Source organism: Schistocerca cancellata, chromosome 3 (genome assembly GCF_023864275.1).
Source record: "Schistocerca cancellata isolate TAMUIC-IGC-003103 chromosome 3, iqSchCanc2.1, whole genome shotgun sequence".
NCBI classification, from domain to species: Eukaryota; Metazoa; Arthropoda; class Insecta; order Orthoptera; family Acrididae; genus Schistocerca; species Schistocerca cancellata.
Window position 1 is genome coordinate 424,407,249 of NC_064628.1, and position 1,153,433 is coordinate 425,560,681.

General features: G+C 42.1%; 1 protein-coding gene, 1 non-coding gene and 1 pseudogene across 2 annotated transcripts; 1 reads left to right on the forward strand and 2 right to left on the reverse strand.

Annotated features, from left to right (window-relative positions):
- Positions 1-187,301: 187,301 nt before the first annotated feature.
- Positions 187,302-702,593, reverse strand: LOC126176734 (UNC93-like protein). Its single transcript, XM_049923903.1, has 7 exons — positions 702,390-702,593; positions 514,936-515,196; positions 374,465-374,760; positions 349,394-349,601; positions 268,398-268,560; positions 220,512-220,779; positions 187,302-188,808 (listed from the first exon to the last, which is right to left on the reverse strand). The coding sequence occupies exons 2-7, from the start codon at positions 515,178-515,180 to the stop codon at positions 188,588-188,590; spliced, it is 1,401 nt and encodes a 466-aa protein (XP_049779860.1). The 5' UTR covers positions 515,181-515,196; positions 702,390-702,593; the 3' UTR covers positions 187,302-188,587.
- Trnat-ugu (transfer RNA threonine (anticodon UGU)) lies at positions 544,838-544,911 on the reverse strand. The gene has a single exon. It is a non-coding gene; the product is annotated as a tRNA-Thr (tRNA).
- Positions 702,594-1,008,442: 305,849 nt separating the features above from the next.
- Positions 1,008,443-1,008,560, forward strand: LOC126177572 (5S ribosomal RNA; annotated as a pseudogene).
- Positions 1,008,561-1,153,433: the final 144,873 nt, after the last annotated feature.

Consider the following 1,153,433-nt stretch of genomic DNA (forward strand, 5'->3'; position numbering starts at 1 on the left):
GCACCCTCGGTAGGGGCCCAGGCCAGTCGGTCTGCGGCGAGCGTCTGAAGTGGTAAGATCTCCGGCTAAGCGCGTCTCTGCTAAGTCCGCAGGGCAATTGATTTCTGAAGTTCAGCCTAACTGAAAATTTAATCACCTTTATTTCAGGTTTAGATCTAAAATATCTAATGTTATCTTAAATTGCAATGCAGTGTAATTCGAGTGCGAAGTTCAGAATATCTTCCAGTAGTTGCTTTGTCACTACTTTGTGAGTAAAGTGGAACCACATGTGGATGACCCGTAACTCTAACTAAGATCATCAATCTTAAATGCGAATGTGCGTGAGATTATAACATCTCGTCTTGACAATATTTTTCAATGTAGCAACTTTTCTTTACGTTCAACCCACGTGGGGTGCACATTGTGAGACCAGTACCACGTGCTCATACAATTGTTTGATCCATCAGGTCAGTAGTAAGACGATAGTAACCAGTTCGAAGTTTTTCTTTTGTAATTTGTGTTTCGATGTAATTTAGTTTTAACATCAAAATTATTGAGGAATTACACTCTTTGTGTAAACCAAGTTGACCACGTGAAGCATGTAGGGTAATCATCAAAGTAGCCCTCAGCTATTCTTTTCGGGAAGATTTCACAGAGAGTTAGTATGAATTTAGTATACCAGTGTGTGGTAATTTCATGATGGATAGGATTGCACTATGAACGTAACTTCTTTGGGTGAAAATTGAATCGGTTGGTTGTGGTTAATTTCCTCTTGCATATGTTTCAACGTTCTTGTGTTATTTTATGAATGCAGTGTTGTATGCAGTCTCCCAAACTTGGCTCCGTATTTGATGTGTTCCGTAAGATGACAAACTCACATTTTCACAATCCTAAATGAGGCACCATTTTAGTTATGAATCAAGTTTAATATGCTGAAATTGTAACGGAACAATTACCAATGTTAAAATAAATGTCCAGATATAAACTGATGTATTTCTGTTTATTTAAATTGTCTTTATATATATATATATATATATATATATATATATATATATATATATATATATATATATATATATATATATCACCGGCTATCGTAAAATGACTACTAAAAAATTATAATTAATGTTAGTCTGGTTGGGAATTTGGTAAGCTAGACTGGATACCTGGTGAAACAGTTGCTCAGTAATCCAAGGTTAACTTCCCCAGATGGCTCACAGCTTTTAACCCGCTTTTATTGTCTTGAATATCAGCACCGCTTTCAGAAAAAATTAATGCATCAACATTACAATGCATACGAAGTATTAAACATGTTCTGGCTTTGTTAGAAGTGGCCGGCCGGGTTGACCGAGCGGTTCTAGGCGCTACAGTCTGGAACCCCGCGAACGCTACGGTCACAGGTTCGAATCCTGCCTCGGGCATGGATGTGTGAGATGTACTTCGGTTTGTTAGGTTTAAGTAGTTCTAAGTTCTAGAGGACTGATGACCTCAGAAGTTAAGTCCCATAGTGCTCAGAACCATTTCAAACATAGTTTTTTTTTTTTTTTTTTTTTTTTTTTTAGGAGTCTCATTTTCTGTTATGTTATGAGTACTTGATTCGCATCACAGTAGAGAACTTGGCAGACGTTTTTGTATTTTGTTTTGTAAAGGCTTGTTCATTCTCATTCTATATACCAGCATAGCTGTATTGGCGACTGGCCAATGTGCATAGTGCATATCCAAATAGTGTTTTTGGTTTCGTATTGTCAGTAAATTCAGTTTACTTTTCCACGCTCTAGTGTATGAATACTTATTTCCATTACTGTAAAAATAATCAAATCTAGGCTCTAGCCATAGATTTGATCATAAAATTCGTTGGTTTTCTGTTCATTGAAATGTGAAATGTAAGCACTTGGATCCCTGGCGTCGCTACAAATTTTTGACGTCCCTGTAGTGTGTTTGCAAACATGGCTTCAAAGATGGTGTGTTCCTTCGACTTTTTTTTTTTTTTTTATAAATTTGCTTCAACGAGGGTGGAGGATGCCAAATGGCACAGTGCATACGACATTGTGTGCTGATGTGCAGGTGGAAAGGTGCAATGTGCTGCGGGCGGATGCAATGTGCTGCGGGCGACATATGTCCACAATCACAGCTACAGCCATCAACCTCTACATCTGGAAACATCCAGGCAGCTTTTGAGCAAGCCGGAATAGTGGATGTGGTCACACTTTAAAATAAATAGTTCTTTCTTAGCTTTACGTTCTACTTTGTCCATTTTTAGACTCTGTATTCCACAAGTAAAAGGGCTTCATCTGTTTTGTACATTTTATTTTGTAACTGTTGGAACACTAATTCAATTTATCAAATTATTCAAAAATAAAAATAGTGCTTATTACCCATATAGTGTACTAAATATTTATTTAGCTTTACATGTTCCCCCTTCACAGCTTTGTAAATCGCTTCACACGTTTCTGGAATTATTTTGGTTAATGTACAATGTGATATTCGAGTGCTGTGTTGTAAACTAGAGTAGCTCTCTCCTGTATCAAGAAATCCCAGTGTCACAGCTTCCACGTCCTCTGCAAGTATAGCATTTCTCGAAAGAGAAGTTACTTTACTGAGCAAATACTGAAATACGTTCTCATCCATTCGTAAGTAATTTATACATAGGACTTGACGTCCTCCACTTGCAGCTCTCGTAACAAATTTTGCTGAATGCTTTTATCATCTTGACGTAATACCTATGGCTTCATCCAAGTATGTTTTCTTTTTCTCCGCTGCTTTTCTACCAAGAATATGACGACAGTGTAATACCCCTTTTTAGCGCCACGTCAAACATCTTTCTCAAAGAGATTTCACGAATATTTTATTATGTTCCTTTGTCAAAGAAATATGATAGTGTAACACTGGCCTAAGGCGCACTCTTTTCCTCGAAAAATTGTCTCCAGAATTCAGGTGCATCCTGTACTCGAAATTAATATAAAAATGTACAGTGTTTGATGTAATAGTCCCGCCACTCTTAAAAGTGGCCATATATTCGATGTCGCGGGACACCTATCTCTTTCTGATAACATTGGACTCAACTGACAGCAGCGTGCACCCATGTGACTAACATGAGTCTACGGCAAGTTGAGAAAAAGTGACACAAAGAGAGTGATATGTACGTGCGTGTTATAAACCCTTTTTCTTTAAATTTCTATCCTTCATACCTTCCCTGTCTTTTCCCAGATGACGTCTCACTGATCTCATTTGTACTAAGACTGCAGTACACACGAGGGGCCGATTTCCTTCCTCTGCCCTGAGTGGAATGCATAAGTTCCAATAAATATTCACCAATCTGCAATCTACTACAGTTGTTGTCCCCTGCGCAGAAAACAGCTAAAGGTGATGAATACGTTATTTTGACGGTGTAAGAAACTCTCTCCGAGGAATCAACAGTATCTGAGTAATTAAACTACCAATTTGTTTGTTTATGTGGAATTCCACTCGCTTTTTATTGACAGAACACGACAAACTGCACAGTTACATTCCACTGTAGAGCCACAACTAATTTCCATTCTTCAGCAAAATAATGAACTGGGCATATCCCTAACTACTATCACACTGTTCTCAACTACATGTCGGCCGGCCGGTGTGGCCGATCGATTCTAGGCGCTTCAGTCTGGAACCGCTCGACCGCTATGGTCGCAGGTTCGAATCCTGCCTCGGGCATGGATGTGTGTGATGACCTTAGTTTAGTTAGGTTTAAGTAGTTCTAAGTTCTAGGGGACTGATGACCTGAGATGTTAAGTCCTATAGTGTTCGGAGCCATTTTAACCTTTTTTTTTTCACATGTCCATATAACCGTAGACATTCGGTAGTGAGTGTTCTGGGTGTGTCAAGGTGGGGCGGGAGGAAGACAGTGTTAGCATGCTTGTGAATCCCCGCAACTTATAATGTTTCTGGCTTTGAAGCCGACCACGGCAGACAAGTCTGTCCTCTGGGACTGTCAAACCAGCTATAATCTTACTGCCGAACCGCTTCGCCCGCCATCCAAGTTGGGCACGATCCGAACATCAACGTAAGTGAAACTTCCTGGCAGATTAAAACTGTGTGCCGGACCGAAACTCGAACTCGGGACCTTTGCCTTTCGCGGGCAAGTGCTCTCCATCTGAGCTACCCAAGCACGACGCACGCCCCGTCCCCACAGCTTTACTTCTGCCAGTACCTCGTGTCCTACCTTCCAAACTTTACAGAAGCTCTCCTGCGAAGCTTGCAGTACTAGCACTCCTGAAGGAAAGGATATTGCTACAGAATGAAAAATCTCATTGCATCTTCGAAAGTGCTTCGTCTGCCTTTTCGTTTAGCAGTTGTTTATTATTCTGCTGGTTATTGCTACTTGTGAAACAATGGAATGATTGCACGCTGTTGAGAGATGTTTTAGTATGAAATGCAAGTGGTGGTGGTGGTTAGTGTTTAACGTCCCGTCGACAACGAGGTCATTGGAGACGGAGCGCAAGCTCGGGTTAGGGAAGGATTGGGAAGGAAATCGGCCGTGCCCTTTCAAAGGAACCATCCCGGCATTTGCCTGAAAGGATTTAGGGAAATCACAAGAAATGCAAGTAAATATGCTGTTTAGTTATTCTACTATTAATAAGACAATACAGTCATTTTGGCACGCAGCTTCCGAACACGGAAAACGACCAGAATTTACGTAGTCTTTCTCACGATGCCCGTACCAAGCAAACGGTCTGTCTTCGGTAACTCACACCAAATTACGTCATCTTGTCACTGTTGCCTTCTTAACTGCTCTAAGAAGAGCTTCCTGTATCCGAATGTGATGGCCGTAAAGTCAGAAATCTTACAAGTTGCTGGGATTCACAAGCTTGCTAACGCTGTCTCCCTCCCGCCCCACCTTCACAAACCCAGGACACTGTGTAGCCTATGATGTGTCATTGTAGCCTATGGTACCAGTTAACTTGAATGTGATTTCTGTTATCGGTAACAGCACATTTTTGTTAGTAGCTAGTGTCGTAATGCGAAAAAATAAAAGATATTCATATGATGCGGGCTATAAGTTGAAAGTAACAGCATATTCGGAAGGCCGTGGAAACAGAGCAGGTGAGCTGCACCTCGGTCCTCCAACAGAAAAAAACCATTCGTGATTGGAGAGCGAGTAAAGAAGAACTGAAAAAGTGAGGAAGACTAAATGTGCAAACAGAAGACCGCATGCAAAATGGCCAAAACTAGAAGAAGAGCTAATGAAATGGATTCAAGGATACCGTCAGATTGGCACTGGAATTAATACAAAAAAAGAATCAAACACACTCTCATAAGCTAGCACAACAGTGGAACGTAACAGTCTTTAAGGGTGGAGTTGGTTGGTATTACAGGTTCATGAACAAACAAGCAGAAGTTCGCAAATGGCCACCTGCTGATCTTGGCTTAGAGCATGCCGTACTCGTACACCCGAGTTTTTGACCTTCCCCTTTGCATGAAAATATTGCACAATGTTGGAATGATCATATTTCATCAAATTTGTCAGTTCTCGAACACAGTGACGTGGATTATTGTGGATTGACGCATTTAAACGATCTTCATCAAACCGCGGAGGACTTGCTGAACATGGAGGGTCACAAATATCAAAACGATCCTCTTTAAAACGAGAAAAACAGTTTTCTTGCCGTGCTCTGCCCAACGGCTGTATCCTCATACTGGGCGCAAATGTTTCTGGTTGCCTGGGCTGCTGCCGCCCCATTACTGAACCGAAATATGTCGGAAATGTTCCGATTTCTCCACTTGTCATTCATTTTCTAGCGTCCAGAGCTCCTCCCACTACCTCGAAATGGCAGAATGACAGTATATAAACTCAAATAGCAACAGTGAACTACAAACAAAAAATGACAATCGATAAATAAACAAATCGCAACCGGAATATGCACATGCAAAACAAAACCGCTACGAACTTTTGCACCAACCTAATGTCTTCGTATCAGGAAAACAAAGTAATCGACATCTAGTTATCAGTAGTAGAGTAGTGGCGGTGTCACTCCACTTGTGATACCAAATTGATACGTAAATTACTTACATTGACCATTTAATCCCCCCATCCACCGCTGACCACCACCGTCCTCAAACACGGCCACCTTCACACCCACAAGACGTCACGTGTTCTTCTCAGCCACATGTGGCATCCAGTCACTTCCCCCCTTTCCACCCTCCCCCTCCCCCAACCGTTGGTGGGAATTTCAAATTTTATCGGAAATTTCTTTGTCCCAGGGTTATGCTGACTTCCTATCCCACCCCACCCCTCACCCAGGAGTTGGCGGGAAATTAAAATTGGCAGTACCATTTTGGGGACTCGAACCCTGGTCCTCCTGGACGTTAAGCCCAAGCGCACCCCCCTAAGAGACAATTATACTACTGGAGGTGCATGGAACTGATGGAAAATTAAAGATGTTGGTGTCATTTCTTTGACTCAAACCCTGATTCTACTGGATGGAAAGCCCAAGTGCACCACTTACACAGTGAAAATATCCAGATGCAGGAGAAGAAGGTTACGTTAGTGTATTTATTCATATTCGACGGGAAAATGCCGCAAGGATCGATCCTAATTACCTAATAAATCATAAAGCTCAGGCCTAACTGCTCAACCACGTGCACACAGCTACACAAGGACGGCCTAAAATCGCTATACAGCTAAAAAAAAAATGACGTTACCATACAACTGGTGTTCTCCTGCTGGGAAAAAAATCACAATACCACTCGAAACTAGTGACAGAAACACTCAAACTTTACCCTTCACCTACAAGCTGGCAGGGAAAACGGCTGGGGTGTAAGGTACCATCTTTATTTCTTTTGATGGGAAATAAATTCAACTGATGAGATGCTGATGTTGGACAGAGAGGAGTTTAAAAAGTGTATTTCCTGTAAGCAAACAGTATCTGTCACTGTTTGACGTCAGAGTTCGCTACAGACGTCTGCTCAAAAACCACCCTACAGCTCAGCTAAGCGAAGCCAATACACACTATCACAACTGATGGAAAAAAATACATCACTGTTCTAATTACACTTTCAAATTGTCATGAAGAAACCAGCATTCGTAATTAATGGGTATAATGCAGCACATGAACTGAGGCAAATGGTCGTCTCAAAGGACTGCGAAGGGGGCGGTAATTGAACGTGCTTTTCCCTCAATGTACAGTCACAAACTATGGAAACCGAGGCCCTCTCACCTCGCCTCAAGCCTACCCATCCCCCCTGCCTCCGTCCATTCACCTATGGGGAGGACACATGCTTCTTCAATGGATCAGCTGCTCTGCAGAGCATCTTATATTTTTTCTGCTGCCCCTGGTCACACCAGCCATTCGGCTACCCTCTGCAGTCTTTCGCAGCTCGTGGCGTGCCTTGAGGCAGCAGTCTAGGCACATAATAGAAATTTACCAGAACAACCCCGACCACCCGGAGAAAGCTCCAGATGGCTTTTTCAAAAGTCGGCTGCTCGCTAAACAGGTAGCCCCTTCCGCCTAAAGCGAGCGCAGCTTTACAACGCAGTGCCTTCAGTACAAAGTGTGACGCTGGCATCGTTCAGAACTGAACCATGATAAATTAGTGCTATCCCGATGAGGGTTGTTTGTCCAAAGGGCCAGCCGTGACTCTTAGGGAACTCAGCCACCACGAACTATTTAACATTAACGTGACTTCCATAATAAAGCAACTATCACAAAAGGAAAACACAATCACGATGATAATAATTGTTCTCTTTCCACCAAAAATGGCCAAAGTCCATTTTCTTTTAGTCTTAAGAGCACAATCAGTATAGTATTTATGTTTGACTGCAGGATACAATTCGCATCTCATTATTTTGTGATGTCCAAAGAAGTGCACCGCCACCTATCACGAATTATCAGCAGAGACATGTCCAACCTGCGTAAAACCAGGAAAAAATTTCAGCTATTTTGATGCGAAAATTACCGATCCCTGCAGAATGTCCTCGTTATTTCGAAACCGTCATCGGAGTAGAGAAAAAGTGAGAAATTAAACTCTAAAGAAATAGAAAATAATCTACACTCCTGGAAATTGAAATAAGAACACCGTGAATTCATTGTCCCAGGAAGGGGAAACTTTATTGACACATTCCTGGGGTCAGATACATCACATGATCACACTGACAGAACCACAGGCACATAGACACAGGCAACAGAGCATGCACAATGTCGGCACTAGTACAGTGTATATCCACCTTTCGCAGCAATGCAGACTGCTATTCTCTCATGGAGACGATCGTAGAGATGCTGGATGTAGTCCTGTGGAACGGCTTGCCATGCCATTTCCACCTGGCGCCTCAGTTGGACCAGCGTTCGTGCTGGACGTGCAGACTGCGTGAGACAACGCTTCATCCAGTCCCAAACATGCTCAATGGGGCACAGATCCGGAGATCTCGCTGGCCAGGGTAGTTGACTTACACCTTCTAGAGCACGTTGGGTGGCACGGGATACATGCGGACGTGCATTGTCCTGTTGGAACAGCAAGTTCCCTTGCCGGTCTAGGAACGGTAGAACGATGGGTTCGATGACGGTTTGGATGTACCGTGCACTATTCAGTGTCCCCTCGACGATCACCAGTGGTGTACGGCCAGTGTAGGAGATCGCTCCCCACACCATGATGCCGGGTGTTGGCCCTGTGTGCCTCGGTCGTATGCAGTCCTGATTGTGGCGCCCACCTGCACGGCGCCAAACACGCATACGACCATCATTGGCACCAAGGCAGAAGCGACTCTCATCGCTGAAGACGACACGTCTCCATTCGTCCCTCCATTCACGCCTGTCGCGACACCACTGGAGGCGGGCTGCACGATGTTGGGGCGTGAGCGGAAGACGGCCTAACGGTGTGCGGGACCGTAGCCCAGCTTCATGGAGACGGTTGCGAATGGTCCTCGCCGATACCCCAGGAGCAACAGTGTCCCTAATTTGCTGGGAAGTGGCGGTGCGGTCCCCTACGGCACTGCGTAGGATCCTACGGTCTTGGCGTGCATCCGTGCGTCGCTGCGGTCCGGTCCCAGGTCGACGGGCACGTGCACCTTCCGCCGACCACTGGCGACAACATCGATGTACTGTGGAGACCTCACGCCCCACGTGTTGAGCAATTCGGCGGTACGTCCACCCGGCCTCCCGCATGCCCACTATACGCCCTCGCTCAAAGTCCGTCAACTGCACATACGGTTCACGTCCACGCTGTCGCGGCATGCTACCAGTGTTAAAGACTGCGATGGAGCTCCGTATGCCACGGCAAACTGGCTGACACTGACGGAGGCGGTGCACAAATGCTGCGCAGTTAGCGCCATTCGACGGCCAACACCGTGGTTCCTGGTCTGTACGCTGTGCCGTGCGTGTGATCATTGCTTGTACAGCCCTCTCGCAGTGTCCGGAGCAAGTATGGTGGGTCTGACACCGGTGTCAATATGTTCTTTTTTCCATTTCCAGGAGTGTATATTAAACAATTTCTTTCAGCTTTTTGATCAAATTACACGATCTGAGAGCATCTCTCGCGTTCAATATCTGTAAATAGACGGTCATGCACGTGTAAATTACAAACATTTCAGACACAATTGTCACACGCCAGAAAAACATTTATTTTACATTCGACAACAGAAAGCTGTAGTTCAAGAGAACGTAACTGTTTTGTACACTATGAAGGGTCCCCTTTTACGAATGCGATGCTACATTATACTAGTGTTTACGAAACTCATAGTGAGATCCAGTCTCGCCCTTCGTAGGCTGGAGATTGATATTTCATTAAAAGATATTGCTGCACGAAAAAAAAAAAGATGAAACGCCAGTCAAGAATTATTCCGCGGTGCCTTAGCCATCTCCTCCACTCACCAGGCGGCATGTCATTGATACCAGTTTGACAGGCTGAGTAATTAAAGTGATAATGGGAGTCCGTCTTTATTTTTTTCTTTCACCAATAAGGTACCTCCTTTTGTTTGTTATACCCCACGCGTGTTTTAAACAGCACCTTCCAGCGATGGTCAAACACCGGAACAGTAATCATGTACATGACTGCAAAATAAAGGAACAATGTTTTCCGAAATGGAACACCGAGACATCCGCTACCCTGCTGATGGGGAAGATGAGATTAACTGTACAGGTCATCACCTTCGAATAGCTGTTGGAAGTGCTCTACAATAACGCAAAATCTTCCAGTTTCCATATGTTGCGATGTCTTCCACATTTTTGTCTATGAGAAACATCGGATCTGTGTTTTATTTCTAACAGTCTGTGTTTAGGTAGCAGTACACTTTACGCTATGCAATGTTCAGCTTTCTGTGAGAGCCAGAGGATCGAAACATGTTAATCTCGGTTTAGCAGCAGATGACAAAGATCTCTAAGACACAGTAGGAAAAAAAAAATTGTATGTCAGTGTATACTGACTGGCTGTGTTACAACCGAAAAAAAAACAGTGTATTAAACTGCTTATGAAGGAACAATACAGAAACCCTCTCATGTGATTGATAGTCTGTTGGATATGGTCATCCTACAGTACAGGCCTGTAAAAACGTCTTCGATCACGACCAAGATGCAGAGGGACTGTCTAGGAAAGAGTTCTGGAGTTTTTGATGTTTGTAATCCTTAGCAGATAGGTTCGAAAAAGGAGACTCGTTTCGAGATGTGAGAGTGGCGTGAATATGATTCGTCTCTACAGGATCCAATGCAATTACGTGGTAGAATTAATAGACATGATTCCAAATTAGACAGAATTTCTACCCGAAAGCGTAACACTGTCAGCGACTCGTGTGTGTGTCTGTAGACTGAACACCACTTGTTATGTAGGGTGGCGTTAACATAGTCGCTAGATCGTGTTTTTAATAGTGGAGTTCTTACCCAAAATGTATGGTGTGGGCTGTAGAATCCCTCTGCGGTCAGCTCCAAATGTTGGTTCTCAATAGTGTTCCTTGAAATTAACGCCGACTTCCCTCCACGGATTCCCATTTGATCTACCTGGTGAGTGTAATGCGACTACTGAAAAAGAAATTACTCGCCATGTAAACTGTCTCTCATGATCAATTTAATTACTTAGCGTATTAAACAGATATCAGTGACATGCCGCCTGGTGAGTGGAGGACATGGGTAGGACACCAATAAATTATTCTTCGCATACTTTTTTTTTCGTTGCGGCGATATCTTTTAACGAAATTTCAATCTCCCACCTACACAGGGCGGGAAAGGCTCTCTTGATTTTTTTCGTAAATGATACTTGGATATAGCATCGTACTGGTAAAAGGTGACCTGTCATAGTGTACAAAATAGCTATGCTCTCTTGAATTACAGCTTGTTGTTGTTGAAATCAAATTAATGTGTTTTTTTTTCCGACATGTGAGCCAGTGGCGTGAAATATTGTCTGAAATGTTTGTAATACACACGTTGAAAGGTCTCTGTTGGATTCCTTTCATGTTTAATTTCTTAAATCTGTTGCCATTTATGGAATAAATTCCTCTTCTAAATGTACTGTGGCGTTTCTGACTATCTGGGAGGAGACTGAGCAGTGGAACGTGTTACTTTTACACATAAACAAGAACGATCTGTCACACTACTACACTTTAAAGCACAGTTTATATGTAATTCTTATATGTAATTCATATCACACAGTCTCATACGGAACCTACATCCGCTTTCTTTTATATACTGTATATGATAAGATACTGTCATCCCCCTTCCCTTTTGTGTGAGAGGATGAATGAGCATATGTATTTCTAGTTGCATGCTTGAGGGTAGCAGACAAGGCTGTCTGCTAGAGAACAGTAGGACCAACGTCGGAACAGGTAGCTACGCTTCCTAAAAGCAAAGAGGTTTCTATCCTTAGTATGGTCCTGTCCGTCCGTTGTCATGTTGGTATAGGAAGCTGCCCCTCTGGCCACTTCCGTTGGTCTTTGTGAGCCACCCTGAGGAAGCACGCGGGGCAGTAGGGCAGCAGTTGCAGTGTGGCCGTGGCGAGCGTCTGAAGTGGTAAGATCTCCGGCTAAGCGCGTGTCTGTTAAGTCCGTAGGACAATGGATTTCTTAAGTTCAGCCTAACTGAAAATTTAATCACCTTTATTTCGGGTTTAGGTCTAAAATATCCGATGTTATCTTAAATTGCAGCGCAGTGTAATTATCGTGTGAAGTTCAGATTATTTTTCGGTAGTTGCTTTGTTACTACTTTGTGAGTAAAGTGGAACCACGTGTTGATCAGTAACTCTAACTAAGTTCATCAATCTTAAATCCGAATGTGCGTGAGATTATAACGTCTCGTCTTGAGAATATTTTTTTAATATAGCAACTTTTCTTTATGCTTTTCTTTATGTTCAACCCACGTGGGGTGTACTTTGCGAGACCAGTACCACGTGCTTATATAACTGTTTGACCCATCAGGTTAATAGTAAGACGTTAGTAACCAGTTCAAGGTTTTTCTTTTGTCAATTGCTTTTCGATCTAATGTATTTTAATTATCAAAATTATTGTGGAGTTGTACGCTTTGTGTAAACCAAGTTGACCACGTGGTGCATGTGGTGTAATCATCAAGTAGCCCTCAGCTATTCTTTTTGCGAAGACTTCACAAAGAGTTAATATGAATTTAGTATACCAGTGTGTGGTAATTACATGACGGACAGGATTGTGGTATGAACGTAATTTCTTTGGGTAAAAACTGAATCTGTTGGTTGTGGTTAATTTCTTCTTGCTTATGTTTCAATGTTCTTCGTGTGTTATTTTATGAATGGAGTGTTGTATGCAGTTTTCCAAATCTTGGCTCCATATTTTATGTGTTCCGTAAGATTACAATCTCACATTCTTTTCAATCGTAAATAAGGCACCAGCTCAGTTATAACTCACGTATAATATGCTGAAATTTCAATGAACAATCTTAAAATAAATTTCCAAATATAAACTGATTTCTTTCTTTTTATTTAAATTCTCCTTTTTTTATATATATATTACTGGTTTTGTATGACTATTAAAAGATTATCATTAATGTTAGTCTGCTTGGTAAACCTAGACTAAATATCTGATGAAACAGTTGCCCAGTAATCCACGGTTAACGTCCCCAGACAGATGACGGCTTTTAACCCACTTTCATTGTCTATTAGCTCCGATTTCAGCATACCAAAATTAAAGTAACAATATTACACATCAGCTAACAAAAATAAGAGTTACAATATTACAACGTGTATGACCGTTTAGTTACCGACACTGAACGCGAGAGGTGCTCTCAGATCGTGTAATTTGGTCATAAAGCTGAAAGAAATTGCTTAATATAGATTATCTTCTATTTCTTTGGAGTTTAATTTCTCACTTTTTCTTTACTCCGATGACGGTTTCGAGATACCGAGGACATTCGGCGGTGGTTGGTAATTCTCGCATCAAAATAGCTGAAGTTTTTTTTTCCTGACATACTGGACATGTGCTTACTGCTCATTTGTGATGGTGTACTTCGTTGGACGTCACAATATAATGTGATGCGAATTGTATCCTGCAGTCAAACTTAAAAACTATACCGATTTTGTGCATAAAACTAAAAGAAAGTGGAGTTTACCTATTTTCGTGGAAAGAAGACATTTATTATCATCGCGATTGTGTTTTCATTTTTTAACAATCACGTAATGTCAATTAGTCTAGTGCTCGCATCAGCGTGACGGCCGAGTTCCCTAAGATTCATGGCTGGCCATTTAGACAAACAACCCCTGGTAGGGATACCACTAATTGATCACGGTTTTGTTCAAATGTTCAAATGTGTGTGAAATCCTATGGGACTTAACAGCTAAGGTCATCAGTCCCTAAGCTTACACACTACTTAACCTAAATTAGCCTAAGGACAAACACTCACACCAATGCCCGAGGGAGGACTCGAACATCGGCCGGGACCTGCCGCACAGTCGCGCCTGAGACACCTTGGCTTATCCCGCGCTGCATACGGTTTTGTTCTGAATGATGATGTTGCGCTTTGTACTGAAGGCACTGCGGTATGAGGCTGTGCGCGCTTTAGGTGGAAGGGGCTTCCTTTTTCGCAAGCAGCTTACTTTTGAAAAAGACATCTGGAGCTTTCTCTGGGGCTGTGCTGGTAAATTTCCCTTTCGTGTTTTCTAGACCGCCGCCTTAAGACAGACTTCGAGCCACGAGCGACAGCAGATGGTAGGGGAACACATGGTGTGACCAGCGGCTGCAGAAAAATTACGAGACACTCTTCTGAGCAGCTGGCCTTTGAAGAAGCATGTGTCCTCCCCGTAGGTGGATGGAGGGAGGCAGGAAGCATGAGGTGAGAGGACTTCTGATTTCTGCAGTTTGTGATCGTACCTTGCGGAGAACACGTGTTCGACTACTGCTCCCTTTTCAGTCTGTTAGGACGACAATTTTCCCAGTACATATGTTGCATTATGATCCATTCATTATGAGTGCTGTTTATTTCATAACAATTTGAAAGCATTAGAACTGTGATGCATTTTTTTCCATCAGTTGTGATAGTATGTATTGGCTTCGATTAGCTGGGATTTAGGTTGATTTTTGAGCAGATGTCTGTAGTGAACTCTGACATCAAACAATGATAGATAATGTACGTATACAGGTAATACACTTTTTAATACCCTCTTTTGCTACAACAGCATCTTGACAATTGAACGTATTTCCTGCCAAGAAGAATAAAAATAGTACTTTTCACCCAGCCTTTTTTCCTGCCAGCTTGTAGGTGAAGGGTTAGGTTTTAGTGTGTCACTATTTTCGAGTGGTGTTGCGAAATTTTGTCCCAGCAGGATAACATCAGTTGTATCGTATCGTTAATTTTTGAGATGTATTGCGATTTTAAGCCGTCCCTGTGTAGTGATATGCATATGGTTGGGTAATGAGACTTGATCTTTAAGATTAATTGCGTACTTAGGATCGATCATTTCTTCAGTTTCCACTCCTGAACCTTATAACGGATCTTTTAGGTTGGAATAAATTTATTTTATTTTTTGTTAGATGTTTTCGTTAAATAGCTGAATAAATTGTAATTAGGAATAATTTAATTAAACAGAGTAGAAAAGATATGGTCAAAGAGATGTTCATTGGGCGGACATTGTCGTAATATAACGTCATTGCGTTTTTCGGTTGTTAAAGCAAGTTGTTTGTGTTCTGTTCTGCTCTTCGGTCGTGCGCGTATCTGAAAGGAATTAATTCGGGGACTATAATAAACTTTCACATAATAGTTACGATTCGATGTTCCGACAAAAGGGGTTACGTCAGTGTTAATTTGAATTGTCGGCGACAGGTTTAGTTTTGACAGATACGTGAAAACGGGCGTAACGAAAGTTGTTCGCATATCATCCTTGAACGTGACTTTTTATTTAATTAACGATTGCGGGCTCATTAAAAGCTATTATCTCATGATTAGGATCAATCCCTCTTTCCTCCTAGATAGTGATCAATCATTAACATTTACCTTCTTTGTAGCTATGTTTTCTTCCCTACTTTTTAGCGATGTCCATTCCTCTTTAACTGTACTGCCTACTGATCGATTCCTTAGTGCTGTATCTATAGCCTTAGAGAACTTCAAGCGTACGTCGTCATTGCTTAGTATTTCCGTATCCCATTTCTTTGCGTATTGATTCTGCCTGACTGATGTCTTAAACTTCAGCCTACTCTTCATCACTACAATGTTGTGGTCTGAGTCTGTATCTGCTCCTGGGTACGCCTCACAATCCAGTATCTGATTTCGGAATCTCAGTCTTACTTACCTACTTCTGTTATCAGTCTTATTGCTCACAAGACATCTTCTTCACCACCAATCACTTTTAAATTAACGATGCGTCGTTCTCAACTACTGGTAGACTTTTATAGACTGCTTCACGAATAGTTCTTACCAGTTGCTTTGTACTCTATTTCGACTTTCCTATCATCAGTCTTACCAATCAATATTTGTTTAAGAAGGCAGTAGAAGGATGCAGCAGTAAACGTATGTTGCGGCTGGTCCAGTTTCTCGCGATTCTCATTACAGCTGGAACTAAAGCAAACATCGCCGCAGGAGATGGTCAGATTCACAATCTGCTCAGCTGTAGACAATGCAATCTTTCACCTTAATACGATTATTTACTACCTTACAGCGCAATCAAATCAGGAGGAAAGGTAAATGCTTTGAAGTGTGACAGTACTCGTGATTCTGAACAAAAACGTCGTTCAGTCTTATGAGGTAGTGCTGTTTGGAATCGTTTCCGAGACAGAACACCATTAAAGTTAGATCTGTACTTTTTTCCTTGAATAACTCGAAAACGGTGGCCTCTAACAAAAAATAAATTAATTCGCATTAATTATCCTACAAAAAATGTCTTACTCCTTTTTCTCTGGGGTGAGTAGTTTGCGCGAAGAGAACAAGAGAACATTGAAAATATTTCGCGACGAGCATGTGCTGTAGTTTACGTAGTTCTTGAAGGCCAATCTGAGATATTTTCCCTACTTGATAGACCACAAGTGTCCTATATTAAATTGTTAGTCCGGAATTCCTCTACATTACCTCGATACGTTGTAAATAATGACATCGTACTGAATATACATAAAATAAATAACAAACTACGTTAATCGTGTTATATTCCGGAATCCATTCGGAATAGGGTGTACGTCCATTTGAAGTTTTTTGTTCTGAATCACAGTAACTACCACCCCTCAAATCATGTACTTTACTCCGTACTCACCCTATGGGGTTTCATTGCCTTCTACTCTGTTGAAACGTCGCGCGGCTGGCGCCAGTTGCTGTATCTTGTAGTGTCATCTTTACCATAAATTTCGCTTTGGTCGGCCGCGAGTCACTTGTTCACCGCGGGTTTGGCTGTTTAAGTCTGCAGCGTCGAGGCAGCATCTCTCCCTGTGTGGTCTGTCGGTTGTGGCTGCAACGCGGTCGGGAGGTTGGCCCTTACTTGGTGCGCATGCTCATTGCGCGTGGTATTACTGAAGTTCTGTCCGCCCCGATAGCAGAGTGGTCAGCGTGACGGACTGCCGTCCTCAGGGGCCCGGTTTCGATTCCCGGCTGGCACGGGGATTTTCTCCGCTCAGGGACTGGGTGTTGTGTTGTCTGCATCATCATTTCATCCCCATCCGGCGCGCAGATCACCCAATGTGGCGTCGAATGTAATAAGACCTGCACCAAGGCGGCCGGACCTGCCCCGTCAAGGAACTGCCGGCCAATGCCGTCAAACGCTAATTTCATTTCACTGGAGTGCTGCGGCCGGAGACGGCGGAAAGGGTTTATGTTCCGGCACGAGACGTGGTGTTTTGACCTTTCTCGCCACGCAGTGCATGTTAAGAAGAAGAGCTTGCCGAAGCGTCACTTCACATTAACCGTTCCCCTGGGCATATGGTGTGTGTTCGATGTAAACAGGTGCAATTGTGTGCATATATATGTTTATTAATGGTTGACTAATGTTATCTTCAGTGACTAGTCTGATATGTTAAAGTTATGTCACACGTGACGTGATAACGGGGCTTGGGCTTGCCATCTTAGTTTCCTGTCACTTGATGACGGATCTGCAGCTACACTTAAGAAAACACGGTGAGCTCCTCATTATTGAGTGATGGTATATCTAAAATTGCAGAAACCTTGGTGATTAAGTACAAAAATTTGCGCATTAACTAACGAATAACGAAATACTATCCCATGAAAGTGTAGTTCTGGTGGACTCTTGCCCCTTTAAGGTAATACTCAGCAGTGGCAATTGAGTTTCAAGGAACAATCTTATTTACGCGTGTATTGCAGTGTTTAAATGAAGTCTTAAGGGTTGAGTTTAAAGAAAAAAATTTTGACGAGCGTTCCTGTCACAATGTTATATTTCATTCTTTTATGTAATGTGAACGTGCAATTGCAAGTGTGCTGTTGTACTTGATTTACGTTTCAGTTGTGCGGAGCGCGAAGTATTTCGTCCGGTACGGTGGGACGTGGCAACGAGACCTGACGACTTGGCCGTTGCCAGTGGAACTGTGATTCGTTAAATCGGGCTCCATGTTCCTGGCCTTCTGTCTCGATCTCGTTCTTGAGTTTTGCTGTTCTTTGTTCCTGGCTCTGTCAGGTCGTTAAGCTTTGTAGCTCGTTCCTCCGCCGCCTTGGCGGATGCGCCTTTCGCTCGAAATATGAATTTAAATCTGTAAAACTGGTCACTCTGTAATTAATGGCCGATCAGTTTGCTGGAGACTCCGTCTTATTAATTCTGTATTTCCTTATCAGCCAGTTGTATCATATTTGTACCTTGTCTGCCGAAGTGTAATTTTATAAAGGAGGGTTTCACGTGCCTATGTTCTCAGGGAATGTTTTTTAAGATGCCTTATTATTACTTCTGTGCATTATGTTACACATTAAGTATTGGTATGAATTTATATCGCAAAAGAGGAGTCATTTTACAGGATAGTCATTTGGGTTTAGAGTTTGGCAAGTTTTGATTGTATTAAGTATTTACATGAACAGAAGTTTTATTAATGTTTTATGCATTTGTTATGCAGATTTCCACAGGGATTTAAGAAAATTTTTTATAGTGATCGTTAAATTGATCGATTTTATTGTATTTAAATTGCGCAAGCTAATAAACATTGTTTAACACAAGCTGTGTATGGTTGGTAATTATGGCCCTGCTGCTTTCTGTCGTATTATTGGGTGCAAATAGCAAGTTCCATCTGCATCCAAGTATAGTTACGGATCTCCTTGTGTTACAAAAAAAAAAAATAAAATAAAATAAAATAAATTCCATATGTTAAGACTGTACTGTCCACAGATTTCTACGACCCTCTCTATTGTCATTCACAGCATCCTCGCCTAATTTGCCTATAACCTTGCGAGCGTCCTGTTCACTCACTCGTCCATTAAAACCTCCCATAAGGTACAGCTCCGTCGTATCGTTAATGACATCTATAAGGTTTGTCAAACAATTAAAGAAATTATTCTTCTCAGTGTCAGTAGCATTATCTGCTGGAGCATAAGTTGCAACGATCGCTACATCGTATCCCTTTAGCTTCAAACCCACATACATCAGACTTCTGTTTACGCAGTTTGAAACGTCCCCTTTGAACAATTATAGACGACTGTGCTTAAACTGACACACAATATTTTTTTAGCGCAACCGCAATCTGACTTTCAATAATCCCTACAAAACAATGGCCCTGACTAACATTAACCTATACCTTTCACAAATCATTCACCTCACAAAAATCTTCGTTACTCAAGCTACTGCAATACAGCGAGCGCCACTACTGCCAGCTAAATAAAAGATTCAAACTACGGAAGGCACTAACTACTGATAGGGATACTTAGCAAATGAAAGATATTAATAGAAAACAAACAATGTATTTACATTAATAGTCATAATATATATAGCAGTTCATGACAAATTACAAAACTCCGCCATCTCTCTCCCCACATCCACCACTGCTGGCGGCTCACCTCCAAATGCGCAACACTACGCACTGTTAACATCCAGCTGCCCAACACTACAATGGCGAGTATTACAACAATGCCAACCAGCCACACACTGCACACAGCACAGCCAGTGATTTTCATATAGAGCGCTACGTAACGTTGCCGATAAGAAAACATAAACAGCCTAATTACATAAAGAAAACATAAACAGCCTACTTACATAGCCCCCATGCTCCGCACAAAAAATTTTACAAATTGTTTTGGGCACTGGGCAATACATATTTGTTAAAATTTTTCATAATTACAACAACAAAGATATCAAATGCACACACTTATCAATACAATGTTGGTCAAAGGCTAAAATTTCTCACAGTCCATAAAGACAGTCCTGATCATTCATCAAAATAGGAATTACAGTTTTTTTTCACAAAGTCTCATTAGTAAAAGAAATTGCACACAGAAGTAGTGGATTTCCATGCAGTCTTGAAGAAGTAGTGTTGTCCTTCCAACGGAAAGACAGTGCTGACTCTTGACATGCAGACAGGTAATGGGCCACAACAGAGCAAACCCACAGCAGAGTCAGTCGAAGTTTTGAAGATTATTGGTAGGTAGGTCATCACAGAGTAGACCCACTGTAGTCCTAGTAGAGATTACGGTATTGGTGGGCCACCAGAGGTGCAGACCCACTGCAGTCCTTGTAGAAATAATGGTATTGGTGAGTCAGCAAAGGTGTAGACCCACTATAGTCCTTGTAGAAATAATGGTATTGGTGGGTCATCAAAGATGCAGACCCACTGCAGTCCTTGTAGAGATGGCCAGCAGCCATCTGTTGTGACTGTGCAGGTGCACAATCACCATTGAAGAGTCTTGCAGATAATATAGCAAGACACAGCTGGAAAACAGGTATCAAATGAAATAAGCAATTACGCAAACCAAAGCATAAAAACATCATTCAATAGTTATGTGGCATTTCGTAAGTCAGTAGCTCTCAACTCTCGTAGAAAGACACTTTTCATAATCAGATGTGCAGATGTACGAATATTTCCCATCAATTCATAAGCATTTCAGTAATTAGCACAAAGTACGAGTAATCATATGTGTTCAAGTAATGAGGGTGTCATATTTGCGATGCTTTCTACAAAGGAATGTCAATAGCGAGGTTAATGGTCTCTTTTTTTTTTCTCCACCTCTGCCTCTGAAAGGCGTACACACTAATGGCTTTTCTTTGTCAGATGACTACCTCTCAGCTGGGCACCCAAAACGCATTGCGTCAAGGTCACTTACCTTTCTTACGGAAATATTTACGACAGCAGTTTCCGCTACAGTGACAGTCTTATATAAAAATATTTCACAGGTCAAGAATCTACATCTACATCTACATCCATACTCCGCAAGCCACCTGACGGTGTGTGGCGGAGGGTACCTTCAGTACCTTTATCGGTTATCCCTTCTATTCCAGTCTCGTATTGTTCGTGGAAAGAAGGATTGTCGGTATGCCTCTGTGTGGGCTCTAATCTCTCTGATTTTATCCTCATGGTCTCTTCGCGAGATATACGTAGGAGGGAGCAATATACTGCTTGACTCTTCGGCGAAGGTATGTTCTCGAAACTTTGACAAAAGCCCGTACCGAGCTACTGAGCGTCTCTCCTGCAGAGTCTTCCACTGGAGTTTATCTATCATCTCCGTAACGCTTTCGCGATTACTAAATGATCCTGTAACGAAGCGCGCTGCTCTCCGTTGGATCTTCTCTATGTCTTGTATCAACCCTATCTGGTACGGATCCCACACTGCTGAGCAGTATTCAAGCAGTGGGCGAACAAGCGTACTGTAACCTACTTCCTTTGTTTTCGGATTGCATTTCCTTAGGATTCTTCCAATGAATCTCAGTCTGGCATCTGCTTTACCGACAATCAACATTATATGATCATTCCATTTTAAATCACTCCTAATGCGTACTCCCAGATAATTTATGGTATTAACTGCTTCCAGTTGCTGACCTGCTATTTTGTAGCTAAATGATAAAGGATCTATCTTTCTGTGTATTCGCAGCACATTACACTTGTCTACATTGAGATTCAGTTGCCATTCCCTGCACCATGCGTCAATTCGCTGCAGATCCTCCTGCATTTCAGTACAATTTTCCATTGTTACAACCTCTCGATACACCACAGCATCATCTGCAAAAAGCCTCAGTGAACTTTCGATGTCATCCACAAGGTCATTTATGTATATTGTGAATAGCAACGGTCCTATGACACTCCCCTGCGGCACACCTGAAATTACTCTTACTTCGGAAGACTTCTCTCCATTGAGAATAACATGCTGCGTCCTGTTATCTAGGAACTCCTCAATCCAATCACACAATTGGTCTGATAGTCCATATGCTCTTACTTTGTTCAATAAACGACTGTGGGGAACTGTATCGAACGCCTTGCGGAAGTCAAGAAACACGGCATCTACCTGGGAACCCGTGTCTATGGCCCTCTGAGTCTCGTGGACGAATAGCGCGAGCTGGGTATCACATGACCGTCTTTTTCGAAACCCATGCTGATTCCTACAGAGTAGATTTCTAGTCTCCAGAAAAGTCATTATACTCGAACACAATACGTGTTCCAAAATTCTACAACTGATCGACGTTAGAGATATAGGTCTATAGTTCTGCACATCTGTTCGACGTCCCTTCTTGAAAACGGGGATGACCTGTGCCCTTTTCCAATCCTTTGGAACGCTACGCTCTTCTAGAGACCTACGGTACACCGCTGCAAGAAGGGGGGCAAGTTCCTTCGCGTACTCTGTGTAAAATTGAACTGGTATCCCATCAGGTCCAGAGGCCTTTCCTCTTTTGAGCGATTTTAATTGTTTCTCTATCCCTCTGTCGTCTATTTCGATATCTACCATTTTGTCATCTGTGCGACAATCTAGAGAAGGAACTACAGTGCAATCTTCCTCTGTGAAACAACTTTGGAAAAAGACATTTAGTATTTCGGCCTTTAGTCTGTCATCCTCTGTTTCAGTACCATTTTGGTCACAGAGTGTCTGGACATTTTGTTTTGATCCACCTACCGTTTTGACATAAGACCAAAATTTCTTAGGATTTTCTGCCAAGTCAGTACATAGAACTTTACTTTCGAATTCATTGAACGCCTCTCGCATAGCTCTCTTCACACTACATTTCGCTTCGCGTAATTTTTGTTTGTCTGCAAGGCTTTGGCTATGTTTATGTTTGCTGTGAAGTTCCCTTTGCTTCCGCAGCAGTTTTCTAACTCGGTTGTTGAACCACGGTGGCTCTTTTCCATCTCTTACGATCTTGCTTGGCACATACTCATCTAACGCATATTGTACGATGGTTTTGAACTTTGTCCACTGATCCTCAACACTATCAGTACTTGAGACAAAACTTTTGTGTTGAGCCAACAGGTACTCTGAAATCTGCTTTTTGTCACTTTTTCTAAACAGAAAAATCTTCCTACCCTTTTTAATATTCCTATTTACGGCTGAAATCATCGATGCCGTAACCGCTTTATGATCACTGATTCCCTGTTCTGCGTTAACTTTTTCAAATAGTTCGGGTCTGTTTGTCACCAGAAGGTCTAATATGTTATCGCCACGAGTCGGTTCTCTGTTTAACTGCTCAAGGTAGTTTTCAGATAAAGCACTTAAAAAAATTTCACTGGATTCTTTGTCCCTGCCACCCGTTATGAACGTCTGAGTCTCCCAGTCTATATCCGGCAAATTAAAATCTCCACCCAGAACTATAACATGGTGGGGAAATCTACTCGAAATATTTTCCAAATTATCGTTCAGGTGCTCAGCCACAACAGCTGCTGAGCCAGGGGGCCTATAGAGACATCCAATTACCATGTCTGAGCCTGCTTTAACCGCGACCTTCACCCAAATCATTTCACATTTCGGATGTCCGTCAATTTCCTTCGATAATATTGCACTTCTTACCGCTATGAACACGCCTCCCCCTTCACTGTTCAGCCTGTCTCTGCGGTATACATTCCAATCTGAATTCAGGATTTCGTTACTGTTTACGTCTGGTTTCAGCCAACTTTCTGTCCCTAGTACTATATGGGCGTTGTGATCGTTTATTAATGAGAGCAGTTCTGGGACCTTTCTATAGACGCTCCTGCAGTTTACTATTAGCACATTAATATTGTTATTCCCTGTTGCATTTTGCCTACTCCTATCTTGCCGCGTCTCAGGAGGCGTCTTGTCGGGCCTAGGGAGGGGATTCTCTAACCTAAAAAACCCCCATGTGCACTCCACACGTACTCCGCTACCCTTGTAGCCGCTTCCGGCGTGTAGTGCACGCCTGACCTATTCAGGGGGACCCTACATTTCTCCACCCGATAGCGGAGGTCGAGAAATTTGCACCCCAGATCTCCGCAGAATCGTCTGAGCCTCTGGTTTAAGCCTTCCACTCGGCTCCAAACCAGAGGACCGCGATCGGTTCTGGGAACGATACTACAAATAGTTAGCTCTGATTCCACCCCGCGAGCGAGGCTTTCCGCCTTCACCAATTCCGCCAACCGCCTGTACGAACTGAGGATGACCTCTGAACCCAGACGGCAGGAGTCATTGGTGCCGACATGAGCAACAATTTGCAGTCGGGTGCACCCAGTGCTCTCTATCGCCGCCGGTAGGGCCTCTTCCACATCTCGGATGAGATCCCCCGGCAAGCAGACAGAGTGAACACTGGCCTTCTTCCCCGACCTTCTCGCTATTTCCCTAAGGGGCTCCATCACCCGCCTAACGTTGGAGCTCCCAATAACTAATAAACCCCTCCCCCCGTGTGCCTGCTCGGACCTTGCTGAAGGAGCAGCCACATGTCCCCTCACAGGCAGAGCGGGCGATGCCACACGGCCAGCCTCCACATTGACCTTCCGCCTCGTGCGCCGCGAACGCCGCTGAACCCGCCACTCCCCTTGGGGAGAGGGTGGCCCAACCACGCCCGGTACCCGCGAAGATGTCTCGACAGCAGGGACAGTGGGTGAAGCATGTAACACCTGGGGTGTACCTTGCGACGCACCAGACTCCCCACTGCCGCTACACTCCGAGGCAGCAGCCTGAAGACGGCTGACCGCGGCCATCAACACGCTCAGCTGTTCACGAACATTGGCCAGCTCCTCCTGCGTCCGTACACAGCAGTCACACATCCTATCCATCCTAAGGAAACAATTTACTGAAGAGAGTTAATCAACCTTTAACTAGACTGCTAATTCACTAAAGGCGGCTGCTTATTCACTAAACTGTGGTTGCTAGCCACTTGTAGAAAACAATGAAAATAGCACTACCTGTCTCTGGACTGTATTGAAAACAAACTCTAGCACTACTGGCACTATGGTTGACTACAGGGACTCTCTCTTACTGTATTCAAAACAAACACGAAATCTATGGAACACTATTAAGAGCACTCGAAAATTAAAGCTTCCTAAAAGCAAATACACACGGAAGAAGAAGTGACAAGTAAGAAAAATACAGTTAATACTTAAATTAAGGTAGCTCGCTGTACAGCAGACGTGAAGCAGGCGGCAGTTACGACGACACTGCGTTACAAATCTGTAGAAACCAAATCCTATTGATATAACAGTGTCCAAAAAATTTTCGCCGGCATTGTGATACATTCACGCATTTACGTACATTTCATAACTCTTAAAGTACGATTCTTGGTTTCCAACAACCTTTTTCACAAACCAGAGTCCCTAACTTCTATTCATTATTCATATACATATAAACAATCACATTCCTCATCTATGGTAGCATCATCTTATTGACATAAACATACCTCAACAGCATAATATACATAGTCATCGTAATAATAACATCATAACACCTCAGTCAACTCTCACAATCGTCGTAGCTTCCTCCAATAATTGCAAAACCTAAGGAAAATTATCTGCTCATGTCAAAAGTGTCATCTGCCTCCAATGTACTTTAAAAATCATGATCCCATACAAAATAAATCGTTCAAAGCTCTCATAGTATCACAATGGTTCTGAAAAATATGAGTATTTCACAAAGTACAGACAAAATACAATTTCATAAGTGTGAAGTTATCCAACTGTGTAATTACGTAAACATCTGTCACTGATGTAGTAAAAAAATGTTTATCTCTTGGTTAAATGATCAGGTAGCTGTGTAATTTATGTGTTAGAGAAATATGGTACCGATGCGTAAAGTTGTATAAGCAAATACCATATTAGCTAGGGCTCCTTGTGCTTGCATGGTACACAAAGTAGGCGTGTACCCCCCTGAGGATTAATGTAATTATACCCTCAGGTGTTACAGATTACAGCAATGGAATGAAATGTATCACGGAAAACCTATGTATTTCAAAAATCTTGAAAAATAAATGGTTTAAGTACAAAATTAAGCACTCAAATGCGTGTCCTGTAGTGCTAAATGTGCGTCTTGCTGTAAGATAATCTCTGTGGAAGTGTCGTAGTTATTGTCCTCCAAAACCTAAGTTCTGCAGAAGTCAATCTACTTACCTCATGATAAACAAAAGTGAAATGCTTTGCGTATAGATATCTTAGTTATTACGCTTATTGTTGTGATGATGAAAGTACTGTGCTGTAACGTATTGTTGTGCTACGGAAAAGGCTGTCTCCTAGTAGCTATACCAGAAAAGTTACTACTAAAACAGGTTTTACTTTCCAGAAGAATTCAGAAAAACTATGCAGATATAAAACAGATACACCGCAAAAGCAACATTGTAAATTGTCACTCATTAGTAGCGTCGTGATATAATCGTGTAGCTGTCACATAAACAAACCACTGTGTCATCTGGTATCCCTCAGAAAGTACTTTAATTCAGAATGTATTTTCAAGTAAACCAAAATGTTGCATTAAAATCCCATTAGCAGTACTGGTAAATGTTCTAAGTATGTAAGCCGTATATTCGTTACGTAATCGTGGAAGAATGTATAAATAACAACACTGTGTCGTCTGTTCGCAATAACAATGCATTCGTAATTTCTGTTTAAATAAGTTCTCTTGGTTCTTGACTGGATATTTAACTTCAAACATTGTTGCATGGTAACAGTTTCTAAAGCATACTAGTAACGTGAAATGAAACGTTTTATAGCAAAGACTAAATAAAAAAACAGATTATCTCTCAATAAATGGTTTTACATGTGAAATGTGGTGTAACCCTTTGCTCTTCCTAGTACGCAGAATTTCAACTTCAACGCAATTATCATGTGGTATACGTCGGTAAAGAATACTGGAATTTTTCTCAAGGTTAGCGTCTATGTTATTTTTCTCTGAGTCAGCTGGCGCACGCGGCAGCCTGTGGTGTGAGTCATTGTCTGTTCCTTTGTTGGCGTGCGTCGTTCTTGGGATTTGAAGACCTAACTTCTACAAATTCACCGTGATGAGAGGGCTCTGCTCTGTTTGAATCCCGCCAGTTCTGATGCAATTCAGGTCTGTTGTTACGATCATATCGTCTGTCGTCATGTCGGTAGTTTCCATAGTTTCTTTCTTGTCGGTCACGTGGTGGAGAATTTCTCCCTGAATCGTAACTGCACGCTGGACCGTTGCATCTAAAGTTATTGTGTCGCTCTTGATAATAATTGTTTTGGTTTCCATATTGTCTGTTTCTATGGTTGTCCTTGTGGTAGTCATTACTGCGGAGAGGTGATCTTTCCCTGTAATTATTACTACTCTGCCAATGGTTGTAATACGGGTGGTGTCTGTTTTGGTCACGATTTGCGTTGTGAGAATAGCCTTGTCGCGTCCAGTTATTATTTCTGTCATCGCGTAAATGTGACGGATGTGACCTGTAATTGTTGTGCTCCTGTTTTCGCGTTCTGCATTGTCAGTGTCAATTTCCAGTTCTTGTAAGAGTCCCTGAAAAGCTTCAATGCCGTCTTTGCAACATCCTGCCAAAATAATATGCCGTAAATGTTCAGGTAATTTGATTAAGCAAATGCGGATGAGTTCTGAGGGGCTGTATGGGTTTGACAGGTACTGATTCTTGTGCAACATGTCTTCAAAATGTTTCACAAGACTGGAAAATTCAGATTGTTCGAAATGTTTCATCATTATGATGCCATGTTTTACTCGGTCTTGTGTGGCTTGAGACCAATATGCTGAGAGGAAGGTATGGTAAAATTCTCCTTCACTGTGGCAATCGTGAATGACCGATCGCATTCTTACAGCTGGTTCATTCTCTAAGTAGCCACACATAAATTCTAACCTGTGCTCCAATGACCAGTTGGGAGGAAAACAATGATAGAATTGATGGAGCCATGGTTGTGGATGAATGTCGTTGGCAGAATTCTTAAACGTTTTGAATTTACGTGTAGTATTGAACAACTTATAGTCAAAATCATCGTGTCGGCTAGTAGCATATCGGTCATTGTTACGTCGTGTCGGCGGTTCCATCCCAAAATTCGGTGAACCTTGCCAATTTCTTTCATAATTTCCAAAATGCCCTGTGTTATTATTTTGTAGCTTTTCCGTATTTCTAAGTTCCTCTTCCCGTGTTGGAGCGCGAGTGTCCTCTGAAATATGAAATTTTTGTATTACTTGTGCCAACTGATCTTGTACTTCCCGCATTTCTCTTTTGTATTGCATATTAATTTGATTCTGATTTTGTTTGAATTTCTTAATTTGTTCATACTCTTCTGTGTCTGTGATGGCTACAGGTCTTGTGTCATTCAGATCATCATCTAACTTTGCAGATAAGTTAGTGACCTGATCCGAAAGTTCGGCTACTTTCTCCGATAGTAAACACATTTCCTCAGTGTGTTTTTCTGAACCAAGTTTCAGAGTGTCCATTTGTGTTGAAATCGAATCTACTGTGTCCTTTAAGTTTTCCTGAGTTTTTGCAAGTTGCCTAACCGAATCGGTAGATGCAACTGAGTCAATTTTAGCCCACAAGGCTCATGATTTTCATGAACAATGGTTTGCAGTTCTTTTATGGCTGCTTCGTGATTCTGTAATGCATTTTCATGCCGCGAAAAAATAGGTTGAAAATGCTCACAAATTTGTGTTTTTACATCATTACAGACTTTTTGACATTTCGATTCAATGTTATGTAACTCAGTAGTTAAATCTTCATGTGTTTGTTCAAGTGTGGTGTCTAACTTCCGAAGATTTTGTTCCATTTTGTCTAACTGTTGCTGTGTTTGTCTCTAGTGTTGTTCCATTGTGTCTAACTTTTGAAGATTTTGTTCCATTGTGTCTAACTTTTGAAGCTTTTGTCCCATTTGTTGCATTAATTGTAATAACAATGCACTGGTGTCTGAAACATGTTCCTCAGTGCTATTCGGCAATGCATTTGAACCGGCAATATTCGCAGTTTGAAAAGCAGAAAATGTGTCTTGACTTATTTGAGAAAATGGTGAGGACGCAAAACCTGAATCTACAATATTTGCAAGATTGTGTCCTGGCATTTCGGATTCCTGAGGCAAGCTGTTGCCGACCGATCGATCGATAATGCTTCCCTGTTCACTAATTGTTTCATTGTCTACACCATTGTTTGCAGCCCGCTCCATTTCCCTATGTACAATTACCAAATTACTACTTTGAGCATTAGTTAATTCAGTACTCGGTGGCGCTAACACACTGCTTTCGTCTTCACTGTCATTTCTCAGTTTACTTTGGAACCTAGTATTACGTTTTTCACACGCCATAATTCTCACAATATTTCACACGATAACACAGAAAAACACAATTTGAAGAGCAAAAATAGGGGAACACATTAACATAGCACTGAAAATAATATCTAGTTAATTGCAGCTACGAAATACTTGGTGCAAATCTACATGCATGCCACAACTGTTTTACTGTACAACAATGAAAGGCTGCAACTACAATGGAAATTCTCTCTACAATTACGCACTAGCAATAAACAATAGCTACACTAATTACACAAACTACAAGAAAAAAATCAGAAGATTCCAGTGAGGTATCCTAGGCTAAGGGTCGACATATGAAACGTCCCCTTAGAACAATTATACACGACTGTGCTTAAACTGACACACAATATTTTTTTAGCGCAACGCAATCTGACTTTCAATAATCCCTACAAAACAATGGCCCTGACTAACATTAACCTATGCCTTTCACAAATCACTTACCTCAAAAAAATCTTCGTTACTCAAGCTACTGCAATACAGTGAGCGCCACTACTGCCAGCTAAATAAAAGATTCAAACTACGGAAGGCACTAACTACTGATAGGGATAGTTAGCAAATGAAAGATATTAATAGAAAACAAACAATGTATTACCTTAATAGTCATAATATATATAGCAGTTCATGACAAATTACAAAACTCCGCCATCTCTCTCCCCACATCCACCACTGCTGGCAGCTCACCTCCAACTGCGCAATGCTACGCGCTGTTAACATCCAGCAGCCGAACACTACAATGGCTAGTATTACAACAATGCCAACCAGCCACAGACTGCACACAGCACAGCCAGTGATTTTCATATAGAGCGCTACGTAACGTTGCCGATAAGAAAACATAAACAGCCTACTTACATAAAGAAAACATAAACAGCCTACTTACAAGTTCTATTTCTTAACGCAGCATTTCCATTCTTCATGTATCGCAAAAGGTTTATCCTTGTTTGCTTAACACCCTTCGTTCTCTCCACTGTAAATATGAGCATAATAATATATTTCCTCTACTCCTTTACCTTCCTTTCTGTTTTTAGTGGTATTACGTCAACATTATTCCAATGGATTTCAATTAATACTTCTGGTTTTTTAGTTTTGATGCTCTGAACGTCCTTTGTGCCAAAAATTCAAGTACATTGTTAGTTTTCTAGTTCGATTCGGTTTAAGTCCGATCTGGTTCCGAGGCCTTACTCTTGAACTGTTTGCAAGTTGAAATTTTCCGACTGGCAAGGAACAGGCCCAACGCCTCTACCTCAATCTGGAAGACCAGGTAGTTTTTAATCTATGTTTTCATCCTTTATTGCCGTTCTGGACTTCAGGGCTCTGTTCACCCTTTGTTTTAATCAAAATTCCATGTAAGGTTGACACTGTCTAAACCGGAGGACTTCAGTCGCTCCGCTTTATCGGTTCTTCACCTAAGGATATATAACGCCGGCTGTACTGTACCGAGATCCATTCTCTCCACTGTCGCCGCCTTTGCAGATTCAAAAATGGGTTAGAAAAAACCAAGAGTTGGCCTAGACTGGTTGATAGAAAACAGAAGAAGCCTGACTCAAGTAACTGGAAATAACGTCAGACTTAGCTAAGGGGCCATGTGGATGCCATCCATACATTGCCTGGTCTCCCACCAACTGACCAGTGTAGCATCGGTGACGCTTCCATGAGCATTGCTCCAGCCAGCATGACTCAGCGGTTCTTTGAGACGCGCAAATCTCCTCGCCATGTTAAAGCCGTAGTCCATAGAAAGAGATTTTCTTATAAAACGCCAGATAATATCGGCAGCTAGAGCGAATGTAAATAGAAAACGCAAACTCAGCATGCACTGTAAGTTGACAGCAAATGTACGAAGGGATTTCCTACTGAATCGCATAGCTATGGCTGCCGCGGCCGTATTGGACGTTCGAGTAATGGTGACCGACAACGTCGTCCCTTACCGTGTCTAAATGTCAGTCAGTTTGTTATTCCGATCGTAGTGCAAGGTGTAGTATAGGCACGCGGGGAACAACAAAACGTGACAACCGAATACTTACATTTTTTACTCGGTGTCACCAGTCACTTGCTCGGCTGAGAATAATTCGTTGGAGAAATATGAAAACAACCGCGTGACACCAAGGGTGTGGCAAAGCAGAAACGCGAGTAAGAAATTAATTTAGGCAGTAACTAAACTGAACTTTCTCGCGAATTTTTTGTTACTCAGTAACGAATGAACCCAACAACCCTTCTTGAAAGCCACTTTTTCGGCGTAGTGTTGACGTAGAAGCTGTGAAAGACATTTCTATTTCGTATTTGTAACTTGTTAGAGGGAGGTATCATCTGGACCACATCGTGGACAATGATATACTACTCAAACTGTGGAGTTTAAATCATTGTCACACGTGGACACAGAGTGAGACCATAACCTAGTAATGATTAAAAGTGGTTTGAAATTGCGGAGCATAATGAAAAAGTAGAATACTATCTAGGTTGGTAGTTCCAGAATGACGTTTTAAAAATTTTGTTGTTTTGAAAATCCGCCTTATGCAAACACAATTAGTTTATTCTTTTAGATTTACGCAGACATGTTTCGACACCTATGTGTCATCTTCTGTGCGCCAGATTTTTATTTCTGTAAAATATAATACCAAATTTATAATAATTTAACTGTTTTAGGCCTAAGAATTGCAGTTGAAACGTCCCCTTAGAACAAATTATACAAGACTGTGCTTAAACTGACACACAATGTTTTTAGCGCAACGCAATCTGACTATCAAAGATCCCTGCAAAAGAATGGCCCTGAGTAACTTTAACCTATACCTTTCACAAATCACTTACCTCACAAAAATCTTCGTTACTCGAACTACTGCAATACAGCGAGCGCCACTATTGCCAGCTAAATAAAAGATTCAAACTACAGAAGGCACTAACTACTGATAGGGATAGTTAGCAAATGAAAGATTTTAATAGAGAACAAACAATGTATTTACCTTAATAGTTATAATATCCATTCTGTACTCAAAAATCCGCCATCTCATTTCCCACATCCACCACTGCTGGCGGCTCACCTCCAACTGCGCAACGCTACGCGCTGTTCACATCCAGCTGCCGCTGCCGAACACTACAATGGCAGACAACAATGCAAACTAGCACACAGGCTGCAAACAGCACAGCTAGTGATTTTCATATAGAGCGCTACGTAACGTTGCCAATAAGAAAACATAAACAGCCTACTTACACAGTACATACAATTTGCTTTGTTTTGCTTAGACGCTCACCTTAAAATTACATTGCTAAATGAACTGCATTATTATGCACCGATTTTTTGTACTCTTTTCCGTCGTTTTTGTATTTGTGAAGAACTGTTTCGTGGGTAGAGGTTATGTGCTTTTCTGTAATTACATATATAAATAAATAAACTAATTGTGTTTGCATAAGGCGGATTTTCAAAACAACCCAATTTTTAAATAGCAAACACCGAAGAACATCAAGACAACGTTTGAGGGAAGCTTCATTATACCAAATCGAGAAAAAGTCCGGTAAACATAGGCTCTAAAATGCATTCCTTAGGAGCTTTGAGCGCTTGTTCACCCTTGATAGTGTGCAATACATCTTTTCTTCTGCAAGCTCTTTCTTTTCCATATTTTGTTAGGGGTCAATATGGATGCAATGGTTCAAATTACTCTGAGCACTATGGGACTTACCATCTGAGGTCATCAGTCCCTTAGAACTTAGAACTACTTAAACTTAACTAACCTAAGAACATCACACTCATCCACGCCCGAGGTAGGATTCGAACCTGCGACCGTAGCAGTCGCACGGTTCCGGACTGAAGCGCCTAGAACCGCTCGGCCACCGCTGCCGGCAGTATGGACTAATACAAGTAAATAACGTCCAGTAGCCAGGCGTAGTGGCCGAGCGGTTCTAGGCGCTTCAGTCTGGAACCGAGAGACCGCTGCGGTCGCAGGTTCGAATCCTGCCTCGGGCATGGATGTGTGTGATGTCCTTAGGTTAGTTAGGTTTAATTAGTTCTAAGTTCTAGGCGACTGATGGCCTCAGAAATAAGTCCCATAGTGCTTAGAGCCATATGAACCATTTTGAACGTCCAGTAAACATGGGATCTAAATGCATACCTTAAGATAAATCGACGTGTCTGCAAACCAATTGCTTCCCAGCGTAATGAAAACAAACGTAAGTAAACTATGAACACAGCATTAGCAACAGGAACTCCAGTGATTTTTGCACAAAAAAACTTACATTTGTATAACTACTGTGATTATTATTTAAATCAACATCAGTTACACAACTGAGCACATCGCAGAAAACAGAAAAGACAAGGATAATTTCTGTCCCAGTTTTTTTTGAGTCATCAGTCTTCTGCGTCAATCTTTTCATCTCATGCAACCTACGTCCCAATTATTTGCTGGTTATGTTCCAATCTCTGTCTTTCTCTGATGTTTTTGCCCTCTAAAGCTCCGTCTAGTGCCATGGAAGTCATTCTTTGAAGTCTTAACAGATGTCCTGTCATCCTGTCCCTTCTCCATTCGTTTGCTCTCCGATTCTGCGCAGAACCTCCTCATTTTAAGCCTTATCAGTCTACCTAATTTTTAACATTTGTCTGTAGCACTAAATGCCAAATGCTTCGATTCTCATCTGTTCCGGTTTCGCCACAGTCCATGTTTGACTACCATACAATAACGTGTTCCAAACACACATTCTCAGAAATTTCTTTCTCAAATTAAGGCCTATGTTTGATACTACTAGACTTCTCTTGGCCAAGAGCGCCATTTTTGTCATTACTAGTCTGTTTTTGATGTCATCCGTGCTCCGTCCATCACTGGCGATTTTGCTGCCTAGGTAGCAGTATTCCTTAACGTCATCTAACTTGTGACCATCAATCCTCATGTTGTGTTTCTCGCTGTTCTCATTTCTGCTACTTTTCATTACCTTCGTCTTTCTTCCATTCACTCTCAGTCCGTACTCTGTACTCAGTAGACTGTTCAATCCATTCTGCAGATCGTGTAACTTTTCTTCACTTTTAGTCAGGATAGCAATTTCACCAGCGAATCGTATCATTGATATCTTCTCATCTTGAATTTAAATTCCATTCCTGAACCTTTATTTTATTTCCATTATCGCTTCTTCGATGTACAGATTGAAAAGCAGTGGCGAAAGACTACATCCCTGTCTTACACCTTTTTCAATCCGAGCGCTTCTTTCTTGGTCGTCTACCCTTACTATTCCCTCTTGGCTTTTGGGCACATTGTATATTACCCGCCTCTCTCTATAGCTTACCTCAATTTTTCTCAGAATTACGAAGATCTTGCACCATTTTACGTTGGCGAACACTTTTTCCAGGTCCAAATCCCTTGAACGTGCCTTGGTTTTTATTTAGTCTTGCTTCCATTATCAACCGTAACGTCAGAACTGCCTCTCTGGTGTCTTTACCTTTCGTAATGCCAAACTGATCTTCGTATAACGCGTCTTCAACTTTCTCTTCCATTCTTATGTAGATTATTCTTGTCAGCAACTTGAATGCATGAGCTGTTACGCTGACTGGTAACTCTCACACTTTTCAGCTCTTGCAGTCTTCGGAATTATGTGGACGATATTTATCAGAGTCAGATTGTACGTCACCAGACTCATACATTCTATATGCCAACATGAATAGTCGATTTGTTGCTACTTCCCGAAATGATTTTGAAAATTCTGATTAAATGTTGTGGATTCCTTCAGTCTTATTTGATTTTAGGTCCTTCAAAGCTTTCTTAAGTTCTGATTCTAATATTGGATCCAACTCTGAATATAATATTCGATCCCCAATCTCTTCTAAATCGACTCCTGTTTTGTCGACCATCACATCAGACAAATATCACACCTCATAGAGGCCTTCAAAGTATTCTTTCTATCTATCCGCTCTCTCCTCTGCATTTAACAATGGAATTTCCGTTTAACTCTTCATGTTACAACCCTTGCTTTTAATTTCACCGAAGGTTGTTCTTAATTTCCTATATGCTGAATCTGTCCTGCCGACAATCATTTATTTTTCGATTTCTTGACATTTTTCATGGAGCCATTTCGTCTTAGATTCCTTATACTTCTAATTTATTTCATTACTCAGCGACTTGTATTTCTGTATTCCTGAATTTCTAAGAGCATTTTTGGACTTCCTTCTTTCATCGATCAACTGAACTATTTCTTCTGATACCCATGGTTCTATTTGCAACTTCTGTGATCGCCCTTTTTGGAGATGTCCATTCCTCTTCAACTTTACTGCCTACTGAGCTATTCCTGATTTCTGTATCTATAGCCTTAGAGAACTTCAAGCCTATCTCGTCATTCCCTAGTACACCCGTATCCCACTTCTTTGCGTATTTATTCTTTCTGACTAATTTCTTAAACTTCAGCCTACTCTTCATCACTACTATATTGTAATCTGAAACTGTATCTGCTTCTGGGTACGCCTTACAATCCAGTATCTGATTTCGGAATCTCTGTCTGATCATGATGTAGTGTTACTGAAATCTTCCCGTTTCACCCGAGGTGTGTGTGTGGTTTGAGGTTTTCGGGCGCTAAACAGCGTGGTCATCAGCGCCCCGTTTCACCCGACCTTTTACAAGAATACCTCCTCGTCTTCTGATTTTTTAGCTGAAGTATATTAGACAACTCAACTTGTCTTTCTCCTCTCTCATTCCTTGTTCCAAGCCCATGTTCTCCTGTAACCTTTTCTTCTGATCCTCCTTCTACAACGATGTTCTCCCCCATTACTATTAAATTTTCATCTCCCTTTACGTACTGAATTATCCTTTCAATGTCCTCATACACTTTCTGTCTCTCTTCTTCTTCAGCTTGCGACGTCGGCATGTATATGTGAACTATCGTTGTCCGTCTTGGTTTGTTACCGATTTTGATAAGAACAAGTCTATCACTGAACGGTTCACATTATCACACTCTCTGCCTACCATCCTATTCATAACGAATCCTGCTCCCGTTATAGCATTTTCTGCTGCTGTTGATATTACTGATATTACTGATACTCATCTGAGCAGAAACCCTTGTCTTCCTACTATTTCACTTCACTGACCCCTACTATATCTAGATTGAGCCTTTGCATTTTCCTTTTCAGGTTTTCTACCTTTCCTACGATGTTCAAGCTTCTGACATTCCACGCTCCGACTCGTAGAACGTTATCCTTTCGTTGGCTATTGCATATTTTTCTCACGGTCATCTCCCTCTTGGCAGTCCCCTCCCGGAGATCCGAATGAGGGACTATTCCGAAATCTTTTGCCAATGGAGGGATCATCATGATATTTTTTTGAATTACAGGTCACATGTCGTGTGGATACACATTACGTGTCTTTAATGCAGTGGTTTTCATTTTGCCTTCTGCATCCTCATGCCGCTGATCATTGCTGATTGTTCCGCCTTTAGAGGCAATTTCCCACCCCAAGGACACGAGGGTGCCCTGAACCTCCGTCCTCTTTGACAAGGACGATGGCAGTTTTGAAGTTAAAAATCGAGAACCACAGCAACGATGACTGTAGAGCAATTGCTATGGCAGTGTTCAATTTTTGCAGTGCAAGAACAAATTAATTAATTACAATGCTTCCTTTCATGTTTGGGAAAGTTATTAATAATATTGGAAAAAGCCATGTAACTACACTTCTCAGGGGTTTCTGTAGACACAATATTGTACATAATAATAGTTACAGAATTGCTTTCCATTAGATGTGAAATTATTTTCTTGGCATGAGTTTGCGATGTCATCCTGAAGGGTACAAAACAATTAATTTAAGAGAATACAATACCCTCACTAAGAAACTTGTTTAAACAGAGAGGCACGGAATCCTAATTACCCTACGAACGATTTAAATAAACAATTGTCACCCCATCTGCGCGTAGTCGACAGTACACCCAAGAAAACTGCGACAGTGTCTTCAGACGTTCACCATACAAGGATAATAAGCATTTTTACTGTAATAATTTGAACTTATATGTTTTACAAGGTCTAGGGGTAGCGTCTTTGATTCATAATCAAAACGTCTTCGGTCTCATGTTCGATCCCCTCCACTGCCTAAATTTTGATAAATAATCAGCATTGGCGGCCGAAGACTTCCAGCATAAGAAATCAGACTCATTCTGCCAACGGCCTTGTCAAAGAGGGCGGAGGAGCGGATAGAGGTTCAAGGCACTCTCTTGTCCTAGGGGTGGGAAATTACCCCTAAAGGCGGAAGAATCAGCAATGATCAACGACATGAGGATGCAGAAGGCAATGGAACCACTGCATTAAAGACACGTAACGTGTATCCACAGGACATGTGGCCTGTAATTGAAGAAGTGTCATGATGATCTCTCCATTGGCAAAAGATTCCGGAATAGTCCCCCATTAGGATCTCTGGGAGGGGACTGCCAAGGGGGAGGTTACCATGAGAAAAAGGCTGAATAATCAACGAAAGGATAACATCCTACGAGTCGGGGAGTGGAATATCAGAAGCTTGAACGTGGTAGGGAACTAGAAAATCTGAAAAGGGAAATGCAAAGGCTCAATCTAGATACAGTAGGGGTCAGTGAAGTGAAGTGGAAGGAAGACAAGGATTTCTGGTCAGATGAGTATCGGGTAATATCAACAGCAGCAGAAAATGGTATAACAGGTGTAGGATTCGGTATGAATAGGAAGGTAGGGCAGAGGGTGTGTTACTGTGAACAGTTCAGTGACCAGGTTATTCTAATCAGAATCGACAGCAGACCAACACCGACAACGATAGTCAGGTATATATGCCGACGTCGCAAGCTGAAGATGAACAGATAGAGAAAGTGTATGAGGATATTGAAAGGGTAATGCAGTATGTATCTAATAGTCATGGGCGACTGGAATGCAGTTGTAGGGGAAGGAGTAGAAGAAAAGGTTACAGGAGAATATGGGCTTGGGACTAGGAATGAAAGAGGAGAAAGACTAATTGAGTTCTACAACAGGTTTCAGCTAGTAATAGCGAATACCCTGTTCAAGATTCACAAGAGGAGGAGGTATACTTGGAAAAGGCCGGGAGATACGGGAAGATTTCAATTAGATGACATCATGGTCAGACAGAGACTCCGAAATCAGATACTGGATTGTAAGGCGTACCCAGGAGCAGATATAGACTCAGATCACAATATAGTAGTGATGAAGGGTAGGCTGAAGTTCAAGACATTAGTCAGGAAAAATCAATACGCAAACAAGTGAGATACGGAAGTACTAAGGAATGACGAGATACGTTTGAAGTTCTCTAACGCTATAGATACGGCAATAAGGAATAGCGCATTGGGCAGTACAGTTGAAGAGGAATGGACATCTCTAAAAAGGGCCAGAAGTTGGGAAGTAAAACTTAGGTACAAAGAAGGTAGCTTTGAAGAAACCATGGGTAACAGAAGAAATACTTTAGTTGATTGATGAAAGGAGGAAGTACATGTTCCGGAAAAATCAGGAATACAGAAATACAAGTCGCTGAGGAATGAAATAAATAGTAAGTGCAGGGAAGCTAAGACGAAATGGCTGCAGGAAAAATGTGAAGACATCGAAAACGATATGATTGTCGGAAGGACAGACTCAGCATACAGGAAAGTCAAAACAACCTTTGATGACATTAAAAGCAACGGTGGTAACATTAAGAGTGCAGCGGGATTTCCACTATTAAATGCAGAGGAGAAAGCAGATAGGTGGAAAGAATACATTGAAAGCCTCTATGAGGGTGAAGATTTGTCTGATGTGATAGAAGAAGAAACAGGAGTCGATTTAGAAGAGATAGGGGATCCAGTATTAGAATCGGAATTTAAAAGAGCTTTGGAGGACTTACGGTCAAATAAGGCAGAAGGGATAGATAACATACCATCAGAATTTCTAAAATCATTGGGGGAAGTGGCAACAAAACGACTATTCACGTTGGTGTGTAGAATATATGAGTCTGGCGAAATGCCATCTGACTTTCGGAAAAGCATCATCCACACAATTCCGAAGACGGCAAGAGCTGACAAGTGCGAGAATTATCGCACAATCAGCTTAACATCTCACGCATCGAAGCTGCTTACAAGAATAATATACAGAAGAATGGAAAAGAAAATTGATAATGCGCTAGGTGACGATCAGTTTGGCTTTAGGAAAAGTAAAGGGACGAGAGAGGCAATTCTGACGTTACGGCTAGTAATGGAAGCAAGGCTAAAGAAAAATCAAGATACTTTCATAGGATTTGTCGACCTGGAAAAAGCGTTCGACAATATAAAATGGTGCAAGCTGTTCGAGATTCTGAAAAAAGTAGGGGTAAGCTATAGGGAGAGACGGGTCATATACAATACGTACAACAACCAAGAGGGAATAATAAGAGTGGACGATCAAGAACGAAGTGCTCGTATTAAGAAGGGTGTAAGACAAGGCTGTAGCCTTTCGCCCCTACTCTTCAATCTGTACATCGAGGAAGCTATGATGGAAATAAAAGAAAGGTCCAGGAGTGGAATTAAAATACAAGGTGAAAGGATATCAATGATACGATTCGCTGATGACATTGCTATCCTGAGTGGAAGTGAAGAAGAATTAAATGATCTACTGAACGGAATGAAAAGTCTAATGAGTACACAGTATGGTTTGAGAGTAAATCGGAGAAAGACGAAGGTAATGCGTAGCAGTACAAATGAGAAGAGCGAGAAACTTAACATCAGGATTGATGGTCACGAAGTCAGTGAAGTTAAAGAATTCTGCTACCTAGGCAGTAAAATGACCAATGACGGACGGAGCAAGGAGGACATCAAAAGCAGACTCGCTATGGCAAAAAAGGCATTTCTGGCCAAGAGAAGTCTACTAATATCAAATACCGGCCTTAATTTGAGGAAGAAATTTCTGAGGATGTACGTCTGGAGTACAGCATTGTATGGTAGTGAAAGATGGGACTGGTGGGAAAACCGGAACAGAAGAGAATCGAAGCATTTGAGATGTGGTGCTATAGACGAATGTTGAAAATTAGGTGGGCTGATAAGGTAAGGAATGAGGAGGTTCTACGCAGAATCGGAGAGGAAAGGAATATGTGGAAAACACTGATAAGGAGAAGGGACAGGATGATAGGACATCTGCTAAGACATGAGGGAATGACTTCCATGGTACTAGAGGCAGCTATAGAGGGCAAAAACTGTAGAGAAAGACAGAGATTGGAATACGTCAAGCAAATAATTGAGGACGTAGATTGCAAGCGCTACTCTGAGATGAAGAGGTTAGCACAGGAAAGGAATTCGTGGCGGGCCGCATCAAACCAAAAAACAAAAAAAAAGTTTTACAAAGCAGTTGTTTGAGAATAGAAGTTTCATAATAACTCGAGATATATACAGAGGTTTATTATTTCATCTATTGCCATAGATAGTACATTGGTGTCAGTAAACTGTCATGACCAGAAAACCGTCACAGTAAACAGTCATGATAAGAGAGTTTAGGTTTGGTTTCTCCAGTATTGAATGGTATGGTGTATTAGAGGCTGTGTTAGTGTAATGGTTGAAGGTTGCTGTAGATGATGACCAGGCATAATGGACCCAAGGATGATGTTCAGGTGATGTCGTTGGTTGAGGTAGGAGCAATCTAAATAATCAGGTTCGCGACAGAAAGGTCATTAATCGAAATAGTAGGAGAGGTATACCAACCTAGTCTTCTTTGTTTCTCAAGGATACTTCAAAATTTACAGCATGCCTACGTTGCACGAAACAGTTATACAACGTCAAAGTTATCTAAATAAATAAAAATATAACTCGAAGTTGTGTTTCTAATTTTAATCTCCGAGCTGTAATAATACATGAACTGTCGTATTATGTAGACAGACATGCACTCTAATAACAATTAACTGTCATAACGAAAACGAAGTATTTCATACTGTAAAAGTTTGCAATCTGACTGGAAGTATTTTGAACAGTACAAACTGCCTGAATTATGAACTTTGACATGAAACCTAGAGCAATTGGTTTTGCAAAATTGATCACAAAAACTGTCTCTGAATAACGTAAGTAGGCCCTGATTGAATAAGTAAAAAAATCAAAATTTTTGCCCCTACCACAGTTGTGCGCAAACCTGGGTAACGCGTTGTAGTACTCCTTTATGTCGCGCGCCGCTACGATAAAGCTGGAAATTACTGTATCTACCAGAGACACTCTAGAGTTCTTTGTTAATTGCAAATCTAACTGTTTTTCGAACACACTTGGTTGCGTGCTCCATTAAAAATTGTAAGAAAATGAAATGTGTGCATAATGACAACACTAAGCTTTTTTTTTTTTTTTACATGCTGAGAAAAAGTGCTCAAGACAGATTTTAAATTTAATGAACTTCTTAACATCCTATCTCTCAAATCTAACAACTCTCAATATTCGTCCGATGACGCAGCAAAAGTGAAAGAAATGACATCATCATTATGTTTCCCTGATATTCCATTAGATTTCATCCTTCAAAAAAAAAAAAAAAAAAAAAAAAATTCGTTGATAAATTGAGACTTTACATTTCAGATACAATATTGCCATTGCTTCCTCACTAACATAGGTTAACATTATCTACTTTATTCTAACACAGCTTAGCCTTGTCTGCTCCACTCTAACACAGCCAAACTTTGGCTGACTTACTGCGCCCTCGCGCTCATCAGAGGTACTATCTTATCTTCGTCGATACAGCTTACAACATGGCTGCTCGCTCACAATCCATTCAGATTCCGAAATTATACATGACACCTATCAAACAGAATTACTGCTGCATAGCTCTTGAGCGGTTGTAGGCGCTGCAGTCTGGAACCGCACGACCGCTACAGGGTCGCAGGTTCGAATCCTGCCTCGGGCATGGATGTGTGTGATGTCCTTAGGTTCGTTAGGTTTCAGTAGTTCTAAGTTCTAGGGGACTGATGACCTTAGAAGTTAAGTCCCATAGTGCTCAGAGCCATTTGAACCATTTTACTGCCGCATACATTATGACCTATACAGGCTATCCCGATAGGAAATTTTTCGTTATGATACAAGTAAAGTTTTTCTTTATATCATTAACGACGTGATTCTTTAATATATTGGAGTGATGGACATCTAGACAGGCGGTAACACTTTTAGTGTCTCTGTCGGGCATGTGACGTTTCTTTTCAAACACATAGAGCCGGGGCACTGAGCTTAGTAACAACAGTCGGGACTCCCGCGTCCCACTGACAGCTGGAGCGCGCCAGCAGCTGACTAGCTCTTGAGCGTCTAAACAGTGCGTCATTTAGTTTGAGTGTTTACGAAGCGTGCGGACAGACGCTACATGTCACTTTTGGATTACGTCGTCACTGAACTACACTACAGCAGCAGTGAGTTCATCCCTGATAAGTGCTAATTTTCGTCGTGAGGCGTGCACTGGTAGTTTAGTTTTGCAGTTCACACCACATGCCTCAACACCGGGCCACAACTGCCCTCGATGTATGTTCGTCACCGTCTATATTGTCGGCACGTAATCACTAATGTAGACGTCTTGTCCTTAGAAACCAGATTTACACTATCACGGTTCATAAGTCTAATGTTTACATTTCCTGCTATAGTGTCTTCCCCACTGGATCCCTAGCATTCATATTAAAACATATTTAATCAACAAAAATTGTTCGAATGGCTCTGAGCACTATGGGACTTAACATCTGAGGTCATCAGTCTCCTAGAACGTAGAACTACTTAAACGTAACTAACCTAAGAACATCACACACATCCATGCCCGAGGCAGGATTCGAATCTTCGACCGTAGCGGTCATGCGGTTCCAGACTGAAGCGCCTAGAACCTCTCGGCCACACTGGCCGGCTATTTAATCAACACATGTACAAAATAACTGTTTATATCTTTGTATTTATTTATTTATTTGAAATAAATACATATATCCTTGTATAGGAACCATCGCCGTATATTATAACAAAAGTTGGCGTGCAATCATATGTTTGTTCTTATACATGACCCTCTCCTCACCTGAAGTGCTCCTGCTTTGTATAAGGATCACATTTCGTATAGATTAAGACAACATTATCTGTTTATGAAACACAGTCTAACCGTTGCACAAGTGTTAAATCGAAGTAACGTATAGGAGTTCGACAAGCAGAGAGACGCAGAAAAGAAACTTATACTCAAAGCTGAGCAAAACGAATATGAAAAAACCGCGAGAAGTTAGGAACATGGTACTCACTCAAAACTGACTGTTTTTGCTGCAGTTAATATTTATATTGTTTCGAAGAAATGCTTTTCTTAAGGCTATCTTATAACATATATGAATATTTGCAAAAGTTTGATTTTAAAGCTCTCTTTTCTTGTGTCAAGTATTTCATTTACTGATTCCAAGTAGTACCTTGGGAGTATGTATAATCACAGGCCAAGCAGCCCAAGTAATAAATGCTGCAACTATCACAATAAATTGCTCCCATTCTAAAGAGTCAAAATGGTTCAAATGGCTCCGGGCACTATGGGACTTAACTTCTGAGGTCATCAGTCCCCTAGAACTACTTAACGCTAGCTCACCTAAGGACATCACACACATCCATGCCCAAGGCTGTATTCGAACCTGCGACCGTAGCAGTCGCGCGGTTCCAGCTAAAGAGTCAGTTTTGTGAATATATTGATGTCTTGGTTTCCATTTATTAGTGTAAATATGATAATACTCCAGGGCAAAGTGCGGTCCCATAATTATCTAGTAATTATATGCAGTAAATCTTTTGATTCGGTTCATAGATCCAAGTAGCTACAGCCCGATTCATTATATAACTTCGGCCTTATGTTACAGTGTACTACATAAATGGTGTGTATAAATTAACACCACAGTGTTTTTTACCATATCCTCCTTATAACTGCTATTTACTCAGTTACTCTTAACATTCCAGCTAGTACAGTATCTAGGAAATAACGCATTCATTGTATACAGTCATTAAACAGGATCTAGACTCATTTAACACTACTTATTCGAACTTTCTACGACAAATGAACGTCCAGTTTTTAGTAGCACTACATTCATAATACTCCTTCTGTCCACACCAATATGTTCGTTCCATATATTATGAATATTTATTCATCAGACACTGGTTATACCAAAGGACAATAAATAATAATTACTTTATTTGAGCATTGAACATCATGTATAATATAAGTAAGTTTATTAAATTATGTAAACATTTTTTCAGGTCCTGGTGGGCATACAATTCCTAGATCTTATGGGTTTTAGGATAAGACAGGAAATAACTCCCTTCACTTGGAATCTTCACAATCTTATAAAGACCCATATATAAAAGTTTCTATTTGCAGTTTCTTTTGTGAAGGGGTGAAGATTTCAGGTGAGTCTTTAACAGAATATATTCTCCTTCCTAATATTTCTGCGTTTGTGTGGATCTAAAATCTAAACTGCTTTTATCAGGTGTGCTTGCTCAGTGAATGAGATTAAAACTTTTCTTACCTTTTCTTCCCAGGAATGTTCTTCTTTGCATGGTGCTAGAAGAGGATATATACATTCATTTTCTTCCTTCACCGTAATTATGAGTTCAGTTTGTGTGAATTGTGTATCGCACATTCGAAAATTGTTCAGTACCTGTTCTAAAAGCTCTAAATATTTTATACATTTGGATTGATTACAGTGTGTATAGGTTCTAATGAGCCTGTTAAATTCTCGAAACACATATTCACTCTGGTTTTCCTGAGGATGCAAGCGTGACATGAGTATCTGTTTAATGGTATATTCTTGTAAAAATGTTTTCCATGTTTGACAAATGAAGTTTAAATCGTTGCCTGACAGCAAGACGACAGTCTAGCACACTGCTAGCGAATAACTGTTTACTATTCTTTTGATAACTGAACACGCTGCAGTATGCATTGTAGTATACAATTTAATGTACTTGATGAAAATGTAGTCTACTGGTACCTCATACGTAATTCTACCTCCAGCCGATGGTATAGGACCTCTGACATCAGTTGTGATGATTCCTAGTGGTTTTGCTGAGTGTAACTCCGTATAACAGAATTTATTTGTGGACTTTGCTTTTTGACAGGTAAGACTTGTGTTTAAGAGCTGTTGTGCGTGTCTTCTCATGTTAGAAAAATAGCACGATAAATTGGTTTTAATGATACATTTAGATGCACCATATTGACTGTACATTATGTGTGTACCAGATTAAGGCATCCTCACATGCAGTTGAAATAGTACACTCCACCTATCAGATCACAGATCTCATTGATGAAATAGGACATCATTCTGTAATTTGTAATATTGTTTTTGCTTATCTATACGACTTAGTATGAATAATGTTTTAAAACTGTACCAACTATGGTAAGTATTCCGTAGATCTGACATGTTTCTGCAAATATCTAAGCAGCATTGGTGGTAATTACTACCCTTCATGTGTAAAACACGTTAATCATTGGATTACTCTGTAAGTACAGTGCATTCTAGCAGGCTCTGTGATAGTAATGGCGGAGTATCTGCCATGATGAATAAAAAAAGCTCATTGCACTAAGTGCGGGTGAAGTAATTTGCAACACTACAAAAAGCTTTCAGTCCTAGATTATCGAATGAAACTTTAATGTCCTTTACATAAATATTATAACTTAAACATTTAAACTCCCATGCTACTGCTAGTGCTTCCAATTCCATGGATGACTATGCATGTTCACACTCCGACAACGTACGGCTTCCAAAACTAATAATTCATATATTTTGATTTCCATCCTTCTCACGTATTTCAAACAGACAGGCTCCTACACCTGAAATTGATGCATGACTCAGTGGGCAATAATCTTTAGACATGTCCGGATGGTGTAAATATTTGAGTTAACTGTGACATCTTTTATCACATCAAACTGTCTTTTGAGGTCTTTGTCCATTTCTATGATGCATTCTTCTTTAATAGAAGTAATAGGTACTATTTAAGATTTGATTTGGCATTAATCTAAAAAAAAAAAAATTAACATAAACTGAAGAAAGCTTGAAGCTGTTTTTTTCTTATTGGGATAAGCGAAATGTTTATTTGCACTCATTTTGTCTGGCCTGGTATGACTCCTGTAGATGATACAACGTAACCAATAAACTTAATTTTGTCCCTCAAAAATTTCGATTTTTTCAAGTTTGCAATCATCACTGATTCACGAAATTTCTGTAGTGTCATTTCTAGCATATCTAAATGTTCTTCCCATGGATAAGTAGCTACTGATACGTCATCAACGAATATTGTGACTGTTTCGAGTATTTCAGGCCCCAATTCAATATCTAAGATGGTTATGAACATGCCTCAACTCACATTGAGACCAAATAGTAATACACAACATTGATAGCTTCTTACTCCAGTGATAAATGCAGTATACTTCCTAGATTATTAGTGAGACTTGCCTGCTGTTAGAAACTTCTTAAATCAATGGTAGTAAGGTATTTGACTCCATGAAATTTCTACGTCTATCCAAGTTTCCATATCGGGTTCTTATAGGAATAATAATGTTATTAATGGCCGACACGTCCAAAACCAGATGAATGCTTCCATCAAGTTTGGTCACAGCTAGCTGTCGACTACAATAACCAGACATGAAATGATCAGTTGTTTTCAATCCTAGCATTTGTCTTATCTTCGAAGTGACGGCTGGCCAAGGCCCAAGGCTCAAAACCTACGGAAGACAATGATGGACGCGGGATTTTCAATGAAATTGTAAAATGTCCAGAAAACGATGTAGGGGTGAAGTTCCATTTTATACTCGTATGTTTTATAGTACCAGTATTACTCGCAAATACATGTTCATGATATGATAATTAATTTCAGTTATTTTTTAATTCTGGTTGCTGCAGGGCACCAGCAGTAGGGGATTCAGGTAACTTAGCTACCACAAAATTTTCAGTATCTTCAGTGTGTCTTCAGTGTGAGGATGTGCTGTTATTGTTGGCTGTTTTTATTTGAAGGAATCTAACCCTTAAAACATGGAAGAATTTACAACGCTGTAGTTTTGTTTTTTGTTAAATCTATGACAATCTTCTGTCTATCAATATTTCAAAAACTATTTTCCTGCAAAGAAGACAATTATTGCATATTTCTCTTATAGAAAATAAGATTCTAGTATCAATCTGCTTACAATTAGGAATGAATATTTTATCACGTTATTTCCTATTTTAACCTCTATCTAAGTTTACATCTTGACATTATGTGATTTAACACCAACGGCTCTGTGAACCAACAGCTTTGCATTGGATACGCCGGACCTTTAGGAAACTCATTGATTTTACTGAATAATTTACATATTATAACGCTCACCATAACACTCATGTCTAATACAACTGTAGTCTGTATCTTTCCTACTATCACCTGTATGACAGTATGTAAAATCTTTATTTTTAACACAGTATTTGTGACGGTCTCTTGGTAGTTCCTCTCACATCCTTGTGATGTCATTATGATATAATAGGTCTACTGTATTGTCTTCATTGCTGGCCCCATATCTCTCAGCTGACACTGAAGGGCACAATCCGGCGGACTTATTTTTTCTTCTTTGTTTGAGTCATCAGTCTTCTGACTGGATTGATGGGCCTGCCATGAATTCCTCCCATGTACCAACCTCCTCATGCCACTTCCAACATACATTCTGGATGTATTCCAATCTCTGGCTTCCTGCACAGTTTTTGCTCCCTACAGCTCCCTCTATAACAGTGGAAGTTATTCCATAAATGTCTTTAAAGATGTTCTATCATCCTGTCTGTTTTTCTTGTCAGTGTTTTCCACATATTCTATTCCTCTCCAATTCTGCGAAGAACTAACTCATTCCTTAGCTCTGTAGCACCATATCTCAAGTGCTTCGATTCTCTTCTTTTCGAGTTTTCCCACACTACCACACATGCCGTACCTCTAACGTAGACTCTCAGAAATTTATTCTTCGAATAAGGGCGTGTATTTGATACTAGTGGACTTCTCTTGGCCCAAATACTCTTTTTGCAAGTGCTAGTTTGCATTTTAAGTCCTCCTTCCTTCGTCCATCGTTGGTTATTTTGCTGCCTGATGTTAAGTGTTTCGCTGTTCTCATTTCTGGTACTTCCGATCACTTTCCTCTCTCTTAGGTTTGCTTGCAATCCATATTCTGTACTCATTAGACTGTTCATTCCATTCAGCAGAGTATGTAATCCTTCTTCACTTTCAATGAGCATAGCAATGTCATCATCGAATCATATCACCGATATCTTTTCACCTTGAACTTTAATTCCACTTTTCAACCTTTGTTTTATTTCCATCATTGCTTCTTCTACGTACAGATTGAAAAGTATTGGCAAACGACTACAGCCTTGTGTTACACCCTTTTTAACCCGAGTACTTCGTTCTTGGTCTTCCTCTCTTATTAGCACCCCCTTCCCCTCTTATTGGCTCTTATACACATTGTATTACGCTTCTCTTCCTATTCCTTGTTCCTGTTTTCCCAAGAATTTTGAACGTCTTGCACCATTTGACATTATTGAATACTTTTTCCCGGTCGAAAAATCGTATGACTTAATTGTCGACCACGTATTATCTCTTCCGCCACCTTGACGATGCTCACAGTTTGGTGCTGTGTCTGCCAATCGTCTTCGGTGGTGCAGTTTCATGCAGAAACCACTGGAATATTATTATTATTGGACATGGATGTATGGCTGTGACCTGTTGCTGTTGTTGTCGTTACTATGGCTCAGCCAATGCCCGTTACTGTCATCACAATATCCTGGATGGTGGCGTTTCTGCGGATTACAAACAATCAGCTGTGCATTGCACACTGGAGCCGGTCCTAGCTGCGCCATTAAATTCACTCGATTCTCCCTTGTTCCACTATGATAATACAAGTGGGCTCACGGCGGAGAGGATTACTCTGCATGGTTATTGTTTTACCATGCAATTTAGCATCCCCTTGTATGAGGTCAAGATAGTCGACACAGATATAAAATGTTCCCAGTGGCTTTGTGGTATATGGACCAGCTATTCTCTGAGATCAGGCAGTTTAACCTGTGATATTCTGAGAACTTTCCAATTAGATATAGGCTCGTCCCAGTATAACGTTTGAATTAGATGTTTTTCAAAGTATTTGTATAGGCTATGCTGACTGCTGTTGATCTCCTATTAAAGGGCTCCGGATTAGAGACTTCTGAATCTTTCCTAAACTCGCTGAGACCAATACTGAGCTAATAACGTTTGCTTTAATTGCTCATGGTCTTGATCATTTGCCCAAAGGGACACCTCGCCCTAGATGAAGCCGGTGAGGAAGTGAATTTTTTGTCGGTCGGTTCAAGGGCTTAAAAGGCCATAGAAGGTTATATGAATCAATCGGTGGAGACTTTTCTTGTCCGGTGTGAACACTTGAAATTGTCTATGTTTAGACAGACCTTCGTCCAGCAAGACTGATAACAACTGAGATAATGCCCCAATCCTATACAGTGCAGGGGTTAGGTGATACAACCGTGCTATTTAAACCAGTCACGTACCTTTCTTCATACTCTGTGTACCAACGTGATTATCGTCTACCATAGCAACAGATTGTGATGAGTCAATTACTTTGTGTTTCGTGATATTTGTTCCTGCTGAATGCAATTAATTTACAAACTGACATTTCCTCACCGCTTCGGCACATTTTTGTCAGTGCTGTTTCAGTTTGGTTTAACTCGAAGTTAATTATTTCTCCCAGAGTTCTTTCCTCTGGTAACACCTCGTTAACCGTGTGTTTAACACAACGCTGCTATTCTGAATTCAATGTTTCATTGATATGGGCTTTACTGTTTGAAATCCACTAATCATAATCTTTTTCAAATTTTGCTCTTTGTGTGTCCCAAATATAATCTTAACCTCATGCTCTGCAGTGAAATTCTGTACCTTTAAATGTAGCTTGCAGACTGACTGATTTGTTATTGTTCCTCAGACAATGTTTGCATTGTGTCAGTGAGGCTCTTGTATACATCGTTCAATGTGGTGACTTCCGTAGTAAGTTTGTCACATGACAAATTTGTCATGTCGGTCATCATAGCATTTACATGTAAGTTTAAATTTGAGACATTATGACTTAAGATTGTTGTCTGAGAAGAAGTATCATCGAACGTTCTTGACATTTCACATTTGATACACATTTCATTATGCAAGGTTGATATTTCACTATGTATTTCAGTGAATATTTGGTTTAAATATCCACTAAACTGAGAAACTGTGTGACATTGGTATCACATACAGGACTCTTGATGGAACTAGCCGTAGGATTAATTACTTCTCTTTCAGGATGCGGTTCAGTTTCGTGAGTCGAAGTGTATACGTCATGTATCGTATTCATTCTCATTGGTATTGAGTTCTATTTCATGTAGCGCTTTGGTCTCTGTGTTAGATAACTTCCCGATCTTTACCATAAAACTGAAAACTATCTGAAATCACGTGTATGAATCTATGCAATTCCATTTAACATCAGCACACAACTGATTAATGTTGCTGAACAGGAATGTTGCGAATAAGATATTTCTAAGTTGAAATAAGTAAGTTTCGCTGCGCCATTACGTGCGCTCCCGACGTGGTTTCAGCTATTTTGCACAACTATGATACCTACTATAGTTACAGATATCTACAACTGAAAAAATCTAGAAAATTCAATATACAAAGCAAAATCTGCCTTGAACAAGTATAAATTACATGTGAAAGTTCTTTATGCTCAGGGAAGGAAAAAACAGACAGTAATGTCGTTACCAGTTCTCTACACCATATTGTAGAGAGCGACCTCTCAAGAATGGTACAGTCATCCATTTTTCCTTTGTTATACACTTTCTTTTTTTTATACATTCACCATTTCATTTATTTTCTTGATGTTCGTCATCCATAATTCTCATGAAAAGGAATGAAAGAAAATTGTAGCGATGCGACAATACAGGATTTTTACATATCATGTACGTACATAAAATTTTATGTTTGGTCTTGCCACGGTGTGGGCAATGTAATGTAGCCCTTTCGAAATAAGAGAGGAAATGTAATTGAAAAATAATGCGTGTGCTCTGTCCTTCTGAAAACTGATGTTCGGAGTCGGTTTCATCACAGTGACCACACTGGGAACAGAACAAGGAAAGATATAATGCATTCAGTTTTAAGTGACATATCTAGCTGATGGCCAGATAACATACTTCCCTTACCTGCTTTCATAAACAGACCTCCCCGCAAAGAAAACCGCCTTTGTTTCAGTGACTGCTACCCCAAGTCGCGTATCATATCAGTGACACTCTCACGCCTATTGCGCAACACGAAACGAGCTGCCCTTCATTGCACTTTTTCGATGTCTTCCGTCATCCTACCTGGTAAGGATCACATCGCGCAGCAGTATTCCACCAGAGGACGGACAAGTGAAATGTAGGCTCTCTCTTTAATGGGTTTGTCGCATCTTATATGTGTTCTGCCAACAAAGCGCAGTCTTTGTTTCGCCTTACCCACAATATTACCAATGTTATCTATGTGGTCTTTCAAATTTAAGTGGCTTTCGTGGTTGTCATGTTCTGAGTCGTTGTTAGGGAGCAGATAAGATTTCGCGATGGCAGACCCTGATAATGTGGAGTGTAATTCCACAAAAAGTTTTGCACTAAATAAAATACCTTTGATCGGACTCCGTAACAGGAAATGTAGACTTCATGATTCGACTTGTAAAAATTTAAGTCCACGTACAATAGTGTGTAGATGACACGTATGTCGACATGTCATCAAACCAATCGTTTCCCAACGGAATTAAAAATTAAAGATAAAGAATTTTTGGACATACCTTTACAAACAAGAACTGAAGTGATTCTTGTAAAATAAACACTTAGTTTTCCATAAGTGTTATGATTATTGTTTCAAATAACGTAATTAATGTCAGATAGCATCATTGCATTTAGACGGATAAAAGAAGACAGACAAGATAGGGGACAATTCACGCCTCAGTTATTTTTAAAGTTGATAGTCGAAAACGACAGCAACAATGACTGTAGAATAATTACAGTGGCCATGTACAATTATATCTTTCCAGTGTAAGAGCAAATTATTTAACTAATCGTTTTACATCTGTAGCCTACCCATCCAGTTCAGGGATCTACCAATCCACCCTCCGATCCGTAGAATGTCAGTTTTGCTTCTCCTGATTACATCCTCCTGGAAATCATCATACCTCCAGGACATTAAATTCAATTAGATCCAGTCATAATTTAACCAAAAAACAGAACTGAGTTGTATCTTTGAAAGAAACGGCTGTATTTCCTCTTTATTTCGGTAGTGTCAGCATAGTCAAGCTATTTTGGCTGATGTGACAAGCCCAGGTTAATCAGCCAAATTGTTGCCCCTACAACTACTGAAAAGGCTGCTGCCTCTTTTTGGAAACACAGTTTAGCCTGGCCTCCCTTGCTGTTACACCTACGGTGGGGCTATCTGTATCATTGAGGCACGCAAGACATAGCACCTAAGGCTTAAGAAGAACCGCTTCCTTGTGGATCATCAGTAGGTTGTGGAGAGTGGTCAGAAACTGTCTAAAAACTTGTAAGGGTGTTGCAGGGTAGGTTGAGATGAGAAATAATAGTTAAGAAAGGAACTCGGTACGTTGCGACGTTTACAATTGATTAGCACTGAATCTGGGCAATCAGTCCGTTGCTGGTGCCAATTCAGGCGGCCCTCCAGATGAAGTTAGTGTCAGTTGTTCTGCGCACGAGACTGATCATCCTTTGGTTCGAGTTCCATCCTTACTACCACCCCTTGTCCACTTATTATATCGCTGTCTTGTTTGGTTTTAACAAACCAAACGAAGAACACATTTGGCGACACCGTCTCTGACAGACCGCTTGAGTTTGCGCGCGCCACTGCCTGATTGGCTAACTTCAGTGACAACTAAGTTGGAAGTGGGGCAACGTATCGATTTTTTTTCATAACAATTATTTCCCGGCACAGCCTACTTTGCAGAACCCTTGCACGCTTCTCAGACTGTTTATGACCACCCGGTATAATCTAGAGGGGACAGCGCAGTAAGTGTTAAGACTCTTGACAGACTCTCGCGACGACGAATTTTTCTTCAGGTGATTATTAATCTTTTTCTGAACCATATTCGTCGGATCAGCACTAAGTCTGCCATGCGCTTGATTAGATGGTAGAGGTTATATTGGCCAAAACCAGAAAAAGTCGTCTAGAGAAGTTGGTCACTAATACGCGTACCTTAGGGCTATGAGCACTTATTCAGTAGAAGAGACATGTTTCACAGCAGCGAAAATCAACAAGTGCGTATACGAGGGTAATCCCTAAAGTAAAGTGTCCTATTTTTGTATAAGTACATAGACCGGATTATTTCTACAATGGTTTACATCAGTTTACAGCTTGAACATATAGCTATTTTTCAACATAATCAACGTTTCTGTCTATGCATTTTTGTAGACGCTGTTTCAATTTTCGTATGCCTATGTCATACTAGCTTGCCGACATGGTGTTCAGAAAGTCATGAACCTCTTCGTTCAACTCGTCGTTGGAGCTGAATCGCTGGGACCACAATTAACCCTGGCAGGTATTGTGATACTCTGAAAAAACTCAAACGGGCAATTCAGAACCGGAGAAGAGGAATGTTGAGCAAGGGCGTACACATTCTCCATAAGAACGGTCGCCCACACATCACTCGGCTAACTGTTTCTCTCCTGCAACAGTTCCAGTGGAAAATAATCACCCACCCACCCTATAGTCCTGACTTGGCGACCAGTGACTATCACCTGTTCCCTAGGTTAAAAGAACATTTGGTTGGAAAGCGATTCAGCTCCAACGACGAGGTGAAAGAAGAGGTTCATAACTTTCTGAACAGCATGGCGGCAAGCTGGTATGACATGGGCTTACAAAAACTGCCAAAGCGTCTACAAACATGCATCGACAGAAATGGTGATTATGTCGAAAAACAGCTAAATGTTCAAGCTGTAAACTGATCTAAACGGTTGGAGAAATAAACAGGTCTATTTACTTATAAAAAAAGTAGGAGACCTTACTTTTGGGAATACCCTCGTAGTTCTTAAGGTATGTACTTTACGGCCCATGTCTGCTGGGACCACACTACCATCTATCAAAATACGGAAAGCAAACAGCTTGCGGTAGAAGAGATGTATTTCACAGTTTCGAAAATGAAGAAGTGCTCATAGCTCTTAAGGTATGCATTTTAGGGCTCATATTTGCTACGCTTTTTTGTTACATATGATGCTTCCTGCCATGTCCCTGAGTATTAAAAATTCCTCCAGCGGTCCCATGCAAATGCTGGGAGGAACTCAAGTTTCAACTTTTAACTATAAGAGGAAGAAACGTATTGTTGCTTGTGGAAGTTGGATAAACTTTGCAGTACAAGAGTGAGATTGCAATGCACTTACATTTTTGTTACGACGTAGAGCTTAGAACGCACGAGTTCTGAATGTACGAGTTCAAAATGTACGTTTGGAGCATAGAATTATATGGAAGTGAATTACGGACTTTGACATAACCGGAAACAACAGAATCGATGATGGAAGAAAGGGAGATGGGACATTTAAAAGAGGCATCGTCCGTTGCTTGACACAGGTGACACAGGCCCACAGGAATATACACTACGTGATGAAAAGTATCCGGACACCACCAAAAACAAACGTTTTTCATATTGGGTGTGTTGTGCTGCCACCTGCTGCCAGGTACTCCGAATCAGCGAGCTCAGTAGTCATTAGACATCGTGAGAGAGCAGAATGGGGCGCTCCATGGAACTCACGGACTTAGAACGTGGTCAGATGATTGTCACTTGTGTCATACGTCTCTAAGCTAGATTTCCACGCTCATAAACATCCCTAGGTCCACTGCTTCCGATGTGATAATGAAGTGAAAACGTGAAGGGCACGTACAGCACAAAAGCTTACAGGCCGACCTCGTCTATTGACTGACAGAGACCGCCTACAATTGAAGAGGTTCGTAATGTGTAATATGTAGACATATAACCATCACACAGAAATTCCAAACTGCATCAGGATCCACTGCAAGTACTATGACAGTTAGACGGGAGATGATAAAACTTGGATTTCATGGTCGAGCGGCTGCTTATAAGCCACACATCACGCCAGTAAATGCCAAACGACGCCTCGCTTGGTGTAAGGAAGGTAAATATTGGATGGTTGAAGAGTGGAAAAGCGTTGTGTGGAGTGACGAATCACGGTGCACAACGTGGCGATCAGATGGCAGGTTGTGGGTATGGCGAATGACCGGAGAACGCCATTTACCAGCGTGTGACACCGAGCGAGGTGGCGCAGTGGTTAGCACACTGGACTCGCATTCGGGAGGACGACGGTTCAATCCCGTCTCCGGCCATCCTGATTTAGGTTTTCCGTGATTTCCCTAAATCGTTTCAGGCAAATGCCGAGATGGTTCCTTTGAAAGGGCACGGCCGATTTCCTTCCACATCCTTCCGTAACCCGAGCTTGTGCTCCGTCTCTAATGACCTCTTTGTCGACGCGACGTTAAACACTAATCACCACCAGCGTGTGTAGTGTCAACAGTAAAATTCGGAGGCAGTGGTGTTACGGTGTGGTCGCGTTTTTCATGTAGGGCGCTTGCACTCCTTGTTGTTTTGCGTGGCAGTGTCGAAGCACAGGACTACATTTATGTTTTAAGCACATTTGTGCTTCCCACTGTTCACAAAGAATTTCTACTTCCTAAACAGTCTGTGACCCACAGTATTCACGAGCTACGGCATCAGGTCATTCAGTAGGCTTCTTAGAAGGAGCCCTATGAAATATCCCGAGATGTTCACGGAACACTCCACATGGAAGCTGAAGTACGACAAGCTTTAGCGTCCAAACTTTCACTAAAATTTTTAAATCTGTAGTCGCTTTTTAATTATGGAACGAAAACCGACAAAATGTAAGATGTTTCTGATTTTAGCACGAAGTTTTGTTAGCACGGTCTAACATTGATGTTCCCAGCGACACCTAGAGTCACTGAGCTGTAGCATAGAAAACTACACAAAGCTCAATCATTGCTTCATCTCTATTCGCTGATGATTTAGGCAGCCAATCAGAACTCTTCAGCCCTCAAATATTCACGATAACTCCTAAGTCGTTTTTGAAAGAAACTCTGAATTCACTAAACTCTGAATTGACTAAAACAAATTTAATTTAAAGGAAACAAAGAGAAACTTTTCTACAGAAACGAAATATTAATTGATTTATCACCCAAAAACTTCTTCTGCGTGCTTTTATACAAAAGTATGCACATTGTATGTACGTCACATGTTTCATGACTGCACAAGCATTTTCCAACACATACTGTAGTGGACTGACAAGCAGCCAGTCCACAGTGACGGGTAACCGAAAGGCACGCGTTTACACACGCCGGCTGGCGTTAGGTGTGAAACAGGATACGTAATGAATGCTATAAAGAAAAGTACCAAGCTGCTGGAACACTTAACTTTAATCCATCATTTGTATACAGCATTCTTGATGATACAAGTGAGACTCTCTCTAGAAATGGTTAATGGCGCCTTGCTAGGTCGTAGCCATGGACTTAGCTGAAGGCTATTCTAACTATCTCTCGGCTAATGAGAGAAAGGCTTCGTCAGTGTAGTCGCTAGCAAAGTCGTCGTACAACTGGGACGATCCTAGTACGTCTCTCAAGACCTGCCGTGTGGTGGCGCTCGGTCTGCGATCACTGACAGTGGCGACACGCGGGTCCGACATGTACTAATGGACCGCGGCCGATTTAAAGCTACCACCTAGCAAGTGTGGTGTCTGGCGGTGACACCACACATACATTCTACATATTTTTAACAAAATAAAATATCCACACTCTTTGTACGTCTACCATATACCCTTTGAGTCTCTCCACAAGATTCTAACAGCAAAACATAACGAAATAATTGTTTTGAAGTGGTTACTTATCTGTCAACAAGCTATTGTAACTAAAAAAAAGGAAAAACAGTTTCTATGATTTGAATCTATCCAAATCATATTATAAATGAATGCCTTACAGTTCTTAGCTCCATTTTGTATTATCACAACACCTATCAATGTTTTAAGTTAAAATTTTATATCTCTGAAAGTAATAAAATGAAATTTTTTCCAGTACTGTTGTAGTATCAATGTACTGTTGTAGTATCAATATAAGTCTTTATATGTAATGTGAATACGAATAAAATCTAATACTATTTATTTATGTTGCCTAACTGACCGGACGCACGCCAAGCTAGCTCACGCTGCCCCAGCGGCCAGCGGCAGCTTTGCTGCTGTGAGAACAAAAATAAATAAATAAAAATGCGGGTTACCTCTCAGCTATCAGGCAAAACACAATACAAGATCGCTTACTTCACTGCAAGATGCAAAGAATCGAGATAGATTACTAAGTTACGCGTGGTGACCACACACCCTACTAAGAACCGTTTCCCGCCTTTTTTGATGTCCAGGAGCCGCCACAAATCGTTGTATTTTCAGCACAGTTATTATCTTTCAACAAAAATGTCATCTCTCTTCTCTTAACTGCGCATTTTTTTCAGTAATTCTCTGTACATTTCTGTAACAGTTCTTTGTATGTATGATTCAGGTTTCATCGAGCCATGTTACTCGTCAGTGACATCATGCGAAAGTTATTTCGAACAGCAGTGTATACCTTTTGTCGACAAGAGAGACACATATATTAAATTAAATAAATTGTGATGTGGGTCACCATAAGAAGAACATAAAAAAGCAGTATGACACCTAGCTTAGATTCTATAAGTTAACACCTATGCCTACGCTGCTTTGTGGAAGTGATTCATTGATAACGAGGGAGAGAGAGAGAGAGAGAGAGAGAGAGAGAGAGAGAGATAAAATACTAGTGAAAAAACGAAATTTCTAAGTTCTGTAAAAGCTTGTCCTAAAGGAGACACGTTTAGAAATGAAGAGATTAGAGAAGAATTAAAATGGATAACCTAATTGATAGAACACTACATAAAATTCGAAAACCGTCTAAAACACATGAGTAAAAGACTACAGGAAATAGTAAGCAGATACAAGCTAATCGGAAGACGAAATTTGGAAAGACCAAGTAGAGATGGAAATACATCCAGTGAAACCGGAACAGGTCAGTAAGGCCTATTCTTTGTTGAAAGAAGAACTAGAGCAAAATTGTGCCACGCGTTATAGTTGTTGTAGTGGTCTTCAGTCCTGGGACTGGTTTGATACAGCTCTCCATGCTATTCTATCCTGTGCAAGATTCTTCATCTCCCAGTACCTACTGCAACCTACATCCTTCTGAATCTGCTTAGTGTATTCATCTCTTGGTCCCCCCCTACGATTTTTACCCTCCACGCTGCCCTCCAATACTAAATTGGTGATCCCTTGATGCCTCAGAACATGTCCTACCAACCGATCCCTTCTTCTGGTCAAGTTGTGCCACAAACTTCTCTTCTCCCCAATCCTATTCAATACTTCCTCATTAGTTATGTGGTCTACCCATCTAATCTTCAGCACTCTTCTGTAGCACCACATTTCGAAAGCTTCTATTCTCTTCTTGTCCAAACTATTTACCGTCCATGTTTCACTTCCATACATGGCTACACTCCATACAAATACTTTCAGAAACGACTTTCTGACACTTAAATCTATACTCGATGTTAGCAAATATCTCTTCTTCAGAAACGCTTTCCTTGCCATTGCCAGTCTACATTTTATATCCTCTCTACTTCGACCATCATCAGTTATTTTGCTCCCCAAATAGCAAAGCTCCTTTACTACTTTAAGTGTCTCATTTCCTAATCTAATACCCTCAACATTACCCGACTTAATTCGACTACATTCCATTATCCTCGTTTTGCTTTTGTTGATGTTCATCTTATATCCTCCCTTCAAGACACCATCCATTCCGTTCAACTGCTCTTCCAAGTCCTTTGCTGTCTCTGATAGAATTACAATGTCATCGGCGAACCTCAAAGTTTTTATTTCTTCCCCATGGATTTTAATACCTACTCCGAATTTTTCTTTTGTTTCCTTTACTGCTTGCTCAATATACAGATTGAATAACATCGGGGATAGGCTACAACCCTGTCTTCTCCCTTCCCAACAACTGCTTCGCTTTCATGTCCCTCGGCTCTTATAACTGCCATCTGGTTTCTGTACAAATTGTAAATAGCCTTTCGCTCCCTGTATTTTACCCCTGCCACCTTTAGAATTTGAAAGAGAGTATTCCAGTCAACATTGTCAAAAGCTTTTTCTAGGTCTACAAATGCTAGAAACGTAGGTTTGCCTTTCCTTAATCTTTCTTCTAAGGTAAGTCGTAAGGTCAGTATTGCCTCACGTGTTCCAACATTTCTACGGAATCCAAACTGATCATCCCCGAGGTCAGCTTCTACTAGTTTTTCCATTCGTCTGTAAAGAATTCGTGTTAGTATTTTGCAGCTGTGGCTTATTAAACTGATTGTTCGGTAATTTTCACATCTGTCAATACCTGCTTTCTTTGGGATTGGAATGATTATATTCTTCTTGAAGTCTGAGGGTATTTCGCCTGTTTCATACATCTTGCTCACCAGATGGTAGAGTTTTGTCAGGACTGGCTCTCCCAAGGCCGTCAGTAGTTCCAATGGAATGTTGTTACTCCGGGGGCCTTGTTTCGACTCAGGTCTTTCAGTGCTCTGTCAAACTCTTCACGAAGTATCGTATCTCCCATTTCATCTTCATCTACATCCTCTTCCATTTCCATAATATTGTCCTCAAGTACATCACCCTTGTATAGATCCTCTATATGCTCCTTCCACCTTTCTGCTTTCCCTTCTTTGCTTAGAACTGGGTTTCCATCTGAGCTCTTGATGTTCATACAAGTGGTTCTCTTATCTCCAAAGGTCTCTTTAATTTTCCTGTAGGCAGTATCTATCTTACCCCTAGTGAGATAAGCCTCTACATCCTTACATTTGTCCTCTAGCCATCCCTGCTTAGCCATTTTGCACTTCCTGTCGATCTCATTTTTGAGACGTTTGTATTCCTTTTTGCCTGCTTCATTTACTGCATTTTTATATTTTCTCCTTTCATCAATTAAATTCAATATTTCTTCTGTTACCCAAGGATTTCTACTAGCCCTCGTCTTTTTACCTACTTGATCCTCTGCTGCCTTCACTACTTCATCCCTCCAAGCTACCCATTCATCTTCTACTATATTTCTTTCCCCCGTTCCTGTCAATTGTTCCCTTATGCTCTCCCTGAAACTCTGTACAACCTCTGGTTCTTTCAGTTTATCCAGGTCCCATCTCCTTAAATTCCCACCTTTTTGCAGTTTCTTCAGTTTTAATCTACAGGTCATAACCAATAGATTGTGGTCAGAGTCCACATCTGCCCCTGGAAATGTCTTACAATTTAATCCTGGTTCCTAAATCTCTGTCTTACCATTATATAATCTATCTGATACCTTTTAGTATCTCCAGGGTTCTTCCATGTATACAACCTTCTATCATGATTCTTAAACCAAGTGTTAGCTATGATTAAGTTGTGCTCTGTGGAAAATTCTACCAGGCGGCTTCCTCTTTCATTTCTTAGCCCCAATCCATATTCACCTACTATGTTTCCTTCTCTCCCTTTTCCTACACTCGAATTCCAGTCACCATCCCTATTAAATTTTCGTCTCCCTTTACTATCTGAATAATTTCTTTTATTTCATCATACATTTCTTCAATTTCTTCGTCATCTGCAGAGCTAGTTAGCATATAAACTTGTACTACTGTAGTAGGTGTGGGTTTCGTATCTATCTTGGCCACAATAATGCGTTCACTATGCTGTTTGTAGTAGCTTACCCGCATTCCTATTTTCCTATTCAGTATGAAACCTACTCCTGCATTACCCCTATTTGACTTTGTGTTTATAACCCTGTAGTCACCTGAGCAGAAGTCTTGTTTCTCCTGCCACCGAACTTCACTAATTCCCACTATATCTAACTTTAACCTATCCATTTCCCTTTTTAAATTTTCTAACCTACCTGCCCGATTAAGGGATCTGACATTCCACGCTCCGATACGTAGAACGCCAGTTTTCTTTCTCCTGATAACGACGTCCTCTTGAGTAGTCCCCACCCGGAGATCCGAATGGGGGACTATTTTACCTCCGGAATGTTTTACCCAAGAGGACGCCATCATCATTTAATCATACAGTAAAGCTGCATGCCCTCGGGAAAAATTACGGCCGTAGTTTCCCTTTGCTTTGAGCCGTTCGCTGTACCAGCACAGCAAGGCTGCTTTGGTTAGTGTTACAAGGCCAGATCAGTCAATCATCCAGACTGTTACCCCTGCAACTATTGAAAAGGCTGCTGCCCCTCTTCAGGAACCACACGTTTGTCTGGCCTCTCAACCGATACCCCTCCGTTGTGGTTGTACCTACGGTACGTCTGTCTGTATCGCTGAGGCCGCAAGCCTCCCCACCAACGGCAAGGTCCATGGTTCATGGGGGGACGCGTTATAGGGCGTATATTTTTATAAGTGGTGGGGGTGGCGGGCTACAATTCTTCGAACGTGTTTGACACAGCACTCAACGGCCTCTGTTGCTCTGTGCCAGCCTCTTTGTCGCTACGCAACACTCACTTCTAATGCACATAATAACTATTTATCTTCTGGAAATGCTCTAATATGTCTTCCCGTACGGTTTTTGCCCTGTAACGTTCCCTCTAGTGTCATAGAACGTATTGCCCGATGTCTTAAACCATATTCTACCATTCTCTGCTTTCCTCTATTCAGCGTTCTCACAATTTAGTTTCTTCGCCGACTGTACTGGGGACCTTCTAATATCTTATCTTATCCGTATTCTTGGTTGTTAACATCCGTTTCCTCCACGCAACTGACTGACCATTCATGCAGTATAGCAAAGTTATTTACATACAGGTGTTAAGACTGAGGGAGAAGTTCATCAGTCCGAAATTGCTGTGTTTTTTGAAGACGAATAGAGACTCATACAACCGGTCTCGCAACATCAAGCTGCACCTTCTGGTGTATATAATGCTATGTCACATAGTACAAGGAGCTACCATAGAATGCCGCAGAGTAACAGTTGGTATGGCTAGGCAAAATTCTCGGCCTTGAATTGGTTCAAACTATCATTAGTGATGAATGTCCAGTCTGTGTTGAATTCACGATAATTTGACATCATTTGACCGATTAAAATAAGCTACGTGATGAAACGTATCCGGACACCTCGCTTAAAATGACTTACAAATTCGTGGCGCCCTCCATCTGTAATGCTGAAATTCAGGCCTTGATGACAACTTCCACTCTCGCAGACATACGTTCAATCAGGTGCTGGAAGGTTTCTTGGGGAATGACAGCCCGTTCTTCACGGAGTGCTGCACTGAAGAGAGGTAGCGATGTCGGTCGGCGAGGCCTGGCACGAAGTTGGCGTTCCAAAACACCCCGAAGGTGTTCTGTAGGATTCAGGTCATGTGCAGGCCAGGCCATTACAATGATATTATTGTCGTGTAACCACTCCGCCACAGGCGTGCATTATGAACAGGTGCTCGATTGTGCTGAAAGATGCAATCAATATCTCCGAATTGCTCTTGAACACTGGTAACTTCTGACTGCTTTCGTGTGGAAAGCTTGTAGTCAAAAAACCGAAATGAACTTATACCAATAATATTTTAACAGTAAATACTGACTTGATAGCCACTTATCATTTATTTTGGAGGCAATAAAACCTAATTAGTTGAACTTGAATAAATTTCAAGCAAAACATTACGAACTTACAGATTCTGCCTATAATCTTCATTTATGGGGCCTGTTTTAGTCAGTGTTTCTTCTACGCTCTCTTCATCGACTGAGTGACTTTCTACCCACTCAGGGTGCACTGTACGCACAAGAAGAAGATTACCATGGTAGGTGAACTGAACTACTGTCGCAGGTATGGAAATGAACGAAAAGTTATAAACTGCCCTCCTCACACGGACTGAAGTGCAACGCGCTTCCACGATGGCCACAAGGTTGGTAAATAGTCCCTGTGGTAAGGCGTCCCATTCCTGTTCCAGCGCGTATGACATCTGCTGGACGGTCGTCGGTACATGTGGACGTGCTGCAGTATGTGTCTCCAGAACGTCCGACACTTACTCGATGGGCTTTAAGATGGCGCAACTGGCAGGCCACTCCATTCACCGAATATCTTCTCGTTCCAACAGCTCCTCCACCTGCGCTGTTCGAAGCGATCCCGCATTGTCATCCATAAAAATGAAGTCAGGGCAGAATCCTCCCTTGAGAAGACGCATTTGCGGAAGGAGGAAGGCGACGTACTGTACTATAAATACTGTCGAGAAAATTCACAGAAGGCATTTTAAGCAGTATTCAGAACGCTTCTACTACCGCCGACGTACACTTCGCGTATGGACCCCGAAGATATGGTAAAAGATGGCTCCGTAATTCAACATATGGTGATTTTCAGAGTACTTATGTAGCTGTAGACTAGGTCTATAGTGCCGCAATAACGTTCACCAGTGAATGTACCGCTTTTAAAGATTTATAGGCCATTATGCCATGCATCATTATGCCTCCTCACACGATAACACCTTTTCTACCAAAATAAATATCATGAACGGCAACGTTCCTGGGTTCATTACGTATCCCCATAAGGCGAGAGATGGGGACACATTATTACATCTGTCTTGATATATTGCCGCTTTATCTCGTAGAATACTAAAATATTGAAATAAGCCGACATTTCAGCCGAGTCACAGCAGTGTACCTCAGGGCAAGGAAGTCTCATTTTATGAGGGTCCGAGCAGGTTCTATTCACAAGTATGTAACAGGTCGTTTCGATGCTACACGCAAGAACTGTAGCTGAGTGACCAGATAGATCGTCAGACACTAGTTACCTCAGAATTATGCAAGTCACCGGTATACAAAAAACGCCCTGCCTCTTGCTGTTTCTTGGCCCTCGAAGTTTCTTACGGATACGAAAATAAGCTGACTTAATAAGCTCACCCATTTTAAGGACTTCAGTGGTTACTTTGGGGAGCTGTAAATGTAGGAGAACTTGTAACAGGTGGTCATGTTACCGTAAATTGCTGACGTAATTTGTATGTGCCAGTCAGATGCGTAAAAGCATGACAGTAATGTGGGTCGACGTGGAGAAATTGAAATAGCGCGGTCTGTTGGTGTATCAGTACGGACTGTCCAACATGTCTTCAAGAATTATGTACCTTCAAGAATTGTGTACCGCTCACAGCCACGAAACAGACAAGTAATGTAAAAAAGATCTAACCCATCCGACTGGAGATGTTTGTCAAGGTCTGTCAATGGCAACTGGTTTCAAACTCGACAGAAATTTCTGTCGTCAGTGAATGCAGGCTCATATCAAACGGTTTCGGAGCGAAGGTGTAGACATTTTAAGTCAGTTACTTCGCAAAACACCACTTCCCACAATGGCGTATACACTGGGTTGACAAAAATCATGGGGCAGCGATATTCAATATAGAAATGGCGGTAGTATCGCGTGCACAAAATATAAAAGGGCAGTGCTTTGGGGCAGCTGTCATTTGTATTGAGGTGACTCATGCGAAAAGGTTTCCAACGTGACTGTGATTCAGTCCGGAAACGCGCTGCTGCTATGGTCGCAGGTTCCAATCCTTCCTCGGGTATGGATATGCGTCATGTCCTTAGGTTGGTTAGGTTTAAGTAGCTATAAGTCCAGGGGACTGATGACCTCAGATTTTAAGTCCCATAGTGCTTAGAGCCATTTCAACCATTTGTGACAGCACGACGGAAATTAACAGCCTTTGAATACGGAATCGTAGCTTGAGCTAACCACATGGGACATTCCATTTCGGAAATCGTTAGCTAATTCAATATTCCGAGAACCAGAGTGTGAAGAGTGTGCCAAGAATACCAGATTTCATGCATTACCACTCACCATGATTCCAATGGTTCAAATGGCTCTAAGCACTATGGGACTTAAAATCTAAGGTCATCAGTCCTCTAGACTTAGAACTACTTAAACCTAACTAACCTAAGGACATCACACACATCCATGCCTGAGGCAGGATTCGAACCTCCGATCGTAGCGGTTGTGCGGTTCCAGGCTGTAGCGCCTAGAACCGTTCGGCCACCGCGTCCGGCTCTCACCATTGACAACGCAGTGGCCGGCGGCCTTCACTTATCGACTGAGAGCAGCGGCGTTTACGTCTAGATGTCAGTGCTAACATACATGCAACACTGCTTGAAGTATCCGTAGGCCTACCCGTAGGACAGTACGTAGAAATATGGCGTTAATGGACTGCTGCAGAAGAAGACCGATGTGAGTGCTTTTGTTAACAGAACAGCATCGCCTGCTGCGCCTCTCCTCGGCTCGTGACTATATGGGTTGGACCCTACACGACTGGTAAAACGTGGCCTCGTCAGATGAGTCCCGATTTCACATGGTAAGAGCTGACAGTAGGGTTCGAGTGTGGCACAGACTCCATGAAGCCGTGGAACCAAGTTGTCAACAAGGCAGTGTGCAAGTTGGTGGTGGCTCCATAATGGTGCTGACTGTGCTTACATGGAATGGACTACATCCTCCGGACCATCTGAATCGAGCGTTGACTGGAGATGGTTATGTTCAGATACTTGGTGACCATTTGCAGCCAAAAATGATGGAACTTTCATGGATGACAGGGTACCATTTCACCGGACATTGTTTGAAGAACTTTCTGGACAATTTGCGCGAATGATTTGGGCACTAGATAGCCCGATCTGAACCCCATAGAACATTTATGGGACATAATCTAAAAGTTATTTCGTGCACAAAATCCTGCGCTGGCAACACCGATGCAATGATGACGATTATAGGGGCCGCATGGCTAAATATTTCTGCAGGAGACTTCCAACGACCTATTGAGTCTATGTCACACCGCGCTGCTGCACTACGCCTGACGAAAGGAGGTTCGTCACAATATTACAAGATACCTCATTACTTTAGTCTCCTCAGTATAAAGCAGTAAGTCCCTAATGGACCAAACAATACAGAGACTGGACAGTAGATGCTTGTAGAGTGGTCTAACGAGTCGTCATTTAGCCCATGCCCAAATGATTTAAGGCGTTGAGTGCACCGAAGCGTTGAACCCGCAGTGTGTGGAGAGTGTCGTTCAGGTCTTAGGTATTCGCGTGGTGATTTAGGGGTGTATTCCGTTCTTGCACCAATTCATTCACTCATTCACGTTCCAGCGGAAATTAACAAGGAATTTTACTGCAGCATTCTCGGTGATCAATTATTGTCTTTTCTTCCATAGACTAAGACTCACGGCCGGCCGGGGTGGCCGAGCGGTTCTAGGCGCTACAGTCTGGAACCGCGCGACCGCTACGGTCGCAAGTTCGAATCGTGCCTCGGGCATGGATGTGTGTGATCTCCTTATGTAAGTTAGGTTTAAGTAGTTCTAAGTTCTAGGGGACTGATGACCTTACAAGTTAAGTCCCATAGTGCTCAGAGCCATTTGATTTAAGACTCACGATGAGTTCACTTTGGACGCTCCCGTCTTCCAACAGGACAACAACCGTGTTCACAGGGGTGCGTGCATATGTAATGTTTGACCATCACTCTGGCACCGTATCGTACATCGGCTGACCCGCTAAATCAACCGATCTTAATCTCATATAAAATTTTGAATTTACAACATCTCCACCATTCGATAGTTCATTTACTTCAGCCGGATGTGGCATACTTGGGACGACGGCCTGACTCGTGATGTCTCCTTTAGGTGGCTAATTGTCTTCATCATTCCACACATTTAATGACTGACACTAAGTCACTACCGTTTTTGATAGCGGCTTATCTGTGCTTTTCGCTTCCTTGAGAAAGACTGACTCCGCATGTAGAAAAGCTAAAATAACTTTCGGTGAAATTAAAAGCAAGTATAATAACATTAAGAGCGGAACGGGAATTCAACTGTTAAATGCAGAGGAGAAAGCAGACATGAAAAGAGTACGTCGAAGGCCTTTATAAGGAAGAAGACTGGTCTGATGACATATAGAAGAGCAAACAGGAATCAGTATAACAGATATAGGGGATCCAGTATTAGAATCAGAATTTAAAAGAGTTTTGGAAGGCTTAAAATCGAATAAGGCAGAAGGGATAGATAACATTCCCTCGGAATTTCTAAAATCACTGAGGGAAGTGGCAACAAAACGACTATCCACATTAGTGTGCAGAATGTACTAGTTTGGCGATATTTCATGTGACATTCTAAAAAAATACCATTCACACAATCCCGAAGATTGCAAGAGCCGACCAGTGCGAGAATTATCTTACAAATGGCTTATCACCTTACAGATCCAAGTAGCTGACAGGAATAATATACAGAAGAATGGAAAAGTAAACTGATGACGTGTTAGGTGTAGATCAGTCTCACTTTTAGGAAAGGTAAAGGTACCAGACCGGAAATTCTGACGTTGCGGTTGACAATGGAAGCAAGACTAAAGAAAAATTAAAGCACGTTCATAGGCTTTGTCGACAGGGAAAACGCGTTACACAGTGTCAAACGGTGCAAGATGTTCGAAACACTGAGAAAAAGAGTAGGGAAAGACAGATAATACGTAATATGCAAAAGAGCCACATGGGAATAGTAAGAATGGAAGACCAAGTACGTAGTGCTCGCATCAGAAAGGGTGTAAGGCACGTTGTCTTTCACCCCTAGTGTTAAATCTATATGTCGAAGCATACGTCAAAGAAACAATGACGGAAACATAACAAAACTTCAAGAGTGGAATTAAAATTCAAGGGAAAAGATATCAATAACAAGATTCTTTGATGACGCTGTTATCCTCAGTGAAGTGAAGAAGATTTATATGATCCGCTGAATGCAACGAACAACTAATGGGTACAGAATACGGATTGAGAGTAAATTGAAGAAAGACGAAAGTAATGAGAAGTAGCAGAAATGGGAAGAGCGAGAAATGATCACCAGAATTGGTGTACACGAAATAGATGAAGTTAAGTAATTCTGTCACCTAGGCAACAAAATAACCCATGACGGACGGAGCAAGGAGGGCATAAAAATCAGACTAGCCCTGGCAAAAAGGGCGTACGTGGCCAAGAGAAGTCTACTACTATCAAACAGAGACATTAATTTGAGGAAGAAATTTCTGAGAATGTACGTTTAGGGCGCAACATTGTGTGGTAGTGAAACTGGACTGTGGGAAAACCGGAGTAGAAGAAAGTTGAAAATTATTTGGACTGATAGAAGATGAAATGGGAGATATGTTACTGCGTGAAGAGTTTGACAAAGCACAGAAAGACCTAAGTCGAAACAAGGCCCCGGGAGGAGACATGTACAATTAGAACTACTGACAGCCCTGGGAGAGCCAGTCCTGACTAAACTCTACCATTCAGTGAGCAAAATGTATGAGACAGGCGAAATACCCTCAGACTTCAAGAAGAATATGATAATTCCAATGTCAAAGAAAGCAGGTATTGACAGATGTGAAAATTACCGAACTACCAGTTTAATTAGTCACGGGTGCAAAATACTAACGCGAATTCTTTTCAGGCGAATGGAAAAACTGGTAGAAGCCGACCTCGGGAAACACCAGTTTGGATTCCGTAGAAATATTGAAACACGAGAGGCAATACTGACCTTACGACTTATCTTAGAAGCTGGATTAAGGAAAGGCAAACCTACGCGTCTAGGATTTGCAGACTTAGAGAAAGCTTTTGACAATGTTGACTGGAATACTCTCTTTCAAATTCTGAAGGTGGCAGGGGTAAAATACAGGGAGCGAAAGGCTGTTTACAATTTGTACAGAAACCAGATGGCAGTTATAACAGTCGAGGGGCATGAAAGGGAAGCAGTGGTTGGGAAGGGAGTGAGACGGGGTTGTAGCCTCTCCCCGATGTTATTCAATCTGTATATTGAGCAAGCAATAAAGGAATCTAAAGAAAAATTCTGAGTGGGTATTTAAATCTATGGAGAAGAAATAGAAACTTCGAGGTTCGCCGATGACATTGTAATTCGGTCAGAGACAGCAAAGGACTTGGAAGAGCAGTTGAACGGAATGGACAGTGTCTTGAAAGGAGGATATAGGATAAACATCAACAAAAGCAAAATGAGGATAATGGAATGTAGTCGAGTTAATTCGGGTGATGCTGAGGGAATTAGATTAGGGAATGAGACATTTAAAGTAATAAAGAGGTTTTGCTATTTGGGGAGCAAAATAACTGATGATGGTCGAAGTAGAGAGGATATAAAATGTAGACTGGCAATGGCAAGGAAAGCGTTTCTGAAGAAGAGAAATTTGTTAACATCGAGTATAGATTTAAGTGTCAGGAAGTCGTTTCTGAGAATATTTGTATGGAGTGTGGCCATGTATGGAAGTGAAACATGGGCGATAAATAGTTCGGACAAGAAGAGAATAGAAGCTTTTGAAATGTGGTGCTACAGAAGAATGCTGGAGATTAGATCGGTAGATCACACATCTAATGAGGAGGTATTGAATAGAATTGGGGAAAAGAGAAGTTTGTGGCACAACTTGACTATAAGAAGGAATCGGTTGGTAGGACATCAAGGGATCACCAATTTAGTATTGGAGGGCAGCGTGGAGGGTAAAAATCGTAGAGGGAGACCAAGAGATGAATACACTAAGCAGATTCAGAAGGATGTAGGCTGCAGTAGGTACTGGGAAATAAAGCAGCTTGCACAGGATAGAGTAGCATGGAGAGCTGCATCAAACCAGTCTCAGGACTGAAGACCACAACAACAACAAAAACAACAATGGTAAGAAACGAGGAGGTTCTCCGCAGAATTGACGAGGGAATGAATACATGGAAAACACAGAGAAAAAGTAGGGACAGAATTATAGGACATCTCTTGAGACACCATGGAATAACTTCCAGGGTACTAGAGGGAGCTGTAAAGGGTAAAAACTGTAAAGGAAGAGAGATACTGGAATGCATCAAGCAAATAATTGAGAAAGATAGCTGGGTGGGCGTGTTAGCAGCTCACTCCCCACGAACAGGCAGGCACGCGTGGCAGCTCCGTCGGAGCGAACGTAACAGAGCCGCGTGCCGTGCCTGGGTGATCGATGTGGCAGGCGAGCCGAGCTGAGTTGGTGGCTGCTGGCTGTTGCCGCCTCCGCCTCCGCCGCCCGATAGTAAACTTGTTGCGCAAGGCAGCCGAAGGACGAAACGATCCAATTCAGCAGTTTAACGCCTTATTCCCGCGCACGCCCACTTAACGCCTTACTCCCGCGAACGCCCAGTTAAGCACTTGCAAAGTGATACAACTATGACAAACATAATTCATAATCGGGTAAAGGCAATTTCGTACGACGAGCGAAGTAGTTACGCAGGTGGAAACTGAACAGGAGACAATTTACTGCTAAGGAGCTGAACGACAGGTGTTAAATATAGGAAAGCGTATAGAGGGAGCGTATTGAGGAAATACCTGGATTAGCAAATATACACTGAATAACAAAAATATAGCGATCACTACCCACCGCAAGGCACGATACTCGGCAAGAAAAGTATATAATGTTCAGTGACATTAATCTGACCACATGTCAAAAGCCTAAACAACCATCTTTTGCAGCGTGGACCGCGACCGCGACCGTGACGTTCTGGAAGGCACTGACGGGTAGTTGGAGCCATGTCAACTCCAGTGCTGTGGCCAGCTTCGCTAGGTCCCTCGGTTGAGGACCCATGGCGATTCAGGTTAAATCCGGGGAACTTGGTAGCCAGGGGAGTACGGTAAATTCGTCCTGGTGCTCTTCGAACCACTTTCGTACACTACGAACCACGTAACACTTTGCATTTTCCTGCTGATCGATGCCATCGAGCCAAGGAAAAACTAATTGCTTGTAGGGGTGGACATGGTTCCCAAGGGTCCGAAAGCTTACTTGTGTTGTTCCATTGTGCCTTCCAGACTAAGGAGAAATCTTAGATAATGCCACTAAAACTTTCTGCAGACCATAAGGCTTCATCCCTTGCCTGGTCCCTTTAACATTCTGCGTGGTGTCTGTTTGTTCTATATCGTGTCTCCCTACCACTTTCGCGCAACGACGCTCTGAGCGTGTTTTTTAGGGAATTGACTAGTTTGAACCTGGGACCTGTTGCTGGTAAGGAGACGTCAGACCACACATGACATGTAGAGTTCAGAAGAGTTCATTGAGACTAGCGATGATGTAACCAAATACTTAATGATTTCAGCGTCAGCTCCACTGCACTCCCTGTAAAATAATCTTAATACTAACTAAATTTAGTGGAAGGGGTTCAAGGCTTTCCTATTTTTAGTTAGCTGGTAAAATAACGTCCAAAAAGCAGTTAAGTTTACCATTGTAAATTTTATTCTACTCACAAAACGTGGTTTATAAATTGCTCTATTGATAAAAGGAAATGTTTTAATACAGGATGGTAAAAACCAACTGCGTTCAACAAAAATGTGAACGAATATTCCCTGAATGGGTTTCCAAGTTCTACAACGGATCGAAGGATGACCTATGCCATATCACATCTGTAATCTAGGTTTAAATTAAGTTTCACAAAAGAGAAAACTATGAAAAAGGTCTACAGTGACCCTCAATTATCTTTAATTACTTATCTAACTTGTCGTCAATTACAGTGGCTGATGTGGCTTCTTAATAACTATATAACAGAAAAATCATCGCGTTTCAGATTTTTACTTCAAGTGGCAAATATGAACACCATGAGCTTTAATTGACGATCGACACTAGTATTACGCAAAAAGGGGGTCTAACAGATGAGACTTCTGCAGTTCTGAGTAAAGCTTTACGCGCTGTTATGCGGCATCGCGTGCGTTCATTACCTTGTCGGTGTTCGTCAGGGGGCCGCGGGCAGCACAGCTCCGCTCACCTCGCCGTCTCAGAAGCAACTCTCTCCTAACTTCTCCTTACTACAATTTACCGAAGTTGGTTTAAAAAAACTATCTGGCTGTGTTTTCTTCTGACCAATCAGGGTCTCAATCTTAACCTTAAGCTCCGCCTACAAAAATTCTGTCTATCCAATGAGAAAGGTTATAATTTTCGTGGTGGGGCAATGTTTTTAAAGTTTGCAATGTAACAGAGACGCGAAAAAGTCTCACGCTAAAACTTGCAGCAAGTGTGGTCCTTTTAGTGTTATCGTAAGATCTATACTGTTCTTCTGGAGGGCTCTATCTTTTAACATGGGCTGGCGGTTGGTCCTGACGTAACAGAGACGCGAAAAAGTCTCACGCTAAAACTTGTGGCTGGGTGGGTAGCCCTTTTTGTGTTATCGTAAGATCTATACTGTTCTTCTGGAGGCTCTAGCTTTTAACATGGGCTTGGGGGGGGGGTGGTCCTAGCGGTTAGCTGGCGACGTGGGTGTCCGTCCCTTATCGTAGGGCCTTCAGCTTAACACAGTTCTGCTCTCGGCTTCTGTTCTCGTTTCTCCCCTCGGAACTGCGTCTGTCTCACGGTGGGTAGGTATCACATGCATTTAGGCATTCTTGTGTTAGTCTGTGGTATTCCCTTTGCTCACTCGTTACTCGTATTACTTTGGTTAATTTAATGTCACGATTTATTCGGAGCTATGTGACATACTACTGGATTTGCTTATCATGTCAGGGTTTTCATTGAAGGTGTTGGATTTGCCTGACAACTTACATCCCTTCCGACAATTATTGTAGGCCGTCTCGCGTCGTACACGCCTACAGCCTTCTGTCTTGTGGAGCACAAAAATTTATCTGAAAATAACGTCCGCCTGCTTAGCTGGATGGTAACGTTCTTGCCTCCCGTGCAACGTGCCCGGGTTCGATTCCCGGCCAGGTTGGAGATTTTCTCGTGGACCGGGTGTTGTGTTGTCCTTATCATCATTTCATCTTCAACACCGGCGCGTAAGTGGCCCAGTGTGGAGTTACTGAAATAAGACTTACACTTGGCGGCCAAACTTCCCCAGAAGGGACCTCCCGGCCAACAATGCGATACACTCACCACCATTTTTTTTATCTGAAAATAATTTCCAGCGCCACTCAGTGGACGTCCAGTGGCAGCATTGACGTGCAAATTCCAGCCTTCGTCGCCGATGAAATGCAGTCTGCAAGTGCGCCTGAACCACGCACCTGTTGCGGAGGCCCATACGCAGACCTTCCCTAAACGATCGCTGAGAAGACCTTGGTTCATGTGGGCAGTCAGTTGCTCACCAGTTGTATGCCTATTCGTCCATACACGTATCCGCAAATGACATTCAAACGTGTCACCTACTGACATGGCATACCACAGTTGTCTCGGCGCCGGTTTTGGACATCTCCATTTTGCCATGCCCGGTGTACTTTAACCACGGTGGCACGTGAACATTTACAAACTTAGTCGTATCGGAAATGCTTCCACCCTTGCCCTGAAAGCCAGATAGGGAAGTCAGATAAATCACTCCGTTTCCGCATTACAACAACAACTGCGTTGTTGTGCGCTTTCAGCCGATGTGCTTCATGTACCCTCCGCTGCTAGTCCTGGCATATGCTGTTTGTCGTTATTGTACGTTGTCATCCAACGCACGCCGCGCGGGATTAGCCGAGCGGTCTCAGGCGCTGCAGTCATGGACTGTGCGGCTGGTCCCGGCGGAGGTTCGAGTCCTCCCTAGGGCATGGGTGTGTGTTTAGGTTAAGTAGTGTTTTAGCTTAGCGTCTGATGATCTTAGCAGTTAAGTCCCATAAGATTTCTTACACATTTGAACATCCAACGTACGCGCTAGTCACATTAATGTGACTGGACCGTCTATGAATGGGGGAGACCGGAATGGGGAATTGATCTAGTGAATACAGGGCATGAAGGGGGAAACCCACTCTAATAATCGATTTTGACAAAGGTCAGATTGTTTTGGTCCGGCGATGCTTGGGAACTAGCATCTCGGAAACGGCGAAACTGTTCAGCTGTTTGCGAGCAGCTATCGTGTGCAATTGTGGGAAGTGATTCAAGAACTGTAAATCACAAGTAGTTGACAAGATTTGGTCTCCGGAGCCTTATCATGGAACGTGGCGTTCAGTTAATTGCCCGCTTTGCAAAGCAGGATAGGTAGTGTTCTTTGGCGTATTTGACGTCGGAGTACAGTGCTAAAGCAGGCAGAAGAGTTTCGGAGCAACCCTTCAGGGCACATTTTTGAACACGGAGCTCTGCAGCGAAAACTGCTATGCGTTCCCAGATTGACCTAACCACATTTTCAGTTACGATTGTACTGTTGGCATGACCGTCGAGATCTCACAGTGAATCAAGGGAAATGTGCTAGCTGGTCGGAACAGTCACGTTAGCTGTTGCAACAGACATTGGTCGTATCCGTATACGCCGTCATACAGGAGAACGGGCCCACCAATACCGTGGGAGGTGGCGCAGTGTTAGTACCCTGGACTCGCATTCTGGAGAATGATGGTTCAAACCCACGTCCGGCCGTCCTGATTTAGATTTTCCGTGATTTTCCTACATAGCTTCAGGTAAATGCCGGGATTGTTTCTTTGAAAGGGCACGGCTGATTTCCTTCCTCATCGTTCCCTAACTCGATGGGATCAATGACCTCGTTGCCTGGTCTCCTCCCCCAAATCAACCAACCAACCAACCAGTGGCTACTTGAAACACATCCTGCGCAACGGATGCAGGCTGGCAGCAACAGTATTATGTCTTGGAGCTCACCCGGACTTTCATGGGAGTCTGGTAGTAAGTGAAGGCACCATGACAACCGTGGACCACGCGAAAATAACTGGGGACCGTCCGCTTCGCTTCACGCCTGATGACTTCCGCCATAGCGATGGCATCTTAAAGCAGGATAGCTGTCTGTGTCGTAGAATCATGCTACAGTAGCTGGAGGAGAATCATAGTATAGTTGCGTTGATGTCTCTACCACCAAATTCGCCTTATGTTCCGCGATGGAACATATTTGGGACGCTATCGGGCTGCAGCGCCTTGCTACAGACCACAGGTCAGTAATCAGCGAGAACTGCGTGACCTTTTCTTGGAAAACTGGGGTCATATTCGTCCGGAATGCTACGATGGTCTTGTCGAATCTATTCCATGCAGATCAGGTGCTGTAAAGGACGATCAAAAAGACACGCATCATGTGGCTGCTGCCAATGGGCAACACTGTGGGGGGTCGGACGCGGGGATGCGAGGGACGTCGAGCACGTCCCACGTGTCCCCCGATCGGTCCACTGCTGTGGCCGGCCCGAGGTACTGCCTGCACTGAGGTTGACCCATCATCAGCGGTCGAGTAAGAGAACATTCCAGAGTCTGGTAGGCAGGGGCCGGTCGTAGGGCCTTACCGGTTCGTTTGACGAACAGGTTCCGGGAGTTATCTGTGGCTGACGATGTCTCTGAGCCGGATGCAGTCGTCCACCCTGTTCCAGACGAAGCCTCTCGGCCCACAAGGTCTGGGGATTCACATAAAGTGAATTTGCTGGTAGTTGGGAGTTCCCACGTTAGGCTTGTAGCGGGACCCCTTAGGAACATGGCTGCCACGGAAGGGAAGGAAGCCATTGTGCACTCAGTGTGCGTACCGGGAGGGAGGAAACGGTGCTTCCGGATGTCATGAAGAGTACAGGGAGCAACCAGCTGCAGGTGGTTACTCATGTCGGTACCAATGACGTGTGTCGCTTTGGATCGGTGTAGATTCTCTCTGGTTTCGGGCGGTTAGCGGAAATGCTAAAGACTGCCAGTCTTGCTTGCGAGATTCATTCGGAGCTCACCATCTGCAGCATCGTCGATAGAACCGACTGTGGTTCTTTGGTGCAGAGCCGAGTGGAGGGTCTGAATCAGAGGCACAAGTGGTTCTGTGACCGTGTAGGCTGCAGATTCCTTGACATACGCCATCGGGTGGTGGTTTCCGGGTTCCGCTTAATAGTTCAGGAATCCACTACACAGGTAGCCGGAGCTGTGCGGAAGGCTCTGAGCACTATGGGACTTAACATCTGTGGTCATCAGTCCCCTAGAACTTAGAACTACTTAAACCTAACCAACCTAAGGACATCACACACATCCATTCCCGAGGCAGGATTCGAACCTGCGACCGTAGCAGTCGCGCGGTTCCGGACTGCGCGCCTAGAACCGCTAGACCACCGCGGCCGGCTGTGCGGAAGGGACTGGGTGGTTTTTTAGGTTAGAATGTCTAAGGAAACCACAGAATGAACGTCCGTCTATAAGGGGGCAGGTAAAACACAGTAAGGCAGCTGTAAAACAGTTGGTATTGTAGTTGTAAATTGTCGTAGCTGTCTTGGGAAAGAACCAGAGCTCGAGGCCCTAATTCAAAACACTGAAGCTCAAATAGTTATAGGTACAGAAAGCTGTCTAAAGCCGTAAACACGTTCAGATGAACTTTTTTAAAACGATCTAGCAATGTTCAGATCTTAAGTACAGTTGGTGACGGAGTATTTATTGCTGTCAGACGTAGTTTGTGTTGTAGTGAAATTGAAGTAGATAGTTCCTGCGAAATAGTATGGGTAGAGGTTATACTTGGAAATGGGACTGAACTATTAATTGGATCGTTTTACAGACCCCCCCCCCCCCCCGTCCCCCGGCTCAGAAAATACAGTTTCTGAACAGTTGAAAGAAATTTGAGTCTCATTTCAAATAGGTACTCCACTCATACAGTTATAGTCGGTGGTGACTTCAATCTACCATCGATATGCTGGAAAAATTATACGTTTAAAGCCGGCGGCATCCGAAATTGTACTGAATTCTTTCGTTGAAAATTGTTTTGAACGATTAGTTCATGAGCCCACTCGAAGCGTAACTGGTTGCAAAAGCATACTTGACCTCTTAGCAATAAATAATCCTGGACGAAGAGTGAGTATTGTGACGAATACAGGGATTAGCGACCACAAAGCAGTTGCTGCTAGGCTGAATGCTGTAACACCTACAACGATCCGAAATAAACTCAAAAGAAGCTCATAAAAATGCGCTTAACGCCATTTTAAGAGACAGTCTTCACTCCTCCCGATCTTGTCATGTAAGTGTAGAAAAGTTGTGGAATGTTTTCAAAGAGGGAATGTCGATAGAAATTGAGAGATATATACCACATACATTAATATGTGATGGTACTGATCCCCCATTGCACACAAAACGAGTCAGACCACTGCTGCAGAAGCAGCGAAAAAAGAATGCCAAATTTAAAAGAACGCAAAATCCCTAAGACTGGCAAAGTTTGACAGAAGTTCGAAATATAGCGCTTACTTCAATGCGAGATGCTTTTAATAATTTCCATAAAGAAACGCTGTCTCGAAATCTGGCAGAAAACCCAAAGAGATTCTGGTCATACAGAAACGACACCAGTGGCAAGACGCAATCAGTACCTTCACTGCGCGATAACAACGGTTAAGTCACTAATAACAGTGCCACTAAACCAGAGTTGTTAAACACGGGTTTCCGAAACTCCTTCACCAAAGAAGACGAAGTAAATATTCCTGAATTCCAATCAAGAACAACTGCCAAAGTGAGAAACATAGAAGTAGATGTCCTCGGTGTCGCAAAGCAGCTTAAATCACTTTATGAAGGTAAGGCTTCTGGTCCAGATTGTATAGCAGTCGGGATCCTCTCAGAGTATACTGATAAAATAGCTCCATATTTAGCAGTTTAATACAACAGCTCGCTCACAGAAAGATCCGTACCTATAAACTGGAAAATTGATCAGATCACACCAACATCCAAGAAGGGAAGTAGGAGTAATCCGTTGAATTACAGGCCCATATCGCTAACGTCTATTTGCAATATGGTTTTGGAACATATAATGTATTCGAACATTATGAAGTACCTCGAAGAAAACGATTTATTGACACATAGTCAGCAAGGATTTAGAAAATACCGTTCTTGCGAAGCACAACTAGCTCTTTATTTTCATGAAGTAACGAGTGCTATCGTCAGGGGATGTCAAATTGATTCAGTGTTTCTAAATTTCCAGAAGGCTTCTGACGCCGTTCCTCGCAAGCTTCTTCTAACCAAACTGCGTGCCTATGGAATTTCGCCTCAGTTGTGCGACTGGATTCGTGGTTTCTTGTCGGAAAGGTCACAGTTCGTAGTAATAGACAGAAAGTCATGGAGTAAAACAGAAGTAATATCAGGCGTTTCCCAGGGAAGTGTTATAGGCTATCTAGTGTTCCTGATCTATATTAACGATATTGGAGACAATCGTAGTAACCGTCTTAGATTGTTTGCAGATGATGCTGTCATTTACCGTCTTGTAAAGTCTTCAGATGACCAAAACGAATTGCGAAATTATTTAGATAAGGTATCTGTATGGTGCGAAAAGTGACATTTGACCCTGAATAAAGAAAAGTGTGAAGTTGTTCACATGAGTACTAAAAGAAATCCTTTAAATTTCGATTACGGGTGAGTCACACAAATGTGAAGGCTGAAAATTCAACTAAACACTTAAGGATAACAATTACAGATAACCTAAATATAACGATCACATTGATAATGGAGTGGGAACAGCAAACCAAAGACTGCGATTCATTGGCAGAATACTTAGAAGGTGCAACAGGTCAACTAAAGAAACTGCTTACACCATGCTTGTCTGCTGTATTCTGGAGTATTGCTGTGCGGTGTGGGATCCGCATCAGGTGGGACAGACGGATGACATCGGAAATGTAAAAAGAAGGGTGGCTCGTTTTGAATTATCGCGAAATAGGGGAGATAGTGTCACAGACATGATACGTGAACAGGAGTGGCAATCTTGAAAAAAAAGGTGTTTTTCGCTGCGATGGGACCTTCCCATGAAATTTCAATCACCAGTTTTCTCCTCCGATTGCGAAAACTTTCTGTTGGCAGCCCTACATAGGGAGAAATGATCATCACGATAAAATAAGAGAAATCAGGGCTCGCACAGAAAAATTTAAGTGCTCTTTTTTCCGTGCGCCGTTCGAGAATGGAACGGTAGAGAGACAGCTTGAAGCTGGTTCACTGAATCCTCTGCCAGGTACTTTATTGTGAATAGCAGAGGAATCATCTAGATGCAGATGTAGATGAGGGCGTTGCTGTAGCCTACATGCAACGTAGCGCGACTACAATGCTGGTATATAAGGATCGACATGTGGGCAAGGCATTAGTGTGGCATTCGTGCCTTTCCGATGTGCGTGCGGTAAATGCGGAAACGTGAACTATGGCGACATCATTACCAAATGCGCCCAAACAGGACCAAAATACTGTTAGGCTTCTCTGGGCTACAGATGGATAAACACCGGTAGACATCCGTCAGAGAAAGAAGAATTTGCATGAAAGTCACCGTTGTGGAATGGTGTGCGAAGGGTTGCTACTGCTTCGTGTTAACGCACGTCCCCATATCGCTAACATCTTAACGTAGAAGTTATGCCAGCTCAAGTGGGAAAATCTCGTGCAACCCCCTTACAGCCGGTGATCTCTCATAATGCGATTATCACACTTTGAAGGGCCCATGATTCCTGCCGGACGACGATGTGCGGCAGGCATTTACGGATTTCTTTGCGGAGTAGCACACAGTGTTTTACCAAACGGGAATCTTCAGCCTGTGCGTTGGTGGGACGGTTTCATGAATGATCACAGCGATTTATCCTGGTTGGTATACTGATTCTGGACTGTACGGCTTTCGAATGTAAACTCTTTGATCGTAAGCGGTTGATCATAATGCTTTCGCTCATCAGTTAATTTTTCCTTATGTAACTTTGACATCATTAACGGTTATGTCGTTTATTATGCAAATTCATCTGAGTTTCTAACAAAATATTTTTGTTTGTATTTACTGCCAAAATCTAGCTTTGTGCATTTATGGTTCGCTATAAATTATTTCCTATTACATTCGCCCCTTCAACCATATATCTAGCCACGATGGTGTGGATTGTGCGACATAATGTTGCAAATAGCGTAACTATAGTTGCAACTACAGCTGTTTCGTATGCGACGAGAGGCCAGACAAAAATACGATTCCCGAAAAGGAGCTGCTGCATCACCAATAGTCGCAAGTGCATCAGTCTAGATGACTTTCTTTTACTCACCAGTCTTGCTATTGTCTAGGTGCGGTCCGCCGACAGTTCGTCTCTTGTGCTAAACTCTTCATCTCCGAGTAGCACTCGCATCTTACGACATCAGTTATTTGTTGGATGTATTCCATTCTGTGTCTTCGCATACAGATTTTACCGTCTACAGCTCTCTGTAGTACGTAGAAGCTATTCCCTGATGTCTGAACACATCTCCTATCATCTTGTCTCTTCATCGTGTCAGTGTTTTCTTTATGTATCTTTCTTCGCCGATTCCGCAGAAAACTTCACATCCATTAAACTTGCACATTTTCAGCATACTTCTATAGAAAGAAATCTCAAACGCTTTGGATATCTTCTTTCTCCGTTTTCCTGCAGTCAGCGATTCACTACCGTACCGTACAATGCTTGCGCCGCGAGTACAGTTTCAGAAATTTCTTCCTCAAAATAAGCCAGCGTTACATACTACTACTCTCTAGGGCAAGAATGTTCTCTTTAACTGTGCTAGTCTGCTTTTCATGTCGTCTTTGCTTCGTGCGTCAGGTGTTACTTTGGCTTCAAAGTAGCAGCATTCGTTCACTTCTTTTACTTTGTTGTCCCCAATTTTGACGATATTAAGTTCATTGTTAAACTTACTTCTCCTACTCCTTTTCACTGTTCCCTTGCTTCGTTTTAATCTCATCCCATAATCTGTTCTGATTAGATTTTTCGTTCCATTTAACAGATCTTGTAATTCTTCTTCATTTTCATTAAGCACAATACTGTCATCAGCGGATCTTGTTATTGATATCTTCTCGCCCCGAATTTCAGTCCCACTCTTGAATCTTTGTTTCCGTTACTGTTTTTTGGATGTGTGAATTGATATCTTCTCACTCCGAATTTCAGTCCCACTCTTGAATCTTTGTTTCCGTTACTGTTTTTTGGATGTGTGAATTGATATCTTCTCACCCCGAATTTCAGTCCCACTCTTGAATCTTTGTTTCCGTTACTGTTTTTTGGATGTGTGAATTGATATATTCTCACCCCGAATTTCAGTCCCACTCTTGAATCTTTGTTTCCGTTACTGTTTTTTGGATGTGTGAATTGATATCTTCTCACCCCGAATTTCAGTCCCGCTCTTGAATCTTTGTTTCCGTTACTGTTTTTTTGGATGTGTGAATTGACAGTAGGGGCGAAGGAGTTCACTCGTTTCTTAATCCCTTCTTAATCCGAGCAATTCGTTCTTGGTCATCTAGTGTTATTCTTCCGATTTGGTTATTCTGTGTATATTACCCGGATGTCCATGTAGTTTACTGCCAGCCGTTGTGGCCGAGCGGTTCTAGGCGCTTCAGTCCGGAACCGCGCTGCTCCTCCTGTCGCAGGTTCGAATCCTGCCTCGGGCATGGATGTGTGTGATGTCCTTAGGTTAGTTAGGTTCAAGTAGTTCTAAGTATAGGGGACTGATGACCTCAGATGTTAAGTCCCATAGTGCCCAGAGCCATTTGAACCATTTGTACCTTGCTATTGTGTTTCTCAGACTTTCGATCTTGCACGACCTTACATTCTCGAACTCTTCTTCCAGGTCGACTAATCTTGTGAAATCCCGTAACATTTATCTAATAGTCTGGTGTTATGTCTCCAGCCCAGATATCCTACAAATCAATTTGAGTAGTTGTTTCGCTTACCCCTCCGCAGTGACCTCAAAATTCAGAAGTAATGTTGTGTATCTACTGAGCCCTTCCTGCCGTAAGTTTTCAAAAGTCCTGTTTTTTCCCTATGCCTTTCAGATTAACTAGCATATCGTCTTCTATCACGTCACCAGGCAATACATCCGCTGAAATGAGGCCTCCAGTTTCCTCTTTCCTTCTGCTCTTCTTTACTTTAAACGGTGTACATTTCGCAGTCTTCATGTTTACGCGCTTGCTTTTAATTTCAATGAAGGTTGTTTTGATTTACCTATAGGCTGTATCGGTCGTTCCAACGACCATTTCTTTTTGGATAGCCTTACATATTACGTGCAGCCATTTCGCCTTGGCTTGGCTGAATTTCCCGTTTATTTTATTCCTAAAGCCGTCCTCTCACCGGACGTCAAAACGCACGTGGACAAGGGTCTGTTGACGCGTGGAATTCGCGGCCTACGATAAATACTGTCCTCGCAACGAACTTGTGAAGTCACACAAATTGGCATGTTCGCCACATTTCACGAACGCTCGGCTCCGTGCAGGGCCCACGGGAAATCAATACGTAATTGAAAAGGTACCTACCAAAGGTCTTAACTTCGTGTGTGCTATCTATAGCCTGTATGCATTTTAACGCTCAGTTGAGAATTAGTTAACTCGTCTGAAATGCTTACTGCTTCTCAGCCGGAGACGGCTGCTGGCATTCGTAAGACCTGCAACGTCACGTGCTGTGACGTACGCGCCACGACCTGTCCTTCGCGTGGGGCTTGGTGGTATCCCAGTTTCCAGTGCACTGCGAAGTGTGAAATTAAGTAACTGCCATGTCAGGTTTTTGGCTCCTGGAGAGGAACGCGGCCAGCGAGATATGACATCGTTGTACATCACATGCAGGACATGTCGACAGCTATAATGTATGCAGTTAAACATCGTGTTTTCTGAGTTTCCTTTCCCGAAGAGTGCGTAGAACGAATATCAGCTGTTTCACAGCACCAGCCAATACAGAATTTCTCGAAAACAGATCGTTTTATCTACGATTTGCTATATCAAAATGACAGGAAATTACATATCGCGTTTTAAAAACTCCTTCAGAAACGTATCGCATGGTAAAAGCTCCTTCTGAAGGAGAAGAGAATAGAAACTTTCGAAATGTGGTGCTACAGAAGAATACTGAAGATTAGATGGGTAGATCACATAACTAATGAGATCATTTTATCTACGATTTGCTATATCAAAATGACAGGAAATTACATATCGCGTGGTAAAAACTCCTTCAGAAACGTATCGCATGGTAAAAGCTCCTTCTGAGGGAGAAGAGAATAGAAACTTTCGAAATGTAGTGCTACTGAAGAATACTGAAGATTAGATGGGTAGATCACATAACTAATGAGGAGGTACTGAATAGAATTGGGGAGAAGAGGAGTTTGTGGCACAACTTCACAAGAAGCAGGGATCGACCGGCCGAAGTGGCCGTGCGGTTAAAGGCGCTGCAGCCTGGAACCGCAAGACCGCTACGGTCGCAGGTTCGAATCCTGCCTCGGGCATGGATGTTTGTGATGTCCTTAGGTTAGTTAGGTTTAACTAGTTCTAAGTTCTAGGGGACTAATGACCTCAGCAGTTGAGTCCCATAGTGCTCAGAGCCATTTGAACCATTGGAAGAAGGGATCGGTTGGTAGGACATGTTCTGAGGCATCAAGGGATCACCAATTTAGTACTGGAGGGCAGCGTGGAGGGTAAAAATCGTGGAGGGAGACCATGAGATGAATACACTAAGCAATTCAGAAGGATGTAGGTTGCAGTAGGTACTGGGAGATGAAGAAGCTTGCACAGGATAGAGTGGCATGGAAGCTGCATCAAACCAGTCTCAGGACTGAAGACCACAACAACAACATGGTAAAAGCTTCGTGCAATTGATGTTTTAATGCTGTAACGAAAGTATAGAATATCAGTGCTTCAGCAAAATAATGATCTATCAAAAGCGCATCTTTTTGGTACAGTTTGCATATCAAATATCGAAAAATGACATTAATGCATAAGGTCTTTAGATTCTGGAGAATACCATCACTGACGGCCCGTTTTGTCGAAACGGAGGCGAAAAATGTCTAGTTCCGTCTTGCGCGTCAAGCGAGCAGGTTGTTCCCACTTCTGTTGTACAGCAGCGCCGCGTTTTTCGAACTTGTGCGTAACTTGTCCGCACCGACTGTACTCAGTCTTGTATGTGTATCGTCCGCTGTTGCATCGTTCTTGCCTAGCGCAATTTGTTTTGCTTTGTTCTCTGACGGCTGCATTTTCCGCTTGCACCATGATGTCTGCCGAGTCTCACGAGCATATTCCTCGACGGGGTTCCGATAGTTTCAGTTTTGACAAGAGTGTGCGTCGTGTTCTACCGGGATCTGTAGAAATTCACGATTGGTTTGTGGGTTGACACGATCCGAGTTACTTCTGATCAGGTAGATACACTTATTTTGATTCTGATTTCTATGCTTTTTTGTAAAGTTTCAATATCGCTTGCAAGTAGATCTTCTTCTCTTTCCGGCTGATTCTCAGATGGTGTTTACCCATTGTGGTGGTTAGTACAGTCCTCCTTGCAAATGCAGCGCTAGAGTATATTCCGATTAGAGTTTACAAACTTCCACTCGAAAAGGACCATTCATTTCTCAAGGCGGCGTTGCTTCCTTGTGGAGTCGCTCGGTATATCCGGTGGGAACGCTGGTTTGCTCTACATCGCTTGTTACAAGTGGTATCCGAATATTAGAAATGTGTATTTAAAAGAATATTCCTTCACACCTGAATGTTTGTGGTTACCGGATTCACGTTTACACACCCAGGGCAGGAAGAAACCTGCTCCCTTTGTAATGAACGTAGCTATCTCAGATCCAGTTGTACGCGCTGTGTTCCGCTTTGAAAGTCGTCCTATGAAAAAACATTGTCAGCTGACACTAGCTGAATTAGTGTCTTCGAAATCTGCTCTCAGTACTTCTCCAGCTTTACAGGACGTCGGAGGGACATTGCCCCCCCCCACCCCCATCCACCGCCCACTCCGCGCCGCTTTACGCCGTTACCAACACATTCAGATACGGCCCCTGCTGCCGTTAACCCACCGTCACTGGTGGCACTGTTTAAACGTCTTCAATGACAACACTGAAGCCTTTATACTTCTCGAGAACACACAGCTCTGCTGCATATACACTCCTGGAAATTGAAATAAGAACACCGTCAATTCATTGTCCCAGGAAGGGGAAACTTTATTGACACATTCCTGGGGTCAGATACATCACATGATCACACTGACAGAACCACAGGCACATAGACACAGGCAACAGAGCATGCACAATGTCGGCACTAGTACAGTGTATATCCACCTTTCGCAGCAATGCAGGCTGCTATTCTCCCATGGAGACGATCGTAGAGATGCTGGATGTAGTCCCGTGGAACGGCTTGCCATGCTATTTCCACCTGGCGCCTCAGTTGGACCAGCGTTCGTGCTGGACGTGCAGACCGCGTGAGACGACGCTTCATCCAGTCCCAAACATGCTCAATGGGGGACAGATCCGGAGATCTTGCTGGCCAGGGTAGTTGACTTACACCTTCTAGAGCACGTTGGGTGGCACGGGACACATGCGGACGTGCATTGTCCTGTTGGAACAGCAAGTTCCCTTGCCGGTCTAGGAATGGTAGAACGATGGGTTCGATGACGGTTTGGATGTACCGTGCACTATTCAGTGTCCCCTCGACGATCACCAGTGGGGTACGGCCAGTGTAGGAGATCGCTCCCCACACCATGATGCCGGGTGTTGGCCCTGTGTGCCTCGGTCGTATGCAGTCCTGATTGTGGCGCTCACCTGCACGGCGCCAAACACGCATACGACCATCATTGGCACCAAGGCAGAAGCGACTCTCATCGCTGAAGACGACACGTCTCCATTCGTCCCTCCATTCACGCCTGTCGCGACACCACTGGAGGCGGGCTGCACGATGTTGGAGCGTGAGCGGAAGACGGCCTAACGGTGTGCGGGACCGTAGCCCAGCTTCATGGAGACGGTTGCGAATGGTCCTCGCCGACACCCCAGGAGCAACAGTGTCCCTAATTTGCTGGGAAGTGGCGGTGCGGTCCCCTACGGCACTGCGTAGGATCCTACGGTCTTGACGTGCATCCGTGCGTCGCTGCGGTCCGGTCCCAGGTCGACGGGCACGTGCACCTTCCGCCGACCACTGGCGACAACATCGATGTACTGTGGAGACCTCACGCCCCACGTGTTGAGCAATTCGGCGGTACGTCCACCCGGCCTCCCGCATGCCCACTATACGCCCTCGCTCGAAGTCCGTCAACTGCACATACGGTTCACGTCCACGCTGTCGCGGCATGCTACCAGTGTTAAAGACTGCGATGGAGCTCCGTATGCCACGGCAAACTGGCTGACACTGACGGCGGCGGTGCACAAATGCTGCGCAGCTAGCGCCATTCGACGGCCAACACCGCGGTTCCTGGTGTGTCCGCTGTGCCGTGCGTGTGATCATTGCTTGTACAGCCCTCTCGCAGTGTCCGGAGCAAGTATGGTGTGTCTGACACACCGGTGTCAATGTGTTCTTTTTTCCATTTCCAGGAGTGTATTAGTTCGGACTGAGGATCGAAACAACCTATTGTGATACGTCTGTCATCGCTCTTCAGCAGTCGAGAGTCTCATGAGAACACTCACCTTCACGGACTTCATATTACACCAACTATAGTCGAAGGATGCTACTGATCTTCTACTATTTAATACACACAAAAGAGAGTCAGTTCTTTTAGCAGATGACAGGAGTATTATAATGAATCCCGACTGACATACAGCAACAGAGAAATTTGCAAGTGTGTTTATACAGATTATTGGCTCAATTAGTGCAAATGGTCTCTCCCTTAACTGTAAGAAGATGCAGCCTATTTACTTCTGCACATCAAAGGGTAGGAAACCACTAAAATCTGTACATTTAAAGCAGGGATAGGAACTAGTAACTTAGGCAGAATATTAAATATATTTATGGGTGTATTATTTTAATGAGTAATTAACTTTAAAACAGAACAGCTTTCATGGTTTCCTACGATATTTATTTCGTCCAATCCTGCACTCATGTTACTGCAAGCCTAGGAGAGAGACAAGTCAATAATCTAACAGACATTTTTTTCTTTTTTCGTTGAGTAATGTTACCAGAGTTCTGGGGTAACTCGTCTCTAAGAAAGCGTACTGTAGTAAAAGACTTTGTTGCTCTTCCTCGATCATCTTGCGGATAATTGTTTTACGGGTTACGTATATTAACCAAGGCATCACAGTACATATGGTATTTTCTAAAATATGTTGTAAATAACCCATTGGAGTTCAAAAGGAGTGGCGACACGCTTGGTTGCAATTTACTCTTAGTTAAAATTGTGTTTTGGTAATAAAGACTTGCAAATAGTGACGTCACCCTTTGCTCATTTAACCGATGCTCTGCATCTACATGTTTGCCACGTAAGTTACCTTACGGTGTACGGTGGAGGGTACTTCGCGTATCACTGTTGCTTCCCATTTGTCCTCTTCAAGCAGCGTTATGTTTCGCGGGAAGAGCAATTGCTGGTGAGCCGCCGTGTGGGCGAGAATCTCTCTGATTTTATCTTCATGATATAAAAGATACACGTAGGAAGAAGCAATATAGTGGTTGAATATTTAACACTATACCATACCGTGACACAGAAATAGGTAAGGGATAGCAAAGCTAGCTTTTAAACGAAAGTTATTTCTGAACATCTCCTTATATTCTATAGAAGAATACTTGTTAACAGTCTTGCAGCTTATTCATCGAAAAAAGTTATCTGAATTCATCTGTAAATGAACAAGATGCGAAATATTTTAATTCCGATGAAGTCGTTATTCTGTAAACTGACTCGTCCATTGCTTTAAGATACATGGCACAGAGTAACAGAAGGAACCTGTAACTAATAGAATATTAACGAACTAAAACTCTAGGTAAACCTCTTAATGGCCTACGACGAACATTATCTCTCGTTCGCCAAAGCCGTTAAAGATTCACTTTCTTGGCTGTTAGAACCAGGTCTGTTTGTAACCTGCATGGAGTGTACCTTTCGAAACAAGTTACCAGCGGCCCCTCTGCTGACATAAACTAGTGCCATGCGCTATTACAAGTATGCTGATGGTACCAAACTTGTTTTGAGTAATTTATTATAAAGAAAATAACGCAGTCATTATAGTTATAAAAGACAACAAATGAGTGGAGTAGTCACTGACTGCAAACACAAAAATTTCCGTGTAAGATCATAGAGTTTTGACTTGGGTAATCATAATAAAATTCAGTCACGGACTGAAGCAGGCGGGCCGGTGTAGCCGAGCCGTTCTATGCGCTCCAGTCTGGAACCGCGCGACCGCTACGGTCACAGGTTCGAATCCTGCCTCGGGCATGGATGTGTGTGATATCCTTAGGTTAGTTAGGTTTAAGTAGTTCTAAGTTCTAAGAGACTGATGACCTCAGATGTTAAGTCCCATAGTGCTGAGAGTCATTTAACCCATTTTTTTTAACTGAAGTAAATAATCCGTGTAAAGTAACAGTAATTAATATGCGTCTGTATTTTATTCCTGTAGCTACAGTTATTATATGCAACAGATGGATTCTCAAAGTGAGGATAAAGTAATTGAGGATAAAGCAATCGAATACTAAGACATATAATCGGCTTCCCATCGTGTAACAGTATTAGATAAGAAATCTGTCGTTGTTACAGAGTTGTCGTCAGGCTTTACTGATACTTCGCTAATTTTCATTTCGCAGCTGCTTCTGATTACTCCCTGAGTAATCCTAGTTATTGTCTTCGTCGATACCGATGCGTGACCTGCTGCAAGAGCCCCGTCCGCCCTGTACGATAGGCTCGATCTGCGCGAAATCTAGCTGTCACTGTTCTCGCCCCATGTACGCCTGGCAGCTGACGCTTGCAACTGCGTGTTTCATCACAGTTGTATGTTAGCAGATCTTCTCTTTAAAGACGTTTGTTTTAGGACACTTAGAACTTTACACTGTTCAATTTGTCGCTGAATGTCGTATTGGTTTTATCTCCTCATGTGACCATTTTCGTCTCAGAAGTATCGCAAAGGACACACAGTGTAGTTTGATAAGTTCAGGAAGCACTTGTGTGAACGGGATTTTGCAGACACAGACTCTGTAGTAATGGTTGAACCCCGTGTTCGCTTGTGTTGTGTATTGCTGTTTATTTGTTGACAGTGGTTTCCGCGTCACGTAAGAGTCATGACACGTTCGGCAGCACTCAGGTGTCAGCTTACACTCATCCTCATCAACAATTGGAGGCCGCCGTTTCCACTAACAGACGACGAGGAGGCAAACTTCGTAAAATACACAAAAAAAGAAGAGAGAAAAAAGTTAGACCATTCTCAGTGCTCTTCTAAAGATTTATTGGATGGACTTTCCCCCAATCGGGAGACTTTATCGCAAAAATCGACATAGGACGTAGAACGAACATGAAGGAGGTCACACGTATTAATGACTAACTGTTACCGGTCGCTGCTTCAGTATATCTGTAGTTTTGTTATGATGAGCGATAGTGAGGAAGTACAATATAACATCAGCTGCCACAATGTATCTTCCTGTTTGGGTAGTTCGTGATGTGTATCCCGCTCTGCCTTCTCCCAAGTTGTGCGAACATACGATGCGTTGGCATGCACATCATAGCTCCCGAAAGAGCGTACAGAGGGGCATGAGCAGGAACGTGCATTTATGCAATGAGTTATTCAAATAGCGGTTACGGCTGAAGAAGGTGCGAGAACAGGAGAGCGAAATTTTTCAAGTCCGAAAAGAACAGCACTGCTCGAGCATATGGAAGTATAAACACGAGCCAGCCGCTAGGCGTCAACATTACGACAGGGCTTGTCCGTCACCAAAAGTGTGATGTCAACACTTCTGTGTGCGAGTGCGAGCAAGCTCTGCGAAAAAGGATTAGACGAGCGCAGATCATTCTGTCTCCGTTACTCTCGTAACATTATGTAAGAAGCGCTAAGGAGAACGCAACACCATCCATTAGGGGTTTGACAAAGCATTTAAGACACAAAAAGCAAATGTAGCAAAAAGACCTGAACCCGGTTCTGTGATGCCGAATGTCGTCGAAGAGGAGGACCTCTCCTTGAAGTCGATAGGATAGAGTCATCCGATCAATGGGATCGGTGGGGTTCACGTTACTTGAACTCGATTCTCTGATCATCGTACTGTAACGTCCCGTGTATGAGTTTGTTCCAGTACCAATCATAATGCTGCCACCTTACGAGATGACCATCGGTCCATAACCACGAATATATAATACAGCCTGTACATTATGAAACAAACCGTGTAGAAGTGCAGAAGTATGGATTAAACATAGTGAAGATTGTGTAAGTATAGTAATTCATTACTTTGAATCGTAGCATGTAGCACATAACAACCAATAAAAGCATTTTCAGAAATGTGATAAAGATCAGAAGCCGGAGTCTTAATAGGTTTCTACCTGATTCGCATGACATTCTTCAAATCAATGAGTATCTTAAACTAAACACTTTCAAAAGTAACCTTTATTTTTTCTCGGTGTTCCAGCTATCTACATATCCATCATTTTGATTTGCAGTTTCTTGTGTTGGCCGTGTTTGCAGTTAAAATTGTTGGATGTGAGGTCCGCCAGTTATGCAAAACGTCGTTTTTTCTCAATACTCAGACATGTTTCGGCACCACTGTGCCATCATCAGTGGGTTCTCGTTTTTATTTATTCTTTACGTATAGTGTGCATGACTTTTCCGGATCTCTTGTGTGTTAATTACTACAGGTAGCTTGTCATGTTTTCGTGTGGCAAGCACTATGTTTTGGTGAAGTGAAAAATGTTTTACTACGTTATTTGTGGGAAGTACTTGTTATAGTCACGTGTGCATCACAACACCTCATCACGATGCGGAGAATGAAAGTGCTTGCCACACGAAAACGTAGTAATTAACACACAAGAGATCCGGAAAATTCATGCACACCAAATGTAAAGTATAAATAAAAACGAAAATCCACTGATTATGGCACAGTGGGCCAGAAACATGTTTAGGTACTGAGAGAAAACGGCGCTTTGCATAACTGGTGGACCTCACATCCAACAATATCTACATATCAGATTTCATCGAAATATCTTCAGCAGGTTAGTCGTGAACATGTAACAGACACAGTTGCTTTCGCATTTGTAATATCAATATGGATAAAAATTGTAGTTACAATATCTCTTTTTTTCTCTAATCCGATTTTGATAAAATAAAACCTATACATTGCCCTAAAGTAAGTTCAAGTTACCTGCAGAAATGCCGTGAAAATTCGTGTAGTCGTTTTAGAGATTACCGTGTTCAAACACAGAAAGACACAGAGACGAAAGTTTTAAGCAAAACGTTAAATCACGATATCTTTTTTATTTATTTTTTCTGTCATTCGACTGTCATTAAATAAAGCCTGTCCTGTACCTCAAGTTACATTCAAATTATCTGTAAAAATGCCAAAAAGTTCGTCTAGTGGTTTTGAAGATCAGCGTATTCAAACAGACAATTACAATGGATGTGACATAAAACTTTAAATCACGATATCATGTCTTCCGTGATCCAATTTGGTTGAAGTAAAGCCCATAGTGCCGAAAGCTATGCTCAAGTCACTGCGAAAACTGCATGAAATTTCACCTCATCATTTGGGAGGAGCGTGTTCAAAAATACAAACAAGCAGACACGACAGTCTTACAGATTTGTTATTAGTATAGACAGACAGCTGTCGTGGTATCACCAGGGTTCCTCGCGCCTTCCGCCGCTCGATTATCTTCACCTCCTGCGTTGGTCGGGGCAGAGCGGTGATGTACAACGACATAGACAAGTGCATCAGATAAAATTTTAAGGTCTTCGTACATCCATAGTTGAAATGAAGGACAGTGGGACGTCATCTGGTATAAATTTATATTAAAAATGCAGAAATTCCTCCAACTGTATTTAAGGTGTCGATTTTATTTTGGCAACTGGTTTCAACGTTGTAACAACGTCATCTTCAGGCCCAACACTTGTTTACGTCAACTGCTTGCGGCTGGTACTAGAAGTCATTGGTAAGATATGGACGTCAAAGCTTCAACATCACACTTGAACTGATGTCGTAGTCCACGAAACACATTAGGACCACCCATCAGTAGTTGCTTATTAAACTGTCCAGCGAGATCAATATCAGTCGCCCTTAATGTCTTATAAATATGAACACTGCGCCGCCAGCTACGACGATATCCGCGTCGCAGAGGCATTGCTGAGGTACGTTAACACACAGTGATCGTAGCAAGCGTCACAGTATGTTAACGTGCCTCAGCAATGCCTCTGCGTCGCGGATATCGTCGTAGCTGGCGGCAAAGTGTTCATATTTATAAGACATTGAGGGCGACATTGATCTCGCTGGACAGTTTAATAAGCAACTACTGATGGGTGGTCCTAATGTGTTTCGTGGACTACTGTTCATGTGTGATGTTGAAGTTGCTTTGGAGGCAGTGCATGGCTTACCTTGGCTGTTGTGTAGGGCAATCACGCCGACTATGGTGGCCTTGAAGTTTTTCCAGACGCTAGCATCTTGGCTTGGAAGACATCGAGTATAGCAGAGAATACAGGACTTCTTGCTAAGGTTCCTTATTGGACTTTTGTGCCAGGCAAGCCGTTTACTCTACCTACAAGAAGAAGGAAGAAGCTCAATGCAGACGAGTATCTGTTCATATGCGCCAAAGTAGGCAATAGTAATTGTAAAATAAAATTCACTGGTGGCTGTATGTTCTCCTATAGACAATAAATTTCCTTATCTCTCCTTTCCTTATCTATCCCGTGAAAAGTTTTGTTTTTGAAACGCCGTGCTTCTAGCATCAGCAGCACGCAGTTGACATCAACAAGTGTTGGGCCTTAAGATGACGTTGTTACAACGTTGAAACTAGCTGTCAAAATAAAATCGACACCTTAAGTACAGCTGGAGGAATTTCTTAATTTTTAATACAAAAATGTTAAGGAGCGAACTATTCGAGCACCACCACTACAGTATCTGCACTCGTTCTTGGCGCACTCCTGCCTCCTCTTCCACTGTAATTAACCACTCGAGACAAAAAATAGTCGTCCCCAGGAGAGCACGCTAAATCCATGTAACATCACCTCGATAACCTTCTCAGAGAGGATGGGTCCGTAAGTAGTTTCAGATATGGCATATACAGTTCGAACCACTCTTTGATGGTTAGATCTGGAAGAACTAGGAAATTGCTGCGGTGCTGATTGCTACATGTCACTGCTTTTCTAAAAAGACTAGACAATGTCTCTGGGATAAAGACTGGGGACTTAGCGGGCCAGTCGAAGTGAGATTGGGTGCCTGAGTGCTCGTCAAAGCATAACGAATGCATGCAGGTTGAACACAGCTGTTACGTTGGAAACCAGGAGTATCTACAGGGTGTTGAAGAGTCGTTTACAGTCCGTGTCGGTTACTTGCCTTTTACGTCCACTGTCCTTACGCCGGGGGCACACGGACCGTGCATTCCAATGTCAACGTTGAGCATGCCAGGTTTCTGACGCCATGCGTGGAAAAAGCGCGTTCGAGAGCCTTTCCGAACTTGACGAGCAATACCTAGAACATCATATATTCTGAACGAGCGTTAGAACGTGGACCACTGATACAGAATAACACGTCGTATGTCACATGACACCATCTCTCTTCAGCACAAAGTCGTGAGACGTCATATTTAATTTCAGTTGAAGCCCAAGCCAATATACCATTCATAAGTACCAGCAACTTAACGATCTCTCAAAAACCCATCGGTAAATGTACGATTTATTGAAACAAAATGATTGTAAGCGTCATATTGGTTGTTAAATAAATGTTGTAATTTGCGCATTATGGAAGTATGTCGTTTCAGGGCAACGGCACATTGAGGATCCTTCAAAAACTCATTGTTATTGGTACCATTTGTTACTATTCATTGTAGTTAGTAACATAGCTACCTACATATTGGAAAATTTCAGGAAATGGTCAGTCCGCATCGATTCATAAATACATCGAGCAACTTCATTCACGGTGTGGTCATGGCGCCGGCCGGGGTGGCCTAGCCGTTCTAGGCCCTACAGTCTGGAACCGCGCGGCCGCTACGCTGCAGGTTCGAATCCTGCCTCGGGCATGGATGTGTGTGATGTCCTTAGGTTAGTTAGGTTTAAGTAGTTCTAAGTTGTAGGGGAATGGTGACCTCAGAAGTTAAGTTCCATACTGCTCAGAGCCATTTGAACCTTTTTTTTTTTGTGGTCATGGTCATTCACAATCAGGACAGCTAGTTTCTGTCATTCAGTTACGTCTTCATGTAAATCCACATTTTTGCATTGATTGAATAGAACCAATTGGGATCCACACATCACCTCACTCCCATGACTTACGGCATCGGCGGAGGATCACGGTAGACGTACGGAAGAAATTACGCGAACAGTAAATATGGTTTCGATAACAATTATTGCACGAAGTGTTACGTTATTTTAATAAACGACAAAGTCTCCTCTCGGATTACACATATGGATGATACGAGGACAGGATCTTAAAAGGAACGATGCATTGCTTCATAGTGATCTGTTACTTGAAAATGGCGTGATAGGCCGAAATCGCCGTCGTGATGAATAAATACATTTAATGGCCGTCCTGACGGAAAATGTTGTGGTTTCTGAAATATTGCAGAACCGTGAACACGCATAAGCGGAAAATGATCCTCTCGTATTTTAGTTTCTAGTTCTATTTACTATCTTGATGGCTACGCTTTATGTTCAAAAGAGTATAAACGCTGATATAACGTTATCTCCCCATAAGCCTTCCGCACCGCTCCGCCTATATCCTTAGTTGCCTAGAGCATCCAGGTCCCGTGCTCTTAACAGACTATGAAATTTCAGGGCCCTCATGATTCTCTTTATCTCACTTCCTCGTGAGGAGTTAGCAATAATGGACTAAAGCACTGCAGTCTCCATCAGCAACAGCATCAGTTACCATCACCTTCGGAAGAGATCGTCACAACCATCACGACCGCCACTGCCACCACCATCTGTAGGTCACAGAAACAATATCTATAGCATAAAGTTAAGTATTAAATCGCTTATCGGTACCACAATTTTTGCTTAACAGGCGCATTTTGTTACTTCCTCAACAATGAAATCTTTTGTATATCAAAGACTGAAGAGCCGAGAAAGGCCGTCACGTCGAACTAACGGAAAATGAGATTACAATAAAAAGATGAAACATTCTGAGATGTTGTATTAATAAGAAATAGGGATAAAATAGAGGCAGCGAAATTTTAAGTATACCATAGAATAGGCTGAATTTCTAGGGGTCGAAGGACCTCAAAGGCAAGCAGTAGTTGAGGTAGAAGTGAGACAGGATTCTCGTACATCTTATTCAATACGTACGCTGATCGAGCAGTAAAGAAAATGAAGAATAAATTTAGAAACCGAGTTAAAGTTCATAGAGGATAAAAAAAAAATATAAGGTTTGCCGATGTCAGAGACGGTTAGAGGCTTCGAAGATTAGTTGTATGAAATGGGTAGTGTGTTTAAAATAGATTATAAAATAAACATCAAGAAAGTACTACAAGGATAATGGAATGCAGCCTAATGAAAATTGGTGATGCTAACAGAAACAGATAACAGGGGATGCCGAAAGTTGTGGATACGTTTTTCTGGTTGGGTGACAGAATGACGATGGAAGTGATATAGACATAAAGTGAAGGTTGGGAATAAAAGAAAGCTTCCCTGAAAATTAGAAATAGTTTAAGATCTAATATAAATTTAAGTTTTAGGAAGTCTTTCTGGAAGTGTCTGTTGGAGTGAAACATTGACGGTAAACTAAGTAAATAGAAGTTTTAGAAATGTGATACTACAAAAGAATGCTAAAGATTAAGTGGGTGAATGAGATACTGAGTCGAACTGGTAAGAAAAGAAACTAACGCCACTGCAAATTAATTTGATGATGAAGAGAATAATAGAAGAGAATAGAAGAGAATAATAGTTGTAGAGGAAGACCAAGTGTTGGTTATAGTAATTAGGTTCAAATTGAGGAGTAAGTAGGTTCAAATCGGAGTGGTTTGCAGCAATTATTCAGATACAGGATAGACTAGTACGAAGAGATACATTACACCAACTTTGGAAGTGAAGGCTTCAATAACAGATATCCGAACGTAGTGAGTGTGGAGACCTGTGTCTTAGTGCATCAGAACTGGAAGTTAACTTCAAGTTTTGTTTCAAACCGAGAGAAAGTGTAGTGGAAGATCTTGTGATGTTAGTACAAATGTACATAAGATGTGAGAAATATGTGATTAGTGCTGATTCACACACTTTCTGGGTGGCAAGAAAACTGTTGGTGATCCCCTGAAAGAGAAACAGCTCTGTTGTAGTGCATTGTTTCCTTTATTCGTCATCGAAAAGGAAATGTTGTAACTTTCCTTTAAAATGATATCTTTACGATTATGCTGAGTGAATGTTTGATCTGTGGAATGAGTGTTGAACTTGAAGTGTCATGTAGCGTGTTCTAAGTGCAAGTGGTGTGCTTATTCTGTGTTAATGTTATCGAAACTTTACGAATCGATTGGGCGATGAAACTCCCAATACCAATAAAGAAAGCCGACCGGGGTGGCCGAGCCGTTTTAGGCGCTTCAGTCTGGAACCGCGCGATCGCTACAGTCACACTTTCGAATCCTGTCTCGGGTTTGGATGTGTGATGTGCTTAGGTTAGTTAGGTTTAAGTAGTTCTAAGTTCTAGGGGACTGATGACCTCAGATGTTAAGTCCCATAGTGCTCAGAGCAATTTTGAACCAATAAAGAAATACAGTCACTGCTAATTACATTGAGCCCCTTAAGCACAGAATCCTAATGCTGTGTTCAAAACTAATATCTATGGTCCCTGTGTACATAAATTAAACTGTCTTACGTCTAAAGCAGCAATGGTGGAACGCGATATATTCTGATCTGTCATAAAAATATATGAATATGCTAAATACAGGCTTAGCAGTGTGCAGGTCTGGCCACAATACTTCAAATGCACATGAAATTCATTTGGCTTATACACGAGAACATTTAAGAACATCCAGCTTCTTTGAAAAATATATGACCTGGACTGGGAGGAGGTACTGATTACGGTGAATTACCAATACTCAGTTTTTTCTAGCAAAATTATATTGCAAGTTCGTCTTTTCAAAAACATCTGACAATTGAAGTTACATTACTCACAATTGATACACAAACAATGAAATTTAAAAAGCAAGTATTATCTAACTTCATTAACCCAACATAAATGCAAATCATCGAATTACATATAGTTCTGTTAACAAATCTTAAAAGCAGTAAAAAAATGAATATCTAACTAGCCCTATTATCTGAACCGCTTACGTACATTCTGCGGTTACTCAACAATTACAAAGTATCATCTACACTAACGTGCTGGCAAAAAAGTTAAATCATAATTATTGAACATCTTGACCTCATTTGAATGAAGACTTCTGCTTCCATGTTCAACAATATTGATATACCTACATTAATCTAACTCTTGGTGGCTTCACACAGCACATCCCGAAGACTGCCTACTCCATCGTCTTTCTCTCTCAGACAGCTACCTACAACTGTGTTCCAAGCGCTCTATTACTGCAACACTAGCAGTATCTTTGGCTCTGCAGTTGCGCAGTCAGCGATCCGCATTATCGAGTCTTTCAGAGACGTTAATCTTTTATAGTACACTAGTTACATTTTAATTTATTAATATTCTTATCTAATTCTGGTGCCACATGCAAGTGGGCCCCAGTATACTCCTTTCAATGTGTAATGTGCGGAACCCGCTGTCTCTAAGATTTGCTCCTCAGCATCACAAGTTTTTTTCCTTGTGATCACACGAGGAATGTTACGCACGAAACCAGCAGCAAAACGGAGCGTTGCGGCGTAGCGGGCGATGTAAATCTCTGCAAGCTGGTGGTGCTTGGTGTGCTATGCACGGCAGGCTCCGGCTTGCATAAAACCTCGTAGCTGTGGCTGAGGTTGTGGTGGAGCACTTTGCCAAGCGCGCGCTCGTAAAGCGACGCCTACCGCCAAGGAGGCCACGACTGACATTGCCGCACAGGTAACTGTATTTTTTAAATACCTCCCAACGGTAACCACAGCGGGCTGTGTACATGGCTGTAAACACTAGACGTCATTCCAGACTTTATGACGCCATAACTACTTAAGAGCACTCGACAGTATCTATGTATACTGGGTATCTCTCCTGTGGTTCATCAGGCGCATATTCTCTCGTTTTTCGTCAGACATTTGCTATTTCGTTTTTGTCATGTGTAGTTGGTGTCAGCGCAGACAGATCTTGCTCATCATGTGTTTTATTTGACGCTCAGCATCGACAAAATGCTTCGGTTTGTATCCCGTTTGAAACAAAATGATTTTTAAATCGGAATTTTACGTCCCAGTTCAACAGAGAGTGCCGCTAAGAGTGTGATATTCGTTTTACCGGCATTTATTAAGGGGACCACACCCAGCTTATCTAAACCATGTTAATTTAGGCAAGTATTTGACCCATTTCTGAAAAAAAACTATTAGATGCAAGACCTTAATGTTTTTGCTGTTTGTTACATGATGCTAACAGAGTCAACTGTACTAAAATCTACTTTATCCACAGTTTTTAAGAAATACTTTTTTAAATTTATTAACAAAAATATTAAGTTTCTTCTGGAGAAAATATTTTTTGTGAAATTCCTGATGGGGGAATATCAAGGAATGTAGTACCACAGGTGGCTTTTTATGTTATGCACAGTCTCTGAAAATTCCATTCTTTTATCTATTATTGTTTCTCATATAATGGGGCATATGTACTGAAAATCTTAGTTTGCGGGAAATTGACTTTAAAGAAAAAACTTCTGAAATTTGTTACTTACAGTTAGTTAAAACTGTCCTGCTGTATATGATGGCCATTATTTGGCCTCTAGCAGCTCTTCCAGCTTCTTTTTCACCTTCCTGGATGTTTGTCTTGCTTTCATGGCCATTTTAGATGCAGACCTGTCTGAATTGGCTTTCCTCATTTTATCGGAATGTTGCAGCCCAGATCATATTTTCACCAGGATTAATTCCTAGCTTTTTCAATACCCAACACTTTCCAATATTACCACAACTGAATGTAATAACAGCATCATGAACTCCTAGTTTCATTGTATGCATGCCTACAAATACAGTTTTAGGAAGGCGGTTCCAAATTATGCTGTTGAAACATTCATTTGGGTTCTGTGTCTGCCCACGCAGACATTTCCTTAGAAGGTCAGGATGAGCCAAGTCTCTGAAAATAGGTTTAATTGATGTAATAACAGCAGTAGGAAGAGAATGCTGGTGAGAATAAGGTTCTCCGGTTGCCTGAGCCCTCTTGTATTTGCACCACGAATTTTCTCCTGATGGACACAATCCATGACATGGCTTATCATCAGTAGAGGACGTATAGAAGAATATGGCCCAAACATCTCTCTTCATTGCCTCAAGATTTTCTTTATCCCTCCTAATTGCCTGCCCATAGTATACCTGCAAGTTTTCTGTTTCAGTTTTAGTTAACCGACTCTGTCTGGTCAACAATTTTCCACCTTCTAATTTTTTCCTCTCATATCAATAGTTAGTTTTCTCAGCCTTATTCCCAAACGTTTTTGAACATGGCCTAAACATTCTGTTTTGCTAATAATGGCATCTCCATATGGCTTAGCCTTGAAAGTGGGTGGGTTGACAGTGGATGACAGAAAAGTGGGCGTGGCACATAAACATACGTGGTAGGAAAATGCTCTTGAAATGCTCGAAAAAATTTTTTCGGTAAAATCCTTTTCAGCGTACTTAAATAAAACCTTAATATACCGAAATATGATGAAAACCGAAAATCGATTTTTTTTCGACCTGAACCACGCTGTGGTCCCTTTAACAGGAACACTAAAACACGAGGAATAATAATCAGTACTCAAGCGGCGAATGAGCAGCGAATTTCTGCATGGCAGTAGAAGTAAGTGCGGGCCAGGTCGGTGCTGTCGCTGCTGAAATACTCGTTATTCCTCGTGTTTTACTGTTCCTGTTAATACAGGTCGGTAAAAATAATCTCCCACTGAAATAATTTGAGACCACTCTATAGAATGGACAGGTAAAATTCCTCCTCAAAAGTCATTTTGTTTGTAGCAGGAAACAAACCTACGGTTTCATCGACGATAAGGATAGAATGAAAGACGCGATGAACAGTATTTGTTGGACTGACCCCAGTTACACGTTGCAAAAACAAAGTTGCCAACATCTACTGAAGCATCAGAGAAAATGCTCGTGACGGCTCATGGGTGAGACACACTGTGTAGGAATGGTGGATCAAGGAAGTGACTGCAATAGCCCAGATCATACGAGGAAAAAAGGTAACAATAAACACTCTGTGGAAATAATACAAGTTGTACAGTAATAAGTACAGAGAGTGAGTCTAGCATAATGCTGACAGAAGACCTTTAAAGACCACATTCGGTATTCAGCTATTCAATAAGACACTCTGCTTCTAGAAATTTAAGACAGTGACGTTCAAAGGCGTGATGCAATCAAATTAAGCAGTAAACACTGCCACCACACTATATGCTTACATTATCTTACCCGCCAGTCCCTCCACAAATACTTTAAAATATGCATGGCTCAGTCAGATTCACGTGAAGAAATGTAAAGGCGGAGTGATTGTTTCCTACTGAGTGACGAAAATTCTTGAAATAACTCTACTACCCATTCAGATATGGATCGCTGATCAAACAGACTCCGTTCATTTTACCTCAATTTCGTCGTTGCCTCTGGGGTGAGAGGTTTCAATCTTCGAAACAAGTACAAATATGCGTGGCTTAATCAAATTCGCTCGACGAAACGTGCAGGTGTTGTGAGTATCTTCTATTGTGTGACGAACATTCCTTTACTAACTCCACTATCCATTCAAATACGGGCCTCTGATGGAACTGGTCTGTTAATTTGAATTTGCTTTCTTCGCAGCCTCTGAGGTGAGAACTTCCAATCTTAGCCGTAATGAGTGTTCTCTTAGGCAATACTTCCTCGTTACTTACTCCTTAAGCGTGTAAATGCTAATGATGAAATTTGCTTCATAATGCAACCATTAACGTTTCGGTACCTAATAAATCTGATTAGCCACTTCTGAGAAAAGCAAGGGGCTGGAACATGGTTTACACAGCACGCGACATCAGCGAAAACTGATACTATGAAATTTATATGCTAATTTAAATGCACTTACAGGAGATTCAAAGAGTTTTGTGACATGCGTGTGAACATAATCAGGTAGAAAGTAAAAGAGGCAGGTAGAGGGATAGACACACACACACACACACACTCACACACACACACACACACACACACACAGAGAGAGAGAGAGAGAGAGAGAGAGAGAGAGAGAGAGTGAAAAGGAAACAGTGTGTGGTGTTAGGTGTTAGTAAAGGTTTTGGGCAGATGTGTTAGGCGTACCAAGAATACAACTAATGACAGTTGCTACATTCGTTGTTGAACAAAGTTAACGTAATTTATTACAGAAAACAGTTTTTATTGGTCACCTATTTAGATTCTTACAAAGTAATCTTCGGATCAAAACTGCCACCGAGGAACGAAGGGCACGGAAATTTTTAGAACAGGTATGGATTTGTAAGGAAAACAAACGACAACGCTAATTTTTCCGAAACAAAGCTTCCCTCAAAGAGAAAAATCTTTTCTCAACGAATGACTTCTACAGCTATGAAGCCGTGGCAGAAAAAATCTTCCGGAAAATGTAAGATTTTAATACAAGATGTGAAAAGTAACACCGGGAACTCGCGTAATGTGATACCTTAGAAAGTTGTTAAAACCGTCAGATGGTAGAGGCAGAGAAGTAGTAGAAATCTGGATGAGGAGGGATATGGGAAGCGTTTAATTCGTGTGGACAGGTTAGTGTGACGTAAGAAGGAACAGAAGAGTGCGAATGATTTTACTAGTTTCAATAAATTATTAAGGACGATAAACGTTGTATGTATGTAAACATTAGACCTTTAACACTAGGTAGGAAGAGATGGAGGAGAAGGGCTCCAAAAGGGTCGACATATTGTTGACTAAACAAATAATTAGGCGGTACCGAAATGCAAAAAAATGGTTCAAATGGCTCTGAGCACTATGCGACTTCTGAGGTCATCAGTCGCCTAGAACTTAGAACCAATTAAACCTAACTAACCTAAGGACATCACACGCATCCATACCCGAGGCAGGATTCGAACCTGCGACCGTAGCGGTCGCTCAGTTCCAGACTGTAGCGCCCAGAACCGCACGGCCACACAGGCCGGCCCGAAATGCATGTTTCATTATTACTGTGCGTTGCAAAAAAGCTAATATTATTACATGATGGTACAACCGCTGATACTTCGAGACGGTAGTTAGTAATAGGTACGAATTTTTATGTGAAAAACCTATCAAAGATTTTAAAAGGAAACGAACTTTACTAACATTCTACACCTTTATTCATCATGTCTAATATTTGTTCCTCAACATAGTCACCCAACCGAAGAACACATTTCTCCCAAAGAGAGACAAGTTTGTTGTTACCGTCACTTTGGAATGTTTGTTGACGGAGTCACATCCTCACCTCTACTTGAACCTCTTCAATCCGATCAACGCTAAGTCGTCGAAGGAATTCTTTAAGTTTTGAATACAGGTAAAAATCGGATGGGGTAAAGCCGGGAATGTATGGGGGATGATCGATGACAGTCAAGGCGTCAGATTGTTGCATATGTCGCAGCGCTCAAGTCTGGCCTGACATTCACGTACTTAAGGAGAGGGTGTTCCATGTGTGGAAAATCTCTTCGAATTCGTGCTCTCAGGTTTCTGTGGGTCTCGTTGTACCTCAAAGACTTTAGGTGGTGCCTTTATGCATGAATTCCAAATACCCATTCCTTGAACATACCAGAACACTGCGAGCATAATGTTGTCTGCTGGTGGCATGGTCTTGAACTTTTATTTCGTCGGTGATTGTGGCGGAACTGTATTGATGCTCTCCTGTTTTCTGGGTGGAAATGGTGAACCCATCTTTCATCATGTGTCACAATACTGATGTCGATTCAATCATCCCCGTACAGTGCTTTCATTCTTCTATGCAGTTCAATTGAGAGGCGCGTTTTCTGCTGTTAGAAACTTGATTACAACACGCCGTTTCTTACACACGGACATAGTTGCGTTACACATCACACAATTGCACGATAAAATGTGGCAGAGGGTTTCAGCTTGTGTCAGCGAAGCGGCAAGGTGGTTCGAGTAACGTGCATGACATGTAATACCTCAAACGGTATTGAGAACGGAATAAAAAATTCGGCGGCATTAGATTTCAGCACACTCTTATATAAAATAAATAATAATACTAATGAAAGCAACAACAACAATAATAATAATAATAATTGTAATTATTATTATGAGATTATTTCTCAGCTGAATTTGAAGCAGGAGTGCTTTCAATGAAGAGTCAAAGGAAACTGGCATTCCCAGCAACAGCCATCAAGAAAATATAATTAATATAGTTTCTCTACTGAATTCCAATCCCAAAGAAAGCAGGTGTTGACAGATGTGAAAATTACCGAACTATCAGATTAATAATTCACAGCTGCAAAATACTAACGCGAATTCTTTACAGACGAATGGAAAAACTGGTAGAAGCCGACCTCCGGGAAGATCAGTTTGGATTCCGTAGAAATGTTGGGACATGTGAGTCAATACTGATCCCACGACTTTTCTTAGAAGAAAGATTAAGGAAAGGCAAACCTACGTTTCTAGCATTTGTAGACTTAGAGAAAGCATTTGACAATTTTGACTGGAATACTCTCCTTCAAATTCTGAAGGTGACAGGAGTAAAATACAGGAAGCGAAAGGCTATTTACAATTTGCACAGAAAGCAGACGGCAGTTAAAAGAGTCGAGGGAGATGAAAGGGAAGCAGTGGTTGGGAAGGTAGTGAGACACGGTTGTAGCCCCTCCCCGATGCTATTCAATCTGTATACTGAGCAAGCAGTAAAGGAAACAAAAGAAAAGTTCGGAGTAGGTATTAAAAACCATGGAGAAGAAATAAAAACTTTGAGGTTCGCCGATGACATTGTAATTCTGTCAGAGACAGCAAAGGACTTGGAAGAGCAGTTGAACGGAATGGACAGTGTCTTGAAAGGAGGATATAAGATGATCATCAACAAAACCAAAACAAGGATAATGGAATTTAGTCGAATAAAGGCGGGTGATGCTGAGGGAATTAGATTAGGAAATGAGACACTTAAAGTAGCAAAGGAGTTTTGGTATTTGGGGATCAAAATAACTGATGATGGTCGAAGTAGAGAGGATATAAAATGTAGACTGGCAATGGCAAGGATTGCGTTTCTGAAGAAGAGAAATTTGTTAACATCGAGTACAGATTTAAGTGTCAGGAAGTCGTTTCTGAAAGCATTTGTATGGAGTGTTGCCATGTGTGGAAGTGAGACATGTACAATAAATAGTTTAGACAAGAAGAGAATAAAAGCTTTCGAAATGTGGTGCTACAGAAGAATACTGAAGATTAGATGGGTAGATCACATAACTAATGAGGAAGTATTGAATAGGATTGGGGAGAAGAGAAGTTTGTGGCACAACTTGACCAGAAGAAAGGATCGGTTGGTAGGACATGTTCTGAGGCATCAAGGGATCACCAATTTAGTATTGGAGGGCAGCGTGGAGGGTAAAAATCGTAGAGGGAGACCAAGAGATGAGTACACTAAGCAGATTCAGAAGGACGTAACCTGCAGTAGGTACTGGGAGATGAAGAAGCTTGCACAGGATAGAGTAGCATGGAGAGCTGCATCAAACCATTCTTAGGACTGAAGACCACAATAACAACAACAACTGAATTTGAAGCAGAAGTACCTTCAATGTCAAAGGAAATTGACATTACTAGCAAATGCTATCTTTAGAATATTAGATATATTTTGCTACTTTCAATAATTATTATTTCTCTTTGTACTTAATGATGTGTAGATATTGGTGAAATTCACATAATTCCAGGTACTGAAATAAAACAAATATTTTCATCTGTATTCTTTATTTCTACCACAATGTTGCAGTAAACGAATATGAATGTTTTTCCGCAAACAAGCGACTGTATAACAACACCATTTGACTTCTGAAAGAAATATTGGCCGAGGTTAGCTTATTGTCTTCTTCTCTGCCTCGCTTGGATGGGATTATACAACAAAAAAGGGTTTCACCACTTTATTTCGTTTCCCTTTAGAGGCACTGAGGCAACAGAATTTCCTTTCCGCTAGTAAAGATCTAGCCCGTGCGTGTTGTTAGCTGACCGCCAGACGTAATACCGTGAGCCCATGCAGAGACAAAACCCGTAGCCTCCAAGTCTGTGGTGAGGAAGCAGTGGACGCTGCGACCTCGTGCTGCTGCTGTTGTTCCCAGTAATCGCGACCACTAGCTGTCCTTCCCGTTCTTTCTGCAGTTCTCTAAGGTTTTATGCGACAGTATTGTACTTGCAGCGTAGCTAACACTGTGCAGGTTATAGCAACATTACCTGTAAACAGATTATTACGCCAGAGACCACTCTGCATCGATGTGTCCTTTACAATCCCCGTGTTGTAGCTGAAGACACAGCGTAGCACCTACTCCTTCTTTGTGGATACTATAAACGATGTTCACTTGAGAGAGTGGATAATCTCAGGCATTACCTGTTCTGTAACACGTTCTGGAAGATAAAAAGAAACTGACGAATCTATAGTGACAAGAGCCCAAGAGAAACTAACGGTGATTATGGCAGAACTGATATATTAATACGGGCGTTTGATTTCATCAACAGTGGAGACGAGTTCATAGTTCTTACAGTCAAAGTTAAAAATGGCGGTTCAACCACTTATTTACAGTACAAATAAATGGTTCAAATGGCTCTGAGCACTATGGGACTTAACATCTGAGGTCATCAGTCCCCTAGAACTTAGCACTACTTAACCTAAATAACCTAAGGACATCACACACACACCCATGCCCGAGGCAGGATTCGAACCTGCGACCGTAGCAGTCGCGCGGTAGCGCCTAGAACCGCTCGGCCACCACGGCCCGCACAGTGCAAATAAATACTAAAATTTATGCGTTTTGAAGGTCAGGCGTGCATCATCATAACAGTTATGCAGTAATCTAAACAGATAAAATGTAAATAGGAACAGTAAAATTATGTGATCACTTTCCGTGAAACCACGTTTTCTGAAGATTTCGTGCACAATTCCATCAAAAGATGAAGCAGACTAAAATGAAATAGTATTTATTGTCCTGAGTGCCGGCAGCGCCACACTTACTGCCATTAGTGTGTACGGCCTATATACACTGAAGAGCCAAAGAAACTGGTACACCTGCCTCATATCATGCAGGCCCCCGAGAGCAAGAAGTGCCACATCAGTACGTGCCATGGGCTTGAATAATGCCTGAAGAAGTGCTGGAGGGAACTGATGCCATTTGCAGAGCGGTTCATAAATCCGTAAGGGCACGAGGGGATAGAGATCCCTTCTGAACAGCACGTTCCAAAGCATCCCAGATAAGCTCAGTAACGTTTTGTCTGGGGAGTTTGGTGGCCAGCGGATGTGTTAAACTCAGAAGAATGTTCGTGGAGCCACTCCATAGTAATTCTGTGGGGTGTAGCATTGTCCTGCTGCCATTGCCCAAGTCTATCGGTATGCACAGATATGAACAGATGTAGGTGATCAGATGTGTTTACGTACGTGTCACCTGTCAGAGTCGTATCTAGACGCCTCAAGGGTCCCTTAATATTCCAACTGCACACGCTCCACGCCATTACAGAACCTCCATCAGCTGGAACAGTTTCCTGATGGCATGCAGGGTCCATGGATTCATGAGGTTGTCTCCATACCCGTACACGTCCATCCGCTCGATACATTTTTGAAAGGAGACTCGTCCGATCAGACAACTTGTTTCCAGTCATCAACAGTTCAGTGTCTATACCAGTTTCGTTGGCGCTTCAGTATATCTCCATGAAGGCCACACCTATAAAACAAATAAAGAAGGTCTTTTGTCAATGTTGAGTCAATCTTCCTCCACGTCTTTTGCTTACTGACAAAGTAACATAGATAGAGGACATATGTAAGTAAAACTGTATTCTCTGGTTCAAGGTCTGTTATTTCTCCTTTTTTTCATGAAAAAATGTCTGGATTCGGAATGGAAACCATTTCCTTCAGTGTCTTAACCAACTCGCCCAGTCTCGAAGAAGGTGCTTGTTCACTGAAGACACCCAATCCTACCCTTGCAGTAAGATAACTACCTGGTCGTGGTTTATGTATTTGGCACCAGGACACGTTAAAAACCCCTGTGACAGTGATGTGTGTGTGTCGAAAGATTACGGTGTTATAGAAGAAAACACACGAGCACTAAATGACTACTATCTTGCCCTCGACGACATAACAAAGCATAAGACTGCAGTAAGTAATCAATGGCTTCTGTTGGTTTAGCTGTCAGAGTGCAGCAAAGTCAAGTATTGACCAAAGGAATACAACAGAGAAAAAAATTATCACTTAATGTTGTGCCAGTCAATTAATACAGAGAAGAGACGATCACAAAGCAGGGTGCTAGGAGCAACGTTACAAAATAAAGCAAAATTTCATTGCGCTCTCTACAAGACAGGGACCAAGAAACGTAGAATCATGAAATATTTAAATCTATCAAAAGCCTCTAAAACGACATTTTTCCTTACACTGCACAAGCCCACAGCTGATACTTCCTCTTATCGCCACACAGCCTCATATCAGTGTTCAGCAAGGTTTTCGACCATCCTCTCCCGACGCATCCATCAACACCTCAACTAACAACACCTCCTTCCTGTTCGCTAGTGTAGCTCTGGTCCCATCATCATCTCAGAGGACCAACTCCTGTACCTTACTCTTTTCCTATCCCAACAGCTTAGCTTCGAAACATGCGCTCTTGTGTCTCTCAACCTGAAGAAAGACTATGAGTGTATACGTCATTCCAGTCTCCGTTTCAAACTCCAGACTTACGGACTTAACTACGCCCTTCTTATTGCATCATTCCTATCCAATCGCCCATCTACTGTCTTTAATTGTCTTTATTGTCAATATCAATTCCCATACATTCCATCCGAATGGAGATCCTCTCTCCTTTCCTTTATCTCCTCTAAAGTTTCTACATTCCCAAACGTTCTTTACTCGTTCATTTCATTTCATTTAGTAAGCTGATGACATAGCTTTCCATCCCTCTACCCTACAATCCAGATATTCCAACGATCCCTCAAAATCCACCTGAATTAGTTTACCTCCAGGTGCAGCCAATGGCTCCTTAGGAACAGCCTCTGAAAAATGCGGGCAATAATTATTTACAGAACGAATCACGCGCAACTTCCTCCTCCATGACACCATCACTACTTATAACCGTTTTAAGGAGTGTTACAGAACTCTCCATTACACTGAAAACATTACAGCCAATTTAACGCTATTCTTTGCATTGTGTAAGCACTCAGATACCGATAGTAACAATTTGAAGGCGAAACGTGGGAGCGCGATTCTAAGCATTGTTGTGAGATGAGGTCTGTCTGCGAGAGTGGAAATAGTAGGGTTGCTCGAGAGCTCGGAGACAGAAGACGTGTCATGCTGCCCTCGCGTCGGTGATGTCAGATCTTAACATACTTAAGGTCTGATTTCATTTATATAGCCAGGACAGGAGAGATTTAGATGGCTTAACTAAGCTTGAAGATGAAATTCAAGGTAAAATTCGCAAGCATAACGGTTATTTAATGTTAATGTAACTTTGAAATCGAAATAACTTGTTAATCTGGCACTCAGCCACTATTGATACCTATTTCATTGCAATTGTTATTGTACATTATTGGTCAGAATGATTCGGAAGCTTTAAATAGACTTAATTTATGGAATCCCTTCTCACAAGTTATTTATTAGTTAACAGGACCCAAAGAAACTTCTTTTTATTAAATTCATTCTTAGTAATGATAAGCTTTAGCCGTTGCTGCTGCGTGCTGCTGCGAATTGCTGTAAACCACTCCGAAAAAGCCAGTCATCTAAAGAGGTGAGTGCAAAACTCAGGGTCAAAACAGAGACCATGACGCGCCACAACATGTAATAGAATCCAGTAAATTCCGTTGCACAAGACAGATTCTGTATCACTTGCAAATTCTTGTTCAAATATGCAGTCAGAGAACTTATTCAAATTTTAGTTTTAAGTTGTCGTGTAATGATCTGTAGAGTGCTTAAATGACAGTGAAACTGGCGCTCATACAACATGCACACACTGTTATGCAGGTTAGATACCGTTTACTGATAGCTCAGGTTGCTAATCGAGTCCATTTTCACAAACGAACATAGGCAACACTTGTTTGTAGTAATGTTACATATTGGTTGCATATACGTTACACCGTGTTATCCAATTAATCAATACATTATACACTGCTAGAAAAAAATTAGCAGAGCACATGCCACCTGGGGGATAGTAGATGTACTGATAATGATTCAAACATCGTCGGTCAATAGATTGTGTAGTGGCGTAGCTACCAGAGCAGTACCTGTGGCCGGCCGCAGTGGTCTAGCGGTTCTAGGCGCTCAGTCCGGAACCGCGCGACTGCTACGGTCGCAGGTTCGAATCCTGCCTCGGGCATGGATGTGTGTGATGTCCTTAGGTTAGTTAGGTTTAAGTAGTTCTAAGTTCTAGGGGACTGATGACCACACATGTTATGTCCCATAGTGCTCAGAGACATTTGAACCAGTTGAACCACTACCTGTGTCTACCCTTTAAAGGGAATGCTGCAAGGTCAATGTGGTGCAAACGTGTGAAGCAAATAGGCAACAATGCCATGGAGACGCACTCGTGCTTCCTACAGCGAAATGAGCGAGTTTGAAAGGGGTCAAACTGTCCTTTCGGAGAATTACCACACAAGTTGGAAGTGTTACAACCTTTGTGCAACGTTGCTGGTATCAGTGGTCACGTGAACATTCCCACACCTGTAGACGAGGTTCTGGACGTCCACACAGCACAGACGCCCGCCAGGATAGTCGTACTGTGTAGGCAGCAGTGGCAGAGAGAGATTTTGTGAGCCCAGATGTGTCAACACGAACTGTTGCGAACCGTTTGTTAGCAGTGGGTCAACGGACACGCAGATCTCCAGCCAGTCTTCTACTCACGCCACAGCACCGAAGTGCACGACTCGACTGGTGCCATCAGTGGATCATTTGGAAGATGGAATGGCGTACCGTAGACTTCAGCGATGCAAGCAGATTCTGCTTGCAGGTAGGTGATGCCCGTTTGCGAGCAAGGCGTAAAGCTGGTGAGCGCCGTCTCACAGAGAGCACTAGTCCCAGACACACTGCCCCACCCCAGGCCTTATGGTCTGCGGTGCGATACGTACAACTTTCGTTCAGCTTTGATGTTTCTGGAGAGGATACTAGGTATGTGCAGAATATTGTTAGACCCATTCTTTCGGCGTTCTGTTGTTCCAAGAGGATAATGCTCCTCCACACTCTGTCCGTGACATTCAACGTGCTCTGTAAGACGTGCAACAACTTCTCTGGCCAGCATAATCTCCGGACTTGTCTCCATTCTAGCAACGTGGGATATGATTTCGGCTGTGATGGGACGAAAAGTGACTCGTGTGACTCATCAACAAACAATTACAGAATAATGTGAATAGATGGAGCAAGCGTAACGTAACCCAGGACAATATTCTCCATCTGTAAGATTGATTGGACGCCAGAGTCAGCGCCTGCATTGCCGCCCGTGAAGGCTACACCAAGTATGAAACGGGTGTTTCACCATGGGTCGGTAACTAGTACCTCAGAGCCGCTTGTGGTATTGATCTGTAAATGTAATCATTTCTTATATTCCATATGCACTTTGCGACAATAAATCTTGATTGAATTAAAAACATCTAGTAAGGTGTAATAACTTTCTACAGTAGTACACTACTGGCCTTTAAAATTGCTACACCAAGAAGAAATGCAGGTGATAAACGGGTATTCATTGGACAAATATATTATACTATAACTGACATGTGATTACATTTTCACGGAATTTGGTAGCATAGATCCTGAGAAATCAGTACCCAGAATAACCACCTCTGGCCGTAATAACGGCCGTGATACGTCGGGACATTGAGTCAAACAGAGCTTGGATGGCGTGTATAGGTACAGCTGTCCATGCAGCTTCAACACGATACCCCAGTTCAACAATAGTTTCAGGTTTATAAGTTACAAATGCGCAAGCAGAGGTGAGCTGTCAACTGAAACGGCCAACGGTCCAGAAAGCAGCTCGATAACAGATGTAAGATTGGTCGTGTCCACAAAAGCTGTAGGAAACTGTGCTGGTAACTCTTTCAAGGTCACGATGAATTCTTCAAGCCTCGCGTTTGCTTTAATGCCAGTGACGGAAATTGGGCTGTGTACCTCAGTATGTGTCCCTTCTACAAGGCGACTTTCTTTTCAAATGCACCCCTATCAAATCAGGAAGCAATTTTTTCTCATCTTGCAGTGTCTTACTGTGGGCAGTGTACAGACTAGTCCACTTGAAATGCGAGGTCTGCAATCCACTCTGGATTCCTGCACTATCTTTTACTTCATAAATTCAACAGTAGTAGTCTTAAATCGAAAAATCGTTCCAGACATACTCCTTGACTTAATCAACACACTTTGCAGTAATATTTAAAGTCTCCATACTGTTCATTCAGTTCGCTCAAAAACTGAAGCTGTTCGTACCGTCAGTATCTTTACTTCTTGCATGCCTGCAATATTAGCACGAAGTGCTTCCTGATGTACATGACGATCATTCCCGTCTATGCTTCTTTGTAATTTAATGCTCTTTCATTGCGAACTAAATGTTTAAAATCCTTGTGCATGGTGTTGTAATGCCGTTTACAGAAAATGTGAAGTGTACGTCACTTTCTCCTTCCTCCTCTTCAGTCATTGCCATTTATTATTAAAGACTTGTGACGAAAGATCGCTCGACTGCCTCCTTTTGCGAAAACAGCCACTGGACCTGTGAACCCTCTTCATACCAGGAACAAATAGCGGAGGGTAAAAAAAAAAAAAAAAAAAAAAATGGCTCTGAGCACTATGGGACTTAACATCTGAGGTCATCAGTCCCGTAGAACTTAGAACTACTTAAACCTAGCTAACCTAAGGACATCACACACATCCATGCCCAAGGCACGATTCGAACCTGCGCCCGTAGCGGTCGCGCGGTTCCAGACTGAAGCGCCTAGAACCGCTCGGCCACTGCGGCCGGAATGCAGAACAAATGTAGCGTGGGATATAATGTATATTAGTAACAGTAGCATTGATAATGTCAAAGACGATATGCTTTAAGCGGGGAAAGTAACAGAATACTTAACGACTAAGTAAGGAAGTAAGGGTGTAAGTTGTCAGGGAATATCGAATCAATACTTTGATTATTATTTAGTTCTTTAGTTGTTTGTTGTTGTTGTGGTCTTCAGTCCAGAGACTGGTTTACTGCATCTCTCCATCTACTCTATCCTGTGCAAGCTTCTTCATCTCCGAGTAACTCCTGCTACATACATTCTTCTCTTGGTCTCACTCTCCGATTTTTACCCTCCATTGGTGATCGTTTGATGGCTCAGAACATGTCCTACCAATCTATTCCTTCTTCTGGTCTGGTTGTGCCAGAAAGTCCTCTTCTCCACAATTCTATCCAGTATCTCCTCATAAGTTACCAGATCTGCCCATGTAATCTTGACCATTCTTCTGTAGCACCACATTTCGAAAGTTTCTATTCACTTCTCGTCTAAACTGTTTATCGTCCATGTTACACATCCATACGTAGCTACACAACAAACAAATACTTTTAGAAAAGATTTCCTGACACCTAAGTCTATACTCGTTAACAAATTCCTCTTCTTCAGAAACGCTCTCCACATTTTATGTCCTCTCTACTTCGACCATCATGTTATTTGGCTCCCCAAATAAAAAAACTCCTCTACTACTTAAAGTGTCCCATTTCCTAATCTAATTCCCTCAGCATCACCTGAGTTAATTAGACTACATTCCACTATCCTATTTTTGCTTTTGTTGATGTTCAAATTACATCCTCCTTTCAAGACAATGTCCATTCCGTTCAAATGCTCTTCCAAGATCTTTGCTGTCTCTGACAGAATTATATTATCATTGGCAAACTGTAAAGTTTTTATTTCTTCTCCATGGAGTTTTTTCTTTTGTTTCCTTAACGGCTTGCTCAATGTACAGGCTGAATAACATCGGAGATAGGCTACAAACCTGTCTCACTCCCTTCCCAACCACTGCTTCCCATTCACGCTCCTCGACTCTTTATAACTGCCATCTCATTTCTGTATAAATTGTAAATAGCCTTTCGCTCCTTGTATTTGATCCCTGCCATCTGTAGAATTTGAAGGAGGGTATTCCGATCAACATTGTCAAAAACTTTCTCTAAGTCCACAAATGCTGGACACGTAGGTTTACCTTTCCTTAATCTACCTTCTAAGATAAGTCGTAGGGTCAGCATTGCCTCATATGTTCCGACATTTCTACGGAATCCGAACTGATCTTCCCCGAGGTCGGCTTCTACCAGTTTTTCCATTCGTCTGTAAGGAATTCATGTCAGTATTTCGCAGCCGTGACTTTTTAAGCTGATAGTTCGGTAATTTTCACACCTACAACACCTGCTTTCTTTGGGACTGGAATTATTATATTTTTCTTGAAGTCTGAGGGTATTTCGCCTGTCTCACACATCTTGCTCACAAGATGGTAGAGTTTTTTCAGGGCTGGCTCTCTCAAGGCTGTCAGTAATTCTAATATAATGTCGTTTGATCACAGGGCCTTGTTTCGACTTAGGTCTTTCATTGCTCTGTCAAATTCTTCACGCAGTATGATATATCCAATTCCATCTTCACCTACATGCTCTTCCATTTCCATAATATTTCTCTCAAGTACATCGCCCTTGCATAGACTCTCTATATACTCCTTCCACCTTTCTGCTTTCACTTCTTTGCTTAGAAATGGTTTTCCATCTGAGCTCGTGATTTTCACATAGGTGGTTCTCTTTTCTCCAAACGTCTCTTTAATTTTCCAGTAGGTAGTATCTATCTTACCCCTAGTGACATATGCCTCTACATCCTTACATTTGTCCTCTAGCCATCCCTGTTTAGCCATTTTGCACTTCCTATCGATCTCATTTTTGAGACTTTTGTATTCCTTTTTTCCGGCTTCGTGTACTGCATTTTTACATTTTCTCCTTTCATCAGTTAAATGCAGTATCTCTTCTGGTACCCAAGGATTTCTACTAGATCTCGTCTGTTTACCCACTTGATCCTCTGCTGTCTTCACTGTTTCATCTCTCAAAGCCACCTATCCTTCTTCTACTGTATTTCTTTCCCCTGTTCCTGTCAATCGTTCCCTAATTGTCTCTCTGAAACGCTCATAACCTATGGTTCTTTCAGTTTATCCAGGTCCCATCTCCTTAAATTCATTACTTTTTGTAGTTTCTTCAGTTTTCATCTACAGTTCGTAACCAATAGATTGTGGTCAGAGTCCACATCTGCACCAGGAAATGTCTTACAAATTAAAACCTGGTTCCTAAATCTCTGTCTTCCACCTGAACCCTTCCAGTGTCTCCGGGCCTCTTACACGTACACAACCTTGTTTCATGATTCTTAAACCAAATGTTAGCTATGATTAAGTTACGCTCTGTGCAAAATTCTATCAGTTAGCTTCCTGTTTCATTCCTCACCCCCATTCCATATTCACCTAGTACTTTTCCTTCTGTTCCTTTACCTACTGTCGAATTCCAGTCCCCCAAGGCTATTGAATTTTCGTCTCCCTCCACTACCTGAATAATTTCTTTTATCTCATCTATCTTGGCCACAATAATGCGTTCACTATGCTGTTTGTAGTACCTTACCTGCATTCCTATTTTTTTTATTCATTATTAAACGTATTCCTGCATTACCCCAATTTGATTATGTATTTGTAAACTGTATTCACCTGACCAAAAGTCTTGTTCGTCCTGCCACAGAACTTCACTAATTCTCACTACATCTAACTTTAACCTATCCATTTCCATTTTAAAATTTTCCAACCCACCTGCCCGATTAAGGGATCTGACATTCCACTCTCCGATCGGTAGAATGCGTTTTCTCTTTCCTGATAAGGACGTCCTCCTGAGTAGTCCTCGCCCCGAGATCCAAATAGGGGGCTATTTTAGCTGTGGAATATTTTACCCAAGAGGACGTCATCATCCTTTAGCCATACAGTAAAGCTGCATGCCCTCGGGAAAAATTATGGCTGTAGTTTCCCCTTGCTTTCTGCTGCTCGAAGTATCACCACAGCAAAGCCGTTTTGGTTAATGTTACAAGGCCAGATCAGACAATCATCCAGACTGTTGCCCCTGCAACTACTGAAAAGGCTGCTGCCCTCTTCAGGCACCAAACGTTAATCTGGCCTCTCAATAGATATCCCTCCGTTGTGGTTGCACCTACGGTACGGCTATCTGTATCGCTGAGGCACGCAAGCCTCCTCACCTACGGAATAGTCCATGTTCATTGGGGGGGGGGGGGGTTATTTACGTATATATAAATAAATGAATGTTTTGAATCTCATGCTACAGTTTGCACATAGTAACGGCATCTTATGACTAGCTGCATCTCTATCGATTTCCAAACAAAGGTGCAAAACAGTTGGCCGAATGATTTTGGCGTTCCAAACCGTTCACCGGTAGACAGCTTCTTACCACGTGACCACAACAACACCATTAGAGCAGCGGTGCAGGCTGAGATTGGGAAGCTATTTGACAGGAAATCTGCCATGTTTTTTTCAAAGAAAACATCCATGCATTTAGGATAAGCGCTCTAGGGAAACCGCAAGAAACCTAATCTGCATGTCTGGACGGGGTCTCAATCGCTGTCCTCACGAATGTGAGTCCATTACCTTAAAAGTGCACCATCTAGCTTGATGTGAAATACAGACTTCTCTTGTGAACACTTTCAGCTAGATCTGTTAACTACTTACAGCGACTGTACAAATGTCAGATTGTGCGGATGGATGTTAAATCTAGTCCTTATTATTAAATTAATAAGTACTGTTCACCGAGAAGAAAGCCACAGATATATAGTGAGCACCATCGCATGCCCCTGCCCGTACTCTCAAAGAACAGACTCTTTATTGACCACTGATGCTGTTATGGCTAGTTCGGTGTGAAGATCTGCCTTGAGTCACGCCTTTAGTGATAAAGCAAGCAGCAATATCAGCAGTACACTTCCGTGTGGAAGACACTGTTGTCCTTATAGTGATACATTTTTTGTTATCAGCCAAGTTGATGGACGAATATTGAACGACTCGTCAGTTGTTGTGGCATAGAGCAAGACCTATAATGCTGCAAAATGAAGTGGAGGAAACGTATTAACTTGTAACGAGGCAGAACGAAGGAGCGACATGTAAAGGAGTAAGGGAACAGAGGAATGAAAAACCAAAGGAGTAATCGATGCGATATTTCGAAGTGAATGCCTTCGCGCTTCAAATGCGATGCTGTAATGCTTATCTAGACGTCTCCATTTTGAGTGGGATCTGGACCTAAGACTAAGTGGAGAATAAAAAAAAAGAAGAGAATGTCAATGTTACTTTAGGATCATTAAAAAAGAGTACGAACGTAAAATAAATACATAATTTGGTCAGCGAAGATTTCTTAGCTGCTCCTTTTGATATTTCGTTTACTTACATTTATTTCACTTTTCATGACGACTTACTAACCATCGCGGCAGTAATATCACTATATTGACATTTTTCTATGCTAAATACGGCTATGATTCTCACAAGAACTTTTTGTTACTGACTCCCCTGCTTTCCAGAAAAACTGAAGCAATGTAGAGGTTGTCTACTCCTTGGCTAGAAAGCCCCAATATTCCATCAGGCCGAGGAATCTAGATGGCTACATCAGACACAAAAACAACATTAATGTTACTTCTTCTATCCTTCAGAATACATCTTGGTGCCGTGTCTTTCGCGTCGGCTGGTGGTTTTATAAGCCAGAGTGGAATCTGCTGGGTCCAGGAGCAGACTCAGGGCTACTGAAGATTGGTACATCAGTATCGATCACATGCTGGTGGCTCGGAGTGTGGTGGGTTCCCCATCTATTGGTCTGTAAGGCGCTTCCATTCAACTGGTCTGTTACGAATGACGCCGTGACTGCAGCATGTGTGTGCTGGTTTGCACGCCGTCCTCAGAGTACTCTTTGTCTTTCAAGTTACTGCCCGTTTTGTCCTATCAGGTGAACCACAATTTTAGATTCCGTGATGTCATGTTGAACGCGGATCCTGGCCGGTCATTTTGGTAGACAATCTTAGACGAATGATGCTGAAGTTTCAGAGCAGCTGGTACCCTGAACCGGAACAATGTTGGTAGACTCATGGTCTATCGATAAGCGGCTACTGCAGTACTCCATGCTGATCTGTAGTCATCACGGTTAAGGATAGGTGGTCAGCAAATCAGGTAGGAAGAGTATGACGAATACTGGAACAATATCATACAAGGTGTTCCAATATAATAATTGGAGATTTGAGTGCCAATCACATGAAAGCAATCAATCCTATTGATCGACTGACCCTAAGTTATCAGGTGGCGTTAACGAACGGGTTTGCTGCATACCGTCATTTATTATGAACAAATTACGCTCATAAGGAGTCACCATCGGTCTTCAGTTTTGGTGTATTGGCTTAATCAATTTCTTTCAGTATCATAACTATTTTTTCCACCTACGTTAGGTGTTATCGCATCCTACCTAGTGCTTCTTACATGATGCTGTGAGAGTAACAGAGGCAGGTTGGTCTGCATTTGCCTTACAGTTTTCCTTTTACAATTTTTCGCACGCATTTACACATACAAGTGTTTTGGTGTTCCACTCTTGGTGACCGACTATTTATTTCGAAATGTTTACACCTAGCTGCTGGCTCATGTTGTTACTACCGTATCCTCAAGCAATGCCGTGCTCTAGCGACTTAGAAAAAATTTTCTCTCTCCCATTTCCGTACTATCGGGTGTCGTAAGGCTTCACTCAGTCGCGGTTGTTTCAAATCCGTGCCATTACTTTGTCAGTGATAGCTGAGCAACTCCTCGGGGTGGTTGTGGTACGGGTGCCGTGACATAGGCTCCACAGCGAGGGCGAGTGGGGAAGAGGAAGCGGACGAGGAGTCCGGTGTTGAAGAATGAGCGGGCAACAAGGAGTAGGCAATACCAGTAGAAACGGCCGTAGGATTTAGCTACACGCCGTGGCTGCCGTGGTGGGACAGCTGCAACGTGGAGGAGCGAGCTAGCAGAATCTTACTATTGGGCGAGGTCAGGCGCAGCTTGCTTCAGGGCTATTTGTATGGGCCTTTCTACCAATACAACCTGTAGACAGCGAATATGCCTGTATTTGCTGTAAGATGGAGCTGCTCTGTACTGTATGTGTGACCACTGATGTTATAAGAATTCAGTTTTCGGCTCTTGTATATGGGAGTGTAGTTCAACCTGATCAGCACACATTATATTAACAGAATTTGCCGGTAGATTTGTCTCCGCATGCCTGAACTCTGCAGATGCAACATTCATGTGTTTTAGTTGCCGATTCGTTTGACCTGCTTTCAGTTTGATGTCATTTGGGCCTTCACTCGTGTTTCCTGTACTCAATCTGCTTTCCGTTTAACTGCTTCACCTGAATTTTGTGGAAGGCTTTGTAGCACCGGCTGTATTAACAGACGTTTCGACGACTTGAGCATTTCTCCCAGCGGTACATGTGAAGGCTTCCTACGTGGGCAGGTGTCGTTCATCTAGATTTTTGTGTACTTAATTTAAAATTTTAAACAGAATTGGCTCCTTGCACTTTTAGTCCGATGAAAATTACTGACGCATTTATTGGGGAACTAGTTCCCTTTCTGACAAGTGCAACCTCCTTAAAATTTACTTAAATGTACTGTATGTATGGGGAAATAAATGCTGAAAGGTTGTATAAATAAAAATTATTTTAGCAAGGGGCAAAAACTATTTACATCTCAACCCAGTCCTACCATTCCCTCTAGTGGCACACTATCTTGATGCGTAACAACTGTTAGTAAATTTGATCGTAATCGAATTCGGATCAACCACACGACTAATTTGACCAGCTGGCACATCGATCTATGCAGACAGCTGTACTTTTGTTTTCGAGAACATCCATCAGTTAAAGTACATGTAAGCAAACTGGTCCAAAAATTAGTCACCCCATGGAGACATCACACAAACACCGTGTCACACTTCTTATAGTCATAGTAATGCCTTCAGTAAGGCGAAAAACGCACTCCACAAACTTCTTCAATAATGCCACATCCAAGTGGAGTCACTCACTAATGACTAGTCCTCGGAGACCTATCAAAATGCGAAGACACACCCGCTGTCCCAAATACACTCCTGGAAATTGAAATAAGAACACCGTGAATTCATTGTCCCAGGAAGGGGAAACTTTATTGACACATTCCTGGGGTCAGATACATCACATGATCACACTGACAGAACCACAGGCACATAGACACAGGCAACAGAGCATGCACAATGTCGGCACTAGTACAGTGTATATCCACCTTTCGCAGCAATGCAGGCTGCTATTCTCCCATGGAGACGATCGTAGAGATGCTGGATGTAGTTCTGTGGAACGGCTTCCCATGCCATTTCCACCTGGCGCCTCAGTTGGACCAGCGTTCGTGCTGGACGTGCAGACCGCGTGAGACGACGCTTCATCCAGTCCCAAACATGCTCAATGGGGGACAGATCCGGAGATCTTTCTGGCCAGGGTAGTTGACTTACACCTTCTAGAGCACGTTGGGTGGCACGGGATACATGCGGACGTGCATTGTGCTGTTGGAACAGCAAGTTCCCTTGCCGGTCTAGGAATGGTAGAACGATGGGTTCGATGACGGTTTGGATGTACCGTGCACTATTCAGTGTCCCCTCGACGATCACCAGTGGTGTACGGCCAGTGTAGGAGATCGCTCCCCACACCATGATGCCGGGTGTTGGCCCTGTGTGCCTAGGTCGTATGCAGTCCTGATTGTGGCGCTCACCTGCACGGCGCCAAACACGCATACGACCATCATTGGCACCAAGGCAGAAGCGACTCTCATCGCTGAAGACGACACGTCTTCATTCGTCCCTCCATTCACGCCTGTCGCGACACCACTGGAGGCGGGCTGCACGATGTTGGGGCGTGAGCGGAAGACGGCCTAACGGTGTGCGGGACCGTAGCCCAGCTTCATGGAGACGGTTGCGAATGGTCCTCGCCGATACCCCAGGAGCAACAGTGTCCCTAATTTCCTGGGAAGTGGCGGTGCGGTCCCCTACGGCACTGCGTAGGATCCTACGGTCTTGGCGTGCATCCGTGCGTCGCTGCGGTCCGGTCCCAGGTCGACGGGCACGTGCACCTTCCGCCGACCACTGGCGACAACATCGATGTACTGTGGAGACCTCACGCCCCACGTGTTGAGCAATTCGGCGGTACGTCCACCCGGCCTCCCGCATGCCCACTATACGCCCTCGCTCGAAGTCCGTCAACTGCACATACGGTTCACGACCACGCTGTCGCGGCATGCTACCAGTGTTAAAGACTGCGATGGAGCTCCGTATGCCACGGCAAACTGGCTGACACTAACGGTGGCGGTGCACAAATGCTGCGCAGCTAGCGCCATTCGACGGCCAACACCGCGGTTCCTGGTGTGTCCGCTGTGCCGTGCGTGCGATCATTGTTTGTACAGCCCTCTCGCAGTGTCCGGAGCAAGTATGGTGGGTCTGACACACCGGTGTCAATGTGTTCTTTTTTCCATTTCCAGGAGTGTAGTACCGGACATTTTCTCTGTTATAAGATCAGATAATTTAGTGGTCAGCGAGATGTGAAAGGGTTTCTAAATATTGTCCAGCCAAGAACATATGGATACAGCCCTCCGAACACAGCAGCTGTCATCGTGGAAGACAGGAGAGTCAGTTGTGGAGATTTACAACGCAGGTAATCACTTGGTCACCCACCGAGAATGTTGAAATTAACATACTGGGTCATTTGCAAGGTAACCTTACTCCCCGCGGATTCGGGAGTTAGAATTGGCCTCCGGTATTCCTGCCTGTCGTAAGAGGGGATTAAAGGAAGTCTGCTATGTTTCGGCTTTTCTGTGATGATCTCCTCTCGGATTTAACCTCCACCTCTTCCAATTTTCTGTTGATAGTGCGTGCCATTTGGGGAAGGACGCCTTAAATGGTGTTTTTTTATTTGTCCATTGTCCACCAAAATCTTGCATGCTGCATATTGTTGTGTAGCAGGCTTTGTACCAAACGTCTTATGGGTTGCCTACTTCTCGCCTTCTTCACTGTCCCATCCTTCGGACCTGCGACAGTTCCAGACCATTTTGGAACCCAAAATACAGTGCGGTAACCAGTCTGTGGTGGTGGGGTTGTCATGTACCCTCTTGGTAGTAGCCCCATGACAACACAAGGAACACACTGCCGATGCCAGAGCTGAGACCTCCCCGCCTATACCAAGGAGTAGGTGCCCAGCTTTTCTGGGGCACAAGGACTCCCAGCAATGGCCATTCCGCCAGGTGGCCCTTGTTAAGGCTGGGTGGCGCCCATGGTGAGAGCCCCAGGTTGGAGTGGGTGGCATCAGGGCGGATGACCCGCATTGAAAAGGGTTAAATTGAATCAAGCTGCTGGTCGCTCAGCCCCAGCTGTCTCAAAGTGCGTAAGGAAAGGTTTTGATGCTGCAACCTATGATTCCCGATCGTTCCTCCGATGATGTGACCTTTCAGGCAATGAAGCCCAAGTTTTCTGTCGACCATCTTGAAGATAGGTTTGGGGAAGTGATGTTGCCCAAAATGTGCAGCAGATCGATTTTGATCCAAACGGCCGCCCCAGTCCAGTCGCAGGCGTTGCTCGCCTGTTACAAGCTGGGTGACATTCCTGTCTCGATTACACCCTGTAAAAGCCTCAACATGGTCCAGGGTATTATTTTCCACTGCAGCCTCGTTTTGCAGTTTGGTGAGAAGCAATGGGCCAACTTAGAGCTACGGGGTGTCCACTTTGTCCAGCGTGTGCATAAGGAACCCAAAGACAACAGGGCTGCTATCAGTGCCTTCATCTTGGCTTTGGAGGGTGACTCAATACCTAAAAAGGTCAAGGTGATGGTTTACCATTGTGACATGAAACCCTACATCCCTCCTCCTATGCAGTGCTTCAAGTGATGGAAGTTTGGCCACATGTCATCTCGCTGTACATCCAGCGCCACATGCAGCAGGTGATCCATGTGTGCCTCCTCCCACTTGTGTCAACTGTGGGAAGCACCACACCCCCTGCTCGCCTGATTGCCTGGTTCTCCATAAGGAGCAGCGAATAATGGAGATAAAAACACTGGAAAGGCTCATCTATCAAGATGCAAAGAGGAAATCCAAACGACTTCATCCTGTTCAAATGACTACATCATATGCTGCGACTGTGACATCGTTGCCCCCATTGGCGACATCTGTCCCTGCGTTTGTTAAACCTCCAGTGGACCCTCAGAGTCGCCCCGAGTCTTCACCCATGTCCATGATGGGGGACACTGCTTCTTCTGGTGCTCCCAAGCTATCTCCTTTGGGAGACCAACCCCAAATTGACGGGAATATCTGACCCCGCCACCCTGCCAGTGGTACACCAGCCTCCTCCAGACTCTCTCAAATGGAAAGGTTCCCTTGGAGGTGTACCTTTTAAGGCATCCTTCAGTGCGACCACTGACATCAGTCAGTGGCTCAAGGAGCCACAAGCAGCAGATCAAAGAGCTTCCTGCTCTTCGTCTGTCCCTGGCCCTCCTTCTGAGACTCCCTCCCAGATTGCTCCTAAGGAGCAGCATGAAAATGAGAGGAAGAAGAAGAAGAAGAAGAAGAAGAAGAAAAGCTGGGTTATAAGGAAGAGGTTCCGGTTGCCTCAGTGCCATCTGTTACTAGCAGCTCTGTGTCTGAGGATGATTTGCAGATTTTGGCATCCCCCGACGACCTCAATATCGCCTCTTCCTCAGACGCAATGGTCTTCGATTCAGGCTCTCTTTTGGTGACAGTAGATGACCCAGCAGCGTAGTCTGCCTCCTCAGCCTCTTCACAACTTTTTTGGCCATGGACAACGTCATTCTCCAGTGGAATTGCAGCGGGTTTTTCCACCACCTTGCTGAAATTTCACCCTTTCTTTTGCATTGCTCTCCAGGAAACTTTGTTTCTGTTGATGCAATCGCCCGCCCTCCATGGGTATCAGGGTTATTATAAGAATTCGGCTGCTTGTGAGAGGATTTATTGTGGAGTCTGTGTCTACATATTTAACCCTCTTTACAGCGAGTGTGTACCTCTTCAAACACCTTTAGAGACTATCACTGTTAGGGTGAGGATGCTGCAAGCTGTTACTGTCTGCAGTCTATCTTTCATCGAATGGATATGTCCCACAGCATGTACTGGCTGCGCTGATAGCCCAACTGCCACCACCTTTTCTGTTACTGGGTGACTTTAAAGCCCATAACCATTTGTGGGGTGGGTTGGCGGCAATTGGCAGAGGCACTGTTGTTGAGCAATTGTTGGCAACGCTAGACCTGTCCTTCTTAAATAATGGTGCCTCCACACATTTAATTGTGGCGCATGGCATGTACTCAGCCATCACCTTTTGGTCTGCAGCCCTGACCTTCTACCATATTTCCAATGAAGTGTGCATGACGACTTGTGTGATAGTAACCACTTTCCGATCTTTCTATCACTGCCACAGCGTTACTCTTCTGGGCGCCTCCCCAGATGGGCCTTGAATGATGCTGACTCGGACTCGTTCACCTCCATTGCCACTATTGAGCCTCTTTCTCATGAAGCCATTGATGTGGTGATTCACATGATAACCACTGGCATCGTTTCTGCAGTTGAATCTGTAATTCCCTGTTCTTCTGGGTGCCCTCGGTGGAGGACTGTGCCTTGGTGGTCACCAGAGATCGCTGAGGTGATTAGAGACCACGGGCCCTCCAGTGTCATAGCTGGCACCCATCACTGGAACACTTCCCTGCCTATAAACGACTCCATGTCCGAGCCCAATGTCTTATTCACCTACAGAAGCAGGAGTGCTGGGAAAGGTATGTCTCCACCATTGACATCCGTACCTCTCAATCACAGGTTTGAGCCAAGATTAGGCGACTCTATGGGTATCTGACCCCCGTCAGTGTACCTGGGCTTTCCCTGACTGGAGCAGTCTGTACTGTATCAGACATGATTGCAGAACTCTTAGCAGAGCATTATGCTCAGAGTTCCACTTTTACGAATTACCTGCTGGCCTTCCACTACCTGAAAGAGCGGTTGGAGCGTTGGAGCCTTTCATTCCATACACACCACCCCGAATTGTACATTCAGTTAGTGGGAATTCCAATGTGTCTTAGCTGCTTGCCCTGATATGTCTCCCGGGCTGGATCGCGTCGACGATCATATGCTCAAACACCTCTCGGTGGACTTCCAGCGACACCTATTAGACCTTTCAACTATATCAGGGTTGAGGGTGAGTTCCCATCACAATGGCGGGAAAGCATCATCATACCAGTGTTGAAACTTGGCAAGAACACATTGGAGGTGGACAGCTACTGCCCCATTATCCTCACTAATGTTCCCTGAAAGTTGCTCAAAGACATGGTGAGTCAGAGTTTAAGTGGCTACTAGAGTCTTGGGGACTTCTGGCTCTGTTTCAGTGTGGGTTCCATAAGGGCCCCTCTGCCACCAATAATCTGGTCTTCCTGGAGACTGCCATCCGTACGGCTTCTGCCTGCTGTTAGAATCTGGTTACTATCTTTTTTCACATGCGGAAGGCATACAATACAACAAGGCGACATCACATCCTCACCACGCTTGGTGACCCGCACCCGATTTGTATTCAAAATTTTCTGTCGCTCCATTCGTTTCCTGTGCAAGTTGCACCCTCCCATAGTTCCTCCCGAGTCCAGGAGAAAAGGGTCCTGCAAGGCTCTGTCTTGAATGTCTGCCTCTTTTTAGTTGCTATCAATGGGCTAGCTGCAGCTGTGGGAACATCCATATCAGTTTCTTTGTATGCTGATGACTGGAATTGCAGTTGCTGAACGGCAGCTGCCGGGCACTATTGGAAAATCCAAGTCTTGGGCCGACACGCGAGAGTTCCATTTTTCAGCTGCCTAGACTTGCATCTTGCATTTCTGCCGCCGTCGCACTGTTCACCCTGAGCCATGGCTTTATCTTGATGGCGGACCTCTTACTGTGGTGGAGACGCATCGGTTTTTGGGATTGCTTTTTGATACCTGGTTGACTTGGCTCCCTCATATTCGGCAGAGCTGGGGTGCCGATTGGTCTACCCTTTATGATTGTATCAGGCGTTGATTCAGTCCTATCTCGATTATGGGAGCCTGGTTTATGGTTTGGCTTCGCCTTCCGCATTGCAGTTCCTTGAGCTCATACTTCACTGTGGTATCTGACTCGCAACTGGAGCCTTCCATACAAGCCTACTTGTCGAGGTTGGTGTCCCTCCATTGCGGATCCTGCACCAACGACTACTGGCCGCTTATGCTGCACATGTCCGTAGCTTGCTCAGGCATCCAAATTACCATATCCTGTTCCCCCACTCGGCCGTCCATCTTTCAGAATGGCGGCCCTGATAAGGGCTGAGTTTTTCTCTCTCCCAACTCTTTTCTGGGCCCATATAAATATAACCCCATGGTATGTGCCCCGCCCTTGCTTTCAGCTGGATTTAGCACAAGACCCGTAAGACTGAGTCCCTCCTGAGGCCCTCTGCTGACGCTTTCTTTCCAGCCTTGCTGCGTTTGACGTCTCTGACGTAATCTGTTCCGACTGTTTGATGGTTGCTGGTCGAGTAGGTTAGGCTTTTACGCTTTATCTGAATAATGCTCATTGCTGGATGGCTGCAGTGTTTTCACTGCAGAGCTGGTAGCCATCTCCTGTACCCTAGAGTATATCTGCTCCTGCTCAGGTGAGTCCTTCGTCATCTATAGTGACTCCCAGAGCTATTTACGAGCTATCGACCACTGTTTTCCTCGTTCTTGTGTGGTCTACCCAAGAGTCCATTCACATGCTTGCCCATTGCGGCCGCTCCGTGGTCTTTGTGTGGACCTTGAGTCATGTCAGCACGCTGGCCAAACAGGCCATCAGTGAATTGGCCCTCGAGATTGGCCTTTCGGAATGTGATCTCCAGTCAGTCGTGTGGCAGAAAGACCTTGGTACCTGTGGTGACGAATGGCGCAACCTGCCTTCACCCAACAAACTTTGGGTCATGAAGGAGACTACAGGCGTGTGGTGCTCTTCCATGCGAGCCTCTCGCAAGGACTCAGTTTTTCTCTGCCGGCTATGCATTGGCCACAACTGGCTGATACACGTTCATTTACTGCACTGCGAGAACCCACCTCTGAGTCGCTGCGGATCAGCGTTGACAGTGATGCATATCTTGTTGGAGTGTCCACATTTAGCTGCGCTCAGAGAGACCTGATGCGGTCCCTGCACTTTTAACAGATGACGCAGCAATGGCAGGCTTAGAGTTTTTTTCGAACAGGGGCCTTTCATCACTCAATCTGAGGGTTTGTCTTTTTTGTGTGTTGAGTCTGGCCTTTGGCCTACAGTTTTAGATTGGGGTTTGTAGTGTGTCTCTTTTTGGTTGGCTTTTCCTTTTTTTGTTCTAATGGTCGGCCAACCACTGTACAACTCTGTGCTTTTAATTCCTTTTTTCTGGTGTTTGTCTGTGTCTTTCTTGTTCTGTGTCGTCCCTTGTCCTTACTGTTGCTTGTTTTTATTCCTTGTGGGTGTTTCCTGGTCACTAAAAAAGCAGTCTGGTCCCTTCAACCCCACAAACGAACCAACCAACCAAGGTAACCTAAGTCTATACTCCGCAGTCCACCTTACGGTTTGTGGCTTTGTGGCAAAGCGTACTTTGTGGACTTCTGTCACCTCCCACTTTTTCTGTTTCAGTCACCTATGGTTAGCCAGAGGAACGATTGCTCTCTAATTTTATCTTTAAGGTATTTTAGAGAAATATACGTAGGAAAAAGCAATGCATATTTGTCGATTCATCTAGGAACGTACCCTCTCGAACTCTTACAAAAACCACAGCATCTGGCGCTGGAGTAGAATGAAAATATCCATGACTCTTTTGTGCTTACTAAATGAACCTGTAATGAAATGTGCTGCTCTTCTTCAGCTTTTCTCTAATTTAACAATCAGTCCTATCTGGTGCGGTTGCCAGACTGACGAGTGACATTCACATACTGGTCGAGCAACTGCTTCATAAGTTCAAATGGTTCAAATGGCTCTGAGCACTATGCGACTTAACTTCTGAGGTCATCAGTCGCCTAGAACTTAGAACTAATTAAACCTAACTAACCTAAGGACATCACACACATCCATGCCCGAGGCAGGATTCGAACCTGCGACCTTAGCGGTCGCTAGGCTCCAGACTGTAGCGCCTAGAACTGCACGCTTCATAGGCTTACGCACGTTTCTGCAACCTTCCTTTCTTCCTCTGGCCATTGCTGCTTTGCTATTTTGCAATTTCAATGAATCTCACTTTTTGTATAAGTGGTTTCCCTTCTAGATGCTGCAGTTGCTGTATCTTTATGTTACTTCCTTTCATGAATTCTGTTCAAGTTATAGTGTGGTACCCAAGTATTAATGCTGGGCTTTACGTTTTTGCCTTTTTGATCTTCTGCTGATTTTTTATTTCATCGTTCAAAGCTGCTAATTTGTGTTCTGTTGTATTCCTTTCCCCTGTTTCAGTCAACCGTCGCCTAATCCTCTACTTGAAAATCGCAACAACATTTCATTCAGTGTTCCCACGTCCCCTTCTACCATTTATTCACTTTTAATATGTTGTTCAGAACCAATAAAACAGGGCCATAGATCTTTCTGCGAGTTGCAATAATGTAAACTTAAAATTTTGATTTTGAAATTTGTGTCTCCCCATTACATAATCTATCAAAAATCTTCCGGTGATCTCCAGTTCTCTTCTACGTATACATTATTCTATCACCATTCTTTGTTGTGTTTTTTAAATTAAATTACGCTTTTTGTGAAAAATTCTACCAATTACTTTCCTCTGACATTCGTTTCTCACAGACAATGTCCTGTTATGTTTCATTATCTTCCTTATCGCATAACTGAATTACAGTTAAATTTTTGTCTCTCTTAACTATATGAATGATTTTTATGTTATTGGAGTGGCTATGTTGTTCAGAAGTACGGTATAATGTTCCCTGCTACATGCTTGCATGTCCGAAGGATTGGGCACTGCGTCGATTACAGCATTTATGAAATACATGAACTGTATTCGCAATTGCCAATACAGACAACAATCAGGTGTATAATGGGACGACGGCAATGAAAATTTGTTCCGGATTGTGACTCGAACCCGTATTTCCCTCTTGTCGCGGCTGGTTGCCATACGTTAGGCTATCTGAGCACACTTCACTGCCAGACACATTGCGTACGGTTGAGAGCATATGGAGGTTGGGGTCTGGCCGTGAGTCCTTCTGGTATTGTGAGTAAGATTTGAAGTGCAATTTCGACTGTGACAATTCTTTTTTTTAAATGCAAGGTGAGAACATACTAGAGACAGTGATGGCAAACACTCGAGTCTTATGTATGAAGAGAACGTAGCAAAAGATAGTGATATGAATCAGTGGAGTTTCTTCACACATTTAAAAAGACAAAACCATAAAGCAATAAAGTCGAAACTGTACTTCAAATATTACATATAACACCAAAAGGTTTCAACATGAACTTAATGGAAGAACTAGGAATCTGTATACACATAAAAAAATTCCGGACGGTACGTGTATCACACAGACCGACTTCAAACACAAATATTATGTAGACAATTTTACTGACATTCTGGAACATGACAACGCATACAAAAATAATCAATGAAAGATTACACTAACATCAAAATGTTATGGAACTCTAATTGAACCGTGAATTTACTTTCAAAATCTTTTCTTAAAGAATTTATTAACTAACGATTCATCAAGAACATTAACACATTCATTCACACTATGTGAGCGTGTAAGCAGTTGCCAGTGGGTAACTGATGAAAACAATTTAAATTGCAACAAATGGAAATTTTATTCCTAAAAACATTTTCTTTTCTTTTTTAAAACAGATTTAAAAATTATAATCAGAAAGCACCCTCTAAATATCAAGTTACAATTTATTCAGAGACAGAAATAACAATTTTTTTTTTGACACTATGAGCTTTCGGGCTGAAAATCTTGCCATTCCCTTTTAACACGGCCGTAGTCACGACTGCTCACAACAACCTCTGACAGACTACACTGGTGCAAATCTGCAACACACCAGATTACTTTAAACTAAAAATTTTAACAACCCACACGAACACATAAACTATGCACCTGGTAGGAGGGATGGAAATGGTACAAAACACTCACATTAAAGAAAATTACTTGCCACCGAAAGTGCAGCTTGTTTTTAAAAGGAAACTCTTATGGTGGAAGGGTGGCAACTTGATATACTAAAATGACCATCTAAATAAAAACCCATGAAATGCAGTCTGACATAAAATATACAAACATGCTCTACATTACACACATACCGCCTCTCAAGATGATAGGCAAGACAAAAACATATTTCAGGAATTCGGCCGTTACACTTCAAGGAATAAATTCGTTATCACCGAATCCGACAAACATGACGGAGGCAGGTATTAACGTATGGCAGACCGACAGACAGACAGACACTAACTGCCTAACAAATGCGGACGAGAGACAGACGAGCAAGCTGGGGACGAAGGCTGACCAAGAAAATGTTGGGGTTGGCAGGAGAGCCAACACCGTGTTACTAGAGGAAGCCGAAAGGCACGCTTTTTAGCTCACGCAGGCTGGCGTGAGGTCTGGAACAGGACAAGGAAATTAGAATTTAGAAAAAACGGACGTAGCTGGTGGAATACTTAACTTTAATCCATTAATGGTGAACGTCGCTCTTGACGGTACATGATTCACAGTATCAATAGTAACTGGTAATGGCGCCTTGCTAGGTCGTAGCAAATGACGTAGCTGAAGGCTATGCTAACTATCGTCTCGGCAAATGAGAGCGTATTTTGTCAGTGAACCATCGCTAGCAAAGTCGGTTGTACAACTGGGGCGACTGCTAGGGAGTCTCTCTAGACCTGCCGTGTGGCGGCGCTCGGTCTGCAATCACTGATAGTGGCGACACGCGGGTCCGACGTATACTAACGGTCCGCGGCCGATTTAAAGGCTACCACCTAGCAAGTGTGGTGTCTGGCGGTGACACCACAGAAAACAATTAGAATTTAACAAGTAAATGAAACAACATATCACGAATGACTTAACTTCTAATAAACTGCGATGCCTGGCGAAGACCTGGCGCAGGACTTCAAAACGCTCTCCCGAACCGTCCGCTGCCAGCCGCCTCAACGGACGCAGGAAGGCGCGCCGATCTCCCATCTCACGGCGTCGCAGCTCGCCCCGGCCAGACCGATGTCGTGGATTGACTCCTGTTGCTCTCGTGTCAACCGCGAAGCCACTACCTCTTTCTATCGGCGCGGCCGACTGGACTCACGTGGCGACCTCACATGCTCCGACGCTCAAGACGGACAAGTCATCTTGTGTCTCAGTGCGCGACCGACCAACCGATCGATCCAGCCGCCAATGACCATTGCCTGAACAGACTCGAGCAGACTGGCGGCCTAACACATACTTGCGCTCCAGACGACAGACAAACACTGACTGCCCCACACTGACCTGGCTGACCAACTGCCCCACCGGCGAGTTTTTTTTTCTTTATTCAATTTCGATTCCCCCTAAGGGGGCGGGCTGGCAGCAGCTTAGTACGCTGCTCTGTAGCCTACAGACTTTTTAAAACGTAAGAAGAAGATAAGAAACAATAAAAGCAGGCGATAAATTGTAAAACGGCAGAAAATTGTGGAAAGTTAAAACATAAAACAAAGGGTTGGCAATGCTAATAAAATACACAGGAAGCAGACAGTTAACATAGTAGACAGACAATTAAAAAGAAAACATGGCGACAGTCTGGTTTCTGTTCGCAAGAGATATAAAAATCACACCGAGCGACAGTATGATGTCCGTTCGCAACACTTCGGAAAAGACACACAACACTAAACACTCACTGTAAACACTGCACCAAAATGTCGGCACAAAGATGACACACCATAGGCAAGGGCAGATGTGGGGGGGGGGAGAGGACACCTGGACAGATGAGGGGGGAAAAACAAGGAGGGAGGGGAGGAAAAACGAAAGGGGGGAACCGAAGGAGGTAGTGGTCTCATAAGGGGGGGGGGGGCAGGGCAGATGCGAGAGGCAATGGGAAAAGGCACAGGAGGGAAATGCAAAAGGACTCGGGGGAAAAAAGGGGGGCAGAGAGAGGGTAGGTGGGGAAAAATTAGGATGGAAAGGGGGGAGAGGGAGCCCAGGAAAAGGACGGAGGAAAGGAGTGGGGTTGAGAGTTGATAGGAGGAATAAATGGAGGGAGAGAGGGCATCATCCGGGATGGGGAGTTGATGGAAGCCACCTTGGGAAAGGAGCACTGGCGAGCTCGTAGCGCCCCTTAAATGCACGTGAACAGGTTACCTTTCCCCTTTCCCACTAGAGGGAGACACCAAAGCTACGACTGCCACAGCGGCGCCACCGCCAGAATCGGAGGGCGACTGCTTCACACTACGCGCTGCGGCGCGCTCTTCAAAACAGCAGTTTTTACCACGGCTCACTAATAATATCGCTGACTAATATAACCACCATTCAAACGCACAGAATTAGTGACAACTGTCAACTAGTTGTCAAATTACTATGTGATATGATTTCACCATCATAAAAAGAGCGGCAGTTGACAAAATACTTCATCACTAATGCAATACGTACGTCTCGTCCACTTACGTCTACCTGGACGAGACGTACGTATTGTATTAGTGATGAATCACGTAACACCAAAAGGACTCACCATGGACGTAATGGATATATACAATTAAACCGTATTCAAATACCGCAAAAATAAATGAATATTGCTAACTGTAATAATCGTAGATCTGCGTGACAATGGCAGTACTACTGAAGTCGGCCTATTGTAACAAATGTAATAATACTACTAGCAGCTACCTTGGAAGATTCAGTTTAAAATGAAACCGAAAGCTATTTCAATGATATGTCGCGATGGAAAGAGCAAATGACGTGTCTAGTCTATTGAATGTTGCTTTCTGCAAATGGCAGACAGAGAGATCATTTGCGATCTGATTCAAAGAACACATGGCAGCACTACCAAGTGCTACAAATAAGCAGTAACCACCCAGCTTCAAGAAACTAAGCATCACGTCAATAAAATCAATATCAGGATTCTGTATACGCAACCTACAGGAATAAAAAAACAAGGCGTATTTTAAAAACTCTAAATGAAACTAACAAAATAAAAAACGTTTGGGTTTTCCAAAATGACAAAATTTACAATATATCATCTCTGGTTTTAAGCAGCCTACTTTATCAAATAAACACACGCCCTCACACACCCATTCCCACAAACACACACACACACACACACACACACACACACACACGCAAACACACACACACACATCTCCTCTTCCATTTTCACTAATTACTTGCATGCGTCCAAGACAGATTCTCGGTAAGCAGTTGTCTACCCTGAATCACAAAACACAACAGAAAAACAATCTGTGTCCGCCGGAGATATTTACATTTATATTTATGTTCATCTATGCAAGCAAAAACCTCCACAGTTCCCTCAGATTTATACTAAAATAGTGTTATCTTTTTCCTACTGTCGGCAACATTGTTCTTTATACTTTCCTTCGACTTACTAGATTTTAGAATCCAGCTTTGCATACTGCAGTGTTTACGAAGTGTATTCGACGTGTTTGTGATATAAACATGACAGGAAAAGGAGCCATTTACCACTGGAGGTACATTTATATTATAGTTCATGTTTGCACTCAGAGAGTGTTAGAATATAATTTTATGAAGACACGTAGCTTAGTCAGATTATGAACTGTTTTAATCTTTGCTGTGTCTGGTATTGTGATTATGTATAGGTGACGGTTAGGATGCATGCATGGTTCATTTAGTGTGACGGTCAATGGAGTTTAGAGTGGGAAGCTATGTAACCTGTTATTTGAAAAATGTACCCTAGTGGTATCAGTCGACCGAAAAATCGTCGCCATCATGGTGATAGTGAATCTAAGAAACCGCACTGTGGATGGAATTAAATAGAAGTTGTGATAATGGCTTGCAGCCACTAGAATTCGAATTAGCCAATCTCAAGTTTAATCCCCGTCACATACTTAGCTCGTTCACAGGAGCGAGAAAGATGGAATAAATTAGGAAACATTCAGACACTCCAGGTTTACAAATATTTCATTTGACTGTGTGGTATAGATATTACTTTACTAAATCAACATACACATGTAACCGCTGCAGTATTTGCTCGGGTCTTATTAATGAAGCATTCATTAAGATTGGTATATTAATATCTGCGCCAGTTGCGACATTTTAAATTCCTCTACTTTACTAAAAGCACTGATTCAATTTCATGCAGCATTTGTTTTAATGTGGGGACGGTTTTTGTTTCTCCATTCAAAATATTCTGAAAAAGCTAATAACACAAGAAACGGTATAAGGCAAACGTGTAATTTATGGTCGTAAAACAAGTGGTACCGAAGAATTCCAGTTATTCTGTACGTCATTATTTCAACATTTGTATTTAGCTGTGTTATGAAAAGTATTCGCTTTCTCCATGCAGCATAGCTGCTTGATACCAAAGACGACTGACGAAAACAAGCAATAAATAATGCCCATCTGCTGACTCTAACGAGTTTCCTTGAATAACACGTAACTAAAATGGTGATGGAGAATAAATACCATATGCTCAATCTGCCAGTTGGAGGGGAAGGTTTTTGATCCATCTGCAACACGAGAAATGTGTCGTATTATAAAGAGATACGCAGTTTCAATATTTATCGCTAAACCTTAGCCTTTCATTCATTTGAATATTCGTACCTTTAGAGTTTTATACGGATCAGCAAAGCCTAATGACGTAGAACCAGGATACAATTTAAAGGCCTTCGAAAGTGATTATAAACTGGCAGAGTATTTCAAATTTGAGACTATAATTTCCTCCATTTGCGAGGAATTGCTGAAAAGTAACGCCTCCGAATTTTTTAAATGTGAAAACTTTTAAAGATTTTTGAATGAAACAGACATTTTGAACATTCTACATTTTTATCATTCATATGTACATCCTTGAAGCCCTTTTCCGCTACATGGCTCCGACTTATAGTGTGCTTCAGCATGACAACGCCACACCACACACCAGCATTTGCAACAATCCAACACCTTGGGTTCACTATCGTCGATCATCTCCATACAGTTTTAAGCTGGCTCCATCCAGTTTTCGCATGTTTCCTAAACCTGAAGAACGTCTTTGAGTAGTTCACCTTGATAGTGATGAAGCGATGCAAGCAGACGTGAGGTTGTGGTCTAGCTAGTAAACGATCCGCATGAAGACATATATAAAAAAATGATGCTAATATAAAATGACTCATTCCACAACGTTACGACTTATCGTGCAAATGATACATAGACCATGAAACTAATTAACTAACTAACTAACTGTTAGTATGTGACAAAGCATGGCATAGACTTACATACTTTCAAAAACTCAGATGAAATTCAGTTGTAAACTGAAGCAGAGGACCAAAGTGGATGTATTTTCCAGTTGTGGTTTGTTTGGTTATTCCTGAGGAACTGACAACTACTAGCGAAAAATATTTCGGGGAAAGAAGAAAATAGGCTACTTTGGAAAGGTAGGCCTATATGTTACTCCATTTATGCTATCATTACTAAAAATGACTTACATAAATGTCAAAATAAAGTATCCATTTTACGGGGTCTAATATAATCACATTTATAGTACTGCTCAGTGCTGGAACATGTTTAAAAACTTATATCGTTCTTTTACCCGGCAAATCGGTATTATTGGTCATACTTTGAATGAGGCATCATAGGTAAGATTTTAAAATGAGAAGATGTGTAGAACACAGTGGAACTGGTGCGCCAGCTGTCTAATAAAACAGGAACTCCATGCTGCGTGTAGGTACACCTCTATGTAATTCTTTAACATTTCAATAATCGATCACTTTGTTGTCAGGCACAAGATACGATAGCATGCCTTGCTTCTTTCCCTATTGCACAAGTTTATGATCTAGCAAAGAATACGTAGGTAAGTCTTTTGCTAACGTGATCATTAAAAATGTTGAGCATACGAGTTCAAAGCAATACCAGTAAAAAAAACATGCACTGATTCAGAGTTCCAGCTTCATTTTCTATCGATACAAACACGGCAAAAGTGCAGTTAAACTGATTACGAAAGCATGCTTTTCACATCAGTTCTTTTTCTTCTTGGTTATTCAAAACATGCCAACATAAACATAGTTACATTAACGAGGCCACATTTGTCGTATTACAAGAGCAAACACGCATTCAGAACCAGAAAAAACTTTCGAAATTGTTTTCCTGACGCTGTGTTTGTTATGTAAGCACTGTAATTTTTAGTATTTAAAACGGTTGTTACGGTTGTTGCGTGGACGTGACAGAGATAATAAAAAAAAATGTCGTGTGAGTAGGGCCTCCTGTCAGGTAGAACGTCCCCAGTTGCAAGTCTTTCGATTTGACGCCATTTCGGCGACTTGCTCGTCGATAGGGATGAAATGATGATGATTAGGACAGCACAACACCCAGTCCCTGAGCGGAGAAAATCTACGACCCAGCCGGGAATCGAACCCAGGCCCTTAGGACTGACATTCTGTCGCGCTGACCACACAGCTACTTTTTTTTTTTTTTTTAAATGCCATTTTGTTCATATTCATTCGTTGTATCTACTCTGGGCGGACGTCGAAAGACACCCATTTTAGTTCGTTGTTGATCCATTAATTCAGTTTTTTTTATTACAGCCCTCTGACCGAACACGCTGAGCTACCGTGCCGGCTTTGAACAAGAAGCAATCTTAAACGGTAGTGTAGTAATGTTTTGGGCTGTTTAAGATGACCTCAAGCCCCGCCCAGTCTGGCTTTAAGACAATGTACGGAGTAAGTCTGTAGCGCCATCTCCCTTCTTTTTTTACGTCCATTAAATTTTCTGTAGCTCAAACAATATGTGTCATAGTGTTATTTTCCACATATTAGTACCACACTACGCAATCAGAATGGATCCTCAGTTTAAGTATTTCCACATCCAAACCGTTTTTATTACTGATTAAAGCACATGCACCTCACTTATTAGCACTATCGAAATACATTAGCCGGCCGAGGTGGCCGAGCGGTTCTAGAGGTTTCAGTCTGGAACCGCGCACCGTGCGACCGGAACGGCCGCAGGTTCGAATCCTGCCTCGGACATGGATGTGTGTGATGTCCTTAGGTTAGTTAGGTTTAAGTAGTTCTAAGTTCTAGGGGACTGATGACCTCAGAAGTTAGGTCCCATAGTGCTCAGAGCCATTTGAACCATTTTTGAAATACATTATAGTTTAGTCGACAAGTGTTTTTCGATCTTTGTACCACACGTTGCATTCACCAAAGAGCATAAAGATGGATTGGAAAACACACACGAGCAGTTTTGCTGATCTGACTTGCAGCGTAAATAGCACCTGTTAATCTGAATTACCATAGAAAATGATTGACAACATCTTATGCTCGCAAAATCAGTTTCAGCTAGTTTGCCATTCATTCACATACTTTTCCATGCTTTGGATATATTTAACAGAGCAGGATACATACCATCAGCAAAAGCTTTTATTAATACTTCCATTACGACGACAACCTCTAGGAAGGTGGAGCTGTAGAAATATGTTCTCCTCCCAGTACCCTCATCTTACCCTGCCGAGTTTCATTTGACCCAATGTAGTAAATTTATCAAATATTTATCTATATAAGTATTTATCTAAGTACTTCATTGCTGTAACTACGACTTAATGTTCTCATAAGCAACTGATCATTGGGTCTTTCACTTTATTTTGCGCAGTCACTGGAAATTTTAAGCATTAGTCAATGCTTTTCGAAGTTCCTCTTTAATCGATATTACTTCAGTAACAGGTGAATTACTGCCTATCGCTTTTGAAGATAGCAAGAGAATAAGACTCTCCCAATTCCATTCCAGTTATTCCAGTGGGCACTGTCGATATCTTCTGCAATTCATAGGGGACAATAGTCCAATCATGAATGTAATCTTTACCCTCATCACCTTGCTCCTCATTGCAAATCATCCGGTTTTTCCTCATCTTCTTCTCCTTCAAAATCTTCGCCTTGTACCTTCATAAAAATTTGTTTTCTTTTGCTTTAACATCTTAATGTTCCTCTTCTTCTTCCTTCACGTCCTCCTCCTCCTCCTCCTCCTCCTCCTCCTGCTCCTCTTCTTCTCTCTCGTGTCATAACATATGCTGCATTACTCCTTCCTTGGTCTTTTCCCACTAATACTTCCTTGATGCAGTCACTACCTGTGGGAATCTTCGTGTAGTATCCGGGTGCCTTCCCAAAAACAATTCCATCTACTTCTTTCCTGGTTTTCTGCCTTTGGACAGTAGTATCCAGCTGTTCTGTAACTGGTTTCTGGGCACGTTCTATTACCCTACTTCTGTAAACCCTCAAACCACTCCTGATTTTCCAATTTTTCTGTACAAAATCGCAGACCTTTTCATAGGTGTTCAGTGCGCCCCCCTTGAGATGCACGCCTACCTCAATGCGGTACTCAAATTGCTCCCACACTGCAGCGAGCATGTCTTGAGTTACAGATCCCATAGTTACTGTTATGCGATGTCTCAACTCTCATTGTTGTTGTTAACGGGCGCACATAAAAAGATTCTTTTATAACTGCCGCAAGAAATAATCACACCCAGTCAGGTCTGGCATCTTGAAGGCCAGTAATGTAAGGCTGAATCATTTGGCCCAGCACGATCGATCCATCGATCAGTAGTCCTTCGATTTAAAAATTCTTGCACTTCCAAATGCCAAAAAAATGGTTCAAATAGCTCTATGCACTATGGGACTTAACATCTGAGGTCATCAGTCCCCTAGACTTAGAACTACTGAAACCTAACTAACGTAAAGACATGAGACACATCCATTCTCCTAGGTAGGTTTCGAACCTGCGACCGTTGCAGCAGCATGGTTCCGGACTCAAGCGCCTAGAACCGCCTGGTCACAACGGCCGGCTCCAAATAGTGTGGCGGTGCCCCCTCCTCCTGTCGGCAAATGAAGTCGTTCGAATGAGTCTGCGACTGTGGGAAAAGAAAGTGCTCAAGCATATCGAGATACGTGCTTCCTGTAACAGTGTTTTGGCGAAGAAAAATGGACCATACACTTTTTCCCATGAAAGTGTACAGATCGCACTAAAGTTTGGAGAGTCCCTCTCATGTTGTATAACTTCCTGTGGCGGTCCCGTGCACCATAGTCTCACATTATGACGGTTCACCTTACTATTTAAATGTAATGTTGCCTCGTCACTAAACATTAAGTCTGGAAGAAAAAAGTCATCCTCCATCTTGCCAAGAACGAAATTACAGAGCTCCACATGGTGTTGTTTGTCACCTCCCCGTTGAGCTTGTAAGTAGCTGAATTTTGTATGATTTCATGTGTAAACCTAGACGCAACACATGCTAGACGGACATCGGGGGCATGCTGAGCTGTCGAGTTCCATGGCGAACGGATGTCTGCGGACTCCTTGTGAAACTATGGCGGATGCGTTCAACATGTGCGTCAGACACTCGTGGACGGCTTGGCGATTTGATTTTACACAAAGAACCTGTTTCCCGGAGTTGTTCATGCCATGGTCTAATGCTCAGTGCTGTAGGAGTATTCACACCGTACCTAGTACGAAAGTCACGCTGGGCAGTTACTACCGACCCGCACTGCGAAAGACATAGAACACAAGACGCTTTCCGGTATTCCGACACCATTTTTACTAGAAGTGAAGTGGGCGCACACTGCTGATACCTGGCCGGAACCAAGTAAAACTCGAGAGTTCGCTCTTTCCAACAGTATGTTGCTCACACACATATCTCAAATAGCATATTAGTTATGATTTTTTTATAGTTGGATGATTATTTTTATACACCCTCTAGTTATAGACTGTATTAATGGAATGTAGTAATAAAACCAAAAACTGAATTAACCACTGATTTTATTTGACATTTAATATTCATAATGTGGGAGACGTGAATATCGCATTCAGTGCTATAAACACTAGAGGAAGTTGATGACAATTTTTCTGAGTGTGGTGATAGTGTGAATTTTTTTATATGTGGTATATTTTGAAGCGAGGTTCCATGCAAATGCTCACAAAAATATGTACAAAATTGCTGACGCAAGGATGGATATGTGTAAGCGCGTGGGTAAGACTTGAGAATGTGTAAAATGTGACTCCAGTTGTTCTAGAGTACCACAGGAGACTTGCAACGAAAAAAGATTCGATGGGAAAATAGTGACTTTTGAAGTATAAGCAACCCAGAAATATATGCAACGCAATAGGTGCATCTTCGCAGAATCCCGTGGAAAGAGCTGAACGTACACGCGTGCAACAACCGTGTGTGGAGGGTTAATAGGAAAACATTCTTTAGACTCTCCAACATCTGCTTGATTAGCCCAGCTTCACATTCCCCATCAAGTGCACAGGAGAGACGCATCTCCCCCCTCATAGCTGGATATTTTCGATAACTTTTATCCATCAGAATTGTTCTGGTAATTTTGTTCAGTTTCCTAGCACTAGCGATGAGCATCTCATTTTTTCAAGCTTCCAAAGCGTGAAACATGTTTCTTCACACTTGAGAACATTTTTTTTCTTTCTCCATGACGAATTACAGTTGAAAACCTGCTAAGCAGGTGAGACAGCGACAGCTGAGAGTTCCAAAGTAATACGCATTCACAACTCAAATAGGGTTGCCAAAACATGATAATAGATATTACCTACTGGAACGTAAACAGATAGTATTCTGTTTCTAGAAGCTACAGGTTTTATGTACTGTGGATGTCAGTTAACTCTTTACGAGTGTGCCGCGCGGGATTAACCGAGCGGTCTCGGGCGCTGCAGTCACGGACTGTGCGGCTGGTCCCGGCGGAGGTTCGAGTCCTCCCTCGGGCATGGGAGTGTGTCTTTGTCCTTAGTATAATTTAGGTTAAGTAGTGTGTAAGCTAAGGGGCTGATAACCTTAGCAGTTAAGTCCCATAAGATTTCACACACATTTGAACATTTTTACGTGTGTTTTTCATCAGTGCACATGGTCAGACGTCGACAAATCTGACAACGACATCAACTAAGCAAGTTGAGACTAGTTCCAACAGTCAACAACGATTAGTCAGCAAGTTGAGACTTACCAACAGTTTTCTATCACCAAAATCTGAGAGTGTGTATCTGGAGAGCGTATCAGGTACTAGAAGGAGTCACTTACTGGGGCATGTCAGTTACTGGGTGATGTCAGATACTAACGGGATGACAGATACTGATGTCGGACATTGGGGGTTTTCAGTTGCAGGGTGTGTATTGTATCCCCAGAAGTTGCCATCCTCCATTAATACTGCGTGCTTTAAGTTGCAAGTTAGTTTGGCAGTACTACTTACATGTGTTTGCAACGACTTTTGTGTTTTGACGAATTTAATGCATTGTATAACAATCGGACTATGATGATCAACTAATAATTTATTTCAGTAGTGCTAATAAGTGTGCTGCTTGTGTTTTAATAAGTAACAGGGACAATTAAGATGTGGTTACATTTAAGTTGAGGGGCCACAGTACTTCAAGATTGTAAAAAAGAAGTGGAGGATAATATTGTGTGACACTCAACAAAAACATTACACTTTCTTTGTTGGACACGTTTTTCCAAGCGTTTTAGTCGGGGAAGGACATTATGGCTCTTAAATAGCATCACAGAATAGTTTACGTTATAAATAACTAATTTGAAGATTACACCATGCATGATTCATAGATCTGAACATGAACATTTACAAGTGATGCTATTAGTTGTTGAGAACAAGCAACATAGGCGTAAACCCGCACTTGATTTTATTTCGTATTTTGAACTTCTGCGGAATAACACTTGATATAAAACGCATTTTTGGCAACATTCAGTTTGTAATTTGTAAATTACACTGCATAAGCAGACATTTGTTTTCAAGTATTTATGTAGCGTATGTTTTGATTTTGTTTTCATATTCTATCAAAATTGTGTGCACTTGAAAGTTAATACCCTAGCACAGACTAATTTTAGTGTTTCATTAAGTTTGAAAGTAAGTAGTTGATATAATGACAACTAGCGTTTCTTACCTACACGAATGTGTATTACTACTGTGCTGTAAAGTTGGCCACTATCAGCAGAAGATTGAAAACGTTTTATACCGCAGGATAAAATTAATACATTAGCACAGAATCACTATAATGTGTTGATAATTTGAAAGCATAGAAACCCTTCCTACCCCCATGGAACATGGGCCTTGCCGTTGGTGGGGAGGCTTGCGTGCCTCAGCGATAGAGATGGCCGTACCGTAGGTGCAACCACAACGGAGGGGTAGCTGTTGAGAGGCCAGACAAACGTGTGGTTCCTGAAGAGGGGCAGCAGCCTTTCCAGTAGTTGCAGGGGCAACAGTCTGGATGATTGACTGATCTGGCCTTGCAACACTAACCAAAACGGCCTTGCTGTGCTGGTACTGCGAACGGCTGAAATCAAGGGGAAACTACAGCCGTAATTTTTCCCGAGGGCATGCAACTTTACTGTATGGTTAAATGATGATGGCGTCGTCTTGGGTAAAATATTCCGGAGGTAAAATAGTCCCCCATTCGGATCTCCGGGCGGGGACTACTCAAGAGGACGTCGTTATCAGGAGAAAGAAAACTCGTTCTACGGACCGGAGCGTGGAATGTCAGATCCCTTAATAAGGCAGGTAGGTTAGAAAATTTAAAAAGGGAAATGGATAGGTTGAAGTTAGATATAGTGGGAATTAGTGAAGTTCGATGGCAGGAGGAACAAGACTTTTGGTCAGGTGAATACAGGGTTATAAATACAAAATCAAATAGGGGTAATGCAGGAGTAGGTTTAATAATGAATAAAAAAATAGGAGTGCGGGTAAGCTACTACCAACAGCAAGTGAACGCATTATTGTGGCCAAGATAGACACGAAGCCCATGCCTACTACAGTAGTACAAGTTTATATGCCAACTAGCTTTGCAGATGATGAAGAAATTGATGAAATGTATGATGAGATAAAAGAAATTATTCAGGTGGTTAAGGGAGACGAAAATTTAATAAAATGGTTCAAATGGCTCTGAGCACTATGGGACTTAACATCTATGGTCATCAGTCCCCTAGAACTTAGAACTACTTAAACCTAACTAACCTAAGGACAGTACACAACACCCAGTCATCACGAGGCAGAGAAAATCCCTGCCCCGCCGGGAATCGAACCCGGGAATCCGGGCGTGGGAAGCGAGAACGCTACCGCACGACCACGAGCTGCGGACCAAAATTTAATAGTCATGGGTGACTGGAATTCGAGAGTAGGAAAAGGGAGAGAAGGAAACATAGTGGGTGAATGTGGATTAGGGGAGAGAAATGAAAGTGGAAGCCGCCTGGTAGAGTTTTGCACAGAGCATAACTTAATCATAGCTAACACTTGGTTCAAGAATCATGAAAGAAGGTTGTGTACATGGAAGAATCCTGGAGATACTAGAAGGTATCAGATTATATAATGGTAAGACAGAGATTTAGGACCAGGTTTTAAATTGTAAGACATTTCCAGGGGCAGATGTGGACTCTAACCACAATCTATTTGTTATGAACTGCAGATTAAAACTGAAGAAACTGCAAAAAGATGGGAATTTAAGGAGATGTGACCTGGATAAACTGAAAGAACCAGAGGTTGTACAGAGTTTCAGGGAGAGCATAAGGGAACGATTGGCAGGAATGGGGGAAAAATACAGTAGAAGAAGAATGGGTAGCTCTGAGGGATGAAGTAGTGAAGGCAGCAGAGGATCAAGTAGGTAAAAAGACGAGGACTAGTAGAAATCCTTGTGTAACAGAAGAAATATTGAATTTAATTCATGAAAGGAGAAAACACAAAAACGCAGTAAATGAAGCAGGCAAAAGAGAATACAAACGTCTCAAAACTGAGATCGACAGGAAGTGCAAAATGGCTAAGCAGGGATGGCTAGAGGACAAATGTAAGAATGTAGAGGCTTATCTCACTAGGGGTAAGATAGATACTGTCTACAGGAAAATTAAAGAGACCTTTGGAGAAAAGAGAACCACTTGCACGAATATCAAGAGCTCAGATGGAAACCCAGTTCTAAGCAAAGAAGGGAAAGCAGAAAGGTGGAAGGAGTATATAGGGGGTCTATACAAAGGGTGATGTACTTGAGGACAATATTATGGAAATGGAAGAGGATATAGATGAAGATGGAATGGGAGATACGATACTGCTTGAAGAGTTTGACAGAGCACTGAAAGACCTGAGTCGAAACAAGGCCCCAGGAGTATACAACATTCCATTGGAACTACTGACGGCCTTGGGAGAGCCAGTCCTGACAAAACTCTACCATCTGGTGAGCAAGATATATGAGACAGGCGAAATACCCTCAGACTTCAAGAAGAATATAATAATTCCAATCCCAAAGAAAGCAGGTATTGACAATTGTTAAAATTACCGAACTATCAGTTTAATAAGTCACAGCTGCAAAATACTAACGCGAATTCTTTACAGACAAATGGAAAAACTGGTAGAAGCCGACCTCGGCGAAGATCAGTTTGGATACCGCAGAAATGTTGAAACAAGTGAGGCAATACTGACCCTACGGCTTATCTTAGAAGCTAGTTTAAGGAAAGGCAAACATACATCTCTAGCATTTGTAGACTTAGAGAAAGCTTTTGACAATGTTGACTGGAATACTCTCTTTCAAATTATAAAGGTTGCAGGGGTAAAAAAACACAGGGAGCGAAAGGCTATTTGCAATTTGTACAGAAACCAGATGGCAGTTATAAGAGTCGAGGGGCATGAAAGGGAAGCATCGGTTGGTAAGGGAGTGAGACAGGGTTGTAGCCTGTCCCCGATGTTATTCAATCTGTATTTTGAACAAGCAGTAAAGGAAACAAAAGAAAAATTCGGAGTAGGTACTAAAATCCATGGAGAAGAAATAAAAACGTTGAAGTTCGCCGATGACATTGTAATTCTGTCAGAGACTGCGAAGGACTTGGAAGAGCAGTTGAATGGAATGGACAGTGTCTTGAAAGGAGGATATAAGATGAACATCAACAAAAGCAAAACGAGGATAATGGAATGTAGTCGAATAAAGGCGGGTGATGCTGAGGGAATTAGATTAGGAAATGAGACACTTAAAGTAGTAAAGGAGTTTTGCTATTTGGGGAGAAAAATAACTGATGATGGTCGAAGTAGAGAGGATATAAAATGTAGACTGGCAATGGCAAGGAAATCGTTCCTGAAGAAGAGAAATTTGTTAACATCGAGTACAGATTTAAGTGTCGTGAAGTCGTTGCTGAAAGTATTTGTATGGAGTGTAGCCATGTATGGAAGTGAAACATGGACGATAAATAGTTTGCACAAGAAGAGAATAGAAGCCTTCGAAATGTGGTGCTACAGAAGAATGCTGAAGATTAGATGGGTAGATCACATAACTAATGAGGAGGTATTGAATAGAACAGGGGAGAAGAGGAGTTTGTGGCACAACTTGAGAAGAAGAAGGGATCGATTGGTAGGACATGTTCTGTGGCATCAAGGTATCACAAATTTAGCATTGGAGGGCAGCTTGGAGGGTAAAAATCGTAGAGGGAGACCAAGAGATGAATACACTAAGGAGATTCAGAAAGATGTAGGTTGCAGTAAGTACTGGGAGATGAAGAAGCTTGCACAGGATAGAGTAGCTTGGAGAGCTGCATGAAACCAGTCTTAGGAATGAAGACAACAACAACAACAACAGAAACCCTTGTTTCTAAACTACAAGAGTGTGTATCAGCAACGTTCTGTATGCTATTTCATCGAAGTGTAATGTAATTTTTACTGCATTACAGCAGAAAATGACGAACGTTTTGAACTGGAAGTATAAGTTAATACAGTCACTATGGTCTATGTTTCAGTGACCGCTTTTTGACGTGAGAGTAACGTTGTTTACTTTGGTATTTTTTATTGGTAAGTTCACTTTCAGCTGTCAGTTCGATCAGAAACAGTACCCGAGTGTGTTCAGCAATGCTGCATGTGTACCTTATTATGCCAAGACGAGAATGAAATGCTCTGGACGTCACCAATACAAAATCTCTCGGAATAAGCAAAAAGCTGTCAGCGAGTTCGATCTTCTCGATGCCTACCTACCTGTCGTGTGACACTTGAGAAGCATAGTAGAACAGAAATAAAACTTCCGTTGTAAGCAAGTGCAGTTTAACGAGATATTCTGGATAAATATATTTGTATACTTTTCAGTGCCCTGTAAAGTACTTTGAAATATTGAAATTGATTCCCTTTACGTAGTTTTATATTCTAACATGCTGCAAACAAAAAGTTAGAGCGTTCAGATACTTTTGATCATCCCATAAACTAATCTGCAATACTGCCAGCTAGTCCTTTTACATAATGTTTTGAATAAATGCTTTGTGCCTGTGTATGTGTTTTATATTTTTCTTGAGAGGTAAATATCTTTGACTTACACTCCTATTAATGCGATACATGCCGACTGCCGAAGGATCTTGCGTAGTTCACAGCTACATTCTGACGGCTGCCTCAGTTTAATGCTACGCTGTGGTTGGCTGAATAAGAGTGTGGGGACCGGCAGAAGGGGAGGGAGAGAGGAGTCGGTATGTGACGATGCTGATGATGTAATAATTCAAATGGTGTGACTTCGTCACAAGTGCAAACAGAGTGGGTAAGAATGCCTAAAATAAACAAAGTGTGCTGTACAATTGGTGTATGCTCTACTGGAAGGAAAATGCAAAATAACATCTGTATTCAAAGGAATCTAACGGAACAGAGGACTCGAACGCAAAGCATGACTCATTCAGCCGGCCGCTGCTGCAGGGCGATTCTAGGCGCTTTAGTCCTGAACCGCGCGACCGCTACGGTCGCAGGTTCGAATCCTGCCTTGGGCATGGATGTGACTGATATCCTTAGTTAGGTTTAAGTAGTTCTAAGTTCTAGGGGACTGATGACCTCAGATGTTAAGTCCCATAGTACTCAGAGCCATTTGAACCATTTGACTCATTCAACATGAACAAGGAAGTAAGGCAAGCTACAAGGATTTACAACAGCACAGTAAGTGGGCTCATCGTAAACAAAGACGATCAGATCTTCTTAGCACTGAAGAGAAAGTGAGTGAGTTGGAAGCATACACTTAACATCACTTCAGAGAGAACAGAGGTGTTGATCATGGTGTCTGTGAGTTACGGTATGGAGATCACAAGAGCAGAAGCAGAGCAAGTCACAACCACATCAAAAATTGAAAACTTCAGCTCTTGACGAATCGCGTAGTCAAGAGCTAAAGCTGCCCAGAGGCAGAGTATCTCTTTCGTTGCTGGTTGGTTTGTTCAACAATGTGTACCGAAGCGTTATCATGCCAGATGACTGCCTCAAATCAATGTATATCCCACATCCCAAAATTCACGATGCAGAGTGCTGCAGTGACTACAGAATGGTGAATTTAGTAAGTCATTCCGAGTTATAGAAAAAATATGTATTTGAAGAATTTACCGTAAGTGGGCAGCCTGAATTTGGATCTGGCACTGTTTTCGGGATTCGGAAGGCGTTACTCAGTCTTCAGATATTGATTCAACGACGTCGTGATGTTTATGTCGATTTTTACGCTTGTATAATCGATTACGAAAAATGTTTTTGACTCTGTTCAGCATGTCAAATTTATATCGTAGGTGAACTGGAGCTGGATGGTTGTACATCTAATTGATTGGAAATCTGTACTTGAAACAAGTAGCTAGTGTGCGTGTCGATGATCAGCTGTCAGCAGAAGTTTCGATTATTAAACGATTTTGCCTAGGCTACGCACTTTCCCCATTGCTTTTCAACACCTAGTCTGAAAATTTTTTGAGATTCTCTTATGGAAAGCATCGAGGTGTGGTGGTTAATGGAGTTATAATCAGTAACATTATATACGCTGATGATAGTTCTTACTTCGCAGTCAGGATGGAAGATTTGTGATAATCAGTAAATACTGTCCCTGAAGGGAACTGCGCCGTGGGGTTACGTTTAAACTTCTAGAAGACGCAATGTCTGATTGTCAGCATAATCTTGATGAAATCAGGGCATTCTCGTACTGTTTAACGGTACGATCGAAAAAGGTTCATCATAATAATATTTCTGGGTGTAAAAACAACTAAAACGGGGTCTTCTCTCAAAAAACTCGCAGCAGTATTGAGCAGGCCTGAAGTTCTTTCCTGAAAGTGAAGGAAGTTTTGACTTCCAGTGAGATTAACATTACACTTTGCTCTGAACTATTTCTATGCTACATGTTCAGCATCAGCTCAGTGGAGTCGAGTCATAGATGCTTACCGCCGTACTAGTTATGAAATGGGAGGCGTTTGAAACGTGGGCACATCAAAGAATGTTAAGGGTAGTGGCCAGTGCGGTGCTTCGATACGATATCGAAAGCGCCAAGAAATCTTCTTGCCATTGTAGCTAAGTAACTACCTGCTTAGCGCCCAGCCGGGTGGCATGTACGCTGTTATCACGCTGACTTAGCGGCGAAGCACGCCAGCCTGCTTTCAGTCGTTTACCACGCACAACTGGAGTAGGCACATCCAGGGACAAGTAGCAACGATCCTATCACACTTCCCTGTGGTACTCAAGATATTATCTTTACATCTGTCGATTTTGTCCCGTTAAGAGCGACGTGTTGAGTTCTATCGCAAAGAAGTCTTGACTCCAATCTCAAGTCTGCTCCGACACTCGGTAAGCTCGTTTTTTTTTTCATTAACCAGCAATGCGGGACGGCGCCAAATGTGTTAGTGAAATCAAGGAACACGGCATTTGACTAAGCGCCGTTGTCCACTGCGCTGTGGATCTCATGAAGGAACACAGCTTTGCTCCAAAATTCTACTGCAGATCGACATTAGTGATATGGGTCTGTAATTCAGCGTCTGCATACCCATTCTTCTCTAAATGCCTCTTCGTCCAAGAAAAATGGCGATCAGTTGGATGATCTGCTGTTTGCCCACGGCTTTTGGGAACAATGACTCTGTGCTAAATATAACACACAGGCTTTGGTTCTTTAGCCAGGACGATTTATTGCGAGATGCAGCACGTCTGCTTTCATTCTTTGCTTGAAGTATTAATTGCAGCAGATGATATTTGTTTTGTTGTGGAACTTTATGCAGCGAAAATAGTCGAGTTTCCTTATCTTGACAGGATTGAGAATTTCTAAATTTTTGTTTACACGTCGCATTACTACCATATCGGAAATACTCTATCAAGCAATGAGCTAGGTTTGGTAACGTGCAAAACAGCGTAACACGGCACTCAGAAAAGGCTTTATTTAATAAGGTGTATTTTTTCTTTTAAAAATGTAAAATTTAACAGTCCCAAATCAACACAAGAAAACGAGCAAAAAGAGATTTAAATTTTTAAAATTCATTTGGGGTTTCCAAGCCTGACCCTACGTAGAGCTTCTATCCAAACAATTTCAGTAAAGCTTAATACGAAATTCAGGCATTTATAGAATAAGCAGAAAAATCTTTTAGTTAACACATGTTAAAAAAATTCATCAATAATAACTAAACATTTTGCCTCCCGCTGTGGCCTAGCGGTTGTAGGCGCTTCAGTCCGGAACCGTGCTGCTGCTACGGTCGCAGGTTCGAATCCTGCCTCGGGCATGGATGTGTGTGATGTCCTTAGGTTAGTTATGTTTAAGTAGTTCTACGTCCAGGGGACTGATGACCTCAGATGTTAAGTCCCACAGTGCTTAGAGCCATGTGAACCATTTTAATGCGTTCTGCCAATAGGATATGTCAAACTGATTTCATACTTTTTGATTTCTAGTAACTTTTATAGACACCATTCCTCACACACGTCTTCTAATCAAATTGCATGCCTATGGAATATTGCCTCAGTTGTGTGACTAGATTCGTGATTTACTCTCAGAAAAGTCACAGTTTGACGTAACTGGCGCAAAGGCATCGAGAGAAACAGAAGTAATATCTGGCGTTGTCCAAGGAAGTGTTACAGGCCATCTGCTGTTCCTCATCTCCATAAACGACATAGGAAACCATCTGAGAAGCCCCCTTTGATTGTTTGCTGATAATCCTGTCATTCACTGTCTTGTGAAGTCATCAGATGATCAGAACCAATTGCAAAATGATTTAGACAAGATGTCTGTGTGGTGCAAAAAATTGCAGTAGACTCTAAATGCTCAATTCTGGAAGTTACCATCATGGGTACTAAAAGAAATCTGCTAAATTTCTCGTAGCCAACAAATCACACAAACCTAAAGTTAGTGGATTCATCTGAATACTTAGGGATTAAAATTACGAATAACTTCAGTTGGCATGATCATATAATAACGTTATGGGGAAAGCAAACCAAAGACTGAGATTTATTGGCAGAAAAAAAATGCAACAGGTCTACTAAAGAGACTGCTACCACTACGCTTGGCCGTCACGTTATGGAGTACTGCTGTGAGGTGAGGGATCCGCATAGAATGCGATGGACGGATGACATCACAAAAATTCAAAGAAGGGCATCGTGTTTTGTATTATCGCAAAATAGGGGAGAGAGTGCCACGGGCATGATACTTGAATTGGGATGGTAATCGTTAAAATAAAGGTGTTGTTCGGCACGCCGGGATATTCTCTTGAAATTTCAGTCACAAGCTTTCTCATCCGATTCCGAGAACACTCTTTTGGCGCCCACCTACATAGGGAGAAGCGATAGACATGATAAAATAAGAGAATTCAGAGCTCGTCAGCAAGATTTATGTGCTTGTTTTTCCAGCGTCGCTCTAGAGTGGAAGGGAGTGTTCGATAAACACTCTGCCAGGCACTTAATTGTGAATTATAGAGTAATCATGTAGATCTACATACCAGCAATCTGTCTCTCCATGCCCCATCGGTCATTGGGACAGTATTGCCCTAGTATACTGATATACCACATCATTATCACCATGGTCCACCGCAGGACAGAATGCCTCCTGGCGACTTTGAGGGCTGGTGAAGCGGTATCGAAACTTTGTAATGGAGCACAAACGAATAGGCAATCATTCTTGTGATAATCAGGGCAGCAAGTTCGTGAGTTCACTGACGTAAGTGACTTTGACGAAGGGCAGGTTGTCGTAGCTAAGAGACATCTCCATAATGGTGAAGATGTTCCGTAGATGTTGTGCTACTGTCGTAAGCACCTGTGGAAAGTGACTGAAGGACGATTAAATCACAAGGTACAAGGTACGGCATATCCAAACGTCATCACAGAACGTACAGGTTCGAGGTTTACCCGCTCTGTGAAGCAGCCGCGCGGGGTAGACGTACGGTCTCGGGCGCCTTGCCACAGTTAGGCCTGCTCCCACCGTCGGAGTCCTTCCGCGGGCATGTGTGTGTGTGTGTGTGTGTGTGTGTGTGTTGTCCTTACAGTAATTTAGTTTAAGTTGGACTAAGTAGTATGTAAGCCTAGGCATCGATGACCTCACCAGTTTGGTCCCTTAGGAACTTACCACCAAATTTTCCGTAAAGCAGGATTGGCGGCGAACTGTGGCAGATATGACGACAGAGTACCATTTCAGGGTAGGCAAAAATGTGTCGGAGCAAACACTTCAGCGTACGTTGTTGAACTTAGAATTCCACAGGAGACAACTCGTACGATTTTCCATATTGACCCAACGACACTGTAAATTGCAACTGCAGTTAGTCGGATACGCCAGCACCCAGACACATGCACTGCGCCATGGAGGCATCTATGTGGGAGCTGTATTATGCTATGGAGGACATTCTCTTGGGCTTCCATGAAATATTTGGTAATAGTCGAAAGTTCCTTGGCGGCTGTGAACTATGTTTATACTGTTGAGGATCACTTTATGCATGATAACTTCTCAATTGCGGTGGCGTGTTCCAGCAGGGTAACTCACCATGTCATAAGGTCAGAATCGTGGTACAGTGTTTAGAGGAGAATGATAGTGAACTCGTTTTGATGACTTAGCCACCAAATTTGCCTTATCTAAACCCGACAGAAGGTAATTGGGACTCTGTCGGACTCCAGGTCTTCGCCCACAAACCACTGGCCCATAAATTGCCGAAATTGCATGACCTGTATGAGGATACCACGTGCCACATATTTCTAGAAAGCTATCAAGGGGGATGTGGAATTAAAGCCCCACAGAAACACTGCTGCATTAATTCAAAAATGGCTCTGAGCACTATGGGACTCAACTGCTGTGGTCATAAGTCTCCTAGAACTTAGAACTACTTAAACCTAACTAACCTAAGGACATCACACACATCCATGCCCGAGGCAGGATTCGAACCTGCGACCGTAGCGGTTGTGCGGTTCCAGACTGTAGCGCCTTTAACCGCTCGGTCACTCCGGCCGGCTGCTGCTGCATTAATTGTCCAGAAGGAAATGTCAGAGTTTTTCTCCCTGTCGATAGGGTTATTCCGGCTCAACATGAACGACATGTTTCAGATTGGAATTCGGCTTGGTTCGAATTAGTTCAACGGAACGTTTCTGACAATGATCATAATCGATTTAGGGGGTGCCAAACCTAAGTTGGGATAAGAGGATGGGGTCGGATCCTTAGCAAATCGACTTACAGTCATAACCACCATTTCTAGAATGAAATTTTCACTCTACAGCGGAGTGTACGCTGATATGAAACTTCCTGGCAGATTAAAATTGTGTGTCGGACCGAGACTCGAACTCGGGACCTTTGCCTTTCGCGGGAAATTGTTCTACCAACTGAGCAAACCAAGCACGACTCACGCGCTCTCCTCACAGCTTTAATTCCGCCAGTACCTCGTCTACTACCTTCCTAACTTCACAGAAGCTCTCCTGCGAACCTTGCAGAACTAGCACTCCTGGAAGAAAGGATACTGCGGAGACATGGCTTAGCCACAGCCTGGGGGAGGCGAGGTACTGGCGGAATTAAGCTGTGAGGACGAGGCGTGAGTCGTGCTTGGGTACCTCAGTTAGTAGAGCACTTGCCTGCGAAAGGCAAAGGTACTGAGTTCGATTCTCGGTCCAGCACACAGTTTCAATCTGCCAGTAAGTTTCATATCAGAGCACACTCCGCTGTAGAGTGAAAATATCACTTTAGAAACATCCCCCAGGCTGTGGCTAAGCCATGTCTCCGCACTATCCTTTCTTTCAGGAGTGCTAGTTCTGCAAGGTTCGCAGGAGAGCTTCTGTGAAGTTTGGAAGGTAGGAGACAGGTACTGGTGGAATTAAAGCTGTGAGGACGGGTTGTGAGTCGTGCTTGGGTAACTCAGTTTCGTAGAGCACTTGCCCACGAAAGGCAAAGGTCCCGAGTTGGAGTCTCGGTATGGCACACAGTTTTAATTTGCCAGGAAGTTTCATAACCACCTTTTAATTATATTTTAGTTAATATTTAAGCAGCCTGCCACTCAGAAGTGAAACCTTCAGACGACTCATATTGGCATGAATACTTGTGCAAGATATGTGTGTATCATTCGCTTGTTTCATCAAGTCAGTCGTTCATATGCTCAGGGTGATATGATCGGAAAAATGACAAGATTTTCCTGACGCTTTGTTTTTTTCATTGGTTTCTTATACAAACCTTTCATCATCTTCTTCTCTGTTTCCTCCACACACCTCTGAAACATACTGCTATGAAGCTTCCGTCTTATCCCAAAACCCTTCTGCATTCAAAAGAAGATTAAAGCGTTGAAATACAGCTGAGATGGGTTTTGTGAATCAGTAAAATGTTAACTGTTATCAACGACGTAGCTCCTTTTTGACGCACCGTAGTGCTTTTCTTCGGTGCAAACGTGAAACGGTAACTCTGTTACACTGTCAACACCATCCATGTTTCCCTCAACTGTTTTTTCCTTCTATCTCTTCCGCTAATGTTACCCTAATTTTTCTTGGACTTCTTCAAACCACTGATCTTCTTTCCAAAATCAAATTCGTTTATACCCCTGCCATGCTTTTCGTTACATGTCAGTATTAACGTTAGCAAAACATACTGTGAAGAAGTTGCTTAACAAAAAGTTAATAAGACTAGCATATATTATATAACCCATGTCTTAACTACTAAACCTATTATTAATATTGTTATTATGATAATATTATATATTGCTCATTTAATAACAGTATCATAACGATTTGTAATGGGTGATCAGACGTTGGAGACTCTTTCCAGATGAAATATAACCATAAATAAATTAATAGTTTGGTACTGTACAAGGTAATAACAGACAGTCTTCCCCCTCTGGGCCTGGGGGTTAGAATAGGCCCAAGGTGTTCCTGCCTGTCGTATGAGGCGACTAAAGTGAGTCACACACGTTTCGGCGTTCATGTGATGGTCCCCTGTAGGATTTGACCTCCATTTATCCTAATTTTCCGAAGAGCGAGCCAATTGAGGAAGGGCATCTTACATGGTGCATCGTGTCCAAGGTGCACTGAGACTTTCAGCATTTCTTATCATCGTGGCTTTGCAGTTCCGCTCATTCTCCATCTCTTGGGCGAGGACACTTTCCTCGGAGGGTTTTCCTCCATCCACCATGCAGTGTCGTTTTCTGCGTCGCCGATGACCACGGACTTCTTTGTACCTCATATCAAGCACAGTAGCCAATCTGTTGTGGTGGGGCCGCCATGTACCCTGTTTAGCCCCCTGACTACATAAGGATCACTCTGCTGATGCCTGCGCCGTTAACGCTCCATGTATGGCAAGGAGTAGATGCCCATCCCCCTGGGGCATCGGCTCTCACAGCAGTGGCTATCCTGCCAGGAGGCCTTTGCTGTGGCTGGGTGGCGCTCTTGGGGAGGGCCATTGGTCGGTGAGGGTAGCATCAGGGCGGACGACACGCCATCAAGCGTAGTACATAATCTCTTGCTGGTGGTCCACCAACAGCAGTCTCTAAGCAGTCTAGGTCTACCTTCAGTGCAAAGAAATACGACACCAAATCGTTCTCCTCCCTGGCCACAACATGGGAGTAGTGCCAGGCTGAGGACGGCAGCGAAGCTTATTTGCCCCCTACCTCTTATGAATTGATGGTGAATCTTTCATGTCAATGAAGCCTCTGTTATTTGTGGAGTATTTAGATGACAAATTTGGTGGGGGGGTGGGGGTGGAGCGCTTGTCCAAAATGCACGATGGGTCAGTCTTGATGAAAACAGCATCCTGTTCCCAGTCACAGGCATTACTCGCCTGTGACAAGCTTGGGGATGTTTCTGTTTCCATCACAGGCCATAAGAGCTTAAATATGGTATTGGGTATTATATTCCAGATGGTCCTTCTTTTACAGTCTGATGATGAGCTGCACGCCAACTTAGAGCGACGAGGTGCTCATTTTGTCCGGCGCGTCCATCAGGGTCTGAGGGATAATCAGGTTGCCACTGGTGCCTTCATCTTGGCCTTCGAGGGTGACACATTACCCAATAAAGTCAAGGTGATGGTTTACCATTGTGATGTGAAACCATACATCCCTCCCCCAATGTGATGCTTTAGGTGCTGGAAGTTCGGGCTTATGTCTTCCCACGGTACTTCCAGGGTCACCTGTCGAGATTGTGGTCGTCCTTCGCATCCCAATACTCCATGTGCCCTGCCTTCCATCTGTGTCAACTGCAGAGAGAACCATTCCCCTTGCTCGTTGGACTTGCTGAGGACCTAGATCTCGCTGGATCCTCAGACACAAGGGATGTAGGCTGCTCAGGAATAACGCTGGTGGCAACAGGTGACCCTGAGGCGTAAACTGCCTCATTGAGCGTTTCATACTTTACCTGCCTGACGATAACGTTATCCTCCAGTGGAATTTCTGTGTTTTTTTCATTCATCTGGCTGAACTATGGCAACTGTTAAGCTTTACACCTGCTTTCTGTATTGCCCTCCAGGAAACCTGGTTCCCAGCAATGCGGACCCGTGACCTCTGCAGCTATACTGGATATTTCAAGAACTGTATAATAGAGCGTCAGGTGGAGTTTGCGTCTATGTCCTGAACTCGGTATACAGTGAACCTGTGCCCCTTTACACTCCTCTTGAAGCTGTGGCAGTCAGGATAACGACGACACAGGAAATAACTGCCTACAACGTATATCTTCCTCCAGATGGTGTGGTACTGCTGAACGTATTGCCTACACTGATTCATCAACTCCCTAAACCTTTCCTACTTTTGGGAGATTTTAACGCCCATAACCCATTGCGGGATGGCACAATGCTTACTGGTCGAGGTAGAGAGGTCGAAAATTTATTGTCTCAGCTCGACTTCTGCCTCCTAAATACTAGGGCTCCCACACATTTCGGTGTGGTTCATGACACTTATTCGGCCATTGATTTATCACTTTGCAGCCCAGGACTTCTCCCATCTGTCCACTGGTGAGTCTACGATGACTTGTGTGATAGTGACCACTTCTCCATCTTCCTGTCACTCCCCCGGCGTCATGCCCATGGACGCTTACCCAGATGGGCTCTAAACAAGGCAGACTGGGAAGCTTTCACCTCTGCTGTCGCCGTTGAACCTCCCTCACCTGGTACCAGTGATGTGGTGGTTGATCGGGTCACTAAACTGATCGTTTCTGTGGCGGAAAACGCGGTCATTTGTCCCTTAGGCTGACCCCAGCGAAAGACAGTACCTTGTTGGTCTCCGGAAATTGCTGAAACCATTAAAGAGCGTTGGCGGTCTCTACAGTGGTGTAAGTGGCATCTCTGGAACACCCATTAGCTTTTAAACGGCTCTGTGCCCACGTTCGCCAGCTTATAAAAAGACGGAAACAGTAGTGTTGGGAGAGGTAAGTGTAAACCACTGGGTGCCACGCGTCACCTTCCAAGTCTGAACGAAGATCAGAGGTGTTTTTCGGGGACCAGACCCCAACAGGAGTCCCTGACGTTACCATCGATGGCGTGTTATCTGCCGACGCAAACGCGATTGCTGAGCACTCTGCTGAGCACTATGCTCGAGCCTCCTTATCGAGGAATTACCCCCCCCCCCCCCCCCCAGCCTTTCGCACTCTCAAACGGCGGATGGAAGTCCGCTCATTCGCTACACGCCACATTGAACCCTATAACTCCTCATCTACAGAGTGGGATCTCCTCAGAGCCCTTCCACATTGCCCCGACACAGCTACTGGGCCGCATCGGATCCACAGCAAGATGATTAAACATCTCTCGTCCGACTACAAGCGACATCTCCTCGTCATCTTCAACCATATCTGGTGCGACGGCGTCTTTCCGTTGCGATGGCGGTAGAGAACAAACATTCCATTGTTAAAACCTGATAAAAACCTGCTCTATGTTGATAGCTATCGGCCCATGAGTCTCACGAACGTTCTTTGTAAGCCGTTAGAACGTATGGTGTGACGGCAGTTGGGCTGGATCCTTGAGTCAAGGGTCCTGCTGGCTCCACGCCAGGGCGATTTCCGCCAGGGTCGCTCTACCACTGATTATCTTGTGTCTCTCGAGTCTGCCATCCGAACAGCCTTTTGCAGACGCCAACATTTTGTTGCAGTTGTTTTTGATCTATGAAAATCTTACGACACGACTTGGCGACATCATATCCTTGCACAATGTGTGAGTGGGGTCTCTGGGACCCATTCCAGATTTTTATCCATGTCCTGTCGCTCCATACTTTCTTTGTCCACGTTGGTGCCTCACATACTTGCTATCATATCCAGGAGAATGGGGTCCCGCAGGGCTCTGTATTGAGGGTATCTCTATTTTTACTGGCCATTAACGGCCTAGCAGCAGCTGTACGCAGACGATTTCTGCATTTCGTACTGCTGCTCCAGTACTGGTGTTGCTGAGCGGCACCTACAGGGAGCCATCCACAAGGCGCAGTCATGGGCTCTAGCCCACGGCTACAGTTTTTAGCCGCAAAGTCATGTGTCATGCACTTCTGTCGGCGTCGTGCCGTTCATCCAGAACCAGAACTTTACCTTAATGACGATCCACTCACTGTAGTGGAGAAATATCGATTCATAGGACTGGTTTTCGACGCCCAATTTGCTTGGCTTCCTCACCTTCGTCGGCTTAAGAGGGAGTGCTGGCAGCACCTCAATGTCATCCACTGCCTGACCAACACTAAATGGGATGCAGATCGCTCTCCGCTGCTGCAGCTCTACATAGCCCTTGTTAAATCCCCCCTGACTATGGGAGTCTGGTTTATGGTTCGGCGACGCTCTCAGCGTTGCGTTTACTTGACCCAGTGTATCACTGTGGCGTTAGACTAGCGACAGGAGTCCGGTGACCAGCATCCTGGTGGAGGCCGGAGTCCTTCCATTGAAGGTTAGGCGTGCTCAACTGTTCGCTAGTTACGTCGCACACATTCGTAGTTCTCCTTCGCATCCGAATTACCGTCTCGTTTTCGCAAACCACTGCGGTTCATCTCCCACCTCGGCGTCCGAGGTAAGAGCTCATGATTGAAATTCACATCCGATCGCTTCTGTCTGAACTGGAGTCCTTCCCTTTACCACCTCCACTCGAGATCCATTCGCGTACACCTCCATGGTGTAAACCTGGTTCGAAGCTTCGCCTGGACATTCCACAGGGTCCTAAGGACTCAGTTATTCCCGCGGCTTTCCACTGCCGCTTCCTCTTGGTTCTTGACGTGTTCCAGGGCTCTGAAGTTGTTTATACCGTCGGCTCGATGGTAATGGTCACGTTGGCTTCGCCTACGATCACAGAGGCCATATTGAACAGCATTCCTTGCCCAATGGCTGCATAATTTTCACTGCAGAGCTGCTGGCTGTGGCTCGTGCCCTTGAGCACATCCATTTATGCCCTGGGGAGTCGTTTCTTCTGTGTACTGACTCCTTGAGCAACCTTAAAGCTATCGACCAGTGCTACCCTAGTCATCCTTTGGCAGCGACCATCCAGGAGTCCATTTATGCCCTGAACAGTCCAGTCGTTCAGTGGTGTTTGTCTGGACCCCAGATCACGTCGGAATCCCAGGCAATGAACTTGCCGACGGGCTGGCCAAACAGGCTATACGGAAATCGTTTATGGAGATCGGCATTCCAATAAATGACCTACATTCATTACTACGCCGCAAGGTTTTTCAGATTTGGGAGACGGAATGGCATAATCTCAGTGCGCACAATAATCTGCATGCCATTAAGAAGACCACGAATGTGTGAAAATCCTCCATGAGTGCCTCTCACAGGGACTCTGCGGTTCTCTGTCGGCTCCGCATTTGCCATGCTTGGGCGATCTTCGGCTACCTGCGCCGTAAATATCCTCCTCAGTGTCGGTGCGGCGCTGGTTTGGCAGTGGCCCACATACTATCAAGCTGTCTTTCTTTGGCTGCCCTGCGTCATAAACTTCATTTACCGGACTCGTTACAGCTAATTTAAGCAGAAAACGCTTTATCGGCTGATATAGTTTTACGTTTTATGCGTGAGAGGTTTTTTTATTCTTCTATATGAGCTGTAGCGCTTGTCGTTTGCCCTCTGTTTTCTCTCCCCTACTGCCTTTAGGTTGGAGGTTTTAAATGTTGCAGAGTGGTTGGATTCTCCCTTTTATTCTTGTCGTCGTCAGCCACGGTAATCTGCTTTCTTGTTATAATCTCTTCTAACTGTTTGCCGGCCGGTGTGGCCGTGCGGTTCTAAGCGCGTCAGTTTGGAACCGCGTGACCGCTACGGTCGCAGGTTCGAATCCTACCTCAGGCATGGATGTGTGTGATGTCCTTAGGTTAGTTAGGTTTAAGTAGTTCTAAGTTCTAGGGGACTAATGACCTCGGTAGTTAAGTCCCATAGTGCTCAGAGCCATTTTTTTTTCTTCTAACTGTTTCTTGCGTGTCTCTGTTGGTTTCTTGTCCTCTTTGGTTCCATGTAGTGTTTGTTTCCTTTCCTTCGTTCTTGTGGTTTTTCCTTCCTTTCGGTATTGTGCTGGAAGTGTCTTTTGTTTTACTCTTTCCCTTGTGGAATTGCGTATCAGGAACAAGGAACCGACGACCAAGCAGTCTGGTCACTCCCCTCCCCTCCCCCTTTTAAACCAACCAACGAACCAACGGACATTCTGTAAAGGTAAACTTGAAACAGAAATAATTAGCTTTTTTACAATGAAATATGGTTCATCATACTCGTATTTCATTTGCTGTCCTTTGCTTCGATGATGTTGGTTACTCCTAGAAACAAAACCACGACTAGTACAGGGCATACCCAAAACCGTTTATTGGTGCTTTATTGACACATACGCAGCAACAGCCAAAATCGTAATCCTCCAGAAACTTCCTTATGCTAACATTTGTAAGCGGCACTGTAGGTCGTTAACAAAGCACTTCTCTCAAGGTAGAATTTTATTTCCATAGAGGACTTCTCCACGGCTGAGATGGTGACTAAAAGTTCTTTCTGATGTGGGACTAGTTTGTTACAGACCACTTACTGCTTGGACCTGTGGGGGACTCACCTCCGCTCTCATATCTGGTCGCAATAATAACCATACAAGATCAACTGTTCTCCAGGGATGCAATCACATTTCAACGTCGATGTATTGATTCTGTGCTTGAACGCTTGAATTATACCAAAGAATTTATGTAACTAAAGGAAACGGCGGTGAGTGCTCTACTTACTTTGCTGTCTGAAATATTCTTAAACATTCTATGATAAGAAGAAGCAGGTAGCCAAATTCAGTTAGACCTCGGTTTTCCGTTATTTCCCTAAATCACTTTAGGCAAATGCTGGGACGGTTCCTTTGACAGGGCACGGCCGATTTCCTACCCCATCCTTCCCTAATCCGATGAGACCGATGACCTGGCTCTTTGGTCCCCCCCCCCCCCCCCCACCCAGATTTACCAGCCAACCAATCAGTTCGACCAGGAACACGGTTATAGCGTGTGTTTTAACTCAGTGTTGAAGCGCAGTTGCCAAACAGAGGCTCTACGCTGCGTGTTTATTCCAACGACGATCCAGACGCGGCCAACACAGACACGGTGGAAGTGAGAAATAAATTGAACCTAATTATTAAACATGTTCTGCAATTCAGCCACTACACAGAGGATTCCTCCATAAATGAGAAACTCACTAAAAGGAATGCATATTACACGTCAGCTTAGGTCGTATATCGCTGTGAATATGTCGACTCATTTCGGCGTGCGCCCACTCTGTGCGTTGTAGCGGGTGGCCGGAACTACAAGCAGCGAGTGCCTCGTAGCGTGTTGCGTGCTGCTGGGACCTACCGTTGTCTCTTTTCCCTCCCTAACTAGATACGCTACGAGGCGCTTTTCGCGCGGGAAATTTAATCCACACCGGCTACGTTGTTAGATTACGCTGCCTTAAATTCTAGAAACACATTTCCTCGTCTCGCGGCGTGTGCAGCGACCAGACAAAAGAGGCGCTACAAAAACTGCGTGTTGTCCCGGTGTGGCCATGTTCCGTGGAGGGGGTAGCGGGTGAAGAACGAGCGTTGCGGGTTGCCATACCTGTATGCTGCAGGCGCTGCTGCGTGACAGACATAGGCATTTAAATGTCGTCCAGTACACGTTCTGTTTTTACTCTCGACACTACCTTTTGACAACTTGTTAATCTCGCTCTTGCCCTCCGGATGGTACTGACATTGCTGGATTGGTGATTATATATATATATATATATATATATATATATATATATATATATATATATATATCAGATAAGGGTATTCTGGAGTAGGATTGGTGTGTTCAATTAAATCATGAAGACACATTACGGAGAAAAAGTGAATACAAAGTTTTTGGGAAAAACGCCGACTTCCGACAAAAGCCACGAACGAAAATCGTAAAATAATTAATGTTTATTTAAAATGAAAAAAAATTATTATATGACGATATCTGTTAGAAGAATGGGTCAAGCTAAGCTTCAGGGAGTCAGTGGGAACCCTTTTATACACTTTACATGACGGTTACTTTACATGACGGTTTTATGATTATGCTATGGGTGGCGACCAACAGGTAGAACTGTTTTAACAGCAAAGGAGACTTTGCTGAAGTCATTGAATTATATTAGCCTTTTTGTCGCGTATTCTAAATTTTCGTGAGGTGTTTGAATATTTTACTCTCGTGACTGTTGTTTTTATCTGCCTAGTGACTGTTGATTTTATCAGCTAAGATTATTCTGGAGTAGGATTGGTGGATCCAATTAAAACATGAGGATACATTACGGAGAAAAAGGGAATACAGAATTTTTGGGGAAAAAATCCGACTTCCGACATTAGAGCTAAGCACGAAAAAGTTTGATTTGATCCGTTCTATGCGATGAATTATGACGCAAGAATAAAATACAAAGGCTTATTTTATCTTTTTACAGCAAAAATATTGTTTACCTTTTTGTGCACTTTTTTTGGAAGTAGATTTTCATAACTCTTCCAAATTATCCTTTTGTACTTTTTATTGTTTTTTAGCTCCATATGTTTTAGTTTATAATGCGAAGGCACACAAGAACTGCTGCACATACCTATATAAAAATGTCGTTTCCAAGAATCACAACATATATAAAAGGTAGGGTGTGAATGAGCTAAGAAAAGACGAGCAATGAAACGTTCTACGGTGAATTAGTATGATAGTGAGGCCTCTCTGAAACGCGTGAGCGCCAAGTTCCAGACAATTCGAGAAATACATGTAAAAAGGTGAGACACCTGCATTTAATACATTTTCTAAACGAGATGTGCTGAAAAACTTTCTCACTGTCTCAATTTTGGTGTATCAAAAATTAATAAATGCAATTGCTGAACAAATGTACACTGAACAACAATGGAGAGAAATCATAATTACCCAATAATAAAGGTGACAGAATTTGAGAAATAATCATTTACAAAATGTGACTCAAATCCCTCAGTCACGATGGTTTTTGTATCAGCCATCAGTATATTGACTAGCGTACCTTGTTCTATATACAAGAAACCTTTAAAGCCATAGCAGCAATACAATATTTTACTGACCATTTAGCTCCTTTGTTACCATCAAATTCAGCAAACGTAGGAAGGATTTTGACGATCTAGTACCTATTTCAGAAAAGTCACATGTCATGTCCGCCAAGAGCTTATGTATGTTCTTCTCCGGGATTTTGGAATAAAGTGAAATTTACGTCCTTATCTACAGAACTGGCTGAAGTACCAGAAGGTGAGAAAAGGCTGTTATACAGAATTACAGATTCCTATCAGAAACATTAAAAGTTCAAACTCGCTTCTGCCTAGACAGGTGAAAAGGATAAGTCATTTTATGTACGAAAGATGTAACTGGAATAGCTGAAGAGAGCCCACTTCAGTTGAATCAAGCCAGAGTTTCTTCATCTACGTCTACATCATACTGCACAGGTCACCTAACAGTGTGTAGTGGAGGGTACCTATGGTACCACTAGCTGTGCCCGCCTTTCCTATTCCACTCGTGAATGGAGGGTAGTAAGAATGATTGTCGGTAAGCCTCTGTATTAGATCCTATTTATCGAATTTTCACGTCGTAGTTATTTGGCAAGATGTTTGTTGGAGACATAATATGTTGTCTGACTCTTCTTGAAAATTATTCTCTCAATATTTCATCACCGAGTGATGGGGCACAGTGGTTAGCACACTGGACTCACATTCGGGAGGACGACGGTTCAATCCCGCGTCCGGCCATCCCGATTTAGGTTTTCCGTGATCTCCCTAAATCGCTCCTGGCAAATGCCGGAATGGTTCGTTTGAAAGGGCACGGTCGCCTTCCTTCCCCGTCCTTCCCTGATCCGACGAGACCGATGACCTCGCAGTTTGGTCTCTTCCCACAAACAACTCAATCAATATTTCAATAGTAAACCTCTCTATGATGCACAGCGTCAATCGTCCGTAAGTCATTTTTTTATTAGTACCTCGTGGCGTTGCTACTTTCTGATACACAACCGCATCATTTGAGAACAGTCTTAAACAGTTTTCTACTACATTTATGTACATTGTAAACAGTGACGGTCCCATCACACTTCCTTGGAGTACTCCAGAAATTACCTTTACGTCTGGCGATTTTGTTCCTTTAAGAGCGACGTATTGAGTTCGGTATGCAAGAAAGTATTGAATCAGTTGCAAATCTGGTCTGTTACTTGGTGAGCTAAATGGCAATGCATGGAAGTTTCAAATGTCTTCCTAAAGTCAAGGAACTCGGCATCAATCTGAGTGCCGTTGCATCAGTCACATAGGGCAACAGAACGGGGTCGACCTTCGCAAGATCTCGGCAGAATTCATGTTGATTTTTATAGAGGAGATTTTCATTCTCCAAAAACGTCAATTCAGGAGCGTGAAACATGCTGAATAATTCGACAATAGATAAACGTCTACAATACAGGTCTGTAATTACGGGCACCTCTCCTACGACCATTCTTGAAAACGGCAATCACCTGTGTTTTCTTCCAGTCAATAGATACCCATTTTAGCTTTGCTCCAGTGACCTGCAATTAACTTCTGCTGAAATGGGATGAAGTTCTTTCACACACTTTTTGTATAATCTTATGGTCATTTCATCTAGTCCTGATGCCTTTCCACTACTACGTGATTGTATCTGTTTTACTGCTACGCGACCGGCTGTCTCAATATCTGCCACTTCGACGGTCGTACGATGATAGAAAGAACGGACCACATTACTGTCTTCCGCGGTGAAACAGTTTCTGATGATCGGATTCAGTATTTAGACATTGTCTTAGTTATCTTACCTTTCGGTGCCAGTATGGCCACTGAGTGACTGAGTAAAGGATTTCGAACCGCTTACTGATATTCACGTAAGACCAAAATCTGTTAGAGTTTTAGTTAGATCTGTTGACGAAATTTCACTTTCAAAGCCATTGAACGTTTCTCTCATTGCTATCTTTAAACTCACTTTCCCTTGGTTCTGCTACGCTGTGAAGCTGTGATGGAGCTCGGTTTGTTTACGTGGCAGTTTTCCAAAACGGTAGGTCTTCCTCATCCCTTAAGACCTTTGCGGAACATACTTGCATAAGGTTTCTTAGAAGTAACTAATATATCTGAAATGGTAGAACTTACAGATCAGCCTCATATACTGATGAGCCAAAAAATTCTGACCACATGCTCAGTAGCATGTTGGTCCACGTTTGTAACGCTATACAACAGAAATTATGCAGGACATGAACTCGACATGTGTTTCTGAAGGTATGTCTACACATATGACTAGCAGATGCATATCAGATGTCCACGCACGGGTCACAAAATTACAGCAAATCACGGACCGAATTTTGGAGGCTCGGAGCTGGTGCCAAAGAGCGTCTCCATGTGAGCCATCGGGTTCAGATCAGTCGCATCTGGTGGCGAAGACGTTAGAATCATTCGCTTTCACGTGCCTCAAACCACTGTAGCAAGATTGTGGCCTTGTGACACTGGCAATCTCTAACCTTCTAACAATCTCCAGGATATACTGCAAACGACCGTTAATGTGTTGTGAAAAAAATAAAGATAAATAATGTGGAAAAGTGTACAAACTCTCGTTAAAATGCGAAAGGGGTACTGTCTCCTAATCATGATTTAATGCAAGTATGTGGTAATTCATCGTGAGTGATTAATCAAATATGTTACTAACGAGGAAACTGAAATGTAATGAAATTTTAATTTTGTACTAAAAGTATGCTCCCGAGTCTTAAAGTGGATAATATACGTCTAAAAACCACTAATTAGACCAGCCGGGGTGACCGAGCAGTTCTAGGCGCTACAGACTGGATACGCGCGGCTGCTACGGTCGCAGGTTCGAATGCTGCCTTGGGCATGGATATGTGTGATGTCCTTAGGTTAGTTAGCTTGAAGTAGTTCTAAATTCTAGGGGACTGATGACCTCAGAAGTTAAGTCCCATAGTGGTCAGAGCCATTTGAACCACTAATTAGAACTGATCTTTTGTGAAGTTTTCCGAAAGGTGTCGACATTTAACCACCAGTACTTGGGGGTCGGCGGCAAACTTATCACGCCCTTGCTATACCTATTTCACTGGAGGCGCTCATAACAATCTAATTTACGTAGATTTCAAATCAATAATAAGATCGGTGCATACGTGGCCCGAGGGGCCACTCCACGATGTCAGTATTGGCGCTGGAGCAAAAAAAGTCTGACAAATACTGTTCTAGAGTGTTGTGCAAGCCGCCATCTGTGGCGGTCACGTGATGTACGGCGGCGGTAAGGAGATCTCTGTTGGCTCTGTGACTTCGTGCCCGTTAGATCTTTTGGTTTGATCGTCGTAGTAGCGTAGTGTGGTTCGAGCATAAAACGACAAAGTGTTAACGGCTGGTGCCCTTGGCCACACCGTTGATCTACAGCTTTTGCGACTGTGAATTCCTTATGACTTGTCAGAACTGTTAGTTTGAAATAATTGTGTTACAATGTGCATGGGGTAGTTAACGCAAAATACAGATACCCTGTCACTGAATGGAGACGGTTTCATTATATTTTTGATTGGATTGTGTTATACCCAGGTCTCCTATTAATTGTTTCAGGTAAGGTCGTACCTGCAATTGGTGGTCGTCTTGTGCAGGCACGCTTTAGTGGGTGAAATCATGCTGTCGGATTTTGTCCTGTCGTTGCTGACACTGGGTGATCATTCGTCTCGCTGTTTCGGCGAGTGTTCATTACTGGCTTCGAGGAAGACTCTTACAGTGAGAAGGGTTGCTATTGCGTGTGAAGTGACCAGGACTGAAATTTTGTGGAGACATTTTGGACAGTAGTCGTCACAAATTAACGACGGACCTTGTGCGGTGGGTCATGTGCACCGTGTACTGGCGTGGAACGAGGTCAGTGTTGTCTGAGTCTGATGCGACATGCTAGCACGGAGTGCGGCCCTCGGCCTCCTGTGGTATTTCTGTGATTCTGTCTACCTCGCTTGAGTCTATAGTGAGTCGTGGGTTGTTCGTTTTCTCTCTCTCTCCGTGCTGCTTGCTAAAAGGGTTTGCTGTAGCGACGTCTTACACGCATGTATGCAAACGTGATTACAGATATTACGCATGTGTGCTGACTGCAAATTTTATTGCATTCAGAATTTTTGTTGAGACTCATCTTTTGGGATCCGCACGCGCGATTTTCCCCGCTAGTGGCAGTACCAGTGAAAGTGGTATACGCCGTATGGATTACGATGAGAAATACCAGGAAGTGCATTCACGGTCACCTTATTAACGGTGAGCAACAAACTGATGATGTTGTAAGTGTGATAAAGTGCAGTCTGCGTGACCTCTATGCGGGTTGATAGTGTTGTATTTAATTTAATTACAAGCAGTACTATAAGAATTTATTTTTGCGTCCAATGGGGCTGCCCTCTAATTCTAAAATTAGATGTAGTCCCTTATGATAGTAATACTTATTAATTACGTAGCGTAAGTGTACCTAGGTAAATCTAGGGCTATTATGCTGACCTACGTAAGACTAAATCCCCCTTAAGACACGCTAAGCTGTTTAAATAGCACTGCGCGAGATATGACTTGCCTGGGCTGCTGATCTTTGGGAGGGTAGAGAGCGTAGCGCGTAACGCCGTACAGATAACGTGCGTTGTTTACTGGTAGTAATGTGTTATGTACGTCGTGTCCAGTGGTGGTTGGTGACTAGAGTTCATTAATCGTTACATGTGGCATAAACTGTTGTTACGGAGTGATTCTCATCGACAAGAACAAGTGTAAGTAGGCTGTTTATGTTTTCTTTATGTAAGTAGGTTGTTTATGTTTTCTTATTGGCAACGTTACGAAGCGCTCTATATGAAAATCACTGGCTGTGCTGTGTGCAGTCTGTGGCTAGTTTGCATTGTTGTCTGCCATTGTAGTGTTGGGCAGCGGCAGCTGGATGTGAACAGCGCGTAGCGTTGCGCAGTTGGAGGTGAGCCGCCAGCAGTGATGGATGTGTGGAAGGAAATGGCGGAGTTTTGAAATTACATATATTATGACTTGTGATGATATTAAGGTAAATACATTGTTTGTTCTCCATTAAAATCTTTCATTTTCTAACTATCCCTATCAGTAGTTAGTGCCTTTCGTAGTTTGAATCTTTTATTTAGGTGGCAGTAGTGGCGCTCACTATATTGCAGTAGTTCGAGTAACGAAGATTTTTGGTGAGGTAAGTGATTTGTGAAAAGTATAGGTTAATGTTAGTCAGGGCCATTCCTTTGTAGGGATTTCTGAAAGTCAGATTGCGTTACGCTAAAAAAATATTGTGTGTCAGTTTAAGCACAGTCGTGTATAAAATGTTCTAAGGGGACGTTTCACAAGTTAAATAAATGATGAATTCATTTGTCGTTGATTGTTTGCATGGACAGTTAATCATCAAAATCTGAGTGTGCTTTGCAATATGATTAAAGTTTAATCATTCGAGTAATGGTAGCATGTGGAGTCAGTTGTGAAACGTGTTACTTAATGTGATTCTATAAATTTTAAAGACTTTTTTAAGGCTATAAATTTTTTAAACTGTATTTAGGAAATTTTACACGTAAGATCCATTCACAATACCTTTGATATGATGTTCTTTTCTTTCTATATTCATAAGAGATATAGTGTTTGTTTGCATGGACAGTTACTCATCAAAATCTGAGTATGCTTTGCAATATGATTAAAGTTTAATCATTCGAGTAATGGTAGCATATGGAGTCAGTTGTGAAACGTGTTACTTAATGTGATTCTATAAATTTTAAAGACTTTTTTAAGGCTATAAATTTTTTAAACTGTATTTAGGAAATTTTACACGTAAGATCCATTCATAATACCTTTGATATGATGTTCTTTTCTTTCTATATTCATAAGAGATATAGTGTTGTCTGCCCTTTCTAATGGCTGGTGACACTGTGATTGGCCTGTGGCTGTTATTTTCTACCTCAGTTACAAGAAGGCGTTTTTGGCCGTTGCTGGGGGATCGGTGATGTCGGACACCGCCTTCCGAGCTGGTTGTCATACAACCATGAAGATGCTACTGTGCTGTAACCTTCAAAATTATTCAGCCTGCCGCAAATAGTTCAATAAATAATATTCAGTACAACCTCGTCTTTTAACAAAACCCACCACTCCGATCCACTAAAACCTCGATTCACATTGGTAACAACCGCAATAATTACGTCTCGTCTCCGAATACAATTTTTCTTTGTGCATGCTTTGGCCCAATAGTACTTTCCTCTTGCTAGTCTAGCAGCTTCCTTATGATTCATTAATGTACCGTGGCCCACGGAAATTGCATTGACTCTCACATGTACAAGACAGAGCTGTACTCATAACCATTGTCAGGTCCAAAGACTCCTGCGACTTATTTCATTTGCAGCTAAATCGTGTCCAACTCTGCTCGCCACTCAAATGATTTATCGTATGGTATTATTCGCCAGGACACCCCATATGTGGTTGTTCGGTTACCTGGTGCAGCTCTATTTTACTTCACTCCGGCCACTTGCGCTTCTTTTTGACGAAGATGAGATGGAATGATTCAGACGACACGAACACACAGACCACGAGTGAAGAAAAGCCTCGAACATGTGGGAAATCGAACCCAGGACCCTGCAGTCTAGAGGTAGCGATGCTAACCAGTAGACCAAGAGCTGTGTAGTGCCCGTACTGACTCGTTACCGCACTCCTCCAGTACTGTAGAAAATTTAATTTATCCGTTGAGGTACTATCGCCGACTTTACGCGAAACTGAATCCCTAACATTGTCAATGTGTGTATCCTACAAAATTTGCAATAATTGTTTTTAATCGTTCATAACAAATTAATTTTACAAGACTGATATTGATCATATATAACACAAAAACGACTAAAATTGAGATTCGAGAAAAGGAACAGAATTTAATTATTTGGAAGTAAGTTAGATTCCTAGCGTGACATACTGGTGTGGTAGTATCACAATCTGTTGGAAGATGCCATTATCGTCAGAGAATACATCAAGCACGCCGGGATACCGGTGTATCCGTTAATGTACACACAATCAACAACAACAATCATATATAACACAGAACAATGAAAAAAATAGATTCCAGAAAAGGAATAGAATTTGATAATTCAAAAGTAATTTAGTTTCATAACGTGACATATTGTGTTGCAGTGTCACAAGTTAACATGTTGGAAGATGCCATCGTCGTCAGAGAATACATCATGGTTGAGTTCTTTTGCTCCAGGATCGACGGTCCAAACATTAGAAACACCTATCCAGAAACAAACACAGAAACTTTTAGAGTGATTAGATGTGTGCCTTAATGCTAAGTAGACGGCGAACGTACGTCGCTGTAAGACAGATGAGAACTACATCCCACATCACGTTACGAATGTAAACCATATACTGTGTGTTAAATGAAGATATTCCATATTTTGAGAGATAGTAGTATGGACAAACCAAGACAAAGTGTCCAGTAAACATAGGCTCTAAATCCAGATCCTACGAGTTATTATCATTTGTTCAGCTTCGGTACTGTCAAACAAATGTCTTCTATTGCAAGCTCCTAGCAGTCACGAAAGACCTAGCTGTAGCTGTAAGAGGCGGACGATATGATGTCCAATCATACTAAGGCACACTCAGGTGAATCAAACTTTCCAGCTTGGTCAGAGATGCCTTGACATGCTTCGATAGTGTTTATATCACTAATGGGAAATCCATACACCAAATATTTCAAGTGCCCCACAATCAAACACCACAGGGATTAACGTAGGTGCGACCGTGCTGGCCAACGTATGTTACCTTCCTGACATAATGATGCCCATTAAATGTATAGTTCCATTAGAACTAAGTTATATATTCACTCAGAACAACATCACAGAATTACAACTGTAACACATGTTTAATGCATGCTGTATCCATAGACGGTAACAGAGAAACGTATCCTCATTAGTTTACTGCATTCTGTGAGTCGTTCGTAACAGCAGAAATTTTGCAGAAGAAATGTGTTTCTTAGTAGTGAGGATGAGCTAGTGCTTAGAAAGTTTCAAAGCCTATATTTACTGAAAGTATTATCTTGTTTTGGTCTGTAGAACCATCTTTCAAAATATGGAAAACGTTTTCAACACACTGTATACTGAATTGGAGAGTTAAACACTGGAACTTCTAGATTCAGAACTGTATGTAGTACATTGATTATTTTTGTAGCGTCAGTTTAAACTGGACATGTGATTTTGATTGCTTAGATTATCTTTTCTGTCGTTTACAGATATGTCTCTACAGAAAATGTTTGTATAAATTCTTCGCGAAGTAAATGTAAAATCTACAACACGTTTTAGATCCGCAAGATAACAAATAGTGAATAGTTGGCAATGAAACATTAAGTTAAGATTGTATTTAAAAAGGTTAGGACGAACACAACACGAGAAAACTGTAAGAGCTGGGAATAAAGCTGTTTTAATGCAGTTACTGTAAACCTCCTCTGGACGGGAGAACAGTAAATTTCGCGAAAATAATTCAGAGTGAACGGCACTTAAAGATTGTAATAAGGCAAAAATTTGCAAGAAGGTTCCTAAAGAGTACATAATACTATTAAACGACAGAAGTTCTTCGTCCTCCACATCTGTGTCTTTCATTCCTGACTTGATATTAGATTCATTAGGATCGTCGACTCTTTACGTCAATGCGGACAGAAGATAGTTACATGCGGAGGGTCATTCCGCACCCGTACTTAATGTCGGAACTTCGTAACAATCCAAGAGAGTAGGAAGTGCATTATCGGCCGTAAATTTTAAATCTGTTTATTGTAGAACGATTTCAGCTCCTGTGAATCTATCTTCAGTGCAATTATACGCAAGTCATGATGACTCATACACTTCTAACATCGACAGCGTGTGGACGATCTGTAGTATTATGGACACTGAATAAATTTTCAACTGCAAAGATCTCTGATATCATTTATTCACATAGATGACCGGTTAAGGCAATTCTCTGCTGCCATCTTCGGATCTATGATATAAATGAATTTAGCTATGTTGGCAGCTGATAACTTATTCAGTGTTGATGATGACTCTCCGTAAGTAAAATAGCACGTGGTAACAAGTTAACATTGCAGATAACAAACAGTTAAATTGTTACAGGGTTTAACTGTTTGTTGTCTGTAATGTCAATGTGGCGCCATGTGCGATTTTATTTACTTCGAGTCGTCATGACTTTCATATAACTGCACTGAAAATAGCTACAAAGTAGTTGAAATTGATCTGCAGTAAACAGATAACAAGTTTAAGAATGATTCTGCCCTTCCTTCTATCTTGTATTTGACTAATACGGACAATTGAGCAGCTATTCCTTAAGGAACGAGCATGAAGATATCTTTATAATAATGTTATCATCAGATGATTCCACACGCTAACGGGCAGCAGTGGATGAACAACTTAATCCACAAAATATCTCGGGTCTTGACGAACGTGGCTTAATCTGTTGCAAAATAATATGTATTGCTATTGTCCTCTAAGACCCCCAAAAAAGCAACATATAACTCTAAGCAACTCAATTCGACTGTCAGTGCGAAAGATAAAATTCAATAAATCATTCTCCACCGATTATAGAGAACATTATGCGCTGTGGACCTACATAGGGTGAAAAAAAAAACCTACATTTACAAAATTTTAAGACAGCATAGAGGAGGTAAAAAGAAAAACTTTTTTACTTGAGAATAAATAATATGTTGCACCGATTCCTCGCAAGGGTTCCAAGAAGAATTTGACGGTAGTTATGTTCAGATACAGTGTTAAAATTGTCGTGTGATGAATAGCGTTAGAGATCTTGATGATATTCTATGGATTTCTTTTTTTTGAGGGAGATAAAGTGTTTACTGTGCGAGACACCGACAGACATACCAGAACCGTAGATTGCTCGTTTGACTGAAGAAGCAGCTATTTTAGTTAAATATTTAGTTGGAATGACCGTGTAAGACAATCATTAGCGCGCAGATATCAGTTGTGCATTATTGTTAGCGAACGATATTTTCTACAACTTTCTGAAATAAGTTTGAGCACCGTCTCGGAATATCACTGTCGTCAAAACCTTCATGGCCCCCTAGCAGGGAAGCGGTATACCTATGACATTTTTGTCGCATTGTAAACTGTTTCTTTTAATCTCTTTCAGACAACCTAAAATTTTGTATGAGCAATTACTTTTGCACTCTCTATAATAATCGCTTATGAAGGTTCATTAATTAGTTAAACCAGTACTAAAACAGTGAGTGAATAATCGATATGAAGTTCAACATGAACTTCAAGAGGAAGGAGTAATCCAGGTAAACAATTCAGATAAAAAAAATACGGTTTAGAAGTAGCTATTTTATGACTTTTTTTACGCAGATTTTTTTAATTTATTTTATGAGCAGTGAAATCATTACATAGATGTTGCGAAGTCTAAATTAAGTAACGACAGCGCAAGGGCGATAATTTCTGTTGAGAATAAGGAATTAGCTTCTAGATTGTAGTTTTCAAAAGAAGACAAATGAATGAGACTTACTTTAAATAAATAAATGTCCAAATTGAACATATTTACTGGCAGGGAGTTCATCATTATTATTAGAAAATAGAGTTATTCGTTTATGTCGATCGCTGTTTTTATTATTTGAAACTGATGAGTAGATCTTCAAATACTTATAAACTATAGATGTAAACGTTAACTTGGCTCTAATCCTGCTTTTACAGCGTTACACGCTAAAATAATTGTCTATCTGATTACAAGTCTTGTGTAACATACCCCTTATCGCAGTTACAGACCAAGCAGTGTATTAAAGCCAAACTTGTATGCTCTCGCTTTATATTAAAATTTAAAAAAAAATTATTCGTGCAAAAAACCTGCAGCGATAAGTTCCACACAAGCCTTCAAGTTCACGTGAACTCTATTGGAGCCTCAGAGGCTTTAGCGATAGTAGAACGTAATCAGACGTATTTCGCAATGTACTTTTAGCACAGATTTCGTAGGGTCTGTGCAGATCACTTTCGTTGTGGGCAATAAACCGCTAGCCAGTGGAAATATATCTCCATTTCCACTCACACAGGTGTCAACACAAACACACACACACACACACACACACACACACACACACACACACACACATAGCAGTCTCATTCGGACAATTACACCTATAGTGACAATGACTGTGATGCTATTTTATTAGGTTTGTACACAAAAGCCTGCTCCTAATATAGTTTGTCATGAACAATTTGTTATTGTAAAGAAATATTTTTTGTAATTTTTTTCAATATGAAATATAATCTAGTTAAATTCCCTGTAAACAATATTACGTTATATACTCTCCTTAAATGAAGAAATACTTGCAGACTGAAGCTTTTTCGTAAATTTGTTTCTTCAATCTAAACATGATTTTCGTATAAGCTTTTAAAATACTTGTGTAAGTTATAGGCTGTGTTCATGTTTTTTGTAAGCATAGTTTCTTCTTCTAGTTACCATTCCTCCTTTATATTCCGCTTTCGCTCTTCCTTCCATCGACCCCCTACACCCCCTCCCGCCGTCTACCCCTCAGCTCCCAACCTTTTTACTATCTATTCGTTCTCTGCTTTGTCTATTGATACAGTGACGTTGGTCAGTAATTTTGTTTATGGGTTCTCACCCCCTCCCACTCCACCTCTCAACCTCCCAGCCCAGCCCCCTCCCCCCCTCGTGTGAGTGATTGATATATTTATCTACTTACTTAATATGTAAACTAATACTTGACTGTTAGTTTAGAGTGTCGTTTTTTCGGTTTTAATTTTTTTCTCCCCTTCCTCCTCCCCCTCCGCCCTCCATTCACTTAATTACTCTACCATCTTATCCTAGTACCTCTACTTTTATGTTGCATTGTCCTATGTTGGATCATCAGAATTTCACATTAAAGAATCGGCTGCCCCTCTCCTTCTTAAAATTAGAATATGCTTCTAAACACTCAATTCAGCTGACTGTACTTCACTGTCATTATAAATCTGTTACAAGCTTTTTGGTCAGTTTGACTTTCTTTGTTTCTGTTTGTGTTGTACACTTATCAATTCCACAGATGTTAGCTGTTTTCTTTCAAACAAAGACTACATTAACAAGTGCTGTCTAATTTCATCTTTAACATGGCATTATCTTTACCTGTTTTCCATATACTCTCTGACCATTAGCTAGTTATTTACTTTCGATATAAATAAGACAACTGGTGACAACTGCTCTATATAATTATTAGATTACTGACAATTTTATTGACTATTGTTGATCTGCAGTAGCAGCGTGTAATCGTTTACACCATGGAATAACATTTCTGCCATTTGACCTATAAGTACGATGTTTATAACCTTAACTAACCTGTCAAATTGTACAGTTAAAATGTTTTGTAGTTCTTGTGTAGCCTAAGCTTGAAAATAGTCTGTGGCGAGAACTAGTAGCCGGTACAAAATAAAAGACACATGAAGATTTTCGTCATGAATTTCACTGATATTAATTCCACCCATACCAACAAATGATTACCACATAAAAGAAGAAAGCAAGATTCGTGATCATGTAAAAATCCATACGTATTATAAGAATGGATACCTTCTCCTAAGCCACTGGGCCGATTTCAACCGAGCTCGGTACACATACCACTTACAGTGTGGGAAGAATCACTGTGCGGGTAAGATACCCCTACCTATTAAAGCGGTAGGGGTGGGGGTGAAAATGAAGCGTAGCCCACAAAGCGCGTGCACGCAGACTTTATTCATACAATATTTGAGAATGAAAGCACTTAGTGACTTACAACAAACTTTGCACAAAATATTAAACCTTTACGAAAAGTTTTCCTGCTGACAAACCCCAAAAAACGAAGAAAGGAAAAACGTTTATTACTTACAACATTTTCGCTAATTATGACACATTTTCCAAACAATATTCACACATACCACTAAATTTACCTGCAAAATTATGTCAGACAGCACTTGTAATGTAGTCTTTGATTGAAAGAAAACAGCTAACATCTGTGAAATTGATAATGATATTAAGTGTACAATATAAATGGAAACAAAGAAAGCCAATCTGGCCAAAACACAGGAGCAGTTCAGGATGTACGGCGTCATATACACTGATGAGTGTGAAAGAAACTGCCGCAACATGCAAGACGTTCAAATTTATTGTTTCTTCGTTACTCATTCTATTCGCAACACTTTTAGCAAACAGTGCCCACATATGCCGCTGAATTGCCCTACCAAACTATAACACTGTAGGACACACAGCTCAAGAGATGTATCATAAATATTGAGCTGTGTGAGAACGTAACTCCATGGCAAAGTTCGCTAGAGATATATGTAAATTATGTTTACAGATATATGTGAAATATTATAAATATCTGTGAGATATATGGAAGAGAAAGTGGGGAGGAGGAAATGTATAGACACAGAGGGAGAAGGAGTATATGGACACTGGTAATGGTAGAAGTAAGTTGACAAAGGGAGGGGGAGTGGGAACTGGAGAAAAATGGAAGAGCAGGGGATGGATAGAAAGAGGAATAACGGGAATTAGAGAGAAAGGGAAGAGCAGGGGATGGACAGAAAGAGAGGAGAGGTGGAGATGGACCAAAAAAGGAAGGAAAGAGATGGACAGGGAGTGGGAGGAGGAGATGGAGAGAGAGGAGGGGAGGTAAAAGTGACAGGTGAGGGGAAGCTTGGGAGATGGACATAGGGAGGACTAAGAAAATACGTCCTACAGAACATCACACCAAAACTCCTTTCAGCCGCCTAAATTTCCAAATTGTAAAATAACTATTTGGAAATTTAGACGGCTGAAAACTGTTCTGGTTTTATATTCTGTACTGAACAGCCAAGGTGCCGCAACCATCTATAAAAATATGGATGTACAGAGAAATCCATCCTACATTGTCTCCATGTGCAAAGGCCAAAGAAATTGGTGGGGGCGAACCGAGCAAACAACAAAACAAATTTTTTCAGTGGTATCAAGCGTCTTGATCAGTCTGAAGGTGGGGGCAACAACGCCTGTTTCCTTTGCACTGAATTTTCCATCGGTTCAACATCAAAAATTTGAACGAGTGCTTGAGTTGTTCGTGGGTGTGACGGAACCAGCGAGGAGCCGCACGTTGAAGAAGCTCGGGCAGATAAATGCTCTGCCAGCCAGGCAACTCAAGGCATCTTAGAGAATTTAACTCAACAGCCTTTCCCAGGGGCTGTTAAGAAGCTGAACCAAAAAACTCCACCTGAATTTACAAACGTACACTTATATATAATTACTCACACATTCATACAATCCAGCAATCATTCATGTTCATGCAAAGTAATTGAGCGTTTTTGACGTTGAGGTCTTCTCTTCGATGACTAGTATAATGCAGATATCTATCTACTCTATCCTGTGAGAGGCTCTTCATCTCCAAATAACTACCGCAAAATATATGCCTCTGAATCTGCTTATTACATGCACGAATTTCCCCCCCCCCTCAACACTTTCCCCAGTAGTGAACTGGTGATTCCTTAATGTTTCAGAATGTGCCCTATCAATCGATGCCTTCTTTTGCTGAGGTTGTGCCGCAGATTTCTTGTCTTCGCAATTCTATTCAGTACCTCCTCATTAGTTACGTGATCTATCATCTAATCTTCAATATTCTTCAGTAGCACCACATTTCAAAAGCTTCTATTCTATTTTTCTCTAAACTGTTTATCGCTCATGTTTCACTTCCAGACATGGCTACACTCCAGACAAGCAACTTCAGCCACGGCTTACTAACACTAAAATCTATGTCTCGACGTTGACAAAATTCTCTTCTTCAGAAATTCTTTATTTGTCATTGCCAGTCTACATTTTATATCCTCTCTACTTCAGCAATTGTGGGTTATACCAGAATACTAAACGTAAGATGAATGGAAATATATTTTGCCCAATTCGGTTCTCAGCGATATCTTCCCGCTGGCATGCTACAAATATGAGAAAACAAATACAGGAAACAGACTCTCCTGAACTTGATAAAATTACGAAATTTCATGAAAGATGATACGAGTGCCGCCTTTCGATATACACAAAAAGGAAGCAAGTGATGGTCGAAGTGACAGCTGCGTTATGGAGAAACTTACAGATACCAGCGACTGAATGCTGGACCCCAGTTTCGACCGTAAAAGAGGTTGGATTCTTCCTACACGTCGCTCAGAGTGCATGAAGACGGCGTAATGTAACGTTGAAATTGCTTGCACAGATAAAATGAATCTGTAAGTTTAGACGGTTGAAGGTGTTTTAAATTGACATTTAGTTCTTATAATGGCTCTGGAATACTGTAAATTGACGAGCTGTGAGAAGTTAGTAAACTCTAAGCAATACATGTCTGACGTTTTCACGAGTTCATAACTCTTCACTAACGAAAACCTGCCTGCTGTTTTCGACTGTTGAGACCCAACTGGCTAAAAGGCTGATCCTACACGACGCGCAGGTTTTCCCAGCACAAGTCATAACAACGACGTATTTCGGCACGGAATTTGCATTAAATCATAGACAAATGAACAATCCTCACAAAGAATACAAATAGAGATTTATGTGTATATACAGAAAAAAGGCAAAGAAATCCAAAAACGGAAAATTTTATATCGCTAAAATTTTTTAAAGTAGTGACATAAGAAGAGAAGCAATATCAGAAATAAAGAGTTCGCACACAGTCTTTAATTATTTTATTTATTTATTTTATATGAAAAGCAAATAAGAGAAAAATTACCTGACTTTACTCTTTAAAAATTACTAGAAGAATCATATAACGCGTATGGTAACAATGTAACGTGAGATAGATAACAGCAGTGAGAAGTCATTTCTGTAAGTTCAGCAAAAGGTTTGTATTTTTATTACTCAAGTATTTTTTCAAACTGATTTACGAGTAAGAGCTTCCTAAAAGTAAGATATCCGATAGTAAATGGTTTAGCTGTGAGAAACGGCGTGTCACCTTCCTACGCTAGTGGCTCATAAACCACAATCCGACAGCGTAATAACATTACAAAGTGCAGCTGTAAATTTCCTCTTGAAAATGGGCACCTCTATCACAATGCAACAGACGATACCTTATTTGCAGTCTCCTTGTTTATAGAAGTAACTATACTCTACATTGCAGAATGAACGTTTTTCATACGAAAAACTACTGTCAGACAACGTCACTGAGTTTCGTAAATCTTTATCACGCTGTTCGATTTTTTAGTTTTTATGTTGTTTTCTTAGATATTAGTTTATGACGAGAAGAAATTCAGTACACTAGTTTATATTTCACAGCATGTGTCAGTACCATATTAACAGTCCACTTACCAAACATGTCTTTCCACTGTTACGGTATCCATAGCTGTCGTACTAGTCAGTGAGTTCCGGGTCCAAGACGAGAAACACTTCAGTATACGTATACACAGTCTGTGTTATGCATCGAAAGCAATCCAATTAGCAAACCTCTCTCTCTGCACTGTTCTAACGTCGTAGCTATGGTATTATTTATTGGGGTGTTAGTTTATAAGGATAATCGTTTTAGTCACAGTCCACGCTTTACACCGACAACAGACCATATAAATTCAACTACACACACACACACACACACACACACACACACACACACACACACACGCACTCACACAAACACACACACACACACACACACACACACACACACACAGAGGCGCGCACGTTCCATTTTCTCGATTACATCCAAAAACAACCACTATCTCACTGTCTGTTATTTTTCTGATATTGTTTTCGATTCACAGTGCTACGTGTTGACGCAGTATTCTATATCTCATAGAATGTTAGTAAAATTGCGACTTCTTAAACTTTTTCATTCTGTCACCCGATCTAGACACGTACACATTTAACTTAAGGAATAACACCTACTAAAAACCAGTAAACGCAGACATAAATGAAGCTGTTCAAAATTACCTGCACTGATCGTAGAATTTGCAAATTGAAATGGTGGGAAGATGAAAATGGTACCAACAACAAGGTCTGCCACACCGTTACAGTCTTGTGGTGCAAGATTTTCAAGAAGTTGGAGAAGCACCCAAATTCGAAGGCGCATGAGACACGAGTGCAGAATTTCGTCCCTGCTGTTCGATATATACACCGAAGAGGCACCGACAGAAAGAAAAGAAAGGGACGGTAGTGGATTTTAAATTCAGCGTCAACCGAAGCCAGTGATAACATTCGCTGATGACGTTGCTATCGTCGTTGAAAACGGTGAAGAATTGCACGATCTGTTAAATGGAATGAACACTCTTTTGAGTACAGAATGTGGATTGAGAGTAAACCGGAGATACGAAAGTAATGTGGAGTCGCAGAAAGGACATTACTGAAAAACTTAAAACCAATATTGGACACCACGAAGTTGACGACATGGGGCAATACTGCCAGCTTCGAAGGAAAGTAGCACAGAAAGTGAGTAAACAGAAGAGATAAAAAAAACTAATGTGGAGTAGCAGAAATAAGATTACAGAATAACTTAAAATATTGGACACCACGAAGTTAACGACGTGGAGCAATACTGCTACCTTGAAAGACTAGTAACACAGAGCGGAAAGGCAAAGAGGGCGTACCTGCTGCTTCCAGATTTATTCAGTCACTCTACCGCTCTATATGAAAATCACTGGCCGTGCTGTGTGCAGTCGGTGGCTGGTTGGCATTGTTGGGATATTCGCTATTGTAGTGTTGGGCAGTTGCATGTGAACAGCGCGTAGCGTTGTGCAGTTGGAGGTGAGCGGCCAGCAGTGGTGGATGTGGGGAGAGAGAGGGCAGAGTTTTGAGAGCGGATGTTCTGGACGTATGTCCATCAGAGAGAGTAAATTTGTAAGACTGGATGTCATGAACTGACACATATATTATGACTTTAGAACACTATTAAAGTAAATACATTGTTTGTTCTCTATCAAAATTTTTCATTTGCTGACTACGCCTATCAGTAGTTAATGCCTTCAGTAGTTGGAATCTGTTATTTATCTGGCAGTATTGGCACTAGCTGTATTGCAGTAGTTCGAGTAACGAAGATTTTTGTGAGGTAAGTGATTCATAAATGGTACAGGTTATTCTTAGTCAGGGCGATTCTTTTGTAGGCATTATTGAAAGTCAGATTGCGTTGCGCTAAAAATATTGTGTGTCAGTTTAGTGTTGATCAGAATAAGTAAAGAGAGAAATGTCTGAGTACGTTCAGTTCTGCTCAGCTGTTTGAAAATAAAATAACGTAAGAGGTTTTCCAGCACAGTAAAATATAAATTTTCCTAAGGGGTTGTTTCAGTACCATCACTCTACAAACGTGTTTGTCACTTTCTGAACCTCAAGGAACACAGCTGCCAACTACCAACTCCAGCACACAACTTTTCGAAATTTTATCGAACCGCCTAGGTTTCCAATTGATTCACCCTCGTAATATACAGCAGAAGATGGTTCATATTCGCAACTGGGAATACGTTTCTTGTTCCACTTGAACTCGTCTAGGTGGGGAAACTTTTATCGAACATGTCTCCTAGGCATATTGCACGTTCAGGTGATCCTCTACTGATGCTCCCTGCCGTCCTACTGGCCAGCACGGCCGTTCGGTATCCTCTCATGTTAGACAAAGGGCACGGCCGTTCGGTATCCTCTCATGTCAGACAAAGGGCACGGCATTACCCATCCACGTTCCCAGAGGAAGTAGCCGACCTCGGAAATGTACTCATAAGCATGTCTGATGGCATGCAACATACTCAATCTGTTGGCAGTGGACCAGTCATGTCCTTTTAAATGCAGCTCTTTTTATGGCGATGCAGGATGACGGAGGAGGCACGATCAAAAATCAGGCAGCAAAAGCTTCAAAAGTTAGACACCACACTTGAACAAACACGTGAAGATTTAACTACTGAGTTACATAACATTGAATCGAAATGTCAGAAAGTCTGTAATGACGCAAAAACACAAATTTGTGAGCATTTTCAACCTATTTTTTCGCGGCATGAAAATGAATTACAGAATCACGAAGCAGCCATAAAAGAACTGCAAACTATTGTTCATGAAAATCATGAGACCTTGCAAGCTAAAATGGACTCAGTTGCATCTACCGATTCGGTTACGCAACTTGCAAAAACTCAGGAAAACTTAAAGGACACAGTAGATACTCTGAAAATTGGTTCAGAAAGACACATGGAGGAAATTAGTTCAGTATCAGAGAAAGTAGTTGAACTTTCGGATCAGCTAAATAATTTATCTACGAAGGTAGATGATAATCTGAATGACACAAAACCGGTAGTCTTTAATGACACAGAAGAGTGCGAACAAATTAGGAAACTGAAACAAAATCTGAATCAAATTAATACGCAACACCAAAGAGATCCGGGAAGTACAAGATCAGCTGACACAGGTAATACAAGAATTACGTATTTCAGAGGACACTCGCGCTCCAATACGGGAAGAGGGACATAGAAATACGGAACAGCCACAAAATAATAACACAGGGCACTTCGGAAATTATGAAAGAAATTGGCAAGGTACACCGAATTTTGAGATGGAACCGCCGAAACGACGTAACAATGACCGATATACGACTCGCCGACATGATGATTTTGACTATAAGCTGTTCATTACTACATGTAAATTCAAAACGTTTAAGAATTCTGCCAACGACATTCATCCACAAGCGTGGCTCCATCAATTCTCTCATTGTTTTCCTCCCAACTGGTCATTAGAACACAGATTAGAATTTATGTGTGGCTACTTAGAGAATGAACCAGCTGTAAGAATGCGATAGATTATTCACAATTGTCACAGTGAAGGAGAATTTTAACATGCCTTCCTCTCAGTGTATTGGTCTCAAACTACAAAAGACCGAGTAAAACATAGCATCATGATGATGAAACACTTTGAACAATCTGAATTTTCCAGCCTTGTCAAATATTTTGAGGACATGTTGCATAAGAATCAATATCTTTCAAACCCATACAGCCCTTCAGAACTCATCCGCATTTGCTTAATGAAATTGCCTGAACATTTAAGAAATATTATTTTGGCAGGGCGTTGCAAAGACGACATTGAAGCTTTTCAGGAACTCTTACAAGAATTAGAAATTGACACAGACAGTCGCGGGATGCGAAAACAGGAAAACAATCACTACAGGCCACATCCGTCACAATTCGGTGATGACAGAAACAATAACTGGACACGACAATTCTATTCTTACAACGTAAATCGTGACCAAAAGAGACACCACCCGTATGACAACCACTGGCAGAGTAATAGTTACAGAGAGAGATCGCATTTCCGTAGTAATGAATATGACAGAGACACTCATAGAAACAGACAATTTGGCAACCAGAACAATTATTATCACGGGAGACAGAATAACTTCAGATGCAATGGTCCACCGTGCAGTGATAATTCATGGAGAAATTCTCCACCACTTAACTGACAAGAAAGAAACTACAGGAATTACCGACATGATGACAGACGATGTGATCGTAACGACAGACGTGAATTTCATCAGAACTGGCGGGATTTAAACAGGGCTGGGCCCTCTGGGCAAGGCGAATTTGTAGAAGTTAGGTCTCCTAATCCCAATAACGACGCGCGCCAACAAAGAAACAGACAATGACTCGCACCGCAGGCAGCCACTTGCGCCCGCTGGCTCAGGGAAAAATAACATTGACGCTAACCTTGAGCAAAATTCCAGTATTCTTTACGGACGAATACCGCATGACAATTGCGTCAAAGTTGAAACTCTGAGTACTATGAAGAGTAAAGATCGCACCACATTTCACATGTAAAACCGTTTATTGAAAGATAATCCGCTTTTTAACTTTATCTTGCCATATAACTTTTCACTTTAAATTACCAGTACTCTTTGTCACACTTACAAACTGTTAACATGCAACAGTGTTTGAAGTTAAATATCCAGTCAAGAACCAAGAGAACTTCTTTAAACAGAAATTACGAATGCATTGTTATAGTGAACGGACGACGCAGTGTTGTTGTTTGTACATTCTTGCTTGTTAGTTGCACGATCGCATAACGACTATGAGGCTAACATACTTGGAACATATACCAGCACTGCTAATGAGATTTTCATGCAACATTTTGGTTTGCTTGAGAGTGGATTCTGGATTTGAGGTGCTTTCTGTGAAATGCCAGATGACACAGTGGTTGGTTTGTGTGACAGCTACACGATTTTATCACGACGCTGCTAATGAGTGACAATTTACAATGTTGCTTTTGTGGTGTATCTGTTTTATATCTGCACAGTTTTTCTGAATTCTTCTGGAAAGTAAAACATGTTTTAGTTGTATCTTCTGTGGTATAGCTACAATGAGACAGCCTCTTTCGTAGCACAACAATACGTTACAGCACAGTACTTTCCTCATCACGGCAATAAGCGTAATAACTAAGATATCTATACGCAAAGCATTTCACTTTTGTGTATCATGAGGTAAGTACATTGACTTCTGCAGAACTTAGGTTTCTGAGGACGATACCTACGACACTTCCACAGAGATTATCCTACAACAAGACACACAGTTTAGCGCTACAGTACACGTATTTGAGTGATTAATTTTGTACTTAAATCATTTATTTTTAAAGATATTTGAAGTACAACGATACAAAGGTTTTCCATAATACATTTCATTCTATTGTTGCAATCTGTAACAACTGAGGGTATAATTACATTAATCCTCCGGGGGGTACACGCCTACTTTGTGTACCATGTGTTTGGCAAGCACAAGGAGCCCTAGCTAATATGGTATTTGCTTATACAACGTTACACATCGGTACCATATTCCTCTAAAACAGAATTACACAGCTATCTGATCATTTAACTAAGTGACCACCTTTTTTTTATTATGTCAGTGACACATGTTTATGCAATTACAGAGTCGGACTACTTCACACTTACGAAATTGTAATTTGTCTGTACTTTGTGAACTGTTCATATTTTTTCGGACCCATTGTGATATTATGAGAGCTTTGAATGATATATTTGGTATGGGATCACGATTTTTAAAGTACGTTTGAGGCAGATGACACTTTTGACATGAGCAGAGAATTTTTTTAGGTATTGAAATTATTGGAGGAAGCTACGGCGATTTTGAGAGTTGACTGAGGTGTTATGATGTTATTATTACGATGACTATGTGTATTATGCTGTTGCGGTATGTTTATGATCAATAAGCTGATGCTATATGAGTTATTTGATTAAGCTACGTATCTGTTACGATGAAATATTGAAGAAGTGTCGACGAATAAGGTAAGGAATAATGAGTAGTGTTTAGGGACTCTGATTTATGAAAAAGGTTGTTGGAAACCAAGAATCGTACTCTAAGAGTTATGAAATGTATGTAAATGTATGAATGTATTACAATGCCGACGAAAATTTTTTGGTCACTGTTATATCAATAGCATTTTGTTTCTACAGATTTGTAACGCAAATTCTTGACCTGTGAAATGTTTTTATATGAGACTGTCACTGGAGCAGAAACTGCTGTCGTAAATATTTCTGTAAGAAAGTTAAGTGACCACCTGCACGTAATGCGTCATGGGCACCCAGCTGTGTCAGACGCCTGGAGAACAAGCCATTAGTGTGTGCCTTTTCAGAGGCACAGGTAGAAAAAAAGAAAGGGGAGGCCATTATCCTCGTTATTGACATTTTCTTGTTGAAAGCATACTGTGGAGCTCATAATTTATGATAGTTACTAAAATGCCTAATGAAATGATGAGAAACATTTTACATCTATTGTCTTTGTAGTTGAGAGATTGCTCATTTTGTTGAATATCTTGTTTCCAGCTGTGTTGCAGCATTAGTTTTATAAAATAAACTTAGATGCATTTGCTAATGTGAACACTTTCTGTGAACAGATCTATTAAATTATTATTTTATGATCCACATTCTTCGAAAAAGGAGCTCTTGGAATGGAAAGAACAATAAGAAGGGACTGATAACAATAACTGCATATATAATTTTCTTTTCAAGTACTTGGTAATTTTTTTTGTAGAATTAGTTTTTGTGGTGCACCACTTTAATTACATAGACATTAAGATGTGAATATACATTTCCCTTGTCTGCATTATTGTCTTTAGTGTAATGTTTTTTTCTGCTTGAGCTATGTCATGTTTAGATATAAGTTATTTCATTTGCTGCTGCTGTTTGCTAGGCACAGTGTTACTGAATTTGACTTCGTGTTACTCTTCTAAGCCAGTTTACTACTGATTTATTTTTCTTGTTTGTTGCACATTGCCTTATATTAGTTGTAATATTGCAATTGCTTTGCTAATTTCTATAATGCTGCTTGCTTCCCAAATCTGCATTTTTTCATTGCTGTTTGCGTTAATTGTTTTGTGCTGCTGCATTGCCTCATCCCTTAGTTTAGCATCTGAGCTCAGTAGATTTAAGTTAGCTTAAGAGGGGTAGACTATATAAGAAACTGACTATGGAGAATAGGTAAAGAATGCATTGCGAAGTTATATGAAAAAGATTTGGGCCAAAATGAGTATTGTACAATCAGATATAATAATTTTGAAAGAAATATGAATAGAATACAGGAAGGAGGTATAGATAGGACTTTTTGGGAATAATGATGAATGAAGGGAGATCTCCAAGAAGCAAAGAAAGTTTTGTTTGCAAAATACTGCAATAAAACAAAACCTGTCCTTTCCTTGTGTTATCCCACTATGTGTTTATGTACCCTTGTTTATTTGTCTTTTTCCTGTCTTTATGTGTTTAGCTGATGAGAGCTATGTTGTCGAATTTTTCTGATAATATGTTATTTTCTTTGTAAAGATGTTTAGACATTATTTATTCTGTTTTGTTTTAATGCTCATGTGTGAAGTTGATGTTTCGAAAGTTATTATGATCTTTTATGTATGTACTCATGTCATAATTCCTGTAACACTGATGTATATGTTATTTCTATTCTTTTGTAAAGCCTGTATTACTACAAATGTTATCTGTATTGTTATGTTTTAATGATGTATTTTGTACCTTTGTAATTGTATTCTCATCTTATAATATTGTAATTGACACCAGTTCATCAAATTAAGTAACTTGTAAGCATTCATTTCACTGTACACATTTCTGTTGGTCATAGTAATGCACAATATGTGAGAAGTTGGGACTGTTAATGTTTGTATGTGTGTTACTAATTCAGCAAGGGACTGGATAACAGCATTGCTGGTTCTAAGGACAAGTGGTGGTTTATGGACTTGCTATATTGTCTGCAAGACTTCTAAGGACAATTCCAAAAACTTTGTGCGTGCACAAGTGGTGGTTTATGGACTTGCTATCTTCTCTGCAAGACTCTTCGATGGTGATTGTGCACCTGCACAGTCACAACAGATGGCTGCTGGCCATCTCTACAAGGACTGCAGTGGGTCTGCATCTTTGAGGACCCACCAATACCATTATTTCTACAAGGACTACAGTGGGTCTACACCTTTGCTGACTCACCGGTACCATTATTTCTACATGGACTGCAGTGGGTCTGCACCTCTGGTGGCCCACCAATACCACAATCTCTACCAGAACTACAGTGGGTCTGCACCTCTGGTGACCCACCAAAACCATACTCTCTACCAGGACTACAGTGGGTCTGCTCTGTGATGGCCTACCTACCAATATTCTTCAAAACTTCGAATGACTCTGCTGTGGGTTTGCTCTGTTGTGGCCCATTACGTGTCAGCATGTCGAGAGTCAGCACTGTCTTTCTGTTCGAAGGACAACACTACTTCTTCAAGACTGCATGGAAATCCACTACTTCCATGTGCATTGTCTTTTACTGCTCAGACTTTGAGAAAAGAAACGGCAGTTTTACTGTGATGAATGATCAGGACTGTCTTTATGGACTGTGAGAAAATTTTAGCTTTTGACCAACATTGTATTAATAAGTGTGTGCATTTGATATCTTTCTTACTGTAATTATTAAAAATTTTTTCAAATCTGTATTGGCCAGTGCCCAAAACAATTTGTAAATTTTTTTGTGGGGAGCATAGGGGCTATGTATGTACGCTGTTTATGTTTTCTTATTGGTAACGTTACGTAGCGCTCTGTATGAAAATCACTGGCTGTGCTGTGTGCAGTCTGTGGCCAGTTTGCATTGTTGGCAGCCATTGTAGTGTTGGGCAGCTGGATGTTAACAGCGCATAGCGTTGGGCAGTTGGAGGTGAGCCGCCAGCAGTGGTGGATGTGGGGAGAGAGATGGCGGAGTTTTGAAATTTGTAATACTGGATATTATGAACTGCTATGTATATTATGATTTTTCAACACTATTAAGGTAAATACATTGTTTGTTCTCTATCAAAATCTTTCATTTGCTAACTATGCCTATCAGTAGTTAGTACCTTCCGTAGTTTGAATCTTTTATTTAGCTGGCAGTATTGGCGCTCGCTGTATTGCAGTAGTTCGAGTAACCAAGATTTGTGAAACGCATAGGTTAATGTTAGTCAGGGCCATTCTTTTGTAGGGATTTCTGAAAGTCAGATTGTGCTGCGCTAAAAAATATTGTGTGTCAGTTTAAGCACAGTCATGTATAAATTTTTCTGAGGGGACGTTTCAATCCTTCCTCCGACAATAAAATATCGCTTTAAAAACTACCGTAGCCTACAAATAATATGGTATCATGGAATACGGTTTATATCTGCTTTCATGTACAAATCTACTTAATAGTTAGTGGCTTTGTACAAGAATTTATGCTACAAAATATGGAGATATGCGGTGAATAGTAAAAAAAAATGGAACTATAAATCTTTTGTTACATAAACTTTTATTGAAAATTACAAATATTTACAGTAATTTTGTCGTCTAAATAAATGAGTCACAAACAATAGAAAAACTGTTATAGAAACAAAATAATTGTTGCAAAAGGTATAATATATATTTATATTAAATTTGTCGTCCAAGTAAATGCACTTAACATTTGTCGCCTAAATGAGCTTCGACACAGTGCGCAAGTTCATGTTAGGAACTGTTAACATCCTTAAGTATATCGAAGGAAATTGATTCTTCGCCGACAGGAATATAAAAACTTTCGGATCAGTCATTCTTGAGAAGTGTGCTTTTCCGGAATATTTGTCAGTATTTCTTCAGACGATTCAATTGCTATTATATCTTCTTCTACTGCTGCACTAGCGTGTAATCCACAATGTATTCTTTATCCGATTAGTCATTACTCATGATGTGAAACCACGTGATTGAAGCGGCTGTTTACCGTGCGTCTCACCAGTTTTGGAAACTCTTAATGATGTCTGAAATTTACGAACTGATTGTTTCTCGTAAAAGATGAGAGAAGCTGGGTAGGTTTCCACAGTGGTCTAAAATGTGCACAAGCAAAACTGATTACCCAGATATCGGCTAGCCTCAAGTATGAGGATGTGCAGAACACATCTCAGTCACTCCAGTGTCGTTCTGAATGTCTCTCCCGCTGTGGAGCTGTAAGGAATAGTCGGCAACAAGCAAAACGACGTTTCCGTTTTGCGTCCTACTCCGTCCAATAAATAATATGGTGAAATACTTGCAGCTAATTGAAAAGTGTTATATCTCAAGTAGTATAGGAAATGTAAAAATAAGACATATACATATGATGGATGGAAGTCAACTTTGAAAATCTATTTATTGGTATGAGGTAACAGAGCAGTACGAAAAACAACCAACTTTATCCGATACTGCGCTTAAGAAAAATCGTTGTGGCTAGTAAACTAGATCATCAGTGTTCAGGGATGGTGTGCTATTTTAAAGCATAGAATATATTCTCTGAGAAAAATTTTCCTACATTCTGTGTAGCGATTTTGCTACCATCACTGGAGGAAAGCGTTAATACTGGTGCATGCTGGGAAGTAGCGGAAACTGTCGACGTGTTTCTTTTGACTTGCCTGTTGTATCACCATAAACGCTCCATGATGAATTAGCTACGTCCAGTAACTTTCACTAAATGGAGAAATGCAAACTTGGATCAAGCTTGATACTAAGGATGTCGAAACAAAAAGTAAGATGTACACTGTAGGAAGATGTAGGCAGCTGGTGCTTGAAAACTTCTCCATCCGCCACTCTTCATTCCTATAAAAGTACCGCACCTTCCTTCACACGCGTCAAAGGAGCTCCTTGTCGGTCTTCCTGCGCTTGAAGAGCAGTTCCACCGTGATGTAGCCGGCCATGCCCAGTCCCAGCACTACGTACAGGATGGCTATCTTGACCCAGGTGACGAGGTAGGCGCTGTAAGCGTAGGAGATGATGTAGCCGACGGACTCCCACAGCCGGAAGTTGCTATAGGCCGCCTCCTCGCGGCTTGGGAACAGGATGCCGCAGAACGCTGCAGACAAGACAAGACAAGGCACATTTCACTGAAGCAGTTAGGCGTGGATCCAAGTGGATGCGTAGAGGGGGGGGGGGGAGGGGAGGGGAGGAGAGGGGTGAACTGGGAACTGATGTACAGGGTGTTTATGTTTTAACGCTTTATAATATTTATTACATTAAACTTACAGTTATAAATGATATGTCAAATGAAAGAGCAACTCAAACAGTTTTACCAAGAACCTTATAAATGTTCAATGTGAGCACCATTACTCACACGGCACACATCAAGTCTATAGCCGAGTTCTTCCCAAACGTTGATAAGTGTGTCTTCAGTGGTTGTAGCAACAGCTGCTTCAATCCGGTTTCTTAATTGAGGGAGGTCTGCTGGTAGCGGAGGCACGTACACACGATCCCTGATGAAGCCCCAAAGGAAAAAATCTAATGGCGTTAGGTCGGCTGAATGTGGAGGCCATGCAAGGCAAGCCCTATCATTGGGTCCCTTGCAGCCTATCCAGCGCTTGGCATATAGACTTAGTGTGTGCATGTGACAAATGGTGCTCATACCGAACATTTATAAGGTTCTCAGTAAGACTGTTTGAGTTGCTCTTTAATTTGACATATCATTTATAACTGTAAGTTTAATGTAATAAATATTACAAAGCGTTAAAACCCCGGTATTCATTTATATATTGCAATGCCTTGTAACTTAAGCCAAAGCAATTTAGTGAGGGTTACTATTATTTTTATATATATTTCATGTATTTTATTGATAATATCACTATAAAAAATATTAGGCGTTTACGGTACGTGAAAAATAATGGTGACAGCATACTACAACCGGGGGGAGGAGGAGGATGAATTAGGAAACTGCGAACACTCACCAGAAAACAGTTCTATATCTGCGCCTGGAAACGATGATGGAAATAAAGGAAATAATAAGCTGTGTGATAAGAATTCAGGAATAATGGACATTAAAGATGAGACTGATGATGGCATTGCAATAACAATGAGAACTAGCTGACAAGCTGACTATGGGAACCCCATAGTAGACGAAGTGCAGAAATTCTGACTGTTTTGACGCAAAATAACGAATGACGAAAGAAAGGAAGGAGTATATTTTAAGCACATTACAGCAGGATATAGTGCTATTCTTCACTAGAGACTCACCTCGGTCTTTCATTAGCCGCTATCAGTATATGACCTTCGCAAAAATTTAAGAACGCAAAAGAACCTATACTGATTAACAAAAAGGTAGATTGACCGGCCAAAATACCGTTATTAAGTCGTGAAGTATAATAAGTAGAAGCGAAATAACATCGTTGGTGTACGAGAAAATATTCGAAAAGAAGAATTACAAACCGATGTCTGCCATAGCAACTGGAGTCATTTCTGTCCAGATAATTCCGCTCCCCCTCCCCTCCTCCCTATAGCATCCGTACATTTGCCTGTAACCTATAATAATAAGGCAGAGTAAACGCTTTTATACTATACTGTTCCGTTGAAACAACCAATTTTCAAGTTTCAACACAGTTAATGTTACTACGAGCGTCCGTAATCAGAAAGGTAGATTTGTCTGTCCAGATTTTTGTAAAACTGCATGCACTGCAATGGGTAACATGTGAATAATATCGTACAGAGTGTGCGTACAGATTTGTGGGGTGTCTTAGCATAGTGCACATAAGGAATGCATGCCTGAAGGTACATTGCATCGAACTATACAGACACTTCTCAACTGTAAATATTTAAGTATTTATTTGTGTAACTATGGAAAGTCCAACGGAAATTTACAGTAAACGTATTCATAACTAGGCCGAGTGCTTAGGCCAGGTGTTGTAAGTATCGTAAGAATATTAGACACATTGCAGGTCCTTGTTTGCTGTAGAGGTTTCTTGACATCAACGCTAACGTATTTGCTTACCATTCATTATTCAAGACCATTGGCGTCAAACTAAAAGGAAATCAGTAAATATGTCATTTTATTATGAGAGGCAAAGCGAAACGTTTCGCGGAATGGCGATGGATTTAGTCCGTTTTCTCATATCACTGAAGAAAGCCCCACCGTTCGCCGTGCGCCCTTAAAGATAGGAAAGTGGCGGAGAAACCGTGGAGTGAAAACGAAAGAAAAAAAAATACTTAAGAGGCTAATTTATTGCCCTGAGCAGCTTGGTGCCTCCCATATTACCGAAATAAATCTCCTAATGGAATTTTCTAGTTTCCTTTATAACCGTTTAAGGATCTGTTGCTACTTTCCGTACGCATAAGGATCAACCAATAATGAGTTCAGCTGGCTATTTAAGTGTTAGACAGTGGAAATTTCTAATTCTTCGGTTAGCACTGCGTACATACTTTCCAAGAACGAAGTAAAATTGCTCAAGGGCAGGGGGGTAGGGTAGCTGTGGGCGATCGTGGAACGCTTTGGTTCCTGGGACGCCCTGCAAATGGCTCTCAAACTGTGAGTGACAGCGCTTTAATAACACCTGGGAGTGCCGGCGGCGGAGTGCCCTGCCCTTTATGTAGGGCGCTGCTCCACAGAGATGAAGTAGCCCGCATCCCATCTGTGTCCAAAGGGTCTCACAGGAGTTCAGTAAACGACCAGCCGCCGCTTAATAAACGTCGGGATCAGTATATTAGTTGGGAAACACTCGGCGTCATGTAGATTTTCAGTTACGTACTGGGAAAACGAATATTTCTTCCATCTCTCAGCCATCCTCTTTTGCCGTTTTTGAACCATATAGTCAGAAGCGATTTCATCCCTCTTTGATATGCAGCACTTATTCACATTATCGGGGCGAAATATTCTGTGATTTGGATGAGGCGTGGCACTTCTTTCATGATAAGATAAAGTTGTCCTGAGGATTCTTTTGTATGTATCATAGTTTTACTAGACAAGTTCCTGGTCCTGCTCTGGCCATCGAAATGACTTAGTCAACCAGTATAAAGGGACTCCGAAAATGGGAGTGGTTATCACATTCACAAATCTCTGAGAGAGGCAAAATAAGTCACAAGTAATACAAAAAATAATCTTCAACCGGCTCGGGATTTAATCCAAATTTGTTAGACTGCTAGTTGTCTGACTTCTCTGTACACCTTGCACGCCCTTCGTACTTACTTTTAGTTTGGATTAGAGGCTGTATTTCTGTGGTCAAGCAACATACTGGCCCACTGTAGTGAAATATAACTCGAACTTCCCACTCCTGACAATGTGCAAGTAGCATATGTTGGGGAGGGGAATAGGGGTGGCTGTACTGTGTTGCATAGCTGTATGATGCCACAACCCGATTTCTGGTGACTTACAGAGAAGGGAACTGTAGTATCATATACGGATGCCACTACACGAGTGTCATAAAGTAGGCAAGGGAATTGAATGTTACTGTCAGATAGCGGCCGCGCGAGATATGGTGGACCCAATGTTACACACCTGCTGAGCCATGCCCCTAGTGGCTCCGTGCCACTAGCGCCCTCTGCTGCTGCGATGTAAGACGATCGACGGCAGCCACACAGCCACTAGCACTTGGAGCAAATTCGCGACCTGACGCTGTGCAGACACCATCTAGTCGCTGCTGTGACTCCATCGTTCAGGTTTTAGAACAGAGCCATGCCTGAGCTGCACGATATTTCCTGCTGCTTTGTTTGTAAAAGGTCTTCGTACGAGTGAAGAAATAGGAGATAGGTAAATCTTCTGTTTACTGTGTTAACTTGTTTACTAATCATTTCTGCTCCGGTCTAACTTTCTATGCCAGCAGTAACCCGCCTCTCCTTACTGTTGTATACAAAGTCATACACTACATGAAGTACTCCACATGATCATGCTGAGTAAATAAAGGAAATGAAGATGTCTTACAACGGAAATGTCTTACTGAATCATAATTCGTATGGGTACCCTAATGAAGCATGATAATATGGGTACCATCCGAGCCCACAGACATATTAATGAGAGGAGGAATCGTACAATCTGTAAAAGAAATAAGTCGTTACGGTAACGCATGAGCTACACACTGAGATAAACAACTCAACATTGATTTATTGGATAAGGGCTTCTAATGATGAACTACAGCCTTGGCTCAGAAGGGTAGGCAAGGCAAGAGCAAACTAATGAAAGTAATACACGAATACGACCAGTGATAATGAGCATGGTTATTGGATAGGAGGAAGAGTTCGAAAAGTAAGATCGCTAAAGCACATTTTGAAAGGAACTACCGGGCTGTGAAGAATTACAACGGAACGACTGGCTTCTAAAAGAAGTGAACTAATATCGCGTCCAGTACGGCATCGCTGATCGCAACGCTGGCTCATTTTACCACAACCGTGGCTTAATGCAGAAGGCAATGATGGTAGCGGTTGGAGATTCTGAGTTCAGCTCTCCATTAGTGCTAAACTGGAGGCGTCTTTCCCCCATGGCTTGCCTCATCAGTCGTTCAGAAACAAATCTTTTCTCCACAATCTCCTAGCAGTGTCTGTATTCATTGTTAATATTTTCAAACTTCACTGTCATTGTCGAAGCTGGAACCTCGTTGGCCACTGGTACCAGATACTGCGGGATTGGTCTAGCAAAACTTAAGTAAAGATGTTAAGCAGTCTCTTACTCTTCCGGAGTTATGCTATATTTAGCCAATAGATCCATGGGGTATGGAAGCAGGCGCAAGATCTGTCCCCCACGCCGTACAACTCTAAAACAGACGGCCGGCATGTAGATGCAGACGAGAACATACGTACTCCACAGATAATAACATAAGAAGCAATCAGAATGCTGGATTCTGAAATTTAAACCGGACGTCATTTCGTGGTGTGACACCCTGCGGTAACGGACATCCACATGCCACCCTCCGGACCGGAAACTGGCATCCGGATAAATGCCATGTCAGCTATCTGAGCTGAGACACAGGTTTGGACTCTGAACATTTTCATGGTAGCCAGCTCCTAATCTGTCGACAGTGCAGGCCCTTCGCTGTGGCAATACGAGAAGTGGAAAGAATGCATAAACAGGACGGTCACTGGAGGCAGGTACTAAATCTAGCTTTCAGTTATTATGCAGCATCAAAGATCGACTGCTTGGTGAAGGGAATGCGCATAAAATATGCTGATATGCACTCTAAGACAAAAATAAAAAGATCTAAATGGGACGGAAATCGGTAGATGTGATGTACAAGTATAGGCAAACCAAAACCTGCCATTTCAGAGAAACTGGGCGATTTTTTCCTTTTTTTTTTTAAGAGTATATGTTTCGTGACTGTTTCAGAGAAAAGTGGACACCAAACTGCATATAAAATACGTTTTTGTACGTCTTCAAGTTGACGAAAGACTTTCGACACTGCACTGATACCGATGCTGGCGACTGATGACAACGATATAGCATGCACTTTTATTTATTTCTTTCTTTTTTTTCATCAGTGACCCAAGTAGAGTCAGTGACTTTCCATGCAAATGCCGCGTGAAATGACAGGAGGACAGGGCGACTACAAATTGAGAATATTTGGGAAGGAATTTCCCGTCTCAGCGTTTCCCGTACGACCGAGGGATGTCTCCCGAAAATCGTGGGTAGAACTGCCGAATGGGACCAATTTTTAATTTTATTCCGGTTCAGATATCTCAGACAAATATAAAACTTAGTCCACCTGAAAGAAAATTTGTTGATGAGTACATAAAGTCCATGACAAGCCCAACATGCTGAGTGCAAATATCCGCACAGATACGCCTTTCTTTTATCCGTGAAGTGCCAACGCGAGTGCGAGGAATGTGTTAGCGTTCGGGTTTACCTGGTTTAATATACATTAAGGCGTCGGTACTTGGAAAATAACTGCGAAGAAATCTTGGGGAAAAGTTAAAATACTCGTATTTCAGTTGATTGACGTAAGAAGGTAACAGAAAAATTTTCAGGGAAAAACAGCTATACAGTAATATAAATCACTCAGGTATGAAATATTTGGAAGTGCAGGGAAGCCAAGGCGAAGTGACTCCAGGGAAAATGAGAAGAAATCGGAAAAGAAATTATCATCAGAATGACTCAGCACATAGGAAAATCAAAACAACATTTGGCGAAGAGGAAAAGCAAGAGCGGCAACATCAACAGTGCAACGGGTATTTCACTGTTAAACGCAGAGGAGAGAACTAATAGGTGGAGCGAGTACGCTGAAGGCTCCTACAACGGGGTAGGAACTGTCTGACAACGTGATAAGAAAAACTGATATGGATGTGATAAAAGAGATTTGTATGTTTTATGATTAAATGAGGCAGAAGGGATAGATAACATTCCATCAGAAGTTCTAAAATGATTGTGGGAACTGACACCCATGGGACTATTCAGTTTGCTGTGCGGAATCTGTGACACTGACGACATGCGATCAGACATTCAAAACAGTGTCATCCATTTAAATGCGAAGACAGCAAGAGCAGATAAGTGCAAGAACTTTCACACAGGCAGGAAAAGTAAAGGCACGAAGGAGTCAGTCGAGACGTTTCTCAATCAAGACTCATTCGTATTCTCTGTCGGCCTGAAAAAAACTTTGGAAATGTAAAATGATGCAGGATGTTCCTCGTTCAGAAAAACAGGAATAACATTGTGCTGTATTTTGCGCATTAAGTGAGCAATAGTCGAATTCTTTTCCTTTTATGACCAAAGTCAAGGAAAAAGTTTGTCCTTTGGTACAAGTAATTCACATGTCACAATGAATGGAAACAATTGAAGCCGATGATTTTCATTTCTTCTGTAATAGGAGTACTGTCCCTATGTCGTTGGAATAAGACGTGTCTTTCTCGTAGTTGACAGTTATTTGAAAATTATTGAATTGTGGTTGAAAGCATATTTATTTCATTATATTATTTCCAGTTACAAACAATGTGCACGGAATCGAAGCCTGATAAAAAACGGGAGAAAATATAATTAAAGGATGTGATTATTAAATACAACAGCTGTAGGTGTTCATTGTGATTTGGTGGTAAAGTATGTAAAATAAAGAACTACGACGACCTACTTTCTACCAAAATTATCTTGATAGTTTATAAGGAATTAAATATTTTCTAAACATCAAAGGAACTTCCCTAACAGCCGTCAATTGTAGTTTTATTCTGGAGTGGAACATTCCAGATACAATCTCTTGCTTTTGTTCTTTTCCACACTAAACTCGCATAACACGCCAAATGGCAACCGTGACAGGACGATCGCGATTGCGATAACTGAATTCATTGTGCTGCTTGATATTCAGATTTATGAAAATCCAATTTTGTGTATGGTAATGATAATTTTTCTTTTCATATCACGAGCTGACATTTATATCTGACATTTTAGAACAAAACTGACGCAATGAAGGACGTACCGGTATTGTGAAAAAGTAATACTGACTGAAAGATCAGAAAAATGAAAGTAACCACAAACTCACAACCACAAACACACCCAGTGAGGTAATGTACTTGACTTTTAATTATTTTGCTTCTCTCTGGACATCATTAACGGAAACCGGTTGTAACTTGGTCTAACTGAGACGCCTTTCATGTGTAATTGGCGTTAAAGAAACATTTTACATACATTTCCCTAGCAGTCCTAATGGCCGAACGATTAGTTGATAGAAGGTTCTATGCAGTAAACTTACATTTTTGAGAGATTCTTGCTTACCAATCATCCTATTGCATACGCTCTTTTCATTTCAGTTTTCGTAAAATCTGAGTTATAAATTTATTGATATATCGTTCAAAAATGGCTAACATTATCGCTATATCTGACGTAGAGCAGACAATCAGTAAACCTTCTAACACGAACGAAACGATTAATCAGAGTGGTGTCGTGGGTGGTGAAAATGAATTCACATTCCAGAAATGTGACAATATTTTAGAGGGAAGTGAGGAGTGAAATTTGACATAAGATTCCCTTGAAGCGTACGTTGAGGAGAATGCCGGTACAGTTCCCTGAAAAGTGAATATGTAGAGATGGATTAAAATCACGATATTCCATAGTCGTAACTTGATATGTCTGAGTTTATTAATAAACTTTATGACTATCGATCGTAGTTTTCCAAGATTGACACTATGCTAGTATTAAGTCGACTCGTAATTCTCGCCTGGACATTAAAGTTTAGAGGCCATTTTCGGTATGTTCTTGAGAGTTATTTACGCTTAATAGTGGTAACACGTTAAAAGATAAAATTGATGAACGTTTAAGAATGATTGAGAACGTGAATCTGTGGGGTTCCATTTCCCTTTTTTTTTTGTCAAATGTTTTATATGAAGCGACTGAAATTTCAGATCGGTTCAGATGTTGTGCACTTGTTCCTGTATCTTACGTGAAGTCCAGCAAACAGCGGCACAAAAATTTGGAGAAGCAATTCGAAACTGAATAAGTCGCATGTCCACTACATGGCCTACATAGTTTTCTAACTTCGTGCAGTATATTATGCTTCCAAAACACATCAGCTACTGCAGATCAACACTGAATTGCTGTCGATAATTTCACATCAATTTTGACGGGAGCGTTCTTGAAAAGATTAACTGTAATCCCCATGGCAGTCTTTAGACATTTATTATCTTGAGCTGTTAGCATCATGCCATAGCGGGACTTATGTGCAGGAAGCCAAGAGTGGACAAAAAATATTAGGTCGTTAAGGACACTTAGAAGAATTTCACTTTATATTAGTGACCTGAGGTAGACATAGCATAATTTTACAAAATACACCGTTATATTTACATCAACCTAAAGAAATTTATTGGTATGAAAAACTTATGCAGTACTATCAGTGTATGACATCAGCACACCAGCGTCACGAAATATGTCCCAGCCTAAACGTAAACAAAAACTGGAATCGCGTTTAGTAATAAAATGAACTAGCTGCTTTAATTACGCGTACGTAAATTACCTTTGGAGAGCTTCACCGACCTAGGTACTACCGTATACGCAATTCTAGTGGACAGAATTACCATACAAAGCGTAAGCCACTGTAGAGCTGGTAATAAAATTTATAGCCTCGACGCTACCAATGTAACTCGATAGTTCGATGCCCAAGTAGTTAATAAATCACATGAATTTAGTTGCTTGTCTGGCTGATATCTTGTGAATGCTTAAAACGGTAGTGTACATGGGACAATAGTCGTTCCCTGTTACTAGCACCTGCCGTAATATCGTAAAATTTAGGAAATGAGTGAAATAAAAACAGAATGTGAATTCTGGATCAAACGAAGTCACTATGAAGTGACGATTCTATTAAGCCTTGCCATTATATGTTGCTTTCAGGTTATCCGTCAAGTCTGCGTGATTAATATCTTGGTTGTACACTGACTTGTAAAAATATATACACAGATGCAGACACATGTGTACTGTGTTACTGGACAAACAGATTTCCTGATTACAGAATGTCTAAATAAGTTAAATTCTAGTAAAAATAGTTATTTATCTTCTTCAATACTATTTACATATCGGAAACTGGATTCGTTTTCACGAGTACAGTGGTTCAAATCCGCCTCTATCTGTTCTTTCGAAGACTATTGGGAAAGTACACTGAGGCGACAAAAGTCTTGGGCTAGCGATACGCACAGATACAGATAGCGGTAGTATCCCATACATGAGATATAAAAGGATAGGGCATTGGTGGAACTGTCAGTTGTATTCAGATGATTCACGTGAAAATGTTTCCGGCGTGATTATTGCCCCACGGCGGGAATTAACATACTCTGAACGCGGAATAGTAGCTGGAGCTAGACGCATGAGACATACAATTTCTGACATCGTTAGGATATTCGATATTCCGAGATCCACAGTTTCAAAAGTGTGTCGACAACTCCAAATTTCAGACATCACCTCTCACCACGGACAACGAAATGACCAAGGCCTTGTAATGGTCACCTAGTCGTAGATATTGCTAGTTGCTATAGTCGCACAATTTCACTCCCATTTTCGGAGCTTGTTAGCACTTGATGTTAAGTTGGCGCCATTAAAATGCATTGTGTTGTGGTAATCGCTGCTACTTGCTGGATCGCTGCCGTGTCTCGATGCTGATGCTGGCTCTAAATCTGGTTGTCTAGGGTTAAAAACATGAGGTCCCGTGTTTTTTATGTGCTTTTGATGATAAAGAACGAGCGAAACGAACAAATATGTAAACTTCAAATATTTATTACTCTGGTGGCCATCTTAATTCCACTGTCCACCAAAGACCATGACACAACACAAAGTAGTACTTCCCTTACATGTTCTTTGCATTGTTTATCCACCTCAAACAATAACACACAAACACACTTTACCAAAGTTACATTCCGACTGCCTCTCGACCCTTCTTGCTGCTTGTATTTATAACATTGTCAAAGAACTACTAAAAAGAGATATAGTTTATAAGTCACATGTACATCTGTTATCATAATTTGTGCAGAAAAGTTATTAATTTGCATCGAGTGACATAATTTAACATGTTATTAAAATGACAGACAGATTTGTTGACTTGACAGAATAATTCTTTGTTACAAAAAGGCCGTTTTTTAGAAGTTTGTCAATTGACTTCTCTAATTTGCATAAATAAGTAAATAACATGAATTATTAAGAATTACATTGGTTTTCGTCTAAAATAGGATTGATTACGTGAATACTGAGTGAAAACGCTCCTAGTGAACAAATAGGTTTCACTAGGTGATTTTTATTTAAGGAGATCTAAAATACCAAAGTTGGCCACTATTTTTCGTACTTCATATTAATTATTTAAGATGAACTTAGTGTTTTTACATGATGACATTTGCTGTATCAGTGATCAAGTGATATAAACTTTTGTGTGGGTCAGTTATTCAGTATAATTTAATGAGTTGACTGTTTATGGAGACATGTTATGCAATCATTGTTAACATACACAATAACTTTTCTATAATCATAAATACTCGTTAAACTAGTTGAATTTGGAGGGTATCGCATACTTCGGTACAGTAAAGCCTTTAATATGTTCCGTTACAGCCTCCACATAGCGACCGAAAGCAGCGACGTTTGTGTAGAATTGTCAGCGCTAACAGAAGCCAAAACGGCGTTAAATAACTGCAGAAAGCAATTTAGGACGCACGACAAACATATCTGTTAAGACAGTGCGGCGAAATTTGGCGTTAATTGGGTATGGCAGCAGAGGACCGAAGCGAGTGCCTTTACTAACATCACGACATCGCCTGCAGAGCCTCTTCTGGGTTCGTGACCAAACAGATTTGACCTTACACTGTCGGAAAACCGTGACCTGATCAGATAAGTCCCGATTTCGGTTGGGCCCGTCTGTGGCTCAGACACCATGAAGCCATGGATCCAGGTTGTCAACAACGCACTGTGCAAGCTGTTGGTTGTTCAATAATGGTTTGGACTATGTTTAGATGGAATGGACAGAGTCCTTTGGTTCGGCTTAACAGATCACTGTCGGGACATGGTTATGCTCGGCTACTTAGATGCCATTTCCAGCAATTCATGGACCACAGGTTCCCATGACAATGCGCTATAATCGTTCACGAATGGTTTGAGGAAAATTCTGCACAATTTGAACGAACGGTATGGCCACCCATGTCACCCGACGTGAATCCCATTATGTGACATAATCGATAGATCAGTTCGTGCACAAAATCATGCACCGGTAGCACTTTCGTAATTATGGTCGGTTGCAGAAGCGACATGGTTCAGTATTTAAGCAGGGAACTTCTAACGACTTATCGAGTCCATGTCAATTCGAGTTGCTGCACTGCGCTTGGCTGAAAGAGGTCCAACCCGATATTAGGAGGTATCCCATGGCCTATTTTCACCTCAGTGTAAGGTCCGAAACGTCGCAAAATGGAAACGACAATGAAACTCCTCTGAAGCTTTGCGCAGATGTATTGGGCCCAGTCTCTAGTATGCCGATCGCTTCAAGTAGCTCTTTTCAGTTATCAGTACACAGTGAGCACATGAAGATATCCAGAACAGTAGTGGCTCCCGCCAAATATGGGTGCCTGCTTTGCCGTTTCACCTGATTTCATACAACCCCACATGACGCAGTCATGCATTTCCTTCTTCGTGACAGTTCTCGGCTGCACACTGCAAGGGCAATACGGCGCCCTGGACTGACTTTTATGAGAAATATTTGATCATACACCATAGAACCCGGACTTGGCTCACACGAACCGCTGGCTATGAAGACAACATTTTGGCACAGACAGACTGCAGACCAGCGTAGAGAAGTGGCAGCAAACACTTTCTATGACGGAGTGTTGGAAAACTGGTACAACGCTTCAACAAATGTCTAAGTCGGAACGGCGACTATGTGGAGGAGTAGCTGGAAGGATATAAAACTGTTGCGAATAAATATTTTTTATTTTCTTTATGGTTTCCAATTCGCTATCTGTCGGGCCTTACACTCCGACTAGACCTCGCATATAGATTTTCTGTGACTGCCGTAAATAACTTAAGGCTAATGGCACGATGGAGAGGGCACGGCCGACTTTCTTTCCCATCCTTCCACAATTCAAACCTGTCCTCCGTCTCTAAATACTTTGGTGTCGACAGGACGTTAAACTCAATTCTTTCTCCTATGACGTACATTTCAGCAGAAACGTAGTGCGAGTATACCAACAAAATGATTGTTCCCTAACGTTTTGGGTACAGATTAGAATACAGGATCTGGAATTTTTTTTATTATTTCATCACATAGCGCCTCATAGAAATTCACGAAGCTTACACTATACTGTGCCCCACAGGATACTACTAAAACTTTCTATCCTGAAGCTCTAGATGGCCTGTCTGTTTCCACCACAAATGGGACACTTCATATCGTAATCCGTTTCTCTCACAATCTGTTAGAATATCTATCGAGCCTTCAGACCTATATGCTAGTTGAACTTGTCCCATAACTTCACAATACCGTTACTCACTCTGTTGAATGTTCAGCGTTTTCGAGTTCTCAATCTTTTAACTGGTTTCATGCGGCTCACTACAAATTACTTTACTGCACATCCTCAGTTATACACTCCTGGAAATTGAAATAAGAACACCGTGAATTCATTGTCCCAGGAAGGGGAAACTTTATTGACACATTCCTGGGGTCAGATACATCACATGATCACACTGACAGAACCACAGGCACATAGACACAGGCAACAGAGCATGCACAATGTCGGCACTAGTACAGTGTATATCCACCTTTCGCAGCAATGCAGGCTGCTATTCTCCCATGGAGACGATCGTAGAGATGCTGGATGTAGTCCTGTGGAACGGCTTGCCATGCCATTTCCACCTGGCGCCTCAGTTGGACCAGCGTTCGTGCTGGACGTGCAGACCGCGTGAGACGACGCTTCATCCAGTCCCAAACATGCTCAATGGGGGACAGATCCGGAGATCTTGCTGGCCAGGGTAGTTGACTTACACCTTCTAGAGCACGTTGGGTGGCACGGGATACATGCGGACGTGCATTGTCCTGTTGGAACAGCAAGTTCCCTTGCCGGTCTAGGAATGGTAGAACGATGGGTTCGATGACGGTTTGGATGTACCGTGCACTATTCAGTGTCCCCTCGACGATCACCAGTGGTGTACGGCCAGTGTAGGGGATCGCTCCCCACACCATGATGCCGGGTGTTGGCCCTGTGTGCCTCGGTCGTATGCAGTCCTGATTGTGGCGCTCACCTACACGGCGCCAAACACGCATACGACCATCATTGGCACCAAGGCAGAAGCGACTCTCATCGCTGAAGACGACACGTCTCCATTCGTCCCTCCATTCACGCCTGTCGCGACACCACTGGAGGCGGGCTGCACGATGTTGGGGCGTGAGCGGAAGACGGCCTAACGGTGTGTGGGACCGTAGCCCAGCTTCATGGAGACGGTTGCGAATGGTCCTCGCCGATACCCCAGGTGCAACAGTGTCCTTAATTTGCTGGGAAGTGGCGGTGCGGTCCCCTACGGCACTGCGTAGGATCCTACGGTCTTGGCGTGCATCCGTGCGTCGCTGCGGTCCGGTCCCAGGTCGACGGGCACGTGCACCTTCCGCCGACCACTGGCGACAACATCGATGTACTGTGGAGACCTCACGCCCCACGTGTTGAGCAATTCGGCGGTACGTCCACCCGGCCTCCCGCATGCCCACTATACGCCCTCGCTCAAAGTCCGTCAACTGCACATACGGTTCACGTCCACGCTGTCGCGGCATGCTACCAGTGTTAAAGACTGCGATGGAGCTCCGTATGCCACGGCAAACTGGCTGACACTGACGGCGGCGGTGCACAAATGCTGCGCAGCTAGTGCCATTCGACGGCCAACACCGCGGTTACTGGTGTGTCCGCTGTGCCGTGCGTGTGATCATTGCTTGTACAGCCCTCTCGCAGTGTCCGGAGCAAGTATGGTGGGTCTGACACACCGGTGTCAGTGTGTTCTTTTTTCCATTTCCAGGAGTGTATGTTGGATGTATTTAAATCTCTCTCTTTCGCGCTAGCTTTTACCCAGTACAGTTCCCTTCAGTACTATCGAGTTTATTGCATGATGTCTTATCACATATCACCCTGTTCCTTCTTGTTGCCAGATTTTTTCCTCATACATCCTTTCTTCTCCGATTCTGATCTCAACTGCTTCGATTCTCTTGTGTTCCGGGTTTTCCACAGTCCATGATTCACTACCATACAATTCTGTGCTCCAAACACACATTTTCATTTCCAGAAATGTCTTCTTCAAGTTAGTAGACTTCTCTTGGCCAGGAAATCCCTTTTTCCCAGTGGTAACCTGCTTTTTACGTCCTCATTACTGCGTCCATCTTGTTTATTTAGCTACCTAGATAGCAGAGGTCCTGAACTTCGTCATCTCCGTGATCCCAAATTCTGATGTGAAGTTTCTCGCTATATCATATCTGATACTTCTGATTATTTTCGTCTTTCTTCGATATACACTAATCATTAGACTATCCATTCTATTCAGCAGATCTTGTCATTCTTTTTCACCGAAGACAACAATATCGTCAGCGAATCTGATCATTGATATTCTTTCATGCTGAATTTTAATTCTGCTTTTGAACCGTTTGTTTTATTTCCATCGTTGCTTCTTCGATATACAGACTGAACAGTAGGGGTGAAAACCTACACCATATATATATATATATATATATATATATATATATAGTGTCAGTCAACAACCAAATATTATTTGATCTGCTAACGCGTAGCTACCGAAGTTAGCCAGTTAGATTATATGTGATAGATTAATTAACAAAAATTATATATATATATATTGTCAGTCAACAACCAAATATTATTTGATCTGCTAACGCGTAGCTACCGAAGTTAGCCAGTTAGATTATATCTGATAGATTAATTAACAAAAAAGGAAAGAATATTGCACTGGAGTACTAATTACGCTTCGTTTTTCGCTCTCTCTCTCTACCCCCTTTCTGCACCCCTCCCTTCCTCCCTCCCTCTTTCTCCCCCCCCCGTCTCTCTCTCTCTCTCTCACTCACTCTTTAACTGTCTCTCACACTCACGCAAACACACACACACACACACACACACACACACACACACACGCAGTGACGCACATGTAAGAGCGCTCACGTTTACAAACTCAATTGTTTGAGAAAACTGGAACTCCCAGAATAATGGTCTAAATCAGACCAAAATCGGACTATTTGTAGAACAGTGAAACGGTAGTAAATGACCAAGATCCAAGAGCTGTCGTACAGTAGTCCAAGGCGCACCCTCTTCTGAGCGGCCAAAGAGGTACGTTTTACGCCATGCTCTGACGATGCAGCACCATCATACGAACAGAGAAGTGCAAGCAAGTGCCCGTATACCCCGTCGTCGTCAAGGGTGCAGCATCAGAATCCCAATGCAATATAATGGGGGAGAATGATAGGTTTCTTGGAAATGGGTTTGTCGTAACGTATCATTGCGTCTCGTAAAGGGCACACTGCTACGGCAGTGATGCTTATATGAGTAATCAGTGATTAGAAGAGTGTCGTGCATAGCGACCATAGGGCACTATGCCACACGATGTGACAACAGCGCGGGATGACCGTTATCTTATCCGAACGGCCGTAACCACAGAACAGCTTCGCCCACAGTGTTGGCACGACATTGGAACACTAGAAAAGATGTGGCCGTAGCTGCGTCGACAGTTGGAAACCATCTGCTGAGGGCTATTCTGGTGGCACGCAGTGATTTGCCTCGGATTTTAATGACCAGAAACCATCAACGTCTCAGACTGCAATGGGCACGTCAGAACCGTCACTGACACGATTTCCTTTTTTTCCTTTTTCTTATTTGAGTCATCAGTCTTCACACTGGTTTCATGCGGTCCGCCACGAATTCCTCTCCTGAGCCAACTTCTTCATCTCATAGTAGCACTTGCAACGTACATCGTCTATTATTTACTGGATGTATTCCAACCTCTGTCTTCCACTACCGTTTTTGACTTACACAGCTTCCTCTAGTACCATGGAAGTTATTCCCTGATATCTTAACAAATGTCCTATCATCCTGTCCCTTCTTCTTGTCAATGTTCTCTACGTTTTCCTTTCCTCTTCGATTCTGCACAGAACCTCCTCATTCCTTACCTTTTAAGTCCACTTAATTTTCAACATCCGTTTATAGCACCACATTTCAAATGCTTCTATTGTCTTCTGTTCCGGTTTTCCCACAGTTCATGTTTCACTACCATACAATGCTGTGCTGAAACCATACATTCTTAGAAATTTCTTCCTCAAATGAAGGCCTATGTTTGCTACTGGTAGACTTCTCTTGGGCAGAAATGCCCTTATTCCAGTGCTAGCCTGCTTCCGATGTCCTCCTTACTTAATCTGTCACTGGTTATTTTGCTGCCTAGGTATCAGAATTTCTTAACTTCATCTACTTCGTGATCAACAACACTGATGTCAAGTTTCTCGCTGTCCTCATTTCTGCTGCTTCTCATTACTTTCGGCTTCCCGGTAGCTGAGTGCTCAGCGCGACGGAATGTCATTCCTAAGGGCCAGGTTTCGATTCCCGGCTGTGTCGGAGATTTTCTCCACTCAGGGACTGCGTGTTGTGTTGTCATAATCATCATCGTTTCATACCCATCAAAGCGCAGGTCGCCGAAGTGGCGTCAGCTCGAAGGACCTGCATCCGGCGGACGGCCGACCCGACGGGAGACCCTAGCCACACGACATTTACTTTCGCCTTTCTTCGATTTACTCTCAACCCATTTTCTATACTCATTAGACCATTCCATTCGGCAGTTCATGTAATTATTTTTCACTTGCACTCAGGAAACCAATGTGATCAGCGAATCGTATCATTGATAGCCTTTCACCTTGAATTTTAATTCCACTCCTGAACCTTCCTTTTATTTCCAGCATTGCTTCTTCGTTACTCAGATTGAACAGTAGGGGCGAAAGACTATCTCCTTGTCTCACACACTTTTTAATCCCAGAATTTCGTTCTTGATCGTCCACTCTTATTCCCTCTTGTCTCTTAAAGCCAAACTGATCATCTAACACATCCTCAATTTTCTTTTCCATTCTTCTGTGTATTATTCTTGTAAGCTAGTTGACATATGAGCTATTAAGCTGATTGTGCGATAATACTCGCACTTGTCGGCTCTTGCATTCTTTGGAATTATGTCGACGGATTTTTCCGAAAGCCAAATGTTGTGTAGTCAGGTTCACACATTCTACACACCGAACTGAATAGTCGTTTTCGTGTCACTTCCCTCAATGGTTTTACAAATTCAGATGGAATGTTATCGACCCCTTCTGCCTTATTTGACCTTAAGTCGTCATAAGCTCTCTTAAATTCGGGTTATAATACTGGATCCCCTGTTTCTATATCGATTTCCGTTTCCTTATCTATCACATCAGACAAATCTTCCCCCTCATAGTGGCCTTCAGTGTACTCTCTTTCCACCTATTCGCTTTCCCCTCTGCATTTAATAGTGGAATTCCCATTGCACTCTTAATGTTACTAAACCTATTTTTAATTTCACCGAAGGCTGTTTTAAATATCATATATACTGAGTCAGTCCTTCCGACAGTCATTTCTTTTTCGATTTCTTCACATTATTCCTGTTGTCATTTCGTCTTTGTTTCCACGAATGTACTAATTATTTCAACCCCCAGAGACTTGTATTTCTGTATTCCCTAATTCCCCTGACCATTTTTGTACTTTTGTCTTTTATCGATTAAGTGTCCGCCCCCGGTAGCTGAGTGGTCAGCGCGAGAGCATGTCAATCATAAGGGCCCGCGTTCGATTCCCGGCTTGGTCGGTGATTTTCTCCGCTGAGGGACCGGGTGTTGTGTTGTCATCATCATTTCATCCTCATCGACGCGCAAGTCGCCGAAGTGGCGTCAAATCGAAAGACTTGCACCCGGCGAACAGTCTACCCGACAGGAAGCCCTAGTCACACGACATATATTTTTTTCGGTTAACTGAAGTATTTCTCATGTTACCCAATGCTTCGCAATTATTTCCTTTGTACCTGTATTTTTTTTCCAACTTCTGTGATTTCCCTTTTCAGAGATGTCCATTCCTCTTCAACTGTACTGTCTACTGAGCTATTCCTCATTGCTGTATCTATGGCCTTAGAGAACTTCAAGCTAATCTCGTCATCCCTTAGTACTTTAGTATCCCACTTTTTTGCGTATTGATTCTTCCTGACTAATCTCTTAAACTTCAACGCGCTCTTCATCATTATTAAATTGTGATCTGAATATACCTCTGCTTCTGAGTACTCCTTACAATCTAGTATCTGATTTCGGAATCTCTGTCTGAACACGATGTAATCTAACTGAAATCTTCCTGTATCACCCAGCCTTGTCCATGTATGCCTTCTCCTCTTGTGATTCTTGAACAGAGTATTCGATGTTACCAGCTGAAAATTTATTACAGAACTTGATTAGTCTTTCTTCTCTCTCATTCCTTGTCCCAGGCCCATATTCTCCTGTAAGCTTTTCATTTACTCCTTCCTCTACAATTGAATTCCGGCCTCCCATGACTACTAGATTTTCATCACCGTTTATGTACTGTATTACCCTTTTAATATCCTCATATATTTTCTCTATCTCTTCATCTTCAGTTTGCACTGTCGGCATGTATACCTGAACTATCGTTGCCGGTGTTGGTTTGCTGTAGATTCCGATAAGAACAACCCTATCACTGAACTGTTCACAGAAACACACTCTCTGCCCTACCTTCCTATTCGTAACGAATCCTACTCGCATTATACCATTTCCCGCTGCTGTTGATATTACCCAATACTCATATGATCAGAAACCCTTGTCCTCTTACCATTCCACTTCAGTGACCCCTAGTATATCTAGATTGAGCCTTTGCATTTCCCTTTTCAGATTTTTTGGCTCCCCTACCACTTCAAGCTCCTGACATTCCACGTCTCGACTTGAAGAACGTTATCCTTTCGTTGGTTATTCAGACTGTTGCTCATGGTCATCTCTCCCTTGGCGGTCGCCTCCGGGAGATCCGAATGGGAGACTATTCCGGAATCTTTTGCCAATGGAGAGATGATCATGACACTTTGTCAATTACAAGCCACATTTCCTGTGGACAAGCTTTATATGTCTTTAATGCAGTGGTTTCCATTGCCTTTTGCATCCTCAGGTCTTTGATCATTGCTGATTCTTCTGCCTTTTGGGGCAGTTTCCCACCTCAAAGACAAGAGTGGTCCCTGAACCTCTGTTCGCTCCTTCGCCCTCTTTGATAAGGCCGTTATGAGAATGTGTGTGACTTCTTATGCTGGAAGTCTTCGGCCACCACTGCTCATTATTAATCAAAATGTAAACAGTGGCGAGTTTCGAACGAGAACGTTTTGCTTAGTAATCAAAGACGCTAATCCTATGCGCTAACTGGGTAAATGTAGTGGAGGGCTTTAGAACCGCTCTCAGGACATGTACAGTCCTGTAAATATAGTCATTAGCGCTTTGTCATATCCATAATCTGTGGAACAAATTTCATTGTGATCACGTCTCCTCCTTGGTGTTGTAGTTTTCACGAACAGTAATGTACATGCAAACAGCAGTGTACATACGTCGTCAGACTATGAAATCTCGTTCTATACTGAGTGACAACGTTCCTGGAGAATTATTGACAAGACTGCATGTAAGTGGATATGTTGTTAGTTCCGATAAAATTCTTTTGGTGTTTGCAAATTGATTTACAATGTTGGACTTTCAGCTGCTATGACAAATGATTAAAAAAACTAAATTCCAGCCCGAACAGTGCTCGAAAGGTGCAACAGTACCGACCGATCGCCATATCATCCTCATAGATTGGCGTCACTGGACTCAGATATCAAGGACCATTTGGTAAGCATGCCGTTCTTCCGGCCGTTGTAAGTTTTCGTGAGCGGAGCCGGTACTTCTGAATTAAGTAGCACCTCGGTTAAACTCACAAGGGCTGAGTGCAGCTCGTTTTTCAACAGCACTCGGCACACCTGGACGGTCACCCATTCAAGTACTAGCCAACCCCAACAGCACTTAACTTCTATGATCTGTCAGAAACCGGTGTTACCACTCAGGCAAGGCTGTTGACACTGAAGATGTTTATCATAAGGCTTTTGATGTGTAGTTACCCTGCTATAGTGGCTGACTCTCACAATGGGGTCACACTGTCAAAAAGTTTTACGTAAAAGGAAACTCATTTTTCAAGCAGCATGCCACTTCTTGAAGTAGCCTGCCAAATTATCGGTTTTTAACACCCTATAAGATTTTTCTAGAAGCTTGATGAATGGACATATATCAAAATTGCAACTTTACTTAAGAACGCAAGTGGAGGGGTATGTATAGAAGGCCGAGGTAGAGTCGAACGCATTACCAGACAGTGTATTTGTCTGACAACGGCAAACTTACGTTGTGACACTGAACGCTTGGGTTAAAGAATAAAAGAAATAAATTATGCTTTGCTAGAAACTGTGAAAAGTTGCTAAAGTGTGATACAATGAAACAGATACATGTTGTGCACTGTTTTACATGCTTTGTGGACCGAATGACCTTTCAGTTGGTGTGTCCCTTTCGGGTCATATACGCGCAGCGGCAGACAACATGAAGGGGCAGCTTTAAATGCTCACATAGGATCAGGATTAATACAGGAGGATTTGAGTATTAGAAAACACAGTGACACCACCTTCATTCGAAAACACTCAAGTAAGTGGAACGACTATTCCTAATATTTTCTACCCAAACTGACAGATTTGTAGAAGACAACACGAGTGGGAAATTCTATTAATTCCATGGATATATCTGACGATGCTCTATTTATCCTGTGTAACAGCCACCACAGTCAATAAAAGTGAAATTGTTTACGTAACCATCACAGATCTATCGCAACACACCTCATTCTGCCTCGCAAACAAACGCATGGAACATTAAATGCAGCGATTTATTCCGAAAGTACTCTCGAGTAAGTGAGTCTCTCCCCCCCCCTCTCTCTCTCCCCCTCCTCAATTGTACAGACGTTGGCAAACGTATGTTGAAGCCAGTGTGATTCAAACGTAAACGTGTTGTGTTTACAGGGTGTTAAAAAGTGTGAAATATATGCGGTAGGAGCATTCAGAACAAGTAAAGTAGTACAATAAACATTGGTCCAAAAACGCACTACTTTTAAAATCTGTTGTTCATATGAGGTACTGGACGTGACGTCTGTGTTCAATGCAGGAATTTGCTCATTCTTTGAAGTACAGCAACTGCTCATGAAGTACCGCCCTGGCAAGAAAATGACTTACGTATTCCCTTGCTGCTGATAGTAGCACAAAATTTACGTCTACCAGATGTAGTACCCGTTTCTCTTCCCTCGTGTGCAGGCTGGGTAGTCACGAATACGTTCGTTTTTTTTTTTTAAATTTAACACATTTGCGCACACACACATTCAGACAACTGCTTAATGCGCTCACTATGGGATGTGACCACCACTTGCAGCTACAAAGGGCTGACAACGACGGAGCATGCTGTGAATAACGTCATCAAAGCCATGTTGTGGCAATAACACCCATTCTTCCTGAGGAGCTACTCGCAAGTCTTAGAGAATGACTTATGGATATTCACGTGATGGAACCCGTCTCCCAAGTGCATCCCAGATATACTTAATGGGATTCAAATCGGAAGAGTGAGCAGGCCACGCCATGTGTGCAGTTTCTTCCATTTCCAAGAAAACATCGGTCACTCGTGCTCTATGAGGCGGAGCATTATCGTCCATGAACACGAAGTCTGAGCGCACGGCACCACCAACAACCGTACATGAGGTCCCATGACCTCGTCACTGTACCTGACAACAGTTAAAAACTTCCGATTCACCCATACAGTTTCATGAAGAGATGTTAGAGTGGTCAACATAATCTCTGCCCACGACATTAGCGATCCTCCTCGATATCGGTCTCTTTTCACAATGTTAAGGTTTCGAAAGCATGCTCCATATTCCCTTCAGAAGCGTATCAGTCAAGAATCACTCTCTAGACCACCTCGCGACTCTTCTGTGAAAAGAATATTGGCCCACTCTTCGACTATACAGGTTGTATGTTGACGACTCCACTCCAGACTTTCGATCTGTGAAAGACGCGTCAGAGGCATACACACAGCAGATCTCCAAAAATAAAGACCAATTTGTCCAAGCCTACTCCACACCATTTGCCTCAACGTCCAGTGGATGCTGCGAGGTATGATGCCAGTTACTACGCTGTACCCCTGGGCTTCGGAATACGGTTTCGGTCTGTATAAACTGTCGCCACATCCGAGAAACTACAGAACGATTAACGTTAAGCCATCGGACCATATGAGTTTGCGACTGCCCTGCTTCCATTCTTCTTACGGGCCTCCACTGGAGAGTTTCTGGTAGGTCTGTTCTCTGTACCATACTGCACAATCTATGACTGTGTATACAACGATTGTGGATGTGGGACTAGCCGACAAACATTACTCCTGTTGGTTGATGCCCTGACGTCATGGTTGGCGCTGTTTTCCGTTGACCGAAATGATATTTTCAGTGCAGACGTCTGTTGACAGTTTGTATGATTATATCGTGAACTTAACACAGGACGGAGAGGCGGCGGTTTGTTGCTTCAATTTTGAACAACAATGTATATTTGATGCACGTGACAAAAAGGCTGGAACTCTGTAACATGTACAGTCCTTTGCATTTGCCTCCTTGGGTAATGCAATAGTTACACTTTTGTGAAGACGGGTGGCGTTACAACATAATAATATTTAGGTACCACAGTAAGCAATTTACTTTTGATTTTGTCATTAGTGTTTCGTAGGAGCTCTGCAGGGGTGGAAACTTCTCTTATGGCAAAAGTAGCCGAGTCTAAGTATTTTAGCAGGTCTATTATATGGTTTTTTCAGTTTGCATTTTCATCAATATGCGATCCTAAATACATGTAATTGCACGCCTTATTTATAATTTCTTGTTGATATACTAAGTTCATAGAAGGCGGGATCTATTTGATAATACAAAAGACAATGCCCAGTTTCTTTTCAAAGTTTAAAACTGGCTTAATTTCTAAGTACAAACTGAAATTTTTGAAAAAAAACCGACATTTCATTTTTGAAGACGGTTAATAACTTTTTATATTTTCTGTTTATTTGTTGGTTTACTTGTTCACACCATCACTATTTTATGAAACATTCTTAACTGGTTTCAGACACATTGTCCATCTTCAGATGCTCAGAGTGAAATTTAGGACACAAATTTTGTCTCATTGTCAACACACAAACATTGGTCACTAAATGCTGCTCTCAGCATTTACAGATGGTCAACGTGGTTGAAACCGATTAAGGCTGTGTCACAAAAAAATGACTGTGTCAACAAGTAAACAAAAATAATAATATTAACTGTGTTCGGAAGTCTTCTGTGAAGGTAATTAGTTGAAGTACAGCCTTGTGAGGAAGTGAAACGTAGACCAAGAGCAGTTCAGGCAGAAAGAGAATAGAACCTTCCGAAATACGGTGTTGTAGAATAATGCTGAAGATTTGATGATACAGGATGATTGTAATCAGACTTTCGCTACCTGAGCCAATGTAGACGGAAGTATATTTACTTTAAGGGTACCTAACTTGACAGGAATGATGTTCAGATTGGCGCTGCAGGATTTTCGCTGTTGGTAATTTTAGTATCATGACTTATCGTTAGGCGCCGCTGCTGACGCTGAGACTGGGGGTGAAACATAAGCATCAGTACTTGCAGACATTCAACATGGGTCTCGTCAAGGTGGCAGGGCTTTTCTCGGAAAGCTGTCTCATCAAGAGAGCAGCAATAGTGCTGCTGGTCTTCGATAGTTCGATGTATCAAATGAATACAGGGAAGTCCTCTTTCCGCGCCAGGGTTGATGAACGTGCTTCTAAAGTTTGAATTAACTGGCCGTTTGGGAATTGCTCCTGAGACTGACCAACGGGAAATTGTGTCACAGATTGTTCAAGAAGTTACTGCTGTCACGGCTGAGAATACAGGACAGAATGTACGATCTGGAACCAGTGACACGACACATGTAAACACCGTGCTTCACCGTTCGAACACTGTTACCAAGAATGTCTAGTACAGTTCTAGCCTGTCGTGGATGGAGATGGTCATCGCATTGAGCAATGTTTGTGACCTGAGGCAGGAAAATGACAAAAATGCTATCCTGTCATGTGGAAATTAAAAAGTTTTTGTTTGAATGATTTATTCACTGTTGACCTTCCGTACGTCTCAACAAAATAATGTTTCCCCAAAGTTGCACTGTCCTACGGTCACTCGTTTTCCATGGCCGCCATTTCAAGGAGCGAAAGTTTAATTACAACCACAGGGTATAACTACTGGAAAAGTGGTGCATCTATCTGGGAAGAAATGGCGATTATGGCACATAACGATCGAAACAACGGATCGGTCGATAATACACATCCTGAAGGAACAAGGGACAAGTTTTACAATGTAATGAAGTTGACAAGGAGGGATGAGAAGAGGGGAAATTGTAGAGGGAGAACAAGACTTGAGTACGGTGAGCATGTTCGAATAGATATAGGTTGCAATATCTAGGCGGGTAGAAAGACTCAGACAGAATACACTTGTCCCGAGAGTTGTATCAAAGCAGTCTTTGGACTGAAGATAGTCTGTTTCCTTTGGTTCATGACACCCGTCTGCGATAGTTGTGAAAACGTACAGAGTGATTCAAAAGAGAGAGAAGAGACTTCAGTTGTTTACTGCAGACTAACTACGAAAGATAGCAACATCTTGTGCGTGTCACTGGATAGAGAAGAGTTTAATGTTTTGACTCTGCTACACTGTTGTTTGTAGCAACATGACGACTCAACCACAAGAGAAATCATTTTCTGCGTTGGAATTTGCAGTCCATTATTGAAGTGTAATGTGCATTCCGCCATAGAGTCAACAAGAAGCCGCCTCTGCATATACATTTCATGACTGGCATAAAAATGCTTGCAAGTTCGTTGCATATGCGAAGGAAGAGCACTGGTCGGCCACGCACGTCTGATCAAAATGTCTGATGAAATGTATCCGAGATGGGTCCACAAGAAGCTGTGGGAAGTCCACAAGAAGCTCCACTTCCTCAAACAAAGGTATGACTTCTCAGGAAATGACACCTGCTTACGAAGCCTTACAGGTTTCAGTTACTGCAACAAATATTGCTTCCTCATCTTTCCGGACGAATCGACGTTTCATCTGTCTTGTAAAATAAAGCGAAATAGTGTAAGAATGTGGGTCCAGAAGAAGTTCAACTTCCTCAAACTATAGAGTGGTTTCTCCGGAAACTACGCATGCATATTGAGAGGGAACAGTTTGTTCCATGTCATTACAATTAGTTTTTTGTTGCATTATATTGAATATACGTTCAACATTTTTTTAGTTTAAATAGTGTGATATCTCGAGTGAAGAAGTGGACTACCTGTTTATTTAATTCAATTCATAATTAAATAAAAGCACTTCCTTTCCCTAATTCCACTACGTTGCCTTGGGTTGATTAAGTTTGGGCTTTGTATTAAGAGTTCGTCTACTGGTAGTGCCAAGGCAGAGATGTGGTCACCCTGTAGGTCGGTTAGTGCCAACCTAAGCCTGGAGTAAAGACAGAGATGATGAACCTGTTTGCCAGGGGGTAGTCCGGGGTTGGTAACAGGTCCCCCTGCCCTCCATGTAAGGGAACGGCCGTTGAGGGCCGCCGTGATGGTCACTCTTGGGGTAGCGACTGAACTGAGCGGACGGAATCAAGGGCGATCTCCGTCTTTGCCGCCAATTTCATCGTGGGATGAGGTGTAATGTTTTACACTGTTAAGAATCCGCACTTTTTCAGGATTGAAATAGCGTGTCGTTACGGCCATTCATTCATTTTTTTTAGAAATTTTGCGTTAGTTTCAGAAGCGAGCATGGGGGCTCGCGTTATCCCTTTATAGTGCTGCAATCACTTGGTGCCTTCAGCACACGAGAGCAGCAATAGCTCTAAAAAAATTGTATAGATTAACTTTTAGAAGCAGTATTTTTTTGCAATGTTAAAGTAACCTGGGGGCTCACCCCACCTAGTTAACACGTGGTCGTAACGGCTGATGAGTAATTTGGATGACGATTCCGTGTGAAACCCGGTAGGAGAGGCGTGTGTGACGTACTTAGTGTTCTAAGCGTGTGACGTAAAATTTTTCTAGGCCATCTCATAAATTTTGTTCACGGTTCCTTTTTAACCGCCATTTGCAAGCAGCACGTCCTAACTACTTTGATAAAGAATAGGTTCAGTGTGTGAATGATTATATAGTATGGAAAGCAAGAACGAAAAGAGGGGTGAGTACAAAGAAATTAGCTGTTGGTATCGGTGACTCACGTGGTGCCGAATTGCACTACCAATGAGCTACCAGTTCGTTCTTGGAAATTAGTTAAGGTGAGGATGCTTAGTTGTGCTGTTAGTTGATTATTTGTGTGTTCCGAATTTCACAGGATGTTTTATTTTTTAAGAATTTGATTTCTTTTGTGAATATGGGAGATGTTTGTGTCTGCTTTGTTCCCCCGTTTTTCAGTCAAAGAGAGTTTTTGTTATTCGGTCCTAGTAGTAATCTTGGGTGCGAATTTCGATCACTGTCCCGGCAGACGGACCACAAGGGCAGCAACGTAGTCCCATCCTCTTTCCCAGTGTTTAAGTAGAAACGAGATGTCTGTTAGTGTAAGCGCCTTCAGTGTGAGACAAAACTAGAAGATATTTGACTTGACTTTGTTTGCTGCAATTATTAAATTTGTAAAGTATTGGGGAATACAGATAATAAATATCATATTAAGTTTGTAAAATTTCTGGAACCTAGACAATAAATGACCTAGACAATAAATGACCTATAAACTGGATGTCATGGATTTAGTGTTCAGTACAAACCCCAGTCCTGTGTCGAGAGCAATGTCATGAATTTAATGATCATTACAAACCCCAGTCCTGTGTAGAGAGCAATGTTACCAACAAAGTGGTGTCCTTGTAGATCATGATAGAGCGTGGCCTTTACTGACTTGCCCACTTGGTTGTTTGAGCCCTCCCCCGCGTTATCCGTTGCGTAATATTAACATAATAATCATCTCATATGTAACTAAACTTCGGGCCGACCCCTTAAATTCAATCCTTCCGAGCAGTGTATCAAGCGGGCAAGCACGTGTCAATGATGCGACTTGGCCACACACACGTCTGGCACACTCTGGCATAGATAGAAGGAAACAGAGGAAGCGAGATACGAAAAGGTAAGGATGCATAACTAAACAGAAAGAACCTTTCAATATGGCGTCTTAGAAGTTTCAGTTACTGCAGTGATTATTGCGTCCAGGAGAGCATAACAGAATGTACGAATTTTGCACTTCAGTTCCCCTGGATATGGCAAAGTACATTTTTCCGAACTACTCATTTTTCCCGAAGAATCAGTATGAAAAGTACAAAAGTATCGCTGACTGGTATCATGAATCAAAGGAAACAAAGTATATTATTATGAAATTACAATAAAGTGAATACCCTTAGCTGAATACAGGCGTTGATGTAGGTCAACCGGGACAGTTGAAAATGTGTGCCCGGACCGGGACTCGAACACGGGATCTCCTGATTACATGGCAGGCGCTCTATCCATCTTTTTTTCTGCCGGCACGGTAGCTCAGCGTGTTCGGTCAGAGCGCTGCTATCTCTCTGTAATAAAAAACTGAGTAAAGGAATCAACAGTCAACTTGAACGGATGTTTTGCGACGTCCGCCCAGATCAAACGCAGCGAACAATACCGAACAAAATGCAGAAAAAAAACCATCTGAGTCACCGAGGACACAGAGGGTAGTGCGACTGCAGGGACTTATCTCTGGCACGCCTCCCGTGAGACCCACATTCGCGACTTATTATCTCGCACTACATTCATAGTGCCAATGCCCATTATATTCATTACACGCGGCTTTACTGCCGATTCCCGTAAGAGTTCGGTTGAGCCATATATATATATATATATATATATATATATATATATATATATACTACCGGCCATTAAAATTACTATACCAAGAAGAAATGTAGATGATAAACGGGTATTGATTGGACAAATATATAATACTAGTAGTGACATATGATTTCATTTTCACGCAATTGGGGTGCATTGATCCTGAGAAATCAGTACCCAGAAGAACCACCTCTGGCCATAATAACGGCCTTGATACGCCTGGGCATTGAGTCAAACAGAGCTTGGATGGCGTGTACAGGTATAGCTGCCCACGCAGCTTCAACACGATGCCACAGTTCATAGTTCATCAAGAGTAGTGACTGGCGTATTGTGACGAGCCAGTTGCTCGGCCACCATTGACCAGACGTTTTCAATTGGTGAGAAATCTGGAGAATGTGCCGGCCAGGACAGCAGTCGAACATTTTATGTATCCAGAAAGACCAGTAGAGGACCTGCAACATGCGCTCTTTCATTATCCTGCTGAAAGGTAGGGTTTCGAAGGGAACGAATGAAGGGTAGAGCCACGGTTCGTAACACACCTGAAATGTAACGTCCACTGTTCAAAGTGCCGTCAATGCGAACAAGTGGCGACCGAGACGTGTAACCAATGGCACCCCATAGCATCACGCCGGGTGATACGCCAGTATGGCGATGACGAATACACGCTTCCACTGTGCGTTCACCGTGATGTCGCGAAACGACCATCATGATGCTGTAAACAGAACCTGGATTCATCCGAAAATATCACGTTTTGCCATTCGTGCACCCAGGTTCGTCGTTGAGTACACCATCGCAGACGCTCCTGTCTGTGATGCAGCGTCAAGGGTAACCGCAGCCAGGGTCTCCGAGCTGATAGTCCATAGTGCTGCAAACGTCGTCGAATTATTCGTGCAGATGGTTGTTGTCTTGCAAAGGTCCCCATCTGTTGACTCAGGGATCGAGGTGTGACTGCACGATCCGTTACAGCCATACGGATATGATGCCTGTCATCTCGACTGCTAGTGATACGAGGCCGTTGGGATCCAGCACGGCGTTACGTATTACCCTCCTGGACCCACCGATTCCATATTCTGCTGACCGTCATTGAATCTCGACCAACGCGAGCAGCAGTGTCGCGATACGATAAACCACAATCGCGATAGGCTACAATCCGACCTTTATCAAAGCCGGAAACGTGGTGGTACGCTTTTCTCCTCCTTACACGAGGCATCACAACTACGTTTCACCAGGCAACGCTGGTCAGTTGTTGTTTGTGTATCAGAAATCGGTTGGAAACTTTCCTCATGTAAGCACGTTGTAGGTGTCTCCACCGGCGCCAACCTCGGGTGAATGCTCTGAAAAGCTAATCATTTGCATATCACAACTTCTTCTTCCTGTCGGTTAAATTTCGCGTCTGTAGCACGTCATCTTCGTGGTGTAGCAATTTTAATGGGCAGTAGTGTATATATATTATGATCTTCAGTCCAAAGACAGCTTTGATGCAGCTCTGCAGGCAATTTTACGATAACTGAGTGTCTTCATCCCTGCCTAGTTATTGCAAACTACGTCTAATCGATGTCTGCAAAGTGAAATGCCGTAGTGTAGAAATATGGGTGTCACAAAATTCTTACGTCGTTGTCGAACATTGACTCACCGATATTGAACGTGATTTCTACTGTTTCTGTCCACAAAGTTCATGGATTTTTTTTTTTTTTTTTTTTTTTTTTTTTTTGCGGAGGAAACTGTGAGAGGAATGTCATACCTGTATACGTTGCAAAATTGGTTGTTTCCTCAACTTCTCAAAAAATCCAGTTATTTTTTTTATGGATGACGGCGCCCCGTATCACTTTACGCCGTGTTTTAACAACACCATCCCATAACGATGAATTGGAAGAGGAGGACAACAAGATCTTCCATAATGAGGTTTTCACTCTGCAGCGGAGTGTGCGCTGATACGAAACTTCCTGACAGATTAAAACTGTGTGCCGGACCGAGACCCGACCTTGGGACCTTTGCCTTTTGCGGGCAAGTGCTCTTCCATCTGAGCTACCCAAGCACGACTCACGCCCCGTCCACACAGCTTTACTTCTGCCAGTACTCGTCTCCTACCTTCGAAACTTTACAGAAGCTCTCCTGCGAACCTTGCAGAACTAGCACTCCTGAAAGAAAGGATATTGCGGAGGCATGGCTTAGCCACAGCCTGGGGGATGCTTCCAGAAAGATTTTCACTCTGCAGCGGAGTGTGCGCTGATATGTAACTTCCTGGCAGATTAAAACTGTGTGTCGGTCCGGCACACAGTTTTAATCTGCCAGGAAGTTTCAACAAGATCTTGTTCACTGCTTTTGGACTCCCAGGTCACCAGAGCACATAATTTGCTCTGTTCCACTTGTGGCAGTTACTCTTCAAGAACTGTTGAAGCTGTCGATTCTATAAACGGGGACCTGTTGACTGAATTCGTGTGTAGCATGAAATGGACTACAATTTAGATATTTCTCGAGCAATGCACAATGCTCGTGTGAGTGCATTCTGTAGTGTCTGTAAGACCAGAAGACTTTCAATCTTCCTCTATCCAGTGACATGCCCAGCGAGTTTCAGCCTTTCACATTTGGTTGTTGTTGTGGTCTTCAGTCCTGAGACTGGTTTGATGCAGCTCTCCATGCTACTCTATCCTGTGCAAGCTTCTTCATCTCCCAGCACCTACTGTGGCCTACATCCTTCTGAATGTGCTTAGTGTATTCATCTCTTGGTTTCCCTCTTCGATTTTTACCCTCCTCGCTGCCCTCCAATACTAAATTGGTGATCCCTCGATGTCGCACAACTTGTCCTACCAACCGATCCCTTCTTCTAGTAGTGCCACAAGCTCCTCTTCTCCCCAATTCTGTTCAATACCTCCTCATTAGTTATGTGATCTACACATCTAATCTTCCGCATTCTTCTGTAGCAACATATTTCGAAAGCTTCTATTCTCTTCTTGTCTAAACTATTAATCGTCCGTGTTTAACTTCCATACATGGCTACACTCCATACAAATACTTTCAGAAACGACTTCCTGACACTTAAATCTATACTCGATGTTAACAAACTTCTCTTCTTCAGAAACGCTTTCCTTGCCATTGCCAGTCTGCATTTTATATCCTCTCTACTTCGACCATCATCAGTTATTTTGCTCCCCGAATAACAAAACTGCTTTACTACTGTAAGTATCTCATTTCCTAATCTAATTCCTTCAGCATCACCCGTCTTACTTCGACTACATTCCATTATCCTCGTTTTGCTTTTGTTGATGTTCAACTTATATCCTCCTTTCAAGACACTGTCCATTCCGTTCAGCTGCTCTTCCACACACTCACTCTCACATTTGGTACATCCTGTGTATTTCTTTACTGGGAGAGCGCTGTGCGTTACCGTTGATCTGCGCGAGCCAGACGCCGTCGCAGGCGCCCCAGACGCCGGACAGCACGAAGTAGACGGCGCGGTCGTCGGCGTGCGGCCGCCACGCCAGCAGCGCCGCCAGCAGGCCGGCGTGCAAGGCGGCCGCGGTGCACACCACGGGCAGCCGGCCCGTCGCCTTCACCAGCCAGCTGGCGCCCAGCGCCGACGCCGAGTTGCACGCGCCGTAGCAGATCATCACCCAGCCGATGTTCTCCACGCCCCACGCGCACGTCACGTACGACTGCAACACAGCGCGTCTCCGCTGAAGCCTTTCGATGCAGAAGCCAAACACTGGAATCGTGGTTTAATGTTTCGACTTCTTTTGGGGTGTCAGCGAGTGTTTTTTTTATATTTTTTTTGGGGGGGGGGCAGTGGGGGGCATTACTCTTCTGACTGGTTTGATGCGGCCCGCCCTCAATTCCTCTACTGTTCCTACGTCTCCATCTCAGAGTAGCACTTGCGAGTGTGGTTAACGTGCGAGTATGTTGGAGCTTCCAAGAAGCGCGCTTACCCCGGTTATCCACAATCCTATCAATCATAGGGATCGATGAGGAAACTAATGGGCAGGGCTTTCCACAAATTTGAATAAACTTTACGTGTAGTATATGGTTCAAATGGCTCTGAGCACTATGGGACTCAACATCTTAGGTCATAAGTCCCCTAGAACTTAGAACTACTTAAACCTAACTAATCTAAGGACATCACACACACCCATGCCCGAGGCAGGATTCGAACCTGCGACCGTAGCAGTCCCGCGGTTCCGGACTGCAGCGCCAGACGTGTAGTATAGCGAACCTGGTTTGTTACAGTATGCATGATTGGTGTAAAGAATGACAGCTAAATCTAAATATAGATAAATGTAGACAGATGAATAGGAAAAAGAATCCCGTAATGTTTGAATACTCCATTAGTAGTGTAGCGCTTGACACAGTCACGTCGATTAAATATTTGGGCGTAATATTGTAGAGCGATATGAAGTGGGACAAGCATGTAATGGCAGTTGTGGGGAAGGGGGATAGTCGTCTTCGGTTCATTGGTAGAATTTTGGGAAGTTGTGGTTCATCTGTAAAGGAGACCGCTTATAAAACACTAATACGACCTATTCTTGAGTACTGCTCGAGCGTTTCGGATCCCTGTCAGGTCGGATTGAGGGAGGACATAGAAGCAATTCAGAGGAGGGCTGCTAGATTTGTTACTGGTAGGATTGATCATCACGCGAGTGTTACGGAAATGCTTCAGGAACTCGGGTGGGAGTTTCTGGAGGAAATGAGGCGTTCTTTTCGTGAATCGCTACTGAGTAAATGTATACAACCAGAATTTGAGGCTCAGTGCAGTACAATTTTACTGCCGCCAACTTTTATTTCGCGGAAAGACCACAAAGATAAGATAAGACAGGTTAGGGCTCGTACAGAGGCATATAGGCAGTCATTTTTCCCTCGTTCTGTTTGGGAGTGCCGGCCGAAGTGGCTGTGCGGTTAAAGGCGCTGCAGTCTGGAACCGCAAGACCGCTACAGTCGCAGGTTCGAATCCTGCCTCGGGCATGGATGTTTGTGATGTCCTTAGGTTAGTTAGGTTTAACTAGTTCTAAGTTCTAGGGGACTAATGACCTCAGCAGTTGAGTCCCATAGTGCTCAGAGCCATTTGAACCATTTTTTGTTTGGGAGTGGAACAGGGAGAGAAGATGCTAGTTGTGGTACGAGGTACGATGATGATTCACCTGCCCCTACCTATCACTTTTGTGCAACCTGCAACGCCTGCAGTACGAACGCACTGGATTTTCGTATTCTCTCACTTGCTGCGTCCAAACCATTAGCCCTAGAGAAAAAAAAAAAAAAAAAAAAAAATGAGCAGAACGTTTCTTTTAGGAAATTTAATGCAGTTAAAGTTTGTACTGGGATAAATTTTAGATGAATGCCACGGAAACCGATTTTTTCAAGAAAAAAGCGTTTGAAGGTCATTTTCAAAGATTCTTTTAGAAAAATCGAAAACGATGGTCTCCTGTGCTTTTTTTGTAGGACTAACCATTTGCATGTAGCAGGCGAGAAAATATGACAAACTGATGTGTGGTTTTTGAAAATCATGGCCTCCATCGATAATGTATTCGAGTACAAAATTTAATTACATTAAATTTCGTACAAGAAAAGGCCTGTTCATTTGTTTTTGTGGGTATAATAGATTTATTTTCAAGGCATTCCTACACAATATCACTTACAAGAAGGGCCGCGCGGGATTGGCCGAGCGGTTTAGGGCGCTGCAGTCATGGACTGTGCGGCTGGTCCCGGCGGAGGTTCGAGTCTTCCCTCGGGCATGGGTGTTTGTGTTTGTCCCTAGGGTAATTTAGGTTAAGTAGTGTGTAAGCTTAGGGACTGATGACCTTTGCAGTTAAGTCTCATAAGATTTCACACACACGCAAAAAACACACTTACACAAAGGGTCTTGTTCATTTGTTTTGGTTGGACTGATACTTTCCGTGAGGGTCCTGTTCATTTATTTTGGTTGGTCTAATAGTTTGCGTGCAGTAGACGATAGGATAGGCAATGTCGAGTGTGGTTTCTTTCAAGGCATTCCTACGTTATATTACCTGCAGGAAGGGTGGTTAGGGCTAATTCTTTGCGTGTAGCGGGCGAAAAGTGCGACTTACCTAAGCAATCTCGTGTGCCGTTATTTTCAAGGCACTGCTACAATACATTGCCTACAAGGAAGGTAGTGCTAAGACTTAGCGTGTAGTGGGCGAGGGCCATGCTTATATGCTTCGGTAATTTTAATATTTTGTGTGTAGTGAGCAAAAAAACGTGACAATCTCGCACGTCGTTTTTAAAGCATTCTAGGTTGTTCACCACACTCATTCGCTTCTTACATCTAAAAGTCAATGAGAAACGCTTGCTAGTACACTCAGCGCTCAGCGCTCTTACACACGCAACATTATTCTGTGAATTACAAATTTTAAAAGCACACCCGAATGCAAAGGACACTTCTGTGCGAGACGCTGTTAGTGAGAGAGTCTTTGTAAAATCAGTGCAGTATTGCAAGCCACCCCTGTTGAAGTTTTCATGTCAAGGACGTTTCAGTCATAAATACTACAGAACCATCACTAGAATTTGTTCGAATTTACGGAGGAAAAGTGCTGTCTGAAGAGTACGAGTTGATTTATCTTCTAAAAGGTACGTCTTGCTGATTATTTTCATCTAAACCAGGATTCCTTATTACCAAGTACTAGGGCGTCTTATAGATCGTCCCGATTAATGCATACTGGGTTGGTAGCATCAACCTGTTGACATGGTCAGTTTTATTTGTAAGAAGATTATTATTTTTTTCTAAATGGATTAATGAAATTTATTTGAGGATCTATCATTCAGTTTTCCTTATTACATACTTAAGGATTCTGGTTGATCCATAGCGACAGAGTAGTGGCCTTACATATAGTTTCAGCTTTCGCCGAGGAGTAGCAGCATTATTGACGAGCAGCCAATTAGATTCATCAGCTAGTTGTATAACCACTGCCTTATTTAAAGTTTGGTAGAGAATTTTACACCGTTCAGTACACTACTCTCAAGAAGAAAAAATTGCTGTTCTAACAAGTAGCATTCAGAACTTTCCATTTTTTACGTTTCTGAATATAGTTCAGTCTTCAAGCGAAGAACTTTAAGTTAGATTCTCTAGTTGGCAATTAATACTTCTCATGAGGGTAAAGTTAACTAGAACGAAGTTATTCCAAATTAGCGTCCTTCTCATTCCTGTCATTCCTTTCGAGATAAGTATTGTAGTATAACAGTTTTACACTTTTATGTAAACACATATATCAATGAGATGTGTTCATGTTGATGCGCTAATTTCGAAACAAGTGGATTATGCTTGTTATTTTAAACTGATTTTTGGAATTTATGAGTGGTTACGTGACGCATTCGCAGTTTCTTTCATGTCTTCCCTCTAGTTTATCCTATTGTCAAGTGCGTATAGTGCATGCTTTTTAGCAATGCTAAGTGTATACTAAAGTTTTTAGGTTTGTGTGAGATGCGAGAACAAATGGAAGGGGGAACTACGTCATATTTTACCTAATAGTCGTACCAAAGAGGATATTTGTAATGCAGCAGGGGTTTGGTGGCTCAGGGTCAACACCCATGGCCAAGGTCTGCATTAGCTATAGACCACGAGAGAACAACATGGACGTAATGGAGCCAGGCGAACCCGTAGATTGCTCTGGAATAAAGAATTAAAATGTATTAGTTTTCATGATGTATGAGAGGCACTGTTGGAGAACATGAGCTAGGGGCACCTGGGATATTGATCCAGCGATTATCGTTTCGTAGTGGGGAACAGCCTAGACGCGATCTTGGATAGCAGTAAACAGATTTACGACACACGCAACACCACATTTCAGAAGTGTTCTGAGAACAGCGAATGGCCAATGACGAGGTTAGAAGGGACGGGAGTGAAAGGGCAGATATCAGGAAAAGGAGCTGATGGGAGTCACCAGTTATAACTAGACTATATGGCTGAAGGCCATGAATAAGATTGGATTTTCTGTCATATCAAAGTTATCTATTGGTCACACAGTTGGCGCAGATTTTATGTGTGAGTATCAAGAGTGTAAAGCGTTTTAGGAGCTGGAATTCATTGGAAGTCATAAACGGTATACATCATATTAGCAGAGTAAGAGTGTCGCTGAATAATTTGTTTGATTAATGGTGGTAAGTGGCAGTTCTCTGTGTGATTTTGGATACAGATTACACTTTTCTGAGTGCACGTATGAAGGAGGTTCTCTGGATTCCAAAGTTTATATTGTTATGTTGTAGTCAGCGCATGTAAGAGAGAGACTTCAGTGCTGACCACGGTTGGAAGCAGACATGTGTACTTGTGTGGAGGCCTGATTTCAGAATGCTGTTCCTGCAACTTGGCATGTATTAAAGAAGGTAATACATGATAGCTTTGCGGAAAGTGGGTTGTATGCTTAGAGAACATTTCATGTTTTACCCTGTAAATTTGGTAACCCACACTGTTAGACAATTTAGTACTATTGTTTCAGTACATCGTAAATGGATGAACTCAGAAAAGAAATACATCACCCCACATTTCATTTTTAAATGCTGAATAAGAATTTAGTTCAAAGAAATAATTCTCATAAAACTTTTGTTTAAGAGATAACTTTGTAAAAATTTCTGTTTATTTTCAAATGATAAAAATCTGTTAATAACATTTTCCAATGTAAAAGGAGTGTTCATATCTTTTAAGTTCTGCTAATGAATATAAATCTGGAGTACAATTAGTTTTCAAATTATTCGACTTTGAGCCTCCACATCCCACTAGTTATACAAAAGTCTTAAATGAAGCTAATTCAGACCCGTATTGCAGTTTGCGAGCTCCACCTGTTATACTGGTGCGTAACTCTCTTGCATTGCAAATGGCTAGATATATTTAAGTAATGGCAAAGCTTTGTGTTTTATAGCAGCTCGTAGTAGTGACATTAAGTTGCTAGGCATAGCTCAGCTTTCTGCCGTCACACAGGTAAGCCAAATTTATTATTAGGGCCAAAACAGAACATTGTTTTTTAAACTTATGGAACAATAGTTGTCTAACTAGAGTACATTCAGTGAAACAATAAGTGTTTTGAAATACTTTATGATGTTATTTAATTCAATGGCTGTGTAAATGTTTTGCACTAGAGATGTAACTATTAAAATTATTCACATGGTGCAGTTTTGATGCGTCATGATTCTAAGGATTGCATATAATGTACTTAATAATGTATATAGATTCTTTAAACATAGAAGCTTCATATATGGTACAATTAATAGTTACATACAGCCACTAGTCAGCATAAATTTACGTCATGTTCATAGTCAAATTGAAGTCCATGTTTCGTAGTGAAGAAAAATAAAGATTTCAGATTATAAACGTTCCATTGAATATTAAAGCTGAAAAGTCACACTTGACTACAGAAAATCAAACCACATAAAATTTAAACCTGTATACAAAAGTGTCTTTTGAAAAGTTACACTCAGACGTCCATACTGATACGAAAGTAAAATCATGGTTTGGATATTTATTGTGATATATTCTCTCTCTTGCACTTGATTTCCTGAGTAACCATTGTGTCTCATGGGGTATAACTGGTTTGACCCATTTTTACAATTTTAAGGGAAGGTTTGTTTTACTTCATTTTTCAACAAGCCCACCATCCAGGAGATGTTTCTTTGGATATGTCATTGTCTATGGTCAACCTCCATTGGTTGAAGTAGGTTCGTGATGAGTGGAGTATGACACAGAAACGTGGTGACGTTTAATGGAGATTATCGATTTTGCAACAGTGTTGTTGCATGCGCAATGCATGAGATGTTAGTCTTGGGGCAGTCTGGTACGACCTGAATTGATGATGAATGTGCTTCGTGTGGATACAAGTCTGCAGTGTTTTATCACATTGATGGGAGCGTTAGTAAACGTATAGAAGACACTCACCTCAGTATAGTCTGCAGGTAGTCAGGCCTCTGTCCCGTCATGGTTTGTGAATCCGAATTTTGTTGATTCTGGGATTAGTTGAATGAATGATTGCGTAAGGAGATTGTTGTCATTATTAAGGTATTGTCGAAATGTATAGGAGTGGCTGTCTGCTCAGGGGAGCATCAAGATCTAGTTACTGTTTTGACCACAGCAGTGCACTTTGGGACCATGAGTAATGAATGTGCTTATTAGTACTCATTTGAGTTGTACCAGAATTCAGTTCTATCTATATTGTCCACACCAGTCGGTGTGAGCTCCATGAGGATTAGGAGGATGGTATTTAGTTTTGTTGTTCAGTAGGATCTTGCCGGTGTGGTAGTGTTCTTATTTGTAAGCAATATTCGTGCCCCGCAATGTTATGAGGAGATACCATCAGTTGGTTGCTAAGCAAAAATCTATCTAGAGAAACAGGAAGCAAATTCATAGAGAGTTCTAAAAATGGTTCAAATGGCTCTGAGCACTATGCGACTTAACTTCGGAGGTCATCAGTCGCCTAGAACTTAGAACTAATTAAACCTAACATATGGACATCACACACATCCATGCCCAAGGTAGGATTCGAACCTGCGACCGTAGCGGTCGCTCGGTTCCAGACTGTAGCGCCTAGAACCGCACGGCCAATCCTGCCGGCTCATAGTGAGTGATCGTACGTTGATATAGTCTGCAATGTTCATCATTCTTTCGCAAGACATCACAATAATGTCACCACGTTGAGAAAGGAGACGTTCACGGCAGGAGGTATAGCTTGTGATGATAGTTACTGGAATAAAATACCGGAGTTGTGACCACTGCACAACATAGAAGCGTGCCACAGGCAGACTTAATAGGTAACTCACGTCCAAATATGTTGTAAACATGACATTATAAGAATTAATTCCGTGGTGTTTTCAGTTACTGTTATATTATTATGTGTACATCTCAGTTTAAGATGTAGTATGTTTTACATGTTCTGAATGCAATAAAGGAATAAATATATGGCTTAAGATCAATATGTGTATCGACTCAGTAAGGTGACCATTTCTCACCTGTGAGTGGAGGACGTTGCGATAAGAAGAGGAAAGCGTGACCATGTGTAAAAAAGGGACACTGCGTCGCAGGAGGAAGTTCAGTAGAGTAATTTAATGAAGGGAGAACTGGTGAAGGAGCTGGCGAATGAACAATATTAGGGCTTGTATCTACGATTTTACTATCGTTTTAAATGTTAACCAGAGGGTTTATGGGTAATTGAACAGGTAGTGTTTGTTGGTTTGAATGTATACTGTGTGGCTAGAACATGTATATATAGGTGTCAATTGCTTCATATTCTATTAATTAATTAAACCAAACAAGCAATAAGCCTCCTAATTCAGGCGATAGCAAGGAAAGGTTTTTGTATCATTCTCACTAACCGCTTTTTCGCAATAAAGAACACCTGTAATTGTTTATTTCCTATTGTACTTCGACGAAACGTGAGTAATTCATAGCCATAGCAACAGTGTTTGTAGGTATTTTGCGTGATATTTTAAAGTCCTCCAGGAGATACATTTAATGACGAGCTGCGTTAGCGTAATGGTTAACGTGTATGGCTGCTAAGCAAAAGGTGCTGAGCTCAAACCTTGTTCTACGCTTCATATTTTCTTTATTTAAAAACATTATCGAAGTGTCTTACTTCATGAATTTTATTCGTTTGAATGTAATTTTTTGAAATTTCTAGTGGCAACTAAAATCGATCATATGGAAAGTATACGCGCCTCTGCAAACTCTTCAATATTTCGTGCAATGGTTTACTACATCTAATGCTGCACAATAACTGCGTTGAACATCGAAACAAAATTAAGTCATTTATGGGGGAAGGTATAAGTCATGAAGACGTGTAAAAATCAAGTTTTTGGGCCAAATAGTTTTTATGAAATGGAATGATAAAATGTGTCAAAGCAGTCGAAACACCATGTGTCTGCACAGGCGAGTAATGCAATGATGACAAAATCGCGCACATCGCGGAATGCGGGGAGCACGTCTCTGTAGCAGCGAAACGGTTAATGCGGCCGTGGTGGCTTCACTTCATAAACTGCTCGCTCCCCCCTAAACGTAAGTTTGCGAACTATACTATGGCGCTGCTTCTGTTGGCGCATACAACTGGCAACGCAGCAATCTCCCGCGTCTGGGGGGGCATGCGCGAACCGCCAACATAAAATAATTGAACTATAACGGAATGTGCATGTGAGACTCAGATAAAAAGCATGACAAATGACAGAAGCAATGTGTGTATAAAAAAGATTAATCGTTATTGATTCAGTACATAAAGTTAGTGCTGATCACATTAAGGCCCAATGTAAATACTATTTAACTCACTGGTAAAACTTATTCGTTACTTATAATTGGAGAAGTGCTGTGAAGGGGTGCTGTGGCAGACGTAATTAGATAACTGTAACTGATTTAGTGTTGCTATATTTGTCAATTAGATGTTACATGATGGTTATGTTTATGTTGGCAAAAGCTGATTCGTTAGGAATAATGATGAAAAATTAACATTTTATACTGTTTTGTAATTAGAAATTAACTATTGTGGAAGGTACTAGGAGGCGAGAGAAGCGACAATTAGGCGACACTGGCAGTAGAGCAGTAACCACTACTATGAGGCAGGTGGTATTAGCCCAGATCACGTATTAGGTAGAAGATGGCGTGATTGCGCTACCGGCGCATGGCGGCCCGATACTGTGAGGTTGTGCGGTAAAAGCTGGTCTGGAGTCACCACCAGCTGGCTGCTCCAAGGAAAAGTGAATTTAACTGAGCGCCAGAGCTGATGCCTGTCCTCGGCACCCCAACATGAGGGCAACCTTGGCGCAGCACCATTTTGTCTGACTAGAATGCAGCTGGTGATGAGATGAGAAGGGTCTTCTCTTCATTGGCGCCTTTGGTGACCTTGAGGCCATGATGAGGCTCTCCAGCGTTGGTGGATGTGTGACATGAAGCAGCTGGAGTGGAGACGACTTGCAGAGGCAGTGTACATGATTTGTCCTGTTCCTGATTTATGATATCTCAGAGGGAAGACAAATAATGTGTAATGTGAAAGGTTAGCCGCCAGGCTATCCCATCCTCAATAGAATTAATTTATCCATGTAAGAATCACTATAATGAGTATATCACCACACACAAATCAGTGCTACTTAAACCAGGGATACCTTTTCTTCTTGTGAGAACGACAATCACGTGCCACTTACCACGCAAAACGGTAATGCACGGATAATGCCAAACCATTTTCTCAACGAGAGAATCCACATCTATACAGATACTGAGAGTGTGTTATTGTACTGTGCTCAACGCCTCTATTTTCACTTTATGGGAAGTTTTCTAGAGCACCTTCATATAAACAACGATCTGTACACACCATGAAGCTGCCCTTCTCTCTACAAGAATTATTCTCACCCTAGGCCAACAACAAAAGCAGTTGTAGTAACTCATTTCATTTCGCCCACAATTTTCACAGACATCTGCTATAGGAAATTTGGCCACACATATTCAAAATGCATCAGTCTCCCCAAGACAGTCCCCTCATATCACTGACGTGGCAGAAGGCATGGTCGTCACGGGAAGGACATTTGCGAAAAGGCTTCACTTCGTCTGTGCAGTGATAAGTGAGTGTCAGCGCCCATAAACAAATAACTGTGTCGTTAATTGATTCAAAATGCCGTTTTCAGTCACATTAATTAGAATCAAAAGTGGTCAGCGCTAGGATTGTGTTCTGATTTCTTTTATATTACGCATTTATATTACGTATTTATATTCTTTTATATTAAGTTCTTATAATATATTGCGTAGTTTTTAAGAAAAAGGAATTGTAAAGTTCTCTTTTGGTATTTAAATTTATCTTCGTGTGTTGCATATTAACAGTGTCACATGGCATTATGCAAATTGTTGTTGTCTGTACAGGGCTATAAAAGAACATGAAGTGTTACTGACTGGTTTTGATACACCTTAAGGTATATATTATTCATGTACTGTACTATACTATCATGTGAATTTAAGTGGAGGTCATAATCATCATCATCATCATGAGTTCAAAAAAGTATATTTACGAGTTTTTTTAAATTATATTTTGGCCTGAACGATAACTAATGTTTTGTTTTACACACGATTCAATTATATGTGGTATTTCTTGTTATGTAGATTGGTTTAGTGCGTTTATGTTCTAGCAGTTGACTAGTGTAATTACGTACTATACATTTATTGTTTATGGTAGCAATTTCCTCTCGATTCATTTTCATTTACTGTGTGTTAGTCAATATCATTCATTCTGTTTATGTGTTTTAAATTTGAACAAGCTCGGTCGATGTTGGCTATTCGTCCTACGGACGGTGTATTGCGGTAGGCGTTGTGAGTATTAGTAGAAGTAATAGAATTGTGTTTAACGTCTCACACACAATACAATTATAAAATATCGAATTAAAATACCTTTAGCCGTCTACTTTTTCAGTTGTTTTATTTAAGCAACCAGTTCCAGAGCCACGTTACGCCATCTCCAGCTCCCCTAACCAACATGTAGAAATAATCCTACCTCTAGTCCAGGCAAAATAAGGAGCAGCATCCAGTGACTGGCCTCCGTAAATTTCTTCTTGACACAGCGAAAGATTGGATCATCCCTTGCCGACTGTTTAACCGTCGGAAAGTGATGATCAAAGGGATTACCTTGTGAAGAATGCTATCCCCCATTTTGACTGGACCAGAGATAGGATTCTTCCTACACGTCGGTTAGGGGGGCCCGAAGGTGGCGTAATTCATCTCTGGAAACGGTTGGTCAAACAAAATAGCAACTGGTAATTTAGACTGCTGAAGGTGTTTTGATTCGATATTTTATAACTGAACCGTGTTTGTGATTCTTTCGTGGGAATCGATGAATAGTTACGCGATCCATCTGCACTTTCACTTAATTTCTTCCTTTTAATTTGTGTTAGACTCAAGTGTGTATAGTGCATGTTTTCAGCAATGCCATCTGGATGCTAGTTTTGTGGTTCTGTGTGAACTGGTGGCAACAAGTGGTAGGTGGAAACTGATCACGATTTACAGTGTAGCCGTCCCAAAGGGGAGATTTCTAGTGCAGCAGGGGTTCATAGGCCTACAGTCAACATCTCTGGCCGAGTGCTACATTTGCAGGCACCTGGATGACAATGTATGCGGGGTGACCAAAATGAGCGAGGGAGTAGTGTCTGTGGATACAGGGCTTTCTCAAGAACTGGAGATACAGACGATGCTAGTGTTTCTGCCGGGCCATATAATGTTTATCAGGGCACCCCTCCAGCTGTCGAAAACACGACACCAGTTCATCGCTAAAACGGTGAGTTGCTGGAGTGCTGACTAAAATTTTTTCCGCCGAGATAGTATCTCTCTGTGTTGTGAGAGAAGTAGTAGCCATTTTGAGCTACGGTTTGTTTTCTATTTTTTGAATACAGAAGGAGCCAGTCTGGCACCGAAACTGGGAAAAGATTTGAGCGCTCGCTTTTCCGTTTGTGGGACCGGCCGCTGTGGCCGAGCGATTCTAGGCGCTTCGATCTGTAACTACGCTGCTGCTACGGTCGCAGGTTCGAATCCTACTCGGGCATGGATGTGTATAATGTCCTTAGGTTAGTTAGGTTTAATAGTTCTAAGTCGAGGGGACTGATCACCTCAGATGTTAAGTCCTTTAGTGCTCACAGCCAATTGAAACATTTTTTTCTCCGTATGTGGGAGCGTAGACCACTGGTATATTCTGAAAGTTTCCGTAGGTAGGAAATGCATCTTTGTTATTAAACGATCCTTTGGAAAGAAGCTCTCCCGGAATTTAGAAAATTATGTGTTGATGAGATGCAGAGAGAAATTGGAAACAAGGTAAGTCTGGCTGTTTTTTCATTGTTTGGACTCATCCTGTTGCAGCGATTCCCGTCTTGCTGCTACACCTTTCGGCATAAAACTGCAGCACGGCATTTCAAGTGCGACTGGACCGTGAATTGCATTCAGTCTGTAATCGCCATTCCAAACGTATGACTGCTCACGTGGCTCCCAGTGATTATCTAGCCAAAGTATGCTATATGGGTCTTTGTATAGCACTGTGATCAGGTTCGAGTAACTTCTCACAAAACTAGTTACTACGTGTTATTCTGTGGTTGTCTCTCAAATCCATATGGTCGACTTTTACCAGTACGGCCTTGCCACACTTATACCTGCATCATACTTATTAACTGTATCAATGTTTGTACGTGATGTGGTCTCAGTACTCCGTCCGATTTTCAGATATGATGTTACTTTACCTTGTTGATTTCATGTCAATACATGCAGAGGAAATACATGTTGCAATTTTACTGGACCCCGAGTTTAAGTATTTGGAAAAGCAATCTCATTTCATTTTAGCTATTGTTAATGTTGAACAAGTTTCATCTCGACAAACGGTACAGAAATAAAAATAAACTTGTGTTAAATTCATTTTTGCGGCCTTAATGTCTGTAGTTCCTTTATAATTACTCAAAGTATTTTAAATCCGTCTTGGAAACAGCGAGAAAAAGCATGTTTTCGCCGCTCCCACCAGCTCTTTGTATTCCACATAGGCTGTAGTTCCAATAGTTGTTTCCTTTTAACTTGTACTTGTATTACTATCCATGTTTAACTCCCCTTGTAGTTGTCTCATCAGATACTGTTCATATTTTACTTTGCTCATTTATTTAATGAAAACTGGTACACAGCCACTGCTTTGATTATAATGTTTATTTTAAAATGCAGTACCACCACACTCTCAAACTGTAGGTTCCCTCAAACACCTCAATTTTCCGGCATTTATCAATTTCTGTTTATCTTATTGATATTTCTTAAGTTCCTTGTGTATTCTGTATTTACATTGACAACTGTCTCTTCTTTTTTAATTGGTTGTGTATCACTCTCCATGTTTCATACCTCTTGATGCAGCCTTGTCTAGTACTAATTTTATCTTATTTTATTAGTTTTGTTTATTAATAGGAACTTATGTAGGCATGCTATTCCTATTTTGTGCTAAAGGTTTTCCTGTCAACTCCATTGTTATTTATGTACTGTTCAGTTTTTACCATCTCATTGCAAAGATGTTACTCACTGTTTGTTTCTACTTCACTCTAGATGTGTTACTTCTCTTCCAATGTTGTCTGCTAACATTTAACTTCTTTGGTGATAATACTCAGTAAATGTCTGAAGATGGCCTTGTAAGCCGAAAACCGGTTAGCAATAAAAGTGATATTGTAGAAAGAAAAGCAAACTGGTGCTTTTCGTTTATTACTACACAAAATTCACGAGTCATATGTGGCCAGACAGAGACAGACAAACAATAGTAACGCTATATTGTCGTGTGTTTGAATAAAAAATGCATAGATCTACAAAGCAAATGGGAATAGGCGGGAATCAACAGAAATAACTCAAAAATGCGCAAGCAGATGTTGTTTTCTGATGTAAGCGGAAACCAGGCGTAAAATATCGTAAGCTCAACATGTTTTGTGACGAACTGTGTTTCGATCTAGATAGAAAGGGAGTTTAAAATTCTTTCATTAAGCTATTGACGTTCTATTTCAATAAAGCGAAACGCGTTTGACGAGGAAAACCCGCATTTCCTTGTAGTTGCAAAGACGGAATTAAAATACCTTCTTTAAATTTATGTTAGCATCGAAAATGTAAGACGTCGTAGCAGACAGTTTTTATGAACAAGTTAGCGAACCAGGCAACGTTTCGCAAGTGCAAAATATCGTATGTATTGGATCGGATGTGCATCATGATCTCATTCTAGTTCCTCTTTCTATCACTCTCCTTCTACCCCCTCCCTTTGTCCACCTCCTCTTCCTCCCTCTCTCTCTGTCCATCACTCTTCGCCCGTTCCCTGTACATCTCTTATCCCACACTCTCTCTAACCGTCTTCTCCTCTCTCATCTCTCTGTCCAAACCCATCTTCCCTTTCTTCATATCCATTTCCTTTCACGTCCTCTTCAATCTCCGCCTCCCCACTGTCTCTGGCCTTATTAATTGTTATTGCAAACGGAATCTTGATTAGGAACAGAAGTCAAAATGAATGGGTTACTCGTTTGGAAACATTTGTACACAGTGTACGAGACCTGTGAGGTTAGTGGCTCATAATGACAGTATTTGGCATGGTTTTAATCTATGAACGGTAGGATTATAAAGTTATCCATAAAGAAAATTTTACTGTTAAAATGACTGCACATTTTCACAGCACAGCTTAGCGTGCTTTTTCTCGCAGCTGGAGTAACAGGAAGTGGAAGTCCTATTCGATTTGCCTCTAAACGCTGACTAAGCTCTTCGTCAGCCTCAGTGAACTGAGAATCATGTAGTTGACTTGGGTTGCGTGTTCAGCCAACGATGTCTCGGCGACTTACTGGTGGCACTTTCTCCAGAGAAATAGACCAAAAACTGAAATCAACCGAATGTTGGCAGCACACCAAATAACCACGAACTGACTTCAATCTAATCTTTGCAACATTCCAAAGATATGATCACCACAAATAACACACTGAAATATAGCTTTAAATTGTATTCTCTTTCGCAAAATATCGATATTCATTGCAGGTTTTGTTGTTGTTATAAAACATACGACAGCAGAACTGTCAAACTGAACGTCACATCTTTTTGATGAAAACATGTGACGGCAGAACTGTAATACCAACCGTTATATTTCTTCCACTGAGATTTTCATACAAAAATACCATCCAAATTCCCAATTTTTCCAGTGGATTTTCCAGAAATGTTGCTTTCATAGAAACCTTGTCCTGACAGTTACGAAAAAAAGAAAACAGTCAAATCTGTCGATTTGTACTCAAATGATGATCTTTCATACATACAGCAACTGATTTTTATTTATAAAGATACGTTCAGAAGACCAATTCATGATGGAGTAATCGATAATTCCAAACATCGAACAGATAATCTAGCATGATGATCCTTCCATCTGAAACGGAGGCCGCCATAAAATTTTAATAGATGAACGCAGCTGGTTTTAAGGGCTGCAAATGAAATCGATTAATGGCGGCAGTAATGATTTGTCAGTTTAATAGTTTCTCTTGTGGTCAGATGATTGCCCGATAATCGGACATATACTCACTGAACATTTCCATTAAATGTGTCTCTGTATTACAAACGTTAAGTTCCCATACATTTTGACATTGCTCCGGTGCTTCCTAATTCATCTGCCGCAGCAGCGCCTGCAAATTTGTCACAATGGGTTCCGGAAGCGATTTTCTCCTTTTCAGATCATTTTCGGTCGGCTGCATCCACCTAAATGGGTCACAATTAAATCTAGCAAGATATATGCCGGTAAACACACGTTGCACGGCTTATACAGTCCGATTCACACAGACTTCGGCTTAAAACAGTTTTCTGGTGAGACCTCATAGCACTGAAAATTTTAGCGGAATTACAAAAATTTCTTAAAATTAAATGTGCAGTTGGAGGAAGTAAACGACAGAGGCAAGTAATTCTCTTATGTGTTGTTAAGTTTGTATTTTTCTGGAATCGGATTGTTGCATCTACTTTTCCTGAAAGAAAACTGCTTATTTAGAGTATGTTTCATATGTAGTTGCGGACAGTTTCAGTAGCCAGTACTACCCATTCGAAAGGTGCGTAACTATGATGTAGATCTGTTAAAATGTTCTGTTGATTGATACTATGGTATCCGCATAGTGGCTTTTATTGCGTGTTACAGCAGTAGTGTAATACGGATACTGTCGATAGTGAGTGAACGCCCGAAACTTGTTCTATAAACTTAATTACAATCAAAAAACAGCTTACGCCAAATACATAACTGTAGATATGACATGTTTGAAATGGTACATTTACAAATTAAGCATAAAACGTACTATCCAGGAAAGGAATGCAAATTATTTCATTGGTAGTCGAACATGTGAATAAGCTAATGAGACACTTGCAGAAGTGATTAAAACTCAGTTAGTACCTATTATTTCAGTTAGGGACTAAAATTTTTTTTAGTAGAAGCAATGAGATAGTGAAACGGGGAAGATGTGCATACCACTACCTTATGTGGGATAAAATTGTGAGTATATATCGCTACTGAAGTATATAATTTCATAACTTGGGGTTACAGCGGGGTATAAATGAGGTTCTTCGTTGTTAGAAGTGAATGTTGTTTATAAGTATATGAACTCTCATCGAAGCATCAAGAGACATGGAACAAGTAAAGCGATCATTGTGCGCTGCCTGAAGCAGGCAAGACTGAACAGCTGAACAGCTGAACGACAGTGACGAAACCCTGTTGGGATCGCGAGACGAAAACACGTGGGTCATACACTAATTTAACAAACAAAGGCAAACCGACGAACGCCACAACGTACAATGAAAGGAACTGAAACTTTTCTGCTATTGGAAACCATGCGAGGAGAGGTAGCCATCTGTTCCATTAATTTTTAGGCTAACACAATGTCTAAATTATGATGCCGTGTCCGTTCTAAAAAAGTACTTTTGAAGAACAGCATTCTGTGGTCAGATTTTTGTTTTTAAAACATGTACAACCGTCCTAAACACTCTATTATATGAAGAAAACAATACGACGATAGTTTTATGAACCGTTACAGAATTTCTTGTGGGTGGAAAAGTTTAAAATTGTCCGCAAATATGTACCCGACAAGCACCGCTCAGCGTATCCAGAATCAGTACCGGTACCGGCGTTGCAAGGTTGTATCGATTCGTTTATGTGTGGATACCGGCGACGAATTTTCCAAACAACCGCTGAACAATTTTGAGTGATGTGGAAACCACTCATTCTGTCATTCAAATGGAACTACCGTAAGGCTTGTTCGAGCTGGATTCTCATAGAGTTTACTGTTCATTTTAAGGAACAGAGATTTCGCAGCTGCATTAAGCTCAAATATCGTTTCCGACACGAAGGTGATGCACCTGAGAATATGATTTTCGCTTTTGATAAAGCGTGAATACATCATATTGAGTCGTAGTCCAGGCGTCATAGTATACAGTGGAGACAATCTGCATCTCCTGTCCATAAGAAACTGAAAAACTAACCATCGACTGGTAGGAGCACAATCACCGTCTTTTCGAGTGCTCGTATTAGGCTTTCTGTGAATTTGTGGAGGGACAACTCGCTATTAACAGCCGATACTGCTCAGACATACCGAGCGAGGTGGCGAGGTCGTTAGCACATTAGACTCGCACTCCAGAGGACGACGGTTCATTTTTCGTGATTTCCCGAAGTCGCTCCAGGCAAATTCCAGCACTGCTTCTTTCAAAAGGGAACGCCCTGGTATCCTTCCCATCCTTTCGTCGCAATACGAACTTGTGCTTCGTCTCTTATGACCTCGCTGTCGAGGGAACGTTAAACACTTAATGTTGCTTCTACTACTCTGACATAACTGAGAACAAAGTCAGGCTAGTACTGGGGAAGAAATGTCGGGCTTTGCAGAAAACGGTGTGATTCTTCTTCAAGACAACGTTCGACCTGGTACTGCACATGCTTCTTCGTGTTATAAGCCAATAATGAGAAAATTGTTTTTAATACACTCCTCTCATTTTGCATACATGTATGGCATTGTTCTAACGATTCATATTTATATTACTGTGATTATTTTACTGGAAGTTACCAATTGGTGACTATGTGACGGCGTGCTGTTTTTTTTACGTGAAAACTCTAAAGCTTCATAATTCAAACAAACTGATTTAACATTATATATCGTTAGTCTTCATGTCTACATATTTTGTTCTCATCATTGTTACACTGGCTACGAAAATATTTCCTTCAACGAGAAGCCAATTTGTTGTTACCGTCATTGGATCATATTTGATTTTGTTGACGGAGCAACAACCTCATCTCTACTTGCTCACCTTCATCACTATCAAAAAGAAGTCCTCGAAGATGTCCTTCAAGTTTTGGAAACAAATCGGATGGGGCCAAACCACGACTGTATGGAAGGTGATCAATGACAGGGAGCGCAGGGCATCGATTTATTACAGATGTCGCAGCACTCGTGCGTACTCTGGCATTGTAATTCTGAAGGACGAACTCTTCAAACTCGTACTTTAAAATTTCTGTGGGTCTCATAGGCTCTAACATCGTTACGTTGCATAACGCTACGCTACACGCTACAATTCGGAGCCCTCCCGTGGCACAGGATTGCAACTCGCGAGAGCGAAGCAGGAAAGTCGATCGAGTTATACACGTGACATGTAATACGTCAAGCGATATTGAGTAAAGAATAAAAAATTCGGAAACATTACTTTTCAGCACGCTCTCGTATTTATTGCATAAACTGTGTAAGTTTTGCGATATGTTTTGGCAATATACTTCATTGATGAAGGTTGTGGTGTCACCGCCAGACACCACACTTGCTAGGTGGTAGCCTTTAAATCGACCGCGGTCCGTTAGTATACGTCGGACCCGCGTGTCGCCACTATCAGTGATTGCAGACCGAGCGCCGCCACACGGCAGGTCTAGAGACACTTCCTAGCACTCGCCCCAGTTGTACAGCCGACTTTGCTAGTGATGGTTCACTGACAAATTACGCTCTCATTTACCGAGACGATAGTTAGCATAGCCTTCAGCTACGTCATTTGCTACGACCTAGCAAGGCGCCATTATCACTTACTATTGACGCTGTAAGACATGTACCGTTAAGAGCGATGTTCACCAAATGGATTAAAGTTAAGTATTCCAGCAGCTACGTACATTATTGGCTATTATAATTACGTTGTCCTGTTCCAGACCTAACGCCAGCCTGCGTGGGCTTAAACGCGTGCCTTTCGGCTTCCTCCTAGTGGATTGGCTGTCTTGCCAGTCCACAACAGTTGGCGCCGAGGATTGGCGACGAACCCACTTCGCGTTCGTAACTATACTGTCCTCATTTACTTGTGTAATGGCTTCGCCACAATTTTCAGATGTACTGTCTGAATTTTATCGCTTACAGAATCAGCAGACGCAGGCCTTACTGGATGCTCTTGGACAGCTCGTCCAGGGTCAACGTGCAATGCAAAACGATGCGGCAGCCGCCGCTCCACCGCTCACGCAGCCACAACACGCAGTTGCACCACCTTTTCGTCCTTTTGATGCTGCACTGGAAAGCTGGACGGACTGGTCACGCCAATTTGGATTCCATCTCGCCGCCTACAGAATTCAAGGTAACGAGCGGCAGCCTTTCTTATTATGATGTGTCGGAGTGACCACGTACCGTGTGATAGTCAAATTGTTTCCTCGACGCGTCGTAGCAACTCTGTCCTACGACGAAATTTTGTCTGCATTAGATGCATATTTCAAAGAATCAGTCAATGTAGTTGCCAAATGGTATACCTTCTTTCGTACAAAATGTACGGCAGGTCAGACTAATAGGGAGTGGGTTGCAACCTTGCAAGGCCTTACTAGGGATTGTGCTTTTGAGTGTGAATGTGGACTCCCTTATTCAGATACTATGGTGCGTGATGCAATTGCACAGAACGTTTCTGATGTTTGTATATGGGAACAGATTTTGAAACTAGTCAATCCCTCCCTTCAACAAGTGATGGACATATTGGATTGGCAGGACACACTTGACTTTGCTCAGGAATCATTTGAAACTTCACCACCCGTGTGTCAGGTTAACCGGCCCGCCGGGCAAGCTGCACGGAACGGTAAACAGTCCTCGCGCCCGGCCGCTCCAAAGCCATCTGGCTCTCAGCCACGTGTCCCGTGCCAGCAAGCAAATGCAGTGAAATCATGCCCGCGGTGTGCTACTAGACATTCGAGTGAGAATTGCCCGTCACGCCAAGCTATTTCCTTTTTCTGTAATAAAAAAGGACATGTTCAAAGTGTTTGCCAGAAAAAGCTCTGATCGGAAGCTCAAAACCATTCCAGGCCCTTTGATTTGCGCCGAAATCGAAACAACGATACTCAGGCTCGTGAAACTTCGCCTATGGAAATTCATGTAGTTCATGCCACTCCACCCAGTGCTACTCTCTCTAACAGTGACTGTGTTCGTTCCACAAATAGTGAGTGTCGACATCACTGGAAATCCCATCAAGTCACAAGTGATTCTGTACCAGTGTCAGTTCAAGTTGCACGAGACAGTCGCTCTTGTCGTCAGCAGGACAATAATCTTTTTGTTGATTTGGACATTAACGGCAAAGTGATACCGTTCCAGCTCGATACCGGAGCTGCAGTTTCACTACTCAATCACGACACGTACGAACAGCTGGGCACACCTCCGTTGCGTGCCGCAAATGTTAAGCTAACTACACTCCTGGAAATGGAAAAAAGAACACATTGACACCGGTGTTTCAGACCCACCATACTTGCTCCGGACACTGCGAGAGGGCTGTACAAGCAATGATCACACGCACGGCACAGCGGACACACCAGGAACCGCGGTGTTGGCCGTCGAATGGCGCTAGCTGCGCAGCATTTGTGCATCGCCGCCGTCAGTGTCAGCCAGTTTGCCGTGGCATACGGAGCTCCATCGCAGTCTTTAACACTGGTAGCATGCCGCGACAGCGTGGACGTGAACCGTATGTGCAGTTGACGGACTTTGAGCGAGGGCGTATAGTGGGCATGCGGGAGGCCGGGTGGACGTACCGCCGAATTGCTCAACACGCGTGGCGTGAGGTCTCCACAGTACATCGATGTTGTCGCCAGTGGTCGGCGGAAGGTGCACGTGCCCGTCGACCTGGGACCGGACCGCAGCGACGCACGGATGCACGCCAAGACCGTAGGATCCTACGCAGTGCCGTAGGGGACCGCACCGCCACTTCCCAGCGAATTAGGGACACTGTTGCTCCTGGGGTATCGGCAAGGACCATTCGCAACCGTCTCCATGAAGCTGGGCTACGGTCCCGCACACCGTTAGGCCGTCTTCCGCTCACGCCCCAACATCGTGCAGCCCGCCTCCAGTGGTGTCGCGACAGGCGTGAATGGAGGGACGAATGGAGACGTGTCGTCTTCAGCGATGAGAGTCGCTTCTGCCTTGGTGCCAATGATGGTCGTATGCGTGTTTGGCGCCGTGCAGGTGAGCGCCACAATCAGGACTGCATACGACCGAGGCACACAGGGCCAACACCCGGCATCATGGTGTGGGGAGCGATCTCCTACACTGGCCGTACACCACTGGTGATCGTCGACGGGACACTGAATAGTGCACGGTACATCCAAACCGTCATCGAACCCATCGTTCTACCATTCCTAGACCGGCAAGGGAACTTGCTGTTCCAACAGGACAATGCACGTCCGCATGTATCCCGTGCCACCCAACGTGCTCTAGAAGGTGTAAGTCAACTACCCTGGCCAGCAAGATCTCCGGATCTGTCCCCCATTGAGCATGTTTGGGACTGGATGAAGCGTCGTCTCACGCGGTCTGCACGTCCAGCACGAACGCTGGTCCAACTGAGGCGCCAGGTGGAAATGGCATGGCAAGCCGTTCCACAGGACTACATCCAGCATCTCTACGATCGTCTCCATGGGAGAATAGCAGCGTGCATTGCTGCGAAAGGTGGATATACACTGTACTAGTGCCGACATTGTGCATGCTCTGTTGCCTGTGTCTATGTGCCTGTGGTTCTGTCAGTGTGATCATGTGATGTATCTGACCCCAGGAATGTGTCAATAAAGTTTCCCCTTCCTGGGACAATGAATTCCCGGTGTTCTTATTTCAATTTCCAGGAGTGTAGTTATTCAGGACAAGCGATCCCTGTGTTAGGACAGTGCAGCCTTCTTGCAACATACAAGGGACAAACAAAACTTGTCATTTTACGTCCTTCGTTCTTTTGCTGCAGTGAACTTGTTTGGTTTCGATTTATTTCAGTTGTTTAACTTGTCTATAGTCAATCAGGTCCTATCAGTGAACCAGACTGTGCTTTCAGACAGTGTTTCTCGTCTATGTGGAGAATTTGCAGACATTTTTTCGCCGGGCCTCGGTTGCGCTACGAACTATAAAGCACATTTGGAACTGAAAGTAAACGCGCAATTGAAGTATTTTAGAGGCGTGATGTTCCCCACGCATTGCGTGATGAGGTCGCAATAACATTACACGATTTGGAATTTCAAAGTGTAATTGAACCTGTGCAGGCTTCTCTCTGGGCATCACCCTTAGTAATTTTACAAAAACCTTCCGGAAAATTGAGACTTTGTGTGGACTTCAAGGCAACAGTGAATCCGCAACTAGTGACTGCAACTTTTCTTTTACCCCGCCCGGAAGATCTTTTTGACAAACTGTGCCCGGGTAAATATTTTTCGAAGTTGGACCTAGCAGATGCGTACTTGCAAATACCGGTGGACGAAGAATCCCAGCGCGTTTTAGTGGTTAACACGCATCTTGGTTTGTATCGATTCAAACGACTGCCATTCGGGTGCGCATCCGCCCCTGAATTGTTTCAGCAATATCTACAAACTGTTTGTGCGTCGGTCCCTGCTGCAGAAAACTTTCTGGACGATATTGTGATCTCCGGAAAGACGGAAGAAGAACATTTAGCCAATCTCAGAACATTATTTCAGGTCTTGCGACAAAATGGTCTTCGCTTGCGGAAGGACAAATGTGTGTTTTTTGCTCGTGACTTACCCTATCTGGGACACGTACTCAATGCCAAGGTATACATCCCAGTCCAGAGCACCTCCGTGCCGTACAAGACTTGCATTCGCCGCAGAATTTGAAGCAGTTACGGAGTGTGCTGGGAAAAATCAACTATTTCCATAAATATGTGCGTCACGCCTCTTCCATTTCAGCTCTGCTTCATCGCTTACGCCGTAAGGGCGTTCCGTTCGTCTGGACGACGGAATGCGAACGCGCCTTTCGCCAGTTGAAATCGTCGTTGCTTTCCAATACTTGCCTTACGCCATTCGATCCCCAGAAACCCCTTTTGTTGATGGTGGATGCATCGGATTTCGGGATCGGTTGTGTGCTTGCGCACAAAGATGGTTCGCACGATCGCCCTATTGCCTTTGCGTCCAAATTGCTCTCGTCTGCGCAAATAAATTATTCACAGATCGAGAGAGAAGCATTGGCTCTCGTATTTGGTGTTACAAAGTTTCATGATTTCTTGTATGGTCGTCACTTTACCATCATCACAGACCACAAACCTTTGGCATCGCTTTTTCATCCGACCAAGCCTGTCCCTCCACGTACAGCGCAGAAATTCATTCGCTGGTCTATTTTCCTCTCGCAGTACCGCTACGATATCTTGTATCGGTCCACTGCTAAGCTCGGAAACGCCGATGCGTTGTCCTGTTAGCCTGTTGCTGAGGATAGAGCATTCGATTCCTCCGAACTTGCTTGCATGTTCATTGATGCGGAAATCGATGACGTAGTCGAATCGTTTCCGATTGATTTTCGTCGTGTAGCTACAGCCACAGCTGCCGACCCTGTCCTGGCTACCGTTCTGCGTTTCGTTGCTACGCAATGGCCCTTGTCAAAGTCACGGTTCGCCGATTTTTTTGCTCACAAGGAGAGACTTTTAGTACGACGTGGTGTTTTGCTGTTGCGTTCAGATAATGAGCGGTCCAGGGTCGTGGTCCCACGTTCGTTACAGTCCTCTGTCTTACGGCTTCTCCACCAAGGACATTGGGGTATAGTGAGAACGAAACAACTTGCTCGTCAGTACTGTACTTGGTTCGGAGTCGATGCCGCGATTACGAATATGTGCTCTTCTTGCATGGTGTGTGCCAAACAACAATCAGCATCACCGTGGAAATTTTTTGCATGGCCAAAAGCCACTTCCCCTTGGCAACGCTTACACATCGATTTTGCTGGTCCATTCTGGAATGCTCGATGGTTGGTTCTGGTCGATTCATTCAGTAATTTTCCTTTTGTTGTCCGGATGTCTTCCACGACGTCTTCTGCCACCATCCAAGCGTTGTCCGCTATGTTTTGCATTGAAGGTCTTCCACAGGCTATTGTTTCCGACAATGGCCCACAATTCATGTCCGCAGAATTTCAGTCATTCTGCAAGGCCAATGGTATTCAACATCTGACGTCCGCGCCGTTTTCGCCACAGTCAAACGGTGCCGCTGAACGATTGGTCAGGACTTTCAAGTCACAGATGTTGAAGTTGAAAGAGTCGCATTCTCGGGAGGACGCGTTATTGCTCTTTTTGTCCTCGTATCGCTCTCAGCGTCGAGATGGTCGCTAGCCGGCTGAGTTGTTTCACGGTCGCCCACATCGCACCTTGATGTCTTTGCTACATCTGCCGCATCAGGTTCCTGTGCAGCGGCGGACACCTGCTTTTGCTCCAGGCAACGTTGTCTACTACCGCAACTATCGAGGTTCACGGCGTTGGCTCGCAGGGCGCATTCATCGCTGCCTCGGCCGCGCTGTGTATCTGGTTTTGGGGGCCTCTGGTGAGGTGCATCGGCATCTCAATCAGCTGCGCCTCTGTCGTCGCACGGGATCTGCCGCTCCCCGTCTGCTTTCAGCGACGGAGCCGTCCGGTCAGCGCCCTGGGGACCCATCTACTGGCTCGCCTCAGCTGTCTTCCATTTTGCTCCATGGCGACGTGCCACCGCCGCCGCCTGTTCTCCCGCCGGCGACGCCCGCAGTGGACGCGTCGCTGCAACCACCGGGCGCCTCCCTGGGTCACGCGCCGCCGATCGCTTCCCGTGACCAGTTGTCCTCCGCCATGGAACTCTTGCCCGCTCCGGACCATCTGTCCTCTTCGCCGTCGGGTGCCCCGGCCCGATGGAGGTCGACCCTTCTGCCCCTCCTGTCTCTCTTCGGGCGCATACACCGCATGTTCGCGTGTACCCTGGAGCTGGTTTTCAGGCGTTTCCTAGCTCCCCTCGGTCCGAATGGCAGGGTGCGGGTGGCACAGCCTCGCCTGTTGTTAGGCTCCCCACCTCGTCGCATACGCCATCACGGGGTCCTCCCCACAACCGTCCGCCGATTTGCGGGGGAGGAATGTGGTGTCACCGCCAGACACCACACTTGCTAGGTGGTAGCCTTTAAATCGGCCGCGGTCCGTTAGTATACGTCGGACCCGCGTGTCGCCACTATCAGTGATTGCAGACCGAGAACCGCCACACGGCAGGTCTAGAGACACTTCCTAGCACTCGCCCCAGTTGTACAGCCGACTTTGCTAGCGATGGTTCACTGACAAATTACGCTCTCATTTGCCGAGACGATAGTTAGCATAGCCTTCAGCTACGTCATTTGCTACGACCTAGCAAGGCGCCATTATCAGTTACTATTGACGCTGTAAAACATGTACCGTTAAGAGCGATGTTCACCAAATGGATTAAAGTTAAGTATTCCAGCAGCTACGTACGTTATTGGCTATTATAATTACCTTGTCCTGTTCCAGACCTCACGCCAGCCTGTGTGAGCTTAAACACGTGCCCTTCGGCTTCCTCCTAGTGGATTGGCTGTCTTGCCAGTCCACAACAAAGGTAATGACACATGCTTAACCGTGTTATAAGCCAATACCGAGAACATTTTTTGTAATGCGCTTGTACTTCACATGCATGTATGGTATTGTTGTAAAGATTTATATTATTCCAAGCGTAGTCGGCTTCCAAAGAAGACAATAATTTCTCGAAACCGATTAAGTGCAATCAAATACTGAAATCGTGCAGGTGACGATTGAATTTGGTTGTGTAAAAAAGGATTCTTCGCTGAATAGGTAATAGGGTAAGAAAATACGACAAATTCATAAATGGTAATTTAGATATTATGGAACACAGACAAAAATTTCCACTGATTTTCCAAACCCATTTCGTTGTACAGCCATTTGTCTTATTAAATGACCCTCCAACAAAAAGCACGTTTCCTTCACATCATCGTTACTTGTTTAAGTGAAAAGTTTTGTAACCATGCTTTCTTTACTTGAATAACGGTAGCCTAAAAGAGAGATCGTAACTGACGCAAAAAGTATCGTACATTTGGTATATAGTGTCAACAATTAAGTTATGTCTCCTCCACCTCATACCCTTCGATGGACTGCGAAGAGGGCACCCACGTTTTCCAGCTTCATAGTAAGAACGTTGTTTGTAGAAGACAGGAGACACCGTTGAGAAGCAACGTATTACGAACCGTTTAGTGCGTAGGTTATAAAAAAGAAAGACTGGAGAAACACCATTCCAAGAAAACTATCTCGTATCTCATTTGAGCGATTCACGACAGCCTTCAAAAACTTGTAAATCTGGGTGGTTAGACGTCTATTTGTGTGATGTTGCTTCGAATATCTTCACCGAGATAAGCTCTCTGACCTATGGTTAGCTGCCGACTGAACATGCCTTATAAATTTCTAATGCTGGATATAATTAGACTGGGATTACATCGTCTGTGACAGAGTTGTAAATCGCTTTTCAAAATTCGATTTAGTTTTTCAGCCTTAAGCCCAATCGAATCCCATTGACATGAAATCGGACGGTACGTCTCGAAATCGTGCTCAAGGAGAATGTAAACAGCTTTAAGTAGCGCGTATGGACTGTTTATCTGTTCGTTTATGGACTTCCGCCAAATTGTTCATTCTACTAGATCCCAAAGTTTTTTCAGCAGGTGGTGTCTTTCAATTTATTTAAATATTGCTCGCCTTCTCTTCATGTGTGATACTAATCTATACGTATTTACATAGCTACTAAGCCAAACATCACCAATAATCTGCTTTAGCATATTCTAAGCTTTCGTTGGGTCGTACAGGTACCTCTGATATTCATTCTCGAGTCGCAGTAAGTACCCTGTATACCTCAAAACACTTACTAATAATCTATCAGGTCAGGTTTTTCAACATCGGTTCAAGTGTTCACGTTCTTCCAGATTCCTTTATTTGTCATGGCTAGCTGGGCTGGGGGAAGATGGAGGGGGGGGGGGGGGCGGGAGAGCGAAGAGCGAGGGTGAACAATGCCACAGCCCAGTTTTTTGGGGACGGCAAAATTTTAAATTTTAGTATGGTTCGAAAAGGATGAATTAAACGAAACATTGAAAGTTCTATGTTAATGAATAAGTGTGAGAATAATTTGGAAATGCAAATCACTCATAAAAGTTGGTGTCTTACTGGAAATAGTCTACGGTATATTGTAACAGATGACAAATGAAACACCTTAGGTGAGTCTTTCAAAGTAACAAAAGTTACTAATGACAGTCTTGTCAACTCAGTTTTTATCTTGCGCCTACATAATACTTGAAAAGTACTTACGTCAGATTCAGAGCCACTGCAGAAGCTAAGAACCTTAAGTGTTACAAATAAATATAAATGTCACAATATGAAGGCCTAACAGTTCCTACACAGCAAACGTTACTAATGACAGTGTTGTCAACTCAGTTTTTATCGTGCGACTACACAATACTTGAAAAGTACTTGCGTCGGCTTCAGAGCCACTGCAGAAGCTAAGAACTTCAAGAGTTACAAATAAACATAAATGTCAGAATGTGAAGGAATAACAGTTCCTACACAGCAACATTCACTCAACAAAAAAAAGGTATAATAAATAAATAAATAAATAAGGAATACGTAAAATATGCTCTGCCCAAGATGCATGCATCCATCCGTTTTCCATCACTCCCTCTCCTTTGAATCTGCCTTTAATGCTTTTGCATTCCTCTTATCCTTGTCACGACCTTCTAAGTTAACTCTTTGTGCTGTAAATTCTCTTAAGTTTCCTCTATTTCACGTTTATTTCTCTGTGTTAAAACCATCATAAATTATACTAATATTAAGATAATACCGAAAAAACCTTTCCAATGTTGCTTTGGAGCTTAAGTAACTAAAGTGCACTGGATGAACTATTTCTCCAGTTTCGTCATATTTCACATTGCTTGCGTTTAAACAACTGTATTTAAGATTTAGCTGCTACTTTTCACTAAAAAAAAGAAAGTTCTTTCAAAACTGCTTATTTCGAGCCATAAATCGTGATCCCGTCATTTCGGAAAGCACACCTTCTCGATATCCGACCACAACCGTTCTTCCTTTATGTACTACATATATACTAAAGTGGGCCTGGCCATTTGTACAGTAGTTTTTTCGACAAATAAAAGCATTTACACGTAAGTCACTTGCTGTCCTGTGACCTTCATTTTCTCACAGCAGAAGGTCGGACGTAACTACTAATTATAGAGTACTCAACTAGTGGTTGTAGCTATAGGTCCCGCTCCCCTCTCCTCAAGGAACTTGAAAATGATATGAAATTTTCGCTATGTACTCTGCACATGACGTAACTTAAGTCTAGTTGACGCAATTAATTTTGGAGTGTAAATGAAAATGTATTACACTGTAAACATTTCACTTCTGTTTCAATGAATGTTGCTCTGGTTTTAAGGCTGTATTCATGTGGAAAAGATGTACGAGTAAGTGTGATATGTGAAGATAAGGCGCTATGGATAAATGACATCGCGCAAAAAGGTAAAAAGGTTTATTATGTCTGAAAATGGAAGAAAGGGGAAAAGGGAAGGCGCATTTGAAAATTTCCAATGGTGTGGCAAAATCTCTCGAGCCTTTCCTACTACCTATCCTGTGTTTACCTCTTTACGTCTAATGAGTGGCGTTTTCTACATGTACAGATTCGGGAAGTTCTTCGTCAGTTTTAAGCCTTTCTTCAATAGCAGGAACCTCCAATGTTGCAGAAAGTTTTCCACACTTGAGATAATTTGCTGTGTCCATTGCTTCAGTCATCTCAAGTGGCTATTTCACAGGCAATAAAATCTGCATACCACATGTCCACAATTTTATTCTTTAGCACGTCATTTATATGATTTACTTTCCAACTGTGCAATTCATTTTCGACATAGTATACTATCGTAAGGTGGCAGATTGAATGAATGTTAATTTCGCCCCCTACATGAGAGATTTTGTATGTCATAATAAGTGGATGAAAATGTCACCTGACATTCTTTGACGATAAAGAGCAGATTTGTCTGCCAAAATGTACAGCAGGTAATGCAAAGGGATGACACTCGATTCGACGGTGGTAACACACCAAACCCAAATCCTGCATGTCAGTGAACAAAAGGTGAAAAAAGCTGCTGGTGGAAATGTTTTGGTTTGAGGGCAGTCGCAATTTGGGCTGTCATGGCGTTAGTTCAACGGAACACTTCTACAGAGGGGTTGGTGACCGGCAGTGAGGGGGACAACGAATGCGCCAGGTGATACATCGAGGGGAGCAGGTAGCTGGCCAGCGCTGCTTGAAACGGAGAAATTCTTTAGAAAACTGCATTGAGGAATTTCCAGATAGACACAAACAGACCAGCGATGCAGCTCATCGCGCAAAATGCTCTTGGTGCGCTTGTCATGTATGTGTGTAACTTTTAGGCGTCAGGAGCGGGCACAAAATGTTCTATTGGCTGAAATAAACTCAGAAGGAGTAGAAGGTATGATACCAAAAGAGGGAATTTGTGTGAACACTGCATTCACTTTGGCTGAGATTCAGCTATGAATTAGCTGAAGAGATGTTGAGCTCTAATAGCGACCTGGCGACCGCTACGATCACAGGTTCGAATCCTGCCTCGGGCAGGATGTCCTTAAGTTAGTTAGGTTTAATTAGTTCTAAGTTCTAGGCGACCGATGACCTCAGAAGTTAAGTGGCATAGTGCTCAGAGCCATTTGAACCATCTAATAGCGGAGAAACAAAACAGCCACGTACTTAACTGTTCTTGCGAGAACTCAGATATCAATGAATCTATACACGTGTATATCGCCATATTTCCCATACAAGGGATGAATGCATGTTTCTTCGACTAATGAGAAAAATAGCTGATGAAATCAGTAAAGAATTTGATTAGCTTTTTATAGGATATTCAGAGGGCGAGAGCAGCCATGAAGATGACAGCACATCACAGCTAAAAGGTAATTGCCACTGGCAGATGCGTAAACTTGTTGGTTCAGCAGCTTGCATCCACTGTGGACTCGAGCAGCCTTGTGAAATATTTTGCTCATCTTGTCACAAAAGCTAACCATTCTCCACCGAGTTGATTGTCATCCTAAATAGTACCAAACTTAGAACTGGAATCGGAGGATTTATCGTAATATTGGACAACTTCAAGGTGTAGTGTACGGTGTAGTACTAAGAATAATCTGGTAGAGAACCTTCTATTTAAATTTGATGTTGTTGTGTTCAGAGTTATTTCTACTAAACAGGACGTAATACATTATATTGACAACTATCCTGTAAGTGTCGTGTCACAATCTATGTAAATTCATGTACTTCATTGACAGTAATTCTGAAATTAAACGCCGCGGTTCTAGGCGCTACAGTCTGGAACTGCGCGACCGCTACGGTCGCAGGTTCGAATCCTGCCTCAGGCATGGGTGTGTGTGATGTCCGTAAGTTAGCTATGTTTAAGTAGTTCTAAGTTCTAGAGGACTGATGACCTCAGAAGTTATATCCCATAGTGCTCAGAGCCATTTTTTTTTAAATTAAACAAATAGTGTACAGCTAAACTCCGATGTGCTCTGTCATCGAATAAAAGTCCACTCCTAATCCCAGTCATTTATTCTATGGACGCTACCTCACTCACAGGGTGTTTTTGTTGATGTCTGACGAATGTGAAAAGTAGTGGAATGTCAGACTATGTTCAGCAGAGTATACATTCCACTCAACGCTTAACCATCTGTTCTCTTCTACCTGAACAATACTATCTCATCTCTGTCATATGGCGAGTAACGGCATCCCTTCAGTTTAATGGTTGCTCAGAGCTCGGGATATTATATTATTGTTAACGTCCATTTCAAGACTAGTGGTTTGTTTACATAAGCCCATAATTCGTGACACATTATCACAAATATGTAGGTTTTATAATGCCAATGTCGTAGTCGTAACGAAAATCCTATAAAATCTACATGTCTTCATATCAAAATCTACATATATGCTCTGCTAGCTACTAAGCGGTGTGTGGCGGAGGGCACTATTCGCGCCATAGCCGTATTTCACTCCCTCTGTTCCACTCGCCGATCGCGCGAGGGAAAAATATGGTGGTATAGGATTGTTTACTTACGGACCCCTAGCGGTAAGTTCAACCAGCGTGGACTTTGTAATGCTTTTCTTCAAATTTTCGAAATCTTCCGGTTCTATGTTGCCACCTGTCTCAAATGACACGTGTAAGTTGCTCCGCAGAAACGGATAAAGGCGAGTATTAAGCGCAGACAAAACATTTAAACTGAACCGTTTTGAGTTCATGGCGAGTCAAGACGGTTTTTATTGTATGAATGACGTAAGTGAGGTCGTACAAGTACTTGGGAATCAGGATATTAGTACAATCTGCGGATTGATTAAGGTTCCTTGTGTAACTGATAAAACATCACGATATCATGACAGCAAAACGACGCATTATGACTCGTGACCTAATCCATCAGCTTCAGATCAAACGAATTTTGGTGACCGAGAGGGGAATTTGAGTTCAGTATTACGCTCCTCAAACCATTGTAGCTTGGTTTTGGTATTGTGATACAGACATTTATCATTCTGAAAGGTACCATTCCTCCAGGTACACCGCAAAAAATGTCTATTTGGTGTATATCTGTGATAGTGCCTTCGATTAATACCACGCATCCCTTAAAAGCCTAGCTGAATTTCCCCCATAGTTTACATAAGAGTCAGTGAAGGCTCGTGTGTATACATTCTGCGTGTTCACAAATTTTTAAAATCAGGTAAGTTTGAGAGTGTGGAATTAATAGCATCTGCTGTTTAGCAGTTATGCTTGTCAGCATATTTTTGTATCTACAGCCACTGCCAGTAACAATAACAACAACAGTAATAATAATAATAATAATAATAATGATAATAGATAATAATAATAACAATAGCAGGATGTATAACTTGTCTGAAAAAAAAAAAAGAATTTTGCTGTTGTGTACATAACTAAATACAGTTTAGGACAAGAATGAAATAACGTTTAAGCTTCCGGTACTCATCGTTTCGCATTTTTGTGTAAGTGGGGGTTTCTGTGCTTTTTTATTATTTCGGTCAGGTGTACAACATCCCTAATCATTTTACGAATCAACTTCCTGGCTGAAAATCAGACATTCTTACGTTGCACCCACACAACAACTTACGCCGATTACACACTTCTTTCGTTAAATGTTCGATTGCAGGCACGTTTATTTGGTTTCGTCACTTTCTCAGTCAACGGATTTGGTCTGGGAGGCCATAGTTCCTTTGCGGCTAAGGTTTCTGGTATTTTCTTTTTTGTTAACACGTAAATATTTTCAACAGATTTCGTGTTGACACTGCACACGAAAGCCGTTTCCTGCACAGTAAACAACCTAACGCCAACTCAAACTGCCATTTGTGGAAATGATTAAATTCAAGAAGTGCTGTCTACCAACGTGATCACTTGGCTAGACTAGGAATGACGCTCTGAGAAGCATAAGGGCCAAAAGCTCACCGTCGTCGTTTCCACATTTAATTATCAGAAAAAGCAGTGAGACAGCTTTCCGTGAATGTTCATACATACAGTGTACGCCTACAGCACTTACAAATCTGAGCCACCGTAAAGTTCAAGTGGCTCTGAGCACTATGGGACTTAACATCTGAGGTCATCAGTCCCCTAGAACTTAGAACTACTTAAACCTAACTAACCTAAGGACATCACACACATCCATGCTCGAGGCAGGATTCGAACCTTCGACCGTAGTGGTCACACGGTTCCGGACTGCAGCGGCTAGAACCGCTCGGCCACTGTGGCCGGCGAGCCACCGTAAGATCAACAGATGTGAGGGGTATGAATAAATGCTGCAGTCTTCCAATTGGCGATGATGTGCTTTATGCTTCACAGCATGGATTACTACATGATAAAATCCAAAATTTAATATATTTTATCGCATTCAGAATTCTACAAGGTAGGTTTTTCTGTCAGTATAACTATAATATTTACTGATGTGGTATATAATTCTACTATACAGTGAGTGAATTGGATTATCTAAGCAGTATGCTACCGTCTAGAAGGATTTATGCGAAGTGAATGGGGATAAATTCTGCTTCAGTGTGCTACCACTTAATGGCATTGATGTAAACTTGTAGTTGGTGATAACGGCTGGCTGTGCACACTGTGAACCATGCACATTGTTTATGAAATCCGAATGTATTTGGCCAGTTAGGAAATTACGTCAAGCCTTAAAAAGTGCGCAACTGAAGGTGTCCTCGCGACTACGAGACGTTCCACGGTGTCTAGAGGAGGAGCAAAGTACGAGTAGCATAGCGTGGTAGATTTAGTGCCATGTATTTCAGTATACCGTATCCAAATTACGTTTAACAGCATTCAAAGAAAATTAAACAATAAATCCACAAGTTGTTCACGTGCTCTTACACAACAGCCGCCACTGATAACAATGCTCCTACTGGCCGGCACCCGTAGCACGTCGCATGTTTTGAGCCGTTCGAGCAGCAGTTCGACTAGATGATTGCACATCCGGACGCTGCCTTAGACCTTGTATAACAGGAAACGTAATTCATTCAGCTAAACGATAAGTATCATCCAACCAGGTGACACGTTTCCGTTGATTCAGGGTCCAGTCTCAATGATTCCATGCCAATTACAATAACAATCGAAGATGTCGTACGCTTACTTTGGGAAGACGTGGGCGTCGTCTACTGTGGGGTCCCCTGTTCAACAATGTGTGCAGAACGGTGTACTCGGAGACACATGCGCCTACTTCAGCCATGCACTCGATTTTCAGATCTGATACAGATCGCCTCCTGCTCTGTTTTACCTGGTGGGGAAAAGTATATCTTTCATGTTCATTCGCGAGGCATGGATGTTCTGTATTTGTCGCCTTGAAAGCTGCCTGCTTTAATATGTTTCATATATTCCATTTATTTAGTTGTCGATTGATTATTGTACTTCTGCTTTTTTATTTGTAACATACTGGCAGATTTGTTGATTTCCTCTGCTACTTGGGCTGCACTTGGATGTTTGCCTGTGGTATTTTGAGCGAGTTCGGATTAGCTAACCAATAGGGCCTTATTTGGGCAGGTGTAGTGGGACGCGAAATTGAAGCGTCACCCATCCACCGGTGTCAGCCCAGTTTGCAGGTGAATATAAGTTTAATTTAGTGTTTTGATTATTTATTTTGTAATATTTGTAATGTATGTGAATTATCTAAAGTTTTGTATTTATTTTTATGTTTCATGTACGGAGAGGGCGGTGGAACGAACGAAGACAGCATCTTCACTGCCGGGACCAGAGACAAAATTGCTGGCCACTATACGTCGTGGGTCGACAGCCAAAGAGCAACAGAAGATCCTGAAACCGAGTTGTTGCGTCGTGCTTCTAAAAACTGAAAAAATAAGAATTTGTAATGTTTCTACAACAATGACGCCACAGAAAGTTTATTCATGTTGTAAATGTTCAGTCCTATCTTGTCAAGGCTCATGTTCACGTCTATATATAGCATATATGAAGATAATAAACTAGTGTATACTACAAAAGTTTAAATACGTGTTCCGAGAATTTATTTATCAAGAATTATATTAAGGAAGAAGTATTACTGATTTATTTGACAAGATTATTAATTTTTGACAACGTTCATCGCGAGTTTGAGTCTTAAAAGTTTATTCAATGTGGTTTTAATATTTATTAAAGCAGATAACTTGCATTAATATAATTTCTGAGAAGAAACAAACTACATCTAAATTGAAAAAAGTTTGCGCAAACCAATTGGACTGAGTGACGTAATTCTGCGCATAGGACTCAAATGATGATGTTTTAATTACAGTTTCGTTCAAGAACCATTCAGAGACAACTTTAAAAAGAATGTAAATAATTTTGAAGTGTTTTGTAACCAACGTAGGTGACAAAGTCTGCACATGGTCATATGTCAAAAGAAAATCATTTATACAAAACTTACGTCGTTACACTGCACCGTGGCGACTTTATAAACAGGACTTGTGCGCAACTAAGGCACACAGGTACGAAACAATTAGAACATCAAGAGTCCTTCGGAAGTCAACTCAAGTCTTCGTGGAGCCTTCGCCAGCCAGCGGCGACTTCGCGGGGGTGGGTATCTGACAGAGGGCAGCTAAGCAATACGGTCATGCAGTTATTCCGCGAGAAAGCGAATTTGTTGGGCAACAGCTTAACGCTGCTAACCCCGACAACCATTTTCTCCCTAAACTAAGAGGCCAGTACGTCAGCTGGGGGCGTTCCTCCGGCTGGTATTAGAGGTGTTGCTGAGGGCTTCGCCTGTCTACGGTGCGGCCGCGCGTGGTTGCAGCCAGTGACGTCTCCGGTGTTCGACTCAGCGTCCTGCCTGTTGCGGAAGCTGGGTCGTAGCATCTCAGCGGCTGCATCGACGGCTGTTACTTCTGCAGCCCATAGCAGCACACTGACCACCGAGAACTACAAACTACAATATTAGTGTCCGGTGAGTCTGTTTTAAGTTGGAAGTGGAGTGTTGTACATAGGGAGTGTGCTTTTAATAGGATTGTTGATTACAAGTCTGCGTGTGTAACTAGTTAATATCTTACAATAATGTCGGGAAGCAAAATGTCAGACGAAGAGCAATCTGTGTCCGATAGGAGCATGAGATCCCTTTTTAGGGCGATCGCTAAATTAAAACAACCTAACGGGGGTATTTTAGCCGAATTAAAACAATCTAACGAAGAATCTATGGCTGGATTAAAAGAGGAAATTAAAGGGGAGCTAACACAATCTACAGACAGGTTACAGGAACATCTTAATGAAACCAGTCGAGAATTAAGTGATAAAATAGAGGCTTCTAAAGTTGAAATGCAGGAAAAACTAGTAGGACTTAGTAATAAGATTGCTGATAATTGTAAAAGGTTAGAAGAACATATCCAGGAATTGCGCGAGGAAAAAGCTAGCATGTCTTAGTTGTAAATGAAATAGAGAAAAATAACGATACGTTACGAGACGAATTTTCCATGCAAACAGAAACTGTTCGTAGAGAATTATTAGAATCTATTAAAGAGGTTTCTACAAAACCTGCAGAGATTTCTTCAATAGATAATGTAGAATTAGAGACATTAACTCATCGAGTAGAAAAAGATCATACTGAAAAAGAAAACATGAAATTTTTAATTACTGAAATATGCAGTAACCTTGAGACTTCCAAAGATAGTAATATTGATGAAGATACAAAGTGTTCACATCGTGAACGCAGTGAAGGATCGATATTAGCTAACCGTGTATCCAGTACAGAAATGCGAATACAGGAAATTCCTAAACGGTTATCGGAATTAGATAATAATAAAAACATTTCAAGTAGTAGAAGTAATAACGTAATCAGAGACAACAGTCGCATCGTGTTTGCTAGCTCGGACGACAACAATACAAATAAAGAAATCAGGGCAAGCAAATCCGACGCAGCTCCGTCTCTGCAATATAAACAAAATCCAACAATGTCTCTCGCAGAGTGATGGGATGATACAACGACAAATTCAAATGTAGCAAGTCGATTTCCTGTATTCAAACCAGGAGGCGAACTTCACCCTATAATCTTTATAAAAGCTTTTGAAACTTCATTATCTCCTAAATGGAGTAATGAAAAACAGATTAAATTTGTAATAGGACATTTAGAAGCAGACGCTGCGGAATGGGCAGTACTGCATAGAACTGAAATTAGGGACTGGGATGATTTTGTTAAGCAATTTAAACAATATTATTGGTCAAGAGAAAAACAACAACACTTAACTTTAGAATTGTTAGACCGTCCTCCTTATTCTAAACGGTGGGGAGGTTATGGGAATGATTTCGAATGGCATTTAAACTGTGCTAAATTAATTGACGAACCAAATATTGAAAGTCATCTAATACGAGTGCTAATTAGTAGGTTACCGTACTATGTAAAGGAAAGAATGATAGAAAGGGAATGGTCACAACCTTGCGAATTATTAGGATATTTAGAACACTTAGATAGACTTAATAGAGAACGGGAAGACGAGAAATTTAGATTTGGTAGAAATGACAATTCACGAAATAATAATAATTCAGAACCACGAAAATTTAACAACAACAATCATAGCCGGTTTTGTTGTATTAAACGTCAATCTAAAGATAAAGAGAGCCATCAAAATCTGGGTAATAACTCTAAAATGCAGAAATTACAGAACAACGATAATTTCGAAAGATCACCCTCAAAGTAATTTAGTAGAAAGACTCATGAAATAATTAGGACGATTATGTAGAACTTATTGTGCATATAAACATACTCGGTGGGCCAAACTAATGCCTGAATTCGAAAAGATATTAAATGAATTGTCTCATCTAACTACAGGATTATCACCTATAGAAATTTTAGGCAAACTAATTATATGTGAGCCTTTACTAGCTGCTCTACCTTGGCCACCAGTCAATGAGATCAACCAATGCATTCCAAGCGACAAAATTCGCGAACAGATTGTTAAACATGCTATAGAACCCTCATTTCAGGTAGGAGACCTTGTATTAGTACGGTCTCATCCTAAAAGTTTGAAGATCAATAAGGAATGTAGAAAATTCTTCTTTATCTTTGAAGGTCCATATGTTGTTCATAAGATTGTACATCCCAAAGCGTTACTTCTTATGGAACCTTCATCAGGTGTAATTAAGGGGAGCCGGAGGTGGTCAAATCCAAAAATTAACGATTTTTTTTTGCTACCGAAAATTAATTGGAACATTCCTCTTTAATGTAAACTTTGAGTTATTGTTCTACTCGCCCTATAAGTGCAGTTATTACCATTTTCCCCCACGCCTGCAGAGGAGATAGGCGGCCGCTGAATGCATCAAACACCCTCTCGTGACTTCCTGGCGAACTGCTTGGGATTTTGTCGGCCTGTAACGCATACAGAGCCTTATGTTACGCATACAGCGAGTGTGCAGGGGTTGGCTACATTGTTTTCTGTGACAAATGAAGCGCTAAGAGTGCGGAACATCGTATCTTTGCTGTTTACCGTTTCGAGTTAGTTCAGTGTTGCGCCTGTTGTTGGTAGTGTTATACTTCTTGTGTAAGGCGTTGTTCTGGTTACGATGCCACGTTTTAGTAACCGTGTATATAAGAAGAGGAAGAACGTAGGGAAAAGAAAATTAACACTAATGCCAAGTTGCGATACTACAATTACTGAAACAGAGCGTTCTTCTGCTAAGCAACACATGGCTGGCCATAGCCCTGTGACATCTTCTAGCAAGAAGCTGACTGGTGGAAGTGACAGATTTCGTGAATATGTTAGTGACAGTGATGATATTAACGAAGTAATGAATATTGGATTATTATCTTCTGTGCTGAAAGAAAGTGTTCTGTGCAAAATGTGTCAAGTGTAGGAGTGGAACTAGAGATAACAAAGCACTTTGGTTTAGCTTGTGAGATGAAGATAATCTGTGCATGTTGCAAGTATCAAGTGACTTTCTACAATTCACATGCCAGTCTCTATGGTGTAAATGGACGATCTAGAGTGTTTGATGTGAATGTTCGACTTGTGTATGGTCTTCGATCCATTGGAAAAGGGTCTGCTGTTGGTAAACGGTTTTGTGGTATTATGAACTTGCCATCGCCTCCAAGCAAATTTGGGTACTACTGTGAACTGGTAGGATCCTCTGTTGAAGATGTGGCTCTGAAAACCATGAAGAAAGCAGTGGAGGAATCTGTAGAAATGAACGGTGGTTCTAGGGATTTGGTAGTGGCATTAGATGGTTCCTGGCAAAAGAGGGGTCATAAATCCCTGAATAGGGTTGTAACTGCTACTTGTGGTGATAGTGCAAAAGTGATAGATGTTGCAATATTATCAAAAAATTGTAGGTGCAAAAATAAAATCAAAGGAGAGCACAGTGGAACCTGTGTGGCAAATTTTAGTGGATCAAGTGGAGCAGTGGAAGTGGATGGAGTGAAACAAATTTTTGAATGTTCAGTTCCCACATACAACGTTAGGTACAAATACTACCTTGGGGATGGTGATTCCAAAGGTTTCAAGACTATAGAGGAACTGAAACCATATGGAAATGAATTTGTAGTTGAAAAGTTGGAATGCATTGGGCACGTGCAAAACCGTATGGGTGCACGGCTTGGAAGGCTCAAACAAACTTTGGGTTCAAGTAAGCTCAGTGATGGAAAGACAATAGGAGGGAGAGGTAGGCTTACTGATGAGGTGATTGAACGTCTACAGAGATACTATGGGTATGCTATAAGGCAAAATACTAGTAATGTTAGTGACATGCGAAAAGCAGTGTGGGCATTGCTCCTTCATACTGCCTCCTCCAATGAATACCCTCAACACAGCCTGTGCCCAAAAGATTCCTGGTGCAAATATAATGCAAAAAAGGGCTATGATCACAAACAAGGTTTGCCAGCAGCTGTGATAGATGCAATAAAATCAACTTTTCATGACTTAGCAAAGCCAGAATTGTAACACAAATGTCTACATGGAAAGACGCAGAATCCTAATTAGAGTGTAAACAATTTTATTTGGAAAGTGATTCCTAATAGGGTGTTTGTAAGCATAAAAACACTGCACTGTGGCATTTATGATGCAATAGCAACCTACAACCAAGGGAACAGTGTGAAGTGTGAAGTTCTGAAGGCATTAGGATTTACAGCTGGTGTGAACATTGTACGAGCACTAAGAAATATTGTCAGAGAAAGGATGAGAGGAGCAGAAAGAAGAGAAAGGCATATGAAGTATGATGGAACAACAGGCCAGAAAAGAAGACAGAAGAGGAAGCTTTTGGAGGATGAAGAAGAAGACCCTGATAATCCATCCTATAGTGCAGGAATGTATTGAGAAACTTTGATAGTCATTTCCTGTAAATTAGAATTTTTCGAATATAAGGAACATTTTCTCAAAATCCACTCAAGCTAGAGAGATAAAAATTTTTATACAGCACTCCTAGTGGTCAAACGTACATTGTAACACAGCCATTTGGCAATATGTTCAGTAGTTTCATTTCAGTTTAATTATAAAGTAGTTATTTGTAAAAAAATTGGGTCATTAATAAAAAAATAATTGGAAGGAAACTAGAAAAGATACTCCAAAATACCTCTGTCATAACTGCAATACTGAACCACTCTATATGTAAAAAAAATTCAAATTTTTCTATATAGTAGTTTATTCATAAATGTTCCTCAAATTTAGTGATTTTAACATGGGCAGCATAGGAACCTCCAGCTCCTCTTAAAGGATTATATAGTGTCAATCAAATTAAACCTTCATTCCTAAATACACTCCTGGAAATAGAAAAAAGAACACATTGACACCGGTGTGTCAGACCCACCATACTTGCTCCGGACACTGCGAGAGGGCTGTACAAGCAATGATCACACGCACGGCACAGCGGACACACCAGGAACCGCGGTGTTGGCCGTCGAATGGCGCTAGCTGCGCAGCATTTGTGCACCGCCGCCGTCAGTGTCAGCCAGTTTGCCGTGGCATACAGAGCTCCATCGCAGTCTTTAACACTGGTAGCATGCCGCGACAGCGTGGACGTGAACCGTATGTGCAGTTGACGGACTTTGAGCGAGGGCGTATAATGGCATGCGGGTGGCCGGGTGGACGTACCACCGAATTGCTCAACACGTGGGGCGTGAGGTCTCCACAGTACATCGATGTTGTCGCCAGTGGTCGGCGGAAGGTGCACGTGCCCGTCGACCTGGGACCGGACCGCAGCGACGCACAGATGCACGCCAAGACCGTAGGATCCTACGCAGTGTCGTAGGGGACCGCAGCGCCACTTCCCAGCAAATTAGGGACACTGTTGCCCCTGGGGTATCGGCGAGGACCATTCGCAACCGTCTCCATGAAGCTGGGCTACGGTCCCGCACACCGTCAGGCCGTCTTCCGCTCACGCCCCAACATCGTGCAGCCCGCCTCCAGTGGTGTCGCGACAGGCGTGAATGGAGGAACGAATGGAGACGTGTCGTCTTCAGCGATGAGAGTCGCTTCTGCCTTGGTGCCAATGATGGTCGTATGCGTGTTTGGCGCCGTGCAGGTGAGCGTCACAATCAGGACTGCATACGACCGAGGCACACAGGGCCAACACCCGGCATCATGGTGTGGGGAGCGATCTCCTACACTGGCCGTACACCACTGGTGATCGTCGAGGGGACACTGAATAGTGCACGGTACATCCAAACCGTCATCGAACCCATCGTTCTACCACTCCTAGACCGCCAAGGGAACTTTCTGTTCCAACAGGACAATGCACGTCCGCATGTATCCCGTGCCACCCAACGTGCTCTAGAAGGTGTAAGTCAACTACCCTGGCCAGCAAGATCTCCGGATCTGTCCCCCATTGAGCATGTTTGGGACTGGATGAAGCGTCGTCTCACGCGGTCTGTACGTCCAGCACGAACGCTGGTCTAACTGAGGCGCCAGGTGGAAATGGCATGGCAAGCCGTTCCACAGGACTACATCCAGCATCTCTACGATCGTCTCCATGGGAGAATAGCAGCGTGCATTGCTGCGAAAGGTGGATATACACTGTACTAGTGCCGACATTGTGCATGCTCTGTTGCCTGTGTCTATGTGCCTGTGGTTCTGTCAGTGTGATCATGTGATGTATCTGACCCCAGGAATGTGTCAATAAAGTTTCCCCTTCCTGGGCAAATGAATACACGGTGTTCTTATTTCAATTTCCAGAAGTGTAAGTTAATATTTAGTATATGTTACATACAGACGAGCGTTCATAGTTTATTCAAGTGAAGTTTTTCGTGATAGTTACGTGTTATTTTAAAGAAATGACAGGAAGTTAAATTGCCATTAACCAACAAAGTGTCCGGAGGTTAAGAAAGCCGTGCCGAAATTCTAAAGAAAGTTTTGCTTCATTTCTTCTTGACCTCATGCATAAATAAAGCATTATGGAAAAGAACGACGTAAAGTAAGTAGTACTATTAGTTATTGTGAGAAACTTATTAGTAATATATATTTTGGAAAGAATAACTCTAGTAAATGAATAAAACTGAAACTAAGCTATCACAATTTGAACGCTCTGTCCTAATGTAACAACGTTAAAGAACGTACTAAATTATTATTTACCAGCAACTATTAAATGAAAAAGAGTAATCTCCATATACTCAGTTATGAATTACAATAATAGCATAATTAAAAGTGAGTGACAAATAGTCACAACAATATCGTCATAAAAGGATTGAATCTATCTAAGAGCAAGGACTTTAGATTACGGAAAATGTGAGAAAAATGTATAATATTAACAGTTAACTATTGTATATATAAGCAGGTTTATTTTCGGTTAAAACCTGACAAACTGAGCTTGTGGGTGGGGTATGTAGTGGGACACGAAATTGAAGAGTCACCCATCCACCAGTGTCAGCCCAGTTTGCAGGTGAATATAAGCTTAATTTAGTGTTTTGATTATGTATTTTGTAATATTTGTAATGTTTGTGAATTATCTAAAGTTTTATATTTATTTTTATGTTTCATGTATGGAGAGGGCGGCGCAACGAACGAAGACAAAATCTTCACTGCCGGGACAAGAGACAAAATTGCTGGCCACTATACGTGGCGGGTCGACAGCCAAAGAGCAACAGAAGATCCTGAAACCGAGTTGTTGCGTCGTGCTTCCAAAAACTGAAAAAATAAGAATTTGTAATGTTTCTACAACGATGACGTCGTAGAAAGTTTAATCATGTTGTAAATGTTCAGTCCTATCTTGTCAAGGCTCATGTTCACGTCTATATGTAGTATATATGAAGATAATAAACTAGTGTATACTACAAAAGTTTAAATACGTGTTCTGAGAATTTATTTACATGTGAAGTTACATGTGACGTTCAGGCAGATTTATGATGTATTCTATTTTGACACTGCTGCGGATAGAAGGCGTGACATTGTTGTGAAGAGGTGATTACATTCCCTACAATAAGATGTACTGAAAGGCGGAGAGAAAGAGGAAGTGTGTGTGTCAGAGAGAGAGAGAGAGAGAGAGAGAGAGAGAGAGAGAGAGAGAGAGAGAGCTAAGCGTGAGTGCAGCAATAAGTTCGTATGTGCACGTGAGAGCAACAAACATATACTGGTCGTCTGTATTCGTCTGTTCAGCAACATAAGGTAATGTGTAATTCTTCTTTACGACTTTAGGTGTTATTTTGAGCAGTGCGGCTGCTTAGGTCTTCTTGTGGAGTATGTGCCAGACTGTCACTAACGGCTATGATCAGGCTAAGGCGGATCCTTCTCTGTTTATGAACTGGATTTAACTCGTGATTGGGTGCTTTAAGTGGGTTCTTTATTCACTAAACAGACCTTGCACTTTTCATACCAGTTTCAAACGTGAATTAAAGAACCGATTTTTCTGTGACTATGCTGAGAACCGCATGTGTTTCTACATTAATCAGTTGAATTTGGTAAGGCTTTTGTAAATTTGGAAGGTAATTAATAATTTTAAAGTTAGTGTAAATATCATGTCTTCATTTCCAAGTCACACCTTTCCTAAATTTAATTAGCTGAATCATCAGATTTATTAGAAAGGAAAAAAAAAAGTGAGCATGGGACGTAGCCTAATGCCTGTGCGGGATCATTAAATACTCTCCTACCTAATCCAAACCAGATTTTTCGATCAGAAGAAACATTTCTGCTCATAGAAGATGCTCACGAAGAACAACTCTTGGCTTCGTAAACAACTTTTGGGTCAATTAAGGCAAGCCGCTTCGAGACGGTGCCTACTTGAAGTTTCATTCACTTGTTTTGAGCTATCATTTCGATGAAATATAACAACTTTATAGATGAAAGCATAAGTTCTAAACTAGGAGATATTGAAATGAAACAAAATGTACCATTGCGCTATATAATTACGGATGTCCGTAGAACTACACGTAATAAAAGGCAGATTGAATTTGGGCGGAACAGTTTACAGTGTCCAGCGAGCACAATGTTTCAGCTAAGACTACACTGGCACCATCAGATGCGGTGAAGAATTGAATGCCCAGGAGCTGGCTCTGGGTTTTGCCCTTTCCAAGATGCTCCTTTCTTGGCGCAGGGACTTAACTGTCCGTCCTTTGTCGAAGTAGCTTAAGTTAGTAAATTTCCTCATTTGCAGCCACGTCGTCGCTACGATGAGTCCCCATTCGTTCCGCTTATGAACTGGGTGGCGACAACCGAAGCGCTGCTACTCGCAGAGGTCCACTGTGGCCTGTAAAATTGTACGGTAGCTCAATTTGATAGCTATGCTAATGCGTCGATGCGCGATCGATATGCACTGGAAAAAAATTAGTTCCAGGTTTGGCCACGAGGTGCAGAACTGGCGCTGTACAGCATCTCGTCGACGTCTCGAATGCTCCTATTGAACAAACTGTATAAGCAGTGGTTAATGAAGACTTTCTCAGTTGTTTCACTTTTTGTGCCAGAACTGTGTGTTCTCCACAGTTCGATTCCTTTGCCTCTTAATTTCAATTTCCGCCAAGCGCCATGTTTTGTTGACTAGGTATCCCAAGGGTGCGCTGTGTGCTATGCGCGAAGCGGTTCCCCATTGCACGCGCAGGTGGGGATGAGCGGGCAGGCCGGCAGTAGCGAGTGGTCGCGGGTAGTGCGACGGTTGTCGACTCTATGTCTTGTGTGGACGTGGCATCGATAAGGTTATTGGCTTTGGATCTGAATAGCGGTGTCTGATTCAAGACGTTATGGAAATTCTGTTAGTTCTGTTTCCTCTATTTTGCCGGTGTGGAAGCAAGAATGTGTCTCGATACCGGTAGCTACTCGTCGGAGTGTGCACCAATCAAAGTAAGATCCATCATACACCTTTGTTCAGCGGTGGTTGACATTCACATTCCGCTAAGACGGTGATCCAGTAACCCGGCCACATTGCCGAAGTCATTCGTCGTGACTACTGTTGACTGTTCCTTTCAGACGCTTTAGTATGTGTGTGCTGTTGGGTTCATTTCAGTGTTAATGGTATTAGAAATGAATTCTTGTTATCTTGTGGTTGAGTCCTGGGTTTGTTTGAATCGTTAACCAGCACGTTCCAAACCACTCGCGACGCACGTCAAGCAACCAAGATAAATGTAACTAACATTTGCGTTTGCGTAATTTGTTGATCCAGTTTTCTATGAGATTTTAGTTAATTAGTTAAATAAGTATTTTATACTTTAAATTGTGTAAAACTTGTCCCGCCCGAGAAATGTGGTATTGACATGCGATGTTTTATTTTGGGTTCTGGTCAATTAAGGAGTTTAGTACTTTGTGGAGGTCAATCTTACCCTTTCTTTACCTGCCTCGGCTTTAGGGAGGAGCTTAATTCCTCAAGGTAGCTTTAGGCCAGCTTAGGTCAGCGATGGTCCATTAGAATCCCTTTGATCTTATATACAGTTTATATAGTTTGGAGAGTAACTTATTGTAGTGGAGTTTATTAAGTGGGTTTTACATGGCTGATGTGATCCCAAAGCATGGTTTTTAAGAGCAATTTGTCACCCCTTTTATATGCTAAATTGTTCAGGGTGAAACAGAGTTGTGATAGAAGCATATATATATTCATTGTGCTATTTCCATGATTTAATGTATATGCCCCTTTCAAAGGGTGCTAGATTTATCCTGTCTCATTTAGTGTTTACGTAAGCCCACTGAAATATTTGAAATTAAACTAACTGATCCGGCTTCCTGTAACACGTGAATTTGCTTAGTTCTCCGAAAAGTGTTCAGTGCTATAATGTATACCAGTCAAATCTGAACCAAGTTGTTCTCCAGTTTAACTGTTTATTCCAAAATTTTCGTGGAATTTGAATTTTCTAAACTTGCAAGTCTTAATCTGCTTTCTGTAAATTATTGCCAGTATAGCTGTGAATTACCTAATCAATTGCAACACGTAATTGTAGGTGTTTTAACGGGTTGTGTTGCAATAAATGCAAACTTGAAGTGAAGCTTGTGGGTGATTCATATTCCCCGGTTCCTCATCTTCAGTAGTGGTAGAATTAAATTTTTGTTTAAAGCTTGTGTTAAAATTTTTCGGTGAGTTACTGGGAGAAATGAAAAGGTGCTTCAGTGCCCACGTCTCGTTCGTCAACCATTCACATATTGAAACGTTGCTATACGCTTTTCTTGCTTTCATAGCGCCACATTTGCATGTTGTGGGCAAAACTTGAAGTACTTTTTTCCATTGTACATCGATTCCGCAATAATGAATAGGAATACTGACCAAGTTTCGCAGCCATACGACAATTACAGCCCATGTGCTTAGCTGTAGATGTACTTAAATTATAACGAACCTGTACTTTCTCGCCGAGGCAAGTGCCCGCAATGCCACTAGTGGTATTCATCCTTGCGGTCGGCAGTGGTCGTAGTGTTTTAGCTCGTCAGTGTGTATTATACAAATAATACGGAACGATAACAGAATTTCTTTTTCCATTATGGAAAAAATGTCATGTACGTCGAGATACTGACCGAGTAAAGGATACTGGGAGGTTAATAGGCAGTCCACCCCTCACCCCCTTTCCATGAACCATAGTCCTTGCCGTTGGTGGGGAGGCTTGCGTGCCTCAGCGATACAGATAGCCGTACCGTAGGTGCAACCACAACGGAGGGGTATCTGTTGAGAGGCCAGACAAACGTGTGGTTCCTGAAGACGGGCAACAACCTTTTCAGTAGTTGCAGGTGCAACAGTCTGGGTGATTGACTGATCTGGCCTTGTAACACTAACCAAAGCGGCCTTGCTGTGCTGGTACTGCGAACGGCTGAAAGCAAGGGGAAACTACAGCCGTAATTTTTACCGAGGGCATGCAGCTTTACTGAAGAAATAAAAACTTTAAGGTTCGCCGATGACATTGTAATTCTGTCAGAGACAGCAAAGGACTTGGAAGAGCAGTTGAACGGAATGGACAGTGTCTTGAAAGGAGGATATAAGATGAACATCAACAAAAGCAAAACGAGGATAATGGAATGTAGTCGAGTTAACTCGGTTGATGCTGAGGGAATTAGATTTGGGAATGAGACTCTTAAAGTAGTAAAGGAGTTTTGCTATTTCGGGAGCAAAATAACTGATGATGGTCCAAGTAGAGATGATATAAAATGTAGAATGGCAAAGGCAAGGAAAGCGTTTCTGAAGAAGAGAAATCTGTTAACATTGAGTACAGATTTAAGTGTCAGGAAGGCGTTGGTGAGAGTATTTGTATGAAGTGTAGCCATGTATGGAAGTGAAACATGGACGATAAATAGTTCGGACAAGAGGAGAATAGAAGCTTTCGAAATGTGGTGCTACAGAAGAACGCTGAAGATTAGATAGGCAGGTCACATAACTAAAGAGGAGGTATTGAATAGAATTGGGGAGAAGAGGAGTTTGTGGCACAACTTGACTAGAAGAAGGGATCGGTTGGTAGGACATGTTCTGAGGCATCAAGGGATCACCAATTTAGCATTGGAGGGCAGCGCGGAGGGTAAAAATCGTAGAGGGAGACCAAGAGATGAATACAACAAGCAGATTCAGAAGGATGGAGGCTGCAGTACGTACTGGGAGATGAAGCATCTTGCAAAGGATGGAGTCGCATGGAGAGCTGCATCAAACCAGTCACAGGACTGAAGACCACAACAACAACAACAATAGGCTGTTTGCTAGTGGAACTTACTGCGGTGAAATCAGCGCCGATGAACGCCTGCTCGAAGCCGAGGAAGATGATGATGGGCAGCATGAGCAGCTGGTCGCGCTCCTTCAGCAGCTTCAGCGTGATGGCGAGCAGCCCGAAGCCGGACAGGCCGGTGCCCGAGCCCTGTCGCTCGCCCTCCTTGTACCTGCAGACAGCGAGAGCACGTCACACTCCTTAGTCTTCTGCTCGCAGCACTCACCGGAAGAGAAAAGCAGCTGCAAAAAACTAAGACAATTTAAGAATAGGACTCAACCCAGTGTACAGAAAAAGTCAACTGAACAACTACGATCGTGAAACGTGATGTACGAGATCTGTCCAAATAGTTCCGGAACTTTCCACAAAATTTTTCTAAGCTTACCTTTTACTTATTGTGCATGATCTCCTTAGATATACCCCCCTCCACAATAGATATACCGCTCCTGAGGCCGTTTCCACTTTCGGAAACAGTCTTGCTGGATCGCGTGAAGCGCCGTCTGCAAATTTTCTTTCCTCTCGTCTGTCGTTGCAAATCTTCGTCCTTTCAACAGGATTTTCAACTTCGGACATAAGAGGAAAGTCAGCAGGGGCTAGGCCTGGAGGAGGATGAGGCAGCACAATGATTTGGTTTTTTGTGTAACAGTGACGCACCAACAGGGATGAAGCTACGGCTGCGTTATCGTGAGGCAAGGGCGATGAATTGTCTCGCCACTTTTCAGATCGTTTCCTTCCCACATTTTCTCGTCGGAGTCGCAATACGTCCCGATAGTATCGTTGATTAACATTTTGTCCCTGTCGCACGAATTCATGATGAACTAATCCTTCAAAGTCAAAGGAAACTATCAGTGGGGCTTTCACATTTGACCTGACCTGACTAGCTTTTCTTAGTCTTAGAGAACCTTTCCCAACTCATTGTGAAGACTGAACCTTTATCTCAACATCATAGCCGTAGACCTACGTCTCATTACGAGTACGATTCTCTTAAGGAAGATCTCGTTCTCATTTGTGCGACTCGAAAGCTCTTCACAGATTACGACGCGAAGGTGTTTCTGGTCTTATTTCATGAGCCGTAGGACGAAGTTGGCGGCAACATGACGCAGTGCTAGATACTGTGCCAAGATGACATAATCCAACTGATGAGTTAAATTCTTCTGCAATCTCTTGGGCAGTCAGTCTTTGATTGGTACACGCAATTTCGTTGACGTTCCTGACATTAGCGGTGTAGGGAGACGTCGAAGGGCGTCATGAACGAGGGTCGTATTTAACGACCGTCCGGCCATTTTTAGACCGTGTGAACCATTCGTAACGTCGACTGCGGCTTAAGCACTCATTACGGTAGGCTTCCTGCATCATTTGGTGTGTCTCTGTAAAGTTTTTCTTGAGTTTCACGCAAAATTCAATGCAGACGAGTTGCTCATCTAGCTCTGCCATTTCGACATTCGCAAACTGTGTGACACAATACAGCACTGAACAGTATGTAACAGACATACAACAATGAAACTTTCGGCAGTTACACATTAAACACAGGCGTGTGAAGGCATGTCAATAGAATTTCGCTCCAACACACGATTGGCGTCAAATTACGAATGTTCCGGAATTTTTTAACAGACCTCGTAGAGAACACTTGCGGTTTCTACAAATTAAGAACCACTCAAAGGTTCACAAAATCGACGTACATAGCACAATATAATGAAAAACTAAAGAACGAAACTGACTTTCGCATGCTGTGTGACTGCCAAGTAACATAGCTCGATGAAACGTGGACCATATATAGAAAGAACTGATACAGTTTGCTGTAAAAGGTAACCGAACTAAATACGCAGTGGGAAATGACGGATGTGATATTGTTATTCGAAGACAATAATTACACCGACACCACGATTTGTTATGGTCGTCTGGACACCGAAGACGGCCTTATACAGGATGAGTCACCTAACGTTACCGCTGGATATATTTCGTAAACCACATCAAATACTGACGAACCGATTCCACAGACCGAACGTGAGGAGAGGGGCTAGTGTAATTGTTTAAAACAAACCATACAAAAATGCACGGAAGTATGTTTTTTACCACAAATCTACGTTTTTGTAAATGGAACCACGTTAGAGACTGGAACAGCACATTACGTCCACATGCTAACACCTTTTTATTGGTCTTTTTCACTGACGCACATGTACATTACCATGGGGGGTGAGGTAAACGTACACACGTGGTTTCCGTTTTCAGTTACGAAGTGGAATAGAGTGTGGCCCACTGGAAACGCGTCGACGTATGTGGTATCAGCATGATGGTGCACCTGCACATTCCGCAATTAACACTAGGCTGACCCTTGACAGGATGTTCGACGGGCGTTTCATAGGACGTGGAGGACGCATAAATTGGCCAGCCCGTTCTCCTGATATTACACCTCTGGACTTCTTTCTGTGGAGTACGTCGAAGGAGAATGTGTACCGTGATGTACCTACAACCCCAGAGGATATGAAACAACGTATTGTGGCAGCCCGTGGCGACATTACACCAGATGTACTGCGGCGTGTACGACATTCATTACGCCAGAGATTGCAATTGTGTGCAGCAAATGATGGCCACCACATTGAACATCTATTGGCCTGACATATCGGGACACACTCTATTCCACTCCGTAATTGAAAACGGAATCCACATGTGTACGTGTACCTCACCCCTCATGGTAATGTACATGTGCGTCAGTGAAAAAGACCAATAAAAAGGTATTAGCATGTGGACGTAATGTGCTGTTCCAGTCTCGTCTGTACCTAAGGTCCATCACCGTTCCCTTTGGATCCCTGCGTAACTCGGTGCTCTCCGATACACACGATCGAACAGCGGAGGAGTGGTACTCAAGCGTCAACTTTAGGTTACAATATCTCCGGATGTAATTAACATTTTACAATGTTATATGTTCAGATGTGCTAACAAAACTAACGTGGTTCCATTTAAAAAACGTAGGTTTGTGTTAAAAACATACTTCCGTGAATTTTTTTATGGTTTGTATTAACCAATTACTCTAGCCCCTCTCCTCACGTTCGGTCGGTGGAATCGATTCGTCAGTATTTGATGTGGTTTGCGAAATATATACAGCGGTAATGTTAGGTGACTCACCCTTTATAGTTCAGAAAAGGGTGTGTTACGGTCATGGAGGGCAGTGCATGCTCTGCAACGCGCTCTCATGCTGACCACAAGGCTCGTAAGGAGATTTACATCGTCATCCACATACATACTCCGCAAACCAACGTACGCTGGATGGTGGAGGGTACCTTGCACTGATTTTAGTCGTTTCCTTTCCTGTTCGCCTCACAAAGACAATGAGGGTGAAACAACTGTCCGTAAGTCTCTGTACAAGCCTTAATTTGTCTCATTTTCGAGGTCCTCACGCGAAATGAACTTTGGTGGCAGTAGAATCGGTTTGCAGTCGGCGTCAAAGGCCGGTTCTCCACATTTCCGCAATAGTGCATGGCGATAAGAGCGTCGTCTTCCATCCAGTGATTTCCATGTCATTCACGAAGCGTTCCAGGAATACCTTCATGTTGATCGAACCTACAGATAACAAATCTAGGGTAGCACATCTCTGAATTGCTTCCATGTTTTCCTTTAACCCGACCTAGTAGGACCCATCCCAGATGGGATTTAAATCGGGGTAATGGGCAGTAGTTCCAGGAGCTGCTCCATTTGTGCTGTGATGAGGTCGCGAATTGTCATCCATAGAAATGAAGTTCCGGTCGAATGCACCCTTGAAAAGGCGCAATTTGAAAAGGAGTACAGTCTGACAACAACGTCGGCCGATGAATGCATTGTGTTCAAAGTTTTCGAGGGTGGTACGCCATTCCAGCATTATTCTCACAACACCCTAACACCTAGAGCTTCAAAACAATCATGTTCGACAATGCTCATGGGTGCATTAAGTGTTCTTACCTCCTGCCGTTTCAGGTTATGTCTCGAAGCACTTCTCATCCGAGGAGAGCACACCACCTTACCCCTCCTTCGTCCAGTCAATGTGATCTAGCCGTGGCGTCTTTAATTTCCGCAGGCGTGTTATCCGCTGGCGCCATTACTTGGGTTTGCCGATATCGATCTGATCATATGTCGGGAGCTAGGTTCTTTGGTCGAGACGTGTGTTGTTGGTTTGGAAGAGTCCTGGTGCGGACAGTTAACTGGAGGGCACGCGGCTGGCAAGTTGTTGGTTTTGGGGGCACCTGCTGTCCGGTACGGGCCTCGAAAGCCGCTAGTGGTTGAATCGGTTGCAGGCATGTCTTGCTGGCTGGATTAAGTTGCGGGAAGAGCAGTGAACATCGCGTGCAACATGGTCGGCTAGTTCTCGGCCTACTCTGCAAGCTTAAATTCTATGGTACCTCGAAGACCGCCTGTACGGACTGGGGGAATAACATCCCGGCTTGGAATCCTCCACACCTGAATGGAGATAAGTGTTCATTTTGTTATTGGTGCCTGTTATTGTAATGCCTGTTATTGTAACACCACATCTTGGTTAACATGGAATTAGACCCGTTATATTAAAGCAACTCCGAGCTATTCTGTGTATGGTCATCGGTTAATGTAATTTATGTAATTTTTTGTTCCAGGCCATATTCAGTGCAAGTGTACAAACATTCTCTGTTTTAAACTGAGTCGAACAAGTTGAAATTGTAACATAGTTTGTGTCTAAGGCTCCATGTTCATTTCCGCCGACATGTAACCTATAAATTACCGTACATGGCAGATGAGAGAATGAGATGGTTAACTTAGATTTATTACTGTCCATGCGCAAATCAGTATTAAGGGAACATCTTGTTCCAAGTGGCTGTTGAACCTATAGAACCACGAACTTGTTACACTGATACCACTCATTCTCCCTTATCTGCAACGAAGTATTCTATGGCCGACCGTTGTGGCCGAGCGTTTCTAGTCGCTTCACTTCGGAACCGCGCGACCGCTACGGTCGCAGATTCGAATCCTGCCTCGGGCATGAATGTGTGTGATGTCCTTAGGTTAGGTAGGTTTAAGTGGGACTGATGAACTCAGATGCCAAGTCCCATAGCGCTCAGAGCCATTTATTGAAGTATTCTGTAATATTGGTGGAAGATATTCTGTTGGGAACGTTACATACTTTTTGACATTCAGTGTCCATAAAATGAAGTACTATACGAAGAGCCGACTGTTCTCCACTAGATATTTACACTGCGTGGATGCTGACGACCCATTTCGTTATGTGTAATACTCGTATTATTTACCAGTAGAAGTAGACACCATACTGGCGCAACGTGTACTTTAATAATTATAATAATAATAATTTTAGTAGTTCACGTCAACACATTCACATCTAACTAAGTTATTTAACAGTTACATTGCAGACCCATACAAATTCCCAGATACACTTGCACATGGAATAACTTATCTGAAACCTAAAGATCAAGCAGACACAGCAAACCCAGCAAAATATCGCCTACCAACAATATACAAAATATTAACTTCAGTCATTACACAGAAATTAATGACACATACAACACAGAACAAAATTATAAATGAAGAACAAAAAGCCTGTTGCAAAGGAGCACGAGGATGTAAAGAGCAACTGATAATAGATACAGATGTGACAAATCAAGCTAAAACTAAACAAAGGTCGCTACACTATGCATACATTGATTACCAAAAAGCTTTTGATAGTGTACCCCACTCGTGGTTACTACAGTTCCTAAACATAGTAATGAAAAATTGGAAAACCACACTTAATATCCAAACAAATTCAAATAATATCACATCACAGCCAATCCAGATTAAGCCTGGAATATACCAAGGAGTCTCATTAAGTCCTTTCTGGTTCTGCCTTGCTCTGAACCCACTATCCAACATGCTAAATAATACAAATTAGGGATACAATATTATTGGAATATACCAACACAAAATCACACATTTGCTATACATGGATGATCTAAAACTACTGGCAGCAACAAATCAGCAACTCCACCAATTACTAAAGATAGCAGAAGTATTTAGCAATGATATAAATATGGCTTTTGAACAGACAAATGTAAGAAAAATAGCATAGTCAAGGGAAAACACACTAAACAAGGAGATTACATATTGGATAACCACAGCGACGGCATAGAAGCGATGGAAAAAACAGATGCCTATAAATATCTAGGATACAGACAAAAAATAGGAATAGATAATACAAATATTAAAGAAGAACTAAAAGAAAAATATAGACAAAGACTAACAAAAATACTGAAAACAGAACTGACAGCAAGAAACAAGACAAAAGCTATAAATACTTATGCTATACCAATACTGACCTACTCATCTGGTGTGGTGAAATGGAGTAACACAGGCCTAGAAGCACTCAATTCAGTTATACGATCACAATCCCACAAATATAGAATACATCACATACATTCAGCAACACAAAGATTCACATTAAGGAGAAAGGAAGGAGGAAGAGGATTTATCGACATAAAAAACCTACATTATGGACAGGTAGACAATTTAAGAAAATTCTTTCTAGAACGAGCAGAAACTAGCAAAATACACAAAGCAATCACTCATATAAATACATCGGCTACACCATTGCAATTTCATAACCACTTCTACAACCCTTTAGATCACATAACACCAACAGATACGAAGAAAGTAATATGTAAAAAGAAAACACTACATGGCAAGCACCCATATCATCTAACACAGCCACACATCGATCAAGACGCATCCAACACACGGCTAAGAAAAGGCAATATATACAGTGAGACGGAAGGATTCATGATTGCAGTACGGGATCAAACAATAAACACCAGATATTACAGCAAGCATATTATTAAAGATCCCAATACCACAACAGATAAATGCAGACTTTGCAAACAACAGATAGAAACAGTAGATCACATCACAAGTGGATGTACAATACTAGCAAATACAGAATACCCCAGAATACATGACAATGTAGCAAAAATAATACATCTACACCTTGCCATTCAACATAAACTAATAAAACAACACGTTCCCACATACAAGTATGCACCACAAAATGTACTGGAGAATGATGAATACAAATTATACTGGAACAGAACCATTATAACAGATAACACAACACCACATAACAAACCTGACATCATACTCACCAATAAAAAGAAGAAATTAACACAACTAATCGAAATATGCGTACCCAATACAACAAATATACAGAAGAAACAGGAGAAAAAATTGAAAAATATATCCAACTGGCTGAGGAAGTCAAGGACATGTGCCATCAGGGTAAATTTGACATTATACGAATTATACTATCAACTACAGGAGCCATACCACACAATATCCACCAATAAATCAACGCAATACAGCTACATCCAAACGTATATATACAACTACAGAAATCTGTAATTCTTGGTACATGTTCAATTACCCGAAAGTTCCTAAATGCAGTGTAACATATACCGTACAGTTAAAAGGAAGTCACGCTTGATCAAGGTCCGCGTCACTTTTCATTTTTAACCAGACATAACGTCTGAGAAAGGAAAGAAATAACAATAATAACATCTTGCACTAGAATACTGCGACAACATTCATTTCGGTTAGAATCACGTCAGATGTAATTGTCGCAGTATGTGGAGGTACACGTTCTCTATCTAAAAAGAGCAACACATCACGATCTTATACTGTCCACTGGAAACGCTGAGTGAGCTAACTTCTTGGAGACCATTTTAGTGCTTTTATTTTGTGAAAAAGACATTTGAGGAAAGAGCATCTGCTGTAAAAATCGCTGTACACTTCATTTCATTATGAGTTACATAATTAATCATAAAGTGTTTTTCTATGCGCTGCGCTGTGCCAAAAAGTCAGTGTATCGACCGTTTACCTAGAACTATAAGCTGTCATTTATTTGAAGAAACTCTTGCACCAGAATTTCCTCCTGAAGCGTAAGTGCAGACAACCTTGCCGGTAGGGCATCCACAGCTATCAGGGTATTAGTAAACAGCTTCAGCTGAGGCTGTTTGCTAATACCCAAGATCAAGCGTAAGTGTTGTGCGCTTTGTACTAAAGAACTAACGCTAATCATTAGAAATAAATAATGACAAATGACCAATGCTGATCAAAATGAGCCAACAGCGATGGTAATAGACTTTATGAAGTATCAGAGACGTTTCATAGAAATGAACAGCAGTAAGGGTAATTCTAGTAATTTTAAGACCATGATCACGGGACGACGTATAAGTTTATCATTATCGCTAGATCTCAAGTTTCTGTACAGCAATATAAATGACCAGTTTGAAGTCGTAGAAGAACGTAATGACAGATATGTTAAGAAACATAGAGGATATTGACCAACTTTCATGATTATGTCCTGAAAGAAACTAAGAAAGAAGCATTAAATAACCAAATCAAGCATACAGAATCGTCTCAGCATATATGTAAGAAATAATAAATATACAGAACGCAAAACTGACACTAAACCGCTTGCTATGTAGAGCCAAATTCAAAATAAAAAGAGAATTTCTGAGGAAAACTTTGAAGCCATTGTCCATAGGCATTATCTGTACGAAAATGACCTCTCAGAAGTATCGTTAGCCAACTGGAGAAAGAAATCTGTCACTTGCGGGAAGAAGTAATTAAAACTTTGCGTTCATAAGCACGGAATAAATGACGGCAGGGTTACCAAATGCTTCTTCAGTTTTCTCAACAATGCAGTTTAAGAAAAATTAAACAGCAGAAACTTAAATACATGTTCAGGAAATTAAGATCTCATGCTACGGGGAAGATCTGCTTTCAGAAGAGTTGTCTCAAATTATCAGTTTGATGGCAATCCTAGAACTGGAGACACCTGAACTCGATTGAAGAATCGAAGAGAATCCTCACTGAGAAAAAGAGACGTTTTTGAGAACAAGAGAAGAAACTAATCAGCTAATAAATGCAGTCCTACTTTTCACTTGCACGGGACGATATGTAAGAGAAGTTTTAAAAAAATGTATCATTTTGGTAAGTAAGGGAATTATCTTGCATATGATATATGATGCATTATCCCCAATAAAAAATATTATCATCCAAGACAAATTTTCAAGAAGCGTGATTATTTGCCAACGAGAGACTGAAACATTGAAATTAGCCAATAGACTGCAGGAGGAAGGCCAGGAATTCCGAGAAAAAGTTGGCTGGAATGAAGAAGTAACAGACTTCTAACCTAATGCTTGAGACCAAGACGACGAAGACGGCGATAAGAAACATATTAAACTGGACCAAAGTAATATTAGTAGAAAATTACATTCACTTTTTGTTTCGGATTTTGATTTCTTTTTAATTTTTTATTATTTCTGCTCAACTAAGGACCATGTTTAAACATTTGTATTCTTTTGCTCTGAGTATCTCTACATTCGTTCGCTTTGTTTCTTTGTGGATTCTTCCACCCACCCTGAATTTTCTCGGGCAGATTTTTCAGAAAATTTGTGCTTGCGGATTAAGATTGGAAATTTTGCTCTATCTTGCTGACAGATCTCCTGCGAATTATTTTTCATCAAAATATCATTCTCACATTTCGATCCTGCGATTATTTTCGAGAATTTTTCTTTCTTGATTTTTCATTGATTTTCCTTTGGTACCTACCACCAATTATTGTGGTTTCGGAAATGTAAAGAGCTGCTGTTTTATCAAATCCGTTACAATGTCGTAATTTTTCAAATTGTTTAATACAGATTTTTGTGTTCTATGTGTTCCAAATGAGTTTGTATGCTCTTTGCACTTTTGTAGCTCTTTCTTTGTGAATTTCCCGATACAACTCTTCCGCTGCAGTAATTTATCCTGTATATTTGAGTTATTTAAGGCTTCATTTCCTTTTTGTAGGTCTAAATTTGGAATAAAAAATATAGCTGCTTCAGTCCATGTGCTCCAGATTACACGGAAAGAACACTACTAAACGTTACGGAAGAAAGAACAAGTCACTTACAACTGCAGCGTTATAATTTCCCTCCTGAGACACCCATCAATCTCTGTCACTGATAAAACCGACTTTGAGTGACTTTAGAATACGGTAATACCCTAGCGCACACAATTTATTACAGTTACCTCCAGAAACTGGTGGCAATGCCTCTGGCATAAAGTTTTTGACTTATACAACAGAGATGCACCGTTTTTTTTAATCCCACTGGCGTCGAACTCTCTGCTGCGTCGCACAATCACAGCCCTGCATTTGTCACGAGTTAAAGGGGAGAGGACGCCAGAGATCGGCAGAAGCTGTCCGCGAGAGGGAGGTGGTCGGTAGCCGCCCGCACAAAAGCTTAATTACGGCGCTTGTACGTCAGCGGGCCGGCTTATTTACTGTGCATTATACGCGTCGTGGCGCGTCCCTCCGGATCCAAATGAACGGTGAGGGGGTGAGGGGTAGTGAGTCCCACTGGCTGTGTCAGCCACTCAGTAGGCCAGGCGGACTGCATGCTTGCTCCCTCCCCCCCCCCCCCAATTCATGCACCCTCACACACACAAACATAACCACAGACGCATGCATTGACAGGGAACCCTCAACCCTCTGCATATACATGTGGATCCCGAATCGACGGCCACCCAGTTTCAGGTACTGAGTAGGCAGATAACAGAGACATGAATACGTCCTCTAGAGGATACTGTGGACTTTTCCAGACATCATTACCATTTATTTTCTTTTGACAGTTTCACAGATTACTCTATTTACATTAGAGTGATTTATTATGAGTTTAAGTGCACGTATTTGCGACTATTGCCAGTCAGTTCCATCCCCAATTCATTCTTACAAACTCTATTGCACTTCCAAAATGAAATTTTCACCCTGCAACAACTTGTAAATTTGGCAGGAGAAAATTTGAAAATTTGTGACCAAACTGCTGAGGTCATCGGTCCCTAAGCTTACACTCTACGTAATCTAACTTAAACTAACTTACGCTACGGAGAACACAGACACCCATGACCGAGGGAGGATTCGAACCTCATACGGGGGTGAGCTGCGCGAATCGTGACAGGACTCCTAAGACCGCGCGGCTACTCCGCGCGGCGTTCGCAGGAGAGCTTCTGCGAAGTTCGGAAGGTAGGAGATCAGGTACTGGCGGAAGTAAAGTTGAGAGGTCGTGTCTTGAGTTGTGCTTGGGTCACTCAGTCGATAGAGCACTTTACTGTGAAAGGGGAAGGTCCTGAATTCGAGTCCCGGTCCGGCACGCATTTGTAATCTGCCACGAAGTTTATGTTGTGCTTATTGAGGAAAGATATACAGTTTACTGAATAAGCTTTATTTATGGAGCTTCATACAAACATTTGGTGGCTCATAATGGAGCCACCACCATAACATTTAACACATCCCAGCCCGCATTGCCTAGAAGGACTTACTGTTTTTCTTTGGTGATTACAAGGTATTTTGGGAATTCCCAGTGGTTCACATGGCACTGTTACGTTCTACTACATTTACCGCAGCAGTGGATGGCAGCACCCACTGTTCTTAGCAAACAGTTCCTGGTCTTAGCAAGTACAAACAATTGAAAATTGTGCTACAGTCACAAGGGCTGATCTACGCTTGAGAAATATAATAATTTATCTCTTATTCTTGTTTTTATAAAACATGATACTCATGTGGATTTGTTTAGAAACAAGAGCTCTACGAAGAAATTGTTATTTGTCCACATTCCAATCGAATATAGTGGGAGAAAATGTACGTAAAAGTGGGTCAAATGGGAATTGTTACATTTGTAAAATTCAGTCTGTATTATCACATAAAGCGATTTTGAGTTATTGTTGAATGGTGATGAACATGATTAGGAGCTGTGTTTGGAGTTCTTAGTTGATAAACACTCTGAAACCAACATTATGATAGCAGACGCCTAAAATATATCTGATACATTCGTAGTGACATGAGGAGGACCCTCGCTTGAATACGTTTCTGTCATTTGTTATTGGATTGCCGCTAGTAATTCTTAAAATTTGTTTAGTTTTTAATATGATGTTCCATTAGCGCAAGGGCAGGGAGTGGTCCAGGGGGCAGTTATTGACTATATGAAATAAAATCATCATAACTTCTGAACAGTTTGCGTTTGGACATTCAAACACCACGGTTGGCCGCGGAGCGTGATGGGGATCACTATGCGCGGTATGGTTTGGTTTAGCGACGAAGCCTACCTTCAATTGCACGGGTTCCTCAATAAATAAAACTGGCGCATCTGGGGGGACTGAGAATCCGCATTTCGCAATCGAGAAATCTCTTCACCCTCAACGGGTGACTGTGGTGTACAATGACCGTCACGGAATAATCAGTGTGATATTCCTTGATGGCACGATGACTGCCGAACGGTGCGTGACGGTTCTGGAAGATGATTTCATCACCATTGTCTCAAGTGACCCTGATTTCGACAAGATAACGCTCATGGAAGATGGAGCTAAACCGATCGAAGCAGGAGAGTGCTTGATGTCCTGGAAGAATACAATGGGGAGGGCATTCTGGCTCTGGGGTACCCAGAGGCCACTGGAATGGGCCTCGATTGGCCACCATATTCTCCGGGTCTGAACGGACGGGACTCCTTTTTGTGGAGCTACATAAAAGACAAGGTGTGCAGCAATAAGCGCAAAACCATTTCTGTGCTGAACAAAGCCATTCAGGAAGTTATCGACAACGTCGATCTTCCGAGACTTCAGCTAGTCATGCAAAATTTCACTATTCGTCGGCGCCACATCATCGCCAAGGATGGCAGGCATATCGAACATGTCATCACCGAATGTCTGTAGTGACGTTTACATGTTGAATAAAGTGTGTGCCATAGTTTATAACTAATATATGTTTTTATATAGTTAAATAATTGTCACCCTGTACAAAAAAACAGAAAGCTGATGGTAGTAAAATGGAGAAGCAAAGTACTGTCTATTTTGTCAGGATCTGATGAAGGAATGACACTCATGCAGCATAGTTAAATAAAAATTTGTTGGTCATTTACCAGAATTTTCCACATCTGCACATTACTCTGGGTCCTTGTGGTCCCATCTCAATATCTCGCTGGATTAAAGGAAATCAAAAGTTTTGTTATTTGGACTACTTGGAAGTAAAAAAATCGTTATTTTATATGAAAAAGGGGTGAGAAGTTTTCAACTAACTTTGTTTCACTGTATATCAGACTATATCTCGTATGTTTATACAACAAAAACCCACAGATAACATGGGAACAATCAGCTAAATTGGGGACATCATACAAATTTTTTCCATCAGGGTGGACCACATATTCTATTTTATTTGTTGGGAAACAGAAATTGGTTATTCGTCTGTTACTCCTCGTAGTAGTAACGTTTTGCTTTTTGAACATCACATTTCTTCAAAACTATGGCAATGGAGGAGCGTAAAATTAATAGAAACGCAGAGAAGCACATAAGAACTGACTGCGGCTGAGAGAAGTAGCGAAATCAAAGAGGCGTAAAAGCATCAGATTTAGAACTTCCCATGTCAAGGCTGCACACTGCTAGAGAATGCCACTCACCGTATAGAACAGAAACGGCACTCCTTATAATGATGTTACACACGTTTTCATTACTGTGTTTCGTACATTCCTGTATATTTCATCAAAATCAAGTGTTGAGCTTCACTTGAATCTTCTATAAGCAGTGCCTCGATTATTGTCTGGGGTAGTTCCGCTTCTTTACTTTGACTTAGATTTTACATGGTTTCCTTGTAAATTTCGTTTCAGAGCCGAGATGATCATGGATAATTATGATATCTGTGTAGAACCACGGCTCAGGGAAACCGCACAGTAGCTCGTCATGTTTGGTCAGGGGACTGGGGACAAGCTTATTTCTGTTGTAAAAGACTGGGGGATATTCTCATCGAGAAAATTTGATAAATGTAATGCAGCATCCGCAAAGGACCACTAGCAACGTAATGACGAATAAAGAGATCGAAAGAAAGAAGACAATAATAAAGGTGTAACGTCTTTCACTAGTAATCATCAGCAGTAGCGACCGAAGACTTTCGCCATAAGAAGTCGCCGTCATACTATCAACGATCTTGTCAAAGAGGATGGAGAAGTGGACAGAGGTTCAGGACGCTCTTTTGCTCTTGGGATGGGAAACTGCTCCAAAAGGACGGAAGAAGTAGCGTTGATCAACGGCATGAGCATGCAGAAGGCAATGGAAACCACTGAATTAAAGGCAAATGACATGTATCCACGAGGTATGTGGCCTAACTGAAAAAAAACGTCACGATGAGCTCTCCTTTGGAAAAAAATTTCTGATTAATCTCCCATTCTGATCTGTGGAGGCGACTACCGAGGCGAAGGCGAGCAGGAGAAAAGATGAAATAACCAACACAAGGGAAGGACAATATTCTAAGAGCCAAGACGTGTGAAGTCAGAGGTTTAAACATGGCAGGAAAGCTAGAAAGTCTGAAAAGGGGAATGCAAAGACTGAAAATAGATATACTGCGGATTAAAGAAGTGAAATGGAAAAAATATTAAGATTTCCGGTCAGACGAATAAAGGGAATTTCAACAGCAGCAGAAGATGGTGCAACGGGAGAAGAATTCGTTATGAACAGGAAGATACCGCAGACAATGAAATATTGTGAACTGTTCAGTGATAGGGTTGTTCTCAACACAATCGACAGCATACCAGCACCGATAACAATAGTTCAGGTAAACATGCCGGCGTCGCAAGCAGAAGATGAAGAGATAGACGAAGTATATGAGGATACTGAACAGGTAATTCAGTATGTAAAGTGGGATGAAAATCTAACAATCACGAGGGATAGGAAAGCTGTAGAGTAAGGAGTAGTAGGAAGAGGTTTGGTAGAATATGGGATTGGTTGTAGGAATGAGAGGAGAGAGAGATTAACTGAAGTCTGCAACAAAATTTTATTTAGTAATAGCAAGTACGCTTTCCAAGAAACACAAGAAGGAAGAATAGACCTATACTTGGTCAAAGCCGGGAGATACGGGGAAATTCCAGCTGGCTTACATAATGATCACACAGAGATTCCTAAATCAGTTACGTGGTTGTAAGGCATACCTAGGAACAGATGTAGACGCAGATCACAATTTAGTAATGGTCAAGAGTAGGCGAATCGTGCAGAAGAATCAGTGTGGAATAAAGTAGTTACTGATGTACTGAGGCATGTTGAAATATGTTTGAAGTCGGTTAAACACGTGGATACTGCGATATGGAGTACCAACGTAGGCAGTTTAGTTACAGAATACTGCACATCTCTAAATAATAAAAAAAAAGCAATCACAAATATAAACGTAGGTAACAGGACGGTGACTGTGAAGAAAGCTTAGGTAAGAGATGAAATGATGAAATATTTCAATTGACCAATCGAAGGAGGGGGTACAAAAATGTTCAGGAAAAGGCTGGAGTAAAGAGATGCAAGTCACTTAGGAATGAAATAAATAGGAACTGCAGAGAAGCCAAGGTAAATTGGCTACAGGAAATCTATGAAACAATCGTAAAAGAAACGATCATGGAGAGTATCGATTCAGCATATCGAAGTAGAATTAAAGCAAGAGTGATAACATTCAGAGCGCAATGGGAGTTTCGCTCTTAAACTCATAGCAGAGGCTGCATAGGTGGAAAGTGTCCACTGAAAGCATCTTGAGTGAGAGGAATTCTCTGATGACACGGCAGAAGTAGCAACTGAAGTCGATATGGAAAAGACAGGGGAGACAGTATTAGTCGGTATGTAGAAGAGGTTTGGAAGACTTGACGTTAAATAAGGCGAAAGGCATAGATAACCACCCACTGGAATTTCTAAAATCACTGGAAGAGTTGGCAACAAAAAGATAATTAAGTTGCTGTAGAAAATCGGGCGACACATCGGCAGACTTCTGGAAAAATATCGTCCACCCTGTTACGAATATTGCACAAGCAAATAAGTGCGACAAATGTCGCACAATCAACTTAACAGTTCATTCATGCAATGTGCTGCCAAGAATAATATACAGAACGTTGGAAGGAAAAACTGAGGAACTTTCAGCTGGAAAGAGAGAAGCACCAGAGAGGACCCCATGACATTGCACTTGATAATGGAAGTTAGACTGCAGAAAAATCAAGACACGCTCATAGTATTTGTCGACCTGGAAAAGAAGTCGACAGTGTAAAATAGTAGAAATTTTGAGAAAAGTTGGAGTATGCTATTGGAAAAGGCCAGTAATGTACACTATGTAAAAGACCCAAGAGGGAAGAATAAAACTGGACAATGAAGAACAAAATGTTCAGATTAAAAATAGGGCAAGACATTCACGCAGTCTGTCGCCCCCACTGTTCAATCTGTATGACGGAAATAAAGGAAAGTTTCAAGAGTGGGATTGAAATTCGTAATGAAAGGATAACAGTCAAAATATTCGCCGATAACATTGCTGTACTGATTGAACGTGAAGAAGAATTATCTGTTGGATGGAATTAACAGTGTAATGAGTGGAGTGTATGAAATGAGAGCAAACCTAAGAACGACGAATGTAATGAGAAGTAGCAGAAATATAAAAGTTGGTGATCACAAAGTAGACGAAGTAAGGAATTATACTGTCTTGGAAGCAAAATAACCCTCGACGGACGAAGTGAACAAGACATAAAAAGTAGACTGACAGAGACAAAGAGATCATTCCTGACCAAAAGAACTCTACTAGTATCAAACACAGGCCTTAATCTGAGGAACAAATTTTGTGAGAATGTACTTTGGCAGCACAGCATTACATGGTACTGAACCATTGACTGTAAAAAAAGCGGAACAGAAGATAGTCGAAGCATTTGAGATGTGGTGCTATAGAAGAATGTTGAAAATTAGGTTGTCTGATAAAGTGGGGAATGATGAAGTTTTCTAAAAAATTGGCGCTGAAAGAATATATGGATAACATTGACAAGAAGAAGGGAGAGATTATATAAAATCGGTTACGGCATTAGGGAATAGCTTCCACAGCACTTGCGGGAACGCCGGCCGCGGTGGTCTAGCGGTTCTCGGCGCTCAGTCTGGAACCGCGCGACTGCTACGGTCGCCGGTTCGAATCCTGCCTCGGGAATGGATGTGTGTGATGTCCTTAGGTTAGTGAGGTTTAAGTAGTTCTAACTTCTAGGGGACTGATGACCACAGTAGTTAAGTCCCATAGTGCTCAGAGCCATTTGAACTTGCGGGAACCGTAGAGGGTAAAAACTGCAGAGGAAGGCTACGATTGGAATATATCTAACAAATAATTAGGGACATTCCTGCTCAGAGGTGAAGAGGCTGGTACAGGAGAGGATTTAATGGCTGGCTGCATAAAAACAGTCAAAAGACTGTCGACTCAAAATAAAATCTGTAAAATCGATCGCTACTTGAAATACTCAGACAGGTCTGGGCAGTAACTTATCTCTCGAGCTAATTGTGTGTCGGCTCTTTCTATAGTAGCGTAACTGGGGCCTTGCTACGTCTGGAGAACAGTGCAGAAGTGAAGAGACGTGAGCGCAAGCCTCTGCATCCTGCCAAGATTTCGGTCTGCCGCGCCGCCTTCAGCTGTGTTAATTCTGGTGGGTAAGCTGCTTTCTCATCCAAGATCGTTCTCGTACGATTAACTGCTGGGTGGCCCTTTACGACTTCCGCGTTGAGCTGTGGGATCTCAAATGTGCTGTCGCGTTTTGTGCGTGGACGTTTCTCGCCCTGTAGGTGCCGTTTTGCTTACAAGTACTGTCTGTGTCTATTGTTACTACGAAAGCTGTGCAAATTTTTCAAACTGTACAGAGTTAGCATCCGGGAAATTTTACTGGTCTTCTTTTCTTCTCTTGCTACTGCCTGTATCCCGCATTATGCGATGGGTAGGCAGGGTTAAGTACGTAATCAGCATTGTTAATTTTTAAGGGGTGGCCGGATGTCCTTCCTACCACCACTCCATACCCCCCCCCCCCCCCGGGACGGAATTAGTGTACCCCAGCAGTCTGCATATAGTGTAAATCGTGAAATACTCTGAACGTGTTTTAATGTCTGCGAGTCATGTAACTGAGGCGGGACGTGGGGACCAGCCCAGTATTTACCTAGGAGGATGTGGAAAACCGCCTAAAAACCACATCCGGGCTGGGCTGTCATCGTTAACCCGCAGGGCGGATTCGATCCGGGGCCGGCGCGCCTACCCGAGTCCAGGAAGCAGGGCGTTAGCGCTCTCGGCTATCCTGGCGGGTCGAAAATTTTACTGGTCTAATATCTACATTCCTGGAAATGGAAAAAAGAACACATTGACACCGGTGTGTCAGACCCACCATACTTGCTCCGGACACTGCGAGAGGGCTGTACAAGCGATGATCACACGCACGGCACAGCGGACACACCAGGAACCGCGGTGTTGGCCGTCGAATGGCGCTAGCTGCGCAGCATTTGTGCACCGCCGCCGGCAGTGTCAGCCAGTTTGCCGTGGCATACGGAGCTCCATCGCAGTCTTTAACACTGGTAGCATGCCGCGACAGCGTGGACGTGAACCGTATGTGCAGTTGACGGACTTTGAGCGAGGGCGTATAGTGGGCATGCGGAAGGCCGGGTAGACGTACCGCCGAATTGCTCAACACGTGGGGCGTGAGGTCTCCACAGTACATCGATGTTGTCGCCAGTGGTCGGCGGAAGGTGCACGTGCCCGTCGACCTGGGACCGGACCGCAGCGACGCACGGATGCACGCCAAGACCGTAGGATCCTACGCAGTGCCGTAGGGGACCGCACCGCCACTTCCCAGCAAATTAGGGACACTGTTGCTCCTGGGGTATCGGCGAGGACCATTCGCAACCGTCTCCATGAAGCTGGGCTACGGTCCCGCACACCGTTGGGCCGTCTTCCGCTCACGCCCCAACATCGTGCAGCCCGCCTCCAGTGGTGTCGCGACAGGCGTGAATGGAGGGTCGAATGGAGACGTGTCGTCTTCAGCGATGAGAGTCGCTTCTGCCTTGGTGCCAATGATGGTCGTATGCGTGTTTGTCGCCGTGCAGGTGAGCGCCACAATCAGGACTGCATACGACCGAGGCACACAGGGCCAACACCCGGCATCATGGTGTGGGGAGCGATCTCCTACACTGGCCGTACACCACTGGTGATCGTCGAGGGGACACTGAATAGTGCACGGTACATCCAAACCGTCATCGAACCCATCGTTGTACCATTCCTAGACCGGCAAGGGAACTTGCTGTTCCAACAGGACAATGCACGTCCGCATGTATCCCGTGCCACCCAACGTGCTCTAGAAGGTGTAAGTGAACTACCCTGGCCAGCAAGATCTCCGGATCTGTCCCCCATTGAGCATGTTTGGGACTGGATGAAGCGTCGTCTCATGCGGTCTGCACGTCCAGCACGAACGCTGGTCCAACTGAGGCGCCAGGTGGATACGGCATGGCAAGCCGTTCCACAGGACTACATCCAGCATCTCTACGATCGTCTCCATGGGAGAATAGCAGCCTGCATTGCTGCGAAAGGTGGATATACACTGTACTAGTGCCGACATTGTGCATGCTCTTTTGCCTGTGTCTATGTGCCTGTGGTTCTGTCAGTGTGATCATGTGATGTATCTGACCCCAGGAATGTGTCAATAAAGTTTCCCCTTCCTGGGACAATGAATTCATGGTGTTCTTATTTCAATTTCTAGGAGTGTATTTATTTAAAGGCCAATCCCTGGGATGTTCTATAAGCGTGACTGTGGTAAAGCCTGTTGTATTGTTTGAAATATGTCGTATTGAATACCAACATGTGTAGTGTTAATTGTCAGTCAGTCAAATTACTGGCAACGGTGGCTCTTGCAGTACTAGATTAGGTACTGGTTACCTCTGCACAACTGTGTGCGCAAACAGCTAAAACTGGGCAACGCCGTTTTAGTTGTAATTTTAAACGTGTAATTTTATCTTAATCCTATTATAAGCAGTGGTTTTACTGCTTTGCGCACTGCTAAAGTATTTAAATAAGCCTCCAACTTAATTCATTTGATGGTTAAGTTGCAATGAAATTTCTTAGGCGCTTAAAAGTATTACAATTTAGTACACAAACTTCAGGTTTACTGACTGTGTGCGAGGCTGTACGTTATTATCTGATTTAACAACTTGCAAGCAGAAATTTGGCTGGGGCTGGCGGCGGTGGCCGAGCGGTTCTAGGCGCTTCAGTCCGGAACCGCGCGACTGCTACGGTTGCAGGTTAGAATCCTGCCTCGGGCATGGATGTGTGTGATGTCCTTAGATTAGCTAGGTTTAAGTGGTTCTAAGTTCTAGGGTACTGATGATCTCAGATGTTAAGTCCCATAGTGCTCAGAGCCATTTGAACCAAAGTTGGCTGACTTCACAGTTGGCGTTAAATGGGCCATATTGTAATAGTATGTTTCGTGTGTAATAGAAGGAACTTGTTTTCTAAGGCGCCTGTGCTGCGCCTCGCACATTGCTGCGTGAGCAGTACAACTAAGTGGATCTACGACTGAGGAAGGCTGCTAGGATTGAGCAGTACTGTGGGAAGTCACTGCCATTTGTCTTAAACTAAAATATTTATCCTTTAGCTTTACGTCTAGTGCTTTGCAAGAGTTTTCTGAACTTCTGACGTTGTGTATTATTTGAACAAGTAGTAAGTAGTAATATCATTGTGTCTCTATGCTATTACCAGTGTCGGTTGCTTAAGTGTCTGGTAAATTAAGGTTGTAGTTAGGAATCCTCTATGGATTTCGTCCTTCCACTCCCCGTAGCGTTGAAGCCTGTTGTCACCATAGCAGGGTCATTTATTTAAATTTCAGTCTCACTGTAAGCTTCTGCAGCGCACAGCTGTAAATCACCCATACTCTCTGTCTCTGAACATTAGGGCGAGCGGCAAACTGATGCCTCCAAATTTTTGTGTGAAAATTCTTACAGCTTTCAAAATAAAACAAGTATTATTAGCATTATAAACGTAGGCTTCCGCGACTATTGTCACAAAGAATAAAATTTTTCTGGGTTTCAGCACACTAGAATCCAATTCACTATGGAGACAGAAAAGAATGTGGTCCTGCTTTTCCTAGACGTGGATGTTTACAGTGAGCCTGATGGTAAACTGGAAGCCAACCGGTACTGACAGGTACCTACACGCCTCCTGTCATCATCACCCTGCGCAGAAGAAATCCGCCCTGCTCATTTTAAGCAAGGAGGTTAGCAGGATCAGCGATAAGGAACATCTAAGGGCTGAACTACAAAACCTCAAGTCTATTTTTGGTGCCAATGGTTATGGGATGAAACTATGCCGACAAAGAATGAAGGCAATAGAGGAGAGCAAAAGGAAGCACGAAAGATCAATTTACTACCATATACTCTAGGTGTCACTGAAAGGGTTGGCCAAAATCTCCGCCGAGCAGGCATCAAGCAGATTTTCCGAAACAGCAACAGAATAAAAGATGTTATTCGCACAACGGAAGATGCAGTTGACAAACTGCTGGAGTTTACGAAATCAGGGGCGAATGTGGATTAATGTGTTTAGGCGAGACGGGTCGACCAATCATCACACGGATATCCGAACACGAAAGATGCACCCGACTAAGAAACACATCAGTTCAGCGGTACCAGAACACCAGAATAAGTGCGGCAAAGAGACTGATTTTGGCGAAGCTTGCGTATGGCGAAACAGCCTCTTACTTTCAGGAGGAAGACTAGAGAGGCAATAGAAATAGCCAAGCGACCAGCCAACGTCAGTAGATAAGACGGGTACCGACTTCCGACGTTTTGGCTGTTAGCAATAACAGCGTTAAGGGACTACAGCTTAAGTGAAGCAATACACACATTCGCGCGGGAGACGGCGGCGGCCACAGGTGCACAGAGTACTGGCGGGCCACAGCCGGCGCTAGAAAGCAGGAAAACAACGCTGAGTCACAGCTGCCCCCTGGTTTTCCATTAGCCGATTTCCGCTAATCACGAGCAGTAATGCAAACGCCAATCAAAACGTCGGGTTCACACAAATGAAAAGAAATTATAAAAATACCAACAGAGAACTCCTAACACCCCTCTCCTTAATCCTTAACAGAACGCCAGAATTAGATAACAGCCACGTCTGCAGGTATATAAGAAACAAAGTTTTCTCATTTAGCAGTAAACAAAGACACCCTGAAGAAGGTCACATGCAACAGTGACCGAAAAGTCGGTAGGTTTAAATTTTCATAATGCGGTCGCTAAAGCAGAAAATTTTTATTGTTTATTAACGTGCTACACCGTCTTTTATTATGTCTACGTATTTGCAGTTCCTTGCCGTTAGAAGGCATCGAATTATAGTGTCTTAACACGGTGGTGTGTAAAGTAACTACGTCGATGCGTAAGAAACAGAGTGCGACAATCGAGGTTCTATTTTGAGGAGTTCAACCACACGTGGAGCACCCTCTCCTTCAGCGTGCCAATGTCGGGCAACGCGCGACCGCTGCGACGTCTGCAACAGTCCGACGCCTCGGGTTCACATGTCATCCATCTTCCCCAAACAGTAGTGACTTGACCCCATCAGATTTTCATTTGTTTCCACAACTTCAAGAACGCTTTCGAGGACTTCATTTTGATAGTGATAAAGCGTGCAAGCAGTGGTGAGGTTGCGGCTCGACCGGAAAAGTCGAACATTATACAGTGACAGTATCAACGAATTTATCTCTCGTTGGGAGAAACGCGTTCGTCGCGAGGATGAATATGTAGAGAACTGACATGCAGAAATGAAGAATAAAGATTGAAACGCGTACGTTTCATAGGCAGCGATGGCGAGCCATGACAATCTCTGACCAGAGAGCATGTAGTCAGTTCAGTTGCGAGAGAGTAATAGCGCGCGAGAGTGCAGTGCAGTTGCACGTAGCGAGTCGGTAGATGCAGGAGTGGTACGTAGCGAGTCGCGAGAGCATGTAGTACAGTTGCGAGTTAGCAGTTGTGTGTGAGGAGTCGGCGGGCGTCGACATGGCATTCTGGTCGAGATACAGGACGAGGTATATTGTTAAATAAGGTAATGAAGCAGCTTTGCGCACATCTGATAATGTAATGTAAATTAACTGTAACTAATTTGTTCAAAAATCGCCCCAATAATAATTTCGTTCTTAAAGCAACCATTTTTAACAAAGAATCCTTTTTTGAAATAATATTTCCCTTGCATTTCCTTAAAGAAAAGTTTTCCTTAAATTCAAAAAAAAAATTATATTTGCGATGCATTTCCTCCAAGCTATAGCGAAAAATAAGAGCAGATGCAGTATTACTGAGGTAAGAATTTGAGTTTAATCAGGGCTTAAAGATCGACATTTCGGTCAATTTGCGTTTTCATTGTCATTGAGATTTCATTCATTTTTATTAAATTGACTTTGATTTTGTGGGGAGGTTACACTTAGCACGATTATAATTGTCATTTCAAATTATTGTCATTTTAAGAAAATTCTCTGGGAGGGCACACTATTCTCATTTTTCTCTTACATAATTGCTGGGAGGTTACAAGATGTAGTATGGCAATAAGTGTACTTAAAAAAAAAAACTTAAAGTTTTCACATAGGAAATTCGAATCTGTTACTTTTCAGCATGCCGTCGTATACTGCAATTTCATGAAGCAAAAGAAATAAAGGCTATGGAGGCATTCTGAATTATATTTATAAGGTAATAACAATGATGGGTCTTGACTACAGATACAAGCATCGCACCGGATTAAATTCGTGTATGGGTAATAGATAGTAACTGGTACTCCACATCTCGTCGGACGCCTCACTTTTAAGTCACTGTAATCGTATCAGGGAAGACGGCGTTTCACTTCCGCATGCGGCCATACGGACTTACGTTTCCAGTGATTTCTCTAAATCGGTTAAGGCGAATTTGACACGGTTCCTTTAAAAGTGCTCGGACAATTTACTTGCCCATCCTTTCCCAATCAGATCATTTGCTCCGTCACTAATGCCCTCCTCGTCGACTTGAAGTTAAATTCTAAAGTTCCTTCATTTTACCTGGCCGTTCCCTTAACACATTAATTATTTCTTGATGCGTCAGGGTATGCCCTGTCAGACTATTCATTTAGTCAAGTTGTACCGTAAGGTTCCCTCAAATTAGATTCAGAACTTCATTTTCCTATCTACCAATCCTATCTACGGCATACTTCAGTAACATAACAGCCGGCGGGGGTGGCCGAGTGGTTCTAGGGCTACAGTCTGGAACCGCGCGACCGCTTCCGGTAGCAGTTTCGAAACTTGCCTCGGACATGGACGTGTGTGATGTCCTTAGGTTAGTTAGGTTTAAGTAGTTCTAAGTTCTACGGGACTCATGACCTCAGAAGATAAGTCCCACAGTCATCAGAGCCATTTGAGCGAATAACATATCTAAAGCTTCTATGTCCTTTTTATCTGTTCTGTTCATTATTTACATTTCACTTTCATTAAGGCTATACTGCAAGGCAAATACAATGTGACTTAAACCATGGGACAGCGATTAGCATATATACAGAGGGCGGAAGCTGACTGGTGGAGCTTTCATTAGTACTCAGGTGATTCATCTGAAATGATTTCCGACGTTATTACGGCCATACCTTGGGAATTAACAGAATTTGAACGCGGAATAATAGTTGGCGCTAGAAGCATGGGACATTCGTCATCAACAGTGAAATTTCGGGCACTACCTCTGACTATGGACAACGCGGTGACTGAGGTGCTTCGCCCAACGACAAAAAGCAGCTGCGATTGCGTAAAGTTGTCAATGGTAATAGACAAGCAACACTGTGTGAATTAAACGCAGGAATCAGTGCGGGACGTACGACGAAAATATCCGTTAGGACAGTGCAGTGAAATTTTGCGTTAATGGCCTATGGCAGCAGAAGGCCAGGTGAGTGCCTTTTCAAGCAGCTCAACAACGCCTGTGGCGCCTCTCCTGGGCTCGTCGCCATATTGACTGGACTCTAGACAACTGGAAAACATTGGCCTGGACAGATGAGTCCCGATTTAGGTCGGTAAGACCTTTGCAGGACTTAAGATCAAATAAGGCAGGAGGGATGCATAATATCGAACCAAAATTTATAAAATCATTGGGGGAAGTGATGACCAAACGACTATTTACGTTGGTTTGCAGAGTTTATGAGTATGGCGACATATCATCTGACCTACGTGAAACCATCAGACACGCAATTCCGAAGACGGAAAGAGCTGACAGGTGTGAGAATTACCGCACAATAAGCTTAACTGCTCATGCATCCATGTTGCTTACAAGAACAATATACGGAAGAATGCAAAGAAAATTGAGGATCCGCTAGATGAAGATCACTTTGGCTTTAGGAAACATAAAGTCACGAGAGAGGCAATTCTGACGTTGCGGTTAATAATGGATGCAAGACTAATGAAAAATAAAGATACGTTCATAGGATCTATCGACCTGGAAAACGCGTTCGACAACGTAAAATGGTGCACGATGTTCAAAATTCTGAGAAAAGTAGCGGTAAGCTACATGAAGAGAAAGGTCATATACAATGTATACAACTGGCATGAGTGAATAATAACAGTGGATGACCAAGAACGAAGTAATCTTATAAAAAGGGTGTAAGACAAGAATAAAGCCTTTCGCCCCTACTGTTCAATCTGTACATCGAGGAAGCAATGATGGAAATAAAACAAAAGTTCAGGAGTGGAATTAAAATTCAAGGTGAAAGGATATCGATGATACGATTCGCTGATGACATTGCTATCATGAGTGAAAGTGATGAGGAATTACTTGATCTGCTGAACGGAATGAACAGTATAATGAGTACAGAGTACGGATTGAGAGTAAATTGAAGAAAGGCGAAGGCAATGAGACGTAGAAGAAATGCTAAGAGCGAGAAACTTAATATCTGGATTGATGCTCATGAAGTAGATGAACTTAAGGAATTCTGCTACCTAGGCACTAAAATAACCAATGACGGATGGAGCAAAGACGCCGTCAAGCGCAGATTAACAATGGCAAAAACGGCATTCCTGGACAGGAGAAGTCCACCAATACCAAATATCGGCCTTAATTTGAGGAAGAAATTTCTGAGAATGAACATCTGGAGTACAGCATTGAATGGTAGTGAAACATGGACTGTGGGAAAACCGGAACAGAAGAGAACCGAAGCGTTTGAAATAAGGTGCTACCAACGAATGTTGAAAATTAGGTGGACTGTTAGGTATGGAATGAGGAGATTCTGCGCAGAACCGGAGAGGAAAGGAATATTTGGAAAACACTGATAAGGTGAAAGGATAGGATAACAGGACATTTGTTAAGACATGAGTGAATGACTCCAATGGTACTATATGGAGCTGTAGAGGGAAAAAACCGTAGAGGAAGACAGAGATTGGAATACGTACAGCGAATAATTACGGACGTAGGTTGCAAGTGATACTCTGAGATGAAGAGGTTAGTACAAGAGAGGAACTAGTGGCGGGCCGCATCAAACAAGTCAGAAGACTGATGACAAAAAAAAAAGGTTGATGGTAGGTTTCGAGTATGTCACAAACCCACGAAGCCATGGGCGCAAGTTGTTAACAAGGTACTATGAACACTGGTTGTGGCTGTTAACAGTGCTGGATGTGTTTGCTTGGAATGGTTCAACTGAACCGGTCAATTTTAACTTTCAAGTTCGACTACTTGGCGACCATTTGCAGCCACCCATGTTCCAAAATAACTGTTCACGATTGGTGTAGAGAACATTCTGGATAATTAGAACGGATGAGTTGGCCACCAAAATCGCCAGACACGAATCCCACCGAAGTCTTCGGAGAAGTAATCGGGAGTTAGTTCGTGCATAATTTCATGCGTTGGCAATACTTCCACGATTATGGACGGCTACAGAGGCAGCATGGCTTAGTGATATTAAGCACGGGGCGTCCAATGACTTGTTGAGTCCATGCCACCTCGAGGTGTTTCACTACGCCGGGGAAAAAAAAATGTGGCTCTGAGCACTATCGGACTTAACTTCTGAGGTCATCAGTCCCATAGAACTAGCTCATTCAATGTTCCGAGAACCGGAGTGTGAAGAGTGTGCCAAGAATAACAGATTTCAAGAGTTGCCTCCCACCATGGTTCCAACGGGTCAAATGCCTATGGGACTTAACATCAGTCCCCTAGAACTTAGAACTACTTAACCTAACTAACCTAAGGACATCACACACATCCATGCCCACGGCAGGATTCGAACCTGCGACCGTAGCGGTCTAGCGGTTCTAGGCGCTCAGTCCGGAACCGCGCGACCGCTACGGTCGCAGGTTATAATCCTGCCTCGGGCATGGATGTGTGTGATGTCCTTAGGTTAGTTAGGTTTAAGTAGTTCTAAGTTCTCGGGGACTAATGACCACAGATGTTGAGTCCCATAGTGCTCAGAGCCATTTGAACCATTTTTGCGACCGTAGCGGTCGCGCGGTCCCAAACTGTAGCGCCTAGAGCCGCTCGGCCACCCTGGCCGTCACAAAAGGAGATCCGATACAATATTAAGAGGTACGAAGTATTAAGTGACTTTTGTCTCCCCAGTGTACATTCAGGAAACGTTTTCCAGCACTTAAATTTATATTCGACGATAACGTACTTCTCTTTCTCCGAATAACGTGTGTCTAATGGAAATTTTAATTTTATATCATCTTTTCCACTTCCGGTGTCAGCTATTTCTTTAAGGAAATAGTGGATGTCCTCCACTACTATCAGCACCTCGTTTCCCAAAATGATCTCCTGAGAGTCATCTTAGTTGGTTCTACTACATTCCATTAACCTTGCTATATTTTTTCTGATGTAGATGCTACAAATTCTTTTCTAAACACAATGCCTTCCATTGAACTAATCCTCCAAATCTGTAGTCGGTAGCCATGCTTTGTCGTCATCATTTCCATCATCTACTCAAGACTTCGTGTTTTGCGTGAAATAAACTTGGCTTCGTTGCACTACTTGAGCTGAGCGGTGACACAAGATACGAAGAGGTGAACTTAGAATTTATCCTGTAGTTGATATTTAAATAATTAGAGACACTGTAGTCCATCGGTCTGACCAGAGTGAAGGAGAGAAGCGGCCATCGTCTTTTTGAAGAAATCACCCTTGATTGCCCTTGAATTATTTTGTAGACACGGTGGAATTCTTACTAGGATTGCCGTGGCGGCCACTCGAATCTACTTCCATATACGGTTCCACTATGTCGACATGTGTAACGTCGGGTTTCAAATCCTTCGACATAAAACAATGTTGAAACTTCATGGCAGATTAAAATTGTGTGCCGGACCGAGACTCGAACTCGGGACCTTTGCCTCTCGCGGGCAAGCACTCTACCAACTTTTTTTTTTTTAAATAAAGAAAGTAAAATTTTCACTCGGGGGAGGACTCGAACCAAGGATCTCCCGTTCCGCATTTTTTTTAATGAAGAAAGTAATTTTTTGCTCGAGGGAGGACTTTTTTTTTTAAGGAGGTGGGGAAGGGAGGTGAAGGCAGAGCGATCAGGGGTCGTAACCCGAGGCCTGGTCGCAGTGTCCCCCTCGTCCGTCAAGGAATCAGGGATGGGAAGGGGAAATCTTTTGTGGGAATTATTATTTATTTATTTATTTTTATTTACTGTTTTTAATACATTCTTAATGTGGTTTTACTTTATACCACAACAAAAATAAATGTATCTAGCACCGCATCGTGCTCTGAGAAAAAGAAAACAATATCTCGGCACGTTCCTACACCGAGGTATTGTATATGGGGAAAACGAAAAAAAAAGTGCTTCATACAGGATGCAGAAGGGTGTGTCGCTACTCTCCTTACGCTTCATCATCCAGGTACGTCTTCACGTATATCATGTTGTTCCACCGAGAATCGAACTTAGTCATGTCAGCTCACTCAATGGGTATCTTCTCCTACCTGTTGATGATCCAGCTGCGTGGAGGGTCGCGTAGGGCACTCCCTAAGTAATTAGAAAAATACTGTCTGTATTTTGGGTTCCGTACGATCTTGCAATGACGTTCTTGTAGGTAATTCCAAAAGTCTAATACATATTTAGGTCCATCGTGAAATAAGTAGTGTACCGCATGCGCACGGATCCACGTGACAGCGCTGGTCTTGGCGCGCGGGAAATACTGTTGATCCGGAAATAGTAGAAAACGAGGTGTAATGTGTTCCGGAGTCACTCGTAGAAAATACGACAAAATTTGTCGCACCAAGCGCCATACGTCTTCGGCCGCGCCACATGTCAGACGGTGTTCGTCCGTGTCTCGTATCCCGCAGTCTACGCAGAGAGGCGATTCCGCCATGTTTATCTTGTGGAGGCGTGATCGGGTGATCTGTTTACCATTGACTGTGATGTACCATGTGGATCGGACGGCTGTGTCCAGTGGAATCACGTGAATCGTCTTCCACACCACCTTCCAATTAACCTGAGGGCTTTTGGTCTCCACGATGTTTGGTGGGCGCCTCTGCTGTAGGACATGATATATATCCCGCGCCGACGCCTGTTTCGTCGGTGGTACTGCGATACGGACATAGCTGTGTTCAATGTAAAAGTTCCCGAAGTAGTAGAAGGGTGGGGGTATGTCTTGCGTCGTCAGTGGGGGCATAATGGAGGGCGGAGCTAAGGACTCCAACAGCAAACCTGTCAAACTTTCCGGGTGGTGGCGCCACAGCTTGATGTGTGAGCTGACATACAGGGCCACCGCTCTGTCGTGTACATGGACTAGACCAAGACCTCCCCTTTCTGGGGGAAGGGTCAGTGACTCATAACTGACTTTGAAGAGCATGCCTGTACTGACGTAGGCTCCGAATGCCGCTAATAGACGTCGAGCCATCAGTAACGGTATGTGTGGAAGGCGCGATGCGAGGTAAACATTGACGAAGTGTGTCCTTTGGAGAATGTCGAGGGTCCGCAGACGAAGGTTGAAGATCTGGACCCGAATTTGTTGTAATAAGCGGCGGCAGTTAAGAGCCGCGGTGCGCCGTATGTCGTCGTGAAACTCTATTCCGAGACATTTGATAGTGCCACGAAGCTGTAGGGGTTCGACACACGCTGGGGTCAACCCGTCTCCTATGGCCATGGCGACCGATTTGGCGACGTTGAGACAGCTGCCGGAAGCCACACCGTACGTGGTAATCCATTCTAGTGCTCTGTTGACATCGTCGCGATTGCGGAACACGAGAACCAGGTCGTCTGCATATGCTGTACAGCGAAATGTGACGTCATGTAGGGTAAGACCGGTGAGGCGTTGACGGAGACCACAGAGGAGCGGTTCCAGTGCTAGAGCATATAGTAACGTCGACAAGGGGCAGCCTTGACGGACGGAGCGGAAAATCGGGAGGGACTGCGAGAGACGCCCGTTAACGAGCACTTTGAAAGTCGCCCCTCGGAGTAGGGGCATCACGACGTCTGTGAATTGCTGTGGGTACTGCATGTGCTGGAGAACGGACGTTAGGTACGCGTGATCCACTCGATCAAAAGCTTGGCTAAAATCTAGTGATGCCAGCGCTCCCGGGATGCGGCGTGCCCTGGCTAGGGCTATTAAGTCACGGTATCGACACAGTGCTGTGTGGATGTTGTTGATACCCCCTAGGGAAGTCTGATCTGGCGAGACGACGTAAGGTAGGGTCGGTCGTAGACGGTTTGCTAATAGTCTGGTGAATATCTTCATGTCGCAGTTGACGAGTGTTAGCGGGCGGTAATCTTGTATTCGAGCCCCACCTTTTAGGCTTGTGAACCGGTATAATTATTCCTTCTACGAAGGTCGCAGGAAGCGGCACCGCGGGGGGCATAAGCTCCCGACAGATGTCTGTTAACTTGGGAGCCAGTAAATACTGGAAAGTTCTATAAAACTCCACAGGGAGCCCGTCGGGGCCAGGAGACTTATTCGCCGCTCCTTTATCGATGGCGTCGATAACTTCGTCTTCCGTAATGTCGTTCAATAATTCAGTTTGTAAATCCTGTGGGACAATGCCGTAAACCAGTTGTGAGACTGCTGTCACCGGCGTCGGGTCGGAACATTGAGCAGAATAAAGTCGTGCGTAATGGTCGAAGAAGGCTGCAGCAATATCGCGTTGTGTGGTGTGATGATGGCCGTCCTCAGTGGTGATGGCATGTATCAGCGTCCGTCTTCGCAGTGTACGTTCTCGGATGACGTGGTACATGGTGGGTCGTTCCGTTGCGAGTCTGTCTTGTGTCCGCGCTCGGACGATCGTCCCTTCGAGGTGTCGGCGCATATGGGCTACGATCTGTACTTTCGCACGCTGAACTGTCAGCTGTCGTTCCGGTGTGGGTGGCAAGGAGGCGCATTCGCGAAGGACGCTGAAATAAAAATCAAGGGTCTGCCGCCTCCAAGTAGCTGTCTCACGACCATACGTAATAGAGGTTCGCCGTAGGGCCGGCTTGGCGCAGGTTAACCACCATCTAATCGACGTAGCATACGTTGGGAGGCGGCGGACGCACAAACTCCACGTGTCTTCGATGGCGCGTCGACAATCCGGAGAAGCGCGATGAGCAAGGTTTAATTTCCAGGGATGTCGGTTGCGCCACACCCGTTGGCGACGAAGGGTGACGGCACATATATAGGCCTCGTGATCAGAAAAGGCTACTTGCCACACCTCCGCGTCACTCACCGGTACCGCGAGAGAACGGGAGACGTAAATCCTACCGATGCGACTAGACGAGTGACTCGTGAAATGGGTGTATCCCGGTCTATTTTCTCGGACATGTTCCCATGTATCTACTAGCTGGAGATCGCCGATGAGTGTCCCAAGTTCGGGGCACGGTGAATGGCGTGGCAGCTGATCTTTAGGTGCTTGGGTGCAATTGAAATCGCCCCCTAATATCAAGTCGTCGTGCCTGCCCTGAAAAAGCGGTGCTATTCCTTCTGCGAAGAAGTGCGATCGGTCACGACGACAAGTCGTTCCGGAAGGGGAGTACACATTGATAAACCGGACGCCTTGCACCGTTACGGCCATTCCTCTAGCGTCGGGGAGATATCGGACTTCGTCCGCCTCGAGGCCCTCTCTGAGGAGAATGGCGACTCCACTGTTAGTTGGCGAGGCGTGGAACACATGATCCGTATAACCATACATACCCGGGAAATCGGCGACGAAGACTTCTTGGAGAAAGACAATGTCAACGTCTGCTGCATTGAGCATGTCTTGGAGCAGCGACAACTTCGTACGTGTCCGAATGGTGTTAATGCTGATGGTCGTTAAGCGATAGGTTTGTAGATCGTCTCCTGCGGTGGGGGCTGCCGTCAGTGTCGCCGTAAAAGGTGGGGCCTGTGATCTGCTGGCCGCGTCCGCGCCGTCATCTGTTGCTACTCGGGAGGGGCCGAGGTGTGGGAGGAGAGACCCCTCTCCTCATCCACCACAGCGGCCGTCTTCAATGTCATCCGCCCAAGGTCCGTAAGTTAACAGTGGCTGCGGTAGAACACTTGTGGGCTGAGTGACTAAGGGTGAATCCGCAGTTGTTTCCGGTTGTGTACCAACGGCGGGCGCTGTGCTGGCCATCCGTTTGTCCGAGGGAGCGGTATCGGGTTTGTCAAAATCAGACAAAGTGACAGGTGAGAGCGATCTCGTGTCATCCATTCTCCTCGTCGTTTCGTCGGCCGTCCGGTCGTCAACTGGAGAAGACGTCCGCTGGAGGCAATCGTCTGAGGGTGTGCGACGTCGCTTTTTATGTTTTCTCGGTGACCTTTGTTTGCGGACGTGGGTTTCTGTGTCCGAAAGAGTTTGTGGTTCCCGTATAGCATCCCCCTCAGGGAGAAAGGTAGAGGTCGGTACAACCCTAGCGTCGAGTTCCATTCTGTCGTCTGAATCTTCATGTGGAGTCGATGGGCGGCGTTCTTTAACCCCTGCAGACACCGTAATGGTGTTGGTCAATCCAGGACCGGCGACAGGTGCGCATTCTAACGCTTCCGGGGGGGGGGGGGGGGGGGTTGTCGTCTGTCATGACGGTCGATCGTGTCACCTCTGCGTAATTGAGGGGGAGGGCCGTGAGCGTAGGAGGTGGTGTCGTGTCATGCAATGGAAGTTGTGTAACCCGACGTTGAATACACGCCGAGCGCACATGACCCTCCTGGCCGCAACCAGAACCAGTACGAGGTTGGCCGTCGTACATTATTATTGCTCGACAGCCACCTATGACTAAGTAGGACGGCACATGTTTCTTTAATTCAATTCTCACTTGTCGGACGCCGTTGAGGACTTGGTACGTCTCGAAGGTGTTCAATTTTTCGGCCACGTGGCAAATTACCGTCCCATAAGGGCGGAAAGCTGAGGTAACGACGTCCGGTGGTACTTCGAAAGGGAGTTCGAAGACTCTTAGTGTGCGTAATCCTAGTCCAGCATGGTCAACAGTAACCTCTCCGATGTGACCATCGGAGTGTTTGAACTTGAGAGTGTTCGCGCATCTCTTCACAACTGCGTGACGTAACTCGTCATCGACCATCTTGACGTAAACGACGCTGCTTGTGATGGATAGGTGGATACCGATGATGTGCTGTGTTGGTATTTGAACTTCGTCACGGATGAATCGTTCGACTTCAAAGGCTCGTGGTTGTGCGTAGTCGGGCTGGAAGCTGATCTTGATGGTAGCTTTTCTGTACGAATGAGCCATTGCCACTCAGTGTTAACCGCCGCGAGTATTAGCTGCGGCGAGGAAGTAAACAAACTACGCGCGTTCGCGACTCTGCGGACGGGACCGCGACTCTGCCGACGGGACGTAAACAAGACGTCCTCGCCGCTCACCGGCCGAAAGCAGACTGACGAACTGAGCTACCCGTGCACGACTCACGCCCCGTCCTCACAGCTTTACTTCTGCCAGTATCTCGTCTCCTACCTTGCAAACAGGAGAGCTTCTGTAAGTTTGGGAGGTAGGAGACGAGATACTGGCACAAGTAAAGCTGTGAGGACGGGGCGTGAGTCGTGCACGGGTACAGTCTGGCTTTAGCTGCCGCAGCGGTCGCACGCTCCTCAAGTTTGCTCTGTGAACGTTCAGTGTTTACGCCAGTGTTTTCGTGTTTTGTGCTCGTTTATTGACGTTTTACACGTGAGTTAAGCGTTATCAATTGAGAATTTGGTCTTCTTTCGTGTCATCTTTCTACGAAGTGCCGTTGGGATTTCGGCGTTGTCCGAGATTTCTTCGCTGCAGAACACCATGGCAAACTCCGTGAGAAAAAACACCGTGATTTTCACCTTCGACAAGTACACCCGTCGAGTACAGCCCTCTGCACTTGAAATACACGACTGGATTACCGAGGTAATTGGCCTTCATTCTGAATCTGTTCATACCATGCAGCTGGACTCTGATGAATACTGCATTTTTGTAAAGTTTAACGATTCCGTGAGTGTAGACCGCTTTCTGGCAAAATATGGTTATGAAACGGAATTTATACACCGTGATGGTACTAAAAGTACTGTCAAACTCCGGAATTCCGAGTCTGTAATTAGGAATGTTAGGGTTTTGAATATTCCCCTAGAAGTAGACAATTCGAAAATTAAAGATGTCCTTTCAAAGTATGGGGTTGTCAGGCAAATAGACAACGAAAGGTGGGCTTCACATTTCAAGCTGCAGTGCTTTAACGGCATTCGCTCCGTGGAGATGGAAGTGAAAGCAAACATTCCCTCCCACATCTTTGCTGACGGGCACAAGGCGCATGTTATGTACTCGGGGCAAACCCCTACATGTCATGTATGTAACGAGTCTGGTCACCTCCGTCAGGACTGCCCTCGCCGTGTATTTGTGCTAACAAATAACCTTACGCAACGCCGGAAATTAACACTCAACGATTTGTTGCCAGCCAGTAATACAACAGAGCCGGCGGCGGTCGTGGATCCTGTTACTACCTCTGAAAATGTTGCACTTAATGTTAATGACTTTCCGTCTTTAAAACCTGCATTAACTGCTGAAATTCCGTCCCGTGACAGCGAGATTCCCACAAAAAAGCGTCCTCTAGAGGACACTGAAAAAAATGTTGACGAGGACTCTTCCTGTGAAACACCCGTTGCCAGGAGGCCGAAGCCCAGTCCTGAAGATCTGTTGGAAGTGGAAAAAGGAGATGGAATGAAGGTCGATGTGGCTCCCATTTCCGCACAAGGACTTACACCGCCACGAACAGATAGTGACGCAGCGGGGGTTGACTTTTCACGGAAATGTGACCCTGAGCCTGAGGTCACGGCTGAAATAACCGCATCAAGTGCACAACCCATACAGTGCGAACCGTACGAGGAAGTACCAAGTAAACAACCTGCTGACTTCGAAGCACAACGCCGCGCCGAAGGAGGAAATAAACAAGCATCACCGCCTCGACAGCAAGACAACAAAACAGACACCACGCCGGAACCAAACATTGACGACTCGCAAGCCACAGCCGTTGCCCCATTCAGCCACCGCCGGCGGCTGCGACCGACACCGGGTCTTGCTGTCACGCGTCATCTAGCGAAAGCCACACCAGAGAAGAAAGACATCAAGAAAAAGAATATTAAATGTTATGCGCTCTTCAACTACCATGTACTTACTTTTATTTATCTGACAAACCCTATTCTCAGGGATATATTTTATTTGGACTAATGGAGCTTTTGAGATGTTTGTAAAAACGGCAATGACATATTACTCCATGTTAATGTAATACTGCCGCCTTCTGAAGAAGATAGATTTACATCTATTGAAACCTAGGTAAAGAATACTTTATCCTTTGCAACTGGTCGGCTGTTTTCTAATCTTATTAATATTAAATATGAAGTCATCAGGGCCAACACTGACGAGGAGAAAGAGAATGGTCACAGTGACTTATAGCAATGCATTGTCAGGATTTCAGGATACTTTTCTTCTCAAGCTCTTTGTTTAAAAGCAGTGCAAATTTTTCGAGGAAGTCAGTACATGTAATGGGCACACAGCTTGTAACGATCGTGCCTTGTAGGGTAGCACGTTTGCTGCTATAATCATACCGAACCTCATCCCAAATAGCTTCTTCCGGTATGTCTGTGCTGCAAGCTTATAGCATTACTACTATTAACATTAATAAAATACAGTCACCCTTGAAATTGGCAGCACTAAAAGAATTCTTGTACCAGTCCGGAACAGATATTGCGTTGCTACAAGAAGTTGCGATAACGGAATTTCGGATCCCAGGCTTTTTTGAAATTGTTAATGTTTCTACGGAAGCCAATATCGGTACAGCCATTCTATAAGGGAAGGCATTCCGGTGACTGAAATCGAACGACTAGAATCAGGAAGAGCCATAGGCATAAAATTTTTCGATGTGACAGTGCTTAACCTTTACGCCCCATCAGGAACTTCCCACAAATTGGATCGTGCGAAGTTTTTTCAAGATGAACTGATTTATTTATTGAGGAAAAATCCGTGTTCTCTTATACTAGGTGGAGATTTTAACTGTGTTTTAAACCAGAAAGATCAACAACCCAACTTCAACTACTCGCCACAGTTAAAAAAGTTAGTAAGTGATCTACACCTTAAGGATGTGTGGGAACTTCAGCACCCGACGTCAGTCGGGTTCACGTATATAACCAGCCACTCCCGCAGCAGACTAGATAGAATTTACGTGTCACCAAATTTGCAAAATTATTTATTAAACGTTGAGACTATTCCCGTGTATTTTAGCTATCACAGTACACTTTTAACTTGCTTTAATCTCAGTGTACAGCCAACCCGTCGATTCAGAGGCCAATGGAACTTAAATCTCTCTGTTTTAACTGACGAAGAACTGGAACAGGAAATAAGGTTTGCATGGACTATGTGCCTCCGCACAGTAGACAAGCACCCAACAGTCATTGACTGGTGGACAAGGAGGGCTAAACCAAGGCTGCGGAAAGTTGTCATGCAGTATAGTGCAGCGAGGCACAGGGAGTTGAGGAATACAATGGAGTTTTATTATAAAGTTTTAAGAGACTTATATCAACAAGCCCATGATGACGTAATTCGTCTGAATGATATCAAAAAAATAAAAGCCGAGTAATTAAGCATTAAACGGCAACAGATGGAGGGACTCAAAATTAAATCGAAAGCCACATTAGTCGTAGCAGATGAAACAGTTTCTCTGTATCACTTGGTGCGGCATGCTAAAAACAGACGTCTAACTTTAATTGATGAAGTCCAGACGCATACTGGTACGAGGCTCACATGCCAGAAACAAATACTGGACGAAGTCCACAGGTACTATGAAACCTTATATGCCCCTACCACAGTGGAAGATTCAGCTCTCGAGGACTTTCTCACTATTTTAGGTCCACAATTGTCGGGAACAGACATCGCTGACATCCTGTCACCTATTACTAAAGATGAAGTGCATGAGGCAGTGCGTAACTCACCTCTCAACAAATCTCCGGGACTTGATGGCCTCCCTGTGGAGTTTTATGCCCGCTACTGGTCTATAATTGGGGACAAGATCACTTCCATGGCAAATGAGGTCCTGAACGGAAAACCGGTCCCTGCCGAGTTTAAGGAAAGTAAAATAGTACTGATTCCTAAGAGTAAAGGCAAAACCAACTTAAACAATTTTCGGCCTCTTTCGCTACTAAATTCTGATTACAAAATAATTTCGCGTATTATCAACAAAAGACTCTCTGCCTTTTCCAACAAAATATTGAGTCATCACCAATCTTGTTCTCCGACCAGAACGATGTTCCAAAGTCTATCTGCATACAGAGACGTCATTGCAATTACCTCAGTGACAAGTATAAAATGTGCGTTAATCTTTATAGATTTCAACAAAGCTTTTGACCGCGTTAGTCATAGATACCTCTTTGCGACACTGTCAAGAATGGCTTTCCACCCCCAGATTGTGAACATGCTAAGGAATATTGCAACAGGTATAAATGTGAAAATAGCAATCAATGGCCAAACATCTAAACCCATACAGATAAGGCGAGGGGTTCCACAGGGCAGTCCCTTATCAATGTTTTTATTTTCCGTATCTTTAGAGCCCTTCCTCCGCACTGTCCACGCAAGATTAACAGGCATAACATTGAGTGGTGAGAAAACTGTCATACGAGCTTATGCTGATGACGTGGGCGTTGTAATAAGGAATAAGGAGGATACAGTTACACTGGAAAGAGAAATCCAAAGGTATTGTCTAGCGTCGGGAGCGACAGCAAATGAAAACAAAAGTCAAATATTGAATCTACGGGGCCTAGATCACCTTCGACTGGCATGGGCAAAACAAGACAACAAAAATAAAACTTTGGGAATAACCTTAATGGCACGTCCGATGCGGATGGCTGCCTTTAACTGGACGGAAACTAGGAGGAAAGTTCATGGTGCTGTAATGGAGAACATCCATCGAACTATGGACCTGGTCCAAAAAGTCAGATTCATCAACTCCTGTGTTTTGTCTAAAGCGTATTTCACTGCGCAGGTATTTCCAATCCATAAACTAGTAGCGAAAGGGATCATGTCCACTGTTACCAATTATTTATGGCGAGGAGACATATTGAGGGTTGGTGCGACTACGGTTATACTGGATGTCAGAAACGGGGGCCTCGGTTTCGTGGATATTCGCAATAAAGCGTCTGCTCTGTTCCTCAAACGGCCTTTCCATATACTCAGAGAACTTCCACAATGCATAACCGCAAAGCTCTTTGAGGCTGTGACACCCCATAGCCTGCAAGCACCGACTGATGTGCGAAGGATTAATGCCCGTCTGCAGTATGTGAGGAACTTTTTCCTCGAAGCAAGTTCCTTAGTGACGAAATCAGAAGCAACACACGTATCACAGCGCGCGACATCATACTTGAAAGGAAGTTAAATGAGGGTAGAAACAAAATTGAAACGAAATTCCCAAATTGTGACTGGAAAGCTGTATGGCGGAACATCAACTATGCCGGGCTATCTACAGACGCTATTTCCGCATGGTACAAAACAGTTAATAATGTCATCAGCACCAACGAGAGACTATATGGGATCGGTTTAAACCAGACACACCTTTGTGGAAAATGCAATCTGGTGGATACACTCACCCACAGATTCACCTGTGGTGGCAATGTGCATAACTGGAATTGGATCAGGCAACAAATCGCCTTTCTCACCAGATCCTCTACGCAATATATAACGCCATCGCTCCTCCTGAGACCGGACATGACATACTTTCCGAAATTAAAAACCAACGCCATTAGCTGGTTACTGGGAAAATATGTTAGTTATGTCATCCACACACTTGGGTTGGACAACGAGATAGAATTCCGCGTTTACATGAAGTGTGAATATGCAAAAATCAGCACGTATCGCAACCACAAGAAGCACTATGGCAACATGCTGAAGATCATTTTTGAAAGAATGGGTGTTGGTTAAATATGTGAAACCACTACAACACTTTGAACGAGAACGAACAGAAGAAAAATAAAAGTCACGTGGTTCCTTATTATTATTTACTTTTACCTTGCTTCCGGAACTCTTTTTTTTTTATCAGTGTTCAGTTTCTACTCAGAGAAGAGGTTTATTTGTCTTTCTTACATCGGAGAATGGCAATATTGTGTTACGATTTCTGCACACTTAATGCTATGACCCAACAGGGAACATGAAAAAGGGGTGGGAGGGGTTTGGGCCTCGACGCACTGGCAGTGCCGTGAACAGACCCCACTGCTAGTGCGGCGTGTACCACGCCCTGACCATCCTAAAAAAAAAATAATAAAAATAAATAAAAAGAAAATAAAAGTGGTTAATAAAAATTGGATTGCTGGAAAAAAAGGATGGATAAAAAAAGTGGATGGAGAAAAAAAAAGTTGGTAGAGCACTTGCCCGCGAAAGGCAAAGGTCCCGAGTTCGAGTCTCGGTCTGGCACACAGTTTTAATCTGCCAGGAAGTTTCATATCAGAGCACACTCCGCTGCAGAGTGAAAATCTCATTCTTAAAACAATGTTAAAGGCGTGGAAGTTTGTGTTCTGGGAGAATATAGGTTGAGTACGTGAGGGTTGCCCAGAAAGTAATGGACCACATTTTTTTCTCAGCTACGAATGCGAAACTTTACGTACTTATTATCTGAAGTCTCCTGAGTGAGCGGGCCGAGATTCCGTCACTTCCGACAGATAGCGTAGATGCAAGATAGTTTCAAAATTGAGTCTGTAAGTGATGTATGCTACGAGCAACGTTCCGTCATTGAAATTTCTCACTGCAGAGAAAGAAATTGTGGGAAGTATTCACATACGCTTGTGCAAAGTCTATGGAGCATCTGCTGTCGACAGAAGAACAGCCAGTGGGCACGGAGGGTGAGGTCATCAGAATGCGGTTCTGCGGACGTCCACGATTTGCAGTGGTCCGGGAGACCATCCACGGCTGTCACACCTGACATGTTGCAGAGAGTTGATGTCATTCGAGAGGACAGACGCATTATAAATCGGCAGTTGGCCTTGCAACTGTCAATCAGCAAAGAAAGTGTGGATGCAATTACCCGAACACTTGGGCATTCAAAAATATGTGCAAGATGGGTGCCGTGGTGTCTAACGGTGAATCACAAATGGCACAAAAATCATTTGTCTTGATTTCTTGCAACGTTTCGAAGTCTTCTTGTCCCGGACTGTAACAGGTGATGAAACCTGCGTTCACTAATTTGAGCGCAAAACAAAACGACAGTCGATGGAATGGCGACATTCCCACTCCTCACAGAAGAAAACATACAAAGCAACTGCTTCCGCCGGTACAGTCATGATCACCATGTTCTGGGACTGTGAGGGTGTAATGTCATGCCAAGAGGCGGTACCATTAATTCAGAAGCATATGTCAATACATTAACAAAACTCAAGACGCGCTTTTGGCGACTTCGGCGCCACAGCTACCCAGGAGATTTTTTTCTGCAATACGATGACGCTCGGTCCCACACCAGTCTGAGGACTGCTGAACACATAGATAAACAGGGTTGGACAGTGTTACCCCATCCACCCTACAGCCCTGACTTAGCCCACTCGGACTCGCACTTGTTTAGGCCATTAAAGGATACCATTCCTGGAAGACATTTTGAGGACAACGAGGAGGTGATTCACACAGTGAAGCACTGGCTCTTCCACCAGGACAAGGATTGGTACCGACAGGCCATACACGCGCATGTTTCACGCTGGAGGAGGGCCACAGAACGGGACGGAAATTACGTGGAAAAAATGTGGTGTGTAGATAAAACACGTTTTTTTCTTGTGTGTAATTCTCATTATATTCAGTAAGGAATTGATGAAGAAAAAAATGCGGTGCATTAATTTCTGGGCAACCGTCGTAATCCGCAAGAAATTGAAGAAAGGGAAACGTACTTTAAAAATACACAGTAACGGAGTAGTTTCTTACTTTCCTACATAGCAGTTTTCTCCTTTTCCACAAGTTCTGATGTAGTAATATCACGATGGGATTCAGACGTTTACTCAAAGAATTCCCTGCTTCGTAGACGGAAGCAACAGACGTTTCGCTCAGCTGCACTTTATTAAAAACGTCTCCTTTGTTCTAGCGAGAGAAATGCAGCTACGCATGTCAAAGTTGAGAAAATTCACTTCCCACTCAGAAACTTTGCGTCGACGAGGAGGTCCTTAGTGACAGAAGAAATATTAATAAAAAGAAAAGCAAGACTTAACCAGGGATATATCCCAGAGTGAGTTGTTGAAAGATTGTTGCATTTAACAGTCTTTGTTACTTTTATCTTAAATATGTTAATAAGCCGGAGAAACTGGCAGCTAGAATTAATATAACAGAAAAGGGTATGTGGATCGCATGCTAAAAAGTGTGTAATTGAGAAAAATATTCAGAAAAATCAAACAGATGATAAGAAATGAACTGTACTTCGTACTGTAAGAATGGCAGAACAGTGCCGCCTCAACTCAGAGTTCCAGCAATGAGAACATGCATGCAGGTCTGTTTTAATATCATTAAGGAATCTGGTTGTATAATTACAAATATAACCTTAATGTAAGTCTCTTAAACTTGAAACAGAAATACTTCTTTGTGGATGGATGAAACCCGTTTTAGAATGGACCATGAGAAATGGAAAGAGTATTCATTATACAAAAACAAATGGGAGAAAGTATAGGTTACATTAATGAGTACAATATAATTTTTGAAAGCCAGAAATAAAATTAACATATTTATTTTTAAGGATAGCTACTGTTTTGAATTATTAATAAGTACCACAGTAAAGATAGATTTATTAGGCATGTTATCGTATTTGCAACTCGGATAATGTAACGTAGTCGAATTAAATCAGGCCGGCTGAGGGGGATTAGATTAGGAAACGAGACACTTAAGATTTTAGATGAGTTTTGCTATTTTGGCAGCAAAAGAACTGATGATGGCGAAGTGGAGAGGATGTAAAGTGTAGACGATCAATGCCAAGAAAATCGTTTCTGAAGAAAAATTTGTTAACATCAAACAGAGACTTCAATGTTAGGAAGTCTCTTCTGATGGTATTTGTCTGGAGTGTAACCATGTGTGGAAGCGAAATGTGGACGATAAACACTTTAGACAATAAAAGAATAGAAACTTTTGAAATGTAGTGCTATAGAAGAATCCTGAAGATTAGATGGGTAGATCACTTAAATAACAAGAAGGTACTGAATAGAACTGCGAGGGGGGGAGGGGCAGGAAAGGACAAGAAATTTATTGCACCACGTGACTAAAAGAAGGGATCGGTTGATGGGACACATTTCGAGACATCACTGGATCACCAACTTAGCAGGGTAAAAGTCGTAAAGGGAGACCAAGATAAGGATATAGTAAGCAGAAGGATGCAGTTTCCAGTAGTTATTCGGGGATGAAGGAGCTTACACACGACAGTGTAACATGAAGAGCTGATTCAAACTAGTCTGCGGACTGACGACAACAAAGAAAACATAATATTAAAAAAATAAAAGCTTCTCAAAGAGTTTTTGAGTTCATAGCAGTGGAATAGCGGATGGGCAGCAATAGAAAGATACAGAGAGTGTTTAAAAGTCTGGCGTGCTCTTTGTCAACGAAATATAATTTTCAAATACAGACATCCAAAGTTTCTGAGACCCAACAGTTATCAGATTTGACCAGGTCTGACTTATGATACTAAGACACGGTCATTCAATGTGCTACACAGCTTTGAAGCTCTAGAGACCAGTATCTGCACCAGCTGTTACACCACAATCGAAGACCCATTTTCTTACCATTTACAGAGAGGAGTATAGTTTCATTGGACTTCATTTAAAAATTTATCGAAGACATATTCACTTGAGACATCAAGTCACAATAAAGGTTAGCAAGATAACTGCCTTATTTTTTATAAGCTTACAAATTTTCCTTAATTTGAAATTTCAATAAATTTTCCTGCACTACAGGAAGATGCCAGAGAAATCTGTGAGGCTGCAAAGATTATGTGGGATGAACTTCATTGTGCTTATGTTTAGAAATCTACATCATACTCAATACCCAACGCTCTACATTTGTGACAAACCTATAGACGCCAAATATCCCTGTTCTGAAAGACAGTTACTTTCTCACACATTTCAGCATTTTTATAGAAAGGCTATGTAGCTTTATATATGTTACAAATTTAGAAGTTCACGACTTTTACAGTACATCGTCAGTACTGAAGGTCAGTAAAACTTTGAAATACGTATCTATCTTGTACGAGCTGTAAATAAATAGTTGCCACTATTGAAGTTCCAAACTTCGTATGTGACTGTCGACATTGTGTTTCGAATGAAAAGGTACAGAAGTAATCAACTACTTGGAGTCAACGTTGTCATGAAGTTTTGATGGTACCTATTTATTATTATTCAGAGGTGGCAAGCAGCATAGAATTAGTCCCTGGAGATACCGGGCCCCTTGCACTCCAGCAGGGAGCGTCATGCACCCTGATGCACATTTCACTTATACTTTGATATAATCTAGTTGTCATCTGACGTTTAAGTCCAAAACAGTGTCTTGACGTGATAAATACTGTATGCAGGCAGCTCCAACAGCGCCCCGCTTTCCGAGACAATACAAAGCGGTTTTTAACTCACTGACACTTACAAAAATTTGGTCAGAATTCTGAATTTCGGGATAAGGAATAGATCTCCATAATATCCCTATGCGGCAGTATTGAGAATGTTACACAGCAGTTATCGAACATTTCATGTATTTACCAGAAGGTTTTCCGGGAGAATGCTACCCCATTATCAAGGGCTTAAAATTGGTGTCATCAGCTGCTATTAAAAGTAAAAAGCCAGCAGCAAATATGCATTGTCAAGCATAAATGACAATGCGTATTTGCTGTTAGCTTTTTTATTTTTGACGGTGCGTAATGTCGTAGTAGCTTCAAGCGCTTGATAATGGGTAACATAGTCCCGAAACGTGTTGTGGTAAATATACGGCTGTTGCAGAACTCCGTCACAAAAACTTTCAGAGGTGTTAGCATGGACGAAAACAAGCAAAAAAAAAAAATGTTCCGTGAATATGGGCTCTAAAATACATAGGCTTAGACCTCTGAGCACTTTTTCAGCAGAATAGATGAGTTTCACAGTAGCGATGGTGAACGAGTGGTCATTCTTCTTAAGACACGCATATTAGAGCACAAGTTCACCAGACAATATTTTCGTATTTGGTCCACATTACAACCTCATTAAGTTTGTCGATCGAGTCTGGTTCACCCTATGTATCACAAATGGCGCGCAACATTCTCAATGCTGATTCATGAGACGGTTGTACCGTGGTTTCACAACAGACAATCTATAAACATGCCGTTATTTCGTTGTTTTTAATTAGTGCCTGAGTTAGGTGAATTTATCTGAAACGAATAAATTTTTAGCTGAAAATACTTGACACTTTCCATATTATATCTCGAAAATAATTTAATTGGCTGATTCTTCTTTCGTTGATTACCAAAACATTTAACTCGGTAAATTATTCCTGAAAATGGCGCTATGTTTGCAATATATAAGCTTTGGATGACTTCACTTTTTTTCAATTTTGTCAAAATTTAACTCGTTTTACGAAAATCCCGTAAAAATTGCTAAGTTTACATGCGATATAGATAACTGAAATGCGTCTCGTTATATTAAAAGTATAAAACCATATTGTCAGTAGAAGACATTATGAAGGTTCCGTAGTTGTATTATAGGACACGTCATAACTACAAACTATTAATTTGCTAACATTTTAAGACGTTTTAATGTCTCTTGCCATTACCAGTTCCAACATTTTCTTTATCAGCGGATGGCTGCGTAGTTTATATAGGACGAACTGTCGATCAATGCAACAGTGCTATAAGGTCACCTAAGACACGTGATGCTACTATAAAATCAGATAGTTCAGCATATAAATGCAAATCATGACTCACCTTAGAAACACGCAACACAGTGACATGTTTATTAATACAGTTTTCTACTTTCAAAGCAACTGCGTCACGTTCACTGGCTCCGTGGAAATCAATGCTTCCAACCACTGAGTACAATTCATGCTATATATACAATGCAGCCATCTAGTGGTGAAGAAAGTGTTCAAAACCAATAATGTCAGGAAGCAATAAAAGCAAAATGTCAAAATAGTGCTTGAAGTCTGTTCGTGTAACAAATCATCATAAGAATTATTATGTCTTTTTTAATAACTCAGTATGTAATTAATGTTAATAATGGCAGTTCCCATTGTTTCCCTGTAGTACTATTTGTAGAGAAATGGCTGTTTATAGAATTTCAGTTATACACTACTGACCATTAAAACTGCTACACCAATAAGAAATGCAGATGATAAACGGGTATTCATTGGACAAATATACTAGAACTGACATGTGATTACATTTTTACGCAATTTGGGTGCATAGATCCTGAGAAAGCAGTACCCAGAACAACCACCTCTGGCCGTAATATCGGCCTTAATACGCCTGGGCATTGAGTCAAACAGAGCTTGGATGGCGTGTACAGGCACAGCTGCCCATGCAACTTCAACACGGTACCACAGTTCATCAAGGGCGTATTGTGACGAGCCAGTTACTCGTCCACCATTGACCAGACGTTTTCAACTGGTGAGAGATCTGGAGAATGTGCTGGCCAGGGAAGCAGTCGAACATTTTCTGTATCCAGAAAAGCCCGTACTGGACCTGCAACATGCGGTCGTGCATTACCCTGCTGAAATGTAGGGTTTCGCAGGGATCGAATGAAGGTTGGAGCCACGCTTCGTGACACATCTGAAATGTAACGTCCACTGTTCAAAGTGCCGTCAATGCGAACAAGAGGCGACCGAGACGTGTAACCAATGGCACCCCATACCATCACGCCGGGTGATACGCCAGTATGGCGATGACGAATACACGCTTCCAATGTGCGTTCACCGCGATGTCGCTAGACACGGATGCGACCATCATGATGTTGTAAACAGAAACTGGATTGATCCGAAAAAATGACTTTTTTCATTCGTGCACCCAGGTTCGTCGTTGAGTACACCATTGCAGGCGCTCCTGTCTGTGATGCAGCGTCGAGAGTAACCGCAGCCATGGTCTCCGAGCTGATAGTCCATGCTGCTGCAAACGTCGTCGAACTATTCGTGCAGATGGTTGTTGTCTTGCAAACATCCCCATCTGTTGAGTCAGGGGTCGAGACGTGGCTGTACGATCCTTTACAGCCATGCGGATAAGATGCCTGTCATCTCGACTGCTAGTGATACGAGGCCGTTGGGATCCAGCACGGCGTTCCGTATTACCCTCCTGAACCCACCGATTCCATATTCAGCTAACAGTCATTTGATCTCGACTAACGCGAGCAGCATTGTCGCGATACGATAAACCGCAATCGCGATAGGCTACAATCCGACCTATATCAAAGTCGGAAACGTGATGGTACGCATTTCTCCTCCTTACACGAGGCATCACAACAACGTTTCACCAGGCAACGCCGGTTAACTGCTGATTGTGTTCGAGAAATCGGTTGGAAACTTTCCTCTGTCAGCACGTTGTAGGTGTCGCCAACGGCACCAACCTTGTGTGAATGCTCTGAAAAGCTAATCATTTGCATATCATAGCATCTTCTTCCTGTCGGTTAAATTTCACGTCTGTAGCACGTGATCTTCGTGGTGTAGCAATTTTAATGGCCAGTAGTGTATCAACAGTTTGCCATCTGCGTTAGTGTTGAAAATTTAAGGATGATAGTAGCTTCCACGTGATTTGTCTCTGCCAACTAATAGAGCTCGATTAATAGAAAGAACTGCTACAGTACAGCACAGTAACTACCTGAAGGAAATACGCAACGAGGCCAACAGAAATGACACGTTTATTCAGAGACAATAAGGATGCTTCCCTGGGCATTAAGAAATAAAGCTATCCCGTGCGATGGAGGTTGGGTTATAATAACCCAATAACGACTTTTACTGGGTAAGAGACAAACGTGCGCATCACTAGCCGATAAATGGACGTAGATGGTGACCCAAAAGTCCATTAACGTTTGAAAATGCACTAACTGAACGATTGACATATGTAGAGAGGTAAAAATTGACACACATGCCTGAAATGAAATGGGATTTTATTGAAACCAAAAACGAGTGCAAAAATTGGCCAACAGATGGCACTGAACAGCAACACGTTACCTATACCTGCTGGAAACAAATACTTTTATGCAGGGTGTTGATCCATCCCATACTATACGTGTGAAAGATCTCTTGCGTGAGGATCACATACTGAGCCGCCTCGTTTGTCATACTTCGCCTCCTGGTTACCAGACCTCAATCCGTGTAATTACTTATAGTGGGGTCACTTGTATTATGGTTGTTAAAAGATAACATCAGTTTCTCACCACACTTGTACAGTGCGGTTCATGTCGACCCTCGACTACAGGTATTGTTGATGAGTGATGGACAACATGTCGAGCATTTCTTATAAAGAACATCGTATCTGCTAAAAATCAATTATTATGCTAACTACTGGCTTTGTAACGTGTGAAGCGTCATCTGATGGCAATTTTGTGCACTAGTTTTGATTTCAATAACACATCCTGTCGCTTCAGGCATTATTACCTACCTACCTACAGGGGCTGTTCGGAAAGTAAGGTGCGATCACGGGCGAAATGGAAACTGCAGTGAAAATCTGTTGAAGATTTGCACAGATGTGTTGGGCAATGTCTCTAGTGTGCTCATCAATCGATTCACACCTTTCTTTTCACTTCTGAGCAGATGAGAACGTAAGTGTACTTAGAAAATAATGTCTCCCGTTAGATTTGAGGGCCTGAAGAGAGATTTCATATGATGTCATAAAGCCCTCATGACAGAACTGTAATTCGTCTCTTTGTTAATTCTCGGCTGCACTCTGCAGGGGAATGAAAATGCTGCTGCAGCATTTTCGATGAGAAGTGTTTGATGACCTACAATATTGCAAGTAATTCGCTCCCCCCTGAGTATTACCTCTGCTAACATGAAGCGCTGGCTATGAGGACAACGTTTTGGTACAGATAACGAGCTGTAGATCAATGTAGCGAATTGGCAGAAGGTACAGGCGGCTGCCTTCTATGACGAGGGTATTGTTAGGCTGATTCATCGCTTCTACAGACGTGTAAGTCGGAGCGGCGACTTTGTGGACAAGTAGCGGGAAGATGTAGCTAACTGTTACAAATAAAATATATTGATTTTCACTGTGATTTCCATTTCACGACCGATTAGACCTTACTTTCTGAATAGTCCTCGTACATAATTCCATTAAGCACTGAATTTTCAAACATTGACAGACTATTGGGTAACCCTGAGCATGAAATGATTCATCGCTTCTACAGACGTGAAAGTCGGAGCGGCGACTTTGTGGACAAGTAGCGGGAAGATGTAGCTAACTGTTACAAATAAAATATATTGATTTTCACTGTGATTTCCATTTCACGACCGATTAGACCTTACTTTCTGAATAGCCCTCGTACATAATTCCATTAAGTACTGAATTTTCAAACATTGACAGACTATTGGGTAACCCTGAGCATGAAATGTAGTCTATCTCGTAAACCATTTGGAATGAGGAAAATTTCCAAATGATATTCTTTTTGGATCGTTCGTGTCATATCACTGAATATTGACAATTCCTTCAAGGACACACAGTACCTCGCCGGCCGGTGTGGCCAAGCGGTTAAAAGCGCTACAGTCTGGAACCCCGTGACCGCTACGGTCGCAGGTTCGAATTCTGCCTCGGGCATGGATGTGTGTGATGTCCTTAGGTTAGTTAGGTTTAAGTAGTTCTAAGTTCTAGGGGATTGATGACCTTAGAAGTTAAGTCCCATAGTGCTCAGAGCCATTTGAACCATTTGAACACACAGTACTTCGTTGGCCCATTATCCCTGTAGACTAATTTGCGTTACCACGAAACAGACGACGCAGCGACGACTGTTGACCCAGCCGCATAAAGGTACTTCGTTATGTCGATGGACTCTCTGTAGGTCTCTGTTTCAGCACAGCCGTCAAATACCCGTGCGGCAGATTTTAGGAATGCAGCGGCATGAGGGGTGCAGGCGCTCAGTGAGAGCGAGTGCAGAGTAGACAGGTGGTCAGGTACCGCGCTGTCGCTGTGGCGGTTCTGCAGTGTGTGCAGTGTTTTGCAGCGGGTCATCGCGCGCAGTGGGCAGCGGCTCATAAAGGCGGGGCCGCAGCAGTGCGACAATAACTGACAGCTGCCTCTGCGGCCGGCAGCCGGCCCCGGCCCCGGCCCGGCCGCGCATTAACACACGTCACGGGCGCAGCCGTCGCGGCGCGTTTCCGGCCAAGCGGCCGGTGCAGCCGCCCGCACGTGGCTACACTGCGACGCGGCGTCCGCCAGCAGCTGTCTCCCTGCGCTCTTATCACTGACAGCTCTAATTTGTCTGTCCTTCCGCACACCAGAGTTAAACGCAGTGCCGACTCGTCCAGAATCTTACCACTGTGCTACAATATGGTGCTTTACCACGTTAGTAATCGTAAGTAAATCGAATATATTAATTTCACATATATACCGGGCGATCAAAAAGTCAGTATAAATTTGAAAACTTAATAAACCACGGAATAATGTTGATAGAGAGGTAAAAATTGACACACATGCTTAGAATGACATGGGGTTTTATTACAACAAAAAAACGAAAGTTCGCAAAATGTCCGACAGATGGCGCTGGACAGCAAAACGTGAGTGACTGTGCATGACAATGGTGTATAAAAGGAGCTGTAATGAGAGAGAGAATCAGATGCGCCAGCAGTCGCAGCATGATGACGTTACCTTAAAAGGCGCTTTTAGTGAAGCTGTATTATCAGAATGGGGAATGTGCCCGTTCAGCGTTACTATCCTATCGCCATAAGAAGGGGATTCGAACGGGTAAAGGTCCGTTCACAAATGCAGCTGTGGCGAGAATGATTTCGAAGTTCGAAGCCACGGGTTCTTTAGACGATAGACCCCGTAGTGGCCGACAGAGCACAAGGCGTAATGCTGCTGAGACAGTTCAGGAAGAAATGGAGACTGTAGCGGGTTCCTCTATGCACGGGAAAGTCAGCGCTCGTGCAGTCGCACTTCGCACCGGCAATCCATACACTACCGTTTGGTTGTCACTTAGGCGTACCCTCCGATGCTATCCGTACAAAATCCATCGGCATCATGAACTGTTACCTGGCGATTTAGTGAAGCGGAGGGCATTTGCGGTGTGGGCGTTTCAAAAGATGGCGGAAGATGACGATTGGTTGAGTAACGTGTTGTGGACCGACGAAGCCCATTTCACGCTCCGATGGTCTGCCAACGCCCCCAACTGCAGAATTCGGGCTACCGAAAATCCTAGAACTGTCGTGGAAACTCCATTGCACGACGAGAAAGTCACGGTATGGGTGTGCTTTACCCCATCTACCGGTATCGGGCCTTTTTTCTTCGAGGAAATGCGTGATTCTGGTTTTGTAACTGCTACCGTGAGGGGTGAGAGGTTCACCGATATGTTACAGAATCGCATCATCCCCAGCCTGGCTGATAAACACCTGCTGTAAGGCGCTCCACCCCATATTGACGCGTGAAAGATCTCTTGCGCGCGCCGTTTGGTGATGATCGTGTGCTCAGCCGCCACTTTCGTCATGCTTGGCCTCCCAGGTCCCCAGACCTCAATCCGTGCGATTATTGGCTTTGGGGTTACCTAAAGTCGCAAGTCTATCGTGATCGACCGACATCTCTAGGGATGCTGAAAGACAAATCCGACGCCAATGCCTCACCATAACTCCGGACGTGCTTTACAGCGCTGTTCACAACATTATTCCTCTACTATAGCTATTGTTGAGGAATGAGGGTGCACGTATTGAGCATTTCCTGTAAACATCATCATCTTTACTTTGTCTTACTTTGTTATGCAAATTATTGCTATTCTGATCAGATAAAGCGCCATCTGTCAGACATTTTTTGAACTTCTGTATTTTTTTCGGTTCTAATAAAACCCCATGTCATTCCAAGCATGTGTGTCAATTTGTACTTCTCTATCTACATTATTCCGTAATTTATTCAGTTTTCACATTTATACTGACTTTTTGATCACCCGGTATGTAAATTGAACTGTTTTAAAATATTTAAATTTTATAAGTGAATCGCTCGTTGTTGAAAATTATTAAGTCCAAATTTTTTACGAATTCATTTTAGCGTGATTTTGCGTTCTAATAAGAAAGGCGCTTCTTTTGGTGTTGAAAGGAACCACGTTCTGGCATCGCAAGTGCCATTAACATAGCCGCCAGATCAGTCGTTCGGTGTTGAAAGGAACTTAGTACTGCAGTTAGTGCGTTTCAATACGGGACGTCTATCAGCGTCAGAGATGCTGTTATGTTTCACATATCAAGATTGCCGTGCTTTTTTGTTTTTTTTTTGCGTGGATATTGAGTAATGTTGACGATATATCCTATGTGGTTGTTGTGCTGTGCATATCGTTTTCGTGCTGTGTTAAAAAAAATGGCTCTGAGCACTATGGGACTTAACATCTGTGGTCATCAGTCCCCTAGAACTTAGAACTACTTAAACCTAACTAACCTAAGGACATCACACACATCCATGCCCGAGGCAGGATTCGAACCTGCGACCCTAGCGGTCACGCGGTTCCAGACTGAAGCGCCTAGAACCGCACGGCCACACCGGCCGGCTGTGCTGTGTTCGTAAACGTATTTTCATTATGGATAATGAAGCTATGGCTGGAAAGAAACGTCAACGCAAAGAAGCAAATTACGCCAGGAATAAAGTAAAGCGATCAAGGGTTAAGGATACTGCATATACAATCTATACAGTAAAGGTAGTTCCTCGGAAAAGCATTGGACACCCATGCAGGTATGACAGAAATTATCGTTTTTACTTAAATATTATCTGTCCAGCCACATCATTTCCATAAAAGGGATTCGAATGGTTATTTATACTGAAGTTATTATTACTTAATTTATGTGTGACAGTGATTTTACCTAGGTAACTTGTGTGTTTGTTTAGGTTCAGACGTCACAGCTTCAATAAATTGCACGAAGAAGAGAAGATGGAGATATTTAATGCTTTTTACGATTATGAAACAAAAAATGAACATGATATCCACCTACAGAGATGGGCAATCCCATCTCTGCAATAGCATCCCATTAACCGGCGAAGACCTACCACCGATAATCAAAAGGAGAACAATCGAAAGTGGTTCATAACTGAGCATATACATATTACGTAACTACGCAACAGGAGCGTCTGCAGGTATGTAGGAATGCATTCATTATCTTACATGGTATAACGCAGAAGCGTGCATTCAGAATTGCTAAGCTGCTGGCGAAAGGCGAAAGCCCAATAGACAAGAGAGGATTTAATAAGAAGACGCATGCTGTTTACATGAAATCTGCACTAAAAACCGGGAGGATATTTTTAAGTTTCCTGTAAAAACATGTCATTGTGGGGGGAAAGAATTAAATTACTTGGATGCAAGGCTGAACCTTAAAAAATGCATGAATTATTTTGTAAGGAACATCCTAATCTTGATAAAACTTTACGTAGTTTTCGTGTTAGATTTCTTAGTGTTTTCTTGATCGTTTAGAACAGAAAGCGCCCTAAAACCGTCTTTGTTTGTTTCGCGGTCGTTAGCCACTAGTCACTTGAATCAGCAGTTGTCTTGGGACAGCCAGAGCGAGAGCACCAGCAGCAGCGAGTACTGTTTGTACAAAGCGTTTTTGTACTTATTTGCTGCGCTTAGCTTTTAAATAGTTTTTCTGGGAAAACCTAGCGTAGTTTTCACGTCTCGTATTTCAGTGAGTGTTTCTTGATTATCAGAGTAGCTCATCAGAAGATTATCTTGGGAATTTGTCACCGTATAGGGTAGGGTAAACATAGTCATGTGTAGGGACTGTGGTTGTTGTGAGCGGACGCAAGGAGAATTGGCCACTCTTCGGGGGCAGGTGGAGGCTTTGTCTGTTAGGCTCATCGAGCTCGAGGCGCAGGCGTCGGCTCGTAGTGGCGTTGGGGCAACTGTGGTGAGACCTATGCCTACTTCGGTGGCCTTGGAATCACATGGAACCCCTGATGTCGCTGCGTCTTCGGGCAGTGAGCATCATACCGGTCAGCCATCACTCCAGGGTGAATGGCGGACAGTGGTGGGCTCGCGCGTGCCTGGCCGAAAGGCGAAGGTGGGATCTGGCCGCGTGGCAGCTGCCTTACCCCTTTCCAACAGGTACGGGGTGCTTCCTAGTGGTGATGACATCGTTTCCGAGCCACCACAGGATGCCTCGCCTGTTGGGCCAGTGGCCGATTCTCCGGCAAGGTCCCGACAGTCACAGAGGGCGGGCCTATTAGTTATAGGGAGCTCCAACGTTAGGCGGGTTATGGAGCCCCTCAGGAAAATAGCGGGTAGGTCGGGGAAGAATGCCAGTGTGCACTCGGTGTGCTTGCCGGGGGGTCTCGTCCGTAATGTGGAGGAGGCCCTTCCGGCAGCTATTGAACGCACTGGGTGTGACCGGCTGCAGATAGTAGCACATGTCGGAACGAATGACGCCTGCCGCTTGGGTTCTGAGGCCATCCTTGGTTCCTTCCGGCGGCTGGCTGATTTGGTGAAGACAACCAGCATCGCACGCGGAGTGCAAGCTGAGCTTAATATCTGCAGCATAGTGCCCAGAGTCGATCGCGGTCCTCTGGTTTGGAGCCGTGTGGAGGGTCTAAACCAGAGGCTCAGACGACTCTGCGACTATAATGGTTGCAAATTCATCGACCTCCGTTATTGGGTGGAGAACTGTAGGGCCCCCCTAGACAGGTCAGGCGTGCACTACACACCGGAAGCAGCTACTAGGGTAGCAGAGTACGTGTGGCGTGCACACGGGGGTTTTTTTAGGTTAGAGGGACCCCCCCCCCCCTTGGGCGAAACGATAAAATACCTGACGGCTTACCAGAGAGGACATTATCATCGTTGATAAAGAACGTCCGTCCTCAGAGACCAAAAACAGGAAAAGTTAACGTAATATTGGTAAACTGCAGGAGTATCCAGGGCAAGGTTCCTGAATTAGTATCTCTTATTGAAGGAAATAGTGCGCATATAGTATTAGGAACGGAAAGTTGGTTAAAACCGGAAGTGAACAGTAACGAAATCCTAGACACAGAATGGAATATATACCGCAAGGATAGGATAAACGCCAATGGTGGAGGAGTATTTATAGCAGTAAAGAATTCAATAATATCCAGTGAAGTTATTAGCGAATGCGAATGTGAAATAATCTGGGTTAAGCTAAGTATCAAAGGTGGGTCAGATATGATAGTCGGATGCTTCTATAGACTACCTGCATCAGCAACCGTAGTAGTTGAGCGCCTCAGAGAGAACCTGCAGAACGTCGTGAAGAAGTTTCGTGATCATACTATTGTAATAGGGGGAGACTTCAATCTACCAGGTATAGAATGGGATAGTCACACAATCAGAACTGGAGCCAGGGACAGAGACCTTGTGACATTATCCTGACTGCCTTGTCCGAGAATTACTTCGAGCAGATAGTTAGAGAACCAACTCGTGAAGCTAACGTTTTAGACCTCATAGCAACAAATAGACCGGAACTTTTCGACTCCGTGAATGTAGAAGAGGGTATCAGTGATCATAAGTCAGTGGTTGCATCAATGACTACAAGTGTAATAAGAAATGCCAAGAAAGGAAGGAAAATATATTTGCTTAACAAGAGTGATAGGGCACAAATCGCAGAATATCTGAGTGACCACCATCAAACGTTCATTTCTGAGGAAGAGGATGTGGAACAAAAATGGAAAAAATTCAGAAACATCGTTCAGTACGCCTTAGATAAGTTCGTACCGACTAAGGTCCAAAGCGAGGGGAAAGATCCACCGTGGTATAACAATCATGTACGAAAGGTACTACGGAAACAAAGAAAGCTTCATCATAGGTTTAAGAGTAGTCGAATCATAGCTGATAAGGAAAAGCTGAACGAAGCGAAAAAGAGCGTAAAGAGAGCAATGAGAGAAGCATTCAACGAATTCGAACATAAAACATTGGCAAACAATCTAAACAAGAACCCTAAAAAGTTTTGGTCATATGTAAAATCGGTAAGCGGATCTAAATCCCCTATTCAGTCACTCGTTGACCACGATGGCACCGAAACAGAGGACGACCGAAGAAAGGCAGAAATACTGAATTCAGTGTTCCGAAACTGTTTCACTGCGGAAAATCGTAACACGGTCCCTGACTTCAGCCGTCGCACGGACGCCAAAATGGAAAATATTGAAATAAACGATATCGGAATTGAAAAACAACTGCTATCACTTAGTAGCGGAAAAGCATCCGGACCAGACGAGATACCCTTAAGATTCTACAGTGATTATGCTAAAGAACTTGCCCCCTTTCTATCAGCAATTTATCGTAGATCGCTGGAAGAACGTAAAGTACCTAGCGACTGGAAGAAAGCGCAGGTCGTTCCCATTTTCAAGAAGGGTCATAAATCAGATGCGAATAATTATAGGCCTATTTCGCTTACGTCAATCTGTTGTAGAATAATGGAACATGTTTTGTGTTCTCGTATTATGACGTTCTTAGATAATACAAATCTCCTTCATCATAACCAACATGGATTCCGCAAACAGAGATCATGTGAAACTCAGCTCGCCCTATTTGCCCAAGAAATTCACAGTGCCGTAGATACTGGCGAGCAGATTGATGCCGTATTCCTGGACTTCAGGAAGGCATTTGATACGGTTCCGCACTTACGTTTAGTGAAAAAAATACGAGCTTACTGAATATCGGACCAGGTTTGTGATTGGATTCAGGATTTCCTAGAAGAAAGAACACAACATGTCATTCTTAACGGTTCAAAATCTGCAGATGTAGAGGTAATTTCGGGAGTACCGCAAGGAAGCGTGATAGGACATTTATTGTTTACAATATACATAAATGACTTAGTTGACAACATCGGTAGCTCCGTGAGGCTATTTGCAGATGACACGGTTGTCTACAAGAAAGTAGCAACATCAGAAGACTCGTACGTACTCCAGGAAGACCTGCAGAGGATTAATGCATGGTGCGACAGCTGGCAGCTTTCCCTAAACGTAGATAAATGTAATATAATGCGCATACATAGGGGCAGAAATCCATTCCAGTACGATTATGCCATAGGTGGTAAATCATTGGAAGCGGTAACGACCGTCAAATACTTAGGAGTTACTATCCGGAGCGATCTGAAGTGGAATGATCACATAAAACAAATAGTGGGAAAAGCAGGCGCCAGGTTGAGATTCATAGGAAGAATTCTAAGAAAATGTGACTCATCGACGAAAGAAGTAGCTTACAAAACGCTTGTTCGTCCGATTCTTGAGTATTGCTCATCAGTATGGGACCCTTACCAGGTTGGATTAATAGAAGAGATAGACATGATCCAGCGAAAAGCAGCGCGATTCGTCATGGGGACATTTAGTCAGCGCGAGAGCGTTACGGAGATGCTGAACAAGCTCCAGTGGCGGACACTTCAAGAAAGGCGTTACGCAATACGGAGAGGTTTATTATCGAAATTACGAGAGAGCACATTCCGGGAAGAGATGGGCAACATATTACTACCGCCCACATATATCTCGCGTAATGATCACAACGAAAAGATCCGAGAAATTAGAGCAAATACGGAGACTTACAAGCAGTCGTTCTTCCCACGCACAATTCGTGAATGGAACAGATAGTGGTACAATAAGTACCCTCCGCCACACACCGTAAGGTGGCTCGCGGAGTATAGATGTAGTTGTAGAAATTAAAATATGCATTTTATGTTAATTATTTCAACAAGAACTTTCGCTACAGATTCGGTAGACCCCAAATAGATGTGTGCAGTATCTGTGAAGAATTCTAAGTCAAAGTGAAGTATGCGCATTTATCGCAATACGTTATGCGCAAAAGTCGCAGATTTTATTCCTTTATGAAAGCATGCTCATTACTTCCTGCCTTTCGAGAGGGATTTTGGTGTTTAAAGCAAGTGATTAAGTGCTGCGATAGAATCGACACTCCGGAAGACTATTGTACGATCACTGCTAATGCAAAAAGGGATGTTATAGTACAAATGATGCAAGGAGCTGATACTACTGATGTGGACACTTTTTGGCCAAAGAATTACAGAAAAAAACAGTAAGTGATGAATCCACAGTGAAGGACATCGCTGTAAGCCTCAAAGTGCAGTTTGCTCCCGCATCATTCTCCGAGTTCCACTACTCTGCAGATCATCCTGGGAGAGTGGTTGCCCGTCCCTTCATTGGGGGCGTTGTCCATCACACATTCCATTTGTGTCAACCTGGACCAAGAAATGCACCTCTTACGAACCATTTGAGAAGGGCCTATGAAGAAGGAAGAGTTCCAAGCAAATCAACGAAACAAGAGGTTCTCCAGAATGTTCATCGTTGTGTCACGACTTCCGAAGCGAGTAAAGCATTCTTTGGTGAAATATTAGGATGGCTTTGTCAGTGAAAATGAATTACCTACTTTTCCTGACAGTATGACTTGTTATCCTAACAGTTTTGTTGTGCAATATCTATGACTATTCAGTAGCTGTTTTATCAGTAATAGGGTTGTGTTCCGCCAAAGAAAGTAAACAATTCCGTGTGTTATATGAGAAAATAATTATTATTTCATTTATCTTTTAATTTCATAATTCAAATGCAGACGTTCATTTGGAAATGAAGGAAATAAACAAAGATTATGAATATTATTGCTCGCCTGTAATGTTCTGTTCCTTCCTTTTTGATAGGAACCAAGTCCAGTTATGTAAATTACGTATTTTGTCAATAAAACCGTTAGCAATACTGCCAGCAGAACAATTTCAGCTTTATTGTAACGGCGTGTGTGTATGTACTTTGCACGTACAAAACATTGTGTCTCATACTACATTACAAGTGTGGAAAAACATTTTTTTGTGTTTACCTCAAAACTGTAAAAGTTGGACTTAGTGCCTTTCAAAACTGATTCATTCAATTAATCTTTTAATATCGCGAGGAATAAAATAAAATAAAGTAATTAAAAAATTATGGTAGCGGTGGGAATTGAATCCACCCCAGCAGTATGTCCGAGTGTGCACATGATCATTTTCTTTTTCTATTCTTCTCTTCATTTTGGCTAGTATTATTCTAGGCATCTGGCCCTGACGGACAACACATAACACATGTTCAACTTGATCGTTGATCACTTCACTCAGTTATTTTATTACAGAGATCAGCCAGCCCTCTGACTGAACACGCTGAGCTAGGGTGCCGGCACCACTTTTTTTGTGTTACACTCTCCACACACTCTGAAATAGCTAAATATTTATGTCATGCTTCGTTCTCTAATCAGATGGAAAACTAAATAACATCGAATATTGCGGAACATACTCGTATTATGTTCATAAGAAAGCCCCAGAATATGTCAACACCGAGCGAGGTGGCGCAGTGGTTAGCACACTGGACTCGCATTCGGGAGGACGACGCTTCAATCCCTTCTCCAGCATACTGATTTAGGTTTTCCGTGATTTCCCTAAATCGTTTCAGGCAAATGACGGGATAGTTCCTTTGAAAGGGCACGACCGATGTCCTTCCCCATCCTTCCCTAACCCGAGCTTGTGCTCCGTCTCTAATGACCTCGTTGTCGACGGGACGTTAAAAAACACTAACTAACCTAACCAATTTGTCAACAGCGCTGACATACAAAAACTGCTTGTGGCGAGATGCGAATCTACATCTTTTGACTTCAAAAATCACGGCATTATCCTTTCTTTTCTTTCAGGGGCAGGAAAGGACGAACACAGCTGGGTGAAGACAAGGTGGGCAGGAGTCGAATCCCGAGGCCAGGCCACGATGCCTCCACCCCGACACTCAGTGTGCTGGTCCTACACATGTTACTGCCCTTTTTTATTCTTTATTTTGATTTATTTCTTGTTGAAAACTTGCAACTTGCTACTGTAAAGGGAAAGAAATAAAGTCGGACTCCGTACTACAAAGTTTCTGCACTGAAAAAAGAAAAGAAACTCATTTCCAGTGGTGGCCTCCAACAATTTATGTTTACTTTTATGAAAAACATAATAAAAAACAAGGAAACGAAACCACAAAACTGAAATAACAACACACCTTGAAACTGACCATGACGAAAATACCAAGCTAAATTAACACCTTTTTTTATTGTTTTCTTTGTCAGGCTTACCAAAAGCAGCGTAATAGGAATGAAACATACAAACAGAAGAGGGACTCCACATTTCACCCAACTCCTTGACAAAATACCAGGTACAGCGTATTCACGAAAATCTCACGATGCCGTGGCATCTTTTGCCATGTCCAATGGGCCATAACAATATATTGGTAAAAGGCACAAAGGTCCGGGTCATACCCGCTCCCCTCAATATAATGAACATAATGCCTGACAAGCCACATAACCGCATTGTTCCTTGTTCAGGGAAAGAAAGCTGAATCGGGAAGCAGGAGAACCTCACTGGAGATTACCGCTTCCGTCGTCCTGGCAAGAAAGGCCAATTGTCGGCGGAGCCAACTCCAAAGCCCGTTTGCGCAGACCACCAACCGCTCATATAATGTATCAGCTTCATGGCAACGACTACTCGATCTGTCTCGATAAGGTCTATGAGAAAAAGTCTAACGTCGTGGGGACAAGGTTATGAACGTCTTGGTACCACGAGGACGACACTTCCATCGGAAGAATAGGTAGGCTGACATTGAATCAAAGAAACTTGCAACTTGTCTATCTGCAGAGGAAGCCCGATTTCGACACGTTTATCAACATAACAGCATTTTGACAGAGAAGTGCGGTTGGGAAAGGGTATCAACCACTAAATAACTGACATTAAGAAAATATTCACGAATGTGCCTTAATTTATTATTTATCCTACCTCATCTATCGGAGGGTTTAAGGTCGTAGGTCAGAGACAGGCAAAAAGGCCAACTTCAAGTGACAAATGGAAGCGAAGACAAGTTAGAACAGTACGTCGAAGATATAAATCAGAATCCTTGGGCCGCTTACTGCCACTACTGTTTTCAATCCTTTCTCCTTGCTTAAGCCGTTACTAGGCCGGTAAGTAGAATTTTAACGCTTTAAGGTCAGCAAAGGTGTATATGTTTCTGGTTAAGTGGTGCGTATGACATGTGAAGTTGACACAATAGATGATTTTCGTAAGCATACTTAATTTTTCCGACTAATAATTGTAACGAAAATGTAATTTTTGTTGATATTCACTGTTTTCACTTTGTTTTCATTTTGGTGCCAGCGCTGTGAAAATGGTCCATGACAGAAACCGATAGTGGATCAATATACTCTGAGACAGCACAGCGTATTATCGTGCATTTCTCCAAACGAAAGAAAGGAGCTTCAACACTGTGTTTAAGATTGTCACTCAGCTACATTTTTAAGGAAGTCAAGGCCGTCATGCTAGCAGCTTTATCAGAACCATTCCAGACCAGCATATTTAGTTCTTAGTTGACAAATTACAATATGCAGTAACAGGATGTATGCATTGCTTCAGTTGCGATGGCTTAAAATAGAAAGGTCTCTGTTGGATTCCTTTCATGTTTAATTTCTTAAATCTGTTGCCATTTATGGAATAAATTCCTCTTCTAAATGTACTGTGGCGTTTCTGACTGTCTGGGAGGAGACTGAGCAGTGGAACGTGTTACTCTTACACATAAACAAGAACGATCTGTCACACTACTACACTTTAAAGCACAGTTTATATGTAATTCTTATATGTAATTCATGTCACACAGTCTCATACGGAACCTACATCCGCTTTCTTTTATATACTGTATATGATAAGATACTGTCATCCCCCTTCCCTTTTGTGTGAGAGGATGAATGAGCATATGTATTTCTAGTTGCTGTGTGGCCGTGGCGAGCGTCTGAAGTGGTAAGATCTCCGGCTAAGCGCGTGTCTGTTAAGTCCGTAGGACAATGGATTTCTTAAGTTCAGCCTAACTGAAAATTTAATCACTTTTATTTCGGGTTTAGGTCTAAAATATCCGATGTTATCTTAAATTGCAGCGCAGTGTAATTATCGTGTGAAGTTCAGATTATTTTTCGGTAGTTGCTTTGTTACTACTTTGTGAGTAAAGTGGAACCACGTGTTGATCAGTAACTCTAACTAAGTTCATCAATCTTAAATCCGAATGTGCGTGAGATTATAACGTCTCGTCTTGAGAATATTTTTTTTAATATAGCAACTTTTCTTTATGCTTTTCTTTATGTTCAACCCACGTGGGGTGTACTTTGCGAGACCAGTACCACGTGCTTATACAACAGCTTGACCCATCAGGTTAATAGTAAGACGTTAGTAACCAGTTCAAGGTTTTTCTTTGTCAATTGCTTTTCGATCTAATGTATTTTAATTATCAAAATTATTGTGGAGTTGTACGCTTTGTGTAAACCAAGTTGACCACGTGGAGCATGTGGTGTAATCATCAAAGTAGCCCTCAGCTATTCTTTTTGCGAAGACCTCACAAAGAGTTAGTATGAATTTAGTATACCAGTGTGTGGTAATTACATGACGGACAGGATTGTGGTATGAACGTAATTTCTTTGGGTAAAAACTGAATCTGTTGGTTGTGGTTAATTTCTTCTTGCTTATGTTTCAATGTTCTTCGTGTGTTATTTTATGAATGGAGTGTTGTATGCAGTTTTCCAAATCTTGGCTCCATATTTTATGTGTTCCGTAAGATTACAATCTCACATTCTTTTCAATCGTAAATAAGGCACCAGCTCAGTTATAACTCACGTATAATATGCTGAAATTTCAATGAACAATCTTAAAATAAATTTCCAAATATAAACTGATTTCTTTCCTTTTATTTAAATTCTCCTTTATATATATATATATATATATATATATATATATATATATATATATATATATATATTACCGGTATTGTCTGCTTGGTAAACCTAGACTAAATATCTGATGAAACAGTTGCCCAGTAATCCACGGTTAATCTCCCCAGACAGATCACGGCTTTTAACCCACTTTCATTGTCAATTAGCACCGATTTCAGCATACCAAATTAAAGTAACAACATTACACATGGCGACCCTGTTCTGTGATTCCGCTAGACTCTGGAATCTCTGAAATGTTAGATTGCGAGCGTGTTATAATCTTAATTTTTTTTCCCTACAGCGCTCAAACAACTTCTGCGTTGTTTCCGAGCAGTCTTTCAAAAGGTTCACGGCGTTGTTGATCGGCGTTGCGTTGTTTGTCTTGTTTTGTTTTTTATATTTGTGTGTTTTATATGTCTGTGTGTTTTTTATTCTCGCTTGGAAATTCCACTGTTTCGATCAAAGATAAAAATTTGTTTTGCGTGTGAAAAAGTGTGTACTAGGTTGGGTATCTTTCGTGTGACTGTCGTAATTTTTGGGGGACACATTTATTGTGATTAGTGTGTTGCGTACTGAGTATAAATTGCACTAATGCAAACACGTAACCAAGCTAAAAGTAAGCGGTCCAACAACGTAAGCAACATGGACCAAGGGGATAATTTGATTTCCAATATTAACGCGTCAGGCGGTTCCGAAAATGCAATGGGGAATACTTCAGACGAAATGCAAATCAGCACGAACGGGCTCACATCAGAGCCAGAAATTAATTTGCCTCTAACTAACCAAATTGAATTGGCAGAACTCATGAAAGCCTTATTGCAACAAGACAAAGAAAACACAGAAAAATCGATCCGCGAGCTAGGGGAACAAATGATGCAGAAATCAGAAAAATTGTTCCGAGAACAAACAGAATCATTTGAAAAATCGATCCGCGAGCTAGGGGAACAAATGACGCAGAGCTTTGAAAAATCGATCCGCGAGCTAGGGGAACAAATGACCCAGAAATCTGAAAAATCGATCCGAGAGCTAGGCGATCAAATGACGCAGAAATCTGAAAAATCGTTCCGAGAACAAAAAGAATCATCCGAAAAATCGATCCGAGAGCTAGGCGAACAAATGACGCAGAAATCTGAAAAATCGATCCGCGAGCTAGGCGAGCAAATAGACGAAAAACTAATACAGCAGACAAATAAGGTTGGCGGGTCGATGCAGAGAGTGTCCGATGGTGTCGCACAAAGAATGAGTGGTCTGGCAAGTGAAGTGAAGGGTGATATTATGAAGGAGTTGGGCCGTGCATTTGAACAAATCGATGACAGTCTGCAAGCCTTGGAACGGGCCAGGCGTAGTGGCGATGTCGAGTCTGAAGAAAGCGAAGAACGGCTACTTAGGAATTTCCAAGAGCTGAGGGAAGAATGCCAAAGGGAACACCAGCAGGTACTTTCGAGGGTCCAAGAAGTGGAAACGCATTGTCCCACGTCCGTTAGCAACACAATAGCGGACAACAGTCTAGCGATTCATGCGCTGGAACAGCAAGTAGAACGATTGAAGCAGACTGGGGCGGAGGACAAGAGACAAATACATGTTAAGATGAAACTCAGGGGAATATCCGATCTGTGGGTATTATGGGTCTGGCAAACCCAGGTCCCCAGCTGTTAGTAGCCTTGTTTCCGATTTTCTGCTTTCAGTGCTACTATCTACCTATTACTATTCTATATCTGTCAGTATAAATGAGGATCTCTTACTATAGTATGCGTGCTGTATGAATATTTTAAGATAGGAGAACTCTGAGAAAGGAATGAGTAAGTTTGGAATCTTGAAAACAGGATGCGATAATACGATTGTTGAACCATTGGCTTCCAATATGTGATGATATGTTAATATTGATGATATATGTCTTTTTTGTTCTTTATAGCTGAGTACGTAAAGTGCTGTCTGTGGATTTCGTAAGTATATTGATTCCCTTCAAGGTGAAAGAAGAATTGTGGTTTGTGTAATTTACGTGGCTCTGAAATATTATTGTGGTAGTCAAATACGAGCAGCTTTTCAGCAAATGGAGAATGGAACGGAAATATGGATCCTTTTTGTAGTCTTGATTGATGTTGAGCCAAAGCCTAAAAAAATTATTCTGCGTTAATACTTGTCCTAGAAAAGCGACGTTTATGTGTTTTGCTGATGCTGTGAGCATTACAGCTTACTGTTTTCGCTGGTGCGGGATGCACTGCAGCCTATATGATTTGTACTGAGGAAATTTCCCTCTTGAAGGTAGAGGATGATTAAATAATTTTGATTATGGGAACGAAGGAAAGCTTGGTTTAAGGTAATAAGGATAAAGCAAAACATTTGTCATTTAAACTACAGGAGGATTCGGATCTTTTGTATCTGTTGTAAGTTCAATATGTTAAGATGATACTGCTTTACAGAATAGAGGTGACCACAATTTTGCCATTCATGAGAAATGAATCCAGAATAACCACCACAGACGAAATAACTGATTTGGAAGCGAAAGGTAACGTAAAGAAGGAACGAAATCGCAGCAAAATGGGTAAGAAAATGTAATATAGCCTGTATAATGCAAACATTTTTAACCTTCTCAGAGTCATCTGCGTGATTAATTGTTGTGATAACGTAATTTTAGGTGAAATTTTCTTACTGTTTTATGTGTGAATATATGAGTATGATAAATGTATAATTGCGAGTCTCTTTTCAGGTGTGCGAACTGGTATAAATGTTTTGGCGTGTAAATAACCATTGTTCTTTTTAATGTGTATGTTTAAGGAAAGTTCTCCATATTTATCATGTGACAAGACGTATGCCGCGAGCGTCAAGAAGAGGACGAATTAGAACAATGTTGTAGTGGTATATACACGGTGTTGAAATAGCATTGAAGTAGCTCATGGGCTTAACTAGTAGTGGATAGAAGTAGAATATTGAGTAATGCATGTTTATGGGTAGTTAGTTTGTAGAATAGACAACAGGTGTGCATGTATGTGTGTGTAAATAACATGTGAACCCTATGCTGTCCTGACCTATACTTGCACAAGGCATAATCCTATTCATTTTAGTGAATTAATGAATAGCATTTGATTTATTAAAACGTAAGTGAACCACATTAGTGATGTGGATTTAAATATTATATTGTCAGTTTATTTAAATTTTTATTTTTATACTGTCAAGTCATTTCACTTTTATTTTTTTTACATTGTCAAGTCATTTAAATTTTATTTTATATTGTCGATTCATCTAATTTTTTATTTAAAAAAAATATTAAGTCTCACTTTGTTCTTAAAAATAGTGAAAGACAATACTAAGTGGTATTATGTATGACATTGTGTAATCACATAAGGATGATGAAAAATTTCTGTGAATGCAGTTGAGAACGGGAAAGCGAACCGGCAAAACTCTTAAGAGACAGCGGGAGCAGCCGGACTAGTTGTAAACTGGCGGGTTTCCCAGCGGGACACGCTGTCATCCGGGCCACTTTGGGAGCGCGGCCGACAACAAAAGGAGAGTAAGCGGCAAACACTTTCCCTTGTACCTGGAGCTAATGGGCGGCCGCCCCGGGCGACCCTTCCTCGAGGCGATGAAATGAGATGCGCGAGCGGTCCAGCGCGCGGAAATCCATCTGCTGGCAACGCACCACACGCACGCGACCGTGACGAGACGGCCGCGGTGAAACAACACAAGGGGCGTGGAGCCTTTTGACAGGTACTGCCCAGAGAAACTTGCAGACGTCAACGACGCCTATCGACATTTCCTGATGGATGCCTACTGTCAAGCGACAGTAAATCTTGGTTCGATGTTCTCTGGTCGCTAAGGGTGGCACAAAAGAAGAGCCATTAAGTGTCATCCTTGCCCGAGAATATCAACCTGGCGTGTCAAACGAGGATACCGCACGAATTTGACAATACAAACATGGAACCAAATCGAGATGTACGTGACACGAGAGAAACTTCATGAGAGGGCAGAGACGGCGGGATCGCACGCAACAGATGGACAAAAATCCCTACTGACAGCTGCGGCGACGAACCCCCCCCTTTCCCTTATATTGTGCCTCGGAACAGTGGAAGTACTGAGTGTGTCAGTGAACAGTGATTATACGGTTCTTAGTCCAGTGCATATACGTGTGTTTCTGTCAGAGAAACTCTGACTCGTGTGTTTTGCAGGAGTTCGATTTATTGGTGTTTATTAGACTGACTCTTGTATTTTGCAGGTGTTCTATTTATCTTTTTTAGACTTTGACTCTTGTATTTTGCAGGTGTTTTATTTATAGGTGTTTTTTTTTGTTTTAGATGTTGACTATTGTACTGTTTTATTTATCAATGTTTGTTTTTGTGTGATGTATTAGATTTGTGATATTTTGTTTCGTAAATTCATTGCTGTGGCCTTGCTTCGTTTATCAGTCAGATAGCTTTTTATTCTCATTGAACTGTGATCGTTTAGCCTTTGCATGGGGCATATTTACTGTGAGGAACCCCTTAAGGGTAACAATCACATAATTATTGTAGTTTCAGTATAATGACACAGTGCTCATTGTTTGCTAGCTAATTGAAATATAGTAGAGTGATTAAATGAGTGCCACATAGTTATTTTAATTCTACAAATTATTAGTTTTATATGATATAGAATTTTTTTGCGATAACCACTTTGTAAAACATGTTTTTTCTCTTATCATTTTGTTGCTTTTGCAGATTGTGCATTGTTATGTTCTGCTTTTTAATACCGATGTTATTTGATGTTCTTTTTTTAATTGCTGTGGCACCTTTGCTATTTTCATAAATTTTGCTTGTTAATAAACAGTCATAAATTTTCCTGTGATCAGTTGGCTCTTGCAATGAGCAAATACTGGTGAACTCCATAAGGGTAACAACCAGAAATTGTTTTCATATTAATGACACAGGAACCATTGTTTTTACTTGCTGACCGAATTAAGTCTACACTACCTTTTAAATAGGTGTCACAGATTGTGTTCTTTTTTTTTCTGTTTGAAATTGGTAGATTCTAAAGATGTGTTGAAATTATTGTGTTTTAGCAAGTAGCTGGTGTCCTTTTGCCTTTTTCTTTTACACTTTTGGTTTAAGTAGGGTGTGAGAAGCCTGCTTGGGAATGTCCTAGCATGGCTAGAAAATTCCCTGCACAGTCTTTTCCCGGAGCGTTGGGGTTATGAAAGGTCTCTGTTGGATTCCTTTCATGTTTAATTTCTTAAATCTGTTGCCATTTATGGAATAAATTCCTCTTCTAAATGTACTGTGGCGTTTCTGACTATCTGGGAGGAGACTGAGCATTACAAAATCTATTCGCGATGTAAGTTATAAGCGATATATGTATAAAAAATCGTCCAGGCTAAGAATAAGAATGCGTACAAAACCAATTTTCATCAGTGTTTACCTAGATTTCCTTCTGTCTTAATATAAATCACCGCTAAAGAGCGTCTAAACAGCATCAACATTTCTGAATTCTCCAGTCTTCCTATGGGGAAATAATGGCAGCTATGAAGATTGTCATTGACTTCTTTACCGTTTACAAATTTATTTTCGTTCAGTTCGGTTCATTTACTGCTAACACTGCTTCTTCGATATACAGTCAAGCACAATTATCAGTATGATAAACGATGCCATTGACTCCCTGTAGATTGGAGGAAAAAGAAATCTCAATACTAAGAAGACATTGGAGTAGAGGAATGAAATTTAGAATATGATTGAGACTTCCAGTTCGCAGGTTAATTGTGCGGAAGAATAAATGCGAAAATGTGATGCAAGAAATTACCACTGGCAGTATTTAGCCGGCAATAAGGGAAGAGGTGGTGGCGTGAAGTTTCTGATCACCACATTTTGCCCCAATGTACTGGATAAGACACCAAACCTCACGCAGTGAGAATATGTTAACACAGTTAATGGAGATCCGTATGGTCGTGGAGACTATAAGCTCGTAGTGCTCGAGACATCTACATCTTCAAGGAAATGGGGCATCGTACGCAGAGAGAGAAACCCTTTCTGACAGGGCCTCCAACTTACAGCCCAAAAAATCTCAGCTAACCAATGCCGTACAAGTGTTTCGCTTCAGTTATTTATTATTAAATTACTTGCAATCATCTTACTCTTGCTATTGTCGATGCATTTCCTTCCGATTCATTTCGTTTCCATACCCTTTGTGAGTCAACATAATGTTCTTGCGGTTATTATCAGCTAATCTGCGTTTAATGGCCTTAGCTTAAAAGAAAATCTACGATAGGATGACCTTAAATCCAAGTAGTACCGGATGACACATTCTCTTTGCTTGACGCCTCCACTGTCGCATTTCCTAGAATCAAGCATTCGCGCTCCTAGCGCCTGACCTGCCCGAAAAAAAGCCAAGTCAACTTCTGGAGAGAGTGTTAGCGTGCAACGCGCTTGCTGTAGACTAGTAGAAAACAAAGAATTGTCTCCATTCTCTAATGGAGGGACTGTATTTCAGGGAATTCCATTATTAGAGCTGTGCGTGTCTAGACGCTGTACCCGGAATTTAATAGTGTCACTTCGCTCGGCTGTTACTGCTTCCGAGTCTCAGCCTCTGACTGTAAGCCTCGAAAGACATTCACGCTCTGAGTACTGCTCAAGGGCACTTCAGGAGCTCAGCGCTCCGCATTAACAGGTATCTGCATTACCCACTAAACGCAGTAAGGACAGAAGGAGGTAACTAGATATTATCTCAATAAATGGTACATACATTTCAACGTGGAAACGTAGTACAGAAGAGCTTCGGCGAATAAGACTTTTGCAGCAGAATGAAATGCTAATGCCAGAATTCCACGCGTTCGCTGAAATTTCCAGACCACGCTCGTCGTGTCTTAATACATACACATTTCCGTAAATTAGGGATCTCATTTACATTTCATGCACATCTGGAGGGAATGCAGTGCAGAAGCTCAAAAAAGACTTCGTGTTTAGAGTACACGCGATCTAATAAACGATTGCATATGCAGCCTTACAATGGTGAAAAAAATCGTCACGTTTTTTTAAATTTTCTATGAAATTTATATTAACGAACAATGTTTCATTAATTTTGTTGTGTGTCTTCTTATTTCACGCTACTTGTGTACAGGCTAATGTACGAATAAAACTGAAAGAATAGAGCTCCCCAAGATATAGTTTTCATTGATCGCTTAGTTCACATTATGTGAAGATGATTTACATCATTTCTTGAGTGCCAATAAGGAAACACGTTAAGCTGTTTCTCGGAATTAGACTAAGTTCTTTGTCGACAGGAAATCACGGATAGGAAAGTGGATGGTGCTGTGTGGGCGTAAAACCCTACCAGTACTTAAATTTTTAAAAAATTAAATTCAACAACTCCGAGCACACGCTCAAAGGAACATAAGTAAGACATTGAGCGTTTAAATGCCTCAAATGCAAAACCAAAACTTAATATCTAAGACAGTAGACTACAAGGTAAAAATCATCTGCCCCTTAGAATTTCCTTAACTCCACAACAAGGTGTCACAAAAAACATACCACAAATAACAGGGTAACAGTAAAATGATGTCAAGAACCAGGGGTAAGTAAGTATGGACTTATTTTCTGTTTGTTCCATCATAAGTGCTACTCCCCAGTTGCTTTCCTGTCATTATAATTTCTTTGAGCACATAAAAACAAATTTTAACTATGGAGGTGAGTTCGGTCTTTGCAACTAAATAAAAAGCAGTTCGTCTACGCTTTTTGCTCTTTTATGAAGCGTCCTCAGTGGCCTGTAGTATACGTTTGTTTTTTGTATATAACAAATGTTTTCTGTTAAATCAGCTGTAGATCTACAGATAAGGCAATACCAAGGAGGGTTCAGAAAGGGAAGAGAATGCGGTAAACAGATCCGGTGGCTAAGAACAATATTAACACCGAGAAAGTCCAGCAACAACGCAGTAACATTCGTCGACTTCAAGAAGGCCTGCGACTCCACAGATGCAGAAACCCTCATCAGCACAGTGGAAGAAATGAAGGTGGACGACAGACCGGGCATCTAATCCAGGAAACATTAACAAAATACAACATTCAAAGTAAAGTTAAAGGGAGAGATCTCGGAACCATTCGAAATGAAGACAGGAGCGAGGCAGAGAGATGGCCTAGCAGCATTTCTATTTAATTCAGTTTTGGAGAAAATAATCTGGACTCGGGACAAATGAGTCAGTGGGGTTAAGATGAGAGACCACGCATATAACCCTCAATATTAAATATCTGACCATCGCTGTTGGTACAGCCGTCATAACAAACAACAGAAAGAAGGTCTAGGGTCACTACACGAAATCTCAGCCAAAACAGGACTACAAACGTAATATGAACAAAAACACTACATTTACACAAAATCCCCACACAGCCATATTCTGATAAGCAAATATGGACAACAATCAAGGATATGCAAAAACAAGAGAGGAAAATAATGATAAAGATCAATGGGCCGGTTCAGAGAGATGGAATATGGATAGAGAGACCGATAAAAGAACTGCAATAAGAGACAGGCGGTTACAAACAACATCACAAAAAAGGGCAAAGTTCTACAGACACATACATAGGATGAACGATTTTTAACATAGGGATGACTAATACAGTGGAATGTCTCAACATAGTGAACACCTACGAAGAAGACGTGACAGTCAGGAAAGAATACAGAGAAGAATCGAAAAATCGGAAATATCAGACAACGCCACAGAGAAGAAAAGAAGAAAGAAGTGGACAGAAGAGACGAAGAAGAAATAATGACTATATGAGAGGCTTTTGTAAAGAAAATATAAATAGACAAAAATGCCATAAAAATTGATGGTGTTTTATTCCTTCCCTTAGGGGGCAATTAACGATAATATTAATAATAACAAGAATAATAATAATAAAACTAATAAAATGTGTTACACAGTAGTCACAAGTATGTTTTTATTTTACATTTTCTCTTTTTGTTCTCTTGTTTTTCATGTTAGAAACTGCTATTGCAGCACAAGTTTCGTGAGGTTAAGTTGTCGATTGGTTTTGCGATTTCTGGTGTTCTCAATCCATGAGAATCGTCCTGGAGACGTATTTACTCTTTCTCCATACTCCAGGTGGCCAATGTTTGGTGTTTTTTGACCACATTTCACTTGCACTTTTCACTGCGTCCTGATTGTGTTTGTGTTGCCAATTGTCGTTATGTGTTTATCATTCGTCTTTCATTAGGTGTGTGTGTGTGTGTGTGTGTGTGTGTGTGTGTGTGTGTGTGTGAGAGAGAGAGAGAGAGAGAGAGAGAGGGGGGGCGGGAGGGAGAGAGGAATTCAGGTAACTCAATTCCGAATCAGTATCATTTCAACCTATCACATCAAAGCCAACATTATCTCGATAATCTTGTCACTAATAATTACCGTTTTGCCACAACGATATATCAGTATTCGCGTACGTCTTGACTTCGAATTTATTATTTAGGCTCGTTATATTTTACATCTCTGTTATTCCAGAATGTGATTTTCACTCTGCAGCGGAGTGTGCGCTGATATGAAACTTCCTGACCGATCAAAACTGTGTGCCAGACCGAGTCTGGAACTCGCAAGGTTCGCAGAAGAGCTTCTGTGAAGTTTGGAAGGTAGGAAACGAGGTACTGGCAGAATTGAAGTTGTGAGGAGGGGGTTGTGAGCAGTGCTTGGGTAGCTCAGATGGTAGAGCATCTGCCCGAGTTCCACTCCCGGTCCGGCAGACAGTTTTAATCTGCCAGGAAAATTTATCTCTGTTATTGATTTTGTGGTTAACGTGATCAGTTAACTATCGCTTATATCGATGTGGTCTTTAATTACTATCTTTCTTCTTGCAAGGACTCTTTGATATGAACGTTTTCTTGCAATGTCAGGAGTCTTTTGGTGTAACTGTTACTCTAATATTTTTCACGTTCTGCTCCATGTTGGATGGTTCACGTCCATATTGTCTGAGGTATTCCGCAAAATTAACTTGGGTAATGTAACACTTGCAGTTTCTTATACGGTCTTTATAACTACATTTAAATTTCTGCCTGTCGTTCCCAGATACACTAATTCACATTCTTGACATTCTAACTGGTATAAATGTGACTAGAGTGTGTTTATTGCTCTGTAGCAATGTGTAATACCTGTTTCTTTAGAAATCAGTATTTAAAAAAAAAAAAAAACAGGTACATCATGAAGGCATAATTTGAATGGGACGGAAGTCGGGTAAATGTGAATTATGTACAGACAAACAAATGGTTACAACTTTAGAAAAACTGAATGATTTACTCAAGAGAAGCAGCTTCATAAATTGGGAAAGTCAACAAAGCGATGTTCCATCTCTGACCCTTATACTCGTACAAGGAGTTATTCGGCCTCGCACTAAGTGATGAAGTTGTTGGATGTCTTCCTGTGGGATATCGTGCCAGACTCTGTCCAACTGGTGCACTAAATCGTCAATATCCCGAGCTCGTTGGAGGACTGTGCCCAAAATGCTCCAAATCTTCTCAGTTGGGGAAAGATCCAGCAAGCTTGCTGACAATGGCAAGGACAAAGACAAGCAGCGGAATCTCTCTGCATGTACGTGTGAGCATAATCTTGCCAAATATAAGGTCACGATGGCTTGCCATGAAGGGCAACGGAACGGGGCGTAGAGTATCGACCACGTATCGCCGTGCTGCAAGGATGCCGCGCGCCACAACCATAGGAGTCCAGCTTTAAAAAGAAATGGCACCTCCCGACCACCACTCCTGGTTGTCGGGCCGTACGGTGGGCGACAGTCACGCTAGTATTCCACCGCTATGTGGGGCGTCTTCAGACATGTCTTTGGCATGGAATCTTATGAAGTGGAGTAGAATTGTGGTCAGTGATGAGCCACGCTCCGAACAGAGCTCCGATAACCAGTGATGTACTGCTGAGGGATTGAGGTAACTCATTTCCCAGTCATTATCATTTCAACCTATCACATCTAAGCCAACATTATCTCGATAACAATCAGTCACTAACTAATAACCGTAATGTCATATCGATCAGTGTCTCGATAGCTAAGCCATCTTTCGGCCTACAATATTTAAATGTATGCCAACTATCGATAGGCTGTTTTCTGTAGCACTTGCAGCTTCTCTATCTTGTCTGAAGCAACGTAGATCCACTGAGAATACATGTACTCCAAAATGGAGCGTTATCACTTGAGGTTTATGAAGACGAGAGTGAGTTTCGCTCCGAAGAAAATATGTTCAAGATCTAAATCTCATAATGCATATCATCCCTAATGAGACCACTTATACGTGTGTAGCTTTATCACTCTGCCGACCGGCTACTTCATTTCATTTTACAAGGTCCTTTATTAATGCCTAGAGTTTGTTGGTATGTAATACTTCTTTTTTATGACCTACTATGTTGGGAAGCAATAAAAGCCCCAATATTCTGGCTACAGGAATGGAAACCTAGTTTTGCATTTTTCGTCACGTAAGTTCAATACTACACTCGTATTTAATTTTACAAGGACAATATGACGCTTAAGGAGGTTAGGACGTCAAACGGGCCGACTTGGAGCAGGAGAGCCACCACAGGACATTTTAATTTCCACTATCCATAATTTTACAAAGAAATTCATAAAACTTTGTCAGCATGAGCAGCAAGGATTCAGGATTCACACTCACAGAAGTGGAAGTTACAAAAAATAACAAAACAATTTTTTACATGAGAAATTTCACCTTCTTTTCACTTACCATTGGCTGCATTTGTTGCTATAGGTACATTTTTCTTCATAATTAAGAGAGATTCTTCGACGAATTTTGCACAGCATACAAACCTCATTTACAGGTGTATAAAACTCTAGAATATTTCAAATCTATTAAAAAGTGTGGTAAAAATTAAAATCATTATCTATAAAATTTGAGTTTTTTGTAAACATGAAGTTTAAAATGTTGCATCCCGTTCATTTTTCATAAATTAAATAAATTCTAGAATTTCATACACCTGTAAGTATGGTTTGTATGCTGCGCAAAATTCATCGAAGAATCTCTCTTACTTTTGAAGAAAAGTATACCTACAGTAACAAATGCAGCCCATAGTAAGTGAAAAAAATGATGAAAGTACACATGTGAAAAAAATTATTGTGCGATGTTTTAATACTTCCACTGCTATGAGTGTGAATCTTAAATCCTTTCTGGTCATGCTGACAAAGTTTTATGAATTTACTTGTAAAAGTAAAGACAGTGGAAATTAAACTGTCCTGTGGTGCCTCTCGTGCTCCATCCAAGTTGGCCCGTTTGACGTTCTACCCCCCCCCCCCCCCCTTAAGATTTTACTTCATTTTTTACACGTTTGCTTTTAACGTCCTTTTATGATGCAACAATTCATTCTTTTAATGTTTACAAGAACGCACAATGCACATGGAAAAAAATGTTACTCAAGAGTATATTCGTACATTCAAAATACATTGTTGTGCAAAACTCACGGACGAAATAATCTTAACGTAATGTGTCACTAACGGGTAGGATAACTCGGTGTAACATAGATCGTACATAAAAATAACTGCTACTATACAGTACAGAATGTAAGTGAGATAAATGCGCAATGGAACAATAATAACACTGAAATAATCGCTAACCAAAGCCACGTCACGGTTCGTAATAGGATGTATGATCAGCACGGTCGGCCAAGAACGCTCTGAAACGTGCTCCCATGTTGGCCACAAGGTTGGTAATGAATTTTTGTCGTAGAGTGCTACACCAGAGCGACTGACAACAGGTGCATGGGTCGTGTTGCAACGCGCAGGCCAGTCCATTTTGCGGAATACCGTCTCGTTCCGCGAGTTGACCCACCTGCACTGTTTGATACGGTCGCACATTTTCAACCACAAAAATGAGGTCAGGGCCGAAAGCACAGCTGAAAAAGACGCACACGGCGACGCAGAACAGAATCACAGTAATGTTGACCGGTCTGTGGACAGTGTTGAAGGAACAGCAGGTCAGTACGCTAGTATACATTATGCCTCTCCACCTGGACCACCAAACCGACCATGTTCGACGATGTACCTGGGTGCATTACGTGTTCCACTTTTCACCGTAAGAGCGCATGTCCAGCATTATGACTAGCATTGGAGCCTGTTGCAGAGCATGCATTGCCACCCGTGGTGATCACATAAAGAACTTCGTCCCGCCCTTTGTAATGTCGCGGAGATGGTCATGAATCTCGGTGACTTCAATAAGACTATCGTCTTTTAAAAAAATGCTTATTCTATTCACATTGCCTATTTCTTTCAGTTACGTACTGAACTACACCGTAGCTGTTCTGTCTATGTACGGTCCAAGTTCCATCAAGCTATGTTACTTTGCAGTAACACATCTCGCGGTAGTTACTTTCGTGCTTAAGTTTCGCACATCTGTCTGAGCGACCATCGTCGCGTCACTTACTGTTGTTAATTTGTATCAGGTATGGTTATTTAACAAAAATATAGGCATTGTAGCAAACGCAATGTCCATTTATGAAATACCAATATTGATGTATCGATTTCTTAGAATTTTTAAATTTGAAACTAAAATAAAATATCAAAGTGCACGCTCCATTTGTTTCAACAAACGTTGAACGATTTTCTAACTACAGGCAAGTGTTGTCTAGCAAAAAATGTTCTCTCAGTTAGGAGAACGTCTGCATGCTGACTGTCATACACTGAAATGGGTCTCTGATGGTTATACAACTATTCTCATGCATCTCCAAAGGACGAGATTTCTTAAAGAAAAAAACAGCTATTTTAAATTAATTACTCTTTTTAAAATTTCAGTTACCCATTACTTTAGTTCCTTTTATAAATCACTTTCAATTCATTTTTATCAATTTCACTTCAGAGAATGAAATTTTCTCTCTGCATCAGAGTGTACACTCATGTGTTCCTGTGGCACAATGAAACTGTGTGCCAGACCATGTCTCGAACCAAGGACCTTTGCCTTTCGCAAGAAAATGCCCTAGCCCCCTGAGTTAGCCGAGCATGACTGACGACCACGTCGTCACAGCAGTACTTCTGTCAGTTCCTAGTCTCCCATGCTCCAAATTTCACATTAGTTCTTGCCCGGCCCGGCACACACTTTCAATGTGGCAGTCACTTTTGCATTTTATAGATTTTTCATGTCATTTTATTGATAATTGTTAAGGTATTTGTGGTTATTAATATCTGGGACCTACGATTACCGGTTCTTTATTACATTTGTGAATTGAATCAGTTCTCATTATCCTGTACTTCCCCGATTCCTCGAACGGGCGTGCGGCCCTGACAAGAACTTATCAGAATGAGAAAATCTTAATACGATATCCCAAAGCAAACCCCACCTAAATCTGATAGCCTAAACTAATACTGTACAATAATTTAATTAAAGAGCAGAATATAAGAAGAAGAATACACCAACGCAATTTGCCCGCTGTTGACCACATGCACAACAGATGAGAAAAGCAAGTCAGTGAACGTCAGCACTAAGAGAAGATAAAATTTTCATTGAACACCATCTACATAAATAAAAATATAAGTGTCCGTTTATTTGAAATCTTGTATCTCCTAAAATTCTTCATCGATTATTTCCCCAATTTTTATACAACGTTGCATTTGAAAAATACTTTAGCGATTTACTTCAAATTTTTGTATTATACCCAAGTGAACACTCGGATGGATGTACGCTACATACGTTTATGTATATAATAACTGTAAATATAATATGTAATGGGAAATGTTGTTGCCAAATATCGCGAAAAGCCCTTCAGATATTTACAGGACACTCTAACACACATTCTTATGGACATAGGCTATACAGTTTTCGAAGCAACGTTGTTAAGTTTTTCTGTAAAATCCCAGATAATTACAGAACACTTTAATACACATTCTTATGGACATGGGATATACAATTTTCTAAGTAACGATGTTCAATTTTTCTGTAAAATCCCACAGCGAAAAAAGAATATTCCGTTTCTCGTTTTTCTGTGAATATGTGGGGTTTTCTTTTCTTTATCGCAATGTGTTTTAACTAATCTAGTAGTGCATTCAGCCCATTACAGAAATTTTTTTCTCTCACACATATTCTTTCTCATTGTATTTATTTTTAAACAAAAAGTGTACACACAATAATGTGCAGTTTTATTTTCTCATTTTTATCAGCTTTCATAGAAAACAGAAATGTTGTATTTGTGTCTTATAAGATTATGATTAAATACTACTACGGAATTTGAATTTGCAACAGCATAAAAAAAAGCTTCAAGATCAGAAAGAGGTGGTGGACTACATGAACAGAGAAGGAATACAGAAGGAAACGGACAAAGAGACATGAGAAGGAGGAGACGCAAAGTGAGTGGGATAGGAGGAGACTGGCAGAAAGAGATGATGAAGAGGACAGATAGGAGATGCGATGAGGGACAGAGAGAGAGCGGACGATGAGGAGATGGACAACGGGAGGGGGAGGAGAAGACAGAGAGAGAGAGAGAGAGAGAGAGAGAGAGAGAGAGAGAGAGAGAGAGAGAGAGGTGAACAGGAGATTAGGGTATAATTATATATAATTTCCAGAAATATGTAACAACTGCGAATCATTGCTGGGGTTCGCTAGAAAACAATGAAATACAGATTTTCAACGTTTAACGTTCTAGGCCCTAAAGAGGCATAGTGACAGTTGCATTGTGACCTCTTGCACAATCCAGATTGAGAAAGCCAGACATCTACATCAAAATTATTTCTCTGTAGTTCAGAATTAAGTGCCTGGCAGAGGGTTCCTGGAACCATCTTCAAGCTACTTTCCTACCATTTTACTCTCGAACGGCAAGCGGGGAAAACGAACTGTTTATGTTCGAGCTCTGATTTCTCTTATTTTATTACGCTGGTAACTTCTCCTTAGGTAGGTTTCCGCCAGCACAATAGTTTCACACTCTGCGGAGAAGCTTGGTGACTGAAATTTCATGTGAAAGTCCTGTCGCAGTGAAAAGCCCGGTTGTTTTAATGACTACCACCCCTATTCATGTATCATATCCGTGGCACTCTCTCTGCCATTTCGCGATAATACAAAACCAGCTGTCCTTCTTTGAACCTTTTTCATGTCCTCGTTCAATCTTATCTGTTGCGGATCCCATACCGAAAGAAATACTCCAGAAGAAGGAAGTCAAGCGTGGTGCAAGCAGTCGTCTGCACTAAAGCCTGTACACACACTGCAGCAAATAACAACTTGTATAATTGCAGCACTCCGTCCAATGGCTCAGTAGAGCCAAGCACTATCCGGTCGTTCAGATAGAACCGATGCTCCGACTTTACAACAAGCTGCTAAAAGCCAAGGCACCAGCGCCAACCTGGCTGCCTCTGCTCCTTAACTATATGAATTTTCTGCATCACCTCAGTCGGTGAGTCCTCTTGGGAAGTTGCTAGCGGTGATGCCTTCTTGTGGCTATACTGATACCACCACGTCTCCGCTACGGCTCCCTCCGATGACGACGCCAGCGTCCGTATACATGCGGCCACTATCACCAGGCACGAAGGGACATAAACAAAATCGGTCGGCGCCATACCTGCCCCAATTCCATACGCGAAGTCTTGTCCAGCGCTGTCCATGGACCCCGGCGCTGACTTCAATTTGCCTTCCGGTGCAACAAATGGCCCCACCTAGCCTTGGCGTGTCCCTGCATCTGGCAGACTGGCCACGACCGAAGTGAATTACCTGCACTGACACCAACTGTCATGTGGGGCTAGAATTCAATGGTGCGGTAAATAGCCAAATCATGTCACAACACACCATACACTGAAAATTAAAAATATCATCAAAATACCATAAATTTGTTGTGTCAGGCAGTAATATCTGACTTCAACCCTCTTGGAGCTTATATTCTTCGCACTTATATCGTAGACTTCTCCGCAATGCACTTCTACCTAGGTACGTCTGCAAAAGGGCTGGATACATACATACATACATACATACATATGTTAATCCTTGTTCCATAGATCAAGAATGCGACATTTCGTAATAATGTGGAACGTATCACTTTAACATGTTTTCTTTACACAAAATAATTAATTCTTTTTTTTTTTTTTTTTTTTTTACAGTTACTACTTCATATCTAAGTATTCATCTACTGAGTAGATGGAGTTGTCATTCAGAAATTCTTTTCATTTGCTTTTAAATGTTTGTTGGCTACCTGTCAGACTTTTAATACTATTTGACAAAAGACCAAAGATTTTTGTGGCAGCGTAATTCACCCTTTACTGTGCGAAAGTGAGATTTAATCCAGAATACTGAAGATTATCCTTTCTTCCAGTGTTGTAGCTATGCATTTCGCTGTTATTTTTCAATTGGGATGGGTTATTAATGACAAATTTCGTAAGTGAATATATGTTTTGCGAAGGTACTGTGAATATCCCGAATTCGTTAAATAAATTTCTGCAAGGTGATCTTTTAAACGCTTTTGTGCAATGAATACTTCATCTCTTAATGGCGAATTTCCCGAAAATACGATGCCATATGAAAGCAGCGAATAAAAATAGGCTTATTAGGCTAATTTACTGATGCATTTATCACCAAAATTTGCAATAACCCTAATAGCATAAGTAGTTGAACCTAACCGTTTCAGCAGATCATCAATGTGTATCTTCCAATTCAATTTCTCATCAATGTACACACCAAGAAATTTTGAGTATTCTGCCTTAGCAACAGACTTCTGTTCATAGTCTATATTTATCAATGATATTGTGCCATTTACTGTAGAGAACTGTAAAAACTGTGTTTCTCAAAATTTAGTGAGGGTCCATTTGCAGAGAACAACTTAATGATTTTGTGAAAGACATTATTTGCAATTTCCTCAGCTGATTCTTGCTTGTTGGGTGTGATGACTATACTTGTATCATCTGCAAAAAGAACTAGCCTTGCATCTTCATGAATATAGAGTGGCAAGTCGTTAACATATATTAAGAACAGTAAGGGACCCAAGGCTGAACCCTGTGGGACACCATTCTTGATGCCTCCCCACTTAGAGGACTCTGCTGGATTTGCAGACTATCTGTTTTGTTAATTTAGAACTTCTGCATTCTTCCATGTAAGTATGAATTAAACCATTTGTGCACTGTTCTGCTCATATCACAATGCTTAGGCTTATCTAGAAGAATTTCATGATTCACAAAGTCAAAAGCCTTTGAGAGATCACAAAATATCTCAATGGGTGATGTTCGGTTATTCAACGTATTTAATCTAGACGTAGATCTTGCAGTATACCTTGTGGTGGCCTGTTCATCTGATGTGTCGAGATGCTTCACTGTGCACTTTGGCCTCTCTTTGCGCACGGGCATACTCATCGGATAGAGCACAAAGGTGGATCAACACGCTACTTTTTCCACGTCATTGTACAAGGGACAATCAAAAACTGCCTTTCGAAGGGCGTACATTGCAGAATCGGAATGCCAATGAGTCAAAATCGCCATGAGCATTGAGGTGATCATCCCACTGGTGCCCCAGGTTGTAGATACACATTTGGTGAAAGTGTCCTGCTGACTGGAGAACTTCTTAACTATCTGCTGCACACCCTAGTCCAAGTGGAATCGTCGGTGATTCAAAGCCTCTTTTAAGGGACCGAAGGCGTGATACTCGCCTGGGGATAGATCAGGACCATAGGCCGGATGCGCGAGTGTATCCGAGTTCGATGAGGCTGACCCCCCAGACTGCATGGCATCTTGTGTCGAATAGTGACTAGCACATTCCACAATGATGGTTTTCCACAGACATGTTGCTCTGTACACATTCTTCGTTCTCCTATGGATGTCTGCTGGCGGTTGTTCTTCAGCAGCCAAGAAAAGAATGACAGTGCATTTGTCCTGAATGGACGCATTTGGTAATAACGGCTCTGCAGTTGACGTTTCCAGATTTGTCACCACTAATCCCTTACATTCATGTCGGTGATTATATGACCACATAGAAATTGCACATATGCTTGAGCAACGCGGTGAAATGTAAACTTTTTGTTTGCCATTAGTAATACAGGTGAATATGGGAATTGACATGGATTAAGCTTGAGCTTCATGAAACTGTGGCATGCGACGCACCTGCTGAGGGAGTCGACTCCGATGCCGACGAGGAGGCAGGCGCTGACCATGCAGGCGAGGTAGGCGGCGGCTACGATGTAGATCTTTTCGTCCGGGGGCCGCGAGGCGGCCGTGCCGCCGCTGGCGGCGGAAGGCAGGTAGTTAGCGCCGCACACATCACCCAGGTCTCCCGTCAGATTTTTAGGCGTTCCCGAGCCCAGAGAAAACACTGCACACAATCAAACAAAAGAATGCACTCGTATCAGTAATTAGAATACTATCTTTTGGTCGATAAGCTCACCACACTAAATCTTTGTCACCCAGTTAAAAGAACACACTGGTCTCTATGGAACACTGTAGATGATGTGTGTGGTGTCACGTATCTATACCACGCCATGGGCGTCATGAACAGGGTGAGTCACCTAAAATTACCGCTGCATATATTTCGTAAACCACATCAAATACTGACGAATCGATTCCACAGACCGAACGTGAGAAGAGGGGCTAGTGTAATTGGTTAATACAAACCATAAAAAAATGCACGGAAGTATGTTTTTTAAGACAAACCTACGTTTCTTAAAACTGAACACTGTTAGTTTTGTTAGCACATCTGAACATATAAACAAATACGTAATCAGTGCCGTTTGTTGCATTGTAAAATGTTAATTACATCCGGAGATATTGTAACTCAAAGTTGACGCTTGAGTACCACTCCTCCGCTGTTCGATCGTGTGTATCGGAGAGCACCGAATTATGTAGGGATCCAAAGGGAACAGTGATGGATCTTAGGTACAGAAGAGACTGGAATAGCACATTACGTCCACATGCTAACACCTTTTTATTGGTCTTTTTCACTGACGCACATGTACATTACCATGAGGGGTGAGGTACACGTTCGACGGGCGTTTCATAGGGCGTGGAGGACGCATAAATTGGCCAGCCCGTTCTCCTGATCTTACACCTCAGGACTTCTTTCTGTGGGGTACGTTAAAGGAGAATGTGTACCGTAATGTGCCTACAACCCCAGAGGATATGAAACAACGTATTGTGGCAGCCTGCGGCGACATTACACCAGATGTACTGCGGCGTGTACGACATTCATTACGCCAGAGATTGCAATTGTGTGCAGCAAATGATGGCCACCACATTAACATCTATTGGACTGACATGTCGGGACACACTCTATTCCACTCCGTAATTGAAAACGGAAACCACCTCACCCCTCATGGTAATGTACATGTGCGTCAGTGAAAAAGACCAATAAAAAGGTGTTAGCATGTGGACGTAATGTGCTGTTCCAGTCTCTTCTGTACCTAAGGTCCATCACCGTTCCCTTTGGATCCCTACGTAACTCGGTGCTCCCCGATACACACGATCGAACAGCGGAGGAGTGGTACTCAAGCGTCAACTTTAGGTTACAATATCTCCGGATGTAATTAACATTTTGCAATGCAACAAACGGCACTGATTACGTATTTGTTTATATGTTCAGATGTGCTAACAAAACTAACGGGGTTCGATTTTAAAAAAACGTAGGTTTGTGTTAAAAAACATACTTCCGTGCATTTTTTTATGGTTTGTATTAACCAATTACACTAGCCCCTCTCCTCACGTTCGGTCTGTGGAATCGATTCGTCAGTATTTGATGTGGTTTACGAAATATATCCAGCGGTAACGTTAGGTGACTCACCCTGAAGTTGTCAATGGAACTGCAAATTTTCGTCAGCTGCCAGCAACGGTTGCACGGGATCTGGTGGACCCAATGGTGTGTGTGCACTGAGCCACGCTTCCAGCGGGTCAGTACCACGTGGGCCCTCTCCCGCCGCGTTGTAGGACGGCCAATGATAGCCATACTGCCCACTTGCCATCAGTGCCACTTCGCTACCTGATGCTACGCAGATGCCGCCTAGTTGTGGCTCCAACACCATCGTTCCTGTTTCATTTCAGAGAGCCTCATCCTTGCTGCTATTGTACTAGCTGGACTCTTTTTCTTGCAGCATTGTTTGTAATGGGTTTTCGTACGTTTGGAGAAGTACATGTTAGTAAATCTTCCGTTAACTGTGTTGTTTCCTAATAATTTCTGCCATCCTTGCGGGTGTGTACCAAGTCGTACACAATAGTGTGGAAAAATATCAGTCAGTTACGTGATCACACACTGCTGACGTAAGTCATAGTATCGGAGTGGTATGTATATGCCAATCGGTTGTATGGAATCGGCTCGAAAAGGGTCGCCTGCATGAAGACGTTACAGAATGTTAGAAAGTATCTACCAAATTTGGATGTGCCCACAACCTCACCTGTAACGTAATAATTTCCAGTCAATGATCGGTTCATTTGAACCAGAGAATCCAGTACTCCCCATGCAAACATAGCCCACACAATTATGGAGCCAGTACCAGTTTGCACAGTGCTTTGTTGACAACTTGGGTCCATGGCTTAGTGGGGTCTGCGCCACATTCGAACCCAGCCGTCAGCTCTCACTATTTGAAATAGGGGCTCATCTGAGCAGGTCACGGTTTTCCAATCGTATAGGGTTCCAGATATGGTCACGAGTCCAGGAGAGGCGTTCCAAGCGATGTCGTGCTGTTAACAAAGCACTCGCGTCGGTCGTCTGCTACCATTAACACCAACTTTCGCGGCATTGCCATAGGGAATACGTTCGTCGTACGTCCCACATTGATTTCAGCGGATATTCCATGCAGTGTCGCTTGTCTATTAGCACTGACAACTCTACTCAAACGCCGCTGCTCTCGCTCGTTAAGAGTAGGCTGACAGTTACTGCGTTGTCACCGATAAGCCGTACTGTCTGAAATTTGGAATTCTGGGCACACGCTTGACACAGCGGATCCCGCAGTTCAAAATTCCCTATTTTTCCGACATGAAATGTTCCATGCATCTAGCTCCAACTATCATTTCGCCAGTCCGTGTTCAAGGTCTGCTAATTCCCGTGTCATACGTCCATAATCAAGCCAGAAATGTTTTCGTGTGAATCACCTAAGTACAAATGACAGTACCGCCAACGAACTGTCCTTTTATACCTTATGCACGCGATACTGCCACTGTCTGTACACGTGCATATTGCTATCTCATGAGTCTTGTCACCTCCGTATAGATCTGATAACAGTGGGAGATGCGAAGCTAAAGCCTCGTGCTCACAAGACCAGTCCTGGAACGATGCGAGCTGTGTCGTCTTGGTACTCCACGTGACAACTGGGGAACAAACATTGTACCAAGAGATGTAGATGATCAGCCAAGATGGCCACACAATCCTTGCAGAATAGCCGTTTGGTCCACGAAATACCACGTTATGGCTGCCCAAATTATCGCTAAATTCCCGCCATGTTTCACTCTTCGGACGTAAGCACGGCCAAAAAGTTGGAAACAATGTGAAACAAGACTCATCCGATCAAAATACTTTCTGCCATTTCCCCATAGTACAGGTGTCATGGCTTCGGCAGCCTGTTGCCCTGTTACGGGCGTTTGCTTCACTGATGACAGGATTGGAATTCCAGTACTGCCTCAGTTCCATGCTTCTGAAACTCCCTTCGTGTTTTATTGGCTCTGACACTGTTTTCGAACGCCAGATTCAGTTCCGTAGTGACATTTGCGGCTATCGTCCAGTTTTTCTTTTCGTGACACTCTTCATCAATGATCATTTGTCATGATCAGTTCACACACTTTCATCCGCGATGTGAGTTAACGGATGATGTTTTTTCGCTTGTCTTGTATGTGGTGTAAATCTACGATACGGTGCCTCTTGAATCACCAAACGTTTCGTTTGCCTAGGTTACAGGAGCACGCACCATATAATGGCCCACAATTTGCCCTCGTTCGAAGGCACTAAGCTCCTCCATGATGAAGATACAACTACACAGAACTCGTTTGTGTCCACGACTGATATTTACAACGTAGTGAGGACACTGCTCAGGTGCTGTTGTGGTCAAACAGAACACCGCAACCTGCGAGCTTGTCTAGCACCTACATTTATGTTCAAGCATGCATTTCTATGGTATTTCCATATTTTTGTCCCATCATTGTACCCCATAGCGAGGTAAAACGAATACTCGTTGCATATAGCATAATTTGTTAACGCAGCGCACAGCAAACTTAGGAGAACAGCCTGAGCTGTGGAATCTACTACAGTAGAGGCTACCGGTACGCTGCGTCCGAAAACGCTAGCTGCATCCTTAAAAAGCCACAAGCTTCGATAGAGGATGGCTTAAAATGGTTCAAATGGCTCTGAGCACTATGGGACTTAACATTTCAGGTCATCAGTCCCCTAGAACTTAGAATTACTTAATCCTAACTAACCTAAGGACATCACACACATCCATGCCCGAGGCAGGATTCGAACCTGCGACCGCAGCGGTCGCGCGGTTCCAGACTGAAGCGCCCAGAACCGCTCGGCCACCAGCGGCCGGCATGGAGGATGGGATCCAAGAGCAGTCACCCCTTGGGTGGCTGCAATAATTTACTTGTGATGAAGAATTAAACTGCCTGATCGTGCCTTTAACAATGAAATGTATTGAAATTGCTCGTTTCAGCTGACAGTGTAACAATGGCGACTGATAGCCAAACGTCATCACAGATATGTCTGGGCTGTTTTGAGGAAAGAGACCTAACTGCGAGGTCATCGGTCTCATCGGTTTTAGGGAAGGACGGGGAAGGAAGTCGGCCGTGCCCTTTCAAAGGAACCATCCCGGCATTTGCCTGGAGCGACTTAGGGAAATCACGGAGAACCTAAATCAGGATGGCCGGACGCGGGAACAGATATGTCATTGGCCCAAAGAGTACTTTGACCAATAAAAACCACAAAAAGTACGCTGTTGTACAGGACGGAAAAACGTCAGATACGATGTGACCGTAACGAGGCATTATAGAACTGCAAATACTCCTAACATACATGAAGAGTATCAGCTTCACTATCATCATCGTTGCAAACGATGTAATTACCAACGGTTGACCTTGACTAGGACCACATCTCAACGATAATCCAATTATGAGATATAGTACTATATGGAGTGCGTGTACTATCACCGATGCGTGCGCATTAAAAATAAACTTTTTGAGTTACGAACCTGCTGTCATTCACATAACCCCGTAAAAGAATCCATGGATTTCAGGTCGGGAAATACCGGGTGCACATGTTAAATATATAATAACACAAAACGTAACAACTTAAGACATAATTACATATTTATTGGTGGTTTGCTTTTACAAGCATGGTAACTCAACTTGCCGCAGTTGGTACCGCGGCCGTATACGCGTAATTGCTCTGTTTACATAAACGTGCATCACTTGCCGAATGGTCTCCACAGCAGAGGGAGGTGGGACAAGCGGTCACGAGAAACTGGGAGTTCGCGTTCGACGTCGTGCCACCACGTTCCAGAGGCTGCTGTGAAATAAATCCGTACGTCCTTCCAGCTGAGCCCTCGTAAGTCAAACCGTCAAGCAAGTAGGCAGTTACAGCTACCTGGTTGGACAGTACATGATGTCTTCCATAAACCGTTGCTGCTACAGGCGTACAAACTGCAGCTTTTCTGCAAAACAATGCCAAGTACGGGTCGCGATGGAAGGCATTCGCAGAGGCGATTTGGGCAGAAATGGATGTAAAGGAGGCGTTCCTCGATATCGTATGTTTCTTGAATGAAGCTACATTTCACACTTCCAGCATAGTAAACACGTTCAGTTGCCGCTTATGGGTAACTGACCCCCCCCCCCCCCCCTTCAACATAGTAATAGAGTGCGAACGTGACTCTGCGAAAGCGAATGTGTGGTGTGGATCGTTGAAGGGCGGGGTTCTTCCCAGAGCCTACATAGTGGAGTCTACACTTGCATGTTGGAGCTGAGCGCAGTGCCACGTTCTCCTCGTGACATGGTCTTTCAACAAGATGGTTCACCATGTCATTTTGTGAACACTGTGAAGGATTTCTTAGGTATGAGTACCCAGATCGCTGTATTGGGAGAGATAATCCATTGACAGCTTAGCCTCCTAGAAGATCAGACATTACGTCGCTTGAATTTTCTGGCGTTGTTTGTCAAAAATCAGGTGTACCAGACACCAGACCGTGCTCTGCCACATCTGCGCCATCGTTTCGTGCAGCTATCATAAATGTTACGCCTGCAGTGCCCCAGACTATTTCGACCGAACTGGAATGCATATTATATGTCTGTCGCGCTACTAATGGCGAGCAAGTCGGGACGTATTGGGTGTGTAAAACGACATTTTGAGCTGTCAAACTCGTAGAAACATACTGTCAATAAATATCTAAATTACTTCTCAAGTTGCTATAGTTTATATTATTGTATATAGCCCGACCATCCTGTGTATACGGTCAAGATCAGAACGCAGAGTCGTTTTATCCAGTACGATCGATCCATCGGTTTGAATGATTTTGATTTAGGAACGTGCGAACCTGCTTTCCCCTATGTACGGAGGCTCCATCATGTTAACAGATGTAATCCGCAGAGTTGGTCTCAAGCTGTGGTATCAGTTTAGCTCTAGCTTGTCCAGGTAAATGTTTGTTGCTCGAATTAGGTTAATGAAAAAAAACGTTTTCCCTGACATTGCGCCAACACTAACTTTCGTTGAGTCACTCTGAGGTTCTACTACACACGAAGATTTCTGTACATCATATTCGAGTGTTACGCACGTTACCCTTGCCATATACGTGGAAATTTGCACCATCGCTAAACACAGCTATGCAGAAAAATATTCTTCCTTCATCTTATATGGGTTCTTACAATGATGAAATATTCTCTGTACCTTTATGACAGAACTACAGTTGCTAAATGTCCACACACTGAATTCCATCTGGACGGGATTCACCCTTTTCATTTACGACACAGAGCTTTTCAATTATTAATCGCTTAGTAGTCACCGAATTCCGATTCACTGTTCTTGCACAACTATCGATGTGAACTTTCTTTTACATCCTCTGTAAATCATTTAGACGAATCGCCATGCATTACAAACCCTTAGCCGTTTATAATCGTTGTATTCATTTTGTATTGCCTTCTACTTTTGTCATTTATAGTGCTAGCAGCCTAAACTCCAGAGAGGTTAACAGAACGGGAGGACAGTTGTGGCCTGGTTTAAGAGTTTGTAAGACTCTGCGAAGGAGCAGTTGAATTAAAAAACAGTATGATGTACGTGCGCAAATTACATAAACATACACTATGTGACCAAAAGGACCCGGAAACACCCAAACATACGTCTTACATATAGGTGCCTTGTGCTGCCACCTACTGCCAGGTACTCCATATCAGCGACCTCAGCAGTCATTAGACATCGTGAGAGAGTAGAATGGGGCGCTCCGTGGAACTCACACACTTCGAACGTGGTCAAGTGATTGAGTGTCACTTCTATCATACGTCTGTACGCGAGATTTCCCCACTCCTAAGCATCGCTATGTCCACTGTTTCCAATGTGATAGTGAAGTGGAAACGTGAAGGAACACGTACAGAATAAAAGCGTACCGGCCGACCTCGTGTGTTGAGTGACAGATACCATCGAGAGCTGAAGAGGGTCGTAATGTGTAATAGGAAGACATCTACGTAGACCATCACACAGGAATTCCAAACTGCATTAAGGTCCACTGCAAGTACTATGACAGTTAGGCGGGAAGTGAGAAAACTTGGATTTCACCGTCGAGAGGCTGCTCATAAGCCACACATCACGCCGGTAAATGCCAAACGACGCCTCGCTTGGTGTAAGGAGCGTAAACATTGGACGATTGAACAGTGGGAAAACGTTGTGTGGAGTGACGAATCACGGTTCACAATGTGGCGGTCCGATGGCGGGGCGTGGATATGGCGAATGACTGGCGAACGTCATCTGCCAGCGTGTGTACTGCCAACAGTAAAATTCGGAGGTGTTGGTTTTATGGTGTGTTCGTGTTATTCATGGAGGGGCTTGCACCGCTTGTTGTTTTGCGTGGCACTATCACAGCACACCTTCTTGCTTTCCTCGGTTGAAGAGCAATTCGGGGATGGCGATTGCATCTTTCAACACGATCGAGCACATGTTCATTATGCACGGTCTGTCGCGGAGTGGTTACACGACAATAGCATTCCTGTAATGGTCTCAATCCTATAGAACACCTTTGGGATGTTGTGGAAGGACGCCTTCGTGTCAGGCCTCACTGACCGACATCGATACCTCATATTAGTGCAGCACTCCAGGAAGAGTGGACTCCCATTCGCCAAGAAAACTTCCAGCACTTGATTGAACGTATGCCTGGGAGAGTGGAAGCTGACGCCAACACCATACTGAGTTCCAGCATTACCTATGGAGAGCACCACGAATTTGTAAGTCATTTTCAGCCGGGTGTCCAGATACTTTTGATGACATAGTGTATCACTGACCACACTATTATGACTAAGGATAAGGGCGGTCGCATTACAAACTTCTCTTTCGTACTTTCGTACTTTGCAGTCATTGTAAATATTCTGTCGATATTTTGGACGATCCACTATGATTCTGTGTGTGTTAGTGTCTCTTAGTATTCTACGTAGTCCGTCTTCTACCCTGAGTCAGATTCCCATGCCCCCGGCAACTGGGGATATTTCACGTTCACAGCGCAGCGACTTTCGCTACTTGAGGCAGTATAGACGGAAAACTATTTGTCGCATGGGCACCCAACTTAATAGGAACGATGTTCAGACTGTGGGCTGCAGGATTTGCGTTGTTAAACGAATGTGTGGAAAGAAATTTCCGAAAGAACAGACACCACACAGTCATATAATTTGATAAGCCTAGCTGGGCAATGAATCCCCCTTCTTCAGTGCAATGCACCAATACGTACGACCTCCTGTGGGAATCTCAGAAGAGCGAATATGGAGGAAATGGACAGGGATTGCGAATAGGTGGTGCCCGATGGGAGTGTGGATGGGCCTTGAGGCGTTCCGAGATGGTTCGTGCAGATGCGATAACACTGCACCTCGGACGGTTCAGTGATTACACAAACTGCCTAGTAATAAGAATATCCTGGTTTAGAATCCCGGTCCAGCACACATTTTCACTCGTCGCTTCCGATTTCGGCATTCCAAATGCACCTGACAGCAATGATTCCTCCCCTTTCCTTTCCTTTCGTTTCTGCCTCTCTCCACCTTAAATTTACATATTTGCGTTGTTTGCAGTGTTAGTGCCATGATTTGCAGTTACATGTCGGTTCTGGTACAACGACGTCGTGTTGAAACACTATCATCAACACGGATCTGGATAAGGCGAGCAGGACTTCAGTGCTGCTGCTTTTCGCGTCTATAGACGCGTTAAAGAAATACGGTTAGATCCTCTTTTCTCACCGAGGCCGGCCGGAGTGGCTGTGCGCTTCTAGGCGCTACAATCTGGAACCGAGCAACCGCTACGGTCGCAGGTTCGAATCCTGCCTCGGGCATGGATGTGTGTGATGTCCTTAGGTTAGTTAGGTTTAATTAGTTCTAAGTTCTAGGCGTCTGATGACCTCAGAAGTTAAGTCGCATAGTGCTCAGAGCCATTTTAACCAATCCTCACCGAGGTTGAAGGACATGATTCAAAGTTCTAAGTAACTGGCAATCGGGGAACTGCTCTTGCAAGAGACCGACGTCCAGTTGCGTGACAAACTGACAAAATGTCGAAGAACTTATTACTGCCATGGCTGATAATGTTGGACGCAGTGCGCGATCTCCAAACAGAGCACGAGATGTGACACGACGGCTGAACGTACCACTGTCCACTGTGCGAAATGTGTTGCGAAGAAAGGCGTCTCTAGTGCGGTTCCAGGCTGTCATGGATGCAGATGGCGATTACATTAAGCAACGTTAGTGACCTTGAACGAAAATATGATATGCAGTTAACAAATGTTACCCTCTCATGTAGAAATTGAAATGTGTTTCTTCCACTGGTTTACAAATGTTTGCACATTTTCTCATTCTCCTAGAATAATGCTTCATGCGAGCCCTCTCAGGCAGCGATAACCACACTGTACAGTGGAGCAGGCGCAAATACTGTATAGGCTTGGTATTTTAATGTCGAGATGCATTCTGTAGACTCTGTAGTTATAGGTAGGTTAGTTTTAGTACCTACAGAAACGTTTCTTCTGTTTTGCTGGTATCTACCAATGAATTAATAAGTTTGAGATTAAGTGTAAATCTAATGAAAACATGTTATGCAAATGAAGAGTGAAAAAGGCCGGTGGAACAGTAAGCCCGCATGTAGCTGTATGTGAGTAACTGCAACCGACGTGCATGGAAATGGTAGTTACTCACGCAAATTCTCGGAAAGATAATATGCTAAACGAATTACTCTGTTGCACGCTGACATTTCTAATTACCCGAAGTTGTACAGTAGTACGCCTAATATTTACTGCTGAAATTTTATTATGGAAATGAACCAAGCGCTGGTGTGAACAATTAGGACGCCCATACGTTACTGAGCTTATTTCATACAAGCCTTATTTAAAAACAGAGAGACTAATTTACAAATCAAGCAAGAAAGAGGAAAGAAAAACAAGCATAAATTAATGTTCTAACGGGCGAGAAATATGTAACCCTCGCATAAAGGCAATGCACATGTTGCCGGCCGCGGTGGCTGTGCGGTTCTAGGCGCTCCAGTCCGGAGCCGCGCTGCTGCTACGGTCGCAGGTTCGAATCCTGCTTCGGGCATGGGTGTGTGTGATGTCCTTAGGTTAGTTAGGTTTAAGTAGTTCTAAGTTCTAGGGGACTGATGACCACAGCAGCTGAGTCCCATAGTGCTCAGAGCCATTTGAGCCATTTGAATGCACATGTGCAGTTCAAATGGCTCTGAGCACTATGGGACTTAACATCTGAGGTCATCAGTCCCCTACAACTTAGAACTACTTAAACCTAACTAATCTAAGGACATCACGCACATCCATGCCCGAGGCAGGATTCGAACCTGCGACCGTAGCAGTCGCGCTGTTACAGACTGAAGCGCTTAGAACAGCACGGCCACTCCGGCCGGCCACATGTGCAGTAAGTAATGTGAGATATTATCTGTAAATTAGTTCCAAAACTATTAGTCATCGGTTTGTTTCATTACTCTGAGTCACCGACCTGCGGTTTGCGTAATGCCAGTTACCTCTTTCTATAGTTTATGTTTGAAAACGATATTCACATTATTATAACTCATACCAATATTGTTGTATCGCTGTGTCAACCGAATACATCGTCTGTCGTGGTGGGTCTTACATATTCTCTTCTTGATCTTCACATATAAAGTCTGCTCTGTTGAATTTTCTAAGTTATTGAATACCGTGCTATAATTTCTGATAAACCGTTCTTCTGTTGCGAGATTGCAATTCTTCTGAAACTCTTTATTAGGTTTTATATATCAACACTTAAATTTTGTCATTCGCCCGCCGGTGTGGCCGTGCGGTTCTAGGCGCTTCAGTCTGGAACCGCGTGACCGCTACGGTCGCAGGTTCGAATCCTGCCTCGGATATGGATGTGTATGATGTCCTTAGGTTAGTTAGGTTTAAGTAGTTCTGAGTTCTAGGGGACTGATGACCACAGATGTTAAGTCCCATAGTGCACAGAGAGATTTTTTTTTTTTTTTTTTTGGCATTCGAAATAAAATTTCACGCGGTTACAATTCTTTGTTTTCTAGTTTTCTTACAATTCTCATTTCTGTTTATTACATTAATGTGCTGTGGCCATACAGTTTGTCAAGATTTTCCACCATTATTCGTCCAGTAAGTATTTTATCTCAAAAAAAATTTCCGCCCCTGCATCATTACTGCTGCGTTATCACAAAGATATTGCTTTGGCTCTCACTTCGCATATTCCTTCAGCTCTGAAACCAAGCCTACCCAGTTTAACTGAATTTTTCTGATGCACATACCGTCTGTTCCATGAAGCAACAACAATGTGACGCATACAAATAGTCTCCTAACTACCGCCTTTGCTAATTTATTTCTGTTCCGACATTTTATCACGTACGTTCGACACATGAATTATGTAACAATGTCGATGAACTAAACTTTTGTTAGTTACACTTGTAAATAAAACATTTCTAAATTCTCTCCTTTAGAATCAAAGTTTTACTGTTAATTGTATGTCCTGTTTGGAGCATTATATTGCAGAAAAATATTCTCTTATGCTGTTTTGAAGATCTATAAAAGGATTTCCGTTTTTTCCCTAGGTACTTATAGGATTACATTGTACAACGTCAGAAATTCTTCAAGCACTTTTTCTTTTCCTAAGACCAAATCGATCTTCATTTTGACAATTTCAGGTATTCCTTCTATTCTTCTCTATGTTATCTATTTCCAAGAATGAAATGACTGGAATCCCAGAGTTTTCATGTTTATCAGCACATCTCCATCAGCGCTGTGTAACATTAATGGTTTTCTGGTACGTTGACGGTATGTCTCCTGTTGTATATGTTTTAGCCACACTCTCAAAACATTGTGAAGATTTTAGAATAAAACTGATTTTATTAGTTATTTACGTATCCTATCGATTTTATTAGTTATGTAGGTGTCCTATCGATTCTTAATGATTAGTTCGCTTAGAAACTATGTCGAGATCGTTAATACTGAAAGTTAATATTACTTATTTCTCTCGTCAGTCTCATTTCCTTCTCTAGTTTGATTCTTCCCAAATCCTTCTATGGGCAGGTGATGTCTTAACAACAATTTGATACATCAGTAAGCACCACTCACTTGCTTATACGTCAGTGTCATTGGGTTATCTACGTATCCAACGAATATTCGGGGAACGCTTTGCCTAAGATTGCAAAGTAAGTCTACAAAGCCCGGCCGTCAGTTCCTTCACATGGGCAGTAACCGCTGGAGAAATCGAACTGAGAGCTGGAAAATCTTCCAACTTCAGTTGTTTCCATAGAAATTCAAATTGGTAGTCAGTCAAATTGATCAGTACTTTTCTTCTCTCTGTAATTCGCGTTTAATTCCAAGTAGGAGAGAACTGACTGTAACGTGCTACTTTCGTGACTAGATATTCCCGGAGAGAGAAGTATACTGGAGACCAGTACCCATTTCGTTCGAGGAAGTGTGAATACCGTAAACTCCATTACCACGAGCTCAGAGTGAACAATTCGTTACACGGATGGTGTTAAGTATTGACCCAGATACTTCGCTGAAAGAGCCCCACAGAATTTTCCTATTTCACCTTCGAAGAACATGTGAGATACTCGTGTCAACTTCTTTCTTTGGGACAGGATCAACTGGTCACCAAATTTCTGTTTGGCCGTCACATGTCCACAACTGATAGCTGCTGACATTGCAACATAAGACGTAGGTCACAGTTTCCATTCTACTCATTTTAAGCCCTCATAATCGCCACCTGCCAGTTTCATTTCGTTACAGCTTTAAATATGCATATATTTATACAATTCACGTACAGGTGGCTACCTATGCCAACCGCTTTTCGACGCATCTGACGATGGTTAGAGTTGGATAGTCGGAAAGGGAAATGTTGCAATAAAACTACTATACACACTGATGTATAGGAAGTATGAGTCCGGCGATATACCATCTGACTTCCTGAAAAATTTCTTCCGCACAATTTCCATTTCAAGAACAGACAGGTGCGAGAATTATCGCACAATCGGCTTAATAACTCATGCATCCAAGCTACTACCAAGATTACTGTAGACAAGAATAGAAAGGAAAATAGAGGATCTGTTAATTGACGATCAGTTGGGCTTCATGAAAGGTAAAGCCACCAGAGAGGCATTTCTGACGTTGCGGCTGACAATGGAAGCTGTTGACAATGGGAGCAAGACTAAAGAAAAATCAAGACACGTTCATAGGATTTGTCGACGTGGAAAACGCGTTCGAAATGTCAAATGGTGCAAGATGTTTGAAATTGTGAGAGAAGCAGGGGTAAGCTACAGGGAAAAATAACAGAGAAAGATCAAGAACGACCTACTCGAATTAAAAAACTTGTGAGACAGGGATGTATTTTTTCGCCCCTACTGTTAAATCTATACACCGAAGACGCAATTATCGAAATAAAGGAAAGATTCAAGAGAGGAATTAAAATTCAGAGTGAAACGATATCAATGGTAAAGGTTCGCTGATATTGTTATCATGAGTGAAAATGAAGAAGAATTACATTATCATCTGAATGGAACGAACAGTCTAATGAGTAAGGAGTATGGATAGAGAGCAAACCGAAAAAAAACGAAACTAATGAGACGTAGCAGAAATGATAACAGCGGGAAACTTAACATCTGGATTGGTGATCACGAAATAGACGGAGGACTTCTGCCATCTAGGCAGCAAAGTAGCCCATGATGGACGGAGCAAGGAAGATATAAAAAGCAGACTAGCACTGGCAAAAACGGCATTCTTGGCCAAGAGAAATCTACTAGTATCAAATATAGGCCTTAATTTGAGAGAGAAATTTCTGAGAATGTACGATGTATCTATAGTAATGAAACATGGACTGTGGAAAAAAAAAAAGAAGAAGGAATCGGAGTATTTGAGATGTGGGGCTATAGAAAAACGTTGAAAATTATGTGGCTGATGAGGTAAGGGATAAGGAGATTCTCTGCAAATCCTGCGAGGAAAGTAATATATGGAAAACACTGACAAGAAGAAGGGGCAGGATGATAGGACATCTATCAATACACTCCTGGAAATTGAAATAAGAACACCGTGAATTCATTGTCCCAGGAAGGGGAAGCTTTATTGACACATTCCTGGGGTCAGATACATCACATGATCACACTGACAGAACCACAGGCACATAGACACAGGCAACAGAGCATGCACAATGTCGGCACTAGTACAGTGTATATCCACCTTTCGCAGCAATGCAGGCTGCTATTCTCCCATGGAGACGATCGTACAGATGCTGGATGTAGTCCTGTGGAACGGCTTGCCATGCCATTTCCACCTGGCGCCTCAGTTGGACCAGCGTTCGTGCTGGACGTGCAGACCGCGTGAGACGACGCTTCATCCAGTCCCAAACATGCTCAATGGGGGGTCAGATCCGGAGATCTTGCTGGCCAGGGTAGTTGACTTACACCTTCTAGAGCACGTTGGGTGGCACGGGATACATGCGGACGTGCATTGTCCTGTTGGAACAGCAAGTTCCCTTGCCGCTCTAGGAATGGTAGAACGATGGGTTCGATGACGGTTTGGATGTACCGTGCACTATTCAGTGTCCCCTCGACGATCACCAGTGGTGTACGGCCAGTGTAGGAGATCGCTTCCCACACCATGATGCCGGGTGTTGGCCCTGTGTGCCTCGGTCGTATGCAGTCCTGATTGTGGCGCTCACCTGCACGGCGCCAAACACGCATACGACCATCATTGGCACCAAGGCAGAAGCGACTCTCATCGCTGAAGACGACACGTCTCTATTCGTCCCTCCATTCACGCCTGTCGCGACACCACTGGAGGCGGGCTGCACGATGTTGGGGCGTGAGCGGAAGACGGCCTAACGGTGTGCGGGACCGTAGCCCAGCTTCATGGAGACGATTGCGAATGGTCCTCGCCGACACCCCAGGAGCAACAGTGTCCCTAATTTGCTGGGAAGTGGCGGTGCGGTCCCCTCCGGCACTGCGTAGGATCCTACGGTCTTGGCGTGCATCCGTGCGTCGCTGCGGTCCGGTCCCAGGTCGACGGGCACGTGCACCTTCCGCCGACCACTGGCGACAACATCGATGTACTGTGGAGACCTCACGCCCCACGTGTTGAGCAATTCGGCGGTACGTCCACCCGGCCTCCCGCATGCCCAGTATACGCCCTCGCTCAAAGTCCGTCAACTGCACATACGGTTCACGTCCACGCTGTCGCGGCATGCTACCAGTGTTAAAGACTGCGATGGAGCTCCGTATGCCACGGCAAACTGGCTGACACTGACGGCGGCGGTGCACAAATGCTGCGCAGCTAGCGCCATTCGACGGCCAACACCGCGGTTCCTGGTGTGTCCGCTGTGCCGTGCGTGTGATCATTGCTTGTACAGCCCTCTCGCAGTGTCCGGAGCAAGTATGGTGGGTCTGACACACCGGTGTCAATGTGTTCTTTTTTCCATTTCCAGGAGTGTATATTACGTAATAACTTCCTGTAGAGCGTAAAAGCTGTTGAGGGAGACAGATATTGCAATAAATCTGGCCAATAATTGAAGACGTAGCTGAAAGTGCTACTCTGAGATTAAAATGTTGGAACAGGAGAGGAATTCGTGTCAGGCCGCATATAACAATTCAGAAGACTTAAAAAAAAATACTTGAGGAAGGCATGTGCTGCATAAAGCTAACTTTCTATTTGTTCCTACCGTCGCTTCAACAAAGAATGTAAGGTATTACGAAGGTTTTCTGACGATTATAAAAAGCACTGTGTGTTACGTTAGGCATGTTCCATACAATTAAGACTCTAGGTTGGTTTACATCAAATAACAAAAACAACAATTGCTTGATATTGTGCTCTCTAAAAGGCCATCTCACTCCCAAATTATATGATGTTTCCAGCTCTACAAGGATAACACTAGCCGTTCTATCACAGAAAGCTGCTAAGAACCTTCAAGTGAACTACGAACATCATGCTCAACAAAAAACAGTCTGGAAATAGCAGAATTCAGCCATGCTCTTTTATTTCCACGCTGAATAACTGTAGGCTGTTATCAGGAACGACGGTTAATAATTGAGCGCAACCTGGAGTTTCTGAAGCGCAGACAATGGTGCCAAAGAGTCAAATTTTATAGCTCCTGATTAGTAGTAACTGCCTTCTCCTTGGTCGTCTTACCTCTCCGTTGGCATTATCCCTGACAGTAATGAGTATGACCATTAAAACTATTTCTCTAAGCGGAAAAATTTAAAACCCCTTTCAGGAATTAGCTCGTTAACGAGGAGGAACTCGGATTGCCTGGAAGGTGGGTTAGACAAGTAATATTCAGAATAATTTTCCGCCTATGTTAAATTAAATTAAGAAAGCGAAAGACAGTGATGCAGTAGGTATGCACTTTACGATATCCATGCATAAAAAGAAAGGGGTGTTAAAAACGCTCTTACGAAACGACATCGGGAACGTAGTAGCTAAAGTAAATTGAAAGTACTTGATAATGCAGTAATTCCACGCCCTTTCAGAGGACTGTTATTTGCAAAATACATATCAGATGCAAGAATAATGTAAAATATAGGAAGCTGTGCGTGTTTTGTGAGGAAAAATTGATACTACACAGTATTGCAGGATAAAAATTTCAAACTCTGTATGATTCCGTGACAAGCGACGGTAGAGATATTTGGAAACGTTAGTTAATCCTGAATGCCTTTATCGTTATAAATAAAGGCAGGTGCACAAGCTAGACGTACTTGCTGGACAATACTCGTAGGTGTGCTTCTAAGCATTAGTTACTGAAAGTGAATGTGAAGAGCTGAAGAACGGAACATGTGGATGGTCAATGGTATTACATCTCCAAGGGCAGAGAATCGAGATAAACGATCTATGCTGGCGAATCGGTGACAGATATGTCTGCACGACTTTTTGAAACAAGTTTTCAGCACATAATACTTCACCTAGGACTGAAAGTATCTCGGACTACCGTGAAATGTATCCTGATTTGCAAATATGGACAACCAGTAGACGAATAATTTAATGACGAAAACGAAAATTCATGCGAAACTGGTATTGGAACCCGGGATATTATTTTACATTAATATCTCCAAGAATAGCAGGAAACCGGCGTCGTAAGGAGGGCGGCCCAGCGAGACTTCAGACTCATTGCGACGATCGACGCGGTTTCTCCGAGAACATTCCGATGTTCAGAGGATACATCGGTTCTAAGCGGGGATCAACTCTTCATGACAGGAGCACCCTAGCTCTGGGGTATGTTAAAGAGGATACTGCAAAGAAAATTGGAGAAATGTTGTCTGTATTTTAGATCGCGGACAACTGCACAATGGCTTTCATTAAAGAACTGCCAAAAGTCAAGGATACTTCTCGCCATCAGCAAACAAGTAGTGTGCTGCGTGTCCACAAATCCACCTCGCAGAGTTCGTCTTTGCTTGCGGGGAGTATCCCGCCTCCGGAAGGGGGAGCTGTTGAGTAGGTAGCTGGTGAGGAGTCATACGGGTAATTAGGGACACGTTCTGTCGCACCAAAAACCAGATACCACCTCTTGCGAATCTGCACAACAGGCGATGCTCTATGTAGCCAAACATCACACTTGACGCACAATGTGGTGTCTGCGGGGTGACTCTCGCGACGGCGTGGCCGGCGCACTTGCTTCCGACTGACAGTAAGTTAGCAGCATGCAGACTGGACGCCAGCGTAAAGATAAGGAGCGCACACCGATCGCCAAACGGCACGCCAGTTGACATGGGGACGCTTCCCGCCATCTACGTTCGGTGACCGCTGCTGGTGAAGAAAGACACAGGTCGTCTTCGTGAATGTCAAGTGCGCTGGCATTACTGCAGTACGGACGTAGCTCAGGTCGAGGAAAAAAATGGCGGAAGTAAAGGAAGGGCGGCGAGACGTCCGGAAGCTGGATAGGTGTTGAGAGAGAGAGTGTGGTGCAAAGGCCTCCAGTAGTGGGCTCGTAAGGCACGTAGGACAACAGCGCCACATTGCTATATGAGAGCCAGTTAAAAGGGCTATCACACTATCAGGCACCTAACCACGCCTTCACCACGAGAAGGTGAGGGTCTCGTAGCTTATCTTGAACAGCATGACGTGGCAAGCAAATGAACCCAATGCCGCTAGCATGCAGCAGGCTGTGGATGGCGGAATAGGAAATGTATGTGCCACGTGAGGGATACGTGACGCCAAATATATATTTACATATTGTGTCCGTTGCAGAAGATCAAATGTTCCGATGATCTAAGAGCTCGGCTCGTAGTTGGGAAAATTTGTGCCGCAGATCACTTGCGAAATCGGTACCTAACCATCGGAGAGTATCAGCTACACGAAAAGGAGCAGTGCTCGATTTGCGGACGTTAAGGCAGCTATCAGAGGCTTCACAGTAGGTGGTAACCTGTGCCTGTGACTGTCTGACCTCAGCTCCGCTACGAACAACGATGACGAGATCGCCTGCATAAGCGGTGCAGCTGAATACTTGGTTACCGAGAGACATCACAGAGAGGCGTTGACAGAGCCCTCAGAGCAACGGTTCCAAGGCGAAAGCATACAACAATGCTGGCAGTCTTGACGCACTGATCGACGTATCGAGATGGGAGGACTGAGACGGTCATTGTAGAGTACACGAAACATAGCTCCACGAAGGAGACACATTACGACGTGAGTCCCGTGAAGGTGTGACCGGCATACTTGCTGCCCACTGACAGTAAATTAGCACCATGCAAACTGGACGTCAGTGCGAGGGTCACCCCTCCCAGGTAATCGTGATCAACCCTAACGAACGCCTGGCTGAAGTCAAGAGCTTCCTAAAGTCCAGGCATACGACGAGCGTGAGCAAGAACAATTGTGTCCCGATAGCGACTGAGAGCAGTGCGGATGTTATAGGCACCTCCCAAAGAAGTTTGGCAGGGTGAAACCATATACCGAGCCTTTCGTTTAAGCTGCACAGCCAACAGCCGGGTAAACATCTTTTTGTCGCTGTTGAGTAACCTGAAGGGGCGGTAACCGCATATCAATGATGTATCCCGAGGCTTGTGGATTGGAGTGATGAAACTATCGAGGAAACCGTCTGGAATCGGCTTTAAAGGTGAGATAAGGACCTCACAAATTTTCGTAGCACTAGCATATCCTTCATTATGCATATTCCCTTACAGAGGAGACATTTAAATACGACACTGCAGTGCCCGTATTTTCTTAAAGATGTATGATGTACGTCCGTAGGGACTCTATATCGTACTTCTGAACAACATAGGCACTGCAATATCGTATCTCGGAATTGTTATACACTCCTGGAAATGGAAAAAAGAACACATTGACACCGGTGTGTCAGACCCACCATACTTGCTCCGGACACTGCGAGAGGGCTGTACAAGCAATGATCACACGCACGGCATAGCGGACAAACCAGGAACCGCGGTGTTGGCCGTCAAATGGCGCTAGCTACGCAGCATTTGTGCACCGCCGCCGTCAGTGTCAGCCAGTTTGCCGTGGCATACGGAGCCCCATCGCAGTCTTTAACACTGGTAGCATGCCGCGACAGCGTGGACGTGAACCGTATGTGCAGTTGACGGACTTTGAGCGAGGGCGTATAGTGGGCATGCGGGAGGCCGGGTGGACGTACCGCCGAATTGCTCAACACGTGGGGCGTGAGGTCTCCACAGTACATCGATGTTGTCGCCAGTGGTCGGCGGAAGGTGCACGTGCCCGTCGACCTGGGACCGGACCGCAGCGACGCACGGATACACGCCAAGACCGTAGGATCCTACGCAGTGCCGTAGGGGACCGCACCGCCACTTCCCAGCAAATTAGGGACACTGTTGCTCCTGGGGTATCGGCGAGGACCATTCGCAACCGTCTCCATGAAGCTGGGCTACGGTCCCGCACACCGTTAGGCCGTCTTCCGCTCACGCCCCAACATCGTGCAGCCCGCCTCCAGTGGTGTCGCGACAGGCGTGAATGGGGGGACGAATGGAGACGTGTCGTCTTCAGCGATGAGAGTCGCTTCTGCCTTGGTGCCAATGATGGTCGTATGCGTGTTTGGCGCCGTGCAGGTGAGCGCCACAATCAGGACTGCATACGACCGAGGCACACAGGGCCAACACCCGGCATCATGGTGTGGGGAGCGATCTCCTACACTGGCCGTACACCACTGGTGATCGTCGAGGGGACACTGAATAGTGCACGGTACATCCAAACCGTCATCGAACCCATCGTTCTACCATTCCTAGAGCGGCAAGGGAACTTGCTGTTCCAACAGGACAATGCACGTCCGCATGTATCCCGTGCCACCCAACGTGCTCTAGAAGGTGTAAGTCAACTACCCTGGCCAGCAAGATCTCCGGATCTGTCCCCCATTGAGCATGTTTGGGACTGGATGAAGCGTCGTCTCACGCGGTCTGCACGTCCAGCACGAACGCTGGTCCAACTGAGGCATGGCAAGCCGTTCCACAGGACTACATCCAGCATCTCTACGATCGTCTGCGTGGGAGAGTAGCAGCCTGCATTGCTGCGAAAGGTGGATATACACTGTACTAGTGCCGACATTGTGCATGCTCTGTTGCCTGTGTCTATGTGCCTGTGGTTCTGTCAGTGTGATCATGTGATGTATCTGACCCCAGGAATGTGTCAATAAAGTTTCCCCTTCCTGGGACAATGAATTCACGGTGTTCTTATTTCAATATCCAGGAGTGTAATTAATAGCTTCTCTACAGATATATCTTCAAACAACAGGTAACTGTATTGCGACTAACAGCGTTCTGACTTGAGTCAGCCACAAACTGAAATCTTTGTATGTACTTCATAATGGGTGGCATTTTAGCGAACACAAAAGAAGTCTGTTGAAAGATTGATGACTTTAGCCTGCCTCCTGCTTTCTACAACAGGCTCCAGAAAATAAACTTTTACTGGCGCTGCCAGTTACTGCCCTGCGACTTCCAATGTTCTCTGTTTCAGAAAACACTGCTGGCCCTTGCCATAACCATCTATTACAGCTGACTCCATATCATTCATTTACGTCCTCGCAGCTAGGAAGAAAGTACGCCTGAAGCTTCGACGTACGTTCCACTGTTCTTACAAAATTTGAATACAGATTGTTCAACTCAACTGTGTCAGTAGAATAATCCCAGACCACGTAACTGAGCTAACACATAATGAATCTCGAACAAAATGACCTCCTCCACATCAGCCAGCACAGATCGAGAAAACAACCACCAAGCAAAATCCTACTTGCACTTTCGTCACGTGACATCCTGAAATCTATTGATCAAATGAAATCACGTAGGTGCAGTATGTATTGTCTTCCAAAAAATCATTTCATTTGGTATCTCACTAACTTTTATTAACAAAAGTACCATGGTGTGGGAATAAATCAAAATTTGTGACTGGTTTGGGGATTCCTTGGCAGAGAGACGTCGAGAGATGTAGTAGTAACTGACGTGTGCCCCAGGAAGTCTAATGTGAGAATAGTTGTTCGTAGTGTATATTAATTACACGTGAGGTAATATTCAAAACAACCACAGACTTTTCGCAGGTGGTGAACTTATCTACGAGGGCTTGCAGAGAAGTAGTGCTTCCGAATTTTTTATTGTGTTCTCAATATTGGTTGAGGTATTAAATGTCAAGCCTATTACTCGTTTGACATTACCACTTCACTGACGCCAATTCCCACCCTCTGCCACTAGAGGGCTCCGAAATGCAGGGTGTAACATGGTGGTGTGTAACATAACTGTCGTGCGTGACGAACTGAATGTTTGAATTCAAAGGGTTCTTCCACATATAGAGCACTCTCTCCTTAAACATGACAATACCTCACCTTATACGAGGGCTGCGACATTTGCAGCAATCTGATGCTTTGGTTTCACTGTCATTAATCACGCTCCATACGATTACGACTTGGATCCATGCAACTTTCGTTCTGTTTCCAAAACGTAGAAAACACCTTCAAGCATTTCACTTTGATAGTGATGAAGTAGAAGTGAGGTTGTGACTCCGTCAACAAAGTCGAACATTCTACAGTGACGGTATCAACAAACTGGTCTCTCGTTAGGAGAAATGTGTTCATCTAGAGGGTGACGACGTTGAGAAATAAATAATGAGATGAGAAGAATAAAGACGTAGAATGTTAATAACATTTGTTTCACTTGAAAAGGTTGAAGAATTTTCACCTAAAAATTCGGAACATTATTTTTCAGCAATGCCAAGTTTCATATCAGCGCACAATCCGCTGCAGAGTGAAAATCTCATTCTGGAAACATCCCCCAGGCTATGGCTAAGCCATGTCTCCGCATTATCCTTTCTTCCAGGAGCGCTAGTTCTGCAAGGCTCGCAAGAGAGCTTCTGTAAAGTTTGGAAGGTAGGAGACGAGGTAATGGCAGAATTGAAGCTGTGAGGACGGGTCGTGAGTTGTGCTTGGGTAGCTGAGATGGCAGAGCACGTTCCGGCGAAAGCCAAAGATCCCGAGTTCAAGTCTCGGTCCGGCACACAATTTCAATCTGCCAGGAAGTTTCAGACATGCAACTGTTCGGCAACTGATTGCCCAAATGAACCAAGGAGCTATCAACAGTATCTCCTCAACGACAGTTCACCGTGTCGGAGGATGCAGAAAACAGTGCGTTGTCATAATGCGAAAGCGGAGCGACTTGTATAAAGCTAGACGCGTATGAGCTTTAACGGCATGCGCCTGGTTCATGCAACCATGCTGTCTGCTCTTCATCGGCGTAGAAATCTGGTATTTGCACGCCAATACTGCTACTGGATGTCCACATAGAGACGACAGGTGATTTTTTTTCAGATGAACCACGTTTTATGCTTCAGCCGTGCAGGGTTTGAAAGTACAGCGAGGAGTGAGCGTTATGGTCTAAGGAATGTTTTTGTGGCATTGCCTTGGTGATCTCGACAATCTGCAAGCCATAATGGATCAACAAAAATGTACAGCTACCCTAGAGAATCATGTCCATCATTACATGCAGTTTTTTTTCTTCGGCACCATGGCTTGTACCACCAGCAGAATGCAGCGTGTTACACGGCTCGTAGTGTATGTGTGTGGTTCGATTAGCGCCAGGACGAGTTTACTGTGCTCCTCTGACCAGTAATCGAGAATATATGAGGCCGCCTCGATCAGGCTGTTCGTACCATATATCCTCTGCCGAGAAACATAGTGCATGAGGTACATGTAGTCGGCACGGCTCCACATCCCTGTCGGTACCCTCCAGGACATCATTAACTGTCTTGCTGCTCTTCTTGGGGTGTAAAATGTGGTACATTAACATGACTAGAAAGTGTATTTGCGGTAAAAATGGCCGTAGCGCCTAAGTGTTGGTAAGTGGCTATTTGTCAAATTATTTACTTTTTATATTTAACACAGCTGCTGCACATTTTTAACTTGGTTTTCTCATCATTTGGCTTTCTTAATTGCATGCATGAAGAATAAAAGTAATTATATAATATACAATTAGCTATTTCTTATTGTACTATTGTACTGTTTATTGCACTACTAACCGATCCTGAATATTATCATGTATTCTATACATGCAATTTCATAATAAATAAATGAGTCCATATGAATGTCTCTTCTCCGTTCCGTCCCACCTTACCCCCTCTCCCCTCCTTCCTCCCCCCCTCTCCGCTATTTTATAACAAGGTGTGATTGGGTCAACATTATATTAATCGTAGTTAGCGGTCAAAAAATTAATTTTCCTATGGTCACAAATTTTATGATCATCAGACTACCGTTCTCGGTCTATAATGACCGTCTTCAGATCTGATTTATAAAACAGACCTGACGATGGTCATTATAGACCGAAACGGGAAGTCTGATGAGCAAAAAAATTTGTTGCCATAGACATAAAGCAAGGAAATTTAATTTTAGATTATTTTAGTAACATTTGTTTTTCGTTTATATGATATTAAAAAAGACTAATGATGAGAAAACCGTGCTCTTAATACGTACCAATGTATTAAATAAATAAATAAGTAAATAAAAAAGTTATTTTTAATAGTACAACAAATTTACTCAAATATTCGCTTATAGTGTTCCACAAGTGACTACGACCTACATTGGGAAACCGTCGAAAAACAGCACTCAGGCTAAAAGAAAGCATTTGAAGCGACGAGGGGATCGAGGTTATTTAATGCAACAGTGTCTTGGCCTAAAATTGTTTTACATAGATGAATGACGATCTGCTTCTCGCTGACCTTAGTACGACTGGGTCTTATCCAGAAGCGTCCCGATTTTATTTAGCAGATATATTGCAATTAACCGGTTTCGACTCCGAGTCATCGGCAGCGCAAAAAAAAAAAAAAAAAAAAAAAAATCCGGTATATTGTTACTCAAGTAACCTGCCACGACTTTATCGAGCAATCTTTTGGTCACTTAAAAATTCAGCTGAGTGCTCGATCACGCTCTGACGTGTTACTTCCACGAGAAGATTCCGGATTTTTTGTCCTCATGATGACTCGTTAAAGTCGAAACCGCCCAACTGTAATACATGTGCCAGTGTTTCGAATAGATCGCGTTTTGACACTGTCAGGTTTCATTCGACAATCGTACCTGTTGAGGAGATGAGGTTTCCCCAGACCTGGCAGAACTGGAAGATCATGAAGAAGATGCCGAAGAAGCGGACGGTGAGGACGTCGGCGGCGGGCCCCGCGCTGGGGTCGGCCTCCTCGTACGCCTCGGCGACGACGCTGAGGTAGGTGCACTTGGCGCACCACAGCGGCCCGCCGCCGAAGCCCACGAACAGCGCCGCCGGGATCATCGTGTAGAACGTGGCGTGGAACTGCGCCGCGATGTACGGCATGTACGCCACGAAGGACGCCGCCACCGCCCACTTGCAGCCCAGCCACCTGCGCACAGGCACACGGCTGCGTTAAGCTTCACATGGGTTCAGTCGCTCGAAAGTACATAGTCGTCTAAGAAATAAATATTAAGTAGAAAACAAACCTTTCTTCAATGGAGAGTGAGGCTTCTACTGCCTCAAGTGTATCCTTGAATTATTTAGTGATTTTACACTATTTTACAGTTCAAAAGAAGCATCGGCATTTACTGCGCAAAGAAAGAACATTTCGGAATTGAAAAACACACAATTCCTCCTCCGTCTTTGCTCAACATTATTCAAACAGTTATTGAAAAACACACAATTCCTCCTCCGTCGTTGCTCAACATTATTCAAATAGTTGACAGCGGCTACGAAACGAACTTCTTAGAAGAGTTTGAAATATATAAACATTCCTAAATAAATTCGACAGATTTGTTGACAGGATCAGCTTACAATCAAAAATATCCACTGTTTTGATTGTACAGCATCTCTTACAGAATGATGAAAATCAGCCCATTCCTTTTAGGTGTTTATGTCAGTAATACACTACTGTCCATTAAAATTGCTACACCACGGCGATGACGTGCTACAGACGCGGAATTTAACAGTCAGGAAAAAGATGCTGTGATATGCAAATGATTAGCTTTTCAGAGCATTCACACAAGGTTGGCGCCGGTGGCGACACCTACAACGTGCTGACATAAGGAAAGTTTCCAACAGATTTCTCACACACAAACAGCAGGTGACGGGCGTTGCCTGGTGAAACGTTGTTGTGATGCCTCGTGTAAGGAGGAGAAATGCGTACCATCACGTTTCCAACTTTGATAAAGGTCGGATTGTAGCCTATCCCTATTGCGGTTTATCGTATCGCGGCATTGCTGCTCGCGTTGTTCGAGATCAAATAACTGTTAGAAGAATATGGAATCAGTAGGTTCAGGAGGGTAATAAGGAACGCCGTGCTGGATCCCAACGACCTCATATCACTACCAGTCGAGATGACAGGCATCTTATCCGCCTGGTTGTAACGGATCGTGCAACCGCGTCTCGATCCCTGAGTCAACAGATGGGGACGTTTGCAAGACAACAACCATCTGCACGAACAGTTCGACGACGTTTGCAGCAGCATGGACTATCAGCTCCGAGACCATGGCTGCAGTTACCCTTGACGCTGCATCACAGACAGGACCACCTGCGATGGTCTACTCAACGATGAAACTGGGTGCACGAATGGCAAAACGTCATTGTTTCGGATGAATCCAGGTTCTGTTTACAGCATCGTGATCGTCGCATCGGTGTTTGGCGACATCGCGGTGAACGCACATTGGAAACGTGTATTCGTCATCGACATACTGGCGCATCAACCGGCGTGATGGTATGGGGTGCCATTGGTTGCACTTCTCGGTCACCTCTTCATCGTACTGACGTCAATTTGAACAGTGGACGTTACATTTCATATGTGTTACGACCCGTGGCTCCACCCTTCATTCGATCCCTGCGAAACCCTACATTTCAGCAGGATAATGCACAACCGCATGTTGCAGGTTCTGTATGGGCCTATCTGGATACAGAAAATGTTCGACTGCTGCCCTGGCCAGCACATTCTCCAGATCTCTCACCAACTGAAAACGTCTGGTCAATGGTGGCTGAGCAACTGGCTCGTCACAATAGGCCAGTCACTACACTTGATGAACTGTGGTATCGTGTTGAAGCCGCATGGGTTGCTGTACCTCTAAACGCCATCCAAGCTCCGTTTGACTCAATGCCCAGGCGTATCAAGGCCGTTATTACGGCCAGAGGTGGTTGTTCTGGGTACTGCTTTCCCGGGATCTATGCACCCAAATTGCGTGAAAATGTAATAAGATGTCAGTTCTAGTATAATATATTTGTCCAAAGAATACCCGTTTATCATCTGCATTTCGTCTTGGTGTAGCAATTTTACGGCCAGTAGTGTAAGTTGTGTGGAACTAGGTTCCATGTTTGTCGGATTCGTTTTTCTATACATTCCTTTGAATATCTTAGTTACACTTTTATATGCTTTTATATACAGTACGACTCAGGAGGAAAGGTACATGCCTTGAAGGGCGATAGTACTGTTAATTCTGAACAAAATGATCCATACGAATTTACGCATTATTCCGAATGGGTTCCGAGAAGAACACTTTTACTGTCAGTGTTGTAGGTTTTTGTTAAATAACAGGAAAACCGTAGTTTCTAGCGAAAACATGTCGCAGTACAAAATTAAATACAGTGAATTTCCTACCAAAAGTTCCTATTAATTCTTTTGAAGGGAAACAGTTTGCCGAAGAGAGTGAGAGAATATTTAGGATCTCGCGCGATGCGCATGCGATGTATCTTAGATAGTTTTTGTAGACCAATTTAAGGTAGTTACCAACTTAATATAACACACATGTCCTTCATCACGTTTTTCGTCTCGAATTCCTCTACTCTGCTGTGGCACCTTGCAAACAATAACGAACAACTGAATAATATAGAAAATGAATAACAATGTACATTAAACGGGTTCTACCTCAGAAACCAATCGAAATAGGATGTTTATTCATATCAAGTTTCTTTTTCAGAAACGCAAATACTATCATCCCTCAAAGCATGTGCGTTTCTTCTTGACTCTCCCTGTATGCAGCTATCACGTCAATACATACATAAATGGGATTCACTTGCTGTAATTTATCAGTCTCTAATTATTATTATCACAGGAAATATGTAAATTTTTGAACATCCTTGATATCATTCTCTGGGGGCCAATCTAGACTGATATGAAATTAGAAGTAACAAACTAGAAAAGGCCACGATTGCTTTAGTAGTATGTTTATTGAAATTATCAAACTATACTGCCACCTTCAGATCTATAAATCTTGGGCCAGGTAAGCACAAAACAAGATGTGAGATATCTATAAACATTTATAACATAATATGTATCCATAATGTACCTTATGCACTAAACTTCAAATGATCTGCTCCATGTGTCGAATAATTTGTGTCACATAATAAATAAACGTTCCAGGAATGTATATTCTAATCACAAGGTGTACTAAGTGTGTGACAGTGTGAATTATTCTACCATACAACAGACAATATTAATTAGTGATGTTCCAATATGCAAGCAATAAACATAAAATGAGTAACAGTTCTTTTTGATAAGTTTATTAGTTGCATATTGGAATAGCACTGGTTTGTACTGTGTTGTATAGTAGAATAACAATTTGTACTATAAGACCCTTAGTACACTGTGTCATGAAAATATGCATACTAAAGGTAGATTCAAGCAATACTCTATTGTGCATTAATACTAACACATAAAACCGTTTTGTGCATTAATAGTAATGGTTTGATTTAGACACTGACATAGAGCTACTAAGGATCTTATGGTTCTGAAAAATTAATACAGAATTTAATGAGAGCAGAAATTTCTACTTTGCCTCATCATCTGCATTATGCAGCAGTTCCTTTGATTGGATATGAGACAATTATGATGCCTCTAGGCATCAAGGGTCCTTACATAGTGGCACTTTATTTTCTCTTTCATATATTTTTGCTATATATATATATATATATATATATATATATATATATATATATATATATATATATATATATATATATATATATATATATATATATATATATAAAATTTCTCTAATCTGCACCTACAATAACTTGATCTGCACATGACAGTAACACTTAAATTCTATGCATTTACTCCACTAAACAAATTGTTTCCCTCTCTCCTGTTTCATTCGGGTTTTGGGCCTATAGTGGTGTACTATACACATTAAATGAGATTATTATTTTCTACCTGTACTGCTCCTGACTTGTTAAGTATGTGATAAAATACTATATTCCCAGATTTTATGGTATACAACGGTTTTATTAACTTAAGGACTGTTGCCTTATCCTCTTTTTGTACGTACAAATCCTTATTATCTTTTTTAATTTTGTTGTGGATCCGAACTTTGAAAATAATACGATGAAACATACACATAGTGTGATTAAAACTCTAGTACATAGGGCGCGCACTATCTCTGACGCAGAGAGTCTACCCCAGGAATTGGAACATCTGAGAACTGTATTTCGAAAAAATGGGTACTCAGAGTGGCAGATTCAACGTGCTCTCCGCCCAACCACTGCAGCACAACCTGTTGAGATGGATGAAGTCACGAGGGAGGAGGTAGGCACTGCATTTATTCCATACACAGGCGCACTCTCGGGGAAAATCGCCCGCATTCTGAAGAAACACCGGGTCGGAACTGTGTTTTGTCCTCCAAATAAAACTCGTGCACTGGTGGGGAGCGCCAAAGATGACCTCGGTTTGAGGAAGGCCGGCGTGTACCAGATTCCGTGTCAATGTGGCAAGTCGTATATTGGTCAGACGATGCGTACCGTCGAGGATCGATGCCGTGAACACCAGAGGCACACTCGACTGATGTATCCGAGCAAGTCGGCGGTCGCTGAACATTGTTTGTCGGAAAATCACGCCATGGAGTATGACCGCACGAGGATTCTGGTACAGACGTCGAGATACTGGGACAGCGTTGTTAGAGAGGCCATCGAAATTCGCACCAATGACGACCTCATAAACCGGGACTGTGGCTATAATCTTAGCAAGGCTTGGGAACCAGCGATCGGGTTAATCAAGAGTAAATCGAGCAGACGTATAGTTGTGACGACCACGGCGGACAGAGCCATCACACCGACGTCATCTCAGACGCCGTCGCAATCTGTTCCACCGCGCGACCGTGGCGCTGGGCGCGGACGGCGGAGGGAGCGCGCCGCGGGCGGAGGGTATTTAAATCTGCCGCCGCCGCGACCGAACCCAGTTCCCTCTGAGCAGCCATAGCGTACGGATCTCCGTGCCGGTACGTTCACAGGAGCTCAGTCCGTCAGTTCACCTGATGATGGCGACATGTTTGATCGCCGAAATATTGTGCCCGTTGGACACTATAGACCGGCAGCATACCCGTGGATATTTTGATCATACACATAGTGTTTGCTGTTCATTGTGTACCAATTAATGTTGGTTTCTTTCCATCCACCTCTTCTTGGTTTGGTGTGTGCTGCACTTATACATAAATTTTTTTGCGGTGTAAGTTAAAGTAATGTAGTGATTCCCTCACAGTAGCACCTTACCTGTACGCTGCGAAGTGTTTTACTGTTTTACATGGAACAATTTTTTCCTTGCGGTTTTCTACATGGACACCGGAACATATCGAGACACTGAACGACAGTTTGAGACGCTAGCTGTAGTTCATACGACATTATATGTGGCATACCATGTAAATGTTTTGTATACAATGGTGGCGAACAGAACAGGTGACTCTCGTCATGTCGTTACCACACTTGACATATACTGTGTATAATAAATCTGTACCTCTGTTTTATAACCCATGAGTGAGCATGCAGAAGTAAGTGATAGCTAAAACATGGACCATATATAATGTTTCCCATATAATTTACTGCATATTATGATTTCAGTACTGATTCCTGGTTTATTATGACTATCTCGTTTGTTTCATTGTACCTAGACCCTGCACACCAAACTAGTACCCAGACTTCAGGCTAAAAATTAGGAATTCATTATTGTGTGGTGTATCTAATGGTTGTATGACTCTATTTCGTAAACTAATGAGTACTTTTTTTCGTATGTACCGAAGTGGAACAGTTTGTGTCTTTCTCGATGTCTAAGGTTTGATTAAATTCCCCTAGACACCGAGAACTAACTTTTCATTTTACTTTGAATTTATGTTGTACTTTGGTAGTGTATAGTATAATATAGTATGTGTTTTTTGTATAAGGAAATTTTAAGAACTACCTATACTGCATCTCGTTCTCCTGACCTTAGGTGTTGTTTTATCGACTTGTTTTTCGATGTATGTAGTTTGAAAACGTAGTGCTTAAGGTGCGTTATGGATCTATATTATGTTAAAATGTCTAATGCTTACTCGGTTTATGCTTTACAGATCCGAAGAGGGCAAAAAAGCTTGGCGAATGTGGTAACCTAAAAAAATCCATTACTGAAGAGGTCATGACATTTTGGAGTTTGTTATTCATATTTTCATGGCATTACGGTTGTGTGAAAGCAGCATTCAATACGTTTTTCCAATGCAATTATTATGTTATACATAACTGTATGATCAACTTCTAATCATTCACAGTATCCCAAATTTTCAGATCTTCTAAAGACAACAGTTTAATCTGCTGAAACCGGTAAAACGAAATATAAATAATTCTGCAACTGACGATTCAATTCTATTCTAAAAAAGTAAATGTATGCTTTTTTGTTTTACAAAAAGTAAAAAAGTTTAATAAAACCTTTTTATAGTTAAGATCACAAGTTAATAACATCAAGTGATGAATAGTTTCAGCTGATATACAGTCAATCCATTATTCGTGCCTTTTGTGGTTGACTGCACTGGATCTGTAACATCGAAAAAGGAAACTATGATTCAAGCTAGGTTCAGGACCTACGCCAGACATGAACGAGAACACACACTATGTTTATGGCTGATATTAAAGGCACCTACTGCTTTTCATAATGAGTGAAGTTAATTTCACATGCTTTAGTTCAATACACTGCAGTAAGTCTCATTAACCCATTCCTCTTAGGCAACTATCAAACCACGCTTTTATGTCCTAACACTCAAATAACACAGAGTTAAATTGTTCATACATTCACGTTTCTTTCGTATCAGAACTTACATAATGCGGAATATGAATGAGAATGTGCATGTTACATTTATCATTAGGGAAAAGCCTTGTACCTAGAAGATAGTGTACCTAGGGGCAGACGATGTTTCTTGATTGGTACTTCAGTCTAATGACTGATTTTAGAGTCACACGAAGGGATGCGCCCTAGAAACTTCCATAAGCTCCGCCATTTTCTACAGATTTAGTTGTTGTTTGACAAGTTCTTGTGTTTCGTGCAGCATTTGTAAATACTTCGCGTTCTACACATTGAAATGATATATACCACATTAAAACCATTTGGAATTTATTGTTAATTCTTCATCTAAATAATTTTAAGTTGGGTTAATTGCTATGCACTTTAGGTTTATTTAATTAAAAAAAAAGGTTCAAATGCCTATGAGCACTATGAGACTTAACATCTGAGGTCATCAGTCCCCTAAAACGTAGAACTTCTTAACCTAACAAACCTAAGGACGCCACACACACCCATGTCCGACGCAGGATTCGAACCTGTGACCGTAGCGGTCACGCGGTTCCAGACTGTAGCGCCTAGAACCGCACGGCCATCCCGGCCGGCAGACCCTGGTGAGTACTTTCTCATTTTTGAGTGCATTCGTCCAAGACGCACTGGCGCCATCTCAGGCGCTACGATCTGGGTATGCGATAAGCTACAACCCTCGTTTACCTTTGGTGTTTCTGAAAGGGACGCTAGCCAGTTCTCGGTACTTGTAGAATGTTGTTACACCCGTTTTTCTGCCGTTCTTGCAACAGGAAGGTGATGTGTGTTTTCAACAGGATAAAATTCGCCTACACATTGCCCGTAAAACACAACGTGCCTTGCTAGACGTGCAGCATCTCGCCTGGCCAGTAAGATCTCCGCACTTGTCTTAAATCGATCGCGCATGCGGGATATGATGGGAAGAGAAGTGACTCGTGCCACTCTTCAACCCACAACCCTTACAGAACTACATGAACAGGTCGAGCATGCCTGGCGTAACGTACCGGGTGATCAAGAAGTTAGTATAAATTTGAAAACTGAATAAATCACGGAATAATGTAGATTGAGGGGTACAAATTGACACACATGCTTCGAATGACATGGGGTTTTATTAGAACCAAAAAAACACAAAAGTTCAAAAAATGTCCGACAGATGGTGCTTCATCTGATCAGAGAAGCAATAATTAGCATAACAAAGTAAGACAAAGCAAAGATGACGTTCATTGCAGGAATTGCTGAATATGTCCACCATCATTCCTCAACAATAGCTGTAGTCGAGGAATACTGTAAAGCATTTCCGGTGTTATGGTGAGACATTGGCGTCGGATGTTGTCTTTCAGCGTCCTTAGAGATGTCGGTCGAACACGATACACTTGCGACTTCAGGTAACCCCAAACCCAATAATCACACCGACTGAGGTCTGGGGACATGGGAAGCCAAGCATAACGATTGTCTTGCTCAGTCACTGACGCTTTTGCTGTCCAGCACCATCAGTCGGACATTTTGTGAACTTTTTTTTTGTTCTAATAAAACCCCATGTCATTCCAAGCATGTGTGTCAATTTTTACCTCTCTATCTGCATTATTCCGTGGTTTATTAAGTTTTCAAATTTATTCTGACTTTTTGATCACCCGGTGTATCAGGACAGTCGCCATCTGTACGATCGACTGAATGCCAGTGTCTGCGCCTGCAGTGTCGTCCACGGAGGCTACTCCACTTAGTAATATGGCAGTTTCAGCATGAGTCGATATCTGGTACCACACAGCCGCTTCTGCTATTGATTTGCTAATGTAATGGTTCAAATGGCTCTGAGCAGTATGGGACTTAACTTCTGACGTCATCAGTCCCCTAGAACTTAGAACTGCTTAAACCTACCTAACCTAATGGTATCACACACATCCATGCCCGAGGCAAGATTCGAAACTGCGACCGTAGCGGTCGCGCGGTTCCAGACTGTAGCGTCTAGAACCGCTCGAGCACCCCGGCCGGCGCTTATGTAATCATTTCATGTTCTCCGTATGCACTGTTGCAACAATAAATCGTGAGCGAATTGGTAACCTCTAAAAGGATAAACTACTCTTTTCCGGTAGTGTGTGTGGACAGTTAAACCATGTCTGCTTCTCGAAACAGTAGAAGGAGTTTTACCACGGAACGTAATTGCAAATGAACTGTTTATTCAGTTTCTCAACGGTTTTACTTCTCTTGAAAACAGTAATTGGTGTTTGTTTTCAACAGTTTCTATTTAAAAATGCATTATATTTGTAACTCGTTTTTGATAACTCTTCCGGTTACTTTGATTTCACTTACTATTACCGTTGTTTAATGGACTAACAATGTAACAAATGAACTGTTAAATATTCTATTAACAAGATTTTTTCCATTGCACCACTTTCAAATTCCAATATAATATTTGTTCCTAGCTACATGACCATGATGTACTTTGGAAGGTGTATTCACGTCCTGATAAAGTTAATTATCTGCAGTAATATTTGTAATTTCAGAAAGAGACTGCAGCACATAAGAAGAGAAAGCCATAACTAAAAATGTGAGTAGCAAAATATCTATTAATTTTAAGCTGAAACTTTAGAAAGTTTATTTTGCTTGTTTTTCAGTATCGGCGTTTAAGGCACTATCATCTGCCACTCTTATGCGATGAATGGGAATTCCGTTCCTTTTGAGTTCAGATGTTTCTCATTCGAAGATCGCCATAACTTTTTCCGCGAAAAGCCGAAACAAATAAGGAGATATTTTTTGTGTATAATGTTTTTCTTCTATGTTTCCAATGTATATATACAGCTTTCAATACCTTTAAGTGGTAGTCAAGTAGGTCTCCTAGACGATGATGATGATGTTCGGTTTGTGGGGCGCTCAACTGCGCTGTTACGAGCGCCCGTACAAAGTCCCAGTCTTTACACAGTCCACTTTCGCCACGTTCACGAATGATCATGTAATAATAAGGACAACTCAAAGACCCAGTCCCCGGCCAGAGAACATCCCCAACCTGACCGGGAATGAAACCCGGAACCAGAGGAAGCAACGCTAACCACTAGACCACGAGCTGCGGGCTTCCTGGACGAATTAGGGTTAGGTAGGTAATTCTATTTCGGTCCAGGAAAGTGTTGACAGTATTCTAATGGTTTTTGTGGCCCCTATTTTTTGTCTGGAACGAATCATCGTGAAGCTCCATTTCCATAACCAATTTCACTTTTTTAATATTGGGTATTAGCATTTGTGTTGCTTACGAAATGAGGCACATTGTCCCGTAAGAGGAATAGTCTGTTTTATTCATTTTTTATAAATATTGTCTCACTAATATCGAGTGAGGTGGTCAGCACAATGGACTCGCATTCGTGATGACTACGATTCAAATCTCCGTCGAGCCACCCTGATCTAGTTTTTCAGTGATTTACATAGATCTTTTATGCAAAATGCTGGGATGGTTGCCTTGAAACAGTACCACCGATTTCCTGCCCCATACTTCCCTGATGTGGGCTTGTGCTCCGTCTCTAATAACCTCGTCGTCGAAGGGTCATTAAAACAGTAATTTCGTTACTCAAGTGTCCATCGCCAAATTGGTGTCAAGATGAAAACACCCTATAGAAGTTATTACAGGAAACTCTTCGACGCCCACTTAAGCTAACTCCGCTGTTGGTTTGTGGGGAAACACAAGCTTCGCGGTGCGTCGTGCTCTACGAGTTTTGCTGCTCTCCGGGAGAGGCAGACCGCGGTGGGGTGGTTGGAGGATCTGACGGCTAAAGGATGAGTCTTCCTTGCAGCGCGTAACAAATCGCCGCGGACTCGGCGCGCGCTCAGCTTTGTGGATGGTCCGCCATTAGCGAGAGTAGCGGCAGAGGCGTGCGGTCAGAAGCGGCAACGGCAGGCGCGCGCACTGCGGGGGTGTCTCGGCGACAGGCCGGCAGACTGCCGCTCACTCTGCTTGTGATAAGTGAACATTTTATCCACAGAGGCTTCATCAGCCAGATTCATGTTCTCCTAACAATTCGCCATCTTGGTTCTTTTGCTGATCTCTTGTCATCTCCTTTCGGAAATTTTGTTTAGTGACAATAAGGCATAATTGTAAGGAGCCAGCTACTGGAGGAAGACTATTACACGTCGTGCTTCACAAAGATACGATTTCCTATGACTGTATTCCCTGCATGAGTGATGATCTTAACTTGGGGGTGTATCTTTAACTTATACATACACTGAAGCGACATAGAAACAGATAATACCGAAGTGTGACTAGGGCCTCCCGTCGGGTAGACCGTTCGCCGGGTGCAACTCTTTCGATTTGACGCCACGTCGGTGACTTGCACGTCGATGGGGATGAAACTATGATTATTAGGACAACACAGCACCCAGTCCCTGAGCGGAGAAAATCTCTTACCTAGCCGGGAATCGAACCCGGGCCCTCAGGATTGACACTCTGTCGCGCTGACCACTCAGCTACCGGGGAAGGACAAAGAAACAGATATAGACATACGTATTCAAATACAGAGATATTTAAATAGGCAGAATACGGCGGTGCGGTCGGCAACGCCTATATAAGACAACAAGTGTCTGGCACAGTTGTTAGAGCGGTTACTGCTGCCACAATGGCAGGTTATAATGACTTAAGTGACTTTGAACGTGGTGTTATATTCGACGCACGAGCGGTGGGCAGAGCACCTCCGAGATAGTGATGAAGTGGTGACTTTCCAGTACGACCATTTCACGAGTGTACCGTGAACATCACGAATCCCGGAAAACATCAAATCTTCTACATAGCTGCGACCGAAAAAGATCCTGCAAGAACGGGACCAACGACGACTGAAGAGATTTGTTCAACGTGGCAGAAGTGCGACCTTTCCGCAGATTGCTGCAGATTTCAATGCTGGGCCATCAACAAGTACCACCGTGTGAACCATTCAACGAAACATCATCGATATGAGCTTTCGGTGCCGAAGGCCCACTTGTGTACTCATGATGATTGCACAACACAAAGCTTTACACCTCGCCTGGGCCTGTCAACAACGATATTGGACTGTTGATGACTGGAAACATGTTGCCTGGTCGGACGAGTGTCGTTTCAGATTATATCATTCGGATGGACGTGTAGGGGTATGGAGACAACCTTATGAATCTATGGACCCTGCATGTCAGCAGGGGATGTTCAAGCTGGTGGAGCATCTGTAATGGTGTGGAGCGTGTACAGCTGGAGTGAATGGGACCCATTGGTCTAGATGCGACTCTGACACATGGCACTTCCGTGTTCTGTCTGATCACCAGCATCCATTCATGTCCATTGTGCACTCCAACGAACTTGGGCAATTCCAGCAGGACAATGCGACACCCCAAACGTCCAGAATTGCTATACCATGGCTCCACGAACACTTTTCTGAGTTTTAACACTTCCGCTGGGCATCAAACTCCTCAGACATGAACACTGTTGAGCATATCTGGGATGCCTTGAAACATGCTGTTCAGAAGAGATCTCCACCCCCTCATACTCTTACAGTTTTATGGAAAGCCCTGCAGGATTCAAGGCGTCAGTTCCCTCCAGCACTACTTCCGACATTAGTCGTGTTCACACTACGTCGTGTTGAGGCACTTCTGCGCGGTCGCGAGGCCCTTTACGATATTAGGAAAGTGTATCAGTTTCTTTGGCCATTTAGTGTAGAAAATAACAGTTAAAATTGACGCCAAGTTATTTACGTATTCGTTGGCAGGTGTCTCCTTGGTGCAGCTAGTTTGTACGCTCTTTCGCTTGTTCATTACTCACTGTGCGTCCAGTCGAGACGGCGATAACACAGCAAGAGAAGGATTTTGCTTTATTTGTTTCAACAGATCTAATTGAGGTTCAACTGTGCGGCATGATTTTCGTCGGAAGTACAACAGTCTGTCTCCTACAGTTCAAATCATTTCTCATGTGACCAGTCGTTTCAAGATTGGTTGTTGATATAAGGAGAAATCCTCATATCGCCGTCATGTGCCTCTTCAAGACGTACACCTCATTCAGCAGAGATAAAGGATCTGACGAAAAATATGGAAACACCAAAAACACGTTACCAAGCGTAATATTGTACAGGAAACCCTTAAGCGTCTAAATAGCTCCCAGTCGCCTCGAAATGGATAGACAGAGATCCTGTATGGATTTCTAAGGAATCTTATACCATTCTTCCAAGCAATTTCAGTAACGATGATGGATGAAGATAGTGATCATGCACTCTTCTATCCAAAGTAAAACACAAAGGCTCAATAATAGTTGCAGGGGAACTGTGACAACATTGTGATGGCATGGATGAAAGACCACTCTGTAAATGAACAAGTAGATGCTCTAGCAAAGCAGGCAACTCCGCATGAGCTAATTAAATATGACAAGTTCCCTTTCACAGGTATGACACCTACTCTTAGAAAACAGTTATCATCGGACTGGTAAGAGGAATGGTCGCGGACATGTAGAATTAAGAGCAGTCCCTACCTACCACTTCATCCCACGATGCCAAGAGTAACAAGGTATAATAAGGTACAAACATAAAGAGCTTCAGGAAATATAGCATGGCCGAAATTTAATCACTGGAATCTCAACAAACACCTCTATCGGCTCAAACTAAGCGCCACCCCTCTATGTTTTTGCGTGGAGGAAGAAGAACAGTACGATATTTTTCTGTGTGTTTGCGGAAAGGAAAAAACAACTGAACCATGTATTTCTACAACGTCCTTAGAACACGCACAATATAAACGTCCTTGTTTGTAATCTTCATGTCTTGCACATCAGTCCCATAGAGAGAAACTTACCAGACCTCCAAAGCGTTTAGCGCCGTTTTCCAAGGCAAGATTTAGGAACCGTTACTTTTTTGGGGAACAAAGGGTTGCAGTAATCACGCACCTGGGTGAACTGGTGATCTGGCTTTTTAACAAACGCGAGAACATATAGAAAATTTCATTTTTCCGCTGGACGGAGCACCACCACATTAGCACTTGCACGTAACAGCAATTATTAAGAATGAGTTGCCTTGACGATCGATCAATTTTAAGGGTTGCACGGATGTGACATTGTACTGTTAGCCTACAACGCCTCTGATCTACTAGTGTGAGACTTTTTTAACAGAAATTTTGTGAAAAAACACCTATATGTGTCTCTTATATCAACAACATTTGGTGAATTGCGCCGGCACGTAGCAGCAGCAGCAGAGAATGCATTAACTCCTGGAACGCTTGTAAAACTGTGGGACAAGTTCTACTATCGTCTATGTAGATTCCGTTAATACGAGTGAGGCAAAACACACATTTATGAAAGACAAATGACAACAATGATCCCTTATGTACACTCCTGGAAATGGAAAAAAGAACACATTGACACCGGTGTGTCAGACCCACCATACTTGCTCCGGACACTGCGAGAGGGCTGTACAAGTAATGATCACACGCACGGCACAGCGGACACACCAGGAACCGCGGTGTTGGCCGTCGAATGGCGCTAGCTGCGCAGCATTTGTGCACCGCCGCCGTCAGTGTCAGCCAGTTTGCCGTGGCATACGGAGCTCCATCGCAGTCTTTAACACTGGTAGCATGCCGCGACAGCGTGGACGTGAACCGTATGTGCAGTTGACGGACTTTGAGCGAGGGCGTATAGTGGGCATGCGGGAGGCCGGGTGGACGTACCGCCGAATTGCTCAACACGTGGGGCGTGAGGTCTCCACAGTACATCGATGTTGTCGCCAGTGGTCGGCGGAAGGTGCACGTGCCCGTCGACCTGGGACCGGACCGCAGCGACGCACGGATGCACGCCAAGACCGTAGGATCCTACGCAGTGCCGTAGGGGACCGCACCGCCACTTCCCAGCAAATTAGGGACACTGTTGCTCCTGGGGTATCGGCGAGGACCATTCGCAACCGTCTCCATGAAGCTGGGCTACGGTCCCGCACACCGTTAGGCCGTCTTCCGCTCACGCCCCAACATCGTGCAGCCCGCCTCCAGTGGTGTCGCGACAGGCGTGAATGGGGGGACGAATGGAGACGTGTCGTCTTCAGCGATGAGAGTCGCTTCTGCCTTGGTGCCAATGATGGTCGTATGCGTGTTTGGCGCCGTGCAGGTGAGCGCCACAATCAGGACTGCATACGACCGTGGCACACAGGGCCAACACCCGGCATCATGGTGTGGGGAGCGATCTCCTACACTGGCCGTACACCACTGGTGATCGTCGAGGGGACACTGAATAGTGCACGGTACATCCAAACCGTCATCGAACCCATCGTTCTACCATTCCTAGAGCGGCAAGGGAACTTGCTGTTCCAACAGGACAATGCACGTCCGCATGTATCCCGTGCCACCCAACGTGCTCTAGAAGGTGTAAGTCAACTACCCTGGCCAGCAAGATCTCCGGATCTGTCCCCCATTGAGCATATTTTGGACTGGATGAAGCGTCGTCTCACGCGGTCTGCACGTCCAGCACGAACGCTGGTCCAACTGAGGCGCCAGGTGGAAACGGCATGGCAAGCCGTTCCACAGGACTACATCCAGCATCTCCACGATCGTCTCCATGGGAGAATAGCAGCCTGCATTGCTGCGAAAGGTGGATATACACTGTACTAGTGCCGACATTGTGCATGCTCTGTTGCCTGTGTCTATGTGCCTGTGGTTCTGTCAGTGTGATCATGTGATGTATCTGACCCCAGGAACGTGTCAATAAAGTTTCCCCTTCCTGGGAAAATGAATTCACGGTGTTCTTATTTCAATTTCCAGGAGTGTAGTTGCACCCCGTGTTCTATGTCAATGAATGTAAAACATATATATTCGTAAGTTCTTTTGGAAACGGTAAATCTTGTGAAATAAAATGAATCTTCTTGAGACAACATCTGTACCATTAGAGAGTGGAAAACTAACTCATTTAAGGGAATGATACTTAGAGATACTTTATGATGATGGGGCAGTTCGATCAGGAAGGTAGGCTCCTGCTGCGATAGACAAGTTTTGCTATTATTAACGACGATTGAAGTAAAGTAAATATAAAACTTTCGTTGGCAATAGCAGGGAATGATTTTCAGAAAAATAAATATGTAAACATAATACTCTGAAAGAAGTCCTTCTTGGCTCCCCCCCGCCGGAGGTTCCAGTCCTCCCTCGGGCACGTGTATGTGTTTTAAGTTACTTTAAGTTAGATTAAGTAGTGTGTGTAAGCTTACGGAACGATGACCTAAGCAGTTTGGCCCCATAAGACCTTACCTCAAATTAACAATTTTACAAAAAAGAAGCCCTTATTTCAAAACAGGTAGCATAACGTGATCGATAAACAGGTCAGAAAATAAGACGGTTGGTTCATTCGGGGGAGGAGACCAAACAGCGACGTCATCGGTCCCATAGGATTAGGAAACGAAGTCAGCTTCCCGCGCCCGGGTTCCCGGGTTAGATTCCCGGCGGGGTCAGGGATTTTCTCTGCCTCGTGATGGGTGTTGTGTGATGTCCTTAGGTTAGTTAGGTTTAAGTAGTTCTAAGTTCTAGGGGACTGATGACCAAAGATGTTAAGTCCCATAGTGCTCAGAGCCATTTGAACCATTTTTTTTGAAGCGAAATCGACCATGTCCTTCCAGAGGAACCATCTCGGCATTTGGCTGAAGCGATTTACGGAAATCACGGGAAACCTAGATGAGGTTGGCTGGACGCTGGTTTGAACAGTCATTTTCCCGAATGCGAGCCCAGTGTGCTAACCACTGCGCCACCTCGCTCGGTCAGAAAACAATAAAATAAAGCCTTTTGAAATATGGTATTGCAGAAGGACCTGAACTGTCAACTTGGGGAGAACTTTATGACATAGCGTGATTAGAAGGAAGGATAGTTTCACTATACGTATTGTAGGCTCGATATCGCAGTCAGATTCGGTAATTATACAAAACGTAGAGACTTGCTTATGATGGACTAGCAGGTTGTAGCATTAAGTCAGACTGAACACTACAATAAGATGAAGGTAGAAATACCATGCGCATCTGACACTTGTTGAAATCCTCGTCTTTTGTTTCGTTTAAAGTACTAGTCTGATAAGCATAGTAGGCAGTCAAGAACGTCGTCAGTCAACAAAGTTCCGTAACTGAAGCCGGGCAATTTTGTGGGCTTGCGGGAGGCAAATACATTTAGAAGGAATAATTGCCTCACGGACGATACATGAGGCGCCAGATCAGTTTCGGTGCTATGCTGGTTACCTTAGTAACAAGATATGCACGTTTGCCTGAGAAACATTGTAGAGTACATCGTAGAGTAAATTGTAGAGTACTCCAAACCAAAATAAGACCGCGAAAGTAATCGTAAGTCTCCTGTGCGGCAATTACAGAACTTGCTCGAGTACAGGACGTAGACATACTATGATATATGCTATTTTGGATAGCTCGTTAAGGCGTGCACAGATGTGGTTCAGTTGGCCATTGGCGTGGTGAGGTGCGCGCGCCTTGTTTGCTTCTCGCGTGTTATGCTGCTTGTGAGCGAGTGCGAGTTTTTTTACTTCCGCGTAGCAGTTTGTCTCAGAGTACGAGTTCATTGACCATCATCGCATTTTCTTACCGCCAAGTCACAAATAAATTAACTTTTCCATTAGATCACGAACGACCAAAGACGTATGAAGTTGAACGTTTTATACGGGAGGAGATGCGTCTCCAGCCACAAGACGTTCTAGGAATACATTTTTCGATCCTCAGTACTACTGTGTACATAAAGCTGGCGAATGACGAGCTGTGTGACACTACACCAACGATCTCAAGTTTCGATTCTGTGACGCACTTACAGGGAATGTAGTGGTTGATCACGCTGGTTTTGGCCTCCGAACGTTGCAGGTTTCGAATTCCCGTTTGAAATACCGTTGGACGCTGTGATGGCCACTTTTAAACCTTACGGTGACGTTCGAAACGTACCGTGTCCTCAATGGTGTCCTTCAGATAAAAATTGCCGGCTGCAGGGCTGTCGTTGTGTACGATATCCAGGCGCGCACCTGTTCAGGTTGTGGCTAGGGAGGCCATGTCCGTTCAGAATGTCTCCGACGTAGACATGTTCAGACACGATCGGATACGTCGCTCCTCTGCGACGCCCACCGTGTTAGCTCTCTCTTTCGCGTCTGCGGCGGTGTTGCTGCTACACCCCCTCTGGATTAATCGGAACCCGAGTAAGCTCTTCTCGACGACGCAATGCACTGTTCACCTATCTCTCCTAAACCTATCCGGAGGCAATACAAACGAACTACGACCGTTAGCAGGCACAAGCTGTCTGTCCCGACCCCATGCTTGTTCAGCATGGAGCTGTAGCTTCCTCCGCCTTTCTGCCACCTGGCCACAAGCCGAACGATAGCCGCCGGCCATCCGAAGCGGAACAGCATGTCAGGGAGCAACGGTTGCCTAGGAAACAGAAGAGACAACGCCGTACCCATTCTGGTGACTGCTTCCATCGACTGTGTACACAGGATGACGACCCTGCTATTGATGGTGCGCTGTCCTCTAACCCCCTGACACCTAACAACGCGACGTCCTTCCCTGACTCCAAACCCAGTCAGAGTCCACCTCCGGACTACGACCTTTTCCCCGCCTGCGTCTGATGCGATTGCCTCTGTTTATGTGTCTGACGCTACCTGTGGGCGCATCTCTGAACGGGCCCAGTGACACGATGCGTGGATCGCGGGAGGCGATTTCAACTGCACCCAAGCACCCAAAGACCAACTACCATGTCACCCTCTGTGCACGGCGCTAGCGACAATTGTCCAACACCTCAGCCTATTGGATTCTTGGGAGCATGTTTATGGCGATCGTCCGGGGTTTACACATTTCACTAGCCATTCTTCCAACCGACTAGATGGTGTTTACATCTCCCGCGGTATTGTCAGTGGAGTGCAGGCTGCTGAAATCTCGCCCACTGCGTTCTCTGACCATGTCGCATATATCTGCGCCATCAATCTCTGCCGAAAAAGGGTGTGGCGCTGCCATGCACCATCGAAAATGAACACGATCTATCGTATTTCACCCGATCTCTGGCAGCACATCGAGACCACGTGGGCAACTTGTAGTCGACGCCGTGATGCCTATCAGTCTGCCCTGTCATGGTGAGTGCTCTGTGCAATGTCTGCTCTCCGTAAGGCCTTGATTGGTTACAGTAGGGAGGTTCCAGCGTGGCGGAGACGGACTCAGGAATTCTGTTTCACCATTCTCCAGGGATGTACAATGATGCTGTATTCGCCAGAGCGCCAGGCGATGGCGAATTGTGCCAAGGCACAGCTTACGTCCCTCTGTCGCCGCCACCTTGAAGGAGCTATGGCCAGGGCGCGCACACACGATGGGTTAATGCAGGAGCATCCATCTATGTATCATGTCACAGCGGAATGACTCCGTTGCCGGAGGAATTTAATGATGATGGGCAGTGATCTGATACACAACGGGGTATCGGATCTGCCCTCCATTCCCATTACGTTACGCTATACTCTGAACAACGTCACCGCTCTGCCAACATTACAGTAGTCTCCACACTCTCCTTTGGCTCGGTTCCCGTGTATGCGACGATGGATCTGATTGATAACGCTACGGCCGAAGTCCATGACGTTTCCAGGTGGGTTCTACCAGCAGGTCGCCTGGCCCTGACGGCTTCTCACTAGTGTTCTATCGGACATTTCGTCCCCTCCTGGCGCCAGTGTGGACGGAAATTTGTAGGGACCTTATGTTACCTTCCGTGCAAATCCAGACGGTTTCATCGATGGTTCCCTCGTTCCCATCCATAAGCGTCGGGGTACTCCACGGATATGTGCTTACCACCCCTTCACGTTACTCAACAGTGATACAAAGATCTTTAATCGGCTGTTGGCTGCGCAGATCGGTACGTGACTTCCCCCGATCACTTCTTTGGGGGGTACCTGTAACATCTGCACTGCCCTCCGTCGTTATAGCGGTATAATAATTCTTGCTCATACTTGTCGTATGCCTGGACTTTTGGCAGCTCTTGACTTCAGCCAGGCGTTCGATCGCCTCGGGGTTCCTGGAAGGGGTGCTCCGCGCTGTATGGCCTATACTGATACTACCGTCGACGTCGTAATACGTCTCCCGAGTAGAGCGAGTCCTCGTGTACTCTACAATGGCCGTCTTACGCCTCCCCTCTCGATCCGTCGATCAGTGTGTCAAGGCTGTCCGCTCTCTGCACTGTTGTATACAATCGCCACGAAACCGTTGCTAGGTGGCCTCCGCTAACGCCTCTCTCGGATGTCTCTCGGTGACCATATATTCAGCTGCAATGCACAGACAGACAATCTCATCATCGTTCATCGTAGCGGTGCTTAGGTCAGGAAGTCACTGGCATTGGTTTCCAACTACTGGGAACCTTCTCGTAGTTGCCATAACGTCCGAAAATCGAGCGCCATGGCTATAGGTGCGGGGCTTCCTGCGGGCAGCAGTGCTCCTGTAAGTGTAGCTGATACTCTCCGCTGCTTAGGACTCAATTTCGCCAGTGACCTGCGGCGGACAACTGCCTCAACTGCCGACTTCTACTTTCCCAGCTATTAGCTGGGTTCTTAAGTCACCGTCTACGAGTACTCCGTCTTCTGTAACCCACACAATACGTAAATGTATACACCAGGTGGCACAGAAACTTCCTATTCCACTATCCATGGCCGGCTGCATGCTAGTGACATTGGGTTCGTTTGTTTGCCATGGCTTGCTGTTCAAGATAAGGTATGAAACCCTCACCCTCCAGCGATGCAGGGCTGTTTAGGTCTGTAAAATGTGCCTGGCAGAGTGGCAGCCCTTTTCATTGGCTCTCACATGATGTTTTGACACCGTAGTCGTACGTGTCTCATCACACTCTCTCTCAGCACCTATCCTACTTCCGGAAGTTCCGTCGCCCTTCTTTTGCTTCCGCGACTTTTTCCTTTCACTGAGTTACGTCCGTACTGCAGTGTGCAGATCGGCGAGAGGTGTCTGGTTGTTGGTGGGACAGATTTTGTCCCTAATTAGCCGTACGACTCCTCAACAGATACTGTGAAAAGACAAGTTACTCTCTCACCTAACTTTCGTATACGAAAAATTATTAAAGATTTAGTTACAATCTGACGTACCTTGAGCGAGACTCTAGAAAGTTAACAGCCTGAGCACACATTGATGGAGCCTGGTGGGGCGCTAAAAGCATGAGGTATTTTTTATGGTTCTTAGCACGCAGAAACGGCATTATTGAAGTTGGAAGATTTGGCAGCGAGCCCATGCCTCAGTAAATCTTGCCGGCCAGGTCCACAGCCATACAGGGCAGATACAGGAGCCCCTCATCGAGACAGGTATCCAGCAGAATAATGCTGAGATACTTGCATTTACGACAGCGAAAATGTGGGCCCGGGGGTGGGGAGGGGGGGAGGGGGGGTGGCGATGGACTCAGGGACGCATTCACACAGTGGAGTCATAAACTTGGCATTGTGTGCAGAGCCGCACGTAATAAAAATTCACAAGTTTTCATGTCCGCTGATATTGCAAATAAGCTAGTGACCCAATTCCGTCGGCCACTTCTGTAGTATATGGAACTCAGGCGTCTGAGAAACGGTTAGAGATAGAATCTTTATAACACCTCATAGATAGGACTAACAAGCTACAAGGCACAGGCGATTTGGATTAAGATTGTATCTGTCAGCTTGTTGCTATGGGAAGCGACGCAGCTTTAGAGAAAAACAGTTTCCCCCTTTGCGAAAATTTAAAAAAGCCAGCAATTGGCGCTTTCTTTATTCTCCAGTGATACAGGTTTCTTATGCCCTGGTTCGACAGGAGTTTGAGCTAACGTGTGGCAGGCGAGATTTAGCGCCTCTAGAGCCCGGTAACTGCCTCAAGACGGCATGAAGGCAGTGCCGTTTGTGCACTTTTCGGAAAAATGGATTTTTTTCTGAAGAGCACTCAGGTGCTGGTCTTTGGTCTGCGAGAGGCTCTGGTAGAGAGTAAATTGCGATCCATCTGCCTGATCACTAGACCGGGAGATTTTTGCATTTATTTCGTGGCCTCGAACGATTCACAGGTGCTGGCTCACGTCTCACATTCGCCGCAACCATCTTGCCAGCTGCACGTTACATCACTGTACAAAGCAAACAGCGTAACATACTGCTGCTTTGGCATTGTCAGGATGTACAGATTTCAATCGCCATTGCTCTCAGCTGCACCACAGTAGATTTAATCAATCAAAGTCTGATCAGCGTCAGATCAATTCAGATTGCATTATCCACATTTTTAGGGCCAGAGTACTTGACTCACTTCTGCCACTCAGGATCCTTGTCCATTGTGGTCTTAAACCACCTGTTAGTTGTTTACTGTATTCAATCATAACTTGTTTAGCATAATTTGTATCTGTCTTTGTTTTAGGAAAAAAAATGTTGTCAGTAAACTAAATTTAGCATACTGTCTCAACCATTTTATCTAACAGCCCCCAGGGTTAACTTCCAACATCCACTCAACTGCTTCTTTTCTCTTTCCGGGCATGGGACACATCCTGCAAACAAAGACGAACTCGCCGAGGTGGATTTGTGTACACGCAGCACACTACTTTTTTGGTGACAGCGAGAGAAGTATCCTTGACTTTTGGCAGTTCCTCATTGAACGCCAATGTGCAGCTGTCCGCAATCCAAAACACAGACTATTTTCCTCCAATTTCCTCTGCAGTGTTTTCCTTAACCCACCCCAGAGCTGGGTTGTTCCTGTCATGAAGAGTTGATTCCCACCTCTTCCACACTTAGAACCGATATATTCACTGGGAATCGTAATGTTGTTCTTTGTCCGACGTCTTGCTGCTCCCTCCTCCTCGCGTGACGCCGGTTTCGTGATATTCTTGTGGTATTAATGACAAAATAAATAAATAAATATCGAAAAGAAAAACTGATAAATAAACATTGTTCATTGCACGTCTACTCCAAGTTCCCTACGCTTTCCTTGCTTACTGGATGGTGGGAATGGGACATGGCGGCCAGGCATAGCGTTGCAAGCCCTTCCCCCTTTGCCTGCAGACCTCCCTTTGGGCGCCGGGAAGGTTACTTTCAATTAAAAAAAGGAAAGCTCACAGTTAAGTACTTTTCTACAATTTTATTTGTTATTTACATGTAAAAATAGGTGGTTAAACTGACCGCTCTCGTAAAGTGGAAATCCGGGTTCGAGTCCCGATCCTGCACAAATTTTCATTGTCACCAGCTGGATTCTGACCGTGTTACCAATATGTTTCTTGTATTTTATATTAGATTTGTGTACCGATTATGCCTTTCATGGAATACCTTTCCCGAATTTGTAATATGAATGTATTATTTGATACACTGTACTTCCGTGATATTATACACAATTTTTCAGGCATGATGGAGTTTGGCACGTATTTCAGTCTGAGAAAAACGACTTTGGTCCGGAAACATCTGAGTCGAAAGCTACGAAACCAAGGTGAGACTACACTGGCAGTGGAGGACGAGAACCTAGGAAACCCTATGATGCAATCAACACTCATCAACAGAAATTTGCGTTGTACTTGTTGACGATATAAGTACATACATAGATCCTTCCTTCCAGTTTAATTGCATCTGTGTACACTGTTTATGAGTGACATACTCTGCACGTTGTTGGGAAGTATCCAACATGATCTTCATGAATGTGTTTGGTTCCAACGTGTGAAGTTACAATACATGTCACATGTCTTGTTCGTGGACACCTGCATCATGAGTTCGCTGAAAGGTGGACAGAGAGAGGAAATCATGTTTCGTAGCCGGATCGTTCACCTGATTTCAGCATCAGATTACTCCTTGTCTTGTAAAGAGAAATAAATTGCTTCCTTTATAGCAGTTATACATCGTAGGACGCTGGAACAATGAATGTCATCAAGCGATGGGAAAAAACCACAGGCTATCTTTGTTTTCAAGAAATGTCGCCTAACTTGTCACGGAAGTATAGACCCTTACCACTGATGTCATTCTGTGCTCAAATCTAGAGAATGAAAACCTTTTCTTTAAAAACGAAGATGGACTGCGTAAACAAAAATCATGCAAACACAGCTCGGTCTGTTCGTATTTGAGACCCAGAGGAGGTACGCAGAAGCGGAAAGGTTGATATATTACTTCTTGTGGAAGACATATGACAGAGTTCCTCATGGTAGTTTAGGAAACAATATATAAGTTTACCGAGAACCGGACCGGATATCTGACTGGGTAGACCTTAGGGCGTTATTCTTAACTGGAGATAATCGGCAGATGCAGAGGTAATTTTTGGAAGACTCGAAGGGTGATAGAGAGCCATTGCTGTTTACAATATATGTTATACCGGTCTCTCAAATAAAGACGAGACAGTTGGAAAAAACTGGATAAACTCTTTATTATTTCAAGCAATCGCTGTAATAGTTAATAAACTGATCCCACTGTGAGATAAAACGATCAGTGCCTTAATAGAAAAATATTTGCCTACGGAACGATCATTGTAGCCAGCGGTGCAGCTCTCTGTCCGAATGCAATGCGACGACCACAATTGCCTTTCTTCAGAGCTCCATAAATAGGGAAATCGCATGGGGAGAGATCGGGGATGTACCGAGGATGTGTAAGGGCATCTGAGCGAAACTTCTGTGGTGTAGTCGAAACAACCTTGGCAACATGCTACAACAGAACGATACCGTCCGTCAACACTCCTTGACTTCATGGTACGCTTCAATTTTTGTGAAGTGTTCAGGTACCACTGTACGTTAATTGTGGCGCCATGTTCCAGAAAAGCAATGAGCAGCGAGCTCTTGCAGTAAACGAAAAAGGTCATCTTTTGCGGAGCTGACGTGCACGGCTTTGGATTTTTTTGGTGGGAGTGAATCCATGTGATTCCACTGTTGGTTCGAACGCTTGGTCTCCGGTTCGAAATGTTGACACCAAGTTTCATCTCCTGCTACAGTACAGGACAGGAAATGATATTCTTCATCTTGAAACCACTCTAGTTACTACAGTGATGCCGACAACCTGTTCAACTTCTGCTCCTCCGTCAGGCTGTGGGGAAGAGTCATGCACGGTGCTGGTTCAGCCTGCCCAGCCCGTGTTTCGCTACCTGGTGCGCCTTGACCGTGGATCGGTCCGCCGGTCTGGTGAGCTGAACGCAGACCAACGGTACAGAGCCAGATGTGACAACCGTACTTTTACTGATCTCGCACCGTCTGTCGCCATCAGCTCCCATAATGTTGGTAAAAAGCCTGAAGATCGTCTGAGGAATGGACCGAAGCCTTTGCTAACATTTTATTTGATTTATAGTGTTTATGGATTCGCATAAGTGGGGCTTCTACAGGGTGGTTGCACGGAAGCTAATTACCATACGAGTACCGAACTTGGAAGCATTAATGTCCATAGTGTAGGATGCATGATTTTCGTGCGTCACAGCGCCACCGTCCAGTTCCAACTATGGTCACCAGGTGCTGTGATCAGTCACATGTTTCATAGTCTCACACACCTTACCAGTTTAGGTGTCAACGTGAACTTCCACAAAAGGAGCAGGGCTCTATTATCAAAACGATAGTAACGCCGCAGCTGCACTTCGAGAATATCGCCGGCTGAAAGGATTACGGAGGGGTTCTCTTTCTCCATCTGCTATGAGGAGTGTGACCAAGAAGTTCGAATCAACTGGAAAACTGGGCGTCGCTCCGAGAAGAGTCCGACGACCGTTTGCACCACAGGTGGTTGACGAAATCGCTCCTTCTGTGTCAGACAACGCTGCGCCCAATTTCCAATCGTCAGGCAGTGCGCGTGCTGTGTCACGACAGTTGAATATCACGTGGTCCACTGTACGGAAGGTGCTTCTAACCATTCTGAAATTGAATCCCTAAAACATCCATATCCTACAGCAACTTGCACCAGAGGACGCACAACGACGTGTTGACTTCTCTCTCCACTTTCTCGAAAGGACTGAAGTTGATGGCTGGCTCTGGACCATCCCATGTAGAGACGAAGCTCGTTTTTCTCTGACGGGTAAGGAGAACAAACAGAATTGCCGAGTGTGGAATCTTCACCTCCAGTCACTGTGCATGAAATTCTTCTGTATGGTGAACACGTCACCGTATGGTGAGGCTTTGCGTCTACGTTATCATTGGTCCATTCTTTCTTGAACGGATTGGCGCTTAAGGATGAAAGGAGTGTAGAGTGTGACTGGTCAGCATTACTGCGATAAGCATCGTCAGCATGTCACAATCGTCCTACAGGAGAGAGTCGCATTGAACTCAACAGTTTTCATGAAAGATGGGCCCCCACCGACATCGCTCGTTAAGTTCACCTGCTTCTCCGAAACACAATTGAAAACCGATCGTTTCCAAATGCTTGGACAGCAAGGTCATATAATCTCACTCCCTGCAGTTTCTGGTTGTGGCGCTACCTGATGAACAGGGTTTACCAGGGGAACATTCACACATGTGCTGCTCTGAAGCGCAGAATACCAAGAGATGTAGCCACTATACCTACGGACATGCTTCGTTCTGCTATGCAGAATGAAATCCTGCGCTTTCAGACACTTCTCGACAAGAAGGGGTGCCGTATTGAGCCGCTTTTGTAGCAGTAATGGTACCATATGTAATGGTATGTGTACCGTAGCAGCACATTGAAATTGTTTCAATTGCACTGATTATGCATTATTTCTATTCACCATGTCCTTCACATTAATGGTATAAAGTTTGGTACACAAACAGTAATTAGTCTTACAACGTGTTAAATAAGGAAATTTTAATTATGAATAGTTGATAGTACCTTTGCATTAGTCAATGTCATGGGAGTGATCGTAGATCTATATGTAGCTGACTGTTAATGTCAGCAACCCTAATTATATCAGAGGGTTGTCTTTTATTTTATTGCCCTGCGGTTAATTGCAGAAGCCTGTTTTATTGTCATTTTGCTGCCTATGGCCAGCGTCCAAATTTTGTAAACTATCATTGTTGTCAGCCAGATTTTATATGCTGAGGCGAAGTATACTTTAATTTCGTTTTCACTGTAGTAAAGATATTTTATGTTCTCTTTAAGCGCTGCTGTCAGGAATTCTGTAGAGCTGTAAATTAAGTTTTGTTCTGTTATCATTTCTCTATTGTCAACGAGAATATTTAATGTTTAATAAATTCCTTGTGAAATTAAGGACAAGTACGCACAACCCTCTGCCCTAAAACCACTTCCCCAAATTCTAAGCTGCATCTCATTCGCGATTATAAATTCATTGACTGTCCATCTAGTTAAGGGTTGGAACTACATCAGAAGAAGATTCTAAGCGGATGTTACATTATAATAAGTATAGAATGAGGTATCGCTCCTGTGACATCATGATGCGACAGTGTACTGCGACTCATTACATCATACGTGCACCGCAAAGCAAGGGGTGTACGGCAATCCAGTTCCACTTCTGTACAATCTCCCAATACCGCATGCATTACCAATTTTTTTTATATAAGTCAAGAAGGTTGCACTTAGAATTTACAGCACCAAGCCTTAACACAAATATTTAACGGAAGACTGTTTGTTATGAGCTACAACAACAGATGTCTGTAAGTTACAGATGCACCCAGCGCAGTTCCACTCCCACTGCACAAACGTAAGTTAACGATCTAGACTATGGAAGTAAATGCTGACGTCATTCATTTTCCGCGGAAATGTCATGACACAGAAGCAACAACTCTAAGTGCGCTGTATTTGGTTGGAATTGCAAGTCTGAGTACACTAAGCTGCATTTTCCTGGAGACTATGATCACCACAATGGCTTGCTGAGGGATTTGTTTTCATTGCTCTGAGTAACGAAAATTTCTGTGGCAGAGAACGATTTGTGCTGCCAAACTCCAGCGCTGGATACCCGTATCCAGTCAATTATTTATGGTTCGCGGGATACAGAGCAATACCGATACACCGATACATTTGTGGAACTGCTAAAAGCGCGTACTAGTAGCACACGGGCGAATCGAAATTATTAATTGCGGAGAGTAAAGCAGCATTAGCTTCAAGGATTTTGAATATCAGAATACCAGATCTAATTAAAGGCGCTCGATATCCCAGTTCGTAACTATTGGATGTGTGGCATAGAATGAATAAAAAAAAAGGCACTGTCAAAATTTTGTATGAAGTACTGATGCATGCTGTAAGCTGTGCGGCAAGTGGGCAAATATTTTGCGATGTGTTCCCGAATTTTCGCTACTAAATAAATGTATTCCTTTTAGGTGGGATTGATTTCAGCATCTCAGTATCGCAGCGTGCTGTAAATAGCAGCCGCGCGGGATTAGCCGAGCGGTCTTAGGCGCTGCAGTCATGGACTGTGCGGCTAGTCCCGGCGGAGGTTCGAATCCTCCCTCGGGCATGGGTGTGCGTGTGTGTGTGTGTGTGTGTGTGTGTGTGTGTGTGTGTGTGTGTGTGTGTGTGTTTGTCCTTAGGATAATTTAGGTTAAGTAGTGAGTAAGCTTAGGGACTGATGACCTTAGCAGTTAAGTCCCATAAGATTTCACACAAATTTGAACTTTTTTTTTTTTTGTAAATAGCAATGTAAGCAGCTTAAATTCTTTACAGGACAGATCTTTGATACTAGTTATTTCATTAACACCTCAGAAATGAAGTATTTTTCGAGCTACTGTTAATGCATTTCAGAGTGACGACGATCTAAGTCTGAGTGGTCGGACTGATCTCTGAATCCGAATTCTACACTTTAGCTAATATGACAGTTTTTGGTGATAGAGGCTGAAGATAATTTTCATAACTAGGAACGCATCACTCTGAATGAATACATTTGATCATCTGTGCAAAGGTCACATAATATTGCGCTAATCAGCTTTGGATGGTAGTCAGTTACTGACTCTTTCAGCAAATATGTTGTGTAATTAATTCTGTTACTGCAGTGGTGGTTTTCATCTCGTACCGTTTAAATGCAGGAGCCACGACATCAGTTATTCTGCTACATTAATGTTTAAATCACTAAACAACATAGTTGTATGGTGTGTTTCTGTAAGAGCGTGAAAACATTTAACAGAACATAGAGGATGCGCCATTGGACAATATGCGGTGTTGAACCTGGAGTCGGAGAAGCCAGCTTGAAGAAATAATGCTAATAAAATCACATTACTGTGTACTGTTCTATTTAAATTACTAACAGTTAACTGCAGATATCATCACAGACACAATGAACGTAACATTTGGACTTTATTTTACAATCTGTGCTGGAACTGACGGCCATTAACCTCAATGCAATAATGACATTGGCGAAAAAGATTCTGACGCGCCCTGACAAATATCCATGGTGTGTTTCGAATCACATCACAGACAGCTACCGTTCTGGCGTCTAATTCCTTCTCCGTATCCTTGGGATCTGATACAAAAGTGACTTTACATGTCCCCATGGAAAATAAACAAGGGGATTCAGGTGAGATGACCTTGCAGACTATGGAATAGGACCTCGCCTTTTAATCCAGAGAATACGGCATTGAGATGGTTGTGGACATCCACACTGAAGTGAGGCGTCGCACCGTCAGTTTGTATCCACATCCTCTCTCTAACAGCCAAGGGTACGTTTTCCAACAACTCAGGTAGAACTCTTTGCACGAACGAGTAAAATAAACAAAACCTGCGTCATGACTTCCTAGTAATCAGGCTCGTCCTCCTTGTGTCCTTGCGGGAAGTGAAGGATGAATATGTGAATAAACAGCTCACTAGCTATTGCCACGTAGAATAACTCCTAAAGTATGATCGTAGCTGAAAGGTTTGTGACAAATGTTGCTTGGGACAAAGGGGTCCATAATATGACGTTGGATTTTTGTTGCTAGGTGGGGTCGCGTCAGAGATATGAAGGTCAGCTTTGTTTTTTAAATGGGATGCTATAGTTTGGTACTTATTTTCTGATAGAAGCTATCGAGACGAATCCAATGATGTATAACGGTAAGGTCTTTGAAGGTCAACGAAGGTGACAAAGGTGGCATGAACGTCCATTTACGGAAGGTGTTCGAAGTGATGATCATTGGTATCAGTGCAGTGGTGCAATCGTCTTATCATGGATTGAGTAGTATTCCTTATCACTTTTACACTTATCGAAGCACATGATCTCACAATTTCCGTCTATTATGAAATATTTACGGTACATTTCATATATTGACATCATTTCTGTTTCAACTTTCATCTCTTTTCGATAACGATTTATTACTGAATCCTATGGAATACGCTTCTGTCAGTGCTTCTAATTGCTGTTAATGTCATCGTGTGATTGTACTGTGGGAGGGAGCAGCTGAGGAGGCAGTACAAGAAGCAACATAACATTAAAATATCAAATTTATTATCTTTCCGATCAAGAAGAGACAATTTAAATAATTATCGTTACACCACAATTACATTATTCTGCGAGTGGCTTATCTATACATAATATCGTAAAATTGTAAATGATGATCGTAACCGCCGTGACACATTACAGCTAATCGCAGCACATACGGGAATAAAATCACAAGTGATTAAAATGATAGAATTACCGAAGCAGGTGTAAAGTAAACATTACTGTTATGCAAATGGTTTCTAACTGAATTATTAATGTTGTAACGTGACACAGTTAATTTGTGTTTGTCATTATGTGTAATGTGTAATGTGTATTGACAGTCGAATTCATGAGTAGTTGGTATACTTTTGCAATGCCTTAAATGCTTCATTGAATAAGCTTTGACTTACTCAGTCCATCGTTTGAGTATACCACACACAAACTTCTATGAGGTTCAATGGACATAAAGTTACGTATATCCAGCCACTATCAGTGATGGAACAGTGTACATCTGACAACTGTTATTATAATTACCAAAATGCATAGCTGAGATGGTTTTGTAAGTACTTTGGTACAGTGATGTATTTAAATTTGTTTCATGTAACAGCCGGCCAGAGTGGCAGAGCGGTTCTAGGCGCCACAGTCCGGAACCGCGCGACCGCTACGGTCTCAGGTTCGAATCCTGCCTCGGGTATGGATGTGTGTGATGTCCTTAGGTTAGTTAGGTTTAATTAGTTCTAAGTTCCAGGGGACTGACGACCTCAGAAGTTAAGTCCGATAGTGCTCAGAGCCATTTGAACCATTATTCATGTAACAGCTGCATATTTTAATATTACACACTTTGTTGAACGTGTTTTTGTGTTTGCTTGGAACAGTAAAGCCGATGATGGTCTGATCCTCAACCGAAATCGATCGCCTGTAATAAAATGTACTGTTACAGCTGTGTATTTCGTAACAGAGTTATTAGCAGACTGGAAAAATTCAGAATGATGATTCACTCGGAATAAAAACCTGACAGAATGCTATAGCTGTTAGTAGTTACTTGACTCTTAATACGAACTGTCAGCTAACCGCTTTTCGTTTATTTAACGGTTCTCTGTTTCTCAAGGAATCCACCGCATATACTGCGCCTGCGTAAAGTCAGGAACTAGCGACGGTTCGGACCGGAAGAAGGAAAAGGAAGCAACAACCGAGTGAGGAGGAGCCTGAAAGGCTGGCAGAGCAAGAAGCAGAAAGATCACAGGGGACGCGCGACTTTGAATGGAGCTGGCTGCTGCTTGCGCTGAGTGGGCAAGGTGCTGCTGAAGAGGACGAGTTCTAATTAGCGACGTTTCCTAATTACGCCCGCGGCTGCCTCGAGACCAAGCAAGGCATTCCACTGATAAAGCCCGCGAGGGACCCGCAAGTAAACACGGACAGTTCCCTTCGGGACAGAATCCTAGGACTGTGCTAGGGCAGTATGGGGAACATTGCATTTTACAGAAATGAAAAGCAAAAGGATACTCCACTTTTCTTGAGTTCTGGCCTGCGTTTGTTGATCGTGCCCACTGTTGCCAAGGCAATAGCTGCCGCATGAGCGTGCAATCAAGGACGCCTCGGGTAAGTGTGCACAGGCTACAATGGCCAGTGTCAGTTAAAACAAAATCCTTTTTTGATACGGCCGCATGATTATGACACTTAACACTCTGACCCTACAACCGTCTTTGCAGCTTGAGAGATCCGCTCCAAATACCATCGAAACATCGGTCTCACAATTTTTTTTTATGTTAGGAGCTGAAAATCCACGAAGTAAATATCGCAAATGGAATCTTCTTAATTTGGAGTGGTGAATTTTCAAGACACATCTATACAAAAATACAAATAAAAATATACTGAGAATATGAATAAGACCGGTAACCCATTATTATCAATACTATAAAATATTGCATAAAATTATATCGCTTGATTTAAATAACGTCAGCAGAATCCTACCGTGCTAGTTATCATAGTTAAAGTTATTTTGGTTTACTATAAGACCAACTGTTTGGTTTCAGCTGTTTGATTTTAATTACATTTATATCTAGTTTTTTAAACTATTTTACAACTTATAGATTTTACGTAGGTTATACAGCCAGCTGCTAACACCACCTAGCGGTCTTCGCCTCAAGCAACATGTCAAATCCTAGTGGCCATCAGTCCTCATTTCGGCACACTACCGGCCACACATGCGTATACTACGTACATGTCCAATGTTGCGTTTCTTGAATGTTGTAACGACATCAGCTGCTATATTGTTCATGTGTACCAACATCTATCTGATAATTTCTGTTACAAAACGATGTAAATACTGATAATGTTAGTTACTACGTTGTAATGCCATAACGCCTTTTGTAATAGGATATTTTTTGTATTCAGGCATTTTAGTTGCAAGTCCTTATGTAAATACTGTTTTATTTTCACTGCCTCTTCTCTACGTTAATGTATGTTTTCAGTTTGATGACCATAGTTCAAATGCACTGGCCACGAATATAGAATCTACATCTACATCTACATCCATACTCCGCAAGCCACCTGACGGTGTGTGGCGGAGGGTGCCTTGAGTACTTCTACCGGTTCTCCCTTCTATTCCAGTCTCGTATTGTTCGTGGAAAGAAGGATTGTCGGTATGCCTCTGTGTGGGCTCTAATCTCTCTGATTTTATCCTCATGGTCTCTTCGCGAGATATACGTAGGAGGGAGCAATATACTGCTTGACCCTTCGGTGAAGGTATGTTCTCGAAACTTTGACAAAAGACCGTACCGAGCTACGGAGCGTCTCTCCTGCAGAGTCTTCCACTGGAGTTTATCTGTCATCTCCGTAACGCTTTCGCGATTACTAAATGATCCAGTAACGAAGCGCGCTGCTCTCCGTTGGATCTTCTCTATATCTTCAATCAACCCTATCTGGTACGGATCCCACACTGCTGAGCAGTATTCAAGCAGTGGGCGAACAAGCGTACTGTAACCTACTTCCTTTGTTTTCGGATTGCATTTCCTTAGGATTCTTCCAATGACTCTCAGTCTGTTTTTAATTACGTCATGTATGTTGCTAACACGAAAAACAAATCTGTTTTCTATCTTAGATCTGAAAATGGCTAGATTGTTAGCCGAAACCAGTAATAAAAGCAAATAACGAAGATTTTGTGCACGATCTTGCCTTCATTAGTTTTCAGTCCATAACGCTGAGGGTATTAGATTAGGAAATGAGACGCTTAAAGTAGTAAATGGGTTTTTCTATTTGGGGAGCAAAATAACTGATGATGGTCGAACTAGAGAGGATATAATATGTAGACTGGCAATGGTAAGGGAAGCGTTTCTGAAGCAGAGCAATTTGTTAACATCGAGTATAGATTTGTCAGGAAGTCGTTTCTGAAGGTATTTGTTTTGAGTGTAGCCATGTATGGATGTGAAACGTGGATGATAAATAGTTTAGACAAGAAGAGAATAGAAGCTTTCGAAATGTGGTGCTACAGAAGAATGCTGAAGATTAGATGGGTAGACCACATAACTAATGATGAGGTACTGAATAGAATTGGAGAGAAGATAAATTTGTGGCACAGCTTGACTAGAAGAAGGAATCGGTTGGAAGGGCATATTCTGAGGCATCAAGGGATCACCAATTTGGTATTGGAGGGCAGCGTGGAGGGTAAAAATCCTAGAGGGAGATCAAGAGATGAATACACTAAACAGATTCAGAAGGATGTAGGTTGCAGTAGGTACTGGGAGACGAAGAAGCTTGCACAGGATAGAGTAGCATGGAGAGCTGCATCAAACCAGTCTCTGGACAGAAGGCCACAACAACAACAACGTAAATAAAATTATTTACAACAAATCGCATATCTCCTGGTTGACAACGCCAACAAACTTGGCCTTTTAGTAGCTTAAATCTTTCACTGATGCGGTCTAGGTTCTTATTCGAACGCTGTCTTGTGTTCTCGGTAGCGTAGAGAAAACGTTACGCTCCTACTCCTCACGTCCTCGAATTGCTGCAATTACTGGCCGCTACAAGCTTTGAAAAACAATGTACATGGAAGGTAAATGAAATTTAGCAACCACTTTCATACATTCGATTAATATTAGCGACACCACAAAGGTGCACAGAAATTAAACTTCAAAGTCAAAATTAAAAAAAATAGTGAAAAGCTAATGACAAATGCGTCAGCATGGTGACAAATGTTCCCTAACCATTATTAGAGAATAAAGGATAAGTATGAATTAATACGTTTAATCTTAGCTATGAGTTAATAATATGTGTTTATCTGCAGAAGAATCAGCAAAACTATGGTAGTTTGGAAGAACAATACCTTGAGAGTTGCAGAGAAACGCGTTTCCAAACCAGGAGCTACGACCACAGCGTCGCATCAGTGGAAAGAAGTCCGCTGATAATCACAGTGCAAGACTCGCCGTGGCCAGTTCCTTTTGTTTAATCATATTGAACGCTATTTACCCTGAATCTCTATGGATTTTGCCTTATCATGCTTTATATTATGGGACAGCTTTTCTGTTTAAATGAACTAGACAGTAAGTATTGAAAATGGTGCCTTCCCATTCGTTCAGACCCAATGCACCGCACCAAACGTGACCACTTCACTAGAAATGACTAACGTTTTTGGGCAGGAAGGGCATTTGTGCCTTACACCAACGCTTCGGTCTACCGACCTACCATTTTCCTTTGATCACAGGCACACACCTATCACTGGCGTCTTTTACTCATCAGTAATATGACTGAAATTCGAGATAGCCCATCCTTAAAGTGCTACAGAAGTTCCAACATGTGTTTGCTTTCCGTCGTAACAATTCGAGACTCCTGAGCATCTGATCGTACTACAGCGGTACTTCTGTCCTGAAAAACTGTGCCCTGTTTTCAAAGAAATAATCAGTATAATTAGTGACCAGTGCTGACGAATCAAAATTGTACAAAGAAAGTGACATCGATAACAGTAGCGCTAAACGTTTGATGGGTTCCATTCAGTAAGAGAATTATTTACAATATATTTTTTCTGCATTTGGTATTTAAATTCAGTGCCCCAGTCTAATAATTCCATCAGCCCAGTGACCCAAATGTTACTAACCAAATTATTTCATAATTTTTCTATGGTGTGCTGTTTTATAAACGCTACTCGCAAATATGACTGTAGAGTAAAGCAATTTGTAACTACATACAGGGTGTTACTGGAACAGTGTGAGAATGATCCACTGAACAATATGAGGTAGGGAACATGAGGTCGGAGAAGCCTGTTTAAGGAGATATGGAAGTAAAAAGAAAATGGCTCTGAGCACTATGGGACTCAACATCAGAGGTCATCAGTCCCCTAGACTTAGAACTACTTAAACCTAAGGACATCGCACACATCCATGCCCGAGGCAGGATTCGAACCTGCGACCGTAGCGGTCGCGCGGTTCCAGACTGAAGAGCCTAGAACCGCTCGGCGACAACGGCCGGCCAGAATTCTACCGTCTCCCAGCGGAGACGCTAGAATTCTCCAAAAAGAATGACATAGTGCATTCAGGAAAAGCGTACTTTTAAATTCCGAAGGCAAACTTTCTACCTTGATTCAAGAAATGTTTTATAGACATATATGCGTACATCGTGCAGAAATCTCGACTGCAAAAACACAGAAATTGTAACATGCAGTTGGGTACCAATGGTGGTTGTTTCCATTCACTATCAGTGAAAGCAATAGACTGAGGGCAAATTATACTCAACGATCCCTTCGCCATATGCGGTATGGTGGTTTGTGATGCAGATAATTTTTAAACGAAAGCGGTTTTTCAATTTTTCTATGGAAAAAACAGTTTAGTTTCATAATTTGTCAGTGATTTCAACTTCTTAAAGACATCTGTTAGTGTTCAATGGCAGTCCTTCTGCATCCATTTATGCACTTTATTAAAAATGTGGACTAATAGAAGCGACTCTCTCCAGATCGTTATCATTGTTTGGCAATCAAACAGTACGTGGTGTGACACATGATAGATTATCTGTCCTACAGGAATCGTCCATTAATCACTACGCATTCGATTGTTAATCAAACGTACCGGTGATTTACACATCGGAGACAGCCGCAGATAAACCGGACCGAACACTGTGAATCACCCTGCACTACACTAATGCTTCCTACTATAACGCAGTTGAATTGTACACAGAACGATCGAGATTACGCAAGCGATTAGTGGAGATAATTTTCTTCGCTCTACCTACAAGGTCCGCGCAATAAAAATTGAAGACCGTTTCTTTAAATATAAATTCGCATTCTTCATATCATCTTCCACTTCCTTAATGTCGTACATCGCTAGCAGTTTTAGTATCGAAAGGATACTGCCCGTCATTCAAAAATCCAGTGTGTAATACAAGATTTTAATGAAAACTACACATTTTATATTGCAGGCAACCACATCTGTAACAGTGCATTCTTGTTAAACAAAACCAAAGCCTCTGATGAATAATCAATTATTAGTACAAACGGTTTCGTAACCTTAAGTTTTTTTTTTTTAGGCGAGAGGTCTAGCGAAATCAGTATCATGATGTTTAGATAATAAATATGCGAAATGGACAACGACACTCATTTACAGCGTAACATAGAGATTATTGCACGCACGCATCATTCACAGGCAAGGTGTGTTACAGCGGTAGTCAAAATAAGAGAGACAGAATGAAACATTGTTTATTTTTGGAAGTCTCACACTGGAATGTGTTATGGCCATTTCCACTGCAATAACGCAAAAATACGTTTACAGACATAATTGTCTCTGCAAGGTAATGGTTTACATTGGACTCTGAACAGCAAATTAAAAGTAAATAAACACAGTAATTAAACACTGTGATTGTATTCTTTAACGCCTAGTAATAATAATCACTAGTTGCTGTTTCTTCCTCATGGAAGTTGATACAAGATATGAAACAAGTGAGGTTATGAAGTTAGGAAATTCTAACAGGATAATCACCAGATGGTGGGCCGTCATATTTCTACGATTCCACAGTGCACGAGATTCCTGAACTACCGGTGCGTGAAATTCCCTCCTCGCTTGCTCAGTAAATATTATCGGCCTCAGACGCTCTTCCTGTTGCTCGTTGCCAGGTGGAAGCCTTCAAAATAGACGCTGTTCTGGTGACGTAGTAGATGCCTGTGGGCTATAGCAAGAGTAATGGAGAATGTACAAGTATGTCAAACCCCAAAGCTAACAATGGCCAAATAAACGGGGTGTAAGTTCATGAGGAAAAGAAAATCTTCATAGCAACACGGTGTGGTGAAGTAAGTCCTATCTGTATGTTTACTGAGGCGAGTGAGAGATCGGCTTTTCCCAAGTCTCTCGGCCTACGTGAAACCAGCCGTGACTGACGTGTGCCGTGGGTAACGAACAAAGAGTTGCACAATAATATAATGTGAAATTATAAAATTATTGTAAGAAAACTTGGGAAAATTATGTAAAACTACGTCAGCCTAAAATGTTTTGAGTCTCAGCATGATACAATGATTAGTTACCTAAAAACTCAATTCTTTACGGAAAATTGTTTTCTGTCGTACAGTTCAGAAAGTAAAAGCGGTAGCTTCATGAAGACATGTACTTCATTTTCTTACATAAAACAGATCTTAAATGCCGAAGTACAACTTTCTGACTGATATTACAGCCTTTTGAAATTTCGTAAAGGTGAATTTACTGGACTTAATAGTTAGTGCAAGGCTTGTGTTACGTTTTCGATGTTTTATTTCGTGTGTGGCCTGCTGTATTATAGAAAACCGCGTGGCAAGTGAGTGACATTATTCTCTACTATTAAGGAGAGCATATAAGTGTACGATAAATACTTGGAACTAAGAGTAGAGATCGTCTCCGAACTGTTTTGAGTGCTGAGTACGATAAGACAGGCTTTAATGATATACGATAATTGTGGGTGTGAACATTGATCAGAATGTAATGCTTCGATAAACAACAGTAGACTTTTATTTATCGCCGTAGTCCCTGATTTATTCTTGGTGCGTTAGATCATTACAGTTCAATTTCGGTGAGATAAGCCGAGTTCTGAACTTGGGGACTGTGAATCCATCCTCCATCGCTTCGTGGCTATTCGCACAGATAGTTTTCTGGCAGTTGTAAAAGGCACTGATATCAAAAAATCGTACAAGATTTCCGAAAATTTCAACTTATGAAACTAGTCAACAAACCTCTTACTTTAACCCGCCACCCGACAGCACAAGTGGTGGTTAAATTCCTATGGGACGAAACTGCTGAGGGCATCAGCCCCTAGACTTACACACTACTTAATCTAACTTAAACTGACTTACGCAAGGGATAACACACACAGCCGTGCCCGAGGGAGGGCTCGAACCTCCGACGGAGGGAACCCCGCGAACTGTGGGAAGGCGCCTTCGATCGCGCGGCTACCCCGCGCGGCTAACAACGCAGCTTAATTCTGAAAGCGCCTTCCATAGAGGGGCTTCAACAGCGTTAGCATTAATGTTTTCATCCTTTTCAAATAAAAATACTGGAAAGTAGAGCAGCAATAAGTGGCAGAAAAACGGTAAAACTAAAACACACTTACCATCTCGTCTCTGAGTCTACATTTTATACTTGAAGGAACATTTGTCAAGCATTGACTACTTTTGAAACAGATGCAAGATTATTGTCAGTAACTCAGGATCTGTCTGGTGAGCTCTCGATTAATTTTTGTGGTAATGACAGCAGTGATCACTTCTGCTTCTTCAAAACTTTCTTATGATACATACAATAGTTATAGGAGCCTATTTAGTATTGTATAAGATGGTCAGTGTACAGTTCCTCTCACAAAAGTTGCAGGACCTCCATGCACTGTAACACAGACTTCGGAGAGACAGTTGGCTTAATTTGTGTTGCAGCTCGAAGCGGAAGCTGTATACTCAAATGCTCTGCAATATCTGTCGGCTGCGCACTAGTACCGTGGAAACCAATCTCGCAAGCAAACAAGCGAAAAAACGGTATTGGCCTGTTACGTCGTACCGAGAGCTATGTCAGGCATTAAGAGCATTGGGTGAAGCGGACGCGGAATGCTCAATAACGAAACACCAACCTGATGAAATTCGAGGCATCATCGGAGAGAGACGTCCTAGTCTGAAACTGTAGAATCCACTAACAGAATTCGTTGCGAATGGAGACACATGGAGCGAAGTGAAGTGTCTGCCTCCTGGCGCGATTCTGATAATCTAACTTGATTAGGAAAAGTGTGTAATATTTTGAAAGGTATAATATTTGTTTTCCTTCTTAATCGTACCCCTATAATTGCAATGTTATAGCCGCCTGAAGCCACTTGTGTGAAGCTAGCAATAAGACTGGTAGACAAAGAAACACTATAAACTCCTAATATTATGTTCTTGTGCATTAAAATTTCATTGTATGCTCTACCATTTATGTTCATGGGAAAAGTATACTCAGTCGTAACAAATATACCCAGCAGTAGAAATATTGTGTTCGAGGAGGAATGTTCATTAGTCGGGGATGTGACAGGAACGATCATTTGAAGCAAAAATCTTCGTCTGGATATATGCCCTACTCTGATGGTTTCCGAGACAGGACACATTTAATGCACATTTGTTTTTAGGCTACTTGATAGGTACAATCATTTTCGAAGAGCAAATGACGGGAAAGATATCCTAGCATTCTTTGGAAAATTCGTTTGTGGAACACATGGAGACCGTTCTTTGGCAAGAGGGACTGCAATGTACTCTCAGCATGACAGAGCCCATCCATATTTTATCAGACGTGTAAGGTAACATCTGAGCTGCACTTATCTAATTACTTGATTGTTCACCTTCGATACTATGGAACACACTTCATCAACTGCAAGCTTTCTAGTTTGCGTATTTTTGGAGGAGGTAGTAACGACCAACATAAGAAACAAATTTCCAGTAAATATGGGCTCTAAAATGCATACCTTAAGCGCTATGGATCTTTCTCAGTAGAAGATTTATGTTTCTCAGTACTGAAGATGAACAAGTGAGCTCTTAAGCCCATGTTTACTACACATTTTTCGTTTTGATGAGTCCCTCTGAAAGTTGTCTACCCTACAATCTTAGATACCCAACGAGTTTAGCTTAGAACTCCCTATTCGATCGTTACCAGACCAGTGCCACTAACCTCAAACTGAAGCATTTAACCTTCTCATCATCGCTGAAAGCTTGAACCATCAGCATGGAAGCATCCCCTACGCCTCTGTACGTGACCTAATATCATATGTCTCTTTCGCAGTGTATCTACATGCGATGTAAGATGTTAACAGCGTAATTCTCGTGTACTATTGTTAGAATAACCCAAAAAAGATCATGAGAACTGCGACGTCTTCGAAAGAGATCTTAACACAGGCCACACCGACCCGTCAAGATCCTACCCGTTGTTGTTGTTGTTGTCTTCAGTCCTGAGACTGGTTTGATGCAGCTCTCCATGCTACTCTATCCTGTGCAAGCTTCTTCATCTCCCAGTACCTACTGCAACCTACATCCTTATGAATCTGCTTAGTGTATTCATCTCTTGGTCTCCCTCTACGATTTTTACCCTCCACGCTGCCTTCCAATACTAAATTGGTGATCCCTTGATGCCTCAGAACATGTCCTACCAACCGATCCCTTCTTCTGGTCAAGTTGTGCCACAAACTTCTCTTCTCCCCAATCCTATTCAATACTTCCTCATTAGTTATGTGATCTACCCATCTAATCTTCAGCATTCTTCTGTAGCACCACATTTCAAAAGCTTCTATTCTCTTCTTGTCCAAACTATTTACTTCCTACCCGTACGCCTACGAATTCAGTGTGAGCTGTCAAGCTGATCTGATAAGAGCTCTTAACACTAAAACAGTGCTCCCTATGCATGGTCGCAGTATGGTCTTGTATGGAATTCCCCTTAAAAAGCTTTGCGTTGTCCCAGACCTATTGCAAGAAGTCTTTTCTAATACTAATTTACGTGATCGTCCTATTTCATACCACTTCTACGTATTACTCTTAAGACTTGTAAGCTGTGACATACTCAACATCTTCGTCAACAAGTTTGTAATCGGAATAACACTTCCTGTCCCAGCAAGTATTCATCTTACCTATTATCTTGTAATGGGTAAAATATTTTTTAAAAGTCCTCAACAATCAGTAGGTGAGAAACTTCACGAGAATACTGGATTAAGGAAGGGGAAAAGATATTAAGAGTTGTAACAGGCTTGTTTTCCTTATTTTCGTTTAGAGTTCTGTAAAACATTAATGAAGCCAGTAGCTCCTTTTCTTTTTTTTCATTTTCTCTGTTAACATTGCTTATCTTGGACTGTTATGCTTTTTTCTGTAAAGATGCAATGTAATGTATTAGGTTAAATCAGTATTGTTATAAGATGGCAGAATAAATGAAGGTCAATTTCGCACCTTACATAAGGGTTTTATACATCGTAATGGGAAGGTGAATATGACACCTAACTTACTTCGGCAGTAATGAGCAGATTTGCCTATAAGTATGTAATGCAAAAGAGATGACACTCAATTGACGGTACCAACACACCAGTCCTATATAAGGCATGCCAATGAGCAGAAGGTGAAACAAGCAGCGAGAGGAAACGTTTTGTGTGGAAGCCAGCACGGGAAGATGTAGAGGCCGCACCCTGGGAGGCACTACAGAAAGCTCTTAAGAGGGGGGGGGGGGGGGCATTGCAGGAATCAGCAACCGAACAGGTGACGCATACTGCAGAGCGAGTAAGGGGCCACCAGAAGTAGGACAGAAAGAAGCTTTAGAAAACCTCGTTTCGGAATTCCAAATGGATACGAACAAAACCATTGACACAGTTGATGATGTGAATAGCAAATGGTACACATGTGAGCGGGTGCGAAACGTCCGATTGGCGGAAACGAACTAGGAAAGAGTAAAGTGCTGATATTTCGACACAGTTTAATGGTATGGACTTTGCGATTGGTAGAGAGAGTTTCCACAAAATAAGGGAACGCTCCTATTGGTCGAAAAAAGCCGTGAAGTGGAGAACGAAAGAACCCAGGTGGTGAGAGAGTTCGGGTAAGAGAAAGACGAGAGCGAAATTTTCGTGGACTCTTCTCTGGACTGGCGTCTAGTGCAGAACGGGGTGCATAACGCTCTGTACGACGCAGAGGAGTAATTTGTGTCAACACTGCGTACACAGTGGCCGACATCCAGCTAGAAATTAGCTGTAGCGTCGTTGAGCTCCAACTGTGGAGAAACGAACCAGCCAGTTATTTAATTGTTCTTGTGAGAACTGAGAGGGCATTGTAATATGCAGGCTGCTCCAGCCATGTGCGTGTATATCGCCATATTCCAAGACTATGCAAGAGTGCATGTTTTCTCGCATCACGAGAAACATACGGAGAATTTTCGCTGAAAAACATCAGCAAAGGCTTAATTAGATTTTATTGGAATTTTAGTGGGCGAGAGAAGCCATGCAGACGACAACTCATCGCAGGTAAGGTAAATACCGCTCGCAGAGGTGTAAACTTGTTGGTTGACCTGCTTGCGTCCACTGTAAACTCGAGTGATCTTTGGTAATCATTTGCTCAACATGTCACATCACTAACCGTTCACCTTAGACTTGATTGTCATCATAAATAGTACCGAACTTTAAACAAGAATCGGATGATTTATCGTAGTACTGGCCAACATCATGATGTAGTCTTAAGAATAATTTTAACTTCTAGTTAAAATTTATCATTGCTGTGTTTAGGATTATTTCACTTTCTGAGGACGAGATGCCTTCGTTTGACAACTGTTGTAATACTGTCACATTGTAAACTTTGTAAATGCGTGTATCTCTATGATACGTTTGCAACATGAAACCAAAGTGTTTTACAGCTTATACAGTTGTTGTTGATCCGACACGAACCTTATATTGTTATTTATTGTCTTAATTCCATGTATCTATGTAATTTCGCTGCAATTTTCGGAAAATTATTATCTGTGTATAATGCAAAGAAGAGACAGTTGAGAAGCGATTGTGAGCTATGATTCGTTGCAACTACAAATTATTCCCAGTGGTACTGGTTGAGCTGAACGTACTATCTTCGTTTGGTGCATTGAACTGTTGGTTTGGGATGCTCAGAACTGAACTGAAATCTGTGGGAGGGCCGAGCACCGCAACAGTTTAATTTTGGTGAAGCGAAAAACAAACGGGAGGACTGCTCGTCGGGATTGATGATCTGAACGTCCGTTCACTGTTGCTTCTGGACATCTGCTGTCTTAGTATTAAAGTAACTCGATTGGCCTTGCCCCGTTCTGCTTTTTGATCAGTGAGAATTTATTTACGGTGTATTCTGACGGACGGCGATCAGCGGAACATTGGAGCATCGGCATCAGACATCTTGCCGCAGTTGTCTCAGGTAGGAAGATGCCGAAAGCACATCTTTGCAATCACACTGTCAGCTGTCAGCCGCAGACTGCAGACTGTCAGGACATATGTGCAAGTCAGTTTTCAGTTTACCTTTTAACAGTTCTCCTTCAGTAACACCTCAAACTGAAACTACATTTGTGCTGTTAAGTGCAATTTCAATGTCAGGACTTTACATAATTGTCACTTATAAAAGTTTGTTGACCTAACCGTTATAATTTAACTATGGATATATTGAAGACCCTAGGCATAATGATTGAACAGTTTTATCTATTGATTCTGTAAACTCACATTATTAAAGATAGTGCTCGTGAAACAGTAGAGGCACTTATAATCAGTTAACATCAACTTGAAGCAGCAACTGTTTACAGCTGCGTCATTTCAAGGCCGCTCACCACTCCTTCTTCAGTGCTGACAGTAATTGCATCCCAGTCAGAGATTATTTACTTGTTTAATTAACTAAATTACAATTAAAGTCTCCTATTAAGGAGAATGAATTCTAACGGATCTAAATTGCTATCAGTAATTAGCCAATACGCATCAAATTTCCTAGTTTTGCTAAAGACGGACGTTTTCATGTAACGAAGATGCACTGCTTACCCTCATACCTATCATCAACAGCAAACAGTAACGTAGGGTTATTGATTATTACAGCAAATCTTGTTGAATAATATTTGTAGTTATTTTATCTTTTTATGTGTTTCATTTATACGTGTTTATTTTTCATTTGATTGAAGTATGCTTGTTTGCCTTTCCCAGAGATAGATCCTATCTGCCGGCCGTTGTGATCGAGTGGTTCTAGGCGCTTCAGTCTGGAACCCCACGACCGCTACGGTCGCAGGTTCGAATCCTGCCTCGGGCATGGATGTGTGTGATATCCTTAGGTTAGTTAGATTTAAGTAGTTCTAAGTTGTAGGGGACTGATGACCTCAGCTGTTAAGTCCCATATGGCTCAGAGCGATTTGAACCATTTGATAGCTGATATCTACCAGATCATACTAGAGGCACGTAAGATTGAAACAGACTGCCTAGGGCTGGATGAAATGAAAAGGTGCATGGTGGTTTAATCCCAAACGTTTACGAGGTGTTTTGGTGAACGTTTTGCTACAGAACTTCTTCGTGTTACTTCCAGTAAAGCACTTTCAGATTCTACAAGATAACTGACAAAGAAAGAGCTACATATTTACTTGTAGGGACCTATGGAAATAATTGTAGAAAACGTAGCTGAATGACAATCCCTGTAACTTTCGCGCAATCAGTATTAACCGAGCAGAAATAATAAATCGGGATTAGTAAAGAAGACGAAATTAGGGCCGTTTTACAGTGCGGCTGTACGCAAAAATAATTTGACGCTTGTAAAATTAAAGAAAGTGATTTACGAACTGTTGAAATGTCCACATTATTCATTAGATTTGGCATCCCGTGACTTCCAACTATCCCACATTATAGCCATTTGTATCTGGGAAAATGTTGAGAGGTTTTGAAAAGATAACATGCAAAACTTGCATAAAAATTATTTGGCGACAATGGATAATGTACACAGGTGGACGACGGGCGGATTAGATCTAACGAAAGTGCGTTTCTAACCAAAAACCAAAATAGCGTCTTAAACTGGCAGGTGAATTTACCTTCCATAGTATAACAAATGAAATCCAGAATGGATTTTTCAGTCTGCAGTGCAGTGTGCACTGGTTTGACTTTCTATGTAAGATTAAAACTGAGTGAAGAATACATATTCAAACTCAGGATCTCTGCGTTTCAGAGGCATGTGCGCTACCGACTGAGCCACCCACGTATCACTCACAATCCCTCCTCACATCTTAACTTCGGTCAGTACCTCATCTCATACCTTTTAAACTTCACACACGTGCTCCTGGATATCCTGTCGGACCAGGAATGGCGCAACGGAGGATATTGCTTAGCCTGGGTTAGTATTTTCAGAATGCATTTTCACCCTGCAGCGGAATGAAGCTGTGAGGGCGATTCGTGAGTCGTACTTGGATGTCTCAGTCGGTAGAGAAATTGCCCGCGAAAGGCAGAGTTCCAAAGTGTGATCCCGCTTCGGGCACACAGTTTTAATCTGATATGATGTTCCAGCACGCGATATGACTGCACGACGGGAATGGGTGGAGAGCTGAACCCGTCCAGTGACGGTAATTTCTATACTGTATTATTAAAATAAGTAAGTACGAATCACGATGTAGGATTCCATAGTACTCGCTTACAACGTTAGCTAAAGTAAGACTCGACATCACTCGGTGGGCGGCACGCTCAGGCAGAGCCGTAATCCTTTCCGCCAGACAAGCAGTCCGATACTTAAACAGCGCTGGGAACAAGAGACAAAAACAGTCACATACCAGCGCTCATGTGGCATCGATTTACTTATATATAATACATTATTTACGAAACACATGAAATGTAGATATACACTCCTGGAAATGGAAAAAAGAACACATTGACACCGGTGTGTCAGACCCACCATACTTGCTCCGGACACTGCGAGAGGGCTGTACAAGCAATGATCACACGCACGGCACAGCGGACACACCAGGAACCGCGGTGTTGGCCGTCGAATGGCGCTAGCTGCGCAGCATTTGTGCACCGCCGCCGTCAGTGTCAGCCAGTTTGCCGTGGCATACGAAGCTCCATCGCAGTCTTTAACACTGGTAGCATGCCGCGACAGCGTGGACGTGAACCGTATGTGCAGTTGACGGACTTTGAGCGAGGGCGTATAGTGGGCATGCGGGAGGCCGGGTGAACGTACCGCCGAATTGCTCAACACGTGGGGCGTGAGGTCTCCACAGTACATCGATGTTGTCGCCAGTGGTCGGCGGAAGGTGCAAGTGCCCGTCGACCTGGGACCGGACCGCAGCGACGCACGGATGCACGCCAAGACCGTAGGATCCTACGCAGTGCCGTAGGGGACCGCACCGCCACTTCCCAGCAAATTAGGGACACTGTTGCTCCTGGGGTATCGGCGAGGACCATTCGCAACCGTCTCCATGAAGCTGGGCTACGGTCCCGCACACCGTTAGGCCGTCTTCCGCTCACGCCCCAACATCGTGCAGCCCGCCTCCAGTGGTGTCGCGACAGGCGTGAATGGAGGGACGAATGGAGACGTGTCGTCTTCAGCGATGACAGTCGCTTCTGCCTTGGTGCCAATGATGGTCGTATGCGTGTTTGGCGCCGTACAGGTGAGCGCCACAATCAGGACTGCATACGACCGAGGCACACAGGGCCAACACCCGGCATCATGGTGTGGGGAGCGATCTCCTACACTGGCCGTACACCACTGGTGATCGTCGAGGGGACACTGAATAGTGCACGGTACATCCAAACCGTCATCGAACCCATCGTTCTACCATTCCTAGACCGGCAAGGGAACTTGCTGTTCCATCAGGACAATGCACGTCCGCATGTATCCCGTGCCACCCAACGTGCTCTAGAAGGTGTAAGTCAACTACCCTGGCCAGCAAGATCTCCGGATCTGTCCCCCATTGAGCATGTTTGGGACTGGATGAAGCGTCGTCTCACGCGGTCTGCACGTCCAGCACGAACGCTGGTCCAACTGAGGCGCCAGGTGGAAATGGCATGGCAAGCCGTTCCACAGGACTACATCCAGCATCTCTACGATCGTCTCCATGGGAGAATAGCAGCCTGCATTGCTGCGAAAGGTGGATATACACTGTACTCGTGCCGACATTGTGCATGCTCTGTTGCCTGTGTCTATGTGCCTGTGGTTCTGTCAGTGTGATCATGTGATGTATCTGACCCCAGGAATGTGTCAATAAAGTTTCCCCTTCCTGGGACAATGAATTCACGGTGTTCTTATTTCAATTTCCAGGAGTGTAGATCAGCTAACAGGTTACAAGTGCTCAGTGTGGTCAGAAATAGTCTGGAAAGCTTGTAAGGGTGCTGCAGGGTAGGTTTTGCTGAGAAATAACTTTGAAGAAAGAAATTCGATACATTGTACCGTTTCCGAGTTAAACGAAGAAGACGTTTGGTGACACCGTTTCTGACGGATCGTTTGAATTTGCGCGCGCAGCGGCCATATTGGCTAATCTCAATGCTGATTAATTCGGAAACGCCCCAACGTACAGACTTTATTTCTTAACAGTTTATTTCACAGCACAAAGTACTCTGCAGCAGCCTTAAATGATATTCATTCAATTTCTAACCATCCAGTTCAACGAAGAAGTGTTTAGATCAGCATTTATCCATTCATGTAGAATGTAACGTGTTTGTTGAGGCCGCCTGCTTTAATCAGATTCAGAAAGATAGAAATAATCAGTACAGAATTTACCGTCATAATTTTGAACTAAAACGTGACATGTACAATGCAAAATAAAACGTTTATCGACAAATTCTGCACGGGTGCGTGATGTCAAGTTCGTATCCAGGCAGAAGATGAAATAAACAAATAAACAAATAAAATCATTGCAGACCGAACATGCACGCTAACCAACCCAACAGGCACGCGTATATTATCAGCAACACTTCGAAAAGCGTAGAACATTCAATGAGTACTGACCAATAGGTGTGTGTGTGTGTGTGTGTGTGTGTGAGAGAGAGAGAGAGATCTTGTGGGACTTAACTGCTAAGGTCATTAGTCCCTAAGCTTACCCACTACTTAACCTAAATTATCCAAAGGACAGACGCACACACACCCATGCTCGAGGGAGGACTCGAACCTCCGCCGGGACCAGCCGCACTGTCCAAGACTGCAACGCCCCTGACCGCTCGGCTAATCCCGCGCAGCTGACCAATAGGATGGGAATCCAGAGGTGTTTGTCATGAAATCAAAACTATCAATTATCACTAAATTAACATTAGTTCCTATCCTCCCCTTGGCACTGGGTACGGTTCTGTGAGAATCAGATGTTAAGTACTTGGTTTCTTCTTGATCTGATGATAGTAATCTGCCCTGGATCAAGAAATTGCTATCCAGAAACGTTTTTCATTGTACAAGCATGTAAGACAGCCTGATGGGAGCGAGTTGCAGTACTGGCGGACACGTTGGTTCATATTACATGACATCGTCTCAATCTCAGAATAATGTGATGGTAGTGGGTAGCTTAAACTTTCGATACTTGAGAGGGCCCCATGAAAAAACGAGTGATCGTAGGAAAAAGAAACGTTGTGGAAGTATGTGTAAGGATGTGCATAAGAGAAACAAATAATAAATCATTGAATGAAACATGGTAGGGTTCATATCTGATGATGTTGGTGGTTACGCAGCCTGGAACTATTTTCCAACGATTCGGTTTTCTCCAGATGCGTCACGGTGTAACCGGGTGACCTCATGAGCAATGTGAGGTGGAGCTCCACCGTGCACCAAAACAGCTGAGACCAAGACAACTCTCTGCAGAGCAGGGATCACATGTTGACGAAGCAGACCACACGCTGCATGTCCGTGATTTTTGGGGGTCCGAGCGTCTCAAAGAAAAATGGACTAGTCATGAACTGTGCCATGAAGCCACTCCACACAGTGAGCCGTTAACTGTGTGTGGGAACTACACGATCGTGCGTAGGCGATGACTATCCCAAAATGCGACAATTGTGTGTTTGCTGCCCCAGTGAGTGTTAAGTGCGCGAGTGTTAAGTGCGCTTCATCACTCCACAAAGTGTTCCAAGGCCACATGTGCATCCGATACGAGAAACACAATAGCAAAGCCTACTCGAATGTCTGCGTCATGTGGAAGAATTTGGTGAGTAATGTGAAGTTGGTACGGATATCATTTCACAGTTGTGAAATACTACTCTTCGAATGGTGCACCATGGAATGTTCAGCTCTCATGACGTAGCTCGTGTAATTCTTGAACGTCACTCATGGCATACAGCATTGTCCGGTATGCAAGTAGTAACTTCTTCAACAATTTGTGGCGCAGTTTGCCGTCAGCCTGTCTCAATAGCAAACCGAATCATTGGAACATCGTTCAAAAGTACGTAAGCAAAAACATGGACCAGTTTAAAAACAACAGTGACATTCATGATTACAATACCAGAAAAAAGAAAGACTTACACTATCCTTTGCTCAACCTGTCTTTGGCACAGAAAGGGGTAAAATATGCTGCTATAAAAATTTTCGACAAATTACCAGATGAAATAAGGTGTCTGACAGACAGCAGTAATAGCTTCAAAAATAAATTGAAATCATATCTTCTTGAGAACTCCTTCTATACTATAGATGAATTCTTGAATAGAGACAAATAAATCTATAAATATAGTATATGCATTTTGTGCCATTTAGGGGAATGGGGTAAATAATAGAAATATCAATCTTTAACACTGTATTTTAATATATATATATTAAAAAATTTTGTTTCATATATGCATTTCTTGTACACTTGACACGTTCCACATCATAACGGCTACCGTACCGTGGGACTGATGAATGATGGAACACGCAACCAACTAACTAAATAACTAACCAACGGATTGAACCCTCCCAAGTGGAAATTAAAATGTGTTTCTTTTGGTTTATTCTTTATGTCTCTATCACATGTCCTTACTAATGTTTGTACAATCTTTCATTGTCCAGCGATCACTCTTTTTCCCCGGGGCCTCCAGACGCAGCGAAAGTTTGGTTGTAACCATCTTGTATTCAGAAGGATATAGACATTGAGGTGACACATTCGACATAATTTTACTGAGAAACCAGGACGAAATGAAATGAGATACTTCAACGAGTGTGTTCCTGGAGAGCCCAAGTATGGAATGTTAGCCACTGTTTTCTATGGCGTCTCTTTTGTTTATACGAATGCGCTGTGGGAACACGCATCTCTGTAAACACAAACACATCTTCCACCCAATTTAATCAAACTGCACCACAATAGTACTCTAACATCAATAGTAGGATACGAATCAGGGGCCTGAGCATACAGACTCACGAGGATCATGCCTGCTATGGCCGTAAGAAGAGTGCAGCGTAACGTGCTCCTACGTTCAGCCGGAGCACACAGAACAACACCTGCAGGGGCGCTTCTTGTGCTAATGGCTATCTGTCCACTGGACATTAAAATCCCTGAGCAGGCCTCCTGGTACTGGGCGAAGAAGGAGAAAAGGGGTAAGATAAGGGAGATACTGGAGGTTTACACTGGAGATAAAAATGGAATTAAAAAGAGAGGGATCGAACTATGGCAGGAAGAGTGGAATGACGAGGATAGGGGGCGCAGAACCTATGAGCTGTTACCGGACATAGAGGAACGAGTAAAGCTTACGTACTTCATGCCTACGAAAGGAATGCTGCATTTTATTACTGGACATGGACCCTACCCGTCATATCTATGTCGGTTTGGGAAGCAGGCTACACCCGCGTGTGACTGTGGTGCTGTGCACGGCACACCAGAACATGTGGTGTATGAGTGCCACCTCTTCGATGACGTAGCAAAAGAACTACAACAACTTCCGAATAACGACACGTACCATATGCTGAGGCATGACAACACCTTCAATGTCTTGAACAAATTGACAGACGAAATTTCGAAAAAAGTCCTTATGAATTTTCTAAGGGACAACCAATAAAAATCACTCCAACTCACACTCCGTGCACCTTTCCTGTTCCGCCGGGCCGGGACTTGGCCAGCCGCTTCACGCTGTAATCCCCCTGGCTGTGGACTAAGGGGGGAGGGTGTACAATAACCGGATAGGACAACGCACCAATATGACACTAGATGTAAAATAGGTTAAATGCAGAAGATAGGATAAGGGTTTTAGGACAGACTGCAGCGATACCAAGTTACTGGCCGGTCCAGTTCAAGGGGCATGCCCACTGGGATTAGCTCAGTGGGCCAGGCCAACATCCATCAGGTTTATAGAGCATTGGCACACCTGTAACGCTGCAGGTAGCATAAGTTTCGTAGATTAAGTAGAATTAGGAACCCCATAGCGGTAAGAGCATAATCTAAGATTTACCTATAGTGTAGAATAAATAGCTGCATATACAGGGTGTTACAAAAAGGTACGGCCAAACTTTCAGGAAACATTCCTCACACACAAAGAAAGAAAATATGTTATGTGGACATGTGTCCGGAAACGCTTACTTTCCATGTTAGAGCACATTTTATTACTCCTCTTCAAATCACATTAATCATGGAATGGAAACACACAGCAACAGAACGTACCAGCGTGACTTCAAACACTTTGTTACAGGAAATGTTCAAAATGTCCTCCGTTAGCGAGGATACATGCTTCCACCCTCCGTTGCATGGAATCACTGATGCGCTGATGCAGCCCTGGAGAATGGCGTATTGTATCACAGCCGTCCACAATAGGAGCAGAAAGGGTCTCTCCATTTGCTACCGTCGTTGCGTAGACAAGAGCTTTCAAATGCCCCCATTAAAGAAAGTCAAGAGGGTTGAGGTCAGGAGAGCGTGGAGGCCATGGAATTGGTCCGCCTCTACCAATCCATCGGTCACCGAATCTGTTGTTGAGAAGCGTACGAACACTTCGACTGAAATGTGCAGGATTTCCATCGTGCATGAACCACATGTTGTGTCCTACTTGTAAAGGCACATGTTCTAGCAGCACAGGTAGAGTATCCCGTATGAAATCATGATAACGTGCTCCATTGAGCGTAGGTGGAAGAACATGAGGCCCAGTCGAGACATCACCAACAATGCCTGCCCAAACGTTCACAGAAAATCTGTGTAGGTGACGTGATTGCACAATTGCATGCGGATTCTCGTCAGCCCACACATGTTGTGAAAATTTACAATTTGATCACGTTGGAATAAAGCCTCATCCGTAAAGAGAATATTTGCACTGAAATGAGGATTGACACATTTTTGGATGAACCATTCGCAGAAGTGTACCTGTGGAGGCCAATCAGCTGCTGATAGTGCCTGCAGACGCTGTACATGGTAGGGAAACAACTGGTTCTCCCGTAGCACTCTCCATACAGTGACGTGGTCAACGTTACCTTGTACAGCAGCAACTTCTCTGACGCTGACATTAGGGTTATCATCAACTGCACGAAGAATTGCCTCGTCCATTGCAGGTGTCCTCGTCGTTCTAGGTCTTCCCCAGTCGTGAGTCATATGCTGGAATGTTCCGTGCTCCCTAAGACGCCGATCAATTGCTTCGAACGTCTTCCTGTCGGGACACCTTCGTCGTGGAAATCTGTCTCGATACAAACGTACCGCGCCACGGCTATTGCCCGTGCTAATCCATACATCAAATGGGCATCTGCCAACTCCGCATTTGTGAACATGGCACTGACTGCAAAACAACGTTCGTGATGAACACTAACATGTTGATGCTACGTACTGATGTGCTTGATGCTAGTACTGTAGAGCAATGAGTCGCATGTCAACACAAGCACCGAAGTCAACATTACCTTCCTTCAATTGGGCCAACTGGCGGTGAATCGAGGAAGTACAGTACATACTGACAAAACTAAAATGAGCTCTAACATGGAAATTAAGCGTTTCCGGACACATGTCCACATAACATCTTTTCTTTATTTGTGTGTGAGGAATGTTTCCTGAAAGTTTGGCCGTACCTTTTTGTAACACCATGTATGTGTATGAAATTAGGACCCACTAATGTATTCAGATGGGGGTTAACATGTATAATGTAATGATTTGAATACAGAATTTATTTTTTGTAAAAAAAAAGCACATACACAGAGCAGTTCAATTCCTAGGAGTGAATTAAATGAATTCAGATTTTGCCTGTAAACGTTGATGCATGTATCTGCTAGAATTGGTATGGGGCTTATACAGCGCAGAGGACAGAGAATTAAATTCCTTCTAAAACAAACAATGTTTAATTTAACATCCGGTTTTTTTCCAAGCAGCTTTCGTTCGGGAAAAGAAACGACGCGATGCTTGTCACGAAATGGCTGTTCGTCCGTTGCTGCTTTGTTCGTCCAACTGTGAAAAAAAGTGAAAGCGTTGTCGGTTCGGATGCGGCGCCGGTGCGGACCGTGTTTGTGGAGGCCTGACAGGAGGCTGCGGTGGCGCATTCCATTTCCAGCGCACCTGCTGGCTGCGAACACCCCACCGCGCGCGCCCACGCTCCATATGCATCAAAAGCGAGCCCCACACGCCCCGCCTGGGGCCCCCTGGAGGTCGGGCGGCGGCGCGCCTAGCGGGCGCTGGCGGCTTCGCTCTTGACCAGGCGAAAACCCGAAAATTGAAAACTAACTTCGTTATCGCTGATGATTTCCACCTTAAGCGGCTGCTAATCAAAATTCGTCCCGGCTCCGCGCGACTTGGTCCGCAGGGGACCGCAGAAGGTGGTTGGCTGGCTCCGCCGTCTGCTCCCCACGCCGCACCCCTTCCCCACGATGTACGTGCCGTTTCACCCCCGGCTCCTGTTTAGCGCCCACGCGATCCCCGACAGGCAATTAAAAGTTCCCGCAGACTGCTAAATAATTAATTTCGCGTACCAGCTTGCGAGTGAAGCGTTGAATCATCTTGGACTTTACGGCACGCAGCAACGACGGAAAGGTAGCAAATATCCATTAGAAGGCCACTCTGCGCCTGTCTTGGCAGGCACTGTGCAACAAAAAGAGAGTTACCTCACAGGTGCAGTTTTATGGACTTCGTTAACTTTAATATTTCACTTTGTGGTGGCCATTATAAGGGCGCAGGCTTCACATAAGCTTATAGCTACACAAAGACGAAAAGAGACGTTTTACTGTTATTATGCCACCACCCACGTCCCTGACTGATCGCAAAACATACGCTTCTACTCGGTAGCCCGACTGAATGGTATCTGGTTCCAATCCTGGCAATGCACGACATTCTTAGCCCTCAGAGCTTGGTGACACACTTCGCAGTATCTCGAGCATTGAGGGCTGGGTGGTACTGCTGACGGTGATATCTCTGTAGAATGAAGACATTAAGGTCGACTGTCCACTTGGCGCCATTCGTAAGCAACAGGCTACGTTCCAACTTTAGTTCCTGTACCCTCTCTCATTGCTCATTAGCATCAACAACATACACTACTGGCCATTAAAATTGCTACATCAAGAAGAAATGCTGATTATAAACGGGTATTCATTGGACAAATATATTATACTATAACTGACATATGATTACATTTTCACGCAATTTGGGTACATAGATACTGAGAAATCAATACCCAGAACAACCACCTCTGGCAGTAATAACGGCCTTGATACGCCTGGGAATTGAGTCAGAGTTTGGATGGCGTGTACAGACACAGCTGCCCATGCAGCTTCAACACTATACCATAGTTCATCAAGAGTAGTAACTGGCGTATTGTGACGAGCCAGTTGTTCGGCTACCATTGACCAGACGTTTTCAATTGGTGAGAGATCTGGGGAAAGCAGTCGAACATTTTCTGTATCCAGAAAGACCCGTACAGGACCTGCAACATGCGGTCGTGCATTATCCTGCTAGAATGTAAGGTTTCGCAGGGATCGAATGAACGGTAGAGCCACGGGTCGTAACACATCTGAAATGTAACGTCCAATGTTCAAAGTGCCGTCAATGCGAACAAGAGGTGACCATCACGCCGGGTGATACGCTAGTATGGCGATGACGAACACACGCTTCCAATGTGCGTTCACGGCGATGTCGCCAAACACGGATGCGATCATCATGATGCTGTAACCAGAACCTCGATTCATCCGAAAAAATGATGGTTTGCCATTCGTGCACCCAGGTTCGTCGTTGAGTACACCATCGCAGGCGCTCCTGTATGTGATGCAGCGTCAGGGGTAACCGCAGCCATGGTCTCCGAGCTGATAGTCCATGCTGCTGCAAACGTCGTCGAACTGTTCGTGCAGATAGTTGTTGTCTTGCAAGCGTCCCCATGTGTTGACTCCGCGATCGAAACGTGGCTGCACGATCCGTTACAGCCATGCGGATAAGATGCCTGTCATCTCGACCGCTAGTGATACGAGGCCGTTGGGATCCAGCACGACGTTCCGTGTTACCCTCTTGAACCCATCGATTCCATATTCTGCTAACAGTCATTGGATCTCGACCAACGCGAGCAGCAATGTCGCGATACGATAAACTGGAATCGCGTTAGGCTATAATCCGGCCTTTATCAAAGTCGGAAACGCGATCGTACGCATTTCTCCTCCTTACAAGAGGCATCACAACAACGTTTCACCAGGCAACTCCGGTCAACTGCTGTTTGTGTATGAGAAATAGGTTGGAAACTTTCTTCATGTCAGCACTTTGTAGGTGTCACCACCGGTGCCAACCTTGTGTGAATGCTCTGAAAAGCTAATCATTTGCATATCATGGCATTTTCTTACTGTCCGTTACATTTCGCGTCTGTAGCACGTCATCTTCTTGGTGTAGCAATTTTAATGGCCAGTGGTGTAAATACAAACTATACAGGCAGCCATTACAGATACACGCAGACAGGTAAACTGGAAACACAATACCCAGACTTCATGAATATAAGGTGCCATTGTGTCCGGGGAATGAAACCTTGAACTTACCCTATGGTGTTTGGGCGGCGGGTGGGAGAGGGGGGGGGGGGGCAAGAAAGAGAGAGGAATCTTCCAGGCAACAATGCTATAAGACCTATTGTATGGTGTGTTCTCAAGCAGTAGCGTTATTGTAGAACAGTGTTATGTGATGCAGAATATTTTTACATGGTGTTTCACAATTAATGTTACACACTTAATAGGTTTTGTAGAGGCGGCCCAGGAGATCAAGTTTTACCTAGGAACCCATGTTCGAAAACGTCTCCCAGTGACTCTACAGAGCTTCGAAGCTATACGTGCCGGTGGCTGTATATTTAAGTATATGCAGGATGACTCAGTGATGTTCTTACAAACTTCCTACGATGATGGAGAAGGATAAATGTATTAATTTGAGGTAAGGGTACCTTTAGCGGAAACGGAGTCAAAAGCTACAAGCGAAAAGCGCTCTGATGCCTCTGATAGTGCAATACATGTACTCGTACTGTTGTTGCTAAAATTGTAGGTAACTTTCAGAGGTAGCAAATGGTTCAAATGGCTCTAAGCACTATGGGACATAACAGGTCAGGTCATCAGTCCCCTAAACTTAGAAGTAATTAAACTTAACTAACCTAAGAACATCACTCACATTCATGCCAGAGGCAGTATTCGAATCTGCGAACGTAGCAGCAGCGTGGTTCCGGACTGAAGTGCCTAGAACCGCACGGCCACCGCGGCCGGCTCAGAAGTAGCAGTATGAATCAAAAGAAGGAAGAAATGTGCAGTAAACACGAGTAGTGAAACGAGTACCTGAGGCACTATGTACCCTTGTTCATCATCACTATTGTGAATCACATGTTCCCTACTGAAAAAGTGCTGATAGTTCTTAAGGTCTGCATTTTTGAACCAATGTTTACTGGGCATTGTTTCTTGTTTTGGTCCATACTATCACCTCTGAAAGTTGCCTACCCTACAATTTTAGCAACAGCAGTACCAGTACATGTATTCCCTTGTCAGAGGAATCAGAGCGGCTTTCGCTTATAGCTTTAGACTAGTTCGTTTCCGGTACAGGGGCTTTCACCTCGAATTGATACATTTATACTTATCCATCATTCTAGAAAGTCTGTAAGATCACCATGTATATGCATACATTCACAGGCGCTCTGTAGGATCATTGGATGAAGTTTCCGGAGATGGATTCCTACGTAAAACTTGGTCTCTTAAGTCCTTCTGAAATCTCTAGAAGTATTTAACAGTAAATTTGAAATGCCGTTCAGAGAAGAGCCACAATTAGGTTCTTGTTTACTTAACCGAAACAGCAACGTTACAGGTTAAGAATTCACACGTTCATCGCCAGATACTGATATCAATACATCTGATAAGTTGGTTAACATGTGCGACGCTGAGAAATGACCGTAATTCTTCAGATGAATTAAGTTCGGTTTGTCTGTGTTCCCTTTGTCTGTGTTATTACTCACGATCGTTGGACAATAACGATGGTAATTTAAACCCACCAGGTCTTTTGATTCTCTTAATTGAGAGTGCTTACGGGATGTATGGTTCGGACGGTTTCACGAAGTTAAGTTTTCATTCAGGGAGCTCCACCAAAGACCTATTATGATTCCTTAAATATTACTGGCATAGATTTTGTAGAGAAAAAGTAACGTTTGAAGTGAAGGAGAAGGTCAAAATTCGATTTATGGTTTGACTACGTCATGATTTCTCCTTGTCTTTCGTAATCTATTATAAATCTGTTGTAACTTTACACTTTTTCCTTAAGCTTACATTATCTCTTCATTTCCCGTTATCTTTTTAAGCCTTCTCAGTGTTATCTTTCTGGTTAAATACGTGTGCACAGGTTCATGTTATCTGCGAGAACAGAACTGCATTAAGGTATAAGGCAGTACTTGAGATAGTTCCGAGGCTCATTTCCTTATGAATCAGTCCACAGATAGCAAGGGATATGAAATAAATAAGCCTCATTACTTGTGCCTTACTCGAAACAGACTTGTAAGAATCAACGAATTTTTGTATGAGCCGAGAAATTAATTTATTGCACACACAACCTAAGAGTTTATAGCATCTAAAGTATCCAGTACTTTACTTTAAACAATAGTATTGTTCAAGTAAGAAAATCTAAACGACTGTAGTCATCTAACTAAAGTTTAAATTTTTTATTTACTGTAGATTCAATAGCCGGCCGGAGTGGCCGCGCGGTTCTAGGCGCTACAGTCTGGAACCGAGTGACCGCTACGGTCGCAGGTTCGAATCCTGCCTCGGACATGGATGTGTATGATGTCCTTAGGTTAGTTAGGTTTAATTAGCTCTAAGTTCTAGGCGACTGATGACCTCAGAAGTTAAGTCGCATAGTGCTCAGAGCCATTTTTTTTGTAGATTCAATTGTACATTATGACCGAATTTTACAACTATCAGTAACGTCCCCAAGCACAGGAGTCACTACCAAATGTTTCGGTTTGATGGCATTGTTCATTAATTCTTTAAAGTCCACAAGATGGTGACCAATGAGAAGCAGTAGTTACTCGTTTTGAATGTGTCCACTTCGTGGAGGCTTCTGTCTGTAAGATACAGAAGGTGCCAACCAGATGCCGTCACAGTGGCTCCTCCCTTGTCCGATGGTTCATTGAATGTATTGGTGTCATCGTCGTTAGCGGGCTGGTGGCATGCAGGCAATGACAGTCTCCTTATGACTGTAAATAGAGCTATAAAACAGCGAACACACCTCGCCTAGCTCTCGATCTGTTCCTGCCCTTCGTCAGAGTTACATCTTGTCGGAGATTAGTTCTCCTGTCAGAGACAAATAAAGGTAGACCGCTAGTTGTCTAACCGTTCACGTAGGATATTCAGCAATGGCCTACAGCTTAGCGGTGTGTCATTTCTATCATACATATGTGTTACGCTAAGCAACTGCATGTGTGCGTGCGTGCGTGTGTGTGTGTGTGTGTGTGTGTGTGTGTGTGTGTGTGTGAGTGTGTGATAATCTGATCTGAAAAGATAACGAGACACAGTTGTCTCAATCATTAGGTGCCAACCCATTTTAACCTGCTACCCATCGTATTCGTACATAAACATTTTCATCTGAGGATGTAATTTTTTCCTGCATCCTGTGCGACATTCTACGCGTAAATATCAGAATGTTCTATTTTAAAAAAGCTTCGTATCCATAAGTAAATGATCACTAGCATCACCGTCTCTAAAGCTTCAACAAACGTAGCATTTCAGCGCTACATCTGTCATTTTGCTAGATACCTCTAAAGTTTATTCAACACGGTCATGACCGTGAGCACACGGATATAGATTCGGCGTATGAGCTGAGTGGATTTACAGGTAGCGTCTGAGCGAGTTCTACTCTATTTGTGTTACTGGACTGACGTTTCAACCACGTTACCGACGAACATATCAGATGATCGGTTTGGCAGAGAGAGAATAGACGGTCGTACCGTGGTAGAGTCTCTAACATTCCTTAAACATCTTGACAAGCAGGAATGCGTTGAATAAGACGTTCGACAAAAGGTCCGACACTAGGCCTATCCTCAGTTGGGCAGCGCTCCAACATCGAATCCAAATTAAACCGCTATTGTGCAACAATTTCTAGCACATGATACGTCTCACGTTCTCTTTGTTATACTCCAACATGTGGGCACACTCTTAGTGACCATTGTGAACATATGTGTTTTGTATAACAAAAAATGGTTCAAATGGCTCTGAGCACTATGGGACTCAACATCTGAGGTCATAAGTCCCCTAGAACTTAGAACTACTTAAACCTAACTAACCTAAGGACATCACACACACCCATGCCCGAGGCAGGATTCGAACCTGCGACCCCAGCAGTCCCGCGGTTCCGGACTGCAGCGCCAGAACCGCTAGACCACCGCGGCCGGCTTTTTGTATAACATTATAATTTCAAATTTGTCTGCTGCAGTACCTACATAGGTAAAAGAGTTACGGATCCTAATGATGCTGTAAGGCAGTTGCCCTCTTGCGAATTAGCAATCACCGAAAAACGTCTTTTGCATGTTGAATCGCGAATGAAACAAAACGGTGCCCTAGTTACTGGCATACCCTACAAAGAAAATGTATGGAAAATAGTAAGATGTCTACAGGTTCTTCGAATAAAAATAAGAGAAATGAAGTGAAATAATCGTGTGGCATTCATGGCTCGGAGGCCCCTTCCGGGAAAGTTCGGCCACCGAGTTTCAAAATGATCAATTTCAGGTGAGCGCCACAGAGGACAATTTGCGCGGTGGTGATGATCAAATGATGACAAGGATAGCACAGCACCCAGTCCAGTTGCGGAGAAAATCTCCAAGCCGGTCGGGAATCGAACACGGACCCGCTGTGAGATAGGCAAACACGTTGCCACTAACGTAAGCAGGCGGTCAGTAAGAGGAATAGCACACATCAACAAGAGATCACCTAATGGTTTGTTTCAAAATTATCAATCATTTGGTGTCGGGAGTCCACTGATAATGCCTGATTACCGTCAGTCGAGTTCTTTGTGCACAATAGAGATTATGCGTACCCGAGTTCACCCTAGTATTCATCAGCCTGTTCAATGGGTAGGTAGGAGCCGAACAATTCGTTGTTATACGCTTTCTCCTCGCTTGGCGTTATTTGGAGTTGACAACTAACCATACACCTCTTCAGGCTTCGGTTGTTGAATCATGTGAGGCACGCTGCTCCATGACAGGTGTATTCTAGAGGCGTGAACGCTAACTCATTCGTCGAGACGGAGCCTGTATTCAGCTGGAAGGTGGTCACTTAAATACTTTAAGTGACCTGTTGTGAACTATTAGTAAACTGAAGAAAACTGGTTTTTCCCTGCAATTGTTCACCCTGCATCCTTTACACGCACCTCCTTCCATTTCCAAACTGATCATTTCTTAATGCTTGATTCCTTATTGTCGTCAACTTGTAATGTAACTTTCATTTTGCTAAATTGTGTTCAGTACTTCCACATTAGTTATTTGATCTTCTCACAGAACCTTCAAAATTATGTTGTAGCACTATAATTCCGTAGGTTCAATTCACTTCTTGTTTCAACCGCTTAAGGTCCACGTTTTATTTCAGCAAAAGGCTACACTCCATTCAAATACCATCACTCCATACAAATACCTTCAGGAACCGTTTCCTAAGATTGAAATATATACCCAGTCCTCACAAATTTCTTTTTCTTAGAAATACTTTACTAGGTCTCTGTTTCGCCCTCCATCCGTTATTTTGTAGCCCAAATAACAAGTCTTATCTACTATCTTATTACCACTATACCGTGCAGCTGGAATTACAAGAACTCTGTCGTTTCTGGAAGGATATCGGTGTCATCAACAAACCATAAAGTTCGCATTTCTCTTTTCTAAACTGTAATTCTCTTTCAAAAAAAAAAAAAAATCTCCTTGGTTTCGTTTACTGCTTCCTTAATGTTCAGATTGAATAAAATCGGAAGGGACTGTAAAACTGTCTCAGTCCCTTCTCAATCACTGCTTCCGTTTTATGCCCTTCAAGTCTTATAACTGCAGTCTGGTTTCTGCACAGTTGTACAAATCTTTTCGCACCCTGTACTTTACCCCTTCGACACTGATACACAAAATTGCGCTATCTAACCGGGGCCGGATGTCCTACAAGGTAACAGCCTTACACTCCGATAACTAACCACTTACTAACTCTTCCTGTGTTAGTGTTTTATTCATATTTTAATGCCAGCAGTGTGAATCAAATCCACTATTCACTATAATCCGTGCAACCTGTACTTGGAACTAATGTGGGCGTTCTGATGAGCGCTGCTTAGTGGATACAGAGCCGTCATTCTGCGTCTTACTTACTTTACGTAGCCTTATTTTCATGTAATTACACCTCCTCCAGCATACTGCTCCTGCCACACACATAGTATTTTATCAGTGCATGTGGAGCTCTTTTGAGTTGGCGTTTTCTGTTTTCTTTTGCCGGCTGCGGTGGCCGAGCGGTTCTAGGCGCTTCAGTCCGGAACCGCGCGACTGCTACGGTCGCGGGTTCGAATCCTACCTCGGGCATGGATGTGTTTGATGTCCTTAGGTTGATTAGGTTTAAGTAGTTCTAAGTTCTAGGGGACTGATGACCTCAGAAGTTAAGTCCCATAGTGCTCAGAGTCATTTGAACCATTTGAACGATTCTGCTTTGAATTATGTTTCCTGACTTACTCTTGAATACTGACCATTTATCCATGGTCACCCTGTACGAATAATTAAAGTTTCATAATTTATGTTTAATACTAAGAATTTTAGTTCAGTATTTCTATTAAAGACTACACAAAAAACGTAAAGCTTTTTTGAGTAAGTTTCTTTGAACATGAAAACAGGAAATGCACGGTTCAAAACATAAAGCTTTGCACAAGAGTGTGGAAAATGGCAATTAATTTCGCACTCTAAATGGAGAGAACACTATAAAAGGTTTCCGTATCTTAACTTGTTCACAGAAAAGAAATTTAAGTTTACTGATAAGAATTATGAAACGCAACTGTTTTCTTCATATTTAGATTTCCAGTTTTCTGTTCGCCCATTGAAAATGTTGCAAGTAGTTAAAATAGGCTTTTTGTATCCACTAGACCACTCAGGGAGTCTTTCAGGTGCAACTACTGGAATACGCAGGGTCAACACTTACGTAATTTTTCCAAGCAATGAGGGCAGGTAATTCGATTTGTGTCAGTTACATTCCAGATGGTAATTTCAGCATCTAAAGGGGAAGCTCAAGCTAAAAGAAAACGATCTTTTCAGTACGAGTGTCAATTGGAACAGCCTGTTGCCAGTATATGATATGATATCTTAACAAACTTTCCAAATATAAGAAAGTAACTTTTCACAAAGACAAAAACACTGACAACCAAAAACCTATCAGATGTAACGGAATTCAGCACATACCGTTGAATCTGTTACATATAAAATTAATTAATATTAATATATTTTTTAATATTTTTACATGACTCTTCCCAAAATATGAAAAGAAAAATAAAACGATGAAACTGAAATTCTTCCGTCTGTGTCGCCCGCGATAATGTAAGTTCTGTTGCTTATGTGTAGCTGGTCCACGTTTTGTAAACGCTGAACGAATATGCTGCCATAAAACATAGAATTGCGTGTGTTCAAGCGGCTTCCCGAGAACTTAACAGCACTTACATAGTGCATTGCCAAAATGTGGAAACTTTAAAATATGTAACACAAATGCACGACCAAATCTGAAGATGAATTTGTAGTAAAACTGAAACAGATAATGGTATGATTTACATAAATTTTTTAAACCATACCTGAGAATGTTTGTCGTTTTATATATTAAACATTACAGTTAAAGTGACACACTGCAGAAGGCACCCCAATCTCGCGCAGCCTGAGCTGTATATGTGCGTGCAGACGGAAACTGTCTCAATTAAACCTCGTTGAAATAGGCTAAGTGATGATCTCGTGATTGATTGGTACTTGATGAAGTGCAACGCATCCAACGTTCGTTGCACTCTAAGTAATGAAAAGGCAATGTGAAAGAACAGCAAAGTTAATATCTAAAATGCCACCGAACTGTACATGTAAGAGTAGTAGGGTTGAGCAATTTCTCCCGTAACAGCTCTGCTCTCAATCACTATAACTGAGGAATTTCTCCAGCGACAGTTCGTTACCTCGAATATTGATGAGCAAGAAAGAGCTGCATAAATTTGGTGATCGGGAGTAACATTCGAAGATTGCCGTAGCAAGCGGACAAAAATTTTCATACGTTTACAGCCTTGCGAATCGGAGAAATTCCCGAGGCGCCTAGCCGCGCTCCGCGTGGAGAGATCATTTGTTTTCAGGTACATTACTTCCGACGTTTACCGATACCGACGCAGAAGGTGCGCGGGCCGCTCCGGCGCGTCTTTATCAAAATGCACGGCGCACTGACTGCCGCTAATGCAGTCGGGCTGGGTAACTTGAATAATTTGCGATCGCCGCGTCCGGGAGACAGATTGCCAGATGGGAGAAAGTTCTCCTGATTTATTCGCATTCCGCGGAGACGGAGGGGTTGGAGAGAGTCGGGGGGTTGGGGAGAGGGAGGTATGGGCGACGCCCAAATTCCTGGGACAGAGCAGGCCTGCGAAATGTGGGTAGGGGTTTGCTGTGGCGCCGGGTAGCGCGAATAAGCCGTAATCCGTGGGGCGGCAGTCGAGCGACACCCAATGACGAGCGATCGGTGAGCGAAGCTGGTTTTTACCGTCGGCTGCTCGTGCCTCGAAAGCTGCGCCGTTGTGGCAAGAACCGTGATGGATGTGCAGGCGCCGATCTGACCCCGCCGGCCGGGTGACATACAGGTGAACAAGGTAACATGGGCATTTCGCTAAGGTAATAAGCGGTATAGCGCGAAACAGTGGAGATTTTCCCATCCGAGCACGTGTCGGAGTTATTAGATATATTGTGGCTTACGTCCTGTCTACAGTTGTATCGATATTAGTATATCGACAAGGACAACTCGAACTCTACACTCAAAGATCTGGAGGTCATTCATAGATATTTTCCATTCTGGTGTAAGTGACCAACGGTCTTCGATGGCTTCTTACAACGTAACTACATCTATTTGTTTTATTATAAATCCAGCCAAAGGCCACAAACGTTTTTCAATCGGATTATTAATTTCAGTCAACGCATCCTCAGACCTGACTTGATCTTGTCATCGTTGACTGAAATTATTAACCAGTTGATTAAACACTTGTAATCTGTCACTGGATTTATAACGAAATAAACATTATACTTGGGATGTTTGTTCTCTCGGGCGTGTCTGAAAGAACAGACACCATTCTCATCCTGCAGACACTATAAATCATGTCACAAAGCAAGTAAAGACATTAGCTGACAGTAAGCAATGATTTATATCTTAGGACACTGTGCATATGCACACCAAGCTCGAACGTTTACGGGAATCGGCGAGGTGCCGTGACTAATGAGACTGATGAGCCGGGGCTTTACGTCAGTAGTGTGTGGTGTAAGTTGAGGATTTGCGTCTGGCGGAAGGCGCGCTAGCGTAGTCTGTGCAGTTGTGGTGACCACTGCGTCCAGTTGGAGTAGTGGTCAGCGTTATGCCTAGTAAGCAGTAGACCTAGGTTCTAAATCCATTCAGGAGCATTAACATAAATCAATGTCCACTGGCAGCTAATAACTTAGCTTGCGTCTTGAAGAAAAGTATTTCCTGGACCTCTGGAATACCTTACTTATGTACGTAACTTGTAATATTTATTTGTCGGATACATCCCAAGGATCCATAGATGTCTGGATCATTGGTGGCTAAGTAAGGAAATACTAAACAATGGAAGATATCGCTTATGTAACCTTTATTCAAGAAGGATGAGATATGAAACTACAGACCGATATCATTACTGAATTCGGCGCTGACGTATATGGTACAATAATAGACTAACGAATGAGGCCCGTAATCACGTGCATTCTATTAATGAAACAAAATGGATTCAAAAAAGGAAGGAGTCGTACAGTTGATGGTGATGAAGATGATGTATGGTTTGTGGGGCTCTCAATTGTGTGGTCAACAGCGCGCGTACACAATCCCAAAGTTTTTACACAGTCCAATTTTTTTACACAATCCAACCTAGCTACTGTCACGAATGATCTTGATTTTAAAATGGTGAGGACAACACAAACGCCCAGTCTCCGGGCAGAGTAAATTCCCAACCCGGCCTAGAATCAAACCTGGGTCCCCATGATCCAGAGCCAGCAACGCTTGCCACTAGACCGCGAGCTGCGGACGGAATCCGACAGACATTTATAACACAATAAATTATAAATACCGCGATGTAAACAGTAAAGAAACACATATCCTGTACATGGATTATATAAAAACAGTGAAGTGAACCCCACCATCAGGTCCTAAAGATCATGCGATGGTCGACCGACCGCCATGTCGTTCTTAGTCATTCATCTTCCTATGCTGTATGGAGGGGCGTAGGACTAAGCACACTGCACTCCGGCCATTGTAGAAGTTCAGAGCCTCTGCCTCTCAATCAGATAGCTGCTCAATTTGCATAACGAGGCTTAGTACATGCCAGCACATACCTACTGCCATGTGGAAATCTCTGGAAGTACCGGGAATAGAAACCAGGTCCTTTTGTCTTTCGCGGGCAAGTGCTCTACCACATTTTCTTCTTTTTTCTTTTTTTACTCACTTTCGTTATTATAAAATAACCTATAATAAAGGGCACCCCCCATGAACCATGGACCTTGCCGTTGGTGGGGAGGCTTGCGTGCCTCAACGATACAGATAGCCGTACCGTAGGTGCAACCACAACGGAGGGTATCTGTTAAGAGGCCAGACAAACGTGTGTTTCCTGAAGAGGGGCAGCAGCCTTTTCAGTGGCTGCAGGGGAAATAGTCTGGATGATTGGCTGATCTGGCCTTGTAACACTAACCAAAACGGCATTACTGTTCTGGTAATGCGAATGGCTGAAAGCAAGGGGAAACTACAGCCGTAATTTTCCCCCAGGGCATGCAGCTTTACTGTATGATTAAATAATGATGTCGTCCTCTTGGGTAAAATATTCCGGAAGTAAAATTGTCTCCCATTCGGATCTCCGGGCGGTGTCTACTCAAGAGAACGTCGCCATCAGGAGAAAGAAAACTGACGTTCTACGGATCGGAACGTGGAATGTCAGATCCCTTAATCGGGCAGGTAGGTTATAAAATTTAAAAAGGGAAATGGATATGTTAAAGTTAGATATACTGGCAATTAGTGAAGTTCAGTGGCACGAGGAACAAGACTATTGGTCAGGTGAATACAGGGTTATAAATACAAAATCAAATAGGGTAATGCAGGACTAGATTTAATAACGAATAAAAAAATAGGAGTACGGGTAGGCTACTACAAACAGCATAGTGAACCCATTATTGTGGCCAAGATTGACACGAAACCCACGCCTACTACAGTAGTACCAGTTTATATACCATCTAGATCTGCAGATGACGAAGAAATTGATGAAATGTATGATGAGATAAAATAAATTATTCAGGTAGTGAAGGGAGACGAAAATTTAATAGTCATGGGTGACTGGAATTCAACAGTAGGAAAAGAAAGAGAAGGAAACGTAGTAGGAGAATATGGATTACGGCTAAGAAATGGAAGAGGAAGCCGCCTGGTAGAATTTTGCACAGAGCATAACTTAATCATAACTAACACTTGGCTCAAGAATCATGAAAGAAGCTTGTATACATGGAAGAACCGTGGAGATACTAGAAGGTTTCAGATAGATTATATAATGGTAAGACAGAGATTTAGGAACCAGGTTTTAAATTGTAAGACATTTCCAGGTGCAGATGTGGATTCTGACCACAATCTATTGGTTATGAACTGTAGATTAAAACTGAAGAAACTGCAAAAAGATGGGAATTTAAGGAGATGGGACCCGGATAAACTGACTAAACCAAAGGTTGTATAGACTTTCAGGGAGAGCATAAGGGAACAATTGACAAGAATGGGGAAAGAAATACAGTAGAAGAAGAATGGGTAGCTTTGAGGGATGATTAGTGAAGGCAGGAGAGGATCAAGTAGGTAAAAAGACGAGGGCTTCTAGAAATCCTTGGGTAACAGAGGAAATATTGAATTTAATTGATGAAAGGAGAAAATACAAAAGTGCAGAAAATGAAGCAGGCAAAAAGGAATACAAACGCCTCAAAAATGATATCGACAGGAAGTGCAAAATGGCTAAGCAGGGATGGCTAGAGGACAAATGTAAGGATGTAGAGGCTTATCTCACTAGGGGTAAGATAGATACTGCCTACAGGAAAATTAAAGAGACCTTTGGAGATAAGAGAACCACTTGTATGAACATCAAGAGCTCAGATGGAAACCCAGTTCTAAGCAAAGAAGGGAAAGCAGAAAGGTGGAAGGAGTATATAGAGGGTCTATACATGGGCGATGTTATTGAGGACAATATTATGGAAATGGAAGAAGATGTAGGTGAAGATGAAATGGGAGATATGATACTGCGTGAAGAGTTTGACAGAGCACTGAAAGACCTAAGTCGAAACAAGTCCCCGGGAGTAGACAACATTCCATTAGAACTACTGACAGCCTTGGGAGAACCAGTCCTGACAAAATTCTACCATTTGGTGAGCAAGATGTATGAGACAGGCGAAATTCCCTCAGACTTCAAGAAGAATATAATAATTCCAATCCCAAAGAAAGCAGGTGGTGACAGATGTAAAAATTACCGACCTATCAGTTTAATAAGTCACAGCTGCAAAATATTAACACGAATTCTTTACAGACTAATGGAAAACTGGTAGAAGCCGACCACGGGGAAGATCAGTTTGGATTCCGTAGGAAAATTGGAACACGTGAGGCAATACTGACCCTAAAACTTATATTAGAAGAAAGATTAACGAAAGGCAAACCTACGTTTCTAGCATTTGTAGACTTACAGAAAGCTTTTGACAATGTGGACTTGAATAATCTCTTTCAAATTCTGAAGGTGGCAGGGGTGAAATACAGAGAGCGAAAGGCTATTTACAATTTCTACAGAAAGCAGATGGCAGTTATAAGAGTCGAGGGACATGAAAGGGAAGCACTGGTTGGGAAGGGAGTGCGACAGTGTTGTAGCCTCTCCCCGATGCTATTCAATCTGTATACTGAGGACTTGCAAGAGCAGTTGAACGGAATGGACAGTGTCTTAAAAGGAGGATATAAGATGAACAACAAAAGCAAAACGAGGATAATGGAATGTAGTCGAATTAAGTCGGGTGATGCTGAGGGAATTGGATTAGAAAATGAGACACTTAAAGTAGTGAAGCAGTTTTGTTATTTGGGGAGCAAAATAACTGATGATGGTCGAAGTGGAGAGGATATGAAATGTAGACTGGCAATGGCAAGGAAAGCGTTTCTGAAGAAGAGTAATTTGTTAACTTCGGGTATTGATTTAAGTGTCAGGAAGTCGTTTCTGAAAGTATTTGTATGGAATGTAGCCATGTTTGGAAGTGAAACATGGATGGTAAATAGTTTACACAAGAAGAGAATAGAAGTTTTCGAAATGTGGTGCTACAGAAGAATGCTGAAGATTAGATGGGTAGATCACATAACTAATGACGAGTATTGAATAGAATTGGGGAGAAGAGGAGATTGTGGCGCAACTTGACTAGAAGAAGGGATCGTTTGGTAGGACATGTTCTGAGGCATCATGAGATCACTAATTTAGTATTGGAGGGCAGCGTGGAGGGTAAAAATCGTAGAGGTAGACCAAGAGATGAATACACTAAACAGATTCAGAAGGATGTAGGTTGCAGTAGGTATTGGGAGATGATGAAGCTTGCACAGGATAGTTTAGCATGGAGAGCTGCATCAAACCAGTCTCAAGACTGAAGACCACAACAACAACAACAGCCCATCTTTGATCCGAAAAACAAAAATATTGGCACAATTTCAGGCGCTGGCCCCTATCTTCGCCTGTATCAACAGTTGTGTTTAATTTAGCAAAGGAGGAATGGAAAGGAAGGATAGGGTTACAAATGTATGTAACCGAGGAATAATTTTAATTTTCCTCGGACCTGTGGAGTGAAGCTTCTCGTAGCCGTGGAGAAATCCATTCACGTCTTCTCGGTGTAATGGGACACCATTAGGGATTGTAGCATCAAAAAATCAAAAACAGTGCATCAGATCAATCGCCCATTGCTGGGACATTCGAACTGCACGTCGAGTGGTAGAAAGCACTCCAAAGCAAGTTAGAAAAACGTTGCCTGTATTTCACATTATGGACAATTGACCGATGTCGTTCGTTCGAATAATTTCAAAAATCGAGAATACTCTTCTCGCGAGTGGAAAAAGAATATCTCGGAAATCATAATTTCACAAAGGTACATGTATCACATTGGAAGAACCGAAATAAAATGTTAAAACGTACCTACGTTCTGTATTTTAATTTAAAAAACCTACCTGTTACCAACTGTTGGTCTAAAATTGTGAGTCGTATGTTTGTTACTATTACAGCGACATCTATCACAAAGCGAAAAAAGTGGTCCAACTAAAACATTCATATTTCTTTACGTACTACACGAATATATAATAAAAAAATGGTGGTTCCTATTTTTAAAAAAATGCAGTTGATATCCGTTTGGCCTATGGCAGCGCCATCTAGTGGTCCAACGATAGCGCCATCTGGTTTCCCCATTCAAGCTAGGCAAATTTCGTTCTTTGTAGTTTTTTCGTTTTATGCTTATTTCGTGAGATATTTGTCCCGGTCACTATCAATGGACCACCCTGTACAATTCCACCCTGTTCCGTTTCTGGAAAAGTTCTGAAAATTTTATTTTTGTGGGTGTCTACGGTTGAAATTGGCCGATTGCACGAATAGTAAACATAATACAGCCTACTTTGACGATTTTGTCATTCTCATTTTCTTCATATATTTTGCCAGGAATGTGATCTATAGGCGTCACCCACCATTGTCTGTGCATCTTCAACACGCAGTTGCCTTTCTGATGAAGGTTACTCGACCGATACAGGCGCTGTCATTCTGCGCCGTACGAGAGACTTCTGCTGTTAGATTATTTCTGTCACATAAGCCACTAAAAGCTGTAATTCACATCAGCTACTGCTGAAATTTTAGTTGATAGATAAAAATAGTAATATGTCATTAAATACTAGCGGAGATGCCAATAGTTTCATGAGATTACAAAAGCATAGTGCGAATAATATTACAGTCTCAAAATCAGTGTTTAAAGGCCGTCCGTTTACATTAATTTTGCTAATTAGCTTCTGAATGTTCTTAAATGGAAGAGACCAACATTCCTTGACAAACACATAAAAGTTCTAAGCAAAATTTGCGTCTTCATACTGAGAAAGAGACAAATACATGCAGCATAATTTCAACGAATTAAGAGAAACTGTATCAATGCAGGGGTGGGTACTGCTATAGCAAAATGTAAGTGCTCAAGGCGTTGGAAATAAGTATCTTTGGTAGAAGACATACATCGTTGTCGCGAAATTCTATTAAGTGAATTAATAAACCGGTATGAAGCAGGTAATGTTTCTGGTAGACGTTCAGAAAATTTCCTGCTGCTGGTGGGCAGTCTCAGTGGACATTAAATTATACTGAAAAATTACTTTTTATTTAAAGTTAGAGCTTTTATTAGTATAAGATCGTATCTACGAGGGCAGTTCAATAAGTAATGCAACACATTTTTTTTCTGGGCCAATTTTGGTTGAAAAAACCGGAAATTTCTTGTGGAATATTTTCAAACATTCCCGCTTCGTCTCGTATAGTTTCATTGACTTCCGACAGGTGGCAGCGCTGTACGGAGCTGTTAAAATGGCGTCTGTAACGGATGTGCGTTGCAAACAACGGGCAGTGATCGAGTTTCTTTTGGCGGAAAACCAGGGCATCTCTGATATTCATAGGCGCTTGCAGAATGTCTACGGTGATCTGTCAGTGGACAAAAGCACGGTGAGTCGTTGGACAAAGCGTGTGTCATCATCGCCGCAAGGTCAAGCAAGACTGTCTGATCTCCCGCGTGCGGGCCGGGCGTGCACAGCTGTGACTCCTGCAATGGCGGAGCGTGCGAACACACTCGTTCGAGATGATCGACAGATCACCATCAAACAACTCAGTGCTCACCTTGACATCTCTGTTGGTAGTGCTGTCACAATTGTTCACCAGTTGTGATATTCAAAGGTTTGTTCCCGCTGGGTCCCTCGTTGTCTAACCGAACACCATAAAGAGCAAAGGACAACCATCTGTGCGGAATTGCTTGCTCGTCATGTGGCTGAGGGTGACAATTTCTTGTCAAAGATTGATACAGGCGATGAAACATGGGTTCATCACTTCGAACCTGAAACAAAACGGCAATAAATGGAGTGGCGCCACACCCACTCCCCTACCAAGAAAAAGTTTAAAGCCATACCCTCAGCCGGTAAAGTCATGGTTACAGTCTTCTGGGACGCTGAAGGGGTTATTCTGTTCGATGTCCTTCCCCATGGTCAAACGATCAACTCTGAAGTGTATTGTGCTACTCTTCATAAATTGAAGAAACGACTTCAGCGTGTTCGTAGGCACAAAAATCTGAACGAACTTCTCCTTCTTCATGACAACGCAAGACCTCACACAAGTCTTCGCACCCGAGAGGAGCTCACAAAACTTCAGTGGACTGTTCTTCCTTATGCACCCTACAGCCCCGATCTCGCACCGTCGGATTTCCATATGTTTGGCCCAATGAAAGACGCAGTCCGTGGGAGGCACTACGCGGATGATGAAGAAGTTATTGATGCAGTACGACGTTGGCTCCGACATCGACCAGTGGAATGGTACCGTGCAGGCATACAGGCCCTCATTTCAAGGTGGCGTAAGGCCGTAGCATTGAATGGAGATTACGTTGAAAAATAGTGTTGTATAGCTAAAAGATTGGGGAATAACCTGGTGTATTTCAATGCTGAATAAAACAACCCCTGTTTCAGAAAAAAATGTGTTGCATTACTTATTGAACTGCCCTCGTACTTGTCACATACTTATTGACTTACCTTCGCATTTTAAACGCGTTAGTTTCATGTTTTTCTATTCGGCGTGCAAAGGTACCGTCTTTTCGCATTTGGTTGCCACATTTAAACACATTTTGTCCGTATTTGTAGTACGGCCAGGAGAAATATTTTTAATCAAACTGTAAACACGTATTTGCCAATCTAAAAGGTCGTCTGAAGTGATGGATATTTTATCAAGTATATAAATAGTTTTTGGTCCGTATTTACCGAGTCACGTACGGTACGTAAATAAATACTGACCTATTTATTAATGAAAAATATCATCCGATAAGTAGAAATAGAATATAAATTTTAATAGTAGGAGGTGCTGAGCTGCCTGTAGTATTATTTCACTATTCGGTCTGATGAAAATTTGGAATATGCGAACTACAGAGGACGCTTACGAAACAAGAAAAGTTGTAGAATGCATTTTCTGGTTATTTCTTAGCATCGTCTACACAATGGTGAGGGATGGGAAGTAAATCTCAAAGATTACTTGGTTTCTGTTAGAGATGACTGGAATATTGCATTAGAAAGGAAAAATGCCTTAGTTACTGGGAACTAGCTGGGGTAGCCGGCTTCGCTCAGGGAGTTGATTTAAGATTGTATGGTAGTTGGAATAAAAGGATCAACTTTAAAGTACACGAAATAAAAAAAAAATAGATTGAAAACTTATTCTATTTACAATACTTGTTAAGTGTGAGAGGTAAAAAATTATTTTAAGGATATTCTATTTACAGTACTTGTTTATAAATAACATTTTTCATTTTGTTATCCGGGGGATATATGTACTAATTTTTCGAACTTCCTACTCGAGAACAAGCTAGCTAGAGCTGACCGTGAGAGAATCAGGAGTCTTTGAGGTTGATGCCGCAATATTTAAAAGTTTGTCCTTGCGCTTTGTTAATTGTTAAACTGTGGGCTAATTTAATTTGAATTTACAGTCTTTCAAATTTGAATGGCAGTTCAGTAGATATCAACGGTATTTTGGAGATAAATAGTGCTTGTCCTTTGTACTTCCCAGTCATAATCTCGGCTCCGACGATGTTATTAGATAGATGCTGGAAAATCATCCTTGTTCCCTTGGATAGTTTCGATGAGTTGAGATTTTTGTGTAGTATGATAGAAGATCCAATTTTAAGTCGAAGGCTGTGTAATGACATTACTGTTACTTGAAAAGAGTTTATAAATTGTGTAGGGAAGTTCACACTTTACCATTATATCGATCGATTTGTATATTCTCTCTTCACCAGGAATTTTCTTTTGAATGTTAGAGTTGATATCACCGACAATATTATTTTTGGTGGCCAAAACTGCCCTTTCAAGTAGCCAGTCCGGATTGGTATAGTTGTGAACAATGTTAAGATAAATTTGGTCGATGAGTTCGTTTACAGCAGCGGCTATATGTAGGAAATAATTGTAGAGTTTAATGACACCGGTCGTCTGGTCCGTAGGATATGTGCCTTCGCCTGTTTTTAATTATTGAGAAAATTATGTAGCTGTTTTGTCTTTCCATATTTCAACTTATAATCTCACCCCCGCCCCCTTCCTCTTTTCTGCTTCCATATATTGTCCACATTAAACAATGTCTAGTGAAAGTAATTAATACGTAAAGTCTTTTATGAACATTTAAGAGGAGCGAAGATTGCAATAAACTTCCAAGTTTACTTAGCTTGTCATGTTGAGATGACTCCAGTCCTCCTTGTCTATGGTTCTAATTTTTCAAGTTGAAAACCAAACATCAGTTCCTCACTGTTGGTTTGAACTAAATAAATTGGAAGGTTGTTGTTGAAGAATTTTTTTTACGTAAATACATTTTCCACTGATTTTCTTACATTTAGTACAACATACAGTATTTGGATTTTTCACATTAACAAAGCCGAAATTACATTATTAGCACCCATTGTACAAAAATACGTCCGATCACATCAGAGACAACCTTACTACTCCTACACTCTGTGGAAATAACAGTATTCCAAAGGGTTTAGGATTTTTCTTAACAAATGAGTTCCTGCTAGTTCTCGTTACATTAATAATTTCATTTATTATTTCATAAATGTATGCAGAGATAAACATAGTGAACAGTACAGGATTATGTAATTAATAATAGAAATTTTAAGTGTGCAAATAATTCGTTTATTTCAAATATTTCTAAAGAAACATATTTTAACTGTAAATTTAGAATTAGTACTGATCGATTATAACATAGAAACTAAAATATTTTATAAAGTAGTTCCTTTTCATAAATTTTAGTTTGTAATATAACATGCTTTGTGTGACATTATATGAACGTTTTCAGAAAAGCAACTGAGATAATACTGACCTGCCTAAAATTCGAAAAATAATACTGGCATCGACAGCTACTGTTGAGGAAAAGTACAGCTAGAGGAGGATGCCCCGTTACAAATTCTAATATTTTCTGATGGTGTTGAGTTGAGGATAACTGGAAGTGTTTGTCGAAGATCTCCTGAGAGTACGAGTAGAGCACCTCCCATCACTTCGTAGTTTCGTCATAAACCTTGTAATGTTCTGTCCATGGCTTCGACAGACTTTTTTATGTGACATTGCCCGTTCGTCCCAGAAGATAATTTTAGTTTACTTTAGAATTTCACTTCGTCTAGATGTTTTACATACCGGGAATTGTTCTGCGGCTATATTCAACGGTAGATGTAGGTCGGAATCGGCAGTTGCTCCACCTTCCATAAGTGTGGCTGTAATCCGAATGATGTTAGTGAAAATACGATGTATTGTTTAGCACGTATTTCCGTGAGCAATAGATTTTTTTGGAAACGTTTTTCCCGTATCCCCTGTTCCGTCCAAGTAAATAAATCCACCAGTGTTGTTGATACACTCCACGATAACGTTGTAAATTTCCTTTTAATAGTCATTAAGGTATGGTTTGTTGTGAGCAATGTATTCAAGTACTTCGTTGATGCTGTAGCTTCTTTCCTTTGTAATTTCGAATTTTAGGACACTGGCAGCATCTTTTCGTTGTCCTTTCATACCAAGTTGTTCTGAGGTCTGGTTGTCTATTGTTAAACATTTATCTTCCAGGCGAGTGTTTGTTTCATTGTAGACGCTCAGTTAACGATGAGATCGTCGGAATTCGTACAATATGTCCTAGTCTCTTTGAAGGATTCCCACAATTGTTTTTGATCCGCTGGGTTAGAATTATGGCTAATGGCTAATAAGTCTCTCGTTTTTGCAGCTCATGCTGTGCGTGAGGCTTCGTGTAGGGTTATTTCCCAGAGGTTGTCGATTTCAGTACTCCTAAGCATTGTCATGCGTGTCCGTACGTCTGGCGTAGGTAACCGTCAACAGTCTACAGATCTGTGAAACTTGTTGGTCCCTATATGTCGTGTAGCAACATCCGGAGACAGAAACATTCGGCGTTGTTCGGATGTATGGTGTCTACTCGGCCTAGTGCGCCAGTTTTCATGATTCCTGGATGATCTTCTACTTTTGTTGTCTACCTATAGTAACGTTTTCTCGAATGGATCCGTTTGGCACAGTTGATAGGAAGCTGCTAATGTGTGTTCTGAGATAGTTCACTTGCAATTTTTCTGGCGGTGTCTTTTGTAAAGTAAACTCTCTGTCCATCCTGAAAATATACTGCTAGATGTTGCACAGTTGGTTCGCGTTCGCGTAAGGGAAAAGCGAAAATCACCTGTAACTGATGATATACGTTCTCATTTGGTACACGAGGATCTCGTCGTTTCTGTTCTGCTGTGCGCTGCCTTTGGCTATTTGAAATGTTACCCTGACACTGCCTTTGTTCACATACTTACATACATATTTGATGGATTTAGCTGAATTGGAGTATTCTACATTTACGTGTGCTTGGAACATTTTGGAAAGTAGTGTGTTATATGGCACAACTCACTGATTACCTATTTCCATTTCGTCGCTGTCTCGTATTCGTATTTTTTCTGTGAAGCAACCGTTTTTTGGTGATCATCTCCTATTTTTGGGTTATCCATCAACTCCAGTTTGTGTGTCGTCCAAGTATTGTTTTGGTTATGTATTTTGTTCAGTATGGATGATATTGTCTACACCGTGGGATGAATTCTGTCTTGTAGCCCTATGAGACTGTGTGAGTGAGGCAGTCTCACTTTTTGCCATTCGATTGTGTGCATCCAATATCTACCGATTTAAAAGATGTGGTGTTTTGTGATGACATTAAATAAATTTCACTTGTTCTTGTCCGAAAACTGGATGTTAGTCGTTTCTATGCATTGGAGCTTGTCCGTATCACAGTTGTTGTTCGATGTCTGACCACGACGAGTTGCATGTGAATCTTATGAAGAAGTCGGGTCGTCATGATTTTCTTACGTACGTCATGGCATTTTGAGTGTATTCGTGCATATGTCTCGGACTTCATAAATATGACGAGGGTAAGATTACTATTGTTCCAACGTCGTCAGTATTTCCGTTATTTATGATTCGGTCGCTGAGGTGGATCTGTTCTTCCTTTCGTGGTTCCTTCTGCTTCAGTCTTATGTAAAGTATCCGTTCCGTTTCTGTTTTTGCATTTATGTTTACTAGGAATTGTTGGAACAAACGGCGAGTGTTGAGAATCTGACTGTATGTTTCATTGTCTCTGATCGTTAGGTGGTAACCATAGAACTCCTTGGAAATGACTTTTTTTATTGTTTCTGCGGCTGTTTCAGGTTGGATTTGTTTCACATTCAGATGATATCCTTCCTCTGCGTGCAGAAATGTTAATTGATAATGGAGGTATTATATCAACGGTGCGTCTCTGAAATACTCCGTAGCCTTTCTCTTCTTCCTTGTACAGTTACGTCACGGCTTCTGTTTTCACTGCCTATAATTACAATGGTGACTTCATCTATTTGAGGTGCATTAAATCGCTGTTCGTGTCCTCCATGTGGTAGGTGGTCTTTTGTAGGCTCGAATTACAACTTTACAATCATCAGAAATCATTCCGTCTAGTGTTATTTTGAATAATCGAATCACTTGATTGTATTTGTGTAAGATCCTCTGCACATCTTGGACTGCTTTTCGTCTCAATCCACTGATATTTGTGCATCGTTGATTAATTTCTGTTCCTTCATTTCCGATGAAATATACTTGTAGAAATTTATGGTCTTCGTTCGGTAGTGGTAGTTATAATCCCATGTTGTGAATGATTTGTCCTTGGATGGAAAAAAAAAAACATAATCGACTTCATCTGTGTTAGTGTTGATCGAAATGACACCAAAAGAAGCAATTTGGAAGTATTTTTTGTATGCTTTTATACTTTGAAGAAAGTGTTTTAATTTGGAGTTTCCCAGATGATGTAACGTAAAAATTTCTGCGGAGGTGCTTCCATTGGCGATAACCGCATTTTTCCGTTCATGCAACAGAATCTTGGTGTTTCTCTACTGATTTTTTTCGCTTTGAAAATTGGCAGATGTTATCCTTTTTTTCCGAGTACGACATGTTGTGTTTGTTATATTCGTTCGTCCTGTCATAGTGGAATGCTTCGTTTGTTAGGTCCTACTGTTTATTTGACCTCGTCGACGCTCCTCCTACGGTGATATTTTCATGACTGGCTCGAGGTCGCAGTCTTTTGTTATGAGGTTGTCACAATTCTTGGTTCTTAAGTCCGTTCATTTCGTAGTTCTTTGGTTTCTCTGCTTCTCACGGTGCTCAAAGTCGTTCGTTGGGAACTTAAACATGCTTCGAGCTCTTCGCCTCTTTCTTTTTTCGCTGTTCTTTTTATTTTCGACATTTTGCTTCAGAACTGGCAAGATCTCCTCTTTTAGGTTTGGGCATTGTCTATGACATAAATCAAATTTTTATTATCAATTAAACTAAGTATACTTTACATACTTGATTTTTGATTTATATTCTGTCACTGTATCACTTTGACTACTCACACTTCACTGTTTGTTTTTATTCATTCGCTGCACCACTTTTTCGATTCCTCCCTTCGTCAAAGATAAGAAACTGACGTTAGAACCCTCACAGCTCCTTTTTATCTACCCCTGCCAATGGGTAGCCCCACCCGTGGTGAATTCAGGAACATACCAAAAGGGCTTCAAATGGTCGAAAATGTTCCAGAACACTTCTCAACATTCGAGAGTGTTCTGGAATGTTTCACGAAGATCTGAGATGTTCCAGGATGTTCCGAAACATTCTACAATTGTTCCAGACTATTCTCGAACATTCCAGACCATCCCCGGATCACTGTGAACATTCCGGAACATTCTGGAGTGTCGTGGAATGCTCTCGACTACTCTCGAATATCCTAGAAATTCATAGATGGCGAGACGTCCCAGCCCTTATATCTTCAAATGCACGCCCTTCAGATGGAAACGGGAACCAACTTCATGGATGGGGGATCGAAATCTTCCACACCATGTAACTGACTTGATCGTCGGACTGCCAAACACGATATAGAACAATGCCAGTGTCTTAGAGAAACGGAAAATACAAAGGAAAAGAAAGAAAGATACTGCAATTTAAGGTGTAACCCAGGAGTGGATATGAACTCACAAGGAAACATCACAAACCAGTTTTCATGTGTTGAGGAGAAAGAAACACGTTTTCAAGATATCAGACCCAGCAGTCAATTCTGCGCAACTATTTAGGCCATAATCTGATATTATCGAGTTATGTATTACTGAATGTACAGCTTCTAAACTTAGCAAGAACCTTTTGAATACATTATGGGAGTGACAGTGATCAATGTGTTACAAATATTTACTATCAAAAACAGTCTGGATCACAATTTATTTATTACGGTGACCGGTTTCGACCACTACTGTGCTCATCTTCAGGCCTACAAGTCGTATACAAAGCTTTAATTAGAGGGCTACATACATTAAAAAATACATAAAGTAAAACTTTGAACATAGCTGCTAAGGTTCAGTTTTTGTTGCAACCCGTGTTCACTCAGGTACGAGCAGCCCTTAGCGGCTCGACATCTTATCTTATTTACAACTCTTCATGACGTCGCCTTTCAGGCTTAGATTTTTTTAGAATGTGACTTGTAAGTACTGCATATCTTTACAGTTACTACACAATTTAGTTTATTAATGTCTTATATACCTAATATGTTTTAGAACAGTTAGTTTAATTCTGAAAACGACGCGCATAGTAGCGTCGAAACCTGGTCAATTTTGAGTTAATATTTGTGACCGAGTGCTTATTTGCTCTAATATAAATACATAAAGTTATAAAGCTATAGAACGATGAATTACCAATGAGTAAGAGCCTCCTTCTGCTGGAGAATCACTACTGGAGAAACCAGTGCACGTCTTACTATATATAATGGAGGGTCCGCCCAATTCTGACAGTATGATGTCATTACTAACCAATGAGTTATAAGTCGAATAACAATGCAAAATTTCTTAGTTAAAAGAACGTTGTCAAGAAATAAAAATAAAAACACACTAAACTTAGCTTATTTAACAGCTATTGTCAATTAAGAAGCGTTAAAAATATTTAAACATGTAGGATAAATGAACTTTGTTTTGACGGTACATGGGTTGCCCTCTCAAGGCCTGTTAGTGAACCATTTGGAACCACTGGTTGCCATGGTGAAGTTGGACGCCGTTCCAAAGACGAGGCAGCAGGCTTCTTTCCACTGAAGCTGTAAAATCGATAGGCAAACTAGTGGTTGGCATGGTGAGGATAAACGCCTGGCAAAGATGTGGCAACAGGCTTCTTTCTAACGAAGTTGTTGCATAAGTGGAATGGCAAAGACGGTCACTTCAGACGATGTACTATTGAGCAGCAGCATGTCTTTATTGAAACGATTTTCAATGAGTAGGCTACAATAACTTTTAGCTGACATGTATAGTACATGCTGCACAGATACGATACGAAGCAGTTGCGCATATTTACGAAATAAATAATTTACATACAAAACTTGTATTTACAGTAGAAAACGAAAGTAACAATAGTATTAATTTCCTGGACCTCACAATTGCAAACAAGAATGGAAAACATTGTATTTCTATTTATGGAAAACCCACATCAACCGACGTAATAATAAATGCTAGATCACGCCATCCATTAAGACACAAAATGGCATTTCTTAAAACAATGATACATAGGATGTTGAAATTACCTCTTCAACCTGATGGAATCCAGAAGGAAATTGATACATTAAAATAGATAGCAGTTGCTAACAATTGTAATTCTCATCAGGTTGATCTGTTATATCAAAATTACAAGAAACAAATAATGCTGTTATAAATTTCAAGAAGAGATTTACGAAAATGACGTACATGGGACCTATTTCAGATAAAACAAATAAATGATTTAAGAATACAAGAATGAGAATAGCATTTAAAACCAATAACCCACTACAGATGAAACTGAAACGCACAACTGGGGAATTAAATGTGTATCAAAAGTCAGGCGTTTACAAAATACTATGTAATGACTGTGAGAAACAGTATATTGGCCAAACTGGCCGTAACTTTCTAACACGTTTTAAAGAACATACTATTGGTACTGCATGAACCACATCAATATTTGGTCAACATTTTGATGGATACTATCATTCTGAGGGTTGCATTTCTAACAATTTGAAAATATTACATACTGTGCCAAAAGGACTACTGCTAAATACTTTAGAATAAATTGAAATCTTTTCACTTCACAAAAGTAATCCGTTATCTGTTTTAAACGAACAACTTCAATGCAAAGACAAACAATTCTTTGAGCTCTTCGATGATCTGCTACAGAATGTTCACTCTTCTGTCCTTCGCTTTTTTAAAATTATTAAGACTTTTAGGAAATATTTTATCTTTACTTTGTAATTTTATTTCACCAAACATTATTTTATGACTGACTATCTGTTTTTAGAATGTTTGCTTATATGCTTTTAGACTGCATGTTGCTAATTCACATCCTTTCATTTTTGAAACTACGGTTCATTGTATTATAATTATAATTCCTTCCACTTTCATTATTTTTATTTGTTTATGAAACTGGCATGCAACATAGGTAATAACAATGCCATTTTAAAAATTGTCACATGTAATTAAAAAAAATTGGAATCTACATACAAACTTCATAGACAGTATTTCATAAATATTCACAGCTACTTCCTATCGTATCTGTGCAGCATGTACTATACATATCAGCTAAAGATTATTGCAGCCTACTCATTGAAAATCGTTTCAATAAAGACATTCTGCTGCTGAGTAGTACATTGTCTGAAGTGACAGTCTTTGCCATTCCACTTTTGCAACAACTTCGTTAGAAAGAAGCCTGCTGCCACATCTTTGCACTGGCGTTTATCCTCACCATGCCAACCACTAGTTTGCTATCGACTTTACAACTTCAGTGGAAAGAAGCCTGCTGCCTCGTCTTTGGAACGGCGTCCAACTTCACCATGGCAACCAGTGGTTCCAAATGGTTCACTAACAGGTCTTGAGAGGACAACCCATGTACTGTCAAAACGAAGTTCATTTGTCTTACACGTTTACTTATTTTTAACGCTTCTTAATTGACAATAGCTGTTAAATAAGCTAAGTTTAATGTGTGTTTATTTTTATTTCTTGACAATGTTCTTTTAAATAAGGTCTTTTACATTGTTATTCGACTTATAACTCATTGGTCAGTAATAACATCATACCGTCAGAAGTGGGCGGGGCCGCCATTATATATAGTGGTTTCTCCAGTAGCGATTCTCCAACAAAAGGAGTTTCTTACTCATTGGTAATTCATCGTTCTGTAGCTTTAAATTTTTTTTAAATTTTTGTAGCCCTCTATATAAAGCTTTGTATACGACATGTAGGTCTGAAGATGACCACAGTAGTGGTCGAAATCTGTCACCGTAATAAATAAATTGTGGTCAAGACTGTTTTTGATAGTAAATATTAGCAAGAACCATTTGCTTATCACAGTTCCGCCCCACAGCAACCGATGAATGTGCCAGCGGGAAGTACTGTGTTGATGTAGGGGCAATCGGAGCCCTCCATTAGCGAAATTTTGATGGCAAGGACAGAAGAGTTGGGAGGCGGTCACTTCTGAAGAACATATTTTGAAATCTTCTTCGAGAATACGTTGTTTTACACGGTAAGAAAGAGAAGAGTACCTCATATGTCAACATCACTCAAACATATCTTCAGTATTAATTTATAATAGGCCACTGAAGAATGATTTCGACTTGCAATTTAATCAGTTGAAGAATACTACCACTCCTGCAAATGTACGAGTAATGACTCCGAATTTTTTACGTAAAAACTCTTCCAGCTTTTTTTAATAAAGCAAACGTTAACATTATACATCTTTATTCTTGATGTCTACATATGTATTTCTCAACGACAGTCCCGTTTGTTTATGCAGTCGGTGTAGCATGTTTACCTTTGTTGACGGAGTCACAAATGGTTCATATGGCTTCGAGCACTCTGGGAAGTAACATCTGAGGCCATCAGTCCCCTAGAACATGGAAGTACATAAACCTAACTAACCTGAGGACACCAACACATCCATGCCCGAGGCCGGATTCGAACCTGCGACTGTAGCAGTCGCGAGGTTCCAGACTGAAGCGCCTAGAACCAGTCGGTTTCACCGGCCGGCGACGGAGTCACAACTCCATCTTTGCTTACACCGCTTGATCATTACCAAAGTGAAGTCCGAAGTCCTCGAAGGTGTTCTTTAAGTTTTCGAAACAGATGAAAATCGGATGGGTCCATGTCGGCATGTATGGAGGCTGATCGATGACAGTGAATCCATGACGTTGGATTGTAACAGATGCAAACAGTTCTTGTGTGGTCAGGCACTGTAAAGCTGAAGCAGAGTCTGTTCCACGTGCTGAACTTTTAGACTTAGAAACTCGATTACAGCCCGCTGTTTCTCACGCAACGAACTAGTTAGTTATACGTCGCCACGTTACATACTCTCTAGAAGCTAGGGACTGCAAATATGTAGGTACAAGGTATAAAGATCTAGAATGTTAATAAAGTTTGTTCTATTTAAGAAGATTTAAGAGTTTTCACATGAGAAATTCGGCGGCATTACTTTCCAATACTCGCCCTTCTCTTTAACAGTATCAGCATTTCAGTCCAAAGAAAATAGCGCACAACAGCGACGTAACTATTAAATAGCGCTACTATACTTCTTTATTGAGGCATATATTCATTTGAATAATTTACACTATTTTTGAATCGCAACACAATGTTCGAAGCAAAGAGCTCTGTGTCACCATCTATGTCAGAAACCGCGCACTATGACACAATGAACAAATCAGTATCGCTTGTGTTTCCATCGACAATATCAACACGAACATTGCACACGAAAGTTTGAAAGCTTTACATTCAAAAGTTCACTACTACTAACTTTTAGAGTTATGGCCTAAAATTTCGTGCGGGACAGATTGCTAGGCATTATATCTTGGAATTGTGATTCTTTCTGCTTAAAATATGAGGTCGAGTTGGGGATGTTTCCTTGTCAGACCACAATTCAGTAACGATAAAGAATACCGCGTAAATTAATAGACTCGTCATGATGAACGTGAAAAGAAGTAGGGTACTAAAATATTGAGAAAAGATAAGATACGTTTATAGCTCTCTAAAGTTGTAGATACTGCAATAACGATTACCACAACAGACGGTTTATTTTGAAAGGAACTGACATCCCTGAAAAGAACAGTCACAGATATTGGACAGATAAATGTGGATACAAGAGAGGTAGCTGTGAAGAAACACTTCAACTAATCGATAAAAGAAGGAAGTGTAACGATGTACAGGAAATGAAGCGACAAGACAGAAACGAATTAAATAATGATGCAGGGAAGCCAAGGCAGAGTGACTCCAGGAAAAATGAGAAAAAAATTGAAAAATGTCTGGTCGTCGGATGAGCTGATTCTGCATATAGAGAAACAATCTTTTTAGAAATCAAAAGCAAATGCGTCAGCGTTAAGAGGAAATTCCACTGATAAGCGCAGAGAAGTGAGCAGGTAGGTGGAGGGAATACAATGATGATAGCTGCGAGTGGGACCACCTCACTGCTGGCGTTAAAGAAGAAGAAATGGAGGTCGATTTAGAAGAGTTAGCGAATCCAGCATTACACTCAGAGTTTAACAGATCTTTGGAAGACTTACTGTCAGATAAGACAAAATTAATGCATAACATTCCTTCGCAGTATTTAAATCATTGGGAGATATTGTCACAAAACAAGTACTAAAACATGTGTATAAAATATAAGAGGCTGGAGACATACCACAACGCTTTCGGATAAATATCATCCACACAGTTCCGAACATACTGAGGGCTGGTAAGTGCAAGAATTATCATACAATTCGTTCAACAGTTGAAGCTACCAAGTTACTAACAAGACCAATATACGTGAGAGAGGGGCACTTTGCAACAGGGGTGCATCGCAACATCTGTATTTTTTCATGAAGTATGCTATCAAGTGATGCCATCGTGTGGAGGCACTTTGAGTTGCATGGATTCTTCAATGTGATGGCTGGAGTTGGCGCTAGAAGACTTTTTCTTTGTGTTATCTCTCTATAATCGTATTCGTCATTGAACAGTAGCTACCTATAGGTTTAAAACCGTTGTATATATTAACATGCTAGGTGACATAGATTAAATTTCACAAATGGTAAGTAGATCCATTTCGTAGTAACTGATTTTATTTAAAGTGATTGTCGAGAAGTTTACTTGTGCTTTATATTGTGGTGTTAATGGGCGAAGTGGAGCATGTTGCAACTCAGTGTCGCTATGTACCCATTCTGGATTAGGTAGACAATTTATGCCTGTCGGATGAGGTAATACGTTTATACTCCTTGTTCCACATCATACGTTTGCTCAGTCTCAATTTTTAGTTTCAGATAAACAAAAAGCGTCGTTACAAAGGCAAAACAGAAAAATATTTGACACCTTTACATGTAATGCATAGAAGAGCAGCCACTCTGGTTCTGGAAAACGGAGGAAAGAGCTATTATTCTATTAGAAAAGTAGCAAGAGAATTTAATATTTGTCACTGCACTCTCTCTCGATTCATCAACAAGAAAAAAGAAACAGATGGAAAAAGTTACTTGGTATTTACTCCAAACACATGAAAGTATTTTAAGACAGACATAAAATAATACTCAGGAATTACATCGCGATATCCAGCGAAATTACGTTCGGGTTGACCAAGGAGGAGGTACGAAAAATAGGGTACCTTTATACAAAATACTTTAACTTGAAAATGTCATCGTATTGCACAAAAGAGGAAACAGTTCGAGCCGATTGGCTTTCAGAATTTTTGGAGAGGAACGATAATCTTGCCATCAGACAACCCGAAAGCACAAGCCTGGGAATAATGACAATATCAAAACAGTTGTGAGAAGTTTGTTCTCAGTTATGAGAAGTTTATTCTCGTCATTCTCTTCCCCCTCCCAGTATCTGGAGCGTGGATGAAACGGGTGTGACTGCAGTATTAAAGCCAAACAGGGTAGTTGCTCAGAAAGGTGCGAAGCAATTGGAATTGTGAGCTCTGCTGAATGGGGAGAAATGGTGACAGCAGAATATTAAAAATTTATAATTTCTCTTCCATTATAAGCAAAGACCTTCTCACCGCTGTCTTACCACCGAGCATCACTTCAGCAGGAAGTGCAGGGAAGATAAGGCGAAAGGGCTGTATGAAAAATGTGAAGAAGTCGACAAAGGACTCATTGTCAGAAGGACTGACTCTGCATAAAAGAGAAAACAAAATTCGGTGAAATTAAAAGCAGTGGTGCAGTTGGAATTGCTCTGTTAAATGCAGAGGAGAGTGCGGATAGATGGAATGAGTACACTGAAGGCCTCCCTGATGGAGATGACTTGTCTGATGAAGCGGTAGAAATATCTGGAGTCGACATGGAAGATATATGGGACCCAGGATTAGTCATAATGGTTCACGTAAAACCAAATAAGGCAGAAGGGACAGATAACATTCCATCAGAATGTCTAGAATCATGGGGACGTGTTGCAAGAAAACGACTTCGATGTACCATCAGCCTTCCGGAAAAATATCATACGCACGATTCCGAAGACAGCAAGTGCCGACAAGTACGAGCACTATCACGTAATCAGTGTAACAGCTTATGCATCCAAGCTGGTGACAAAAATAGTATACAGAAGAGCGGAACAGAAATTGAGGATTTGTTGGGTGACGATTAGTTTGGCATTAGAAAAGATGAAGGTAACAGCGAATACTTCTGACATTGCTGTTGATAATGGAAGCAAGACTGAAGAAAAGGCAAGACACATTCATAGTATTTGTCGATCTGGGAAGAATGTTCGAAATTCTGTGAAAAGTAGAGGTGAGCCATATGGGAATACGGTAAAATATATAATATGTACAAGAACCAAGAGAGAGCAATGCAACAGGAAGATCAAGATATAAGTGCTCGGAATAAGAAGGGTGTAAGATGGGGGTGTGGTTTTTCGTCCCTACTATGGAATCTCTACTGTGAAGAAGCAATGACAGAAATAAAAGCAAGGTTCAAGAGTGGGATTAATCTTCATAGTGAGAGGATATCAGTAATAATATACGGTGATGACACTGTTGTTGTAAGTGAACGTGAAGAAGATTTATAGGATCTATTGTTGGAATGAACCGCCCAATAAATACAGAAAAATGGCAGAAAGTAAATCGAAGAATGACGAAAGTAATGTGAAGCAACAGACATGAGAATAGCGAAAAATTTAAAATCGGAATTGGGGCTCACGGATGAGACGAAGTTAAAGAACTCTGAAACCTAGGCAGCAAAATAGCCTATGACAGATGGAGCAAGGAGGACATAAAAAGCAGTGCAGCACTGGAAAAGAGGGCATTCCTGGACAAGAGAAGTCTCCTTGTATCAAACATGTATCTTAATTACGGGAAGAAGTTTCTGAGAGTGTACGTTTGGAAGACAGCATTGTATAGTAGTGAAAAGTTAACTGTGGGAACCGAAACAGAAGAGTTGAAACATTTGAGATGTGGAGCTAGAGAAGAACGTCACAATTAGGTGAACTGGTAAGGTGAGAAATGAGGAGGTTCTCCGCAGAATCAGCGAGGATACAAGTATATGGAAAGCACTGATTAGAAGAAGGAACAATATGATAGGTCATCTGTTAAGACATCAGAGAATCACTACCATGGTAACAGAGGGAGCTGTAGAGAGTAAAAACTGTAGAGCAAGACCGAGATTGGAATACATTAGCAAATAGTTGAGGACTTGGGTTGCAATGAAAAGATTGGCACCGGAAAGGAAGTCGTGGCAGGCCACAGAAAAGTCACAAGAGTGATGACTAAATAAAGAAAGAAGAAAATCTGTATTATTAATTTCTGTCGGGGTATGGATAATTTTTTTTGACACTTTAATGACTTTTTTTAAAAAATATTACAATAATTTTTTGTAGTAAACAAGTGTCGTCGCATCTTATTTTAACCTTTACATTAATTTCCCTCTTCATGCTGCATGTTATTTTGATCCCTTTATTTATCTATGTCAAACTCGTTTTTTATGAACTTCTTGAATACTATTTAGGAAAACTGCTTTCAAATTATGACTCAAATTAAGTACGGAATTCAGGCTTTTAGCAACGTAGGTTCAGATATAGTAATCATTGGTACCTTAATATGTTACATTTTTTTCTCTGCGTCTAGCACTTTCCTTGCAAAAATATTACTTAATTGGCCACCTCATGATTTTTGCACTGTTGTAACGGCACCGCGAAGTGGACAGCACCTGTCAGTGAAGATTATCCGTCCTGCTTCCAAGCATCTACTCGTCAGTACCTGAGCTGTTACCCTGGGAAAACAAACATCAGTGACTTTCTTTGCCACAAATACTTGGAGGTACTAATCAACTAAAAAGCATACTAATCATAATAGCTATAATTATTTGTCTTCAAATAAAGTACCGCTTCTCAGTATGCTCTCCCCACTTATCAACAAATATATCTGCACTCGTAAACCTGACACCCTGTATACTATATTTCGCATTAGCATCTCTTTCTATTTCTACCTCACACCACCTCTTTCATTTTACCCTTGAAACATCATTGTACCTTTTCCTCATTAATAAGTCTCACTGTTCTATTTGAACATGCATCAGAGCTGTACAACGTTCTAAATTGATTATTTACAGTAACTGTACAATTATCAGATTATCCATCAACAATAAGGTACACACAAATTGTTTCAGTGTGACCACTTTCTATAAAAATGTTGTCAGTCAGTGTCTTGCAAACCTGCTGCAAAAAAGTTTGAAAATTAACTACTGAAGTAAGATTGAAACACCGAAATATCGATACATACCATTTCATTTCTTTCATCAGAGTCCTTTTAAAAATTCTGAGATCTCCACAAATTTTTTTTTGGCTGCTAGCTATCTAAACATCTGGATTTCTTATAAATAGATGAAAGTTTACTAGTACCTCGTCTCCTACCTTCCAAACTTCACGAAGTTCTCCTGAGAACCTTGCAGAACAAGGACTCCTAGAAGAAAGGATATTGCGGAGACATGCCTTAGCCACAACCTAGGGGATGTTTCTAGAGTGAAAGTTTCACTCTACAGCGGAGTGTGCCCTGATATGGACGGTAGGAGAGGAGGTACTGGCAGAATTAAAGCTGTGAGGACGGGGCTTGAGTCGAGTTTGGGTAGCTCAGTTGGTAGAGCACTTGCCCGCAAAAGGCAAAGGTCCCGAGTTGGAGTCTCGGTCCGGCACACAGTTTTAATCTGCCAGGAAGTTTCATATCAGGGCACACTCCGCTGTAGAGTGAAAATTTCATTCCACAAACTAATATGAAGATAGCAGCTAATAAACCAGCATGTCATAAACATACTTGGAATCAACCAAAACAACTTTCAAATTATGTACTGCGTTCACCTTCCTGCATTTAGAGTAAACAATTTTAAAGCGCCCAAAGATGGTCTTCACACAAAGAACAAATCCCGTTAACTAAGATGGCTGACATAAGTTGCACAGATCTCATTAGCAACTAACAAGAAAGATTTAAATTTATCCATTGAGTTCACCATCCTTCATTTCAGAATAAATAATATTAAAATGACCATACGTAATACTTACACAACAGACAAGTCCATTACTACATTGAATTGATACCTCACACGTTGACATTGCATTTGTATAGCCCTCCTTCCGAAATGAATAACAGAATACACAGTCCTCAAAATGGTGAAATAAATATGGTTCTCGTCAAGATAAGCACGCTGGAGGAAAACCGCAGAGTCTCAATATAATAACCACGATGCGCACAAGTAACACACTTCGCTGCAACTAACTAAGTCATTGAGTCGCGTGAGCAGTAAATTCGCCTTTACAAGCTGTAACAGCCACACGAATCCTCATAGGCTAACATTTGCAAATAGCCATCCCGACCAGCAACACTTTTTCCTTTTTTTACGTGGCTATTTAACGTCGCTCAGAGTACACAATTCGGCGAATGGCGATGTGCAGCAGTTCCAGCGGGCCGCTTCATAAAATTCTTCATGCTCAGTGGATCCAACAACGGCTTGGAACTTCCGAATGACAGACCATTTCTCCCGACCAGTCCATCGGACCACCAGGGCAAAGACTGCAGCCACTGTTCATGAGCCGTCTAAGTCGCAGCGAGAAGTTTCCGTCGTCCCCTCTCTGGGAGGTTCTGCCCGCTCGCTGTCAGCAGAACTACTCGCTGTTGAGAGGAATGTCTTTATACGTATTGCCAAATGCATTGAGGTTGACGGACATCATTTTGAGCATTTATTGCATTAATGTGGTATTTACAGGTAATCACGCTGTAACAGCATGCGTTCCCAGAAACCTACCTCTTACCAACTATTCGTCTAAATTTGTGAGTCATATGCTTGTGGCTATTACAGCGCCATCTATCACAAAGCGAAAAAAGTGGTCCAACTAAAACATTCATATTTCTTTACGTACAATACGAATATGTAATAAAATATGAGGGTTAATATTTAAAAAACGCTGTTGATATCCGTTTGACCTATGGCAGCGCCATCTAGCGGGCCAACCACAGCGTCATCTGGTTTCCCCATTCAAGCTAGACGAGTTCCGTTCTTTGTAGTTTTTTCGTTTGATGCTTATTTCGTGAGATATTTGGCCCGGTCACTATCAATGGACCACCCTGTAGACAATGCGAAAACCAGGAAAGTGCTGTTCCTATAGAAGGATGTTGAAATTTAAGTGGACTGAAATAAGGAGGTAAGGTGCAGAAGAGACAAGGAAGGAAATATGTGTAAAATACTGAAAAGACAAAGAGAAGGTAGGGCATGTGTTTAGATATTGGGGAATATTCTCCATGGTACTAGAGGGAGCTGTAAGAGGTAAACACTGTGGAGGATGACAGATACTGGAATATGTCTGACAAATATTGAGAATGTTGAATTGAACACCTGGTGTGAGATGGAGGGATGCCTCGGCAGAGAAATCGTGGTGGGTCACATCAAAACGCAGACATTACATAACCTGGAAGAAACACGACTCTTTCTGATTAAGATGACAGACATAAGAGTAGAGGCCTTCAAAAAGTAAGTTACACATTACCGTGGCAGCTAAACTACATTTATTTAACGTTGCAATATCCTTCAAAGAGACGCAGATATACGACACCATTTTGCAATATTGTCGGCAAACCTCTGTAAACAACGGTCAGAACGTTCTACCAATAAAATTCGTCGACAATAGAAATCCGCTCCTTGGTCACGGAGTCGTTCGATAACCACCGTATGAACGTGCTCTCGCTCGAAAATCTCTTTATCTCCCAGATGTTTCTTTGAGCTTGCTGAAAAGACAGATATCGCATGGTACAAGACATAGACAAATCGATCAACGTAAAGCATACCTGTGAGCCGTTGCTGAAATTGTTGGCACAGTTTCACTGCAACTGGAGCAGTGGATTTTGTCCGCGCATCGCCAGTATTTAATGATAAATCTGTGCGCAATTATGACGTTTTGCGCGTAAGAATCGTACTGTCCTCCGCACGTAAATTTCGGGGTACGTTTCCAGCTGCCACGCATTTCAGTCGCATAAAGTTATGCACGTGTCTTCCGTACGGTTTCTGCGGAAAACTTAAAACATGTAGTCTCATCTGAAAGTGCGTCACTCTTGTTGCACAATGGCGATACTGTGAGACGACAAGTGCAACGCACTTTCTGAAGTCCCTACGTAAGTGAGTAGGAGGACGTAAAAGAAAATTAGGATTTCATTTGTTTTTTATACAGCAGAATACGTGCAACGGTACAGTGCGTTTGTGACAGTTCGTAATTAATTATGAAATAGTCGAAAAGCCTTTAGAATTTTGTTGTACGGTGTGTGACACTCTGCTACTGTCCTGTGTTATTGAATCAGATATCTCATTTCATGAATTCTTATAGGACTGTGTTCGGTTTGCTGCTCATGTGACACTGTCATCGCTAGAGAAAGTTTTACACTTAAGGTTGGAAAACAAACAAAAAGTTTATTTTCATTTTAGTCTTAAATATCAGTTTTTCCTACGAAGGAGTGACGGAAAAACCTACAAAAATAAAATATTTTATTTAGAGCATGAGATGCAACTATATGGTATTTCTTCCAAAAATATTTTTTGCCTAAAAGTGTGTACACTTTTCTGACTCGTGTATATGTTGCGTGAAAATCCAGTATCGAAATGATTTGTGAATACGGTTGCTTGTGTGATTATGATGAGGTGAAAAGTCGAGAAACGGCAACAGGGAAAAAATTATGAATTCTAAATAACGGAACTCAAGATCAAAGACGTTGCTACAATCGTACAACAAATTCGAGAGGATGACGTACGGGGAAGAAGGATCAGAAAAAGTGAACAATGATTAAATGATGAGGCTGAGACATGTTTAAGAAAGTAACACATTCCTTAACTTTCGGAAATATATACAGCTCTCGTCGTCAACTGAAGATATTTCGGCAGGTGACCAATGCAAAGGAAAACTGCCTCAAATGACAGCTGTGCAAATTAATTTCAGACCTAGGTTTGCAGGACGATTCCGGGAAGATAGCGCACACACCCACCCACCCATCTACACACACACACACACACACACACACACACACTAACTCCAACTCTAGTGTCACCACACAACGAAGGATGATCGACGACAATGCTTCTCGATAGTGAAAATTACGAAACGGGTCTGGTAACATTCACTTTTTTTTGTTTTTTGTTTTTTGACAGGAGAGTGCAAGATTCCACACAGAACTGAAGCAAAAACCTCCATTTCCGTTTACAAGCTATTTGCTAATTTAATTTCAAATACTTCCGTAATAATACTATCCCAATAACTCGTAATTGCATGGCAGGAGCGCGGCCACTCCCGCCGGAGCTTTGAGTCCTCCCTCGGGCTTAGGTGTGTGTGTTGTTCTTAACGTAAATTACTTTAAGTAGTGTGTAAGTCTAGGGACCGATGACATAAGCAGATGGGCCCCTTAGGAATTCACACACATTTGAACATTTGAGCATGCCAGGAGGTATTGTTATATTTCATGGGCTGACCGGTACCAAAACAATGTGTCCTTAGTCTATTTGCTCGGTTGTGGTAAGCGTGTGTGACACTTACGCTCGGTACACCGGACTTTCAGTGTTCTGATAGTATGACGAATGTATGACATGTCACAGCTGCAAGGGATGCCTCCGACACCCGCTTTACGGAAACGAAGGTCATCCTTAACGGAACCTGACAGGACCATACTCTTAGATGGAGGTTTGCGTTAGGCGGATGTCTATCGTATTATTTCTGGGAGTTGTGGCGCGTCATATATTCGTCAGACAGAGAAACTCTGCTGCGTCAGAACATTGTCCTGGCACTGGTCATCCTAAGGAATTTAACAACACGGAGACTCTGGCATGCACTTTTTGCTATCGGGATCGAAATTAAATTAGCAAGAAACCTAGTAAGTAGAGATGGAGGTTTTTGCTTAAAGTCTGCTCTCTCTCTCGTAAACAAAAAAGAGGGAAAATGTTAATGCTACCTCACCTGTTTAGTAATTGGTCATCTTTTGTTGTGTAGTGGCGCTAGAGTTTACAGTGAGTGCGCGCACGTGCATGTGTGCGTGCGTGCGCGCGCGCGCGCGCGCGTGTGTGTGTGTGTGTGTGTGCGATATTTCCGGAATTTCTCTGAAAACCGATGTTTTATATTCACTTGTCAATGCTTTCTCACTGTAGTTTCGTCCTGAAAATGACATGGTGGTCACCTGCCGAAATATCGGCAGTTGCCGACGTCGCCCTGATGCAGTCCCGTAAGTTATTTGAACAGTGTATACGCCGGTAGAGGCATTAGCCTCACAATATATTCTCAGTTTGTATCGTTTGTGCAACAGAGTGTCCCCGAAGTCATTTTGGTTCTTACCTCTGGTTTCTGCTCAATATAGACGACATTTGTCTGCGGTCGCGATACTTATGCAAGCATCTCAGATGACGTTGGGTTGTGTAACAAAAATTCTAAGATAGTGTTGTTACGGTAATTAACATTCTTAGAAGCATTATGCAGGCAAATGTGCTCTAATGGATTTCGTGTGAAGTGCTTACCACAGAGCAAATGGTTTTCCCGGAACACTGAGGTGAACTTAGGAGGCGGCAAGTCGCAGACACAACGGTTCACCGCAGAGAAGCTCTTCTCGCGCTTTAGTAACAGGGAATTTTACGCCGTTATCGACTTGTCGTTTACGGGTTTGAAAGCTTCTGACTGTAAGTGTATTTCACTTTGTTTCCCAACGAAAGTTGATTAATGATAATAAATTCCTAACATGCTTTCCGGAGTATCCTCACTTCTTACGAGTTTAGATAATTTTAGTTTACAAGCCTATGAACACTTTAATTTGGATGTGACTCTTTCTGTTTTCTTTCGACTATAAGTAATCGAATCAATATAAGCGATATGAAAACTGATAACCGATTTCGTTCCTGCCGTGATTTAACGACAAGGAAAAACCAACGCCATTAGCTAGGAACTTCCTATCTTCCATCTGTTGCACAAAAACTATGATTCACAAGATTAGTTACTGAAGTGAGGACGTGTATGTGATGAAATGTGTTTTGATGTGCAACCTTCTTGCTGATAAGCTTTCCACAAACGAAGCGACTTGTGATAAAGTTCGTAATATAGAAGCTGACTAATGAAAATGTGTTTGTAACCTGAAACATTATTCAAAAGCATTATGTTCCCCATTCCTGTGATAACTTAGTAAGACTGATGTTCCTGCTATTTGATACCAATTAAGTTGCTTCAAAACTAAGTTTATTATACTTTCTAGTCGATAAATTATCCACTCCGTAGAAATGAAATATGGCAGTTTTCGTTTTTCATATAATTGCCTAGGCTTCCGAGCCAGAGTACCACCTCATGAGGTAAAAGCAAACTATACTGGACGAATCAAGATTTCAGGCACGGTTACAGTAGCCTTTTTCTAGGTTTCTAGGTCTACTAGTAATCAAAATTAACTTTGTTTTCACCAGTATATATACATTTTTCTTACATTATGACGTGATACCACATTCAGAAAAACTTTACGATAATTCTTGTTGCTCTTACCTATGACACTATTAGTGTTACATGTATCAGGCGAGCATTACTTACATAATAATGGAGAAAAATACAAGCTACACATTTCAGTAGTGAAATTCGGAGCGTTCACCCTAGATACTGCACAACTGCAAGATGGCTGTTCATAGATACAAATTTGCTGTCAGTGCGTAAGCTATGATGTTGGCAGTTGATTTAGATTGTAAGCTATGATATTTTTATCTGATTATGTGGAAAGGGAGGGAGAGGGAATGGAGGAGGGTTACGAGTCCTCTTACTCGTTCGATGTTGCCTGCTGTACCTTTCTCTTTAGGCAAACTCTCTATCTCTAACAGTTGCAGCAAATGTTCTCATTTAAGTGCTGTTATGTACCAGTATTTGTCTTTCCCTACAATTCATGCCTTGTACTTATCCCTCGAGTGTCATAGAAATTTTTCCCTTCTGTCTCAAATTATTTGCTGCTATCGTCTATATTCTAACGTTTTTCCATATTCCTTTTCGTGGTGATCCGTCTGAGAATCTCATTAAATTCACCATTTAAAACCATATCTTAAACACTTATGTTCTCTTGTTTTTCGATTTTCCTACACTTCATGATCACTCTCGCCCACAATTCCGTTTACCGGAGAGACTTTCACAGTTATTTCTTTCACTAATAACGGTGGAGGCACGATACTAGTACATTTCTCACTGTCTGCGCTAGGCTGCTACTATGTTCACATTGACGTGTTACTTCCCATCTAAGGTAGCACGAGTCCTTCATATCATCTTCTATGTTGTCATCAATTCTAACGGCAAATCCGCCGCTAATCTCACTTTGTGTGTTTTCTGGTTTATTGTGAATCCACATACCGTGCCCGGCAGACTGTTCATCACATTTAATGGGTCCAGTAATTTTTGCTCACTTTACACAAGTTAGTGACGTCACTAGCAAATGTTATCAATTGCATTTTTAACCTTCAATTTTGTAACCATCTCCGATACTTTCTTATCTTCACTGCTCCTTGAAGGAGAAGGAAGACTGAAGCATTGTTTTATATCATTTTTCCTTCGAGGGAAACCTTCTTCCATCTTTATAGATCCCTTCTGTTTTTTCCACATTTCGCACTCGTCGTCCCTATAACAGACATCTGTTTTCCTGAGGATTTTAAACATCAGGAACCACTTTACTCTGCGAGACGGTTTTACCCAGAACAGCACTTAAAGTGGTCTTACATTCACTATAAAACATTACAATTGCTTATTCGGTTACTATAGCTTCCGTAAAAAAAGAAAAAAACTGGATTTCGTGTAACATACACACAATTTCCGTTTCCAATCTTCTTGGTTACCATGTTGATTAACAGTTTGCAAGCCTGAGTGTTTGAGTTGATTGTTCGTTTTCTTATTACGTTACACATCCTTTGGATGATATTTTTCTCAAAGTCCAATCGTATATATCCAAGTTCATCGATTCTACACGCTTACATCTATACAAAAGAATGTCATTAGCAACTTCTGACTTGTTTGATCACTAGTTATCCAAAGACTTGTCAAACAATGATTCTAATACCGGTTCCCTGGTGTAACTAGAAAATTGTCGAATGTCTCATTTGTTCTCGAGCCAGGAGTTTACGATAACTGCTACTATGCATGGCTGCATACTACCTCCGATAAACTGTCACAAAAGATATTGAATTCACTCAAATTGTTAAATGAGAAAGTAAAATGACTAGGTTTACCATGAATCCTAGGCTATGACTGTTAAATAATACGTGAGAATATCCTGAACAGGAAGAAAAACTAGGGTTTCACAGGTACGAGTTCCATTATAAATCATATTACATTATAATTCATTTCTGATGCTGAACAATTAATTACCTTGGTTAGATCCACGTAATTCTCATGATCAACAAGTGATTAAATATGTAAGATACACTCAGAACGCTAGCAGTTGCCCACCATTCGAAGCAACAATTTCTTTTTTTTTTGCATCTGTAGCTTGTAGTGTCTGAACATTAAAAGAAATGATTTCTATCTTTGCTTTGACGTAGTCTTCTCTGGGGTTTGGAACGCATGAAATAAGACAGAAAGTCCATTCAGTAATAAGATTCATGTAAGACGAGTAAACGTGTATTTTAAACAACGTTTGAAAGACTGGTAAAATTCATGGGAGTGATTTATTTTTGTGATCTGCCATGGAAAAGGCTTTTAATTCACAGAAAACGTAAATAAAGCTCATACATGGTGTAGCAAACATCAAAACTTAACGTTTTGATTTTCTCATTTGTTTTCAATGAGTATTTATTGCGGAGCTGTGTTCATAAATGAAGAAACAGCGTTGCTGTGTCTCCGTGGACAATATATGACAGTTGAAATTTCATTGCAATCAAGTGTCAAAACTATCCTAGAGTAGATGAAGGTAACTACTAATTGTACTAGACAATAAATCGAGTTAACCTGTCGTATGTTCTTGCTTAACACTTACTTCACATGCAGAGTTTAGCCTTGTCTCTGCAGCAGATTCCATTACGTTTGGCGTACAAGACAGAGGACAGAATACTGGCGGGGATTCTTGTCACGTTCCACGGCGAACATGCGACCAAATTAGCCCCGCCATTTGTTCTACTGCACCACACAAACACAATCAGGTCGACGGGAGGAACATGACAAGCAACAGTTGTCTGCAAGGGACAGCGCGGCACAGATCCAGTCTTTCTGTCCTCTTGACTTCTGAACCGATATCTGAACTATTGAAACTGCTGAATTTTCACCTTGTTTTTCAAGACTTGCGTCGAACATCTCATAACGAAGAAACATGGATAAGCCATAAAAAATCGTTTCCCGTTTCCTGTAAAACCGACGGCAAGGAATAAAAACTGCACATTTTTGTGTATAAAATTTTTGCTTGAGGTTATAGAGAGTAACTAACTAACTATTGCCACCTAGCATAACTCTGAAAGTATGATAGGAGCTGAACAGTTTGTGGAACAAAAGTTGCAAGGGACAACGGGAGCCATGAGATGACGTTGGTTTTTTGTTGCTGGGTGGGGTCGTGTTAGTGGTATTCCTTATCACTGCGGCTCTTATCGAAGCACATGCTCTGACAACTCTCTCTCGTATATGCTGCAAATAGTGAATATTCGCTGAATGCGGCGCATCCACATAAACTGCCACTGACATGTAAGCACCATTCGAAGGTTTTGCACTACAACATTAATAACAACAGTAAGATTAGTATTGTCGATTCAAGCTAATGTGAATGTATTCCTTCGATGTACAAGTCGACATGCTTCTCATTTACGAAGAATGCCAACGACATTCAGTGAGAGATAAAGACTTATACGCTGAAATACACTCCTGGAAATGGAAAAAAGAACACATTGACACCGGTGTGTCAGACCCACCATACTTGCTCCGGACACTGCGAGAGGGCTGTACAAGCAATGATCACACGCACGGCACAGCGGACACACCAGGAACCGCGGTGTTGGCCGTCGAATGGCGCTAGCTGCGCAGCATTTGTGCACCGCCGCCGTCAGTGTCAGCCAGTTTGCCGTGGCATACGGAGCTCCATCGCAGTCTTTAACACTGGTAGCATGCCGCGACAGCGTGGACGTGAACCGTATGTGCAGTTGACGGACTTTGAGCGAGGGCGTATAGTGGGCATGCGGGAGGCCGGGTGGACGTACCTTCGAATTGCTCAACACGTGGGGCGTGACGTCTCCACAGTACATCGATGTTCTCCTCAGTGGTCGGCGGAAGGTGCACGTGCCCGTCGACCTGGGACCGGACCGCAGCGACGCACGAATGCACGCCAAGACCGTAGGATCCTACGCAGTGCCGTAGGGGACCGCACCGCCACTTCCCAGCAAATTAGGGACACTGTTGCTCCTGGGGTATCGGCGAGGACCATTCGCAACCGTCTCCATGAAGCTGGGCTACGGTCCTGCACACCGTTAGGCCGTCTTCCGCTCACGCCCCAACATCGTGCTGCCCGCCTCCAGTGGTGTCGCGACAGGCGTGAATGGAGGGACGAATGGAGACGTGTCGTCTTCAGCGATGAGAGTCGCTTCTGCCTTGGTGCCAATGATGGTCGTATGCATGTTTGGCGCCGTGCAGGTGAGCGCCACAATCAGGACTGCATACGACCGAGGCACACAGGGCCAACACCCGGCATCATGGTGTGGGGAGCGATCTCCTACACTGGCCGTACACCACTGGTGATCGTCGAGGGGACACTGAATAGTGCACGGTACATCCAAACCGTCATCGAACCCATCGTTCTACCATTGCTAGACCGGCAAGGGAACTTGCTGTTCCAACAGGACAATGCACGTCCGCATGTATCCCGTGCCACCCAACGTGCTCTAGAAGGTGTAAGTCAACTACCCTGGCCAGCAAGATCTCCGGATCTGTCCCCCATTGAGCATGTTTGGGACTGGATGAAGCGTCGTCTCACGCGGTCTGCACGTCCAGCACGAACGCTGGTCCAACTGAGGCGCCAGGTGGAAATGGCATGGCAAGCCGTTCCACAGGACTACATCCAGCATCTCTACGATCATCTCCATGGGAGAATAGCAGCCTGCATTGCTGCGAAAGGTGGATATACACTGTACTAGTGCCGACATTGTGCATGCTCTGTTGCCTGTGTCTATGTGCCTGTGGTTCTGTCAGTGTGATCATGTGATGTATCTGACCCCAGGAATGAGTCAATAAAGTTTCCCCTTCCTGGGACAATGAATTCACGGTGTTCTTATTTCAATTTCCAGGAGTGTATATCCTCAACGTGCGCACCCTACACGTCCTTCATTTAAATATGTATGACAAATTAAGAAAACTGGATCTTTAACGCATCGGAAACATATCCGGCAAAGAAATGTTACTAACGAGGAAACGGAAATTGATACTCTTGCCACTGTGGATCGAGATCCTTGTGTTAGCTTGTGTCAAATCGCAAGGGAATCTGGCATGAGCCACAGCAGTGTTGTTCGCGTTCTGCATCGCCATATATATCATTATTACCATATCGAGCTCCACCAAGACGGATTTTATGCACCGCAATGAATTCAGATTCAGAGGGATGACTCATTCATTAATTTTATTTTATTTACTGACGAGGCTACACTCACGAAGCATGGAAATGTTAATTTGCATCCATGATGACTGCGGCAAGTTGCACACCAAAAACCGTTATCGGTGAATGTATGGTGTGGGATTCTGGAGAATAGAATTATAGGCCCCTATTTCATCGAAGGAAATCTTAATGGTTCAAATGGTCAAGTGGCTGTGAGCACTATGGGACTTAACATCTATGGTCATCAGTCCCCTAGAACTTAGAACTACTTAAACCTAACTAACCTAAGGACATCACACACATCCATGCCCGAGGCAGGATTCGAACCTGCGACCGTAGCAGTCCCGCGGCCCGGGACTGAGCGCCTAGAACCGCTAGACCACCGCGGCTGGCAAATCTTAATGGTAGGAAGTATACCACATTCCTGCAAGAGACATTAGGTTTGTTGGAAGAAATACCTTTAGCAACAGGAACATAATGTGGTATCAACACGATGGGTGTCCGGCACATTTTTCGCTGATCGCTAGAAATGAGTTGCAGAGGCAATCCCCAAATCGTTGGACTGGACGAGGAGGAGATGTGTCGTGGCCCGCTCGTTTGCCAGACTTGACACCTCTGGATTTTTACTTGTGGGGATTCGTAAAAGACTTCGTTTATAAAGACGTTCCAACTATACCTGAAGATAGGCGAGAGTGAATTGTCAGAGCATGTGCTTCGATAAGTGCCGATGTGATAAGGAATATTACCCAATCCATGATAAGAAGATTGCAGCACTGCATTGATACCAATGGTCATCACTTCGATCACTTTCTGTAAATGGACGTTCATGCCACCTTTGTAACCTTCGTTGATCTTCAAAGACTTTACACATCATTGGATTCGTCTCGATGGCCGCTGTCAGAGAATAAGTATCAAACTATAGCATCCCATTTTTAAAAATACGCGAACTTGACCATCATATCTCTGAAGCGACCCCACCTAGAAATAAAAAACCAATGTTATATTATGGTCCCCGTTGTACCATTCCAATTTTGTCCCATAAACTTTTCAACTCCTTATCATAGTTTTGGAGTTATTCTTGGTGGAAATAATTGGTAACACACCCTGTACAGGTATGCGAGAAACAATCGAGTTGTTTACATGACTTAATAACGTAGATCAAACTAACTGCAGGAAGGAAATAAGAACAGTACATTTTCAAAGCGCAACACAGCATTTTCGTCTTGCAGTCGGTTTTAACGGAAAACCTGTACGTTCCTCCATTAAAAAGTATTTAGCCTATGTCAATTTGAATGTTTATTAGCGTATGGTATAAAATTTGGTAACAAACTTCTCCATTTATACTTTACATATACGTATATTATACATGGTGAGTCAGAAAGGAATTTACAACTTTGGAATGATATAGAAATCTATTCAGATAGCTTACAGAAGAGGTAGATGTGGCATTTTGTAGCAATAAACATCAAATTTGATTCATGTAGCATATCAGTATTCCATTCTGCCACCAGAAGCGCCAGCGTAGTGTACAGTTGAAATGGCTTCTTTCATTGGCACGAAGTGTGCTCGATGTGTTTGGTTTCATGACACAATTATTCCATGTAAATTTCTTTGTGCGAGTTTTTATTAAACACCGCGTGTAAATTCCTACCCTAACGAACAATTTAGCCGACCTGAAAAATCGAACCTATGCTGCTGTTGAAAAAGTTACGCCCTATTTGATTACCTGTGGGATGCTGTCGCATCACAAGTGGTAGTCACATCGAACCAAAATGGCACTTGACACTTTTATGTGAAACTTGAGGTTATTTGGTACCAAATGACATATCTACCGTCTCTGTAAGCTCAATAATTCCAATATCATTCCAAAGTTGTAAAGACCTTTTTGACTCACCATGTATAATGTACGTATTTGTAAAGTATAAATGGAGAAGTTTGTTACCATGTGTTCAGAAGAGTGCCTTGTAAAGATATGAAGTAAATCTGTCGACTACTTTTCGAGATTTTTGGAAACAACATCAAACAACGACTTGTCTTTATATAGTACTATGGATTTATATACCATATATGTTAACAATACGTAGCCTAAGGACGTTCAAACGTGGATACATTCGAAGGGAAAATGTTGTCAGCAAAAATCACGAGAAGTTCTTGAACAATTTACTGCAGATACTTACCTGATACTCTAATAAATGTTTGGAGGCAAATAGGCTATATATCCATTAACATATACTGTATACTATATAAAGACAAGTCATTGTGTCTGTATATTATTTTTATACATATAAAAATTCGTTGTCTATGTCTGTCTGAACGTTTATTCCCTTGCCTTGTGAAAATTTAATATAAATCGATAAAATAAACTTTTCGACGTCAATCGAAAAATTCAGAGAACAGCAGCACGTTTTATATTATCGTGAAATAGGGCAGAGAGGATCACCAAAATGATACAGGATTTGGGGTGGACATCACTGAAAGAAAGGCGTTTCTCGTTGCGACGGAATCTTCTCACGAAATTTCAATCACCAACTTTCACCTCCGAATGCTAAAATATTTTATTGACGCCGACCGACATAGGGAAAAAGATCACCATAATAAAGTAAGGGAAATCAGAGTTCGCACGGAAACATATAAGTGTTCGTTTCTTTCCGCGAGCTATACGAGACTGGAACAGTAGAGAATTGTGGAGGTGGTTCGATGAACCCTCTGCCAGGCACTTAAGGGGCTCCGGAACGTCCTATACTTGCAATGTTAAAATAACGCTTATGAATTACATCTTTCCTCACAAAGTATTTGAGGTAGGAAGTTGAACTTTTTACAGATTATTTATTGGAATATGGGCTACAACTTAACACAGGGATTTTACAAAATTTTAGTTCAGTTATTAAAGGTGATTTTTTTTCAATTGTAATGAAAATTCACAAAATTTTTTTGCATTTTTTTATTTATATATTCAAAAATATACAGTTTTTTGGAAAAAGGCTGTGTTAAATTATGCAGAAGGTACTGTGTAACATTTACTGAAAGTTTGAAACAAATATGTTTGGAAGATCCTTAGAAAACATGTAATTAGTATGAGAAAATAAAAGTTTTGGGAATCGTGCGACAAAGATTGGATTAACTTTTTAGTGCATTCCAGGTCCATAGGATGGATTATCTTCATCCTCTGCAAACTCCTCCTCCAGCTTCCTCTTGTTCCTCCTCCTGTTTACTCTTGCTTGTATTTTTAGACTCTTTACAGCCCTGTCTGCAGCCCGAAGGCGTTCCTTGTATAAAGCAAGCATCGCCCGTACCATGTTAGAACCTATCTTCATTCCCATATTTCTAAATACCTTGCACCTTACAATGTTGCCATCATTGAAAGTCGCAACAGCATCATACACACCAAAGTGAAGTGTTTCTATTCCAACAAATACAGTGTTGGGGATTCTCGACCATATGTTTACACTTTCACTGTAAATAAACATGAAACAATCGACAATCACACCAGCGATATATATTGAACCATCACAGGTTAGCCACAACACACACTTTATCTCACATCACTAAAATGTACCTGATGAACACGGACGTTAATAATAACACCATTTGACAGCAGTTTAACAGCGCCACAGTGGGTCACGCCAATGTAGAACACATTTCAAAAAAATTTAAAAATAGTTGTAGTCTTCGGAATTGAATAAATTATATATCTATTAAAAGGTAATAGTCTGCAGATTCAGAAAACGCAAAAAAGTAAAAATTGAACTTTTCATGATTTTGAGCCTTTCCGGAGCCCCTTAAACGTGATTTGTAGAGTATCCACGTACATGTAGATGTAGATGAGGCTTCTGGTAACAGCTTTGGTCAGCGATTTATCTTCATATAGTGGTACAGATTTTAAATATGTATTTGTATGCCACGTATATTACTGAAATGTGTCCTACATCTGTCGGAAATTTTATTAGAGTTTCGTGTAAAAATTTAAAATAAATCTGGCAATTATATAGATAAATTGGTTAAACGATTTGTCTTTATACAGAAGTACAGATTGTATCTTTGCTTTCCTTCCGAGAATCATTTTATCTTCCGTGCCCTCTTGGGCAGCCGGCCCTACTCTGACTTAAGCGGATCGGTGCCCCTCTGCGGAGTTAATTTTGTGCCGGAATTAGTTTTTTTGGGATGGGCTAGAGATACTACATTGCCATGTGACGCCACGTTGTGGTCGAGTAGGGAAATTTTACTTGGAACTCTCCACTTTTGGTGTCTTTCTGCAAGCCAGGCCCACAGCCAAAGTACATGAAGTCTGACACAGTACATCGAAGACTATGAAAATGTTACCCCAGGAAAATTTCAGCGAAAATTACTCGATGAGAGCTTTAAGCTACACATGTATCTTCGGATCTTATTGGAAAACTGGCATCGGATATTAATTTACTACTGCTTGTCGTGATTGCAACTGCATGTGTATGCTTATCAATGTTACTTATTGTGATTGACGACATTTACCTTATCTCTCTTTGGGAGGAATGATAACAGGTCAGTACTGATAAATATTTTTTACTACCTCAGCTGGCGATCTTTTATAACTTTTTTTGTTTTCCTGAAGTTACATGAGAATCTTGAGTCTGTCATAGCAGAATATAGCTCCTGCAACACTTAACCATAATTACCTCTTATTAATGTTGTGTTAAAATCCTTAAATGTTCCAAGGTCTTGTTTAAACTCGTCTTTTAAGGAACTGAACTCTCCTTCTGAATAGTAATTTTTTCTCTGTTACAGTTTTGCATTATTTATACTGAATAACTGTTATTATAGTCCTAATGCTCAGTGAACCAGATGTCAGTCTCGTTGTCTTGAATAAAAAGTGGTTTCATTAATTCTTTGTACAAAAGGCTTTATTCATATTAATGTCAGAAACTGTTTACTCTTAACTATTGAATTCGGTAAATGTTCTTTTGTTATTTGAAGTTGAGATATGTTTTTCAAGAAACTTTTGGTTTGCCATTTAGTTAGAACACCAAGCCAAGCCAAGTAAGCCTGGTGCTACTACTCTGGTTGAAATTTATTCCCTCACCTTATAACTTATCTGGCTCTTTCCTTGCAAAGTCTTTCAGATGCGGCAACGAAAATGGGGGTAGGTAAATTCTTCCTGTTCTGACCTCTAACACGAATCACAAAAATTACTGGCGAATTCATTGACTATCACAAGGCAGGCGCCGAATTTGATTGTATATTATCGAAACCAGTACTGAAACATCACTGTTTTGGCAGAGAAGACTTCTGTACGTTAGTAAGCTTTTCAGACTTACGCTTTTAGTCAGACATGTAAAAGGAGTTCAACATATTTTCTTGTATGTAAATAAGTTATAAGAACTGCAACCAGTCACTTTTTGTATAATAATGCTTTCTTCCATGAACCGGTTTTCGAACCTTTTCAGCTTCATCTTCAGATGGTTTCGGGAGGATCTGGAAAGTTACATCATTACTGGTAGTAGCGTAATGCTGGGTGCTGGTTCTATGGCAGAAAGATGGGTCACACTTTAACACTTTAATGTATCGCCATGACTATAGCTTATCTGCCGATATGGATGTAAATTCAGTTTTTACTTACTGCGACAGTATAGGCGGCTTTTTTCGGTTAGTGTCCATCTGTCTGCCTCCATTTTGATGTCCAGAACACTTTCACACAAACTATATTAATTTACACTTTGACAGTGACACTTTTCCAGCATCCACCATGCGCTTTACAACTGTTGCTTGTAACATAGATCTTGACAGAAAGATATGGCATAGGCCTACTTTGTACAGAGATGTAATTTGTTGTTCTTTACATGTATTAAAGTCGATATAAGGGCAAGTATTTTAATCAGAATGGCGATAACAGGAGAGCACAAGATAAATAAATTACTACAAGAACAAATTTCAGGTGATCTGATATCTTATTTCTACTTGTATATTACAGGCAGTTTTGAATCAATAACACAGAGGTATTGTTCTTGCAGTGAGATGCAGCTGTCTGTATGACTAGGTCCTTTATATTTGAATTAATAACAAATCTTCAAATGAACTATTGACTTATTTCTGTTGTTACGCTAACATGATCTCACGTTTTATCAACAGCAGTTTATTTTAGCTAAAGGTATATGTATAAGAGTTATAGTGATTGTAATGGACTAAAGTTGTTTGTATGGCTGTACATTTAATATTTAAAAAATCATGAACAAAAGTTCTTTAACTGTTGACTTATGTTTATTCTTACATTAGAGTGATCTGGGATATTGGTAAAGACAGCTTCTGTTTGTTCCAACTAGAATTAATATGTATAAAGTCCTGATTCATGTTAGCAATGGAGGGCTTTAACATTTAGCGATATGGTACAGGTTTTATTCTGTGGTATTATATTACATTGACACCGGTGTGGTTTGGATGTAAGGAGAAGGAGGGGGTCGTCATTGGGAGGGATTTGGGGGGGGGGGGGTTGGGGAGCCGGTGTAGGGTTCGTTGGGTGGTTACTTGTTTTGAACTAGTAGATCTTCAAAGTTCGGAAGGAAAAATTTGTTTCTCAGTTCAGTTTGATCATCGAGCAGGTAGTCACGTGCTGTATTTGTGTACATAAATATTTCAGTTTCTTCAAGAAGGTCAAGTATTGTACCTTTGTTGGCAAAATGTTCTATGTTGTTTGCAGAATGATTGTGTTGGGCAAGATGTGAGGCAAAGCTGTACTTCTTCAGGTTGTTAAGTCGGAGTGCATCTATGTGTTCTTTAAATCTTGTTGTGAAGCTTTTACCAGTTTGTCCAATGTAGAAGTTTGGACATGAGTTGCAAGTGAGCTTGTACACACCTGACTTTTGATACTGTTGTATAGTGGTTTTGGTGCTGTGTCTGATTTTATTTTGTATTTTGTTGTTGGTGAAGAAACTAGCACAGGAAAGGAGTGCATTCCTGACAAATAGACGCCTACTGGTATCAAACATACGTCTTTACCGACTGTAGATAACACATGGATGTCGAAAAATATCTGGCCCAATAAAATATAATTTTTTGCATCAGGCGGAGTTAAGAAAAATAAATAAATCGCAAACACGGAAAAACTCAAGCGGAGCTTCCAACCTGAGTGAGATGATAAAGACGTAGGGTGCAAGCGCTACTCTGAGAGGAGTTAGCGCAGGAGAAGAACTCATGTCAGGTCGCAACAATCAATCAGAATACTATAGCTAATATGGCTCAAAAAAGATAGAGGGAGGGAGAGCACATGAGTAACTTTTTTTCTAAGGAGTGTGGGTATTAGGTAGGTGTGACTAAGAAAATGGTGAAAAATAAATCATCTTCTTTTTTTAATAAAGAAGAAGAAAAGAAAAGTTTCTTGTGGATTAAAACTGGGTGTTCGAAGGAGATGGGACATTTACCTTCCACGGGAAAGTGTTTTACCGGCGGAGCTGCGCAAGCACAAATTTAGAACCCCGTTCACACCTTTACTTCCGTCAGTAACTCATCTAATCTAAAGAGGCTCACCCACATACCTAGCGGGGCTAGCGCTGCTCGAAGAAAGGATATAGCTGGGACATGGTAATCCATAGCCTGGGCAATTGTTTTCACTATGGTTAATAACACCACCCCCTCATGAACCATAGACCTTACCGTTGGTAGGGAGGCTTGCGTGCCTCAGCGATACAGATAGCCGTACCGTATGTGCAACCACAACGGAGGAGTATCTCTTGAGAGGCCAGACAAACGTGTGGGTCCTGAAGGTGGAAAGAGTATATAGAGGGTCTATACAGGGGCGATGTACTTGAGGACAATATTATGGAAATGGAAGAGAATATAGGTGAAGATGAAATGGGAGATATGATACTGCGTGAAGAGTTTGACAAGGCACTAAAAGACCTGAGTCGAAACAAGGCTCTGGGAGTAGACAACATTCCATTAGAACTACTGACAGCCTTGGGAGAGCCAGTCCTGACAAAACTCTACCATCTGGTGAGCAAGATGTATGAGACAGGCGAAATACTCTCAGACTTCAAGAAGAATATAATAATTCGAATCCCAAAGAAAGCAGGCGTTGACAGATTTGAAAATTACCGAACTATCAGTTTAATAAGTCACGGCTGCAAAATACTAACACGAATTCATTACAGACGAATGGAAAACCTGGTAGAAGCCGACCTTGGGGAAGATCAGTTTGGATTCCGTAGAAATATGGGGACACGTGAGGCAATACCGACCCTACGACTTATCTTCGAAGCTAGAATAAGGGAAGGCAAAACTACGTTTCTAGCATTTGTAGACTTACAGAAAGCTTTTGACAATGTTGACTGGAATATTCTCTTTGAAATTATGAAGGTGGCAGGGGTAAAATACAGGGAGCGAAAGGCTATTTACGATTTGTGCAGAAACCAGATGGCAGTTATAAGAGTGGAGGGACATGAAAGGGAAGCAGTGGTTGGGAAGGGAGTGAGACAGGGTTGTAGTCTCTCCCCGATGTTATTCAATCTGTATATTGAGCAAGCAGTGAAGGAAACGAAAGAAAAATTCGGAGTAGGTATTAAAATCCATGGAGAAGTAATAAAAACTTTGAGGTTCGCCGATGACATTGTGGTTCTGTCAGAGACACCAAAGGACTTGGAAGAGCAGTTGAATGGAATGGATAGTGTCTTGAAAGGAGGGTATAAGATGAACATCAACAAAAGCAAAACGAGGATAATGGAATGTAGTCGAATTAAGTCGGGTGATGCTGAGGGAAGTAGATTAGGAAATGAGACACTTAAAGAAGTAAAGGAGGTTTGTATTTGCGGAGCAAAATAACTGATGATGGTCGAAGTAGAGAGGATATAAAATGTAGACCGGCAATGGCAAGGAAAGCGTTTCTGAAGAAGAGAAATTTTTTAACATCGAGTATCGATTTAAGTGTCAGGAAGTCATTTCCGAAAGTACTTGTATGGAGTGTAGCCATGAATGGAAGTGAAACATGGACGATAAATAGTTTGGACAAGAAGAGAATAGAAGCTTTTGAAATGTGGTACTACAGAAGAATGCTCAAGATTAGATGGGTAGATCACATAACTAATGAGGAAGTATTGAATAGGATTGGGGAGAAGAGAAGTTTGTGGCACAACTTGACTAGAAGAAGGGATCGGTTGGTAGGACATGTGTTGAGGCATCAAGGGATGACCAATTTAGTATTGGAGGGCAGCGTGGAGGGTAAAAATCGTAGAGGGAGACCAAGAGATGAATACACTAAACAGATTCAGAAGGATGTAGGTTGCAGTAGGTACTGGGAGATGATGAAGCTTGCACAGGATAGAGTAGCATGGAGAGCTGCATCAAACCAGTCTCAGGACTGAAGACCACAACAACAACAACATGGGTAATAACTTTGCAGCTGACTGTGCACTGATCTGATACTTTCTGAATAGCTCAGTGGGTAGAGCACTTGAGCGACGAAGTTATATGTTCGGAGTTTGAGCTCCACTACGGCATAAAATTTTAATCTGCCAAGATGTTTCTTATGACCGCATACTCAGTGGCAGAGTGAACATTAGCCCCTGGAACTCATTTTTTTTTCTCAAATTACTTTTACAGAAAATGCTTGGAATTACTGCCTCCCACAGTGATACAAAGTCGACATCCAAGAAAGGATAATTCCTGGGAAAATGCCGTTGCATGTGTATATTAAGAGGTAGCTAGTTGGGGGGCGGGAAGCGGGGGCAGAATTCTGCGAGCTTTCCGCTGATTGGCTGCACTTTAGATCTGTTCATCCGCTACCCTGCTCTTTTGATAGCAGCGGGTACTAAATAGCAGCATAGTACAACAACTTCTCATTTTATCAGGTGCCTTTGGTCTGAGGATCGTCTTAAAGACCAAAACCAGGTACCAGGATTATAAATAAACAAAAGCTGAATTGTTATCGTAACTACCTTTAATTAAAATTAAAGCAAGGTTCACACCACCCTCAACTTCCGCTGTTTAAGGTATTTAATTTTTTAAATAATTTTTACATTCTGTAATAATGAAATTTTCTTTTTCCGCTGTTATCTCGATTAAGCACAGTGCAACTGAACAGATAAATTATGCAAGTCGCTATTCAAGCTGCGCGTGCATATGTGGTCATGCACGCTAAAGCATGGTTTCTTGCGGAATACCGCTGCAGGAAAACACTTCTCTACACCGCAAACATCAGCCACAGGACGTGCAGCGGTTAGGAGAAACCACAATGCAATACGTGTCAGCCTCCCCGAGGGGGCATCCTGTATCAAAATACACACACTCTCTCTCTCTCTCTCTCTCTCTCTCTCTCTCTCTCTCTTACACACACACACGCACACACACACACGAACAGCCGCACACGCGCGCTACAAAAGAGGCTGTCTTTACGCTCTCAGATATTGACTCTTTGTTGCGAACAAAGGATTGTGGGAAGAACGAAAAGCTGGTGAGCCGTTGTCCCGATACCGATTATATCGCCTTACGTCCGTTACCGAAAGTACGAACAGAACAAATGGAAGGACGCTTCCCTTCTCTTAATCGGCAGGCTTTCGTCTTCCTACTCAGACAATCCCTTTCTTTGTCACTGTCCCAAACGATTTGTGTTCAACCTTCAAATCCCACGTTTCTCCGTGTTACTATCAAGAAACCTTTGATTTCCAACGAAGCAGAGAGCAACAACTCCTCTAACAGCTATTTTCTAGTTCCATTGGTAATTGCGAGGAAATTAACAGCGTTATATTTCCTTTTTCGTACTTGATCACTGGATGCGATTGGCACCGTGTTTAAGATTACTTCTTAGCCAAATTGTAAATCTCTGCAAAATAGCCAACCCATTGAGATGCCGGAAAGGACTGCATTCTATGAATTTGTTGATAGATAAAGTGTAATTTCCTACTGCCAAATTAAAAAGCAGTTGTCAGTAGAAAAAATTAATTCCACTTAACCGATTTCAACACATTAGTCAGTAATCTTCAGATACAAGCTTGAAGCTTAGGTGAGCCGATGTCACATAAGGCAAAGACGTCGTACGAAGAATAAACAAGAAATACAAATGTTTGTTAGCATCAAATCTTCGACAGCTGAGCATCATAAAAGTAAGAGTATAAAAATGTTTGTTTGAACTGTATACAGTAGCTGAGCAACAGAAGAATCACATCACGTCGTTTCAGTACAACAAAATGTGAGACATAGCAAGAAATACATAATATGTGCGATGAGCAGCAACCAGCAGACTGACTATTTAAAGTTAACTGATCATACTTATCAGAAATGGAAGCAAGAGTGAAAGAAAATGAAGACAAGCTCGTTGGATATGGCGACTAGAAAAAAGGGTTCTACAATGTATGTGTAAAATGTTCGGAATTCTGACAGAAATAGGACGACGCTACGGGGAAAGACAGGTGACACACAGTATGTGCGAGAACCAAGAGGTAGAATGAGGATGGTACGACAAGAACAAAGTTCGCGGATTAAAATGCGAGTAAGGCGGGGGAGCAATTTTTCACCCATACTGTTCAATTTGTTCATCGAACCAGTGACTGAAGTAAAGGAAAGGTTTGGGCAATCATGAGCAGAAGTTGTAGTGACTTGGTTGTGTCACCATTGCCTCGGATTCCTGGTCTCATTATTTATCGCAATTTTTGTTAGATGGGTGGTCATAGTTCCCATTATATATTCTCCAAATGATGTTTCACATTTGGAAATGACGACGTAGTTCGTCGAAACTGGTAATGTAACCTCTTATTTAAAAAAATAATTACTGTGTTTATGGTTTCATTATTTTAGTGTCAAATAAATATTTAACTTATTTCCTTTATCATCGTAGTCCTATCCAACCAAGTTGATTCACTCTAATGACGTGATTAGAAACTGGAAGTCCAAATTAATGTTCCTTATATATTTATATGGCATCAAAGCTTCATTAAAACACCAGAAACACAAACATTACAGGTATTTATATTATTAAAAAATTCGGTATTTCAGCTCATCCTCAAATGGATCCGTACGAGTCACGAAGGCAGTAATCCGGAATTATGTTTCCATTTACACTCGCATATATACAACGTATTGTTACTTCGGTTGCTGATCGAATCTACCTGTAAATGAGAAAAACTTGACAGCAGCAGAGACCAAGATATTGAACGCGAGTGAGGTAGTGCATGAAGAACATCGGTGTCTTCATATTGTGCCAGCCTCGAAAGCAGTATTTAATTTAAATGAGCATAGCAAAAAGGGTCACTTTTCCTACACTGTTCTGATAATAAAATAATATCGCTGTACGGAAAGCATCAGGTAAGAAGTATATGTAATTAATAACACATTTTTCGTTGTACTTTGCTGCTACTTTTCTAAATTATAAAGTACAGAAATTTAAACCAGCGCGGGTATCTACAGGATTAGCTTCTACAGTCTCAAGGCAAAGCCAGGGTATCGCCCGCTGAGTGTAGGACGCAGTTGCAAAACGCATTAGGGTGACCACTTTGTAAAGCTTCAACTTGGGTCTCTCCTAGAATCAGGAAATTACACATAGATCACAAGGTCTTAGGTGCCGTAGAATGGACTGACTGGCAGAAGCCAACCTCGCGGAAGTTGTTTGAGCTGCAGGAAACGTAGATATACCTGAGGCATTACTCACTCTACGACGTATCTTCTAATGTTACAAATTGTTTTCAACTAAAATTAGTTTTAGTACATAAACTGGGGAATTCAACATGTGACACAGAGGATTGTATATTGTAAGTAGGCTGTGTAGGTTTTTTTATTGGTAACGCCACGTAGCGCTCTGTATGAAAATCACTGGCTGTGCTGCGTGCAGTCTGTGGCTGGTTTGCATTGTTGTTGGCTATTGTAGTGTTGGGCAGTTGACGCGTAGCGTTGCGTAGTTGGAGGTGAGCCGCCAGCAGTGGTGGATGTGGGGAAGTGAGACGGCGGATTTTTGAGAGCGGATGATCTGGACGTGTGCCCATCAGAAACAGTACATTTGTAAGAATGGATGTCATGAACTGCTATTTATATTATGACTTTTGAACACTAGTAAGGTAAATACATTGTTTGTTCTCTATAAAAATCTTTCATTTGATAACTATGCCTATCAGTAGTTAGTGCCTTCAGTAGTTTGAATCTTTTATTTAGCTGGCAGCAGTGGCGCTCACTGTATTGCAGTAGTTCGAGTAACGAAGATTTTTGTGAGGTAAGTGATTTGTGAAACGTATAGATTAATTTAGTCAGGGCCATTCCCTTGTAGGGATTATTGATAGTCAGATTGCGTTGCGCTAAAAAATATTGTGTGTCAGTTTAAGCACAGTCATGTATAATTTTTCTAAGGGGACGTTTCAGTATTACATCCTGTTATAGTAAGAGATATTTCCTTCGTGACGGAAAGGCAAGAGGCCACACACAAAATAGTGAAGATCACTGATGAACTATTAAAAGAAATCAGGAAATTACGATGGGCATTCAACGATATTGCAACACTTTTTTTTCTGAAAACAGGTTGGTTGTATTCTGGATGCCTGTACACCATATTACTCCCAAGTCTTTTGGCCATTTTTCCGTATGATCTCCATTCAATGCGACGGCCTTACGCCACCTTAGATGTACCCATGTCCCCCAGGTACCACTCCAAGTTGGAGCCAACGTCGTACTGCATCAATAGCCTCCCCATCACCCACGTACCGCTTCCCGCTGGGTGCATCCTTCATTGGAGCAGGCGGATGAAAGTCGGAAGGAGCGAGGTCCAGGCTGCAGGGTGGAGGTGGAAGAACAGTCACATTAAGATTTGTGAGCTCCTCTCGGGCGGGCATACTAGTGCGAGGCCTTGCGTTGTCATGGAGAAGGACAAATTTGTTTGGATTTTTGTGGCGACGACCACACTGAAAACATTTCTCCAATTTCCTGAGGGTGGCGCCATACACTACAGAGTTGATCGTTCCACCATGAGGGAAAAAATCACTCAGAATAATCCTTTCAGAGTCGCAGAATGTCGCCATTGCTTTATCGATTGCTAATGCGGCTTTGAAAGTGGTGAGCCCATGTTTCGTCCTGTGTCATGATGTTCGATAAAAATTTGTCACCATTAACCTCGTAACGCGCAAGTAATCCTGCGTAGATGGTCTTTTGATAGGCGGTGAGGAGTCCACTGGGCATACAACTTAGAGTACCCCAACTAGTGGGCAATAGTATCAGCACTACCAGCAGATACCTCCAGTTGTGCAGAGAGGTGATAGATTGTGATCCGTTGATCACCCACGTCGAATGAGAGTGTCTACAGACCCCAACAGGGCAGGTGTCATAGCTATTTGCGACTGGCGGGCACATGGCAGTACAGACAGGCTTGCTTGACTATTGCGATGATGACGGACGCCTCGCCCATCTAGCCACCATGGTTTCATTCACTGCGAGATCGCCGAAGACATTGTGCAAGCGCCTAAGAATATCTGCGATAGTCTGGTTTTACGCCAAAAGAAACTTTCTGATACCTGTCTGCCTGGGACACACCTCTGCTACAGACGCCATTTTGAAGGTTGCGTACAGGGCCGTCACCTATCGGAACTTCATGAAACTGTAGCAGCTAAAGCGGGAATATTCGACGATGTTCCACAACATATAATACATTTTTTCAACTGAAGCTGGGAGAGAAAACAATATGTAGCGTTACTTATGGAATGCCCCTCGTGTATTGAGGGCAGCCAAAATTTCTATAGCAATTGTAGATATATAGAATCTCGTGGTGAATTTGACTGGAATACATTCTTTATACTTCCGAAGGTTGAATCGATAAATAGCCTACAGGGCGCCAAATGTTATCTGCAGCCTATACCGAATCCAGACAGCTGTCATAAGAGTATAAAAACAAAAAAAGAAGGCAATAATTAAGATGGAAGTTAGAGACGTTTGTTGCCTGTCCGTCGTGTCATTCAGTCAGTACACAGAGAAAGCCGTGAAGAGAACTCAAGGTACATTAGAAAAAGGAATTAAAGCTAAAAGGAAAGAAATGAAAGCTTTAAGCTTTTGCAGACGTGACGGTAATGTCACAGGCCTCGGAAGATCACTTGCACCGAATGTATAGTGTCCTGAAAAGAATTATTAGGCAACCGGATATAACTGAATGTAATCAGGCTATAACGAGGGAACTAGATAAGGCTAACACTAAATTTAGTAGATTGGTTTAACTATTTGGATAACGAAATGAGTGACGATGTTTGAAGAGGAGAAGATATAAAATGTATGATTGCAGTAACTACAGAAACATTTTGAAAACGGAATATTTTGACATCTAATACAAACTTAAACGCTATGAAGTGATTTCTGAAAGTATTTGTCTCACGTGTAGCTTTGTACATATTTCAAATCTTAGTGGTAAGCCGTACTCAGTGGTAACCAGTATAGTCAAGAAGAGACTAGGAAATTTTGAAATGTGGTGCTACAGACGAATTTTTAAGATTCGATTAGTATTACGGATAACAAATGAATAGGTGCCAGATTGATTTTGGGGAATAATTTGTGGCATAACACGTCGAAAAGAAATAAGGGGATGATACATTACGTCCTCAGTCTCCAAACAATAAATGTAGTACTGGAAGGAAATGTGGATGTGGCGGAAATTGTGGAAAGGAGGTTGTAACTTGCTGTAGTTGTGCAGGGATGAAAAGAACTGCGTTCAGAGGAATACCAACCAGTGTTCGGATTGAAAACCACTACAACATTCAACACAGTGGCGGCCACAGCTTGCCAACCGGTGTTGGAAGTATTCCAGAAAACAATTTAAGTGTACTGAGGTGTAACATTACGATTTGTGTTGCGGAAGGGGTGATTTACTAGGTATGATATTCATGCATTCGAAAGTAGTTTTCTTCGGGTGACATGCAATGAGAGAGTTGTAGTGCTATGTCGAGTTTATTCTACTTGTTGCACAGTTTGTTCTGTTACTCAGGTCAGATGGTCCTTGTATTTTCAGATTTATTCTGTCGCTCGATCAGGATTAAAGTCGGTAAATTGGAAAATAGTTCTTCGATTGTGAATTCCAGTCACTGATGCACTTGAGTATAGTTTGTGGAATATACCTCTTTCCTTAAGCTTCATCACTCGACAAGTATGAACGTCACTTGGAGGTCTTTTTTTATTTGTTTTATTTTATATATTTATTCATTTTTTTTAGCGAATCGCGATTTTACCTCATTTCCGGAACACGGCTTTGGTAATAGCGAACTAAACACAAAGTTGTTAATTCTAGCACTCGTTCTGTTTCTGTTTACCCATGTTAAATGTATAGTCTCAGTATTCTTCTTGCTAAGGTGATGTTGTACTTACTTCTTTTATTCGTCACACTGATCGAGAAAATGATGAGATTTAAGGGTTGAGACTACTCAGTTCCAGTTTGTATAATTATTGTTGGAATTTGCACCAACATCTCTAGAATATTATTCTTGCTTCTTAGGCTCCAGTTTCAGTAATTCATGCGTAATTTCATGAGCATTGCTGATCATAGCTTCCGGCATTTGGCCCCAGGATATGTAGCCCCTATACTGGGTGTTACAAAAAGGTACGGCCAAACTTTCAGGAAAAATTCCTCACACACAAATAAAGAAAAGATATTATGTGGACATGTGTCAGGAAATGTTTAATTTCCATGTTAGAGCTCATTTTAGTTTCATCAGTATGTACTGTACTTCCTCGATTCACCGCCAGTTGTCCCAATTGAAGGAAGGTAAATGTTGACTTCGGTGCTTGTGATGACATGCGACTCATTGCTCTACAGTACTAGCATCAAGCACATCAGTACGTAGCATCAACACGTTAGTGTTCATCACGAATGTGGTTTTGCAGTCAGTGCAATGTTTACAAATGCGGAGTTGGCAGATGCCCATTTGATGTATGGATTAGCATGGAGCAATAGCCGTGGCGCGGTACCTTTGTACCTTTGATTTCCAGAACGAAGGTGTCCCGACAGGAAGACGTTCGAAGCAATTGATCGGCGTCTTAGGGCGCACGGAACATTCCAGCCTATGACTCGCGACTGGGGAAGACCTAGAACGACGAGGACACCTGAAATGGACGAGGCAATTCTTCGTGCAGTTGACGATAACCCTAATGTCAGCGTCAGAGATGTTGCTGCTGTACAAGGTAACGTTGACCACGTCACTGTATGGAGAGTACTACGGGAGAACCAGTTGTTTCCCTACCATGTACAGCGTGTGCAGGCACTATCAGCAGCTGATTGGCCTCCACGGGTACTCTTCTGCGAATGGTTCATCCAACAAAGTGTCAATCCTCATTTCAGTGCAAATGTTCTCTTTACGGACGAGGCTTCATTCCAACGTGATCAAATTGTAAATTTTCACAATCAGCATGTGTGGGCTGACGAGAATCTGCACGCAGTTGTACAATCACATCGTCAACACAGTTTTCTGTGAACGTTTGGGCAGGCACTGTTGGTGATGTCTTGATTGGGCCCCATGTTCTTCCACCTACTCTCAATGGAGCACGTTATCATGATTTCATACGGGATACTTTACCTGTGCTGCTAGAACATGTGTCTTTACAAGTACGAGACAACATGTGGTTCATGCACGATGGAGCTCCTGCACATTTCAGTCGAAGAGTTCGTACGCTTCTCAACAACAGATTCGGTGACCGATGGATTGGTAGAGGCGGACCTATTCCAATGCCTCCACGCTCTCCTGACCTCAACCCTCTTGACTTTCATTTATGGGGGCATTTGAAAGCTCTTGTCTACGCAACCCCGGTACCAAATGTAGAGAATCTTCGTGCTCGTATTGTGGACGACTGTGATACAGTACGACATTCTCCAGAGGTGCATCAGCGCATCAGGGATTCCATGCGACGGAGGGTGGATGCATGTATCCTCGCTAACGGGGGACATTTTGAACATTTCCTGTAACAAAGTGTTTGAAGTCACGCTGGTACGTTCTGTTGTTGTGTTTTTCCATTCTATGATTAATGTGATTTGAAGAGAAGTAATAAAATGAGCTCTAACATGGAAAATAAGCGTTTCCGGACACATGTCCACATAACATATTTTCTTTCTTTGTGTGTGAGGAATGTTTCCTGAAAATTTGGCTGTACCTTTTTGTAACACCCTGTTTAACCAACATTATTGCCATATATAGGGCAAATACGATCGCCTACGACAAGACTTATCTTTATAATAAACATGAAAAGATGATTTGATTTCGTCATCACGTCGACACAAAGTCGGCATGGAGTAATCCAGGAAAATAGCGATTTAGGTAACACACGGAAAACGGAAAGATGTCGATGGTCAGACGAATGTGAGTCCTGTAGATCACCCACTGCTTCAGTTTGCTCGAGGGTATTTTAGTAAAGCAGGTTTAAAATTAAGTGTCACTTAAAATGTAGAAAGTAATGTGTATCAACGCAGAGAAGAGAAAGAAATGAGGAAAGGAATGAAAAACCAAACACTTAACGCAATATTTTGCATGAGCTAGCTCTGAAAGAGCTAAGCGCCCACAAAACTAATACAGTGCGTGGAACAGTGCGCGACTGCACTTAAAAACACAGCTTTCAGTATCAACGACGTAGCCTGTATTACAAACGTTCCATTACCTCTTTCACACTTTTCACAACGAATGGATTCTCTAGGAGGAAACATATTTATACGGACACAAGCAAATAAGAAGATAACTTGCTTTTTAATGCATAATTTCGACAGACTAGTTTAGTAATATTTCTAAGCTTTCTACAGTTTTCTGTTCATATTCATCAAGCAAGCCTTGGTGGGCTTTACAAAGAAAAGCAATTGACATTTAGAAAAAAGTCTTAATGAAAACTTTTATTTTATGCATCGATATTGTAGTTTATTTATTTATTCGTTATAATATGGCAATTATAAGAAAAACTTCAAGAATTTTATTATGAATATCTAATATTACGATAAAGAACAGATAGGGAAGAAACCGCAATAAAATGTTCAGATGGCTTGATAATAGTTAAAGGAACTCGTTTAAATTCATTTGTTCAATAATTAACCATCTTCAATACTGGTGTAAGGTCAACATGATGTTTTCTCATCTCAGTTTGTATACTTCTGAAATCTACTTGTTGAAATAAAACTATTTATATTTTGTGGAGGTTGATATTTGAAAAATAATCATGTGAAAGTACTGCCAAGAGCTACTGATGAAGTAAACGTTTATTGAGCAATGGTTTCGATCAATTTATTATCTTCAGGTACAAAAGTTTTTACCGTAGCTTGAATACCGACGTCAAATAACGCTGTAGGAAATATTGCAACCAGCGACAAGAAGTTTAGAAATCATTTTATTGTACCGTTACTAGATTTGGGCCTGAGCCCATCTTCAAAGGTTTACGATGATTTCTTGATGATAAGGTCTCGTTTACTTATATTGAGAGAGAGGTTTCTCTTCTTCGATCCATGCTGATCCATGAGTTAAAATTGGCGCATCAACGTTTTTCGACGAATGATTTATTGGTTTTCTTTCTTTTCTCCATTAATACATTTTTTCCCTGACCAGTTTAACGTCCTCGGATTTTGACTTGCTTCGCACGGGACATGATATTTTTTGCAACGCAGGCAAAATTCAGTTAGAAATTGAAGTAGACCTAGTTTATGCGTTGGAAAGAGTGCATCGCCTCGTCCACATTATATGGCAAGTACCAGAATGGTCCCTATGAAAAGGTCACGAGTCCATACGTTTACCATTGTCATTGATTCCATCAACAATGACCACGTTTTCGATAAAAAGTAAAAAAAAATCGTTATTTCCTTTATAGATCGAGAATATTATTGACTTCCTGCATAAATGATCAAGAAAAGTCGAGACATTTAAATTTTGTTGGATAACAAGGACTGGAGTCTTCAGTACAAATGATAGTGTCGTAAGGTCTCTTAAAAGTAACTCATTCCTATTTTTTGGGACATTGTTGTCGGAAATTTGATGGGTAAACGATAAACTCAGTCACTGACGTTTCTAACGCTTTAGCTAATGATATACCGATTCTATTGTTGCAAAACGATGAAATAAAGAAAAATAGCAGGAATCCTCATAAAAAAGCTAAAACTAATTCAGGAATGACATACATGTCGGATGTTGAAAGTGTCTACGTAAGAAAAAAAGAAAAAAAATATTAAATTCTCCATAGGAATTCAAACATTCAGGAATCTACGTATCTTTGTAGATGAAAAGTGGAATTTCAGTGCACACGTGGAAAGTGGAATTTCAGTGTCGGAGATCATAACCATTGATACGAGTGATTCTTGGCTGCCTGTGTCAGCCTTCAGACAATACTCGTTACTCGGCAACAGTAAGTTTTTCCACATATCAGTGGAATCATAATCCACTTGATGAACGTATTGTAACCAAAACACGTCCAAGGCAAGAGAGGTTTTGTACAAGCATAAACCATTACAGGCATTAATAATGTTCCTGAGAATATGCCGGGTGGATCTAAAATATCGAGAGCATTCTGCCTGGTACTGATTTCGGAGGCAGGACATCACAGAGTTAAATACTGAATACTGATAGAATGAACTGAATACTGAAGAATGGAAACATGATTGGAACGCAAAAAAACTGCACACTGCGTCTGTACATTTTTTTTTCGAAGTGAGTTGGAGATGCCAGTTAAAAACCCATGGCACCTTCGAAGGGTAAAACATACTTCATGACTGAGCATGGTCCATATGCTGTACACGTCTATAGAATTTAGAAGAGGTTGGCCAGCACATGTGGTACGAGAACGAAGTATTGTGGAAAAAAAAAAAAAGGAAACTGAGATCTGGAATTGGTCAGTTCAGGTTGGTTGATTGATCTGGGGGAGGGGACAAACAGCGAGGCCATCGGTCCCGTCGGGTTAGGGAAGGATGGGGGAAGAAGTCGGCTATGCCCTTTCGAAGGAACCATCTTGACATTTACCTGAAGCGATTTAGAGAAATCACGGGAAACCTAAATCAGGATTGCCGGACGCGGGTTTGAACCATCGTCCCCCCGAATGCCAGTGAGTCTGTTCAGGAATGATGTTCGATGCATACTGCATGACGAAGAAAGATGGAAATTACTTATACCCTAGGTAAAATATCTACACGGCTAAACCGAATTATTGAATCACAGTACTTAATACAATAAATAATAGTGTAGAAAGTCACTATGATTTAGTATAAAAGAATGATATGGAGAGAAATGGCACAGTAAACGTCCACGTTACCAGCGAAACGACAAAAAGATCATAACAGTGTGACAGTTTTGGAAAATAAGGGATCAAGAGTCGACAACGGAGATAGCCTTCTCGTAAGTGTCCTCTGCGTGTCCCTGAGAGAGTAATGTCAAGTGCTACGAAAATTAAGTACAGAAATGAAGTTGACCTTTATTATTTGAAGTTATGAGGTACTAGATAAAATACAGAACTAAGGAAGTTATAACTACCTTTAATAGAAGATTTAGAAGCTCTGAACATTTTATCACTATACCACATCTGTCGTAACAGAAATGTACGAATCCGAGCAGAAAAGGAATGGCTCCGAATTTTTATTGTGTTCTCAGTATTGGCTGAGGTGTTGCATGTCGTGCATATAACTCGGTCAACATTTCCACTTCTCTGACGCAAGTTGGAACTGCCTCTAGAGTCTAGAGGTATCCGAATTGTAGCGTATTACGTGACCATGTAGAGCGTAAGTTTGTCGATGCGTGAGAGACGTTCATAAATCTGATCTGAATTCGAAGAGTTCGTTTTTACATGGGACACACTGTTCTTCAACATGGAAACGAATGCCGTGACAGCCGCAGCATTCTGGGTTCAATGTTATCGATCATTAGCAATAAGGCGTCGCAAGAAGAGGCAAGTTTGTGCCTCCGCCAATAAAGACAACATTCTGCAGTGACGGTATCGCCAAATTGGACGTCCGTTGGGAGATATATGTCTGTCGCCAGGATGAATATGCTGAAAAATAATTACGTAAACATGAAGAATTAGGATGTAGAATGTTGATAAAATTTGTTTTATTTAAAAAGCTTTAAGAATTTTCACTTAAAAGACGTTCGGAGGCATTGCCATTCAGCACGCTCTCGTAATTACACATTCAGAGCAGAAAGATGCGACTGCTTGGGTACTTACAACCTTAATATGAACGAAACAAAATATTTTACGAGGTACCTCTGCGTGCAGAAATCGCAGAAGCACTATAAAGAATATCTGAAAATGATTATCGAAAGTGCTGGAATCAGAGATGAAAAATATTTCACAAAAATAGATGGAAGAAGATATGATATCAATAGCAAGAGCGACGTCTAGAACGGAAAAAGAGGGGGCTTGGAGGGTGAAATACGAACGCATGCCCCCCCCCCCCCCACCTCCCACAACCACCACCCTACATACTGCGAGTCAGAGAGGGGGACGCAGAGAGAGAGACAATGTATTACAAGTCAGCAGAACACGATAAGTGTGAAGCATCCCTCTCTCGCCTGCCGAATTGGCAGAGCGGTTCTAGGCGCTACAGTCTGGAACCGCGCAACCGCTACGGTCGCAGGTTCTAATCCTGCCTCGGGCATGGATGTGTGTGATGTCCTTAGTTAGATTTAACCAGTTCTAAGTTCTAGGGGACTGATGACCTCAGCAGTTAAGTCCCATAGTGCTCAGAGCCATTTGAACCATCCCTCTGTCAGGTAAGTACGGTAACTTTGGGCAAAGCTTTCTGACGTTAACTTTTTGCGTCAAGAAGATTGATGAAGCATAGGGGGTGACATTTATATCGGGGAAGAGCGCTACATAAAATGAGAACTTCCGCCTGCAGTTTCTTGGTCGTCCAGTAACGATGGAGAAATTTCTCGTAGAGCCGTGTGCCACAGCATGTAGTCGGCCAGCGACACTCCAGTCGGCCGCGGCAGGCACTTATCAGTACCGCCGAGACTCAATATTATCCGTCATCGGCTTCGGAGGGTCTACTGCTGCCCCCCTCGCCCAGACGTCATGGCAGACGGCGGAAGTCCTCAGCCGATCTCGATGGGCTGGAGGGGAGTGGATCGATATGGGTGGAAGAGGCGAAAGGGTGTGGGGTTCCGGGAGGGGGGCTGCCAGTGCTGGTTCACCGTCTGGCGAGCCTCATGAGGTCAGTCGATAACCGATACTGGCTACGCTATAAGTCTGCCACATGGCTTCCTGCCCACTCAATAAAATACTTGCGGCCTTCGCTACCGGCCCGCCGCATTGGTCCTGGCGTGTCGCCTCGGCTCCAGGTAACGCCGGCCTCAATAGCTTACGGCAGCACTTCGAACGTGCACCGTGTCTGGCGCCTAAATTAATAGCCTCTGTTCCATCCGAATGGTAAAGAATGGGACTTATTCTCATAATATGCCTCCTTGCTCCGAAATTAAACGTAACAATCAAAAATGAAAACAATAAAAAACACGAATGTAAAATGCGTGCGAGGCAGACAGACGGAAATTGGAATACAAGACAGAAAAAAATGAGTGTAGGAGTCACAAAAAGCTGAACTCTCTCTTCGATTACCTGTAATTATCGTTGATGTATTGCTATGCATTAAATAGTTGCTACCGTTTACCGTCGCAATGGGGAATTGCCCCATCAAACCAGTCAGAAGGCTGTTGAAAACAATGGTCCTACCTTTCTCTGCCCAAGGACGTCTCTATATCATGAAACCTGTCAAGGAATATTAATCTTTTTTATTTTTCACTTATTAGCAATCATTAGACTCAATGCCCATAGTTTTGCTTAATATTATTACAATTACGGAACGCAGTTGATAAATTTCACTTCAATCAATCTAAGGTGATTTTGAACTATCACCTTTTCAATCGTTCTCTTTCTTTTCTATTATGAAAGGCACACGTTGTTTTCATATATTTTCATGATCTTATTATTCTACAACTTGCATTTAGTTTAGTTCTGTTTTTAATCACTATAACATTTTTGTCACCTTCTTGTGCTTGTTTTATTCATTTGCTGATATCAGCATCAGCGTCCTTTCCTATACCAACTCCTGGTTTAGTTGCTTTGGAACGTTAACGTTCGTTAGCTTTTATTTCAAACCTGGCAGGCGGGATCGAGTTCGCAGGTAAAGATAAGCTTCCCCACATTTCTAATATAAACTGCCTTATGATTGGCCATAAAGATAGCTCGGAATGTTCTGGAAGATTCTAGTCTTTCTCTCTGTTCACGAACGATGTAGAGCGAAGCCCGAAGCATTGACCATCCGCGCTTTTTCTATCCCTCTGGTTCGTCCAGCTCCTCGCGCTTCCTGGTATTGTTCGTCAGCCATCCGCCCATAAAGAAGTAATCCGTAATAAGTTTGCTAAGATACGGTAGAGTACAAAACAGTTAAGGCCTTGGTGGCCGCTTGTTGACAAACTCACTGGTGGCTTCTGTCTGGGTTCTTCACCTGACGTTTGACGATTTTTCTGGAATTTCGCCAGCATGAGTGGCTGGCATTGTCAAAGTTTTACCACCAGCAATGGAGGGTGAAGCTTTGGCAATGGCAGTAACTCGTGCTGGCGAAAGGTCAGAAAAATTTTCAAACGAACGTCGGCCGAAGACCCCGAGACGGAAAACAACATGCAATTTGTCATGTGGCAGAGTGCCAAGAGGCTTCCGTGTCTGTGATCGGTCCTCTCGAACAAAGAATATGTCGGTTTGCAATTTAGGCAGTGTAAAGACTAATGGTATCAGCGCCTTCGGGATTAGGTAGTGGTCAGCTATGCTTTTTTCAGCATTTGCGTGGGGATGTTGGTTATTCCGTGCGTAACTTAAGACAGTGACGTAAAATACTGCTTTTGTTGTGTAACTATCCATGTGACCGTTTCACATCAGTGTTTAGCTTCATCAAATGTGTTTAGACGAATAGAATGTTAACTGTTTTTTTCTATAGTGAAGAAGAAGAGACGTTCTGTGTGTGGTGTCAGACACTATGCTGATTGTTTTCTGTTGGTCATCTTCTTTACTATAGAGAACTTAAACCCACGGGCATACCTAAATACTGATATACACTTTTCTTTCTTGGTCAGTCTTCTGACTGGTTTGATGCGGTCGCCCACGAATTCCTCTCCTGTGTCAACTTCTATATCTCAGAGTAGCACTTGAAACCTACGTCCTCAATTATTTGCTGGATGTATTTGAATCTCTGGTTTCCTCTATAGTTTTTACCCTCTATAACTCCCTCTAGAACCATGGAAGCTGTTCCCTGGTGTCTTAACAGATCCGTGTCTCTTCTTCTCAGTGTTTTTCATGTATTACTTTTCTCGGCGATTCAACGTAGTACCTCCTCATTCTTTACATTATCACTTAACCTAATTTTCACATTCGTCTGTAGCACCACGTCTCAAATAATTCGATTATCTTCCGTCCCAGTTTTTCATGTTTCGTCACCATACAGTGTTGTGCTCCAAACATACATTCTCAGAAATTTCTTCCTCAACAATGCCCTTCTGTCAGTGCTAGTCTGCTTTTGGTATCCTCCTTGATCCGTCCATTACTGGTTATTTTGCTGATTAGAGAGAAGTATTCTTTAACTTCATATACTTCGTGACCATCAACCCTGATGTTAAGTTTCTCGCTGTTCTGATTTCTTCTACTTCTCGTTACTTTCGCCTTTCTTCGATTTACTCTCTCAATCCATATTCTGTAATCATGGGACTGTTCATCCCATTCAGCAGATTCTGTAATACTTCTTCACTTCCAGTGAGGATAGCAATGTCATCAGTGAGTCGTATCATTGATATCCTTTCACCTTGAGTTTGAATTCCACTCTTGAATCTTTCTTTTATTTCCCTCATTGTTTCTTCGGTGTATAGATTGAATGACAGAGGCGAAAGACTACATCCCTGCCTTTTCGACCCGAGCACTTCGTTCTTGGTCTTCGCTCTTGGCACTTGTACATATGGTTATTACCGTCTCTCTCTATATCTTACCTCTATTTTCCTCAGAGTCTCGAACGTCTTGCACCATTTGATACTGTCGAACGCTTTTTCCGTGTCGACATATCCTATGAACGTGTTTTGAGTTTTCTTTAGCCTTGCTTCCATTATCGACCGCAAGTCAAAACTGCCTCCCAGGCGCCTTTACCCATAGCATTAAATGTTTAGTTTGAATTCTCACTGAATTAATCTTACTTTTTTATCATGGATTGCCATCCTGCGTTATTCACTTCTGTCCTGATCTCCAGCCTATGTTCATTAAAATAATTCGCCCTAAAATGGACCAAAATACTTACTTTCACGAAGCTGCCTTCACTCTGTTCCTCATGCGTATGTTAGCCCCCATCCTTTATCTGTTTGTGTAAGGGTTCACAGCAGTTTAAGTTTTTATGCAAAAATATGTCTCCCATGCTCAACTGGGTTATTAATTTAAGAGTCCGATAAGGTGGAAGCCTCTCTCGACTGCTTTTTAATGTATACGTTGCCGACATTATACGGCAGTGGAGAATGAAAGTGAAGAACTACACATATAAATTCAAACAAAAAGATTACATTATGACTTTGTTATTCACAGATGACGAAGTGTTAATTACCAATAATGAAGATGGACTTCAGCTGTCTACTAACTATACCAAACATGCCAGATACATAATATGTCAATATCAATACAAAAACCAATATCCATGGCTTTCTGTGGGAAAAATCGAGTAAGAACAAAACTAATTATAGAAAACAGATTATGGAGGAAGCAGATAGATTCAAATTTCTAGGAACCAAGCTGTCGTACAGGGGAGACCTCCATCAAAAAGACAAAATTGAGAAATTTAACTATTGAAATGGCATTATCAGAAGAGCCCTCCAACGTAAAGTAAGAACAGAAACATATCTAAAATTTTATAAAGTTATATCAGTACCAACATTCCTATATGGAAGGGAGTCTTGAGTAATGAAAAAGAAAGATAAAAGAAATGTGATTGACGTAGAATAGAAAATAGAGCATTGAGAATGGCTAGCCACTAGCCGAAATCGAGATATGCGTAATAAAATCTAAAAAAGGATGACTGATTGCTGCACTCTATAATTTATAAGCCACAGGACAGTCGCTACGCACTCACTTTCCGAATAGAATGTAAACTGAGGATAAAATAAGATTACAAGCCAATGAAATGAAATTCCTCGGGTACATAGCAGGATACACCAAGCTACGAGTAGACTACAAAAGAAATGCAGATATCAAGAAGGAATTAAATACTTTCTATATAATCAGTGAGGCTGACGAGTACTGACAAAAATGGATATCCCACCTGTTACGAATGGACAAATTAAAATTACCACTACATTTTTTGCGATATACTGTGCAAGGTAAAAGATGCATTTGAAGACCTGCAAAATGATGGAAGGACCAGATGTAGCTGCAACAGGCTGAGGGAAAGCCAAATGCATGACGGAAGAAGAAGAAGAGGAAGAAGAAGAAGATGGTCAACTGGAAATCAATTCCATAATAGTAATAAATCATTGTGGGAATGAGTGTTTCAGTGAAGATCACTCCCACGTACTTGGAAAACATCCAGTTTGCTTCAGTAATGACACAAAGGCTTACCACCGAATGGTCGTGGCGGATCACTGTGTTCCATTGCTTTTTCATAAACCATATGAATCAACACGGTCAGGATTTAAATGTTCTTTATCAAATCACGATTCAGCACGATCCTTGGAAATGCGGTGGGCGACACCACTGCCCCTACAACGAATAAAGTTGAATAATAATTTATCCTATGTTTTAGTCTGAAATGGAACAACTTCAATTATCTTCAACAGAAAGCTAGAACAAGCAAGATACACCCTTTCAACAGTTAAGTTTCCGAGACAGACTGATCTTCCAATGGTATCATTGTTCGTAGTTCCCTCGGCAGCGTAGTGATAACGTTTATTAATCGTAAGTCACCTGTTTCAATGATGCCAAATAAAATACAGTGACTTGACTTTTAGTAGTACACCGTCCTCAGTTACATTAATTGACAAAGACGTTAATCATTATAAAACGGTAACAATTATCCTGTATTTATGGTAAGAAATAAAACTATCGTATTCTCTTTATTTGATTTGAAAGCGCCAGCAGCATAACTGCAAGGGCGAAACACATCACCGGTTTTCTAACCCTACGGCATGTATTTCAAAGTGGCTGTAAATCGTTAAGGACCTGTGCAGTTGCCGAGCGTCACATGCTACAGCTGTTACGAGTCTTCCGAAATGTGCCGTCTATTTCCGCGAGGGTACGCACTGCTGGAATGATATGCTCGTTCCGGACGCTGGAGCGCCTGTAACGCACGTAAAGAGCACAGCGGATAGTAGGAGGCCGGATATTTCCGCCTGAATCACCTGTGCGTGACGCGGAAGCGGCTCCTTTCCTCTTGCTCCTTCGTTCTCTGTGTCTCCTGCCGGCATTCTCATTTATAGCCATTATTTATTATGAATGCGGCCTGTTGAAACGTGCAGCCACCCGTGTTGGCCCACTTAGCCCAGAAATACAGCCCCATAAACTTTGAATTGCTTTGTCCGGTACGTAATCTCATGAGGTGTGTGTTCTTTCATCTGTACTTACTACAAAGAGATTTATTACAGTGAGAAATTAAATATTTGTGTTGCTTGAGTTAATGTTTAACTGTGAACTCTTGCTGTTTTTGTTTACGTAGTGTATCTGAGTGGAAGTGTTTCTTTAATGGTTTCAGACAATGAACGCCACTAATTTTCAATATGAATTTCCACTCGGCAGCGGAGTGTAAGCTGGTTTGAAACTTTCTGGCCGATTAAAACCATCTACCGGGCCGAGAATCGTAATTCCGTCCTCTGCCCTTCGCGGGGAAGTGAGCTTCACCGACTGAGCAACTAATGTAGGGAAAAAGACCCGCCTCAAAGCTGTTATAGGCCAGTGCCTAAACTCCTATCTTCCAAATACTTCTCGCAGGGTTAACATTTCCGAAAATGAAAAGGTATTGCGGATAGTTTCCTGAATAAATCCCCCTGATGTTGACTGAGAGGTGTTTCCAAATGTACTTTCTTCAGGAGTGCTAGTTCCTTTGTGTGAAGTTTGGAAGGGAGGAGATGAGATACTCGCCGAAGTAAAGCTGTGAGGGCGTGCCGTGAGTCGTTCTTGGGTATCTCAGTCGGTACAGCACTTGCAAAAGAAAGGCAAAGATCCTAGTTTCGAGACAGTATCTGGCACACTGTTTTATTCTGCCAGGAAGTTTCAGACGACAAATTTTTTTCATGGCTTATGGCAGTTTGTTTCATTCTTCAGTAATATTGACATGCTACAGCAAAATGGTGGCACATAAATGAAAGTTCCGGAATAGTACACCCAACCTAATCCGTTTTGACTTATTAGCCCAATTCATTCTTCTTATCATCTTATCCTTAACGTTTTTGTTTCAATGCACGTTTCTTTTTAATAGTATTTAGGGTGACGAACACTCTTCACATGACATTTATGTTTCTCGTAATGATAGACCAGTGCCCAAGTATTTAAATTCACTGGATGATGTAACAACTTAAATGAGACGTTGTCTTGATCCTGGATGTTTTAGACTCACATTTGTTTCACTGATCTAGTTTGTATTCTAGATACAGCTATTCCATACTGGCGATAATGTGAGTTTTCGGAAACATAACCATTTGACATTGTGTTCTGATTTACTTTAGCGTGTATTTTAAAATGAGATAAAATGTTTATAAAAGAAAAAAGACTGAAATAAAGTTCCCAAAATCATTTAAAGAATGATTACATTTGAGATGCATGGGGGATGAAAGCAGTCGTGATAATTTCGAATGAACTTTGCAAGCATTTGCCTGAACCGATTTAGAGGAGCCAAATAAAATCTAAATCACTATGGTTGGTCGAGGCCGCAAGTCCAGATATAGTAGTTCCCGAGAACAATTTTCTGTTTATTCGAAATCGTTATTCTTTAAAAGTGCAAGAAAAAATTTGTTTCTGAAACTAGTGAAAAGAGTTTATAAACAAAACTTGTGGCAACCAATAGGCATGTTCATTACATAACGTGTTACGATTCGAAATTTCTGTAGCACGCACTTTGTCATAAAGGTAATTCCACAATGATCGTGCCCAAGATGATGTAGGGCTTCAAACCTTAGTCGTAGTGTAATGACCATTCAAAGTCGTTGCTACCTGTGGCCATCAATAAGAACCCATCAACAGCCGGAAAGCATTTTGGCAAATTTATAAGGGTCCATGGCAGAGACTTTGGTGAGGCTGTGAATTCGGAGCGCCTAAGGACGAGTCGCAGGTCGGATGGTCGAGATAGAGAGGAGCCAGGGGACCTTGACTAAATCATAGCAAAAGAGAGACATGATGATATACTGGGCCATGTTTCCGCTGTTCCTACTTTATCTCTTCCTCAATAGTTTCGCTCGGTGATATGGTTTGCTGCGTCGATCCGGAAGCTGATTTTGCCATTCTGTTAAAAGCTGGGTTGAAACCTACGGGAAGACAGGAAAATGCGTCGCAATTGACGTATTTACTACGACGCGTGTTATTTAAGTAAGTGCCGTTTTGAAATTAAAAAGAGACGTACGAAGATATCTCAGTAATTTTATTTTTACATGAAAGCCTCTACCTTAATAATCTTTTCTACATAATTTCTGTCAATATTGAGGCACTTGTCACAACTGCGTACCAGTTTTTGAATGCCCTCCTCACAGAAGTCTGCCGCCTGACTTGTTAACCACTGCATCACCACTGTTTTGACTTCGTCATCGTCTTGAAGTCGTTGACCGCCCAGGTGTTTCTTCAAGTGCAGGAACAGATGGTACCCACTGGGCGCAAGAACGTGGCTGTAACGAGGTTGATTTAGAGTTTCCCATTGAAAAGATGAGATCTTTGGTCTGATTCGCCACATGCGGACGGGCATTGTCTTGCAGCACAACGATGCCCTTGCTCAACTTCCATGGACTGTTGCTTTGATTCTTGTGTGACGTAGGCCACCCATGTTTCATCGCCCGTAACAATTTGGCTTACGAAATCATCATCGTCGTTGTGGTACCGCTCAAGGAAAATCAATGCACTGTCTAAACGTTTGGTTTTGTGCACATCCATCAACATTATGGATACCCAACGTGCGCACAATCTTCGGTAATTCAAGTGCTCAGTCACAATGCCATACAAAATACTACCAGAAACATTAGGAAAGTCATCCCGAAAGGAGAAAATCGTAAAGCGTCTGTTTTCTCTCACCTTATTGTCCACTTTCTGCACCAAACATTCATTAACGACCGAAAGACGCCCACTCTGTCGTTCATCATGCACTTTTGTGCGGCCATCTTTAAATGCTCTCACCCACTTTCTTATCATTCCATCACTCATAATGTTTTCTCCGTAAACTGCACAGATCTCACGATGAATATCGATAGCTTTTAGGTCTTTAGCACTAATAAATCTTATAACAGCCCGTACTTCACAGTCAGCGGGACTCACGATTATCGGAAGCAACTTAAACACTCAGTACACAACGTAAACAAGGAAGAATCAGACTGTAATGACATCAGTGCGTAGATTAAGGTACAGGCTTTCATGTAAAATAAAATTATTGAGGTATCCTAGCACGACTTTTTTTTAAATTTCAAAACGGTACTTACTTAAAAAAACACACCTCGTACTAAATTTATAAGGGATACCTTAATTGGAACTTTCGAGCAGCGAATCGCAAAGTTACAAGCGCTGTACCATCTATTCCGGCAGCCCTATTGTGTAGATTAAATATTATCAGTAGATGATTACGTTCAGCGAACAGTTGAAAACGTGTTATTTGGAGTTATTTCAGTATTTTAGTGGCTAAAGCCCTACGATTCAATTGGGGAAGAGGTTTTTCGAGATGCGTCATTGAAGCTTTGCGACTGACCGGGTGTAAATGACAAAAGCCACATAATGCCTCGGAGGCTTCTCTTTGTTTACATCACACCTTATCGTACGCTTCAATTGTGCAATCCTATATCGCAGCTAGTTAAGGAGGTAGACAATGGATGCAGTGTGTCGAACCAATTACAACTGATAATTTCTTTTATCCGTCAAATAGTGTATCTATTTTATAATCTTGTGTGTTACCAACCTCCGGATGGTTGGCCGCTGGATAACCCAACTAAGAGATGGGTCTGGAGAATATAAATATTGCACTTAAAACATAATAGATGTACATCTTGTTCCATAAAATACTAGACTCTATCTTAATGTCAGAAACTTGCTGCCACGATGTCCACCGCAGAGACTTTCAACTGTACACTGGCGAAGCTATACAGATTCTCAGAGGCCGCCCTCCTCTAGGGTTCACTGAATGAATGTAGCAGCTTTTTTCTCATTAAGTCAATACTTTCAACAACAAATACCATGATGAAATATGTGTACAGGAGCGACAGAGTTACACTTCAGAGCCACCAAAACAACAGCCTAGACGAATTCGCGAACTGTCACTGCCAATGTTATTGACTTCTCTGTTAGTTATGGCTTTAATGTTTCATTCCACATCTTTCACAGCAACAGTAGTGCCATCTGCAGGAAGAGCACCTTTCGGGTCACCTGTCGTCTTTAATCAAGTACTGACTCCGATGTTAGATAGTTATATATAAATTCTAAATTTCGGTTAATGCCGCAAAAATCAGCCATCCATTATGCGTATGACTGATGCAGCTGTTTTAGGTTTTTTTTTTTTTTGTCATCAGTCTACTGACTGGTTTGATGCGACCCGCTACGAATTCCTTTCCTTTCCTGTGCGAACCTCTTCCTCTCAGAGTAGCACTTGCAACCTACGTCCTCAATTATTTGCTTGACGTATTCCAATCTCTGTCTTCCTATACAGTTTTTGCCCTCTACAGCTCCCTCTAGTACCATGGAAGTCAATCCCTCATGTCTTAGCAGATGTCCTATCATCCTGTCCCTTCTCCTTATCAGTGTTTTCCACATATTCATTTCCTCTCCGATTCTGCGTAGAACCTCCTCATTCCTTACCTTATCAGTCCACCAAATTTTCAACATTCGTCTATAGCACCACATCTCAAATGCTTCGATTCTCTTCTGTTCCGGTTTTCCCACAGTCCATGTTTCACTACCATACAATGCTGTACTACAGACATACATCCTCAGAAATTTCTTCCTCAAATTAAGGCCGGTATTTGATATTAGTAGACTTCTCTTGGCCAGAAATGCCTTTTTTGCCATAGCGAGTCTGCTTTTGTACTCCTTACTCCGTCCGTCATTGGTTATTTTACTGCCTAGGTAGCAGAATTCTTTAACTTCATTGACTTCGTGACCATCAATCCTGATGTTAAGTTTCTCGCTGTTCTGATTTCTACTACTTCTCATTACCTTCGTCTATCTCCGATTTACTCTCAAACCATACTGTGTACTCATTAGACTGTTCATTCCGTTTAGCAGATCATTTAATTCTTCTTCACTTTCACTCAGGATAGCAATCTCATCAGCGAATCGTATCATTGATATCCTTTCACCTTGTATTTTAATTCCACTCCTGAACCTTTCTTTTATTTCCATCATTGCTTCCTCAATGTACACATTGAAGAGTAGGGGCGAAAGGCTACAGCCTTGTCTTACACCCTTCTTAATACGAGCACTTCGTTCTTGCTCGTCCACTCTTATTATTCCCTCTTGGTTGTCGTACATATTGTATATGACCCGTCTCTCCCTATAGCTTACCCCTACTTTTTTCAGAATCTCGAACAGCTTGCACCATTTGATATTGTCGAACGCTTTTTCCAGGTCGACAAATCCTATAAAGGTGTCTTGATTTTTCTTTAGCCTTGCTTCCATTATTAGCCGTAACGTCAGAATTGCCTCTCTCGTCCCTTTACTTTTCCTAAAACCAAACTGATCGTCACCTAGTGCATTATCAATTTTCTTTTCCATTCTTCTGTATATTATTCTTGTAAGCAGCTTCGATGCATGAGCTGTTAAGCTGATTGTGCGATAATTCTCGCACTTGTCAGCTCTTGCCGTCTTCGGAATTGTGAGGATGATGGTTTTCCGAAAGTCAGATAGTATATCGCCAGACTCATATATTGTACACACCAACGTGAATAGTCGTTTTGTTGCCACTTCCCCCAGTGATTTTAGAAATTCTGATGGAATGTTATCTATCCCTTCTGCCTTGTTTGACCGTAAGTACTCCAAAGCTCTTTTAAATTCCGATTCTAATACTGGATCCCCTATCTCTTCTAAATCGACTCCTGCTTCTTCTTCTATCACATCAGACAAATCTTCACCCTCATAGAGGCTTTCAATGTATTCTTTCCACCTATCTGCTCTCTCCTCTGCGTTTGGTGGTGGTTTTGGGGAAGGAGACCAGACAGCGTGGTCATCGGTCTCATCGGATTAGGGAAGGACGGGGAAGGAAGTCGGCCGTGCCCTTTGAAAGGAACCATCCCGGCATTTGCCTGGAGCGATTTAGGGAAATCACGGAAAACCTAAATCAGGATGGCCGGACGCGGGATTGAACCGTCGTCCTCCCGAATGCGAGTCCAGTGTCTTAACCACTGCGCCATCTCGCTCGGTTCCTCTGCATTTAACAGTGGAATTCCCGTTGCACTCTTAATGTTACCACCGTTGCTTTTAATGTCACCAAACGTTGTTTTGACTTTCCTTTATGCTGAGTCTGTCCTTCCGACAATCATATCTTTTTCGATGTCTTCACATTCTTGCTGCAGCCATTTTGTCTTAGCTTCCCTGCACTTCCTATTTATTTCATTCCTCAGCGACTTGTATTTCTGTATTCCTGATTTTCCCGGAACATGTTTGTAGTTCCTCCTTTCATAAATCAACTGAAGTATTTCTTCTGTTCCCCATTGTTTCTTCGTAGCTACCTTCTTTGTACCTATGTTTTCCTCCCCAACTTCTGTGATGGCCCTTTTTAGAGATGTCCATTCCTCTTCAACTGTACTGCCTACTGCGCTATTCCTTATTGCTGTCTTCGGCCGCCACTGCTGATTATTTATCAAAATTTAGGCAGTGGTGGGGATCGAACCCGGGACCGAAGACGTTTTTGATTATAAATCAAAGAGGCTACCCCTAGACCACGGGTAACTTCCTATGACTGTATATATACGTGGAGATAGAATCCGTTAGCTTTCAATCAGTAGCCAAGTGAGTGTTATTAGCCTTCCGTCGCATCAGCACACTGCATTGACACTACGCCAGCTGCTCACTACTCCACATAATGCACATCCCATCAATGAACATATTGCGATAACAAATTTTCAATCTTCTCCTACATGCCCAGTTACTGAGTCGTGTTACACGCAGTCAAATCTGGCTTGAGATATTTGTATTCATAATTTATATGTCACGATGCAAATGAAGAAATGTAACATTGGTGAATCTCAATCCCAATTCCAATCGAATTCCATTTGCTTCCTCAGTTACTACATTACCCTCTGCCTGTTAGATGTCAGAGTAAACAACAAACATTTTCATGAGAGGATCCGTAAACAACTTTTTTCAGCTACATCGTTTCGTCTCATTCCTTCTCCTCATCCCTTTTCCCGTTTCCCGACATTGTCCTATTTCACAAAAGAGCCGTTTCTACCTTCAGTCACGGGTCAGTGTACCTGTTTGGCGCATGTGTTGACTTTTTTGTGAGGAAGAATGAGTCACAGAATACAAGAATGCTACCGCTATTTTGTAAACTTAAATGCTCCAACGGTATTCAAACATAATGCCACTGAAATCAAATTTATTAGATGGACTGTTAATCCTGGCACCTCGCACTATGCAAACGCCATTGATCTTATGTAAGATTAATTGGTATGGGCTGTCAGTTATAGTTATATCTGCCCGAATGGGTCACGAGCATATTCTTATTTCGAACGGTAAGAGACAAGGAAACAATTGGGCAAGTGGAACTATGACGTCAGCCTCAAGTACTAATGTATGGTAAATGTATCATAATATTTACCAACCAATTTCAGGCAAGCTAGAAGAGTGTTTCCTTTTGTCGTAGTGGCGTAAATCGCTTTCTATGAGCAGTCTGCACTAAAATGTGTTCCATACGTTTTGGAGATCATCCAAAATGGCACATTCTGATTATACGTTTGCAATAGGTGTGGATGGCATTTCCTCCACGCTGAAGAGCTTTTTCGCGTTGTCTCGACAACAATACTGAAGGTAGGTGAAAAAATGGAAATGAAGTCCCATGCTTCTTTACAGAGCGTAGGGGAACGATGCGGGAGACCCGCACCGCTTTACTAGGCAAGGTCCTAGTCGAGGTGGTTTGCCATTACACAAATATAAATTCTATCCAATGAAACAGATATGAGTCGGAGTACATGAGGCAGAAGCAGTAGCTGAGAAGGAACTGACAGAACGCAGTACGCCATCTCCTACGTCATTAAGTGTGTACATACGACAAATGAGAAAGTAAACCAATCGCAAACTCGAAAAAATGAATGAACTTTAAAGGAGAAGAACTGAAACGTTTAAGGTTTCCCCTACGACTGTATAATTCTGTCAGCTACATAAAACAATAGGATTATCAGTTAAATGGGCAGTGTTTCAAAACATGGTTATAAAACGTACATCAACAAAGAGTAGTGTAAATGACGTCATTGTCAGCTTTCGGCTTTAAAGTTATTTATTTGTATAACCCACTCTTGTAATTTCGTCCAAATGGCCATTATCGAGTGGAATTATTGGGCTTTAGCACATACCAAAACATAAAATATTATTTAACATATGTGCATGTCATAGTAGCATCGATAAGTTGGCTCCAACAGCCTCAGCACCTTCCGCGATCATATGGCGATAAGCTTGTCGGTGGAGCTGGTAAATTTTCTCGCACATGGCGCCACATACCGGGCATTCTGAATTTTGGAACTATTATCGTCGTCAAAATGACATGTGGTTGTGTAGACTGTGAATATTGAATACGTAATATATCATTCTGGTGGATTTAATGTGTTTGCAGATTATCCTTTAATTGCAGTCATCTCTTGGCGAAGGTAAGCATTTCAGAAAGCATATAACGTTGAAAATATTGTTGTAGTATTTGCATTGGTGTAAATTTGTGTGTGATGCTCTTAGCGTTGAATATTTTCGTTTAAATTTGTGTGTGTTGCTCTTAGCGTTGAATATTTCCACTAAAAGTACGTTACTTCCAAATGGTTCAAATGGCTCTGAGCACTATGGGACTTAACTTCTGAGGTCACCAGTCCCCTAGAACTTAGAACTACTTAAACCTAACTAAGTACATCACACACATCCATGCCCGAGGCAGGATTCGAACCTGCGACCGTAGGGGTCGCGCGGCCTATAACCGCTCGGCCGCACGGGCCGCCCGTACGTTACTACTACGTTTATACAACATATAATAGTCTATAATACACTCATTATTCATTATAGTTGCTTTACCGCTGTGTGCTCTTCTGTAAGAAAAAAAGATTAAAACTAGTGGCATAAATTACCACGAATTTTCGGTTGATAATTACCCAAGAGATACATGGTACAAGTGATTGCTCGAGATAACTTCACACCAAGTGCGCTGTCATACACCAGTAGTCTGCTATCATCATTTTACCGAGGGAGATTAAAAATCTGGTTCCAAAAGAAATTTTCTGAAAGCAGATAGCGGTCACAGCAGATTTCCAAATTATCCTCTCTATTAAATTCCAATAGCAGTAGTATCTAGGAGACAAACTAAAAAGCAGCCTTCGTTTAATCTGATTTGTTGTAAACGTAAATGAAGTGCAAGCCCTACTTAAAATCCCACACAGAAGAACAGAAATTTGAAAATGATTTGTTATCGGCACCTCCATGTAGCAGCAAAGACACGGGCAAAACAGCGGTTTTATCCTTGAATAATTCACATACAAAGGCATCACCACCATGTAACGACGGGGAAAACGATGAGGAAATGCAGTTGCCTCCTCATATTGTCAACAACTACCTGCTAAGCGCGAAATGCAACGTAAGTCTTTAGTTATTGCCTTATGCTGCTGCCATTATTAAAATAGTGCCTTCTTACGAACGTAAAATTTACGTTTTCCTGAAATAACTCACCTTTTAATAACTACTAAGAATAAAAAAAATTCTAAATTTTTAAATTGTGAACTGAGCGTGCTCATAAAAAGTTCTGTATTGTTTTACAGATAGACAGCTTAGTACTGGTAAGTTATTATCATTGGTCTATGTCAGTCGATATATCGTAATTAAATTATTAAAAATACCTTATTTCAACAGTTCGCATTTATCTCCGATAATCGATCTGGTATATTCCTGTAACGTCGGAGAAACAGCATATGTTATCCGTCAGTGGTTCAAATGGCTCGGAGCACTATGGGACTTAACATCTGAGGTCATCAGTCCTCTAGACTTAGAACTACTTAAACCTAACTAATGTAAGGACGTCACACACATCCATGCCCGAGGCTGGATTCGCACCTGTGAGCATAGCAGCAGCGCGGTTCCGGACTGAAGCACCTAGAACCGCTCGGCCACAACGGCAGGCCTATTCGTCAATGCTCTTCGTGAATTCCCTAAACGCAGTGTCGGATTTTGTGGCAAGCGCTCTCCCATGCTTGTGAACTTACGGTGTACGTAAATGTGTATAGTTCAAAACTCGAAAAAACGGCGTGTTTTCGTTACAACGGTGTGGAAAACGATCCTCGATGCTCTTGTGAGTAAGTATTTCTTACCAACTGTAATGAATTAGATAGCTCCCATCGCTGCAGAAACTTGGGAAAAACCGATTTTAGTACTCCAAACCGATGAACCGAAAGGTGCTGCGTGTTTAGCACCATAGACTGTCTCCTCAGTAGCAGTTCGTAACAGTCGACAGTCGGCGTTTTGCGGCAACCACCTGAAGTCCACATCATAACAAGTTAAGGATACAGCATACTAGCGGACAATGGCTAAGCCTTAGAAATAACTCATCTATTTACAACCTGAGTGTGGCCGGTTTTGCAACTGCACCCGCTAGAGAACCTGCACGTCTGGGTGAGAGAGTTGAGCCGGCCGTTCAGACAAGTCTGCTGCTGTCCACTCTCCCGTCAGAAGACATCGACGCAAGTCTGAACTGTCGATGCCATTATAGCTGCCGCGGTGTTCAGTTTTATATACACTCCTGGAAATGGAAAAAGGAACACATTGACACCGGTGTGTCAGACCCACCATACTTGCTCCGGACACTGCGAGAGGGCTGTACAAGCAATGATCACACGCACGGCACAGCGGACACACCAGGAACCGCGGTGTTGGCCGTCGAATGGCGCTAGCTGCGCAGCATTTGTGCACCGCCGCCGTCAGTGTCAGCCAGTTTGCCGTGGCATACGGAGCTCCATCGCAGTCTTTAACACTGGTAGCATGCCGCGACAGCGTGGACGTGAACCGTATGTGCAGTTGACGGACTTTGAGCGAGGGCGTATAGTGGGCATGCGGGAGGCCGGGTGGACGCACCGCCGAATTGCTCAACACGTGGGGCGTGAGGTCTCCACAGTACATCGATGTTGTCGCCAGTGGTCGGCGGAAGGTGCACGTGCCCGTCGACCTGGGACCGGACCGCAGCGACGCACGGATGCACGCCAAGACCGTAGGATCCTACGCAGTGCCGTAGGGGACCGCACCGCCACTTCCCAGCAAATTAGGGACACTGTTGCTCCTGGGGTATCGGCGGGGACCATTCGCAACCGTCTCCATGAAGCTGGGCTACGGTCCCGCAAACCGTTAGGCCGTCTTCCGCTCACGCCCCAACATCGTGCAGCCCGCCTCCAGTGGTGTCGCGACAGGCGTGAATGGAGGGACGAATGGAGACGTGTCGTCTTCAGCGATGAGAGTCTCTTCTGCCTTGGTGCCAATGATGGTCGTATGCGTGTTTGGCGCCGTGCAGGTGAGCGCCACAATCAGGACTGCATACGACCGAGGCACACAGGGCCAACACCCGGCATCATGGTGTGGGGAGCGATCTCCTACACTGGCCGTACACCACTGGTGATCGTCGAGGGGACACTGAATAGTGCACGGTACATCCAAACCGTCATCGAACCCATCGTTCTACCATTCCTAGACCGGCAAGAGAACTTGCTGTTCCAACAGGACAATGCACGTCCGCATGTATCCCGTGCCACCCAACGTGCTCTAGAAGGTGTAAGTCAACTACCCTGGCCAGCAAGATCTCCGGATCTGTCCCCCATTGAGCATGTTTGGGACTGGATGAAGCGTCCTCTCACGCGGTCTGCACGTCCAGCACAAACGCTGGTCCAACTGAGGCGCCAGGTGGAAATGGCATGGCAAGCCGTTCCACAGGACTACATCCAGCATCTCTACGATCGTCTCCATGGGAGAATAGCAGCCTGCATTGCTGCGAAAGGTGGATATACACTGTACTAGTGCCGACATTGTGCATGCTCTGTTGCCTGTGTCTATGTGCCTGTGGTTCTGTCAGTGTGATCATGTGATGTATCTGACCCCAAGAATGTGTCAATAAAGTTTCCCCTTCCTGGGACAATGAATTCACGGTGTTATTATTTCAATTTCCAGGAGTGTAGATCGATGAAACGTGCTCAGTTACAAGTAATACGGGCGCAACCGACGACTTACTTGATAACGACGACCGGCAGGAAAATGTTGCTGACGATGAGAGAGGCGTAGATGGTGGCGAGCGAGGCGGTGCCCAGGCCGGCGTCGGCGTTGACGGAGCTCTGCAGGTTCCCGGCGCCCTGGAAGGCGGTGAAGTGCAGCATGAAGGCCAGGCTGAGCAGCACCACGTTGCGCGAGATGCGGCGCCGCTCGCACGACGCCGGCACCGCAGGAGCTGCCGCTGGCTTCTCGTTGACAGCCACCATTGTTGGCGTCTTCTACCTATCAAAAAATACGCAGTGTAACAGTAAATTGCTGCAATGTTGATTTCTATTGTTGTTTTTATGGTCTGACTGCTTTGGTGCAAGTCTCCATCCTAATCTATCCTGAGTAAGTCTCTTCATCTCCGAATAACTACGGCAACGTACATCCTTTTGAACCTGCTTCCTGTCTTCATCCCTTGGTCACCCTCTAAACTTTTTATCCCCCACATTTCGCTCCAATTGGTCATCCCCTGATGTCTCAGAATGTGTCCTACCAACTGGTCCCTACTTTTAGTCAAACTGTGTCACAAATTTACTTTCTCCCCAATTCTATTCATCAGTTTCTAATTCGTTAAATAATCTACCCATTTAATCCTAAGCATTCTTTCACAGTACCACCTGTCAAAAGCTTCTAATTTCTTCTTGTATCTACTGTTTATCAACTACGTTTCACTTCAAAAAATGGTTTAAATGGCTCTGAGCACTATGGGACTTAACATCTGAGGTCTATAGTCCCCTAGAACTTAGAACTACTTAAACCTAACTAACCTAAGGACTTCACACATCTCCATGCCCGAGGCAGGATTCGAACATGCGACCGTAGTAGTTTCACTTCAATTCAAGGCGACACTCCAGAGAAACACCATCGCAAAAGACTTTCTGACACTTAAATCTGTATTCGATGTTAGCAAATCTCTCTTCTTCAAATTCGCTTCTCTTGCAATTGCTTCTCTAGATTTTATATCCTCACTTCTTCGGCAAGGTGAAAATTTCATGATACAAGTTCCTCAGCGTCCCCTAATTTAATTGGACTACATTCCATTACCCTTGTTTTCCTTTTGTAGGTATTCATCTCATATTCTCTTTTGAAGACACTGTCGATTCCTTTCAGCTGTTCTTCCTAGTCATTTGCTGTCTCTGGCAGAATTGCAGTGTCATCGGTCAAAGTCAGACTTAATGTTTTTTTCCCTGCACATTGCTTCCACCCACAAATTTCCGTTGCTGATTACTCACTGTGAATATTGAACAACATCAGGGATTTGCTACAATCCTGTCTCATTTCCCTCTCATGTCCCTCGACGTTTACACTTGCAGTCTGATTTCTGTACAAGTTGCACAAAATATTTCGTTTCCTCTATTTTACCCATGCTATCTTCAGAACAAGAAAGAGTGTATTCCGGTCGACACTGTCAAAAGCTTTTTCCAAATCTGCAACACCTACAGACGTAGATTTGCCTTTCCCTAAACTGTCTTGTAAGATAACTCGTAGGGTCAGCACTGTCTCAAGTGTTTCTACATTTCTCTGGAATCCAAACTGATCTTCCGCGAGATCTGGCTCCACCAGTTTTTCTATTCTCCTGTAGATAATTCGTGTTAGTATTTCGCAGCCATGACTAATTAAACTGCTAGTTTGGTAATATTCACACCTGTCAGCACCTGCTTTCCTTGGAACTGTAATTATTACATTCTTCTCGGCTTACGAGGCTATTTCTCCTGTCTCATACTGTACATCTTGAGTACCAGGTGTAATAGTTTTCTTATGGCTGATTCTTCCAAGAATATCAGTGGTTCTGAGAGAATATCGTATACTCCAGGTGCCTTGTTCCGATTTAGGACTTTCAGCGCTCTGTCACATCTCCGTCTATGTCGTCTTCTCTTTCTATAACACAGTTTTCAAGTACATTTCCCTTGTATAGCCTTTCTGTATACTTATTCCAACTTTCAGCTTTCCATTCTTTGCTTAGTAATGGTTTTCCATGAGACTCTAGATATTCACATCGCTGCTTTTCCTCTTCCAAATGTCTAATTTTTCCTGAAGGCGGTATATATCTTCCCCTAGTTCCCACACCGCTGTCCTTTAGCCATTCATCCATAGCTATGTTACATTTCCTGTTAATCTGATTCTATAGACGTTTGTATTTCCTTTCGCCTGTTTAGCCTTTGAAAATTTCGTAGGTTACTTAATATCGTATTTCAGACAATACTGTGCGTAATGGCGTTCAGTCGGGCAGTCACCAGTCACCGAATAGGGCAAATTGGTCACCTGGCCACTTTGTCCGATATTTTTTTGTAATGTATTTACTTTGTTTCACGACAGGTGATTTGATAATGAAACGACAGTATTCCACAAAAAAGTATACTAAGCCATTTGTGTGTTAACGTCTTGGTGAAAAGCTACGTTCTCTTATTACAACTATACTGTTCAAATGCTATCAACCTTTTTAAGAAAATCACTACCATATTAATTGGATCCCAAAGTGTCAGACAGGTATTGGACGCTGCAATAAAAAGAAATATGTTGATGAAAATGAAGTTGTGCATAATGGAAAAGTGACTGATAATGTCATTAATGTAAACCCTCTTCTCACTGATGTAAATGAGATGTCAAAACTGTTGACGTGTTTTCACCAAGAGGTAGACCGATTCATGAGGAAGGATTACGTATATAATTTACTACCGCCTGGCTAGACACGTCATTCTGTCTTACATGCCTACTACTAACCTTGCGAGGCCGCTAGTATAAACTAACAAAGAACTACCATCAACCTGAAGGTTGACTGGAAGACCACAGTGCTTCATTAGGCATGGCCCTACTGGAAGGTGTGTGTCCTCGCCTTATCATGCGTTTTGAACTGAATTACTCATTCAATTGTAGTGAGTCTTAGAGTTTACCATGGATTAAAATCCACGTTGCAAATCGGTATTTTTCACATAAAGAAACATTTCCAGGCGTGAAGAAAGCTTTTTTCCGAGCACACACTTCCTTAAGAGACAAGGGCATTGACGGTATGTAAAATGACGGCGTATAAACTAGGTCTGTGAGAATCCACCACAGAAAGATTTAGGACGGTGTTAAATCCGGCGAATGGGGTTTGTCAGAGGTTGCAGCACGTCCAATCCAGCGTTGGTGAAGAACACCATTAGGAAGCTCTCGTACATTCCTGTGAAATTGGGACAGAGCACAGTCCAGTTGCAAAAAGTAATAATCGTAACTGATGCTCAGCTGAGATAACAACCAGGTCTAGAAATGAGTTAGCCGTTATCAGTTGTAGTTCGAAGAAAAACGGGCCGTGCACTTTCTTGCGTGGCACGGCACAGGAAACGTTTACTTTTCGAGAGTCACACTGACGCTTCATCAGCTTATGGGGTTTCTCGCTTCCCCTGGTATGCGCATTGTGTATGTTCACCTTGCCTCATACATGGAAAGTGCCTTCATCGCAGAAGATGAGTCTTTCCACAAAATCAGGATTCTTCAATTTTAACTGCAGTACATCGCAGAAGTCGCTCCTTTTGACTTTAACTGCTGGTGTAACAGTAAACTAATCCCACTTTATACAATTTACAACATCAACCGCTTACGCAGAATCTTCCACAACGTAATCATAACATTAACAATTCTTTGATTACTTTAGCAAGTGGCTTGCTAGGAAACTTTTGACGTTTGCGTTCGACACACTTGCTCGACCAGAACTCTTGCCCTTACAAAGGCATCCGGTTTCCACTTACATATGTCATTCTTGTGTGAGGGGTCTTTCCTAAACCGTACAAAAATTCACACTTCAATATAACCACGGATCTGGACGCATAACGGAACACACACAAAGCCTTATCTTGTTGCGATGTCGTGTTGGAAAGATGATAACGAACGGCGAGTAGCTCACCAAAAACTTGGACAGTTTCCGCTGCTCATGCCGTAATGTTTTTCCGTATAAAGCAATAAATCGATTTATTATCAATTTGTAAAACTGCACCTTCCATTTATAAACAGCTTGTATTTTGCAAAAAAATGGCTCAAATTGCTCTACGCACTATGGGACTTAACGTCTGAGGTCATCAGTCCCCTAGACTTAGAACTACTTAAACCTAACTAACCTTAGGACATCACACACATCCATGCCCGAGGCAGGATTCGAACCAGCGACCGTAGCAGCAGCGCGGTTCCGGACTGAAGGACCTAGAACCACTCCGCCATTGTATTTTGCATTTCACAGAAATGCTGGCAAAACATACACCTTTGTTTAAACATTTGCACTGCTCGAAACCAGACTGCCCATGTGTCGGGCAAGTATTTATCCGCAGAACCACATGGCCAATAGATAAATAGCTCTAACTGTGGTGAATTAAAGGCGCTCGGAAAACTTCCAAGTCGACTTTTTCGAGAATGTTTGAGAGCTACTTCAGTATGCTCTGAGAAATTGATATTTCTGTTTGTGAACTTCACCGGCCAGAAATATATAAAAAAATATAAAAGTTCAATTAATGTGTGGGTTTCGAGTCAGCCCGCATTTCGAAGCGACAGTTTTGAGTCTACAGCAGTTGGCCACTTTCACCAATAAACCTGTTGCTAATAAACAGAGGTATTGGAACTAGGTGTTAAATCAACTGAGGCGGCCAACAAACAGAAGGAGAGTACGTGATTAATTAACTGGAACGCCACAGTCCGCGTTCGCTTTCCAGCCTCAGACCAACAAGAGAGATTCCTATTACCACAGGGACCTCATAAATTTACCTATTGTACGCATCCATCCTCGGCAGTTTGGGTTACTCGCGAAGCCGACGTGGTATGTAGTAAATACCATGGACACTAAGGGTGTCAGCATGTTGTTGCTCTTTTTTTGTGTGGTGTGCGTCGGGCCTTAGTCACTTCTATATTATTGTTATCTTCTTGGATACGTGGTCCGTCTATTTCTTTACAGCATTGTCAAACGATTTGTCTTCGCACATGTTCTCTTCTAATGAACATGTATCATAAAATTACCGTTCTGTTGCTATTTGCCTGATAACTCCAGCTGTATGTGATATTAGTACTGTGTCATGCTGCAACCTTAAAGGTTTTCATTCTTCTACTTTAAATTTCTTTTATTTTCCGAATTTCTTCTTATTTACATTTCTAGTTGTCCTATATTCATATTGAATAACGTAGGGAATGGGCCACAATACTAATTTTGATACTGTTCTCGGGACAACGAAGAAAGCACTTCACCGTGGATACCTACTGCGAACAAATAATTAGAATGGGATATTAAGTACATGTTATTGAGAAGCACGGAAGAAGGCGAATTTCCGACACTACGACGAAGAAAGCACTTAGGTGTATTACATGAAATGAGTGGGCAAAAAATCTTTCACAGTTACCGGCACTTTATGATACGCACATTGTTTTATGCGACCATGATCATAAAAACGGAATCGAGGCACGACGTAACCAACAGGTGGGCAAGTCGGTGAGAGACTACCGTATTGTACATGATCTTTAAATTTACTACTTCTTTTCTACTGGCTGTATTCTCAACACAGCATCTGAATGTACCTTCAAATTTATGTCACTGTATGACATAGATCAAGCGATATGACTTCATAAACTACCGCGTTTGGCGTGACTTTTAAATTTACTACTTCTCTTCTCCTCGCTGTATTCTCAAGACGTTTTGAACAGTATCCACTCGTGCAGCTAAATGTTCCTAAACATTTGCATCACTGTATGACATAGGTCAAGTTATATGACTTATAAACATTCAGACGCGTGAAAAATTGTCGCATCATGCATGGATATTTAATACATTTATTCAATACTACTAAGACACTCGTACTGTCGAGTCAAATTAAATAAATCCATGACATCAGGCAGTGCTTTAGACAGCTTTTAACTGGGAAGTGCAAACGACTGTAGGCGAAAACAGTAGCCGTCTACAAAGCTATGAAAAGGCGTTGCTATAGAGAAGTTTACAAAACCGCTTTGTATACACGTGAAGCAGCTACGCCAAGTGTACAGAAACTGTCCACGATTATGTTTCTTAAATTAGATACTGTACTTATGTATTTGTGCATTACACCTATTTCTTTGTACGACTGTTTCATAATTTCAAAGGTGTTTTCACGAATACATGGAAATGAATTTTTTTGTATACTGCACTGCAAATACAGTTCAGATTTTGTTTTCGTTTCTCATAGAAAATTGGCATAATGTATAGGCGTGAAATGCCAGGTTTGTCAGCTAGTCATTTCCATACTTGAAATGTGTTGCAGTCTGATCCTACATTCATATGCAAAGCTGTTGGCCAAAGCTTTGCGTATGTCTTTCTGTTGGATGACACCAGTAAAAGGCGTGTAAATCAAATCCGGCGGCGGCTGTGCACGTAAATTGCGTCTCTTTAATTCTGAGTGTGCATTAGGGTCTTGGGGTATACTGGTACAAAACTAAGTTACAGTGTGACATTTTAATGCACGTCACTGGAGTAATCTTTGTATAGACCAAGTCATTTAACATACTTGTTTAGGGTGAAAACTGAGTAAGATACACTAATAGAATGATATAAATGTTTTGTTCTCTCAGTGCGTGTATAACATATTTTTAGATTATCTCCATAAACAAAATTTAACGTTTTTTGGTCCCTTTCATTAGCAACTGTGCAGTTAATTTTTACTGTTGTGTGTCATGCAGCCCTGCCTTGGGCGCGTTTGAACAATTCCGCCACCTCCTATGCGAGGTGCTGTCTGGCAGTCTGATGCTCCCTGACAACATTTTACACGACCACATGTAAGCAGAGGCCTGCGAGAGTGGCGATGGGGGGGGGGGGGGTGGGGGTGGGGTGGAGAGAGTATTCTCTCACTGGACGTGCTTCAGTACAGAACTAGCCCGTAGTCTTGGCCGTCAAATGTGGTCGCGCTCGAGCTTTCCTGTATCGTTATATTGATTTCGTGTATTCCATTGGAATTTTAGAATGAGTTGCCTATCACTGACGTCTGGTCTCAGAACTGTTTTAGGGCATTGTGACTCTTTGTATGAACACGTTTTACGATTGTTGGTGTTATTTATGTTATGGACGTCTCCACAGTGATTTAATTGACTTCGTATAGTGCAAAGGAACAATGGACATGTGGTTGCTGTTGCTGTTCCCCCCCCCCCCCCCCCCCCTCCACTTTCTCTGAGTGGCGGTCCTTATATTTCTTCTGTAATGTCCTACACCAAGAATTATACTCGCTTGGTGGTGCTTGAGCAGTCTAAGGCTCACTTGATTGTTACTGTGCATTTGATTTTAAGTTATGGCTAGTGCCTACTTAGTTTTGCGGGGATAGGTCCCCAACCTGAACTGAGGCCTATTCATGTTACGAGTAGTGCCTGTAAAGGGGACATAGTTCGTTATAAGGGCCTACTGACGTAGTCTGAAGCGGCTCAAAGCTAACTGAGGTACTAATTCGGAGTCCAATACTTTGAGTAAGCTTATTACGTGTATTACTTTGGATTACTAGCTGGGCATGTGGACAAACATTATCTATGATACTGTTTGAAGGTGAATGCACGTTTGCGTACATTCTTTGTGTTTCTTTTTATGTTCGGAATTTTGTGTAACTGTCACAAACGCACTTCCGGTTTACGTTAATGGCAGTGCATAATGCAATGCTCCATAATAAATATGAAGTCAGAACTTGTTCAGGTTTCCCGATTAAGTTTGATGTCGGTACTTAAGTACCATTTTTCTTTTTAGATTTTTTTTTTCTTTTTTAATGTCACTAAACAGTGGTGTTGTACCTTGCAGTGTGACGTAGTCACTTATTCGCTTCCTTGTTACAGAGCAAGGTAGTTCCGCTTTCTCTGCGTCTTGCTACTGCGGCAGGTGAGGGGGGCGTAGCATCGTTGCTGCCCAAGCCACATCAGTAACTGAGGTTCGGTTCCTTGCGCCCAGCACCTGGGTCAAGGAAAGGACATCGGGTGTCTGAATGGAAAAAGAGAAGGGGAAGAAAGAAAAACTTTCAGGCTGGTTTCTTTGCGTATGACAGGTGCTGCAAGGCGCGATATACCCTACATCCTTTTTTTAACATTCAAGTGAAACCGCATAAGCTACAACTTCTATTTCTGTAGCCTGTAGTAGAGGCGTAAGTAAATGCTGCCCACCTAAGCTCAGCAAATAGATGATCGTCAATGGCCTACCAGTAGGTTTTGATATTAAAAGCTATGCCCACTGATAATTGTTATTTGGCGAATCAATGTCTGCATCTATACTCCGGACCCTCGTTACGGTGTATGACAGAGGGTACTGGTGGTATTGCCATCATTTGGCCTTCCTATTCCGTTCACGAACTGTGTGTCCTCTAGTTTCTCTTAATTTTCTCATTCTTGATATTTCTGTGAACATATGTGGCAAAAAGTACTATGTGGTCCGACTCTTCGTGGCAAATACGCTCTTGGAGTGTCGACAGTAGAACTCTCCGTGTTGCACAAAGCGCCTGTTGTAGCGTCTGCAGCTGTTTCAAAAGCATCTGTGTTGCACTCTTCCGCTTTCTAAATGATCCAATGACAAAACGCGCCGTTCGTCGTTGGATCCTTTCTATCTCATCTGTTAACCTAATTTGTTAAGTGTCTTATACTAACTAATGCTGAATACTCCAGGACCAATTTTCACGCATTGCTAAATTTGCACACTTTCATGGTATGTCAGCAACGGTAATCCAGTATGACCGGTCTGGACGTTGACACAGACCGTTTCGCGGGGGAATGCGCATAATATTTCGCTAATTCGTAACGATCTAGGGTACTTTGTCTTCCTAAAACAGTTACGTTATATCGATAAGCTGAGATTCATTTTTATTAATACATGTCATACTAATTAGCGTTTCTTCTTTCATTTATATATTATATTTACTTGTTGCGTTTAACACACTAATCAGCATTAATATAGCCTTACACATGAATGAAAACAGTCTGACGAAATTCGGATAGTTTTTCAATTTCACTCCTGTACATAGTATGTTGGTAGCACTTCGTCGCCTTGCCTATTATGCTGTGTAGCAGACTTTAAAGCTGTGTGGATCAGCGTAACGCAAAGGCGAGGGGTCTCGCTCGTTTTGTCCACGACCGTACCTCCAGCACACAGCATTTGGTAGCGACGCAGTGCGTGGCATCGTGGCAGCATGTCGCGCGCTAGGGTAGTTCACGGGACGAGGTGTGGGGGGTGGGGGGGGGGGCGGGAGGGAGGGGTCGTCTAATTCGTGAATATACCAAGTGTACGAGAGGTAGCTTGAACATGAACACCGTCAACGTGTGTTTCTGATAACAGCCGTAGGAGTCCAAGTTTAATATTATCGTGGTCAGGTGGTAAAATAGCTTATTGACTCATTTTACTTACAACAACAAATGAACTGATTTGCGAGTACATCCAAAGGTAATAACTAGTACTTAAATTAAGACAAGTGGATAGAACGAATACAGAATATATGACAACAGAGTAAGCGTAGAGGATGGTAGAAAGAATGAGAATTTAATTTCTGCTATTGGAGATAGCTTGTAATTGGTAAACCCGTAATTGGTAAATGCAGTCTCCACTTTCGTATACAGAATTATCTACTAACGGCCTCGTTGAATGTAAAATTTATCTGACAACATTTCACGTCTAATACTCAAGAGCATCTCCTCTCTCTCCACTAAAAGGGCGTTTGCGGTCGATGAAAGCTTGGTTTCAACACAGGGACGAATAGCTCTGTATTGAAGAGTAGCTAGTTTTGGTGTGGACGTTTTGCGCATTGTGATACACAATACAGTCGTAGTCCAGTCGAGATCGAACATCTCCTCAGTACACGATTAGCAGAATACCCTAACGCGCTAACCATCTTCACACTTAAAATGTGAGACACCACCCTGAGTCAAATATTATTTCTAGTAATCGAGCATGTAATTTTAACTGGGTAGTATACTTTCCACATGTTTCATGAACGTCATTGCGACCAGCGTTCGAATTGTAAAAAGGAACGATCATCGCTTTCTCAACTGAAAACTCCAACCCCTTGTTAGATGCCCATTCATCAACGCGTGCGATGTTGATGATTAATGCAGTTTAGGCCTGAAGATAGGAGTCTGCATTTGAATAATTCAAGAAGGATTTCTGAATTCCGGCATCATATCCAAGAGAACCAGTATCTGAACGTGATTATAATCCCACTTAACGTAAATAAAATCTGCGACGACCGTCTTTTTTCGTTTGAAAGACGAGGTCGTATCCATCGCAAGCGGGTACATAATTTCCATAATCACTTTAACTTTTCTAGTATTGTACTGCGGGATTTCCTTTAAAAAATGTGATATGATGTTGATGTGGCCCTCAACTACGCACCCACAGACTCAGAGCTGAAATATTAACAGTTTTGGCTGGTTTCGTTAATCTACGGGCTGGGGTACGTAGTTGCATCATTAGAAGTCAAAAAAATGGTTCAAATAGCTCTGAGCACTATGGGACTTAACTGCTGTGGTCATCAGTCCCCTAGAACTTAGAACTACTTAAACCTAACTAACCTAAGGACATCACACACATCCATGCCCGAGGCGGGATTCGAACCTGCGACCGTAGCAGTCGCGCGGTTCCGGACTGAGCGCCTAGAACCACTAGATCACAATAGTGCTGAGTCTACAGTAATCAGTATGAATATACACATGAATCGAATGACCGAAGGTTCCTATCATTCGGCAACTGCGAATGCAACGTAGAAATTTGTAAATGAAGGAGTGAAATGAAATAAACGTCTTGAAATGATGAGTATGATAGTAGAAGCACTTTTGAAAATGCCGTATATTTCTGCAAAACACTTATTGGTGTCGACGGTCCGGCAACTAAATAAAATATAAGTTGACTAAGAGGGAAATATTAGATTCCTAAAGCAGATAATTAGCTATAAACATGAACATAGCTCGCGAGATATTCACTTCTGAACAGATACTATGACTTCACTGCAGAAGCAACGGAAATCACAGAAGAGCACAGGTCGGCACTCCGAAATACACTCCTGGAAATTGAAATAAGAACACCGTGAATTCATTGTCCCAGGAAGGGGAAACTTTATTGACACATTCATGGGGTCAGATACATCACATGATCACACTGACAGAACCACAGGCACATAGACACAGGCAACAGAGCATGCACAATGTCGGCACTAGTACAGTGTATATCCACCTTTCGCAGCAATGCAGGCTGCTATTCTCCCATGGAGACGATCGTAGAGGGGGACAGATCCGGAGATCTTGCTGGCCAGGGTAGTTGACTTACACCTTCTAGAGCACGTTGGGTGGCACGGGATACATGCGGACGTGCATTGTCCTGTTGGAACAGCAAGTTCCCTTGCCGGTCTAGGAATGGTAGAACGATGGGTTCGATGACGGTTTGGATGTACCGTGCACTATTCAGTGTCCCCTAGACGATCACCAGTGGTGTACGGCCAGTGTAGGAGATCGCTCCCCACACCATGACGCCGGGTGTTGGCCCTGTGTGCCTCGGTCGTATGCAGTCCTGATTGTGGCGCTCACCTGCACGGCGCCAAACACGCATACGACCATCATTGGCACCAAGGCAGAAGCGACTCTCATCGCTGAAGACGACACGTCTTCATTCGTCCCTCCATTCACGCCTGTCGCGACAACACTGGAGGCGGGCTGCACGATGTTGGGGCGTGAGCGGAAGACGGCCTAACGGTGTGCGGGACCGTAGCCCAGCTTCATGGAGACGGTTGCGAATGGTCCTCGCCGATACCCCAGGAGCAACAGTGTCCCTAATTTGCTGGGAAGTGGCGGTGCGGTCCCCTACGGCACTGCGTAGGATCCTACGGTCTTGGCGTGCATCCGTGCGTCGCTGCGGTCCGGTCCCAGGTCGACGGGCACGTGCACCTTCCGCCGACCACTGGCGACAACATCGATGTACTGTGGAGACCTCACGCCCCACGTGTTGAACAATTCGGCGGTACGTCCACCCGGCCTCCCGCATGCCCACTATACGCCCTCGCTCAAAGTCCGTCAGCTGCACATACGGTTCACGTCCACGCTGTCGCGGCATGCTACCAGTGTTAAAGACTGCGATGGAGCCTCGTATGCCACGGCAAACTGGCTGACACTGACGGCGGCGGTGCACAAATGCTGCGCAGCTAGCGCCATTCGACGGCCAACACCACGGTTCCTGGTGTGTACGCTGTGCCGTGCGTGTGATCATTGCTTGTACAGCCCTCTCGCAGTGTCCGGAGCAAGTATGGTGGGTCTGACACACCGGTGTCAATGTGTTCTTTTTTCCATTTGCAGGTGTGTATAAATGATCTAGCAAAAGGCCTCGTAAGCACTTGAAAACTGTTCGCGGGTGATGCGGTTGTCTATAAGAATGTAGCAATGATAGGAGACGGTATCAGTTTGCAGAATAATCTGGATACTTGATGAATGGTGCGGGAACTGGCAGCTGATCCTGAACGTCAATAAATGTAACAGACTGAGCATACGTAGGAAAAGAAATGCACAACTTGTACAGATACACTACTGATGACAAAATTCTGGAAACAGTATCTACTATAAAACATCTAGGAGCAACCATTCGGAGCTACCGTAAGTAGAATGAACACATGAAACAAATAGTTGGGAAAGCAGACGCCACACTGATATACATAGGAAGAATTTTAAGGAAATGTAACTTATCCAGGAAAGAAGTGGCTTTTAAGGTGCTTGTTCGACGGATTCTTGAGTACTGTTCATCGTTCTGGGGCACTTACCAGATAAAACGGGAAGAGTGGCGCGTTTCGTCATGGGGGTCGTTTGATCGGGGCGAGGATGTTAAAGAGATGCTCAACAACCTCTAGTGGCTGAGGCTACAACAGAAGCGTTGTGTATAACGGAATGGTTCACTATGGAAATTTCGAGAGACGTATTTCCTTTAAAAGTCGAACGACCTATTACTTCCTCCCATACACTTCTCGCAAAATGACCATGACGAGAAAATTCGAGATAATTCAGAGGCTTACCGACAAAAATATCAGAAGTACCCTCCACCACACACCAACAGGTGTGACGTGGAGTACTGGTGTAGATGCAGAACCGGTGTACTGGAGGATGTAGTTTTTTTAAAGAAAATATTACGTCTTTTTAACTTTTGTTCTGAAGCTCTTGAAGTCGACTACAGGTATACAAGGTATTTTTTTTTTATTTTGCATTGAAGCTTTTCTCAAAAGTATTAAATGACACGGCAATTAGAACCGGATATTGCAATGTACAAACCACCAATCAGGGCTGTCACGTCAGACTCTGTTGTTGTACTGAGCTTTCAGATTGTCTATTTATCTGCACTGCATATATAGTTCATCGACAGCACGTTTCTGCTTTCGCGCAGACGTGTACACCAATGACGGCAAGCTGGACGTGCTATTTGTCGCTGGAGAATGCTGTGAGAACAATGTGGCTGTATGGGAGTATACATCCTGAATGCATGTGTCCGACGCGCCAACCATTTCACGGATTATCAAGATTCTGGTGCGAACAAGTAGCTTGAACGTTAGAGGACGAGAACACAGCATATGAAGAGTATGACTATGATGCTTATCAGTACGCATGTTGGCAAGACACGTGTAGCTAAGAAATGGGGCATCAGCAAGACAAGTGTCATGCAACTTCTGTCGACTTAAGGTCCACTCATTTCATCTCTCACTGTTTCAGGCATGAGATGGAGCCGATTGCGGTAAATAAGAACAGTTTTACTGGTTTACTCTGCAACTTCTAAGCAACAACATTTTTGGAACGTGTGCTACTCACCATGAAGAAACGTCTACCAACATGAAAAGCGGCGTTGTAGCTAATTTGATAGAAGGACATTATTTCATCGCAGGCGTATTAACGGAAATACGTCTGCATAGGTTCTTGCTCCCCACTCTACGAAAATCTAGAGGAGTCATCTTGGGGGTCTTGACAAGCCATTTTGTTTTAGTATTCCATCCTATTGAACTGTAAGGAAATGTTTAACTTGATGTTTACCTTTTAAGATGGGACAGCCATCATACTGGTGCCACATAAAATGTCGCTTCTCCTGTAGTATCTGTTTTAGAACAATGAGTAGATATGCATTCCAATTTAACACGTTTGGGATGATGTAAGGGTCTTCATAGAAATTTATTATGATTCCATGTCGTAAGAAAGAGGAAGACTGTGATTCAACATCCTTCGAAATCGTGATAATTAGCGATGGTATCCCATACGTTTGTGTTCCATGGTCGTTGCTGTTGCTCCTGACAAAGAAAGTGTGCAGTTCTTTTGCTAGATACTGTTTCTGGTAAACATTGCTTCATAGATAAAGAAAATGTTTTTCGAAAATGCGGTATTTCCTCTTAGGCGTTGCAGAGCAATCCGATAAAATTCCGACAACGTAACAAGATTTGTCTTTCAATCCACTAAGTACTGAATTGCTATTATATTTTGCGTGTCATATGAAAACGAAAATAGCAACTCGTGCGTCCCATGATATATAAAGGTCTTCAGACAAATGAAAGTTATCGCGAAAGATCTGAAACATAGTAATCAGCACTATACGTCTGATCGCTGATGACACAGGAACAGGAACACACGTCGTTGGACAATGATACGGAAATATTCGTACATAGATACTGACATAATTTCCAACTAGTGAAGTGAATGGTGGCTCTCTGTAAACGAGTATAAACTTAAGACAATGCTTACATCGACCAGAAATAGCCCTACAGTATCCCATTACAGTATTAGAGGCTAACATTTTGAACACGTCACACTGCGGGATGCATTGGAACAATCACGTAAAATCATTTTAGCAAATGCGAATGAAATACTTGGATTTGCTAGAAGGATACTGGGAATACATAATGCGTTAAAGGAAATTTAACATAAGACGCAAGCGCCATCGGCTCCAGAGTACTGTTCCAGTTTTTGGAATCCTTACCAAATAGGAGTGACAAGAGAAAACGAACGAAATCTAAGACACGCTGTCAGTATCACAAGACGTGTAACAGAAATTGCAAATGCTTATCCTTGCAAGAACGATGGCGTATTGTCGCTTATGCTAACTCGGGGACCAGCATTGCAAGAGGACTATCCAATTATTTTGCTGCTACTGTCCTATATTGGGACACAGATCGTGAGAATAAAATAAAAGCAATTAAGGTGCTTAGAGATCGATTCTTCTCCCGCTTAATATGCAAATGTAATGGAACAAAAGAAATATTTGTATGACGTACCCTCCACTACGTGTTGTGGCCCGGCTTTCTGAGTATAAATTGAAGTAAACTCAAAAATCTAACTCTTTCTTTCTTTTGTTTGTGCCTTTCCCCGCAATGACGCAGGGTCGGCGTGGTTAATCGGATTTGGCAAGGTTAATTTAAGGGGTGGCCGGATGCCCTTCTTGCAATCACCCCATACCCGCCGGGACGGAATTAGTGTACCCCAACTGACTGTGTCTAGTGTAATCCATGGAATAGTGCTAATGGTTCAAATGGCTCTAAGCACTATGGGACTTAACATCTGTGGTCATCAGTCCCCTAGAACTTAGAACTACTTAAACCTAACTAACCTGAGGACATCACACACATCCATGCCCGAGGCAGGATTCGAACCTGCGACCGTAGCAGTCACGCGGTTCCGGACTGAGCGCCTAGAACCGCTAGACCACCGCGGCCGGCAATAGTGCTAATGTGTTCAGATGTCTGCGAGTCGTGTAACTGAGGTGGCACGTGGAGACCAGCCCGGTATTCACCTAGTTGGATGTGGAAAGCCGTCTAAAAACCACATCCAGACTGGCCGGCACACCGACCTCCGTCGTTAAGCCGCTGGGCGTATTCGATCCGGGGCCGGAGCGGTTACCCGAATCCAGGGAGCAGTGCTTTAGCGCTCTCGGTTAATCTGGCATGTTTAAACTCAAAAATCTAAACTCTGGCACGAAATGGCATACAGATTACTAATGAGATCACCCCACCTTCAGAGCCAATAATTAAGACAGATCAATAATTAAGTGGAAACAAACAGCAAAATTTACGAGATTAAGAGGTCGATGTACAGGTTAATTAGAGGATTAAAACATTAAGTGTTTGCTTTTATTACAGTATCTTTCACACACAAAAAAATTACAAAACTCAGGGCTGATATGAGTGGGCGTGGACACGACTCATTTATTCAGGGAGAGCAAGGGGGACGGGCAGGAATCTTCTCACTGTTATTCATAGTCATCTGTCGTGTGCTCATGACGGTGGCGGACGCTGGGTCGGTAAGGTGCGTCGACTCGCTCTGCGGAACGAGGCTACTCTCAAGGGTACCCGTCGGCTTTGGAGCGAGAGCCCCGTCCGCTCACCGTGTTAATAGATCTCCGTGGGTTTCGTAACCGAAGCAGCGTTATCACGGCATCAAGAGGCGGGTGTTATGCAAGAAAACTGCAATGCTCAGTCAAGTGTCTCATTCCCAAGCACTGGACCATTACGACTCCTCCATTTAACATGGAGCAGAACAAGAATAAGTCACAAGGTGACGATGACCATTAGGATGGGAGTGAAGGTCAGTTTCAAAGTCAGCAGATTAAGTAGGCGATGGGTGGAGAAGCGCATTTAGAAAATTTGAACTGTCAACAAAATGCACAATAGTTATCACTTGTGAGTTCAATTCTCTGTTGTGATGCATATTTATATAATATTTTATTTTTGAAACATGTACACCTTGACGCTTTGTGGCCGTATCCATCACCGGAATCTGTCACATAAACGGAAACAAATGGAAATTTAATGGCTCGTGACAACTCGCTAATCTACATCTACAGCAACATCTACTTGGATACTCAGTAAATCACAGTTAAGTTCCTGGCAGAGGGTTTATCGAACCAGCTTCACAATATTTCTCTGTTATTTCAAACTCTAAAAGCGTTCGCAAGAAACGGACACCTATATCTTTATGTGCGAACTCTGATTTCCCTTATTTTATTATGATACTCATTTCTCCCTATGTAGGTTGGCATCAAATAAATATTTTCTCATTCGGAGGAGAAAGTTGGTGACTGATATTTCGTGAGAACATTCCACCGAAACGAGAAACGCCTCCTTTTCAACCATGTTCACCTCCAATCTTCTATCATTTTCGTGATATCTCTCTCCTATAGCACAAAACGTTATGCTCTTCTTTGGACTTTCTCAATGTACTCTGTTGGGACTGCGCGGAGTGGCCGTGCGGTTAGAGGCGTCATGTCACTGATTTGGGGGTGCTTCCCGCATGAGTTTCGAGTCCTCCATCGCGCGTCGGAGTATGAGTGTCGTTTTAGCGTAAGTTAGTTTAAGTAATGTGTAAGTCTAGGTGACCTCAACAGTTTGGTCTCTTAGAAATTCACACACATTTGAACATTTTTTGTATTCCGTTAATCTTATCTGGCATGGATCCCAGCCGGCCGGTGTGGCCGTGCGGTTCTAAGCGCTTCAGTTTGTAACCGCGTGACCGCTACGGTCGCAGGTTCGAATCCTGCCTCGGGCATGGATGTGTGTGATGCCCTTAGGTTGATTAGGTTTAAGTAGTTCTAAGTTCTAGGGAACTGATGACCTCAGAAGTTAAGTCCCATAGTGCTCAGAGCCATTTTTGAACCAAGGATCCCAGATAGTGCAGCAGTACTCCAAAAGAGGACGGACAAGCGTTGTGTAGGCTGTCTCTTTAGTAGATTTGTTACATTTAATATATGTTCTGCCAATAAAATGCAGTCTTTGATTCGCCTTCTCCACAACATTCCCGGGTTCCCGGGTTCGATTCCCGGCGGGGTCAGGGATTTTCTCTGCCTCGTGATGGCTGGGTGTTGTGTGCTGTCCTTAGGTTAATTAGGTTTAAGTAGTTCTAAGTTCTAGGGGACTGATGACCATAGATGTTAAGTCCCATAGTGCTCAGAGCCATTTGAACCATTTGAACCACAACATTTACTGAGTTCTTTCCGATTTAATTGGTTCATAATTGTGATTCCTACGTATTTAGTTGAATTTGCGGCCTTTAGATTTGACTGATTTGTCATGTAACCGAAATTTAAAGGGACCCTTTAAGCACTCGTGTTGATGACCTTACGCTTTTCATTGTTTAGGGTCAACTGCCAGTTCTTGCACCATACAGATATCTTTCTAAACCGTTTTGCAATTTGTTTTGATCTTCTGATGAGTTCACTAGACGATAAACGACCGCATCATCTGTCAACGACCTCAGACGGCTGCTCAAGTTGCCTCCTAAATCGTTTATATAGATAAGGAACAGCAGAGTGCCTATAGCACTACGTTAGGGAACGCCAGATATCACTTCTGTTTTACTCGATGACTTTCCATCAGTTACTTCGAACTGTGACCTCTCTGACAGGAAATCACGAACCAAGTCACATAATTGAGACAATATTACATAATCACGCAGTTTCACTACAAGTCACTTGTACGGTACAGTGTCAAAAGCCTTCTGGAAATCTAGAACTACCGAATCAATTTAAAAACTCTTGTCAACAGCAATCAAGACTTAGGGCGTGTAAAGAGCTAGTTGTGTTTCACAAGAACGATGTTTCCTAAATCCGTGTTGACTACGTATCAATAGACCGTCCCCTTCAAGGTAATTCATAACGTTCGAACAAAATATATGCTCCAAAACCTGCTGCATATTGATGTTAACGATATGGGTCTGTAATTTAGTGGCTTACTCCTACTACCTTTCTTGCGTATCTTTCCAGTTTTTGGGTACGGATCACTCGTTGAGCGAGGGTTTGTATATGATTGCTAAGTAAGGTGCTATTGCATCAGTATAATCTGAGAGTAACCTTACTAGTATACAGTCTGGACCTGAAGACTTGCTTTTATTAAGTGATTAAGTTGCTTCACTACACCGAGGATATCTACTTGTAGGTTACTCATGTTGACAGCTGTTATTGATTCGAATTCTTCTTTGGTGAAGGAATTCCGGAAGTCTGTTTTATGTAATTCTGCTGTGCCGGCATTGTCGTCGATAGTATTTACATTGCTATCGCACAGAGAATACACTGATTGCGTCTTGTCGCTAGCATACTTTGCACACGACGAGAACATTTTTGGATTTCCTGCCAGGTGTCGAGACAAAGTTTCGTTGCGGATACTATTATAAGCATCTCACATTGTAGTCTGCGCTAAATGCTCGTGATTAGCTCAGGATTACTTAGTGATAAGTGGTCATGTGCGTTTCCACAACAGTTTGCTAATCGCTTGGGCTCACGAACTAACTGCTCGAAATAATTTTCAGAGAATGTATTTAGCATAATTTCGGACGCTGTTTATGCGTACCTCTGCATTTAAACATGTGTTAGAATGCCCTTACAATACACTGTATTTTAATAGTAAAGATTTATTTCCTGAACTTATTAAAAGAAAAAGAGTTTGAAATACAGCTACATTAAGCTCTCTTGTATAATTTTAGAGCAAGATGTTAAGTTGTTTTAACTACAACTATCAATCTTATTTCCATACATTACTTTGCATGAAATGATTGTGTTCAGTTTGTAGAGGTTGCTTTGAATTTTAAAATGACTTCCAGTTTACAGGATTTCCTGTTTTTTTTAATGGATGAATAATTAATTTGTAGACACTAATTCGAATTTTAGTGGCAAGTGGAAATGAATTTAACGCTACCTGACGGCCGTAGATTGTTATTTAAGGTAGGCTGCTTCACTAAACTCTAGTCATGGTGCAGGTGTACATGTTAATCGACAAAAACCAGTTTATCGATTTTCTAAATATGGTAAGTCCTTATTTTGTTCTGTACAATTTATTAGCGAATTTGTAGTAGGAACATTAGTCCTGATTTGTTCTGTTCATGTGCCCAATTCTGATGACGACTGTGGACGAAACGTGAAATGTGTATATTGTTAAAAATTGAAATACAAATAGCTATCCAGACTGACATTTATACGCACCAGAAAATTTGAAACCGTAGCGTGGACACAAACGTCCGTTATCACAGACTTGAAAGCTCCAATTTATTTTCAGTAGCTTACCGTGCGTTCACATTGTCGCCTAAATGTGCATCTATAATCTAAATACATTTCTTCCCCTTTCTGTCGCGACTCAAACTAGGAGAAGTAATTCTTGAAGCACTTGAAGTTGAAGCTCTCTTAGGTTACAAACAAATTTTGTTTTTCGTTAGATTTCGCCTTAAGGAGACACAGGTTTTTCTTATTTTCTTCTTGCTATTTTCTCTTAAGTTATAGCACTATTAATGGTTTTTTTATTTGCTTTCTTGTTAACACATGCTGTGGTTTCCGAGGCTTTCTTACTTTGCAACATAGCTGTGTAAGAGAAACAAATAAAGCCACAGTATCCCAAGCATGTGTTAACAAGAAAGCAAATAAGAAACCCGCTGATAGTACTGTAACTTCAGCGTCACTTATCTGGGTAGAAAAGGGGGGCTTAATGGTTGTCTACAACGGTAAGTAACGACCCTCATTTGATCTTTGCCAAGTCTGAAGTTGCTAAGGTAACACGAGATTTTTCCTAGACTTGACAATGAACATATGTTGTTTTATTACTCTGAAAAAATTTTCCCCAGACAGTGGTATCTAGACGACAGTCTTTGCAAGTACGAACGTTCCGAGTTTGCAGCATAACTTTTAAGCACACACTTGACTCAAATACGCATTCCGTCAGTCTTGATATATTTCGTACGACTTTCAAGTCGATATTTAATTAAACACTATGCGCGTCCCATGCATTTCGGCAATAATTCAGTGAAAGCAGTGGAACTGATTTTTTAAAAATATCTTTGCTATCGGGCCTACCATTCAATTTATCTATAACTGATTCTACGTCACAAAGTAATATTTCATACCAGAATGAAAAATGCTTCTGTCTTAGCACAAAATAGCGAATACGATATGGGAAGAATTACGGATGCAAAAGAAGGGAACTACCTTCCGAATTATCTGGCCCCTTCAAAGGCATTTAAATCAAAACATCTTGACATATTATCTCTTTTTTACTTGTTTTTCTTAGTACCCATGACATGTAATGTAATTCACCGTGTCAAGTAAGGTACCGTGATACGCGATGCCATGTCATATAACATGACACATGTCATTACGTTATCCAGCATGTCATTTGTCATGCCGTGCAATATAACACAGCGTCTCTTCGAAGTTTCGGACGTATGCACCCAGAAGCACGTAGATTGGTTCAAAAATGGCTCTGAGCACTATGGGACTTAACTTCTGTGGTCATCAGTCCCCTAGAACTTAGAACTACTTAAACCTAACTAACCTAAGGACATAACACACATCCATGCCCGAGGCAGGATTCGAACCTGCGACCGTAGCAGTCCCGCGGTTCCGGACTGCGCGCCTAGAACCACTAGACCACCGCGGCCGGCACGTAGATTGGTGTGTATTTGATCTTACACCCCTTACCACACATGTAACTGGGGGTGAGTCTATGAGAGCTCACTACACTGGGGAAGTAAGGTAAACTCGCAAAAAAGTGCGAATATGTCAAGATGTTTTGTATTAAATGTCTTTGAAGCTACCAGATAAGTAGAAAAGCTATTTCTCTCTCTACCGAGGACATATTTACCTTCTCTTGTGTTACCACACGAGCATTTTTCATTCAGGTTCCGAGCTTTCACTCTACCGTAATTCTGACATTAGATCGCCATAGCGTGGCAACCAATGTAGATTGCCGTTGATTGTGGCAACGACATTACAGGTGTTTTTTATTGTCTTTCGAACCACGTTGCTTATATCGTGGCAGCGGATAAAGTATTCACAAAACAGCAGGACGATCATCAATTACAACTATTTGTCTACTTTCTTACAAAATTTGAACCGATTCACACAAGTTCGGAAGGTAGAAGCCTCACGAAAAAAGTGTTTTTGTAGCACTTAAAATCCGAACGAAGCTAGCTTTCTAAAAGCGAGTTTCCAGCTTTACCATAATAATGCATTTTTTATTTATTTGGTTAACTTTACACCCTTTCCACGTATTCAGTTCACACAGGAATGAATTTTACGTGCTACTTTTAGTTCGACTGTGAACCATCGCTAATCGACAACTCATAAATGTTTCGGGATAGAAAAAAATTAGTTTTCACTTCATCCATTTGTCTACCTTAGCGAAAAATTAGAACCGATTCGTACAAGTTTTAAGTACAGAACTGGCATGCTTCAAGAAATTCCCTGAAAACATGTTCTTTGCGCATAAAATTCAAAAGAAGCAAGAATTTTTCAAGCGGCCAAAATTTGTCAAAGACCAAGGCCCGATATCCCAGTAGACGAAATGAAAACCATCAGTCTCTCTCCAGTCTGGAGTTATTTAAAGATGACTGTTTTTGGGCGTAAAACTCGAATGGCGGTGACTGTTTCTACATGTACAACTCGAACTATGCTCATACAAATGGAACCATTAGCTGAACAATAATTTCAGCCCCATTAAAATCTTTGCAAACGAATTAATCGATTCTCACAATGTAACTGTGTGCCAGCTCCGGTTCGTTGTCGAAATCTTGCCTAATACACTGTAACATAGCTGTAACGATTATCTTGCCAGTACAGCTTGGGACGTATAGGTTAGTTAAATTATTGAGGAGGTTGTCGCGTTATACGATTGGTGGAGTGATAGGGAGAGGGAGGCAGTCGATAGCTAGAGCCACAACGCCGGAACGTCAGGTCGGGTCCTGCCACAGGCTATAACTTGTTTAGCGGCCACAGAGGCTATATGCTCTGTCGATGTCAGTAAACATCTGCACCGGTCGTAATTGCGCCGCGGTTCGAGCCGTTTCCAGCATCATCTGCTATTCTCTGTAATCTTCCTCCAGTGCAACACTATCATGTTATTCTCAATGGCCCATTCCATCCAAACACAGCCAATGAATAGACGGCTTCTATAACATATAAATTATTGGAGGTTATAATATCTGTGACCTAAAGAACGTACAGAAACATACTCTTCCTATTTTCGCCTTAATTTTCATTATGCATATGACAGACGTATTGTGGCCTACAAAAGCATCTTACTTTGTTGGATGCCGCACACATGATTCCGAAACTTCTTGCACTAGAACATCGTATGTTAGTTTGCAGTTTACACCTAATTTTTAACACACATTTTTTGGACAAACATTATTTAAAATTTAAAGACAGGACTAAGCTAGAAGAAAAACAAAGGATATTATGACTTTCCCATTGATTGTCTTTCAGCCTCGAAGTCTCAAACTTTCTTTTTCTTATCGATTGTTATATGTAATACTAGGCCATTGCTCCAGTAAAACAGACACTGGTTTGCCGAACTCCCTCTATATATATAACGAAAGTGTTGACGTTACTGGATCGTACTGGATTGCTTTCTTCCGCACTAAAGATACGTGCAGTTTTTACTTTTATAAACGCAGATAATGAGAACATCAGTTTTAGTCTTCTAACTGGTTTGATTCGGACCACCGCGAATTCCTCTACTGCGCCTACCTCTTCATCTCAGCGCAGCATTTGCAACCTACACTCCTGGAAATTGAAATAAGAACACCGTGAAATCATTGTCCCAGGAAGGGGAAACTTTATTGACACATTCCTGGGGTCAGATACATCACATGATCACACTGACAGAACCACAGGCACATAGACACAGGCAACAGAGCATGCACAATGTCGGCACTAGTACAGTGTATATCCACCTTTCGCAGCAATGCAGGCTGCTATTCTCCCATGGGGACGATCGTAGACATGCTGGATGTAGTCCTGTGGAACGGCTTGCCATGCCATTTCCACCTGGCGCCTCAGTTGGACCAGCGTTCGTGCTGGACGTGCAGACCGCGTGAGACGACGCTTCATCCAGTCCCAGACATGCTCAATGGGGGACAGATTCGGAGATCTTGCTGGCCAGTTGACTTACACCTTCTAGAGCACGTTGGGTGGCACGGGATACATGCGGACATGCATTGTCCTGTTGGAACAGCAAGTTCCCTTGCCGGTCTAGGAATGGTAGAACGATGGGTTCGATGACGGTTTGGATGTACCGTGCACTATTCAGTGTCCCCTCGACGATCACCAGTGGTGTACGGCCAGTGTAGGAGATCGCTCCCCACACCATGACGCCGGGTGTTGGCCCTGTGTGCCTCGGTCGTATGCAGTCCTGAATCGTGGCGCACACCTGCACGGCGCCAAACACGCATACGACCATCTTTGGCACCAAGGCAGAAGCGACTCTCATCGCTGAAGACGACACGTCTCCATTCGTCCCTCCATTCACGCCTGTCACGACACCACTGGAGGCGGGCTGCACGATGTTGTGGCGTGAGCGGAAGACGGCCTAACGGTGTGCGGGACCGTAGCCCAGCTTCATGGAGACGGTTGCGAATGGTCCTCGCCGATGCCCCAGGAGCAACAGTGTCCCTAATTTGCTGGGAAGTGGCGGTGCGGTCCCCTACGGCACTGCGTAGGATCCTACGGTCTTGGCGTGCATCCGTGCATCGCTGCGGTCCGGTCCCAGGTCGACGGGCACGTGCACCTTCCGCCGACCACTGGCGACAACATCGTTGTACTGTGGAGATCTCACGCCCCACGTGTTGAGCAATTCGGCGGTACGTCCACCCGGCCTCCCGCATGCCCACTATACGCCCTCGCTCAAAGTCCGTCAACTGCACATACGGTTCACGTCCACGCTGTCGCGGCATGCTACCAGTGTTAAAGACTGCGATGGAGCTCCGTCTGCCACGGCAAACTGGCTGACACTGACGACGGCGGTGCACAAATGCTGCGCAGCTAGCGCCATTCGACGGCCAACACCGCGGTTCCTGGTGTGTCCGCTGTGCCGTGCGTGTGATCATTGCTTGTACAGCCCTCTCGCAGTGTCCGGAGCAAGTATGGTGGGTCTGACACACCGGTGTCAATGTGTTCTTTTTTCCATTTGCAGGAGTGTATGTCCTCAATCGTTTGCTGCGTGTATTACAGGCTCTGTCTTTCTCGACAGTTTTTACTCCCTACAGCTCCTTCAGTAACATGGAAGTCACGCCCTGATGTCGTAACAGATTTCGTATCGTTTGTCCCTTCTCCTTGTCAGTGTTTCCCAAATATTCCTTTACTCGCCGATTTGAGCAGAACTTCCACATTTCCTACCTTATCAGTCCAACTAATTTCTAACATTCATCTGTAGCATCACATCTTAAATGCTTCGATTTTCTTCTGTTCGGGTTTCTACACAGTCCATGTTTTACTACCATACAGTGCTGTGCTCGAGACATAAGTTCTCAGAAATTTCTTCCTGTGTGGATGATGTCTTTCCGAAAGTCAGATGGTATATCGGCAGACTCAAATAATCTACACGCTTACTTGAATAATCGTTTTGTTGTCATTTCCCCCAGTGATTTTATAAATTCTGATAACATGTTACCTGTACTTTCTGCTTATTTGTTCTTAAGTCTTCCAATGCTCTCTGACATTCGGATTCTTACACTGGATCGCATAGCTCTTCCTTGTTGACTCCTGTTTCTTCTTCCGTTACGTCATCAGGCACTTCAGTAGGCTCTTTCCAAATATCCGCTCTATCCTCTGCGGTTAATAGCGGAATACCCATTGCACTCACTCTTATTGTTACCACAGGTGCTCTTAAATTCCCCAAAGTTTGTTTTGCCTTTTCTATATGCTCATTATATCCTTCCAACAGGCATTCCTTTTTCAATTTCTTTATATTTTTCATGCAGCCATTTCGCCTTAGCTTCTCTGCGCGTGCTATTTATTTCGTTTCTAAGTGACTTGTATTTACGTATTCCTGAATTTCACTAAACGTTTTCGTACTTCCTTCTTTCGTCGATCAACTGAAGTATTTCTTCTGTTACTCATAGTTTCTTCGTAACTACCCTCTCTATACCTATATTTTCTTTCCACCTTCTGTGTTTGCCCTTTTTAGAATTGTACATTCCTTTTCAATCGAAATGTGTGCTGAGATATTCATTACCGTAATACCTATAGCCGCTGAGAACTTCAAGCGTATCTCTTCATTTCTTAATACTGCCCTTCTTTACGCTTTAGTTCTTCCTCAGTACTCTATTGAATTTCATCCTACACTTCATCACTACTAAATTTTGATGAGTCTGAGTCTCGTGTATCTGCTCCAGGGTACGCTATCAATCCAGTATCTGATTTCGGAATCTGTGGCAAATCATGAGTTAATATAACTGAAATCTTCCTTATCTCCCGACCTTTTCCAAGTGTATGTCTTTCTCTTGTGATTCTTGAACAAAATATTCGCTGTTACTATCTGAAATTTATTGCAGAATGGTTAAAATGGCTCTGAGCACTAAGGGACTTAACTTCTGAGGTCATCAGTCCCCTAGAACTTAGAAGTACTTAAACCTAACTAACCTAAGGACATCACACACATCCATGCCCGAGGCAGGATTCGAACCTGCAACCGCAGCGGTCGCACGATTCCAGACTGTAGCGCCTAGAAACTGACTAAGGTTCTGAGGCAACACATCATTAATAAAGAATCTTGAGTGCTCGGAAACATGCTTAAGGAATAACTTTGGTGCTTACGATTATCTTGTAGACATTGATTTAAGGAGTTAGGTATATGGACTACCGCTTCACAGTACATTTATTATCTCATAAAGTCATAAAGTTGATTGTAAGTAGCGCACTACACTTCAAAAGGGACAATGATGCACATACTTACAGCACCATAAGAAAAAAATAATATTCATTGTTCAACATTAGAGTTGTCTTTAAATAAAAATCGGTGACTCATGCTACCTCCTAAAATTTTCATAAATTATCCAATGATATAAAGTATCTGACAGAAAGAAAAGTCAAAATTGCAATCCAACTGAAAAAGGTTCTGTTTGAAAGCTCCATCTATTCCGTAGAAGAATTTCTATTTTTGTAGTGTATAAGAGATGGTGAGTTGGAATTACTGATCCCATCTGTATTTAAACATAAAAAAATGCATAAATTGTCAGCATGTAGCCGTGTTTATAAATGATGAATAATGTGAATGTAAAATGACTTATTCCACATAATGAAGATTAATCATACAAATGATCTGTGGAAATCGGTGAAGTACAGAACTATCTTTAGGCTGTGTCTTACAGTCTATGCTTACTGGAATGTGCTAAGTTTGCGTAGATTAACATTGTTGATAATTGCCCGAAATATGTAAATATAGGTTAAGCGAAATTGTGTATAATTGTACGGTCATGCGCTGTTGTCATCGTTATAAGCATTGGATTTTCTGCAAGCTGTCCAACAAACAACATTCTCTCCGTTTATCAATAAGCATTATTGAAAATGTTCCACTGCGTCGTGGATCTAAACCTAGATAATGTTTCCGCTTTGTGTGTGGTAGCCCAAGAGAGTCTCTCCTTTTTGCACTATACCATACGATTACAACGAATGTTAATTTTTCTTTTAATCTACTATTTTCTCTGCAACTGTTACAAGTTTGTGTCAGTCTTGTGGCTCATTAATTGCAGTTACTAACTTTAGCTGAATCGCGTAGAGCGGTACAAACTGCCCAGATGTTATATGCTTTTCCCGGTTTATAATTCTTGTTCCCAACCAGGATTTCACACTTACGCGCATGGAGCTGTTCAACCTAAACTAAGTAAGCTACGTTGTCTTTAAAACATGAAACTGTTTTTATAACTATGTTGCTGCACTGTTACTTAATACTATTTATTTTGTACTTAAACTACCAGATCAGATATCTGATACTCCCTGCGTTGTATGGTCTAAATTAGGTACTCGCATTGTAATACAAGCTAAGACACACATATACAAAATTGAAGGAACCAATGAGAGGTGAATCGATAAAGCAGGGTAAAATCTCTGACTTTGGGCAATTATCCCTCAAGACAATCCAGTTAAGTGCCAAAAAAACTGGTATAGCCGTGCGTATTCAAATATAGAGATATATAAATAGGTAGAATACGGTACTGCGCTCGGCAACGCCTGTACAAGACAACAAGTGTCTGGAGCAGTTGTTAGATCGGTTACTGCTGCTACAATGGCAGGTTATTAAGATTTAAGTGAGTTTGTTCGGGGTGTTGTAATCGACTCAAGAGCGATGGGACACAGCATCTTCGAGGTAACGATGAAGTGGGGATTTTCCCGTACGACCATTCCACGAGTGTTCCGTGAATATTAGGAATACGGTGAAATATCAAACCTCTATCGCTGCGGCCGGAAAAAGATCCTTCAAGAACGGGACCAACTAAGACTGAAGAGTCTCGTTCAACGTGATAGAAGTGCAACCATTCCGCAAATTGCTGCAGATTTCAATGCTGGGTTATCAACAAACGTCGGCAACCGAACCGTTGAACGAAACATCATCGATGTGGGTTTTTGGAGACGAAGCCACACCCGTGTACCCCTGATGACTGCACGACACAAAGCTTTACACCTTGCCTGGGACCATCAACTCCGAAGTTGGACAGTTGGTGACTGGAAACGTGTTGCCTGGTCTGACGAGTCCAGTTTCAAATTGTATCCATCGCATGGACGTGTGCGAGTATGGTGACAACCTCATGAATTCATGGACCCTGAAAGTCAGCAGGGTACTGTTCAAGCTGGTGGAGACTCTGTAATGGCGTGGGGCGTGTGCAGTTGGAGTGATGTGGGCCGCTGATACATCTAGATACGACTCTGAGAGGTGACACGTAAGCATCCTGTCTGATGACTTGCATCCGTTGATGGCCATTGGGCATTCCAACAGACTTAGGCAATTGTAGCAGGACAATGCGACACCCCATACGTCTCTTCTGAGTTTTAACACTTCCACTGGCCACCAAATCCCTAGACATGAACATTACGGAATCTGTCTGGGATGCCTTGCAACGTGCTGTTCCGAAGAGAACTCCACTCTCTCGTACTCTTACGGACAACCCTGCAGGATTCACGGTGTCAGTTCCCTCCAGCACTACTTCAGACAGCCGGCCGTGGTGGCCGAGTGGTTCTAGGCGCTACAGTCTGGAGCCGCATGACCGGTACGGTCGCAGGTTCGTATCGTGTCTCGGGAATGGATGTGTGTGATATCCTTAGGTTAGTTAGGTTTAAGTAGTTCTAAGTTCTAAGGGACTGATGACCTAAGATGTTAAGTCCCATAGTGCTCAGAGCCATTTGAACCATTTTTGTAATATGTAGAAAACCGCCCACACAACCTGCCACTGAATATTTCTTGCAGAGAATAAAGGTGAAATCCGTATGACTCCACTACTTTTCTTTTGTTTATTGGGGTATGGGAATTTCATGGTTTTTTCAACGTTATTTACAATTCCATAGACCTACGATGCTAATGCTCATAACAGGAATACTTAGTGCCGAAACCTTAAACTAGGTCTGTGCAGCAATGGAAGAAAGTTATCGGAACAGATGAGTCTTGTTTACAATTTCGTACAGAGCCTATGTTCCAAGAGTGAAATACGGTGGGGTTTAGGAGTTGATTTGGGCAGCCATAACCTGATATTCCATGGACCCCATTGTTACTCTGTAAGTTCGCTTTCCTGCCAAGGAGTGTTTTGGCTGTTCAGGTCAGTCCCATGGTACTATGTTCGTTCTCCCATGGTGATGATATGTTCGAAGGCGAAAGGCCTCTATTCGCACAGCTCGCATCGAACAACACTGGTTTCTTGAACATGAGGATGAATTTTCGCATCTCTCCTTGCCACCATAGTTACCAAATCTCTCTCTCTCTCTCTCTCTCTCTCTCTCTCTCTCTCTCTCTATATATATATATATATATATATATATATATATATATATATATATATATATGACGACAGTAACTGTTCTCGAAAGAACAGATTACTGTTGTTGACCGTGCAGCTTTTCCCTGGAGTAAATGATGACTAACTGAAACCCTCAGCTGCCGACAGGTGTTGTTGATATACCTCGATGTGGACAACTGAAAATGTGTGCCCCGACCGGGACTCGAACCCGGGATCTCCTGCTTACATGGCAGACGCTCTATCCATCTGAGCCACCGAGGACACAGATGAATAGCGCGACTGCAGGGATTCATCCCTTGCACGCTTCCCGTGAGACTCACATTCCCAACTGTCCACAATTCTACATATGTAATGTATCTTATAGACATTTGTCTCTTCACTCATTACTCGCGCACGCTTTGGCGATTCCCGTAAGAGTTTGGGCAACCTGTGCGCATTCGCACAGACGAAGGTCAATGGCTGGGTAGCCTTTAACTATATAAGTTACTCCTTGTGGTCAAGTTTGGAGAGAATTGTATGTGATCGTTGTCCACACCCATCGTCGTTAACTGAACTTGGCACTATTTTGCTGTTAACACATAGTGTGCTGCGGGGCGATAACTGTTGTAGAAATAATTCAAAAGCCAAGATCGCTTAAATACTGCTTACTGTAAGGTTCCATAGAAAACCATGCGGGGCCTATATTTATCCATTCCGAGACGACTGTAAGCTGTTTAGAGTATCAACTATTCCTCTAAGGCGTATTATGCATGGTTATGTGGCGTGTTTCTGTTGTATCGATATTTTTGTATATTCCCTGCATATAATACCAGATAGCAAATGAATTCTCCCAAACACAAATAGGCTCATAGCTGTTTTGATGAACATTTGGCTGGGGTAAAACAGCCTCGCAGTAGAAACACCGTGGTCACTAATTCCTTTGACTTCAGCACTACTCGCATGTGGTCTGTCGGAAAAATAGCTAACCAGGTACTTCTGACATTAGTTCAAGGCGTTTTAGTGCTACCGAATTCAAGCCATTCTCAAATAACTCGTCGATTGACGTGCTTGAATCTGGACATCCGTGAAAAATCCGATTGTATTGATGTAACACATAATAAATAACATTTCAGTACTACCACTGTCCAGACTTGAAATCAAAAGCTTTCCATAATAGTGTTTCCAGAAAGAAGTTATTCCATTTAAAGGCTCTGAGTCTTACTTACCCTAGATAAATTATGTGTTCATTCAGTCGCTCTATGATATTCGAGTGGGAGCGAAATTTGGAAATTAGTGCCAACGTCTTATGGGACTAAACTGCTGAGGTCATCGCTCCCTAAGCTTACGCACTACTTAATCTAACTTAAACTAACTTACGCTATGGACAACACACGCACCCATGCCAGATGGAGGACTCGAACCTCCGACGGTGGGAGCCGCGCGGGCCGTAACACGGCGCCTAAGACCGCGCGGCCCGGGTGGGAGTCTCTGGTTTGTTGTAGAAATATGAACTATCCCGGAGGACATTTCAAAATCCACCACGTAGGACAGAGGAATCTACAAACAAAGCCGACAAAAAAAGCAACAAATTTCTTGTTTTAGATCGTCTCCTCAGCTTCAGATCAAAGAGCTACGATCACTCTTCAATTTTTGCCACGCCCCAGAAAGTAACGAAACTGATATAACGGGAGACGCTGGTTCCACAGCAAGCAGCCTCTACATCTGACTACATTTCGTGCTGTTGTCGATGTTGTGGGATGGTCCCTTCCATCTTAGGGAACATCCCTCCCGAGTGACGTAGCCTTTGTTCCCCTACTGTGACGCTATATTCCCAAGAGATTCCATCACGTATCTAGCTTTCGAATTCTCCCTCCTACAGCTGCGTTTCCCAACGCGAAGAAACGTCGTAAGCTACAGCTGCAACATCACTCAGTCACAAGTGGCATATGTCCACTTTTAAAAATACCTGGATGTAAAAGTTTGTAGGGAATCGAAATGGAATCATATTAATGGCTAAGTCATAGGTAAGTCATGTAGTGAATTTGACTTTATATGTTCGATACTAGGAAAAGACAGTCAGTCTACAAAGGAGACTGCTTATTAATCACACTCGCAGAACGTAGCTGAGGGGTGGGGGGAAAGAGGACTAACAGGGATATTGAATGTATACCAAGACAGTGGCACGAATGTCACAGGTCTGGGAGACTTCCTGGAAAGCGGTAAGAAAATGTTGAAGAAACGGATCTGACAGAATGTTGGAGATAGAATTAAATTACGTCGTTTGTGAGACTCCCGGGACAGCGTTAGGAAAATGTTGAAGAAACGGATTTGACAGAACGTTGAAGATGGACGTAAATTACGTCACGAAATCGTAAATACGCAGTTTCAGTAACCTCTGTTACGCGAAGAATCTACAGATAATCTTCAGACACTTATGTGTTGCTACCGCAAATATCATTAAGGCAAGTTTACACTGATTACGGTATATCTACTTGTATGTCATCAGTCGTTCATCCAGCATACAATGTACGGCTAGAACGAAATGAATCAGTGAAATGTGATGCCTCCCTAAGTACCATCTTCCATTTACTTCATAATGGATTGCAGAATATGCTTTTATATGTAAAGGTATAGTTAGTCCATGTTCACTTCCGCATACTACACGAAAAAGAACAAGTCCAAGCGCAGTGAACACATGAAGCGCGCCGTCTAGTCCAAGTCCAAGTGTCCTGCCGGAAATGCCTTCGGAGCTCACCTACTGCACAATCAAAATATCGTGTAATGTCTCTTATATTAAGAAGGCTGTCCACGAAATGCTTATGTACCGGAAATATATATCTTTGTTATATAACGCGAGGATGAAGAAAAACCATCTTCACCATGCGACAATCGGTGAAAAGTCCTAAGGAAATTAGATGAAAATATTTGTAACGATTCATTTCGTATAGTTCTTTTCAGTGGAGGGTAACACAGTTGAAATTATTTCATCCGTATTTATGTATCGTTAAAAAGTAATTATTCTCCAAACAGTCCTCAAAAGTGATTGAGATTAAGGCACAATAATGGCGAGATATTTTTCTGCATATGTTCTCCCACTTGAACGGTAGCTTATCGCACACCGCTTGCAGAACGGTGAAGTGCATATCAAAGCAACAGAGGCGATAACAGTACAAAAGCGCTACCGAGGCTGATGAATGCAAGCTTATATCCTACGTCACAACAACAGCAAGACGCACAGTACGGGGTATTAACCGAAAAATCGGAAAGATTTTATTACCTACTAGAGACGCAGATTTATTAAATCAAATACAGACCATATTCTTTTGATTCGAATTCTCTTAACGATTCAAATATGTAGATATACAAAAATGTCGTAGTGTACTGAAAAATATAGTTACCTTATAGTATATGTAGTTTCAGCGTTAGTGGAACGTAGCGAGAGTCCGATGCGGATTTATAAGCACCGACATATAGGCAAGGTAATAATGTGAGGCCGGCCGGTGTGACCGAGCGGTTCTAGGCGCTTCAGTCTGGAACCGCGTGACCGCTACGGTCGCAGGTTCGAATCCTGCCTCTGGCATGGATGTGTGTGATTTCCTTAGGTTAGTTAGGTTTACTTAGTTCTAAGTTCTAGGAGACTGATGACCTCAGATGTTAAGTCCCATATTGCTCAGAGCCATTTGAACCATTAATGTGGCAGAAGGTGTTTCCAACGTGCGTGTCGTAAATGCGTAAACGTGAACTAAGACTACGTTATTACTAACTGCGTCCAAACAGGACCATCGCGCTTCTATTATTTTCTAGGCTGAAGAAGGATAAACACCGGTGTACATCCACTGGAGAATGAAGATCGTGTATAGGGCACCACGTCTGTCGAAAACAGCAGTTGTGGAATGGTGCGCCAAATTCCGTGCTGGTCGTGATACGAAAGAAGACCCCTTATCACAAATATCGTAACGCAGACGTTACATCAATTCAAGGGGGAAACATTGGAGCACCTATCCTGTAGTACTGGTCTCTCCCCATGTGATTATCACGACTTCGGTCCTTAAAAAGAACCTTGAAGGGTCGACTATTTCAGTCGGACGAGGATGTGCAGTAGGCAGTAACGGACTTCACGCAGCATGGCTGGTGTTTTACCAAACGAGTACCAAACAAGTATCTTCAACGTGGTGAGCTGGTGTGCTGATTGGCTCAATACCCACAGTAACTTTTACTGATTGTCAGACCGATTGTGAACTGTATGGCCTTCGAACGAAAACCTTTTGATTGCTCCACTTTTTCGTTGGGTCATCAGTATTCTGAGTGCTTTGATGCGTCCCGCCGCGAATTCCTCTCCTGTGCCAATCTCTTGATTTCAGAGTAGCACTTGCAACCTACAACCTCAGTTATTTATTGCATGTATTCCAGTCTCTGTCTTCCTTTGCAGTTTTTGCCCTCTACAACTCCCTCTAGTATCATGGAACTTATTCCCTGATGTTATAACAGATGTCCTATCATTCTGTCCCTCCTTCTTGTCAGTGTTTTCCACATATTCATTTCCTTTCCGATTCTGCTCAGAACCTCCTCATTCCTTACCTTATCAGTCCATCTAACTTTCAACATTCGTCTGGAGCACCACATCCCAAATTCTTCGATTCTCTTCTGTTCCGGTTTTCCCACAGTCCATGTTTCACTACCATACAGTTCTGTGCTCCAGACGTACATTCTCAAAAATTTGTTCCCCAAATTAAAGCCTTTGTTTGATACCAGTAGACTTCTCTTGGCTAGGAACGCCGTTTTTGCGAGTGCTGTCTGCTTTTGATGTCCTCCTTGCTCCGTCCATTATTGGTTATTTTGCTGTTTAGGTAGTACCACTTTTTTTTCCTCAAGTTCATTTACTTCGTGACTATCAACCCTGATGTTAAGTTTCTCGCTGTTGGCATTTCTGCTACTTCACATTACTTTCGTCTTTCTTCGATTTATTCTCAAGCCATATTCTGTACTCACTGGACTGTTCATTCCATTCAGCAGATCAGGTAATTCTTCTTCACTTTCAATCAGATTAGCATTGTCAACAACGAATATTACTTTAATGAATGAACTTTAATCCCACTCCTGAATCTTTCGCTGTTTCAATGCAGTTTGGCTGATTTAAGAGGAACAGCCAGCAAATTAGGCGGCTTCATTAAAAATGGGGCCACTCTGCAAGAGCTGCCACTCTTTCGTTTATTTCTATCATTGCTTCTTCGGTATACAGATTGTACAGTAGGGGTGAAACACTACATCCCTGTCTTACACCCTTCTTAATCCAAGCGCTTCGTTCTTGTTCTACTACTCTTATTATTACCTCTTGTCCATAGTGAATACTACCCGTCTCTTCCTATAACTTACACCTTTTTTTCTCAGAGTTTCTAACGTCATGCACCATTTTACATCATCGAACGCTTTTTCCAGGTCAGAGTTTCTAACATCATGCACCATTTTAGATTATTGAACGCTTTTTCCAGGTCGAAAAAAGCTATGAATGTGTCTTGATTTTTCTTTAATTTGCTTCCATTATCAACCGCAACGTCAGAATTGCTTCTCTGTTGCCCTTACTTTTCCTAAAGCCAAACTGATTGTCATCTAACACAACTACAATTTTCTTATACTTGGAGAGAATTTGTTCGTATAAGCAGATTGGCATCTCTTGGGAAGTAACTGGGGCTGTGAAGCGTAAATGATTGCAATGAGCACAAGGATAGCGTTATGTCATATTTAAGTTCATGACAGTGTGAAACGAAGCATGAAGAATTGAGGCGGTGCATATTCTGAATAGGGGACAAAGTACATGATGAGTACGCAGTAATGAGTCATTGTCACTCCCAGAAGACTTCATGTTAGTACCACGTAACAGCGGCTCTGGAATCAATAACGGCCTCAATTCGGCGAATAAGAGAGACAAAGCATTTCCTCATGTATACAGCTGAAGCCACCATCGGTGAATAGCTACAACAGAGTGAACGACAGTGCAGGGATTTGACTGCAATTTCTAGATAGTCACAGACGCTTTTTGTGAGAATTGAATCGATGATTTAGTATGACAGTCGAGCTGTAATAGCGCGCCTATATCTTCATCAAACCAGGAACGTGTGTGTGCTACCCTGTGAACGCGGTTCTTGTCGTTTTGGAAGAGAGGGCAACACTTATTCAGCAAAAATACTCAAAAAAACGTTTTGGGTGATGTTGATGGTAACCTGAATGAGTGTACCCAAGTCATGGTTCGAAATACACCAACAAGACATCACAGAACTATCTGGTGTCTGATTTATATACTCCACACACTGTGGATGAGAATGCCGCATTGGGCCGTCGTTGCAATGCTGCAATTGAAAAGAGGCAAAAGTCACGCTACACGCTTTGTCAGTTATTTTGCTGTTTCAATGCAGTTTGGCTGATTTAAGAGGAACAGCCAGCAAATTAGGCGGCTTCATTAAAAATGGGGCCACTCTGCAACGTCCAGCCGTCGTAAGGCACTGATTCCATACAACCGACTGGAACATACACACCCCTTCACTGTAGTTAGATCTGATGATGATGATAGGATATCACGTTTCCTCGCCTTGAGAAACGCAGCTGTAGAAGGGAGAATTTGAACGCTAGAAACGTGATGGAATCTCTTGGGAGTAGAGCATCACAGGAGGGGAACAAAGGCTGTAGGTGCTCAAGAGGGATCTTCCCTATGATGGAAGAGACTATCCCAGAACAATGATAGCAGGATGGAATAAAGTCAAATGCGGAATTCGCTTGTTGTGGAATCAATGACTCCCCTTAGCACAGATCAGTTTCATTACTTTCTGGGGCGTGGCAGAAGTTGAAGAGTGATCGTAGTTCTTTGATCTGAATCTGCAAAGGGGATTTAAAACAAAGAATTCGTTGCTTCATTGTCGGCCTTGTTTTAGGTTCCTCTGTGCTAGACGATGGATACTGGAAATGTTCTCTGAGATAGTTTAGGTTTGCATAAAAAACAAGAGACTCCCACTAGGACATCATTGTGCGACTGAAAAGAAAACACTGTATAATTTATGTAGGGTAAGTGAAAAAATATAGAATAACTGCTTTTTGAAAACCCGATTATGGAAAGCTTTTGGTTACAAGTTTGGAGAATGGGTGATGATCATTTCCATGTACCTTTGTCCCACTCCAACTCGGGGTTGGCCTTGTTTCTATGTAATTGGCAATTTTAGTATCAGAGGGTGGCATTCCTGTCGCCACCCCGTAACCCTAGAACGGAATTAATGTACCCTAGCTGTCTGCGTCCAGTGTAAGCCATGAAATAGTGCGAACGTTTTTCAAATGTCTAAGAGTCGTGTAACTGAGGCGGGACGTGGGGAGCAGCCCGGTATTCACTTTGGGGCATGTGGAAAATCGCCTAAAACCACATCCAGGTTGGCCAGCACACCGGCCCACGTCGTTAATCCACCGAGCGGATTTTATCCGGGGTTGGCGCTCCTACCCGAGTTTAGGAAGCAGCGCATTAGCGCCCTCGACTGACCTGGAGGGGCCCTGATGATTATCTGATGCAAGATTTTGTGGTCCGTGACTGCAGAGAATACAGTGTATTCTTGCTAATAGCATGCTGCAGTACTTCACTGTCATGACTTAAGTCAGCCTTTGAGGGGAAGGCCATAATGCAGCCTTGCTCTACGCCATGTGCCCAACCTGCCTATCCATGTCGTCCCCACAGTCACAAAGTTGTCTGCTGCTGTCAAACTTAACTGTCTCACATTTCAGAGACTAATAGGGGCTCGTAGGGAGTTTACACCGCTATTGTTAAATATTAAATGGTATTCATGTCTTGGGGCCGCTCCTGTTCCTTATTTATATAAATGATATGCCCTCTAGTATTATGGGTATCTTTAAAATATTTCTGTTTGCTGATGACACTAGCTTGGTAGTAAAGGATGTTGTGTGCAACATTGACTCGGTTTCAAGTAGTGCAGTACATGACCTCAATTCATGGCTTGTAGAAAATAAATTAACGTCAAATCACAGTAAGACTCAGTTTTTACAGTTTCTAACACATAATTCAACAAAATCTGACGTTTTAATCCCACAGAACAGGCATATGATTAGTGAAACTGAACAGTTCAAATTTCTAGGTGTTCAGATAGATAGTAAGCTGTCGTGGAAAGCCCACGTTCGGGATCTTGTTCAAAGACTTAATACTACCATTTTCACTATTCGAACGGTATCAAAAGTGGAATGATACTTCAACACGTAAATTAGTCTACTTTGGTTATTTTCATTCACTTATGTCGTATGGTATTATGTTTTGGGGTAACTCTTCCCATCCTAGAAGGATATTTTTGGCTCAGAAACGGGCGGTTCGGGCAATAAGTGGTGTGAGTTCACGAACCTCTTGTCGACCTCTGTTCACGAGTCTGGGTATTTTGACATTGGCCTCTCAATATGTATATTCCTTATTGTCGTTTCTTGTTACAAATATTAGTTTATTTCCAAGAATAAGCAGTTTTCACTCGGTTAATTCGCAGCAGAAATCATTCCTCCATTTGGATCGGACTTCCTTAACTCTTGTGCAAAAAGGTGTGCAGTACACTGCTGCATCCATTTTCAATAAGCTGCCACTCGAATTCAAAAATCTTAGCAGTAATCCACGCGCTTTCAAAACTAAGCTGAAGAGTTTCCTCATGGGTCACTCCTTCTATTCTTTCGAGGAGTTCCTTAAAAATTAAGCTGATTCTTATTGTATTGCTGAAAGCGTTTACTTAAACTTTGGACCGACCTTTTTCAGGTTCATGAACATTTATTTTTATGTTATTACTTTTATGTTGTAAGATCATATACTGACACCTTGGAGATTTGTTCCTCAATCTGGTACTACGGAACTGGACGTATAAATAAATAAAAATAAAAAAAATAAATCTACTTTGCTACCATGCAACCAATGCGTCCTTTTAAGAGGGTAGTTAATATTTGCTCTGGTCAGCTTACCGTCTGCATATTATTATTCCTGAAGTACAACAATTACGTAATACCAGAGATTCTATCCACATCGTGAGCTCTTTCACTAAAATCGCTGGGGATACAGGTTAATGTAGCCTTGCTACTGCCCAACCTGGCTATCCATGTCGTCCCCGCAGTCACACACACACTCTGCTGCTGTCAAACTTACCTGTCTCACATTTTAGACTTATAGGGGCTCGTAGGGAGGTTGCACCACTATTGTTATATTTTAAATGGTATTCATACAGAACTATTTGTAACTACACGGTCGATGTGACATTAACGTGACGTTAATGTGACCAAGGCCTATGTTCGACGTCAATGTGCAGCAACCACTCACTGACGGCAGGTGGCAGCTCTAGTAGTGGAAAGTATATAAAACGTGTCGATGGGACGCCGTTAACAGTGCAGTCGTTGTAATGCGGAAACGGAGCGATTTTTCTGAGGTCCAGAAGGGCAGGATAATTGGCTTTCGGGCAAAGAATGGAAGAATTCATGAAATGACTAAGTTTGTGAACTGTTCGCGTGCCGCCGAGGTTGAAGTATAGCACGGCTAGTGCCACAACCTGCCAGGTGTGAGTTGTTATTGGACGTTGACGTCAAATATCGGCGATGCTCACAGTACTGTGACTTGAACGTGTAATTATGAACAGTTTTGTGTGAATGCCATTTAACATCTGTTTGGCAAAATCGACCAATCCAAAACCGGCGCCGAGGAAACTGCGGTGCGCTACAGGGGTGAAAGATGGCCGCGGATAAGCATACGTGCAAATATATGTGTAAAGGTTGAGCTTCTGACCGCTCAGTTGAACAAAGGGGCTACCAACAGTGTCTCGTCAACGACCGTTCGGCAAACGTAGCTGTGCGTGGATCTCCGCAAAAGGCGCTCTCGTTCATGCAGCCATGCTAAATGGTGTTCATCGGCGACGATGGCTGGAATTAGCAAACAGCGCGCTGCAACAATCGCCGGAAGGGTTCAGGCCGGGGCCTTAATGTCTGGGGAACGTTTTCGTGACATTGCCTGGGTGATGTCATCGTTCTGGAAGGCACAGACGATGAACACATGTAGGGATCTACCCTTGGTGACCACGTACACGTTTAAATGCATTTGTTTCTCTTCGGTATCAGCAGGACAATACAACGTGTCACGTGCGTGGTTCGAAGGGCACCAGGATGAGATTATCGTACTCCCGTGCACACGAAACTCCCCTAATTCAAATTCAGAATCCATGGATCCACCTCGACTGGGCTGTTCGCGCTATGGATTCGCAACCCTGAAACACAGCACGGCTGACCACGGCAATGGATTCGGCATGGTTCCAGATCGCTGCCGGTACCTTCCAGAACCTCGCTGACACTCTTCCTGCATTCCGTGATGGAAAAGGTGGTTTCTCGGGATTTTGACAGGTGGTTACATTAATGTGACTGTAGCGTGTATATTTATACATTTTTTTTCGTAATTTTAATCTCTTGCTTGTGAGACGATTATTTAACTTCACAGTTACCTTTTCTTCTAGAGTGCTAGTGCTACTAGGTACGCAGGAAGGCATGTCTGAAGTTTATACAGGCTAAGAGAGGCTGCCTGTATTGACGATGTGAGGCCAGGACGCACGGCGTACAGTGATTACTTAGTGGCTAAGGACACTACCCGCGAAAGACTAGGTTCTAAGCTCGAGCACGCACTTCTAATCATCACAACACAATCATTTTCATACTCTAACAAACAAAAGAAACGTAATGGAGTCATGAGTGGGAAAATGTAGAGTTTACAGCTCCCCACAATTCTGTAGCATGGAAACATGCGGTCTGTATTCCATATCACGTAAGATACGCAACATTCACGATGACCTTTCATTTCACCAATCCAACAGCAATTATCTCCGAGTAGCCAGATATGGAGTGATAGTTGTGGTTCTTTTACGTCGAGCATGACTCCGAGTTTCATGACGATACCGCATGAGGTACTGACGACAGATCGGCTATCTATTACGTTACCTCCAAAATACAGTCCGATAGTAAAAACAGCATTTTCTCTGTTTCGTAAATGAGGGGCCATTAAAATTTTCTCCCTGCTTGTTTTCCTTCATACTTTGAAAAGACAGCAAAGCATTGAAGCAAGTATGACAGCCTTACGATCTCTCCAGTGCTCAGTTACCTGTTTCAATTTTAGGCTTCTGTACCTCAATCGGTAGAAACGGAGCATCTACAGGATTTGTTGTCCATCTGATAAGAGACACGCAAGTCACCGACGTGGCGTCTAATAGAAAGCCTTACACCAGGCCACTGACCCACACAAAATTATTATTATTATTATTATTATTATTATTATTTTCGATTATTCCCATTTAAGAGAGCGTTTGAACTTTAATTCCTTTATGATGATTGTTTTTTTTTCTGAGCCCAAATTTTCTTCATGTGTTCACTGTGTTGTTTCTTTCGCTCCGCAGTTCATTTGCATCCTGGTCTCTTCTGTGTTGCGGTGTCAAATTTATGTTTTTTGATGATGTTCCTGAATTCAATTCTATTTTCTGCATCGTTTACTGTTAAGTGTGCTTGTCTGAGGTCCTCTTCAACTTCTTTTATCCATTTTGTTTTTCTCCTGCCTGAGTTGATGACTTTAAGAATTCACTTTGAAATTCTGTTTTCATTCATCCTGTGGATATGTCCGCAGAACTGCATTCTTCTTTTCCTTATTGTATCCGTAATCGTGTCTGTGTATTTATATAGTTCTGATGTTGGTCTCTTCTTCCAGATTCCTTGCTCTTGTATCGGGCCAAAAATTTTCCTGAGAATTTTCCTTTCTTGTTTCTCTATTTCTTTCATTTTAGTTTGCCCACCTACTTGTGTTGTTTCAGATGCATACAGTGCCTCCGGAAGTACGACAGTGTTGTAGTGCCTCAATTTTGCGTTAATGTATATGGACTTTTTGTTATAATAGTTCCACGTGAATTTATATCCTTTCTGTAGTTTTTTTATTCTTTGCTCATTGGCCTTTAGGTTGATCCCTGATGGCTGGATGATTTCTCCCAGGTACTTAAAATTATTATTATTATTATTATTTATTATTACCCGTACACATACTTAAATTTGTATAGAGCCCTTACAGTGCGGCTCCTACACACTTTTATCGATTTTTTCCTTTCCTCTCTCCTGTTGTCTATTGCCGTCCCTATGTTTCGAACTATTTTATCTGAAAACAGTCCCACCTCTTAATCTATTTCTATATTTAGTTACCTTTATTTTGTTGTTTCCTTATCACTTTGCTAAGCCAGTTACGTTCGCCTATCGATTTTTCAAAATGCTGATCAAATTTTGTCAGTCTTCTAGGGTGCATTCTTCAGATGTACCCATAGCACATTAGTACATTTCTTCCTCATTACACATCACATTTTTTTATGTGACCTCATACATCTGTTTTATTGTTTTATTTTAATGCTACTAATGTTGCTCGGTTTCCAAAAGCCTTCCGTGAAGTCAATTTTCCTTTACCTAAATTTTTTAAAAAATTTTATTCTAGTGATAATTGCCAGAGTTCGGATTATATGAATCATAAGATATACATGCAAATATGCATGAAAAATGCTTAAAAACGTATGAAAAGTTTCGAAATATGCAAGACCAAAAAAAAAACATGGTACTTACTGGTTGCATTACATCTTAAAGTCGAGCCTGCGCATATCAATTACGAGGAAGAGCTCAGGCCAAGCGAAAAATCGGTACATTTAGAACGCTGATATCATTTTCTGAATACTTTCTGGTAGAGGTTAGGATGGTGACCTTCCTGGGATTATTTTCTAACAATTTGCAAAATGGGGACTCATACCTTGTATCAAAAATTGTTTCTTCTTTGCTATTGTTGTCGGTAGCAAGTGGATGCGATGCGGGTGGGTCGCAGCGAAAAAATCTATGTGTACACAACCAACTTCGACATATATCGTATTTAGAGTCACATGCTCAAAATGGCCGTAATATTTTATTTAAAAAACAACATACAATCATTGACAAGCAACTTGCCAATGCATATCATCCGGTCTTTAATAGTAACATTGTTATTTCTCATTGTGTATACTGCTATTCTTTGAAAACATTCAGCTCCTCGTTTCAGTAATATTTGTGGCGGTAAGTTCCGGTGAATAGTTAGGTACAAATGTATCAAGTCTTAGGCTGTTAATTATCAGGACAACGGGCGCACGGTTAGACATCTTATCTGTCGATGCCACTGGCATCATTTTCAAAGTTACTGCAGTTACAAGTCTCTGCTGTCATTATATAGTTACTTACGCATCCTTATACAAGCTTGGCGTCTCCGGAACTCTGGGCTGTTTAAGGTATAGGCTACTGCATTACTCAGCAGCCGTGCGCTGTTCGCTTGTTTGCTCCCCATTAACGTGGATAGCTGTAAGTGTTTACGTTTTCGGCCGGACAGGCCCGATGCAGGATACAGCACACACGTGTGACACATCCTATCCTCGCTATCTCACAGTGCAAAATGCGGCCATCGGGCGCGATGTACATCAAAGGCTGATAATCGATCAATATTTACAAAGCAAAAACAGGACGCATATCGGCCACGCGGCTGGCGCTGTGCTTTATCTGTCTCGTGTTGGAGATAAGCCCACAGAACGCGAGCAGAGACGTATGGCCTACCGGTGGGTTCCGGTGCTCAGTTATCTGCCGCAGGAAGTGCCGCGGGGTCACGCTGCCAAGTCAGCGTGGGCAGACTCCATTCCATAACGTTACCGGAAACAACGGTACGAGGTGTCTCTCTATTATCAACTAATTCCGCTTACGATTCAAATACAGTTGCAGTGATGTGATTCACTTTGGAACAAAAAAAAAAAAAGGTTCAAATGGCTCTGAGCAACATGGGACTTAACATCTGAGGTCATCAGTCCCCTAGAATTAGAACTACTTAAACCTAACTAACCTAAGGACATCACACACATTCATGCCCAAGGCAGGATTAGAACCTGCGACCGCAGCAGTCGTGCGGTTCCAGACTGTAGCGCCTAAAACCCCTCGGCCACCCCGTCCGGCACTTTGTAACACATCAAGTTAGGAACATACGTCCCAGGTATTATAACAAGCAGCCTCCATATACACACAGGTTTTATCGTACATTGTGGACGACGCTGATATTCCTGGAATAAATCAGATGTTGACATAGTCAATGGCATGTGGTGATACCAAAGCTGTCAGAATACAAGTTTTTTTTGGTCCTATCGGAAACTGTTGTTATTATCGAATAACTTGTTCCAACAGACTACTGCTGACCTGCTATTGGTAGATTGGTAGCCAATCATTTTATATCTGATGAAACCAGTCATACGTTAGAAAAAGTACCATGTGATGGAGACAAAGAAATGTACATATTATTAATTCCTTAAATTCTTCGAAGAATCTAAATATCGTTGATCACATGTCATAGAACGCCATGGGGTAGCCTTTATTCCTCATTCTTTTCGTTTGAGGTACAGTGACGTGTCACAAAAGATTAGTATAAAATTAAGTTATTCAAACCACTGAAGGTTTTATTCTAAGAAAGTGAACGGTTTATTCTGAGGATTTCACAGAAGTTGTGAGAGGTACCGGCCAACAGGAAGGGCTTTGACCATCTCTCATTTTCTTATTCGTAATCTTACAGCATCAAGAGTGAAGCAAGTACCACATAGAGTTAACCAAAGTGCGAGCAACGGTGGATATCAAGGAAACGTACAGTGCAATTCTCATGTCTCGACCTCGGAAATTACAACATTAAACTTCACTTAATCAAGAAAATCGTATCAATTACAGAAGCATTGATAGGAAGGTAGCTTATCGGAGGAAATGAGCGACTTCGCTGGCCTGCCGTTATCACCTTGGCTGGCCGGAGTGGCCGAGCGGCTCTAGGCGCTACAGTCTGGAACCACGCGACCGCTACGGTCATAGGTTTGAATCCTGCCTCGGGCATGGGTGTGTGTGATGTCCTTAGGTTAGTTAGGTTTAAGAAGTTCTAAGTTCTAGGGGACTGATGACCTCAGAAGTTAAGTCCCATAGTGCTCAGAGCCATCTGAACCATTTTTTCGTTATCACTTTTGTTGGGTGACAGTGAAAGTTTCGATCAGCAGGACAACCATTTAGCTAGCTTGTCTTCAAGAAGTATGTGTTTCTCATTGAGAACGAAACTGAAAAGTGTGTATTGTGGCAGTCATTCTGTAAGTCGAAGCTGATGGGTTTGCACATTCATATCGGACTTGATTGAGATGTTAAACTCTCTAAGACAAGATGACGACCCACCGTGAAGGAATTACCGGAATGGAAAGGAAATCGGTAAATGTGAGGCACATGTACAGACAAAAAAATTATTGCAGTTTCAGAAAAGATTGACCATTTATTCAAGAGAAAGTTCCTCAAGAATTGAATAAGTTAATAAGGCGTTGGTCAACATCTGGCCATTATGCAAGAAACTATTCGGCTTGCCATTCACTGATACAGTTGTTGGATCTCCTCCTGAGGGACCTCACGCCAGATGCTGTAAATAGGCTATTTATGTTTTCTTATTGGCAACGTTACGTAGCGCTCTGTATGGCTGTGCTGTGTGCAGTCTGTGGCTAGTTTGCATTGTTGTCTGCCATTGTAGTGTTGGGCAGTTGGATGTGAACAGCGCGTAGCGTTGTGCAGTTGGAGGTGAGCCGCCAGCAGTGGTGGATGTGGGGAGAGAAATGGCGGAGTTTTGAAATTTGTAAGACTGGATGTCATGAACTGCTATGTATATTATGATTATTCAACACTATTAAGGTAAATACATTGTTTGATTCTTTGTTGGCGCGCGTCGTTACTGGGATTAGGAGACCTATCTTCTACAAATTCACTTTGTTGAGAGTGCCCTGCTCTGTTTGTATACCGCCAGTTCTGATGGAATTCAGGTCTGTCGTTTTGTCGGTAGTTTACACAGTTTCTTGTTTGTCGGTCATGTGGTGGAGAGTTTCTCCCGGAATCGTAAGTGCGCGCTGAACTGTCGCGTCTGAAGTTATTCTTTTTCCCTTGGTAATAATTGTTTTGGTTTTCAAATTGTCTGTTTCTATGGTTATCTCTGTCATATTCATAATTACGGAAGTGCGATCTTTCTCTGTAACTATTACTCTGCCAGTGGTTGTCATATGGGTGGTGTCTGCTTTGTTCACGATTTGCGTTGTAAGAATAGCCTTGTCGTGTCCAGTTATTATTTCTTTCATCGCGGAATTGTGACGGATGTGACCAGTAATTGTTGGGCTCCTGTTTTCGCGTTCCGCGATTGTCAGTGTCAATTTCTAATTCTTGTAAGAGTCCCCGAAAAGCTTCAATGTCGTCTTTGCAACGTCCTGCAAAAATAATATGTCGTAAATGTTCAGGTAATTTGGTTAAGCAAATGCGGATGAGTTCTGAGGGGCTGTATGAGTTTGACAGGTACTGATTCTTGTGCAACATGTCTTCAAAACATTTCACAAGACTGGAAAATTCAGATTGCTCGAAATGTTTCATCATTATGATGCTATGTTTTACTCGATCTTGTGTAGCTTGAGACCAATATGCTGAGAGGAAGGCATGATAAAATTCTCCTTCACTGTGGCAATCGTGAATGACCGATCACATTCTTACAGCTGGTTCATTCTCTAAATAGCCATACATAAAGTCTAATCTGTGCTCTAATGACAAGTTGGGAGGAAAACAATGAGAGAATTGATGGAGCCACGCTTGTGGATGAATGTCGTTGCCAGAATTCTTATATGTTTTGAATTTACGTGTAGTAACAAACAGCTTATAGTCAAAATCATCGTGTCGGCGCGTAGCTTATCGGTCATTGTTACGTCGTCTCGGTGGTTCCATCTCAAAATTCAGTGCACCTTACCAATTTCTTTCATAATTTCCGAAATGCCCTGTGTTATTATATTGTGGCTTTTCCGTATTTGTAAGTCCCTCTTCCCGTGTTGGAGCGCGAGTGTCCTCTGAAATATGTAATTTTTGTATTACTTGTGCCAACTGATCTTGTACTTCCCGGATTTCTCTTTGGTGTTGCGTATTAATTTGATTCTGATTTTGTTTGAATTTCTTAATTTGTTCGTACTCTTCTGTGTCATTAAAGACTACCCGTTCTATGTCATTCAGATTATCATCTACCTTCGTAGATAAATTATTTAGCTGATCCGAAAGTTCAACTACTTTCTCTGATAATGAATGTACTGTGTCCTTTAAGTTTTCCTGAGTTTTTGCCAGTAGCATAACCGAATCGGTAGATGCAACTGAGTCAATTTTAGCCCACAAGGTCTCATTATTTTCATGAACAATGGTTTGCAGATCTTTGATGGCTGCTTCGTGATTCTGTAAATGCATTTTCATGTCGCGAAAAAATAGGTTGCAAATGTTCACAAATTTGTGTTTTTACGTCATTACAAACTTTTTGACATTTCGATTCAATGTTATGTAACTCAATAGTTAAATCTTCACGCGTCTGTTCAAGTGTGGTGTCTAACTTTTGAAGATTTTGCTGTGTTTGTCTCTGAATTTGTTCCATTATGTCTAACTTTTGAAGCTTTTGCTGTGTTTATCTCTGATTTTGTTCCATTGTGTCTAACTGTTGCTGTGTTTGTCTCTGGTGTTTGTTTCATTTGTTGTATTAATTGCAATAATAATGTATTAGTGTCTGGAATCCGTTCCTCTATGCTTTTCGGCAGTGCATTTGCACCGGCAACATTCACATTTTGACAAGCAGAAAATGTGTCTTGACTTATTTGAGAAAACGGTGAGGACGCAAAACCTGAATCTACAGTATTGGCAAGATTGTGTCCTGTCATTTCGGATTCCTGAGACGAGCTGTTGCCGACCGATCGGTCGATAATGCTTCCCTGTTCACTAATTGTTTCACTGCCTACACCATTATTTGCAGCCCGCTCCATTTCCCTATGCACAATTACCAAATTACTACTTTGAAAATTAGTTAATTCATTACATGGTGGCGCTAACACACTGCTTTCGTCTTCAATATCATTTCTCAGTTTACTTTCGAGCCTAGTATTACGTTTTTCACACGCCATAATTGTCACAATATTTCACACGATAACACAGAAAAACACAATTTGAAGAGCAAAAATAAGACAAATCATTAACATAGCACTGAAAATAATATCTAGTTAATTGCAAGCGCAGCTGCGAAATACTTGGTGCAACTTTACATGCGTGCCACACCTGTTTTACTGTACAACAATGAAAGACTGCAACTACAAAAGAGATTCTCTCTACAATTACGCGCTAGCAATAAACAAAATCTACACTAATTACACAAACTACAAGAAAAAATCAGAAGATTCCAGTGAGGTATCCTCGGCTAAGGGTCGACATATTCTTTGAAAGAATCGCTACTTAACGCGCCAATACTAGCTCATCCAGATCTGTCACAAGATTTCTGCCTTAGCACAGATTCTTCTAAAGTCGGTCTTGGTGCCCATTTATTTCAAGAAGCCACAGAAAATGACACTACTGTTTAGAAAACCATTGCTTTTGCTAGCCGAGTGCTAACAATATCTGAAAAAAATTGTTCTGTTACTGAATTAGAAGCTTTAGCTATCGTTTGGACATTTAACAAATTCCGTTTCTTTCTTTCTGGTAAGCACGTAAAAGTATGCTGTTATCATCGTGCATTACAATTTCATATGTCTTCAAAATTAAATCATGACAGGTTAAAACGTTGGGCATTGTTTCTGCCAGAATTCCACTTCACAATAGTCTACATTCCCGGCAAGGAGAACATTGTTGCGGACGCACTGTCACGCGCACCGGCTGGGCTTGGGAAAAGTAACACAGAAGGCAACCTCGAGAAAAATTTCAGTATTCTTTACATTCAGAAAGTCGCCTTTTAAAACTTCATCACCACATCTTTAAAGGACATTGCTCATGAACAAGATAAAGATCTGATTTGGAAATACATCAAGAGCAAATGGCATGAAAAGACACACACACAGTTTCGGCATTAATATCTGGTTAGAAACAACATACTGTTCAAACGCTGCACTGTTGATGACAAGCTATGGTTACTTTGCATTCCTGACGATTTTGTTAATAAGCTCATTTGGTACATTCATTTCAGCTATGCACATTTTGGCCCACGAAAATGTTATCATATTCTTCGAACGACTTGTTATTTTAACAATAGGGAAAAGAGAATTAGAAGAGTCTTGTCTATTTGTAAACTTTGTCAAAAGGCGAATCCATCTACTATCTCCCATCGTGCTCCGCTGTTTCCTATCATTCCTTCTAAATTAAAAGAATTTGCTGCTGTTGATCTTTTGGGACCGCTTGTCAGAACATCTAATGGCTTTTCGTACGTTCTAGTCGCTGTTGAACTTACTTCAAAATTTGTTTCTTTCACACCGTTACGTAAAGCCACTGGACGGTCTGTATCCAACGCCTTTGTTAAAAATTTCTTACGTGAAGTTGGACACGTTAGTAAAGTCATTTCAGATAACGGACCGCAATTCAGATCTGCTGTTTGGTCACGCATGCTACGGAATCATAAAATCAAACCTGTTTTTATTTCATTGTACTCACCGCATTGTAACCCCTCCGAACGGATTATGAAAGAAATCAAGAAGCTTTGCAGACATTATTGTCACAGAAAGCATCAGCATTGGGACAGATATTTACACTTATTTCAAAACGTGCTGAATGAAATGCCTCATGACTCCACTGCTTTACCACCTACTCTTGTACTGAAGAATGAAGAACCACCGAACAGAATCAGAGAGCTTGTACCTTTCCCGAATACACGTAAACTTCGACACAAAGACATAATTGATTCGGCTATTATAAATATAAAATCTGCAGCAGACAAAAGGAGAAACCTACACGGTAGAGCAAATGCAAAGAAATTGTATATTGGTCAGAAAGTTCTCATTAAAGCTCATTCATTGTCACATAAGAAGAAACACTTGAGTCACAAATTCTTTCTAGTTTACAATGGACCTTACAGAATCCGACGTATTCCACTTGATAATTGCTTTGAAGTTGAAACTCTGCGTACTAGAAAGAGTAAAGGTTTACACCACATTTCACATGTAAAACCGTATATTGAAAGATAATCTGCTTTTTAACTTTGTCTTTGCCATATAACTTTTCACTTTACATTGCTAGTATGCTTTGTCAGACTTAGAATCTGTTAACATGCAACAATGTTTGAAGTTAAATATCCAGTCAAGAACCAAGAGAACTTATTTAAACAGAAATTACAAATGCATTGTTATTGTGAACAGACGACACAGTGTTATTGTGTGTGTACATTCTTGCTTGTTAGTTGCAAGATTACGTAACGACTATAAGGCTCACATACTTAGATCATTTACCAGTACCGCTAATGAGATTTTAATGCAACATTTTGGTTTACTTGAAAATACATTCTGGATTTAAAGTACTTTCTGTGAGATACCAGATGACACAGTGGTTAGTTTATGTGACAGCTACACGTTTTTATCACGACGCTACTAATGATTGACAATTTACAGTGTTGCTTTTGCGGTGTATCTGTTTTATATCTGCACAGTTTTTCTGAATTCTTCTGTAAAGTAAAACATATTTTAGTAGTAACTTTTGTGGTATAGCTACAAGGAGACAGCCTTTTCCGTAGGACAACAATACGTTACAGCATAGTACTTTCTTCATCACGGCAATAAGCGTAATAACTAAGATATCTATACGCAAAGCATTTCACTTTTGTGTCTCATGTGGTAAGTACATTGACTTCTGCAGAACTTAGCTTTCGGAGGACGATAACTACGACACTTCCACAGAGATTATCTTACAACAAGACGCACAGTTGAGCGCTACAGTACGCGTATTTGAGTGATTAATTTTGTACTTAAAACTTTTATTTTTAAAGATATTTGAAGTACAATGATACAAAGGTTTTAAGTGATACATTTCATTCCATTGCTGTAATCTGTAACACCTGAGGGTATAATTACATTAATCCTGAAGGGGGTACACACCTACTTTGTGTACCATGTGTTTGGCAAGCACAAGGAGCCCTACCTAATATGGTATTGGCTTCTAGAACTTTACACATCGGTACCATATTTCACTAACACATAAATTACACAGCTATCTGATCATTTAACTGGAAGAGATAAACATTTATTTTACTACATCAGTGACAGATGTTTACGTAATTACACAGTTGGATTGGACTCGCATTCGGGAGGACGACGGTTCAATCCCGTCTCCGGCCGTCCTGATTTAGGTTTTCCGTGATTTCCCTAAATCGCTTCAGGCAAATGCCGGGATGGTTCCTTTGATAGGGCACGGCCGATTTCCTTCCCCATCCTTCCCTCACCCGAGCTTGCACTCCATCTCTAATGACCTCGTTGTCGACGAGACGTTAAACACTAATCTCCCCCCCACACAGTTGGATAACTTCACACTTATGAAACTCTATTTTTTCTGTACTTTGTGAACTGTTCATATATTTTTTTTTTTTTGGTTCCATTGTGATACTACGAGAGCTTTGAATGATGTATTTGGTATGGGATCATGATCTTTAAAGAACGTTTGAGGTAGATGACACTTTTGACATGAGCAGAGAATTTCTTTAGGTTTTGAAATTATTGAAGGAAGCTACGACGATTTTGAGATTTGGCTGAGGTTTTAGGTTGGTTGGTCGGTTGGTTTGGGGAAGGAGACCAGACAGCGTGGTCATCGGTCTCATCGGATTAGGGAAGGATTGGGAAGGAAGTCGGCCGTGCCCTTTCAGAGGAACCATCCCGGCATTTGCCTGGAGTGATTTAGGGAAATCACGGAAAACCTAAATCAGGATGGCCGGACGCAGGATTGAACCGTCGTCCTCCCGAATGCGAGTCCAGTGTCTAACCACTGCGCCACCCCGCTCGGTGCTGAGGTTTTATGATGTTATGATGACGATGTGTATTATGCTGTTGCGGTATGTTTATGATCAATAAGCTGATGCTGTATGAGGAATTTGATTATGCTACGTATTTATTATGATGAAATATTGAAGAAGTGTTGACGAATATGTATATGTGTAATAAGGTAAGGAATAATGAGTAGTGGTTAAGGACTCTGACTTGTGAAAAAGGATGTTGGAAACCAAGAATCGTACTTTAAGAGTTATGAAATGTGTGTAAATGCGTGAATGTACCACAACGTCGACGAAAATTTTTTGGACACTGTTATACTTACAGGATTTTGTTTCTACAGATTTGTAACGTAAATTCTAGACCTGTGAAATTTTTTTTTTTAGTCTGTCACTGTAGTGCAAACTGGTGTCATAAATATTTCGGTAAGAAAGCCAAGTGACCTTGACGTAATGCGTCTTGAGCTGCCAGCTGTGTCAGACGACTGGTGAAAAAGCCATTAGTGTGTGCCTTTTCAGAGGCACAGGTAGAAAAAAAAAGTCATTATCCTCGCTATTAACATTCCTTTGTAGAAAGCATCGCAAATACGACACGCTCAAACTTGAAAACATATGATAACGCTGTGGAGCTCTTAATTTATGATATTTACTGAAACACCTAATGAAATGACGAGAAATATTTTTAGGTATATACACCTGATTATGACTACTGTCTTTCTAGTTGAGAGATTTTTTTACTACCTTATGAAATGCCATATGGCTAATGAATGATGTTTCATGCCTTCCTTTGTACATATTTGCTCATTTTCTTTAATATCTAGTTTCTAGCTGCACTGCAGCATTGGTTATTATAAAATTTAATAGATGTACTAATATCACTATTTTCTGTCTACAGACCCAGTAAAGAATACGTTTATGATGTACTTTCTTAGAAAAGAGAGCACAAATAGACATTTCCCTTCACAGGAATTGCATAAATAATTTTTTTAATGACTTGGTAATTTTCTTGCAGAGTAAGTTTTTGTGATGCATCACTCTAGTGTTAAGATGTGACACAGGTATTAAACATGGCCATTTTTATTGTAATGTTTTTTCTTCTTGAGCTGTGTCATGTTTAGATATAAGTTATTGCATTTGCTGCTGCTGTTTGCCAGGCATAGTGCTACTAAATTTCACTTTACTTTACTGTGTTAAGCCAGTTTTACTATTGATTTATTTTTCTTGTTTGCTGCTCATTGCCTTATATTAGTTGTAATATTGGTGCTTGCTTTACCAGTTTTCATTTTTTTCATTGCTGTTTGTATTAATTGTTTTGTGCTGCTGCATTGCCTCATCCTTTAGTTTAGCATCTGAGCTCAGTAGATTTAAGTTAGCTTAAGAGGGGGTATACTATATAAGAGAATGAGTTGCGATGAATTGGAAGAAATGCATTGAGAAGTTATACAAAAAAAAGTACAGAAAGCAGGTATAGATAGGACTTTTTGGAAATAATGAAGAATGAAGGGAGATCTCCATGCAAAATACTGCAGTAAAACAAACCCTGTCCTTTCCTTTTGTCTTATCCCTCTATGTGTTTGTGTACCCTTGTGTATTTGTGTTTTTCCTGTCTTTATGTGTTTAGCTGATGCTGCTATGTTGTAGAATTTTTCTAATACTATGTTATTTACTTTGTAAAGATGTTTAGACATTATTTGTTCCGTTTTGTTTTAATGCTCATGTGTGAAATTAATGTTTCGAAAACTATTCTCATTATTTTATATATTCACTTATGTCATAATTCCTGTAACATTGAAGTATCTGTTTATTTCTATTCCTTTGTAAAGCCTGTACTACTACAAATTTATCTGTATTGTTACCTTTGTTATCATATTCTCATGTTATAAAATTGTAATTGACACCAATTCATCAAATTTCTGATGGTCATAGTATATGCAAAATATGTGAGAAGTTGGGACTGTTAGTGTTTGGACATGTGTTAATAATTCAGCAAGGGACTGATTAACAGCATTGCTGGTTCTAAGGACAATTCCAGAAACGTTGTGAGTGCACAAGTGGTGGTTTACAGACTTGCTATATTGTCCGCAAGACTCTTCGATGGTGATTGTGCACCTGCACAGTCGCAACAGATGGCTGCTGGCCGTCTCTACAAGGACTACAGTGGGTCTCCATTTTTGATGGCCCACCAATACCATTATTTCTACAAGGACTGCAGTGGGTCTGCGCCTCTGGTGGCCCACCAATACCATACTCTCCACCAGGACTACAGTGGGTCTGCTCTGTGATGACCTACCTACCAATATTCTTCAAATCTTCGAATGACTCTGCTGTGGGTTTGCTCTGTTGTGGCCCATTACCTGTCTGCATGCCGAGAGTCAGCACTGTCTTTCCGTTGGAATGACAACACTACTTCTTCAAGACTGCATGGAAATCCACTACTTCCGTGTGCATTTTCTTTTACTGCTCAGCCTTTGAGAAAAACACTGCAATTTTACTGTGATGAATGATCAGGACTGTCTTTATGGACTGTGAGAAAATTTTAGCTTTTGACCAACATTGTATCAATAAGTGTGTGCATTTGATATCTTTGTTATTGTAATTATGAAAAATTTTATCAAGTCATTATTGGCCACTGCCCAAAACAATTTGTAAAATTTTTTGTGGGGAGCATGGTGGCTATGTAAATAGGCTGTTTATGTTTTCTTATTGGCAACCTTACGTTGCGCTCTGTATGAAAATCACTGGCTGTGCTGTGTGCAGTCTGTGGCTAGTTTGCATTGTTGTCTGCCATTGTAGTGTTGGGCAGTTGGATGTGAACAGCGCGTAGCGTTGCGCAGCAGGAGGTGAGCCGCCAACAGTGCTGGATGTGGGGAGAGAAATGGCGGAGTTTTGAAAGTTGTAAGACTGGATGTCATGAACTGCTATGTATATTATGATTTTGCAACACTATTAAGGTAAATACATTGTTTATTTTCTATTAAAATCTTTCATTTGCTGACTATGCCTATCAGTAGTTAGTGCCTTCAGCAGTTTGAATCTTTTATTTAGCTGGCAGTAGTGGCGCTCGCTATATTGCAGTAGTTCGAGTAACCAAGAGTTTTGTGAGGTAAGTGATTTGTGAAATGTATAGGTTAATGTTAGTCAGGGTCATTATTTTGTAGGGATTTTTGAAAGTCAGAAAGCGTTGCGCCAAAAATATTGTGTGTCAGTTTAAACACAGCCATGTATAATTTTTCTAAGGGGACGTTTCAATGCTATCCTTTTGGTGCATTAGATCCTCATACCCTGAGCTAGTTGGAGGACCCTGCGCTTAATACTCCCTATGTTCTGAACGGGGGAGAGATCCGTCGACCTTTCTGGCCAAGGCAGGGTGTGGCAAGCACGATGACAAGCAGTAAAATCTTCCGCCGTGTGTAGATGGGCATTACCATGGTGAAATGCCCGTAATGGCTTGCCATTAAGGACAACAATGTGGGGCGCAGAAAATCGTCGACGTACCACTGTGCTGTAAGGGTGCAGCGGATGACAACCAAAGGTGTCCTGCAATGAAATGAAATGGCATCCCAGACCATCATCACTCCTGATTGTCGGGTCGTATGCCGGACGACATTTAGATTGGTGTCCTACCGTTGTCTGGAGCGTCCCAGGACACCTCTTTGCTAGTAATCGAGACTCAGTTCCAAGCGGCACCCGTCACCGAAGAGAATTCTACTCCAGGCAGTGACATTCCAGGCCAATTGTGCCAGACACCACAGCAAATGGGCTTGCTGCTGAACAGAGATCAGTGGTAGCCCCATTGCTGTGAGCCTCCAATTAATGGTTCTTGTGGTCACTGTAGCACCTATGGCACGTCGATCCTCTTGTTCTGTCGTTGGTCTAGATCGACCCTTTCCTTCTCGATTTATGTTCGGCCATGTTTCATCCGTTCCTACCAACATTGTCGAATAGTGTCATCATTCCTATCCAAATATTGAGCGATGAGCCGATTACTCCAGCCTGCTTCTTTGAGCCCAACTACACGTCTTTTCTCAAATGCTAACATTTGCGAATATTGTTCATGCGTCTAACTGTGAGGCATAGTTTCTGTCCAACTACGTACACCGAATGAGATTGGCTAAGATTTTATGCTCTGGTATCGACATGTCGATACCTGTTTGAAGTTTGTGACCAATTTGTGTAACTTATTCGTGGTATCTCGTCCTTTTGATCTGTGTGTATTAAACATTTTCAACAGTTCATCAGCCTGATCTTCATAAACCATGGCAATAGAGTCCCCTTTTATTTTATTGTAACTGTGGGACACAATATGTACTTCATGAGCATCTCTAAAATAACTCTAACTTTGTTTTCATATAATGTTCTAGCTCTGGGATCTATACCAGTGCCGACCATGCAGAGAACGTAATATGTGTATTCAAATGGTTCTAGCAGCACTTCCCACAGTTGCTCAAAAATCCGATTTAGTTGCACTGATCAGCCAGAACATTATTACCTCCTACCTAATGGCCGGTATGTCCATTCCTGTCACGGATAACAGCTGCGACGCTTTGAGGCATGGCGGCCAGGAAGCAATAAGGCCTTGATAGGTCACTGGAGGTTGTTGGCACCATAGTAGCACACACGTCACCTAATCCACGTAAATTACGGGGAGAGGGCGATGAGCTATGATGCCAAGTTAAATCGCATCCAAGATGTGCTCGATTGGGTCCAGATATGGCCGGCACATCAATTATAACTCGCTACAGTGTTCACCGCGCCACACTATAACATTACTGGCCTTAGGAGATTGCACATTATCTTGTTGAAAAATGTCATTGCCGCCGGAGAACATGGTGCGAAGAAGGGGTGTTACGTGGTCTGCAGCTTGTGTTCGATACCCCTTGACCGTCATGGTGCCTCGCATGAGCTCCACTGGACCCATGAACGCCCACGTGGATGTCACCAGAACATAATGGAGCCTCCGCAGTACAGGTGCCACGGAGCTGTTCCCCTCGAAGACGACAAACTCTCGCCGTTCTATCGGCATGATGAAGAAGGTATCGGGATTCATCAGACGATGCAACGCTCTGCCATTGCGCCAACTTCCAGTGCCGATGGTCACGTGCCCATTTCAGTCGTAGTTGCCGACAGCGCGCTATTAACATTGGCACATTCTTGGGTTGCTGGCTGCAGATGCCCATAGTTAGGGGTATTCGGTGCATTGTGTGTTCAGACAGTCTTGTACCCTGTCCAGCGGTAATGTATGATTAGTCCCACTACAGTCCGCCGATCGTCGTGTTTTACTAATCTGCTCATCCCAAGACGTCCGACGTCTGTAATGTGGGATGGCTCCCCAACCACAAGATGTCTGGACCCTGGTTTTGCCACGTGTTGAATACACTCCCCTCAGCCCTCCTCGAATACCCAAAAAGTCATGCAGTTTTCCCCCTTTCTACACACGGACAGCACACTCACTGATACTACATGCACCGTGCATGTGTCTGAATAGCAGTCATTCATCGCCAGGTTAAGCTATATCGATAGCAGGTCGGAGGTATAATGTTCTCACTGATCAGTATACGAGTATATGTGGCACTCAGCTGCCAGGATTCGTGTATTTCTGGGTTCACGGTGAGGACAGCAAATGAGTCACTCCACCAAAAGCAAGAAAAGGAGCTCATGAGAAAATCAGGTGGAAAACCGTAATGTAGTTGATAAATAATTTAAAATGCATAGTTGCAGAAAACAGTTCCTATTTCTGGCAGTAAGGTCCAAATGAGTTAAAATGGAAAACTAGCAATTCATTCTTTTATTGTTTCGGGAACTTGGAACAAAATTCTTTTTGGTTAACTGTGATGAGATGCAACAATTATATGTTCTTAGAGAAATGACTACGTGTCTGCAATATTAATGTAAATGTTAATTAACTTTGTCAGTTATTACATTATTATGTATTTGTGCATGTGAAAATTTTGAAAATCAGTATTTAATTTAGGTTAATCTTTGTTCTTACGGAAGAAAAGTAGCTAAATTTTTAAATTCATTGTAAAGTCTTCGCTGATAATGCAACAGTGGCAGTTGCCACTACTTGGTGTCACAGTTTGCACGCGAAAATTAAGTAAATCGTAATAAAAATAAAGTTTCACGTCATAATAGGAGATGTGAACTTGAGAAAAGAATCGATGTTGAACGTCATTCAGTTCAACTGGTTGGAAGTTCGAAGCAACAAATGTAATGCATACACTGTGAGTTTGGGAGACATTCCAATGGGTCATTAGTGTTGCATTATTTACATAACTGAGACAAAATCATCATATAAAAAGCAAAGAACAAAAGGAAAGAGATGAAAACCTCAGGAAGGAGCTCAACAGCCGAGGTAAGTTACAGGAAGTAACAGATAAGGAACATAGGTGCAAACAGAAATATGAGTTTAGGAAAGTGAATAAGTCGAAGAAACAAGAAAGCAGACGTAATGAGTTTATGAAAGAGAACACCTTTAGACTCCAACAGTTCAAGGACAATACAAACACATGTATGAGAGATGTGGAACAGAATACGGTCTAGTGTATAGCGTTCATCGAGAGAATTTCAAAAAAATTTAGTTGGACTAGGGAAAAACCACACAGACCGAAAGATCGAATTAATTCAGACTGTCTAGTCATGAACGGCACAATTATGATCTTGGATGCACGCCAAATTAAATCACATTCAGTAACGGTGACCCTGTGTGCTAAGCAGAGAACAGAGTAGAGACATATATTATTATTGCGAACATAGAATGAGATTTTCACTCTGCAGCGCAGTGTATGCTGATATGAAACTATCTGGCAGATTAAAACTGTGTGCCGGACCGAGACTCGAACTCGGGCTACACCAATTATTTTACAGCCACCTCTGAAGAAGAACGAGCTAGTAACCCCTGCAGTACATCTGAACAGTGACAAGGACTTTTAAAGAATATCTCAGGTCAGTGGAGTATCACAGAATTTCAGTCTTCTGCCCATAAGAGACAGAACACACCTAGGACCCTTGCATGTCCTGCAGTTCCGGTACAAATGAAACCAGTAATATGCCATTCATCGTAAAATGGAGGTGAGAGAGGAAATAGGAATTAACATGAGGAATGAGTGTTGCTTTGGAAACAAACTAAACTCTTCATAGAGATAGTTAGGTCAGTTAATGCATGGCTGGATGGGAATTCCATACGACTCCTCATTTGGATCACATCCAACTATTTATTCCTTCATTCCACTGAACATGGCATCCATTGTGGGTATATCTTTGAAGTTTTGTTCTTGGAAGAAAGATTTTTGAATAAATGGATTTTTAAAAAAATATGTGGGAACTTGTGCTATGATCTGTTAGTTGCCTAGCATTGAGTACAGTGTATGAAGAGGTTAAGGGTTCGGGTATTATTGGCATATGCCAAACAGTACTTATGAGCACAGTCTTTGGATTATCGCCGTGTTAACTGTAAGACGATTTCGTCACGTTACGGACAATGCAACAAAAGACAGAGCTGCAGGGCTGTAAATAACGCAGCAGAACACACCAGGTGCTAGATTCAGTGGCTGGGAACAGTGGATGAGACATATTAACGGTCAGGCTAGACCAGGAGATTCAGCAGTCCTGAAAGTAGTAGGTCACACCAACTTCTGCTGCCAGGAGCTGAGTCAGAATTTCTCGGTGGCAGCATGCAAAATAAAGCAGATCAGACAAGTGTTATACAGCATAGATCAACGTACATAGTGGTTCGTAATAGGGACTGGATAAGCCGTAAGTGGCTAAATCGTACCGTGTGCGAATGGCACTGCGGAAGATTTGTATAACACTTGTAAACACTTCTAAATTGTAAAATGGCTAGCGAAGTGTAGAATAGGAAAGAGGTGGAAGTCAGGTATGATAGCGATGACCATTCAGATCAGCTACAAGCATTCGAGATTGATGATGGCAGTGAAGACTAATAAGATCAGTTTCAACAACTCCCAGCTGATGATATTGTCTATGATCCTTCGCCATCTCATCTGTGTCCCAACAGGCCTTGGAAGATACCTATTGTCAGCAGTGCCGATAGGCGACACTGGATGCAGGTATCGAGGAGCATGTGGTCAGCACACTGCATTCCACAACGTTGTCAGTTTTTGCAACTGGAGCCGCTACTTTTCTATCAAGTAGCTCCTCAATTGGTCTCACAAGGGCCGAATGTACACCTGTTGCAGCAGTGGTCGGCAGACCTGAAGCGTCACCCAGAACTGAATTTCGGTGATCTGACGGAAACTGGTATCACCACTGTGGCAAGGCCATTGACTTATTATTCTGCAGACAAGCTACAAATAGCAGCCAAGATGGTAGAAATAATGTTAATGAAAAATCAGATTCAATGTTAATAATTGAGCTGAAAATGAGGATTATGTGGTCCCTGACCATACTGATACGGTAGATTGAAGTGAAGATGCCAGAAAAACAGCATGTGATGTCAACATTTCAAATGGGCTGACAGTAAGAGTCGCATAGGTTAAACCACGGCGCTGTGTTAGCTGACATTTCACCAAATGTGAGTAATAGTGAAGATTATAAAGACAGTAATGCTGCTTCCTTTACAGAATCAGAGGCGGATGCGAGCAATGGTGGAGATGGTGAAGTTGTTAGTGCAAGGGCAGAAGAAAGCTGATCAAAATTAGAAATAATGCGGAACAAATTATAAACAGTTAGGAGCAGGCCAAACTGAGCTGAATGACAACTTTATGCCAACAGATCAGACGCTTACGAAATCAATAGCTAATGAGTATAAAATTATGAAAATAAATACATCCAAAAAGAAAATAATGTTTTCAAATATAAGTGAGCATATGAATGAAATAAATGATAGGATAAATGAGAACGTTAATGCTTATGGCGAAACAAATGTAATTCAAAGTGGTGTTGAGGCATTCACTTATAACTTCAGTCAAACAGTTGACGCATTAGGTCAGTGAGCTTTGTGGTACAAATTATCAAGGTAAGCACGTTAGTATTGTGTCAGTATATGATGAACTCAGCAAATTTAACATCGTGATTGTTAATGTAGAATTAGTTGTTTATGGTGAAATGAATGTAAGTGAAATTAGTGTTGCAAATGTAGGCAATAAAAATAATGAAGGCGTCGAAATACTAATTGAAGTTGGTGAACTTAGTAGTATTGAACATCCACTTCAACCGCACAGATTGATTGAATGTCTAAGGAAATGTCTTTATTTAGTAGCAATATTTCAAAGAAAGAGTCCTTACTTTATGACAGACAATTTGAGAGATCTCTTGGGAAAAGTGAAGAATTCGACCGGAGTAGTGAATGAAATTGTGACCATTATTGTTACCAAAGTTACAGGGCATTAAATCGACGGTAGAATAGTAATGCGATTGGAAAAAGGGAGCATGCAGCGTTAATGAATGTCACCCAACTCTTGCTACATTGTTAGCACATGTAACGCTGTTTAAACAGGAAGGAACGTGCGATCACTGATTTTCATACGTCACTTAGAGATTAACATTCAGATTATGTGGATACAACAAAATCCATTCCGATGGGTTGCGTGTAAATTTAAATTCATTTACACAAGAACAGTTGTTAACAAAAGTACTCACAATGTTGTTAATTTGCATGTGAAAGCAATCCCCTGCTAAACGACATAAACTTTATTGCATTGCAGCAAATGACATTTGCACCTTTTGCAATGACAGGCGACCGATGGTCACCAGTCACTTCAGTTAATGGCACTATTACTTAATTTTCCTTTCACATTGTCAAATTTCCTCTTGTGTCATTCAGAATTAAATGTGTCATCTTTATCATTACTCATTATCAGAAACGAATAGGGACTTGTAATATATTGAAGAAATTTAATAGTAAGCAAGGAGAGTGAAATTAAATACAGTGTGAATTAGGTTGACGTGATACGCGCCCCATTATATCACTTCAACGGGTAAACATTATCTAAATATAAGATGAGAAAATTACGACATGACAATAATCCACAGTGAACAAATACACCAAGATCTTGAAAACATCTACATAGCAGAACTATATGCAACTAAAAAAAAGCAAGCAATAGCATATATTCACTAAAAAGAATACACACAGCAGAAAGAAACACGAAACATGTGTATACTATTTTTGTGAATACGTTTAGTACACTATACTTAATGTAATGGACTTGTGGTTTTTTCTCACGTGATCTGCGAATCGTGGTAGCACGAAAGAGAGAAAGGAAGTAGGAATTAACGTCGAGAATGAAGGGTGCTTTGGAAACAGAGAAAAGGAATTAAATTCGATAGCTCAGTTAACGCTCGGCTGTACAGGAATTCCACACGACCCGTAATTTCTATCACGTCATATTCTCCCTGTATTTGTAGCGCCGGAATAGCAACAGATAATGAGTTACTAATTACGGTGAAAGTGTGAGTGTGTGTGTGTGTGTGTGTGTGTGTGTGTGTGTGTCTGTGTGTGTGTGCAAAAAGAAAAGGTCGTCGCAGTAGTGGATAAATCCAATATATTTTAAACAAAATTCCCCACACGAGGACGAAACTTCCACCTGGGGGTGTCAAAAGCCTAAAGACTTATGAGAGACAGTAGAGCTCCCCGCAGGTGGTTTTCCGTAAATCACTTGGCACTCAAAACAGGAACAAGAGGTCCTCAAACGTGGACATGGAAAATGAAAACAAATCTTTCTGGTCAATGAAGGGCACCCCCAAGTAGTGTAAACTACACTATGTGATCAAAAGTATCCGGACACCTGGTCGAAAATGACTTACAAGTTCATGGCGCCTTCCATCGGTAACGCTGGAATTGAAAATGATGTTGGCCCACCCTTGGCCTTTATGATAGCTGAAAGTTTCCACTCTCGCAGGCATACGTTCAATCAGGTGCTGGAAGGTTCCTTAGGTAATGGCAGCCAATTCTTTACGGCGTGCTGCACTGAGGAGAGGAATCGATGTCGGTCGGTGAGGACTGAAACGAAGATGGCCTTCCAAAACCTCCCAAAGTTTTTCTGTAGGATTCTGACTCTGTGCGTGTCACTCCATTACAGGGATGTTATTGTCGTGTAACCACCCCGCCACAGACCTTGCATTGTGAACCGGTGCTCGGTCATGTTGAAAGATGCAATCGCCATCCCCGAATTGCTCTTCAATAGTGGGAAGTAAGAAGATGCTCAGAACATCAATGTAGGCCTGTGCTGTGATAGTGCCACGCAGAACAACAAGGGATGCAAGACCCCTCCACGAAAAACACGACCACACCACAACACCTCCGCCTCCGGATTTTACTGTTGGTACTACACACGCTATTAGATGACGTTCACCGGGCATTAGACATACCCACACCCTGCCATCGGATCGCCACATTGTGTATCGCGATTTGTCACACCACACAACGTTTTTCCAGTGTCTAATAGTCCAGTGTTTTCGCTCCTTACTCCAAGTGAGGCTTCGTTTAGCATTTACCGGCGAGATGTATGGCTTATTAGCAGCCGATAGACCATGAAATCATAGTTTTCTCACCTCCCACCTAACTGTCACAGTACTTCCAGTGGATCCTGATGAAGTTTGGAATTCCTGTATGATGGTCTGGATAGATGTCTACCTATTACACATTACGACCCTCTTCATGTGTCGGCGGTCTCTGTCAGTCAACAGACGAGATCGGCCTGTACGATTTTGAGCTGTACATGTCCCTTCACGTTTCCACTTCACTATGACAACGGAAACAATAGACCTAGGGATGTTTACGAGTGTGGAAATCTCGCGTACACACGTATGACACAAGTGACACCAAACCACCTGACCACGTTCGACGTCCGTGAGTTCCGCGGAGCGCCTCATTCTATTCTCTCACCTCACGATGTCTAATGACTACTGAGGTCGCTGATATGGAGTACCTGGCAGTAGGAGGCAGCACAATGTACCTAATGTGAAAAACGTTGTTTTTGGGGGTGTTGGAATACTTTTGGTCACATAGTGTACATGTACGTTTGTAACATATATTGTTTGGATTTTGATGCTGTATCCGTAAAGTAATTCGGGTGATGAGTGAGTAAAGAAAAGCAAACGTGTTTCAAATTTGGAACTAGCCAAACGATTTAGTAGAACTGAAAGTCTTAGCCATCTCGCCAGTAATTTTAAGGTCTCGACTCAATAACAACGAACTCGCGACCTGAGCATTACACCTGTCATGGGACAAGGTAATCTATATCTCAGGTTGGTGGAGTATTACGTAATCCAGGTGTTCTAGCCCTGAGTGACGACACGCTCCTAAGCCCATTGTATATCCTGCATTTCTAGTACAATCGATGCCATTAGCACGACATTCGTAGTAACACAGGGGAGGGAAGGGAAGTAGGAATTACCGTGGAGAATGAATGGCGCTTTGGGATATATGAAAGGAGCCTCCACGAAGATTGCAATGATTTCCGAACAGGATAAGACTTGAAATCGGGCGTACTTTGGGCGTCAGATTTCTCTGACGGCTGATTCTTTCACACCAGAAATATCATCTTGGTCTATTTGCAGGACCACAGTTGACCTTCATATCGGTGAATATAGCAGGTATATCATTACCAAACGAAGAACTGCTACAAGAGCTGTGCAAACAAACCAAGTGCGATGTATGCATACAGGAGACCCACAGAAGCTGTGAAATGCAAAAATGAACGGAATGCAACTGGCTCCGGAAAGACACCACCCAAAATACGGAATTCTTTGTGACTTTGATTTGACTCCGGAGATGAAGGAACCACTTCGTGGCGTTCAGAAATTTTCCAGGCATTCAACAGGCAGTAGACTGCTCCATTCGCACCATCAACAGAACAGGCACTGCTAACTGTATACTATTCCTTATACAACGCTGGCAACGGGTTCTACACAACGTTGGTCATTACTTTGAAGGACAGTAACAGGTGCAAACACGTAACTCTTTTGTATCTGTTGTGAATAAATAGTTGCCACTATTTAAGTTCCAACCCTCGTACATGACACTAAGCAACCTGAATCTTTAAAAAGTGTCAGATGGAAACACCGATATAACCCCGATCTGGTATTTTGCAGGGAGAGCATCTCACAAGAATGCATAAAAACTGTCTGCAACCCTATTCCAAATACACAGCACAGACCTATCATGTGCAAAATTTTCGCAACAGTTAGACTACAGACAGTTCCGTTTAGAAGGTAGGTTAACTTCCCGAAAGCCAACTGGCCGACGTTTACACAAATTCTGGACGTTGCAGTTCCCAATATTGAACCTTTACCTGACTCGTATGACATTTGTGTTGAGTCTGTAAAGACATGCTTTAGAATTTCCATTCAGGGGGTTGTCGAACAACATACATTCCTGGTCTAACTTCAGAACTCACTGCTCAATTTACAGAGTGTAAGGTATCATTCGAAGGAGATCCATTCGGCAAGACAATGCTGGCGGCTGCGAATAAACTTATCACATCTCCGAAAGAATCCAAAAGGAATTTTTTGGTTAAAACTATTAAAGAACTTGATCTAACCAGAAAGAGCCATAAAGCGTGAAGATTTTTGAGACGCCTCAATAATGACCCAACCAGATCCACAGCACACTGCATTTCAGCTAGCACACCAACTGCTTGTGAATGGGAAAGGAAGCCATAGAATCAAAGGGTCAAAAATACACCAAAAAGATCAATAACAAACGAGGAATCTGACTCTCCAATTCGAGATATCTGAATTAAACAAGGCTATTAGGGACAGCAAAACTGGTAAAGCATCCGGTTTAGATGACATCCTTATGGAGCAAATTAATAATTTCGGCCCAACAATAAGAAAATGGGTCCTGCAGCAACAACTGCATAAACCAGAACGATATACCAAAGTTCTGGTGAAAGAACAGGGTGATAACTCATCTGAAACCTGGAAAGGAAGCAAATCATCCCAAGAATTCAAGACCAGTTAGCATTCTGAGTCACCTTTATAAACTGTTCGAATGTATGATTCTCATACCAGAACAAGCAGGATTTCGACCAAACACGAGCTGCACAGGGCAATTTTTGAATTTCACTCAGTTCATAGAATATGGCTTTAAACCCGACAAGTAATGGGAGTGGATTTCACAGCAGCATATTATACTGTCCATGCTCTGTTACTCCATGCAAAATTATACAATACGACCAGAAACGCCTACCTAGTTAGACTAATCAACACCCTACTCCAAAACCGCCGGTATTTTGTTGAATTCCAAGTACAACGCAGTAGTTGGAGAGCGGAGGAGAATGGTCTACCTCAGAGAAGCGTCTTGGCTCCACTTCTCTTCAACATTTACACCAACGGCCAGCCATGGATCCCGGGCACGAGGAGATTTTTATATGCAGATGACGTACCTCTTCTTACGCAGAGCTCATGCTTTGAAACAGTGGAATGAAACCCGACAACTCCACTTGCAACACTGTCAACCTACTACAATGGGAATCAACTCAGACCAAACCCTTCGAAGACACAAATGTGTGCATTTTCACCTAAGGAATGGGGAAGCTCATCGTGAGCTACATATTGAATGGTCAGGCATCAAATTGCAGCAGCATCACACCCCTAAATACTGGAGAATCACTCTCGATTGAACTCTGACATTCAAAACCCACTGTAAGAACACCAAAATGGAAATCTCCGCTACCAACAACCAAATTCGCATACTATTGAAGCTCACATCCATGAACTATTCGGTCTTCTGCAATGGTATTGTGCTTTCCTACTGACGAATATGCTTCCCCAGTCTGGTACAGGTCATCTCATGCCAGACAAGTAGACATTGCTCTCAAGGAAACATACAGGTTGATCACAGGTTGCTTAAGACCTACCCCAACCGACAAGCTCTCCTACCTGGCTGGAATAGGGCCGCCATGGGTACTCAGACTATTGGTTGCCAACAAGGAGAGACTAAAAGTGGCACAGAACAATTCCCATCCACTGCAAGGACTTAATCCACCACATCAACAACTGAGCTCTCGAAAGAGCTTCCTGAGGATATCTGAGAAACTCACCGTTTCACCAGAGAAGGCGAGGCTGGAGTTAGGGAAGAAGTCGACGCCTCACCTGCACGGATGGGTGCCAGAAGCTGAAGAACTACCACCTGGACATAATGAAATGTGGCTGGTGTAAATATCTTTAAACAGATTACTATCAGGAGTTGGACGATCCAGGGACCACCAGAAGAGATGGGGCTTCATAATAGAAGAGGCGTCTTGTGATTGTGGGCAAGCACAAACCACAAGCCACAAGCTTCAGTGGCCATTGTGCCCTACATCCTGGGCGAAGATTTAACTCCTGAAAGCCACTCCGACGCCTTAGAGGCTCCAAAGTACTGGGCACACACACACACAGACACACACACACACACATATATGATGTGTATGACTACTATAAATTTGTATGTTTCTGACTCTAGAAATAAATAAATAATGGTGTTTTGAGGTGTGGTGTCACAAATGATACGTCAGCATTGTGGAAATTCGTCAGATAGATGTGAAAATTATTAATAATTAAAGACACGAATCTCTGATTAAAATGGAGTTTACCAATAATGGGTTATACCTTAGTAGATTTTAGATGTCTGTATGTAGGATAGAGGGGAACTGCTAAATTCACAACACGAAGGAAGATCGGTGTCAGTGCCAAAATCAAATAGTAAGGACCAATGTAAATTTCGTGACTGTGAGGAGGAGATAGGTGGTGAGGACAGCTGAGACTTAGAGGGAGGTAACCCTTGCACACTCACGGCGTACAGCCATGTTTCTGGCGTGTATCTGTCGTAGAGATGGCCGGAACTGATAACAGAATGGGACAACGAGCTGAGCAGGATGGTACACGCAGAACCCTCAATAGGTTACGCCTGTGTCTAAAACAGTTCATTCGCTAAGATGCCACCATTTTAATTGCAAAAAATAGAAATAGGTACTTTTTAGGTTTTTTCTTGTCGGAAAATTGCAGAATAATTAGTTTTTTCTTCCAATTAGAATATCCCTCATATCTTTTCTGATGAAGCAGTAGGTCTCAATCTGGAATCATTGTAACAAAAATATAAAATAAAAGACGCAATATCAGTGTCTTAAAACAAATTTTATCATCAAGATGGTCCATTCGTTAAAAGACGAATGTCAGTAGACTGTTTGTTAACATGGATGGATCATGCCAGTCGTGAGTTAAACTGGAAACGTTCTGCCACATGGAGAGTATGAGTGTGTAAGGCAACGTTTAGAAACGTCCCTGCAATGGATGGTGGCGTAAGATCTGAATGCCTTACTGATGTTTTCATTGGTAATAAAGTGTCGATGTTGAAATTTTCCTAGATTTTCCTGCCGGTTTATCAGTTAAAAAACCAACTCTTATCTGTATCTATCACGTACGTGACCCTTGTTATGCTACGAAGTAAGCAAATTTATCGTATGCTACTCTTGGCTGAGCAACCAGGGGTGGACGAGTTCTCTTTGTTCGTTAGTGACTACGTTTTTAATACCAAACAACCTTAAATTTATTGCGTGCAGTGACATGAAAATTAGATCATGCTGCATTTCAGACTACAGCTCTGGTATTAGCAATTAATGTGAATATTGTCCTTTTAACGAAGGAAAACCATGAGTGTTCAGCTCTGCATAATTATATTGGTTGATATATACATAGCTTCTTCCCATAAGTTTAATAAACACAATAGATACACACAACAGAGACTTTAGTCATAATAATATATTCTCCTTCACCACAGTGTGTTCGGAAATTTCCGTTACAAATTTCGAGGACTTGTAGAGGAAAGTAAGTACGCAATATTTTGAAAGAGCTCCCACGTCCGGAAACATCATTAAACGACGCTACAGAGCGTCGAAGCTACAGGCGTCGGTGCATGTAAATATTTACATATACCGGGTGATTCCTTGATGATGTTATACACTTTCTGAGATGAAGGAGAAGGCTAACTGTATCAATTTGAGGGAAGGGTCCCTGTTCTGGAAACGAACGAGTCGAAAGTTATAAGCGAAAACCGTTCAAATATCTCGGCCAGTGACATTACATGTACTGGTACTGCTTTTGCTAAGATTGGAGGTTAGACAACTTTCAAAGGTGGTGGTATCGACCAAAACAAGGAACAAATGTCCAGTAAACAACGGCCCTAAATGCATCATTAAGAGCTATGAGCACTTCTTCAGCAAAGCGGGTATTTCACAGCAGCGCATTTTTATCCGGGAAGGAATTTCCCTGAAGGTTGTTCGATACAGGCCGGAAAAGCTGCAAATCTGGGGCCGCAAGATAGGTAAAAAAGGTAGGTGCGGAATTAATTCCCTGCTCCCGTACAGTGATTTTTGTCTGTCTAACAAAATGCAGCGGCTGTCATCTTTGAGTAGCATCATTTCAAGCAGTTCTCCATGTCAACGTTCTTGGACTGCGAATGCAAAACGTCACAGATTTTGACAATAAATATCGACAGGAATGGTTACACATCGAGGAAGCAATTTGTAATACATCACACCGTCGCTGTTCCAAGAGATGCATAATATCGTCTTTTGTGGACACGCACATGTCTTTGTACGGAGTTGCTGCTTTGCTTGGTCTCAATCATTCCTTTCCTGTCTTTTCCTTATGTCAGCATAAAGATACCATTTCTCGTCACCAGTATCTTTTGATCGGTGTTGTTCACCAGCCAATTGACGACGAGCAAGCAGAGATACACATAGGCCACCAGATTTTTGAACGTCCCCATTGCATGCAAATGTCGCACTATGTTGGAATGATTACAATTTATCCCAATTGATATTTTTTGAGTAAACGTACTCCATCCCAATGGATACTTCTCACAACTAAATATAAAATATGCTATTTTTATGGAATTTTATGGAAAGTGAAACACTAGTCTGATACTAGAAACAGTGATGAAGTCTGTAATTACGTAAATTTAGTAAATATTTCGTTTACGATTGCTGAAGACTATGTCAAGGATGTGCATAGAAGAAGCCAACATGTAAACATTGGCTGCTAACATTTAATATGTATAATCGACAATAAGATGATGACTCTGGGTTCTGTCCCTTTTGCTCTCTCTTGCTGCTGTATGGTCGTTTTGTTCGCTTGCTACTGATCTGATGCACTCGATGTAATAACGAATTGCTATACTCAGGTCTGTTTTCTGTTAAATTTGATTTATTCTCAAATAGAGATTTAGCAGTAAATACGGTTATATGTTTTCATTTGTAGAAGTGTAAGTCCCATTTGCCACATTCTTGAGTTTTCAGCATTTTTAGCACACGCTGGAGCAGAGACGAACGTAACATCGCTAGTCTCTTTGTTGTCCGCCATTATGCGGAAATTTTAATGTTCACTAATTATTTATGAAATAGCGTGACCCAAGGCGCACAAACATGTATGCTATCTTTCTACAGTTATCTGCAATCTATCGCAAACGTTTTTCTACAAAAGGTATAGAACTGACGAAAGAAAAAAGTCCAGAATCGATAACGGTTTGGCTCAAGGCTTAAAGTGGGATAATTTATTCGCAGCTTATGTTGGTGTAAAAGTGAAAGATATTGAAGCTTAACAACATTACTCATTTATGGGGGATATTTTGCAGTGTTGAAACTGCGTTTTTGAGACGTCTCATTCATACTTTAAGTGGACGTAAGTACAGACGCTTAATGTCGCTAGAAAGTTTTTCTTGAGTAGACAGGCTAAATTATTTTCACTTGTACCGGAATATTTTTAAAGACTTAAGTATCAATTACTTTCAATATATGGAGTACTGAGTAAAAAAGTGGACAAATATTATTTCTGTGACCTACGTGTGATGCAAGAGTGTACTAACAAGAACTCACGCAATTACTTTCACGTTTATAGACTAAGTATTAAAGTTTCTGATTTTAAAGAGTGTACAATTTTTAAAAATCTATACGTACACCCGTTACAAAAATATTTTCTGTCCATAACAATGTGATGTCTCCTTCCAAGACACAAAAATAGTAATAATTTCTAATAAAATAGTACACGCTGATGTGAATCATTGTGGATTAATGCGTTTCTTCCTGAAAGTGAAGAGTCACTAATATCAAAATGATTCTCCTTACAATGAAGAAATAATTTTCTTGCCGTGCTCTGTCCAAAAGTGTTATCCTCACACACAACTCAAATGCTTCTGGTTGTCTCCGCTGCCGTCGCCCCTCCACTGAGTTCAGACAAAAATGTCGGAAATGTAACGATTTCTCCACTTGACGCCTCATTTTCTACCGTCCACAGTTTCATTCAATACCTCCAAATGACAAAATGACAATACGTAAATTTAGATGACAACAGTGAACTATAAATAAAAAATGACAATCGATAATTAACTCTATAGCCGTCTTATTACCAATAGGTAAAACAAAAATGCTACCATCTTACTAACCAACATAATACTTTTAGGCCATTATAGGGATCTGTCCAGAACACGAATCTTAAAGTACGTGAATTTTGGCCTTCATTACCTTCGCAGATGTACACTGTATTATTAATTAACAGAGGAACAACGGTCAGTATGTATCTGCTATCTCTCTGAAGATCGCTTCACGAATGGTGTATGGTTTAATAACCTTTGTGCACTCTACCAAGACACGATAGTAATATTAACAATAATTGTGTCTTAAATTACATTTTCTAAACGTGATGCAGTGCAGAATTACTTTAAGGTGATATTCCAATACAGCATACTAGTCTCTGGTTAGTAACTAACATCAACGCTAACGAAAGCTGCGTAGAAAGTTCCAATTATGTTTCAGTATATCACAAATAAACACCTTCTAGCAGCTGAACAAAAACACAGAATTGAATGACAGGTCTTAGGTGATACTCCGTTATTACACACCTGGTTCGCACTCACAGCTTATCAGCGTGCCCCACATTAGTGAATGATGCTACAGAATCGATGAATGCGCTTAAACTTCTTATCGTGCAACAGAATAAAGAGAAAGTGATTTTGTTTGTGTCGACGATGTTGCGCAACGTACACGTAGATATGAAAGTATATAACAGTTACGGAGCGTGTGAAGGCACATTTGGATCGAATATACCATACAAGTAAAGATTAATACAATTGGACGTGCCTGACACATTAACACTGCCTCATTGTCACCGGAAAAAGATAAAAGTTTGGTTCTTGCTAGCATAGCCGGCCGCGGTGGCCGTGCGGTTCTGGCGCTGCAGTCCGGAACCGCGGGACTGCTAAGGTCGCAGGTTCGAGTCCTGCCTCGGGCATGGGTGTGTGTGATGTCCTTAGGTTAGTTGGGTTTAAGTATTTCTAAGTTATAGGGGACTTATGACCTAAGATGTTGAGTCCCATAGTGCTCAGAGCCATTTGAACCATTTGAACTAGCATAAGTTGTATTACGTTTCTGGCTCCCTCATCATATTTTATTGTCAAGATGTATATAGGTAACTCGGTACATTATTACAACTTCCTGAAGTCATAGTGTTACTAGCTTTTTACATGTCATGTGATGTACTCCCTTCAACTTTCTCGTTAAATTCTATTAAATGCTCGCCGTCGGCAGTCATACTTTCAGATTTTTGCCTTCCGCCGTTTTATCCTCAGTAACGGGCACGTTATTCTGTCACACACACACACACGCACGCACACACACACACACACACACACACACACACACACACACACACAAATTTGTCTCGTGAAAAAATGGTCCTCTGGCTCTGGTCAAAGTTTTGGTTATAATGCAAATGCCAGAATTGTTAAGGAACTCTATTTATTCCCAGTTGGGAACCCTCAAGTCCACTACCAGATCGCTTGTAACTGTCTGCAAAAAGAAAAAGAAAAAAAGAAAATAGGACTGTATGATGGCCCATATATCGAAGTATCGAACTTTTATTTGTAGTCTAGAACGAAAGATGGACAACGAATCTAAGTAAAGATCATGAACTAACCGACCATTTCTCTACATCTGGTACGACAATGTGTGCCTCGAAAGATTAGTCAGAAAATGTGACACTCGATCAAAGTTTATTATTTCACCGGCCGATATTTCCATGAAATCTGCTTCGGGAGACTTTCAATAGCTAAATGATGGACTGAATAGAATGACCATTTGTATTTCCCGTCTGCTAACATATTGGAAGGTTCCATCTGTTTCTGCTGGTGACAGTTAACTTACAGGATCAACACAAAGCTCTGATATTAGGAAGGACATCAATATTTAACTAGAATTTCCTTATAATCATTTTACCTTGTAAATAATAGAACAGAAGGCGGTCATTCACAGTTGTCTATCACTACAGCTTTACTTGTTAACCAGAGAAACTTTTATTTCTGGAGGAGAACGAAGAGCACTGTTCGCTGTGAGAGAAAGTGCGGTGCTTTCAGAAAACACTCATTACTGTTTTGACCGAAATATAGCGGTCTGTTATCTGTTAAGTGTGTCTCCGGGGAAATTTCAAGTTGCCTGGCAACAGGGAAATTACACTCCGTGCTACCTTACAGCCAGTGCCTGTGCTCTGTGTGTTGTTGGCGTGCAGGGTGTGTGGCAACAGTACAGTGGACGCGGAAGTCGAAGGGAAATGATAATATTTATGTATCATCATGATGTGGAACTAAACTCCTCCCGAACAGGCCATGAAGGACCAACGATACCGACCGGCCGCCGTATCGTCCTCAGCCCACAGGCCTCAATGAATATGGATGTAGAGAGGCACGTGATCGTCACTCCGCTGTCCCGACCGTATGCCAGTTTACTAGACTGGAGCCGCTACTTCTCAATGAAATAGCTCCTCAGTTTGTCTCACAAGGGCGGAGTGCATCCCGCTTGCCAACAGCGCTCGGCAGACCCGATGGTCACCTATCCAACTGCTAGGCCAGCCCGACGGCGCTTAACTTCGGTGATCTAGCGGGATCCGGGGTTACCACTGCGACAAGGCCGTTTGCCAAACATGATACGGAGTTCACATATATTGCTCAAGTTATGCAGGCATGCTTTTAAAAACGGACTACGTTTATGTTTTGTTTAACGTGGTAAAGGTACTTTAAAAAATCGTGATTTGTTATAACAGCAGTAGCACACTTTTCCATTGAAAGGAACTTATTCTACTGCTTTGTTTCTGGCTGCAATGTCTATTAGGGTCGCTGCTTATAGATATCTAGCCCAATTAAACATGGCATCCACTTCTATTGCAGGTCCCACCTGTGGTGGAGGTGGGGGGCGTTCATGTTTAATAATGTCAACTCTTTGCTGTGGACAGTCTTCTAATGACATACATTAATAAACCACATTAAATTTCACCTACCAGTCTTATATTTGTCTCAAAGTAATACTTAAAACTCAGGAAAGTGACCAATGAGTTAATTACACAGACCACAGATGGAAAAACTTCTTTGCTGAAAATACTTTATTCTAATGATTTTCAGGGTGGGAAATCCAAATATGATACTTAAAAACTGTATCACCCACCATTTCACAGTTAAATTTATTAAATAGTATGTACAGTTAATAGTATATATTGTTATAATAATTTAAAAAGGAGGTGTAATGAATGTGGATGACGTTGGTATCACTGCTAAAAAGCATTTGCTGGAAAAATTGGTGGATTCTATTTTTGTGTTAACAGATGGTGTTTTCTTTACTGTCAACCTAACCTCACTTTCCCATTTCCTGTAAATGTGCTCAGTATAACGTCTAACCATGGTTATAGAAACTCTGCTGATAGTTTTTGTTATATGTGTGGCGAATTTGTGAATAAAACATACCAAAGAAACATTACAGACTTTGTGAAAAATGTTTATCTATCATACTTTGGATCTATATTTGGTGATCAAGATAACTCTTGGGCGCTACATAAGGTATGTAATGTGTGTGTTGAAGATCTTAGAAAATTGTCCAAAAAAGAGATAAAAGGCTTTAGATTCACTGTTCATATGATATGGAGGGAGCCAAGAAATGATTCTGATGATTGATACTTTTGCAGTGTTGATGTTACTAGTCATAATTCGAAAACAAGAAGGTAATAAGCTACTCTAACCGTCCGTCTGCCACCTGACCAGTAAGGCATGGTATAGTTTTGCCGGTTCCTGAACCAACAGATGGTTTAAATTCTATTCCAACAGAAGTATTTTCTGATATACAATCTGATTTACATGAACCAAATGATGATGAATTCCATTGTAATACAGATAGTCTAGAGCCCAAATTGTTTACTGAGACCGAGCTTATCGATTTGGTTAGGGATCTGGGCTTAACAAAAGAAAAAGCTGAATTGCTTGGCTCTGTATTAAAAGAAAAGAACTCATTGGAAGTTGGAACGAGTATATACATGTCCAGAAAGAGAGAGCAGCAATTTTCTAAGTTTTTCGACAAGAAGGTGATTTAGTGTACTGCTGAGAAATTCCTGGTCTGATGAATGAATTTGGTATTGAATATAAAAAGGAAGACTGGAGGCTGTTTATTGATTCATCTAAAACTAGTTTAAAGGCTATTTTATTACACAATGGTAACATGTAAGCAACTATACCTGTTGGACATCTGCACATGTGAAAGAAAGCTATGAAAAACTAGAAAAAGCGCGAAATAAAATAGGCTATTCTGCTTATGGTTGGATGATATGTGGCAATCTAAATATAACATGAATGCGCCTTGGTCAGCAAGGTGGCTTTATCAAATTTCCATGTTTCTTCTGTGAATGGGACAGTAGGGCTAGGGCTTACGAAGGAGTCTTTTAAACATGGTGAGAAGAACATTCCACGCAAAAACCTTGTAGATCCAAGAAACGTACCCCTACTACCTCTACACATAAAGTTAGGCCTAATCAAACAGTCTGTAAAGGCTTTGCCTAAAAAAGGATCATGTTTTAAGTATCTATACCAAGTGTTTCCGCACCTTCCAGACGCTAAACTAAAAAAAGGCGTCTTTGTCGGACCTGACACAATAAAATTGATGTTAACTTTGAATCCACAATGACCTTAAATGAGAAAGAAGCATGGGTATCATTCAGGCAAGTCGTTACAAAGTTATTAGGACATGAAAAAGTCCCAGAATATGTTTCTATTATAGCTAAAATGTTAAAGAAGTTTACAAATTTAGCACGTTTAATGAACCTGAAAGTTCACTTTTTGAACAGCCAGCATTATAACCTCCCAGATATAAGTAAGGATCAAGGAGAGCGTTTTCACCAGGACATTAAATTGATGGAAGAACGCTACCAAGGCCGCTGGAGCACCATCATGACGGGGGACTACTGTTGGTCACATCACCGAGAAGTTCAGCAAGCGACTTATTGTATAAAAAGCTACCCAAGGAGCTTCAAAGAAAAAAGAGAAAGAGAATACAAACCAATTCCAGCTGACAAGTGAAACCTCTATTAACACATATAAGTGTTTTAAGTTGCTTACTGTAAATACAAACCATGCTTATGTTCTAACAAAGCGTTTTATTAATTACTCCATTTTACCGTATAGCATAGGTTTTTTATACTATATACTAAAAAGCATATTGCTCGAAAACTGTGGCTGATACGAAAAAACTAAGGCTAGGTTTGGATTTAGCTCATATAAATCTATAAAGATCAGCTATCAAAGTAAAAAAAGGTTTCAAAAATTTTTTTCGTTGTCCTGTGTTCTGACAGAACGGAAATATGAAACTTCCTGGCAGATTAAAACTGTGTGCCCGACCGAGACTCGAACTCGGGACCTTTTCCTTTCGCGGGTAAGTGCTCTACCATCTGAGCTACCGAAGCACGACTCACGCCCGGTACTCACAGCTTTACTTCTGCCAGTATCTCGTCTCCTACTTTCCAAACTTTACAGAAGCTCTCCTTCAGTTTTAATCTGCCAGGAAGTTTCATATCAGCGCACACTCCGCTGCAGAGTGAAAATCTCATTCTAGAATGGAAATATCATCGTTTATATTAGATTAGATTAGATTAGATTACTTATTCATTCCATAGACCCATAAAAGAGGTTTCCTTTATGTTTGTTCATGATAATACTGTTCAAAGAATACTTTTTATGGGATTACAGAAGTCGATTTAGCTATAGTTGAAAACAAAATTTCCTGTGGACATAACACACACTGTAAGATACTTCAACTAAGTTTCTGTAACAGAGAAATCTACTCATTTTATTTCATACTGACTGCCAATGCCACATTATAGTATAAAATTTAGCAATTAAAATGTTATTAAACTACATTACCCTCTGAATGAGCTGCTCAAAATCTAAAACTGTTCAAAGCGAACCTTAAACGGCATGGCGGGGAAACGTCAAGCTTACTCGTTAGAGGTACTTGTGGATACAACGTATGCCATAGGCACTTACACACTGACGTTATTCTGAATAGAAACGAGGCAATTAGGAAACTGTTAAAGCCTGAAGTACCGTCCCATCTTTAGGCAATACACCACACACTGTTTTGTTGGAGGTGTGGCTCCTGATGGCCCTAAGTGGTGCTACTTCACCAAAATCTATTCCCAAAATTCTCCAGCAAGATGTAGATGTAACACATATTTTAGTTGTTCATTAATACTTCATGAAGTTTTATTTATTTTACCTAATCATCCAGGTTTTGATTTAGGGTGAGTTTTCTAGAGTAGAGCTGAGTGATTTTCAAAAAAGTCAGAGCTCGGGTTCTATTGCTCACAGAGAAGGAGTTAAATGTTTTGGACAACCCTTGGCCTAGCGACCGTATGTGCATCTACCGGAAGAATGGGCATTCTGTAACTACCCTACAATATACGGTACAAACATAAACATTACACATACCTCTAGTCCAGGTGAATTTAACAAACGGGTTGGCTTTTTTGGCGTAGGTGTGGTCTGGGATGGACCATGGGAGGTCTATAATAACACCATTTGTTCACGGATAGTTCCCGAGAACACCCCGAAGATCTATGATTTCGGGTACGAGAAGTATCAGTTGTAGGATGGCCGTAATTTCAAAACACGGGAGACTGACGAATTTTATACCTTATGTTCTTAAAATGTGTTCTCGGATAACTACGAATCTTTCTGCGATTTCGTTATCCCTTTCCGGTATCTAGAGCATCAATGTTACCATAGTTGTGCACGTAAAATATGCAACTGACAACCTGTCTGAGGTATAAATGTAGTTTTAAGTGTCGTAGTGAACAGATGGCAAAGGTCTGGGGTCATCTCAGAGATTCTGAGGCCAGGAAAGGTGTTTTCAGTCAGTATTTTTTTCACCAGTAGGAATTCAGAAGATTTTTTTTTTTAATTTGTTTAGTGGTTTGATACGGCGCGCCGTGAATTCCTCTCTTGTGCCAACCTCTTCATCTCAGAGTAGAGCTTGCAACCTATGTCCACAATTATTTGCTGGATATATTCCAATATAGTCCATTCTCAGTCTTCCTCTACAGTTTTTGCCCTGTACAGCTCCCTCTGGTACCATGCAAGTCATTCCCTGATGTCTTAACAAATGTCCTATCATCCTGTCCCTTCTCCTTGTCAGTGTTTTCCATATGTTCCTTTCCTCTACGATTCTGCGCAGAACCTCCTCACTCCTTATCTTATCAGTCCATCTAATTTTTAACAATCGTCTGTAGCAGCATATCTCAAATTCTTCGATTCGGTTCCGTTCCGGTTTTCCAACAGACCACGTTTCACGACCATACAATGCAGTGCTCCAAATGAACATTCTCAGAAATTTCTTCCTCAAATGAAGGACTATGTTTGATAGCAGTATACTTCTCTTGGCCAGGAATGCTCTTTTTGCCAGTGCTAGTCTGCTTTTCACGTCCTCCTTGCTGTGTCCGTCACTTGTTATTTTACTGCCTAGGTAGCAGAATTCCTTACCTTCATCTGCTTTGTGACCATCTACCCTGATATTAAGATTCTCGCTTTTATCATTTCTGCTACTTCTCATTACTTTTGTCTTTCTTCGATTTACTCTCAGTCCATATTTTGTACTCGTCAGACTGATCATTTAAGAGCAGATTATGTAATGCTTCTTCACTTTCACTCAGTACAGCAATGTCATCAGTGAATTGCATAATTGGCACTCTGTCACCTTGAATTTTATTTCCACTCCTGAACCTTTCCTTTATTACGATCGTTGTTTCTTTGATGTCAGATTGAACATAAGGGGCGAAGGACTACATTCCTGTTTTACATCCCTTTCAATCAGAGAACACCGTTCTTGGTCGTCCACTCTTAATTTCTCTCTTGGCTCTTGTACTTCTTATGTATTTCCCGTCTCTCCCCATATATTACCCTATTTTCCTCTGAATTTCAAACATCTTGGACTATTTTATCTTATTGAACGCTTCTTCCATGTCGACAAATCCTATGAACGTGTCTTGATTTTTCTTTAGTATGCATTCCATTATCAACCGCCATGGCAGAATGGCCTCTCTAGAGCCTTTACCTTTCCTAAAGCCAAACTGATAGTCACCTGACACATTCTCAATATTCTTTTCCATTCTTCTGTATATTCTTCTTCTCAGCAACATAGATGCATGAGCTGTTAAGCTGATTGTGAGATAATTCTCGCACTTGTCATCTCTTCCAGTCTTCGTAATTGTGTGGATGATATTTTTTCGAAAGTCCGATGGTATGTGGCCAAACTGCTACATTTTATGAGCAAACGTGAATAATAGTTTTCTCCCCCTCCCCCCAAAGTCTTTTTAGTAATTCTGTTGGAGTATTCTCCAACCCTTCTGCCTTATTTGATCTTTAAGTACTCCAAAGCTCTCTAAACCGACATCCGTTTCTTCTTCGATCATTTCAGACAATCTTTCCCTCGCAGAGGCCTTCAATGTACTGTTTCCATCCATCCGCTCTCTCCTCTGCATTTGACAGTGGAATTACCGTGGCACTCTTAATGGTACCACCATTGCTTTTAATTTCAATGAATGTTGTGTTGACCTTCCTATATGCAGAGTCAGTCATTCTAAGAACCATTTCTTTTCGATTTCTACAAGTTTTTCATGCAGCCATTTCGTCTTAGCTTCCCTGCACTTCCTATTTATTTCCTTCTTCAGCGAAGTGAATTCCTGTGATCCGAGTTTCCCTGAACATTTTTGTACTTTCTTCTTTCATCGGTCAGTTGAAGTATTTCTTCTGTTACCCACTGATTCTTCGCAGTTACCTTCGTTGTACCTATGTTTTTCTTTGCAACGCTTTTGGTTTCGTTTTTAGACATATCCATTCCACTTCAACTGTACTGCCTACTAAGCTATTCCTTATTGCTGCACCTATAGCGTATCTCTCCATTCCTTACTATTTCCGTATCCAAGTTCTTTGCGTATAGATTCTTCCTGGCTAATCCGTTAAACTTCAGCCTACTCTTCATCATCTCTATATTGTGTTAAAAAAATGTTCAAATGTGTGTGAAATTTTATGGGACTTAACTGCTAAGGTCATCAGTCCCTACGCTTACACACGACTTAACCTAAATTAGCCCAAGGACAAACACACACGCCCATGCCTGAAGGAGGACTCGAACCTCCGCCGGGACCAGTGGCACAGTCCATGATTGTAGCGCCAAAGACCGCTCGGCTAATCACGCGCGGCTCTGTATTGTGATCTGAGTCTATATCCGCTCCTGGGTACGCCTTACAATCGAGTATCTGATTTTGGAATCTCTGTCTGACCATGATATACTCTAACTTAACCCTTCCCGTACCATTCGGCCTTCTCCAAGTATACCTCATATTCGTGTGATTCTTGAACAGTGTACTCGCTGCTACCAGCTCATATTTATTACAGAACTCTATTAGTCTTTCTCCTGTCTCATTCCTTGTACCAACTCCATATTCCCCTGTAACCGCTTCTTCTGCTACTTCCCCTAGAACTGCATTCCAGTCCTCCGCCACTATTTCATTTTCATCTACCTTTGCGTACCGTATTACTTTTTCAATATCCTCATATACTTGCTCTATCTCTTCATCTGCAGCTTCCTGTGTTGAATTTACAGCTGCACTATCCTTCTCGGTGTTGGTTTGGTGTCGACTCTGACAAGAACAACCCAATCAGACAATCTATATGTATGTAATTGGCTTTTGAGGTCTATCAAATACCAAAGACGTTCTGAAATGACAAAAAAAGGGGGTGAAAAGGGTCTTAACAAGTCTGAAAAGGAATGAAAATGACGGCCAAAAATTGTATAAAACTTGGAAGACTGTAAATTCAGTAATATATTTCTTATAACATTTTTACTATTGTAAGATAAAAATCATAGCGTGGGTGTTTTAGGCGAAATGCGATTGATGAGCAAAGTATCCAGAATTTTATTTGTTAAGTATATATTCTGCATATTGGTTGTTTAGATGTGTCAAAGTGTATAAATGCATTGAAGTACGTCAATAAACAGTCAAAGCTTTACTGACACATCAGACTCGTTTCACCCCCAGCTGTAGGAGCAAAATGACGGGAAGTCTTGTCGGAGCGAAAAAAGGGGAATACGTTCCTCTTTAAAACCTCTGGCAGAAAAATTAAAGTACTACGAAACTACCAAACTCCCTCCAAACAGGCCTTGGAAGGCCCAACGGAACCGACCGGTCGCCGTGTCATCCTCAGCCCCCAGGCGTCACTGGATGTGGATATGGAGGGGCGTGTGGTCAGCACACCGCTCTCCCGGCCGTATGTCAGCTTATGAGACTGGAGCCGCTACTTCTCCGTCAAGTAACTCCTTAGTTTACCTCAATAAGGCTGAGTGCACCCTGTTTGCCAACAGCGCTCGGCAGACCGGATGTTCAGCCATCCAAGTAGTACTAGCCCAGCCTGTCAACGTTTAGCTTCAGTGATCTGACGGGAACCGGTGTTACCACTGCGGCAAGCTGCTTTAAATCTTTTTCCACCTACCTCGCAACGGTGGAAGAGGGATAAGATCATGCCAGCGAGAGAGAAACAGAGAGAAGACAGCGATGAAGGATGGATGAAGGCAACAGCAATGGGAGACAAAGAGACAAGGTATTGATAGTCAGTGAGGGACAGTGGCAATAAAAGAGAGAGCTGCATTCACACAGAAGCAAGAGAGACAAGAGATAGTGGAAATTATAAATTTAGATGAGAAGATCAGAAATAGGCTTGGGGGATCTGTACCCTCCCATATCTTCGAACTTTAACACTTAGTTGCCGGCCGGGGTGGCCGACCGGTTCTAGGCGCTACAGTCTGGAACCGCGCGACCGCTACGGCCACAGGTTAGAATCCTGCCTCGGGCATGGATGTGTGTGATGTCCTTAGGTTAGTTAGGTTTAAGTAGTTCTACGTCTAGGGGACTGATGGCCTCAAAAGTTAAGTCCCATAGTGCTCAGAGCCATTTGAACCATTTTTGAACACTTAGTTACAGGAGAGGGGGCGTTTTGGACCAAAGTCTTAAGCACGTGGGTACAGGCAGAAAATAAGCTGGAACCCAAAATTTTAGAGCTGTCGAGATATTGTGGAGACGATGGCAGTGAACAAAAAAAGGAGACAGTGCAAGTGAGCGAGGGGACTGCGGGAGTGTATAATACATCAATGGGAGAAAAAGGAGACAGAGGGAGAGAGACATATGTAGACAGTGGTGGTGACAGGAGCATGCTGAGAATAAAGCCTTAACTAGAAATAATTATTGGGTAAAGGTATTGATAGTATTCTCTGTTCAAATAGCGTGAATACGTTCCCTTCTCAAAATCTTTGGAGAGGAAGGCGGAGTGAGGACTGAGGCAGCTGATTCCCCACTCTTGTGTCAGATTCTTTGAAAGACGAAGATGCACTGATCAGCCAGAGTATTATGCCCACCTACCTAATAGCCTGTAGGTCCACCTTTGGCATGGGTGATAGCGATGTCACGTCAAGGCATGGAAGTAATGGTAGGTCGCTCTGCACAAACGAGTGACCTAATTCCCGGAAATTCCGGGAAGGTGGGGATGGCAAAATGTGTGTGTGTGTGGGGGGGGGGGGGGTAGGGGGGATGAGCTCTGTCTCCACATTCAGTCACATACCAAACGTGTTCGATCTGATTCAGAACTGGCGAGCTGGGGAGCCAGCACTTCAATTTGAACTCGTAACTGTGTTCCTCGAAACACTCTATCACATTCCTGGCCTTCCGACAAGCCGTATTATCTTGTTGAAAAATGCCACTGCCCTCGGGAAAAATGACCCTCATGAAAGGGTGTACTTGGTCTGCAACCTGCATACGCAATTCCTTAGCCACAATTGTGCCTTGCAAGAGCTCCACTGGACCCATGCATGCCCACGTGAATCTTCCGCAGAGCATAATGAGGCTGCCGTCAGTTTTTTTTCCGTTCAGCAGTACGTATGTCAAGGAGCTGTTCCCCTCGAAGAGGACGAATTTGCGCCCTCCCATGGTGAAGAAGGTTTCGGGATTCATCAGACTATGCAACGCTCTTGCACTAAGGCAACGTCCAATGCATAAGATCCCATGTCCATTTCAGCCGCAGTTGCTGAAGTCTTGGTGTTAACGTTGGAACGTGCATGGGTCGTCGGCTGTGGGAGCACATCGTTTAGAGAGGTCGGTGCACTATGTGTCCAGACACAGTTGTAGTCTGCCTAGCATTAAAGTATTATACTTGTTCCGCCACAGTTCGGAGCCTCCCCAGTTTTACCAGTCTGCCCAGCCTACGAAGTCCGACAACATCTGTAATGAGGTGTTGCCACCTAGTCCAACGACGTCTGGATGTGGTTACACCTTAGTTCCGCCACGGGTTGAAGACACTCACCACAGCACTCCTCGAACATTCGAAAAGTCGCATCGAGTCTCCGGGCCACCAAAATATGCTCTTTGTGGAATTCAGATAGAAACTGCGCCTTCCCCATTCTGCAGACGGGCAGCAAGCTCACTGATGCTGCATGCACCGTGCATTGCTGTGAGCAGCAGTCATTTCTCGCAAGGTGACGCTGCTGTCGCCTAGACCGGTTTATAGCGACAGGAAATCGGTGATCAAAATGTTCTGGCTGATCAGTGTATTCACTTTATCTGTGCCCAGACAGCAGGATTTTTCCGCCGGTATATTATGATTCGTAAAAGGATATTAAGTATGATGGTGTTTATTTATATTATGGTTTTTTGTTTAAGTTTACGATGTTGATAAATTTGATTTACTAAGAACAAAAGTTCTCTGCCTTCCGAGACTGAACGTTTATTTTATTTTTATCCAAACATGTTCCACCTATTCATACTACATAGTCATAATCATTAGAAATATCTGATATGATTAGGTGAAACCTGTTTGGTTAAGAACAAAATAAACATTCAGTAGCAAAAACAGATAACATTTATTCTTATCTATACGATACACATAACTGAATAGAAATCGTAAAACATTGCTTGCAAGTATTAATAATATTGTCTGTGCAGTGTTTCCACGTATTTCAGCTTTCTCTTTTCCAGTTAGGTTTAGGATACTGTGTGATGTACTATATGACCGTTTCGTTGGCTCAGACGTCATCGAGTCAAACTACGCCCGCCATAACGTAATGTGCTTGATGTTACAACAATGGCCCACACTATTATTACCCATATAAGGGGTTTACCTCCGTTATTGTATTTTGATTTATACACGATTAGGACAATAAACCAAGGTATATAACTCGAGAAAATTTTAGTGCAGTTGTCTGATCGTCAGTATCTTCTTTAGGAACGCATTTATAGGGGCGATTAAAAGTTTGCTTTGGAAGTCTGTAGAGTCCACAATCGGTCTGGCAATCCGACAAAATCACTGTGAGGACTGACGCATTCATCCCGCCGAGACACCACGTTGTTGATACCCGTTTGCTAAAAAAAGGCGTCATGCTGGGTGAATATGTCTGTAAATGCCTGCTGCACTTTCTCGTGCGATGGGAATTGTCGACCGTTCAAGGACTTTTTTAAGGACTGCAGGCGCGCTAACCGCATGGAGAGAGAGCAGGGCTGTAGGGCGGGTGCTCAGGTGTCTTCCACATGAGCTGGCTAGGTTCTGTTTCACGAAATCTGCGATATAGGGACGATCGTTTGTCTCGAATCAGCAGCAACCCTTGTTGCAGTTTTCCCGGACCTTTAACCTTAACTGTACGCAGTAATTTCTCAACCGTTGCGGTGTGCATCAATTTTCCAGCAGATGGCTGACTCTTTTAACTTTATGGAGGGAGGGGACGATGGATGACTTCACTGCATTGTATGCATTGTCGACGCTCTCGGTCCTCTTACCAGTCGATGCACCTTTCGCCACCTGCAAAATCGCGCTCAATGAACGTGTTGCCTTCAACACTGAAAGATATCACGGGCACCATTCCACAACGGTGGATTTCAATAGCGGTGGCTTTTCGTCAGCCATACTACCCCATACATATTTTTCGGTCTCGGATGGACATTTACCCACATTTGTCACTCGGAAGCCAATAAAAGAATGGCCTGCTCCTAGGTCTCGTTTAAACGCATTTTGTAGCAACGGCTCCATAGTTCCCGTTTCTGTACTTACCGCACGCAAGTCCGAAATACAAGAATGCCACGTTGATGGCTTATTTTAACGTCAGTCGTTCTCCACTCTCATCGGTGTCGTGCTACGTTGCACATACGCTGCGGCAACACCCTCAAAGGGAAACTTGTTGACCACCTCCATGTAGTTCTCTAAGCAGATGTGCGGGACCCTGTCGAATGCTTTCATGGAAAAAGAAACAAGCTGCACGTAGTATCTCCCAAGTACTGTAACACCAATGAAAGGTGTTATGGGAAATAATATTTACTTCCTCTGTCTCTCAGAAATAATGTAACACCAGAGAGAGGTGAGAATCAATTTTTAATATTTTATCCCAAAATTTAACTGTTTTGGTTTTTCATACAACTTTCGAAATAAATTCTGTTAGCTACCGTACTGATGACAATTTAGCTGTGTTGAAACACTCATAGGTCATAAGGATGTCAGGCAAAGTAGTGAATCCTCTGCCAACATCTTTTACCTAGCAACGACTAAATCGAAACTTCATTGTAAACATTCCGACAGAATACGTTGACAAATATTCGTAATTGAGGTAACAGCCCTTTTTCTAAGTCAAAACAAAAGCCGTCTGGTGTTTCTGTGTAAGTGCCTCATGGGAAAGTTATACAGCAATGGCAAAAACACTCGAAACAGAGGCAATTAAGTACTCAGCAAGAGTGGTTTACAAGGAAAAGAAAGCGCTATCATTTGGTCAGGTTCCTTTGAGAGCCTCCTGCAGTTATCAGAGAATTCCAAGTCGGCAGCCATGGAAGTTAACACTCTAGAACTGATAGGGGCCGAAGCTGACCTACATAGCTACATCAGTTGTTCGCAAGGAACGTATATTGTTATAGCTAGGAATGAAACTGAATCGTCTGTGGAAATTACAGAACACGTCTGTTGCGCTTTCGAATAACGAACTCATTACAGATTGCTTCACTTAGTAACACTGCCAGACAAGCTTCACTTAGTAACACTGCCAGGCAAACAAACAATTTCAAGATTTAGCTGAATAACCCTCTGCCGTAGATAATTCTTCCTTCCTGAGAATCATAATGGTTCAAATGGCTCTGAGCACTGTGGGGGTTAACATCTGAAGTCATCAGTCCCTTAGAACTTAGAACTACTTAAACCTAACTAACCTAAGGACATCAAACATATCCATGCCCGAGGCAGGATTCGAAACTGCGACCTTAGCAAAATGGTTCAAATGGCTCTGAGCATTATGAGACTTAACTGCTGAGGTCATCAGTCCCATAGAACTTAGAACTACTTAAACCTAACTAACCTAAGTACGTCACACACATCCATGCCCTAGGCAGGATTCGAACCTGCGACCGTAGCGGTCGCGCGGTTCCAGACTGTAGCGCTTAGAACCGCTCGGCCACCCCGGCCGGCCGACCTTAAAATCATATTTAATAATATCCATTACGGATGTGAGGTGACGGTTTTTATATTTTTACAGTATTGGTTGGTAGCATTCAACGGTAATTTTTTTACCTGCCCACAGCAAACCGATTATAGAGACAGTCCACTTATTCGTAGATTGTAAAGCTTTGCTCATGTGGTTAATACGCTAAAAAGTCCATGAATAAAATTGCGGCGTTCGTCAAATAAACTGGAATAAAAACACATTGGACTACTGGTCGACTTCTTACATTAAAATCGACTTCTTCTGTCAGTGGCCGATTCATCTCACATCGCACATTGCACCAGGCCACGTCCTGTTTATCTGCTGTGGGCTCAAACATTGTCTAGTAGACGCTCATGCAGAGCTCCGGGAATTGCTGTGATCTGACATGTCAGCTATTTACTTAACCATGATTCTGTTCTGCCGGTGACCTATATTTTCCTCATTTCCTAAGACTGCAGTAGTCAGCTTCTACTGTAGCTTCTTCGTTGAAGAGCCAATGAAAATTTATAATAGTGTGTCGTTCTTAAAATAATTGTATTTAGGCACTAAGAAATCTAATTCCGCTGTCATTACCTTGGCCATTCAGAATATGTCCATGTTTATTTTCATGAATTATGGTCTCCAGTTCTTCCATCAAGTCAAGTTTGCTGCATTTCTTTTCTATGTGCAAGATTTACATTTTAAGGTGAGGCGAGTACACATGGTACATTGTGTTTTTATTCTATTTTATTTTGTGACGCTGCAGTTTAAGACTACTTTTCGGCACCTATCTGAAAAGCGGCCAACTGCAGGGAGTATCAGATGGTTACAGTTTCTGTGATCAAGAAATTCACCTCCCTCTCACCTTCTGTTTTTTACCTGAAGCCATTCGCCCAATGAGTATGCGGAACTCACAATTTATATACGTATGAACAATAGAAAAAAACATCTTACCTAGCACTGCAGTTGTTCTAGATTTCAATCGTTTCTGAAACAATAGCCCAAACCGATGGAAATTTGATTCCATTTTCTACAGCCTAGTTGTTTCGCTTCGAGCAAGTAGTCGATAGCAAACCGAGATACTACACGATTGCCAGTTTTTTTCCTTTCCATTTATGGTTTTGGAAATTTTGCATCAGAGAGTGGTGGTCTTCAGCTGTGGTGTAAGGTAATATTTTGGTGAGTTGGTAAAACCAATACATGTGAATATAGTGAATGATCAAGACTAACATACTTTTAAAATTACTTGGAGTTTTAGATTTGACTCTACATGCGATACATAATTATGACAGTTATTTACTGACAAACAGTCAACAGGGATCCAGAAATGTTGTTTTTTTGAAACACAACTAGCTGTTTACTCTCACGAAGTAATGAATGGCATCGACAGGTGATATTAAATTGATTCCATATTTTCAGATTTCCAGAAGGCTTTTGACACAGTTCCCCCAAGTGACTTCTAATCAGATTGTGTGCCAATAGAGGAGTTTCGTCTCAGTGGTGCGACTAGATTCGCACTCACAGTTCGTAGTAGTTGATGGAAAGTCATCGAGTAAAACAGAATTAATATCTGCCGTTCCCCGAGGAAGTGTTATAGGACTTCGGCTGACGTAGCAAACAATCTGAGCAGCTCTCTTAGGTTGTTTGTAGATGTTTCTGCAATTTACCGTCTTGTTAAGATATCAGAAGATGAAAACCAGTTGCAAAATGATTTAGACAGGATATATGAGTGGTGCGAAAAGTAGCAATTGACTATAAATAATGAAAATGTGAAGTCATCAACGTAAGTACTAAAGAATTCTGATAAATCACACAAATTTATTATTGTAAATTCAACTAAATACTTCGAGATTGCCGGCCGCGGTGGTCTAGTGGTTCTAGGCGCGCAGTCCAGAACCGCGGGACTGCTACGGTCGCAGGTTCTAATCCTGCCTCGGGAATGGATGTGTGTGATGTCCTTAGGTTAGTTAGGTTTAAGTAGTTCTAAGTTCTAGGGGACTGATGACCACAGAAGTTAAGTCCCATAGTGCTTAGAGCCATCTGAACTTCGAGATTACAATTATGAGTAACTTAAATTTGAACGATCACATAGATAATGTTGCGGTGAAAGCAAACCAGAGACGGCGATACATTGGCGGAACACTTAGAAAATGCAACGGGTCCGCTAAAGAGACTGCTTACACTAAGCATGTCCGCCCTTTTCGGATCATTGCTGTGCAGCGGTTCTAGGCGCTGCAGTCCGGAACCGCGGGACTGCTACGGTCGCAGGTTCGAATCCTGCCTCGGGCATGGATGTGTGTGATGTCCTTAGGTTAGTTAGGTTTAAGTAGTTCTAAGTTCTAGGGGACTGATGACCTAAGATGTTAAGTCCCATAGTGCTCAGAGCCATTTGAACCACTTTCTGAACTGCTGTGCAGTGTGGAATACTCCTCAGATGGAACTGACGGACATCGAAAAACTTCTAACAAGGCCAGATCGTTTTGTATTATCCAGAAATAGGACAGAGAGTGCCAAGAACATTAAATGTGCATTGCAGTGGCAATCATTAACTCAAAGGCCATTTTGGTTACGGCTGGATCTACCTGTGAAATTTCAGTCACCAATTTTCTTTTCTGATTGAGAAATTATTTTGTTGGCCACCACCTACATAGGGAGAAATGATGACCATAATAAAATAACAGAAATCGGAGCTTGCACGGAAAGATTTATGTGCTCGTTTATTCCCGCGTTCCGTTCGAGAGTGCGACGGTAGAGAAATCGCTTGAAGATGGTTCGATGAATCCTGTGCCAGGCACTTAATTGTGAATTGCGGTGTAATCATGTAGATATTTCTTACATAGTTTTGCAAGTTCGACCATTTCTTTCGTATTACGATACTGGCAACGTCATCACAACGTATACTGGTTCTAACATTCGGTGAATTCATATTACTATGAAAAAACGGGAAATATACAATGTTCAGGAAGAAAATAATATAACTGGAAGACCAAGAAGGAAATGCTCGGATTAAAAAGTATATGAAACAGGTATTCAGTTTGTCTCTTGTACTGTTCAACATGCATCAACGAAGCAACGAAGGTAAATTTCGAAAGTGTGGTTAAAACTGAGGATGAAAGAAGTTAGATGTCCTGGGAATATTAACGTCCTCTTTGTAGTGAAAAAGAGTTACAGCACTTGATGTATGTGATGAACTGTCTATTGAACACATTATATGAAATGAAAGTAAGCTGAAAAATTAGGAAGTTATTGAGAATTATCACAAATTAAATCATCGACAAACATGCGATCGAAATTGTCAACGATACAGTAGGCCAAGTAGAGGAATTGTGACACATTTAGAAGCCAAAGTAATGCAGAGAGACAAATACAGGGTGCAAGAAACAGACTTGCAGAAGCAAGGAGAACATCACTAGTCAGTGGATGTGCGCTGCTAACAAACAGATATCTTAACCTGAGAAAGAAATTTGTGATATACGTCAGGAGTATATAATGGTGCGAGATTCAATCACTGACGGTGGTGAAACTGGAAAAGATCATAATCGGACAGTTTATGATGATACAAAAGGGTGCTTAAAATTAACAAGGAGTGCGATCGACTTTTTGAAACTATCTGTAGGATGATGTCGGATAAGATCCCAGATATTACCCACTGTAGCCATTCACCCTGTTGGTTCCTCGTTTGTGAGTAATTGAAAAAATAAATAAATAAATAAATCAGAGTTTTGCGCGATACTTAATAGTGTCAGAATATCTGCATTAATTTGGAATCGAATCTCTATGGGTACACAATTTTTATTTTATTTTGAATCTTTATCGGAATTACTTCATTATTTTTATTCAATTAATTGGGTTAAATGTAATTTCTTATTTCTTTTCCTTTGTCACATCTTTTTAATCTACTGCTTTATTTTTTCTTTACATCAGTCCTATAACAAACGGAATTTTTTTGAATATGAATTTAACTGTATTTATTTATTATAATATTTAATTATTAGAAAATTCCGATCTATCAGTTAAAAAACAAAAGATCAAATAATCTATTTATGTTTTTGCAGTGGTGTGAAAAATGTACTTTTGTTACCAGATGTGAAATTTTTTCTGCACGGTAATCGTCATGCAAACGTTTAAAACATACCCTAAATACCTATTGCATTATGGACAAAATAACGCAGATGAAAATTTAAATGAAAGCCACGTTTATAAGGAAAACGAAATTCCAAGAAATTGATGTAACGGATGCAGTAATGTAGACGAAAAAACATGGTGACAAAATTAAAGAAATTAAATCAAAAATGACACATGCAATTGATTAAAAACAAGCGAATAAAGATGTCAAGTGGAGAAAGAATGTAGAAAGAAATATGAGAGAAAATGAAGAAGTTGATATTACATTTAAAATTATGTGACAAAGGAATGGAATTAAAAAACTACATTGATATCAATTTATTGAATAAAAATAACGATCTAAGTCATTTCGATAAAGATTTAAAAATAAGTAAACTCTCACAGCACCTGAAAAGATTCGAACCCATAACCTCCTGCAAGAAAAACTTTTATCCTACCCATTACTCTGCACAACTGCAGTATACAATTTAACTCCTTTAACGCTATTGTCACACAAAATTCTGAACTTTTTCGTTAATTACTCGCAAACGAAGGCCTACCAGGGTCCATGACTACAGTGTGTGATACATGGGATCTTAACCTACATCAGCGTATAGAAAAATGGAAAAAGTCCATCACACCGCTGCGGTCCTCTCCTTGCAAGTGAACAGAAGTGATGGGTGTGTGGATCACTGTCAGGGAGTATATGGAAAACACAGGCTAGAAAAGGCAGAGAATGAATTATTTGTTAAACCTAGAGCAATAAAGGAGGGAAAATGTTACACTGAATGCTAAACCATTGCAAATTTTACAACTGAATATCTGAAGTTATATGTTATGCACTAGTTAATTATGATTATTAGATCTCCAGTGGTTTGTTAAATATAAAAAATGTACAAAATATGTTTTGTACACTGTAATGACTATTTTACCACTCGACATACTATCGGAAAGGAAATCTTAATTTTTGTGATGAACTATTTACAAATCATACAATTATTAAAACTCCAAAAGTATTTTGCACATTTCAAGCCGAACATAGCTCTATGTTTTATACAAATTGCTCTTGTGGAGTGGTTACAAAATTTCTTCTTTATTCTTCATTTGCTCGAACAACAAATGAGCATACCTTTCTCCATTCAGGTTTTCGTATGTCCTGCTGCTACTGCCGAGGTGTTCATGCAAATCACCCAGTATGTTAGTGTCAAAATCGAACTCAGAACCATCCAAATTGTCCCGATTTTAGTACAAAAAGAAGTGATAAGCGGAGAAGAAGGCCAGTGTCATATAAACTAAGATTCTTCTGTTACTGCTTGATATTCACCTTAAGATGCCACAAAAAGATAAATTTTAAGCCATAAAACAAATATGACGACTATTAGAAAACAGACACACCACTGCCAAAAATTCGTAATATTTACGACACCAGTGTCAAGAAACCCCTGGAATGAGGCAATAATTAATGTAGCCACTGTTAACAACAACGTTTACCATGGAGATACGGAAGAGCACATATCGCGCATGTATCCAGTTTGGCGGGAACAGCAAAAAGATACCAAGTGCAATTGTAAATTTTACGAATATGAATCTGCTATTAAGACATCAGGGAATAATCTTCCTGGTACTAGAAGGTGCTGCTGAGAGAGAAAGAAAGGGGTGAAGATCACCAAATGTGTAGCAAAGAATTGAGGAGGGTTGGTGTAGGAGCTACTGCGAGATGAGGAGGTTTGCATCACAAAGGAAATCTTCGCAGGCAGCATTATAACAATCAGAGGACTGAGAAAGTTGTGAGATCCTACAGATAACGTCTCACGGAAACAAAATAACACGTTGTGGCAGGTGAGAGAGACGCTAGAGCATAAACAAAATTACGCGTTGAAGTCTTACCTGTGGTATTGTTTGCAGCGACTGCTGGCGGAGCCGCGGAAAACGTGGTAGGCGCAAACTGTCCGTATTAGCCGCGAAATGACACTGAGCCGCGGCAGGGATTTGCAAGGTCACATCTGACTATCTACTCTCCGCGATAGCACTACGTATTGAGGTACCGTGTCGGCGGTGTTTGTGACGTGCCTGAGCGATAAACAGTTCTCGTGTCGAAGGTACGGAATGGTGTAATCCCACAAGAGACGCGCAATCCACCGAAACAGTGGCGCGCAGTTACGAGTTCGTGAATAACAAAAAATTTTTCCTGTTGATTTAGATGTGGAGATATAAGAGATATTTAGAACATCTTGATAAATACACGAATTAAAAACGCAAAGCCAGCTTAAGTATTGCGCTATCTAGTCGGCCTAGCAGAAACTAAGTTGGTGACATACAGTAGTGCAAATGGCTCTGAGCAATATGGGACTTAACATCTATGGTCATCAGTCCCCTAGAACTTAGAACTACTTAAACCTAACTAACCTAAGGACATCACACAACACCCAGTCACACGAGGCAGAGAAAATCCCTGACCCCTCCGGGAATCGAACCCAGGGACCCGTGACGTACAGTAGCTAAAGACATAGACGCAGCAGTGATTTCGGGTGTACACCAGGGAAGTGTTCTGGGTGCCCTGCTGTTAATGTTGTATATTAATGATCTTGCAGATAGTATTAATTGTAACCTCAGACGCTTCGCAAATGATGCAGTTGTCCACAACGAAGTACAGTCTGTACGAAGCTATTCAAATATTCAGTCACACCTAGATAACATTTCAAAGTGGTGCAAAGATTGGCCACTTGCTTTAAATGTTCAGAAATGCAAAATTGTGCACTTGAAGAAACGAATAAACATAGCATCCGATGAATACAATGTAAGTTATTGATATTTGGACTCTGTAAAATAAATACCTGGGTGTAACACTAAGAAGGGATATGAAATGCAATGATCACATAAAATCTGTAGTGGGAAAGCGGGTAACAGACTTAGGTTTATGGATTGACTACTATGAAAATGCACTCAGTGTACAAAGAAGGTTGCATGCAAATCACTCGAGCGACTCATCCTAGAATATTGCTTATGTGGGTGGGACCCGTACCAGATAGGACTATCGGGGGATACTGAACGTCTAAAGAGAAGGACAGCACCAGTAGTCACAGGTATATTTGACATGACGGAGAGTGTGACAGAGATGATGAAAGAACTGAAGTGGTAGACTCTTGAAGTTTCAAGAACCGGCTTTAAATCCCACTGGGATAGTGAAGCATTTAAAGAATATTTCTTCCCGCGCTCCATATGTGCACGGAACGAGAAAAAACCCTAATAAGGAGTACAGTGGGGCCTATTCTCTGTCATGCATTTCAGTGTGATTCGCAGAACCTATAAGTAGATGTAGATATAGACAAACGTTTGCGGTCTAAATGGAATGCGTTGTAATATCGCAGTCCCCTCTTTGAACATGAGCGCAGAGAATGTCTTTTCCTGCTGGTATGTACAAAAGAGAGTTGTAGGAATAGTTCAATTTTTTGATGCTGAGACGGAAATGACGAGACACTAGCAACAGTGAAGATGGCGCTTCTAAAAATCTTGTGCAATGAAAAATGCAAGCAGCTGTATATATGATCATTTATTTGGAACCACAACAGGTTTCATAGCGTAAAGTCTCATCTTTAGGTGAGTATACAAGGTAAGTGATGTGAAACCCGAAATACGGGGATGGACACAGGACCCAACGTTTACTGTCAAAATAGTACTAAGTCTCCTAGTCGCTTTTACTGTTGTTTGGACAGTGAACCGTCGCCACCATATAACAGAATTTATACACCCACCTGAAGACGTGGTTTTAATGTACTATATGGGTTCTGATATCAAATAAAGAAGATTACCTACAGCTATTTGTTGTTTTTATTACATAATATGTAAATTCTCAGCTGCGGCTGCCCTGAGCACAAAGTTGTTTGCTTTTAAATAGTTTAGTTATGTAAGACGAAGTTGTGCACGTTCCCGTAGTAGTTGTAGTATATTGATTGTTGCTTGCTACCGTAGTGTTATTTTGAAGCTGTGAGATAGGAGGAGTTCCAATACGCGGAAGCAGAGACAATGCTGAGGGTAGACGAAACTAGGAGAGATATTGTTGTATGAAGTAAACCGTAAGGGGAGAGCCTTGCGAAAATGCAGACGCCGCCAGACGCGGTCCCAGGGCGTTAGTTACTCTTCAAGGAATTAACATGTAACTTCATATGTCGTCTAGACACTGTGGTAGGCTGCCACCGTAGAACTTTATAGCCAACAGGCACATAGTAGCATATAAAGCCAGCTTGATGCCAATTCTGAGAACAGCAACGTCAGTAGGCTCACAAGGGTTAAAAATGGAGCGAAATCGCCGAAGAACTGTTTACCTAGTTGTCCGTACTCCGGGGAGCCCGTGGGTCGGGGCTAAATGACGTGTAACAATAATGTTGCAAGCCTTATTTGGCAGAGCAGTTACGTTTAGCTTTCAGCTGAACAATGTTGATATCAAATACGGACTTAGTTAGTGCAACTGCATTAACATCCCCGCCTTAGGGGCAGTAGAGAGGTCCTAACTAAACCGTGATTGGCAGGCGCCTGCAAGAGACCTGCGGGATTGCCTGGGTGGCTTTAAGTGGGAAAAACAGTGCCCCCAAGCGACTCTATAAAACCCCTAGATTCCGCATTTTGGTGGAGTTCTCAGTCTGACGATCTGGGCGCCGAAGCTTTAGTCTGGAACCGCGTGACCGCTACGGTCGCAGGTTCGAATCCTGCCTCGGGCATGGATGTGTGTGATGTCTTTAGGTTAGTTAGGTTCAAGTAGTTCAAAGTTCTAGGGGACTGATGACCATAGATGTTAAGTTCTCATAAGTCTGCTCTCTCATTTGGAGTGCCTCTGTGAACAGTGTCACATTCAGTATGTTTTGTTTTGCAATTAAGCTGTTGCCTTAAGATGCTGCTAGTGTTTGCTACTGTGGTTAGCATCCATTCCTGGGACTGCTGCACTGTCTTCTGCTGTAACAGTGTCATTAATGCATTTTCTAACCATAGAACTAGCGTCCATTGTATTAGTTAGCCCTGTCTGAATAAACAACTATTTCAAAACCCTGTTTGTCCAAGAGTCTCCACAACGAATTCCCTACCAGGTCTTACCACTTGCATTTGTAGTAAATGCCTGTACCAGATAGAAGAAAACAGTCAAATGCCTTCACTGTGAATTGTCCTTCTGCGTTCTGTTCTGTACCGGTCGGGAGCGCAGACTGACCAATAACCCCTTTTTTCCCTCTCCCACCTATGTCAGGACACGAAATAGTGACATGGAAACAAAAGGACGGTTTGAGTGTCGAGTGGAACGATTCAAGAAGTCACAGTATACTAATGAAATAGATAAATTAATAGACAGACACTTAAGCGAAATTATGTACAATGTAAGGGAATAGCACAAATCCAATTACTGCACACAATTTATCACACGGAACTGACTTTAAACCATTAGAAAAGAAAAAAATCAGAAGAACTGTTAAAACTGCGGGATTGGTTTTCAAAAATGCTGGAATAATGAGTAATCATGTTCAAAAGTAAGACATAGTTGAGGATTTCAAACGGCCATTTATTTAACGTGATCTGGGGCCTATTCAGAGTACTGCAAATTACAAGTACAGGTCACTGTTTAGTTGTTGCACATGCAGGTCTTGGTTTGTGTTTCATAAATGATCATCGAACAGTCTGGGGATTCCGTACTAGCTTAATTATGTGTACAGGTCGAACATTATTTAAACCGAAAACCTGTGGGAGGTTGCACGAGACAACGGAAGCACTTTTTCTAATGTGTTTAACTGTGAGGACAGTAAGTAACTAAAACGAGTTTTCATTATTTACTACTAAGATACAACGACATTAACGCGGCATGACTCCATTGACTTGCCGCACGAGTTAGCTGCGCGGTCTACGGCGTCTTGTCACGGTCCATGCGAGTTTCCCCCGTCGGATGTTCGAGTCCTCTTTCAGGCATGGGTGTGTGTGTGTTGTCCTTAGCGTAAGTTAGATTAAGTAGTGCGTAAGCGTAGCTACTGATGACCTCCGCTGTTTGGTCCCATAAGACCTTACCACAAATTTCCAGTTTCCATTGACTTGTAAACAGCAGTTACACCTGTGGGTCATGTTCTGACTAACAGGGTGAAAGACAGCAAGAGTGTATAATTCCTACTACTGCTGCTACTATCCGGGCAACCAGATCCTTCGTTGTTCAACAGGGGCTATGTAAACAAGATTGCACATGTCTCGTCAAACAAAAAAAGTCCAGACGAATCAAATCTGGAAATCGAGAGGCCACGGTACAGGACTGCCACAGAAAAGTACTTTTCTGGAACTTTAAGTTCAAGAATCGACGGATAGGAAGATTAAAATGTGCCGTAACCCCGTCATGTAATAATGCTTCTCATTTAATGGACTATGTAGGAGGTTTGGCCCAATTACACAGTCACCAACAACACATAGCCTCACATTCAAATAGATCGGCTGTTGATGAGCGGCAATAAATGTGGCATGTGGAATAACCTCACTCAAAACACGCGAATTGTGGATGTTGATGACCCAATCAGCCTCGAACGCAGCTTCGTCTATGAACAGTATGGAAGACACAAATGTGGGATGTATTTGAGACTGCTTTGGTAACACTGTGAAAACTGTGCTATGGGAGGAAAATATTTGGTTCCAGGTTGTGCACAGGCAATAGGTGAAAAGGATTAACAGTTGCTCATGAAGGACGTTTCTTCCGTTTGTCTCATTTTTCCCCATGTTAAGTGGCACCGCAAGAGTGCTGAGGGCTATTATGCCCATTGACGGACTAAAAAATGGTGAAAGATGTAGCCCTTCATATTTGACATGTATTTCAACTTGATACGTATACCCGTCCATGATCACAGACATTCGAGTAACAGACGACAAAAGCAGTCCGTGTAGTGTAATTAAGAATTAAAAATGTTCGATTTTTTTCCTGTAAACTTGCTGCATGCCAAATTATATGATTCTAGGTGAACGAGAAGTACGCAATATATTTTGGTGAATGAGTGTTTCTCTACTGACGATGTATCTCGTGGAACTGATGGCGAAGGCCATAAATAACCTGCGTAATCAATAAGTATCAAGCACCTGAGACTCCTACAAAGGAAATATGTAAAGGCGAACGTTTTCTCCGACACCAAAAAATTATTGATTATGGTCGAAATAAGTGTGGCAGTTACTGAAGACAGAATCTCTGGTGGTTGAAGAAACTCCAAACATAATCAAAGCTCGCGCTGTTTCAAATATGTAGCCTTCACTATTGGCAACGATTGAAACGGAAGACGACTGAGCGTCGGACTCAGAAAAATCACGAATTTATAGAGGTGTGTAGTTCTATGGATACTGGCACCGAAGCGTGGTGTAAAGAATGGCAACTAACTCTAAATATAGATAAATGTAAATAAATGCAGATGAATAGGAAAAAGAATCCCGTAATGTTTGAATACTCCATTAGTAGTGTAGCGCTTAACACAGTCACGTCGATTAAATATTTGAGCGTAACACTGCAGAGCGATATGAAGTGAGACAAGCATGTAATGGCAGTTGTGGGGAAGGCGGATAGTCGTCTTCGCTTCATTTGTAGAATTTTGGGAAGATGTGGTTCATCTGTAAAGGAGACTGCTTATAAAACACTAATACGACCTATTCTTGAGTACTGCTCGAGGTTTGGGATCCCCATCAGGTCGGATTGAGGGAGGATATAGAAACAATTCAGAGGCAGGTTGCTAGATTTGTTACTGGTAGGTTTGATCATCACGCGAGTATTACGGAAATGCTCAGGAACTCGGGTGGGAGTCTCTAGAGGAAAGGAGGCGTTCTTTTCGTGAATCGATACTGAAGAAATTTAGAGAACCAGCATTTGAGGCTGACTGCAGTACAATTTTACTGCCGCCAACTTATATTTCGCGGAAAGACCACAAAGATAAGAGAGATTAGGGCTCGTACAGAGGCATATAGGCAGCCAATTTCCCTCGTTCTGTTTGGGAGTGGAACGGGGAGAGAAGATGCTAGTTGTGGTACGAGGTACCCTCCGCCACGCACCGTATGGTGCATTGCGGAGTATGTATGTAGATGTGGATGTAGACGTCACAAGCAGATAATGTAAGGTAAATAGATTTTCTGTTTCTTATTGCGAAATAACTTTTAAAACAGTGTACACTTGACAGCCTTCCACTCGAAACTGATAGGCTGATGTATCCACCTCTTTCCTTAGCATACACACACTGATAACGGCAGAACTTTGCAAAAGTATTTTCACCTCTCGTGTAAAGATGTTTTTGATTCTCCTGGGAAGACTGAAAGCAATATGACATCCGTCACTACGTTCCGCGGTTTAGGTTAGAGCGGCGTCCTTGCATTTATACATCAGCCCTGGATGAAGGTTCTTGACATAAGAGTTTCCGAGCTCTGTTTTGTGTGCTCTGATAAATGCAAATACGTCGTCGTTGGAGCTATCCCTGGAGACACGCCAACTGTTACAGAGAGGTCTCAGAGACGACGTAAAGCTCCCTGCAACCCGACTGTAGAGGGTTAATTCGATTTGTGAATTTCAAGCTGACACAAACTACGCTCTCTGAGACAAGATACGCTATTGTGTCAGGAAACATCCGAAATTCGACAGCGTCAGTTGCGGGAGCGACTGAAACAGCGAGAGACTTAACAGTATTTTTATGTTATCTCCTAATTATTCGAATTAATTTGAAAACTCGGCAGATGTTTCATCTGCAGTATAAAGTCCATAAAGCAGCTTGAGTTAATGAAATGATTTCGTTCACATTTTAACTAAAATTAAGTTAACTGCGCTACCAACGGACACTCATTCTTCGTTTTAATTCAGCGTCATGAGAATAACTGTTATCTAGTTTTCTCGGCAGTTACTAATTTGATTATATGTGGACCTTTGTACCTATTCTGCACAGGTTTCTGTACTCCAAAAAGGTGTTATCTAAGCTACCCACGCTTACTAGAAATTGATAAGGCTGAATTATAGACTACAAAAAGGGTCGAGCTCCAAGTGGTTTGTATGATAAGCCACTATCACACGTCGGCTGTTGTAGAATTTTGGAACGTTTTTATGCTTGCATGTTATGACTTGTTTTGGAGACCGAAAATCTTCTGTAGGTATTAGCATTGGTTCCGAAAACCACAGGTCGTGTGGAAGTCAGCTCACTCGGTTCGTCCATGACCCGAGAAAGCTAGTACGTTCCTGCGCCCAGGCTGATGCCGTCTTCGTTGACTTTAGGAAGGCATTAGATACTGATCCCCACTACCACCTAATGAGCAAAATACGAACGTACGGAATGTTATACCAGCTGTATGACTGGACTGAAGAGTTCTTATCAAACAGAACACACTTTGTCATTATCAACAGAGAAAAATCTTCAGACGTGAAAGTAACTTCAGGCGTATCCCAAAGAAGTGTTAAAGGTCCAGTACTTCTCATAATCTATATGAGCTGCATTCAAATTCCCCTTACAAACTTCTAGGACTTTTAGAAGACAATATTTTGAATTCGAACCTACGTCCGGAAACGTACCATTTCTGTGTTACAGCCATTTCAAAACATGTTGGTAGCGCGACAACTTTTAGAAGTAATTTATTAGGCGTCACCTACGACGTCACTTGTTTTAAAATTCCAATAATTAATAACCAAAGAAACAAAAAAGGGAACTTAATCAGTTTTCACAAACACTATTGGTTACCATTGAGATCACGCCTTTTCCTTCTTTTTAAAGGATGGTTAACACTCTGATCCACTACAAGTAAGATGCTATATGGCTACCACACTGTACTACGGATGTTGCTGTTCTCTTCACCGTGATGCAGTACGAGCCCTTCCAATTCGGTTGTGCGACATCTCCTTGGAACATCACGGTCACGCCTGCTGACGGTGAAGGTACCCCTTCTCTAAGCCGTTGAATAATTGTGGCAATAAAGGCATGCGATGGAGTTGGGACGTGTGGATAACGATCTTGACAAAGACTACGAGCTGCTCTTCCATTACTATGAGCTTCACCATTCAAAAGGATAATATCGGTGCAATCTTCAAACGTCTACTCAACCATGTTGCTCTAACACTCAGTTACACCTGAATGAGGCTCGATCCAGTCAGAGCGGTACGAAAACGTCGAATGACGTCAGGCGACCCGACGTAAGCAGCACCCATGGCTACCTGCACCATATCTACCTACCAAACACACATTCAAACGGCTCTGGTATGAAAACGGACATGGGCTCCAATTCAAAATACTATCACAGTCCCCTCTTCAAGTGCTAGCAGTACGTAAGGGCAGGTTTAGAGCATCCTAATAAATGACGCTGTGGATAACGTCGGAAGCTCCTTCAGAATTCTCACGGATGCGGCTGTTTTATACATAGAAGCCACAACCCTCGAAAGTAAAGCGAATTTAGGAGGACGTAAAGAAGATAGGTGCTTAATGCGGGGATTCGCAGCTAACCCGTAATATAACAAATGCAGCTTATTGCGCACAAATAGGCAGAAACACCTATCATTATATGGTTACACCATTGCGGAAGAATCACTGGGAACAGTGGCTTCCATAAACTATCTTGTAATTTCTTTGCGGAGCGATTTAAAGTGGAACGACGACATAAAACTTACCACAGCTAAGGCAGATGCAGTTCATTGTAAGAATGTTCGAGAAGTATAGACTACCTACAACGGAAGTAGGTTACAAAACCCTCGTTGGAGCAGTACATAAATATAGCTAGTCAACCTGGGATCCGTACCGGATAAGGAGAAGCAATGGAGAAGTTCCAAAGAAAAATAGGACATTTTATCCTAGGTTCGATTAGTAAGAGCGAAGGCGTCACGAAGATGCTCAGTCTAACTCTAGCGGCACACGTTGCCAGAGGTGGTTTCTAAAAGAGTTTGCCCATAAATTGCCTCCTCCTATGTACGTCTCGCGAAAAGATGTTCAAGGTGAAAATGGAGAGAGTCGGATCACATGGTACACGCCAACAATCGTTCTTCCTTTTAGTAATTCGCGACTAGACAAGGGAAAGGGGAGAGTGATAGGGCTACAAGAGGTAAACTCTTCCACACTCTGTAAGTTGGTTTACGGAGTGTGAATGGAGAAGCAGATGGTGATGTGGATTTCACTCTTCTGTTGCAGCTTGAATACAGGTTGTCGATCATTAAAGAAGAAAAGGGCAACATAATCTCGCATTTTGTTAACGAACTGCTGTTACAACAGTAGTAGAACAAAAGCGGGTAACCTCTGCCATGAACTACACTGTGTTTTGCTGAGGGTAGTTGTAGATATAGCTCACGTTCTCTTTCTTAGAAAACTAATTAAATCACAAGCAACGAGGAAAGTGCTAATAAATTAAGAAAGATAAGTTCGTTGTACAAACTGACGTCGCACACTGGAGGGGGAATTTAATTTCCGATAACTGAGAAGGATAAGCGTAAATTTATTAGGGACAGATGGGAGACTTCTGTCGACTGCAGGAGTGACGGAAAATAGCAGTCACGATAACATCTAATTTTTGCGCGAGGAGACTTGTTCAATCACGACAGAACGTTTCTGACGAGATTAACGTTACAGCAACATCTGGCATATGAATACAAAGCTTGACGAAACACCACACGTTACGAGATAAAGCAAATGAGCAAGAGTTATCAGTGAACATGAAAAGTTACTAAATCAATCGAGAGAACAAGAAGTATGTAATGTGAAAAATCTCCAAATACTGTGATGAAATGACACGAGGTGGCATGTTATAGTTACTGTAACTAATTTTCAACGTTACTTACCATGCTATTAACTTTATAGCTGTAATCATATTCACAAGGCTCGAGAGGTGTACAGACCATTTCAAGATCGAAGCTAATTTTGGTTGCTGAAGATATACGGGGGTGAACATTAATGATACTGACAAACTGCACGATCGAATCCTGACTGGGAACGGAGGGAAAAATGTTCTGTGAAGATGTGTCCGGAAATGGATGGTGGGCATGCAACGATAACAAATCTTCCATGAACACAGTGCCGAAAATCATCGCATCCTCGCCATAACAGATGTTCAAAGTGACATCAATGGAATTAAAAGTCATGCAGGATACATATAACCGTACTTTGACTTACTCGATCTTGGCGAGCCACTTTCTTGGAGCTTGTTCTAGGGTTCGTCTCAATATTCTTGAGAACCCGGTCCTATGAGCCTGGTGTAAGCGTAGTCGATCGCCTCCCTGCACGTTCGTCTGTCTGAAAGGACTCATGATCACACAAACGCCCAAAAAGGGCCTGAAATGTTGTGTGACGTGATTGGTGCCTGTGAGGGTGAGCCGTGGTAAAAATTGCTGTTTTGAAGAAAGCGCCGCAGCGCGTAGAGTAAAGCAGTCGTCCTCCGTTTCTGCCGGTGGCGCCGCTGTGGCAGTCGCAGCTTTGGTGTCTCTTTCTGCTGGGAAAGGGGAAAAGTTGCCTGTTCACGTGCAATTAATTGGCGCTTAGAGCTCGGTAAGAGTCAGTCTGTCAGTCCGAGTGAGGGTGGGTCAGTCTCGCGTAAGCAGTTGCTGGTCTGTCGCTCGTTCGCATTTGTGATGCAGTCACTGTCTGTCTGTCGTCCGGTGTGCTAGTATGTGTTAGGCCGCCAGTCTGCTCGAGTTTCCTCAGGCAATGGGCATTGACGGTTGCATCGATCGGTTGGTTGGTCGCGCACTGGGACACAAGATGACTTGTCCTCCTGGAGCGTCGGTGCATATGAGGTCGCCACGTCAATCCAGTGGCCCGCACCGTATAGCGAGGGGCAGTGGCTTCGCGGCCGACACGAGAGCAACAGGAGTCAACCCATGACAATGGTCTGGCCGGAGCGAGCTGCGACGCCGTGAGCTGGGAGATCGGCGCGCCTTCCTGCGTCCGTTGAAGCGGCTGGCAGCGGACGGTTAGGGAGAGCGTTGGGGGTGCTGCGCCAGGTCTTCGCCAGAAATCACAGTTTATTAGAAGTGACTGGAGATATGTTGTTTCATTTACCTGTTAAATTCTTCTTGTTTTCTTGGCCAGTCTCTCGTCCCCCAGCTTGCTCGTCTGTCTCTCGTCCGGATTTGTTAAGCAGTTAGTATCTGTCTGTCTGCCGTACGTTAATAGCTGCCTCCGTCATGTTTGTCGGATTCGGTTAACGAATTTATAGAATTAAGGTGTAAAGGCCGAATTCCTGAAATATGTTTTTATCTTGCTTTTCATCTTGCGAGGCGGTATATGTGTAATGCAGAGTATGTTGTATATTTTCTGTAAGTCTGAATTTCATGGGTTTTATTTAGTCATTTTTATAAAGTTGGCACCCTTCCACCGAAAGAGTCCTCTTAAAAACAAATTGCACTTTCAGTTTCAAATAATTTCTAAGTCCGAGTGTTTGTACCATTTCCATCCCTCTTACGGGATGCATAGTTAATGTGTTTGTGTGAGTTGTTAAAATTTTTAGTTTAAAGTAATCTGGTGTGTTTGCAGATTTGCACCAGTGTAGTCTTCCAGAGGTTGTTGAGAGTGGTCGTGACTACGGCCGTGTTCAAAGGGAGCGGCAAGCTTTCAGCCCGAAGAGTCATACTGTCAGTATTGTACTTTCTGCTTCTAAATATAATTGTAACTTGATATTGCGAGGGTGCTTTTCTGCTTATAAATTTTAAATCTGTTTTGAAAAGGCTTTTATGAATAAAATTCCCATTTGTTAAAGATAATTTCTTTTACATCAGTTACTCCCCGGCAACTACTTCCACGCTCACCTGGTATGATTAAATGTGTTAATGTTCTTGATGAATCGGTAGTAAATAAAGTAAATTCTTTATGAAAAGATTCTGAAAGTAAATTTACGGTTCAGAGGGTACTTCTTTTCCTATAGCCGTGCTGTCTCTTCACCGTTTCCATCTACTTGGCCGTACACCACCTCGGCTTGTTCCCGACTTGAATACCGGATCATTCAGCTGCTTGCATTACGCTGCATCAATTACACATCCTGCAACACACAAGAAACATACTGCAAGTGGTGAGAGGAACCGTTGTTAGTCACATGACATCCATTGAAGTTCGTTGTTGATCCCTTCACTCAGTGTTTTTATTACAGAGACCAGCCTGTTTTCTGACCGAACACACTGAGCTACCGTGCGGGCAACGCGTTTGGTGGGTTGGTTGATTTGGGGTTATCGATCCCAACGGTTTAAGGAAGGATGGGGAAGAAAGTCGACCGTGCCCTTCCATAGAAACCATACCGGTCATTTGCCAGAAGCAATTTCGGGAGATCTCGGAAAACATAAATCAGGTTGACCGGACGCGGGTTTAAACAGTTGTCCTCCGGAATGCGAGTCCAGTGTGCTGAACACTGCGCCACGCCGCTCGCAAGATACGTTTTCATAGGCCCTTCTTTCTTTCATTTCGAGCCAGAAATTCGTCCCTGCTATTCGTCGCTTTTATTGATGTTCGCCATGTGTACTCAATAACATTACCTCAGTATTTACTGATCTGCAAATTAATAATTATAGCTGTCGAATATTATGATTTTTTAGTTGGTTGGTATCTCGAAACACACGCAACAAACAGGTCAGTTGTTGAAGTGTGACCGTTTGGATGGAAGAGGATGCATGTGAAAGGTACGAATGTTCAAAACATATGCAGATATACCCGTAAAACCTCGTGTATTGCTATTTTGTGCACGCAACGCCCTCAACAACCATATGCAAGATTTTCGTATTCACTTGCTCTCTATGTGCAAACTCTTTGTGCTACTGAAAAATGAACACGACCTTTTGTAGGAAATTTAATGTTGTTAAATTTTGTAATGGGATGCGTTTTCTATGGGGGCTATAGTCTTCTAATTTGTTCTAGAAAAACGTGCAAAACTGACCTTCACATGCGTTTTCCTTGAGTAACTTGGGAACTGTGGCCTTTAGTACAAAATTTAATTACATTACATTTCTTCAAGAAAGTGATGTTAATTTTCTCTGTAGAACTAACAGCTTCCGCATAGTGAGAGAGAGAGAATACGAAAATCTGGGGCGTGGTAACTGAAGGCGTTGCGGGCTGCATAGAACTGCATAAAACCTAGCCGCTGGGGCGTCTGAAACACGCATCAGTCCTCTGACTGATTTGACGTGACTTGCCGCGACTTTCTCCCTTGCGCCAACAACCTCTTGTACCTTACGTCCTGAGTTTTTGCTGGATGTATTCCAATTTCTGTCTTCACTAACAATTTCCGTCCTCAATGGCTCCCTGGCACCATGGAAGTGTTCTGTGGTCTTGGCATATATCCTGTCACTCTGTTAACTCTTCTTGTCAGTGTTTTCCACACATTCTTTTCTTCAACGATTCTTCGGAGAACCTTCATTTTCCTTGCTTTATCAGTCAAACTAATTTTCAATATCTTTCTATAGCACCACACTTCAGACGCTTCGGATTTCTTTCTTTTCCTGTTTTCCCACAATTGGTGATTCAATATCTTAAGTTGCTGTGTTCCAAACGCACATTCTCAGAATATTTTTTTCAGCTTAACTTCTACGTTTCATTCTAACAGACCTGTCTTGGTTAGGTATGCCATCATTCTTTTTGTCCGCCTTGCTTCTACCGTCAGACGTTATCTTATAACGAAAGTAACAGAATTGCTTAACTTCATCTACTATATGGACACCATCTTTGATGTTATCTTCAATCTCATTTCTGCGGCTCCTCTTGCTTTTCATCTTTATTCTGTTTACTCTCATTCCGTAGCTGTCCTTCCTTACTCCCTTTTCAATCCGAGCATTTCATTTCTGGTCTTGCAGTCTGACTTATTCCTCTTAGTTCTGGAACACATGGTATATACCACATCTTTCCCTATAGCACATTCTCATCTTTTTCTGAATGTAGACACCTTGCACCATATTACATCGTCGAACAAGTATTGCATCCATTGTTAAGCGCAGCATCTGCTCTGCTTCCGATGCCTTTACCTTCCAAAAGCCAAAGTAATCGCCATTCGACACAACCTCAGTTTTCTTTTCTTCTGCATTTCATTCTTGTCAGTGGGTTGTATATATGAGCTTCTTCACCCTGGATGTCTTCGGGATTGTGTGAGAGACATAATTCCCGAAGTGTGATGGTGTGTCTGCGGTCTAATTAATGCCGCACGCCAAACTTGAGAGTCTTTCTTTTGTTGTGTTTTTGTGCCACTTAACCTAATGATTTTACAAACCGAGGTGGGACGTTATCCAGCCTTTCTGCCTTACTTGGCCGTAAGCCATCCAAAGCTCTGTTACAAATCTGACTCTAGAACTGAATCCCATGTGTCTCCAATGTCGAACTCATTCCTTACCGGACAGCTCTTTTCATTCGCGGAACTCTTCAGTGTAGTCCTTCCACATATCTGCTGTGTCCTCAGCGTTTAACTGTGGAATTTCCATTGCACGCTTAATTCTGATGGCCTTGCTTTTGATTTCAATTAAGGTTGTTTTGAATTTTCTTCATGCTGAGTCAGATCTTCCAATGACAAACTCTTTTTACATTTCTTCAATTTTTCTGCAGGGATTTCAACCTTACCTTCTCTGCTTATCACATTTATTTCATTCCAAAATAACAATGTGCTGTATTACTGTCTTTTCCTGAACAGTTTTGTACTTCTTACTTTCATAATTCATTTTAAATGTTTCTATGTAATAAGAAAAAGTTGTTCTGCCTTGAGCAAACACATTTTTCCTTGTTTTACTACCTAAGCATGTTTCGGAAAAGATACTCCGTCTTCAGTGGGTTTTATTCATTATCTAATTATTACGTACTTGTGTTCACAAATCTGTTTGGTATATGCAGCACAGCTACAATTACTGCCTTCCAGTATGTCATTTGTTGTTGGTCTCGCGTGTTTGTGCTTCTACAATATGTCTGATTGGGTCTTCCTAACACACCCTGTTTCACTGTCTGTGCGATTTTCACTTGTTCCGCCATCCTGGAGCAGAACATGCCAGGCACAAAGCAGAAGTAGGTTGGCAGAACTTCGTGATCAGCTTCGTAACGGCCGTCTGCTACTGCTGCTCGTCCTTGTGTTGTGTCTGCTGCTGTCTAGGCCCACCACTGTCACGCACCCACGCAGCTGCGTCGTGCACCTGCCCCTCGCACACGCGTCACGCACACACGTAAGTCAAAGAGATTAGTGAAAGTTAATACGTATTAAGAAGATAATAAATAAAACCCACTGAAGATGCAGAAATTTATCTGAAACGTGTATGGGTAGTAAAACAAGCAAAATTGTGTTTGCTCAGGCAGCACCAAATTTCCTTATTACGTATCAAGAAGCAAACACGAACAAGTAAAGAGCTTCAACCAAAAATGATGAACTACTTCTTCTGTTACCCAAGATTTCTCCACAGTTAGTTTTTGTATCCGTGTTTCTCTGTCCGTCTTCCATAACTGCACTTTTCAGAAATACATGTTCCTCTCCAAGTGAAGAACATACCTTTGTATTTATCACCGTAACGTCTATAACTTTAATGAACTTCAAACGCCTCTGATCATACCTTTGTGCACCAGTAACCCTCTGCTTTCTACATGGATCCTTCTGACGATTCCCTTAAAATTGAGCCTACTTTTCATCATTATTAAATTGTGATCGTTGTCTGTATCTGCTCCTGGATACAACTTTCAATCCAATACTTGAGAAGACAACGGCACCCGAATGCTGACCTTGTGGTTAGTTATGGAAATATGAGACGGTATCAGTGAGGATACTTTCTTAACATCGAAAAATCTACAGACAGGTTTGAGCAATTTGTGATAAATTATGGAACATGTTGGTGGAACTTCTACAATGACATACCACAAGGAGTTGTATCGTGACTTTTATGAAACTGGAGCTGCAGTAAAGTAGCTGAAGCAGCACAACACACATTGCATGCTTTCTCCGTGTGCCTTAGAGTGTCACACCTAACTAAAAAATGTTCTACGAAACCCACAGCAATTCATTTTAATTATTTTCCTGCATGATTTTGTTTTCTAGGATTTATTCCTTATTTTTCAGCACACATATGGAATTGTTTACACTGGAGGATAAATTCGTTTCTTGTGTATATTTGCAGTCGCAGAACACACAGTTTAATATGTTTCCTGACCCAAAGATGGTCTACATTTTTCAGAACTCGGTAGCTGGTGTAAAATAATAGTGACAGCTGTGTATTGTATAATGCAGTTCCTAAAATTTATGATTGTGCTTGAAATGTGACTTTGTTAACATAACTAATGCTATACTAATTACTTCTACATCTACATCTACATCTATACTCCGCGAGCCACCTTACGGTGTGTGGCGGAGGGTACTTATTGTACCACTATCTGATCCCCCCTTCCCTGTTCCATTCACGAATTGTGCGTGGGAAGAACGACTGCTTGTAAGTCTCCGTATTTGCTCTAATTTCTCGGATCTTTTCGTTGTGATCATTACGCGAGATATATGTGGGCGGTAGTAATATGTTGCCCATCTCTTCCCGGAATGTGCTCTCTCGTAATTTCGATAATAAACCTCTCCGTATTGCGTAACGCCTTTCTTGAAGTGTCCGCCACTGGAGCTTGTTCAGCATCTCCGTAACGCTCTCGCGCTGACTAAATGTCCCCATGACGAATCGCGCTGCTTTTCGCTGGATCATGTCTATCTCTTCTATTAATCCAACCTGGTAAGGGTCCCATACTGATGAGCAATACTCAAGAATCGGACGAACAAGCGTTTTGTAAGCTACTTCTTTCGTCGATGAGTCACATTTTCTTAGAATTCTTCCTATGAATCTCAACCTGGCGCCTGCTTTTCCCACTATTTGTTTTATGTGATCATTCCACTTCAGATCGCTCCGGATAGTAACTCCTAAGTATTTTACGGTCGTTACCGCTTCCAATGATTTACCACCTATGGCATAATCGTACTGGAATGGATTTCTGCCCCTATGTATGCGCATTATATTACATTTATCTACGTTTAGGGAAAGCTGCCAGCTGTCGCACCATGCATTAATCCTCTGCAGGTCTTCCTGGAGTACGTACGAGTCTTCTGATGTTGCTACTTTCTTGTAGACAACCGTGTCATCTGCAAATAGCCTCACGGAGCTACCGATGTTGTCAACTAAGTCATTTATGTATATTGTAAACAATAAAGGTCCTATCACGCTTCCTTGCGGTACTCCCGAAATTACCTCTACATCTGCAGATTTTGAACCGTTAAGAATGACATGTTGTGTTCTTTCTTCTAGGAAATCCTGAATCCAATCACAAACCTGGTCCGATATTCCGTAAGCTCGTATTATTTTCATTAAACGTAAGTGCGGAACCGTATCAAATGCCTTCCTGAAGTCCAGGAATACGGCATCAATCTGCTCGCCAGTGTCTACGGCACTGTGAATTTCTTGGGCAAATAGGGCGAGCTGAGTTTCACATGATCTCTGTTTGCGGAATCCATGTTGGTTATGATGAAGGAGATTTGTATTATCTAAGAACGTCATAATACGAGAACACAAAACATGTTCCATTATTCTACAACAGATTGACATAAGCGAAATAGGCCTATAATTATTCGCATCTGATTTATGACCCTTCTTGAAAATGGGAACGACCTGCGCTTTCTTCCAGTCGCTAGGTACTTTACGTTCTTCCAGCGATCTACGATAAATTGCTGATAGAAAGGGGGCAAGTTCTTTAGCATAATCACTGTAGAATCTTAAGGGTATCTCGTCTGGTCCGGATGCTTTTCCGCTACTAAGTGATAGCAGTTGTTTTTCAATTCCGATATCGTTTATTTCAATATTTTCCATTTTGGCGTCCGTGCGACGGCTGAAGTCAGGGACCGTGTTACGATTTTCCGCAGTGAAACAGTTTCGGAACACTGAATTCAGTATTTCTGCCTTTCTTCGGTCGTCCTCTGTTTCGGTGCCATCGTGGTCAACGAGTGACTGAATAGGGGATTTAGATCCGCTTACCGATTTTACATATGACCAAAACTTTTTAGGGTTCCTGTTTAGATTGTTTGCCAATGTTTTATGTTCGAATTCGTTGAATGCTTCTCTCATTGCTCTCTTTACGCTCTTTTTCGCTTCGTTCAGCTTTTCCTTATCAGCTATGATTCGACTACTCTTAAACCTATGATGAAGCTTTCTTTGTTTCCGTAGTACCTTTCGTACATGATTGTTATACCACGGTGGATCTTTCCCCTCGCTTTGGACCTTAGTCGGTACGAACTTATCTAAGGCGTACTGGACGATGTTTCTGAATTTTTTCCATTTTTGTTCCACATCCTTTTCCTCAGAAATGAACGTTTGATGGTGGTCACTCAGATATTCTGCAATTTGTGCCCTATCACTCTTGTTAAGCAAATATATTTTCCTTCCTTTCTTGGCATTTCTTATTACACTTGTAGTCATTGATGCAACCACTGACTTATGATCACTAATACCCTCTTCTACATTCACGGAGTCGAAAAGTTCCGGTCTATTTGTTGCTATGAGGTCTAAAACGTTAGCTTCACGAGTTGGTTCTCTAACTATCTGCTCGAAGTAATTCTCGGACAAGGCAGTCAGGATAATGTCACAAGAGTCTCTGTCCCTGGCTCCAGTTCTGATTGTGTGACTATCCCATTCTATACCTGGTAGATTGAAGTCTCCCCCTATTACAATAGTATGATCACGAAACTTCTTCACGACGTTCTGCAGGTTCTCTCTGAGGCGCTCAACTACTACGGTTGCTGATGCAGGTGGTCTATAGAAGCATCCGACTATCATACCTGACCCACCTTTGATACTTAGCTTAACCCAGATTATTTCACATTCGCATTCGCTAATAACTTCACTGGATATTATTGAATTCTTTACTGCTATAAATACTCCTCCACCATTGGCGTTTATCCTATCCTTGCGGTATATATTCCATTCTGTGTCTAGGATTTCGTTACTGTTCACTTCCGGTTTTAACCAACTTTCCGTTCCTAATACTATATGCGCACTATTTCCTTCAATAAGAGATACTAATTCAGGAACCTTGCCCTGGATACTCCTGCAGTTTACCAATATTACGTTAACTTTTCCTGTTTTTGGTCTCTGAGGACGGACGTTCTTTATCAACGATGATAATGTCCTCTCTGGTAAGCCGTCAGGTATTTTATCGTTTCGCCCAAGGGGGGGTCCCTCTAACCTAAAAAACCCCCGTGTGCACGCCACACGTACTCTGCTACCCTAGTAGCTGCTTCCGGTGTGTAGTGCACGCCTGACCTGTCTAGGGGGGCCCTACAGTTCTCCACCCAATAACGGAGGTCGATGAATTTGCAACCATTATAGTCGCAGAGTCGTCTGAGCCTCTGGTTTAGACCCTCCACACGGCTCCAAACCAGAGGACCGCGATCGACTCTGGGCACTATGCTGCAGATATTAAGCTCAGCTTGCACTCCGCGTGCGATGCTGGTTGTCTTCACCAAATCAGCCAGCCGCCGGAAGGAACCAAGGATGGCCTCAGAACCCAAGCGGCAGGCGTCATTCGTTCCGACATGTGCTACTATCTGCAGCCGGTCACACCCAGTGCGTTCAATAGCTGCCGGAAGGGCCTCCTCCACATTACGGACGAGACCCCCCGGCAAGCACACCGAGTGCACACTGGCATTCTTCCCCGACCTACCCGCTATTTTCCTGAGGGGCTCCATAACCCGCCTAACGTTGGAGCTCCCTATAACTAATAGGCCCGCCCTCTGTGACTGTCGGGACCTTGCCGGAGAATCGGCCACTGGCCCAACAGGCGAGGCATCCTGTGGTGGCTCGGAAACGATGTCATCACCACTAGGAAGCACCCCGTACCTGTTGGAAAGGGGTAAGGCAGCTGCCACGCGGCCAGATCCCACCTTCGCCTTTCGGCCAGGCACGCGAGAGCCCACCACTGTCCGCCGTTCACCCTGGAGTGATGGCTGACCGGTAAGATGCTCACTGCCGGAAGACGCAGCGACATCAGGGGTTCCATGTGATTCCAAGGCCACCGAAGTAGGCATAGGTCTCACCACAGTTGCCCCAACGCCACTACGAGCCGACGCCTGCGCCTCGAGCTCGATGAGCCTAACAGACAAAGCCTCCACCTGCCCCCGAAGAGTGGCCAATTCTCCTTGCGTCCGCTCACAACAACCACAGTCCCTACACATGACTATGTTTACCCTACCCTATACGGTGACAAATTCCCAAGATAATCTTCTGATGAGCTACTCTGATAATCAAGAAACACTCACTGAAATACGAGACGCGAAAACTACGCTAGGTTTTCCCAGAAAAACTATTTAAAAGCTAAGCGCAGCAAATAAGTACAAAAACGCTTTATTCAAACAGTACTCGCTGCTGCTGGTGCTCTCGCTCTCGCTGTCACAAGACAACTGCTGATTCAAGTGACTAGTGGCTAACGGCCGCGAAACAAACAAAGACGGTTTTAGGGCGCTTTCTGTTCTAAACGATCAAGAAAACACTAAGAAATCTAACACGAAAACTACGTAAAGTTTTATCAAGAACTGTTAGTTACTATGCAGAGCAGATAAACACAAATAGAATCCCTTCCTTAGTGGAAGGTCGTAAACAAAATGCAAAATAAACGCTTTATACAAACAGTACTGTGCTGCTGCTGGTGCTCTCGCTCTCGCTGTCACAAGACAACTGCTGATTCAAGTGACTAGTGGCTAACGGCCGCGAAACAAACTAAAGACGGTTTTAGGGCGCTTTCTGTTCTAAACGATCAAGAAAACACTAAGAAATCTAACACGAAAACTACGTAAAGTTTTATCAAGAACTGTTAGTTACTATGCAGAGCAGATAAACACAAATAGAATCCCTTCCTTAGTGGAAGGTCGTAAACAAAATGCAAAATAAACGCTTTATACAAACAGTACTGTGCTGCTGCTGGTGCTCTCGCTCTGGCTGTCACAAGACAACTGCTGATTCAAGTGACTAGTGGCTAACGGCCGCGAAACAAACAAATGACGGTTTTAGGGCGCTTTCTGTTCTAAACGATCAAGAAAACACTAAGAAATCTAACACGAAAACTACGTAAAGTTTTATCAAGAACTGTTAGTTACTATGCAGAGCAGATAAACACAAATAGAATCCCTTCCTTAGTGGAAGGTCGTAAACAAAATGCAAAATAAACGCTTTATACAAACAGTACTGTGCTGCTGCTGGTGCTCTCGCTCTGGCTGTCACAAGACAACTTGCCCCAATGAAGCGAATTTTGCTTCTCAAATTTTATATTCCACACATCGTTTCGATGTGTTGCGCTCTCCCTCTATCAATGACTCCACTTGTCCAATCATATCGTCCACGATTTCTCCACTGTGTTTTTGAGACTTTCACCTGTTATCAGAGGAACATTATCATATTTTCTTAAAATGTTTCGTTAGTCAAAGAACAGTTCTGTTTTTCTTACGCTTCCTGTCCGGGACATTTGATGCGTTTTAGCGTTTAGAATAAAATGTGTTAAGAAAAGAACATGACGTAGACTCCTGATCAAATGCAAGAACGCTGAAAGAACGAGAAGAACGGCATATTCGGCGTTGGTCTATTATCTTTTGACAGCATCAGATAAGACGTCACGTTGTTGAAGCTGATATGAAACAGGGAGACGCCCAGTGAAAATGTCAAACAACGGATCAAAATACTTCTTTTGATTCATCGGCCAAGTCTGTGTTCGTTAACGGTGGCTAGTCGCTCGACAGTGTACCTTACCAGTAGCACAGTACTCTTACCGTATGGAACGAAAACTAATTTGTAAAATAAAAAAATAAAAAAAAACAATGTGACCATTCATATAATTTAAACCAATGTATATTGTAATTTATATACTTCCCGTTCAAAACAAAACATAAGTTCATAAATATTCTTCCCTTTCACGTTACTAGTATGGACTGATAGAAATGTGAATTTGGATATTAACATAGCTGATGGACGATAACTAGTTTGGACAAGAAGAGAATAGAAGCTTTCGAAATGTGGTGCTACAGAAGAATGCTGAAGATAAGGTGGGTAGATCACGTAACTAATGAGGAGGTATTGAATAGGATTGGGGAGAAGAGAAGTTTGTGGCACAACTTGACTAGAAGAAGGGATCGGTTGGTAGGACATGTTTTGAGGCATCAAGGGATCACAAATTTAGCATTGGAGGGCAGTGTGGAGGGTAAAAATCGTAGAGGGAGACCAAGAGATGAATACACTAAGCAGATTCAGAATGATGTAGGTTGCAGTAGGTACTGGGAGATGAAGGAGCTTGCACAGAATAGAGTAGCATGGAGAGCTGCATCAAACCAGTCTCAGGACTGAAGACCACAACAACAACAACAACAATTAATTTGGAGAGATTCGATTGAGTTGTACTAATATTTATTTCAACCAGGACCGGTTTCTAGATTTTAAAATCCCGTCTTCAGGTGCATGAAATTATAGTATTTGGTAATACATAGTATGCGGCCGTGATAGTGAGTGCAAGAGTTGCCATCATTGCACTTTGGGGGAACCTTTCCGCCGCCTCGCAGCCTCACGGTAGGAACATCAACCACTACTTGAATTTCATAACCTGAAGATGGGATTTTAAAATCTGGGAACTGGTCCTGTATCGAATAAATATTAGTACAACTCAGTCGGATCTCCCTAAATTACTTATAATGCCTCTCAGTTGCGGATGTTTTACGTAGCAAATTTTGTGTATTAACATAGTTTTCAGAAGACAACGTTGTGTTTTATAGGCTGTACAATTTTCAGTTTATTTGCTACTCGCCAGTTTCCTATATGTAGTCCTAATCATTATGAAACATGTCGATTATCTATTGGCAATATGTAGCAACAATTATGACATGTAAATTAATCCATTAGTCCACATATGAAACCACACATCATCATAAACTGAGTGCATAATCATAAACTAAACCATATCGATTGTGAACAGAAACGTTATGATACATGTGGGAGAACGATGTACAACACATGTTATGTGCGTAATTGACGACCAATAACGGAAAAGCCATGTTATTCCATGCATGAACCTCAACTTATATTTTCGGTACATCCCTATACAGACGTATTAACCGACATACAGTGGGTGATCAATATCGAAGTCTCCAGCATTTCAAATGTGTTCTGTGACCATTTAATGTTCGTAACGAAATGTCATGTGACGATGTAGCAGAAACTCAATAAACGAGATTAGAGCGGAGCTGTTCATGTCCTCAACGTCACAAATGGATGTAATTGCGCAGTTAATGTCTAATGGGTTTGATGTCAACGTTGGGGAACAACGATCGATTAGAGTGCTGTGTAACTTCGTTAATAGGCTTGTCCACGAGACAGCATAGTAGAGCACCTGACCACAAAATTAATAATCTGTGTTCCACCGCATTAGGCTGTCGGGTACGGCAACCGTATGTAGAATATTTAAATTAAAAATAATTTTGGCTGCAATTCATTCTTTTATTAACAACACGTTCCATCTTCGTGGGGAATCATCAGTTTATCTTAAAGAAATTAAGGCCCAGATGGAGACATAAAGGCAGCCGTTTTCCCCTCACTTCCTTTTCTGAATGGAGGAAAAGAGATTAGAAATGGTACAAAGTACTCTCTGCCTAGCACTGTATGGTGGTTTGTTGAATATGTAGTTAGATGTAGATGTAGAAATTCTTTAAACAAGTCTCCCTGCTTAGCAACATTTCACTCGCAACATAAGAAAGACTGAAGAAACTGATGCTTCTCGACAAAGGATTGGTGCAATTCTCTCCCACAATGAACTTGATGGTTTGGCTTAACCCATCGCCTACAAATCAATAACTTTTAAACTGCATTAGTAAACTACAGCTAAATTGAGAAAGGGACGCTAGCCAGCCATGGGATTTCAGTATTTCTCATGTGTCCTTATGGAAGTAAATTCTGTTTAATAATAGGCTGCATGCCTTTCATTGTACTTGCCGACTGTGAACTCTTCTTCGTAATAACCAGCACAAAATCTACAGAGACAGATGACGTTGCTCATTGGCTGTAAGCATGCAGTCCCTTGTCATCTCATTGCCCAGCACAGAAACACTTGCTTACTAGCTTAGCTCACTAACAGCTTCTATCAAACTTTCGACTCTCTGGTACCTATGTGCTTGCAAATTAATGATGCCCCCCTGACTGCTTTAGAAGAATTTCCCATTACTTCAGAGGCCATCACTTACGCTCAAGTAAGTCACACATTCTAACACCAAATGGCGACCTCACTACTTACCTTTTCGACACCAGCCAGAACTTTACACCTATAGTTCTTCAACAAGAGTTCTATGTGGTAAACGATTGTTACTGTGGAATGCTGAGAGGGCGAAGTCAGGGTGGTCATTCTGACAGCCTCTGCCAAAACACAATCCACCAATTCTTTCATCAGGATAAAAGGTCACTGCATGGAACCACATCCACAGGTCAGGCATAGTCCTTAATAATGAGAAGATCTCAACTACTTGCGACACCGACCAGATCACACCGACACAGTGTTACTCCTGGCCCATGCAAAAAAAAAAAAAACCCTGGAGCGTATGATTTTTGTGGCATCATTCATGCGACAAATGTGGTTAATCGTGGTGCATATGCTTTCCTAAGTTACCTATGTCTCAAGGATGTTATCATGGCATCCATCATTACTTGAACATTTTCTTCAATTTTGGTGTTTTATAACATGCCTCAGTTCTGCTTTGACGACTTCACCAACTTGTAATCAGCAAATGGAGTAAGCTACACTTGTAAGCTTCACGGTTATGTTCCTTCCAATGGGGAGACGGAAGATATCATGCCGACGTTGTAGATTGAAAATTACTATATGCACTAACGGAAACAGAAATCAGGCACACTGTAGCTTACAGTCTTAGTGCACAACACCAATTATTGTTTCCTGCCACAGTCCTCCGACGATGAAGACTATGTGTAGTGGAACACGAAAGTCGTCGTAGAGGCCAGCGAACAATAAGAAGTAGTGACACAGGAATAAACATGTTTTTTTTTCAGTAAGCATGATATATTTAGGTACTATTTGACGCGATGAACTGCATTGATTCTACACCCATGTCCAGAAAAAACTAAACACCTTGAAAGACTAGAGATAGGATGTTCATATTCACAGAACATGTACCTTAGCAAATTCTGCAGAAATGTTGGCTCGCACGTGCAAAGTCAACACTGATATCGCGGCGCAATACCACCTACCGGTAAAACGTGTGTGCGTCTCTCGTTGTCGCTATAAGCCGAAGATAATGGATCAGTGCGACTTGAGCAGACGTGCAGGATGTCTAGAAGACATATGCACGATCTGTACCATCAGACCAGTGAGTTTGAAAGAGGAAGCGTTATTTGGCATGAAAGAACGTGATGCATCCGTCCGGGAAATTGCTACTCATATGGGAAACGCTGTTCCAGCAGTGCAGTGGGTGTGTATAGAGTGGTTCACGAAAGGCTGTAGAACACGACGAGACGGATCAGATCGCGCCACCCTGAGAAGATCGACATCTCATCCGAATGGTATTGCAGGACAGATCTGCGTCCTTCTCGGCTTTGTCGCAACTGTGGAACAGTGTAACACACCGTAGGCTATCAAGGGAGACAGTCCGTCACCGTTTATTTTGGCAGGTGTTAATGTCAAAATCGTCCACTTCTCCACCTACCTCCGAGGAATGTGCAGAGTCAGGCTAGACGGCAATGGTGTACGGAACGACGTCACTGACGACAGGAATGGCATCAGAAAGTGCTTTCGGACGAATCCGCAATCTGTTTGTTTAAAATGTAGGCCGCATTTTAGGTCACCACAGACAGGGGGAGCAGCATCACAGTGATTGCATTAGCACAAGACATACAGTACCAACTCAAGACCTTACGGCGTGAACTGCTTTTGGGTGCAACCACAAATCACAGCTGGTGTATGTCTAGCGTACTGCGACCAGTGTGATCTACGTGAATGACTCCTGCGACCTGTAGGCACACTCTTTATGTTCAACACGTCAGACGCCACTTTTCGGCAAAACAATGCATGACCACATGTTGCTGCACGAACACATGACTCTTTGGTGTCATAGGATGTCAGCCTTTTCCCCTCGCCCGCAAGATCACCAGAATTGTCTCCAATCTAAAACGTAAGATTGATGAAACGACGGGTGTGGCACTGTGACCCACTGCCAACCACCAAAGATGAACTTTGGAACTAGGTAAATGCAGTATGTATGACTATGTCAAGGACACCATTCTCGCCGTATAAGCGTCGATGCCATCATGGGCGGAACAAGATATCAGGACCCGCAGCATACCCTGTGCCTGCTGGACAACAGGACGCATTCTGAACCGAGGTGAGTGTAATGTTAATCATTTCGTAGAATATACTAATGTACGTGTCGTGTAAATACGAACGTCCCGTCTTTAGTCGTTCCAGGTGTTCTGTTTTTTTCTCTGAACACGAGCGTAAAACAAGAACGAGGTCAGTAATCAGTAGCAATTCTATCTATTCTTTGTGTCAAATCTAGATTTCGGTTACAGAATAGTTATCGTCGGTGATAAAAATATAATAAATACACAGATTGAGACACTAAATGACCTAAAACGAGATCAAATCACAGTTATGCACAACTGAAAACATACAATTTGAAGTGAGTCATGTAGGTTCCAAAGGCTTATAAACCCACATATTGTTAAACGAACTTAGCATGTAAATAGGTCATTGAAACTGAGGCTGCTGTTTACAGACTTACGTAACCAGCAGCAGCACACGTCATAGAAGACGAACAGCGCCCTCTATCCACTATGTGCATAACCAGGACATCGAAGGAATTTTCTACTACAAAATTAAAGAAGACGCATAACAGTTGCAGTAATATAATAATTTTGCAATAAATAAATTACGAAGTAAAAAATTAGCTGCACTGACTTAATGTAACAATGCATTGATCCTGATGCGAGAAATGTGAATTAAATGTAATGTCAAAACTTTTTAAGAAATTCCTTAACCAATTTTATGTTTCATGTTGTTTTAAAGTTTCTTGTAGTAAATACCAAATTCTTCATAATAGCACACCACATAACAAGAACATACGAAATTGCAAGTGTTGGGCGAAAGTAACATACAGCAACACTCCGTACAAAATATTTATTGACCGTTCTGGAAATATGTAGTGTCTTGATGTTAACAACATTATTCCCACCGATACTGTCAATAATTGAAGGAAAACGACCAAATTTTGCAATCTCAATTTTATTCTCCTTTGATTTTAGAAGCATTTTGAATGCCGCCTTCTGGGCTGCATGTCTACTCATGACCCAGGAGGATGCATTTTGCGTAGTTCAAAATGGTTCAAATGGCTCTGAGCACTATGTGACTTAACTTCTAAGGTCATCAGTCCCCTAGAACTTAGAACTACTGAAACCTAACTAACCTAAGGACATCACACACATCCGTGCCCGAGGCAGGATTCGAACCTGCGACCGTAGCGGCCGCGCGGTTCCAGACTGTAGCGCCTTTAACTTTTGCGTAGTATGTTCCTCTTTCTGTAGTAACGCTCGATAACGTATCAATGCCTTAATTTCCTAAGTCGCTCCGATCAAACATCAGGAACGTTCCTTTCAAAGGACACGGCCGATTTCCCTCCTTTCCTTAGAGAAACGCGCGAGTGTGCCTCGTTCCTAATGACCTCTATGTCTATGGAACATTAAACGGTAATCTGATGTATTCCTTCATTTCGAACAGGCTTCCTTCATATTGATTATTATATTGTTTTATTTCATGGTAAAACAGTTTTTAGAAATTTCATATTTTTCGTCTTTTTATCCACTGCTCCCCTTGAATTGACGCTCTCGCTCGTCCACACATATTCACGGGAGGCAAATCGTATTTATGGACTCAATTTTTAAAAAACGACGTTGTAATTTGTTGAAGACGTTAGATAGTATGTGGAAAGCAAGAAATATCAGCTACTACTAATAAAACTGTTTGCAGAAGTGTCCAAGAAACTTAAAACTGAGCCTGAAGTCTGCTGAGGCATCAAATTTCGACTCCTTTACCTTTAAATATTAGGGGAGGTAATTGCTCAACGTATTCACCAGTGCAACGGGAGAGAATGAGCATTCATTTCTTAGAAGTTAGTTACTCGTAAGGATTTTCGTACTGATATAACCCTGTACCGTATATTCCCCTGTATATATCTGCTCATGGCATGTCGGTATGTAAATCTATGCATTAACAGATTCTTCCGTCGTTTCTTGGTAGAACATGTCCAGAGATGATTTTAAAGCAGAGTTAGATACAATAAAATTTATTGCCCCAGCCAATGGCTACAATACAGTTCTTATTGACCACATCTTGCACAGGAAACAAAAACGAAAGATTATACCCCTCCTCTATGCCCCACCTGCTTCCCGATCCACTGTCTGCAAGAAATGGTGTACACTACCATTTCTAGGTCAGCTATCACAGATTGTAGCCAAAGCACTGAAATCCTACAGGTATAGGCTTTCCTACTATGTCAGGAACACGACAGCCTAGTGTGTCTTTAATAGCAAAGGCAAGATCCAGTTATTAGCCAACAGTGGGTATAGAAAATCACCTGTTCTGATTGTGACAAATTATACATTGGTCAGTCAGGCAGAGACATATCAACTAGGCTGGCTGAACATGAACGCAGCTGGAGGTTGCAGAATTCAGACTCTGCATTTGCTGAGCATGTACTGAGCGAGGGTCACAACTACCAGCCAGTGCACCATGTACTTCACTTAGCAAACAAAGGCCATAAAAGCAACCTGCTGGAAGCCCTGGAAATTAACAAACATCTTGCCCACAGTCCAGATCTCATCCTAAATGACCAGACACAACTCAACACTTCCCCTCTCCTAAACTTCATATAATCTTCTTTGTTGTTCATTACTTCCCACACTCTCTCTTCCTACATATTCCCATTTTCCTCTAATCATGAAGTTGTTTTATTTGTTGGTGTCTTTGTATTCCACATAGACTGTAGTTTCAATAGTTAAGGCTTTCTTCTAACTGGTACTTGTATTACTGTCCATGTTTAACATCCCTCAAACACCTCCATTTTCCTGCATTTAATAATTTCTGTTTATGTTATTGATATTGTTTAAGTTCCTTATGTATTCTGTATTTACATTGACAACTGTCTCTTCTTTTAATTTGTTGTGTATCACTCTTCATGTATCATACCTCAAGATGCAGCCTTATCTAGTACTAATTTTATTTTATTTTATTAGTTTTGTTTATTAATAGAAACTGTTATGTAGGCATGCTATTCCTATTTTGTGCTAAAGGTTTTCCTGTCAACTCCATTGTTATTTATGTAATGTTCAGTTTTTACTATTTCATTGCAAAGATGTTACTTAATGTGTGTTTCTACTTTAGTCTAGATGTGTTACTTCTCTTCCAATGTTGTCTTCTAACATTCAACTTCTTTGGTGATAATACTCAGTACATGTCTGAAGATGGCCTTGTAAGCCGAAAACCGGTTAACATTAAAAGTAATATTGTAGAACAAAAGCAAACTGGTGCTTTTCATTTATTAAATCAGTAGCTCCATCTCACATTTCGTTATCTAACGGACAGAGATATTTGACTTGCCTCTGTGGAATACTAAATCCCTGTTCCACTGGTATTTCGCTTTTGAAATTAAATGTGTGATAGAACAATACGACACCCTTAATGTTTATGTTCGTTCCTTGTTCTGTAGAACTCCTGGTGTTCTACAGTAAATACTATCCTCCTTGTACATTTTATGAGCACTCCCACATTAGGAACGAATTGGTAGATTACGTCTCCACCAGCAACGTTTTCGTATCCTGCGAACCATCCATGTAATCCAATATTGTTAGGGTCTCAAGTGCTGTAGAAGAGGTTGATGGCCAAGTTATTACAGACAGAGTAGAAGCCCCAGCGGAACGAACGTAGTTTCCTTTCCAAGAGAATCATTGCAGCAATAACTAGCTTAGGTACATAACATTAAATTTGGACTGCTAGGCAGGAATGTGAATTAGGCTCCTACCAAACGCAAGTCCAGCTTTGTAAACCTTTTGCTACTACTCCAGAAAACATCACGTTAATATCCAATATCCTGTACGTATAATCCTTTGTAGATGCAGTGTATCTTCACAACACTTTTGGAATACATGGGATTCATTCGTTACCTATCAGCACAAACGACTTTAATTTTTGTTCCACAAGTATTTTCACAACAATGCACATATACGAATTAATAATAATGCATTTCAGCTGGATACGAAAGATGCTGTGATGAAAATAATTACTGTATTTTTCTGGTACTATTTCTGTGAGATTTTTGCCAACGACGTTTTGGCTTTCCGTATCTGTAAAGTCAAGAGAAAAAGACGTAAATTGCTTTCGTATACCCTGTCGTTGGAATCGAACTAATGGAAATTTTAAGGATGTTTACAACAGGCTACAGACACAAAACAATAATTACAGAAGACTGCAAAAAGAGAACAGAGATAATAAAGATAAGGTATACACAAAACGAAGCTACAGCTCCTAAAGCTGTTACATGAGGATGCAGTCTACCTCAATCCCGTTCGTAGTCTACATAGAGCATGTAACATGAGAGTGCGAAGAATCTCAGTATAAGTCTAAATGTAGAGAGAAAACAAATAATTAGGTTTGTGGGTGACATAGCTGTGATTTTTCCAGACGAAAGAAATCTCCAGAGAATATTACATGTTTTGGAGGCGAAACTAACGAATGATCGCAAAACGCAAAGCAAGTGAAAAAACAAAAACAAAAAAAATACAAAAAAATAAACCGAAGTACTCTTGTGCTTGCAGGAATCAGAAGACGTTAAACTGTGAACCCCAAATTTCAAGGAAGAAAAATAAAACATGCAAGATAGTAAAAATATTTACGTAGGGAGGTAATTGAAGAAGGAATAAGCAAATAAGACATAAAACAGAGGACTAGAGAGACAAAAGACAGGTTCATGAAGGAAACAAATGGTTGTTCTATACAAAAAGTTCACGAGATGTTCGTGGCATAGACATGTACGCTCTTGAAACATCGGAAAACGCAAAAATCAAACGAAATTTCTCGAAGCATTGGAGGTATGGTGACGCAGAAGCTTGTTAAAGAGGAAGTGGACTGATAAAACCACCAATTAAGAAGTAATGTAAAGGAATGGCAAATAAATGTCATGTAAGAGAAAAGGCAGGGAAGTTGTGACATAATACTACACAACCATTTCATTATAAATAGCTTACAAGTAACATTCAAAGGAAAGACAGTCCGAGAAAGACAGCGAAGTGTATCAAAAAGAAGTTATACGTAATGTACGAGAGTCCAATTATCCAGAAACGTAGACGTTAGCTTCTGATAGATCCATATGGAGAGGCACCAACCAGTTGAAAGATTGAAAATTCCTGGAAGATTAAAACTGTGTGCCGGACCTAGACTCGAACTCGGCACTCTTGCCTTTCGCGGGCAAGTGCTCTACCATCTGAGCTACCCAAGCACGACTCACAACCAATCCTCACAGCTTCAGTTCTGCCAGTACCTTGTCTCCTACCTTTCAAACTTCACAGTAGCTCTTCTGCGAACCTTGCAGAACTAGCACTCTTGGAAGAAAGGATACTGCAGAGACATGGCTTAGCCACAGCCTGCAGGATGTTTCCAGAGTGAGATTTTCACTCTGCAGCAGAGTGTGCACTGATATGAAAGTTACTGACAGATTAAAACTGTGTGCCGGACTGAGACTCAAACTCGCAAAGTTCGCAGAAGTGATTCTGTGAATTTAGGATGGTAGGAGACAATGTAAAGGCAGAACTGAAGCTGTGAGGACTGGTCGTTCAAGTAGTGCTTGGGTAGTTCACATGGTATTCTGTGAGAGAGCTGCGTGCTCTCTGTAATAAAAAAAACTAATTCAAGGAATCAACGATTAACTTGAACGGATGTCTTTTGACGTCCTCCCAGACGAGGAAGTTGCATGTCAGCGCACACTCCGCTGCAGAGTGGAAATCTGGGTTGAAAGATTGGTGATATGAAGGTTCAGGAATGTTAGTGTCCTGAACATGTCGTGCTAGAACAAAGTGTGAGAGCTTCTCTTACGTTACTCATGAGGTTTCATAGGTCTGATAAATTTTAATCACGACGACATGTTTGGAAAAAAAATCTCTGATAACCGAAAAAATGTACTAGCGATGGCACTACAAGGAGGAAAATCCAGTAAATCAAATCTAAAATACAAGAAAATGGCGATTTCAAACAAGCATTTCGTTTCATGTGGTCACCTAAATACATCAATTTTTCCTCGTAAGATAAAGATTCCTCGACGTGAAAGCCTTTTATCTATAATAAACGCGTATTGCCTCACAAGAAGCGTTTTGTGGTGTTAGCTTTGATAATGAAATATGGCTATAACTTCAAGGAAATTTCCTGCATTTTTAAAGGAGACCAATCTGTTAGTAATTGACTGGGAATGTCCTCGATTCTATAATGTGCCTGTTTGTAAGCAACCTACACTCTTTATTATATTGGGGAATTAAAAAAATAAAATAAAAAAAGGATGGAGAGAGACTGTACACTTGCTTCGTAGAACCCTACTCAAATTTCCAAAAATGGCTCTGACCACTATAGGACTTAACTGCTGTGGTCATCAGTCCCCTAGAACTTAGAACTACTTAAACCTAACTAACCTAAGGACATCACACACATTCTCGCCCGAGGCAGGATTCGAACCTGCGACCGTAGCGGTCAGGCGGTTCCAGACTGTAGCGCCTAGAACCGCACGGCCACTCTGGCCGGCTCAAATTTCCACGCACATGCTCCGTTATGATATATTTTTGGACACTCTGCAGTTTGCTGTGTAGGTAAACAAACGATATTCAGTTAAATATTTCATGGCGGCTACTCCTTTTGAAAAAAACAAATAAACGAAATACTTTAACATTTTCGTTGTGATATTTTGTTATCTAGTAGAGTACAAATAACCCATGTAACAAACTGTTTATTCACATTCACTAATTTTGTTAGGCAAGGTGCAGTTTTTTATTTAGTGGTCCGCTGTAGCCTGTAGCTGTATTCTGATGAACGCCTTGTTGGAACAAACGAACGTACTGCATACAGACTAGGAAATCTGCTGCAATGGATTAGTGAACCTAATACGAACAAAATTACTTCATTTAATTTTAACAGCAGGTCTCACTACTGGTATCGTAACCAGTTTCGGCTTCAGACAACTATAGGGACTTTAATACGTTGTATAGCAAGTGTGAGTAATTACATGTGGAATTAAGTCTGATTTTGTAATTTACGCTGCTGTGGAAAATTAAAGCTACAAACTGCTAGTTCCCCGTCCTGTGTCTAATTGACGATGTAATCGTACAAATTGTCAATAGATGTCGTTATGATCGTGTTCTGCACGGAAAATGGCATTCCAAACAACGGACAACCATGTCAGCAATGTCAGGGGACCTGTCAAACGGGGTAGTGTTTTCAGGGTAGTCCCACATTTACAATCGCGTGTACACAGTTACAGAAGTTGCACTGTCACAGAGAGGACGCCTGCGGACTCTCCGCTGTGGAGGGTCATAGGAAGAATGGAAGCAGGACAGTCGCAAACTGATGTGGGCCAATGGCTTAATGTGAATCGTTCTGTTGTTTCTCGGATGAGGCGGCAGTTTATAGAAACCGGAATTGTATCCCGGGAACAAGGACACGACCACGACCACGTGTGACATCAGAAAGAATGGACCATTATTTGGCTGTAACGGCACGAGGCCTTTGTACTGCACTGCAACTGGCATGCGACCTCTCAGCAACCCGTGGACGTGTTTTATAGAAGCAAACGGTGTGCAGAAGGCTTCAGCAGAGCGGCCTTTATTGTTGGAGACCTGCTGACTGTTTACCTCTGGCGTGTCTTCGCGGATGGAAACTTCTAGAGCGGAGCCGTCGGCATGCCATCCGGACTGTCGAACGGTGAGCCAAAGTTCTTTTCCCAGAAGTGTATTGATTTGGTGCGGAGAATGATTCGCGACCGTCCTGCATATGGAGTGCACGTGGAACACGGTTTCGGCACCCAATCTTTATGGACCGATGTCAAGGAGGATCCCTAATGTTACGGGCACGGATTGGCACTCGAATACCTCTTTATGAAACTGTACGGGTGAATCAACAAGACTTAACTGGAGTCACTTACATTGAAGAGATCTTGGGATCTCATATGCGGGTGTTGCGAGGTGAAGCGGGCCCAGACCTCACATAGCAAGAGGGGTTGATGTTTTTTTTGGAAACGGGAGATATTGCACACATCACGTGGCCTGCTCGCTCTCACGATTTGATTTCCATAGACCATGTCTGGGATGCACTAAGGAGGCGGGATGCATCACGTCAGCATCCACCATCTACTCTCCAAAACTTCATCTCTGCAGGAGGAATGAGCGTCACTGCCTTATAGTGAGATGGATGACATCATTCACAGCATGTCATGTCGTTGCCAGGCCTGTACTGGTGTCAGGGATGAGCACACCGCATACTGAGCACATTAACCAGTTGTCAGAATGTGTGTGCAAATCCGTTAAGTTGGAAAATACGAAGAATATTTTTGTCTACCGTTATACATGTTGCCGTTGATCATGTTCGGTATTCTTTCCATTGTTTCTACTTTACTATCACCTGTTCATAGTGTTTTGTGTCAAAACAAACGCAATCTTTCGACACCAGTGACGTTTACTAGTGTTGTACTGTTCTTCCCCCCCCCCCCGCCCCCCCCCATGCCCACCCTGCATCTCTCATTTCAAACACTGCTGACTTTTTACTAAGAAGCAGAACTAGATATAATATCATTTTCATGATCTGAGAGTGAAAAATAAAGTGTTTCATCAACAAACTCAATGTTCTATAGTTGTTCCGTGTAAACATGACATTGAGATGTAGGGACATTCATACTTCAAATGGCTCTGAGCACTATGGGACTTAACTTCTGAGGTCATCAGTCCCCTAGAACTTAGAACTAATTAAACCTAACTATCCTACGGACATCACACACACCCATGTCCGATGCAGGATTCGAACCTGCGAACGTAGAGGTCGCGCGGTTCCAGGAACATTCATACTGCTTGTCCCTTAGAATGACAGGCACATTCTGAACGCTGTGCCACAGAAATATATACAGCGCCAAGACAAGACAGTCTCGAGTGTATTGTAGCAACTAGAAAGACAAATAAGTAGCAGAACCGATACTACAAATATTGGGGCACACAACTAAGGCCAATTCAGCAATGTGGCGACATACTGACAGCACTGAAAGGTGCCATAACAACAAATAAAACTTCGATAAACGCATTTTAGCCCTCTGAAATTACATAAGGCATCGAGCTGAAGAGCTTAAGGCTACAGTTAAGACACTGAGGTGTGATGAAGACTGATGACAAACCCTGAAAACCAGGCTACATTCGATCTTCCTCGCCAATATGTAGGGTCCTTCCCTCTGTCAGACAGCTGGAAATACTCAAGCCACTGAGGCTTCTGTACCTCAATTAAAGTGAGTCACCTTCGAGGCAGAACCTGTGATGTGTTGACTACCATTCGCCATATGCTATTGCCTTAGAGACTGCTACGAGTTCGCTCTGTCTGAATAAGCGCTCGTCATCTGCCGACCTCTCTTCCGCCAACGTCAAGATTTGGAGTCTTCTATCGCCAGCCCACCGGTTAGGCGTGCTGGCGCCTGCTGTCTCTCTACTTCCATTCGTAAGTGGATACTGGCGTCCTCAGCTATTATCTCGTGGAGAATACAAAACATAATTGTACACTGCCATTGACAACTTCGCGTCACAACACTGATTGGAGACAGCGTGCGCTTGATGGCACTGCAGTTGGTAACACAATGGCTGGGGGCAACGTTGGTGGACATCTCTCTCTATTAGTTCCATCTATGACCCGCAAATATGTTATTACGGCAGTTCAGCCTCCGAACTACACTTGTGTACGGAAATGGAGAAAGTTCGATCTCTAACCCAAAGATGCAAGTTCAGTTTTTGAACCAAAATGTAACAGCACTTTAACGAAACCAAAAGTACTGTGTATTATCTATCAAAATGCATACTATTTGTTCTACAACAGTGAGAAAGACACATGGCTCAATTATTGGTGCCAATTGAGGAAATTACAAATTAAAGTACACTTGGCACCGAAACACAATTCCGGTTCGATCTTCACCTTGTGCAAAGTACAATGGAACGTAAAATTAAACGCCACATCTAAACTCTATGTAGCACCTTTCAAAACCTTGTGTCTCTTCAGTTAAAACAGGTAGATCACCTGACAGAGTCCGACGAAAAGTTGAAAAATTGCATTAGTTGATTTAAAAACCTATATGTCTACTGGTTTTGGTCATCAATCAACTTAACAGATCCTCTGTCAACATCGAAAATGAAATAAAATAAAGTGAAAATGAAATAAAATAACGTACACGAAAATAATACAACCTAATGAGAATGTGGAAATAACATACGTAATATACTTACAAGGTGAAAACAGATCACGTAAAAGCTTGTTCCTTTTAGGGTAATTACACCTCCAAGCTGTCAAAGTGATGTTGCATCAGCGTAAAAGGAACATGAAAAAAGTTTGAACCTTATCTATTTTCATCTTGTAAGCCCATATCGTATGTTATAACCATACAGTTGATAGGTGATATTATTTTTGTGTATATTATATTTGTTTTCAGTTTTGATGTCGACGGAAACTGTGAAGATGGTGCCGCGTAGAATGGCCGAGTGGTTTGAGGCGTCATGGCACGGACTGCGCGGCCCCTCCCGTTGGACACCTGTCCGCCGAGTCCTTCCTCGGGCATGGGTGCACGTGTGTTATTCCTGGTGTAAGGTAGTTTAAGTTAGTTTAAGTAGTGTGTAAATCTGGGGCCCGTTGACCTAAGCTGTTTAGTCCCTTAGAAATCACACACATTTGAACATTGTGAAGATGGTCCACGACCGAAACCTATGGACATATAGGATTTAAAATGAACACCTGATGATAAAAACTACATGCTTTCATTTACTTAACGGCTGTTGGTTGTCGATTTAAAATGAACACCTGATGATAAAAACTACATGTTTTCATTTACTTAACCGCTGTTGGTTGTCACTGAACCAAAACATCAAATGATTAGGACGCGATGTATGTGGTGATCGGATCCTGTCTCCGCAGTTCTGAAATCAGCAGAGCACTGTACACAGAGTTTGTTTATGCTCTACCTCACACTGGCATCGAACGTCTGATGGTTAGTTTGCAGTATACGCGGTGATCGGAACCTGCCAGCCTGGTACTGTATCCTGCAAAGAGTCGGGCACAACAACTGCATCATATATGAAACACCTGGAAAACATTTCTTTTGGGTGAGTGTATCTCGGAATTTTAATTCTGTCCTTTATTTCCTGCATAGTAATACTGTTAGGACATTCCACGTAGTCCTGGATATGAGACAGCAACTCTTAGCCGAATTTACCTATAGGACTTTAAGTACCTTAGTTAATCCGTCAGTTTTAAATTCTGCAGATAACTTTTCTATTTGCACAATGTCGAGACCACAAAGTTCATATATGAAATAAAGATCCTTCTTAATCGTATCAAAAAGGAAATAGTGGTTTTTAAACAAATTTTTCCTTTGATCCCGAATAAACTTCCTTGGACCCACCATTTTCAGTGAGTTTTGACAGTAAAGGCTGATATCTTTTATTCCCAACACATATCCAGATTTAAAGACATATTGCTTTAAAGTTAATATGTAATCCTGGCTTGCCCATCTGCAATGCTTATTCTTTGACAATAGATTATGATCATCCTTCACGTAAAATAATTATCCTTTGGATTCATATTCAAACGTTTTCTTCATTTAAAGATTTCATTCCAACTATTGATTTATTTAAATAATTTCACTCATTTGTATCTACTAAATGAAAGTGTCGGATGATTGATCCATGTTCTGTAAGGGCTTAAAGCAATAGAGCATCACCAAAGCCCTCTTGATTGAATTTAAGGTGGTATACTTACCCTGGTGGTTATGTAGAAAAAATACAGAAGGCTGATGTATATTAGATTCACTTATTGGTTGTGTGATATCATGAGAAATGAAGAATTAACTATAGGGAAAGACGAGTAGTATACAACACGTACAAAAATCAAGAGGAAATAATAAGTCGGGAACACCAAGAACGAAGTGCTCATTTTGGAGACGGTACAGAACAGAGATGCAGATATTCACCCCTACTTTTCAATCTACACAATTACGAATCAACTCCCTAAACAAATAAAATGTTCCTAAGTGGGATAAAATTCAGGGTAAAAGCGTACCAATAATGAGATTCCCTGGTGACATTGATATCCTCAGTGAAAGTTAAGAAGAATTAGAGGATCTGTTGAATGAACTGAACAGCCTAACGAGTAGCGAATATAGATCGGCAGCAAGCCGGAAGAGGAACAAAGTAATGAGAGTTGGCAGAAATGAGGATAGCCAGGAACTTAACATCAAACTTCTTGGTCATGAAGGAGATGAAGTTAAAGAATTCTGCTACATCGGAAGCAAAATGACCCATGATGGACAGAGCAACGAAATATAAAGCAGACTAGCATGGGCCAAGGGGAGTCTACTAGTTTCAAACATAGGCCTTAATTAGAGGAAGAAATTTTTGAGGATGTTCGTTAGAAGCACAGCATTGTATGCAAATGAATCATGGTCAATGGGAGAACTGAGGAAAGTCGAAATGTTTGAGGTGAGGTGCTGCAGAACGATTTTGAGTATTTGGAGCACTGACAAGGTAAGCAAGGAGAGCATTCTCCACAGAGGGAAGTAACGTAGGGAAAGCACTGACGAGAAGAAGAGACACATTATGGAATAACTGAAATGAACAGAGATAAAAAGAGCACTAGTGTACAAGGTGACTGAAATAAGGGATGGTGTAGTAATATACATCCAGAGTTATAAAGAAACCTTATGAAAATCGTCAACCGTGATCGCAAATTATATTTCTGGTGATCGGTTTCAGTCATAGTATACTGGTGATAACTTTGCTGATCAGCGTAGTCAAGAAGCTTTTAATAAGTAATCCAATACACTTTTTCCTTAAGCAGATTGGTTTTATTCATGATGCAATACACTATTTTATTCCCCGTTCTTTTAGTTACAAAATGGCTCTGAGCACTATGGGACTCAACTTCTGAGGTCATTAGTCCCCTAGAACTTAGAAATAGTTAAACCTAACTAACCTAAGGACATCACAAACATCCATGCCCGAGGCAGGATTCGATCCTGCGACCGTAGCGGTCTTGCGGTTCCAGACTGCAGCGCCTTTAACCGCACGGCCACTTCGGCCGGCCTTTTAGTTACAAAACCCTATCGATCTGACTCACAGGCCAACCACCAATCGAGTACAAATTTTGTCGTCACACTCCAGCTACTGAAGCAGATATTGAACCCTATACAATATTGGCAGACCTCGTTAAATTTCTCCAAACTGTAAGGCCCAATACCGGTCTTTTTAGAAAACAATCACGTACTACTCTGCGAATAATTTCGGTGTATCTCGGTACAATCGCCAAAATCTTTTAATATACGTTTCATGAGCTGTTCGGACTGCTTTTAGCTCCTCGGATGGTTCAAAAAGAGCTCTTGTTTTGAAACCACTGGTACATTTTTGTCTGTCGTGATATTGTTTTGATTCGATTCTATTTCCAGAAACATTACTATTGTTGACTCAGTTTAAATTTTTCGCACTCTGTGTCTAGTCATGAAGCAGTTCACTTGTGCGCAACTTGTGCTATCCGTGAAAACGATTTGGCAGAATGTAGGAAGTTATGTATCAATTGTCAGGCGACTTCGCGCTGTTGTAGGGTGTAGTAAAGCACCGAATGAATGAACAGTTCGCAGACGTATGAAAACGTTCTTTGATACGGGTTTAACAGAAAATCTTAAAAATACTTGGCATGGTCCATCTGGCCGAACTGAACAGAACGTTACGATTGTTCGTGATAATGTGGCTGTTATAATTAATAGATGGTTCCAGCCTATTACGCCAACGTTTCTTCCCTATCTGCGGAAGAATTTTTCCAGGGGGACCGTAGCTTCTTTGAATGTCTCATTCACCCCATAAAACTAAACTCCGCCCGAGCAGGTCACGAAGGCCCAACGGTACAGACCGGCCGCCGCGTCATCTTCACCCACAGGCGTCACAGAGTGCGGATATGGAGGGGCATGTGGTCAGCGCACCGCTCCCCCTGCCGTATGTCAGTTTCCGAGACCGGAGCTGCTACTTCTCAATGAAGTAGCTCCTCAGTTATCCGCACAAGGGCTGAGTGCACCCCTCTTGTCAACAGCGCTCGGCAGACAGGATGGTCACCCATCCAAGTGCTAGCCCAGCCCGACAGCGTTTAACTTCGGTGACAGCCTGGCTGCATTAAAATTCCGCTTCTGCGTGCTTCCGGTCGTGAAAATTTACATTTTACATTATGGCTGTAAGGCCAATAAATTCAAATCGCCAACCTTCCCAACAATTAGGTTCAAAAATGACTCTGAGCACTATGGGACTTAACTTCTGAGGTCATCAGTCCCCTAGACTTAGAACTACTTAAGCCTAACCAACCTAAGGACATCACACACATCCACGCCCGAGGCACGATTCGAACCTACGACCGTAGCAGCTGCGCGGTTCCGGACTGAAGCGGCCGGCCTCAAATAATTAGGCTTAAACTGTTCTTCAGAACGGAGAACCTACCGGTATGATCTCCATTACCACCTCTATAAAATTCAGTTGACGCAGCAACTGAATGTGACAAATCACGAGAAGAGACGACAGTTTTTTGACTCGGTTCTGAGAGGAAGACTGAAGGACGACCACTTCGCAAAAAAATTATCTTCGGTGATGAAGCATATTTCCGCTTAAATAGTTTTGGTGAATAAGCAGAAGTGCCTTATCTGGGAGTCAGAAAATTCTTGTATGTTTCAAGAAAGGGAAACGCATCCACAGCGAATGACAGTTCAGTGCTGCTTTTAGTCGGGTGGCGTTATCGGTCGTTATATTTTTGAAGATGAGACAGGACAAGCTGTGACAGTTTAGGGAGGCAGATACTGCACGATGATAGGGAAGTTTTTTTGGCCTCATTTGTATGAAAGGGACATTGAAGAGTTGTGGTTTCAGCAGTATGGTGCCACTTACCATACTTCCCGCTATATAATTCAGTTACTCTGTGAGTGGTTCCCGGGTCGCCTCATTTCGCGCATTGCTGATGATCAACGGCTATCAAGGTCATATGACTTTGCTCCTTGTGACTTCTTTCTTTGGAGTCATGTTAAATCGACGCTGTATGCCAATAAACCACGAAACATCCGTGACCTGTAGCAAATGTGAGGAGATGTCAGTGAAATGGATGTGAAAACTTGTCGTGCATTCATAGTGAATTTCATGGACAGACTTCCTGCATGCCAGAGCAATAGATGAAGTCATATACGTCATACTATGCATACCATATGGATGCGTGGCGTCTACTCCTTCGAAAGACCAGTCACCACACAGATCCCGCAGCTGTGAACACTATATTTAAATGGAAGGGGGATCACCGCTGTCAGCTGCGGCGGGACATTAAACGGAATCAGTGGCGTCGAGCGAAAATGTGTACCCACAGGGGTTCGAGCCCTGTCTAGTAACCAGGAGATCCCGGGTTTGAATCCCGGTCCGGTAATCATGAATTTCGTTTGTTTAAACTTCTTACTTCGACCGGCGCTCTTTTTGAAACACTCTTGTGTAATGCATTGCAAGGTTCTGACCCACAAAATAGTATTAATCGTTTTTCTAAGTTGTAAATTTTTCTAAGTTCATTAAGTCTCTTACCAAGAAACGATTCATCCCACATGTAAATGCAAATGCGATACACTTTTTTTTTCATCAGACTTCGGCCTGGTTTGATGATACCTACCGCCAACCATGAGTTTCTCTCTTCATCTGTGAAACTCTGCATCACTTATTAGCATGTGTGCACTTACACTCAACTTTCTAGTTTAGTTCTTATGTTTGTTTCAGCCTCTACATTCCACTTCAGTTCTTATTCTTTACTTCTATCTCAAAAGTGATGGAAGTCATTCCCTAATGAATGACATCTCCCCCCCCCTCTCGACGGTCGGCTATTCAAGTCCTCCCTCGGGCATGGGTGTGTGTTATGTCCTCAGCGTACGTTTGTTTAAGTTAGATTAAGTAGTGCGTAAACTTAGGGACCGACGACTTCAGCAGTTTGGTTCCATAAGGCCTTACCACTAATTTCCTAATTTTTTAAATCCAGTTCACTTCCGTTGAAATTTTATTATCCTTTCTTTTGAATACTCAATGTGATAATTTCCGGTTCAGTGTTTTCTCGTATATTAGGAAGGCAGTTTAACTGTTTTTTCAAAATTTATCCCTTTTAGGTGGTTTAACCACTAATCGCGCACGAATATAAATCTACATGCAAACCGATACCTAACATACGTTGATTCAGCTAAATACCAATAGTAAGTAAGCTATATACGTCTAGCTTGTGTGGTTGTCTCGTAATCCCCACCACACACCCTGCAGTGGATTTATTTAATATATGAACAGTCTTAACTGCCACGACTAATATGAGAGCACGAAACTGAAAAAAAATGAAATTTGATCTTTAAGTCATTAGCCAGGACAGGTTTTGCACAGCAGTCTTTGATCACACACAAGTAAAATTTTATCAGTCATGAATTATTTACGTAACTAATAACATAAAAGCAGCTGCCCATGTCCACCAGAAAATGACATAATAAAATCCACAATTTCCCTCTGAAGTCTCCAAGAAGCTGAAACAGATAATTTTAATGTACCGTTACCTGCACGCTCTATTGCTTTCATTCAATTTAATTTGAATTTGTCATGGCAGCGGTTCCCGCGATCGCTGTACGGCTCTGCGTCAGGAAAAATTCCAAATATGCTGAAAAAGGCTGAAAATGTGGAATGAAATCTTGGGCAAGCTAGCAATAAATTATTACAGGTAATAATTTTAATAATTTCTATATTCAAAAAATCAACATAAATTGAGAGTACACAACTTTACAAATAATCAGCCTCCAATGACGTCTTTCTCGATCAAAGGACAAGCGAAGGCTACCTAAGCATTCAAGCTAGCGTCACAGCCACTTACAACTTAAACGGCTACAAGAAGACAGAAACACTTCACTATTTATAGGCAATTTAATATGCAGCTTTGTAATTATTTTTAATTGTCATTGTCTACTTCGATACATACATTCGTCGACCACAGACTTTATTTTGGAAGTGTAGATACATAAATATTGCACAAACATAAACATGGTAAATTGTTATTTCATTTTATACATAATCTACAAAAATTCATACAGTAACGAAACAATAATAGTAATACAGGTAAATGTTTATTTTTTTTTTTTTACATATTGTAACGAGTTTGTAAATGACTTGCAAGGAGATGTCACAATGTGATACAGCCAAATTTCGTCTGTAATAAGTTGTTGGTCATGTGTGGAGAAGCATTTAACATGACAGATTCATTGGTGGTCGGATTAATACATATAACAGCCGGTATAAAACTGACAGGATATTGGAGAGACATTCATAACATTCGGGAATGAAGTTTCCTTTCGACTTACGGGCTCTTCTATTTATACTGGAGAATATTCTTCAATAAAGACTTTAAGGTTATGGTTTTGTCATTCTCAATGACTGATCCATGTTTGACAAATGCATCAAAATTAAATCAGTGACGCCAGAACATAACCACACTTCGAACAAGTAAATCTTCCAGACACACCTATACGGTACTTGTAAAAGAAAATGAACGATTTTTTTTCAAATTTCGAATTAGGATCTACTTCGTGATAGCAAAGTAAATATTATACGATATTGCTACAAAACAAATGCTTACTCGCTCGCGGTAGCCGCTCGAAGAAGTTGACGCTACCGTTAAACATCAATCCACTCAGTGGGGCAGTGGGCCTTCCTTTGCTATGCTGTCGATCTAACTTATCTGTCGACAAAGCAGGAACATCGTACGGAAATTAATGACCCGCCTCCATTTTCATAGAGAAATATGCCCTCTTTTAAACTGTCTCAATTCTTTCGTGATTTGATTAACGTCCAAATGAATATTAGTAACTCTACTGGCCCTACCACTCACCTCATTTAACTTCAAGAAACTTTTATGGACGGGAAGCGATGGGACTGTAAATTGCTTACATTTTTATCTGGAATGGTACAGCCTGAGTGAGGCAAATATTCCACACTTGAACCTACAGGAAATCATCACATGGAAAAATATCGTAGAAACTGCTATATTATGATAGTTCAGATGTCATCCAACATGTTCATAGTCTGCTATCGACTAAATATTGCGTATGAGATTCCAAAAGAAGTCAGACAAAAAGGACCGACTTGTACAAATTTCTTCTCTTGTATGAAATATCTCGTAACAGAGACTCCACTGAAATAGCGTAGATCACATGTCGACACTGTTGTACACTGTACATTTTTAAGGCAATTCCAAAATTAAACTGCACCTACTGTTATATAAGGGAAATACAAGGAAAGTATTAGTAAAGGCACCAGCTGCAAGAATTGAAAAATAGGTACACATCTTGTAATTTAAGTGCTCAGTAAAGGGTTTCATGCATCTGCCCAAGCTAACGGGCGATATGTAAAACTACCCACTGCTGCATATATTGCAGAAACAGCTTAACTGTAGTCAATGCTTGCATAGTTCGCAACCTGCTGCCCACGCCCCCTTCCCCACTCCCACTTACCTCCACCACAAACACATACACAGGGCTACGAATTCTCCTCCCTTCGTCAGCAAATTAACTGTTTCTTGAAAATTTTGGTACGCATGTTAGGAACAGAGCGATCTACGGTGGGCGTTCAATAAGCAATGCCACATTTTTTTTCTCATACAAACTCTTTTGGAAAAATGAGTTTATTTTGGGACATCTTGGAATATGCCCGGTTCAGCCCCTATTCGTGGAGTTCCGATAGGTGTAGCCTTATACATAGCTTCCAAATGACATCTGTAGCTGAAGTGCGTTCCAAGCAGATAGTTGTCATTTAATTTCTTTTGGTGGAAAACCAGAGCACTGCAAGTATTCATAGGCGCTTGAAGAATATCTACGGTGAGCTGCCAATGAACAAAACCACGTTAAGTCACTGTACAAGGCGTCTGTCATCATCGCAACAAGGTGACACAAACCTGTCCAATCTCCCGCGTGCTACCCTCAAGAAATTGAAGAAATGACTTCATTGTGTTCGTGACAAATAAAAAAAAATCCAAACGGGCTGCTCATTCTCCATGACAAGTCACACAAGGCTACCCGAAAGTATATCACCAAAATTCATTGGAGTGTTCTTCCCCATCCACCCTACAGCCCGGATCTCGCCCCTTCCGACTTCCGTCTGTTTGACTCAATGAAGGATGCACTCCGCGCAAACAATATGTGGATGACTGGGAGACTGCTGACGCAGCAAGACGTTGGCTCCGACGTCGACCAGCAGCGTGGTGCCACGTGGGCGTGCAGTACCGGCCCTCCTAGTCAGGCGGCGTAACCCGTAGCATCGAACGGAGATTATGCTGAAAAATAGGGTTTTGTAACTATAAGAACGGGGAATAAAATAGTGTATTGGATCACGAATAAAACCAATCTGCTTAAGGAAAAAGTGTACTGGATTATTTACTGAAAGCTTTTTGGCTACGCTGTTTTTTTTTCCCCATACTCCGCAAGCCACCTGACGGTGTGTGGCGGAGGGTACCCTGAGTACCTCTATCGGTTCTCCCTTCTATTCCAGTCTCGTATTGTTCGTGGAAAGAAGGATTGTCTGTATGCTTCTGTGTGAGCTCTAATCTCTCTGATTTTATCCTCATGGTCTCTTCGCGAGATATACGTAGGAGGGAGCAATATACTGCTGGACTCTTCGGTGAAGGTGTGTTCTCGAAACTTTAACAAAAGCCCGTACCGAGCTACTGAGCGTCTCTCCTGTAGAGTCTTCCACTGGAGTTTATCTATCATCTCCGTAACGCTTTCGCGATTACTAAATGATCCTGTAACGAAGCGCGCTGCTCTCCGTTGGATCTTCTCTATGTCTTGTATCAACCCTATCTGGTACGGATCCCACGCCGCTGAGCAGTATTCAAGCAGTGGGCGAACGAGTGTACTGTAACCTACTTCCTTTGTTTTCGGATTGCATTTCCTTAGGATTCTTCCAGTGAATCTCAGTCTGGCATCTGCTTTACCGACGATCAACTTTATATGATCATTCCATTTTAAATCACTCCTAATGCGTACTCCCAGATAATTTATGGAATTAACTGCTCCAGTTGCTGACCTGCTATTTTGTAGCTAAATGATATGTATTCGCAGCACATTACACTTGTCTACATTGAGATTCAATATCCATTCTCTGCACCACGCGTCAATTCGCTGCATATCCTCCTGCATTTCAGTACAATTTTCCATTGTTATAACCTCTCGATACACCACAGCATCATCTGCAAATAGCCTCAGTGAACTTCCGATGTCATCCACCAGGTCATTTATGTATATTGTGAACAGCAACGGTCCCAAGACACTCCCCTGTGGCTCACCTGAAATCACACTTACTTCGGAAGACTTCTCGCCATTGAGAATGACATGCTGCGTTCTGTTATCTAGGAACTCCTCAATTCAATCACACAATTGTTCTGATAGTCCATATGATCTTACTTTGTTCATTAAACGACTGTGGGGCACTGTATCGAACGCCTTGCGAAAGTCAAGAAACACAGCATCTACCTGTGAACCCGTGTCTATGGCCCTCTGAGTCTCGTGGACGAATAGCGCGAGCTGGGTTTCACACGACCGTCTTTTTCGAAACCCATGCTGATTCCTACAGAGTAGATTTCCAGTCTCCAGAAAAGTCATTATACTCGAACATAATTGTTGTTGTTGTTGTGGTCTTCAGTCTTGAGACTGGTTTGATGCAGCTCTCCATGCTACTCTATCCTGTGCAAGCTTCTTCATCTCCCAGTAACTACTGCAACGTACATCTTTCTGAATCTGCTTAGTGTATTCATCTCTTGGTCTCCCCCTACGATTTTTACCCTCCACGCTGCCCTCCAATAACAAATTGGTGATCCCTTGATGCCTCAGAACATGTCCTACCAACCGATCCCTTCTTCTGGTCAAGTTGTGCCACATACTTCTCTTCTCCCCAATCCTATTCAATACTTCCTCATTAGTTATGTGATCTACCCATTTAATCTTCAGCATTCTTCTGAAGCACCACATTTCGAAAGCTTCTGTTCTCTTCTTGTCCAAACTATTTACCGTCCATGTTTCACTTCCATACATGGCTACACTCCATACAAATACTTTCAGAAATGACTTCCTGACACTTAAATCTATACTCGATGTTAACAAATTTCTCTTCTTCAGAAACGCTTTCCTTGCCATTGCCAGTCTACATTTTATATCCTCTCTACTTCGACCATCATCAGTTATTTTGCTCCCCAAATAGCAAAACTCCTTTACTACTTTAAGTGTCTCATTTCCTAATCTAATTCCCTCAGCATCACCCGACTTAGTACGACTACATTCCATTATCCTCGTTTTGCTTTTGTTGATGTTCATCTTATATCCTCCCTTCAAGATACCATCCATTCCGTTCAACTGCTCTTCCAAGTCCTTTGCTGTCTCTGACAGAATTACAATGTCATCGGCGAACCTCAAAGTTTTTATTTCTTCTGCATGGATTTTAATACCTACTCCGAATTTTTCTTTTGTTTCCTTTACTGCTTGCTCAATATACAGATTGAATAACATCGGGGAGAGGCTACAACCCTGTCTTACTCCCTTCCCAACCGCTGCTTCCCTTTCATGTCCCTCGACTCTTATAACTGCCATCTGGTTTCTGTACAAATTGTAAATAGCCTTTCGCTCGCTGTATTTTACCCCTGCCACATTTAGAATTTGAAAGAGAGTATTCCAGTCAACATTGTCAAAAGCTTTCTCTAAGTCTACAAATGCTAGAAACGTAGGTTTGCCTTTCCTTAATCTTTCTTCTAAGATAAGTCGTAAGGTCAGTATTGTCTCACGTGTTCCACTATTTCTACGGAATCCAACATAATATGTGTTCCAAAATTCTACAACTGATCGACGTTAGAGATATACGTCTATAGTTCTGCACATCTGTTCAACGTCCCTTCTTGAAAACGGGGATGACCTCCGCCATTTTCCAATCCTTTGGAACGCTACGCTCTTCTAGAGACCTACGATACACCGCTGCAAGAAGGGGGGCAAGTTCCTTCGCGTACTCTGTGTAAAATAGAACTGGTATCCCATCAGGTCCAGCGGCCTTCCCTCTTTTGAGCGATTTTAATTGTTTCTCTATCCCTCTGTCGTCTATTTCGATATCTACCATTTTGTCATCTGTGCGACAATCTAGAGAAGGAACTACAGTGCAGTCTTCCTCTGTGAAACAGCTCTGGGAAAAGACATTTAGTATTTCGGCCTTTAGTCTGTCATCCTCTGTTTCTGTACCATTTTGGTCACAGAGTGTCTGGACATTCTGTTTTGATCCACCTACCACTTTGACATAAGACCAGAATTTCTTAGGATTTTCTGCCAGGTCAGTACATAGAACTTTACTTTCGAATTCATTGAACGCCTCTCGCATAGCCCTCCTCACACTATATTTCGCTTCGCGTAATTTTTGTTTGTCTGCAAGGCTTTGGCTATTTTTGTGTTTGCTGTGAAGTTCCCTTTGCTTCCGCAGCAGTTTTCTAACTCGTTTGTTGTACCACGTGGCTCTTTTCCATCTCTTACGACCTTGTTTGGCACATACTCATCTAACGCATATTGTACGATGGTTTTGAACTTTGTCCACTGATCCTCAACACTATCTGTACTTGAGACAAAACTTTTGTGTTGAGCCGTCAGGTACTCTGTAATCTGCTTTTCGTCACTTTTGCTAAACAGAAAAATCTTCCTACCTTTCTTAATATTTCTATTTACGGCTGAAATCATCGATGTCGTAACCGCTTTATGATAGCTGATTCCCTGTTCTGCATTAACTGTTTCAAATAGGTCGGGTCTGTTTGTCACCAGAAGGTCTAATATGTTGTCGCCACGAGTCGGTTCTCTGTTTAACTGCTCAAGGTAGTTTTCAGATAAAGCACTTAAAAAATTTCACTGGATTCTTTGTCCATGCCACCCGTTATGAACGTTTGAGTCTCCCAGTCTATATCCGGCAAATTAAAATCTCCACCCAGAACTATAACATGGTGGGGAAATCTACTCGAAATATTTTCCAAATTATCCTTCAGGTGCTCAGCCACAACAGCTGCAGAGCCAGGGGGCCTATAAAGATATCCAATTACATGTCTGAGCCTGCTTTAACCGTGACCTTCACCCAAATCATTTCACATTTCGGATCTCCGTCAATTTCCTTCGATACTATTGCACTTCTTATCGCTATAAACACGCCTCCCCCTTCACTGTCCAGCCTGTCTCTGCGGTATACATTCCAATCAGAGTTCAGGATTTCATTACTGTTTACGCCTGGTTTCAGCCAACTTTCTGTCCCTAGTACTATGTGGGTGTTATGACCGTTTATTAATGAGAGCAGTTCTTGGACCTTACTATAGACGCTCCTGCAGTTTACTACTAGCACATTTATCTAGGTTTCAGTCGGGATAACCCAACCTTCTTCAGAAAAACAGTAACAACCGTTTGTCCATAGTGGACATCGTCAAGGTAAAACTACAAATCCATAAATTATCGTGAGACTGTAAAATTAATCTGAAACTGCCTCAGCGGCACTTCGCGACCGTGATGCGATAGCCACGTGTGCTGTTTTGCAATGTTATCACCAGCCTACTATGACGAAACCGCTCACAAGAATTATAATTTGCAATCACGACTGATTATTTTCATGATGCCTCTTTATACCTCTGGATGTATCTTACTACACCATCCTTTATTTCAGTGACCTTGTACATTAGTGCTCTTTTTATCTCTGTTCATTTTAGTTATTCCGTAATGTGTCTCATCTTCTCACCAGTGCTTTCCGTAAGTTACTTCCTTCGCTGATTCTGTGGAGAATTCCCTCATTCCTTACCTTGCCAGTGCTCCTAATACTCAAAATCCTTCTTTAGCACCTCACCTCAAACACTTCGACTCTCCTCGGTTCTCCCACTGACCATGATTCATGCTGTGCTCCAAACGTAGCCTACTTCCTCTAAAATTTCTTCCTCTAATTAAGGACTATGTTTGAAACCAGTAGACTCGCCATGGACCATGCTGGTCTGATTTATAAGTCCTTGTTTCGTCCATCTTGGGTTATTTTGTTTTCGATGCAGCGGAATTCTTTTTTTAATTTTAGTTTTAATAATCAACAGCCTCAGTTGCACCCTATACCTAGAATTTACCTAGGTTTCAGTCGGGATGACCCAACCTTCTTCAGAAAAACGGTAACAACCGTTTGTCCATAGTGGACATCGTCAAGCTAAAACTACAAATCCATAAATTATCGTCAGACTGTAAAATTAATCTGAAACTGCCTCCGCGCCACTTCGCGACCGTGATGCGATAGCCACGTGTGCTGTACTGGAACTGAGGCTATTGATTATTAAAATTATAACTATTATTTATACAGTTGATGACAGGGCCGTGAAATGTTGTAGATATTTAAGAATTCTGTAACTTCGTGTTCTTCATGACCACCAATTTTGATGTTAAGTTTCTGCCTATTCTCATTTCTGCCAACTCTCGTTACTTTGTACCTCTTCCGGCTTACTGCCGATCTCTTTTCACTACTCATTATTGGTACGCTTTTACCCTGAATTTTAATCTCACCTCGGAACATATTATTTATATAGGGCGTTGATTCTTGATTGTATAGATTGAGCAGTAGAGATGAAAAACTGCAGCTCTGCTCTGTGCCCTACCCAAAACGAGATTGTATAGATTGAGCAGTAGAGATGAAAAACTGCATCTCTGTTCTGTACCCTCTCCAAACGAGCACTTCGTTCTTGATCTTCCAGTTTTATTGTTCCATCTTGATTCTTGTACGTATTGTATACTACTCGTCTTTCTTTGTAGCTTAATTCAACTTTTCTCATCATATCACACAACCAAAATATGAATCTAATATTCATCATCATTCTGTATTTTTTCTACATAACCACCAGGATAAGTACCTCACCATAAATTCGATCAAGAGGGGTTGGGTGATGCTCTATTGCTTTAAGCCCTTACGGAAACATCGATCAATCATCCGGAACTTCGATATAGTAGAGACAAATGAGTAAAATTTTTCAAATAAATCAATAGTTGGAATGAAGTTTTTATACCGAAAAAAACGTTTGAATATGCATCCAAAGGATAATTATTTAGTCTACGAATAAAGAATTACTTTAATTAAATGTTTGTACGAATCCACGCAAATTTATTCAGATTAGTGGTCCACAATCTGTTACCACACTTAATATAGATACAAGAAACCACAATGATTAACTTCGCAGTGCAAGGAGATCTTTCAAAGGCAGTAACGAATATAAAGGCATTGACCGATGCGTCATATTACTTAAACTGTAACATAATCCTATGGTTCAAGTGGTATGCATATGTCTTTATACAGTAACGTAATTCACTGAGATAGAAAGAGTTAATCACTGTTAACAGGACTATGAATTATGCCTGCTAGCAGTTTCATAAAATTTCTAATTTCCAACCTGGTGCACTTCGAAATATACCTGAGTACGAAAATGTTGCATATTTAAACATCTCCTGGGTCGACGTGCCTAGCCAAACCTCAGAAGCAGATTGCCAAAGTGTGCTGCTATCTGGGTGGCTTTTAAACTAGCTAAATAACTGGGTCCATTCAGTTTTATGGATCACAAGTAGAACTGCAGGAACGTAGCGAAGATGACAATTTTTTTTAAAATTTTGGCACCTTACGTCTGCATTACTCAAATGACACCTTTACGTCATTAAATTTCTGAAATCTCACAACAATCATGTAATTAGTAGGATTATGGATAAAATCTCACCTGCCGGCGATAACCATTAGTGTACATGTGAGGGATTCTTGTTTATATGAACTATTCACTAAATAATTTATAAGAATTTATGTATGTGTTAAAAAGTAACAAAAATATGTTCATCCCGTCCATCAGAATCCAGCTGTGTTACACAATCATATATTGCGTGTCTATATTACTTATTATTGACTTTATAAACAATTCTGTAGGACATTCTCCCCTACCAGCCCGTAATTTCCTGGTCGCTAGGCCACTGTAATAGGTTGTCAGCTCCCTACGTTCATTCACAGCTTACTGCTGTAGTCCAGGTACACGGCCAGTAGTCACTCTGTTTTCCTGAACGATACTGTTAAGACAACTTGTCAGCTACACATCGCTCAACCACATATACTGCTTTTACTTGTATGTACAGCGCTGACTCTATACTCGTAACGTCCTATTATATCTTACGAAATGGAATTTAATAACTTTAAAATAGCTGCAGAAATCAATGATCTCCCTGGAATATTGCAGAAAATTCGTGTAGATGTCTACTCCCTACGGAAATTGATACAATTCAATATTGTTTGGGCGTTCTTGATAAAAGGGAGTTGTGTTATAACCTGACGTTAAACCTCAACTTTTGTGTACAAGAAGACTACCATTGAAACAGCGAAGTGAGTGTAAACAAGAAAGGCAGTTGTAACAGACAGTTTAATTTTAATCAGTCCAGTTGCATAGGAGAGAGAGATAAGAAATTTGTATGGCAAATCAGAAATTTAGGATTTTAGTAACCGTCTTATTGATTTTATAAGGTGCCTTGATATGCACCTACGACACACTTTTCTGTCTTCCTAAGCTCAAGAACATTGTATTACCGGAAGCTACAGTTTATAACTACAGACTTCTGAAGTGTATCAAACAACCAAAAACAGCATTTATAATGTGCTGCACTGTACTCTGTATCAATTGCTTGTTTGACGTGTACGTCGGACAGCTTATAGAACAGTCTGTGTCTTGCATTTAACCCTGTTCTGCAATTTGTCTCTTGGAGCAATTATAACACGCAGTAGTGTAAAAGTAAACCTTCCAGTCAATAAATCACCAAGAAAAGGATATACATTATGATATATCTGCCTATCGTTTTAATTATTTACCTGTAAACCTTGTGGAAGTCGTTTACACAGATACAGGTCAACATAAGCGTTATGTTAAAGCTAGAGAATCATACTTTTCTCAAATCAGGGCATGATTCTCCCCAGTATCATCAAATTAAGATATTTCCTAATTATGTTAGGTTCCCATGACTGAAGCTTTTCCGCAGGCCTTAAGAAAGAGGACAAATGTATAGTAAACGCTTGAACCGTTCTCTGTTAGGGAAACTACCCTTTAGGTATCGTTAGTGTGTTATGGATACAAATTAAAAAACTGTAAATAGGAAAGCACAAAGTCAAAAAACGCGAAAGGCGGAGTATTTCGCTAAAACAATAATTTCTTGGAGGAAGGTCGTAATCTATTATGAAAAGAATAAGCAATTGCAAATGAGCAAGCAAGGATTACAAATTAATTTAAAAGCAATATATCTTGAAATTTTTACATGTCTGGGGAAAAAAGGATATCAGCCTTCACTGTCAATATTCACAGAAAATGGTGGATCCTAGGATGTTTATCAGAGGACAAACGAAAAACTTGTTTAAAACCGCCATCCCTTTGTGGATACAGCTAAAAAGAATCCTTACGTTATATCTGAAGTTTGTGATCTCGATATTGTGGATCTACATATAGAAAAGTCATCTGCAGAATTTAAAACTTAAGGATTAGCTACGCACTTAAAGTTCTATACGTGAATTCCGCTAAGAGTTGCTGTCTCATATCCAGGACTATGTGGAATGTCTTAACAGTATTGCTATGCAGGAAATATAGGACGGAATTAAAATTCCCAGTGACCATCATCAGAGTTCCCGTCGACATTGAAACTAAAAACAAATGTGATATACACAAAAATAATATTACCTGATAACAATATGGTTACAACATACGATATATACTTACAAGTTGAAAACAGATAAGGTAAAAGCTTTTGTCATGTTCCTTTTACGCTGATACAACCTCATTATGACAACATGGAGGTGTTATTACTCTAAAAGCAACAAGCTTTTACCTCATCTGTTTTCACCTTGTAAGTATATTACGTATGTTAATTCTTGTTAGGTTATATTATTTTTGTGTACTTTCAATGATTTCATTTTAGATGTTGACAGAGGAACTGTGAAGTTGACCCATGACCAAAACCAATAGACATGTATGTTTCAAAATAAATAAATGCAATTTTTCAACTTATCGTTGGACCGATGATCTACCTGTTTTAGCTGAAGAGACACAAGGTTTTGGAGGTCATAAATAGAGTTGAGATGTGGCGTTTATTTTGACGGTCCATTATACCTTGCACCAGGTGTTTACAAAAATCGAACCGGAATTGTGTTTCGGTGTCAAGTTCCTCCATTTGCGCCAATCATTGAGCCAGATGTCTTTTTTACTGTTATAGAACTAATATTATGCATTTTGATTGGTAATACAGACTACTTTCGGTTTCGTTAAAGTGCTGTTTTATTTTGATTCAAAATCTGAACTCTGATCTTTGGGTTAGAGATCGAACTTTCACCATTTCCGTACACAAGTGTAATTCGGAGACTGAACTACCGTTATAACATATTTGCAGATCGTAGATGGAATTAATAGAGAGAGATGGCCATCAACGTTGCCTGCAGCCGTTGTGTTACCAACCGACTGCAGTGTCGTCAAGCGGACGCTGTCTCAATTCAGTGTGGTGACGCGAAGTTGTCAATGGCAGTGCACAGTTATGTTTTGTATTCTACATCTAAATCTACATACATATTCCGCAATCCACCATACGGTTCGTGGCGGAGGGTTCCTCGTACCACCACTAGCATCTTCTCTCCCTGTTCCACTCCCAAACAGAATGAGGGAAAAGACTGCCTATATGCCTCTGTACGAGCCCTAATCTCTCTTATCTTATCTTTGTGGTCTATCCGCGAAATGTAAATTGGCGGCAGTAAAACTGTACTGCAGTCAGCCTCAAATGCTGGTTCTCTAAATTTCCTCAGTAGCGATTCACGAAAGGAACGCTTCCTTTCCTCTAGAGACTCCCACCCGAGTTCCTGAAGCATTTCCGTAACACTCGCGTGATGATCAAACGTACCAGTAACAAATCTAACAGCCCGCTTCTGAATTGCTTCTATGTCCTCCCTCAATCCGACCTGATAGGGATCCCAAACGCTCGAGCAGTACTCAAGAATAAGTCGTATTAGCGTTTTACAAGCGGTCTCCTTTACAGATGAACCACATCTTCGCAAAATTCTACCAATAAACCGGAGACGACTGTCCGCCGTCCACACAACTGCAATTACATGCTTGTCCCACTTCATATCGCTCTGCAATGTGAGGCCCAAATGTTTAATAGACGTGACTGCTAATGGAGTATTCAAACATTACGGGATTCATTTTCTTATTCATCTGCATTAATTTACACTTATCTATATTTAGAGTTAGCTGCCATTCTTTACACCAATCACAAATCCTGTCCAAGTCATCTTGTTTCCTCGTACAGTCACGGCGACACCTTCCCGTACACCACAGCATCATCAGCAAACAGCTGCACATTGCTATCCACCCTATTCAAAAGATCATTTATGTAGATAAAAACAACAGCGGCCTACCACACTTCCCTGGGGCACTCCAGATGATACCCTCATCTCCGATGAAAACTCACCATCGAGGACAACGTACTGGGTTCTATTACTTAAGAAGTCTTCGAGCCACTCACATACTTGGGAACCAATCCCATATGCTCGTGCCTTAGTTATGAGTCTGCAGTGGGGCACCGATTCAAACGCTTTCCGGAAGTCAAGGAATATGGTATCCGTCTGAAACCCTTCATTCTTGGTTCGCAAGATATCATGTGAAAAAAGGGCGAGTTGCGTTTCGTAGGAGCGATGCTTTCTAAAGCCATGCTGATGCATGGACAGCAACTTCTCTTTCTCAAGGAAATTCATTATATTCGAACTGAGAATATGTTCGAGAATCCTGCAAAAAACCGATGTTAAGGATATTGGTCTGTAATTTTGAGGATCTGTCCTTCTACCCTTCTTATATACAGGCGTCAGCTGCGATTTTTTCCAGTCGCTCGGGACTTTACGTTGGGCAAGAGATTCGCGATAAATGCAAGCTAAGTAAGGAGCCAATGCAGTAAAGGAATCTCTGTAAAACCGGATTGGAATCACATCAGGACGAGGCGATTTATTTATTGTCAACCCATTCAGCTGCTTCACAATCCCAGGGATGTCTATCACTATGTCCTCCATACGGGAATCTTTACGAGACTCAAACGGCGGAATGTTTGTAGGATCCTCCTGCATGAAAGATTTCTCAAATGCTAAATTTAAATTTCAGCTTTCGTTTTGATGTCTTCCGTTGCCAGGCCAGACTGATCAGTGAGTGACTGGATGTAAGCCTTCGACCCGTTTACCGATTTTACGTAAGACCAGAATTTCCTTGGGTTTTCAGCAAGATCTTTTGCTAAGGTGTGACGGTGTTAGTGGTTGTATGCTTCGCGCATCCCTCTTTTTACAGCAGCAGGAATCTCTACTAACTTTTGCCTGTCCTCATTCTCCAGATCTTTCTTGTAGCGCGAGTGCAACTGCCATTGCTTCCTGAGCATTCTCCGAATTGCGCTGTTAAACCACGGTGGGTCGTTTCCGTCCGTAACCTACTTTTTCGGCACATACTTGTCCAATGCGTGATTTACGATGTGTTTAAAATTTGCCCATAATTCTTCCACGCCCATCGTACCGGATGTAAATGAAGTCAGTTCATTTACTAAGTGGGATTCTAACAACTGCTTATCCGCTCTTAAGAAAACTCTCCTAGCCTTCTTGACCGACTTTTTAACTTTTGTAACCATAGCCGTAATGACAACATCATGATCACTAATCCCTGTCTCAACACTGACACCGTCGATGAGGTCTGAACTGTTCGTGGCTACCAGATCTAAAATATTTCCATAACGCGTTGGCAGTCGATTTAGCTGCTCAAGACACTTTTCGGATAATTTGTTCAAAAGTAATTCACACGACGGCTTGTCTGTACCACCTGGAATGAATCCACAGACATCCCAGTCTATACTAGGTAGTTTAAAGTTGCCTCCGACTTATATAGCATGATCCGGGTACTTCTGCGATACAGAATGTAGACTCCCTTTAAATGATTCTAGAACTGTCACGGTGGAACATGGTGGCCGGTAATAACACCCCACAATTAACTATATTTCCCCTAGCCCTGTTAAACGCGTCCAGATAACTTCACAATCACACTCTACTTCGACCTCAGTAGACACAATATTTTTGTCAACTGCAGTGAAGACACCACCTCCTACGGTGTCTAATCTGTCATTCCGATACACGTTCCAACCCTCACTAAATATTTCAGAACTTCCTATCTCAGGGCTCAGCCAGGTCTCAGTCTCGAGAATAATTTGCGCGCCGCACGCTTCCTGGAGGGCAGTAAAATCAGGAACTTTATTCCGATCACTCTGAAAATTTACTGCTAATATCTTGATAGCTGAAGTGTCTTCACACGTCCTGATTACCCTGCCTGCACGTCGACTGGTGAGTGTTCATCAGGACACCTCGCACTACTGCCTAGCTTAAAAAAAACCATGTGCACGCCACAAGTACTCTGCTACCCGAGTAGCCACTTCGTTTGTGTAGTGCACCCCTGATACTCTGCTACCCGAGTAGCCGCTTCGTTTGTGTAGTAAGCCCGTGACCTATCTAGGGGCGTTCTACAATTCCCCACCCAATAGCGCAAGTCTAGAAATTTGCAGCCAAGACCGTCACAGAGTCGACGAAGCCTCTGGTTGAGACCCTCCACTCGCCTCCAAACCAAAGGACCCCGATCCACTCTGGGAACGATGCTGCAAGTAGAGAGCTCTGTTTGCACCCCACGTGCGAGGCCAGCGGTCTTCACAAAATCCGCCAGCCGCCTGTACGAACTGAGGATCGCCTCAGAACCCAAGCGACAGGCATCATTGGTGCCGACGTGAGCAACTACTTGCAGACGAATGCACCCCGTACGCTCGATAGCCGCAGGCAAGGCCGCCTCCACATCTTGGATGAGGCCCCCGGCAGACAAACCGGGTACACATTGGATTTCTTTCCAGCCCTGTACGCTATTTCCCTAAGGGTCTCCATCACCCTCCTAACGTTGGAGCTCCCAATAACCAGCAAGCCTTTGCTCCCGTGTGCCTGCTCGGGCCCTGCTGAAGGAGCGGCCACCTTCCCACTGACGGAAGAACGGGCGAGGCCAGCCTGCCATCCTCCGCATTGGCCCTCCACCTCGAGCGACGCGAACGCGTTGCAGTCCGCCACTCACCCTGAGGTGAGGGCAGCCCCAACGCGTCGGGTATACTAGAAGGTGCCTCGTTGGCTGTGTCAGCGGACGCAGCATGCGACACCTGGGGTGTCTCAAGCGACGCGCCAGACCTTGAGGTGTCTCAAGCGACGCGCCAGACCCTCAGAGGTCGCTGCACCTCGAGGCAGCTGCCTGAAGGCGGCTGACCGTGGCCAACAGCACGCTCAGCTGCTCGCGAACCGCGGCCAGTTTCTCCTGCGCCCGCACACAGCACGCACACACCCTATCGATCCTACTGCTAATATCAAACGACTCCTCGAATTTATATTCTACGGCTATCAATAAGCAATAATACTCCTCTCAAATACGAGAATACGCAAGGATTTTATGTAATTAAATATGCAAGCGCACAAACACTAGGAAAGAAATTAAGAATCAAATTAGAAAAAAAATATGGAAGCTAAATATGCACTGCTCCCGCACTGATACTTCACCAGCGGCTGCTCGAGCCTTTATCTCCACGAGATAATAGCTGAGGACGCCAGTATCCACTTACGAATGCCAGTCGAGTGACAGCAGACACCAGCACGCCTAACCGGCACACTTCATTTGTGCTCCCAGTGGGATGGCGGTAGAAGACTCCAAATCTTGACGTCAGCGGAAGAGAGGTCGGCAGATCACGAGCGCTTATCCCAACAGAGCAAATTGGTAGCAGTTCAAATGGTTCAAATGGCTCTGAGAACTATGGGACTTAACTGCTGAGGTCATCAGTCCCCTAGAACTACTTAAACCTAACTAACCTAAGGACAGCACAAACATCCATGCCCGAGGCAGGATTCGAAGCTGCGACCGTAGCGGTCGTATGGTTCCAGACTGTAGCGACTAGTAGCAGTCTCTAAGGCAACAGCATATGGCGAATGGTAGTCAACACATCACAGGTCCTGCCTCAAAGGTGACTCACTGTAACTAATGTAGAGAAGTCTCAGTAGCTTGAGTATTTCCTGCTGCCGGACAGAGGCTAGGACTTTATGTATTGGCGAGGATGATCGAATGTAGCCTGGTTTTCCGGGTATGTCATCAGTCTTCACCACGCTTCAGTGTCTCAACTGTATCTTTCAGCTCTTCAACTCGATGCCTTATGCAATTTCAGAGGGCTAAAATGCGTTTATGGAAGATTTATTTGTTGTTATGGCACCTTTTAGTGCTCTCAGATGTCGTCATTTTCCCTTCACGTAGGTCACATTGCTGAATTGGCATTAGTTGTGTGCTCCAATATTTGTAGTATCCGCTCTGCTACTTATTTGTCTTTCCCGTTGCTACAATGCACTCGAGCCTGTCTTGGCTTCGCCCTGTATATATTTTTGTGGCACAGAGTTAAGTATGTGCGTACTACAGCCTGTCATTCTAAGGGCAAGCAGTATGAATGCCCCTCCATCTTAATGTCATGTCTTCACAGAGCAACTATGGAATATTCAGTTTGTTGATGAAACATTTTAATTGTATTTTTCACTCTCTGGTGATAAAATGGTATTAAATCTAATTTCGGCTTCTTAGAAAAACGTCTTCAGATGCAATATGGTACCACACTATATTGTAACCAATTTTCCGATACCTAAGATTCCATAACAAGATATCACTGTGAATTAGGGTTATGACAGTAGGAGGAGGGAGCCAGCCAATGACGTCACAGGCATCACTTGACTCGAATGGGGCGTTTTATTTGAATTTCTTTCTCGATTTTATAAAAGAATATTCAAATTCAAGAGGAAAATAACCATGCTAATAGCATAAAATGACATATTTAATCGTGTAAGACAGTTTACACAAAAAAGGCAATATGGAAGAATATGAAGATTCCAAGTTTATATAAAAATTTACTACTGCTACTTTTCGATCTCATGCCTGAGAAACTGGAGCATAAGAATGAAATGCTAAGCTATTTACCAACATGATACCTACTGATTGTAGTAGACCTAACAGGCATTTGATATAAGTACTCCATGAATTATATTCTCACGTCTAATTTATGTAAATGAGGTAGATAAAAATGACCATTTGTTCCAAGAGAGTCTCGCTTATTTGGCGTGTGCTACAACTGCTGCAAGGCTAGGAAGGCCAGTTTCGCTTTATCTAGCAGACAATCTCAAAATGACGTAATCACATTGAGAGAGAAAATTGTTAGCTGATAATCAATAAAGAGTGCGAATTTTCTGAAGTTTTCTTATTCTCCCGGTCTCAGATCATCCCACCTAGTATTGGTTGTGAACTTTTTTTTAAGGGATGTAGTATATCAAACCGGGAACACGAAAAGCACCACAGGACACTTTATTTCTCCTGTCCTCAGGTTTGATGGCTTCCATTACAACACATACACGTTTCAATTCCACAGAGCAAAATACAGTGACGTACACAAAGAGGCGTGACACTGCACTTTAAGCCCAAATACATATTTTACATTTCCTCGAAATATATGTTTCATATATCAAACTCTTTTGAACGGTGTGCGCTAAAAAACGAACATACACTCCTGGAAATGGAAAAGAGAATACATTGACACCGGTGTGTCAGACCCACCATACTTGCTCCGGGCACTGCGAGAGGGCTGTACAAGCAATGATCACACGCACGGCACAGCGGACACACCGGGAACCGCGGTGTTGGCCGTCGAATGGCGCTAGCTGCGCAGCATTTGTGCACCGCCGCCGTCAGTGTCAGCCAGTTTGCCGTGGCATACGGAGCTCCATCGCAGTCTTTGACACTGGTAGCATGCCGCGACAGCGTGGACGTGAACCGTATGTGCAGTTGACGGACTTTGAGCGAGGGCGTATAGTGGGCATGCGGGAGGCCGGGTGGACGTACCGCCGAATTGCTCAACACGTGGGGCGTGAGGTCTCCACAGTACATCGATGTTGTCGCCAGTGGTCGGCGGAAGGTGCACGTGCCCGTCGACCTGGGACCGGACCGCAGCGACGCACGGATGCACGCCAAGACCGTAGGATCCTACGCAGTGCCGTAGGGGACCGCACCGCCACTTCCCAGCAAATTAGGGACACTGTTGCTCCTGGGGTATCGGCGAGGACCATTCGCAACCGTCTCCATGAAGCTGGGCTACGGTCCCGCACATCGTTAGGCCGTCTTCCGCTCACGCCCCAACATCGTTCAGCCCGCCTCCAGTGGTGTCGCGACAGGCGTGAATGGAGGGACGAATGGAGACGTGTCGTCTTCAGCGATGAGAGTCGCTTCTGCCTTGGTGCCAATGATGGTCGTATGCGTGTTTGGCGCCGTGCAGGTGAGCGCCACAATCAGGACTGCATACGACCGAGGCACACAGGGCCAACACCCGGCATCATGGTGTGGGGAGCGATCTCCTACACTGGCCGTACACCACTGGTGATCGTCGAGGGGACACTGAATAGTGCACGGTACATCCAAACCGTCGTCGAACCAATCGTTCTACCATTCCTAGACCGGCAAGGGAACTTGCTGTTCCAACAGGACAATGCACGTCCGCATGTATCCCGTGCCACCCAACGTGCTCTAGAAGGTGTAAGTCAACTACCCTGGCCAGCAAGATCTCCGGATCTGTCCCCCATTGAGCATGTTTGGGACTGGATGAAGCGTCGTCTCACGCGGTCTGCACGTCCAGCACGAACGCTGGTCCAACTGAGGCGCCAGGTGGAAATGGCATGGCAAGCCGTTCCACAGGACTACATCCAGCATCTCTACGATCGTCTCCATGGGAGAATAGCAGCCTGCATTGCTGCGAAAGGTGGATATACACTGTACTAGTGCCGACATTGTGCATGCTCTGTTGCCTGTGTCTATGTGCCTGTGGTTCTGTCAGTGTGATCATGTGATGTATCTGACCCCAGGAATGTGTCAATAAAGTTTCCCCTTCCTGGGACAATGAATTCACGGTGTTCTTATTTCAATTTCCAGGAGTGTATATCTGAAAAATCGATTTGTTTTAAATTTTTAACGTGCAGTCTCAAACGTTCGAGGGAAGGGGGTATGGTTTTATCATAGCTTACATAAAAACGAATTAAGTCTGCTTCAGACGCTGACGTTAATTTACTTGCACGTTGTACACGCTTTATATCTCTCTGTGTAACCTCATCATCCTGCACGTCATTGTATTCTACACGTATGTCTATTTCTTCACTACCTGCAATGCTTTCCAAAAATGTGAATTGTTTATTCGCAAAGTAAATGCATTATGAGGAGCAACGTTTCAAACCGCATTACGACTATGTCCAGTGCCGGACAAAATTCAGTTTGATATGAAATCCGTTATTTTTTTACCCGCTCTACACATTCTGCAATCGGATTGTGTCCAAACGCATCTAACACCGTCAGAAAGGTCGCTGAAAAGTAGCAGATGCAACAAATAGCATTTTGTCCTCTAGTATGATTGAATCAAACTCCATTGCCTTTATTTTGTTTTATTAATATATGATGGCTACAGTGTAAGTCTGGTGGACTAAAGCGGAACCCTTTAACTGACCAACAATGAGCAGTTAATATTCATTTTCAGTATGACGGCATTGTTGTGTATAAATCTTTTTTATTCCGTCTGTTAGGCTTCTAGAACTCAGACGTAAAATCATTGCAGTGCTAAGATGGAGAGCAAGGGAGTGAATGTGTGACTGTTGGAGAGGAAGTGAATCGTGGAACGAGCAACAGATAAAGAGCAAATCAAAAAGGGATTTAGAGAATGAAAACAGGTAAGTGTGAAGAGTAATAAAATTACTGTTATTGCAAAGCTATAAAAATTAATCTATTTGTACTTACCTGTACAATTATTTCTCTTGTATTTTTTTTGGTCAGATATCAGGATAAGGATCCTCGTCTCATGAGCTTCGAATCTTCTTGTTAGCATAAAGCAGGAGGCTATTGCTGTTGTTCGATTAATGTTAACAGTCTACACAAAACTAAAAGGGTAGTGTTTGCTAAACCATACAAAAAGGAACAAGATAAAAGGCTTTCCTTCCTTCTCAATGTGAGCAGTCCTAAGCGCAGGGGACTACGGAATGATCCGAAGAATAAACCAACTGCTCTAACAGTGCAATACCATGTAAATAAAAAGTCGTCAAATGTATGCTTTCTTGTTCTGATAAAACGTGTTAGAGGAATGACATTATAATTGCTATCTTTAGTGCTTTTCAGGTTTATTAAAATGTGCTGCGGTTCCTGTGTGTGCTGCTTTCTTCAGGAAGCTTTTTGGAACTGGTCAAAGAGGAGCGCATACCATCGCATATGGCCTTAAAGCAGGTGAAGGAGTGCTTGACAAGTGAGGAGGAGACCACAAAGCTCGAAAGTATAGTGCAAAAAGGAAGAATGTAACTGAATTCGTTCCACATCTACAAGCAAGTGAGAGTCACTACTCCAGAAGTAAGAGCCAGCGCCTTTATCAGCTAATAACAGAGCGTTTCCGGTCACGTGACCAGATCTTGATATTTTATGATTTTAGTCTTTAATTACATGTAAATAACAGATATTTTGTGTGAATATTAACCGTAAACGCTATTTAAATGTTATAATCAATCACAATAGCTACAACCTGAACCATATTTTTAGCAAAGGGAAGTAGCCTATTTGTGTGATGTCCCAATTTCTTCTCTTTCTTCGTTCTAACAAACATTCTTGTCATCACTAATTCTGTAACTATTCTGGCCACTGACAAAACGTGTTCTCTGATTAATTTCACTAACGCTGCCAGAATCACCGCTTTAGTTACCCTGCGTTTGTTCTCCGGTTAGGCGTCATTACGTGTTCGTATAACGCGTTTTCCGCGATATTCCGAGTATAGAACTTGAACGGCTGCTAACCGGGGACTACAACTGGCCCTTTGTAGTGTAGCGATCCGGCAAAAATTTTCTGTCTAAATTTCATTTTCTTCGATACACCTAGAAGATAATATGTAATCTTTCTTACCTGTTATTTGTGTTAGTGGTTTATTTCCACTCTGGTAATCTGAATCTATGGATTTCGCTAGTAATTGTAAGAACCACATAAAGAAACAGCGATTCGCATTCACCCATTCCTGTTTATTTGGCTCAGCTGGTACAGACCCGTCCCCTTTCGTCTGTGGAAAAGATTTCTTCTTTTACCGCAGACACGACGGCGATTCCCCTGGCGGAGAGTCACATACAATATGCACGCATTCAAAAATCAACTTTGCGTTTCAAAATTCATGTGAATAATCGACAGACCAACGTGCGCTGGATGCTGGGCGGTTTGTGAAACAAGGTTTAATCTCTTCAACAATACGATTTTGTCGCCCCCTTAAGTTACCAAATGGTTCAAATGGCTCTGAGCACTATGCGACTTAACTTCTAAGGTCAGCAGTCGCTTAGAACTTAGAACTAGTTAAACCTAACTACCCTAAGGACATCACACACATCCACGCCCGAGGCAGGATTCGAACCTGCGACCGTGGCGGTCGCGCGGCTCCAGACTGTAGCGGCTAGAACCGCTCGGCCACACCGGCCGGCTTGAAGTTACCGCCCAGGGCAGATACCCCGATTTGCCCTCCCCTCCCACCCCTCCCTCCACCCCCGCCAGATCCGGAATGTTTACAAAGAATTTTCAGTTTTGTTTCGGTTGACGATTGCTGTTAACTTTGTCACTGAGATGGAAACTATTGGAAAGTTATTTTAGTTTTATTGACACTGGGACAATATAAGCAAGAACAGTGTGTGATGCCATGATGCCAGACAAAGTTTACCGGTGACGAGAATACTACGCATCCAGAGGCGGGGAGTACTTGGCGGGATGCGACAAGCCGGGCAGCGACCCACGTCACGAGGGCAACGTTTCGCCTCCGCACTTAACGCGTTAATGGAGTCACCTCCGCGTGAAAGCGTGCTGTTCCGCTGGAAGGGGTGAGGGGGGCGGAGGGTGCATCGGCCGAGCTCTCGCACTGCACCGTCTCCGCCCTTAAAGGAGATAGTTGCGCGGGCGGCATTTACTGGCAGGCCGCACGGGACTCTGCACTAGCAGCACCCCTTTAGCCGCGGTCAGAGTGGAGTGTCTTTCATAACTTTGCAAATGAATTCCTTTGCTCTAAACCCCAGCAAATTATTCTCCGAGTGAAAATTGTGCGTTTTTTCCCACGAGCTTCAGCCAGCGACTGCGAAAACCGGAGGAAACACCTCAGCTTCAAAATTCTTTCTTTATTAATGAGAGTTGGGACACGTCCGTTTGTTATTAAAACTCACGAACATCCTGGAAAGGACATAAAGGCTTAAAATCTCCATGTGGAATTTCGTTTTGAGATACAAAACTAAAGCTGTGATAACTCGAAAGTTGGTTCCAACACGACGGTTTTTTTTCAGGCACGGCTCTATTGAAGGTGGTGTCCATTGGCTTTTTTTCGATATTTAGATATTCCTTCATAATCCTTCCTATATTAAAGAGAGTTGGAACCAGTGTGCCTTTTATTCAAACTCATGATTATTCTGGCACAGATAAACGTCTGAATATATCCAGCTGAATCTTTGTACTTTTCATCATTAGGTAGTTAAAAAGTAAAGCTGTCACTAACCTGGTTTGAAGACCACAGCTTTTTAATTGGATAGTCCTATAGGAGATGGTGACTCCTTACCTTTCCCTGGCATTTAAAGTGATACCCTGACAGTTGTAGATGTACGGTATCTCCAGCATAACTTAGACTGTGAACCATAATGTAACATGGTCGTCTGTATATTAAAAATCATTGCCAGAGGTGAAAGAACCGACAAAAAGTGTCAAAAATGTTCTGAGATGGACCGACGATCGATACATAGAGCTTTGGTTTTGTAATCTCCCAAGTACACACTCAGCCACCGAAACATTCCAACATCAAGTGAAGTTTCCAGATTCTTCTACTACATTTCCATATTTAAATAAAGGTCTACTCTACATACACTCCATAGATTAACACTGCGTGGTAAAGTGATATTACATGCGATACGCCGTATGTAAGATAAGTTCGTAGATGAATCCTCACAACACTGAGATCCGGCTGACGTTTCTAGAACGCAGCACGCGAACGACAAGTAAACAGGTGACAGTGTGGACAGACGAACAGTATCAAACAGACGCCAGATGTGTGTTGTTAGATTAGATTTCTTGTTGGTACAGGGCATGTAATCAAATATTTATTCAGGTTTATTTATGGAGAATTCGTAGAAATACGTGATACAGAACGTGGTAAGCTCAACAAGGTAAGTGAATTTGCCACAAAATTGGCTACAGCACGATATTCACATGTTTCTTCTGGATTCAATCCTCCCTTCTGCCACTTCCACACACTCCTGCCCCCCTGCCCCCTTCCTCAACAACAATCTTTCTCACTCTTTTATCCCTTCATCCCTAGATGGTTTTAAGAAATTTTTATATCATTTTGGATTTTTAAGGCACAGAAATATTTTGTTTTGATTTTTAAATTACATGGACACATTGTTGATACTGTTCACCAAGTAGGTTACGAAAGATCCTTACTACAAAGAAACTGTATTTGAAAACGACGAGGGGAGACAGATTCCAGAATCAATTTCTGGACGGCAAAGCAAACTCAAACCATAACGCAGAAGTGATTAACATTGGGCTGAAATTCGAGAAGATAATGAAAAAGATATCGTCTGAAAACGGTTACTGAAAATGTTGACAAAAATTGTGTGAAATGAATATTGTTGGTCGCAGTGAAATATTACCGAAATAATAACACTGACGGCCTTGTGTTTTGATCTACAGTCCAAAGGCTGGCTTGATGCCATTCTCCACGCTACTCTATCCTGTGCGACCCTCTTCATCACCGAATAACTACTGCAAGCTACATCTTTCTGAATCTGCTTACTGTATTCATTGCTTGGTCTTCCTTTACAATTTTTACCCGCCGCTACATTTCCCTCCAATACTGAACTGTTGATTCCTCGATGGATGTGTTTCCTTGGTAGAGCTATAATATAATAAAGAACGAAAGAATTGTGGCTGGATAGAACTTCGCAGGTTCAGCGGAAGATGAAGCGAAGAAGTTATGGATGACACATATCCGTCCTAAGAGATGGAAGTAGAAACAAGTAGGAAGTCTGCAGTAAGAATTCCTTACGAATAATATTAACAGGAAGTGGAGTCTAAATGACCGAGATAAACATGGATATATATATATATATATATATATATATATATTATATGATTGTAGGGAAAAGGGAGACGACGTACAGTAAATTAAATATATGCTTGGAAGAGTAAAGTATAAAGTTGTTAAGCTACAAAATGCAAATGTAAATGTAGAAGACAAGACAGATATGTGGCTAGAGTACATCGAAAACCTGTTCGATGGCGGGTATAATCCCTAACTGTGATGAAGAAGGAGGATGGGTTGGATATGAAAACAAAAAAAAAAACAGTGATGCGGCCAGAGTTTCACACAAACTTGAATGATCTAATCTCAATTTAGCAGTAGTTGATTGTTTACCTTCCGAAGTATCTGTCAGAAATGTATGAACTGAAAGCGTATTTTAGTTGCTGTGACTTTATAGATAAGCAACACTATCATATTTTCAAATAAGAAACGTGTGGATAAAAGTGAAAACTATGGGACGAATGGTAATGTAAGTTTTGTTTGTCAACTACTAACCAGACTATACAGAATTTTTTAAAGAAATGAGGATTTGGTTGACAGGCAGCATCGTTTGAAGATTGGAAAAGGTACCAGACGAGGAAATCCGATGTTACGTTCAATATTGCCAAGTAGACACAATAAAGGTCAGTATACAGTATTAATATTTGTGTTCTAAATGATCCTGGAATAGGTACCTCGGTGCTGGAAGTAGTGGTGGAGGGGAATAGGTAATAGAGGCGGACAAATACCATAGAGGATGCTTAATGTAGTAGTTCAGTGCAGATCGATTAGCAGAACACAATTAACTGAGAGAGGACAGCGTCAAAATAGTTGGAAAACTGATCGTTTAAGAAAAAATGTCGAACTGTGTAAACAAAACTTTTACGTGGTATTAGGAATAAAGAAGTAGCAAATTTGTGTCAATACGTAAAGACAAAAATGTTACAAGATTAAATAACACTAACAACCATATTTTTAAAACAAGGTTAGTAAATTTGTCTGTCTGAAATTAGTGTCGGATTACGTTTAATTATGCGCAGTCTGGGATCATCAGCACTCCCGGAGTGCAGACGAGCGCTGGAAATTGCAGAATCAAGTACCAGTTTTGGAACTGTACACACATGTCTAATTAAGGTGGAAGGCAATATTCTGTTTGCTTACCATCTTCATTCAATAACCAGCCAATGATATTCTAGCCGATACCAGTCACGGATGGGACTCTTAAATGAGCGTGGACTTCTTACATTTTACGAGAACGAATGACATTTATCACTAAGTCTGCATTACGTCAATGTTGGTAACATTCGACACTAAGGTAGTGTTTGATAGGTCTTGTATGGCACATGTACTTCACAACTCAACAGCAGATAAGATAGTTACACTTCTTCTTCTCCTTCCATTGTAAGTAGGCTGTTTATGTTTTCTTATTGGCAAAGTTACGTAGCGCTCTGTGTGCTAGTTTTCATTGTTGTCTGCCATTGTAGTGTTGGGCAGTGGCAGCTGGATGTGAACAGCGCGCAGCGTTGCGCAGTTGGAGGTGAGCCGCCAGCAGTGGTGGATGGGGGGAGAGAGATGGCGGAGTTTTGATAATTTGTAATACTGGATGTCAATTATGAATATTAAGGTAAATACATTGTTTGTTCTCTATTAATATCTTTCATTTGCTAACTATCCCTATCAGTAGTTAGTGCCTTCAGTAGTTTGAATCTTTTATTTAGCTGGCAGTAGTGGCGCTCGCTGTATTGCAGTAGTTCGAGTAATGAAGATTTTTGTGAGGTAAGTGATTTCTGAAAGGTATAGTTTAATGTTACTCAGGCCATTCTTTTGCAGGGATTTTTGATAGTCAGATTGCGTTGCGCTAAAATTATTGTGTGTCAGGTTAAGCACAGTCTTGTATAAATTGTTCTAAGGGGACGTTTCATATGTCGACCCTCAGCCTAGGATACCTCACTGGAATCTTCTGATTTTTTCTTGTAGTTTGTGTATTTAGTGTAGCTTTTGTTTATTGTTAGCGCGTAATTGTAGAGAGAATCTCCTTTGTAGTTGCAGTCTTTCATTGTTGTACTGTAAAACACTTGTGGCATGCATGTAGATTTGCACCAAGTATTTCGCAGCTGCGCTTGTAATTAACTACATATTATTTTCAGTGCTATGTTAATGTGTTCTCTTATTTTTGCTATTCAAATTGTGCTTTTCTGTGTTATCGTGTGAAATATTGTGACAATAATGGCGTGTGAAAAACGTAACACTCGGCTCCAAAGTAAACTGAGAAGTAATAGTGACGACGAGCGTAGCTTATCAGCACCACTGGGTAGTGAATTAACAGACATTCGAAGTAGTAATTTGGTAATTGTGCATAGGGAAATGCAGCGGGCGTCAAACAATTGCGTAGGCAGTGAAACAGGTAGTGAACAGGGAAGCATCATCGATCGATCGGTCGGCAACAGCTCGCCTCAGGAATCCGAAATGATAGGGCACAATTTTGCAAATACTGTAGATTCAGGTTTTGTGTCCTCACCGTTTTCTCAAATGAGTCAAGACACATTTTCCGCTTGTCAAAATGTGAATGTTGCCGGTGCAAATTCACTGCCGAAAAGCACTGAGGAACATGTTTCAGACACCAGTGCATTGTTATTACAGTTAATGCAACAAATGGGACAAAGGCTACAAAAGTTAGACACAACGCTTGAACAAAATCAGAAACAAATGGGACAAAATCTTCAAAAGTTAGACACAATGGAACAAAATCTTCAGAAGTTAGACACAATGGAACAAAATCTTCAAAAGTTAGACACAATGGAACAAAATCTTCAAAAGTTAGACACAATGGAACAAAATCTTCAAAAGTTAGACACAATGGAACAAAATCTTCAAAAGTTAGACACCACACTTGAACAAACACGTGAAGATTTAACTACTGAGTTACATAACATCGAATCGAAATGTCAAAAGGTCTGTAATGACGTAAAAACACAAATTTGTGAGCATTTCCAACCTATTTTTTCGCGTCATGAGAATGCGTTACAGAATCACGAAGCAGCCATAAAAGAACTGCAGACTACTGTTCATGAAAATCATGAGACCTTGCAAGCTAAAATGGACTCAGTTGCATCTACCGATTCGGTTACGCAACTTGCAAAAACTCAGGAAAACTTAAAGGACACAGTAGAAAGACACATAGGGGAAATTAGTTCATTATCAGAGAAAGTAGTTGAACTTTCGGATCAGCTAAATAATTTATCTACGAAGGTAGATGATAATCTGAATGACACAAAACCAGTAGTCTTTAATGACACAGAAGAGTGCGAACAAATTAGGAAATTCAAACAAAATCAGAATCAAATTAATACGCAACACCAAAGAGAAATTCGGGAAGTACAAGATCAGCTGACACAGGTAATACAAGAATTACGTATTTCAGAGGACACTCGCGCTCCAACACGGGAAGAGGAACTTAGAAATACGCAAAAGCCACAAAATAATAACACAGGGCATTTCGGTAATTATGAAAGAAATTGGCAAGGTACACCGAATTTTGAGATGGAACCGCCGAAACAACATAACAATGACCGACATGCTACTCGCCGACACGATGATTTTGACTATAAGCTGTTCATTACTACACGTAAATTCAAAACGTTTAAGAATTCTGCCAACGACATTCATCCACAAGCGTGGCTCCATCAATTCTCTCATTGATTCCCTCCAAACTGGTCATTGGAGCACAGGTTAGAATTTATGTGTGGCTACTTAGAGAATGAACCAGGTGTAAGAATGCGATCGGTCATTCACGATTGTCACAGTGAAGGAGATTTTTATCATGCCTTCCTCTCAGCATATTGGTCTCAAGCTACACAAGACCGAGTAAAACATAGCATCATAATGATGAAACACTTCGAACAATCTGAATTTTCAAGCCTTTGAAATATTTTGAAGACATGTTGCACAAGAATCAATACCTGTCAAACCCATACAGCCCCTCAGAACTCATCCGCATTTGCTTAATCAAACTGCCTGAACATTTACGACATATTATTTTAGCAGGACGTTGCAAAGACGACATTGAAGCTTTTCAGGGACTGTTACAAGAATTAGAAATTGACACAGACAGTCGCGGGATGCGAAAACAGGAAAACAATCACTACAGGTCACATCCGTCACAATTCCGTGACGACATAAACGATAACTGGACGCGACGAGGCTATTCTCACCACACAAATCGTGACCAAAATAGACACCACCAGTATGACAACCGTTGGCAGAGTAGTAATAATTACAGGGAAAGATCACCTCTCTGCAGTAATGACTATCACAGAGACAATCAGAGAAACAGACAATATGGGAACCAAAACAATTATTATCAAGGGAGCCAGAATAATTTTAGACGCAACGGTCCAGCGCACAGTTACGATTCAAGGAGAAATTCTCCACCACGTGACCGACAAGAAAGATACTATCGAATCTACCGACATGACGACAGACGATATGATCGTAACGACAGACCTGAATTGCATCAGAACTGACGAGATTTAAACAGAGCAGAGCACTCTCGTCACGATGAATTTGTAGAAGTTAGGTCTCCAAATCCCAATAACGACGCGCGCCAACAAAGAGACAATAGGCAATGACTCACTCCACTGGCAGCCACAATACGTACTTATGAAACTGACGACGGAGCTGCCGTAGCTAGTAATTACGTAAAAATGGAAGACATTAGGGACATCTTACTCCAGGAACACGACGTAAAACATAACAACATTGCATATCCTGTGATTCACATTACTGTAAATGACGTAAAATTTACGGCAGTACTTGACTCTGGCAGTCCCATTTCAGTAATTAGTGAAACAGCTTTTAGCAAATGCAACAAATCGAACGATTGCCCCACACTTCCGTTACGTAAGATTAAATTACAAGGTGCAATCTTTGGAAAAAGTGTAGATGTACGCCAACAAACCAATTTAGAATTCTTTTGTCAAAGCCACAGCTTCTCTATGAACTTTCTTATTGTTAATTCAGCGTTAATGAGTTAATTCAGAATAAAACTCAAACAATTGAGAATTGTAATGACACTGATAGGCAGGACCTTTTTGAGATTTTACAAGCACATTCCACAGTTTTTACTCACAAAACAGGAACAATCAAGGGATTTCAATACCAATTTCGTGTTCGTGAGCATACTAAATTTTGTGTTAGACCATACGTAATTCCAGCACATTATAGGGACCGTGTTAGAACAGAAATACAATCTATGCTTGACGAGGGCATTATTGAGCCTGCAGTAAGCTTATACAACAATCCGTTACATGTTGTTGAGAAGAAAAATGGATCGATCAGACTTGTCTTAGATTCGAGACAAATCAATACTATCATTATTCCTGAAACAGACGATGGAAGAACTTCTTCAAAATTTTAATGGTGTAAAAGTGTTGTCTTCCATTGATCTCAGATCCAGCTTTTATCAGATCGAACTTCATCCAGAATGCAGAAAATACACAGCTTTCCTTTGTTTCGGCGTTTCTTATCAGTTTCGGAAACTTCCTTTTGGTTTGAACATTTCTTCGGCAGCATTCATTCGCGGGTTAAATTCCATATTACCTGAGTTCTTAAAACGTCACATCACCTTATATGTGGACGATATTCTAATAGCAGAAGCTTCATGGGAACAACATAACCGCATCCTCAACAGTTTGTTACGTATTTTTGCAGAATCTGGAATTACAGTTAACTTGGAAAAGTCTGAATTCGGTAGGACAAAGGTGAAGTTTTTGGGACATATTATTTCTTCTGAAGGCATTCAGCCGGATCCTGAAAAGTTAGAAGCAATCAGAGCCATTCCAGTTCCATCCACAAAAAAACAAGTCCGTAGTTTTCTAGGTCTCGTAAATTTTTACCGTCGTTTTCTGAATATGCAAATTCTAGTTACACCAAAACTTTGTTCTCTCACTGGAAAAAATACTATTTGGAACTGGGATGAACAAGCACAGTTGGAATTCAATTCTTTGAAAGAAGCGTTACTTCACGCGCCAATACTAGCTCATCCAGATCTGTCACAAGATTTCTGCCTTAGCACGGTTTCTTCTAAAGTCGGTCTTGGTGCCCACTTATTTCAAGAAGCCATAGAAAATGACACTACTGTTCAGAAAACCATTGCGTTTGCTAGCCGAGTGCTAACAAAATCTGAAAAAAATTATTCCGTTACTGAATTAGAAGCTTTAGCTATCGTTTGGGCATTTAACAAATTCCGTTTCTTTCTTTCTGGTAAGCACGTAAAAGTATACAGTGATCATCGTGCATTACAATTTCTTATGTCTTCAAAATTAAATCATGACAGGTTAAAACGTTGGGCATTGTTTCTGCAAGAATTCCGCTTCACAATAGTCTACGTTCCCGGCAAGGAGAACATTGTTGCGGACGCGCTGTCACGAGCACGGGCTGGGATTGAGAAAAGTAACACAGAAGGCAACCTCGAGAAAAATTTCAGTATTTTTTACATTCAGAAAGTCGCCTTTGAAAACTTCATCACCACATCTTTAAAGGACATTGCTCATGAACAAGATAAAGATCCGATTTGGAAAGACATCAAAAGTAAATGGCATGAAAAGACACACACTCAGATTCGGCATTATTACCTGGTTAGAAACAACATACTCTTCAAACGCTGCACTGTTGATGACAAGCTATGGGTACTTTGCATTCCAGACGATTTTGTTAATAAGCTCATTTGGTACATTCATTTCAGCTACGCACATTTTGGCCCACGAAAATGTTATCATATTCTTCGAACGACTTGTTATTTTAACAATATGGAAAAGCGAATTCGAAGAGTCTTGTCTATTTGTAAACTTTGTCAAGAGGCGAAACCGTCTACTACCTCACATCGTGCTCCGTTGTTTCCAATTATTCCTTCTAAATTAAAAGAATTTGCTGCTGTTGATCTTTTGGGACCCCTTGTCAGAACATCGAATGGATTTTCGTACGTTCTAGTCGCTGTTGAACTTACTTCAAAATTTGTTTCTTTCACTCCGTTACGTAAAGCCACTGGACGGTCTGTATCCAACGCCTTTGTTAAAAATTTCTTACGTGAAGTTGGACACATTGGTAAAGTCATTTCAGATAACGGACCGCAATTCAGATCTGCTGTTTGGTCACGCATGCTTCGGAATCATAAAATCAAACCTGTTTTTATTTCATTGTATTCACCACATTGTAACCCGTCTGAACGGATTATGAAAGAAATCAATAAGCTTTGCAGACTTTATTGTCACAGAAAGCATCAGCATTGGGACATATATTTACACTTATTTCAAAATGTGCTGAATGAAATGCCTCATGATTCCACTGCTTTACCACCTACTCTTGTACTGAAGAATGTAGAACCTCCGAACAGAATCAGAGAGCTTGTACCTTTCCCGAATACCCGTAAACTTCGACACAAAGACATAATTGATTTGGCTCTTAAAAATATAAAATCTGCAGCAGACAAAAGGGGAAAACTACACGGTAAAGCAAATGCAAAGAAATTATATATTGGTCAGAAAGTTCTTATTAAAGCTCATTCATTGTCACATAAGAAGAAACACTTGAGTCACAAATTCTTTCTAGTTTACAATGGACCTTACAGAATCCGACGTATACCACATGATAATTGCGTTGAAGTTGAAACTCTGCGTACTAGGAAGAGTAAAGGTTTACACCACATTTCTCATGTAAAACCATTTATTGACTGATAATCTGCTTTTTAACTTAGTCTTTGCAAATTTCACTTCACGCTACTTGTACAATTTGTCACACTGAGAAACTGTTAACATGCAACAATGTTTGAAGTTAAATATCCAGTCAAAAACCAAGAGAACTTATTTAAACAGAAATTACGAATGCATTGTTATTGTGAACAGGCGACACAGTGTTATTGTGTGTGTGCATTCTTGCTTGTTAGTTGCACGATGATGTAACGACTATAAGGCTCACATACTTGGAACATATACCGGCACTGCTAATGAAATTTTCATGCAACATTTTGGTTTGCTTGAGAGTGGATTCTGGATTTAAGGTACTTTCAGTGAGATACCAGATGAGACAGTGGTTAGTTTATGTGACAGCTACACGATTTTATCACGACGCTACTAATGAGCGACAATTTACAATGTTCCTTTTGCGGTGTATCTGTTTGATACCTGCACAGTTTTTCTGAATTCTTCTGTAAAGTAAAACATGTTTTAGTAGTAACTTTTGTGCTATTGCTACAAGGAGACAGCCTTTTCTGTAGGACAACAATACGTTACAGCACAGTACTTTCCTCATCACGGCAATAAGCGTAATAACTAAGTTATCTATACGCAAAGCATTTCACTTTTGTGTATCATAAGGTAAGTACATTGACTTCTGCAGAACTTAGCTTTCGGAGGACAATAACTACGACACTTCACAGAGATTATCTTACAGCAAGACGCACATTTAGCGCTACGGGACATGTATTTGAGTGATTAATTTTGTACTTAAAACATTTATTTTTAAAGATTTTTGAATTACAAAGAAAGTTTTTCGTGATACATTTCATTCCATTGCTGTAATCTGTAACACCTGAGGGTATAATTACAATAAACCTCAGGGGGGTACACGCCTACTTTGTGTACCATGTGTGTGGCAAGCACAAGGAGCCCTAGCTAATATGGTATTTGCTTATACAACTTTACACATCGGTACCATATTTCTCCAACACAGAATTACATTGCTATCTGATCATTTAACTGAGAGAGACAAACTTATTTACTACGTCAGTGACAGATGTTTACGTGATTACACCGTTGGATAACTTCACATTTACGAAATTGTATTTTGTCTGTACTTTGTGAACTGTTTATATTTCTTCGGACCCATTGTGATACTATGAGAGCTTTGAATGATGTATTTGGTATGAGATCATGATTTTTAAAGCACGTTTGAGGCAGATGACACTGTTGATATGAGCAGAGAATATTTTTTATTGTTTGAAATTATTGCAGAAAGCTATGACTTTTTTGAGATTTGACTGAGGTGTTATGATGTTATTTTTACGACGACGATGTGTATTATGCTGTTGAGGTATGTTTATGTCAATAAGATGATGCTACCATATATGAGGAATGTGATCACGTGTTTATATGTATATGAATAATGAATAGAAGTTAGGGACTCTTGACTTGTGAAAAAGGATGTTGGAAACCAAGAATCGTACTTTAAGAGTTATGAAATGTGTGTAAATGCGTGAATGTATCACAATGCCGGCGAAAATTTTTTGGACACTGTTATATTCATAGGATTTTGTTTCTACACATTTGTGACGTAAATTTTCGACCTGTGAAATTTTCATATGAGACTGTCACTGTAGCGGAATCTGCTGTCGTAAATATTTCCGTAAGAAAGTTAAGTGACCAACTGCATGTGCGTCGTCGGCACACAGCTGTGTCAGACACCTGGAGAACAAGCCATTAGTGTGAGTGCCTCGTCAGAAGCACAGGTAGAAAAAAAAAAAGAAAGGGGAGGCCATTGTCAGCGCTACTGACATTTCCTTGTTGAAAGCATACTGTGGAGCTCGTAATTTATGATATTTACTGCAATCCCTAATGAAATGACAAGAAATATTTTTACATCTGCACATCTGATTACGACAGGCGTCTTTCTACGAGAGTTGAGAGAATTTCCACTAACTTATGAAATGTCACATGACTATTGAATGATATTTTTATGCTTTGGTTTGCGTAATTGCTTATTTCATTTGATATCTGGTTTCCAGCTGTGTTGCAGCATTGCTTTTATAAAATAAAATGCATTTGCTAATGTGAACACTTTCTGTCAACAGATCTATTCAATAATAATTTTGTAATCCACATTCTTTAAAAAAGGAGCACTTGGAAAGGAAAGAACAATTAGGAGGGACTAGTAACAGTAACTGGACACATAATATTCTTTTCAAGTACATGCTAATATTTCTTTTCACAATAAGTTGTTGTGGTGCACCACTTTAATTACATAGACATTAAGATGTGAATATACATTTCCCTTGTCTGCTTTATTGTCTTTAGTGTAATGTTTTTTCTGCTTGAGCTTTGTCATGTATAGATATAAGTTTTATATTTTTTATATTTTTTATATTTGCTGCTGCTGTTTGCCAGGCATAGTGTTACTGAATTTGACTTTGTGTTACTCTTCTAAGCTAGTTTTTCTTGTTTCCTGCACAGTGCCTTATATTAGTTGTAATTTATGCTGCTTGCTTTGCCATTTCTATTTTTTGCCATTGATGTTTGTATTAATTGTTTTATGTGATGCTGCATTGCCTCGTCCCTTTGTATATATATCTGAGCTCAGTAGATTTAAGTTAGCTTAAGAAGGGTAGACTATATAAGAAACTAACTATGATGACTTGGAAGAAATGTATTGAGAAGCTATATGAAAATGGTTTGGGCAAAAAAAAGGACACTGTATAGTGGAGAAAAACTATTTTTGACAGAGGATGTGAACAGAATTCAGAAAGCAGGCTTAGATAGGACTTCTGGGAATAATGATGAACGAAGGGAGATCTCCATGCAAAATACTGCAGTAAAACAAACCCTGTCCTTTCCTTTTGTGTTATCCCACTATGTTTTTGTGTACCCTTGTGTATTTGTTTTCTTCCTGTCTCTGTGTAGTTTCATAGAATTTTTTTTCTTTTAATATTAAGCTACATTCACTATGATGAGGAATACTGTTATCCTCGAATATAATTGGCATTAATAATATGTTATTTACTTTGTAAAGATGTTAGACATTATTTATTCTGTTCTGTTTTACTGCTCATGTGTAAAGTTGATGTTTCGAAAGTTATTCTGATCTTTTATGTATGTACTTGTAATTCCTGTAACACTGATGTATATGTTATTTCGATTCTTTTGTAAAGCCCCTAATACTACAAATGTTATCTGTATTGTTATGTTCTTTAATGATGTATTTTGTACCTCATTTTGTACCTCATTTTGTATTCTCATGTTATAAAATTGTAATTGACACCAGTTCATCTAATTAAGTAACTTGTACGTTACATTTCACTGCACACATTTCCATTGGTCATAGTATATGGACAATATGTGAGAAGTAGGGACTGTTAGTGTTTGCACGTGTGTTAATAATTCAGCAAGGGACTGGATAACAGCATTGCTGGTTCTAAGGACACTTCCAAAAAACTTTGTGAGTGCACAAGTGGTGGTTATGGACTTGCTATATTATCTGCAAGACTCTTCAATGGTGATTGTACACCTGCACAGTCGCAACAGATGGCTGCTGGCCATCTCTACCAGGACTACAGTGGGTCTACTCTGTGATGACCTACCTACCAATCTTCTTCAAAACGCCGAATGACTCTGCTGTGGGTTTGCTCTGTTGTGGCCCATTACCTGTCTGCATGTCAAGAGTCAGCACTGTTTTTCCGTTGGAAGGACAACACTACTTCTGCAAGACTCCATGGAAATCCACTACTTCCGTGTGCATTTTCTTTTACTGCTCAGACTTTGAGTAAAACACTGAAATTTTACTGTGATGAACAATCTGAACTGTCTTTATGGACTGTGAGAAAATTTTAGCTTTTGACCAACATTGTATAAATAAGTGTGTGCATTTGATATCTTTGTTATTGTAATAATGAAAAATTTTTTCAAATCGTTATTGGCCACTGGCCAAAACAATTTACAAAAATTTTTGTGGGGAGCATGGGGGCTATGTAAGTAGGCTGTTTATGTTTTCTTATTGGCAAAGTTACGTAGCGCTCTGTGTGCTAGTTTGCATTGTTGTCTGCCATTGTAGTGTTGGGCAGTGGCAGCTGGATGTGAACAGCGCGCAGCGTTGCACAGTTGGAGGTGAGCCACCAGCAGTGGTGGATGGGGGGAGAGAGATGGCGGAGTTTTGATAATTTGTAATACTGGATGTCAATTATGAATATTAAGGTAAATACATTGTTTGTTCTCTATTAATATCTTTCATTTGCCAACTATCCCTATCAGTAGTTAGTGCCTTCAGTAGTTTGAATCTTTTATTTAGCTGGCAGTAGTGGCGCTCGCTGTATTGCAGTAGTTCGAGTAATGAAGATTTTTGTGAGGTAAGTGATTTCTGAAAGGTATAGTTTAATGTTACTCAGGCCATTCTTTTGCAGGGATTTTTGATAGTCAGATTGCGTTGCGCTAAAATTATTGTGTGTCAGGTTAAGCACAGTCTTGTATAAATTGTTCTAAGGGGACGTTTCACCATCTGTTGCTTGTGCCTTTGTCCCGCGGTTTCGAGGGTCGGCATGGTTAGGGTCAGATTTGGCAAGGTTAGTTTAAGGTGTGGACGGATGCCCTACCTGTCGTCACGTACCCCCCCCCCTCCTCCCCCCCCTCACGCTACAGAACGGAATTAGTGTACCCAGCTGTCTGTGTCTAGTGTAATCCGTGGAATAGTGCAAATGTGTTCAGATGTCTGCGAGCCGTGTAACTGAGGCGGGACATGGAGACCAGTCCAGTATTCACCTAGTGGAATGTGGAAAACCACCTAAAAACCACATCCAGGCCTTCGTCAGTAATCAGCCAGGCAGATGTGATTCGGGGCTGGCGCGCCTACCCAGGTCCAGGAAGCAGCGCTTAGCGCTCTCGGCTAACCTGGCGGATAGAGAAGATAGTTACACTACCGCTCACTAATTTCTATACACCCTGGTATTTCAGATTTACAACCCAAATCAAACGTTATTTCTCACAAAATATAATCATATTAACATCCGCACATACACACATCAAGAAGTTCGCAGCACCTCGGTTCAGAGAGTTCCGGAATCTGTACAGAAAATTGGAATAGAGTTCGACATAAACACATTTACGCCTATTTTATTGCTCATGAAAAATACGCATTGCATGTTGTTCCGAAATACAGGGAGACCTTCAGAGGTGCTGCCCCAGACTGCTGTACACACAGGTACCTATAACACCCAGCAGCAAGTCCCCTTGCAGTGATGCATGTCTGTATTCACCGTGGCATACTATACACAAGTTCATCAAGGCACTGTTGGTCCAGATTGTCCCATTCCTCAACGGCGATTCGACAAAGATCTCTCAGAGTCGTTGGTGGGTTGCGTCGTCCATAAACAGCCCTTTTCAGTCTAAAATGGTTCAAATGGCTCTGAGCACTATGGGACTCATTTGCTGAGGTCATTAGTCCCCTAGAACTTAGAACTAGTTAAACCTAACTAACCTAAGGACATCACAAACATCCATGCAGGATTCGATCCTGCGACCGTAGTGGTCTTGCGGTTCCAGACTGCAGCGCCTTTACCCGCACGGCCACTTCGGCCGGCCCTTTTCAGTCTATCCCAGGCATGTTCGATAGGGTTAATGTCTGGAGAACATGCTAGCCACTCTAGTCGAGCGATGTCGTTATCCTGATGGAAGTCATCCACAAGATGTGCACAATTGTGGGGGGCGGGGGAGGGGGGGCGTGAATTGTTGTCCATGAAGATGAATGCGTCGCAAATATGCTGCCGATATGGTTGCACTATCGGTCGGAGTATGGCATTCATGTATGGTACAGCCGTTAGGGCGACTTCCTTGACTACCAGCAGGGCCGGCCTCAGTGGCCGAGCGGTACTAGGCGTTTCAGTCTGGAACCGCGCGACCGCTACGTTCGCAGGTTCGAATCCTGTCTCGGGCATGGATGTGTGTGATGTCCTTACGTTAGTTAGGTTCAAGTAGTTCTAAGTTCTAGGGGACTGATGACCTCTGCTGTTAAGTCCCATAGTGCTTAGAGCCATTTGAACCACCAGCGGCGTACGTCGGCCCCACATAATGCCACCCCAAAACAGCAGGCAACCTCCATCTTGATGCACTCGCTGGGCAGTGTGTCTGAGGCGTTCAGCCTGACTGGGTTGCCAACAAACACGTCTCTGACGATTATCTGGTTTAAGGTTCAAATGGCTCTGAGCACTATGGGACTTAACTTCTGAGGTCATCAGTCCCCTAGGACTTAGAACTACTTAAATCTAACTAACCTAAGGACATCACACACATCCATGCCGCAGGCAGGATTCCAACCTGAGACCGTAGCGGTCACATGGTTCCAGACTGTAGCGCCTAGAACCGCGCGGTCACTCCAGCTGGACTGGTTTACGGCATATGCACCACTCATTGGTTCATTGGTGAAGAGAACGTGATGCCAATCCTGAGTGGTCCATTCAGCACGTTGTTGGGCCCATCTGTAACGCCCTGCATGGTGTTGTGTTTGCAAAGATGGACCTCACCATGGACGTCGAGACAGAAGTACCGGATCATAAAGCCTATTACTCACAGTTAGAGTCGTAACATGATGTCCTGTGGCTGCACGGAAAGCATTATTCAACGTGAGGGGTTTGCTTCCAGGGATCCTCCGAGCCATTATCCTTAGGTAGCCGCCATCCGCTGCAGTAGTAGCCCTTGGGCAGCTTGAACGAGGCATGTCATTGACAATTCCTGTCTCTCTGTAACTCCTCCATGTCCGAACAACATCGCTTTGTTCCACTCCAAGACGCCTGGACACTTCCCTTGTTGAGAGACATTCCTGGCACATAATAACAATGCGGACGCTTTCGAACCGTGGTATTGACCTTCTAGTTTTGGCTGAACTAAAGACAACACGAGCTATGTACATGCTTCCTGGTGGAATGACCGGAACTGATCAGCTGTTGGACCCCCTGCGTCTAATAGGCGCTGCTCATGCATGACTGTTTACATCTTTGGACGGGTTTGGTGACAGCTCTGAACAGTCAAAGGGACTGTGTTTGTGATACAATATCCAGAGTCTTCAGGAGTTCTTGTAACAGGGGTAAAGGTAAACTTTGCTCTGAACAGTCAAAGGGACTGTGTTTGTGATACAATATCCAGAGTATTCAGGAGTTCTGGTAACTGGGGTGAAGCTAAACTTTTTTGATGTGTGTATAATACAATGTTGTTGTTGTGGTCATCAGTCCTGAGACTGGTTTGATGCAGCTCTCCATGCTACTCTATCCTGTGCAAGCTTCTTCATCTCCCAGTATCTACTGCAACCTACATCCTTCTGAATCTGCTTAGTGTATTCATCTCTTGGTTTCCCTCTACGATTTTTACTCTCCACACTGCCCTCCAATGCTAAATTTGTGATCCCTTGATGCCTCAAAACATGTCCTACCAACCGATCCCTTCTTCTAGTCAAGTTGTGCCACAAACTTCTCTTCTCCCTAATCCTGTTCAATACCTCCTCATTAGTTACGTGATCTACCCACCTTATCTTCAGCATTCTTCTGTAGCACCACATTTCGAAAGCTTCTATTCTCTTCTTGTCCAAACTAGTTATCGTCCATGTTTCACTTACATACATGGCTACACTCCATACAAATACTTTCAGAACGACTTCCTGACACTTAAATCCATACTCGATGTTAACAAATTCCTCTTCTTGAGAAACGCTTTCCTTGCCATTGCCAGTCTACATTTTATATCCTCTCTACTTCGACCATCATCGGTTATTTTACTCCCTAAATAGCAAAACTCCTTTACTACTTTAAGTGTCTCATTTCCTAATCTAAATCCCTCAGCATCACCCGACTTAATTTGACTACATTCCATTAACCTCGTTTTGCTTTTATTGATGTTCATCTTATATCCTCCTTACAAGACACTGTCCATTCCGTTCAATAATACAATAACAATTATTATATTTTATTTTCGTCAAAGTATCCTCCTTTTGATCTAATGACTGCCCCACAAGCTCAAGGCATGCGGTCCATCAGTTATTTTAGGTATTGGAATCTGTAACCTTCCACACACCCTTAGTAATATTACAGAGATGTTCCTTGCTGGATATATTAACTTCCCTGATACGTCTGTCCAGTTCATCGCAGACCATTTCAAAGGGATTAAAATCGGGGCTTTGGGACGACCATTCCATATCATTCAGTACTTTCTGATTTTCCTTTGCTGCAATGTAGTTCGTACAGTATACTAACCGATGTTTTGGGTCATTATACTTTTGTAAGTTGGACCCTTTCCCTATTAAGTACAATATACTTCGTATTGCATGATACAGAAGTATGTGGTTGTACTGCTTCTGATCCATTCATCCTACTTTAACAATGTCGTCATCTCTATCTCCGGCAAACATCCCTAAACCACGATAAAACATCCACCGTGTTCAACTGTAGGTAGAACACACTGCTGGACAATCCTTTCCCTTACAAATATTCTTCTTCTGTTTCCAAAAATCTTTAACTTCGATGCATCGGTGAATAACACCACTTTTATCTCTGCTGATGTCCAATTACGATGTTTGCTAGCCCATTCAAGGTTCTTCTGCCTTTTATGAACCTTAGAAGGGATTTTCATGCTGTGACACATCCTTTCAAGTCGGCTTCAGTCAGTTTCCATTTTACTGTTGCAACAGATATTGTTGTCGTGTTCGTTTCTACCAATTCTGAACGAATGTGCGGCGCTGTTTTCAATCTGTTTCGCTTACTACCAATGTATGATGAGATAAAAGAAATTATTCAGGTAGTGAAGGGAGATGAAAATTTAATAGCCATGGATGACTGGAATTCGACAGTAGGAAAAAGAAGAGAAGTAAACGTAGTAGCTGAATATGGATTGGGGCTAAGCAATGAATGAGGAAGCCGCCTGGTAGAATTTTGCAGAGAGCATAACTTAATCATAGCTAACACTTGGTTCAAGAATCATGAAAGAAGGTTGTATACATGGAAGAATCCTAGAGATACTAAAAGGTTTCAGATAGATTATATAATGGTAAGACACAGATTTAGGAACCAGGTTTTAAATTGTAAGACATTTCCAGGGGCTGAAGTGGACTCTGACCACATTGTATTGGTTATGAACTGTAGATTAAAATGAAGAAACTGCAAAAAGTTGGGAATTTAAGGAGATGGGACCTGGATATTGACTAAACCAGAGGTTGTACAGAGATTCAGAGAGAGCATAAGGGAACTTTGGCAGGAATGGGGGAAAGAAATACAGTAGAAGAAGAATGGCTAGCTTTGAGGAATGAAGTAGTGAAGGCAGCAGAGGATCAAGTAGGTAAAAAGACGAGGGCAAGAAGAAATCCTTGGGTAACAGAAGATATATTGAATTTAATTGATGAAAGGAGAAAATATAAAAATGCACTAAAAGAAGCAGGCAAAAAGGAATACAAACGTCACAAAAATGAGATCGACAGGAAGTGCAAAATGGCTAAGGAGGGATGGCTAGAGGACAAATGTAAGGATGTAGAGGCTTATCTCACTAGGGGTAAGATAGATACTTCCTACAGAAAAATTAAAGAGACCTTTGGAGAAAAGAGAACCACTTGCATGTATATCAAGAGCTCAGATGGAAACCCAGTTCTAAGCAAAGAAGGGAGAGCAGAAAGGTGGAAGGAATATCGAGGGTCTATACAGAGGCGATGTTCTTGAGGACAATATTATGGAAATGGAAGAGGAGGTAGATGAAGATGAAATGGGAGATATGATACTGCGTGACGAGTTTGACAGAGCACTGGAAGATCTGAGTCGAAAAAAGGCCCCGGGACTAGACAACATTCCATTAGAACTACTGACAGCCTTGGGAGAGCCAGTCCTGACAAAACTCTACCATCTGGTGAGCAAGATGTATGAGACAGGCGAAATTCCCTCAGACTTCAAGAAAAATTTAATAATTCCAATTCCAAAGTAAGCTGATGATGACAGATGTGAAAATTACCTAACTATCAGTTTAATAAGTCACAGCAGCAAATAATAACGCGAATTCTGTACAGGCGAATGAAAAAAACCGGCAGAAGCTGACCTCGGTGAAGATCAGTTTGGATTCCGTAGAAATGTTGGAACACGTGAGGCAATACTGACCCTATGACTTATCTTAGAAAAAAGATTAAGGAAAGGCAAATCTACGTTTCTAGCATTTGTAGACTTAGAGAACGCTTTTGACAATGTTGACTGGAATACTCTCTTTCAAATTCTGAAGGTGGCAACGGTAAAATAAATGGAGCGAAAGGCAATTTACAATTTGTACAGAAAGCAGAAGGCAGTTATAAGAGTCGAGGTACATGCAAGGGAAGCAGTGGTTGGGAAGGGAGTGAGCCAGGGCTGTAGCCTCTCCCCGATGCTATTCAATCTGTATATTGAGCAAGCAGTAAAGGAAACAAAAGAAAAATTCGGAGTAGGTATTAAAATCCATGCAGAAGAAATAAAAACTTTGAGGTTCGCTGATGACATTGTAATTCTGTCAGAGACAGCAAAGGACTTGGAAGAGCAGCTGAACGGAATGGACAGTGTCTTGAAAGGAGAGTATAAGATAGACATCAACAAAGGCAAAACGAGGATAATGGAATGTACTCGAATTAAGTGTGGTGATGCTGCGGGTATTAGATTAGGAAATGAGACACTTAAAGTAATAAGGGAGTTTTGCTATTTGAGGGGCAAAGTAACTGATCATGGTCGAAGTAGAGAGGATATAAAATGTAGACTGGCAATGGCAAGGAAAGTGTTTCTGATGAAGAGAAATTTGTTAACATCGAGTATTGATTTAAGAGTCAGGAAGTCATTTCTGAAAGTATTTGTATGGTGTGTAGCCATGTATGGAAGTGAAACATGGACGATAAATAGTTTAGACAAAAAGAGAATAGAAGCTTTCGAAATGTGGTGCTACAGAAGAATGCTGAAGATTAAATGGGTAGATCACATAACTAATGAGGAGGTATTGAATAGAATTGGGGAGAAGAGTAGTTTGTGGCACAACTTGACTAGAAGAAGGGATCGGTTGGTAGGACATGTTCTGAGGCCTCAAGGGATCACCAATTTAGTACTGAAGGGCAGCGTGGAGGGTAAAAATCGTAGAGAGAGACCAAGATATGAATACACTAAGCAGATTCAGAAGGATGTAGGCTGCAGTAGGTACTGGGAGATGTAGAGGCTTGCACAGGATAGAATAGCATGGAGAGCTGCATCAAACCAGTCTCAGGACTGAAGACCACTACAACAACAACAACAGCAATTCTGATATATTTATCATCACTTTCAGCTGCTTTACGAGATCTTCCTCGTCGTGGTATGTCCTTATTGGTACCTGTTGCCTTCTGGCGGTGAAGGGTGTATTGCACTCCGCCTGTAGGCACACTACACTGTTTCGCAGTTTGGAGAATAGATAAACCTGGTTGGCTAAGTGCTAAAATTTGCAGCACGTTTTTCTATTGGCATCTCCTCTCGTGGAGACACTAGCGATGTGCACACTTCAGTGCCACGAAGGAACTGACGTGCAGGAACCACATGTTATGTATCGTTGCTATGCTTGCCCTTCGCTGCGTACATCACATCATTGCAGGGAACAACACATGCGCTCCAAATGCGGCGTCCGTCGGCAAATAGGTAAGTAAAACATATCAGATATGTACATATCGTTTGTGTACACAACATTGTTTGTTTCATACTACTGTTACTCGATGACCACAAACAAAGATCGTGACATGTGTAGAACTGTTGTACTACACCTTTGCTTCCTCAGCCATACCCAAGGTATTAAACTTTACCTAACTGCCTTCTGCTTCACATCTACTGTGCAGCAAGTTACGTAAATGTAAGTACTAACCGTGCTTTCCTTACTTGTCACTTCTTTTTCATCGAGCTTTTGCTTTTAGAAGGCTTTAATTTTCAAATACTAGTAACAGTGTACTATAGATTTCGTGTTTGTTTTGACTACAGTCCAGAGACAGTTGGTGCTTATTTTCATTGTTTCCAACAAGAAGTGTCTAGTAACCACAGTTAAGACAGCTATCAGCTGCCTTTAGTGAATTAGCAGTCTTGTTAAAAGTTGATTACATAACTCTCTACAGTAAGTTGTTGATTTCTTAGGATGGATAGGATGTGTGGCTCTTGCGTACGGATTCAGGAGGAGATGGCCACTGTTCGCGGACGTGCTGATGGCCGCGGGCAGCCGTCTTCAGGCTGCTGCCTCGGAGTGTAGCGGCAGTGGGGAGTCTGGTGCGTCGCATGGTATACCCCAGGTGTTACATGCTTCACCCACTGTCCCTGCTGTGGAGACATCTTCGCGGGTACCGGGCACGGTCGGGACACCCTCTCCCCAAGGGGAGAGTCAGGTTCAACGGCGTTCGCGTCGCACGAGGCGGAGGCTGGCCGTATGGCATAGCCCGCTCTGCCTGTGGACGGACATGTAGCCGTTCCTTCAGCATGGTCCGAGCAGGCACACAGGGGGAGCGGTTTATTAGTGGTTGGGAGCTCCATCGTTAGGTGGGTGATGGAGCCCCTTAGGGAAATAGTGGAAAGGTCGGGGAAGAAGGCCAGTGCTCACTCTGTCTGCTTGCCGGGGGGTCTCATCCGAGATGTGGAGGAGGCGCTGCCAGCGGCGATAGAGAGCACTGGGTGCACCCGACTGCAAATTGTTGCTCATTCGGCACCAATGACTCCTGCCGTCTGGGTTCAGTTCATACAGGCGGTTGGCGTAGTTGGCGGAAAGCCTCGCTCGTGGGGTGGAATCTGAGCTAACTATTTGTAGTGTCGTTCTCAGAACCGATCGCGGTCCTCTGGTTGGAGCCGAGTGGAAGACTTAAACCAAAGGCTCAGACGATTCTGCGGAGATCAGGGGTGCAAATTTCTCGACCTCCGCTATCGGGTGGAGAAATGTAGGATCCCCCTGAATAGGTCAGGCGTGCACTACACGCAGGAAGCGGCTACAAGGGTAGCGGAGTACGTGTGGAGTGCACAAGAGGGTTTTTTTAAGTTAGAGAATTCCCTCCCAGGTCCCGACAAGACACCTCATGAGACGCGACGAGGTAGCAGTCGCTAAAGGTAATGACAATATTAATGTGGTAATAGTAAACTGCAGGAGCGCCTATAGAAAGGTCCCAGAACTGCTCTCGTTAATAAACGGTCACTATGCCCACATAGTACTAAGGACGTAAAGTTGGCTGAAACCAGATGTAAACCGTAATTAAATTCTAAATTCAGATTGGAATGTATACCGAAGAGACAGGCTGGTCAGTGAAGAGAGAGGCCTGTGCAAGTGCAATAGTATCGAAGGAAATTGACGGAGATCAGAAATTTGAAATAATTTGGGTGATGGTCACGGTTAAAGCAGGCTCAAATATGGTAATTGGATGTCTCTATAGGCCCCCTGGCTCATCAGCTGTTGTGGCAGAACACCTGAAGGGAAACTTGGAAAATATTTAGAGTAGCTTTTCCGACCATGTTATAGTTTTGGGTGGACATTTTAATTTATCAGTTACACACTGGGATACTCAAACGTTTATAACGAGTGGCAGGAACAAAGAATTCAAAGAAATTTTAAGTGCATTATCTGAAAACTACCTTTATCAGTTAAACAGTGAACCGACTCGTGGCGATAACACATTAGACCTACTGGTGACAAACAGACCCGAACTATTAGAAACAGTTAACACAGAACAGGGAATAAGAGATCATAAAGCGGTTACAGCATCGGCAATTTCAGGCGTAAATAGAAATATTAAAAGAGGTAGGAAGATTTTTCTGTTTAGCAAAAGTGACAAAAAGGAGATTTCAGAGTACTTGGTGGTTCAACACAAAAGTTTTATCTCAATTACAGTTAGTGTTGTGCATCAGTGGACAAATTTCAAAACCATCGTACATATGCATTAGATGAGTATGTGCCAAGCAAGATCGTAAGAGATGGAAAAGAGCCACCGTGGTACAACAACCGCGTTAGAAAACTGCTACGGAAGCAAAGGGAACTTCACAGCAAACATAAACATAGCCAAAGCCTTGCAGACAAACAAAAATTACACGAACCAAAGTGTAGTGTGAGGAGGGCTATGCGAGAGGCGTTCAACGAATACGAAAGTAAAGTTCTACGTACTGACATTGCAGAAAATCGTAAGAATTTGGTCTTATGTCAAAGCGGTAGGTGGATCAAAACAAAATGTCCAGAAACTCTATGACCAAAATGGTACTGAAACAGAGGAGGATAGACTAAAGGCCGAAATACTAAATGTCTTTTTCCAACTCTGTTTCCCAGAGTAAGACTGTACTGTAGTTCCTTCTCTAGATTGTCGCAAAATGACAGAATGGTAGCTATTGCAATAGATGACAGAGGGATATAAAAACAATTAAAATCGCTCAAAAGAGGAAAGGCCGTTGCACCTAATGGGTTACCAATTCTATTTTAGACAGAGTACGCGAAGGAACTTGCACCCCCCACCCCCTTTCTTGCAGCGATCGTAGCGCTCCAAAAGCCAAAAGATTGGAAAAGGGCACAGGTCATACCCGTTCTCAAGAAGGGACGTCGAACAGATGTGCATGACTATAGACCTATATCTCTAACGTCGATTAGTTGTAGAATTTTGGAACACTTATTATGTTCGAGTATAATGACCGTTCTAGTCAGAAATCTACTCTTTAGGAATCATCATGGGTTTCGGAAAAGACGATTGTGTTAAACCCAACTCGCGCTAGTCATGTTCTCGATGGAGAGAAGTCTTCCGAAGTAAGAGTGATTTCAGGTGTGCCGAAGAGGAGTGTCTTACGACCGTTGCTATTCACAATATATATAAATGACCTCGTGGGTAACATCGGAAGTTCACTGAGGCTTTTTGCGGATGATGCTGTAGTACATGAAGAGGTTGTAACAATGAAAAATTGTACTGAAATGCAGGATGATCTGTAACGAATTGACGCATGATGCAGGGAATGGAAATTGAATCTCAGTGTAGACAAGCGTAAAATGTGCTGCGAATACATAGAAAGAAAGATTCTTTATTATTTAGCGACAATATAGCAGGTCAGCAACTGGAAGCAGTTGATTCCATAATATTTCTTTCCACGAACGATACGAGACTGGAATAGAAGGGAGAACCGATAGATACTCAAGGTACCCTCGGACAGACACTGTCAGGTGGCCTGAGGAGTATGGATGTAGATGTAGAAGTAGATAGACGTCATTTATTGGGTGTATTGAAATTAATGAGCGGTAGTGTAGCTACGTCGCTGCAAAAGAAATTTTTTTATTCATTCTATGTCCAAAATCCCGTTCCTTAGCTTTGATTTATTAACGACGAAATAAATTCGCTTTTCTCATTCGCATTGTTTAATGTCACAGATACCTTGTATATTAAAAAAAAAAACATCATTTTCCTGAGAATGGAGTGGATACAGTGTCCAACTTTACTTCGCCATTAATTTCAACATAAAATCTTTATTCAAATGATTTTCAATACCAAAACAAAAGTAGAGCATGTACATTTGAAATGTGCTCAGTGGCGTTAGAACCATATTAAATTAACTTCAAGAGCTATATCACTATGCACAATAATAGCTAACGCAGTTACAGATTCTGTAACGTGCAGTTAGTATCGCACCTAAGAAGACAATAAAAAATCTTAATATTTTGTTTCATTTTACTTGAGCAGTTTTCATAAGTATCTCAAATTGAGGAAACCTCATCACCTCTTAACTACTGGGTTATTACAAATGATTGAAGCGATTTCACAGCTCTACAACAACTTTATTATTTGAGATATTTTCAAAATGCTTTGCACACACATACAAAAACTCAAAAAGGTTTTTTAGGCATTCACAAATGTTCGATATGTGCCCCTTTAGTGATTCGGCAGACATCAAGCCGATAATCAAGTTCCTCCCACACTCGGAGCAGCATGTCCCCATCAATGAATTCGAAAGCATCGTTGATGCGAGCTCGCAGTTCTGGCACGTTTCTTGGTAGAGGAGGATTAAACACTGAATCTTTCACATAACCCCACAGAAAGAAATCGCATGGGGTTAAGTTGGGAGAGCGTGGAGGCCATGACATGAATTGCTGCTCTTGATCTCCACCACGACCGATCCATCGGTTTTCCAATCTTCTGTTTAAGAAATGCCGAACATCATGATGGAAGTGCGGTGGAGCACCATCCTGTTGAAAGATGAAGTCGGCGCTGTCGGTCTCCAGTAGTGGCATGAGCCAATTTTCCGCGGGCTACGCGTGAAACTTGCCCGCACGCGTTCAACCATTTCTTCGCTCACTGCCGGCCGACCCGTTGATTTCCCCTTACAGAGGCATCCAGAAGCTTTAAACTGCGCATACCATCGCCGATTGGAGTTATCAGTTGGTGGATCTTTGTTGAACTTGTCCTGAAGTGTCGTTGCACTGTTATGACTGACTGATGTGAGTGCATTTCGTACGACATACGCTTTATCGGCTCCTGTCGCCATTTTGTCTCACTGCGCTCTCGAGCGCTCTGACGGCAGAAACCTGAAGTGCGGCTTCAGCCGAACAAAACTTTATGAGTTTTTCTACGTATCTGTAGTGTGTTGTGACCATATGTCAATGAATGGAGCTACAGTGAATTTATGAAATCGCTTCAATCATTTGTAATAGCCCTGTGTATGTAGTGTTACCCAAGCCTACTTCTATTGTTCTTAGATATATGAAAGAGTGACATACGCATCCAGTCTTGCGTGTTACTGTATGTCATCCTATGAAAAGTAATAATAGCAATAAATCAACTTTGCTGTGGGATTAACTACACTGCACTGCAAAATATTGTCAACTACACATGCTTGTTGAGTTCGGTGACTCATGATACGCTTCAGATAGCGGCGTAGTAAATTGTACAACACTTCCAGTGTTACTCCATGTCTGTTCCGCGAATGTTGTACAAAACAAATTTGCCGAAACCATGCTTCGAACATTTCTTGTTTATTGACGCCTCGTATCATAGGCCCGATCAACGTGTGTTTGTTGTTACTGGCGACCTCAAGCCGACTCATTGTGCTTGGGTCACTGGACCTGTACTAAAATATGGATAGTTGCAAGCTACGGGAACTTGTGTTGCCTATAACTAATTTTAACATTAACAGTGGAAGTAAGGAGGATACTTTTGAGCTAACCCCATTTTCGCTTCCGTGTTATGGACTAGTATTACTCGCCATTATTATAATCCCCAAGATGTTAAGAGGTTCTTTCGCCCTTTATTGATCTCGGTATCAAGACTGCAACGGCCGTCGGGTTAACTCCGGAAATGTATGTTTCACGCATGACGCAAATGCAAATGTATGTAACACCTGGAGAGACACAGGCAATTATTTAGATTTAAATTACACATTCATGTTTTTTTACGCCTTACGGACAGGAGCACCAGCTTCCACGCTTTTAAAAAATTATTTATGAGGCCGTGCTAAATTTGTGAAAGCTGGTGAAAGAATCTTGTGAGAAATATTTCATCAGGAAACCTCCAGTGTTCACTTCTCTGACTTTTCAAGCAGTCGCCATTGCACGCCAAAAAGAACATCAAAGGAAAAATTCAGACTCATGTGCAAAACACTCTTGGTGAGGAGAGAGAGAGAGAGGCAAAGGGAAAGGGTAGGCGCAGAGTTAAAGCAAGAGGGGAAGGGAGAGAAACAGGTGCACGAAGGAGCGTGTACTGTGCGGTAGCAGGTGCTTCGCTCTTACAGACGGGCCTAACGAACAACGCACTGAGGAAACGGTCCACATCTAATTCGAAGTAAAGCATTAACTTCGGCTGAAGGAATATGAAACAGCATTGATCTTGTCTGTGGCTTACGTTGTTAAGTAACTAACAAATCTGACTTACTTGATAGTCTACTTTTGACTCAGGTGACAAACGACTTGGGACAGCGATGTGCACATATACAGATGGCTATAGTATCGCATATGTTGTTGTTGTGGTCTTCAGTCCTGAGACTGGTTTGATTCAGCTCTCCATGCTACTCTATCCTGTGCAAGTTTATCATCTCAGAGTAACTACTGCAACCTACATCCTTCTGAATTTGCTTAGTGTATTCACCTCTTGGTCTCCCTCTATGATTTTTACCCTCCATGCTGCCCTCCAATACTAAATTGGTGATCCCTTGATGCAGCAGAACGTATCCTACTAACCGATCCCTTCTTCTAGTGGAATTGTGCCACAAATTCCTCTTCTTCCCGATTCTATACAGTACCTCCCCATTAGTTACCCAATCTATCCGCCTAATCTTCAGCATTTTTCTGTAGCACCACATTTCGAAAGCTTCTATTCTTTTCTTGACCAAACTACTTATCGCCTATGTTTCACATCCGTACATGGCTACACTCCATACAAATACTTTTAGAAAAGACTTCCTGACACTTAAATCTATACTTGTTTTTTGTATCGCATACATAAGGTATAAAAGGGTAGTGCATTGTTGGAGGTGGTATTTGTTCTCAGATTATTCATGTGAAAAGTTTTCCGACATTATTATGGTCGAATAACGGTAGTTAACAGACTTTGAACGTGGAATGATTGTTGGAGGCAGATTCACGGGAAATGCGGTTTCGTAAGGGAATTCAGTATTCCGAGATACTCAGTATCATAGTGTACCAGAATACCAAATTTTAGTAATAGCCTCTCACCAAGGACAATGGTCGATAGCTTTCGCTTAACGACCAAAAGCAGCTGTGTTTGCATAGAGTTGTCGTTGCTAACAGATACGCAACACTGCGTGAAATGACAGCTGAAATCAATGTGATACTTACGATGGAGGTATCCGTTAGGATAGTGAGGTGAAATGTGGCGTTAATGGGCTATGGCAGCAGACGACCGAAGCGAATGACGTTGCTGAGAATACGACGTTGCCTGCAGCGTCTGTCTTGGGCTCGTGACTATATCGGTTGGATGCTAGACGACTGGAAAACCGTGGCCTGGTCAGATGAGTCCTGATTCCAGCTGGTGAGAACTGATGGTGGGGTTCGAGAGTTGCACAGACACCACGAAGCCATAGACCCAAGTTTTCATCAAGACATTATGCAAGCTGGTGGTGACTCCATAACGGTGTAGGCTGTCTCTACACGGAATGGACTCGATCCTCAACCCAAGTGAACCGATCACTGGTTGACAGGAAATGGTTATGTTAGGCTACCAAATTCAGCCATTCCTGCACTTCATGTTCCCAAACAACGATGAAATTTTTATGGATGACCATGTACTGTGTCACCGGGCCACAGTTTTCTGCGATTGGTTCGAATAACATTCTGGACAATTCGAGCGAATGATTTGGCCACCCAGATCGCCCGACGCGAATTCCATCGACCATTTATGGGGCATACTCGAGAGGTCAGTTCGTGCACCAACTCCTGCACCGGCAACACTTCCACAATAATGGATCGTAAACGGGTGGGCTGGGTCAATATTTCATCATGGGACTTCCAACGATTTGTTGAGTCCATCACACGTCGAGCTGCTGTATTACACCTGGAAGAGGACTCCGACACGATATTAGGATACCCCCGAATATCCCATGAGTTTCTTCACCTCATTGTAATATACGAACAAAATGATCTATAACAGCCGTAAGTGATCCAAATGACTCGTTAAACATCAGACAAGTGATAAAGAGAAACAAATGACCTTACAATATGTAAATTACTATGTTATTTTCGTACGAGTTCACAGGTAACATTTCGACTCACCTGAAATCGAAGTACTGCGTCTGAGTTTCCAATGCTTGCGTCTCTGTTAACAAAGTCTGCCCGAAGTTGAGTACGGTAGGACTATCATACTCGAAGATGAACACGCTTCACAATTAAAAGGCGAATTGCTTTTAGATTCACCCGGTCACTAGTTCATCCTATTCGTTAATAGCAGCACGGACATAACCGACCACTACTTGCCGGTGCACACTTGCCACTGCGGACAGACTGCCTCTCAGTTGCAGTGTCGCAGCGGGATCTCCACAATTGAGCGGAGCATTATCTCATTATGCAAGTGGGTAAGAGCGAGCGTATGTCTCTCGATGCACTTCAGTAGCACAGTCGCGGTTAAATCAAGATTCAACGTTCAGCAGTAAAGGTTGGTGATCAATCAACATTTAGTGAATCAGAAAAGCACCATGGTCCGGTTTTGGCTCGCAGGAATTTTAATTCCATAGATTTTTCAAGTCCTTGTTACTGCTTGGGAGAGATGTTAATGCGTGTCCTATACAATAACTGTACCATCAGAGGAGGTAATTTTTGCCGAGGTTTCCGGTTACTGGTATTGTACATAGGAATTTTTGTGCTGTTGTTTCATCCGTCGAGTAACCCATCACCACGAAGGTTACACAGCTCTCTAGAATGTTACGCTGCCCAGTTAAGATGCTCTGCCACTATTCCTCTTTGTGAGAGAAAATTACAAATTATTTTAACAGTTCTAAAAAATATCCAGTGAAAGAGTTAGCCATTTTACCCTGGCTGTATATTTCTTTGCAAATTGAAAATCTTTGCACTGATCACCTACTTGTGGTATTCAGGCCATTACCTCACGTTAGTGTAATATTCCGATTTGACAGGATTTGTGTATTCTAATTAATGTAATTACCTGTGCATTAACATAACATAAACTACTGTAATGATCATATTCGATACTAGAGCGTTACATGTCAGAAAGAGCATGTGAGACTTAATATTGCTAGTTAAAGTAGGAAAGAATAAAAGAAAGTAAATTCCGTTGTCAACAGCAATATAGACATGTTCAGATAGCAACGAACTGATGCCTGATGTAAGAGGATGTTTCCGTAAGAGCATGTAAAAATGTAACAGGACAAAGAGAATGCTCCACTGAACAATTTGAGATGGGGAACCTGGGGTCGGAGACAGCAAATTAAGGAGGTATGGAAGTAAAATTGTCTACCGCTTCGTCTAGCATTACTGTTTCCAATTTATTTACAAGGAACATGCGTACAAGTTGAAACGTACTGTGCTGTTTACTTACTAGTACATTTTTTTTATATTCTGCAAGGAAACAAGGAATTTCCAGAGCTGTAGCTGCCTTTGATGTGATTCGAAACACGCCCGGGATTTTTGTCGGGGTGCGCCAGAACCTTGTTTGCCGATGTCATGCTTGCATTGAGGTCGATGACAGTCAGTTTCAGCACATTTTGTAAGATACAGTACAAATGGTACGTTTATTGTGTCAATGATGGAATTTACAGTTAACTGTAACTAATGTAAATATAAAGGTACACAGTAATGCGATTTTATTCCTAGTATCTCCTGTTCCCAGGTTCCCTGCCTCAAATTATTCAATGGAGCATCCTCTATGTCCTGTGAAGTTTTTGCACGCTCCTACGGGAACACGCAGCAGAAACCGGCAGGCACTTAATCCCTTAAAAAACAAAAAAACAAAAAAAAAAACACACACACATCCCCTTAGAAAAATTAAGGAAGACTGTGCTGATAAACCTCTTAGGTTACTTGATTTTCAAACAGCTGAGTAAAACTGAATGTGCTCAGACATTTCCCTCTTAACTTATTCTGGTCATCACTAAACTGACACACAATATTTTTAGCGCAACGCAGTCCTTCAATAATCCCTACAAAAGAATGGCCCTGACTAACAATAACCTATACCTTTCATGATTCACTTACCTCACAAAAATCTTCGTTACTCGAACTACTGCAATACAGCGAGCGCCAATACTGCCAGCTAGATTCTAACTACTGAAGGCACTAACTACTGATAGGCATAGTTGGCAAATGAAAGATCTTGATAGAGAACAAACAATGTATTTACCTTAATAATGTTCAAATGTCATCATATATATCAGTTCATGATATCCAGTATTACAAATTTGCTATTTCTGAATGGACACACGTCCAGATCGTCCGCTCTGAAAGTTCTGCCATCTCTCTCCCCACATCCACCACTGCTGGCGGCTCACCTCCAACTGCGCAACGTTATGCGCTGTTCACATCCTACTGCCCAACACTACAATAGCGAATATTTCAACAATGGCAACCAGCCACTGACTGCACACAGCACAGCCAGTGATTTTCATACAGAACGCTACATGGCTTTACCAACATAAAAACCTAAACAGCCTACTTACACGTTTATTATTCATCAGCAGCAGACAAGTACGTACGCTTTGTCGCACTGACGGAAATTAATAACTTATATCTCAATCTCCGCATACAAGCTTGACCAAGACCTTTTATGTGTAGCTCAGCAGTTGGTTCATCATTCCGTACATTTTTCAATGGAGGCAAATGTGTCGGATAAAAATTATACAGCACATGTAAGTATTAGATACTATAAGCGGTTTCGAATGCCTATAGGCTGCAGAAATTACAGAGGCGATCGGGTCTGCACACTGTACACTTTAGTGCATAGTCGCATCAAACTACTCTTGGGACTGAAGAATACATCCAATCATATCATATGCCGTTCACACTATCTGCAGTGGAGGAAAGTCATGCCCTTCTAGCCGCTCGGTGCAATGTGTGAAGTTTATTATTGGAGAAATTTCCACCGCAAGTAAGCCAGTACCAAAAGGATATTCCTTTCATTGGTAGTCATTTCCCGATTTCTTACGTTTTACGCGTGTTCCGTCATCACATCCCATTGTTTCGATTACCGTTTCCCCTCTGTAAGTGTACCGCGGTGACTATTCTAGCATGCAGTACATGTAAGTTCCTTGTAAATTTCTTAATTCCAAGAGCCGATCTTGAGTAGCGTGTACAGAAAAAAATCAGAGGATGGGGCCTAGGCAGCTAATAAGAATGACGTGGTCAGTGCGGTTCCGTTGTGCAATTTGCATTAAAATGGTGAAATGCATTTGCATTGGATACCGTAACAAAAAGTAAGTGAGCAAGTCTTTCATTTTGATCACCACTTCGACTACTTGAATGTGCGTAATCTACTCTGTTTATCCAACTGTGGGCAAGGGACATCCAACTGGCGGAAAGGGACATCCAACTGTGGGGAAGGGACATCCAACTGGCGGAAAGGGACACCTTGCCGTGGAAATCGAACCTCAGGTCGTTCCCGGTGACTGCTCACATAGTTTAGAGGTTAAGACTAGATTAAACGCGGACTGAATATTTCCGCCTTACTACTAGACCACCAGGCCCCTAGAATGTACTTTCGTTTAATATAACGTTCCGCGCTCTGGCCCTAAACGGTTCAGTTATTCCGCATTGACTGCCGTGTCATCGTTCACCAAAGATGGCACTGGATGCGGTATGGACAGACATGTGGTCATCACACGGCTCTCTCAGTCGTTGTTGGAAACCGCTGATAATCGGTCGAGAAGCTCCTCAGTAGGCCTCACGAAGCTGAGTGTACCCTGTACCAGTCCTCCCACTCCCTGTCAGTACCAGGAATCGAACCCAGGTCCTCCACGGTACAATCAGCTGCGCTGACCACTCAGCAATGAAGGAACACGTAAAATAATATGTACGTAATAAAGTCACATATAAAGCGCATTAGATTCCCTCATTAAGGCTTACGAAAGAAGATACTTGTTAATCATAGTGTCTAAATGGCCCCACTGAAAAAGTATGCTAATTAGGCAAATAAACCTAGTCGTAAAACTTTCTAGAGCATTAAGTTATCGCACCGAGCCGTTCGGGTACAGCGTTTTCTGCACATCTTTTTCAAATTTTGTACTATTATACATCTGACACCTAAACAAGGTGGTCAGAAACATTCTGAGAGTCTTGTAAGCTGTTGCAGGGGGAGGCTGCACTGAGAAATAATGGTTACGAAAAAAATTTCCAAGTTATTCAGCACCGAAGTTAGTGAATCGGATCGTCGTGCCCTCAAATTCATGCAGCCTGCCAGAAACATTGTCGCCAAAGTTGTTTTCTCCTTGGTTTCCTCAAACTGAAGAAACGTAGCTTTTGTTGGCCTAGCTTAAATTTATCACTTCCGAAAAAGGCACGTTTTAACTGCGAGCGGTAACACGCGGACCCACTTTTGTCTGGTGACTGCCGTATTGTAGCGCGTGCAGGTGCTGAATTTCCACGCGCGACAACCTGACTGGCTAACTTCAATGCTAAATAACCGCGATATGGTCTAAAGTATCGAATTTTTTTTGTCACTAATTATTTCTTAGCAAAAACTGTCCTTCAATATCCTGGCAAGCTTTTTCAGACTGTTTCTGAACCTCACTACACAGTGCTCTGACCATTATTCGATCTGCTGCGCTGTAGAGATCGATAATGCAACACGTGATATTCAGTGCTGTGATAGCTATCGGAATTGTGGCAGCCACAAAGCGGTAGAAATTAGTTAATTTACTCGTTGTCTTTTGTTGTGATATAATGTTGACGTAACGACGAGGGTGTCTTACATTAAGGGAAATGAGAAATGCTGCAATGTTAACTGGAGAACTTGGAGAACGCGAATCTCGGAACGACAAATCTCTCTGTGAGTGGCTCTTAAGCGAGGAAAGGGTGTAATAAACGGAAGTCCTGAGACAATATAGCAATAGCAGAACATAACGTCTTGGCGTAAGCATGGTCATTGAAGGTTGGGCATTTGTCCAGTGGTGTTTGAGAATGTTACGGACGTTACCTTATCGATGGAACCATCTCGGTGTTCCGATGGAGTACTTATGTAAACCACTTAAAATGTAAATCAGTTAGCTGAAATACCGCTTTTCCACAACACAAGCACATTCTCTGCATTGCTGTGCGATCTCGTTCGATGCAACTTTAATAACATGATTCAAACAAAACTACATCAGTATGGATTTTAAAAGTGCTTCTCCATTCAAGTTTTAGTGTGTAACCTATGGCTAAGGCTATCTCAGAGGCAGCAGTAACAGTTTCTTGCGTCCAGTGATTGCAATCTCGAGCAGAGACGACGCTGTCGCGCAGAACCGTGAGCGCTGTGGAGAGAGGAGGCGGGGGCTCAGTAAACCCGGGGCGCGTCGTTTCTTCCACTTTGTCGTCGGGATCCCGTTTTCCGACCGTAACAAAGGGGAATCTGTGTCTTCTGGTGCGCCGCAGTCTGTCTCGGTTGTGTGGGCGCTATATTGTGTGTGCGCTACACGACAAACGAATTTTTCCGCACCATTCATTTTGTGAAAACCGACTGCAAGCTCCTGTCTACATTACAGTCGCCTTTCCATCCCTCTGATGTGCTTTCGTAACATTCAAATCGCTCTAAATGCTTGACGTCCGAGAAATATTGGCACAATCTTAGTGCTGTGTTCCTCTGGAACTGAGAGGGAAAGGAAATACATACATCCAGTGACAAACAAAAACTGTTAAACACATAGAAGAGAAGAAGGAAACGAAATGAAACGTCACGGGTTAAGAGAGCATGTGACTTCACTGCAGTGAAACAAAGAACTTGGTAGCATGTGCCTACGTACACTACTGGCCAGTAAAATTGCTACAAAAAGAAGAAATGCAGATGAGAAACGGGTATTCATTGGACAAATATATTATACTAGAACTGACATGTGATTACATTTTCACGCAATTTGGGTGCGTAGATTCTGAGAAATCGGTTCCCAGAACAACCACCTCTGGCCGCAATAACGGCCTTGATACGCCTGGGCACTTAGTCAAACAGAGCTTCGATGGCGCGTAGAGGTGCAGCCGCTCATGCAGCTTCAACACGATACCACAGTTCATCAAGAGTAGTGACTGGCGTATTGTGACATGCCAGTTGCTCGGCCACCACTGACCAGACTTTTTCAATTGGTGAGAGATCTGGAGAATGTGCTGGCCAGGGCAGCAGTCGCACGTTCTCGGTATCCAGAAAGGCCCGTAATGGACCTGCAACATGCGGTTGTGCTTTATCCTGCTGAAATGTAGGGTTTCGCCGGGGTCGAATGAAGGGTAGAGCCACGGCTCGTAACACATCTGAAATGTAACGTCCACTGTTCAGGGTGCCGTCAATGCGAACAAGAGGTGACTGAGACGTGTAACCATTGGCACCCCATACCATCACGCCGGGTGATAACCCAGTATGGCGATGACGAATACACGCATCCAATGTGCGTTCACCGCCATGTTGCCAAACACGGATGCGACCATCATGTTGCTGTAAACAGAACCTGGATTCATCCGAAAAAATGATGTTCTGCCATTCGTGCACCCAGGTTCGTCGTTGAGTACACCATCGCAGGCGCTCCTGTCCGTGATACAGCGTCAACGGTAACCGCAGCCAAGGTCTCAGAGCTGATAGTCCATGCTGCTGCTGACGTAGTCGAACTGTCCGTGCAGATGGTTGTTGTCTTGCAAACGTCCCCATCTGTTGACTCAGGGATCGAGATGTTGCTGCACGATCCTTTACAGCCATGCGGATAAGATGACTATCATCTCGACTGCTAGTGATACGAGGACGTTGGCATCCAGCACGGCGTTTCGTATTACCCTCCGGAACCCACCGATTCCATATTCTGCCAACAGTATTTGGATCTCGACCAACGCAACCAGCAGTGTCGCGATACGGTAAACCGCATTTGCGATAGGCTACAATCCGACCTTTATCAAGGTTGGAAACGTAATGGTAGGTATTTCTCCTCCTTACACGAGGCATCACAACAAGGTTTCACCAGGCAACGCCGGTCAACTGCTGTTTGTGTATGAGAAATCGGTTGGAAACGTTCCTCATGTCAGCACGTTGTAGGTGTCGCCAACGGCGCCAGACTTGTGTGAATTCTCTGGAAAGCTAATCATTTGCATATCACAGCATGTTCTTCCTGTCGGTTAAATTATGCGTCTGTAGCACGTCATCTTCGTGGTGTAGCATTTTTACCATAATGGCCCGTTGTGTATTTACATCTAAATCAATACTCCGCGAGTGACACTCAAATGCCTGGCACAGAGTTCATCGAACGATCTTCACAATAATTATTAATATTTATTACAATCTCGTACAGCTCGCCGAAGAAACGAAAACCTTGTAAGTAGGCTGTTTAGGTTCTTATATTGGTAACGCCACGTAGCGCAGTGTATGAAAATCACTCGCTGTGCTGTGTGCAGTCTGTGGCTAGTTTGCATTGTTGTCTGCCATTGTAATGTTGGGCAGCTGGATGTTAACAGCGTGTAGCGTTGCGCAGTTGGAGGTGAGCCGCCAGCAGTGGTGGATGTGGGGAGAAAGATGGCGGAGTTTTGAAATTTGTAAGACTGGATGTCATGAACTGCTATATACATTATGACTTTTGATCACTATTAAGGTAAATACATTGTTTGTTCTCTATCAAAATCTTTCATTTGGTAACTATGCCAATCAGTAGTTAGTGCCTTCAGTAGTTTGAATCTTTTATTTAGCTGGCAGTAGTAGCGCTCGCTGTATTGCAGTAGTTCGGGTAACGAAGATTTATGTGAGGTAAGTGATTTGCGAAAGGTATAGGTTAATGTTAGTCAGGGCCATTCTTTTGTAGGGATTATTGAAAGTCAGATTGCGTGGCGCTAAAAATATTGTGTGTCAGTTTAAGCACAGTCGTGTATAATTTTTCTAAGGGGACGTTTCATATGTCGACCCTTGGCCGAGGATACCTCACTGGAATCTTCTGATGTTTGCTTGTAGTTTGTGTAATTAGTGGAGCTTTTGTTTATAGCTAGCGAGTAATTGTAGAGACAATCTCCTTTGTAGTTGGAGTCTTTCATTGTTGTACAGTAAATCAGTTGTGGCATGCATGTAGAACGAGATATTATTTTCAGTGCTATGTTAATGTGTTCTCTTATTTTTGCTCTTCAAATTGTGTTTTTCTGTGTAGTCGTGTGAAATATTGTGACAATTACGGCGTGTGAAAAACGTAATACTAGGCTCCAAAGTAAACTGAGAAATGACACCGAAGACGAAAGCAGTGTGTTAGCGCCACCAAGTAATGAATTAACTAATGTTCAAACTAGTAATTCGGTAATTGTGCATAGGGAAATGGAGCGGGCGGCAAATAATGGTGTAGGCAGTGAAAAAATTAGCGAACAGGGAAGCACTATCGATCGATCGGTCGGCAACAGCTCGCCTCAGGATTCCAAAATGACAGGACACAATCTTGCAAATACTGTAGATTCAGGTTTTGCGTCCTCACCGTTTTCTCAAATAAATCAAAACACATTTTCTGCTTTTCAAAATGCGAATATTGCCAGTTCAAATGCACTGCCGAATAGCACTGAGGAACATGTTTCAGACACCAGTGCATTGTTATTACAGTTAATGCAACAAATGGGACAAAGGCTACAAAAGTTAGACACAACGCTTGAACAAAATCAGAAACAAATGTAACAAAATCTTCAAAAGTTAGACACAATGGAACAAAATCTTCTAAAGTTAGACACAATGGAACAAAATCTTCGAAAGTTAGACACAATGGAACAAAATCAGAGACAAACACAGCAAAAGCTTCAAAACTTAGACACCACACTTGAACAAACACTTGAAGATTTAACTACTGAGTTACATAACATTGAATCGAAATGTCAAAAAGTCTGTAATGACGTAAAAACACAAACTTTTGAGCATTTCAACGTATTTTTTCGCGGCATGAAAATACATTACAGAATCACGAAGCAGCCATAAAAAAACTGCAAACTATTGTTCATGAAATTCACGACACCTTGCAAGCTAAAATTGACTCAGTTGCATCTACCGATTCGGTTACGCAACTTGCAAAAACTCAGGAAAACTTAAAGGACACAGTAGATACGATTTCAACACAAATGGACACTCTGAAACTTGGTTCAGAAAAACACACAGAGGAAATAATTTCACTATCGAATAAAGTAGCAGAACTTTCAGATCAGTTCACTAACTTATCTACAAAGGTAGATGATGATCTGAATGACATAAGACCTGTAGCCTTCACGGACTCTGAAGAGTATGAACAAATCAGAAAATTCAATCAAAATCAAGTCAATACACAGTACAAAAGAGAAATCCGGGAAGTACAAGATCAGTTGGCACAAGTAATACAAGAATTACATATTTCAGAGGACACTCGCGCTCCAGTACAGGAAGAGGGACATAGAAATACGGAACAACCACAAAATAATAACACAGGACACTTCGGAAATTATGAAAGAAATTGGCAAGGCGCTTTGGATTTTGAGATGGAACCGCCGAAACGAAGTAACAATGAGCGATGTGCGACTCGCCGACATGATGATTTTGACTACAAGCTGTTTATTACTGCCGGCCGCAGTGGTCTCGCGGTTCTAGGCGCGCAGTCCGGAACCGTGCGACTGCTACGGTCGCAGGTTCGAATCCTGCCTCGGGCATGGATGTGTGTGATGTCCTTAGGTTAGTTAGGTTTAACTAGTTCTAAGTTCTAGGGGACTGATGACCACAGCTGTTAAGTCCCATAGTGCTCAGAGCCATTTGTTTATTACTACACGTAAATTCAAAACATTTAAGAATTCTGACAACGACATTCATCCACAAGCATGGCTTCACCAATTCTCTCATTGTTTTCCTCCCAACTGGTCATTGGAGCACATGTTAGAATTTATGTGTGGCTACTTGGAGAATGAACCAGCTGTAAGAATGCGATCGGTCATTCACGATTGTCACAGTGAAGGAGAATTTTATCATGCCTTCCTCTCAGCGTATTGGTCTCAAGCTACACAAGACCAAGTAAAACATAACATCATAATGATGAAACGTTTCGAACAATCTGAATATTCCAGTCTTATGAAATGTTTTGAAGACATATTGCTTAAGAATCAGTATCTTTCAAACCCATACAGCCCCTCAGAACTCATCCGCATTTGCTTAATCAAACTGCCTGAACATTTGCTACATATTATTTTAGCAGGACGTTGCAAAGACGACATTGAAGCTTTTCAGGGACTCTTACAAGAATTGGAAATCGACACTGACAACCGCGGCTTGCGAAAACAGGAACACAACAATTACAGGTCACATCCGTCACAATTCCATGAGGAAAGAAATAATAACTGGACACGACAAAGCTATTCTCACAACACAAATCGTGAGCAAAACAGACACCACACGTATGACAACCGTTGGCAGAATAATAGTTACAGAGAAAGATCGCACTTCCGTAGTAATGAATATGACAGACATAATCATAGAAACAGACAATATGGCAACCAGAACTATTATTATCACGGGAGACAGAATAACTTCAGACGCAACGGACTACCATGCAATGATAATTCAGGGAGAAATTCTCCACCACTTAACCGACAAGAAAGAAACTACAGGAACTACCAACATGACGACAGACGATATAACCATAACGACAGACCTGAATTTCATCAGAACTGGCGAGATTCAAACAGAGCAGGGCACTCTCAACAAGGTGAATTTGTAGAAGTTAGGTCTCCTAATCTCAATAACGACGTGCGCCAACAAAGAGACAGACAATGACTCGCACCGCAAGCAGCCACGTGCGCCCGCTGGCTCCAAGAAAAATAACATAAGACGCCAGCCTTGAGAAAAATTTTAGCATTCCTTACCGACGTATACAACATGATAATTGCTTTGAAGTTGAAACTCTGCGCACTAGAGAGTAAAGGTTTATACCACATTTCTCATGTAAAACCGTTTATTGAGAGATAATCTGCTTTTTAACTTAGTCTTTGCCATAAAATTTTTCACTTCACGCTACTAGTACAATTTTTCACACTGAAAAACTGTTAACATGTTACAATGTTTGAAGTTAAATATCCAGTCAAGAACCAAGAGAACTTATTTAAACAGAAATTACGGATGCATTGTTATAGTGAACAGACAACACAGTGTTGTTATTTGTACATTCTTGCTTGTTAGTTGCACGATCATGTAACGACTATAAGGCTTACATACTTAGAACATATACTGGCACATTTTGGTTTACTGGAAAAGACATTCTTTTTTTGAAGTATTTTATGTGGGATTAAAGATGACTTAGCATTTGGTTTCTTTGACAGCTACACGATTATATCACGACACAATTTACATTGTTGTTTTATGGTGTATCTGCTTTATATCTGCACAGTTTTTCTGAATTCTTCTGGAAAGTAAAACATGTTTTAGTAGTAACTTTGTGGTATAGCTACAATAAGACAGCCTTTTCCATAGCACAACAGTACGTTACAGCACAGTACTTTCTTCATCACGGCAATAAGAGTAATAACTAAGATATCTATACGCAAAGCATTTCACTTTTGTTTATTACGAGGTAAGTACATTGACTTTCACAGAACTTTGCTTACAGACGACGATAATTACGACACTTGGCACATTTTTTACCCTTAAGTAATGACATAGATTATGTTACAACATGAGGCACAATTTAGCGCTACAGGACATTCATTTGAGTGATTAATCTTGTACTTAAAACATTTATTTTTAAATATTTTTGAATTACAAAGAAAGTTTTCCGTGATACATTCCATTGCTGTAATCTGTAACACCTGAGGGTATAATTACATTAATCCTCAAGGGGCTACACGCTTACTTTGTGTACCATGTGTGTGGCAAGCACAAGGATCCCTAGCTAATATGGTATTTGCTTATACAACTTTACACATCGGTACCATATTTCTCTAACACATAAATTACCCAGCTATATGATCAGAGACAAAAATTCTTTTACTACGTCAGTGACACATGTTTACGCAATTACAGAGTTGGATTACTTCACACTTACGAAATTGTATTTCGTCTGTACTTTGTGAACTGTTCATATTTTTTCGGAACCATTGTGATACTATGAGAGCGTTGAATGATGTATTTGGTAAGGAAGCATGATTTTAAATTACGTTTGAGTTAGATGACACTATTGAAATGAGCAGAGAATATTTATTAAGGTTTGAAATTGTTGGAGGAAGCTACGACATTTTTGAGATTAACTGAGGTGTTATGATGTTATTTTTACGACGACAATGTGCATTATGCTGTTGAGATATGTTTATGATCAATAAGATGATGCTACTGTATATGAGGAATTTGATTATGCTATGTATTTATTATGATGAAATATTGAACAAGTGTCGACGAATACGTATATGAATAATGAGTAGTGTTTAGGGACTCTGATTTGTGGAAAAGGATGTTGGAAACCAAGAATCGTACTTTAAGAGTTATGAAATGTGTGTAAATGTGTGAATGTATCACAATGCCGACGAAAACTTTTTGACACTGTTATATTCATAGGATTTTGTTTCTACACATTTGCAACGCAAATTCTCGACCTGTGAAATTTTTTATATGAGAATGTCACTGTAATGCAAACTGGTGTCGTAAATATTTTAGTAAGAAAGTTAAGTGACCACCTTCACGTAATGAGTCATGGGCACCCAGCTGTGCGGCAGTCGCCTGGAAAAAAGCCATTAGTGTGTGCCTTTCAGAGGCACAGGTGAAGAAAAAAAAAGGAGGCCATTATCCTCACTATTGACATTCCTTTGTAGAAAGCATCGCAAATACGACACGCTCATACTTGAAAACATATGATTATACTGTGGAGCTCTTAATTTATGATATTTACTAAAATGCCTAATGAAACGATGAGAAACATTTCACGGCTATTGTCTTGCTAGTTGAGAGAAATGCCATATGGCTTGCTTTATGTATTTATTTACTCATTTTGTTTAATATCTAGTTTCTAGCTGCACTGCAGCATTGGTTAAAATAAAATTTAATAGATGTACTAATATAGTTATTTTATACCTACAGATCCAGTCAATTATAAATTTATGATCTACTTCCAAGAAAACGAGGGCACATAAATAGACATTTCCCTTCACAGGAATTGCATAAATAGATTTTTTACGATTTGGTAACTTATCTGCTAGCGTAAATTCTCGTGATGCATCACCCTAGTGTTAAGATGTGACATAGGTATTAAACGTGGCCATTGTTACTGTAATATTTTTTCTGCTTGAGCTATGTCATGTTTAGATATAAGTTATTGCATTTGCTGCTGCTGTTTGCCAGGCATAGTGCTATTGAATTTCACTTTGTATTACTCTGTTAATCCAGTTTTACTACTGATTTATTTTTCTTGTTTGCTGCACATTGCCTTATATTGCTAATTTCTATAATGCTGCTTGCTTAGCAACTCTGCATTTTTTGTCATTGCTGTTTGTGTTAATTGTTTTGTGCTGCTGCATTGCCTCGTCCCTTAGTTTAGCATCTGAGCTCAGTAGTTTAAGTTAGCTTAAGATGGAGTAGACTATATAAGAGAATGAGTTGCGATGAATTGGAAGAAATGCATTGAGAAGTTATATGAAAAAAGTACAGAAATCAGGTATAGATAGGACTTTTTGGAAATAATGGAGAACGAAGGGAGTTCTCTGAGAAGTAAAGAAAGTTTTGTTTGCAAAATACTGCAGTAAAACAAACCCTGTCCTTCCCTTGTGTTATCCTACTATGTGTTTGTGTACCCTTGGGTATTTGTGTTCTCCCTGTCTTTATGTGTTTATCTGATGAGAGTTGTAGAATTTTTCTGATAATATGTTATTTACTTTGTAAAGATGTTTAGACTTTATTTATTTCGTTCTGTTTTAATGCTCATGTGTGAAGTTGATGTTTCAAAAGTTATTCTGATCTTTTAGGTATTTACTTATGTCATAATTCCTGGAACACAGATGTATATGTTTATTTCTATTCTTTTGTAAGCCATGTGTTACTACAAATGTTATCTGTACTGTTATGTTCTTTAATGATGTATTTTGTACCTTTGTAATTGTATTCTTATATTGTAAATTTATAATTGTATAGACACCAGTTCTTCAAATTAAGTATCATTTCACTGCACACATTTCTGTTGGTCACAATATATGCACAGTATATGAGAAGTTGGGACTGTTAGTGCATGCACGTGTGTTGATAATTCAGCATGGGACTGGATAACAGCATTGCTGGTTCTAAGGACATTCCAAAAATTTTTTTTGTGAGTGCACAAGTGGTGGTTTATGGACTTGCTATATTTTCCGCAAGACTCTTCGATGGTGATTGTGCACCTGCACAGTCACAACTGATGGTTGCCGGCCATCTCTACAAGGACTACAGTGGGTCTGCATCTTTGATGGCCCACCAATACCATTATTTCAACAAGGACCACAGTGGGTCTGCACCTCTGATGGCCCACCAATACCATAATCTCCACCAGGACTGCAGTGGGTCTGCTCTGTGATGACCTACCTACCTATATTCTTCAAAACTTCGACACTCTGCTGTGGGTTTGCTCTGTTGTGGCCCATTACCTGTCGGCATGTCGAGAGTCAGCACTGTCTTTCCGTTGTAAGAACAACACTACTTCTTCAAGACTGCATGGAAACCCACTACTTCCGTGTGCATTTTCTTTTACTGCTCAGACTTTGAGAAAGACACTGCCATTTTACTGTGATGAACGATCAGGACTGTCTTTATGGACTGTGAGAAAATTTTAGCTTTTGACCAACATTGTATCAATAAGTGTGTGCATTTGAATTCTTTGTTATTGTAATTGTGAAAAAAATTTAACAAATATGTATTGGCCAGTGCCCAAAACAATTTGTAAATTTTTTTTTGTGGGGAGCATGGGGGCTATGTAAGTAGGCTGTTTAGGTTCTTATATTGGTAACGCCACGTAGCGCTCTTTATGAAAATCACTCGCTGTGCTGTGTGCAGTCTGTGGCTAGTTTGCATTGTTGTCTGCCATTGCAGTGTTGGGCAGCTGGATGTTAACAGCGCGTAGCGTTGCGCAGTTGGAGGTGAGCCGCCAGCAGTGGTGGATGTGTGGAGAGAGATGGCGGAGTTTTGAAATTTGTAAGACTGGATGTCATGAACTGCGATATACATTATGACTTTTGATCACTATTAAGGTAAATACATTGTTTGTTCTCTATCAAAATCTTTCATTTGCTAACTATGCCAATCAGTAGTTAGTGCCTTCAGTAGTTTGAATCTTTTATTTAGCTGGCAGTAGTAGCGCTCGCTGTATTGCAGTAGTTCGAGTAACGAAGATTTTTGTGAGGTAAGTGATTTGTGAAAGGTATAGGTTAAAGTTAGTCAGGGCCATTCTTTTGTAGGGATTATTGAAAGTCAGATGGCGTTGCGCTAAAAATATTATGTGTCAGTTTAAGCACAGTCGTGTATAATTTTTCTAAGGGGATGTTTCAACCTATACATATCCGTGTGAGCTTTGATTTCCCATATCTTATTATGATGATCGTTTTCCCCTATGTGCGTCGGCTGCAAAAAGTTATTTTCGCATTTTAAGGAGAAAGCTGGTGCTTGAAATTTCGTGAGAAGGTTACACCGCAACGAAAAACGGCTTTACTTTAATTATGTCCACCCCAAATCCTGTATCATTCCAGTGACACTGTCTCACCTATTTCGTGATAATACAAAACGTGCTGCGCTTCTTTCAACCTTCTTGTTGTACTCCGTCAGTTCTATCTGGTAATGATCCCACACCGCGCAGCAGTATTCTAAAAGAGGACGGACAAGCATAGTGTAGATAGTCTCTTCAGTAGATCTGTTCCATTTTGTAAGTGTCTGGCCAATAAAACGCAATCTTTGGTTAGACTTCCCCACAACATTTTCTGTGTGTTCCTTCCTATTTAAGTTGTCCGTAATTGTAATTCCTAACTATTTAGCTGCATTTAAAGTCGTTAGATCTGACTGATTTGTCGTGTAATCGAAGTTTAATGGATTCCTCACAGCATTCATGTGGATGACCTCACACTTTTCGCTACTTAGGATCAACTGCCTATTTTTTGCGCCATTCAGATATAGTTTCTAAATAGTTTTGTAATTTGTCTTGATGTGATGGTGACTTAACTAGTCGGTAACGACAGCATCATCTGAAAACAACCTGAGACGGCCTCTCAGGTTATCTCCTAAATCTTTTATATAGATAAGGAACAACAGAAGGCCTATAACACTAGCATGGGGATCGCGAGAAATCACTTCTGTTTAACTCGATGACAGGAAATTACGAATCCAGTCACATAACTGAGACGATATTCCTTAAGCCCGCAATTTCACTACGAGCCAGTTGTGAGGTACGGTGTCAAAAGCCTTCTGAAAAATCTAGAAATACGGAACCAATCTGAAATTCCTTGTCAATAGCACTCAACACTTCGTGTGGGTAAACAGCTACTTGTGTTCTCCAAGAACAACGTGTTCTAAAAGCGTGTTGACTGTGTGTCAATAGTCCATTCTCTTCGAGGTAATGCATAACGTTAATGATATGGGACTGTCACAAAGAAATGGGTCAAGTTCTGGATCTTACACGATTCTTTCCACTGTACAATCAAGGACTCACGATGTCCCGCTTAGAATTCAAACACGTTCTGTTAACACTGTCTCACGCGAGAACGCGGCATCCCCGTATCTTTCGTAGCGATCACTGAACATATGACACCCTTCACGCATCTTACACGCTCCACTAAGCCTGACAACAAAATTAAGCACTGACAACACTAATGAACTCTCAAGGCCGTTCTGATTTTGACAAAGAATTGCAAATCAAATCATACCTGCAGATGGTATGTACGTGTTTAAGTAGCTTGTTTTTATGTTGACAGCGCTATACACTGTGTTAATATCGCTGACAGCGCTCTGCGACCTCGGCAAGAGATTCTGTGATTAAACGGACTAGTAGTTAGTGAGTGGATAGGTAAGTGTATGGACATGATAGTGAATGCACTGTGATGGTAGGACAAGCATTGTAAAGTGAGATGAAATGATGTGTCCATAAGAAAATACCCAAGGAAATGTGTGAAAATGGATGTTTGTTTCATAATGTTTGGCAGTGGAATTACTGACAATTATATAATCTTTTGAAGTAAATGTCACATCAATAAGGTAAAATTTTCTAAATACAATGTTTACTCTTCAACAAAATCTTTCTTTAGCTAACCATAAGCCACACAGTAGTTAGAGTCTGTAGTAGTTACAATCTTTTTCTTTAGATGTCTGTAGTTGCTACTTGCTGTAATTGCTGTACTTTGTGCCATGAAGATTTTCTGTGAGTTAAGTGACTTATGAAAAAGAATGGGGTTTGCACTGTTGGGATTCGTGATTGTAATGAGTTTAGGTCACTAACAGAGTTGAAGGTAGTTTCGTAATTCTTCAATTTCATATTTTTGGATTTGAACTATTGTTAGGATTTCTCGCAGTTCAGGGCCTTCCTTTTGTGTTAATTATTGGAAGTCATGTTGTCAATGTATAGCAGTCAGATTGCGTTGGGCTTGTATATTGTGGGTAATAAATAAATAGGTTAAGCTTGGGTCGTCTTTGTCAGGGAAAGTTCTGTAGGTCAGTGTTTTATAAAAATAATGGAAGAGGTAGTTTCAGTGTTCGAAGTTACTTTGACATCTGACTGTGTCTTCTGGGTGCAGGTGGTTTATTCGGTGGATAATAGTCCTGTAATTCATATTTAAGCGATGTAGTTACCATACCCCTTTCCAGTTTCCGTTTGAAATGTATCTGCACCCATGGCGTCTCACCTATTTCAGTGCAAGCTTCACAACCTTTTTCTACAAAAAAATATGTTCAGGACTGGAAGCACTGTGAAAATGTATGATAGAACATAAACGCAGATGCTAGCCATGCCTGGAGGTGGCGTTGTTGTATGTGACAACGATCAGTTGCTGCAGAACCCCCTCAGTATGTTCGAAGTGTCCATCGTGGCCATAATAGTGTTCTGTGAAGTTGGTAGTCCACGATGCCGAAGCTAAGGGAATTAGAACGTGGGGAATCTGTTGGTGCTCCTATAGTGTTTCAAGAGGCATCGTATGGAAGATTTATAGCCCTTACGGGGAAAATGAGAAACACATCATCCACTGTCTTATAATGGCGACAAATATGTGTATTGGGTGGGATAGTAATTGGAGAGTATTCTGATGAAAAATAGGACGGCAGCTTCGAAATCAATGCAGGACTGTATGTCGCACTCGCTAACCCTGTCAGGACTAAGATAACACGAAGGGATCTCGATAAACAGGGAATTGCAGGGTGAACGGGACCTCCAAAGCCAGCCATCAGTGATGCAAATGCCCGTAACTGAACAACATGATGCCGAAGGCGAAAACCCTGGGGTATGGAGCAGTGGAGGACAGTTATTTGGTCGGATGAGTTTTCTTTCACACTAACTTCCGGCCGAGTACGCCGCCCTAAGACGACGATGCAGACTACTTGCAGCCGAGAGAGAAACGTCGGGGGAAGAAAGGGGCGGTGGAGGTTTCGGTGATGATTGGCCTCGTGGTTACTGTGCAATGTCGAATTACTGCCAAGGAGTATGTGACCGTCATGGCTGGTCAGGTCCATCCCATGGTACAATGTTATTCCCTAATGCTAATGCTGTGTTCCAAGACGACACGACCCCTGCTCACATAGCCCCCTATATCCAAGAATGTTAATAACGTCGTATCGCAGTTCCACTCACCACCTTAGTCACCAGATCTCGATATTACTGAGTCTTTGTGATCTGCTTTGGAGAGAAGGATGCGTGATCGTTGTCCACCTCCATCACCATTACCTGAACTTGGTAGTACGTTGCAGGAAAAATGGTGTAAGATTCCATTAAAACCCTCATGGACCAGTGTTTATCCTCTGCGAGATGAATGTAAGCAGTTTTGAATGGCAACGCCTATCGTACAATGAGACCTGATACCAAGGAAGGCAGGATTGGGTTACGATTGTGGACGGGGCCGTAATCAATTACTGTTGGTAAGTTTATTTTTCAATCACGCACACTTTATTTGGAAACAACAACAAAATAAATGTGACAATAAATGAAGAAGTGTTCCACGGCTGAAGGCCTCAATGATAACAAATTCAAGTATTTCTCGGCTGCAGGCCCCAATATTAATAATTAAAAAATTGTTTCACGGTTGGAGGGGCTGGCCTCTGTGGCCGAACGGTTCTAGGCGCTTCAGTCCGGAACCACGCTGCTGCTACGATTGCAGGTTCGAATTCTGCCTCGGGCATGGATGTGTGTGATGTCCTTAGGTTAATTAGGTTCAAGTAGTTCTAAGTCTAGGGACTGATGACCACAGATGTTAAGTTCCATAGTGCTTAGAGCCATCTAAACCATTTGAACGGCTGAAGGCCCGAATAACAATCTTTTAAGAACCAGTTAACTTCTTCAACTTTGAATTACAGTTATTAAAATACTTTTAAAAGAAGAATCATCAAAATTTCACTCCCAGAATACAATTGTCTAGTTAAAATTTTGAGGCAAGTAACACTCACGGCTGAAGGCCTTAATGACATCAAATTCAAACTACTTCTCGGCTGAAGGCTCCAATAGTAATAATTTAAAAACTGTTTCACGGCTGAAGGCCTGACTACCAATCATTTAAGAACCAATTAAACATCTTCAAACTTGAAATTACAGTTATTAAAATATTTTTTTTAAACAATCATGAAATCTGACCAAACCAAGGGGTAGTAGGGGGGCGCAGACGTTGCCCCAAGGATCGACCTGGGAAGGTCCCTCAAAACTTCGCAACCGATTAGACAGAGTTACATTCACTTCATGAGATGGTAACTCAGTTTAGTGGCAGTTTAAACGCATGACCAACAATCATTTGCCGAATGTACCTAATGTCCAATGACCATTGCAACAATGGAATAACACACCAAAGTTGAAACCGACGGTTAGCACTATGTCTTCAGACTCCGGTGTTTAGAGCATCTGGAAGCAGAAGAGAACCACTACTACGAGAGCAGAAAAAAAGAAACCACCACTCGGCCCACAAATCAAGGAAGCTGTCGAATTATACGCCTTAGCGGACAGCAGCGGCAAGGTGAGGAAAAGTACACAGCTGTAACACACACTAAGCTCCAGGGCAGGTAACTGTGGCGTTAGCAGCCACTAGGCAAGGAATAATGCCACTGGTTGAACTTCGCAAATAATAACACGTAGAATGCAACAATTAATAATAAGAAGCGGAGGAAGGCTAATTAGGTTCACCTTTCACCGTCCTCAAAAGGTCCACTCGCTGCTCTTCATCCCAGCGACACTGCAAGCAGCAACACACAAGCAAATGGCGAGATCTCATGATGGTGGAGGTTTCACTATTTGAATTAAGGTCCACTCAACTTAAACTTCCTGGGTCCCGTTAAACAACGAGGTTGTACCCCTCACGACAACGGCCGTCCATCCGGCAGTGCATGCTTGACGCCAGCAGTCCTGGCGTGTTATCGCACTGCACGGGCCTGGCTGCTCGTCCGTCCCCAACCGACCTGCCGACTCACAATGTCGCCCCAAAGATAACACCACCGTTACTAGATATCGATAACCGCCGCTGCTGCCACTAGTGGACAGACAACGCTTGCAAACAGAGTGGCGCCAATGAACACAAGAAGAAGACGACAACCGTAACCTTACCAACTAAACAATGCCAGTCTATCAACGGCACCAACACAAGCCTCATCACGGCTCATACACTGCAATAGGCGTGGTAGTGTGTGGTCGTTTTGGTGTTTCCTTATTTTTGTCCACCCTTGTAACACGCTCTAATTCACAACTCATCTAGTGATGTAACCGAAAACTTCACAGAAAACATACTGTAATCATCGGTGGAGACTTTAATCATCCAACAAACAACTGGGAAAATTACAGTTTTGTTAGAGGTGGGAGCGTTATGACATCCTATAAAACATTACTAAAGGCTTTCTCTGAAAACTACCATACTCATGGTGGAAATATGTTGGATCTAGTGACAACAAACAGACCTGACCTCTTTGAGGATGTCCAAACCGAAACTGGTGTCAGTGACCTTGAGGCGGTTGTAGCAACAGTAAATACCGAAGTACAAAGGATAACCAAAACAAGCAGAAAGATATATATTTTCAGCAAACTAAATAAAAAGTCGGTAAAGTCATACCTGAATGAGTACCTCGAAACTTCAGCACGTGGGGGAAGGAGGGGAGGGGGGGCATGTAGAGGAATTATGCTAAAAGTTTAAAAGAATAATTGGCCATGCACTGAATAGATATGTATCCAGTAGAACAATTAATAACAAGAGGGTGCCTACATGGTATACAGTCACTGTAAAGAAACTTCTAAAGCAACTACGTAACTGGTGTAAGACAAAGCATAGGGCTATACACGGAGAGATGATAAATGAAACGCGTTTAGCTGTTAAGAGTAATGCATGAAGTCTTTAGTGACTACCGTTGCAAAATACCTGTCAAATGATCTTTCACAAAACCGAAAGAAAGTCTGGTCGTATTTGCAGGCACCCAAGCTAGTATCTAAGACCATTGAGGGAAGTGGCAACAAAACGACTATTCACGTTGGTGTGTAGAATATATGAGTCTGGCGATATACCATCTGACTTTCGGAAAAGCATCATCCACACAATTCCGAAGACGGCAAGAGCTGACAAGTGCGAGAATTATCGCACAATCAGCTTAACAGCTCATGCATCGAAGCTGCTTACAAGAATAATATACAGAAGAATGGAAAAGAAAATTGAGAATGCGCTAGGTGACGATCAGTTTGGCTTTAGGAAAAGTAAAGGGACGAGAGAGGCAATTCTGACGTTACGGCTAATAATGGAAGCAAGGCTAAAGAAAAATCAAGACACTTTCATAGGATTTGTCGACCTGGAAAAAGCGTTCGACAATATCAAATGGTGCAAGCTGTTCGAGATTCTGAAAAATGTAGGGGTAAGCTATATGGGGAGACGGGTCATACACAATATGTACAACAACCAAGAGGGAGTAATAAGAGTGGACGATCAAGAACGAAGTGCTCGTATTATGAAGGGTGTAAGATAAGGCTGCAGCCTTTCGCCCCTACTCTTCAATCTTTACATCGAGGAAGCAATGATGGAAATAAAAGAAAGGTTCAGGAGTGGAATTAAAATACAAGGTGAAAGGATATCAATGATACGATTCGCTGATGACATTGCTATCCTGAGTTAAAGTGAAGAAGAATTAAATGATCTGCTGAACGGAATGAACAGTCTAATGAGTACACAGTATGGTTTGAGAGTAAATCGGAGAAAGACGAAGGTAATGAGTAGTAGTAGAAAAGAGAACAGCGAGAACCTTAACACCAGGATTGATGGTCACGAAGTCAATGAAGTTAAGGAATTCTGCTACCTAGGCAGTAAAATAACCAATGACGGACGGAGCGAGGACATCAAAAGTAGACTCGCTGTGGCAAAAAAGGCATTTCTGGCCAAGAGAAGTCTACTAATATCAAATACCGGCCTTAATTTGAGGAAGAAATTTCTGAGGATGTACGTCTGGAGTACAGCATTGTATGGTAGTGAAACATGGACTGTGGGAAAACCGGAACAGAAGAGAATCGAAGCATTTGAGATGTGGTGCTATAGACGAATGTTGAAAATTAGGTGGACTGATAAGGTAAGGAATGAGGAGGTTCTACGCAGAATCGGAGAGGAAATGAATATGTGGAAAACACTGATAAGGAGAAGGGACAGGATGATAGGACATCTGCTAAGACATGAGGGAATGACTTCCATGGTACTAGAGGGAGCTGTAAAGGGCAAAAACTGTAGAGGAAGAGATTGGAATACGTCAAGCAAATAATTGAGGACATAGGTGTCAAGTGCTACTCTGAGAAGAAGAGGTTAGTACAGGAAAGGAATTCGTGGGGGGCCGCATCAAACCAGAGCAAATGAGACAGGAACTGAAATTGAGGCTAAATAAACAAAAGTTGCAATGCTTTTTTCCATTTTCAAATGTTCGTTTACAAAGGAAAACCTAGGAGAATTTCCCAAATTTAATCCTCGTGCCACTGAAAAGATGCGCGAAGTAAGTATTATTGTCAGTGATGTTGAGAAACAGCTGAAATCGTTAAAATTGAACAAAGCTCGAGAACTCAGTGGAATCCCTATCAGATGCTATACTGAATTTGCAGCTGAGTTAGCCGCATTCTAAACTGTAATCTTTGGTAGATCTCTAGAACGAAGGGATCACCAATTGTAATGTTAAATATTTCGATATTCTCATTCCTGTGATATCTCCTTACCTCTGTATTATTGTGGTTTAATATCAATCCGTATTCTGTAATCATCAGAGCGTTGATTTCATCTAGCAGATCCCTCAGTTTTTGTTCACTTACACAGAGGATAGCAATGTCGTGAACGTATCTGATAACTGGAATTCATTTCACCCTTTCTAATCCCGTCACTCCGTCTTCAAATCTTACTGTTCTCATTTGGTTCTTGTACATAGTCTTCATTACCCGTCTTTCCCTATAACTTACGCCAATTTTTCTCAAGAATTTCGAACGTCTTGCACCATTTTACTTTGTCGGACGGTTTCTCCACAACGACAAATCCTATGAGCTTGTCTTTAGCTTTCTTTAGCCTTGTTTCCATTATCAATCGCAACTTGAGACCTACCTATCCATTAACTTCACTATTCCTATAGCCGAACAGATCGTCAACTTACTGATAGCTCTATTTTCCATTCTTCTTTGTATTATTACTGTCGGCAACTGGGATGTATGATCTGTTAAACAGACTGTCGACAGTTTTCGCATTTACCTGCCCTTGATATCTTTGGAATTGTGGGGATGGTATTCCGGAAGTCTGGTGGACCGCCGCTAGTTTAATTGATTTTACAAACCATCCAAAATAGTCTTTTGGTTGTCACTTGCCCCAATGTTTTAGAAATTCCGATGGAAAGCTACCCATTCCTTCTGCATTATTTGATTCCAAGTCTTCTTGGACTATTTTAAATTTTAACTCTAATACTAGATCCCCTATATCATCCATACCGTCACCAATTTCTTCTTGTTTCTCGTCGTCAGACAAGCCCCCACCTCATAGGTGCCTTCAGTGTACTCCTTCCTCCTGTCGGATCTCTATTCTGAGTTTAACAGTGGAATTCCCATTGCATTCCTAATGTCATCATCCTCGCTATTAATGTCAGGGATGGTTTTTTGACTTTTCCTAACGCTGAATGTTCCCTCCCGACGTCCATGTTTCGATTTCTTCACATTTTACATTTCTTGCCCATAATTTCTATTAATTTCATTCCTAAGTGATTTAATTTGCTATATTCATATCCTTCTCTAAACGTCTTCATAGTATAATCAGTGAAAGTATATGGTTCCAAAGCCTTTTTCAAATCTGAATCATCTGTGATGTATATATACAGACTGAAGCGAGAAAAGAAAATTTGTACCAAGGCCAGAGCTCGAACCTGCGTCTCCTGTTCAACTGACATATGCACTATCCATTAGGTCAGCCTGGTAAAATGATTTGACACACCTGCATGGACTACCATGGCATGCCTCACTCCTCAGTCTAAATATCCATTCACTGGGTTCTCCTGCTAAACTCTCAACATCGCAGAGTCTATTCAACTTAAATGGAACAGCACCTCAGCATCGCTAAACTGAAGTAATACTTCCGTCACCCAAGGTTTCTTTGAAGTTATCTTCCTTGAACCTTTGTGATTGTGCTTTTTGCAGATGTTCGCTCCACTTCGACGGAACTCCCTACTCTGGTATTCCTTATGGCACAATCGACATCCTCAGTAAACTTCAAACACATCTCATTGATCCTCTGGTTTTCAGAATCGCACTTCCTTTCTCACTGATTGTTCCAGACGATTATCTTAAACTCCAGCCTACATTTCACGATTTCTAAATAGCGATCTGCGTCTATATATACACCCAAGGATGCCTTACAGTCTCTGTCTGGCTCTATTCTACGGTATCACTACGGCGTATTTCTGGTTGGCTCTGAGCACTATGGGACTTAACTTCTGACGGCGTATTTCTGTTAGCAGTGTATGCCCGTTACCCTTAGACAGGAACACTAGAAACTCTGTAGTGATTGTATAATTTGAGAGTATACACTGGACGGTCTGCTTGGGAGATTCGTCACGTTTGCGAAAGTTCGCTTATACTGACACCTCAAACCACGCGTTCGCTCTGCAGTCAAGTTTTTGAGGATCTTCGTCGTGCACCGTACGGCCCAATGATATTAATTAATTTCACAGCTTTAGTGGCCCGACGCTTAACAGTTCTTACCAACTAAAGGCCTGATACTGCGTAGTTTATCAGAGTAATTTAACCGCCATTTCATGACTTTTGTCTTCTTCTTATTCTTCTGTTTTCATTCTGCAGATTGGTCGGCAGCTGTTCTCGTTTCCATTTATCTCCCATCTTATTCAAGTCTGTTTTGTTCAAAGCATGTCGTTGCATTCTGATCTGTGTTATACTGTATACTGGTCTTAGACTTTCTAAAACATTCTTCCCAGACATTTTTCCTTCTACTTTTTTAACAATGAAGACGCAGTGTCGTTATAGGTGTCCTTCTCTAGGATTATAATTTTATGTTTGTAAAGACTTTTGATTTGACATTCTCTCTGTCCATGTAATCTTTAGAACCCTCCTCTAGCACGAATACTTAAATGGTCCCTGTATTGTTCATATCTTCGATCGATGTAGAGCAACATTTCAGACAAAATTTTTACATTGTGTTTTCTGGAGTTTTACCTCCTTTACCGGTCTGCAAACTGAATGTTGAACAGCTGATCCCCACTCTATCTAACCCGACACATGAAGTAACTACCGCACGTTCACGAAGTTGTATGTAGCGTCCATAGTGGTTAATACGACGCAGCTTTACTGTTCTTCTAGCAACGGTGACTTTTTGAGTTACTCTACCGCGAGCGCTGCTCGTTTTTCAGTTTACACACAGATTTTATACCTTTCCAGTATTTCCTGTTCATATCTCTTAAACAGACAAATGAAGTTCACCGACCTCGTGTTTATATAGTGCATCTATTTTCAGTTTATTGAACAACTATATATTTGCTGGTTCTAAGTGAGGTTTTACATAAAATAAGTTCCTGTGTGTTTAATTTCTAGGTGTTATGTTGTCAGTGGCCTATGTAGTGTTGGTGGAAAGAGAGTGGATTGGTATACGTAGTACCTTGCTGCTGTCTATCGGCGACAGCGTACTGTGAAGCTGTGTGAATGTGACCAGAAAGTTACTACACTCCTCTTGCCATTAACTGTATCACTGGTAGGCTACAGAAATATTTTTCATTCAGGAATTACTGGATCTTCTGCTATGCGCTGCTCTGAATAGAGTTACTTACGTAACATCCACAGTATGTCTTCCAGGATGGGTGTCTGATGGAATGAGACTGGTCATGATCAAGGCTAGAAAAGTAATCTGCTTTAATGCATCTCTTGACTTAAGTTGAAATATCTGAAGTTATGAAAACATCTAGGTAACCTACCCCTGTTTTAGAGGAATGCAGTCTAAGTCTCTGGGTCTTTTCAGATGTTAGGAAAGCTGAGGCTGGTAAGATGCATTTGATACCTCTCATGCCGTGAAAAGTATTCCAAACAGTGACAGCGGAAACTATGAAACTGCCATTCTCAGATACATACTGACAGCATTTTACACCGGGAAAAGGCATTTCAATGTGGTAGATAGTTGACAGCTAAAGTTGTTGTGCTTCTTTCCATTACAACTCACTTATAAAATGTAAATAAGATTTCAACAAACTGAAATAACTGCACTATGTAAAAACTATCTCAGTGGAGTTAGTTTTGTTTACACACATAGAACTGGAAAGGAAATGGAGGGGAGGTATGGTCTGTCAGTAAATTGGAAAATGAGCAGCGCCCACAGAGGGGGAGTTCTATTTTCTGGGAGAACACAATAGCTGCCACATAGGATGACTGAGAATCATTTCCCTTCTGACAATTTAGAACAGTGAGCAGAGATGTGGATAGATTCTATCCACATACACCACTTGAGTCAGTATTATGAGTAACACGTTTCTACAGTTGCATTTCGTGCAAATTAAACACCACATGGGCATGTCTGCACATTGCGTCACCAGTGATTTACGAGGTGCGCTCAGTGGTTGGGGGGGGGGGGAGAGGGTACGTATAACTTTTTGAAACACATTGTAGTTGCTTCTTGTGACGTAGTGGGGTAGGTAGAGTTGGGAATCAGGCTCGGCCTTCAGTTTTCAGACCTATGAAGGTGGGAAGTGCAAGAACCCAATCCTCCGACCTAGCTTCCCTCGCGGATTATCACAGACAATTCCCCACTCCTCCTGTTCTACCACCTTAACACAATTTATCCCTCAGAACAGCTCTGCCGCACTTAGGTTTGGTACATCATTTAACATTTGTTCTTAACCCACTTCACTTAAGGAAAAAAAAGTTAATTGTATACCATTAAAAAAAATATTTGTAATAACCTGTTAATTTTCCATCGCCTGCAACGGGGAAACTATTGGTCCTAGAGAGGAAATGCATGGGACTTTTTTTGTAATAGATTTAATGTTGTGTAATTTTGTGTAGGGAAATATTTTCGGTAGGAATCACGGTTTCCGAGTTATTCGAGAAAAACGTAAAGAAGTGACCTTTAAACGGCGCTCCCATACCCCATCGCCTACTTTCAGGATATTTAGTATGTGTTTCATGCCACTCCCTCATAGCTCTGTGCCAAAATTTTCGACTCCGCGAAAATTTTCCTTCATTGATTGGACTACAACCGGGAGAATGGTATGTTAGGATTAGGCGTAACGTCAAGAGCGATGTCATTTGAGACGGAACTCCAGCTAGGAATCTGATAAGGGCGACGTAGTATATCGATTGTGACATTATGGAATCAAATAGTCCAGCGTTAACCGTGACGAAACACGGAAAACCTGAATCTTTTGTATGGATGGGGATCTGAACTTCGCTCGATGTTCTTAACCACCGGCACCTTGCTCCGTCTGATAAGTATAGATCAAAAGTCCAATGTTTGTTACAGATAATATCTAAAGAGTAATGACCTGATAGCGGAAGCAGGAATAAAACTGGGCGTGTGAGTACGAGTACAGTTTTTGCTGAAACAAAAACCGCTTCTAGGCGCCATTCATCTAGTGTGATTTACTACTAAGTAGGTGTTCTTTCATTTCCTGCTGTTGAGTTCCATCAAATGTAAACTTCTGAAACGATGCGTTACACTAATCATCAATTCATTCGTCATAGTGCTTAGAATTTTAGTTATAGTAAGTGGGTCGAAATATGTTTGCATTTTCTTATACTTGCTTGGAATGTTCTGCCTTTAACGCTATTGTTGGGCGTGTGGGGTCATTTGTCCCGTACTGAGTGAGACATTTTAGTATTAGAGTTAGTTCTTCAAGCAATTATAGAGGTAGCTCCAAGAAGAAGGAAGCTTTAAATCCATAGCGTTGTGTATTTTGTTATCAGTTACTAAGGACGACCGGTGACTGATAATTACGAAACCGATCCCTGGACCTACTACATTCAATGATACATGTACTTTGCACCAAGGCTGTATTTTTGGAGAGAACAATGGTCAGCCCACACTTTTCCTCAACTAATAGGCGGCAATAGATATTGCCTATTCACTGTCTCCTGCAATTAGAGCATTGAAGGCGGTGCAAGTATCTTATACAATCACTTCGTTTCGTTCAACAATTATTCCTCAGTTTCACTGATGGCAGCATTTTGTTTGCAAATTTTATCACTGATATTCTTTCATCCTGAATTTTGATCACACTCATGAACCTGTTTTTGATTTCTGTTATTGCCTCTTCGACAGAACACTAAGAGCGAAAGATTATATTACGGTTTTAAGCCTTCTCTGATTCAAGCACTTTGTTTTTGGCTTTTCGTTGTTGCATTTTATCCTTGGTTCTTATGGATATACTATATTATCCGCCTTTCCATATAGTTTACAAACATTTTTCTGAGGATTTCATACATATTCAAACACTTTACGTTATCGTACCTGTTTCATTTCCGGAGCTTTTTATATGTCCACTAGTCCTATGAAACGTATTAATTTTTTACAACCCCTGCTTCCTTTATTAATTGCAACGTCAGACATCCCTGTCTACTGCCTGTACATTTCCTAGACGCAGAATGATAGTTATATATCAGATTCTCAGACTTCTTTCCATTCTTCTATTCTTGCTGCCTTCTATGTTGTCTGTATGATGCTCTTCCAAAAGTCTGATGATAGGAATCCAGATTCACATGTTCTGCAAACCTATTTCAATAATCATTTGGCTGTTGCTACCGCACTGCGTCTTACGTATCAACTCCTTTTCCTCCTCTTCAGACGTCATCAGATAGTTCTTTCCTCTCGTAAAGGGCTTCAATCCACTGATTAGACCAGTCCGGTCTCTCCTCTATCATTAGAAGTGCAATTCCTCCTAAGTCTTAGTTATTATGTATTTACTTTTAATTTCGCCGAAGATTGGTTCTACTTGGTAAATATGGTCAGTGTTTGTAAAGTTATTTGGAAAAACAGCAACTCCAATGAACTAGTGGAGAAATATTCCATAAAACCACATTAATACATTTATACATGTAACATTTATACATTTACGACACGCTGTAGGTCATCTTCGGGCATTACTCCAGTGATGACTTGTGGAGACCATGGCAGGAAGTTTGGATACCACCCACTTATGTTCACTGCTCGATAACTATTGTGTACCTGTTACTGAAGATTGTGTAAACTGTACGTGAATTTGAGTAACAGATGATAAAAACAGGAGTAATTTCAGATTCATTCGTTCTTCTTCACGATGTGGCTAATTAGTTATCCCGTTTGAACTTACTTTTGTTCTGGACAAAAGCAAAATGAGAGAGGCTTCACATAGATAATAAATCCGTTAATAACTGGACTGTTATTTTCATTCTCGTGCTATAACGACTGAAGGGAGTATTTGGATGAAAAATTCAGTTTTATTGGATGGTGGTATCGTTATTTATTATAAGTCGCTAGTGTTTCAGGGTGAGACAAATTTAGATGAGACGCATGAAAAAAAAGGAAAAACTGAAATGGATGCTGCACAGTTACTGCTGGGAGAAAAAGTGTGCCGCACCATTTTCGTGCCATAACTGTCATTCGGACTATTTATTATTCAATGTGCCTGCAAAATGGTTTTGCTTTGCAGTTTATTACCGGTTTGTTTTAATCAATGGCTGGGCACTAGGCAGTTGTGTTTCACCGGGTGCGCTCAATTTATTTTTTATATGAAACATCTTTCTGCCATGTTACGTAAATATTAATAAATAAGTGATGAATTAGCCTGGTTTCAACTGCAACAACAAGTATGAAATACCGACAGTGTATAGAATTGTAGAATAATACCAAAGGAGCTTTCAATTACGTTTCTAGAGGACATTCGATCGTTATTTACTTCAAAGCATGACATTGAAAACAGGCTCCCGTCAGTCAAGTTGAGGTGACTTTCCACTCACATTATGTAACTGCAGAATAAGATGTCGATATGGGTGGGCTTTCTAAAACACCTTGAAACATGGTAAGCCTTATAGAGGTGAGATGTACATCAACGCTGTAATTGCCCTCTTCAACCTTCCCAGTAAGCTAGCTATTGCTGAGTACTGTACCCTGATAAAGCAGTTATTCGCATATGAGAAAACAATTGCTCTGCGTACAGAAACATCCTTTTGGGACTACATTATTTAAGACTCCACATAGGTTTAATTTGCAGAACACCTTATTAACAGTAATAATGACTGGCAATTAGTTAATCTATAGATTCACGTCAGTTTCACTGTCCGCACTGAGCACATCCCTTTCATCGTTTTTAAGTTATTCCAGCATGTTACATGTTTTAGTCTGTTGCCTATGTGCATCATGCCCCATTTCACTCTGAAAATTTCCTCAGCTTTTTTGTTTCCCTTCCAACCACTGAGGTGTGACACTTATCCTCTTATATGTTGTTGTGGTTTGTCTCTTGATGTCTGAAAATGTGTCCTATTAACCAATCTCTTCTTCCAGTCAGTTTGTGACACAAACTTCTGTCTTCCCTGTTCTGTTCAGTACTTCCTCATTATTTTCGTTATGTTCTTATCTAATATTCAGCGTTTTTCTCCAGCACCTCATTTGAAGACTTTCTATTTCCTTCTTATGTAAAACGCTTATCGTCCATGGTCCATGTTTGACTTTTGCTCTAGGACACAGTTCAGACAAATAATTTCTGAGAAAACTTTCTAGCACATAAATCTATATTCGATGTTAACATACTTTTCATTTTCAGAAAGTCTTTTCTCGATATTGTCAGTCTACATTTTATATCCTCTCTGCTCCAGCCATCATCTACTATTTTACATGTCTCATTTTCTAATCTAATTCCCTCAGCATCATTTGATTCAATTCGACTGTATTCCATTATCCTTTTTTTGCTTTTCTTGGTGTTCATCTTGTAACCCCCTTTCGAGACACTGTCCATTTCTCTTCCAAGTCCTATGCTGATTCTAACAGAATTAGAAAGTTATACGCAAACTCAAAAGTTTGATCTCTTCTCCCTGTATTTTAATTCCTACTTCATATTTTTCTTTGGTTTCTTTTACTTCTTGCGTGACGTGCAGACATAATAACATCATAACTGTCTCACTACATTCTCAATCACTGCTTCGCTTTCATGGTCCTAGACTTTCAAAACTGCCATCTGGTTTCTGTAAAAATTGTAAACAGCCTTTCGCTCCCGTTTTTCAGCCTCCTACTGTAAGAAATTTGAAGAAAATATTCCAGTCAATATTGTCAAAAGTTTTCTCTTAGGTTACAAATACTGTAAACGTAGGTTTGAGTTTCTTTAACCTGTTTTAGGACAGGTCGTAGGGTGAGTATTCCTTCAGATGTTCCTAAATTTCCGTGAAATTCAAACTGATCTTTCCCGAGGTCGGCTTCTATCTGTATTTCAGGTATTCTGTAAGGAATTCTTGTTAGTATTTTACAATCATCAGCTGTTAAACTGATAGTTCGGTAACTTTTACACCTGTCAGCATCTCATTTCTATGGTTTTGGAGTTATTACATTATTATTGAGGTATAAGAATACTTCCCCTGTCTTGCACACCAGATGGAGGTGTTTTGTCAGAGTTGGCTCTCCCAGGACTATCAGTTGTCCTGTCGGAATGTCTTCTCCTCACGGGGCCCTGTTCCGACTTAGATTTTCCTGTGCTCTGTCAAATTCTTCTCGTTGTATCATATCTTCCATCTCATCTTCATGTAGCTCCTCTCCCATTTCTATACTACTGCCTTCATCTCCCTCTGTATGTTCACATTCCACCTTTTGGCTTTCCCCTCTATGCTTAGGACTGGTTTTCCGTCTGAGCTCTTAATATTACTACAGCTGTTTCCTTTTTCTCCAAAGGCCTATTTAATATTCCTAGAGGTGGTATCTATCTTTCCTCTTATGAAATATGCTTCTAAATCCTTGCAGTTGTCCCGTAGTCATTTCGGCTTAAACAATTTGCACTTCCTGTCAGTCTCACTTTTTAGACGTTTGCATTTCCTTTCGCCTGCTTCATTTTCTCATATTTATATTTCCTCCTCTCATCAGTTACATTCAATACGAGGGTTGAAGGAAAAGTAATGGCTCCATCTTCGTTAATTGGGTTTGTATGGGAATATTTTAATAAATCAAATGCAGGAATTATCCTTAGAGTGTGATCTTTACTTACCAATATTCACTTTTCCACATAATCACAAGCAAATTGGATACATTTCTGCCAATGATGAACATGTTTTCTGAAGACGTCACGGAAGAAGTCGACACTCTGTTTCCGCAACCACAGTCTCACAGTTCTCTTAATGTCTTCATCAAATGCATAACGATGCCACGCAGATCGTCTTCCATTATCGGAAACAGATGGAAGTCAGACGGTGCTAAGTCTGGACTGTATGGAGGATACTGTAAGATGGAGAGATTCAGTCTCTGAAATACTGCTGTGATGGCACGTGAAGTGTGTGGTTTGGCATTTTCATGCTGCAGGGAAATATTCCTTTCTGACCCTTGTTAGCCGTCGTTTCAGAGTTCCCAGCCTTATGATCTAACAATCTGAATTTATTGTTGTTCCACGATCAAGGAAATCAACATGGATAACACCATCTGCGTCCCAGAACACTGTGGCCATGGATTTCCAGCTGAGGGCTGCGTCTTGAATTTTTTTTCCCTGGGGCGAGTCTTTGCGTCGATGTTCCATAGACTGACGTTAAGTCTCCGGGTCGTAATGATGTACCCACGTTTCGTTTCCCGTCACAGCTGAATGGAGAAAGGCGTCACCTTCATTCTCGTAACGCAAGAGGGGCTCCTGGCAAATTTCAAGTCTGTGCGCTTTCACTTCGGGAGTCAGCATCCTGGGTAACCATCCGATAATAGCAAAGCAATAATGTGACCCACAAGCTCTTGTGAAATGCCGATTCTGCTTGCAATGTCTCTCTGAGTGATGCGACGATCGCCCTGAATCAATCTGTCAATATTTTGCTTGTGAAACTCGGTGTTTGCTGACACAGGACGTCCAAAACTTTGTTTGTCACGCAAGACAGATGTTCCCGCCTCAACATCTTTAAACTTACTCGCCCAACGACGCACAGTACTCTTATCAACACAACCACCATGAACTGCTTTCATTCTGTGATGAATCTCTTTTGCAGTGACATCTTCTACTGTCAAGAATTCAGTGATTGTATGTTGCTTAAATCGTATTGACCGACCGTCTGCGCAGGGTTCCACACTTTGCCCTGTAACAACAGAAATATTTAATGCTAAGGTTTCTCGCCAAGTAGAGAAATAGAGAAGAGGCTACGGAACAAACCAGTACCTGCCGCATCCCAATGCTGCCAACTGTTGAAAAGTTACGAAAGTGGAGGTATTAATATTCAGTCAACCCTCATACCTTCTGTGTTATCCTAAGATTTCTGCCAGTCCTTCTCTTTTTCATCCTCTGCTGCCCCTACTTCGTCAGTCAAAGCTACTCATTCGTCTTCTACTATATTCTTTTCCCCAGTTCCAGTGAATCGTTGCCAAATGCTCCTTCTGAAACTCTCTATATACCCTCCTAATTTCCTACCATTTTGCAGTTTCTTTAGTTTCAGTCTATGTAGCGGTCGAAGTCCACATCCACCCCGGGATAAGTCTTACACTTCAAACTCTGGTTCCGAAATCTCTGCCATACAATTCTATAATCAATTTGAAACCTTCCTGTGACTCCAAGTCTCTTCCACTAATAAAGTATATTTTCATGATTTTTGTAAAAAGTGTTATCGATGATTAAAGTACGCTGTATGTAAAATTCTCTTTCATTCCTTTTACTCCTTTTCTCCAGTCAATGTTCACGTACAAGTTTTCCTACTCTTTCTTTTCATGCTATCGAATTCTAGTCTCACATCATACTTAAATTTTTGTCTCCCATAACCGTCTGAAAATGTTTTTTTATAGCAGCATACATTTCTTTAATCTCATAATCTACGGAGTTAGATTGTATTACTTTGGTGGCTGTTGGCCTTGTGTCTGTTGGCTATGATATTGCGTTCACTATGCTGTTCATAGTGGCTTACCTGCGTTCCTATTTTCTTATTCATTATAAAATCTACTCCTGCATTATCGCAATGATTTTGTATTCATAAGCATGGAGTTTTGTTTTGGTTCATTTACTGCTTGGTCAGTATACAGAATTAATAACATCGGGGATAGGAATTAAAGTCCAGGGAAAAGAGATAAAGACTTTGAGGTTTGCCAGTGACATCGTTATTATGTCAGAGACAGCAAGGGACGAGGAAGAGCAGTATAACGGAGGGAACAGTGAGTTGAAACGAAGATATAATATGATCATGAAGAAAAGAAAATCGACGGTAATGGAATGTAGTCGAATTAAATTAGGTGATAATGAAGGAATTAGATTAGGAAATGAGACACTTGAGGTAGTAGATGAGTCTCTTATTAGGGAATCAAAATAACGGATGACGGTCGCCGCGGTGAGGATATAAAATGTAGATTTGCAACCGCAAGAAAAGCGTTTCTGGAGAAGAGAAATTTGTTAAGATGGAGTATAGATTTAATTGCCAGGAATTCCTTCTGAAATCATTCATGTGCAGTGTAGCCATGTATGCAAGTTAAACGTGGACGATAAACAGTTTAGACAAGAAGAGAAATGGAACTTTTGAAACGTGGGGCTTCCGAAGAATGTTGAAGGTTGGATAGGTAGAGCACGAACTAATGAGGAGGTTCTGAACAGAGTTGGGAAGAAGAGAATGTGTAGTACCACCTGACTAAAAGAAGGGATCTGTTGGTGGGACACATTTTCATGCATCAAGGGATCACTAATTTAGTACTGTAGGGGAATGTGAGGGGTATTAATCGCAGAGGGACACCAAGCGATGAATACAGTAAGCAGATTCAGAAGGATGTATGTTGCAGTGGATACTTGGAGATGAAGGGATCTGCACAGGATAGAGTGGCATTGATAGCTGCCTGACTAGAAGTCCTGTTATTCTTGTTACCGAATTTCACTAATGTCCACTATATGTAACTTCAGACTTCTCATTTCCTTTTTAAATTTTCTAACCTACCTGCACGATTGAGGGATCTAACTTTCCACTCACCGATTCGCAGAACGCCATTTTCGTTTCTCCTGATGAAGACATCCACCAGAGTAGTCATTGCCCGGAGATGTGAATGGCAGTATTTTACCCCAGAATATTTTACCCTAGAGGATGCCGTCATCATTTAACCATACAGTAGAGCTATAGAGCTGAGTTTCCCTGAGAAAAATTAGCGTTGTAGTTTCCCCTTGCTTTCAGCGTTTCGCAGTACCAGCACAACATGGTTGTTTTCGTCTCGTTGATGTTACAATGCCAGATCAGTCTATCATCCAGACTGTTGTCCCTCGAACTGCTGAAAAGGCTGCGGCCCCTCTTCAGGACCCACACGTTTTTCCGGCATCTCAACCCACAGAAGGCTATCTGTATCGCTGAGGCACACAAGGCACGCGTCCAACGGCAAGGTTCATGGAGGATTCTCGATATAGTCTTCCTGTTTCCTTCGTTACAGATATTTCCGGTAGGCTTGATTCTTAGAATTTAAGACGTTTTCTAGTTCTTGCTACTGGACTAGTAGTCTCTCTTCTTATTCATCCTTTTTCGTTAAGTTTCACCAGCAGCTTCTTGACTTAATCTTAATATTTCTTTTCAGTCTCCATTACCGTTTACTTTTTTCTGCACGCTTTACAGTATTTCCTCTAAATGTTAACCGTCTTCTTTATAGCTGTTCAAATCTTGTATCTAATAGCAAACGTATTCTATAAACTTTTCTTTAATTTCTTTATTACCTTGCAGTGGGATTCTTAGTTTCGGTATTACCATAAATGGTCACTACTAAGATCATATGCTCAATAGGCTGGTCTGTTATTTTAATGTCTGTTATAGATCAAGCTTCCACTGCACTCCATGTAAATTTATGAATACCCTGATGAGTAAAAATATTCGATATTCCTAAGTGGTGGAAATTCTTAACTGATCTCTATTATAGTTTCCCATCAGAGCCCATTATAATTTTATGGTAGATTCACCTATCCTTCCATTGTAATATCCAGCAGTTATTAAATATTAAGTTTTTAGTGTTCCATTAATCATTTTTGCATGCATCTGTAGGTTGCATCAGTTACTTCTATTTTTTCCTGTTTTGGCGCATATACATCAGTGGTGTTCTCCAGCTCCCTAAGTATCTTTAACCTAACATGTATCAGACTTTCATTTATGACAGTCTATGATAGCAACTATTTTGTGCAGGTACTTTTGATCATATCTGCAGCTCCAGTTCCCGCTAGATCAATTCTACTTACACCACTCTATATCAGAATATGACAATTTCATCCAGCATTTTAGTTTCTTCTAGTTCCTGATATTACAGCAATATCAATTTTTAAAATGTTTAATTCATTTGTTGGTTATTCTTCGTTAGTGCTCATACGCCCGAGATTCAATGTGACAATTTTCAAAATTGTCCCAGTTCTTTTGTTTATCCTCTCTTTGGTCGTCATCGAAAAATCAATCCGGTGTCCTACTTGATTTTTTGTGAGTAATGTTGCAATTTGTAGGGTCTCTCCCTGTTGTCAACAAGGTTGTCTCGTCTAGGGGTCAGCTCTCCTACGCCTAAGAGCACCCCCTCCGTTCTGCCCCCCACTGGGTGCACTGCTCTTCGTCTGTGCCCAATAGATCTGTCTAGCTTTGGTGGACCTGCTAGGAGCTTACACTCCCACCACCATAGTTCTCTCTGTCATAGCACAGCGCACAAATCTCCTCGCCAACGGAAAGGCGACGGCTTCGAGGGACAGCGTAAATAAAATGACCACTTTTACTGCAGGTTCATGATGCAAAGGGACCGTTTGGTACTGACGTAGTTATTTCATATGCCAGTTTCATTGGTAACAGAGGTGGGTGGCCAAAAGTTAAAATATGTTAAAAAGGAACAGTAATATTACACAGGCGAATGCTGATTAATCAAGAGCAAGGGGTGGGCGTATGTTACAAAGACACAGCGTCAAGCGAGAAGTAGAAGAGAGGTAAGGACAGACGACATACAGCTCTCTGCCCCTGGTAAAGACTAAAAAACAAGATAATGTAAATCAGAAGTGTCTCTATGGACGTATACGACTGAAGCAGTTCAAGGCCTCTCCCCAACAACTCTTGATTGGTTATTAAAAGAATGCTGGGCTATTAGTTACTTTCGTGTTCCATGGTCCGTTTGCGCGATAAATCGTAATGATGCAGAAAGTGTCATTTTACACCCACATCGCAAATTAAGTGCCTGAAAATTTATAATATTTTTATGTTATTATAGATATTATTATCATGGAATGTTACAACGCTATTTCATAATAATAATAAAAAAAATAAAAGTAAATGTTGGTTAATAATTCCTACCCACTACATTTTACACATTACAATAGTAGAAATTTTTCTACAGAGCAAGAGGAGTTGTAAAGGAGAAACTTTAGCATCTTGTTTTCAAATTTTGCTTTGCTCTCTGTGAAGACATTTTGTATTACTTGATAAGTGAACAGAAATTTTAGTTGCAGCACTGTGCACTCTTTTGCGTGCTAAAGACAACTGTAATCTGGAGTAATGAAAGTCGATTGGTTAGTTGATTTGTGGAGGGGGGGGGGGGCAAACAGCGAAGTCATCGGTCCCATTGGATTAGGGAAGGATGGGGTAGGAAGTAGGCTGTGCCCTTTCGAAGGAACCATGGGAGCATTTGCCTGAAGAGATTTAGGGAAATCACGAGTAATGAATGTCATGTCTCCTTCTGGTATTATGATTTCGTACGTCATTTTGCCTTTTCATGAGTAGTGGCTTATTTACAGCATATTTAGAGGGAATAAATATACCGTGAAGCGGTAGTCAAAATGCCCAACTTCTTAAACTGATGTCTACAGGATAAGCGTCCTGACCACAGCACATTTTTCTTACAGCTTGTTATGGACAGATGCAGACTTCCCAGAAGCTGAGTTACCGCCGATCATTATTTCATACGGCATTATTGAATGAAAATGTAGAAATTAAGACAACTTACTGATTTGTATTTCCCCAAGATTTACAATAATTTTAAATGCAAATGTAACCAAACTAAGTTGTTTTGGGAGTTACAAAATGTGCTTTTTGCAGTTTAAATTCTATTAAATATGGAAATCTAAAAATTTTGAAATGTTCCATCGTTTTTATTAGTTACTCACCATGCGTTACACTTTTCGTTCGTGTAGTACCTGTAGATGTGCAGAACTGAATACGTTGCGTCTTTTTAAAACAGAGAATGAGACCATTCCCTGAAAACTAAACAATAATACTTTTGGGAACACTGTACGGGATTTTTCTTCTATTGCTTTATATATGCTTGAATTGACTACAGTCATCTTCAAATGAACTAACTGTCCTTGTTGTACATCAGACGTAAGATCTTTTACATAAATGAGAAACAGTGGTAGATATGAGATTGAGCCCCGGGGAACTCCATATGTGTTTGCTCCTCAGTCAGAGGAACGTCCCCTAATTGCATTGGATAAATTACTAAGTACACCTGTCAGCATCCTTTTGGTTCCATACGACATTATCCATTTATATCAGTTATCCTAACTAATTTGTGTCGTGATTAGAGAGATCATTGGTTAGTATTCTGCATTTCAGTGCAGGGTCCCTACTGCTCTTGGACCATGAGTCCACCGACTCAGTCCACATAAAGGGTGATTCTTTGCTGATGTTACAAACTTTCAAGGGATGATAAAAAAGGATAAATGTATTAATTTGAGAAAAGGGACCGTGGTCCGGAGTCGACCGAGTCGAAACGTAGAAGCAAAATTCGTTGCGACAGTTATGAGTTGTAAACATGTACCGGCACCATTGTTGCTAAAATTTTAGGGTAGGTTATCCTGATGACCTTTTAGGTCTAAATGTTGACGTAATACCTCATCTAATCCTATGCAGATGGTGTACTGTGTATAAACCTGTAGTACTGTGGTGGATGTTGGCTTCGTGTCTTCGTGTCTATCTTCGCTACGATAGTGAGTTCATTATGCTGTTCATAGTAGCTTACCTGCATTCCTGTTTTCTTACTCATTATTACTCCTAATTGAATTTGTATTGACATGAGCAGTCTTGGTGTACAATGTCTGTAATGTAGTAAACTGCAGTCTGCATTTACAAGCTAAAGTACTAACTTCGATCAGTCCTAACCAAATAGAGTTTTATCTGATGACGGTACTGCAGAAATGATTTTCGTGCTTTGGTAAACAAACGGAGGCAGCAGAGGAGCAAAAAGGTTGTACAAGACCAAATATTCGCATAGAAGGCATCCAGCTGACGGCATATTTTCAATACTGTTCCAACTATTGAGTGAAACAAGACAATTGGTTGTTTGGTTGGTTGGGGAAGGAGACCAGACAGTGTGGTCATCGGTCTCATCGTATTAGGGAAGGATGGGGAAGGAAGTCGGCCGTGCCCTTTCAGAGGAACCATCCCGGAATTTGCCTGGAGTGATTTAGGGAAATCACAAGACAATTGGTACCAAGGTACAACGAGAGAGGAGGAAGATGAACTACACGGACTCCTGACTTAGAGGATGAAGTACTTGCTGTGGTGAAGGAGGAGCCAGCACTCAGCACTTGATCAATTGCACGTGAAATAAAGGATCCGAAGAGTACTGTGTGGCGATTATTACGGGAAATGAAGCTTTACTTCTAGGATCCATAACAAGTGCATGGATTGACTCCTACTGACTTCAGACCTGGTGTTATGTTCATCCAACGGTTAATGCAGCGTCTTACTGTCGATCCCCACTTCCCTGCGTATGTACGTGTCACAGATGGAGACGGAATTATAAATAGTCGCAATAGTCACGTTTCACCCAGTGAGAATCCCGACTCTATAGATGTAAGGAACCATCAACAATGATTATCTCTCAACGTGTGGGCAGACATAGTCATTGATTACGTACTAGATCCATTTCTTTCTTCTCCCCGCCTAAATTCACCAACGTATACAGTTTTTATCACAGACATACTACCCAGGTTTCTGAATCATTTCCCATTTGTTATAAGTCAACGGATGTAGTTCCATCATGATAGACCCCCATCTTACTTTTGACCGAGAGCTCGTGAATACCTGGGTCAGATATTCCGTGAAAAGTGGATGGACAGATAAGGTCCTGTTTCGTGGCAATCACGTTCACCAGATCCCACTCCACTTCACTTTTCTTGTGCGGCCATGTGAGAATTCTTGTGTACGGGATGCCTGTCGAGGCGAAAAGGCATCTCCGGGCAAGAATTCTTGCTGTAGGTGACACATTTCAAATGACACCGGGGATACAGGAACGCGTATGAGAGAATTTTGTTCGACGGTGTCTACACTGACGCTGGAGGTCGTTAAATGTAATAAATGTGACCGTAGAAGCTTGCGAAACTTGTGTAGGTAAATGGAATTCCCTCCAGCTAACGGCCCCGACTGCCGATCCCTGCTCCAGTGACGTACAGACGTACAGAATACTTAAGAAGTAGATTTTCGCATATAACTTTGAGTCATTCGATGCATTCAGCAGGTAGGACCATATATGTTACATATTTTGATATTCGCAAACCCACTCACCAAAAGGTATAGGGCACTTCCGTTTGCGAGAATTGTGAACTTTGGCAGCGAGTGAGGTTTCACAAGCAAGGGAAAAAATCCTGAAATAATTTGTAATGAAAATATTTTATTTGTCATTTGTTTTCTGACGTTCTGTCTGACCGCCTGTTAAGACCGTTTTTTATTTTATTTCTCAGGAACGTTAGCAATATGAATTTGAAATTAATAGACCCACTAATGCGTACGTTACATTTTCAGTTTAAAAGCTTTTAAGTCAATCCAGTCAAAGGATACGGCCATATATGTCACATGTTTGGATATCTTGCGAGTATCGATGCCGTTAACAGTCACAAATCGTCAAAATTCTCAATTGTCGGAATGGATGAACTCTCTATATCCGCAGTTAATTTTGTACGGAACTCAAGGTGCGCGATTCCTTCTCGCACTAATCTGGATACATTTTATTTACAACTTCAGTGGCAAGGTGGTAATTGTGGGGAAACGTGAATACGCACTTCCAAGCTAGAGGGAAACAGACGACAAAACGCTACATTTCATGCGGGTTTTGACTGAATAAGACGAAAAGAAATCATTTCAGTAGTTGCATGCACTCATCAGATTTAATAAAATACAGTCAGAAGAAAACGACGCCCCACGAAGGAGTTACGCAAATTGGGTACATTCACATACGTATCGTCGGAACATGTAAAACTGTAAACTTGCGCGGTGAAGGGATGAATTTGTGACGCTGAGCCCAGTTTCACCTCACAGCTGGCGACGATAGTACGAGGGCTATTCTTGAAGTGAGGTCCGATAGGTCACGAATTGACAGCGACAGTAAAAATTCGATGCAACTTTGCACAGGTGTGTTAGGAATTGTCTCTAGTACGCCTGTCGATCGCGTCAGGCAAGCTTTTCAGTTGTAAGCCTACAGTGAGCACGTAAAGATGCCCAGATCAGTACTGTTTCCCGCCAAGTGTGAGAGACTGGTCGGCCGCTGTGGCACAGCGGTTCTAGGCGCTCCAGTCCGGAACCGCGTTGCTGCTACGGCCGCAGGTTCGAATGCTGTCTCGGGCATGGATGTGTGATGTCCTTAGGTTAGTTAGGTTTAAGTAGTTCTAAATCTAGGGAACTGATGACCACAGATGTTAAATCCCATATTGCTTAGAGCCATTTGAACCATTCGAGAGCCTGGTGAGAAATTTCGCCTGAGGCTATGCAGCCCACATAACGTACCTGTCTTGCGTTTACTTCTTCATCTCAGTTCTCGGCTGCACACTGCAGCGGAAATGACGTCACCCCTGGAGCGTTTTCGATGGGAAGTGTTTGATCATCCATCGTACAGACCGAACTTTGCTCCCTCTGACGTTCATATCTGCTCACATGAACCGCTGGCTATGAAGATAACATTTTGGCACAGAAACTAACTGCAGACCAGCGTAGAGAAATAGCAGAAAGCACAGGCAGCTGTCTGCTATGACAGGTAAACGTGGTACAACGATACAACAGATGTCTAAGCCGGAGCTGCGTCTATATAGAGAAGTATCTGGAAGATGTAGCAAACTGCTACAATTTAAAAACTTTTATTTTCACCGTAGTTTCAATTTCTCGACCGATCGGACCTTACTTTCCGAATAGCCCTCGTAAATAGGAAACATGTCGACACGAGGGCATAAAGTCTTTACGAATTTTATTCCGCATACTCAGCTAGACAGTACCTTTGACTTACGGGCAGGCATGTGAACAATATACACAGACATCATCATTTGAGAAAAGACATTTTGTTTGGCTCAAAGCAGGCAGCTGGAGTCATCAGCGAGTCGCTCGATATATGGATAGGAGCGATGCCACTATTTGACAGTGTTGGCAGGAATAGGTGAAACATGGCCGAACACAGCGTCAAAAAAGAAGCGTTCGACCTAGAGACACGACAAACGTCAGAACGAGCAACCGCCGGTGAGGCACTCACAGCCTTGGATTTATCATTATAACTGATTCGAAGTGCTAGTGGTGCTTCAGTAAACATGAACATTTTTCATAGACGGCTCACAGAAAGTGGGCAGAGCTCACGTCAACCTCTGCACAGTTCGTGTACCAAGTCCGTTTGCAGTGGTGTCGAGGACATTCGGCATGGAATCTCACTGACTGCAGTAGACCTGTCTTCAGTGATGAGTTCAGCATGCAATAAAGCCCTGATTGCCAGCGAAAACGTGTGTGCAGACGCCCCAGACAGCGGTAGGATACAAATCTACCTGCCACTCGCCATACAGCCCCACAACCAAGAATGATAGACTGGGGTGCCATTTCATTTCATAGCAGGGTACCTTTGCTGGTCATCTGCTGCAGCCTTAAAACAAAACGCTACGTCGACGGTATTCTTCACACGGATTTGTTGTCCAGCATTTCGCCAGCCGTTGGGACCGAGCGGTTCTAGGCACTTCAGTCCGGAACCACTCTGCTGCTAAGGTCGCAATTTCGAATCCTGCCTCGGGCATGGATGTATGTGATGTCCTTTTGTTAGTTAGGTTTAAGTAGTTCGAAGTCTAGGGAAATGATGACCTCAGATGTTGTCTCATAGTGCTCAGAGACATTTGAACCATTTTTGTCCGTCGTTTCAAGTCATCCCGAGCTTACATTTCAGCAAGATAATGTCAGTCCGCACTAGGCGAGAATTTCTACTACTTGTATTCGTGCTTGCCAAACCATACGTTGGCTAGCAGGGTCACCGGATCTTTCCTCAATTGTGAACGCCTGGAGCATTATAGACAGTATCCCTCAACCAGCTCGGGATTTTGGCGATGTAATGCGCCAACTGGACAAAATTTTCCTATATCCCTCAGATGGTCTTCAACAACTCTGTCAGACCATGTGAAGCCGAATAACTGGTTGCATAAGGGCCGCAAGTGGATCAATACGTTAGTGACTTGCTCGTTTTGTAGAGCTCCTCCTCTTCAATAAGTCATTATATTTTTCTGAAAATGTAATTATTTGTTTGTCTGTACATGTACGTCACATCCACTGATTTCCATCCTATTCGTTTAATTCCTTCGTAGAGCGATTTTTTTTCTAAGAGTGTATTTATCGATCAGCTAACGACTACGTGCGCACACAAATGAATGAAGTGACAATTATTATGTGTGAACTATCAGTACGCTGAACCGGTGTGATGATTTAACATAATTACGTAGCTTGCATGTAAACAAGTCACTCACACAGACGAAATTGTATTAAAGCGAGGGGTTCCTCAGAATGTCGTATATTATTGTGGTGTACAGTACACTACGTAACATTATTCACGGTTGCTGTGGTGCGCGTTCTTCCCACTGGCGGACTGGTGTGACCGTCTCTTTTCGTGCACAGTCACGCTGGGAGCTGTCGCTTGTTGCTGACGCATTCGCCACTTGAGGTCGTGGATTTACCAGAAGCCTCCAGCTACCTCTGATACAAGTAATCTGCCGCCCCAGATAACGCCGCAAACTTGGGCCGTTCTACGAGGACCGCCATCCGCCCGGAATGCATAATGCACGGAGGTAGGCTGCGCGCAGTCAGCAGCTGCGCCGGAACACAGCCATCGCGCCGTGTCAGCAGCAGGTCGCTTCTGAGTCCAGTCCGCTGTCTCTTCCGTCCTCCCAGAGCCGTCCGTTCTACACCTAACGATACAGCTAGAGGCTGGAAGACGTGCTTCTGTCACCTTGCCATCTCGAGTCGTGACAGGGACATTCAGTAAGTAACGTAATACATTTTCTTTTTTTGTGAAAGCAGGTTGGCTCTTTTCAGGATTCCAATGCACTATGTTATTCCCTCTTCTTTTGGCTACAAGACCGTCTTTCCCAACGCTATCCTCGTTCGTTGTGACGAATTTACGCCACCTTACTGGGAAGACCTGTATGTCCGCAAGGTACCACTGTACTCTTCAATGTTGGAGCCAACGTCTTGCTGCAGCAATAACCTCTGCCCCAGCCCCATCCCTCCTATTATCAACGTACTGCTTCTCGCGGAGTGTGTCCTTCATGGAGCCAAACAGATTGAAGTCGGAAGGTAACGATATCCGGGCTGTAGAATTGATAATGAACGGCAGTCCAGTGACGTTTCGCGGACTCCTCTCTATCTGCAGAACGATTACTGTTCTGAAAGTTGGTGTAAATGGAAGCAAGTTGAGACGCTTTCAAAATTTAGAAGGCATTCTGTAAGTGGAGCAAAGCAGCGATCTGTATGAAACGTTAGAACTCAAATAAAAACAGTCGTGGACGAATAAAAATCTGAAAACGCCACCACTGAGGTATTAAGTTATTGAAGCTGTTGCTGATTGAAGCTCTTACGGACCACAGTTTTCTTGAGTTATGTCTAAGAGAACATGCGCAGAACAACAGTGAAGCACTGAATTCACTAATATAAACTTATGCTCCAAAACACATTTAGCCGAGTGTAAAATTGGTATAAATTATTAACAGTCGGCCGGGATTCATTTTTAGCAACGTATTTAATGGCGTTCGTTATAAAATGACAGTCATGAGAATCATTATCAGCACCACGGGTTGCTCATTCGCCACGGAAAGTGATAAGAAACGCCTCAAGCATTCTGACCGGCTTCTGACCAGTTTACTAACCAAAAACTATTTAAATAATACTTAGGGAATGTACTTTCTTTTGTTGACCAAGATTTGTTTGAAAAAATAGTTTTTGCAGAAAAAAAATGTTTAACATCAGTATAAAAAATGTCTGCGAGTCCAGGAAACCCATTTACATTTATGTGGATGTTATCAACAGCTGTGGTAACTACAAGGGTTGTTCAGTAAAGAAATATCGTTTACTTTTTTTTTTACAAACGTAATATATCTTGTTACAATTTAATCTTGTGATTTTCTCTTAGCTTAACGTGTAACAAATACTAGTTCCATTGTTGGCACTACAGGTACCTGTCTGTGGGAGGCACATAAACTGAGACATGTTCATTATAGCCTACCGCGACAATCGAGCTGACGCACGATGAACAATACGCCGTTTTCGAATTATGTTTTCGTCTCAACAAACCTTCAGCTGAAAAGGCGTGTGGAGAATATGCTCTATCCTAGAGCAGAGATTGAACATGATTCAAATTGTTTTCAGGAAGGGATACAGTCAATTTTTAAGGAAAGTGGATCCAGCGGTCCAGTTACCTGCTGTTACAGAAGACAACGCAAACACCACTGTTGTCATTGTTAGAGAGTATCGACGAATAACGTTAGTAATACGTTCTCAAAGATTGAAGATACCGTTGGTTTACATCCACAAAGTGATAACAGAATATTTACGCATGACATCTGTCAGTGCGCAGAGGGTTCCGAAATTGCTATACCCGAACAAAGGGTCTTTAGTGCGCAGGTCTGCATGCAGTTGAAGCTGCTGTGATCGAAGATCCAGAGTTCTTTTCAATAGTAATCACTCCTGATGAAACTTGGCTACATAATTTTGATCTTCAGAGCAAACAGAATCTTCGAAATCTTGAGATACGGTTCTCTTTGTTGTATGAATTATCGTAATTTATGTTGGCCCTACATCCTCATTTCCACCTCTCTGTCGACATACGGATTATTTGGAGACTGTTCTCGTCAGCGATATTCACTCATGTCACGTATGAATTTAGCGCTCGCTAATATCCGACCATGAAAGACAAAACATCCGCAATAATCTTAAGTACACCAATACTGAGTGATACAGTCGTACAATGTTGTGAATTATCGGAAACAATCTTTTGGATATGGCTAAAAATCATGAGTAACCTCCCATTACGTTAGGAATCTTGGTGTCAGTCCCGAAATAAGTACAGTTCCCAGGTAGTTTTGCTCGTACAAGTGAAGAAGATATTGTTCGTAGTGATAAGTGCGTAGTTTAAACGGCCTACAAGAATGTAACTTCGATGAAAATTTACTGATTGAGCGACGTGTTTTGACAGGACCTGACAAAACCATGAGAAATTCAACTGCACTTTTGATCAAAAGCATTTCGCCACTGAAGTTAATTACTTCAAAATGTGAATGTGCTACACAGCTTAAAAAAATAAAGGCATAAAAGAGATTGTGCTCACGTTGCGCTAAGTAATGAAACAAGGCTGAAGAAAAATTCAAGACATGCTCACTGGATTTGTAGACCTAAAAAAAGCTATCGGCTCTCTAATAAGGTCCAAAGTGTTCGGAATTCTGAGAAAAATATTAGTAAGTTGTAGAGAAAGACGAATGATATACAGTATGTACGAGAACCAAAAGAAACAATGAGACGGGAAGACCAAGTACGAAGTTCTGAGATTAAATCCGTGTTAGCTAGTGTAGTGTAACGACGTATAGGTTTGTTTATAAATGGTTTTCTTTCGACATATGACCATGTGCAGACTTCGTCACCTACGTCAGTTACAACCCACTTCAAAATGATTTATATTCTTTTTAAATTGTCACAGAATGGTTCTTGAACGAAACTGTAAAACATCAGTTGAGTCGTAAGCAAAGAATTTCGTCACTTGGGCCAATTGGTTTGCGTAAACTCTTTCAATTTAAATTTCGTTTGTTTCTCCTCAGAACTTATATTGACACACGTTATCTTGACTTAATCGATATCAGAATCACACATTGACTAAACTTTTCAGATTCGAAGTTGCGATGAACGCTGTCAAAATCCAATAATCTTGTCAAATATATTATTAATCAATTCACATAATTCTTCATAAATAAATCCTCAGAACACGTGTTTCAACTTTAGTAACATCCACTATTTTTATTAGCTTCCTACATACAGTTGTGAACTTGAACGTTGATACGACAGGACTGACTTTTCAACAAGATTAAGCTCTATATGACGTCATTGTTATACAAAAAGAGTACAAAAAATTCATTTTCAATTTTTAGAAGCACGACGCAACAACTCGGTTCCAGGATCTTCTGTTGCTCCTCGGCTGTCGACCCGCGACGTATAGCGGCCAGCAATTTCCTATCTGGTCGCGGCAACGAAGATGCTGTCTCCGTTCGTTGCGCCGCCCTCTCCGTACATGAAACATACAAAAAATACAAAAACTTTAGATAATTCACAGTTATTACAAAAATATTACAAAAATACATAAACAAAACTAAATTAAACTTATATTCACCTGCAAACTGGGCTGACACTGGTGGATGGGTGACGCTTCAATTTCGCGTCCCACTACATACCCCACCCACAAGCTCAGTTTGTCAGGTTTTAACCGAAAATAAGACCTTTTCTATATACCATATTTAACTGTTAATACATTTTCCTCACATTTTACGTAATCTAGAGTCCTTGTTATCAGATAGATTTAATCCTTTTAATACGATATTGTTGTGACTATTTGTCATTTACTCTTAATTGTGCCATTGTGGTAATTCATAACCGAATATATGGAGATTACTCCTCTTCATTTAATAGTTGCTAGTAAATACTAATTTAGTACGTTCTTTAACGTTGTTACATTAGGACAGAGCGTTCAAATTGTGGTAAATTAGTCTCAGTTTTATTCTCATTTACTAGAGTTACTCTTTCCTAAACCGTACATTACTAATTAGTTTCTCACAATAACTAATAGTACTACCTACTTTACTTCATTCTATTCTCTAATACCTTATTTATGCCTGAGGTCAAGAAGAAATCAAGCAAAACTTTCTTTAGAATCTCGGCACGGCTTTCTTTGCCTTCGGACACCTTGTTGGGTAATGGCAATTTATTTAGGAGAAACATGCGAGAGAGCCCCGTTTGGTGTGTTCTATATTAACACTATTACAAACCTCTATTAAAGGCACTCTGATATGTTCTCGTGAGCCATATAGCTCTGGACGCCCATGGTCCCTAAAACTATTAACCATCCCCTTTGGTTCCTACTATCCGAGTAAATTTAAAATATGCAAAATTCCTTTTGACCTAAGAGCAAAATTTCTTCCATATAAATCCCCCTTTTGGTTATCTTCCTCTTTTTGAAGTACCAGTAGATTATTGTAGAACACTTGTTTAAGCTTTCTGTTTCATTCTTTAAAATAATACGTAACTATCACGAAAAACTTCACATGAATAAACTATGAACGCTCTTCCGTATGTAACATATACTAAATATTAACTTATTTAGGAATGAAGGGTTTCATTTGGTCTACACTATATAATCCTTTAATTACACCTGATGAAGGTTCCATAAGAAGTAACGCTTTGGGATGTACAATCTTATGTACAACATATGGACCTTCAAAGATAAAGAAGAATTTTCTACATTCCTTACCGATCTTAGAACTTTTAGGATGAGATCGTACTAGCACAAGATCTCCTACCTGAAATGAGGGTTCTATAGCATGTTGATTATAAATTTTAATTCTCCGTTCGGCATTTTTAATAATCTGTTCGCAAACTTTTTCGTCTGGGATGCATTGTTGGATCTCATTTGCTGGTGGCCAAGGTAGAGCAGCTAGTAAAGGCTCACCTATAATTCGTTTGCCTAAAATTTCTATAGGTGATAATCCCGTCGTTAGATGAGGTAATTCATTTAATATCTTTTCGAATTCAGGCATTAGTTTGGCCCACCGAGTATGTTTATGTGCACAATAAGTTCTACATAATCGTCCTAATTCTTTCACGACTCTTTCTACTAAATTACTTTGAGGGTGATATTTCGAAATTAAGATATGTTTGATTCCATATTGTTTTATCATATCTTGAAATCTTTGACTAATAAAGGCACTACCGTTGTCAGACATAAGTCGTTTAGGAATGCCCCAGTTAACAAAGTAATTTCGGGTGAGGCAGCGTATAACGCTTGCTGTATTCGCTCGTTTCAAAGTATATAGCTTCACATGTTTGGACCAACATTCCATTACAACAAACACATAAGTTAATCCTCCTGAACTACGAGGCAGAGGGCCGAAAAAATCTAATGACAGTAGATCCCACAAACCTCGAGGAATTACAGCATATAATTTATAACGCTTAGATTTGTTATTAACTTGAACCTTTTGACAGGTTTCACAAGCCACAATACGGTACATATTTTTGAAATAATAATACTTCATTAGATGTTTAATACATTTATGAATTCCAAAATGCCCATAACCTTCATGAATATAAGTAATTAACTCGTCTACAACAGTTTTCGGGATGCAGATTTTCCATCTCTGGTGTTCCCTCTGTGCTTTCCAATACAACAAGTCGTTAAAATATAACCACACACCCCGGGTGTTAACTGTTTCGTCCCCATTCTTAAGGTTTTGTATAAGGTCCCTATATTGATCATCATTTCTTTGATTGCATCTAATAGCAGTTACTATCCGTTTAACCTTACGTTCGTTCTCCTGAGTTAAAAGGAAATAAACATGGTAATTTGTTCCTGGTTCTTCTGCAATGTTAATATTCTCCATTTCTACGGGGAGTCTCGACAAAGCATCCGAAACTACATTCTGAGATCCTTTTATATACCTAATTTCGTACTGAAATTCTTGCAAGCATAATACCCAACGTAATAGTCTACGGTGAAGTAACCGACAATTGTTCAGAAAGATTAAAGCCTGATGATCAGTATATACAATTGTTTTTCTTCCCATTAATAATCCTCTAAATCGTTGAAAACCCCATACCACTGCGAGAGCCTCCTTCTCGGTTACAAAATAATTTCTTTCGTGTTTATTTAAAGTTCTACTAGCGAATCTAATAGGCCGATATAATCCCTTTTCATTGGTCAGATCACCTTGGAATATTACACAAGACACACCATAATCAGAGGCATCCGTACACATACAAAAGTCCTGATTGAAATCTGGGTGGTATAACATTTTGGCTTCGGTTAACGCTCCTTTTATCTTATTAAAAACTTCCTCTTCCTCTTGTCCCCAGAGCCATACTGACTTCTCTTTCAATAAATCTAGTAATTTAGGATTAACAATATCCTGCCCTGGAAGAAATCTTCTCAGGAATCCTACCATTCCTAAGAATGATTTCAATTGTTTCCGATTTCTCGGACTCGGGCATCGAGCAGTAGCTTCAATACGTGCTGGGTCTAGCCTAATACCTTTACTGTCCACTATATGCACCAAAAATCTCACTTCCTCCTTTCCGAAGTAAGACTTAGATAATTTTAAAGTAACTCCTCTGTCAATTAAACGGTTAAACAATTCCCGTAATATCGTTACGTGTTCTTCCCACGTTTTGGTGGCTACCAAAATATCATCTACATATAAAATAATCTTTTGTAACAATTGCTGACCCAAAGCAGAATCTAATGCCCTAATGAAAGTTGACACTGATGTATTAAGTCCAAAGGGTAAAACTTGGAACTGATATGATCTGCCTTCAAAAAGAAAAGCCGTATATTGCCGTGAATCCGAGTGTAATATTACTTGATGGTAGCTAGCAGTTAAATCCATTGTACTCATATAACGTGAACCAGCAATCTTAAGAAGTACTTCCTCCATAGGAATAGGTCTGTCTCTTTCCATCTCTATAATTTTATTTAACTCACGGGCATCCAGAACTAGTCGTACCCCACCAGTAGCTTTCTTAACTACCCACAAAGGACTGTTAAAAGCGCTACATGATCGTTCGATAATGTTTTGTTCTAGCATCTTACTTATTTCTCTACTAGCCGGTTCTTCGAATTGTACTGGAATAGGATAAGGTTTCTTAAAGAATGGTTTTTGATCTTTAATCTTAAGTTTACAAACGTAATCTTTAATTCTCCCTGGTTCATCTGAGAAGACGGCTCTAAATTCTAACAACAAAGATTCCAACTCTTCCTTTTCTGGTGCGGATAGACAATTCGTAGAATAACATTTTTCTTTCACTTCGGTTTCGATACGGCTACTAGCCTGACCTTGGTATACTTCATATTCAAGATCACTAAAATCTGTTAATAGGCTCATGGTCTGTGCGTACTTAATCAGTAAGGATTCGTAGCAATTTTCCGGTACTTGATTATCAGAAAACCTCACTTTAAAAGCACATGCCTCCTTATGGATGGTTAAGGAAGAGTCTTTAAAATCTAATATAGCTTTATATTTACACAGACAATCTATACCTAAAATTAGGGCCACATTTAAGTTGGCTACGACAAGTACAGAGTGAGCAATTAATTGTTTAGCAATCTCAAAAGTTAAATAAACTTCCTCAGTAATATTTTGACTTCTTTTACCGGTAACTCCTATAATTTTCACCCCACTTACAGGTAAGGTTGGGAAATTCCAATATTTTCTTTTAAGCTGGAATAATTCTTTCGATAAAATACTTACTTCGCTACCCGAATCAATTATAATATTTACTTCGGTATCTTTAATATAACCTTTAATAACGGGTTTATAAGTTACATTCTCCCTTATCTGATTGTCTTCCTGAAGTAAATATTGTTGCCAATCACCTTCCATTTGGCAGCTTAATGATAAATTGCAATTGGGTCTTGTATAATCTTGACTAACAGTTCCCTTTAGTTGACCCGTACTAAAAGACTTTACTAGTTTTCCTAACTTTCTATGATAACGTCACCTACCACTTGACCTTCATTAATTACTTGAGGATGATTTATTTCATGATCGTTATTGTGTAATTTCCGCATTTTCGAGTTATTGCCACGATTTTGTTGGCTCTCTTTATCTTTAGATTGACGCTTTATATAACCAAACCGGCTATGATTGTTGTTATTAGCTTTTCGTGGCTCTGAATTATTATTATTATTTCGAGGATTGTCATTTCTACCAAATCTAAACTTCTCGTCTTCCCTTTCTCTATTAAGTATATCTAACTGCTCTAAATAACCTAACAATTCGCACGGCTGTGACCATTCTTTCTCTATCATTCTTTCCTTTACATAATACGGTAATCTACTAATTAGGACTCGTATTAAATGACTTTCAATAATTGGTTCTTCAATTAATTTAGCACGGTTTAAATGCCATTCAAAATAATTCCTATAACCTCCCCACCGTTTAGAATATGGAGGAGGGTCCAACAAATCTAAAGTTAAGTGTTGTTGTTTTCCTCTTCACCAATAATGTTGTTTAAACTGCTTAACAAAATCATCCCAGTCCCTGAATTCAGTTCTATGCAGTACTGCCCATTCCGCAGCTTCTGCTTCTAAATGTCCTATTGCAAATTGAATGCGTTTTTCATTACTCCATTTGGGAGATAATGATGTTTCAAAAGCTTTTATAAAGATTAAAGGGTGAAGTTCGCCTCCAGGTTTGAATACAGGAAATCGACTTGCCACATTTGAATTTGTCGTTATATCATCCAGACATTCTGCGAGAGAAATAGTCGGATTTTGTTTAGATTGCGGAGACGGAGTTGCATCGGATTGGCTTGCCGTGATTTCTTTATTCATATTGTTGTCGTCCGAGCTAGCAAATTCGATGCGACTGTTGTCTCTGATTATGTTATTACCTCGGCTATCTGAAATGTTTTCGTTATTATCTAATTCCGATAACCGTTTAGTAATTTCCTGTATTCGCATTTCTGTATTGGAAACGCGATTAGCTAATATCGATTCTTCACTGTGTTCACGATGTGAACGCTCTGTACCTTCGTCAATGTTATTATCTTTGGCAGTCTCAAGGTTACTGCATATTTCAGTAATTAAAAATATCATGTTTTCGATTTCGGTATGGGCCTTTTCTACTTGATGAGTTAATGTCTCTAATTTTACATTATCTATTGAAGAAATCTCTACAGGCTTGGTAGAGACCTCTTTAATAGATCCCAATAATTCTCTACGAACAGTTTCCGTTTGCATAGAAAATTCATCTCGTAACATATCGTTATTTTTCTGTATTTCATTTACAACTAAGATATTGACACTATCTAGTCTCTCGGTTAAGTCAGTAATATCGTTTCGCATACGAGCTTTTTCCTCTCGTGATTCCTGGATATGTTCTTCTAACCTTTTACAATTATCAGCAATCTTATTACTAAGTCCTACTAGGTTTTCCTGCATTTCAACTTTAGAAGACTCTATTTTATCACTTAATTCTCGGCTGGTTTCATTAAGATATTCCTGTAACCTGTCCGTAGATTTTGTTAGCTCCCCTTTAAGTCTAGCAGTAGATTCCTCGTTAGACTGTTTTAACTCCTGTTTTAGTTCCTCTTTCAATCTAGCAGTAGATTCCTCGTTAGAATGTTTTAATCTAGCCATAGATTCTTCGTTAGACTGTTTTAATTCCTGTTTTAGTTCCTCTTTCAATCTAGCAATGGATTCTTCGTTAGATTGTTTTAATTTAGCAATCGCCCTAAAAAGGGATCTCATGCTCCTATCGGACATAGACTGCTCTTCGTCTGACATTTCACTTCCCGACATTATTGTAAGATATTAACTAGTTACACACGCATATTTGTAATCAACAATCCTGTAAAAGCACACTCCCTATGTACAACACTCCACTTCCAACTTGAAACAGACTCACCGGACACTAATATTGTAATTTGTAGTTCTCGATGATCAGTGTGCTGCTATGGACTGCAGATGTAACAGCCGTCGATGCAGCCGCTGAGATGCTGCGACCCCGCTTCCGCAACCGGCAGGAAGCTGAGTCGAACACCGGAGACGTCACTGGCTGCAACCACACCCGGCACCGCCGTAGACAGGCGAAGCCCTCAGCAACACCTCTAATACCAGCCGGAGGAACGCCCCGCAGCTGACGTACTGGGCCTGTTAGTTTAGGGAGAAAAAGGGTTGTCGGGGTTTGCAGCGTTCAGCTGCTGCCCAACAGATGCGCCTTCTCGTGGAATAACTGCGTGACCGTACTGCTCGGCTGCGCTCCGTCAGATGCCCACACCCGCGAAGTCGCCGCTGGCTGGTTAAGGCTCCACGAGAACTCGCGTTGACTTCCGAAGGACTCTTGATGTTTTGTTTCGTACCTGTGTGCCTTAGTTGCACACAAGTCCTGTCACGGTCGCCACTGTGTAGTGTAACGACGTATAGGTTTGTTTATAAATGGTTTTCTTTCGACATATGACCATGTGCAGACTTCGTCACCTACGTCAGTTACAACCCACTTCAAAATGATTTATATTCTTTTTAAATTGTCACAGAATGGTTCTTGAACGAAACTGTAAAACATCAGTTGAGTCGTAAGCAAAGAATTTCGTCACTTGGGCCAATTGGTTTGCGTAAACTCTTTCAATTTAAATTTCGTTTGTTTCTCCTCAGAACTTATATTGACGCACGTTATCTTGACTTAATCGATATCAGAATCACACATTGACTAAACTTTTCAGATTCGAAGTTGCGATGAACGCTGTCAAAATCCAATAATCTTGTCAAATATATTATTAATCAATTCACATAATTCTTCATAAATAAATCCTCAGAACACGTGTTTCAACTTTAGTAACATCCACTATTTTTATTAGCTTCCTACATACAGTTGTGAACTTGAACGTTGATACGACAGGACTGACTTTTCAACAAGATTAAGCCCTATATGACGTCATTGTTATACAAAAAGAGTACAAAAAATTCAGTTTCAATTTTTAGAAGCACGACGCAACAACTCGGTTCCAGGATCTTCTGTTGCTCCTCGGCTGTCGACCCGCGACGTATAGTGGCCAGCAATTTCCTCTCTGGTCGCGGCAACGAAGATGCTGTCTCCGTTCGTTGCGCCGCCCTCTTCGTACATGAAACATACAAAAAATACAAAAACTTTAGATAATTCACAGTTATTACAAAAATATTACAAAAATACATAAACAAAACTAAATTAAACTTATATTCACCTGCAAACTTGGCTGACACTGGTGGATGGGTGACGCTTCAATTTCGCGTCCCACTACACTAGGAATAGAATATTTAGCCCCTACTGTTGAATCTGTACATCGAAGGAACAATGACGGCAATAACAGAATGGTTCAAGAGCGAGATTACAATTTAGTGTGAAAGGACGCCAGCGATGAGATTCGCCGATGAAACCGCCGTCCCCAGTGAAAGTGAAGAAGTATTACGGGGTCTCTTGGATGAAGTGAACAATCAAATGATACACAATATGGGTTGAAGGTAAACAAGGGAAAACAAAAGTATCGAGGCGTAGCAGAAATGAAAATAGCGAGAAACTTAACATCAACATTGTGGATTACGAAAAAAGACGATGTTAAAGAATTCTCCTTCCTTGAACGCAAAATGACCCATAATGGAGGAAGCAATGAGGACAAAAGCAGACTGACGGTAGCCACACGATTATCCATGGTCAAGAAATGTCAATTGGTTTCAAACATAGGCTTTAATTTGAGGAAGAAATGTCTGAGAATGTATTTCTGGAGCACAGTATTGTATGGTGGTGAATCACAGACAATGGTAAAATCGGAACCGGAGAGAGCCTACGCGTTTCAGATGAAATGCTACAGAAGAATGTTTGAAAATCAGGTGGACAGGTAAGGAGTGAGGCGGTTCTTCGCAGAATAGGAGAAGACTGGATCATATGGAAAATACTGTGACGAGGAAGGGATAGGACGATAGGACACGTGTTAAGGCATCAGGGAATATCCTCCATGGTACTAGAGGAAAGTGAGAAAGATAAGAACTGTAAGGAAAGACAGAGATTGCAATACATCCCATAAAAAAATGAGAACTTAGGGCGCTAGTGCAAATCAGAGGTGAAAGTGTTTGCGGAGAAGAGGAATCAGTGGCCCGCCGCATCAAACCAGTCATAACACTGCTGAGTCATAAAAAATTATGAGTTTAAAGATGGCACGTACTTTTATAGCTTGAGACATCAGTTGTTTATTTGGAGTACAGAATGGTGGTTGTGTCCGCAGCTCGTGGTCGTGCGGTAGCGTTCTCGCTTCTCGCGCCCGGGTTCCCGGGTTCGATTCCCGGCGGGGTCAGGGATTTTCTCTGCCTCGTGATGACTGGGTTTTGTGTGATGTCCTTAGGTTAGTTAGATTTAAGTAGTTGTAAGTTCTAGGGGACTGATGACCGTAGATGTTAAGTCCTATAGTACTCAAGAGCCATTTGAGCCAATGGTGGTTGTGGATACATAAAAATGAAAAAATAAATAAAAAGAATACTCAGATGTCAGTTATCAATCTGACCACATCTCTGAAACATTTAGCATAAGATAACAGTGGAATATCAATTTATTTTGCCGAACTACTTAATCTCGGAACAGATAACAACAGTAAAGATTTTTTTGTATGACTTACAATGAGGTTTCGTTTCCTTATTTCCTAGGACATTAGTAAGACTTTTTATACATTCTGGATCATTTGCCAAGTACTACTGAGACCAAAGATATCGTTATGACAGAGAACTTTTTTAGTTTATAACAGCATTGTTAATACGCCTGATTCGAGGAAGGAGCTCTAATTATGGACGTAAAGTGACAAAAAGTTCACATTTACCTTTATTCAACTGCCCCTACCAAATCGTTTTATGCAACCCACATAATGATTGTAACTAGAACGGTATCCAAACAGTCGACGTAATCGACTTAAGTTCCCACTCAGAGCTTTGGACGTTTTATAGCAAACGGAATCATAATGTAAAAATGCAAGTGATTAGTGAAGTACACGATATTTCCGGTTCAAGATATCCTTTACTTCTGCTACACTTCTTTACTTCTCCTACACATATAAATGTCTCCAATTTTTCTTTGCGTGATTAGCAGTGTAGTCATATAGGTTTCGGATGTCTCTGTAAGTTCATTTCATATATAGCAAATGATCTATCGTTAATGGTTCCCGGTTATACACAGCAAAGTTGGTACTTCTAAACTTCCCATTTTAGTATTTCCTGTTCATATCGTTGTTTCTGATTGCAAAACGCACTTTGTAAAGCAGTTTTCTGAACAATTTACGAAGATTAAGTTCTATAAACAAAATAAACTGCAGACAACCAGAGGTTGTATGACTTCTCCGCTAAATACAGAAAGAAAGATCGAAGACACGTGAATAAGTATGACATAAAATGCTTTTTTTTTTTTAAGTCAGGAATCTTCTGACTGGTTTGATGCAGCCCGTCACGAATTTGTCTCCTGTGACGACTTTTTCATCAAGGAGTAGCACTTTCGAACTACGTCCTCAATTATTTGCTGTATGTTTTCCAGTCTCTGTCTTCCTCTAAAGCTCCCTCAAGTAGCATGGGGTTATTTCCTGATGTCTTAACAGATTTCCTAACATCCCGTCCCTTCTTGTCAGTGAAAACACTGACGACCCCTTCCTCGCCGATTCTGCTGACAATCTCCTCCTTCCTCACTTTATCTGTCCGCCTAATTTTCAATCTTCATCTGAAGCACCCCGTCTCTAGCATACAATTCTGTGCTGCGGACGTACATTCTCAGAAGTTCCTTCCGCAAATTAAGGTCTATGTTTGATATCAGTAGGTTTCTCTTGGTCAGGAATGCCCGTTTTGTCAGGGATAGCCTGCTCTTTATGTCCTCTTTGCTCCATCCGCCATTGGTTATTTTGCTGCGTAGGTAACAGAATTCCTTATCTTCATTCACTTCGTGATCAACAATCCTGATGCTAATTTTCTCACAGTTCTCATTTCTGCTACCTCTCATCACTTTCGTGTTTCTTCGGTTTGCTGTCAGTTCGTATTTTGTATTTATTAGACTGTCCATTCCATTCAGCAAATCTTTAATTCTTCTTCACTCTTACTCAGGATAGCAATGTCCTCAGCGAATTGTATTATCGATATCCATTCACTTTGAGTTCTGATTCTACTCTCGAACCCTTCGTGTATATCAATAACCGATCCTTCGATGTATAGATTGTACAGTGTGTGCGAGAGACTACAAGCCTGTCTTTTGGTCGTGCATTTGTGTTACGCATTTTAAAGTTTCCACATTTTGGCAGTGCACTATGTGAGTGCTGTTAAGTTCTCGGGAAGCCACTTGAACACACGCAGTTCTATGTTTTATAGCAGCACATACGTTCAGCGTTTACAAAACGTGGACCAGCTACACATAAGCAACAGAACTTAAATTATCGCGGGCGACACAGACGGAAAAATTTCAGTTTTATCGTTTTATTTTTTTTATATTTTGGGAAGAGTCTTACAAAAACATTAAAAAATATATTAATTTTAATTAATTTTATATGTAGCAGATTCAACGGTATATGCTGAATTCCGTTACATCTGATATGTTTTTGCTTGGCAGTGTTTTTGTCTTTGTGAAAAGTTACTTTCTTATATTTCGAAAGTTTGTTAAGATATCATATCATATACTGGAAACAGGCTGTTCCAATTGACACTCATACTGAAAAGATCATTTTCTTTTAGCTTGAGCTTCCCCTTTAAATGCTGAAATTACCATCTGGAATGTAACTGACAAAAATCGAACTACCTGCCCTCATTGCTTCGGAAAATTACGTAAGTGTTGACCCTGCGTATTCCAGTAGTTCCACTTGAAAGACTCCCTGAGTGGTCTAGTGGATACAAAAAGCCTATTTTAACTACTTGCAATATTTTCAATGGGAGGACAGAAAACTGGAAATCTAAATATGAGGAAAACAGTTGCTTTTCATAATTCTTATCAGTAAACTTAAATTTATTTTCTGTGAACAAATTATGATACGGAAACCTTTTATAGTGTTCTCTCCATTTAGAGTGAGAAATAAATTGACATTTTCCACACTCTTGTACAAAGCTTTATGTTTTGAACCGTGCATTTCCTGTTTTCATGTTCAAAGAAACTTACTCAAATAAGCTTTACGTTTTTTGTGTAGTCTTTAATAGAATTACTGAAGTAAAATTCTTAGTATTAAACATAAATTATGAAACTATAATTATTCGTACAGGGTGACCATGGATGAATGGTCAGTATTCAAGGATAAGTCAGGAAACATCATTCGAAGCAGAATCGTTCAAATGGTTCAAATGGATCTGAGCACTATGGGGCTTAACATCTGAGGTCATCAGTCCCCTAGAACTTAGAACTTTTTTTTTTGTCATCAGTCTACTGACTGGTTTGATGCGGCCCGCCACGAATTCCTTTCCTATGCTAACCTCTTCATCTCAGAGTAGCACTTGACACCTATGTCCTCAATTATTTGCTTGACGTATTCCAATCTCTGTCTTCCTCTACAGTTTTTGCCCTCTACAGCTCCCTCTAGTACCATGGAAGTCATTCCATCATGTCTTAGCAGATGTCTTATCATCCTGTCCCTTCTCCTTATCAGTGTTTTCCACATATTCCTTTCCTCTCCGATTCTGCGTAGAACCTCCTCTTTCCTTACCTTATCAGTCCACCTAATTTTCAACATTCGTCTGTAGCACCACATCTCAAAAGCTTCGAATCTCTTCTGTTCCGGTTTTCCCACAGTCCATGTTTCACTACCATACAATGCTGTATTCCAGACGTGCATCCTCAGAAATTTCTTCCTCAAATTAAGGCCGGTATTTGATATTAATAGACTTCTCTTGGCCAGAAATGCCTTTTTTGCCATAGCGAGTCTGCTTTTGATGTCCTCCTTGCTCCGTCCGTCATTGGTTATTTTACTGCCTAGGTAGCAGAATTCCTTAACTTCATTGACTTCGTGACCATCAATCCTGATGTTAAGTTTCTCGCTGTTCTCATTTCTACTACTACTCATTATCTTCGTCTTTCTCCGATTTACTCTCAAACCATACTGTGTACTCATTAGACCGTTCATTCCGTTCAGCAGATCATTTAATTCTTCTTCACTTTCACTCAGGATAGCAATGTCATCAGCGAATCGTATCATTGATATCCTTTCATCTTGTATTTTAATTCCACTCCTGAATCTTTCTTTTATTTCCATCATTGTTTCCTAGATGTACAGATTGAAGAGTAGGGGCGAAAGGCTACAGCCTTGTCTTACACCCTTCTTAATACGAGCACTTCGTTCTTGATCGTCCACTCTTATTATTCCCTCTTGGTTGTTGTACATATTGTATATGATACGTCTCTCCCTATATCTTACCCCTACTTTTTTCAGAATCTCGAACAGCTTGCACCATTTGATATTGTCGAACGCTTTTTCCAGGTCGACAAATCCAATGAAAGTGTCTTGATTTTTCTTTAGCCTTGCTTCCATTATTAGCCGTAACGTCAGAACTGCCTCTCTCGTCCCTTTACTTTTCCTAAAGCCAAACTGATCGTCACCTAGCACATTCTCAATTTTCTTTTCCATTGTTCTGTATATTATTCTTGTAAGCAGCTTCGATGCATGAGCTGTTAAGATGATTGTGCGATAATTCTCGCACTTGTCAGCTCTTGCCGTCTTCGGAATTGTGTGGATGATGATGTTTTTCCGAAAGTCAGATGGTATATCGCCAGACTCATATTTTCTACACACCAACGTGAATAGTCGTTTTGTTGCCACTTCCCCCAATGATTTTAGAAATTCTGATGGAATGTTATCTATCCCTTCTGCCTTATTTGACCGTAAGTCCTCCGAAGCTCTTTTAAATTCCGATTCTAATACTGGATCCCCTATCTCTTCTAAATCGACTCCTGTTTCTTCTTCTATCACATCAGACAAATCTTCACCCTCATAGAGACTTTCAATGTATTCTTTCCACCTATCTGCTCTCTCCTCTGCATTTAACAGTGGAATTCACGTTGCACTCTTATCCTTACCACCGTTGCTTTTGTGTCACCAATGGTTGTTTTGACTTTCCTGTATGCTGAGTCTGTCCTTCTGACAATCCCATCTTTTTCGATGTCGTCACATTGTTCCTGCAGCCATTTCGTCTTAGCTTCCCTGCACTTCCTATTTACTTCATTCCTCAGCGACTTGTATTTCTGTATTCCTGATTTTCCAGGAACATGTTTGTACTTCCTCCTTTCATCAATCAACTGAAGTATTTCTTCTGTTACCCATGGTTTCTTCAAAGCTACCTTCTTTGTACCTGTGTTTTCCTTCCCAACTTCTGTGATGCCCCTTTTTAGAGATGTCCATTCTTCTTCAACTGTACTGCCTACTGCGCTATTCCTTATTGCTGTATCTATAGCGTTAGAGAACTTCAAACGTATCTCGTCATTCCTTAGTACTTCCGTATCCCACTTCATTGCGTTTTGATTCTTCCTGACTACTGTCTTGAACTTCAGCCTACTCTTCATCACTACTATATTGTGATCTGAGTCTATATCTGCTCCTGGGTACGCCTTACAATCCAGTATCTGATTTCGGAATCTGTGTCTGACCATGATGTAATCTAATTGAAATCTTCCCGTATCTCCCGGCCTCTTCCAAGTATACCTCATCCTCTTGTGATTCTTGAAGAGGGTATTCGCTATTACTAGCTGAAACTTGTTACAGAACTCAATTAGTCTTTCTCCTCTTTCATTCATTGTCCCAAGCCCATATTCTCCTGTAACCTTTTCTTCCACTCCTTCCCCTACAACTGCATTCCAGTCGCCCATGACTATTAGATTTTCGTCCCCCTTTACATACTGCATTACCCTTTCAATATCCTCATACACTTTCTCTATCTGCTCATCTTCAGCTTGCGACGTCGGCATGTATTCCTGAACTATCGTTGTCGGTGTTGGTCTGCTGTCGATTCTGATTAGAACAACCCGGTCACTGAACTGTTCACAGTAACACCTTCCTATTCATAACGAATCCTACACCTGTTATACCATTTTCTGCTGCTGTTGATATTACCCCGATACTCATCTGACCAGAAATCCTTGTCTTCATTCCACTTCACTTCACTGACCCCTACTATATCCAGATTGAGCCTTTGCATTTCCCTTTTCAGATTTTCTAGTTTCCCTACCACGTTCAAGCTTCTGACATTCCACGACCCGACTCGTAGAACGTTATCCTTTCGTAGATTATTCAATCTTTTTCTCAAGGTATCCTCCCCCTTGGCAGTCCCCTCCCGGAGATCCGAATGGGGGACTATTCCGGAAACTTTTGCCAATGGAGAGATCATCATGACAGTTCTTCAAATACAGGCCACATGTCCTGTGGATACACAGTGGATTCCATTGCCTTCTGCATCCTCATGTCGTTGATCATTGCTGATTCTTCCGCCTTTTGGGGCAATTTCCCACCCATAGGAGAGTGCCCGGAACCTCTATCCGCTCCTCCGCCCTCTTTGACAAGGCCGTTGGCAGAATGAGGCTGACTTCTTATGCCGGAAGTCTTCGGCCGCCAATGCCTGTCTTACACCCTTTTTAGTCCGATCACTTCCCTCTTGGTCTTCCACCCTTGCTGTTCCCTCTTGTTTCTTGTGCACATTCTGTATTATCTGTCTTTCCCTATAGCTTACCTTCAGTTTTCTCAGACTTTCCAACACCTTGCACCATTTGACACTGTCGAACGCTTTTTTCAGTTCTACAAATTCTATGAATGTGTCTTGAGTTTTCTTCAGTACTGATTATATTATCAATCACAACTTCGTAACTGATTCTGTGATGCCTTTACCTTCCTAAAGCCAAACTGCTCGTCCTCTAACACACTTTTAGTTTTCTTTTCCATTCTTCTGTATATTGTTCTTGTCAGCAACTTGGATGCAAGAGCTATCTAGCAGAGTGTGCGATAAATCTCACACATTTCGCCTCAAGCAATCTTTGGAGTTGTGTGGATGACGTTTTTTCGAATGTCGGATGATAAACCGACAGACTCAAACATTCTAAACACCAACGTGAATAGCCGTTTTGTTGCCACTTCCTCAATTATTTTAGAAATTCCAATGGGCCGTTATTGATCTTTTCTGCCTTATTTGATTTTAAGTCTTCCAAAGCCATTTTAAATTCTGACTCTAATGTTAGATGCCCTATCTCTTCTATACTGTCTCCTGTTTCTTCTCCTATCACATCTGACAAGTCCTCCACATCATAGAGACCTTCAGTGTACTTATTCCACCTATTCGCTCTCTTCTCTCCGGTTAACGGTGGAATTCTTATTGCCTTTGAATGATACCCCCACCCCTTGCTTTTACTTTCACCAAAGGTTGTATTCACTATTCTGTATGCTGAGTCACTCCTTCCAATCAACATTTCCTTTCTGAATTCTTCACATTTTTCAGGCAAACGATTCGCCTTAGCTTCCGTGAACTTCCTGTTTATTTTATTCCTAGGTGACTTCCATATCTGTGTTCCTGAATATCACTGACCATCGATGAACTGAAGTATTTATTCTGTTAGCTATGGTTTCTTGCAAGTTACCTTGTTTGTTCCTATAAGCTCTACTGAACTTCAGTGATTGCCCTTTTCGTTTTTTTTTTTTTTTTTTCTTTTTCATCTTCTGCTGAACCACCTACTGAGCTATTCCTTATCTCAGTATCTACAGCCTCAGATAAATTCAAGACTAACTCTTCGTCCGTAGTACTTCCGTATCCCACTTCCTTGCACAGTGATTGTTCCTGACTAGTCTCTTAAACTTCGACCTACTCTTCAACACTACTAAATTGCGATCTGAGTCAATTTCTGTTCCTAGGACCGTTTTACATTCTAGTATCTGATTTGGTAATCTGTGCCTGACCACGACGTAATCTAACTGAAATCTTCCCGTACCTCCCTGCCTTTTCCAAGTACATCTCCTCCTTTTCTGATTACTGAACGGAGAAATGGCTATTAGTAGCTGAAGTGTATTGTAGAACTCATTTAGTCTTTCTCCTCTCTCATATCTGGTACCAAGCCCATATTCTCCAGTAACTTTTCTTCTACTCGTTCCCCACAATCACATTCCAGTCTCACATGATTATTAGATTTTCATCTCCTTCTCCATACTGAATTACCCGTTCAGTATCCTCAAAACTTTACTTATCTCTTCATCATCGGCTTGCGACGTCGGCATGTGTATTTGAACTATTGCTGTTGGTGATTCTGATGAGAATAAGTCTACCACTGAACTGTACACAGTAACTCAATCTCTCTTACCTTACTATTCATAACGAATCCTACTCCCGTTATTCTATTTTCTGATGCTGCTGATATTGACCCTGTACTCATCTAACCAGAAACCCTTGTCTTCTTTCCATTTCATTTCAGTGACCACCGCTATATCTAGTTAGAGCCTTAACGTTTCCTTATACACATTTTCTCACTTTCCTACCACGTTCAGACTTCTCGCTTTCGGCACCCAAACTCGTAGAACATTATCCTTGAAGGTCCTCCTGGAATCTTTTGCCAATGGAAAGATCATCACGACATTTTTTCAATTACTTGCCACGTCTCCTGTTGATACACATTATATGATTTTAATACAGTGCTTTCCATTGCATTCTGCAGCCTTATGCTGTCGATAATTGCTGACGCTTCCGCTTTTATGGGAGTTTCCCATCCGCGGAGCAAGAGAGTTCCACGAACGTCTGAAGGCTCCTCCGCCCTCTTGGACAAGGCTGTTGGCAGAATGAGGGGTGACTCCTTATGTCGGAAGTCATAGGCCGCCACTATTGATGATTACTCGAAACGTAAGCAGTGTCGGAGTTCGAACAGTGGATCGAGGACATTTTCACTACTAATTAGAGGCGCTACCCGTACACGACGGGTATTGGATACGAATAACTAGGTCCAAAATACCGTGTAGCTCATTACTAATTCTCACTTGTACTTTTTATAATATGATTGTTAACACTCGCCCAAAGGTCTTAGACGGTACTTGTATTGATTACGTGGCTACGGCTTGTTTCGACACCGTTCTTAATACAGACGTAAACGAATTGGGAGGGGCAGTTGAATCACACTGGACATCTAGTAAACTTAGATGTACATTGCGTTAGTAAAGATATTCGTGGATTGAAAAAAAAAAAAGCAGCTGGACAATTGAATACGGATTAACGGCTGCTATGTTAGATTAAGGGACAAACGGTTTGAAACATCAATAAGACAGAAAACCGAAAACAAAAAAATTACAACTATGGCGCCTTGGCTGACGCCTACAGCTCCAGCCACACGACACACAACACAGTGCTTCAGGTTGCCGCACACTCAAGGTGCCTGCAATTCCACCATACCGCCTCCAGCATGCGACAGGCGCTGCGGTACGTGGGGGCGCCATATCCGCTAGATAAGAGATGCCTTGGTCGGAATTAGCTCACCTTCCGAGGGCCAAGTGATACAACCCCAACTTCCTAGTACCACTCAGAAGCACGGCCTTGTAGGACGCCGCCTAACACCTCGTTAGCCTCTGCGAGTCCCAATCTCGACTTTGAGGTACCGACAATACACTTGACATCGGAAGCTCAGCGAGTCTATTCGGAAGAGCACTGCGTAAGCTAGACGGAACACAGATATCGTCAGTGCAGTATTTATAGACTTAACTACGGCAGTGCCTCTCTACTAAGACAGACTGTGTTGAACATGTACCTTCAAAAAGTTCATTGTGTTTACCAGTTCATATCAGATAAGGATTTTTTGACTTACATTTATTCAGAAGCTGTTTCACTTGCTATCCAGAACCAAAAGTTATTGTATACTCTTGCACCCCCTGTGTCAGTAATAACATTCTATACTTCGTAGCTACCTCGGTGTAGTTGTTTTCTTGCAGTATACACCCACGATGCGATACTAAAATAAGATTTAGTGAATAACAAAGTACCAGTTATTTTGTCCCAGAAAAAATTTTTTAATTAACAATAGCAGCTGTGACCTCCCCTTCTCACTCTGTTCCGTTTGTTTCGCTGATCTTTCCTCTTCTTTTTTCCTTATTCGTGCCGCGGCTATATCTCAGGGTTTTCAATGCAGAAATGAAGTGAGAAGGGGGCACACATGTGTGGTGGTTCACGATATCGTAGTGTTGCGAGGGAGCGTCACTCGTGCCTCTGGTTTGAGAATACTGATGACTGAAGTACGAACATTTCTCAAAACAAAAACAGGTATGTGCTCTCTTTCCTTTTAAAATTATAAATACTAACGTAGCTACTACTATATGTCGTTCTACTAAACTGAATAAGCACGACACCATTGATGAAGTTTCAACCTCCAAATAAGTTTATTAATACCAGTTTAGCTCAAATAAAAAAAAATCTCGTCCAATCCATAAGTCACAGTTAGAGTAATTAATTTCTGATGTGTGTATAGTGGTCGTTGATACTTGAAAGATCGTTTCACTGTCCGCTTATGAGTTTCTAAGTAACGTATCAACAAGCTGACTATGCTATGATTAATATTTGTCGTATCCCGTCACTAAATCGCTTCTCGCTTGCTTTAAGCTTCAAGACGATTACTATGCCGCTCATATAAGTCTTTGATAGTTATTATCAAGCTGATGTCCGTAAATTGCGGTTAATGTTACTGAATGACACACGCGACGATAACGCCCAATATCCAGCCGCGTATTTTAAACTGCGCAGCGATATTTGAGAGTTCGCGCGCGATTTGTTTGCACCAAAGTCGGGCCGTGATTCTCTAAAATAACTTTTAAATCAACTCCGGGTTGTAAATTAACAGTTCTATGCCCGTTCATGAAAGTTACAGCAGATCCGCACTCGACGACTACTTGATCGCGCACTCGAGCAACACGGAAGTTTCTGTTCTTACAAAAAGGAAACATATCATGCATAATGCAACAAGTTATTTGCTATGTCAAAACATATGTATATCTATCTCATTAAAACTGATTACCTATTAAATGTTGTACATAATTAAATTCTTTACTCTGAAAATAATCAATAAAATTTAGAAATGAATGACATGTATAAAAAAACTCTCAAGTTGATATGGCGTCATGGGTCACTACTGTTTTCGACTCCCCTACACTCACGTGACGCAAAGTAGATCCGATTATCTAGAACGTACTCATGTAATGTTACATCGCACCCCCAGACCTTAATATCTTTGAATGATCACAGATATTGGAGGTTTCTCTGAACGATGGGAATATGGTGTTGTGTACCGTTGTTTTTGAACCAGCCATTGCCGCACTCATACGACAAGTTATGAACATCGAACATTGATCTTTACAACATTGATAAAATGTGGGGACTAACAGGGCCTACCCATAAAATAAACCACAAATCTCATAATATTTGTCCAAACTTTTTAAGCACTTATTCACACAAATATTACACTTTCACTGCACTACACTAACTTCACAACACTATTAGATGAGAAGCCGTTCTTTAACTGACTGCACAAAGCAGGGATTGCTGCCAGTTCCGATGAAAAAATGACCAAGGTAGCGGCTGCCACCGAGCTGTTCAGGCTGCTGAAGACACCTCGGTCACCTTCTTCGTATTTTCGTCGTTCGACGATCCCAGTACTGCTGCTCGTCGATCAGAGATTCCAGATTTTAAACAGACCGCTGATACTGCCGGGTTATTTAATAGTTCAGTTGATAGGGTCATCTCTTTTTCTCAACAGTGCGTCTTACCATTTTCTTTGGTGTCAGCATTGTATCCTTGACATTTCATGTTTATCAACACGTTGCATGTGGTAACGTAATCAGTTCCAGCTTTCATCTAAAATTATACGGCGAATGGTTTCAAACTTTAATTTAATAAGAGATATTATCATTATCAATACATCGTAGCACTGGTGCGCGTTTACTATACTCAATTTGTTCATTGTTGAATACAGACTTCACTATCGTGTGATACATTCTATGAATCGGTTGTGAGTTCTCTTCAATATTGAACTGGTTTATCCTTCATAGACACAGTGAGTGTATTTACTTCGTTTTTGCTTTCAAGTCACATTCTCTTCGATTTAAATATTTAAATCCTTCCCTATCTGCCGTTGTTTCTAAATTACTTCCGTGGACCATTCCAGTGTTTCGATCATTTTCGTGTTCACACGATGTTCGTCCTGTAATTTCGTACCTTACTGCTGATTATTTTGCGATAATAGTCATAAAATAATTTTAATATATCTCGTGTTCAGATTTACTCTAATTGACAATGAATTCTCCGATGTGATCTACTGCAGATCATCTTCTCGACGATGATGATCTCCTTTTCCTTTTCCATAGATGTGTTCCTTCTTATCAAGTCCTGTCCTTTTTCTTTGTCATACCCTCTACACACACAAATGAAATTACATGTTTATCTTAATACTATTATTAATAATATATTCTTCATAACATATAAAAATCTAAGAAAAATATTTACAAATCTTAAATCAGTTCTCCATTCCCCTGAATAACACTTTTGGAATCCATTAGCCTTCCCTCTCTCTTTAATGAAAAATCTGTTATCCAATTATATTTCCAATTCGGATACCTCTTTTTGCTTGTTATGACTTTCATCATTCCATCACCTCTTAATATATAGGAAAAGAAACAAAATACCCTTCTTAACTGTATATTACCAACACAACATAGCATTCATGATATGCCTTTGCATTATTCACAGGACTTCATTCCATTAATGGTGTCTCAGTATCAGATTCCTTCTTTCCTTTATGTTCTTGCAGTTTATTTCCATGTTATTGTTCTTCTCTTCTTACTGAAAGTATTTCTTAATTTCTTTATGGTGAGACAGTCCGTTTATGGTATCTGAGTCACAATCAGCTAATATGTAACTTCCTTCATGTGGTGTTTGAATTATCTTCTAAAGCCCAGTACAGAAATACTGCCACTTTTTGTTAAGTTTCTTCTTGCTGGATGGTTTTGGATAATTTCGTAATAGTACTTTCTCAACAGCTGTATATGTGATTACTTTCTTAACACTTTTGTTAAACCTTGCTTTCCGTAGTTTAGCCTGATGTAGGTTCTCATATACTTTTTGCAGAATATCCCCTGGCGTACGATCATCTTCTTGAATTCTGGGCCATTTCGCTAACCAATCTTTAAATTCGTTTCTTCCACTCACTATCTGGTTCGGTGAATATCCAGTAGAACCATGTGGTAGGTCATTGTAGATCCTCTCGAATCCTGGCAACCAATCAATCCTTTGGTAATGTCGCTGTGGTTTATATGCCCGTAGAAATCGGTTTAATTCCCCAAATAGTTCCTCTATCGGATTCCCACAAGAGTAAAACCTGGATATGTATATATATTTGATGTTATGTTCCTTCATAGTCCTTTTCCACAATCCACTAGTAAGATATGCTGCATTGTCAGTCAGAACCATTTTCGGTATCCCATAATCAGTAATGTAACTGATGATAATTCTCCATAACATTGGTCGGACATGTAGACTGCGTAACGGATATAATTTGACATATTTTGAAAAAATGTCGTAACAAGCCAGTATGTACTTAAATCTTCCTCGTGCTTTTGGACACGGACCACACACATCGCAAGCTATTCGTGTTAAAGGTTGGTGAGGAATCACAGGATGTAGTTCGATTCTTCGACAATAATTTATGGGTTTGTTCTGTTGGCATATTTTGCATTTCTTCAGAATATTATTCGCTAATCGTTCTAGGTTTGGACAATAGCAGTATTCAACCAACTTGGCTTTACAATTACAAGGCCCAAAATGTCCCCACTTCAAATGCGTATACCAAAGTCTCTATATAACCTTTTGGGACACAAACTTTCCAGTTGTTATTGGTAGATTCTTTCTTAAATAATACCTCAGATCGTACAGCATATTCATATTTAGAATAAGTAGGATTTTTGTGCTTAATCTTGTCCTTAATGGGCTTCCAATGTAGGTCTTCTTCTTGAAACTGTGGCAGCTTTTGAAACAGTTCTGAAACCTGCTCTTCATAATAATTTAGTGATATGTCCATTACTTTAAAATTTAAAGATGGTTCGTCGTCCTCTTCATTCGTTTTCCAGTTTGATAGTCGAGATAAAGCATTAGAAATTACATTGCCTCTTACATATTGCACCGATATGTTGTATTCTTGTAGCAACAGGGCCCATCGGGTTTACCGTTAATGAAACATTCGACCTGTCATGATAAATGATAAAGCCTTATGATCACAGTATATCGTAGCCCTCTTGCCATAAACAAAATATCTGAACTTCTTACGTGCCCAAATGACAGCTGAAGCCTCTAATTCAGTGGTGCAATATGCTCTCTCGCATTTAGACAATGTTCTGCTCGCAAACCCTATAATTTTGATGGTGTTCGGGTCACGCGGATCATCTATTTGAAACAATGCGGCACCTAAACCTGTTTCTGAAGCATCCATTGCAATACAAAAACCTTGTTCCAGATTCGGATGGTGCAGAAGTTGTCCATTAATCAGAGAAGGCCGGATTTTATCAAAGGCTTGGCTGCATTCCTGGGTCCATTTCCAAGTAATTTTCTTTCGCAGTAGTTGTAGTAAAGAGTCTTGTCTAATTATTTGGTCAGGCAGAAATCTACGTAAGAATGAAGCAAGCCCCGCCCAAAAAATTAAATTCTTTTTACTCCGAGGATATGGGCACTTTTTGATAACATTCATCTTCTTGGGGTCGGGCATAATTCCGTTCAGAGTAATTATGTGTCCGAGAAACTTTATTTGATTCTTGGCGAATTCTGACTTCGTCAGATTCACTGTCAATCCGTACACTGAGAATTTCACTCATACTTTCACTAACAAATCGAGATGCTCCTCCCACGTCGTAGTCCCGATCAGAAGGTCATCTACATACAAAGTAACTTTGTCAAGGAGATCTTGTCCTAGTATGGTATCTCATGCGGAAATAAACACTCCTCCGCTGATGTTTAAGCCTATTGGCATAATCGTGAATTAACAGCTTCTCCCAAGAAAGATAAAAGCTGCGTACTTCTGTGATTCAGGTGATATTCTCGTCTGCCAATGTAACTTCTCATATCCAGGGATGTCAAAAAGCGGGCATCATTAAACTTCTAAATAAGTTCTTTTCAATTGTGGGGTCTCGTTTACACTGGAATAATAATTTTGTCAATGTCCCTAGCGTCAAAAATTAGTCTTAAATCACCATTCAATTTTATGACAGCCAAGAGAGGGCCTGAATATTGAGAATTAGAGGGTTCTATTATTCCCATCTTAGTGATTTCTTTTTTCACTGCCTCTCTCTTAGACCACGGGATAGAGTATGAAGTGCGACAAAAGGCTTCATGAGGATAGATTTGAATATTAAACTTGAACTCTTTGATGATTCCTGGACGTTTACTAAATACTGGTGCATAATTAGTTAACAAACATAGTAAGTCTTCCCTCTGATCTGAAGTCAGATACTCAGATTTAAAATCTTTGTCTCGTATTGTGCCTTGATCTACCTCTTCTTCAGAAGATTCGATAAAATAAATTTTATTTGCTGAATAGCTTTATACTACATTGCTCTGGGACTATTTGCCCCTTCATCATAGGAATTGTCATAATTTCGCTTCCGGAGTTCAAAGTACATGTCCCTTCTTTCAAATTAATTACTACTCCGGTTCTACACGAAAAATCAAGACCCCCAAACACAGGGTACGACCATTTTTGAAACAATCAAGAAGGTAATGTCTATAGTAGCCCCCTTATTATAATGTCGACTCGTACCTGTTTTGAGATTCTCTGTGCTTTCGCACCAAATGCGCCGGATATAGTGCATCCAGTACCAGGAAACATTAATACTCTCCCTCCTCTGCTGATCTGTTAGTAACAATCTTGCGTCATTACGCTAATGTTAGCCCCTGTGTCGATCAAGATCTCAATATCCATACCATTTACTACTGCTTGCACGTTAGCTTGTAAAATTTGTCCACCTTTATTGGAAATATTTGGCACTTCTTCACTCAACTCTTCAAATCCAAATCATTATTATAGCTCAATACATCTCCTGAAAAATGATGCCTGCCCTCCTTTCCATCCCCGGTCATCCTAGGAAATCTTTTTCAGACTGTTTTTAGGTTAATCTTTCGGTGGATGTCTTGATCGGTGGTTCATGAACTTCCACTATACGAATATTGTGTTCAGGGCTCGTTATTGGTTTGTCATTCAGTGGTATTGGTACTTGCATTTGGGGTGCTGGGGCATTACCTTGCAGATAATCTACCCACGGTTGCATCCTATCAGGGTCTTCTTCCGGATATCTATCATGTCTGCGTTTACGATTAGGTTTTCCCTTGTTGACATAATTTAGGAGATTACCATTATTCCCATAAGTTTTCTTCATATAATAAGCATCGCCTTTATATTGATGTCTTTCATTGTTAGTTTTATGATAGTCATAGTGCGTCGTTTGCTTTCCTTCTGTTAGTGTAGTTTTAGCATCCCTCTCTCTGTTGTCGTCATTACAACCACCACCACGATTATTAATACCCGCATCACTATGCTGTATAATAGACCATCGATTATTATTCCAAATTCTGACGTCCTCCATAATCAGATCAACAGAATAAACTACAGACAAAAACTGTTGCACATCACAATCAGGTACATTTATCAGCTTTTAGCGAATATGAATTGGAAATATTCCCTTCAGAATGCGCATTGTTTCTTGATGTGAAATGGGCTCGCTCCAGTATCTCGTTTTGTTAATGTATTTTTCGAAATACTGTAGCAGTGAATTTCGCTTACTGTTATAATCTTTAGGTTGGTAGACTTTCTTACGCAACGGTCCCTGTTTGCTGTTAGACCAGTATTTTGACAGAAAAAGCTAGTCAAATTCTGCACAAGTAATACAGTTCTCACTTGCTTCTGCAGCTCATAGTGCTGCTTCACCTATACTTTTGGATACGATGAACTGAAACTTATCTTGTTCCAACCAAATATGTGGAACAATATGATTGAAGTTATTTATGAAAATTTTGGGATGGATGTTGTTCTTCACTGACGAAAATGTCGGAAATTGCCTGCTTTTAAATATGCTAGTTTCAAATTTTAGATACGATAGCTACCCTCTCTTGTACAAAAGGATCATGTTCATTCGCGTAACGTTAAAAAAATTTATCAGATACCGTGGTACCGCAGTTACATTTACTCTCACTACAGTGTCTACTGTTTTTTGATTTGTCCATTGAATGATTATCGTCTGTAAAAAAAAATTTGTGATGACCTCCGATCTAAATCAGACTTTTTAAAATTCGAGTCCCTTTGCCCCTTCGGCAGTTATTCAATTATCCTTTTTTTAATTGCCTGAAATTCATCAGTAAACAATTTTACCAGTTCGTCGTGTTCCGAGTGTTTCGTTTCCATAAATTCGGATCTTTTCACTTCGACAGCGTTATTAAATTTCTCCTCAACCTCCTCATTCCTAACCTCAATCCATTCGTTAACATCTTCTTCCAATTTGAAGTTTGTTCCTTTAAATACGTATCAGTACCCTTACACGTATCCTTTTAGAAATTTGTCATTTTTGCGGACAGATCTTCGATCTGCACACCGGTTTTGAGACAAATACTTTCGCAGCTACTGACTCTGTTTGATAAATCCGTATGCCATGGTAAAATAATATCCCGTATACTGTCTACTTCATTTATTTTTCCTGTAAGTTCAGAATGTAAATCATTAATATCTTAGATACTTTTGTTTCAGATTCTTCAAACTTAGAATTTAATTGTTCGTCCCTGTTAAGTTGTAATTTCTCAAATCTCACATTTAGGCAACCCATTTCCGTAATCCATGAACCTCTCCTATGTCTGTGTTCAGTGTACACATGTCTGTTTTCAATGAACTCATATATGTGTTCAGTGAATGCATGTCTGTTTTCAATCAACTCATATCTGTGTTGAGTGGATGCATGTCTGTTTTCAATGAACTCATATCTGTGTTGAGTGGATGCATGTCTGTTTTCAATGAACTCATATCTGTGTTCAGTGAACGCACGTTTGTGTCCGTCCCTGTGCGTTATCACGCTAGTGGACATCTCTACCTCACTTGGGCCACCGGCTGTGGCACCTGTCTCCCTATCTGTTTTAGTATCATTCACATCACTTTCACCCAGACCTGATGTTTGTGATTCTATCTCTTTCACATGTGACCTTTCATGGCTCTCCTCCCTTAGCCCATGTAATATCTGTTCCACATTTAATTCCTGAAACCCTCCACCCTGAGGCGAAGGTTCTGTATCCTTATCACTACTACCTGAGTCCATATTTTTCGTACTCTTATTAAAATAAAATCGCTTTTCCTTCGAGTATGCATTTTCACAAATTAAATCTCCCACACACTGCTCCTACGGACGTCGTTACGTCACACACAACAGAATACAATAACAACTTCTGATTCACTACTCTACTCATACCTGCGAGTCTCACATTTCAATAACGAGTGCTTATTCAGTCGGTCCGTGCGAAGTTAGACGTTGCGGCCAGATGTCTCCTGCGCTGCAAGGTACTCAGGCCGAATCGTTGGGCGCCAAATGTGACCTCCCCTTCTCTCTTTGCTCCGTTTATTTCGCTGATCTTTCCTCTTATTTCTTCCTTCTTCGTACTACAGCTATATCTCAGGATTTTCAATGCAGAAATGTAGTGAGAAGGGGGCACATGTGTGTGGTGGGTCACGATATCGTAGTGCTGTGAGGGAGCGTCACTCGTGCCTCTGGTTTGAGGAGACTGACGGCCGAAGTACGAAGATTTCTCAATAGAGTAACACGTATGTGCCCTCTTTTCTTTTAAAACTATAAATAGTAGCGTAGCTAGTACCACCTATATTTCTACTAAGCTAAATGAGCGCGACACCATTGGTGAAGTTTCAACCTCCAAATAAATTTATAAATACCAATTTAGCTGAAATAAAAAAACTCATCCAATCCAGAAGTCACTCACAGTTAGAATAAAATGGTTCAAATGGCTCTGAGCACTATGGGACTTAACAGCTGTGGTCATCAGTCCCCTAGAACTTTTAACTACTTAAACCTAACTAACCTAAGGACATCACACACATCCATGCCCGAGGCATGATTCGAACCTGCGACCGCACAGTTAGAATAACTAGTTTCTGATGTGTGTATAGTTGTTATTGATACTAAAAGATCGTTACGATAATTCTATCCCGCCGCGCAGGATTAGCTGAGCGCTCTTAGGCGCCGCAGTCATGGACTTAGCGGCTGGTCCCCGCGGAGTTTCGAGTCCTCCCTCGGGCATGGGTGTGTGAATGTTTGTCTTAGGATAATTTAGGTTAAGTAGTGTGTAAGCTTAGGGGCTGATGACCATAGCAGTTGAGTCCCATAAGATTTCACACACATTTGAACATATTTTGAATTCTATCACTTTCCGTTTATGAGTTTCCAAGCAACGTATCAACAACCTGACTATGCCATAGTCCCAAATTCCCATACTGATTTTAGCTTCGCTACACTAAATAGTTTCCCATTACTCCACCGAGCGAGGTGGTTCAGCCGTTAGCCCACTGGAATCGCATTTCCGGCCGTCCTGATTTAGGTTTTCTGTGATTTTCCTAAATCGCTTCAGGAAAATGCCAGGATGGTACCTTTGAAATGGCATTGCTGACTTTCTTCCCTAATCCGATAACCTCGCTCTTTCATCGCTCATATTTATTAAAAAAATTCAGTTTATTGCTAATGATATCTTTGTAAAAATCCTCAATCGTAAACTTTCAATAAGACAGTGAAAATTCGACAAATATGTCAACAAAAATGATATTGGAAGTTTTGTATGCAAACGAGGCATGTAATTCCAAGCTACATTCTTGATTACATAATTAACATTGACCAGACTGGATGCCAGTATGAATCAACATAAAATAATATACTGGATTACAAGATCGCGACGACAATTTTGGTGAGAAAACTCCATCTATCGCTGTTAGACAGTACACGTCTGTTACTTATTGTGCCGGCCAGATTGGGCGAGCTGTTCTAGGCGCTTCAGTCTGGAACCGAGCGACCGCTACGGTCGCAGGTTCGAATCCTGCCTCGGGCATGGATGTGCGTGATGTCCTTAGGTTAGTTAGGTTTAAGTAGTTCTAAGTTCTAGGGGACTGATGACCTCAGATGTTAAATCCCACAGTGATCAGAGCCATTTGAACCATAAATGTATCCGTTTGGACAGTGCGTCGAAATTTAGCATTAATGGGTTATGACAAGGGACAACCGACTGAGTGCCTTTGCTGATAGCACGATATCGCCTACGGCAGCTGTCCTGCGCTCGGGAAGATATCGATTGGACCCTGTACGACTGGAAAACCGTTGCCTGGTCAGGTAAGTACGGATTTCAGTTGGTAAGGGCTGATGGTAGGGTGCGAATGTGGCGCAGAACTCATGAAGCCCTGCACCCAAATTATCAACAAGGAAGTGTGCAAAATGGTGGTGGCACCGTAACGGTGTGGACGGCATTGACTGCATGTCGTGTCAGCGGAGGGCTTGGGCACTTGTCCACTTCTTGAAATAGAAACAAGATTGTATACGCTGATGACAACGAAATTTTTTATTCACTCAATTAGCCAGAGAGATATATCAGTGCAGTAATACATCTTGCACTCATTTCACTGACTCACTGTTACTGCCCAAAGTTCTGCTCTTGCCTCCTGTTGCTTTTAGATATGGCTAGTTGTTGCATCATGTTCTGGCAAATGTGGAAAGTAAGAGGATTGTTGCCAAACGAAAATTAGATTCCCTCGTGCAGAACTAATATAAAACATTGCAACTTGACTGGAGTTTTAACAACGTAGCAGGTATGGGGCATAAATCTGATACGCTCTCTTTGTGGTGAAGGACTTGGGTCACGCCGGATTGCTGACACAGCGTTCTAAAAAAAAAAATTGCGACTCGTAAATCTTGGTCGTCACAGTGAGACGTGCGAACTTGCCCCTTTTATCCGGGCAACTCGGGGGAACTCACGCTTCTGCGCTGTCCATCCAGCCGTCGTAAATGGACGGACATGCCACCAGTCTCATCTGAGGGCCTGGCGACACACGAGGCGAGAGTCGGTTGACGGATGTGTGTGTGTGTGTGTGTGTGTGTGTGTGTGTGTGTGTGGCGGCATCGGCGACGACCGCCGTCAGACGAGATTGAGATTGCTATCGCGGTACTCACGTAGCAGGAGGATGCAGCAGACAAATGTCACGTTTTTCAATAAATTTTTATAAACCCGTCGTACTTAATTAGTTATTTGCGAATGGACACTGGTAAAAACACACATCTAACTGATATGTGGAAATTAAGAAGAAAATTCAGTTAAATCCCTGAATGTGATACCTCTGTTTTCCCTTGTTGTGAGAATATATTTATCAGCTCGTAAAGCAAGTTATGAGCTTATGAAATCCGAGCGCCTGCTTTAACCCTCTCAGTTACAACAAATACGAAAATACATAATTTTAAATTTGTAACAGAATTAAGCTTTATCATCATTGTTGTAAGCAAGGAAAACAAGAAGAACTTGGAGAAAACGATCAGTCGATACGGCAGTGGTCTCATTGCGAAGTATAAAGTAAAATTTTTCGCATAATTAACTTTTATTATCACAGTGAAGGACCCATGACTATAGCAGTTTGGTCCCATAGCACTTCACATACACATTTTATCACAGTAAGCCACAAATACAACAAGAAATGGAAAAATAGTACACAATAAATAATTTTGCACTTTGGTACCAGAAATATACAGCATTCAACCATCCATCATTTCATAATACTTATTCGAAAGAAAATTCGCATTTCTCCTAGATACTATCCGACTTCTTGAAAGTCCCTGAACTCATAATGCCTAAAACAAATTATGGTCCTAAATAGTACTATCACACGAGAGTTGTGAAGAAATCAACGAAAATTTGCAGAAAATAAATGCTTGGTGTAATGACTGGCCGTTGTCTCTCAATATTAGTAAGTGGAACCTACTTCGTATAACAAGGCGAAAATCCCTATTGATGTACGACTGCAAAATAAATGCCCGGTCTTTGGAAGCGGTAACATCCGTCAAGTATCTGGGTGTGACTATTCGAAATGATCTCAAACGGAATGATCAGATTACACTAGTAACGGGCAAGGCGAACTGTAGATTGTGGTTTATTGGTAGAATCCTGAAGCGATGGAGTCCTTCAACAAGGGAAATTCCTTACATTACGTTAGTTCGTCCTGTTTTGGAGTATTGTTCGTCTGTATGGGACCCTTACTAGTTGGGTCTAGTTCAAGACATTGAGAAGGTCCAAAGAAGAGCGGCAAGATTCGTGACTGGTACATTTAGCCATCGCGAGAAGGTTACAGATCTCATTGAAAGTTTGAAGTGGGACACACTTCCAGATAGACGAACCGCTAAATGGAAGTGGCTGCTCACTATATCCCGAAATCAGATCTTCGCCAAGAATGTAGAGCATATATTATTACCACCAACTTTCAAATAGCGCAATGATCACCTTTCAAAGATAAGGGAAATGAGAACTCGTACTAAGGCGTTCAGACACTCTTTTTTCCCTCGCGCGATCCGCAAGTGGAACAGAGGGGGGGAAATATAACTTTGGCGCGAATTGTGCCCTCCGCCACACACGGCTTGGTGGCTAGCGGAGTATGTATGTCTGTATGTAGAATAAGAAGTAAAATTTTTCATAAAACTTAATGAATTTGTATCAGAAGTAAATACTGTCTCAATTGATTCATTTTGTAAACACTCATAAAAGTAGTATTATAAACTAAATTTTACGTTACAATGACTGTAGATGTAACCGCTGTCATTAAATGATCTGCTGAGTTTGATCAGTACACAAAAACACATGACAAGCTCCACCATCCATTGTTGCTTTGTATACTGTAATTGCCTGTTACAATGCACTTAATTCGCAGAAGTACCTCAGAGTACCGCGAGGTGTCTCTCTCTTGCAATGGATCGGTGCTTTTATGCGAAAACAAAATCAATAAAACGGTGATTTGTGGAATAAAACACTGGTAATGAAACTGCTAAAAACGAAAAACTGTGTCTCATACCATTATTTTACGTTTATTGTAAGTCTATTTCTTTGTGTCCCTTTTGGCAGAACACTGAGGTGATGGAAGTCATGGCTTAGTAATACGAACACATGCAGGTGGCGGCAGTATCTCTTACACAAGGCACAAACGGGCAGAGCATTTGTACTCAGGTGACTCATGTGAAAAGGCTTTTGACGTGATTTTGGCCGCACGACGGGAGTTAACAGGTTTTGAACGGGGAATGGTAACACCTCGCACAACGGACAATGCAATCGCCGACGGCCTTCAATTAACGACCAGGAACAGCGACGTTGGCGTTCAGTTCTCAGTGCTGACATGCAAGGAACACTGCGTGAAACAGCCGCTGAAATCAATATGGGACCTAACACGAACGCTAGGGAGTTGCTGAGCTATGGCACCAGACGACCTACACTCGTGCCTCTGCTAACATCACGACATACGTGCAGCGCCTCCCCTGGCTCGTAAACGTGTCGATTGGACCCTGGACGAGTGGAAAGCCGTAGCCTCCTCAGATGAGTCCCGCTTTGAGTTGGTACGAGCTGATGGTAGAGCTCGACTGTGACGCCGATCCCAAAAAGTCATGAAATCACGTTGTGAACGAGCCACGGAGAAAGCCGTGGAATCTGCATATTGGTGTAGGCTGTGTTTATATGGACTGAGCCGATGATTGAGTGGAAATGGTTACGTTCGGCTAACTGTAGACCATTTGCAGCCATTAATGGACTTTATGTCCCAAAAAAACGGTGGAACTTTTATGGATAACAATGATGGCGTCACCAGGACACAGCTGTTCGCGACAGGTTTGAAGAAAATTGCGGACAATTCGAGCAAATAATTTGCTGACGCCTGACACGACTTCCACTGAACATTTATGGGACAAAACCGAGTGTTCAGTTAGTGCAACAAGTCATGCACCGGCAATACGTCCGCAGTTGTGGACGGCTAAAGAGGCGGCATAGCTCAAAATTTCTGCAGGGTACTTCCGACGACTTATTGAGTCCACGCCAAGTCAAGTTACTGCACTACATCAGGCAAAAGGACGTACGACACGATGTTAGGAGGCTTCCTATGACTATTGTCACCTCAGTGTACGTAACAGCTTAACAATTTAACGGCGCAGTTCAATTTCAGCCTGTTTTACAAAAGAAGACCTGCTGACGCATTGAGCCAAGTTGCACAAATATTGTAGTAGCAGGTCTGTGTACAGGCTACCGAGTGCAACCCGATGGGATGAATGACTGATATTCAATCTGAAGTGAATAATTAATTCCATTTTTTTCTTACGCCTATAGTCTGAAGGAGATGCTACTGGTATAACTACACTCCTGGAAATGGAAAAAAGAACACATTGACACCGGTGTGTCAGACCCACCATACTTGCTCCGGACACTGCGAGAGGGCTGTACAAGCAATGATCACACGCACGGCACAGCGGACACACCAGGAACCGCGGTGTTGGCCGTCGAATGGCGCTAGCTGCGCAGCATTTGTGCACCGCTGCCGTCAGTATCAGCCAGTTTGCCGTGGCATACGGAGCTCCATCGCAGTCTTTAACACTGGTAGCATGCCGCGACAGCGTGGACGTGAACCGTATGTGCAGCTGACGGACTTTGAGCGACGGCGTATAGTGGGCATGCGGGAGGTCGGGTGGACGTACCGCCGAATTGCTCAACACGTGGGGCGTGAGGTCTCCACAGTACATCGATGTTGTCGCCAGTGGTCGGCGGAAGGTGCACGTGCCCGTCGACCTGGGACCGGACCGCAGCGACGCACGGATGCACGCCAAGACCGTAGGATCCTACGCAGTGCCGTAGGGGACCGCACCGCCACTTCCCAGCAAATTAGGGACACTGTTGCTCCTGGGGTATCGGCGAGGACCATTCGCAACCGTCTCCATGAAGCCAGGCTACGGTCCCGCACACCGTTAGGCCGTCTTCCGCTCACGCCCCAACATCGTGCAGCCCGCCTCCAGTGGTGTCGCGACAGGCGTGAATGGAGGGACGAATGGAGACGTGTCGTCTTCAGCGATGAGAGTCGCTTCTGCCTTGGTGCCAATGATGGTCGTATGCGTGTTTGGCGACGTGCAGGTGAGCGCCACAATCAGGACTGCATACGACCGAGGCACACAGGGCCAACACCCGGCATCATGGTGTGGGGAGCGATCTCCTACACTGGCCGTACACCACTGGTGATCGTTGAGGGGACACTGAATAGTGCACGGTACATCCAAACCGTCATCGAACCCATCGTTCTACCATTCCTAGACCGGCAAGGGAACTTGCTGTTCCAACAGGACAATGCACGTCCGCATGTATCCCGTGCCACCCAACGTGCTCTAGAAGGTGTAAGTCAACTACCCTGGCCAGCAGGATCTCCGGATCTGTCCCCCATTGAGCATGTTTGGGACTGGATCAAGCGTCGTCTCACGCGGTCTGCACGTCCAGCACGAACGCTGGTCCAACTGAGGCGCCATCGTCTCCATGGGAGAATAGCAGCCTGCATTGCTGCGAAAGGTGGATATACACTGTACTAGTGCCGACATTGTGCATGCTCTGTTGCCTGTGTCTATGTGCCTGTGGTTCTGTCAGTGTGATCATGTGATGTATATGACCCCAGGAATGTGTCAATAAAGTTTCCCCTTCCTGGGACAATGAATTCACGGTGTTCTTATTTCAATTTCCAGGAGTGTACTTTGTAAAAGTCCCATGTCCGTTTGCTGGCTTTCGCAGCCACTGTCATTGAACGTTAAGTATTTTGAATGATTAGTCCACGTCTTATCCCTCTTCACACTGCTACTTCAATACTCCGTGTATCAATCTCTCAGTTTGGTTCTCCCTCAGGAGTATTCTGATGATCGCATCCGCAAAACAGTGCTTCGTTCGAATATCACTACTTTGTTTTCGCGCTTCTGCCGACGAAGTGGAGTTGTGGAGTGAACTACTCCATGAGAGCATTAGCGAGCCATTTTCTCTGGATAGGCACTCATAGCTGGTACAGAAATGGGGAGCAAGATAAGAACTTACTGCTTTCGTAAAACAGAAAGCTACTTTAAGGTCCAGTCGATGACGAGGCCACTACAAATGCTGCGCGAGTTCGTGTTAGGAAACGATAAGAAGGGAATTGACAGTGCCGTTTTCAGAGAAACATTTCCGGCATTTGCCTTAAATGGTTTAGGGACATCACGAGAAACTTAAATCTGGGAGGCCAATCAAAAATTGGTTCAAATGGCTCTAAGCACTGTGGGAATTAACATCTGAGTTCATCACTCCTCTAGACTCAGGACTACTTAAACCTAAATAACCTAACGACATCACACACATCCATGCCCGAGGCAAGATTCGAACCTGCAACCGTAGCAGCAGCGTGTTTCCGGACTGAAGTGCCTAGAACCACTCGGCCAGAGCGGACGGCAGGAAGGCCAATCGTTAATCTGAATCGTCGTCCTCCCTAATTCGAGACCAGTCATTCGAAGTGACTTTCTCAGAATTGTTTCCTTTTTGGCAGGAATTCACTAAACTGGAAGCCTTCAGCCGTCATCTCTACTAAAATTACATTCTCTTCACGTGTGAAACATAGTCATCAATATGAGACACAAATTTCTAAGAAAGCCTATCTGGAGTATAGAATTATACCTGTGGGAAGTCAAGAAGAGAAAAGAAACGTTCTACCCTGCTGGAAAACAAAAAGTAGTACACCTGGAAATATGACGTCGATGTTGATCCGATGACGGCAGATGCTACATTGAGGTTAGTAGATGTACTGATAATGGTTTTAACGTGTCCGCTAACAGATAACGTAGTCACGTAGCTACCAGAGCGCCGCCTGTGTCTTCCACTTAACAGGAAATACCCAGCATTTAATAGGATATGCTCACAGCCAGAAGGTTCCGTGAAGTGCAGATATGTGAAGCAAGCAGGCAACAATGTGCACGGAGACGCACTCGTACTTCCTACAGTGAAATGAGCGAGTTTCAAAAGGAGCATATTGTGGTCTTGCGAGTGGTTGGATGGTCTTTTAGGAGAATTTGTACACAAATTAGACGTGCTGGGCCAGTCGTGCAACGATGCTGGTAGCACGTGCAAGTGATTGTTGTCAAGCCTCCAAAATAAACAATCAAAATACGAATTCACGACGTCCCAATACTGATGGCTCGAGCGTGTCAATATCGATACGTTTGAATGTTTATATATGGAGTGCATATGGGGCCTGAAGTAGGCATACTTATGTCCCGAAGCTGGTTGTGAAAATAAAATAACTGCTCAAATTGCACGGCTGTTTGGAGGTTTCCATGTTAAACACACACCTCTAGCCCGTCTGCCGCTCACGCCACAACAGCGACGAGCACAGATCAACTGGTGTCGTCAGAGAATCACTTTGAACACAGAATGGCGCGTCGTGGTCTTCAACGATGTAAACATATTCTGCCTGCATGCAACTTATGGTCGCCTTTACGTGAACGAGTAGACCTGGTGAGCACTGTCTCGTAGAGCGCATTCGGCCGAGACGACACAGTGGCCACACCCAGGGCTTTATGGTGAAGGGTGCGATAAGCTACAACTCTTGTTTACCTCTCATGTTTCTGGAGGGCACGCTAACCAGCGCTCAGTAGGTGCAAAATACTGTTATACCCGTTCTTTCAGGAAGATGACGTGTTGTTCCAGCAGCATAATGCACGTCCAAACTGCCTATGAAACCCAATGTGTTCTGCGAGGTGTTCGGTAACTTCCATGGCCAGCACGCTTTCAGCGCTTCTCTCTAATCGAGAAGTGACTCGCACGACTCGTAAAGCAACAACTCTTACAGATCTATGTTAACAGCTCGGGTATGAGTGCCATAATGTATCCCAGGACAGTATTCGTTATCTGTTTGATCGACTAGATACCAGAGTCAGCAGCTGCACAGCTTATCGTGGAGGCTAAACCACATAAAAATATGGGTGTTTCAGCTTGGGTCGATATTTGGTCCTTAGAACCGCTTGAGCTCTGATATCTAAACGTAACTATTTCATGTGCTCCAATGCACTGCTGCAGCAGTAAAGCTTGTGTGAGTTGGAAACCTCTAAAAGAATGTACTACTTATTTCCCTGCTGTGGTGCTACAGGAGGATGGAAAGAATTTAGTCAACAGATAACATAAGAAATGTGGTCCTGCGCAGAAACGAGGATCAAAGGCGTATGTGAAGAAAACACTAACTTGATGGACTGGCAGAAAGATACAGCGGGTGTGAAGACGTCAGTGCATTACCTCCGTTTTACGCGAAAGAAATGCAGACGGCAAACACTACAGAGTAAGATGATTACTGGAATGTGCCGAATAAATAAGCGCCTGCAGCTCGTGGTCGTGCGGTAGCGTTCTCGCTTCCCGCGCCCGGGTTCCCGGGTTCGATTCCCGGCTGGGACAGGAATTTTCTCTGCCTCGTGATGACTGGGTGTTGTGTACTGTCTTTAGGTTAGTTAGGTTTAAGTAGTTCTAAGTTCTATGGGACTGATGACCATAGCTGTTAAGTCCCATAGTGCTCAGAGCCATTTGAACCAATAAATAATCGAGGACGTTGAATGCTAATTCTACTCTCAGATAAAGAAGTTAGTATGCAAGACAAAGTCTGGCTTGCTATATCGAACCAATCAGAAAACTACGCCAAACAAGAAGTAAGCATTGAATGAAATAAACAAAGTAGTTAAAAATAATGGCGTGCCTACTGACGCGGTCTTCCCGTAACGTGAAAAGCATACTGGTCGAAAATAACCGCTCCACCAAGATGGATTTGTGCGACATAAGCGATAGTTGGTACACGAGTCTCTACATCTGCAAGTTGACATCTACTCAGATTTCGCGGCAGTCGAATAAAAATCACGTTAGTAGCGCCAGTATGGAATGCAAATCAGTTTTGATTTAGATACAAGCTGTAACGGTCGGGGGTGTAACTTACGTTTGAGATTGGACTTTGTGAGTTGCTGTTGGTCAGGAATGCGTTTAAGGGGAGGTTTACTATCTGTTGGTTCAAAAAATCGATTTTTAATTGCATTTTTGGATCCATAAAAGTGTTTAGAATCCACCCCTGAAACGGTTTTTCCGAATACGGAACGGAAATGTTTGTTATTCGCGGATGAACAAAAAAATTCACCTGCCTGAAATCGACCTTTTACATGCACCAGTTTTTTCCTTCCGGAGGACGAGTTATTGTACCGGTGCTTGGGAGGGGACACACAAAATTCAAATGAAAGTTTGAATGCGGAAGTTAGCCCCCAAGCATTTGCATTGTAGTGCGAAGACTGTGGAGATTGCGACTTTCCTGGCAGTGAGCAGCTTCAACGAAGGCTATTCAGCAATTCTGAAGACCATGACAACGATGGACGTCACCCTGGGGCTCTATTCGGCGCAGTTCGCCAAGCATTCGGACGATCACTGGATTCAAGCGGCCGAAAACCGCTTGTCACCGGCCTTACGAGCGGCTCTGGAGCAGCGCAGGATGGCCCAGATCGAGCAGAACGCTCTCTATGTGGAAGAGGAAGGACTAGTTTATGGACCGGGAATCGCAGATTGAACATAAGTAGCGTAATATTGCGTTAACTTCAAACGCGTTTTTCTCGAAATAACTTTTTTTTTATCGCGCGGTATGTTAACTTCAAATCCACTGAACCGATTAGCTATATTCTTTGTTTCCGACGAAGCTAACTAAATCGTCTACGAATTGTCCAACTTTTATTCCGAACCATGGCGGACGAAGTCGAAAAATCTATGAAAAAAACCCTGTTTTTAAATGGCCGCCATTTTGTTTCCTATGGCCCAAATGACTTAAGCGAGGTACATCTCCTAAATAATCTTATACTTCGCTAACGAAAAATCAGTTTTGATTTCAGACGAGCCGGCTGACCTGTGACAAATCGCGCTTATAGTTCTACACGGAAACTTTGTTTCGTTACGACGGCACTTCCTCCTTTGCTCGCAAAAATTCCAGTTAGTATAGGAAATATCAGTAAACATTTTGACCAAATTTGACATTGATATCTATAACACATCCCGAGAAAAAAATTCTCAGAGAACATGGTTTTTTTTCGGGGCTAAGATAGTAAACCTCCCAACGCGACAAAAATGCCATTGTGAACACCTCACTGAGTTTGAAAATGTGTAATAGGGCTACGAGAAGGTGTATTTTCCTTCTACGATATTGCGGGATGACTTGGAATTAATGCAGCCACTGTACATGACTACAAGCGGCAGTGGTCACGAGAACGTAAGGTCGCAAGAAGACCAGGTTGCTGACGCCCACGTAGCACTACCGAGAGGGAAGACTACCTTGTTGGGCTTGTGGCTCTAGCACATCGTACGGCATCTGCAGCAACAATTCCAGCAGCAGTTGGCACCACTGTTACACAACGAACTGTTATAATTCGGTGACTTCAAGGATAGTTCCGTGCCAGACGCTGTGTAGCGTGCGTTCCACTGAGCACAAACCACCGCCATTTGCGACTTCAATTGTGTGAAACGAGAGCTTATTGCGGAGCAGCATGGAGGTTTGTTGTGTTTTCCGACGAAAGCTGGTTGTGCCTCGGTGACAATGATGGCTGTGTATTGTTAGAAGGCGGCCAGTTGAGTGGCTATATCTACCCTATCTGCGTGTTACACACACCAGACCTACACCTGTAGTTACGGTCCGGAGCGCGATTTCTTATGACACTCTCGTGGCTATCGCAAAGTTTGTACGTCAGCCCGGTGATTCATCCTGTTATGATGCCATTCATGAACAGCATTCCATGAAGTATTTTCAAAAAGGGTAAAACTCGCCCACATACCGCTACTGTAACGCAACATGCTCTGAAGAATGGCGACTTGTTGCCTTGGCCAGCTCGATCATCAGATCTGTCCCCAGTCGAACACATATGGAACATCACTTTACAACAGCTCCAGTATAATCCACAACTAGCATTAACCGTCCCTGTACTGACCGACCATGTGGAACAGGCATTGAACACCGTCCAACAAACTGACATACGGCACCTGTAGAAACCAATACATGCTTGCACTGAACATTCTAGCCATTACACTGGTTATTAATGTACCAGCATTCCACATTTGAAATGACTTAGCTCACCTCTGTGATCCTGCAATGTTAATCACTTAAATTTTTCGCCCAGACAAATGTATTTCCGAAATTTAATTGCTGTATATTATTAATTTTTTTGTGTTGCGATGTGTTTTCTTTCAGTGTATAAACATCGTTAGCTGTATATATTGCATGCCTCCATAGAATTAAGGTTTATTTAAGCGAATACTACCTAAAACATGGTCTCTGTGGTGGTAGGTTTTGTCTTTCAATGAAAAGCACATCTCAACTATATTAATTTTCTAAGTCAAAACGCGAACTTCATAATCCATCCACGTTATGCACTTGATTTTTAAATGAAACAAAAAGTTTAAATTTACCAGTCAATCTTTAATTTACTTCAAAAAGCTTTTTAAAGGTATAGAGCTCCATCATCAAGTGTCTTTATGTGCATTTGTCCTGTGTGTGTGTGTGTGTGTGTGTGTGTGTGTGTTTTGTATTACAACTTTGGGATGACCTGTGGCATTCTCTAGTAGATAAACAAAACGCTATCTGACGACCGCGTAGTTTGGTCCCTCTACTCTCCAATCCAACCAAACAAAACGCTGTTTCAGAACACTGCTCTGTGGAAGTCTTTGACAAAGAAACTGAACTTAAACGTAAATGTGCAAATAAAACAACGAAAATAGAATAAATTTCCATCAACACAAAGATTCCGCAGCTCACATTATGAGTGTCACAAGTAAGAAGAAAAAAAAAAAAAAAAAAAAAAAAGAACAGTTTCAGCAATTAATCTCTCTATGACATGTAGTGCAGTGGACGGTTGTAGTCTAGTCTTGTGACAGGCCTTAGTGTCGACTAATATGGCTTGAAATATGCTGAGGAACCCAAGTTTCAAGGTCATCCTGAAGCCACAGTATTCCAGATGAGTCGACATAGCGCAAAAATAGTGGCGAACAGGCGTACGAAATGATCAGTGTTTGTATGAAAACAAGTTTGCTCACCTCTTTATCTAGTTTTCAGTTAACAAGACCACAGACAGTTGTGTCAGATTTATTGCTAATGTCGTGGTGGAAAGTATATTCCTTGAGACCAGGAAAACACCTTCTCCTCCTATATAAAGAATTGGAAAACATGAATCACGAAGCTGTAGCCCGCACTGTCACGAATACCCTATGCACCGTCTCGTCAAGAGAAGACAGGGACGTTAACTGTTTGCTGTTGGTGGGAGACTGTGGTGCTATATCTTAAAATCTTGGAAAACACTAAAAGAATTCTATCCCGGTATGACCCACCGCTCCAGCGTTTCCCGTTGCATACACCGCCTAGCAGAGGAAGTCAGAAAACTTTTCTGAGATTAACATTATCGTTTCTTCTGTTAAGAAAGTATTTATCATGTGTTCTAACCGCATTCAGTCTTTTGAGGAAACTGCTTAAAAAATTCTTCTCTTACATCAACCTGGCTAATGGTAGCTGTATATTATACTGAACACTACTCAAAATCAAAGACGTAGTAGACTATAATTAATTAGCTTTTACTGAAATAGCTGTGAAGAATAATAAGGGTATTGCATCTTTGGAATTTTTAAGAACTCACTTCCAACAACTAAATGTTGAAATTCAAAGTCTACATCCCGTATCTGTACCACTGAAAGATGTTGTAGACTTATCTGAGGTGCAGATGTATCTGCAAGAAATACCTGGTTCAATGCGTACTAAACTACGATGTAACCTTATGAGGAAACCAGGATATAAAAATATAAAGAAAGTGTCTAGCATTTTTCAGGGGGAGAACATTGAAGGTGAATTGTGTACGGGCAACAAGCCCGTAAGAGGTAACTAAGAGGTAACAGAAAAAGTTTCACTTTAGAAAATGTAGAAATGTGGTTAACTATGTACTGCAATAACCAAATGTAACGTAAAAGTTCTTGTTAGTTGTAGCATTAGGCCACGGATTGAAGTCATACGTAGGTAGACATCTCACGTCTGTTTTTCGTGCAAGTGACATATGAAAACAATTTTTGAGGAAATATCCTTTCATTAAAATATTATAAAAAGAGAAAATAATTGCAACACGATTAATTGTTTGTCCATTGTTTCGAGTACTGATGTGAGCAATAATTAACAGCGTATTTCACCCCAAAGAACTATAGTAACTGTGTCAACTTTATAATAAAATTAATATCAGAGTTCATTATACGTTTCATTAAAAGTATCCAAAAAAGCTGAAATTGTTTGTTTAAACCTAAATGGGACTATTCCAAGACAATTAAAGACTACAATCCATTTCATAAAACCTAAAGATCTCAGGGCTAGTCATGAGTCAGTGAAACAGTTCATCATTAATATTTATCAGACCCATTGGATTAGGGATAGTTATGTTGAATATTACAGTATGATGTAATAATGATTGACTTAGTAAAAGTTGGTCCATTTACTCTTGATTAACCCAATCGCTGGTTCCCAAACCTTGCTAAGGTTATAGCCACAGTCACGGTTTATGAGGTCGTCATTGGTGCGAATTTCAATGGAAACCTACTTGCTTTTTCCGTTACGTGGACGACACGTTCGTCATCTGACACACATGGTATGGATAAACTCCTTGACTTCCTTACACATCTAAACTCCATACACCCCAACGTCAAATTCACTATGAAACGGATGGTGAATTACCTTTCCTTGACGTCTTGGTCAAGAGAAGGGCTGACGGCACCCTAGGTCATGGGGTGTATCGGAAGACAACGCACACTGATCTGTATTTGCACGCAGACAGCTGCCACCATGCTTCACAGAGGAATGGGGTACTTAAAACTCTAGTACATACGGCGCGCACTATCTCACGCAGAGAGTCTACCCCAGGAATTGGAACATCTAAGAACTGTATTTCGAAAAAATGGGTTCTCAGAGTGGCAGATTCAACGTGTTCTCCACCCAACCACTACAGCACAACCTGTGGAGATGGATGAAATCACGAGGGAGGAGGTAGGCACTGCGTTTACTCCATATACAGGCGCACTCCCGGGAAAAACCTCCCGCATTTTGAAGAAACACCGGGTCGGAACTTTGTTTTGTCCTCCGAATAAAACCCGTGCACTGGTGGGGAGCGCCAAAGATGACCTCGGTTTAAGGAAGAACGGCGTGTACCATATTCCGTGTCAATGTGGTAAATCGAATATTGGTCAGACGATGCGTACCGTCGAGGATCGATGCCGGGAACACCAGAGGCACAGTCGACTGATGTATCCGAGCAAGTCGGTGGTCGCTGAACACTGTTTGTCGGAAAACCACGCTATGCGGTATGAACGCACGAGGATTCTGCTACAGACGTCGAGATACTGGGGCAGCGTTGTTAGAGATGCCATCGAAATTCGCACCAATGACGACCTCATAAACCGTGACTGTGGCTATGATCTTAGCAAGGCTTGGGAACCAGCGATTGGGTTAATCAAGAGTAAATGGACCAAACGTTTCGTTGTGACGACCACGCAGACAGAGCCGTCACACCGACGTCATCTCAGCCGCCGTCGCAATCTGTTCCACCGCGCGACCGTGGCGCGGGGGGCGGACAACGGAGGGAACGCGCCGCGGGTGGAGGGTATTTAAATAGGCCGCCGCCGCGACCGAACCCAGTTCCCTCTGAGGAGCCATAGAGTACGGATCTCCGTGCCGGCACGTTCACAGGAGCTCAGTCCGTCAGTTCACCTGATGATGGCGACATGTATGATCGCCGAAATATTGTGCCCGTTGGACACTGTAGACCGGCAGTACACCCGTCGATATTTTGATTATTTGTTTGTCTGTACTTGTACATCACATCTACCAATTTTCATCCCATTCTAATAAGCACTTTGCAGGGAGTCGTTTTTTCTTTAGAGTGCATTTACCTTCCTTAATAGCTTTTCTGTAATGCAGATAAGGCTGCGCTAACGCAGCTTTCCGAGATATATGTTCGTTATTGCAAATTATTGCTTCTGCCAGACGAGCTTTCTGCTTTCATGTTATTAGGTAGTACAAGCAACAGCTGACAAACTGTCGTGCAAAAATTGACACTGTAAGACTCAGTTTCAAGTATGTTTTGGAGCAGTATGGTATGAGGTTTGCAGTCAATGTTCTAGTTGAAAACTGAATTGTACTAAATTCATTAAACCGTCTCTTTTGTTGCCTTTGACTAAGATTTGTCATCTCGGAAACGTAAACTTTGAAGTCTGACTGATTACTACTGGATCATATTCAGTGTCTGGGGATACATTTTTGGACGAAAAGTGGGTTCATAAAATTGTATGAACACTTAGGTATAGTTTCAAAACAAGAGGCAAGCTAACGGTGTGTCTATAAATACAATCAGTTTACATGTTTGCCGCTGAAAAGTGCACTCATGTCGAATATAGCTCACAGTTTCTTCGTGTAACAGAGTTTATCGAAATGCTGCATGGAAGTAGATAACCCTGTTATATCTACTGCTCAGTATTCATCTAGCCTTCTCCATGCATTACAATTTTTTAACTACAGGACTCCACAGTTCATGTGCATGTTTTGTAATTTCATCGAGATATCTCCCATTAGCTGATCCCAGTCTTCCCTCACCTTTTACTAGCGCATGCTGAAAACTAGAAATACTAGGCCCTACGGTACCGACCGGCAACCGTTTCATCCTCAGTCCACAGGAGTCACTGGATGCGGATATGTAGGGGAATGTGGAGAGCACACCACTATCCCAGCCGTATGTCAGTTTCCGAGACTAATGCCTTCGAATGTGTTTTTCTCTTCTCAACATCGGTTCATGTGTTGCGTGTCATGCACAATACTCAGTCGACTTTCCCGCTTCGCTGGCGCAAGCGCCAGCCCTCTGCACCGTGGTGGGCTGCTCCCTCGCTACCCTTTAAACAATCTGTCCACCTACCTGGATAGGCTTCAGGTTATCTGGCCCTACCCTCTGCGATGGCAGATTCTGGTTTAAATGACAAAAGCATCGTTGACGAAAAGTCAGCTACGTACTTACCACGCGTAGGCCACATAACTCTAGTCCATTGGCAGCATCTGAAAATTAGTTAAACCATCGGGCGTTCGGGACTCTTTCATGACCCGTTCGAAAGTTGTCTAAAATTTCCTGTAAGCTGGTTTATTGAATTTAAAACACAGAAAATGGCTACCACACCCTTATTTATTATCCCTGCACTAATTATGCAATGTTTCTGACTGTCTCTGTAACAGGATCACACTCAAAGGCAGCCAGAAGGTATTTTGTCCGACCCGATACTTTAAACGTCCTAACCAGCCACTGACCCACGACCACTTGCGAGTTAACACAGTCAGTTGTTCAGTAGTCTTTTTGTACAGAAGTGCTCGCCATAATGTCTCGTATTTTGCACGAAACATGCCACGCTGTGTTTCTTTACTACTTAAACATGTTCACACGCGCAATCTCCTAAAATTAAATCATCCACAAAGCTCAAACTTTCTCAAAATATGCAACACTGTAGTCGCTTTTCATCAACTACTCGGGAACCGATGAAACGCGTGGATCTTCTCATTTTGGTAAAAATGTGATTAGCGTGATTTAACATAGGCGTTTACCAGAAGACGGCTCCAGAGCGACTATATCGACTCACAGATCTGACGCACAAAGCCCGACTCAAACGTGCGGGAAATGCCGAACTCCTGTTGGCTAGTCTGTCAAGCAGCCCATCAAATCGTCTCGAGCACAAAGACAATTGCCGTATTTCTAATGACGGCTAGTCAGATTACCACACGTAATTTAGACTAGAAATCTCGTAATTCCGAAAGTAGATAAAATTTAATGAAAACAAAATAAGATTTCTTCCCACAAAATAAATTTCGAATACATTTAATACTAAGCGGCACTCCTGACTGCCTTTTACAAAATTAAACACGCTCAGACATACGTTAAAAATTTCCCAGTTGCACAATAAATCCTCACGCTTACATTTACATAGTTTTAATACAATATTACGTTCTCACTTTATGTATGTCCCCCATTCACTCTCTCAGTCTCTCCAAAGCACTCACATAACCAAAATACAATGAAATAAGAATGTTAAATGTACTGTCAGTTCGGTAAGAAATTTGTGGTAATGAACTAAAAATAATTCCACAAAATTAGATTATGTGAACCTATCCTCTTGGTTGCTGTTTCAATTAATGCTATAGATGAACACATTATAGTCCCTAACTCAGTTTCACAATGCCAGCCGGATTATTATGAGGTTTACGTAAAAATTTATATATTTTTTAAATTTAATTTTATCCATAATTTGCACCTTAAAACGCGACTGTATTGAAAACATTGCAGGTATGAAAGAAACAACGCCTTCAGCCACAACTTGTTCGTGTTTTATTAACTACACGTTGCATTTCGGATCCTGTGGGTCCATCGCCAGGTGTAATTTGTCTTAATTGATATTTTACTTCTTCTCTTGAATGAGGAGAAATGCATATTCCACCTAATCCAAGGAAAGCATTTTTAACGTTTTATCACCGCCAAACATTTTTTCTACGTCGTTTTAGTACATGTCACTTCATTCTAGATGTACATATGCACACGACGGAGAAAAGAATGTTTGCCGGTGCTAAAACGTTAAAAATGCTTTCCTTGGATTATGTAGAATATGCATTTCACCTCATTCAAGAGAAGAAATAAAACATGTATTAAGACAAATTACACCTGACGATGGACCCTCAGGGTACGAAATGCATCGTGTAGTTAATAAAACACGAGCAAGTTGTGACTGAAGGCGTTGTTTAATTCATACCTCCAAAAATTTATATCTGCAAAAGTAGTGAAGTTACTGATTTAAAATTTTAGCATTATGGTTCTATTACCAATAGAATTTGGCACATAAAGTATGAAAAATTTCTATGAACATTAAACAGTACTTCTTCAGTTTCGTAGAGAATATATGCAACGTATTGCACAAGAGTTAAGCAAGCTCGCTCGACCCAGTGGCCAGCGTCACCTGCGGGAGCCTGAGAATCAACATCTCCTCTCCTCCCGGTTCCATGGCAAGCTACGTTTTCGAATGCAAGGTGACAACTCGTAATAATTTTCTAAGTTACACTTCTGCCGCTAGAGGACTCCGAATTGTAGCATGTAACATTGCACTGTGTAACGTAATTATGCCAGTGCATGACAAACAGCGTGCTGAAATATCTGAGAAAACTGAAAGCACGAATTCGTGGAGTTCTTCCACACGTAGAGCAGCGTCTCCTTCAGCATCACAATGACAGACCACACACAGACGCTGCGACATCTGCAACAGTCCTTGGATTCGCTGTCCTCGATCATCCTCCATTCTGTCCCGACTTGACACCATCCGAATTTCAACTGTATCCCAAACTTAAAGAACCTCACTTTGACGGTGATGAAGTGGTGCAAGAAGAGGCGAAGATACGGCTTCATCAACAAAGTCAAACATGTTGCAGTGACAGGTCTACCCTTGGAAGAAATGAGTTCGTCGACAGGGTGACTGCGTTGAGAAATAAATGTTTGACATGGAGAATGAAGTTGTATAATGATAATAAAATTTGTTTCATCTAAAAAGCTTTAAGGATTTAATGTAAATCATTCTGGGGAATTTTCAGCACGCCCTCGCAGAATATAGCAAAAAAAAATTCTTGAACCACAGTAGTTATTCTATGGGGGTTTTGGAACACATTGAGGACGTATACGTACCGTCCTTAGCACCGAACCGCCCCGTGACATCACTACTGCTCGCTGCTTGCTTTGGCAGCTCTCCAGTGCAGCTGTTACGCACTTGCGTACACACACAAACACACACACACACACACACACACACACACACACACACAATGAGCATGTACTATGCATTTTTATTTTCTTTTTACAAATTTATCCAGCTGTTGTGTGCATTGCTGAATCCAAGGCACTTTACCAAAGCTTTTCTTCCTTTCTTACGTATTATTTTCTCAACAATATATGATGATAGATATTTAGTTTTTTGTAACTCTTCAACATAGAAAGCTCCAGCTATGGGCTGTGATTTGTAATCTTCGAGGAGATACGTTCTCGGATTGGTTTCTTGCACTTTACGTATTTTGAAAATTTCCGTGGACCAATTGGCGGTGTACCCTTTGTCAAAGACTGTTTTCTGTTTACTAATTCTGACGTAATTACCAGCTTTAAGTTTTGACTGGCGTGGATCAATCATTTTAATTTTGTTATACACAGTAGATAGAAGACTATTATCTTTTACATCCACTGGTAGCATTTTAATCGTTCTGTGTGTCATGTGATTATACTGTGTGACCAGATCTTGTACAATGTTAATCCATTTGTAGGAGCCCTGAGCAGTAAATTTTCGGAACATAAGACTCTTGAGAGTTCTGTTAAAGCGTTCAACTACGGAAGATTTCATATTTGAAAAAGTGGAGTAGTGATTGATTCTGAGTTTCTGCATTAACTTTTTAAAACTGGTATTGTAGAATTCTTTTCCTAGATCAGTTTGTAAATTTACTGGGGCCAGCTTACTTTTTATATATATATATTTTTAAGTGCGTTTGCAACTGCAATTCCAGTTTTAGTCTTTAGAGCAGCGACCCATGCATATTTTGAATAAACGTCAATTACTGTTATCAAATACTTATACCCAGAATTCCATTTAGAATATGCAATCATATCGACCACATCTGCTTGATGGAGATCATCAAGTCCTTTCGTGATAACTGACCGCCTGGGGTACGTTCGGCGAGCAGGACGACGAAGCTCATCAGCAATGGCAGCTTGCATCTTCTTTTTTTTATTCTAACTTGCTACTTACTGAAGGCAATATGCTTTTCGAAATGACAAAGTTGTGATAAAAATGTTTGCTTATATGGAGCTGGAAGGGGGCGGAGACACGAGGAGGAGAAAGAGGAGCAAGGGAAAAAGAAAAAAGAAAGATAACACGTATTTTAGGAAGACGTTTTATTTTCAAAATACCATCGCATAATTAATCGTACATTAGTCTTTGCAAAACATCGAACATTTTCTTCATCAGCAATATTGAAAGATTTTTTCAACATTTTCAATGATGGACAGTCCAGAGATTGCATGTTAACTACTCTGCCATGATCTGTGCCCAATAAAGTCATCGTCCAATCAGCTTTTTCTAGACCCATTACCATAATATAGTCACAAGATTTGCACAACTCCCACAGCGTATTTCTCGCAGTAAGTAGTGACACTCCATCCATTCCGCACTGCTGATGAAGGTGATTGCGTGTCACCTACGAGTCTATCCTCTGAGTTTTCTCTGATAAGGTGCTGAATGCTAAAACTTGTGCGATAGTGACAAACTGCTCTGCAATAACTTGATTGCCGTCCGCGAGGATAGCAGCAGCTTGTTTAGGCACAAAATTATTTCCATCGTCTTTGAATCCTTGCAGGTCTACGAAAGTTATCTTCATTCTGTCAAGATGTGAGAAGGAAAAAAAAATTTGATGAAGGTATCGTCTAATTTCGTTTAATGTTGCTAGTATCATTGTAAATCCCCATCCATCACCGACTTCTCTTACCTGACAGATAATGTCTCTCTCTCTCTCTCTCTCTCTCTCTCTCTCTCTATAGACGATAATGACGATGATAAGAGGAGTAGGATAAAAGGAGCAGCCACCTCGGTGAAACGTAGACTGATATCAGTTCTCTAAATGCATCTCATTTTATTTGCTATTTTTTTTCAAAGCAGAAGTTATTACGTAAAAGCAAAAAATATGGATGTAGAGGATATTGTATGACAATAATAGCAATGTTAGCAACAGCAGGAGGTTCGCAGCTGTCCAGGAGGGGGCTTTAAACACCAGCTGTGTACAAGGAAGAGAAGAAGACGAAGTAGGATGGCAAAAAAAAATTTTTTTTTTCATTGCGAAAGGTCATAGTGAACATCTGCGCATGTGATTGAGGATGGCGGGACGTACCGTTTTTTCTTGATCTCAACCATCTGGCGTAATCAGTTGCATCATTGCCCTTGCTTTCGGGCTGGCGGTCATTGTCCTCGTCTAACAGCTGATGTTATGTGAACGCTTATGTGAATGCATGATACTGCAGGGTGGGAAAAGAAAAAAAGCCTCTCTCTGAGGATATGGAGGGACATTATCTGATAACATGACTAGCAAATAACACGGTAATATGATGCAGCACGTTCAGAGCAGAACCATACGAGTCTCTGCCAATAGCCTTTCGCTCTGCAAAGATTTGTAATATTTGTAAGGAAGCCTTTGAGGCAGGCGACGTGAAGCATCGTGACCATTGCCATTTTACAGGTGAGTACCGCGGTGCAGCGCATGCTAGCTGCAATGTAAACTACAGACCTCAGTTTACAGTCCCTGTCGTATTCCACAATCTGTCCAATTATGATAGTCATTTCGTAATTACAAATATTTGCGAGCAAATAGTGAATGAGAACGGGAGGGGGAAAACTGAATTAAATCCAGGCCGCGTTTGTATACTACCATCGAATATGGAGAAATACAAATCTTTCACGAAGAGCATTCAAGTAACACATAAAGTCCGGCACTGCTACATAAATTTCCGATTTATAGATTCATTTAATTTTATATCATGCTCGCTAGAAAAGTGTGCATCTTACCTAAAGCCAGAGGAACTCAGTATAATGAGGAAATACTTTCCTTTACGCTTTAACAGCACTCTCAAGAGTCTTATGTTCCGAAAATTTACTGCTCAGGGCTCCTACAAATGAATTAACATTATACAAGATCTGGTCAAACAGTATAATCACATGACACACAGAACGATTAAAATGCGACCAGTGGATGTAAAAGATAATAGTCTTCTATCTACTGTGTATAACAAAATTAAAATGATTGATCCACGCCAGTCAAAACTCAAAGTTGGTGATTACGTCAGAATTAGTAAACAGAAAACAGTCTTTGACAAAGGGTACACCGCCAATTGGTCCACGGAAATTTTCAAAATACGTAAAGTGCAAGAAACCAATCCGAGAACGTATCTCCTTGAAGATTACAAATCACAGCCCATAGCTGAAGCTTTCTCTGTTGAAGAGTTACAAAAAACTAAATATCCATCATCATATATTGTTGAGAAAATAATACGTAAGAAAGGAAGAAAAGCTTTGGTAAAGTGCCTTGGATTCAGCAATGCACACAACAGCTGGATAAATTTGTAAAAAGAAAATAAAAATGCATAGTACATGCTCACTGTGTGTGTGTGTGTGTGTGTGTGTGTGTGTGTGAGTGTGCATGTGTGTGTGTTTGTGTGTATGCGCACGTGCGTAACATCTGCACTGGAGAGCTGCCAGATCAAGCAGCGAACAGTAGTGATGTCACGGGGCGGTGCGGTGCTAAGGACGGTACGTATACGTCCTCAATGTGTTCGAAAACCCCCAAAGAATATCTACTAACCACGCACCGACCAATATAATTCCTTGTCCACACATTCATTTCAGTAGTGTTGCAGACATAGTCACGTCTACCACTTCATTTTGTTGGCTGATTCATTTATTAATTTCCTGTCTTTCCTCTTAATTACCAATAAGCATTAGTCCTAGGTGCTTTGAACAACCCTTTGATTGTGATTGACCTTAATATTGAAAATTCATATTACTCATATTACAAAGTAGAATGTTTAAATTGTGTGGAGAAGACCGTGAATGCAATTTTTGAGTGTTGGTACGATCAACTTATATAAAACTGGTTTCACTCAAATGACACAGCCAATCGGATCTGTAGTAGTGGTCTTGAGTTGCAAGTCTTAGACTGATGATCTGTCCTGGACAAGCCTGTGTCTCTCTGCATAGTCACTGCAACCAAAAAACCAGTTCATCCTGCTCACAGTGGTCGTGTCTACAATGTGAACCGCCAAAAGTCACTATGATCAAACTGACGAATCTCGGACATAAAAAATACGATATGTAACACTCCTTTTGCCACCTTACTCCGTTTACGTTATAGTTTAATAAGCAGTGAGCAATAGTGTTTTATTTTTGGCTTCTTGGTTATTCTGATCTCTAAAGTAGAAGGAAGGTGGAAGGAACGTTGGCGGTTAACGTCCTATCAACAGCGCTGTCATCAGAGACGGGATCTAAAAGGAAAAAAAAAGGGAAACAGTCAATTGCAGCACCTGCTCGTAAAGTAATACGTAAAAGGACACACGTTTAGCAGTGAGAAAAACATACCATAAATTTTTGAGAGCATTTCTTGTGGAAAACGGCGACTCTTTATTTTTTATTTTATTTTATTTTTTTAGTACTTTAAAATGAACCAAAACAGTTTCGACCACAGCGGACCATATTTCATTTTTCCTTGAGCTAGCTATAACAAAAATATTCCACGTGGTGTATAAGATTTATGAGACGGTCGAAATACCCCCAGATTTCGAGCAGAGTGCAACAATTCCAATTTTAAAAAAAGCAGTTGCTGACAGATGTCAATATTAATGTCAGTTTAATAAATCATGGTTGAAAATAAGAACACGAATTCCTTACAGAAGAATGGTAAACATGTTAGAAGCCGACGTTGGGGGAGATTGCTTTGGATTCCGGGAAAACGTAGGAACATTCTCTACGCAAAACTAACACTGCGATTTATCTTAGGAGATAGGTTAAGGGAAGGCAAACCTATATTTAAACCTTTGGTGAATTCGGAGAAAGCATTCGACAATGTCGACTGGAAGACACTCCTCGAAATTCTGAAGGTAGAAAGGTTGTTCAGAACTTGTACAGAAACCAGACGCTAGTTATGAGAGTCGAAGGGCATAAAAGGCGAACAATGATTGAGAAGGTAGTTACTGAATAGGTACATTGAGCGAGCAGTAACGGAAAAAAAGTTGGAGAAGAAATTGAAGTTCTGCATCTATATCTACATCTGCATGATTACTCTGCTATTCACAAAAAGTGCCTGGAAGAGGGTTCAATGAACCACCTTCAAGCTGTCTCTCTACCGTTCCATCTCGAACGGCGCGTGGGATAAATGAGCACTTAAATTTTTCTGCACGAGACCTGATTTCTCTTATTTTATCGCGATGATCATTTGTCCCTATGTAGGTGGGTGCCAACGAAATGTTTTCGCAGTCGGAGGAGAAAACTGGTGCTTGAAACTTAATGAGAAGATCCCGTCGCAACGAAAAACTCCTAAATCATTTTGCAATTCGTTTTGGTCGTCTGATGACTTTACAAGAAGCTAAATGACAGCATCATCTGCAAACAATCTAATAGTACTACTCAGATTGTCTACTATGTCGTTAATATAGATCTGGAACAATAGAGGGCCTATAACAATACCTTGGGGAACGCCGGATATTACTTCTCTTTTACCCGATGACTTTCTGTTTATTACTACGAACTGTGATCTTTACAACAGGAAATCACGAATCCAGTCGCACAGCTGAGGCGATATTCCATAGGCACTGATTGGTTAAAAGACGCTTGTGAGGAACGCTGTGGAAAGCCTGCTGGAAATCTAAAAATATAGAATCAATCTGACATATTTTGTCGATAGCACTCGTTACTTCATGAGTATAAAGAGCTAGTTGTGTTTTACAAGAACGATATTTTCTGAACCCGTGCTGAATATGTATTGATAAAGCGTTTTCTTCGAGGTACTTCATAATGTCCTAATACAGTATATGTTCCAAAACCCTACTGCCAGTTGACGTTAGTAATATGGGCTGTAATTCAGCGGATTACTCCTACTTCCCTTTTTGGTTAGTTGTGTGACTTTTTAATTTATTTTTGCTCATTCGTACCTGGATCGAGACAATACAATGAATTATAGTAATGAATATTGAATATCATATAAACTCTCGTTGCTTGAACGTGTCTTTTTTTTTTTGTTAAAGGTCCGTTCATGTATTTTTAACCGTGTTTCTTCTCTCTGTGTTTTCACTAAAATCGGACTTCGTAATAAGATTGCACCCTAAGACGACGGTGGATCGAGCTGGACGACTTTTTGCTTACAAGTACGGAACCCTTTGCCATGCCAAGCCGCCCACCAATCTTATAATGACTAAAGATACAAAATAAACCATACACACGTTAGTAATAATAGTATATTCTGAAATAATAGCACAATTTGAATTACGACACTTACATTATGCAATTACGAGTGCCAGTTGGTTGGAACTCGTGAATGTATTAATAAAATAATGTAGTATTAATGACAGTGTGCCAAAATACGTCCGTCTGGACAAGACCTATAAAACAAAAGGTGCCTCTCATTCTGATAATGATATGACAATCTAAAATCTTCCGATTTTTCCAGCGGCTGCATACAATATTTCTACACCCGTGGACTATATCTACGGTTCAAATTATTTCTTTATTTCATTACTTATAGTTTCGTTTTCTGCTAATAAAAGCTCAACATCCAAATGTGCCTTTAAAACGTGAGCAATTTTCCAGTCTTTAGGTACGGAACTTTCTGTGAGCGAGCATTTGTATATAACTGCTAAATATGGAGCTATTGTATCAGCATGTTCTGAAAGGTCCTGACTAGTACACAATCTGGACTGGAGGCCTAGCCTTTATTAAGTGATTTAAGCTGCTTTTCTACACCGAAGATATCTACTTCTATGTTTCTCATCTTTGCGGTTGTTCTTGATTGGAATTCAGGAATATTTCGGAAAACCCTATTTAATAACTCTGCTTTAGCGGCACTGTCATCAGTGACGTCACCGTTGTGAAGACATTGATTGCGTCTTGCCATTCGTGTGCTTTATGTATGACTATAGTCTCTTTGTATTTCCTGACGGATTTCGATACAGAATTTCTTTGCGAAAATTATTAAAAGTATCTGGTATTGAAGTACACACTATTTTCGAACTTACGATAAACTTTGCCAATTTCGGGGATTTTGCGTTCTTTTAATTTTGACATGCTTTTTTCATTGCTTCTGCAACAGCGATCTGATTCGTTTTGTGTACCGTGGGGGATCAGTACCATTACTTATTAATTTATGTGGTATATAATTCTCAACTGTCGTCGCTACTATCTGATTGAAATCATTCACAGCTATTCTACGCTTACATGGTCAGATCGGAAGGAGTGAAGACTGTCTCTTGAAAAGACGTTAAGAGCATTTTTATCAGTTTTTTTAAATAGATATACATTGCGTTTCTGTTTGACGGTTGCAGGTGTTATGGTATTCAGCCTAGTAGCAACTACCTTGTGGACGCTAATCCCTGCATTCGTCATGATACTCACTATTTTGTCCAGGATTATTTGTTGCTAAGAGGTCATGTATGTATTTGCAACCATTTATGGTTCGAGTGGGCTCATGAACTAATTGTTTAGGGAGAAGAAATAAAAACTTTGACGTTTGCCGATGACATTGTATTGCTGGAAGAAACAGCAAAGGAAGCGGAAGAGCAGACGAACGAAATGGACAGTGCTGAAAGAGGTTATAAGACGAGCATTAACAAAAGCAATACAATGTTATTGGGATGTAGTCGAATTAAGCCAGGTGATGTTGATCGAGTTACATCAAAAAAGAAACTAAAAGTGGTCGTTTAGTTGAGCAAAGTGATAAACGACGATGGCGTAAGTAGGAAGGATATAAAATGCAGATTGGCGTGGCAAGAAAAACGGTTCTGAGGAAGAAATAATGATCATCGAACACAGACCTTTTACGAAACTATTTTGAAGGTCTTGGCCCAGAGAGTAGCCTTGTACATCTCACTTACTGCAAGGGTAAATATATAATTTACCTGTAAAGAATAATAAGAAATTTATCGGTGTTTATTGTTATTCTGCCTCATATTTATGTGTTGTATATGCACGTTTTATATACAGCTGTGTGCATTTTGTTTGCTAGTTATCAGAATGCTAATTAGGTGAAATATGTTTCGCAAGGGATAATTCTGTTTGCGAATAGGAGGTGTAATCTATAACACATTTCTCGTAGGCTGTTTGTACTTAAACTGTATGAAAATTTTAAAAAATGGTATACTGATGCCATCGAATGGTTCTTTAAGAATATTTAGTGATGTGAGGCTCAATATGTACGCTTCCAGTTCTTCATGGAGATCTGTCCCCTTGTCTTTCTTAGTAGTTTGAGGGATCCACAAACAAACGTACTACTTGGAGTACAATGTCTCTGTTCTTCCACGTGCTTAGCGAGCGTGGATTTATTGTATTTGTTTCGTATATATAAAGAAGCATCATGAGTAATTTGTTGCGCAGTGGACTAAATGCCTAACATTTTAAGAGTTCGTACATCTGGACCATTCCTACTGCCTCTGAACAGCGTTTGTAAAAGAGTGAGTAGATTAGCCGGGAACATTCCGACTATATTAAAGCCCTGGGGTTAAAACGCCCAACAAAGGCTTAGATTATTTGTCGCAGCTGGTAGTGAGGGTGCAGCGGACAGTGCCAAATGACGAGCCGGCGGGCTGCTGCTTTAATGAGATTTTTCAGTCACATATATGAACCCGCAAAAGAGGATTATACAGTAGCAAAAACAGCACGACGGCAGAGCTTTAAATCGGAGCTTTACTGCTGTGCAAATAAACAGCTTAACAAGACTTTCGTATTACTTACTAACGGGCAGTACGCAGCCACTTTCATTGGATAGACTAAAACTGGAATTTGTTGCATACGTGCGTTATTGTTTTCATCAGATCTTTACGGGCAGCTGGTATCTTATCAAATTACGTTATTTGCTTTTGATATCGTATATTTCAGGGACACAGATGTACGAAAACGTCCTTGAAGAAAAAATGATCATTCTTCATTACCATCAACTTTAGCGCATGGATGGATAACTACTCCCCTAATAAATATACTATAACACAATTTATGGAATATATTGCTGAGTTAACGTAGTTGTATCCGGAAGTGACGGGAAAGGGATAGTATAAAGCCAGCATTGTTTTTGCGGCGACAGTATCCCGGCAGTCAGGTTGTGTAAGGACTGTTTCTGAGAAGAAACTATGAAATTCTATAATGTATATTAAATATTACGTATGTATAACTGAGTGATAGACGTAATAGTCTTATGTTGCACCTGCTCAATACCTTTATTGGAACCAAAGTTTGCGTTATTTTAAATATTTAAGGATAGAAAGGGAATGTACAAATACCTGTGTACTACGCAAACAAATTTATGGCGTATGACGGAGGGTACCATCCAACACTACTAGTCGTTTCCTATCCCATTTGAAAATGACCTTTATTCCTATCCTTAATTCCTATCTTATCTTCGCAGTCTTTACGCGAAGTATACGTTGACAGGAGACAGCTGCAAACGCCTGTTTTCTAAACTTTCTCAACAGTCTCTAACGAAAATAATGTCCTCTCCAGTTATACCGACTTCATATCACGAAACATCTCAGTAACATTTTCGTCTTGATCAAACCTGCCTTTAACAGATCTCGTAAAGCGCTTCCGTATTTCTTAGATGTTTTCCTTTAATCCGACTTTGTGGGATAAAGAAATACTCGAGTGTTAGTAAAGGATGTGTCAGGGAAGTCAAACGTAGGATTTGGCAAACACGAAGAAACTATCGCCTTCTGCCGGCGGACATTATCCTACTGAAACGTAAGACCAGGATTGGTTGCCATGGAGGGCAATAAAACAGGGCACAGAATAGCGTTGACGAACTGCTGTGCTGGAAAGACACCGCGAATGACAACCAAAGGTGTCCTGCCATGAAATTAAATGTCACCCCAGACTCACTCTTGCTTATAGGGCCGTATGGCGAGTGGAAGTCAGGTTGGTATCCTACCTCTGTCCGAGGCAACTCCAGACACGTCTTTGCTGGTCAAAGGGCCTCAGTTCGAAACGGTACTCGTTACTAACGAAAATTGTGCTACAGTCAATGATATTCCAGGCGGAAGACTTGTCCGAAGAGAATCTGGCATGTCCTATGAGAACAACTCTATCAATGAATATCAAGCGGAATAACTGCTAGCGTAAGTGTCAGAGGTAGACCAACGTGCCATTGCCTTGCTATACTTGTGAAGCTCTGTCTTTCGACTACATGATTTGTTTGTCTGAACATGCACGTCATATCGAGGTGTGTCGTTCCTTATGTTTTAGAGTGTCTACAGAGAACAAGAACAGTCCTGTTACACTTTTCTGGGGCGCTACTGAAGTACAGTGAACATTCGCCGTCGATAGTAACATACTGGGTTCTATAAACTTCAGAAGTCTTTGAACCACTCACACATCTGGAAACCTATTTCGTTGCTCCTCCATATATTTTTGCTCCAGCATATATTTTTTAGAACCATCGTATTGTACTGTACGCACTTCGTTATTGACACTCGCAGCCGGCCGTGGTGGCTGCGCGGTTCTAGGCGCTCCAGTTCGGAGCCGCGCTGCTGCTACGGTCGCAGGCTCGAATCCTGCCTGGGGCATGGATGTGTGTGATGTCCTTAGGTTAGTTAGGTTTAAGTAGTTCTAAGTTCTAGGGGACTGATGACCACAGCAGTTAAGTCCCGTAGTGCTCAGAGCCATTTGAACCATTTTTTGACACTCGCAAATAATGCAGTAGGCATAATATTCTGGAGAAGGGCACTAAGTGACCGAAACTGATCAAGAAATTAAATTTCTTATATGGAACTGGTTGCGTCTATTCCGCATGCTTGGACTTACGTTAGCGGCCGGATGTGGAGCACAGTGTCAAACGCTTTCCAAAAATCTAATGATATTAAATCGGCCTGTTACTCTTCATCCATGGTTCGCAGTATGTCACGCACGAAATGTGCAGTCTGAGTCTTTCAAGTGAGGTGCTTTTTAAATCCGTGCTGATTTGTGGACAGTATCTTTTCCGTCTTCAAGAATTCTGCACGTGTTAAGGATGTGGATCTGTAATGTAATGGGTCCATTCTTTTACGCTTTTTTCCAGCTTTGTTCTGGGCAATGATTTGCTATAAATACAAGTAAGCGGCAAATGCCGGTATTCCATCTACACCTGACGATTTCCGTGTTTTCATCTCTTTCAGTTGCTTCTCAACTGGAGAAATGTCAGTTTCTGTGTCCTCTACACGACAGTGCAATGATCAACGATCCTCGTGCGTGAGTGATTTTTCAAACGCTAAATCTAGAAGTTCACTACATTTCTTTTCCCACACCACACTGGTCAACGGGTCAGTGGACAGAATCCTTAGACTTGCTTTGTGATTTTACATAGTACTAGAATTTTCTTGTGTTCTCGGCAAGATCCATCGATATTTTAGTAGATGCAAGAATTTTTTCTAACTTTTTCGTGTAGATTTTTTCATGTCCTTTTTTGACCCTAGAGTGTAGTAATTAGTGCATCCTCAGAATTTTCTGAATTTTTTTGTTAAACCATGATGGGTTTTTTTCCATCCTAACTTGGCATATTCTTCTCCAGAACGCGATTTATAATCAGTTTAAAATTTGTCCAAAATTCCTCTTCCTCCTCCGTACTGGAACTAAATGTTGTCCATTCTTTGTCTAAGCTGTATGGTATTAGCTGCTTATCTGATATTTCTGGCATTGTGTGCGGTATTGTTTGAAGAGCATGTCTGAGTGCATTCTAGCAGTTCTTCTTGTTCTGCTTTGTAATTTGAAGTTGGTTGTGTGATACTAGGGAACCATGAACCTTGATTTGAATCTTAATATATGGATCAAGGTTTTTATTAACTGTGGAAAAATAATTACGAACAGAAAGAAATTGTTAATCATTTCGACCTGATAATAATTATGAACGAACTTGAAATTTCGCGCAGGGAAGAACGTGATATAAAGGCGCAGTCCTGTGAACGCATTGGGCACAAGTCTTAACCTTTCAGTATAATAAACCGTTGCGTGTATACTGCATATTTTATTTACCTCCATACTGGGAGTATTCTCTTTTCAATGGGAATTCGATATTCTTTGAACGTACAGGATCGGCAGAGTTAGGAGATAGAGTTTAAAATACATTTATATTCACACCACTATCACAGCAGCAGAAACGTCTCATGCTTCTACCAAAATATTTGATCGCTTACACAATGATATTAAATGTTAGACTAATTGAAATATAGAGATACTTAAGTTAAAACTAATCTTAAATGGTCCTTTGAGTAATTCCTACAATTACGTACAAGGACATTTATTTGTAAACAAGTAACCTATCTGTAGAAAAGTGTTACGAATCGACTGTATCATTAAATTTATCTGTTACTTAGACGGTGGCTGATTTCCTTGAACTCCGTGGCTGTTATTCAATTAAGTAATGTTAGTGAGGAGTGCAAACAGCCATAGATACCTGGACGGTGCCTCATGGACTCCACCTGATTGGGAATACAATTACTACTCGGCATTTGGCAAAGTTTGAACGTTTCCATCGCTCGGAATCTGATTTTGTATCTCTACCTTCTGTGATAAATCTCACAGAGAATCTTTTGACGACGGAACTTCGCCCGTGCTAGGGAAGGGTTTCAATTTTGGACCCACACCGAAGAGTTTGCCGGTAGTTGATATTATTAGTTCAATTGAACAGGCAGTTTGCAAACTACCTCCTGATGCTGCAGAGGAGTTTAAGAGGTATCCGTGTGTTGACTAGGGCTCGTCCACCCAAGAGTAATGTAAAAGCAGCAGACAGGGCTGTTACGCTCTCCCAGAGTGGATCCTGACATCTTTATTTTACGTGCAGACAAGGGCAATGCCACCGTTGTTTTAAACAAACAGGATTATGTACAAGAGATGCAAACTTTATTATCTGACTCAGCGTATCGCAGAATCGATGCTGACCCCGACGAAAAGTGTTGAGAGGAAGACCAACAGTCTCCTGAAGAAAAGCGGTTTGTCGCAGGACTCTGTCAAGAGTCTTAATATCTATAGTGCGGTTCCCCCTAGGTTGTATGGCCTTCCAAAGCTACACAAGGACTGGATTCCTTTCCGTCCTATAGTGAGCAATATCGGTGCTCAGATATATCGTGTAGCCAAGCATCTTCCTTCCCTGCTAAGTCCACAAGTTTGTCGGTGTGAACATAATATTAGAAACTCATCTGATTTCTTATGTCTTTTGGAGGGAATGCGGTTGAATGACTTTCATATTTTAGTAAGTTTGGATGTGGTCTCCCTCTTCAGTCGCGTTCCTCTGTCTGACTCTTTGCGGTCAGTTGAGGTTAGGTTTTGGTGTTGAATTAACTAATCCCTTTCGGCATGTGTTGACATACATTTACTTTTTGTTCAGTGAGCAGTATTAGGAGCAGACAGATAGAGTTGCGATGGGTAGTCCGTTGCCTCCTGTGATTGCAAATTTGTTTATGGAAGACTTCGAGGAACGTGCATTGGAGTCGGCGCCTTTCGAACCCGCCTGTTTCTTCAGATATATTGATGATACTTTTGTTGTTTGGTCTCATGGTAGGGAGAATCTGAACGCCTTGTTAGAACATCGGAACTCGTTCCACCCAAACATTCGTTTAACGATGGAGGTGGAAGAGGATAGTTGCCTTCCCGTTCTCGATGTTTTGGTTAGGAGGAAGGCTGATGGATCATTTGGACATACAGTTTACCGGAAACGCACTGACACTGACTTGTATTTACAGGCTGACTGTTGTCACCACCGGCTCAGCGTGAAGGGGTACTTCCTACTTTGGTACACAGGGCACATGTCATTTCCGACACTGAGACTTTGCCAGCTCAGCTGGCCCATCTTGAAGCTACATTTCGTCGAAATGGATACAGTGAAAGACAGATTGAATGTGCGTTGCGCTATCGATCAACTGTGCAAATGGTGGTTGATGATAATACCGAGTCAGCACCTCAGTCTTCTGCCTTTTTGCCTTACGTAGGAAGCACTTCCAACAAGATCGGTCGTATGTAACGGAAATATAATGTGAAATGTGTCTTCGAACCTCCACCTAAAATTAGAGTGATTTGGTTGTCTTAAGGATGATCTTGGTGTGCTCAAGATGGGTGTACATCGCATTCCTTGCAGCTGTCGCATGTCATATATTGGTCAGACTATCAGGACCTTGGAGGACCGATGAACTGAGCATAAACGGTGCACGCGATTACAGGGGCCAAGTAGATCTGCTATTGACGAACATTGTTTGGATACTGGTCACACTATGTTTTATAACAATACTGAGATATTGGCATGCACGTCCAGCTATTGGGGAAGTGTTATTAAGAAGGCTGTCGTAATTAAATTAGCGAGCAACCTTGCAAACAGGGATGGAAGTTTCTGCGTAAACTCTTCTTGGAATCCTGGTCGCTTTTCAAAAACAGAGGGACAGAGTCAATGTTACCTCACCTGATAGTTCGTAGCCTTTCACTGTCGATACCTCTGACTTTGGTCATCTTTGGTGGCACTAGTGTTCAGTGTGTGTGTGTGTGTTATCTTTCCTGAATTACTCCAAGAACCGAGGTTTTAAATTTGGCTGTACATCTCCTGTCCGTTGCAGTTTGTGCCTCGAAAATGGCGGGGTGTACTCCCGCCTAAATATAAGCCGTCGCTGCAAACATTTCCTGGCTGAATTCCCGTAAGCTGTTTCAAAATAAACACCTGTCGTTTTCTTTTAAGAAAGAACTTTATTTGACGGCCATTAACGTTTTCCTCCCACCAAGTTGTCCTTGATATAGCTGCACTTTCATTATATTATAGCTGTTAGCAGCATGTCATGCACTCCTCAACTGCGTAACAATATTTGAATAGGTAGCGCGATTTTACGTGTTGTGTGTGTTATTTGAATAACTGAGGGAAATACACTGGTGTCCTAAATTAAAGCAACAAACCACTATTTTCCTGTCCTGCGTCTAATTCACAATACAATCATACAAACTCTCAATAGATGTCCGTACGATCGTGTTCTGCACGGTAGATAACATTCCATTCAACAAACAACCACGTCAACAATGACGTCAGGGCACCTATCAAAGGGAGTGGTGTTCGCCGTGTAGTCTAAATCCGCAATCCCTGTGTACATAGTTATAGATGGCGCTGTATGGCGCGACCAGGACGTCTACCAGACTCTCTGCTGTAGAAGAACATACGAAGAACAGAAGCAGGACAGTCGCAAACTGATGTGGCCCAATGGCTTAACCTAAATCGTTCTGTTGCTTTCGGATGTGGTGACAGTTCATGGAGACCGACACTGTATCCCGAACACCAGAGCAGGACCGACCACGTGCGACGTCAGAAACGGAGGACATTCTTTGGCTGTAAGGGGACGACAGTACTGCCTTAATACCGCACGATCACAGGTATCTGACTTCCCAACATCCACTGGACGTGTTGCATGAAGGTAAAGGGCGTACAGAAGCCTTCTGCAGAGTAGCCTTTATAGCCGGAGATCTGCTTTATATGTACGTCTGATGCGCCTTCACAGAAGGGAAGTCTAGAGCAGAACCGTCAACATGCCACCTGGACGATCGAACAGTCGACCAATGTTCTTTTCATAGACGAGTCCAGATTCAGTCTGGAGAGTGTATAGCACCACAACTCTGTGGATGATAATTCATTTTCTACTTGTTTTACGAAGTTTGTTTTGTTAGTTGTGCTGAGTACTATTCTTGTACACTCCTGGAAATTGAAATAAGAACACCGTGAATTCATTGTCCCAGGAAGGGGAAACTTTATTGACACATTCCTGGAGTCAGATACATCACATGATCACACTGACAGAACCACAGGCAAATAGACACAGGTAACAGAGCATGCACAATGTCGGCACTAGTACAGCGTATATCCACCTTTCGCAGCAATGCAGGCTGCTATTCTCCCATGGAGACGATCGTAGAGATGCTGGATGTAGTCCTGTGGAACGGCTTGCCCTGCCATTTCCACCTGGCGCCTCAGTTGGACCAGCGTTCGTGCTGGACGTGCAGACCGCGTGAGACGACGCTTCATCCAGTCCCAAACATGCTCAATGGGGGACAGATCCGGAGATCTTGCTGGCCAGGGTAGTTGTCATACACCTTCTAGAGCACGTTGGGTGGCACGGGATACATGCGGACGTGCATTGTCCTGTTGGAACAGCAAGTTCCCTTGCCGGTCTAGGAATGGTAGAACGATGGGTTCGATGACGGTTTGGATGTACCGTGCACTATTCAGTGTCCCCTCGACGATCACCAGTGGTGTACGGCCAGTGTAGGAGATCGCTCCCCACACCATGATGCCGGGTGTTGGCCCTGTGTGCCTCGGTCGTATGCAGTCCTGATTGTGGCGCTCACCTGCACGGCGCCAAACACGCATACGACCATCATTGGCACCAAGGCAGAAGCGACTCTCATCGCTGAAGACGACACGTCTCCATTCGTCCCTCCATTCACGCCTGTCGCGACACCATTGGAGGCGGGCTGCACGATGTTGGGGCGTGAGCGGAAGACGGCCTAACGGTGTGCGGGACCGTAGCCCAGCTTCATGGAGACGGTTGCGAATGGTCCTCGCCGATACCCCAGGAGCAACAGTGTCCCTAATTTGCTGGGAAGTGGCGGTGCGGTCCCCTACGGCACTGCGTAGGATCCTACGGTCTTGGCGTGCATCCGTGCGTCGCTGCGGTCCGGTCCCATGTCGACGGGCACGTGCACCTTCCGCCGACCACTGGCGACAACATCGATGTACTGTGGAGACCTCACGCCCCACGTGTTGAGCAATTCGGCGGTACGTCCACCCGGCCTCCCGCACGCCCACTATACGCCCTCGCTCAAAGTCCGTCAACTGCACATACGGTTCACGTCCACGCTGTCGCGGCATGCTACCAGTGTTAAAGACTGCGATGGAGCTCCGTATGCCACGGCAAACTGGCTGACACTGACGGCGGCGGTGCACAAATGCTGCGCAGCTAGCGCCATTCGACGGCCAACACCGCGGTTCCTGGTGTGTCCGCCGTGCCGTGCGTGTGATCATTGCTTGTACAGCCCTCTCGCAGTGTCCGGAGCAAGTATGGTGGGTCTGACACACCGGTGTCAATGTGTTCTTTTTTCCATTTCCAGGAGTGTATATATGTTGTCAAGTTACAAATGCTATTTGTTATTTAAGAAAGGAATACGAATGGAATATTAGCATTTTGTAAGTAGACACGCTGGTCTAGTCAGGGAAAAGCTGTTCTCAAAGAGTATATAAAATTGTAAATGCATTACCGCTGGGAATGAGAGCGTGCCAAAAAAGCAGCAGTTCGGAGTCGCGAGGAGACTGTTGTTCTCGTTGGTTGTGTACATTCGCCGATGTTTCTATTGCAAAAATGCGGAGATAGAAAATCCATTTTCGATGTGCGAATAAGTGAAAACTGAAATGGTTGTTTTGGCAGATGTTTAATATGGTCAAGCTATGTGTATGGAATTTATTGGGCGCAGTACAAATACAGCAAGAGTAATTCACATAACATGAAGAGTACTGTGGGCCCTTGTTAATAGCTATGCTATGGCAAGAAGATCAACCTGTGCGCTAAATGAAGGTGCTCGACAAACCAACGGCATCATAAAGTGAAGTAAGATCTAGACTTTTTATAACTAGAGGTGTAATAGGCTGACCAGCGTAGCTGAAATTTTATTGCTTAAATAACATTGTTTTTGTGCATAATGTCATGTAAATAATTTTCTTAAGTCTTTATCCAAGTCGTATCCATCCTATCACATTGTACGAACCGACATACCCACAAAATGAACTGAAAATGAATTGAACATTAGTTCATTAGATTATCAAAACACAATTTTTCCAACTTTTGGATAATTACATACTAATGAAATGTATGGCTGTAGCACGAATAATGTCAGAAATAGAATGATGCAAAAGCCAGTATTAATTCACTTGCCAAAAATATAGTAGCTTTCATAATAAAATGTTGGTAGTAAAACTTTTACGTAAGTGGTACACTGAATTTCACTGTTAAAGCACAGTTTCTAATTATAGCTTGTGGCATAATTTATAACTTTTTTTACAAAGAAATATCAGAGTAACTGCTAGGTAAATGACAGTTCTTACCAATGAGAAAATTCAAACAATCTTTCTGCTTGCTGCAAATACGACAGTCAGTATTCTGCCCACATCCAGTAACCAAACTTACATAATTTTATCTTTGAAAATTAATATAATATGTTTGTGTGTTTGCTATTTGATTATTATCTGATTACTGTGTGATGTGTGGTATGAAGTACTACTAAGTGTGCTTTGTTCCTACGTCATGACGCCAATAACTATTCCGACATAAGGTTGCTAACGAGTATAAAGTTCAGTTTCAGTTTAATTATTCTTGTTACGATGAGGAACTGGTGGCCGTTGGCTATTTTCATTAATGACATACTTTGAAAATTTTTAATTCCTTATTTTCCACTAACTACTTTTAATTAAAATTAGTTTACCTAATAAAAATATATAACGTTTTCAGAACTTTGTTTCTAATCGCCATGGGCAGTGACGATTCGGTTGTAACTTCATCTACTTCTCTCAGTTTTGCAATATTCTTCGGAGTATATGTCTTCCCCACAGATTAGGGACTTCAGACACACGGACATATAGAAAAGCCTAATTAGCCAGAGACGTAGGAGGGCTATAAGTCATTCTCGACACATTTGCATCAGGAGGGAACGTGGTACATCGTCGAAAGAGACCGATATCGAGGACTACCCCTGATAGTGTGAGCATGGAGTTGTACTGTTAAATTAGCAAGGGTTAACTGCTGACACGTATCGTAACGAGATCTTAGAACCTAATGTGTGGTTGTTGCTAGGTGCTGTGATCCCAGATTTCATGTTGACGTTGTAGGTGGACTATAATACTCGACTTCGTAGTTCAAAGGAAGCATTTGCTCCCATGGTTGGCCTGCTCGCTTTCCCCATTTGAATTCTATAGAGCAAATCTGGGATGCACTAGCGACAAGGATTGCATTATGTTAGCACCCACCAACCATTTTGCAAGACTTGTGAGCAGCTCTACAGGAAGAATGGGCATTATTGCCTCAGAATGAGATTGACGATATCATTTACAGCGTGGCCCACCGTTACCAGGCCCGTACTGCTGCCAGAGGGGACAAATTAACCGATTGTCAGACTGTGTATCCAAATCCGTTAAGTTGGAAAAAAAGAAGAACATATTTGTCTACCGTCATGCATTTTCTGTATTCTTTACCTTGTTTATACTTCACTATCTCCCTGTTTATACTGTTTTGTGGAAAAATAAAAGCAAGTTTGCAAAATTGCAGTTTGTTGCTTTAATTTTGTACACGAGTGTGTGTTAATGTGATGGCTGTTGATAAAATATGAAGTCAGTAAATGATACAGAAATGTATAAGGACCTTAATCAGATAAAACGCCGGTCACCAGAATAAATGTACGAGTAAGTGCTTATAACACAATCACTTTTCATTTTCTTAGTTTCATGCACATTGGCATAATTTTCCGTATTATTCAAGTTATCCAGGTACCTTTTAAAATGGCGCTAACTTCCCAGATATTATCATGCAATGTAGAATCAGACGACATGCTGCTGATGAATATAATACTATAATGAAGGAATGTAGAATTCTGAAAATGGTTATGACAGCCCAAAACCGTTCACGATAGTAAAATAAAGATTTTTTTTACTGTTAGTAGATCGTTCTCCATTAACAACGTTTAAACGTAGTTCTCTATAAAGCGGACGCATTTGCGAATGGTACGCATAAATATTTGTAAGCTACCTCGTTCCACGCCATTACGATTTCTCGTGCAAAGCGACACACAGGACATGAAATTAAATAATTCAACGTGAAACGTTCTCCAAAAGATTTCTACGACCGAGCCTTTTCTTAAGAGCTACAAGTGATTTCTCATGAACTCGATGGAGGGGAGCACCATCGAGTATTTCTAAAATATTGATGTAATCTGAGATAAACCTGAAGGGAGTAAGCATTTCAAATAAGGAACAGAATTCAGAATTTACTGCTCGCTTTTACGTTTTTCGGCGCAAAGTGGATTACAGGGAAAACTTCAGTCGTTCGGAAAGACCTGGAGCAGGAGCAACTTAAAGGGCAAGTGCCACGTGTGGGCGAGAGGACACCCGTACTGGCTGTTGGAGTGTGTGCCAGTCAGTATTCACAAACATACTTTGCAGGTCACTACACAGTACGTTAATCATCGCTGTATCTCTCTCTTGTTAATTACACGAATGAGGGTAGGAAAACGACGCGGAGTGCCTCTGTTATGTTCATTTAATGTCTTACTTTCTTATTATTCGATGAATAATCTTTTGAGATTCCTTAGAGTGTACCAAATATACAGTACTACGCATTACTTTTTTTTTAATTTGTATATATATATAGAATGTCCAAACATTGTGGTTATTGATTTAAAACACTGATTGTTCCAACCCCGTCACCGAATATACTTGCTGTACTACCAACGCTGAGGTGACAAAAGACACGGGTAAGCACATAAACAGATGGCGGCAGTACCGCGTGCGTAACGTATAAAGGGGCAGTGCGTTGGAGGAGCTGTGATTTGTACGCAGGTCTATCGTGTGCACAGGTTATCGAACTGATAATGGCCGCACGGCTTTGAACGTGGAATGGAGTTAGAGCTAGACGCATGCGACATACCAGTTCTGAAATCGTTAGGAAATTCGATATTCCTAAATCCATATTGTCTATAGCGTGCCGAGAGTACCCAATTTCAGGCATTGTCTGTAATCACGGACAACGCAGTGGTCGACGGCCTTCACTTAACGACGAGACCAACAGCGTTTCCGTAGTGTTGTCAGTACTAACAGACAGGCAACATCCCGTGAAATAACCACAGAAATAAATGTGGTACGTACAATGAACGTATTCTTTAGAAAAAACCGGCGAGAATGGGCTATGACAGCAGACTCCCAACGCAAGTGTCTTTGCTAACATCGGCACATCACTTGCAGTGCCTCTCCTGAGCTCGTGAACATATCGGTTGGACCCTAGAAGACAGAAAACCGTGGCTGGTTAAATAAGTACCTATTTCAGTTGGTAAGGGCTGATGGAAGGGTTCGAGTGTAGCGTACACCCCATCAACCCATGGACCCAAGTAGTCAACATGGCTCTGTGCAAGCTAGTGGCGGCTCCTTAATGGTGTGGGCTGTATTTACATGAAAGACAGTGGATCCAGGTGAACCTATCATTGACCGGGAATGGCTATGTTCGGTTACTTGTAGACAATTTGCAGCCACTCACGCAGTTCACGTTTCCAAGCAACGATGGGATTTGTATGGATGACTATGCACCATGACATTCGGCCACAGTGGTCGCGATTGGTTCGAAGAAGATTCTGGACACATCGAGCGATTGATATGGGCACCAGATTGTTCGACGTGAATCTCATCTAACTGCTATGGGACGTAATCGAGAGGTCAGTTGGCGCACAAAATCCAACAGCTGTCCCACTTTGGCAATTATGGACTGCTAAGAAGGCAGCTTGGTTCAGTATTTCTACAGGGCACTTCCAAGGACTTTGAATTCGTGCCAAGTCCAGATACTGAATTACGTGGACAAAATGATTGCCGAAACGATATTAGTATGTATGCCATGATTTTCGTCACAGCACTGTTTTACGAACTAGACGTTATTGCGGAAGACAGGACAGAGATGTGCTCGCCATATCTACAGAAGCGAGGAGGTATCAAGATTAGAGAAGTATCAGCGAAGGAACCCATAGGATGAAAACGTTTCGGCCACGGCTGGCCAAGAATTCGGCTACCTAGCAGTGTTCTTGCACGACTGCCGTAGCGATACGGATGGCTGGCACATTTTACCCAACGCTACGTCACACTCGCTGAGCGACAGGGGGGTGAAGAAAGGGAAACTGTAAAAATGTCGCATTTAACTGACAGTTCAGTCACTCTTCGTTCGACTAGGCTCTATATATTACATTTCTGAACAACATATACCGACGGAGAAAAACCGCAACACTAAAAATTATTTAATGCATAATAATGAAATTTCGGAAATGCATTTGTCTAGGTAACATATTTATTTGATTAACATTGCATGATCACAGGTTAATGTAAGCGCTTCGTCTGATTCGTGTCCTCACGTTTGACAAGTTTATTGCAGAATTTACTCTGCTACTCTTTACTTTCGTCTTTCTTCGAATGGTTCAAATGGCTCTGAGCACTATGGGACTTAACTTCTGAGGTCATCAGTCCCATAGAACTTAGAACTACTTAAACCTAACCTAAGGTCAACACACACATCCGTGCCCGAGGCAGGATTCGAACCCGCGACCGTAACAGTCGCGCTGTTCCAAACTGTAGCGCCTAGAACAGCTCGGCCACCCCGGCCGTATCGTCTTTCTTCGGTTTCCTATATTCTGTACTCATTATACTTACATATCTTTCATGAGATCCTATAATTCTTCTTCATTGTCACTGGGGATACCAATGACATCAGCAAATTTTAACACTGATATTTTTTCATTCTAAAATTTGATCCCCTATTGAATCTTTCATTTATTTCCATCATCGCTTATCGATGGATAGACTGAACAGTGGGTCTGAAAGGCTACTAAGTTACACGCACGCAATTCGAGAACTTCTTAGTCTTCCATTCTTGATGTCTGCTCCTGGTTCTTGTACATATTGCGTATTTTCAGTCTTTAAACTTACTGTTACCTTCCTCAGAATTTCGTACATCATGCTCCATTTTACATTGTAGAAATCATTTTCCGGGTCGGCAAATCCTAAGCACGTGACTAGATTTTTCTGAATTTTGTTTTTATTATCAATCTCAAGGTAAGAACGTCTTCTCTTGTTCGCTTACCTCTTCGAACCCATGCTAATCGACATCGTCAGAACCTCTATTTAATAGTCCATTCTGCTACATATTACTCTTATCAGCAGCTTGAATACATGAACCGTTAAGACGCTCGTGCAGTAGTTCTCGTACTTACCCGCCGTTGCTGTCTATGAAATCGTGTGGGTGATGATTTTCCGAAAGTGTCTTAGGTGCTCATAGATTTTGCACACTATATTGAATTGTCACTTACTTGTCTGTTCCCCTAATGTTGTCAGATATTCCAAACCAATGTTACTTATCCCTCTGTCAATCTAGTTGCGAGTCCTCAATATTTCTATTAAGCTCTGACTGTAATACTATATTCCTAATGTCTTCCCTACCTACTCCCATTCGTGTGCAGCCTGTTGGTGGCCCCGTAATGTATGCACTGTGTTTACGTGGAATGGAATGGGACCAACTGAACGGGCCATTGACCGTGAATGCTGCTGTTCGGCTAATTGTGTACAATTTTCAGCCATTCGTGTTCCCAAACAACGCTGGAATTTTTATGGATCACAATGTGCCATGTCACAGGGCCACAGTTGTTCACGGTCGGTTTGAAGAACATTCTGGACAATACGAGCGAATGATTTGGCTATCTAGATGGTCGACATAAATCTCATCGAACATTAGTGGCCGGCCTGAGTGGCCGTGCGGTTCTAGGCGCTACAGTCTGGAGCCGAGCGACCGCTACGGTCGCAGGTTCGAATCCTGCCTTGGGCGTGGATGTGTGTGATGTCCTTAGGTTAGTTAGGTTTAATTAGTTCTAAGTTCTAGGCGACTGATGACCTCAGAAGTTAAGTCACATAGTGCTCAGAGCCATTTGAACCACTGAACATTAGTGTAACATTACAGAGAGGTCAGTTCGTGCACAAAATCCTATACCGACAACGCTTTCGCAGTTATAGATGGCTATGGAGGCAGTAGGTCTAAATATGTCTGCAGGGGACTTCCAACAACTTGATGAATCCATGCCACTTCGAGTTGCTAGACTACGCCAGGCAAAAGGAGGTCTGACACGATATTAAGAAGTATCTCATGACCTTTTCCACCTAAGGGGTGAAAACGGAATGTGTTGGGTGTTATAAGTGCATATATCGTGATCATTGGTAGCTTAATACACTGAAGCTCCAAAGAAACTGGTATAGGCATGCGTATTCTAATACAGAAATATGTAAACAGGCAGAATACGGTTCTGTGGTCGGCAATGATTATATAAGACAACTGTCTGGCGCAGTTGTTAAATCGGTTACTGCTGCTACAATGCCTGGTTATGGAGATTTAAGCGAGTCTGAATGTAGCGTCCGAGCGATGCGACACACCATCTCCGAAGTAGCGATGAAGTGGGGACCTTCCCGTACGTCCATCTCGAAGTGTATAGTGAACATCAGGAACCCATTAAAACATCAAATCTCCTACATCGCTGCCGCCGGAAAAAAGATACGGCAAGAACAGGATCAACGATAACTGAAGAGAATCGTTCAACATGACAAAAGTGCAGCCCTTCCGCAAATTGCTGCAGATATCAATGCTGGGCCGTCAACAAGTGTCAGCGTGCGAACCATTCAAAGAAACCTCATCGATATGTACTTTCGGAGTCGAAAGCCCACTCGTGTACTCTTGATGACTGCACGACGAAAAGCTTTACGCCTAGCCAGAACTTGTCAACATGACATTGGAGTGTTGATGACTGGAAACTTTTACTTGGTCGTACGAGTCTCGTTTCAAATTACATCGCGCGTATGGACGTGTACGGGTATGGAAATAACCTCACGAATCCATGGACCCTGTGTGTCAGCAGGAGACTGTTCAAGCGGTCGGAGGCTCTGTAATGGTGTGGGACATCTGCAGTAGTGATGCGAGACCCCTGATACGTCTAGTTACGACTCTGACAGGTGACCCGCACCTAAGCATCCTGCTTCATCACCTGCATCCATTCGTGTCCATTGTGCATTGCGATGGACTTAGGCAGTTCCAGCGGGATAATGCGACACCGCACAGTTCCAGAATTGCTACAGAGTGGATCCAGGAACACTCTACCGAGTTTAAACACTTCCGCTGGCCACCAAACTCCCTAGACATGAACATTATTGAGCATATTTGGGGTGCCTTGGAACATGCTGTTTAGAAGAGACATTTACCCCCTCGTACTCTTAGGGATTTATGGACAGCCCTGCAGGGTACATGGTGTCAATTCCCTCCAGCACTACTTAAGGCATTAGTCGAGTCCATGCCACGTCGTGTTGCGGCAATTATGCGTGCTCGTGGATCCCTACACGATATTAGGCAGGTGTACCAGTTTCTTTGGTTCTTCAGCGTTTGTACCTGTTGTGCTAAGATGTGCGGACCACTCCCTAGCTGTCTTCGTCTTGGTTGCTCCTTTGCTACCAGGAACGTTTGTTGCTGTAGCGCGGGAATCCAGGATTAGTTATACTCGAGACTTTCTTCTTTCTTTTCTTTTCCTTTTTTTTCAACGTCAATAGAGTTCATCAAGAGTCGTGTAGTTTAAGATATTTTATTTTATTCTGAAAGGAACCCGTTTCGGCATTTTATTTTGACATCCTCAAGTCTTTGTATGAACCAGTTGCATAACGATTGGAATTCACAATATCCAGTAAATTATTGCGCTATACAACAAGTTTGTTTATTTGGATAAAAGGGTATGAGGCCTGAAGATGGCAAAATGAAGTGCCGAAACTGGTTGCTTTCAGAATAAAATAAAATATCTTAAAGTATACGGCAGTTCCTGAATTTTTTTTACGTTGATAATTACTTACCAGCCGATGTCCCCTGGCCATGGTGGACTAACAGAGATTTCTTCTTTCTTGTTAAATCAGTTTTAAGTTTGTGAGTTCTTATGGACTTCCTGTATGAAGTTTTTCTTTAGAGCGAAAACCTCTCCGCCGGCGACTTTAATTTTGTGGTCGTCCTCTCACTTCGCCAAGGCTGATTATACCACGTGTTCAACTTACAATACCGTTTACGTTTTGTTCTGCTGGTGGCGTTCTAACATTGAATATTTACTCATGTATCCAGTATGCCTTATATTCCCGACATTGTGAGTTGGTCCCCGTTTTGCTTTACCGGTCTCACAACGAGAGGCCACGGCTTTGGGATCACAGATTTACTTTAAACTTTGAACACATTTAGTAGGCTATTAAAACAACATAACGTGCAAGTAGTAAGGTGCTCTACCCTGGAAATTTAGAAAAATTCGCAAGAGAAGTTTTACGCTTCTATTATGTAAGTGATGTATGTGTGCGCAGGTGGTGGCCGTTAGACCTCACGGTGGACAACTGGTTAGCGTTCGAGCTTTGTATGATGAACGTGTATGAGGTGACGATTCGACTCCCTGGAACCCTGTTAACAAGTGTTATTTCCGTGACATTTAAATATTTTCACCTACATTATTCGTTCTTGCTACATTAGCAATCCCTCCCTACTACGCAGGTTAACTGCCAAATGGGGCCTGCCTCTGTGTCTACAGCTCGAATCATCGAGGTGCAATGTTACTCCGGCTACATTACCAGGTTGGATGTACAACGGACTTCGCAAATCACGACAGGCATACATTTTCAGAAAAACTTTACGTCTCGCTTCATTTACTTCTTCTAATAACTAAATTAAACTAAAAATAGTAAGTGGTCAAATAACCCGAAGTCCACTAAAACTTCATGGGAAGACGGATAATTTTTCTTTAAATTAAATTTCCTCTCAAACGTCATATAAATGTGACCGCCGATGAAAAAAGTATGAATTGAAAATTATACTTGAGGAGGAGTCGAACCGTCGCTTCACACACGTTTTCTTATGTGGCTCGAACACTGCTCAGTTAACCACCATGAGCTCCATCGCATGGCATCTACGCACAGACACATCACTTACGTAACAACGCTTATAATTTATTTTACCATTTTTTCAGAATTGCCAGATAATGCACCTTTCTACTTGCACTTTATGTTGTTTTAGTGGTCTACTAAAGACGTATAAAGTTTGAAGTAAATCCATGATCCCAACGTCGTGGCCTCTCCTTGAGTGAGACCATGTTTGAGCAATATACGACCGATAATGTTCGTCACGCTCAGGATGAATTGCTGGAAGACCGTATCAAACATTTCGTCGTCCGATGCATTGAAAGGGTACAGTACCGCCCGACATTGAAAATAGGTACAACATTCTTCGTTATTCTTGTCAGAACAACATGTTTTTTGTAGTAATAACTCAATTTCACTTAATACACCGAAGCCGGATACCAGTGTAGGAAGGAAGGACAATTTATTTAATTAATTGGTCACATGTGCACTCCCACAAAATAAATCCCTACATCCAATTTGGTGAGATCTGTGAAATGAATGAATGTATTTAAGGTCGTCTGCTAACAGCAGATAGTGACTGTGCAGTATATGATCATCTTTGAGACGGCCCTTTGGTGGAACCAAAGAGATGAAATTTACCTGAGCTTTGAGCTGCCTGAAATGTGGCTGACCAATATGGTAGCATGGTGCTCCCCCACCTTGGCGGAGGTGCGAGATCGGTCATGTTTCAGCACTCTGCCGCTGGATCTAGTGTTGGTAAGAACTTGCTTAGGTGTGCTCCGTAAAGACAAAAGAGTGGAGACATGGTATGCATGTGAAATACTTAAGAGTAGTTTGGAATAATAATTTCTCTATTTCAGGAACTTTTGTGGGGAGAAATAAATGTCAGGCAGGTAATATTGAGGTGATCGTAGTAATCTTCGGAAGTGACCAACCGTCACAATGATACCACGTGTAGCAATAAGTTGAAATACTTCCGAGTGCTTAAGTTAAGCTGAATTACTAGCGTGTGTACTATAAGTTTGAAATATTTAAGAAATGGGGTGTGCAGGACTTGAAATTAGAGACGAGTAATTCCACGTGGTGAGTACTGTGTGAGTCTCAATCTGTGTATGACACAAAGGAAAAAGAGAAGTACTCGTCCATGGTATCAGTTGAGGACTCACGTGTGTGATGAATATGTTTTTAATATTACTTTGCGTGTTATGTTTCCGTGTGACGCTTGATTCAAACTACAAGGTGCATTGAAGTTCTAAGGCCTCCGATTTTTTTTCTAATTAACTACTCACCCGAAATCGATGAAACTGGCGTCACTTCTCGACGTAATCGCCCTGAAGACGTACACATTTTTCACAACGCTGACGCCATGATTCCATGGCAGCGGCGAAGGCTTCTTTAGGCGTCTGTTTTGACCACTGGAAAATCGCTGAGGCAATAGCAGCACGGCTGGTGAATGTGCGGCCACGGAGAGTGTCTTTCATTGTTGGAAAAAGCCAAAAGTCACTAGGAGCCAGGTCAGGTGAGTATGGAGCATGAGGAATCACTTCAAAGTTGTTATCACGAAGAAACTGTTGCGTAAAGTTAGCTTGATAAGCGGGTGCATTGTCTTGGTGAAACAGCACACGCGCAGCCCTTCGCTTTTGTTGCAGTGCTGGAAAGAATTTGTTCTTCAAAACATTTTCGTAGGATGCACCTGTTACCGTAGTGCCCTTTGGAACGCAATGGGTAAGGAGTACGCCCTCGCTGTCCCAGAACATGGACACCATCATTTTTTCAGCACTGGCGGTTAGCCGAAAATTTTTTGGTGGCGGTGAATCTGTGTGCTTCCATTGAGCTGACTGGTGCTTTGTTTCTGAATTGAAAAATTGCATCAACGTCTCATCCATTGTCACAACCGACGAAAAGAAAGTCCCATTCATGCTGTCGTTGCGTGTCAACATTGCTTGGCAACATGCCACATGGGCAGCCATGTGGTTGTCCGTCAGCATTTGTGGCACCCACCTGGATGACACTTTTCGCATTTTCAGGTCGTCATGCAGGATTGTGTGCACAGAACCCACAGAAATGCCAACTCTGGAGGCGATCTGTTCAACAGTCGTTCGGCGATCCCCCAAAACAATTCTCTCCACTTTCTCGATCATGTCGTCAGACCGGCTTGTGCGAGCCCAAGGTTGTTCCAGTTTGTTGTCACTTTCGACACATCCATAACTCCATCACCACATGTCTCCTTCAACTGTCGATGAATTTCAATTGGTTTCACACCACGCAAATTCAGAAAACGAATGATTGCACGCTGTTAAAGTAAGGAAAACGTCGCCACTTTAAGTATTTAAAACAGTTCTCATTCTCGCGGCTGGCGGTAAAACTCCATCTACCGTGTGGTGCTGCCATCTCTGGGACGTATTGACAATGAACGCGGCCTCATTTTAGAACAATGCGCATGTTTTTCCAGTCCGGAGGAAAAAAATCGGAGGCCTTAGAACTTGAATGCACCTCGTATAATACTCTGAGAGTGAAGCAAGTTGAGTCAGCCATCTATCCAGCAACGCCACTTGGCTTGCATTGCACAGGAAGACGTGCATATATCCTCCAGAGTTCATAGTAGGAAAGAGAAGTTACGAAGTGGGGCAGTGTCGTGTGAAACTGGGATAAATACTAATTGAAGTGGGAAAGCTGAAAGTGATGTGATTATAACGTTGTGACTATTCTTTGTATTGTATGTTGCCAGTGTGATGTATTTCATGAAATTTGAGTATGTGTGGTTGGCGTGGGAGAGTAACAAGATAGTTTCAGAGGCAGTGGGTTATGCATGTTCCTTTTTGTACAGCTCGGTCTGGAGGAAATTTTCGTGATGATGGGTGTGAGAGTCGAAGTGTGAGATACAGCAAAAGAGCCGCCATCCTATCCAGAAAGTGCACTGTAGTTTTAGATAATTACGAGACCATAAGATAGAGAATCACCAACGTAAAGCCATGCCCACTGGGCGGAGTTAATTGTTGTAGAAAATGTAATGGTGTGTTTAGGTTATAGAATTTATCGGAATAAATAAGATAATGAAAAGAAAAAGATTGGTGGCCTTTTCCTTCGAATAGTATGTTGTCATGTTATCCAGAATTTATAATGTGTGCGCCATTCATACTCAGTGCGATGGCCACGTGTTGATCAAAGCCGTTAAATAAGAAAGAAAATGTGGTATTGCCAGTGTGTAGTGAACAGTCAGAGTTGTGTAAATTACTAATAGTCAGATGTGCGTTTCCGTTTCCGTTGCGTAATATTCAATCAGGAGAATAACTTGTAACTTAATTGTGAGTACTAGAGTTCATGTTACTCGATAAATAAGAATGAGTCCACACGCTTGGCAGACCACTCGTCTTGCAGGCCTCACAGCTTGATGCCACAGTATGAGCAAGGCATGTGGGTGCCTCTCAGTATCACTTCATCGAGTGTCTGGTTTCGTTACAATTTTAGCTGCTCCTCAGAAACCATTTCACGTAGTATGTCCCACGACGAAGTTGCTGCGGATCACACATACCTCTTTTGTGCTCTGCAAGCGTGTTAACGGAGTAGCCCTTCTTGAACGCAAGAAAAATAGGCGATTTATTAAAAATAAAATGAAACTTAATGCTAAATCTGACGATAGAGTTTTATTCCTTACACATCTGTCTTTAAGGAGTCATTTTGTGTCCATTTCCGACGCTCTGTGTAAGTGCTCCTGGAGGAAGGACGCCTTACAACCGCAGCGTTGATCGTCGGCGGGAATTCTCGAAGCCCTCCAATTGGATCTATTAGAAATTGATTTTGTATAAGCAGTTTCAGTTCTTTCCTACCAACAAACATAGGATAACTGAAACATTTTGAGTTTAATAAAATGGTGACGTGTTGAAGCAAATGTCATTTTCCTCGCCCACAAGATCGACTTGAAAGCGTAACGAAAATAGTGTTTTGAAGATATTGGGTAACGACTAAGATCGCCGACAGTGAACAAAAATTACAGCGCCAGTGTCAAATCCCAATCAAAAGCGAATGCACCGTTCTCAAGTTATGTTTCCAGCCAATTTGAGAAATACGGTTTTGAGAGAAAGGCGTTTAAAGCTTTGGGTTAAATTCTTTATATTTAAATTAAACATACATCTAATCAGTGACCCCTGGACTATACAGATATCCTTCCAGGTCCAAAACGAAGTCCTCCTCCATCTTCTTCGTGGTGATCCTGCAAGGTTCTTTGGGTGCTTCTGTCACCGGCTGCTCTGCTAGCTCGATACGCGTTTCGTCCGCTTTTGTATAGGATTTTGGAACTGACCGCTCCGACCGTAATTTCGAACAGGTTGATAATTTCCGTAACGCCTCTTTGGCCGTTGTTGAAATTCACTGCAGCCACATTCGCCGCAATGTCAACTACTTCTTTCCCACTCTGAATGGTTTTATAGGATCGATAATGGAGTCTCTGGCGAACTTGTGATGAACCCTACAATAAAGCAAATATTACAAAAATCTTTGTTAGCCGAAAAAATCTTATTTTTGAAATTTTTAAAGTCTTTTCCTTTAATGTTTCTTGGTGGACCGCGCTACATAATGAAATATTGCTACGAGAAGATTATTGCTGTTGAGAAGGGCAACCAGTCCTAGTGGTTCAAGCAAGCTGTACAAATTCACAAAAATGACAGTTGTTCGAACAAGAAAGAAGAAAGCCTCAAGATAGACAGACAGGCCTGCTGAAAGCGATCTGTGTATGCAACACGTAATGAGTAAGGCAAGCCCTTAGACCTTGTTGCAACACTCACGTATAATCTCCAGCTGCGGGCTAGAATCCAGTTAACCATCGGTAATGAATAGTGAACGAACGACAGCGCCAACCACTGATGTTGGGGAATTCTCAGGAAAATCGTTAAACAACCGTCCGCTGAAGACTGTGCGTCAACGAGTGGGATGAGAGCCTCAAAAATTGTATCGATAAGTAAAGATAGTTGACGCAGGTTGTTGTGCTCAGACACAAATGTAGAGAAACAACCGCCGAGACGAATTCTATAACTAATTTGTCCTAGAAAAGCATCTGGAAATAAGTACAACAATTTCTTCAGGAGGGTGTGAAGATCCCCAGTACTGAACTTGTTGCAATCCACCTCTCATCTGTGAGCAGGATGGTTGGTTAACGCTACGTTAGTAACTGCTTGTTTCCAATGGCACAGTTTAAAAAAAAATTAAGACAGCCTCAAGCGTCGACATTTGTGCGGCAAAAGTGGTCCAGTCACTATGGATTATGCAGGTCTCGGTTCCAGGACGATCTGTATATTTGAACTCCCATTTGAAGTGCCAGAGGATGAGGTGGTGACTGCCTATGAAATGTTTCACAACCACGTTACAGAGAAATAGCACAGTTTACCACTTCTCCTGTTTTGAATGGATTGCAGCACATGTGCAATGACCTCAGTAGGCATGTTTTGCCTTATGTCAACTGTGGGGATGCAAAGTGACCTTCATATAGACGAACAGGTGAAGACTTGCGTAGGTTGTGGAAATTGGGACTACATTTGCTCAAAACGCCTACAACAATGGGTCACACAGTTCCAATAAACAGAACTGATGCCTTTCAACACCGACATTTTTTACTTCTCATAAATGTAGAGGTACTCTATATATATCTCAGATAGATACATGAGGCTGACCACCCACGTGACCTTCAACCCAAGATGAGGCTCGCAATGCTTAAAACGGCCCCGATTCCCCTTCTGCTAGTTCTAGTAGGATATTAGGAGAAGCCCCATGGCAGGTTGTAAATTGATGTGATTGTTGTGCTCTTTTCTGTCTATGTGCCTAGACATCGGTATTCACATCTTTCACACCTTTTATCTGACACAGGCGCTCTGGGATACAGCAATCTCTAAGGAGGTATAAGATGCGAAAGAGGACCTCAACCAGTGTGACCACGGTTCAGTTGCAAACCGACACCACCACAGTTAATTTCTGATAGACCCGACCATGCTGGATTAGACCAGCCTACGATTTGTTCATGTCAGATGTGCAGCCGTTGATTGCAGACCAATGCCCTGTGTCCTGAGAAGTACCCAGCAGCCACCATGTCCCGTTGGGGAGGCGTTAAGAGAACTTGTTATTCACCCAATTGTATGGGCAGATGATATGGATCTCGAATATTCGGACGAGGATGCAAAGGAGACTGTTGCCTTGTAAGTCAAAATGTGGCTCGGCGTGGTCGATCTGCTGCTGCGGTAATTCCCTTGTTATTATGAACGTACCACTGCCTCACAACCAGCTGAAACCCTAGAAGATTGCATCCGTCAACCACAGCATGATCAGCACAAGTATCAACAGCTGCGCGGTATGCTCAGGACGGCGGACTTGTATACTGCTATGCTCCAGGAAGTTCGACTGCGGAACTTGCTACAATTCTATGGGTTTACTGCATACGTCGCTATGGGTGGCTGAGGCTCCCCCTGTGAGAGATGGAATAGAGGCAGCTAATGTGATGTACTTGCTGTCAGCAAGTGGAGTGGTATTTGATGCGCAGGGGATTCGAACTGTTAATGACTAAGCCACTACTCGGACAAATAAAAGGTGGGATCGGCCACAGTTTTATGCGGAAGGAATTACACCTCCCTTCTTGGGCATTTATGACCACATCATTATCAGCTTACACTTTAATAGTGTGCTGTCTCAGAAAGACAAACAACCCAAATACACTCAGTGCCCCGGACTGCGTCTCTTGGTATAACATCTGTGTATTGCTGATACTTGCGAGATGTTGGCTTTATTTATGTGACCAAGCATTCCGCCAGCAGACTCGAATCCATCTACGTCTCCTTTGACCTTGCGATGGCAATTCCTGCACCGGAATACCTGCCCACACCCTTCTCAGACCACAGAGTGTACATCTGCATGATCACGCTCTGGAGGCAGATGCTGTGGAGAAGGTGGGGATTATGGCAACTGATCGTGTCTCTCGTATGGGATCAGGAATGTAGGTAACTAATACCGAGTACGTGAGTCTTATATGAACGTCATTTGCTGAGGTATCCCACGTGGCTTCGATGGTGGCTTGAAAGCGTCAAACCAGTTTTACAATGTAGGTTACGGTAGGGAAAGATCGCTCTGACACCGATTAACGATAGTCTCCTGTTGTGCTCTTCTCCGAGAACTTAACGTCACTCCATCATCCCCAGAGAGCCAGGCGGTGATGCATCGTTCGAAAGCGATGATTTTCTCCCTTACCTCCCATAGATTTGGAGGCATGGAGTAAACGAGTTACCAGGACAGGTTCGGAAAAGAACATCCCTCTGTGCACATTATTTCCGACCGACGACAAAGACAGCAAACATTGCTGCACGACCTGGATCTCCAGGATGGTAACAAGGTGACGACACAGGCGGACACCGTACGTGCGTTAATCAACCGTTCACTATATCAGGTGATGCGAGACGGTGATAAGTGCTTGGCAGCAGTCCCCCATTTTTGGCTGGTAAATTCCGTATTTTTACTGGAGTAAACCAGAAGCCATATTACGGACGTCCTTGCCAAGGGAACAGTTAATAAATTACCAGCTCGACATGGTTTCCAGTTGGTATTATATTTTTGAGTCATGAGAATGATTCAGCGTGGCCCGCCATGAATTACTGTACCGTGCCAACCTTTTCATCTTAGAGTGGCACTTGGTACTTACGTCCTCAATCATTTTCTGGATATATTGCAGCCACTGTCTTCTCCTACAGTTTCTACATTCTACAGCTAGCAGTAGTTTGTTGCTTTTGGGGGGGGGGTGGGGGGAGGAGACCAGACAGCGAGGTCATCGGTCTCATCGGAGTAGGGAAGGACGGGAAAGGAAGTCGGCCGTGCCCTTTCAAAGGAACCATCCCGCATTTGCCTGGAGCGATTTAGGGGAATCACGGAAACCTAAATCAGGATGGCCGAACGCGGGATTCAACCGTCGTCCTCCCGAATACGTAGCTGTAGTAGCATGTAAGTTATTCTCTGATGTGTTAACACGTGGCCAAACGTCCCGTTCCTTCTTCTTATCAGTGTTTTTCGTATATTCCTCTCCACAAAGACCCTCCTCATTGCTTACCTTATTAGCCTACCTAATTTTCGACATTATTCTATGGCAGCACATCTAAAAATGCTTTAATAGTACACTTTTACAGTTTTCCCACAATGCACGTTTCACAACCATACATTCTGTGCTCCAAAGAAACAGTCTCAGAAATTTCTTCCTGAAATTAAGGTTCTGAAATTTGTTATGCAGCTATTTCGCCTTAGACTGCCTGCATTTTTTATATTTTACGTTGCTAAGTGACTTATAGTTTGTATTCCTGAATTTCCCGTAACATTTTTGTACAACCTCCTATCGCCGATGACCTGAAGTATTTCTTCTGTTACCCACGGTTTCTTCGCAGTTTTTTTTTTTTTCTTGCACCTTTGCTTTCGTCGCCAGCTTCCGTGACTGACCTTTTTAGAAATATCACTTCTCTTCAACTGAACTGCATACTGAGCTATTCATTATCAAAGTGTCTCTAGCCTCAGAGAACTTCTTTCTTTAATACTTCCGTGTCCACTCCATTCAACATTGTTTTTAAACTATTGTTGTCGATGTTGATTTACTGTCGCTTGTGATGAAAACAACCCTGTCACTGTACACAGTAATACATTATCTGCATTACCTTCATGTCTATAAGGAATCCTACCCACGTTATATCATTTTCTGCTGCAATTAATATTATCCTATACACGTCTGACCAAAAATCCTTGTCTCCTTTCCATTTCACTTCGCTATCGCCCACTGTATCTAAGGTTAGCATTAACGTTATCTTTTCGTTGGTTATTCAGTCTTTCTTTCATGGTGACCTCTCCCATGGGAGTATCCTCCCGGTGATCCGAGTAGGGGCTAGTCCGAAATTCTCTGTTGATGGAGTGATCAATGTGACACATTTTCAATTACAGGCCATATGCCCTGCCGATACAGGTAACTTGCCTTTAATGCAGTGGTTTCCAATGTCTTCTGAGTCCTCTTGCCGTTGATTACTGCCGATTCTTCCGCCTTTTAAGGGCAGTTTCCCACCCGAATGCTAAGAGTGTGCGCTGATGCTCTGTCCGCTCCACCGCCCCCTTTGACAAAGCCGTTGGCAGGATGAGGGTGACTTCCTACGCCGGCTACCGGTCTGCGGCAACCAATCCTGATGACTTTTATTCAGAATGTAAGCAGTGGAGCGCTTTAACCGAAGACTGTTTATTTTTTGATTACTAGTCAAGGACACTAGCTTTACGGTGTGGAAAGATAAATCAGCCACCGAAAAAAGGCAAGTCACTCGCCGTGGAACCCTGCATAGAATAGCCTGCATATTTGAGGAAAAGACAAATTTGTAAGCACAAAGAGAAACTAAAAGTAAAGTTAATGCAGCCACAACGTGGTAAACGTGACAGGCAATAGGCTTTGCGCAAACAGAGGTCCGACGACGAGCAGTCGAGGTCCAGTACCATTATACTGTGGAGCTGTTGCTCCGTGAACAACGAGACTGTGGTTTGCTAATCGGTGCCTAATAGGCAGAGCGTTTAATTTGTTGTGTTATGGAACTGGTTCTACAAGATGAGAAATTGCTATACTGCATTGGTGTCTCCATTGTGTACGGAGGCTGTTTAAGTCACGGTTACAGTATGGAGATATTATCTCTCAGGCACCCTTCAGGACAGTCTCTACGTAATAACAGCTCTCTACGCAATAACAGCGTGCGTAGCGTGCAGATTATGCTCAGAGGAGATGTACGAGTACCGTGCAGAGCCGCCATCGATTGTGGAGGCTCTAGATAGCACTGATTGCTTACGTTGATACCTATGCCTGTAAATTGAACTACAGCCTTTTCCTCTCTAACGATTGTTCCATTGCCAGGACATTGCACCAGCATCATTTCCACCTCGTATGCAATTTGAGGATGACACGTAGAAGAAGAGATTCTTCACTTATATGATGAGCGAGTATTTCCCTAATTTTACTCTCGTGATAATTATTTTCTCCTGTACTGTTTGCCCCTCCTTCCATTAAGTTGTTGATCTAACCAAACTCAGAAATACAACATTTAAAACACAGTAGCACTAGAACAGGTTTCAGTTTGCTCCTGACATACATCACAGCTCATACGTTGTTCTAACAACCAGTACCAAGGAAATGATATTTCTCTTATATAGTTGACAGCCATTAAACATTCCTTACTGAGAACAGCTGTCAAAGGATCTAACATTTTTATTTTTACTTTCTGCATCACGTGCCTCATGTTGTCACCATTGACCGTTTGCGCTGTTGTCGTCGATATACTTTTGGCCTTGTTTTTCGAATGAATTTGATCGTCTTTCGTAACAGGAAACTGCCAGACATTGTGACTAAAGCCTATTTAATGGCGTCGAAACATGTGACTTACTAAATTGCAATTTGGAATTTCTAGATATTTTTTCTTCGTATCATTAACGTTTCGCAACGTTAAAACCAATGCATGAGTGAACGACATTAAGAAGACATGTGTCGAGGATGAAATTGGTTTGATTGGGGGGAGGAGGGGGGAAATCTTGCGAATTATGATACATAACATATACCTTTAAAAGGAAAAGACATACAAACTTTTGTGGGGTTCTTCATCCGCTGCCAAATTTTTGCAAGAAGTCTCAACATTAAGGAAAACAAATTCATGCCTAATTAGTTAATAATGATTCTGCAATTTCTGTTTTTAATCTGTAGTTATTAGGTAATAATTAATAGTTATAACGAATGATTTATTCTTATATTGTTTGTAAGGGTATACAACATGAATCTGGTCACACGAACCCTCTCATACTTCCAGAAAGGTTTTCCATTTCCTATGCGCTCACATTTGTATCAGCATTACTCAGAAAAATAGGGAGTAATTAAAGAGAAAACGAACTAATATAGCGTATGTCTAACACAGCTTCTTAGCTGCCCTACCAAGGTTGCATAGCTCGAGATATTTACCACTTTCAGTGATGCTGCTATCACGAAATTCTTCTCCGTCTTCGTCTACGTTTCCTTCCTATTTTCCATTCAATAATAATTAATCTGTAGTTAGCCCAAAATAGACTAAATTTCTGCTTTTTGTGGTAGAACGTCATCCAAGAATGCGGAATGTAACATTTAAGTAACTATCGAATTCAAATAATGTTACCGTAATAATTTTATATGGCTCAGAGTAGGCAACATTTTCAATTAAGAAATTGTGATGGAAGTACAAAATAAATGTCCATGTTTTCATTCTATCCCTTCTCCATTGTTACATTTTATGTAGCTGTATCTTTTCACTTCAAAATTGTCTGTCCCAGGTAACTGAGTAATCAGAACGACAGAATGTCAATCCAAAAGACCCGGGTTCGATTCCCGGCTGGGTCGGAATTTTTTCCGCCCAGGGACTGCACCTTGCGAACGGTCTACCCGAAGGGGCCCTAGTCACACGACATTTATTTTACTTCAAAACTGCGTCAAAATTACGCTGTTTGTATTTGGTGGTCGGTGATGTTTCACCATATTTACCAGCCCGGTGAAGTATTTCGGCGTCGTTCAGGTGGCATGACCATTAGACATATATAATACATAGACGTTAAAATCCCTTTACCAGTGTTTGATTATACAGGCCTCTGCTCCACATAATAACACTTATAAGACGTAATGCTTCAACACTGATGTTAAGATCACCATTGTATACATTAAGTTCTTGATCTTGACTACATGCAGTGGCATAGGATCCCAGGTATAACATCTGACAGAAAATATGTGGACGCAATAAGTGGACACTTGTAAGTGCATATTAATATGGGGTCACTCAATCCTTCGCCTTTAAGACGGCTTGAACTCTGATAAGGACAATTTTAATGAAATATCTGAAAGTCTGTGGGCGAGTGGCAGTCCGTTCTTACTCAAGAGTCGAAACCAGATAAAGTGATGATGTTCGACGCTAGGATCTGAACGAAGTTGATATTCTAATTAATTTCAAATATAGAGAAGTAAGTTTTCTCTCTGTAGCGGAGGGTGCACATACGTTAAAGTTGCTGGCTGATTTAAACTCTATGTCGAACCTTGACTCGATTTCGCAACCTTTGCCTTTCGCAGGAAAATGCTCTACTGACTGATCTACGCAAGCACAGCTCACAACCCGTCATCACAGCTTTATTTTCACCAGTACCTGGTATAACTACATTCCAAACTTCACAAAACTCTCCTGCAAAATTTGCAAGTCTAGCACTCAAGAATGAAAGTACACTCCTGGAAATTGAAATAAGAACACCGTGAATTCATTGTCCCTGGAAGGGGAAACTTTATTGACACATTCCTGGGGTCAGATACATCACATGATCACACTGACAGAACCACAGGCACATAGACACAGGCAACAGAGCATGCAAAATGTCGGCACTAGTACTGTGTATATCCACCTTTCGCAGCAATGCAGGCTGCTATTCGCCCATGGAGACGATCGTAGAGATGCTGGATGTAGTCCTGTGGAACGGCTTGCCACGCCATTTCCACCTGGCGCCTCAGTTGGACCAGCGTTCGGGCTGGACGTGCAGACCGCGTGAGACGACGCTTCATCCAGTCCCAAACATGCTCAATGGGGGACAGATCCGGAGATCTTGCTGGCCAGGGTAGTTGACTTACACCTTCTAGAGCACGTTGGGTGGCACGGGATACATGCGGACGTGCATTGTCCTGTTGGAACAGCAAGTTCCCTTGCCGGTCTACGAATGGTAGAACGATGGGTTCGATGACGGTTTGGATGTACCGTGCACTATTCAGTGTCCCCTCGACGATCACCAGTGGTGTACGGCCAGTGTAGGAGATCGCTCCCCACACCATGATGCCGGGTGTTGGCCCTGTGTGCCTCGGTCGTATGCAGTCCTGATTGTGGCGCTCACCTGCACGGCGCCAAACACGCATACGACCATCATTGGCACCAAGGCAGAAGCGACTCTCATCGCTGAAGACGACACGTCTCCATTCGTCCCTCCATTCACGCCTGTCGCGACACCACTGGAGGCGGGCTGCACGACGTTGGGGCGTGAGCGGAAGACGGCCTAACGGTGTGCGGGACCGTAGCCCAGCTTCATGGAGACGGTTGCGAATGGTCCTCGCCGATACACCAGGAGCAACAGTGTCCCTAATTTGCTGGGAAGTGGCGGTGCGGTCCCCTACGGCACTGCGTAGGATCCTACGGTCTTGGCGTGCATCCGTGCGTCGCTGCGGTCCGGTCCCAGGTCGACGGGCACGTGCACCTTCCGCCGACCACTGGCGACAACATCGATGTACTGTGGAGACCTCACGCCCCACGTGTTGAGCAATTCGGCGGTACGTCCACCCGACCTCCCGCATGCCCACTATACGCCCTCGCTCAAAGTCCGTCAACTGCACATACGGTTCACGTCCGCGCTGTCGCGGCATGCTACCAGTGTTAAAGACTGCGATGGAGCTCCGTATGCCACGGCAAACTGGCTGACACTGACGGCGGCGGTGCACAAATGCTGCGCAGCTAGCGCCATTCGACGGCCAACATCGCGGTTCCTGGTGTGTCCGCTGTGCCGTGCGTGTGATCATTGCTTGTACAGCCCTCTCGCAGTGTCCGGAGCAAGTATGGTGGGTCTGACACACCGGTGTCAATGTGTTCTTTTTTCCATTTCCAGGAGTGTATATTACGGAGACAGGGCTTAGCCATAGCCAGGGGGATGTTTCACAATGAGATTTTCGCTCCGCAGTGAAATGTTTTGATAGCTAAGTCTGTCAATCTGCTTTTTGCAGTGGAGAGGCATGCACGCACTGTTAGCTTCTCGGCAACCTTGCTGCTTGCAAGGGAGCACGTAAGAGAAAAAGTCAAAATGTGTGTGAAATCTTATGGGACTTAACTGCTAAAGTCATCAGTCCCTAAGCTTACACACTACTTAACCTAAATAAACCTAAGGACAAACACACACACCCATGCCCGAGGGAGGACTCGAACTTCCACCGGGACCAGCCGCACAGTCCATGACTGCAGCGCCACAGGCCGCTCGGCTAATCCCGCGCGGCAGGGAGCACGCGTTTGTTTATTTCCGCGTAGCGGCTTGTCTTCGTGTCCGAATCCACCAGCCATCTTGACGTATCCTATCGCCAAGCCACGATTAAATTAACATTTTCTTTGGGTCATGAACGTCCAAAAGGATATGAGGTAGAAAAATTTATAGGGGACGAAATCTGTATCCCGCTCCAGCGTGTTCTCGCAGTTCATTTTCCGGTCCTTAGCAATTGTGTACATAAAGCTGTGGAATTACGTTATGTTGCATCATGCTAACAATCTGAAGTTCCGATACTGTAACGGCCATACAGAGGTATGATGGTTGATCATGCTGGTGCTAGTCTCCGAACGTTGAGGGTTTTGGAATTCCCGTTTGACGTGCCGTCTGAAGTTGTGATAACGGCCTTTAAACCTTACGGCAACGTCACGTTACTGAAACGTAGAAGGCTTTGGAATCACTCCGTGTTGTCAGAGGTGTCCATCAGAGAAAAACTGAGCTGAAGAAATACATGCCTTCTTTCTTGGTTGTTGTCGGCTGCAGGGCTGCGGTAATGTACCATCCGCTCACTTGTTCAGCTTGTGGCCAGAAAGGCAATCCTGTTCAGAATATCTCCGACGTAGACAGGTTAAGACGCCTATCGAAGACGTCGCTCTCCCTGCGGCGCCTACTATGATGCCGTTATTTTATGCTTCCACTGCGCTGCTGGCTGCTGCTGCCACTCTGAATCAGACGGCACTGCCGATGACTCCTCTCGACAACTCGATGGACGTTTTGCCTGTATCTCCCACACTGCTATCGGAGGTAGCAGTGTAGCACCACGGCCGTCAGCAGACGCAACTCGTGTGTCCAGACCGTTTATCTGCCGTCTGACCGCGTGTCGGAAGACAGCCGTCCGCCAGCTGACACGAAAGAACACATTAGGCAACCATGGTCACCGAGGAAACGAAAGAGGCAGCGGCGTACTATTTATGATGACTACCTCCATCGGACGTGAGCACATGATGACGAATCCCCGACAGACAATGCATTGTCTTCCGATCCCCGTGGCACCAGACGACGCAGGGTCTCTCCATGCCCCGTGTCCAGTTGGCACCCACCGACAGACAACGCTGATCTTCCCCCATTGCATCTAATGCGTTGCCCCCTTTTCTGTGACTAACGCTGTCTCTGGGCGCTCTTCTAATAGTGTACCCCCGAACCGGCCAGTTTCCTGGGTGGACGACGTCGATGCAGATGGACGTTCTGGAGGCGTATAGACTGATGGAATCCTCGTGGTGGGGTCGGCTTCCTCCCTGTGACAGTGATGCGACCTTCCAAGGGGGTAGCATGGTATTTAACCAATGCTTGCATCGCCAACCTTCTTGATGACATCATCTTTTCAATCTTATCATGAACCCATGGACAGTGTCAATACCATTCGTGCGTGCCATTAACTGGCATTAATCAACGACGTGCTGTACTCTCACACATTGCCGTTGCTCTCCTTCAGGAGGTGCATGTTGCGACATTTTATGCTCCCCACGGCTTTACAACACTATCTCCCATAGAACACCTAAATGTAGTGGTATCCTCGCTGATCCAGCTGGCTACCTCCCTGATGCCAGCGGTAAGGCTCTCACGTCTGGTGGTCTCAGAATCATCAACGTCTATGGTCCATTTTGTTTGGGTCGCCACTGCGAACATTCCACTTTCTTATCTGTGGTGGTCATGCCTCTCTTCTTAGGTTGGTAAGATGCCTTAATCATGGGAGGCGACTTCAGCTCCACCCAGGCGTAAAAGACTAACTGCCATGTCACTCTCTGCGCGCGGCGCAAATGACAATTGTGCAGCAACCCAAGCATGTAGACATTCGGGAGCATAATCATGGTCATCGTCCAGGGTTTGCATATTTCACTGGCCATTCTTCCAGTCGCTTCGATCGTGTTTATATCTCCCACAATATTGCTGATGGGGAGCAGGCTACTGAAGTCTGGCCCCTGGCGTTCTCTGATCATGACGCCTATTCCAGTGCCAATAAGGGTGTGGCGTGGCTGATGACCATAGAAGCTGAATATCATCCATTTTCTTCGCCTAGATCCTGTTAGCTCATTGAGACCTCGTGGATAGCCTGTTATCGATGTTCGATGCATATCCATCTGCCCTGTCATGGTGAGTCTTCTACGCAAAGCCGGCTCTCCTTAAGCCCTTGACTGGTTGTGGAAGAGAGGTAGCGGCATGGCGACAACGAACCAAGGATTTCTAGATCATCTTTTTCTGAGGCTGTATTATGATGCCCAATGAGCGATGATGAATTGTGCCAAGGCACAGCTCATTATCCTCTCTCGATTACCCTCTCTCGACGTCAGCTTGAAGAAGTTATTATCAGGGCAGTCACACACGTTGGGTTAGCACAAGAACGTCCGTCTATGTCCCACGAGATAGCTGAACGGAGCCACTGTCCGAGTACTTTCATGTTGTTCTTACAACTGATGATTGGTGGCTCTTAGATACCTCAAGTCATATAGAGTCTCCCATCCTTGGGCGTTATGGTACACTGTACTATGCAGAACGTCACCATCTTTCCAACATTATAGTGGTCTCATGACTTTCCTTTGACTCGGCTCCTGGGGATGCAATGATGGATCTCCTTGCCGATGGCAAAGCTCATGGTACTGTCCAATTGGGTTCTGCAAACAAGTCGCCCAGTCTTGACAACCTTCCTATAAAGTTTACTAGGCCAGTGCGGACGGAAATTTGTCGGGAGTTAATGTCGCCTAATGCCCAGATCGCAGCAGGTTTCCTCATTCTCATCCGCAAGCCTCAGGGTGCATCGCAAATATGCGACTATCTCATCTTGAGTTGTTCAATGGCGGCAACAAGATCTTTACTCCATTGGTGACCGTACAGCTTAAAGGGATGTTAAGGATGTAGTTTTCGCTGATGAAACCCCTTTGGGAGATACCAATAATATCCGAAATGCCCTCTGTCGCTGTCGAGACATAATCACTCTTGCTCGACTTCGTTGTATGCCTAGAGTTTTGGGTACTCTTGAATTCAGCCTGTTGTTCGACCGGGTTGAGTACGACTACTTGTAACGATGCTCCGCAATATGGTAATTCCTGATGCTATAACGGCTGTCTCACTTCTGTCATCTCGATCTGTCGTTCGTGCGCCAAGGTTGACCGTTCTCTGCACTGTTGTATGCTTACACCATGGAGCCGTTGCTCCGCTGTCTCCACCAACGGCTGTGTGGGATGTCTCTCGGTTGTCATGTCTTCTACTGCACAGTTTATGCGGACGATGGACCGGAAATTGAGCGCTATGGCTCTAGGTACGGGGTCTCCTGAAGACTGAGTTGTTCCATTGCATTTAGCTGCTAGTATACAAGTACAGTGCTTAGGACTCGATTTTTCGAATGACCTGCTGCGCACGATTCGCCGCAACTGCCGACGACTACTGTTCCAGTTTGGGGCTGGCTCGTAGATCATGTTTACGAGTCCTCGATCTTCTGCAACGGACGTAATACGTAAACGTATACAGGGCGTCACGTACCCTGTACTTGACAGAGACACTTCCCATTCCTCAATATACTAGCGACAATTTGATCATACGTTTTCCATGCTTTGTTCATCAGGATTCGGTACGCCGCGAGGTGGAGGGGGGGGGCGTCTTAGCCCTATATTATGTCTCTGACAAAGCTCTAGGCCTTTTCTTCAGCTCTCATATGGTATTGTGGTGCCGTTATACCACGAACCTCACCGCCATGTTGGTCCCCATCCAGCTTTTGAACATCGTGGCACCCTTCTTTTACTTCCGCCAGTTTTTCCTTGAACCAAGCTATTTCCGTAATGTGTTACTGACAAATCTCATAAAGCCCACGTAGGCAGTCTATGGCTTTCTTCAGCAGAATAAATAACTCTGGTTCAAATGGCTCGGAGCACTATGGGACTTAATTTCTAAGGTCATCAGTCCCATAGAACTTAGAACTACTTGAACCTAACTAACCTAAGGACATCACACACATCCATGTCCGAGGCAGGATTCGAACCTGCGACCGTAGCAGTCGCGCGGTTCCAGACTGTAGCGCCTTTAACCGCTTGGCCACTTCGGCCGGCTAAGCAGAACAGGTCAATGAATGTGGTAGATAGGAAGTATCTCCATACCAACTGGCTGCCGTCTGGCGATCAGTGTGATCCATACCTACGGTCAGTGGGATGCAACTATGCCGCTCACGACTTCATGGGATTCACCTTGCTGACACCCAACTGTGTGTCACCTGTAATGTACTCTGTGATGTTCTGAACACAGACGAGAATCGCCTGGCGTGCGGATCGGCGATAGATGTCTGTTTCTTGGCGCGACAGATGCTGCCCTTAGTTACCCATACGACTCCACATCAGATACCTCCTCGCCTACTCCTCTTGCCGGCATCGAGATACTTCCCACAAACGAAGACGAACTCCGTGAAGTGGATTTGTGGAAATGCAGTTCATTACAGCGCAGCATTACACTCAGCAGGCGGCTACACGGGTAACCGGGGTAGTGTGGCGTGGACTGGGCGGCTTTTTTAGGTTAGATGACCTTGGGCAAGTACAGAAAGGGCAACAGCCACAAAGGGTGCGGGGCAAAGTCAGGACATGCGGGGACCAAGCAGTAATCGGTATTGTAATTGTAAACCGTCGAAGTAGCTTTGGTAAAGTACCGGAACTTAAAGCGCTGATAGAAAGCGCCGAAGCTGAAATCGTTATAGGTACGGAAAGCACGCTGAATCCAGCGATAAATTGTGCGAAAATTTTTACAAAGGCGCAGACGGTGTTTAGAAAGGATACATTGCACGCAACCGGTGCTGGCGTTTTTGTCGCTGTTAGTAGTAGTTTATCCTGTAGTGAAATAGAAGTGGATAGTTCCTGTGAATTATTATGGGTAGAGGTTACACTAAACAACAGAGCTAGGTTAATAATTGGGTCCTTTTGCCGACCTCCCGACTCAGCAGCATTAGTGGCAGAACAACTGAGAGAAAATCTGGAATACATTTCACATAAATTTTCTCAGCATGTTATAGTCTTAGGTGGAGATTTCAATTTACCAGATATAGACTGGGACAGTCAGATGTTTAGGACGGGTGGTAGGGACAGAGCATCGAGTGACATTATACTGAGTGCACTATCCGAAAATTACCTCGAGCAATTAAACAGAGAACCGACCCATGGAGATAACATCTTGGACCTACTGATAACAAACAGACCAGAAATTTTCGACTCTGTAAGCGCAGAGCAGGGAATCAGTGATCATAAGGCCGTTGCAGCATCCCTGAACATGGAAGAAAATAGGAATATAAAAAAAAGAAGAAAGGTTTAATCGTTTAGCAAGAGTAATAGGAGGCAGATTTCAGACTACCTAACAGTTCAAAACGAAAATATCTGTTTTTTATGGAAAAAGTTCAAGGCATTCGCTAAATGCGTTTTAGACAGTTACGTGCCGAATAAAACTGTGAGGGACGGGAAAAACCCACCGTGGTTCAACAACAAAGTTAGGAAACTACTGCCAAAGCAAAGAGAGCTTCACTGTAAATTTAAACGCAGCCAAAACCTCTCAGACAAACAGAAGCTAAACGATGTCAAAGTTAGCGTAAGGAGGGCTATGCGTGAAGCGCTCAGTGAATTCGAAAGTAAAATTCTTTGTACTGACTTGATAGAAGATCCTAGGAAGTTCTGGTCTTACGTTAAATCATTAAGTGGATCGAAACAGCATATCCAGACACTCTGGGATGATAACGGCATTGAAACAGAGGATGACACTGTTAAAGCTGAAATATTAAACACCTTCTTCCAAAGCTGTTTCACAGAAGAAGACCGCACTGCAGTTCCTTCTCTAAATCCTTGCACGAACGAAAAAATGGCTGACATTGAATTAAGTGTCCAAGGAATAGAAAAGCAACTGAAATAACTCAACAGAGGAAAGTCCACTGGACCTGACGGGATACCAATTCGTTTCCAGTACGCGAAAGAACTTGCCCCCTTTCTAACAGCCGAGTACCGCAAGTCTCTAGAGGAACGGAAGGTTCCAAATGATTGGAAAAGAGCACAGGTAGTTCCAGTTTTCAAGAAGTGTCGTTGAGCAGATGTGCAAAACTATAAGCCTATATCTCTGACATCGATCTGTTGTAGAATTTTAGAACATGTTATTTGCTCGCGTATCATGTCATTTCTCGAAACCCAGAACCTACTCCCTAGGAATCAACATGGATTCCGGAAACAGCGATCGTGTGAGACCCAACTCGCTTTATTTGTTCATGAGCCCCAGAAAATATTATATGCCATTTTCCTTGACTTCCGGAAGGCGTTCGATACAGTTCCGCACTGTCGCCTGATAAACAAAGTAAGAGCCTACGGAATATCAGACCAGCTGTGTGGCTGGATTGAAGAGTTTTTAGCAAACAGAACACAGCATGTTGTTATCAATTGAGAGACGTCTACAGACTTTAATGTAACCTCTGGCGTGCCTCAGGGGAGTGTTAGGGAACCATTGCTTTTCACAATATATATAAATGACCTAGTAGATAGTGTCGGAAGTTCCATGCGGCTTTTCGCGGATGGTGCTGTAGTATACAGAGAAGTTGCAGCATTAGAAAATTGCGGCGAAATGCAGGAAGATCTGCAGCGGATACGCACTTGGTGCTGGGAGTGGCAACTGACCCTTAACTATACAAATGTAATGTATTGCGAATACATAGAAAGAAGGATCCTTAATTATATGATTATATGATAGCGGAAGAAACACTGGTTACAGTTACTTCTGTAAAATATGTGGGAGTATGCGTACGGAACGATTTGAACTGGAATGATTATACAAAATTAATTGTTGGTAAGGCAGGTGTCAGGTTGAGATTCATTGGGAGAGTCCTTAGAAAATGTAGTCCATCAACAAAGGAGGTGGCTTACAAAACACTCGTTCGACCTATACTTGAGTATTGCTCAGCAGTGTGGGATCCGTACCATGTCGGGTTGACAGAGAATATAGAGAAGATCCAAAGAGGAGCGGCGCGTTTCGTCACAGGGTTATTTGGTCAGCGTGATAGCGTTACGAAAATGTTTAGCAAACTCAAGTGGCAGACTCTGCAAGAGAAGCGCTCTGCACCGCGGTGTAGCTTGCTGTCCAGGTTTCGAGAGGGTGTGTTTCTGGATGAGGTATCGAATATATTGTTTCCCTCTACTTATACCTCCCGAGGAGATCACGAATGTAAAATTAGAAAGATTCGGGCGCGAACGGAGACTTCCCGGCAGTCGTTCTTCCCGCGAATCATACGCGACTGGAACAGGAAAGGGAGGTAATGCAGTGGCACGTAAAGTGCCCTCCACCACACACCGTTGGATGGCTTCCGGAGTATAAATGTAGATGTAGATGTACTTGTTTGCTGACGGCGAGAAATACTTTCGTTGATTTTTTTGCACTTTCTTAATGAACGGCGTTGTGCAGTTGTTGGTAATCATACACACAAACAGTTTTCATCTCATTTTCTTTGTTGTGTATTTCTTAATCCACCACTTAGTTGTGGCGCTACTGCCATGAGGAGTTGAGCAACGCATTTTCGACCCTTGGTACTCCATTTCCTCTAGTGACTGGTATGTTCAGTTTCCTGCTACATTTGACAGTAATAAAATAGAATAAAACAAAAAAATAGAAGAAAAATATAAATAAATAAGTAATAAATAAACCTTATCTCATTGATATGCTTTGTACCTCTAGTCCGTAAATAAATAAGTAATAAATAAACTTTGTCCCATTGATATGCTTTATACCTCTACTTCCCTAAGTTTTCCTTGGTTCCTGGCGCGAGAGAGCGGTACATTGTGGGCATGCCTCGTGCTGTGATCCCTGCCATCTTCGCCACCTCCCCGTCCAACATTTTCCTTCGGGAACCGGGGAGGTTCTAATAAGAAAAGAAGTAGTTAAGCAGTGGGACTAGAAATCCAGTAGGCCTTCCCTGCATAGGTACGAATTCTGTCCTCAGCGAAAATGTTTCTTAGTAGCAAACAATAATGGATGACATGATATTATTGTCATGATGTGGTAATTTACTGTTCCCATGTAATGTAATTTTGCAAATGCAACTAATTTTCACAACAGAAAATATTCAGGCAAAGGTCCTGAGTTAGTCTCTATCTGCCACGCAGTTCTAATCTGCCAGTAAGTTTCATATCAGCGCACACTCCACTGCAGAGTGATAATTTCATTTTGGAAACATCCTCAGCCTGTTGCTAGCCCATGTCTCTACAATATCCTTTTTCCCAGAAATGTTCGCCGGAGACCTGTGAAATTTGGATTGTAAGAGACGAGAGACTGGCGGAAGTACAGCTGTGAGGACGGATCATGGGCCGTGCTTGGGTAACTAAATTGATAAAGCTTTTACCGCAGAAAGGCAAAGGTCTTGAGTTCGAGTCTCGGTCCAGAACACAGTTTGAATCCACATTGAAGGTGTTCCATTGCTTTCAGGCTGGTAATCTGGTTAGGCCAGTATGTTGCAGGAATGGTTTGTCCACAAACCGTAGCCTGACAGGTGCAGCTTCGTGACAGGGAGCAGTGAGATGCTGATACAATCGTCGTATGCGAAATGTTCCTCTACTATACGCAGAACACAATGCTGCAAAATTTGCTTTCAGCGTTTTCTTAAGGACAATACGAAGACCCCGGCTTAATCACAAAATACATTTCCATACTGTAACACCACCTCCTCTGTACTTCGCTGTTGACGCTACAATTAACAGCAGATAGCATTCACCAAAGCTTCGGTCCGATATCCACGGTGTATAGCGTGATTTGTCTGTCAAAATCGATCGTTTTCAATTATCAAGTGTCCGGTGGCTTCGTTCCCTACGTGACCACAGGCGCCTCTCAGCATTGTCTCCAGACATCTTTTGCTAATGAGGAACTACTGCCGGCCGGAGTGGCCGTGCGGTTCTGGGCATTACAGTCTGGAGCCGAGCGACCGCTACGGTCGCAGGTTCGAATCCTGCCTCGGGCATGGATGTGTGTGATGTCCTTAGGTTAGTTAGGTTTAATTAGTTCTAAGTTCTAGGCGACTGATGACCTCAGCAGTTAAGTCGCATAGTGCTCAGAGCCATTTGAACCATTTGAGGAACTACTTTATCACTGTACCCCATTGTTCTTAGCTCACTGCCCATCATCACTGAGCTAGCTAACCTGCTCGTAACACACTGAAATTCCGGAATGATACCTTCTGTTGATTCAAGAGATTGGACTTGGGCTGCTTTTGAAGGATTGAACTATTCCTGGTGGATCTCTTACTCAGGTAACGTACAGTGAGTAGTACATTCTGCTCTACTGACCGAACTGTTCTGCTGTTACTGGTTGTCTACTTCCCCCGTCTCCTTTTATACTAGCGCGTCCACATCGACTGGTCACTTCAGACGTTATATGTTGGTGTCCGGATACTTCCCGTCAGTTAGTGTATTGCATGTTGATTACCCTCTCTGTTGTGACTAAGTAAAATAAATGTCGGAACACGTAATACAAGTAACAACTCTTTGTGGGACGATGACAGGAACTGTGGTAGCCTTTCCGTGATGTGCTGTGGTCTTCTTTCGGTCGGGCACACAGTTTTAATCTGCCAGGAAGTTACATATCAGCGCACACTCCGCTGCAGAGTGAAAATCTCATTCTGCAAACATCCCCCAGGCTGTGGCAAAGGTGCCGAGTTCGAGTCTCGGTCGGGCACACAGTTTAATCTGCCAGGAAGTTTCAAACTCATTATTTGACGCGCCGGAGGTTTATGTCCGCTTCTTACAAACTATGTGCTATAACGCTGCTAATTTCGAGACTTTTCTGACTTATCAGCTTTATTAACGCCTTTTATCGACGAAATCCAATTTCTGCCACGTATTACCTCAGTTTGTCTTCGTGTAAAAATTAATTAATCCCACTGGGACGCGGAACAGACATCAGTCGTGGTTTGGATGTCCACAGCATACCGGGGCTAGGTGGGAAACATTATTGGTCCAACCACGTTCGAATATTTGATGCAACACGTCTTCTTGCAAGATTGTTTTCCACATACCACGGTGTTCTTGCTGTGGTGCACTGAACGGAGTCGTAATATCCTGTGGGGTAAGAGAACCTGTCATCAAATAACAAGTGAGGTAAAAAAGCTAAACATTCCTTTGGAGAAAGTTGACGAAACGTATCACTTTGCTTTCAACTAGTTCAGGAATCCATAAACACTGCAGAAAGCACTTGTAGCGATGACGTACATTTCCCCCACGCTTGTTGTATGAGACATGAGAGCTAATTCTGTTGATTTCTTAATCGATCAAATTACTGTGTTGCATTTGTTATCGCTTATTCTTTAGTCTAAAGTCAACATGGAGTTACAAAAAGGAAGGAGGGGTCACAAACTTGAAGCTGACGTTTGCCATCTTACACAGACCGAAACATTAGGTCCACCGTATTTATACCTCTGTGGGTCACCGTAGTAATACTACACCGTGACGTCACTCTGACGCACCCGTTCCCATTTTCGACCGTTGGAGATACCTATCGACTTTAAGTGGTTTTATACCAAATTTTATCTGATGCTTTTATTACGTATAGATGGAGTTGTTTCATAAAAAATGCCAGCTGTTTACGGGTGTATTAATCGACCCGATCGTTATCTGAAGTTTAAAGGAATCACATTTCATTCGTAAGTGGAGCCATTCAAGCAGTATCTTCTTTTTTATACTTTAATTACGTTGGTGTTGCAGCATATTGAAAAAAATCACGTTTCTTACGCTGTAAATTGGTCACACACGAAGTGTCGCATGATAGGTAAGATTTTAAATTGAGAAGATGTGTAAACTACAGTGAGACCAATGCACTGATAATGTAATAGGACAAGAGTCCTATTCAGCATTTGCATGGAGATATGGCTCTAAGAAGATCTGTTTCTTTGACATTTCAATAATAGCTTGCTTTGTTGTCACACATAAATATCTTTCCCCACAGCACACGTTTACCGGTTAGCAAAGAAAAAGCAGGTAGGATTTTTGGGAACTTGGACATTAAAAATGTGTGAAAGCTGAAATTGTAACGAACAAGAAGCAGCACAGGTTAGCATTTTTTTTTTTTTCATTTGCTTTCGATACAGATGTAGTAACACATCACATCCTTCGCTTCTGGATTAGTCAAGGTACATTAACGAGGCCACATGTGGCGCATTACTAGAGCAGATACGCATTCAAGAACAGAAAAATGTTCGAAATTGCCTTCCTGGTAAATGACTAGTGGTTTCGATAGCCGGCATCAACATCGGGGCTCCACTACTACCCACTGATCAAAGCTGCTTATCCGAGCAGTTGTGTCAGTCAACTTATGACACTACAATACGGAAATTCATAATTATCACATTATACCTTTTGTGCTTTCCGTATTATTTTCATGTTACAAATGTAATAATTTTACCATTTTCTTTTCATTATAAATTACCTGAAAAACTGTAAAGTAAACTTATCTCTAACTACTTCAAAACAATGATGCAAGAAATGTAGTAGACACGCTGATAAAACCAGGGTCTTTACAACCCATCATAACAATCTCTAGCCAGACATACTGCAGGCATGACACTAGTATTGTTGATACACGAGAGCGTGCGAAAAGAGAAAAGAGTCGCAAGTTAACAGTACATGAGGTCGGATAGAGGAAATGTGAAAGCACTTCGTTGTGATAAAATGTTAGTCCTGGCATTGTCAAGATATTAAGAAGTTAGTGGTGTGGGATAAGGAACAATACTTATCTGGAAGCGTTTTAAGAGTGTTTAGAGAAGAAGAGTACGTCGTGGCTAATTACATTAAATTTTACTCGTAAATGGAAGAATTGTTTTAATCAGATCATTAAGCGGTGCCTTCAGCAATTTCACCTCAAGGTAACTCTGAGCCATTTCAGAAATTTAAAAATGTAAAACACTTAACAGTTTGGTAGAATCAGCTACTGAATGTTACACTTTTTGGCAACTTTAATTCCTATCCAGTGTTAATAATGGTCCAATGTCATCATCACCAATAGCAGAATACTATTCCCATCATTATAATAACCGAGTGACACGTTATTACAACGGGGAATAGTTCTTCATTATGCCAGAAAGTAAATGCTAAACCTTGCTATTTCAGTGAAAAACAGAAGCTAAATGATTTACCTGAATACATAATTTAAATTTTGGAAATTTAACTGCAGTAATTACCGTTTGTGAAGGAAAATAATTAATTATCGAGAATAATTTATTCTGCCTGTTCAAATTGCTGGTAATTGTAATGCACTCATTGTTCACTTATTATATTTCTAGTAATGAGTTTTGTTTATTACAAAGAAGTCATTAGTGAAACAAGAAACAGCGAACATTATAGCGAAGTAACGATTCTCTTCAATTGACGCGTGAATTATTTTTGCTTTTGAAATACTGTAAAATGTACCTTGTCATCTTGGTTAACTTACAAACATTTTATAATATTTGCATATTCAAGCAAGACTTCGCGCATGACTTGACCATTGCCGTTTGCGCAAATTTCAATAATCGTTACGTAGATTTAAATTTTAACTCGCCATAGTCGTTCTCATAAACTTTTATCCTCAAACAGAGTGGCGATTGCATTATTTCATTACACAGCTACAGCTTTGCTAAATTACAAATTCTTAATTGATGACAATTACGTTAACTCATTAAAATCCACTGACACAATTAAATTTTTTACTCTCTGTCGTTATTATTACAGCATGTTTTCTTCACTTTATAACTTTTAGTTGTCCACTTATCTGTAACTTACGGTACAAATTTTTTCGGAATCGATGCCTTTTCTGAAAATATACAATATTAGGTACACGAATTGTAATTACGGCAGCGCGTGAGTGAGTTACAAACTGGAATGAAATTTGCCAGTCATTCTCGCCGAGCGGTTCTAGCTACAGTCGCAGGTTCGAATTCTGCCTTGGGCATGGGTGTGTGTGATGTCCTTAGGTTAGTTAGGTTTAAGTAGTTCTAAGTTGTAGGGGACTGATGACCTCAGATGTTATGTTCCATAGTGCTCAGAGCCGTTCGAACCATTTTTTTTTTTTTACTAAATTTTCACTCTGCAGCGGAGTGTGCGATGATATGAAACTTACTGGCAGATTAAAACTGTGCGCCGGCCCGAGACTCGAAGTCGGCTCCTTTGCCTTTCGCAGGCAAATGCTCTGCCACTTTCTCTCGAAAGGCAAAGGTCGCGAGTTCGAGTCTCGGTCCAGCACACCCTTTTAACCAGCCAGGAAGCTTCAAGTTGCAAGCTGTACATTGTGTATTGTATGAAGGTAGACTTACTGGGCTACATGACATTAGCAACTGTGCATGGCGATGTTACTTGGCACCGAAACAGCTAGTCATTTCACAAATGAAAAGTACAACTGTGCACTAAATTAAATAATATTTTTTCTTATTTTTGTTTCTTACGGTAGCTTTGTTGGCAGTTTAGGACAAACGTAATGGTCGTTTCATGTAGACCGCCGAATCTAGCTGCTCAGCGGGTGTAAGCGGCGATTCCTGTAGCACGCCTGGCAACCCCAGCAAAACTGGGAGGGCGAGAAGAAACTCGTGCAAAGCGGCGATCAGTATCGCTGACTCTGGATTACAATGAATTATGGAGGCCGCGCCGCACGGAGAGCAGGTGGGGCGTGCGCCGAAGGAACAGTCCTGCCGGAGGGGCGCCGGTCGCAGTCCAACGCCAACAGCTCGCAGCACTCAGGGTTCTCTGCTAACTTTGTGAATTCATAAATTTCCGGCTTCACAATGGCAGAACGAAAACTTATAACACACAGGAAGGAGTATGAAATATCTGGCATTCTGCTGATGGGTAGAAAGCAGACGTTGCCGGATGCTGCTAATGTTCTGACTTTTACGAGGTGAAAGTCTACAGATTCAGAATGATCCAGGGAAGAGGAGTTTCCCTTTACTGCTCGGTCAGAGGAAGTGCGTAGAGTGTGAACTGTGTGTTTCTGAACGGTTCCTCCTGTAGAGCGAAAAATGTGAAGTTAACAGACATGTGTTTCGTACCTGCAATGTTACTCTCAGTCTACTGTCGTTCATTACAATTACTCTTGCTTTCTAAGACCATAAAATTAGTAATTATTCCTCCTTATGTTAATTCCGTGTCTGCGAATGAATCAAAGAATTTTAAATACAGTTAAGTCTCGACACTTGTGCATTCTCAAGATGCTGCTACACATATGGAAATATCGTTTAGAACAGAGATTCTCACACTCTTTCATCGGCGACCCTTTCCCACAGATACGTTTCGTCACGACTCCCACACACACTTTTATAAATAAGATTAGTGCCACTAACCGCAAGAAAACAGTCTCAACGACTCTGCTGGTACGCCGAACGAGCTGACTCTTGCACGCGAACAATATTTGAGAAAAGTAAGTGAAATAGAGGAATACATCTTAAGTATCTTTGATAATAATAGCGGCTATGAACATCAATAATGGAAATTAACATAAATAAATCTGTAAAAAATTTAAGATAAAGAAAGTGTTACTTATTTTGTGACATACAGTTTGCGTATAACAAAGGACGTTTCAGTGAAGGTAGCCAAATTTGACTCATCCGACTTCTTATTCTGACACAATAGCCCGATGTGCAGTTTAATTTCCTTAACTGCTGGTCTTGCGACATTGGGATTTTCTGAATACTTGAGCGTTAATTCGATTTAATAGCCACCATTGTTGGAATAAGTGGTAGAAATCGTGTCATTCGAGAAACCAATAATGCCGGAAAAACAACTGTTGAAGGTTATTATTAAAAATTCTATCCTGCCATATGAATCACAGAACAATGTCACACTCCCAATTCTTATGCCAAAAGAATACTCAATGCGATTTAACTGATTACTGTTCAACTCTAGCCAGAAAATACTTATGAAAATTACTATCCATGCCTAGTGAAATTTGACGTGCTTCACGTAATCAAAGTAGTCTTATAACGATTAAATGAGTGCTGTAAACGCACTTACTCTAATTGTAGTCTGCCTCTTTAGTCACACAAAGACTCACAGAAATACCAAGTGTAACATTCAGGTGGGAGTAGTTGCAGCCTATTGAAATTAACCTATGTTTAACAGCATTTTCTCCAAACAAGGGATGACAGGTGTAACAATCCTGAGGGCCATGTGGGAAATGCTAAGTGTAATAATTAATGCCTTCGAAGTTCGTAGTTTCAGCAGTTTCACAGCAAACTCAAGTTGTAACCCTTATAAGCGGCTTTCTGAATAAAGCACTTCTATCAAAAAGATGTGGCACAATCAACATACGTGTAATATTAGCACTCACTTTCCTTAGCACAACTGGAGGCAACTTACTTACCTCCTGTATTGTAAAGGTGTCCACCTGCAGTAAACAGTGTGTAATGAAATCACAAGTGGGACAGAATTCAGAGCTGTTAACAACTAAATTACCGAATACAGGCACACCACTTCATTTTATTTCTATTTAACTAAGACTTCTTCCGAACAGGCCGTGAAGGCCCAACGTTACCGACCGGCCGCCGTGTCATCCTCAACCCATTCACGTCGCTGAATGTGGATATGGAGGGATCAGAACACCGCTCTCCCGGCCGTATGTCAGTTTCCGAGACGGTTTATTTCTATTTACAGAACCAAACCAATAAATTGAGAAATTGTGAGACCTAGTCTACTATTATTATTCATTACCCATTTTCCGTATGCTAGTTATTTCTAGAGCACCGCAAAAATCACAATAAATAGCTCCGCACGACCTTAGAATTGACACTAAATTAACACAAGCAGGCACAATAACGTCATCCGAGGCAGATTTAATAAATTAACTGTCTTAACTCTACGTCACAGTTTTATGTATTACCTCGTACTAGAACGTTCACATACAAGTGGTAAGATATGTTCATAGTATGGCACATGCCCGCCCAGGGGCGCCCCTCTTTGGAGCATAGGTTTCATCACTCACCATCAACATTAAATGAAATTTGTGTTTACTTTTGTGTAGATCGAAAGTTATTGAAATTATTATTAATGTGCTATCAGAGCAAGTAACGTCAGAAGCACGTTTGAAAATGTATATTAGTATTTAAATGGTGATGATAAATTATGAAAGCTGCGTTCCTTCCCGCCAAGCCTCACGGTTAAATCCCTGCTGTTCTATAGGATCCAGCACGACACGGCTCTTACTCATCCCATTGTTCTCAGGCTATGAAACCATGTGTCGATTGGCGTGACGTGTACGGTTCTCCCTACCTTACAGCGACATGAATCTTCATATATTGAATGTTGAAACGTAGCCATGTAAACGTAATGAAATTCAGGAGTACGTGTGGCACAAACACCATAGACTTTACACGAAAATATTGTAAAATGACTTGTGATCTCAAACTATTTTTTATTATACAGGGTGTTACAAAAAGGTACGGCCAAACTTTGAGGAAACATTCCTCACACACAAATAAAGAAAAGATGTTATGTGGACATGTATCCGGAAACGCTTAATTTCCATGTTAGAGCTCATTTTAGTTTATTCAGTATGTACTGTACTTCCTCGATTCACCGCCAGTTGGCCCAAATGAAGAAAGGTAATGTTGTCTTTGGTGCTTGTGTTGACATGCGACTCATTGCTCTACAGTACTAGCATCAAGCACACCAGTACGTAGCGTCAACAGGTTAGTGTTCATCACGAACGTGGTTTTGCAGTCAGTGCAATGTTTACAAATGCGGAGTTGGTAGATGCCCATTTGATGTATGGATTAGCACGGGGCGATAGCCGTGGCGCGGTACGTTTGTATCGAGACAGATTTTAAGAACGAAGGTGTCCAGACAGGAAGACGTTCGAAGCAATTGATCGGCGTCTTAGGGAGCACGGAACATTCCAGCCTATGACTCGCGTCTGGCGAAGACCTAGAACGACGACGACTCCTGCAATGGACGAGGCAATTCTTCGTACAGTTGCGATAACCCTAATGTCAGCGTCAGAGAAGTTTCTGCTGTACACGGTAACGTTGACCACGTCACTATATGGAGAGTGCTACGGGAGAACCAGTTGTTTCCCACCATGTACAGCGTGTGCAGGCACTATCAGCAGCTGATTGGCCTCCACGGGTACACTTCTGCGAATGGTTCATCCAACAATGTGTCAATACTCATATCAGTGCACATGTTCTCTTTACGGATGAGGCTTCATTCCAACGTGATCAAATTGTAAATTTTCGCAATCAACATGTGTCGGCTGACGAGAATCCGCACGCAATTGTGCAATCACGTCATCAACACAGATTTTCTGTGAACGTTTGGGCAGGCATTGTTGGTGATGTCTTGATTGGGCCCCATGTCCTTCCACCACCGATCAATGGAGCACGTTATCATGATTTCATAGGAGATACTCTACCTGTGCTGCTAGAACATGTGCCTTTACAAGTACGACACAACATGTGGTTCATTCACGATGGAGCTCCTGCACATTTCAGTCGAAGTGTTCGTACGCTTCTCAACAACAGATTCGGTGACCGATGGATAGGTAGAGGCGGACCAATTCCATGGCCTCCACGCTCTCCTGACCTCAACCCTCTTGATCATTTATGGGGGCATTTGAAAGCTCTTGTCTACGCAACCCTGGTACCAAATGTAGAGACTCTTCGTGCTCGTATTGTGGACGGCTGTGATACAATACGCCATTCTCCAGGGCTGCATCAGCGCGTCAGGGATTCCATGCGACGGAGGGTGGATGCATGTATCCTTGCCAACGGAGGACATTTTGAACATTTCCTGTAACAAAGTGTTTGTAGTCACGCTGGTGCGTTCTGTTGCTGTGTGTTTGCATTCCATGATTAATGTGATTTGAAGAGAAGTAACAAAATGATGTATAACATGGAAAGTAAGCGTTTCCGGACACATGTCCACATAAAATATTTTCTTTCTTTGTATGTAAGGAAAGTTTCCTGAAAGTTTGGCCGTACCTTTTTGTAACACCCTGTATTATTCGGGGACACATTTCGCTCGTTGAGTCTCTCAAATACTTCTGACATATAAAATGTTTTTAACAGCCATTGTGTTTCTTGGAACAAATTTAAATATTCCATATTAGTTTCAGACAGAAATAAATATATCGATTTTGCAGCACACATTTCATTCCCTTGGCAGCCATCGCTATTCCGTACACAGCAAAAGTGCAATTTAATTACGTTACTTTTGCAACGGGACGACTTTTAATCAGATCGATAACTTTAATCGTATTTTGTTATACGGCAATTAGATCTACCTTATTTTCTTAGCTGCTAAAGCTTTTGGACTGTTTTTTCACTCGTTGAAGATCGATAGCGAAGGATAATATTGAATATTACAAGAATCCGTTTCTTTCAGAAGTGGTGGAGACAAAAATTGTTCCCTTGACACTCTGGCTTAGAAAATGGGGTCAGCGTTTTGGCGTTAGGTATTGTTGTTGAATGTAACAACATAAACTGCCTGTATTGGCTTCCAATTATGAATTAAACAATTCTGCCTGTCACAACCCACACTCCTTTGGCTCTTACTCGATATTACATCACAGATGTACTGATTTTCTTGTCAGTCATTGACTGGAGAGCGAAACACCATTTTTCTTAGTATTTTCCCTGTCAAGCATTAAGAGCTTAACTCTTTGCCAGTGTGTCCATTTGTAATATGATATTACCTCGTACGCTCCTGTTATAAAGTGTGGTTGAACAACTTGTATTTTGTTTCCTTTTTGATCCAGATAATACATGTTCCATGTCCATATGTTAGGATTCGATCTGTCATTGATTTATAGGATTTGAATAAAACTGTTATGTAGATCTCGTGTTTCAGTCTTCACTGACAGTGTGACATGATTCAGCCGTTTGAGTACCAGTGGATTCTGCCTAGAATCACCATTTTAATAATTTTGTTTTGAACTGCCACCATCTTTCGCATGGAACCACCAACGCTATTGCAAGACAGGGATATCTAGCGGTACACTGAGAACGCCTACGACTGTGGATCATTGCAATAAGACAGTTATAGCGTTCAAAGCAACAATTGGGGAGGACATTGCAGGGCACTTGTAGTCCTGCTTTTATGAGTGGTTTCGAACTGTCACCACTTGGGCAGTATGTATTTTTGGTGTAGGTAGATTAGATATTAGACTAATTTTTACTTGTTGCCCATGACTATAATTTGTTTTAGGCATTATGGGTTCAAGGGCGTTTCGAGAAGTGGGATTATGAGTAGGAATAATTCGATATTTTGGTGTAGATGTATCAGATTTTACGGCTTGTTTCCTTGTTATTTAGGTCTAAAATCTGTTTTAGACATTATGATTTCATGGGAGTTTCGAGATGTGGGATTGCGAGAATGAAAAATTTGAAATTGCTTTCAAATATATCACCTGAAATGATGGGTGTTTGAAAAGTATGTGTCGCAGTAGGTCCAAGGAAAGTTCAGCTCCTTAAAGCAATTGATTGTTTATTTTTTGCCAGTTTCTATTTGTATTCGTTGTTTTCTATGAGAATAAAGGTTAATTTGTGATAAATTTTAAAATTATGTTCCAAAGTGAAACCATCTCGTGAAAACAAATAATGGTTTTAATTTGCCAGTTTCTTCTTGTATTCCTTGCTTACTATGGTAATGAAGGTTAATTTTGTGATATATTTTGAAACAATAGATTTTTTCATATTACTAGAACTCAAAAGCATACATTGGTTTCTTGACTGGTCTACATCTTCGTTGTAATTTGCGGTGATGTTTTCTTCAGTTCTAGTGAACTGATCAACATCGTTAAATTAATTTCGGTATCGATCTTTTCCCACGAAATCCCTCAACTCATTTAGTCGGTATTTTGGAGTAACGCTTTTGATGTAGGGTACTGATCTGATGCAGTGCTCTTTCATTAGTTTTGTAGCCGGTTTGTTCGTATCCCGTATCCCGTGTTGTCCAAGTACAGTTCTTAATGACCTTCTAACGCTAAATAAATGTGGTTATAACTTTTCCCGGACGCGAAACCTTTTAGCCGTTAGTCATTTTCATTTAAACGTTCTACCAATTGTTTAGTTATCCAACCTTATTACTGGTCGTCGTACACGGGAGTTTGTGACACTCGGATTTCTAAAGTTTTTTCACTACAGTCTGTGGTTGGTTTTGAAAACTATCTGGTCTCTTCTACTTTAGCATTTTCTGGTGCATATAGAGTTCCTCTGCCATGTTCATTGCTTATTTTTCATTGATGTTTGTAGTTTTTGATCGATTTTCTCCAGTTTCAAATTGTGTTTCCTATTGTTAGTCTGTCGGTAGAGCTATCCCCTTACTAGCTCCAGTTTCTGGGGAACATTGCTTTGTCTCATAAAATATCTCAACTGTGCACGTCACGTAGTTCATAGTAGCCATTTTTAGGCCGCTATTTTCAGTATCTATCCACCATGTCTGCTAATGATTCTTACCATATCCTAAACTTATAACTCCTCTCTTCTCTCATCGAGACAGCTTCACAAGCAAACTAAGATTTAAGTGATGTAACGACACTATGTCGCTACTCTAGCTATAAAATTACTTCCTACGATCTTCGTCTCCTGTAATTTCCTCACAGATTTTTACGGCTGCAATCTTGATTCCCTAAGCACAGGGCCCCTCTTGTAACATCTGTTGAGCACCTCCGTAACACTCTCGCACCGATTAAACCATAACGTGGCGTCACGTGCAGCTGTTTCTTGCATTCTCTGCATCCTACTAACCCTGTATGCTTAGGATAGCAGAGTGACGAACATTACTTGGCATGCTGTAATGCTCAGTCCGGCCGGGTCTCGAAGTTTGCTCTTAACAATTTTGTCTGTTGTAGCGGCGGCACTTCAAGTCCCCCGAGAACTTAATTTTTCTGCTGAGACGGCAGGAACTCGTCTGTCACCCTGTTCCGTCGATTGTACTTATACATTATTGTCGGTGTTCTAATGAGCTTTCAACGTTTGTGGATAGTATGGCATGGTTTCATGGCGAAGCATTAAAAAAATCGTAGTCCGTAACACAACGTTTAGTTGTCCGAAACAATCTACCACGAAGCAGTGCCCTTGTGAAGATACCTTTTTTTAGATAGCACGTGAAGCAAACTACCAGGCATACCATTATCATTATCTTAGAAATACTTTCCTTTATTGGTTAGTTACAAATTGTAGTTAACCTGAATGAGATTTTCACTCTGCAGCGGAGTGTGCGCTGATACGAAACTTCCTGGCAGATTAAAACTGTGTGCCGGACCAGGACTCGAACTCGGGACCTTTGCCTTTCGCGGGCAAGTGCTCTACCAACTGAGCTACCCAAGCACGACTCACGCCCCGTTCTCACAGCTTTACTTCCATCAGTACCTCGTCTCCTAACTTCCAAACTTTACAGAAGCTCTCCTGTGAACCTTGCAGAACTAGCAGTCTTGAAAGAAAGGATGTTGCGGAGACATGGCTTAGCCACAGCCCGGGGGATGTTTCCACAGTGAGATTTTCACTCTGCAGTGGAGTGTGCGCTGATATGAAACTTCCTGCCAGATTAAAACTGTGTGCCGGACCGAGACTCGAACTCGGGACCTTTGCTTTTCGCGGGCAAGTGCTCTACCAAATGAGCTACCCAAGCATGACTCACGCCCCGTCCTCACAGCTTTACTTCCGGCAGTACCTCGTCTCCTACCTTCCAAATTTCACAGAAGCTCTCCTGCGAACCTGCTGGAAACATCCCCCAGGCTGTGGCTAAGCCATGTCTCCGCAATATCCTTTCTTTCAGGAGTGCTAGTTCTGCAGGTTCGCAGGAGAGCTTCTGTAAAGTTTGAAAGGTAGGAGACGAGGTACTGGCGGAAGTAAAGCTGTGAGGACGTGGCGTGAGTCGTGCTTGGGTTGCTCAGTTGGTAGAGCACTTGCCCGCGAAAGGCGAATGTCCCGAGTTCGAGTGTCGGTCCGGCACACAGTTTTAATCTGCCAGGGAGTTTCATATCAGCGCACACTCCGCTGAAGAGTGAAAATCTTATTCTGGAATCATCCGCCAGGCTGAGGACGGGGTGTGAGTCGTGCTTGGGTATCTCAGTTGGTAGAGCACTTGCCCGCGAAAGGCAAAGGTCCCGAGTTCGACTCTCGCTCCGGCACACAGTTTTAATCTGCCAGGAAGTTTTATAGTTAACCCAATGTTTATTTATCGATATCATTAGCAGTTTAAAAGCACTCCAGACTACATGAGGTACACTACTGGGATATAACTTTGAGGAATACGGAAGGAGCACATTTGTTTCATGACATCCTAAAGGAAATGGAAAGAAGAATTTTTCTAAAATATTCCGAAACGTTTAAATGGTGTGCAATGTTAACATATTCTTATCTGTACCACTTCAGTTTCACTGTTAGATTAGATTTTTATGACTTCAGATTCAGATTGGTGCCTGTGCGTGTTTCCGCTGCTCAGACTTTAAATCGCGAATTACTTGTATTTCTTTCCTTGTAATCCGAGGCGACTGCATAGGTTAACGAAGATTGGAGATAAAAATTTGTGAAAGCTATAACTGAGCTAATACGGAGATTTTAGTTGAGATGAACCTGAAAACGGATTATCTCGTTCCACATTTCAGGCTGAGGGGACTAAGCGCTGAGGAGAGACGATATCGTTTCGGCTCCATCCTTCAGCTAGTGTTCCTATACTGTTTTAGTGGTTTCATCTGATGCTCGGAGCTGATCCATTTCCTATAACTTCGCTGTCGTGATTTTATGTGCTTGCTTTTCACCAGCTTCCAAGAATACGGCTCTGACAATATGTATTGTTCTTCCATTGCTGGAAGCGTATTATGACAGCTTCCGAAAGGAATAGCTTTATGCGCCTTTATGGGAAAGTTATTCTCTGGAGAGAACAAACACTTCAATCAAGCTGTCCGCAATTTAATGTCGGATGTCTTAAGTGTGACGCTTCAAAACCAGGGACACGTTATGTGCACATCAGTTTTACCATGAAGATCGGGTAATGAATGCGCAAAAACCAAACATGGAACACCTGGACAGAGGCTAATTACCGTGCAAAATCAGAAAAGGGAAACGGCTCTCTATGAACAAAGGTTGGGTTTCTGACAGAGGGTTAAAGGCGGCAGCAGGTAAGTGAAACAACGCAACAAATACAAAATAAACTGAGGCGACAAAAGTCACAGGATAGCTCCTAATATCGTGTCGGACCTCATTTTGTCCGGCCTAGTGCAGCAACTCGACGTGGCGTGTACTCAGCATGTCGATGGAAGTGCGCAGCAGAAATACTGAGCCGTGCTGACTCTTTAGCCGTCCGTATTTACAAAAGTGTTGTTGGTGCAGGGCTTTGTAAAAGAAATGACCTCTCGATTATGTCCCATGGATGTTCGATGGGATTCACGTCGGGCGGCCTGGGTGGACAAATCATTCGCCTGAATTTTCTGGAACGTTCTTCAAACCAGTCACGAACAACTGTAGCCCTTTACATGGCGCATTGTCATCCATATAAATTCCATCGCTGTTTTGGAACATAAAGTCCGTGAATGGCTATAGACAGTGTTCAAGTAGCCGAGCGGATCCTTTTCTACTCAGTGGTCTGTTCAGGTGGACCAGAGGATCCAGTACATTCCACTTGAACACAGCCCACATCATCAAATAGCCATCACCAGCTTGCACAGTGCCTTGTTGATAATTTCGGTCCATAGCTTCGTAGGGTTCGCGCCACACCCGAACACTACCATCAGCTCTTCACAACTGAAACCTATATTCATCATATCATTCCATGGTTTTCCTGTCGTTTAGGATTGTGTGGAACTGATCACGAACCCAGGAGACGCGCTGCTGGCGATAGCGTGCTGTTAGCAAAGGTACTCGCGGTCGGTCGTCTGCTGCCCATTAACGCAAATTTCGCCGCACTGCACTGGCGGATAGGTTAGTCGTACGTGCCGCATTGATTGTGCGGTTATTCCACACAGTGTTGCCTGTCTGCAAGCACTATCAACTCTACGCAAATGCCTCTGCCCTCAGCTGTTGAGTGAAGGGCGTCGGCCACTGCATTGTCCGTGGTGAGAGATAAAGAGGTGGTTCAAATGGCTCTGAGCACAGGGACTTAATATCTGAGGTCATCTGTCCCCTAGAACGTAGAACTACTTAAACCTAACTAACCTAAGGACATCACACACATCCATGCCCGAGGCAGGATTTGAACCTGCGACCGTAGCAGGCGCGCTGTTCCGGACTGAAGCGGCTACAACCGCTCGGCCACAGAGATATAATGACTGAAAAATAGTATTCTCAGCAGATTCTTGACACTGTCCATCTCGAAATATCAAATTCTCTAACAATTTCCGAAATGGAATGTCCCACGTGTCTAGCTCCAACCACTATACTGTCTTCAAACTCTGTTAATTGTGCTGCCATAATCACCGTCGGAAAGCTTTTCACCGAAGTGCATAAAAATGACTGCTCTGCTAGTGCACTCTCCTTTTATACCCTATGCATTCGATCTTACCAACATCTAAATAAGTGCCTATCGCCATCCCAGGCCTTTTGTCAGTTCAGTTGTGACGTTCGCCTGTTTTAATTCCTTGCTGATTGTCCTCGGGGTCGACGTACTGCATTGCCATACTGTCAGAAAAATGGGGTTTGTAATTTCGATACTGATTACTGTAAATAATGTAGCTGACAGATGCACATTTGCCATTCACAGTTCTTTACGTATGTTTTGGAATAGAGCCAAATGGGTCCTTTAAGGATACTATTAGTTGTTCCTCCAAACGCTTATAAATAGTACAGAATTTATATTTATTTATAAATGAACTATTGAAGTAAAGCTATGGAACAATTACTAATTTCGCCATATAATGAAAGGTACTAACTAGGCATAGTCAAAATAAACTAGATAATCAATTACATATATAACACTATAAACAAAATTAGATCTGGTGTTCTATTCTTTAAAACTGTGTTAACCTTTCTCTTTTCTGAAAATGCTGATTGTATTGACGTATGTTAATGGTAATTAGTCAGACATGAAAAAATGAATTTTAAGGAGGTAAATGGTAAAACAAGAGGGGAAGTAAAAACATCCCAGCTTGCTTTGTCACATCACCCCCTCATTGGATTGACCAGAGAGATAATGCAAATAGCTAACTGGGCAGTTCAGTGACCACAAATGACCCCAAACAGTGGGTCAAAATTCTATACACAAAAAATACATTACACAAGAAATCTTATCAAAACTACAGTACATACCTTTTTTGAAATTTATACTTATATTAACTGTCTATATGAAAATCCCCATTCAAAATATTCACATACAGTGTATTATACATTTACACAACATATCCACAAGTTACATTTTTAATATAAATTAGGCATCTTCATCATACATGCTGTCCTTTGTGTGTGGTGAAAAGTTACCTTCTAAGTTAAATATCTTGTCTTGCTTCAAATAACAAATCCTCAAGGGTTGCGATAAGTTAAATTACACTGCACATTTCATTTCACTTTTTAGACAGAAAATCTCACTTGCTCAATGTTTAGTATTTTTGACAAGGGCTTTCACAATTCTAATGAGCTTTTACACATTTTCTCCCCAAGTTGTCCACGCCTTCAACCGGTCCATGTTGCAGATAGTAAGGAAATACACTGCTATCATTTCCTTTGGAGGTGACTCTCCTCCACCACAGTACATGAAAAAATTAGACAAAATACTCTAATTTAGTACACTTTTATTTCTAACTGAAATACAAAATTTTTTAACACTAATTGCAAATTATAGTCATTACATCATAAATAAATACATTTCATAGTCCTCATAACATTACAATAATTAGCACTAAAATTGACTATAGCATGAAAGGTGTGGACAAGTAAAATTTTAAAAGCAAGTGCACATTACACTACAATGCATTACTCTAAGTCATAACTTTGTCTGAAAATAACTAAACCTGAAAGACTTGGGTCTCTTTCCCCTTTTGCAAAACAGCAAAAACTCCAGATCTGCATAGCATAAATTTGCTAATCATTACGTTATGAAGAAGAATAGTTGCCATTACATAGCTTAATTACTATTCAAATCAAAATTAAGAGGATGAAAGTTGTACCAACTTATTGCCCCACTTCTCTTCTCATCTCTGAGCACTACTCTCATTCAAACAGAAAATTAAATCCTCACAAAATCACAAAATGTTACCAAATGTTTGACCTGTAAGAATATTCTCATCAGTCTAGCACTACAGTTATCAGTTAATGAGCAAAATTAGGTTTCATTGATCCATCGTTACCACTGTAAGCTCATAATTCCTCATAACATAAAAAGAAGTTTTTAGATAACGTATAGATCCAAGTATACAGCATTATATAACTTGTACCTCAGTAAAATATTGCTCTTTCTGTTAAGCTCTCATTCCCAGCTGCAGTGTCACGAATTTCATAATTACATGGTACCCAATGTTGCCTAGTTCAATCCTCCACACAGTTACACAATATTTGTTTGTATATAGTTATCTTTCTTGTTACTCAATCATGTCTTTCAGATCCATTATTTTCTTACCTTTCCCTTGTTAGCCAGTGGAGTGCATTCTCAAAAAATATCCCTGCTGCTACACCAATGAGCATTACTTCAGGTGGTAATGTTTTCAGATAAGCTGCACCTTCTCCTCCACATATGCTGACACCTTTCATTTTCTGTTACCTTGCTTCTTTGTTTGGTTGGAATTATTTAGCCATGGTACCAATTTACTTTCTTCCATCCTCTTATGACTCCATTGCTTATAACTACCACAATATAAATAGATAACATTGGAGAAACTGTTTCTAAAATATTCCTGTACTGAAGTATCCTACTGAACAAAATCCATGTAAGTCGAAGACAGAATGCTTGTAATTTACTTATAAACTACAGACAGGATAGGAGAAGAGTTTGACTGCCTCAGAAAACATGAAAAATGAGACAGACATCTGGAGTAAACATTATCAATACATAATGAATCTAACAAAGATTGTTGAACCCCCTACTTGCTTGTAGGTCTTACTTGTGGTTCAATGCACATTATAGCAAGTTCTTCCTCTCCTTTCACGAGATAAACATTGCTACCCTTATCATCATCCAACACTGCACTAAAATTCTAAATTACACTTGTCTGACTAATACCATTTACAATACACTTACCTGTTATTACAGCACATTTATATACACATGACTCATCATCGCTACCTGCTCCAGTGTGAGCCAAAACTGGATCATTATCTAGTTTAAATGGTTTGATCGAGAATTAGAACCATCTCCTCCATTCCTTTTACTTGAATTTTTGCTACCATTTCTGTGCCCTTTCTGTCTAGCCTCCGCCCAACCATTCCTTCAATTCCTACTGTAATTAGTCCTGTTCATCCTATTTACCTGAAATCATCTCCTTCATTGATTAATGTCATGAAAATTCCTCCTACGATATTCCACTGATGGCTTCACTCTTTCCAATTTATCAACATCATTCAAGAAATCGCTAATATTACCCCTAGGGGCAGGTACAAGTAATTCTCTAACTTTCTCAGGAAACTTAGTTTCTAAACCCATAAATATTGATTCACTACATAGCTCTTTATATGCATACTTCAGTATGTTTATCCAAAACTGACAGAAACCTTTCACACTACCCTTACTAGAGTATAATCTCTCTTCTGCTTGTCTTTTGTCCAATACTCAGCTAAAGATGCTTTCTCAAAGCTTTTCCACAAAGTGCAGCTATCAGGTACCAGAGCTGCCCATCCATAAGCATCCCATTTAAAAAACATCTCACAAATAACATTTTCTCGTTGTCATTCCCAGTTTCAGATAAATTACTGCGTTCCCTAATGAAATCCAGTGGAAGCACTTTCCTATCTGTTTCAAAATTATTAAATTAATTACAACTAACAAATGAAGGACTGTTTGGAACACTACATACTTTATGCTTTAGATTTTGTAGCTATTCCACTTCTATCTTCATTTCAGCCAATTTTGAATCTACATTTTTATTTACTTTTACCAGTGTTTCCTCTACGACTACTACAAACATGGTTTCTACCACCGTTTCTAAATAATTTTTAATCTGATCGATTTATTTCTCAAGTTTAACCCTGTTTTCAGCACAAAATTTCCTAGCAGCTTTGACTACGTCTTTACATTCTTTTTCAGAAGCCTCCACCCTCCTACTATAGTCATCACAAAGTTTCTTTCTCTCCTCTACGAATTTACTACTCATTATTGTTAATTTCTCTTTAGTATTCTGCACTACTTTCTTTATCTTTTCATCATAATCCTTAACTACCGCCTCAAACTTCTTATTATTCTGAAAGATTAGAACTGACTCTCTCAATATCCTTTGAAATTTCTTTCTGCAGTTCATCCTTTAAGCTAACCATGTCGGTTCGAATGCTATCAGTTTTGTTTTTCACCATACTAATGTCTTCTTGCATACTACTAATGTTTTCTTTCGTACCCATACTACTCATAATTTGCATTAACATCGCTTCCACTTTTGCATCTGCCATAAACTTTTGCCCTTGCTGATATTTGCTACTAGGTTCCTCCTCCTCAACCTTAACGATTTCATTCGCTTCAGTACTGTTTTCATCCATGTCGCTCACATCAACATACAGTGCATACGACGCTTTTATGATTCCATCTAAAACAGGACTTTCGTCCAGATCATCCGAAGTTACATTCATGTCTGACTTATAATCTCCATCACGTACAGAACCAGTCTCCTATTGTCCCTTGTCTTCCATCACACTGTCTCGTTCGGTACGGCCACTCTTTATGTATCACTTAATGTAAAACAACTTTTGCTATCAAATTACCTTCTTTTTAATCACTGGTCTCCTGCTGCTGCCACTGCAGTTGTCATCTCAACTTGTCATCTGCACGGCTCTTGCAAGTAGTAATTCTTTGGGCGAGGTGTCTTGTTTAAGCCGATCAGCTGTGTCCACCTGTGAGCTGATTGGCTGCTCCTGTAGTCAATGGCTGCTTCCATAGAACCCAAGCGCTGATTGGCTGTTGCTCCTTCTTGAGTTCACTGTTCAAAGTTCGCGAGTCCTAGTTTATAGTGGCTATGTAGAATACTCCTCACTTGGGGCACCAAATGTGAAGTTCGCCTGCTTGATAAATATCCTTGCTGATTGTCCTCGGTGTCACCGTACTGCCGTGCAATACTGGATGAAAAATGGGGGTTGTAATTTGGACACTGACTACTTTAAATGATGTAGCTGAGCGGTACACATTCGTGTTTTGGAGTTCTTTACTTTCACTGTTATCAAGCCCCCAATAATACGCAGTTATATGGCCAGTGCACTATTGTTTAAACTTTCAATAAGCCTTATTAATAGTTTGCAAGCAGACATCCACATACTGCTGCAATAGTTCACTATTCTACCAGCAGTAAAAACATAACCACACAGTTCTTGAAGAGTAACAAGGTTTGTATGAAACATTGTTTTAACACACGACCTAGTTGTGCTTCACTTAGGGTAAATCAGGGTGATACGGTGAATCGGGTGAAATGGGTAATTACTTTAAATCTTTACTGGTTAAACAGTCTCTGATCATCTGTGCAGTGTGCACGTGTTGAAAACCAGCTCCGTTTTAAAAACCGTAGGTACTTTGTACAAAACTATTTTCAATGATAAATAATTTTTGTAAGCTGCATGCATTTGTAGATGTTACTTCAGGTAGCGTAGTCCGCGGGGTATTATTTGATATATTCTGCCATCTTATACTGCTTATGTATTACCTAACCTAAAAATCGTTGGGTCTAGTGTTTTGAACTTCTTGAAGTACTCTTCACCGTTTCAACCACAGCAAATGGGAGAAATGGAGAACTCGGGGAGGGGTGATACGGTCAAGGATTTTTCTTATGTGTAAATTGTAAAGTTTTTATCCCAAACAGGGTTTATGACAAGTCATGAAATGTTAGCGTTTCCTATCCCATGATCCCATGCGAGAGTTATATTCTGATTTATCCGACGTCTCAATACAACAGTTAATTTAAAAATTAGTTTGTATATACTTTTTTACGAGATCAGTTTGGTTTGGCAGTGATTAAAAAAGTAAATGTTCTAACCGCCGCCATTGTTCCAGGCAAATATGCCTAAATTTTACAAAAGACAAAAAGGATCGAGCCGAGCTGATTGGACAGAGGAGCAACTTAACGATGCCGTAAAAGCGGTGCAAAATGCCATGAGCCTGAATAAAGCCTCAAAGAGATTTCACGTTCCATGATCAACGCTGAAGAGACGATTAGCAAACAGGTGCTTTACGAAAAAACCTTTGGGTGGGCCGCCTGTACTAACACAATAATGTGAGAAAAAGTTGGTAAAACATATTATAAAATCACAAAACTTCGAATTTGCACAGAAAAGGACAGAAGTACGTACCACGGCATATAAACTAGCTGAGAAATATAACCAACACAAATTTAACCGACAAAAGGAAATTACTCGAATGGACTGGCTACATTTATTCTTAAAAAGAAATTCGGAACCCTCAATCCGGAAATCGGAAGGAGTTTCATTAGCACGGTCACTGGGTTTAAGTACGAAAAACGTTTTAAACTATTTTTCATTGCTGCAGAACATCTTGGTAGAGCATAACCTCCTTGATAAGCCGGGAAATATATTCAACGTAGATGAGCCCAGACTTCAACTGAGTAGTAGACAAGGGTTACGTGTTGACAGCAAAGGGGTCTAAGAGCGTTCCAGCGATAACGTCCGGTGAGAAGGGTGAAACCATACCTGTAATGGCTTGCTGCAATGGAGAGGGCATGTTTTTACCCCCAGATTGTGTTCTGAAGGGAAGAAATGAAAAGGCCGACTACAAGGACGGTATGCAGCCGGGTTCCACGATTTTCATTTCACAAATGTCGGCGTACGTAAAAACTGATATTTTTCTTCTGTGGCTAAGGAACCATTTTGCGGCGAGGAGGCCTGAGGGAACAGTCGTGCTTATTTGGGATGGACATAGCTGTCATTGCAGCAGAGTGGATGCATTAGAGTTTGCAGAAGAAAGAAACATAATTTTGCTCGGTCTACACAGCCACACTACACACTATCTGCAGCCGCTAGACAGAGCATTTTTTAAAGCTCTGAAATCCTATTATTACAATGCTTGCAAATCGTACATTAAAATGAATCCAAATAGAAAAATTCCAGACTAATTTTCGGAGGACTGCTTACAAAGCCATGGGTACAAGCAGCTACTACAGAGAATGCAATATCGTTGTTCAGAAGCACAAGAATCATCCCCTTTAATTCTGATGTCATACCTGAATACGCCTTTTTAACATCAGCTTCAGATCAACATCAGGAAAACAACGAAAGACATGAAAACAGACCTGCTTCACCTCGACCAAGTTGTTTGCACTGGCAGGAGATACCTAATCCCTCGGAAGAAGCAACTGCAGACGTAGATAACGATCATGGACCGAACACATACAAGTTTCACCACAACTGGGCTGTTCACAACTGGCGGAAAATCCACAGGAAAACATGTAGTCCTCATCAGAAGCAACAGATATGACCTCGACAGTGGCAACAGAAGAATCTTAAATAACTCCTGGCAAACGCTTGGACCATATTTCGCCGATACCTGTCCTAGATAAAGTTGTACCTGCATTGTTCTTGATCTAACCAATTTAGGTTCCTCGGCTGAAACTTGGCCATGGATTGACTGTTTCTGGACCAAAAATCGGGCCCTTATATATCCTCACAATAATAGATGCTGAAATTACATATTGTTCGAAGTCAACTCATTAAATTAACTGACTACATCGAGAAATTGGTTCTTTTTAGTAGATTCTTCTACCACAATGGTTAGGTAGAATTATTGGTTTAAATCGGTAAATTAACATATGTAGATACCCAAGCAATACTTTTGACAAAACTGTTACTTACTTTGGAGTTTAATAAGGGCTAGTTTTGCTAAATGTTTGGGAATAGAGCCAAATAGATTCTTTAAGAGTAATATTAGTTGTTCCCCCAAAAGTTTATAATTAGTACAGAATGTATATTTTTTTATAAGTCAACAATAGAATTAAGTTACAAAACAATTACTGATTTCGTGCTATAATGAATGATACTAACTAGACATAGTGAAAATAAATTAGAAAATCAATTACATACATAAAACTGAGCACAAAATTAGATCTGGTGTTCTATTCCTTAAATTGGAGGTCCAACCTTTCTCATTTTTTTTTAAATGCAGATTATACTGACGTATGTTAATATTAATTAGTTAGACATGAAGAAATGAATTTTAAGGAGACAGATGGCAAAACAACAGGGGAAGTAAAAATATCCCAGCTTGCTCCGTAACACATTGTATACGCCCCGTGTATTCCATTTCCGAAATTGAATGTCCCACGCGTCTAGGTCCAACTGTCACTCCGCGTTCCACCTCTGTTAATTGTGCTGCCATAATCACGTCACGTGAAGCGCATAAAAATGATTGCTCCGCTAGTGCGTTCTCCATTTATACCTTGTGTAAGCGATACTGCCACCATCTGTATGTGTGCATATCGCCATCCCATGACTTTTGCCTCCTCAATGTATTTTCCCAGGCGTAAGTAAAATTAAGTTTCGAGTTTTTGTTTGATGTACGATAATTTATACATCCGAAGCCAATAGAGGGTAAATGTTAGAAAAAAATGTGAAAACGATAATAAACCGTATATCTAATGGCGAAAGGATTATTTGGCGTAACAGGTGAGATCAAATATTAAGAGTGTACAGTCATTTGCAGGAATGTCGATCGTCCAATGTTTACATAACTTTGACGTGGCGTAAGTTCAAGTCGCTTCTTTCCTGTCTAAAAATGAAATATTCAACCGTTAGGATATACAATTATATTCTTTTATTTGTGGAAGATCAATTTTTAACTAGTAGAAACGATTGTATTGTGCGAGCTTGGATGACAATCAGTAATTTCCTTGTTGCGTGATATTTTCTACATCATCCTGTAAGCTACTGCCATATCCTGTCTTCAATAAGTATAAAAAGGAAGGTAGAAAGGAAAGGACAAAGGAAGGAAGGAAGGGAGGGAAGGCCAAGTGAACCCGTACACGAGAGCTCAGTAAGGACAGAGCAGAAGCTTGAATGACAGAGGGTAGGAAGTGAAATCCATTATTTACTGCTCAAAGAAACCACCTAGGCATTTGGCTTAAGCAGAGCCTCATCTTCTCTGATCCACTAGCGCCAGTTTAATTTGAAATTTCCGCTCCAGGGTTGTATTAGTATTTTGTTTTAGGTGTTAAAACGCAAAAGCTATATTATTGTTTTCCTCTTATGATGTTTAACAGTGTCTTTCCAATCTAAGCGAATATAAAGTAACACACATAAAAAAGGCATGCTTAAGGAAAGGGAGAGCGATGTAAATGATCACAGTTTTAGAGAAATTTGATGCTTTACTATAGAAAAAGAGTTTCAGAAATTCAGAAAGTCAATAACGCATTGGTCCACCTCTGGCCGTTATGAAAACAGTGATTCGGCTAAGGTTTTATTGACAGAGTTCGTGTCCTCATGAGGGACATAGTACCAAATTCTACCCTCTCTCCATCTGACACGTTAGATCGTCGAAATCCCGAAGTGGTTGGAGGGCCCTGCCCATAATGCTCCAAGCGTTCTCAGTTGGGAAGAGATCCGGTGACCGCGCTGGCCAAGGTAGGGTTTAACAAGCACGTAGGTAATTAATACAAACTATCGCCGTGATTATGGGGATGGCCTTTATCTTGCTGAAATATAAACCCAGAAAGCCATCCCATGAGGACAACAAAAGGGGCATTAAATGTCGTATCCGTGCAGTAGTGCAGTAAGGGGCCGCGGATGACAGCCTAAATGGTCCTGACGTGAAAAGGAATGGCACCCCAGACCATCACTCATTCGGGCCGTGTGGAGGATGACAGTGAGGTAGGTATCTGAACGCTGCCACTTGTGCCTATAGACACGTATTCACTGATCATCGGGGATCAGTTCTAAGCGGAACTTGTTACTGAAGACAATTCTCTTGGAGTCAGTGCCTTATTGAATTACTGAAAATTGTCTTATTAACTAAATTAGTCAACCTCCTTCTCTTGAAGTAATCGTCCAGTTTTTCTGAAGATGTAAGCATTTGTTTGTCTGTAGATGTACATCACATCTGCTGATTTCCCTTCCATTTGGACAAGTGCTTCGGAGCGCATCGTTCTTTAGTTTTTTTAGAGCTTATAAAACATTTTCAATAGCTTTGGGATGCAATTGACATCGTTGCATCATGACGTTTTAATTTGCATTGTTACAGAACGTGTTGTTAATCGAGAGATAGTGGAACCATACAGACATTAAGGAAAATTCCTTAAATTAACGACGGTAGTTATTGAGCGGGACATGCCATCTAGTCCACTGGAAATTCCATGGATAATTGAGATATATATACCATAGTAGATCACTATGAATACGCTGGAGTGCAATAATTTATTAAGCTTTCATTGAATTCAAGCGCATTTGTGAGCCAGGTCCATCTACGTATGAACTCGGCAAGTACAGTGGACCACGAGTGGTATGTTGTTCTTAATAATTGATACCCTCTTACACTCTTTCGTAATGTTTAAATTGCTGAACCTTAAAGAGCAAGATAGGAAGGTGAGATATTCTTTAGTCTAGTCCATGGATTCGATGTTGTACACTGTCAGATACGATCTTGGTTTTTACATGCATCCCACGCTATTGTAAGGAAAAAATACTGTCTTCGTATTGAAACTCTACCTGAGAGAACGTGACTCAAATACAATAAAAATATAACACATAACAAATTTAAGAATACCTACAAACTGAGGGTGATCGTCCCTATCAGTCAGTGCAAGAACTCAGACATGTAGAAATTGTGATAGGTGTTCCTGGAACAGAAAACGAACTACAGTCGCTTTGTTGTGGGAAGGCACCTGTACCTGATGAGATAAAGATCGTACACAGATTAGGGAAAGACCTTGACCCCTTCCAGTAGTAAATTATCCTTGGTCGCTGGGGCAACTAGGGGTATTTAACCACCGACAAAAAACGCAGGTCAGTCCAGTTTTCAAGAAAGGTTATACTATAGGCCTATACCACCGTCGTAAAATCCATTGTAGAATTTTGGAACTTGCTTTGTGCCCAAGAATTGTGACAGAGAATGAAAATCCCCTCGATAAAAATCAACATGGATTTAGCAAACAGGGATCTTAGGAAACTCGGCACCATATGTTCCTCCATTCGATTCATAACACCGTGGACATAGGCGCTCGGTTTCATGCTGTTTTCCTTGAGTTCAGCACTAAGATTTAGTGGGAAAAAAAACGAGATTACCTAGTAGCGGAGAAAATGTTCGAATGGATACGGGACTTCCTTGCAGCTGGAACTCAATACACCATTCATAACGGAGGAAAATCTTCAGAGGCAAAGGCTAATTTAGGAATACCTGAAGTAAGTATAAGAGGATCGTTGCTGTTTACACGATTTATGATTGATCTAGTGGATAATGCTGGAATTCCCAAGGGGCTGTTTGCAAATGAGGTTGTATGTAAGAAGTTATCAACGTCAGATGACTGCAGAAACTGCAAGAGCACCTGCAGACCATTGATAATTTTTTACAGGGACTGGCAGTTGTCCCTGAACGAAAATAAATGTAACACACACTGGTCGCAAATCCACTCTTGTACAATCCGCTATTGTACTCGTTACACTATAGGTAACTAATCGCTGCAAACGTAACTGTCGTAGAATACCTACGTGTAACCATCAGGAATGACCTAAAGTGGAATGAATAAATAAAACTATATAAGACAGAGGTCCCTAGGAAGGATCTCAAGAAAATATAATTCATATGCCACAGGAGTGGCTTAGAAACACTTGTTCGATAGGTTTTTGAGTATTGTTCATCAATCTAGGGTTATTATTAGCTTGGTTTAGTAGAAGAGATACACAAGATACAGTAATGAGCAGCACGGTCAGTCGCGGGATCAATCAGTCTTGGGAGATGTTCGACAAACATCAGCGGCAGGCGGAAAGGGCGAGGCGTTGTGCATCACGGAGGAGCTTGCTATTGAAATTCCGAGAGAGTACGTTCCAGGAAGAGTCAGCCAATATAATACTTCCTCCCACATACTTCTCGCTAAACGACAACAGAAATCAGAGAAATTGGAACTAATATGTAGATTTACCAACAATCATTCCTCCTATGTGGCTTTCGCAATTGAAAAACAAAAGGGGACGTTAGGATAGTGGTACAAAAAGTACCCACCGCTACACAGTCAGATGGCTCGCAGAGTGTACATGCCAGAGGTAGATGTACGCAGACGATCGCGAAGTCAGAAAGAGAAACCATGTTCACCGACGACTGTGATGTCAAAAACAGCAGACAACCATAAAATTAAATTAAAATAAATTGGCAAATCATAATATGACTCTGTGGTCTCAAAACCTCTAAGAGGAAAGAATAGAAGAGGCATGGCACTTTGCATGCATTATCGCTTGGAGAAAGAGGAGGAGAGTTAAGATTTAACGTCCTGTTCATGACGCAGTAATTATAGACGGTGCACAAGCACCGTCTCTAATTAGTGGTCTACTAGTATGGAAAATAAGAAATCTGCTGGTAACAAAAATAAGAAGCTTGGAAAAAGTAAAAGTCGCTCACTTGTAAGTGTTGGGATGAGAACATACTTTGGGGCTAGTTTTCGCCATATCACATGGACTTCTCAGAGTCTATCTGCTTCTCATCTCGAACACGCAGTGCCTCACGTTTTCTGATCTCCACTAAGTGCCAAGCTCTCCGGAGTCACATAATACATTAATTAAAATTCTCTCTTATTTTTATTACAAAAATGTACAGCACTAACTCCAGGTCGACCGACCAGGGAGTAAAATTCACTTTAGAGTACAATTCTCTTATTCGGTAATTGAGGTTAACGAAGACAGGAGGTGGAATGGAATGCAGGTGTGCACACTGAAGAAGCACAGCCAACTGAATTAAATGAGAATTGACATTTATTAACAGAAAGAGGATCGCTATCCTCCTCATCAACAAACATTTGACATGAACATTTTAACATTACAATTCCTTAAGGGGAAATACTTTCCATAAGATTTATATACATCCCTATTCAACAACGCTCACATTTTCAGGGGAAACTAACAACCGCTAGTGTACTCAGTCACAAACATTCAAGCATTTGGTGCAAGTGCAGAAGCAGACTCTTCAAGGTAATATCACCATGTCTAAAATAATTCACATCGTTAACCTGTCTTGCGGCCCACAAAAATATTCATGAAAATTTACGCCGAAACCCGATGGAAGAAGTGACTCGTTTGTAATAAAAGTAACAAACTCGGTCCTACCTGGAACTAAAACACGGTGGCAAAAGTACTACTCTCAAAAGCCATGGGACTGTTTTGGCAAGCTAATTTAAAGATTACTAAAATGTCCTGCGTCCTAACAAGAAAAATTAAACTAACTCGCATCCAAAATAACCATTTTGTGTTAAGAACCTCTTCTTTTGTCCGCGTTTTCTTCTTAATATCTAGTAGGGAAATGTGGATACCTCTTTATTATATAATCTTGTTCACTAGTCTGTCTGGTATTTGGGATAAAACGACAATTACAGCCTTCTAGCATGTGATCTTCTTTTAAAAGTATTTAACAATGTTTTGTTGCGTAATTTCCCAAATAATAGGCGTAGCCTTACGTTATCGTTATTTTGTCCTCTCCCTCTTTTTCTTCCTCTCTCACCCTCCCCCCCCCCCCCCCTCACTCTCTCTCTCACTCTCTGTTTCCCTCTCTCCATTTTTAAATAGCCCACTGTCCTTATATTATATTGTTTTGTAAACAAGAATTCGCTGTTTCACTCTCCGGCTAGTTACAGTACTATTTTTCGATAACTATGTTGAAATGTATGCTGACTGTAATTACAATTTGGAAATATTGAATGGGGAGAGGGGTTGCCAAACTACGTATGTAAATATGTGTGCTTACTTTTTGTAGATCTCGCGTTTTCGTGCTTCTATGGGGTGTTTGTTTTTGAGCTTACACACACTGTTTCACAGTTTATGTGATGTTCACTTGTTTCGCCATCTCGTTCTGGGTGTTCTTGGCGGGAATTTTGCACTGACGATAGGTTGCGAGTATGTGTGCTTTTGTTCATATATATATATATATAGGTGTGTGTGTGTGAAAGGTATTCTAGTCCAATACGGGAAATAATTGTTGTAAGGTAGCTTGTAAGTCCATTTTACATCGTAGAAATCACTTTCACACAAGTCATTGCGACTGCTCAGCACGAATACACGTTCCCTACGTTAGAAGATGAATAGAGGTCTATAGATATTTGCATGTTTCTTACGGAAGGTGGATCAGTAGCTGAGATAAATGTTCATGAACATTACGTAAACAATTTTATCGTCACATATAATTGGAGAAACAAAAATCGTCATTTTTATATGACAAGTACAGAAGAAACTGTTACAACATAGAAGAAAGGCAATGAAAACACAGAGGTCCAGTTTTCAGCCTCTTTCAGTCATATTATAATGAACCAAAAAATATCTGATGCCTTAAACAATCTAATTCCCGTACATAAAACAGCTTCAAACGTTTGATTACTTCACAAGTAAATACCCCACTCATACGGTTATAGTTGGTGGGGACTTCAACCTTCCCTCGATATGTTGGCAAACATACTTGTTCAAAACCGGTGGTAGGCAGAAAACTTCTTCAGAGATTGTCCTAAATGCTTTCTCCGAAAATTATTTCGAGCAGTTAGTCCACGAACCCACGCGAATTGTAAATGGTTACAAAAACACACTTGACCTCTTAGCCACAAACAATCCAGAGCTGATAGAGGGCATCAGGACTGATACAGGGATTAGTGATCACAAGGTCGTTGTAGCTAGGCTCAATACCGTTTCTTCCAAATCCACCAGAAACAAGCGCAAAATAATTTTATTTAAAAAAGCGGATAAAGTGTCACTAGAAGCCTTCCTAAGAGCCAATCTCCATTCCTTCCGAACTGACTTTGCAAATGTAGACGAGATGTGGCTCAAATTCAAAGATATAGTAGCAACAGCAATTGAGAGATTCATACCTCATAAATTGGTATGAGATAGAACTGATCCCCCGTGGTACACAAAACAGGTCCGAACTCTGTTGCAGAGGCAAAGGAAAAAGCATGCGAAGTTCAGAAGAACGCGAAATCCCGAAGATTGGCTAAAATTTACAGACGCGCGAAATTTGGCACGGACTTCAATGCGAGATGCCTTTAATAGGTTCCACAACGAAACATTGTCTCGAAATTTGGTAGAAAATCCGAAGAAATTCTGGTCGTATGTAAAGTACACAAGCGGCAAGACGCAGTCAATACCATCGCTGCGCAGTGCCGATGGTACTGTTACCGACGACTGTGCCGCTAAAGCGGAGTTATTGAACGCAGTTTTCCGAAATTCCTTCACCAGGGAAGATGAATGGAATATTCCAGAATTTGAAACACGAACAGCTGCTAGCATGAGTTTCTTAGAAGTAGATACCTTAGGGGTTGCGAAGCAACTCAAATCGCTTGATACGGGCAAGTCTTCAGGTCCAGATTGTATACCGATTAGGTTTCTTTCAGATTACGCTGATACAATAGCTCCCTACTTAGCACTCATATACAACCGCTCGCTCACCGATAGATCTGTACCTACAGATTGGAAAATTGCGCAGGTCGCACCAGTGTTTAAGAAGGGTAGTAGGAGTAATCCATCTAACTACAGACCTATATCATTGACGTCGGTTTGCAGTAGGGTTTAGGAGCATATATTGTATTCAAACATTATGAATCACCTCGAAGGGAACTATCTATTGATACGTAATCAGCATGGTTTCAGAAAACATCGTTCTTGTGCAACTCAGCTAGCTCTTTATTCGCACGAAGTAATGGCCGCTATCGACAGGGGATCTCAAGTTGATTCCGTATTTCTATATTTCCGGAAAGCTTTTGACACCGTTTCTCACAAGCGACTTCTAATCAAGCTGCGGGCCTATGGGGTATCGTCTCAGTTGTGCGACTGGACTCGTGATTTCCTGTCAGGAAGGTCGCAGTTCGTAGTAATAGACGGCAAATCATCGATTAAAACTGAAGTGATATCAGGTGTTCCCCAGGGAAGCGTCGTGGGACCTCTGCTGTTCCTGATCTATATAAATGACCTGGGTGACAATCTGAGCAGTTCTCTTAGGTTGTTCGCAGATGATGCTGTAATTTAACGTCTAGTAAGGTCATCCGAAGACCAGTATCAGTTGCAAAGCGATTTAGAAAAGATTGCTGTATGGTGTGGCAGGTGGCAGTTGACGCTAAATAACGAAAAGTGTGAGGTGATCCACATGAGTTCCAAAATCCGGTGGAATTCGATTACTTGAGAAATAGTACAATTCTCAAGGCTGTCAATTCAACTAAGTACCTGGGTGTTAAAATTACGAACAACTTCAGTTGGATAGACCACATAGATAATATTGTGGGGAAGGCGAGCCAAAGGTTGCGTTTCATTGGCAGGACACTTAGAAGATGCAACAATTCCACTAAAGAGACGGGTTACACCACACTCGTTCGTCCTCTGTTAGAATATTGCTGCGCGGTGTGGGATCCTTACCAGGTGGGATTGACGGAGGACATCGAAAGGGTGCAAAAAAGGGCAACTCGTTTTGTATTATCACGTAGTAGGGGAGAGAGTGTGGCAGATATGATACGCGAATTGGGATGGAAGTCATTACAGCAAAGACGTTTTTCGTCGCGGCGAGATCTATTTAGGAAATTACAGTAACCAACTTTCTCTTCCGAATGCGAAAATATTTTGTTGAGCCCAACCTACATAGGTAGGAATGATCATCAAAATAAAATAAGAGAAATCAGAGCTCGAACAGAAAGGTTTAGGTGTTCGTTTTTCCCGCGCGCTGTTCGGGAGTGGAGTGGTAGAGAGATAGTATGATTGTGGTTCGACGAACCCTCTGCCAAGCACTTAAATGTGAATTTCAGATTAGTCATGTAGATGTAGATGTAGAAGTAGTTAATCCTTTAACTATTTGCCTTTAAGCATGTAAACGAGAATAATGTAGGGAAGATTCGGAATTACGCTTAAGGTTTGTTGGAAGACGTAAAAAGAACTCTCATTATGAAAAACTGGCTGAGTATAAAATGGATACCTTGCGCTCCATTTTAAGTTAGAAGCTAGTTCTTCACGCATCTAAATATTTAAGACGTCGTTTCTACTGAGCTGTCCGTAGTAGAATAATATTATTTTCAATGTGCTTTCAGTAGTATATGTGGACACTGTCAGCAGTCTGTACTTAGAATAGAGTTAGTAGTAAGTAAATAATAAAATGTAATGCCTAATGATGAAGTTTTAATGCATAAACAGCTTTAAATGTGGTAAGAGATTAACCCGCGCCTCGGAGCAGCCATCGGGTGACGTCAGCAGGTGTAGCGGAAGGTCACTGTCTTACCCAACGACCTGCTCTCTGTCGATGTGCAGCGATCCCGACCGTTATGTCCCATTTAGGTTTATCAATTGCCAGCATCGCCGAGGCTCTTTGGACAGCCTATCGTCACGAAAAGGCGCGCGCGATGTTATGGATGCGCCTCTTATGCTGTGCGCAACCCTGAAATGGGGGTTCTGACAGCAGCAGACGATACAGAACAAGCGGGAGGCTGGTGTGTGATGGCCAGCATGGACGCCGGACGTGATCTTCCCTGGGACAGGGCGGCGCGTGCCAGAGGCACCTGCCGAGGAGTTGCACAGCTGTTGTTGCCGTGAACCCGGACGTAAGTCACAGAACACTAACACCCGAGCTGAGCACGGAAGGGAGATGTACAGGGCTTGATGATTGCATCAAGCCGTGGGCCGTGATCCCAGCGGTCGCCTTTCTCATCTGCAATTGGTGAGCATCTGCCGGGTAAGTCTGTTTCCTGCAAAAACAGCGTTGTCTCCGTCTGTAACTGTGACTGTTAGCAGAGACGAATTCAAGTCGTGTTGTTAGACTGGCTCTAGAACAACATTTGTGTAGGATATGCGGTCGGTTGTAATGTCATTCAAGTTAAATCCTTCAAAGGAAAGCAAAAATTCATCTTGCGTTTGTAAGGCTCTACTCCTCTGATTGAGTGCCTTTTTATGATCGGTAGGCCAGTTATTGCGCCCATCATTTGATTCAGTATTGAACTGGGCACTATTATTTTTCTACAGTTGCTTAAACTAACTCAGTTTTGTTATTTATGTGCCTGTTCTTGTGAGGAAAGTCAGAGGAAGTTTTGATGCATAAGATTTCCTTCAGTAATGATCGGTGCACTATTACCTTTCGCATCTGTTAAAATTAAATCATGTTGGGTATTTGTGTTCCATGTGAGGCACAGTAGAGGAAGATATCAGTGAGTGCTATTGCTTGATCATGACAGGTAAGCGTGGGTAAATGTATGTTCTTGTTGTGGTCTTCATTCCGAAGACTGGTTTCTTGCAGATCTCCATGCTACCATATCCTGTCCAAGCCTCTTCATCTCCGAGTAACTGCTGCAACCTACATCCATCTGAATCTGCTTAGTGTATTAGTGAATTTGTCTCTTGGCCACCCTCTACAATTTTCACTCTCCACGCTTCCCTCCACTACTAAATATGTGATCCCTTGATACCTCAGAAAGTTGTGCAGATATATAGAAAATTAAACAAATTGCTTGTATACCAATGGCATAGTTGGTTTTTATGAGTTTTTGCAGGGAATAAATTGTCTTTTCCTTTAATCCACAAGAATCGTAAATTGTGAGCCAGTGATGTCGTGAACTTAGATCTGGTGTCCTTGGTTATATTCGCCTTCTTCCCCCATGAGCATTTATCTCTTGACTCTGTGTTTAACATTAGTCCTTGATCGGGCTTCTTCTTCCAATGCAGGCCGCTGACATTGAGATGATGCGCGGAAGAAAGGAAAACTCTCATGGTTTTGCACAAAAACGAACCCTAAGATTTCGTATTCTCATAGGATTTTTATTAAGACAACACACTGAATTACAAGAAAAACATCTTCTCGCCACGAGAACTAAAGACAGAGTCTCTCCATTAATTGACAAAAAAAAATTGAATGAGGTTACCCTCATTTGCTACCGCCTTCCGTCATAGTAAAATACATCTTTTTCTGACGATTACAGCGGTCGCGCTAATGTTTTTTGTCAGTGCTTTTCTTACATACCAATACAACGTGTCCTACCAACCGATCCTTTCTTCTAGTCAAGCTGTGCCACAAATCCCTCTTCTCCCCAGTTCTGTTCAGTACCTTCTCAAGAGTTATATAATCTATTCATCTAATCTTAAGCATTCTTCTGTAGCACTACATTTCAAAACTTCTATTCTCTTGTTGTCAAAACTGTTTATCGTCCATGTTTCACTTCCATACATGTCTGCACTCCAGAGAAATACTTTAAGAAGATACTTCCTGACATTTAAATCTGTACATTCTTCTTCAGAAATGCTTTCCTTGCCATAACCAGTCTACATTTTATATCTACTCTACTTTGACAATCATTAGTTATTTAGCTGTCCAAATAGCAAGACACAACTACTACATTAAGCGTCTCATTTCCTGTTTTAATTGCCTCTGCATAACCAAATTTAAGTCGACTCAAGTCCATTATCTTCGTTTTGCTTTTGTTGATGTTCCTCTTATATCCTCCTTTCAACACACTGTCCATTCCATTCAACTGTTCTTTCACGCCCTTTGCTGCCCTTAACAGAAGTACAATGTCATCGACGAACCTCAAGGTTTCTATTTCTTCTCCCAGGATTTTAATTCCTACTCCCAATTTTTCTTTTTTTTTCCTTTGCTGCATGCTCACTATATAGATTGAATAACATCGGGGATAGGCTACAGCCTTTTTCACTCCCTTCGCAACCACTGCTTCCCTTTCGTGTCCCTCGTCTCTCATAACTGCCGTCTGGTTTCTATGTTAATTTTAAATAGCCTTTTGCTTCCAATATTTTATCCCTGCCACGTTCAGAATTTGAAAGGAAATGTTTCAGTCACTATTTTAAAAGCTTTCTCTAAGTCTACATATGGTATAAACGTAGGTTTGCCTTGCCTTAACCTACCTTATAAGGTAAGTAGTAGGTTCAGTATTGCCTTGCATGTTCCTAAATTTCTACGGAATCCCAACTGATCTCCCCCGATGTGGTCTTCTACCAGTTTTTCTATTCGTTTCTTAGAATTCGTGTTAATATCTTCCAGCTGTAACTTAGTTAACTGATAGTTCTGTAATTTTCACACCAGTCAGCACCTGCTTTCTTTGGAATTGGAATTATTATATGCTTCTTGAAGTTTGAGGGTATTTCGCCTGTCTCATAGAGCTTGGTCATGTCTGCCTCTGTCAAGGCTATCGTAGTTCTAATGGAATGTTGTCCACTCCCGGGGCCTTGTTTCGACTTAGGTCTTTCAGTGCTCTGTCGAATTCTTCAAGTAGTATCATATCTCCCTCCTTAGCTACATCCTCTTAGATTTCTATAAAATTGCCCTCAAGTACTGTACATCGCCCTTCCAACTTTCTGCTTTCCTTTCTCGCTTAGGACTGGTTTTCCACCTGAGCTCTTGATATTCATCCAGGTGGTTCTCTTTTCTCTATAGGTCTCTTTAATTTTCCTCTAGGCGTCATCTATCTTATCTCTAGCGTTACATGCTTCTACATCGTTACATTTGTCTTCTAGCCATTCCCTTTTATCCGTTTTGCACCTCCTCTCGATCTCATTTTCGAGACGTTTCGCCTGCTTCATGTACTACATTTATATATTTTGTCCTTTCATAAATGAAATTCAAAACCTCTTGTGTAACCCAAGGATTTCTAGTAGCCCTAATCTTTTTACCTGCTTGATCCTCTGCTGTTTTCACTATTTCGTTTCTCAAATCTACCCATTCTACTTGTATTGTATTCCTTTCTCCTGCTCTTGTCAATTGTTCCCTAATGCTTTCTCTGAAATTTTCTACAACCACTGGTTGTTTCAGTTTATCCACGTCACATATTTTTCAGTTTCTTCAGTTTTAGTCCATAGCCAATTCATAGTCAATAAATTGGTGTCAGAGTTCACATCTGCCCCTGTAAATGTCTACAATCTAAAATCTGGTTCCTAAATCTCTGTCTTACCATTATATAATCAATTTGAAACCTTTCGATGTCTTCAGGTCTCTTTCACATATAGAGCCTTCTTTGATGATTCTTAAACCAAGTGTTAGCGATAATTAAGTTATGTTCCATGCAAAGTTCTACTTGGCTCTTCTTCTTTTTCCTTACCCGCAGTCCATATTCACCCCCATGACCATTAAATTTTCGTATCCCATAACTGTCTGAATAATTTATTTTATCTCATCATACATTTCTTCACTCTCTTCATCATCTGCAGAGCTAGTTGGCATATAAACCTTTACTACTATGGTAGGCGTTGGCTTCGTGTCTATCCTGGCTACAATTACACGTTCACAGTGCTGTTCGTAGAAGCTTATCCGGGTTCCTATTTTTTTTATTCATTATTAAACCTACTCCTGCATTACCCAATTTTATTTTGTATTTATAACCCTGTATTTATCTTAACAGAAGTTCTGTTTCTCCTGCCACCGAATTTAATTAATTGCCCTTATGTTTAAACTTAACTTATCCATTTCGCTTTTTAAATGTCCTAACCTATCAGCCCGATGAAGAGATCTGACATTCCATGCTCTGATTCCTAGAACTCCATTTTTATTTTTCCTCATAACAACGTCCTCCTGAGTAGACCCCGTCGGAGATCCGAATGGGCGACTATTTTATCTCCGGAATATTTTGCCCAAGAGGACGCCATCATCATTTAACTACACAGTGAAGCTGCATGCCTTCAGGAATGATGACGGCTGTAGTTTCCCCTTGCTTGCAGCCGTTCGCAGTACCAGCACAGCAATGAGCTTTTGATTGATGTTACAAGGCCAGTTCCGTCAATCATAAAGACTGTTGCCCCTGCAACTACCGGCAGGCTGCTGCCCGTCTTCAGGAACCACACGTTTGTCTGGCCTTTCAACAGATACCCCTCCGTTGTGGTTGCACCTACGGTACAGTTATGTGTATCGCTAAAGCACGCAAGCCTTCCCACCAACGGGAAGGTCTATGGTTCATGGGGGTCAAGTAGGCTTATGGTGTTTTTTTTCTGTCATAAGGGCTGAATTTTACGTTGTGTATCGTAAAGCGTCCCGACGCAAGGTGTGGCTCAGGGAGCATTTTTTACTCGTGTGCTGGCTTATTACGCCAACGTCATTGGGAATTGCCGCCGCTACGTTTGTTCCAATACAATTTGGTCTGACCACATCACTGAAGTTGTATCTTAATATTTAGGGGAGTGCCATAATTAAGTTGTCAGTTGTGTTTTAGCGATTTCCGAAAATTTGCTTGCCTTTTGAAATTTAAAATTTTTTATTCCAGTTATGTGTTGTGTTAACGATTTTAGTTAATCCACTTACCTTGAATTTAAAATCTGTTATATTACTGTCAACTATTTCTATGGATGATAGTTAATTTCCATACCTTCAAATTTAAAATAATTTAATTTGAAAATGCTTTAAAAATTTCAAATTGAACTAAAATTTTCGATACTGCAATTATCAATCCTGCCATAAAGATTTCTGCTCAAATAACTGCTTTTTGTCTGAAGTTATGTTGTTCAAGAACCAATGGATACCAGTATTTAACATTTAATAAGTGGAGTAAGTGAAATGTTGAAAAAAGGCCCAGTGGCTTTTCACCTATGGATCGCTGTTTGTAAGCTATCCTGCTGAACCGCACTTACTTAAGGAATGGTAGCAGTAAGCATGTTTGAGGCATGATGTGTACCTAGACACTGAACAATTACAACCATCTTTTTCTTTTGGGGTGCGGTATGTGTCTTTATAAATTTGCTGTTATAACTTCTCGTGTGTCTAAGCATTTGTTGACCATGGGAATGCGAAGAGAACTAGGGGTACAACTCTTGAGAAAGAACCACCTGTTATATGAACACTGTGTCCGCCTCGAGTTGGAGCAGACAGCATGATGAACGTATGCCAGTGACTGCGGGGCTCATTGGACAGGGCATTAAACATCACCAGGGGATCGTTCGTAAGCTAAGTACTATCCGTCCTGCACGTCGTACTTGTTTGTGCTTCAGGAAAGTACTACGTTGATAGAAGGCACATCCCCATTATGTGCTCAAATGTCGCATACTGTGCCAAATCATGCGGGCAATAGGATTGCTGGTGTGTGTGCTATCAATAAAGATCCTAATTTCACACTTGATAGAAAGTCTTTGCAGGATGTACTTTTGTTAATAAAGCAACGCATTTCGTTTCTCAAGTAGCAGGTGAACTTCGGAATGTAGATGATCAGCAGAAGTTTAGTGTGCAAAGGAAGTATATGTGGAAACAGTTTTGCAAGCTTCCGAACCCTCTTGTTCCTATTATTAAAGTTATTTGTATCCTGGGAATTTATGACGTTCGCCAAATTATAGAAGTTTCGTGGTTGATGATAAGTTAGGAAAACAAGGCCAATAACTTACACATTCGGCACACAGTCGTGAGGCAAGTTATATTGCCTTTAGTGGAAAGACGTTTGAACTGGTTATTGGCGGAAGTTCCACAGAATTATTGCTCGCTCACTACTTTCTGCGAGAAGATTTTAGGGTATTTAGGCACATATTTGTGTAAGGATTTGATGGATAAGTATTTTTGTAGTTTGTAGGGGGCAGATATTATATTGAATATTTTAGAAGGAATGAAGCTGCAAAGCATGTGACTGGTGCTGTCCGTGAAAACGTCACAATCATTTACCGATCTAGACAAGGTGGTAGTGAGTATTGAAGAAATGAGATACGGGGAGCGGTTCTAGGCGCTTCAGTCTGAAACCGCGCGACCGCTACGGTCAGGTTAGTTAGGTTTAAGTAGTTCTAAGTTCTAGGGGACTGATGATCACAGCAGTTAATTCCCATAGTGCTCAGAGCCATTTGAACCATTTTGAACTTAGTTAAGGAATGTAAGACGCCGAACAAGTGGCGAGCGGACAGTTGACACCAGTGGCCGGCTTGGGGGTGTGAAGTTACTGCGCCATTCCTATATACTGGTCTCTGGGCGGAGCTGATCTGTGATCTCGTTGACTCTGGCAGTAGCCTATCATTAACTAAGCATGTGTGGTACTGCGATCATAAATAAACTGCTTGATTGCATGAGTTACAGTCCGTTTCGGGTCCACTACTGGAACTTGTAGATCAACCTCGCTGCAAACTCCTGATTAGCAATTACGCTTGGTCATTAAGTGTTTTGGTAGTCAAAGGACTCACCGTGAAGCTATTGTTAGGATGTGATTTTTGTGATCAGCGCAGCTGTGTGCTGGATTAATGGTAAAAAGTATCGCATTTTAATTTTTATCCTGAAAAGAATGTTGACATTTGTAAGGTAATCGTGTGTGTGTGCAGTAGTTTTCTATCATCAGATGAAGGGCATTTGGATGAACCTGAACGTGTTCAACTTTTGGGATTACTGGAACAGTTTCCTGGAAATTTGACAGATAGGTTGGGGGTTACTGATAAAATTTAGTGTGTAAGTTAACAGATCAAGTGCTGATGGCGTAGGCTCCTCATTGTCTCTCGCCCTCTGAAATTACAGAGCTCAGGAAGGTGTTGACCAGTTTCTCGAAGAAGGTATGATAAGACCATCCGTTTCTCCCCATGCAGCGTCCATCCTCCCTGTGCTGAAACTCAACAGTGTGGAATTTAGACCACTTTTTGATTATTGAGTGTTTATCCAAAAGGTGGATTTGGAAACGGTTCCTCTGCCTGAACTGCGCAAGTTTTTTACCTGATTCGCCAGTGTACGCATCTTCACCGTGTTGACTCGTACCGGGCTTACTAGCAATATACCACTTGTCGAAAGTTCAAGCCACTGGCCACCTTTTGTATGGATTACAATCTGTTCACGTTCATTAGAGTCTCATTTAGGCTATCTATTGGTGCGGCTTGTCTTGTCTTGGCTCCTGGATTCTGTGCTGGTGACTTGAAGTTCAAGTGCATTTGCAGCCATGTGGACGACGTATTATCTACAGCACGAACTCTGAAGAGCATCTTGAGCATCTCATGCAAGTTTCAGGGTGGGTAAGAGAACCTGGTTTAACAGTTAACTCACTAAGGTCGCGCCACCCCACTCAAAAATTTTATTGTTGGGGCACATTGTACCTGCTGAAGGGGTAGCCATGGACCAGACGTGAACCCACGCTGTTTGTTAGTTCCTAGTGCCCTGTCATAAGAATGACATAAATAGGTTTGTAGGCATGGTATATTTTTTTTAGAAAATTCGTGCCTAATTTTGCCAAGCTTGTTGCACCTCTAAATCAACTACAGCGAGGGAGGTTAAAGTGGTGCGACGTCCAGGAAGCAGCTTTTGATGCATTGAAGAGTGTGGTCAGTAATGCACCGGTGCTGGGGATTCCCGATTTCAAGGGTCCATTCGTGGTGCAGACCGACGCCTCCACCTCCAGAATAGCGGCATTCTTGATCCAAGAGCAGTAGGGAGAACGTCGTGTTGTGGCATATACTTCAAGGGCACTGTCCGCCCCAGATTCCACTTTATTTATGAGCTTGAGTCTCTGACAGTATTGTTTAAGCTACAAAATTCCAGTTCTATATTACACGCTTCAAATTCGAAACTGTCAACCCCCGGTAGCTGAGTGGTCAGCGTGGCAGAATGTCAATCCTAAGGGCCGGGGTAGCAAATTTTCTCCGCTCAAGGACTGGGTGTTGTATTGTGCTAATCATCATCATTTCATCCCCATTGACGCGCAAGTCGCCGAAGTGGCATCACATCGAAAGACTTGCAACAGGCGAACGGTCTCCGCGACGGGAGGTCCTAGTCACACTACATTATGATTACAATTCGAAACTGACAATCAGGCCTTGAGTTGGGTATTGGCTAGGCAACGCTAAACCGGCCAAATAGCGTGCTAGACTGTGAGTTTTTCCGCCTTAGAATTTGATGTATTACAATTAAGGTGAGCACGAAATTAGGTACCAGATGCACTTAGTAGCATGCTCAGTGAGGAACAGCGAGACATGGCGGAAGTAGAACAGGGGATGACAGATTCTACAGATAAAGGAGAGGCGCCAGGGTTCCAGATGGCCGCCCCCGTCTTGACGGAGATTCCCATATTATTTAATGATCTTGAACATGAAAGGAGAAATGACTTGGGGATTATCCAAAAGCAGATGGAACAGGGGCAACCAATAAGACGTTATTCCTTGGAAAAGGGTGTGTTATGCTACCACAGCCAATATAATGGGAGGCTGAAGAACTGTCTTCCTAAGAGCTTGGTACGAGCAACCATCAGTTATTTCCGTCGATCCTTGTGCGATGGGCACTTTGGGCCAAGAAAACTGGGGAAAAAATCCGCAGGCATCTAACGTGGATAGCTATGGAAGCGGAGACGCACAGACTCGTTAGGAGGTGTCAAGAGTGTAGATTAGCATAGCTGGATACTGGTGCTAAGATGAGCGTTTTGGGATAAGGGATCCCCACCCTACGTCAAGTGCTTTGGAGAATGTATAGGACCCTTACCTCATACCCAGAGGGGAAATCGCCTTGTTTTTGTCGACACTGACGCGTTTACTAGATTTTTGTGGGTCATCCCAAGCAGGGAAGTTACCAGCGCTCTGAGCATTCAACACCCTCACTAGCTTCGGACCCCCAAGGTCATTTCTTAATGATAATGCAGCCGAGTCTATGTCATGTGAGTTTCGGAAATTTCGTTTCAACAATGGCATTATACAAGTTACTTGTAACGCTACTACCACCACCACTCTAACCACCATTCCCCGAGCATATAAATGGAAACTTCAAACTAGCCCTCAAAATCTACAATTCAGGATTGCAAGAAAGGTGGGAAAGCCATCTCAGTTGGCTCAGTCTTGCGTTTAACACTATGTATCAGCCACACAACACTACTCCTGTTTACTATCATGTTATCATTACCTGTTAACTCTTCCTTAAGCAATATCTGGTCTGTAAGCGATCTGTTGGCAAAGAGGGTCATCCTCGAGGAACTGAAATCCAAACGGGAGGTCGCAAGGAGAAAACTTGTGCTTATTCGTCAGCGACAAGCCCAGAGATATAAAGAGGGATGACATGCAGTGTCAGCAGCGGTGAGCGACATAGTATATGTAAGAAATATGAGGAATGAGAGCAAGAGTGTCCATGGAATCACAGGGAAAGTGTCACCAACGTTTGGTGCTTGTAGGGTAGTTAAGGTTCCGGTTACCATCAGATTCTGGGTCCAAAATTTGAAAATACACAGGAATATCCGAATTCATCTCAGCCAGCATAAATTGGGCAATACTGAGATGGAGCTACAGGCGTAAGGAGAGACTAAGACCATCCCCCTTCTTCACCCGAGGTTTGACTTTTAATGGGGGCGTGCAACGAATGGTATGGATGCGCTTCTGATAGCAGCAGGCTGAACGAAGCATTTTCGAGGCAGGTATGTGACGGCCGACTTGGACACCGCACGTGATCTTCCCTGGCCATGGAGGCGCGAGCCCGAGGACCCCCCACCCCCCAGCTACTGCCCCGTAAACGAGGACGAACGCCGTAGGACACAGCTATCCGAGCCTGAGCGGGAAAGGGCGATGCGTGGACTTGATCATCGTATCAAGCCTAATGACCGTCTTGTTGTATGTAACTGGTGCGTATCTACCTGGTATGTCTGTTTCCTGAAAATACAGCATTGCTTCCGGTTGTGACTTTGGCTTTTAACGTAGACGAGTTCAGGTGTCACTGTGTAGACTGTGTCTACAACATTTGCGTAGGATGTACGGTCGGCTGTGGTGTCACTCAAATTACATCCTTAAAAGGAAAGTAAAAATTCAGCTTACGTCCCGTAGCTTCTGCTCCATTGATTGGTTGCCTGTTTTATGATCGTTATGCTAATTGTTGTGCCCATCATTTGATTCAGTATTAAACTGTGCACTATTAACTTTTGTATCTGTGAAAACTAAATTATGTTGGGTATCTATGTGCAATTTCTCGTGACACACAGTAGAGGAAGGTTTTGGCGTGTACGGTTGCGTTATCATGGTAAGTAAGCTTATTGTTTTTTTATTTATTTTTGGTTTTAGTGGTTGAATTGTATGTTGTGTATCTTAAGGTACCCTTGCGCAGAGTGTGGCTCAGTTATATTTGCGAGCTGGCTACGAAAGTTGGCTACCGCCTGGTACGCCACCATCACGAGGAACTGCCGCTTCTACGTTTTTCTTGAAGAATGTTACAGCAAAGTTCTGTTGGCCAGATCTCTGATGATGTATCTGAACAATTTGGGGAGTGTCATGATTAAATTCTCATTCGTGCTTTAACATTTTCAGAGAATTTACTTGCCTTTTGAATTTTAAAAATTTTTATTGCGTTATCTGTTGCATTAAGGATCTTAAATTAGAAACCTATTACACTGATGTACAAAATTAAAGTCATAAACGGAAATTTTGTAAGATGACGTTTATTTTGCCACAAAATAGTATAAACAGGTGGTAATAATGTAAAAAAAATGGTTCAAATGGCTCTGAGCACTATGAGACTTAACATCTACGGTCAACAGTCCCCTAGAACTTAGAACTACGTAAACCTAACTAACCTAAGGACTGCACACAACACCGAGTCATCACGAGGCAGAGAAACGTAATAAAGTAGAAACAATGTAAATAACACTGAACGTAATCAACTGCAACATGCGTAATGGTGGACCAAAAGTTCTTCGTTTATTTCCAACTTAACGAGTTTGCACTCACATTCTGACAACTGGTTAGTATGCTTAGTATGGAGTGTGACCACCTCTGGCACCAATACATGCACGACAACGACGGGACGTGCTGTGAATGCAGTCATAAATCTCATGTTGGGGCAATAACGCCCATTCTTCCTGGAGAGCTGCTCACATGTCGTTAAGAGCGGTAGCTGATGCTGACGTGATGCAACCCGTCTTCCTAGTGCACCGAGACATGCTCTACAGGATTCAAATGGCGAGATAGAGAGATAGAGCAGGCCACGCCATGTGTGCAGTACCTGCAGATTCCAAAAATAAATAAAAAGTAACAAATAAATAAATAAATAACATCAATCACCAGTGTTATATGAGGACGAGAATTATCGTCCATCAATGTGAAGTCTGGGCCCAGAACATCTCGCTACAACCACGCATGAGATCCCAAGATCTCCTGACAGCAATTAAATCCTGCTGATTCACCCGTTGAATTTCATGAGCAGGTGTTCAACCCTGCCCACATCATTAGGGATCCTCCTCGATATCGTCCTCTTTCCTACAATCTTTGGGTCACGAAATAGTGCTGCACGTGCCCTCCAGCTGCGACTGCGCCGAGAATCACTCTCCATACTGCATCTGGTCTTATCTGTGAAAGGAACATCAGCCGACCGTTCGACCCTCGAGTTGGCACGTTGACGGCTCCACTCCAGAAGTTCACTTCTGTGAAGATACGCCAGAGGTAAACAGACAGCAGATCTCCTACAATAAAGGCCACTCTGCTGAAGACTTTTTTACACCGTTTGCCTCGATACAACACGTCCAGGAGATGCTGCGAGATCAGATGCCAGTTGCAGTGCATCACAAGACGGCACCGTCGTGCTTTTGCAGCCAAATAACGGCCCACTCTTTCTGATGTCACACGTGGTCGGCCCTGCCCTGGTCTCCGGGATACCGTTTCCGTGTCCATAAATTGGCGTCTCATCCGAGATGCAACAGATCGATTCACATTAAGCCATCGGGCCACATCAGTTTGCGATTATCCTGCTTCCATTCTACCTATTGCCCTCCACAGCAGAGAATGCATAGGAGCCTTCTCTGTTCCATAATGTACTGTCTGTGACTGTGTACAGGGTGATGTGGGACTATCCTGGAAACACCACCGCGCTTGATAGGTGCCCTGACGTCTTTGGCTCTGAGCACTATGCGACTAAACTTCTAAGGTCATCAGTCGCCTAGAACTTAGAACTAATTAAACCTAACTAACCTAAGGACATCACACACATCCATGCCCGAGGCAGGATTCGAACCTGCGACCGTAGCGGTCGCGCGGTTCCAGACTGTAGCGCCTTTAACCGCTTGGCCACCACGGCCGGCCCTGACGTCTTTGCTGGCCTGGTTGTCCGTTGATCGGAGTGCCATCTTCCATGCAAATCACGATCGTCCGGAGATCTGTTGGCAGTTTTTATGATTACATCGTGAATTAGACACAGGACGGGTAAAAAGCAGTTTGTTGCTTTAATTTTGGACACCAGAGTATATTATTGTCAACTGTTATTAAAGCTGTTAGTTAGATTCCATCCCTTTAAGTCTGAAATAATACTGTTTGCAACTGTCTTAAAGATTTTTGATTGAACTAAAAATTTCGTTACTGTAGTTAATATTTCTGACATAAGAATTTATGGCTAATTAGCTTGTTTTTCCCTCAAGTTACATTGTCCTAGTGGCAATGTACGGAAGTTGTTAACATTCAATAAGTGATGTAAGTGGAATCTTAAAGAAAGGCCCAGTAGTCAGCTACGGACCCCTGTATCCAAGTTATCCTGCCCAACCGCACTTAGTGCATAACATCGAGGAGACGGCGGCTGGTTCAGTGCTGGCTTCCCGGGGTTGGCAGACATGCAGAGGTCCCTTCTTAGCGGCCCGGTGGCGGCGCAGACGGACATGGACTGGGAGTCACTGACTAGCTGGTTGAAAGATGAGGTGCTGGTAGTTAAATACTGCTTCCATGCGCTGAAATTTGGGGAAGGCTCGAAGTTAGTGTGTCATATCGACTTGCCTGGAGTGAAGGCGACGCAGTCTGTCGTAATTGGCATTGGGTCGACCTGCAGTTCTTCCTCATTACCAGCCTGGCTTCCGTCATACGGAGGGCGGTGACTCGGAAGTTGTAGGACTCGGCTCGAGAGTCGCTGACCGACGCGTACCTGACTCCGTCTTTTGTTAATTTGTCTGGTATAGATCTTTCAGTTTCTGTGGACACTGTTTCTTTGAATCCAAGCCACGCCTGGTCTACACTTACGTTGTTAATTTCAAAGGAATGGAGATCGTCTCTCAGGAAGGTGCAAAGAGAATTTTTATTTGCTTTTTTGAATAGATATATTTTCCATCACTTTTTGTGGATTTAGAGATTATGGCATTCAGTCTGGCTACGAGGACTCCGTGTTCACTTATCCATGTATCACTTTAGAAGCTCGTTATTAAACCACTCCGTCTTCAGGCCGCAAGTGGCCCATCGGGACCATCCGACCACCGTATCATCCTCAGTTGAGGATGCGGATAGGAGGGACGTGTGGTCAGCACACCGCTCTCCCAATCGTTATGATGGTTTTCTTAGACCGGAGCCGCTACTATTCGGTCGAGTAGCTCCTCAATTGGCATCACAAGGCTGAGTGCACACCGAAAAATGGCAACAGCGCATGGCGGCTCGATGGTCACCCATCCAAGTGCAGACCACGCCCGACAGCGCATAACTTCGGTGATTTCACGGGAACCGGTGTATCCACTGCGGCAAGGCCGTTGCCAGACGCTCGTTATTAGCTCAGGATTATTTGCTGCTGTGAGATCAAGTATGTTTTTACAACCGTTTACTATTCGAGTGGGCTCATGAACTAACTGCTCGATATAATTTTCAGAGAACACAATTTCGGATGATGTTTTATGTGTACCTCCGGATTTAAAAATGTATTTTCGCCAACATATCGAGAGTAAACTGAACTCTGCACCAGTTATAACTACATGAATTGCGTACGTTTTGAAAGAAGACTCAAATTTTCTTCGAATCTTGCAGTAATTGCATCATCACAGGTGGGCGATCGATAAAAGAATCAATCTGTTTCGATCCAAGAACGACCTTTATCCATACTAACTCCCAGAAACTATCAATTTGAACTTCACTACAAGATAAAGTATTTCTAACAACAACGACTGTATTTAGCCTGTCCTTTCTGGACACCGGTAGGTCCTTCGTAAAATTTCGGCTGAGCTTACATCTCGCCTTAGCCATCCATCAGTGCCCATAATGAGTTGAGCATCAGTACTTTCTATTAGCGCTTCGAACTGTGGTACTTTCCGAACACAGCTAAATCAATTTACAACTTTAATACCGATGGTTTCTAAATATATGCTCATCCTGTGTTAGATCTGAACCAGTTTAGACTAAAGTCCTTTTCGTGTTTCCCCGGAACTCTCCAAACTAGAAACCCCACTGTGCACGCCACAGAGCCCCTGCTACTCGCGTAGCCCCCTCATGTATATGTTGGACACCAGACGTATTTAGCTGAACCCGAAACGCCACCACCCTATGATGCAAGTCGAGAAATCAGCAGCCTACACGGCCGCATAACCGTCTGAGCCTCTTATTCAGACCCTCCACGCGGCTCTGTACCAGAGGACCTCAATCAGTCCTGTCGAATGTGCTGCAAATGATGAGCTCTGCTTTCATTTCGCAAGCAAGACTGGCAGCCTTTACCACTTCATATACCCGCTTGAAACGAGGAAGAATCTCTTCCAGTCCAAAGAGACACACATTGTTAATACTGATGTGAGCCACCAGCTGCAGCTGGCGGCATCCAGTGCTCCTCATGGTATCCGGAAGGATCCGTTCCATGTCTGAAATGACTCCACCCGGTATGCGCAAGAAGTGTACACTGACATTCTTCCCCTCCTTGGCAGCCGAGTCGATAAGGAGCCCGAAACACGCTTAACAGTGGAGCTTACAGCGACCAGGGCATCGTGGCGGACAGAACGTAAGACCTCCATGACTAATCGGTTTGCCTGGAAACGCTTCATTTAAAATAGTACATTCACTCCAAAGTGTGGCGGTGCGCCACCATGCTGAAACTATAGCTGTCGCTGAGCACGAAGTTAAATGTTTCATAAAGCGTCAGGGAAAGAATTGAAAAGAGACATACGTTACAGGGGCGCACTCAATGTTTCCAACAGTAGGTAAGGGCATGGGTTTCGAAAAAGACGGTCGTGTGAAACCCAGCTCGCGCTATTCGTCCACGAGTCTCAGAGGGCCATAGACACGGGTTCACCGGTAGATGCCGTGTTTCTTGACTTCCGCAAGGCGTTCGATACAGTTCCCCACAATCGTTTAATGAACAAAGTAAGACCATATGGACTACCAGACCAATTGTGTGATTGGATTGAAGAGTTCCTAGATAACAGGACGCAGCATGTCATTCTCAATGGAGAGAAGTCTTCCGAAGTAAGAGTGATTTCAGGTGTGCCGTAGGGGAGTGTGATGGGACCGTTGCTATTCACAATATACATAAATGACCTTGTGGATGACTTGGGAAGTTCACTGAGGCTTTTTGCAGATGATGCTGTGATGTATCGAGAGGTTGTAACAATGGAAAATTGTACTGTAACGCAGGAGGATCTGCAGCGAATTGACGCATGGTGCAGGGAATGGCAATTGAATCTCAATGTAGACAAGTGTAATGTGCTGAGAATACATAGAAAGATAGATCCCTTATCATTTAGCTACAAAATAGCAGGTCAGCAACTGGAAGCAGTTAATTCCATAAATTATCTGGGAGTACGCATTAGGAGTGATTTAAAATGGAATGACCATATAAAGTTGATCGTCAGTAAAGCAGATGCCAGATTCATTGGAAGAATCCTAAGGAAATGCAATCCGAAAACAAAGGAAGTAGGTTACAGTACGCTTGTTCGCCCACTGCCTGAATACTGCTCAGAAGTGTGGGATCCGTACCAGATAGGGTGCATAGAAGAGATATAGAAGATCCAACGGAGAGCAGCGCGCTTCGTTACAGGATCATTTAGTAAGCGTTACGGAAATGATAGATAAACTCCAGTGGAAGACTTTGCAGGAGAGATGCTCAGTAGCTCGGTACGGGCTTTTGTTAAAGTTTCGAGAACATACCTTCATCGAAGAGTCAGGCAGTATATTGCTCCCTCCTACGTATATCTCGCGAAGAGACCACGAGGATAAAATCAGAGAGATTAGAGCCCACACAGAGGCATACTGACAATCCTTCTTTCCACGAACAATACGAGACTGGAATAGATGGGAGAACCGATAGAGGTACTCAAGGTACCCTAAGCCACACACCGTTATGTGGCTTGCGGAGTATGGATGTAGATGTAGATGCAGACGCCTAAAAACAAAAATACAATAATCTGACGAGAATTCGAACCATAGCTCCATGGTGGATAGGACGTCCCAGCAGTCAGTCACCTACGACGGCTGGTGCAGCACTGCGGTCTGATACATGATCCTCTGTACATTCTGATGCACTGGACGATGTTACAGTGTTGTCAGCTTCTCGTTTCCACACATATTTATTTTGCTAGATATACGTTTGTCTTGAATCTGAACGAGGAATCACATGGCGACATCTAAGTGCGGCCTTTTTTCTTCATCCTATATGTCTTTCACTTAGTGCTGTTGAAACAGAAGATCGCCTAGAAGCATACTGCCATTTTCTTAAAGGCATTGAATATTGCAAGTTGGTGGCCGTTTAACTTCAGTGCCATTTTTTTAATATTTACATTATCTTCCTATTGTGCCATTACTTAATAATTTAAGGTTCTTTAAGGACAAATATTGGGACTCTGTTTACATGTGAAATGTAATACTGGTCTTTAGTCTGGTGCAGAGATTTGTTGTAACTGAACTGCATTTCTGTTTCAGCCTGTTGTTTGATCCTGTCACTGCGACTGGGTACGAGGTCGTTCTTGTCGCCGAGGGCTCTTACGTAAACATGCTTTTTCGAAAACATTTGTAAACGATACAGCAAGGATTTGAGTAGTCTTGTTACCAGTGAGTGGTAAATTATTTCTCCTTGCCGAAGGCGGTTACCAAAAAAACTCTTGTTCACATTTTTTTGTAAATGATACTTCAAGATGTAAGTAATTTTGTTACCAGTCAACTGCAAATTAACTCCCCTTGCCGAAGGCGTCTAAGAGCGCAGTTAACATTTAAGTAATCTTATTACTAGTCAACAGTATATGAATTCTTTCTGCCGAAGCGCCTATCCGAACATTCTTGTCCAATTTTTTTCTTTTTTGTAAATGTTTTACAACAAACATTTAAGTAATTTCACTATCACTGATGTGTAACCTGATTTTATTGAACTTCGTCAATTAACTGTGAATGATTTTTGAACCATAATTTTTGCTTAGTAGTTTTGCCCTGGCACTACCACCCGACAGTCAGTTACGCTGATGCCATGTGGCACACCATATTCCATATTCAGTCGCTTTCGGATCAGGGCCCATCGCTGAAAGATTGTAACCATCACGGAATTACCCTGTGTAGTTAGACGGTTCTCCTTTGTAGGCACCGAAAATAGTCAGAAATAGTCCGGTAAGCTTCATACTAGTATGATGTATGTGCGACAGGCCATTAACCAGATCTAAGAGAGATGGTGATAACACCACTCACACACCTACCTCAGAAAAACACAGCAAATAAGGATAATTGGTGTAAACGTTAACATGAAATGAGGAATGTTTCACAACCCTCAAAATCATTCAGTCCACGCTAGATTCCACCTTTTCCGTCCTCTCCGGCTAACGCATACTTTACATTTTCTTCTCTTTTTAGAGCATCTTTGAACACACTACATTAGCCATCTCAGCATGCCATATTCTATCGTCATTCCTCCAACCAAATATCCACAGTCACCATTGCATCCACGTGCCAATTTTACATCTCTTCAGGAGTTTCAACCAGCTGCCAAATCTCAAGCATGAATTAAGACCCAAAACATACCCTCCATAACAGCCGCAGTTAATAACGCCGCCTGCTAGTTGAAACACAGCTTAACCACTGACGGCTTCCTTCCCTTTACACTTGTTCAAATTACGACGCAACTGAGAGTGAACAACCCGGGCCGAAAAGCGGCACCTGACTGACAAGGTACATCAAAGTCATTATTATCAACAGCAAGAATAACTTACCGACCAACTTGGAATCCGTCTACTTTCATGGACAACCAGTGCCACGGAGTGGAATCGCACGTTACCTCGGCGTCAATTTGGAAGCTCGTCAATGTCGTGCTAATATACAACAAAGCTGTGGAGGTATGCGTTCTGTCACTTGAGTACCTGACTGATAGAAGGGATATACAGTATATGTCATAATTCCTGGCATAAACGCTTTTAATTGAAAATACACGATAATAGAACCATGAAAGTCTGAGTAATTTTAGTTCCGCAAACGAAGAGTTTTCGAAGAAACTGCTACTTTGCTGGTACCTGACACCACGGATATGATTTTGCAAAAGCGTCATCCCAGTTAGGAAAAGGTAACAATACAATGATAACAAAAGTTATTATAGATACTTTGATACAAAAGAAGGTGCTATGAATGAACACGATAACAGTTATATATGACTGCAGTCGCTGTCGTGCAGTAATCGAGGGTATACAAGTGGGCCTTCGACTCCGAAAACCCATATCGATGATGTATCGTTGAATGATGCACACGCTGACACTTATTGATGACCCACCATTGAAATATGCAGCACTTTGAGGAAAGGTTGGACTTCTGCCACGTTGAAAGAGTCTTGAGTCTTCGTTGGTCGCGTTCTCGCAGGATCTTTTTCCGGCGGCAGGGATGTCGGAGATTTGATGTTTTACCGCATTTCTGATATTTACGGCGTGCGAGAAATGGTCGTAGGAAGAAATCCCAACTTCATTGCTACCTCGGAGATGCTGTGTCGTGCGCCGTTTATAACACCACGCTCAAACTCACTTAAATCTTGAAAATCTGCCGTTACGGCTGCAGTAATCGATCTAACAACTCCACCAGACGCTTATTGTCTTGTATAGGCGTTGCCGACCATGTCTCAGTATTTGAATACGCTTGTCTATACCAGTTTGTTTGGCGCTTTAGTGTACTCAATGTGATCAAAACCATCCGGACACCTGGCTGAAAATGACTTACAAGTTCATGGCACCCTCCATCGGTAATGCTTGAATAAAATATGGTGTGGGCCCACTCTTAGCCTTGATGACAGCTTCCACTCTCGCAGGCATACGTTCAGTTTAGTGCTGGAAGGTTTAATTCTTCACGGAGTGCTGCACTGAGGAGAGGTATCGATGTCGGTCGGTCAGGACTGGTCGGTCAGGCCTGGCACGAAATCGCTATTCGAAAACATCCGAAAGGTATTCTATAGGATTCAGGTCAGGACTCTGTGCAGGCCGTCCATTACAGGAATGATGTAGTCTTATAACCACTCCGCCACCGGCCGTGCCTTATGAACAGGTACTCGATCGTATTGCCGCCGGCCGTGCCTTATGAACAGGTGCTCGATCGTGTTGAAAGATAGCCGGCCGTTGCGGCCGAGCGGTTCTAGGGGCTTCAGTCCGGAACCGCGCTGCTGCTACGGTCTCAGGTTCGAATCCTGACTTGGGCACGAATGTGTGTTATGTCCTTACGATAGTTTGGTTTAAGTAGTTCTAAGTCTAGGGGACTGATGACCTCAGATGTTAAGTCCCATAGTGTTCAGAGCCATCTGAACCATTGTTTGTTGAAAGATGCAATCGCCATCTCCGAATTGCTCTTTAACAGTGGGTTCTTAAAAAATCAATGTAGGTCCGTGCTGCGCTAGTGCCATGCGAAACAACAAGGGACGCAAGCCCCCTTTATGAAAAATACGACCACTCCATAACACCATCATCTTCGAATGTTACTGTTCCCACTACACACGCAGGCAGATGACGTTCACTGGGCATTCGCCATACCCACACCCTGCCGTCGGATTGCCACATTGTGCACCGTGATTCGTCACTCCACACAACGTGTTCAATCGTCCAATGGTTACGTTCCTTACACCAAGCGAGTCGTCGTTTAGCTTACCGGAGTGATGTGTGGCTTATAAGTAGCCGCTCGACCATGAAATCTAAGTTATCTCACCTCCCGCCTAGCTGTCATAGTACTTCCAGTGGATCCAGATACAGTTTGGAATTCCTGTCTGATGGTATGGATAGATGTCTGTCTATTATACATTACTACCATCTTCAACTGTCGTCGGACTCCGTCAGTCAACAGACGTGGTCGGCCTCTACGCTTTTGTGCTGTACGTGTCCGTTCACGTTTCCACTTCACTATCACATCGGAAACAGTGGACCTGGCGATGTTTAAGAATATGGAAATCTCGAGTACAGACGTATGACACAGGTAACACCCAATCACCTGACCACGTTCTAAGTCCGTCAGTTCCGCAAAGCCCCTTATACTGCTCTCTCTAAAATGGTTCAAATGGCTCTGAGCACTATGGGACTTAACATCTATGGTCATCAGTCCCCTAGAACTTAGAACTACTTAAACCTAACTAACCTAAGGACATCACACAACACCCAGTCATCACGAGGCAGAGAAAATCCTGACCCCGCCGGGAATCGAACCCGGGAATCCGGGCGCGGGAAGCGAGTACACGACCACGAGCTGCGGACTGCTCTCTCTCCCTCGATGTCTAATGACTACTGAGGTCGCTGATATGGAGTACTTGGCAGTAGGTGGCAAAACAATGTGCCTAATGTGAAAAACGTATGTTTTTGGGGATATCTGGATACTCTTGATTCCGTAGTGTATATTAGATGTTAACGTAGTCCAGTGTTTCAAGAATGCTTTTCTTGCTCTTGCCTGTCTGCATTTTATATCTTCCCGATTTTAATGTTTTGCTGCCCTAATAACAAAACTCATATACGACTAATAACGTCTCATTTCCATGATTTACTTCGACGACATTCCATTACCCTCATTTACTTTCAATTATGTTACCTTACAATAACTTTTCAAGACGCAAATCTATTCCGTACAACTGCTCTTCCAAGTCCTTATCCGTATCTTAGAGAATTATAGTTTCATCAGCAAATCGTGCAGGTTTCAATTCTTCTTTTTTTTACCCCTTTCCAAAATAAAATTGTCGTTCATTTCCTACATAGCTTATTCAGTGTAAAGACTGAATGACATGGGGTATGGTCTACAAAAATGTTTTACTTCCTTCTGAACTATGGCTCCCCTTTCGTGTAGTTCCACTCTTATAACTGTTATCATGTTTCTGTACAACTTGTAAATTACGTTTTTCACTCTCTATTCTATCCCTATTGCCCTCAAAACTACTAAGTATTGACAAGACCACGTTTTCAATAGCCTTCTCTAAATCTACAAATCCTATAAATGAGGCTTTGCTTTTATTTAGTCTACTTTTTTATGATAAGTAACCGGGATAATGTTACCATGTGTGTTCTTGCATTTCTCCGTAACGGAGACATGTTCCCCACGGTAGATGCTTGCTACTTTATTTCCATTCTTCTGTAAATAACTCGTGTTAATATTTTGAAACAATGACTTAATAAACTCATGTTTGGTAATATTCACATCTGTCAGCAACACCTTCTTTGGAACTGGAATTATTACATTGTACCTTAAACACTCCGTCTTCAGGCCACAAGTGGCCCATCGCCACCATCCGACCGCCGTGTCATCCTCAGATCAGGATGCGGATGGAAGGGGCGTGTGGTCAGCACACCGCTCTCCCGGTAGTTATGATGGTTTTCTTTGACCGAAGGCGCTACTATTCGGTCGAGTAGCTCCTCAATTGGCATCACGTCTGAGTGCATCCCCCAAAAAGGCAACAGCGCATGGCTTCCCGGATGGTCACCCATCCAAGTATCGACCACACCCGACAGCGCTTAACTTCGGTGATCTGACGGAATCGGTGTATCTACTGCGGTAAGGCTTTTGCCGCATTGTACCTTAGGTATGAGGATAATTCGCCGGTCCATTTACCACGCATGTTAGGTAATATGATTTTGTTGTAGCTGGCTCTCAATAATTCTGAGGGAATGTAATCTACAACAAGGGCCTTATTTCTATTTAGATATTTGAGTACTGTGGCATCGCCCCAGTTCCCAGAACTCGACGTTGAGTGTGGATATTGTATCCCAGACACAGTCCCTTTGACTGCTCAGAGATGTCACTAAACTCGCCCAAAGATGTAAACAACCATACATGAGCAGCCCCTATTAGACGGAGTGGGTCCGATAAGGATCAGTTCTAGTCAATCCACCAAGTAGGAGGTACACGGCTCATGTTGTGGTAGTTCAACCATGCCTAGACGGTCAATACCGCGGTTCGATCGCGTCCGGATTTGTTACTTCGTGCCAGGAAGGGCTCTCAACAAGGGAAGTATCCAGGTGTCTCGGAGTGAAACAAAGTGATGTTGTTCGGACATGGAGGAGATACACAGAGACAGCAACTGTCGATGACATGCCTCACTCAGGCTGCCCAAAGGCTTCTGCTGCAGTGGATGAGCGCTACCGACGTATCATGGCTCGGAGGAACGCTGACAGAGACGCCACCATGTGGAATAATGCTTTTCGTGCAGCCACAGGACGTCGTGTTTCGAATCAAACTGTGCGCAATAGGCTGCATGATGTGCAGCTTCACTCCATATTTGCAACCACGACACCACGCAGCGCAGTACACAAGGGACCAACAAGATGCTGAATGGACTGCTCAGGATTGGCATCACATTCTGTATACCAATGAGTGTGTCATATGCCTTCAACCAACAATCGTCGGAGACCTGTTTGGAGGCAACCCGGTCAGGCTGAAAGAGTTAGACCCATTGTCCACTGAGTGCAGCAAGATGGTGGTTCCCTACTGTTTTTGGGTGGCATTATGTGGGGCCGAAGTACGCCGCTGGTGGTCATGGAAGGCGCCATAACGGCTGTATAATATGTGAGTGCCATCCTCAGACCGATAGTGCAACCATATCAGCGGCATTTTGTCGAGACATTCGTGTTCATGGACGACAATTCGTGGCTCCATCGTTCATGGATGACAATTCGTGGCTACATCGTTCACATGACTTCCTCCAGGGTAACGATAGTGCTCGAATAGAGTGACTAGCATGTTCTCCAGACATGACCCCTAACGAACATCCAAGGATCAACTGAAAAGTGCTGTTTATGGACGACTTCACTCACGAGTCACTTTGAGGAACCTAGGCCGCATCGCCATTGAGGAGTGGGACAATGTGGACCAACAGTTCCTTGATGAACTTGTATATAGTATACCACGAAGAATACAGGCATGCATCAATGCGAGAGGTCGTGCTACTGAGTATTAGAGATACCGGTGTATACAGAAATCTGGGCCATCACCTCTGAAGGTCTTGCTGTATGGTGGTACAACATGCAATCTGTGGTTTTCATGAGCAATAAAAAGGACGGAATAATGTTTATGTTGATCTGTATTCCAATTTTCTATACACTTTCCGGAACTCTCGAAACCGAGATGATCCAACACTTTTTTATATGTATATTATCCCCCGTATCACGTACACTCACTTCTCCTTGTGTGACTGGAAACATCTTGACTGGTCTGACGAGTATCGCTTCAAATTGTATCCAGTGGATGGACGTGAACAGGTATGGAGACAGTCTCATGAATCCATGGACCCTGGAAGTCCGAAGGAACTGTTCAAGCTGGTGGAGGCTCTGTAATGGTGTGGGTTGTGTACAGTAGGAGTGGTGTGGGACCCCTGATACGTCTAGATACATCTCTGATAGGTAACACGTACGTAAGCGTCCTATCCTGATCACCTGCATCCGGTCACGTCGATTGTGCATTTCGACGGACTTGGGAAATTCCAGCAGGACAATGCGGTACCCCACGAGTCCAGAATTGCTACAGGGTGGCTCCAGGAACCCTCTTCTGATTGTAAACATTTCCACTGGCCTCCAAACTCCCTAGACATGAACATTTGTACCATATCTGGGATGCCTTGCAACCTGCTGTTCTGAAGAGATCCTCACCCCCTCGTTCTCTTGCAGATTTATGGACATATGTGCAGGGTTCATGGTGTCAATTCCCTCCAGTAATACTTCACACATTAGCCGTGTCCTTGCCACATCCTGTTGCGACATTTCTCCCTGCTCGCGGAGGCCCTTCACAATATTAGGCATGTGTACCAGTTTCTTTGGCTCTTCAGTGTGTACGTGTTGAGAAGTGTTACGGCAGTACTTATCTGGAGTGTGAACTTGTGTGGAAATGAAACTAGAACGATAGGTAATTCAGACATTAAGAAGGTAGCAACACAGGATAGGAGCTTTTGAAATGAGGTTCAAATCTAGTTTCGCAGTACAGAGCGGATCAGGTTATGGTTGTGGAGGGGACCGTAGTCAGTTACTGTTAGTTGCACAAAACACGCAAACCTTTATTTTCCTAAGAACTACTTAATTAAACATTGCCTTAAACGTATCAAATTAAAACAATACGTCTGAAGGCCTAGTTAAGAAAACTTGCGATGTCTCCTGTGCTCAAGGCCCAAAACCACACCAAAAACAAGAACGGCTGAAAACCTGCACACAGGTTATAAAATTGCTTTAAAAATAGACGCGGCTGAAGGCCTTGGTTAAAAAAATTATTTCACGTAAATTCTCGGCTGAAGGTCACACACAATACATTGAACAACTCATGGCTTAGAGCCTGGATAACAAGAATTTCAGATATAACCAATTTTCTAAATTTTAGTTATTAAACAACTCAATCTTCAAACTTTAACTTAAGTCGGCTGAAGGCCTTTACTTAAGAAAAATTTCACGTCGAAGCTTGGCTTAAGGCCACGCGCTGGACATTGAACAACTCAGGACTTAGGGCCTGGATAACAAGAATTTAAGAGAGAACAAAGTTTCAAAATTTTTGTTATTAAACAAATCAATCTTCAAAGTTTAATTTAAGTTGGCTGAAGGCCTTATCTTAAAATTAAAGCCAACTAAATTAATAGACGGCTGAAGTCCTCACACAGTACATCAGATTAGTATGAAAATCACAGTGGTGCTCAGAAGTGTTCCAAGGGTCGGCCTGAGGAGGTATCTCTAATGTAAGGTGAGGTGAGAACAGCAGTCAAGAGTAAGGTTAACTAATCGGATGGCAACCCGACCCAGGGATGGCTGAAAGACTGACCAACAACCTAATCAATTCCCTTCCGCCCGACCAGTGGTACAGCTGAAAACTAAAAGTCTTTCCAGCTGCACAGCGTGCCGCACAGCATCAACACGGCGAGGAAAAGCACACTGCTGGAAAACTACGCTAACGACCAGGCCAGGTAACTGAGGCGTTAACAGCCAAAAGGCAGAAAATACCGCTGCTGCAGTTCACTGATAAGTAACAACCAATTTTATAGATAAAGACCACACAGGAAGACGGTTGCAAAATTTCGCCTACTCCATCATTTGTTGCTGCTAGCTGGAGTGGCCCAGGAAGCAACAACCGACAGTGAACGAAGAGACGTCACAGCAGTTGAGGTTTCAAAGCAGGTTCACTGATCACTTAACTTCAGTGTCCAGGTTCGGTTGGCAACGAATTTCGGAACTCTCGTAGCTAGAGCCTCACAATCTGACCGCAGATGCACGCCGCCAGTAGTCCCGGCCTGACCTCGTCCCACGGAGACTTCCATGATGCTCTGTCCCATCTCATCGACTGCCACACACACCACCACACAGAAATATATCGGTCACACCAAAAATGGTACAGCAGTACTAATATCGATAAGTGCTGCTGCTGCCACTGATGGAGACAAGTCAGCAGCTCGTTATGGTAGAAACTCAGGGAGAAATGAGATGCCACTCCATTGTGACAAATGCCAAAGAACAAATGGCATGAACGCGAGCCGGCCACGGCCCAGTGGTAGATAGAAAATTGCTGAGGATTAAATGGATACATTGGATAATAGGTTATCAGGTTCTGAATTGAACTGGGAAAAAAAAAAAGAAATTTGTGGCACAACTTGACTAAATGAAGGGAACTGTTCATGAGACATTTCCTGAGCCATTAAGAAATTGTCAGTTTCCTAATGAAAGCAACTGGTTCAAATGGCTCTGAGCACTATGAGACTCAACATCTTAGGTCATAAGTCCCCTAGAACTTAGAACTACTTAAACCTAACTAACCTAAGGACATCACACACACCCATGCCCGAGGCAGCATTCGAACCTGCGACCGTAGCAGTCCCGCGGTTCCGGACTGCAGCGCCAGAACCGCTAGACCACCGCGGCCGGCAATGAAAGCAACTGTGGGGGTGCAAATAGTAGAGGGTGGCAAAAGCTTGAACACAGATTTATGTTCAATTGGATAGAGGTTGCGATCGATAGACACTCAGGGGTGAAAAGGTTTGCACTTGATAGACCAGCATGGAGAGCTGTACTAAACCTATCTTTCCACTGATGACCAAACAAGCAACATTGCGTATGAGTAGGTGGTAGGATACATTTCGTCCACTCTCACTAAAGCCGATCAATCACTGGAAACAGGCAATTGTAAAATATGTGGCAGTAACAGTCCAATTAAATTCAAATTAGAACCATCTTACAAAACCACTTGTAGTGAAATCATGTGACATATTACAATTTTTTGGTAGTATCCTTAGGAGGCGTAACTCATCTACGAAATACCCTGCTTGCAAAAAGCAATAAGTTACAGTACTTCTGTCTGCGATGTATAGATACAATAAATATCGCAGATATCGTCTCTCAAAGGCTCCATATCCGTATCGTAACGACGGTTCCGAAGATGACCTCAGCTACATTTTTTTTCACCGATCTATAGACCGTTAATTCGTTGCAGTAAGTGATAGAGTCGGGGAACGAACTACCTATGAGCGAGAAAACTTTACTGTCGATAAACGGCATAACCCTTTACTGAGAGACCTATTGAAATGGTGTTTGTCTTCTCTTAGTTTGAACACAAACAGCCGGTCGGTAGGGCCGTGCGGTTCTAGGCGCTTCAGTCTAGAACCGCGTGACCGCTACGGTCGCAGGTTCGAATCCTGCCTCGGGTATGGATGTGTGTGATGTCCTTAGGTTAGTTAGGTTTAAGTAGTTCTAAGTTCTAGGGGACTGATGACCACAGATGTTAAGTCGCACAGTTCTCAGAGCCATTTTTGAACAAAAACACAAGGCCAGAGCAGGTTAAAAGCTTCAGGCTGTTTGTGGGTTAAACAGATGATGAAAAAATGCGTTCAAATGGCTCTGAGCACTATGGGACTTAACATCTGAGGTCGTAAGTCCCCTAGAACTCAGAACTACTTAAACATAACTAACCTAAGGACATCACACACATCCAAGTCCCAGGCAGGTTTCGAACCTGCAACCACAGCGGTCGCGCGGTTCCAGACTGAATCGCCTAGAAACGCTCGGCCACCACGGCTGGCTACACAGAGGATGAAATCAGTGAAATACTGCAAGTCCTTTTGTATGGTCCACGTCTGTCGTACTACAGTCAAAAACCCAGCTACGGAAAACACCGGACACCATGTTGACAACGTTGGTCTTCAACAGGTTGACAGCCGGTGACTATCTGGTAAGCATGGAGCCATGAATACAGGAAGGGGTTACACGTAGGCTGTTACTGAGTACGCGTTGCGTGCTGTGGCTACGAGCCACCGACATTTGAGTGAACGATTATGTTGTCTCATTGTTTAAATCGCTGGCTACAGCGAAAACTCTACAAATTCTTCATGTAACAAAGGTATGGTACGTAATGCAGAAAGTGGTGAATTTGTTTCATAATAATCGTACCTAACTATGACTCCAAATATAATAATATTGTATTATGCACTACTACACCACGTTCAGGTCTTCTACATTATTATATTATATTTGCCACCGGGCACACTACATGTACACTTGGCTAAAAAATGCTTTCACCCGGAGGCCAGTAAGCTAAGTAAAGAAAGAGGAGATACCACACAAAGAAGAGTTGCGTTTAGTCGTTGAGTTGCTAATGTAACTGTAATAAAAGTTACTGTAAGAGAGACACTGTGTATTTTTGTCAAAATTGTGAAAGCATCGTTTCCGAGAGTGTCGTTCAACATTAAGGATTTGGACAGAAATATGGAAACACCAGGAACGTCATGCCTAATACAGGGTACAAAAGTCGTTGGCGCTCAGAAAAACTTTCAGTCGTCTCGGAATGGGTAATAGAGTCAAGGGAGTCAGTATTATATTATATCTGAAAAATAGTGACAGACTCAGGAAACGAGAATGGAGATGTATATCGCTCACGCACTATTCTCTTCAACCTAGACCACATAGACTCAATAATAACGAGATCTAATGATTTTGGTGGTCAGTGAACATGCTAAAACTCATTCATGTGCGCACAAAATTAGTGCTGGACGGTAATAGGAGTGTGAACAGGGGCACTTTCCTCTTGGAACACAGAATCGACATAGCGGAAAGGGAAACTGTACCGCGGTCTGGACGCGATCAGCCTCAATGGTCACGTAATCCTCAGCAGTAATGCGCCCTTGCAGAGTATCCATGGAAATACGACGACCTCTCTCTCTCTCTCTCTCTCTCTCTCTTTGGTTTGATGCGGCCCGCCACAGGTACCTCTCCTAGGCCAACCTCTTCATCTCAGAGTAGCAATCTATGTCTTCAATTACTTGCTGGATGTATTCCAATCTCTGGCTTCTTCTATAGTTTTTACTCTCTATGACTTCCTCTAGTACCATGGAAGTTATTCCTTAATGGCTTAACAGATGTCATATCATCCTGTCTTCTCTTTTTTTAAGTGTTTTCCTTTCCGATCCGTACAGAAACTCCTCATTCCTTATCGGTCGACCTAATTTTCAACGCTCATCTGTAGCAACACATCTAAAATGCTTTGATTTCTTCTGTTTCGGTTTTCCCACAGCCCATGTGTCACTACCATGCAATGCTGTGCTCCAAACGAATATTCTTCGAAATTTCTTCCTCAAATTAAGGCCTATGTTTAATTCTAATAGACCTATTTTTGCCGGTAATACCCTTATTGCCAGTGCTATTCTGCTTCTGCTGTTCTTCTTGCTCCGTTCATCATAGGTTATTTTGATGCATAGGTAGCAATATCCCTTAACGTCATCCACTTCATGACCACCATTCCGGGTGTTAAGTTTCTCGCTATTCTCATTTCTGGTATCTCTCATTGCTTCGGTCTTTCTTCGGTTTTCTCTGTATCCAGATTCTGTATTCACTGGACTGTTCATTCCATTCAACAGATCACCTTTCTTCACTTTCACTCAGGATAGCAGTGTCAGCACCGAATCGTATCATTGATATCTTTCACCTTGAATTTTAATTCCACTCCTGATCGTTTTATTTCCTTCATTGCTTCTCCGATGTGTAGATTGAACAGTAGGGGCGAAAGACTACGTCCCTGTCTTGCACCCTTTTTAGTCCAGTACTGCGTCTTCTGTCTTCCACTCTTATTATACGCACTTGGCTCTTGTACCTGATGTATATTACCCGTCTCTACCTATAGCTTACCCTTATTTTCCACAGAATTTCGAGCATCTTGCAGCATTCTACATTGTCGAACGCTTTTTACAGGTCTAGAAATCCTGAGAACTTGTCTTGTTTTTCCTTTAGTCTTGCCTCCATTGTCAATCGAACATCAGAATTGCCTCTCAGGTGCTTTTACCTTTCCCAAAGCCAAACTGATCGTCATTTAACACATCCTCAATTTATTATCCATTTTCTGTGGATTATTCTTATTAGCAACTTGGATGCATGAGCTTTTAAGCTGATTGTGTGATAACTGTCTTGTAGTCTTCCGAATTGCGTGGATGGTATTCTTCCGAAAGTCAGATAGTATGTCGCCAGACTCATACGTTCTGCGCACCAACGTGAGTAGTCGTTTTGTTGCTACTTCCCCCAATGATTTTAGAAATTCTAATGGAATTTTATCTATCCCTTCTGCCTTACTTGACCTTAAAATCTCCAAAGCTCTCTTAAATTCTGATTCTAATACTGGATTCCCTAACTCTTCTAAACTTCTTACCGAATCCTGTTTCTTCTTCTATCACATCAAAGATATTTTCCCTCTCGTAGAAGCCTTCAGTGTACTCTTTCCACCTATCCGCCCTCTCCTCTGCATTTAGCGGTGGAATTCCCGGTATACTATTAATGTTACCATCCTTGCTTTTAATTTCACTGAAGGATATTTTGATTTTCCTATATGATGAGTCAGTCCCTCCGGTAATGATTTCTTTTACGATTTCTTCACATTTTCATGTAGCCATTTGTCTTAGCTTCCCTACATTTCCTATTTATTTCATTCTCCAGCTACTCGTATTTCTCTATTTCTGAGTTTCCCTGAACTCATCGATGCATTAAAGTATTTAATTTGTTACTCATGGTTTCTTCGCATTCACTTTCTTTGTACCTATGTTTTTCTTTCCAACTTGTGTGATTGCCCTTCCTTGAGATGGCCATTCCCCTTCAACTGCATTGTGTACTGAACTATTCCTTACTGCCTTAAAAAGCTTTAGTCTCATATCTTTAATCCTTATTACTTTGGTATATTATTTCTTTGAGTATTGATCCTTCCTGACTAATCTCTTAAACTTCAGCTTACTCTTCATCACTACTAAATTGTGATCTGAGTCTGTATCTGCTCCTCGGTGAGCCTTACAATCCAGTATCTGAATTGGTAATATCCGTCTGATAATGATGTAATCTAACAGAAATATTCTCTCAGATTTTTGCACGTATACATCCTTCTCTTGTGATTCTTGAGCAGACTATTGTAGCTGAAATTTATTACAGAACTGAATTAATCTGCCTCTTCTCTCACTCATAGTACCAAGCCCATATTTTCCCGTAGCCCTTTCTTTTACTTCCTCCTTTACCACGATTTGGCTGTCCAAGTCGTCACAGTACTCCGCCTTTTTTCACTCTTGGGACGTCCAATCGGCCAGAAATTGGAAACAGTGTACAAGACTCATCCGACCAATAGGCCTTCTTCCATTGCTGTATTGTCATGGTTTTTTGGCTGTCACTGGCATTTGTATTACTGGAGTGTGGTTTTGGAATTCCAGCTCGCACTGCAATTACGTGGGCGTGGACCTCCCTTCTTGTTGTTTTTGAGCTGACAACATTCGCGAGTGCGACATTTAATTCTACTGCGACATTTTCAACTGTAGTCAGAATTCTATTCAATGAACCATTGTCATGGTCACTCAACACACCCTTTCTATCACGTTGTCTTTCCGCTATCCTTGTATGAGTCTTCGATTGGTGCCTCTTGAAACACTTCGTCTACCTCGGTTAGTAATGTACCTACCATACAAGCAACGACAATTAACCTTCGTCCGAAGTCTCTTATATCCGACATAATGCATTCTCAATTACTTAGAACATTCTTCTGACACAACTGACACTTTCAACTTACTGAGCCGGCCGGAGTGGCCGTGCGGTTCTAGGCGCTACAGTCTGGAGCCGAGCGACCGCTACGGTCGCAGGTTCGAATCCTGCCTCGAGCATGGATGTGTGTGATGTCCTTACGTTAGTTACGTTTAATTAGTTCTAAGTTATAGGTGACTGATGACCTCAGAAGTTAAGTCGCATAGTGCTCAGAGTCAATTGAACCATTTTTAACCAACTTACTGAGGACATTACACGGGAGCCGTTCGTGGTCAAATACGGCAACGCAACCCCTACGCTTGCGTAGCAGTTGCATTTATGTTCAGCATGCATTTCTCACTGTAGCCCCTCTATCACTTTCTCCTACGTTCATCTTGTAGATGTCATGAATGGAAAAACAGAAACAGTTTTTTTTTTTTTTGTGTAGAAGTCTAGTTACCGTTGTCCTTCCCACGAAAAATTCGTGACTGGAAGAGAAAGAGGAGAAAACCATAACGGTACTAGAAGTGATTTGAAAATATGTTCAACATATCGAAATGTGACGATAAAGACGTTGAATATCGTGCCGCAATTTAAACCATTTATAGAACACAATGGGACTGCACATTCTTCTAAAATGCAGTGTTGATTTCCCCAAGCCGAACGGGGAAGGTATGGATGATGAACATTATGGAACAGTGTTAAACCGTAATAGCATTTGGTTAGTTCCACCTCTCGGTTAAAATAAGCGATGAACGGGATGTTACGTCGACGATTAAGTGCAGGCAGCAATTTGTAATCGATACAAAATGGAAGACCTCAGAACGATAATACAATTAGTTCTGTTCCCCTGGCGTGTAACTGATCCGCATTTGTTTGTTCCTGCTTCCGCCTCTGTTCTCTTTTTCCCACCACCTTTTCCCCTGCCCCCCACCCCACTTCATCGCTCGTTTATGTCAGGACATTTATCTGCTGGTAATAAGATTTAGCAGCAAATTTACAGGTTACGTTGTAGCCCAGTTCGATCAGGGCCAGATTATCACCACTTCACTGGAAAAAAAATGCTTTGGGATTCTCGTTCATCCCAGCTTAATACCTATATGGAGCCTAAATAATTTATCGACGAGAAGCAAGCAATTAGGAAACTGTCAGATTTTTTATCCAATTCGTACCCCAGCTCTCACGTATATCTCCGTATAATACGTAGCAATGTTGCCGTAAGAAAATTTGTGTGTAAGCTTCGTTTAATACTTGAAAATAGAATTAGCTAGAAAAATAAGGGCAATGAACTACATCCCTTCGAGAGCGGGCCACAAGACTTCTTATCACGCGATACGAGGCAACGACCTTCAACCTAACAACAAACACGAGTCCCTTCGTCGTAATTGAAGTCTTGAAGGAAGCAGAGACTTTATTTCCAATGCCAACGTTTTGGAGGAATTACGTTTTTTCTTTGAATAGTACTTACATTTCCTATTTCAAGGTAGGTTTATATGTTTTATGCAAACTGAAGGTGGACGGCGAGAAAGGCAAGGAAAGGAAAGGGAAGGAAAGGAAAGGAAAGGAAAGGAAAGGAAAGGAAAGGAAAGGAAAGGAACTAATGAAATCAGGTGCATCGGGACTTCCATAGTCAGTTCCTTCACTTTCCATTTCTTTCTTCTTCCTCCATCATCAGTTTACATAAAATGTATCACAGCTGCGGATTTCGCGTGGTTTCTGTTCTTCGAGACATGTCCGAAAGAATAGGCACCAAGCATTCTGCCATTCACAGAATTATTGTATTAATTTAAGACATATTACACGATGCTCAGTCATCAAAAGTATGTATATCAACCAAGAATATTTAAAAAATGGAAAAGTAGGAACATGCGGTCCATCCTACGGCCACAGTATTTGACTTAAAAATAGGCTGTACGTTCCTGACCCACTTACATCCCTTTTTACGAATGTTTCATCGGGTTATACCTTGGCATATAATGGGCTTTAATCACCTATCTTGCTTATGCTCTTAAAAGACATAAACCGGTATTACAAATCTTATATGTTTTAAGTAAAATTGAGGGGTCTTTATATAACACTGTTGAAATACTTTAACACAATCTCATTAGAATAATGAAAACTTTCTGAACGTTGGTTGAGTTCTAAGATGTGATGCGTGCATAATATAGTTTGCCTTCAGGTATCACAAAAACATTCAGTAACAGTTTTTAAACTGGCCTAATCTTCTGTATAATATGATTTTCACAATAAAATTGGTATTGCGGCCTCTGATATTTTCCTTTTGGTTCACATTTCTTGAAAACAGTAATTTCAGTTCGTTCATCGAGTTCTTTGAAGATACTTTTAACCAAGATTTTGTTTGGTTTATTACTAATTACTTTCGTCCGTGAAAGTTTTGCAGTGTAAACTCTCCCTATGTTAATAAAGTTATATGCAACTTCGCTTGTCATATTTACTTTAAACGAATTTGTCACTTTAACGTTTTCTGTCATAGATATTAAGTTTTCTGGACTACTGAGTTTAGCCAGTCTTTTTCGCTTTTAGATAGTGGAAAAATCACGGTCGCAGTTGGGGGAGGAGTACCCTCGACTAAGAACTTAAGTTTTATTTCCATGCGCATTTCAGTGCAAGCTAAATATACCCACAAATCTACTATCATTTCATTTTTATTCTGCCCACAGCAATTCTCACTCTGTAAGTATATCTGTAGATAGAATTTCTTTGACGGATCGAAAGACAGGATGCAATTCTACTCCTCCCTTTACTTGATATTGCATCGTGGCACATATTCATCATGCTGGGGGCACTATGGAAATGAGTACAATGGTTGAAATCTGAAAGCTGACATAGATAGTACATGTTAGAATGAGTTAACTTCAGTAAAGACAGAAATTTACTATATCAGATGCAGATGTAATTCTAGAGTTACGAGAAATTTCAAATTCATTAAAGCCTTTTACATTTCTTTCATTTCTTTTTTCAATTTTCAAATTATGAAGTTTTAGTTCAGTTCTGATTTCTGTTTTAGCTGTACTAAACGATATTGCAATATGAAAAGCAACAAATCATGCGTTGTAGACGTGGCTGTCGTAAGTTGTTTGAAGGTTAGTTTGATTTTCAAAAGCTTATTAAATACTAGGTAAAAAGAAAACGTTACGACACAGATATGTCAGGATATTGTTTCGTAAGTGTCGTACAACCTGGATACGTTCAAATTCTGCCAAAGATATTCCTTCTCTGAACCCTGCCTGCAAAAGTGGCTTGGAAATGATTACTTGTGCTTGGAAATAAGAGTCTTGTCATCATGAGTAAATTTTCTTTCAGTTTTCTTATTACCCCTTTCTTCAACATAGAGTGAACAGTGCTTGATTCTTACTGAATCCTGGCATCTTTTACAGGACACAACAAGAACTTTACAAAAAGTATTGTTACAAAGCTGCACAAAACCCCTTCGAGGTTTGGAACAGTGTAAATCAAGGTTGTATGAAGCCTACTTTCTGCAGAATTTCCATATGTACCATGTATACTAAATACTGTTTAGCTATCGTTATGGAAATCTGAGTCTGAAAACTGCCCTGATATACTGATAGTGGAAATAAAATGTTTTATTCTCTTGTCATATTACTAGTAATCAGTTGAGACTGCCGTTATTTATTTTTATTGTTCTTTTGCAATCGATTTCGAAATTCCAAGAGTAAAGGCACACTAACCTGGTAACTGACACGTACCTCGGGCGACAGTAACCACATCAGATGATGTTCACTTATTTAACATATTACGCCCAAACTTTCTGTGCATAACGTAAGCAACACAATTACATAGTGAGCTGTATTTCGGAATTCTCTTTCTTTCACGTGTTCGAATGCAGAAACTGCCACTAAAAAACCGGTATCTTACGCATCAAATACTTCAACTTATTTTTGCCTTAGACATATTGTCTCTGAAGCAGCCTTTCTCGGGAAGTTTCTAAAACATGGTTCACCTGGTTGGAAATAGTTTCTGTCCCAGTACAGATACCAAACTCTGCAACGACCATATCTCAGACAGCAAGACCTACTTCAGAATAAAGAATGAAGCGTAAGTACGTGAGACTTCCTCTCCAGCGTGACTCACTTTGTGTTCAACAATGTAGAGTATGCACGAGCACGTCTATACTTCAGTAAGCGCTAAACTCACAGAAAATTTAAACGCAATCTTTTATTTTTCAGTATCAGGACACCACATATCCCGTGTATTCCACGTCTTCCTTGTTGCTGTACTGTTGTACCTAATTTGACTTCGTACCTGTACAATTTAGACCGTATAGTAATTTTTATGTGAGGCACTTAAGATAAACTGTGTAAATGAAAAATATTTACAAATACACTTCCCGGGTTAGACGCCGGATAATACCGTGCGATTCGTCATTGCTGCTATAGGTGATTGATGATAATCGGACGGTATCTAAATTTATCAAGCCAGGTTCAGAAATTTCGCATGCTTGGAGGGGCGACCACATTTGACTGGAAGTGACGTTCATAGTGCCTGCTATCAGGATCGGAAGAGAAGCCACCATTCGAGAGCAGTGGTCGATGACTGTGCTGCCGGACGCTCCTATGGTTAAAAGCTAAATTCGCTGCAACGCAGTGTGTCGGTTGACACATTGGATATTCTTATGGTTTGAATAAAAGGCATCCAGTGATGGTTTATAGTCAGTGCTAAGTTGAAATCTAGCCTACATCTTCGTAAGAATGTCCGCCTTACTGACAAGTATTGCTCTCTTAAGAAAACAATCCCAGAAAGATGAAGCTGAGGTCAAAAACTCATTCAACTCTTACAATTTAACGTTTTCAAGCAGACTTGCCTGGCTGACCCAAGGGTGGTGTTCAGCACAAAAATCTTGCACGGTGCGGTACGTCTGCCCAATATAAAATTTTCCACACTGGCATGATGTCTTAGACACGCCAGGTTTTCTAAGGCTTAGGTCATCTTTGACCGGAAGTAACAAATCCCTCAGTTTTGATGGTAAACGAAAACGCACTTAAATTCTAGTCTCTTGAAAATATTCTTTGTATTCTTGAAGACATGTTGCCAATACACTTCAAGAGGGCCACTGCATTGGGTACGCACATCTCTCTCCCGCTAGTTGTCGGGTTTCTTGATCTTGGAGCCCCTACTTTTCAACCACATAGCTCCTCAATGGGCATCAGGAGGCAGAGTACATCTCGTTACAGTCTCTCCCAACAAGGTGAGATCCCTGGCAGTAACGGTTGGCGGACCAGCAACGGGGTGGTCTCCTCTTGTTACCGACGGTATTCTCAGAATCCCCTTTCGTAGCATCCGAGAGTCATTAGACGGTACTGCCGAGGCCAGCATAGTTATGAAGCACTTTTACAGGAGACGTCGTGTGTAATATGACGCCGAAAAACAGAGATATCCTTTATCCCAGTACTGCTTGTCCGGCCAAATATACAAAAAAGCCTATGCAAAGTAAAAGAGACGTACTGCAGAATTCAGGATATGAAGGTGGGCCATAGTTTTAATTCGCCTGGAACTTTCAAGACAGAATACACCCTTTTTCAAAGTGACACGTCAATCTGGAGTCGGTCATCTAGGTTACAGCTATGATCAGGACTTAAAGGGGCAGGAAACGTCATAAACGCTTAGGGGTCGACCTGTAAACGGTGTTATAGCCTGGTCAGAGAATGTGTTGCAGTGTCAGAAGAAAACCAATAAACGTACGTAAACTCTTAATTTTTTTATGATTGAACAAGGATTTCGCGCTACTGCATTTGCACCCAGACTATTTGCTTATTATCCTGCATATATCTCTACACGAAACATATATTTCTATTAATAATGGTGCAAATCGCTCGAAACACTATCGGACTTGGTCATCACTCCCCTAGAGTTTGAACTACTTAAATTTAACTAACCTATGGACAACACACACATCCATGCCCGAGACAGGATTCGAAACCGCGACCGCAGCAGGCGCGCGGTTCCAGACTGAAGTGCCTAACCGCTCGGTCACAGCGGCCGGCTATATTTCTGTGACAGAGTGTTGTTTCTTGACGGTATATGAAGGTTTGCTTAGTTAATCAGTAGCAAACTTTCTAAGCAGCGCTATTGTAGGAATAAAGCGCTATTTCTGAAACAGCGGCGATACTTGCTAGAAACGTTCATTGTTGTAGGTATGTTTCCAACATGTTTCACATAACTGGCCGTCTTTAGTTGGACATTCTCCTGACCCAGTGTGCCTTCTGAACAAGTTGCTTCTTCGATGCGCTGTTTGAAACCATTCTGGGTTGTATTGTAGAATATATTTTTACACTGCCATAAAAAAGACAGGTCAGAATGCACGAACAGGTGAGGTTCGGTCTGTCACGGGTATTTGCGTGGAATATACGTAAGCATGAGCAACCAACTGGCGCACTGAGATGTTGCTGAACCTCGGGGAATGCTGAAACGATGCCGATGAAGCAGTCAAGGCGTATACCAGGACCAGTTTCAACTGCAACAGTGTAACTAGGAGTGCTCTAGAAACGTTTAGTTTGGCCTCAGCAGCGGATCGAGGTGCTTTACGATACAGAGCCCATACTTTTGTAGATACTATAGACTTACAAGTTGGCGCCAAGGTAGCAGCAAGTGACTGAGGTAACGCGCAGTTCTCTCCTATAGCTTCGGATTCAGGTGCTCAGTGTAACAGAAGGCATACCTCCGCAGATTTTGCTTTTGTAGGCTTCCACATAAGCGCCACGTTAACCGTGCGTTCCAGGTGGTGTTGAGGTAACGCGCAGTTCCATTCCGCGGCACTGACTGTCCATTAAGGCGGACGGATTGCAAGTTGGTGAGTGTATTCCCCTTGCTGATGATAATGACTTCACTTTGGTGTACATTGAAAGGCAGATGCCTGGGTTCCTATGTTGTCAGAGGCTTCATAGTTTGAAGGTGGGTGGATGTGAGAACGGAAGAAAATCTGTTAAGAGAACCAGTGGTTAAGCTAGGAGGGGTTGCAACTGACTAAGGCCGTTGTAGAGGATTTTTTGTGGCTCGTAGTTCACAGAGAGTGGATGCAGAAAAGAGATACAGAATATGGGTTACTGGGACGATTTATGCACTCGTAGAGGTGACATGCAGTTCCATTCTGCGGCACTGTCTGTCCGTTAATGTGGACGGATTGCAAGTTGGTGAGTATATTCCCCTTGCTTATGCTAATGACTTCACTGTGGTCTACATTGAAATGCAGGTGCTTGGGTTCTTATGTTGTCAGAAGGTTCATAGTTTGAAGATAGGTGGTTGTGAGGACGGAAGAAAATCTGTTAAGGGAACGAGTGCTTGAGCTGCCATAATACTAGGAGGGGCTACAACTGACTAAGGCCGTGGTAGAGGATGTTTTGTGGTTTGTAGTTCACAGAGATATAGAGGCCATGGAAGTAGACATCTGAATGTATTGGTACATGGGTACTTGGATGGAGAAAAGAGATACAGAATAAGGGTTTCTGGGACGATTTATCCACTCGTACTGCGTTCAAATACGCTCTATAAAGAGAAGAAACTGGAGAGTATGGAAACGAGATGCAGGACGGGGAAAGGCGAAAGCTGGGGTGGACTGAATGTTCCTCATTTCATGTTAACGTTCCCAGCATTTAATTACATTTGTCGTTTTTTTCTGAGGTAGGGAAATCTGTGATGTTCTGTTCATTCTTCTTCGACATTCTCAGGGCAGTCTCACATACGACGTGCCTGGTGTAAGGCTATTTGGTTATAGTTGACCACTTTTGGTACCTACGAAAGGAAACCGACCAGCAGTACAGGGTGATTCCGTGATGATGTCACAAACTTTCAGGGATGGATCCCGATCTGGAAACGACCAAATTAAAAATTATTGGAGAAAGTATTTCTGATATCTCAGTCAGTGGAATACAGGTACCAGTACTGTTGTGGCTATGATTTCACAGGTTGTAGTGTGAACCAAAACAAGAGAAAAAGCCTGGTAAAAAAGTGCTCTAAAATGCGTACCTTGAGGGCTACGACCATTTGTCTTCGCTAGTGTGAAAGACGTCTGCTGAACAAGTGCCCCTGTCTCTTTGAGTTATGCATTTTAGAGCCCAAATGCACTGGATATTTTTTCTTGTTTTGACCCGTACGATCTCCTCAAAATTATGGGACCTGTCCTGCTGCAATGTGTAAGCGGTGACGAGGAAGGATAATCACACAACAGAGATAGACGTTTCTGTTAACGAATGGAGTGTTGACATTTGAAGCATCCGAACTCAACAAAGTCATAAGATAGGCCATGTCTAACGACCTCGATATCGATTAGATGCTAATCTTCCTTCCTTTCTTCTGCATATCTATTTTCACATACATATTAATTATTTTCGGACACGTTACATTCTGGGGACGCTCACAGCTTTGCTTATTTACATAATGAGCTATACTACACGTATCAGTATGTACACGTTTAATGGCTCGACGTAAGCGGTGGCCGACATCGAAATTCATTCTGTTCTTCTTATCACATTTATCTTGATTAGACTGCACTTTTAGTATGCTTGAACAAACAGTTTGCTAATCAAAGGAAAATGTAATGACAGTCATTCTTGCCACATTCTCCTGTGTACTCCTCGTCATAGACTGGAAACGTATTATCTTTGGTAACTACTTTCAAGAATTTTAACTACAGTTTCGCTCAAAACATTACCAAGTAAGATGGTGTACGTTTTCGAATGTCTTGCAATCATCCATTTGAAAGAACACCTACACCTCATTGTCAGTATCAACTACCGATTGTATACCATTAATACTCTTATTTGCACAGCAGGAATTGAGAAGAATGGCCAATAAAAATGATCTAAATAGCATGCAAATGCAGTTTCACACTAGTTTTGAACTCAGCTGATATCTCTTCAGCTAACCAATCAAATTCTTCGTTCAGAAATCAAGTTACAACACATACTGCTCAAGCAGGAGTGTATTCATATCTCTTGGAGTCGCGATGAATAAAACAAACTATATTTGTGGACGCATATTGAGAACTTCCATCTATATTCTCAAATGCGTCCGAGCTAACAAAATGTACATAAAGAAGTATCTCCGTTCACCGGACGGCACATGTACAATACACCGTCTGAATAAAAGAAAAGTCTTTATGACAAAGCCATAAAAGAATAGAAATATAAAATGGTTACGATTTCGAGGCTTCTAGAAAAGTGCCATAGCGGGAGGGCAGGAATGCTACTCGCACGTATAGGCGTATAGACGGAGGATGTCATTACTTACCGCCGAATCTCTGTTTAAAGTGGCGCGCTCGGCAGTATCGACAGTGTTGCTGCAGGGTTGTTTACCGTTTCGATTACCCGCTATCTGAGCAGACCGCCGTAAAATATGGTCGCCAGGTTTAAACCGTGGCCGTGCGATTCGGCGCGATTTGAGGGATTCGCGGAAGCCAATCTGCTCGCTTGGTGGGGTGGAGGGTAGCTGCGAAGTAAAATAAGCCGGACCATCCCGGACTATCCGCCGGCAGTAAAGCGACGTCCCTACCGAGCTGCCTTATACACAAATGCGTCGCTCGCCCCCTAAGCGCACCGAAGCCGGGAGGTCGGTAGGCGGGTGCTACAAGCACGGTTCCGTCGCAGCGACCAGCATTCTTCTTTACTCAGCTGTAAAGTATTCCAACAAAATGAACGCGCTTTTTGTTACGTTGGGAAAATTGTGACCAGCAGATTTCAATTGTAACTAGTGTCTGGGAGAAATATTTTGGAGGTATATTTTACAGGCATCGCATTTATTCCGTTACAGTTGTTTTGGTTATTTTCTCTCTAGCTGTAATTAAATAAACGGAAGTTCTAGCAGTTCTCTCTGCTTTGAGACCGTACACAGATAGCAAGGAGATAAAATCTTCAAACCGTGTATTAGTCACCACGTGGCTTTATACGTGTGGAAGAAGAAAATGGGTGTTGGGTCTGGCAACCGATTACAATGTACAAGAGGTCGAGCGGTCAGGATTTATGAGTGGGCATCCAGGGCTGCCGTTAAACTAGAGAACAGAAAATTAGGTTAAATAAATAGAATATATTTTTAATGTAAGGCGCACAAGACACGCGCCTAGAGTCGGAAGCTACCGGGTATAGGCCGGGTATAGGACGAACAACTGAATAAATGGGCAACAGAAGGGGAGGTGGATCATGCTAAGGTACGTTGGTGGCCGTTCACGGAACGAAGAGCCAGGTGATCTGTCTCCCAAGAAAGACGTCTGTTCTGCTCGAGGTCCGGATCACAACAGAGAGAAGCAACTGTCGTCTGCACTGCAGAATCCTCCAGCGGCCACAGATGTGATCTCTAGCGCACGCACGCTACTGGCTGAAGCCGATGGCGTGAATTCGCTAGTAGTTTGAGCAGAAGGCTCAAGGCTTCTCTCCTCAGCAGCTTTAACTGCACAGAACTGCCTTGGTTCTGAAAGGCAGAAAACTTGTGTCAAGTAGAAACAGCCGAAAGTCCTCTTGGGGAATAAAAAGACAAAAAACTTGCAAAGATTTGATTGGGGCCTTTGAAATCAATTTTTTAAAACCAATTCCCTAATATATTGCTTCTCTGTCTACCACCCTGTACATTCCTTCCCAGTTCCAGAGGAGTGGTGGCTCACATTCCTTACAAGAGAGTGTCAGCCGCTGCTTGGAAAGATGGTTTGCCCTAATAGAGGACTTAAAGCTGTGAGAGGGATCTGTTACAATTGTTTTCGTTTAGTGTAAGTGGGAGTGAACTTAAGTGATCATCTTTATCAGATTTCATCACATAAATATAGTAAAATATTAAATGTTGAAATTCAATGCAGAAAAACAATATTTCTTTAATAATTGAAATAATCATTTCCCAGATAGTCAGATATTAAAATAAAAACATCATAACAGAAAGCTTCATAAAAGGTAAGTGAACTACTGTGGTGTCTGTTACGCTGAGGGAAAAATGTATCACTAATTTACTGTTACAGTATTAAACTCAGTGTCATAGACAGTCGGAGCTGGCTGAACTGAAGGGTTTACATTCACCCCTAGAAATGTGTAGTTGTTTGTGTTGTCTAGTGAATATGAATCTCGGCGCCAGATAGTGGACCAGTACCAAAATAGCTATTGTATCATCAACATAACAACAAATTTAATTTTCCGAAAATCGTTGCATTTGGGAGGAAACCATAATCGATCAATGTGATGTAAGCGTTAATACCCGACTTGATTAAGAACTGGATTAAGTATATTTAAGAAAAGTAATAAAAAATTAAGATCGTGTTGTATCCTAGATATATAAGTTACGGGTACTAGTTGCACAAAGTTCCACGGACTACAAAACATTGTCACGATTTCATTAAAATCCAGAATTCAGTTAGGAAGACCAAGAGATGACGTACTATAAAACACATAATCCAAATCTTACCTACATCAATCCATGTTAAAATACTGAAGTGCAAAGTCTTTTCATATTTTACGTATTACGTCCACATTTAGAATAACGAAAAACTTTCTAATTACTGGATACAAGTAGGTGGTTCATTTCATTAGAATACCAAGAATTTATACTCTTCCAGCATAGTGGTGAAGTACACTAACGGAGAATTAACAACTCATGAATATAAGTAGATTGATCCACTTCAAAACGTAGTTTTGGTTTTAAGATTAAAAAGCGGCTGTAAAAAATAAACCCCACGATAAACTCTATTCAGAATTGTAACTTTATCTGCATGGATAACAGTAAAATTCAATTCATAAAAGAAATCACCGAAATTCATGACTCTGGATAAGTTTAAAAGACAAAATACTGAGAAAACACTGTATCTGTGGATAACGTTAGGGGCGTAGAATGGCTACACAACACAACCCACGGATTTCTAGTATTAAAATTCTAACAGTTCTACTTAAAATGTCTTCTATCACCCCATATCACATCAAGGTCAAAACTGCTCAGTAGTGTCAATTGTAAAAAGTAGCATAAACCAGCCCGAGCATCTGATAAACTGTTACTGCCTAGACTTCGGTTCATTGTTCTGAAAGGAGAATACAGCCAAATAATACTGAAAATCTCCAAAAAGCAGAAGAGAAGATATTCCTATTCACATAAAACCGTTTTAAATTGCCTGATAGGGTAACAGTTCTTCTTGCACATCACATAGTTAAATTTATGCAGTCGGTTTTACGTGCAAAATAATTAGGCATTACTGAGGAAATGAAAATTAGCAAGGTTGATATGTAACCGAGATGCATAGCAACAAACAGCGGTTTCATAAGTAGGTAACTGTAATCAATATCTTCCATAAGTTACTCCTTAAGATTCGATATAACATTGTCCAATTGCAAAATGAGAATCTTGTATGACCTAACATGTTTGTGGAGAATGCATTTACTGTAAAAACTTCCGAATCGTAATACAGTTTCCATCTATACTCATTAATTATAGCGAACAGATACTCCTTTAAATGCTTACCGAATTCCCAGAACTACAAAATAAAATCGTCAACACGTCACCGCATTTCATCACAGTAATAAAAACATACAGCAAAAATACTTGAGAGAACAGACGTGGGGAAAATCGTCACTATCTATTACCTTACGCAATAATACTGCTCAGTATCTCACCAAAACCATGTTACCATTTCGTAAGTCCCTTTTACAGGAAAACGCATGAGAAATTACTAATTCCCTTTAAAGTAAGGTGTAAAATATGGAAATACAGTGCTCATAATGCCATACAGACTTAATAATTTTCCCAGTAGTGTTAGTCAACCACAATGTTCTCGAAACCTGTTACAGTGCAGTAATTATTAACAAACTGTCCTCAGTTCCTAAAATTAAAGCTAGAAAAACTGAAGGACAGGAGCAAAAGATCACTTGTTGGATTATCAGTTGAAAGCGGGCATTAGTTACAACCTTATTTTTCCTTTACGATGACAAAATTCAGAAAAAATATCTCTCTTGTCAACGTCTCTTAGAATTTACAATTTCAGATTATTAGGGGACCTTCATGTATCTTTCAATAAGTTGATCTTTTAGTAGCCTCAGTTGCCACTGTGCCTATTATAAAACTAGTTCGACACATCATGGAACTACAGAGTACCTAGTTATTGGTATGGAGAAACACAAAGCAAATCTCTAGAGACAGTAACTTAAGTATGTGTCCAAAAAAAGTAAACCCATTTTCTTCCTGTTCATAGAGCTTCACATAACAGAAGGAAAAGAATCCATTGAGTTTTTATTCGGCTCAAAAAATAGAAAAGTGTTTACGATTAGAATTCGGATCGGTGTGACAGAAGCCCACGTTTGTAAACAAACTAACAACTGACCGAAGAAGAGTAGATGTGTTGTACGGAGGGGAAGGAGAGATGTGAGTGTGTGACGTCGAAAAACATTAATGGATGCTCAAACGCATGAGGGACAGGAAGGGAACACCGCACGGCATAGTAGTAACTGGTGCATAAGGAGATGGGCGGGAGGGGGCGGGGCGTGAAGGAGTGTAAACACGGAAATGTTGGAGAAGAGGGAACTGCAATGATGCATCTAAAACGAGCTTGAAGTAGCCATATGTATTTTAAAGCACAACTGGTGACATGTTCAAGCGGTATGACGCCAAGTGAGCGTATAAACAGAGGGAGACGGTTCTGTCTGACAGCAGGCTGTACACCAATAACAATCTGCACAGAGCGGCAGTAAATTTATAGATGAACGGATCTTAACTTTTGTATGACAAAACCAAATGCAAGGCGGCAATGTAAACGACCCCCAAGAAGGCTCAGTTAGTACAACAGTTGTTTTAATTTTGAAACGGAAGCAGGATGACAGAGTCCACGTCTGTCTCGATTTTCAGCAAACACTAAATACAGATAACGCTGGCTAATGGTTTGTAGGAATTTCTTGCCTGCGTAAAAATTACAACAGAGTCACCTCAAGATGACGGAAATTCCGATACTTAAAGGTCGGAGTATGACAGAGTAATGCATGGCTTAATACACTGCGTAAAATACGTAGGTAAGAAAAAAAGCACTCCGTCTTCAGGCCACAAGTGGCCCATCGGGATCATCCGACCGCCGTGTCATCCTCAGTTGAGGATGCGGATAGGAGGGGCGTGTGGTCAGCACACCGCTCTCCCGGTCGTTACGATGGTTTTCTTTGACCGGAGCCGCTTATTCGGTTGAGTAGCTCCTCAATTGGCATCACGAGGCTGAGTGCACCCCGAAAAATGGCAACAGGACATGGCGGCCCGGATGGTCACTCATCCAAGTGTCGGCCACGCCCGACAGCGATTAACTTCGGTGATCTGACGGGAACCGGTGTATCCACTGCGGCAAGGCCGTTGCCTAGGTAAGAAAAAAGTAAGTATTAATTTCACTGAGCACCGGTCAGAAATGTTTTCTGAAGACAGCTGGAAGAGAAACGGTCTGTTCGGCGGACTTAAGAATTAAAAATGGCTTGAAAGAAAGTAACGGAAATAAATACTTCTGAACCGACAGTGGAATTAGCTTGCCTGAAAAGCAGTGGAACAATAATTACAAAAATTAGGTGAAAATTCGAAAGTTAACTATCTATTGAACAGTAAAAGATTGGAATGAACACCGCAAAGAGAGGCTGCACATTTCTATATTTGACAGCAAAACGAAGCACTCAGTAAGGCAGGCTTGTAAAAAGTAGCATTGTAGAAAGACTGAATAAGTTAAACTTAACGCATTCTTTCGACAGACAAAACAAAATCCTTGTCAACAAAAGAAATATACAACTGAAATACAGTACAACAAAGCTGAATAAGGAAAACTGCCTACTACCGTCAAATGACGAAGGCTTATGCAATAGGCGAGATAGGTTACTTTTAAACACCTCAAAAACTTCACAAATACCTAAACTCTACAAAGAATACAAATAGGTATGCGCCTAGACCACCCTTTTCACAAAACTATTAACGTTCACTTACAACCACTTAACTGTCAACTGTGCTAATGCATTGTTCCAAATAAATTCTTAAAGAAAAATGACAACGTAAAGGACAGGCAGTAGGCAAAAGATGATGTGATAGCTCATGCTCACTGAAAACCTATACAATACAAAAATTAGGCTTGATTACGAGAGACAAGACCCAGAGCAGGGGGAGAGCTGGTAGGGTAGCTGACTTATCGCAAGTAGGTCTCTGGGGACGACAGCATAAATTACACCACTTAACATCAATCGTCTTCTCTCTTACAGTTAGCAGCGTAATTAGTATTCATTGTATCCTCCTCAGTTTCCACCACAAAACACTATCTGCGCCACAAAAATATCACTTGAAACAACTGACACAGCAGCTCTTGCCTGCACATTGCTACTTTCACTCACAGGACCTCTTGCCTTCTGACAGATAACGTCAATAAGACAATAAATATATATATATAAATATATATATATATATATATATATATATATATATATATATATATATATATATATATATATATATATCAACAATACATCGCTGCATCGCTCATAATATCCTCACTTAAAAACTTACGAAGGTACAACAGATCAGAAAATGAATGTAGAGAGACGAGAGAAGTCAGAAAAAGTTCATTCCTTTCACTCACCTACCCGGGTTTCCATACAGCGTCCCAGTGGTTTCAGCAACCCAAGTCCCCATCGTGTAATTACGAATGTGTACGCGCTTGGGGCTTCAAGTCACCTAATCACATTACTAATCTGACAGACAGTGCAAGGTTACTCAGAATCTAGTGGTTTGCCGCTATTATTGTAAGGCCTACCCGCGGATTTCGCATCTATGCCTGGTTTTGCAATAAAACCAGACTACTATCAAGGTAAAAGGATTTGGTACGCTAATCATTTCGGAAACCTGGCAGACGCGTTTCTGAAGCATAAGGGGTGACAGAGTCCTTAAGGTACTCACGTCTGTGGAGCAAGAAGTAGGAGCCTGCTTTCATCAGAGGGCACAGAAATGATGCTTATAGGGAAGGTGAAAGGAAGTAGAATGAATCATACCACGAAAGTTAAATGAAAGGAAATGCCATGAACGGCTTGGAGACTCCATGGTTGTCAAACACATTTTGCAAGCTGAAAATCAGTAGAGGTTAATAGAAAACCCTCTAAAATATAGAAATTTTCACCACAACTAAGCACTGAATACTTCAACGACAACAGAGTTTAAATCAAAAATAAGAAATCCACTGCATCACTCAGATCCATTGGATGTATGTGTCTAAATTACACGCGCATTAATCATCTAACCTACATACATCTGAACTGGTTCTCTAGGAGCAATTACACGTTGAACCTATCTCCAATAACTATACTCACAAAAATTTAAAGTAAAAAAAAGCAATAACTGTATAAGATGCAAAGTTAACAGTATAATTTACTGATTTGAGAGTCCCTATTCCCTTTGTATGTCCTCCTCTGAAGACACGGCACCAGTGTCTCAGTATCGGAGCGCCGCGGCAGGCAGCGAGGCGGCGCAAAAAGCTTAGCCCCAGGCGTTGGGAAATGCGAACGCAGCGTCTGGTGCGGCATCGTGTCCGATAAGCTGCGTCAGGCAAGTGAGCAGGTAAGCAAGCAGGCAGGCTCGGCGCGCAGCAGAATAAAGTAAGCGGCCACCCTATGGACCGAATGGTGGGAACGAATCACTTTTGCGACGAGAGCTCATATTATGCCCCTTGGCGTAGAAGATAACCTCGCTTAAGCGATAGAAACCAAGTCAAATTGAAAGAGATCAGTATGACAAGCATTCATTAAAGTCAAGTGCAACTTTTGCTTCAGCTTGTTGTCAGGGTTGATTTCATATAGCTTATGTCGAATACTTTGTAATATTACGTCCAGTGATACTAGTGAAAGTAATCGAAAAGCCTTTCTATGAAACCATTACACAACATATTTCGTTGGCTGAAGTAAAGATAACTTAAATATAGCTTTAGGGAATAAGGTTCTCTAATGCAGAAAAATACAGCAGTATGAAGCTGGAAATGAAGGTACTTTAAGAATTTGCTCCCATTTGCTGTGTAAGGATCTTACAAATCAAGCGAACAGATCAAGTAACAAACGAAGAGGCACTTGACACGATATGTGAGTTGAGAGATCTACGAATAGCAGTTTCCAGAGGAAAGGGAACGGTAATCGGACAAAGGCTTAGGTGACAAGGAATTCTTTACATGTCATTGTTAAGAAAACTTTGAATTGCAAAGACAGAAACACTATGTAACACATTGTATAATCTTCTCAACTTCGTAGAACAGTTTTAAAAATCTATCGCAAGATGGGAATAGGTAAGGCGGTGAGCCAGATTCTTATTTTATTTATTTTGTGATACCGACAAAGGGTGCACTAACGAAGGATATTCACTCCTTCTAATTATCACCGTATCAGTCAGTTGGTTTAATGGAGAAAAGTCGTTATTGGATTTGCTCAACGAAATACTGAACGTTGACTCAACAGCATACAATTAGTGATAAGTGACATGCCACATGCCACATGTCCTTGCTACTTCCCTCAGTTATTTAGCCGTCCAAATAGCAAAAATCTTCTTCTGCAAACAGTGGCTTAACTCCTAATATATTTACCTAAGAAATACCTTTTTTAATTTGACTTCATTCTACTACTCCCATTTTTTGTTGTCGTTAATCTTACAGTCCCTTTCAAGCTGCTAACCATTCTGTTCAGCTGATCCTTTGAGTCATTTTCCGACTCTGACAGAATTACAATACTATGAGAAAGTTTTATTTCTTCTCCGTGAACTTTAATTCCCTTCCCATATATCTATTTGCTTTCGTTTGTTGCTTAGCCAACGTGCAGTTGGAAGACGTCGGGGCCAGGCTTCAAACCTGCTTCACACCCTCTTCATATGCTGCCATACTTGTATGACCTGCGACACATACAAGAACTGTAGGTAAACTTGAGATCCCTATATTTCATTGATGATACCTACAGAACATCGAGGAGTGCATTCATGTCAATATTGTCACGAAGTTTCTTTAAATATGCAAATGTTATAACTTTAGCTTCACTTTTGTTAGGTCATCCTGTCACGCGTATTCCTACAATTCTCTGGAACCCAAATAAATCTTCGCTGAGGTCGGCTGCAGTCTGACCATTACTCCAGTATTATTGTGTTATTTTTTTCAATCATCACTTATTGTACTGATGGTTCGGTAATATCCACAACTCTCAGCACCTTTCCTTTGTGTTTATGATTACTATGTTATCCTTTATGTCTTACGCTACATGGTCGTTGGCGTATGCCTTCCATACCCGGCGGAATAGTTTTGAGGTGGTTCAGTGAAGGACTTCAATAATACTGAAAGACTTCCATCTGATCCACGCCCCTTGTTTCGTCTTAGTTTTTTCAGTTCTCAGTGAAATTATATTCAGACTACCACATTTCACCACCTACTCTCTGTCTTTTCTATAATAGTGTTATGAAGTTTCATTCTTTGTATATGTCCTCTGTGTATTCATGTCTTTGTAAGTCTGAAAGAATAAGACTGAAAGAAAAGTGCAAGGTATAAATCGGTGGAGTTGATGCAGAATACATGACCGCAAAAGAAATGGAACTTCAGTAAAACGAAAAGCCGAACACAGTTGCAAATTTTACTTGTTTTTTTATTTACTCTGTGACTTGTTTCGGGCCGGGATCCATTTTCAAATTTGCAATTTTGGCTGGTTTTTTGTTGTACTAACAGAAGGTGATGTCCTGCACTTATTCTAGCATGCTTGAAGTTCGTAAAATGGAACATTCTCAAGGACTGCGCCATTTTATTGACGAGTGATGTGACAGGCAGATCCTCACTGCAGGAGTATATTTAGATTAAGTGAAACACCCTTGTTACAGTAGAGGGTGTCGCTTCAGTATACAGTGCACCCCATGTTGGCGGATATACAGGCATGTTCTCACACGCCAATTATCAAGATGGTGCCAAATGACAACCTGCAGTAGATTCTCTGAAGTATTTTTCTGCTCTTGCTGAAAATCGGCAATGATTCGTGCAGGCTCTGTAGAACGAATAAGTTTCCGATCTGGTGATCTTTCTGGTCAGGACAGCTGTTTTACAACGTGGAAAGCGCACTGAGTCGCAGTAACCGTACGTGGACGTGTATTATCCTGCTGAAAAAGTACATCACCTTCCTATCTCGGAAATGGGAGTAGCACAGGGATAACCGCCTGTAACATGAAGCGGGCTGTGACTAATCTGCTCTTCAGAAAAATCAGATGTGACTGCGAGTAATAACTTATGCCACACCCTTATACCACACGATGAAGCCTAGGACGGAACCTGTGTGTTATGAGATAATCCACTGCAGAATAGTATCCCACCAGATTTACGCCATACACGTATACGTCAATCAGTCGTATACAAGCACAACTACGCCGACGGAAAAGAAAACGCGACACCAAAAAATAATTACTGTGGAATAATGAATTTTAGTGGTGAACACAGCAAGATCACAGGTTAATGTTAGCACGCGATAAGGAACAACCGATGTGAAATGCTGGTACATTAATAACCAGTGTAACCACCAGGACTTTGAATGCAAGTACCGAATCGTGGCTGCATTTTGTTGTATAGCTGCCAGCTGTCAGTTTTTGGGATAGAGGTCCATGCCTGTTGCACTTAGTCAGTCAATACTGGGTCGATTACCGCTGTTTCTGGATGATGGTGAAGTTGTCATCCGATAATGTCACTTCGCGACAGATCTGGTGATCGTGCAGTCGAAGGCAACATGGCGACACTCTGAAGAGCACGTTGGGTTACAACAGCGGTATGTGGGCGAGCAATATCCTATTGGAAAACAACCCCCGGAATACTGTTCACTAATGGCAGCACAACAAGTCCAATCACCACACTGACGTACAAATTTGTACTCAGGATGCGTGGGACATCCACGAGAGTGCTCCCGCTGTCAGACGAAATCGAACCCCAGACCATAACTCCAGGTTTAGGTGCAGCCTCATTGCAGCCAACACACGGTCATTACTAGCACCGAGACAGAAAGCACAACAGACCTCCAACCTGCCTCCCAATGAGTTCTCGAGAGACACCAATGAAATCGGAAATGACGGTGGTGTGAACTCAGTGAAATGCACATTACAGGGCGTCTGGCTCGGAGCTGTCCTTGAAGTACCAGATTTGTAACAGTTTGTTATGTCACTGTGGCGCCAACTGCTGCTCAAATTGCTGCTGCTGATGCAGTACGATGTGCCAAAGTCGTGGGCCAAATACAATGGTATCGCCTCTCAGTAGCGCCACGTGGCCGATCGGAGCCCGGTCGTCTTGCGACCGTACATTTTCGCGACCACCGCTGCCAGCAATCATGTACAGCGGCTACACTCCTTTTATGTTTTTCTACTGTATCGCAGAAGGAACATCCAGCTTCTCGTAGCCTTGTTATATGACCTCGCACAAAGTCAGTGAGATGATGATCATGGTATCTTTGTCGCCTTGAAGGCATTCTTGACTGACACCAACTCACTACATCCAATCTCAAAGATAACTAACGCTCACCACTGTCGGAGCGTTATTCAAAGTAACCATGATTTGCATTCTCATAGTGGCGCTACTAGCGCCACTTTTATGCGATTGGCGCGAAATATCGATAGATATCATCTTCCAGCTATCGAAACATTCCTAGCAGCTTTGGTTTAAGTCTCACTACTCCTTCGTAGTTTGCGATTTTTGTTTTCATCTGTGTAGTTACCGCATTGGTGCCGAACTTAGTACTAGTGATCTTACGTCTCTGACCTGTAAGATTTGTGTTGTTGGTAGGGTTAGTGTCATGACTTGCCGTCAGACACAGGTACTGCTAGGACGACATAGCGTTCAATCAGAAATGTAAATGTGCGTTACAGTTGCAAAGAGTCAACATGAGTCCAGCCAAGTCTGTTTTACCGGAACAACGGAAAGAAAGCCGCTGCTCTTTGTGAGCATCGACGCATTAAAGAAACACTGTTCTTAATATTTATAAATGATTATCCAAGACATTTATCAACAGCAGATGCAGTATTGTTTGCTGACGACGCCAGTCTATTTGTCAAAGCTACGAATGAAACTGACTAACTGGAGAGAGTCACAGTAGCCACAGAAGTAGCAAACATTTGGTTTGCAAACGACAAATTAATTGTTAATGACAAAAAAAAGGTTGGTTGAACTTCAGACATACACGAAAGTAAAATCTGACCTAACTGTAAAACTTGGGCAGTGTGATATAGATTCAACCCCACACACTAAATTTTTATTATGATGGCTAGATGAATATTTAATGTGGGAGAAACACACAGAAATGTTAAACAAAAAATTAAGTCAGTATTTTATGCTCTTATAGTATTAAAAATTTCCTGTAGTGTTGATGCAAGGTTATGTTCATACTTTGCACTCAAACATAGCACACTAAGATATGGTATCATATTTTGGGGGAATACCAGTTTGGCCAAATACTCGTTTGTGCTTCAAAAGAGGGCAATAAGGATAATCAGAGACATAAACACAGAGAATCAAGTAAAAAAATTTTTCAAGAAACTACAAACCACGACTCTACCATGTATATATATTCATGAAAGTATATGTTTTATGAAGGCACACCAGGAACATTCTTTGCTAAACAGTCAAGTCTATAACTACAAAACAAGAAATAGAGGCGACTTTCATAGAGAAAGTCACACAAAAGCTATGCATCAAAAAAGTGTTTTTTATCAGAAAAAATCTTATTTAGTGCTCTACCAAAGGAAATTAAAAGTATACCAAAATTCCACATATGCAAATTAGAACATAAAAAATGTTAGTTAGCAAGAGTTTTTATAGTGTCAAGGAATATTTAAATCACCAGCATTCAATATACAGTAGCTTATTTCCTTCATCGTAATGACCCAAATGCTCACAGAAAACTAAATTATATTCATCTATTATTCTAATTTAGCCAATTATGAATGTTGTTACGCATATACTTTCATGTTATACGTAATAATATTTTATTTATGGACATATAATTGTAAATATTTCCGTGCCTATGTAAGAAAATGTATGAAAAATCCTATATCATTTTTATAATGATGAGATACAAGGATGCTAAGTAAAAATAAATAAAATAAATAAATAGGTCCTCTTTCTGCACCAAGTTGATCCGAACGTTCGAATTAACTGGAGATTTTGGAAACTACTCCTGGAGGAGGCCAACGACCAACTGTGCCACAAACTGTTGAAGAAGTTACTATGGTCATGGCTGAGAACGTTGGACGCAGTGTGCGATCTTCAAGCATAGGACAGTTGAACATTCCATGGTCCACCGGTCGGAAAGTTCTGCGGCCAGTTGCGAAACGGTATCTCTAGCGCGGCTCCAGGCTGTTTTGGATACAAACAGTCGTCACACTGAGCTACGTTTGTAACCTGGAAAGTAAACGTACTACACAGTTAACAAATTTTTCCCCTGATATATTAACTAAAATGTCTTTTTTTGAATGGTTTATTCATTGTTTCTGCTCCTCATATCTTGAAAAGATTTCTGCAGTTTTATTGTCCTATGATCACACGTTTTTCATGGGGTCCCTCTCAAGTAACGAAAGTTTACTTATAATCTGTTCACCTCTAAGCTCCGCACAGTTACTGCAAGGATAGACAAAACAGAGGGCGTACAGACAGGGTTCCTGCTCGCTGATGGTGACAAACTGATCACTAACACTACAACCTGTCGGTATGTACATATTACATTCTGACCTACATCTTTATCTACACGATTACTCTGCAACTATCAATTAAGTGTCTGAAAGCTACTTATCTACCGTTCTACTCTCGAACACCTTAAATCTTTCTGTGCAAGCTATGATTTCTCTTATTTTATTATAATGGTCATTTCTCCCCACCTGGGTGTCCGAACAAAATATTTTCAGAAACTGAGGAGAAATATGGTGATGGCAATTTCAGAGGTCCTGTCACAGCGTAAAACGCCTTTGTTTTAATGCCTGCCAAATGGTTCAAACGGCTCTGAGCACTATGGGACTTAACATCTATGGTCATCAGTCCCCCAGAACTTAGAACTACTTAAACCTAACTAACCTAAGGACATCACACAACACCCAGTCATCACGAGGCAGAGAAAATCCCTGACCCCGCCGGGAATCGAACCCAGGAACCCAGGCGTGGGAAGCGAGAACGCTACCGCACAACCACGAGCTGCGGACAATGACTCCCACAACTACACATAATGTCCAAGACAGTCGGAAGGTGATGGCTATAGTGAACAATGTAATGTAGCGGAACCACCATTTGGGAGAGGGAAAGTTAGTTTTGTACGATATTCTGAGCACAAGTTACAGTCAGGTTCGGGCCAGATTGCAGTGAGTTACGCATACCAACAGTTGCGAAGTAGAATATAGGCCACAGGGCAGTCAAGTTGCTGAAAGAGTATACGTAGCTGCTTTGCTTTTCGCAAGTCGCAGGCAGATTGGGCCCACTGGCAAGCCGAGCGTGTTATGAGTACGTGACGCGAAGCGGCGCGCATGGCAAAACAGAGTGCACAGCTGGGCATATATAGGTGCCGTTTTCAACGAGAGTCATTCAATTGTGGCAGCTCTCCTTGACGGCGGGGCATGTCACACTACCAGCTACACACAGCAGCAGATGGGCTGCCAGCATTCCAGTCCATGTTGGGTCACTGGTTCGACCCCCTGAGGCCGATGCAGGGTCCGTAGCCAGCCAGTCAGTGGCGGGCCACTCCACAGCTTGCTAGTGCAGGCAGTCATCCTGGCTTCCGACACACGCTGGAGGCATCCTGAGGCGAGGGCCACAAATTCAGACGCCAGATCACTTGCACTTGTCATCGCCACGATCTCAGCCATGATGGCGAGAAGAAGCAGTAGCTTCCCACCTGTGGCTCACAATGAGCAGCGCTGAGTAGGCAGGGATGCAGACTGCTGCACCAGCTATCGGCGCATCCTGACGCCATCACAATTCTGCGGCTGTCCAAGGCCGGCACAACACAGCATTGTGTTGCACGGGCTGCAAGGGCTGCTGGGGTGGGTGCTTCCTCAGCATTGCGGGGCCCTGTGACACAGACAAAGAGTAATGAGGGCATTGTATTTGGAAATCATAAATCACTTGGAAATTTCTCGCCGAGTTTTAATATGGTGCCTTCTACCTCTTTCCACTAGATTTAGTCATCCTGATACTTTCGGTGCAGAACTTCCCACTATAGTAACAAATATCTACTAATACCAGTACTGCTGGCCCCTGGTGCGACTACAAGCAAGGTAGATTATTCCTGCATGTCTGTCAGGGGCCTAAATATGGCGTATTAAGAGACTGAAACTTGTTGCCCAATAAAATAAGGTTGAAAATTGATGGCTGAAAGGTGTTTAATTTGACATCCTCTATCAGACAGTCGAATCTTGCAACCATCGGTAAAAAGATTTACATACTCTCTCTTCCTTATTCTGCGATAATACAAAAGTAGCTGCACATTCTTTGAACTTTTTCGATGTCCTCCTCCAAGCCTATCTGACGCGGATCCCACACTGCACAGAAGAACTCCAGAAGAGAGCAGACAAACATAGTGTAAACATCTGTTTATTAAACCTGTTAAAATTTCTAAGTGTAAATCATAGTCTTTGATTTGCTTTCACGACATCATTATCTGTGTCGTCGTTCCAATTTGAGTTATTCTAATCCCTAAGTTTTAGTCTTACTTACAGTCTTTAGATTTGCGCAATTTACGGTTTAACTGAAATTTAGCGGATTACTTTCAGTAGTAATGTGGATGAGTTCACACATTTCATTATTTAGAGTCAATTGCAGCTTTTTTTACAACAGAGAGATAGATGGTCCAAATAATTTTTCAATTCATATTGATAATCTGGTTACTTTACAAGATCGTAAATGACAGCATCTTCTGCAAAATATTCTATGAGAGCTGCTCAAATTTTTCCCTACATCTTTCAATTGTATCAAGAAAACAGAGGGTCTGAAACACTTTCTTGGGGAATGCCAAGTATTCCTTCTGATTTACTCGATGACTTTCCATCAGTTATTACGAACTGTGATCTCTCTGGCAGGAAATCACGAGTTCAATCGCACAGCGAGATGATACTCCATGGACATGCAAATTAATTATAAGTCACTTGTCGAAACGGCATCAAATGCCTTATGGAAATCTAAGAGTCTGGAATCATTTTGACATCCCTTATGGATAGCACTCATTACTTCTTGAGAATTAAGATCTAGAAATATATTTACTGAATCTGTGTTGGGTATTTGTCAATAAATAATTTTCTTTGACGTGATTCATAACGTTCGAACACAGTATATGTTCCAGAATCCTATTTCAAATCGACGTTAGTGACATGGGTCTGTAATTCAGCTGATTGTTCCTGTTTCCTTTCTTGTGTGTTGGTGTGGCTGGCGCAGCTTTCTAGTTTCGGGGCACGGACCTTCCTACGAGTGAGCGGTTGTGTATGATTGCTACGTTTGGGGCTATGAGACTAAATACAGTCCTTGAGATTATTATTTCCAGACAGTGTACATAGCTACCACGTGCTGAATAACGTATCGTGTCAGTTCAGCGCCATTTCAAGTATATATAACGCTGAAGTTTCTTGTCTCGAATTTGGTATTGCTGTAGTCCATAAGCGGACCGCACAGCATGAATGTCACACCTTCTCTTATAGAAGTGGAACAAAGTGAAATTCGAAAGTTTTGCAACGATTTCGGTACTTAGTATCAAATTACATCACGTTAATATGAATGGAGTTCACTCAAAATCAAACTGTGCCGATTCGTACCTTCTGAATGCTACAAAAGCTGAAGAACATCCCGCTACGTACCCTGCGCTGTGGGGTGCCATCTTAGGCAGCTTCTCAGCTAGAGAGCTGGGTCCTCTGGGGAAGCGACCCCACTCCCGCGGTTTAGCCCCACCACAGGGCCACCGCGAGCCCTTCTGCGGGCGAGACAGTGCAGCCGGCCCCAGATCCCGCACCGCCTCTATGTAGGTACTCATGCCCTGTTTAACAGCACCCATTTTCACAGTGTCTGGCTCCACAATTTACGTGCAAATAATAACCATTAAGAGGCTCTTTGAAGTACACATTTACTTCTGGCATTACTCGCACAACAGCGGACGCCACTCGAGCCACTGGACACCATATTAACTTTTTTGTAGTCTCGCGGAAATAAGAGAAGGGACGAGAGATAGGATTATTTCCACGCATCTCATCGCGCTACAGTCTGGAGTACAGTTGCATGTAGTCTCGTGACAGCTAATCCAAATAATACTGTTCACAGAACCTCTTGTGACAGCTAATAAAAATACTATCGTGCACAGAATCACAGACAGGCTACAGTCCTAGTTATAGTATCAGTTTATTGTGAGTAATAATGTTAGGGGCTCAGAAAAAGTAGATATGAGTAAGTCTGATGGAATTTGTAATCATATTTATGTTAATGATGTGCTAAGGAAGTTGACACTGGTAACAGTTGACGTAATCTATATCGTTTTACGAGGCACAGAGTTTCGCACTCGTTTCTATCTTTCTATAGTGGAAAGGCTTGGTTCCGAAGGATGTGTACCAGTCTGTGGATTTTGAAGACTGACATGTGCTACAGCAAAATCTTCTGCAGTACGACTTGATAATGCTCCAAAGGTCGAAATTGCGATAGTGAAGAGAGATGAACAACTTTCTGCAGTCAGCGGCGAAAAATCAGAATGTTGTGACTTGTGTTATGTCACCCTACCTAAACGGCTCTTGATTTTTGGGGCAATCATCAGCATATGTTTGGTGACGTGTCTCCTCGCATTTCATGTCGACTCTCTCATATATACTGATTTTGTATTCGCAGACACCATCATTATGCCAAGAACAAATCCTCAGTTGTAATTTACGCCATTACTAGCATTAAACGGTAATTCTCACTGTTGCTAATGTTGTAATTTTATTGTAGAAATATCTTTACCCGCTTACAAATATCTTTGTTTGTGCATGGCCTCTCTCACAGTAAGCAAGGAATGTAGATGCTAGCCAGATGGGAGGGACAAGAGCCCCCTGTATGCTTGAAAATACCGTACTGTGGAAATAGTGTAACATCTGATACAAAAGTCGACGTTTTCCAGTAGACAGAGGAAAAGGCAGAAATAAAAATACGATAAAAATTCTTGCATAATTATAGATTTTCAATGAACGTTAAATATCTCCATGGATTCACTGAGAACACAACTGACTAGCGGGAACTGTACACACGCGAAACGAAGATTTGGAACCACAAATGTGAATACTAGACTGGTACAAAAGACAGATCGCTACCTCATTAAAATATATCAGAATGTTATCTATCCTCTATTAAAGAGCCGATCCTTTACAGCTTTCAAATATTTTTAAGTAGTTATGATTTGTTACAGTAGCCAAAGCGGAAGATCATTCCGTAAGGAGAATAATGTGCGAAGCATAAAACTTCCACCGCCATACCACAACGAAAGATCTCGACGGAAACCCGAGGAACTTCTGGACTGACGTAAAATCACCAAGCAGGTCGAAGGATTCAATCCAGTCACTCGGAGTCTAGTCTGGGATTGAAATAGAAGACAGCAAAAAGAATGTTGAAGTTCAAAATTTCGCGTTTAAGGAAATAGCGTCGTATAACGATACGGCCGTCTTACTGTCGAACAGACACCCACATGGAAGACATAGAAATAGATATCGATGATGCAGAGAAGCAACTGTCAAAAACAAATAAGACACCCGATCCAGCACAAATTAACATTGTCATTGTATACTGCTGATGGTTGTCCATATTCGCAACTGCGAATACATTTCTACTACGTCACCAGGTCCAGACGGAGTCCCAGTTCGGTTTTACATTGAGTACCCTGCGGCACTGGCCTCTTACTTAGCATGCATTCACCGCAAATCTCTCGTCCAGCACAAAGACCCAGATCACTAGAGAGAGCTAAGCGTAGTTACAGACCAGTCTCCCGAGCATACGTTTTGCTGCAGAATTCTGAAACACAGTCTAATTTAGAATATCATAAATTCCCTTGAGGTAGAAAATAGCATTAGGGTACTTACTTTAGAGTTTGAATTCGTGTATTTGACACCCCAGTTTTATGTGAACATTATACTGTCTTACGTTGTTGATGCTTTTTTCTTTTGGAAAGAAAACTGTAACATTTGGAAAGCATCATAGGTGCCGTAGATAATTAATTTTAAGCTCTTTTGTGTCCTGCACAATAACATACCTATAGAGTTTCCAACGTTTTACTAGTTTAGTCATCTTTTCTCAAAGACAAGCAACAGGAGCCTCAAATCAATATTTGATATTGTTTAAATTTTTTGAAGTTTTGCAAAATAGTTTTAAACTATAATTAAAGTTCAACGACTACATGTTACTAACTCATTATATACACTGGACAAGCTAACGTTCGTTTTTAAGTATTTATGGAGAGTGTGTTCAATACTCTTAATATTCTCTAGGGTATAATGTATAGCTTTCAGTAAAATTTTATGATTGCTGAATTAGTCCATAAATGATTTTTCGAAGCCAGCAGTGAAAATATCGTTGTAAACATTTTCGTCATTTTGTGCAATTCAGATACTTTTAGGTATGTGACATATTGTTTGATAAATAGTTCAGATCGTTCGGATGCATTTTAGCACAGCCCAGACGTGGCTATATAGGCTCATTTAGTGTCATGGCGGCTAAAATACTAGGATTTGATTGGAGGAGAAGGGAGGGACATGGCACATTATGTAGTGTGTGTTTTTACATGTTGTGGAAGTAACGCAACGTAGTGTTTTGTGCCTCCTTTTAATGCTACAGACTGGTTGGAGAGGAGGGCTGGGGAGGAGGGGTATAATGCATAACTGAGATAGTTGCCCCATTTGGATTTACAGTCGGCTGTTTCATTGAAAATTTCACAGTGATTGGTTAGAGATATTAACAGGAGGAGCGGGGTGGTCATAAAGCACTGCTGATCTAGTTAGCCCATCTCTAATTTTCTGTTGGGTGTTTCATCTTTAATAAATCATTGTTATATGTTGGAAAGGGGAGAAGTGGACTGATGAATTAGGCACAACTAAGATAGTTCCCCATCTTGAATTATTTGATTCGAGGGAGATAGAGAAATGAGAGAGTTTGGAGGAGAATCGTCTTAATTTCCCACTAACACAGAGTTCCGTCATGTATCGTTTTCGATCACCACTTTCATTTTTAATACCGCACTGTATCTGGCTGAGGTAGGGGGAAGGTACGGGAGTGTGAGACGTGGCTTGAAGGCATGTGTGCACTGTCAGTACCCCTGCCACTAGGTGTAGGTAACACCATTTCAAAAGTCAAGATGTACTGGGTAGTACTTAGCGTTTTTACTGATTATTGCTGCAGTGAAATTACAGAGATAAGTTTTAGAGATATTCTTGTTGTACATCCAGTACGCCAATCGTAATCAAAATAAAAGTCTAATGGGCTTCAAAGCCCAGTTACTGAACCTTGTATGATTGCTGCCGACGTTCACTACAGCCTTCCGGTCTTGCATCTGTGCACCTTTCTTTCTTCACCACATATCATAAGCAAGTTAGTATTTAGTTTACTACCGAGAACGAGCATAGAATATGGTACCGGAAGGAAATTCTAAAAAAGACGGGCATTTTGGGGCCCTACTGAACATACAAATACCTTATTTCAGCAGCCTTGTTAACAATGTAGTTAAGCGTGTGAACATCAATAGAGAGACCTGAGGTAAATAAAGGCTATTTTCTACTTTTCACTGAATATTTAGACGCAATTTGTGTGAAGTGAAAGAATAAAAGTCATATGTCTTAGTAACTGTTTACTAAATGATCCTTTGTTTCTCTGCTTTCATACGTATCCAAGTGGAAACATGTCTTTAAAAGATAACGGAACCCATGACGTTGCTGTGAAGGGTTAATCTTAGCCCGTCAGCGCGCTACCCAGAGCCGACCGGCCGTTGTCAACGTTTAATTACGTTTTAACTCGGGAATGCGGTCGGTGCCGGGCTGACAGCAGATACTGACGACGGAGCTAAATGCCGCCGCTGATGGGAAGGCGCCGTAATTAAAAGCGGTCCGAGTCCCGTGCACAAAGGATGAGGCTGGTGGTGAAGGCGTGGTGGTCGTGGCGTGGCGTGGCGTGGGGTTCGATTTGCAGTACGTTGCCATATCTGCCGTTCCCGCGTTTTGGACCTCCACCATCCTCTCCAGTTGGTGCGACATAAATAATAATAATTCGGACAGTATTGAATGATGTTACTGGCAGCAGGATACTTTCATCGCTCCGTGAAAACCGTGACAATAAAGAGAACTGTTGACTAATATAAGCCTACATCTACATCTACATACATACTCCGCAATCCACCATAATGTGCGTGGTGGAGGGTACCTCGTACCACAACTAGCATCTTATCTCCCTGTTCCACTCTCAAACAGAACGACGGAAAAATGACTGGCTATATGCCTCTGTACGAGGCCTAATCTCTCTTATCTTATCTTTGTGATCATTCCGCGAAATGCAAGTTGGCGAAAGTAAAATTGTGCTGTAGTCAGCCTCAAATGCTGGATCTCTCAGTAGCGATTCACGGAAAGAACGCCTCCTTTTCTCTAGAGACTCCTACCCGAGTTCCTGAAGCATTTCCGTAACACTCGCGTGATGATCAAACCTTCCAGTAACAAATCTAGCAGTCCGCCTCTGAATTGATGTCCTCCCTCAATCCGACATGATAGGGATCCCAAACGCTCGAGCAGTACTCAAGGTCGTATTAGTGTTCTATAAGCGGTCTCCTTTACAGGTGAACCAGATCTTCCCAAAATTCTACCAATGAACCGAAGACGACTATCCGCCTTCCCCACAACTGCCATTACATACTTGTCCCACTTCATATCGTTCTGCAGTGTTACGCCCAAATATTTAATCGACGTGACTGTGTCAAGCGCTACACTACTAATGGAGTATTCAAACATTACAGCATTCTTTCTCCTATTCATTTGCATTAATTTACATTTATATATATTTAGAGTTACCTGCAATTCTTTTCACCAATCACAAATCCTGTCCAAGATATCTTGTATCCTCCTACAGTCACTCAACGACGACACCTTCCCGTACGCCACAACATCATCAGCAAACAGCCGCACGTTGCTTTCCACCCTATCCGAAAGAGCATTTATGTAGATATAAAACAACAGCGGACCTACCACACTTCCCTGGGGCACTCCAGATGATACGCTCATCTCCGATGAACACTCACCATCGAGGACAACGTATTGGGTTCTATTACTTAAGAAGTCTTAGAGCCACTCACATACTTGGGAACCAATCCCATATGCTCGTGCCTTAGTTAAGAGTCTGCAGTGGGTCACAGAGTCAAATGCTTTCCGGAAGTCAAGGAATATGAAATCCGTCTGATACCCTTCATCCATGGTTCGCAAGATATCATGTGAAAAAAGGGCGAGTTGCGAATCGCAGGAGCAATGCTTTCTATAGCCGTGCTGATACATGGACAGCATCTTGTCTGTCTCGAGGAAATTTATTATATTCGAACTGAGAATAAGTTCGAGAATCCTACAGGATACCGATGTTAAGAATATTGGTCTGTAATTTTGAGGATCCGTCCTTCTACCCTTCTTATATACAGGCGTCACCAGCGCTTTTTTCCAGTCGCTCGGGGCTTTACGTTCGGCAAGAGATTCGCGATAAATGCAAGCTAAGTAAGGAGCCAATGCAGTAGAGTACTATCTGTAAAACCGAATTGGAATCCCATCAGGACCTGGCGATTTATTTATTTTCAACCCATTCAGCTCCTTCACAACCCCAGGGTTGTCTATCACTATGTCCTCCATACGGGAATCTGTACGAGACTGAAACGGCGGTATGTTTGTACGATCCTCCTGCGTGAAAGATTTCTCAAATGCTAAATTTGAAATTTCAGCTTTCATTTTGCTGTCTTCCGTTGCCAGGCCAGACTGATCAGTGAGTGACTGAATGGAAGCCTTCGACGCGCTTACAGATTTCACGTAAGACCAGAATTTCCTCGGGTTTTCAGCAAGATCTTTTGCTAGGGTATGACGGTGGTAGTGGTTGAACGCTTCGCGCATCGCTCTTTTTACAGCAGCACGAATCTCTGCTAACTTTTGCCTGTCCTCATTCTCCAGATCTTTATTGTACCGCGAGTGTAGCTGCCTTTGCTTCCTGAGCATTCTCCGAATTGCGCTGTTAAACCACGGTGGGTCGTTTCCGTCCGTAACCTACTTTTTCGGCACATACTTGTCCAATGCGTGATTTACAATGTGTTTAAATTTTGCCCTTAATTCTTCCACGTCCATCGTACCTGAAGTAAATATAGTCGATTCATTTACTAAGTGGGATGCTAACAACTGCTTATCTGCTCTTTCTAGTAAGAATACTCTCCGAGCCTTCTTGACCTACTTTTTAACTTTCGTAACCATAGTCGTAAAGAGAACATCATGATCATTAATCCCTGTCTCAACACTGACACCGTCAATGAGGTCTGGTCTGCTCGTGGCTACCAGATCTAAAATATTTCCATTACGCGTTGGTTGTCGATTTAGCTGCTCAGGACAGTTTTCGGATAATGTGTTCAAAAGTAAGTCACACGACTGCTTGTCTGTACCACCTGTAATGAATCCATAGACATCCCAGTCTACAATAGGTAGGTTCAAGTCGCCTCCGACTAATATAGCATGATCCGGGTACTTCTGCGATACAGAATGTAGAATCCCTTTGAATGATTCTAGAACTGTCACAGTTGAGCCTGGTGGCCGGTAATAACACCCCACAATTAACTTTATTTCCCCTAGCCCTGTTAAACGTGTCCAGATAACTTCACAACCACACTCTACTTCGACCTCTGTAGACACAATATATTTTTATCAATTGCAATGAAGACATCACCTCCTACGGTGTTTAATCTGTCTTTCCGATACACGTCCCAAACCTCACTAAATATTTCAGAACTTCCTATCTCAGAGTTCAGCCAGGTCTCAGTCCCGAGAATAATTTGCGTGCCAGAGGCTTCCTGGAGGGCAGTAAATTTAGGAACTTTATTCCGAACACTCTGAAAACTTACTGCTAATATCTTGATAGCTGAAGTTTCTTTACAAGTCCTGATTACCCTGCCTGCACGTCGACTGGTGAGTGTTCATCAGGACACCTCACACTACAGCCTAGCCTAAAAAACACCCATGTGCACGCCACAAGTACACTGCTACCCGAGTAGCCGCTTTCTTTGTGTAGTGGACCCCTGACCTATAAAGGGGTGTCCTACAATTCCCCACCCGATAGCGCAAGTCTAGAAATCTGCAGCCAAAGTCAAATGATGCCGTAGATTTTTTGTGTGGATGAAACCTTTCATGCGGCCATGCTATCTGAAGTTTCGACGACTTGGATCCTCATCATTGTGGTGCGTAAAAATATTGATGTCCTCACTGCGTCGTGTACATCTTCCATGTAGTATTCCATGCAGTATCGATTAGAAAATCTGAAAGCCTTGAAGATACATTATTTTCCACATTAACTTATATTTCCGTGCCGTAACCTAATTTAGCTATAGAAACACGTGTCTCATCTTCAGTTTTTAGCGTGAGACGTGGTGTAGCCTGTTGTATTTGTGCTACACATAATCGCCACACAATTTAAGCAATAAGGGAAATACCTGACATTTCCTTCATAACATCTACCGGTACCGGAATAGTGATTCTCAAAAACATGAATCCGATTGTATATTTTACATAAATTAAAACTGAAACTTAGGGTAAATTTTAACTTAACGTATACAAAAGCAAATTTCTTCAGAATGAATCTTGCAATCTGCAGTGGAATGTGCACTATATGGTCCGGCGTTCGAGTCCCGATTCGGCACACAGTATTAATCTTCCAGGAAATTTCAGGAAAATTTTGTTTTCTAAACGCCATCTGACTGTGCAGTGGCGTTTTTTTAAACACATGTATATCAACCTTTGGATATGCTTTACAATTAAGTTTACTATCATAGTCTCTTTTACGTTTCACAAATATTTATAGCTCCCTCAACAGACCGCAAGACTGACATCCTCACTATGATTAGAAATAGTAAGACACCGCAAAAGACAACAGAGAGACACATGAGGAATGGTTAGCTCCAGGCCTCATGGCAATTACGCAATATAATATATGTTCCATCACATATGCTTTGTATTATCTTAGTAAATGTTACAAAATAAAGAGCTGAAGTAACTTTGCTTACCTACTCAAACAATTTGTCATAGCCTATAAACGTAAACTTTTGCTATTTAATGTTCACAGCAAAAACCCAGTACCTCCATGAACTGCTCTTATGGACACTATTCTGCACTTCATTTATATAACGGCTTCTGTTATTACGCCAACTTCCTTGTACTAGCTTTGAATTTATTTCATATGATGTGCGTAGGTAAGCTATACCAATGCAATTTATATTTTTAGTCGTCCTTTCTTAATTATATTGATCAATATTCCACTTAATTTCTCTCTCGTATCTCAATTTTGCAGAATACAGCTAAAAGCTTTTAGTGTGCACCTTCCTGTGTATTATGTTCATTTAACAACTTCCGCACGCCTTGTGCGTCTCATTTTACTCGGAGGGTGTCGCTTCTCTCGTGAAGTGAGGGCATGTTGCTGTTGGTGGTGGTGCGTCCGATGGATAACGACTTTTAACTTTGAGATCTCACTCGTGCCATTTCAGAAAAGTTTCCTATGTACCGGCACTGAGTTTCAGCTTCTCCTTTGTCTTATCATCGTATACCACAAATGTGACACACGGTATTCACAGATTCATTATATTCGCCTACACTCAGCAGATACATTACGAAACAGCCCTTACATACCGCGTGAATACCAAACCTGGTGTGCGGGGACAGCAAACTGTTTCCGCTTACGAGGTTGAATAAAGTTTTGAGTTTTCCAGTCGATACCCACATGTGATTAGTTTTCTTTTCCTTTTTACGCACTCATGAGCGGTTCTCATATTTTTATGTTTTACAGATACTAACGCTGTATTCCCCCCATGAACCATGGACCTTGCCGTTGGTGGGGAGGCTTGCGTGCCTCAGCGATACAGATGGCCGTACCGTAGGTGCAACCACAACGGAGGGGTATCTGTTGAGAGGCCAGACAAACATGTGGTTCCTGAAGAGGGGCAGCAAGCCTTTTCAGTAGTTGCAGGGGCAACAGTCTGGATGATTGACTGATCTGGCCTTGTAACATTAACCAAAACGGCCTTGCTGTGCTGTTACTGCGAACGGCTGAAAGCAAGGGGAAACTACAGCCGTAATTTTTCCCGAGGACATGCAGCTCTACTGTATGATTAAATGATGATGGCGTCCTCTTGGGTAAAATATTCCGGAGGTAAAATAGTCCCCCATTCGGATCTCCGGGCGGGGACTACTCAAGAGGACGTCGTTATCAGGAGAAAGAAAACTGGCGTTCTACGGATCGGAGCGTGGAATGTCAGATCCCTTAATCGGGCAGGTAGGTTAGAAAATTTAAAAAGGGAGATGGATAGGTTAAAGTTAGATATAGTGGGAATTATTGAAATTCGGTGGCAGGAGGAACAAGACTTCTGGTCAGGTGACTACAGGGTTATAAATACAAAATCAAATAGGGGTAATGCAGGAGTAGGTTTAATAATGAATAAAAAAATAGGAGTGCGGTTAAGCTACTACAAACAGCATAGTGAACGCATTATTGTGGCCAAGATAGACACAAAGCCCATGCCTACTACAGTAGTACAAGTTTATATGCCAACTAGCTCTGCAGATGATGAAGAAATAGATGAAATGTATGACGAGATAAAAGAAATTATTCAGGTAGTAAAGGGAGACGAAAATTTAATAGTCATGGGTGACTGGAACTCGTCAGTAGGAAAAGGGAGAGAAGGAAACATAGTAGGTGAATATGGATTGGGGGAAGGAATGAAAGAGGAAGCCGCCTTGTAGAATTTTGCACAGAGCACAACTTAATCATAGCTAACACTTGGTTCAAGAATCATGAAAGGAGGCTGTATACATGGAAGAAGCCTGCAGATACTGACAGGTTTCAGATAGATTATATAATGGTAAAACAGAGATTTAGGAACCAGGTTTTAAATTGTAAGACGTTTCCTGGGGCAGATGTAGATTCTGACCACAATCTATTGGTTATGAACTGCAGATTGAAACTGAAGAAAATACAAAAAGGTGGGAATTTAAGGAGATGGGACCTGGATAAACTGAAAGAACCAGAGGTTGTAGAGAGTTTCAGGGAGAGCATTAGGGAACAATTGACAGGAATGGGGGAAAGAAATACAGTAGAAGAAGAATGGGTAGCTCTGAGGGATGAAGTGGTGAAGGCAGCAGACGATCAAGTAGGTAAAAAGACGCGGGCTAATAGAAATCCTTGGGTAACAGAAGAAATATTGAATTTAATTGATGAAAGGAGAAAATATAAAAATGCAGTAAATGAAGCAGGCGAAAAGGAATACAAACGTCTCAAAAATGAAATCGACAGGAAGTGCAAAATGGCTAAGCAGGGATGGCTAGAGGACAAATGTAAGGATGTAGAGGCTTGTCTCACTAGGGGTAAGATAGATACTGCCTACAGGAAAATTAAAGAGACCTTTGGAGAGAAGAGAACCACTTGTATGAATATCAAGAGCTCAGATGGCAACCCAGTTCTAAGCAAAGAAGGGAAAGCAGAAAGGTGGAAGGAGTATATAGAGGGTTTATACAAGGGCGATGTACTTGAGGACAATATTATGGAAATGGAAGAGGATGTAGATGAAGATGAAATGGGAGATAAGATACTGCGTGAAGAGTTTGACAGAGCACTGAAAGACCTGAGTCAAAACAAAGCCCCGGGAGTAGACAACATTCCATTAGAACTACTGATGGCTTCGGGAGAGCCAGTCATGACAAAACTCTACCATCTGGTGAGCACGATGTATGAGACAGGCGAAATACCCTCAGACTTCAAGAAGAATATAATAATTCCAATCCCAAAGAAAGCAGGTGTTGACAGATGTGAAAATTACCGAACAATCAGTTTAATAAGTCACAGCTGCAAAATACTAACGCGAATTCTTTACAGACGAATGGAAAAACTGGTAGAAGCCGACCTCGGGGAAGATCAGTTTGGATTCCGTAGAAATGTTGGAACACGTGAGGCAATACTGACCTTACGACTTATCTTGGAAGAAAGATTAAGAAAAGGCAAACCTACGTTTCTAGCATTTGTAGACTTAGAGAAAGCTTTTGACAATGTTGACTGGAATACTCTCTTTCAAATTCTGAAGGTGGCAGGGGTAAAATACAGGGAGCGAAAGGCTATTTACAATTTGTACAGAAACCAGATGGCAGTTATAAGAGTCGAGGGGCATGAAAGGGAAGCAGTGGTTGGGAAAGGAGTGAGACAGGGTTGTAGCCTCTCCCCGATGTTATTCAATCTGTATATTGAGCAAGCAGTAAAGGAAACAAAAGAAAAATTCGGAGTAGGTATTAAAATTCATGGAGAAGAAGTAAAAACTTTGAGGTTCGCCGATGACATTGTAATTCTGTCAGAGACAGCAAAGGACTTGGAAGAGCAGTTGAACGGAATGGACAGTGTCTTGAAAGGAGGATATAAGATGAACATCAACAGAAGCAAAACGAGGATAATGGAATGTAGTCAAATTAAGTCGGGTGATGCTGAGGGAATTAGATTAGGAAATGAGACACTTAAAGTAGTAAAGGAGTTTTGCTATTTAGGGAGTAAAATAACCGATGATGGTCGAAGTAGAGAGGATATAAAATGTAGACTGGCAATGGCAAGGAAAGCGTTTCTCAAGAAGAGAAATTTGTTAACATCGAATATAGATTTAGGTGTCAGGAAGTCGTTTCTGAAAGTATTCGTATGGAGTGTAGCCATGTATGGAAGTGAGACATGGACGATAACTACAGAAGAATGCTGAAGATAAGGTGGGTAGATCACGCAACTAATGAGGAGGTATTGAATAGGATTGGGGAGAAGAGAAGTTTGTGGCACAACTTGATTAGAAGAAGGGATCGGTTGGTAGGACATGTTCTGAGGCATCGAGGGATCACAAATTTAGCATTGGAGGGCAGCGTGGAGGGTAAAAATCGTAGAGGGAGACCAAGAGATCAATACACTAAGCAGATTCAGAAGGATGTAGGTTGCAGTAGGTACTGGGAGATGAAGAAGCTTGCACAGGATAGAGTAGCATGGAGAGCTGCATCAAACCAGTCTCAGGACTGAAGACCGCAACAACAACGCTGTATTTAATAAATTTGCTGTTACTGGAGCTACATCAGTGGTAACATATGCAGAATTTACATTCTTAATTGTAACTTGTCACGTGTGAGATTTAAGACCAGCTCCTCCTCGTTTAATTCCCTTCGCACTTGTATGAGCACGTGTCTCAGAAGAATATCACGTTCTATATCAGTAAGGTAATTAATCCAAGTTTATTTTAATTATAATCTTAATTAAATTCTTCTACTCGCCTGGTGTAGCTTCGTGTGTTAGCGATATCTCAACCTGTTATGACAATGTATATGCGTTGGACAGGCAACTAGTAGCTATGGAACAGTAGTTCATTCCAGTTAGAGCATCCGCTTCTAAGCTGAGCGAAAGTCAAATACTTCCGTCCGTTTAGTTACTAATAAAACGTAGCTAGAACTTTGATTTTAAACAGTAAGCAACTGTCCGATATCAGTGTAATGGTCTAATCGATGAAATGTAGGAAGATAGAATGTAAACGGTAATTGGTCCACCAAGTGCTACACAACGACAATCTATTGACAGATGTACAATTATAAGCTGTGTTTTGCCAACTCATTCTTCAGCTACCTTGTCTTCCTTCTTTCCCTTTTAGGCTAAGCTGCCCCTTACGAATTCTGCTACTAATGGATACCGTATAATGTCCCTCATTTCCTTGATCTTCCCAAACGTTTTCCTAACTTGCCTCTTGGCTCTGAAAGTCTTGTAGGATGCTGGATGCTGTATCGATGATGATACGAACCCGTTTCCAGAGATGACTTCCATGAACAAGTCTGTAGCATCTTGTGATTGACATTTTGTTAGTAACGTACTGTAGTTGTTTGGCCTGTAGCCAACAAATTTAAGTGATAACAATGCACGTTGTTTTACAGTGTCATTACAGCGGAAAGGGGTGTGGAATATGAGCCGAAGGGAACAGTGTGTTTATGCAATATGACACTTCTTCTGTGAGTTATCTAAAGCTTTTGTTAGTTCCAGATACGGGGCGTAATTCAAATTATTTTTATAAAACACTGTCAACACATAGCAGCGGTTTGAAACACTAACTCGGAAGCAACTAAAATTTTCCTCTCAGACAACGCTCGGCAGGCAAGAGGAGGAGAAGTAGTGGCCTAGGTTCCATGGCATTTCTCTCTCTCTCTTTTGTCCCGTCACTACCGACCACACACAACGACACCAAACCACACAGCCACAGACTCATTGCGATCACCTACGCGGTGTTAATTGGACATGAACTGGTCTCGCGATACAGTGCTCAGTTCCTTTCTCCGTTTTGGTTGTTATTCTGCTTCATACCTTTAACACTCTTTCATGCGTCGAGGTTTCTCTTTTGCGCAGAAATTGTGCCTGAACAAGCTCATTTCCGCAACAGTCAACAAGTATCACGAGAATGGCTTCACCTACGTTTGATCAGATGCGCCAACAAATTAAACTTGGAGCGAGTAGCCTACTACGAAATAGCTTTCCTTGCTATAATTACACAGGATAGCGCATGCGAAAGAGTAGTTAGTGCTGCCACATCAAGATGCAGCTGCCTTTATATTCTTTAACTATCCTCTTCTCCAATGCTTTGAAATAGATACTTAGATAAATTATATATTTCCTTATTTTGTAATGATTTGTTTTATTAAGTATTCTTGTCAATCTATTGACATACCTACTCTTTTAAGTTTTCTTCTTTTCATATTTTATCTCATGATTTATGTTAACTGATTTTCTAAGCTTTTAAAAATGGTTTTCTATGAGTTAAAAAGATTGTTTTGTTTCGCACCGCTTAACACTGGCGTACATTACGAATCCTTACAGTGCAGTTGTTCCGAACTTGCTCCCAAATTTCATTTTCACGTTTGACATTAACAATATGATGTGGACCTGGACCAATTGGTGTTAAAATTTCTGTGTATGTTATACGCCTGGATATGCAAATAATCGTCATTTTGGAGCTGCCGCAAAAAGCTGGTAGGAGCAATATCATCTACATTCCATACTGGTGAAAAAAATTAAGCAGCGGGTTTCGTGAATTTTAAGAAATTACATGCGGAGTAAATACGGCTGCGGATCGTCAACACAGGAACTTTATTTGTTTGTGTGATACTTGGATATTTATCGTCAGAATGGGATCCGTACCACGTAGTACTGGTAAAGCAAGCAGAGAGGATCCAAAGAGCAGCAATACTTTTCATTACAGATTCATTGAGTAAAAGTGAAAGCCTCACAGAGATGCTCACCCAACTTCTGAGGCAGACGCTGCTAGGAAGACGTTCTGCATCACTGCATGAACTATAGTCGAAGTTCCGAGGGCGCACGCTCTTAGAAGAATCAACCAATATATTGCTTCCTCCTACGCGTATCTCGCGAAAAGACCATGAAGGTAAAATGATAGATTCGAGCCCACATAGAAGCTTGCCAGTAACTATTCTTCCTGCTAAAGATAGGCCACTGAAAGAGGAAAAGGAGGAAGTGACAGTGGTACACAAGGTACTCCCCTCTACACTCTGTGAGATGGCTTGCTGAGCATAGGTGTAGATGTAGATCGTGTTACATTTCATTTAAGGAGAAGACAAGGATTGTGACCTATCTAGCTTGCAGTTTATTATTCTCGAACCTTGCTACTTCCGCTGGTCGGGATTCCACGAAGCGAGAATATCTGTGGATTCAGGAGGGTCACACGTCACGCCACACAATATATCAGCGGACTCAAGTGACTAGTACCGAGAGGACAGTGATATTGCCTACTCAGACATGAAACTTCGTACAGCCACGTCATGTACCTTGAACCAGAAGTCGGGCTTGTTTGCAACTAGAAAGAACCTACCCAGACAGTGCCACAACTATTGGAACACCACGGAGTGTTGCCAGAGCGATCATTGTTTCGGCTTTCTTTGCAGGTGTGAGGCGACAGAACTGCACCGAAAGACGACACTGTACACAAGAGTGGCATCACATTGAAGTGTAATGACTTAAGTTTTGTATAAATGATTTTCTTTTAACATATGACCACGTGCAGACTTCGTCACCAACGTCAGTTACAAAACAATTCAAAATTATTTAAATTCTTTATAATGTTGTCTACGAATGGTTCTTGAACGAAACTGTAATTAAAACATCACCACTTGAGTCGTATGCGCAGAATTACGTCACTCAGTCCAATTGGTTTGCGCAAACTTTTTTCAATTTAGATGTTTGTTTCTTCTCAGAAATTAGATTAATGCAAGTTATCTGCTTTAATAAATATTAAAACCACATTAAATAAACTTTTAAGACTCAAACTCGCGACCACCTTGTCAAAAATTAGTAATCTTGTCAAATAAATCTGTAATACTTCCTCCTTAATATAATTCTTCATAAATAAATTCTCGGAACACGTATTTAAACTTTTGTAGTATACACTAGTTCATTATCTTCATATATACTACATATAGACGTGAACATGAGCCTTAACAAGGTAGGACTGAACATTTACAACATGATTAAACTTTCTATGACGTCATTGTTGTAGAAATATTACAAATTCTAATTTTTTTCAGTTTTTAGAAGCACGACGAAACAACTCGGTTTCAGGATCTTCTGTTGCTCTTTGGCTGTCGACCCGCGACGTATAGTGGCCAGCAATTTTCTCTCGGGTCCCGGCAGTGAAGATGCTGTCTCCGTTCGTTGCGCCGCTCTCTCCGTACATGAAACATAAAAATAAATACAAAACTTTAGATAATTGACAAATATTACAAAATACATAAACAAAACACTAAATTAAACTTATATTCACCTGCAAACTGAGCTGACACTGGTGGATGGGTGACGCTTCAATTTCGCGTCCCACTACAACATTGTCTCCATTGACCCGGTTATGGGTACAGTCTCACATAGAGGTATCTATGTGTGGAGCCACTGAAGTGAGTGAAGGCTATCTCACTCCATTCTTGGTGAAATGTGGTAAGCTCATCACACATTGGTAATGTGCTCGTTGGGTACACTTCATGATCTCATCTGGTTTGCTTAACCGGTAATTTGAACAGCAGCGATAGCATTTATGACCTGCTAAGACCAGTAGGTGTGCCCTACTATCCAAGTCTCTGTAACACTGCTTTTCACCAAGGTAACATAAGACGGCATGTTGCTTGTGGTGGGCTGACCTCTCATGATACAGACGGTGTATGTATTCTAGATCTCTCACGTACTGGAATGAGTTACCGAGAATCTGATATGCCAACATTCGCTACACACTATGACTGCCAAATTCTGTCATAGAGTTGAAGCAGCGTGGAATTAGATACACGTGTTTGTCATTTAAGCTTCGTTCTGTTACACGCCCAATATGTTGAGGACCCTGCATTCTGCCAGAAGTAGCAGCCTTGTGTGCTGTGTGTATTAAAATCTCCAACTAATTTAATCATGTATTGTTTCTCCTATAATGTAAAACCAAACTAAAAATTAATTCTCTCTTTTTTACCTTCCATCTTGATGTTGCAGTTTTAAGGGCTAGCAGTTGAAATGTGTGTCATGTTGTGCAGAACACCATACATCCCCTTATTCTTGTACATGATAACAGGCAATTGACAGCCTAGGAAGACGTGTAATAACCTGAATAGCTTGTCTGCATTATGGGGAAGAATATCTTCTGGTTGAAACTCTGAGCTGTTTTGCCGAGTCATGCGATCTCTGGTGATAGCAAACCAATAGGGAAGATTGACGGCAGAATTGGTCCTTAAAGACTCGTGGCCAGCAGACACAAGAACAGTACCCTCCTCTGCCTGCTGCTACGTTGACGATGTTTAGATCTGCTTATACTGTTGATGCTTTGACTTGCGCTTGTCAAATGGGTACATTCATTCGACTTCGATCTGGATTACGATGAGATTGCTGCGGTCTGCTCATATGCGATGCATTTAAGTGATTATGCATTATCCAGCTTTTTATATTGTTGACCATGAGATTTATTTGCATGATAGATTTTGCAGTCAGGTTTCACGTGCGAAACGATAAAATACCTGACGGCTTACCAGAGAGGACATTATCATCGTTGATAAAGAACGTCCGTCCTCAGAGACCAAAAACAGGAAAAGTTAACGTAATATTGGTAAACTGCAGGAGTATCCAGGGCAAGGTTCCTGAATTAGTATCTCTTATTGAAGGAAATAGTGCGCATATAGTATTAGGAACGGAAAGTTGGTTAAAACCGGAAGTGAACAGTAACGAAATCCTAGACACAGAATGGAATATATACCGCAAGGATAGGATAAACGCCAATGGTGGAGGAGTATTTATAGCAGTAAAGAATTCAATAATATCCAGTGAAGTTATTAGCGAATGCGAATGTGAAATAATCTGGGTTAAGCTAAGTATCAAAGGTGGGTCAGATATGATAGTCGGATGCTTCTATAGACCACCTGCATCAGCAACCGTAGTAGTTGAGCGCCTCAGAGAGAACCTGCAGAACGTCGTGAAGAAGTTTCGTGATCATACTATTGTAATAGGGGGAGACTTCAATCTACCAGGTATAGAATGGGATAGTCACACAATCAGAACTGGAGCCAGGGACAGAGACTCTTGTGACATTATCCTGACTGCCTTGTCCGAGAATTACTTCGAGCAAATAGTTAGAGAACCAACTCGTGAAGCTAACGTTTTAGACCTCATAGCAACAAATAGACCGTAACTTTTCGACTCCGTGAATGTAGAAGAGGGTATCAGTGATCATAAGTCAGTGGTTGCATCAATGACTACAAGTGTAATAAGAAATGCCAAGAAAGGAAGGAAAATATATTTGCTTAACAAGAGTGATAGGGCACAAATCGCAGAATATCTGAGTGACCACCATCAAACGTTCATTTCTGAGGAAGAGGATGTGGAACAAAAATGGAAAAAATTCAGAAACATCGTCCAGTACGCCTTAGATAAGTTCGTACCGACTAAGGTCCAAAGCGAGGGGAAAGATCCACCGTGGTATAACAATCATGTACGAAAGGTACTACGGAAACAAAGAAAGCTTCATCATAGGTTTAAGAGTAGTCGAATCATAGCTGATAAGGAAAAGCTGAACGAAGCGAAAAAGAGCGTAAAGAGAGCAATGAGAGAAGCATTCAACGAATTCGAACATAAAACATTGGCAAACAATCTAAACAAGAACCCTAAAAAGTTTTGGTCATATGTAAAATCGGTAAGCGGATCTAAATCCCCTATTCAGTCACTCGTTGACCACGATGGCACCGAAACAGAGGACGACCGAAGAAAGGCAGAAATACTGAATTCAGTGTTCCGAAACTGTTTCACTGCGGAAAATCGTAACACGGTCCCTGACTTCAGCCGTCGCACGGACGCCAAAATGGAAAATATTGAAATAAACGATATCGGAATTGAAAAACAACTGCTATCACTTAGTAGCGGAAAAGCATCCGGACCAGACGAGATACCCTTAAGATTCTACAGTGATTATGCTAAAGAACTTGCCCCCTTTCTATCAGCAATTTATCGTAGATCGCTCGAAGAACGTAAAGTACCTAGCGACTGGAAGAAAGCGCAGGTCGTTCCCATTTTCAAGAAGGGTCATAAATCAGATGCGAATAATTATAGGCCTATTTCGCTTACGTCAATCTGTTGTAGAATAATGGAACATGTTTTGTGTTCTCGTATTATGACGTTCTTAGATAATACAAATCTCCTTCATCATAACCAACATGGATTCCGCAAACAGAGATCATGTGAAACTCAGCTCGCCCTATTTGCCCAAGAAATTCACAGTGCCGTAGACACTGGCGAGCAGATTGATGCCGTATTCCTGGACTTCAGGAAGGCATTTGATACGGTTCCGCACTTACGTTTAATGAAAAAAATACGAGCTTACGGAATATCGGACCAGGTTTGTGATTGGATTCAGGATTTCCTAGAAGAAAGAACTCAACATGTCATTCTTAACGGTTCAAAATCTGCAGATGTAGAGGTAATTTCGGGAGTACCGCAAGGAAGCGTGATAGGACCTTTATTGTTTACAATATACATAAATGACTTAGTTGACAACATCGGTAGCTCCGTGAGGCTATTTGCAGATGACACGGTTGTCTACAAGAAAGTAGCAACATCAGAAGACTCGTACGTACTCCAGGAAGACCTGCAGAGGATTAATGCATGGTGCGACAGCTGGCAGCTTTCCCTAAACGTAGATAAATGTAATATAATGCGCATACATAGGGGCAGAAATCCATTCCAGTACGATTATGCCATAGGTGGTAAATCATTGGAAGCGGTAACGACCGTAAAATACTTAGGAGTTACTATCCGGAGCGATCTGAAGTGGAATGATCACATAAAACAAATAGTGGGAAAAGCAGGCGCCAGGTTGAGATTCATAGGAAGAATTCTAAGAAAATGTGACTCATCGACGAAAGAAGTAGCTTACAAAACGCTTGTTCGTCCGATTCTTGAGTATTGCTCATCAGTATGGGACCCTTACCAGGTTGGATTAATAGAAGAGATAGACATGATCCAGCGAAAAGCAGCGCGATTCGTCATGGGGACATTTAGTCAGCGCGAGAGCGTTACGGAGATGCTGAACAAGCTCCAGTGGCGGACACTTCAAGAAAGGCGTTACGCAATACGGAGAGGTTTATTATCGAAATTACGAGAGAGCACATTCCGGGAAGAGATGGGCAACATATTACTACCGCCCACATATATCTCGCGTAATGATCACAACGAAAAGATCCGAGAAATTAGAGCAAATACGGAGACTTACAAGCAGTCGTTCTTCCCACGCACAATTCGTGAATGGAACAGGGAAGGGGGGATCAGATAGTGGTACAATAAGTACCCTCCGCCACACACCGTAAGGTGGCTCGCGGAGTATAGATGTAGATGTAGAAACGTTAGGTCTCTCTATGCTCTTTCAACATCTTTAGAACACATGGGATCAATATCCAATTTTTATTGTGGTATTCCGTGTTTGAAGTGGCTTCTCTTACGGCTCTTCCACTTGTAAAATAATTTTACAAGCACTGATGATAATATTTGGTGATTTTATATTTTTGGATGAAATATTTTGACTTGTATTAAAAGTGGTACATATGATCATAATTTTAGATTTTTATAAACTTATTATGCCCTCCATGGCCTTTTAAATTTATTTTTACACATAATTCATACTTCCACATGAGTTCATTGAAGAAGCACGTTCTCAAAATGTAGCACATTTCTTTTAATTGTATTTGAAATATGTTAGAAAACAACCTGTAGTAAGAAGGGCAGAAGATTAATTAAATAAAATCGTCAATTATTAAGGTAACTTTGTGCTGAAGTTGAACTCTGAGAGATGTGCCAGCTGGGACAGTGACTTTGAGATAAAATCTACTACGACACTAGCTCAGGTTTTTCAGATTATTGGTATTAGCTGGTTCCAACACTAATTGAGAAAAAATTTCACTGAATGAATTCAATGTCTAAGATTCAGTTACACTTACATGCTTAGAAGTAACTGCATGAGTTCTACAGTAAACATTCTAGTTTGAGTTTTGTTTTTTGTTGAGGTTTTTCTCAGTTAATTCTTGTTAATCCTCAAATGCGAGCCGACACGCGTAATACAAGTTCCATGAAATTTTTTTTTTTTTTGAAGAACATCAGCAATGGTTGATCACTTGATCAGGAATAAAATGCCTATAAAACGAGGCTAAGCCAAGGGAACATTTTGACTGTTTATTGATTGTTGGCATGGAGAGCTGCATCAAACCAGACTCAAGACTGAAGACCACAACAACAACAACAACATTGATTTTTGGTGCTCCCATATTCTTAAAGCACTACTGTTCTTGCTGTCAGGTGGTATTCCAGATGTTGAGATTAAATGACCCAGAAATTTGATTTGTGTTAATCCAGACTTCCACTTCTTAAAGTCTGAAGTAATTCAAAATCTGTAGAATTTATTTGAAACTCTTTGGAAAACTCGATAGGTCGATCCAAAGTCTGAAATGTGGGTAATAAGTCATCCATAACAGACTAAGATGTTTTCTAATTTCTGGTCCAAATACTGCATCAGAAGCTGATATGAAAACACCAAACTCACATTAAGTCGAATTGGTAAGTCAGTAAAGTGATAAAGTTTGCCCAAATATATTAATGTGCTTTTTATTCAGGTTACTGCGTCGAAAGAGACTTGCTAATATGAAGCTGCATATCTATACTGGTCAAATAAATCACATCTGGAAGTTTCTCGATTACTTCTTCAAAGTAGTGGAGTCTGTTTCTAACAGGAACAGTTACTTTACTAACTGTCCTGACATCAAGTACACGCTGTACAGTTCCTCGAGCCATCAGTACTGTTAGTAGCAGACTGCAGTATGGACTACTTGAAGGCCCTATTTTATCCCCTTTGGGCACTCTGTTAAACTCTTGGTCGATGGCAGTTACAGGTGCCCATCGAATCTAGGAGTGACTGTCGCAGGATGTGAGGTGTGGTATTACATTGAGGTGGTAGATGTATCCTTGCATCATTCCCACTTTCTCTTTGAATATTTTTGCATAATTTTGTAACAACATGAATAATTCCATCTGCTTTGAAGGCAACAATGCATTAGATTCCTCTCCTTCTGCTTAAATCGGTTCTTCTATTGCTTGCAGTTTACTTGTGGCAGGTCGCTCTTCATCTGTTACCACAGTATCTACTCTCATCCGTTTAATGGTTATCCCTTGACAGTATTTGCCATTTATGCATTCTGTAATATGCAGGCTCACTGAGACAGGAACTCCATCAATAACAATGAGGCACCTGCCTGAGGGAAAGGTTATTACTCCATCCTTGTCCCTTAGCAATTCAAGTCCAGTAATATAATCCATGATAAGAATTGGTACCACTAGGCACGTGCATCCTATCACTAAATAAACTGGTTTCATTTGAAGTCATGTATGCAATCTTACGTAATGCTAGTGTCCCCCAAGCAACTCCTGTAATTCACTATTTTGCCACAGGGAAGATTGTTACATTGCTCTTTCCTTAATCTTCTGAAACAGTGCTATAGAAATAACGTTTACACAAGCGCCTTTATCCAGTATCATAGTCACAGATACACCTTGGATTTTTACTACAACAACAGAGTGTGCTACATTTGATTATTGAACATGTACAGGTTCAGATCTTGCACCAGCTCCTCTCTAATATCTACTCTATCATTACAGTGTGGCACATTCACTGATCAGCCAGAACCCCAAACACTATTCAAATCTAACATCTCAGGCCCACATGTGAACCACTCTAATTTAACACATTGTGAAGTGTACAATAAGTACTAGAGTCTATATCTTCAATGATACTTCGGGGCCAGTCTGACAGTCAGAGGTATTAGTGGCTGGTTCATTGCAGTATCACATTTTGTTAATGTAAATCTCGAAACATTTTCTCAAAGAACCTCGCTACACATTGAATGGTTCTGGGTTGAAAGCTTCCTTTCCTAATCACTCTTGGGTGGCATGTCATCACACTCTACAATGCTATGACAAATGTCTGTGTTTAAGTGTAGAGATGTAACTCGAACGTGTGGCTAAATATGTTAAATAAACCTTTTTTTATTTCCTCTGTGGTTTCCATTTCGTGACAAATCGGAGAGTTTACTTCTCATTGAATTATTCGTTCAGTTTGTGACGTTAAGTGTAATGCATCTAATTCTGCTTTACCCATCAATAGTTTTTTTTTTCTTTTCAGATGGGTCTGTAGCGTAAGATACGTCATAACAAGACCTGTTACAATTCATAATTCGTCGTCAGCTGCAAATAGTTATTTAGTTTTTTTTTTCTTTTCTACAAGCTTGTTTCGGCTATAGAACCATTCTCAAGGAAACCTGTACATGTTACAGTTGTTGAGTCTAATTAGTTTTATAAAAGTTATGTATAAATATAACAAAGAGGGATCAGAGATCAGTATACAGGTAAATGATGATGTAATTGTTTCACACGGATAGGCAAAAGAAGCTGCAAATCTCTAAAGAAATAGGACGTCTCCAGCGAAAAGTGGGATCCCAATGAATTGCTGAAGCATGGAGGATTTCCACTATTTGAAGGATTAACCAAATGGGTTAACAATGTTATAACTGGTAATAAAATTCTAAACGATTGGTGAACTAGTGTTACAAACCTCATGAACACAGAAGGAGGTAAGAAAGGCCCATCCAACAACAGAGGCGTACATCTACTGAATTCATTTCTTAAGCTCATAACGAAAATAATAATAAATAAAATAAATAGCATTACAAACCTTGCAGAAGTCCAATATGATATTAGTTCTGGTATGTCATGCACAGATGCAACATCCAGTCTTAGGCAGGCTGTAGAGAAGTCCATCGAATGCAAAGACGAGTTTATTTACAGACGGATTTCGAAAGGATTCAGTTAACAGGTGGTAAACCAGCTATCCCTTTTAAGTTTTCAGCTTAATAAAACAAATTGAAAACACTTATTCGAAGAACTATATCCAGGCGAGCGTTGGTTCCACGTTAACTACCTAGCTGACCCTTTGAGCCCACTGCTTTTTAATATAGTTTTGGACGAGGTGATAAAGAAGGTGTTGACTGGTAGTGATTAAAGAAAGGGCAATGCTGAAAATCATTTGTTATGCGGACGATGTAGTTCTGCTGACAAACAGTGAAGATAACCTGCAGAAACTTTTACTTACATATAGTCATATTTACTCAAATAACCAACTCTATAACCATATTTGTTTAACCAATTAGGTTCAAACTGGAAGCCGATGAAAAATTATTCAGCAGGTAATGAAATTAAATTACATTGGTATTGAACTGGCCAATAGTGAAAATGTCGAAAAGGAAATTAGGGGACAAATTTGAGGAGCAAATAAAGTGACAGGGTGTTCAAATGATCATGTTTAGAAGAACAAGTGTATAGGAAAAGCTGCAAAGGCAAGAATATAAAAAACACTAGTAAACCATTTATGAGACACACAGCTCAGAGAAGACAGGAAACTTCAGAAATTAAGACTTTTATAAACCGCAATAAAGAAAATTCTGTGAAGGGTTATTGAGAAGACACTGTCATATACACTACTGGCCATTAAAATTACTACACCAAGAAGAAATTCAGATGATAAAAGGGTATTCATTGGACAAATATATTACACTAGAACTGAAATGTGATTACATTTTCATGCAATTTGGGTGCATAGATCCTGAGAAATCAGTACCCACAACGACCACATCTGGCGGTAATAACGGCCTTGATACGCCTGGGCATTGAGTCAAACAGAGCTTGGATGGCGTGCACAGGTACAGCTGCCCATGCAGCTTCAACACGATGCCACAATTCTTCAAGAGTAGTGACTGGCGTATTGTGACGAGCCAGTTGTTCGGCCACCATTGACCAGATGTTTTCAGTTGGTGAGACATCTGGAGAATGTGCTGGCCAAGCCAGCAGTCGAACATTTTCTGCATCCAGAAAGGTCCGTATAGGACCTGCAACATGCGGTCATGCATTATCCTCCTGAAGTGTAGGGTTTCGCAGGGATCGAATGAAGGGTGGAGCCACTGGTCGTAACACATCTGAAATGTGACGTCCACTGCTCAAAGTGCCGTCACTGCGAACAAGAGGTGACCGGAACGTGTAACCAATGGCACCCCATACCATCACGCCGGGTGATACGCCAGTATGTCGATGACGAATACACGCTTCAAATGTGCGTTCACCTCGATGTAGCCAAACAAGGATGCGACCATCATCATGCTGTAAATAGAATGTGGATTCATCCGAAAAATGACGTTTTGCCACTCGTGCACCCAGGTTCGTCGTTGAGTACACCATCGCTGGCGCTCCTGTTTGTGATGCAGCGTCAACGGTAACAACAGCCATGGTCTCCGAGCTGATAGTCCATGCTGCTGCAAACGTCGTCGAACTGTTCGTGCAGATGGTTATGTCTTGCAAACGTCCCCATCTGCTCACTCAGGGATCGAGACGTGGCTGAACGATCCGTTACAGCCATGCGGATAAGATGCCTGTCATCTCGATTGCTAGTAATACGAGGCCGTTGGGATCCAGTACGGCGTTCCATATTACCCCCCCCCCCCCCCTGAACCCAACGATTCCATATTCTGCTAACAGCCATTGGATCTCGACCAACGCGAGCAGCAATGTCGCGTTACGATAATCCGCAATCGCGATAGGCTACAATCCGACCCCTATCAAAGTTGGAAGCGTGGTGGTACGCATTTCTCGTCCTTACACGTGACATCACAACAACGTTTCACCAGGCAACGCCGGTCAACTGATGTTTATGTATGGGAAATCGGTTGGAAACTTTCCTCATGTCAACACGTTGTAGGTGTTGCATTCAGCGCCAACCTTGTGTGACTGCTCTGAAAAGCTAATCATTTGCATATCACAGCATCTTCTTCCTGTCGGTTAAATTTCGCGTCTGTAGCACGTCATCTTCGTGGCGTAGGAATTTTAATGGTCGGTAGTGTAGATAGGGAAGTGAAAACAATGGAAAAAGATATAAAGTGGACTCCATTAATGAATGGGTATATAAGGAAAGCATGAAAATAACGAACAGATAAACATGATGGATGAATGAAAGATTGTGAAAATCATAAGTAGTAAATTATCAGATGGTAGAAGAATCATTAGTCGTCCAAGGAAAAGATGTAGCGACTTCAAGGTAGTCAGAGGGCTACTGAAGGAAACAGGCTTTAGTCTAGAAAGGAAGGAGAAGATACACAAAGGTCATAAATGTCTCTGAGCCCTATGGAACTTAACTTCTGAGGTTATCAGTCCCCTAGACCGTAGAACTACTTAAACCCAACTAACCTAAGGACTTCACACACATCCATTCCCGAGGCAGGATTCGAACCTGCGACCGTAGCGGTCGCGCGGTTTCAGACTGAAGCGACTAGAACCCTTCGGCCACTCCAGCCGGCCACTAAGGTCAGTTTACATATATACTTGCTTGTTGTAGGAACTGGGGCGCATACTGCATGAGTGAGTGAAGTGCCGACAGTCTATATGTTTCTAGATTGCTATAAGTCACGTAAGTTTTATTTCTATAGATTTTTTTCGTGAAATATCTTTGTCAACTATAATGGCAGTTTATTCTGGTTGATGCTTTATGCTTAGAGTGACATCTTTGCTGGTCAGTGATGTTAGTTGTATTTCCATTATATTATAATTTTGTTATGATTAGTATTTGTGGTTATCCTTTGTTTTCGATTACTATGTCCTTTTTTTATCTCTTCTGTTTCCCGTAAGTCCATAAAACTTTCTAAACAATTTTTTGTTTTATGATAGATTTGTTCCTTAACTCTTTGCCTACCTTCGTAACAGATGTACCCAACGAAAGGTTATGAGAGAACCAGGTGACATTTGCTGCATGCTATAGTAACCCAATTAGGAGAGTGAGCTGCCTTCGCGGCTTCCCGGACACATCGTGTCGATGACTTGCACCCATGAATTGACGCTTGCCACATCACAAAAGAGGCCCATATTGAGCACCTGTAGTGTGGGTCACGAACTTGGTGAGGTTCTCTGTCCAATGATGTGTGTTTCCATTACGTCTTGTAGTATTTGTGGAGTCGTCATCTGAAGCTCTCGATGTGCTTATGGTTAATTTTATATGGCCTATCCTCCCCCCTCCCCCAGTCCCTTCAACTCGCTTTGTAAACAAAACGGCTGGACGTACTCTTCCCATATTGTTACTTCTCACTAAGACATTAATTCAAATAACGATACAGTAATGTTTCTGCAGTAATGTTGATAGTCAAAGGGTAAGAATATCTTTTGCATGATTTTTGTGTGTGGGTGTATGTCCATAATTCTTGCATGTTCTTTATTGCACATATTCTTGGTATTTTGTGTAGTACTTGTAATACTTTTTTATGTTGTATTTTGTGGTTTTGGTTTTCGAGTGGTATGTAAAAGTTAGATCGATTGCTGTGATCATTTCTTGTATTATACACTCATTCAAACACAAACACACACAGAACATCGAAATGACATTGCTAATGAACAAGTCGATGCCAAAGATAAAAATTATATTGTAAACTTTATAGACTTTTGAAAACGGAGACAGACAAGAAACGCAATGTAAACGAAAACGAAAGATAATCATAGTTACATAACATAACAAAATTATAATGTCAATGAAAGACAGCTAACATCTCTGATACACTGTTAACATGAAGCATTAACAATATCAAATTGCTATTCTAGTTGTCAAAAGTATCTCGCTAAAAAAAATCTGTATACGTAGGACTTACATGACTTACAACAATCTATCAAGATATAGACGGTTGACAGTTTACTCACTCATTCAGTATGGGTGTCTGCACCAACAAGTAAGGAAATATGTAAGCTCACCTTATATACAAATTTTATAAACTTAAATAAACTCAGAAACTGGAAAATCTACACGACTGCAAATAATCTTACAGCTTAGACAACCACAGCTAAAACACTCGTACATAATATGAAGTACAACCAAACAATTTGAAATCGGAAATGGTAAAACAGTCTACATTACCAAATCCACAATAGCTGTTTATTGTGTTTTCACTGTATGGTGAACTGTGTCATACGCTGGAGGTATACCTTCAGGTCATATCTGCATATGTGGTAATACTACACAAATAAAAGCACCAATAGCCAACATAACCTACCCCACAAAGTAGACGATAAAGGGCTATCAAGGAGTCCTCTTTAGAGATACTGAATATCTAGACAGTTCTAAAGCATTGGGTCTATTACTGAATCTCTGCTACTTATACTAATCCTCACTGTTGATAGGGTCCACTCGTGTTTCCATTGATCCTGGATACATAACTGTTCCTGTCGCCTAGATCGCCAGGTCTCCTATATTCCTTCCCTATTCCAACCACCTCCACTGTCCTCCTTTCCCCGCCATTTCCCGTGTAACATCCCAATCCTGCCATGGGGGTATTTGGCCGGGTTTGAGACGTTAGTTTTAGGATGGTTTTGATCCATGAATTTGTCAGCTCTCGTCTGGTTTCACTAAAATCCATCGTATGATCTCTATATTTTCTATTTTAATTTTGACTGTTTAAAAATGGTAGGTGCCGGTTCTTACGTTATCTTGGTCTAGCATTACTTATCACCATTTTAGATATTGTGTTTTCTATATTTTTAATATTTCTTAGAATTTTTATATATTTTACATCGTTTTTATATATTTTTTAAAATTTGATATACTTATCCATCAAGGACTAGGAAGTAGGTAGGGTTCAGTGTGTAGGGTTATGGATCGAACCAGGTAGTTCAGTCTCCTTAGTTTTCAATAATTTTAACTGTATTTTACTTATTGTGAGTGTAATGGTTAGTATCCTCTATCTCTTGAACTGGATTGTTATTTAACACTGAGATCTATTTCGTTACTGTGACTCCCTAGGTCCAACCTGCAGGTCCTTTTCATACGGTTTCTGCTCGCGATGGGGTGGTGCGTGCTTGGCTTCACAGCATATAGTGTGTGGCTTGCGCTGTAACGCGCAGTTCATCTGATGCGTGCCAGCATATTTTAGTATGTTGATGACTCTCAAGGATTTGTGCCTTTTAATTCTTCGTTCTTCCCCCGGATTTTAAAATTGGTAGCTGTATTCTCTTTTATACTCTGCCAATGGTGCCAGCTGTGTTTTAATTTACATCACGTTCACTCTGCGATATTCTGTGCTCAAAGGTTTTATCCTATCTTACGTGGATTGTCATATCCTGTCCTGTCTTGTCTCTTAATGTGTTTTGGAAATTTATTAGTGATAATGCTTGGATCGGATTGGATCGGACGCCCATCTATCGTTTCAGCCAAGGTTTTACCGAGGAGTGACATCCATTTACGCGCACTTGTACTTCGGAATTTGTGTTACATGTAGAATTAGTTTCGTTTTACTGTCTGCTTTGTTTGGTAGATTGTGTTGATTGTTAGTGCTTTTACTTATGTAATTTTATTCTGTATCAGATATTACCTGAAAATATACCTCCAGGGCATGAAACCGGTCGTAATACAGCGAAAACACAATAGACAGCTATTATAGATATGGACTTTCACTCAGTTTTAATACAGACTTTCACAACCTCTGATTTTAAAATGTTTGATTGTAGTTTACATTGTCTACAGGATTACATCAGAAAGGCGCAATAGTCGGAAAAAGCTTGTAATAAAGAAGAGACAAAACTATAATCATTACAAGAAGAAATTGTTTCTAGAGGGGGTAGGGGGAGTTACAGAACGAATCGAGCGTTACTCCTCCGCTAGTTAGATGATTTGAAGAAGAGGTGTGTCATCTAATTTCTCACGTACTCTTTACTGATCCTAGATGTGAGATCACTTCCATTTTTACTGTTATTGCGTCTTCACTCGTTGATCACAGATTCTCTCTCTTCCATTATCAGCGAAGCTATGCTTGCGTTAAGTGATACTTTTTACGAAACTCCTCATTAATTCCCCACTATGGAGTAATCCGTGTCTGTGGAGGACTGAGATGTGCTGGGAATATGTACGGTGGGCGGACGGCAGTGGCGTCTGGCTAATCGCCGGGTGGCGGCCGTAGTCCAGCCGTTACTCATGCATGGGCATGCATAATGCACTGCCGTGGAGGCGGTGGCGGCGGCGGGGGCGGCGGGGGCGGCGACGACACACACCGAGGCTCCCAGTGAAGGCAGCGCGGGCGCGCCAGCAACTGCCGCCGTCTTCGCCGTCCCCGCTATTGTTAATTCAGGCCGCACACTTAATTGTGCGGGACAGTCTACGTACTACGCAGCTCCCTGCACTAACAGCTTCCTCTAGGCGGTTTACTGCCTCCTTGCCGGGCAGAGTGCCGAGTTTCACAGGTCGACTTTAGTTGAGAGTAAGCAAACACAGTAAGAGAGGCATGCAAAGCACATTCTCTACTCATCGGAGACATTTTTCTGTTTGTGGAAGTAAGTATAACACTGAAAACACGCTGTGGACAAGGGAAGTATAAAACTGGAAACGACTGGATTACCAAATTGTTGGATGAGAAACTAACAGAAAGCCCAAAATGTTAAGTGAAAATGGTTGACTTTCATCATTTTGAGACAATAGAAGGAGCGATTTGTTTTACTTGCGAAAAACATTCTAAAGCCAAAATCACATAAATATTTCTTTATTTAAAACAACGCGTTTCGACTGAATTTGCTGACATCTTCAGGTCATGAAAGAATCTTTTTGTTATGAAATGTGTTCATCGTAAGTTGGACCTCACGCCAAGTAAACATGTGGATATGACAGCTCATTGTGTATCACATTCACTACAAGGCGAGTCAGCAGGAGAGGAGAATCGGATACATTAACAATGACTATGGCATGAGATGGCGCTATATCATGGCGTATGAGGAGAAGTACCACATTCTACGAGAAAACTATGCGTAGGTACTGTAACTGTGGCTGGATGGTACAGCGCCTATTTTAACGCATTCATTGCAACAAAGTATGATTGAATAAATGCCTTCTAGCACGAAAACCATGCATTATCGGATACAAATTCATTACACTCTTTTTATTCTGTGAAATTTCATCGATCAGTGCCTGGAGTTTGTACACAGTGTGAAAAATCGGCCTGTATATGCACATGGTCATTTGCACTAGCTACTGTATGTTTTTAAATATTTTAGTTATGAAAAGCCTTTTATAATGTGCTGTTTTTTATCCACATGACAACTTGGCGTGAGGTCCGACTTAAAATTAACACATTTCATAACAAGAAGATCTTTTCAAGACCTGAAGATGACGGCAAAGCCGGTTCATTTAAGTAGAGAAAAAATTATGCTATCTTGACTTTAGACTGATCTTAGTAAATGAAAATGATTTAGAAAGATATGTAAGGAAGTTGTGAAAAACATAGTTGTGGGAAAAACTGATAAGATACATCCTGGAACATGAAAAGGACAGTATCGTCAAATGGTTGCCTAATTCATTCACTGCTAGAAGCTGTAATTGTGTTTCATCCACAACAGCAAATTTTTTTTCATTGAGTAGAAACGAGATATTTCTATACGACAGTCAAAATTTTTTGTAATGAGAACCAAAGTACTGTTCCTGTACTTTGTATACTTCTAGAGTCAGGTTGTGCGATTTCCTATCCAACATAGTAACGGGTGATTCAGCTGTCCGTACCGATGTAGTTATATGCAATCTGCAATCTTATAACTGGCCTTCACTAACTACGCGACATATTTTCATATTCTCTCACTCGCTACGAGAAAACTAATAGTCCTTCAGGAAAAATGATCACCATCTTCTTGTAGAAAGTTTAATCTAGTTAAATTTCGTGCTGAGAAAAGCTTTTAGTTAAGGCCACACTGTAAGTATGAGAGAATATGAAATTTTCGTGTGTGGGTTTTGAAGGCCAGAAACGAAATTACAGGTTGCATAGAACGATGTCTGTAAGGTCAGCTGAATAACACTATATGCACATGGTCATTTGCACTAGCTACTATATGTTTTTAAATATTTTAGTTATGAAAAGCCTTTTATAATGTGCTGTTTTTTATCCACGTAACAACTTGGCGTGAGGTCCGACTTAAAATTAACACATTTCATAACAAGAAGGTCTTTTCAAGACCTGAAGATGACGGCAAAGCCGGTTCATTTAAGTAAAGCGCACACAGCCACCCCGGGAGTCGTAACTCCCGCACCCTTCGATTAAAATGTTTAGTATTTTTATTTTAAAAAAAAAATATCCTACCCGAGAACCATCCTTATCTATCCCGTGAAATTCTTTTTTTTTTTTTTTTTTTAATAAAAGTACTAAACATTTTAATTGAAGGGTGCGGGAGTTACGATTCCCGGGGTGGTTGTGTGCGCTGCCGTATAGGCGGGTGACCTTGAAGCGGACTTAGCCGCTGGGAGCTGCCGGGCGCAACACGGGCCCTAGTTTTACTAGGCCCGTCTTGCAGAAAAACCTGGAAGTGGGCGATTGCGCAACACTGATAAGGCGCGCTGACGGCGCTGGGACCGGAAGTCGTGACGTCATATCGCTTGATAACTGTGCGTAGAGGCAGCTGCACGCTCATTCGACTCGCAGCAGCCGCACGGAGCACACAGCCATGCGTTGCAGGAGGAGAAGAGTATATCGTCGTTCCAGAATGCCAGTGTACAAGACTGTTAGTAGCTTTGATGTGACACCAAACCAAGTTTCTAAACAGGAGCTATAACTGGACCACTAACATGGATTCCGGAAACAGCGATCGTGTGAGATCCAACTCGCTTTATTTGTTCATGAGACCCAGAAAATATTAGATACAGGCTCCCAGGTAGATGCTATTTTTCTTGACTTCCGGAAGGCGTTCGATACAGTTCCGCACTGTCGCCTGATAAACAAAGTAAGAGCCTACGGAATATCAGACCAGCTGTGTGGCTGGATTGAAGAGTTTTTAGCAAACAGAACACAGCATGTTGTTATCAACGGAGAGACGTCTACAGACGTTAAAGTAACCTCTGGCGTGCCACAGGGAAGTGTTATGGGACCATTGCTTTTCACAATATATATAAATGACCTAGTAGATAGTGTCGGAAGTTCCATGCGGCTTTTCGCGGATGATGCTGTAGTATACAGAAAAGTTGCAGCATTAGAAAATTGTAGCGAAATGCAGGAAGATCTGCAGCGGATAGGCACTTGGTGCAGGGAGTGGCAACTGACCCTTAACATAGACAAATGTAATGTATTGCGAATACATAGAAAGAAGGATCCTTTATTGTATGATTATATTATAGCGGAACAAACACTGGTAGCAGTTACTTCTGTAAAATATCTGCGAGTATGCGTGCGGAACGATATGAAGTGGAATGATCATATAAAATTAATTGTTGGTAAGGCGGGTACCAGGTTGAGATTCACTGGGAGAGTCCTTAGAAAATGTAGCCCATCAACAAAGGAGGTGGCTTACAAAACACTCGTTCGACCTATACTTGAGTATTGCTCATCAGTGTGGGATCCATACCAGATCGGGTTGACGGAGGAGATAGAGAAGATCCAAAGGAGAGCGGCGCGTTTCGTCACAGGGTTATTTGGTAACCGTGATAGCGTTACGGAGATGTTTAACAAACTCAAGTGGCCGACTCTACAAGAGAGGCGCTCTGCATCGCGGTGTAGCTTGCTTCCCCCTACTTATACCTCCCGAGGAGATCACGAATGTAAAATGAGAGAGATTAGAGCGCGCACGGAGGCTTTCAGACAGTCGTTCTTCCCGCGAACCATACGCGACTGGAACAGGAAAGGGAGGTATTGACAGTGGCACGTAAAGTGCCCTCCGCCACACACCGTTGGGTGGCTTGCGGAGTATAAATGTAGATGTAGATGTAGATATAAGAAGGGTAATCGTAATTTTTTGTCACCGCTGAAAAAAAGTTACGGTATTGCACATTTTTCATATTTTAACTTAATGTTACTTCTCTTACCATACAGTTCGTTATATTTCTTAAGTCGGTGGAATTTTTTCGGTGAAGACCCTCAGTGATCAGTGTGGCTTTCTGATAATTCTTTAGTCAGCGCGTTGGGACTTCGTCTCAAGACTCGATAGTCATATCTTTATCTCCTTCACTTTCCCTAAGCTGATTGCATGATGACTCCAGTGCACTCCGTGTTATTTTCAATCTCATTCAAGTCATTACTGGATTTCATTCCAGCACGATGCTTATTCTGATGAGCGTTCTATTTTGTATTCTCTTCTGAAGCCATTGTTCCATGTCTCTGTTGATACTACTTTCCAATACTGATCCTCCTGACAGTTTCTGCCAGAATAATGTCATAATTAAAGATGAAAAGCCACAGAATTTGTATGTTAAACTGTTTCATTTATTAAGTGAATTGTTTTTCGGCTCACAAGGTTCTCATCTGGTTTCAACTGTCTACTGTTTTGTTGTTTGCACAGACGGTATAATACTCGAGGAAAACATTGAGAAAGAAGGTCCACGTCGAGGGTGAGGTACGAAGACTTAGTAAGTTTCGCATTACACTATGCTTAAATAGTAAATAAATATGCAAGGATGAAAGCAGAAATTAACATCAAGCTCGTAAAACTAGTATAAAATGGAGAAACAGACAGGATCACATTCTTTGGGAAGCACTGGCAAACAGATTAATATGCGAGTTTAGAAGAATGGACGTATTCAGCTGCGTTTGGTCATTTAAAATGAAATCAGGTCCATCGGAAGAAGGTTCGTTGATTCACATGGCTTCCAATGGACTAAGTCTTTTGCCTTCGTTTGCTATGTGGAGGACATGGTACTGTGGCTTTCAGCTGTAGCCCTCACTCACTACATGACCAGATAATGTGGCGTCTGATTCCTGCAACCTCTAACTGTGTTAATGTTGAACTACAAAAATCGTACAAGAATGTTACCTACTCTGGCTTCGGATCTTGAGGAATAATGCGCCACCATCCCTCCACGGACATTAACACACCTGTTCAAATAACAGGGTGATGTCGTCGACAACCGCCGATATTTCGTAGGTTACCACCCTGCCATTTCCAGGGCAAAAGTGCACGACGTAAGCGCTGCACGAGTGAATGTAAACATGGGTCTGAAGGGAAATTCCGTAAAAATAACACAGACTAACACACACACACACACACACACACACACACATATATATATATATATATATATATATATATATATATATATATATATATATATATATACTCCGGGAAATGGAAAAAAGAACACATTGACACCGGTGTGTCAGACCCACCATACTTGCTCCGGACACTGCGAGAGGGCTGTACAAGCAATGATCACACGCACGGCACAGCGGACACACCAGGAACCACGATGTTGGCCGACGAATGGCGCTAGCTGCGCAGCATTTGTGCACCGCCGCCGTCAGTGTCAGCCAGTTTGCCGTGGCATACGGAGCTCCATCGCAGTCTTTAACACTGGTAGCATGCCGCGACAGCGTGGACGTGAACCGTATGTGCAGTTGACGGACTTTGAGCGAGGGCGTATAGTGGGCATGCGGGAGGCCGGGTGGGCGTACCGCCGAATTGCTCAACACGTGGGCCGTGAGGTCTCCACAGTACATCGATGTTGTCGCCAGTGGTCGGCGGAAGGTGCACGTGCCCGTCGACCTGGGACCGGACCGCAGCGACGCACGGATGCACGCCAAGACCGTAGGATCCTACGCAGTGCCGTAGGGGACCGCACCGCCACTTCCCAGCAAATTAGGGACACTGTTGCTCCTGGGGTATTGGCGAGGACCATTCGCAACCGTCTCCATGAAGCTGAGCTACGGTCCCGCACACCGTTAGGCCGTCTTCCGCTCACGCCCCAACATCGTGCAGCCCGCCTACAGTGGTGTCGCGACAGGCGTGAATGGAGGGACGAATGGAGACGTGTCGTCTTCAGCGATGAGAGTCGCTTCTGCCTTGGTGCCAATGATAGTCGTATGCGTGTTTGGCGCCGTGCAGGTGAGCGCCACAATCAGGACTGCATACGACCGAGGCACACAGGGCCAACACCCGGCATCATGGTGTGGGGAGCGATCTCCTACACTGGCCGTACAACACTGGTGATCGTCGAGGGGACACTGAATAGTGCACGGTACATCCAAACCGTCATCGAACCCATCGTTCTACCATTCCTAGACCGGCAAGGGAACTTGCTGTTCCAACAGGACAATGCACGTCCGCATGTATCCCGTGCCACCCAACGTGCTCTAGAAGGTGTAAGTCAACTACCCTGGCCAGCAAGATCTCCGGATCTGTCCCCCATTGAGCATGTTTGGGACTGGATGAAGCGTCGTCTCACGCGGTCTGCACGTCCAGCACGAACGCTGGTCCAACTGAGGCGCCAGGTGGAAATGGCATGGCAAGCCGTTCCACAGGACTACATCCAGCATCTCTACGATCGTCTCCATGGGAGAATAGCAGCCTGCATTGCTGCGAAAGGTGGATATACACTGTACTAGTGCCGACATTGTGCATGCTCTGTTGCCTGTGTCTATGTGCCTGTGGTTCTGTCAGTGTGATCATGTGATGTATCTGACCCCAGGAATGTGTCAATAAAGTTTCCCCTTCCTGGGACAATGAATTCACGGTGTTCTTATTTCAATTTCCAGGAGTGTATATATATATATATATATATATATATATATATATATATATATATATATATACGCACACTGTGAACACTTGCGTTACTTAACAACCAAAGATGAACGATGTCAGGAAATATCGGCAACAAAAACTACTAAAGAGTGGGTGAGGTAGCATTATCTCTGGGCCTCTTCTGTTTGACAACGGAGCGAGCGGGAACCTACGCAGAATATAAGCAGAAACCTTAAGCTCTAATTAAAAGATTTCTTGCTAATTTAACGGCATCTATTTCGCTATAGCTGTCCGGATAGCTGGAAGTGCATGCCAGAATCTTCACGTTGCTATTGTGACCGAGCGCCGGTGTTTGAACTTCCCGCCGTGGCCGGCAGCTGAGGAGAGTAGGCCGACGGAGAACAGCGGTTGGCCGTTGGCTGCGAAAGGGGGCGCCGTGGTGGATCACGCGCCCAGTTCGGCGCTCGAGAAGCAGCAGCGGATTTGTAGGAAGGAAGGAACGGTCCCTGTACAGTGACTTGATGTGAACAGAGGACGCTTGCGGGCTCTGGCTGTAGCGGTCCAGGTCGTGGGCATATAATGGCAAATGGTCGATGCAGAGTTAATCCAGAATGACGTTGGACTTAGTTATAGTGAAAAGTGTCATATGCTGAAAACAGTGTTCTGCTCTCTTGGGATGATATATTGCTGTAAGTACTCTGCCTTGGGTGCTAAATATCTGTTTCTGAACATATTGTCCAAGGCGCTGAGGGTTTTTGTGCATTCGCTGTATATTGACGAACTTGTCAGCTGCGGCGTTTCAAGTATTCTGAACTCCTAGGGCTTTTTTACCGCTGGTTTTGCGCGGTACCCTGTTTCTACGTACGTGGAAAGAAAATATAACTGAAGCCCTTACCATACGTGTCAGTTGTGTCGAAGCAGTGACTTGATGGACGGAAATTGTCGACAGATATGTTAATTGGTGAAGTTGTAATTCCAATAGAGCTTTCTGTGGTGTCACCGCCAGACACCACACTTGCTAGGTGGTAGCTTTAAATCGGCCGCGGTCCATTAGTACATGTCGGACCCGCGTGTCGCCACTGTCAGTAATTGCAGAGCGAGCGCCACCACACGGCAGGTCTAGCGAGACGGACTAGCACTCGCCCCAGTTGTACGACGACTTTGCTAGCGACTACATTGACGAAGCCTTTCTCTCATTTGCCGAGAGACAGTTAGAACAGCCTTCAGCTAAGTCCATGGCTACGACCTAGCAAGGCGCCATTAGCCTTACAGTGCTTGTATTTAAAGACTCTCAATTGTATCGTCCAGAGCGATGTACCACAATGATGGAATAAAGTTAAGTATTCGAGGAGCTACGTACTTTTCTTTATAGCATTCATTAAGTACCCTGTTTCAGACCTCACGCCAGCCGGCGTGTGTGTACGCGTGCCTTTCGGTTACCCGTCACTGTGGACTGGCTGTCTTGTCAGACCACAACAGTTTCTATGTAAGTTATTGCGCTGTTGTGGTCTTTTCATTTGTCAGACACTGACTACATATAGTTGTTTATCGCTTGGCGTAGGGTACATAAGCATTTATGCTTCTACGTGTCTTCGTGTCCTTTGTGGTTAGGTAAAGACGTTAGCATCGCTATAATAGAATTTGGCCAGTGGAGAGGTCAGATCAAGTATATTGTGATTTTGCGTGCTCCGAGCTCATGACTTGGGTTGGGCGGTTAGAGCTTATTTGATGTGTTCTTGGTTCGGCCAGTCAGCTGTTGGAAACGTTGGCTCAGGTCGCTTTATTGGCGACCAAATCACTGTTGCCGACTGGTAATTTGTAACCTGTCTTTGTGCTAGTTTTGGTAACTGCGCAAGAGTTAAAAAACTGTACTGTCGATTGTGTGTTTGTAATGACGTTTTGTTTTGGCATTAGTAGCCATTTGTTACAGGCTTCGGAAAAATGTGTAGAGTTGAGGTGACAAGATTCATTGAAGTTTTTTGAAGGAAAGCTGCTGGGTACCAAATTGTATGGTACAGGCGTTGAACTGTGACTATAAGACATGTATTGTAATATTTTGGCAATTGATGCCTGATGTTGCCAAATTCTAGTGCCTTTTGGTTACTAAGAAGGAAAACAAGTGATTAATATTTCATTGGTATTCTGGATATTCCCTGACACGTATTTTGTTTATAATTTTTAAATTATTGAAGCTATTTCAAATTTTATGCTATTAGCAGCGTATTCTATCTGTGTCTTACGCCTTCTTGGAAGGAAACGTTTTCAAAAGAAAATAAATTAAAGTTGTTTGTACACGTATTCTCCTCTCAACACAGTACAACTCCGTCCTCCATCCTGGCTCTCCCCCCCCCCCCCCCACACTATGACCGTGCCAAGACAATGTTCTGTAACAGTCGACGAACTCGGCTGCTGTAAGCGTGTGTGGTGCTTTGGTCAGGACTCTGGTCCTCCACGGTGCTGTTAGTTCGACCAATTTACGATATGCCTCAACTGTAAAGAATATAATGGACACCCGCCTTACGCAAACCAAGATCATCCTTAACGGAACCTAAAAGGACCCTAATCTTAGATGGAGATTGGAAAACACATTCATCATATTTACATAAAATACGAGGAATCTCTATGGAGAAGCTCTGTGCCTAAGACAGAAAGGCTATAGACTGTGGTACCAGTTCGGTATTATTATCACCCATCGGGTGCATGATTGGTCGATAGTTCAACCCACCTTTCATCCGTTTTTCACTTTATCTATTCTCTGAATCGATATCTTCTGGCGACGATCACCTTTGATTTTTTGGTGGCGTTAGTGTTTACAGTGTGTATGCGTGTGTGTGTGTGTGTGTGTGTGTGTGTGTGTGTGTGTGTGTGTACTAGTGAGGGGGCGTGGGACGACGGTCGTGCGCACGTGTGTGGTATCTTTCCGGAATTTTTCTGCACACCGGGGCTCTAAATTCAGTTGTGAACAGTTTACTCGCTGCGGTTTAGCCTAGAAAATGACAGGGTGGTTACCTGTCGAGGTATGAACGTTGTCGACGACGTCAACAGCCTGGATTCGTGTAAGTTATTTCAAGATTGTATTCGCCGAGAGAAACGTAGGTCTGACATTGTTCAGTTCTTCGTTGATTGCGACTATTAGATAAGCTTCACAAAATTTGACTATGATTGCAGTGGTCATTGTCATTTATGATGAGGTAACGAAATAAAAATATTGTTCCAACATTTGCCATAGTTGTGCGTCTTATAAATTGTCCTACCGGCAAACGCATCAAGCAAGGCTCTGGCCTAATTCTTGTTCGTGAAAAGATCCATTACACTCGTCGACAGTTGAATTTTGTTTTCAAGCAATAGTTTCGTCTTGATTTAATTATTGCTCCAGAATGTCGGCTTTTCTCCTAGGTTTGGCTGGATGGTGTTTCACAGTCGTGGTCTGACTGGAAATTTCGTAACTGCCCGGTGTTTGGCAAAGTTTGAACCTTTACTTGGCTCAGAGTTTAATACTACATCCCGATGTTCTGTGGTAAATCTCACGGAAAAAGCTTTTGACTGTCCTTCCTCATCCGTGCTTGGGACGAGTTTTACAACGGCACCCAAGCTTTTGACAGTGGCGGATTTTATTTGTTTTATTGAACAGGCTGTTTTCAAACCAGCCCCTGAAGCTGCAGAAGATACCAGGATGGAGGCGTGTCGTGTGTTGAGTGGAGTACGTTCACTTAAGAGTGATATTACAGTGGCAGAGATGGCTGCTTTACATTCACGTAGAGTTGACCCGGATACTGTTATTTTACATTCTGACAAGGGCACTGCAGCAGTGGTTCTGGACAAACGGATTACGTTCAAAAGACGCAGCGTTTACTCAGAATCATGGTATCGCAGGATTGTTGCTGACCCCAAAAGAAGTGTTGAAAGACTAACAGCCTCCTGAAGAAAAGTTCGTTGTCACAGGAGACTATCAAGAATCTTAATATTTGTTGTGTTGCTTCCCCTAGGTTATATAGCCTTCCGAAGAGCCTCAAAGAAGGCGTCCTCTTCGTCTGATTATGAATAACACTGGGGCTCCGACACATCGTATAGCAAAACACCTTGCTACTCTGCTGAGTTCACTAATTGGTCAGTGTGAACATCACATTAAGAACTCGGCGGATTTCTTATGTCGACGAGAGAGAATGCATCTGATTGAATCTGTTATACTAGTAAGTTTTAATGTTGCCTCTCTCAACATTCGTTCTCCTCAGTCTGATTCGTTACAGTTAACTGTGGCTAGGTTTGATGTAGAGTTAACGAACACATGTCGACTCTCACCTACTTTTTATTCAGCAGCCAGTAGTATGAGCAGACAGATGGAGTTGCGATTAGAAGCCCATTTTCACCTTTATTGACAGTTTGTTTACGGAAGACTTTTTCTTTCACGTATGTAGACGATACTTTTGTTCATTTGGCCTCATGGTGGTGAGAATTTCTATGACTTTCTAGAATATCTTAAGTCAAGCCACCCGAATATGTTTCATGATGTAAATGGAAGAGGATGACTGCCTTCCACTCCCTGATGTGTTGGTTAGAAGGAAGGTTGATGGTACTTTGGGACATGCTGTGATAGGACGCTTACTAAGACTTACTTGCATGAGTATCAGCAGGCTGATAGTTGTCACCGGCCGGTTCAGCACCAACGGGTACTTCGTAAATGGTCATTTAAGACCCTGAGCGTTTTCCAGCTGAGTTACCTTGATATCACCGTCGGTCAGAATGAATTTGGTGAAAGATATATCAGACCTGAGTTGTTCTGTCTACCAACCGGGCACCGACTTAGTGGTGATAATACCGAGTTGGTATCGAGGTCTACAGTCTTTCTGCCTAAAGCAGGGACTTCTCCAACGGATTCGTTCTATTCTGAGAAGCTATGATGTGAAATGTGTTTTCTGACCTCCGTCTAAGGTTAGAGTCCTTTTAGGTTCCGTTAAGGATGGTCTTGGTTTGCCTAAGACGTGTATCTATCATATTCCTTCACTTGAGGCACGTCATGTATTGGTCAGGCTATGAGGTCCGTGGAGGACCGGTGTCCTGACACGCTTACAACAGCCGAGCAAATTAGCTGTTACAGATCATTGTCTTAGCGCTGGTCATCGTAAGGTCATCTGGTATCCACTCAGCTGTTCGGATAGTGTTATTAGGAAGCAGTTGAGATTAAATTAGCAAGTAATCCTGTAGGAGGAGCTGACGATTTTTGCTTAAATATGAGTGGAACCCTGCTCTCTCCTTGCCAAAAAACAAGACGGGTAGACATAACGCTACCTCACCCGTTTTCCAATAATTTTCACTATCAGTAACTTCTCTACCCCACACGTTTTCCAATAATTTTCACTATCAGTAACTTCTGGACTGGGTCAGTTTTGTTTCTGTGGAGGCGCTGGTGATCACATTGTGTGTGTGTGTGTGTGTGTGTGTGTGTGTGTGTGTGTGTGCGTGTGTGTGTGTTTGAACTTTCCGGGAGCTTTTCTGCAAACCCAAATTTAAATTCATTTTCTCAGTGCCTACTTGTCCCAGTTTTACCTTGAAAACGACACGGTGGATCGGCAGTTGATGACCTCACTCGGCGTTATTCCCATAATTTATTTGAACATGGTACACGCTGGGAGAAACTGAAGCCTCACATACATCACTTCATTGGAAGTGCCCCCTGCAGTCTACAAACCGTCATAACATCTACATCTACATCCATACTCCGCAAGCAACCTGACGGTGTGTGGCGGAGGGTACCCTGAGTACCTCTATGGGTTCTCCCTTCTATTCCAGTCTCGTATTGTTCATGGAAAGAAGGATTGTCGGTATGCTTCTGTCTGGGCTCTAATCTCTCTGATTTTACCCTCATGGTCTCTTCTCGAGATATACGTAGGAGGGAGCAATATACTGCTTGACTCTTCGGTGAAGATATGTTCTCGAAACTTTAACAAACGCCCGCACCGAGCTCTTGAGCGACTCTCCTGCAGAGTCTTCCACTGGAGTTTATCTATCATCTCCGTAACGCTTTCGCGATTACTAAATAATCCCGAAATGAAGCGCGCTGCTCTCCGTTGAATCTTCTCTATCCCTTCTATCAACCCTATCCGGTACGGATCCCACACTGCTGAGCAGTATTCGCCGGTCGGAGTGGCCGTGCGGTTCTAGGCGCTACAGTCTGGAGCCGAGCGACCGCTCCGGTCGCAGGTTCGAATCCTGCCTCGGGCATGGATGTGTGTGATGTCCTTAGGTTAGTTAGGTTTCATTAGTTCTAAGTTCTAGGCGACTAATGACCTCAGAAGGTAAGTCGCATAGTGCTCAGAGCCATTTGAACCATTTGAGCACTATTCAAGCAGTGGGCGAACAAGCGTACTGTAACCGACTTCCTTTGTTTTCGGATTGCATTTCCTTAGGATTCTTCCAATGAATCTCAGTCTGGCATCTGCTTTACCGACGATCAACTTTATACGATCATTCCATTTTAAATCACTCCTAATGCGTACTCCCTGGTAATGTATGGAATTAACTGCTTCCAGTTGCTGACCTGCTATTTTGTAGTTAAATGATAAGGGAACTATCTTTCTATGTATTCGCAGCACATTACACTTGCCTATATTAAGATTGGATTGCCATTCCCTGCACCATGCGTCAATTCGCTGCAGATCCTCCTACATTTCAGTACAATTTTCCGTTGTTACAAACTCTCGATACTCCACAGCATCATCTGCAAAAAGCCTCAGTGAACTTCCGATGTCATCCACAAGGTCATTTATGTATATTGTAAATAGCAACGGTCCTATGACACTCCCCTGCGGCACACCTAAAATTACTCTTACTTCGGAAGACTCCTCTCCATTGAGAATGACGTGCTGTGTTCTGTTATCTAGGAACTCTTCAATCCAATCACACAATTGGTCTGATAGTCAATATGCTCTTACTTTGCTCATTAAACGACTGTGGGGAACTGTATCGAACGCCTTGCGGAAGTCAAGAAACACGGCATCTACCTGTGAACCCGTGTCTATGGCCCTCTGAGTCTCGTGGACAAATAGCGCGAGCTGGGTTTCACACGACCGTCTTTTTCGAAACCCATGCTGATTACTACAGAGATTTCTAGTCTCCAGAAAAGTCATTATACTCGAACATAATACGTGTTCCAAAATTCTACAACTGATCGACGTTAGAGATATAGGTCTATAGTTCTGCACATCTGTTCGACGTCCCTTCTTGAAAACGGGGATGACCTGTGCCCTTTTCCAATCCTTTGGAACGCTACGCTCTTCTAGAGACCTACGGTACACCGCTGCAAGAAGGGGGGCAAGTTCCTTCGCGTACTCTGTGTAAAGTCGAACTAGTATCCCATCAGGTCCAGCGGCCTTTCCTCTTTTGAATGATTTTAATTGTGTCTCTATCCCTCTGTCGTCTATTTCGATATCTACCATTTTGTGATCTTTGCGACAATCTAGAGAAGGAACTACAGTGCAGTCTTCCTCTGTGAAACAGCTTTGGAAAACGACATTTAGTATTTCGGCCTTCAATCTGTCATCCCCTGTTTCAGTACCATTTTGGTCATAGACTGTCTGGACATTTTGTTTTGATCCACCTACCGCTTTGACATAAGACCAAAATTTCTTAGGATTTCCTGCCAAGTCAGAACATAGAACATTACTTTCGAAATCACTGAACGCCTCTCGCATAGCCCTCCTCTCACTACATTTCGCTTCGCGAAATTTTTGTTTGTCTGCAAGGCTTTGGCTATGTCTATGTTTGCTGTGAAGTTCCGTTTGCTTTCGCGGCAGATTTCTAACTCGGTTGTTGTACGACGGTGGCTCTTTTCCATCTCTTACGACCTTGCTTGGCACATACTCATCTAACGCATATTGTACGATCGTTTTGAACTTTGTCCACTGATCCTCAACACTATCTGTACTTGAGACAAAACTTTTGTGTTGAGCCGTCAGGTACTCTGTAATCTGCTTTTGGTCACTTTTGCTAAACAGAAAAATCTTCCTACCTTTATCAATATTTCTATTTACGGCTGAAATCATTGATGCAGTAACAGCTTTAAGACCGCTGATTCCCTGTTTTGCGTTAACTGTTTCTAATAGTCCGGGTCTATTTGTCACCAGAAAGTGTAATATGTTACCGCCACGAGTCGGTTCTCTGTTTAACTGTTCAAGGTAGTTTTCAGATAAAGCACTTAAAAAAATTTCACTGAATTTTTTGTCCCTGCCACCCGTTATGAACGTTTGAGTCTCCCAGTCTATATCCGGCAAATTAAAATCTCCACCCAAAACTATAACATGGTGGGGAAATCTACTCGAAATATTTTCCAAATTATGCTTCAGGTGTTCAGCCACAACAGCTGCTGAGCCAGGGGGCCTATAGAGACATCCAATTACGTCTGAGCCTGCTTTAACAGTGACCTTCACCCAAATTATTTCGCATTTCGGATCTCCGTCAATTTCCTTCGATACTATTGCACTTCTTATCGCTATAAACACGCCTCCCCCTTCACTGTCCAGTCTGTCTCTGTGGTATACATTCCAGTCTGTAGCGAAGAGTCAACAGCGACGTATTAGTGTGCTCTATTCTTAGATCGCATCCTTCTTAGAGGATAGTGCATACCTTCAGAGTAACCGTCAATCCAGGAAAGATACGGAAAGGAATTAATCTTTCATTATTTACTCTTCTTCACACAGTATACGATTTTCACTCAGAACCGCGTATTATTCTAGCAGATCTATAGTTGATTAACATGCACGCAACGTCACGTTTTACTATAGTTTATCCCAGCTACAAGAGGAAGCGAATAGATGCAAGCAAATTCTTCTGCTTGTCAAAAATGAGTGAGTACTATTATTTGCCTGCGGTATTTGTATTATTGCAGCCGACTGTTCTCGTTCCATGTCGATGACGCCCTCGGCAGTGTTCGTTTCATGCCTGCTTTTGGCCCTTGTTGCACCTACTGACACAAGATACTGCTTCATCGTTCTCATTGGTACCACTGTTTCTTTGATTATACAGTGCACACAGTATATTGGAACTCAGCGAAGCGATCGTTACGACACCCGCCGCGTTAGAAGATACTGTTACACATAGGCAGAAGGATTTTTATAGCAATGTCTACAATAACACATCTCTCATACCCTGTGATGTCCAACATCACAAAAGAACCTGTACTGATTGTCATTCAACATCTGTCCCTCACGGCACTGCTGTTGTGCACTTTGTTCTGCTGAATTTATGAGCGGCGATCAAAAAGTTTCTGTTTGAGGGCGTTGTAACAATGTTCTTGCAACGTAGCGCAACTCTGAAGCGCGTATATGGGTCCATGACATGAGATTTATGTTGCCTTCATGTATTTCCGCCTTGTGCACCGTAAATTGGAAACATGAACTATGGTGACGTTATTACCAATTATGTCGAAACACGATCGACACGCTATTATTCTTTTCTTGGCTGCTGAAGGACAAACAACGGCTGACATCCTTCACATAATGAAGAATGTGTATGGGACAACATGCCTATCGGAAACCACCATTGTAGAACGGTGCTTCATTATAACGCACGTCCCCATATCGCAAAAGTCGTAACACAGAAATTATGCCAACTCAAGTGGGACCATGTAGTCATGTTCTCTCCCAATGCGATTATCACGCATTCGATCCGTTAAAAAAAGGCGTGAAAGTTCGATAATTCTTGTCAGCCATTGGCCGGGTGAAGCAGCATCGGGTACGCAGCAGGACACAGTGTTTTACCTAATGGGTAGCTTCAGCCTTGTGTGTCGTTGGTGATTTGCTCAGTTCTCACGACGATTTTGCCGGGTTGGTATAACGATTTTGGAGCGTTCGCCCTTCGACGGAAAACTTTTTGATAGCCCCAAAGCACTGTAGTGTCGTGACCCAGAGCAACGCTGGGCTGAAAATGAATCCTCTGAGCGAATATCACGCAGAAATTAATCTTCTTTGACTGAAAGCTGTTCCAATTGTAGAACTACCACGAGGTGCGTATAGTGTGTGGGACAAACTAGCTAAACCGTGTACATACACATTAAGAATTAATTCGCGTCTTACAGTGCGATAAGGTACCTGGAAGTGGATTTGGTGAGCAGGAGTAGAAGAAGACCAAGTATTTTTAGGAGAATTCAGACTCTAGAGATTGCTACAGTGAAAAGAGTAAGCGGGACTACCTGTCGAAGTGTTGTGAGTGTGAATAAAGCCTGCAGTTTTCTTGTAAGGATACTTTCGGGAGTATGTTCTCTGGGACGATAAGGAAAGCTTTTGTTGCATGGACAAAGTTCCTTGAGTCTGGTGTTGTTCCTATTTGGGCACGCGTGGTAAAAGCTGGAACGTTTTATTTTATTTTTGGCTTCAGCATAGGTGCTCTAAATTCGGACCATTGCTTTTCGCAGTGTAATTATACAATTTTGTGAAAATTTCATTCTGATAAAGACACCCTTAGTAGATGTCGAAACAAACGTCTGGGTACCAAACAATAAGTTACAACTGGTTGGCTGTATAATCCTATGTTGAAAGTTCCATGAGTTGCTCCAAAGCAAAGAATTAAGTAACCACGTGACAGAAATGTGACATGCCATGTACAAGAGTTTAATGAAGCCATACCATGTCTTGTTGAAGTTGATAGCTAAAGATAATTTATTAATAAAGATAAAGAGTCATTTTAGCTTTCAAGTGTGGAACGGAGAATTAAAACGTTTAGTGCTTCTGCATAACAAAAGGAATAAGGATGCAATAAATCTGATACCACCTGTGGCCTAGGAGTAACGTCTTTTATTAGTGATCAATACTTTCTCGGTCCAAGTTCTAAACCCATCACCGCTTACATCTTAACTGATAATGAGCATTGGCGGATGGAATAAGAGTTAACCGTCATTCTGCCAACGACCTTGTCAAAGAGGGTGGGTCAGAGGACTGAGATTCAGGCTAGTCTCTTGCCCTTGGAATGGGAAACTGACTCTAAAGGAGGAAGAAACAGCAATTAACACTTTCGTGAGGTTGCAGAAGGCAATAGAAATGTCCTGTAACTGAAAAAGTGTCATGATGGTCTCTCCATTGGCAATAGATTCCGAAATAGCCCATCACTCAGACCTACGGGAGAGAACTGCCAATGGTGAAGTGACTATGAGAAAGAGATTGAATAACCAACGAAAGGATACCGTTCTACGTGTCGGGGCGTAGAATGTCAGAAACTTAAATATGGTTGGGCAGCTAGAAAATCCTAAAACGGAAATGCAAAGGCTCAGTCTAGATATAGTACGGGTCATTGAAGTGAAATGGAAAGAGGTTCAAATGGTTCAAATGGCTCTGAGCACTATGGGACTCAACATCTTAGGTCATCAGTCCCCTAGAACTTAGAACTACTTAAACCTAACTAACCTAAGGACATCACACACACCCATGCCCGAGGCAGGATTCGAACCTGCGACCGTAGCAGTCCCGCGGTTCCGGACTGCAGCGCCAGAACCGCTAGACCACCGCGGCCGGCAATGGAAAGAGGACAAGGATCTCTGATCAGATGAGAATCAATATGCAAGGAAGTAGAATACAGAAGTACTAAGCAATGGCGTGATATGCTTGAAGTAATCTAAGGCTGTAGATACGGCAACAACGAATAGCTCAGATGCCAGTACAGTTGAAGAGGAATGGACATCTCTGAAAAAGGCAATCACAGACGTTGGATAGAAAAACGTATTTACAAAGAACCTAACCGCGAAGAACCCATGGGTAACAGGAGAAATGCCACAGCTAATGGATGTAAGAAGGAAGTACAAAAACATTCAGGGAAATTCAGGAATACATAAATACAAGCCACTGAGGAATGAAATAAATAGGAAGTGCAGGGACAGGAAGGCGAAGTGGCAGCATGAAGAATGAGAAATCTAAAAAGAAATGATTGTCGGAAGGACTAACTCAGCGTATAGGAAAATTAAAAAGCCTTCGGTGAAATTAAAAGCAAGGGTGGTAATATTAAGAGCGCAACGTGAATTCCACTGTTTATTGCAGAAGAGAGAACGGATAGGTGGAAAGAATACATCGAAGCTCTCGATGAGGGGAACGAGTTGTCTGATGTGTAGGAAGAGGAAACCGAAGTCGATTTAGAGTAGGCAGAGGATCCAATATTAGAACCAGAATATACAATACCTTTGGAGGACTTGAAAGCAAATAAGGCCGAAGGGATAGGTAACATCCCATCAGAATTTCTAATATTGTTGGGGGAAGTGGAAACAAAGTGACTACTGTGTTGTATGTATGAGTCTGGCAATATATAACATTACTTTCGGAAAAAAAATCACAAACACAATTTCGAAGACTGCAAGAGCTGAGAGGTGCGAGAATTATCTCACGGTCAGCTTAACAGCTAATGCATCGAAGTTGTTGACAAGAATAATACACAGAACAATGGAAAAGAAAATTGACAACAACAGGTTAGATACCGATCGGTTTGGTTTTAGGAAAGATAAAGGTACCATAGATTCAGTTCTGACGTTGCAGTTACTAATGGAAGCAAGACTAAAAAAAAGAAAATAAAAAAAAATGAAGACACATACATAGGATTTATCGACCTATAAATGGTGTTTGACAATGTAAAATGGTACAATGTGTTTGAAGTTCTAACACAAGTACTAACATAGGATGACCAGGAACTAAGTGGGGAGATTAAAAACAGTGTAAGACAGGATTTTTGTCTTTCGCCTCTACTTTTCAATCTGTACACCGAAGAAGCAGTAACGGAAATGAAAGAAAGATTCAGAAGTGGGATTAAAATTCAGTGTGAAAGGATATCAATGATATTGACCATATTGCTAACCTGAGTGAAAGTGAAGGAGAATTGCATGATCTACCGAATGGAATCAGCAGTCTAATAAGTACAGACTATGGATTGAGAGTAAATAGAAGAAAGACGAAAGTAATGAGAAGCAGCAAAAATGAGAACAGCGAGAAACTTAAAATTAGGATTGATAGTCACGAAGTAGATGAAGTTGAGGAATTCTGTTACCTAGGGAGCAAAATTAACCTCTGATGAACGGAGCAAGGAGCACATGAGAAGCAGAATAGCACTGCCAAAGGGAAGTCTACTAGTATCAAACATTGGCCTTAATCTTAGGAAGAAATTTGTAAGAATGTGAGTTTAGGGCACAGCATGGTATAGTAGCGAAACATGGATTTTGGGAGAACCAGAACTGAAGAGAATCGAAGCATTTGAGATTTCGTGCTGCAGACTAATGTTGAAAATTTGGTGGACTGATAAGGTGAGGAATGTGGAGATACTGCACAGAATCGGAGAGGAAAGCAATATGTAGAAGACACTGGCAAGGAGAAGGAACAGGATGATAGGACGTATGATAAGACATCAGGGAATGACTTTCATGGCACTAGGGGGAGCTGAAGAAGGCAAAAACAATAGAGGAAAACAGAGATGGAACACACCAAGCAAATAATTGACGACGTACGTTGCAAATGCTACCCTGAGGTGAAGAGGTTGGCACAGCAGAGGAATTCGTGGCGAGCCACATCAAACCAGTCGTAAGCCTGATGACTCAAGGAGAAGTATTTGAATCAGTGAACGGGGCAGGTGACCTGTGAGAGATGTGAGATATAGCAGTACGAATGAGAAATGGAAGATAGATTCATGGAGTCAGGGAATAATACAGTGATCTGCGTAATAGTTAAAAATAGCCGATTCAGTGTTGTGTATTTCTTTTATTGATTGAGGGTGGAAGTAATAAGAACAGAGAGCTGCGTTGGAGTAAGATTCCAGTGACTCGGTCTTCTCTGTATGTAGAGGAGGGCAGTGTGGTAATAACAGTAAGGAGAAGTAGCAAGGAAGCTCCGTAGAGCAGTGCGTCACCAGTAGTAGCCAGTCTGCTGACGTGTGGGTCATAATAACAGACAAGCCAGGGGATTGAGCAGCGAAGAGCTCAGATAGGAGCTCAGCAATAAACGGCGCCGCTGTGTTGTAATCCTTTAGGAAGTTGTGTGCTGTCGTGATACTAGAGTGAGTTCTTGTTACGGTAACGTGACTAGGCGCTGGGGTTTAATGAAATTAATGGGGACTGATGGCATACAAATAAGCCTTGATTTTAAGGACACAGGGATCACTTGTCATTGACAGAAGCCAGCAGTATCACTCTGACACCAGAGCGACCCCGGACAGCAAAACGACAGTGCTCCACCAGCTGCAGACATGGTTTGCAGACCGGGCTGCGTCTGCCATCTGCACTAAGTCCTTCGTGGAACTTGGTGTTGCGGCACTACCGACGTGCTGTCTGTGCTTGCCGCATGCGACGCTGAGTTCATAATGGGATTTGGCACCACAGCACCAGCTGCTAGCCACCACCTGTCTGAGAGCAGAATATTAAGTATCCGCACATAGCAAACTGCTGTGTCAGCTTTAGTAAAACATTCTAAATATAATATCTCCTTACATCTGAATTACGTATCCTATTTGTTTAGCTCATCAGACATTATGTGGGCCATCAAAACCTTTGTTAGATCTAACCATGCGTTCTACATATTTTACATTATGTTCATTATGACCCACCTACATTCAATGTGGGACTTAACACCTAGAAACAAGTAGAACGTAAGTATAGTAATGGTAATAACTATGACAGAAAACTTTCAGTTTACATTCGACCATAAAAGGGAAAAAAGGGGACAGGTGTTAATTTTGGGGATGAAACGTAAAGATTCACGAAAGGAGGTAATTCAGTTATTTATTAAATGCAACAGGTCGCTGAATTGTATGTGGTATTCATAGTAGTTTATTCCAGAGGCCAACTGCAGTCACAGAAGTATAGTATGAGAATGTTATTAGAACACGAGACAAATGAGATGCTACCACGCGATGAAAGAAGGATGACAAGTGTTTGATCTCTGATGCGAGATACTAGCATGCATGTGCGCTAAGGAACTGTTGAAACTGATAAAGTGTTTGGTTTGCACGTAACCTGTCTGGTCGCAACCATCCTAATTCTCGCATGACGCAGTAACATATTATAATAGCCAAGTGTTGCAGGTGTAACACGCATTAGGATTCATGGTTATCTGTACCCGTCAAGAGTTGCACTGCTCATGCTTTTATGGATTACGTCACAACAGAGGTTCGACAGAACGAGTGATTCCACTACTTACATTCCACTTTCTGTTCAAATAAGTTCCTCAATTTATGGAATGCGTAGAGGGACGTGGAAGACTTCGTACATTTGGAGACAGTATTTTAAGCTGAGTTAAGCTGCTCTTCCAAAGTTACATTCAAGACCTTGACCGTTCTTAATACATTTTATTAGGTCCCTTTTTTGGCTACCTGTTTGAATTTGTAGTTGATTTTAAACTAATTTCCTGAAGAGCTAAGGACTTTAAACATAGCTCAGGAATAGACGGCAATGCAATATTAACTCGCTTTCGAGTCGCTTTGTTCGGTGGGCTGAGTGGGAGGAAATGTTTTGTAATGCGTGGTAATGTCCTACAGCCCTGGCGTGTTGTGCGGGTAGTATCCGAATTTCTTCTAAGGGGCGTGTGAGTCGAGGGGCATGACTGAGCGGAGAAAAGGCAGGTAGAGGATATAAACTGGGAGAGGGGGAGGAGGAGCTGTTGGCAATATATGTGACACCCCCATAGACTGGCGAAGCTGTGGTAGAAGGTAGTAAATATATAAATAGATATTTGAATGAAAGTATCTCATCAAAATGTTTATAATCCTTTGGGAAATTTCAAGCAGAATGCTAGAAAGCGGAAAATAATTATTCAAATAAAACTAAAATTTTAATATAACACTATTTTTAACTCTCACTGAGAAGTATAAAATCATTTCTCCTTCCCAAATACAGTTTCTTAAAACTATACAGGTGTCCTGAAAATGTCTCATAGTGAATTTTCAATACCTATGATTTTTAACGAAATAACGTGGGGTACGCGTAAGTGATGATAGGGTGCGAACTGCTCAGGCATCATGTATATTTTTGATATAAATCTTACAGGTATTTTCATATCTATTAATAATTCACAAGCACAAATATTGAGGACTATATGTGCGGTCTTAGGAAATTGTATGGAGCTATGAGAAATTATTTTATATTTCTTAGTCCGGTATAATATCTTGTTGTAATAAAAATTTATTTTTAGTTAAATATTTAACTGATGTACTATTTGTATACTGTCTATTAGAATGGGATGCAATTAATCCCAGAAGTCAAAATAAAATAATTTTTGACGGTAGACTGAAATTATTTGAGATTTTTTCGCATTTAGTTTAAGTCACAGATTTTTCACCAATCTGTCCATTCACCACGTAGTGTCATTAACCTTGACGATGGCATTACTGATATTTTCAGATATGGTACTTAGTCTAAGTAATTAAGCTGCCTGCTCATATAAATTTTTCAAGCTAGATTCAGTTTTCATCACAGTTTAAGCGTGGAGATTTGATTACTTCTTTCTGTGAGTACTTTTCAGATCGAGATAAGAGTGTAATAACTATTTTCCGTGATTTAACCCATGTGTATTGATGTTTACTTCTACTATACATTGAATCCAACAGCTAGAACAAGGCGGTACAAAATAGCAGTTTGCTTCACATTGAAAGAGTTGGTACATTATGCATTATATCAGTGGTAACCCACTACTTCATGAAATATATTACAGCCTTTTGTTTACACTGATATTTAACAGGAACACCGAATGAATGAACCGGTGTACAGTATTTAAAAGAATGGAAAATATCTGAATTTAAACTGCAGTTAATGTAATGAAGTACGAAAGTTCCTTCATTGTTGCAGAATACATATTTCAATAGATAAATCTACTTTCTATACATTTCATTAAAATTCTATCGATCGTGAAGTACCCATTTGCCGTATGACCTAAGTGATGGTGAAGAGAGTATGTTACAAACGGACGGAGTCATCGTGATAACAAAAATAAAAGTGTGACTAGCTGACAAACGAAATCCTAATAACGCGATCATCCAGACTAGTTTATCATTCAGAAGCGAAAACAAGATGAGGATAGAAGTCCACTTGCTTCTTATTGAAAAGAGTTCTTAAATTTCTTATTCTACCACAGCCAATTTATGGGCTACCTTCCCCATCCTCAGACGCATCTGCTCTCTCTCCCTCTCTCTCTCTCTCTCTCTCTCTCTCTCTCTCTCTCTCTCTCTCTCCCTCTGAGGCGCCGCGCACGCACAATCAATTTATTGTTTTGTGATCCTAAAATCTGTGCTTTTGTCACAACGCTGAATCAGACTGACTGTTTCTGTTTTCCAGAGAAGTATCATTCAACATATCTTTACTCAGTTCGTTTATACACTCCTGGAAATTGAAATAAGAACACCGTGAATTCATTGTCCTAGGAAGGGGAAACTTTATTGACACATTCCTGGGGTCAGATACATCACATGATCACACTGACAGAACCACAGGCACATAGACACAGGCAACAGAGCATGCACAATGTCGGCACTAGTACAGTGTATATCCACCTTTCGCAGCAATGCAGGCTGCTATTCTCCCATGGAGACGATCGTAGAGATGCTGGATGTAGTCCTGTGGAACGGCTTGCCATGCTATTTCCACCTGGCGCCTCAGTTGGACCAGCGTTCGTGCTGGACGTGCAGACCGCGTGAGACGACGCTTCATCCAGTCCCAAACATGCTCAATGGGGGACAGATCCGGAGATCTTGCTGGCCAGGGTAGTTGACTTACACCTTCTAGAGCACGTTGGGTGGCACGGGATACATGCGGACGTGCATTGTCCTGTTGGAACAGCAAGTTCCCTTGCCGGTCTAGGAATGGTAGAACGATGGGTTCGATGACGGTTTGGATGTACCGTGCACTATTCAGTGTCCCCTCGACGATCACCAGTGGTGTACGGCCAGTGTAGGAGATCGCTCCCCACACCATGATGCCGGGTGTTGGCCCTGTGTGCCTCGGTCGCATGCAGTCCTAATTGTGGCGCTCACCTGCACGGCGCCAAACACGCATACGACCATCATTGGCACCAAGGCAGAAGCGACTCTCATCGCTGAAGACGACACGTCTCCATTCGTCGCTCCATCCACGCCTGTCGCGACACCACTGGAGGCGGGCTGCACGATGTTGGGGCGTGAGCGGAAGACGGCCTAACGGTGTGCGGGACCGTAGCCCAGCTTCATGGAGACGGTTGCGAATGGTCCTCGCCAATACCCCAGGAGCAACAGTGTCCCTAATTTGCTGGGAAGTGGCGGTGCGGTCCCCTACGGCACTGCGTAGGATCCTACGGTCTTGGCGTGCATCCGTGCGTCGCTGCGGTCCGGTCCCAGGTCGACGGGCACGTGCACCTTCCGCCGACCACTGGCGACAACATCGATGTACTGTGGAGACCTCACGGCCCACGTGTTGAGCAATTCGGCGGTACGCCCACCCGGCCTCCCGCATGCCCACTATACGCCCTCGCTCAAGGTCCGTCAACTGCACATACGGTTCACGTCCACGCTGTCGCGGCATGCTACCAGTGTTAAAGACTGCGATGGAGCTCCGTATGCCACGGCAAACTGGCTGACACTGACGGCGGCGGTGCACAAATGCTGCGCAGCTAGCGCCATTCGACGGCCAACACCGCGGTTCCTGGTGTGTCTGCTGTGCCGTGCGTGTGATCATTGCTTGTACAGCCCTCTCGCAGTGTCCGGAGCAAGTATGGTGGGTCTGACACACCGGTGTCAATGTGTTCTTTTTTCCATTTCCAGGAGTGTATATTGCTGGAAAATAAGTTAGTACACACTTTTACAGGTTTCCACTTTACTCAATATTTATCGTTGCAACAGTCCGCATGGAGTACATGAATTGAATACATTTACAGGTCAATAGTACTAGCTGCTCTAAGGTACCGGGTATCGACCCACGCTGAAACACCCTTATTTGTACGTGGTGTGGCCTTCACGGATAGCAATGCAGACGATGACTCTGGCATCGAATCGATCGTATAGGTGGCGAATACTATCCTGGAATACATTATGCCGTACCTGCTCGACCTCTTTACGTAATTCTGTAAGAATTGTTGCTTGACGAGTCGCACGAGTCACTTCTCGCCCCATAGTACCAAATACTCGCGCGACTGGAGACATGTCCAGAGATTGTGCTGACCAGCGAAGTTGCTGAGCGCCCTGCAGAGCATGTTGAATTTCACGCGAAGAATGTGGGTGGTCAGTACCCTGTTACAAGAACGGCGAAAGAGCGGATCTAACAACATTCTGCACGTATCGAGCGCTGTCTGTCAACTCCTCTAGAAACACCAAAGGTGAACGACAGTTGTAGTTTATCGCAACCCAGACCATAAGACAGGGGTGTGCGGACACTGTGCTCTACGAGACAACGCTTACCAGTTCTTCGTCGTATGCGCAACTGAACATCACTTGCGTGCAGGAATCATGTGCTTTCATCTCTGAAGGCCACTGTGCACCATTTTATCTTTGAAGTGTTCTTCTGATGGCACCAGTCAAACTACGCCACAGTATGTGCAGTATGTGCAGACATCGATACTGTGGCGTGGTTGGACGCCGGTCTGGAAGTGTGCTTGCCCGTAGTCCCACTGATTGCAATCGGTTATCAACGAACTGACGAACTGACACGTCTTGGCTCGCAAGCACTCTTATTTGTGCTTTGGTAGCAGTACGACCTGCCACTGGTGCCCTTACAAGACGACGATCCTGGCGGGCAATTGTGCTGCATGGACGTCCAGAATTTCGTGTACAGGTGTGAGAATGTTCACGTGACCACTGATACTAGCATTATTATGCACAGCTGACGCAGCAGATTTTCCTCGTGTGACAATTCTTCGAAAGGACCATCCCGCTACTAGGATGGCCACAATTTGACCTGTTTCAAATTCGCTCAGTTCTCTGTACGGTGTGTGATTGCGTCTCTGGGTATGTTACGTGCTTGCTTCATACGTCTGCACCAAACTGAGAATTCTGACTGTGAGCATTCCCTATTGGAGAGTAAACACAGATGACACTATGGCAGTTACGCCACCACTTTATCTGTTGGGGGACGACACTGAAACCATTACCAGTACATCTGATATCCTCCAGGTGGCATATGGTATCATCAGATCGAAATCGACGTCGTCTTTCCAGGTGGATTAGCTTCTTCCCAGCAGTCTATATTCAGTGTTTTTCGACTTATTGGCCAATGTCTCCATTTCTTCCACTCGTGCACTATAATTTCAACTTTTCAAAATAACTAACCGTGGCTACCACAATAATTAAGGTATAAGTGCTTTGGTCTGTTATTACAATCAATCGGATATTGTTCTACAGTCAAGTTTACAGCTTTTCAATTTCTGGGTAGGGTTCTCCACATCATTCACCTGCATTCTTCCTTTGCTTTTATCTATATTTTGCCTGTTCTCTTTACATAATTATGCATATTTATGGAATATCAGTCTGCTATATCTGTCGCTCCCTTTTCTAAATTTGTGTTTCACACATAACTCTGTAAGCACTTTGACACAAGCAAAGAAAGTGGTCTTGAATGAAGATGGTCTACTGCTGTCAAATATTAATATGGTAATTAGGAAAAAGATACAGAACGTTTATGTGCAGATGAGGAACAAGGACCCGAGAAAACCCGGATAATAGGACACTGAAGGCATTTAAAATATTGTGCTAAGGGAGAATGTAAATCATCTATAGCGATCCATACGGATGAAGGGCAGGTTAGTGGGATGTGGGTAATGACGTTCAAGGATAGTGAACTTGTCGGCCAACGGAACAGTAGACAGAAGAAATTACAGGGGTAGACAATGACTGGAATATGTAAAAAATAACGTAGAGAATATTAGGTGTACATGTTACGTAGAGATGAAATGATTACCGCTGGATAGGAAAATATAAATGACAGTACCAAACCAGATGAAAAAGTACACTAAGAAGAAATAAAATGCAGCCAATCTTGCTGCTGACTTTATATTCAAATGTCGTGAAGAATACGTGGTTTCTATTTATTCTCCCATTCATCATGGGGTGCAATGTCAGGATATAATTACTGATGGCGTCGCTTATTCAGAAGACTTTTTCAGGTTCACTCAGTAGTAGATCAGTCCGTTCTGTTCTTGATAACATTATTCCACGCGCATATCTTACCTGGCAATAATTCAGCGTTGCTACTTAATAATGTAAATCTGGCAGAGACGTGTGCCGTACGTAGAAAAGTTTCCGATATTGATTTTACTCCTGGCATTTAAGCGACATCTGCGCAGCAAGTATGGTGTAAGCATTGAGTAAAAACAGTTAAGAACAGAAGTACATTCGACAAGTCAGTTGTGAACAGGCAGTGTTAAATAGTGGAAGTGAGACCATAGTGTGTCAACGTTGTTGTGTCACAAATCGGAGTTTAGCTAAGTCTATAAATCAAGTGTTCAAGACATTCTCAAGAATGTCGTTCGCGCCTGCCGTGACTTGAATGAAATTCACAGCGCGAATTATTTTTATCTGGATAAAAGTCATCACTGATGACGAATCTTGTTGCTATCAGTATGAACCTACCACGAAATGGCAAAGTGCAGAAATTCACACAAAGGATCAACGCCTTGACGACGAAACCGACATTCAAGCCGTAAGTTGAACAACATTTCGGAGAAGGACTCCTATCAGTTTCACATGGATATATGAACGTTCTGTTCGTTGAACACCTATTTGTGTTGGGGTGGGGGGGGGGGGGGAAGGTGAGGGAACTGTGTAGAAGTGACTAAAACCACCGTCTAAACTGGTCTCTATTTTCTATTTATGGGCTTGAAATTTTCTGGACTGACAAGATATCACATGTTCAGCAAACATGTGAAGCATTACCGGCCGGCTAGTACCTACAGAAAACAAATGTAGAACACGTGGACGAGAATTTCATTTTCGGACTATTGATCCAAGTAAAATGCTGAACAACGGAGAAATTTTGTGATTCGCTAAGTAACCCAATAATTCGGCTGTACTTCGGCTCACCTTGGATCTTTGATGTGTGATGTGCAGTCACGTAAGAGGCATGTAAGGATATTATAAATTTGAAGGTTTTTCTATACATCGTTATTATTGTCGCTCGAGAAATATTTCGTCACTTTATATTCAGTAAGCCCGTTTTATTTACGCGTTTTGTTTAAACTCATCTACAGAACAGCAAAGGAGGTAAGGAGAACCACACACACACTACGGCGTCACATACAACTGTCCAATTTCAGAATAAAACTCTATTCTCTGAAACTGGTACTTGTACTTGAGGTCATACCATGTATACGAAGCCTGTTTACCTCCTTTGATTTTGAGGTTAAGTTTAGGGAGTTCTATGAAGAAATGGCGAGGGAAGGAATATCCGAAAACAATGACAAGAAGAAGGGACATAATGATAGGGCGTCTTTAAGGACATCAATAAATAACTTCGACGGAACTAGGGATAGACCAAGACAGGAATACATTCAATAAATAACTACGGACCTGGGTTGCAAATACTATTCTGAGATGAAAAGTCTGAAAGGATTTCGTGGCAGGCTGCACCAAACCAATACGAAGACTGATGACTTAAAAAAGGAAAAAAAAATGCTCTGAATGATTGTGAGGGCGAGGTAGACCATTGGATTCCCAAAGGCAGATGTGTCCGATGCGGAATGCGAATTGACACTTCAAGTACAGTAAACAACAGCAACGATGATTACATTTCCATTCAGACTACGTGACTACAGACTTTTACTTGTACAACGAAAGAGGTAATCTCGTGTCAAGGGTCATATCACGTTTCGGTAGACTGCCATCGTCCGATTCTTTCATAACTATATTCGCGAAATCTTACAAGACGCTTTCATAGGGGTTGTTTGATATATTTGCAGACGGTAGTATGCAGCAAAAATTTTGGCTAGATACCTTTTTTTACTATTTCCTTTTTCCACGTATGAGCTGTGCCTTGCTTTCTCATGCACTGTAATGAAAAGCTGTCAGAATCTAAACACAGTGAGTTGCCAAAATGGGCTAAAGCAGTTGATGTAGGACGCTAAATAGTATCTAGATTGTTCATTCTACGCAGAAAACCCAAAGAAACTGGTGAACATGTCTGATATCATGTAGGGCCCCATCGAGCACGCAAAAGTGCCGCTACACAACGTGGCATGGACTCGACTAATGTCTGAAGTGGTGCTGGAAGGAACTGACACCATGAATGGTACAGGGCTGTCCATAAATATGTAAGAATACGATGGGACGGAGATCTCTTCTGAACAGCGTTGCAAGGTATCCCAGATATTCTCAATAATGTTCATTTCTGGAGAGTCTGGTGACCAGCGGGAGTGTTTAAACTCAAAAGTGTGTTTCTGGAGCCACTCTGTAGAAATTCTGGACGTTTGGGGTGTCGCATTGTCCTGCTGGAATTGCCCAAGCCCGTGGGAATGCACAATGGACTTGAACGGATTCAAGTGATCAGACAGGTTGCTTACATACGTGTCAACCGTCAAAGTCGTATCTAGATGTAACAGGGGTCCCATATCACTCCAACTGCACACGGCCCATACCATTACAAAGCCTTCATCAGCTTGAACAGTCCCATGGAAACGTGAGGTTGTTTCCGCTCGATACAATTTGAAACAAGACTTTTCCGATCAGGCACTATGTGCAAGGTTGAAGTTGATGGTCCCAGGCAAGGCTTAAAGCTTGGTGTCGTGCAGTCGTCAAGGATTCACGAGCGGACCTTCGGCTCCGAAAACCCATATCGATGATATTTGGTTGAATAGTTAGCACGATGACACGTGTCGACAGTCTAGCAATGAAATCTGCAGCAAATTGCGGGAGTATTGAACTTCAGTCAGGCTGAAGGATTCTCCTCAGTCGCCGTTGGTCCAGTTATTTTTCTTCTTGCAGCGATATCGGAGATTTGGTGGTTTACCGGAATCCTGATATTCACGGTACACTCGTGAAATTGTCCTATGGGAAAATCCCCACTTCATCGCTACCTCGGAGGTGCTGTGTCCTACCACGTTCAAACTCAGTTAAATCTTGATAACCTGCCATTATAGCAGTAGTAAAAGAGCTAACAGTGGTGCCAGTCACTTGTTGTCTTAAGTAGGCGTTGCCGACCGCAGCGCCGTTTATGCCTATTTACGTAACTCTTTATTTGAATACGCATGCCTGTACCAGTTTCTTTGGTGCTTCAGTGTATAAGAGCAATGTAGCGTCTGCTCATTATAAGGCTCTCTGTCACAACAACCAAATACATACTCAGTGCCATTTTACAGATTTTTTTGGAAAAGCGCGTTGGATTTACTCCCTCAGAAAGACTGAGTTACGTTAACTCACTTTAATCTACAGACAACTCGAAAGTTACCACTGTCTCATAATAAAAATTATCTGCACAATTGTTTCTTCTGAAGTCAACTACTATACTCGTTCTGTATCTTTAATAGACGAACTGTCGAACGTTTTAAAACAACCGAAGGAAAGAGAGCGCGAGATTTGTACCGTGTTTTTCAGCAACGCAAATTTATGTTCAAGTCCGTTTCGGTACTTCGGTTTTGCTGCAGAAACACTTCGCAATGACAGAAGGCTCTTCGTTTTAACGGTGACGAAGTTGAATTGGATGCTTACACTATCGACGTTTACGTACGTCCACAGATCTTCATCAGTGCGATAGTAAGGAAAGAACTAGAGCATACACTCTCTTGCAGGCAATCATTGCTGTGCAGCCACCAGTGCACACTACGCACATTTGGTTCAAAAATGGTTCAAATGGCTCTGAGCACTATGGGACTTAACATCAACCCCTGTGGTCATCAGCCCCTAGAACGTAGGACTACTTAAACCTAACTAACCTAAGAATATCACACACATCCGAGGCAGGATTCGGACCTGTGTCGTAGCGGTCACGCGGTTCCAGACTGAAGCGCCTAGAACCGCTCGGCCACACCGGCTGGTGCACATTTGGTAATAGGATCACACACATAAGTATTAGGGGAGTAGATATACCGGTAAATACAGCCCAAAAGAAAAGCAGGTTCCAGTGGGTATGCGTAGTAGGTGGTGATATCAGAACCTTCTCTATCTGCTGCTGCTGACACCACAGCATCACACCCGCTAAGTCCTTGTCACCAGGTGAGTTGGAATCCTGATAGTGAGTCTCGTACCAGCATTTACGAAATACATTGCGTGTCAATCGAGAGTGGCAATTTGCACTGTAATCTTAAGTAGCGTCGCGCTCTCGAACCTCTGCATCTGAAGACGGTTATGCATAGGTCGAGTCCATCTCTGCCAGTTACTGTGTCTCACGAAACCGGGCAACATTTCCAAAACCGTTACTGCCACTGAAGCCATGCGAGCTTTACATTACACAAGTTTGTTGTCACCTTTGAAGGCTTCTTGTAGGTGATGCTAACATATTAATGTCTAATATCTCTACGTTTTTCAAGCAGATTCATTCAATTTCACAATACAAAATCATGAACACAAGAGAAGGTATAAAAATAGAATCAGTTTTAACTTATGCATTGGAATTCTGCCGTGTATAGCGGAACATTTGTCTTTCCTGCTGCTTGTGGGGCTGTTCGATCTGCTTCTGTAGCGGGATACGTATGAGTTGGCCGGCACCACGTGGAGTGCCGCGAACACCCCCTCTGGTTGATGACAGGAGGTATGGTGGAGCAAGTTAGCAGGTGATATCCGCAGGCGAAAGCGAACTCATCCTGGAGGCTGTTTACCACTGGAGTTGGAGCGCGTAGCTTGGAAGTAGCAATTCAACATGGTTATGGGTCTGGAGACCTGCACATTACCTGCTGCTCACGCGTCGTTTGGCTGGAACCGCAGACAGTGTCTGCCCCTATATAAATAGGGGTTAAGGTACCTGGGAGTCAGGGAGCCCTTGCAAGAAGAGATAACTACGTTACAATGATGGGAAGGCTGAACGTAAGGGTGACTCGTGACAAGTTGTTGTGCTGGTCTTTGAGTATGTTGGAGGGATATCGCCCGAGTTTTGAACTGACGATACACGGCCGGGCTTCTATTGGTGCTGTATTCTGAGGAGCAATGCATTTTATATGTGTATTGTAATTTGATGAAATACAGTGTGACAGTGGGGGGCCTGAATGACGAAAAGCAGTGAATTATCTGAGGAACTGTATTTTGGCGATAAGCTTCTAGTGATTCTAGTTCCCTTAATAGCTGACGTACATTTTCTTATTGTATCACAGCAGATCATATATTTTTCCGTGAGGTCTGTCTGTATTTGCTTAAGGTATCAGTCATAATGTGGTGTAATTCTGCTACCTTGTTGACTTGCATAGCTTCTTGTTTCATAAGCAGTGATCAAAGGTTTCAGTTTAAAGGTCGTACAGTCCAGAATCAGTATGCCCATTAGGCAAAATCGCCGTGAGGATTGAGGCAATGGTGTCATCGACTCAGCGGGTTGAAGATACCCGTTTGATAAAACACCGCGTCCTGCTGCGTGAAGAGGCCCGTAACTGCCAGCTGCAGGCCCTCGTCCGACAGGAATCGTCGACCCTTCAAGGCATTTTTTAAGTTACCGAAGGCGTAGTTATCGCATGGGGAGAGATCAGGATTATAGGGCCGGTGCTCAAGTGTTTTCCACTCCAGATGGCTTAACTTATCCGTTCACGTCTCAGTTTTTACAGCATACATGTCGGAAAGACGCGAATTCCACTATAAGCCCTTGCCTAGATGCTGATGCTTATAAACCCACATCGGAGTCGTGCTACGCTTCATGTACGCTGCAGCAATGTCCCAAACGGAAACATTTCGATCGCTCCTTTTAGATTATATTGTATACCCGCTTTTGTAAACTTTCGTAGGTGAAGTACTTACATTGGATTATATAAGCATATTAGGTGCAGATTTTCTGATTTCGTAGGTGAAGTATTTATATTGGATGGAATAAGCATATTAGGTGCAGATTTTATGATTGTCTATTCGTTTCTACGTCGTTAAGGATTTTGTTTATATTATGGGAAGACAGCTTAGTTCCATAAATTTTTACATTGTTGTATCAGATAATAAGTCATTTGTAAGACTAAACTCGAAATCCTGGTTTGATTCATCTACATCTACATCTAGATAGATTCTCTGCAAATCCCACTGAAGTGCCTGGAAGAGGGTACACTGAACTACCTTCAACATAATTCTGTATTATTCCGTTCTGGTAAAGCGCGGAGAGAACAAATGCCTATATCGTTCCGTGCAATGTCTGATTTCCCTTATTTTATTATGATAACTGTTTTTTCCCATTTAGATCGGCGTCAACAAAATGGCATCCGGAGGAGAAAGTTGGTGATTGAAATTTTGTGAGAAGATCCTGCCGCAGCGAGAAAACGTCTTTATGTTAACGATGTCCATCCCACATGATGTATCGTGTTCGTGAATCTCTCTCCCATTTCTCGGTAATACAAAACATGTTGCCATTCTTCGAACTTTCTCGATGTATTCCACTAATCCTGCGTGACAAGGATCCCACACGACGCAGCAGTACTCCGAAAGAGGACGGACAAGCGTATGGTAGGAACTCCCTTTAGCACATTCGTTGTATCTTCTAAGTGCTCTGCCAATAAATCCCAGTCTTTGCCCGGCCGTGGTGGCCGAGGGGTTCTAGGCGCTACAGTCTGGAACCACGCGGCCGCTACGGTCGCAGGTTCGAATCCTGTCTCGGGCATGGATGTTCTTAGTTAGGTTTAAGTAGTTCTACGTTCTAGGGGACTGATGACCTTTGAAGTTAAGTCCCATAGTGCTCAGAAGCATTTGAACTATTTGAACCCAGTCTTTGGTTGCCTTTCCCACAACATTTCATAATGTTACTTCCAATTCAAGTTGTTCGTAATTGTAATTCCTAGATATTTAGATGAAGTTACGGTCTTTAAATTTGATTGACTTACTGTGTAACCTACGTTTAACGGATTACTTTTAGCTCTCATGTGGATGACATCACGTTTTTCGTTATTTAGTGTCGACTGCAAATTATCGCACCATCCAGATATTTTTCCTAAATCGATTTGCAATTTGTTTTGACCTTCTGATTACATAACAAGTCGTTAAACGACAACATCATCTGCAAACAACGTAAGACGGCTACTGAGATTGTCCCCTCAATCATTTACATAGATAAGAAACAGCAGAGGGCCTATAACACTACCTTGGAGAACACCAGAAATCACTTCTGTTTCACTCAATGACTTTTCATCAGTTACTACGAACTGTGGTCTCTCTGACAGGAAATCATCTATCCAATCACATAAGTGAGGCGATATGCGATAAGCACACAGTTTGATTACAAATCACTTGTGAGGTACAGTGTTCATTTTATGAACGTGCTTCAGTAACTGTATGGTGCGTATTGTTAACAATAATTATATTTGGTTAAGAGTCCATACTTGGACAACTCCGCAACCTCCGAAATCCTACACCAGGGCAAACTAAAAAGTTGGTATTTTTAAAGCAGCAACTCGACTTTGCAAAGGCATATCTTTCATATCTGTGCACGTACAACCTTAGGTTATATTTTACAATCGAAACGAGTCAGACTTGTTCACTACTTTGGCCTGCTTGTTTAGGGTTACTACATTTACTGCTCTTTCTATGAGGCGTCACATTTTAGCGACCGACACATACCATGAAATCAGCAGGCCAAGTGGCCAATTACAGACCTTAAGCTTCTTAAGACGGACCTATCGTCGAGGCAGTCAGGTGGTAAGAAATTCTCTTACGCCCAGGTGCCGTTAAGATTCATTCCTGTTCTATAGAAATACGAAATTTTTGGCAAATTGTCGCAGTTTTGGAAAATCATATAAACGTGTGGGGTTCTTGAGCTACTTGGGTGAGAGAGACCCCTGCTCCTCACAAGAAACGTGTAATCAAATTGCGTGCATATCATGTATCGCTTCAGTTGTGCTACTGAATTGGTAATTTGCTATCGGAAAGATCATAGTACTTAGTAAACAATGGAAAATCGTCGTGTAGAATAGAAGTGAATCCGGCGTGCCCAAGGAAGTGTTACAGGCTCTCTGCTGTTCCATATCTACGTAAGCGATTTAGTGGACAATCTGAGCGGCTCTCATAGATCGTTAGCAAATGATGCTGTCATTTACCGTAGTAAAGTCATCCAAAGACCATAACCAATTCTAAAATGACTTCAACACTATGTCAGTATAGTTGGAAGGTGGCAATTGTTTCTCAATGACGAGAGTACTAGAAGAAACCTGTTAAATTTCGATGACACGGTGAATCAGAAAATGGAAAGCCCACCAATTGAAATGAATACCTAGGAACTACATTGAAGAACAACTTAAGTTGGAACGATCACATAGACGATGTCGTGGGGAAGAGAAACCAAAGACTATGTTTCATTTTCAGAAAACTTAGGAGGTGCTACAGATCTACTAAAGAGACTGCCAACACTACACTTTTTCGTCCGCTGCTGGAGTGTTCGTGTGCGAAATGGGATCCTTACCAACTAGGAGTGACGGAGGACATCGAAGAAATTGTAAGGAGGGCAGCTCGTTTTGTATTATAGCGAAGTGGGGGAGAAAATGTCACGGATATGATAAGCAAGTTGGTGTAGCAATCGCTAGAACAAAGGCGTTTTACGTTTGGGAAAGATTTTTTCGCGAAATTCGGTCACCAACTTTTTCCTCTGAATTTGAACGTATTTTACTATCGTCATCTAAATCAGGGCTATCAGAGAAATTAATTTTTGCCACGTGCTGTTAGAGAGTGGAACGATAGGGAAATAGTCTGAAGGTGCTTCGAAAAATCCTCTGGCAGTATTTAAGTGTGAATTATTGAATAGTGTGTGGGTGTATATGTCGATCGGACGTGGTTTGGCAACTGAAAGCTAGCGCCAAGGCAGTCCATTAGTTTCCATGTGCGAACTAAAATTCATACCACAATTCTTTCTTTAGTTATGTTGAAGATATAGACCTTTGAAATTGTATGGATACTTTTCGGACTGGGTAGTGTAATGAAATAAACAAATTACAATTAGTTATCAATTTACTAAACTCTGAATACTCTTCTGTAATAGATTCATAATATATTCGTCTCCGATGATAACAGTGTTATGGAAGAAGGTAGGCCATAGCTTGTTTTTAATTTTTTTGTTTCGCAGTTGTTAGTGGCATCACGCTAAGAGGGTATGCTTGGTTTCCCCCTCTTAGAAACATGAACCTCTCATTATCGAAGCGCCAGGTTTTACTCACATAATATCCTGTGCTCATGCATAAAAGAAGAAAATTAATGGAGTCCTTCTCACTTACTACTGTCCGCCTTTGGAACATGAAACAATTAAATGCCCTATTATACATGTAACACAATCTTGAAGCTCTTCTTTTTATTCACTTCACAACTTTTCGTTGAAAGAAGTAACACCTGTGGCAAGCTTCTCTATGTCAAACAGTAGAAGAAGCACTTACAGCAGCTCTTATTCTTCTTTCTCTATTCGCCCCTGAGACAGTCCGGCCTCTTCCTTACACTATCTCTTCAGTACTCGTGTTGCATCCTTTTCCACTTTCTTTCCCTCGCCGGCCGCTCCTCTCACGTCCTTTGCTGCCAGTGGCCTCAGTTTAATCTTACGTGACTGGAATCTTCGTTGTTCTGCATTTCACGAATGAATATAAACTCCTTTTTTATGCTATACGTTTGCAGTTTTCCATTAACTGTAGTACTTTGTTGTGTCTCATATTCGATATAAGAGTTTCTTTTCTTTTTTCTGTAATCTATCGCTACGGACATTAAGTAAAATAAGTCAGAAGTCTGGTTATAGGTAACAAAAGGACAGAAATCCCAAACTCTCCCAGGATAAACAAATAGATAAGAAGGTAAAGAAATAAAGGAATTTATCTTCCAAAAACTAACCTACTGATGGTTAATGAATACTGATGGTTAATGAATGATAGCAGTTTTTCCCTTCTGATATCCTGAAATTCACTAGCGATTCAACGGCTTGAACGCACAATTAGACTCCAGCGACTCAGGGTGTTTCAAAACGGGTATCAAGGTCTTAAGGCATTGTAGCATTTATTACATTCAACTTACATCTGAAAATAATATATCAAATGAATGAACAACTCAAACAGCTTTGCTTGTATACCTGTGCACAAAGGAAAGAGTAAGGAACGACAAAGAGTGAAGAGCGTTCTGAACAAGTGAGAGTCTTTCAAGCATAGCTCCAAGAAACCAGTTCTGAAAGCTATCCGGGGTTTAAAGGTTCGAGTGTCGTCTGTGTGTAAGGAGACACTTATGACTACGTCCTTATTGTATGTAGTTGTTACAAGTTCTGAAGCTTAGAGACTACGGTTTACATACCAACTTTGCAAAGAAATGTTGCTTCATGACAATGAGGATTTTCTGGTGCGAGTCATCTTCATTGACGAATGTGCGCACCTGGGGATCAGATCGCCAAACAACGCTACATGATACAGTTGCAATAAGATTACCCAAATTGATTTTTTTGTGACATATTTCCTGAATTGGAAGAATCTGAACCACAGAACTTTATTTGACAGCAAGATGGCTTGCCGTCTCAGTGGCATAAGTCACAAGGAAACATTCGCAAGTGCCAGTAAACAATCTTGATATAGAATGAGAATTTCACTCTGCAGCGGAGTGTGCGCTGATATGAAACTTCCTAGCAGAATAAAACTGTGTGCTTGACCGGGACTTCAACTCGGGACCTCTGACTTTCGCGGGCAAGTGTTCTTAATATAGCTTTCCGGGTGTGTAGAGGGAGAAAGATATTGCCAAACGTATTTTTTGTTTTGCATCCAGTTCAACCTTTAAGGGGTAAAACATGCTCCAAAAGTTAAATGGATCAAATGGCTCTGAGCACTAGGGGAGGCAGGATTCGAACCTGCGACCGTAGCGGTGGCGCGGTTCCAGACTGAAGCGCCTAGAACCGCTCGGCCTCTCCGGCAGGCAGCGAAAGGTAATTTGGCATATAAGGGTTAAGGAGAATCTCTTCGGAATGATGATATAAAAAAGTGTTTTTCGTATAATATTTGATACATAATAAACATTCCTGAAAACCGTGTAATCGAAGTTTGTAACAATTTGAAATTTAGCAAAATACTACACCACCAATAATTAATTTTGAATAATGAAATATTTTCTTACAGCCTAAATTAAAGAAGCTTTCAAGCTACGTTCATTCATGTCTAATAAAGCTGTTTTAAGAAATACAAGTTTAGGAAAATAATCTGTACATAACGAGTTGTCAGAGTCCTTTCAACACACCTAATTAAAATACAATCTAAACATTCATCAGTGTAGTTATTTATTTTAATTGTATTATTTTTATAATGTAAATTATTGTACAACATTTTTCATTTATTTTTCGCTTTTGTTTCTTTTTAGTTTACCGTTTCACATAGTTCTGTTCTGTAAATTGACAATAACATATAGCTCATTATTAAGATGGAAAATTGTTACAGTGGTGATAAACTGTAAATAAATGATTTAAACGTAACATTTTCTTACAACATGCACTAAAAATGAACGATATTTCTTCACATAACATTCATGGCGGAGAACACTACATAAAAGCAAATTCAATGTGATTTCAAATTGTCGCAGGTGGGTCACTAAATATCCTGATTTGTATCAGGCTTATTTCGATACATTGGTAAGACATGGCAAAAGAATTGATTATTTACTAGTGACAGCAGCTTAATTTTATTGTTTATCTAGTGGAGACTGATATCACGAACGCTTAACAGAACTAGATCTGAAAATCTTCTAACGAAGTTCTTCCAACATCAAAAGCCGTGTACATCTGACGACTGTACCTGTGCCGTCAAGCTCTTTGGGATCATCAGATGAACAAGTTCCTTGTCCTCAGGTTCGATGCTCTTTACGGTTCTTTCACAATGACAGCCCTAATAGTTTAACAATGAGTTACAGGTTTTTCTTCCTCAATCGGAAAGAAAAAGTTTTTGAACTATCTTTTGACCTGTTCAGACGTTTGTTTATCATGTTTCGATACTGTCACAAGGACGTTTCGTGCCTCATAAAGAGATTGCCGAATTCTCAGTCTTCTTACCTGACCATTAGCATCTTTTAAAGCTATGAAACGGCAAGTGGTCACTGTGAAAAAAGAAACACGTTTTGACTATCATATCCGAGGACAAGAAACTTGTTTATCTGGCGATCCCAAAAGATTCGAAGACACAGATACAGACGTGGTACAGTATAAGTAAAATAAACTAACTATGAATGTTTAGGTATTCCAATTATGTTGATAATAGCTTCAATGACGATAATACTCTGACAGCACATGTTGTACAACTTTTTTTCCAAACATGGTATTCATTACTCATGGATGTACGTAGCATGAAAGCTTCTTTAATTTATATTGTAGAAAAATTAATTAGTGGGGATGGGGTATTTAGCAAAATTTTTGATTCTTACAAAATTCGATTATACAGTTTCCAAGAACGTTAATTACTTACCAGTTTTCATATGAGAAACTTTTAAATACAGGTTGTATCAAAAAAGATGGCTGGAACTTAAACGGCGAAACGTACACGATAGTATAAGCACAAATGTCAAGTAAAAATGGGCTCTAAAACGCATACCGTAAGAGCTATAAGATATTCTTGATTTTAAATATTGTGAAACAAGTCTCTTCTATTGCAAGCTCTTTGCTTTCCATATGTTAGGAAGTGGTAATACGGATCAAAACAAGAAAAAAATGTCCGTTAACCATGTGCTCCAAAATTCATACCTCAGAAGTTATGACCACTTGTTCATTGGAAGAGTTGTGTTCCAAAGTACCGAAGATGAACAAGTGGTCATAGCTGTTAAGGTATGCATTTTAGAGCTCATGATTACTGGACATTTTTTTCTTGTTTTGGTCAGTACTACCTCTTCCTAACATATGGAAAGCAAAGATCTCGCAATGGAAGAGATTTGTTTTACAATATTGCTAATCAAGAATATCTCATAGCTCACTTTAGCCGTGTAAGTTTGCGTCATCCTTTTCGATACACCACAAAGCTGTTTCTAAAGTCGAGTAGTTCAGCCGGTAGCGGAAGCACCTACACATGAGCCTTTATGAACGCCGGGAACCCCTAAGCGTAAAAATAGCCTGGCGTCAGATCGTGTGTGACCGTGAAGGTCATGCGAAACAATCTCTCATCCCGCACTTTGTGGCCAGTCCAGCCGTCGGGTGTCGGGTACAACGTCATTTAAGCAATCGCGTGCTGAGTAGGGAACATTACCAAAGTGTCAATACACGATATATATATAGTGTACTGCAACGGCCTTGCCACAGTGGATACACCGGTTCCCGTAAGATCACCGAAGTTAAGCGCTGTCGGGCATGGTCGGCACTTGGATGGGTGACCATCCCGGTCGCCATGCACTGTTGCCATTTTTCGGGGTGCACTCAGCCTCGTGATGCCAACTGAGGAGCTACTCGACCGAATATTAATGGTTTCGGTCAATAATACCATCATAACGAACGGGAGAGCGGTGTGCTGACCAAATGGTTCAAATGGCTCTGAGCACTATGGGACTTAACTGCTGTGGTCATCAGTCCACTAGAACTTAGAACTACTTAAACCTAACTAACCTAAGGACATCACAAACATCCACGCCCGAGGCAGGATTCGAACCTGCGACCGTAGCGGTCGCGCGGTTCCAGACTGTAGCGCCTAGAACAGCTCGGCCACCCCGCGGCTGGAATGGCCGCAAAGGGCAGCATAACCTTCATGTTCACACACGATCTGACCTTTAGGGGTTCCCGGGGTTCATAAAGGCTCATGTGTAGGTTCTTCCTGTGCCGGCTGATCTACTCGATTTTAGGGACAGCTTTGTGGCAACAGTTACCCCCGACACTGATCAAGATTTTGGAAGAATTCACCTCTCGAATCGATGTATACCGTCTGACCACTGAAAGTGACAGTTATAACACGATCGGAAAAGGTATACATGAGTTTCAAAACTGGTAACGCTAATTGAAGACAATATACCCTATTTACCTGTAATATATAAAACAGGATAAGTGGATGGCCAACTATTATTCAACGCTTAAACATACGGCAGGTGGCCAATTTCCTTACCAGCAGTTCTGTTGCATATTTCCGTATTGGTCACTTACGTGTCCTATGGACACATTTCAATTACTACCCTTATCGTGGTTCTTTTCTTTCTATGTTCATTTCAGCATGTCATATTTTTTCCCTCGGAAAGATTTTCATATGTTTTTTATCTCTGGGTTGGAATACTTTTTCTTACAATACGGTCCTTGTTTAAAATCCCTCTGCTCTTTTATATTACTTATTTTAAATTTCTTTTTAGTTGCTCACATGCACTTAGAATATCTTTTTTGTTTTTGGTTTGGTGCGGTTCGTCACTGCTTCGTTATTTCCAGGCTGCTGTGTTTCTTGTTGAAGATACAATTTTCTCTGTTGCTTATTTCACTAATACTTGTTGTATGACGTATATTTCAGTGATAAGTATCCTCTTCGATGGCGTTATTCAACAGTCACAGCAGCGCTATTATTTACTATTTTGCAGCTCTACATAAGTACTTTTCATTGTTAATATTAATTCCACATACTCTTTCCATTTTGAAGAGAATTTTTCCAACTCTTTCATAGTTTCTGTCCTAGATGCTTGATCTTGTTTTCTACCTCATGTCTGACTAATGTGTGTTGCAACAACTTCTGGTTCGTTTACGTAAGAATGAATTTACTGATGGTAAAATTTTTAGAGTTGCGGCTTGTGGGATAAGCACTTCAGAATGTCCATTTCCGTACATATCGATCCGCCTATTAGGATATTCTTCTGGAGTCTTGTTGTCTCATAGGTGGCTTAAAAATGCCGAAAAAGGGGCTGTTTACCAGCGCTTTTCTGGAGAATTGTGGTTACTAAGTAAAACTGTTGTGGCCATAAAGGGCATGCCGTTATCATTGTGAATGTGCCGATAGCCAATCGTGAAAGACAACAGCCATTTTATGAAAATAACATTACTATCGTGCTGTCGAGATCGTTTCTTAACTGTTGTTTACGTTCGTGGCATGCATTGGCTGCGTGCTACCTTCCGTAAATGCGGAAGCCACGAAGCCGGAAGTCTGAGTAATTTATTTGATCATTTGTGCGTTTGGAATCTGTCAAAACAAAATAGCCTAAACTGTCAGCACAACATCACATACCTTTTGAAATACCCTGGGACAATGTGATGAACATATGACTACCCCAAACCTGACTGCAGGCGCTCCACTCGAGGTTCACCATGGCAACTGCAACCGACGCCCCTGAATAGCAGGCAGCCCACACGGCTTCCCTGCTCGCCGGGAAGGCACGCGGTAACGAATGGCGGCGTATCGAGAGGACCACTCAGCGGGGCTTTTGCCTCCCACGTGATGGATAGCTGCGCCTTATAAATGCAAATTATGAAATCAGTACGGGAGGTGCAGCTGGAGGGAGAGCACTCGAGAGGGGGTGCGGCAACAGGAAAGACGAACGGCGTGAATCTGTCAGAATATCCGAGCGCGGAAGATAGCAGCGAAAAGGAATCTGTGAAGACGAACCAATACGTCGCTGCACGGTGTCGCTGTCACAGCCATAAATTGCCTACACTTTGCACACATATAGGTTTATAACAAGCATTTTTTTACATGACGGAACACGACGATCAGCCCTTTTGTCAGATACATACAAATGCAGAAACAGGCTATTATACGCAATCTCTCTAAGAAAATAGATCGAATCATCTTCTGAATTTATCCTTCCGATCGTAATACTAGCACAGCGGTAACCTAAATTGCCTCTTGTCGACTTCAGTGATCTCCACGGTTGACATTACAAGTACAGTACGAATTCTGGAACCATTCTTCGGTATAGAACAGTGTTGTATCTCAGTACACTTTTTAATTCTGTGGATCTAACTACCTTTATAAGAGAAGCTCAACATATTTTCTTATTCTATTTCAAAATGATGACATGCGCTTTTAATGTACTGCAGCCTTCCTCTAAACTTACGTAAATTTACCCAGAATATTATGGGTATTCGAAATGCGAAAACATATTCGAAAGCGTTTCTCCTGAATTTCAAACACGTAGCAATGGAGCAAATCTTGCCAATACTGTATTTGTTCGTTTCTTACATTATTACCGTACTACACACCAATCATCAGTAGGTGAAATCAAATTACGCAGAAGTTCTATCAGACATCAGTTACTAGTTATACATTGTGAAATAGAAGCTACCGGAAACTGACAAAAATTTCATTTTCAAGACAGGTAAAATTGTTAACGAATTAAAGAAACTCAGTTCATTTGTAGATGTCAAATGTTGCACGGTGAAAAATCTTTCCTGTTTCGAGGTACAAGATTGTGCGCAACCAACGAAGTATGGGTTCACTGTCTATGAGGTACATAATTCGCACTAAATATCTATAGCATTTTACTCACCTAAAATTATGAACCTGAAGAATAAACATTATACTCCAAATAGCTTTAAAATGTTGTACAGCACTTAAATGTGTAGAACGTGCAACATCTACTAATGTTAAACAAAATAAAACGTCATGTCTAATAGTACAGACCAGTACAACACCGCAGAAACGGATGATGTCGGTCTCCGGTGCGCAGTCCTCAATGCGATTCTAAAATCAGATTGAAATCCTAACCAAAAATCATAAAGTGTTCTTAGGTAAACTATCCTCTCTTTAGAACACACTCCCCTACGTATTTTCTATACACCCCCAACACGATAATCGAATACAATTTTAAACGTCAGGAAACAGTTTCTGGGGGAATGTATTGTTAGTGCCGGAAGTGAAAGGTGGTAGGCAAACAGTTTAGACAAGCGGAGAAAAGACATTCATGGCCCAACCCTGAAGCGAAGGAACGGTCTTTTGATAAAACTGTGCAGCGAATACAACGGTTGACAACAGAAAGTAGGTTAAAGTCAGTGTAGGTTCCAGTTGTTTTGCAGAGATGAATGGTTTTGCACAGAGTGGATTAAAGTGGAGAGCTGCATAAAATCTGTCTTCAGACTAAAACCACAACAACAAAGCCTAGATAAACACAATCTGTATGGGGCTAGGCTTTTGCAGCCGGAGTCTTGTTTCAGTAAACATTTTGTAGGCGTACGGCGGCGTCATATGTAGCTACACTATTAACATTGTGAGTGCTGTGGCATGCAGCGGTAATCACAGTAACGCCATGATACTTCTGTAATTTGTCTGTTTCAATAGTTACTCATCTACATCAGAAGTAGACACTAAAATAATTTCCACAAAACGTGGCTACGGTTCCCTTAACTCTACCTCGATGATCTATTGTACTCACCTTAACTTTTCAAGTTATAAAACACTACTTTCTTGTTCTGTATATTCCATCTTCATTTATTTGTTTTATTTGTTATGTGAGTCATGTATATGATGAAAGTAAGTTATGCGTTACAATAGTAGAGTAAGCTGTAGTAATGTGACGTTTCTAAGTGTAAAACTGACCTGCTGCCACTGTTCTTTTCCCGGATGGCTAAAACTACTTACCGCAGTAAAACATTTTGCACCTGCTTTGGAAATTTTAAGGTGGTCGCTGCAAACAAGCTCCACTCAGTCTTCGGTAGCTTCACAATTCAGTCAGCCACTGTGCGAAAAATGGTGTAGCAATACATGCCAATTACAATCGGGCAGTAGTAGCGACGGAGACACAAGCAACAACAGTGAAGTAACCGCTTTTGTGACATTTACGAGTTCTTAACCAGGAGAGAATTTTATAATATCATCTGTGTGCTTTAAAAACTTAGTTTCTTGAATTTATGCGTGTAAATTTAATATCTAAAAGCCACAGTTCTCGCGTTTTCGTTTGAATCGGAAAAAAGTAAGACGATTTTGTAACATACTACAAGTAGCTAATGAGGAGCGAATTATCTAGTTTCACCTGAGTGCTTCTGTAGTTTGGTTTTTGAATATCTGCGTATTATTAGACACAGACCCTGCGTTTTCGTCAGGGTGTACAGTAGATTTCCGTAGCGCGAGTCGATAGTTCGTTTATCTGCATAGTTTAGTTTTCCACGGTCTTTAGTATGGACAGGGACTGCGATTGTAGTATGCGGATGCGAGCCGAGTTGGTGACATTACGCTCTCAGCTTCAGGCTGCGAAGGCTTCGGTTACACATCTTGAGGCTTCTAACTGCCAACGTCGTGTTGTGCCGACTCCACTGTAGCATGAATGGATTTTTAAGTTTGTTTTATATGCCCGACTTCTAATTTCACCACACAAGTCTCCAGGGTTGAGCAGTTACTGCCGGATGACGAAACGCAAAACAGTTTGTTAAAGCGGGGTTCACCGTTATTAGTTATGTTTTTAGATTTAATTTTATTACTCGTACTGAGACTCAACATTCCTTTGTTTAACAACGCGTCCTCAAAATAAATATGAAATGCTAATGTCTTTGCAATACATAATGTCGACTATTAAGTTAAAGTTCGTACCTATTTTGCCATTTTAGAGAAGAGAAACCTTAACCGCTTCTGCTTCTATAGCCTCAGTATCAAATGTTCACTAATTTCAATTTACTTCCTATCTCAGTTCAGTATGTAACACAAATTATATATCAATGTCATTTCAGAGATATTACGTTGGTTCCACACTAACGGAATAACACGTAATTGTCATTTAGCATCACTTTTATTAATAATCCTTTTTCTTATGACTAAAATGTTAATGAATGATCACTATCTAGGAGGAAAGAGGGATTGACCCTAAACATGAGATAATAGCTTTTAATGAGCCCGCAGTCGTTAATTAAATAAAAAGCCATGTTCAAGGATGATATGCGAACAACTTTAGTTACGTCCGTTTTCACGTATCTGTCGAAACTAATCCTGTCGCCCTCAATTCAAATTAACACTGACGTTAACCCCTTTTGTCAGAACATCGAATCGTAACTATTATGTGAAAGTTTATTGTAGACCCCGAATTAATTCCTTTCAGATACGGGCACGACCGAACAGCAGAATTGAACACAAACGACTTGTTTTAACAACCGAACAACGCAATGACGTTACATTACGACAATGTCCGCCCAATGAACATCTCTTTGACTTTATCTTTTCTACTCTGCTTAGTTAAATTATTCCCAATTACAATTTATTCAGCTATTTAACGAAAACATCTAACAAAAAATAAAATAAATGTATCCCAACGTAAAAAATCCGTTATAGGCTGCAATGAACGGCCACCACTGTTGTGGGCCGGCGTGAGGATCCCACGGTCGACGAGCACATCTGAGTCCTCTGATCGGTCCTCACCGGTGGCCAACCCAGTTACTGCTCGCACCGAGGTTGACTCCTCACCTGTAGTCGAGTAGGAGGTCGCCCCGGGGCGAAACAGGAGGCGAAAGAATTCCCAGGCGGCCGCACATAAGGCCTCCTCGGTTTGTCTGACAAACAGGTGCTGTCTGCGGCTGACACTGTCGCTGAGCCAGACGCTGTCACCTGTCCTGTTTCAGAGGTAACCACTCAGCCTGCAAGATCTGGACAATCACAGAGGGTGGGATTATTGGTAGTTGGTATCTCCAATGTTAGGCGCTTTACGGGGCCCCTTAGGCACAAGGGCCGGCCGGTGTGGCCGAGCGGTTCTAGGCGCTTCAGTCTGGAACCGCGCAACCGCTACAGTCGCAAGTTCGAATCCTGCCGCGGGCATGGACGTGTAATGTCCTTAGTTTAGTTAGGTTTAAGTAGTTCTAAGTTATAGGGGACTGATGACCCCAGATGTTAGGTCCTATGGTGCTCAGAGCCAATTTGGGAAAAGGCTGCCAAGAGGGGAAAGAAAACCAATGTGCATTCCGTGTGCATACCAGGTGGAGTCATTCCAGGTCCTCCCGGATGCCATGAAGAGCACAGGATGCAGCCAACTACAAGTGGTTGCTCACGTTTGTAACAATGATGTGTCACTTTGCATCAGAAGAGATTCTCTCTGGTTTCGAGCGGCTAAGAGACGTGGTAAAGGCTGCCAATCTTGCTTGCAAGATCAAAGAGCTGACCAGTTACAGCATAGTCGATAGGACTGATTGCGGACCGCTGGTAGAGAACCGACTGGAGGGTCTGAATCACAGGCTCAGACGGTTATACTACCGTGTAGGATGCAGATTCCTCGTCTTGCGCCAGAGGATTATTGTGTTTCGGGTTCCGCTGAATAGGTGAGGTGTCCACTAAACGCAGGAGCCGGCTACACGGATAGCAGTGGCTGTGTGGCGTGGACTGGGTGGTTTTTTAGGTCAGAGGGTCTCGGGAAAACACAAGAAGGTCATCAGTCACGAAAGGTGCAGGCCGAACACAGGAAGAACGTAGATACAGGAACCATTGGTATAACAGTTGTAAATTGTCGTAGATATGTTGGGGAAGTACCAGAGCTCCAAGCGCTAATAGAAAGTACTGATGTTCAAATCGTTATAAGCATTGAAAGCTGGTTAAAGCCGGATATAAGCTCAGCCGAAATTTTTACGAAGAACCTGTCTTCCGAAAGGATAGGCTAAACACGCTTTCGGTGACGTATTTGTTACTATTTGTAGTAGTCTAACTTGTTGCGAAATTGAAGTTGATACTTCTTCTGAGTTAGTATGGATAGAGATCATTATTGGGCACCGGAATAAAACAATAAATGGATCCTTTTACCGACCTTCTAATTCATGATACAGTTGCTGAAAGGTTCAAAGAAAACTTGAGTCTGATTTCAAACACGTACCCCAATAATAACATTACAGTTGGTGATGACTTTAATTTAGCATCGATATGTTGGCGAAAACACATGTTTAATTCTGGAGGTACGCGTAAAATATCATCCGAAAGTGTGCTAAACGCATTCTTTGAAAATTATTTCGGACAGTTAGTTCATGAGCCCATGCGAATAGTAAATGGTTGTGAAAACACACTAGACCTCTCAGCAAGGAATAATCCAGAGTTAATAAAGAGCATAAAACCCGATACAGGGATTAGTGAACACACGGTTGTCGTAGCAAGATTGAATATGGTAATTCCCAAATCCCCCAAAAATAAACGAAAAGTATACCTATTCAAAAAAGCAGATAGAAACTTACTTGACGCCTTCCTGAGAGACAATCCCCACTCATTCCAAATTAATGCTATAAGTGTACACAATATGTGGCTTGAATTCGAAGAAATAGTGTCGGCAGCAATTGAGAGATTTCTACCAAATAAATTAACAAACGACGGAGCTGATAATCCTTGCTACTCAAAACGGGTTAGAGCACTCTTGCACAAGCAACGAAATAAACATGCCAAATTGAAACAGACGCAAAATCCTCAAGATTGGCGATCTTTTACGGAAGCTCGAAATTTAGTGCGGACTTCAATGCGAGATGCTTATAATAGTTTCCACAAAGAAACTTTGTTTCGAAACCTGGCAGATAATTCAAAGAGATTCTCGTCGTATGTGAAGTATGTTAGAGGTAAGACACAATCAATGCTTTCTCTCCGTGACAACAATGAAGATACTATCGAAGACAGTGCTGCCAAAGCAGAGTTACTAAACACAGCTTTTCAAAATGCCTTCACAAAAGTAGATGAAGTAAATATTCCATAGTTCGAAATGAGAACAGCTGCCAACATGAGTAACGTAGAAGGTATCCTCGGAGTAGCGAAGCAACTTAAATCGCTTAATAAAAGCAAGTCTTCTGGTTCAGACTGTATACCAATTAGTTTCCTTTCGGAGTATGCTGATGCATTAGCTCCATACTTAACTATAATTTGCAACCCTTCGCTTGACGAAGGATTCGTACCCAAAGACTGGAAAGTTGCACACGTCACACTAATATTCAAGAAAAGTACAGGAGTAATCCACTTAATTAAAGGCCCATGTCGTTAACGTCGATATGCAATAGGATTTTAGAACATATGTTTTGTTCGAAAATTATGAATTACCTCAAAGAGAAGTGTCTATTGACACACAGTCAACATGGGTTTAGAAAACACCGTTCTTGTGAAACACAACTAGCTATTTATTCACATGAAGTGTTGAGTGCAACTGAAAAGGAATTTCAGATCGAGTCGGTATTTCTGGATTTCCGGAAGGCTTTTGACACTGTACCACACGAGCGGCTTATAGTGAAATTGCGTGCTTGTGGAATATCATCTCGGTTATGTGACTGGATTTGTGATTTCCTGTCAGAGAGGTCACAGTTCGTAGTAATTAACAGAAAGTCATCGAGTAAAACAAAAGTGATTTCTGGCATTCCCCATGGTAGTGTTATAGGGCCTCTGCTTTCCCTTATCAATATAAACGATTTGAGAGAAAATCTGAGCTGCAGTCATAGGTTGTTTGCAGATGACGCTGTCGTTTATCGATTAATAAAGTCATCATAATATCAAACAAAATTGCAAAACGATTTAGAAAAGATATCTGAATGGTGCTACAATTAGCAGTTTACCTTAAATAACGAAAAGTGTGAGATCATCCACACGAGTGCCGAAAGGAATCCGTTAAACTTCGGTTACCCAATAAACCAGTCTAATCTAAAGGCCGTGAATTCAGCTAAATATCTAGGTATTACAATTACGAACTACTTAAATTGGAATGAACACATAGAAAATGTTGTGGGGAAGGCTAACCAAAGACTGCGTTTTATTGGCAACACTTAGAAAAAGTAACAGATCTACTAAGGAGACTGCCTACACTGCGCTTGCCCGTCATCTTTTAGAATACTGCTGTGCGATGTGGGATCCTTACCAGACAGGACTGACGGAGTACATCGAAATAGTTCAAAGAAAGTAAGCACGTTTTGTATTATCGGGGAATATGGGAGAGAGTGTCACAGAAATGATACAGGATCTCGGCTGGACATCATTGAAAGAAAGGCGTTTCTCGTTGCGACGGAACCTTCTCACGAAATTCCAATCACCAACTTTCTCCTCCGAATGCCAAAATATTTTGTTGACACCGACGTATATAAGGAGAAACGATCACCACGATAAAATAAGGGAAATCAGAGATCGTACGGAAAGATATACGTGTTCGTTCTTTCCGCGCGCTATACGAGATTGGAATAAGAGGGAATGGTTCAAAAATGTTTAAATGTGTGATATCTTATGGGACTTAACTGCTAAGGTCATCAGTCCCTAAGCTTACACACTACATAACCTAAATTAGCCTTAGGAAAAACACACACACCCATGACTGCAGCGCCAGAGGCCGCTCGGCTAAACCCACGCTGGAATAGAGAATTGTGAAAGGTTGTTTGACGTTCCCTCTGCCAGGCACTTAAATGTGATTTTCAGAGTATCCATGTAGATGTAGATCAGAGCACTAGCATGACATCTGTTGGATGTTTAGGAAAAGAGGGAAAGTGAACTCCGTTTCATGCTTTGGTTGGGTCCATGCAGTTGCGGAGTTGCGACTGTTAGTCTTTATATTTTTTCGAATTTAATAGTCATACACAAATTTTAATCTTGAGGAACATCGTTTCGTAGTTACGCAGGTTATTCACTCACGCAAAGCCTCTTTTTGAGGAGTCAGAGCCATTTATGACTCTTGTTTCATTGTTATCGCAGATAGGTTACCTGTTCGACGACAATTAAACTTACTTTTGCCAAACATGTACAAGTGTAGTATGCTCGCTGCTGCTCACATAGTTTTCAATTCTTAACTGTCTAATAACCCATTGAAAGTGAATCTACCCACCTTTCGGATTCTGAACTGTTTCATTATAGAAAACAGCTTTTGTCTTTGTCGTTTTATTTAACCCCTATAAACAAAGACCAATTTATCTAAAGACTGTAAACCGAATCAGTCGCAACATTTCATTTATAAACTGCATACTGAAAAATCAGTACCGTAGCATGCAGTCGAATCTACTTGCATTACACTCAACCCCTAGAAACATGTCACCGCAGCGTATAATAATTATCTGTGTGATGCTTACAAGGCTGGAAATAATACGCACCATGACAAAGTTGAATATATCCGTTAACAATTAATAATGAAGTTTTAAATTCAATTGAATTGCACTGGAAGATAATAATGTATGACAATTAAGTCAGTGTGCACCGTTCCTTAACTGATAATTTAATAACAACTTTTGACATTGAATTAGTTCAAATATTGCTGTTAGTTATCGGTTTCCGTTATAAACAGTCATCAAACAAATTACGAGTCCACATTATAACCCAGTGAGTGGAGTATCAGTTTCGTTACTATCGATTGCACAAAAGCAATCAGTAAGACTAAAATATGGCGATTATCAACACTCATCTTCTACGTATCTCTTCAAGAAGCCATAAATTTTACTTGCAGCGCCACAAAATATATATTCACTATATAAATTCCTCTTAAATAATTCATCGATATTTGAGAAAAATGACGATGTCAGTACCTATAAAACTAGACGAAAATATGGAAAATTGCACTTATTACTCAGATCAATGCCGCGAGTAGCTAAGACAGCAGTCCAACCAAAAAAACCTGATAATTTTCTGAATGTACAAACTATAGCAAGTTTGAAATCTAGCCCAAATCCATTTCTTCTGAACGACTCCTTGTATTATACAAGTATTTGAAGCAGGTAGACTGTGAAAATAACCTCGTGTTAAATGCCCAAGTGTGAGCAAGATTGAAAAATATTCTCTTCATTAATGTTATCTTTATGCCAGTGCCTCATTTATGAACTTATAATTTGCCAGCATCTAACTTTCCACAAAAAATAATCATGTAAGTATATCCCATAAAATGACTCGCTCCACAATACTCTGATAAAAGTAATCCTTCAAATGATCCACATTCGATAGAACATATAACCAACAGAGAAAATAGTAACTTTGTTGGCATGGTCATCCTCTGCAGCAAGTATATAAATATTTGTCTCGTAAATAAAGCCGCCTTTTCTTGCTGCAATTTAATTAAATTTTCCCAAAGTCGTTTCGCCTTTTTCTTATTCTGAGACGTCTTCAGTGGGATAGTTTGTTGGAGCCTGCGTTTCCTCTCATCTGATCTGGAGGTCGCACTACCACTTTATTTCCAAAAAATAATAGAATTTTATGTTCTGACTTTCTTGTTACACACTGTTTGCCATGTTTGCCATTCTTCTTTGTTGTGAAGTATTATTCTTTTGACACTAGTTATAGGTATTTGTTTGAAACCTGTGCTTTTAAGGGCGTAAATATTGTGAGTTCACAAAATGAAACACATAATGAGCTCTTAATATTTATGTCTTAGAAGCACAGTTTTTGAACAAATAAAATTTTTGTAGAACACACTTATCCAGGTAGATGCGAGAAGAGGACACAGGTAGGAGTATGTGACAGGTGGTATAGTACTGGGAATGTGGTGAAAAACGAACTATTTAAGTTGGCTGATAGAAGATTCTAATCATAAAGCAGTACAGGAAGTGAAGGGTGACAAAAGTCGTAATGTGGGGAACCAGAGACTAATATTTGTTATTTCTTGAGCAGCCAGCGAGACTCCTAGCCTCCACAATGTGATCAAAAGTATCCGGAAACTCCCAAAAACGTACACTTTTCATATTAGGTGCATTGTAATGCCACCTACTGACAGCTACTCCATATGAGCGACCTCAGCAGTCATTAGACATCGTGAAGAGAGAATGTGGCCTTCCGTGGAACTCACAGCCTTCGAACGTGGTCAAGTTACTGTAAGTCACTTGTGTCCTACGTCTGTTCGCGAGATTTCCAAACACCTAAACATCCCTAGGCCCGTCAGATGTGATAGTGATGTGGAAACGTAAAGGAACAAGTACAGCATAACAGCGTACAGGCCCACCTCGTCTGTTGACTGACAGAGACCGCCGACAGTTGAAGAGGATCGTAATGTGTAATATGCATACATCTATCCAGACCATCACACAAGAATTCCAAAGTGCATCATGATCCACTGCAAGTACTGTGAGAGTTAGGAGGGAAGTGAGAAAACTTGGATTTCATGGTCGAGCGGCTGATCATAAGCCACACATCACGTCGGTGAATGCCAAACGACAACTCGATTAGTGTAAAGAGCAACGATTGAACAGTGGTAAAATGTTATGTGGAGTGACGAAACACGGTACAAAATGTGGCCATTCGATTGCAGTGTGTGGGTATGGCGAATGCCATGTGAACGTCATTTGCCAGCGTGTGTAGTGCAAACAGTACAATTCGGAGGCGGTGGTGTTATGATGTGGTCGTGTTTTTCGTGGAGGGGGCATGCACCCCATGTCGTTTTGCTTGACAATATCACAGCACATGCCTACATTGATACTTTAAGCACCTTCTTGCTTCCCACTGCTGAAGAGCATTTCGTATGTGGCGATTGCATCTTTCAGCACGATCGATTACCTGTTCGTAATGCACTGTGTGTGCCGTAGTGATTACACGACAATAACGTCCCTGTAATGGACTGGCGTGCACAGTGCCCTGACCTGAATCCTACTGAACACCTTTGGCATGTTTTGGAACGCCGACTTCGTGCCAGACCTGACCGACCCACATTGATGCCTCTCCTCAGCGCAGCACTCCGTGAAGAATAAGCTTCCATTCTCCAAGAAAACTTCCAACTCCTAATTGAACGTATGCCTGCGAGAGTGAAAGCTGTAATCAAGGCTAAGGGTGGGCCTACACCGTAATGAATTCCAGCATTACCGATGCAGGGCGCCACGAACTTGTAAGTCATTTTCAGCCAGGTGTCCGGATACTTTTGATCACATAGTGTAGGTGGGAGAGTGTTTCGAGAATGTCCACGGATTTTTGTAATCTGTGGGAAGGACTACTCACATTTAAAATATAAATTTACGGAAATTATTAGTCGGGGCCCAGAGGAAAATAAACAAAAAGGAACTTAGAAATAATACAGTTAAATTAAGCCAGGCAATTCCAAGGATGCGGAACTAAATCTGGAGAAAGGAAAATTGCCGACACAGGCAGAGCTTATGAAAAGAACAGCCAAGAGCAACACACCATACAACATCGTAGATGGCAGCACGGGCAGGGGTTGAGTAAGTTACATGCCAGGACCCATGAGCGTTAGACGTGTTCCATGCTAACTAAATTTCGTTAAATATATCGACAAATGAAGCGCGAAGGAAAACAAGTGCAGTATTTATTGTAAATGCGCACCTCAAACACTGTTAAAACAACCTTACTCATGAAAATTGAAACTAAGAGCCGTATTGTAATGCGAACACCGTTTCCTGCAATACAGGCGTTGGCTTCAATTTTCATTATTCAGGTACTTCATCTTCGGCTGCTGCCCTACTGTCTTCTATGATCTGCGAGAGAATTATTAAAACTAGTAGCGAATCAGAAACTGTAGATTGTGGGTGTGTAAAGTGCGTGTGCTTTAGGAGAGGTGAGCATGAGTAGAGTGACTCTTCCCGATGAGAATGGTTTTGATTGATTTCGACTGAAACCTGATGCGGCGTCACTGCCAAGTTACATAGCAAACATTGTGGAATTTACCAAAAGCAGTAATAATTAAAAATATCTGAGAATATAGATCCCGATAATCCCAAACTCTGTGTACCAATATGTTTGATTAGCAATCTTGCAAAGATTCAAATAAAATCGAGTTGTGACACATTACACTCACACAATGAGTTTCAAGGACGTAGTCAATGCCAGTTTAGTTTTAGGAAAGAGAAATGTGCTTAAGTTCAATTTAACAAATATGTGTACTTACAATATTAATTGAGATTTCAGTAGCATTTAGTGGATGCGTCAACTACAGTTCAATGTGTGTATACAATACAGTATCATCGCTTACTTCTAGGGCAGAGATGTGGAATGGAGAGGCGGCACAGAAAAGATAATAAAAGAACTGCTAAAGTGTGTCAAGAGAATTCGATTTGCTGACCTGTGTTTTGAGATTTCGCAATCGGACCTCTCTTGTGGCAATTCGACGAAGATGACCAAGTCGATGGTGTAGTGGAACATGACGAAGATGATGTCGTAGAGGTGATATGGGGGAACTCAAGAGCTGAGTTGGAGGACACTACGAATGGTTTCTCTTCCGGATGCCGCGATGGTGCGTAGACAACAGGTTAACCATAGCACCACAGAAAACCAAATACATACTGCTTACAGCTCATCTTTCATTACGTAAATATCGTACAGGTAAATTATAAGCACCTCCACCACCCGATCGTGATACGAGGTCTTGGAGTCCAACTGGACGCAAAGCGTAACTTCACACAAACCATCGAGGTAATGGCAAACAAAGCAACGCTCCAACAGCTAACTACTGCTGTATGCAGTAAGAAACTATCATGATACCAGTTTCACGCCCATTATAGGTTACGCAGTAGATGTTTTGACGTACAGATCTTAGTGCACGCGGAACAGGAAAATTTTCCGTATTGCATGGAGGTGTGTACTTCTTTGACACTCAGGGGGATTTCGCAACACACCAATCGATGCTTTACGAGTGATCGTGGGAATTTGCTCAGGAGACATTATAGTAAAGTGTCGTGCAGTCTCTTTCTCATTATATAATGTACACGTGACAAACGTCCGATAAATACTGGACTAAAGTTTAACATCTGAGGCTCAACTGTAGAACTGGAAAGTAGCCACATTGCCAAGAAGCGAATCAGCTTTTCATAGGGATTCGAGAACGGCTAGCTAGCCCTTGGCCGTGTAAGGGCATGGTTCGTTACCTAAGTCCATATCCCGTTTACTTGGCTAGTTCAATACAAAGTCAATGAAATTTGTCCGTATGGTTATTCAGGAGCAGCCGACTACATTTAGTGTGTAGCGTATAATTGACGTAGGGTACCTATTCAGGCTAACCAACGATAACACGAATCGTTAACAAATTATGGATGTAGGACGATAGTAGAAAATGTTGCCAACACAATTTCGTGATTTTTGAAACTTTAATTTTCTGTACTTTTAGGTAATACATACGCAATACAGTATATCAAGTAACACCGTTATTGATACGTTCTACAGGGTGCGCCCAAATTCGTTTTAAATTTATCAACATTTATGTTACAAAAACTATAGGACCTAAAAATTTGTGGATTGTGAAAAATCAAAGGATAAGTCATCAAGTTCGTTTGCATTTCTTTGTTGCTAGTAGAACCGCAGGGGAAAGCTCCATTTACTGTGCGGCAAAATTTTCGAGGACATTACGGAGGAGATGAACCTGATACAAGCAGTATTCTTGCGTGCTACATGAAGTTTAAACTAGCTAGTTGTGGGTTGGATCTTCCGCAAACAGGACCGTCTTCAGCCAGTGAACGAATTGTCCAAGCTGTACAACAGACGTTCATAAGAAGTCCTTCCAAATCTACTCCCAGAGCGTCCCGTGAATTAGGGATTAATAGGATCTAAGGGAGAATAATTCTACACAGCAGACTGCACTAACACGTTTACAACCTCCAGATAAGAAACGCGTTATTACCAGATGATGGAACTTGAGTAGCCTTAGCGACTGAGATACTGGCACGAATTTTTTTCAGGTGAGGCTACTTTCCACACACCAGGCAAAGCTAACAAGTACAAAGTGAGGACATAGGGTTTATTTTTTATTTATTTATTTCATATATTATTGAGGAGCAAATCTCCAGGGACATGGAACGTGACGGTACATGAAATTTATGAATCCTAAAAAGATGTCAAGTTTTGTAAACGCAGTAAACAATGTAACACAAGAATCAGCTTAGTTATTCAAGGAACTCCTCGACAGATAGAAATCGTGACCCGTGACGCAGTTCTTCAGTTTATATTTTAAAGTGTGTGGCTTACCGGTAATATTTTGAAATTCTTGTGGTAGAATATTGAAAATGGACGCAGCAGAATACTGCATGCCTTTCTGCACAAGAGTCAGGGAGTGCTCACCATATGAAGATTGGATTTCTGCCTATTATTAACTGAGAGAGAGCTATTTCTTGGGAATGCGCTCATATTATTAATGAGAAACGACAGTAAGGAATATATATAATTGGGAGGCCAATGTCAGAATTACCAGATTAATGAACAGGGGTCGACAAGTGGTTCTTGGACATACACCACTTAATGCCAGAAGGGCCCGTTTCTGAGGCAAAAATACCCTTCGAGAATGGGAAGAGTTACACAAAAACATAATACCATACACCGTAAGTGAGCTAAAATAAGCAATGTAGGCTACTAATAGTGTCGAACTATCACTTACTTCAGATATTGTTGTAAAACTGAAAATGGCAGCATTAAGTATTTGAACAAGATCCTGAACATGGTATTTCCACAACTGTTTACTATCTATGTGACCACGTAGAAATTTGAACTGTTCACTCTCTCTAATCGTATTCAAATTCTATGTAATTAAAAAGTCAGGTTTTGTTGAACTGTGTGTTACAAACTGAGTCTCACTGTGATTTAGCCTTAGTTTATTTTCCGCAACCCATGGCCTTGTACCTTGAACTGTACAATTTGAAACAGTGCCAGCATTGCACACAATATGCTTTACTACCAAGCTAGTTCCATCAACAAACAAAAATATTTTAGAATCACTTGTAAGACCGGAAGGTACTTCATTCATATAAATAAGAAACAACAGTGACCCCATCACTGATCCCTGTAGCACCCGCCATTTAACCGGTCCCCATTTGGATTTCACATCATAGCTATTCTCAACAGTGTGGAGAATGACCTTTTGTTACCTGTTCTTAAAGTAAGATGTGCATCAATTGTGAGCAACTCCTCGTATTACATAACAGTCCAGCCTCTGTAGCAATATTTTGTGACAACCACAATCAAACGCCTTAGCTAAATGAAGAAAGATGCCTAGCGTTCGAAATGTTTTGTTTAATCCATCCAGTAGCTCACATAGAAAAGAGAATATAGCATTTTCAGATGTTAATTCACTTCTAAAACCAAACTGCGCATTTGATAACAAATTATGTTAAACGAAAAATCAAGACACCTCCATAGGATTTGCCGACTTGGAATGAGAGTTCGACAACGTAAAATGGTGCAAGAATTCCGAAATTCTGAGAAAAACGGGGGTAAGCCATAGGGAGAGACGGATGTTGTACAACACGTACAAGAGCCCAGAGGGAATGGTAATAGTGGGCGACCAAGAACGAAGTGGTCGGATTAAAAAGGCGGTAAGACACGGATGTTGTTATCCACCCCAATCGCTCGATCTGTACATAGAAGAAGCAATGATGGAAATAAAATAAAGGTTCAGGAGACGGGATTAAAATTCAAGGTAAAAGGATATCAATTATACAATTCACTGATGTTGCTATCCTGACTGAAATCGACGAAGAATTACATAATATTCTAAGTGGAACGAACACTTTAATGAGTACAGAACATGGATTGAGAGTAAATTGAAGAAAGACGAAACTAATGAGAAGTAGCAGTAATTAGAACAGCTAGTAAATTAACATCAGGAGTGATGGTCACGATGTACGCCAAGTTAAGGAATTCTGCTATCTAGGCAGTAAAATAACCAATGACGGACGGAGCGCGGCGGACATCAAAAGCAGACTAGCACTGACGTAAAGGGCATTCCTGTCCAAGAGAAGTCTACTAGTATCATCCTTAGGACTTAACTTGAGGATGAAATTTCAGAGACTGCACGCTTAGAGCACAGAATTGTATGGAGGAGAAACATGGGCTGGGGGAAAACCGGAACAGAAGAGAATCAAAGCGTTTGAGATGTGGTGCTACAGACGATAGCTGAAAATTTGTTTGCCTGGTATGGTAAGAAATTAGGAGTTCTTCGGCAGAATCGGAGAGGAATGTGTGGAAAACACTGATGAGTAGAAGGAACAGGTTGGTAGGACATCTATTAAGACATCATGGAATGATTTCCATTGTACTAGAAGCAGCTGTAGATGACGAAACTTTAGAGGACGGCAGAGATTGGATAACATCCAGCAAATAATTGAAAACGTAGGCTGCAAGTACTACTTTTAGATGAAGAGTTCGGCACAGGAGAGAAATTCTTGGACGATAGCATAAAACCAGTCAGAATGCTGATGACTAAAAAACAGAAAACGCTTTGGCAAACACTGATGACCTAGAAATAGGTCTAAAATTGTCTACATTATCCCTTCCCCTCTTTATAAAGCGGCTTTACTACTGAGTACTTTAATCTTTCAGGAAACTGATCATTCCCAAAGGAAAAATTACAGTTATGGCTAAGTACAGGGCTAACATATGCAGCATAGTACTTTAGTATTGTGCTACTTACTCCACCATATCCACTAGAATCCTTATTCTTGAGTGATTTAATAATTGACTCAACCTCCCACTTGTCAGTATCACAGAGGGGTATTTCAGATAACAGTCTCGGAAGGGCATTTTTCAAGAGAGTTTTGTGATTTCCTGTAGAAACTAAGTTTTATTTAATATACCAGCTGTGTTTAGAAAGTAGCCGTTAAATGCAATACATACGAGTAAGTCTGACTTATCAGTAACAGGAAGCGATCTGAAAGTAAACACGTTGACTAAGGTCACGTTACTGATTTCACTAATACATGTGTGTTGCAGTTTGAAGCACAACAGTCATTGGCCCTTTCTCTTTTGTCGAATAATTAGTAACGGTTAACATGTATCTGTCTATCCTAGAACAATGTGTGGAACCGCAACTGAAAACTTTGCAGCCAGTGGCGATTTTCGGACAAAATGGTGCATCAAAGCTTTCGGGATTGCATGTTACAAATTTTGTGATAAAACATTTCCTGTCAGCTCGATTAGGCGTGATGGTCCCACTGCCTGGCCTGCCAGATCACTAGACACAAAAACATTGGATTTCCTTTTTGTTTACATGCTGCAGGACAAAGTCTAATCAGCGCAGGTACCTCATCTGGACGCGTCAAAAACAATGATAGCGGACGATATTGCTGGTGCTATACAAGGAATATTGTCAAACGCATGATATGAAATCGATTATCTATTTGACATTCTGTGAGCAATAAACAGTGCACACGTTGAAGTACACTGATATTGTAACTAAGACTTGGTGATTTATTCATTTGTCACAAGCCACAAATTTTAAAGTTCTATACATTTCGTAAAATATATATTGATGATCCTACAAAGACTTAGGTCCACACTGTATATTTACGAATACATAAAAAAATTCAGCCTACAGTTGCAGGATAACTTTATCGTTTACCTAGGTTTTAACGTTAGTAATAACATCTTCTTCAGAACCTGCAAAAAGTTAATATTATAATGTGCTAGTAAATTATATTAGATATGGTTATCCTACAGGATGCAATGTGTAGCACTTAATAAAATATAATTTAAATGTTTGTCTAAAACAAACCATGTCCTCAGTCAACTTTATAAAACTTGATGCATAACCATAAGGTTTTGTCACTTCTATTAAACAAGCTGTAGCAAATTCACCTTAAGCCCGTTGTATGTGCCTCGTCGTGTGAATAGAGACTGCGGACCGCGAGGGCTTCGCGGTCTGCCACACAGAGGGCGGTGCGCATGCGCCAGACGTATAGAATCAAACTCTTAGTACGCACGCGTCAGATAACATTTTTACTATGAATTAGTTTTATACTTTACCATAGTAAGTTAATTAAAGTATCCAGCATGACTACGTTTTACATTCTACTACAGAGCCTTATCAACTGACCAACAAATCTCGTATGAACATCTGTAGGAAAGGTTCTATTAATACAGAAACTGTAATGGCCACTTGCATTATGAATTATTTGGAACTTAATATAGGCTGGAAGCCTTCGAAGTATGCCCTTTTTTTTTAGATACAGTTGGTCGTTCAGTAAATTGCCTCTATCTGTAATTAGGTGAGCAAAAATTTGTAGTTCCCCAAGCGTGTCGAGTCTATAGCCCTTTACTTCATAATGTGGTAGTTCTATGTCACGTAAAGGTTTAGGTGTATGAGCCATTTGCACCAGATGTTCCGCAAAGGCTGACTCCCGTGTTCTTACGCCCTTTATTGGAAGATTTTCTTTAAACCTTACTGCCTTAGCTCTGCCTGTTTGACCTATGTAATAACATGGGCAATCATGACACGTAATCTAATATACGCCTGATTTCGCTGACTTATCACAGTCTTTCTCAAGGGTATGAAACAAATTTCGCTTTAAACTAATACTCGTCGAGAAGGAAATTTTAAAACCTGAATTTGTAACAGGCACCTTATCTTGTAGGAGACATTAACTATATAAGGAACCGACAGCCACTTCTTGTTCTGATCTTGGGTTTGAGTATTTGTGTTTACTAAAGTCGTTGTCCTATTCGCGTTTTCTTATGATATAATTGCCTTGCTATCTTTGTATCATAGCCATTATTCTGTGCAATACTCTCGAGAATTTGTAATTCTTTTTCGAGGTTGACATCTGACAACGGGATAGAAATCGCCCGATGGATACTAGAATAGAAAAACGCCATTTTATGCGCTTGGGGGTGGGTTGAATCGGCTGGGATGATGTTGTCTGAATACGTTGTCTTCCGGAATATGTTGAACTCCATTTTAGTATCTTTAATTGTCAACGTTAAATCAAGATAATTTAATGATCTATCAGCTGATTGCAATTCTTGTGTGAATTTTATTTTTTCATGTAGAGTGTAAACGTTGCGAAAATTTGATTTAATCCATCTTGAGAGTTATTAACCAGCAGACGAATGTCATCCACGTATCTCGCATAAATGATGACGTTGTTCACTAATTCCGGGTAATTTCGGAGAAGTACCAACTCCAGAGAATTTATACAAATTTCAGACATGATACATGCAAGTGGACTCCCCACAGCTAGGGCACATGGCTGTGAATATAATTTTTTATTGAATGAAAAATAATTGAATTTACGAGTCGTTCTAAGAAGTAACATTAGCTCATCAATTTCTATGGTGGATAATTTTTTGTGGAACCTTAAGTTTTGTTCTGTAATGTTCAGGGTCTGATCCACTGGTACGTTTGCGTACAAGCTAATGATGTCAAATGACACCAATTTGGTGTTTTCGGAACATGTTACGGTTTTAAGTCTGTTGGCTAGGTCCGCTGACTTTTTAATCAAGAAATTATTTTGAAACACGAAATATTCTTTAATTTTATAATGTAAGTGTCTCGCTAATTTATGATAGGCACTATTGGTGCTATCCGCAATAGGGCGGATCGGACGGGAAATTTTGTGGAGCTTAAGTTGACTCCTTAACGTCGGGGGCTTGGGGTTCATGTTTATCAATGCCTTTTTTCTAAATTCTCCGATCAACTTCTTAGTATTGCTAAGACTCGCTCTAATATCCCTCAGTATGGCGAGCGTTGGGTCTACCTCTAGTGGTACCATGCCATTCTCTTCAAAGAACAGTTCCATTTTCTGAATATATTCCTTTTTTTTGTAGAAACGATAATCGTGTTCCCCTTATCGGCCTTAGTTATAAGGGCTTCATTATTTCTTAGTTTTTTGTTAATGTTTTAAACATTGCACATATCTTTCGTGAACGTATTTTTACCTAGATACTCTTTCTGTATTATTTTAGAAGCATCGTAAGCAAGTCCCGTTTGGATACTTTTATCTGCTTTACCGCTATCAAGACCAACCACAAGATCCACTGCAACTTCCGAAGATTTTGAGGGGTCAAACTAGGTTCTATATTATATTTGAAGCCTTTACTTAACAATTTATTTTCTTCCGCTGTGAAAATGATATCTGTTTTATTTACAACGTCTTGATGAAACACAGACCGGGCGGCCTCTCTTTTGTGCCCATTTTGGGATACACCAGAATTAACTCGACTAACTAAGTTCCTTAACTTTTTGTCATGTCGTTAAGCAATTTCCATTTTAAGATTATCTAACCTTAAGTTGACATGTAACCAGAACCCATCTATCTGAAAATTGTAGTTATCTCTAAAGGTATTAGACAAAAATTATTGGAGGTCATATGCTTCAGCGTTGGGGCTATCTTTTCTCGTGTAACGTTTCGCCGTTCTTTCAACTAATATTTGCTGTATCAATTCCCGTTTAAGACTAGGCGACTTACTGCACATTTTACTGTTTCAAATACCTTCAACAAATACCGGGATTACGTTGCAAAATTTACATTGTTTAATAAAAGTGATGGCCATACCTGTTTTGCAGATCTTATGCATAGCATCTACATACATATTCGCTGCTTTCTTGGCATCGTCTGGCACGAATTTCATAATTTTTAACATTTTTATGCAGCCTACAGTTGCAGGTTAACTTTTTAGTTTACCTGGGTTTCAACGTTACGAATAACGTCTTCTTCAAAACCTGCAAAAAGTTAATATAATAATGTGCTAGTGAATTTTATAAGATATGGTTATCCTACAGGATGCAATGTTAAGCACTTACATAAAATATTATTTAAATGTTGTCTAAAACAAGCCATGTCCTAAGTCAACTTTATAAAACTAGATGCATAACCATGAGGTTTTGTCACTTCTATTAAACAAGCTGCAGCAAATTCACTTTAAGCCCGTTGTATGGGCCTCGTCGTGTGAATAGAGACTGCGGACCGCGGAGGCTTCGCGGTCTGCCTCACATTGGGCGGTGCGCATGCGCCAGACGTATAGAATCCAACCCTTCTTACGCACGCGTCAGATAACATTTTTGCTATGAATTAGTTTCATACTTTACTATTGTAAGTTAATTATCTAGCGTGACTACGTTTTACATTCTACTACAGAGCCTTATCAACTGACCAACAAATCTCGTATGAACACCTGTAGGAAAGGTTCTATTAATACAGGAACTGTAGTAGTCACTTGCATTATGAATTATTGGAAACCTAATATAGGCTGGAAACCTTCGAAGTATGCCCTGTTTTTAGATACAGTTGGTCGTTCAGTAAATTGCCTCTATCTGTAATTAGGTGAGCATAAATTTGTAGTTCCCCAAGCGTGTCGAGACTGTTGTTGTTGTGGTCTTCAGTCCTGAGACTGGTCTGATGCAGCTCTCCATGCTACTCTATCCTGTGCAAGCCTCTTCATCTCCCAGAACCTACTGCAGCCTACATCCTTCTGAATCTGCTTAGTGTATTCATCTCTTGGTCTCCCTCTACGATTTTTACCCTCCAAGCTGCCCTCCAGTACTAAATTGGTGATCCCGCGATGCCACAGAACATGTCCTACCAACCGATCCCTTCTTCTAATCAAGTTGTGCCACAAACTCCTCTTCTCCCCAATTCTATTCAATACCTCCTCATTAATTACGAGATCTATCCATCTAATCTTCAGCATTCATCTGTAGCACCACATTTCGAAAGCTTCTATTCTCTTCTTGTCTAAACTATTTATCGTCCATGTTTCACTTCCATACATGGCTACACTCCATACAAATACTTTCAGAATCAACTTCCTGACATTTAAATCAATAGTCGATGTTTACAAATTTCTCTTCTTCAGAAACGCTTTCCTTGCCATTGCAAGTCTACATTTTATATCCTCTCTACTTCGACCATCATCAGCTATTATGCTCCAAAAATAGCAAAATTCCTATCCTACTTTAATTGTCTCATTTCCTAATCTAATTCCCGCAGCAGCACCCGTCTTAATTCGACTACATTCCATTATCCTTGTTTTGCTTTTCTTGATGTTCATCTTATACTCTCCTTTCAAGACACTTTCCATTCCGTTCAACTGCTCTTCCTAGTCCTTTGCTGTCTCTGACAGAATTACAATGTCATCGGCGAACCTCAAAATTTTTGTTTCTTCTCCATGGATTTTAATACCAACTCCGAACTTTTCTTTCGTTTCCTTTACTGCTTGCTCAATATACAGATTGAATAGCATCAGGGAGAGGCTAGAAACCTGTCTCACTCCATTCCCAACCACTGCTTCCCTATCTTGTCCCTCAACTCTTATAACTGCCATCTGCTTTCAGTACTAATTGTAAATAGCCTTTCGCTCCCTGTATTTTACCCCTGCCATCTTCACAATTTGAAAGAGATTATTCCAGTCAACATTGTCAAAAGCTTTCTCTAAGTTTACAAATGCTAGAAACGTAGGTTTGCCTTTCCTTAATCTTTCTTCTAAGATAAGTCGTAGGGTCAGTATTGCCTCACGTGTTCCAACATTTCTACGGAATCCTAACTGATCTTTCCCGAGGTCGACTTCTACCAGTTTTTCCATTCGTCTGTAAGGAATTCGCGTTAGGATTTTGCAGCTGTGACTTATTACACTGATAGTTCGGTAAATTTCACATCTGTCAACACCTGCTTTCTTGGGGTTTGGAATTATTATATTCTTCTTGAAGTCTGAGGGAATTTCGCCTGTCTCATACAGCTGGCTCACCAGATGGTAGACTTCTTCAGGACTGGCTCTCCCAAGGCTGTCAGTAATTCTAATGGAATGTTGTATACTCCCGGGGCCTTGTTTCTACTTAGGTCTTTCAGTGCTGTGTCAAACTCTTCACGCAGTATTATATCTCCCATTTCATCTTCATCTACCTCCTCTTCCATTTCCATAATATTGTCCTCAAGAACATCGCCCCTGTATAGACCCTCAATATACCCCTTCCACCTTTCTGCCTTCCCTTCATTGCTCAGAACTGGGTTTACATCTGTGCTCTTAATATTCATGCAAGTGGTTCTCTTTTCTCCAAAGGTCTCTTTAATTTTCCTGTAGGCAGTATCTATCTTACCCCTCATGAGATAAGCCTCGACATCCTTACATCTGTCCTCTAGCCATCCCTGCTTAGCCATTTTGCACTTCCTGTCGATCTCCTTATTGAGACGTTTGTATTCCTTTTTGTCTGCTTCATTTACTGCATTCTTCTCTCATCAATTAAATTCAATATTTCTTCTGTCACTCAAGGATTTCTACTAGCCCTCGTCTTTTTACCTACTTGATCCTCTGCTGCCTTCACTACTTCATCCCTCGAAGCTACCCATTCTCCTCTGCTGTATTTCTTTCCACCAATCTTGTCAATTGTTCCGTTGCTGTCTCCCTGAAACTCTGTACAACCTCTTGTTTAGTCAGTTTATCCAGGTCCCATCTCCTTAAATTTCCAATTTTTTGCAGTTTCTTCAGTTTTAATCTACAGTTCATAACCAATTGAATGTGGTCAGAGTCCACATCTGCCCCTGTAAATGTCTTACAATTTAAAATCTGGTTCCTAAATCTCTGTCTTACCATTATACACTCCTGGAAATGGAAAAAAGAACACATTGACACCGGTGTGTCAGACCCACCATACTTGCTCCGGACACTGCGAGAGGGCTGTACAAGCAATGATCACACGCACGGCACAGCGGACACACCAGGAACCGCGGTGTTGGCCGTCGAATGGCGCTAGCTGCGCAGCATTTGTGCACCGCCGCCGTCAGTGTCAGCCAGTTTGCCGTGGCATACGGAGCTCCATCGCAGTCTTTAACACTGGTAGCATGCCGCGACAGCGTGGACGTGAACCGTATGTGCAGTTGACGGACTTTGAGCGAGGGCGTATAGTGGGCATGCGGGAGGCCGGGTGGACGTACCGCCGAATTGCTCAACACGTGGGGCGTGAGGTCTCCACAGTACATCGATGTTGTCGCCAGTGGTCGGCGGAAGGTGCACGTGCCCGTCGACCTGGGACCGGACCGCAGCGACGCACGGATGCACGCCAAGACCGTAGGATCCTACGCAGTGCCGTAGGGGACCGCACCGCCACTTACAAGCAAATTAGGGACACTGTTGCTCCTGGGGTATCGGCGAGGACCATTCGCAACCGTCTCCATGAAGCTGGGCTACGGTCCCGCACACCGTTAGGCCGTCTTCCGCTCACGCCCCAACATCGTGCAGCCCGCCTCCAGTGGTGTCGCGACAGGCGTGAATGGAGGGACGAATGGAGACGTGTCGTCTTCAGCGATGAGAGTCGCTTCTGCCTTGGTGCCAATGATGGTCGTATGCGTGTTTGGCGCCGTGCAGGTGAGCGCCACAATCAGGACTGCATATGACCGAGGCACACAGGGCCAACACCCGGCATCATGGTGTGGGGAGCGATCTCCTACACTGGCCGTACACCACTGGTGATCGTCGAGGGGACACTGAATAGTGCACGGTACATCCAAACCGTCATCGAACCCATCGTTCTACCATTCCTAGACCGGCAAGGGAACTTACTGTTCCAACAGGACAATGCACGTCCGCATGTATCCCGTGCCACCCAACGTGCTCTAGAAGGTGTAAGTCAACTACCCTGGCCAGAAAGATCTCCGGATCTGTCCCCCATTGAGCATGTTTGGGACTGGATGAAGCGTCGTCTCACGCGGTCTGCACGTCCAGCACGAACGCTGGTCCAACTGAGGCGCCAGGTGGAAATGGCATGGCAAGCCGTTCCACAGGACTACATCCAGCATCTCTACGATCGTCTCCATGGGAGAATAGCAGCCTGCATTGCTGCGAAAGGTGGATATACACTGTACTAGTGCCGACATTGTGCATGCTCTGTTGCCTGTGTGTATGTGCCTGTGGTTCTGTCAGTGTGATCATGTGATGTATCTGACCCCAGGAATGTGTCAATAAAGTTTCCCCTTCCTGGGACAATGAATTCACGGTGTTCTTATTTCAATTTCCAGGAGTGTATAATCTATCTGAATCCTTTTAGTATCTCCAGGGATCTTCCATGTATAAAAGCATCATTCATGATTCTTGAACCAAGTGTTAGCAATGATTAAGTTATGCTCTGTGTCAAGTCTATAGCCCTTAACTTCATGATGTAGTAGTTCTATATCACGTAAAGCGCATAAAATGGAGTTTTTCTATTCTAGTATCCATCGGGCGATTTCTATCCCGTTGTCAGATGTCAACCTCGAAAAATAATTACAAATTCTCGAGAGTATTGCACAGAATAATGGCTATGATACAAAGATAGCAAGGCAATTACATCATAAGAAAACGCGAATAGGACAACGACTTTAGTAAACACAAATGCTCAAACCCAAGATCAGAACAAGAAGTGGCTGTCGGTTCCTTATATAGTTAATGTTTCCCACAAGATAGGGCGCCTGTTGAAAAATTCAGGTTTTAAAATTTCCTTCTCGACGAGTTTAAAGCGAAATTTGGTTCATACCCTTTAGAAAGACTGTGACAAGTCAGCAAAATCAGGCGTATATAAGATTATGTGTGATGATTGCCATGTTACTACATAGGTCAAAGAGGCAGAGCTATGGCAGTAAGGTTTAAAAGGACATCTTCCAATAAAGGGCGTAGGAACATCGGAGTCAGCCTTTGCAGAACATCTGGTGAAAATGGCTCATACACCTAAACCTTTACGTGACATAGAACCATCACATCATGAAGTTAAGAGCTATAGACTCGACACGCTTGATGAACTACAAATTTATGCTCAACAAACTACAGATAGAGGCAATTTACGGAACGACTAACAGTATCTAAAAAATAGGGCATACTTCGAAGGCTTCCACCTTATATTAGGTTTCCAATAATTCATAATGCATCTGATCAATTTTTTTTTCTTTATTGTAATTTTAATGCCGGCCGCGGTGGTCCAGCGGTTCTGGCGCTGCAGTCCCGAACCGCGGGACTGCTACGGTCGCAGGTTCGAATCCTGCCTCGGGCATGGGTGTGTGTGTGATGTCCTTAGGTTAGTTATGTTTAAGTAGTTCTAAGTTCTAGGGGACTTATGACCTAAGATGTTGAGTCCCATAGTGCTCAGAGCCATTTGAACCATTTGTAATTTTAATCACCTCATACAAGGCGTGCTGTCAGCAGCATATTACGCTGCTCTTAAACCTTGAGTGGTACAATAATATGACATATAGGGGGCACAGATACTACAATAATATCGGCGGGCAAAAAATGTAGATACGAAAAACAATAAACATGAAGCCATTCACGGTAGACGAGAGAAAACACTAACACTTGTTGACACGTCGCACATGACATGGATGACTGTGATGGTACACGTGAAGAGTGCTGGCGTGATGGCGAAAGAACACTGAACTCAAAACGAAGGCACACACACGAGACACTGATGGCGATGATCTCGGGCGAGCGAATTTCCAACGGGGACCTGCCTAGAGAGGAAGAGGGGGGGGGGGATGGGAGAGGGAGAGGGGAGAGCAGAGACGCTATGGGCAGTGGAGTGAGGGGAAGGGAGGAAGGGGGAGGGGAAGCCCGGGGCCAGAGGGGTGAGGATGGGCATGGGGGAAAAGGTAAGAGAAAGGAGGGAGGGTGCCTAAAGGAAAGGATACAGGAAGTAGGGGGGAGGATCAAAGTTGATAGGAGGGGTAGATGGAGGGGAGGAGGACATCAAAAGGGAGGGGGAGCTGGCGGAAGACACCATGGGAGAGGGTAAGGAGGGTGGAGAGATGGATACCGGGTGGGACATGGGAATACAGGCGCGGCAGCAGGTGGGGGTGGGAGAGGATGGGCGAGACAAGCGGGTGAGGAGGATCGAGTTTGCAGGAGGTGTACAGGATCCTTATCCTTTCAAAAAAAGGGAGGAGGTGGGGGAACGGAATGAGATCCGTGTGGGGGAGGGGATACGGATGCGATGGGCGAGGCAGAGAACATGGCGTTCAGGGATTTATAAAAGGTAGGGAGGGGCAGAGATCCAGGCTGGATGGGCGTAACAAAGGGCAGATGAGGGATTTATAGGTGTGGCGGATGGTGGAGGGATCCAGACCCCACGTTGGGGCGGAAAGGAGCTTGAGGAGACGGAGTCAGGAATGTGCCTTGGCTTGGATTGTCCGGAAATGGGGGGTCCAGGGGAGGCGACGGTCGAGGGTGACGCCAAGGTACTTAAGGGTGGGGCTGAGGGCGATAGGACGGCCATAGATGGTGAGATAGAAATCAAGGAGGCGGAAGTGAAACGTCCCCTTAGAAAAATTATACACGACTGTGCTTAAACTGACACACAATATTTTTTAGCGCAACGCAATCTGACTTTCAGAAATCCCTACAAACGAATGGCCCTGACTAACATTAATCTATACCTTTCACAGATCACTTACCTCACCAAAAGTCTCCGTTACTCGAACTACTGCAATACAGCGAGTGCCACTACTGCCAGCTAAATAACAGATTCAAACTACGGAAGGCACTAACTACTAGTAGGTATAGTTAGCAAATAAAAGATTTTAATGGAGAACAAACATTGTATTTACCTTAATAGTCATAATATATATAGCAGATCATAACATCCATTCTTACAAATATCAAAAATTCCGCCATTTCTCTCCCCACATCCACTACTGTTGGCGGCTCACCTCCAACTGCGCAACGCTACGCGCTGTTCACATCCAGCTGCCGCTGCCCAACACTACCATGGCAGACAACAATGCAAACTAGCCACAGACTGCACACAGCACAGCCAGTGATTTTCATATAGACCGCTACGTAACGTTGCCAATAACAAAACATAGACAGCCTACTTGCATAAAGAAAACATAAACAGCCTACTTACATAGCCCCCAAGCTGCCCACAAAAAATTTTACAAATTGTTTTGGGCAGTGGCCAATAATGATTTGAAAAAATTTTTCATAATTACAATAACAAAGATATCAAATGCACACACTTATTTATACAATGTTGGTCAAAAGCTAAAATTTTCTCACAGTCCATAAAGACAGTCCAGATTGTTCATCACAGTAAAATTTCAGTGTTTTTTTTTTTCAAAGTCTGAGCAGTAAAAGACAATGCACACGGAAGTAGTGGATTTCCATGCAGTCTAGAAGAAGTAGTGTTGTCCTTCCAACTGAAAGACAGTGCTGACTCTTGACATGCTGACAGGTAATGGGCCACAACAGAGCAAACCCACAGCAGAGTCATTCGACGTTTTGAAGAAGATTGGTAGTTAGGTCATCACAGAGCAGACCCACTGTAATCCTGGTAGAGATTACGATATTGGTGGGCCATCAAACGTGCAGACCCACTATAGTCCTTGTAGAGATAATGGTATTGGTGGGCCATCAAACGTGCAGGCCCACTGTAATCCTCGTAGAGATGGCCAGCAGCCATCTGTTGCGACTGTGCAGGTGCACAATCACCATCGAAGAGTCTTGCGGAGAATATAGCACGTCCATAAACCACCACTTGTGCACTCACAAAGGTTTTGGAATTGTCCTTAGAACCAGCAATGCTGTTACCCTGTCCCTTGCTGAATTATTAACACATGTGCAAACACTATGAGTCCCTACTTCTGACATATTGTCCATATACTATGACCAACTGAAATGTGTGCAGTGAAATGAATGCTTACAAGATACTTAATTTGATGAGCTGGTGTCAATTACAGTATTATAACATGAGAATACAATTACAAAGGTACAAAATACATCATTAAAGAACATAAAAATACAGATAACATTTGTAGTACAGGCTTTACAACAGAATAGAAATAAACATATACATCAATGTTACAGGAATTATGAGATAAGTAGATACATAAAAGATCAGAATAAAGGGTTTAGTTTCGGTAAGGCGACGGAAGGCTGACCAGAACTTGGACGATTTTATAGGTAGGGCAGCATTTAAACGGGTGCATGTCTGTCGCCAGTCCCGGCGTTTCTTAGCCGCGAGCAAATTACGACTGTGTCGCTGGAGTTGCCGGTGGCGTCGTAGTGTGTCCTGGTCACACGTGTGGAGAAAGGCACAGTAGAGATGACGGGATTCATGGAGGAGTAGGACGGCCTGTGGGGGTAAATTAGGATGGTGGGGGTGGATGGCGACAGTAGGGACATGGGCCTCGACGGCCTCAGACAAGGTCTGCTGGAGAAAGGAGGAGGCATGGGTTACATCGTCATGGTGGTGGTAGGAGAAGGGGTGTCTATCGAACTGGGTGGAGAGGTTATCCCGGTAGGCATTACAGTTGGCACAGGAATAGTCGTGGATGTACTTTGGGGGAGGGTTATTACGAGGGTCGGGGCAGGAGCGACGACCGTCTGAAACGGTTAGGAGGACAGGGAGATGGTCGCTACCAATAGGCTCCAGGAAATCCACCGTTATGCGGCCAAGGAAGTTAGGGGAGGAAAGGATAACATCGGGAGTGGTGTTGGATTTCGGACGGGTGTGCTGGGGGATGGCGATGAGGTCGCCTTGAAGGGAGGAGAAGAACCGATGCCACCGTCGTAACTCGGCGACGGTACGACTATGGATGTTGAGGTCGGCGGCGATCACATAGGAGGAGAAGGTATGGTCAATGTGGGAGAGGAAGTCGAAGGGAATAGGGGCGTTAGGGCGGACAAAGATGGTGGCGCAGGTGACGGTAAGGCCGGGGAAGAAGAGACTATGGATCACGTGTTCAGTGGGGTCAGGAAGGAGAGGTTGGAGCTGAACTGGGATCTGGCAGTGGTGACCAATGGCAACTCCGCCACACGCAATCGGGAGGGGATTATCGGAGTGGTGAAGGATGTAGGGCAAAGTGTGGACGGTGTGGTGGGGTTGGAGGAAGGTTTCATTGAGAAGGAAGGCATCCACGCGGTGGGTGGCAAGGGTGTGCAGGAAGAGGTTCCTGTTGGCTGGAAGGGAGTGGGTGTTGTTAAAAAGGATACGGTGCTGTCACGCCATGACAGGGATTTAGACAAGGGTGTCAAGATGGAAGAAAGTGAAATGGGCCTGGTTGTTGGAGTAGGTGGCGTACATTTTTAGGTGGAAAACGGAACGGGCAGCGAGGGGTATCTCTTGGAGGGTATGGGGGCGCTGAAAAGGATGAAAATTCTGAAGAACGATGGTGAGGAATCTGATGATGTCCTCAGTGGTAGGGGGAGGGCGAAGGGAATTGCTGGGAGGGGTGGGGGCGTCCAGAGGGCGGACAGGAACGGTGATTTAAGGAGTGGTAGGAGGGTGTCAGGCCTCACATTTCTGGGAGTAAGTAGGATGAGGGAGGTTACAGGTATTACAGGAGGGGGCGACTGGAGATTGGGGCACTGCCGTAAGAAGTGGGCTTGTCTACAGTGTGGGCAGGTGTGGGCCTCGCAGCACTCAGATGTCGGGTGTGCATTATACCGCAAGCACCTCTGGCAGCAGAGGGATTCAGGAGGGGAACAAGAAGGGTCTACTTGGAAGCGTTGGTGAAAAGGAAGGGCACCCTCCATCAGGAGACAGTCTATGGAGGGGGCGTGTTCGGTAAAGACCCACATAAGGCGAATGGGGCCAGCTAAGTTGTGGATGCGGCGTACCGCATGCACCTCTTGATGGGGCTGCGCCTTGAACTCCACTAACAACTCCTCCTCCATGATCATTGGACTAAGCCGAGTGATCATGGCGGTGAGGGTCGGCGGGAAACGTGGGGGTGGGGGTTGGCAGGAGGGAGATGGGGAAGGGGCAGGGGTGAGGGAGGCATTAGGTCCAAAGCGGGTGACAGGGATGTGGGACAGGAGATCTGTGTGAAGAGTAGGGCTGGTGGAGGAGATGAGGAGGAGTGAGGAGGGAGATGGGGGCACTGTAAAAATGCTGGCGAAGGAAGAGTGTGAGGTTCCGGGCCTCAAGAAGGGAAGGATCAGGACGGGAGAGGAGGTAGCGGTAGGAGGAGGGGGTGGAGGAGGAGGAGGAGGTGGCAGGGACAGGCGGCGAGACATCCATGGCATCCTGGACAGGGGAAGGGGGACGAGGTGGAGCCTTTTTAGATGCAGAAGAGGCAGGGGTGGCACTGGGGCGTTTGACGGCGGCGGAGGAGGTGTGGTGGACGGGAGCAACTGGAAAGTGGCGTGGAGGGGCAGGTCCCGGTGCTGGAGTCGGCGCCAGAGATGGTGAGGGCGATGGCGATGGCGATGATGAAGAGCATGAAGAGGGCGAAGGGGAATGTTGAGCGTGGGCCGTGGCCCTCTGGGCCACCACCCTAGTGGTGGCCGCGGAAACGGAAGGAGCAGAGAGGGGGGGGGGGGTGGAGGGAAGGGATCAGAGGAGGCAATCCAGGGAGGAGCCAGGGATGGAGCAACAAAATGTGAGGGAGATGGGAATGGGAGAGTGAGGAGTAGAGGGATGGATTGGAGGGGGAGGGGATGGTGGTGGCGGTGGTGGAGGGAGATTTATAGACCATGGCAGTGGTGGTGGCTGTAGTGGTGGTGGTGTGGGTTGACATGGTGACAAGGGGAAAAACACAGGACAGGACAAAGAAGGAAACTAAGGACGGACAAGGCGACGAGAAACACAGGGTAAAATGGACGATGAAGGAGACTGAGGCCGAAGGCCCACTCTGCTCCGGCCGGTGTGACTGAGCGGTTCTAGGCGCTTCAGTCTGGAACCGCTCGACCGCTACGGTCGCAGATTCGAATCCTGCCTCGGGCATGGATGTGTGTGATGTCCTTAGGTTAGTTAGGTTTAAGTAGTTCTAAGTTCTAAGGGAGTGATGACCATAGATTTTAAGTCCCATAGTGCTCAGAGCAATTTGAAACCACTCTGCTGCTGCTGGCGGGGGAGGCGACCTGGCTGGCCGGCCAGTGGGGACGCTGCTGCTGTTGCTGCTGCTGCTGCTGGAGGCTGGCTGGGACCGCTGCTCGCTGCTGGCTGGACCCGTTGCTGGCTGCTGGCTGCTGGCTGGGACCGATGCTGGCTGCTCGCTGCTGTGGGCGCTGCGCGCTGGGCGCTGGCCGCAACCGCTGCTGGCTGCTGGCTGGGACCGCCGCTGGTTGCTGGCTGGACCGCTGCAGGGTGGCTGGCACCTGCAATATACCTAACGCTTCGATTAGAACCGAAAGGCCAATCGAAGGGCAGCATCTTTCCGGATTACCGCCGGAGATGCATCTGACCATTACAGTTTCTGTAATAATAGAACCTTTCCTAAAGATGTTCATACGAGAATTGGTGGTCAGTTTATAAGGCTCTGTAATAGAATGTAAAATGTAGTCATGCTAGATACTTTAATTAACTTACAATGGTAAAGTATAAAATTAATTGACAGCAAAAATGTTATCTGAAGCTTACGTAATAAGAGTTTGATTCTATACGTCTGGCGAATGCGCGCCGCCCTCGGTGAGGCAGACCGCGAAGTCATCGCGGTCCGCAGTCTCTATTCACACGACGAGGCCCATACAACGGGCTTAAAGTGAATTTCCTACAGCATGTTTAATAGAAGTGACAAAACCTTATGGTTATGCATCAAGTTTTATAAAGTTGACTGAGGCCATGTCTTGTTTAAGGCAAACATTTAAATAATATTTTATGTAAGTACTACACGTTGGATCCTGTAGGATGACCATATGTAATATACACTCCTGGAAATGGAAAACAGAACACATTGACACCGGTGTGTCAGACCTACCATACTTGCTCCGGACACTGCGAGAGGGCTGTACAAGCAATGATCACACGCACGGCACAGCGGACACACCAGAAACCGCGGTGTTGGCCGTCGAATGGCGCTAGCTGCGCAGCATTTGTGCCGTCACTGTCAGCCAGTTTGCCGTGGCATACGGAGCTCCATCGCAGTCTTTAACACTGGTAGCATGCCGCGACAGCGTGGACGTGAACCGTATGTGCAGTTGACGGACTTTGATCGAGGGCGTATAGTGGGCATGCGGGAGGCCGGGTGGACGTACCGCCGAATTGCTCAACACGTGGGGCGTGAGGTCTCCACAGTACATCGATGTTGTCGCCAGTGGTCGGCGGAAGGTGCACGTGCCCGTCGACCTGGGACCGGACCGCAGCGACGCACGGATGCACGCCAAGACCGTAGGATCCTACGCAGTGCCGTAGGGGACCGCACCGCCACTTCCCAGCAAATTAGGGACACTGTTGCTCCTGGGGTATCGGCGAGGACCATTCGCAACCGTCTCCATGAAGCTGGGCTACGGTCCCGCATACCGTTAGGCCGTCTTCCGCTCACGCCCCAACATCGTGCAGCCCGCCTCCAGTGGTGTCGCGACAGGCGTGAATGGAGGGACGAATGGAGACGTGTCGTCTTCAGCGATGAGAGTCGCTTCTGCCTTGGTGCCAATGATGGTCGTATGCGTGTTTGGCGCCGTGCAGGTGAGCGCCACAATCAGGACTGCATACGACCGAGGCACACAGGGCCAACACCCGGCATCATGGTGTGGGAGCGATCTCCTACACTGGCCGTACACCACTGGTGATCGTCGAGGCGACACTGAATAGTGCACGGTACATCCAAACCGTCATCGAACCCATCGTTCTACCATTCCTAGACCGGCAAGGGAACTTGCTGTTCCAACAGGACAATGCACGTCCGCATGTATCCCGTGCCACCCAACGTGCTCTAGAAGGTGTAAGTCAACTACCCTGGCCAGCAAGATCTCCGGATCTGTCCCCCATTGAGCATGTTTGGGACTGGATGAAGCGTCGTCTCACGTGGTCTGCACGTCTAGCACGAACGCTGGTCCAACTGAGGTGCCAGGTGGAAATGGCATGGCAAGCCGTTCCACAGGACTACATCCAGCATCTCTACGATCGTCTCCATGGGAGAATAGCAGCCTGCATTGCTGCGAAAGGTGGATATACACTGTACTAGTGCCGACATTGTGCATGCTCTGTTGCCTGTGTCTATGTGCCTGTGGTTCTGTCAGTGTGATCATGTGATGTATCTGACCCCAGGAATGTGTCAATAAAGTTTCCGCTTCCTGGGACAATGAATTCACGGTGTTCTTATTTCAATTTCCAGGAGTGTAATTTACTAGCACATTATAAAATTAACTTTGTGCAGGTTCTGAAGAAGACGTTATTACTAACGTAGAAACCTAGGTAATCGATAAAGTTAACTTGCAACTGTGAGCTGTATATTTTTATTGAAACAATATCAGTAGCTGTCGCTGTATAAAAATATTAAATATTTACGAATATTATTATTTAGTATTTCTATTTCTGTTAGTATTACGATTAGCTGCGGAGACACATGCTTGTAATCAATAGAAACATGTTTGAATTTAGATAAAGCGGTTAGAATCACGACATTTTACATAGGTAGAGAGTAGGTCTAAATGAAGGAATGAAGAAAGTGAATAAACAAGTAACAAACATTCAAACGAGGACGATCGTCGAGTGTGGGGCGCTGTTCGCTTCGTCAAGCTTTTCGGGAGATATGGATTCTGTGAGGTTGGTATACTCGTATTGCACAATAGTGGCAATGTAATTAGTTCAAGACTTCGAAACTATGTTTGCAGTCATGCGTAGCTCCGGGGCGCCAAGTTTCTTTTATTGGCTTTCTAGAACACAACAGTGATTCCGATTTACGATGGCTGCTGGAGTGGCCGACAAACGCAGCCAGCTATATTGTTGCTCTGTAAGTAAATCACAAAAGACATCCCAATGCCCAGTGATTCCGGTTATAGTGCTTTAGTTAGTGAAGATCGTATAGCAAACGTCAAGCAACGTTCACAAATGTAGGGAATTCAACAGACTTGTATTTCAGTAACCTTTGTTGAAGTTTCGTAGTAGAAGGTATCTGTTACTTGCATTACTTCTCTGACACTGGCCTGAACGCTGGAGCACTTATTAGAATAGAGACTTCAATTTATTGGCATGCATGGTTATCGACAAATCTACAAGTTTACCGTTATTTGTCGGTGTTATGCCGGCCGGAGTGGGCGAGCGGTTCTAGGCGCTACAGTCTGGAACCGCGCGACCGCTACGTTCGCAGGTTCGAATCCTGCCTCGGGCATGGATGTGTGTGATGTCCTTATGTTAGTTAGGTTTACGTAGTTCTAAGTTCTAGGGGACTGATGACCACAGCAGTTAAGTCCCATAGTGCTCAAAGCCATTTGAACAATTTGACGGTGTTATTTACAATCAAGTCATGGCAAGAGGTGGGAAGTCGTGGTCGCTGCGTCGCTGTATAGAGTTACATGCTATATAAACTACTGTCGACAACCGAAGGCTCAAAGGAAAAATCGCCGTCAGCGCATTGAGTGTTCGAACCATTAAGCGAAAGAGAAGGATACTTAGAAATGAGGTGGCATCTGCGGCGCTGCGTGACTTCGGCCTATCTGAGAGCGACAGTTAGGCTGGTTGTAAATCAGTAGCGTGCGAGGGCCCCGGTGCAAGTTAGGCACCATGCATCTTGTCAGTCATCGTTGTACGCAAAACGACCACGCGATCGATTTTTTCACATCACTCGCCTGCTTGGTCAGAAAACGGATTCTTACACGATATAATTGGACAGAGCATTGGCTTTGCGTTTGAGTTTCTTTACAAGAAGTTGGATTTGCTATAGGAATTATCAGAGTACAGCCACAGAGGGCGTTTAATGTACATCAGGGCAAGGCATTTATACACAATAAGATGTCTGCAAGACAGAGTTTAAATCTACACAATCTCATTTCATCTGTACTATTCTGAAGAATACTTTGTCATTACGTAGAAGCCCTAAGTGTAGTACAGAACACAACGATACTATCTTTTCATTAAAATTATGTATACTTAAATTAATGTCTGGCTGATGACATCACTAACGTGAGGTTTTTTAAATACAAGTATTTCTTATAGATGATGATTCTTAATAGCGTTTAAAATTTCCCGAAGCGAGGTAGATGACTATGAGAGAAATAATTTAATATGAGACACATGAGACCGATATATCAAGAAACACCTCGAAAGAGGCTGAGAAGTATTGAACATGTGACGTCACCAAATGACATACCTCGCCGTATGTGCAACGAATAGGCTTCTCGATCCTTCCCTCTTCTACAGTGATACATGTCGTTCCACTAGGCTAATTTGTTTTCTAACACGATTTCTGCATGAGAATTGTTGTAAGCATAAATGCTACAAAACTACTGTCCCCCGTGGAACTAAGCAAAAGTTTTTATTATTTTGAATTTTTTACTTTTTGTCTCTTCTGTTGAAGTTATAGACTTGATGTAGTAAAGACCGCGTAGTACATTTACTGGTCGAGGAGCAGTTCGGACACCTACACATATTTGCTTCTGACGCAAAACGTTAAGTTCTCTTGGACTGTACTTCGCAGCTAACTAGCGGAGTGACTGCGGGACAGTTAGATAAAATAACGAATCTTACATCACTAGCAACAAGTAACTATCCAACCCAACGCAAAACAACGCCACCTGCCAGACGCAACACTCGAACCCTGATCCCCATGTGCTAAAGTCGAGAATGTAGGCTCGGAACCACACCGACGTGAATACTTGACTTGGGTTGGGATGATCACTCACCACTCCACGTGTGGTATTTCCCGAAATTTGCGGCTCCATGTGCGTTACTTGTCTCAGGGTAGGCTATGTGTATTCAGGGTTTCTAAACGTTAATATGAATCACCCTGCGTAGTATTTCTAGAATATAACTTCACATAAACATATCAGCAAGGCTCAACATAAAATCAAAATCGACCTGCCAATATCAGACGAAACCGTGCCTTTAATGCGCTAAACTAATTGTTAACTAGGTAATTACACAGGTGAGCCAGATGATTACGTCCATGTGCTTAAAACTTGTTGATCCATCTTCTAAACCAGATCACATGACTTTAGTCGTCTTAGCGTCATGTGAGTTTACTATCACGCTCCTCAAACATGTGTAGCACGAATGTGCTCTTAGGAGTCGGAAATTTGTAGTGCTGGGAGATTCCAACGCTGTCGGAGAAAACATCAAGCATGATGAGATGCAGGTGATCTTCAAAACTGTTCGCTTCGGTCACAGCTGTCATGGTGACATCGGCTGTTCCGACAGCTGAATGTGCCCCACTGAATAATATAGCTCGACGAGCATGAGTCCATCCCACGGTGCAAACTTCTCGCAGCCGTTAGCCTGGATGACGGCACGTCCGGACACGATCGCCGACCTCGGTGGCAACAGATGTGATTCATCCACAGATGCGACACGTTAACATCGATCCACGCTCCTATTTCGATGATGTCGTGTCCACTCCAAACATCACTACTAATGCGTTTCAGTCCACATGATAACGACTGCCGTCTGTTGCGGACTCCCGTGTGCAAAAATGTGTCCTAAAATATGTACAGCAAAACAACTGTAATTGCAGGAGCTTTGTACTTCATTATTACGTCACCGTCTATCCTGCTTAGATGTTGGGGAAAACTCCTCTCTCCTCGTTTTGTGATTAGGGATAAATTCCAAGCATTGTCGCCTACTCACGGTTTCGCCGTCCTTCAGTCACTTTCATGACTGCTCACGCCAGTAGTACGCGAACAACCAACTTGTTTGGCCATTCCCGAGATGTTCGTACCCAGGTACTACGTCGTAACAAACAACCGTTTGTCAAAGTAGCTTGTGTTACTGTTTTTCTTTCTATTTGCTTTTTGTCACTAGAATGATTTACTGTTCGACTCCACCTCAATTATTTTCTTACTCTACCGCGTCACTTTCCTTCACCATCACCACCAAGCATTCAGCCCTGTGGTAGGTAATGATCACTATGCTGTGGCTCATCACTTAAAATACGCAAGTAAGTAAAGATAGTGATTGGAACATCTTTATTCATAATAAGTGCTTATAAATAATCATTGAAACTGAATGATCAGATCATTTAGTTGTCAATGCAGTTACATACAATAACATTTCAACCCTGGGTAATTGCAGAAAAATCGTAATATTTGCCTGATGAAATACGGTATATTCTATCTTGGCTTCGTTGTGGAAATGTACAAATTAATATGAAAGACCCTGAAGTAACTTCCTATCTGTACTACGATATAAAGACAAGTCATTTTTTAACGTTGGTACCAAAAATTCTGAAATTATTCGAGACCGACGTATTTCAAGTTTTCCATTTTTACACACACATTATATATGTACAGGGTGTTCCATTGATCGTGACCGGGCCAAATACCTCACGAAATAAGCATCAAACCAAAAAAACTACAAAAAACGAAACTCGTCTAGCTTGAAGGGGGAAACGAGATGGCGCTATGGTTGTCCCGCTAGATGGCGCTGCCATAGGTCAAACGGATAGCAACTACGTTTTTTTAAAAATAGGAACCCCCATTTTTTACTACATATTCGTGCTGTACGTAAAGAAATATTAATGTTTTAGTTGGACCACATTTTTCGCTTCGTGATAGATGGTGCTGTAGTTGTCACAAACGTATAAGTATGTGGTATCACGTAACATTCCTCCAGTGCGTACGGTGTTTACTCCGTGATACATTACCCGTGTTAAAATGGACCGTTTACGAATTGCGGAAAAGGTCGATATCGTGTTGATGTATGGCTATTGTGATCAAAATGCCCAACGGGCGTGTGCTATGTATGCTGCTCGGTATCCTCGACGACATCATCCAAGTCTCCGGAAAGTTCGCCGGATAGTTACGTTATTTAAGGAAACAGGAAGTGTTCAGTCAAATGTGAAACGTCAACCACGACCTGCAACAAATGATGATGCCAAATCAGGTGTTTTAGCTGATGTCGCGGCTGATCTGCACATCAGTAGCAGACAAATTGCGCGACAATCGGGAATCTCATAAACGGCGGTATTGAGAATGCTACATCAACATCGACTGCACCCGTACCATATTTCTATGCACCAGGAATTGCATGGCGACGACTTTGAACGTCGTGTACAGTTCTGCCACTGGGCACAAGAGAAATTACAGGACGAGGACAGATTTTTTGCACGCATTCTATTTAGCGACGGAGCGTCATTCACCAACAACGGTAACTTAAACTGGCGTAAAACGCACTATTGAGCAACGGAAAATCCACGATGGTTGCGACAAGTGGAACATCAGCGACTTTGGCGGGTTAATGTATGGTGCGGAATTATGGGAGGGAGGAGAATTGGCCCCCATTTTATCGATGGCAATCTAAATGGTGCAATGTATGCTGATTTCCTACGTAATGTTCTACCGATGTTACTACAAGATGTTTCAGTGCATGACAGAATGGCGATGTACTTCCAACATAATGGATGTTGATAACAAATTGCTGGAAACCGTATTTACCTTAAAATATCTGGTAGTAAGTATCCAGAGCGACATTAGATTGAATGACCACATAAAGCAAATAGTAAGAAAATCAAATGCCGTTCTGAGATTCATAGGAAACATCGTAAGGAAATATAACTCATCCACGGCAGAAGTGACTTACAAGGCGCTTGTTCGACCGATGCTTGAGTATTGTTCATCAATGAGGGGTGCTTACCTGATCTCACTCATAAAAAATATGGAGAAGATCTCAACCAAGACCGGCGCGTTTCGTCAAGGTATCGTTTAGTCTGTGCAAGAGCGTTACAGAGATGTTCAACAGTCTCCAATGGCAGACTCTACAAGGTAAGTGTTATGAATCACGTGAAGGTTTACAATTGCAATTTCGAGAGAGCACTTTCCGGGAAGAGTCGGACAACATAGTACTTCCTCCCACATACATCTCGCGAAATGACTATGACGAAGAAATTCGAGAAGTTAGAGCTAACACAGGGGCCTGCCGACAGTCATTCTTTCCACGCACCATTCGCGAGTGGAGCGGGGAATGTAGGGACAATTAGTGATATCAGAAGTACACTCCACCACACTCCGTTATGTGACTTAAACAGTACGATGTAGGTGTACATTATATGTAGATTCACACGGCGAAATGTTTTCTAAGGTGTAAAAGCGATGTTGCATCCTCGCCGGAAATATCTGGGGAGATTTTCTTTACAGAACACCTGCTAAACGTCACAAAAGCCTCGCTGCTCCCGAGAGCTAAGCTGCTGTTTATTTCTGGCTGCTGGAGTTTTCCGGGCTCCTCAGTAGTACGAGTGGGTCTCCTCGGAATGCAAGCGTAACAGACGCATCCTGTATTGCGTAGGGGGCTATAATGAATTTAAATGCGGTGTTTATGAAAATGAGCAGTTTCCTCGCACGCAGGGCTGCGTCCCGCAGGAGAAAACATAATCTGAAGGAATGTAGTAAAGGAACACAGCTGCCGTAAGGAGGTAGGTCACAACCTTCGGAATCTGCCTGCACTGCCATGTGCTCTTGCGATACCACAGAGGACGCATTTCCGAAGAAAACATTGTGTCAGCAAATTTATTTAAGGAGTGCCAGGTGCCAAGTTATTCTGTACCACTTCGCAGTACACTGAGTGTATGCTTTGTTCTTCCATGACATCACCATTTGTTGTGCATAAAAAAAACAAGGTTGTTACTACTTTTAGCAAGCTAACTCAACAAAAGAAGGACTAACGTGATTAACTAAGTGAATATTATGCCTGAATTTATGAGCTACTACAGAAGTTGAATACTCGCTTTTTGTGTCCAGTTCACTTACGTCATGTTATTAACTTACGAGTAAACGAAAATCATCGCCCTTGCCGCAAGTGTCAGCGACACAAGGATACTGAAAATCCAGATAAATAATAAGCTGTCACTATATGGCTGCGAAAATGACGTCGCTATCCTAGAAGGCTACCTCGGTGAATTGCCGTGACGGGCAAAGATTGCTACTACAAAACGGCTGAAAAAAATAATAGTTCAAGTTGGATAGCTTGTTTCACAGTGACATATTCAATGATCAATTTATTACAATATTTTTGGATAATTACAAGTTACTTATTAATTATTTATTTCTGATTTTTTTTGTGTCACCATGCACAATGCGCCCCTAGCATCTGCTGGCGATGCCGGCTCTGAAATATCACGACCCGGATGGGTGTGGCGGTTCTCTCCCCCAAACGTCTGCCGACCACACCTTCCATTATTCCCCAAACCATATTCCCGTGAGGTGGCAGCACACTACATAACTGCTTACAAGGTAAATCAGAGCTAACACGAGACGTAACAATCAGGAAACGAATGCCAATACCTTAGGAACGTTATAGCACATCGCAGTGAGCCAACTTGTACACGACAAATTACACTGCACTAGCATAACATCAGCACGAAAACGACTCGAGGCAATGGGACTTCATTTGATGTATACAGCGGAAAATACACGAGCCTGTTACCACACTGACTACACGCAAACACTTGGTAAGATATAATTTATAATTCGTTATTGCCTGTGGAATACTGGCATAGCCCCTGCAGCAGTTCATGCTGCTTTCAACCAAGTGGCTGAACCCATTATATTATACCAAGGAAGAAAATGGAATTCACAGTAGAAGCTATGGTGTTTTAATGTAAGCACTATACGTTACAATAGTGCTATGTGTATTTTGACGAACGCTCATACTTTGAGAACAGTAAAGCTTATCTGAAAAGCCCAACTTGTACATCACAAATCACATTCTACTAACCTAAAATCAGTAATATAACTAACTAAACGGAACAGGACTTAATTTGATATATAGGATGGACAAATACACTCATGCTCATAAATTGCAAAACGTGGTGTCACCCAACGTGACACTACACAAAACTGGCGCTAATAGCATAAGCACGTAGGGAACACACACGATACAGATCTGTAAGTCCACGGTATTAAGGATAAGTTGAGAAAACCGTCCAGAAACACACGTGCTACAAAACGCCACTGTTTCCTGTGCATGTACCTCGACATGAATATGGGATATGATCACCATGCACACGTACACAGGCCGCACAACGGGTTGGCATACTCTGAATCAGGTGCTAGAGCAGCTGCAGGGGTGTAGCCTCCCATTCTTGAACCAGTGCCTGTCGGAGCTCCTGAAGTATCATAGGAGTTTGAAGACGTGCAGTGATACGTCCTCCGAGAGCGTCCCAGACGTGCTCGATGGGGTTTAGGTCTGAAGAACAGTCAGGCCACTCCATTCGCCTGATATCTTCTGTTTCAGGGTACTCCTCCATATGGCATCTCGGTGGGGCCGTATGTTATCAGCCATCAGGAGGAAGGTGGGAACCACTGAACCCCTGAAAAGGAGGATATAATGGTGGAAAATGACGTCCCGATACACCTGACCTGTTACAGTTCCTCTGTCAAACACATATAGGGGTGTATGTGCACCAATCATAATCCCACCCCATACCATCAAACCACGACCCCAGACAGGTCCATTTCAAGGATATTAAGGGGTTTGTATCTGGTTCCTGGTTCACGTCAGATGAAATCCCGGCGAGAATCACTGTTCGGACCAAACCTGGACTCGTCCGTCAACATAACTTGCGACCACTGTTCCTATGACCATGTACTGTATTCCTGAAACCAGGTCTTTCCTGTGACCTGGAGTCAGTAGAATGCACCTTGCCGGTTTCCGGGCGAATAAACCATGTCTGTTCATTTGTCTGGAGACTATGTGTCTGGAGACAACTGTTCCAGGGCTTGCGGTCAGGTCCCAAGCATGGTTACCTGCAGTACTCCGTGGCCGTTTGCTGGCACTGATGGCGAGATATCGGTCTTCTTGTGGTGTTGTGCACTGTGGACGTCCCGTACTGTAGCGACTGAACACGTTTCCTGATTGCTGGAATCGTTGCCATAATCTTGAGATCACACTTTGTGACACACGGAGAGCCCATGCTACAACCTGCTGTGTTTGACCAGCCTCCAGTTGCCCGAGTATTCTACCCCGCATAACGTCATCGATATATGTTATTTGAGCCATTTTCAACACAGAGTCACCATTAGCACGTCTGAAAATGTCTGCGCACTCTGACATGCACTAAAACACCTATGCGTCTGTGAATTGCTGCCAGCGCCACCGTGCGACGACCGCAGATCAAATGCACCGCATGGTCATATCCCGAGGTGATCTAAACCCACAAACCGTCAACCAGAGCGTTGTTTGATCATATATCAGCAATATCCTTCATTTGCGAGCGTATCTGTATATGATTCTGTCCCCACATTTCTCATTCACGAACCCTCTGTCAGCTGCAGACTTGTCTTTTAAAATAATTCCACAACTATATTTCAGCATAGCACTCTCAATAATACTCTGATAAAATGAATATGATACCTTATAACTTCCACTTTGTTTAAAACATGTTATGGTCTATAGCACTTAACACACATACAACAAACAACCAGGGAACGTTTTGTATTATCTTAAATGGGATTCCATGGCAGAAAGTCAAAGTAGTTCTCACAATACTGTGTTAGGTAAATTTCAGAACCCTTCTTAGAAGAAAATGGGATGGGGGGTGCATCACAGTAACCACCATCCGATCTAAATGCACACTGTGTTTAAAAACACTATCTTGAGTGGCAGCAAAAAAAAAGGAAAAAAAGGAGCTCTTTTTTAAAGATACTCTTTACTTTCCTTCAGTTTTGAAAAAGGAACAAAATCTCGTTGGTTAATGAATTGGACTATAGAGACCCTAGGACAAAGTCAGATTAAACTACTGTGCGGTAACGTGCTCGGAGGACGTACTGCAGGAATTAGAGTTCCTAGTGCACTGCATGGAGAAGAAGAGAGAAAATGCTTACATGTGATAGCTGGCATGTGCTCGATTGCATTTCTAGTCCGTTCTTGCTGCTCGTATAGCTTAACGTCCATATCCTCATGTTTCCAGGCAAGGTTATGGTGTCCAACCAGACAAACTCGCGGAATTTAAGACTATTTATTTGCTCCAGAGTCAGCTTGAGAGTTGTTTTAAGTGGTTTCTGACACCCGCAGACTCACATTCTAGGCTGCTTTCTCATCTGGCAATGTAATCGATAGATATTCTGTACAACGTAAGTAATTCGCTCCACAAAATTGTAGCAAAGTAATTTTGATGATTCCCTCGAAAACTTATCGTTATGTGACAGTATCATTCGATTAGATAAAAGATGTTTCGGTCGCAACCAGTCATTTACTACATAATCCGCTACCACAACGACAAAATAAAACACTAAAGCTGCATCCAATAACCACAGCCGTGTGACATTTCCTGTCAAAGCTCCGTAAACACAATGTACACGTATATGCCGCCAGACAACTGGTACAATTATAGGGGGTAAACAATCAGTAAAGTGCATATGCAAGTACCTGCAGTAAAACCTGAAATTAAGTAAATGTAACGGACTGCGTTTAAAAATAGGCGAAGAAGTCAATTACTGTAAAATTATTCTTGTGGGTACAAAATAATCCATAAAATACCTCACCAACATTATGTGGGTCAGAGAGGTGACACGTCTAGTTTGTGTCAGGCAAAGGGAATTATTATTACGTGCTATTTGGTCTCAGCAAGCATATATGTTTACAGCTTGCCGACAGACTTGACGTTCTTAGCGGAAATATATTGTTGACTCTCTTCTACATAGAGAGAAATGACCATTGTAATCGAAGAAGAGGCATTAGAGGTGCTATGGAATGATTCAGAGGTTCCTTTCTTTCCCACTTACTTTCTGACTGTGGAACAGTCAAGAAATAGTCAACTATATTTGCTCTAATAGCCAATCTTCAGGGACGCCATTTTTTACAGTTTTTATGTAGGATGGTGATGTGTGGTATGAAATGTCAGTAGGAAGTATGCGGAGGCATAAGCAATCAGAAGATGGCCAACGTTTCGCACTACAAGCACACCAGTGGCAAGAAGCAATCAATACCTTCACTGCGTGATAACAACGGTGAAGTCACTGATGACAGTGCCACTAAAGCAGAGTTATTAAACACGGTTTTCCGAAACTCCTCCACCAAAGCAGACGAAGTAAATATTCCTGAATTCCAATCAAGAACAACTACCAAGATGAGAAACATAGAAGTAGATATCCTCGGTGTAACAAGGAAGCTTAAATCACTTAATAAAGCAAGGCCTCCAGTCCAGATTGTATACAAGTCAGGGTCCTCTCGGAATATGCTGATAAAATAGCTCCATATTTAGCAATTATATACAACCACTTGCTCACAGGAAGATGCGTACCTAAAGACTGGAAAATTGCTCAAGTCACACCAGTACCCAAAAAGGGAAGTAGGAGTAATCCGCTGAATTACAGGCCTGTATCACTATCATCGATTTTCTGTAGGGTTTTGGAACATATACTGCATTCGAACATTATGAAGTACCTCGAAGAAAACGATTTATTGACATATAGTCAGCACTGATTCAGAAAATATCGTTATTGTGAAACACAACTAGCTATTTATACTCATGAAATAATAAGTGCTATCGACAGGGGATGTCAAATTGATTCCATAATTTAGGTTTCAAGAAGGCTTTCGACATCGTTCCTCACAAGCGTCTTCTAACCGAACTGCGTGCCTACGGAGTATCGCCTCAGTTGCGCGACTGGATTCGTAATTTCCTGTAAGAAAGGTCACAGTTCGTAGTAATAGACGGAAAGTCATAGAGTAAAACAGAAGTAATATCCGGCGTTCCACAAGGAAGTGTTATAGACCCTATATAGTTCCTGATCTGTATTAACGACATAGGATACAATATGAGTAGCCGTCTTAGATTGTTTTCAGATGTTGCTGTCATTTACCGTCTTGTAAAGTCATCAGATGATCAAAACGACTTGCAAAATGATTTAGATAAGATATCTGTATGGCGCGAAAAGTGGCAGTTGACCCTGAATAAAGAAAAGTGTGAAGTTATTCACATGAGTACTAAAAAATAGCTATATATTGATTACACGTTGGTCACACAAATCTGAGTGCTGTAAATTCAATTAAATACTTAGGGATTACAATTACAAATAACCTAAACTGGAACGATCACATAGATTATATTGTGGGTAGAGCAAACCAAAGACTGCGATTCATTAGCAGAACACTTAGAAGGTGCGATAGATCTACTAGAGTGACTGCTTACACTACGCTTGTCCGCCCTATTCTGGAGTATTGCTGTGAGGTGTGGGATCCGCATCAGGTGGGACTAACGGATGACATCGAAAAAGTACAAAGAAGGGCAGCTCGTTTTGTATTATCGAGAAATAGAGGAAATAGTATCACAGTAATGATATGTGAATTGGAGCGGCAATCATTGAAGCAAAGGCGATTTTCGTTGCGACTGGATCTTCTCATGAAATTTCAATCACCAGTTTTCTCCTCCGGTTGCGGAAACATTGTGTTGGCACACACCTACATAGGGAGAAATGATCATCACGATAAGAGAAATCAGGTATCGGAAAGAAAAATTTAATTGCTCATTTTTCCAACGTGGGTTCGAGAGTGGAACGTAGAGAGACAGCATGAAGGTCGTTCATTGAACCCTCTGGCAGGCACTTTCTTGTTAATAGCACAATAACCACGTAGATGTAGATGTAGATGTAGACAAGATAAATGTCTTTACCCTTGCGTGGAGTTCACTGTAATGTATGACTGACTTTGGTGTCGGTTTGACCAAACTAAAACGGGGCTTTCACAAATAATGTAGGCAGTTTAGAGATGCGAATAACATTGTCTACTATAGTACAAAAGTCAAATTATTCTCTTCGACAGGTGCACTTTAAGCTGTAATTTAGATCAGAAGTAATGTCTTGTGTGTTTTGTAGTGTTATAGAACAGATCTTTACATTTTTGATAAATAATACACACGGTTTTTGGTTTCTCCAGTGCATGGCGCAGAGATCAAACAAAACTTATGAACAGGTGCTGCTTGTCTATAAGCCATAACAGTAGTGCCAACAAGTAAAATGTGTGTACTTACGCCTGTACTTTTCCCTGCTATACAAAAATTATGTTCCTGTAGTAGGTTATGGGTCCGCCGTGATCAATACAGAGGGGTGAAACAATTTTCTTGTGCTGTACGTTGCGGGTTCATAGATGGTTTGGGAGAAGGGAATGACGCTGTGTGGGCATAGAGAAATACTTGAAAAGAAGAGGTTTGTGGCCCGCCACGAATTCCACTCGTGTGCCAGACTCTTCGTCTCGTAGTAGCACTTGCAGTCTACGTCCACAATTATTGCCAGTCTCCGTCTTCCTCTATAGTTTATGTCCCCTACAGCTCGCTGTAGTACCATGGGAGATATTCCCTGATGTATTATCAGATGTCGTACCATTTTGTCCCTTCTTCTTTTCAGTGTTTTCCATACTTTCCTTTATTCGCCGATTCTCTGGAGAACTTCCTCATTCGCTGCCTTGTCAGTCCACCTAATTTTCAACAATCTTCTGTACCACCACATCTATAATGATTCGATTATCTTCTTTTCCTGTGTTCCCTCAGTCCGCTCTTCAGTGCAATGCAATGTTGTGCTCTGAACTTACATTCTCTGAAATTTCTTCCTCAAGTTAAGACCTGTCTTTGTTACTTGTAGACTTCTCTTAGCCTTGAATTCCCATTTGCCAGTGCTAGTCCGCTTTTTATGTCCTCCCTGCACCATACGTCATGGGCTATTTTGATGCCTAGGTAGCAGAATGGCTTTTCATCTTCTTAGTGATCAACAATTCGGACGTTAAGTTTTGCTGTTCTCATTTCTATTACTTCTCATTACTTTCGTCATTCTTCGATTTATTCTCAAACCATATTCTGTTGCCACTCCACTCTTCATTCCATTCAGCAAATTCCGTAATTCTTCTTCACTGCAGACGAGGTACTGGCGGAAGTAAAGCTGTGAGGACGGGTTGTGAGTCGTGCTTCGATATCTCAGTTGGGAGAGCACTTGCCGCGAAAGGCGAATTAACGAGTTCGAGTCTTCGTCCGACACACAGTTTTAATCTACCAGGAATTTTAAATTATTCTTTCTTCCCTTTCATTCCTAGTGCCTAGTCCACAATCCTTTGTTACCTTTTGTTCTACTCTTTCTCCTAAAACCGAATTCAAGTCTCCCATGACAATCATATTTTCATCTAACTTCATGTACTCAATTACCTGTTCAGTACAATCATATACTTTCTCTATCTCTTCATGTTCAGCTTTCCACGATGGCTTGTGTACTTGAACTATCGTTGTCGGTCTTGTCGTTGTTGGTTCCCTGTAAATTCTGATAAGAATAACTCAATCACTGAACTATTTACAGCAACTTACTCTATGTCCTACCGTGCTATTCATAATGAATCCTGCTCCCGTTATATCATTTTCTGCTGCTGTTGATGTTTCATGTACTTATCCGACTAGAACTCATTGTCTTCTTGGCATTTCACTTCACAGTTTCCTACTATAACTAGACTAAGCATTAATATTTTCGTTTTCAGACTTGCTAGCTTCCCTACCACATTCAAACTTCAGACATTCCATGCCCCGACACTGAGAGTTATCCTTCCATTGATTATTCATGCTTTTTCTCATGGTCTCCTCCCGGAGATATAAGTGACGAAGTAGATCGGAATCCCTTAGCACAGGCTCTTAATGTTCCCCACCTGCACGGGAGGTGGAGCATTTGATTGAGTGATTGATTTATTTAACGTGGTAAGATTACGGCATCAAGCCCTCTCTTACATCTGACCAGGCATTCTACTTATTTGGCTCTCATATGTTTTAGTACGCATGTTACACTACATCTAGTACAAAAGTCAAACATTTACAAAGGTACACTTCGAAAAATACATACACATATAGTTTATATTTGTAGATGATTAGTAATTCTATAATTAGATATTATGATAGAGATTTTAGATAGGAGTGCTAGCAGTATTGGATATGAGGGAGAGTGATGGTGAATGGAGGAGAAGAATAGGGATATGATGAAACAAAGTTAAGGAAATATAAAGGAAAACAAGATTGCGTGGCTAATGGATATAGATGAAGAGGAAGAAGAGAAAGGAGCAAGATAGGAGACATTAGCTTTGCTATTTGACAGAAGGGAGAATTGGCCTTGTACATTAATTTTGTTGAAAACCTTATGAGGATGATAGTAGGAAATGCTTCAACTTCTTCTTAAAAACAGCAGGGGATTACATTTTACGCAAAGTAAGGGACAGTTTGTTCCAGAGGCGGACAGCGGTAACAGAGAAGGTGTTTTTAAATGTTTTTGTTTTGTTGAGTGGGCACAGTTAGGATACCAGATAACAGTGACCTCCTGTTTCGATTATGATGGCATGAAAGGTGTTTAATCTCTGAAGCAAGGTACTGGGGCGCTTGAGCGACGAGGAGCCGGTGAAGTAGACATAGTGTGCGGTAGTCACGCAATTTGTCCGGCAGCAGCCACTCTAGCTGGGAGTATGAAGCACTAACACGATCATATCGTCGACTGTAGCAGGTGTAACGCACACAGCCATTCATGGTTAGTTCTAACCGTCTTTTGTTTTCACTACTCGTGCTTTGTTGAATTACATCACAATAGAGGAGGTTCTGTAGAAGGCGTGCTTACATGATTTGGCGTTTCACGTCGTGTGAAAATACGTTCCGAAACTTTTTGAGACCATAGAGACAAGCGAACGTCTTCCGTCACAATGCGACAGTATTATCTGCCCAGTTGAGATGCTCATCCAAAGTTACACCAAAGTTCTTAATTGTTTACTGATATGGTATTCGAATACCGTCGAGCATAGGAGGCAGCCGTCCGCGGGGTTCTGAACTTATTAATTTCTGAATAACTAGTAAGATTACTTGTGTCTTCTTTGCATTTAGTTTAAGCCCCAGGTTTTTCGCCCATGTCACCACTGAAGACAGATCATCATTCATTTGAGTGACTGCAGTGATTATATCTTCAGGTCTGTCGCTTAGTCAAAGCTGGAGGTCGCCGGCATAGAAATTATATTTACATGAGAGAACCGACGAAATATCATTGACATATAAAGAAAACAAAAGTGACCCTAAAAGTGATCCTTGTGGCACTCCTGGGGAGACATGTTAGGCAGATTTTTCATTTACACAGGCAACACACTGCTGTCTGTCTTTTAAATAACTGTCAAACCACCTCACAGCAGTAGCTGAGAAATCAAGCTGTCGCATTTTTCTGAGCAATATCACAAAGTTAACGGTGTGAAAAGCTTTACTGAAGTCTAGTAGCGTCAATATTATTGCTTTTCGACTGTCGATGGCATTTTTTGAGTGATCAGTTACTTTAATTAGAGCACTGTTTGTGCTGTGGTGTTTACGGAACCCGGACTGAAATTTGTCATATAGGTTGAATTCTTGCAGATGTTCGGAGATTTGATCATGAACAATATATTCAAGTGCTTTGGAAACAGCAGGCAGTATGCGAATTGGTCGGTAGTCACTAGGTAGTTGCGGGTTTTCGATCTTAGGATAGGTCGAATTACGCTTCTTTTCCATGCAGTTGGGTATATTCCTTTCACTAGGGAAAAATTAAATATGTCAGTAAAGACAGGTACTAAGATATCGCCAACATTCTTAGTTAAGCTTATACTGATACTGTCATTGCCTGCCGCGTCAGAAGAGATTCTAGTTATGGCTTTTCTTGCCGTATTTATTGTTATGTGTTCTAGTTGTAATGTATCGCGGTCAGTAGTGGATTCTTGTGGACGGTAATTATCAGCGGTATGGGTATTCAGAGATGCAGAGAAGAATTCATTTACTTCGTTAGCTCAGACATGAAAAGCTGTTTCCGATTTTGTCTTTCCGACTCCCAAGCTACGGAGAATCTTCCACAGAGTCGTGGGCGTCAGATCGCTGCATACAAGGGAGCGAGTGTGCCTGATTTTAGCATTGCAAATGCATTATTTCACTCTGTTCCGTAGCTTTGTATATTCTTCGAAACGCTCGGGTTTCAGATCTGCCTTGGAACGCCTGTGGGCAGCATCCCTGTTATTCATCTTCCGACATAATTCAGTTGTCAGCCATGGAGCAGGAGATTTTCTTACACGGATTGTACGTACAGGTGAATTTTTATCATAAAGGGCAGTAGTTTATCACCAAGTTCATTAATTTTGACATCGATTGTAGGTTCTCTGATTATCTGATGATATGGGATTTCTGAGCAATCGGCTGCTGGAGCATCAAGATCAATACGTTTCATGTTCCTACAAGTTATGTAACGTGATTTGATCTTTGGAAGCCGCACAGAGTAGGCCAGGAATATCACATCACGTGCTGAGAGGCTTTTGGCCGAGGTTTGACCAACATCACTTACTTTGTCAGTCTTTTTCGTTACGGTTATGTCTATAAGAGTATGACTGTGTGCCGTATCATGTGCAGGTGGTAATGGAATAATGTTCACGTTATTGCAGGTAAACAATCTTCTTAGGTTTATTGGGGAGGGAGGGTCTCTTAGCAGGTCTATGTTCATATCTCCCATTACGATGACGTGTTCGTGTTGACACTGAAGTGAATGTAATTCCGACTGAAAAGGGCTCATTGAGTTTATTTTTGGCGGCTTGTAGACGATCCCAATCAAGCACTTCCGACTTTGTGTATATATTTCAGTGAACATGAGTTCAGCCCCTTTTTCTTCAGCAGGGTTTGACGTACATAAGATTTTCGCTTTGAGACCTGTTCGTATATACGGGCCGACATCGCCACCTTGATTTTTTTATCTGTCTGCCCTAAGAAATGAGCACATTGGGAGATGAATAGATGCAGAGGATATGTGTGGTTTTAACCACGTTTCGGATAAGAAGATTACGTGGTAGTTTAGTTGGTTGAAGAGGAGGCTAAGTTCTTCGTAATGTGCAGATAAAGGCTGTATGTTTCAGTGCGCTACTAAAAGCTCTGACACGTTCCACTAAGCAGCCTGGTGTAGGCTGGTAAACCGGTTTGTCTCTTTGTTAGGCACTACCTGCCGCGAGGGGCACTGGCCGCTGCTACCGCGAAGTGACATAACACAGGGGTGTCAGAGATTTTGAGCGCCCTGTTTGCGACTCCGCGAGTGCACAAAGAAAGGTGATCGCAAGAGATTTCCTGAGCTTGCGGGGGTATAGAAAATGGAGTAGCAGTATTTAGTGCGAGGTTTGGTAGCACCTGTTACTTTTCGTCCCACCCGATGGCTCCCGTCGATGTCTGCCTTAAACACTAATTTTTCACGTGCAACCTGTATAAGCTGGTTGTCTGTGTCTTCTTCTCTATTTTCTGCTACACCAAACAGTCGTAGACTATTTCCTTTTGGTACTGTTCTAGTTCGTCTGTCTTGGCAGATAGTTTTACTTCCAATTCTCTGTCTTTTTCTCGCATTCAGACACGGACTGTTTTAATGTTGTAATTTCGGCATTATTAGCCTCAACAGTTTCACGCATTTTGGCCAATACTGCTGCCGCTACTGTATCTGCTATAGTACCAGGTATCAGATCGACATTGTCTTTATCGCGAAGCGCAGTGTTTATCTCAGAGCGGACCAGCTCCGCTATACCGGGAACCGCGACCACACCTTCCGCCAGGAGCAGGCCCACCGCACCTGCTGCATCCCCGCTGCTGGACGCACTGTTTTGACTCTCCTGTTGACCATTTTACCAGCGTCGATATTAGTTGCGCACAGAAAAAAAAACAGCACTACTGCACAGAACACTGTTGTTCACACAATTTCCACTGGTAATAGACAAAAACACCTACGAGAGCACCTTCGAAATCAACTACATTTCGAGAGCCTAACTTAACAAGTGTTACACTGTAGCCGCCATCTTGCCGTTTAGCCAACGGCATATCTGGGAAGCAAGCTACCTTCTCAGGAAAGCCAACTGACGTGACTCTCTGCTTGTATTTGACTCAGTGGTCAGCAACTCTTCTGCAGATGCGGGGTAGCCTTTTGAACTTCCAGGTCACCACCCTTCCCACAGCGCAACTCTGCCCTGAAGGCTGGAGACCAGTGTCATATGGCTGGCCGATTCTGATGCCAAAGTGTTGGCTGCCTGATTATAAAAGCACCAGATGCTCACTGGCAGTTCCTGAGCAAGCCCTGAAAAACCATTACTTTTGGGAATAGTACCAGTTTTGGGGATGGCCACTTCCGTTATATGTGTCCATATTTTCTTCAGATTAAATACCCGGAGAACTCGAAAATTTCTCGAAAACACTGTCCGATTCTGGGATACAACGATTAAAAGTAACTGTACTTATGCAGAAAACCCCAAAAAGTATTTTTTACCAGTTTTACCGCCTTGGCCGCAATTATGTAAATAACTAAGCATAGCAAAAGGGTCAAATTTTAACTGTTCATTCCTTACACATTCATCTAAGAACGCGATTTTTCGTTTTCGAAAACCTGAACGGTTATCAAGATACGCTCATGATACTGGGTACATAAAACACAAGTTCTGGTGATGACCAGTTATGTTATTTCTGGTCACGGCGAATTGTCGACATTTGTTCCTGAGATGATGTTCTCTGAGAACTTTGAAACATTTTTCGATACCATAATCAATTTCTGAGATTTAGACGTTAATAGTTACCATGCTTATACACTTAAAATAAGCATATAACATCTAGATGAAGTGAAAAGGTAGTTTTAGCTGACGTAGTGAAAACATAGCATGAGGTCTACGGTCATCGCAAAGGCTCTGTGGCCATCAAGCAATGTTTATAGTCAGCACTTTTTCACCAATAAGCTTTATGCCGCGCTCTCTCTGTAATATTGGCACTTCATGCCTATACTAATAAAGCCCAGAATGTTACCGCAATGACAAAAGTGGCGTAAAATCTCCTAACATGTCTGAAGGAACATTAAAATGTCTGACAAAAGCTATGTAAGACTGGAAAGAGAGAAACTTCGTAAAAATACATGTAATAACAGTTTTACTTTTTTAAGGTATAAATCATAAGCCGGGCTTATTTAATGATCTGCAATCCATGAGCAAAGTATCAAGAAAAATATATTAAACAACTGATTTTATTGTTAGCTTTCTAGTGGGTACTTATTTGTTGTTTATATGTAGCACAGCATATGAATATGTCAAGGAATGAAAATAAGATGTGAAATCGTTACTGACCTCAAGAATTCGTGTTATACAAGCAGGATACCCTATTGTTTCAGGGAAAAGGACTGAGCAGCGTAAAAATTCTCTTGTTGGAGCAAAGAACTGATGAAAATATACCCCTTTTCGAAATACTCTGACAGAAAATTGCGGTACCGGATGCGTCAGTCCTCATTCTTCCTTCCTCACCAAAAATTTTGGCCTGCAAGGGTATTCGCGTCTTTTTTTTTTGTGCTGAGAGGTAGTAGGACTGATACAGTGTCGGCGGAATTGAGCCAAGAGGTTACCAGTGTGAGAGAAATACGGAGGAGATAGTGACGGTGGGAGGGAGAAACTGATAATAAAAAAAGGAAGAGACACAGATGAAGACAATTTCAATGGAAGCTAAAGAGAGAAGAAGAGCATATTCATCTTTTTTGTACTCTGACACGGGTATTTTTCATCTGGTTTACAGTATGTTCTCTGCGTCAATTGCTTCTATGTGGAATGTATCACGAGATACCTTATAGAACAGTTATTGTGCCATGTTGAACAGAGCAATCAAGACCAAGAAGAAATGATCATAATCTGTGTCCTTTATGTCTATAGTCTTAACTATTCACCTGTGAATTATGTGTGAGGTATTACCACAGGATACAACAATCCAGGACATTCTTCTCTTCAGTACCATCAATTTGAGATGTGTCAATAGTAGGACTGCTTTCTAAGAAGTTTTGAAGGGAGTTAAACTTTTCCCTGTTAAAAAAATTACTTCTAGAAGTGGAGTTATCCACAAACAAATGAAAACGGGAAATGGAAGAGGTCGAAGTAAACAATATGTACTCTTTAGTATTCAATGAAGGAAACTTTCATGGTGGAAAAATATAAACTGTTATAGAAAACAGAACTAACGCAGATGTGCAAGCATCGAATGACTTTAAACACAGCACGTGGAAGAATCTGAGTATGCCTCGGGAATACAGGATACCTCCATTAACTGTAAACAGCAATTTAAAGGCGAAATACGTGGGAGTACCCGCAGAAAGTAACGGACTCGTGTATAAATGAACAATCTGAAAAGACATTTGTAGGGCTTAAAATTAACGAAATAACCACTTTTAATGGCAGTTCGTTCGGAAAAGCGGGAAACTTAACGTTCTGCACAGAATGTGTAAGAGAAGAGTAAAATAACATGTACCCAAGAAGTGTGAAGTAGAAAATAAAGGACAAAATTAAAACCCCAGTATACATACAGCTGGAAGAATTGTAAATAGGAACACAGCTTATTGTTAAGGGTATAAGACAGATAGTTTACGACAAAAGAATTAGATATGTACTGGAATTTGAGAACATGGCTCCTTTATATTTATCGAATCACTGGTTGGAAGAAGAACAATGTTAACCACATGTCAATATGAATTATAAATTAAAAATTAAGCTGGGTGTTGTCAGAACTACGTCAAACAGACATAATGAAAGCATTGGTTTATGTGTTTAAATATATGCAAATTTAATAAAGATTTTGTACGAGAATATGTTTTCGTTACTCTCTAACCCACCAGGTGTGGGTTGGTTTCTTTTGCGTCCAACAGTGATTCGCATCCTCCACCCAGGTATACTAACTACAGCGTGTTTGCAGGAGATCATGTTTATCTTCCAAATGCCTGACCAGAAATATAACTTATATCAACACAATCCTAGCTGTCAAAAGCAGCCATTATATACACAGAAAACACAAGGATTAAGATTGAGTTTCGTTGTGTTACATCGTAAGTTAGCGCATCGGAGTTCAGTGTGCTGACTTAAACTTACTACTTCTCACAATATCTCGCTCCATGAACATTTAACATAGACTGACTAACATTTCACTTTCTCGTTTGTTAATCTACATCTACATCTACATCTATACTCCGCGAGCCACCTTACGGTGTGTGGCGGAGGGTACTTATTGTACCACTATCAGATCCCCCCTTCCCTGTTCCATTCACGAATTGTGCGTGGGAAGAACGACTGCTTGTAAGTCTCCGTATTTGCTCTAATTTCTCGGATCTTTTCGTTGTGATCATTACGCGAGATATATGTGGGCGGTAGTAATATGTTGCCCATCTCTTCCCGGAATGTGCTCTCTCGTAATTTCGATAATAAACCTCTCCGTATTGCGTAACGCCTTTCTTGAAGTGTCCGCCACTGGAGCTTGTTCAGCATCTCCGTAACGCTCTCGCGCTGACTAAATGTCCCCATGACGAATCGCGCTGCTTTTCGCTGGATCATGTCTATCTCTTCTATTAATCCAACCTGGTAAGGGTCCCATACTGATGAGCAATACTCAAGAATCGGACGAACAAGCGTTTTGTAAGCTACTTCTTTCGTCGATGAGTCACATTTTCTTAGAATTCTTCCTATGAATCTCAACCTGGCGCCTGCTTTTCCCACTATTTGTTTTATGTGATCATTCCACCTCAGATCGCTCCGGATAGTAACTCCTAAGTATTTTACGGTCGTTACCGCTTCCAATGATTTACCACCTATGGCATAATCGTACTGGAATGGATTTCTGCCCCTATGTATGCGCATTATATTACATTTATCTACGTTTAGGGAAAGCTGCCAGCTGTCGCACCATGCATTAATCCTCTGCAGGTCTTCCTGGAGTACGTACGAGTCTTCTGATGTTGCTACTTTCTTGTAGACAACCGTGTCATCTGCAAATAGCCTCACGGAGCTACCGATGTTGTCAACTAAGTCATTTATGTATATTGTAAACAATAAGGGTCCTATCACGCTTCCTTGCGGTACTCCCGAAATTACCTCTACATCTGCAGATTTTGAACCGTTAAGAATGACATGTTGTGTTCTTTCTTCTAGGAAATCCTGAATCCAATCACAAACCTGGTCCGATATTCCGTAAGCTCGTATTTTTTTCACTAAACGTAAGTGCGGAACCGTATCAAATGCCTTCCTGAAGTCCAGGAATACGGCATCAATCTGCTCGCCAGTGTCTACGGCACTGTGAATTTCTTGGGCAAATAGGGCGAGCTGAGTTTCACATGATCTCTGTTTGCGGAATCCATGTTGGTTATGATGAAGGAGATTTGTATTATCTAAGAACGTCATAATACGAGAACACAAAACATGTTCCATTATTCTACAACAGATTGACGTAAGCGAAATAGGCCTATAATTATTCGCATCTGATTTATGACCCTTCTTGAAAATGGGAACGACCTGCGCTTTCTTCCAGTCGCTAGGTACTTTACGTTCTTCCAGCGATCTACGATAAATTGCTGATAGAAAGGGGGCAAGTTCTTTAGCATAATCACTGTAGAATCTTAAGGGTATCTCGTCTGGTCCGGATGCTTTTCCGCTACTAATTGATAGCAGTTGTTTTTCAATTCCGATATCGTTTATTTCAATATATTCCATTTTGGCGTCCGTGCGACGGCTGAAGTCAGGGACCGTGTTACGATTTTCCGCAGTGAAACAGTTTCGGAACACTGAATTCAGTATTTCTGCCTTTCTTCGGTCGTCCTCTGTTTCGGTGCCATCGTGGTCAACGAGTAACTGAATAGGGGATTTAGATCCGCTTACCGATTTTACATATGACCAAAACTTTTTAGGGTTCTTGTTTAGATTGTTTGCCAATGTTTTATGTTCGAATTCGTTGAATGCTCTCTTTACGCTCTTTTTCGCTTCGTTCAGCTTTTCCTTATCAGCTATGATTCGACTACTCTTAAACCTATGATGAAGCTTTCTTTGTTTCCGTAGTACCTTTCGTACATGATTGTTATACCACGGTGGATCTTTCCCCTCGCTTTGGACCTTAGTCGGTACGAACTTATCTAAGGCGTACTGGACGATGTTTCTGAATTTTTTCCATTTTTGTTCCACATCCTCTTCCTCAGAAATGAACGTTTGATGGTGGTCACTCAGATATTCTGCGATTTGTGCCCTATCACTCTTGTTAAGCAAATATATTTTCCTTCCTTTCTTGGCATTTCTTATTACACTTGTAGTCATTGATGCAACCACTGACTTATGATCACTGATACCCTCTTCTACATTCACGGAGTCGTAAAGTTCCGGTCTATTTGTTGCTATGAGGTCTAAAACGTTAGCTTCACGAGTTGGTTCTCTAACTATCTGCTCGAAGTAATTCTCGGACAAGGCAGTCAGGATAATGTCACGAGAGTCTCTGTCCCTGGCTCCAGTTCTGATTGTGTGACTATCCCATTCTATACCTGGTAGATTGAAGTCTCCCCCTATTACAATAGTATGATCACGAAACTTCTTCACGACGTTCTGCAGGTTCTCTCTGAGGCGCTCAACTACTACGGTTGCTGATGCAGGTGGTCTATAGAAGCATCCGACTATCATATCTGACCCACCTTTGATACTTAGCTTAACCCAGATTATTTCACATTCGCATTCGCTAATAACTTCACTGGATATTATTGAATTCTTTACTGCTATAAATACTCCTCCACCATTGGCGTTTATCCTATCCTTGCGGTATATATTCCATTCTGTGTCTAGGATTTCGTTACTGTTCACTTCCGGTTTTAACCAACTTTCCGTTCCTAATACTATATGCGCACTATTTCCTTCAATAAGAGATACTAATTCAGGAACCTTGCCCTGGATACTCCTGCAGTTTACCAATATTACGTTAACTTTTCCTGTTTTTGGTCTCTGAGGAGGGACGTTCTTTATCAACGATGATAATGTCCTCTCTGGTAAGCCGTCAGGTATTTTATCGTTTCGCCCAAGGGGGGGTCCCTCTAACCTAAAAAACCCCCGTGTGCACGCCACACGTACTCTGCTACCCTAGTAGCTGCTTCCGGTGTGTAGTGCACGCCTGACCTGTCTAGGGGGGCCCTACAGTTCTCCACCCAATAACGGAGGTCGATGAATTTGCAACCATTATAGTCGCAGAGTCGTCTGAGCCTCTGGTTTAGACCCTCCACACGGCTCCAAACCAGAGGACCGCGATCGACTCTGGGCACTATGCTGCAGATATTAAGCTCAGCTTGCACTCCGCGTGCGATGCTGGTTGTCTTCACCAAATCAGCCAGCCGCCGGAAGGAACCAAGGATGGCCTCAGAACCCAAGCGGCAGGCGTCATTGGTTCCGACATGTGCTACTATCTGCAGCCGGTCACACCCAGTGCGTTCAATAGCTGCCGGAAGGGCCTCCTCCACATTACGGACGAGACCCCCCGGCAAGCACACCGAGTGCACACTGGCATTCTTCCCCGACCTACCCGCTATTTTCCTGAGGGGCTCCATAACCCGCCTAACGTTGGAGCTCCCTATAACTAATAGGCCCGCCCTCTGTGACTGTCGGGACCTTGCCGGAGAATCGGCCACTGGCCCAACAGGCGAGGCATCCTGTGGTGGCTCGGAAACGATGTCATCACCACTAGGAAGCACCCCGTACCTGTTGGAAAGGGGTAAGGCAGCTGCCACGCGGCCAGATCCCACCTTCGCCTTTCGGCCAGGCACGCGCGAGCCCACCACTGTCCGCCATTCACCCTGGAGTGATGGCTGACCGGTAAGATGCTCACTGCCGGAAGACGCAGCGACATCAGGGGTTCCATGTGATTCCAAGGCCACCGAAGTAGGCATAGGTCTCACCACAGTTGCCCCAACGCCACTACGAGCCGACGCCTGCGCCTCGAGCTCGATGAGCCTAACAGACAAAGCCTCCACCTGCCCCCGAAGAGTGGCCAATTCTCCTTGCGTCCGCTCACAACAACCACAGTCCCTACACATGACTATGTTTACCCTACCCTATACGGTGACAAATTCCCAAGATAATCTTCTGATGAGCTACTCTGATAATCAAGAAACACTCACTGAAATACGAGACGCGAAAACTACGCTAGGTTTTCCCAGAAAAACTATTTAAAAGCTAAGCGCAGCAAATAAGTACAAAAACGCTTTATACAAACAGTACTCGCTGCTGCTGGTGCTCTCGCTCTGGCTGTCACAAGACAACTGCTGATTCAAGTGACTAGTGGCTAACGGCCGCGAAACAAACAAAAGACGGTTTTAGGGCGCTTTCTGTTCTAAACGATCAAGAAAACACTAAGAAATCTAACACGAAAACTACGTAAAGTTTTATCAAGAACTGTTAGTTACTATGCAGAGCAGATAAACACAAATAGAATCCCTTCCTTAGTGGAAGGTCGTAAACAAAATGCAAAATAAACGCTTTATACAAACAGTACTCGCTGCTGCTGGTGCTCTCGCTCTGGCTGTCACAAGACAACACGGAGTATCGATCAACTGAAGTTCTTAAAATTTTTTATATACTGTAAGGGTCAGAGATGTTTGTAGCAGATGTAAATAATACAGTCGTACACTCCTAGCCCAGTTTCTGTAATTGCGTGTGTGCGTGTGTGTGTGTGTGTGTGTGTGTGTGTGTGTGTATTATCATAAATCGTTGTCTGATTGGCAGGTATAGGAGATAAGACGGACAGTTTACACATCACCTGGGCTGTACACTCAAAACCACCGTACTACTACCATCCTTTCGGACATAATATTGCAGAGGTAAATAGTCCCGAATTCCAGTCTCAGGCAAGAAGTGGTCAGGAAAATTTTATTAAAATCGTACTCGACTGCGAAGTAGTTTATAGTCACATGGATTTCAGTGATCCACGATGGACGATTACCCATTTATATCAGTAAGGTGAATTTTGTCATCAAAAGAAACAAATCTGACTCTCTTCGAGCTAGATAAAATAATGTTACACTGAAAATCGAAATAAACTGTTACACCTGCTTAATATTGTGTAGCGCCTCCACGAGCACGCAGAAGTGCTGCACCATGACGTGGCATGGCCTCGCCTAACATCTGAAGTAGTGCTGGAGGGTACTGTCTGTCCCTAAATCTGTAAGAGTTTGAAGGGGTGGAGGTCTCTTCTGAACAGCACGTTGCAAGGCATCCCAGATATGTTCGATAATGTTCATGTCTGGGGAGTTTGGTGACTAGCGGAAGCGTTTAAACTCAGAAGAGTGTTCCTGGAGCCACTCTGTAGCACTTCTGAACGTGTGGTGTGTCACATTATTCTGCTGGCATTGCCGAAGTCCGTCGGAATGCACAATGGACATGAATGGATGTAGGTGATCAGACAGGATGCTTACGTACGTGTCACCTGTCTGAGTCGTATCTAGACGTATCAAGAGTCCCTTATCACTCCAACTCCACACGGCCCACACGATTACAGAGCCCCAGTCCTCTGCTGACATGAAGGTTCCATGGATTCCTGTGACTGTCTCCATACCCGTACACGTCCATGATTTTAAACGATACTCGTCCGACCGGGCAACATGTTTCCAGTGATCAACAGGTCAATTTTGTAGTGACGGGCTCAGACGGGGCGTAAGCTTCGTGTCTCACAGTCATCAAGCGTACATGAGTGTGTCTTCTGCTCCGAATGCCCATCTCGATGATATTCCGTTGAATGTTTCGCACGTTGGCACTTGTTGATGGCCCAGCATTGAAATCTGCAGCAGTTTGCGAAAGGTTTTGACATCCGTCACGTTGAACAATTCTCTTCCTTCGTCTTTGGTCCCATTCTTGCAGTGTCTTCTTCCGGCCGCAGCGATGCCGGAGATTTGACGTTTTGCCAGATTTCTGATATTCACGGTACTGTCGTGAAATGGTCTTCCCGGAAAATGCCATTTCATCGCTACCTCGCAGATGCTGTGTCTCATTTCTCGTGCGCCGACTACAACTCACTTAAATATTGATAACCTGCCATTGTAGCAGCAGTAACCAACCTAACGACTGTGCCAGACACTTGATGATTGCGTTGCCGACCGCAGCGCCGTACTCTGCCTCTTGATATATCCCTTGCGGACCGCAGCGCCGTATTCTGCCTGTTTGCATATCTCTGTATTTGAATAGGCATGCCTATACCAGTACCTTTAGCTCCTCAGTGTAGATCACTTTCTGTGGTTCTGTGGTATTGAAGTTAGGAAATTTGAAAAAGAGGGGGAGATATAGTGCTAGTTAGTGAAGTGCGATGCCATGAAGAACAGGACCTCGAGAGTGGTGGATACAGCGTTACCAACCGAAAGTCAGATAGTTTCACCACAGAAGAAGGTTAGATAATGAGTAAGAAATAGGACGCTGGATGAATTATTATGAAGAACAAAGTCAACACATTTATGTACTAACATTTATGTTACACGCAAGACCAACACCCTCTACAAACGCAGAGTTACAAGGGTTATTAAGCAAAGACGTTCACCTCAGGTATCTCCCGAACCGTTTAAGATATCGTTATGCTATTATTACCCAAACGAATACCAAACAAGTTTTCAAGAAATGACTTAACATGTTTTATTTACATAGCTCTTCAAAATCTAACTTCAATATCTCCACTACGAATATAACAGATTTAAAACATACGAATTCGTTACACAAAATGTGATTACTAATTTAGTAAGAATTAAAGGAAGCAGATCTTAGCGTTTATTTGCTTTTAACAAGAAACAAATTACTGCATTAAGCGGAAATTCGTGTTTTTATGCAGTTCTGTGGGAACAAGGTGATGGGACGCTCCAGTTTAACGGAGTTAAGGGGGACTACTTAAGGGGATATGATTTAATTTGAAACTGATAGACCGATACACCAACTGAAAGGTAAAGGATATGGCAGCCAAGAATAATGCTTCAGTTGACTACGGACACGATTTTTCTCTAGTTTGTGCCAGAGTACTAAAGGGAAGGAGCAGGTAAAAAAGTGCTTGGACATGTAAAATTAGAAATTGATGCATAAAGATTTTCAGATTACTACTTTATTATCAGTTTTGTCTCAAGATACAAATTATCACAGAGTAAGCAGGAAACGGAATAAAAAATAAATTTGGAATGAAAATTAATGTTCAGGGAGAGGAAGTAAAAACTTTGAGTTTGGCCCATCACCTTTGTAATTCGTTCGCTACATAACATGCCTTACACCAGTCAAAAGCCGGCCGGAGTGGCCGTGCGGTTCTAGGCGCTACAGTCTGGAGCCGAGCCACCGCTAATGTCGCAGGTTCGAATCCTTCCTCGGGCATTGATGTGTGTGATGTCCTTAGGTTAGTTAGGTTTAATTAGTTCTAAGTTCTAGGTGACTGATGACCTCAGAAGTTAAGTCGCATAGTGCTCAGAGCCTTTTGAGCCAACCAGTCCAAATATATCGCTTTGGTCCTAATGGTTTCCAGTTAATATCTTGTATGTATGTTTATTGTTTGCACATCACTTTTCGCCCACCGCACACGGAATGTCTTACCTGAGAAGGGCAAAGCCCGTAAAAGCTAACGTATCTGTCTTACCTGACGATCCGTCATTCAGAGAGTGTTTGTAGTAGCTGACGTTTATACTCACAGCGAGATGGAGCAGCGGCAGCTTAGTCATGTTAAAAATGAGTCTCTGCTAACAAATGGGTAAACTGTTTTTTCTGGAAGCCAAGGAACATGACACATCTAAGTGGATGAGACCAGTAACGTCTAATGAAATTCGCACCCGTTATTTACAGGGTGCTATCTTCAATACTGCTGAAGTATCTCCGACCGAAAAACTGTCTGACATCGCCCGTGAATATCATTAGTATAATTAATCTGTGATTGGTGAATTTGACTCAAAGTTTATCCATCGTCTTGCAGCATATTCACCATGAACGTGTTACAGCCGTTTAATTACATATATTACATAAAGACTTACCTGTGGGTGTTCGACATTTTTTGTAGGTTAAAATTCTACGAGTGTATTAATTCTTAGAGCGGAGGTACGAGATGAGCTTTCTTTTATTAAATACTTCCTTCCCATTTGTCCCAAACGCTCTTATCCATGCTCCAAGAAAACGTTCAGTACTTGTACGTCAGACACTGTTGATGCCACACGCATTCAGAATGGAGTACACTTTTCAGTAAACTTTATTTTGCTGCATTACTCACCAAATCGTAGCCTCAATTTTATTATTTATAAAATTATTTATAATTTTATCTGTATTGAATGCTTGGCACTATGCTTGAACCTGTGTGTTCATAGGAGTATGAATCCGATTTCCTGCGTTCTTTTAAATTTCTTATGGAGAAGTAACTTCCTCATAGCACAAACAATAGTACAAAGAGGGGTTTGACATTAACTGAACGTAGGAAAAACTGAAATCACAATCCTTGCAACAGATCTCATGTAGCGAGTAGCTATCTGTGTCTATGAATTAAATCTCATAGGTGTCATTCATGGAGGGCATATGTGTTTGCACTCCACATCATACAACACCCAATAAACTGCAAAGATCTGAGCTACTGTGATAGCAAATATCAGTGTATTCGTCGCTGCACCCATATGCCATGGGACTACACTGTAATGCAAACTTACCTGGCAGGCTAAAAATTTCGATTAAAGGTAGTATATTCTCTTTCAGCTTGAAACATAGTTAAAGAGAAGCGCAGTTCGTTCCAGAATGTGATTCTTAAGTGAAATCATGTAAAGGTTTCAATAAATATGAGAAGAGTGAAAGTAAGTACGTAAGAAATCCGAATTGTATGAGTGCTGATTATATATTGTTCAAAAAATGCATGAAAAACCTCCTTTTTCACTTACCAGTGCCCTTTTAATGGACCATGGGTCTTCATATGAATATAAAACGCTGGAAAATCCAGGATGGAAGATAACAATACCAGGGAAGGAAAGTTGCTGCTCACCATATAGCAGAGATGGTAAGTCGCGATAGACACAACAAAAAGATTCACAGAGTTACAGCTTTCGGCCATTACGGCCTTTGTCAGCGGCAGACACACACACACACACACACAAACACACACACACATACACACACTCATGCAAACGCTACTTGCACACACGTCTGCAGTCTCTGAGAGCTGAAACCACACTGCAAACAGCAGCAATAGTGCATGATGGGACTGGCGACTTGGTGGGGGTAAGGAGGAGGCTGAGGTGGGGAGGGTTAGGGATACTATGATGGGAGTGGTGGTCAGTGAAGTATTGCAGTTTACATGAAGGGCAGGAGAGAACGTATGGAGGGGGGAGGGGTAAGTAGCGGAAAGGAGAGAAATATAAAGAAGAAATAAAGAGACTGGGTGTGGCAGTGAAATTATGGCTGTGTAGTGCTGGAACAGAAACAGGGAAGGTGGCTGGATGGGTGAGGTCTGGCCTCAACCATCATTTCACTGCCACTGCCACTCCCACCATACTATCCCCTCCCTCTCACCACCCCAGCCTCCGCCTTACCCCCACCCAGTCGCCAGTCCCACCAAGCACTGGTGCTGCTGTTTGCAGTGTGGTTTCAGTTCTCTGAGACTGCAGACGTGTGTGCACGTTGCGTTTGTGTTAGTGTGTGTGTGCGTGTGTGTATGTGTGTCTACTGCTGACAAAGGCCTTAATGGCCGAAAGCTATAATTGTATGAATCTTTTTGTTGTACCTATCGCGACTCAGCATCTCCGCTATATGCTGAGTAGCAACTTCCCTTCTCTGGTATTGTTAATATGAAAATACATATACAAAGACAAGGAAAATCATAATATGTTCGTATTAAGACCCATGACTTATCACAAAGAGTGGACAGCAATGAAATAATGAGCATGCAAGACCGGACATCTGAACATAAATTATATATCCCACATGTTCCAATGAAACTGTGAACTCAAATGTAGTGCCATTGAGCAATCATCTCAGCATACACTAGTACAATGTCTTTGCTGGACAGAGTCTGTAAAGATCGATGCAATGTTCCTTCAGACATACACACATGTATCACAATTGATGGTAGGAAACGTCTATGGGGAGAAAATAAAGTTGTCACTCTCATATCAAAATTGGTAAAAAAAAATGACGGTGGATCAAAATCAGTAAAGGCACATTGCATCATTAATCAAGTTTTAGCTACGTCATGAAAAATCCCTGACGCTGTTTTTCTGGGCTGCGAACAAAAATCGAAATTTTCTTGATGAAAGAGAGCGTCCTCTGGCTGAGTTACCAATCAGAGGGTGACTGTGGAAGTTATCATTTTATACACATTTAACTTAATACATGAACAACTCTAATTTAAAAGTCAGAGGAGAAAACCGGCTACTGCCTGTATGTACACTCATATTAAATCCCTTCAACAAAAAATTGTTTACTTTTAGTTTTGACTGAACAAAATATGTTTCACGCATTTTAATTCAAGCAAAACAATCAGTCATTAACCAGAGATTCCATATCCGGTAGATTTCGCAAAGTGAAACTTCGAGAGCTTCAAAAACTAATTTGGAATCTCATTTTTCATATTTCGATGGAACTGCAAACATTATCAAGATTTCTTCAAAATACTTTCAACATCGATACAGAAACTCTTGCCACAGAACTTAAAATGGAAATGATTGATTTGCAGTGTAGCGATTCTTATAAATATCAATATTCCAATTCCTGGGAATTGTGTAAGAGTATTCCACTCGCACAGTTTTATATGTTTAATAAGTTTGCTTGCTGCTTCATTTCCACCTTCTGCACTACTTATCTCTGTGAAAAAACATCCTCCAAAATTAAATATACCATACAGCCTAAACTAAGAGATGGTCATTTGAAGTAATTAATGATAATTTTCACTATCTGATTTGATCCACGACTGCAAACAACTGTAACTAGTTAGAGCTACATAAATCTTACTAACCACAATTACAATGCTTGATTTTATTATGTAAATTGCTTATGTCTGTCACTTAGGCACGGTAAATTTTCAGGAATTCTCATAATTGATGACTGTTTAAATGTTCAGTTACATTATGAGTGTCATTTAATGTGTGTCTTATTTGGTCATAAAGTAAAAAACATCTGATTTTGCTACTATTTTGTATGAAATTTGCATTGAAATGTTACACTGTACAGTGTTACTTCGCTTAATGAGGAGGATTCTCTACTGAAGCTTAATCGTGATCAACACTCGTTAAGTGAAACATTTTTTTTTCTCTGGGAATCCATTTCAAATACGTCAATGCGTTTGGTTACAAAAAAGTAGGTATTCTAACAGATTTATTATGTAGTATTGCAATTTTTATTTATAGTACAGTTCGTCCTATTTTAGAAGGAAGTTGTATAGAGATATTTGGTTACGTCTATGTTTCAAGATTTGTGGAAAAAAAGACGTAGCATAATCACCAGTTAAATTTCTAGCTTTAACAGCTGCTTGAAAGGCTCTTCAGGTTTACTGCTGGATCATAAAATCAACTCGATTCGATATTTCGATTATCCAACTGCTCGACATCTTTAGGAAAATGCTGCTTCTGATGATGAGTCCCGGTATAGAACGACGCCAAGCTGCAAATCGACGTCCTATAAAGGCTTCCGTACCATACACGGCGCATGCGCAGCCCATCACAGTTGCAGCCCTCCAAGACTGGGCAGGTGGCGCCGCCCTAAGCAGAACACTGGCGGCAACTATACATCGCACTCATGGACGATATTCGAATACTTGGGCTGGCTGCACCGAAGAACGTTCCGTTTTGATGCGTGATGGTTACAGGTTTCCACGTCCTGCTAAGAGGAAACCCCTTGTCTCTGTTAGTTAAATTATCCGCCAAGCAAATTCAATTGCTTCTTTGTAGACACTGTTCCAAAAACCGGAAGTGTTGTCCAGCGAGCCGTAATATGCAGACCCCTGGTCTTTACTAAACACATCGGCACGTCCTCATGGCATCAAGCGGATAAACAGACTGTCTCATTTTGTCCACTGACCATGCAGCTCTCGCTGACCTATTCTACCCACCAAATACTTCAATTGGATGGTTCGCCTCAGAGCAATTTGCTTGAGACATGCCCTGCAGCCTATTTGTTTTTTTTTACTTTATTGTAATTTCATTCCCCTGCCCCACACAGGCAGGGGAGGGCTGGCAGCAGCAGAGTCCACTGCTCTTCAGTCAAAGGGCTTTACAAATACAGAAGGCTATCTTTTATAGAAAAGGGGAACAAAAATAGGGACACTAAAAACACTATAAAGGAAGGTGATGGGAGTTAAAATACACACTAATACGGGGCCGTGCACTGGGGGACAGCTAAAAAGTCGACATAAAGTTAAAAAGAACACAGCTGGCAATCTCCTGCACACTTAAAAAACACTGTAGGCGAAAACAAGTTAAATGTTGGCCACAGTATAAAAATCACACGAACAATCATGCACACAATTGAAACCACATCACTTGATGACACTGTATAACAGCACCAAACACAGCTTAAACTCAGCACACTTTGATAATAAATAAAAACCTGTGAGGATCTGCCAGAGGGAGGGGGACAAGGGAGAAGACAAAAGGAGGCGAGAAGGAAGGGAGAGGAAGGGCAATGAAGTGGAACCACACCAAAACGGGGCTGGGGAAGGAATGGACGAGAGAGGAAAACAGCAACGGAGGGGGTGCAGGGACTCAGGGGGAAGGAGGAAAATCCACTCTGGGAGAAGAAGGAGGCCCAGGGGAGGGTGGGGGGGGGGGGACAAAACCAGGCTATAGTTGGTAGGAAGGGTAAGAAGGTTGTCGGGAAGGGGCAGTCGTTGTGGAGAAGGGAGTAATGGAGTACAGAATGGAAACCAGTAAGGTGATGGAAGGCAGACCAGTACTTGGAGGAGCTGATAGTGAGGGTAGCGCCGATTCATGTACATGTCTGGCGCCAAACCCAGAGCTTCTACGCTGTAATAAGGCTCCAGAAGTGTCACTGTATTTACCGGTGGTGTTGGTGTGTATCCTTGTCATGAGAGCTCAAGGAGCGACAGAGGCAGTGGGATTCATGGAGAAGGAGGATAGCGCATGGAGGGAGAGTGGGATGGTGGGGATGGATGGTTTTGGTAGGGATGGGCCTCGATGGCATCGGTTATGGCCTGCTGAAGGAAGGACGAGGTGTGGATGATGTCATCAGGATGGTGGTAGGTAACAGGGTGGCTATCGACCTGGTTGGCGATGGATTCCGTGTAGGCAACCCAGTTGGCACGATGGTAGTCATGGACTACCTTGGGAGGAGGTGCAGGGCAGGGAGCTACAAGGGGTGGTGAGCAGACATTGTGGTGAGAAGGACGGGTAGATGGGCACTACCTGTGGGGTAAAGGATGCCAGTGGCAACGTGCCCAAGGAGGTTGGTGGAGACAATGACAACACCAGTGGTGGTGTTGCTTTTGGGACAGGTGTGCTGGTGTAGGGGAACAAGGTCACCTTAGATCGTGGGGAGGGCTCATGTCATCGTCGAAGGGCAGTGAGGGAGTGGCTATGGATGATGATGGCGGCGGCAATCACACAGGTGGAGAAGAATCCGTCAATGTGGGAGATGGAGTCATAGGGAAGAAGAGCAGTGGGGCAGACATAGATGATGGCACAGGTAATGGTGATGGAGACGAAGAAGATGCCGAAAATAAAATGTTCAGTTGGGTCATTGAGGAGGGGTTATGGCCAGATGGGGATGTGCTTAAGGTGCAACTCCACCCTGCTCTCGAGGACCAAGAAGTGGAGGATATAGGGAGAGGTGCAGATGGTATGGGGGGTGGGGGTGGGGAAAGATTTCGTTCAGGAGCAAGGCATCGACCTGGTGGTCAGAGATGGTGTCCATGAGTAGATATTTGTTGGTGCCGAAGGAACAGATGTTGAGGAATAGGATGCGACACTCATTCCACACCACAACCGGTAGAGGGTGGAGTGAAGAAATGTGAGGAAGAGGCTTACACTAGGGTGTCGAGGTGGGTGAAAGTGAAGTGGGGTGGGTTGTGGTAGTGACAAAGATATTCACATGAAAGACAGAGTGGGCAGCGAGGGAGATCTGTTGGAGAATGTGAGGAGGTTGGAAATGATGAATGTTTTGGAGGACTATGGTAAGGAATTGGATGACGTCTTCAGCTGTGTGGGTGGATGGTGGGAATTGTTGGGGTGGATGGGGAATCAGTGGGACTGACAGGGACATTAAGCTCAGGTGGCAGGAGGGGGCTTAGCTTTACACTAGTGGGAGTAGGTGGGATGGGGGCCATTGCAGGTATTACAGGAAGTAGGGGTGGCGAGGTTAGGGCAGTTTTTGAGGAAGTGGGAGGCCTTGCTATCAGGACAGGTGTAGGGATTTTCGCAGTTGGTCAGATAATCTTTGTACATCAGGCAGCACTGCCAGCAGTTGGATTGAGGAGGGGATTTGGAGGATTGGACAGCATAGTGGCGGTGAAAATCAGGGCACCCTGGGTGTGGAGGTGTTCAATGAAGGGGGCAGACTCTGAAAAGACCTGCATGAGATAGGTGGGACCTGAGGCTTTATGGATACAGTGAGCAGAGCAGTTTTCCAGGTCCAGGTGTGTGTTCAGTTCCACCAACACCTCATCCTCTGTGATCACTGGGCTGAACTTTGTGATCACAGTGGTGTAGGTGGGGAGGGGGGTGGCAATGGGGAGGCTGGGGCTGACAAGAAGAGAGGAAGGGTGTCAGGGACATGTGAAGGCTTAGGAGGAGGTCCATATGAAAGGAGGGAAAGGGGTCTTGATGCAGACTGAGTCCCTATGGGGAATCAGTTGGGAGATGGGAGCACCAGGTAAATACTTACATATCTCCATGGTAAGGGTACGGGCATCAAGGAACATTGGGTCTGGGGTTGACAGGTCGAAAGTGTCTATGGAATGGGTGGTGGGAGGAGGGGTGGTGTCCATGGAGACAATGGCACGGGAGGGGGGGGGGAGTTGGTGACTTTTTTGTGGGAAGTGGTGGTAGCAGAGTTGTCAAAGACACACTTCTGGGGTTTCGTGGAGAGTGTAGGTTGGGAGGAAGGGAGATGGACAGGGAGGAGAGGGAGGTGGTGGTGGTAGATCTCGTAGGTCCTTGTGGTGCTGGGAGATGTGGCTGGTTTATTGGTGGTGATGGTGGCCCAGCGTGATGTGATGTGGGTGGGGGATACAGATGATGAAATGATGAGGGGGGTGAGAGAAGGGAAGCCGACCACCCGAGAGGCGGCAGCAGTGGCGTATGATGTGAGGGTGGGGGCAGGAGAGGGAGCAGATTCGGGTGTGGAGGCTGGGGTAAGGGTGTAGATGTGGGGATAAACAGCATGGGAGGAGACGGGTGACTCGATGAGTGAGGGGGAGGAGGCGAGGTATAAGGAGGGAGGCCAGGGGTAGCACTCTAGGAAGAGACAGTGGAATTGGGGGAGGGAGAGGGGCACGTGTAGATGACAGTGGAGGTGGGAAGGCTTATGACGCACAGACGGCGACGACAGACAGCAGGCGGCGGCGATGATGGACGGATGGCAGCGGACGGAAGGACGGCGGCGGCGAGCACCGAGCGGCGGCGGTGAGCTCCGGGCGGCGGCTAACAAGCAGGCAGGCAGACGGACGGACGACAACAGTGATGGGTGGGGGCGAGCACCGGATGGCGGCCAACAGACGGACGGCGAATAGCACTTGGAGGCAGGAATGGCGGATGGACTACAGTGGCCGGCAGGCAGACGAAACAGGCAGGTAGACGAATAAGCAGACAGGCAGGCAGACAGAAGCCGATAGCAATAGCAAGAGGCGCATAGAAACTGTAGATTACACACTGAGGGTCAGTGACTATGGTCCTTTGAGAGATAAAAGTGCTTATCGATACATTTTAAATGTTTTCACATAAGAAACTCGCAGTAGTTAGTTTATATCGATTCACTGATGCGCTTTAAGTGTTTTCACGTCTTCGTATGATTCGATGGCGGCATGTGCCACATGGGGAATTGTAAATTTAGTGCTAATGGATTCAACGTCACCCGCTGACAGCGTAGTGGAACAGCTATCCTAGCGCCATATGTTTCCTCCCTTTAATACCCAGAAGGCTCAAGCTGGTGGTAGGGTGTGAAACAAGCCGACAACCATATGATGAGGAGGCGCTCGTGCTTCCTACAGCCAAATGAGCGATTTTGAAAGGGGTCAAATTGTTGCCTTCCGAATGGCGAGATGGTTCTTTCCGAGAACTGCTATTCCAGTTTTACATGCTGTAACACTTATGCAACGATGCTAGAATTAGCGGTCACGTAAACTTCCTCACACCTGTGGACGACATTCAGGATGTAGACGCAGCACAGACGCTCGTCCGACGTATTGTAAGGGCGTCAGCGGTAGAGCTTGAGACTACCACAACACAGATAAGATGGCTTCTGACCTCAGACTTGTCAATCGGTTATTAGCAATGGGAAAACGGGCACACGCACCTCTAGCCCGTCTCCCACTAATGCCACAGCATTGACGTGTACGGATCGACATGGATTCAGTAGTAAGAGGGAATGGCACGCCGTGGGATTCAGCGACGAAAGCAGATTCTTTCTCAACGCAAGAGCTGGTCGTCTGTGCGTACGACGTAATAATTGCGTAATAATCACGTTCAAACGAATTCCTGGTCGTCATAATACTGCGCTAGTATGCAAAGCTATCGTGTACGAGTACATTTAGCTGTAGAGCAGCTAACTGAAGAACTTCTCAGCACCAGGACAGAAAAACTTAATCAGGCCTTGCAGATCTTTATATTTCATCTTCGAAATTAGAAGGAACACTACAATAAAAACGGAATTGTTTGAGTCAGATGATAGCAAACGGAAGATAAATGCAAAGTTACTGTGCACTTGACAAGGTTGTATTCTGACGTTAAGCCTGTCATTATAAGAAAGTATAGGCCTTGCAAGCACCCAATGCACAGCTTGACATTGTCATGGCATCCTTATGATGCTATTGTGCATTCCTCTGTGATAAGTCATTTGAGTTTCAGAAGAAGGGCAGTGACTATATTCATTATAGATTTTGATACGGAATTTTTCAGCGTACGTAAGAAAAACACAGTGACTAACACTAACCAGAGTCATAATAATTTACACGTCGATGCTTCGATAGTTTCCTTGATATCTCTAGCCGTTTCCATTAGTTGCTTTGCGTCCTATATTCCAACATTTTTATTTCTCTCCAGTTACGAATGACCACATACAGGGAATGTATATTTTGTCTTTGAGATGCCTGAGCTAGCAGGACGGAGCGGATTAGGTTGCGGAAAGTGGCCAAAGTAAGTTGCTGTCAGCTGCACTCATCAACTTTATTTATCAACACACAATATTACAACGAAAGACAATAAAACGAAAGCTGAAATTTTAAATTTAGCATTTGAGAAATCTTTCACGCAGGAGGATCGTACAAACATCCCGCCGTTTGAGTCTCGTAGAGATTCCCGTTTGGAGGCCAAAGTAATAGACATACCTGGGGTTGTGAAGCAGCTGAATGGGTTGAAAATAAATAAATCGCCAGGTTCTGATGGGATTCCAATTCGGGTTTACTGAGAGTACTCTACTGCATTGGCTCCTCACTTAGCTTGCATTTATCACGAATCTGTTGCCCAACGTAAAGTCCCGAACGACTGGAATAAAGCGCAGGTGACACCTGTATATAAGAATGTCAGAAGGACGGAGCCTCAGAATTACAGATCAATATCCTTAACATCGGTTTGTTGCAGGATTCTCGAACATATTCTCAGTTCGAATATAACGAATTTCCTTGAGTCAGACAAGTTGCTGTCCATGTATCAGCACGGCTTTAGAAAGCATTGCTCCTGCGATACGCAACTCGCCCTTTTTTCACATGATATCTTGCGAACCATGGATGAAGGGTATCAGACGGATGTCATATTCCTTGACTTCCGGAAAGCATTTGACTCTGTGACCCACTGCATACTCCTAACTAAGGTACGAGCATATGTGATTGGTTACCAAATATGTGAGTGGCTCGAAGACTTCTTAAGTAATAGAACCCAGTACGTTTTCCTCGATGGTGAGTGTTCATCGGAGGTGAGGATATCATCTGGAGTGATGTAGGTGGTAGGTCCGCTGTTGTTTTCTATCTACATAAATGATCTTTTGGATAGGGTGGATAGCAATGTGCGGCTGTTTGCTGATGATGCTGTGGTGTACGGGAAGGTGTCGTCGTTGAGTGACTGTAGGAGGATGCAAGATGACTTGGACAGGATTTGTGACTGGTGTAAAGAATGGCAGCTAACTCTAAATATAGATAAATGTAAATTAATGCAGATGAATAGGAAAAAGAATCCCGTAATGTTTGAATACTACATTATTAGTGTATCACTTGACACTGTCACGTAGATTAAATATTTCGGCTTAACACTGCAGAGCGATATGAAGTGGGACAAGCATGTAATGGCAATATGGCAATTGTGGGGAAGGCGGATAGTCGTCTTCGGTTGATTGACAGAATTTTGGGAAGATGTGGTTCACCTGTAAAGGAGACCGCTTATAAAACACTAATACGACCTATTCTTGAGTACTGCTCGAGCGTTTGGGATCACTATCAGGTCAGATTGAGGAGGGACGTGGAAGCAATTCAGAGGCGGGCTGCTAGATTTGTTACTGGTAGGTTTGATCATCACGCGAGTGTTACGGAAATGCGTCAGGAACTCGGTTGTGAGCCTCTGGAGGAAAGGAGGCGTTCTTTTCGTGAATTGCTTTTTTTTTTTTTTTTTTTTTTTTTTTTTTTTTTTTTTTTTTTTTTTTTTTTTTCATCAGTCTACTGACTGGTTTGATGCGGCCCGCCACGAATTCCTTTCCTGTGCTAACCTCTTCATCTCAGAGTAGCATTTGCAACCTACGTCCTCAATTATTTGCTTGACGTATTCCAATCTCTGTCTTCCTCTACAGTTTTTGCCCTCTACAGCTCCCTCTAGTACCATGGAAGGCATTCCCTCATGTCTTAGCAGATGTCCTATCATCCTGTCCCTTCTCCTTATCAGTGTTTTCCACATATTCCTTTCCTCTCCGATTCTGCGTAGAACCTCCTCATTCCTTACCTTATCAGTCCACCTAATTTTCAACATTCGTCTATAGCGCCACATCTCAAATGCTTCGATTCTCTTCTGTTCCGGTTTTCCCACAGTCCATGTTTCACTACCATACAATGCTGTACTCCAGACGTACATCCTCAGAAATTTCTTCCTCAAATTAAGGCCAGTATTTGATATTAGTAGACTTCTCTTGGCCAGAATTGCCTTTTTTGCCATAGCGAGTCTGCTTTTGATGTCCTCCTTGCTCCGTCCGTCATTGGTTATTTTACTGCCTAGGTAGCAGAAATCCTTAACTTCATTGACTTCGCGACCATCAATCCTGATGTTAAGTTTCTCGCTGTTCTCATTTCTACTACTTCTCATTAACTTCGTCTTTCTCCGATTTACTCTCAAACCATCCTGTGTACTCATTAGACTGTTCATTCCGTTCAGCAGATCATTTAATTCTTCTTCACTTTCATTTAGGATAGCAATGTCATCAGCGAATCGTATCATTGATATCCTTTCACCTTGTATTTTAATTCCACTCCTGGACCTTTCTTTTATTTCCATCATTGCTTCCTCGATGTACAGATTGAAGAGTAGGGGCGAAAGGCTACAGCCTTGTCTTACACCCTTCTTAATACTAGCACTTCGTTCTTGATCGTCCACTCTTGTTATTCCCTCTTGGTTGTTGTACATATTGTATATGACCCGTCTCTCCCTATAGCTTACCCCTACTTTTTTCAGAATCTCGAACAGCTTGCACCGTTTTATATTGTCGAACGCTTTTTCCAGGTCGACAAATCCTATGAAAGTGTCTTGATTTTTCTTTAGCCTTGCTTCCATTATTAGCCGTAATGTCAGAATTGCCTCTCTCGTCCCTTTTCTTTTCCTAAAGCCAAACTGATCGTCACCTAGCGCTTTCTCAATTTTCTTTTCTATTCTTCTGTATATTATTCTTGTAAGCAACTTCGATGCATGAGCTGTTAAGCTGATTGTGCGATAATTCTCGCACTTGTCAGCGCTTTCCGTCTTCGGAATTGTGTGGATGATGTCAGATGGTATATCGCCAGACTCATATATTCTACACACCAACGTGAATAGTCGTTTTGTTGCCACTTTCCCCAATGATTTTATAAATTCTGATGGAATGTTATCCATCCCTTGTGCCTTATTTGACCTTAAGTCGTCGAAAGCTCTTTTAAATTCTGATTCTAATACAGGATCCCCTATCTCTTCTAAATCGACTCCTGTTTCTTCTTCTATCACATCAGACAAATCTTCACCCTCATAGAGACTTTCAATGTATGCTTTCTGCCGGCCGCGGTGGCAGTGCGTTTCTGGCGCTGCAGTCCGGAACCGCGAGGCTGCTACGGTCGCAGGTTCGAATCCTGCCTCGGGCATGGGTGTGTGTGATGTCCTTAGGTTAGTTAGGTTTAAGTAGTTCTAAGTTCTAGGGGACTTATGACCTAAGATGTTGAGTCCCATAGTGCTCAGAGCCATTTTTTTTTTTTTGTATGCTTTCCACCTATCTGCTCTCACCTCAGCATTTAGCAGTGGAATTCAGGTTGCACTCTTAATGTTATCACCGTTGCTTTTAATGTCACCAAAGGTTGTTTTGACTTTCCTGTATGCTGAGTCTGTCCTTCCAACAATCATATCTTTTTCGATGTCTTCACATTTTTCCTGTAGCCATTTCGCCGGCCGAAGTGGCCGAGCGTTTCTAGGCGCTACAGTCTGGAACCGCGCGGCCGTTACGGTCGCAGGTTCGAATCCAGCCTCGGGCATGGATGTGTGTGATGTCCTTTGGATTGTTAGGTTTAAGTAGTTCTAAGTTCTAGGGGACAGATGACCTCAGTAGTTAAGTCCCATAGTGCACAGAGCCATTTGAACCAACCTGTAGCCATTTCGTCTTAGCTTCCCTGCACTTCCTATTTATTTCATTCCTGAGCGACTTGTATTTCTGTATTCCTGATTTTCCCGGAACATGTTTGTACTTCCTCCTTTCATCAATCAACTGAAGTATTTCTTCTGTTACCCATGGTTTCTTCGCAGCTACCTTATTTGTACCTATGTTTTCCTTCCCACCTTTTGTGATGGCCCTTTTTACAGATGTCCTTCCTCTTCAACTGTACTGCCTTTTGCGCTATTCCTTATTGCTGTATCTACAGCGTTAGAGAACTTCAAACGTATCTCGTCATTCCTTAGTACTTCCATATCCCACTTCTTTGCGTATTGATTCTTCCTGACTAATGTCTTGACCTTCAGCCTACTCTTTATCACTACTATATTGTGGTCTGAATCTATATCTGCTCCTGGGTACGCTTTAGAATCCTGTATCTGATTTCGGAATCTCTGTCTGACCATGATGTAATCTAATTGAAATCTTCCCGTATCTCCCGGCCTTTTCCAAGTATACCTCCTCCTTTTGTGATTCTTGAACAGGGTATTCGCTATTACTAGCTGAAACTTGTTACAGAACTCAGTTAGTCTTTCTCATCTTTCATTCCTTGTCCCAAGCCCATATTCTCCTGTAACCTTTTCTTCTACTCCTTCCCCTACAACTGCATTGCAGTCACCCATGACTATTAGATTTTCCTCCCGCTTTACGTACTGCATTACCCTTTCAATATCCTCATACACTGAGGAAATTTAGAGAATCAGCATTTGAAGCTGACAGCAGTACAATTTTACTGCCGCGAACATATATTTCTAAGAAAGACCACAAAGATAAGAGAGATTAGGGCTCGTACAGAGGCATATAGGCAGTCATTTTTCCCTTGTTCTGTTTGGGAGTGGAACAGGGAGAGATGATGCTAGTTGAGGTACGAGGTACCCTCCGCCACGCACCGTATGGTATGTATGTAGATGTATGTATGTATGTAGATGTAGATGTACAACATGGATGCGAAACACTCAAAACTTTAATCGACCTTCTTTGATTAACTTTATATCGGCTGAAGGACACGCTCAAAATCCTGGACGGAAGGCCTAAGCAAGAAATTGAAATACACGATTTATCTGGAGGTTTCACCCAAAAATATTTTCGAAATCCTCAATATAAACAGGCAGAAGGCATTAGCAATCTAATTTTAATGGAACTTGGCTGGTTGCCACATATTAAGCAATGAGAAGAGTTTCAACCAAAAGGCAGAAGGCCTTATCTTAAAATATTTCATACGATATTCGGCTGAAGGCCCCATATAAAAGAATAAAAATCTCATGCCTTAAGGGCAAGACAAGAACATTAATTTGAGAGATACTGATACTCGGCTGAAGGCCACACATGAACCAGATAACTAAAACCCAGACAGGGAAATTACTATGTGACACTCAAGGAACGGCACTCAGAAGTTCCCAAGGGTCGGCCTGGGATTGTAACACTAACGCCCATTTGGGTGAGTAGGCAGCCTGTCCAACGACTTCTTATCTGAAGGCAACCCAACCGACAGACAGCCAACCGACCAATCAGCAAAATCAATTCCGCTCTAAGCAACCAGCAAAACAACCACAAGATTTCAATACAACGCCACACAGAATACTGGCGCCTACAACGACCAACAACACCTCAGCTGTCGAACTACACGCTGCGCTGAACAGCAACAACACGACGGGGAAACTACACTGCCGAAAATTACGTCAACGACCTGGGCAGGTAACCGGAACGTCAAAGGCCACAAGGCAGATAATACCAGTGGCCAGCTTCAGTAACAGGGACTAAGTTAAACTCCACAGAAAGACGTCTGGAATCTTGGCCAACTTGAACACACACACGTGTTGCTCGCGGAAATATCCCAATAGCGACAGCCAGGATCAAACGAAGAAATATAAACAGTTGACGCTCGATAGTAGGTTAAGTGACGGCTCAACGCTTACGTCCAAGATCGGTGGGCGACGAACTTCGTAGCACTCGCAAGCAGCACCTCACACTCCAGCTGCGCTTGCACACTGCCAGCTGCCCCTGCTAGAGTACGTGCGACGGAGACTTCGTTGCCGCTCCATGTCAACCGACCGACTCTCCTGGACCGGAAACGGTGAAAGGACCAAATATGCGTCGGCCAATGAGACGATAAACGGAACGACCAACCAACGGCCGCACCAGTCCTGTCTCCCTCCGTCGGACAATTCATGTGTGTCGCCAGCGGTCGGCGAGCACTGGCTGACCGCACCTCGTCGGCACTCCGTCCCCAACTTCACTGCTGCTGCGTCCCGACTGCACTGCTGGTCCATCTCCAACTGACTTCCAGACACGCAACGACCCGGAAATACTGTCGGTCGCTCGAGAGATGGTACGACAGAGCACTTATCGAAACGCACTGCTGCTGCCGCTCACAGGCAAATAAGGCAGGAAGTTAGTGACACCAGTAAATGGAATAAAAAAACCAGGCGGCAGTACTGTAATAGAAAATGACAAACCACAAATGGCATGAACACTAGCCGTGCTCAGCTCAATCTTCTATGGCCACTAATTTGGCTGAGAGTTACATAATGAATTAAGGGGAAGATGGTGATGCTTATATTTTGACCACCAACAGAAACATATTCTATACACGATGTTCGAGGACGAATGGTCAATTGTCAGAGACATGACACGAAAGATCGATCTAATGGAAAGTCATTAGTAAACATTTCCTCGATAAAAAAATGGTTTAAATGGCTCTGAGCACTATGGGACTTCACTGCTGAGGTCATCAGTCCCCTAGAACTTAGAACTACTTAAACCTAACTAACCTAAGGACATCACACATATCCATGCCCGAGGCAGGATTCGAACCTGCAAGCATAGCGGTCGCGCGGTTCCAGACTGTTGCGCCTAGAACCGCTCGACCACCCCGGCCGGTCATTTCTTCTATTATGCAAATCTTAAGAGCTGTTAGCACTTCTTCATCTGCGATATTGTGAAAAGAGATCTTTTCTATTCCCATCTCTTTTCTGGTGGTATGTAATAATCTTCACTTTGTTCGCACCTGTCATGTACTTTCCACTTCCACTGCAGGTCCCATGGCAGCGCTGGTGAATATTCCTCACGTCATAGATAGGCTATCTTTTTTCAGCATCCTGTCGGTCGTGAAATTAAAATCACATTGTAAATCTGGTAAAGCTTTGCAGAACTTGGGTTGCGCAGTGCCTCAACTATGTCTGTCTATCGCGTAACGTCACATCTTACAGTTCTGAGCGCACGCTCAGTAGATAATGATGGCTAGAAAGTAGTGTCTTGCGGAAGGTGTAAAGTCCTGCTAGGGCGTTTCGACGTATTTCTTGGAGACCATATAACATAACTGTCAAGCGTTTGTTCACATAACACACTAGATTCACAGCTAAACCACTGTCGGAGCCAACTCGAAAATTTCTTAGGACTGCACGGCGAAGGGCCTGGCTGCATTTTTGTAATGGGTCCAGCTCCTGCTATTATACCCTTTCCTATTTCTATCCTATTCATCACAGTGAAGCTGCGACAAGTTTTATACGTAATTTTTCAGCACTCATTAATACCGGTCGCTCAAGTCTCCCTGGACTCCATCTCTCCCAAGAAGTTATGCATTATCTTTTGTCGGCGCTGTTGTCTAGTTAAGTCTCAGCGATAATCCAAGCTGTCGACCGTGTCAACTATTTTCGTGTCGTTATGATAATGAATTCATTTTCTTATTTGGCCTCACTGAAAGGGAACGTTGTAGCAAATCACTGAACATATGAGCAGACTGTACAAGTGAGCAGCTTCTGAAGTGTGTACATTGTTTTGAAACTTTCCATTCTCCGGCCGAAAATTTTTTTCAGGTGTTAACTGTCTGGACTCACCGGATTGACTGGAGTCAGGTATTAGAACCATTGTTACATATTCCCTGATCTGATTCACCACTCTCTTCTTTACATTCATTCTCCTACTGACAAGCTTTGCACATATTGTGTTGCCGGGGTCTGGTATTTCTTGCCTCAAAGCACAAGCATTGTTACGTATTTACTGTTCTGTTTCGCCATTCTTGTCTTCTTTAAAGTCATTCTTCTACTTACAATGTTTTAATGTGATTTATGAAAGACCACTTTCAGGTGAATTGTGGACATGGCACATAGTGTCTTAAGTTCTCGAGGGTCCTCCTTTTCTTCTGGGCGCAGGGACACCGCATATGTCTCAGATTGACGGCAACGGCTGCTCTTGCTGGCTAAGTGTCTCACAGTGGAACTTACTCAGCTCTTGCGGCCTTGTATTTTCCATTTAAACTTAACACAAAACCCTGTGGAGTTACTTCTTCAGTACATCGCTTGTTTCGATTTTTGATCTTCTCACTCGACAAACGAGAGAGTTAAAAGCCGTTGGTGCTGTTGAATAAACCTTTGATTATATTAATTGTGCTCTTGTTGCAATCACTTCATGTTTTATCTAGGTGGTAGCGTGTACCGCGGCGGTGTGAGGAAATGGGCAATATTCTAAACTATGCAATACATTAAATTGTCCTTCCAGGATCTACATTCGGCCAATAGCTGCCGCTTATCGGCTTCGGTGTGTGGTTGCAGAACGCTCTTACTAAACTGTGCTCGGAAAGGGAGGCGGGGCGATTTTATTTTCTCCTTCGGTAGCTTTTCCTCACTGCATTCTTATTTGGTATGTATCGTAACGGCGATGACAAGCCGGAAACCGCATTATTCTTTGCGAACTAGTACATAGTACATAGGCCAATATCATCGTGTTCCGTCAGAAGCCATAGAGTTTTTTCTGTCAATGACGGGAATTCTTCGAACTGGCTGTTCTGCTGTGACGTACAATCGTATTAGGTGTGGAAGTTGATAGGTAACCCGAGTATGTCATCCAGATCCTCCCCTGACGCGGTGATAAACGCAATGCAAAATGTTACAAATGTTTTAGATTCATCCATTTACAACTCTTGCAAATAAGACAGTGGGCGAAGAGATGTTCACTGTGGGAGGTAAGGTAACGCTAGAATATTTCGGTAGACATTTCTGGCTAAACTGGTTATATGATTCACAATTTCCGTGCTTTTCCCTAGTCAAATTGTGACCGAGCGAGGTGGCGCAGTGGTTAGCACACTGGACTCGCATTCGGGAGGACGACGGTTCAATCCCGTCTCCGGCCATCCTGATTTAGGTTTTCCGTGATTTCCCTAAATCGTTTCCGGCAAATGCCGGGATGGTTCCTTTGAAAGGGCACGGCCGATTTCCTCCCCAATCCTTCCCTAACCCGAGCTTGCGCTCCGTCTCTAATGACCTCGTTGTCGACGGGACGTTAAACACTAACCACCACCACCACCACCTAGTCAAATTGTGCCTGAAACTGATTTCATTAGTGACAAAATCGCCTATTTCATTAACTGCGCCCTCATTATGGCAGGGGTATTAAATTTCATAATTAAAATCGTAGTATGTATGAGAGCAAGCGGGTAGTCCCTCTGTCTGGCAAAGCGATTAAGTGGTATAGATGGAACATTATATACAGACCGTAGAAATATTACACCTGTGAAATTTTAGAAGCTTTAGAGGAGAAAAAAGGAAACATTTACCTTAAGGAACGATTATGTCACAAATGTACTGTTTCCACATATGGGCCCATCAAGGTTTCATCGTTTGTTACATTCACAGACTATGTTCAAACTGTTGTGTGATAAAAACTGTTTAAAGCTGTTTCTTAAAATGTTTCCCGTTTATATTAACGCACAAAGTGCATCTGGCTGCTAATGATGGTCTAACATGCCAAAATAACCACGTGTTGTGCACGAAAAATTACTAGAGCTTCAGCCAAACGGGTAACCATCTCGTTTGAAGTGCCTGTCGGGATATCGTACATCAAAGGGTTCACGCCAGAAGACATCCACAGGAGCTCAGAAGCATCTGCAAAATAATATTTATCACACTGCAGATTGAATACCGTCTCTGAATATAACTAACTTCAAAAACTCATGGATCGCTATAGTGTAAACAGCCGATCTGTGGCTATTTTTTCACGTAAAGAATTGTTTGATTTGACCTCCTGTAAACACTTTAAAATTTATATATGTTGGTCGATGGTCGATAACGTATATATTACTGGTTTTCTAGGTAGTAATAAACAAACGTATTATCTGTGCACTTCAACATTTCTATGGAACCTACCGTACATATATAAAGAGAGCATCTTTTAATGAAATAATTGAAATACCAATCTTACATTGTGATACGCAAGTTGCACTAATCTTTACCATGAGAAACTACTTGTCCATTTTTCAGAGCATACGTTGTTACTGTTTCGTGCACGTGCGTAGTCTTATTGTATCATCTAGTAGCATGAAGAGTGTGGCATGAAACATTCAAGAAGAAGTGAAAGTAAAGAGCTCATCAGGAAGGCTGGTTTGAACATATCAATGCTTTACTGGGAACGATGTTGTCGGAGGTGGTATGCCGTTGCCTTGCTCCGAAGTTCGAACCACCTTACTCAGCCAGATATAGGGTAACCTACAACTACGTGTGGACTCCGGAACATGGAGCAAGTCTGCATTTTTGACGTTAGCGAACACTGCCAGAATTTCCGACGGATAGAAATTCATGGACTGACAGGGAAACAAACCCCTGAACTCTGTACCCCTACTTTTACTGTTTACCATTGATCCATCTCCTCTTCATTTCCTATGTCTGGCGTTTTCAAGACTGACAGATGGAAGGAGAGACTGGACATAAAAATCCAAGGCCTGATCTGAGATCGAAACACAGACGTTTGCATCAGTAAAGTGGCTCTTTATAGTTAAGACATGGAGCCATACCAAGTAGGAAAATCAACAAAAAATTACCTTACCTCAGAACGCCAAGTCTAAAAAGTGTACAAAAATGTTTTCTCAAGACATGCATGTCAAACAGAGCCTTTAGAACATTCAGCACTTCTGTCACTGACAAAGTCTCATAAATATACACATATCAAAAAAAGTTGTACATCACCCCGGTTCCTGGAACTCCTGAAGATAGTCGTTGACTGTGGATGCTGTATCACAGACACAGTCCCTTTGGCTGTTCAGAGATGTCACTAAACCCGCCCTAAGATGAAAACAACCATGCATGAGCAGGGCCTATTAGACGGTGGGGGTCTAACAGCCGATCAGTTTCAGTCATTCCACCAGAAAGGAGGTACGTGGCTCGTGTTGCCTGTAGTTCAACAAGGCCTAGACGGTCAATACCGAGGTTCGATCGCGTCCGCTTTGTTACTTTGTGCCAGGAAGGGCTCGCAACAAGCGAAGTGTCCAGACGTCTCGGAATGAACCAAAGCGATGATGTTCGGTGGTGGAGGAAATACAGAGAGAGACAGGAACTGTTGATGACATGCCTCGCTCAGGCCGCCCAAGGGCTACTGCTGCAGTGGATGACGGCTACCTGAACCCTGACAGCAACGCCACCATGTTGAATAGTGATTTTCGTGCAGCTTTAGGTCCTCGTCTTACGACTCAAATTGTGCGCAATAGGCTGCATGATGCGCAACTTCACTCCCGACGTCCACGGCGAGGTCCATCTTCAGCAACATGCTGAATTGACTGCTCAGGATTGGCATCACGTTCTCTTCACCGATGAGTCTCGCATATGCCTTCAACCAGACAATTGCCGAAGACGTGTTTGGAGGCAACTCACTGTCCATCGAGTGCAGAGAAGTGGAGGTTCCCAGCTGTTTTGGGCGGCCGTTATGTGGGGCCTAGGTACGCCACTGGTGGTCATGGAAGGCGCTGTAACGGCTGTACGATACGTGAATGACATCCTCCGACCTGCCATCCTGCGACCGATAGTACAACCATGTCGGCAGCATATTGGCGAGGCATTTGTCGCACCTCTGTCCTGCACATCTTGTGAATGACTTCCTTCAGGGTAACGACACCGCTCGACTAGAGAGACCAGCATGTTCTCCAGTCATGAACCCTCTCGAGTGTGCGTGAGATGGTTTGAAAGGGCTGTTTATGGACGACGTGACCCATCAACTACTCTGAGGGATCTACGACGAATCACCGTTGAGGAGTGGGACAATGTGGACCGGCAGTACCTTGATGAGCTTGTGGATAGTATGCCACGACGAACACGTGTTACTGGGTACTGGAGGTTTCAGCGTGTACAGCAATCTTGACCACGACCTCTGAAGGTCTTATTGTGTGGTTGTACAGCATGCAATGTGTGGTTTTTATGAGCAATAGAAAGGGAGGAAATGATGCTTATGTTTATTTCTATTCCAATTTTCTCTACAGGTGATCCAAAACTTTTTTTGACGTGTATGTGTGTAAAGCCACGTAACTCGAATAAGAACAAATTAACATGCTGAAGTTTCTTCCGTTCAATTTTGTTAAAATTCAGTAAATGCGCCGTTGGGCGATGAAGTCTGGGCCACTGGCAGTGTTTGGTAATAGTTGTCAACCAGTAGGCCAGTCAGAGTATACATGGTACGGAGCTGCAGCGATTTGTTTGGAGTGGAGCAACAGCGAGGCAGAGAACTGCAGCGTTGCTTTAAGTTATTGCGATGTATTAGGCGAGGCAGTAGGCCAGAGCCGGACGCAGTGACATATGCGAGAATCTGACGTATTGGATTCACTGTCATCTATTATCCTCTATCCATTGTACTTTAATCTGTTTCCAAAACTTAAACAACACCTTCGAGGACAAAGCGTTGCACTAGTTGGGTTGTGGCTCTGTCAAAATTTTCAAACATTCTACGCTGAAGGTATTATATAACTGGTCTCTCATGGGCACATATGTGTTCCTCGACAGGGTGAGAAATAAATATGTAGGTATGAAGAATGTATATGTAAGTCGTTATCAACAGTAGTTTTATTTAAATAAGCAGAATATTTTAAAAGGGAAACGCAAAGCCTCATTCTTGGTTTAGTAGGGGTCAGTAAAGTAAACACCTTGGTACAACAAACATATTAGGAAGTAGCTGGGAAATCAGAGAATTTTGCACAGTCGTTTTAAGCGTAGCAACTGCCCCGCTGCAAAACAGAAATTATGCGAAAGGAAAGCAGCTGTCAGAAGGACAATGAGAAACTCTTTTAACGAATTTGAAAGCAATATTTTATCTGCAGATTCTAAAAATAACCCCAAAAAATTTTGGTCGTACGTAAAATCTATTAACGCTACAAATAATTCAATACCTTCTCTTGCTGACAGTACGGGTAATGTAACTGATGATGATAAACAGAAAACCGAAAGCCGAAAACCTAGCTTTCAAAAACTCGTTTGCGATAGAGGACTGCAGCACCATTCCCCCTTTAAATTATTGAACAAACGAAAGGATGGCTGACAGAGTGTTTAGTGTATCTGGGATTGTAAAACTGTTAAGATTCTTAGATGCCAGAAAGGCATCTGGCCTAGCGGTATCCCCGTAAGATTTTATGTTGACTACGCTACAAATATAGCACCATTCCTATCCGTCATCTATCAGAGATCATTGGAACGGCGGAAAGTTCCACGAGACTGGAAGAAGGCCCAGGTCATAGCAACCTATAGAAAGGGTAGAAAATCGGATGCACATAATTACCGGCCAATTTCACTGACATCGATTTGTTGTAGAATCACGGAACATATTTTGTGTTCAGACATAATGTCCTTTCTAGACTCTGAGAAGCTCATCTGCAAAAACCAACATGGTTTTAGGAAACAGCGGTCATGCGAGACACAGCTGGCCCTCTTTGTGCATGATATACAACTGGCTCTGGATACCGGCTCCCAGGTCGATGCCATATTTCTCGACTTTCGAAAGGCGTTCGACTCAGTTCCACACTGTCGCTTGCTACAAAAAGTGCGCGCTTACGGTCTATCCAATGACATATGCGGTTGGACAGAAAGTTTTCTAACAGACAGGGAGCAGTATGTCGTCCTGAAATGGAGTAACTTCAACAGAAACAAGAGTAACTTCAGGTGTTCACCAGAGCAGCGTAATAGGTCCTCTGCTTTTTACGATTTACATAAACGATCTGGTTGATGGTATTGACAGCGTCCTTAGACTGTTTGCGGTTGATACTGTAGTCTACAAGAAAGTAGTATCACACGATAGTTGTGAACAAATCAATGAGGATTTGCAGAAAATAAATGCGTGGTGTAATGACTGGCAGTTTCAACATTAGTAGGTGTAACCTACTGCGTATAACAAGGCGAAAATCCCAATTAATGTATGAGTACAAAATAAATGACCAGTCTTTGGAAGCGGTAACATCAGTCAAGTATCTGGGTGTGACTATTCGAAATGATCTCAAATGGAGTAATCAAGTTACACAAGTAACGGGTAGGGCGAACTCTAGATTGCGGTTTATTGGTAGAATCCTGAAGCGATGCAGTCCTTCAACAAAGGAAATAGCTTACAGTACGTTAGTTCGTCCAGTCTGAGAGTATTGTTCGTCTGTATGGGGCCGTTATCAGTTGGGTCTGATTGAAGAGTTTGAGAAGGTCCAAAGAAGAGCGGCAAGATTCGTGACTGGTAAATTTAGCCATCGCGAGGGCGTTAGAAATCTCATAGACAGTTTGAAGTGGGACACGCTTGCAGATAGACGACGCGCTAAACAGAAGGGGCTGTTCACTAAATTCTGAAATCCAATCTTCGCCGAAGATGGAGAGCATTTGATATTACCACCAACTTTCAAATCGCGTAATGATCATCATTCGAAGATAAGGGAAATAAGAGTTCGTACTGAGGCGTTCATGCAGTCGTTTTTCTCTCGCGCGATCCGCGAGTGGAACAGTGAAACATGACTTTGGCGCTAATTGTGCCCTCCGCCACACACCGCTTTGTGACCAGTGGAGTATATATGTAGATGAAGTAAAACAGAGGGAAGACAAGGATTTCGGTCAGATGAGTGTAGGGTAATATCAACAGCTGGAAAAATACTATAACGGAAGTATGATTCGATATAAATAGGAAGGTAGGGCAGAGAGTTTGCAGAATCGACAACGACAGAGCAGGTATACACGCCGACTTCACAAGCTGAAGATGAGGACATAGAGAAAGTATATGAGGATATTGAACGGAATATGCAGTACGTAGAAGGAAATGGAAATCTAAGTCACGGAGGACTGGAATGCAGTTGTAGGGGGAGGAGGAGAACAAAAGGTTACAGGAGAATATGGGCTTGGGACAACGAGTGAGAGGGGAGAAAGACTACTTGAGTTCTGCAACAATTTCCAGCTGACAGTATGGAATACTCTGTTCAAGAATCACAAGAGGAGGAGGTACACTGGGATAAGGCCGGGTGATACGGGAAGACTTCAGTTAGGTTATGTCATTGTCAGACAGAGATTCCAAAATGAGATACTAGATTGTAAGCCGTATCCAAGAGCAGATATAGACCCAGATTAAAATTTAGTAGAGATGAAGAATAGGCCGAAGTTTAAGAGGTTAGTCAGAACTGAGATACGGCACTACAACGGAATGACGAGAGAAGACTCAAGTATTCTGAGGCTATAGATAGAGCAATTATGAATAGCTGAGTAGGCAGTACAGTGGGAAAGGAATGGACATCCCTAAAACGGGCGATCGCACAAGTTGGAAAGGAAACCATAGGGTAAGCTCGAAGACACCATGGGTAACAGAGGAAATACTCAGTGGGTCGATGAATGCTGAAAGTAGAAAAACGTTTATGGAAAGTCAGGAATACAGAAATACAAGTAGTTGAGGAATAAAATAAATAGGATGTGGAGGAAAGCTAAGACGAAATGGCTGTCTGAAAAATGTCAAGAAATCGAAAAAGAAATGATTGTCGGAAGGACTCACTCAGAGTATAGGAAAGTCAAAACAACCTTGAGTGAAATTAAAAGCAAAGCCAGTAAAATTAAGTGTGTAACCGGAATTCCACTATTAAATGCAAAGGAAAGGGTGGATATGAGGAAAGAGTACTCTATGAGTGGAAGGGTTGCCTGATACGATAAAAGCAGAAACAGAACTCAGTTTATAAGGAGCGTTGAAAAAGAAACGAGCAGGAGGCATAATTACAGAAACCAGTACATGTATGTTTCAAGTATTGACCCTGACCGTTGAGACACTTGCCCCAGCGTGACACAAGGCGGTGAATGGCTGTCTCATAAAATTCCCGGGGCTACGACGTGAACCAGTACCGCACGTACAGCTGGACGTCGATGTCCGAGGTGAATCGTTTGCCCCTCAGAGCCTTTTGAAGGGGACCAAAAATGGCGTAATCACAGTGAAGGAGGTCCGGACTGTAGTAGGGTTGCAGAGAAACTCCCATGTGAATTTCTGCAGGAGTGCCGCTACTGTATTGGCTGTATGAGGCTTTGAATTGTCATGGAGAAGAATGATCCCACGGGTGAGATTGCGTAGTCGTTTTGATTTGACCGCTTGGCGAAAGTTTGTGAGTAACGCTGGGCGCTCACTGCTGTCCCGAGCTGCATGAAGTGAATCAGAAGGGAGCCATCTTGGTCAAAGAAGAACGTCAGCATAACCTTCCCTGCATTCGTGTGGATGACGACGTCCAGCTGTACGTGTGGAACTGGTTCACATTGCAGCCCCGGGAATCTCGTGAGACAGCCTTTCACCAACTTGTGGCACAGTGGGACAAGTGTCTCAACAGCCAGGGTCAATATTCTAACATACAGGTACTACTTTCTGTAATTATGCCTCCGGATCGTTTCTTTTTGAGCGCCCCTTGTGGAAGAACTGGTGTCCAGTATTAGAACAAGTTTTAAGAAAGATTTTGATGACTTAAGATCAAATAAGGCAGAAGGGGTCAACAACATTCCATCAGAATTTCTAGAATCAGTGGGGGAAGTGGAAACAAAACGACTGTTCACGTTCGTGTGTAGAACTTGACGACATACCATCTGACTTTCGGAAAAGTGTCATCCACACAATTCCAAAGACTGCAAGAGCCGACAAGTGTGAGAGGTATCACACAATTAGCTGAACAGTTCATGAATCCACTTACTGGCAATAGTAACAAACAGAAGAACGGGAAAGAAAATTTAGGATGTTGTAGATGAAGCTCAGTTTGGTTTTAGGGAAGGTATGGGCACTAGAGAGGCAGTTCTGACGTTGCAGTTGACAATGGAAGCAGAATAAAGAAAAAATTTAGAAACGTTCAGCATCACGGATTACGCGCGTGGTCTTAGGCGCGTTGCCACGGTTCACGCGGCTCCCTCGTCTAAGATTCGTCTGCCCTCGGGCATGGGTGTGTGTGCTGTCCATAGTGTAAGTTATTTTATTTTAGATTAAGTAGTACGTAAGCCTAGGGAGCGATGATCACAGCAGTTTGGTCACATAGGAACTTGTCACCAATGTACGTTCATAGGATTTGTCTAACGTGGAAAAAGCGTTCGTCAGTGTAAAATGGTGCAATATGTTCGAAATTCTGAGAAAAATAGGGATAAGCTACTATAGTGAGTGACGAGTGACGTGTAAGATACAATATGTACAAGAGCCAAGACGGAATACTGCGGTGAAGTGCCAAAGAATCAGGTATAGATATGCATATTCAAATACAGAGTTATGCAAACAAGCAGAAAACGGCACTACTGTTGGCAACGCCTATATAAGATAGCAAGTGTCTGACGCAGTTATTAGAACGGCTACTGCTACTGCAAAGGAAGGTTAACAACATCTAAGTGAGTTTGAACATGGTGTTATAGTCAGCGCACGGGCGATGGGACACAGCATCTGCGAGGTAGTGATGAAGTGGGGATATTCCCGTACGACCATTTCACGAGTGTACCGTGATATGAGGAATCAGGTGAAACATCAAATCTCCAACATCGCTGAGGCCGGAAAAAATTCCGGCAAGAACGGGACCAACGACTACTGAAGAGACTCTTCAACGCGAGAGAAGTGCAACGAACCACAAACTGCAGCAGATTTCAATGCTGGGCCATCAACAAGTGTCGGGGTGCAAACCATTCACCGAACCATCATCGATATGGGCTTTCCGAGCACAAGGCCCACTCGTGTACCCGTAATGACTGCACGATACAAACCTTTACGCCTCGCCTGGACCCGTCAGCTAAGACGTTGGACTGTTGATGACTGCAAACCTGTTCCCTGGTCGGACGAGTATCGTTTCAAATTGTATCGAGCGGATGGACGTTTACGAGTATGGAGTTAACTTCGTGAATCCATGGACCCTGCACGTCAACAGGTACTATTCCAGCTGGTGTATTCTCTGTGATAATGTGGGGTGTGTGCATTTGGAATGATAAGGGATCCTTGGTAAGTCTAGAAACGACTCTGACGGGTGACACGTAGGTAAGCACCCTGTCTGATTACCTGCATTCATTCATGTCCTTTGTGCATCCGACGGACTTGCGCAATTTCACCAGGACTATGCGACGCCCCACACGACCACAATTACTACTGAGGAGCTCCAGGAACACTCTTCTGAGTTTAAACACTTCCGCTGGCCTCCAAACTCAACAGACATGCATTATTAAGGAAATCTGGGATGCCTTGCAACGTGGTGTTCAGAAGAGATCGCCAACCCTTCATACTTTAAGGATTATGGACAGCCCTGCAAGATTCATATTGTCAGTTTCCTCCAGCGCTACTTCGGAGATTAGTCGAGTCCATGCGACGTCGTGTTGCTGCACTTCTGCCTGCTCGCGAGGGCTCTACACGATATTACGTAGGTGTACCAGTTTCTTTGGCCATTCAGTGTATGAGCGGCCGCAAAGAGCGAAGTGCTCGGTCTAAAAAGGATGTATGACGGGGATGTAATCTTTAGTCTCTACTATCCAATCTGTACATCGACGAAGGTATGACGGGAATAAAGGAAATATTGGGGAGTGGAATTAAAATTCAATGTGAAAGGATATCATTGACACGATTCGCTGATGACATTGCTATCCAGTTTGAAAGTGAAGAAGAATTACGTGATTTTCTGACTGGAATGAACTGTCTAATGGGTGCAAAATATGGGCCGAGAGTAAACCGAAGTAATAAGAAGTACGACAAATGAGAACAGCAAGGAACTTTAAATCAGGATTGATGGTAGATCGCGATTGATGGTCACGAAGTAGGAAGCCAAAAAGCCAATGACAGACTGAGCAAGGAGGACATCAAAAGCAGATTAGTTCTATATAAAGGACGTTCCTGGCCAAGACAAGTCTACTAGTATAAAACATAGGTCTTAATTTGAGGAAGGGTATCGAAGCATTTGAGATGTGGTGCTACAGAGGAATGAGAAAGTAAGGAATGAGGAGGTTCTGCGTGGAATGGGAGAGTTAAGGAATACGTGGAATAAACTGACAAGAAGGAGGGCCATGATGATAGGACATCATTTAAAACATCATGGAATCACTTCCATGGTACTAGATGGAGCTGTAGAGCGCCGAAACTGTAGAGGAAGACAGAGACTGGAATACATCCAGAAAATAAGTAAAGACGTAAGTTGCAAGTGCGAGATGAAGCAGTTGGCACAGGAGAGGAATTTGTGGCGGGCCGCAGCAAATAAGTCAGAAGACTGATGATTCAAAAAGAAAAAAGTCACATAAAAATTTCTGAATCATTACTTTTCCTGACACCATAGTAAATAGAGAACTTTTTCTTATACTATATCTTATTACAGCAGTGGGAATATCAATACCACAGTGTCATGCAAAATTTAGACATGCTAAAAATGGCATAAATAGGAAAATGAGGCTTCTAAAGTAGTTCTCTAATATTTCAGTACATAGGAACCCTACGAAACATGTTAACAGTTATTTTTAATTAATGACGTAACTGCATTAAGCTTTAACTTTGATGACACTGAAGGGTGAAAATGCAGACAGAAAAATAAATATGGACGTTGTCAGATTCTTTAGTACATCAAATTTCTTTTTAGAGTTTCATTTATTCCACATGAACTTTAATCAAATTAGAGTTTCCAATGCGCGGACGCCATTTATTTACTTGTATCGAAAATTCACAGTAGACCAGAGGGACTGCTGTGGCTGTCGCGATGGAAGTGATGCTGCAGAAGTAATTGGCGGTCCTTCATGTCGGCAGGCTGCTGCTCGAAACTGTTCGTTTGCAGGTCAGGTGATGCATTCAAGAGCTGCAGCTTTGTTCTCCAGGATTGAGGTGTGCGATTATTACCTTCGGGCCCACGCCGCTGACGTTAAAAGCATTTCCATTCATAAAGGCTTCTTGCCGTATTCTGGAGTATCACAAATCGAGTGAAGCATTTATGTCACATTACAATTTGAATTGATACGTCAGCAGTAGATATTAATTAATTAATTAAATTATTAATAAATTAATAATAACTATTATCACCCATATAACGAAAATATGTGTCGCAATGTATACGAGTAATTTTTTCGAGTAATTTAAGAAATCTCAGTATGATTTACATAAAACACTTTGCCTTACTCGCAGAATATTGAGCAATGTATACGAGTAATTTTTTCGAGTAACTTAAGAAATCTCAGTCTGATTTACATAAAACACTTTGCATTACTCGCAGAATATTGATAGCCACATCTAACAGAAACGTGTGTGAACCGTGTAGAAGGAACTAACACGGATTAAAAGTAGGCTATTCAGACGAAGGGCGAGAATTTAAAGATAAGATTAGTAATTGAAATGGAGAGAAGGAAAGAAAAACATAAAAGGATGAGAAAAGCACATAAAGAAAAGCCACAGCGGTGATGAAAGATAAAGGTTTAATCCGCTCTTGAATGCTGACTCGTTTTGGATAAGATGCAATTTACAGGGTTATTTGTTCCATAGTCATGTGGCTCAAAAAGAGAAGGGAGTGGAAAAAGATTTAGTATTGTGCAAAGGCACAATCAAGATGCTGGACGTTTCCGATCTGGTATTGCAGATAATAACGATGTGTGAGGGAGGAGCTATTGAGGAGACAAGTGAATAAGAAACCGATGAAATAAGCAGAGTTATTGCAGTTACTGCAGTGTCTGTACTTTACTATGTCTGTGTAATCCGTTGCAAATGTCGTTGATATATACAAGCATACGATTCTTATTTATTTGATTCCTAAGTGAGTTTTCCTGAATTTTCATGAACTTTTTTTCTGTGTTCTTTCATCAATCAGTAAGAATATTTCTTCGGTTAAACATTTATACTTTCCTTGTACGTATGTTTTTCTATTTCGTTTCTATGATTGCTGGTTTTAGAGATGTCCATTTCTCTCCAACAACACTACCTACTATAGAATTTGACTATCATTATAGTCTAGGATAACTTCAAATACAGCTTCTCGCGCCTCAGTACTTCAGTACCCCACATCCTTTCACACAGATATTTCCGCAAGGGTCCATTAAACTTCAGCCTGCTCTTCTACATCACTAAATTGTGATGCGAGTCTACACTCGTATCTGCTCATGGGTGCGCCTTACAATAAAATATCTGATTTCGGACTCCTTGTCTTACAACAGTGCATTCTAGCTGCAATCTTCTCATATCTCCAGGTTTTTTCAAGTATTGTTTCCCTCCTGTAATTTTTAACCAATGTTTTTGTTATTATAAGCTGAAATTTATTGCAGAACTCAGTATGTCTTCTCTCTTATTCCTGCTACAAAACCCACATTCTGTTGCAGCTCTTTCATCGATTACATCCCTACTGCCGCGTTCCTGTCCCCCATGACTATCGGATTACCATTTCATTTCACATACTGAATTACCTGTTCAGTATCGTTGTATGGTTTCTCTGTCTGCTAATGACATTGGTATCTATGTAAGTAGGCTGTTTATGTTTTCTTATCGGCAACGTTACGTAGCGCTCGGTATGAAAATCACTGGCTGTGCTGTGTGCAGTCTGTAGCTAGTTTGCATTGTTGTCTGCCATTGTAGTGTTGGGCAGCGGCAGCTGGATGTGAACAGCGCGTAGCGTTGCGCAGTTGGAGGTGAGCCGCCAGCAGTGGTGGATGTGGGGAGAGAAATGGCGGAGACTTGAAATTTGTAAGACTGGATGGCATATATATTATGATTATTAAGGTAAATACATTGTTTGTTCTCTATTAAAATCTTTCATTTGCTAACTATGCCTATCAGTAGTTAGTGCCTTCAGTAGTTTGAATCTTTTATTTAGCTGGCAGTAGTGGCGCTCGCTGTATTGCAGTAGTTCGAGTAACGAAGATTTTTGGTGAGGTAAGTGATTTGTGAAAGGTACAGGCTAATGTTAGTCAGGGCCATTCGTTTTTAGGGATTTCTGAAAGTCAGATTGCGTTGCGCTAAAAAATATTGTGTGTCAGTTTAAGCACAGTCGTATATAATTTTTCAAAGGGGACGTTTCATCTATATCAGTAATATTTTTGTTGACATTGGTTTGCTGTCGATTCTGATGAGAAAATCCCTATCACTGAAATGTTTGTAGCTACTCACTCTCACTTACCTTTCTATTCAGAAGGAATCCTTGGCCCGTTACATTATTTTCTGCTGCTCTGATATTGTTCTATATTCGACCGACCAGAATTCGTTGTTTTCATTCCATTCACTTCGCTAACACACACTATATTTAAACTGAGCTTTTACACGTTTTACAGACATTCTAACTTCCGTATCATGGTCCAGCTTCTCACAGTCCACACTCTGACTCGTAGTATGTTGTTTATTCAATCATTTTCTCATGGTTACCTAGCATTTTACAGCTCCATCCCGGAGATGCGAATGAGGGGCTGGAATCTTTCGCTTGCAGAGGCATCATCATGAAACTTTCTCAACATATTACAGGGCATATATCCACTAGATACTACTGAGGTCTTTCACTGCCTTCTTCATCCTCACGCCGTTGATCACTGTTGTGCTGGTTTTCTCGTCTTTATGGACCGTTTATAACCGCAGGGGCGAGATTTTGCCCTCAACCTTTGTACGCATTTCCGCTGTCTCTGACAATAACGTTAGCAGAACAAGGGTGACTCCTTATACCGCAAGTCTTCGGCCGCCATTGCTGATGATGTTTCTCAAAGTTAAAGTAGTGGTTAGAATCGAACCCGAGATCCTGAACACGTTGAATGCTAGTGAAAGGTGCTACGTCGATATCACAGGTACTCTATAACTTTTTCATTTAAGAAAATATGTGAATCGTGGGAATTGATGGAAACCACCTATGTATTTGTTTTTAACATTCCGAGATAAAATCTTACGAACAGTGGCGGCAGAAAGTCATTGATAATTTGAGATGAAGTAAGAAATCTCAGTGAACAGGAACAACTTTAAGCAATGGCTAAATAACATGTTGTTTCTTACGAATGACACAGCTGGGATCGCATGACGAACAGTGGAGCAATAAATTGAAATCTCACCCCCCAAGAAATATTGTTGCTATCTGATTCAGCTTCTCGCTGGTCCGCTAAACTTTCTATCACCTTACTTGACGGCGAAAATACTGCTCTGTTCGGTGACCGGTGGTGTATCGAGATGCGTTCCTTGCCTGGCAGAATTACTGAGGAGTTCTTGTCAAATAAGCCTTCGTCCTGCTGCGAAACACGATGGCCACGTTTTGCCTACTCTCAGATGGACATTGCCCGGAGTTCAATCTGTTATCAAATAATAAGACATGGAGCGTTGTTGTCGCTTGCTAGTTTCATGCCTTGTTTTACACAGAACGTCGCAGTTCCGTTAGGACAGTATCTATTAAAAATAAAAGAGATTATATTCACAAAATGACTGTATTTATTCAAAATAGTCTTCCCCTGAACCAACACAGCGCTGAATTATTTTAAAAGAGTTTTGAACAGTCCCTCCAGGCCTTTTTTGGAACTGCACTTACTACTGCTGTACAATTTTCGTTGATGTTCTTAACTGTGTAGCACTGTGTCCTTTCATTGCAAACTTCAGTTTGAGGAACAACCATTACTAGGGTAGGGCAAAACCAACAAATACTTCTTTTGATCCAGGACTGTGATCCGTTTGCTCGCCAATATCGCGCTCACAACTTTCTCTTTTTAGGCTGGGGTGACTAGGACCTGCCTCTCGGTATTTGGGTCGAATTCTAGGACTTCTCGCCCACAAACGATGGAGGACCCAAAACAATACTCAGAATTAACAGTTTGACTTTCTGTTACGAACGGCTGATGATCCCGAACTGTGACCCGATTGCTCGGCAGTATCGCTGGCACTTATGAATGATTCTTTTGGAAAAGAAGAAATTGTTACCACTGTCTTCAGATGTCTGTTTTGCTAGTACTCTTCCTTTGATTTCGGTTTTTGTAGGCATTCGCAGCTGAGATTCCTGAAGCAATACACAGCTATTGTTGAGACTTTAAGGATTGCTATGCGGCAGGGCAGCATCGCGGTTTGGAATTTCACATAAACACTCCTAATGGAACTGTGGCATACTGTGTAGGCAGCAGGTGAATTTGATTGACCCCCGCAAGGCCCAGATAGGACACACATCGTAAAACTCTGTGCTGACCATTACTAAACTGCTTTACAAATATTTCTGTTAACTGGAGAAAGGGGGGACTGACATAGAATAATTTATGAACAATATTTCTCACAGCCTGCTCGTGACTGAAACACGTCTTGACACATCCTGCTCAATGGCTAACACAGAATTCTTGTTCTTGTACCCTGCAGTCCTAAGTTGTGCAGCTCTCCGCACTAGCCCATACGGTGCAATCGTCTTTATGGCACTTTTTTTTGAGTCATCACTCTTCTGATTGATTTGAAATGACGCTTCACGAATTGCTCTCCTGTGAAAACCTCTTGCTTTGAGAGCAGAACTTGCTGGATGTATTCTTGTCATTGCGGGCCAATGTGGCCGAGTGGTTCTAGGCGCTTCAGTCTGGAACCGCGCGACCGCTACGGTCTCAGGTTCAAATCCTGCCTCGGGCTTGGATGTGTGTGATGTCCTTAGGTTAGTTACGTTTAAGTAGTTCTAAGTTCTAGGGGATTGATGACCTCAGAAGACAAGTCTCATGGTGCTCAGAGCCATTTGAACCATTTGAACCATAATTTCCGCACTTGTCAACTCTTGCAGTATTCAGAATTGTGCGGACGACATTTTTCTGAAAGTCAAATGGTGTATCACCAGACTCATAACTTCTGCAAACTGACGGGAATAATCGTTTTCTTTTTTTTTTTTTTTTTTTTTTTTTGCTATTTATCCCTCTGATTTTAGAAATTGCTATGGATTGCTATTTATCCCTTGTGCATTTTTAAATCGTGATTGTAATTTTGTACGCAGGAGATGACCGGGGAGAGTCGCTGCTACAACCTTGTGACTCTGGCTAAAAATGGGGTTGACATTCGAATATAAGAACTCAACAAGAGAGATCTCTTAGCCTCTCTCACCTCAATTCTCCACAGTCCTATCTATACGTTGTGTCCTTGTTAATCTGAGCAACACAGTGGAAGGTTGGGTAACCAACCCGAACGGGAAACTGGGTCAGCGAGCCGACAGGATATGGATGATAGTGGAAGGCACCGGGAAACCACAACTGGAATTACTTCCATACGCGTTCTTGGGATGGACCTCAATTGTACAATATTCCCGAGGTAAAGCTTCCACTCAATCGGATCTCTGGGAGGGGAATACAACGAGGACACCAGAAATTAGGGCAAATGGAAAAGGAAGGAAGGAGAAGAAGAAGGAAGACTTGTTGAGGATTGGAACTTCGAATGTTTTAACTCTTCTCCAGGAAGGAAAATTAGAAAACGCCAAACATGAAATGACAAGAAACAAACTGGATGTATTAGGAACGTGTGAGGTGAGATGGGATGCTTGTGGAGAACTAGAAAGGGCTGACTTCCGATTGCACAATTCAGGTGAAGATAAAAATGGAATGAAAGGAGTTGCAATTTTGATAGGTAAGACTGAAGGACAAGTTTATCAAGGTAAAATATGTTAGTGGAAGAATAATGATGACGAGACTGAGACGGAAAAAGAAAGACTTAGTTATAACCCTGGTCTATATGCCAACAAATAATCATTCAGATGAAGAGGTAGAAGAATGTTATGAGAAGATAGAAAACTTAGGAGAAAGAGAGAAAAGAAATGCATCTATTGTTATAATGGGTGATTGGAATGGGGCAGTTGGTGAGGGAAAAGAACGAACAGCTCTGGGAAAATTTGGACTGGGAGAAAGAAATGACAGAGGGCAAAGATTTTTGGAATATTGCAATGAAAATTTCATGGTAGCTGAAAATACCATATTTGATAACCACTAAAGACGACAGTATGCTTGGATATCTCGGTTTGACAACACATATCAAATTTATTACATAAAGATATAATAAATAAACCGAAATTGCCTAAAGATTATCAAAAGTAATCCAGGGGCAGTTATTTATTCAGATTAGATTAGATTAATACTAGTTCCATAGATCATGAATACGACACTTCATAATGATGTGGAACGTGTCAGGTTAATAAAAGATGTCTGTACAAGATATTACATTACACAAAATATTGCATGACACTAATGTTTAAGGTTTTTTTTCCCTCCCTTAATTTATATCACAAAATTCAGCCAATGAGTAGAAGGAGTTGACATCTAGAAATTCTTTCAATTTATTTTTAAATGTTGGTTGGCTATCTTTCAGGCTTTTGTGGCAGCATAATTTACCCCTTTCTGTGCCAAAGTCAGATTTAACTCTGCATAGTGAAGATCATCCTTTCTCCTGGTGTTATAGCTGTACACACTGCTATTACTTTTGAACTGGGTTGGATTATTAACAACAAATTTCATAAGTGAATATATATACTGTGAGATAACTGTGAGGATCCCTAGATCCTTAAATAGATGTCTGCTGGATGTCCGTGGGTGGGCTCCAGCAATTATTCTGATTACACGTTTTTGAGCAATGAATACTTTTTTACTCAACTATGAATTACCCCAGAATATGATACCATACGAAAGCAGTGAATGAAAGTAGGCATAGTAAGCTAATTTACTGAGATTCTTATGACCAAAATTTGCAATAACCCTAATAGCATATGTAGCTGAACTCAGACGTTTCAGCAGACCATCAATGTGTTGCTTCCAGTTTAACCTCTCATCAATGGAAAAACCTAAAAATTTTGAAAATTTTACCTTAGCTACAGACTTCTGTTCAAGGTCTATAATTATTACTGGAGTTGTGCCATTTACTGTGCAGAACTGTATATACTGTGTTTTATCAAAATTTAAAGAGAGTCCGTTTGCTGAGAACCACTTAACAATTTTGTGAAAAACGTCATTTACAATTACATCACTTAGTTCTTGGTTTTTGGATGTTATTACTATACTTGTATCATCAGCAAAAAGAACCAACTTTAAATCTTCATCAATGTGGAATGGTAAGTCATTAATGTATATGAAGAACAGTAAAGGACGTATGGCCGAACCCTGTGGGACCCCATACTTGATAGCCCCCCCAGTTTGAGGAATCAGCTGTTGTTTTAACATAACATGAACCACTTATTTCAACTTTCTGCATTCTTCCAGTTTAGTATGAATTAAACCATTTGTGCACTGCTCCCCTAAAACCATAATGATCTAGCTTATCTAAAAGCATTCCATGATTTACACAATCAAAGGCCTTTGAGAGATCACAAAAAATAGCAATGGGTGATGTCCAGTTACTCAGAGCATTTAATATTTGATCAGTGAAAGCGTATATAGCATTTTCTGTTGAAAAGTCTTTCTGAAAACCAAACTGACATTTTGTAAGTACTTATTTTTTACAAATATATTGGTAGTAGGTGAGGTTCTAGTTAAATGGAATGGAACCTGGGAAGGACAGAAGAGAGTGCACATTAACTTTGAGAAACTGATGGACAAAGGCAGTTATGAAAAATTATAGAATACATATTATGAAATCATGGTGCAAGGACAGGAAACAGAATGCACAGAAGGAGGATGGGATCGATTTAAAAATGGGATAAAAAAGTCAGTTAAGGAAACGCTTGGAGTCAAGGAGAGCAAACAAGTAAAGAGGGAATGGGTAACACCTGATATGATAGCCAAGATGGATGACCACAGGAAATGTAAAACTGTAAATACAGAAGAAGGAAAGTGCAACTGCAGGAGGTTAAGTAGCGAATTAAGAAGACAGACAGAAAAAGCAAAGGAGGAATGGCTGACGGGAAAGTGTGACAAGGTGGAGAAATTAGAGAAAGAAGGAAAATATGATTTCATATCCAAAGAAGCAATGGATTTGACATGCAGGGAAAAGAGAAACAACAATGGACTAAAGTAAGTAGAAGCATGAGACGGTAAAATTGTGAGTGAATCCCAAGAAATAATGAGAAGATGAGAAGAATATATAGAATTGGGATAGAGGAAGAAGATAAAGTTGCAGATGAAGAAAAAGGAAATGCTGTATTTACTGATGAGATTGAAGCGTCCATGAAGGAGATGAAAAGTGGGAAGGCAGTAGGAATTAATGAGATTCTTGCGGTACTTTTAAAGTAATTGAAAAAGGAGGGTAAAAGGAATGTATTGAATTATGTAATCAAATATACATGGCCGGAAAATGGTCAAACGACTTTACAGAACGTATCTTAATACCCATAGAAAAGAAAAAGAACAGCTAAAAGTGTGTGAACATACACATATCAAAAAAAGTTTTGCATTACCTCGGTTCTGAGAGTTCTGGAAACTGTCCAGAAAATTACAATAGAGATAATCAAAAACAACATTTCCTCCCTTCTTATTGATCGTGGAAACCATACTTTGCATGTTCTACCACCAAACTGCGAGACCTTCAGAGGTGCTGGTCCAGTTTGCTGTACACACGGGTACCTCTAATACCCAGTGGCACGCCTTCTTTCATTGATGCGTGTCTGTATTCGTCGTGGAATACTATCCACAAGTTCATCAAGGCACTGTTGGTCCAGATTGTCCCACTTCTCAACGGCGATTCCGAGTGAATCCATCAGAGTGGTTGGTGAGTCACATCGTCCATAAATAGCCCTTTTCAATCTATCACATGCATGTTTGGTAGGGTTCATGTCTGGAGAACATGCTGAACCCTCTAGGCTAGGTGAGTCATTCATGGTGTTATTGGGTCATGATGAAGATGATAGCCATTTGATAAGGTTCAGCTGACGAAAACACTTCACGTTAATTGTACAAGATGTCACCAAACTGGTGACAAGAGTAAAACTTTTGTGTTCTTAGCCACAATCAAACGAATTTATCGGAAATTATTGCACAAATTTTGTCAGTCACAATAAATTCAGATCAATTCGACTAATGCTGCTACTGAAACGCTCATTGCAAGCAAAATATGTGTACTCAATCGGTAGTCACGAACCCAACGGCCTCTACTCATTTTGAACCCGTTGCGTCAGTTATTTTCAGACTACCAATTCTTGCAGCTGTTCGTGCAATAGCTTAAGGCAATGAAACAATGTAGCATCAGTGTGTATTATTATGTTTTACGAAGTCGGTAGGTTTCGTTCCAAGAGACTATTACAGAACTTGCAGCTCAGAAGCACTTTCGACGTTAACGTTTAGGTGAAAGACGCCGAGAGAAATTCAAGACCAGCTGACATTCAATGTCTGTAAATCTGCTAGTGCTCAGAGAAAGGAACAATGCTGCGCGTGAAACAATTACATCACTCTTCACCGTACCCACCCTCCCCTTTTCCCGTAACCCTGGAGACAGCTTTTGTTCGTGACGGGTGGAAAGTCTATTGTTAAATACCAGCATCCTATCTTGCTAGCGAAAAATGTACAACAGCATTTCCGCATAACGTTAAACGTTTGGTATTGTCCGCTTAACTGAGAGAAGGCAGACAAAGCGCTATTCGAGTGCAGATTCGCTTACAATTCACAGCAGCACTGTGCTTTTGAGCTCTTGACATCCGTGTCTCAAAACTACGAACGATAGTGTTAAGGAATTTTAGCGGCATTACAAGATACGGTTGGCATACTCTCAGGGCCCCACATCCCCTCTCCGAGCATTCCCGCAAACACACACCTCCACATGATTATAAAGTGGGGGAAAAATAGAGCAAAATAATTGCGGTAAGATTTTTGATTCTAGGTTATCAGTTGCCAGTTGCAATTGCTATAGTGATGGTGCTATTTATTTAGTTTTTTTTCCCTTCAAACTGCATCTGTTGTGATAGAATCGTATAGTCTCTGCCGAATGTACTTAACTCATTTTCAGACTCTTATTGTCATTATTAGTGTGAGGTTGTATGTCTGTGTGTGTGTGTGTGTGTGTATGTGTGTGTGTGTGTGGGTGGGTGTGTTTTGGGGAGGATGGGGGGGGGGGACAACTTCGTGCTAAGTATATCAGCATTTCTACAGATAGATGGAAACAAGTTCACTCATTTAGCTGCGTCGACTTTAATAAGTTGTAATTAGTCAAACAATAGAGTACCATATCAGCTATGTAACGTCTTGGCAATGTGATGCCTTGGTGGTCCTTTAACAAGGTTGTTGACCTGATCATGCACAGAATAGTGAATAGCATTGCAGAGTCTCTATGTGTTGTTGTTGTTGTGGTCTTAGTCCTGAGACTGGTTTGCTGCAGCTCTCCATGCTACTCTATCCTGTGCAAGCTTCTTCATCTCTCAGTACCTACTGCTGCCTACATCCTTCTGAATCTGCTTAGTGTATTCATCTCTTGGTCTCCCTCTACGATTTTTACCCTCCAAGCTGCCCTCCAATACTAAACTGGTGATCCCTCGATGTCTCATAACATGTCCCACCCATCCGACCCCTTCTTCTTGTCAAGTTGTGCCACAAACTCCCCTTCTCCCGTATTCTATTCAATATCTCCTCATTAGATACGTGATCTACCCATCTAATCTTCAGTATTCTTCTGTATCACCACATTTCAAAAGCTTCTATTCTCTTCTTGTCCAAACTATTTATCGTCCATGTTTCACTTCCATACATGGCTACACTCCGTACAAATACTTTCAGAAACGACTTCCTGACATGTAAATCTATACTCGATGTTAACAAATTCCTCTTCTTGAGAAACGCTTTCCTTGCCATTGCCAGTCAACATTTTATATCCTCTCTATTTCGACCATCATCAGTTATTTTGCTCCCCAAACAGCAAAACTCCTTTGCTACTTTAAGTGTCTCATTTCCTAATCTCATTCACTCAGCATCACCCGACTTAATTCGATTACATTCCATTAACCTCATTTTGCTTTTGTTGATGTTCATCTTATACCCTCCTTTCAAGACACTGTCCATTCCGTTCAACTGCTCTTCCAAGTCCTTTGCTGTCTCTGACAGAATCACAATGTCATCGGCGAACTTAAAAGTTTTTATTTCTTCTCCATGGATGTTAATACCTACTCCGAACTTTTCTTTTATTTTCTTTATTGCTTGCTCAGTATACAGATTGAATAACATCGGGGAGAGGCTACACCCCTGTCTCACTCCCTTCCCAACCACTGCTTCCCTTTCATGTCCCTCGACTCTTATAACTGCCATCTGCTTTTTGCACACATTGTAAATAGCCTTTCGCTCTCTGTATTTTACCCCTGTCACCTTCAGAATTTGAAAGAGAGTATTCCAATCAACCATATGTGTAGTTTTAATAATTTGCATCAGCATCTAGATACGTACTCGACAAATCACGATTAATTGCGTGACGGACGGTACATCCGACTCTACTAGTGATTTATTTTCTTTCCCGTTCCATTCAAGTATGAAACGGGCGAACAGAAAATGTTTACAAGACTTCGTAAGAGCAATTGTTAATCTAATCTTTTCCTCGCGATCCCTGCGAAAGTAGTCATAGTATGTGCGGCGTTGAGTAAGTGGTGCAACACATTTTTCTCTGGCAGTTTTGGTTTGAGAATACAAAATTTGTTGCAAGACGTCGTAGAATATTCCCGCGTCAGCCCCTGTAATTAATAAAGGTTCGATAGATAGTGGCGCTATAAGTAGCCTTTAAAATAGCGTGCGTTCCAAGCAAAGAGCTCTCATTAAATTTGTTTATGCGCCAAACTAGAGCATCTAAAATATTTATAGGCGCTTGCAGACTGTCTACGAAGACCTGATAGTGAACAAAAGCATGTTGAGTCGTTGGGCAAGGTGTCTGTCATCATCGGAACAAGCTCGCGTAAACGTATCTGATCTCCTGCGTGCTGGCTAGTTATACATATCTATGACTCATTCTGTTGCGGCATAAAGTCAAGCGCCGGCGCCCAAGTCGGGAACGAGAGGGAAGAGGCGGCGGTGAGAAGAAGTCAGTTAACAGAACGCTGACCAACTCCTCTGCAACGTGGCAGCAGCGGCCCCTATATGATGAGGACATAATCGCCAGTTCAATAGTAGTTTCAGGATTAACGTCTTGGATAGCAGCGTCAACGTTATTCATTTCGCTTGTACTCTCCATGTAGCACAGACTTGAGATTGTTTATAGTGAAGAAAATTGATTATTTTGTATGTCACCCTTTGCTTGCGACACATCTGTGTGATTCAGAAAGTTAATTACTGTAATTTTCTTTTTCTAATAAAACTCAGTTAAAGGAATAGTTTGCTTGTCTGTCTATCTTCTAAGTATGCAGGCTTCCTAGACACTACACATTTGGCGAGGAGCAGGTGAACGAATACCAACGCGACAACCCAGAGTCTGGCTGCTACAGTTTTGTTTTGTCATGGGTTTTTGTGTCTTTCTGGTGCCTTAATTCTACCTTGTCTTTTCTTTGCAGGGGTGTTTTAACATATTTCATCACTGCCTCTTATAGTGTTTTTGTATTCAGTATTTTCAGGTGGGAGTTGCACATATTTTCTTTGCTTATTTGCTTACTTTTATTGCTTGCCTCGTCTGTTTATCGCATTTGCCTACTCCAAAATGAGAAACCTACCTCTCTCTCCCCTTCCGCCGCTCAGGCGCCGCAGCTGCAAGTAATAGATGCAACGCAGCTGACACAGATGTTTCAGTTTCAGACGCAACAGATTGACTCCCTACTCTATAACGTACAGCAGTTACTGGCAGATCAGACAAATGCTGCACAACAATTAACAACTGTAGCTCCAAGTGCCATACTGCCTTTTCGTCACTTTAACGAGAAAGGAATGGCGCTAGCGGTAGCACCAGTATGAAACCCACATCATTGCTCACAAAGTATCAGGTACTGGGAACCAACATTACTTTTTTCAACAGTAGGAAGTGCAGTCTTTCGCCTCATTCAGAAATTTTTCCCTAACGTCACTCCGCTTCTCCAACTAACTATTATGTCCAACAAGTGAATGTGGTGGCAGCTGTGTATATACTCTTTTGTTGCAAGGAAAGATCAAACTTATCGCGAGGGGGTAAGAAATTTGAAGGGTATGACCGAGGAAATGCGAATTCAAATGTGCTTGGGGTGCTTTAGTGATGTTATCTGGCGTGATGCGATTGTGTACAATGTAAAACATTTCAAACTTAGAAAACAGATTTTGAAACAGTCAGATCACTCATTTCATCACATAGTGCAAATTATATATCAGTATTGCTCCGCTAGTGTCATTCTAGTCGAGGGAAAGGGAAATTTTATCAGAGCTCAATGAAGGCGCGGTTGGACGATGAAATCAGGGGCCGCTGGTCGAGTGTGGTAACACTCGACAGCCAACCGGCCAGGCGAGTTAAACATGGCACTCGCAGTCGCGGAGCTGTGACAGCGGTATTGCACGCATGATTTGTTTTGAGTGGAGCAACAACAAGGCAGGAAACTGCAGCGTTGCTTCAAGTTATTGCGATGTATGCGGCGGGGCACTAGGCCAGAGCAATAGTGGCGATCTGTAAGTGGATGACGTGTGGGAATTTATCCATAGTTCTATCTCTCTCTGACACTATGTCAGAAGCGAGAGAGAAACAAATTTTAGCTTGGAACAGAATGTGCTAGGTCAGTCGAGTGTTGGGATGGACCTGTGCTGGTCTTCGCTTATATTGGCCAGTCCGGCAACAATGTTATAAGTATTCTGCATAAACTTGTATTTTTTTTCTATGTACTTGTTTGGGCTATATTCGACCTCTGGGGACACAACAACAAGGCGGGGCAGAATGGCAGCCTCGGACTTGGAGATATCACAGTCTGCCTGAAAGAGAGCAGTGACAGCGGTCCGCTGCGGCTCCAGGAGGGGCTCGGTTCCACTCGAGTCTACAGGCCACCTTCGCTGCCCACCTGGTATACCGGGGTCTGGTTGAGGCGTACCCTGCAAGAGGCTGGCAGTAGTGGCGGCCTGAGGGCCACGAGTGACCAATAAACCCACCTTCATCCAATGGTCAGACAGAGTAGGCCAACCGGGGTGGAGGACATCGAGGACCAGGGACTGTAGCAGTCTCTGGAATTGTGGGCAGCAGCACGGCGGAAGTCGTAACGCATCGGCAGGCGGCGACCAGAAGAAGGCGGCCGACTTTCAGCAGGGCAGCCTTGATGACGGCAGCAGTGGCGTCGGTATACCAGGAGTCTGCTCAGCTGGCTGGACTTGCAGGACAGCGTGAGTACAGCACGCCGATACTACGCTTCACCCATTGAGTACTGTAAATTAGCAGAATAAACGAATGTTACCGAATACCACTGTATCAGTCTTCACTGCCCTCAACGCTCTTGTACTTGCTCGGCCTCCTGACAAAATACGGCGTGGTGGGTCCCAGCTTCAGCTCTGCCATCTTGAGTCCCGGGTTCGACATGTCGACTCCACAGCAGTCACTCAGGTGGCGTAGCCACCGATAAATTTGAGCAGCCACCAATTTTTAGGGTTGACTCATCCCTTGCTCATAACCGGCACAGTCGGCATCAACAGCATGCACACTCCAATTCATGTAAACAGGTCCCTAAACCGGCGAACAGAATTAAGTCATATCCTCTGGGTTATTCCCAGCACAAACGTCGAGATTGTCCGCCCAGACAAGCACAGTCTTACGCTTGTGGCAAGAAAAGTCACGTACAATCCATGTGTTTGCATCGGAACAAACATACGAATTCCGTCCTCTCACAAAAATCTAGTCGCAAGGCCCATGTAATCAATGCAGTGTATTCAAAGCCTGCTATAGGCATTATCATGACTAACAAGCGAACAGTTTCTTCAGTGCTACGCCAGTCCAACAAACTTTTTGTTCATTTGCATCTTAGGGGAACACGTATGAAATTTCAGTTGGATGTGGGTACCTCTGTTACACTGCTGAATTGTAACACATATGAGCTGTTAGGCTCCCCACACCTGTCTAAAACTAGTATGCATCTGACGGCTTATAATGGACAAAACATTCCCTTTCTCGAATAATGTACTTTGCCTCCTGTGCATCGCTCACATACACGAACGGTGACTTTCACTGTGCTACAATCATTCGATTGAGAAAGCATATTTAGCTTTGATTCGTTTTATTTGTTTCGATTTCAAATTCACTACAATGTGTTGTCAGTGACAACATTCAATGCTGAAAGAATTCTCTGAATTCTTTTCTGAAAGTTAAGGCAAGACCAACAATTTAGTTGCACGTATTACTACGAAGGACAATTCTCTGGCGAAATTTTGCCGGGCCAGAACTCTTCTCGTTGCATTACGGGACAAAGTGGCTGCTGAACTGAAAGAATTGGAAGGTAGCTGAGCTATTGCGTCCATATAAGCTTGTCAATGATTAAGTCCACTGGTTTTGCTCCCCAAACCTTCAGGTCGCATTCGTCTCTCTGTTAACTTTAAGTCCGCAGTCAACCCACAAACTGTGATTGATATTTATCCATTACCACGCCCGGAGGATCTCATGTACCGATTAGGCGCTGGTCGCTACTTTTCAAAAATTGATTTGCGCTACGCATATCTTCAAATACCAGTAGACGAATCAACACTCATTTCGGCTTGTATAAATACTTGCGTTTGCCTTTTGGCAGTGCTTTCGCATCCACCATTTTCGAATGGTATTTGGAACACCTGACTGATCAAATACCAAACTGTTCAACCTATTTGGACGATATTGTCGTAGCAGGTAGTACACCTGAAGAACACATTGAAGAATAGCGTGTTTTGTCTCGTGTGTTATCTAATGCAACACTAGAGTGTAGACTGGACAAATGTGATTTTTTAAACCTGACTTTCAATATCTTGGTCATGTCATAAATAGTCAGTGTGTACATCCTCTCCAGTCACATTTGTTAGCCATACGTGACCTGCCAGTTCCTCGCAATGTCACAGTATTGCATTCAGTCTTAGAGAAAATGAGTTATTATATTGAGTTCATACCGAATACTGCGCAAATTGCAGCTCCAATGCATCGCTTGATTCGCAAGAACGCCCCTTTACTTAAACAGATGAGAGCCAAGAGGCTTTTCAAAAACTTAAAGATCCATTGCTCAGTGATCGATGCTTGCTTCACTTTGATCCTGACAAACCAGCTGTCTTTCCAGCTGACGTTCCTCCTTACGGAATTGCTGCAGTGCTGTCGCACAGACTTGGTGATAAAGACAGGCCTTTTGCTTTCGCATCAAAAGTGTTGTCCAAAGTTCTGTGTGAGTATTCACAAATACAGAAAGAGACCTCTACTATTGTGTATGGTCTCACCAAATTGCACCACAATTTGTATGGCAGAAACTTCTACGTAGTAACGGATGATAGGCCATTGCAGTCTTTGTTTCATCCGATAAAGCCAGTTCCTGTACGAACAGCCCAGACATTGCAAAGATAGCCTTTTGTTGTCGTGTCAATACCAGTACGAGATAGTGTATCACCCGCCAGCTCAACATGTAATGTGGATCTGATTCAGATTTGAACATCTCGCTAAAATACATTCGCATATTTTGGCCTCGCTCATAGCATAGTATAAAGAACTTTGCAGTGCGACGATACTTTGCACGTCGGCATAGCATCTCTATACAGCGAGGTGTGATTCTTGTGGACAGTCACGTACGTTGATCCCGAAGGTTTTGCCTAAAGAAGCGTTCAGTTACTTCACCAAGGACACTGGGGGATTGTTCATACGAAATAATTAGGGCATCGACACTGTACTTGGGAGGGTATTGACACGCAAATAGAACAGACGTCAGTACAGTGTCACACATGTGCGGAAAATCAGTCCGCTCCGCCACAAAAATTCTCTGCTTGCTCCAAGTCGCAATCACTATGACAACTTGTGCACGTAGACTTTGAGGGACCTTCTTGGAACATTCGTTGGTTGATAGTGGTAGACTCTTATAGTAATTTTCCTTTTGCTTTGCCAATGAGCTGGACAACGTCCTATAGCACAATTCAGGTATTGCCCTCTATTTTCTGCCTGAAGTTATAGTGTCGGAGAACGGTCCTCAGTTCACGTCCAATAAATTCTGTGAACGCAATGGCATACTGCGTCTAACTAGCGCACCGTTCCATCCACAGTCCAACGGCGAAGCGGAACGTTTTGTTAGACACTTCAAGCAGCAGATGGCCAAACTCCACGCCGCAGCATCAGGTACCAAGCATTGCAACCGTTTCTCACCTCCACGAGATGGATCATCGACGGCCAAAAAATTTCACAGCCGGCGCCATCTGACACTGATCCACCTGCTCCACCCACCTCAGCATCGGGCGCTGAAGGAAGGACGCAAGTCTCACTTCGCTCCGCATGATATTGTGTTTTTCTGTTGTCTTTTTTTAGCAGCAGCAGGCGGTGGGCGCGAGGCGAGATCCTGCGTCGACTTGGCACATGCATGTATCTCATTTCAGGCTCAGACGGACTGCATCACCGACAGGACAATCAAATTCACCACTGTCAATAGCAGGGTGATCCTTCTCTATCTCTTCCCACGGATTCACGGATCCCGAAGAGAGCGCAGTCACAGCAGTCGCCAGAGGGTGACATCACGACACCGCTGGACGGTCCCATGGAGACGGAGCCTTCACGTCCTCCGCCTCCTCTCGTTCTATCGATGGAACAGGACCGCCCTCGCCACAGCGGCCGACTCCTTCTACATCTTGCTGTTGATCTCAGGAGGTGGGCGCCTATCCTTCTTAGTGTTTTCTGTTGGACGTTTCCACCGAACGAAGGCCGGATGGCGGGATACGACCGGAAGTCTGACGTCCCCTGCAGCTGCAACTTCCGGTCCATATGGTCGTCTACGCTCCTGCATACGCCCCCACCCCCTCCCCCGCCGTTGTCATGCCCCATATACGATGACGGCCTGTCGCTTTGGGGAGCGGAAATGTTACGGCCTATAGTCAAGGGCTGGCACTCCAGTCGGGAACGAGAAAAAAAAAGGTTCAAATGGCTCTGAGCACTATGGGACTTAACATCTGTGGTCATCAGTCCCCTAGAACTTAGAACTACTTACACCTAACTAACCTAAGGTCATCACACACATCCATGCCCGAGGCAGGATTCGAACCTGCGACCGTAGCGGTCACGTGGTTCCAGGGTGAAGCACATAGAACCGCACGGTCGCACCGGCCGGCTCGGGAACGAGAGAGAGGAGACGACTGTGAGAAGAAGTCAGCCAATAGAGCGCTGATTGACACCTCTCCAGGACGATAACGCGACGGCAGCGGCCTCTATGTGATGAGGACATAATCGCGGCGACCGATGGTCAGGCTCCACTTCAATAGCAGCTTCAAGATTGGCGACTTGGATAGCAGCGTGAACGCTAGTCACTTCGCTTGTACTCTCCATGTAGCACAGACTTGTGATTGTTTATACTGAAGAAGATTGATTGTTTTGTACGTCACCCTTTGCTTGCAACCCATCTGTGTAATTGCCAAAATTAAGTATTGTAATTTTCTTTCTTTAATGAAAATCATTAACGGGAATGGTTTGATTGTTTGTCTAGAGATCCGAGTGTGCAGACTTCCTAGACATCACACGTCCCATTTTGGAACGTGCGGACACATTCTGTGGTGTCACTGCCAGACACCACACTTGCTAGGTGGTAGCTTTTAAATCGGCCGCGGTCCGCTAGTATACGACGGACCCGCGTGTCGCCACTGTCAGTAATTGCAGACCGAGCGCCACCACACAGCAGGTCTAGAGAGACGTACTAGCACTCGCCCCAGTTGTACAGCCGACGTTGCTAGCCATGGTTCACTGAGAATTACGCTCTCATTTGCCGAGACGATAGTTAGCATAGCCTTCAGCTACAGTTGCTACGACCTAGCAAGGCGCCGTATTAAATTGCTATAATACTTCTGTATCATCAAGAGCAATGTTCTACAAATGTGGATTAGAGTTAAGTATTCCAGAAGCTACGTACTTTTCTTTATAGCTTTCATTACGTATCCTGTTTCAGACCTCACGCCAGCCTGCGTGAGCTTATAGCGTGCATTTCGGCCTCCTCTAAAAACAGTGTTGGCAATTCTGCCGACACTTGACATTCATTCGAGGTAATCGACGGATCACAAACAAAAACCTCCCTGCTCAACTGGACGTCTGTGTTGGTTTTGCTGACACACTCTTCCACCCCGTACTCAAAAGATTGATCCTGCTGGTTCCTCACAGCGGAGGAGCAGACCATAAACAGAAAGAGAGGATCATCTGTGCCGAATGGCTTATACGTTACCAGGATGATCGTGACAGTCTTTCGTCGAACATAGTCACAGGCTGTGGAACGTTGGTTCATTACTTCGAACAGGAATCAAAACGGCAATGCATGGTTTGGCACCACACCGGCTCTTCTCCGAACAGAAAGTTCACAACCGGTGAGATCACAGCGAACGTCTGCTGTGACTCTGATGGGGTATTCTGTTTGATATCCTCTCTCAAGTTGAAATGTTCAACATTAAGGAAATTTATGAAACGATTTCAGCACGTTCGTCACCACAAAAATGAAAACGAATTTCTCCTTCTCCATGACAACGCAAAGCGACACACATCTGCGTATCCGGGAGGAGATCACAATACTTCACTGGACTACTGTTCTTCTTCATCACCCAACAGACTGGATCTCGCACCGTCTGAATTCCATCTGTTTGGTCCACTGAAGGATCCACTCTGAGGGAAAAAATACGAGAATAATGCAAAGCTTGTTAATGCAGCAAGAAGTTGGTCGACCAATGGAGTGGTGCCATACGGCATATAGGCACTCCCCGTAGAGTAAAGTGACGTAAAACCGTCGATCCGAGAGGAGATTATGTTGAAAAATAGGGTTTTATAGCCAAAAGAGTGGAGAATCAGAAAAAGTTGTGGCATAACTTGCTGAACGCCCCTCGTATATTCGCAGAGTCATAGTTGAAAGCCACTTCTTAAAACCGAAGTACACTTTCCCGTGATGTTAAATTCGCAGTCTACGACTATGCATTGACTACAGCTGTTTGCGACACATGTGCAGGACCCTGACTCGAATTCGGATTTTCCTCTTGTCGCTACCAATCGCCTTGACCACTTCGGCTATCCGAGGAATCCTCCAGGACTGACTCAAGCTTCCGTATGGTGCGTAGTCACAACTCTTATGCTCGCACAGTTCGTGATTCTCGCACACGAAGACAAATATCATATCGTCTCTCTAGCCCGTAGAGGCAAGGATAAATCTTAGATGGTTTCAATGTTTGTGTTTATATACTGGCTGCATCTTCACAATAGAATGTCCTTCAGACATGCACGCGTTTCTGAAGGACACTGTATTGCGTAGATACAGAAACTGTCTTAACACGGACATTGTAACCATCAACGTTTTCTCGGGATAGAGTACGTCGATCTATAAGACCTTAACAGTTCATTTTCTCCAACATCTTGACACTCTCCCATGGGTCAAATAAATCTCTGACCATTCTTGATGTGTCTCTCTAAATATGTTCAACATCCGCTGTCTTATTTGACACACGTCACAGAAACCTGAGCAATACTCTAGGCTGGGTTGCACAAGGCACATGTGACTTTCAAGTAATCTCTTTTGTGTCCTGATTGCATTTCCCCAATTTCCTGCAAAAAAAGATTAAAAAAGTCTACCACCTCATTTACACACAACTGAGTGTGTGTGATCATTGTATTCCATATCGCTATAAAGTGCTACACCCAGATATTAGCTGACCGATTCCACACTTGCCTTACCGATACTATAGTCATAGGATATTACGTTTTTTGCATTGTGAAATGATAAAATTCACATTTATGAACATCTTTGGCAAGTTACTAATCTTTGCACCGTTCTGAAATCTTATCAGGATTTGACTGTCTTCCAGACAGTACCTCATTGCAGATCACTACAACATTGCCAGAAAGCTCATTAACATGCAACATGAACAGTAATGGTACCAACGCACTTCCATGGGGAGTACCAGAAGTTATCTCTACATTTGTCGATGTTTTTCCACTTAAGATAACTTGCTGCATCCTCCCATCCTCCCTACCAAAACGTCTTCAGACCAGCGACAGATTTCGCTGGTACTTTTGATGTGGTAGTGCAAGAAACACTGCATCAGCCTCACTACCGTGACCCTAAATAAAGAAATATTGACTCATCTGATAGCCTTGAAGCAAAGCTTTCAGTATGTAATGCGAGGAAAGGATTAGTAACGTATCAGATGAACCACGTTTTCAGAATGCATGTTGGCTGGCGTTAAGGAGTTAACTCTACTCGGGATATTACATTGAGTGAACTCAGAAGTTTTTCTAAGATTCTTCAACAAATCGATGTCAGAGATATTGGGTGGTAGTTTTGCGAATCACAACAGATCCATGTTAGCCACTTCTATCATTCTATAGCTGCCAAAGCCGGCTGTCTGTGGCTTGACAGTGAAGTGGAGACGCGAAAGAACAACCAAAGCTAAACCAAGACGAGGCGGACAGGGCCGTCGACAATCCAGTAGGGTTGTTGTAAAAAAAAGGCATCAAAGCTGCGGAAGGAATCACTGCTGTTTTCAAAAGTTTATCACCAGTTTATCTAGAACAATGGCTCAACGCCGGTAGTTAAAAAGAATAGGGTCCAATGGTCGGGCAACTCCTCCTCATCTGCTATGCGTCGCTTAGGGAGAATAAATGGAAACGCATGAGTTTTTCTCTTCTAGCCCTTCTCCTACCATAGCGTTCCAATCACCTTCACTGAATTACTGAGTTACCCACACAGTGCACCAAATACTCTGGCATCTTCTTCTGTTGTCCTCATGTTTACCTGAACTGTAGCTGTCGGCGTTAGTTTGCTTTTCTTCTTGCCATTTCACTTCACATATACACAGCATATAGAGCCATTGCATTTTTCTTTCCAAATTTTCTAGCTTCCTTACCTAATTCAGAAATCTGACGTTCAACGCCCCGACTCGCATAGTGTCATCCTATCGCTGGGTATTCAATGCTTTTACCGAGCGAGGTGGTGCAGTGGTTAGCACACTGAAGTCGCATTCGAGAGGTCAACGGTTCAAACCCGTGTCCAAACATCCTAACTTAGGTTTTCCGTGATTTCCCTAAATACTTTCAGGCAAATGCCGGGATGATTCCTGTGAAAGGGCACTGCCGATATCGATCCCCATCCTTCCTTAATCCGAACTTGTGATCCGTGTCTAATGACTTCCTTGTCGACGCGACATTACACACTAATCTATTCAATGCTTTGCTCGTGGTTGCATCTCCCTTGGCGGTGCCGGAGATACGAATGAGGAACTAACAGGGAACTTTTTGATAGCGTATTGATCGTTATTAAACTTTTGTAGTTACACGCCACGTGATCTCGGATAAACATTGTCTGTCTTCAGCAATAGTTTCAGTTGCTTTCTGCATCTTAGCGCCTTTGATCTTTGCTGATACTGTAACCTTTTCTCTAACAATACCAACGTCTTTCCATAATGTGTGCTACCAAGAGAAGGAGTGTGGGAGAGTGTTTGTTCCCCTAAAAAATCGTTGGTTTTGTTAACATTTGCTAACAACATAGTTTGCAAGTAGGTACTTTTATTATGTGTACATATAAACATAATTTTAGCAATGCCAACACATTTTCCGTTAATTGTACCAGGACGGAAAGAGTATTTTATGAGCACCACAAACAAATGTTAAAAACATAAATTTCGCCAAATGTCGTTTCTTTTATTCACAACAAAATTTTGGATGTGTATGGATATGTAAACTGTTTCTGAACCTGAAAAATTGAGTATGAAATACGTTGCGAAAAGTCACATTCACTACATATTCCCTGCACTACTTATGTTTTTGGATTAAGTTCAATTGCAAATTTAAAACAGTTACGGATTCTGGTATAAGAAATCATTAAAAACAATAAATACATTTTCAACGTTTTAAAATCTAAAGTGTATGATTAGATTAGGATGCTTTCAAAAGTTTGGCATAAAGTATCCCCCCCCCCGACACAACCTGGGTAATGTGATTATTGACTAGGACCTGGTAGGAATGAAAGTAATTCCTTATACTGCCGTTACTGATGATGATTATTCAAAATTTAAGCAATGGCGGGGATCGAACACAGAACGTAAGGCGTTCTGATTACTAATGAAAAACTCTCCGATACACCAGGGTCACTACATCGCTTACGTAATACTGTCTATTAAAACAATGTCAGCTAGATTACTCGAGATAATTGGTGCCTATCTCGAAGCAGCTCCAAGATTAGTGGTTTTAGCTCCTCAGTGGCGGTCTCCCGTCCCACTATTTCACAAACCAGTGGTCATTCGTGCTTCCCATCTTCGTATATGTACAATAACCGGTCATACTACTTGGCTTGAACAATATAGACTTGGACAATATTCTAGAACGGGTCACAGGTGTTTGTTGTACACAGTCTCCTTTTTAGACACTTACCACATTCCCAGCATCCAGCCAATGAACCTTCTGTCACCTGCCTTAACTATTATTCAGCCTATCCCTACAATTTGTTAAACCCATTACAGATTAGAATTTTGACCCGTTTACATTATAGCCAGAGATTACTGATACGTACTTATCAGCTGAAGGCAGTGCTGTTAACTTGTATCTCTTTGGCACACCGCGAGAGTGCGCTATAGCTGACGGTTAGTAGGGGTACACCACGCATTCGCTGAAAAGGAGTGAATGACCTGGAAAGCAAAGACTGACGGGTATGCCAGTCGCCAGCAATATGTGAAAGTGGTCCTGGGCAGTGGACAGTGCTGCTTTTGGAAGACAAGGCGTCAACTTTTACTGTTTCTAGGTGGCTACGTATGTGTAGCTATTTGTAAAGTAGTTGCTTTGCTAGGCCATCTCTATGAATAATGTTTTGGAAGATTCAGTGTTGAGTGGCCCGGTTATAATTCCACCACGAACATACTTCGCCGAGGTTTATCCGCTGCGAGGCTGTGTGACGGATATTAGCTTCAGACTACAGAAGTTAATGGTGAGCTCCTGTCTAGCTTGCTTCATCTAGTGGGGGAGCAAAGTGAATGAACTTTACTGTTGTGATTCAATGTTGACGATGATCGCGGGAGTTCGACTGCCTCAGCATTAAGTACTTTTTTTATTTAATAAAGAGAGTGCCAGATGTAGCAGGTGTGTGCCTTGGGTATTTCTGGTAGCTATTATTAAGCACTCCCTGGAGGCAAGTTCTGCTTAAACCTTTGTCCTGCCATACAGTTTATTTGATACATTCATACATCTTCTTATATGGTAAATGAAAAGGCGGCCAGAACTGGTAACTTATTTTAGATTATGTTCATTAATTTAAGATCCTGCTTATGTCTGATAACGTTGTTACCTTCCAGTTTAAGAGTTCGAAAACTTAATTCTATTCGATCCATGCAAAAAGGTGGGGGAAGGTCTTTGGCGTCCGATGTCGAATGTGGATACTGGATTGTGAACAAGTTTTGAAGCTGGGCCTTGGCTTTCCTCTGCGGTAAATCTTGGATAGTAACTGAAACTATTTCACGATAATGGTGTTATTAAATTATTTTTGATAAGTGATCTAAGCTTTTGGCTGTATTTATATAATTCCTTGTATTGTTCCTAACAGCCGGGTTTGTAATATTTATGTGTTGGGGATGTTACGGTGTAGTAATTCTATTACTTTAATGAAGGTGCTCAGGTTATCGATGTGTGTTTGATGTGAATTTATGGTATTGAAATGAAGCTGTTTTATTTTTTTCCTAAGTCTGGGGCCAGTAGTTTATTAATCCCGAATCCTCGCATGTCTAAACGGTTTCAGAATTTTTTTTTCCAGTCATCAGTCTTCTTCCCGGTATGATGCCGACCACCATGAATTCCTCTCCTGTGCCAGCGTGTGCATCAAAGAGTAGCCCTTGCCACCTACGTCTTCTGTTATTTGCTGGATGCATTCCAATCTCTGTATTCCTCTACAGTTTTTGCCCTCTACTGCTCCACCTAGTACTCTGGAAGTCATTCCCTGATGTCTTAACAGATGTCCTATTATCCTCTCCCTTCTCCTTGTCATTGCTTTCACCATATTCCGTTCCTCTCCGATTCCGTGCAGAACCTCCTTGTTGTTGTTGTGGTCTTCAGTGCTGAGACTGGTTTGATGCAACTCTCCATGCTACTCTATCCTGTGCAAGCTTCTTCATCTCCCAGTACCTACTGCAACCTACATCCATCTGAATCTGCTTAGTGTATTCATCTCTTGGTCTCCCTCTACGATTTCTACCCTCCACACTGCCCTCCAATGCTAAATTGGTGATACCTTGATGCCTCAGAACTTGTCCTACCAACCGATCCCTTCTTCTGGTCAAGTTGTGCCACAAATTTCTCTTCTACGCAATCCTATTCAATACTTCCTCATTAGTTATGTGATCCACCAATCTAATCTTCAGCATTCTTCTGTAGCACCACATTTCGAAAGCTTCTATTCTCTTCTTGTCCAGACTATTTACCGTCCATGTTTCACTTCCATACATGGCTACACTCCATAGAAATACTTTCTGAAATGACTTCCTGACACTTAAATCTATACTCGATGTTAACAAATTTCTCTTCTTCAGAAACGCTTTCCTTGCCATTGCCAGTCTACATTTTATATCCTCTCTACTTCGGCCATCATCAGATATTTTGCTCCCCAAATAGCAAAACTCCTTTTCTACTTTGAGTCTCTCATTTCCTAATCTAATACCCTCAACATCACCCGACTTAATTCGACTACATTCCATTATCCTCGTTTTGCTTTTGTTGATGTTCATCTTATATCCTCCCTTCAAGACACCATCCATTCCGTTCAACTGCACTTCCAAGTCCTTTGCTGTCTCTGACAGAATTACAACGTCATCGGCGAACATCGACGTTTTTATTTCTTCTCCATGGATTTTAATACCTACTCCGAATTTTTCTTTTGTTTCATTTACTGCTTGTTCAATATACAGATTGAATAACATCGGGGAGAGGCTACAACCCTGTCTTACTCCCTTCCCAACCACTGCTTCCCTTTCATGTCCGTCGACTCTTATAACTGCCATCTGGTTTCTGTACAAATTGTAAATAGCCTTTCGCTCCCTGTATTTTACCCCTGCCACCTTTAGAATTTGAAAGAGAGTATTCCAGTCAACATTGTCAAAAGCTTTCTCTAACTCTACAAATGCTAGAAACGTGGGTTTGCCTTTCCTTAATATTTCTTCTAAGATATGTCGTAAGGTCAGTATTGCCTCACGTGTTCCAGTATTTCTACGGACTCCAAACTGATCTTCCCCGAGGTCGGCTTCTACTAGTTTTTCCATTCGTCAGTAAAGAATTCGTGTTAGTATTTTGCAGCTGTGGCTTATTAAACTGATTGTTCGGTAATTTTCACATCTGTCAACACCTGCTTTCTTTGGGATTGGAATTATTATATTCTTCTTGAAGTCTGAGGGTATTTCGCCTGTTTCATACATCTTGCTCACCAGATGGTAGCGTTTTGTCAGGATTGGCTCTCCCAAGGCCGTCAGTAGTTCCAATGGAATGTTGTCTACTCCGGGGGCCTTGTTTCGACTCAGGTCTTTCAGTGCTCTGTCAAACTCTTCACGCAGTATCGTATCTCCCATTTCATCTTCATCTACATCCTCTTCCATTTCCATATTATCGTCCTCAAGTGCATCGCCCTTGTATAGACCCTCTATATACTCCTTCCACCTTTCTGCTTTCCCTTCTTTGCTTAGAACTGGGTTTCCATCTGAGCTCTTGAGGTTCTCTTATCTCCAAAGGTCTCTTTAATTTTCCTGTTGGCAGTATCTATCTTACCCCTAGTGAGATAAGCCTCTACATCCTTACATTTGTCCTCTAGCCATCCCTGCTTAGCCATTTTGCACTTCCTGTCGATCTTATTTTTGAGACGTTTTTGCCTGCTTCATTTACGGCATTTTTATATTTTCTCCTTTCATGAATTAAATTCAATATTTCTTCTGTTACCCAAGGATTTCTACTAGCCTTCGTCTTTTTACTTACTAGATCTTCTGCTGCCTTCACTACTTCATCCCTCAAAGCTACCCATTCTTCTTCTACTGTATTTCTTTCCCCCATTCCTGTCAATTGTTCCCTTATGCTCTCCCTGAAACTCTGTACAACCTCTGGTTCTGTCAGTTTATCCAGGTCCCATCTCCTTAAATTCCCACCTTTTCGCAGTTTTTTCAGTTTTAATCTACAGGTCATAACCAATAGATTGTGGTCACAGTCCACATCTGCCCCTGGAAATGTCTTAGAATTTAAAATCTGGTTCCTAAATCTCTGTCTTACCATTATATAATCTATCTGATACCTTTTAGTATCTCCAGGGTTCTTCAATGTACACAGCCTTCTATCATGATTCTTAAACCAAGTGTTAGCTATGTTTAAGTTGTGCTCAGTGCAAAATTCTACCAGGCTGCTTCCTCTTTCATTTCTTAGCCCCAATCCATATTCACCTACTACGTTTCCTTCTCTCCCTTTTCCTACACTCGAATTACAATCACCCATGACTATTAAATTTTCGTCTCCCTTCACTATCTGAATAATTTCTTTTATTTCGTCATAAATTTCTTCAATTTCTTAGTCATCTGCAGAGCTAGTTGGCATGTAAACTTGTACTACTGTAGTAGGTGTGGGCTTCGTATCTGTCTTGGCCACAATGATGCGTTCACTATGCTGTTTGTAGTAGCCTACCCCCATTCCTATTTTCCTATTCATTATTGAACCTACTCCTGCATTACCCCTATTTGACTTTGTGTTTATAACCCTGTAGTCACCTGACCAGAAGTCTTGTTCCTGCTGCCACCGAACTTCACTTATTCCCACTATATCTAACTTTAACCTATCCATTTCCCTTTTTAAATTCACTAACCTACCAGCCCGATTAAGGGATCTGACATTCCACGCTCTCATCCGTAGAAAGCCAGTTTTCTTTCTCCTGATAACGACATCCTCTTGAGTAGTCCCCGCCCGGAGATCCGAATGGGGGACTATTTTACCTCCGGAATATTTTACCCAAGAGGACGCCATCATCATTTAATCATACAGTAAAGCTGCATGCCCTCGGGAAAAATTACGGCCGTAGTTTTCCCTTGCTTTCAGCCGTTCGCAGTACCAGCACAGCAAGGCCGTTTTGGTTATTGTTACAAGGCCAGATCAGTCAATCATAAAGACTGTTGCCACTGCAACTACCGACAGGCTGCTGCCCTTGCAACTACTGAAAAAACTGCTGCCCCTCTTCGGGAACCACACGTTTGTCTGGCCTCTCAACAGATACCCCTCCGTTGTTATTGTACCTACGGTACGGCTATCTGTATCGCTGAGGCACGCAAGCCTCCCCACCAACGGCAAGGTCCATGGTTCATGGGGGGAGATCCTCCTTATTCTTTACATTGTCAGTCCAACTAATTTTTAACATTCGTCTGTAGCACCACATCTCAAATGCTTCGATTCCCTTCTGTACCTGTTTTCCCACAGTCTACGCTGCAATAGTACATTCTCTGACATTTCTTCATCAAAGTGAGATCTATGTTTGATACTAGCAGACTTCCGTTGGCCCGGTATGTGGTTTTTGCCAGTGCTAGTTTGCTTTGATGTCGTCCTTGCACCGTCCGTCAAGGGTTATTTTACTGCCTTGCAGCACAATTCCTTAACTTCATACAGAGCGGTCTAAGGCGCTGCAGTCATGGACTTAGCGACTGGTCCCGGCGATGGTTCGAGTCCTCACTCGGGCATGGTCGTGTGTGTTTGTCCTTAGGACAATTTAGGTTAAGTAGTGTGTAAGCTTAGGGACTGATGACCTTAGCAGTTAAGTCCCATAAAATTAAAAAAACACAAAGAAAAAAGCTTCATACACTTTGCGATCACCAACTGTGATGACAAGTTTCTCGCCGTTCTCATTTCTCCTACTTCTCATTTCTTTCGTCCTTCTGCGATTTACTCTCAAGCCATACTCTGTACTCATTAGACTGTTCATTCCGTTCAGGAGATCCTGTAATTTTTCTCCACTCTAACTAAGGACAGTAGTGTTATCAGCTAATCCTAAAATACATATCATTTCACCTTGAATTTAAATCCCAATCGTGAAACTCTCTCTTATTTCCATCATTGGTTATTCGGTGTACAGATTGAACAGTAGGTGAAAGACTACATCGCTGTCTTACACTACAGTCTGGAAACGGGCGACCGCTACGGTCGCAGGTTCGAATCCTGCCTCGGGCATTTATGTGAGTGATGTCCTTAGGTTAGTTAGGTTTAAGTAGTTCTAAGTTCTAGGGGACTGATGACCTCAGCAGTTACGTCCCATAGTGCTCTGAGCCATTTGTATCTGTCTTACACCCTTTTTAATCCGAGCACTTAGTTCTTGATCGCCCGCTCTTATTATTCCCTCTTGGGTCTTGTGCATGTTGTATATTACCCGTCTTACCCCTATTTTCCTCAGAATTTAGAACATCTTGCACCACTTTTCACTGTCGAACGCTTTCTCCTGGTCGACAACTCTTATGAATGTGTCTTTATTTTCCTTTATTCTTGCTTCCATTATCAATCTCAATTTCAGAATTGCCTCTCTCGTGTGTTTACCTTTCTTAAAGCCAAACTGATCGTCATCTAACACACCTATATTACGATGTTATATTTGATAAAGTGGAAAATTTTACATTTGTGAACATTTAAGAAAAATTTCCAAATTGTATTAAGCAAATGCTTATCAAGACTTGACATTACTTGTGCAGATTGTTCCATACAGTACTTTCTTATAAGTGCAACACCTGCCAAAAGACTGTGATTGGAGTATGTAATATGCTCAATAAATTTCCCTTTTTGTAGGTACTTTACTCTTCCGTATACTGACTGAATGAGTGAAGATACATGTTCCGAATATGAGCCGTTCATGCCTGCAAACTTTAAGCAATTCTGTTGCGCAGTATTCACATTATCTTGATGTTTGCTCTGTTAATCAAATGTTCATAGAGTGTGGTTCAGTGACACACACATACACACACACACACACACACATACACACACACACACACACACACTCACCAGTGTGCGCGCCCTTCAAACGCGTGTCCGTGCGCACGAGCACGTTGTCTCACCCATAAACACAAACGCAGGTACATTTGCAACTCACGGGATGCGGGACCAGGCAGGTTTGCAGATGCCGTAATGCATGACATAACAGAGCAATTTGGCGTACGAAATGTGTCTGTGGCAAGCTGCCCGCCTCCACTTGCCGTACGGCATTACTTAGAGGTCTCAGAGCCATTTGCCGCACCGCCTGCTGGTTGTCTCCCTCTGAACCTCAACAGCGTCGTGCTCATTCTCTAACTACAGTGTGCGGTGTAAGTGTTTTCGTCACTTTGTGCTCTTCTTTTCGATTCCTGTGCAGAGCAACTTCAGTAAACGAGTGCACAAGCAAGACAGAAGGCGCAGTCACCCATAGTAAGCGAAAGTGAGTTCTTAGAATACAGAAAAGCGTGCAAATGAAGTTGGATAATCATCTCGTAACATGTCCTCATTTCCTGTGTACGCAGGACTGATACTCCATATTTGCTTTCTTTCTGTGTGGGAAATGAACCACAGACTTGGATCCGCTACTTCTTGACACCCAAATAGTTCCCCAGTGAGCACTTGGTATCTTTCTGCGGCGAGAAAGTTTCTCAGCATGTAGGCGCTGGTAAAGGACAAAATTTAAAAAAAAGCGGTTCAGATGGCTATGGGACTTAACATCTGAGGTCATCAGTCCCCTACACTTAGAGCTACGTAAACCTAACTATCCTTAGGACATCACACACATCCATGTCCGAGGCAGGATTCGAACCTGCGGCCGTAGCAGCAGCGCGGTTCCGGACTGAAGCGCCTAGAACCGCTCCGGCACAACGGCCGGCTGACAAAATTAAATAAAATAGCAAGCCAAGTGATCGCCAGCGTTGTTATTCATAGCAAAGTCTTACTGGGGATAGTCCAAGTTGATTGACGAGAAATGTATTGTACTGTCAACACTAAAATTAGGAAGCAGTCGGGAAAAAAACTGAGGTGAGTTATTAATGCAAGGGCGTGCTGAAACGAATGCCTCCAAATTTTGCATGTCAAAATTCTTATACCTTTATAAATGAAACAATATACGCCATTGTTCGTCATGCCTGTATACTTATTTCTCTATCAGCGAGGGGCTACTTTCTTGATACTGTCACTGTAGGATGTCTGACTTTGTTACAGGGAGTCACAATCTCACATCTGCTAGCGTTGCTTCTTCACTATCAAACTGAAATTCTCGAAGGAGCTCATTCAGTTTTGGAAACAGATGAAAATCGGTTGAGGCCAAGTCGGGAATGTATTGAGGATGGTCGATGACAGAGAACCAACGGTGTTGGTGTGTTGCTGATGTCGCAGTATTCGTGCGTGGTCTGGAACTGTCATGCTAAAGGAGAATTCGAAACTCGGTCACAAAACGCTCTTTTCCACGGAGCAAAGCAGATACGTCACACACCGCCATGTTACAAGCTATAATTCGGAGCACTCTAGCGGCAGAAGGCTGCAAATGTGTATACATGAAGGATAAACAGAAAATTTCCAGTTACTGTGATGAATGACAGCTACCTCTAAATGTGTAAAAATGTAAGTTAATGCGAATGAGTAGAAAGAGCAAACCTCCTATTGTCCACCTTGCCACAATCAAGTCGTTTAAATACCTGAGGTTAACGCTGCAAAGCGATATGAGGCGGAACGAGCATTGAAAACTGTGGCAGGGAAGGCAAATGATCGACTTTGGTTTATTGTGAGAATTTTAGGAAAGAGTGGTTCACCCGTAAAGGAGAACGCTGTTGCGACTTATTCTTGAGTACTGCTCGAGGGTTTAGGATCCTTACCAGGTCGGATTAAAGGAAGACAACGATGCTGCTATCTCACACATTCATTGCGCGTAAGGACAACGAAGATAATAACCAGAAATTAGGGCTTATACGGAGGTGTACAAACGTCTTTCCCTCGCTCTATACGCGAGTGGAACAGGAGGATACACGAGAAGTGGTGGTACAGGGTACCCTCCACCACGCCAGTTGCGATGGCTTGCGGAGTATCTATATAGATGTAGATGTAGGCGAATAAAGATGCAGATGTGAAGAAAGTCTGTTTTATTTAAAGAGCCTCAAGAGTTTCGGTATAAAAAATTCGGAAGCATTACTTTTCAGCTCACCGTCTTGTATATAATGCGAGAATCATACACAGTATAAATATACAATACATTAGAATGTAATTTCGTTTAATACTAGAATTGTATGAAATATTTACTGCGTGTGGCTTCAGCAAACGTTGTCTAAATCCTGATTAAAAACAGAGCTTTTTTCACACTGAGACTACCTGTCTCTGTGGGTTTGTATTCTAGAACAAATGTGCTATATGGTGAAATTCTTAAAACAAGAAAAGGTAATAGCTTACACCATTTAAGTTTCAACAGGTGCAGCTGTTTGAAAACAATGACATGGCTGTACAACTGGGAGACGTATACAACACATACTGCATCGGTCCTAGATATCTGGGAAGACAGATATGTGCAACGTATGCGAACAACATGAGTTACATTCCGCCCAATTTTCATATACTTCACGCAAATTCCCTGCGCTCCCTTTGATCTCTCTTCGGTACAGTCGTATGACTACACAAAATTGTTACCATGACAGATCCTTAGAGAACACTCCTCTGTGTGGCAGTTAATCAAGGCGTTATTTGATGCATTAGTATTTTAAATAACAGAAAACACTTTGTCATGGATGAGACAGCTCTTGATGCGTGTACACTAAAATGTATTCCAACAGTCACATTCCAAAAATGTTATCACACCCACTGCATATGAGACAACTAATATTGGGAACATGCGCATAAATCATTCAGTAATCCTAGGTCAACACTATTTTTTTCTGAATATGAAATTTTCCTACATTTTATCGACTTCCAGTGACAGATCTTGCATTCAAAGGCAATTTATACTGGTGACGAAAGTCATGGAATACCTCCTAATCACGTGTCGCACCTCCTCTGGCGTAATGCGCCACCTGGACGTGGTGTGAATTCAACAAGTTGGAAATACCCTGATAAATACTGAGCCCTGCTGCGCCTGCAGCTGTCCATAGCTGTAAAAGTATTGTCGTGCAGAGTTTTGTGCACGAACCGATCTCTCGTTTATGTCTCATAAATGTTCGATGGATGACCAAATCATTCGCTCCAACTGTCCTGAATGTTTCTCAAACGAATCGCGAACATTTGTAATCCAGTGACATAGCGCAATGTCGCCCATAAGTATTCCGTCATTGTTTGGAAACATGAATTCCATGAATGGTTGCAAATGGTCTCCAAATAGCAGAACATAAACATTTCCAGTCAATGATTTGTTCAGTTGGACCAGAGAGCACAGTGCATTCCAAGTAAACACAGCCCATATCATTATGGAGCAACCACCGTATTGCACAGTGCCTTTTTCACAGCTTGTGTCAGTGGCTCTGTGCTGTCTGCGCCACACTTTGGCCCCACGATCATGTCTTACCAATTGAAAATTGATCTCATCTGACCAGTTTTCCAATCGTCTATGGTCGAACCGATATGGTCACGAGCACAGGAGAGGCGCTGTACGCGATTTTGTGCTGTTAGCAAATGCATTCGCGTCGGTCGTCTGTTGCTATACCCCATTAACTCCAAATTTCACGCACTTCGTACGTCCCATATTGATTTCTGCGTTTATTTCACGCAGTATTGCATAAATGCCGCTGCATTGACTGTGGTGAGAGGTAATGCCTGAAATTTGGCATTCTCGGCACATTCTTTACGTTGTGGATCTCGGAATACTGAGTGCCCTAACGATTTTCGAAGTTGAATGTCCCATGTGCCTATCTACAACTACTATTCGTTGTTGAAAGTCTGCTAAATCCCGTCGTGCAGCCATAATTACGTTGGAAAACTTTTCGCATGAATGACAGCTCAGCCAATGCACTGCACTACTGTACTTCATGTACACAATGCTATCATCTGCATAATATGTGATTATCGCTATCCAACATATTTAGTGACCTCAGTGTAAAACCGTCTATTTCCCATCGCTAGCTCGGTGAATTTCTTCTCATAAACTGGTTAAAGAACTAAACAACCAGAAAAAGCGTGGTTCACAACGTCAAGCGCATTGTGGAAACCTCAAGGTTAATAGCATATCACTTGCGATTTAACTACGTACCTGGCACGTGGAGCTGTGTGCAGTTCTAAACACAACTTTAGGCTTCATTATCTCGCGCGAACATCTAGGTGACGTAAGAGCAGCTAGCTGCCTTTACTTTTGCTTTAAATGACAAGCAGAACTCTTTTGTTCTGGATATGTACAAGCTTATATTTCACTCAGCTCTGCAGATGATGAAGGGATTGAAAGAACGTATTCCGACAGTTAAGGTAGACGGAAAGTTAACTGTGATAGGTGATTCTAGCTGGGATGTAGGAAAAGAATAAAAAGAAACTGTAGGATAGCTTGGACTAGGGGAAAGGAATGAAAGAATGAGTCACGAATGAAGACTGTATACACAGAAAAGATCTGGGGGCACTGGAAGGTTTCAGATTGATTATATAATGGTAACACATATATTTAGAAACTAATTCTTAAGCTGCAAGACATTTTTAGGAGTAGATACGTGCTCTGACCATAGTTTATTGTCATGTATTACAAATTGAAGCTGAAGAAATTACAAAAATGCAGGATATTAAGGACATGGGACATTAATAAATTGATCGAACCAGAGGCGTAAAAGTTGCAGGAACAACATCAGACAATACTGGACTGAAACCGGAAAAGGAGTACGAATGTGTGGCACTGAGAGATGTTAATAGTGAAGGTAGCAGAGTATCACATAAGTACAAAGGCCAAGCCTATTTCACATCTCTGAATAACAGAGAAGGTATAAGAACGCAGTAAATGAAGGAAGTGAAAACGAATACATGTGTATACAAAGGGGATTTGCAGGAAGTGCAGAAAGGATTAGCTGGAATGGCTAGAGGACAAACGCAAGAAGCATGCACAACTGGGAGAAAGTAACTACGACCTACAGGAAGATAAAACAGACCTTTGGAAGAAAAAGAAGCATCTGAATGAATATCAAGAGAGCAATGCAAGCCAATATTACCAAACAAGAAAAATCTGAAAGGTGGAAGAAATATATGAAGGTTCTATCAGTATATAAGGGAAATAAACCTAAAGGAACTTTTACAGAGAGAGAGAGAGAGAGAGAGAAAGAAACAGAGAGACAGGCAGACAGGCAGTCAGGCAGAAGAGAGAGAGAGAGAGAGAAAGAGAGAGACAGACAGAGACAGATAGACAGGCAGACAGACCGAGAGTGACGATTCAGGCGAAGATGAGATTGGAGATGTGACACAACGAGAAGAATTTCGCTGAAAGACCGAAGTGATAACAAGCCACTCAAATAAACGAAACTCCCTCAAAATTATTGCGATCCTTCAGAGAGCCAGACACGACGAAATTATTGTAGTTAATGTGGAAGATATGCGAGAGAGATGAAATACCCTCCAGGAAAAAGGTTATAACTACAATTGCGAAGAAGGCAGATGCCGACACTTACGAAAACTATTGAACTATCAGTCTTGGTTGTAAAATACTGATGCCAATTATATAGAGAAGAATCCTAAAATTGGTAGTAGCTGACCTCTGGAAAGATCAGTCTGTATTCCGGAAGTATGTAGGTACATGCGAGACAATTTTGAACCTATGATTTATCCCAGAAGGTACATTGAAGAAAGGCAAAACTACATTTATAGCATTTGTAGATGTACAAAAGGCTTCTGACAGGATTGACTGGAATACACTTTTTGAAATTTTGAGGGTAACAGGGACAAAATACAGGAAGCGAAAGGTTGTTTTCAACTTGAACAGAAACCAGACTGTCGTAGGACACGTACATCAGTTTAGTATCTATTAGAGAAACGCCACCGACAGATGCGAAGGAACACTAGGTGCAGTCAACGTGTTGGCCTTGGGACCTCATTCAGTGTTCAAAAGGCTATCCCGTCGGTTACTGAAGGAAAAACTGCAGATTATGGCACACATCGGAAGAAATGATACCTGTCGACTGGGCTCTGGGATCATACTTGGATCATTCCACAGACTAGTACAAGAGCTTGAGAATTCAAGCCCTGCTAATGGAGTTTTAGCAAAGCTCAGTACCCACATTACTGTCCACAGAACAGATCGTTGGTCACTGGTTTTGCGCCAAATGGGAGCCTTGAACCACAGACTGCGAATATTCTATGGTAAGCTACGCCGTGACGTCCTAGACCGACACGAGAGTGTTTCAATCAAGTGCGTATCACAAGTGAGAGGCAGCTACTCGGGTATCTGAATGTATGTTGGATGTACACAAAGTTTTTTTCCCCGTCAGGCAACGTTTCGTCCAATCTGGATCACGATAGCTGCAGGAAACCCAAGAAGTATCAGTGTAAGACTCAAAGAATTGTTCCCCCTAGCAGAAGAGTAGTTAAAAGCGTTCACAACAAATAGCCAGAGTTTCAAGCGCTTGTAAAAGCTGTGAAGCTGACATAACACTAGGTGCAGAAAACTGGTTAAAAACTAAATCTGACAGTTGTAAGAGCTTTGGGGTCAAATATAAGCGCTCAACGAAAGTAAAGAGTAATGGGAAATGGGGACAAGAAACTCAAATCTATTGTTGTAGGAATCGAAATTGCATGCGGGATTGTTTGGCCAAAATCCAGTATCAATTGTGGGCATCAAATTATAGTTGGATCCTTCTATCGGCCACCGGACTTACTTCGTGATGTAACTGAAAACTTCAGACGAAACCTCAGTACGCTTGTACGGGCATGCAATAAACATCGGAGGAGACTCTAACCACTGAAAAATCAGTTGGGGTCATTATAGTTTTGTTGGTAATGGACCTTACAAGACATTCTGTGAATCACTACTAAATGCCATCCCCGGATACTGTCTGGAAAATATAGTTTGGAATCGCACTTCTGATGGAACTGTATTAGATCTAAAGCCAATAAATGGAGCAGAGCTCTTTGAGAACGCCCTGGTATTGGTGACAATGGGGCATTTGTAGCAGAAGTGAATACCCAAGTACAAATGGTAGTTAAAACGCGTAGAAAGATTTATATGTTCAGCAAACCAGCCAAATAAGAGTAGTGTTATATCTCAGTGAAGAGCTTGCAACTTTAAGCTCAGGAGAGGAGCACGCTGAGAAACTATGGCTCAAGTTTAAAAAAATAGTTGACCTTGTACTGGATAACTATGTACCCAGTAAAATACGATGGGATTCACCCACCGTGGTATATAGTCACTGTACTGGAACTTATAAAGACAGACAGACTACTCCTTTATAGGTATAAAACGAAGCTTAGGGCTACAGATAGAGAGACGCTAAGTGAAACGCATCTGGCTGTGAAGAGAGCGCTGTGTGAAGCTTTTGATGACTACTGTAGAAAAATATTGTCAAAGATGTTTCACAGAACCCACAGAAATTCTAGCTGTTGGTAAAAGCAGTTATGCAATAAAGTTAGTATCCAATAACTAACGGACGGAAACTGAGACAGGAACTGAAACTGAGAGTATCAAAGTAGCAGCAGAATTACCTAACTCTCTTTTCAAAAGATCCTTTACAAAGGAAAACCCAAGATCGTCACCATTAATTATTTTTCCATTACTGAAAAGATGAGTGACATGCATATCAGTGTTAGTAGCGGTCAGAAACAGCTGAAATTGTGAAAACTGGGCAAAAACATAGGGCCGAATGGAATTTCCATTTTCGGCTGAGTTGGCTGCTCTGATAGATACCTCGATCAAAAAACCCTGCCCAGTAGTTGGAAAAAGCTCAGATCACACCCATCTACAAGAAGGGTAACAGAAGTGGCTTGTAATCTACCGTCTAATATCCTTGACATTAATATATTGTAGAATCTTAGAACATATTATGAAGTCAAACATAATGAGGCATCTGGAACAGAATGATCTGCACTCTATCCAGCACGGACTTTGAACCCAACGATCATGTGAAACTAAGCTCGTACTTTCCTCACTAGATACTAAATGTCATGAACCAAGGCAGGTAGGTAGAGGCAGTACATCTCGATTTCCGTAAACCATTAGATTCACACCGCATGTGCGCTTATCATCAAAAGGACGTGAGAGGGAAGTATCGAAAAATGACGGAAAATCCAAAGAGACTCTGATCCTGTGCGAAATACTATAAGACCTTCACAGCGCGATAGCGAAGTTGATGTTATCGATAACAGTGCCTCTAAAGCGGAGTTACTGAATACGCATTTTCGAAATTATTTCAGCAAAGAAGACCAAGTTAGCACTTCAGAATTTGAATCGAGAACTGCTGACGACATGAATAACTTAGAAGTAGATATATTGAATGTAATGAAGCAGCATACCTCACTTAATAAAGGCAAGAGCTCTGGCCCAATTTGTATACCAGTCACATTCCTTTCAGAATATGCTGATACGATAGTTTCGTACTTAACGATTTCGCACAAACTCCTGCAGGATGAAAGACTGGAAAGTTGCGCAGGTCACGCCAACACTCAAATACTCAACAAAACAAAAAAGGAAGTAGGAATTATCTGATGAATTACAGACCCATATCACTGACATTTATTTCCAGAATGATTTTGGAACATATGTTGTTTTCGAGAATGATGAATTACCTCAAGGAAAGCGATCTGTTGATGCACAGTCAGCACGGATTCAGAAGATGCTGTTCATGTGAAACACAACCTGCTCTTTGTTCTTATGAAGTAATGGATGCTATCGATAGGGGATATAAAACTGATTCCATATTTCTAGATTTCGAAAATGATTTTGTTGCCGTTGCTCGCTAGGGGCTTAGAATAAAATTGCGTGCGTACGGAGTATCGGCTCAGTTGTGCGACTGGGTTCGTGACTTCCTATGTGAAAGTTCACCGTTCGTAGTAACTGGCGGGAAGTCGTCGTGCGAAACAGAAGTGATATCTGTTACAGATCCTCTGCTGGTCCCTATCAATATAAACGACTTAGGAGACAGTCTGAGCAGCTATCGTTGATTGTCTGCAGATGGTTCTGTTATTTACAGTCTTGTAAAGTAATCAGTTGGTCAAAACAAATTGTAGAAAGATTTCGAAAAGGTATATTTAACGTTCTTAAATTGGCGATTGACCCTAAATAATGAAAAGTTTGAGGTCACTGACGTTGGTAGTAAAAGGAATACCCTGCATTTCATTTACACTATAAAACACACAAATTTAAAGGCTGCCAATTCCACTCCATACCTAGGCACTAAAATTTCGAACAACTGAAATTGAAACGATCCTGTAGATAATGATGAGAGGAAGGGAAACTAAAAGCTGCGTTTCAATTGCACAACATTTTGAATATGCAATAGGTCTACTAAATAGACTGCCTACACGACACTTTTTTGTTCTCTGCTAGAGTTCTGCCCTACAGTTTAGGATCCTTACTAGATCAGATAGGAGGACATAGGAAAAGTTCAAAGAAGGGCAGCTCGTTTTGCATTGCCGCGAAATAAGGGAGTGTTCACGAATATTACACTCTGGATGAGGTGGCCAACATTAAACCAAAGGTTTTTCTCGTTACGGCAAGATGGCTTCACGAAATTTCAATCTCTACTATTGTCCAGCGAATGCGAAAGTATTTTGTTAACAAATACAGATTTGGGGAAAAATGATCATTGCAGTAAAATAAGAGAAATCAGAGCTCGCACGTACTGATTTAAGTGTTTGATTCTTTTGCGCGATGTTAGAGACCGGAACGTTAGTGAAATAGTGTGGAAGTAGACATTAAATTTTTTATCGTACCAAGTCATTATGTAAAAAAGTACGCTGGAGACACCAACGTTTCGGCCACGGTTACAGCAGCCATCTTCTGGATCTACTGATGTGCTTCAGCTATGTGGATTTGTTTACACTTTGCCATTGCTACTCACTAAACATGTCGTTACTTCACAATTTTAAAATGTTGTTGTTATGATCGATAACTTGAGGCGGAAGCAGCAGAAACCTTGTTATAATCGGTTACTATGGTGGATAGATTGGAAGAGCTGTTGTCTATTGATTATTGGGTTGTTTCCTATGGATGGTGCTCATCGGCGAAAGAGGCGTGGGCTCCTGCTTTCCTCCTGCTGGAAGCAGGCAACGCGGTGTCAGTTACTTGCCGGTAGTGGTCGTGTCACCTGTTTCTGGCGCGGCCTGAATGGGGCAAGCCTGACTCCATCCCTTCTGTGCTTGTTTTTAAGGCGTTGCGTTATCTCAGCGATGTCTCTGGTCTTGCGTTTCGTCAAGACCGGCTGCTTAGCCACCACTCAGGTTTCGTTAAATTTGATTTTCTTGCCGGTGTTAGGCCACTACCGACTCCCTGTGATACACCAAACGAATGCAGCATTCATGTCCTCGTGTGCGCCTTGCCATCGGCCTGTGGGTCTCACAGATGTGTACCTCTCCACTCTGACATTCTACCTGATACATACCTACAGTGTGTAAAGTCTGTCTTATGCTTTCTGGATCTTGCAGACAGACACGCTGGACACTAACACGACACATGAGTTTTCCAGTCCTGTAAGAGACATTTTTACGTAAGGCAAGAGCGCTGCTGGCTGCTGTTTGTCGATTTCTTCCCTATGTCGTCTACTTTTGCATTTAGCCATGGCTGTTCGACTCAATTAATGGTTATAGCCATTGGTCATGAACGTTGTACACAGCTTTTTGAGCTCTTTTTCTATGTTTTGACCAGCGCTTAGGAAGTGCGCACGGACGGCCGTCGGCCGTTGTGGCCGAGCGGTTCCGGGCGCTTCAGTCTGGAACCAGGCGACCGCTACGGTTGCAGCTTCGAATCCTGCCTCGAGCATGGATGTGTGTGATGTCCTCAGGTTAGTTAGGTTTAAGTAGTTCTAAGTTCAAGGGGACTGATGACCTCAGATGTTAAGTCCCACGGTGCACAGAGCCATGTGAACTATTTGAACGGATGGACAATGAACTGAAGACCAAGTTCTTCTGCGTTGGGTGGTGGTACCTACAGTATATCAATAGACCCAGAAGAAGGCCACTGTAGTCTTGGCCTACCCGTTTGTTTTTCAGCGTAATCCCTTACATTATGGCGCAGTATGATACGCAGGAAACGTTTATGCCAACTGACTCTGCCAATGAAAGCCTACGCAGTAATAGTGTGAAAGTCATTCGATGAACACTCCGCGAGGCACTTAAGTGTGTTGCAGAGTATTTATGCACATTGAGATCTTTATACATAACGTGCAACATTTATGGCTTGATGCAGGGCATTCTGGTAGGGAGGACGCAGCAGATTATCTTGAATGGAGAATTTCAGCAGATGTTGACACAAAATCGGGTGAGCCCTACGGAAGTGTGTTGAGTCTCTTACTATATTAATGACTTTACGGACAATGTTAATAGTAAGATTGGTCAATTAAGGTTAGACTCACGATCGGCACCTCATTACCTATTCTGAGGATGGCAAATTGTTCACCTGATTATAGTACACTTTTCTGAGTAAAATTAATAAATAAGGCTCTGAATTAATCAGATGGACAAATAGTTCGTAGGTTGAAAATAGGTGGACTTAATGTTAAATAAAGTATCTAAACTACAGTTGTTAATGATTAACTCAAATGGCTCAAATGGCTCTGACCATTATGGCTCTTAACATCGGAGGTCATCAGTCCCCTAGAACTTAGAACTACTTAAACCTAACTAACCTAAGGGCATCACACACATCCATGCCCGATACAGGATTCGAACCCGCGACCGCAGCAGTCATGCAGATCCGGACTGAAGCGCTTAGAACCGCTTGGCCACCGCGGCCGGCAATGATTAACTAATAAAGAATTTTGTCCATCAATCACAGTAACTGGTAGGCAGGTGGTAAGTTACTACATGATTAATGCAATGAACATAGCACCAACATAGTACTTAACGTAACAACTACATACAATAAATAAATCATATGGGTGGAATGCGTGATCAGTGTTCACAGCTAAAATTAATTCATCCGCACCCTAACTCAATTACATATGAGTCTAACAGACACACAATGCACTAGACTTATATATAGGTACTTATATACAGAACCCCATATTGGAAACCTGAGCTAAAGATCAGACTCAGTGCAACAAATTTAGAGTCGAAATATTAATTTCACACCCAAAAGTACAAGTTCTGCTGAACTACTGGCGGAAATAAATCTAAATGCTGACTACTGCAGAAAAATCCTATGTTCCCTCATAACTCACGTGAAACATATCGAAGTGTCGTGACCGATAACGCGAAAAATTATATCACCACTCAGACCAGCAAAGATCTTGCCTCTTCAACCTCATTTTTAAATGTGTGAACACACGAGGTAGCCGTCGTCCCTTTAACGCTGGAGTCCTCCACTCCACGTAATCACCCTGCATCGACGTAACTTTATTACTTCACGCTAACATCATCATGAACAACTAACTTTTTTGATGTAATTAATATAAACGTTCTGAGTGCACCATTAGCTGCGTGCGAAAGTTCTTAACAAAACTGACACCCCTCAGTTTTACCTGCAGTAGTTGGAACAAATTTTAAAGTTAAAAGTAGGAGTTTTGTTGCACCACTAAAAGTCAGTCCACGTACCCTGTGTCGTCAATAATTTGCAATAAATATGAAAATAACACTCAGTTTCTCACATGAATTTTCCATTACTATACTCAGAATAGCTTTGGTAGCTTTAACCTGCTGACGAATCATAATATAAAATATAAATCTTCCGAAGAAAATGCAGGATGTGGTGCGTAATTACGGTCGGTAATGAACACTGCCTTGCTAATAGTGTAGGTACCTTGTATCAAATGATAGGATGGTTTATTGATAAATTTCAATTAAAAGTTTCATCGTATGTTGATTAAAAGTGTTACAAAACAAATCATATGTGTTTCGATTTATGAAAAGCATTTGATTCACCACCACATCTACGCTTATTATCAAAAGGGCGATCGTGGGTAAGTATCGAAATCTGACAAAAAATCCAGAGCGATAATGGCCATATATAGAATACACCAGCGGCAAGACACAATCGATAACTTTACTTTGAGCTTTGAAGGTAATGTTATCCATAGCATTACCACTAAAGCGGAGTTACTAAATACAGTTTGGGGATAAGTACCTTACAAGTAGCGACGCAGCTTAATCACATAACAAAGCCAAGATCTCCGGTATAGACTGCATACCATTTATTTTATTTTCTGAGTATGCCATAGCTCCATACTCAGGGAACATATACAACTGCTCCTTGGTGGAAAGACTCACACTTAAGGACTGAAAGTTGTACAAGTCACACAAATACCCAAGAAAGGAAACAGGAATAATCTACTGAATTACATACCAATATCATTAACGCCGATTGGCATCAGATCTTTGGGACATATACTGTGTTTCAATATTATGAAATACCTTGAAGAAATTGATTTAATTGCAAACAACCAACACGGATTCAGAAAACACCATTCTTGTGAAACGTAACTACCTCTTTATGCTCACAGTGTAATCAGTGCTATCGACAGGGGATGTCAAACTAATTCCATATCTTTTGATTTACAGAAGGTCTTTGTCGCCGTTCCTCAGAAGACAATTCTAATCAATTCTATTAGATATGGCAAAACTGTTCTTTTCTGAGATCGGATCAGAACTGGTCACTCTCTGGAAAAAACTAGCTGTTTTTCATGACTCAGCACTCACCATTCACTCACAGAAATAAAAAGATACATTGGCTTTTGATTCAGGTCTCTAAACCTCTATATTGATCTGATTTGATCCTTTTTAGAATGAACATATCATGAGGAGTAATAATTTTGTGTTGTCCCTATTAATTTTCACATAAATATTACAACATAATCCTAAATATTTTTTATCAAGTAGAAAAGTTTTATGAATAAAAACTGATTCTTGTTATATTTTGATACTTTTACTGGAAAAAGATATAAAAATTATAACAACTGTAATTGAAGTGTATCTGCAGTCGTCGTTTACAGTCATTATTACCATATAATACATTCTTATAAAGGATAAATAAATCAATTTTGTCGTTTATAAATAACATTTGACCCATTTTATTCGATGTGAGTCTCTTTCTCTTCTTAGTGCACATTGGTCCTGCTTTAGAAAATATTTGTTCACAGGCCACTCAAGCTGCTGCGACACGCAGTCCAAGCTGGAAACAGATGCCAGTGAGGACAGTTCATGAGAAATGATTGCTCGAATTTCTGCGCTGATTGATGGCGATCTTGATTGGCTTCCTGACCCACATCATTTCAGAGGTACTGTACGATACTTCGATTTTGGATGTCTCTTCAGGTTTTATGATGAGGCAGAAGCCATGGCAATTATCTTTTTCTTCTATTTTGGTAAAACGGTACCACATCACTCTTAAGTCTTCTAGGTTAAACAAATTTGGATGACATTCAGTTGTGCAGCACTGAAAAGTACACTGGTAAAATTAAAACATTTAATATTACCAGAGCCATTTTAAATTGTAAAAGCTGAAAGCAAGAACAAATACACACTCCTGGAAATGGAAAAAAGAACACATTGACACCGGTGTGTCAGACCCACCATACTTGCTCCGGACACTGCGAGAGGGCTGTACAAGCAATGATCACACGCACGGCACAGCGGACACACAAGGAACCGCGGTGTTGGCCGTCGAATGGCGCTAGCTGCGCAGCATTTGTGCACCGCCGCCGTCAGTGTCAGCCAGTTTGCCGTGGCATACGGAGCTCCATCGCAGTCTTTAACACTGGTAGCATGCCTAGACAGTGTGGACGTGAACCGTATGTGCAGTTGATGGACTTTGAGCGAGGGCGTATAGTGGGCATGCGGGAGGCAGGGTGGACGTACCGCCGAATTGCTCAACACGTGGGGCGTGAGGTCTCCACAGGACATCGATCTTGTCGCCAGTGGTCGGCGGAAGGTGCACGTGCCCGTCGACCTGGGACCGGACCGCAGCGACGCACGGATGCACGCCAAGACCGTAGGATCCTACGCAATGCCGTAGGGGACCGCACCGCCACTTCCCAGCAAATTAGGGACACTGTTGCTCCTGGGGTATCGGCGAGGACCATTCGCAACCGTCTTCATGAAGCTGGGCTACGGTCCCGCACACCGTTAGGCCGTCTTCCGCTCACGCGCCAACATCGTGCAGCCCGCCTCCAGTGGTGTCGCGACAGGCGTGAATGGAGGGACGAATGGAGACGTGTCGTCTTCAGCGATGAGAGTCGCTTCTGCCTTGGTGCCAATGATGGTCGTATGCGTGTTTGGCGCCGTGCAGGTGAGCGCCACAATCAGGACTGCATACGACCGAGGCACACAGGGCCAACACCCGGCATCATGGTGTGGGGAGCGATCTCCTACACTGGCCGTACACCACTGGTGATCGTCGAGGGGACACTGAATAGTGCACGGTACATCCAAACCGTCATCGAACCCATCGTTCTACCATTCCTAGACCGGCAAAGGAACTTGCTGTTTCAACAGGACAATGCACGTCCGCATGTATCCCGTGCCACCCAACGTGCTCTAGAAGGTGTAAGTCAACTACCCTGGCCAGCAAGATCTCCGGATCTGTCCCCCATTGAGCATGTTTGGGACTGGATGAAGCGTCGTCTCACGCGGTCTGCACGTCCAGCACGAACGCTGGTCCAACTGAGGCGCCAGGTGGAAATGGCATGGCAAGCCGTTCCACAGGACTACATCCAGCATCTCTACGATCGTCTCCATGGGAGAATAGCAGCCTGCATTGCTGCGAAAGGTGGATATACACTGTACTAGTGCCGACATTGTGCATGCTCTGTTGCCTGTGTCTATGTGCCTGTGGTTCTGTCAGTGTGATCATGTGATGTATCTGAACCCAGGAATGTGTCAATAAAGTTTCCCCTTCCTGGGACAATGAATTCACGGTGTTCTTATTTCAATTTCCAGGAGTGTACATACAGCACAATTTGTAATTATATGTTACAGAGTAGGATGTAGAGCAATGTGATCTGCGAAACCTAGATCCAAGGTCGTGAAGTTTGTATCACACACAAAAATGAAAAAGTTATAGTGATTAAGAAACTAGCGAACACAAGGTTGACAGTATGCGAGGATTTCACTGCTGGAAGACAAAACTTTTCAATAATTTGAGATCTGAATTTGGGCTATAAAGCTTGTGAATAAGCCAAGAAAGGATATTGGTGTGGATAAAGGCTGGAAAAAAGCAGTGCAAATGAACTCTAAAGGCTACGCTCTATGAGCTACGAACTTGTCTACTCACGCAGTCACTAGTTCTACCAGTCTGTCTGTATTGTCACTGTACAACGTAGCTGAGCATCACTATAAGCTCATTTCTATGAACTCCGCCATTTATTTCAGAATATTGACATCCATGTCTTTCATCGAACGAATGTGGACACCCGGCTCAAGCCGACTATGCTCTCCTGCTCTCTAACTATAAACTCCACTGTTCTAAGACACCACAGAAGTAACAGTGAGCAGGTGGAGTAGTAGCATTGAAACGATTTGGCTTATTACTGAATCACATCTATTGATAAGACTAAAACGTCAAATCCCTTAAGAAAATTCGCGTAATGTGTGTCCTCTACAGACATTCTAAAAGAGACTGATAGACATATGTCCTATTACGAATGGTTTCTGAGATATAACATATTTAAAATTACTTTTGTACCTTACCTTTCAACATTAGATTCGACTTACGAGCATAACAATAATGCTAGGAACAGTAACATAAATATTCGACTCCTTTACTCTCAAATTCCTGTGTGTAATTTCTTCTTCATATGTAACAGTATTTCGACTTGTACCTACTTATAATGCAGTCTACAGTCCGGCCGTATACATATATTTGCCACGAAATCCACAAGCGAAAAAATTCATACCTGGAATATCAACTCACATCATATTCAACACTTACGTCCTAAAATACCGGAAGGAATAAACTGTTCCAACATGCAGAGACTTTCAGAGTATCACTGTACCTGAACTTGCAGCGGAGGTTCAAGAGATAATTTGGGAGTCGGCTTCCATACCACTCCTGGACGTAAAAGACCAACTCCATGGGTTTACTACCAAACTATCTCTACTGAACGATAAAGAAGTTTCCCCAAAGACCGGACACCTGAAGGAAATACCTACACATTGGCTAACAGAAGGGCTAAAATAATTCATGAATCTCGTAGACACTACACATTAGACTTCTAAATGACCTCCTACCTTTGCAAATAAAATTTATTAGAAGGAGAAAGCTAACAGAATTAATTAGTCCGAGCGAAACAATAACTAAGACATCGCAGTATCTAAAACACAAAGGTCAGATGGTCTATGGAAAAACTTGTATGATTAACGAAGAGAGGGCAAAATAAAAGCTACAGCTGTTCCCACTCTCCGAACCACGAACTAGACCAGTATCTGACTTCAGCGAAAACTTTCATTGAATCGTAAACAAAACATAGGCTTTGTTTTGCGAAGATAAATGATGGTAGTCGCGAAAAATTCTTTCTGGAGCTGACAACGCTGTCCAAAAATCCTTCAGCTCAGCATTTACTGTACAGGACGGCGTCACAGTCACAATGATCATTCGTATTATTGTCCTGCTACTGCTCATAATATCTACTGCTCCTTAGACCTTGAAGCTGTCGCCTGGACAAAACATCAGAAGCACTGTTTCCATAAGAATACAAGCACCAGAGATCTGATTGCTAAGAAGAATAGCTGGGTTCATTCTGTCTGATGGGACAGTGAAAGTAGACATTAGAAAAGAACTGATAGTACTTAAATGTGCATTTTAAAGAATACGTGAAAAGTGAAAGGATTATGTCACAAGAATGGAAGACGACAGATTACCAAAATTGGTGATAATTATTAGACAATGGGTAGAAAATTTTTACTATGGCCGAGGAATATCAACAACTTCAATCAAGAGGCCGTAACAGGCCAGCGCCTAATACATGCAGAGAGAAGAAGGAAAGATATCACATTACAACTATTATGATTTTTTAAGCAACTGTGATTTTAATAATTTTTGTAATTGCATATAAAAGTGTGGTCTGATGTAAGTGGTCTCCTGAAGGCATTAATCTGTTCAGATTTAAGGAATAAACTAAAAAATCAAACATAATATACAGAATGTCCCAGGATGAATGGTCAATATTCAAGGATATTGCAGGAACGATCACTTGAAGCAAAAAACTTCATGAGGACATATCAATAATTTAATATATCGCAAATGTCTATCATATCATGAAACTATCGCAAACTGGTTTACATACATCTTAAAGCACACATGTATTGCAAGATTTTCTGTATTCTACAATCGCTTTCTTCACCCAATCTGTAAGTCCTTGACAAAAAATTAATAGGACCTTTTTAAAGGAGATTTAATGCAGTTTCATTTTTTGTGTGAGAAGTTTTCAGGAGAGGCGGAGGATTTCGTTTTGTTCAAGAAAAACGTACAAAAGTAACTTTCAATATGTTACATCTCAGAAACTATTTGGAATAGGTCATACGTCTATATTTAGCTTTTTGCTACAAATGATCATTCCTGTCAAATCTCTGAATACTGACCATTTCTCCTGAGACAACCTTTACACACACACTATCACATACAATAAAATAATTGTGTGTTATACATACCGTTATATTTAGTATCCTAGCCATCTAAAGTAATTAAAACCTGTATAAAGGCTACCAACACAGTAACAATTGCAACTATAAGTGCAACAAGCATACAGGAAGACATAAGAGTATACCTAGCAAATAACACTCACACTACAAGAAAAGAGAGGAGCAACAACACCAGAAGTTGACAACTAGAACACTTTAAATAAAGATTCAGAGAATAAAGCGATGAATTAGTATGGAGAGATGCTCATTCGAGAAAGCACATTGGAAGTTGTATTACTGTGCCAAGAGCAGAGACAATAAAAGTGATGCCCCAAGTTGACATTTGGTCTGCTTTGTGCGATCTCGTCCACGAGAGTGGCAGGGAGCAGTGAGCTAGTTTGCAATCCTATCTGTAAAAGTGGTGGAGAGCACTAACCTAGTGAGCTATCTTGCACTCTGATCCCTGAGAGTCGTGGGGAGCAGTGAGATGGTGAGTTGGCCTTGGGTCCAACTGATGAGAGTGCGTGGGCAGCCTGAACTGTTGAGAGGGGAGAGATGCCTAGATTGCTTGATACAATCCGACTGCACAGTGGCTGAAGACTGCAGCATGTATGATCACTGGCTACATACTCCAAGTGCGACGCTAAGTCGAAGGATAAGAAGTAACAACTCACTCACAATTATATAAATGGTAATTGAGCTTTTGAAATTTCAGATGTTCTTTTGAAATCAAGAATAGAAACAAGATGCTGGAACTGCTTTCTGTCCTAAAGTAGCGCAATGAAGGGTTTTTTCCACATTGCCTTGGTAGCAGTATGTTCAAATGTACTGTAGTGAAAGGACGCTGATTCAATTTCCGTTTGGGTCAAATAATCTTTTTCCCACTCGAAGATTGGATGTTGGTTGTGCTTACTTTCATATCGTCATATTTAGTATCACTATTGAGATGGTTTAATACGTAATGCCTGACAGCCAATGAATAAAAGAAGAAATGGAGCTCTCTTTACTTTCTGTTTTTATAGACGAGGAGTGCATTATGTGCTAATTTGATATGTAAATCCACATGTGCATGTTATCTATAAAACATTTTTGTAGCTTCGAAACCTTTTCTTAAGTATGTGGGGTGGGGCGCGGTTGCAGCAGCTAGTATAGAATTTTCAACACGCTGATTACGGTCACCAGAGACGCATTTTTAAATGAGATGGGCTACCATTCATATTTTCGGAATCATTCATCATCCATTCTTTAGAAAGATCTGACTCCATGAATCATTTCAAGAGTGGACTGCCCGTCCATAATGCCTACGGACTATCGTCTCGGTTCTGGGACTGGATTCGTGATTTGTTGTCAGAAACTTCGTAGTAGCTGTTTGAAAGTCACCAAGTGAGAAGTAATATCTGGCGTTCCCCAA

Excerpts from the sequence above, each read along its gene's own strand:
- LOC126176734 (XM_049923903.1), bottom strand. The coding sequence starts at position 515,180 with ATGGTGGCTGTCAACGAGAAGCCAGCGGCAGCTCCTGCGGTGCCGGCG. Across the intron at positions 374,761-514,935 it reads CTGCCGGTCGTCGTTATCAA|GTGGCTGGGCTGCAAGTGGG; the intron begins GTAAGTCGTCGG and ends GCCTGTGCGCAG. Across the intron at positions 188,809-220,511 it reads CTGGCTCGCGCAGATCAACG|CGTTCTGCGGCATCCTGTTC; the intron begins GTAACGCACAGC and ends TCTTGTCTGCAG.